Source organism: Typopeltis vanoorti, chromosome 22 (genome assembly GCF_054136105.1).
Source record: "Typopeltis vanoorti isolate ZY-2024b chromosome 22, IOZ_Tvanoo_1.0, whole genome shotgun sequence".
Lineage (NCBI taxonomy): Eukaryota > Metazoa > Arthropoda > Arachnida > Uropygi > Thelyphonidae > Typopeltis > Typopeltis vanoorti.
The window spans coordinates 18,916,084-19,979,999 of NC_143570.1; the positions used below are offsets into that span (position 1 = coordinate 18,916,084).

The window sequence follows — 1,063,916 nt, forward strand, 5'->3', positions numbered from 1 at the left end:
GTATACCACTTTCTGATACTTGTCCATAAGCCATCCACTTATTCAAGCCAATAGTTTATATTCCAATTCCATATGCTTTAGTTTATACAACAGCCTTTCATGTAGTATTTTATCAAGCTCTTTAGCAAAGTCCATCAGTATCATAGTGTTCCATTCCCTTTATCCAACTGAGCTGTAACATTATTCTCATGCACCTCTATCTCTTCATCCAATGCAGTAGTAATACTGTGCACTATGCTATATACACACTTAGTCGATATACCTTAGCCAATTAAGGACTCACTAATTGAATAATCTCATTAGCTTCTGATACATGTGTACCACATGCATTCTGGCTGTGTGGGCTAAAGGTAATTCTTTAGCCCACACAGCCAATTTTTACTTTCATACTCCAGTTTAGTTTTCCACACAATTCTTGTAACTTTTCTGGTCTGTGCTTTATTTCATAACCCCTCTCACAGTCTTGTACTCACAATATTCCTTCCACATCATGATCTTTTGGATCTCTTGCTTAATAAGATTGTACATCCATTTCATTATAATGCAACAAATTCAAGAACTTTGCTTTGTCTAGCAATGGTATGCCTATATGAAAGCAACTTATATCTGTAATAATTATTCTTACAATTACATGTAATTGTAATGTAACAAATTAAAGAAAAGAGACTGGCCTTTTCCAGCACAGGTGTGTGCAAGTAAAAAGCAACTTAACTTGAAATGTGTTTGCATTTGGTATAAGAATAAACAGGTTTCAAAAAATGATGTAATGGCACATCAAATGCATTGTTCATGAGGAGAGATTATTCAGTGCAAAGAGAATGGTGGGTCAACCACAGCATAAAATATAGAGTTAAAACAAGCAACGAAATATTAATGAGAGAATTAATTTGGGGTCAAGTGAAAAATGAAAAGCACAATAAAAGTATAAAAAAGAAAATTGATATTAAGGATGTCAAAATGTTTAGAGAACTCAATTCCAAAAATTAAAAATACTTTTTTCTAGAGTGAGAAAAGACTTATTCAACTGAAAAGATATAACAAATATTAGTGGTCCTCTTAAGTTAAGGAGTTTCAGATAATCAGGATAAAGAATGAAAATGATTGATATCCCAAATATTTGTGACCTATGTCAAAGGGTGACATACCTAAATTCCTATATAATCTGAAGACACCTCTAATTTTATTACAGTAAGTTTTAAAATATAGCCAAACTAAAGTAGAAAATGTTTTGAGGATTACGTATTTCTAGGGATTAAGCAAAAAAAAAAAAAAAAATCTGAATGCTGTATCACATAAAACTGTAAGAATGAGAAAATGTCAAATTAGGGGATGCCCATGTGTTTGTAAACAAGATATAATTTTCACTTCTGTGAATGAAATTACACATACATTTTAGATTATTAAGGCCATTATCTTTTGGTCACATTACTAATTATTTCAATCAGTAATCAGAAGATTTTGGAAGCTTTTTTGTTGGAAGTTTTTCCCACTTGGTTAGACTATAATAAATTTAGTTTAATCCTTTATCCAAGTGTAAGCAAACAAAGTTTGCGCCTGAAAATATCTTCAGGACTGAGGTAAGGTGGTACATCCCTGTAACTCGTAGCAAAGGTGGACCAAGTTCTTATCACTCCTTGTCTCAGTATCTCCCATAATGCAAAGCACATCTCCTTGCGGACATGTATACTGCTATGCATTAAGGGAAGGGCCACTACCCAGACCGGTTTCGACCTTTATTGAGGTCTCGTCAGTGGGAGGCAGAAGCAATGGAGAAGTCATATTTACCTATAAGGGATGTACCACCTTACCTCAGTCCTGAAGATATTTTCAGGCGCAACCTTTGTTTGCTTACACTTGGATAAAGGATTAAACTAAATTTATTATAGTCTAACCAAGTGCAAAATAAACTTCCAACATCTTTCTTTAAATCCAGAGTAATTTAATAATAAGGAGGTACACCGGTTGGCAACTTGTATAGGTAAATATGACCTCTCCATTGCTCACCACTCTTGAGATGCCTCCCACTGACGAGACCTCAATAAAGGTCGAAACCGGTCTAGGTAGTGGTCCTTCCCTTAATGCATAGCAGTATACATGTCTGCAAGGAAATGTGCTTTGCATTATGGGAGATACTGAAGCAAGGAGTGATGAGAGCTTGGTCCACCTTTGCTACGAGATACACCACCTTACCTCACTCCTGAAGATATTTTCAGGCACAAACTTTGTTTACTTACACTTGGATAAAGGATTAAACTAAATTTATTATAATCAGAAGAAGAGATTATTAGTGCAATTGGTTAAAAAAATTGTATCAGGGATTTTAACAATTTACGATCATCAGTAAAACGACTAAAAATTATTGGAAAGTTATCTTTGCAGTAGTAATAAATATGCAATGGATAGTTCGTTTTTATGCATTTACAAAACCACTGGTGTGAGTCTTGCACAATCTCAAAATAGTTTTAAATATAAATGAGAGAAAAGTTGTCAGTTTTCATCCTTAGTATCTTGTTGAGAAAGTAACTTTTAAGCCATCCAGCATATCAAAAAACACAAGGGGTTGAAGTTTATGAATTAGGAGAGGAAGACTGATTTATTGTTACTTGCACAGAATGAGAATACAACTCTCATATACACACAACATGGTTTATATACAGATTATGCTTGTAGTGGGTTTGCATCAAAGATTATGACAAGAAACAAGGACCTTAGAGTCCTTGTTCTTGTCATATTCTTTGGAAACCTGTTTTTTTCATCAGGCAATATGAGCAATACTAGAATAACATAGGATATAATGAAAAGACCCAAAATTACTTCTTTTCAAGGTTACACCTTTAAAACAGTTATTCTGTAGATCAGCCACTAGGAAGCTTCTAGATCGGCTAGCAGATAACCTTGTCTATCATCCTGGTATATGCAATGTTGAACTCACTGCTACCTGTTCACCATATGAGGAAACTCGTGTGGCTGAGGAGGAAGTACTAGAGCTGTTGTATAAACTAAAAAAGATTTCCGCAATAGGAACTGATGGTATATCAGCATGGATGTTAAAAAGAGTGTTCACAGCTGAACTGGCTATTCCTTTGACCAGGCTATATAATTTGAGTCTCAGAACAGGGAAGATTCCACAGAAGCGGAAAGGATACCACTTTCGTGCAATTTCCCATTGCACAAAAGTGGTGCAAAGACTGATGTATCCAACTATCGATCAATCAGTATCTCATGGTGAATATTTTTGAAAAAGTTGGTTAGGGCTCATGTTCAGAAATGAGTTGACTGAGAATCTCTACTTTGAAATGAACAGCATGGATTTACTAAGGGAAGGTCATGTTTTAGCAACTTGCTCACATTCTATAATGTGAGCTCACATTCTATAAGTTAGACAGGGGAAATGGATACACCATGATACCTTTGGATTTTGCTAAGGCTGTTGCATAAATTGGAGAATGTGGGATTGGATTATAAACTATTGGCATAGATAAGAGGATGGCTGACTGACAGATGTGAAAAAGTCATATATGGGGTTGTGAATCTGCAAGATTAAAGGTACCACTGGTGTGCCTCAAGGATCAATCCTTGGTCCATTGTTATTCATTCTTTTCATTAATGACATTGGGAATGATTTCACATGTGACATACAGCTATTTTTTGATGATGCAAAGATTTATTTTGTATCTAAACACAAGTGGTACAACATTATTTACAACAAATTAGGATACATTACAAATGAGAACAGCTTAAATTTGAAAGGTGAATTATACAGATAATAAGTAAAATATGAAGAAAAAGGAAACTATACATAAGTTCATCATCATCATCAAATTCCTGACATGCATCCTCAAGGGGTATACAGGATATGATAGTACTACATGAAAAATTTACATCATTACTAACTTCTTATCTACAATTTTCCTCCAAATAAGTCTATTACTTGTCAAGACTCCAATATTATCATTATCAGATTTTATATTTCTATCGTCTAAGACACATTGTACCATATCATGTCATTTTCCTGCCAGCCTGTCAGAGAACACTTGTTTTGCTAATCTTTCCTTGACCATTCTGTTTAAGTGACTATACCACCTGAGATTAGCTCTGCTAACGCATTCCTGGATGCCGACAATGTCAAGTTCTTTCCTAATATCCTAGTTTTTAATCTGATATTGCCATTGATGCCATCTGTTCACGCCTCTAATCTTTCTCAGGACTCTCATATCTGCAGTCTCTAGTCTTTGGTCAAGTGTTTTAGTATTGATCCAGCTCTTAGATCCATAAGTTAAAACTGGTTTGAACACTGTCTTGTATACAGCTAATTTAGTGTTCTGACTAATTTCTCTCTTATTCCATATGAATTTATTCAATTGACTTCCTGCCATACCAGCTTTGTTGAGTCTGTTGTCTATTTCCATATTTAATTTACCATCTTCACTAAAAATCGTGCCTAAGTAGTTGAAATGTTTTACTTGTTCCACAGGTTCTCCTTTCACAACACAGTTGACAATTCTACCTATTTTCATTGTCTTTGTCTTTTTAATGCTGACCTTCATACCATATCTATTACAACAGTTATTCAATTTAGTGAGAGAATCTTGCAGACTTGTAGCGGATTTATTTAGAAGTATAACATCATCCGCATAAAGCAAAGAGCTTACATTAACATCTCCAATTCTGATATCATGTTTAATACCACTTTCCTTCATAATGTGATCCATATAGATAATGAATAGCATAGGGGATGATGTACATACTTGTCTCACACTAGATGATTTAACATTAAACCATCTTCCTGTACATCCTTCAATTCTAACTGCCAACTTACAACTCAAATACAGACTAAGTATTGCTTGATATAATGCCCCACTGACACCATATAACTGTAGCATATTGAATAGCTCCTCTCTTGGCACCTTGTCATATGCCTTTTCGAGATCGACAAAACTTAAATACAGATCTTTGTTATGTTCCCATGCTTTTTCGACTATTTGTCGTAAAGTGAAGATCTGATCCTGACAGTCTCTATTTGGCCTGAATCCAGCTTGTTCTTCACCAAGCTTTTCTTCCACAATTCTTCTCAACCATTTCTCAAGTATACTTGCATAGATCTTGCCAGGAACACTCATTAGGGAAATACCTCTGTAATTCTCACATTCAGTTTTATTTCCCTTTTTATATATGGGCACTATTAGAGCTCTACTCCAATCAGAGGGAATTCGTCCTTCTGTTCGAGGCTTTCTGAACTATGCTGTGCAGCCACTGTAAGACTTTTATACCACCATACTTCAGCATTTCTGGTCGAATATCATATACTCCTGCTGCCTTTCCACATTTCAAGCCTTTCATGGCTTTTTCTACTTAAAGTATGGATATGTATTCCTGTTGAGTGTTTTTTACCACTGTGCTATCACTGCTTGTTTCATTTAGCAATTTTCGAGGTGTGTTAGTAGAGGATTTGACAAAATCGTACCAACCTGGTGCGACCATAAAGGACGTAACTGCGTCTATTAGAGAGCAAAAGGAAAGGGTGAAAGAAATGATTGTTGTGGCAGGTACGAATGATTTGAAAGGAGATAAAATGGAAATGATAGAAGACCTGAACGAATTGTTTGAGGTAGCAAAAGAAAAGAGTGAGAGAGTTAGAATGATTAGTCTTTTGCCACGGTATGACAGTGAAATGTTTAAAAGGAGGGCTATAATTGCAAATGACTTTATGCGTGGGTTATGTATGACGAGTGGTGTGGAATTTGTGGATGTGTGGAGTGAGTTTGATGGGCGAAAGGATCTATATAAGATGGATGGCTTGCATTTGAATGGTTACGGTGGAAGAAGACTTGAGAAAGTGTTGCTGAATGTAGTGGATGTGCAAATTCAGGGAAACTAGATTTGTTGGGGGGGGGGGTAGAGATACAATCCTTATGGAGGCAGTTGAATGTAAGAATGAATATAATATACCAGAGCAAATAAGGACAACAAATCTGAGTGGGATAGTTAATATAAGGCATCAAGGTAGGGTTGGGGCTAATGGGGGGGTCTTAAATTCATGTACACTAATACTAGGAGTATTAGGAACAAGAAGGAAGAGTTTTTGGCCATGGTTGGCACTTCCAGACCACAGGTTATAGGTATTAGTGAAACATGGCTGACTGTAGATGATATAACTAGTGGGATTGAATGTGATGGGTATAGTGTGTTCAGGAATGACAGAGAGAATAAAATGGGGGGAGGAGTATTGTTGATGATAGCTGATGAGCTACAGCCAAGGAGAATAGAAGTTGAATTGCAGGATAGAGAAAAGAGCACATTTGAGGCCATTTGGTGTGAGATTGTGGCTAGCAGAACTAAATATACAATTGGGTGCTGCTATAGACCAGGTGATGGAAAAGATGGTGGTGACAGTATGCACAAGCAAATAGAAGAAATGGGTGGAAGGAGGGTGATTATTATGGGAGATTTCAACTATGGTCGCATTGATTGGAGTGAGGAGAGGACACACGGGAGGAAGGAACTGGATTTTATGCGGTTATTAAGGGATAACTATCTGCGACAGCATGTAATGGAAAATACTAGGGGTCAGAGAGTGCTTGACCTAGTAATTACATCTGAGGATTTGGCTGTAACAAATATGACCACATTGCCACCAATCGGTGAGAGTGATCATAGGGTCTTAACTTGGGAGGTGGCTAAAGGTGTAGAATTTTCAATTAAGACAGGGTACATGTGGAATTATCGGGCAGGAAAGTATGACAAACTTAGGAGTTTGATTGGTTCAGTGCCATGGCATGTACAACTGCAAGGACTAGAAGTTGATAGTGCATGGGAGGTAGTTAAGAAGTGCTTGCATGAAGCAATGGCTGACTGTATACCTAGAGTCCGAATAATAAATCAAGTATGGATGAATAACACCATTAAGCTTGAGTTGCAAAAAAAGAAACAACTATGGAGGGAATTTAAGGAGAAGGGTGACCGGCAGGCACATGAACGGTATAAAGCGCAGGCCAGAAGGGTGACGAGTGTGGTAAGAAAAGCAAAAAAGGATTACGAAAGAACATTGGCCATGCAGGCTAAAGAGAATCCTAAACAGTTTTTTAGATATATAGCAAGTAAAAGGAAAAATGTACATGGCAGATTGATTTTAAAGAATGCCGATGGTAGGGAGGTAACTGAATCAGTTGAGATAGTTGAGTTACTGAGTGAGCACTTTGCAAAAGTATATCATCCAGGTGGTGACATTGCAGAAACGAATAAACCAGTAGATTATACGGGAATTGTGGTTAATGAAGTGGAGGTGAGTAGTCTATTGCATAACCTCAATGTCAATACATCTGTGGGATTGGATGGTATACCAGCTCGTGTTGTACGAGAAGCAGCTAAAGAATTGTCAGTACCCTTGACCATTTTGTTTAATTTGAGTCTCGGGCGGGTGGAAAGAGGGGAAAATAGTTCCACTGCATAAAGGTGGTTCCAAGACTGCTGTTGTAAATTACCGACCGATTAGCATATCAGGAATCATTGTCAAGGTCTTAGAGAAAATAGTCAAGAGGAAAATACAAGATTGGATAGAAGAAAATGGGATACTGTATCGGGGACAGCATGGTTTTGTGAAGGGTAGGTCATGCCTCAGTAACTTGCTCACGTATTATAACACAGTGACGGCTGAACTGGATAAGGGTAATGGGTTTACGGTGATTCTACTGGACCTTGCCAAGGCCTTTGACAGGATTCCACATGGAATTCTAATCAGTAAATTGCAGCATATGGGAATGGACATAGGGTTGGTGAGATGGATAGGAGGGTGGTTGACGGAGAGATATCAGAGAGTGGTTTACTCGGGAGTAGAATCCACAAGACGGCCTGTGACTAGTGGTGTGCCACAAGGATCTGTTCTTGGACCACTGCTGTTTAATTTGTTCATAAATGATATAGGAAATGATCTGAGAGGAACAGTTCATTTGTTTGCGGATGATGCGAAGTTGGGTAGGGCAATAGTGAATGTAGATGACGTCAAAATTTTGCAGGATGATTTGGATAGATTGGAGGTCTGGGCTAAGGAGAATGGATGTCAGTTTAATGTGGCAAAATGTAAGGTTATGCATTTTGGCGTGAAAAGATTGGCGGCAGTTTACTGCATTGGTGGAACCCTGCTCCAGGAAATTGATGAGGCACGAGATTTAGGAGTGTTGGTAGATAAGGAATTGAAATTTAGGGGACACATTGCAAAAGTGACCAAAACAGCTCATCAAATCACTTGGTTGCTGAAGAATACGTTGACAAGCAGGTTATTGTTCCTGTGTATCGAGCCTTGATAAGACCCCATCTAGACTACTGTGCTCAGATTTGGTCACCTAGGTTTCTTCTTGATGGGGAGGAGGTGGAGAGGATCCAGAGGCGAGTGACCAAGATGATAGCAGGTCTGTGGAATGAACCGTATGAGAACAGGTTGAGGATTTGTGGGTTGCAAAAATTGGTTGATAGGCAGAGGAGGGGAGATATGATTTAGACATTCAAATTACTGAAGGGTTTCTATAAAATTAATTCAGAAGATATTTTTGAGAACAGGGCTGGTTGTGGTAGGACTAGGGGACATCCATGGAAACTGGGCAAAAGTGTGGTTAGTAAAGGTGTTAGAGCTGAGTTCTTTACTTGTAGAGTAGTGAATGAGTGGAATGCGCTCCCTGAGTCTGTGGTGGATGCTGTGACAGTGAATGAGTTTAAGGCGAGGTATGATAGATACTGTATGAATGTCAAATAGTTGTGATGAATATGATTTGGGGCCTCCCTCGATGAGTCTAATGACCCCCCTGGAGTTGCCCGTAATAATAGTAATAATAATACTTCAAGGATTTCTTTTTCTCCTGTTTTCATGTCATCTCTTAATCTCTAACTCCTTTTACAGCACTCTTTCCTCCATTTCTAAGCTTCTTCAACAACCGCCAGAATATCTTACCACCTTGTTTATTTTCTATGTTCTTTGCCATTCAGGCTTCTTATGGTGATAGTACCAATCTTTAACTCTGGTGATGTTGAGTTCGGTTGTGTTTTCAGATTTGTTCCAGTAGCTGACTTTTCGCTGTTCGCCCTGGTTCCCAGGCGAAAACAGTGGGGGCCTTGTTTAACCAGGCGAGGCCCAGCTGGCATGAAATTTTGTCATGTTGTACCATCATTTTTTATTTTGGTTTAACCAATAGGAATACAATTTGGTCGGCTAAATCCCAAATTGCCAGCCCATCCTCATTCGTTCAGTATCCAGGTAGATACCCAACAGGGTGCACCACGAGAAGGTGAGGATTGGACATTAGGTCAGAAGCCCTGGTCGGTTCTCCACATTCCTTTAAAGGCTATGTGGAGGTCTCCTCTCAGTTATACAGCTTTGATCCTTAAGCACCCACATAAGTTATATATAATAAATATGGTCAGATGTTCCTCCAGTATCTTGCACAATCAACTGCTCTTTCTGTGCAGGATATAAGGTCCTCTTTTGTGCAAGGTGATTGAACAAGGGACAAGAAAGAAAGTGTTCCATGGACTAGGTTGTCCCACACTCACAATTATCTGGTCCAGTGAGGTAACCTCATTTGATGAGGTTTTGTTTGCAGCATCCTTTCGTTCAAAGTCTTTTGAGGCTTTTCCAGTATTCCAGTCCAAGTGAGCACCATGTGGAAGATGTTTGGCTGTTGAAGTCTTGTCTCTGGAGGGTTTTTTAGGTGGAAGCTATGTTGGGATTTTAGTGTTTGGGGCACTGTGGTCTGGCCAAATAGTGGGTGGCATTCATTTGTCTGCTTCTTTCGTCAGTTGAGAATGCAGATCTTCAAATTTAAGGGGGTGCAATACCAGCCAAAGTATACAGGTCTCTTAGTGGTGTTGGTTTCAGACATCTTGTAATTAAGCGTCAGTTTAATTGAATGCTGGGTCAAGTTTTTCAGCATGGCAGGGACCATACTGGGCAAGCATATTCAGAAGAATAGCAAAGGGCCAAGGTAGAAGATCTCAGTGTGTTAGGATCTGCACCCCATTTGGAGGAGGTAAACTTTCTTAGTATATTGTGTCTTGTATTCACTTTTGCCTTTCCTATGTGTTTTATTTATATAAAAGAGTGCGATCGAGAGTCACAACGAGGTAGATGGGTTCTAGTAATGTTCTATATTAATAGCTTCCTGTTGACTTCCTTATTGTTAAGGTGGAAAAGGCCAGTCTGGGTTTTCAAGAGGTTTGGTTTGAATTGATTATTGCTACAACGTGGTTAGGCTATTTAAGGCAAGTGATAGAGTAATTTCAATGGATGTGAAATTTTTTGATTGAGTAGCTATGACAAGGTCATCAGCACAGATAAAATTTCTAGTTCCTGGAAAGATGGGGAGTTCACTGAAGTAGATGTTGAAAAGTAATGGTGATAACAACACTTCTCTGGGGAAGACCATTTTATAGAGGATGTCAGTGGCTCTTCCTACCCCCCAACACACACACACACACAGGTTCACAAAAAAGTATCTGCTTTCCAGGAGTGATTGGATCAGAAGGACTAAGCGATAGTCTCTCTAGTTATTCTTTATATTTTATTTCTGAGTGTGAAATGGGTTATGGTATCATATGCTGCAGTTAGGTCTACAAAGACTGCTCCTGTGGTTAGTTTTTGTTCATAACCATTTTCTCTATATACTGAGTGAGGTTGAGATGCAAAGATAGGTAAGGTAATTGAGAGTTCTGCTAATATGCAGTCCTTGCAGAATAATTTGAACAGGCTGGAATTGTGGGCATGTGAAAATGGCTGCCATTTCATTGTTAATAAATGTAAAGTCATGCACTTTGGTGTGATTAGATACCCAATGTCATAATATTTGGGATCTTGAAGTTTCGTTGGACCAGAAGTCGAAGGGTCATATAACAAAATTTTAAATACAATGCAGAGAATAATTGCAATGCCGAAACTAACCTTGACATATAAAGATAAAGTTCATTTTGCCTCTCTACAAGACCTTGATAAAACCTCACTTGGACTATTGCATGCAAGGGTCTCCTGGTTTCTGTGGTGATTCTGATACAGTGGGGGAGAGAGAGTGTGTCAAAAATGATATCAGGATTGTGGAATAATGATTATGAAGACAGAATGAGAATTTGTAGGCTAGAGACAATAGCAAACAGGAGAAAGATGAGTGATGCTTGAGACTTACAAATTTCTGAGAAGGTTATACAGAATTTCAGTAGATGGATTTTCTCATTTTATGGAGAGTTGGAAAAGGATGCAAGGTCATTCTTGGAAGAGAGAATGAATATGCATATCCCAGACTGCAATGCACCTCTCACAACGTTATGCCATGCTTAGTACCAAGTGATTCGAGAGTTCTTGAGGTAAACTGGTCCACTCCTCCTTCAGAGCAAGGATAAGGCCTTGTTTCTTTTCTGGAGGGGAATTTTAAGCAGCAGTGCATCTCCCTATTGTGTCCCAAACATATTCTCTGGGGTTGAGATGTGGGCAATGTGCTGGCCATTCAATTCAATTAATATCTCCAGAAGTTTTTTCTCCACAGCTCATGTACAGTGTGGTATTGTTATCCATAAAAACGAATTCTTTGCCTACAGTACAATGGAACATGACGTTAAAGAACTTCATTGCAATATCATTCACCAGTAGTAGTCCTTCATTTCCAGTGCTTGTAGCTCAGTGCATCCACTAAGGACAATGCCCCCCCCCCCACCACCACCACATCATGACCCCAGCAATACCATATCTATCCCTTTCAAGAACATTCTCTTGATGGTAAACAGTAACATTTCATGCCAGATCAGGTGTTGTCTAGAACTGGAAGAAAGACTAAAACAACTCTTGTCAGTAAAAAGTATATTAACCCACTGGTGTCTTGTCCAATTTTTATGGATACAACACCACTGAAAACACCTCTATGATAATCTTTGAATAAAGCGACATAGACTAAAGGGCTTCGGGTGTATAGGCCTACGTGTCGCAGACATCTTGCCACAGTTTCTCGAGATAGCTGCATACCTGTACTTGAATGGAGCCCACTTGTAAGTTGATCTGCTGTGGTGAATCAATTACATTTTGCTGTTATAACCAAAAGTCTTCATGCTCTGTATTATAGCGAGGGCGACCTCTTAGAAAATGTCTGAAACATTTTCAGACAATTCCATTGGTTAAAAATGCTGCTGGATACAATGCTATTGTAAACTGGGGGGATCCTATGTTATTATATTTTATTGTACTGCAATGTAATGTATCTTTAATCTTTACCTTAAAGTTTTTACACTCTAATCTTTGCTCTATCTTTGTAATATCTTATTTTGTTCCTTATTCTACCTTAGTGACCTTACTCTTTCATACAAGGTTTTATCTGCCTATGGCCGGTAGATCTCTCTCACTTTCTAGCATAAATTCCTTCAATAAAATTAACCTAAATGGTCATGGTTCACAAGCACTTAAATTACACTTCTAATGCCTTATTTGTTTCCTGCTCTCGGTCCAGGTTTATTTAGAAACAGTGCATTGTAATTCAAAAGATCAGGCGGCACTCTGTTGACATAAGTAAAACACATTTATTTACACTAATAGAAAAGTACATCAATTAAACGATAGGGAGGTCACTCTCTCTACCCATCCGAAAACTTGAGCATTAAAAAAATCTGCCCTGCCGGTGCGGCAAGATTGCAACACGTGCGCGGTTCTTATTTACTTATACTTACACGTATTCGATTCCAGTCTCATTTTTGCGCATCAACATACAAACATACATATAATTCAATCGGTATTCATTCACGAATTAAACTTCTCTATGTTGAAGAGTTGAGTAGGGCTGGTAGTAATAGTAATATAATAATATATACTATATTATACATACAATAAACACTGCAACTATAAAATAAACAATCTAAAAACTCACATAAGCATCTTTTTTGCTTGTCCTATTATAATTACGTAATAGTAAAATAGAGGGGGGGGTCGATAAAAAGTCAAGAAACTTGAAGGGGTCAACCCCTGATCTAGATGATGTCTTTGAGACATTACAAGAAATCTAAGTTTGCAACATTATTCCTTTGTGAAAAGAGCTTCCTTCAAATGCAATTCACTTAACGCAGCCTTTTATTACTACTGTGACCTCTATGCATCCCCCCCCCCCCCCCCCAATTAACCCAGGTAATCAAAATTACACACTGTAGTAATGTATTGATAATGCAGTTATATTAAAGATGATAAAGCATTTTAATTTACTCCTTATGTATTGAAAACTTAAAATATTACATGTGCAAATGCTGCCATCTGGTTGGCTGAGTGGTTAGCATACCAGCTCTCCAATCATGGATGGGAATGGATGTATGGATGGATGATGTCTTTAGGTGGAAGATGAATTTCACTGCTGACTGCAAGACCACCACCCTGCTTATTGGAGTCCTGAAGTGGCTTGAAAAAGTTCAATGTTTAGTATCTACAGTTGGGTTTCCAGACTGTAAAAATTAATTAAAAACCCTTAGCCCATCCATGATATAAAAAGGTGCTATAGGTTTGCAAATAACCTCTCGTGGGTTGGAGCAACATATACTATGAAAGAAACTCTGCAATAGCAAAAGAGGACCAAACTGTATTATCATTACTTCGTTATTCAACATGGCAAACCTTATCATTTTTCCTTGATCCCTACAGATTTATCATAGCGATCATCCAGCATCTATAGGATACAGAAACACAAGTTTAAATTATGTCACTTCCTAGGGACATCTATGACAAAAATCTGAAAGATTCAGTACATTATATGCTGCGACACTCTTTATAAACATCCACTTTTTAAAATAGAGGTAAGTTGAGATTTTTTTGTGAAAAAAATCCAAATGTGTTTTTCAGAGAATCTGGCACAACAGGCAGTATCAGCTTGTACCAATGTAACACTTGACTACTTGAATCTTATTACTGAATTTTGCCTAAAACAAAGTAATATTATTGTCTATTTAATGGCCAATTTAATATTTTATAAAATTAGAGTATTTCATAAAGGATTCACTGATTCTAAATGTTTGTGCATGTGTGTGTGTAGCAAATTTTATGATTTCACAATATGCAGCAGATAGCAAACACCTTTATAACTCACTATCAAAAATTTTAAATAAAGTCTATTAGTACAAAGAAAATTTCTGATTTCATTTCTAAAGAAAATTCATCATAAATTTCTGGGGTCTTCATAAGTTTGTGAGAGAGAGCAGAGTCTAGTGAGAGAGGTATTTCTTCAGCTCAGCCTGGAACCAACTGAGATAGTACATTAATTAGATTCACCCACAAAAGATTTAATAAACCTTATAGCACTGAAGCATAGACTGATGTAGGAATCTTGCTCTGAATACTAAACATGGACTCCCCCCCCAAGTCATTTCATGCCTCCAACAATAAGGGCAATAGCCTTGCTTCATGTGATAATTAAATCAAAATTATTTTTATAAATTTTTGTCGAAGATATTTAAGCATATGAAGATTTCAGTTGAATAAACTAAAAAATGATAGATCCAAATCTTTTGGCCTTTTTGGCCAAATACAGTGAGACAGTTTCACTCTCCAACCAGTCGATTTTGGATTTGAATCCCATGACATATATGAATGATTGTGAATATCTTTAAGTGGAAGATGAAGTTAATTATTCATCACCTAGCCTGCTTAATAGATTGAAAAAAAATATCATGTTTGGAATTTAGAGACGAGTTTCTGAAATATCTAACCCTGAGATGTATCCACAATGCTAATGTGTGATAGGTTTAAATAAGTGGCAAATTTTGAAGGAAACATACTTATTTGGCAAGGGAGGCATATTGTGAACTTGTAGCATAATGAGAAGCAGTCCAGAAAAAGAAATCAAACTGAAAGTTCCTGGCATGGAAGTCAGAGGATGTCCTTAGGAAATACAGTGAGACAAAATGGCTAAATGTTCTCTAGAGGCAACTGAAAAAAGCTTCAAAACGGAGCAAAGAGCACTGTAAAAAGAATCAGAGCTGATAGTGATATACAAATTGAGTTATTCTAGATAAAAGCTTCTTAAACTGTGGGTTGAGATATTTGGTTATGGGGTCCCGTAACCAAATATGGGGGTTAGGAAATATTTGGCAACAATAAAGGTTTCTGAAAGTGCAACAACCAAAAATTAATTCAGATTCAAGGCTATTGTTTGTAATTCTTTATGTAAATGGTAAAATTATATGTATACCAAAGAAATGTTTTAAAATTAATTTCTTTATGATTTATTAACAGTAAATGTTTGATTTGTATATACCTGGGGTCGCATAAAAATTTCTCGGGCAAAATGGGGTCGCGGGTGGAAAAAGTTTAAGAAGCGCTTGAAAGACTGTTAAATAAAATTGACAGAACATTTCAAGACTAAATTTTTCAGGAAATAACAACATATACTAAAATATTAATTAAAAAACTTTAATCAATACTTTCAATATTTCGGCAATGTTACACTGCCATCTTCTGGGAAAATAAAATTATGATATGTGCATGCAGGCACTAACAACGAGCAAATGAGACTGAAGAAGGCAACTGGCGTTGGTCCTAGAGTCCTAAAGGTACCTCCTAGCAGGCTAAATTGGGTTGTCTTGGCTGTTGGGCTGATGTTCTTAGGATGCACGTTTCCCAAATTGGGGGCAGTCTCATGCACCCAAATTCGTAGAGATTTGGGAAGTTTTTTTAGAGCAGAGGCTGATTCCAGGAACAATCTTTCATATTTATATTTGCTATGGTGTAATAAAGTGGCTTTCTTCCAGCGTATTCTGTGGTGGGTATCTAACGTATGGTCTGCAAGTCCTGAGTGGCTGTATTGGTGAGACTGTATGTAGTTTTTGTGTTCGGATATCCTGATATCAGCTATCTCGCCTGTTTGGCCGTAGTGGGGGAGAATTCACAACTGCAAAGGATATACTCCAGGTAGGTCTAGGGGAAGTGGCTGGTTTTTGGTGGAGCAGATAAGGGATGCCAATTTCTTATGTGGTTTGTAACAGGTAGTCAGGTCATATTTTTGTGAGCTTTTCAGACGTGCCTCAGATATACAGATGGTGATAGATTTAGATTTAGTGTAATCTCTGTTAAGAAGGGAGGGAAGGAGTTGTGGTTAACTGGTTTTAATATTTTCAGGATTTTTTGTGGGTTGTAGCCATTGGCTAAGAATGTGTTAAGGATTTTTGGGGGTTGTAGCCATTGGCTAAGAAGGTGTTAAGGATATGATTAAGTTCAGTAGTTAGGGCATTCTTATCTGAGCAAATTAATTTAGCCCTGTTATATAGGGTTTTTATAATCCCATATTGTTGGTGAATGTATCTATCTGTATGGGTCGGTTTACTGTAAACAGAGAAAGCGAGGGATCCATCAGGCTGGTGTGTAATCAGTGTTTAGAAAAGTGAGACCTTTGTTGTTTTCGTTTTTCAAGGTAAACTGGATTCTGGGGTGTTGATTGTTTAAGTGTTAGGAAGTTGTGGAGTGTGTCTAAGCCATGTCCAAATAGTGAACATATCATCCACATAGCGTAGCCAGACAGTGGGTTTTTGTGGGTCTCAGTTTAAAGCTTTTTCTTCAAACAGTGAGTTTAATTCTTTGATCAATGCTATACTGCTAAACATATCCAGTATGTCTTTAGAATTAAAGTAACTGAATAACTGCTGCAACAAATTTTGTATGAAAATTAAACAAAAAACAAGAGGGGGGGGGGGGAAAGCCATGAAATTAAGCAGGAAAAACATAGAAAACATTAACATTATTAATGGAAAACTTCTGATATAAATGAAATATTTCAGGTGTTTAGGCATAATTTTTACTGAATATGGCAAAATACATATAACAGAAGAACAATAATAAAAAAAATTAAAAAAAACAGTAGTGAGCCAGGTGAATAAGTTTATATGGAATAAGAAAGAAATTACTGAAAATACTAAACCAGCAGTGTTTTCAAATCATCTTTAACCTAAGTTAAATTAGAGATCTGGACTACAAATAAAATAGCTATGAAAGGAATTGAGCTTAGTTAACACAATATAGTTAACACAATATATAAGAAAGGCTGAATGACTAGTTAACCACAGTGAATGAGTGGATTCTTCATGTGAATGAAATTAAAGATGACAAAAGATTAGTGGTGTCTCATGGCTTGAAATCGTGGGGGGGCTGCAACTTTTGAAATATACATACACACTGAAGTACAGTGTATACGTGTTTGGATAAAATATCAAAATTATGGTAAAAAATGTTTAAAAAAAATTGTTTATTATCGATAAAATTATACAGTTTAGTATAATTCAAAATTACTTAAAAATAAAATCCATTCTTGTTTTGTTTCGAGCGAAAAGGTCAACTTTTTCCTTGATGTTTGTGTGACTGTTGAAGAATTTTTTTCTCCATTGAAATCATCGCAAGTGCATTTAACCTATTCTGATTGATAGTTCTGCTCAGAAATGTTTTTATTCTCTTTAATGTCCAAATATTTAAAGAGACAGAGTAAACATGATAAGCACTACGAACTCTCTACTACTGGCGCAAACTGCATATAAACAACAGTTGAACTGTGTGCCAGACAGTGCCACATTACGCTAATAGCTCGCATCTTACTATGACGTGCATATGCTTGCGCGTGTAGCAATATGACACTGTGGTAAACAATGCTGCTAATGTCCTTCGCCCTCCTAAGTGCTACAAGATGGATTTTTATTATTTTTTATACAAAATAAGAGAATTGTATAGGATTATTGATGATAAAATTAAATATTACAAGCAAATATAAATTAATAAATATATTTATATATTGAGAAAAATTAGGGGTGCTGCAGTTTTGCAGTGCCTATGCACAAGCTGTCCCTGCAAAGGATATATAGAAATTATTATAAAAAATACTATAATAATCAAAACTCGACCTAGTGAAGTGTGCCACATCATCTGTTTTCTAGCAGTGTCTGGAGGTGAGGGCAGAAATGTGCTAAGTGATCCAATTAATGATTTCCAGATATTTATATGGGCATTCCATGGAGTCAGTCTATCCACTCACACGATACCCATCACACATCACCTTAAATCTATTTGCTTTTGGGATGCTCACAACCACCTCTGGCATTCTATTCCACTCATTCATCACTCCAAGTAAAGATAGTCTGCATACCCTTACTAACCACACTCTTAGACAACTTACAAGCATGACCCCTTGTTTCCCTCCTACTTCCCATGTTGCTATCGAATCCCTTAAATAACTTATACGAGGATTGTTTGAAAAGTTTGGTAAAAAAATAAGTTAAACACATTTTTTTGGAAAAAATCACCTTTATTTCTCAACATAGTCTCCATTGAGGTCTACACATTTGGTCTAGCGAGGTTACAATTTTTTTTATCCCATCTAAAAAGTAGGATACGTCAAATTGTGTAAAATATTCATCAACAGCCTCAATGACATCCTCATTCGAAGAAAATTTTTTCCCACAGAGCCAAATTTTTAAGTTTGGGAAGAAGTCACACAGGGCCAAGTCTGGAGAATACAGTGGATGTGGAACCAATTCGAACCTCGATTCATGCAATTTTTCCATTACGATGGCTGATGTGTGCGACGGTGCATTGTCCTGATGAAAGAGCACTCTTTTGTGAGCCAATCTTGGCCGTTTCTTCAGTTCTTCTTTTAAATGGTCCAACAGTGGCACATAAGACTCCTGTTATTTTCTTACCCTTTTCCAAGTAGTCTATCATGATAATTCCTTGGGAATCCCAAAAAACAGTGCCCATCACCTTCCCAGCTGACAAAATGGTCTTTGCTTTTTTCGGTGCTCTTTCACCGGGCACCGTTCAGTTTTGACTGTTGCTTGGACTCAGGTGTAGTGGTGGATCCAAGTTTCGTGTACAGTCATAAATCTACATAAAAAATCCTGTGAATTGAGATTAAACATCGCCAAACACTGCGTTGAAATGTCTCTTCGCATGTGTTTTTGATTGACAGTCAACAATCGTGGATACAGCCTTTTCATGTGCAATTTTTTGTGCAGGATATTATACACCCATGCAGTTGAGATACAGCAATCTCATGCAGTCATACAAGACCACTCAGCGGTCTTCCATAATGATACCATAGATTTTGTCAATCACTTCCTTTGTAGTGACCTCAATCGGGCATCCGGAGCGTGTTTCATCTTAGATGGACTTACGACCATGTTTAAACTCATTTATCCAAAAATAAATAGTTTTTAATACTGGTGCACTCCCCATGAACTGCATCTAACTTGGCTTTGATCCATGGCTGTCCACTTCTTCAAATAAAAGTGTTTTATCACTGCACGAAACTTGTTTTTATCAATTTTTATGAAAAATGCAAACAAACATAGTCATTTTAAGTGTTTGCCAAATGCAAACTACACATGGCTAAAATTTTGCCAGGGGTCATGAAAAAGATGATACATGCCAACACCAGTATGAATGAACGAATTGTGTCACTGTCTATTGGAAATTTACTAAACTTTTCAAATAACCCTCATAAGTTTCTTCCATATCCCCTCTCCTCTGCCTGCCAGCTGAACTCTATAACCCACATACCCTCAATCTATCCTTATAGGGAGCATTCCACACACTTGTCAGCAGCTTGGTCATTATTATTATCAATAGGGATAATAATCTCCTTATCTTGTCAGTATGCTCTTCAGTATCTAAGCCATCTAGTAGTGATCTTGAAAGTGTGAAAAGAAGCTGAATCTTGCTGAAAAAAAGGAAATCACCATCATATAAATCTTCCGATGCCAGTAACAAAGTGCTGAAGAATTTCTTGGTACACTTTGGGATTGACTCTTTCGTACACAATGCACAGCCTATCTGGACCCTCTGCAGTCATACAAGCCCATATATGACAGAGGTTGCAAATTTCACCAAATGTTTCATGTATTCTTTTTTAATATGCTTCTTGCTTACAATGCCAAACACCATAGGACACACGAAACATATTTTAACCACTAAAAAGTACAATTTTTCAGTCCTCTTGATTCCACGACAGTCTTTGCTTACAACATCGCACTTCAGCTGCCTTTTGCTTGGAAGTCATAAAGTGGCTTCGTCTTAGGCACACGTGATTTAACATCCAATTTGTGATATCATCTCACCATCGTAGATTTAGACACATTCACACCTAGTTCTTTCCATCTTCTGCAAAAATACCTTACACTTCGGAAGCAGTTTTACTTCACAGTATTCTTCAGTCTCCTCTCATCTCTTGGAGTTATTACCTTTCAACTGCTACTATTGCAGCGATTATTTTGAAAACTCCAGTTATTACAAGACAGTCTCTACTGACGCTTGCTTGAGAACATTTCAATTCCGTAGCTATAAACTGATTTATTTGGCCTTCTTTGTGTAGAGACACCATACGAAACTTCTTAGCTTCTCATATTTCACTCGTTCAACCCATTTCAGCAAATAATTAACTGAAATCCAATTTCTATGCTCTCCTCAAAAACAATTGGAAAATTTTGGAATATTTTGAATCCTATTAAAAATTATTAATTTTGTGAATGTTTTCAAAATAACAGTTTTCTTATAATTTATTACATTATGTTTACATAATCAGGTATGTAGATTTAGATGATGCTAATTCATATTTGGTAATTATTTTCTATGCAATAAATTAGAATTACAAATTATTCAATACATTTTCTTTGATTATTCTAATTTGGAGGTGTATATAAAATAATAAATTATTTTGCTATGCACTCAGTGAAACTGCTAGTTTTGCTGTTTTCTGTAGCAACAGTAATCCCATAAAAATATATATATCCTGTTTATATAAAATGACTAATTTCAAACTATTTGCTAGAAGAGAAAATATTTAAAAACTAATGGTGATAAATGCTAATTAACATATAGATTTATGAAATAAGAGTAAACCATTAATTTTCACTTAAACAAATAAAGAATGACTGCAATTTCATACATTTAATAATTTATTATCAACCTGTTCGTTTTCATGATAAATTGTAAACATGATATAAAAATGTGTCTACAATAATATTCACACCTATGACTGACGGTTATCGTGTTTTGGCAGTATTTGATACAGTATGCTTAACAATGGTCTCTATTAACAATGAAATGCCCTTTAAAAGGGAAACAAAAGTACTGTTACTTCACACACATGAAACCCCTCACATCAGTGATGAATTTTTCAAAGTTTTCTTTAAATTTCATCTTGTTCACACGATCTACTCCGATATTCACATCAGAAGTGAGCTGATTGAAGGCATTAACCATTCGATGCATATTTGTGGAATCAGTCTGATTATTAATTAAGCTCTGCACCAATTCTTTATAATTTTCCTGCAAGAGAAAACCACAAACAATTTTTAAGTACCCAGCAATAATAAATTACAATGCTTATATTCATTTTGTAATCAGGTAAACCACAAAAACATGGTATTAAAAAAAATTAAAGGTAAGTGCAGTGTAACTCATGTGGCTTGCGATCAAACAGTCAAAATTCGGCATGGTGTGCAGAGGTTCAAGTGGATTTGGTTATAGCATCAGAAGAGTTATAACTGAGATGACATCTCTCCCACCAGTTGGAGAGAGTGACCATATGGTTTTGACTTGGAAGATGAATAGACATGCAGGAGTATCAAAGAGACAGGAACTTATGTGGAATTATAAAGCAGGTGATTATAATAGTCTTAGATGTCAACTTCGGGAAGTTTCATGGAGGGAGGAATTGGAAGGCCAGGATATCATTAGTGCGTGGGAAATTGTGAAAGAATATTTGTTACCAGCAATGATAAGACACAGGCCAGAAGAGTGACTAGTGTGGTAAGGAAAGCAAAACTGGAATATGAGAGGAGATTGGCCCTAAGATCCAAAGGAAATCCTAGGGAGTTTTTTAGCTATGCGGCCAGTAAGAGGAGAAATGGCTGTGGAAGAATGATATTGTGGGATTAAAATGAGAATAGAGTGACTGATGCAGAGGACATAGTGGAATTGTTCAATGAACACTTTATTGGAGTATTTCATCCTAGAGGAGTCAGTTTTAATGCTGGAGGGATAGGGCAGGTTCGAGGTTAAGAGATGTGCTAGGGAACTGACTATGCCTTTAACCTGGCTTTTCAATGAAAGTCTGACTGCAGGAAAGGAAGGAAGGTAAGATAGTGCCATTGCATAAGGGCAGTAGCAGACTGGAAGTGTAATTATAGGCCAGTTTGTGTGTGTCATCAGTAGTTAAGATCTTGGAGAAAGTAATGAGGGTAATGTTATCTGCGAGAGTCAACATGGATTTGTGGAAGGGTGCTCTCATTTTAGCAATATGCTAGCCTTTTATAATAAAGTTACAAGAACATCAGATGAGGGAAAGTTTACTGCAATTTTCTTAGACTTAGCAAAAGCATTTGACAGGGTGCCACCTGATAAGCTGATATTAAAGTTATATGTAATTTTGAATGCAAATTGCATGCCATTATGGAATGAAAAACTGAAATTTCTGGGTGTGAAAACCCTGCTGTCTCCACATGTGAGACCAACTAACTCATCTCAATTTGAAAAGTCTTCATAAAGGTTCTTCACATCCTAAATGGGATTTGAACCTAAATCTTTCCAAACAAAGGGCTTCACTGAAACTATAAGCACCTAACTAGAGCAGTAAAAATGATTAAATCCTCTAAATTTTGTGTGTTCTTGTCATATACCATACTTTTGGTGATGGGGGGGGGGTAGGAGAATAAGAAGAAAAGAAATGCACTTTTATGGTATCAAGCTCCACAGGTATAGATACAAACATTACATTCATAATGGGATTGGCTGTCTAATAGGTATCAGAGAGTTGTGTATGGTGGAGCAGTTTCAAGGAGGCAGAGGGTTACAAGTGGGGGTCCCACAGGGCTCAGTACTAGGACCTATATTGTTTAACCTTTATACCAATGACATTGCAAGGGGATATTCAGTTGTTTGCGAATGATGCGAAGCTGGGAAGGATTATTAGTAATAGTGCAGATGTGGTAGCCCTGCAAGAGGATTTGAATAAGCTAGATAGATGGGAAAATGAATGGGGGGGGGTGTCAGTTTTATGCAGCAAAATGTAAGGTCTTGAGGTTTGGGAAACATCGATGGGATGAGTTGTATTGGAAGAAGTAGGGGAGACAAGAGATCTGGGGTTGATGATTGATAGAAACCTGAAATTTAGGGGACATATTGCAAAGGTGGTGAAGGTAACACAGAGGATTGCTGCAATTATGAGAAGGACACTGACCTGCAGAGATAAAAGGGTTATCATTCCATTGTATAAGTCTCTGATCAGACCACACTTAGACTATTGTTCTCAGATTTTGTCCCAGGGATTTGAAGGGGATAAATTAACTGTGGAAAGGGTACAAAGATGGTTTCAGGACTGTACAATTTTGATTATGAGGATCGGCTGAGGGAATGTGGACTGCAGAGTTTGGTGGATAGAAGGAGAGGTGATATGATCGAGACTTTTAAACTGTTGAGAGGTGGTTACAGGGGTGACACTGGGGAGTTCTTTCGCTTGGTTGAACAGCGGGAAGGCGTGATGACAAGAGGCCATCCCTGGAAGTTACGAAAGGAAACTGTGAGGAAGAGGGTGAGGAGTTGTTTCTTTGCATTGAGGGTGGTTGAACCGTGGATGGAATGCATTGCCTGATGGAGTGGTGAGAGCGAGATCGGTCAATGAGTTTAAGGAATGGTATGATAGACTTTGTGTTTCTTAGGGAGGGACCTCCCCTTGATGAGTCTTGACAGACTTTATGTTCTTAGGAAGGCTCTCACGATCAGTCTTTTGACTCCATTGAGGCCTGAATAATAATAATAGGGAAAAACTTGATGGCAGTATTCTTACTGTTATAATATCACATTAGAAACACTAGAGCAGCATTTCTCAAACTTTAAGCACCTACATACCCCCTTTCAATCTTAGTACAGTAGTATCTCACTAATCCGAACTGCGGTTTGAAAGAAAAAAAAAGTTTTATTTAAACTATTATTATTACAGTACAGTATATATATATTTTTTCATACTGTCGATTGTATGGGTTACACTGTAGGCCTATTTTGATTTATTGTGTGTTCACGTTTGCTTTGTTATACTGTACAGTACGTGCTATATTGTCGGCATGAATCACTGCTGTCGAGCGTCATGGAAAAAACTGTGGCCTTCTAGAAGTTACAAAGATAACTAGAGTGATACACAAAAAGTGGATATTCAAAACGGGCATAATTTGGTTAAAAATATAAATCCAGATGTTGAAATTTCACAAACAGATTGTATGGAATGGATTACAGGCAGAACTGAAAGTGAATTCGAAATTAAATCAGATGCTTAAATTATAAATATGATGCTACAGAATGAATTAACAGACGATGATGACGATAAAGAACTCTAAGAAAAAAAAGTAAAACACGAAGAAGCAGTTGACAATTTTAATATGTGTAGAGAACGGGCTAAGCAGAATGATATGCCATTCCACAAAATTCTATTGCTAATGCAGCTCCGAGAAGAAGCATTCGAAATAAAAAAAAAAAAACTTTGTGTTATTTTGTGAAACTTTTTTTTGTGTGTTGTGTACAAGAAAGTGATATTTTTTATGCAAATTAAGTTGTGCTGAACTATGCAATTTTATTAAATCAGAATCCTCAACAATACAGGTAAATACAAACTAAATATTTTACTAAAATAAACTTATGTACTGTATTTTTTTTTAAGTTTTATATTACAGTGCAGTAGCATTTTTTCTCAGTTAATTCATTTATTTACAGAATTAAATTGATGTACCATTAGAATCTGATTATTTTTGCCTCTTGGGGGGAAAATTCGCTAATCCGAACGAGCGCGGTTTTTATTAGTTTGGATTAGCGAGATACCACTGTATTATCAGACTCCCCCTCTCAAGCAAAGACAATATGGTAGAAGTTATAATATTTCATTCAAACACGAGTAATTATAAAGATATTTATTTCTTAACAGATGCATTATAATAAATTAATGGCAAACACTCTTCTTACAAATATCTGATTCGGATGCATCAATGCCCTCTCCCTCCCACGATGACTTATGACTCCATGGAAGGGGTCCTGAATCATAATAATTTTCATTTCCTTCACTATTTTTTTATTGTGTATTTCAAACATCCCATTTTTTCAGTGATTCACATTAAAATGTTTAAGAAATCAAATTAACATATGTTAATTATATGGAATAAGAAAGAAATTAGTCGGAACACTAAATTAGCTGTATACAAGACTGTGTTCAAACCAATTTTAACTTATGGATCTGAGAGCTGGGTCAGAAGTAAAAGACTAGAGACCGCAGATATGAGAGTCCTGAGAAAGATTAGAGGCGTGAACAGGTGGCATCAATGGCAATATCATATTAAAAATGAGGATATTAGGAAAGAACTTGACATTGTCAGCATCCAGGAATGTGTTAGCAGAGCTAATCTCAGGTGGTATGGTCACTTAAATAGAATGGGAGAGGAAAGATTAGCAAAACAAGTGTTCTCTGCCAGGTTGGCAGGAAAACGACCCAGAGGAAGACCAAGATATAGGTGGATTGATACGGTACAAAGTGCCTTAGACGATAGAAATATAAGATCTGATAATGTTGGAGTCTTGACAAGTAACAGACTGATTTGGAGGAAAATTGTAGATAGGAAGTTAGTAATGATGTAATTTTTTCATGTAGTACTGTCATATCCTGTACACCCCTTGAGGGTACATGGCAGGAATTTGATGATGATAATGTTAATTATTATTAAAATACACTTCAATATTTGTTAATATCCAACAACATAACTGCCACAAAAAAAAAATAATAATAATAACAACAACAACAACAACATTATATGTGCATATATAGTCACAACTTGTGATACAAATATGATTAAACTTGTTGCACACAGAGGTGGTGAAACAATTTTGAGGGCCAGTGCAATTAATTACCAATGATTCCAAAATTTAGTAGAAAGTTCCAACGGCATGGTCTGAACTATTTGAATTTAAAATTTTAATGCAAACACTTCAAATCATGTGGATCAAAAATAATCATGCCATACCAGATATATCCCTAACAGAGGTCACTCAATATATGTCAAGAGATGCATTTTGTTAAAAATTTCCTTTAGATTTTTTAGTTATCAAAAAAAGTTAATTATAGAATAGACCTACACTTATCTGCAACAATGCAGTGACAAAAATATAAAAAAAAGTGTCTCAGCCCTCTTAGTGGGCTGAGACACTTTTTGCGTACCCATGGAGGTATTTGTACCACACTTGGGAAACACTGCTCTAAAAAATGCATTTTCTTGTAAGAGATTCAGCTTGCAATTCTGTCATGTGAAAAGCACATCTCATCTCATGATCAATCTCCACCAGTTGCCAATCAGAGATAGTTGGCCCAAGACCATCATAAATTATACATGGCATCCAGTGAGGAGAGATGGCTGACAAGTGCCACCAACTTGTGGTTCCTAATCTTAAAACTATATTTTGCTGTCTGAAATAGTGTGAGTTTTAGGGTTGATTTTCTTCATTTTACAGGCTGAAAAACCTGAGTTTCTAGGAAAAACCCGACTTACCCATTCCAGAGTTTGACTAACTCAGAAACCAGTCAAAAAAAGGCTTAGAAAAAAAGTTCCTCTAGTCATCGACTAAAAATGAACTTAAGCCACCATTCTTTGGGTAGCCTACTGTGGATGCACACACTACTTCCGTTCAGCTATACAGGCTCCCATTATATTAATAATAACATTATGAATGTAATGTTTGTATCTATACCTGTGGAGCTTGATACCATAAAAGTGCATTTCTTTTCTTCTTATTCTCCTACCCCCCCCCCCCCCCATCACTAAAAGTATGGTATATGACAAGAACACACAAAATTTAGAGGATTTAATCATTTTTACTGCTCTAGTTGGGTACATATACTCTCTACATGTTTACAGTTTCAGTGAAGCCCTTTGTTTGGAAAGATTTAGGTTCAAATCCCATTTAGGATGTGAAGAACCTTTATGAAGACTTTTCAAATTGAGATGAGTTAGTTGGTCTCACATGTGGAGACAGCAGGGTTTTCACACCCAGAAATTTCAGTTTTTCATTCCATAATGGCATGCAATTAATCACCTTATCCTAAAACCCATCTTGGTAGATCATGGGTTTTCAAAATCTCTAAGTACTGCTTTTTTTTTCTTTCATATTATTATCACTATGTTTGTTACAAAGGTATGATGTACCAAATTCAACACGTGAAGTATATATTTAATTTGTGGTAATTAATGTAAGTTTCTGAAATGTTAAGCTTCAGGGCCAAACAAGCAACAATTTCCTGTGAATGGGAAAATAACACCCTCTAATCAGCAATCCATATAACAACAGCCAAAGAAAGAAATACTTACTTGTGTCTCACCATCAAGGCTATGCTTACCAACTACATGCCAAACAAGACTGCCAAAGCAATACCAATACAGCTTCAAAATGTTCCCGAATAAAATATCATGTTTGGCATTCTTTTCTGATACACAGGGATGATATAATTAAAGAAAAATAATACTCAACAGCCCTATAACTGAACACAAGTTCAAATGAAGTTAACTGCTCCCAATACACAAAAATTATATAAATAATCCGAGAGAGAGAGAAAATTACAAAAGAGAATATTTCGGGATCTTCATTATTACAGCAACTGAATCGACAACATATTCTTACAACAGTGATGAAATCCATATTAAAGCTGTAGTCAGTTTATTAATTATCATTTATAACAATTAATTTTGTATTATTCTAAAATGTTTTGCTAATTTTCCTATTTACCTTTAAAGAGACTTTTTGAAAACATGCACATCTTATTTACAATATTAGTAACAAATTTATTTAACACAACACACAGAGTTTATTTTATTATTTTCTTTTTTAATAAGTTAGGAAATTTAGTGACTTTTTTAGTTATCTTACATTAGCTACTTAGGGTGGCGCCTTTTGGAATTGTCACTTATTGTTCGATTAGCTTTTTACATGTACTGAAGACACCTTTGATACTTACATGAAAATTATTATTACATGACACCTCCAGGGAGTCCAAAGCCTCATCTAGGGAGGGTACCCACTCTACAACTCTTTCTCTCCATCACTCAAATCCATCAACTATAGCAAACTGCAACTACACCAACATCATCATCTACACCAATGCCATCTGCTGCCCACCACAGGATTCCTTTGGCTAGAGAGCAGATACACTAACCACTCAACCGACAATAAAATAATATTTTACATGAGTTTATTCTGGTATTATAATTTATTTAGTGAATTTCTATCACCACACCAATAAAAGGTGCCAGTTATGACTGCAGGTTCCTGCACGTACATGCTTAGCTGTAATCTTTGTGCTAATGAAAATGAGAAATACTGGCATAGCATTTTATTAGGTAATTCACTATTTATTCTTAAAAGCAACCAGGGCTTCTGACCTAATGTCCAATCCTCACCTTCTCGTGGTGCACCCTGTTGGTTATCTACCTGGATACTGAACGAACAAGGATGGGCTGGTCATTTCATGACCAGCCCATCCTTGTTCTGGCTGGTGACACCCCAGCCAGAATTTCATGCTGGCTGGGGTGTCACCAGGGCCAACAGTGAAAAGTCAGCTACTGGAACAAATCTGAAAGTACACCGCAACTCAACGTCACCAGAGTTAAAGATCGGTACTATTACCATAAGAAGCCTGAATGGCAAAGAAATGGAGCTAGCTGAGGAATTAGATAAGTACCAGATTGACATAATAGGGGTGACTGAAACCAAAAAGACAAAAACTGGTGATATCTTTCTGAGCAATAAATACAAAATTCTATATTCAGGCAATGACAATCAAGGAAAAGAAGTTTATTTTGCGCTTGATTAGACTATAATAAATTTAGTTTAATCCTTTATCCAAGCAAACAAAGTTTGCACCTGAAAATATCTTCAGGACTGAGGTAGAGTGGTGCATTCCTTGGCAACTCGTAGCAAAGGTGGACCAAGCTCTCATCACTCGTCTCAGTATCTCCCATAAGGCAAAGCATATCATGCAGACACTACTGCCATGCATTAAGGGAAAGGACACTACCTAGACCAGTTTCAACCTTTATTGAGGTCTTGTCAGTGGGAGCCAGACCCAGAGTGGTGATACTGAGGCAAAAGTAATGGAGAGGTCATATTTACCTATACGAGTTGCCAACCAGTGTACCACCTTATTATTAGGTGATATATAATAAGGTGGTACACCGGTTGGCAACTTGTATAGGTAAATATGACCTCTCCATTGCCTTTGCCTCAGTATCACCACTCTGGGTCTGCCTCCTACTGACGAGACCTCGATAAAGGTGGATACCAGTCTGGGTAGTGGCCCTTCCCTTAATGCATGACAGTATACATGCATTAATGCAAAATACTCTGACAAGCAGTGATGAGAGCTTGGTCCACCTTTGCTACGAGTTGAATGGATGTAACACCTTACCTCAGTCCTGAAGATATTTTCCGGCGCAAACTTTGTTTGCTTACACTTGGATAAAGGATTAAACTAAATTTATTATAGAAAAGAAGGAGTAGCCATAGTATTCAACATTAAACACGAGGCTAATCTTCTTGAATGGCAGGCAGTCTCAAGTAGAGTAGCGTGGTCAAATATCAGAATGCGGAACTGGACAATGAGACTTATTTGTGCCTATGGTCCCACAGAAGGTTCTACCTTAATAGAACCTTCTAAATAGCAGAGTAGGAAATGATTGTCAGATATACAAAAATATTTTGGGAAAATTTGGAGAAAAGAGCAAAGCTAATAATAATGGCAAATACCTGTTGGCTTTCTCCTCAGGACATGGACTGGTTATTACTAACACCATGTTCCAACATAAAAATGTGCACAAATTCACGTGGAGAGAAGAGGCAAGGAATAAGAAAAGTCTCATTGACTATGTTATTGTTGATAGTGATGTTTTCTCCCTGGTGCAGAACACCAGAGTGTTTAGAGGATTGAATTTGGAAGTGATCACTATTTGGTCTTGAGCAGGTTAAAATTGGATTTCATATTGAAAAGAATAACACGTAAGAAAGTTTTAAGCCGAATAAAAGCTGAGCAGCTCTCAGATGTGAACTGTAGACTAAAATACACAAAGATTATTGAAGAAAAAATGAGAGTTCAGGAATAGGAACCAAACCTTGGAGATTCAGTGGCAGGCCTTGAAGAAAAATGTGACTGATTCAACCAGACAGACATGTGGTGAGGTTGTCTGCAAGGATAGAAAAGTTAGAAAAGTGGACACAGAAAATTAAAGAGGCAGTGAAGCAAACATATCGAAACTTCCTGACAAATAAGTCAGGAACTTCTGAGAGGGATTTTTCACCTTTGTTTCGAGTTGCCTTGGTGTTGTACTACCAGGTGGTCACTTATGCTTGGATTCGCCGATAGGTCTTCGGCATGAAATTCTTAGATCGTAGTTTTCGATCTTAGAGTTTCGCATACTGGCTGTAAAATAATAAGGGATTTTTATTCCCTCTTAATTTGATTCCATTTCCTCTTGCTTCTTTTTATCCTCCTTAAAAGACTTCTTTCTTCTTCTACTCTTTTTAAGACCTCTTCATTAGTTATTTTATCTGTCTATTTGATTTTTTCCATCCTTCTCCAAATCTACATTTGAAAGTTTTCTTCAATGTCCAAGTTTCAGCTGCATAGAGGGAAACACTCCGCATATAACATTTTATTAGTCTTTTCTTTAGGTTTCTGTCCATTTTAATTCTGAATCGATTCCATTTTCTATTAAAGGTATCTCTTTCCATCGCTATTCTCGTTTATGTCACTTTTACATCTTCCATCACTGCTAATAACACATCCTAGATATTTAAATGTCTTTACTTGATTCATTTTTTCCCCAAATTTATAAAATTTTTTACAAATTGTTTATGTTAGTACATTATTAGTTTTGGTTTCATAATACGTATTGTCGGCACTTGCGATGCGCACGTTATTGATGTTATCTTGTCAAAATGAAATGTGAAGCATTTAAAAAAATTTATGTACTTACTGAAATTGGACAGTTGTGTTACTTTCAGAAATTTTATTGTGGTTTAAAATTATTAAGTGCCATGTTTTGTAAAGACATTCTCGTAATGCTAACGGAGACAACACGTCAGCCATTATACAGAACTTCTTGCTTGCCCAGGAGTTTGATGGGTGATTGACAGCTGACAGAGAGCGTTCAGTATCGAGGTAACAGAAACAACAAGATAGCATTCAGTATCAGAGAATGGGGGATAACAAGAGAGAGCTAATGAGAGTTTAAGAACTCAGGCCAGCAAAATTTTGTTCTTAGGAAATTAAGTTTTTATGTGACAGGCAGGGGCATATTAATAGAAGATGCCGAAAAAGGAATCATAGAATTGTGAGCCTTGAAAGTGGAGGAGTTAAGACTGTAAATAAAATAAAATATTGTGATTGACGTTCCATGGGAATGTTCGAGGAAACGCTGATTGGAAAATTTCATCTGTTTTAAGGACGCTGGATCTATCTGTTATTTCTACCAGAAAAGGAGACGGAATTTAGCAACTTAGATAAAGCAGTAGAAGAAACGTTTTTTTGCTGGTACAAAAATTGAACTGCATGAGGTAAGAGTACCTATACTTCGGTAAATTCAGAATATCTATACTTCAGAGTCAGCAGGAATAATGTGTGCTACATAAGGATGATGAGAAAGGATACTATGGAGAAGAAGAAAATCTTATATCTTCGGAAAAAGGCCTTAACAAAGAAACTGACTATGAACATTTTATTATTGAGTAAACAAGGTGTTTAGTCTAGTAGACGTGATTAAGTAATATTAAATAAACCAGTAATAGTATGAGTCAGAGAAAGGGTGATAAGTATAAGTTTATTTTAAAAGGCCTTGGATCCAGTTAATTTTGTAGTTAGTTGTGTAATTTTATTTGAAGTGTATCATTTGTATTTGGTCTTGAGTCAGTGATTTTTCAGATTCTGAAAGAAACAGTAAAAAGTCATTGCACCAATCAGAATTGAACCCTTGTGCATATTAATATAAACAATCGGAAATTAGAAATAATCGTTATAGAAAAAATTTCATAACAAATGAGGATTGATAAAAATTAAATAATCCTTCTATATAACAAATCACTACAGAGATCAAATATCTTTATAACAATTAAGTCTTATATTTCTGTCTTCTAAGGCACTTTACTGTATCTATCCACCTATATCTTGGTCTAGCTCTTTTTCCTGCCAACCTGGCAGAGAACACTTGTTCTGCTAATCTTTCCTCTCCCATTCTGCTTAAGTGACCATACCACCTGAGATTAGATCAGCTAATGCATTCCTGGATGCTGACAATATCAAGTTCTTTCCTAATATCCTTTTTTAATATGATATTGCCATTGATGCCATCTGTTCACGCCTGTAATCTTTCTCAGGACTCTCATATCTGCAGTCTCTAGTCTTTGGTCAAATGTTTTACTACTAATCCAGTTCTCAGATCCATAAGTTAAAATCGGTTTGAACACTGTCTTGTATATAGCTAATTCAGTGTTTTGACTAATTTCTCTCTTATTTCATATAAATTTATTCAGTTGTTGACTTCTTATCAATACCAGCTTTGTTGATTCCGTTGCCTATTTCCATATTTAATTTATGCCATCTTCACTAAAAATCGTGCTTAAGTAGCTGAACTGTTTCACTTGTTCTATAGGTTCTCCATTCACAATGCAGTCAATATATTTTCAGTGATTCTGCCTATTTTCATTGTCTTTGTCTTTTTAATGCTGACTTTAATAGCATATCTATTCAACAGATATTCACTTTAGTCAGGGAATCTTGCAGACTTGTAGCGGATTTATTTAGAAGTATAACATCATCTACATAAAGCAAAGATTAACACCTCCAATTTTGATCAGGTTTAATACAACTTTCCTTCATAATGTGATCTATATAGATAATCAATAAGAGAGGGGATAATGTACATCTTTGTTGGATCAATTCTAACAGCAGACTTACAACTCAAATAGAGACTAAGTAATGCTTGATATAATGCCCCATTAACACCATATAACTGTAGCATTTGGAATAGCTTTGTTATATTCCCATGATTTCTCAACTATCTGTAGTAAAGTCAAAATCTGATCCTGACAGACTCTATTTGGCCTGAATCCAGCTTGTTCTTCACCAAGCTTCTCTTCCACAATCCTTCTCAACCGTTTCTCAAGTATACTTGCATATATCTTACCAGGAACACTCAGTAATGAAATGCCTCTGGAATTTTCACATTTAGTTTCATTTCCAATTTTTAATGGGTACTATGGGAGCTCTACTCCAATCTGGAATTCGTCACTCTGTCCAGGGCATCTGTACTATGCAGTATAGCTACTGTAAGATTTTTATATCTCCACACTTGAGCATTTCTGGTCAAATATCATCTACTCCTGCTGCCTTTCCACATTTCAGGTTTTGATGCTTTTTCTACTTCAAGTACGGATATGTATTCGTAACTGCATGCCTGGTCAGTGTGTTTTATCATAGTCATCACTGCTTGTTTCATTTGGCAGTTTTTCAAAGTAATTACTCCATACTTCAAGGATATCTTTTTCTCATGTTTTCATGTCACCTTTATCATCTCTAATTCCTTTTACAGCACTCTTTCCTCCATTTCTGAGCTTCTTCAACAACCTCCAGAATATCTTGCCACCTTCTTGATATATATTTTCTATGTTCTTGCCAAAGTCCTCCCATGACTTTTTTTTAGCCAGTTTTACGCAGTGTTTAGTTTTCTTACACTTGTCTCTGTATTCTCTAAGAGCAAAAGCTGTCTTATTTGCCTGGAACTTTTGATATGCTGTCTTATTTGCCTTTACTGCCTCTTTAACTTCCTGTGTCCACCATAGAGTTTTGGTTTTTCTATACTTTCAGACAACCTCTCTGGCTGAATCTATCCATGTTTTCTTCACTGCTTCCACTGAATCTCCGAGGTTTGGTTCCTGCTCTCAAACTCTTTCATTTTTTCTTGAATAATATTTGCATATTTTAGTTTACAGTTCACATCTGAGAGCTGCTCAACTTTTATTCTCTTTAAAACTTTCTTACATGTTTTTTTTTTTTCAATATGAAATTCAATTTTATTCTGCTCACTTCCAATTTCAAATCCTCTGTACACTGGTGTCCCGAACCAGTGGGAAAACATCACTATCAACAATAACATAGTCGATGAGACTTTTCTTATTCCTTGCATCTTCTCTCCATGTGAATTTGTGCACATTTTTATGTTTTAACATGGTGTTAGTAATAACCAGTCCATGTCCTGAGCAGAAATCCAACAGGTATTTGCCATTATTGTTAGCTTTGTTTTCTCCAAATTTTCCCAAAATATTTTTGTATGTCTGACAATCATTTCCTACTCTGCTATTTAGATCCCCAACAAGGACAAACTTTTCCTTTTTCATTGTGTCAGCTGCTTTCTCTAAAACCTCAAAAATTTCTTCACTTCTACCTTCTGTGGGACCATAGGCACAAATAAGTTTCATTGTCCAGTTTCCCCATTCTCATATTTGCCCACATCACTCTACTTGAGCCTGCCTGCCATTCAAGAAGATTAGCCTCATATTTAGTGGTGAATAATATGGCTACTCCTTTTTTTCTTTGATTGTCATTGCCTGAATATAACATTTTGTATTTTTTGCTCAGAAAGATCTCACCAATTTTTGTCTTTTTTGTTTCAATCACCCCTATTATGTCGATCTGGTATTTATCCCATTCCTCAGCCAGCTCCATTTCTTTGCCATTCAGGCTTCTTATGTTGATAGTACCGATCTTGTACTCTGGTGATGTTGAGTTGGCATAAGTTTTAGGATTTGTTCCAGTAACTGACTTTTTGCTGTTTGCCCTGGTTCCCTGGTGAAAACAACAGGGGCCTTGTTTAACTGGGCGATGCCCTAGACGGAATGAGATTCTGTCATGTTGTACCATCATTTGAAGTTTTGGTTTACGCCAATAAGAATACACTTTGGTCGGCTAGATCCCAAATTGCCAGCCCATCCTCATCCGTTCATTATCCAGATAGATACCTAATAGGGTGCACGAAGAGAAGGTGAGGATTGGACATTAGGTCAGAAGCCCTGGTCGGGTCTCCACATTCCTTTGAAGGCTATGTGGAGGTCTCCTCTCAGTTATATAGATTTAACCCTTAAGCACCCTTTATATATATATAAGGGGTGCTTAACTCAATAATACATTAGTACCATGTATGGAAAGAGATTTGGGAAATGAACTTGTACATTAACAGTGGATTTACAGGTCTAAGCATTGTATTCCTTAGGAAATGTACATGGAAATGTAATTCAGAATACAACAGCAGTAGGAATGAAGGTTGTTCTATGAGAATGGAGTTGGACTGTGAAGGGACATTGAGTGGTAGGCTAGACACATTTCAATGTGTTTAGGAATAGAGGTGGTTGTAATGTCTTTATACCAAGAGTTGAGAAAATATGAGGTTTTTTGTTTTTGTTAGAAGTGAGGCTGAACTGTGTTTTGCTGCATTGAAATTGACAACGTTATCCGAGGCACGTTGAAGAATGGTTTGAAGATCAGAATTAAGGCTTGAAGAAGTGCTGTCCTGTGAGTTGTGGTGGTTTGTCTGGTACAAGGTTTGTCAAGTGAGGAGAAGAAAAATATATAGCACTGTCATCAGCAAAAGTGTGCATGGATTGGTGGTCAACTGGAGCAGGTCACTGGTGTATAGTAAAAAAGAAAAGTTAGTTAAGAGGACAGAAATTTGCAGGACCTCACCAATAATTGCATACTCAGAACATAGGGAACATACTGAATGCACATTGCATTTGATGCAATGTGCATCCAGTAAGAAAACTGGCAACTCAGTTGCAGAAGTTGAGAGACAGACCAAATGATGTTAGTTTACTTAACAGGCTCTTGTGCCAGACATTTGAAAGCCTTACAGATATCTAGTGCAAACACTTGAGATTCACTAAACTTTTCATCATATAGTTATCCAGAAGTTTCATAAGTGAAGGCAATGGTGTAAATAATACTGGTGGTCATTTATTAGATACATAGTTTCAAGGTAGGAAAGGAGTTGAGTGTTGTGGTTCTCTCCATTACTTTGGAGAGAACTGAGGAGAGAGAGATTGGGTAAGTATCTTAGTGAGAAAGAGTTTGATAGTAAGTATCTGTTACCCTTATTTGGAATAAGTTGGGTAGAGGCTGTTGGAGTAAGAGAGAACATAAAGAGATGACAAAGAACAGAAGTCAACTCTGGAGTACAAACTCCAGGACAATTAGAGGAATCCTTTCAGGGCCAGGGGAGTTTTTGTATCTAATATGGATAGCATATTTCTGATCATTCCTGGTGAAAGATCAGAGGAGGCATTGAGTTGGGTGTTTGGGAAATGAGGAACCGAGGAACCATGCAGGATGACCGAGGAAAAAGAATGATGCTAAGAGACTGGCTATCTATGTGGGTGACAATGCAATTAAACCCATCTGGGTGCAGTATCGGTGGGCAGGGCTGCCCCATGCAGGTTGTGCCCAACACAAAGGTACCTGATCAAGAGATGATAAATAATAGTAAATTTTAATGCAATGCTCTTATTCGTGAAGTAAAATTTTACTACATAGATTACACGATTTAAAATAAATATTGATAAAAATGGCGAAAAAAAAAGTGATAAAAAATGAACAGTAAACAACAACCAATTAGCCACTTTGTTTTGACATACCGCTTCATGACTGGTGTTTTCAAGCATATTTGAATTCGTGTGAAGTTTTATGATAATTGGAAAAAAAAAAAAAATTTTTTTTTTTTTTCCAATGCTCTATTTTCATGTACACAGACATATCTTGTATTTATATACTAAATAACTAAAAATTTCATTTTAATTTGCAAATTCTATTTTATGGAGGTGCTGAAATATAACTTTGAACAAGGCCCCTCTTACCTGCAGGGCAGCCCTGTCTGTAGGAGCATTGCTGAACAAAAGTTGTGGCCAATTGCTTTGGCAAGAGACCAAAATATGTGGCTGCCATATGGGCATGATGCAAGTTTCGATCTTTTAGTTCTTTAGAAATCAGTTTTCGATGCATTAATCATATACATACACCCTCTGTCCAAATAGAAAACAAACTTTTGATAGAAAATAAAACACAGGCCAATTATAATTATTCAAATAATTTATTTCAATCAACATACTCTCCCTCAGCTTCGATACACCGTTTGGCATGGTCAATTAATTCGTTAAATGAGTTTTTTACATCGGATTTTTGGGATACTGTTGAGGGTCATGGTTACTGCCACTTGAACGTTTTCAATGGTGTCGTTTCACTTTCCTTTCATCACAATATTCATGCCGTACACGACGAATTTTCGCTACCAATCGCTTCAAAACTTCGAGATAAAACTCACCATTCACTGTTTGGCCAGGTGGAATGAATTCTTTGTGGATAATGCCCTTGGTATCGTAGAAACAAATCAGCATTGTCTTTACTTTTGACTTCTCCAAGCGATTTTTTTTTTCGGATGCATCTCTTCTGGTGGTCTCCACTCAGCACTCTGGCACCTTGTTTCTGGCTCATACTCAAAACACCACGTTTTTCTCAGCAGTAATGAACATTTCAAGGAAGTTTGAGTCCTTACCAGTGGTTTTAATGAGGTTTTAATCAATTCAATACATTTTTTGGTCATCGCTCAACTTGTGGAGAACAAATTGTGAATTCAATTTATGAAGGCCCAAAACTCTCGTTCAAAATGTTGTGCACAGTTGATTTTGGAATCCCCAATTCATGTTCAATCAATCTCACAGACGATTTGGTTTTCTTTGATGAAATCATGCACTTTTTGGATATTAACTTCGCTCAATCCAGTTTTTGGAAAGCCCGGCTTCTTGTTGTCCTCAAGCGTCTCACGACCACTTTGAAATCACTTAAACCACTCGTAAACTTGAGTACGGGATAAGCATTCATTACCATATGCTTTTTGAAGCATTTGATGCATTTCGGTAAAACTTTTACTAAGTTTAACACAAAAGTCAATCGCAGCTCTCTGTTTGAAACTCATTTTCAGACCGTTCGTCAAAACACACTGTCACTCTTGGCATTATAACTCGGCTTCTAATGAAACAAATGTCATAAACAGTTGACACAATACTAAAGAAGGTTGCTGCTTTCAACAACAAACAGATACAACAGGTGGCGCCACTAGTTTCTTCTATTTTTGAAAAGTTCGGTTTCTTTTTGGACAGAGGGTGCATAAATCTAAGTGATTTGTGAAAGAAAAAGAACACATTAATATACATTCTGAAACCAGCATACTAGGTTTTTTATTGAAAGTTTATTTTTCACTTGGTTAGACTATAATAAATTAAGTTTAATCCTTTATCCAAGTGTGAGCAAACAAAGTTTGTACCTGAAAGTATCTTCAGGACTGGGGTAAGGTGGTACAACACCGGGCAACTTGTTGCAAAGGTGGAGCAAGATAACATCACTCCTATCTCAGTATCTCCCATAATGCAAAACACATCTCCTTGCAGATATGTATAATATTATGCATTAAGAGAAGGGCCACTGCCCAGACTAGTTTTGACCTTTATTGAGGTCTCTTCAGTGGGAGCGAGGCCCAAGTGGAGATACCAGGCAGAAGCATTAGCAAGGTCATCTCTACCTATAGGAGTTGCTAAACGGTGCCACCTTTTTATTAAATTACTCTGGATTTAGAGAAAGATGTTGAAAGTTTATTATTCACTTGGTTAGACTATAATAAATTTAGTTTAATCCTTTATCCAAGTGTGAGCAAACAAAGTTTGTGCCTGAAAATATCTTCAGGACTGAGGTAAGGTAGTACAACACCGTAAGGATGACCTCTTCATTGCTTCTGTCTTGGCATCTCCACCTCTGGGCCTGGCTCCCACTGAAGAGACCTCAATAAAGGTCGAAACGAGTCTGGGTAGTGGCCAATCCCTTAATGCATAACATTATACATATCTGCAAGGAGATGTGTTTTGTATTATGGGAGATACTGAGATAGGAGTGATGTTAGCTTGCTCCAACTTTGCAACGAGCTGCCTGATGTTGTCCCACCTTACCCCAGTTCTGAAGACACTTTCAGGCGCAAACTTTGTTTGCTCACACTTGGATAAAGGATTAAACTAAATTTATTATAGTCTAACCACGTGAATAATAAACTTTCAACATCTTTCTCTAAATCCAGAGTAATTTAATAAAAAGGTGGCACACCGTTTGGCAACTCCTATAGGTAGAGATGACCTTGCTAATGCTTCTGCCTGGTGTCTCCACTTGGGCCTGGCTCCCACTGAAGAGACCTCAACAAAGGTCGAAACTAGTCTGGGTAGTGGCCCTTCCCTTAATGCATAACAGTATATATATATATATATCCGCAAGGAGATGTGTTTTGCATTATGGGAGATACTCCTATCATTGCAAAGGTGGTACAACACCTTTGCAACAAGTTGCCTGGTGTTGTACCACCCTACGCCAGTCCTGAAGATACTTTCACGCGCAAACTTTGTTTGCTCACATTTGTATAAAGGATTAAACTAAATTTATTATAGGTTTTTTCATACAGCAAAAATAAGAATATACTGTATAAACTAATCATAAAGAAAATATTTCTAAATTTTTCTTCTTACCTGAAAGCAGCAAATAAGAACATATAATGAATTTCCAGCAATTTGTGTAAGGTCAGCATCAAGAAGTTGGAATATCACCATCTCCATTATTATCTGAATAAAAAAAAGTATTTTTTTTCCATTCAAGTTTTATTATTTCTATTACTGAGCTATGTGAATATGATATTATTTATGCTATGTGTGTCTCGGTACATGTGTATCCAACATGCATATGGCACACACACACACACAGTGCAGGTCTGTTTAAGATAATTTAAGATAAAGTGAACTTTTTTTTTCCTCAGCTAGGCTGGCATACAGGTAAATAAATTAAGAGCACTATGACTGATGTTTTTAATGTTTCTGCTTATTTTTGTTTTTTTATTGCTAAATTTCATACCCAATTTATACAATAGCTATTCAATTTACTCAGGGAATCTTGTACTAGATTTATTTAGAAGTATAACATCATCTGCATAAAGTAAAAAACTAAGATTAACAATGCCAATTTTGATATCAGATTTAATACCACTTTCCTTCATAATGTGATCCATATCACACATGATTTAACATCAAACCATTTTCCTGTACTTTCTTCAATTCTAAGTGCTGACTTACAGTTTAAATACAGACTATGTATTGCTCAATATAATGTCCAATTTACACTATATAACTGTAGCATTTTGAAGAGCCTTTATCAGATATATAAAACTTAAATATTCCTTGTTATATTCCCAAGATTTCTCAACCATATATCTTAAAGTGAAAATCTAATTCCGAAAACCTCTATTTGGATTGAATCCCCTGTTCTTCAATGGGCTTCCATCCCAGAAGTTTTCTTAGCTATTTCTCAAGTATACATTTAGGGAAATGCCTCTGTAATTGTTGAATTCAATTTAATTTTGATTTTCATAGATGGGCACTACGAGAGGTCTCTAACCATCTGGAATTCGACTTTCTGACCAGGCCTTCTGAATTATGCAATGAAGCTACTGTAAAACTTTAATACCTCCATATTTGAGCATTTCTGATTAAATTTCATCTACTCCAGCTGCTTTTCTGCATATCAGGTTTTTGATATGGATAGGTGTTTCTGTTGGGAGTTTTCTACCATTGTGTTGACACTGCTTGTTACATTTAGCAGTCTTTCAAAGTAATTACTCCACACACATCCAGAATATCTTCAGTTTTCATGTCACCTTCATCATCTCCGATTCTTTTTACGTATTCGTTTCTCTATTTCTAAGCTTTTTCAATAGCCTCCAGAATTTTTTGCCACCTTCCTGATATTTATTTTCTATGTTCTTGCCAAAGTCTTCCCATGACTTTTGTTTAGCTAGTTTTACACAGTGATTCACTTTCTTACATTTTTCTGTGTATTCTGTGAGAGTACAAGATCACTTACTTTCTGGTAGTTTCAATATGCTTTCTTCTTTTCCTTCACTGCCTAATTAAACTTCCCGTGTCCACCATGGAGTTTTGATTTTTCTATCCTTATACAAACTTCATCACATGCCTCTCTGGCTGTATCAATCAATGTTCTTCAGGGTTTGCCACTGAATCTCCAAGGTTTGGTTCCTGTTTTCAAAATCTTTCATTTTTTTCTTGAATGATGTTTGTGTATTTGAGGCTACAGTTCACCTCTGAAAGCTGTTCAACTCTGATTCATTTTCAGTTTTATTTCCCTTTTTATAGATGGGTACCATGAAAGTTCTGTTTCAATCATCTGGAATTTGACCCTATGACCAGTTCTTCTGAATTATGACTGTAAAACTTTTATACTTCCATATTTGAGCATTTCTGGTCAAATTTCATCTACTCCAGTGGCCTCTCCACATTTCAGGTTTCTGATTACCTTTTTTAGTCATTTCTAGTCCTTTATCATGACTTTTTTTTCTCTCTGGGGCATCATTGTTAACAGGACAAAGGGTTTTAAAACGTTCCATTAAGTGACTCGGCTCTCTGTCCCTGTCCAAAGGGTTTTTACCTATTTATTGCTATGATCCCTAATCACAAGTATTATATTGCTTAGCATATATCAGGGGTGTATATTCAGGATGTGCTAGGTATACAGTACACATCCACGGTATAGCAAAATGACAGACATATTTTTGCATTTATTTCTGTTAAATATTCCCTTAAGTGTTTGCTGACTCTGCATGATTCCTAAAATAAAGCACAATATAATAACGCTTCCTGAAGAGGAGATATTTTATTGTGTAAACATTACATCCCATTCACGTTAATAGCACGGGTGTGCGGTCACAAATAAGAACACCTTTGACCCCTTTATACACTTACAGATGGTGCAGCAGGTCAAATTGTTACCATTCTGGTGATTTTAAACTGCCCAGAAGATGAGGCAGGGTGTGCACTGAGACAATAGCATGCAGAAGTCATTAGTGGCTGTGACTGGTTATTGTATAAAGCAATCAAATTCAGCATTGTCATTTGTCAAAAGTTGCTGTTTTAATTTTCTGAGCTTCATCTGTTTTGTATAGATACAATTTTTATATATAATTTTCTATAAATAATTTACAACTTTTTGGCCCATATTTACAAAGGGAAACAAAGTTGACTGCCCCATTTTCTGCTTGAGCTTTTGCATATTGTACAATTATAACTGAAGGAGGTCAGAACATTTGTATAAATAAGTAAAACAAATTATTAAAGTCTTTTTTTTTGGTTCAATTCGTAAAAATAATAATTTCCCAAGTGAATTAATTTTTCTGATTTCTGTGCATAATATATGGCTGTATTTAAAAATCGTATCAAAATTCAAATTATCCGTTTCTCACTCTAGTATTTACCAATGATAATCTAATCTCACCATGAAGTGTAAACCCTTTGTGCTTCTCACACAAATCGTGCACATGAAGCATAGCTATTATTCATTTGACCTTTATGCTTTCCATATTTACACCCTCTGTCCAAAAAGAAACCCAACTTTTCGAAAATAGAACCAGTGGCGTCACCTGTTGTATCTTTTTGTTGTCGAAAGCTGCACCCTTCATTAGTGTTGTGTTAACTGTTTATGACATTTGTTTCATTAGAAGCTGAGTTATAGTGCCAAGAATAACAATGTGCTTTGACAAACTGTTGGAAAATGAGTTTCAAACAGAGAGCTGCGATTGACTTTTGTGTTAAACTTGGTAAAAGTTTTACCGAAATGCATCAAATGCTTCAAAAAGCATACGGTGATGAATGATTATCCCATACTCAAGTTAACGTAGGTTTAAGCGATTTCAAAGTGCTTGTGAGATGCTTGAGGACGACAAAAAGCCGGTCTGTCCAAAAACTGGACTGAGCAAAGTTAACATCCAAAAAGTGCGTGATTTCATCAAAGAAAACCCGAAATCGTCCGTGAGATTGATTGAAGATGAATTATTGGTGACGAAATGTGGTGTTTTGAGTATGAGCCAGAAACAAAGTGCTGAGTGGAGACCACCAGAAGAGGGGCATCCAAAAAAAAAAGTCGCTTGGAGAAGTCAAAAGTAAAGACAATGCTGATTTGTTTCTACGATTCCAAGGGTATTATCCACAAAGAATTCGTTCCGCCTGGCCAATGGTGAGTTTTATCTCAAAGTTTTGAAGCGATTGATAGCGAGAATTCGTCGCATATAGCATGAATATCGTGATGCAGGCAGCTGGTAACTTTTGCAAGGTAATGCACCATCACATTGTTCGAACATTGTGAGATAGTTTTTAAGCAAAAACCAAGTTTGTGTGTTGGATCACTCACCATATTCACTAGCACCCTGTGACTTCTTTCTCTTCCCCTGACTTCATTTGCCGATGAAAGGAAAGTGATATGACACCATTAAAAACATTCAAGTGGCAGTAACCACGACCCTCAACAGTAACCTAAAAACCAATATAAAAAACTCATTTAACAAATTAATTGACCATGCCAAATGCTGTATCGAAGCTGAGGGAGAGTATATTGATTGAAATAAATAATTTAAATAATTATAATTGGCCTGTGTTTTATTTTCTATCAAAAGTTCGGTTTCTTTTTGGACAGAGGGTGTAAAATTATATTAATTAATAAATTAAATGTTTCAAGTTATCCTACTATGCACTCAGAAAACTTTCATGCATCAATAAAAATACAACCATATAGTCTAATTGACGTGGATTTTATGGTGTGGTTGCATAAGCCAGATGACAGCACATTCAATCCAAATGGGCACGGGATATATATATATATATATATCAGCGGCAAATATTCAGGGTGTGCCGCACACATCCATGGAATAGCACTGTCACTGATATTATATTTTTACACGTATTCCAATTAAAGATTCCTCTAATTAGGTATCACGCGAAGCCATTTGGCTTCGCATGATACCTAAAATTAAACACAATATACTAATGCTTCGTGAAGAAGACACTTTTCAACACATGAATGTTGCGTCACATTCATGTTAATAGTGCGGTTGTGTGTTCAAAATGCATACACCTTTGATCAGACATAAAGATGCTGCAGCAAGTTAAATTCTTAGTGTTTCAGAGGTTTTTAACTGCCCAGAAGGCTAGGTAGGGTGAGCACTGAGACAACAGTACCTACAAATCAGTGGCTGTTGATTGATTATTGTGTCAACAATCCAACATTGTCATTTATCATGAGTTGTTTTTGTTTTCTAAGTTTCATCTATTTTGCGTGCGTGAAGCGTAAACTGATGTGGTAGGCAAGTTTTTAATATATGATTTTCCATAAATGTATAACTTTTTTTTTGCCCATATTTATAATGGGAAACAATGTGGACGATCTAATGAATGTCTCGTTTATATTAATATTATTTATTAATATAAATAATATTAATGGAAATAATAAACCAATTAACTATTTTACTGCATTGTATTGTGAAATAGAGAAATGTCTCGTGTACTCCATTTTTGCATCTTTGTGCTTGCTCAGTAAATTTGGAAGAGGAGGATGAGGTTTTCCTTTTTCAACTACAGTCATACAATGATGCAAAAATGGAGTACACGAGACATTTCTCTATTTCACAATACAATGCAGTAAAATAGTTAATTGGTTTATTATTTCCATTAATATTATTTATATTAATAAATAATATTAATATTATTATTTATGCTTGTTTATTATTCTTCAGAAAGAAAGGCATTTGGAATGAGCATTGATATTCAGACCTTAATCATTTAACAGTAGCAGCAGTGCAAAAAAACGAGTGCTCCCAATTACATGCGTCATTTTTAAATCTTAAGATGTTTGGAAAACAAAGAATTGACACTCTCAATGAACAGGTAAAGAAAAATAAAGACATTTTTGAAAATATTAATTCATGCTGTATGCTATTTGGCTAAGCAAGAGCTTCCTTTGGGATGTCATGATGAGTCTGAAGATTCAGCTAATGAAGGAAATTATATAGACTATTTAAATGTGCTCTGTATGATCATATTTTAGACAATCATTTAAAGAATTTGAAGGAATTTCTTCCACAGTTCAAAATGATATCATTAGCACTATATGTGATGTGGTTACAGATGTTATATGGCATGTTACTTTCACCTCTTTTTGGCATTTTGTTAATATCTCAAATGCAATTCGAACTGATTTCAAGTTTTATATATATATATTCATTTTGTTTTCATAAATTAATCACTTTCTGTGTACAATGACTGTATTATAAATGGCTGTTATGCATATTTTCTGAAACTGAAAATTTGAAAGTGGATGTTAGGACGAAAAAATGTGTTTAGTTAGCTAAGTTTAATGCTACAATACTCTGTATGCATCCAGCATAGTCTGCAGGAGCCAAGTGTTTTTCCATTAAGTGTGTCATTCGAGTTGTCTCTAATTATACTAATTGTTCCTAAATATAGTGTGTGTTATGATTCATTGAGTCGTTTCCAACTCCATGAACATACACTCTCCATTCCGATCTGTCCCTGACCATGTCTTTCAGAATCTCCAAGCGCACTCCAGTTGCTTCTTTAACTCCATCCACCCATCTAATTCTTGGTCTTCCTCTCCTCCTGCTTCCATCAACTTTAGCAAGCATCATCATCTTCTCCAGACTGTCATTTGCTCGCATAATATGTCATAAGTATGACAATTTTTGCTTGATCATAGCTTCGAGGGAGCAATCTGGCTTTATTCTGTCTATCACTGATTTATTGGTTTGCTTTGCAGTCCATGGTATTCTCAGTGAACGTCTCCAAACCCATAATTCAAATGCATCTATCTTTCTTCTTTCACTTTTTCTCATGGTTCAACTTTCACATCCATATAGCACCACAGGGAATACCATTGCTTTCCCAATTCTGATTTTTGTTGCGAGGCTAATATCTTTATCTTTAAAGATCTTGCTTAAATTTGTCATTGCTTTTTTTCCGAGTAATAATCTTCTTCTAACTTCTTTGGTAGAATAACCATCTTTATCAATTTGGGATCCTAGGAACACAAAATTGTTAACTGCTTCCATTTTCTCCCCATCTACTTCAAAATCATTAAGTTCACATGTTGCCATAACTTTTGTCTTTTTGAGGTTAAGTTTAAGATCATATTTAGCACTTTCTTCTTTAACTTTCATAATAAGTTCCTTCAAATCTTCTTTGCATTCTGCTAGCAAGGTGGTATCATCTGCATACCTCAAATTATTAATATTTTTTCCACCAATTTTAATTCCAACTGAAGACTCCTCCAGCCCTGCCATTCTTAAAATTTATTCGCTGTACAAGTTAAACAGGTATGGAGATAAAATACATCCTTGCCACACCCCTTTACCTATTGTGAAATACTCAGTTTCTCCAAGATCTATTTGGACAGTAGCTTCTTGTTCATAATAAAGATTCCTCAGAAGAATAATGAAATGCTCTGGGAGTCCTCCCATTGTTCTTAACACATTCCACAGTTTCACATGATCTACAGAGTTAAAAGCCTTGCTATAGTCAAGGAAACAAAGGTAGACATTCTTGTGATATTCCTGTGCTCTTTCTATTATCCATCTCACATTGGCAATTTGATCTCTTGTCCTCTGCCTTTTCGAAATCCTGCCTGTTCATCTGGCATTTCTCTCTTCATGAATGGTTCCAGTATTTTCTGAATGATCTTAAGAAAGACTTTACTTGCATGAGAAATCAATGCTATAGTTCTGTAATTTTTGCATTCTTGCATCGCCTTTCTTCAATAAAGGTATATAAACTAATTTTTTCCATTCTCTAGGCCATGTAGTTGTGATCCAAATTTCCTGACATAGAGCTGTTAAAATTTTAACTGCTTCCTCCCAGGGCTTTGAGCAGCTCAATGGGTATTCCATCTCCTCCTGGTGCTTTCTTACTGGATAGCTGTTGCAGTGCCCACCTCACTTCACTCTCCACTGGTACTGGTTCCTGTGTATAATTCTGCTCTTCAAATTTCTCAGCAATTTTGGAGTTCTTTCTGTAAAGGTCTTCTGTATACTCTTTCCATCTTTCTTTGATGTCTGCAGCTTCTGTAAGATATCCTTTGTGTTTACTTTTCAATATTGTTACCTTGGCACTAAACTTTCCTGTTAGTTCTCTGATCTTTTTGAAAAGATCTCTTGTTTTTGTCTTCTATTTGTTGGCATTCCTGGTTAAAGTATTTTTCCTCGTCTCTTCTGGCTTGTCGTTGAAACTCTGCATTCAAATGCTGTATTTCCTGCGGCCTTCATTTTCCTCCTTTCCTGAGGCAGTTTTGATGGCATCTTCTGACAGCCATTTGGACTACTTCTTACAAACTGTTGGGATATTCTTCTTTGCTTCTGTTTTAATTATATCTTTAATCTCTTCTCATAGTTCATCTGGTTCTCTCTTTCACACAAATTGAGTGTGTTGAATCTGTTCTGTATACTAATATTGTATTCAGCTGGTATGTTTCCAAGATCATATCTGATAGACATTTGTGATGTTTTCAGTTTCTATAGTTTCACTTGTATCGTAGCCACTAATAACTCATGGTCTGTTCCACAGTGTTGCACCTGGATAAGTCTTGACAGACTGAATTGCACTTCTCCATCTTCTTTGTCCAAGTATATAGTCAATTTGATTTCTGTGTTGTCCATCAGGTGATACCTATGTGTACAATCTTCTTTTGTGCTGTTTAAAGCAGGTGTTAGCAACAAACAAAGAATTATCTGCACAAAACTTAACTAGTCTCTTCCCTGCAACACCTAAACCAAAACGACTGTTATTCCTTGTTCCTCAGTCTCTCCCAGTTTTGCATTCCAATCTCCAATAAGTAGTCATAAATCTCGCTTTGCTGCTAATCTATTACTTCTTGTAACTTGCCATAAAATTCTTCAATGTCTTCTTCTGATGCCTCTGTAGTAGGTGCATAAACCTGAATGATGGTCATATTCACTGGATGTCCACTCACTCTGAGAGAAATGATTCTGTCACTCACTGGATTATAACCTAATACATATCTAGCCATCTTTTTCCTGAGTAAGAAAGATACTCCATTTTTTCGACTTGTCTCGTGTCCTGAGTAATATACCATATAGTCCCCAGACTGAAAATGACCCATTCCTGTCCATCTAAGTTCACTTATTCCCAATATATCCAGCTTCTTGTGCTCCATTTCCATCTTTATTATTTCTAGCTTACCTTGGTTCATACTTCTAACATTCCAAGTTCTAATCCTGTGGTTTTTTGTGAAACAGGGAGCCACCCTTTTCCAACTAGCAACATTCATGACCAAGCTTCCTTCCAGGTTTGACCAGGACACATCATAAAAACTAGTTCTACTTGTGGAAGCCCTCTGTTCTTCCCCAGTTGCATGTTGGATGCCTTCTTACCATCCAGCACCATATCCTACTTATATAGTACACAGATGTTAAATGCCTGTTTACTATATTTAGTGATAAACAAAGTTACTCATTTTTCTTACTTGTGCAGTATAGCATCTGTTGAAGTTGGAAAGTTTTTTAACGATATAAGGACATTTTTATTCTAGTCTTTGGAAACAATAGACATAATAAAAATTTATCTATTCCTGAATAAAAATGAATACTTCTGTGTGTTATGAAGAAGTTGTTGATCTACAACAAAATACTAGCATGTATAAGATATCTATTATTGATAGATCTACAACAAAATACTAGCATGTATAAGATATCTATTATTGATAAGACAGAAGAGCCGCTGACACTAAATAATAAAAATAAAAAAAAATAAATAAAACTAATGAATGTAGGATTTCTGAAAGTATAGATGATTCCAATAATGAATGGATATTATGTATCCTATTATTGCACAAAATGTATACTGAGTCTCAGTAAACAAAAGAAAATTCTTAGAAAAATGAAGCAAAATATACATAAACCATAGAAATACACATAACATGCACAACAAATTTTACGAAATGATTTGCTACTCCAAACCACATGTATTCCTGCCACGCCTAAATGAATCATCTGATCAACATTATTAGTTCATTGGATTAGCCACTCCCTATAGCTTTTAACTAAACTAATAAATGTATTAGTGACTGTTTTTTATTGGTTAGTTATTTATACTTTGCAAACAAATCTCTTTCTCTCTCCTCATAAATTTTTTTTTTAATCGGCCATCATAAATTCACTTATTCATTAATAGACTTTATAGGATCACATGCTATTTGCTCTATCCAGCAACTTATAGGACACACATATTGCAAATATTAATCATTAATAATTCCTTTGCATTAATGAAAGTATTTATACACATACTTATTCTTTCCTTTATATTTCTCATTCGCACATGGCTTATAAATGATGGCTCACATATTTAAACCTTTGAGTAATTCAAATATACCAACCAAATAGAGTATTCGCCTTTATTATTGGTTTCTGATATATCTTAAAACAAATATTTTCCCCTGCTCTATGCAGATTTGGTTACAATTAATTGATAAATTAAAGTATTCAAATTTATCTTATAATTAATTGGTCTATGCACACTTATAACTCATACATCAATAAAAATGCAATCATATGGTCAAATTGATGTGAATTTTGTAGCACGGGTTACATAAGTCACACATGTGATGCCACTAACATATATGTGTGTGCGCGCATGTGTGTGAAATAAAAGACTACTCAGCTTCTGGAAGTGCAGTTTGTATTATTATCCTGAGTCCCCATGGAGTCATAGACTCATCTAGGAGACATTCAGATTCTTTGCAGACACCATGCTCCCAGGCAATGCAATCCCAATCATTCACAACACCCCATGAAAAAAACCTGTTTCTCACACCTCCCCTTACACCAGTGGTTGCCAAAGGGGTCGATATCACATTGTTAGGGGTCGACAGAAAAATATAAGACATCATTGTATGGGTAATATTTAATTCGGTTAACTTGGATTACCTCCATGACAAAAGACATGGAGGTAATGACAACGTAATTAAGAGTGAATCGTGGGATCAGTACCTCCATCTTACAGGTCCATGAATAGAACCTGTAAGATGGAGTAAGGTCAAGAAAATAGTTACTGAGGCCAATCAGGCCAAAATGACGTATTTACCAATAAACGGATGGTGGTGGTTCCTGCCAGCTGGCGCAGTGGGAGCGAGATTGTAACACCTGCATGGTTCTTATTTACTGATACTTACAAGTATTCGATCCCAATCTCATTTTTGCGCATCGACATACAAGTGAGCGTTAATGTTCTAAAATTCATCAACATACATATTATAATTCAATCGTTATTCATTCATGAACTAAACTTCTCTATGTTGAAGAGTTGAGCAGTGCTGGTAGTAATACCAGTGATATTACTAGTGATAGTAATAGTAGTAGTAATAGTAATATAATAATATATACTATATTATACATACAGTAAACATTGTAACTATAAAATAAACAACCTAAAAACACATAAGCATCTTTATGTTGAATTTTTTCTTGACAATTATTCATAAGACTATTACACTTTTTTATAAAATCTTTATCAAGTAGCTTTATTTTTATCCTCCTACATGTTTTGCCAATCTGTTTCTATTGGCATCCTCAGGGAATACAAATCAGTAAGCACAAAATGAAGGTTACAGACTGGGTTATAACCGATGGTTCTAAATCATACAAAAAATTGGAAAACCTAAACAAGAATCAAGGTCTAATTTTACCAGAAATTTGGAAAACTTTTATCAGATCATTAAATATCAAAGAAATGAACTTTCATAACAATTACGTCATGAGTCATCACGAATAAATCACGTTAACGAGACACGCATATTGTCACGCACAATACCAATTTTTGTATGATTTAGAACCATCGGTTATAACCTAGTCTGTAGCCTTCATTTTGTGCTTACTGATTTGTATTCCCTGAGGATGCCAATAGAAACAGATTGGCGAAACATGTAGGAGGATAAAAATAAAGCTACTTGATGAAGATTTTATAAAAAAGTGTAATAGTCTTACATAAGCATCTTTTTTTGCTTGTCCTATTATAATTACGTAATAGTAAAATATAGGGGGTCGATAAAAAGTCAAGAAACGCTTGAAGGGGTCAACGGGCAAATGACTTTGGACTTTGGCGACCCCTGCCTTACACAGTTTCCAGAGATGACCTCTTGTTCTTCCCTCAATTCCCCATCATTAAATGGTGGGAGAGTGGATTGGAGAACATTACTTCAATGTTAATCCTATAACAACCTCTTACTAACTTGTACATGTCTATCATATCACCCCTATCTACTAGACTCCAAATTGCAGAGTCTCAACCTTTCTTCATATTCAACATTCCAGAGATCAGAAACTATTTTGGTCAATTGCCTCTATACCCTCTCCAACATCTTTTCATCTTTTTTTTTTTGAAAACCAAGTGACCAAATCTGTGCACAGTAGTCCATATGTGGCCTAATCAGAGCCTAATACAATGGAACCAGAATCTCTTTACTTCTACAAGTCAGTGTCTTCCACATCATTCCCAGAATTAATTTTGTTGTCCTCACAATATTGGCAGTATGTTCCCTAGATCCTTATCCACCATCAATCCAAGATATTTTATTTCCTCCACCTTCAACAATATATCTCCACCAAGAATAAATTCTACATAACATCTTTGTTTTCCAAATTTTAAAACCTCACATTTCGCAACATTCAACTGGCATCTCCTCTCCCATGCCCATTCTCTCAGTCTATTCAGGTCTTCTTGTAGGGCCACATCTGCTCTACTCCTCACAGTTTGTCCCAACATCTGTATATCCCCATTCAAATCTTCCCCAATATCATTAACATACAGGTTAAACAGCAATGGCCCTAAAAATAGATCCCCTGAGACATACCATTAGTGACTTTCCTCTTATGGGATATTGCTCCCCCATACACAACTTGCTGATACCTATCAGACAATCAATCTCTAATCCAATGCATTAGTCTAATACTCAACTTCATCTGCTCTAGTTTGACAATCAACTTATCATGCAGTAATCTATCAAAAGCCTTTGCAACATCTAAGTATACTACTATGTATCTATCTCCCACATGCAATGCTGATGTTACCTTATTGTATGAAGTAAGCATATTACTATAACATGACCTCCATTTAGCAAATCTGTGTTAATCATCAAAGATAATACCATTGTTGTCAACCCAATTCTGGATCCTGATTCTTACTAGCCTTTCCACACTTTAACCAAGATGCCTGATACACAGATTAGCATATTATTTGATGCTTGAATTCTCCCTCCTTTATGAAATGGTACAATCCTTGGCTTCCTTCCACTCCTTTGGAACTTGACCCAATGTAATACACATATTAAACAAATATGTCAAGGTAGATATCAACTCCTTGATACATTCCTTCAAAATACACAGCAATATATATCATAAAGTCCCACAACCTCGAATTAACCTGAAGTTTGCTTAAGTCCCCATATCCACGTTCCTCACTCACAGTCAGTCTCTCATTCACTGCTCTCAAACTCTCCACGATGTTACATTCACAAGGATGAAAGACCTTTATGAACTGTTCACTAAATATCTAAACTACATCCTCTGCAACAGTTCTCCTTATACCATTTTCTCCAATCAATGTCATCCTACCATAATCATTCTTATTTTGTTGGCTACATATTGAAAGAACTCCCTAGGATTTTTTTTTTTTTTTTTTTTTTTTTTTTTTTTGGCTTCATTAGCTAACTGCTGCTCATACTGAACTTTTGCTATCCTTACCACTAAGTCACTCTCATAGCGTGTTCTTTGTATTCCTCATGAAATCGAGTATTACCATTCTTCCTATGTTGCCTTTTTTTTTTCCCCCTCAGTATTGCATACTTAATCTCTTCATTCATCCATTTGACACCTACCTTATTTCACCTTCTCTTTGTGTATAAATATTTTAACGTTAACCATGTGCAGGGGTGTAATTACACCCCATGCATTTTCAGTGCAAAATGTAAAGAAAAAACTTTAGCATAAAACTTCCAGCATATATTAGAATGTGTCAATCATAGTATAGATTTCATCAGCATCAGTATCATACCATATATGAGGTCGTTTGCATTGCTGTGGATTTCTGGATGCATAGTAATGATCTCTGGTTTTTCTATTAGTTTCAGAAACAATCACATTTATAATTGTTTCAGAAACAATCACATTTATAATTGTTTCAGAAATTATTTGTTTGAAACAGTCCATTGTGGAGCATAGATTTTGAGTTAGTATTGCTTCAGCAATTCCTTCTCTTTCTCGAAATACCTTAAAGTCAGGAACTTTATGTACATCACGAGGTACACTGGTCCATCTTCTGTTCATTTTTGAGTTTCTATTCAGATACACAAGAACATTTTCCAGGATATTCTCAGCAGAACCAGCAGCTGAAGCATCCATAGTAGCTATAGATTCCACATTTTCTTCTTCTCTTAGTTCTTCATATAATTGTGGTATATATTCTTCAGCAAAATCGTCAAAAGCTGAGAAATTGCCATCAAAAATATCGTGTTCTAATTCCACATCTGAATCATCAGCATCACTTGGCATATCTGAAGCAACTGACGATGCTTCCTCTGAAAGATCTCTCAACTGGTACGACGTCTTTTTCTTCCTGTCATAATTATCTAAAATATTCACAGAAAAAAAAAAAATTCTATAAAAACTACAACAAAAAAAAAAAAAATAAACATATCACAAAAGAAACTTAGTAACATTAAGTAGTAGTAAAATAAGTAGTAATGAAGAAAAACAGCAATAAACACAGGAGATAATAGTTCATAATTTGCAAGACAATATCAAATATGAAAAAACCATAAACACTTACCACCAATTCAATAAAAACATCTCTTACTTCTTTGAAATGCAAGCAAAGACTGAACTGAAACTGCATCAAATCATTTTAGAGATAATGAAATTACACTACAGTGTACACCAGTAAACTGAACAAAAAATGACTAAAAATGAAGAAAAATATACATGCTCATACAAGAATCATACATAGTTCCAAAGTGAATGTGGTAGCAAAGCAAAAAATATATATTTCAGGCAACAGGAATTTAAATACTAAAACTATGGAAAAATACTAATGCAGCTGCTCACAAAAACTGGTTTATGTATGGAGAATATCGCACTGTATATGCAGCCCTGTACATGGTTAAGCGCTCAGGTGCCTTTGAAGCCTTACTACTACATTCAAATTCACCAATTTCAATGAAATTTTTTTCAAATTGTGTGTGAAACATATCACAGATAGCATTCCTAAGAAAACTTTGGAAATTTTTTATTCGGCAACTTTTAATATACAAAGTTGCTGAATGTGTTTGCACCTCTGTACACAGAGAGAAGGTTAAACTTCTGACATTTGGAATACATTCAGACATTGCTTCTACTAGATAGTTTTTGAATATACCCAAACAGCATTTATCTCGTTTGCACCCAACAGCTCCTGAGCTTCTCATAATCACCAGCCTTCTAATACCCTTTCCTCACAGAAGTCCTCACATGGCTGGCAACCACCCAAGTAATCACTTCATGATCAGTTATTGTAGATGAAGGTTTAAGAATTGACTTGGCTTTATAAGTTTTTGGTATTAGAATTACAGTTATTTAAACTCGCTTGCTTAGATGTGTTGGTATGTCTTGTTTGGTGTAGGCTTGTTATGGTCACTCTCAGGAGGGAGATTTGACACCTCATTTATAATAACATCTAATGAGATGATCAAATTCAAGACCCTCAATCCTTGTGTGCTCTCTGTTTGAGGTAGTAGTTATCCTTACTTTACATCCGGTTGCTATCTTGCCATCCCAATCTATATTGTTATAATTAAAATTGCCCATAACGAAGATCCTTTTCTTATTTGCTTATTCATTTCATGGTCACTACCCTCCACATTACCAGGTCAGGTCTATAGTAATATCCAACTAAGTATTTCATTATATCCACCTCTATCTCATACCATATTGGCTCAAAACCACTACCATTATTTCCCCTTTGCATCTCTACCTTGTATGGACATAACTTGTTACTATCATCAATAGCACCCCATCTCCTTTTCTATCTTCAGGAAATACATCATACCCTTCCATCTCTATTCCTGTCATGATGTCATCTTCATCCAATCATGTCTTACTTATTCCAACAATTTTTTAGGTGAACTCAATGCAACTCTTTTTTCATTTCCCTTGTTTCTGATACTTCCAGCATTTGTATACAAACAAACTCTTTCACATCGTTTCTTACTTGCTCACATTCAATCGCTCAACTCATTACTCTCCCTTCCAGCAGCAGTCTCTCCAAATGACTCGCATCAAAACCATTCTAATGCAGTCCATCACTCAAACACAGTTCAATTCTTCCTTCAAACTCATTCCACACATTAACACACTGCACTCATTTCTCTAAAATATGAAAACATATTTTAACAATTAGCAAAATTCTAAATGATAAACATTATTCAGCAAAATATACCATAGCTATGTTCTATATTCAAAATCCATCTTTCCTTGGTCAATCCCTCCCATGATAATAGGCTCAATTTTTGCAGGAAAGATAAATAAATGAAAATGAATAAAATACACTACCTCTTGACACCACATTGTCACTCCCATACCTCACCAGGTTTTGGGAGTGAAGTCTTTGAAATCTTCTGCTAGAATAAATGGTCAGTTGCAGATTCTCTTTCCACACATAGTTTGTAGAATAATCACTAACCATGCCCATGGTGGGATTCAAACCTGCAGTCTCTTGGCTGGAGAGCAGACACACTAACCACTCAGCCAACCAGGCTGGCAATGTCTAATACAAAGTATTAGACGATCAAAAACACAAATGCCCATGGTGGGATTTGAACTCGCAGCCTTTTGGTTGGGTAGCAGATGTACTATTTGCATCAATATGAAAATACTGTGAGTAGGCATATTTAAATAAATTTTTATTAACATAGAATTTTCACCTAAGTGTCAAAGCTATCTTCAGTACAAGAATGCTTAATTGTAATCGAACATTAACAGACAAATGCAAAAGGTGCCACCTAAGAAGCTAATGTAAGATAACTAAAAAAGGTCACTAAATTTCCTAATTTAATAAACTTATTAAAAACTATATATACAATTAAATAAAATAAAGTTACGGAAGATTACTGATTTAAAAAGTACTATCTCCCACAAAGGGGATAGACATAGATCAGCAGATCTGTTTAAGTTAGGAGAGTGAAGTAAAGTTTCATGTTTCTTTATAAAGTCATTCATTGGAAAAGGCAAGAGTCCTTTTCCAATGAATTGCATTTCTCTAGTGTTGATAGCATGCTCTGCAAGTCCAGAATGTTCAGGCTCAAGGTACTGAATGTAAGACTTTTGTTCTTCTAGCCGAATAAAAGCAGATCTTCCTGTTCATCAGAAATAAGATAACCCACAAGAGCAAGAAATCTGGTAGATGCCTAGATAATTGAACTGTGGAAGCTTGTCCCTTAGGAGAAGAGAGAGAGGTGGAGATTTTTCTGATGGTACTAAAGGCAACAAAAATATTCAGTGGTTGTAAAACTTTTGTTATGTGTTCACTAATGGCTTGCACATCAGGAATAGGAATCCGAGTTATTTCTTCTGACAGTGGTACTCTCCTAAGCACACTGAGATGTATAAGAAGAGCTCCTGATTGGGATAAGTTTTCTAGGAATAATTAAATATATATGTGTAATTTTTTGAGTAAGAGAGGCTGTAAACACTGTGCGCTACCGGTTTTATTAGAGTGGGGGATTTTTTTTTGCCAAAACTGAATTACAAAATTGTTATTATTAGACTTAGTAACCTGCAAAAAATGGTGGCGGCATTGTCATTCCATGACTTTAATTTAGATTTCAGTCGTTTCGTTAAGTGTGAGGTCTGTTATATGTATTCTTTCAATTACATAAATGATTTGTGGATATTTGGTGAGGATGGAAGGAGGTGTGTGTGCAAAGTGTGACCTGAACTGCAAAAAATGGCAGCGGCATTGTCATTCCATGACTTTAATTTAGATTTCAGTCATTTCGTTAAGTGTGAGGTCTGTTATATGTATTCTTTCAATTACATAAATGATTTGTGGATATTTGGTGAGGATGGAAGGAGGGTGTGTGTGTGTGCAAAGTGTGACCTGAACGAGGAATTGATGAATGCAAATATGAAATTGATGACAAAGTGTTAATAGCGAAATTGTTGCAGGGAAAATGGGTGCACGTTTGACGGAGAAGGATGGTGAGAAAGAGAGGCGAAAAAATGTTAAAAAATCAGTAAAAAAGAAAAAGAGCGATTTGAAAACCGTAACGGATGTTAAAAGGGACGAAATTGAGAGAACGAATGAAACTAGAAATGGCGTGATGCAGAAATCAAAAGTGAAAAAAATCGAAAGAATGAATGATAGCGAAAGTTCGACGCATGTTGGACTGAAAGAACAGAAACAAAGAAAGATGAATGAGTGTGAAAATGGGAAGAATGATAGCGAAAGTTGGACGCATGTTGGAGCGAAAGTACGGAAACAAAGAAAGATGAATGAGTGTGAAAATGGGAAGAATGATAGCGAAAGTTGGATGCATGTTGGACCGAAAGTACGGAAACAAAGAAGGATGAATGAGAGTGAAAGTGAGAAGAGGGGATTGAGAATTAGAAAGATTGAATGACAGAGAGAATGTGTTGCGAGATTCGGAAATTGAATTGGATTGGATGAGGCAAGAAATGAAATGGATGCGGAATGAAATTAAGAATATTCAGGTAAAAACTATTAAAATAAATAATGATGGAATGAAAGGGTTAACGAAAGATGAGGCGAGCGGCGTTGTATGGTGACTCCATTATTAAAGGTGTGCTGGAGGATAGAATGCACAAGGTATGTTTTCCAGGTGCTAAAATGAGTAGAGTGATTGAGACATTGGATATGAAGCAGGAGCGAGCAAAAGAGTTAATAGTATTAATAGGTACGAATGATTTGAGAGAGGACAAAGAGTGTGTGTCAGAATCGATATCAGGAGGCTGCTTAGAAGGATAAAAGAGAATAGTGTGACAGGAAGGATAGTTAGCGTGTTGCCTAGATATGACTGTTGTGAAATGAGGCGGAGATCAAGGATTATGAATGATATGTTGGCTGAAATGTGTGAGGAGACGGGAGTACAGTTTGTTAATGTGTGGAATGAGTTTGAGGGACGACGTGAGCTGTATGGGAGCGATGGACTGCATTTGAGTGGTTATGGTGTGAGTCACTTGGAGAGACTGCTGCTGGAAGGTAGAGAAGTGAATAGAGAGAATGAATCAGATCGAGTGGGAAGTGATGTGGAAGAGCGGAAGAGTAAGACAGGAGAGATTGAAGAGGTGGTTATGAATGGGGAAGTAAGTGGTATGAGTATAGAAAATGAGAGAATGGGTGTGCAAGAGGAGTAGGGAAACGGGGAGGCTCAGGGTGGACAGGAGTACACAGCATGAGAAAGGTAGATGCTCCAAGAGGAGGTGAGCTTGTGTAGGCAGGAAAGGAATGGGATGACCAGGGATCAAGAGTAAACAGTTGGAATTGAAAAGGGTTTTAAAATGAAGAAGCAGAAAGGGAAATGGCCCCAGTTGAGCATGGAGAGATCACATCGAATGAGTGGTAGTATCAGTGGAACTAGCTGTAGATCCAGAAATGAGCTGTTGTGTTTGTATATAAATGCTAGAAGTATAGGAAACAAGGCAGATGAAATGGTTGCACTAATTGCATCTGTTCACCCAAAGATTGTCGGAATAAATGAGACATGGTTGGAAGAGGACAGAGGGGGAGTGCTATTGGTGATAGAGAAAGAGTTATGTCCATATAAAGTGGAGATGCAAGAGGGAAATAGTGCCAGTGGTTTTGAGGCAGTATAGTGTGAGATAGAGGTGAATGGAATCAAATACTTAGTGGGATGTTGTTATAGACCAGGTAACGTGGATGGTGGTGATAATGAAATGTAGAATCAAATTAACCAAGTAAATAAGAAAAGGTGATCATTATGGGCGATTTTAATTATGGCAATATAGACTGGAATGGTGAGATAGCAACTGGAAGTAAAGAAATTCAGTTTTTGAGGGATAACTACCTCAGACAGTATGTAACAGAGGGCACGAGGATTGAGGGTCTTGGATTTGGTCATCTCATCAGCGGATGTAATTGCAAATGAGGTGTCAAATCATCCACCAATTGGGATGATTTGACCATGAGGTGATTACCTGGGTGGTTGCCAGCAGTGCGAGGACCTCTGTGAGAAAAGGATTATGTGGAACTACAACAGGGGTGATTATGAAGAGCTTAGGAGACAGCTTGCGGGTGTAGCATGGAATGAAAAGTTAGCTGAAAAAGAGATCAATGCAGCTTGGGGAATTTTCAAAAACTGTTTAGTAGATGCAATGTCTAAATGTATTCCAAGGGTGAGAAGGTTAAATAAGGTGGGTGTGAGAAGGATGAATAAAGAGATTAAGCATGCCATGCAGAGAAAAAGGGCATTGTGGAGACAGCATAAGAGAAGTGGAAATAACCAATTCCATGAGGTCTACAAAGACCAAGCAAGGAGGGTGACTTGGTTGGTGAGGGTAGCTAAAGAGAGGTATGAACAGCAGTTGGCTAATGAAGCCAAAAAGAATCCTAAGGAGTTCTTTCGATATGTAGGCAGCAAAAGAAAGAATAATTTGGAAGGATGACATTGATTGGAGAAAATGGTATAAAGACAGCTGATGCAGAATGTGTGGTGGAGATACTTAATGAGCAGTTCATAAAGATCTTTCAATCTTGTGAATGTGACTTCATGGAGGGATTGAGAGCAGTTGATGATGGGGAGGAGAGACTAACTGTAGGTGAGCAAGAGGTGTATGGGAAGTTGAGTAAACTAGATGTTAATAAGGCTGTGGGACTTGATAATATATCACCACATATTCTGAAAGAATGTGCCAGGGAGTTGACATCTGCCTTGACATATTTTTTAATATGAGTTTTGTACTCGGTCAAGTTCCTAAGGAGTGGAAAGATGGCAAGATTGTAGTATCAGTGGAACTTCATAAAGGAGGTGATCGAACTCGAGCATCAAACTATAGGCCTATGTGTGTCAGGTGTTGTGGTTAAGTTGTTGGAGAAGCTTGTGAGAACTAGGATCCAGAGTTGGGTTGATAACAATGGTATTATCTTTGATGGACACCATGGATTTGCTAAAGGGAGGTCATGTTTTAGTAATCTACTTATTTATTACAATAAAGTGAATGCTTCCTTGGACAGAGGAAAAGGATACACAGTAATATACTTTTTTGATAGAGTATCTCATGATAAGTTGACAGCCAAACGAGAGCAGATGGGGTTGGATATTAGATTGGTGCATTGGATTGGAGACTGACTATCTGATAGGTATCAACAAGTTGTGTATGGAGGAGCGTAATCCAGGAAAAGGAAAGTCACTAGCAGAGTTCCTCAGGGGTCTGTTTTAGGTCCATTGCTGTTTAACTTGTATATTAATGATATAGGTGAAGATTTGGATGGAGATATTCAGTTGTTTGCAGATGATGCAAAGTTGGGATGAACCATGAAGTGTAGTGAAGATGTTGTGGCCTTACAGGAAGACTTGAATAAATTGAGTGATTGGGCATGGAAATGGGGATGTGAGTTCAATGTTGCAAAATGTAAGGTTTTAAAATTTGGAAAACAAAGATGGGATGCAGAATTTATGCTTAGTGAGAATATATTGTTGGAGGTAGAGGAAATAAGAGATCTGGGGGTGATAGGATAAGGATCTAAAATTTAGGGGACACATCATCAAAATTGTGAAGACAACACAAAGGCTTCTGGGAATGATGCAGAGGACACTGACGTGTAGAAGTAGGGAGATTCTTGTTCTGTTGTATAAGGCTTTGATTAGGCCACACATGGTCTATTGTGCCCAGATTTGGTCACCGGATTTTCAGAAAGATGAAGAGATGTTGGAAAGGGTTCAAAGGAGACTGACTAAGGTAATTTCTGACCTCTAGAATGTCGAGTATGAGGAAAGATTGAGAAGATGTAATTTGCAGTGTCTGGTGGACAGGAGGAAGAGGGGAGATATGATAGAGACCTACAAGTTGGTAAGGAGTTGTTATAGGATCAATGCTGGAGAAGTTTTACAGAGAATAGTGGGAGATCAGGGGAGAACCAGAGGTCATTCCTGGAAACTGTATAAAAAGAGTGCGAGTAGGGGAGTGAGAGGCAGGTTTTTTTCGTGCAGAATTGTGAATAATCGGAATGCCTTGCCTGAGAATGTGGTGTTTAAAACACGGTATGATGAGCTGTGTGTGTGTGTGTGTGATAAAAGGACCTCCCAGATGAGTCTTTGACTCCATGAGGTCTTGGGGTGGTAATAATAATAATATGAAGAGGTAGAGATACCAATACTGATCAAAGCTCTTTTGATGAAAGAACCCTTATAACCATTAAATAAAAAAGTGAAAATACTTAATAAATCTCCTAATGAAAATAATTCCCCTAACTTAAACATATCAGATGATCTACGTATATCCCCTTTGTGGGAGATAGGAAAGATTAGCTGATTTAAAAAGTACTCTTATTATTTTTTTAAGTTAGGAAATTTAATAACGTTTTAGTTATCTTACATTAGCTACTTGTTAATGTTCAATTACAATTAAGTATTCTTGTACTGAAGAGGCTTTTGATACTAAGGCAAAAATTCCACATTATGTGTTTCATTCGAGTATTATAATTTATTTAAAAATTAAAGGTGTACTATTTGCTTAGTCATCCAGACATTCAGACATTCCATCTCCAGCACTGCTCTGATTTTTCTCCTTTGTTCAAACTGTCATGTGTAGTCTGCAGTTGAAAAGGAACACCAAATTTCAATTAAACAATGCCAGGTAGTGCTTACACAGCAGAACATGCTCTTCAGAGAAAATTAAAAAAGATGAACTGATAACGATGATGAGTGGGGTTGCTTAAGAGTCAAAGCAAGAAAACTAGGAGATACATCCATTCACACTCCAAGGAACATGTAGAAATAAATGGAATTTCTAACCTAATGTCCAATCCTCACCTTCTTGTGGTGATCCTCTTAGCTGGTACCCACTAGATCTAGGATAGCCTGAAAATTTGGGATTCAACCAAACAAACTGTATTCCATATTGGCTTGGTGGAAGTCGCGCTTGCAGCCTCTGTGCTAAGCTACCTGAAGATAGACTTAAAGTTCAAGTCTAGTTGCCACCTGGAGAAACTTTTTCTAAGCTTTTCTTCGACCACTTCTTGAGTTAGAATATCTCTGGCATGGGCAAGCGAGTTTTTCTTCCGGAAACTCGGATTTTTCATCCCATAATCTCAAGAAAATCAGCCACAAAAACCCACATTATTTCGGAAAATAACATATCCTGTTAGGGTTAAGTACAAGAAATGGCAGTACTTGTTAGCCCTTCTCTTCATCGATGGCTGCTTATAATTAGAGATAGTCATGGGCCAGCTATCTCTGATTGGCTATCAGTAGAGACTAAACTGCCCACTCAGTCTCAGTCACCAAAAGCTAGATAGGGTTAAATGGCCTCAGCTACTCCTATAAGGGAATAAAATGTGTTAGCTGATTAAAAAAAAAAAAAAACTTTCTCGCTTTATCTAAGGACAAGTTTCTACCTCTCGATTATCTGGACATGTACCAAATTCCTTGCTCTTGTGGGTTATCTTATTTCAAACAGAGAGATCTGCTTTTATTCGACTAGAAGAAGGATATTTACTTTTATTTGGTTAGAAGAACACAAGCCGTATATTAAATAACATGAGCCTGAACAGTCTGGACGTCCAGAAAATGCTATTGACATTAAACATACATTGGAACAAGACGAGTTCTTCATAAAAGTAATTTCCTCACAGAGCGGCTTTATAAGAAACGTGCAAAACTTTACTTCACTGTCCTAACTTAAACAAATCAGATGGTCTACATCTATCCCCCTTTGTGGGGAATAGTACTTTTTAAATCAGCTAATATTTCCTAACTTAATCAAGATATGTATATATCTTTAAAATAAGTTAGAAAATTATTGACCTTCTATAGTTATCTCACATTAGCTAATTAGATGGTGCTTTTTGGAATTGTCTGCTAATGTTTAATTGCCATTCTGTGATCTTGTACTGACAATGCCTATGATACTTATATAAAAATTTTATGCTAATAAAGTTATGTGAGATTTCCTCCAGTTTTATAATTCTTTTCAAGTTTTGGAGAAATCCACAATACCATTGCAGGAAGTTGTCATTTATGTTTGTTGTGTCCATATGGATTTTGGGTTTGTCAGAATATGCTTTTATCAGTCTTGGATTTTTCCATTTTAGAAAATTGTAGAAGGCCAGTGTTCACCTCTTCCTCTTCATGAAAATCCAAGGCATCTTCAAATTCTTTTCTATCCCAGACACTAGGTATTTTTCTGGTCATATTATCCCTTTCCCTCTGGAATGGACAAAGATATCCCTTTTATCTAATTAGATATGTCCTTTATTCCATAAGATGCACAACTTGTTATTTTTCAGGAGTTAGGTCATATTCATTTCTTTCTCTAATTCACTATTGACAAATTACACTACTCATGGATGTAATTATAAGAAGGTGTAAGAGCCATACATGATGAACATCCTACAACATGCCCTTTACTATTGGCTTCTCAGCATAAGCATGTTTTTCACTAGATACCCTTCTTGTTGTTGTCATTGTATAATGGTACTCTGTTATCTTGACATTAGTGCATTTGGGGAGCTTTGCACATATCCTTTATTCCCATGCTCTTTTTATTGCCACATCAGGCAGGATGGTAGAGGTACGACAGGCAGAGCATGACTATATTTTCATATTCTTATTTTCACTGATGTTGGGGATTTCAAGGTGTTTAAATTTAAGGATAAGATTCCTGGTCAGTATTAGGATATCATCCCTACGTATGAGAATTCTTATGGCTGTTACCCAATGATTTTTTAATTCAGAGCAAACCTCCTTGCCAGGAACATCAAAGATATCCCACTCTGATGTTACTTCTCAAGAAAAGTGGTGTTCACCTGATTGATGCTACTTGAAAGAGATTGACCTCATTGTTTCTGACAAGATGCTTTCGCAAGAATGTCTCTTGAATTTTTTTTTTTTTTAAACATATGTTGGGGATCTACCAATCCTTCAAAACCATTCTGGATAAAGAATAATGGCATTTTCTTGACTGAATGTTCACCTGTTGAATGAATAATGAGGAAAATATGAAATATTTGGAGGTATTTTTGATGTATTGATGATTTTAACTGTTACTTCATGTGCAGAGAGTTTCTGTACCAGTCTGAAGCTTATTCATTGTGTGGATCAGGTACCTCATTCTTGGGGGGGGTCCCTTACCAGAGCTTCCTCCCTACTATGCAGCTACACGTTGATGCCTAATATCTGTAAATGCTCCAGAAATTAAAATTGTCAGGGCTACCTCAGATGCCATGCCAGCAAGTCTTAGACTCTGTCCTGAGACCATGATGAAGAGACTTATTGCAACACTACTAACATTTTAAGGAGAACCTATTATTGGCAAGGCTACCCAGAAACTACTGCAATCACCCAATCCAGATATTCATGGATTGCATTGTATGACAAAAATCAAGGCGATGAATCCTAGCAATGACAGCATGGTAAATAGGTGAGTAAATACGATTCCAAAGTAGAGCAAAAAATATGAAAAGAAAACATGAGAGATTCTACAGTACAATAAGGGAGGGCAAGATTGAGGGGTCCATTTTTCCATGTATTTATCACAAATACTTCATCACAGAAAAAAATGACCAGAAGTACTATATAAATTAGTAAAAAGTTACATTCCAATGTAATTAAATTCAAATATCATACTGAGAACAGAATGGTACAAACTGGAATTACAGCCAAAGCACAGTCCAGGAAAAGTGAAGAGGAAAATTTTAAATGAACTACAAAAAAGTGCAAATATACACTGATTAGTAATGTTTAACAATTTATTTCAACAAAAAAATTTAACTGAACTCAAAAGCAAAAATATCAACTAATCACATATTGTTTTACAATTTATTTTCAAAACAATATTGGACTGGTTTACATATACAGTAGTAGCTATCTATGTAAAAAAAAAAAAGCCTAATGTAAGCAACACACTTTTATAGAAGTCAGAAAAACTATTATAATCATTCCTGACTTGAACAAAAATGATTGCTTGTTTATCACTGATTTCTGGAAAGCTTTCTCCTTCAGAAAAATGTTACAATGCCATTACCAGATTTTTTTATTACAAAGTCTCTAATAATGTATTATTTCTGATTTTACTCTGCCCTATGTTTCACCATTTCTTTATTAAATTGCTATATTGTGTTTTTGCTTTGCCATAATTTATTGAAATAGTTACATTAATGTTTGGAATATATTACCTCAACTACTAGAAGTTTTCTTACAAAAAAAAAAAAAAAAAAAATCAATAACTTACATCACAGAATCAAAGTTAGAAATAAAGCACTTGATCCAAGACAAGTAGAAACAACAGATATGAGGGTTCCGAGAAAAATTCGGAGAGTGAAGATGGCATTAATGGCAGAATAATATTAAAAATGAAGATTAAGAAAAGAACTTAACATTATTAGCATTCAAGAATGAGTCAGCACAACTAATCTAAGGTGGTATGGCCACTTAAATAAAAAGGGTGAAGAAATGTTAGCAAATCAATTGATTGATGAGAAGATGACAGGAAAGAGATCCAGAGGAAGACCAAGGTCTAAGTGGATTGATCAAGTCAGAAGTGGCTTAGAAGAACCAAATATTAGATATGACAGTATTAGAGTGATTACAAATAACAGATTGATTTGGAGGAAAATTTTTAATAGGAGATTAATAATACTGTAAACTTAATCATGTAATGCTGTCATGGTAACCTTAACACCCCTCCCCCTTGGGGGTGCATATCAGGAAATTGATGATGATGATACATTAATCACAGTTAAACATTTAATTGACTAAGATATTAAATATAGTATATTACAGTGGGAAATTTAAAAATTAAACAACAATGAAGGATCATTTCCATTCTCCTTCACTGTTGTGTAATTTTCTAAACAGTACAGGAAATAATTTTTCTCCAATCTCTATTGAAGATGCAGAAATTATTTATAATTCAAAACTTCCACCTCTAAATATTCCATTTGCAGAATTGAAAGGCAACTGTTATATCACTCTTCCCAATATAAATGGAAAATGGACAATGTATTTTCACTTGATCCCAATAGACTTCAAATACTCAGAAGTCATCATGCAAGGCTCAAGAATTTATGGAATTCCTAAGTTGCATAAACCAGGATATATCCTCTACATCCCACCTCTCTCCCTGAACAGGCCATTCTTTCTCTCATATTAAAAGTACAAGCAACTTTATATCAAAAACCAAGGATCTGAAACTTGATTCCCCAGATTTACTATTAAGTTTTGGCATGGCTTCACTTTAACTGACATGCTGGAATATTTAACATTTGATAATAGTTACTTAAAGTTTTAGACCTTTTTTTTATGTCTGTAATGAATTCAAGATATTTTAGATGAAAGAAAAGCTTTATTGATAAATTAAAGGGATAATAACAGCTCTCCAATTTCTCATATATTTGCCAACTTCTACCTGGAAGGACTGAAGAAAAAAAATATCCACTTTTAATCCCAAACTTTCAATACCAATTCAATATATGGATGATGTTTTTTTTTTTTTTCTATTTAGAATATATTACCTCAACTACTAGCAGTTTTCTTAAAAACTTAATAACCTACATCACAGAATCAAATGGGAATATCTTCCCTAGATGTCCTTACAAAAAGGGAATTAGAAGGTTTGTTATTAACATCTGGCTATATCACCAACTCCAGAACATCTGTAGCTCCATTGGTATAGATGAAGTCCTTTGGTCAGAAGGACTTGGGTTCGATTCCCTTCCAAGATGTGAGGAATCTTTATCTGCACAAGCATCTACAGACATAGGACACGCCTGGAGGCATAGAGCTAACCACCTTATCCCCAAGGTGGTCACAGTTTTGAATCGTAACAGGCCATTAGGGCTTAATATATGTATAAGGAGGATATCACAAATCTGACTTATCAAGTTGGTATAACCAGCTAACCAGCACACTTCTCTCACCATCCTTCACCGAAGTATGGCATTATGAAATGCCTTCTTTCAAGAGTGCATGTTATCTGCTGTTTTCGCTGTTCATTATTATTCTCTAATGATAGCAAAATGAAGAAAGTTATGCTTAAATTGCCTTTCTATACTGATCTGTTTTTTACACAAATGTTATGCTCAAATCACATTACAAGAATTTCTCAAAGAATCACATAATTAATTGCTCAGAGAGCATTTATTTATTTGGTAATCTATAGTAAAAAGTATCTGTGCTTGAGCATTTTTTTACTCACCTTCAAAAATGGTTGCAAAAGTTCTGAGATTAGAGGACTGTCAAGAGAAGGCTTGATTATATGGTTATAATAAACATATAATCCAAGTACCGACAGGAAGTCTAAACACATTGATGTCACCTCTGGAGTAAATATAGCAATAGCTAAGGATATACCAATAATTATCTATCACAATATTACAGGAATTAATTTTAAATAACATTTTCAAGTTCCTCACTTCAATATTTTACTTTTCACCATAATGATAATTATCATGACTATGAATTTAAATTAGAAATTATCAATTTTGATTCTCCTCCCTTAAAATGTGCAAATAAATGCACATTTTATTGCTGAGAAAGAAAACTATACACTGCCATCTAAATTTTCAAATCAATTTTCATGTGGTATCAAAAAACATTACTCTAGTTTATATAGCCATATTGCTAGCATAACAATTTTTTTATCAATATCAGAATTCCTGGTCAAAGATTGATAACAATCATTTTGGGGGGAAAAATATTAATTTAACATTAACCTAATCACATCAATTTGAAGTATACACTAAGACAAATTTTTCAAGATAAATATTTCTGGTGAATCAAGCAGCGGATAAACATACTAAACTCTAGAAATGAACAGTGAAAACTATACGGGGGGGGGGGGGGGTAATTTTTACAAAAGTAGCACTGTAATCCATGATTGGTTAAAACAACCCACCCTACACATTTATTATCAGCAAAGACAATTAACTGAAACTGAGTTATCTTATTACAAGTAAAATGACTATTCATCCTGATTTTTGGAGACAATCCCAGCAACAAGACTTGTCCTGAAATATATTTTTTCCCAATTTTTTTATTATTTTTGCTTTCTGGATTTTATTCACCATTAAGAGCTAGTATAAAAAATATCAACTTATATTATATAGGAAGTGGTAGGAAATGCTGGTATAGCCAAAAATATACATTCTTAAGGAAAATATTCCACCTCCTCTTAATTAATGCACCTAGTTAATATTTCCATGCTGGACTGGACTTTGTATCATGCCTTACTTCACACTAGTACAGCATGAGAAATTTTCGGAGATGCATTAAATTTGCTTAAAAAATATATCTTTTGTAAATTACATATTTACAAATAAAATGTATTTGTAGATATCTAATTTACAAAAGATGTGTCATTTAAAAAAGTCTCCCATTTTCCAAATTCATCAAAAAAAAAAAAAACCTAGCCACTTTATCTTAGAGCAGACTGGGAGAATGTCTCTAGTGATGTTTTTCCATGACATACAATGCCATGCTTTAGATGTACCAAGTTGTCATTGTGTTCACAGTACACACACATATCTTATAATAGCTCTGTAACTGAAATTACAAGAAGTAAGACTGCATCAGTGGAATGGTGTGAATAATTACTCTTTGCCCATGAAATGATGCAGAAGCTAGTGAAATAGGCAGGCAATATCTGGAGGTACACAATCTTGCTGCTCAAAATGTAGTAGCATTAGATATCTTCTCAAAATCCTGTCTCTTTTGTTTATATTTACTATTAGGCCTTGAATGATGTGCTGTAACAGGTTTTTAATGAAATTAATATTCCAGAAGCACAGCTGTCATATTATTACCACTCAAGTAATGAAACTTGACTATCAGTGCAAGCTCAGGTAACATAGAGAATGAACACTATATATTTTCCCAGGTCATTTGCAGACTTAAAACAAAAAAAAAAAAAAAAAAAAAAAACAGTAGGGAGATATCACTAATAGCATGACCTATCCTTCCCCAATGTCATTCTCTTCACATATCTTCCTTTCCTAATAACTAAATATGACTAGGTTTCATATGCAACATAATTCTCAAGAAAACCATGATTATAGGTAGTTAATTATGGCCATTTGGTATTAACAATAAAATGATCTCTCAATTAAATTACTTTTAATTAACTGAACTTTGAAGAGGTTAGTGTGTTGCCATGTAACTGTACCTTCATTTATCCCACCATTCAATTACCTATCCAGCAAGCTGCACTCACACTGTGGTTGGTATACACACAATATATATATATATATATAATTTTTTTTTATCTATTGTGCACTGAAAATTGCATGTCTTCATTCTTTCTTCATAGACAGCAGCCATATTATTACCACTCAAGTAACAAAACTTTACTATCAAACGCAGGCTCTGGTAATATGGGAAACAACCACCATATACTTGTCTTAAGAATAGTAAAGGAGATAGTGGTCATATCCAGAGACCAGACACCACCTTACCCAATCATCTGTGGACCCTTTTTCATTATTTGAAAACCAGGTAACAAAATTTGGACAGAGTAATCCATGTCAACTGATCAAAGCCTTAACAATGGAACCATAATCGCCTTACTTCTATACCTCAATGTCCTCCAATCACTGTCATGCTGTCCTCGTGATTTTAGCAATATGCCCTCAAAATTTTAAATTTTAGTTCCTTATCCACCATCACCCTCCACTTTCTTCTCCGCTTCCTCTAAGATATCCTCACCAATCTTAAACTCTACAACCCATCTTTGCTTTGCATATTTTAAAACTTTAGGCTTTGTAATACTGAACCAGTGATCCAACTCACTTGTCTATTCACCTAGTCTATTCATGTCCTCTTGCAGAGCCATATCTGCTCTACTTCCCATAGTTCTTATCAACTATGCATCATCTCAAATAACTGCATATCATCATTCAAACCTTTCTCGATATCGGTAACATACCAATTAAACAGCAATGGTTGTTAACCCATCATTGCTGTTTAATTTGTATTTAATCTAAACTCCTGGTGCACAGTCAATCCCAGAAGAGGAAAGTCACCACTAGTGACTTTCCTCTTCTGCCATATCATTTGCCCATACACAACTTGCTGATACCTAGAAGACAGTCAATCTATCTACAATCCAACCCCATCTGCTCCAATTTAATTAACAGCTTATCATGTGGCAATCTAGCAAAAGCCTTTGCAAAATCTAAATAAATCATTGTGTCTGCATCTCCCTGGTCTAATGCATTTGTCACCTTGTTATAATAAGTAGATTGCTAAAACACAATCTTCCTTTAGCAAACCCATGCTATTCATCAAACAGAATGCTGATTTTTTTAACCCAAGTATGAATCTTGTTCCTCAATAAATTCTGTAACACTTTAATGACAACCCTAGACAAACAGATTATCCTATAATTTGAAGCCTTAGTCTTATGAAGTGTAACAATTCTGCCCACTTTCCACTACTTTGGAACTTGGCCCAATGTGAAACTCATGATAAAAAGGTATGTCAAAGTTGTTAACTCCCTGGGGCATTCCTTTAAAAGGCATGGTGATATATCAAGCCCTATAGCCTTAGTAACATCAATGTACTCAATTCCCCATGTATTGCCTTCTCACCCAACATTAGTCCCTCCTCCATCCTTCCCACTGCACTAAGTTCTGCATGATTTCATATTCATGAGGATGAAATACCTTTATGAAATGCTCGATTTCTTAATTATATACTCCAAAGTGGTTATCATTCTACCATTTTTACCAACCAATATCATCCTTCCATAATCATGTTCTATGAATTGGCCGCATACTGAAATAATTTCCTTTTATTTTTATTTTATTTATTATTTTTTTTTCATGGCTAACTGCAACTCATATGCACTTCTGTTACATGTGCCAAGATAGTCAATTTCCTTGCCTGCTCTCTGTCCTCAAGAAACTGGCTATTTCATTCTACCTCCATAATGTCTTATCCTTTCATATTAAATGCCTAACTTCCTCAATCATCCATTTCACATCTACCATTTAACCTCCTAATCTTTGGAATACAATCAAGCACTGCCTCTGTTAGGGATCTGGAGTTGAGGCACAAGCAGCACTGATCGCTTTTCCATCCAATTCCTTATTCCATGATGAAGTCCTTGGATGATTGGCTCCAACCCAAATGATCACTTCATGCTCATACTCACCAAATGGAGAGAGAGAGATTAACCACTCCATTCATAAATAACATCCTCTGAGAGAATGATCATATCTTGATCTTTATATGACATCTATTACGTGTTCCTTAAGGTAACTGTTTCTCAATAACTTGAGAAATATACTTGTCCCCGCATTGCTAGGTCTATAACAACATCCAAGTAAATATTTCACTCTGTCCATGTCTACCTCACATCATACTGTCTCAAACCAACTGCCACTATTTTTACCATGCATATAAGAGGATGTTATATCTTGAATGGGTATAACATCCTCTGCTATCAGCAACCCACTTTTCCTTCCTGTCTATCATTATGAAAAACATAATACCTTTCTATCTCTATTCCTGCCATGATATTTTCCTCATCTAGTGATGTCTCACTTACTCAGAGAATTTTATACTGTATAATGGATGATGCCGTATACAGCTGAGAGCTCTAGGACACAATGTTTACAAACAACTGGAGAGAGATTCCATCAAGACTAAAAGACTTTTTAGTGTCTAAGTAATTTAGTAATTTTCCAATGCCTTTTTTTGTTGCAAAACTACAGGATGTAAAAATTTGAGGAAAAGAATGATAGTCGTTTAGAGTAATCTGATGATGGATTTCATAGTTTCCAGTAGCTGATCCAGCTACTGTAACAACACACTACCATATATTTTATCTTCTAAGCCCTGACTTCGAATGATATCCTGAAACTCGCTGCTACATGGAACATTATTACTATTATTGTTTTCATGAGTTCCTGCCATAACTGGACACAACATCAGATATCATAAGTAGCAGCCCCCTCCTCTCCTATTTCTTCTGTCCTTCCTAAAAATACTATATAATTTACCAGGGTTTGACATATTACAAACAAAAGGCAACTCGCCACACAAGAATTTACTGGCAGAGCAAAATCTACTTGCCAAAGAAAAGTGAATGAGCAAATTTGTGAAGCCCTATCTTTTACACCCAATTCCAGTTATTACACATGACTTTGGGAGCCAGGTTTCACTAAATGCCAATAATCTTAAGCCAAAATGTATTTACCAAGGCAACAAATTTGGTCCCTTTGTTGCTAATACTCTTTGCATTTCTGTGTAGACATAAGTTACTTTCTGGCTTGTTCGTATATTTACATTTACAGTCTCCTTGGTCTAGTTGGACAACTTTCTTTGTTCATTGCCAAACACATTCAAAAAGTCTGAACCCCAAAGTGTATATTTATTCACCAGATTCATAACCATGCTCAATGACATTCATATTATTGTCATATTTGCATGCCATAGCTGATCTTATACACACACATACATATGCACATTCTCACCATTCCACCCATTCTCATATTCCTCCTTACATCCTCATAACATTTACTAAAAATATAGAAAAGAGATAGCTTGTTTTTTCTTAACAACAAAGGCCAGAATTATTTTGATATCAATTATGAAATCATATTATCGATAACAACTAAAAAAATAAAATATACCAATATCATTTAAACATCCAAAAACATATAAACTATTTCCTTTAGACAATATTACTGTTATTTCATTAGAATCACACTTTTTTTTAATAGGAAAACTTCTGTGACACCATTATAAGCATATGCCAAAAATTTTACCATTTCAAGCTATAGTGAATATATATCTGCCAATTAGGATATTGTCAGAAAAAACAAAATAATCTTGATCCTAGCAAACACAATGGAGAGAGAATTCTTGAAGTAAGCTTTCGTTGCAGAGGTTAACTTTACTGTATTTGCTAGGATTAAGAAGAATTTTTTGTTTTTTCTGACAATATCCTAATTAGTAGATTATTTATTCACTGTAGTAGCTTGAAAATCCCAATTTCTCTCTCCTTTATGCTGTCATTTTACCTTTTGCCAAAAGAGTATCTCTCTCTCTTTCTCTTCTACTTCTTCTCAGTTGCATGACTCCCAACAAATCAGACTTCATGGTTATGCAAACAAGTTCCAAACAAAATGCCTGACTGCAGTTATTGTATAACTCATTATTTTCACAAAATTAATTCAAAAAATAATATTTATAAATATTTTATAGTTCTTTTATTTTTCCATAATATAATGCATGTTTCTTTATTATTAAATTCTCCTACTTAAAAACATTTACCTAGATAACCATATCAAAGTGCCATTACAATTTTAAACTTCTGCACATTTCTACTTAAAAAAAAGATGGCTTAGCCATCGTTATTCTATTGTGCAATAACCAAAAACAGATGGTATAATACCAAATATGCAACTTCTTAAAAGCTAAAGAACCTTCTCTATTAAATAAGCCAATGAGGTGGCAAAATTAATAAAAAACAAAACCTACAACAAATTAACCTGATTTTATTACTTCATTTTGTTAGCCTCATTGGCCAATTTGCTAGTGTATCTGATCTTCACCCAACAGGCTGTAGGTTCAATGTTTATATCCTTGACTCAAGCACGAGTAAACAAAAGTTTGAACGTTAATGAGATTTACAAAGAGATTATTTATACATGGAAACAGATGAACTTGCATCAAATTGCCATAACCCATAATGTTAAGAGCACATCCTTTCAGATGTGTATGGTGTCTTGCATTATGGGAAGTGTCACCATCAAGACAAGCTGAAACTCTTCTCGAGGTTTGTTTTAACATATCACTGGTCTATAAGTCAAGACCTCGAAAATAGTGTTCAAGTCGTAGAATGATTATAACCACCTCTTGTTCAGGTGGAGCTAGTTATAAGATGAGAGATGGGGAAAGTCCATACCTGAATAAGCTGTCCTATATCAAGTAACATTTTGCTATTCAGGGTAATAAATGACTACCCCTCCTCTGTTTTCTTATTTTGGAAAAAGAACTTTTGCTGATACTAATCAGAACTAAAAACACTAAAGGTATGCAAAGTCAAAAACATACACATTTTAATGGTAACATTCCTTAGGCCACAAATTACAGGAGGTAAATAACAGAGGGTGGAGAACTCTGAATCCCCGAGAATGTTTCATGCTAGAGAAAGCAGTTCAGACAGCAAGATGCAAAATTTTGGCCAGATTATATTACTGTATATTATGCAAAAAATTTATGGTAAAAAATACTACTTAAAGGGTTCGCATTATATGCAAATCCTAAAAAATATAACATCTTATTAGACTTGCACACACACACACACAATATATACTACCTAATACCTATGCAACCAAATCTACTTGACCCACTCGCATTCGGCGACCGAGCGCGCATCATATCTGCGCATAAAGCTACTTACATTACTGGCATTATGAGCAGATACGATGCACTCTTCGTCGCCGAATGATAGAGCACAGTTAGGTATATCAGTTTAACCACAGTTCATTTTAAATATTATTCGGTAAACAACCCTAGCCTGAAAATGAGCCAACAGAAACATAAACATTCATCTTTTGTAGCAGGATTTAAATTGCATGTCGTGCAGTTTGCAGAAGAACATAATAACAGTGTTGCTATGAGAGAATCTGGGAGTAATATTAGCAGAGAGTAATATTAGACTTTGACGTAAGCAAAAAGACAGTCTCGCAAAAATCCCCAAAATTAGACTTGGACGTAAGCAAAAAGACAGTCTTGAAAAAATCCCCAAAACGAAATGTACCCGTCGTGGAGATGTAGAATCCTTACCAGAAATCGAAGAAGAGCTAAATGAATGGATTTTGATGCAATGACAAGATGGCATTATATAGTAACAAGAAATGCAATTCGGTTTCGAGCTCTACAACTCAAGAATGGTAAATTCAAGGACACACCAGGTATTTCATCTTTTCTTGCTTCGCCTGGGTGGTGCAACAGATTTATGGAACGCAAAGCATTAACATTACGACACCGAACAAAAACTGCACAGAAGTTACCAAAGCAGCTTGAAGAAAAAGTGCAGTCCTTCCATAAATTTATCATAAAATTACAGAAGTGTCACGGATATGAACTTTCCCAAATTGGCAATATGGATGAGACACCCGTGTACTTTGATATGCCTGTGAATCGAACAGTAATGTAAACTCGGTTGGTGAAAAGCGTGTCTTCATAAAAACAACGGGACAGGAAAAAATGCATTTTACCGTTGTTCTAGCATGCATGGCAGATGGAACCAAATTAAATCCAACAGTGATATTTAAAAGGAAGAAAATTCGAAAGCATATGAAATTTCCACCAGGTGTAATTGTTCACGCCAATCAGAAAGGTTGGATGGATGAAGAAGGTGTACGATTGTGGCTGGATCAAGTATGGAACATACGTCCAGGTAGCTTGTTACGTCAACAAAGCATGGTAGTCTGGGATATGTTCTGGGCGCATTTAACAGAGGCAAGCAAAGAGAAAACACGTGAGCTACGTATGTACAGACCTAGCAGTCATAGCTGGTGGCCTAACTTCCGTTTTGCAGCCGCTTGATGTCAGCTTGAATAAACCATTTAAAGATCACTTACGTGAAAAATGGAGAGAATGGATGGCATCTGGTTTGGTGAAGATGACAAAGGGTGGAAATTTTCAGAAGCCTGAGATCACCCTAGTCACCAGCTGGGTTAAAGAAGCATGGGATTCAATACCATCTGAAATGATTCAACGCTCATTTCTTAAATGTGGAATAAGTAATTCAATGGATGGATCCGAAGATCACATCATATACGAAAGCGAGGATGATGCACAACAAATTGGAGAGCATGAAGACGCTGACGACAATGTTACACTGATGACGCAATCCCTACAGATGAATTTATAAATGAAATGCTTGACGACTCAAAAGATGAAGAAGAATTTAAAGGATTTTGACATTTTATTTTAAAATAAATATTTGTTTCGTTAATTCGTATTGTATTATTTATAACGTTATGGAACAAGATTAACAGATCGCATTATACGTGGACATGGCATTTTAGGGCTAGTTTTCAAACAAAATTTCTAGTTCGCATTATACGTGATAATATACGGTAGTTAGAATTTTGCTGGTGGATTTACTGTGTCATTGTTACTTGTATATTTTTCAAAAGTGGTGTTTTGAATTCTGTTATTATAAATATAGCAAGTTTGATTTTCTTAGTGACTAATGGAGGTAACTATACGTATATGATTTCTTCTTTCTTCTTCTTCAGCAAACTTGGGGACATGCTACCAGATATATTTTGCCAGCAGACAGAATTAAAGCAAAGTAAATAAATATTTCTATTCATCACAAATAGCATAGAAAATATTATCTGATCCAAATTCACTGGTCCACTTCATATGTTACCTTCCAGGACAAAATCTTATCTTAACAGGTAGCTGTGCATTCAATTCAGTATCTGAAAAAATTCTGACATCTGTGCAAACATTGAGTGTATGATGATTGTGATATTTAAAAATTTCTCTATAGATCTGTTTAACTGGCAACAGGTTGATGCCTTTATGGGAGGCTTCTGTGAGTAGGGATCATCTCAGCTCAGGACAGGTAATTTGTTGTTACCTAGTCTAAAGTAAGGAAAGATCTCCAGTAGATATTTAATTAGATGGTTACTCAGATGTGTAGAAGAAGGATTTTCTTGATAACACTGATATAACTATACAGAAAACAATTTCTCACTTGGTTAGACTATAATAAATTTAGTTTAATCATTTATCCAAGTATAAGCAAACAAAGTTTGCACCTGAAAATATCTTCAGGACTGAGGTAAGGTAGTGCAACTCCGAGCAAAGGTGGACCAAGCTCTCATCACTCCTTGTCTCAGTATCTCCCATAATGCAAAACACATCTCCTTGCAGACATGTATACTGCTATGCATTAAGGGAAGGGCACAACTGCAAGGAGATGTGCTTTGCATTATGGGAGATACTGAAAAAAGGTGTGATGAGAGCTTGGTCTACCTTTGCTTGGAGTTGCACTACCTTACCTCAGTCCTGAAGATATTTTCAGGTGCAAACTTTGTTTGCTTACACTTGGATAAAGGATTAAACTAAATTTATTAAACTGAAGCCTCTTTGTGAGCTTTCCTGATTCTGATGGCTCTAGAAAAACAGACTGTAGATTGTAGAGAGTGGCTTCTTCAATTTCTGTAATGTCTGTGAAGTGGATCACGTGGAGGATTACTGATTTGATGATGGTGCTTCTTGCAGAGGAAGAAAGAAAACCAATGGCCCATTCCTTCAAAGTGTTTTCTCTTTGCTGATCATTTCTTCTATTATAAGAATTGGGTACTACCTTTAATCACTTCCTCATAGGCACTCTCTTTCTGCACTGTGACATTTTATAGAGTAGCCTCATGTCCTTAAAAAGGTTTCTCCTTTCTCAGATTCCCCCACACCTTCAAGCACAATGGCACTGCTCCTCTGAAATGGCCACTGCCATTTCACCACTTTCTTCTAACCATGTAAGAACTACCACAACCACTAGACAACACCCACACACTGTCCAACTCCAAACATACTGAATAAACTTCTTATCTTCCTTCATTTCATCCAGCTGTATTCTTTGGAACAGTCTCTGCCATACTGATTTCCCCGAGTACAATCACAGTCTTTCAGAAATATATCAGTAAGCTACTTTGTTCTCCTTAATCACTCAACATATGACACTGTAGCGTTATAGGCCTTGTAACTGTTCATATATGGGGCCATAAAAAAATCAAAATTGATACTGTATAGTAGCATATGTATAAAACTGGTCAATTCTGATATACTAGTTTGGTGAAGAATTCATGTGATTTCTTATATTCTAAGGGTTGTTAATCTTTCAGGTGTCTTGTGTCTGCATTAGAAACAGCATTAATTCTGTCAAGAGATGCATCTTCTGATAAATATTGTAATCTATAGTGCACATCAATTACCTAGCATGATGAATAATGCAGTTCAGTCACTTTCAATGTTAGGAGCATAAACATTAATCAATTCAATATCTGACTTGGCCCCAAGTAATATTCTGTTAGTGCCTGACTCCACAGTAGTAAACCATCTGAGGGTAGGATGTACTAGCAGACTAACTCCATAACTTCCATGATCCCCAAAGGAAACTTTACACACACCTTTATGACATGCAAAGTGAGTTTCTGGAAGAAAAAGAACCTAGATATTATATGTTAACATAATTTTCCAAATTTCTTCTGATTTTATTGCAGAAAAGCCTCACTTATGTTAAGTGAAGCAACAGAAAATGCCATATTCATCTTTGTTCTGCAGTCAGTAAGCCAATGTTAGTATGTGTGTGTGGGGGGGGGGGTTAGAAACTCACACATAGCAATCAGTTCGGTGACCAACTGTTATCTGTTATCCACTAATACAACATTCACTAGTTGTATTAGTGGATTGTCAGTTTCTGGATGTTGTTGCACACTACATCAGTCCACTAAGGATCTTGCAGTGTCAGGAAGTTTGTCAGGATCTTGCAGTGACCAGACCACATTCACATAGTCTGCTTACTTTTATTTGTCACTTTTGGCAAGTCTGGAATTTTCCAGACTGAATGATGAATTTTTTTTTTTTTCTGTTTTCCTTTTCTCCTTGCAGGCTTGCTTTCGTCAAATTTTGCAGCTCTTTTGGATGAACAGTTCTTAAATTTCATTTTAATCTATGATAAAATGAAATTCCAGAATACAAGACATTTTCCTAACCCAAGGGGCAGATCTACAGTATGCAGAAGCCTGGAGAATTTTCCCAATAATCTTAAAAATATAGAAAAGAAATGTCTTTTTGAGATAAAAAAGGATGGCCACAGATGTTTTTTTACTTTAGAAATGAGATGAAAGTTACAACCACTGAGCTTTTGAGGAGTAATGTGTACAGGTATACAGAAGAAATCAATAGAAATACAGAACAGGTATACAGAAGAAATAGGCTTTTGTGAAAAGGGTGAATGTATCAATGTATTTCACGCTTTTATAGAAACAACAGTTTAAGAATGGTTATTCTGGATGAGTTAATTTATATATGTATCTCACACAATATAGCAAAATCATACCATCTGTTTCTAACTGAATCTCAGAAACAAGTAGAGATCAAAAATGGGAAAATTTACAACTACAAGAATTCAAGCTGAAAAGCCACATTCTTAAAGTAATTTGGATGTCAAAATAAATAAATATATATAATATTAATTTTTAAAGGTACTGACTCAAAAAGCAATAGTTTACTAACATGATAATATTTCATTGGATTTTAAACTAGTATTGTCAGGACACAAAAAACTCTTTTTGCAGAACACTAAATGCTAACAATTCAAACAAAAGAACTAACATTTATACCATCTTATGGTTGCACATTCACCTGGACTAGATATAAAGCAGTTATAGCACCACACATAAAGTCAACTTTAAATGTAAGGAAATCATATTTGTAAATTTAAGTATGTCAAGAGATTATGTTCTTGGTTTAATCCTTTATCCAAGTGTAAGCAAACGAAGATTGCACCTGAAACAACTTCAGAACTGGTCAACTCATATATAGAAGCTAATGACTTCACATCACTTGTCTTAGTATCCTGTAATGCAAAGCGCATATCCTTTCAGACATGTATAATGCTATGCATTATGGGAAGGATCACTTCTCAGACTGGTTTCAACCTTCATTGAGATCTCATCATATTTAAAGTTGACTTTCTGCAAATACTGAGTATATTAAAAACTTCAGCTCTTCTGATAAAAAATTAATTTTTTTTTTTTTTTTTTTTCCAAAAAAGGATACGAACTGAGTCCCAACTCCACAGAAGACATGAGATTTCTCAGTAAATTTTCTGGTAACTTGCATATTTTAACTGGATAGATCTCACAAACAAGAGTAATTAATTTGAAGTACTGGGAGCACAAACTTGGAAACTAAAAAATGTATATATATCTTGAATTATGAAAACATTATACACACATATTTATAAACACCCATTTACCAAATCAAAGAATCGTCACATACTATATACAGCGTGTTTCAAAGAGAAACACCCTATAAGGTGTACTCACCACAATTACAAATGCTCAATTACATTGATTTGTAATTGTGGCGAGTGAAACTTTAAGCCTTACTTCATACTTGGTAATTTATTTTGTAACTGTACCACATTTTCATTATTAAATATAATTATTTGAAATTGGGTTATTCTTTTTGAATCACCCTGTATTTCTAGTGTGAGGTGTAATCAAAAAATGTCAAAATTGGAATTAATATTCATTTCTATGTCAAAAATAACTGGCTTTACCAGACATTTCATGTTATTCACTTTATAATAGTTACACTAAGAAGGGAGTAAGTCCTAAAATAAACAACATGATGATTTATTCAGCACTAGGGATCAAGGAAACGAGGGAGCAAATAGAGCATTCAATGGCATAAACACTAATTTCTTGAATTAGTGTTTAGAGCCAACTTTAAGCAGAATGATGTGGGAGTAAATTCAAAACTGAAAATAGGACAAAAAGAACTTACAAGTGCCAGGATCCTATGCAAAGTTCTAGAAGGGAAAACTAGATAAATGTCAGTCATTACAGAGAGAGAGAGCAGCAGATATAAAGAAAAAATAAATCTAGAAAAAAATAATTGTTGGAGACCTAAACAACAAAGTAGGAAATAATACTCTGTTGTTCAAATATGTTTGGAGAAAATAAAGACAAGTGCAAGGCAATAATACTAGCAAGTTCATAGAATAATTCTGCTTTGGCTATTATTAAAAAAAGGTTTTAACAAAAATATGCATAAATTTGTGTGTTGAAAACACAGATAAAACAAGAAAAATTTATCAATAATGTTACTGCTGATAGTGATGTCTTCAGATTAATTAACAATACAAGAGCATATAGTGGATTTTAGGTGCCCATTTCGGTTGTGTGTGTGCTATCATCGTTAATGCAATTTGCGCTACAAAATTCACGTCAATATGACCGTATGATTGCATTTTTATTGATGTATGAAAGTTTTATGCATGTATCCCTTAGCATATCAGTGCTCATCTTAATTGGTCCAATGGAATTAATTGTAGGATAACTGAATACTTTATCAATTAATTATAACAAATCTGCACAGAGTGGGAGACAATTTGTTTTAAGATACTGTATATCAGAAAACAATAATGAAGAAGAATGCTATATTTGGTTGAATTACTCAAAGGTGTAAAATTTGTAAGAGGAGGACAAGGCCTCCTTCAAATACAATACTGTTGTCCATTGTAAATATGGGCAAAAAAGTTATAAATTCATCTAAAATTATATATCAATAACTTGTTTATATTTATATATAAAAACTTGCCTACCATGTCAGTTCACACTTCACACACACAAAACAGATGAAACTCAGAAAACAAAAAGAGCAACTCATGATAAATGACAATATTCAATTGAATTGGCTGACACAATAACCAATCACAAAATAGGACCTTTAGGTCCTATTTCTCAGAGCCCACCCTGTTTCGCCTTCTGAGTGGTTTAAAACTACTAGAATGCTAAGAATCTCACCATCTGTACATCTTTTCAAAAGGCTCAAAGGTGTATATATTTTGAATGCATACCAGAGCTCTTAACATGAATGTGATGCAATGTTTACAAGTCAAAAAGTGTCCTCTTCATGAACCATTAATATAGTGTTTACTTTTAGGAATCACATGAAGTCTGGAAATAATTAGGGGAGCCTAACAGGACTGCAAAATATAATATCAGTGATATTGATATTCCGTGGATGAGCACAGCACACCTGGGATATTCACCCCCCCCCCAGTGGCCACCATGTAGTGTTCAGCAGAGTGAACAAAAATGTGCACTAAAGTTCTGAAAAGAACTGAAGCCAAGCAATTTTCAGTTGTGAAGTGTGGACTCAAATTTATAAATATTATTTGGGACACATGAAAGGATTTTGAAAACCAAAAATCAAATGTTTTAAACCAAGTGGAAACATTCGTTTTAGAAATTATGGACTTTACAACCACATGGTTGTAAAGTACATAATTTCTAAAATGAATGCTGATCACCGTGTAACACTAAAAGAAAAGAAGCAAGTGGAAACGTGTAAAGATAACATTGACTAACTTAGGCAAGGAGGCATATAGAAAAATATGTGCAAAGATTGAAAAATAAGAACTCTATAGTGAATGTGGGAAATAAAAAAGAAACTCCTAAGTAAAAGAAACTGTTTTTATGGTCCTTCTTAGGGACTACTTTTCTTTTATTTCTGAGCCAATAAGTCAGAATATGCTCGCTAAGAATATAGAGAAAAATACAGAAAAGTTGAATTATGTATCAAGGTAGGCAAATAAAAGTAGTAGAAAGATTATTATTATTAGAAGCAGTAATAACAGTAATGATTCCTTAAAAAATTTGATTCCTAATTATTATAATAGTAGTAGTACTGACTGCTTAAAAGAACTTCCTTAAAACAAAAGTATGAACTTTAAAATCAGCAACATTATAAAGAAGATCTTGTCATAAATGGCCTCCTTGACACTGTACCTGCAGAAAATCTAAAGGACTTTCTTTAAGTTAGACCAGACTAATGGCATCTCCTCTACAGTCATCTAATGAAATACATAAAAAAGTTACCAACTTTTGGAAATCAGAGATGCAAAATTATTCTTGGTCAAGTCAAACTTCAAAGTCTATACAAATTAAAAGCTTGGAAGACAATAGGTAGCAACTACCACAGTGAAAGCAAATTATTTTTAATCACATAAAAAAGAAGATAGCAAGATTTAAGGAAAACGAATATGAACCATCAAACAGATTTAATAAGACTAGAAAATAAATTAAGAATATATTATGAATATAAATTAAACAAATTAAGAGTATGATTACTCTTAATTTGTTCGATACATGTAAACCACACACAAATTGATCAAATAGGGAGTCTTTATTCTAAACATAAACATAAGAACATTCAAACACATTAGTTTACATTACCCGAAATTCTTCAGTGGATGAAGATACTGACATGGAGGAGGTGTTGATACAGTACTCCTCGTTGTGTATAGCTGTTATACTAACTGAATCAAAATTCAGCAACAACTGATGGGATATCAGCACAGATGCAAAAAGAGTGTTCACAGCTATCTATATCTTTGCACCACCCATTGCACAAGAGTAGTGCAAAGACAGAGGTATCAAACTATAGACCTATCAGTATCTCAGGAGTGGTGGTGAAGATTTTGGAAAATTTGGTTAGGGCTCACACATAAATATAGGTTGACAGAGCATATTTTGCAATTAACAGTGTGGGTTTACTAAGGGAAGGTCACGTTTCAGCAACCTGGATACACCATGATACTTCTGGACTTTGCTAAGGCTTTTGACAGAATATAGCATGAAAGACTATTGCATAAATTGGGGAATATGTTGATAAGAGAAAGTTGTATACGAGGGTTGTGAGTGTGCCAGATTTAAGGTAACCACTGGTGTACCACAAAGATCAAGTCCTTGATCTATTGTTATTCAATCTATACATTAATGACATTGGGAATGATTTGACAGAAGATACAGCTATTTGCTGATGATGGAAAGATAGGCAGGGTAATCAGGAGTGCTACTGATATGCAGTTCCTGCAGAGTGCTTTGAACAGGCTGGAATTGTAGGCATGTGAATATAGCTATCAGTTCAATGCTAGGAAATGTAAAGTCATGCACTTTCACATGATATGATATCCAATGTCACATTACACTGGTGGGATTATGCTAAAAGAAGCTGTTCAAGCCTAGGGATCATGAAATTTTAGGCTGAAGTTAAGTTAGCTGAAGGATAATTGGAATGCTGAAATGAATCTTGCCATGTAAAGATAAGAAAGTCAAGTTGTGTCTTTACAAGGCCTAGATAAGACCTCACTTTGACTACTGTGCACAAGTCTGGTCTCGTGGTTTCTGTGTCGATTCTGATACAGAGGAACGGAAGCAAAGTAGTATGTTAAAAATTATATCATAATTGAATACAGATTGAGAATTTATGAACTGCAGCCACTAGCAAGCAGGAGAAAAGGGCAGATATGATTGAGACTTACAAATTTCTGAAAGGGTCATACAGGATATCAACAGATGGAATTTTTCATCTTGTAGAGGGTGGGAAAAGGTCAAGAGGGCATCCTTGGAGTTTGAGAATGAATACTGTCAAAAAAAAAAGGGGGGGGGCTAGATTTTTCTCTCCTAGAGTGGTGTATGATTGGAATGGATTGTCATTGGAGGTGGTGAGTGTAAGTAGGATGAATGAATTCATCCTACAAATCAGACATGACAGCTGGTGCGAGTAATATGTAATATCTCCCAATGAGTTAAATATTCTCTGGAGGTCTCTCTTAATTAATAATAATAATGTTAGAGACTTAAGTATCCACTACTAATGACAAAGCAACTAGCTACCAAATTCCAATCTTTCAACAAAACAATGTTAAAAAAAAAAAAGTAAGGATGATCATGCTGAAAACAGTTTTATAAGAATAATTAATGCCACTAATGAACAGCACAATCTAATACTATTTATAGGTGTTAACATGTTAAAATTCCTGCATAAACAGAATTGCTGACTTTCATGCCAGAATCATGAAATAAGAATCAGCAACATTGTTGTTGTGCCCTCTAGTCATTTCTGATTCTTGATCTTGTAAACATAGGCTCCATCTCATTCTATCCCTTGTCTTTTCTTTCAGCAGATGTAAATTCATGATGGCAAATTACTTTATGTTATCTATCCAATTCTATCGCTATCTTCCTCTCCTGCTCATTTCTCAATCTTCTCCAACATAACTGCCTTTTCCAGTGACTCATCTGTTTGCATTATATGTGCAAAGTAACATTAACTTGGTGATTATTGCATTCAAGTAGCATTTTGCCTTTATATTCTCTAAAACATCTTAGTCATTCTTGTGGCCCTTGACTTTAATAGTCTGCACTACATTCATAATTTGAATGAATCAAATCACTTTCTATCTTCTTCTAAATAACAGAATCTACTGCTCCAGATCATCTGTATTTTCATATCTTATATTACTTATTTAAGTTATGCAAATTATTTTTTTCCAATCTTAATTCCTATTTGGTCTTTATGTAAGTCAGCCATTCTCATAATATATCAAAGATATTAAAAAAATAGGGCAACAATATACAGTCATGCTGTATCCCTTTCTCCACTCAAACACGCTCTCAGGTTCTTCGAAGATTTTTATGAAGCTTCTTGTTTGTCAGTTTAGACGAAGATATTCCCATTGCTCTCATCTAATTCCACAGTCTGTTATCATCAATTCAGTCAAATGTTTCTCATAAACAATGAAACAGATGAATGCTTTTTTAAAATTTTCTTGCTCTTTCTGTAACTCATGTTTGCTATTATCTTTGGTTCTTCAACCTATGCTGAAATCTGCCTTGCCTGTTCTTCTGACAGTTCACCTATGGTTCTGCCCCTCCCCCTTTTTTTTTTAAATCACTGTCAACAACTTCTAATCTATGTGAAATTAATTAAAGCAATGGTTCTGTAATTCTCACAATCTCTGGGATCTGACTTTTTTTGGAATTGAAATGAATACTGATGTTTTTCAATCTCTAAGATAGTATATTTTCTTCCAGATCTGTTGACAGATTTTCAATTAAATATATTCACTACTTTGTACCCATCTACTCTGAATAATTCTAAATACTTCATCAGCTATTCTGATGGAGTATTCATAGAATTGTTCTTTTTCAAAAGAAAAAAGGAAAATGGCAGCTATTACAATACTATCCTTCACTTTTTATTATCATAGATTCCTTAACAAATTTTCTAGTTTCAAAATCTCCTTCACTTAATCTCTTTCCATCTTTTTTGCACTTTTTCTTGCATTAAACTTTTTCCCAAATGAATTTTTACCACTTCTAATCCAGGGTAAACTTTTCCATGTTCATCTTTGTAAACATATGTGTTGTTCTACCTGCTCTTACTTTCTTCAATTTACCTGAACCTTTTTTTGCTTATACAGTAGTGAACAAATTAATCCAAAAAAGCCGAATTTTCATTTTGTTTTGGTTTGATTTTTGTTCACTATATTGTTCACCAAGTGCTGCATGTTTTAACTGTCTCTATGATGTTTATTAATAGTGTAAAAACATGGCTGTGTTGTTAGTAGTGTAAACAAGTTGACATTCATAGTGTTTTATTCATCTTCTGTAGCTATAAAATGGATACATCTCCAAGAAAGTGTTCAAAAATATGTACTCTTTCTCACACATCCATGACTGAAAGACAAATTGCAAATAAGTGTGCTGTTTGCTTTGGTACTGTTAATGCAATTTTAAAGAGGATTAGGGAGATAGGTACCTTTTTTCCTAACAGAAAAGAGAAAATGTGGGTGAAAAAGGAAATCTATACTTACTCAAGATCATTTACTAGTTAATACTAGTTTACTAGTTAATGGAAAAGAAAAATGAATCCAATATTTTCTGCTGTAGACTTAAATAGAGTCTTGACAACTAGTGAAATTAATGTTTCTGACATGACATGATGGGTGAAAATTGTTGCAAGCAGGGAGGAATTCCCACAGACCAAAAAAGAAACAACTGTTGATGAAGGCTATGCAGAAAAAATGCTCCAGTGGGCAAAAGTGTACAAACATTGGACTGTTGAGAAGTGAAAGAAGGTCATTCTCAGATGAGAGCTATTTCCTTTGTCCAAGAAGAGCGAGTACTACATGGTCACAAATCAGCAGCTGAGGACTTCTCCTACCAACCTTCAACAAGCTCCTAAACACTCAGCTAAAAAGAAGTTCTGGGGTTGTTTCACACATGACAGTCCAGGATCATTTGTGTCTGTTGACAATATGATGAAAAGTGACCAATACATAAAAATGTTAAAGAAAAGAGTGGTCCCACAGACCCAGAAAAATAAAGAACTCATCTTCCAACAGGATCTTGCTCCATGACACACTTAAAAAAAAAAAAAAAAGTGAAAGAGTTCGTCAAAAATCATCCAATTGCTTCAGTGGCCAGGTAGCTCTCCCAATATTAACCCTATAAAAAATTTTTGGCCCACAGTGAAAAAGAGACTTGGAAAATTAAACTGTGACATAAAGGATAACTTAATATAATCCCCATGATAAAAAGTATGGTTTCAAGATTCAGAAATAAGAAAAATGTGCTCTATGCTGGTAGAGTCCATGACTTAGCAAATTAATGGGCTTATTAGGACAGAGGAACACAAATTATTAGGCCAAGTTGGAGTTTAATTTTTCTACTTATTTTCTTATGAAATTAAAAGTTTTCTTTAAAATATGTAGTGTTCAGATTAATTTGTTTGCTACGGTATGTATTTCCTGGCTCGAAACCTGCATAAGAGGACAGAATCCTTGTGACTAGTGATGTGCTGCAGGACTCTGTGCTTGGGCTGCTGCTGTTTAATTTGTACATAAATGATATAGAAAATAAACTGAAATGAGATATTCAGTTGTTTGCTGATGATTCAAAGTTGGGTGGGGAAATAATTAAGCAAGGTGATGTAGGATGATTTCAACAAATCTTCACTCTCCTTAACAGCCTCATGACGCCCCTACCAACATTCTTCTTGTTGCTAGTCAAATAATTTGTGCCAACTACAACTACCAACTGTTTTGCTTGCATACTCCTCTTATCCAATGATTCAATCACCCTGCTCATTCTACCTAGTGGAAAACAGACCTTGTGCACCTTTTCACTCACCACACCTCTTATCATTGAATCCTCATACACTGTCACTCTCAAATCATTTGATATTTCTTTCAAATCTTTTGTTCCCTTCTTCCTTACATTTCCATGCAAATCTATAATTCTCCTTAGTTAATGACTCATTTGTTTCATCTCTTCATCATCTTTACCGACTTTGTTTTCGTGCCTTCAATTAATTTTTCAGTGTAGTCTTGCTGCTCACTGCAACTAATTCGCCCTCATCTATGCACACTGTCTTATCAATCAACATCGCCAACTGATCACCACTTTTGCCCACTGTTTTACCATTCAAGCACTCAGCCACATTGTCAACCCCCGCTTACACCCATAGCTACGTCCACAATCTTTTGCCCATTACTACTTATGTTCAGTGATATCTCAAAATCTGTAAGTATGTTACACTTCTTACATACCCATACTCTCTCAGCTTTCCTCTTAATTAATCCTCTCCACACACCCGGCCTGGTTGGCCGAGTGGTTAGCATATCTGCTCTCCAGCCAAAAGGCTGCGGTTCGAATCCCACTGTGGGCATGGATGTTATTCCATGCCCACGGCGTGGAATAACATCCATGTCTGTGAAAGTACTAGTGGTGGTAGTCGGCAGTAGATGGCGGTGGTGTTAGATAATGATGGTTGGTGGAGTAGCGAGACGAAGAGTTGTAGAGTAGATGCCCTCCCTCGATGAGTCTTTGGACTCCCTGGAGGTGCGATGTAATAATAATAATAATAAATATCTTCAATCTCTCCCCAAACACACATAATTCATGGCATCTCACCATTTTTGAAAAATCATGCCACTTGCATTTATTTTTCTTGCTGCCTTATGTTTCACCACTATTTTACTCACACACAAAGTTGCATATAAGAAACAAAGGGATTTAATAAATACAGAACTTTAACTACACTAAACACCACCCACCAATCACAACTATCATACAACAATATTTAAATAACTAATTATCACTACTACTGCTACCTACAATTTTAAAATTTATCTTTTCAGAGTGATCTCAACAAACATAGTTTCTCTTCGCCACCTAGAATCAGTGGTGAGTGCTTTGTCTGTTAATGGTTTTGAGGAAAAGTACAATAGACATTGTACCTCTCCTTGAAACCAATAACTGTGTTGATAGTTTGGGTCTCAAACTATCTTCATGGAGTCCTAAGACACAATGAGTCTTAGGACTCCATGAAGGTGGCTGGTGTCTGTGCAATAATAATAATAATAGGAAATGTAGTATGGAAAAATAATAGTCAAAAAATAAGAAAAAAAATTAACTGAAATTCTGTAGTTATTTTATACAACATTAAACTTGCACTGGAGAAAACATGCAAATAAATAAATAAAAAATCAAATTTTGCACACAAGCCAAATTCCTGGGATAACACAAACATAAGCTTAGATGGAAAGAATATTCTACAGAAACTTAAAATTATACCCAAATAATGCAGCTTCAATAACAGAATATGGGATAACAAGAAATCGCTTCACAGGATAAAAAATGGAAAATAAACTACTATAGAGATTAATTCACCTTTGCACAAAATGATGTAAAACAAAACTGGCATTTGATTAACAAATCGGGGTGTACTCCCACAACAACTGCTTTTGAAGTGATGAAATAAAGCTTCATGAAAGATGCCATTTATGACCTCCTCCAACAGCTAGAAAATGGCTTTGTACACTATTGTAAAACTACATGGAAACAGTCATCCACTCGCATAGTATGTAATCCCCGCTCAGCCTACAAGCAAAGCACATAATGTGGTTGGGAACCACATACTGTTGTTTCCAACCACAAGAGAAGCAGAAGTGTTCTATGTAATCTGTCAAACTAAACCAAACAAAGGTCCAAGAATTAATGCCATCAGACTCAAACATATTATATAACATATGTCTAACTTAAGTCTGATCACACTAAATTTAATAAATATTTGAAGCCAGGCAGGTACCTAGCATATTAAAGACTGCCCTAATCACTCCTCTATACAAACATAGGAAAAGAATTTACCTATTAAAAGATTTAGTTCCTACATACATAAAAACACTAATATATACAAAGCACTGTGCAATTTTTTATTAACTAAACAGATTGATATCATCACAGTATAAAATGATAGAGATGATCTTTTGGGAACAAAGAGAGGATACCAGCTTTATCCACACTATTGCTAAAAGACTATGCTAAAATATTCATTTGATGCAAACTACTGAATAGCCAGAACATATTATTATTATTATTATTATTATTAAGGGAGACCTCCAGGAAGTCAGGAACTCATCAAAAGGAGGCCTCATACTGCACCACCAGTTATACTTATTCTTGAATTCATTCACACTGCTTGCATATACCACATCCAATCATGCACCACCCTATGAGAGAAAAATTTTGCCCCACCCTTTTCTTAGTGGCATTCATTCTCAGCTTCCTAGGATGCCTTCTAGAATTCAAGACAACTAACTATATCAACTATAAATATAACAACTGGTTAGAAAAGCCATCCAGAAATTCTACATTCAAGGTATGTTAAACAAACTACCATTTGAAAACAGAAACTTTACAAACAGCAGCTTCCTAATAAAGGCTTTAATGGCATACCATGGACTATACCTGTTCATGCTTTACAGTTCAGTAATGCATCATTGGGTGGGTGGGTGTGTTTCTCATCCTATTTCTGTGATGTATACACCAGATCACTTAGGTGTCATTACATATATCCAGATCAGCAACAAACCAATAAACAATAACTAATCAAAGCTCACCACATGCTTAAAGGATGCAAGCTGATGCATTACACCTCATCCAGGATCAAATATAGAAAAATGTTCATGCACTATAACACTCATACTATTCTCCTTCCTTCTTGCAAGCCTAATAACTTGCCATGCCTGCTCAGTTGTTCCTACATTCAAAATTTCACTTATATTCAACAATTCCTGTTTCTTTGTCTGCCTAATACAAACATTTTTGATAAATTCTTGCATTTGATGAATAGCAAGCAGAATCTAGACAAAACAAGAGTTCAAAGACTGCACTTTTTACCTGAAGACAGAGTTGAAAAATCATGGGATATAATAAGAATTTCTATTTAAACATTGGTGATCTTGTTGGAAAAGTATAGTATCTCCTGAGCAATGTTTCTCCCAAATGTACATTATGAGACAGGTATGTTTAAAATATCTTTGTGGTTTGGAATGGTTGTTCCTCTGATCTAAAAAAATTTGTCATGATTAATGCGGTTCATCAGAGAATACAGTTTGCATTAGGAGGGGAGTTTTTTTTTTTTTTTTAATAGATTTGTTGATTCTTCATCAACAGGAAGTCAGCCCTTACTGCTCTGTATTTAAAAAGAAAACTCATACGATTATTAGCTGATCTAATCACTGTGCATCAAATACTTTACAACACAGAGTCAACTTTTCTATGATGGTAGCTTCAGACCTTTGTCAACAAAGCATTCATCAGTTATATGATTCTTGTTCTTCTTCTGCTCAAGAAGAAATTACTCACAATATCTTTACTTATGTCTAAGGTATATCAGAATTTATGCTAAAATTCTCATGCAGCTTAATATGCATGTAACATGTTGGCTTCTCCAGAAAACGCTTTCTTCCTTACCCTAAAATTAAGTTTCTATTCTCAAACTTTTCAGGAATTTACCAGATCCCCCCCTTGTGGATTATGTTATTTTGGGCAATTTGGAAAATCTATTTCTGTTGGTTGCAAGGAACATAAAATGTACATGAAGTATCATGAATCCAAACAATCTGCCTTTGTAGAAAATGACATCTCTACTTTTGTGTTCTACCATGGGGTCCCATGGTAGAACACAAAAATTCAGCATTAAATTGATACCTTATGGAAAGACTTAATAAAGACAGTGGTGAAACATTACTATATCATCCCAATTTACAGGTCTGATGGCCTGTGTTTATCTCCCTTAGGAGAAAGTGCTTCTTCAATCAGCTACCATTTTCTAGTTTATTATTATTATTATTTGTGACACCTCCAAGGAGTCCAAAGACTCATCGCGGGAGGACACCCACTGTACAGCTCTTCGTCTCCACCACTACCGAACCGCTACTACCAATCAACTACACCAGTGCCATCTACTGCCCACAACCACCACAAGTATTTTTTGTCTGAAAATTGCGTGTGTTCTGAAGGGCCGATTTGTCTGTATGCGGGATGAAAAACTCGAGTTTCCAGGAGAAAAAACCCTGCTACCTCCGTATGAGATCGCCTAACTCACCTTCAACTGAAAAAAGTCATTATAAAGATTCCTCCCGTTTAATTTTTGTGAAGAGTTAAACTAGGAAATGGACCAATGAATTTATTGACCATTTGATGTTACCTGGTTAAATTTTGCTTTTTTTGTACTGTGAAGTCTGGGATACATAGGTTGCAAACTCTTCTAATAAAGAATTAATTTTGATATGTCCTCCATTCTTTCTTCATTTTAATTATGTCTACTTACATTCCTCTGTATCTTAAAATATAATATAGATTTTAACTGTTTTAGATTAATTATCACACTATGTGATAAATCCTAGAAAATGATGGCATATAGTCTCATGTGATTTTTTTTCTTTGAAGCGTAATGATGACATCAATCCTTAGTCCTTTCAATGGAACCATAAATTTCAGGAGGGAGAGGGAAGTTAACAAAGTATCAGATCTAAGAAGATGGAATGCTGCAGAACCAGAACAACATTCATGCTTCTCTTTACCAGAAGTTCCTATGTAGACAAGATAGAGTAAGTGTAAGCATTATCAAGGTGAGAAAGTCACACATTCAGTGTATCAATTCTCTAGATTGTCTTCCTACATATCTAGAAAATTATCCAAACAGAAGAGAACAACCCAACAAAAATACCAGCTGACAGTTCACTTAAGGATGAATTAATAAAGAAAAATTTAATGGATGTCAGCACTTTTCAACAAGGCAAGTCAATCATTTTTATATATATATATATATACATAAAAAAATAATGTGTATATATATATATATACACATACATTATTTTTTATGCAAATCCCAACTATGAATAGTCATAATCTTGTACATCATTATTACTGTAGTTGGGATAAGGTTCATATAATTCAGAAAAAAACTTGTTCTAGAGACCGCTGGACTTTGAAGCCATTTTAGGGCCCTACAGTAAGCAGGGATTAGAAGAAACATACGTATAAACCACAGTGAAAATTATTTAATTGTAAATATTTCATCCTAAGTATCTTAGGACATCATCAGTACAGTATTTAAACAAAAATTAGGAATAACATACAGTTAGGGCGCATGATTACAATAGAATCTCATGAAAACGTGCATAACGTGCTAAAGTAGTACAAAAAAAAAAAAAAAAACGTTAATTATTTAACACAGTTTTGTATGATAATTTCCCATACTTTAGGAATAGTAAGAATGTTGTTGCGGTTTAGGTTTGGTCTGTGTAGTAGGGCTTCAGAACTTTCTTTGTATAAACATTCATGTTTAAATATAGATCTATGTAAAAGTTTAGCCTTTTCCCAATGGATCCTATGGTTTGAATTTTGAATTCCGTGTTGAGAGAGGCCAGATTTCTGCGGTTTAAGAAGATGAATGTGGTTTTGATGTTCCGAGATGCGTTTCTGAACAGACCTACCTGTCTGTCCAAAGTAAGATAATTTGCATGAGCATGGAATCTCATAAACACCAGGTAACATCAAGGGTGAGAATTTGTCCTTAGGAGAAGGTAATAAGTTGTAAATTTGGTTGATATGTTTGTAAGTAGTGGCAAAATTGTATTTCTTCATAATTTTAGAAAGACGTTCTGAGATGCCTTTAACGTAAGGTATGGGAATCCTATGCACTTCTTCCTGTCTGGTTTGATATATGCAGAAGTGACTGATGATTTTTTGAGTTGTTTTGGGATTATATCCATTTAGGATGGCTGTATTTTTGATAACTTCTAATTCCTAGTTTAAAGATTCTTCAGAGGAGCAGAATTTGTGTGCTCTGGAAACTAGTGATTTAATAATTGCAGATTTCTGGGATGGATAATGAGCAGAAGAATTGTGAATGTAGCGACCTGAGAATGTAGGCTTGCGAAAGACGGAAGTGGCGATGGAACCGTCTTCTTTTCTTTTGATGTGTAAATCCAAAAAAGAGATACCCTGTGGAGATTCTTTTTCTAACGTAAAGTTGATGCGATGATGAAGAAGGTTAATTTTATCTAGAAACAGTTGTAATTCAGGTTCGGGATGATTCCATACTGCAAATACGTCATCGACATATCTTAGCCAAATTTTTGGTTTGGGTTCAAAAGCGAATATTTTTTCCTCAAAGTGTTCTAGAAACAAATTTGCTAGGTTTGGTGATAAAGGAGATCCCATTGCTGTTCCTTCCTCTTGCTTGTAAATTTGACCTTTCCAGGTGAAGTAACCTGATGCAATAACAAACTTGAACAATTCATTAATACCTTCTCCTAAGGACAAATTCTCACCCTTGATGTTACCTGGTGTTTATGAGATTCCATGCTCATGCAAATTATCTTACTTTGGACAGACAGGTAGGTCTGTTCAGAAACACATCTCGGAACATCAAGACCACATTCGTCTTCTTAAACCGCAGAAATCTGGCCTCTCTCAACACGGAATTGAAAATCCAAACCATAGGATCCATTGGGAAAAGGCTAAACTTTTACATAGATCTATATTTAAACATGAACGTTTATACAAAGAAAGTTCTGAAGCCCTACTACACAGACCAAACCTAAACCGCAATGACGTTCTTACTATTCCTAAAGTATGGGAAATTATCATACAAAACTGTGTTAAATAATTAACGTTTTTTTTTTTTTTTTTTTTTTTGTACTACTTTAGCACGTTATGCACATTTTCATGAGATTCTATTGTAATCATGCGCCCTAACTGTATGTTATTCCTAATTTTTGTTTAAATACTGTACTGATGATGTCCTAAGATACTTAGGATGAAATATTTACAATTAAATAATTTTCACTGTGGTTTATACATGTGTTTCTTCTAATTATGAATGCACCACAGGTTTCGTTATTTAAAAAAGTAAGCAGGGATGATCTTGCACTTGCCAAAGAAATTTATCTTCACCTAAAGACATTCATAAATATCCATGCTCACAGTGGGATGCAAACCCACAGCTAGGAAATGGAAACACTATCCATTCACAAACCAGACACCAGCAAGAATAGAAGTTAAATCTATATTGTGCTATAAGAGAAGCTATAAAATGGTAAGGCTATCAGAATAAACTAATTTCTCAACTAAGGGGCAGTTTGTGTGAAATATAGGGATCTTGCCTTTTCGTCAACCCCACCTTCCCAGGGTGTGGCTTGTTTCCACAAAAAGGGATCCAGAAATCCCAGTAAGTATTCCTGTTGCAAAAAAAATCTTTCGTGTTAGAGGAAATGCAAACTAGCTCATCAGGTGGCAGATGATCTTAACTGCCTAATGAAATGCAACCAACCAGTGGTATTTCAAAAGGACTGAAGTGTTAAACATAATATTTAGTCTGCATAACAGGAGTCCCGGTATCTCTTCCCCCCCCCATCCTCTCCAAACATTAGAGACCCAAAGCTTCTTCCATTTCAAGGGTACATCAGTAAAAATGGTGACAGGTTGGCTGCCAGAGTCTGAGTGGTGGAATGTAGGAGGAACTATTGTGGATATACTATTGCATGCAGACTGATCTCTTTTTCTGTATGAGTACCATGTCCAAAACACTATCCTTCCATCTAATCATAAATGAACCAATAATGAAATGTGCAAATATTGACAGTGACACTGCAAAAAAACAAATCTCCCACAAAAAAACCAATCCCAACAAAAATAATAATAATAAAAAAAAAGACAAATTAAGTACAACATACAAACTGTCGCAGAATCTCCACAAGACAAAAACTCACTTCCACTTCATCAAAATCTGTGTCATAATAGCCAACGTAAATTATATTCCCATCATTTACGGTCCTCCAAACCAGACCTCATAATCTTCACTGAAACTCAAATTGCAGCCACATCCACTACTATCCACCCTCAATGTCCAAATTAAAATATATTTATTCCTCACATTACGTAGGTGCCACCTGTGCCTTTGTGAGATCTGCACTGCATGCCAGAGAATAGCCAATTTAGAATCCACTGCTTTTGATCTTCTCTAGCTCAAGTTTCCTTGCTCCATTTAATAACATTCATCTGCTGCATTAACCGATCTCTAAACAGTACTACAATGACCTAATGCAAATTGTGCTCAAGTATTAGAATCCTCAAGATCTACCATGACCAGAGACCTGAACTCAGATCTCCTAGCTATATCCTAGTGGGGAAAGGACAACCTTGTAAACTTCAATGCCACCAAATCTCAGTTCTGTCTGATCTCTCGTAAGAAAGAGCTCGCATCCCTTACCTTCAGTCAGATTTCTCTTCTCTTTGACTGATTTGCACCTTAGATCTTTCCTAGCATAGCCACATACAAAGCCCAAATCTGTGAAACTGGAATATCCATAGTTTGGCAGCCACCACAAACTATGGAATTCCCGTGTTTGGGGCGATGCACCAAAATCCTCTCTAAAATTGCTTGATTCTATCCAGAAGAGGGAAATCTGGCTAATTAATGATATCCTTCTCTCACAGACCCCCCCCCCCCTTCAGTCCCTCTTTCTCTCTTGTAGACATTCAGTTTGTGACTCTTCTGCAGATACTTTCATGGACACTGTTCTGCTGAATTGGCCACTATTATTCCTCCACTCTCCTCCAAAATAATTAAAACAAGGGCCACTCCTAACCAATATGCTTTTACAGTCCATCTTAAAACTCAAGGAACCAACTTCACTCCCTCCTCTTTTATTCCATTGTTATATGGTTTTACTTCCTCTTTATTATATATATATATATATTTGTATGTTTCACTACTCACTCATACACAGTTATTTTCCTTTTAGCTTCTGTAATAGTTTCCAATAAATTTAGCAAATCAGTTATCACCCTCCTATCCTTAAACAAGCTAAAATTCAGGCTGCTCTTAAGTTTAGTCACGTGTAATTCTTTCATTCATAAGGGCTTTGTCAAAGTATGGGACAAGGCCTTAAGATATAACCTCTGAGACAGTCCGCCTGTTAAATATTGACTAATTTATATTTCGCTGCACCAGCCAATACATAGGATAGATGAGACTCTTATCCAAGGTGGCTCTCAGAATATTACACAGTGATGAACTTTCTAATACTAATTCAACTAATCTCAATTCACACTGTCTTTGCATGCAGTCGTGGTCTGGAAAAATCAAACTATATTCATATATCCCTCCCGCTAGGTTCAATAATAATTTTATGAGTGGCTATTTGAATTCATAAGACAGGCTAGATTCAGGCAAATGCTATAAAACATATTTATTTAGATTTAAAAGATATACATGAGAAAATTAAAGTACATGGTTAACTTAATCACTTTCCTAGTAAAATTCTGATATCATTACTAACACAAGAATACATGCATAATAACTAGATCCACAGAGTTTTTCTATAAACATACAAACTTCTGGCTTAATTTAACATCATCTTCAATCACTCTCTGATCACTGCTCATATCTCAAAATATATCTCGGTTATCTCACAATATATACAGATCCCTTCTAGGGAGACATTCTTCAAAACAGGGACAGGTCACTGCCAAATTGGGATAATCTCTAAAGTTCTCTACAGCATGTCCATACACAAATTAACCTATAGAGTTCACTCAAATCTTTAATTGGAAATCAGATACTTTAACATTCTACGTTACCATCCCATGGAATGACTTTCTGTTCTATCATCAGCCTTGTCTGGACATCAAGGCACCTTTGTTCTGCGATTCTCCGGATCACTTACGATAACAGCACGGCCTGGTTCCCCGAGTCGATAAGGCGATGTGCCGCTCTGGACATTTCCTTGGTGCCGCAGGCACACATCTGGATTACCGGTCACTCGATATGGCTTAGCTACTCTGCTAAGAAGAGATAGCTAGCCTTGCCTCGCAAACATCAATAGGCCTCTCATGACTTCTACGGCCGACCCAGAATCTTCATGTTGGCGGAGAGCGCGAGCCAATGTCCACGAGCACAGGAAACAGGAACCAAAAAGCCCCGTGTGAGGGGAGCTTGACCCTTATATTCTTCCCCTTTTTTCTCGGAGATTCTCGTGCTTAGCTACATTTTTTACCGCACGGCACTCATCCACATGCACATGGCGTTCTTCCGAAAATGCGTTCTTGCTTCGCTTTCCTTATAATTTCTCTTTCCCTTAGGCCATACGTTATACTGGACGGCTAAAGTGTGACCCTTGGACTTTAGCTTACACTCAACTTGCTTTCATACAATACATAGAATGGGATACTCTAATTAAATTATAATCTTATATAAATTCCTCTATTTGACTCTGTACCAAACTGATTAAGTCTCACATTTCTTCAGTATTGCCTTAAAGTTATAATGCACATTTTTATTTCCTTGCCAAAGCACAATATTCTCTGCCTACAATTAAAGATAGTTGTTCCTGAATAAAAGTAATCTTTTGTCCCAATTTTTTGATTATTCAGGACACAACACCATCTACTTCTGGCCTTTGGAACAGTCTCCCCCCACTCTACCTTTCCTAAAGATTACAACCCTCAGCTGTTCAAACAAAATATGAAGAGACTCCTCCTTTCTTGTATTCCCCTTGCCCACACACAGCACTAGTATGCTATAAGTCTTGTGGCCTTTCGTGTGTGAACCAGATATATAAATACATCACAAAGATCTTCACTCCTCTTGGTAACTCAGATTACAATGTTCTGCAAGTTTCCTCTCTCAGTGGATGCTTTCCCTACAACCACTCTCAACTGCACTGTGTCATTTGCCACTACATAGGTACCAAGTTTGGATTATCTCTGGAATTTCTATTCTTCCTTTCCATGGTCTGACTATTGCTTCCATTCTGGTCAATTTTCACACGAAACTTTTATAGTTTCTGTATTCGGCTTTGAAATGATGTTGGATTTAATATCCACTTAATTTATGTAATTTTGCATTGCCGAATGAAGCCTTTTTGGCTCTTTATTTTAGTAAATACTTTATGCACCAACTGAGAGTTCACTTACGGAAAACACCTCTCCGACGCTTCAAGTTCCTTAGTACTTCCCCAAGATTCCCTACTGGCACCGATCTTATTCTCGATATATATGGCAGACATCCCACACAACCCAATGTCATCCATCTTAGCACTTTATGCGGATGACACAGCAGTACTTGCCAGATCTCTACGACCACATCTTGTCACTAAAAAACTGCGAGAAAACCTACTACAACTAGAACAATGGTTCTCCAAATGGAGATTACAAGTGAATCCCCAAAAGAGTACAGCGATACTTTTCACCAGAAGATTAGCAACCCCCAAGGACCTTTATCTATTCAACACCAAAATTCCCTGGCAAACAGAAACAAAATATCTTGGGGTAATTCTAGACAAAAGATTAACGTTCAACCCACACATCAAAGCCTTATGTGCGAAAGCATCTAAAACCATTGCACAACTTTACCCTCTAATAAATAGAAGAAGCAAGCTAAATACCAGAATCAAAGTACTCCTCTACCTGCTGACGATCCACCCCATAGTGACACATGCATCTCCAGCCTGGAGCCACACATCCAACACCAACATCCTCAGGCTGCAGAGAGTGCAAAATAAGTGTTTGCGCATGATCTTGGATGCACCGTGGTTTGTGAGGAACGTCCAACTGCATAGAGATACAAATATCCCTTACATCTACTCCTTCCTACTAACTACAGAGGAAAAATTCTTCTCAAAGATCTCTACTACACACCCCAACGATCTAGTTAAACAGGCAGCAAACTATGATGAAACTGACCTCTTTAAATACAAGAGGCCAAAAGCCACCCTGAACATTTGCAACAATGACTAATCTCCCCCCCCCCGGGCAAGCTCACAGCTCATAAATCTTTCCTTCAATTCATCCTCCCTATCAGACAACGAAGAATAAAAGCATCTTGCTTCACCCTTCTTGCCAATGATGTTAGGTTATGTTATGTTCCTTAGTACTGAGAGTTCTTGCTCTCTTAGGTTTCTGCCTAGTCTCTGACAAAAACCAATGAGTTTGAAACAGCTGTCAGACTAGTGAAACCTTATCAAAATGAACCAATAGGAGGTGAATATATGGGCACTTTGAGCATTCATCACTTCCTATAAGGTTTGGCTAGGGCAACTTGTAGTATGCTGGCAGTGTATTCCCACAAGCTCTCTGGTCAATTTTTGCATGAAATGAGGTTAGATTGAATTCAGTTTGCAATTGAACTACCTTCTTTGTCAATGATGGTCTGCAGTAAATTTAGAGGATACGTTGCAAGTGTTTCAAAGACTACAATGCAAGTTAACAGACTGCAAGTAGAAATATTATTTTATCTTAAAACCTTTTTTTTTTTTTTGTAAACATCTTTTATGCTTCAAGTCACAGCAGTTCTATCACAAGAATGAGTGAAAAATATTATTATTAATACAATGAAGTATAGCAGCATACTTCTTAATGGAATGCTAATAAGCTTATGTGAAGCAAACCAAATAAAGTTCCAGAAATGAATAAATAAATTAAGTATATAGTAAGATTACTTCCACACTCAACTACTTACTTTCAGTAATTCAGCATTCATAAAAGGCATGATAATATTCAGTCCATACAGGACTATATCTGCAGCTGATATTGTAGGTTCTTCAGGCTCTTGCTGATTAGGCGGTACAAATACTAAAGCTTCATCTGTCACACGCACTAAAACTTCAAAAATAAATACAAATAAGTTAAACTACTAATAATAATAATGATAATAATAATGGCTATATGCTATTATTATTTATACTCAAAATATTACAAACTCCATTATTTGATTTATTTTTTATGCAGGGATACATTATAGTAAAAATAAATTAACATCTTATTGTGCCCATATTTTATATATTATACTAAGTAAACAGAATTGATTATGTAAAACCTTACCTAGTGCCATATTGAAGTAATAACTTGAAAAAAAAAAGTTTTTTTATTTCACACAAATAACAAAAAAATCACAAGGGAGGGCCACATATTTCAGAATTAATATTACAGGCCATCGTCAGTGGTGATATTAGTTAATTACAAAGTAGAACACAAACAATGGTTTTATTTAAAAATGCAAGAGCCATGTGATGCTATACATAAGACACAATGGTATAACCGAGGAAATATTGCAATACTGATAATTCATTAGCTATTAAAAAAATTATTAATGTTTGATTAACACTTTCCAATATCTCAGATAGAGAGAGAGGCAGTCATTCTGATATAAGTCCAGATGATGACGCAAGGCTTCAGTTCTTTAAACAAGTGTTCATTTTTATACCAACAATGATGAAGTGTGTGTTTCAGACCATAGGATGTTATGGTCCTTAATGGACCATAGGAGGATGTTATGAACCTAAAGGTATTCAAGTTCAAGCAAAAACTATGTGCTTCATAGAGTTCAGAGAAAGATAAGTCCCATCAATCTACTTCAAACTCCATAATGAGAGAGAGAGAGAGAAAATAAAACTAATAATATTTTAAATTATTCTACATTTCTAATATTCTAAATAATTTTCATAAGTATCTTATCAGTAATAATATCAGTAATGGAATTATATATTAAATAATTATAATTCTTGGTAAGAAATTCTTGCTTTAGGTCCCTCCCTTTGTGAATGAAAACTACTAAGAAAGTGTGTTGCATAAATCATTAAGTGGGGTTGTGTGTGGGAAGAATTTACATATTAGCAAGGTGTTTTCATTGGCAAGAAGTTATTTCATCGATATTTCAAAATATGGAAATACATAATAGAATAAGCAAAGCTGGTGTAGTCGGAGCCAGATGAGAAAAAAAACTGTATGGAATACGAGAGAAATTGGTCAAAACACTAAATTAGCTATATACAAGAGTGTTCAAACCAATTTTTTTTTTTTTTTTTTTTTTTTACTGATGGATCTGAGAGTTGAGTAAGAATATATTAAGCAGTTGATCAAAGACAAGACCACTGATATGAGAGTTCTGAGAAAAATTAAGGAATTGAACACATGATATCAATAGCTGAACTATATTGAAAATAAAGATATTAGGAAAGAAATTGATGTTGTTATCATTCAAGAATATGTGGGTGGGCAGAACTAATCTAAGATAGTATGGCCACTTAAACAGAATAAGAGAAGAAAAGAACCAGAGAAAGACCAAGAGCTAGATGGATTAATACAGTGCTGACAAGTGATAGACTAATTTAGAGGAAAATGTCAGGACATTAGTAATAATGTAAATTTAATCATGTAGTACAGTGCTTCCCAAACTTCTGGATGTCAGGGCCCCCTTTGCAAAAATTAAAATATTTCACGGGCCCCCCCCTTGAAACAAAATCGTAATAGAGAGATATATTATTATTATCTTTATTGTATTTATATTCAATACAAAACATACACAGCGAATATTGCAAAAATCAAATGCATATATTACATTTTTGCCTCTTACCGTTTGGTTCTGAAGACGATGCGGGCTGTTCTGGTAAAATATGAAATACTGTCCTTTTTTTTTGAGTCTGTTTCTGCTTCTTCTGATTGTTCGCGAGATTTTTTTTATATTTTTTTTATCAGCCACTTATCCATCTCAGGGTTAAATTTTTTAACGTAGAATAGATCAAATAATATCACCACTTACCGATACTGGCACACCACAGACTGATAACATGAAATTAGTGAATATTACCTGAATAAGGGAATCCCCGGACTAGGAACATTTTTCTCTTTTGTGACTTTTCTCCCTTTACGGTAATTAAGTCTAACGCAAAACAGATAGCAAAGGCAGGTTATTAAAACGTGCATATGATTGGTGCGGTATTAACAAAAGATCGCACAACCGAAAGATAAAAGCATAGCTGACAATTGAGTTGAAATGCTAACGCTCTTCAACCAAATTCCATATGTGAAACTGCCATAACATTCATTATATATATATATTACTTAGTTTTAACACTTTTACGAATTTTAACACGTTCCATTGAATTTTATTGTTGCCTTGGGAAATCGAACTCACACACATCTAATTAATAACAATAGTTTTTAGTTAGATACTGTGTTTGCCAATGCAACATGTGGTTTTGTTTCAGTCTATATAGCATAGTTTCTGTATGAGGGGGATATGTGATTCATTAATTAGTGTGTTTTTATCCCAGTTGTCTCTAATTGCACTATTTGTTGAGAAATATATTACACAGACTCCTCATACCTTATTCACTGGCATAATAAAAGTACTTGTTTTTATTGCCTCTGCAGTATAGTGGCTGTTAGGGAGGGGTGTTGTTTACCACTGCAAGCAAGTTACTATCTCCCCACATGAACTTGTTTAAGCTTTTTTTCATGTGTGAAGTATATGCGAAACTTTTATTGGTAACAGAAAACTAGCTCGGATGACAGTGATAACATAAAACAAGTTTTGATATGTATATAAAGTCAATATCAACAGTCCCTGATTACGAATGGGTGATGAAAGGGACAGGAAGATGTGGAGCTTCCCTGGAGAGCATTCGAAGTAAATACAATTAACCACTGCTTTGAAATGAAACATATGAATAAGCAATATTTACTAATATTCATTAAGCGCCGAAATACACAGGAAGCAAAGTTTGTGAACCAACACCAATGTGTGAATTTTTCCTTTAAAATATAAAAAATAACAAAAAAGAAATAATAAATAATAAAAGTTAAATACGTTTCTTTTAAAATAAAAAAATCTACTTAGTCTTAAAACATTTTAAATTTGTTTTCATTATTTCAAGGCCCCCAAGGAGGCCGCGGCCCGCAGTTTGGGAAGCGCTGATGTAGTAGTCCTAGATGTACATATCAGGATACTGATGATATGATTTTACCAGATGGTCTTTTTTTTTTAAATTATACAAATTGAAAATACACATTTCACGTTTTTCTACCATTCAAGAATCTTCATGCACATATGCCATACTATCTTAATTAAACCAAATGTTATTACAAATGCCCAGTTATTGGCATCATTACAAATAATGACTTTTTTTTTTTTTTTTTTTTTTTTTTTTTTTTTTTTTAAGTACAGTACCACGAACCAACCTCCAAATGGAATGCTAGTCTTGGAGCTGCTTCATCTTAGGCACATGTGATTTAGACACATTCACACCTAGTTCTTTCCATCTCTTGTAAAAATACCTTATACTTTAGAAGCATTTTTTTTTCACCATATTCTAGAGAACATTTCAATACCTTAGCTATAAACTGTTGAGTTTGGCCTTTCTTAGCTTCTGATATGTCACTCGTTCGACCCATGTTTAGCAAATGATGAAATTATATCCGCGTACAAACGATTCCTCACACACGAGTCAGTTTCACAGCTACTGAAATATATGCTATTTCTATGCTCTCCTCAAAACCAATCAGAAAAATTTGGAATATTCTGATATTTTGAAACACATTAAAAATTATTCTAATTTTGTGAATGTTTTCAAATAACAGTTTTCTTATAATTTATACTACATTTTTATGTGTTGACATGGTAATATAATCTATAAAGTATGTAGATTTAGATGATGCTAATTTATTTCATATGAGGGTTTCCCCTCTTATCTACCCCCATTCCTTAGGATGGGTTGAGCCCTCCTAATGATGGATTAAGTATGTATTTTATGACTGTGGATCCATATGTTTTCACGGGACTGGTTTGCCTGTTCTGAGGGACGAAAAACTCCGAGTTTCCAGATGAAAAAACCCTCTACCACCGTATGAGACTGGCTAACTCACCTTTAGTCGAAAGAGATCAGATTAAAGTTCCTCCCATCATGGATGGGAATCGAACTCAGATCTTTCCGACCAAAGGGCTTCATCTATACCGTCTGAGCTATGGAGACTATGCTAATTCATATTTGGTAATAATTATTTTCTATGCATCTTTGATTATTCTAATTTTTTGATTCAGAGGTATACTATAAATTAAAGCTGCCAAGATATTATCTTGGTTTCATCCTTCATCCAACTGTAGCCAAGAAACAAATCCTTGCTTTCGTAATACTGTTGCACAAGGATGGTGCAAATGTATTCAACTAGTGACCAATGAGTATCTCATGGTGAGGCTTTTGAAAAAGTTGATTAGGGCTCGCATTCAGAAATCGATTGATAGAGAATCTCTACTTTGCAATGAACATCATGAGTATACTAAGGGAAATTCATGTTTTAGCAACTTGCTCGCATTCTATAATAATGTTACCATTGAGTTAGCCAAGGATAACGGATACACCATGATACTTGAAATGCAGGCTGTGAAGACAGCTGTGATTCAATGTTAATAAATGTAACATCATAGTGTAATTAGATATCCAATGTCTAATTATATCAGTGGGGGTTTATGTTTTGAGGGTCATATAGCAGAAACTGTCAATACAACTCAGAGAATAATTGCAATGCTGAAATGAACCTTGAAATGTTAAGATAAGGAAGTCATTTTGCTTCTTTACAAGGCCTTGATAAGACCTGACTTGGACTATTGTGCACAGCTCTGGTCTCCTGGTTTCCATTGCGAGTCTGATATAGTGGAAAGAGTGCAACAGAGTGTGTTAAAAATGATATCAGGATTGTGGAATACTAATTATGAAGACAGATTGAGAACTGTAGACTGCTGACACTAGCAAACAGGAGAAAGAGGGATGATGTGACTGAGACAAACTTCTAAAATGGTCATACAGGATTTCAGTTAATGGAATTTTTCAATTTATGGTGGGTGGGGAATTGACAAGAGGGCATCCTTGGAAGTTGAAGAAGAGTGTGAGGGCTAGATTTTTCTCTCACTCATAGGGTGGTGCATGATTAGAATGGATTGCCATTGGATGTTATGAGTGCAAGCAGTGTGAATGAATGAATTCAAGAATAAGTATGATAGCTGGTGTTTGTAGTATGTGGCCTCCCTTGATGAGTCTCTGACTCTCTGGAAGTCTCTCTTAATAATATAGTTTGGCATAAAGGTTTTTGAAGTAAATTTTTATCATACCATTTGTCTTCTATGTTTGACAACTGGACTTCCAGCTCATTTCTTTCTCTCCTCTCACTCTGATCACATGTGCCATTGGGATAGATCCTGACTTTAAAATTTGAAATTAAAGATGAGGCCTGGTTGGTGTATCCACTCTGCAACCAAAGGCTTCAGATTTGAATCATGTCATGGGGGCATGAATGCTTTTATTTTTAGAAGGATGCACAGATCTAAAAAAATACACGAAATATGTAAAATTCATAAAAAAAAAGACAGAAAAAATCCTTAACCTCCTACATATTTACAACATTTTGTGGATGAGATGCACAAAAAAAAAAGCCATACGGCTATATCCTTACGTCCATTCTCTTCATTTTTGTATATCACTTGACAAGATTTATTAATTCATATAAATCCAACCCACAAAACAATATAAATCTATGGTACATTAATGTTGAGTAGGCTACAAGGTGGGCTAGTATGTAACTACTCATAACTACCCAAGAACAAAAAAACACCTAAAAACATTCCCAAATATACATACATGCAGAAGGATCAAAACCAAACATTTATTGGTTGTCACTTTTACATTTATTCAAATTTTATTTTAATTTTATTTAAATCCCACCCATGTACTATTATAAACCTGTAGTAAATTAGTAGTGTCAGTGAGCTAAGGGTTAGTGATCTGGAAATTTTCTGCTAAACACCAAACAAGAAACTGCTATAAGCCTTTCTGAAGGCATCCAAAAAAAAACTAACACAGGCATCAGGTAATGAAATTCACATAACACCTAAAGATGATACTAATGCCCCACCGATACTCATGTTTATAGTGTGATTCAAACAACCAGTCAATGTTGGCTGGAGAGTATTCACTTTTCCAACCTGCCAATACATCACAAAGATACTGCACTCCCCTGGTTATTTGACAAACCTTGTGCCATACACTGAGCAAAATCCTTGTATCTCCAAACCAGTCTTTCAGTGGAATATGATATGTTAACAGAATTCTGGATATACATGCATATTTAATAAAAGATACCTGACAAACATGTTAGCACCACATATAGGAAAAACAGACTCATTCATAAAGAACAGTTTACATTTCATCCAGAAGATAAAGGATGTTAATATAGAATCTTCAGGTGTTTTAGCAAGCTTGGATATAGTCAGCCTCTTCACTAATGTACGAGAAATGATACAGTGACTCTTCTTGAAAATCTTTTTCCACCAGACGTTGTAGAACTATACAAACACTGCATGAATAATACATTTTTCACATTCCAGGACAAATTTTGGGGACAAAAGGAAGGACTAGCAATGGGGTCTCCCCCCCCCCTCTCCCCAGCTTTAGCCAACCTCTTCATGGAAAACTTTGAAACTAATGCTCTAAAAAACTATCAAAAGAAACCTGAGAGATGACTATGGTATGTGGATGACATTTGTCATTTGGCTAGGAACGACAGATGAATTAATTGTTTTTTTCCACCAGACATTGTAGAACTATACAAACACTGCATGAATAATATGTTTTTCATTTCATATAATTCACTTTGGAAATAGAACAACATAAAAAATTACCTTTCCTAGATATCCTCATAGAAAAAATGAAGAAGAAAAATGTTTAACCTTTTCCGTTTACAGAAAATCGACAACTACAGGAAGATTTCTTAATGCAACCTCACACCACCACCCCTCACAAAAAATAGGTCTAATAAAAACCTTGAGAGACAGCGCATATAAGATATCCAGCACAGAAAAAAAGCGAAATGAGGAATTACAACACTTAACACAGAACCTCACACTTAATGGATTTGAGCCAAAAACAATCAAGAAAATCCTGAACAGCTCCTACAACCAACATAGAAAAAACAAGATTTCAAGAATGCAATCTCACTATAGATCAGAAATGTCACAGGCAGATTAGCGACATTGCTCCACAAGTACAACTTAAAAGTAAATTTTCTCCCTTTAGAAAAAATATCAAGATTCCTATATCTACTGAAACCTTCGCACCATCCTATAAAAAAACTAGGGGGTCTATCAAATCTATTGTTCTTGTGGCATTTGTTACATAGGCCAGATGGGAAGGTCAGGAGAAATCCATATGACAGAACATAAAAAAGACGTAGAAGAAAGAAGAGAACACAAATCAGGCCTAGCTTCCACTGGGAAAAAACTTTGGGAAAAAACAATCATGACATATATTGATGAAAACTGTTTCACAAGGAAATTCAAGGAAGCAGCAAAAATGCTTAGAATTCCTATACAGTGCAACAAAAACAAAGGTTTGATATTACACCAAGTGTGGTGGGCATTCATAAAAAATCTAACTTCCTCAGATCTTGAACATAACACACATGAAGCACAGAATGTGACAAATTGTGCAACAAAAAAAAAAAGCAATCTCTGCAACGAATTCAATTCAATACTTGAAACTGGCCGACCTGATTGTGCACAATGTGACAACAAATTGTGATGACAACAAATTGGACTATTGTGCCCAGATTTGGTCATCTGGTTTTCAGAAAGATGAAGAGATGTTGGAGAGGGTCCAGAGGCGACTGACTAGGGTAGTTTCTAACCTCGGGAATGTCGAGTATGAAGAAAGATTGAGAAGATGCAACTTACAGTCTGATGGACAGGAGGAGGGGAGATATGATAGAAACCTACAAGTTATTAAGGGGTTGTTATAGGATCAATGCTGGAGAGGTTCTACAGAAAATAGTGGGGGATCAGAGGTCATCCCTGGAAGCTGTATAAGGAGGGTGTGAGTAGGGGAGTGAGAAGCAGGTTTTTTTTTCATGCAGAGTTGTGAATGATTGGAATGCCTTGCCTGAGAGTTTGGTGTCTGCAGAGAAATTGAGTGTGTTTAAAGCATGGTATGATGAGTTGTGTGTTTGATAAAAGGACCTCCTAGATGAGTCTTTGACTCCATGGGGAGTCTTGGGTAATAATAATGATAAATAACAATGTTCCAACAAACATTCAGTAACGAATGTTTCAATTTTTTTCAATATTACAGTTAGAAACATCTAATGGACTATGAATTTAATCTTTGTTAGTTGTGTTTAACTTTTTTTTATACACCAATGCCCCTGGTGATGTAAGTCATACGACTCACGAAACTTGTCAGGTTTTTCACGTATCCTATTCGTATTTAATAAACATGTGGTCTCGATACTGGAATCTCTCTCTCTCGAACTACTGAACCACAGAAACCTTCACACACATAACATAAGTATATTTTTTTATGATCATCCAAGTGGATGGTGGCTGACTTTCCAGTCTCTTTCAAAAAAAAAGTAAACTCTGTAATGAATTCAATCCTACTTGAAACTGGTTGACCTGATCTGTCTCTACATTTTAGTCTACTAAGCTCCACCTTTACTTTTTGTGTTTGTTACAATCTAAGATGTCTAATAAATTACTGGAAGTATTAAACTGTTATTTATTCATTCCTTTTTATTGTTTTTGCATGAACATCTAACATGAGTATGCTGATCTAGAGAATGGATCAAAAACCAGGAGTGTCTCATGCCTAAATTGTATACAAAGCCGATGTAATGATAGAAGTCTAATGTAACGAAGGCAGTTATTTAGTTATTGTAACATCTTCTTCATATGTATCGAAAGCTGCTTGCCTATATTGTAATATCCTTATTCTAATTAGCAGTGCTATACGTAACCTTTGTAACCTTTCTTACTTATTCTATTGCATACTATGTTTATCCACCTTTCGTATTTACTTAGTTGTATGCCTATGAACACAGGAAAATTTATTTGTAAGACTGCGCCACCAGTATTTCTAAATCGGCACAAGACATAGTAATACATTTGGTAGATCTCTCTCTCTCTCTTACTAGTATAAAATCCTTCAATAAAGTTTATGTAAACAGTCATGGTTCTGAAGTACTTAAATTACACTTTTAATGCCTTAGCTGTTTCCTGCTCACAAGTGTGAGTTTATTTAGGAATAGTGCATTGTTACTCTCTCTACCTATCCTTTAGACTTTCAGCATAAAGAAACAAACGTTCCCTTTTCAATACTAAATAACTGTACAAAATAATTATTCAATTACTTCTCTGCTCATTAAATCAAATTATTAAACTTCTAATTTACTCACAAAGAGGATAGCAAACTATGCCAAGTTATTTCACAAATCTTATGCCAATTATTAACATTCCATATGACTCTCTTATGGACACTTCTTATTACTATTAACTTAATTCTTATCAGTTCATCTATAACGTATCTCCTAGAATAATAAGGAAATGTACAACAAATGATGAAACAAACTTACAGAGGCTCTGTGTCGCACTGTCAATCAAAGGTCTTGCACTAAAGTCACTATGCTTTTTTTTTTTTATCTTGGATCTTAGGCTTCCTTATGGCGTGTCTTGCTTGCGGCATCTCGTCGGGATTTTGGACTGCAATCTGCACTGCTTGAATAGCTCTGGCAAAAGGTTTCAGCATACGGACAACTTCTCCAGCACTTGAAGTTTGCTTCTGTGGCTATTGGCTTCAGTTGATCTCCCTCGGCAAAAAGACAATCGACCGACACTTGGCTCAGGTATTTACATCGGCTGTGCTCTCATCATTCCCATTTTTCTCCTCTGGTTTGGGCTTGTCATAACCTCTGGTCCTCTGAATCCTATTCCCAGTATTTCTGCCTCTAACTGCCGATGACGGTAACTCTGACTGCCGACTCCCTGGTTCTCTGCTGACCACAATGTTCGGCTCAGTCCCTTTTTATTTCACGTTCTCCAGGACCTTGCACCAAAGGTTGTAACCCTCAAAGAATTCAGCAAGACTCCTTGATCTTCTGTTAAGACCAACCCATTCTTTCTTCTCCTCCGTGCATTGCTTTATTAAAACACTTAAGGAATTGAACAATGTAGTTAAGGATATAAAATAAATTACACTTTAATAAATATTTTCCGATATTTCGGCAACGTCACGTTGCCATTTTCTAAAGGAACTTACAAAAAAAGGCATGTGCACGTAGGCACTACAGACACAGTAACTGGAAATGAAGAGATGAAGCTATTGTTCTCCTAAAAGTCCTGATGGTGCCCTCTAGCAGGCTAAGTAGGTGTTCTTGGCCGTTGGGCTGAAGGTCTGCTGATGTAAGCCTCCCAAATTTGGGGCAGTCACATACAACCAAATTTGTTGAAGTTTTGAGAATTTCTTAGGGCTGAGGCTGATTCTATAAATAGTCTTTTGAATTTGTATTTGCTACGGTTGACTTTGACCGCTCCACTAAAGACCAACCACTTCCCCTAGACCTACCTGGTGTATACCAGGTCCCTTGCAGTTGTAAACTGTCTTACTTTGGCCAAACAGGCACGACAGCGAATATCAGAATTTCTGAACACAAGGACTATATCCGTTTTCACAAGTACAGCCATTCTGGTCTTGCAGACCATGCTCTGGATACACGCCACAGAATACGGTGGAAGAAAGCTACAGTAATACACCATAGCAAATACAAATTCGAAAGACTATTTATGGAATCAGCCTCAGCCCTAAGAAATTCTCCAAACCTCAACAAATTTGGTTGTATGCGACTGCCCCAAATTTGGGAGGCTTACATCAGCAGACCTTCAGCCCAACGGCCAAGAACACCTACTTAGCCTGCTAGAGGGCACCATCAGGACTTTTAGGAGAACAATAGCTTCATCTCTTCATTCCCAGTTACTGTGTTTGTAGTGCCTATGTGCACGTGCCTTTTTTTGTAAGTTCCTTTAGAAAATGGCAACCTGACGTTGCCGAAATATCGGAAAATATTTATTAAAGTATAATTTAATTTATATCCTTAACTACGTTGTTCGATTCCTTAAGTGTTTTAATAATGCATAACCAACGTATAAGCCTGTCTATGAGAATCAACATCATCCACGGAGATACAATCGCAAGGAAGGCCCGCCAATATGGTAAATTGAAGTTGAAGCTGTCTAGACAATTAAATCGTCTAACTTTCCTGAAACGCTGCCGGGATAATAAAGTAATCCCGAACTGTGTAAAATTCAAGCACCGTTTTGTTTCAAAAAAAGCTCTCCGAATATATAACCGTGCCAGCTATGCGTTGCTACACGAACAAATCACCCCCACACGTTTTTTCTTAGCGGACATTAACGAAGCGATTCGTGCCATCAAAGATGAGCTTTCATGCACTTTAAACCACGAACTTTGGTCGATTTTACGTGACGTCTCATGTACCGCTGCCGACAAAGAATTTGAAAAAATACGAGACCGACAGATGAAAAAATTCGAAAAATTAAAAAAGAACTCTACCATCCTTCCAAAACTTGCTACCAATACCGTAATCAACCTTTCTTCAGTCATCCTGAAGCAATCAACGCGCTGTAATGTGGCCACAACTTCGCCATTGCTCCCAAAAAAATACCTAGTGAGGATATTATGATCCAGATCAAACGCGGAATCCGCCACCTTCCACATCAAGTCGCCAACAGTGTAAGACTGGATGTAGCTTGTGTCCTTTCCAAAGCAATCCCACCAAAAACCAACATATCCAACAAGGAATATAAAGCTCTACAGGAAATGAAGAATAATAAAGAAATAGTTATCACCAAAGTGGATAAGGGAAATGCAACTGTAGTCCTTAACCAAAAGGACTACACAGGTAAGCTGAATGCTCTTCTATTAGATCGGGCTACTTACCTCCCCATCAATTACAATCCCACTAACTCTCAAATTAGAAAACTTCACAGGCTCCTTAAGAGAGAGACACTTCTTGGCCTGTAGAAGTTACCAACAGATTAAAGCCATTTAACTCTATAACCCCCAGTATTTACGGACTCCCAAAAATACATAAAGAAAATGTGCCATTACGTCCCATAGTGGATGGCATTGATTCCCCGACATACAAATTAGCTAAACATTTGGCCAAAGAGCTCACACACTATACTGGCAACACACCATCACACATAAAAAACTCAGCCCATTTCAAAGCCAGCATAGAAAACCTTACACTCCAACATACTGACATAATGGTCAGCTTTGACGTCTCCTCTTTATTCACAAATGTCCCACTCAAGGAAACTTTAGAGCTAATCCAAGCTAAATTTTTTCCTGATATCTCAGCCTTATTTCAGTTCACAATGAAGACAGGGGACAGCCATGGGTTCACCACTCTCCCCACCCTTGGCCAATTTCTTTATGGAGACCTTTGAAGAAAAAGCCTTAGCCTCTGCCCCACAAAAACCAACCATATGGCTTCGCTATGTTGATGATGTGTTCACTATTTGGCCACATGGCTCTGAAACACTTCTCTCCTTCTTAACACACTTAAACAACCAACACCCCAGAATCAAATACACCCTGGAAAAAGAGAAAAAAAAAACAGCCTCCCTTTCCTAGACACACTAATCACCCGCCAGCCTAATGGAACCTTGGTTTTCTCAGTTTACAGAAAACCCACCCATACAGACAGATACATTCACCAACAATCCCCCCCCCCACAACAATATGGAGTAGTGAAAACACTATACAACAGGGCTAAACTAATCTGTTCAAATGACTTGACCCTAAACACTGAACTAAATCACATCCTCAACACTTTCTCAGCCAATGGCTATCCCCCCAAAAAAGTCCAAAAAATATTTGAACCTACAAACCACAGATCCCCTCCCCCCCCTCCATAACAAGGATTACTCTAAATCCATCACCATTCCCTACATCCGAGGCACCTCGAAAAAGATTACCAAAATCTTAAAAAAGCATGACCTGGCCTCCTGTTACAAACCTTACAGAAAATTGGCATCCCTTATCCGCTCCACTAAAGACCAACCACTTCCCCTAGACCTACCTGGTGTATACCAGGTCCGTTGCAGTTGTAAACTGTCTTTGGCCTAACAGGCAGGATAGAACATCAGAATTTCTGAACATCCGGTTTCACAAGTACAGCCATTCTGGTCTTGCAGACCATGCTCTGGATACACGCCACAGAATATGGTGGAAGAAAACTACAGTAATACACCGTAGCAAATACAAATTCTATTTATGGATTCAGCCTCAGTCCTAAGAAATTCTCTCCAAACCTCAACAAATTTGGTTGTATGCGACTGCCCCAAATTTGGGAGGCTTACATCAGCAGACCTTCAGCCCAACGGCCAAGAACACCTACTTAGCCTGCTAGAGGGCACCATCAGGACTTTTAGGAGAACAATAGCTTTATCTCTTCATTCCCAGTTACTGTGTTTGTAGTGCCTACGTGCACGTGCCTTTTTTTTGTAAGTTCCTTTAGAAAATGGCAACATGATGTTGCCGAAATATCGGAAAATATTTATTAAAGTATAATTTAATTTATATCCTTAACTACGTTGTTCGATTCCTTAAGTGTTTTAATAATGCATAACCAACGTATAAGCCTGTCTACGAGAACTGTGCATTGCTTTAATCTTATCTTGTTGGGCAGCGGAAACTTGTCTGAAGCTTGCCGATCTCTTAGACACTGACTTTGAAGGTGTTTATACGCAGAGCTCGTAAGCAACCTCCTCATACGCTTCAATCGTAAACAACTTTCTTATGCTCTCATATAGAGCTATTATACAAAGTTCCGTTGGCAAAGCATTGCCTTTGTTTTTGACAATAGAGAAATTTTTGTTAAAGCAGTAAGTACAGTCAATTCCCATAGGGTTATTTACAACAATATTTAGCATAAAACATATAGAGACAAAGAAGGTTATTTTTGTAACATTCTCATGGGACTTGACCTCTGTAAAAATCGATGTAAAGCACTTTAGCATTTCCAGGCGACATCGAGTTTTACACTGACATATGCATTTATACAGTATGGCTCATATTCAGAGATTTCATGATGTTCTATAAGTTACTATCACTTCCTTCCAAAAGAAGACAAATTATCAATAGACATATGTACAAATGCCACATCAGCAACAATAATGACTGACTAAATTTAAAGTAAACTACATATGGCCATTAAATTTAAAAAAAAAATTACTTGTATGGATTAATTACCAGATGGAGAAAAGTCTATGAAATCTTTGGATAACAAATCAGTAAGCAACTGCATCAAAATCAAAATATCTTGATACTGCTCCTCTTCTGCACTAACGTCAAGGCTCACTTTACCTAACATAAATGAAAACCAAAAGATATTCAAATAATCTTACAACTTTGTAATGTAATTTATTTGCAGCACATATGTCAATTTAACAGGTAGGGACAATACATGGAATCCTAAAGTACATTGCTCAAAACAATTAGGGTATATTTTAGTTTCTGTCGAGTAATTATAAATTTCTGCAAATAATTATAACTATTGGGTACTTTATACATGAATAAATATTTCTTACTTATGGATAGGGTGTAATTGATGAGATATTGTTTAAATAATCAATATTTATTATAAATTGTGTTACATTTGTAAATTATTTTTATAACTTTATAATTTACAAGAAAACTAAAATATCCCCTAATCGTTTTATGCAGTATAAATACCATACGCTATTCCATGAAATTTCTCCCTCCTGAATGCATAAAAACTGATATAACTATGCAATATGAAAATTGTGTAACATATAAAAGAGTTAACAATTTACTCAGAATTTATTTCTATCTAGCATGCTGAATAATGAGTAGAAAGAGTTAACAGCATTCCAGAAAAGGTGATGAAGGACACTGCAGGCAACACTATGAAGACAGGTGACACTAAAACCAGGATATGATGTTTATTAATAAAATAATATTTATTAACTTATTTGCTGATATTCTGCTGATTTTATATCCAGCATCTTCAAAGCACAAAAACAGTTTGTCAGTACACAAAATAACAATTTGGTATAGAGTGAGACTAGTTTAAAAAATTGTAATGGACAAAACAAGAAACTAAGGTCCTTTAGGCACATCTGGGTTGGAAAAAGAAGAAAGAGCTGGAAAACAAGTATTAATCATATCTTAAAAGGACAGTCGCCCAGATTTTTGGTAAATTTATGCAGCCATATTTGTTGAGGTTTGAATTAAGTTTTAAAGCTCCTGTTGATTCCAAAATTGATCTCTCTGACTTATGACATCTCTGTAGCACTTTTGTTTTCTTTCAATAGATTGTGTGTGAAGGGGGTATCCAAGGAATGGTCTACTAGAACACTTGCCATAACAATAGTGCCAGATGTATTTTTTATGTTCACCAAGAAGGATGTCAACAGTTCTTTCTATCTGTCCATAGTAAACCTGATCTCAAGAACAGGGCACTTCATAAACTCTTGGATGTGATAAAGACGATTGTCCTTAGGTGAATGGATGAGAGTTGCCAATTTGACATAAGGTTTAAATATGGTGCATAGGTGATATTTATTAAGCACTCTAGATATCTTTTCAGATGTCTTGAATGTATGAGATGGTAACAGTTTTGCTGTAGTCTTGTGTGGTAGGCAATGGAGGGGATTTCTGGGGAGCATTTAGTATTTTTTCTATCCTATGGGGGATTATAGCCATTGACTAAAAAGGCATGATGTGAGTGAGTTCGGCAGCAAGAGCATTGTCATTAGAACAAATAGCTCTAGCTCTGTGAGTTAGTGTTTTTAGGATAACATACTGATAACAAAACTGACAGCCATTGCTTTCTATGCTGGCAAAAGTGTTTAAGATACTCAGGGAGGAGGCCATCGACTCCAGCAACCTTACCATTCTTGGTAAGTGATAGGGCTTCCTGGATTTCCTCTGTTGTGATTGAACTACAGAGGTCTGAAGTTTCAGAGCATGAAACTAAATTGTGTCTCAGTAGTTTGTATGTCCTTCTTTCTTGAGGTCTTTGGATTGATCTAACATGTTGAACTAATGAAGTGGCTACAGAACTAATAAAGCTCGTCCAGGAGCTTTATTAGTTCTTTATCCACTAATAGCTCACCAGATTCTTTGTGCAGAGCTAGCATATCTTCAAGCTCTTTGTTCCTACTGTTCTTACCAATCTGACAAATCGGGTAAAGTTTTGGGTCACAGGCAGGATGGTACTGATGGTTTGATCATTTTATTCACCAAACTCCCTCCAATTTGCTCCATTCCAATGCAGCAAAGGTTACATCTAGGGATGAACAATTTTAATAAGTGGGATAGATAAACTGATCTCCAGATGGAGAGGGCGATGTTCACTGTTCAGAAAGCTGACAAGGATAGACTTATTTATTGGTAGGGGTGGTTGTCAGTGTCTCTAGAGACTATGCATAGGTTGGGAGTATATATTTTTCTCCATCTGGCAGAATGAAAGGTTCCTAGATGTTTGGCATTGAAGATCAGAAGAGCATTTATTTGCTATTAGATTACAGACATTTATAATATGATAAATACATTTCTTAAATAATGGTCTATCTTTAATATATTGAAAGTTTTCATTTAAATTACATTTCTATCCATTTCAGATAACTGAAATAATTCAGCACATATTTCCTTAGCATTACATTACTTAAAATGCTTGGTTAAAAAAAAAAATAATAATAAACCATCACTTAAAAGCAAACATACACCTTTGCAATGAATGATGAGAGAAACTTTGCTTTTGGTTAAGCATCCCCATTCACTCAACTGTTCTGAAATTTTTTGGCTCTTCTTAGGATTCATGTAAGACTCCAAAATATAGTTTGGGCCCATCAAAAATTATATTTTCCATAAGCATGCTACTAACTGATGGTCAAAATTATAATTATTCAAACAAGAGTTCTATAATGCTACATCTCAGTGATGAAATTATTTTATAAGGAGAATAATAAAATACCCATTTTTAAGAAATATCTATTAAGAAACACACACACACACACACACACCATATACACTCAGTGAACAAAACATTAGAGATATGGGTGATAGGAAGTTGACACTGGTAAATAGGCAGACATCAGGGCTTCCAAACAATGTATCATAATCGACAAACATGGGTAAATGTGCCAATCTTAGTGACTTTTATCATGGTAAATTACTGGCACAAGGCAGATAGATCATTCTATCTCCCAAGTGATATCCTATAGTTCTCAAAGGCAACTGTATCACAGGTCAACCTCAAGTATACCATCAATGGATGTACCAGTGTGTAGAGTACAGTGATGGCTGACAACCAACACCATTGATGACTGGGATCGAAGTAGTGTCCAGGCTCATGCAGACCAATAGGAGGACAATGGCAGCACAAATCACACACAGTTTCAATGTCGAAGGTCTAAGCTGCATCAGTGAGCAAATGGTACAGCATACCACGCATACCATGGGCTACAGGAAATGACCTCCTAATCACGTACAAATGTTGAGAGCTCGTCACTGGGCATTGCACATTGCCTGGCATTGGGATCAAAACTAGATCTCTGCAGGATGGACCAGTCATGTGGTCTGAGGAATCCCATTATCAGTTGTACTGAGCTGATGGGAAGGTGTAGGTGAGGCATTGACAGCATGAGGCCATGGCATCGTTGTGTCAGGTTGGCTCTGTTCAAGGAGGTGGTGGTGGTGGCGGCTATGTGATGGTCTGGGGAGCCTTCTCATGTGACACATTAGGTCCCTTAGTGTTTCTGAAGAGGTCCTTAAATGCTGCAAGCTACCAGAATGTGCTGACTGATCACCTACACACTTTCATGGCTTTCACACATCCTGTAGTCAATGGTCTGTTTTAGTGGGACAATGTGCTGCCCCACTGAGCTGCAACTAACACGGCATGGCTCAAGGAACACTCATCTCAGTTGGGGATCATCCAGTGATCCCTAAGGTCTCCGGAGTATTGAATCTCTCTGGGACCATAGAGCAATACATCAGATTCATGTATCTGAGACCAACATCTAAAGCACAGTTGTGGACAATGCTGCAATAATCATGGCAGAAATTACTTCTGGCATCTGATGAAGTCATTGCCTTGGAGAGTATAGGCTGTTATTTGTACTAGAGGAGGACTGACATGCTATTAGGTAGGTGTCTCTAATGTTCTGTCCATTGTGTGTGTGTTTTTCGGGAAAAAATAAATTGTCACCTCCAAATCAAACTGGATAATTCAAGCTCATAACAGCAACCTATTAAACATTCTGTTAGAGCTTCATACTGAAATTAGACTAGAGACTCATATTAGGAATATATGCACATATAATGCCCATATTCCTATTGTCATCGATCATTTCAATTTCTTCTCAATTCTCTTTTCTCTTCATTTCTTCATATCCCACTTACTAATTGCCTGTATAAACCTGTCAGACAGAATCAGTTTATTATAAATGCTTTCACACGACAGACAGCATTAACTAAAAAATAATAATAATAATTGTAATGTCACTGCGTCATTGTTATATATATTGTTATTCCTATATTATATCTTGTTCCACCTCTAAATAGCCCTCCTTCTAATCTACTGTCGTACCCTTAAATTATTAATTCAGATTTATCTCCTCTTCGGATAATGGCAAAATTTATATTATGCTGCGCCAGCCAACATCCTATAACAGAGGAGGCTCTTGTTCAGGGAAATAATTCTAAATTCAAAAGGGACACACACACAATAATTTATCTCACGCTAGCACTGTGCAGATTCAGTTAGCAGTCGTGACTCGAATCTCACTTAAGCAATTATATCTAAATTCCTTCCCGCCAAAAGGTTCTATTTCATAAGTGGTGGTTTGAATTCGTAATCAGGCATAAACTCAGGTATAAGGTACAAAACATGTTTATTGGAAAAACATAAAACATTTACAGTTAAGAAAATTCAGTTATTTAATGGATCAAAATTTGCTCTAAGTTAAGCTCATACTAAATCACAATGAATCTGAGTATGCTAAATCCTTCAATTACGAAAGCATAAAATTAAGTGCAAGCATAATACTACTAGGATATAATTCCTTTCAGAAGTTATTCACAGAATATGCACTGAACACTTTCATTAATACTCTACCAATAACTATCCTATTTCTAAATTTCATTAAGCAAGCCTAGCCATTCACAATCAAAATACTGCCTATCAACAATTCTTGTTTGTTCCACAGGGTCTCAATTAATTCAATCAATTGATTGCTTAAAAGTTCTCTACTAGTATCCTTTAGTTTACAGTATACACAAATTTCTTATTCTTCTAAGCGATTTTTAACATAGAACGAAAATCTTTACATCACCAGATCCTTTTAGATTTCATGCCACCATCTCATGTAGATCTGGGTTACCTTACTGTATATTCTTCAGCTGTCTTTGCGCCTGGCAATGCACTATGCTTTTTGCTTTTCTTTTAATTGTTTCCGACTGTTGCATGCTGTCTATTGCTCCACAGGATAGTATCCTGTGGAGCAATAGACAGCACCACAGGATACTATCTCCAATGGGACATTCTGCTAAGGCTTGATTCTGCATAGGCCATCATATCGCGATCAGCTCCGCTTAGAAATCTTCAAGCATTCTCAAGAAAAGAACCCACCGTCCGTCATCACTGTAGTCAATCCACCGCTCTCTCACGAACTCCCCGACAAAACCCCCTAAAACTCGAATCCAGGAAACGACAGGAAAAAGCCCTCTAAAATGGCACGCTTCGTCTTTTATTCACCCTTTTCGGGCGCCCTCTATTCGATGTGGTTTTCACCCATGAACCCCATCGTTCATGCCCCTTGGGTGATCCTACACTCTCCCTAATCTGCTAGGTTACATTATTCCAGGTAGCCGTTCTGACGTCATTTTCCGTGTAGGTATAGCCTCTATCGCTATGCTCGACTCGTACAGATTATCCGCGATTATTCCGGATTACTACTTATAATTTTTCTCAGAATTTTGTAATGTACTAGACAGCTTAAATGGGAATTACAAATAACTTAACAATTCCCTTACACAATTCTTATTATTTTGACACATAATTCTCTGCTTCTCATTTCAGTTATGCAGGAATAACTCTCACTATATGGCACACATGGATTACACATTATTACATAACAAAATAATACTTCGTAATTATTAGCTGATGTGCAGATATCTCCTTAATTAGTAGTAAATATGTTAAATCCTGAATAAAGAACTTACTTGTAAAGCTCTCCATTCAGGATCTAACAATAATAAATAAATAAATAATAATAATAAACAAACAACAATAATAATAAATAAAAGCTTACCTAAATTATGTTTTGCATAGGTTTGGATCACACTCAGACAACATTCATACACTTTTTTTGCATCAGACTGAAAATAAGAGCAAAATTTATAATACTCTTAATTAACTAGTGATATTGGGATAGAAATAATTTTGTAATTTGTTTTAAGATTTATTAATTAATGAGAAATAAAGACAAATACAGGCACCAGCGGTTTTTCAGGCATCCTAGGTTTCAGAACCTTGTGTGATTAACCATTTTCTGGATCAGTGGAAATCATGTAATATAATAATTCATCAGTACAACTTTGACTCACTAATTATACCTCCCCCCACAAGTCTTTCAAACACAATGGAATGCTAGAAACTTAAATATTAAATGTAAATGCCTTGATTAAATTATTTACATTAGTATATATGACACAGTACAAGTGGATAAGACTTCTTTATATACTTGACACAACCATCACTGTGGAATGGACTTTACTTAGATGCACCTAGCTAGTGTTAAATGTAACAAAATAAGCTAACAGTCACTCATAATCAAGGGATCGCACCAAGTGCAGATGTTAATAATTAAGTGAGCATGCACTGCACGCAATACCATCTCTGGTGGTACAGTGAACTAGTCAGATAGTCATGAGAATTTCAAGTGCACTCGCATTATTCTTTCTAGACTAAAGAAGGTGCCAGACCATCTGTGGTATACCTGTACATGCAGATAACTGTAAGTGCACTAACATTGAGTAAATGTTGATGACCATTATACAAATAAAATTGAATTTAATGGCCAGGTGTGCAATTAATAAGATTCTCAATTTAAAAAGGGGGAGGGATTTATTTGTTTTTTTTTTTCAGAAATTTATTACATTTTTCAGATTAAAGTATATAGAAACCATTTCTGTAAAACATTCACAGCTTTTAATGTTAACTCTAAAACATCTCATAATTTGCCTTGTGAAAGTGACTTCTTGCAATATGCAAATACTCCACCTTCAATGAGATAGCAATAACCTAATCAACTTCAATATTTCCAAAAATGAATTTATCCTCCCCCCCCCCCAAAAAAAAGACTTAGTTCTTCTCATCTTACCTTTGATAATGCTCACCTTAATAGTCAAGACCAAATCTCATTCCCTCCTCTCAGACTGATTCTTACTCCTAGCCTCCCCTAACACAATCACATCACTTCTATAGAATCCTCAGGCTTTAAAAAAACATTTCATATGTCCATCTCCCAACTCTGTACATATCTCAAATCTGCCTGACCTTGGAATATTGCTCTCACATTTGGGATGGTGTACCCAAAATCACTCTATTTTAAAAAATTATTATTGTTCAGCAGAAAGTAGTTTGTTTGACTGATGACCCTTCTCTTACAGACTCTCTTCAACTACTCGGAAACTGACCATTTCAGAAGACAGTTTTTTATTTCTCCATATATCTCTTTTACAGGTAATTTAATAGCTACTGTTCACCAGAACTAGCATCCATTGTGTCCCCTAAATTTCTTCTAAACCTACAGCAACATAAACAATAGCTGTTCAACATCCTTTTAGAGTAGTTGGTTGGTGAGTCAACAGATGAACTGCTGACTCGCCAACCAACTACTCTGTTCATTTTCTTCTGTCTACCTCAGTTTTGTGGAGCAGACTTCCCCATGAGAAACTATAATACTACTTTTTTTTTTTTTTAAGCTGAACTCTTTATTCTAGAATCTCCTTCACCGTCTTCTTACATGTTATGGGGAATGGCTTATCACAGCACAGTTTATGCTCTGATAGGGCATTTAAACCTATCTACACAGTCTCGTGTGTGCATGTGTGTGTGTTTGATGACCAGTTTGTCAGTCTTATGGGATATAAAAATCAATTTTTCAGAAGGCAAAAATCCTTCCACTGCCATATGAAACTATCCAACTCACTTTCAGATGAAAAGTCATTATAAAAGTTCTCAACCTACATGAAATTCTACTCAGGCCAGTCTTTCTAACTTATTATGATTTTCAGGTATTCAATTTTTATCCACAACTTTTATTCATCATGTTATAGCTATGCTCCATATATTTAAATAAGCTCATGATCAAATAATAGATATTTGTTTAAAACTTGGAAACTAAAAGAAATGAAATTGTTCAAAATAGTTCACAATCACATCAACTTCTTTCTCATGATACATTTATGTTAAAAAACAAATATAATCTTGAAAAAATATTTGTAAAAAGTGAAAATTTAATTATAGCTATACATTAAGCTTCAGATTCACAAGTACTCGAAATGAGGCAGATGTAAATATGTCAAAACACGATACAAGGATCATTCATAAAGATTGGTAAAATTTAGGTGGGAGGTGAATTTTATTGCATGGTGTGAGGCGACCAGCTGGTGGCCTCACACCATCAAAAAGCAGGGTTTTCAGCCTACGTAAAACTTTTTAAAAAAAATTACAAAAAAAATATAAAACTGATAAAAATGGAGGGAAAAAATCCTTAGCCCACACATGATACAAATGTATTATAGGTTTAACAATAATTTTAAATTAACCAAATGTAAAAATAGGGTGGTAACCAAATGTAAAAATAAATGATTAAATAAAAATTAAAAAATTGCCATAAAGATACCAAATCTAGTACGCCCACAGATACGAGAACCTTCAACACTTCTGCGCATGTCAAAAGAAGGAGAATCCATTCTGATAGATGATGAGCTGCAGCCAAGGAGAATAGAAGTGGAATTGCAGGACAGAGAAAAGAGCACATTTGAGGCTATTTGGTGTGAGACTGAGACTAGCAGAACAAAATATACAGTTGGGTGGTGCTGCTAGAGACCAGGTGATGGAATAGATGGTGGAGATAGTATGCATAAGCAAATAGAAGAAATGACTGGAAGAAGGGTAATTATTATGGGAGATTTCAACTATGGTAACATCGATTGGAAGGAAGAGAGGACACATGAGAGGAAGGAATTGAATTTTATGCAGTTATTAAGGGATAACTATCTGTGACAGTATGTAATGAAAAATACTAGGGTTCAGAGAGTGCCTGACCTAGTAATTGCATCTGAGCATTTGGCTGTAACGAATATGACCACATTGCCACCAATTGGTGAGAGTGATCATAGGGTCTTGACTTGGGAGGTGGCTAAAGGTGTGGAATTTACAATTAAGACAGGGTACATGTAGAATTATCAGGCTGGTAAGTATCACAAGCTTAGGAGTTTGATTGGTTCAGTGCCATGGCATGTAAAACTGCAAGGGCTGGATGTTGATAGTGCATGGGAGGCGGTTAAGAAGTGTTTGCAGGAGGCAATGGCTGACTGTATACCTAGAGTTCAAATAATAAATCAAGTAGGGGTTAAATGGATAATTAAGCTTGAGGTACAAAAAAAGAAACAACTGTGGAGGGAATTTAAGGAGAAAGGTGACTGGCAGGCACATGAACGGTATGATGTGCAGGCCAGAAGGGTAACGAGTGTGGTAAGAAAAGCAAAAGTGGATTATGAAAGAACATTAGCCATGCAAGCTAAAGAGAATCCCAAACAGTTTTTTCGATATGTTGCAAGTAAAAGAAAAAATGTATATGGCAGAATGATTTTAAAGAATGTCAATGGTAGGGAGGTAACCAAATCAGTTGATATAGTGGAATTACTGAGCGAGCACTTTGCAAGAATGAATGAACCAATAGCTTATACAGAAATTGTGGTGAATGAAGTGAAGGAGAATAGTCTATTACAAAACCTCAATGTCAATACATCTGTGGATTACCAGCTCATGTCGTATGTGAAGCGGCTAAAGAATTGTCAGTGCCCTTGACCATTTTGTTTAATCTCAGTCTCAGGTCTGGGTTAGTCCCGAGAGGGTAGAAAGAGGAGTAAATAGTTCCACTGCATAAAGGAGGTTCCAAGACTGTTGTTGTAAATTACTGACTGATCAGCATATCAGAAATCATTGTCAAGGTCTTGTAGAAAATAGTGAAGAGGAAAATACAGGATTGGATAGATGAAAATGGGATACTGTATGGGGGACAACATGGTTTTGTGAAGGGTAGATCATGCCTCCGTAACTTGCTCACATTTTATAACACAGTACGGCTGAACTGGATAAGGTAAATGGGTTTACAGTGATTCTACTGGACCTTGCTAAGGCCTTGGACAGGATACCACATGGAATTCTAATCAGTAAACTGCAGCATATGGGGATGGATATAGGGTTGGTGAGATGGATAGGAGGATGGTTGATGGAAAGAAATCAGAGAGTGGTTTATTCAGCAGTAGGGTCCAAGACGCCCTGTGACTAGTGGTGTGCCGCAAGGCTCCGTTCTTGGACCACTACTGTTCAATTTGTTCATTAACGATATAGGAAAGGATCTGAGAGGATGTGTTCTTTTGTTTGCTGATGATGCACAGTTGGGTAGAGCAATAGTGAGTGCACAGGATGTCAAAATTTTGCAAGATGATTTGGATAGTTTTGAGGACTGGGCTAAGGAAAATGGATGTCGATTTAATGTGGCAAAGTGTAAGGTTATGCATTTTGGGGTGAAAAGATTAGCAGCAGTATATCACACTGGTGGAACCGTACTCCAGGAGATTGAAGAGGCCATGGATTTGGGAGTGGTGGTGGATAGGGAGTTGAAGTTTAGGGGGGGGGGCACATCGCAAAAGTGGCTAAATCAGCTCATCAAATCACTTGGTTGCTGAAATATCGAGCCTTGATAAGACCCCATCTAGACTACTCTGCCCAGATATGGGTGCCTCGGTTTCTTCTTGATGGGGAGGAGGTGGAGAGGATCCAGAGATGAGTGACCAAGATGATAGCAGGTCTATGGAATGAACCTTATGAGAACAGGTTGAAAATTTGTGGGTTGCAGAAATTGGTTGATAGGCGGAAAAGGGATGATATGATTGAGACATTCAAATTACTGAAGGGTTTCTATAGGATTAATTCAGAAGATATTTTTGAGAATAGGACTGATGGTGGGAGGACTAGGGCCATACATGGAAGCTGGGCATGAGTGTGGTTAGCAAGGGTGTTAGAGCTAGGTTTTTTACTTGGAGAGTGGTGAATGAGTGGAATAAGCTGCCAAAGTCTGTTGTGGGTGCCATGACTGTGAGTGAATTCAAGGCGAGGTATGATAGATGCTGTGTGAATGTCAAATAGTTGCTCTTGACATGATGTTAGGGCCTCCCTTGATGAGTCTATCGACTCCTTGGAGTTGCCCGTAATAATAATAATAATATTAGGGTAATCAATTGGTATTGTGGGATGAGTGTTTATTATTACACATCGGAAAATGAACTTCTCTTTTTACATTCATTGTAGTTTTTAAAGTGGTAACTATTTTGCTTGTATAATAGTTGGAAAAATTTACATATAAAGCACGTGATTTCGTGTGTTGGTGACCAATTCATACATTGCCTTATTTCTTTCTCCCCTTCAACAGAAATTGACTCTTCTTGGCAGTCTGCCAACGACAGTTTGATTCTGTGGTCAGACTATACCACAGTAATATCTTAGATTAAATTTTCTTTTTTTTTTTCATGATAATGTTATTTTCGACGACTGAATATTATACAAGGAAACATATAAAACTGGGTTTTAATTAGTCGGAGATTTGTACAGATCCTACTACTTTCACCGACTTGACTGTTGGCTTCATCTGGGCAGAAAAAAAGCAACAATAAAACAGAACAGAAACAAGCTAAAGTATCAGGTTAAAACATAACCGAATGTTAAATATAATCAAAATTCACATGAAATGCTACATCAAATGCATGGAGTGTGTATGTTAGCAGTCATTATTATACAGGTGTGTTCTGTAATTGGCTGCAAAGTTGAACTCCAATGTGTTGAGTGATCTTATGAGTGTTTTCCAGATGTCACCAAGGATCATTCCTTGATTCATGTTAAGGCTGCCTCTTGAAGGGATCAATCACTATTGCAGCTTCTTTGATGTTGCAGGTATGAAAATCTTCTTCTAAGTATGGCATAGTACTTTTATCCCATTCAATGTTGTGACTGACATTAGAAAAATGGAGAGCTCAACCGGAATTGTCTTCTCTGTTGTGTTTAATGTCCCCAATGTGTTCTGTTTGTCTTATCTCTAAACTTCTAGAAGTTTATCCTATGTAATTTAAACCACAAGAGCAGTATAACAACAACAACAGAGAAGACAATTCTGGTTTAGCTCTCCGTTTCTCTAATACCGATCACAACATTGAATGGGATAAAAGTACTATGCCATATTTCGAAGATTTTTATACCTGCAACATCAAAGAACGCACTTGTATAACAATGATTGCTAACATACATGCTCCATGCATTTCATGAAGCGTTTCATTTGAATTTTGATCATTTTTAACATTCGGTTATGTTTTAACCTGATACTTTAGCTCGTTTCTGTACTGTTTTATAGCTTTTTGTGTGCCCAGATGAAGCCAGCAGTCAAGTCGGCGAAACTAGTAGGCTATATCTCGGCACAAATCTCCGATCAATTAAAACCCAGTTTCATATGTTTCCTTGTATTACACGTTCTTTGTTAAGGTTATTCAAAACTGGACTATTATTGTTCCAGAAATAATAATAAATATGACAAGGAGACAAATGAAGACAAACCTTATATATTCAAGGTTTTTATAAAATGCTACATGTACAAATGTTATAACTGGTAATTAATTTACGGAATTAACAACGCATATAAAGTAAATTAATTAAAGATAACTTTAATGAATCACTTCTATATTTCGACAATGTCACATTGTCATCTTCAGGAACATAAAGATATGATATGTGCACTACAGGAACTAACAAAGCAAATGAGGAAGAAATTAAGACACTAATTTTGTTCATAAAGTCCTAATGGTGCCCTCTTGCGGGCTAATTTGGTAGTCTTGGCCGTTGGGCTGAAGTTCTCATAATGAAAGTCTCCCAAATTTGGGGCAGTTTCATGCACCCAAATTTGTTGAGGTTAGGAACGTTTTTTAGAGCTGCTGAAGATTCTTTGAATAATATTTCGTATTTAAACTTGCTGCGATGGATTATTTTTGTCTTCTTCCAACGAATTTTATGGTGGGTATCTAAGGCGGGTATTATGGTGTGTGAGCGTTTTGGCTAAATGTTTGGCTAATGATTCCCCCACATATAAATGGCCTGTGGAAGTCACCAACAAGCTTAAACCTTATAACTCTAGACCCCCCCGATTATATGGACTCCCAAAAATACATAAACAAAATGTGCCATTACGTCCCATAGTGGATGGCATTGATTCCCCCACATATAAATTAGCCAAACATTTAGCCAAAACGCTCGCACACTACACTGGCAACACACCATCACACATAAAAAACTCGGCCCACTTTAAAGCCAGTATAGAAAACCTCACACTCCAACACACTGACATAATGGTCAGTTTTGACGTCTCCTCCCTATTCACTAATGTCCCACTCAAAGAAACCCTTGAGCTCATCCAAGCCAAGTTTCCTCCCGATATCTCAGCCCTATTTCAGTTCACAATGAACTCAGGCTATTTCGTTTGGCAAGGAAAGTTCTACAAACAGATAGAGGGGACAGCCATGGGTTCACCACTTTCCCCACCCTTGGCCAATTTCTTTATGGAGACATTTGAAGAAAAAGCCTTAAACTCCTCCCCACAAAAACCCACTATTTGGCTTCGTTATGTGGATGATGTGTTTGCTATTTGGCCACATGGCTCAGACTCACTCCACTCCTTCCTAACACACTTAAACAACCAACATCCCAGAGTCCAGTTCACCTTAGAAAAAGAGGTAAACAACACCCTCCCCTTCCTAGACACTTTAATCACCCGCCAGCTTGATGGATCTTTGGTTTTCTCTGTTTACAGAAAACCCACCCACACTGGCAGATACATTCACCAGCAATCCCACCACCCCCCCTCACAACAATATGGGGTGATAAAAACACTATTTAACAGGGCAAAATTAATCTGCTCAGATGACAAGGCCCTGACTATGGAACTAAACCACATCCTCAACACTTTCTTAGCCAATGGCTATAACCCCAAAAAAATCCAAAAAATACTAAAACCTGAAAACCACAACCCCCCTCCCCCCCTCAACAATAAAGACTACACCAAGTCTATCACTATCCCCTACATCCAGGGCACCTCTGAAAAAATAACTAATATCCTCAAGAAATATGACCTTACTTCCTGTTACAGACCATATAAAAAGTTGGCATCCCTTATCCGCTCTACCAAAGACCAACCACTTCCCCTAGACCTACCTGGTGTATACCAGGTCCCTTGCAGCTGCAAATTGTCCTACTTTGGCCAAACAGGCAGAAGAACAAATATCAGGATTTCAGAACACCAAGACTACATCCGGTTTCACCAGTACAGCCGCTCTGGGCTGGCAGACCATGTCTTAGATACCCACCATAAAATTCGTTGGAAGAAGACAAAAATAATCCATCGCAGCAAGTTTAAATACGAAAGATTATTCAAAGAATCTTCAGCAGCTCTAAACAACGTTCCTAACCTCAACAAATTTGGGTGCATGAAACTGCCCCAAATTTGGGAGACTTTCATTATGAGAACTTCAGCCCAACGGCCAAGACTACCAAATTAGCCCGCAAGAGGGCACCATTAGGACTTTAGGAACAAAATTAGTGTCTTAATTTCTTCCTCATTTGCTTTGTTAGTTCCTGTAGTGCACATATCATATCTTTATGTTCCTGAAGATGACAATGTGACATTGTCGAAATATAGAAGTGATTCATTAAAGTTATCTTTAATTAATTTACTTTATATGCGTTGTTAATTCCGTAAATTAATTACCAGTTATGTCTAACCAACGTATAAGTCTTACCACTAGAATGTACAAATGTTGGCAGATCAGTAGATTTGACTAATTGAGTATTTGATCCAAATACTCAAAATGTTGTGTACAACCGAGCATTAGTTCAAAGTACTGTTGCAAAATAACAAGAACTCCTAGGAATGAGATGCCTGTTAAGAGGAAGCAAGGTAGATAAACTTTTACAATGACAAAAATAGCAATTTATTACACTTGCAAAAATAAATAAATAAATAAAATAAAATAAATAAACAATTACATAAATTAAATAATAACAAAATAAATAGCAAAATTCAAGCTAAGCACAATTTCTTTTCTGCTAAAAATTATTATTAAAAAATGAGTAGAACTTGCAGAAGAATTAGAGATGTACCACATTTTATAAAGGTATTTCATTCTCATGAATGTGACATCATGCAGAAGTCGAAAGCAGTGGGAAAGAAGGAGGAGGAGGAACTGTTAGAAAGTGAACAAGAGGTATATGAGGATAATAAATTTAGTTTAATCCTTTATTATATTCTAACCAAGTGAAAAATAAACTTTCAACAGATATATGAGGAATTGAATAGATTTGATGTAAATAAGGCTGTGGGACTTGATGCTATTTCACGTTTCCAAACATGAAAAAATGACTGGCAGATCATACTATATGAACGGGATCAAAAAAACTTGAGCATCATTAGACTAAGTGATGTAGACCTCAAAGGAGACTATGTTGAAAAATAAAAAATGTTTGTCCCAAAAAAATTATGTTTTCTTCATTTTTGCACAGACTTATCGAACAACCCTCGTATATATATATATATGAAAGCAGATTGAGCAAATGCAAATTGTAGAATTTAGTGGAGAGAAGGATGAGGGGAGAGACTCATGATTGATATATATCAGTAAGGAGTTATTACTGGATTAATGTGGATCAGATTTATCATAGAATAGGTGGAGACATGGGGAGAACAAGATACCATCCCTAAGAGCTGTATAAGAAGCATATCGGCAAGTGGGTGAGGAGTAGGTTTCTTGTGCAAAGAGTTGTGGGTGGTTGGAATGCATTGCCTGGAAGTATAGTGAGTGTGAAGACAGTGAATACATTCAAGTAACAGATGATGAGCTGTATGTGTGACAGAGGACCTCTCACAATGAGTCGTTGACTCAATGGTGGTCTAATAATAAGACAGCAGCATCAGAAGTACTTGGAAAGAAAACTAAATACTAAAAAAGATTACATATTTGGAATGATGACATCTAAAATGGTACAAAAGAAAACTTAATAGAAAAATATTCCAAAGCAAAACAAGAAATTATAAAGAGAAATTGTGCAGATACTGGTAGATAGGAGAGTGAAGGATTATATGATAGAAGCCTGTAAACTTCTGAAAGGGTGTTATAAGATATCATTTGATGCAGCTTTTCATTATAGGGAAAGTGGGGGTGAGAAAAATGGAAGTTGTATGCAGATAAGAAACAGGTGAGCGAGATTTTCTTCCACTGTTGAAGTGGCAAGTGCACCTGGTGTGAATGAGTAATAGATTCTGTGACAGCTGATTATTGGTGATGTATAGCCTTCCTCAGTGAATCTGTGACTCCATGGAGGTTTCTAATGATGATAATAATATAACACCAAGCATTGTTATTTAGAGGAATCTCACCTGTTGTTTCTGTTTCAGTAACACCAATTAAGCCAATGCAGTTCTTCTCTAATTCTGTCAGCTCTTCTTTTTTGTTGATAATTCTTAGGACATCAGGACACAGGTCACAGCAGTACATATGGAACTGGTGGGATTCCCTGCACCCTCTTGGCTAGAGAGCAGATATGCCAACCAGGCTCGCAGTAGGCCATGAGAAGACAAAGAAGGTTACTTTTATGTAATTTTGGTGGACAATATATTCTTGCGGGGGGGGGCCTTGTAGAATAGGTTCCGAGTTTTTTAATAGTTTCGTCATATAGTGATGCCTAATCTAACCGTCATTATCTAATAACCTGCTAAGTTTTGTTGTGTAGGCTTCTGTGGGGGATAGGACATTTTTAGAACTATTTGTTTCAGTATAAAACCACAAACGAAGATGTCAACTTCGTTTGTGGTTTTAGAAATTATGTTTTTATTTTGACTATTTTCGTGAAATACTTTGTTTCACTACATCAGCAACCCATGAACCTGAAGCCAAGCATACTAGCAAATGCATTTCTTCCATTGTTTACACATTTTCAAATGTTTCACTAGTGATGTTAACTATTATACTTGCTTTCTAGTTTTTAGTGTTCATCACTAAAAACACACACACTAACCACAGTGATAACTTTTAATATGTAAATATTTCATCCCAAGTATCTTGGGACATCATCAGTACAGTAATTCAAACAATACTAGGAACAACATACAGTTAGGGTGCATGATTACAATGGAATCTCAATATGTATGCAGTAACGTGTTATAGAAGTAAATTAAAAATAAATAAATAAATAAATAAAAATAAAAAAATAACATACATAAAGATTATTTTACACAATTTTGTATGAAAATTTCCCATACTTTAGGAATAATAAGGACGTCGTTGCGGTTTAAATTTGGTCTGTATAGTAGAGCATCAGCACTTTCTTTATATAAACGTTCATGTTTATATAAAGATCTATGTAAAAGTTTTGACTTTTCCCAATGGATCGTATGGTTTGGATTTTCAACTCCGTGTTGAGAGAGACCAGATTTCTGTGGTTTGAAAAGACGAATGTCGTCTTGTTGTTCCGAGATGCGTTTCTGAACAGATCTACCTGTCTGTCCAAAGTAAGATAATTTGCAGGAGCATGGGATCTCATAAACGCCAGATAACATCAGAGGTGAGAGTGTGTCCTTAGGAGAAGGTAACAAGTTATAGATTTGTTGATGGGTAGTGGCAAAATTGTATTTCTTCATAATTTTTGAAAGACGTTTGGAGATGCCTTTGACGTAAAGTATGGGAATCCTATGGACTTCTTGTCTGGGTTGATGTGGGGAAATGACTGATGATTTTTTCAGTTGTTTTAAGATTATATCCTAGTATGGCTGTATTTTTGATTATTTCTAGTTCTTGGTTTAGAGATTCTTCAGAGGAGCAGAATTTGTGTGTTCTGGAAACTAGGAATTTAATGATGGCAAATTTCTGAGATGGATGATGAGCAGAAGAATTGTGAATGTAGTGACCTGAAAATGGAACCATCTTCTTTTCTTTGAATGTGTAAATCCAGAAAGAAGATACCCTGTGGAGATTCTTTTTCTAGCATAAAGTTGATGGGAAGGTGAAGGAGGTTTATTTTATCTAGAAACAGCTGTAATTCCTTCAGGATGATCCCAGACTGCAAAGACGTCATCGACATATCATAGATAAGAATCTTGATAACTTGTAAGTCAGACTGCTAATAGAATCTACGATGGGTCTGAGTGGAACATTAATCTTGTGAAGCTTAGGTAAGCCATAAATTCGAGGAGGTCTAGCATGGTATGTCTTGAGTTTTTTAATTGTTTCTTCATCTAAGGAGGAGGTTTCATTAAGTAACTTATTTAATTTCCTGAGGTGACATTTTGTAGGTTCATAATCCAGTTTGGCGCAAGTATTACGATCTCGGAGTAATAAATTCATTTTCGGTCATATGAATTGGTATCAAGAACCACAGTGGTATTTCCTTTGTCAGCTCTGGTAATGATTATGTTTTTATTATGTTTTAAGGAGGTAAGAGCTTTCAATTCTGATGGTTGGATATTTAAGTCCGAAGGTTTGGCATCGTAGAAGATTACTTTTGCTACCTCGAAACGAAGCCTGTTGGCTTCGGTACTGGAAAGATAGCCGATGTTTCTCTCTCTGTTATGTATAAAATCTAAATATGGGAAACATCAAGTGAAATTCCAAATTTATGACCTCTTGCTAGAACATTTAATTCATCTGTTGTTAGTGGACAGCATCATTAAATCACTAGTTTCCAGAGCACGCGAATTCTGCTCCTCTGAAGAATCTCTAAACCAAGAACTAGAAATAATCAAAAATACAGCCATACTAAATGGATATAATCTTAAAACAACTCAAAAAATCATTAGTCACTTTCCTACACATCAACCCAGACAAGAAGAACTCCATAGGATTCCCATACCTTACGTCAAAGGCATCTCCGAACGTCTTTCAAAAATTATGAAGAAATACAATTTTGCCACTACTTACAAACCCATCAACCAAATCTATAACTTGTTACCTTCTCCTAAGGACAAACTCTCACCTCTGATGTTACCTGGCGTTTATGAGATCCCATGCTCCTGCAAATTGTCTTACTTTGGACAGAAAGGTAGATCTGTTCAGAAATGCATCTCAGAACATCAAGACCACATTTGTCTTTTCAAACTGCAGAAATCTGGTCTCTCTCAACACGGAGTTAAAAATCCAAACCCTACGATCTATTGGGAAAAGGCGAAACTTTTACATAAATCTTTATATAAACATGAACATTTATATAAAGGAAGTGCTGAAGCTCTACTACACAGACCAAATTTAAACCGCAATGACATTCTTACTATTCCTAAAGAATGGGAAATTGTCATACAAAATTGTGTAAAATCATCTTTATATGTTTTTTTTTAATTATTTATTTATTTATTTATTTTAAAATTAAAAATTTTTTTTTTTTTTTACTTCTATAACACGTTACTGCATGAATATTGTAATCATGCGCCCTAACTCCATGTTATTCCTAGTATTGTTTGAATTACTGTACTGGTGATGTCTCAAGATACTTGGGATGAAATATTTACATATTAAAAGTTATCACTGTGGTTAGTACGTGTGTTTTTAGTGATGAATTCACCACAGGTTTCGGTATATAAAAAGTTTTTAGTGTATTCATGTTATTTGCATAGTAGGTTCTGATTTTTTTTAATAGTTTTGCTAGTTTTGTCTATCGATGTCATTTTATCTAATAACGTGCTAAGTTTTGTTGTGTAGGCATCTGTGGGGGATAGGACATTTTTAAAACTATTTATTGCAGTATAAAATCACTAACAGAGATGCCAGATAGAAACTATGTTTTTATTTTGACTAGCTTCATGAAATACTTTGTTTCATTTCATCAGCAACCTATGAACCAGAAGCCAGCATAATAGTGAATACATGCTTTCTATTGTTTAAACATTTTCAAATGTGTTTCACTAGTGATGTTAACTGCTATTACTTGCTTTCTAGTTTTTAGTTTATTCATGGTATTTCCTGATGAAAAGAAACAAAGTATTTCATGAAATTACTTGAAAGAAAAGCATAGTTTATTTGACATTTTTGTTTGTTGTTTTATACCATAAAAAAAAAGTTCTAAAAACGTGCTAAGTTTTTAGAACTTTTGGTATTAGGATTTGGAATCTAAGACTGCTGTAGTGTTTCTTTTGTCAGCCTCTGTGAAAACTATGTTACTGCATTTTAAAGACCTCGGGGTTTTCAACTCAGGTGGCTGAATATTCAGTTCCAGTGAGCATCATATATAATTTTGGTGACCTCAAAACAAAGTCTATTAGCTTGATCACTAGAAAGATGATTGTTCTTTTCAATATTGCACATAAAGTTCAGACAGGGAATTCATTTGGGTGAAATGGCAAACTTATTGCCCAGTGCTAGGACATGAAGTTCATCTTCTGTTAGTGGGCAACCTGACAGATTAGCAGCTCATTTGTCAGTGGATAATTTGCAGGCATTTTTCTCTGTTCATTCCAGCAAGACTAAACACTTCTAATTAAGATTTATGATAGCTTTTTTTCAAAAGCTCTAGTGTGCACATTTTTTAAAAATATTAATAACAACATTTACTATGGTGAGATTTGATGAAGTTGACAGATCCACTTACAACTCTGATGTTTTTATAATATTTAAAGCCAATTCCTTTTTTTAAAAATTGTAAATGACTAGCTTTGAAATAAATAAACATCATAAATAAATAAATAAACATTTATATTAAGTAAGCTTTAATATAAATATGCACCTAGTGATTTTATAACTTGTTCTATCTTAATGTGAAGATTGTTATTAGTTTATCATGTCTGCATTTCCTTAAAAATCAGATTCTAGACATAGTGTATCTTGTTTCAATTGTAGCTTTCCTAAGTGAATGCTTTTCTGTGCTGTATGCAACCTATGATGTTTCCAATAATTTTTAACTTAACAAACATACAACACAGCACATGAGTTAAATTACAATCCCTATATATGCAGTTGTATGTTTGTTAAATTAAAAACTATTTGGCTGAAACTGATAACTAATCTAAATTAAAATAAAATGAAATGTAACCTGTTCTTGCAAGTTCTCATACTGTGCAATGAATAGCGAAGATCAGTCAATAAACATATTTCTGAACATGAAGACCACATCTGGGTTATCAAACTGCATAAACCTGGCCTTACACAACATGGAATTGAAAACACTATCCACAGGATGCAGCCAGAAAACAAGCTATTACACAGATATATATGTAAAAATATGAACATTTATTCAAAGAAAGTACTGAAGCCCTACTTCACTAACCAAACCTTAATTGTAATGACCACCTTACCATCCCTAAAATTAGAGATTTTTTTTTATTCTCATCATCATCATCATCATCATCATCAAATTCCTGCCATGTACCCTCAAGGGGTGTACAGGATATGACAGTACTACATGAAAAAATTACATCATTACTAACTTCCTATCTACAATTTTCCTCCAAATCAGTCTGTTACTTGTCAAGACTCCAACATTATCAGATCTTATATTTCTATCGTCTAAGGCACTTTGTACCGTATCAATCCACCTATATCTTGGTCTTCCTCTGGGTCGTTTTCCTGCCAACCTGGCAGAGAACACTTGTTTTGCTAATCTTTCCTCTCCCATTCTATTTAAGTGACCATACCATCTGAGATTAGCTCTGCTAACGCATTCCTGGATGCTGACAATGTCAAGTTCTTTCCTAATATCCTCATTTTTAATATGATATTGCCATTGATGCCATCTGTTCACGCCTCTAATCTTTCTCAGGACTCTCATATCTGCGGTCTCTAGTCTTTGGTCAAGTGTTTTACTTCTGACCCAGCTCTCAGATCCATAAGTTAAAATTGGTTTGAACACAGTCTTGTATACAGCTAATTTAGTGTTCCGACTAATTTCTTTCTTATTCCATATGAATTTATTCAATTGACTTCCCACGATACCAGCTTTGCTGATTCTGTTGTCTATTTCTATATTTAGTTTACCATCTTCAGTAAAAATTGTGCCTAAGTAGCTGAAATGTTTTACTTGTTCCACAGGTTCTCCATTCACAACACAGTTGACATTTTCAACGATTCTGCCTATTTTCATTGTCTTTGTCTTTTTATTGCTGACCTTCATACCATATATATTACAACAGCTATTCAATTTAGTCAGAGAATCTTGCAGACTTGTAGCGGATTTATTTAGAAGTATAATATCATCCGCATAAAGCAAAGAGCTGACATTAACATCTCCAATTTTGATATCAGGTTTAATACCACATTCCTTCATAATGTGATCCATATAGATAATGAATAACAGAGGGGATAATGTACATCCTTGTCTCACACCAGATTTAACATTAAACCATCTTCCTGTACTTCCTTCAATTCTAACTGCTGACTCACAACTCAAATAAAGACTAAGTATTGCTTGATATAATGCCCCATTGACACCATATAACTGCAGCGTATTGAATAGCTTCTCTCTTGGCACCTTGTCATATGCCTTTTCCAAATCGACAAAACTTAAATACAGATCTTTGTTATATTCCCATGCTTTCTCGACTATTTGTCGTAAAGTGAAGATCTGATCCTGACAGCCTCTATTTGGCCTGAATCCAGCTTGTTCTTCACCAAGCTTTTCTTCCACAATTCTTCTCAACCGTTTCTCAAGTATACTTGCATAGATCTTGCCAGGAACACTCAGTAGGGAAATACCTCTGTAATTCTCACATTCAGTTTTATTTCCCTTTTTATATATGGGTACTATGAGAGCTCTACTCCAATCATCGGGAATTCGTCCCTCTGTCCAGGCTTTCTGAACTATGCAGTGCAGCCACTGTAAGACTCTTATACCACCATACTTCAGCATTTCTGGTCGAATATCATCTACTCCTGCTGCCTTTCCACATTTCAAGCCTTTGATGGCTTTTTCTACTTCAAGTATGGATATGTATTCCTGACTGCATGCCTGGTCAGTGTTTTTTATCACTGTGCTGTCATCACTGCTTGTTTCATTTAGCAGTTTTTCAAAGTAATTACTCCATACTTCAAGGATATCTTTTTCTCCTGTTTTCATTTCACCTTTATCATCTCTAATTCCTTTTACAGCACTCTTTCCTCCATTCCTAAGCTTCTTCAACAACCTCCAGAATATTTTGCCACCTTCTTGATATTTATTTTCTATATTCTTGCCAAAGTCCTCCCATGACTTTTGTTTAGCTAGTTTTACACACTGTTTAGCTTTCTTACATTTGTCTCTGTATTCTGTAAGAGTAAAAGCTGACTTATTTGCCAGGAACTTTTGATATGCTTTCTTCTTTTCCTTCACTGCCTCTTTAACTTCCTGTGTCCACCAGGGAGTTCTGATTTTTTTATCCTTGCACACAACCTCACCACATGCTTCTCTGGCAGAATCAATCAATGTTTCCTTCAGAGTTTGCCACTGAATCTCCAAGGTTTGATTCCTGTTCTCAAACTCTTTCATTTTCTTTTCAATAATATTTCTGTATTTTAGTCTACAGATCACATCTGAGAGCTGCTCAACTTTTATTCGCTTTAAAACTTTCTTACATGTTATTCTTTTCAATATGAAATTCAATTTTATCCTGCTCAAGACTAAATAGTGATCACTTCCAATTTCAAATCCTCTGTACACTCTTGTGTCCTGCACCAGGGAGAAAACATCACTATCAACAATAACATAGTCAATGAGACTTTTCTTATTCCTAGCCTCTTCTCTCCATGTGAATTTGTGCACATTTTTATGTTGGAACATGGTGTTAGTAATAACCAGTCCATGTCCTGAGCAGAAATCCAACAGATATTTGCCATTATTATTAGCTTTGCTCTTTTCTCCAAATTTTCCCAAAATATTTTTGTATGTCTCACAATCATTTCCTACTCTACTATTTAGATCCCCAACAAGGACCAACTTTTCCTTTTTCATTGTGTCAGTTGCTTTTTCTAAAGCCTCAAAAAATTCCTCCACTTCTACCTTAGTAGAACCTTCTGTGGGACCATAGGCACAAATAAGTCTCATTGTCCAGTTCCCCATTCTCATATTTGCCCACATTACTCTACTTGAGACTGACTGCCATTCAAGAAGATTAGCCTCGTATTTTGTGTTGAATACTATGGCTACTCCTTCTTTTCCTTGATTGTCATTGCCTGAATATAACATTTTGTATTTATTGCTCAGAAAGATCTCACCAGTTTTGGTCTTTTTTGTTTCAGTCACCCCTATTATGTCGATCTGGTACTTATCTAATTCCTCAGCTAGCTCCATTTCTTTGCCATTCAGGCTTCTTACGTTGATAGTACCGATCTTTAACTCTGGTGATGTTGAGTTGAGGTTTGTTTTCAGATTTGTTCCAGTAGCTGACTTTTCGCTGTTCGCCCTGGTTCCCTGGCGAAAACAACGGGGGCCTTGTTTAACCGGGCGACGCCCCAGCCGGCATGAAATTTTGTCATGTCGTACCATCATTTTTTATTTTTTATTTTGGTTTAACCAATAAGAATACAATTTGGTCGGCTAAATCCCAAATTGCCAGCCCATCCTCCGTTCAGTATCAAAGTAGATACCCAACAGGGTGCACCACGAGAAGGTGAGGATTGGACATTAGGTCAGAAGCCCTGGTCGGTTCTCCGCATTCCTTTAAAGGCTATGTGGAGGTCTCCTCTCAGTTATACAGCTTTGACCCCTCAAGCTCTATTAAATATGTTGTATTTTAATTTATTTTAATTATCAATTTCAGTCCAATAGTTTTTAACTTAACAATGCAACTGCATGTAGAGATGAATTCTAATTCAAGAGTTCTAACACAAGAACAGTACTATTTCTCATGTTCAAATTACAGGAAAACCTCACTTAACGTGATTAATTAACCCATCAATTAATGCACGCTAAGCGAAATTAATTAAGCAAATGCAATAAACAATAGGAATAATTATAATTCATTCATCAGTTAGCGTAAAGTTGAAAAAAAATTTAGAAGCTACATTACAGGATAAAATCAAAGTTAATAAAAATCAATTGCTTAATTTTTTTTAATGTCTAAACATTTGATTGCACTACATTTTTACCAAAAAATTAAGTAAAGATGTTTAAATAGTGCTCAACTTTTTCCATCTCGACATGCAATTTGCAATAGCTGGCGACCGCTTTATCAAGATTTTGGCAGACTTTGAAGCTTTGTTCCATATCAGGATCAGCATCATTTTCCTTTTGAAAATTCAAACAAAATTTAGGTATCTAAATTAAAGCAAAATGAAGGAAAAGTGATTGAGCAAGAGAACAGAGTTTGCAAGTGTGCCTTCTGATGATAGCTTTGAGTCAACTGGCGAGTGTCACCTGCTATCGTATTGCCACTTCCCACAACATTGACTAGTGCCGCTGCTCACTGAGTTTGGTGACAAAAAATTTGTGTAACATAAAAAAATCGGTGAAATGATTAATCACTCGCTTAAAGTGGGAAATAGTATCATTTCACTCAATTGTACTAACTGATAATCGTGCATATCGAATTCGCATTAAGCCAAATTTTCCTGTACTTACTGTTCGTTTTCATTATATACTGATGATGTCTTACAATAGATAAGATGAATATGCATGTTGTAAAACATTTTCTCATAAACAAACATAAAATATTTGTAAATAAATAATTTTCTACTGTACTGATACACGTAATTTCATAATTATGGAAACTCCACAGGTCTCACTATACAAGAAATAAAATGACCATATCTCTCCATCCATCTGGAATTAGACTCAAGTTGGTTTTGCTTAATATCCCTAAAGTTTGGTATATTCTTCCTAGGGCAATCTGAATTTACCACTGATCATGCCAACATCAAACTCGAAAGAAAAGCTATAAATAATTCATATAATATGAATAAACTATTGTGTTAATCAGGAAATAGTGTATCTTTCACCAATTTTCCAAACTAAAATTAATCATTATGTTGTAAATTACTTGATTACATCATTTAAATAAAATAAATATATTTACCTTTGCAAGAAAGCACAAGATTCTTTTGGCAACTGTACAAAAAAACTGGAAAATCATTCCAACAACATCTCTGTAGTTATGGTATATATCAACTAATTTTACTAATTCTTCCATTAGAGAATTACCAAAAGGCAAGAAGTAGTCCAGATTTTGTATAGTACAACCATCAGCTATTCCAACAAAACATTCAAGAAGATCTAGTAAGTCAGATTTTATCTCTTTAGTATAAAAAACATGATGAAAATCCTTTCTATATATAATGGAGCTGAGCTTCTTCTGAAGTGGGCTGAAAAGCTAAACAAGATTGAAAAAAAAAAAAGATTTACTCGAATAAAATTTGCATCATATATTAATATATATTAATATATATATATATATATTATTAAAATAAATATTTGACTCAAATATATTTACTACTCATAATAAGTAATCAGAAATGCAATTTTAAATCTGCACAAAAAAAGAGTAAAAATAAATAAATAAATAAGCCAATGCCTTTTTATTCCCTTATAGGGAGTAGGGGAGGCCTTTTAACCCTATCTAGCTTTTGGAGACTGAGTGGGCAGTTCAATTTCCACTGGCAGCTAATCAGAGATAGCTGGCCCATGACTATCACTAATTATAAGCTGCTACCGATGAAGAGACTGACAAGCAAGTGCTGCCAGTATATGAATTTCATTGCCTGTTTGTCAGATTGTGAGAGGGATTTATGTACAAAATAAAATTAATTCTGAGCAAAGTACTAGACCAGAAAAAGAATATTATGCAATAAAACTGAGGTGCCTAGAAATCAACAGCCTCTAAATATAGTCTACTAATGAAAATATTTCACACACTAACTATTGTTTGCTCACACTTGAGTAAATGATTAAAACAAGAATATAATTTATGTACTAGTGTAATTATGTACTAGTACTTTCTGAACAAGCAAATATCCTTTCTACAACTATTTCTGATCCAGTCCTTTAATAACCTGACAACACACCATTCTGCTATTTGTATATGCAAACTGAGTTCAGCATTGATTCAGCTTTCTTATTTCAATGGTTCTAGCATTCAGTGATCAGACCTCAATAAAAGTTGAACCAATCTGGGTAGTGACTCTTCCCATAAAGTATGACAAATCCAAAAGGAAACATGCTGTGCATAATGGGATACCAATGAAATTCATGTGAAGTCAAAAGCTGCTGTATATCTAAGGAGCCTAGTCATAAAGATACTTTACATGCAAACTCATGATTGGTAAAAAATTAAAACCAGGATACAATTTTTTATCTAGTATAATTTAGGAAAAATTAATTTATGAAAGGTAACATAATTAAAACTCTGCCATGGGATCCTTAAGGGTCCTGCAATCCAAAGGACAATTTGGATTGCAGGAAAACTAAAATTACTTCGTGAGGAAATGAAGAGATATCGGTGTGGTATACTAAGACTGACAGAGATGCAATGGACATCCTTCTTCTTCATTTAGCTTCCTCAGTGAGAGGATGCAGCACCATGTCCTTCCAGTTCTCTCTGTTGGTGGCTTTCCTTTTTGTTTCTGCATAGCCATGTGATCCTGTCCATGATCTTATATCTTCAAGCCATGTCCTTCGTTTTTTGACCCTTGATCCTTTTCCCATAATTTTTCCTTCTAAACCTGTTAGTATCCTCTGTCCTGCTGAACCTCTCAGTACATATCCTGCCAATCTTATCTTTCTCTGGATCATTTCCTGTAATAAAGATCTCTGTGTTCTCATTCTCAGTAGGACATCTGTATTTGTCACATGTTCTGTCCATGGGATTTTCAGAGCTCTCCTATAGCACCACATTTCAAGGGCCATTATCTGTTGCCTTACTCTCTTCTTGAATATCCAGGTCTCACTTCCATATGTGAAAATTGGCCACACTAATGTTCTTATTGTTCTTTTCTTTGTCTCAATATCCACAGAACTTCTAAGCAGATCTTTATTTTTCCAGAATGCATCTTTAGCTATGGCTGTTCTTATTTTTATTTCTTTATCTTGCTTTCCATCTGCAGTCAAGTAGGCGCCTAAATATTTGTATTCTGTTCTATGTTCAATTTTCATATTGAAAATTGACATCATCAGGAGAGATAAAAATGGATGCAAAGTCATATAATCAGGGCATGACACCAAGCAGGAAGCAGGAGTTGGTTTCCTTCTTAACAATGTTTTGGCAAAAAAGCCAGAAAGGCACTGTTAGGCTACAAACCAGTCGATGAAAGAATCACAGAAGTGAAATTTCAAGCAAAACCATTTAATATATCAATAGTCCAGATATATGCACCCACATCTGACAGCACAGATGAGGATATTGACTTTACAAAGATCTGACAGAGACAGTAGAAACAATACCAAAGCAAGATGTATTAATTATTGAAGATGACTGGAATGCCAAAGTCGGAATAGATGATGGTTAGAAAGAGTCATGAGAAAATATGGTTTCAGAGAAAGAAATGAACAAGGTGAAAAAATGTTAGAATTTAGTGTGGACCATGAGATGATGATCTGTAACACAAGATTCCAACAAAAGGAGTGTAGAAAATGGACATGGCAATCAAATGATGGGAAAACCAAGAACATGATCGATATGATTATGATTAAAAGATGGATAACATCAATACAGCAGCGTCGAACATGTCAAGGAGCGGATATGGATTCAGAAGTTTAGTGATTGCAAACATCAAGTTGAAATTAAAAAGAAAATATAAACCCTATCATCATAAACGAAGAGATACAGCAAGAATAAGTGATGCAGAAATAGGAAGAAGGTACAGAACAGTGTGAGAAGAGAAACTTAAAAGTGTGGACAAAGAAAAAAAATCGAATCTAAGAATAGAAGGAGTAATGAAGATGATAGAAGATGCAGTTGAAGAAACAGTACTACAAGAAGTAGATTAGACAAGAAACACTGAAGTTAGTACATAAGAAGAGAATGCTGAAGATAAGAAGGGATATATATCAGAAGAAATAGAGGAGCAACATAGAAGAAAGTGTAATGAGGTGAAAAAAGCAGTCAGAATGGATAAGATGAAATGGTTAGAAGCCCAGTGCAACAATATAGAACAGCACTATGGAGAGCATAAAACTAGGGAGGTAATAAAGATAAAATTGTACTATGGTGGACAGGATACTATACTACAGTGAGTTACATGAAGAAAAACTAGACTTAGATGGAGTTGCGAAACTGGTTGAATTGAAGCAGATATCACCACCGGGTAATGAGCGTGATATAGACATTTTAAAAGGAGAGGTAGAAAAAGCAATAGGATGGCTAAAACACAACAAGAGTCCTGGTAATGATAACATCAGTGGAGAAATGATTAAATATGGTGGCAAAAGTATGGTTACAAAAATGTACCAACTATGTAATATGATAAGGAAGGAAGGGAAAATGCCAGAGTGGGTGAAATCGATATTAGTGACATCATACAAGAAAGGAAATAAGCTAGAATGTAAAAATTATAGAACAATTGCTTTGACGAATCACCTTGGTAAGGTGATGATGATGATATTGACAAAAAAGACTGAGAACACAATTGGAAGCATACCTTGCACATGAGCAAGCAGGATTTAGGAAAGATAGAGCTACAATTCAACAGATTTTGACAATGCAGTTAACAGCAGAGAAAGCTAGGAGAAAAACAAAAACATATATACTTGCTTTGTTGATTTTCAGAAAGCATTTGACAGTATCGACCAGAAAGTGACATTAGCAATGTTAGAATCCTACAGAATTGATAGAAAACTAATAGCTATATTAAAGGATTTTATCAGAATGCAGTTGCAGCAGTTAGAATAGGTGATGATTTGGGGAACTGGTTTAGACAAAGCAGAAGTAGTAGACAAGGAGGACCCAATATCACCAAGCATTTTCATTCCACATTTAGAAATAGCAATGGACAAAATGAAGGAAGATGCAAAAGGAATATCAGTACATGGAATGAGAATCAATGATCTGAGATTTGCAGATGACATTGTTATTACTGTAGAAGATGAAAGGGAACTACAAAAAAAACATTGAAACTGTTAAATGAGGAAGGGAAGAGATTTGGACTTGTTATGAACTTGGAAAAAATGAAGACAATGGTATTTGGTGAGAAGAACATGAAACAAAAGATACAAGTGGATGGAATTGATATAGAAAATGTAGAACAATTCACATATTTGGGAAGCAAAATGGCATATGATTTGGACTGTAAAAAAAGAAATAAAGATTAAGATTGTAAAGGAAAGAACAAATCTGAAATCCATGAATAACATCTGGAAATGTAAAGCAATCAGCCTGCAAACGAAATTAAGAGTACTAGAAACATGCATCTTTAGCACTGTACTGTATTGATTTGAAATGTAGGTAATAAATAAGTAATCAAGAAAACAATTTTGGCATTTGAAAGAACTTGTTACAGGAAGATTCTAAGAATAGGATGGGTACAGAAAATCATAAATGAAGAGCTTTATCGGAAGATACAACCAAAAGAGAGTCTAATGCAGAAGATTATACAATGGAAGCTGCAATTATTTGGACACATCTGCAGAATGAGCAAGGATCAGAAGATAAAGGTATTCATGTTTGGTATTATGAGTGGTGTAAACAGAAGGGATAGGCCATACAGAGAATGGATAGATGACATAAAGGACTGGTGTAAGATGGATTTACACAAACTTCAACAATATGCACTGGACAAAGAAAGGTGGAAGAAGATAATGAAGGAGGCATTGAACACCAATGGGCAGTGAGCCCATGGTTTGTGATGATGATGAACCAAAGGCTAAGTTTGGATTTTAGGTGCGAGATGAATGCCATTGTCCAGTGTAAGACTATTGACCCACATATCAGATACCTGGAGTGAGTTGAAAAAGTTCCATGTTTGATCACTAGAGCAGGTTTTCCAGATGATGTATATATACAGGGTGTTCGGGATAAATTTGACATATTTATAATTAATTATATTTTTCCGTAAGTTACATGTATTAACACACACTTCTCTTCATTTAAAAGTTTGGACCCTTCTTCATTCATATACAAGATGTCAGAAAGGATGGATAGCTGGAACCCACCTGAATCATGGAAGAGAATAACTTGTATCATGATGATTCGTGCCCGCCATCAAAATAAGGATATTACGACTGCTGCCCAATGCTCCCTGAATACAGTAAAAACAATCAGGCATGAACTAGAGACTTGCAATGGTGACTACGAGGATGTAGCAAGAAGAAAGATCCCTAGCAGACGATCTGATTGCGTTCGTACAGCAGAATTCCTCGCAAATCTGCAGGAACAGGTGTTGAAGAACCCTGGCATTGGAATTCGGGCTTTGTTCGTGGAGTTGCTAACTGTAGTCAAGCCCTGGATAACAAGGGTAGCCAATGGTAGGCCGTATGTATGGCAGCAGGATTCGGCCCCTTGCCACACCTCTGGGAAAAGTCAAAAATGGTTGTCTGAAAATTTCTACGACTTCACCAGTCCAAATGTTTGGCCTCCAAACTCCCCAGACCTTAACCCCATGGATTATTTTGTATGGGGCGCAGTTGAAAAAGACACCAATCGCACTTCCAGTAATACAAAAGCCCAGTTAATGGATAAAATTAAAACAGTTTTTGCGGCCCTTCCCAGGGAGACTGTAGCATCAGCTTGTTCGAGGTTCCGAAGCAGAATTGAAGCTGTGATCGATGCTAATGGTGGTTATTTTGAGTAAATCTTGTTGATAGTATTGTAATTAACTCTGCCTGTAATGTTTTTTTGTCAATTCATTAAATTTAATAGATACAAAGAAGATTTTCTTTTTCCTTACGAAACTGTCAAATTTATCCCGAACACCCTGTATATATATATATATATATATATATATATATATATAAAATAAAAATATTTTTAAAAAAATAGAAAAATCCTTAGCTCACCAACAGTATTATTGTACTATAAGTTTACAATCTGAAAACAAACCCTAACTCAACATCACCAGAGTTAAATATCGGTACTATCAACGTAAGAAGCCTGAATGGCAAAGAAATGGAGCTAGCTGAGGAATTAGATAAGTACCAGATCGACATAATAGGGATGACTTCAGGCAATGACAATCAAGGAAAAGAAGGAGTAGCAATAGTATTCAAAATGCGAGGCTAATCTTCTTGAATGGCAGTCAGTCTCAAGTAGAGTATTTGTGGGTAAATATGAGAATGGGGAACTGGACAATGAGACTTATTTGTGCCTATGGTCCCACAGAAGGTTCTACTAAGGTAGAAGTGGAGGAATTTTTTGATGCTCTAGAAAGAGCAACTGACACAATGAAAAAGGAAAAGTTGGTTCTTGTTGGGGATCTAAATAGCAGAGTAGGAAATGATTGTCAGACATAGAAAAATATTTTGAGAAAATTTGGAGAAAAGAGCAAAGCTAATAATAATGGCAAATATCTGTTGGATTTCTGCTCAGGACATGGACTGGTTATTACTAACACCATGTTCCAACATAAAAATGTGCACAAATTCACATGGAGAGATGAGGCTAGGAATAAGAAAAGTCTCATTGACTATGTTATTGTTGATAGTGATGTTTTCTCCCTGGTGCAGGACACCAGAGTGTACAGAGGATTTGAAATTGGAAGTGATCACTATTTAGTCTTGAGCAGGATAAAATTGAATTTCATATTGAAAAGAATAACATATAAGAAAGTTTTAAAGCGAATAAAAGTTGAGCAGCTCTCAGATGTGAACTGTAGACTAAAATACACAAAGATTATTGAAGAAAAAACGAAAGAGTTTGAGAACAGGAATCAAACCTTGGAGATTCAGAGGAAAACTCTGAAGAAAACATTGATTGGTTCTGCCAGAGAGGCAGCATGTGGTGAGGTTGTCTGCAAGGATAAAAAAATCAGAACTCCCTGGTGGACACAGGAAGTTAAAGAGGCAGTGAAGGAAAAGAAGAAAGCATATCAAAAGTTCTTGGCAAATAAGTCAGCTTTTACTCTTACAGAATACAGAGACAAATGTAAGAAAGCTAAACAGTGTGTAAAACTAGCTAAACAAAAGTCATTGGAGGACTTTGGCAAGAATATAGAAAATAAATATCAAGAAGGTGGCAAAATATTCTGGAGGTTGTTGAAGAAGCTTAGGAATGGAGGAAAGAGTGCTGTAAAAGGAGTTAGAGATGATAAAGGTGAAAAACTGCTAAGCGAAACAAGCAGTGATGACAGCACAGTGATAAAAAACACTGACCAGGCATGCAGTCAGGAATACATATCCATACCTGAAGTAGAAAAATCCATCAAAGGCTTGAAATGTGGAAAGGCAGCAGGAGTAGATGATATTTGACCAGAAATGCTGAAGTATGGTGGTATAAAAGTCTTACAGTGGCTGCACTGCATAGTTCAGAAAGCCTGGACAGAGGGATGAATTCCCAATGATTGGAATAGAGCTCTAATAGTGCCCATATATAAAAAGGGAAATAAAACAATGTGAGAATTACAGAGGTATTTCCCTACTGAGTGTTCCTGGCAAGATCTATGCAAGTATACTTGAGAAACGGTTGAGAAGAATTGTGGAAGAAAAGCTTGGTGAAGAACAAGCTGGATTCAGGCCAAATAGAGGCTGTCAGGATCAGATTTTCACTTTACGACAAATAGTCGAGAAAGCATGGGAATATAACAAAGATCTGTATTTAAGTTTTGTCGATTTGGAAAAGGCATATGACAAGGTGCCAAGAGAGAAGCTATTCAATACGCTGCAGTTATATGGTGTCAATGGGGCATTATATCAAGCAATACTTGGTCTTTATTTGAGTTGTAAGTCAGCAGTTAGAATTGAAGGAAGTACAGGAAGATGGTTTAATGGTAAATCTGGTGTGAGACAGGGATGTACATTATCCCCTCTGTTATTCATTATCTATATGGATCACATTATGAAGGAAAGTGATATTAAACCTGATATCAAAATTGGAGATGTTAATGTCGCTCTTTGCTTTATGCGGATGATGTTATACTTCTAAATAAATCCGCTACAAGTCTGCAAGATTCTCTGACTAAATTGAATAGCTGTTGTAATAGATATGGTATGAAGGTCAGCAATAAAAAGACAAAGACAATGAAAATAGGCAGAATCATTGAAAATGTCAACTGTGTTGTGAATGGAGAACCTGTGGAACAAGTAAAACATTTCAGCTACTTAGGCACAATTTTTACTGAAGATGGTAAATTAAATATAGAAATAGACAACAGAATCAGCAAAGCTGGTATGGTGGGAAGTCAATTGAATAAATTCATATGGAATAAGAGAGAAATTAGTCGAAACACTAAATTAGCTGTATACAAGACAGTGTTCAAACCAGTTTTAACTTATGGATCTGAGAGCTGGGTCAGAAGTAAAACACTTGACCAAAGACTAGGGAATGCAGATATGAGAGTCCTGAGAAAGATTATAGGTGTGAACAGATGGCATCAATGGCAATATGATATTAAAAATGAGGATATTAGGAAAGAACTTGACATTGTCAGCATCCAGGAATGCATTAGCAGAGCTAATCTCAGGTGGTATGGTCACTTAAATAGAATGGGAGAGGAAAGATTAGCAAAACAAGTGTTCTCTGCCAGGTTGGCAGGAAAACGACCCAGAGGAAGACCAAGATATGGGTGGATTGATACGGTACAAAGTGCCTTAGACGATAGAAATATAAGATCTGATAATGTTGGAGTCTTGACAAGTAACAGACTGATTTGGAGGAAAATTGTAGATAGGAAGTTAGTAATGATGTAATTTTTTCATGTAGTACTGTCATATCCTGTACACCCCTTGAGGGTACATGGCAGGAAATTGATGATGATGATGATGAAGTTTACAACCTGAAGTCATATAAAAAAAATCCAGTGAAAAATAATAAATTTACTGCACAGATACAGATAACAGAAAATTCCGATGTCAATGCTCTATTCTATCCTTATTCTCTGTGGGTGGGAGAATTATCAAGGTAATGTAGCCTACAAGATTTTAATTAGATTGAATAACTTATATTACAGATCTGCAAGGAAAATCAACAATAAAAAGATTCCAAACTATGAAAATAAGCAAGAATATGGGGGGGGGGGGGTAATCAACTTCATTCTTAACTGAAAAACCAAAAGAACAATAACAATGATAACAAGAACAAATATATATATATATATAATATATAAATTATAATATAAATAATATTTCATTTTTTTATTTTTTATTTTTAGAGGGACCTGTGGCATAGTATAATTTTTAATAAAAACAACATGTAAGTCCACAGTAATAACTTTAATTAATAAATAAGGCAGATATTTTGTACTAAAAATAATGTACATCTTCAGTGTTACAAACAGATAGGAATAGAATACAAGTAACGAATATTCGGTGGATCACCTATTAAAATACAATGTCGTCGCAAGCTAGGAAATGAAAGAAATTAATAAATAATAAATATTTAAGATAATTAGTCTTTTAATGATTACATAAAATAAAAGTCTCCCAGATCTTCAAGAGAGAGAGGCAATCATTTCGATTTAAATTCGGTCGGTATAAAAAAGCTTCACAACTTTCTTTAAAGAGGCGTTCATATTTGAACCTGCATCTATGAAGTAGAATAGCTTTAACAAAAATATTTAACATAAATAGCCTACATAAAAAATTCAACAGATTTCCTGGAAAAAACCAAGGATTTAAAAATCAAAGAGTCTTCTTGTTAGTCAGTTTTGACATTGTATCTCTGTTTACCAATATCCCATTAGCCGACACAGTCAATTTATTATATGAAGATTACCCTCCAGATATCACAAAAATTTTCGAATTTGTTATCCATTCAGGTTATTTTAGTTTGAAAAACAAATTCTAGAAACAAGTTGAAGGTACTGCCATGGGTAGTCCTTTGTCTCCACCTTTGGCTAACTATTTTTTGAAACAATTCAAAGAGACTAAGTTTTCATCCATTCACCCTCAACCATCTCTTTGGTATCGTTATGTCGATGATGTTTTTGCCATTTGGTCACATACTGAAGATGAGCTTTCCACCTTTCTACAACAGATAAATAGCCTTGATCCTTGTATCCAATTCACCATGGAAAAGGAAAATTCTGGTACTTTATCATTTTTGGACATCCTGCTTACGCGAACTTCTTCTGGTACCTTATCTACAAGCATCTTTCGAAAGCCCACATTTACTGGCAGATACATTCATAAAATGTCTGCTCACCATACATCTCAAAAATTTGGCATTCTTAAATCTCTAATTAATAGGGCACATAAAGTTTGCTCTTCTCCAGAAATCTTACAACAAGAACTTTCCATCATTAAAAAGTTAATGGGATCTAATAATTACCACCCTAATCAAATCCAAGATAATTGAATCTTATGTTCCAATACCTAAGGTTTCCTCAACAGTTTGCAGAGTTCCAATCCCCTACATTCCAGGAATCTCAGAACCTATAGGTAGAATTTTAAAAAAGTACCAATTGATTCCCACTTATATTCCTATTAACAAAATTTCTTCCTTATTGCCTTCTACAAAAGATAAACTGTCTATCTTTGGCTGGCGTTTACAAAATTCCTTGTGAATGTGATGTTTCTTATTTTGGACAAACTGGCCGTTCTGTGGAAAAAGAATTAAAGATCATCAATATTATACAGAGGGCTTCAACTCAATTCTAGCAAGACAAAGATCATGGTTCTCAAAGGAAAAACAAACAGAGAAGAAAAGATTAGTAGAACTTTAAGGCTCCTTAAGGATACTGACAGAAGAAAGTTAAAATATTTTGGACACATAGGAAGGATGGAAAGAGGACTTCTCAGAACAGTAATAGAAGGTAAAGTTCCTGGAAAAAGAGGCAGGGGTAGACCATCAATGAGATGGATGGATGGCATGTGTGGAGTGACTGATCTTCAGAGAGTTGAGGCTGCCAGAAAAGCAAACAACAGGACTACATGGCAAGGCCTGGTGTGGAACATCACCGAGCATCAGAGTGACCATACGACATCTGTAGATGCCCAGTGAACATAGAGAGAATATTATATTGATTACAACAAACCTCAGAAGTCTGGTCTAGCACAACACAGTATTACCACTACCCATAATATCCAATGGGATAAAGCTATTCTACTTAATAGATGCAGGTTCAAATATGAATGCCACTTTAAAGAAAGTTGTGAAGCTTTTTTACACCGACCGAATGTAAATCGAAATGATTGCCTCTCTCTCTCTCTCGAAGATCTGGGAAACTTTTATTTTATGTAATCATTAAAAAAACTAATTATCTTAAATATTTATTATTTATTAATTTCTTTCATTTCCTAGCTCGTGACAACATTGTATTTCAATAGGTGATCCACTGAATATTCGTTACTTGTATTCTATTCCTATCTGTTTGTAACACTGAAGATGTACTATTATTTTTAGTACAAAATATCTACCTTATTTATTAATTAAAGTGATTACTGTGGACTTACGTGTTGTTTTTTTAATAAAATAATATTTCAGCAACTTAGATGGAATTTTTTGTGATGGTAACAAATTATATACAAAAATAGTTAAAAAATAATAAAAGGTGGTAGGATGGAGAGAGCTAAATAAATTTATATGGAATAACAGAAAAGAATTAGATAAAATACTGAACTAGCAATATACAAGAGAGTATATTTTTATTAAGAGAGAGACCTCCAGGGAGTAATGGAATCATGAAGCCACATATTACGAGCTATCATATTTTTCATTGTATTCATTCACATTACCAGGACTCACAACATTCAAAGACAATCCAGTCCAATGTCATTAATGGAAAAATTGAATAACAATAGACCAAGGATTGATCCCTATAGTCACCTTAAACTTTGCAGATTCACATCCCCTACATATCACTTTTTGATATCTGTCAGTCAGCCATCCTCTTATCCATGCTAACGTTGTATAATCCAATCCCATATTTTCCAATTTATGCAGCAGTCTTCCATGCTATATGCTGTCAAAAGCCTTAGCAAAGTCTAAAAGTATCATGGTATATCCAATCCCCCCTTGCCTAACTCAATGGTAACATTATTAAATAAATGTGAGCAATTCAGTCCAATCCAGTGCCTTTGCACCACTCTATTGTGCAATAGTATTATCATGCATTCCTTCCACTCCTGTGGAATCGTCCCAGTTGTGAGACGCATATTATATAGCTTGGTCATATGATTCATAAATACTCAAAATACCAAACTTGCAGTATATAAGATAGTGTTAAAAAAATTCAACTTATGGATCTAAAAGCTGGTCAGAAATAAAACAGCAATCTAAGATTAGAGACCACATATATAACAGAGAGCCTCCATAGTTCAGTTGGTAAAGACGAATCCCTTTGGTCGGAAAGACCTAGGTTCGATTTCCATCAGTGATGTAAGGAACCTTTATGTGGTCTCTTTCGACCAGAGTTGAAAGAGATATCAGGATAAGAGAAGAGAAGAAGATAAGAGTTCTAAGTGAGGTAATCTAAGGTATATAATCTGATGTGCTATAGTCACTTAAACAAAGTGGAAGATTATGCAAAAACAGATATTTGATGCCAAGATGACAGGAAAACGAATTGGAAGAAAACAAAGACTGAAGTGGATTGATACAGTTAGCAGCTTTAAATGACTGGCATGTCAAATCTGATTTTGTAAAGTCTCCAAAGTGTTGTCAGTCCAGTAATGTCTCTGGTAACATAGCATCCTCCTATACGAATTGAGGTTACATATCATAAAGTAACGAAGGGTGATGTAGTGAAATCTGAGTGTCTACATTTCCTTTATAATTAATAAATGAAAATAATGGATTAATATTTTGCCAATTCTAAGATTATCAATGTAAAATTTATAGAATTTCATCATTACATAATTATCTTACTAACTTCGTCCCAATAACACTGCTTAGTTTCAGTGTTTTTGTTTGCTGTTCCTACAATCACTAATGCTTTCAAGAGATTTCTTTTAGCAGAAGTTGGTAAATTCTGGAAATGTCCAGTTGACTGCTTCTTAATCAAACTATTTAAACTTTCGCATCTTAATGCTCGATCTCCCCTAAATAAAACAATAAGTAATCAAATTAAACAAAAGCTAACATCACAGCTTCTAATGTAATATTACATATCAACATATAAAGAAAAAATACATCCCCTAGACAGAGATCTCTTAATAACCAGTTGAAGATAATTAATATAAAACTAAAAACTACTAATGAATATATTCCATTAATGTGAAGAATACATTTCATTAAAAGCTTCTTTACATCATTACATTTTCTCTAATAATATTCTTCCACAATCATTTGTGGCAGTACATGGATTGCTAGTTTATTCCATAAACTAGCAAGCTCTATCTGAAAAATGAGTAACTGACAATGAAATTTACTGGTAAAGAAAACGTAATTCTTGGGCGCTGAAGTGTCAGCTATTTTTAGTTTACACATGGCACAATATTCTCATGCATTCACTTACTGGTAGAAATGTATTAAACCTGAATACCAAATCACTTTCAGCATCAGCTGATCTGCTCTAATACAGTTACTTAGGTAAGAATATGGAAGTAGTTTGTTTCCAACAAAAGTATTTAGACTCAAGACAAAATTTTATTTAATGTGTTCAACAGAGTTCTTATTCTACAATTATAAAAAAATAAAAGTTAGTATCTTTTATATAGGGAAAAGAGGCAGAAATTTATTTTTTTAAGCAATATTTTAATAAAATATATTTTTTAAGTTATTTAGATGTAGAACCAAACTAAAAAAAGAATCAGCTCATTTCTGGAAGCTAAAGTTAAAAAAATCTTAAATGTTTAGTGTGTGTGAGTGATATACAGATGAATAAATATCTCCATGTATGTACCAAAACCTAACTACTAAGCTTTCTTATAACTTTTAATAACATTTTCATTAATTATTTTTATTGTATTTATTTATTTATTTATTTATTTTTGGCTATAATGAAACACAGGACATGGTGATATTTTTTTATTAGTTATGAAAACCCACATGATATAGCAGCCTTCCATTTTTGGCTTCACAAAGATAGGCCCTTTCTATGACATGTTCTATGACAGCTGTTGGACTGTCTGGGGATTGTTTACATATAATAAAAAAACAAATAAATAAAATTAAATAAAAAAATTTTTTAAATAAAATAAAATTAATAAATAAAGAAGTTATTAAATGCTTACACTTTTTTGTGACTTATGGGCCACCCTGTATATTAATGCTAGAATATTTAATGATATGAAGTCATGATACTGTATTAGGACAACTATGAATTATTAAATCTACTGATGCAGTGAAACCTTCAACTGTGGTTGCTGGTTAGATTTTTACTGGCACATTAGCATGTAAGGCTGTAATGAGTGAAGCCTAAGGTTAAAGTGTAATAAACAGTAAATGTATATGTTAATATATTAAAATCTATCTATTTAAATAATTTTGAGTGAAACCTAAGGTTAAAGTGTAATAAACAGTAAATGTATATGTGAATAAATTAAAAGCTATCTATTTAAATAATAGTGAAGCCTAAGGTAAAGTGTAATAAACAGCAAATGTATATGTTAATATATCAAAAGTATCTATTTAAATAATTTTCTAAGACATATCAAGCATTAAAGCTTTATCCTTTATAAAAGTGGTTTAAAAATTATCTATACATATCTGTGTAAATTAACTTTTTCTGTAAAATTGAAGATTCAATTAAATCTGTCTGAGTGTGTAGAAAGAAGCTCAGGAAACATTAAAATAATTGTTGTGCTCATAACAAAATGAAGGCAGTCTACAGAAATATGAAAAATGATTAAAGCAGAACCATAGTATTCACACACACAGGTGCACCACTGTCCCTCAAGGAAGGATTGTGTTAGATGACTATAAAACTAAGAACAACTTCCTTCTCAATGGCCAATACAGAGAGTGTACCATTTAATTTTAGGCTTTATCTGGTATGGTTTGTTATTAATCTCACAATTCCATGAAGTTTGCCACTAGATATTAGTTTTAATTTTATGATCTTTCCATAATCACAAACGTTATTTGGTGAATTCATTACAAATGGTAAAGGTGAAGGAGAATGAATAAGAGACGAGCAGATAAAGTTTTTGTATGGAACAAGTTGACCTAGCCACAATATTTACAGCCTCCTTTCCCTTAATCCCAATGTGGCTTGGGATAACCACTTACTCGTGTGATATATCAATTTCAATTTGATATAACTTAATGAAAGCTCTATGGCATGTAACTGAGCAATACAGATGTCATATTCCAGAGGGATCTGATTATATATTATGCTGTCTAGTAAGACGGTGGCAAGCACCACTAAAATTCTGATTTTGAACCATCTATGTAGAGATACTGAAAACCATAGCAATTTACTTCGAGTAGTTTTTTTTTTTTTTTTTTTTTTTTTTTAAAAAACACTTCTAGTAGACAGAAGGGATAGTGCCTTTTCTTAAGAAAAGACACTAACCCCCCTCCATAGAATGTCAATTATGTCTAAAGCTTATAATAATTCTTATAACAAGTATTTCCAGTATCAATTTTTAAAAATAATTGTCCTTTCAGAGGATGATATGGTGACAAATATATTGTTGCGTCGCATTTTTCGTCCATCCTACATCCTGGCTTCTGATCTGCCATCTTGTTGGAACGTTATTCTTAATTAAATTAATTGTAGGTTGATTACTAATCAAATATAGAGAAATTTATATTTATACTGCACCACCCTATATTCAGATTAGTCTACAAAATAGTAGAATCAATCATCAACTAATATAAGCAATCTCATTATTCATACAGGCCAAGTTTTAAATTTAACACTTAAGGCTTCCGCAAGGTCCGATATCTTTATGAACAGTGGAATGAAAGAGAATCAGGCACACACAATATTGAAATCAATAAAACAAAACATTTAATGCAGGGTTATATGACAAGTACATAAACTTAACTCTGAAAACAAGATAATGCAAATAACTTAATTCAACTGGTAATAACATTCACATAGATTTAGACATTCAGTCATTAAATCTATAGTTTTCGTAATAATGAAATTGTTCACACAGTTCAATATTACAGAATCTCTCAGTATATATTCTTACTGTTATCACTCAGTTGTAATCTTTAATTTATCACTTAGTCAGCAAACACTTAATTTCTGTCATGAGGCAGTTAACACTTCAGGGGGAAATACTTTGAAGCTTCTAACTTCGGCAAATCTCAGCAAAACGGCACAGCTAATGTTGGGATATAACAAACTGAGCTAACACTTAATTTCTGTTATGAGGCAGTTATCACTTCAAGGGGGGGGGGGGCACTTTCAAGCTTCTAACTACAGCTAATCTCAGCAAAACGCCACAGTTAATGTAGGATATAACATGAGGAGCTAACTCTTATATGTTCACTTGTTATCACTCAGTTAGCAAACTTTAAATTCATTAATGACGGTAGTTATTACTTCAAGGGGAAATACTTTCAAGCTTCTAATTTCGGCTAGTCTCTGCCACTTCAGCTAATCTCAGCAAAATGCCACAGTTAATGTAGGGATACAACAGGAGGAGTCAACTCTTACATCTTCACTCAGAAATACACTAAAATAGGATTGTTCTTACCAGGTTAAATCCTTTGCACATCAGATTCACAATAGGCACATTTTAAGACTATATTCACTTATCACTCTGAAGCAACACTATTCAAAAGAAATCTTCTCAATGATAACTGAATTATTAATCATCACGCTTCACAAATCTTGATGCACTTGCAATAAGGCAAATACTTATTCCATATTTACTTCTATATAACAAATTCAGCTTTGCTCAATCCTTCTTTAAAACGACTTTGGAATACGAAGTAATTCTAGAACTCAGTAGAATAATTTTGAATTGCCTATTAATCTCCCGGTCCTTTATTAATCCTATTACAGCATTATAATTCCTATTACTGCAGCCCCTTACTTTACTCCGTGCTGCCTATAAACTCATTTCCCGGTCCCTTCTTAATTTAATTACAGCATTACAATCGCTGATACTGCAGCCCCTTACTTTACTCCATGCTGCCATGAGTGCTCCCTCCTTCCCTCTTCTCCGTACTACCGTGAATGCTTCCCCCACTCTCTTCTCCGTGTTGTCGTGAGTGGTTCTGCCCTGAATGCTCTTTGTTTACTTTCGCTTTCCGCTTATATACCTCCACTCTTCTTCTGGCCAAAACTTGTTCTCACACTTCAGCTCATATTAATTCTTTATCCCGTCGAATACCATAGCTCACGTTCTAAGCTCGTGCTATCTAATTTTAACTCCATCTCCATGATAACAGCTAAAACAAAACATAAACAGAAGCATTACATAAGATTATATCTTTACATACAGTAATGAAAAATAAAAAAATATAGCTACAAAATACAGGGCAATTATGAGTAATACAGTTTAAGCAAGAGACAAACAATATTTACAAGTCTTGCTTATGATATGGAAGATCATGTTGGATTCTGAAAGAAATATCAATAACTTTAATTTCTCTTCATTCAGAATCCAACAATATCATTTTAACTGCACAGAGCAAAGACAACTTCTGAAATCATCAAAACAATAGTGATGAGATTATTCACTTCAGCATAAAACTAGGAATTAGTGATGTTCAAAATATACAAGGTCGACAGAATCCAACAACTAAAACTAATCATTTTTGACAGAAGCACAGACCAGAAACTCATAATGAAGATTTGATCAGATAGGTGCTTGGTAACAACAAAGAAACCATCGGTCTACAATTCAAGAAATGTAAGACTATGTGTGAAGGATGTTTATAGTTAATATTTTTAATGAATATGAGTTCCAAGAACTTTGCCTCTGTTGCAAAAGGGATTATTGTTTATCCTAGTGTTAAGTCCTGGATCACAATGAAAACTACATTTGTAGCAAAAGTGCACACAAATGGTTATTTGAAAACTTAATCCTATTTGCATGTTTAACAGATGTTCAATGGCCTTCCTATTACAAGCATGACAGAGGTTGGTAGTTATGTGCAGAGGGAATTCTTACTAAAACAGATAAGAAACGGAAGGCACTCTATTATCAACTTAATTCTGACAGCAAATAGCATGACTCCTAAAAGAGAACTTTGTGGGAATGCTTTCCTCTAGAATTTTTGATGAAAAGGAGGTCCTTCTAAAAAAGTTGTGTAAATAGTTTAGTATGCCAAGCCTCTGGGCTGTGTCATATGCTCTTCCACATAAAGAAAACTGATACTAAGGGCTATTTTTTATTTTATTTTTTTTTTTTATGAAAGCATTTGCAATGAATCTTTTCAGTTACATTTGATAATACAAAGTATAATGATTTTATGGAAACTAGATTGCATTGTAAACAACTTGCTGCTCTCCAAAAACCATAAAAGATACACTTAACTGTCTCTTTTCCCAAAAAAATCCAGCTAGGTCAGATTTATTAGATAATAATTTACTGGTATTCTGGCTCCTTATTTCAAAAGGCAACAATAATTGTCCTTTGCCAGCCATCACAGGATCCATCACCTTTCTGCCAATTTGCCATGCAAATTGGCAGAAAGGTGATGGATCCTAATGATGATGATGATGATGATAGTCAGAAGAACAGAAAAATACAAAAAAACTTAGGAGATACAGGAGAAAGAATAGAGGACAAAAAATGCACACACATACAAAAGAAAGAAACAAAAGGATCAGAATCATCACTGAGAGGCTGCGTACACAACAAATAGATGTCTTGCATGGAGGGATCAAGCCAGCATGATCAAAGTATAAAACCACAAAATACTACTTAAATAAACATACTGGAAAGAAGATGTAGCCTATGACCAATAGACTTTGTGATCTGCATCTTCCATATTCTTACCCTGTTTTCAACCATCAATGTTCAAACGTGCAAATATAAAAGTTTTGCTATATGTGCAGTGCAAAAATTCAGGTCTAGTCAAAAATTCAAATTCCAGATGATGGAAGTAGAGCTCTCATAGTATCGATCTAAACAAATGTGTAACAACTGTACAATTTTTCTGTTCTTCTCCAAGAGATTAACTAAAATTGTGGCATATAATGGTGGCATAAAAATCCCAAGAATTTGGATGGCACACTTTCAGCCCACTTAGTTTTCCAGCAAACCCTGACTGAATAAAAGCAATTTTTTTTAGCTTTTATTGGCCACTATCCATACATTTGTTGTAATTTATATGTCTACTTATATAATTTAAAAAAAAAAAAAAAATTATTTTATTTATTTATTTATTTATTTATAATTATTATTGTTGTGTGTGAACATGTTGCTCTCCAGCATAATTTAATTTTGTAACCTAATAGATAATAATAACAGGACTCTACTTTGATGGCAAGTTTTTTTTTTTTTTTCCAACAGAGTTTTTTTTTTTTTTTTTTTTTTTTCCAACAGAGATCAGGCCGTTTTAACAGATGATCAGTAACTTTAGCATAACAAGTAGATTGTAGTACAGCTTGTTTCTTTGTGTGTATATATATATGTGTGTGTGTGTATACTCCAGATGATGACTTTAATGTGAAGGTCAAAAAATCAAGTGTTTATTTTGGTTTATATTAAACTAAAGTTTTTCTCTAGCATGGTAGTTGTTTTCATAATTTTCATAATGTATTTATTTTCTATGTTCTCACCAATGTCTTCCCATGACTTTTATTTAGCTAATTTTACATAGTGTTTAGCTTTCTTACATTTGTCTCTGTATTCTCTAAGAGCACAAGCTGACTTCACCAGGAACTTTCAATGTGCTTTATTCTTTTCATTCACTGCCTCTTTAACTTCCTGTGTCCAGCATGGAGTTCTGATTTTTCTATCCTTGCAGACAACTTCACCATATGCCTCTCTTGTTGAATCAATTAATGCTTTATTCAGGGCTTGCCACTGAATCTCCAAGGTTTGGTTCCTGTTCTCAGACTCTTTCATTTTTACTTGAATAATGTTTGTGTATTTTAGTCTACAGTTCACATCTGAGAGTTGCTAAAATTCTATTCACTTTAAAACTTTCTTACATATTCTTCTTTTCAATATTAAATTCAATTTTATCCTGCTCAAGACTAAATGATGATTGCTTCCAATTTCAAATCCTCTGTACACTCTAGTGTTCTACACCAGTGAGAAAATATCAATGTCAACAATATCATAGTCAATGAGACTTTTCTTATTGCTTGCCTCTTATGCCGAGCATTATGATCTAATTGTATTAAGGCTCTAGTAAAAATAACTTTAACAAGATTAAAAAAGTAAATAAATAAACACACACACACGCACATATACACACACACACACACACGCATATATAGTTTTTTTTTTTTTTTAGTTTAAAACTAACAATCATATGTACAAGGATTAACCAGCTTTAGTTTTCTGCAGTCAGGCAGAGAACTTAAATGCTCATTGATTGTTGGATAAGTTACATGACAATAACAGTTGTTATAAGACAATATTACACTTTTCATACCAATAATAGTTATAAGACAATATTACATATTTACATAAAAGTAACAGATGATCATTATTCACATTGTTAAGCACGAAAATCTCTTTCTTCTCCATTATTTTGGGGGGGGGGGGAGCAATGATGTCACTACTATGTTGGAAAGTGGACTGTGATATGGTCTCCCAGGTAGGAGTTGATTCCATGGACTCCAGTCGGCATGGAAAAGGTCTAGGGTGTTGTTCTGCTGTGGTGATGACACTCATGTAGGATACAACTTCTCACCATTTGTTTAAAAGCTGCAAGAAAATGATCAGCCATTTCTCTCAGTGAAATTGTGCTATCTGGTCCTGTATGTCAAAGACAGAAACTGCTTTTGCAGTGATGAAGAGTTAATTGCAGATCGAATGGTTTCTTGACTCTGTGTACATAAGATTGAGATATTCCACTTATCGTTTCTTGAGATGAATGGATTAATTTGGTTCTTTCTTTTAAGGTTACACGGGGATCAGCATTCATATTTATAGATTTAGGGACACAAAAACGTGTTGAAAATATTATTTTATGAATTATTAATAAAATAACACTTGACGTTTCAACCCCTGTATTGAGGTCATCATCAGAAAGATGCATGCATATAGGGAACCAATCTAAATGCTCTAGCCTTTTGTATACCGGTAAACTGAATCTACGTTGTTAATTAATCTTTTTCCTAGCCTGACCTCTAGCGATAATTAAATAAAATAACATCAAAATATAAATGAATAAAAAAAAATTATAAAAAATAAAAATAAGTAAATAAATAATAATACTAAAATAAAAATAAAATACAACTACAATAAACTGCTAAAGTCCTCATGTATTAATATTCTTCTGGTTTTGTACAGTTCTGATTGTTATAATATGATTTCCTTCAGTTGCTGTTGAATGTTTAAAAAAAAAAACTTCACTAAGTTGTCTTCTTGTAGTGGGATTTTTCTTCGGCTTGTTTTGGTTGTTATATAGGTTGTAGATGGGTCCTCCACATTCTTGGAATGGTTAGGCCATCATTTTTGTTTACGTTTGGATTATGTTTGAGCATTTCCCATGCTTCTTTAAATTTCCTCTCGAACCAGGTTTTGGTGCGGTGTAGGGACTTGGTATTTTTCCAATCAATTCTGTGGTATGTTTGGAGTGCGTGGTCAGAAAGGCTGGTTTTTCCAAAATGAAGGTATTTAATGTGTCGTTTGTGTTTGTCTTTCCTAATTGGGATAGTTCACCCAGTTTCCCCCTATGTGTGGTATGTTACAAGTGCACTGTATTTTGTATACCCCTGGGTGAGCTAGGTGTGGAAGAGGATCTTTAGAAGAACTGAGTAGGTGTTTTAATATGGGGGGGTTTAAAGGTGGTTTTGATGTTGTATTTGTGTAGTGTTCTATTTTTTCAGAAATGCCTCTAACATAAGGAATGGCAATTGCATTATTGAAATTTTTTTGTTCTTACTGGAAAACTATCCGCAAGATGGGTGGCGCTTTTGCTCATACTGGATCAAAAGCGTCAACGTGTGAACTGTTGCAAAGACAGCTTGAAGCTGTTTCAACCGAATCCAGAGGAATTTTTGCATCGTTTCGTAACAGTGAACAAAACATGGATTCATCACTACCAGTCTGAGACTAAGGAATAGTCAAAACAATGGGTTGCAAGCGGGGAATTTGTTGAAGAAACCGTTTTTTTCTTCAATAGGAAAGGTTATGACCACTGTCTTCTGGGATGCTAGTGGCATAATCTTCATAGATTTCTTGGAAAAGGGCAAAACAATTACCGGAGAGTATCATGCATTTTTGCTAGATCGTTTAAATAATGAAATAAAGGAAATACGACCACACGTGACGAAAATGGAGATTCTTTTTCACCACGACAATGCACCCGCTCACTCTTTTGCAGTTGTTACCAAAATTGTTCAATTTCTGCTGCGAAGTCCTTTCACCCCCCCCACCACCACCACCACTCTCCAGATTTGGCTCCCACAGACTACTATCTGTTTCCAAACATGAAAAAAATGGCTGGCAAGAAAGAGATTTTCATCAAACAATGAGGTGATTGCCGAAACAACTCCCTATTTTGAAGAGTTGAACAAATCATACTATATGGACGGGATCAAAAAACTCGAGCATCGTTGTACTAAGTGTATAGACCTCAAAGGAGACTATGTTGAAAAATAAAAAATGTTTGTCCCAAAAAAATGTTTTCTTCATTTTTGCACGGACTTATCGAACAATCCTCGTATATCCTTATAATATGTAAATAGTCTTTTTGTTACCTATCTTCAATTTATATTTTATCAAGTTAAATATTTTTATTATTTTTTTAAAACCATCTGTCTGTCTACCTATCTGTGGTGCAGCTTGTCCTACCAAAAAATATAACCCGCATTTCAAGAGTTGCTGGATCTGTGGAAATGCATTTTGACAATGCATCATGGTCTGAAACATCAATTGAAAAAGGAGTAAACATCACAGTATGACAAGGGAATGTCTCATCATTTGCATTAGTGCCCACAAAGGTAAGAGTGTCAAATGTTCTAGCGGAAGTAAGCCACCTAATGCTTTGCAGATTGCTGTTAAAATATGGTGCAGTGACAGGTAAAATCCCAATGCTGTGAGCCTCTACCACTAGGCCTGAATCCACCCACATCAAACGTTTTAACAGACAAGCTTTAATGTGCTTAACACAATCAGCTCCATACCCAAAATAATAAATACAGAAATAGATTGAGTATATTACACCTTTTACATTACTGTTGCTGTTCAGCACTTCTACTATCATGAAGAAGGCCACGTAAGGAAATTATGCCCACATATACTCAAAAATGAGAAACTAGCTAACCCAGATTAGAAAACCAGAAACATGAAACCTCCAACCTAAAAGAAATAGAGCACTCCTGATAAACAACAAACATCTCAAGCACAAAACTTTCAGTCAAATACTGAGGATACAGAATCAAGTACTGCTAATGATACTCAGCTGTCGAACCTATGCCTGCATTGTTTAAAAGCAATTCTTTTAGAAAAGGAAATAGGAAATATACAAAAAACAAACTCACATTAAAAAATAGAGGAGCAAGAAACAAAAGCAGGGAAACAGTCAATGCAGTTGCAATAGAGAACTTTTGCCTCCAAACATTGTAGAACCCTCCCAACGGTGTGTAGAAGCTGAGGAGATCGAGCTTCTTGAGTCCTCAGATGATGATGAAGAAAATGCAGGTCTTCCTCACACTGAAGGCCTTCTAACAATTGAACAGCTTCAGAGCTATCATAAGAAAGTTGATTCTCGTCACAGAAACTGCTGACAGCATACGACCACACTGTCCACATCAGTGGCCTTATTAACCAGAATTAAGGACCATTCTGGCAGGAAAAAAAAAATCATCAACCTCAGGAAAAGAATATACTTCCTGATCAACTGGCTTGACTCCCAGCAACAGTGTAATTATCCCTAAAGTAAACCAGGATCACCCCATTATACAAAGTAAATCAAGATATAATGATCAACCCCAGTAAATTTTCTCTCATTAAATGCTAAAAGTTAAATGCCACACCACCGTGAAACAGGTTCGTTCTGTAGCATATCCTTGCCCACCTGCCAAAAATAGTCATGCTGAAGGAAACCTCCATTCCACCAGTAAAGTTTCAGATCAGCCCTGGAAAATCTGGCCATGTACGATGTACCACTGTCCTACCATATAACTTCATGGATCAGGAGTCGCTATTGGAATCCACAAAAAAAAAAAAAAAAAAAAAAACACTAAAATTAGTAATCATCAATACCTTTCCTTAGCGTGCAATATATGCACTCTTTTGAACTCAGACTGGAAAGAAAATACATATAATTAATGTATACATAACATGATGAACAGCTTGTAGTGTAAGTATGAGTTTGTCCAAAATCACCTCAGCAAAGTCAATAAGGACCATCTCATACTGGCAGGGGATTTCAACTGCACTCTGGATCCTGCAATGGACAGACATCAGTGCCAGGAACATTGACTCTCATTAGCTCAACTTCTCCAGGATGTAATCAATGACTACAAGCTAACCTTCACTCACATGAAAAAGTGTTTCTCCTGGAGGGCAAAAGGTGGTCCTACCAGTGCCTTATACCAAGCATGCCTTGATAGATACTATGCATCCATGTGCACAATACCCTTCATAAGGAGTGTCACATATCATCCATCTCATGCATCAGACCATGATTCTATCCTTCTGAGCATCTGCATCCCTAGACACAAAGGAGGAGCATATTGGATTTGTAATAATAGCTTACTACAAGAAACTGAATATCTCAAAACCTTTATAAACTATATCGCTACTCTCATCAGCGATATGCCTACTTCTCAACCAATTTCTGATTGATGGTCATTATTTAAGACTAAATATTCAGAAGTATAGGCACCAGAGGAATTTGAACAGATATTCACTCTTAAATAATCTGCAACAACAATAGCAATTACATCATCTGGACTATTAGGAATACTAGTCCCTAGAAGCCACCATATGCTCACATCTAGAGCATGCTACAAGAGAAGCACTAATAAGAGCATGATGCAGACACATTAACTTTGCAGACGCACCCACAAAGTATTTCTTTACACTGGAAAAATGCCCAAGAGTGCACCACCATTTCTGCTATAACAAATAGTGGAAGCATTATGGAAGATCATAATGAAATCCTCTTATATGCCTTGAAGTACTATAGAAACTTATACCAAGCTAACCCAGTATCCATGGATGCCACTGGTATAATTTGCTCTGATGTGAAAAGACTCTCACTAGTGATGCAGCATAAAACAAAACATCACACTACATGATTTGCCAACTGACTGCACATCTTTACCAAAAAATAAATCTCCTGTCATAGATGGGCTCGCCACTGAATATTACCAGTCTTTCTGTGAATAACTTGAACCTATCCTATACAGAATATATGTCGAAGCCGATACGAATGCCTTCCCACCCAGTATGACAACATCTGTTATTTAGCTTATATCAAAGAAAGGAGATGCTACAAAATTAGAAAACTGGCAACCAATCTCCATTATAAACACTGACTATAAAATAATATCAAAAGCCATTGCCAACAAACTTAAACCCATGCTGAACGAAATAATAGGCTATTCTATTCCAGGACAATCTTTCCACGAAAACCTACACCTTATAAGGGAGTCTGATAATCATAGCTAACAACAATGAAACAATGGATTTTGTAACACTAGACCAAGATAAAGCTTTTGACCACACTGAACATCCCTATCTATTCAACTGCTTTGAAAGCCTTCACTTATGGCTTAGGCATCATTTAATCCATTAAGATGTTATATGCTAAAGCACACTTTTGTATGAAAATAAACAACAGGCTCACTGCATCTATACCATACAGCAGAGTTATTAAACAAGGCTGTTCCACTTTCCGGTCCTCTTTATACAATTGCCCTAGAGCCCTTTTTTGCGTTGAGAACATGTTGCTTAGGACATTCTGTCCAAAACTTCCTTACCAAGTCACAACCCTGACAACATATTTTGATGATGCTACAGTTATAGCCCACAAAGAGGAGGATTTCTCTAACATACAAACAGTATACCAATAATACCAAGCAGCCTTAGACACCAAACTAAATGCACAAAAAACCACAGAACTATGGTGTGGCAAATGGAGAAACCAAATTTGTTCCCCCTCTGTCTGGTCACCAGTCCCCAGAGGAAAACAAATACTTGCGAGTTTACTTAGGAAACATGCCCTCTTACATGGATAAGAACTGAGATACACCCAAATGTTTCAAGCAAGTACTAGTTAAGTGGGCAACAATACGAGCCTCTGCCTCCAAAATAGGGAGAGATACAGGGTGTTCGGGATAAATTTGACAGTTTCGTAAGGAAAAAGAAAATCTTCTTTGTATCTATTAAATTTAATGAATTGACAAAAAAACATTACAGGCAGAGTTAATTACAATACTATCAACAAGATTTACTCAAAATAACCACCATTAGCATCGATCACAGCTTCAATTCTGCTTCGGAACCTCGAACAAGCTGATGCTACAGTCTCCCTGGGAAGGGCCGCAAAAACTGTTTTAATTTTATCCATTAACTGGGCTTTTGTATTACTGGAAGTGCGATTGGTGTCTTTTTCAACTGCGCCCCATACAAAATAATCCATGGGGTTAAGGTCTGGGGAGTTTGGAGGCCAAACATTTGGACTGGTGAAGTCGTAGAAATTTTCAGACAACCATTTTTGACTTTTCCCAGAGGTGTGGCAAGGGGCCGAATCCTGCTGCCATACATACGGCCTACCATTGGCTACCCTTGTTATCCAGGGCTTGACTACAGTTAGCAACTCCACGAACAAAGCCCGAATTCCAATGCCAGGGTTCTTCAACACCTGTTCCTGCAGATTTGCGAGGAATTCTGCTGTACGAACGCAATCAGATCGTCTGCTAGGGATCTTTCTTCTTGCTACATCCTCGTAGTCACCATTGCAAGTCTCTAGTTCATGCCTGATTGTTTTTACTGTATTCAGGGAGCATTGGGCAGCAGTCGTAATATCCTTATTTTGATGGCGGGCACGAATCATCATGATACAAGTTATTCTCTTCCATGATTCAGGTGGGTTCCAGCTATCCATCCTTTCTGACATCTTGTATATGAATGAAGAAGGGTCCAAACTTTTAAATGAAGAGAAGTGTGTGTTAATACATGTAACTTACGGAAAAATATAATTAATTATAAATATGTCAAATTTATCCCGAACACCCTGTAATTGTTAATCAAATAGTCATCAGTGTACTTTGGCATACACTAAAGATTCTCATGCACTAATGCAAATGATGAGACATTCCCTTGGCATGTTGTGATGTTTACTCCTTTTTCAATTGATGTTTCAGACCATGATGCATTGTCAAAATGCATTTCCACAGATCCAGCAACTCTTGAAATGCGGGTTATATTTTTTGGTAGGACAAGCTGCACCACAGATAGGTAGACAGACAGATGGTTTTAAAAAAAAATAATAAAAATATTTAACTTGATAAAATATAAATTGAAGATAGGTAACAAAAAGACTATTTACATATTATAAGGATATACAAGGGTTGTTCGATAAGTCCGTGCAAAAATGAAGAAAACATTTTTTTGGAACAAACATTTTTTATTTTTCAACATAGTCTTCTTTGAGGTCTATACACTTAGTACAACGATGCTCGAGTTTTTTGATCCCGTCCATATAGTATGATTTGTTCAACTCTTCAAAATAGGGAGTTGTTTCGGCAATCACCTCATTGTTTGATGAAAATCTCTTTCTTGCCAGCCATTATTTTTTTCATGTTTGGAAACAGATAGTAGTCTGTGGGAGCCAAATCTGGAGTGTGTGTGTGGGGGGGAAGGACTTCGCAGCAGAAATTGAACAATTTTGATAACAACTGCAAAAGAGTGAGCGGGTGCATTGTCGTGGTGAAAAAGAATCTCCATTTTCGTCACGTGTGGTCGTATTTCCTTTATTTCATTATTTAAACGATCTAGCAAAAATGCATGATACTCTCCGGTAATTGTTTTGCTCTTTTCCAAGAAGTCTATGAAGATTATGCCACTAGCATCCCAGAAGACAGTGGTCATAACCTTTCTGTTGAAGAAAAAAACGGTTTCTTCAACAAATTCCCCGCTTGCAACCCATTGTTTTGACTATTCCTTAGTCTCAGACTGGTAGTGATGAATCCATGTTTTGTTCACTGTTACGAAACGATGCAAAAATTCCTCTGGATTCGGTTGAAACAGCTTCAAGCTGTCTTTGCAACAGTTCACACGTTGATGCTTTTGATCCAGTATGAGCAAACGTGGCACCCATCTTGCGGATAGTTTTTTTCACATGTAAAATATTATTTACGCAGTCATTTGAGATGCCTACAGCCATAGCAATTTCACGCACCTTCACTCTTCTATCATCCATCACCATATCATGGAATTTTTCAATAATTTCTGGAGTAGTGACCTCAACAGGGCGTCCAGAATGTTCAGCGTTACTTGTGCTGATATGGCCACTTCGAAAGTTACTAAACCACTTATAAACAGTTCTAATTGAAGGTACAGACTCTCCATAATGTTTATCAAGCTTAGCTTTATTCCTGAGCCATTTTGCCTTTCAAAAAGTAATGTTTAATCAGTACACGAAATTCTTTCTCATCCATTTTTCACAAATCACGGTACTTGATCGATTCAAATTCATGCCAAACACATAGTAATAGATCTATTTGACTGAAACTTAGTGTGATCCTCCAACAGTTGCCAGCAACTAAAAATGACCTCGATATGTACTGGTGGCGCCATCTCTTCGACTTTGCACAGACATCGAACAGTCCTCGTATTACAGAGAAAATGGATTTTCTTTTTGGATATACAACAGAAAGGATGCAAATGATACGCAAGTCATAGAGAGGATTTGTCATTTTAGTAGAAGAGTCACCATTAAAGTTCAGTATCACTATTAGCTATCTCTCAGTTGAAGTGTTTCAATCCAGAATAGGATACTAGTTAGATTCCACTCCTCAATGAATTTGGTTACAGTTCTTGTTTCTTTGTGATAATCATATCCCAGCAAAAGCCTGCTTTGTAGTTTTCTATATAGGTTCCACATGAGTGTTTATTCTGATTCAGTGGCTGAGGAGTGTTGATTATTTCTTGTGTGCTTAAGGTAGAAGTTAGTGAACAGCCTTGACACAGACGAAAAGGAAGTTGCATATTCTGCATCTGGTTATCTGCTTATCTTAATTAGTCTGAACTAAATACCAGTAATCTTCTTGACTGTGTGTGCATGTAGTTATAGGTGATCATCGACAAGTCGCAGGACAAGTCAGATATGTGCATTCCAAGATACTTGGAACTTTACAGAAGAGAGACAGATCCAATTCTCTAAGTTGAAATTTGTGGAGCTTGGTAGGAGTTGGCAATTTGTTGCACTATAGCCTCCATTGTATGTCGGAATCTGGTTTGGCACACTTTGATTTTTAAGGCAGATCCCTCTGAAAATGGGGGGGGGGGGGCACGTGCAGGTTTGTATATGAGAGGGATACGAACGAATATGCAAAGGGTGAAGTCGGAGGTAATGACATGAGAAAGTGGTACATTTTATTGCAGTTGGAAGGTAGAATTGGAAGTGAGGCAATATGATATTTCAGATGATACAAGATGAAAGGTGGCTTACCACAGTTTCTAGAAAGAATTCGGATTCCTCAAGGCATAGCGATATCTGGAAAGGCTTTTATAATAGCTTATATCTGTTGATGTTGCTTTTCAGTTTTTGAGTTTCTTCAGTGGTAGGCATGTGAATCTTTTCGGCTTTAAGGTCTAGGTCAAGAGGTTCCTATGATTTTTATCCCTGCCCAGTTCCATGTAGGGAAGAGAAAGTGCAGGGCAGTTGTGAGTGTTGTTATGTTTCTGTTTGAAATCAGTATTTTTGTAAGTACAGCTGATAAAAAACACACAACTTCATTACACACTGATAAGATCAACATGGTGTAATGAAGTTCTGTATTTTTCCATCTCCGTAGAGCATCTCTGCAAAAATGAGGTAGATTAGGAGGTGATGGCACAGAACTGGCCATTTGGAGGATTGTGGACAGTTTAAGTCCTCTGGTGGATAATTTCATAACGTAATCAAAGGTAGTTACGTAAGTACAATTGGACCGAAGTGTCTTTAGGAGAAAGATAATCCTGAAAGACAATCTTATTTTCAAGGGAAATCAGGCCTTGACCTCTCTTATTGAGCAGCTTGCAGAGTAAGTTGTCGAGTTAGTATTGTTCCAGAGAAAACATGCAGTTGCCTTTTGAATGTGATGGAGAAAGTCTTCAGGGTGTGTCAGTACTTTAAGGGTATGCTATAGCCCACTCGCAGCCATCTGGTTGATGATGACTATTCCTCTTCTCTAAATGAAGACAATGAACGCATGCTGTTCCACTTTCCCAGCGCCTGTTAAAAGTGGTTGTGCAGTTGCATCCATTTCAGTGTATTATATATTTTGGTGTTTCCAAGGTGTAGACCTAAGTATATTTGTCCTTCATTTCACCAGGTACGTTGAATCAATTCTAGCCTTCCATCTGCCTGATCAGAAGCCAGTGGTTTTTGCACAGCTTAATTTGGCCCCAAAGGTGTTCATTTCTTCGTCAGCACATATTATGGGGGATGGCATATGCTGATAGGCTTATTTTTACATGTGGTTCTGTTATGCTGGTTCATTTGCAGATCATGATGATGTGCACTTTTTTTCTTTTTTTTTAAGAAAGGTTCTATGACTAGTATGTAGTTGTCCAGAGAGAGAGAGAGAGAGGACATCCCTGCTTGATCCCTCGAGAGCATGGCAAAGTTCAGGTATGCCAGTTGTTGATTTTTTAACATAAGAGTGCTTCTCTGTATAACAATTTGACTGTTTCAATAATTATAGCCAAATGCCTTTAGAATTTCGTAAAAGGTACCTGTGATCTACTCCCTCGAAAGTCCTGATCAAGGCAGATGAGTGTTAGGTTTTCACTTTTGCTTTTTATAATGTGGATGAGATATTAGATGGATGTATCATGCATTGATCTTCTTGGACCAGAATAAGTCTGATGTCAACCAATAACTTCAGGGAGTGTTGGCTTTAGTCAGTTTGCAATAACTTTGGAAATGATTTTGCAATCTGTATCGACTACTAAGCTTGGACACCAATTTCAAATATCAAGGTGGTCTTCCTTCTTTGGTATCAATTGTGCTGCTAAGGTCATGACAGATTGTGGAAGCGCATTGAAGTAGGATTCTTGCAGTGTTTTAAGGAGAAGTGGTCAGAGTTGATTCCAGAAGACTTGGAAAAGCTGTTGTGAGCCCAAGGCCAGGGGATTTTTTATTTGGCAAGGATGTGCATGCAGTTTTGAGCTCATTTGGAGCGATTGGTTTTTCTAAGCAGTTTTGCTCTGTTACAGAAATTCTTTCTCTTCCTTTCAGCATTCGTAAATGAAAATATGTTCCTGTAGAGATGTATGCATTCTTACAGATGCAAAAATTCTGAAATCCTACAAGAATTTGTAGGATTTCAGAAGTGATTTAATTTGGATCTTCTGTGATGCTGCCATCTTGTACAATAATTGCAGAGATGCAGTTTGCTGGTTGGTATTTTATTTTCCAGAGAGAAAAATATTTTGTGGGTGCATCTGAAAGATTTGTGTGTGTATGCTGCAATCTAAGTAGGGCACCCTATGCAGGTAATCTAAGTCTCTTTGCATAACTTGGAGGACTGAATGATATTCAGGGCTTTCTTCTGGGAGATACTGGAAGCTGTTCTTCGACTTGTCAGATGCTAATTTCCTCTTTTGATTGTAAATCTGTGTAAAGAATTTTATTTATGATTTTAGGTAGGACCACCATGTTTTCATTGGTTCTGTATTTGCTTTCTAGTCAGTGAGGGTAGATATCAAAGCCTGAATATTTATTACATAACCTGCATCTTTCAGGAGGGTATTGTTGAAGATCCAACAGGCACTTCCTGATTTGGATGCTTCCAAAGATAATGAAATTTACAGCTCGATGAAGCAATGATACGAGATGTAGGAAGGAATGTGCGAGATGCTTCTAATTAGAGGAACAGTGTGTTTGGAAATGTAGTATCTATCCAGTCATGCTTAGTAGAGAGGCCTAAAAGTTGCTGTGATTGCTGACCTCCATGTGTGTAATACCTATTAGCTGGCTGTTGATGCCAAAGATATCAATGAGTTCATTATCATTTACTAGTTTCTGAAGTGGATGTTAAGTACATCCCCTTCAGAAACTTTAAGTACAGTGTTAAGTACATTGAAGTTTGTCTTTTTCATGATCAAGAGTGCAGTTAAAGTCTCCAGCTATAATGATATATTCTTGGTCAATATCGAAAAGGTGCTTTTGAATGAAGTCCAAGATTTGTGATGCCAAAGTATCCTGCTCTAGTATGTAGATATTGAGCACATGCGGGGTATTATGGTTGGGTGCTTTTATGCGAGCATACAAAGTGTATCCTGGTATGCTGCATTCAGTTTGCAGGAGATTGATGATGGATGCCTAAACTAACTCTTGCAACTGTATAATATGATGAACATTTAGACTGCATTAAGTTCTATGAGCTAGAGCAATTAGGACTTGCAGAGCATGATATCACCACCAGACACTGAGTTTCTTTGAAAAAAAGTAAAGTTCTCGATAAAAGTAATAACCTCTTTTTTAAAGAAAAAAGAGGTTATTACGTTATTCTGGAATTTGTGAAGAACGAACTTAAATTTAATTATATATATATCATCATCAAATTCCTGCCATGTACCCTCAAGGGGTGTACAGGATATGACAGTACTATATGAAAAAATTACATCATTACTAACTTCCTATCTACAATTTTCCTCCAAATCAGTCTGTTACTTGTCAAGACTCCAACATTATCAGATCTTATATTTCTATCGTCTAAGGCACTTTGTACCGTATCAATCCACCCATATCTTGGTCTTCCTCTGGGTCGTTTTGCTGCCAACCTGGCAGAGAACACTTGTTTTGCTAATCTTTCCTCTCCCATTCTATTTAAGTGACCATACCACCTGAGATTAGCTCTGCTGATGCATTCCTGGATGCTGACAATGTCAAGTTCTTTCCTAATATTCTCATTTTTAATATGATATTGCCATTGATGCCATCTGTTCATGCCTCTAATCTTTCTCAGGACTCTCATATCTGCGGTCTCTAGTCTTTGGTCAAGTGTTTTACTTCTGACCCAGCTCTCAGATCCATAAGTTAAAACTGGTTTGAACACTGTCTTGTATACAGCTAATTTAGTGTTCCAACTAATTTCTCTCTTATTCCATATGAATTTATTCAATTGACTTCTATTATATATATATATATATATATATATATATATATATATATATTTATTTATTCATTCATTCATTCATTTTTTTTTTAATCTTGTTAAAGTTACTTTACTAGAACCTTAATGTACCATATTTGCCGGTATATAAGATGCACCGGCTTATATTGCACATTTTTTAGGAAAAATACTTTATCACTGAATATTATAATGAATTTACAGTATTTCAAATATAAAATAAGTAGGTCTGCTTTCAACAAATACCTACTCTAACTAGGAAAGAGTGCCCACCTTTTAATCTTCTTTGTCAAAACCCAGAAATTCATCTCCAGAGCTAAATGAAGAGACACTTGAAATCTCTTCTAAATCAGAATCTGAGTCCTCATAGAACAAATTGTCCTCTGTACCATGATTCTTGATCACCATGATGTTGATTCCTCTGTTAGAGGTTATCGCTTTCGCTTGATGAATAATAATTTTTGTAGACACTAAATGTCCTGCTTTTCTGTGGTCTAAAATCCAAGTATTCAGTTCTGTCTCAAGTTCTGGCCATTTTGCAGTTCCACTTCGTAGGTTATGTTTACTGTGAGTTGCTTTTTTTAGATCCTCTTCCTGATTCCGCCAAGTTCTTATCATTTTTCTCATTTGGGGAGGCTCGAAATGCTTCTCTGCAGCCCTGTTTCCACGTTCTCTAGCATACACAATCACACGTAGCTTGTATGCAATATTGTGGCAATGGCGACATTTTTCAGCCATAATTTGCCAAGAAATTTAGAGAAAATTTAATGGCAGAAATTTTTTGCCATTCACAACAACTGCGACAACAATTAGAAAGTTTAAACGAACAGGAACACACAGCTGTGATCGTTGATGATCACAGCGCATGCACATCCAGCTCTACGTAACTGGAATGAACTCTACGTAAATGAAAAAAATAAAAAACTGAGTATCGGGGTATAAGACGCACCCTGTTTTACATACCTATTTTCAAAGGAAAAAATGCGTCTTATATGCCGGCAAATACGGTAATTACACCTTACACTCTACATCATGTAAGGGCAGTTCATGTGTGTTCTTGTTGAATATACCGGTTTCTGTTCTTGTGGTTTAATTTGAAAGCCATACCGAAGAAACCCTTGATACTAGAGCGAAAATTTTATACTATGTAAAATAAATCCATTTTATGTTGTTTATTAATTTTAACTTATGAATCAAAGAGAGATGGATTAGAAATAAAATAATTGATCAAAGTCTGGAGAAAACAGATATGAGAGTTATGAGCAAAATTAGGAGAGTGAACAGATGGCATACAAAGAAGAATCAATTATTTTCTAACTATCATGGTATTTCAATGGACACAAGCCAAAGTAGCTACCGTATTTATCAAATATAACTCGCACTAAATTAAAGTTAAAAAATCATGGTGCGAGATAATAAATCCTCAGTATTCAATATCATTTTAATTGCTTACTAGAGCCTCTGCAACTCAGTCAGTATAGACAAAGCTGTTTGGTTGGTAAGACCTCAGTTTCAATTCCCGTCCAAGATGTGAGGAACCTTTATCTGCTCTATTTCAACTAAAGGTGAGTTAGCCAGTCTCATGCACCTGGAAACTCAGAATAAAAGTGGGTTTTTCATCCCTCAGAACAGGCAAACTGACATTTATAAATAAATAAATGGATCACATTATTTATAAAATGAATGCATTTTAAATTTTAATTATCAATGTTGTTATGCGATGTTTATGCCGATCACCTTCATCATGCGATATATTTGAATCTTTAGTGACAATGCTTCTGTAAATAAATTAAAACAAACAGTTTCATTATTGCTTATCCTTTTATCATTTCAGAATCATAAGATCACCATGATTTTAAAAAAAACTGAAAATGGGTTTCACTTCCAAGAATCTCCAATTCATTATCGTTACTTCTGGTGTTGAGAGCGGTTTCCTCGTGTGCATTGTTAATCTACCCAAATAGCGTCATCTTCATTCTCATCCAGGTCATTAGAGATGCCAGTTTTTAAAAAATTCTTGGCAATTATTTCTGGTGAAATCATGTCCTAAGCTCTCAAAATCCAGTTGTGCAACAGTTCTAATGATGGTCTCTTAATCATCCCTGCCGGAGTCGAGTCATAGCCACCAGACTGCCATCAACTCCATGTAGAATTTTCGTACATAGTCTTTGAATGGTTTGTTGACCGATACATCCAAGGGCTGTAGACAAGGTGTAAGACCAGCAGGAATAAAGATCACATCGGTCTATGCATCTGAAAAGTTTTTACTATTTCTGCATAACAACATTCACTATCTATTTCTTAAAGTTTTAACCTTTTTTCATATGCAAGGTATATGTAAAACTTTTTAATTCTTTTTTCGTAAAATCAGGGGTGCAAGATATACGCAAGTGTGAGTTATATTCGAGTAAATACAGTATACATCATGTAACAAATTTCATTCATGATCTCTTGCATAATATCTTCAAAATTTTCTGCTGTAATTTTATATAAGTATTCTATTCAACTTGCTTCCAATCTTTTCAAGGATGAAGATAGCCAAGAAACTTGGCTAAAACCTTTTTTAAGAAAAAGAAAATAAACATAACATAGATTTAAAAATGTTCTTGCATTAAGCATCCAGTTGCTATCAAATTAGATAACAAATGTCTGATACTTTTAAAATTTTATTGGTAATGGAAACCAGCAATCTTTTCAGCTAAATTTCTAAAACTTTTCTAATAATAGCATTAATGAATGTTGATATTCCTATAGTTAACAAATTCAATCAACTCGTGTTATAGCAAACACCATTATAACAAACCACTATAAAGTCCCAACCAAAGTCATAATGGCCCAATGTTAGGCTAAATGCTTCAATATAACTGTACCTAGGGAAGAGTTTGCTATAGTGGAGTCTTAGTACTAAATGGTGATCATTTCCTATTTCAAATGCCCATAATGTGCTTGTATCCAGTGGTGAGCTATGGAAATTTTAACAAAGGGCTCGCATCGTCCAGCAAAAAAAAAAAAAAAAAAAAAAAAAAAAAAAAAAAAAAAAAAAAAAAGCCATATTTCACACAAGAACTTTTATTAATACAGCTTGTGTAAAAATTTCAATCAAAAAGTATGAGAGAACACTCAACCTCTAAAGGCGATCATTTTTAAAAAAATATTTCATGATCTAATCTAAACATTAAATATTTGCACACAATCAACTGTGTTAATTTATCTTACATAAGAAAAACATTTTTTAACTATAAAAATATAATAAGAATGAAATCTTTGATAATCTTTTATAAAACATTTGATTGGCTACTGGTTTTACTATACAATTGGCTACCAGAAGGGAGAAGGATAAAGATAGCGCATGTGCTTATTTTATTTTCAAACTTGGGCGCATTCGTTATAGAGGAGTTGAAACAATAATTCCAAATAATCTATACACTGCGGAATAGACTAATTTTTGCTAGGTTACTGTATGAGTTTGTCGCTTAATATGTTTCAAAAAAAAAAATTTTTTTTGAAAAAATAAAAAAGTAAACAAGAAGAACAAGAGGCTCGCACAAGCCCCTTATAGCTCACCACTGCTTGTATCCTGAGCCAGTAGTATCGTGCGGTCTCAAAGTCATGAAGGCTAAAAGAAATTCACTACAGCCAATGCTCCACTAATAAACTATTCCTGTGGTGTGTTAGCTATAGTGAGATTCAACTGTATTAATTAATTATTATGTATAATAATTAGCATATACAATTTTTATGTTAAGATGTATTATATTATACTCATTATGTTCTTTTGTCTTTGGTCAGATTAATTAGCAGGTTTTTTATTTCTCTCTCTCTTACTATCACCACTCAATCTCTCTTTGTCTTCCATTAGTGGTTCTTTATAAGTAAGTCTAAATAAAATAATGAAACTGATAATTTTATTACTTAAATATAAAGAACCAAGGCTTCAGTTTGGCGATGTAACATTATTTAAATTAAGGGGATATTAAATCCCACATTGTTTCAAACCAAATAAAAAACTCCAAGATCGAAATATTCGGCATGAAACTCTTTGATTCCGATCTTGGAGTTTCTTATTCGGTTTTGAAACAACTAATAGTTTTGTTCCTAGCGTCATACAAAATACCAGGTTGCAATGAAAGTAATAATTTCATTTTAGATGTTCACTTCTCCACAAAATAAAAAAAAATAAATAAAAAATATTAAAAAAATTGGCTTTTGCAGTAAATTAAGGGGATATTAAATCCCATATTGTTTCAAACCAAATAAAAAACTCCAAGATCGAAATATTCAGCATGAAACTCTTTGATTCCGATCTTGGAGTTTCTTATTCGGTTTTGAAACAACTGATAGTTTTGTTCCTAGCGTCAATCAACATACAAAATACCAGGTTGCAATGAAAGTAATAATTTCATTTTAGATGTTCACTTCTCCACAAAACAAAACAAATATAAAAAAAATATTAAAAAATTTGACTTTTGTGGTATTTTCATGAAATTACAAAAACTGAATCAATAAACAACATACAACAATGTATTAAATGTTTCATATAACTAAAATGGCCTTTCATATCCATATAATAACATGCAGGTATAAGAGTATAAAATACAACTGCATATTTGGTCAACAATTCCGTATGACCAAATTGTTGTTTTTCAAAGTATTTTATTAGTCTACCTTTTACTTTTGTTACTGCAGGGCATATCTTTCTTTCTCTCCAGATTGTGGATTATGTCCATGCTGAGTTCATGATGCTACACACAATCATTTCCTATTGCTTTTTTGTTTGATGTTTTCTTTCCTACTGCTTTATCAAATGTCAAGTAAGGATCAATATTATTAAAATACAGGATATCACACCATGGCAGTAGATTAGGGGGAGGAAGAGAAATAAATGAATATTCATCGAAATGCAAAAAATAGGTGCACTTTCAGTTAAACTCATTGTAAATGTCAGTACAAAACAATGCTTACTTTATTTAGCTCAGTGACATGGAAAAGAGTTATTAGAATACTATTCACAGATTGGGAGTGATGCACCTAGCTTTAAAATTCTTGATGCTGTCCAGAGAAGAGCTTGGCTCACAGATAACCCTCACAGGCTCACTTCAACCTTTATCTCACAGAAGCAATGTTTCAGCTCTGTGCCATTTCTACAGGTACTTCCAAAGTCGCTGCTCCAGTGAATTGGCAAATATTCCTCCACATGCTGTTAGGCCTGCTAAAACAAGAGCAGTAGCTGCCCAACATCCCTTTTTAGTACAAATGCAAACATATAAATCTGCTTCTCCTCTTCCTCATTTATTCCATCTGCCTCTGTCCTCTGGAACACCCTTCCTCATAATGTTTCCCAACAACTTAAACCTCTTTAAGAAAAATGTCAACAGATTTCTTTTTCTCAATTCTCGTCTGCATCTCACACATAACACTGATGCACTATAGGTTCTTGTACCTTTTGTGTGGGATAAATAAATATATATAATAATAACTAAATAAATCCTGAAGTTCAAAGTTTTCAAATGCTCCAAACTATACACTTTTGGAGGACAGTAATCTTCTTTTTCAGAATGTAGCCATCAGATCTAAGTTTTCATTGAAGGAAATATCATTCAGTCCTTTCTGGAAAACATAAACTTTGAGTGCATTTTACAAACAGGCTGGGTGATAAGCATTCGTTTTGTGTTAATGGTGCCATTGTACTCAGTAGTAGTCCATGAGGAAGTCAGCAGCAGGCAAGTATTTTAATCTTAAATTATGCAAGTAGAAATTGTTTTTGTAATGTAAAATGGGCTGTGCAATGCAATAATGCTATTACATCAAAAATGTGATAGCTGTTGTGCATTTTTTTTTAATATATTTACTTCCAATGAAAGTGAATTCACAGATTTTCTGGGTATTGTATTTTTTATCTCTCTCTCTCTCTCTCTGTGTGTGTGTGCGCGCGCGTGCAAAATATTTTGTTAGATGGCTTCATTTGCAAATTAACTATATTTTTAAAGAAATTTTAATTACTCTCAACATGCAAAACCATGAAAGATGAAAAAAAAAATCACCACAGAATACTGGTTATTATTAGGAAGTTTTATTTCAAATGAAAAGCTGCTACAGGTGCAAAAATTTGGAAATGAACTGTCTACCACGAAATTTCAAACATAATGCACATCACATATAATGTACACGTCCAATTTACACCTAAAATTGAAAGTGAAAATGGAAGTTCACATACATAATATTCATCAACAATAGGGCTCTATTAAAAATCATACCAAATGATAGCTGGGTTCATTTCACCCATGCTAAGAGCACTAGTGACATTGAGTGTAAGTGATGTATGTGTCTATCAACAGTGAATGTACCTTTATCAATTAACCATAAAAACAATTTCTATGGATAGTATTCTTCACTGGCTTGATCAGAGCTATGAGTAATGACTACAGATGGTATATGCCACCTGGAATGATAACAAAAACATCTGAGGAAAGGATATACTGCAACACACCATGCTGGTATTCATCTCATTTCAGTATGCCATAGGATGCCTTCCATCAAAGCAGAAATACAGAAAATCTGATCTTGTTATCATTCCAGGTGGCATATACCATCTGTATATGGTTTAAATTCCCATATCGTCTTTTTGAAGATAAGCAGTTGCTTATAATCTAGGAAAAGCAACTAGAAGGAAAATCCTCCACGTAGCCTGTAAAGAATGCAGAGAACCAATCTGAGCTCCAGAACCAAAATTCCAATCCTTACCTTCTCATTATACACCATGTTATTGGGTATTCATCTAGAAACTGAAATAATGAGAAAGGGTTGACGGCTTAATGGACAAAACTGGATTTTGCATTGGCTTAAATCATGGCCCCAACAATCAAATAACATGAGTGGGTTTTCACCGGTTATGCACAGATCTTACTGCTTTCATCAAGATCAATTATAGCTCATTAACAATGATAAAATGGCTTCTAAAAAAATCTTAACAAAACTTAAAATAAGAAACAACAAACAAAACATCAGTAGAAAATAGGCAGATCTAGGAGAACTGCAAAAATTGTTGTTACTAAGAAAAAAAGACTGAAACAGGTGAAACATAAATATTAAAAAGATTTATTCTGACAATTATAATTATGGAAAGAAATGAAAAGCCATATTCTTCCACACTAAATAAAAAGGTTAAAATTTTCAAGGATTTCAATTAAAGTAACATAGTATGGGTAAATTTCAAAATGGGAAATCAGAAGTTTGATTTCCATTTCATTTAATATTCCTTCCTTATGTTAATGGTTTCTATCTTCTATCCTCTGATGTTGGCTTTGTTCCAGTAGTTGACTTTTTTTGTTCACCATAGCTCCCTAACGAAAAATTGAGGCCTTGTTTAATAAGCCCCAAGTGGCATGAAATCTCATGTTTTTCTTTACAATTTACTAAAATGCAGTTCCCTAACCAAAAGCAGTAATTTTCTTTAAAGATAGCACAGACAATTTAATGTTTTGTTTTTAACACTAAATATTGACCAAAAGTATTGCTGTATATTTCTTTTTTTATGTTACTTTTGTGGAGTAAGTGAATAGTGTGTGATTTTACCCTGGTGGCACACCATTTAGCAACTCCTATAGGTACAGATGACCTCGCCATTGCTTCTGCCCGGTATCTCCACTTCTGGGCCTGGCTCCCACTGAAGAGACCTCAATAAAGGTCGAAACTAGTCTGGGTAGTGACCCTTCCCTTAATGCATAACATTATACATATCCGCAAGGAGATGTGTTTTGCATTATGGGAGATACTGAGATAGGAGTGATGTTAGCTTGGTCCACCTTTGCTACGAGTTGCCTGGTGTTGTACTACCTTACCCCAGTCCTGAAGATATTTTCAGGCGTAAACTTTGTTTGCTCACACTTGGGTAAAGGATTAAACTAAATTTATTATAGTCTAACCAGGTGAAAAATAAACTTTCAACATCTATCTTCCTTCTTTCACTCTTTCTCAGGGTCCAACTTTCACACCCATACAGTACCACAGGGAATACCATTGCTTTCAAGATTCTGATTTTTGTTGTGAGGCTAATACCTTTAAAGATCTTGCTTAAATTTGTCATTGCTTTTTTTCCAAGTAATAATCTTCTTCTAACTTCTTTGGTAGAATATCCATCTTTATCAATTCAGAATCCTAGGAACATAAAATTGTTAACTGCTTCCATTTTCTCCCCATCTACTTCAAAATCATTAAGTTCACATGTTGCCATAACTTTTGTCTTTTTGAGGTTAAGTTTAAGACCATAGTTAGCACTTACTTCTTTAACTTTCATAATAAGTTCCTTCAAATCTTCTTTGCATTCTGCTAGCAAGGTGGTATCATCTGCATACCTCAAATTATTAATATTTTTATCACCAATTTTAATTACAACCGGAGACTCCTCCAGCCCTGCCATTCTTAAAATGTATTCGCTGTACAAGTTAAACAGGTACGGAGATAAAATACATCCTTGTCGCACCCCTTTACCTATTGTGAAATACTTAGTTTCTCCAAGATCTGTTTGGACAGTAGCTTCTTGTTCATAATAAAGATTCCTCAGAAGAATAATGAAATGCTCTGGGAGTCCTCCCATTGTTCTTAACACATTCCACAGTTTCACATGATCTACAGAGTTAAAAGCCTTGCTATAGTCAAGGAAACAAAGGTAGACATTCTTGTGATATTCCTGTGCTCTTTCTATTATCCATCTCACATTGGCAATTTGATCTCTTGTCCTCTGCCTTTTCGAAATCCTGCCTGTTCATCTGGCATTTCTCTCTTCATGAATGGTTCCAGTATTTTCTGAATGATCTTAAGAAAGACTTTACTTGCATGAGAAATCAATGCTATAGTTCTGTAATTTTTGCATTCTTGCATCGCCTTTCTTCAATAAAGGTATATAAACTAATTTTTTCCATTCTCTAGGCAATGTAGTTGTGATCCAAATTCACTGACATAGAGCTGCTAAAATTTTAACTGCCTCTTCTCCCAGGGCTTTGAGCAGCTCAATGGGCATTCCATCTCCTCCTGGTGCTTTCTTACTGGATAGCTGTTGCAGTGCCCACCTCACATCACTCTCCAGTGGTACTGGCTCCTGTGTATAATCCTGCTCTTCAAATTTCTCAGTAATTTTGGAATCCTTTCTGTAAAGGGCTTCTGTATACTCTTTCCATCTTTCTTTGATGTCTGCAGCTTCTGTAAGATATCCTTTGTGTTTACTTTTCAATATTGTCACCTTGGCACTAAACTTCCCTGTTAGTTCTCTGATCTTTTTGAAAAGATCTCGTTTTTCCTCTCTTGTTTTGGTCTTCTATTTGTTGGCATTCCTGGTTAAAGTATTTTTCCTTGTCTCTTCTGGCTTGTCGTTGAAACCGTGCATTCAAATGCCATACTTCCTGTAAATTGCCTGTGGCCTTCATTTTCCTCCTTTCCTGAGCAGCTCTGATGGTATCTTCTGACAGCCATTTGGACTTCTTCTTCTTACAAACTGTTGGAATATTCTTCTTTGCTTCTGTTTTAATTATATCTTTAATCTCTTCCCCATAACATATATATGTGTGTGTCATGGACTAAATAATTAATATGGGCATTACATATATATATAATGGAATAAGAAAAGTCTCATTGACTATGTTATAATTGATAATGATGTTTTCTCTCTGGTACAGGACACCAGTGTACAGAGGATATGAAATTAATAGTGATCACTATTTAGCCTTGAGCAGGATAAAATTGAATTTCATACTGAAAAGAATAACATGTAAGAAAGTTTTAAAGTGAATAAAAGTTGAGCAGCTCTCAGATGTGAACTGTAGACTAAAATACACAAAGATTATTGAAGAAAAAAGGAAAGAGTTTGAGAACAGAAACCAAACCTTGGAGATTCAGTAGCAAGCCTTGAAGAAAACCCTGATTGATTCAGCTAGGGCATGTGGTGAGGTTGTCTACAAGGATAGAAAAATCAGAACTCCATGGTGGACACAAGAAGTTAAAGATGCAGTGAAGGAAAAGAAGAAAGCATATCAAAAGTATAGTGTATAAAAGTCTTACAGCGGCTGCACTGCATAGTTCAGAAAGCCTTGACAGAGGGACGAATTCCCAATGATTGGAATAGAGCTCTAATAGTGCCCATATATAAAAAGGGAAATGAAACTGAACGTAAGACTTACAGAGGTATTTCCCTAGTGAGTGTTCCTGGCAAGATCTATGCAAGTATACTTGAGAAACAGTTGAGAAGAATTGTGGAAGAAAAGCTTGGTGAAGTACAAGCTGGATTCAGGCCAAATAGAGGCTGTCAGGATCAGATCTTCACTCTACGACAAATAGTTGAGAAATCATGGGAATATAACAATGGTCTGTATTTAAGTTTTGTCGATCTGGAAAAGGCATACGCCAAGGTACCAAGAGAGAAGCTATTCAATACGCTACAGTTATATGGTGTCAATGGGGCATTATATCAAGCGATACTTAGTCTTTATTTGAGTTGTAAGTCAGCAGTTAGAACTGAAGGAAGTACAGGAAGATGGTTTAATGTTAAATCTGGTTCGAGACAAGGATGTACATTATCCCCTCTGTTATTCATTATCTATATGGATCACATTATGAAGGAAAGTGGTATTAAACATGATATCAGAATTGGAGATGTTAATGTCAGCTCTTTGCTTTATGCCGAAGATGTTATACTTCTAAATAAATCCGCTACAAGTTTGCAAGATTCCCTGACTAAATTGAATAACTGTTGTAATAGATATGGTATGAAGGTCAGCATTAAAAAGACAAAGACAATGAAAATAGGTGGAATCATTGAAAATGTCAACTGTATTGTGAACGGTTAATCTGTGCAACAAGTAAAACATTTCAGCTACTTAGGCACGATTTTTAGTGAAGATGGTAAATTAAATATCGAAATAGACAACAGAATCAACAAAGCTGGTATGGTAGGAAGTCAATTGAATAAATTTATATGGAATAAGAGAGAAATTAGTCGGAACACTAAATTAGCCGTATACAAGACAGTGTTCAAACCAGTATTAATTTATGGATCTGAGAGCTGGATTCAGAAGTAAGACACTTGACCAAAGACTAGAGACCGCAGATATGAGAGTCCTGAGAAAGATTATAGGTGTGAACAGATGGCATCAATGGCAATATCATATTAAAAACGAGGATATTAGGAAAGAACTTGACATTGTCAGCATCCAGGAATGCGTTTGCAGGGCTAATCTCAGGTGGTATGATCAGTTAAATAGAATGGGCGAAGAAAGATTAGCAAAACAAGTGTTCTCTGCCAGGTTGGCAGCAAAACGACCCAAAGGAAGATCAAGATATAGGTGAATTGATATGGTACAAAGTGCCTTAGACGATAGAAATAAGATCTGATAATGTTGGTGTCTTGACAAGTAACAGACTGATTTGGAGGAAAATTGTAGATAGGAAGTTAGTAATGATGTAGATTTTTCATGTAGTACTATCATATCCTATACACCCCCTTGAGGTTACATGTCAGGAATTTGATGATGATGATTATATATATATATATATATATATAATGCACAGAAATCATCAAATTATCATATATATATATATTTCATATGATAACATGTTGACACAAAGTATATACAGCAAATTTCTTTATAGTCTATATATTATGTAATGCATACTGACCTTTCAGTATTGTTCAATACTGTAACTAGAACTTGAGCAGTTTCACAAGCTAATTTTGATTCAGAGTTCCATAGCAGCAAATTAGATTCTAATTTAGATAGTAAAAAATTCAAGGTCCATAGTCCACCTTCAGAATCTCGACCAAATGCTCCAATTAATGTCATGCTCATCTAATTACAACATACAAACATAACATTTGTTAAAGACTTAACCAAAGTAATAATTTCAAAAATGTTATTAAAACTATTCAGTTATATATACACCTAAAAATTAGATATCTAGTTAATGCAATAAAAATAATCAACTGCATATACTTGTGTTAATCTAGGCCTGTTATCTATGTAAAATAGTTTAATTTTTGCATCAATCACACTCATTCAGCATATTTGATATTCAAAGAGTCACAGATTAAATTATGTGCTACTCTGCAAATGCTACTCTATAGATGAAAGTATTTCTACTGTTTATTTGGGATGTCAGTCATTTTAGGCTGACATCTCAAATAAGCAGGATGACAATCTTACTAGGTATTCTCATAAATATAAAGGCCAAAAATTTCCTATCATTTAAATATTGTTTATATAAAAACAGTTCATTTTTCATGTCAATTTCCTCAATTGGCTTAGTATATTTTGAATGGGGGGAAAACAGCAGTGGACTGACAAACAAAATAGGTCCTGGAAATTACTTGTAAAAAAACAAAAAGCTTGTTGATGGTAATTCATTAAGAACATCCTTATTACTTATTTTATAATTCTCTTTCAAATGATATTAACATGACCAATACGATATTACACATTTTTTATATGAGGTTCAACCCATGAAATGCTATATAACACATTACTACTATTGGGGGGGGGGGGGGGGTAAGGGATTTTTTATTATATTTTAATAAAAAATATTTTTTTAATCATCTACCTAATATGTTCTCTCTAAAGTTGTTACAGGATACTGTTGTGACACTACATGATTAAGCTAGCATTATAATTAATATCAACAATTTTCCTCCAAATAAGACTCACTTGTCAGTAATTCAATATTATTTTTATTATTTATAATAAACATTTATTTTATTCCATTTTTATTAATTTTATACTTAGTTGAAAAACACTGCTCTACAAACCAAAAATGATATTAAAAAAAAAAAAAGAAGCCTTTTTGATACTAATATATTAAGATTATTCTTGTTAACTATTTCAGTGACTATCTTTTTGAAATAACATCAATTAATATGAATGTTCAGAATACTACTGTGCAAAACAATTAGAATGTAGTTGCATTGTGAGTGTGACCTTTCATAGGATGCCTGGCTTGAAGATCAGGTTGATGCATATTTATAGGTTTAAAATGGGCATTGTATGCAAATTAATTTCAGTTAAAACCTGATGATAGCAAGAAAAGCAATTTTTGCAGCATTTACTATTTTTAATAGCAATAATAAATCCAATCATAGCATATTATCACTGCCAGTGTCAATGTTTCTATACAGTAAAAGCTTTACTGAAGAAGTACTTTCATTAATATTCTTGAAAAATACACCAACTCTACATGTAATGTTTCATTGTAATATCTTGCTAAATGTTGACTAACTTACTTCATTTTAGAGGAGCATTTTTTGGAAATGATTTTGAATATTTTCAAATTTCTTGGAATTCAATATGAATATTCTTCAAAAAGATATTTTAAACAGCTTTCATTAACCATAATTAGTCACATCTTATTTTGTTATATAATTAGGTGCATGGGATCAAAACCTCAAAAATCACTCTTTATTCCACAAGTACTGGTTGCGCCAATGGCTGGCACGTAACTGATTTGGCACAAGGGCAGCAAGAAACTCAGCTACTTGAAATCGCAACAAAAATCCATCATTGGTTCTGTCAGAAATCGAACTTGAATGACAGCTGGGTCAAATAGATGGCTAGGATCAAAGAGCATGTTATTTATTAAAGGTTAAAACAATGAAGTACTCTATCCATTGTTACATTCATACATTCTGGTTGAAAGGCTTATATGTTGGCTATTCATAACTATTACTATATTTAATAGTTATGCATGCATATGATGTGTTTTGGATTTGACTATGTTATGAACCAATTTCCACAGGAATCTTTTCCTTTTTTTTTTATTTCCCTTTTTGAATTGCAGTCAATTTATCTTTAAAATCAGTTTCAAGAATTTCAAGAAGCATTTCCGATTTCTAAGACTTCATTTGATTGTAACAAATTCTGATATTGAAAGGAGAACGTGTTCAAAAATTTTTTTGAAATTTCAGATAATTCATGTTTTGGGCCTAAGAAATAATCACATTTGCATTCAGTATCATTACGTTCATCTGAAGATGAGGAATGCAATGCAAAAGAAACGAAAATCATTGGGAATGCCAGCTTGATGAAACGGACACATTCCTATATACAATTAATACTGATGGTGTTGAAATAGACTGTGATACATATATATTTGCAGAATAAATGATTGCATTAAAACTGCCAGAAAACAATAATGTTTGCATCATCATTTGCATTTAACAATTTTTTTTTTGTCTATATTTATCCCATACAAGAACCTATAAGCACATCAGTGCCATTTATGAGGTGGAAATAAGGATTCAGAAAGAAGAAATCTATTGAAATTCATGATTATAGGAAAGATTGATCACATTCACAAATAAAGTTCATGTGATTATGAAAATGTATCTGGTAATTTCTCACATTCTTGTAGCATTTTTTAACTTATCCCAACTGCTTTGCACTTCCTTTTCACATATTTATGTGTATATCATTACATAATAACACTGCATAATAATTATTAAATTATTTAGCAGCCAAAATGCATCTGTACTCACAAAGTAAATAAAAGAATGCTGAACAGCTGACACTGCAGTTACACTAGCATGAACAGTGAGAAGATGCAACGTAGCTCTTATTGGCTCTACTTAAGCATGTTCGTTACAATATCACACATGTATTTCACTGCACTTGATGATTTTTATTTATGATCATATTTCCTGAATAAAAATAACATGAATAATAAAAAAAACATGGTAGTTATTTTAGGCCTATTCGCATGATGGCCTGCTGGGAAATTCCCAATAGCTAACCAGGCCAGTCAGTCCCTGAGGGGAAGTTAAGCCAGATTATTAAACCCTCCTCTAACCTTGATAGGAATGGCTGAATTAATTTGCCAAATATTTGAGAGAGTCATTCTATGACCACATTTAGCCTGACTGCACTGAATTAACTTTGGCTTTCTAATGATTAGAAAGCAAGAAAAATATTAGTTCAATAAATTAATTATTTATACTTATTGCTCTCATGTTTGAGGTTGTACACCAAAGACCTTCCTAAAAGTTCTCGATGCTTCAGAAAAGGGCAGTTCAGTTGATTAATGACACTTCTCTTACAAATGCACTTCAGCCATTTTCCACAGAAGATCAGTTTCTGCATTGTCTCTCTTTTACAGATATTTAGATGGCAATTGTTCAGCAGAACTTGCATCCATTATGCCTCCCATTTCTGCCAAATATACAGGAACTTGAGGCAACAGTTGCTCATCATCCCATTATGGCTGAACTATATACTCACTGAACCCACTACTCCCAGTCATCTTTCATTCCTTGCACTTCAATTCTGTGGAACAATCTCTCTCACGAAGCATATTTCTAAAGGACCATAATCTCCAATAGTTCAAGAAGAATATCAACAGATTACTCCACTCCTGACCCCCACTCTACACATGGCATTTGTTTGCCATAGGCTCTTTTGCATTTTGTGTGAGGTGAGGATTCTTACAACAGTGTAAGAAAATATTTTATTAAAAATAAAATATTTTCTTATACTATGTTGAATTTTTTCTTGACAATTATTCATAAGACTATTACACTTTTTTATAAAATCTTTATCAAGTAGCTTTATTTTTATCCTCCTACATGTTTCGCCAATCTGTTTCTATTGGCATCCTCAGGGAATACAAATCAGTAAGCACAAAATGAAGGTTACAGACTAGGTTATAACCGATGGTTCTAAATCATACAAAAAATTGGAAAACCTAAACAAGAATCAAGGTCTAATTTTACCAGAAATTTGGAAAACTTTTATCAGATCATTAAATATCAAAGAAATGAACTTTCATAACAATTACGTCATGAGTCATCACGAATAAATCACGTTAACGAGACACGCACATTGTCACGCACAATACCAATTTTTTGTATGATTTAGAACCATCGGTTATAACCTAGTCTGTAACCTTCATTTTGTGCTTACTGATTTGTATTCCCTGAGGATGCCAATAGAAACAGATTGGCGAAACATGTAGGAGGATAAAAATAAAGCTACTTGATAAAGATTTTATAAAAAAGTGTAATAGTCTTATTTTCTTACACTGTTGTTCATACTGTGAAACACTGTTATGAATAATCACCAGCATCTAAGACTATCTGTATGTCTAAAATATTTTGATTGGAGAGTAGCAACAACACTTGCCTGGCAAACTAGACTGAAAAAATAGTATTTGTGTGTGTATTAGGGTGAAGGGGGTCATCTAAGATCTAGTTTCCATTTCAGCTTTTCTGATGTGTGGTGGGCTCACCACTTGATCTCATTAACAAACATACACAGTGAACTAAAACATAACTGAACTTACTGACTAGAATATGCAAATACAAGGACAATGCCTTTAGCTTGTGTGAGTCTGAACATAGGATATCCATATGAAAGGAGTGCATGTATGTGTGTATGTGGGGGGTCCAGCTTGAAAGCTAAGTGACAAATCAGAAGCAATAAATTACAAGCCAATAAATATTTCTGGAGGAATGGAATGTAGAATGTATTAATGATTCTATGTTGGACAGCACAGCTCTCTTACAAGTAAGGGAGAAGTTGTATTAGTAATCTCTCCAATTTTATAAAAAGGTAAAGATACTGAGGCAGAAACTACCACCAGATGCAAAGACAATGCAGAATACTACAAGGGAAGTTATTAATACATGGGAAGCATAAATTAAAGTTGGTGGAAATGGATAAAAGCACCATTCATAATAAAAGAAGAAATTTTGAATGCAACAAACCAAATGAACTATGCAGACATTATTATTATTATTGCAAAATTTAGAGCTATTGTGGAAAATACAATAAAAATGTTAAATAAAGAGTGCAAAACTTTTGGAATGAAAATTAATCTAAGCAAACCTAAAACAATGAAAATAGGAAGAGATGAGGAAAATTTCTTAAACTTAGAAAATCATATATTTGAACAAGGAAATCAATTTACATATCATGGAAGTTTCATTACTCACAACCTTAACAATACAGAAACAGTAAAATACAGACTTAACAAAGGATGGTCTAATATGAATAAATTAAACAAAATATGGAAAAATAACAGTATTTCAAAAAGGCCTCAAACTAAAAAACTACTATTATATCTACAGCAACATATGAAACTGAGACATGGAGACTCAATCAGAAAGAAATATAGAAAATCAGAGTATTCAAAATGAAATGCTTAAGAAAAGTAAATAACTCACTGGTCAGAACACAAAACAAATGAGCAAGTCAAACATAAAATAAACACAAAGAATGTCCTATCAAAAGATTACCAAATATGGTCTTGAACAGAATCACTGGAATAAGGCAATCAAGAGGCAGACCTTAAAGAACCTGGCTAGTCTTTGAAGGCAAGGTCACAATTATTAAGCTTCAGAGATGGTAGAAATGGCCAGAGGCAGAACCAGGTGGCAAGATTTGTTCACAAGGGACTCAACCCATCATCTGACAGATGAGAAAGAAGAAGGAAATGGATATTAGGCTAATAACACGAATAAGAAGATAGGCTAATTGACAGAATTCAAGTGGCACATGGAGGAGTAAAATAAACAGAAAGAGAAAAAAAGTGGTGCCTCACGTAGGCCTATTCTTGGAGAGCTGTTTAATCTCTAAAGTTAATAATAGTGGACACAGTGAAGAGAAATATCCTCCTGCTAACACAAATGTCTGTTAATAATATTGCAAGGTTGGAAAATATGGGGTGTCCCATGGAATGTTCTTGTTGAAATATTATTATATGGATGATTATGCTTCAGTTTTAGACCAAGTTTTCCCATTTGAACAACAAATGATCCTAAATTGCATTATTTGATTTCTGATTGTGGACTTTTTTATATATTAAAAATTTTTATCCAATAATATTTCAGTAGAATCTCAGCTGCTTTCACATTTAGTTTAAAAGTGCAACAAATGATTTTTTTTTCCTAGTATTTTCTCCTACTACTGAAATGATATTTTAGAAATGAACATTTCAAAAATATTCATATTTAACTGCTGTAGATAAGGATATGGTGAAAATATATGAAATATATCCTATATAGACTGATTCAAAATTTATGCTCATTTCCTCCACTCCAGGAACTGAATTATATTTAACTAATCTTGGTTCAATTTTCTATTGGTTTGAAAGTTTTTACAAAGAATAATATTTGAAATCAATTACTTTATTTTACTGTTTCGACAAAAAAAAAAAAAAAAAAAGATAATATTTTTGTGTCTGTTGGAGCAGATATACTTCTAAAATGAAACTATTTTCTCACAGTGTATTTCAGCCATTGCCTTCTTTACCATGAGTTGTTAAGCAATTTGCTGAAATTATTCTAAATTTTACAAATAATTTTCATATTATATATAAAAAGTTTAGTTTGGGGTGTTAATTTTTAGTAACTTAATATTAGTACTTCTATCACTGCTGATTGCTATATCTGAAAAAAAGCTAAGTCTTAGAAATACTACGAAATAATCCTATTGAGAAAGAAAGAAACAAACAACACTTCCCCAAAAGTCACATTAAAGAGCCCCAAGCAATAGTAGTGCAGCACACATCAGTAATTTCTTGTTTTGTTTTCATCCACTTGATTGATTAGCAGACATCCTAAACAGAAATGCTGATATTTATTTTGCAAGCTGACAGAGTATTTTTATAAAAATTAATTCTGCCTAATCACTCTTAAGATTACATAATTTCTTAATTTATTCAAATTACAGCTTCAGTTTTATTATCAAAAAATTATAAATTATCTGATACAATTATCTTAGAAAGAAAGAACAATTTGATGGGAACAAAAGTTTTACACTGGCATTCAACTTTGTTCCTTAGTGGAGGGTGGGGGGGAGGGGGGTTACTAGCCAATACAAACTGCAGAAATCTCTGAATATAATTTATTTTCAAAACCATTCACAAAAGAGAATGGAAATCCACTCAAGGATATTCTTATATATTTTTAGTGTAAAACAGTAGTAAAAGTATCCCAATCGTGTGTCATTTCCTATCTAGGAGGTTGGCTACCATTATGGTAAATCTTGGTTGACTATGGCATAACAACATGCAGTGAGGAACCTATCTCATCTACATATTTTCAGAGTATTCATGGCTGTAACCTGTGTGTGTGTGTGTGTGTGTGTGTGTGTGTGTGTGTGTGTTTCACCGGCCCTGTGAAAAACACACACACGTCCCTCAGAGCAGGCAAACACACACGGTTTGCCTGCTCTGAGGGACGGAAAACCAGAGTTACCGGGTGAGAAAACCCTCTATTTCCATATGGGACCGGCTAACTCACCTTTAGTTAAAAGAGACCAGATAAATGTTCCTCACATCATAGACAGGAATCAAACCCAGGTCTTTCCATTAAAGGGCTTTGTCTCTATACTGACTGAGCTATAGAGGCTCTCAGTAAAAGTATACTACTTTAAAAATGCCATATATCAAAAACTAACAGTAAATGTATTTCTTGTCAAATGCACTATAATTTCTTTACACTACAAGAAAATACCAAATAATAATAATGCTGCAGTATTTTCTTCTTCACTAGGCACGACCAATTTCAAAACTAAATTTTATTTACAATGTTATTTACACAACACAAGACTATTTTTGCTGATTGATCGTTGAAAATAATAAGAATCGATTTGTAGTACACGATTCTTGGAAATGGGAGAGATAAATATCATGATTTCTGTAAGTCAAAGCAGTACAAGTGCAGAAACTATAAGGATTCTGTGAAGTGATTTATAACTAGCTATGAATAAAAAATTAAACAAGACTTAATTTAGAAGAAACAGCACTTAAACAAATGCCTTTGCAATTATTTTATAAAATAAGCATGAAAATAATTTCACCTACAATAAACTTCAAGAATACAAAAAAGCAGTCGTCTAACAGCATTTAGGGAAGGGAAGAAAAAAAAAAAAAAAAATATATATATATAGCATTTGTTTTTATAGGTTCACAAAAGATTTATATGTAATAACTGAGGGCAACCATTTTCCTGACAAAAAATTCTTCCTCCCCCTAAAAAAAATAACATTTTTCAGAATGGAACTTTCTCTTATTTTGTCTTGTCATTAATGAAAAAAAATAATTATATAATAAAAGTACTAAAAATATCTATCATACTATTATATAATATCCTGCATAATACCTAAGGGTACTTGTCAGGAATTTGATGATGATGAACTAGAAATATAAAAATACATTGCATATGTTTAGTCGACATCACTATTTAAAATTTAAGTCATACTGCATGAAATTGTGTTGTTTAGTACCATGACACAGCTATGAATGCAAGTTACTCTGGTTCCTGAGTATGAGGGATTATCACATCTCTTAATGGAAATTGTGTGCTAGCACTTCTTATCCATATACATTATATTACTGGAAAATTTTCCAGAAATAATATCTTATCTAAATAATATATCTTAATAATATCATCTTATTTTATCCATGTTTCTCAACTATGTAGTAACCTCCCTAATTAGGGAGGTTAATTTTATGGAAAATATAATTTATTACATAAATTTTTGTTACTGGAATGATCCTTTAAACAATGCATATTCTTCTGTGTTTTCTTAAAGGTAAAAAGATTTTGCTCAAAAAGTTAGTTTTATTAAATAAAAAATATTCCATTTTGTCCAGTCTGCGTCAACTAGCAAAATCTGATCACCACGGGTGAGTGTGCATATTCGTCGAAGTCTATATATATATATATATATATTATTATTATTATTATTATTTCGGCAACTCCATGGATTCCATAGACTCATCAAGGGAGACCCTAAATATTATGCCATGCACTATTCAATACTGATACAATATTTATCATACTTTGATTTGAACTCAGTCTCAGTCATGGCACCCACAACACTCTGGTGAACTATTGCCCTCATCCACCCCTCTCCAAGCTGAAAATCTAGTCCTTATCATCCTTGATAATCAAACTCTTGCTTAATTTCCAAGGATGGGCCCCTAGTTTACACACCACCAGACTTGTTCTGAAAACTTTCCTCTGTATTAAATTTGAGAAATCCCCTTCAGTAATCCATGTCTCAATCATACTATCCCCTAGTTTGCCTGTCAACCAATTTTCCTAACCCACAAATCTTCAATCTATCCTCATACGTGCATCCCATAAACCTGCCATCATGTCAGTTGCTCATCTCAAGGTCCTCCCCACTTCCTCAATCCCAAGAAGCTCAGGTAACCAGATCTGTGCATAGTATTCAAGATGTGGTATCACCAAGACCCTATTAAAAAGAGGCAAAATAACATGCTTATTTTAACATGCTTTGCTCATTATTATTATTATTATTATGTGACACATCCAGGGAGTCCAAAGACTCATCGAGGGAGAGTGTGTGTGCCAACAGCATCAAATGATTGGTCCCCTTGCAACTACTAACTGTGCTCAAACTTGCTTAACTTTTTACGAGCCATTAGTAGCAGAGGCTCTACCAATCGACCAACCTTTGCTGGCATCAGGGTGTTCTTCAGCAACCAAGTAATCCAATGAACTGTTTTGGCCACTTTTGCAATATGCCACATAAACTTCATCTCCCTATCCACTAACGTGTCCTGTCTGTAGATGTGTGTATTCACTGGGCAGGTTTGCCTGTTCTAGGGGATGATAAACCAGAGTTTCTGGGTGAAAAAAAAAAAAACCCTATCTCCATATGAGACCAGATAACTCACCTTTATCTGGTCTCTTTCGAGACCAGATAAAGGTTCCTCCTTTATCTGGGAATCAAACCCAAGTCTTTCCGACCACAGGGCTTCACCTATACCGACTGAGCTATGGAGGCTCAATTGAGGTATGCCACAGGTCACCTTAAATTTGGCAGTTCACACCCACCATATACCACTGTTTGTTGTCTGTCTGTGAACCACACACACACACTGATCCGAATCAAGGGTTTATATCCCAATCCCATATTCTCCAATTTATGCAATAGCCTTTCATATGATATCCTATCAAATGCCTTAGCAAAATCCAATATTATCATTGTGGATCCATTCATTTCATCTAACTCGGCCATAACATTGTTATAAAATATGAGCAAACTGTTAAACATGACCTTTATTTAGTAAAACGATGCTGCTCCTTGCAGGTATAGCTTGTTTGTTTACCCATTTCTGTATGCGACTTCTTACCTTCTCTAAAATCTTCACTACCACACCAGTGATAGGTTGGTAGTTAGACATTCAGTTTTTGCACCACTCTTGTACAATGAAACTGTCATACATTCCTGAGCTGAGACTCCAGTTACACAAATATGTGAAAGCCTAGACAATTCGGCTGAACATAACAAGTTAAAGGCTATGGCTTTAGCTTGCACATCCAATTTCTTTTCATACTCCAATTTAGCTTTCTGCACAACAGTTGTCACTTTTCTAGCCTGAGCTTTGTATATTTCATCACTCTTCTCACTCTTATTATCGCGCTATTCTTTCCACATCATCTTCTTGTGGATCTCTTGCTTAAAAAGGTTGTACAGCCATTTCAACTGCAACCTATTTATTCTTCAAACACTACAGATACAGCCTCATTTAAGCAGATTACCACCAGAATGTTTTTCAAACATTCCCATGCATTGCTGACATTTTTCCCATTCAGTGACTGATGCTATGCGACCAAGGATAGTATTCTCCTAAGTTCATCATTTCCAGCTTTGTAGTTCAGTATGTAACCTGTTCTAACATCAATATGGAACAAGATGGAATATCAATATAATTAGATACTTCCCAAGAAAGCATAGCATGATCACTGTCATCAACTAGTGGAAAAATAGTCATATTCTTAACAAAGATCCCTTCTAACGCTATGAACAAATCCAACACGCTTTGAACTTGAGTTCCTTCTCTCATATGCTGCTTGAGAAAGTTGTCTCGCAACAATTCAATAAACTCCTCTTCATTCTTATCATTAGATTTCTCTTCTACTCAATGTTTGAATAATTAAAGTCACCAATAATGATCACTCTTTTAGTAACCATAAGGCTAAATTGGCTATGTATTTCTTCATCCCCTGCAACTGAGCCGCCAGGTCTGTAGACACATATATTTCATTCTGTTAGCTTTCATTTCATACCAGATAGCTTCAAACTCACTGCTGCACGAGACATTGTTACTATCATTGTTCTCTTGCATTTCTATCCTAACCCCTTTCTTTCTGATGAGTACAGAAAGAAAAAATTTGTTATGTCTGTACATTTGTGCACAGACATAACAAATTACCACCTAGTGTATTATTACAATTAGATATGCAATCTATTTGGCCCTGTTGTAGAACTTTCTCTTTTACTTCTCCAGACATATTCAAAAGGTCTGAACCCAAAGCATATTTTTCCACTCCTTCGTCAGATACATAACCATGTTCAAAGACATCCATATCTTTATCACATTTGCATACCATAGCTGAACTTTCACATACATTCCTCCCTTGATGATCTAGTTTCCCTGACTCTCTGCATTAGGTCTCATAACTATAAGTAATTTTTCCAGGCATCTGATGCCAAATCAATTCAAGAGTAGGCCATCCCTCTTATACAAGTCTTTTCTGCTGTCAAACATACTCCACACATACAAAAACTCGCATCCATTTCTTCTACACAGCTTGCATGTGGAATAATTTGCTATCATTGAACTCCTTAACTCAATACTGTCATATCTGGGTAGTAAATCTACAATCTACATTTCTTTCTCATTTCTTCCAACAGAACTTTCATGTCCTCTCTCATACTATATTTGTCATTACTTAAATTATTAGTTCCTACCAGAACTACTATCTCTTTTACTTTTCTTTTCCATTTTACAGTTATGTTTGTCATATCTTTAATTTTCATCCCTGTAAAACTAGAGGTAGTGACTTCCTCGGTAATTACAAATTTTAAGACTGAATCGCCATATCATATTACCTCTTTTTTCTTAGATTTTAATTGACTTATCTTGTTGTTATTAATATTATAATTACAGTTTAGTGCTCTCCTGCATCTTGTTCAGATAATTTTTCTTATCCTGTCTAATTTCCGTTAAATGTTTTTCCACTTTTTCTAATTCTCTGGTCGATTTTGTAATAATTTCTTTTAAATAGGATATTTCCAATGTTAGATTATTCTAGGATAAATTATCATCAACGCTGCAGCAATGCTTTTGCTCTCTGGGACAAATGTTCTCCTCAGTATAACAACATGAGCTTTATACACTGCTCTGTTGTAACAAGTTTTCAGCACCATTCTTAACCACATCGCCATCAATATCGATAAAATACGTCACTCGTCGTACACTTCGTATCCATCATATATTTCAATGTAATATCAATTTTAATATGCACTTCTAATCCATCATAACCTTGACGAATATACACCACCCAAACATGTTTGAGTGGTTAAGAGGACTAAAAACTAATATTTCCACAATTATCTCATGAAATGCTGTAGTACAATAAATACACTAAAAAACTACAACAATATACTTGAAATACACCAATAAATCAAAAAAACACTCAAATAAAAAAAAAATTTTTTTTTTAAATCACCAATCTCTCAGAGGCTTAGTAACAGCAAATCATTCAACCAGGTAGACTCGAACCCAAAAATTTCCCCCTCTTTCCATCCCCTTGGTACCAACTCGGAGGTGAGACTTATACAGGGTGGCCAAAAGTCATGAAGGGATTAATATTTAATAACTCCTTTACTTTTTGTCTTAAATTTAAAATACCATAGCATCATATACAGTATACATAGGAAATAAATTTACACTAGGTGTGAAAAATCAAATCTTGTAAATGGCATCCATTTTCTGCTTCGCACAAACATGCCCTTTCCAAGGCATTTTTCATGACACCTCGTAGTGTTTCAGGTTCCAGTACTCTGATTTCAACCTGAATATTTTCTCCACTAGAGGGCCGTAAGTTGTGTAGTGTCAGAAAGTGCTCCGGAAAAATAAGTTCTATTTTGAATAATAATTAGCAGTGTTTCATAAATTTTAGGGTTTCATTATTTATTTTTTGAGAACGAAATGTGTCTGAGTGATTTTTTGGTGTTAATTCTATCAGAATTATTAGTCTAATTTGCCATTTCAAATATCACACAATGCCAGTCAGGAAGTCAACCACGAGGGCATTGACTGGTGCTACTAGGCGAATGCCGTGAAAGTCAAGAAGCATTGGCGACATAGACTTTTCAAAACTGATTCGATGTCCTGAGTGCGATATGTATGTATGGCAGAATGTAAGAGATGTCTTTGTGGAGAGGAAGAGAATGAACGAAAGACAAGAGAAAGTATGGATTTGTCATAAGTGAGATATATTGTTGGACTGATGCACAGAATGCGAAACTGACTGAAAAGATCGACAGTGTAAGAGAAAGAAACGGAAATGAAACAAAAGATGGAGAGGCTGATGGAGTGAAGGAATGCAAGGATGTAGAAGCAAAAGTTACGGAAAAGTTGCGAAAAATAAAAATAAAACAAAAGCAAGAGAAACTGAGGGAGTTAAAGAATGCAAAGATGTAGAAGCGAAAGTTACGGAAGAAGTTGCGAAAAACGGAAGTGAAACGAAAGTTGGAAAAATTGAAAGAATACAAAGATGTACAAGTGAAAATTGGTGATAAGGGGGTGAAGGAAAGTATGAATGAGGAAAAGGAAGTAAAGTGCGGCTGAATAAGAGGTAGTGAGATAGAGAGTGAAATTGTCAGAATGCAAGATTTAATGAAACGATATTAGAAATGAAAAATGAAATGAAGAATATGTTGAATGATGTTAGGCGTCTAGTGGAAATGAATGAAAGTGTGCAAGAAAACAGAATGAAAGAACAAAGAGTAAAAGAAGCGAGAGTAATTCCAGAATAGCAGTATAATTAGGGGCTAGTTACTGACAGAGTCCATAAGGTCTGCTATCGGGTGGGAGAATGAGTACAATAATTAAGTCACGAATGAACAACATGAGGACGAAAGGAGCGTGAGAGTTGTGTTTGTAGGGACAAATGATCTAAGTGGACATAAGGAGGAGGTGAGGACAAATATCAGGAGACCATTGAGCAGAGTGAAAGATAACAGTGTAGTAGAAAAGGTGGTCAGTGTGTCATCATACCTGGGTAACACACTGACATTCTTTCCTATGATGAGTTTCAACAGAGAGCCAAAATCATGAATGGCATGTTGGTGGAGCTGCATGAGAAGAAGGGAGTGAAGTTTGTGGAAAGAATGAAATTATACAGGCGTGATGGGTTGCATTTAAATGGGTTTGGAGTGAGCGTGCTGGAGAAAGTGTTGCTGGATGAAAGTATAGTGTGTGGAAGTACAGTATGCGATGCGTGCCAGAGATCAGAAGAAAGAGATGAAGAGAAAAATCAGGAGAGTGGTACTGAAGAGACAGCAGTGCTTGGCAGTAGAAACAGTAGTGGGGTGAGAGAGGAAGAGAGAACAGGAATACAAGAGGAACAGGGAAACCACTTCTCTACCCATATTGCAATGTGGGTAGCTAAGTGGAGACTGAGGAGGTATATGTGGTAAGTGGTGATAAAGGTGATTTGGCAGGTGCAGTGGGGAAATCACAACCAACATATGGCTTGGATAGGACTGGGAGCTAAAAATGAACTGTTGTATTTGTTTACAAATGCCAGAAGTATCAGAAATAAAGGGGATGAAATGGTTTCAGTAATTGAATTTATTCGCCCCCAAATCATTGGAATAAGTGAAACATGGTTGAATGAAGATGATATATTGTAACGGGAATAGAAATGGAAGAGTACATTATTTTTCGGGAGGATAGAAAGGGCAGGAAGGGAGGGGGGAGTGCTGCTGATGATAGCAGGGGAATTAAGTCCAAATAAGGTAGACATGAAAGAGGGAAAAAGTGGCAATATTTATGAGGCAGTGTGGTGTAATGTGGAGGTTGAGAGGAAGACATATTTAGTTGGATGTTTCTATATGCTTGGGAATGTGGAAGGTGATGAAATGTATAAACAACTTGGATTAGTGAACAAAGGAAGGGTAATTATTGTGGGTGATTTTAATTATGGCGATATAGATTGGAATGAAGAGATAGCATTTGGGAATAAGGAAAGTGAATTTCCCGAGTTCTTGAGAGATAACTATCTCAGGTAGCATGTAAAAAAAGGCACGCAAGGAGAGTTCTAGATCTCATCATTTCATCAGAGGATGTAATTGTTAGAGGGGTTTCACATTTTCCTCCAGTTGGTGAAAGTGATCATGAAGTAATGACCTGTGTTGTGGCTAGTCATATGCAAGCTTTTGCAAGGAAAGGTTATATGTGGAATTATAAGGCTGGTGATTATGACAAGCTTAGGAGACAACTTCGAGCTATAACATGGAACGAGGAGTTGAGCGGTCAGGAAATAAATGATGCATGGGAAGTTACAAAGAAATACATAACAGCATCAACGTACGAATGTATCCCAAAGGTCAAAAGGCTGAATAAGGTTGATGTAAAATGAATGAATGTGGAGCTTAAGCATGAAATCTGGAAAAATAAAGTACTTTGAAGGAAGTACAAGATGAATAATGGTAATCAGTCACATGAAGAATATAAAGAACAAGCCAGGAGATTGGCTCAGTTAGTAAGGAAAACAAAGTAGAGTATGAGCAGAAATTGGCAAATCAGATGAAGAAAAACCCTAGAGAGTTTTTTTTAGATATGTGGCAAGTAGAAAGAAGAATGATCATGGAAAGGTGAAGTTAAGGGATGAAGGTGGTAGAATGGTAACTGCTGAAGAAGACATTGTTGAGGTATTCAGTGATCAATTTATAAGTGTTTCATCCTGATCAGGGTGGAATCATGAGGAACTTGAGTGTATAGGACATAGGAGAGCATAGCTTAATTGTGAGTGAGCAGGAGGTATTTGAGGAAATAAATAACCTTGATGTTAATAAGGCGATAGGATTTGATGAAATATCACCACGCATCTTAAGAGAATGTTCCAGGAAACTGGCAGTAGCATTGGCATGCCTGTTTAACAAAAGTTTTGCAACAGCACAGTTTCCAAGTGAGTGGAAGGAGGGTAAATTTGTTCCACTGAATAAAGGTGGTGATAAGGCTGTAGCTTCAAATTATAGACCGGTCTGTATATATCTGGAGTTGTGGTGAAGGTCCTGGAGAGATTGGTGAGAAGTAGGATACAGAAATGGGTTGATAACAGCAGTATTCTCTGTAGTTATCGGCATGGGTTTGTTAAGGGGAGATCATGTTTCACTAACTTACTTATTTACTATAACAAGGTGACAAATACACTGGATAGAGAAGATGCATATACAGTAGTGAACTTGGATTTTGCGAAGGCTTTTGATAGACTGCCAATGCTACTGCCAGCATTGGCAGTCTATCGAAAGAGAAAGGTCACCAGTGGTATGCCACAGGGGTGGGGTCAGTTTTGGGACCATTGTTGTTCAATTTGTATGTTAATGATATTGGGTTGGGATTAACTAGTGATATCCAGCTGTTTGCAGATGATGCAAAACTGGGGAGGGCAATGCACAATCAGGCTGATGTTAATGCCTTACAAGAGGACTTGAATAGATTGCATGAATGGACAGGTAGGTGGAACTGTCAGTTCACTGTTGCCGAGTGTAAGGTTTTGAGATTTGGTAAGCAACAATGGGATGCCAAGTATACACTTGGTGGGGAAACTTTAACAGAAGAAGAGGAGATGAGAGATCTAGTTGTGATGGTGGACAAGGACCTGAAGTTCAGGGGCCACATTGTACAAGTTGTGAAGACATCACATCGAATAATGGCAATGATGCAGAGAACCCTGACATGCAGAAACAGAGAGGTTATGATTTCAGTGTATAAGGCCTTGATCAGGCCTCATATGGATTATTGTGCACAGATTTGGTAGCTGGGTTTTCATGGTGACGAGGATATGTTGGAAAGGGTAGAAGAGAAGATTCACAAAGGTAGTCAGTGGTCTTTGGAATGCGGAGTACGAGGACAGACTGAAAGAATGTAAGTTGCAGAGCCTGTGAATAGGAGGAAGAAATGGGGGATATGATTGAGACATATAAACTGGTCAGAGGTTGTTATCAGGTAGACATGAAAGAGATTTTTCACAGAATGGGAGAGGGGAGTAGAACAAGTTTTATCTCCCAATATGCAAAGCACACATCTCCTTGCGGACATGTATAAGAGGCCATTGCTGGAAACTGTATAAGGAGGGTGCGAGCAAAGGAGTGAGAAGTAGGTTCTTTGCATGAAGGATGGTTGGTGAGTAGAATGCATTGCCTGAGTGTGTTGTGGATGTGGACACATTGAATCAGTTTAAGACGTGGTTGGATGAGCATTTATGCAATAGTGAGTACCTCCCACGATGAGTCTCTGACTCCATGGAGTCAGAGATAGTTGTCGGGTGTTGATAATAATATTGGAAGTTTATTTTGCGCTTGGTTAGACTATAATAAATTTAGTTTAATCCTTTATCCAAGTGTAAGCAAACAAAGTTTGCACCTGAAAATATCTTCAGGACTGAGGTAAGGTGGTGCAACACCAGGAAACTCCGAGCAAAGGTGGACCAAGCTCTCAATCACTCCTTGTCTCAGCATCTCCCAATATGCAAAGCACATCTCCTTGCAGACATGTATACTGCTATGCATTAAAGGAAGGGCCACTACCCAGACCGGTTTCGACCTTTATTGAGGTCTCGTCAGTGGGAGGCAGACGCAAATGTGGAGATACTAAGGCAGAAGCAATAGGAGCAGTCATATTTGGCAACTTGTGTGGGTAAATATGACCTCTCCTATTACTTCTGCCATAGTATCTCCACTTTTTTGTGTCTGCCTCCAACTGACGAGACCTCAATAAAGGTCAAAACCAGTCTGGGTAGTGGCCCCTCCCTTAACCACCTTACCGGCCATTACGGATCAAATACGCATCTGCATACACTTCGTGTCCATCATATATTTCAATGTAATATCAATGGTATTACAATTTTAATATGCACTTCACATCCATGATAACTTGAACGTCTATAGACGTCTTGGCCGGTTGCGTGGTTAATGCATAGCAGTATACATGTCTGCAAGGAGATGTGCTTTGCATTATGGGAGATGCTGAGACAAGCAGTGATGAGAGCTTGGTCCACCTTTGCTCGGAGTTGCCTAGTGTTGCACCACCTTACCTCAGTCCTGAAGATATTTTCAGGCACAAACTTTGTTTGCTTACACTTGGATAAAGGATTAAACTAAATTTATTTTTGATAATAATAATAATAATATTGTTCTTCAGCTGTTAGAGTGTCTGAGGCAAATTAACAAACATTTTCTTTGAGACAGCCCCCATATGAGGAAATCAAGAGTCGTCAGATCTGGAGAATGCGATGGCCAGCTCATGTCACAACCACGGGAAATTATTCTTCCCTCAAAAATTTGCCTGAGCAATTGGATTGTGGCCCTTGCTGTGTGAGCTGCCACTCCATCCTGTTGGAACCACGTGTCATGTTCATCTCAAAATGCTTGGAGTAAGAAATTTTTCATCATAGACTGACATTCATCTCCTGTAACATTTACAAGGTTCCCAAAATAGTCTTCAAAAAAGTAAGGTCCAATCACTTCTTACGACGTCACCCCACACCAGACCATACACTTAAGGGGGTGTAATTCCCTTTGGTAAATTGCCCTAGGATTTTCCAAACCCCAAATCCTGCAGTTTTGTTTGTTAATGAAGCCATTCAAATGAAAATGTGCTTCATCTGACATTATCAGTTTGTGGATAAATTCAGGATCTCTCCTTGCTAATTCTTGAAATCTGACTGCATATTGAAATCTCTGGGCATAATCTGGTGGCTTGAGCTGTTGCACCAACTGGATTTTATATGGAAACAGGTTCAAGGTTTTCAGAATACACTGGAGTGACATCTGAGAGACTCCAAGTCCAGGCTGCCTTCGAGTTGATGTGCTCTGGTCTTCTGCAACACTCTCCCTTACAAGCTCAACTGTGGCTTCATTCCTAACTGAGCATGGTCTGCCTGTTCGTGGAAGATCGCTTACTGAACCCTGTTCCTCAAAATGACCAATCAAATGTCTAATCATTGATTTGTTTGGAGAATCTCTCATGCCATAACGGTGACGATATGCTTCGTCGGGCCAGAATTATTGATCCTTGGTTTTGATAGTAAAATTTCACAATTTGTGAAATTGAAAAATTCACTGTTCAGTCGGAATTTTTCCATGTTTAATCTTTAAGGACTTCTTCATAAAATCTGTAAAGAAAAATAAAATTTTAAAAAAAAATTAAAAAAGGGGGTATTAAAACTTCAGATTCCGTTCATGACTTTTGGCCCACCCTGTACAATGTGGTCAAAGGAACTGATTCCATAAATTGTAAACAATGCATATACAATATAATATCTTGGCATCTTTAATTAAATTTATAACCAAGTGAAAAAAAAACTTTCCATTCCCAGTATCTTCTCGTAAAACATGAGCTAGTATAGCATCAAGGCACACAGGATATTCTGTAACATCCAATGCACATCATCTACCTCTATTTCCATATAACCCCTTGCCTCTTTTGACTGCAATATATTCTCTATCTTAACTACCTCATTATCTTAACAGACCGATCCAATGTTTCTGCATTCATATCTCACAGTTCTTTCTGTGTACAGTCTGTAACTGCACTATCTTTCTCATTATGTCCAACTCTTCATTCTTTTAATTCTCTTCTTTTAATCATCACTTTTCTTCTCTCTCGCAATTTTATCATTTTACTCACTCTCTCTCTCACTCAATCTTATCTTCCAGTTGACCATTACACACATTTTCACACACGTTTCCTGTTACCTTGACTACAATCTATCAACTCGATTCCCCCTCCACCTTCTGATACTTACTTTTGTAATATTTTTGACACACTCTCTCACCACTTTCACTTTCAAACAAAGTCCATTCCTCTTCAGTTAGGAATACATTTCACAGAAACTGCACTGAACAAAATTACTTACTTTTGTAATATTTTTGAACAATACTTACACTGAACAATACTTACTTTTGTAATATTTTTGACACACTCTCTCACCACTTTCACTTTCAAACAAAGTCCATTCCTCTTCAGTTAGGAATACATTTCACAGAAACTGCACTGAACAAAATTTTTCTGGTTGAATTCTGTGAATGATAATGTTCTGGATGCCATTATTCTGCTTCGAATCAATACCATGTGCCACACTACGTAACTTACCATACAAAATAGCTTATATTTAACTTGCCTAATTGACAGCACAATATAATCTACTTTTAATGCAATTCTTTAATAATTTTTTTTTACTTTTTTTACTAAATAACTTAAGAAAATTACAGCGTATACTAGGATATACATTAAAATAAATTTTAATACACTTCCAATATTTCGGCAACATCACGTTGCCATTTTCACAGGAACTTAAAAACAAGACGTGTACACAAGCACAACAAACAGTAAATGAGGAAAAAGCAAGAAACTATTCTTTCTCCTAAAAGTCCTGATGGTGTCCCCTAGCGAGCAATGTTGGTATTCTTGGGCGATTGGGCTGAAGGTCTTCTGATGTAGGTTTCCCAAATTTGGGGCAGTCTCATGCAACCAAATTTGTTGAGGTTTGGATTGTTTCTTAGGGCTGAGGCTGATTCCACGAAAAGCCTTTCGTATTTGAATTTATAACAAAAAATTTGTTATAAATTTTGTACAAATTAAATTGTAATATGCTTTTTGGAAAAAATTACAAATTTCTTAAGGTTATGCATTAATTCCTTATCTACATCCTTAGGAAATTTGAAACTATTGCCAAAATTTTTGCAGACATTTTGCAACAGTTTGTTGAGATATCTGCATACTTGTGCTTACAGAAAACTATGTTGACAGACATTTTGATATGGAATATGTCACCCTGAACTGTGATTCAACTCTCACAGCAGTGTGCCATGCTTAGCACCAAGTGATTTGGCAGTTCTTGAGACAAACTGGCCCACTCCTTCAAATCAAGGATAACGCCTTGTTTGTTTTCTGAAAGGGAATTTCGAGCAGCAATGTGTTTCCCTTTGCATCCCAAACATGTTCTACAGGGTTGAGATCTGGGGTAGTCTGCTGACCACTCAATTCGATTAATACCCTCAGTCTCCAGATATATCTCAACTACTCTTGTATGAGGTGTGTGGCACTGTCATGCATACAAAGGAATTCTCTGCCTACAGCACCATGAAACAATCATACATGATATTGCAACATCATTCACCCTTTTTCCAGCTTGTAGTTAGGTGCGTCCATTAACCATAATGCACCATGACTCCAGCACTGCTATATCCCTTTCAATAACATTCTTGTGATGGTAAGCAGTACTACTTTAGAATCAAGAAAAGACTAAAACAACCCTCATTTGCAAAGAGTACATTAGCCCAATGGTGTCTTTTGCAATTTTTATGGATACAATACCACTGTAATAAATTTAGTTTAAACCTTTATCCACGTGTGAGCAAACAAAGTTTGCGGAATGGGATAAGGTGGTACAACACCAGGGCGACTCCTTGCAAAGGTGGAGCAAGCTACTATCATTCCTATCTCAGATCTCCCATAATGCAAAACACATCTCCTTGCAGATATGTCTAATGTTATGCATTAAGGAAAGGGCCACTACCCAGACTAGTTTAGAACTTTATTGAGGTCTCTTCAGTGGGAGCCAGGCCCAAGTGGAGATACCAGCCAGAAGCATTAGCAAGGTCATCTCTACCTATAGGAGTTGCCAAATGGTGTGCCACCTTTTTAATAAATTACTCTGGATTTAGAGAAAGATGAAAGTTTATTTTTCACTTGGTTAGAATATAATAAATTTAGTTTAATCCTTTATCTAAGTGTGAGCAAACAAAGTTTGCACCTGAAAGTATCTTCAGGACTGGGGTAAGGTGGTGCAACACCAGGACGACTCCTTGCAAAGGTGGAGCAAGCTACTATCTCTCCTATCCATTCCTGAACCCCAGATGATTGCTTATTTAAACCTGTATAACAGTACTTCATGCATAAATTCTTACATAAAAAGAATAAATACAATAAGTAGATAAAATATAGACAAATGTTTTTATCGCTTCTTTATTTTTGAGTATTGTACCGATCATTGAATTCATCATACCGAACTGCATAGCAAGATTGAGACACGAATGCCATTTTCATGTTTGGATACGATTTCCTTTTTTCATCTCTATCGTGGTTCTAACAACTTTTCTTTTCGCTTTGCTGCTATCACTATCCTTCTTCGGTCCCATGGTGGCTTATTTAATAATAATTTATAAAAAAAAAGAAAAGAAAATCAAGAAAAGGCACTGCAAATTCGAGCAGATGTCTGCATTGAGCTGGGGGCTACAGCATAACTGATGGTCTCCTGCCGTAATACAGTATTTTTAGGAAGGACAGACAGGATATGAGAGAAGGGGATTTCTGATAATAATATTACAAGACTTGAATCCAGTTAGAGTTGAGACCTATGACTGTTCAAACTCACCACTACATGAAAAACTAACAGTTTTTCATGTAGTGGTGAGTTTGAAACCACTTGGTGTGAGGTGGAGTCTAACAAGATCAAATACATAGTGGGGTGTTGTTACAGACATAGTGAATCAGTTGCTGGTGATGAAGAAACATATTACCAAATAAAGATGGGTGCGAAATGAGAATCATAATGGGGCATGTTAATTATCTGAACACTGACTGGATAGCTGTGAAATCTCATGAGAAGAATTAAACTGAATTTCATGAGTTGTTGCGAGACAACTTCCTCAAGCAACATGTGACAGAAGGAACATGAAGTCAAAGAGTGCTTGATCTGATTATATTGTCAAAAAGGATTTTAGTTAAAGATTTATCTATTCTACCTCCACTAGGTGACAGTAACAGTGTAGTACTCAGTTGTTAAGTGGATAAGTTTATGAATGTTCCAATCTAAAAAGGTTGCATGCTGAACTACAAAACAAGAAATTATGACTGGCTGAGGATTATGCTAGGTTCTGTGCCATGGTATGAGCTGTTGGATGGGGAGGATATTGACAGTGCACAGGAAACATTTAAAAAATGCTTCAATGATGCAATATCAGAATGTGTTCTGATAGTTTTAAGAATAAATAGGATAGCAGTCAAATAGATGTGTAATCTTACTAAGCAAGAGATTCATAAGAAACAGATGATGTGGAAGGAATACCGTGGAATAAGAATGATGGCCATTATGAAAATTATAAGCAGCAGCAGGCTAGAATAATCACAATTGTTGTATGGAAAGCTAAGTCTGAGTATGAGAAGAAATTGGCTCTGCAAGCTAAAGAAAACCTAAAAGAATTCTATCATTATGTTGCAAGTAAAACAAAGAATGAATATGAAAGAATAACTCTACCGAATTCAAATGGTATGCAGGTGATGAGTGACCATTTTGCTAAAAGCTAACAACTTAGTGTATGCAACATTCAGCTCACTGCTGCCTCTTCACTGTATGAAGAACCTCACCTTTGACCAGGCTATATAATTTGAATCTCAGAACAGCGGCCAACTCCCCCCGAGTTCCGGACTGGTAGGCTAATTTTCCTTGAATTCTGATTACTTGAATTTTGAAGACTCTCAGGCTAGTCCCTGAGTTACAAAACGTTTCAAATAACTTGACAAAAAACGTGACACGAAAACGTTACAAAAAAAGCTTATCATTTCATATTATAGAGTAGATATATATATATATATATATACTGTCTGCACAGTTAGCCAAGTAGTTATGCACTTCGCAACCATATGCCTGGGAAAGGAGTGTCCTCCATTTTATTCACGTCACTGACGTGAGGAGCTTAGTATCTTTCTCAGACGTAGTCAAGTTAAGTGGTCTTGGGCATCTCCCCCCGAGTTCCGGACTGGTAGGCTAATTCTCCTTGAATTCTGATGACTTGAATTTTGAAGACTCTCAAGCTAGTCCCTGAGTTACAAAACGTTTCAAATAACTTGACAAAAAACGTGACACGAAAACGTTACAAAAAAAGCTTATCATTTTATATTATAGGGTAGATATATATATATATATATATATACTGTCTGCACAGTTAGCCAAGTGGTTATGTGCTTCGCAACCATATGCCTGGGAAAGGAGTGTCCTGCATTCTATTCACGTCACTGACGTGAGGAGCTTAGTATCTTTCTCAGACATAGTCAAGTTAAGTGGTCTTGGGCATGGAGCAAAGGGTTTTTCTCCCTAGTTTATCTGGGGATTTTCCTCCTGCAAGCAGGCAAACGAGCCCTGCGAGCACGCGCTTCTACAGACATAGGATACTTCCAGGAATAAGGAGTAATCAACCTATTTCACAGGATTTGGTTCCAAATGCCTACATGGCAAAAAGTGTAGGTCTACGTGCAAGCATAAATCAGGGGATATATATATATACACCATGGCTTTGGGACTGGTGATCTCATGTGAAAATATTGCCATTCACCAACCCGCAGTGGGCCAGCATGGTGAATTTATGACCTAATCTTCCAAGATGAATCAAACAGAAATAAAATGTGGCCCTCATTCCCAGGAGGCCAGATTGTTACTGCCTATGTAAAGAGATAGAGTTCCAGATGAGGAGGCACAATTATAAAAGGATGTTTTATTTAGTTCGTGCCTAAATCTAAGTTTAAGCCTAAATTGAAGCCTAAATGTCATCAAAGACAGGTATAGAGCATTACTAACAGAAGAGTTGGAAACCAAAAACAGATGGAAAGAAAACTGTGAGGAACTGTACAGCAGAATGGATAAAGAAAATGTGGAGCCCTCTCACCAGGAAAATTTTGATTTGGAACCTCCTCCACTTAGGCATGAAGTTGAAAGAGCAGTTAAGCAGCTTAACAGCAATAAGGCCCCAGGTGCATATGAAATCCCAGCAGAGTTAATTAAAGGGGATGGAAGAGTGTTTCATAGATTGATTACAAGGATATGGGAGACAGGATCGTGGCCTACAGACTGGAAGAAGTGGTAGATCGATCAGTAATCTGAGGCATGATGATGATACAGTACTCCTTTGGATTGATATGGAAGAACTAGGACTAATTCTTAACAAAGTTAACAAGACCAGTAATAACAGAGGACTTCAACTCAATCCTAGTAAGACAAAGATTATGGTTCTCAAAGGAAATACAAATAGAGAAGCTCTTGAGAAACAAGTGTACCTTAATGGAGAAAGAATTGAGGAAGTCAGCAAGTTTGAGTACCTGGGATCCATTATTAATGTGAAGAATTGCTGTTGAGAAGATGTCAGAAGAAGGTTAGGAATGGCTAAGACAACAGTCAGAGACCTGTCTAAAATCTGGAAGGATGGATCTATCTCCATGGGAACAAAGTTGAGGATATTGGATGCAGTTGTTTTTTTACAACAGCGACTTATGGATGTGAGACTTGGAACCTAAAGAAGTCAGATAAGAAACGAATATCTGCTTTTGAGATGTGGTATTGCAGAAGGCTGTTGAGGATATCATATACTGAAAGGCATACAAATGAATGGGTATTAGAAAAGATCAGTAGAACTTTAAGGCTCCTTAAGGATATTGATAGAAGAAAGTTAAAATATTTTGTACACATAGAAAGGATGGAAGGAGGACTTCTCAGAACAGTAATAGAAGATAAAGTTCCTGGAAAAAGAGGAAGGAGTAGTCGCTCCACACACACCATCCATCCATCTCATCAATGAGATGGATGGATGGTGTGTGTGGAGTGACTGATCTTCAGAGAGTTGAGGCTTCCAGAAAAGCAAACGACAGGACTACATGGCGAGGCCTGGTGTAGCACATCACCGAGCATCGGAGTGACCATACGGCATCTGTAGATGCCCAGTGAACATACAGATAGATAGTTATGGCAGCAGACAGTTAAACATTAAGGCAAGGGTGCTAAGAATTCCCCCGGTAACCAGATCATGCTGCCATTGGAAACTAGACCTTAGAACTTTAAACTATAGGACTCTGAGCAGTGAAGCACGGCTAACTGAACTAACTGAAGAGCTAAAGCAATGAAAATGGGACATTCTCAGACTGTGTGAAGTTAGACATAATGGTGAAGAAATTCTTCAATTAAAAAAACAGAGACATACTATATTATAGAGGCCAAGATAAGGAAAGAATCAGTGGAGTTGCATTCATGATCAACAAAAAATTGAAGAACAGCATAATAGAATTTGACAGTATATCTGACCGAATAGCAAGTACTGTTGTTCAAATCTCAAAAAGATGCTCTTAATATCATCCAAGTCTATGCACCAACAATAAGTCATACTGAGGAAGAAATTGAAGCATTCTATCATGTATTCCAACTTTACAATAAAGAAAAACTCATTTCAGAATTGTAATGGGAGACTTTCATGCTAGAATTGGTATACAACAATCAGATGAAAGCTCCATGGGAAATTTTGAATATGGCACGAGAGATGATAGAGGAGCAAGGTTAATAAAATTTGCAGAAAAAGAAAACCTGTACATCATAAATTCTTTTTTCAAGAAAAAAACACATAGGAAGTGAACATGGAAAAGTCCAAATGGCAAAACTAGTGAAATTTACTTTATCCTCAGCAATAAGAAAAACATCTTTCAAGACTACTCTGATATAAACACCTTCAACATGGGAAGTGACCATCATAGATACATGGTAAGATTCAAATAAACTGCTAAAAAGAAAGAAGAAAAATTTTTCGAAGATCAAAGCAAAACATAGATGTACACTAACTCAACATTAAAAAAAGATATATACCAACATGAACTAAACAACTGATTTAAAAATCTCATTATAGATGAAAATGCTGATCCATCAGAAAGTAATGACATTATTACCCAAACCTTTTACAATGCTCACTTGAAATAACTGGTACCACAGAACAGAAACAATACAAAATTTCTGAAGAAACAAAACAGCTGATGAAAAAATGAAGAGAAATAAACAATCAAATAGCCTACAGAATAAAATTGAATGTGCAAAACGATCAGAAAACATATCACAAAAGAATTAAGAAAATTTAATTGTAAATTCATACACCAAACAATTGAAAACAACCGTAGTCTCAAAAAAAGCCAAACAGCAATTGATGAACAGCAATAAACAGATGGTTGCAGTCAAACTACAAGATGGGACCATAACCAGAGATAGATATGCTATTGCATAAAAAATTGAAGAATTTTACTCAGCACTATATCAGGATGATGAATTAAATGATGAAGACAAACTATGAAATAGCTGAAGTACCACAGATTCTACCAAAAGAAGTTATGTGGAGCATTCAAAGCTTGCAAAATGGAAAAGCTGCAAGTGAGGATGGAGTTATAGCTAAACTTCTAAGAGCAGGTGGAGAAATTATCTACAAACTCTTAGCAAAACTATTTACTTTATGACTGAAGAAAAATGATATATTAAGAAAAAGGAAGGTTACACTAATTTTGCTACATAAATCTATTATCGGTGCTTTACAAAACTCTTAGCTCATAGGCTTTGTACGACTCTGGACCTATTTCGAAGTGGCTTTAGTACAATGGACCACATTCAAGTTGTACAACAGATTATTGAACGGTGTAATGAATATCAGTTACCATTATGTCTTGGTTTTATTGATTGAGAAATCCTTTGATTCAGTAAAAACTTGTGCAATACTTAAAGCATTATGAAACCAACAAGTGGAGAAGCCATACATCACGACCATCAACTCTACATACACCAATGCCACAGCAGCAATTCATTTCAATGAAAAAATCTCTACTGTGGAAATACAGAAAGGTATAAAATGTGGTGACACAATATTTCCAAAATTATTCACGGCGTGCCTAGAAGAAATATTCAAACTTCTTGATTGGAAAAGGAAAGGTCTGAAGATAAATGAAAGATATCTAAGCCATTTACGCTTTGCATATGACAGTTATTTTTACTTCAACTGCTCATGAATTACAGACTTGTATCCAAGAACTCCAAATTGCTAGCAAAACAGCTGGACTAAAGATAAACCTAAAGAAGACCCAAGTTATATTCAATAGCTATGTCCAACCAGAAATAATAAATTTTGCAGAAATTTAATGTTTAATTTCATCAATAATGATGAAATTAAACAAGTAGATGCATTACATATACTTAGGACAATAGATATCAATGGAACAAAATATCATGGACAAAATTAAAATATGCACGATGCTTGTGTGAAAATCATTTGGAAAATTACATTCAATATTCAAAAGCCAACTACCATTATGCCTAAAAAGAAAAGTTTTTAACCAATGTATTCTTCCTGTATTGACATATGGCTGTGAAACACGGACATTAAATGTAAAGGAAATTCAAAAATTTTTAAAGTTTATTTTTCACTTGGCTAGACTATAATAAATTTAGTTTAATCCTTTATCCAAGTGTGAGCAAACAAAGTTTGAACCTGAAAATATTTTCAGGACTGAGGTAAGGTAGTACAACACCGGCAACTCGCAGCAAATGAGGACCAAGCTAACAACACTCCTATCTCAGTATCTCCCATAATGCAAAACACATCTCCTTGTGGATATGTATAATGTTATGCATTAAGGGAGGGCCACTACCCAGACCGGTTTCGACCTTTATTGAGGTCTCGTCAGTGGGAGCCAGGCCCAGAAGTGGAGATACCAAGGCAGAAGCAATGAAGAGGTCATATTTACCTATACGAGTTGCTAAAAGGTGTACCACCTTATTATTAAATTACTCTGGATTTACAGAAAGATGTTGGAAGTTTATTTTTTACTTGGTTAGACTATAATAAATTTAATTTAATCCTTTATCCAAGTGTAAGCAAACAAAGTTTGTGCCTGAAGTATGTTCAGGACTAAAAAAAAAAAAAGTGTTTGTGTGTGTAAGTTTTGATAAATTTTAACTTTTTTATAATATATTTGTATATACTTTATGGTAGTAAATTATAAAATAGTATCTACATATATTTTATGCATTCGTGACATACCTAAGTTTTTCTTAATTTTTTTCGACATTTCTAGGCTATGCAGTTTGTCTGAGAGATTTTTTAAATTGTCACAAATCTCCAAAAAATAATTTCCAATATGTTTATTTAAAAAAACTGCATATAAGCAGAACCGTGCAGTTCAAACCTGTGTTCTTCAAGGGTCAACTGTGTATATATTACACTTGAAAAACTTGAAAAGAAATTATATTCTTATTTTAATACTTTACCCAAGCCCCAAGTGTAAGTAAATTTTACATACCCTTGGGTATATACTTTTGTGTGTGAGAGGGTGTGGCAAAACTGAAGACAAGGCACTCTACAAGGCAAGAAACGATAAGAGCAATGAAGTGGAGCCAACAGAACAATTAGAGAAGTACAATATCTACATAATCGATGTTACAAGACTAAGAGGCCAAATGCAGGTGAGATACTGCTAAAAAATAACCAGAATATCATATTCAGGTATAGGCCTGATTCAGGTCTTTGTAAAAAGTTTCTAGCTTTGACATTACATTAAATCATCAAACGATTTACTGATCAGGCAAAGGAAAAATTAGCTATATATTTAATAATAAAGAAGAAGCTAACTTACTTGAATGGCAAGCAATTTCAAGTAGAATGATGTGGAAAAATGAAAAATTTGACAACTTATTGTCCAACTGGTTTGTGCCTTATTTACACAACAACAATTTCTGGCAGGAAAAAATACCATGTTCCACCATAAAGATGTACACAAATTTACAAGGTAAGAAGACAGATGAAATAAGAAAATTATCACTTTTTTTTTTTTTTTTTTTTTTTTTTAATGATGACAATCCCACACATGAATGGTCACAGGACCTAACACTATACTACCACGTGTGGGTAGGTGATTATGGAGCAAGAGGTAAGCTATTGATATATTTCTTAAAGAGTTGAAGGTTCTACTTGGTGAGAAAAACAGTACATGGAGATTGTTTCAAAGAATAGAGGCAGAAGGAATGAAAGAAGATGATGAGAAGTTTGTTTGGTATGTTTGGAGTTGGGCAGTGTATGGGTGTTAGCCAGTGGCTGCTTACCACTTCTAACCATGTAGTTCTTATATGGTTAGAACAGGAGTCGGCAACCCGCAGCTCTTTGAATGAATAATTGTGGCTCTTTTCATTAATAAACAATCTATTTTTGAATAATGCAAGATGAATGTTATTTATTAAATTAGAAACTAAAAATCCTAAATTTAGCATTTGCAATAAATTAAGGACATTTTACATTTAATCAAGGACATTTTACATTTAATCAAGGACATTTTACAATTGAAAATAGTACATGCGATGCTGAAAAATTTAATACTTTCATGTTTGAACTCTTTGAAATCATACGTGATAATCCTTCTTTACGTTTATTTACATTTTACAAAAATTCTACTTTATGGTGGATATGACTTCCCATTTAAACGCACTTTGTAGTTACATTTAATAAGTAACTACAGGGAAAGGGAAATACAGCAGTTTTGCTTTCAGAAGAAGTGATTTCGTTTGAACAAAAATTATATTTGTTTGCGACAGACTTAGAGAAAGGCACAATATTACATTTTCCTATGTTGAAGAAATATCAACAATAACAAGCTGATAATAATTCCATAAATTTAACCTTTTTCAAAGAAATTGTGGTAAATATGTGATCTGCATTTAATGGGAGATTTGAGGAGTTTAAAAACTGAATAAATAATTTAATTATAATATTTTTCAATGTAATTTCTAAATTTAAAACAGTGATGAGCAATTAAATAGTAAATCAAATACTCGGTTCGATCCGCATAAATAATATTTTCTTTTTCTTTGGTAAGAAAGTATTAATTTATTTTCCATTATTTAGCTATATTTTAATTTTTTAACCTGCACAAATAAATCCACATGTAAAAATCAACATTCATAAAATAGATTTTTAATTAAAATATACTAATTCTGCAGTACAAAACGAATACCGTGGACTGCACAAAAAACCTGAGAGGGCCACATGCAACCCGCGGACCATTGGTTGCTCATCACTCACCATGTGCGGCTCCCTAAAATTTTTTTTAACAGATATAATTTCAAAAATGGCTCTTTAATCCAAAAAGGTGGCCGACTCCTGGGTTAGAAGAAAGTGGCAAATGGTAGTGGCCATTTTACATTTTATAGAAAAGAGCATCTATGAGAACATGACTGAAAGGAGTCTGTGAGAGAAGATTTATCTATTTATCACTTCTGAATATCATCAAGAATTCTTAGGGAGTGAAGAGTGGTATACCCAAGAATTCTTGGGTGCACCACCCAATATATGGGAGCAATATTCCAAGGTTGGTTAGATCTGAGACTAAAGTGCTAGGAGTTGAGATGAAGAGAAGTAATGTTTTGAATAGAAAAGGATACCAATCTTTTTAGACACTGAGGAGGCTATGGGTGCAATATGCTTATGACAAGATAAATTGGTTATGACAGTCAATCCAAGAAGAGAAAGCATTATCAAAAGTAAGAAGGAGTGTGGTAGGATCTTTCTTGTGGGTAATAAGTCAGGCCTGAGTTGTTATGGCATTAAGTTTACTAAGTTATCGTCACTCCTGCTTAAGGATGTTGGGGAGATCAATGTTTAAGTCATTGGTTATGGAAAATCTTTAGGCTTCAATCACTTGAATACTATAGAGTTTCTTTCATGAGGAAGAGAAATAAAGAGTACTGTCATCAGCAGAGCCATAAATAGGATATGAAGTTAGAGAGAGAGAAGGTCATTGATGTAAAAGAGGAAGAGTATGGAGAAAGAATACAGAACCCTGGAGTACTCAAGCATTGATGGAGAAATCTGATGAGAGGAAGCCATCCACTGTGAAATGCAGTGAATGGCCAGCCAGAAAGCTGACAATCCAATCATAGAGTGTTGGAGGGAGACATCACGATTGTAGCTTGTTCTGGAGATGTTCTTGTCCTCAATGCTAGACACCAAATGTCCTTAACCGCTGATTTTATATTCTACTAACATTGTCCCTTGTGCTGAATTAATTTTGCAAAAAATTTATAAAATTAATTAAAATTCTTACGAAAGTAAGAAGTCCAGACAGCATCATACATTCTTGATATACACTTGTTCACTCACAAAAATGGCAATAATAGTGTTTTATAAAATTTGCATAATCAAGGGGTGTCCACTTCATTATGCAAATTACACACATTAATTTATGTAGAAATTAATCAAAATATATAAAGAGCACTATTATTTACAACACAGTTATTACTAAGCCTACCAAGTGCCAGGGTATGAAAATCCTAAAAATTTAGCATGGAATGATATTTTTCAAAACAGGGCTGTACACAGAGTCCAACATCACATTTGGTGCACATATACCGGCTCTCATGATCCTTCTTCTGCTCAAGAGTGGTATTGGAACAGACAACAAACTCGAGTTACATTCTTCTTCTTCTCATTAGAAGATACAAGAGAAAGGAAATGCCTTTCTTTGAGATGCAGTGGTTGATCTCCAGGCGGACACCCTTTCAACCTCCCTGTTGTTCTGGGGATATGGTACTTTTGAATTATTTCCCTGATAAGCATGAGTTGGTAGTCTGCTAAGTTTGTGTTTTTTCCAAATTTTACATTATAGAGACAGTGGGAATTTAGAGTATCGTCATATCCAGAAGGTGGAAAAATAGACTAAATAAACTTCCCATCATTTGGTCTGCCATCTCCTGCCTTGCAGTGTTGGACAGCCAGCTTTCTGACTGTACGCTTGCTTTGTGTGATAGTGGATGGTTCTTTATCTTTCAAGTATACAACCAATGCAGGAGCCCCACAAGGCTCTATTCTTTCTCTCTCTCCCCCACCCTATTCTTTCTAATCTGTGTGTTAAGGCTTAAGATAGGACTTTAAAGTCACCACCCACGTGTTTCCTTAAGTATTGTGTTGTGTTATTTTTAATCCCTGAAGATGTCTCAGTGACTGAGACAAAATATTGAAAAAATTAAAATTAGTTTTTAATCCTTTCTTAGTACTGTCAATACTCCATTAAACTTCTAACATGATGTCCTTCTATATAAAAATGATCTAATCCAGTAGACTACCAACGCAATACATAATTTTGCTGGTGACAACATTCCACCTTTTCATTTGACAAACAAGGCACAAATCACTGCAATCTCCAGAGCCTTAACCACTACTACTACTTAGAGATCACCAAAACATTCATCAGTGGGATTTGGGTAAGTTTGTCAATTTCAATGCTAGCAAAACACAGCTGTGCCTTAATTTCCCACAAAAAGATTCCTTCTCTTCCAGTCTTACTTTTGAAAACTCCCAAATCCCTATGCATGATAAAATATCTATCTTCTTGGGATAACACTAACTTCAAATCTCTCTCTCTCTCATCAAAAGCATATTGCAAATACTGCCTCATCTGACCCCTCCAAAAAATTTGGTTTTCTTTTTCATTTGATGCATTACTTTAACTACAACAACTTCTAACTTCTCACAAATTTGTCCAACCATATTAAATACTGCTCTTACATCTGGGGTGGTTCCACCAAAAGCTTTCTAAAGATACTGGACTGTGTACAGAAAAGGGTACTCAGACTGATTAATGACCCCCCCCCCCCCCCTCACTAATACACTTCACTTATTTTCACTCAAGAGCTCAGTTTCCACTGCTTGCATCTTCTACAAATAGTTCTTCAATCACTATTCATCAGAACTAGCATCAATAACAACCCCATTTTCTGTTAAATCCATTCAAATATGTGCAGCAAACAATCAGTGCATCTACAAACACACATAACAATAATAAATTTATTCTTTTTCCTTTCTTTTAGGCTTGCACGGTGATCCGAATGCATTTTTGGAAATTATGGAGACAACTACCGTGTTTGAATAAAAACTTTAGTTTACTATTACTAAAATTTTACAATTCGACGTTTCGACCTTTATGTTAAGGTCATCTTCTGGAGCGTACAAATATACACAGGAAACAAGCTATACTACAATCATACTGGTTCGTTAAAGACACTGACTAACCGCTACCACAATTGTTGGCCTGACCTCTGGTGGAAAAAAAAAAAAAAAAAAAAAAAAAAAAAAAAATTATACATCAACGCTAAAGTCCTATTATTTGTGTTGTCTACTATATACATACAGGGTGTTCGGGATAAATTTGACATATTTATAATTATATTTTTCCGTAAGTTACATGTATTAACACACACTTCTCTTCATTTAAAAGTTTGGACCCTTCTTCATTCATATACAAGATGTCAGAAAGGATGGATAGCTGGAATCCACCTGAATCATGGAAGAGAATAACTTGTATCATGATGATTCGTGCCCGCCATCAAAATAAGGATATTACGACTGCTGCCCAATGCTCCCTGAATACAGTAAAAACAATCAGGCATGAACTAGAGACTTGCAATGGTGACTACGAGGATGTAGCAAGAAGAAAGATCCCTAGCAGACGATCTGATTGCGTTCGTACAGCAGAATTCCTCGCAAATCTGCAGGAACAGGTGTTGAAGAACCCTGGCATTGGAATTCGGGCTTTGTTCGTGGAGTTGCTAACTGTAGTCAAGCCCTGGATAACAAGGGTAGCCAATGGTAGGCCGTATGTATGGCAGCAGGATTCGGCCCCTTGCCACACCTCTGGGAAAAGTCAAAAATGGTTGTCTGAAAATTTCTACGACTTCACCAGTCCAAATGTTTGGCCTCCAAACTCCCCAGACCTTAACCCCATGGATTATTTTGTATGGGGCGCAGTTGAAAAAGACACCAATCGCACTTCCAGTAATACAAAAGCCCAGTTAATGGATAAAATTAAAACAGTTTTTGCGGCCCTTCCCAGGGAGACTGTAGCATCAGCTTGTTCGAGGTTCCGAAGCAGAATTGAAGCTGTGATCGATGCTAATGGTGGTTATTTTGAGTAAATCTTGTTGATAGTATTGTAATTAACTCTGCCTGTAATGTTTTTTTGTCAATTCATTAAATTTAATAGATACAAAGAAGATTTTCTTTTTCCTTACGAAACTGTCAAATTTATCCCGAACACCCTGTATATTAACACCATTCCAGCCAGTTGGAGTGGAATGGTTTCTAATAATAGCAGATTGGCTAGAGTCCTGACTTGTGTTGAATCTTTCAAATTAGGTTGGCTGAATGTGTGCCATCCAGATCCTTGGAATTTTCATACCATCTTTATTGTTGATATTTGGGTGATTTATCAGGATTTCGCAGGATTCTTTAAATTTTCTTTCGTACCATGTTTTTGTACGGTGTAGGGAACAGGTGCTTTTCCAGTTGATTTGGTGTAAGGTGTTGAGTGCGTGGTCTGAGAGGCCTGCTTCACCATAATGGTTATATTTAATGTGTCTAATGTGTTCTTTTTTGCGTATAGGGATTGTCCGTCCTGTTTCACCAATGTACGGTAAGTTACAGGTGCAGCGGATGCAATAGACTCCAGGATGTGCTAATGGGAGGAGAGGGTCCTTAGAGGAGCTGAATATGGTTTTAAGTTTAGTGGGTGGTTTAAAGGTGGCATTAAGGGTATAATGTTGTAGGATTCTGTTGATTTTTTCTGATAACCCTTTAATGTATGGGATGGCTATGGTTTTACTGTAGTCTAGATTCGTTTTTGTTGTGGTTTTATAGAGTATTTTATTGATAGTATTTTTGTTATAGCCATTGTTTATGAATGTGTCACTAATGATTTTTAGTTCTTGTTTCAGGGCCTGCTGGTTAGAGCAAATAGTTGTGGCTCTGTTTTTAAGGGTGTTTATGACTCCATATTTTTGTGCTGGGTGGTGATATGAATTCGCATGTATGTATTGGCCCGTGTGTGTCGGTTTTCGGTAGACCGTGAAGGATAGATTGCCTGAAGGAAAACGTGTAACTAGTGTGTCTAGGAACAGGAGCGAATTTTGGTTTTCGATTTCGATGGTAAATTGTATGCGTTCATGTTGTTTGTTTAGGTGGCTGAGGAATGTGTTTAGCGTTTGTCGACCGTGCGGCCAGATCGCAAACACGTCGTCAACGTATCTGAGCCAGATTGTCGGTCGAAGCGTGGCGGAATCAAGAGCCCTTTGCTCAAAGGTTTCCATGTAGAAGTTCGCGATTGGGGGGGATAATGGTGAGCCCATGGCCGTACCTTCCTTTTGTAGGTAGAATTTGTTTTGCCACACGAAGTAACCGGACTTTAGTACGTGGGCAAAGAGGGCCGTAATGTCGGGCAGAAATTTGTTCTGTAGTAGGAGAATTGTGTCATTGATGGGGACATTAGTGAAAAGGGCAGAAACGTCAAAACTGACTAATAAGTCGTCTTTGTCGAGTGTTATGTTTTTGATTATGTTTATAAAGTGTTGTGTGTTTTTTACGTAGGAGGGGGAATGACCTACCAACTCCTTGAGTGTTGCCGCTAATTTCTTGGCTAGGTGGTAATTGGGACTGTCTATTCCTTCCACTATTGGTCGAAGGGGCACATTTTGTTTGTGTATTTTCGGAACCCCATATATTCTGGGGGGGCGGGCGTAGTGGGGTTTGAGTTTTTTAACTGTGTCTGGTGGCCAAGAAGTGACGGACTTTAATAGTTTTTCTGTTTTGTCCTTTATCCCTAATAATAAATTTAGTTTAATCCTTTATCCAAGTGTAAGCAAACAAAGTTTGCACCTGAAGTATCTACAGGACTGAGGCAACTCATGGTAAAGGTGGACCAAGTTCTCATCACCCCTTGTCTCAGTATCTCCCATAATGCAAAGCACATCTCCTTTCAGACATGTACAATGCTATGCATTAAGGGAAGGGCCAATACCCAGACTGGTTCTGACCTGGTCTGGTCTCGTCAGTGGGAGCCAGACCCAGAGGTGGTGATACTAAGGCAGAAGCAATGGAGAAGTCATATTTACCTATATGAGTTGCCAACAGGTGTACCACCTTCTTATTAAATTACTCTGGATTTAGAGAAAGATGTTGGAAGTTTTTTCCCACTTGGTTAGACTATAATAAATTTAGTTTGATCCTTTATCCAAGTGTAAGCAAAGAAAGTTTGTGCCTGAAGTATCTTCAGGACTGATGCAACTTGTGGTAAAGGTGGACCAAGCGCTCATCACTACTTGGCTTAGTATCTCCCATAATGCAAAGCACATCTCCTTGCGGACATGTATAATACTATGCATTAAGGGAAGGACCAGTACCCAGACCGATTTCGACCTTTATTGAGGTTTCGTCAGTGGAAGCCAGACCCAGAGGTGGTGATACTAAGGCAGAAGCAACGTATAGGTAAATATGACTTCTCCATTGCTTCTGCCTTAGTATCACCACCTCTGGGTCTGGCTCCCACTGATGAGACCTCAATAAAGATCAAAACCGGTCTGGGTAGTGGCCCTTCCCTTAATGCATAGCATTATACATGTCTGCAAGGAGATGTGCTTTGCATTATGGGAGATACTAAGACAAGGAGCGATGAGAGTTTGGTCCACCTTTACCTCGAGTTGCCTCAGTCCTGCAGATATTTCAGGCACAAACTTCGTTTGCTTACACTTGGATAAAGGATTAAGCTAAATTTATTGTCTAACCAAGTGGGGAAAAACTTCCAATACTCCTCTTCATTCATCCTTTACACATTGCTGCTCTCTGCCATCTTATATATTCATCAAGGAATGCAATCCACAGCTCTTCAAGATAAATGTAAAGAAGTTCGTCCTTATGCATTCACAGTTAGTCCACATATAGTGTACTATATGTGGACTAACCTCTCATGGATGGGTTCCCCATACAGACTAGTGCCTTTGCTTGGGAAAAAGTTCTACATTTTGTGTCCAGAGCATGGTTCTTGGGTTATCTAATCCTCAGCCCATCCAAAGTACTAATATATAATAAGTAATCTTTGGTGAGTACATATAAAATAATATTTCTAGAATTCTTTAGTAATAGGAAGAGTACTGAACTTGGTTATACAAGTATTACTATTTTTCTAAAACTTGCTTAAAAAAACAGCAGTACCTCTAATGGCACACAGATATTCATCACAATCACCATAAACAACCATTATGTAAGTTTAAGAAATTTTCTATTTTTGAAGTTTATTATGTAACTGAACCAAAGTACCAGATTCATATTATCCTAATTAATAAATTAAAAAAAAAGTTATTTTTAATATCATGCTCCACTCTTTTTGCAGTCTGAAACTACTTCATGACATTTAATAAAATTACATGATATGGATTAATTACCATGTCTGTTGCATTTTCAGATTAAATGTACGTTAACAAGTTCATGACAGACAGGGACAAATCATCTTACACTGTACTTAACTTTTGAGTGGTAGATGAGAATTTATATCATATTTCCTCTTTGCATACTGAGTGGACAGGCCACATAGTATTGCACATGTATAATTCAAGATATATTAGAAACCAATAATTACGGAGAATCCTATATTTGATTGATATATTTAAACTAATAAAAGGTATAAATATGTGAACAGCATTAATGAGGGAGAGAAAGAATAATTGTGAATAGAAATACCATCATTAGAGACAATTAATAAATTATTAACAATTTACGATTGTAGTATCGTGTGAGTCATTAAATTGCTGTGGGCAGAAATAATTACATAACCTATGATCTATGGACGTGTATGTTTGCTTTTACGATGCGCATAATTAAAATTTAAAAAAAAAAAAAACTTATGATGAGAGGGAAAGAGATATGTTTGTGAAATATAATAACCATTAATATGCAATTCCTACATACATTAACAGCTTAGAAAATGACCATAGGGAGAGAGAGCATATCCATCAAACTAATAATGTTGATCAGGCGATTCATATGGACATGGGATGGCATACATTACATGTGCAGTGCTGGAGCACTAAGCAAGTAAATCAACCTGTAAAACTTTGTGTGCTTGTTATCTATATTTATTTCTACTATTTTCATTTATATTTCACTGTTTTCTTTTCTAAGAATTTTCAATTATTCATCGATAATGTTATGATCATTGTATACTTTCCATACAAAGTAATAAATAATGGTTGCTGGAAGTTTTTCTACTTGGTTATACTATAAATTAAAGATGCCAAAAAATTATATTCTTGGTTTAACCCTTTATCCAAGTATAAGCAAACAAAGTTTGCACCTGAACTAATTTCAGGATGGGGCATGTATATAGAAGCTAACAACTTCAGGTCATTTGCCTTAGTATCCCATAATGCAAAGCACATATCCTTACTGACATGTATATAGTTTGCCCACAATTTGTAGATCTCTGCTTGGCATCTTGCCAAGAATAGTCGATTCATGCTGAAGGGGAGAAAGAAATGAAGGACATACGAATTGGTTGCCAACACGTGAAATCACGTGATTTATAGGTAAAATTTTCCAACTGTTATACAAGCAACATAGTTAACTAGAATGATCATCAAAGAGAAGTTAATTTTCCGACTTGTAATAAAAAACAACTCATCCCACAATACGGACTGATTACCCTATTATCAGAATGGATTCTCCTCTTGTTGACATGCGCAGAAGTGTCGAAGGGTCTCGAATCTGTGGGCGTACTATAATGCTATGCATTATGGAAAGGGCCACGATCGAGACCTGTTTCGACCTTTATTGAGGTCTTATCAGTGGTAGCCAGACCCAGAGGTGATAACTAGGTTGAAATAATGCAGAAGTCATATTTCCATATACGAGTAGCCAAAAGGTGTCACACCTTATTACTAGAACAGTCTGGATTAGAGATAGATTCTATCTCTAAAAAAGACAAAGATGTCACATCTTATTAGTAGAATACTCTGGATTAGAGATATGTTCTATCTCTGACAGAGATCTATCTCTAATCCAGAATATTTTAGTAATAAGCTGTGACGCCTTTTGGTGATATTTCTTCTATTCATATATGAAAATATGATATCTGCATTACTTCAACCTTGATATTATCTCTGGTTCTGGCTCCCACTGATGAGACCCTGAAGGTCGAAACAAGGTCTGGGTAGTTACCTTTCCCATTATGCATAGCATTATACATGTCAAAGCTTATGTGCTTTGCATTATGGGATACTGAGGCAAGTGATGTGAAGCCATTAGCTTCTATATACAAGTTGCCCCATCCTGAAATTACTTCAGGTGCAAACTTCGTTTGCTTACACCTGGATAAAGGAATAAACCAAGAATATAATTTCTTGGCAGCTTTAATTTATGATAAATAATGGATATGCCAATATTCTGTTGGAGATCACCAGACACAGCCCTTTACTCATAAAAACATGATTCATTTTTTTAAAATTAAAACACTGGATTAACTTGGATAGAATTATGTCTAATGTTTCAAAAGACTGGAAAGAAAATGTCCCTCTGTAGTGAAAAATACCCATTCCCCTAGATGCTGCCACCACAGATCCCACACTGCAGTCGCAAGCAAAACAAAGCAGAAGCTTTAGTGTATCAACTTTCACTTACAAGGGTGGTCGGTCTGAAAAGTTTTTGGCCAAACAATGATGATGAATATATAATTTCAAAATTATTTTTATTTTTTCAACATAATCTCCCTTAAGACTAATACATTTATTCCAGCGATGCTCCAGTGCCATTATCCCATCATGTAGTGGTTCTCAGTAAGATCTGCAAAATACCCCTCTACAGCTGCAATCACCTCTTGATTTGAAGAAAAAACGCTGACCAGCGAGGAAGAGTTTCAGTTTTGGGAAGAGATAGAAGTCAGAGTTAGCCAAATCTGGGGAATAGGGTGGATGTTCCAACAATTCATAGTGCAGATCCCTTAATTTTCCCATTGCCAAAACACCTTTGTGGACAGGTGCACTGTCCTGATGAAAGATGATTTTTTTCTTCTGCAAACCGGGTCTTTTCTCACGAATTTTTTCGTCTAGTCTGGTTAAAAGATCGGAATAAAATTCCCCGGTTATTGTTTTACCCTTTTCAAGATAATTAATAAACAAAATGCCTTTAGCATCCCAAAACACCGATGCCATTACCTTTCCTGCTGATGGAACAGACTTTGCCTTCTTTGGTGATGAACAACCGGCTTCTGTCCACTGTTTTGACTTCTGTTTGGATTTTGGGGTGTAATGGTGAATCTAAATCTCATCCATAGTAATAAATCGATGCACAAAATCAGTTTTATTCTTGTTAAATCAATCAATTAAATCAATTTTATCCATTTCCAGGGATACAGACAACACTTTTACTTCAGACAGCTGTATAAAGTAAACTACTTGATAGAATAACTTGCAATTTCACATGGATGCTTATGACAGATGTACCAACTTAGAAAAAAAAAATCTTGCCGATAGGGTTCCCATCTATGGTCGAGGCCGAGAACTTTTCAGGCCACCCTTATACAAATCAGAAAGGTACACAATACTTTAAAAGGTATACTTTATAAGATATACTTAAAAAAAAAAAAATGACTTGCAATTTCACATGGATGCTTATGAGATGTACCAACTTAGAAAAAAAAATCTTGCCGACAGTGTGGCCATCTATGGTCGAGAACTTTTCAGACCACCCTCGTACAAATCAGAAAGGTACACAATACTTTAAAAGGTATACTTTTAAAAAAAAAAGAAAGCCCTTACAAACTAATATAAGAATCATACCATGCAATTATCTATGTTTCCAAGCTATCCTCTTGAGGCAATAGACAAGGAAATACATGAAATTTATATTTTATTTATTTATTCTTTATTTACTTTGCATGAAAGACTATCAAATATAAGCACTTCTGTTCTAGGAAAAGAAATCTTTAGAAGACAAAAAATTAGTTAAATAATAATTACATTTCATACCTCAGTATAAAATGTTTCATGAGGAAGCAAGAAGGTCACTACCCAACGATTGATAAACCACACCAGAGTAATTCCAACCTCTGGACTCAAGAGATGAGCTAAATTAGCTTCTAAGGCTCTTTTTTCCACTTCACAAGTTCGAAAAACTGCAGCAATTAACCTGAAATTTAAGAATTAAAAAAAATATATTAAAAAAAATAATAAATAATAAAAAAATTTAAATGGTAACTTACGTTTCTGAAATAGAACCAGCATTATTATGTTTAAAAATGATCAGCTTGGTAATGTGTTTCCTTACAACGGAAGTTTGTTTGTTATTAAAAATTTACGGAAACAACTAACCTGTTAAAGTAAAACTTCAGTTCAATATAAACCAAAATAAACTAAATAAAATTGAAATGAAGTTTTACTATAAGACAGTAGTTGTTTTCATAATTTTTTTTTTTTAATAATGAATGCTGATCACCATGTAACTATGAAGTTTGTTTGCTTACACAACAAAATAATGCCTTTTGCTGAGAGCAAACAAACATTACTGGTAAAGCACCTGGATTTGATAATATTCACCCTGAATTTTTAAGAAACTCTGGACAAAATATGGAATGGCTGAAAAAATTCTTTTCTAATATTTTACACAGTGGTAAATTACCAGAAGAATTAAAAAAATCAAAGATAACCATCCTGAAACCTGGAAAGCCCACTGATAAACCTGAAAGTTATAGACCTATAGCACTGCTCTGTCTGTCTTAGGTTACTAGAAAGATTTATTTACAATAGAATTAGTACTATTATTATTGACACTCTCCCTCATGAACAGGCCGGTTTCAGGCCTGGGTGCAACTCTGAAGATCAAGTTTTGGTCCTAACGACTCATATAGAAATCTGGTTTCAAAAAATGACTTAAAACTGGTGCAGTCTTTATAGACTTGACAGCTGTATATGACACCGTATGGAGGAACAGCATGATCTACAAGTTCCTTAAAATACCGAAATGTAAAAAAATGACCCTCTGATCAACTGTTCTCTCTAATAGAATACAGGTAGTTCTCAATGATGATATAAGCAAGCCAAGAAACACTTAACAATGAACTCCCACAAGGGTCAGTTCTGGCCCCTCTTCTTTTCAATTTGTATATTTCTGACCTTTCAAGGACAACGTCTAGAAAATTTGCACATGCTGATGATTTATGCATCATTCCAACACCAGAACTTCTGTACAATAGAGTATGTACTAACTAGTGACCTAGAGAAGCTAAACCACTTCTTTGAGAAGTGGTGTCTTATTCCAAGCACTACCAAGACTGAAACATGCTGTTTCTATATAAACAATAGCATGGCAAGAGACATCTTACGAGTGCCACTAAATGGAACATACTACACACAATTTTAATCCAAAGTATCTGCGCATAACCCTGGACAGAATCCTCTCCTTTAATAGACATCTCTCCAATATTGCTGCCAAACTCACAATTAGAAATAACATACTGCATAAGCTTGCCGGAACAACTGGGGGGGCTTGTGCTCCCACATTAAGACATCTGCTCTTGGCCTCGTCTACTCAACTGTTGAATATTGCTCAGCTGTCTGGCTGAACAGTGCACACATTAAATTAACTGATACTGTGTTGAATCAGACAATGCATATCATTTCTGAAACAATAAAGACTACTCCGTCATATTGGCTACCAGTTCTGAGCCAAGAACTGCCACAACTACAACACCAAGACAACCTGATTTGCAAATATAATAAAATTTGCTGGAACCCACTGCTTCCTATACACTCTGGTATTGACAGCTTTACATCACAGAGGCTTAAGTCAAGACACCCGCCTATTATAACGGCACAACAACTTGTCACTGAGGGCTATGATGCAACAATAGCATGGCAGATGGAATGGACTGCCCCGATAATCTGGCAGACTGTCTTTAACCCAAACAGTCCTCCATCAGGGTTTGACCTACCTCAAAAAACATGGACCTCCCTATATAGGGTTCGCACCAACCATGGTAGGTGTGGAGCTCCCTTATTTACTTGGGGAATAAGACCAAACTCATCTCGTGACTGAGGTGAGGATAAAAGAACTATACGGCATATCACATCTGTCTGTCCTCACAGAGCCTTCATAGGACCAGTAACTGACTTTATAACAGTTTTTACTCATGCTGTTGACTGGTTGTCGAACTTAGACATTCAATTTTAATTTTATGCTTATTTGTATATTTTTATATGTATATATGACGACAGTGTCACTTCACACTATTGTATTCTTTCATGCATTTTGTTGTCTTGTATGTGGTTTTTGCGTGTGTGTAGTAGTAGTATGTGCATGTATTCTTCTTAGCCAAAAGCTAAATAAAATAAATTGGAAGTTGAAATTTATTGCCCGGTGTGTGACCACCATCTGCTTATGGCTTGAAAAATTTCCATGTTTGGTCTCTGGAGCAGGATTTCGATCTAGGTTATTAAAAAAAATAATTTTACAATGTATTTTATCATGGGTAAATGATGATAAACATACTAGAGATTTAGAACCTTTCATTGGTTGGGAGTCAAATATAAAAGGCAATTTATTTTATTTTATTTTATTGTATTTATTTTTATTTTTTAAATGCAAAATGTATGCCAAAGAAACAGGAAAAATAATCATATATATGTTCATATTATTTACTTACTGAATTCCTAGAATTTGAAAAACAAATTAATTTAATTTAACACACAACATGTTATTTAACACACCTGAAGAAGTGACTCCTGAAGAAGCATTCCGACTTCTTCAGGAGTCAGAATATTAAAAGCAAACATAAAAAACACCGTAAAGAACCATTATACCACTATAATAACAAACTATGAACTGGAATTAAGGTTGAACTGAAGCTACAGTCTGGGCTAAAGTTCTATTGTTCAGCATATATGAGTGTGCCACTTCACGAGTGCACCAGTATCTGATAGCAGAGCTATGTGAATCTGCCAAACTATAACTAAGGTTACTGTTTATGTGATAAGAGTCTAGGATAATTTCTTTGGATTCAGCTACACAGCATTCTACTTCATCGTGGCATATATGAATATTTGATGTTGTATTCCAGTCTATTTCGTGTTGGCGGCCTTCATTATTTGTGTTCACTGAGAACAGGACATTGCTTGAGAGAGCACTTGCTCTGGTTCTACTATAAGCGATGTTGCTCTGATGTTCTTCGAGACTCAGGAGGATGGTCAGTTTGGCCATAATATGGCTACCCACAGTCACATATGACTTTATATACACCTGTGTTAAATTCTGAATGAAAGGAATTATAATATAATGGTGTTTCATTCAGGATTTAACATAGTCTGCCATTCCCTGAGCCAAATTTGCTCATCGGACAAATAGTAAATTATTCACTTACTGATGTATATTCCATAATTATAAAATAACTGTATGTTCTAACAGTTGTTAGTTATTTATCCTGTACTAATTCTTTGTAGAGTATATATATATATATATATATCCTATGTGAACTGTGCATGGAAACTTGGAACTTAGTCCGTTTATGTAAACCATTGCCAAGGACATAGCCAGTATAACAGAAATTAAGTGCTGTATGAATTTACGAAGTTATTTGCCAGAGTACATTTTGGCGCTAGTTACTATGCCAAGCTAACGAAGAGACATGAAGCAGATTTTGGCGTGAAGAAGGAAGTAGGAGACATGCGCTGCCGAATAAGGAGAGAAGACGAGGCGCGAATGATAGAACCGGGTTGAAAAGACAAGGGAACTCTCTGTTTTTCTCTTACTCTTTCGAGGGCTCTTAATCGTATCCTGATTCTAATTACCTCGTCTTGTAATTGTGAAGGACGAGAGGCATGACAGGGATTGCTAAGGAAACCTGAAGGATAGACATTTTAGTGCTAAACAGGCATGTATTCCCGAGTCAACAAGATCGTTATGGTGAATCTGGATCATATCGAACTAAAGTGACCTAAGAGAGAAAGCTATTGAGAAGCAAGAAAGTGTTTTCTAGAACATGCGATAATAGGCAAAGTATATCAACCATCCTGGTAAGGAAATCCTTTCTATGTCTTTTGTGAATGTAATTACAATAAAGTTGCCTTAATGACAGTTCAAGTTTGAATGTGTGATATCTTTAAGCTTGTTCCAAGAGAACGTGATATAAGTTAGAAACTGACTTACTGAGATTTACTGTGATAGATTGACAGGACTTTAGAATTCCTTGGTGTGTATTTAGCGATATGTGCTTTGTATATCATGAACGGCTAAGCAGAGTTGACAATTGAAGTATGTTGAATAGATAACCTTTGTCAAAAAGTGTGCTTAGAAGCTCATAACTCTAAGAAGAGTAGAAATCTATACGTTAAGAATTTAACTGCACCGAGTATACTCTACTGTGAAGTTACTATTGTCTTAATAAGAACTTCTTTATTTCATGATCATTTTAGTTATATTTAGATCTTTTTTGATTAATGTAAATTCATGTATTAGTGTATTAAATGTTTTTATTTAAATTGAATCTTGTACTTGCCTGAGTTCATTTCATTGCACTGCTCATTTTTACAGTTCGGATCAAAGCGGGAACTCTATTTAATGTGAAAGTAAGGAAAGATTAGAGAACCACGACTGCTACATAATTTAAAGATAATTTGATTTAATGATATAATCACGTAATCACAAGAAAGATATTTATTTAACCAAATATTTCGGTCCGGAAATAGCAGACCATCGTCAGTGGTATTACAAGAACAGTTTAAAAAATACAAGCTAGAATACTAACAATAGGTCGTTAAAATTAGAACATGCCGCGTGATGTTATATCACTAAGTATGAAACGGAATATTTTGAAGTAGAAACATGATTGAATTTGCTATTAAAAAAAAAAAAAATTAATGAGTAATCTTGATTAGACTTTCCCAGATTTTTGATATAGATATACAGTCATTACGATTCAGGTTGAGGCGATGGAGCAAGGCCTCCACGCTTTCCTTGAACAAACGTTCGAACCTATAACGGGATCTATGTAAGAGGCAAGTCTTGGACCAAAGGATGCTGTGGTCAGTTTCAATCCCGTGTTGAGCCAATCCAGACTTTTCAGGTTTGTTGTGAAGAATGGATGATTGATGTTCTTGGATTCTTTTTTCAAGAGAACGTCCAGTTTGTCCAAAATAAGAGAGAGATCACAGTTGCACGGAATTTGATAAACTCCAGGAAGAGATAAAGTTGAGCGTTTGTCTTTAGGAGAAGGAAAATGAGAAGACAATTCTCTTCCTGAAGTTTATCAAATTCCGTGCAACTGTGATCTCTCTTATTTTGGACAAACTGGACGTTCTCTTGAAAAAAGAATCCAAGAACATCAATCATCCATTCTTCACAACAAACCTGAAAAGTCTGGATTGGCTCAACACGGGATTGAAACTGACCACAGCATCCTTTGGTCCAAAACTCGCCTCTTACATAGATCCCATTATAGGTTCGAACATTTGTTCAAGGAAAGCTTGGAGGCCTTGCTCCATCGCCCCAACCTGAATCGTAATGACTGTATATCTATATCAAAAATCTGGGAAAGTCTAATCAAGATTACTCATTAATTATTATTATTATTTTTTTTTTTAATAGCAAATTCAATCATGTTTCTACTTCAAAATATTCCGTTTCATACTTAGTGATATAACATCACGCGGCGTGTTCTAATTTTAACGACCTATTGTTAATATTCTAGCTTGTATTTTTTAAACTGTTCTTGTAATACCACTGACGATGGTCTGCTATTTCCAGACCAAAATATTTGGTTAAATAAACATCTTTCTTGTGATTACGTGATTATATCATTCAGTCTTATGTCGCAAGTATCCTTGAAACAACAAATAATTTGATTTAGGAAAGTTCTGTCTTATTTAGATTACTGTAGCATTGTATACTTGCTGATGATTGATTCCTTAACAATATGCTTACGACCATGGACACAGAGTGGCACAGTTCTATTTCGCTTGCATTCAGGCAAAATAAAACACACAATGAAGAGGAAAGACGTCACACCTGGAAACTGAAGATGGTTGTGAGCCTGTTTTGGTTGGCTTAGAATTGATCTGAGTTTAGGAAGAGTGGAAAAGCATGTTTTTATATTAAATTTTTTCAAAATTCTTCTTAGTTTCAGGGAGAGCGAGCTGATGTGCGGTAAAGAGATATAACCCTGATTGTCCTGTGTCTCTGTATTGTTTTGAGGATGGGGATATAGTTGTTTATTGATAGTTTTTGAAGAGCAGCCATTATTTCTGAAGGTTATTTTGAGATGTAGTTCATTTTTTAGGTCCTCCTCATCTTACAATACAGACCTGCAATGATGAGCCAGAGTGGAGATGATACCTAACTTCTGTGCTGGATAGTGGTGTGAGGACGCATGCTGGTATCTATCCATGTGCATTGATTTTCTGAAGATCGAGATTTTTAAGGAGTCAGACATCTTAGTTAGTTTGATGTCTAAAAATGGCAGAGATCCATTTTCTTCAATTTCGATGGCAAACTTAATGTCCAGATAGAAGTTGTTTAAGTGATTTAAAAAAATGTGAAGATTATCTATACCGTATTCCCAAATAAGGAATATGTCATCCACGTAACAGAGCTAGATTTTAGGTTCAAGTGTAGCAGTAGAGATGGCCTTTTCTTCGAAATCCTCAAAAAAAATGTTGGCTAGTACTGTAGACAGGGGACTGTCCATTGCTAATCCCTTATTTTGTTTATAAATGTTTTCTTCAAACTTGTAGCCTGAATTAATACAATGTGACAGCAGAGCAAACATCTTGTTTAGAGATCTTGCTACTTAAAATATTGGGAACCTCTTGAGTTGGATCATTTGTGAAGAATGCCACTACATCAATACTTGCCATATCTGAATTCTTGAGCTTTATATTTCTAATTTTGGAGATGAAGTCTGTTGAATTTATAATGTAAGAAAGAGATTTTCCTGCTAAACCTTTTAAGGAGGATGCTAGATGTTGGAATTTTTTCCAACTTGGTTAGACTATAATAAATTTAGTTTAATCCTTTATCCAAGTGTAAGCAAACAAAGTTAGCACCTGAAGTATCTTCAGGATAGAGGCAACTCGTGGTAAAAGTGGACCAAGCTCTCATCACTACCTTGTCCCAGTATCTCCCATAATGCAAAGCACATCTCCTTGCAGGCATGTATCATGCTATGCATTAAGGGAAGGGCCACTACCCAGACCGGTTTTGACCTTTATTGAGGTCTCGTCAGTGGGAGCTAGACCCAGAAGTGGTGATAGTAAGGCAGAAGCAATGAAGTCATATTTACCTATACAAGTTGCCAAAAGGTGTACCACCTTAGTGTTAAATTACTCTGGATTTAGAGAAAGATGTTGGAAGTTTTTTTTTTCAATTGGTTAGACTATAATAAATTTAGTTTAACCCTTTATCCAAGTGTAAGCAAACAAAGTTTGCAACTCAAGTATCCTCAGGACTGAGGCAACTCATGGTAAAGGTGTGGTATAGAGTGCATTCTTCATTGAATCATCATAATTTCCAAGTATGTACTTATCAATAATTTTCTTCTAAGTTAATCTGTTATTTCATAGGTCTCTAATACCATCAAATCTTATATTTTGATTCTTATAAGCTGCTATGAATCTGCCTATATTTTGGTCTTCCTCTGGATCTTTTACTTGTTATAGTGGCAAAACACACACACCTATTCCTAAACCTTTCCACTCTGTTCTGTTTAACAATATCACCTAAACAATCTAAAAGCAAAGTTATCTTTGCTTTTAGATTATGAATCTGTTGATGACATGGACTTTCTTTCTGATATTTTTATTTTGAATATGATTTTGCCTAAAAACTTTTGTATTTATGTTCTCTAGTCTTCCATCAGTTGTGTTTATTTCTAATTCAATTTTGAATCCATAATTTAAAATTAGTTCTGAACAATGCTCTTTACACTGCTAGTTTAATGTTTTAGCAAATTTCTCTCTTATTCCGTATATATTTACCCAATTGTTTTCACACTATATCAGCCTTACTTCTCTATTATCTATTTTCATATTTGATTTATCATCTTCAATAAATATAATGCAACTACAGTAACACCCCGTTTTTACGTTCCCGCAATTTACGTTTGCTTGCCATTTACGTCATTTTCCATTGGTCCCATCTTAAGGCCTATTCTTACGATATATTGTTTTCCCGTCATTAACTTGATGTGGATGTTATTTCCCGTGATTTGCGTTTTTTTCTTGGGTGGCAATACTGATTTTAGAAATCGATTTCTGCAGAAATCTGTGCATTTCTGTTCCCAGATGGCGTTGCTTTCGGCTGTAGTTTCATTTCCACCATCAAGGTGACTTGCACGCTTGCAGTAGTAATGTAGTGATGAGCGATACCGTGATTTTTCAATCACAGTACGAATTGATATTGCAGAATTTCTGCTACATAATTTAGCATGTGAAAGTTGCTTTCAAGTTGCGGTGGTGGATTATCCATGTTAGTAACATGGAGAAAAAAGACAGAAAATGTATTTCGGTAGAAGAAAAGATGGCAATTCTGTGACGTGTAGATTGGTATGCCAGAACACGTGTGCATTTAGCAAAAGACCTTGGACTGTCCGTGTCCACTTTGAACACGACAGTAAAAAACGGATCAAGCATTGAACTCAATGCAAAGCAATCTGGCGCTATGTTAAAAAAAAAAAAATGAAAAGCAAAAACAATCAACAATTAAAGATTTTTTAAAAATAGATAAACGTAAGTAATTGTAAATTCATTTATTTTCAGTTATTAAATTTTGTAACCTAGTATGTAGACTCACATACTAGCAGTAAGTCATCTTTTAGCCTTTTTTTAATTTTTTTTACTTTCCCGCTATTTACACTTTCTTGCTATTTACACTTTTTTCCATCAGTCCCCTGAAAATTGTAAAAAAGGGGTTTTACTGTATATATATATATAGCTAAAATGTTTTACTTGTATAGGATATTCACTGATAATACGACAATATGTCCATGTTGCCATTTTCACAATTCATCTTATTATTCCTAATTTGTGTACCAAGATTGTAACAGCAGTAATTTAGATAACTAGTCCTCAAGAATTTGAGTGCATTTATTTATTGTTTTATATCAATCCCACAATATGCAAGAGGTTACAAACTCTATGCTAGAAGTTAAGAAGAAAGAAAAAATAGCGTGAGAAAGGCTTTTCCAGAGAATGGTAGAAGACAAAATGAAAAAGGAAAATGAGAAGTTTGTTTGATAAGTTTTAAGTGTAATACAGTAGATAGTGAGATATGATCTTTAAAAAATTCCTAAATTTTAGCTAAAGAAAGACAATCATGATAGTTCAAGTAGTAGTTTGAGCAAGGTACTAGCACTTCACTACTTTCTTTGAAGAAACACTCCTGTGTAAAGCAGCAACAATGAGATAGATGGGCTTTAGACAAGAAGATTCTGTGATTAATGTCAACTTCATGCTGTGATAACCAGACTTTTCAGACTTATTATAAATGATGGAAAACTGGTGGTTTTGTAGTCCATTCTCAATTTGCTGCAAGCAGTCAATGAAGCCAGAGATAAGGTAGTTATGGTGGACAGTAAGCTTAAGTTTAGGAGGAACAATAAAGTTGTTATATCACACCAAGTAGTTACTTGGTGTGATGTAACCTGGGTTCTGAGGAGACAGATGGAAAGACCCAGAGTCCAGAGGCAGGTAACCAACATGATAACTAGTGCCTATGGAATCTTGTATGAAGACATATTGCAGGAATGTGGTCTTAAAGGGTTTGAGACAGACAAGAAGAGATATGATTGCAACATATTAGTAAGGGATGTTTACAGCAAAGGTATAAGTGAAATATTGCAGTTTATGATTGATGCAAGTAGAAGACTCAGGGTTACCACTGGAAAATGGCTAGGGTGTGGCTAGGAAGCATATAAGATACAGATTATTTTCATGTCAAGTGGTGAGCATGTGTGAAATGAGCTATTAGATGTTGTGGGTGTCTTTGGTGAATGTGTTTAAAGAGAGGTTTAAATAGGAATAACTAAAATGGCCATTGATCACTGAATCCCTGAAGCAGCATAATAATAATAATAATAATAATAGGAAAAAGAAGACATAAGGAGAAACGGAACATTATGAGAAAATGAGTAGTGTAATAATTTGAAAGAGGAGTCAACTACTATTAAGCAGTATGCCTTCTTTTTCTACATAGCCAAAGTAATTTTCAGGTAAACCATTCCAAATACAAGAATAGTATTCAAAGGTCAAGACAGATTTCGGATTTATATAGTGTTAGACGTTATAGAGGTGAGAAGTAGTATTTATTTCATGTGGGGGTCTCCCCCTTTCATCAATTGTCCCTTAGAACAGTTTGAGCCCACCTAATGATGGATTAAATATGTATTTTATGATTGTAGATATGTGTGCATGTTCATGGACTGGTTTACCTGTTCTGAGGGACGAAAAACCTGAGTTTCCGGGTGAAAAAACCCTCTACCTCTGCATGAGACTCGCTAACTCATTAGTTGAAAGAAACCATCACAAAACAGGAATCAAACCCAGGTCTTTCCAACCAAAGGGGATCATCTATACTGACTGAGGTACAGAAGCCCATTAAAAATAGTGTCTTGAAAGAACAAGACATGGAGTTCTTCATGATGTCTTTGTGCCAGGATGGGATAGAGGCATGAGTAGGTGGTCTGAAAAGTTCTTGGCCTTGACCATAAATGGCAACACTATCAACAAGATTTTTTTTTTTTTTTAAGTTGGTACATCTGTCATAAGCATCCCTGTGAAATTGCAAGTCATTCTATCAGTATTTTTTTTTTTTATATATATACAGCTGTCGGAAGCCAAAGTGTTGTCTGTATCCCTTGAAATGGATAAAATTGAGTATTGTGCAGTTATAAAATTTTTTGTAAAGAAAGGTTTAACGGCAAAAGAAATTCATTAAAATTTAGGGGGCACTCTTTTCCTTCATTTTCGACAATTAAAATATGGGCTGCCGAGTTTAAATGCAGCCGTACCAGCCTTGAAGATGATCCACGTGAAGGACGTCCAAAAAGTGCAACAACAAAAGAAATCATTGATCAGTGCACGATATGTTATTGGATGACTGGCGAATCGAATTGTGTGAAATTGCTGAGACTATAGACATTTCAAAACAACATGTAGGATATATTTTGCATGAAGAATTGCAAATGAAAAAGCTCTGCGCAAGATGGGTGCCACGCTGATCAAAAATGCACTCGCATGAAAATATCTGAACAGTGCTTGGAGCATTTTAACAAGAATAAAACTGATTTTGTGCATGGATTTATTACTATGGATGAGACTTGGATTCACCAGTACACACCTGAATCCAAACAGCTGTGAAACAGTGAACAGAAGCCGGTTGTTTTCAGTGCCAAAGACAAGGTCATGGCATCGGTGTTTTGGGATGCTAAAGGCATTTTGTTTATTAATTATCTTGAAAAGGGTAAAACAATAACCGGGGAATATTATTCTGATCTTTTAACCAGACTAAACGAAAAAATTCGTAAGAAAAGACCTTATTTGCAGAAGAAAAAAATCATCTTTTCATCAGGACAATGCACTTGCCCACAAAACTGTTTTGGCAATGGGAAAATTAAGGGATCTGCACTAAGAATTGTTGGAGATTTGGCTCTCTCTCTGACTTCTATCTCTTCCCAAAACTAAAACTCTTCCTCGCTCAGCGTTTTTCTTCGAATCAAGAGGTGAATGCAGCTGTAGAGGAGTATTTTGCAGATCTTACTGACAACCACTACAGGGAAGGGATAATGGCACTAGAGCATCGCTGGAATAAATGTATTAGTCTTATGGGAGATTATCTTGAAAAATAAAAATAATTTTGAAATTATAAATTCGTTTTTTCATTGTTAGGCCAAGAACTTTTCAGATCATCCACGTAAGTCAACCCAAGTAAGGAAGTCAGATTTTGATTGGAGATCGGAATTATCAAAGGTAAGAAGAAGTGAAGTACAATCGTTCTTATAAGAAATAATATCTTGTTTTAAATATAATTTGATACAAACCAAAATAATTACCTGAAGTTTGACCTTCATATTAAGATGATCTTCTCAAGTGCACATAATTGCAGAGTTTAGTTGATAGACAGAAAAGAGGTGATATGACAGAAACTTGTAAGAAATTAAAAGGGTTCTGTAAGATTGACATAAAATAAATTTTTCAATACATGACAAGTAAGGAGAGAACTGGGGATCACCCCTGGAAGTTGTGTAAGAGTGTATGGACTAGATTTTTTTGCTTGGAGAGTGGTTAATGAAGTATTATGATACTTATTGTGTGCATAAAAGACAGTGCATCTCCAGTGATGAGTCTTCTGATTCTATATAGATACCCATATAATAATAATAATAATATATGATGCAATGGATTTACTCGGCTATATGACATAACTAAATAAATTTGAATGACTAGAGGCTGAGAGATACCAAAATTGAAAAACGCTATTTATTTGAATGCACAATTAGTTTCATCCTCTTAGAAGACAATATTGGGTACATAACATGAAAAGAAAAATGCAAAAAAAATATACATTACAAGAGAGTAACAGCTATAAATTAACTTGCAAACATATTGCTAACATCTGAAGGTATTCTGGATGCCATAGTATTTTTGGACATGTTCACACAGGTTCTCGTGTATGCCAAAGCTGGATAGCTGAAGGGTGACAAACAGATAGGTTATAGCTAAGGTTAGAATTAAAATAGACTGGATTGAAAACAATTTCTGTTGATTCCACAATTCTTCTCTCCAGCTCATCATGGCATCTAAAAATGTATTCTGATTTGTTCCAGATCACTGGGTGGGTGATAGAATCTTCATCGTTAGGTTGGGCAGAATTAAGAACACGATAAGATAGCGCACTGGCTCAAGTATTAATATGTGTGATGTCTCACATATATTATTCCATTTGTAACTCAATGGATTTCTCTGTCTGGCCAAAACAGGACAGACTGACGTTACAGCAAAAATGGTAAACTTCAGGACACTTCAGGCTGTCATGTTTCAATTTCGGTATACCTAGTAAATAATGGAGTTTGGATAGAGAAGTAAAAGAAGTGCAGATTGTAAATTTCTTGATAATTTTAGATAACTTTGGTGAAATGGAGCTGATATGTGATAGAAATATAAAGCCTTTTACATCATTACTATCTTCAGTATCTTCAGTACAGTGAGCAGGCAGATTAAATAGCAGCAGCTTACGAACAGTCTGTTTAGGATAACCATTTTTCTGAAAGGTTGTAAAAGGAACTGTAGTTCTTTGGTGATCTCTTCTTCTTCACTGAGGATGCAGCAAAAACATTTCCCTAATGTAGAAATGATGCCATGTTTTTTGGGTGGATAGTGATGAGATTGTGCATGAAGGTATCTATTGGTATGTGTGAGTTTTCTATAAATTAAAATCGACATGAGCGAGTTTGACATCCAAGAATGAGAAAGAATCATTAACTTCTAATTCCAAGGAAAATTGTATTTTTCAGCATATGATTGTTGAGATCATTCAGGAACTCCTTTAAAGAGGTTGGTCCATGGCTCCAAATTAAGAAAACATCATGAACATACCTTTTCTATAACCCTGACTTTAATAGGAAGGAACTGACTTTTTTCCCCCTCAAAGCTTTTTAAATATAAATTGGCTATATAAGAGATAATGGGTTACCCAGCCAAGCCAAAATAATGTTTGTAAATACTCCTTTTTTTAAAAACGAAAAACAGAATTTATGCAATGGGTCAAGAGTGACTTTTTTTGATACTCATATTTTAAAAGAAATAAAACCTCTTCTGTAGGTACATAAGTAAAGAGGGAAATAACATCGAAACTTGCCATAATTTAATCTCTTTGAAGATGCATGTCTTTGATAATCAAAACAAAGTACCAAATTCTTGAAAAGGAGATAATTGAGTCAGTTCAACTTTTCAAAACCTTGGCCAAATGTTTTTAAAGCTTGCATGTTAGAGAATCAATGCCTTCTGTGATGGGCATCAGTGGAGTGTTTTCCTTGTGTATTTTAGGCAAGCCAAATAATATAATTGGGGGATTGAGAGCATGAATTGGACAAAGAGATAATCTAAAGTTTCTAGGAAATTCTATAGTGGTTCTTTTTCACAGGCTTTTTTAAATTTGTATCATTATCGAGTTTTGGAACAATGTAAGGAAGAGGTGCCTTTCCAATCAATTCATTGTAGTGTTGGAGCAAGGTTGGAACAGCTTCATTTTCCAAAATTATGAAACCTGGTTTAAAAGGTACAAAGAAGCATTTGAGATGCAAAAACATCATCCAAATCTAAGCAAAAATGATGGATGAATAATTCAAACAATATGGAGAACCTATCTGCAATTTATATAAGCATCCAGAACATGATGGAAGAACCCCAACACAAGAAAACCATAATATAAGAGGACTGTAGAGATGTGTTTAATGTAGTTTCAGTATAAAATTTTATTTTTAATTTATTATTATTATCTGAGACTTCCAGGAAGTCGAGGACTCATCGAGGGACACTATAAATCACCCAAACTAGCTGTCATACCTTCCCATAAATTTATTCACACTAGATGCGCTCACTACCCTTAAAAGCAAACTATTCCACTCACTCACTGCTTTGTGAGAGAAAAACCTAGCTCTTACCCATTTTTTGATTGTGAACAAACTTAACTTCCATGGAAAACCCCCACCCCCATGTTCTCTCTCCAACTTCCAAAGAATGAAAAATTTAACCAGATGCTATCCAATAATACCCATTCCAAAGTCTGTAGACTTCTACCATATGACCCCCCTCTTTCTCCTGTTAACCAGAGTCTGTATTTCATCCACATACTCACAATCTGTCATCATAATCTAAATCCAGTAATTCAGATATAATCTGTGTAACTTTTCTTTGCACCATTTCCACAGGTTCTTTGATCCCTTAGAATCCGGAAGACCAAATCTGCATGCAATAATACAGGTGTGGTCTTATCAAACTATTATAGAGGCAAAATGACTTCCTTACATATCAAGGTTTGCTTCAAACATTGCAATTATCCTCCGAGTTGTATTTGCAGCTTTTGCCATGTGACCTATGAGGTACTTAATGGTCAAAGCTGTATAACTGAGAGGAGACCTCCACATAGCCTTTAAAGGAATGCGGAGAACCGACTAGGGCTTCTGACCTAATGTCCAATCCTCACCATCTTGTGGTGCACCCTGATGGGTATCGACTTGGATACTGAACGAACGAAGATGGGCTGGCAATTTGGGATTTAGCCAACCAAATTGTATTCTTATTGGTTAAACCAAAATAAGAAATAATGGTACAACATGACAAATTTCATGCCAGCTGGAGCATCGCCTGGTTAAACAAGGCCCCGTTGTTTTCGCCAGGAAACCAGGGCGAACAACGAAAAGTCAGCTACTGGAACAAATCTGAAAACAAACCCCAACTCAACATCACCAGAGTTAAAGATCGGTACTATCACCATAAGAAACCTGAATCGCAAAGAAATGGAGCTAGCTGAGGAATTAGATAAGTACCAGATCGACATTATAGGGGTGACTGAAACAAAAAAGACCAAAACTGGTGAGATCTTTCTGAGCAATAAATACAAAATGTTATATTCGAACAATGACAATCAAAGAAAAGAAGGAGTAGCCATAGTATTCAACACAAAATACGTGGCTAATCTTCTTGAATGGCAGTCAGTCTCAAGTAGAATAATGTGGGCAAATATGAGAATGGGGAACTGGACAATGAGACTTATTTGTGCCTATGGTCCCACAGAAGGTTCTACTAAGGTAGAAGTAGAGAAATTTTTTGAGGCTTTAGAAAAAGCAACTGGCACAATGAAAAAGGAAAAGTTGGTCCTTGTTGGGGAACTAAATAGCAGAGTAGGAAATGAATATGAGACATACAAAAATATTTTGGGAAAATTTGGAGAAAAGAGCAAAGCTAATAATAATGGCAAATATCTGTTGGATTTCTGCTCAGGACATGGACTGGTTATTACTAACACCATGTTCCAACATAAAAATGTGCACAAATTCACATGGAGAGAAGAGGCAAAGAATAAGAAAAGTCTCATTGACTATGTTATTGATGATAGTGATGTTTTCTCCCTGGTGCAGGACACCAGAGTGTACAGAGGATTTGTAATTAATAGTGATCACTATTTAACCGTGAGCAGGATAAAATAGAATTTCATATTGAAAAGAATAACATGTAAGAAAGTTTTAAAGTGAATAAAAGTTGAGCAGCTCTCAGTTGTGAACTGTAGACTAAAATACACAAAGATTATTGAAGAAAAAATGAAAGAGTTTGAGAACAGGAATCAAACCTTGGAGATTCAGTGGCAAGCCTTGAAGAAAGCTCTGATTGATTCAGCTAAGAGGCATGTCGTGAAGTTGTCTGCAAGGATAGAAAAATCAGAACTCCATGGTGGACACAGGAAGTTAAAGAGGCAGTGAAGGAAAAGAAGAAAGCATATCAAATGTTCCTGGCAAATAAGTCAGCTTGTGCTCTTAGAGAATACAGAGACGATTGCAAGAATGCTAAACAGTGTGTAAAACTAGCTAAACAAAAGTCATGGGACGACTTTGGCAAGAATATAGAAAATGAATATCAAGAAGGTGGCAAAATATTCTGGAGGGTGTTGAAGAAGCTTAGGAATGGAGGAGAGAGTGCTGTAAAAAGAGTTAGAGATGATAAAGGTGACATGAAAACGGGAGAAAAAGATATCCTTGAAGTATGGAGTAATTACTTTGAAAAACTGCTAAATGAAACAAGCAGTGAAGACAGCTCAGTGGTAAAAAACACTCAAAAAAGGCATGCAGTCAGGAATACATATCCATACTTGAAGTAGAAAAAGCTATCAAAGGCTTGAAACATGGAAAGGAAGCAGGAGTAGATAATATTCGACAGAAATGCTGAAGTATGGTGGTATAAGAGTCTCACTGAGGCTGCACTGCATAGTTCAGAAACCATGAACCGAGGGATGAATTCCCGATGATTGGAGTAGAGCTCTCATAGTACCCATATATAAAAAGGGAAATAAAACTGAATGTGAGAATTACAGAGGTATTTCCTTACTGAGTGTTCCTGGCAAGATCTATGGAAGTATACTTAAGAAACGATTGAGAAGAATTGTGGAAGAAAAGCTGGGTGAAGAACAAGCTGGATTCAGGCCAAATAGAGGCTGTCAGGATCAGATCTTCACTTTACAAGAAATAGTCGAGAAAACATGGGAATATAACAAAGATTTGTATTTAAGTTTTGTCGATTTGGAAAAGGCATATGACAAGGTGCCAAGAAAGAAGCTATTCAATACGCTACGGTTATATGGTGTCAATGGGACATTATATCAAGCAATACTTAGTCTTTATTTGAGTTGTAAGTCAGCAATTAGAATTGAATTAAGTACAGGAATATGGTTTAATGTTAAATCTGGTGTGAGACAAGGATGTATATTATCCCCCTCTGTTATTCATTATCTATATGGATCACATTATGAAGGAAAGTAGTATTAAACATGATATCAAAATTGGAGATGTTAATGTCAGCTCTTTGCTTTATGCGGATGATGTTATACTTCTAAATAAATCCGCTACAAGTCTGCAAGATTCTCCGAATAAGTTGAAGAACTGTTGTAATAGATATGGTATGAAGGTCAGCATTAAAAAGACAAAGACAATGAAAATAGGCAGAATCACTGAAAATGTCAACTGTGTTGTGAATGGAGAACCTGTGGAACAAGTAAAACATTTCAGCTACTTAGGCACGATTTTTAGTGAAGATGGTAAATTCAATATAGAAATAGACAACAGAATCAGCAAAGCTAGTATGGTGGGAAGTCAATTGAATAAATTCATATGGAATAAGAGAGAAATTAGTTGGAACACAAAATTAGCGGTATACAAGACAGTGTACAAACCAGTTTTAACTTATGGATCTGAGAGCTGGGTCAGAAGTAAAACACTTGACCAAAGACTAGAGATCGCAGATATGAGAGTCCTGAGAAAGATTAGAGGCATGAACAGATGGCATCAATGGCAATATCATATTAAAAACGAGGATATTAGGAAAGAACTTGACATTGTCAGCATCCAGGAATGAGTTAGCAGAGCTAATCTCAGGTGGTATGGTCACTTAAACAGAATGGGCGAAGAAAGATTAGCAAAACAAGTGTTCTCTGCCAGATTGGCAGCAAAACTACCCAGAGGAAGACCAAGTTATAGGTGGATTGATATGGTACAAAGTGCCTTAGACGATAGAAATATAAGATCTGATAATGTTGGAGTCTTGACAAGTAACAGACTGATTTGGAGTAAAATTGTAGATAGGAAGTTAGTAATGATGTAATTTTTTTCATGTAGTACTATCATATCCTGTACACCCCTTGAGGGTACATGGCAGGAATTTGATGATGCTATGTGACCACTGAATTTCAAATTTCAAATTCTGACCCCAGTCCTGAAGATAATTTCAGGCACAAACTTTGTTTGCTCACACTTGGATAAAGGATTAAACTAAATTTATTATAGTCTAACCAAATGAAAAATAAACTTTCAACATCTTTCTCTAAATCCAGAGTAATTTAATAAAAAGATGGCACACCTTTGGCAACTCCTATAGGTAAAGATGACCTCGCTATTGCTTCTGCCTGGTATCTCCAACATCTGGGCCTGGCTCCCACTGAAGAGACCTCAATAAAGGTCGAAACTAGTCTGGATAGTGGCCCTTCCCTTAATGCATAACATTATACATATCCGCAAGACGATGTGTTTTGCATTATGGGAGATACCGAGATAGGAGTGATGTTAGCTTGGTCCATCTTTGCTACGAGTTGCCCGGTGTTGTACTACCTGACCCCAGTCCTGAAGATACTTTCAGGCACAAACTTGGTTTGCTCACACTTGGATAAAGGATTAAAATAAATTTATTATAGTCTAACCAAGTGAAAAATAAACTTTCAACATCTTTCTCTAAATCCAGAGTAATTTAATAAAAAGGTGGCACACCTTTTGGCAACTCCTACAGGTAAAGATGACCTCGCTATTGCTTCTGCCTGGTATCTCCAACATCTGGACCTGGCTCTCACTGAAGAGATCTCAATAAAGGTCAAAACTAGTCTGGGTAGTGGCCCTTCCCTTAATGCATAACATTATACATATCTGCAAGGAGATGTGTTTTGCATTATGGGAGATACTGAGATAGGAGTGATGTTAGCTTGGTCCACCTTTGCTACGAGTTGCTGCCCGGTGTTGTACTACCTGACTCCAGTCCTGAAGATACTTTCAGTCACAAACTTTGTTTGCTCACACTTGGATAAAGGATTAAACTAAATTTATTATTAAGGCAAGGATGTTAGTGGTGCATAGGATATAGTTAACAGTCATCTAGAGGAAGCAGTATTAAATTGTATGCCTAGGGTAAGGAAGGTTAATCGAGTAGGAGTTAGATGGATGAATAATATCATTAAGCATGAACTGTAGAAGAAGAAAATGCTATAGAGGGTATACAAAGAGAAAAAAAGGAACCAGCAAACTTAAGAACAGTACAAGGCTCAGGCAAGAAAGCTGACAGTATGGCAAGGAAGGCAAAATCAGATTATGGGAAGAATCTAGACAAGAAGGTCAAAGGAAATCCCAAAGCGTTCTTTTGTTATGTGGCAAGTAACAGAAAGAATGACTATGGAAGATTAACATTAATGAGTAATGATGGTCACGAGGAGACAGAAGCAGATAAAATAAATTAAAGATGCCAAGAAATTATAGTCTTGGTTTAATCCTTTATCCAAATATAAGCAAACGAAGTTTGCGCTTGAAGTAATTTCAGGACAGGGAAACTTGTATATAGAAACTAATGACTTCACATCACTTGCCTTAGTATCCCATAATGTAAAGTACATATCCTTAAGGAAATGTATAATGCTATGCATTATGGGGAGTCACCACCCAGAAGTCTCATCAGTGGGAGCCAGACCTAGAAGTGATTCCAAGGTTTAAGTAATGCATTAGTCATATTTCCATATACAAGTAGCCAAAAGGTGTCATACCTTATTATTAAAATACTCTGGATTAGAGATAATATTGAAAACTTCCAACATCCATCTATAATCCAGTGGATAAAATAGTTGAGTTACCAAGTGACCACTTTGCAAGGGTATATCATCCTAGTGAGGTTACTGCTTTAATCTATATGACAGACACTAATGTGGGAACAGAGGTGGATGAATTGGAGGTTCTTAGGATATTGCAGAATCTCAATGTAAATACAGCTGTCGGATTAGATGGGATCAGTTAGAGTTTTGTGAGAATGTGCAAGGGAAGAATGCCTTTGACTAGGCTCTTTAAGTCTCAGCTCTGGCAGAGTTCCAAGGGAGAGGGAAATAATTCCCTTGCATAAAGAAGGTTCTAAAAGTTCTCATGTGAATGTTGCAAGCAACAAACACAGTTTACTTAAAAATATCTATGCATATACTGGAACAAAATTTAAAGTATTCCAGTATTTATTATGGCACTAATAAACAAATAACAGTAAGAAACTTAATTCTTATTATGGTAAGAATTAGTTGAAGTTAAAGAAGAGGGAAATACTAACATATTAATGAAAGGATAAAAGAAAATTATGAAGTTTAACTTTTTTGAAATCCTAAGTTTGAAATAAGACTGCAATAGCAAATTATAGACCAATCATTATCTCATGCATGGTGGTAAAAGTTCTAGAAAAATTAGTCAAAAAGAGAATTCAAGAAGGCACAGATAAAAATATGATACCGTATGAGGTTCAACATGGCTTTGTGAAGGGTCATTCATGTCTTAGTAATTGAAAAACTTTTGCTTAGTCAATTTAATTAGCTAAGTCCAAGTTTTAGCTTGGAGAGTTGTGAATGAGTGGAATGGGTTGCAGAGTCAGTTGAGCGATTTGTCTGTTACTGGGTTCAAGGAGAGGTATAATAGATTGTGTGGAGAGAATGCTTTCTAGCGATGGGTTAGGACTCCACGGAGGTGCCCGTATAACGATAATAACAATGTGGCTTGCAATGGAAAAGTTGTCTGAGAAGTAATAATTAATTCTTATACATTTTTAGGTGCTGAGTTCAGAAAAATAGTAAGAAAATTCAATCATCCACCAATTTTACCCAATTTCTAATTTCATCATTTTTATTAGTAGTATTTGGATTTAAATTCAGTGCATTGGTATTTATTTTCATTCTCCTTTATTTACAGCTAATTAGTTGTATAAGTGCTTTTTGAAGTGCCTTTTTATGGTAAATAAAGAAATTTCCATGAGACTAATCATCTTAAGATAGGAGAGGGAGGGAGGAATGCAGATAAAAGTGCAGGTGGCTACTTTGAATCTGATTCGCTGAGATAATGGATGACTTTCCTGTTGTCACAGACACATTTTCTTGTGTGAATCTTTAGTTGCACTTTAGTCGTTGACTACTAAGGTTATCATATTTCTGAAAGGTGGCACATTTTCTAAGTTGTGAAGATTTAATTTAATGTGTTTGCAGTTTTTTTAATGTTTTTACGTAGTGTCTTGTGATAGTGTTAATGTCATTCGTTAAAATTCGTTTAACAGTGTTTTAAGTGGTGTTTGTAATGGCTTCAAGAAGTTGCAAAAATTCACCTAACAAAGAGGATACACCAAATACCCATGCTTTTAGTACGAGTGGGACAGCCGAGATCAAGAGCAACATTGGATCAAGAAGGAATGACCAGAAAGAGTCACATCAGAACCTGGAAGTAAAATGTGTTACACAAAACTTTGGTTGCTTGGGAAAAAATCCTTTTACTCCTGCTTCACATAAAGCTGGGATTGATGAAGCAATTTGTCAAGGTTTTGTTGAAAGAAGGCAAGTGTTTTAAATACATCTGTGCAAAATTTCAGGGATTATCTACAGCAAAACTGAAAGAAGGTATTTTTATCAGTCAGGACATCAGGAAACTTATGAAGGATAAACTGTTTTAAGAAAAAATGGCAGCTGTTGAAAAAGAAGAGTGGAAAGCTTTGAAAGAGATGGTGACCAAATTTTTAGGAAATCACAAGGACACCAACTATAAAATGATTGTGGAAGAAATTCAAGGATTTGGGATGTTCCATGCTCGATGCTACAGAAATTCAAGGATTTGGGATGCTCCATGGGCTTAAAATTGCACTTTCTCAACTCTCATTTAGACTACTTTCCTGAGAATCTGGGAACTGTCAGCAAAGAGCAAGGAGAATGATTCTCCCAAGACATCAAGAAGATGGAAAGAAGGTATCAGAGCAGGTGGAATGTCAACATGATGGCGGCCTATTGCTGGATGTTGCACAGAGACGACATGGGAAAAGAACTTCACAGAAAAAGTCCAAAAAGCTTTGAAGGAAAAATAAAAAGACACCACAACATATAAACTATGTACTAAAGATTAATTACTTTAATTAAAATTTTTTTCCAATACTTTCATTCAAAAAATGTTTACAGAAAATTTTAAATACTGTAATTTTACTTATTATAAGGCATTTTAAAGCTATTTTATTGTAATATTGAGATCCATTTTTTGAAAAATCATTACATGATAGAGAAAAATGGAAGATATATTTGAAATCAGCGGTCAAGAATAAATCAGAAACAGTGAATAGTTTCCAGGCAACTTTTCATGACTCGAATTTTGCAGGCCTGTGTAATTGTCTGTATATTAGTAACTGATATGTATAAAAATTTATTTTATTTTGTTAATTTATGTCTTTTGTATATATTCGATCTATTATTATTATTTATTTTTTAATTATAAATATTTTTCCCTCCACCAGAGGTCAGGTTGGAGTAAATAATTAACAACGAATTCAGGTATATCTTACTTTTGTGTAGCTTGTGTTCTGTGCATATGTATGTTTTCCTGATGATGACCTCGATATAGAGATCGAAATGTCATGTATTATTTTCTTAATTATAAGTATAATTAAGAAAATTTCTTAATTATTCCAAGTATAATATTATTATACTTAATAAGTATGATAACATAATAATTACTCCAACATGCGTTTGTGTCTCCATAAATTCTTCTCTATGAATGATGAGCACTGTGTAACCTTCAAAGAAAGAATTATCAAGGTTAGTGTCCTGTTATTTATAGCTAAATCACTATCATTTAATTAAATTAAAACAGCATTATGTGGCCAACTCAATAATCTGAAATTATTGCTTAGAATACTGGAGTAGGGATTGCTGGAGAAATTGAATCAGACATGTGCACTGAATGTGTATCATTCACATTCTTGAGATTTTAGGTCATCATTATTGCTGAGATAAGAGTGACTGATTCACTGGTTTTTTAAATTTGTATTATTAAGAAGTTTTGTTACGATGTAAGGAACAGGTACCTTTCCAATCAATTTGGCGTAGAGTATCCAAGACAAGATTGAAAAAACTCGGTTTCCCATAATTATTAAACCTGATGTCATCTGTGTTCCTTTTTCAAGAGTGGATCCTGTTTCCCTTATATATGGCAAGTTACGAGTGCAATGGTAGGATCCTTGGAGGAAATGATTGGGAAGACACCTATTTATCTTAGCAAAACCTTGTATGAATGAATTTAAAGAACCTTGTAAAATTTAAATCAACTACCCTAATCTCAAACAATAATGATAGCCTAAAAATCTCAAGAATATGGATGGCACATATTCAGTGCACATACCTTCTATTTTAACTTCAACTCTCTCATCTCATTTTAATAACACGGTAATACACCATTTTGCTATCCACTTGTATATGGAAAACATGACTTCTGCATCGACTTAGCACTCAGTATCATCATAGGTCTAGCTCCCACTGAGTATAAAGGTCAAAATCAGTCTGGATAGTGACTTCTTCCATAATGCATGGCAATATACACATCTGAGAGAGAGAGAGAGAAAGAGAGAGAGAGAGAAGAATGTTTTTATCAGTTCTGATTCTTTGAATAACTTTAATATAGCTAACTTCTGAATTTTGCCCTTCAGTCCATTCTCATAAAATCAATCATATACCTTAGAGAAATTATAAACTAATTTAAAGTCTTATTTAAAAGAATTTATATCTAAACTAATAAAAAGAAGGTGTTAAGTACCTGACTACAGGATCTGTATTATGCTCTGCACCTGGAATATCTGCAGTTCTATGACTTGGTGAAGCAAGTACATGTAGTGTTGTTTCCATACTAACACTTGTTGCTTGCTGAATACAGTAGTGTGTTATTTCTATGGGAATTAGTGAAGTTTCACCTTCACTAACTGGAGCTAAAAGGTGACCTAAAACAACATTTAATAATTGATATTTGCATATCACAGAAATTTTTAAAATGTAATAAGATAAACAAAAATAGTGTATTTAAAGAATGAAGTAATGGCATTTATAAATATTTTTAACTGCTTAAAGGTTGTACAATAATAATTATATAGACACCTGCACTTGAAGTCCCAACATTTATTGCAGAAAGCCCACCACCCACCTCTGCCTGAATTCACCAAAGGAGAAATATTAGCACTATATGGTTCATTCCACTTAGTCACACTGACAAAAACCATATCCCACTCATATCATTACTGACCACAATCTTACACAACTTCCATGAATATTATTTAATTTAATTATCTATTACTACTTTGTTTTCTTTCCTCTGGTCTTGATTTGAAAAATTCACTGACTGACTTGTAAAGATTTCTTACCTGTTTCCATTTATTTAATAAATCTAAAGTTCAAATTCTCTCGATGTACCCTCATAAATAACATTCCACAGTGTTATCTTCATTACCAACCTCCAAACCCTCTCTTCTCTCTCTCTCTCCACCCCCCCCCCTCATAAGGATAGAACCCAGACAACCATATATAAACTGAGACATCCAGATGTGGTCTTACAAAGGGGGGAGAATATCTTCATTACTCCTACATGAAATAATACTTAACAAGCTGAGCAGATAGCATAACCATGCTCAAATCAACAGGCTATGGTATAGAATCATGCTGGTCTTGGAAGTTTGCAAATGTGTCCTTAAGTGGGAGATGAATTTCAAAACCTGCTGTGAGACCATCACATTAATTGCAATCTTAATGCTGATTTAAAAATTTCCATATTTGGTCTCTAGAGTAGGGTTTCCTGATAATGTAATAATAATAATTAAATTAAATTAAAAACAACCTAGATCACCCACAGAATTAAGGTGCTATAGGATTGCACCCTTTTGTGGGTGGAAATCACATAAAAAAAGCAAGAAGTGGGGGATTATATCATTTGCTTTTCGTTCTTATTTACCCAAGCATGAGCAAGCAGCAGTTGGCGTAGAAATAGCTTAAATAAAAAAAGCTTGCACAGAAATAGAAATGTTACTGATTGGGGCAAGAAACCTTAAGCCAGAGAAGGTTAAAAGCAGAAAATTATAAATTTGGCATTCTCTGGCTAAGAATATCAGATCTCACAAAGGCAAAGACACCAGCTCTCATGGTGAAAGGAATTGTGCAGTGTGTAATTTATTTTTATTATTATTATAAGGGCACCTCCTCCGTGGAGTCAGAAGATTCATCATGGAAGACCCAATCTATTATACCTTTGCTTGAACCCATTAAAAGACAAAGCATTCACAAGTGACTCTGGCAACCCATTCCACTCATTAAAAACTCTCCAAGCAAAGAATCTAGTCCTCACACCTCTACTACCCAACAGCAGAAATGAAGTTTATGAGTAAAGCTGCAAAGTATACCCTATTTGATCACAAAAGAAACAAAGAAATTATGAAAGAATTAAACCAAGAACCAGTAATAGAAAAAATTAAAAAATATAAACATAAATGGATGGAATACGTTCAAAGAATGAAAACAGAAAGATTACCGAAACAAGCCTTAAAGTATAAGCCATAGGAAAGAGAAAACAAGGACGTCCTCTTAAACGATGAGTTTTAAAGCCGAAACAGGCCATGCCAGGCCTAAATCCTTGATATGCATGATGATGATGATGATGAATGTTTATATATGACAATTTGATATGAAGTCAAGAGTCATACACAAGTAGTCTAATCAAAAAGACACTTCACATGCACATCTTTATTTATTCATGCTTGGATAAAGAATAAAAACAAGAGTAACTTCTTGTCAAGTATAATTAATTTTCTTAACAAATGAAAAACAACTCTGTTATCCAAAACACTTTAATATGACAATACACCATTTTTCTACTTGTACAGGTAGCTCTCATTATAAGCACTTTCATTTTCTGTGTTTTTTGCATATGTGCAGTTTCATTCTGGTACATAAGAACTACATAAGGAAGCTTCCACGCATACACCTTGTTTACTACCACTTGCTCAGTGGCCAGTTTGTGTTCTTACTGCTAAATTATGCTCAATGCAGTATTGTATTCATCTGTAAATAAGATCTGATGAAAGATGAATGCAACTGATTCGACTGCTATAAGAGTTACTATGCATTCTACAATCTGAACATGACTGGTGAGGCTGCAGATAATGTTGCTGCTGAAGAATTTCATGAATGCTTCAAAACTAAGATAGCAGAAGATTACACACCAAAGGTGTTTAACTTAAATGAAACTGGTCTGTTTTGGAAGCATATGCCCAGTAATATGCTTCCTAGAGACTGTCTTTGAAGAGAAGACAGTTCCTAAGTTTAAAGCAGCCAAAATCCTGAAGATGAGTTCACTGAATGGATACATAAAGGCAAGATTGCCTGTTGTTTGGAGAGCGAATAATAAGGGGTAGATAACATCAGTTTTTCAATGAATATTTTTCAAGAGAGTTGCACGATGTACTAATCTTGAAAATTGACTTTAAGAGTTTTGTTTTATATGTATTAAATATTTTATTTACTAATGCCTTAATATGTATTAAACATGGGTGCATTTTCAATTAAATTAATTATTAAATCAATTATCCAATGTTTTAAGCCTTATGCTACATGCATTTTCAACATAATGGTAATTCTTAAGAACACATCCACCACAGATAACAAGTTACCAGTATATGGAAAATATCAATTTAACTATTTTCAACTATATTTATTCATTAAAAATAGTTTCTATCTGAATTATCACTCAATTATCTGACTTTCAAATGAATGAATGAACCTCCAATTAAATGACCCTTGAATGGGTTAGTGTGTCAACCAACTTTTGGTAGCACCATCAGTTATCCAAACTCAATTATGAGACTAGCAAACTGCTCTCTCACTGCATGTGTGTGTGTGTGCGCGCGTGTACGCATGCCTCTTTGCTCAATCATTGTTACCATAACTTGTTCACCTTTCCACCTCATCAACAACAACAAACTACTGCTGCTTGCAGTAGTTTGTCTGCATGTTGCTGACAAGATGTTTCAACAAGAATATTATCAGAACATAGTTTTTTAACTGTTTTGGGAAATCTTGCCAATTCTTTTCAATAAAAGGGAAACTTTTTCCTATTAGCTTTTCATCTGTTGCATGGATGATAAAGAAAAAAAGTATAGTTAAAGGTGTGTCAGATGTCTCTTGCTTCTTATTTCTGTTATCAAATGATATATCTATGGTATCTGCACTTGGCTAGAGCCTTGTTAGGTCTCCATGAATAATCTGAGGATGAAGGATTCATGCTTAAATGGATTTTTTTGTTTGGTGATGGATATCCCCACTCATCATGGATCCACAAATGAATACATGAATGCCCACTTACAAGCAATAAATGTACTCAGAAGCAGAATGTCATACCCCAGATGATATAACAGCAGTGCAGCAAGCTTTAAGCCATGTGGGAGAGACAATGCAACAGCACAGACCCTAGGCAAGCCCACTAGCCAAGTGATCTGTACTGAGCCATAATGGTTACACAAGTTGCTAAAGTGAAAGACCAAAGGACGAAGTAAGGCAAGACTCCAGGATCCTTCTTGTCCGTATACTGCACCATATAGCAAACAATGTGATAAGGTGTTGGATCCCAGTAATGGTAATCTGGAAATTAGGAGAGTAAAAAATAGATTCAGGAGAAGTAGAGCAAATATGGGAAGGAAAGTATACAAAAAGAGGAAGAATGAAAAAGGGCCAGTAGCATTACTGGGAGGTCCCCCACCACAATTAGGTGGTCTACATGAAGGAAGGGATTACTTTTTTTTTTTTTTATCACAAGCTATTCTGGAGTAAGTGCCTTAGCCATATTGTATCAAAGTGAAATGCCGAATTAAATTCTGTTCTGTTGTTGACTCATTTCAGTCATTAAGGTATTTTTACTTTGAATGGCAGATATGCTCATGAATCTGTTATAATGAATGTTACACAGAGTTCGATCATATTGCAATGCAATGGCTGCACTTTATACAAAGAAAAGCTAAGCTGTTTACATCAATAAGAGTAAATACAGATTTTACTCTGCTCCATTTTCATTAATTTTTTTTTTAACATTTTTCTTTTTATGATTATAAAGCTTCATTTCTTTCACAATCTTCCATTTCATGTTGGCTTTCCTATCAACACATCAGTGGCAATATGTATAAAATTAAACATAACTGTAATTTAATTTTTGCATAGCAAAAATTTATAGAATAGCATATTTTTGTTTTACAGAAAATTTTAAAACAAAAAAATGAAATAATAAAAAAAAGCAGAAAAATCATTGCAAAATGATTTTTTCAACCTTCCATCACTTCAAAAACATAAGCACAAACCAATACAATAAAGGAGGTTGTTACAGAATAAGTGTTTATTATTCATGCTAGAATTAGATATTTAAGTTTACATTATTATGCACTTACTACCAACGATTGCCTCCCAAATTCAATTATTTGTCAAGTCTTCATTATTACTGGATCCTAAGTCACTACTAATGGAATCAATCCACCACCTAGATCCCGGTCTTCCTCTGATTCTTCATGTATAAAACATCTGTACTGCCACTGATATCCTTTCCTCTTCCATTCTGTTCAATTGACCATACCACTTCAGCTTATCTGTACTCACACATTCTTAAATGCTATCAATGTCACACCCCATTCGAATATGAGGTGTAGTAAAAAAGGTGCCTTCCCTTCCCCATTAGACTGGAGAATGGCAGAAAGCTTTACAAATCACTAAGTGGATAGTGGTAGTCTAATTTCATCAGATTGAGTGGCACTGTAATCTGCACACGAGTGCAGCTCTTTTTTTGAACTACTTGTTGCAGATGGGCCACTAATGGTCAGGGATGTGCAATATACAGTCCCTCCATGTCAAGTGAACCCTGCCTTCCCACGACGTGGCCTGTTTCCACAAAAGATGCTCTGGCGTTTGCAGCTAGCATTCCCACTAAAAAAGGATATCTTCCTAGTTAGAGAAAATACCAAATAGACACTAGATGTTCTTCATCGCCCAGTGAAATGCAACTGCCCAGCTCATTAGAGGTCTGAGGTGGCAAATGTCATGTTTGGCCTCCAGAGCAAAATTGACATCCCCCCTCTCTCTCTCTCTTTTCTCAAGCATATTTAAAGACCCATAAGCACTGGAATGTTTTAGCATCCAGAACTGTGTTAGCAGAGTTAATCTCAGGTGATATGGTCATGTAAACAGAATGGGAGAGGAAAGATTAGCAAAACAAATGTTCTCTGCCAGGTTGGTAGGAAAAAGAGACCCAGAAGACCAAGATATAGGTGGATTGATACAGTAAAAAGTGCTTTAGAAGATAGAAATATAAGAACTGATAATGCTGGAGTCTTGAGAGATAACAGATTGATTTGGAGGAAAATTGTTGATAGGAAGTTAGTTATGTTGTAAGTTTTTCATGTACTATCATAATATCGTGTACATCCCTTGAGGGTACATGACAGGAATTTGATGATGATATTCTTCTCCATCCCATCCCATCTCCTGCCTGGATTTGGCAACCTCTGACTACCACCAGTTTTGGCTGCTGAAGGATACACTCCATGAGTGTCATTTTGATGAGGCCATATTAACTCCTTGTTGATATGACCTCATCAAAATGGCCAACATATGAGGCCATATATTACCACATAACATATCCATGAGGCCATATCAACTCCTTGTTGTCCTTGCAGACAACAAGGAGTTGATATGGCCTCATGAATAGCTCCAAAATCTGAGTAAATACTTTTACAGGATCAGCAAATAAGCATCTCACTCAGTGATGGCAAAAGCATGAGGAGAATGATGGAGACATCATTGAAAAATGACAGACTGATTACAAAAGATGGCCAATATTAAATAAATTATATTTTCTGAATTAAAAAACAAAATAGGATTACTTTATTTCTCCTTGTATCTTCACTTTTAACAATTGTGATGCTGATTCCATCCTCAGAGGTTTCGTATCTGTGGTCTCTAATCTTTGATTGAATGTTTTATTTCTAATGCTTAATTCTCAGATCCACCAGTTAAAACTGGTTTGAAGACCATCTTATATGCTGCTTCCTTAGTGTTTTGGCTAAAATTTTTCTCTCTAATTCTATAAGAATTTATTCAACAGACTTGACACCCAGCTTTGCATAGCATATTATATTTCAATTAACACTAAAATTGTGTCCATAGAGTCAAAATGTTTTACTTGTTCAGTAAGTTTTTCACTGAGATTGGAGCTAACGTCTGCCATGTCCCTGCCTATTTTCATATGTTCGGCATTTATCTATTCACTGCCAGTTTTCATATAATGGCAAGTATCAAAATCTCACTAGGTTACAAAATTTGCATTAAAAAATTCCTAGTTAAACTAAAATAAAGAGCCAAAAGGCTTCAGTTCAGCAACGCAAAATTATATAAATGGATATTAGATCCAGCATTATTTCAAAGCCAAATGTAGAAACTATGAAAGTTTCATCTCTGAGGAGAACCAGCCAGTTCAAAACAGCTGTCAGGCCAGTGAAACCTTATCAAAATGGACTAATAGAAAGCAAATATATAGACACTTGGGCAGCGTTTATGTTTTCTAAGTAGTCCAGCGTACTAAGACAACTCATGAATGCCAGTGAGTATATTCTCATAAACTCTCTGGGTCAACTTATTTTTAGAAACTTTCATAGTTTCTACATTCGGCTTTGAAATAATTCTAGATCTAATATCCACTTTACTTATATAATCCCTAACTTATATATTTAAAAAAAAGTTCATGAGATTACAACATCTTACCACATATCATAATCAACCAATGGATATCTTCATTAAGATTGTCTAAAATACTAGAATCACTGACTGTCATTGAATTCTGATGTATTTTCTGCAAGTGGCCATGCAATCTTGACACACGATCTTCCATTAACCTGGAAGCAAAAAGCCATATGCAGTTATATAAAATTAATTAATTAATATTTACATAAATCAAAAATTATTTATTTTAATGCATATTTCACAACAGTGTGTAAGCAACTATGGCATTGCTCTACCCAGACGGACATTTTTATAAAATTTAATAGAGTAGTAACAAAGTTAATCTGTCCTTCCATGTTTTATGAATGCAAGTTCCACTAGGAATCTTCTTCCAGAAGACCCAAGTTCATTGCAATTGAAGACTTCAACTCTGGCAGATATGTGGCAGCAGCTTCTTCATTGGCAGATGTAGCCTCTCCAGTAATTTTTATATTTTTCAGTTCAAACCTATTCCTGAATCTATGTAACCATCTGTTACTTGCAGTAAATGGCTTGATATCTCATTTCAGGGGACTCCTTGATAAAGTTTTCATATTTGCTCAATGCTTTCTGGTGTAACATGTTGTCATCAATTGGCACATGTTTTCTGTTCATGTCTTCCACCCATATTTTTGAAATCTATTCGGTACTGCACTATCAAACTACTATCAAACAATCAGACTGTCATATGTGGAAATTAAAATAAATGCAAAACACAAGCAATGCAAGATAGTTTTGCTCTTAAATTTCCTCAAAACGGCCAACAATTTCAGGTGATTACAAATTGCTTGGCTTTCAGTAGCTAAATTAACAGACCATGAAACCTTTGTTGTCATGAGCCAGATTTCTTTAGTTACAAAAGGAGAAATGAGATAAATCTCTGTCCCCTCAATGAGATTGTCTAATTCAGCTTCAGTTGACAAATATCTAGGAAAAGTGTCAATAGAATATTATTTATTTAATGATGGACATACAGAAAGTGATAAAGGAATAAAATGGTGAAATGATTATGAAAAAAAAAAAAAAAAAAAAGTAAGTCAGAGCTTAATTGTAGATTCTGAATTCACCTTAGCTTCAAGTTTAACTTAACAAAATCAATATAAGTTCCAAGATAAGAGAATATCAGACAGTTACTATTAATTTTTTCAACAGTCTGAAATGAAGTGACATAATATGGAACCTCACAGTTCATTTACACTTATAGAGGATCTGTTTGCATTCCATATTCTCTCCTGATCAGGTTAAATGTATCCCAAAGATGCCTTTAAAAGTCAAAGCTATTTGATCTGATGGTTGGGTTCAGGAATAACTTCATGACTGGGCAACTTGTATAGAGAGCTAATGACTTCACATCGCTTGCCTTAGTATCCCATAATGCAAATCACATATCCTTATGGACATGTATAATGCTTTCAATTATGGGAAGGGTCGTTACCCAGATCGCTTTCGACCTTTATTGAGGTGAAAAAGTAACAGGGCGCTCATCATAGGCCTATTGTAGTTAATACAGGGGCACAAGAGAGCCTGATAGTATTAGAAGAAAGAAAGAAAAGGAGATAGATAGATATGAGAGATAGAAAATAGGCTTTAGCTTCTTTTGTATCACCATATAGCCAAAGGCTATCAAGTTTTCCTTTTTCACGAATCTCATATAGATGAACGGCCAAAAGACAAACTGAAACTAAAGCTCAAAGATGACTGATACCCAGGTAGTTAGCCTTATCTGAGTTAACTGCCTTGAGTTGGAATTCTCTGCCCGGGATTGCTCACCAGTCATCACTGCAATTGACTATAAGACCACATTGAATTAAGAGGACAGAACTATTTAAAAAACCTCTCATAGAAAGAATAGACAGAAATTTATCTCCCACCCCTAGTGAATATTGCATAATGTGGGTGGTCTACACCAGCACTTCCCAAACTGTGGGCCGCAGGTTTTGTTGAGGGGCCCATGAAATAATGAAAACAAACTGAAAATGTTTGGACTAAGTGGATTTTTAAAAAAAAAAAATGTATTTCATTTTTTGTTATTTATTATATTTTAATGGGAAAAAAAAAATCACACATTGATGTGGATTCACAAATTTTGCTTCCTGCGTATTTCAGCACTTAATGAATATTAGTAAATATATGCTTATTCATATAAGTTTCATTTCAAAGCAGAAATCTAAGAATTGCAGTTTCAAATATTTCACCTGATACTGGCTTTTTTCTGTAGCAGTATTGAAACACATCCATCACATTAAATTGTTATTAAACTTCTTTTATGTTTTTAATTCTTTCTTTTTTACTAATCATTTTACGTTTCATGTGCTTGTACTGCAAATATATAATAATATATCTATCTATATAAAAATATGAGATAATGTGCCATGTCAAATGTGTATGTCAGATGCTAAAAATGTAATGTTTGCATTTGAGTTTTGCAATATTTGCTGTGTATGTTTTGTATTGAATATAAATACAATAAATATTATAATAATATACAGGGTGTTCGGGATAAATTTGACATATTTATAATTAATTATATTTTTCCGTAAGTTACATGTATTAACACACACTTCTCTTCATTTAAAAGTTTGGACCCTTCTTCATTCATATACAAGATGTCAGAAAGGATGGATAGCTGGAACCCACCTGAATCATGGAAGAGAATAACTTGTATCATGATGATTCGTGCCCGCCATCAAAATAAGGATATTACGACTGCTGCCCAATGCTCCCTGAATACAGTAAAAACAATCAGGCATGAACTAGAGACTTGCAATGGTGACTACGAGGATGTAGCAAGAAGAAAGATCCCTAGCAGACGATCTGATTGCGTTCGTACAGCAGAATTCCTCGCAAATCTGCAGGAACAGGTGTTGAAGAACCCTGGCATTGGAATTCGGGCTTTGTTCGTGGAGTTGCTAACTGTAGTCAAGTCCTGGATAACAAGGGTAGCCAATGGTAGGCCGTATGTATGGCAGCAGGATTCGGCCCCTTGCCACACCTCTGGGAAAAGTCAAAAATGGTTGTCTGAAAATTTCTACGACTTCACCAGTCCAAATGTTTGGCCTCCAAACTCCCCAGACCTTAACCCCATGGATTATTTTGTATGGGGCGCAGTTGAAAAAGACACCAATCGCACTTCCAGTAATACAAAAGCCCAGTTAATGGATAAAATTAAAACAGTTTTTGCGGCCCTTCCCAGGGAGACTGTAGCATCAGCTTGTTCGAGGTTCCGAAGCAGAATTGAAGCTGTGATCGATGCTAATGGTGGTTATTTTGAGTAAATCTTGTTGATAGTATTGTAATTAACTCTGCCTGTAATGTTTTTTTGTCAATTCATTAAATTTAATAGATACAAAGAAGATTTTCTTTTTCCTTACGAAACTGTCAAATTTATCCCGAACACCCTGTATGTCTATATTACGCTTTTTTTTCAAGGAGGAGCCGTGAAATATTTTAATTTTTCCAAAGGGGGCCCTGACATCCAGAAGTTTGGGAAGCACTGGTCTACACCATCTAGTCAAAAATTTGATATCTCCTAGAAGCTTCTTTATAAATACAAAACTCGTTTGATTGAACGATAAAATTTCCACAATACCACCGACCACAGATGCCAGATCCCTGGCTGCATCTGTGGGCGCCAAGAAGAGTCAATTCATGTTGAAGAAACAAGGCAATGTAGAAATTCATCACTGATGCAAAATCATGCTTTATGCATAAAATTTTCCAAATTTTCTACAAGAAAAATAGTTCACTTTAAAAACTAGAATTTTCATAAAAGAAAGGCAATTTTCCGATGTGTAATAATAAACACTTATCCCAAGAAACGCAGTAATTACCCTATTATTGGAATGGATTAGCCTTCTGCCATTCGCAATAGTGTCGAAGAGTCTTGCATCTGTGGTCAGACAGCACAATATCATAAAGCATTTGGATGTCATATTGCCGATTTTCAAATCCATGTTTCTTTCTAAACGTCCATAAATGGTATTTCTTCTTCTTCCTTTCCAGGCTTATAGGCCAAGTGGCCTGTTCTGGACTCAATTCCATCTTTTGAAGGGTCTTCCTCTGCATCGAGTACCTTTTGGGTGGCAATTTAGAATTTGTTTAGGTATTCTGCTTCTATTCATTCTCAGTATGTGTTCTTTCCATTTTTCTCTATAGCAAATAACTGTTTCATTTAGGAAGGTTGTAATTCCAAGTTTTTTTCTGATTTTGCTGCTTTTCATTTTCAATTCGGAAATTTCAGTTTGGATGATTCAATTCTTCTTTCATCTGCTTTTTTTATTGTCCATATCAGTGGCGGCCCGTGAAGTTTTAAGGGAGGGGGGGCTGCCGAAACCAATTTATTAATATATAAATCTGTAGATTTATTTATTAATAAATTGGTTACTAATCAAGAAAAAAATAATTTTTTTTAAAAATTATTTTGTATAGGCAACACCCCCACTTAAAACTTCATGGGCTGCCATTGGTCCATATCTCACTGCCATAAAGTAAGGTTGATTTAGTTACTGTATTGTAGAGTCTTATTCGTGTGTGTTTTTGTACATAATTGGGTTTAAAAATTTTATTTATAATGCCTGTTACTTTTAAAAGATTTGATATTTTTGATTCTATATCAGCTTCATTTTCATATGACATTGTGCAACCTAAATATTTGAATGTATTGACTTGCTCTATTATTTTGTTGTCTATTTCTATTTGGCTTCTTATTGGATTAGCACTTTTAAAGGCCATGACTTTTGTTTTGTCTGTTGATATTCCCATACCATATGTTTTTATCAGATTATTTAGACTGCATAATGATTTTTTTAGTTCATCTTCGTTGTTTCCAAGGATTATTTGGTCATTGGCAAAAAGAAGCTAATCTGGTGTTACGGTTTATGTATATTGGTGAGAGAGGGCAACCCTAACGTACTCCTCGATTTATTGGTTTCCAGCTTGATGTTGAATTATTGTACGGCACAGATATTTTATTATCTTGATATATATTATATAAGGCTCTAAAGAGTTGGTATGGTATTTCGTATTCTTCTAGGATTTCCCATAGTTTTTCTCTGATAATTTTATCAAATGATTTGGTGTAATCTATAAAAGCTATGTGTGTTTCTATGTTCATTTCTCTGTGTTTTTCAATTAATAATTTTAACGTAAATGCAGAGTCTATGCAAGACCTGCCTTTTCTGAATCCATTTTGTTCTTCTATTAATTTTGGATCTACTATACGTTTAAGTCTATATGCTAAGATTTTTGCATATGCTTTATAACAGGTACTAAGTAAGCTGATTCCATGATAATTGTTACAATCAGATTTCTATCCTTTTTTGTAGATGGGGATAACTATTGCTTTGGTCCAATCTGGTGGGCATTTTCCTTCTTTCCAGATCATATTATAAAAGTTAAGTAACCTGAGTGTGAATTCAAGTCCTGCATATTTGATAAGTTCCAAGTTTATATTGTCTTCTCCTGAAGCCTTTCCTGTTTTGCTTTGGGTTAATGGTTCTGTTAATTCTTCTAGAGTGATGTTTTCCAAGTTATCCAAGATGTTTACAAAGGGTAGTTTTCTGTTTTGAATGTTTTCATCATACCATAGATCTTGGTAGTAATTTTGCCACATTTCTATTTTAATGGTATTAACATATGTTTTTTCTCTAGTTTCACTGCTTAGATCTTTGAGGATTTTATATGCATTAGGTCTTTTGAGCATACAGTCTCTCTCTAATTTTGTTACAAAATTGTTCCATCTGTTTCTGTTTATTCTCCTGCATGCTGCTTTTGCTATTGCTTTTTTTCTGCTGTATTCGATTTTTGATTCTATTGTTTTTAGGTTGAGCCAGTTTTTATATGCTTTTTTCTTTTCTTCAATAATGCATTTAATTTCATCATCCCAGTCCCTAAGGCCTCTTTTTCTTTGTTCCTAAACTTTCTTTTGCAGCTTTTGTCATTATGGTTTTTAGGTTTGACCATTCTTCTTCTATGTTCTGATTTTGTTTTATACTTGTCATCCAGTTCTTTATTCTTTTTTGGTATACTATTGTCGTCCAAAAGTCTAACTTTGAAGGATTCAAAATTTCTATTTTCCTTGTTTTTTTTGTTGTTTTCCATCTTGGTTCCCATTTTATTTTTCCAATTAAAAGGTAATGATCTGATTCTATTTCAGATCCTCTGTATACTCTTGTATCTATTATCATTTCTGACATTTTGATATTGCTGATTATGTAATCAATAATGCTTCTTGTGTTGATTATATAGAGAAATCTGTGCAGAATTCATGACTAAAATTAACACACGTGAACCACAGTAGTAGGTTTTTTTATTATGTAAATATTTCGTCCTAGGTATCTCAGGACATCATCAGTACAGTAGAACAATACTAGGAATGACACAAAGGATAGGATGCGTACATACAATGGAATCCAAATTGAGTGCAGTGGCGTGTTGCAGCCTAAACTTAAATTAGATTAAATTGAATTAAATTAAATTTAAATTAAATTACAATTAAGTTATTTTTACATAATTTTGTATGACAATTTCCAATACTTTAGGGATGGAAAGAACATCATTGCAGTTTAGATTTGGTCTGTGAAGTAGAGCTTCAGTACTTTCTTTATATAAGCGTTCGTATTTATATGAAGATCTGTGTAGGAGTTTTGTCTTTTCCCAGTGGATCTTGTGGTTTTGGGTTTTCAACTCCGTGTTGAGCAAGGCCTGATTGTTGCTGTTTGATGAGGCGGATATGGTCTTGATGTCCCAAAATGCATTTAAAAACTGATCTGCCTGCCTGTCTATAATAAGAGAGTTTACAGGAGCATGGAACATCGTATACACCAGGTAGTAGCATAGGTGAAAGTTTGTCTTTGGGCGAAGGTAACAGGTTGTGGTTCTGGCTGATGGGTTTGTAGGTGGCAGTAAGATTGTATTTCTACATAATTTTCGAGGGCCATTTGGAGATGCCTTTGATATAAGGTATGGAAATCCTATGGGCTTGTTCTTGTCTATGTTCATGTGTAGAGAAGTTGCTGATGATTTTTTGAGTTGTTTTGAGATTGTATCCATTTAGAGTGGCTGTGTTTTTGATTATTTCCAATTCTTGTTTTAGAGAATCCTGATTACTGTCATATAGCCTCCGTCTATTTTAATTCTCATTTCTATTATTCTATCGCTCCAAAAGTTGTAATGGATTATATTGTTTCTAAGATATTTATGTAGAAATATCATTACACCAGATTTAGCTCTCTCATCTGCTTTTACCCCACTGTATAAATAGATGTAATTTTCAGTTTCGTCTGTTCCTCTCTACTTTTTTTAGATTCTGTAATTACTGCTATTTTTACATTTCTTTCTTCTAAATGGTATTTTAATTTATTAATTATAAAAATCAAAATTCCCTTCCTATTGCTGACAGGTGGTCGGTACTGCAAAAAAAATAACCTGTTCTGTTGTAAGTAATGAAATGCCCAACACATTACATAATCTATTCCAAATACACAGGGCAAGAGGGCAGCTGTAGAATGCATGTTCGACTGTTTCCAATCGGTAACAGATGTCTCAGACTGGATCTCCAATGTTAAAGTACCTCCATTTGATGGTATTGACTGGAAGGCAGCCATATGCAATACTCTGAGCAAGATCCCTCCTGCTAGGACATGCTTGGAACGTCAATAAGTTATGAAAAAATGTGTTGTTGTCAGTACCCAACTGTGCAAGTTTGCGGCGAAAGAGATTAAAGATTTCTTTATACCAAATTTTACTTTTTTTTAATGGAAAGAATGTCAATGCCAGAGTGTTTTAGTAGTCTTAGAGTTAAGCAAAGAGTGTTGTAGTATTCGGGAATAATCTCAGCTTTTGGACCTTTATAATCATTTACTCCAAACGGGGAAGATGACAACCCAGATGGTACTGGAGAAGTTGTGCACGTGTGATTGCTCTGCAATATTTTATGGATTTTTGAAGCTGTATATCTTAAAGAGCAGAATTTTAAGACCTTGAAGCCCAAATCCTCCATGCTTCTTTGATAGTTGAAGAAATTACTTTTTGAGTTCTTGTTATCCGCTAGACCAAAAAAACTGCACAGGCTTACTAAATAATTGCTTTTCTTCAGCTTCTGTGATGTCTGTAATATTTATTATGTAGAACTGAGCAGGAAAGATTATGGTTTTGAGTACTATGGCTTTAGAGGTAAAGGAAAGTCCCTATTTTCCAGTCTTCTAAGATGTCAAAGTTCTTGTACGGAGGCTGTTCAATAAGTTATGACTATATTTATACAGAAAACAGATTACCTTTAATCGTCACATTTACATGGTCTTTTTCGAAGTAACTACCATGAGACGCAATGCATTTGTCCCAACGTTGCGTCCACTTCTTAAACACATGTGAAAGTCTGTTTTTTGAGAGTTCTTTCAAAACCACCTCTGCAGCTTTTACACATGCTTTGTTGCTTTCGAAATGGCGGCCTCTTAGTGATTTCTTTAGCTGAGGAAACAGCTAAAGAAACAGCCAGAAACCGCACAGTGCGAGATCAGGACTGTATGGAGGGTGTGGTAGGATATTTATATTGTTCTTCTGCAAAAAGTCCACTATACAACCAGCAATATGTGGCCTTGCATTATCGTGGTGCAATAAGAAGCCATTCTTCAGCAATGGACGCTTCCTTTTGACGTGCTGTACCATTGTCCGTAAAACATCTGCATAGCATGAGCCATTTACAGTATTCCCGGGTTCTACAGCGTGTTGGTAAACAATGCCTTCGTAGTCAAAAAACATTATGGTCATAACTTTACCAGCCGATTTTACAGTTTTTGCTTTCTTGGGGGGGTAGGCAAAGACGGATGCTTCCATTCACTGCTTTGTTGTTTCATTGTAAGGTCATAGTGATACAACCAAGCTTCATCTGCTGTAATGATGCGTTTTAAGAAGTTGTCGCCTTCTTGTTCCAGTCTTTCTTTCCATTCTGTGCACACATCCACTCGATGCTGCATTTGCTCCGGTGTCAAGAGTTTGGGAATCCATTGGCCACAAACACGTTTCAGTCCCAAATGTTCAGCTATGATTGAGTGAACATTTCCCACAGAAATATTCAGGACAACATGCAGCTGGCATACTGTAATTCTGCGATCCTCCTTGATGATAATCGCTGCTGTGTTGATCATTGTCTCTGTGATGGATGTTGAAGGTCTTCCCCTCACGTTCAAGATCTTCCACATTTTGCCTTCCTTCCTTAAAAGTTTTATGCCAGCGAAAAACACTTGCCCTCGACATTGCTTCATCGTGGAAAGCTTCGCATATCACGTTAAAAGTGTCCGATGCCGATTTTTGCAAATGCACACAAAATTTAATCACATAGAGCTGTTCCAAGGACACTTCCATTTCGACGACTGATCGCAGCTCATCGAAACAAGCTTGCGTTTGGTCACGTGACACTCTGGCACATCAGCCCGTATACGCCATCTATCAACCTCTTTCGTTAATACAGACAGCAACATTTCTTTATTCCATAGAAAATAATATTGTGATGAGTGGTTTTGCAACAGTAATATTAGTCTTATTACTTATTGAACAGCCCTCGTATATAAGTTCTTGACTTGGTAATATTGGATAAATGAAGAAGGGAATTCCAAGTATAATGAGGGGTTCTCTCTTAGGGGTTAGTCCAAAAGGAATGCCTCCAAGATCCCACTTTCCAGAAACTTTTAATTTTGTCTTATCTGAATTAGTAGTTTATCCACTGATCTTCCTAAATTTTTCCAAAACACCAAAAAAAAAAGATATATGTGGAATCATTATCCTTCAAAGTGCCCACTACATCATCGGCATAGTTGAAGGAACTGTTAATCCTCACACAGCATGAGTATTGTTGAATTCCTGTAAGAAATGCTCAAGAACCAAAGCAAAGAGCAATGGACTAAGAGGGCAGCCTTGCTTGACCCCTTTTCAAATTTTAACCGGGTCTGACAGGAACCCATTGGCATAGGCTCCTTTGATAATAGATGGCAGATTTTTACCCACACCAATTTCCTGGAGGATGTGGAACAGAAAGGGATGCCCGACATTATCAAATGCTTGAGTAAGGTCAACTGGAATTAGGTTTTGAAATGAGAATTGTATGGCTTGCTACAAATTCACTTGTTATGTGTCCTGACGAGAGAAATAATTAAATACTAGTACGGGAAGAATAAAATCCCAGGCATCGTGGTAAAGTTCTATCCCTAGACCATCAGGTCCTGGGGATTTCCTTCTCTGGCATTCTATATAGGCTGTGGTAACTTCATATGCTGATGGGTCTGTAAAGCCCATCTTGGATACGAATAGAAAAGCCATTAATGTTCCAAGAATTATAATCTCCAACAGTACTATTGTCTTCAAATAGATTTTTGTAGTGTTTTTGAAAGAAATCAAGGATATCTTGAGTGGTGAACATGTCTTCACCATGAATTTAGTGAATTGTCTATTGAAGAATGCAGCTGAAGGGTTATCTGCTAAGTGCTGCTACTGTATTCTTATTTTAAAATTTCTTTCTTCTACTTGTTTCTGTATTTCCAGTTCTATCTCTATGTTAATGTTTCTATGATGAGTCATGGGCTCATCGAGGGAGGGTATAAATCACCCAAACCAGCTATCATACCTTCCCTTAAATTCATTCATACCAGATGCACTCACTACCCCTAAAGGCAAGCTATTCCATTCACTCACTGCTCTGTGAGAAAAAAAAAAAAAAAAAGCTCTTACCCATTTCTTGACTATGAACAAACTTAATGTCCATGGACATCCCCATATTCTCTCCCCACTTTCCATATAATGAAACCTTTAATCAGAAACTATCCAATAATACCCATTCAAAAGTTTGTAGACCCCTATCATATCACCACCTCTTTCTCCTGTTAACCTGAGTCTGCAATCCACATACTCACAATCTTTCCTCATAATCTAAATCCCATAATCCAGATATAATCTATGTAACTTTTCTTTGCACCCTTTCCACAGTTTCTTTGACCTCTTGGAATCCAGGAGACCAAATCTGCATACAATAATTCAGGTGTAATCTTATCAAAGTCTTATAAAGAGGCAAAATGATTTCCTTATCCTTACATGTCAAGGTTCGCTTTAACATTGCAATTATCCTCTGAGTTGTATTTGCAACTTTTGCTATGTGACCTTTGAACTTCAAATTCCTATCCACCAATATGCAAGATCACCAATATGCCTCCCCAGTTTCTTGTAGCATAACCCTGCTAATATAAAATGCTGCTGAAAATGTAATCATGCCAAAGTGCATAACTTTACACTTACTAACATTAAACCGAGAGCCATTTTGTTTGCCCAAATTTCCAGCCTATTCAAATCATTTTGTAAGTGATGAATATCAATAGCACCCCTGATTACCCCCCCCACCACCTATCTCCACATCATTAGCAAACAAATACACCTCTGATGTTAGACCCTGTTTGATCATTAATGTATAGATTGAACAATAATGACCCAAGGACTGAACCCTGAGGTACACCATTAGTCACCTTAAATCTGGCAGATTCACACCTAATTTATACCACTTTTTGATATCTGTCTGTCAACCATCCCTGATCCAAGTCAAGAGTTTACATTCCAACCTCATATTCTCCAGCCTTAGAAAAATACAACATTATCATAACATATCCATTCCCTTTATCCAACTCGGCCATAACACTGTTATAAAATATGAGCAAATTGCTCATATTTTATAACATTTTTTATTACTTCTTTTTCTTTTAGTTGTAGTTCTTTTTTTTAATTTTTTTGTTTATCTTCAATTTTTTTTATTAATTCGTCTATCCTTTTTGATGATGTCTGCATATTAAGTTCTTTCAGTTGTCTTTCTTGCTTTTCTGTTTCTTCTCCAGTTTCTCCTTGTAGAAACAGTTGAATGCTTTTATACCTGTTCAGTTGTTGTTTTAGGTTCATTATTGGTCATTTCAACTGATTCCATCAGTATTTGACTGAAAAAGGTTGCTCCTGCAGATCTGGAATTTTGGGGCTAATTTCTAACTGATTTGGTTGCACACTTTTTGCGATTTTACCAAGTGTAGTTTGCTTAAAAGCGCCGTTTTAGTAGACTGAATTGGAAGATCCGGGAACTCTTCATTATGCCTCTCTGATATATATATGGTATTCCAATTGGCTCTACAGGAGCTCCCACTCTTTCTGTGAAAGTTCTAAAAGGACAGGTGCTAACGTGATGTTCAGAATTTCGCATTTCTAACAGAGTTTGAGGCACTGATTAGTGATATGTCAGATCTCCATGTAATGGAAACATTTAGATTTGGGACAGTTACCACCTAAGTGATCATATGAAATGCAACGCAGGCATTGACATTGTACTCCGGGATAGTTTACCATAACTCGGGTTGTACTGATGTTGACAAAATTGGTACTGGCGTCTTCATATCCATTGTAAAGGTGATATCACCAGAAAACCAATTTGGATCTTCACTTGACAAACCCTTTTGTATGTTATTAATTTTTACCCCATTTCGAAAATGTCTCTATAAGAATTTCATTACTATTCTCTATATATTCCATCGGAAATCTTTCGATTTTTACTGTTTTTACCTGACTCCCGACCATTACAGGAATAACTGTGCTGCATTCGAAAGTAAAACCCTGTAATAGTTTGTCCCTTGTTTCCACATCTTTAACTACAATTAAATATTTCCCTCTGCCGTAAGGGGTGAAAGAATAAATCTTGTTTGCACCGACTATCTCTTTTAAAACCTTAGTTACCCATCTTGCTTCTTCACATCAGGGAATTTCAATTCCTAGAGTTTGCACCCTTGGAGGAATTGGTATCATTATCTCAAGTAGGAAAATGACTATATATCCTCTGCATTTAATTGGAAGAAAAAAAACTTTCAGTCGTAAGACTGAGAATAAAATAATCCCCTGATACAGAATTAATTCTACACCACCAGCAAATGTATGTTTGAGCTACTATAAATGGCGGCTGTGATACCGTTAAAAGTAATCCCGTAATGCAGATACTAACTGCACTACCAGCAATCCCAATATTTATTAAAAGAAACTAGTGCTAGTGGGGACAAAACCACCAACTAGCACCAGTAAAATAAATTAAAGTGAAAAACAAACGAAAGAAAACCAAAGTACTTATCTTGCCGAAAACCAAGATCTCGTCAGTAGGAGCCAGACCAGAACTGATATTGTGGTCTCATCAGTGGGAGCCAGACCCAGAACTGATACCAAGGTTGAAGGAAAAGCAGAAGTTATATTTCCATATACAATTAGCAAAAAGGTGTCACACCTTATTATTAAAATACTCTGGATTAAACACAGATATTTAAAGTTTTTCCACTTGGTTATTCTAGAAATTAAAGATGCCAAGAAATTATATTCTTGGTTTAATCCTTTATCCAAGTGTAAGCAAATAATGTGCTTTGCATTATGGGATACTAAGGCAAGTGATAAGAAGTCATCAGCCTCTATATACAATGCCCAATCATGAAGTTATTTCACATGTGAATGTTGTTTGCTTGCATTTAATAAAGAATTAAACCAAGAGTATAATTTCTTGGCATCTTTAATTTATAGTATAACCGAGTGGAAAACTTTCAACATCTATTCAAAGGGCTGTCCTGTAAAATATCAATCTCATTACTTAACGGGCACACTGTATGCTGAAACAGAGCTGATGAAGAAAAAACTGATAGCATTAGGTGAGGAGAGATCAATTCAGATTGGAGGAAAAATCTTGTATCCAGGTTGGTAGATTATCAAATTTCCATTATTTTGTTATACATCCAGAATTCTTCTGTGTGTTGCTGGTCTGATGCTAATATTCACTACAACAGTAAACATAAGCTTAAAAGTTGCTAATACTGTGGCAATTTTTACTAGTAATATTAATGTCTAATAATATTAAAGTTTCTGAAATAAAACATCTATATTGCTCTGCTAACAATTCAAGTAACAAAGCAATTAAACTAAAAACCAACCGAACTAAAACTGGTACACAATGGTCCACAGCTTGTCTTCCTAATAATCCAATCACAGAAAGTTGATCTTTAAATTTCGATCGATCATCATCTTCTGTTTCATCAATTTCTTCACCAACCTGCTCAACATTCTAAAACCAATAGTGCACATGATTAATGGCTTAATGAGCAACTATTTTAAATAATTTCTTTAAAATAAATATATACATTATTTTTAGGGATATGCAACTGTGGCTTGCTGACTGGTTGATCACTGCAGGGATCAAAATGGTAATGAGTGAATGAATAGAAAACTTAGTCTTCTTTATACAACATTTTGTTTTTATTAAGCAATATATACTTCTGAACTCAGTAAAGTTAATGCAGTGGTTTCCATAATTTAAAGAACAAAGAGCAAAATCATGATAGTTCAATAACTATGGTGAATTTTTATGCAATTCAGTGAAATGACATATGAGATGTGAAAGAATTACCCACAAAAATTGTAAATAAATAGTTTAATTCAGTAACAAATAGGTAGATGAAGGCAATGATCAAAAACGAGGTCAAACTGAGATTGCCAAAATGTCTTAATATGGAATGTAATTACCCCTCTCCTAAATTCCTTGGTTTTTTTTTTATTTTTGGGGGGGGGGGGGGTTAGAGCAGCATCAAGCCTACTAAAGTATCCCAGACATGCTCAATAGGATTAAGGTCAGGAGACCTGGCTGGCCAGTCCATATAAACTAAAGTCTCTTGTTGAAGATATTGGTCGATGAGCTTCACTCAATAAGGATGAGCATTATCATCTGATAGGATAAATGTCTCTTCTATTATACCCACATACAGACAAACATAGCAGTCCAGGACCTCATCTCTATAAGTTGCAGCGTTCATGCTTCTGCTATGAAGCATATACAGGTCAGTGCATCCACCCAACAAGATACCTCCCTAAACCATCACACTACCTCCACCATAAGTGTCCCTTTCACGGATGAAAGGGATGATAAAGTGACCCTGGTTTTCTCCAGACTGGAGCATGCCTGGTATTGCTTTGGGTCCAGTTGAGATGAAGCTTGGCCTATTTCAAATGTTCTCTCCTGTGGTATAGGGATCAGAGCATGCAGGCACGATATAACTTTTGTGTGTTTTTTTCCTTTTCCCCTTAAGTTATCGTGATTTTTCCTCTTTATTCCTTAATTTATGGAATCCAGTGTACTTGAAGGCCAATTCACATCAGTCATACTGGTTGCCTCCAACTTCATCAAGCCTTCTGCATATAGTGGAAGCAGATAACAATCTTCCTGTAGCCAAAGTGAGGTCAGATTATATCTAATTTAGGGTAGACTGCTGGAATTGGTTCCAGTCTGTGAAGTAAGGAATGACTCACATGCAACATCCAGCTACCTGTGTATGACTTTGGCCTGCCTCTAGTCTTATGATGGCTCACCACCTGAATTCCTCAGTTAAATGACATCTTACAGCCATAATAGTAAAATTCATAATAGTAAAATTCAAGAATTTTACTATTATGAAATGTCTTGTTCTCACTCCAGACACAAAATGGAACCCCCCCCCCCCCAAAAAAAAACAGCTACTTTTATGCCAATACTGATTTGCATATGATGATGGAAGTTTTTTCACTTGGCTATGCTACTAATTACATATTTGGTTTAACCCTTTATCCAAGTGTAAGCAAACAAAGTTTGCACCTGAAATATTTTCAAAACTGGGGCAACTTGTGGTAGAGGTAATATAAGTTCTGATCACTTGCCTTAGTTTACCCCATAATGCAAAGCGCATATCCTTATGGGTATGTATAATGCTATGCATTATGGAAAGGATCACTACCCAGACCACTTTTGACCTTTATTGAGGTCACGTCAGTGGGAGCTAGACCCAGAGGTGGTGATACTGAGGTACAAGTAATGCAAAAGTCATATCACCATATACCAGTTACCACCAAACATCACCATATATGGTGATATGACTTTTGCATTACTTCCACCTCAGTATCACCACCTCTGGGTCTAGCTCCCACTGACGAGATCTCAATAAAGGTCGAAAGCAGTCTGGTTAATGATACTTTCCATAATGCATAGCATTATACATACTCATAAGGATATGTGCTTTGCATTATGGGATACTAGGGCAAGTGCTCGGAACTCATACCACCTTTACCACAAGTTGCTCCAGTCCTGAAAATATTTCAGGTGCAAACTTTGTTTGCTTACACTTGGATAAAGGATTAAACCAAATATATAATTCATTTGCATATGCTGCTGGCAGCGCCACTCATTTGTATACGATAACTAGATTCAAGGTCACTTTTTTTTTTCCACAATATAACTTGTGTGTTTTTTCCTTTTCCCCTTAAGTTATCATGATTTTTCCTCTTTATTCCTTAATTTATGGAATCCAGTGTACTTGAAGGCTGAGTCACATCAGTCATACTTTACCTAATTAGGTAGATATGTACCACAACATCACTTACCAAAATATTAGGATACCAGATACTTCACTGTCAGAACTAAAAATAACACAGAATGAATAGCAACACATTTCTATACCTATAAATAATTCCAACAACTCTTCAATGTTGGGCTCAATGACTCTATCAAGACAAGACTGAGCTAGAAATGCTTGCACTATTGGTTAATTAAGAAAAATATAAAAGAAAACCTGTTACAATTACCTTAGAAAGAAGTAAAGTTGAGGAGAAAATTGTATGTCAAAATAGAATTATATTGTTAAAATTATTGATGTCTAAATTATACTGTATAAGAATGTAAATCTAAGTGCAAACAAAGGTTCAAAGGTTGCTAGCTAACTGCCTATGATGACATCACGGTGCAATGGAAGCGTTCATGGAAGGAGCGCTGAACTCTTGTTCGGCGAAATGAGCGCTCTTCAAGGAGCAGAAGTGTGATGCAATCGCGTAGGGGCGAATAGGAGAGCACAGGGAGAGATCCTTCATTACGAAAAGAGGGCGCTAAAAAGAAGAATAAAAAAGCAAGTTCACTCAGGTTTGAACCCACCGTTTTTTCTGTTCCTGTTTTCTCGTGTGGACAAGCAGAGCGCTGACTGATCGACGGCGCCGGAAGTATTCTCCTTCCCGGTTGCTAGCTGAAGGAGTCGGGCATGCTATACGTGAGCTGACGGCAGACACCAACTAGGGCCATTGGTAAAAGTTTACCGATGCGAAACAGCGGAGTAAGTTCCTCAAAAAGGACGGCCGAGATGATGATATCGAGCTAGACGAGCGTATATACGGCAAAGTGCAAGGAATGGCGATTTGCGTCGATCAGCGTAATCTCCACGTGGACGCGACTCGATAAAGCAGAAAGACATCTGAATACAAAGGACGGACGAAAAGAAGCGCGATATCCTCTCAGGACATTGGTAACGTACAGTGAAGTCCTTATTCTTGTAACGATTAGTATTGGGGCAAAAAGAGAAGAACAGATTTCTAATTGAAAGGAAAGAGAACTTTTAAGTGACTTTTGTGCTCAGTAACATGTTAATCATATTGGACTAGTAGTCTGAGAGCCTTAGAGTATGCAACACTTAGTTGAATGTGAATTGACCTTTGTTAGCAAGTTTTATTTAGAATTTTGAATTACTATTTCATGATAAATATGTGCTTACTTAATCTAGAGATGTAAAATTAGAGTGTTTAGATAATTAATGTGTTCCTTATAGCTCAGCTAATGAATTAGAATTCTGATATGACATACCTTGATATGTAAAAGTTTATTGTATGAATTTTTGATAATTAAACATGTTTTTTCTATGTAAGTCTGAGTTTGTCTGAGCATGAGACTGAAATTACCACTCACTAAAGTTCGAACCTGTGAATAAGGGGAAATAAAAGAAAGTTTAGACCATGACTGAAATGTTGAAGTTTCTATAGGCACTTAATTCTTTAATAAGATTAGGTAATACTTAAACTCTGGGAAAGTTTCTTTGTACAAGAATTCTTCTGTACTAGGACTCTGGCTGGCGCAGCTAAAATAAAATAAATTTTGTCAGAGTTCCAAATAGAGAAGCAGCCCCAGAGAGATAAGTTAGAGATTACAGGCTTAGTACGAGAAGGATTTAAGATAGAACATAAAGAACTAAAGACACGATTATAACAAAGGCGCAGCTGGAAAGAATATAACATAGGTCTCCAGCTGCTGATCAAGGTATGATCTCCATTAGGTTTTGAAATGAGGACAGTATGGCTTGCTACAAATTCACTTGGTATGTGTCCTGATGAAAGAAAAGAATTAAATGGTATGACTAGAATCGGAAGAAGAAAATCCCAGGCCTCATGGTAAAGGTCTATCCCTAGACCATCAAGGTCTGGGGATTTTCTTGTCTGGCATTCTTTATAGGCTGTGGAACTTCAGATGCTGTAATGGGTCTGTTAAGCCCATCTAGTGGCTTTGAAAGGAGTCGAGGATGTCTTCATTATCAATGATAGTCCTTTCAGTGATAGTCCTTTCTTTTCTGAATTTAGTGAACTGTCTATTGAAGAATAGCTGAAACACAATCTACTAAGTGCTGCTGTATTCTTCTCTTAAAATTTCTTTCTTCTATTTGTAGTAAAAAAACAAGTAGTAAAAAGGTGTCCCATCTTATTATTAAAATACTCTGGATTAGAGATAGATGTTGAAAATGTTTTCACTTCGTTATATTATAAATTAAAGATGCAAAGAAATTATAATCTTGGTTTAATCCTTTATCGAAGTGTGAGCAAACAAAGTTTGTGTGTGAAGTAACTTCACAACTAGGTTACTCGTGCCCTGAACATGATTTGAAATTTGGCAAAATATAGGCCAGTTAATAAACTTTTTTTTTTAATAAAATATTTAGTGTGGTGTTATCAATAGCATTAAAATAAGTTATGAAACAGAATTCCTTTCTTGGTCTATAACTAATCCTACCCATTCTACTCCTCATCTGATTTCTCTGCACCTGTTTCTGGCTTATCTTTATAATCTTTTATTACATGTATCTGCCCTGACTCAACTCCTCCTGTACATCTCAGGTCATCCCATTCTTGTTCACATTGCTCTTTACACTTCCTTCTAACAATGATCTCTCCAGTAGATTCACACCAAATCTACACAATTCCATATGCCCTCAAATGCATTCCAAAAAAAAATAAAAATAAAAATAAACTGCACTCCTTTCTCTTCACACAGCTCTTCTAAGCATACTATTCATGATTTTTGCTCCATGTTAACTAATTATTTTCATACTTTGCAACACAACTGCTCTTCCTACAATATGGTTATATTTCACTGTATTGAAAATCTCCTGATATCCATCTCACATTCTTCTATGCCCAACCATATCATTCATTCCTACCACCATCACTAACTGCATTGCATGTTTACTTCTCATATCCAAAGCACACCTATCACTCTGTTCATCCTCCCTCCTGGAAAACAAAAGTGCACTCTCTCATCCACCTTGCTTTCAATAATGGAATCTCCATGCAAAGCCACTCTTGAGTCATCTACCACCTCTTTTTCTACACCATCTTTCATTTTATTCTTTAGCACTCTTGTCTAATCTCATTTTTCACACACCTTATCTTGTTTCCAATTGTGTGATTCCTGCAGTAGCACTCTTTCACTTCTGCAATCACTCGTTTTTTTCTGTCATTCCTGCAACAATTCTCACTTTGGGCCCATCAGTAGTGATCATATCACCTGAGATGAGCTCTGGTAACTGCTAACTAACAATGTCAAGTTCTTTCCTAATATCCTCATTTTTAATATGATACTGACATTGATGCCATCTGTTCACTCCCATAATCTTTCTTAGAACAATATTTGATCAAGTGTTTTATTTCTAACTCAGACCTCAGAAGGAATGACAATAGTCAATTTAGCAGAGCACTGCCCATGAAAGTATCTATAGAGGATGCCTAAGCAGAATAGAACACATTTGAGAGAAGGATCACCAATTAATTTGACTGCTCTCTTCTGTATCAGACAATCTCAGCAAGGCTTTAGGTGCCCGAATTATGTATGAGCAATATGACTAATTTGGGATAGAGCAGATTTTTATTTTTTTTTTTTATTTTTTTTTTTTTATGAACAAAGTAATCATGGATAAGAAACGTTTGTGCAGGAAAAGGCAGGTCACCCAAAAAAAAAGAGAAATACAGGCCTCACTTCCGTTCCTGAAAAAACGGGCGTAAATCGAATCGGCATAAAACGAACCCAAATTTTAATGGGAGGTACAAAGTTATGTTCTGTGCAGTCAAAAAATGTGCACACGAAGTATGTGTAACATTATTATATTTAAAGCTTTGATAATACATACATATATTTCTTAAAATAAAATTATTAATAACGAAAAGAAACCAAAATTATATACAAAAAATATGAAACTTCGAAAAGATATTACATATTTCTATGTTGAGGTTCCTGGTTTCGGATCACCAGCAATTTTTTTTGAAAAAAGTATCCAGTGTTAACTGCCTAGATTTTCTTTTTCTTTCTTTAAGGAGTTCCGTGTAATTTGAATAGATGTGATTACATTCCTTTTACATTTGCACTCAGTTCCTAATCGTGGTCCATTTCGCAGAGTTCATCAGTCAATGTCTCTATGCTTGCAAGGATACACTGTAAATCGGCCGTTTTTATATCTCTTAGAGGACCTTCTTCGTTTTCTTTCTCCTCCTTTGGATGTTGACTTATTGTTCGGCTAATTCTTCATTGGAAATTGGTTTATCATGGCTCTCTAAGACTACTGTCACATCTTCAGCTGTAATATCGTCCAATCCCACCTCTCATACAAGCTTGGTAAAGTCTTCAACAACATTCTACTCTTGCTCGAATTCCTCGAAGTCGTACATAAATTCTGGAAGAAGTTTTCCAGAATTTATGTACCATGCTCCTTTTAAACACTTTGCTGACACTCAGTTCCAAGCTGCCTTGATTTTATGCCCCTCAAAATATCGAATGACCGCCAATAGTCTTTAATAGTTTTTCCTGAAGTGTCCAAGACTCTTACCATTTCCATAAATGTTATACGGAGGTAATAGGCTTTGAAGATTGATATAATTCCCTCGGTTGCAAAAGTGATCTTATGTTTGGGGGCATGTAAACAACCTTGACATCCAATGATGTTCTTACTTCAGCAAGGTTTTGAGGATGTTGTTATGTCCTGAATAAACCAAGAAAAAGAATTACCATTTTTATTTATTCAGGAACAACTCTCTTTGAAAATAGGCAGAGAATGTGGTATGTTGGCTATAAACTGGAAATGTATATATATGTATATAACACTAAGATAGGAGTAAGAAATTTATAACAGATGAAAGAAAATTGTAAGACCTAACCTGTTATGTATAAGGGTCTGATAGAGAAATTATTTATAGTATTGAATTAATTTAAGAGCCCTACTATGTGTCATAAGATAGCAAAATCTGTAAGCCAGAGTCCAAGGGTCACCTTTTGACCGTCCAGTGTAACGTGTGCCGGGGGGGGTATGAGAAAGAGAAACTAGAGCACTTTCTAAGAAAACACGCCCAAAAGCATGTGCGTGTTTTTTTAGATGTAGTGGAAAGAGCTGGATGCCATGACGAAAACCCACGTGACAGCGTTGGTGGGCATCGCGATATATGAGAAACGCCAGGAAGGGCATGAAAACAAAAGGGTCAAGCAACCCCCACTCGAGGCTTTTTTTGTTCCTGTTTTCTGACCTCTCGGACATTGGTCCAGTCTGCACCTACGGAGAAGTTCTGGGCTGGCCGTGGAAGGTATGAGTCGTCTGCCGCAGCGTACGGAATAGGGCTAGCTATTTCCTTGGACTAGGATAGCTATGCTATATCGTGCGATGGAAAAACCAAGTAGATGCTGTCCGTTCTGGCTAAGCTCCTGAGCCATATTGCCCTTCCTGCTGAAAATCTGGCCGTACAGTTGTCGAAGGTGACCAGACGAGCAGCCGACTGAGAAGAAGCCTTGATGACCAGACAAGGAAGAAGAAAGGAACGAGTATCATTTCAGAGACTGTAATGTAGACTCTTGTATTATATATTCACGGTTAGGGAATTGTGTGTTTTCCAAAGAACATTGTGTAGTGGACTTATTATATGGAACTTTAGGAACTGTCTCCAACTTGGCATAGACCCATCTTTGTTTAAGAACTGACTGCCTAGAAGGGCTCTATTTAATTTGTATGAATTAATTGTGTTGTGTTAAGTGATATAACTGGTGATCACGTGAGTGTAGAATGTGTAATAACTTGTGATTAGATGATGTTAGGTTACATATAGAGGTAGTCCAAGCTAATTTGTTCATGTATTTCATTAGTAGTAATGAACCAGAGATCTTACTAAAATTTGATTCAGATTACCTAGAAATAAGACTTTCATATTTAGTACCTGCCTGATCTGGTTTAGTATATGAATTCAAACAGCCACTCATAAAATTATTATCGAACCTAGCAGGAAGAACCCACGTGTATAATCTAATGAAGCAGACCACGACTGCATGCAAGAATATAGTGAACAGAAGTTAGATATTTATTGCAGTTTAGTCACTCTGAGAGGGCCATCCTGGATAAGAGTCTCATCTATCCTCGGTATTGGCTGGCACAATTAAAAAAAAATTTGTCAATGCTTATCAGGTGGACTGTCTCAGAAGATATGTTTAATGGCCGTGTCTCATTCTAGGACAAAGCCCTACACATTAAGTATCCTACACGTGATTAAACTTAAGAGCAGCCAAAGATTTTGTTTGTTTAAAAAAGGGAAAGATTTAAGAGAACAACAAGTTAAGTATAGACTAACCTTAAAAAAGGCTAAAAGGGAAAATATAGAAAAAGAATAATATAACAATGTCCAGGGGCATTATCCAAGAGAAGCAATTCCTTGGCTGGCAAATCATTTTCTTTACAGAAGAGAAGTACGGTAGGACAAAAATAATTTGTGTACCAATCTATAAAAACGTCCTGTGTAACCCAAGCTTTCTTGTTCCATTTCCAATAGACTGGCAGCATGGCTTTTAGACCCTTAAAGGCACGTGGTGTCTGTTAAAGGTACCCCAACATTGGTTTAAGCTTCAATGTTCCAATGTTTAACCTTTGCTCCCAACAAAAGCGTAAGTCGATCTTTTGCAGCATTAAAACCTGAAGCAGAACGTTCTTCACAGGAACTGAAGGTGCATGATGGTAATTCTTCACAGTAGAGCCCTGTCTCATCAACATTAAAAATGAGATCAGGATGATAACTTCTTTGTTCTACACAGTCTTGAAATTCTTTAAGAAAAGCAGCTGCTGCCGCAACATCTGCACTTGCCGCCTCACCACATAATTTGAAACTATGGCACTTACTTCGAGACTTAAATCTCATGAACTAACTTTTGCTCCCTAAAAATGTTTCTTCACCTCCACTGTCTTTTTAAGATCCTCAAAAATTGTTTTTGCTTTCTCAGTTATAACAGATAGCATCAGAGGAATGTTTTTCTGATTCAAGTCATCCACCCATGATGATAATGATAATTTTTCCATTTTTTCATGAAGTTTACCCCTGCTATAATTTACATGTTTTGCATTTAGTACTGCCATAGATCACTGGAGAAGAGCGGGTGGTCGTATTATGTGTATATGCCCTGCAAGTTGGTTGTACAGCAGAGGAGAAAGATGAGTTCTGGAACGTGTTAGATGAAGAAATGAGGGAACTGGAAGAAAATGAGATGGTGAATGTCGAAGGAGACTTGAACGGACACATAGGGAGACAGAATAGAGACTGTGAAAGGGTGCATGGTAGCCACGGAGTGGGAATGATGAGCCAGGAAGGAGAGAGGGTTGTGGACTTTGCAGTAGTGTTTGATCTGGCAACTGTGAACTCGTTTTTCTACAAGAGGGAAAACATTTGATAACATTTAGGAGTGGTAACAACAGTTCACAAATTGACTACATTTTGACTAGAAGAAAACATCTTAAGGTTGTGACAAATTGTAAAGTAGTTCCAGCAGATCAAGTAGCACAGCAACACCGACTGCTGTGCGCAGACTTTAAAATAAGATCGAAGATAAGAACCTCTGGATTTCAGATGGACTAGAAAGTGTACAAGATTGGTGGAAACATAATTCAAAAGTAATCCTGAGCTGTGCAATCGAGGTACTTGGTGAGACATCTGGATTAGATCAGATAAGATTAGAGAGCAGAAGGAGGGATGGTGGTGGAATAATAATGTACAAGTGGCAGTGACAGCTAAGAGGAAGGCAAAGCAGAAGTGGGATGAGTCAAGAGTGGAAGAGACAGAGAGGTGTACAGAGAGAGAAAGCAAGAAGCCAAGAGAGTTGAGGCACAGGCGAAGGCCATGGCATATCAAGATCTGTATGATCGATTAGAAACAAAGGAAGGACAGAGAAAAATTTACCAACTAGCGAAATGTAGAAATAAAGCAGCAAAGGACATCTAACATGTGAGGCAGATCAAAGACGCCGAAGGAAGAGTATTATGGAGGGATGTGGACATAAGAAACAGATGGAAAATATACTTTGAGGGACTTTTGAATGAGGAAAATGCAAGGACTCACAGAGAAGATGGGCAGCCTTCTCTGAGGGGATGATGCAGAACATCAGTAGAGTGGAAGTGACGGAGGCCATGAAGAGGATGAGGAATGGAAAATTGACTAGAAAAGGGAAATGCCTCTGTAATTCTCACATTCAGTTTTATTTCCCTTTTTATATATGGGTACTATGAATAACATGAGTGGAATTTTATATATGAGTGGAAGTGATGGAGGCTATGAAGAGGATGAGGAATGGAAAATCGGTGGGCCCCAACAAGATTCCAGTGGAGGCGTGGATGGCACTGGGGGAAGAGGGAATTGACCTGCTGTGGGACCTGTTCATGGAAGTTTGCCAACAGGAAAATATACCCAAGAAATAGAGGGAGAGCACTCTTGTCCCCATCTACAAGGGTAAAGGGGATGCACAAGACTGTAAAAATTACAGAGGAATAAAGTTGATGTCCCACACAATGAAAATCCTAGAAAGGGTTCTTGATGGTAGATTGAGGAAGGAGGTGGAGATTGCAAAGGAACAATTTGGCTTCATGACTGGTAGATCGACAACAGATGCTATCTTTGGGTTATGGCAGATGATGGAAAAGTATCGAGAGAAACAAAGGGAGCTACATTTGGCATTTATTGATCTGAAGAAAGCATATGATAGAGTGCCAAGGCAAGAAGTCTGGAGGTGTCTGAGGGAGAAGAAGGTTCCGGAGAAATATGTCAGGTTGGTGAGGGAAATGTACAGAAATGTGAAGACAAGTGTTCGGACCTGTCTGGGACAGACAGAAAGTTTTCAAGTAACAGTTGGCTTGCATCAAGGGACAGCATTAAGTCCGTTTGTTTAATATTGTGATGGAGGTGGTAACAGAGGAGGTGAGAGAAGATGCACCTTGGATAATGCTGTGTGCAGATGACATCTTGTTGTGTGCAGATTCAAGAGAAGAAGCGGGAACTAAACTGGAAAGATGGAGAAAAGTAGTGGAAGAGAGAGGTATGAGACTGAGCAGAAGACAGAGTATATGTGTTGCACAGTGGGCAGTGGACAGGAGACAGATCTGGAGCTGGAAGGAAATCTCATCAGGAAGGTGAGAGACTTTAGATACTTAGGTTCAACAGTGGAAGAAGATGGAGGAGCTGGGAAGGAAGTGGGATGCAGGATACAAGCGGGTTGGAGGAACTGGAAGGAGATGGCTGGAGTGTTATGCGATAAGAGGGTGCCGATCAATCTGAAAGGCAAAATCTATAGGACAGTAGTGAGGCCAGCTATGACATATGCTATAGAAACTGTGGCCCTGAGGAAAAATAACATCAGCAGGATGGAAGTAGCAGAGATGAGAATGCTTAGGTGGATGTGCGGTGTGACCAGAAAGGATCGTCTGAGAAATTACTATGTCAGGGGAACAGTGAAAGTTACGAACTTAGGAGCGAAAATACAGGAGGCAAGGTTGAGATGGTTTGGCCATGTGATGAGGCGGGAGGATGAATATGTGGGAAGAAGGGTCACGCATATGAATGTGCAAGGAAGGCGGAAGCGTGGGCAGCCAAAGAAGAGATGGAGGGAGCTGGTAGAAGAGGACTTGAGGATGAAGTACTTGGATGTGGTAACAGCCCAAGACAGGAAGGTGTGGAGGAGACTCATTATCAACAGTGACCCCACTTAAGTGGGAGAAGCTGCAGAAAAAAAGAAGACTGCCATAGATCATTGTGCAGACTGTTTCATTCTATCTGCATTTTTCATAATTGTAGTAACAGTCGATGGAGGTTAGTTCATACTTCTACAGACATTAGCACGTGTCTGCCCATCTTCCATTCTTCGAATCACCTCCATCTTCTTTTCAAGTGTGATTGATTTCCGCACCTTCTTAACACCAAGTTCTGCTAACTTTTCTGTACTTCTTTTATCAGGCATGGTATGTAATTACGTACTTTATCAATTTAAATATGCATGTAAAAAAAATTAAATAAAACAATTAGGTAGATTCAACAGTAAAATTTTTGATACATATACGTCATAGTTGCTCGGTAAACACTAGAGTGCCTACTAGCGTCATTTCTCAGTCAGGCCACACTACAGTAAGAAAGCACACGCAGGCATCCGCGTTATTGTGAATCAGTGTAAACTGAACCGTCGTAAACCGAGGGCTGCCTGTACATCATTCTTGGATGATTGGCTAATATCAAAAGTACATGGAGGAGAATGTTTACCCCACAAACATGCAAATTTGCGAGGACCTTTGTGATATGTAGTGCATCTACCAAAATGCAAGCACTAAATTTCCCCAGGGCACGGTTTTTCTCTCGCTCTATCAGACAGGGTGATGGTGAGAGAGAGAGACACGGTCGCCCCAATGTGAACTGTGAACATGTTAACATACTGCTTATAACATCCTTGGTCCAAAATGTATAACCTTACACTTGGCATCAATGAACTGACATTCATAATCTTATACACATGGAATCAGTCTGTTTCAATAACCCACAGAGATTCTGCATCATCTCGACTCTCACCTCCGCCTCCATCTTTGCATTATGAACAAGTAACTCCATATTAGCCTCCAGGCAATCAAGATATCATTAGTATACAAATTAAACAACAATGACTAGTACATCTTAACCTTGAGGTAATGCTCACCGTCAATCTCCACCTCTTAGACTCATTACCTCCAAACATCATTTAGTGATACTCACCTATCGACCTCACGAGTTGATGCTGTACACCTATTATAGTTTGCATGCAGTCTTGAAAATGATCACTTTAGAAACATCCAATCATATCATGGCATATATCCATTCCCTCTATCCAACTCTGCTGTCACTCGCTCAGAAATTTGCTAAACCAAGACCTCATCATCATCATCAAATTCCTGCCATGTACCCTCAAGGGGTGTCCAGGATATGATAGTACTACATGAAAAAATTACATCATTACTAACTTCCTATCTACAATTTTCCTCCAAATCAGTCTTACTTGTCAAGACTCCAACATTATCAGATCTTATATTTATATCGTTTAAGGCACTTTGTACCGTATCAATCCACCTATATCTTGGTCTTCCTCTGGGTCGTTTTCCTGCCAACCTGGCAGAGAACACTTGTTTTGCTAAACTTTTCTCTCCCATTCTATTTAAGTGACCATACTACCTGAGATTAGCTCTGCTAACACATTCCTGAATGCTGACAATGTCAAGTTCTTCCCTAATATCCTTGTTTTTAATATGATATTGCCATTGATGCCACCTGTTCACGCCTCTAATCTTTCTCAGGACTCTCATATCTGCGGTCTCTAGTCTTTGGTCAAATGTTTTACTTCTGACCCAGCTCTCATATCCATAAGTTAAAACTGGTTTGAACACTGTCTTGTATACAGCTAATTTAGTGTTCCGACTACTTTCTCTCTTATTCCATATGAATTTATTCAATTGACTTCCCACCATACCAGCTTTGCTGATTCTGTTGTCTATTTCTATATTGAATTTACCATCTTCACTAAAAATCGTGCCTAAGTAGCTGAAATGTTTTACTTGTTCCACAGGTTCTCCATTCACAACAGTTGACATTTTCAATGCCTATTTTCATTGTCTTTTTATTGCTGACCTTCATACCATATCTATTACAACAGTTATTCAATTTAATCAGAGAATCTTGCAGATTTGTAGCAGATTTATTTAGAAGTATAACATCATCCGCATAAAGCAAAGAGCTGACATTAACATCTCCAATTTTGATATCATGTTTAATACCACTTTCCTTCATAATGTGATCCATATAGATAATGAATAACAGAGGGGATAATGTACATTCTTGTCTCACACCAGATTTAACATTAAACCATCTTCCTGTACTTCCTTCAATTCTAACTGCTGACTTACAACTCAAATAAAGACTAAGTATTGCTTGATATAATGCCCCATTGACACCATATAACTGCAGCGTATTGAATAGCTTCTCTCTTGGCACCTTGTCATATGCCTTTTCCAAATGGACAAAACTTAAATACAGATCTTTGTTATATTCCCATGCTTTCTCAACTATTTGTCATAAAGTGAAGATCTGATCCTGACAGCCTCTATTTGGCCTGAATCCAGCTTGTTCTTCAACCAGCTTTTCTTCCACCATTCTTCTCAACCGTTTCTCAAGTATACTTGCATAGATCTTGCCAGGAACACTCAGTAGGGAAATACCTCTGTAATTCTCACATTCAATTTTATTTTCCTTTTTATATATGGGTACTATGAGAGCTCTACTCCAATCATCGGGAATTCGTCCCTCTGTCCAGGCATTCTGAACTATGCAGTGCAGCCACTGTAAGACTTTTATATCACCATACTTCAGCATTTCTGGTCGAATATCATCTACTCCTGCTGCCTTTCCACATTTCAAACCTTTGATGGCTTTTTCTACTTCAAGTATGGATATGTATTCCTGACTGCATGCCAGATCAGTGTTTTTTACCACTGTGCTGTCATCACTGCTTGTTTCATTTAGCAGTTTTTCAAAGTAATTAATCCATACTTCGAGGATATCTTTTTCTCCTGTTTTCATGTCACCTTTATCATCTCTAACTCCTTTTACAGCTCTCTTTCCTCCATTCCTAAGCTTCTTCAACAACCTCCAGAATATTTTGCCACCTTCTTGATATTTATTTTCTATATTCTTGCCAAAGTCTTCCCATGACTTTTGTTTAACTAGTTTTACACAGTGTCTCTATATTCTCTAAGAGCACAAGCTGACTTATTTGACAGGAACTTTTGATATGCTTTCTTCTTTTCCTTCACTGCCTCTTTAACTTCCTATGTCCACCAGGGAGTTCTGATTGTTTTATCCTTGCAGACAACCTCACCACATGCCTCTCCGGCAGAATCAATCAATGTTTTCTTCAGTTTTCCACTGAATCTCCATGGTTTTATTCCTGTTCTCAAATTCTTTCATTTTTTTTTCAATAATCTTTCTGTATTTTAGTCTACAGTTCACATCTGAGAGCTGCTCAACTTTTATTCGCTTTAAAACTTTCTTACATGTTTTTCTTTTCAATAATATTCAATTTTATCCTGCTCAAGACTAAATAGTGACCACTTCCAATTTCAAATCCTCTGTACACTCTGGTGTCCTGCACCAGGGAGAAAACATCACTATCATCAATAACATAGTCAATGAGACTTTTCTTATTCTTTGCCTCTTCTCTCCATGTGAATTTGTGCACATTTTTATGTTGGAACATGGTGTTAGTAATAACCAGTCCATGTCCTGAGCAGAAATCCAACAGATATTTGCCATTATTATTAGCTTTGCTCTTTTCTCCAAATTTTCCCAAAATATTTTTGTATGTCTCACAGTCATTTCCTACTCTGCTATTTAGATCCCCAACAAGGACCAACTTTTCCTTTTTCATTGTGTCTGTTGCTTTTTCTAAAGCATTAAAAAATTCCTCCACTTCTACCTTAGTAGAACCTTCTGTGGGACCATAGGCACAAATAAGTCTCATTGTCCAGTTCCCCATTCTCATATTTGCCCACATTACTCTACTCGAGACTGACTGCTATTCAAGAAGATTAGCCTCGTATTTTGTGTTGAATATTATGGCTACTCCTTCTTTTCCTTGATTGTCATTGCCTGAATATAACATTTTGTATTTATTGCTCAGAAAGATCTCACCAGTTTTGGTCTTTTTTGTTTCAGTCACCCCTATTATGTCGATCTGGTACTTATCTAATTCCTCAGCTAGCTCCATTTCTTTGCCATTCAGGCTTCTTACGTTGATAGTACCAATCTTTAGCTCTGGTGATGTTGAGTTTGGGTTTGTTTTCAGATTTGTTCCAGTAGCTGACTTTTCGCTGTTCACCCTGGTTCCCTGGTAAAAACAACGGGGGCCTTGTTTAACCGGGCGACACCCCTGCCGGCATGAAATTTTGTCATGTTGTACCATCATTTTTTATTTTGGTTTAACCAATAAGAATACAATTTGGTCGGCTAAATCCCAAATTGCCAGCCCATCCTCGTTAGTTCAGTATCAAAGTAGATACCCAGTAGAACAGGGTGCACCACGAGAAGGTGAGGATTGGACATTAGGTCAGAAGCCCTGGTCGGTTCTCCGCATTCCTTTAAAGTCTATGTGGAGGTCTCCTCTCAGTTATACAGCTTTGACCCTTAAGCACCAAGCTTTAACAAAGCCATGCAATCTACCCACTTGCGGATGCATGCCTGTGTAACTCAGTGAAAGTGACATATGCACCCACAATGCTAGGCCACCCAAAAAAAGACCTAAGTTCAAGTCTAGTCACCAACTAGAGGAACTTTTTTTAAGCTTTTCTTTGACCAGTTCATGAATTAGTTGATCTGTGGCATGGGCCAGTGTTTTTTTTTTTTTTTCCTCATGGAAACATGGATTTTTTTTGTTCTGTAAACTCAAGAAAATTGACCATAGAACCCACATTATTTCAGACAATAAAAATATAGTGTTAGAATTAGGGACACTAGATGGTGGCATTTCCAGCCGCCTCTTCATCAGATGCTGATTATAATTAGTAAGTCTTGCTCTCTGACTGGCTACTAGAGGAGAATGAACTGCTGCCTTACTCTTCTAAAGTTAGATAGGGCTAAAACAGCTTCCTGCTCCCTATACAGGAATAAATGGCATTAGCAGATAGTGGAGTCCTCACCAGTCTCTACTACTCCTTGGCATTACAGTCTATTTAGGAACTGGGCCTGTTTCAGGATAGCCTTCTATTCTTTCATGATTCTGTGTCTTGTCCCTCCAGTGCTTTATTCTCATTTTCTTTAAATCATCTTCCACGTCATCATGCCATCTCCTTTTGGGTCGTCCTCTGGAACTAGATCCACCCGAACCAGACACGAAGACCTTTTTAACGGCTGTCATTCCTCAATCACCGAACATGTCCTAGCCACCTCAGTCTTCTCACCTTTATTTCGGTAATAATATCCACTTCATTAAATTTCTCCATTATTTTTTTGTTATTCCTCAATCTGCAAAGTCCATTCTCTTTAATTGGGCCAAAGATCTTTCTTAATACCTTTCATTGCCATATTTGTAATCAGTTTTCATCTCTCTGGATCATTGTCTGTTTCACAGCCATACAGGTTTGAGGATTACTTCACATAGTTGGATTTTACTCTTTATCAAAATCAGATTACATTTTAATAATGGTAGAATACAGTAATAAGTTCTATTTGCTGCAGCTATTCTATAAATAATTTTAACTGACACATCATTACTTTCTGTTAATACTGAACCCAAATATGTAAACTGCTGTACTCGTTCAAAAGTTTTTGGCTACAGTTAAACTTTGGATATTTTCAAATTTTTATTTATTTCTGGCAACAATTAAGTATTTTGTTTTAGTTTTGCTTGTTTGTAGTCCCATTTTCTTTGCCTCCTCCCTCATTTGTCTATAACCAGATTTCTTTCAGTCCTCCTAATACGGTCAACATCATTTGCAAAAGGATCTTTTGCAAATGATGGCCACCACAGAGAAACTAATTTGTCTATAATTGTGGCTTTTGTCATAGCTCCATCCTGTAATGAAATTATCTGGCTACCCATCAGGAATCTTGCTTGTAATGTGACTCAAGTTAAATAATCAGGTCAGAGGAAACCAGTAACTCTCTTGATTTCTTTAATTAGTACCAGCACTAAACATCCCATCCCACTGAACTTATTTTCTTTCATCAAGAAAGCTACTGGATCTGCCAGGAATGCATGCTTAACTAAAGTGATCACTCAACAATTCAGCTATTTCTAGTGCATATGAACTTTCCTACCATCATATTCTTTTATTTGCCATTTAGTGAAAAATTCTATCACTAAGTATCAAATAAAATGAAGAATAACTTTAGTGAATATGGATAGTAGGAAAGTGTAAGATAGTAGTGAAGTGTAAGAAGTTAGATGAACTCCTGTTCATCTAACTTCTCTTCACACTTCATCCTTGCCAGTACTGGATCTACACTGCTGTTTAATCAGCTCTTGATTTAATGTAGTATTCATCAATTTAACTACCATAAGATTTATTCTAATAATTCTGAAGATGCAATTAGATATAGCTGCTTTCAGACTGCTTTCCATGCACTTATGATTCCACTATGCAGCTTCTCAAACCAGGAAACTTTCAAGCTGCCATCTCAGCATATCATAACTACCTGCTTTATTAGTTCTTCATATGCTTTATTGTTCAAAGCTTTTGCCAATTGGGAGCACCATAACTACCTGCTTTATTAGTTCTTCATATGTATGCTTTATTGTTCAAAGCTTTTGCCAATTGGGAGCACAATGGTCACCTCACTTATAAAAATATTATCAGGTGCTAATATTAGTTCCAATACTAATTCATTTAGTATTGGAACTAATAATTGGTCTACACTGCTGTTTAATCAGCTCTTGATTTAATGTAGTATTCATCGATTTAACTACCATAAGATTTATTCTAATAATTCTGAAGATGCAATTAGATATAGCTGCTTTCCATGCACTTATGATTCCACTATGCAGCTTCTCAAACCAGGAAACTTTCAAGCTGCCATCTCAGAATATCATAACTACCTGCTTTATTAATTCTTCATATGCCCATTCCCATTTAGTATTGGAACTAATAATTGGTCCAATTGATTGACCAAATAATTGACCAATTGAGTATTGGTCACTAAATGACCAATACTAATAACTAGTATTGGTCATTTAGAGTCATTCCTATAAAGCTATCATTCTTCAGAAAGGATCAGGAAGACAAACAAGTTAGGTGCTGGATGAGTAGTAGTAATATCAGGCTTGATCTGCAAAAAAAGAAAATGTTATGGAGAATTTACAAGGAGAAAGGTGATCAGTACACCCATGAACAGAACAAGGCTCAAGCTAGGAAGGTTACCAGCATAGTAAGAAAAGCTAAATCAGATTATGAGAAGACCTTAGCCAAGGAGATCATCTTCTGCTATGTGGCAAGTAAAAGGAAGAATGACTTTGGAAGGATAACCTTAGTGGGTGGTGATGGTATTGAGGTGACCAATTCAGATGTAATAGCAGAGTTACTGAGTGATAACTTTTCAAAAGTCTATCACCCAAGTGAGAATATCTCTGTACCTGTAGCAATAACTAATGTGAGAATTGAAGTTAAGAAATCAGAGGTACTTAGTATTTTACAAAATTTAAATGAGAACACTGCTGTAGGTTTAGATGGAATGTCAGCTCGGGTGTTCCGTGAATGTGCAAAGGAATTATCAGCACCTCTTACTTGGTTATTTAACTTAAGAATGAACTCTGGAATGGTCCCTAGGGAGTTGAAGGAAGGCAAAGTAGTTCCTTTGCATAAAGGTGGCTCTAAAACTGTGGTAGTTAATTTCAGACCAATCACCATCTCGGGAGTGGTGGTAAACGTATTGGAAAAGTTGGTTAAAGACAAAATTCAAGAATGGGTGGATCAGGATATGATACTCTATAGGGACCAACATGATTTTGTTAAAGGTCGAGCCTGCCTTAGCAATTTATTAGCTTTTTATAATAGAATGACATCTGAGTTGGACAAAGGAAATGGCGATTACTGTGCTCAAGTCTGGTCGTCTGGATTCCTTGGAGATGAGGAAGTGGTGGAGAGGGTTCAGAGGAGAGCGACTAAGTTGGTGAGTGGTATAAAGAATGCTTCCTACATTGATAGATTGAGGATTACAGAGGTTGGTTGATAGGCAGAGAAGAGGGGATAAGATAGAAACATTTAAATTACTAAAAGGTTTTTATAAGATTGATGCAGGGGAAATATTTCAACTGTGTGATAGTGATGGAAGAACAAGAGGTCATCCCAGGAAATTAAGAAAAAGTGTAGTTAACAAGGGTGTGAGAACGAGGTTTTTCGCCTGGAGGGTGGTGAATGAGTGGAATGCATTGCCTGACTCAGTTGCGAGTTCTTCATCTGTAAATGAATTCAAGAACAGATATGATAGATATTGTTTTGATAGTTTGAGTCTCCTGCGATGAGTCTACTGACTCCATGGAGATACCCGTAATAATAAATCGACAAGATATGCTATTACTGTATGTCAAAAACAAAAAGAAAGGTAAATGTAGTTGACTCTTATAAAAGAAACTTGTAGGAACCACTGAAATAGATTCTTATTGTGGATAGTTTGTTACTGCAAATTTTCTTCCGCACAGCACTGTGCTTATAGGACTATTTTTTTTTTTAAGGTAACTCCTACCCATGAAGGTTTTAAACTGAGAATGCATACTACCTTGGATGGGCTAAAGATTCTTTTCTATTTTTATTAATTTTCATAATTTTTTGTATCTTTTTATTTTTGTTTACTTAATTCAGAAACCCTACTCTAGAGACCAAACATGGAACTTTTTCAAACAACTTCAGGCCTCCAATAAAAGTAAGGTGTTCTCATACCAGGTGATGATATTCGTCTCCACATAAACACAATCATCCGTGCCTATGGGTATTTGTGATTCTGTTTTGAATCAACATCCTGTCAGTCAGAGTAATCACTAACAGGATTTAAATCCACATCCTGTTAGTCAGAGTAAATATGCTCTTGGCCAACCAGGAGGCAAACATAATTCCAAATAAATAGTGAGTTAGACAATGGTACATACTTCTCTTCTCGTAGGCAAGCTTATACGTTGCTTATGCATTATTAAATCACTTAAGAAATTGACAACGTACATAAGAATATAAATTAAATTACAGTTTAATTATTTGTAAGTTCCTTTTGAAGATGGCAACGTGACGTTGCCATCTTCAAAAGGAACTTACAAAAAAGGCACGTGCACATAGGCACTACAACACAGTAACTGAGAATGAAGTGAGGAAGCTATTGTTCTCCTAAAAGTCCTGATGGTGTGTGTACCCTAGCAGGCTATGTAGGTGTTCTTGGCTGTTGGGCTGAAGGTCTGCTGATGTAAGCCTCCCAAATTTGGGGCATTCTCATGCAACCAAATTTGTTGACGTTTGGAGAGTTTCTTAGGGCTGAGGCCGATTCCATGAATAATCTTTCGAATTCGTATTTTCTACGGTGTATTATTGTAGCTTTCTTCCACCGTATTCTGTGGTGTGTATCCAGAGCATGGTCTGCAAGACCCGAGTGGCTGTACTTGTGAAACCAGATGTAGTTCTTGTGTTCCGAAATTCTGATATTCGCTGTCCTGCCTGTTTGGCCAAAGTAAGGCAGTTTACAGCTGCAAGGGACATGGTATACACCAGATAGGTCTAGGGGAAGTGGTTGGTCTTTAGTGGAGCGGATAAGGGATGCCAATTTTCTGTATGGTCTGTAACAGGAGGTCAAGTCATGTTTTTTTAAGATTTTGGTAATTTTTTCTGAGGTGCCTCGGATGTAGGGAATGGTGATGGATTTAGAGTAATCCTTGTTGTGAAGGGGGTTGTAGTTCAGGGCATTAACGAAACGGTGCTTGAATTTTCACAATTTGGGATTACCTGATTATCCCGGCAGCCGAAATACGTTGCAGAAATATCGGAAATATTTATTAAAGTGTAATTTAATTTATATTCTTATGTATGTTATCAATTGGTTAATGATTTAATAATGCATAACCAAAGTATAAGCTTGTCTATGAGAATTACCATCATCCACGAAGATTCCATCGCACGGAAGACCCGCCAATAAGGTAAAATGTAGGTGAAGTTATCAAGACAACTAAATCGTCTGACTTTCCTAAAACCCTGGCGGGATAATCAGGTAATCCCAAATTGTGTAAAATTCAAGCACTGTTTCGTTTCACAAGAAGCTCTCCTTATCTATAACCATGCCAGCTATGCTTTGCTTCGGGAACAAATCGCCGCCATGTGGTTTCTCTTAGCTGACATTAACAAAACTATTCATGCACTTGAAGAAGAGCTTTCGTGCACTTTAAATCACGAGCTTTGGTCAATTTTATTTGACATCTCGTGTATCCCAGCAGACAAAGAATTTGAGAAAATACAGTCGACATACCAAAAAAATTCGAAAAATTGAAAAAGAACTCTACCGTCAATCCAAAACTTCCTACCAACACCATAGTCAACCTTTCTCCAGTCACTCTGTAGCCTGAAGCACTCAACGCACTGTCACATAGCCACAACTTTGCCATTGCTCCCAGAAAAATACCTAGTGAGGATATCATGATCCAGATCGATCACGGAATCCACCACCTTCCGAATCAAATCGCCAACAGTGTAAGACTGGATGTAGCTTGTGTCCTCTCCAAAGCAAGACCACCAAAAATCAACATATCCAATAAGGAGTATAAAGCTCTGCAGGAAATGAGGAATAATAAAGAAATAGTTATCACCAAAGTGGATAAGGGAAATGCAACTGTAGTACTTAACCAAACGAACTACACAGGTAAGCTTAATGCTCTTCTATTAGATCGGGCTACTTACCTCCTTATTGAATACAATCTCACAACTCACATATCAGAAAACTTCACAGGCTCCTTAAGAAGGTCACTTCTTGGCCTATAGCAGTTACTAACAGATTAAAACCGTTTAACTCTATACCCCCCCCCCCCCGTATTTATGGACTCCCAAAAATACATAAAGAAAATGTGCCATTACGTCCCATAGTGGATGGCACTGATTCCCCCACATACAAATTAGCTAAACATTTGGCCAAAGCGCTCACACACTATACTGGCAACACACCATCACACATAAAAAACTCAGCACACTTCAAAGCCAGCATAGAAAACCTTACACTCCAACATACTGACATAATGGTCAGCTTTGACGTCTCCTCTTTATTCACAAATGTCCCACTCAAGAAAACTTTAGAGCTAATCCAAGCTAAATTTCCTCCCGATATCTCAGCCCTATTTCAGTTCACAATGAACTCAGGCTATTTCGTTTGGCAGGGAAAATTCAAAACACAAATAGAGGGGACAGCCATGGGTTCACTACTCTCCCCACCCTTGGCCAATTTCTTTATGGAGACCTTTGAAGAAAAAGCCTTAGCCTCTGCTTCACAAAAACCAACCATATGGCTTCGCTATGTAGATGATGTGTTCGCTATTTGGCCACATGGCTCTGATACACTCCTCTCCTTAACACACTTAAACAAGCAACACCCCAGAATCAAGTTCACTCTGGAAAAAGAGGAAAACAACAGCCTCCCTTTACTAGACACACTAGCCCCCCCCAGCCTGATGGAACCTCGGTTTTCTCAGTTTATAGAAAACCCACCCATACAGGCAGATACATTCACCAACAATCCCCCCCCCCTACTCTCACAACAATATGGAGTGGTGAAAACACTATACAACAGGGCTAAACTAATCTGTTCAAACGACAAGGCCCTAAACACTGAACTAAATCACATCCTTAACACTTTCTCAGCCAATGGCTAGCGCCCCCCCCAAAAAAAAATCCAAAAAATATTGAAACCAACAAATCACAACACCCCCTCTCCTCCTCCCCTTTCACAACAAGGATTACTCTAAATCTATCACCATTCCCTACATTCGAGGCACCTCAGAAAAAATTACCATAATCTTAAAAAAAACATGACGACCTCCTGTTACAGACCATACAGAAAATTGGCATCCCTTATCCGCTCCATTAAAGACCAACCCTTCCCCTAGACCTACCTGGTGTATACCAAGTCCCTTGCAGCTATAAACTGTCTTACTTTGGCCAAACAGGCAGGACAGCGAATATCAGAATTTCGGAACACAAGAACTACATCTGGTTTCACAATTACAGCCACTCGGGTCTTGCAGACCATGCTCTGGATACATACCACAGAATATGGTGAAAGAAAGCTACAATAATACACTGTAGAAAATAAGAATTCGAAAGACTATTCATGGAATCAGCCTCAGCCCTAAGAAACTCTCCAAACGTCAACAAATTTGGTTGCATGAGACTGCCCCATATTTGGGAGGCTTACATCAGCAGAACTTCAGCCCAAAGGCCAAAACACCTACATAGTCTGCTAGGGGGCACCATCAGGACTTTTAAGAGAACAATAGCTTCCTCACTTCATTCTCAGTTACTGTGTTGTAGTGCCTACGTGCATGTGCCTTTTTTATAAGTTCCTTTTGAAGATGGCAATGCGACGTTGCCAAAATATTGGAAAGATTTATTAAAGTGTAATTTAATTTATATTCTTATGTAGGTTGTCAATTCCTTAAGTAATTTAATAATGGTACATACTCTCACACATGTTCTTGATTGATGTAGACATAAGTGATGAGAAAAGTATCAAAAAACATCCAATATACACTAGTGTCCAAAACCTAAGGATGAACATTATTTCTGAAGATTGAGACTAATCAGCTTGTGGCAATTTGTATAACTGACAATTTCAATTCTTGTAGCAAGGCTTATACGTTGGTCATACATAACTGGTAATTAGCTTAAGGGATTAACAACACATATAATGGATATTAATTAAAGCAAACTTTAATGAATACCTTCAATATTTCGGCAACGTCGTGTTGCCATCTTCAGGAACATACAAATATGGTATGTGCACGCAGGCACTAACAAAAGTAAATGAGGAAAAAGGCAAGAAACTAAAATTGTTTCTAAAGTCCTAATGTTGCCCCCCCCCCCCAGCAGGCTAATTGGGTTGTTTTGGCCATTGGGCTGAAGTTCTCATAATGTAGGCTTCTTATGAGAACTTCAGCCCAACGGCCAAGAAAACCCAATTAGTCTGCTGCTAGGGGGGCACCATTAGGACTTTAGGAACAATTTTAGTTTCTTGCCTTTTTCCTCATTTACTTTTATTAGTGCCTGCGTGCACATACCATATTTGTATGTTCCTGAAGATGGCAACATGACGTTGCCGAAATATTGAAGGTATTCATTAAAGTTTGCTTTAATTAATATCCATTATATGCATTATTAATTCCTTAAGCTAATTACCAGTGACAATTTCAAATAGCAGGAGGGTACACATTCAAATTTTCAAATTGTGCGCAAAGGGGTCACGTGGTAGCACTCAATAGGATAAAAGACAAAAGGGTGCACTAAGTGGATTGTGTTTGAAGGAAGTTCTTTTTGTGAAGGAATAAAATTGCAAACTTGGATGTCTTATAATGTCTCAAAGGCATTATCAAGATGATTTCATGGAGGGAAGAATTGGAAAGCTTGAAGAAGGCTGCAAAATTACTATTATTTCCAGAGAGTTTGCAATCTCACATAGCATTGTATCTAGTCTGGGCAGCATTTCAAACCAATGGAATGTGTTCCAGACATCTGCTAAGAAATTGCTCGAACTCTACCACAGAGCATGAAGACTTTATAACAGTAAAACATAATGGATGCACCACAGCAGGTCAGCTTGCAAGTTGGCTCCATTCAAGCACAGGTATGTGGATATATCAAACTGTGGCAAGATGTCTACAACAACTGGGCCTATACACCCCAAGGCCTGTAATCTGCCTTTTATCCACAGTTTATTGTAGAACATGTTTTCAGTGATTTGTGTCCATAAAAATTGGACAAGATGCCAATGGGCTGATGTACTCTTTGCAGATGAGAGTGTGCTCTGGTGTTATGGTGTGGGAAGGGATTATGCTTAATAGATGCACCAAGCTACAAGTGCTGGAAAAAGGGACTATGACTGGTGAACAATATTACAATGAAGTACTTCAACGTCATGTTCGATTGTTCCGTGGTGCTGCAGGAAAATAATTCATTTTTATGGAAAACAATGCCACACCACATCATACACAAGCAGTGAAGATGGTACTGGAGATCAAGGATATTAATCAAATCGAGTGGGTAGCATGCTCCCCAGATTTCAAGCCCATAGAACACATTGGAGATTCAATACAGAGACGAATTGCTGCTCAAAATTCCCCTCCAGAAAACAAACAAGGCCATATTCTCACACTTTTCCTAAGACAAATGAGGCCTGGGTGATAGAGTGCTCTGGGACCCCCTCCGTCATTGTTGAGGCCTTAAATTGGCCTTAATTTTTTGGGTTCCCCAGCTAGAGCCTCATGAACCTGTGCAAAAGTACAGCTCAGCTTATGAAAAGGTTATTAACAGAAGATTGAACAAAGATATTAATCAAATTAAGTGGCCAGCACATTCCCTAGATCTGAACTCCATGAAACATATTTGGGACAGAATAGGAAGATGCATTGCAGCTTGAAATTCACTTCCAGAAAACAAACAATGTCTTATCCTTGCTCTGAAGGAGGAATGAGCCAGTTTGCCTCAAGAACTTCTGAATTACTTGGTGCTAAGCACAATACAACGTTGTGAGTGCTGCAATGCAGCTCGGGATGGACACTATCCCATACTGAAATGTCTCTCCGAATAGTTTTCTGTAAGCCTGCACATTAATTGGGAAATTTGTAACTTTTGCCCAAAAGAACATATTGCAATTTAATTTGTACAAAATTTATAAGACATTTTTTATAAGACATACTAATATAATTTATTCGTATGCTGGCAATAAATTTATTTATGTCCACATTTGGCTGCAGTCCTGAAAATTTTTTCATATAAGATAAAAAGGTAGTTCGTCCTTTGCTTTTGGATGCCATTGTAACATAAAACTTTCACTGTATTGCTATATGCAATAAGGAAATAGATAAAGTAAATTTAGAAATCAGACACATTGAAAAAAATAATAAAAATAATAAATTAATAATAAAAATAAATGGGAAAATAATTTAGAATGCAATATGAAACTAGAAAAGAATACTCAGGAAGAAAATGAATTATAAACCAAATGAAACGAGGAAGAATTGCAAACTGATGAAATAAAAGAAACCAAAACAGCTAAAATTTCTAAGATTGCTGTCACAGAAGAAGAAATTTAGAAGCCATAAAATTCACCCAAAAATGAATGAGAAGAAAACCAACATAATGACATTTAGCCTTTAAGCACTTTTGAAAAATCTGCAGTTGACTATCCCATACATATTCAGCAAAAGATTGTCACTCACAAAAAAAAGCATGCATTTGGATTCAAAATTTACTAACCATGCATGTGCATACTGTACAGAAGTAAACTAAGCTGGTTAAGGAAAGATCTATGATACTGGAAAAATGATGAAGTAATTTGACATTCGGGTAGATAAATGGATGATTTGTTAGATCATTAGAAATTGCAAAATTCTTGGAAGATGACTTCAATGTTTGTGCATTTGGATTGTAGAAATTCAATCCTTAGATGCAAATAATCAAAGAAGTCAGAGCAATTATCAGAATTTGGAGAGTATGGGAAAAAAAAAAAAACTGAAATGATTAATTTACAATCTCAAAGAGATTGTAAATTCTTAGTAATGCTATTTTAGCATTACATGAATAGATAATGACGCAAATGAATTTAATTTTAATGAACTTTGAGAATATTATTTTTCTATGCTTCAGATATGCAGTGTTTTCCATGTGTTATTACTGTTGAAATTAATTTATTAGCATAGAGACTCTGTAGCTCAGTCGGTTTCGACGATGCCCTTTGGTTGGAAAGACCTGGGTTTGAATCCCATCTAGGATGTGAAGAACCTTTATCAGGGCTTTTCACCTGAAGATGACTTAGCCAGTGTCATACAGAGGTAAAGTGTTTTTTTCTCCTGGAAACTTGGGTTTTTCATCCCTCAGAACAGGCACACCAGCCAATAGAACACACACAATTAACATATATAATACACTATCTGTAGGCACTAAAGGACCACAAAACCAAGCAAGTAAACAATGGACAAACAGTTCAGAGTCAGGAACTATATATAACAACAAGGTTTAAGTTATGTATGAGTCAACAGATTAAAAAATATTAACTTAAGTTTTAGTTCTACCTGAACTACTCACATGCACGAAATTTGACAGAAAAACTGTATGAGTAACACAACTAGAAACATTAGCATAGAATTCAGTTTCACTTAAGTGAATTTCTAAGGTAATGCATGAGTCAATGCAAGATGAAGCAAATATTGTAGTGTAGAATAGAAATCATTTGCCAAAGTGAATAAGATTTACAAAATCTGCAGTTGACTATCCTCCACAAATTACAGCAAAAGATTGTTAAAAGTGCATCCTGGATTCAAAAATTACTAACTGTGCATGCTCGTGATGCATGCTATACCATTCAAACCTAGAAATGTCATTTGGTATGGTCATTGTGAAGATAACTAGCTATTCACATCAGGACAATCAAGAATTCACTCTAACATATATGCAGTGTGAAACAATGTGTAATCAAGTCATTTTGGCAAACAACAACACTCATATAAAAGAGATGATAAAATTGCAGATACGAACAGGGTAATGATTCTAATTATTACTTATCTACTTGCAAGCCCTGACATTGTTAATCTGTTCACCAATGTACCAAATATACAAACCATATAATTACTACAAGAGCTCTTTCCACCAGACACCATAGATCTCTTTAAACATTGCATCAGTAGCATTTTCTTCAAATTCCAACAAGAATATTTTGAACACAAGGATTAGCATTAAAAAATTAATGACAAATCTCAAGTGGAAAGCACTTTCTTCAAAATAATATCAATTGTGTTCATAAACATGGCCCTAATTAACAAATTAAATTACATTCTATTTATTAATGTGATTGGTTCTGTCAATAACGAAGTATAAAGTTTTAATGCAAAGTATTAAAATTACTCAAAATATCATCTTAGCCTACCTAGTCTAGTCATAAATACTGTTCCAACTTGAACAGCACATAAACCTTTATCAGTAAATCATTTACAGCTTTCAGCACATACAAACCACATATAATCTGCATACAGCAGCACTCAATGTTCAAAATATTCTCCTTGTGCCTTCATGCATGCCAAAATTCTGTGAGGCCACATATCAATGGTGGCGCACACATGCACACACAACAGAAATGCTGCCACTGCTTGCTCCAAATCCACATTCAGGCTGGCGATTCTGGGGTGTTGTTTCTGGCAGGCTATTCTCTTAAGCTCCTATTACAATTTGAAGTCAAACAGATTCAGATTGGGACTTCCAGATGGCCAATCAGATGGTAATATATATATGGGTGGATACATTTGCCTCCAACCACAGTTGTGTAATCCTTGCCTTGTGTGCAGGAGCTGAGTCCTGTTGGAAGGTCCACTGTCTACCAGGAAACAAGGTGTTGTTCAGGAATCATAACACAGATTCCAGCATGGTGACTTGATACACTTTGGTGGGGATGTTTTTGACCCCTTTCTTGCAGAAATGCAAGAAAGGGGTCAAAAACATCCCCACCAAATCATCAATGTCGCAGGGTGATGACTTCTCTGAATACTGGGGGTGCTATGGCATATGCTATCCTACCATCCGGAGCATGTACCGGATAGTTTTTGTGGTTAAAGGACGCTTCAATGGTGAAAATCTTCTCATCTGTGAAGAGAATATCTCTGAGTCTGTTGTTTGCATAGCACTGGAGAAGTACCTTTGATTTTATCACCCTCTGCCACATAAGTGTGACATTAGGAAGTGTCCAGAGAATGATGATAGGCTATCACCCCAGGTTATCTGTGAAATGTTCATCACTTTCTGCATTCTCACAGGATTATGGCAGAGTGCTGTCACTGCTTGCTCCAAATCCACATTCAGGCTGGAGATTCTGGGGTGTTGTTTCTGGCAGGCTACTCTCTTAAGCTCCGATTACAATTTGAAGTCAAACAGATTCAGATCGAGACTTCCAGATAGCCAATCAGATGGTGATATATACATGGTTGGATACATTTGCCTCGAACCACAGTTGCTGGAGGCAAGTGTATCAGATCTTTCACAAGCTCATCCTAATGCAGTGTGGTCAACCTGCTCTTTGGCAGTCAGATATGTCTTCTGTATGTTATAACGATTAACAGTACACAAATAAACTAATACACAAACATCCTACCAATCGCAAGTGTTTTTAGCATGCTGAAAATGGTGATAGCATTCCAAACTTGTGAAGCTAATACAGTCACGCCGTGCTCATAATCTCTCCACTACATGTTAACCCATACAGCTAGACAACTCTCTCTCTAATAAAAATGGGACCACTAATGGAACTGGACTTGTGCACTTCTGTGAGCAGCGCAGAGGTGTGAGGAAGTTGTAACAGTATTTATGGAAAGATTGTATACATATCTACATGTCCTAAATAATAGTTTCATTTCTGAGGTTTCTTTCCCTCATTAGAAGTAAGTAGATCTGATTATTCAGTATACAAAACTGTCATCACCACCTTGTAAAACCAGCAGGCTGAAATATCAAAATACCATGCATCTATAGGGAACTTTACAATAGGATTCCTAATTTATACTATAACGAACAAGAAATCATATCCGTGTTTTAATTCTTTACCCAAGCATGAGTTAATAAATCAGCATGAAAATTATCTTCACAACTAGGCTATTTGTATGTGAAGGTGACTTCACAAATTATACTAGTACCTCATAATACACAGCACACTTCATTTTGGATATGCATATTGCTATGCATCATCAGAAAGAGTCATTATTTTAAATTATAAACCAATTTCAACCTTAACTAAGATCTCAACAGTGGAATCTAAACCCATGGAAATACTGAAAGCTAAATGAATGCAGAAGTCAATTTTCAATTTAGCTCTCAGTACAGGTCTAACTGCCACTGATGAGACCTCAATAAAGGTTGAAATTGGTCTGTGTGATAATGCCTTCCATAATGCATAGCAATATGCATCCAAAAGAAAATGAGCAAGGCATTATGAAGTACTCAAGCAATCTGATGTGAAGTTGTTTGCCTACATATACAAGATCATGGATGGATGGATAACATCTCTGCTCTCAAGAGGTTTACATCCTTTTAAGAGCCGAGTTTCACCCTCAAAAGTTCACATCCTTTCACGGGTGGAATTCACATAAATAGTTGAAAATGAAAGATACTTCATTCCAAATTTCTGGTTGCTCGTGCTTGGGTATGTGATTAAAACAAAAATATTGTTTTTTAGCTAATATATCTTATTTTGTAACCAAAAAACTTCCTATGATTCCCAGCCTATCCTTTCCAAATCTACAGTATTTGCATGCTACAGGTTTTTATTTTGTGTGTGTGAAATTTCTACAAAAATGTACATTCAGATATAAATTATATCATGGATGGATGGATTACATCTCTGCTCTCAAGAGGTTTACATCCTTTTAAGAGCTGAGTTTCACCCACAAAAGTTCACATCCTTTCACGGGTGGAATTCACATAAATAGTTGAAAAGTTCTACTACAGAAAAAAATGCAATACCTTTATAACTGGAGGAACGTTTAAGTTCAATCTCAGATACAGTAACTTGATTTTAATGCCTGGAAACAATTATTCCATTCTGCAAATAGACAACCTTGTTTTTTTAGAACTCGTAAATTTTTGAGGCATTAGAGAAGACAGCTGGCCCAATAAAAAAAATGAAAAGTTGGTCCTTGTTGGAGATCTAAACAGCAGAGTAAGAAATGATAACAAGACATATAGAAATGTTTTGGGGAAACTTTGGAGAAAAGTGCAAAGCTAATAATAATGGCAAACGCCTGCTGGATTTCTGTTCAGGATATAAATTAGTTATTACTAACACCATGTTCCAACATAAAAATGTGCACAAATTCGCATAGAGAGAAGATACAAGAAATAAGAAAAGTCACATTATGTTATAGTTAATAGTGATGTTTTCCCACTGGTTCAGGACACAAGGGTATACAGAGGATTTGAAACAGGATGTGATCACTATTCAGTTTTGAGCAGAATAAAATTGAATTTCGTATTGAAAAAAAGTGTGTGTATAAAAAGTGTTAAAATAAATCAAGGTTGAGCAACTTGTGAACTGTAGACTGAAACACCCAAACATCATTGAAGAAAAAATTAAAGAGTTTGAAAATAAGAACCAAACCTTGGAGATTCAATGGCAAATCTTAAAGAAAGCATTGATTAATTCAGCCAGAGAGGCATGTGGTGAAGTTGTTTGCAAGAATAGAAAAGTCAAAACTTCATGGTGGACTCAGGAAGTTAAAGAGGCAGTGAAGGAAAAGAAGAAAGCATATCGAAAGTTCCTAACAAGTAAGTCAGCCTATGCTCTTAGATAATACAGAGAAAAATGTAAGAAAGCAAAGCATTGTGTAAAAATAGCTAAACAAAAGTCATGGAAGACTTTGGTAAGAACATAGAAAACAAATATCAGGAAGGTGACAAAATATTCTGGGTGCTATTGAAAAAGCTTTGAAATGGAGTAAAGAATACTGTAGAAGGAATCAGAGATGATAAAGGTGACATGAAAACTCGATAAAGATATTTTAAATGTCTGGAGTAAATATTTTGAAAGACTGCTAAATGAAACGAGATGTCAGCATCACAATTGAAAACTCCAAACAGGAAGGCAATCAGGAATATATATATCCATACTCATAATAGAAAAAGTAATCAAAAAACCTGAAATGGGGAAAGGCAGCAGTAGTAGATGAAACTCGGCTAGAATAATGCTCAAATATGGAGGTTTTAAACTTTACAGTGCCTGAATTGCATAATTCAGAAGGCCTAGTCAGAGAGTGGAATTCGAGAAGATTGGAGCAGAGCCTGCATAGCTGCCATCTATAAAAAAGGGAAAAAGAAAACTCAATGCGAAAATTAGAGATATGTCCCTACAGTGTTCCTAGTATGATTTATGCAAGTGTACTTGAGAAACAGATAAGAAAAATTGTGGAAGAGAAGCTTTGTGAAGAACAAGCTGAATTCATGCGAAATAGAGATTGTCGTGATCAGATTTTCACTTTAAGACAAATAGTTGAGAAATCTTGGGAATATAAGAAGGATTTGTATTTAAGTTTTATTGATCTGGAAAAGGCATGTGACAACCTGCCAAGAGGAAAGCTCTTCAAAATGCTATAGTTATATAGTAAATGAGACATTATATCAAGCAACATGTAGTTTCCATTTAAGCTGTAAGTCAAAAGCTAGAAATGAAAGAGGTACAGGAAGATGATTTCAGGTAAAATCAGGTGTGCAACAAGGTACGCATTATCTCCACTGTTATTCATTATCTATATGGATCATGAGTCCACGCGGTTAGCTGAGTAGTTATACGCTCTGCAACCACATGCCTAGGAAAGGAGTGTCCTGCGTTAAATTCTCGTCTCTGACGTGAGGAACTAAGGATCTATCTCAGACATAGCCAAGTTAGCCAGTCTTGGTTTGGACTGCAGGGTTTTTCTCCTGAGTTTATCTAGGGTTTTTCCTCCTGCAAAGCAGACAAATCAGTCTCAGGAACACAATGCTTCACAGACATTTACGTGAGGTTGAGCGTAGGGGTAATGACCCCACCTCTTAGTGAGTTATGAACCCCAAAAATGGGAGGCCAAGGCCCTACATGGAGTTGTGCCAAAGAAGAAGCAAAAGATATTGATTCCATTATGAAGGAAAGTGGCATTAAATCTGGGGATATCAAAACTGGGGGTGTTAATCTTAACTCATTACTTTATGCAGATGATGTTATACTTCTGAATAAATCTAGTACAAGTCTGCAAGATTCCCTGGCTAAATTGAATAATTGCTGTAATAAATTTGGTATGAAAATCAGCAATAAAAAGAAAAAGAAAATAGGCAGAAATAGGCAACTGTATCCTGAATGGTGAACCATGAAATAAGTAAAACATTTCAGCTACCTATGCACATTGTTTAGTGACGATTGTATATTAAATATAAAAATAGACAACAGAATCAACAAAGTGGTATGGTATGAAGTCAGCTGAATAAATTTATATGGAATAAGAAAGAAATTAGTCAAAAAAAAAAAAAAAAAAATTAGCTGTATACAAGATGGTGTTCAAACCAATTTTAACTTATGGATCTGAGAGCTGGGTTAGGAATAAAACACTTGATCAAAGACTGGAAACCTCTGATATAAGACCTCAGAAAGATTGAACAGATGGCATCAATGGTGGTATCACATTAAAAGTCAGGACATTAAGAAAGAACTTGCCACTGTTAGCATTCAGGAATGTGTTAGCAGAGCTAATCTCAGGTCTCATTGTCACATAAACAGAATGGGAAAAGAAAGAAAATTAGCAAAACAAGTGTTCTTTGCCAGGTTGGCATAAGAAATCACCCAGAAGAAGATCAAGATGTAGATGGATATTGAAACAGTAAAAATCACCTTAAAAGTCAGAAATATCATCATCAAATTCCTGCCATGTACCCTCAAGGGGTGTACAGGATATGATAGTATTACATGAAAAATTTACATCATTACTATAGTTCACCCACCGATTTGAGGTCCCTCGACACTTCTGTGCATGTCAGAAAAAGGAGAATCCATTCCGATAATAGAGTAATCAGTCTGTCTTCTGGGATGTAATAATAAACAAACTGAGTTTGTTTATTATTACAGGTCGGAAAATTTAGCTTTTATTTTACGAACATTGCTGTTTTTAAAGTGTAACTATTTTACTTGTATAACAGTTGGAAAAATGTACGTAGAGTGTACGTGCAAATACTGCATTCTACATAAAACAATGCCACTTCGCTCCATGATAAGTTTCCTTTTATTCTGGGACTTTTTAAAACAAAATCCGATTTCACGAAGTATTTTCCTTAAAGTTTCTCTTTTCCAAGGAAAATTAATTTTTTCTTTAAGCACAGGAATCAATTTCGGAACAGTTGGCACTCTTTTCTCGACCACGTAAAATTCGTGAATAGCTCTTCTTATAACGTCTACATCAAAATCATTCAAAGTTACGGTTTCGATGGTTTTCTTTCTCTGGCACTTTTTTTAGGAGATTTAAATTCCTTACCTTCACCTTTTGATTCCCTATGAATTCTTTTAACAGTCGACCCTGATACGCCCGCAATTGCACTTGCACGTTTTATGACTTGAGAAAGGGGAACAAGAAGACGGCCTTCTGACGATTCTTTTTCGCAGAATGTCAGCACATTATTCAATATTCTTTTGCAAGAGCTACTGAAACGTGTAACAATAGAACTTGACTGTACTGGATCCATCATACAAATTAATAATAAAAAAATAATGCAAAAAGAGAACAACAAAAATCAAGCTAGTACTAGTACAGCGACAGACAAGAAAGCACGTGATTTCGCATGTTGGCGACCAATTCGTACATCCTTCATTTTTTTCTCCCCTTCAGCATGAATCGACTATTCTTGGCAAAATGCCAAGAAGGATCTAGAGATGGTGGGCAAACTATTACTTCCTACTACAATTTTCCTCCAAATAACTCTGTTACTTATCAAGACTCCAACATTATCAGTTCTTATATTTCTATCATCTAAGGCACTTTGTACCATATCAATCCACCTATATCTTGGTCTTCCTCGGGGTCATTTTCCTGCCAACCTTGCAGGAATATCATGTTTAATACCATTTTCATTCATAATGTGATCCATATAGATAATGAATAACAGAGGGGATAATGTACATTCTTGTCTCACACCAGATTTAACATTAAACCATCTTCCTGTACTTCCTTCAATTCTAATTGCTGACTTACAACTCAAATAAAGATAAAGTAATGCTTGATATAATTTTCCATTGACACCATATAACTGTAGCGTATCGAATAGATTCTCTCTTGGCACCTTGTCATATGCCTTTTCCAGATCGACACAACTTAAATACAAATCTTTTTTATATTCCCATGATTTCTCAACTATTTGTCGTAAAGTGAAGATCTGATCCTGACAGCCTCTATTTGGCCCGAATCCAGCTTGTTCTTCACAAAGCTTTTCTTCCACAATTCTTTTCAACCGTTTCTGAAGTATACTTGCATAAATCTTACCAGGAATACTCAGTAGGGAAACACCTCTGTAATTCTCACATTCTGTTTTATTTCCCTTTTTGTACATGGGTACTATAAGAGCTCTACTCCAATCATAGGGAATTTGTCCCTCTGCCCAGGCTTTCTGAACTATGCAGTGCAGACACTGTAAGACTTTTATATCACCATACTTCAGCATTTCTGGTCAAATATCATCTATTCCTACTGCCTTTCCACATTTCAAGCCTTTGATGGCTTTTTCTACTTCAAGTATTGGTTATGTATTCCTGACTGTATGCCTGTTGAGTGTTTTTTACCACTGTGCTGTCATCAGTGGTAAAAAACTTTGTTTCGTTTAGCTTTTTCGAAGTAATTACTCCATACTTCAAGGATATCTTTTTCTCCTGTTTTCATGTCACCTTTATCATCTCTAACTCCTTTTACAGCACTCTTTCCTCCATTTCTAAGCTTCTTCAACAACCTCCAGAATATTTTGCCACCTTCTTGATATTTATTTTCTATGTTCTTGCAAAAGTCCTCCCATGACTTTTTGTCTAGCTAGTTTTAGACAGTGTTTAGCTTTCTTACATTTGTCTCCGTATTCTCTAAGAGTACAAGCTGACCAATTTGGCAGGAACTTTCGATATGCTTTCTTCTTTTCTTTCACTGCCTCTTTAACTTCCTGTGTCCCCCATGGAGTTCTGATTTTTCTATCCTTCCAGACAACCTCACCACATGCCTGTCTGGCTGAATCAATCAGGGTTTTCTTCAAGGCTTGCCACTGAATCTCCAAGGTTTTGGTTCCTGTTCTCAAACTCTTTCATTTCTTTTTTCAATAATCTTTGTGTATTTTAGTCTACAGTTCCCATCTGAGAGCTGCTTAACTTTTATTCGCTTTAAAACTTTCTTATATGTTATTCTTTTCAATATGAAATTCCATGTTATCCTGCTCAAGACTAAATAGTGATCGCTTCCAATTTCAAATCCTCTGTACATTCTGGTATCCCGCACCAGGGAGAAAACATCACTATCAACAATAACATAGTCAATGAGACTTTTCTTATTCCTTGCCTCTTCTCTCCATGTGATTTTTGCACATTTTTATGTTGGAACATGGTGTTAGTAATAACCAATCCATGTCCTAAGCAGTAATCCAACAGATATTTGCAATTATTATTAGCTTTGCTGTTTTCTGCAAATTTTCCCAAAATATTTTTGTATGTCTGACAATTATTTCCTACTCTGCTATTTAAATCCCCAACAAGGACCAACTTTTCCTTTTTCATTGTATCAGTTGCTTTTTCTAAAGCCTCAAAAAATTCCTCCACTTCTACCTTAGTAGAACCTTCTGTGGGACCATAGGCACAAATAGGTCTCATTGTCCAGTTCCCAATTCTCATATTTGCCCACAATATTCTACTTGAGACTACCTGCCATGCAAGAAGATTAGCCTCGTATTTTGTGTTGAATACTATGGCTACTCCTTCTTTTCCTTGCTTGTCATTGCCTGAATATAACATTTTGTATTTATTGCTCAGAAAAATCTCACCAGTTTTTGTCTTTTTTGTTTCAGTCACCCCTATTATGTCGATCTGGTACTTATCTAATTCCTCAGCTAGCTCCATTTCTTTGCCATTCAGGTTTCTTATGTTTATAGTACCGTTAACTCTGGTGATATTGAGTTGGGGTGTATTTTCATATTTGTTCCAGTAGCTGACTTTTTGCTGTTCGCCCTGGTTCCCTGGCGAAAACAATGGGGGCCTTGTTTAACTGGCCGACGCCCCAGCCAGCATGAAATTTTGTCATGTTGTATCGTCATTTTGTATTTTGGTTTAACCAATAAGAATACAATGTCGGCTAAATCCCAAATTGCCAGTCCATCCTCGTTCATTCAGTATCCAGGTAGATACTCAACAGGGTGCACCACGAGAAGGTGAGGATTGGACATTAGGTATGAAGCCCTGGTCAGTTCTCTGCATTTCTTTAAAGGCTATGTGGAGGTCTCCTGTCAGTTATAAGATCTGATAATATTGGAGTCTTGACAGATAACAATAATTTGGAGGAAAATTGTGATCAGAAGTTGGTAATGGTGGAACTTTTTCATGTAGTACTATCATAATTATCCTGTACATCCCTGAGGGTATCAGGAATTTGATGATGAAACTAACACATAATAAGACAATTACTGATCAGTCTCAGCTCTACAATAATCAAAAAACAATATAAAAATTGAAGAAAACTAGCAATTACCACATTATACATAATTTAATTAAAATAAAAATAAAATAAAAAAACATAAAAAAAAGATCATTCAAGGAGTGATGATGACACCTACTATTCCTCTAGTTCCTTCTGGAGGAGCAAGATGACACTGTAGATATTTGTTAAAGATCTGAATGGCCGACTGCTTAATAATATCTTGTGAAAAACATTGTCTATCCTGTAGTATAGTCACCCATGAATCTAAAAGATGTTCAAATGCCTCCATGTACACCTGGTCATCTTTATTGAGCTGGAATGATAAAAATTAACAATATAATTTGTAAAAGTTTTTAAAAAGGCCTAATTTTATGAATAGCAGTGAACATTTCAGTTTAAAGAAGGAGATATCATCGAGATCAGATTTTGATGTACCATCAACATTATAAACATCGATGGCAAAAGAGGTGGCTAGCAGAGAAATTACAGAAATAACATGTTACCATAACCATATTTAGTGAAATGAAAAAGACTAATAGCTATTCTTAATAATAATTGAAAGATGTTAAATTTGGACAACAGTGATTAAAAAAAAAAATTAGTAGAAAGTCTATACTAAATGTGAAGGTTGTCTTGTATGGTAAGTGATTGATACAGAGAGATTATTCAAAATGGGAAAGCAGCACTATTATTATACCTATAATCCCAGAAGTTTAGAGCAGGAAAGAAACAGAGAAACTGAGTTATTAAATAGAGGAGTTAACGTAACGTTGAGTTGGGATGCGTTCCAGAATTTGGTTTCCTGATTAAAAAGACAAAGACAATGAAAATAGGCAGGAACATTGAATACTCAACTGTATTCTGAATGGTGAACCCATAGAACAAGTAAAACATTTCAGCTATTCAGACACAATTGTGAGTGAGGATAGCAAATTAAATATGGAAATAAACAACAGAATTAGTCAAGCAGATATGGTAGGAAGTCAGCTGAATAAATTATATAGAATAAGAAAGAAATTAGTCAAAACACTAAATTAGCTATATACAAAACAGTTTCAAACCAATTTTAACTTATGGATCTGAGAGCTGGATTAGAAATAAAACACTTGATCAAAGACTGGTGACCTCTGATATGAGAGTTCTGAGAAAGATTAGTGGAGTAAACAGATGGCATTAATGGTAGTGTCACATTAAAAATGAGGATATGAGGAAAGAACTTGCCATTGTTAGCATTCAGGAATGTATTAGTAGAGCTGATCTCAGATGGAATGGCCACTTAAACACAATGGAAGAAGAAAGATTTGCAGAATAAGTGTTCTTTTCCAGGTTGGCAGGAAAAAAGACCCAGAGGAAGACCAAGATGCAGATGGATTGATATAGTAAAAAGTGCCTTAAAAGACAGAACTATAAGGTCTGATAGTGTTGGAGTCTTGCCAGATAAGATTATGTAGAGGAAAATTGTTGCTTGGAAGTTAGTAATGGTGTAACTTTTTCATGTAAGTACTATCCTAATTATCTGTGTGCAGAGGCTTAAGTGTTGTGAGGACATCGATATATGTTACATTAGATTTTTTGTAATCCCTGAAGATGTCTCAGTGAATGAGACGAAATATAGGAAGTATTAAATTCTGTTTTAATCCTTTCTGAGTGCTGTATACAATCCATTAAGCCTCCAACACGATATCCTAATTATCCTTTACACCCCTTGAGGATACGTGTCAGGTATCAGATGATGATGCTAACATAATGAAAAGAAAAGGTGGCTCTCGATAGAGACCTAAAGCAAAGTAGGAAATAGATATCACAGGTGTATAAACATTCTGAGAAACTTTGGAAAAAAAGACAATATCAAATAATAATGATGGAAACACCTGCTGGAATTCTGTTCAGTACAAGGACTAGCCATTACTAACACCATCATCAAAATATATTCTTCTTCTTCAGTTTGCTGATTCCCTGAGTTTCTTTTCCTGCATGCACTAACTTCTTCTATTCCTTTCTGTCTTGAGCTCTTTCATTCCAGTTTTGGATTCCCATCTCAGCTGTCATCTGCATGGTTATCCTGGTGGCTGTGCACTTTGCAACCATATGCCTGGGGAAGGAGTGTCCTAAGTTTGATTACCGTCAGTGGCATGAGGAGCTGAAGGATCTTCCTCAGCCATAGCCAAATTAGCCAGCCTTGGGATTGGACAGTAGTTTTTTTTCCCCCCAGTTTATCCTGGAGTTTTTCATCCGCAAAGCAGGCAAGCCGGCCTTGAGAACTCAGCACTACAGGACATAGGATACACCGGGGCGTAGGGCTGACCACCTTATCCTGTGAGCGGTTTGAGGTTCGATGATTAATAAACCCTCGACACTGCAAGGTAAAAGAGGGTAAAAGGAAAATGAGATGAGATCTCAACTGTCTTTTTGGATATTATCTTCCCAGTGGTCTACTGCTTTTGAATGCTTGTTTAGTTATTCTCTCCTCACCCATTCTTTCCACTTTTTTTTTTTAAATTTGGTTACCACACACGAAAGGTTATTATCAAACCTATAGTACATTTGTACTATGATGGGCAAGGATCCCCCCCCCCCCATTTTTGTCAATTTTTTATGTATATAGATATTTTTTGTAATTTTTTTAAATTTATGTTTAGATTGTCCAGAAACCCTGCTTTAGATACCAAACATGGAATGTTTTCAGCCACTTCAAGCCTCCAATAAGCAGGGAGGTGGTCTCACACCAGGCAATGAAATTCATCTTCCACCTAAAGACAATGTCCACACCATCTCAATCTGCAAGCTCTGATTTCATCAGCTAAAAGTAAGGATCTATAGTTTATATATTTCTTGATTATGTCTTTTTCTTCTCCATTCACTTGTGTTATCTCTTACAGGTCCATAGACTTTTCTAAGGATTTTATTTTCAAAGATCTGCAATGCTTTTGCATCTTGGTATGTTATGCTCCAACAAGTCTAATGGTTGTGTTGCATGTTTATGTTTTAACTCTGCTTGAGAGAATTTTGGAAGATAATAAATGTAGTGAATGATAACATCTATTGGAGGCATGTATTCTAACTTTTATTTCTGTACTAATTTTATATCTCAAGTAATGTTCCAAGATATTTAAAGGAAGTGACACTTTTAAATTTCATGTTATCAATGATAAACTGGTCATTTTCCGCTTGCCTGTGATTTCTGCATGTATTTAAATATTCAGTTTTATCTTGATTGATTTGAAATCCTAGTTTTTTAGCAGCAGTTCTGAGTTGTCTAAATATTATTCTAATGACTTCAGCATTTTCTCCAATGAGGCATACATTATCTGTATATCCTAATATTACTGTTCTGTGTGTGTGTGTGTGTTAACTTTGATATTTTCTCAAATACAGTTTTCTAATGCTAAATTAACAAGGATAGTGAAAGGGAGTCTCCTTGCTTCAATCCTGTCTCAATCCTTCAGTCCAATCATCAAAATAAATATGTGCTTATATTTATTTTATAAGCACATTATTATTAGTAGTAGCAGTATTACGTGACACAGCCAAAGAGTCCAAGGACTCATCATGACTACACAGAACTGCTACTACCATTATTATCTACACATAACGGCATCTCCTGCGCACTACCAACACTAATAATTCATTTGTAAATTGTGTGTGTCTCAGAATGAGCTAGTATGCAGGATTAAAAACCAAGGTTTCCTGGAGGGGAAAAACTGTTACCTGCATATGATTATCAATGTAAATGGAACATTATATATATATATATATATATATATATATATATATATATATACGAGCAATATTATTATTATTATCATTATTAGACACCTCCAGGGAGTCCAATGACTCATCAAGGGAGGGCACGTGCTCCGCCACTCAATCCACCAATTAACCGCAACTACACCAAAGTCATCCACCGCCGACGACTACCACCAGTATTTCCAAAGACAATCGCAAACATCCACGCCCATGGCGGGATTCGAACCTGCAGCCTTTTAACTGGAGAGCAGATACGCTAACTACTCGGCCAGCCATATACAGGACTACACTTAAGATATACATAAGCAGGTAGGTAAAACTAAAGGAGGTACAAGATGGTTTGATGTCAAATCTGAGTAAGACAAGAACACATGATATCTTCACTGTTAATCATCATCTATATCGATCACATTATAAAGGAAAGAAATGTTAAACCAAACAACAAAATGAGAGAGATAAAACTCAGCTGGAAAGAGCTTAAGGTTCAAAGCTGCATAAATAGAAGGAGACCTCCATATAGCCTTTTAGGAAATGAGAAGTAACCAGGACCTCTTACCTAATGCCTAAGCCTCACTTTCTCGTGGTGCATCCTGTTGGTAGGTAGGTATCTATCTGGATACTGAAGGAACAAGGATGGCTTGAAAATTTTAGATTTAGCCAATATTTTTATTGGCTTAAACCAAAATAACATAATGTACAACATAATAGAATTTCAAGAGAGATGGAGTGTGACCCGGTTAAACAAGGCTCACATATTTTTCATCAGGGAACCAGGGCCAACACCAAGAAGTCAGCTACTGGAAAACAAACCCCCAACTAAACATAAGCAAAGTTCAAAATTGGCACTATCATCATAAGAAGCATCAATGGAAAAGAAATGGAACTAGCAGAAGAAGTACAAAATCAACATAATATGCATTAATGAAACAAAGAAGACAAAAACAAGCAAGGTCTTTTTAAGAAATAAAGCAACAAATACAAGATGATACATTCCAGAGTAATGACTGGGAAAAAGAAAGAGTAGCGCTATAGTACTCAACATGAAATATGAGCATATTCTTAAATAGTAGGCAATATCAAGTAGAGTGATGTGAGCAAATATCAAAATGGGATACAAAACTATGAAATTTATTTGTGTCCCTATGGTCCCAGTCCCACACATGGTTCTACTAAGGAAAAAGTGAAGAATTTTTTGAGGCAATACAGAAGGCAGCTGACAAAAAGAAAGAGGAATAAATGGTCCTTCTTAGCAATCTAAACAACAGAGTAAGAAATTATTACCAAGCATAAATATGTTTTGGGAAAATCTGGACAAAACAGCAAAGGTAATAATAATTGTACCTGCTAGATATTCAGATCACAGACTACTTACTACTAACACAATGTTCTAACATAAAGATGTGCACAAATTCAGATGAGTAGAGATTCTGCAAGAAATAAGAAGTTTCAGTGCCTATGTTATTGTGAATAGCAATATCTTAACATTGGTTCAGGACACAAGAGCACAGTCTATTTAAAATCAGAAGTGATCATTTAGTTTTCAGCAGAATAAAACAACACAATGAAAATAAAGTTTGTAGGAAAGGTTCTACTTTCCTAGATACTTATAATCAATGTCGAACAGCTTTCAGAAGTGTGGACTAGAATACAAAATTATTATTGAAGAAAAAAGTTAAAAAGTTTGAAAACAAGAAGCAAACATTGGAAATTTAGTGATAGCACATGAAGAAAACACTGACTGATTCAATTAGAGAGGAATGTAGCCGAGTTGTCTGAAAGGACTGAAAAAACTAGAACTCCACACTGGACTCAGGAAGCTAAGAGGCAGTCAAGGAAAAGAAGAGAGCATACTGAAGGATCCTAGCAAGTAAGTCACAGCTTGTTCTCTGAGAGAATACAGAGAAAGTGAAGTACTGTATAAAATAGCTAAACAAATAATGGGAAAAATTTGGTTATATTCATATTCATTGAAAATATGAATATGAAAATAATGCTACTGAAAAAGCTTAGAAATGGAGGAAAGAGCACTATAAAAAGAAACAAAAATGATAAAGGTGCCATGAAAACAGAAATTAAGATATTCAAGATGTTGGGAGTAAGTAGTTTAAAAGACTGATAAATGAAACAAGCACTGACAGCACGGTGATAGAAAATATCCCAGAGGAATGCAATCTGGAAAACATATCACTAATATATGAGGAAGAAAACTCCATCAAAAATGTGGAAAGGTAGCTGGAGTAGACAATATTCAACCAGAAATACTCAAATATTGAGGTATAAAATTGTTACAGTTGATACGCTGCATAATACAAAACGTCTTATCAGAACATCGAATTCCAGATGACTGGAATAGATCTCTCCAAGTACCCATCAAAGGTAAAACTGAATATACAAATTACAGAAGAATTTCCCTACTGAGTGTTCATGGTTAAATTGGTTTAAATGGTTACAAATAACATAAACTGAGTTTATATTATGCAAGTATACTTGAGAAAAGGCTACAAAAAATTGTAGAAGGGAAGCTTGGAGAAGAAGAACAAGTTGGGTTCAGACCAAACAAAGGTTGTCAGGATTAGATTTTAACTTTAAGACAAAGAGATGAGAAATCATGGAAATATAGAAGGATCTACATTTAAGTTTTGTAGATTTAGAAAAGGCATATGACAAGGTGCCAATCAAGGTGGTATTCATGGATGTGCAAACTGTGCGGTGGCACAGGGCCCCGCAAAGTGCAAAAAATTGAAAAAAGAAAAATCAATTAATTTTTTTAAATTATTATATAAAAAATATATGTATATAATTTTACAACCAACTATTGTTGTTATAGTAAACGAAATAAGATTGTAGCACTAGAGCAGTAGTATTTAAAACTACTCTAAGATATATATAACAATATCATACAACATAGTGTTAAATAGGGAAAAGTGAATTTTAAAACAGGTGTTTTTAATAATTTTAATGAGTTTTTTTATTTTAGTTTATGATTTTATGAACAAATATATACACGTACTATCATGGTAATTTTTTTACATGACATTACTTGCAAAACATCTTAAAAAATATATTTTGTAAGCTGGTTTTAGGTTATCCGACATCAGAATTTTTCTTCAATAGCAGTTTTCAATCTATATTAGATTTATTTATTTTCTAATATTATTATTTTAGATATATTTTATTTATCAGGTAAGTATTTTTGTTTTAATTTATTAAATTATTTTATAATTAAATCTATCGTATTTAATTCTAGAGTATGACTAGTCGTGAGAGAGATTATTATGGAAGAAAATATACCCAAGCGGACATGAAAAAACGAAAGCAAAAACAAGCGGCTGAGGAATATCAAAGAAATTCACTGTTTAAATTTATGAAGTTGAACTCATATATTTGTTCAGATATATTAGTTGATAACGGGAGTTCTGAAATAACTACAAACGTTCTTCGGCTTCAACATTAATTAATAATGAGGGTTCTGAAATACTCAAAGGAAGTGGAGAACATGATGCGTTTGGTCAAACAATGAGTATTGAAGATCCTAAAACTGAGACACCAGAGGAAGGTGAACTATTTACTATTGATGATCCAGCAACATGGCCCAAAATTTTGAACAACGCAACACTAACACAAATTGTACAACATGGTCCACCATCTCCTCCGAATGAAAATGATTTTCCAAAAAAAGATGACAACAAGGTGTTTTTCCACAGCTCACTATGTTAGAACAATTGCAAACAGAGAGAGAGAGAGAGAAGCAAAACAGAAGATGGCTTGTATATTCAAACTCTTCCAACTCTATTTTTTGTTTTTGTTGCAAATTATTTTCTTCTCCTGATAATTTTTTATCTAATAATGGCTTTTCTGACTGGCAACATGTAAATGAAAGATTAAAGTCGCATGAACGAAATCCAGTGCACATGAAATGCATGTATTCATGGACACAAATGGAATGTAATTTAAAAAATCACAATACAATTGATCAGGCAAATCAAAATATCATAAAATTTGAAGCAGAACGGTTAAGAAATGTTTTAAGACGAATAGCAGCAATAATTCATTTATTTATCCGAACATAATTTAGCTTTTAGAGGTAATTTTGATATTTTGTGCACAGCCTATAATGGTAATTTTTTGGAATCATAGATTAATTGCAGAATTTGATCCACTTTTAAAAGATCATTTAATGCAATGTTCAGAAAAAAAAATTATAGGTAAGAAACAAAATTCATATCTCACCCATTGTGCAAAATGAATTAATTCTTGATATGGGAACCAAAATTCAACAAAATATTGTAAATATGATACGACAGGCAAAGTACTATTCAATAATTCTCGATTGTACTCCTGATGTTAGTCATCAGGAGCAAATTTCAATAATTTTTAGATTTTTACATATATTTGAAGCAGATTTTGAAATTTGTGAACACTTTTTGACATTTTTAACAACTAATGACATTACTGGTAAAGGTATATATGAAAATATAAAATCACTTTTGAATGAATTAAATCTTAAATTGTCAGATTGTAAAGGGCAAAAGTATGATAATGGAGCGAATATGAAAGGAGTATATAAGGGAGTCCATGCTTACATTTTAACTGAAAATGAAAAGGCATTTTATACTCCTTGTGCCTGTCATAATTTAAATTTCATTTTAGAGCATGTTGCAAAATCATCAATTATAGCAATAAATTTTTTTAATGTTATACAAAAAATATATACATTATTTGCTGCCTCAACTTCACATTGGGACATATTAAAGAAATTTGTTAAACAATTAACTCCAAAACCGTTATGTGATACAAGATGGGAATGTAGAATAGAATCAGTTAGAGCTGTACGTTTTCAAATTCCAGAATTTTTAAATGCCCTAAAAGAATTATTTAAAACTGCATCAGATAATACTATCAAAGTAGAAGTGATTTCAATATATGAACAAATATATTCATTTGTATTTATACTAAGCCTTATAATTTGGTATGAGCTTTTGTCAAAAGTTAATTTAGTAAGTAAAGTATTACAAAATGCAAAAATTCCCATAGACGTAAAAACTAAGCATATTACAGAGTTAGTGCAGTACTTTGAAGAGCAGAGAATATCAGGATTTGATAGCTGTTTTGAGATTGTTAAAGAACTGTCAAATCTATTAGAAATAGAAATTAAATTTAAAGAAAGTCGAGTATGTCAAAGAAAAGTATTTTTTGATTATGAAACGCCTGATGAATCACACATAGGTGATAACAAAGATAGTTTTAGGATAAAATTTCTTTTTTGTAATTTTAGATACTGCTCTACAATCTGTCAAAAAAATATTTGAATTGTATGAAATTCACAAAAAATCATTTGGATTTCTTTATGATATGAAATTAATAAGAAAAATGACAGAAAATGAATTAAAATTTTGCTGCAAATAACTATCAAAAATTAAATACAGATATTGATGAATTTGAATTTTACAATGAATTAATTATTTTTAGAAATATTGCTCCAGAAGAATATTTTAAAATTTATAATTGCAAATAATTTGTCGGATATTTATCCAAATATTACTATGACATTTAAAATATTATTGACCAGTCCAGTTACAGTTGCATCAACAGAAAGGTCATTTTCCAAATTAAAATTAATAAAAACCTATTTGAGATCTTCTATGTCTCAAGAACGTTTGTCTTCCCTAGCAATAATATCTATAGAGCATGAAATTGCAAAAAAATTTGAATTTTGATAGCATTATAAATGATTTTATTGATAAGCGCATTAGGTTAAATAAAATTATATTAAGATTTCTTTTAAATCTTATAAGTTGTTATACATATATTTCATTCTTTATAGTAAAAATGGATATTTTTTTCATATTTTTATGGTATTATTTATATTATTAAATAAATCATTGTTCTGGCATATTTATATGATAATGTGTACTTACATAATAAAACAATATATCATGTACATACAAACGTTTATTTTTTCAACTAATTTTTTCCCTTTACTTAAATTGATGCTAAAGTACTTGTTTATTTATGTGCATAAATATTTTTCATATTTGATTTAATTAATTAACAAGATATTCTTCCATTTAAAATTTCCATAAATGTTACTAACTTTCAGGGGCCCCGCTTTTCCATTTCACACAGGGCCCCACAAAATGTAGAAATGGGCCTGGTACCAAGAGAAAGGCTGTTCAAAATGGTACAGATATAAGGAGTCAATGCATACTCTATATTTGTGTTGTAATTCAGCAGTTAGAACTGATGAAAGCACAGGAAGATGATTTGATGTTTTGTATGTAAGACGTGTGTGAATCATATGTAAGACAGGGATGCATTATTATTCACTTTATGTTCACTGTTATTCATCATCTATATGGATCACATTATGAAGAAAAATTGCATTAAATCTGATGTCTAAATTGGTGAGGATAATCTCAGCTATTTACTTAATACATCTGATGTAATATTTCTAAATAAATCCAATACAAGCAGTCTGCAGTAGTCCCTGAAACTGGAATAATTGCTCTAATAAATTTGGCATGAAAATCAGAAAATAAAAAGACAATCAAAATAGGCAGGAACATTGAAAATATCAACTGCATCCTGAATGGAGAACCTATTGGGCATAATTCTTAGTGAAGATGACAAATTAAAAATGGAAATTTTTAATTTGTCATCTTCAAAATGGAATTAAAAATGGAAATGGATATATATTGAGATTTGGAAGATGTCATCATCTTAATCTTGCTATGTATTCTCAAGGAGTATATAGGAATATATTACCGTACCACATAAGTTTACATTATTATCGACTTCCTATCGATCATTTTCGTCCAAATTAGACTGTGATCTGTCATGGCCCCAAAAATGTCTGGTTATATATTTTATTCTTCTAAGTCGCTTCTAACTGCATCAATCGAATTAGATTTTGAACTTTCTCTTGCTCTTTTTTCCATCCACAATGGCATCAAACATGTTTTGCTAACCATTCCTCTTTCACTCTGTATAAGTGACCACACCACATGACATTAGCTCTGCTCACACATTCATATATACTTGCAGCGCCAAGTTCCTTCCCAATATCTTCATTTGTAGTGCGATTCTATCATTGAGGATAGCTAATTTAGTGTTTTGATTAATTTCTCTCTTAATCAATTTATTACTGTCTACTTCCATATTTCATTTTCACTAAAAATTGTGTCTAAATAGTTGAAATGTTTTACTTGTTCTGTAAACTCACAATTCAGGACACAGCAACTTATGGTTTTCATGTTCATGCTTTGGTTCATAATCTGTCTTCATGCCAAATTTCTTACAACAGTTATTCAGTTTAGTTAACGAATCATCTACATAAAGAACTGAGAAAGAACTACAACTGTGACACCAGGTTCAATACCACTCTCCTTTATACGATCTAGACAAATAGGAATAACAATGGGAAGAGTGTGCAACCCTATCTTAGATAGGTTTTATATCAACTCACCTTCCTGTACCTCTTTCAATACTAACTGAAATGGAGTATGTATTACTCTGTATACTGTCCTATTTACACCATACAAATGTAGTGTTTTGAACAGATTTTCTCTTTCCACTCTGTCATATGTTTTTTCAAGATGTACAAAACTTAAATATATATCTTTATTATATTCCCATGATTTCTCAAATATGTCTTAAAGTAAAAATTAGAAAACCAAAATCCTAACTGGCAAGGATATTCTTCCACATTCTTCTTAGCCTCTTCCCAATTTCCCTAATGAGTGTTCTAAGTAATGTTTGTACAAGCATATTCCTCTGCAATTTCATTTTAAGTTTTATTTCTCTTGTTACAGATGGGTACTATGAGAGGCTCTGCTGAAATCATCCAGAATTCAACTTACTATGCTTCCTGAATTATGCAACTGTAAAAATTTCTCTATACCTTTTTATATGAGCATTTCTGGTCAAATATCAAACTAGTGTTTTTATTTTTAGTATTATGATATTTGATAAGCAAATATCAAATATCAAAATAGGCCTACTGCAGCTGCGTTGCCACATTTCAGATGACTTTTTATCTTACCCAAAGTACTGATATATAATCTTAATTAAATTCCACTTGAGTATCTTCTGCAATTGTTCTGTTACTTATTTTGTTTAGCATTCTTGTTTGGAGTAATTACTCCAGACATCTAGAATACCTTCAGTTTGCTGCTGTGCTAATACAGTGAAGTTTGTATGTATGTATGTATCTAAAGTAGATAGTAGATTTTTTCCCTTCACATAACAAGAGGCCCACTGGAATAATCCTTTTCTGCAACATCTGAGTGTGTGCTATTGTGGTACCATTATGCATCAAATATATGAATTTTGTTACCACGATAACAGGGCTCCTCTTGGTATTGTAAAAGAATATTATTAAAAAAAAAAAAAAGAAAGAAAGAAACTTAATTTCTAATGTATAGAAGAAAAACAAAATGACTAACGAAAAATAGAATGAAAAGGTCACCTGCAAAATCTTAGTACCTTAAGATTAATATGGAACACTTATGTGAAACAAATATGCACATACAAATAAAACTGAGGTGAAAAATAATCAATTCTATCTTCTTGCATTTAGGTGTAGTAACAACAAACCAAAGTTTGCACTATGAAATGGAAAGAACCCCCCCACACACACAGTGCCCAGGAATAAATAGAAATTAGTAAGTGGCATATTAGTTGATATATATTTTTCAGTTCTCATGTTTATATTAATAGTTTGCTGAAAAGTTGATTTATATTAATAATCCATTCAGGATACATGAAATCATTAATCTGATAAATAAATTCAGTAACCTGGTGTGATTCTTTCACAGACTGGAGTTTCGTACATGTGCTATGTTAGGCCTACTTAGCATGTGCATGACAATTAGCTGTATTTCCAGTTAAAATATTACAATCTGTTGCTAAAAAGTTAGTTATATTTTTACATTTTGTTTTTGGTAACTTTAAAAAAAAAATTGTCATTAATTTATAAAGATGGAGGCTCAGCAAATCTGTTTAAAAAGGAGATCCTTGGAGATCCATGTCACAACAACAAGTGTTTGTGAGTGGTTTGCTGCAGATACTACAGTACAAAACCAACCAGAATCATCATATGAAACTGTATGAAAATATCAGATATGAATCTTTGGGTTGCCAAATATTGGATCCAGGCATGAAAGCAGAGTTGATGAAGATAAGGCAAGAGATGAGATGTATGTGAAATGAAATGAAAATAATGACGAGCATGCATGGAAGGAAAGATGGCAATGCGAAACAGGTAACAAACAATTTGACGGTGACTGTGTGGAGATTCCATTATTAGAGATGTGTATGGTGAATGAGGAGGTGTACAAGCTGCAAGGTTTGTTTTCCTAGAGGTGATTGAAACAATGGATATTAGAAAGAAATCAGCAAAAGAGTTCGTGGTAGTAGGGACAAATGATTTAGATGAGAACAATGAAAACGTAAGATTGGATATCAGGAGGTTGTTGAGGCAATTAGTAATGTGACAGAAAAGGTAGCCAGTGTATTGCCCAGGTGATGATAGTGATGAACTGAGGCAATGAGCAAAGATTATGAATGCTATGTTAGCAAAGCTAGGTGCAGAAAAAGAAGTGCATTTTGTGAATGCATGGGATGAATATGAGGAAGAGATGGAACTGTATAAGGGGGATGTGCTGCATTTAAATAGTTTCATGTGAGTCAGCTGGAAAGATTTTTCTGGAAGGAAGGGTAATAACTGTGAACAGAAGATCTCAGGTGATGTGGTTAATGTGAGATGATGCAAAAGAGAAACAAATCATGGTAGAGAAGCTTGTGAATGGAGAGGTGAGTAGTATGAGTAAAGAAAATGATCAAAGTGGATGAAGATACTGCATGAAAAGTATAGATGCTGGATTCAGAAGTGAATGTGAGTGGATAAAAAAAAAAGTGATTAAGATGGGCTGGGGTGAAAGGGGAGAGTTTGGGTCTGGGAAAAGTTAGAGAATCAGTGATAACATAGAAGAAGAGATGGGGAAAGGTATTGACAAGTCACATGTGAGAAGTGATGTGAACCAGAAATGAATTTGTTATGTTTCTTTACTAATGCCAGAAGTATTCAAGATCAGGGGAATGAAATTGTCACATTGAGTTTATTCACCCTAAAATTGTTGGAATAAACAAGACATAGTTATATGAGGATAACATCCTCAAGAATACAGATGGACAGATATATTTTTCATGAAGACAGACAAGGAAGAAAGGAAGCAGGAGTACTGCTGATGGTAGTAGAAGAGTTATGCACATCAGATTTGCAAAGGTTAAATAGAATAATGATTTTGAGGCAGATGGTGTGAGGCTGAGGGTGAACAGGATGAAATATTTAGTTAGATGTTGCTATAGATCCAGTAATGTGGAGGGTAGTGAGAATGGAATGCATTGGAAAATTAGCCAGGTTAACAAGAATGAGTGATCATTATGGATAACTTTAATTATGACAATATAGGCTGGAATGAAGAGACAAAGAACATCTGGGGAGAAAGAACAAATTTCTGGAGTTTTTGAAAGACAACTACCTTAGGCAGTGCAAAACAGAGGGTATGCGAGGATCAAGGGATGACTGATATATTATTATATAGAATAATTATGGAGGGATGACATTGATTGGTGCAAATGGTGAAATGATAACAACTGCAGAGGATATGGTTGAGGTATTTAATGAGCAATTCATGAAGGTATTTCATTCATGTGAATGTGACATCATGCAGAACTTGAACGTAGTGGGAAAATGGGAGGAGGAACTGTTAGTAAAGTGAGCAAGGGGTATGTGAGGAACTGAATGAATTTGATGTTAATAAGGTTGTATGCCATTTCACCACATGTACTAAACAAATATTCCAGGGAGTTACTAGCTTTGATATATCTTTGTAAGATGAGTCTTGCACCTGGCCAAGTTCCAAAGGAGTAGAAAGAGGGCATAACTGTTCTGCTTTAGAAGGTAGGTGACTGTGTATCTGGAATTGCCAATATTCACCTGAATTAACATAAAAACATGTCCTGTACATGCAATCACAATCTCCTTCTGAACTCAAAAAAGGCAAAAGTGATTACATGTACAGACATATCCTTAACTTTATGCCTTTGAAGATGCCTTTGGTGAACAAGATAAAATATTGGCTTAATAATGAAGTAACATTTAATTGGTGGCCTTAGACAATTGTTTCTTTCCATTAAAAAAATGATAATCAGTATCTAAGTTTGTTAAAATAATATTTGTTATAAGCATAAGTTGAATGCAATTACCCTTTGACCACAGGTATTATTATTATTATTAGTAGTAGTAGTAGTAGGTATATGTATCGATGCCCCAAAGTGATGTTTTGTTTGTGAAATAATGCTAATAACATACCACATAACTGTTCTTTGTTTCCATATTCCCTCTCCTCTCCCTTTTAAATACATACCCCCTTCTTTCTCTCTCTTCTTTAAGCACCTGACACATATAAAAATATCTGCTTCATTACAACACTGGTACAAAAATAATATTCTAATGCAATTGGTTGTGAATAAATAGGGGAGAAAAAAAAATTGTGAAACCACTTACTGCCTCTTCATGAGAAGCACATTCAGCAAAATGGCACGTTAATTTGGCTAATTCAATCAAATAGGTCTGCAATATATCAGATGGTAATGAAATGAGAACACAAGCAGGAAAGAACACTCCAAAACGGCTAATAATATTGGATATACCAAGAGCTTCATGTTCCTTAACTGGAGAACTGCAAAAGAAAAAATATTCAGTAGTAAAAAAAAAAACTATAATAAAAAAAAAATTAAAAAATAAGCAATAAATGCTTACCTTAAAAACTGAATATTTTAAAATTCTATCATGGATAATATGAAGAACAGTCAGCAGTCTATGACAAAATCTAGACATAAGATGCAGTCAATTTTCATTATATATCAAGTTCCAGCCTCATGGTGGTAGTAGTTCATTTTAAAGGAAATTTTCTAAAGCAAAATGTCCACAACAAATTATTTCTGTTATTCCTACAAGTCTACTAGAGTGAGGAGTCACCAGTTTTCCTATATTTTAATAACTTGCCATCACATGTAACAAGTCATTACACTACATTACACAACACTACAAAAATCCTTTACACTCTGAACTTTTCTTTGCTCACACAAAACGTAGCAGTAGTAATAAGAAAAACTAATGACAGTGGTATTGATGAGAAATAAAAAAAGATAAATAATTCTTTATGTAAATACAACAGCATAAAAATCGAACAGTGCTTGACATCACTGAAATGAAGGAATCACATGAAAATGAATTTATCACTAATAACACTAAACAACACAAGTTTTGTTCATTTCTGAATTTTCTGTGTTTTTTAAATTATTTTAAGCGAAGATATAGTCTTGCATTATGGAAATACTTGGATTAGGACTGCAAGATGAAATATTTTAAAACAAGTAAGAAAACTTCATTCACTATCACAACTGAACCTAGACTGTCATACATGTTGCTCATTAACTAATTATTTTTGAATGTTATTAGACATTCAAATTTGAATGTCACTAAGGTCATCAGATAAACAATGAACATGCTTTTTTTTCAATATGTTTTATAAGTTATTGTTTTGACCCCCCCCCATTAAAGTCTTTCCTGGATTAGACATTTCATTTGAAAAAAAAAAAAAAAAATTGCTTTCAAATACAGATTTGAAGGCAACTAAAGCACACAAATACCTAGTCCAGCCATAAATAATGCTACAACTTGAACAGCACATAAACTTTTAATCTATCAGAAAATCATTTACAGCTTACAAACCATATGTATAACATGCATATAGCAGCACTCAATGTTCAAAATGTTCCCCTTCTGCCTTCACGTATGCCCAAAGTCTCTGAGGACATAAATCGATGGTGGCACACACAACATCTAATGGAAATGTTGCTACTGCTCGCCCAAAAGTAGATTTTGGGCAAGCAGTAGTATTTCCAAGTATTTCCATAAACAAACCTAACCTAACCTAAAAATTGCATTTGATTCGGTTAGGTACCTAACCTAACCATCGATTACAGTTGAGTAGATAAATTACATCTGATTCAGTTAGGTTAGGAGGAGGAAAGCATCTCGCTGGAATGTAACCTAACCAAACCAACGGTCTGCCGCAAGTTCCTGTACTACTGCACCTCACGGCGACGTCAACTCGGCATAACTTCTGGTTTCATTCTCCCTCTGGTGACGTCACATCCGATTGCGAACGAACACAGGGTACTTCTCACATAAAAATGCTTCTGCTCCGCTCTCCCATAGACTGCCATGTTAACGACCCGCCCATTGGAAGGGAAAGAGTCCGATTTTGGAAATGGATTCATTCAAAAACAAATAACGAGCTCCAATTCATATGAATTGCGCTGTTATCATTGAAAGGCAAGAAATTGTCTGATATGCTATGTTTGGTATTTAAAGAGGAATGATTCAAACTTAATAAGAACCCATACATTTATTCCAGCGATGCTCCAGCACCATTATCCCATCCTTGTAGTGGTTCTCAGTAAGATCTGTAAAATACTCTCGAACTCTGACCACAATTTGAAGTCCAATAGATTCAGATCGGGACTTCTAGGTGGCCAATCAGATGGTGATATGTGGTCAGGCACATTAGCCTCCAGCCTTGAGTGCAGGGGCTGAGTCATGTTGAAAGGTCTAGTGTGAAACAAGGTGTTGTTCAGGGACAGTATCACAGGTTCCAGCACACTGACTTGACACAATTTGGTGGAGGTTTTGACCCCTTTCTTGCAGAAATGCAACCTGGATACATTACCCTTACCAAACCATCAGTGATGCAGGGCGATGACCAGGACCTCTGAGAGGAATTTATTAACCCCCCCCGGGGGGGGGGGGGGGCTTTTAAGCCCTTAACTTCTCCATTAGTCATTCTGTTTTTATGGTTCCCAGGCCCCCTTTCTGACCCTGGGCCAAAGTAAAATGTGTCCCTTGCACCCCCCCCCCATCTCTCTCATGGGCCCTGGTGATGACCTCTCTGAAACCTGGATATTATGGCATATTCTGTGCAACTATCTGGGGTATATACCCAATAGTTTTGGAAGTTAAAGACTCTTCAATGGCGAAAATCTGCTCATCTGTGAAGAGGATATTTGTGGTGTTAGGAAGTAGAATGACGATAGGCTTTCATGTGTACACATGAAATCATTCTGTGCAAAATGTTCCCCTCTTGTGACATCACCTTCTGCATTCTCACAGGATTACAGCAGTTGCAAGCCTTCACAGCCCTCATAAACTGTTGCGTCCTAATGTAGTCAGTCTGGTTGACCTGTTCTTTGGCAGTCAGATATATCATATTCTGAAAGAAACCAAGTCAATTTGTTTCATCAATAAAAGTATATCTGTTATTTTATCATTTTATGGAGATATACCCAACTGATATACCCAACTTCCAAGAAATTTGAAAGTTTACTGTTATTGAAAACATGACATACCTAGTAAGTAATTTTAGAATGCCATCCATAAACCATGCTAGATAATTACACCTATCTTCTTTATTATTCATAAGAATTCCATTCAATGAAGCTAGCTGGTTCAAGCATTGCAGTGTATGATGACAGAGATCTGGATTATTTCGCACCTGCCAGTGAAGCTGAAAGAAACAAATTGTTATATATTTTTCTTCATATTTCTTCTTTATAACTGGTATGAGACCTAACACAGAAAGTCAGGGAAACTAAATTATAAAGGGAGGAATGGTGTGAATGTGAATGTAAGAGCAACAAGGTTATGTAACAGTGTTAATCACAGGAATGGGCTTTTTCATGGAAATATTGGCGAGGAGAGAACAATTATGGCTTTGTGTTCATCCAGTTCTGACTCATCAAATGTGTGCAAAGATGTCTACATGTGTAAACCATTAGAGAAGAATAGAGATCTGCAACCTGGCCAACTGTGTCAGGCAGACTGCAGACAAGAGCATACAAAAGAACAAACAGGTAGATTATTATATCTTATTTTAATTTTTCGACATAATCTCCCTTAAGACTAATACATTTATTCCAGCGATGCTCCAGTGCCATTATCCCATCCCTGTAGTGGTTCTCAGCAAGATCTGTAAAATACCCCTATACAGCTGCAATCACCTCTTGATTAGAAGAAAAACACTGACCAACAAGGAAGAGTTTTAGTTTTGGGAAGAGAGTTAGCCAAATCTGGGGAATAGGATGCATGTTCCAACAATTCATAGTGCAGATCCCTTAATTTTCCCATTGCCAAAACACCTTTGTGAGCAGGTGCATTGTCTTGATGAAATGTGATTTTTTTTCTTCTGCAAACCGGGTCTTTTCTCGCGAACTTTATCATCTAGTCTGGTTAAAAGATCGGAATAATATTCCCTGGTTATTGTTTTACCCTTTTCAAGATAATTAATAAACAAAACGCCTTTAGCATCCCAAAACACCAATGCCATAACCTTTACTGCTGATGAAACCAACTCTGTCTCCTTTGGAGCTGAACAACCGGCTTCTGTCCACTGTTTTGCTGTTTGGATTCTGGTGTGTAATGGTGAACCCAAGTCTCATCCATAGTAATAAATCAATGCACAAAATCAGTTTTATTCTTATTAAAATGCTCCAAGCACTGTTCAGAGATTTTCATGCGAGTGCATTTTTTATCTGCTGTGAGCAAGCGTGGCACCCATCTTGCGCAAAGCTTTTTCATTTGCAATTCTTCACGCAAAATATATCCTAGACATTCTTTTGAAATGCCTATAGTCTCAGCAATTTCATACACTTTGACTGGCCAGTCATCCAATACCATATCATGCTCTTGATCAATGATTTTTGTTGTTACACGTTTTGGATGTCCTTCACGTGGATCATCTTCAAGGCTGGTACAGTCGTGTCTAAACTCGGCAGCCCATAAACTTTTATGAATTTTGAATGAATTTCTTTTGGCGTTAAACATTCTTTTACAAAGAATTTTATAACCGCATGACACTCAATTTTATCCATTTCAAGGGATACAGACAACACTTTTGCTTCAGCTATATAAAACAAACTACTTGATAGAATGACTTGCAATTTTACATGGAAGCTTATGACAGATGTACCAACTTAAGATAAAAAAATCTTGGTGATAGTGTTGCCATCTATGGTCGAGGCTGAGAACCTTTCAGACCACCCTCGTAGGTAAGGTAATCAGTAATGTTGCTGATATGCAGTACTTGCAGAATGATTTGAATAGGCTGGAATTGTGGGCATGGGAAAATAGGTGTTAGTTCGATGTCAGCAAATGTAAAATCATTCACTTTAGTGTGATTAGGAATCCAATGTTATATTATATTAGTGGGATTATGCTAGAAGAAACTGATGAGGCTAGGGATCTTGGAGTGTTAATAGATAGGAAGTTCAGAGGCCATGTAGCTGAGATTGTAAATACTACTCAAAAGATAATTGCAACGCTGAAACGAACATTCATATGTAAAGATAATGATGTCATTTTGCCTCTTTACAAGACCTTGATAAGATCTCACTTGGACTATTGTGTGCAGGTCTGGTCTCCTGGTTTCCATTGTGATTGTGATGTTTTGGAAAGTGTACGAATGAGAGTGTTAAAAATGATATCAGAATTATGGAATACTGATTATGAAGACAGATTGAGAATTTGTACACTGCAGACACTAGCAAACAGGAGAAAGAGGGGTGATATGATTGAGAATTACAAACTTCTAAAAGGTTCATACAGGATTTCAATTAATGGAATTTTTAAATTTATGGAGCATGGGGAAAGGACAAGAGAGAATGAAGGCTGCTAAGAATGGGACGAGGGCTAGATAAGGTAGTGCGTGATTGGAATGGACTGAAATTGGATGTTGTGAGTGCAAGCAGTGTGAATGAATTCAAGAATGAGTATGATAGCTGGTGTGTGTAGTATGTGGCCTCCCTCGATGAGTCTCTGACTTCCTGGAGGTCTTTCTTAATAATAATAATATTTAGTTTCAGTTTCTCACCACAAACATCTTTACAGTACAAACATCTCTACCACAAAATATAAAACAAACAAACAATATTATTCTCCAGAATTCTTAAACATGTCTTAATTTGAAAATATACTCATCAAGAATACTACCGATAGTGACATAATAACTGTGTAATCACCACTGAATTTAATTTATAAAATACTGATTTAATATTATATTCCTGTTAGTTCTTCATCCAAGTGTAAGCAAACAAAGTTTGCAAGTTAAATATCCTCATGCCTAGACAACTTGCATACAGAGGCTCATGACTTCACATTAATTGCCTTGGTGTCCTATAATGCAAAGTAGAAGACATCCTTTTGGATATGTATAATGCTATGCATTATGAGACTACTCAGACTGGTTTTGATCTTTATTGATGTCTCATCAGTGGGAGCCAAAGCCAGACCCAGAAGAGATACAAAGGTTGAAACTGGTCTGGTGTGGTCCTTTCCATAATGTATAGCATTATGCATGTCCAAAAAGATATGTGCTTTACATTATAGGATACTAAGGCAATTGATGTGAAGCCATTAGTCTCTATATGGAGATACCAGTTCAATTTTGAGAAATGTAAGGTTTTAAAATATGGAAAATAAAGATGAGTTGTAGAATTTACTCTTTATGGGGATATATTGTTGGAGGTGGAGGAAATCAGAGATCTTGGTGTGATATCAGGTGATTAAAGATCCAAAATTTAGCAGACACATTGCCAAAACTGTGAGGAGAACACAATGAATTCTGGCAGTGATGCAGAAAACACTGACTTATAGAAGCAAAAAGATACTGGTTCCATTGTATAAAGCCTTGATTAGGTTACATATGTACTACTATGCAATTTTGTCACCTGGTCAAAAGTATGAAGAGATATTGGAAAGGGTCCAGAGGCGATTCACTAAGGTAATTTCTAGTCTCTCGAATGGTGAAGATGAGGAAAGGTTGAGAAGATACAATTTGCAGAATCTAGTGGATAGGAGTGATGATAAAGATGTATAATTTGGTAAGGGATTGACTGGCACATATAAAGGTGGGAAAGAATAAGTGTAAATAGAAATTCTTTAATCAGAAACAAATGAACTACTAATAATTTACAGCTGTGGCATTACGTGCATGTCCAATCAACTGTTGTAGGGTAGAACAAATTACATGTCATCTATAATTACTAAGGCATACATATATGTTAGCATTTATGATGAGCACAATTTAAAAAATCTAATGAGGAAAGTGAAAGATATGTTGGCCCAATACAAATAACCAATCAATAGTAAACAGCAGATGTATACATTGTTAGCTTAATAAATTACTGTAGGACAGGAGGTATATCCATCAAACTGTAATGTTGATTAGATGATTCATCTAGGCTTGGCACGAATTATGTGTACACTGATGGAATTGTGAGCAAATCATCCCATACAATTTGTTGTGCTTGTTAGATGTATTTATTTCTATTTTTTATTTATATTTCATCTTTTGTTTTATTCTGAATGAATTCATTTTATTTAAATGAATCCATTTTGTGACATCACTAGATCTCAAAAAAAGGATTTATTTTGATTCATAGGAATGAATGAATTTTTACCCACAATGTCTATTCTTTCCAAAGATTGGAATGAAAATGAACCTGTATAGTGAAAAAAAAACCCTCTCCTCCCAACAAATAATGCACAGACAAAACAAAGTAGAAGTTCCATTGTAGCCCTAGATATCTAACTAAACATAATATTAACAACAATCTGTTTCAAACCTATATTTCAAAACCTATTTCAATTGTCAGAAAATATGTGTACAACAATCGTTCATAATGGAGTTACTGGTTGTGGAAACTGATTTATATAAAGCATATAAAACTTTCTTTCAAATAAATAAAGCAGATATATAACTTGAAATAAGAATTAAATTTAACTATTTTCAGTATAGATGGCATGCCATGCCATGTATATATACTGAAAAATGCCTAGTAAAAATGCACCTATGCAACATGGAAGAGAAATAATACTTGAGTGAAGGGAAATAATATGAGCAACACATGTAAGATACAGATTGGCATGAAAGTGTTAATGCAAAAACATACAAGTATTCTGAAGACATAGAGGAAGTGATGGGGAAATTTATAATATAAGTAAAAAAAAGATTTTAATAGTCCAGATTATTATTAGCACTGTTTTTTCAAAGACAGTCATAAGTACACTTGCCCTTTCCTGATGTGATGGTTAAAACCAAAAAAACTGCCATCATTATATCCTGGTAAACAAAAAGTGGTAAATTTACCATTCTAAATTGAAAGAATCTTTAAGAAAATAGATATGCTTTCTGATCATAAATTTAAATCAGGAAAAATAGAACTCAAATTCTTATAAGCTTACCCTTTGACATATAAATTATTTTTAAAGTTGGAACAGATAAAACTACTATTTATTTAATTCATATGATTTATTTCGTTAATTGTTACCTTATTATAAAGAATATTAATAATTTTGCAAGGTATGATACTTTTCGAAGCACATTGGTAAATGTAACGGTATCAAACATTTTTTACATTGCCATGTAGTCTCACTTCTTACATTATGCTTGGCACATACATGGCATCTCTTTGTTGAATGTTGCTTTTTATCAGTAGGGGTGTTTATGTTCAGGGAAATGTGCCCAATTTTTTGCTGCAGTCTAATTGGGCAGTCCTTTTGCGATGGATGTCCATGAGTACTATAATTAGGTAAAGATATATTTGACAACATATCTTCTGCTATGTTCAAGTGGAAATTGACTATTGTTAGTTTTGATGTATTGGGTAGTTTGAAATATAAAACATAAACATTGTAAATAGCGATATCCATCAAATAAAAAATATTTTCTTGTAACTGTTGACGCATTTTCACATAATTGGAAAACAAGCAAGTAGTTGGTCTTGCCTATCGACACCGCCCATTCCGCAATTGTATTCAAGAACACATTTAGGTTTTATTACTTTTTCTTCATTGCCCCTCTTACTTCTCCTTACTTTTCCCGTATCTACCATTTCTTCTTTTGAATGCTTTGTGCTTATCATGTAAACATCCTTCTTATCGTGCCAACGTAATAACAAAATTCCTCGACAAGATTAAGTTTTTGATTCGCCTTTTTTTATTTTATATGTCGTCAATTTCTTAGGCATATTCTTGCAATTTTTTCTCACTGTCCCCACAACATTTGTACAAGAAATAAAATAATTTTGGTGACGAATACCAATTATCTAAGAATAACATATCCTTTTCCTAAAATAGGTTCAGCCAACTCCATGACGACATTTTGAGATGCAGGTGTATCGCTTCCAGGAATTTGATCCTTTCCTATATAAATTTTGAACTTTGAACAATACCCAGAGTCTGATTCACGTAGCTTGTAAAATTTTATCCCAAATCGTGCTCGTTTGCTAGCAATGAACTGTACATAATTTAGTCGACCTCTATATTTCATAAGGGATTCGTCAATTACTACATTTTTATCTGGTGTATATAACTGCTGAAACTTATTATTCAGGTAGTCGACTATATTTCGCACTTTACATATTTTGTCATTTTTGTTTATTGTTTCATTATCCACGAAATGGAGAAAATGAGATATAGCCAAGAAGCGTTTACGAGGCATAATTTTTGAATTTATGGGTGTCTCAACCACAGCCCTCTTTGACCAATACATGTCTATATTACATTTTTTTTACCTGTGACATAATTATACATAATGCAAAATATGCCTGCAATTCGTCACTTGTTATTGGATACCATTCTTCAATCTTTTTTAGTAATTTCCTCATTTATTGCTTGAGCCGCATATCTATTAGTTTCTGTAACTATCATGTCATTTCTTTGACATGATAGTTACAGTATTTGTTACAAATACTATGATCACAAAGTATTTGTTTCAAAACAGAAAGAGGTGTCGGATTTGAACCAAATCTTAGAAAAGCAACTGCATTGATGCCGGGAATTTCCGTAAATGGTTTTATAATAGGAATATTTTCCTTTTCTTGCCAATTCTATTCATTTTCTGTTACATCGGAATCATTGCTACTAGACGATATCGGTCTCAAAAGTTTACGAACATTGCCTCGAACCAAACTTCCACTTCTACTGTCACTATTGTCACTTGACAAGTCAAAAATGCCAACACTTTGACGATATAAATTTGTCTCGCTGTTTTTATCCAAACTGTCCTCTCCGCTTTCAATATCACTTTCGGCTAACATATTAGGGACGATAATAAATTGCAACACAAACTAACTAGTGAATAGAGTTTATATACATATATATTCACTGCTAATACCCTATCGTTTGAAAGAGACATGAACTTCGTAACGTCTGCGATACGTCAAAATCAATTTTGGTGCAATAAACAAAGGACGTGTCACAGAGGTCTTTGTATGAAATTCGTTTGAAACTGATGCGAACTTCGTAACATCTGCGATACTTCAAAATCAATTTTTTGTGCAATAAACAAAAGACTTGTCACAGACGTCTTTGTATGTTAATAGATTAAGAGGACAACAACCAACATATAAAGACCTCTAAGACAATACCACAAAATTATAGTCTTATAGTTGGTCTTATATATTGGACTCTTATAGTCCAATACACAAACTGAGTTTTAATAAAAATTAATTATAAAATAAGGGCCTTGAACCTTGAAAATACAGAAGAATTTTGGGAAAAGAAAAAAATTCAATACTAGATGTAATAACTCAAAGATTACTGAGAGAGAGAGACCTAATAATAATTGGCTTACTTCTGAAATAATAAATCTATGAAATCAAAAGATGAAACAAAAACTTATTATTACTCAGAACAAAGCTGAATTTGAAGTAAATATATTAGAATAGAGACATTCATCATAATATAAAATTAGTATATAACACAATAAAGAATCTTTTAAAGCATATAAACCCATATAATTAAAAATTAAACATAATAGGCATTCTGATAGGTAAAATTTAAAAAAAATGAAATGATGTGCTGAAAAACATGAAAAAATATCCTAATATCCAGTTTGATAAAAATGAAAAGATTCCAAAAATATTAAGAAAAGGAAACAGTAGGAATAAATGCTGCAATGAGACAAATAAAAGTATAAAGCTCTAATCAAAAATGAAATGAGCAGAGTTCTAGAAGTATGGAGAAGAAATGACAAAGCCTTTCAAAACCAACCTGTTATAATCCACAGAGAAATCCCTAATGACTGGATATTAGGTCATATACATAAATTATTAAAAAGAACTATACAAATCAAAATACAAATAACATATTAACATATAAACAAAAGATGAGAGTAGACTAAATAGGATTCAGGCAAGGGATATCCATTCAGATGGATCTTCCTTTTAGCCAAAGTACTCTATACATGTGCTAAGGCTTAAGTGCTGGGAAAAACTCATAATAAAAGTTTAATTGAGTGAAAAATAGTATTTAATGCTGAACTGAGATGAAATTTAATATTTCATCTCAGTTCCAAAGACATCGTCAGTGAGTACAAACTGCAACTTGTAACACACACACAGGCAGCACAAAACTAACTGAAACACATGGACAAAAGACTAGAGTCGTAACTAGGTAGTGCTCCTTCTATGGATACCTGGCACCATATGATGCTGGGATCTCGAAGTATTTTCCCATATTTTGGGAAGTTTTATCATCATCTGTTCATTGAACATCCACAGATGCCATATGGTCACTCCAATGCACAGTGCCACACCAGTCCTCACTATGTAGTCCTGTTGTATGCTTTTCTGAAGGCGTCGACTCTAAGATCAGTCACTCCACACACACACACACACCATTCATCCATCTCATTGAGGGTCTGCTCCTTCCTCTTTTTTCAGGAACTTTACCTTATATTACTGTTCTCAGAAGTCCTCCTTCCATCCTTTCAATGTGTCCAAAATATTTTAACTTTCTTCTGTCAATGTCCTTAAGGAGCCTTGAAGTTCTACTGATCTTTTATAACACCCATTCATTTCTATGCCTTTCAGTATACAATATCCTCAACAGCCTTCTGTAACACCACATCTCAAAAAGCAGGTATCCGTTTCTTATCTGACTTCTTTAGGTTTCAAGTCTCACATCCATAAGTTGCTGTTGGAAAAACAACTGCATCCAAAATCCTCAACTTTGTTCCCATGGAGATAGATCCATCCATCCTTCCAGATTTTAGACAAGTCTCTGTTATTTTAGTCATTCCTAATCTTCTTCTGATGTCTTCTGAACAGCAATTCTTCACATTGGTAATGGATCCGAAGTACTCAAATTTGCTGACTTGCTCAATTCTTTCTCCATTAAGGTACATTTGTTTCTCAAGAGCTTCCCTGTTTGTATTTCCTTTGAGAACCATGATCTTTGTCTTGCTAGGATTGAGTTGAAGTCCTCTGTTATTACTGATCTTGTTTGTTTAATCAAGAATTTGTCCTAGTTCTGCTCATTACAGAGGAGTGCCTCATTACATCAGCATACCTCAGATTACTGATTAATCTACCACCTATCTTAATTCCTATCTTGAGCTCATCCAATGCTTCACACATGATGTCCTCATCACAGATACTAAACAACTGCAAGTTGTTTAGTATCTATGTGAGGAGAAAGTAAACACCCTTGCCTAACTCCCTTTCTAACCTGAAGTCAATCAGTTAATCCAACACCTGTTCTTACTATGGCTTCTTCTTGCTCCTGTACAGGTTTGCTATCAACCTGATGGTATGTTGAGGAAAACCATTATTTCTATTACTTTCCACAGTTTCACATGCTGGATACAGTCAAAAAGTTTAGAGTAGTCTAAGAAACACATTACCAGAGGGGCATCTAAATTCTATATATTTTTCTATGATCTGTCTAAGGCAAAGGATCTGATCTCTGGTGCCCTTACCTTTCCTAAAACCTGCTTGTTCCTCGGGCAACTCTACCTCAACTTTGGCCTCAAGCCTATTTAGATTGATCTTCAATAAGTTTTATGAAACCATATTTATTTAAATTAGGCTGATTTTTAAGAGCAGCAGCAAATTCTAAAAACAGTCTTTCTCTTTCTCATCACACAGTAAATTTAGAATGGAGCATGATGGTCTTTTTCCAATTGATTCTGTGAGCTGTAACGAAAGCATGGTCTGCAAGGCTAGATTGACCACAGTCATAACTGGAGATTATATATTTATTGGGTTTAGCTAGGTTTATGAATATGGCTTCATATCCTATATATGGGATGTACAATGTAAAATCTCGCGAGAAATTATTTTTTTTAGAGAATTTTTGCTAAATATTTTACCATTTTTTGTCTGAAATTATAAGAAAAAAATGTACTTAGTTGTAATAATATAAAAGAATAAATTACTGTTAGAATGCACCTGCACTTTCGATTTGTAAAAGCTTAATAAAAGTTAAGCCAGATTAGCACTGAATACCACCAAAATCGTTAAGGTCTGGTGGCCAGCAATGACATCGAATCTTTCATTGCTTCTGGCTAATCAGGGAATACTCTTACTTAAGAACAAAGGAAGGAAAATGGAATAAAAAGCAATGCAGCATGTGGTTCTAGGCTTTTTGGTCCTTGGCTCTTCACCTACGAGGTCTGCTGCGGCTCCTTCCCTAGTTCCAGGATGATCACTCTTCCCACCACCAATGCCAGATGTTTCTCTGCCAGCAGCTCACTCTAGGCTCCCGGTAGCTATGGCAGAATCCCAGTGCATCCAACAATGGAAAACTCTCGAGGATTGACTGGATGGAAGCCTCTATGTGTGATATGGAATAAATCGGAGTTTCCTCTCACGTTTATTAGCAAGTAAGCCATTATTTTGTTTGTAGTATATTATATGATTGTAACTCAAAATCGTAAAGAATTGAGAGAGGTTACTTGTTAACTGGCAGTTATATTGAATTTTGAATAAGGGAAGAACTTGTATTGTTAAGTATGTCTAGTTCATAAGTTGCTTATGGTAATGCCTGAATTAGTATCAATTAAGTATTGGATGTGTTGGAAGAAAGTTAATGTAATCCCCTGGAATATTTTTGCATACTTGTAAGCCAAGTTGTGTCATAGAAGACACCTTTATATCAAGGCACAATAGGTTTTTCTGATAGTGAAAGCACTACAGTTTCTGTTGCTCGGATAGCAAGTAATATTGAGTCTTAAAGTGCTCTTGATTAAGTTAATCTTTAATCAACTTTCATATGCTCTCTATCATATCTTTTAGTTTGATAATACACATGTTTTTGTTTTGTAATTACCTGGTTCTCATTCCTTAGCCAATGCTCTATCTCCCGAAAATAATATCGAACCTGCAGAGAAAAAAAATAGTATCGAGCCACGACTTGCATATATAGAATTTGTATAGAAGTGTTAAATTAATTTTGTCATCTTCTTGCCCTGACTGTCAAACATAAAAAGATCAAATAAATTTCTTAATTGCTATTGTGCGATTGCTTAGGGACTGTTATATTAGATAGACTTATTACATGAGGTCTACCTAACTGCAGAAAAAAAAAAAGGGGGGGGGGGGGGCAAGAATAAATTTAAGTAAGGAAGTAGACAGATTGATAGATAAAAGAATAGATAAAGTAAAAATAAAGAAGAGAGATAAATTTACATACGGCTTGCCTAAAATTCATAATAAACCCAATTCCCTCTAAGACCAATAGACGATACCACTGATTCTCCCTACCATAAATTATCCAAACAACAAAATCTCTTGCCCCTCCTTACTGGAGGGGCAAGAGATTTTATCATATGATATGATAAATAAAAAAAATTATTCCCATTTTAAAAACTCCATTGAAAATATAATTGTAAATGCATGGAAAGGCTTATGTGTTCACAGTACATATTATTTATTTTCATGGTGTTGATGACAGTCATATTTTCCCTCTGATATATTTGAACTATTTAAATTTACAGTACATGCAAGTTATTTTACATGGAAAGGGAAGATATACATAACTGGATAGAACAGTAATGGGTTCACCCTTTCTGCCACTTAGCCAATTTCTACATAGAACACTTGAAAAGCCAGCTATGGCTACAGCCACTCTCAAACCAGTTTGGCTACTCTATGTTGATGATGTGCTTGCTATTTGGCCACATGGCCCAGACACATAGGATACATTTCTTAGCACATTTAAATAGCCAACACCCAAAAATCCACTTTACAATGGAACTGGAAGCTAATGACTGTCTGCACTTCCTGGATACACTAATCACGTCTTCCAGATGGTACCTTATCATTCTCAGTTTATAGAAAACCCACACACATACAGGGAGATATTAACACAAACAATCACACCATCATCCATCTCAACAATATGGTATCCTAAAAATACTAACCCACAGAGCTAGAGCGATTTGTTCCAATGACATTGCTCTCACTGCTGAACTCACTCATTTACGTCACACCTTCTTGGCCAATGGCTATAATCCCCATAAGATAGACAAAATACTAAATGATCCCCAGAAATCCAGCCCCCCCCCCCCATTGTCTACCACAGAAGACTACAACAAAACTGTCAAATAGTAAATGTGCCTTTAATGTATGGATGTCACCATCCTTAAAGGCACATTTGAAAAGATATCTAGAGTGCTTAATAAACATCAACTACACACTGTATTTAAACCATATGCGAAACTGGCAACTCTCATCCATTCACTGAAGGACAGAATCTCTCCTTTATGACATCTAGGGGTCGATGAAGTGCCTTGTTTGTGTGATCGAGCTTACTATGAACAGACAGGAAGAACTGTAGACATCTGCCTCAGTGAACAATAAAAAATATATCCGCCACTATCGCTATGGCAAGTCAGGTCTAGCAGACCATGCTTTAGATACCCCAGCACACAGGATCAATTGGAAAAAAACAAAAGTGCTGCACAGAAGCTTTTATAAGTCAGAGAGGTTGTTCCTGGAACCAACAGAAGTCTTGAAACATACCCTGAACTTCAACAAGTATGGCTGTATAAATTTGCCAAAGATTTGGGAGGCATTCATCTTAAGACCAAATTAATACCTGCTTTCTCTCTCTCCGTTTTTTTTTTCCCCCCTCAACATAGATGGTACCTAATAAGGACTTTAGTCTTTATGTTGTACGCTTCAAACCAGTCCCATTGTTATACCAAATTGTTTTTGTCTCGCATACTGTGACAAACTGTTTTTGTGCTCTGAAGATACTGGATAGAATACCAACAAAATATCAACAATAAGTTAGTTTTTTTATCAGTCTGTGTTCTCATCTATATAAAATTAATCAACATTTAGTAATTACACTCACTGAATTTAAAGATGCATTTCCTTTTGTAATGTAACTCTAGATCTCTATTTACATACAAAGAAGACTGGATACAGTATATCTTGTAAATTAGTTATCAAAGACTGCACAATCTACTCAAATCAAATTAAAGTCTAGTAATCATAATAAACATGCTTCATACTGAGCATATGACATTATATAAAAGTAGAGCATTTAAAATCTTAAAATTTCATCTAAGCAATATATAAAAGATTAACAACATATATGCATACCTTAAAGAATAAATGAACAACATTAGGATCAACAAATATTTCCCTCCATTCTGAACTTGGCCTTAAAGTTGGACATTGTTGTGACTCAAAGAGCCCAATTAATTTCCTTGGCACTGGTTATGCATTAAGGTTATTTCATAGACCTTATTTATAAAAATTAATAAACCTTAATTATAACACTTGAAATCAATTTAATTCAAAAAATTTCACTGTACAGTAAACCTTTGCCGAAAGCAGGGGGTTACGTCATTAATACATTGCACGCACAGCAAAATCGCGTTCCACAAAGTTAACTTTCTATGGAAAAAAATGTGTTAGGTATAGTTCAAATTAAGAAAGTATGTATGTATAATTTAAACTAACCTAAATATTGTTGTAATTAAAAGAGAAAAATGAAACAAATGTTAATTGAAAGGATTTTTAGATGCTTAATAAGTAGGTACATGATACAATTATTTTTTTAAAAAGTTAGTGATTTTTGCTTTGGACAATGACTGATGCAACTCTTTAAAAGTTTCGCGGTTAAGGAGCGCAGAGTTTTTCAATGCCTTTCATAAAGTGTCCTCTTCTTTCTTCATTTGGGTCGATCTCCATTGCAAAATCACAGTTCCTGTGTGATTTTTTTTTGATTGGATGATCTTGTAACTGGTGTTACAAGATCATCCATTTCTTCATTCGTCATTTCTCGAACGTCATTCTCGATTAATTCTTTGACTTCTCCTTCTTCCATATCTGAAAATCCTTCACCGCCAATTGCTTTTGCAATTTGTACGATTTCTTTGGCTTCATTTTCAATCAATGGAAATCCTTTAAAATTGTTGACAACTTCTGGTCAGAGCTGATGCAAGCAAGCATTCAATGTTGATGAATTCACTTGTTCCCATGCAAGTTTAATCATTTCTATGCAGTGGCTTATGTTGAATCGCTTCCAAAATGCTATTAGCGTGTTGTGCTTTCCTTTGTCTAGCGCTTTATTTGCAGAGGTGTAAACATGCCTGACATAATAGGCTTTGAATGTTTTTATGATCCCTTGATCCATTGGTTGGATTAAGGAAGTGGTGTTAGGTGGGAGGAATAAAACCGCTACATTTGGATGCAATGTTGTGAGGGCTTCAGCATCATGTCCTGGAGCATCATCGAGAATTAGGAGAACTTTAAAGCACAGGTTTTGCTGTTCTAAGTAATTTTTGACTTCTTTAACAAATGAATTTTCAAACCAGTTATTAAAGAGGGCTTTTGTTACCCAAGCTTTTCTATTCCACTTCCACACAACGGGCAATTGCTCAAAAATTTTTCCCTGCAATGCACGAGGCGTTTTAGATCGATAAATGAACAGAGGCTTGCACTTGAAGTCCCCTAATGCATTTCCACAAAAAAGCAAAGTGAGTCTATCCTTAAAAGCTTTAAAACCTGGGGCAACCTTTTGTGTCTTTGTGATGTAGGTTCATTGTCCTATTCGCTTATAAAATAGGCCCATCTCATCTGCATTGAAAATTTGTTGTGGAACGTAACCCCTCTCTTCAATGAATTTCAAAAATCGGGGTTTGAATTTCTCTGCTGCTTCTTTGTCTGCAGAGCCAGCTTCTCCCTGAAGCTTTACATTGTGCAAATTAAAACGACGCTTAAAGTTTTCAAGCCAGCCTTTGCTTGCTTGAAAGTCAATTTTCTCTGACAATTGGCCATCTTAATTTAAAACGAAAGAAAACAAATCTAAAGCTTTGTTTCGAATAGCAACACCATCCACAACTGAGCCTTTTTCGTTTACTTGATTGTCAATCCAAGCTATTAATATTTTTTCCATCTTTTCCAATTGCAGAATTCTTCTTGGAACTTGAGCAACCTTTGCCGAAGTATTGCCTGAAGCTTTGACACTAAACATCTTTTCTTCATTCTCCCATATTGTTCTTATGCTTGATTCGTTTATAGCTAGTTCTCTTACAAGCGATGAAACATGTGTACCATTTTTCGACTTATCTAAAATTTCAATTTTCTAAGATAATGTCAAAACTTTGCATTGTTTTGCTGCTTTATCATCTTCATTCTTCCTCTTAGATGTCATATTGAATTTTTGAAATTAAAAGAAATACAAATGCAAAAGGAGAAGAGGATAAACACTGATAAATACATGATTACAGCTCTGCTAATGTGAGTGAAATGATTGCAACTCGGCCTTGGTCACTCAGCTAGCTGGCAGCGCCAAGCAGGGTTGCCGGCCGACGCTCTGCAGCGTACCGCGTATGAATGAAATTCTAGCATTGGACAAATTAAATGGAAACAATTAAGATAACGTGTATGTGCAAAATTGCGTTCTGCAAATCCGTGCTCGGCAAGGGTTTACTGTATATAATAATAAAGACATCGATAAAAAAAATTTTAAAAAACTGCATATCATCAATTTTTGAAAAGAGTCAATGCATTACACATCTCAGATGTGAATATTGAATTGTAGGAGAGAAACAAATGAAAGAGCTTGAAATCAAGAACCCAAACTTAGCAAATGATGATGAAAAAAACTGAAGACAAAAAAACATTGACTCAGCCAGAAAGAATGCAGTTAAGTTACAACACACAAATGAACAAAAAAATTTAGTAGTGGATGCAACAATAGTCAAAAATCATTAATTCACAATTGGTCAACATGTCCTTTTAAAAAATACAAAATATTTGTAGGGAAGCAAAGTTTGTACAAAATCAACTAAACAAATGACAGAAAAATTTAGAAGATATATCCTGATGCTTACAAACTATTCTGTAGTACTCTTTCCTCCATCAAATAATGGTGGATGAAATATCACAAAAGGAATCAAAGATCATAAAGGTGATATAAATTTGAATATATTTTGGATATCTATATTTCTTTTTAGTTCTTTTTTTCTATCATGGAAGACCAACTAGCCAGTTCCAATCTTGTGCCCCATATCTTTCTTGGCCTTCAATTCTTTTCCATTTATTTTATATCTATATACAGTAACTTCAGTAGTCAACTATTGCCCATTTTTGTTTATATCTATTGTATGCAATCATTTATTAGATGTATATACAGTGACCGTAAAATTTCATCATTTGTTTTATAGCCCTAAATGGAATGTCTATTTATTCTTTAAAGGAATACATTTCTGCAATTTAAATTCATTTTTCATCTTTCTTTTTTATGGTCCATGTTTCATTTCCATATAATAAAGTTTGTTCTGACAGATTATTATACAGTCACTTTCTCACTTTCTAATATGTTTATTGTACTAATAATGGTATATATATATATATATATATATCAGTGGCATCATGTGCCCATTTTGGATAGGTATGCTGTCATGGCTTATGCAACCAGTGCTACAAAATTCACATCAGTTTGACCTATATATTAAAAATATAAAAACTTGCCCACCACGTCTGTTTACACTTCACGCACACAAAACAGATGAAACTCAGAAAGAAAAAAAACAGCAACTCATGACAAATTACAATGTTCAATTGGATTAGTTGACACAACCAATCACAGCCTCTAGGTGCTATTGTCTCAGAGCTCACCCTGACACACCTTCTGGGAAGTTTAAAATAACTAGAACACTAAGAATTTGACCTGCTGTACCATCTGTACATCTTTCCAAAGGTGTATGTATTTTGAATGTACATGATCTATTAATGCAAATGTGACACAATGTTTACACATTGAAAAGTGTCTTCTTCATAAAGCAGTAGTATATTGTGCTTACTTTTAGGAGTCACGCAAAGTCTGGAAACAATTATAGGAGTCTTTAACAGGAATAAATTAAAAAATATAATATCAGTGATATTGCTATTCGGTGGATAAGCACCACATACCCTGAATATTTGCCTCTGATATACACCCAATTCTCCATTTACACCATCGATTGGTTTCAGAAAAAACCGCGTAAAAAGAATAGAGTGCATATGAAAAAAATAGAAGAATGGTTCCAGATGTAAAAACCCGATACAAACAATAAGTTATTTTCAAACAAAACATATGAAAATCATTGAATAAAAATCTATTTAATTTTAATGAAATATTTTTTATTTTAAATACTTATTTAAAGTATATACATATGTATCTTTCTTAAAGAAAATAGTGTACCACAAACAGAAATTTGAAAAGGCCCAAATATATCTGCATATATATGGTCATCAGTTAAATTTTATTCGCTGTCACTTTCTGAAAGTAGCCACATTCTTTTGTGTAAGACTAGAATTAAATCACTTCAATCACTTGAAACATTTTGACCATCCTGTTCATACTGCAATGAAAAAATGTTTTCTTCAGTAAAAGGAACTAAATTAACAGTAATTTCCAATAATTCTGAAGGTAGATTTTTTTTTACAATGAACATCTGTAATTAATTGTCGATATCATGTTTTGACTAGATCTCTGTATAATTATTTATATTGCACCAGACATGACACTTCAGTATTTGGATCATGTGTAAGAAAATGACTTTGCAATTTACTAGCCATTTGAAGCTCTTCTTTAATTAATCCTGCAGTGAGTAGAATCTCTTCATCATCATCATCACTTTTTTCTTTTCTTCGAGTTTATCATAGACAGCTTCTAATATTTCGTCATCACTAACAACCTTGTCAACCATCAGTTCAATATCTTCAAGAATTTGACGAAAAATCATCAAATTCTTCTCCGCCCGGAAAAGGATTTGATGTTAATCGTGTTAATCTGATGATATTGGGATATTCAGTTGTATGTAAAGATACATGGTTTTTCTTTTTCACACATGCTGGCCAAGTAATTTTCCAGCATGCATAATTCTCCAACTTAGCAAGTTTGATGCAATCCGGAATAGAAATTTCTATTCTGGACTGCATCAAAATCATGTAGACTCATCTCCCATATATCACTTTTTGATTCTGTCTGTCTGTCAGTCAGCCATCCTCTTATGTACGTTCATATTTTTAATCTCAACATATGCTCCAATTTATGCAACAGTCTTCCATGCTGTATCCTTTCAAAAGCCTTAGCAAACCCATGTGTACTAAATCACAACCGCAAATTGAACCTCTCCATTCCATAGTGAATCTATCTTCAAAAAAGCTCAACAAAGATGCCGTCAGCACCTTAAGCCTTAGTTACAATTTTTCTCTACTAACGAAAGAAGTGCCAGTGCTAGACTTCATGCAATATGGAATGCAGAATCTGTCACTTAGCTCCATAAATAGCCAACATCAGACATAAAGTAAGCATCTGAAAAGTAAGCTATTTTTTGGCCATCTTGCTGCCTTTCAGACAGTTATGAAAATAAAAAAGTATTGTCATCATCAAAGTGGATAATGGTAATGCCATAGTCCTTAACACCACTGAATATAATCGTAAAATGGATATTATTCTCTTATATCGCTCTACCTGCATCCCACTAGATTCCGATACTGCCAAAATGCAGGTTAAAAAAATTAAAAAAAGCCTACTTAAAAAAAGCATCGTTCTGGCCACCTGGCATCACAAAAATCAAACCCTTCATTTCTCAAGCCTTCCCCAGATATACTTATCATGTCTTAAGCTTTTCACAACCGCGACCATCTTGAGGATAAGTGGTTGGCTCTATGCTTCCCAGTGTGTCCTATGTATGTAGATGGGTGTGTTCACAGGGCCAGTTTGCCTGTTCTGGGGGGGTGGGGGGGGGCACAAAAAAAAACAGAGTTTTTCATCCTAAGTACCTGTGAGAGGGAGATGGGGTTTTGCCAGCCCCATCTCCCTCTCACAGTTTTGGCTGAGTGGATAGCATGTCTGCTCTCCAGCCAAAAGGATGTGGGTTCGAATCCTGCCATGGGCATGGATGTTTGTGACTGTCTGTGGAAATAAGAGTTGTGGTCGGCGGTAGATGCCATTGGTGTAGTTGCAGTCAGTTGGTGATCGAATTCATTTTAGAAATTATGGACTTTGCAACTGTGTTTTTTTTCTAAAATGAATGCTGATCACCGTGTAACAATAAAAGAAAGGATTGGTGATTGAATGGTGGAGATGGAGTTGTAGAGCAGGTGTCTTCCCATGATGAAGCCTTGGACTCCCTGGTGAATAATAATTATTGAGTCATTTTCATTCCAGTTGTCTTATGCTGTTGCTAATAGCATATGGGACAATGTATGCTATTAGCAACAAAATTAGACAGTACAGAAACATCTATAGTCTGTTAGTGTATTTAATGATACAATAAAAACTACTTCTTTTCTGTCATCTGAAATATGATGTCTTAGGAAGGAATTGTTTTTCAGTATACATGGAGATTTTCATTCTAGCATTCAGAAAGAACAGCCATAGTGTGCAAAAATCCATCTATTCCTGAATAGAAATAAAGCCTTCTGTTTCATAAGAGGACCACATATGGTGATCTCCAACAAGATAAAACAATACCTTGCATAGCATGGTTTTAAACAACATGGACGTTGCTATAGCATGTTTTATCATTTTTAACAATTAAAAAAAAATATTAATGATAGTACAGTACTGTACTGCATTATTGACATTCCAATTCTACTAAAACAGTAATTAGTGATTTAGCACACTGCAGTAACACTGTATAAATGGAAGCTTTAATATTATTTCAGCTTTGGTGCAGCAATGGTTGCTCAAGATTTTTTTATTTTTTTTTATTACCTATAAATACCCTTTTATATGCCATTATGAGTAGGAAGAGGAAATGCAGTGAAGCTTGTGTTACTAAATCACTTAAATATCGGAAATATTTATTAAAGTATAATTTAATTTATATTCGTATCTACGTTGTTCAATTCCTTAAGTGATTTGGTAATGCATAACCAACGTATAAGCCTGTCTACAAGAATCAGTGAAGCTTGTGAACCTATCAATCATAAATGGCTAAGACCAGAGAACAAAACTTGAAATTATAAAGCATCATAAAGAATAAGCATTGTATGCTAAAGCAGCACATGACAAAGGATGAAACAAGTCATCAATCCAAGCACTAATTATCTTCTTAATTAGTGCTTAATTAGATCAAATAAAAAAACATGGAATAGCTACAGCATTTATGTGACAAAAGTAATCATTAACATAGAAATTTTGTAATGGATAATATGGAATATCTTTTAATAATGTGGACTGAAGACTGCAATCAGAAAAAAAATTCTGTTAAGTCAGATGATAATTCAAGCTAAAACAATGTCTCTATAATAGTAAAAGAAAACTGAGAAGAAAATGGAGATGAAGAGGAAACATTTTCAGCAAGTCGTGGCTGGCTTTATAACTTGAAAAGCATACAGGGGCTCTGTAATGAAGCTACAAGAACAGGTTGTTTTGGAAGAAAATGCCTTTGCACTCGTATTTAGAAGAAAAGGAAAAGTTTCAATTAGATATAATTTCAAAAGACCATTCAACACTTTTATTAGGTGAAAATGCATCTGGAGACTTTAATTAAAGTCAATTTAAACAAGCAATGACTTTAATTTAAAGTCATTGCTTGTTTACCAAGCTGAAAATCCACAGGCTCTTAAGGGCTACACTAAAAGTTCTCTTCTGTAATATGGCAATCAAATAAGAAAGCATTGGTGGCACAAAAAACATCTGAAGAATGGTTTACAATTTATTTTTGTCCTGCAGTCAAGCATTACTGCAAAGATAATATATGGATTTTAAAATTTTTTGTTAATAGACAATGAACCAAGTCATCCTACTGCTATTTCTGACTTGCATGAAAATGTTAAAATCATCTTGCCATTCAAAACATCATTATTGCAGGGAATGGATCAGGGTGTCATTGCAACATGTAAAACAGATTATTTGAAACAAACTTTTTCTCAAGCCATAAAAGAAACAATGGAAGGTGGGGTCATAACTTTAACACAATTATGCACTTATTTTAATATCAGAAATGCTTTTGAAAACATAAATCATGGCTTGAAATAAGTGCTAGTAATATGAGAAGTGTGTAGCAATATGGATGATTGTATTGAAGGAATGATTTCACTAGTTTTAAATCACAAATTAAAACTGTTGCTGAAGACATTGCACAAATTTAGAAAGATCCTGGATTTGAAACTTTGGATTCTGAGCACAAATGCAATGACTCGTATTCAAATGACCTAGATGATGAAACATTCATGGAGATGGAGCAACAACGTTTATATGAAGAGAAGGAAGATAAATCAGATTAAACTGTCACTGAAGCAACTATAAAAGAGAATTCTTTTATGAGCTTTGAACTTTTATCAGAAAAATGGATGATAATTTTGATTTTTTGTGGTTAAAATCCTAACACTGAATACAGCATTAAATTTCAGCAAGCACTTCAAAACATCATTTGATGTTACAAGGATATGCATGCAGAAAATGAAGAAAAAACCTTTGCAAACTATATTGTTCAAATATTTTTTTTTCAAATAAAAATCATGTTCAATCAACAATAATAATTTTACTATTTTTCATTTTTTTTAAAATAATTCTTAATTTTTCTATGTGCATTAATTAGTATTTCTGGTGGCATGCTTATTTTTCTTGCCCCCCCCCCCCCACCGATACTGTAATTGTTTGTTTGGAACACGTTTCACTATAACACATTATCATAATGTTTTAAACAGTGTGCAAGGTATTGGGTATTATTGTACTAGCATATGCAGGGTATGTGATCAATAAGATATAAAAACTGATGGTGGAAAAAAAAAATTACATGATGAAGGTAGAATTCTCAAACAGGTGAATAATTCTCATGATCAGAAATTATGTATAATTACTAAATAAAAAAAGGTGATCGTTAATGCATAAAAGAAAGTTCTTAGAAAGCAAAAGAAAATATAAATAAAAAATTAAACTACACATAACAAGCACATCAAATTGTACATAAGGTAAATATAAGGTTGATCAGTTGCTCTATCAACTCACACATATTCATCTATGTCTAGATGAATCACTTGATCAACCTTATTAGTTCATTGGATAAGTCCCTTCCTATAGCTATTTACTCCTAAGCTACCAATTGATACCGTCACTGTTTATGGTTGATTAGTTATATTTTGCTAACCAATCTCTCCCTCTCTCTCTCATAAGATTTAAAAAAATATATTATTCTTCTTATTATGCTATCTTCTATCAAAGGTCAGCGACCATCTTGGCGAACAAACTGCGCTCTTGTGCTAATCTGAGCAGCTGTGCACTGCTCTTTCCTGTCCATGTCTTGATTGTCAAACCATGATATTCTTTTTCTTCCTCTAGTTCCTTTGCCATCAATTCTTCCTACCAAAATAGTTTGTAGAAGTTGGTATTTGCTGTTTCTCATGATGTGGCCAAGATAAGTTTTTCGCTTCTTGATTATTTGTACAAGATGTTTAGCTTTGCCAATGGATTTTAAGACATCTTCATTGGTCATTTTTTCTGTCCATAATATATTATTACATGACATCTCTGGGGAGTCCAAAGACTCATCGAGAGAGAGCACCCACTCCACAACTCTCTGCCTGGTCCACCCAATGACAAAAAAAAATCACATAATGAAGGTAGAATTCTCAAACAGGAGAATAATTATCTTGTTCAGAAATTATATATATATTACTACATAAAAAAAGTGATCATCACTCATCATAAATGCAAATGTGTGTCTAGAATTTATGGACTCACATGTAATTCACTCCATCCTAACAAGTTATTGGAGATAAACACAAATTACTATCACAACTGTAAATTATTAAAAATTCTACCAATTATATTATATCTACCAATCATTCTCACATGGTTCATGTCTCAATTATGTTGTAAATTAAAGATACCAAGAAATTATATACTTGGTTTAATCCTTTCTCCAAGTGTAAGCAAACAAGTTTGCACCTGAACTATTTTCAGGACTGGGACAACTTGGGTTAAGGTAGTAGACTTCACATCACTTGCCTTAGTATCCCATAATGCATGGCACATAATCCTTGCAGAGATGTATAATGCATAGCATTATGTGAAGGGTCATTACCCAGACTGTTTTAACATTTATTGAGGTCTCATCAGTGGGAGCCAGAGCCAAGACCTCTGGGGCTTGGCTCCCACTGATGAGACCTCAATAAAGGTCGAAACCGATCTGGGTAATGACCCTTCACATAATGCATAGCATTATACATGTCTGCAAGGATATGTGCTTTGCATTATAGGATCATGGATTATGGTCTCATCAGTGGGAGCCAAGACCCAGAGGTCTTGGCTCTGCTCTTCAGAGGTCTTCATCTCTGGGTCTGGCTCCCACTGATTAGACCTCAATAAAAGTCGAAACAGGTCTAAGTAGTGACCCTTCACATAATGCATAGCATTATATATGCAAGGATATGTGCTTTGCATTATGGGATACTAAGACAAGTGATGTGAAGTCATACCAACTGTATTACGAGTTCCCCCAGTCCTGAAAATAGTTCAGGTGCAAACTTGTTTGCTTACACTTGGATAAAGGATTAAACCAAGTATATAATTTCTTGGTATCTTTAATTTATAGTTTAATCAATTATGTTGGTTCACATATTTACTTACACCTTTTACTAATTTAAATATACCAACGAAATACAGGATCCAAAAAAAAAAGTTCAGCAACAACAACAAAAAAAGCACTGTCAGCAGTTTTTGAAATCATTTATCACACAAAAATATTATTTACCTGGAAAAGAAATGTGAGAAGCAATTTTTCTGTGTGTTAAATCTTCCTAATTACCTTCCTAACTTCCTAATTGTCAAGCAAATCATTTTTATGAAATAATTATGTTATAAGCAAATTGTATATGTCCAAGTCTTTAAGAATTCAGTATACTACATCCTAAATTAAGTTTTTGTTTATGAATAAATAACAATCCTAGTTAGAAATCACTCCACAGAATGCATACACTTTCTGCACTTGAATTTTCTTCATAAGAAACAAAAAAAAAAAAAAATCTTTGCACATATCACAAATTTATAACGTAATACAAGAAACATAACATTCTAAAACTGCTATCTATTAGTTAAATCAAGCTGCATCTCTGCTCTCTTCACTTTCCTAAAACTGCTATTCACAAATCAACTAAAAGTTATGGGTGCAAATTATGTATCTACTAATCCTCTGCAAGGCAATAAAATAAAATCTAATTCTTATAATTATTTTCAATGTTCAGTTGCAAAAATACGAGAAATAGGATGCACATTTAGATCACTGCTAATGTTTAGAAAAATTATGAAAAGTATTTCATTCTTTTGTTTGTTTCTTCAGATAAAAAAAACAAAAGGAAATAAAACTCAAAAACTAACTTACTGACATAAAACATTCTGATATTCATGAAATATAATAGCAATATCTAGAAATAAAATTTTTTCTTTGTACTTGCAGTTATTCCATTTCCCGGGTCAGCTCTCCTAGTCTGTAATCACCAAGATATTCTGTCCTGAGTTGTTGATGTCTTCAAATGAGCAGTTTGGAGATTTATATATATATATATATATATATATATGTGTGTGTGTGTGTGTGTGTGTGTGTGTGTGTGTGTACACATATATAAGGGTCATTCATGTTAAACAGGGTCTACCACGTCCCCTCAGCTCTGCATACACTTTCATTATATTCCATGTGATCTGCAGGGAGTCTCATGACATGTCCATACCATCTAAGCTAGCACTTAGTTATTTTATTACCAATGAATCTAAATTCCCACAGATGTGTTTGTTACTCACTTTATCCAGCATAGTAACTCCTCTGGCCAGCCTCAGCATCTTCATCTCAGTGACATGTCATGTAGCTTCTGTTCTTGTTTCTTAAGAGGCCAACATTCTGCACCATATATAATGGCAGGTCATACTGCTGCTTCATATACCTTTCCCTTTGCTTGCACTGGCATCCTTCTGCCACATAATACTCTGGACAGCATTCTCAGTTTTCATATTGTCAAAATTAATATGAAATTCACCTCATGTGCAGAGGATTAAACCAAGTATTTTTGAATATAATTGAAATACTTAAACAATGAACATGAATCAATTTTATGCAATAAGTCTGATATTTTCATCATATTTTAGAGGAGTTAAGTAATGGTTGTTATTAGTGAAATAGATATTCTACAAAAAGTGTGTGTGTATGTGTGTGAGAGAGAGAGAGAGAAATATTCCTTTGATGCAAATTTAAGCTAAAAGCTGAGATTTTTCTGATTTTTCTGATTTTATATAGCATTAATATAAAAGATTCCATTCATAGATTCCAGTTTCAAATAATGAAAAATCATAATTTTAAGTCAGTATTGCTCTGTTTAATACATTAACTGACTTTTTGAATTTCCAAATGTATTCTTGTTAATTTTGATGAGAATGCATTAAAAGAATCAAAGTCATGTAAAGTGCCTTTCAACAGTTGCATTACTTACAGTAGATGATCGATAAAATGAACCACTAGGGACCAGAAACTGTTATGACTCAAGACTCACCATAGTGAATTTGAGATAAAAATACTAACTGCCCCCCCACACACACACACCATTCTATGAAACAAAATAGAACACAAAACAAAGGAAATCAGGAGAAATGAAAGGGAAATAACACAAAAGTAATTGCAAAAACATAATGAAGAAAAATACATAACTATTACTTTTCATTAAAAAAGTATACTAAAATATTAATTATAAAAACTGTACTCTCCTATATTTTGACAATAATGCTATCATCATCTCTTATCTGCTGATAAGAGATAGAAATAAAACTGACAAAAATCCTAAGGAAATACAACCTTACAACCACTTACAGACCACATAAGAAACTGGAATCTCATACCTGCTCCACCAAAAAGAACAGCCAGGTGTCTGCCAGGTCCTGTGCAGTTGCAACTGTCCTACTACAGCCAAACATGCAAGACAGATTTCTGAACTCAAGGACTACATTTGGTTCTGCCAATACAGCCACCCAGGAGTTGCTGACTATGCTTTGGACATCCACCACAGGATATGCTAGAAGTAGGCCACTCTATTACACTGTAGCAAAAAAATACAAATATGAAAGGCTATCCCTCGAATCTGTCTCAAGTCAGAAAAATTTTCCAAACCTCAACAAATTTAGGTGCATGAGACTGAAGTGCCCAAAATTTGGGAAGCATTCATCCTAAGATCTTCAGCTCACCAGCCAAGACTACCCAATTTAGCTCACATTGTTTAGGACTGTAGGCCAGATTTTTGCCTTTCTTCAGCCTCATTTGCCCAGTGTTAGTGCCTGCATGAATACATCAGTTTTTTTGTGATCCCTGATGATGGCAATGTAACAATGCTGAAATGTAGGAAAGTATTAATTAAAGTTATTATGATTAATATTTTAACATGTGTTATTCCTGAAAAATAATAGTTAAGAGTAACCATCGTATAAGCCTATCTACTAGAAGAAAATTACATGAAACAGAACAAAGGAAATCACCAGAAATAGAAAAAAAAATAGTGAGAAATAAAAGAAATCATGCTAAATAAAACAAAAGAAATAGAAGGAAATAAAAAAATAAATAAATAAAATAAAAAGACAACAAATAAAATCGCATGAGGCACAAAGGATTGGCAGGAACCACATATAAAAAATATAAAATGACAGCATGAAAAAGTACCAATGCAAACAATGATGGGAGAAATAAAAAACTAGAAGAGCATGAAATTAAAAATTTAAATCCAGAATTAAGATTAAAATTTTGTAATGTTACATTAAATTAGCACCATTTACTCCATATCTTCATAATGAACTAAATATATGCAGTCTGCACTGTTAAAATCAAAAATAAACTGAAAAGTCAGTAGTCAATCAACTTGGTCACTGCCAGTTACAAAGAGAAAAGGGAACACCAGTGATGAACATTAGTCTGCATTATACAGCCTGAGAGGATGGGAAAGCTAGTGTCAATCTCAGCTTCCTGACAGGACAGAGACTCAATGATGTACAGCCAGCATAAATTTACAATGTCACCTTAGAAATGTAAAAAAAATATTGTACAGCATACAGTATTTCTTTAATCTGAAGTAAAACATGAAATTTGTTATTGTTTGGAAGACTGTAAATGTAAAGAATTCAAATTTTCCGTTTTAGAATTTCAGTTTTTGATTTTAACTGTAAAAATCTAAATTTTTAGTCTGCAGATATTTACAGTTCATTATGAAGATTTTAAGTGACTTTAAGCTAATCTAAGTTTTCAAAATTTGAAGGTATCTCCTATTACTGTTTGCATTTATACGTTTTTCATGTCATTTTATGTGCAGAAAATTATCCTCAATGTACCATTTCCTTTGTTCTATTTATGGTAGTTTTTGTTTTGATTCCCAGTTGGATGAATAGTGTATCATTAAGCAGGAGATGTGAGAAAAGTAAAAAATATATACATATTGTGAACAAGGAGAAGAGTGATAAAGAGAAAGGTAAGCAGCACATTCAGGAACAGCACAAGCATGAGTGACTAGTACGATAAGGAAGGCAAAATCAGCTTGTCGAGCTAGCAAATACTCTACTACGGTAAGGTAATGAAATTTAATAAAAAAATAAAAAATAATAAAAAAAGAGGAATATTTCAAATTGATAGCTCTCTAGTAAACAGAGCTGTGAGAGTAGAGGAACTTAATAAACTGCTTCATGAACATTCAAGTAGGATGAAGATAAACTCATCATAACACTAATGATTTTGGTGTTAATGAGACTGGAACTTTTAATGTGTTAATGGATAATGAGACCGGAAAAGACCATATTGGTCTGTTCCGGTCTCATTATCCATCCATTATCCTTTTTTGAGGTCTACTCTGCCTTCTCTTTCCAATTGGCTTATATTTTAGTATTTGTTTAGGATGTCAGGTGTTGGCCATTCGGTTTACATGTTCAATCCATTTTTGTTTATAATTGTTTAGTTTTTCTTCTATTGTTTTTGTTTTTAGTTCTTTTAAAATGTCTTCGTTCCTTGCGCACAATAGCCCAAGTGATGTCTTATCAAGGCCTTGCAAAGAGGCAAATTGACATCCTTATCTTCGTATGTGAACGTTCGTTTCAGCCTTGCAATTATCTTTTGAGTAGTATTTGCAATCTCAGCTACATGGCCTCTGAACTTCAACTTCCTATCTACTAACACTGCAAGATCCATAGCCTCATCAGTTTCTTCTACCATAGTCTCACTAATATAATATAACATTCAATATCTAATCAGGCTGAATTGCATGACTTTACATTTACTGACATTGAACTGAAGATAAACTGCAAGGGAGAAAGAAGCACTGTTAAGATATCTGATATGACTATGTTATGTGAAAGTATGGTCAAGTCAAGGAAATCCAAAGAAGTTCTGCTAAATGAAAAGTAAGGTGCAGAATGACTGATGACAGTGGTAGATGGAAAACTGACAGAGCTGAGAATTATTTAAAAAGCATTTTGTGAGGGTATTTCATAATGAAAATAATGATGTGCAAATTATTATCATTATTATTAAGAGAGACCTCCAGGGAATAAGGGACTCATCAAGGAAGGCCACATACTACATGCACCAGTTATCATACTTGTTCAATTCATTCACACTGCTTGCAATCACAACATCCAATGGCAATCCATTCCAATCATGCACCACCCTATGAGATAAAAATCTAGCCCTTGCCCGCTTAGCGGCATTCATTCTCAGCTTCCAAGGATGTCCTCTTGTAATTTCCACACCCTCCATAAATTGAAATCCTGTATGACCCTTTCGGAAGTTTGTAAGTTTCATCATATCACCCCTCTTTCTCCTGTTTGCTAGTGTCTGTAGTCTACAAATTCTCAATCTGTCTTCATTATCAATATTCCACAATCCTGATATCATTTTTAACACTCTCTCCACTATATCAGAATCACAATGGAAACCAGAAGACCAGACCTGTGCACAATAGTCCAAGTGATGTCTTATCAAGGTCTTGCAAAGAGGCAAATTGACATCCTTATCTTTACATGTGGATGTTCGTTTCAGCATTGCAATTATCTTTCGAGTAGTATTTGCAATCTCAGCTACATGGCCTCTGAACTTCCTATCTACTAACATTCCAAGATCCCTAGCCTCATCAGTTTCTTCTACCATAGTCCCACTAATATAATATAACATTGGATATTTAATCAGGCTGAATTGCATGACTTTACATTTACTGACATTGAACTGACATCCATTTTCCTATGCCAACAATCCCAGCCTATTCAAATCATTCTGCAAGTACTGCATATCAGCAGCATTCCTGATTACCCTACCTATCTTTGCATTGTCAGCAAATAGCTGTATGTCGCTTGTCAAATCTTTCCCAACATCATTAATGTACAGATTGAATAACAATGGACCAAGCACTGATCCTTGTGATACACCACTGGTTACCTTAAATCCTGCAGATCCACATCTCCTGCATACCACTTTTTGATATCTGTAATCGAAATAAATATTCTCCAATTTATGCAACACTTTACATGCTGTATTCTGTCAAAAGCCTTAGCAAAATCCAAAAGCATTATTGCATATCCATTTCCTCTTGTCTAGTTCAGTGATAATATTGTTATAGAATGTGAGCAAGTTGCTAAAATATGACCTTTCCTTAGTAAACCCATGTTGCTCATTGCAAAGTAGAGATTCACTGTCAACCCATTTCTGAATGTGAGCCTTAACCAATTTTTCCAAAATTTTCACCGCCACTCCTGAGATAATAACTGGTCGATAGTTGGATACATCAGTCTTTGCACCACCCTTGTGCAATGGAATGACAATACATTCTTTCCATTCCTGCAGAATCTTCTCTGTTCTGAGACTCATATTAAGCAGCCTGGTCAAAGGAATAGCCAGTTCAGCTGAACACTCTTTTAGAACACATGCTGATATCCCATCAGTCCCTATTGCTGAATTCTTATTCAGTATGTGCAACAGCTCTAATACCTCATCCTCATTCACCTGAGTTTCTTCATCCAGTGAAGAGTTGCATACACCATGTTGATAGCTAGCTTTTAACAAAATTGGCACTCAGGTGAGCAACCTCTTCTGCATCTGTTATCATGCCATCTGCATTTAGAAGAGTCATTCTTTCATATTCATTCTTTCTTTTACTTGCAGCATATTGATAGAATTCTTGTGGATGGTCTTTAGCATGCAGATCCAGTCTCTTTTCGTATTCCGACTTTGCTTTTTGTATAGGAGTTGACTATTCTAGCCTGCTGCTTATAATTTTCATAATGGACACCATCCTTCTGCACATGGTATTCCTTCCATATCATCCTTTTATAAATCTCTTGCTTAATAAGATTTTATTAAGCAAGAGATTCGTAAGAAAAGGATGATGTGGAAGGAATATCATGTGCAGAAGGATGATGTCCATTATGAAAATTATAAGCAGCAGGCCAGAATATCAATTTGACTCCTATCCTATTTATTTTTCTAACTTTCAGGACACATTCTGATATCATATCATTTAAGTCGGGGATGTCCAAAACATGGCCCAAAGGCTGGATGCAGCCCGTATTGTGATTTTGTGTGGCCTGCCTGTCCAAAACATGGCCCACAGGCTGGATGCAGCCCATATTGCGATTTTGTGTGGCCTGCCTGTCCAAAACATGGCCCACAGGCTGGATGCAGCCCATATTGCGATTTTGTGTGGCCTGCCTTTGGGTTTTAATTTTCACGAGCGAAAAAATAAAATAACAATTTGAATCGAATGTGTATTAGATATTTTAATTCTATCACTAATTGATAATCTCAATGTTGGTAATTTTATTTGGTATTTTTACATCACTATATACCCATGTGTTTTTCAAATATTAGATGAGATTTGAAATGATGTGTTTTTCAAATATTAGATTCCTTTGGGACCTTGTCCTGTTTTGTTCCAACATAACAGGACAAGGTCCCAAAGGAATGATAGAAAAGCAAAGGTTTTTAGTTAGTATCTATCTGCAGTTGTAATTAAAATGAAAAGTTGATTAAAACTCAAACACCGGATTATATTATTAAAACACTTAAGGAATTGAACAACGTAGTTAAGGATATAAATTAAATTATACTTTAATAAATATTTTCCGATATTTCGGCAATGTCACATTGCCATCTTCTAAAGGAACTTACAAAAAAAGCACGTGCACGTAGGCACTACAAACACAGTAACTGGGAATGAAGAGATGAAGCTATTGTTCTCCTAAAAGTCCTGATGGTGCCCTCTAGCGGGCTAAGTAGGTGTTCTTGGCCGTTGGGCTGAAGGTCTGCTGATGTAAGCCTCCCAAATTTGGGGCAGTCGCATACAACCAAATTTGTTGAGGTTTGGAGAATTTCTCAGGGCTGAGGCTGATTCCATAAATAGTCTTTCGTATTTGTATTTGCTACGGTGTATTACTGTAGCTTTCTTCCACCATATTCTGTGGCGTGTATCCAGAGCATGGTCCGCAAGACCAGAATGGCTGTACTTGTGAAAGTCTTGCGGACCATGCTCTGGATACACGCCACAGAATACGGTGGAAGAAAGCTACAGTAATACACCGTAGCAAATACAAATACGAAAGACTATTTATGGAATCAGCCTCAGCCCTAAGAAATTCTCCAAACCTCAACAAATTTGGTTGTATGCAACTGCCCCAAATTTGGGAGGCTTACATCAGCAGACCTTCAGCCCAACGGCCAAGAACACCTACTTAGCCTGCTAGAGGGCACCATCAGGACTTTTAGGAGAACAATAGCTTCATCTCTTCATTCCCAGTTACTGTGTTTGTAGTGCCTATGTGCACGTGCTTATTTTGTAAGTTCCTTTAGAAGATGGCAATGTGACATTGCCGAAATATTGGAAAATATTTATTAAAGTATAATTTAATTTATATCCTTAACTACGTTGTTCAATTCCTTAAGTGTTTTAATAATGCATAACCAACGTATAAGCCTGTCTACGAGAACCGGATTATATTCTTGCCCTAACTTTTCTCCGAGCAGGCAGTGGGATAGTATAGGGAGAGTGTTAGTTTAGGAATTTTCTAGAATTTTATGATTAGCAGATCTGACAAGTGATCACGTGCAGACCTTATGTTATTATTGATAATTGAATGATAGAATTATCCTTATCTATAACATAGAAAATTCTATTTATCTATATTATATAAACATATAAATAATATCTATAACAGAATTATGAATAGAATAGAATAATACAAAACTCCTAGGTTTAAAGGATAGAATGCATCAAAAAATTAGGAGTAGATGGTAAAGATACCAGATTACTGATAAATCTATATTGGGAGCAAACTGCCTCAATAAAAATATCAGGAGAAACCTCAGAGGAATTCCCAGTAAAGAAGGGTGTCAGGCAAGGCTGTGTTCTTTATCTATATTGTTTAACCTCTATACTGAAAATATCTTCCAGCAATTAGAAGAATTTAAAGGAGTCAGCATTGGAGGTAGAAATATAAACAACTTAAGATATGCAGACAATACAGTACTGCTGGCTGAAAATAAAAAAGAACTTCAAAACCTACTAGAAGAGATGCTGAAACTAAGTGAAAAATATGGAGTTAATTTCAACTTCCAAAAAACCAAAAACATGCTGGTAACAAGAGAAAAATGGAAAATATCTGATATAATATTAAGATCAGAGGAAATACCTTAGATCAAGTAGAAAGTTATATATATTTGGGTCAACTAATTACACAGAATGGAAAGTGTGATAAGGAAATATTAAGAAGAATAGAAATTGCTAGATCAACCTTCATTAGCATGAAAAACATTCTGACCTCAAGGGAAATTCACATAAAAACAAGACTTAGGCTGTCCAAATGCTACGTATGGTCAACACTGCTATATGGAGCAGAAACCTGGACAATATCAAAATACTGTGAAAATAAACTAAAATCCTTTAAGATGTGGATCCTCAGAAGAATCCTTAGAGTCCCATGGATTGCCAAAAAAAACTAATTTAGAAATATTAGAGATGATTGGAGAAGATAGGAATCTGTTGAAAACCATTAAGAAAAGGAAAACCACCTACCTTGGTCACATACTAAGGCATGGATCCCTATAAAAAACACTTCTAGAAGGAATGATACAAGGAAAAAGAAGAAGAGGAAGACAAAAGAGCAGTTTGGATGAGAAATATTAAAGACTGGACGTTTTTGTCTTATGAAGAATGTAAAAGAGAAGCACAAAACACACACATGGTGAAAGCTCATGGTAGTCAACCTCCTGGAAGGAGATGGCATCTGACAAGACAAGGTTTAAAGGGATGCATTGGAAATTACTCTAATCAAAGCTATTTTAAAATCAGCTAATAGTGAAATCAGATAGAACAAAAATCTTCAATTAAAATACCTCAGAAAGTATCATTTAATATCTGAATACCGTAAACAAAAGAGGTGATTTTTATTTTCTACAAAACAAATCAATTTCAGCATTAAATCAATAGCTTGAGTGAATCTTGCATTAAGAAAAGTGAAACTTTTTTTAGACACTTTCCACATACCAATGTGAACAAAAACTGTTATTTCTAAGAAGTGCTATGAACACACACAAAATTTCATTAAAATTGAGAAAAAAAGTAAGTGTTACTGATTTGCACACATCAAAATGCTCTTAGTCTCATAGCATAAGCTATGAGACTAAGAGCACTCTATTGCTATGTAATAGAGTGACAAATGTGCTTGGGTAAGTTACATTCACAGTGATATTTTTGAATACTGTGAATCAGAACAGATCAGAAATATCTGGTTTTATGTTAACCTAACCAGGAAAGGTTGTAAAAAACTATAAAGCATTAGTACTGTAAGTGAGCTAAGGGTTAGATAATACAGAATCCTCAGAAATCTGGAAACTAAACACAGATACTTCCATGACTCCAATACACAAAGTGAAGTTTTGTGCCAGGTGATGAAATTAATCTACCACAAAAATATTCACGAACAATGTTCACAGTGGAATGAACTCATAACCTGTTTGTTGAAAGGTAGAAACACCATTCAGCTGGCCAACCAGTTTGGCAAATGGTAATAAAAGTTAGGGAGAGTAACAAAAGGCACTACTGGCATCATGTCATACCCCATAAGAAAGATTTAAATAGGCTGATAGCTTGGATCAGCAATTTATGATACCTGAGAATTTCAGCCCAATCAGACTAAAATGAGTGGGAGAGGAAGATACAATGCATATTTGCTACTGAACAAAAGAATTCATCTTTCAATCATTTATAACCAAATTTAGAACAACTGTACACAAAACAAAAAAAAAGAGACTGAAGGATAGGAAAAAAGTAAAATGTCACAGACAATGCTGTTACAAGTTGTACAATTCAGCTGATTCTGAAATACACAAAATCCAATTGAACAATATTCATGAAATGTTTTACTTATTTAATGTTAAAAATATAAATTAAATCTCAAAACATAAAATCTCTCATACGTAAAAAAAATTGCTGAGAAAGCAGATGGTTGACTGCAAGTTAGAAGTAATTACATGGCTAAAATGCTCTAAACATTGAAAATGCAATGCAGCAGAAACTGAACCATCAAAATTTTACTATTAGACACTGCTGAATTTCAGCCAACATGTTTGTTAGTCCTTGGCTCACTTAAAAAAAAAATATATATATATACAGGGTGTCCCAAAATTCACGCAAGATTTAAATTTAGCGCCATTTGTGCGGTAAAGTGTTGCCAATGAGAAAAAAAGACAGCGTGACAGCTGACAGTCCAGGGTTATTAAAAATGGAGCGGTACACGAAAGAACAACGCATTTTCATTGTTGAGCAATATTTTAAAAATAATGAAGGTTTGGCAGCTACAGTTCGCAATTTTCGTACAAAATATGGTTGGAATAGTGATTTAACTTCATCAACTGTGAAAAGACTAATTAAAAAATTCAAGGAAACTGGATCAATTAGTGATCTTATACACTCTGGCCATCCTTCAACAAGTCGTTCAACAGAAAACATCGAAGCAGTTTGTGAAAGTGTTGCTGAGAGTCCAGGAACATCAATTCGGCACCATGGTCTTAAATTGGGCATTTCGAGAAGCTCTCTACAGCGTATTCTCACGAAAGATTTGCATCTTTATGCTTACAAAGTTCAATCGACTCAAGAATTGAAGCCTACTGACCACACACAGTGAAGAGAGTTCGTTGAATGGATTATGGAACAACAAGTGGATGCTTATTTTTCGAACAAAATCATCTTCAGCGATGAGGCTCATTTTCATCTTGATGTCTTCATTAATCGACAAAATTGTCGCATTTGGGTTCAGAAAATCCACGAGTGATTGTTGAGAAACAAATGCATCCACAACATGTCACTGTTTGGTGCGGAATTTGGGCTGGAGGCATCATCAGTCCATTCTTCTTCGAAAATGCGGCTAGTAAGGCAATAACAGTTAATGGTGCTCGCTATCGTGACATGATAATCCAGTTTTTTGTGCCTAAATTGCAAGATATGGATGTGGATGACATGTGGTTTAAACAAGACGGTGCCACATGCCATACAGCCCGAGAAACAATTCGATTACTGCATGAGTCATTTCCTGGTCGTGTAATTTCCCATTTTGGTGATCAGAATGGGCTGCCCAGATCATGTGACAACGCAGTTTGACTTTTTTCTTTGGGGTTTTTTGAAGTCTAAGGTTTATGCCAACAAGCCCACGACCACCCACGCCTTGAAGGAGGAAATTGAGGCTGTATCAACGAAATTCAGCCACATTTATGCAAAACGGTCATGGAAAATTTATAGAAAAGAGTGCGTATGTGTCAGCAAAACAGTGAAGGCCATTTACCCGATATGCTATTCCATGCATAACCTTATATTGTATACTTTATGAATCAATAAGAAATTACAATTTTTAATTAAAAACCTGTGTTTTCTATCAAAATTACTTCTTGCATGAATTTTGGGGCACCCTGTATGTGTGTGTGTGCGTGTGTGTATATATATATAATAAAAAAATAAAATTAAAAAACATACTTTTTTTAGATATACAGCTTTAGTCCTATAGCTTTGAGAAAAAGATTCAATAAAGGTTCTTGCTTAATATTAATACTCGAATAAACAATATACACAATCTTGACATTATAATTCAACTTCGTCAGCCAAAGAGTGGAGTATGCAAACCATACATCAAATGCTTTAGCAGGCAAGCAAATCCTCTCAAATTCATCACTGTTAAAAAGTACAGTTAGGTTTAATTGTTTCACAGGTTTGCTGCTAATTAATAAGTAAAATAAAAATGAAACCTTCATGAAATAAACCATAGTAAACTATATTTGTAATGCCATTGCATTAATCATTCTGCTACTGACTAAATGACAATAGTCTTCTGTTTAATGCTTTATTCAAAGTGTAAGCAAACAAAGTTTGTATGTGAAGGATTATATAGAATAAAGGCTGTATATAATGGCTGGTGAGTTCACATCAAATGCTTCAGTATCCCTAATTAATTCAACCATGGCATCTTTTCTGAACCTGCTCCCACTGATGAGACCGTAATAAAGGTCTAAACTGGTCTGGTTAGTAACCCTTTCCATAATGAACAATAATGTGTTCAAAAGGAAATGTGCACTGCATGATGGAATATTGAGACAATTCATGTGAAGTCTACAGTATATATATATACAAGTAGCCTAGTCGTGTGAAGATACTTCCTAAGCAAACTCTGTTTGCTTACACTTCGTAAAGGATTAAACAATATAACTTCTAGGCAATATATAATTTACTTTGTAACACCAAGTGAAAATACTTTCTATAAACCATATCATATATAAACCAGATCAAAGACTTATGAATCCTGTATAGTCCTTTATAATATCACGAAGCTAAAGAATAATAACAATCTGCTATTGCTTTCAAGTTTTGTCAGTAAAGGATGACTCTGCTGTCTATAAATGACCAAGTGACAGTTATAATACAATACCTCACTAGAGAAGGAAGGAAAAACTTAAATGCCTATCTCAAATGAGATCTTGTCCCAGAGCACCTTTAATGCTTCAAACTTTTCAATACAATTTCAATTAATTACTTATTTCATTAAAAACTCTTGTATATTTGTTTCCCTAAAAGACAATTTTGATGGTCTGATGGCCTTATACTGTTTTCTCTCTCTGCACAATGCTTGCTCTGAAGTGTGCACATAATACCTACAAGAAAGTTTATCATCATCATCAAATTCCTGTCATGTACTCACAAGGGAGGTACATGATATTATGATAGTACAAGAAAAATATACATCATTACTAACTTCCTATCAACAACTTTCCTCAAAATTAATCTATTATCTGTCAAGATTCCAACATTATTAGATCTTATATTTCTGTTTCTCAGGCACTTTCTACTGTATCAATCCACCTATATCTTGGTCTTCCTCGGTCTTTTTCCTGTTAACCTGGCAGAGAACACTTGATTTGCTAATCTTTCCTCTCCCATTCTGTTTAAGTGACCATACCACCTGAGATTAGCTCTACTAACACATTCCCGGATACCAATAATACCAAGTTCTTTAATAATATCCTCATTTTAATATATTGCCATTGATGCCACTTGTTCATGCCTCTAATCTTTCTCAGAACTCTCATATGTGTGGTCTCTAGTCAGTAATCAAGTGTTTTATTTCTAATCCAGTTCTGAGATCCATAAGCTAAAATTGGTTTGAACTGGTCTTGTACACAGCTAATTTAGTGTTTGACTAATTTCTCTCTTATTCTATATAAATTTATTCAGTTCACTTCCTACCACATACCAGCTTTGTTGATTCTGATGTCTCTTGCCATATTTAATTTACCACCTTCACTAAAATTTGAGCCCAAGCAGCTGAAATGTTTTACTGTAGGTTCTTCATTCACAATGGAGTTCATATTTCCAATGTTCCTGCCTATTTTCATTGCTTGGTGTTGTTATTGCTGATTTTCATATAAAATTTATTACAAAATGTATTCAATTTAGTCGGGGAATTTTGTAGACTTGTAGTGGATTTATTTACAAGTATAGCATCATCTGCATGAAGTAAGTTGAGATCAACATCTCAAATTTTGATATCAGATTTAATACCGCTTTCCTTCATAATGTAATCCATATAGACAATGAATAAGAGAAAGGATAATGTGCATCCTTGTCTGACACCAGATTTAACATCAAACCATCTTCCTATACTGCCTTCAATTCCAACTGCTGAATAGAACTCAAATAAAGACTAAGTACAGCTTGATATAATGCCCCATTGTCACCATATAACTGTAGCGTTTTTTAATAGCTTTTCTCCTGGCAACTTGTCACATGCCTTTTGCAGGTCTACAAAACATAAATACAGATCTTTGTCATATTCCCACAATTTCTCAGCTATTTGTCGTAACTTGAAAATCTTATCCTGACAACATTTTTTTGGCCTGAATCCAGATTATTCTTCAGCAAGCTTCAATTCCACAATCCTGCTCAACCATTCCTCAAGTATACTTGCATAAATCTTACTAGGAACACTCAGTAGGGAAATATGTCTGTAATTCTCACATTCAGTTTTATTGCCCTTTTTGTATATGGGTACTATGAAAGCTATACTCAAATCAACTGGAATTCGTCCCTCTGTCCACAGCTTCTGAACTATGCAGTGCAGTCACTGTAAGACTTTTACACCTCCATTCTTGAGCATTTCTGGTCAAAAATCATCTACTCCTGCTGCCTTTCTACATTTCAGGCCTTTGACAGAGTTTTCTACTTCAAGTATGGATATGTTTTCCTGACATCCCTGTTGAGTGTTTGTTACCACTGAGCTATCACTGCCTGTTTCATTTAGCAATTTTTCGAAGTAATTACTTCATACTTCAAGAATATCTTTTTCTCCAGTTTTCATGTCACCTTTATCATTTCTAATTTCTTTTACACTACTCTTTCCTCCATTTCTGAACTTTTTCAACAAGCTCCAGAATATCTTGCCACCTTCCTGATATTTATTTTCTAAGTTCTTACCAAAGTCTTCCCATGACTTCTGTTTAGCGTTCTTACATTTCTCTTTGCATTCTCTAAGAGCAAGCTGACTTATTCATCAGGAACTTTTGATATGCTTTCTTCTTTTCTTTCACTGCCTCTTTAACTTTCTGTGTCCACCATGGAGTTCTGATCCATGGAGTTCTGATTTTTCTATCCTTGCAGACAACCTCACCACATGCTTCTCTGGCTGAATCAGTCAGTGTTTTCTTCAGGGCTTGCCACTATATCTTCAAGGTTTGGTTAATGTTCTCAAACGTTTTCATTTTTTCTTGAATAATGTTTGTATATTTTAGTCTCATTTCACATCTGAGAGCTACTGAACTTTTATTAACTTTAAAACTTCCTTACATGTTATTTTCAATATGAAATCCAATATTATCCTGCTCAATACTAAATGGTGATCACTTCCAATTTCGAATCCTATGTATACTCTGGTGTCCTGCACCAGTGAGAAAACATCACTATCAACAATAACATTGTCAATGAGACTTTTCTTATTACTTGCGTCTTCCTTGCATGTGAATTTGTGCACATTTTTCTCCAAATTTTCCCAAAATATTTCTGTATGTATGACAATCATTTCTTACTCTCTGATATTTAGATCACCAACAAGAACCAACACCCTAACTCAACATCACCAGAGTTCAAGATCGGTACTATCAACATAAGCAGCTTGAATGTCAAAGAAATGGAGCTAGGTGAGGAACTGAATAAGTACCAGATCGACATAATAATAGGGGTGACTGAAACAAAAAAGACAAAAAACTAGTGAGACCTTTCTGAGCAATAAATACAAAAATGTTATATTCAGACAATGACAATCAAGGAAAAGAAGGTATAGCTATAGTATTCAACACAAAATACAGCGCAAATCATCTTGAATGGCAGGCAGTCTGAAGTTAGGGTTACCATACGTCAGCATTTATGAAAATGAACATTTCGTACCATTGAAAGCAAAGGACATGTTGAAGAAAATGGAAATTGATGGCTTCAAATCTGGGGCAAAAAAGTTTTGGTGTAATGTGGAAACACTACGTAGGGTGTTTCAACTATCTGAACATGTAAATGCAACAGTTTAATGAATTTTCCTGTTTTAAGTGGCTAGGTCTTAAAGAATTCTCCCGTATAGAAGAATGTATACACTTTCTTTTAGGCTTGCACGGTGATCCGAATGCATTTTTGAAAATTATGGAGACAACTACCATGTTTGAATAAAAACTTTAGTTTAATATAACTAAAATCTACAATTCGACGTTTCGACCTTTATGTCAAGGTCATCTTCTGGAGCGTACAAATATACACAAGAAACAAGCTATACTACAATCAAACTAGTTCGTTAAAGACATTGACCAACCGTTACCACAATTGTTGGCCTGACCACTGGTGGAAAAAAAAAAAAAAATTTTTTTTTAATAAAAAATTATACATCAACACTAGAGTCTTATTATTTGTGTTGTCTACTATATACATATATTAACATCATTCCAGCCAGTTGGAGTGGGATGGTTTCTAATACTAGCGGATTGGCTAGAGTTCTGACTTATGTTGAATCTTTCATATTAGGAAGGCTGAATGTGTGCCATCCAGATCCTTGGAATTTTCATGCCATCTTTGTTATTGATATTTGGGTGGTTTATCAGGATTCCTTAAATTTGCTTTCGTACCAGGTTTTTGTGTGGTGTAAGGAGCAGGTGCTTTTCCAGTTGATTTGGTGTAAGGTGTTAAGTGCGTGGTCTGAGAGGCCTGCTTCACCATAATGGTTATATTTAATGTGTCTAATGTGTTCTTTCGTGCGTATAGGGATTGTCCGTCCTGTTTCACCAATGTACGGTAAGTTACAGGTGCAGCGGATGCAATAGACTCCAGGATGTGCTAATGGGAGGAGAGGATCCTTAGAGAAACTGAATATGGTTTTAAGTTTAGTGGGTGGTTTAAAGGTGGCATTGAGGTTATAATGTTGTAGGATTCTGTTGATTTTTTCTGATAACCCTTTAATGTATGGGATGGCTATGGTTTTACTGTAATCTAGATTCGATTTCGTTGTAGTTTTATAGAGTATTTTATTCACAGTATTTTTGTTATAGCCATTATTTATGAATGTGTCACTAATGATTTTTAGTTCTTGTTTCAGGGCCTGCTCGTTAGAACAAATAGTTGTGGCTCTGTTTTTAAGGGTGTTTATGACTCCATTTTTTTGTGATGGATGGTGGTATGAATTCGCATGTATGTATTGGCCAGTGTGTGTCGGTTTACGGTAGACCGTGAAGGATAGACTGCCTGAAGGAAGACGTGTAACTAGTGTGTCTAGGAAGGGGAGCGAATTTTGGTTTTCGATTTCGATGGTAAATTGTATGCGTTCGTGTTGTTTGTTTAGGTGGCTAAGTAATTTAGCGTTTGTCGCCTGTGCGGCCAGATCGCGAACACGTCGTCAACGTATCTGAGCCAGACTGTCGGTCGTAGCGTGGCAGAATCAAGAGCCCTTTGCTCAAAGGTTTCCATGTAGAAGTTAGCGATTGGGGGGGGGGGGATAGTGGTGAGCCCATGGCTGTACCTTCTTTTTGTAGGTAGAATTTGTTTTGCCACACGAAGAAACCGGACTTTAGTACGTGGGCAAAGAGGGCCGTTATGTCGGGCGGAAATTTGTTCTGTAGTAGGAGAATTGTGTCATTGATGGGGACATTAGTGAAAAGGGCAGCAACGTCAAAACTGACTAATAAGTCGTCTTTGTCGAGTGTTATGTTTTTTGATTTTGTTTATAAAGTGTTGTGTGTTTTTTTTACGTAGGAGGGGGAATGACCTACCAACTCCTTGAGTGTTGCCGCTAATTTCTTGGCTAGGTGGTAATTGGGACTGTCTATTCCTTCCACGATTGGTCGAAGGGGCACATTTTGTTTGTGTATTTTCGAAACCCCATATAATCTGGGGGGGGGGGGCGTAGTGGGGTTTGAGTTTTTTAACCGTGTTTGGTGGCCAAGAAGTGACGGACTTTAGTAGTTTTTCTGTTTTATCCTTTATCCTTTTTGTTGGGTTATAATTTACCATTTTATGTGTGTTGTTATCGGCTACTAGTTGGTTCATTTGAAGTATGTATGTTGACCTGTCAAGGACAACAGTGGCACTACCTTTATCCGCTTTCGTTATTATGTTTTGTTTGGCTTTTAATGATTTGATTGCTGCTAATTCTGTTTTAGTCAGGTTATTCTGTATGGTTTTCTTGGTATTTAGGACATTACTGGTTTCTAGTCGTATTTTATCTGCTATATTGTTAGGTAGGGATCTGATGCCTCTTTCAATGTGGTAGATAAAATCAATTTGTTTACCTTTTTAGGTGCTATTGCGTAGTTCAGTCCTTTATTCAGTAGTGTAAGTTTGCCGTTGTTCAAGGTGTGGCTTGATAGGTTAATCACATGGTTCTTGCTTGTTGGTGGTTGGTCGCTCCTTGTCTCCCTTGTTTGTTGTTCATTGTTGTTTATTGGGAAGGATTGGATGGATTCCTGTGATTAGCCACCATATTTTGCCGTTGTTTCAAACTGTGGAATTTTTTTTCTCGAGTTTTTCTTTATTCTTTTCCAGGGTATGTTTGGCCGAATTGTCAGTAATTCTTTCAAGTGTTTGTAGAATGTCTGGATTAACATAGTTCGATAGTTCTAATAATTTAGAAACCAGATTTTGTGTTGTAGCTAGGTTTTGGCGGGCTGTTTGAATCTGTTCTCTTAGCATTGCTTTTTCTGTGTGGTCATAGATATGGAGTGCCTTAGCGGACGTAAATTTATTTTTTAGCCTGATGCAGATCGGAATAAGGTTATTGTCTCTGCATCTTTTTAAAAAGGCCAGCCGATTGATCAAGAGAGAAATACGAATCTTTAGCTTACCATAGCAATTGCAGCGCTTATGGGTATCATTTCCATGGATGATCTGAATCCTTTCTTTTAGGCTTGCACGGTGATCCGAATGCATTTTTGAAAATTATGGAGACAACTACCATGTTTGAATAAAAACTTTAGTTTAATATAACTAAAATCTACAATTCGACGTTTCGACCTTTATGTCAAGGTCATCTTCTGGAGCATACAAATATACACAAGATACACAAGAAACAAGCTATACTACAATCAAAATGGTTCGTTAAAGACACTGACCAACCGTTACCACAATTGTTGGCCTGACCTCTGGTGAAAAAAAAAAATTTTTTTTAAATTTTAAAATAAAAAATTATACATCGACGCTAGAGTCCTATTATTTGTGTTGTCTACTATACACATATATTAACATCATTCCAGCCAGTTTTTTTTTTTTTTTTTTTTTTTTCCACCAGAGGTCAGGCCAACAATTGTAGTAATGTTGTACTAAGTTGTACTAAGTAAAGTTCTACTAAGGTAGAAGTGGAAGAATTTTTTGAGGCCTTAGAGAGAAAGCAATTGACACAATGAAAAAGGAAAAGTTGGTCCTTATTCAGGTTCTAAATAGCAGAATAGGAAATGATTGTCAGACATATTTTTGGAAAATTTGAAGAAAAGAGCAAAGCTAATAATAATGGTAAATACCTGTTGGAATTCTACTTAAAACATGGACTGGTTATTACAAGCACAATGTTCCAATATAAAAATGTACACAAAATTCACATAGAGAGAAGAGGCAAGGAATAAGAAAAGTCTCATTGACAATGTTATTGTTGATAGTGTGTTGTTTTCTGCCTGGTGCAAGACACCAGAGTGTATAGAGGATTTGAAATGGAAGTGATCACCATTTAGTCTTGAGCAGAATAAAACTGAAATTCATACTGAAAAGAAGAACATGTAAGACAGTTTTAAAGTGAATAAAAGATGAGCAGCTCTCAGATGTGCACTGTAGACTGAAATATACAAACATTATTCAAGAAAAAATGAAAGAGTTTGAGAACAGGAATCAAACCTTGGAGATTCATTGACAAGCTCTGAAGAAAACATTGATTCAGACAGAGAGGCATGTGGTGCAGTTGTCTGCAAGGATAGAAAAATCAGAACTCCATGGTGGACACAGGAAGCTAAAGAGGAAGTGAAGGAAAAGAAGAAAGCATATCAAAAGTGCCTAGCAAATAAGTCAGCTTGTGGTCAATACAGAGACAAATGTAAGAAAGCTAAACACTGTAAAACTACCTAAACAAGTCATGGGAAGATTTTGGTAAGAACACAGAAAATAAATATCACGAAAGTGGCAAGATATTCTAGATGTTGTTGAAGCAGCTTCGAAATGGAGGAAAGAGTGCTGTAAAAGGAATTAGAGATGATAAAGGTGAAATGAAAACTGGAGAAAAAGATATCCTTGATGTGTGGAGTAACTACTTCGAAAAATCACTAAATGAAACATGCAGTGATAGCACAGTGGTTAAAAAGCACTCAACAGGGATGCAGTCACGAAAACATATCTATACTTGAAGTAGAAAAAAAAAGCATCAAAGGCCTGAAATGTAGAAAGGCAGCAGGAGTAGATGATATTCGACCAGAAATGTCAAGTAACAGGGGTATGTAAAAGTCATACAGTGGCTGCACTGCATAGTTCAGAAGGCCTGGACAGAGGGAAGAATTCCAGATGATTGGAGCAGAGCTCTTTTGTATATGGGTACTATACAAATTATCTTTTGTATAGTATCCATATACAAAAAGGGCAATAAAACTTAACGTGAGAATTACAGAGGTATTTCTCTACTGAGTGTTTCTGGTAAGATTTACGCAAGTATACTTGCGTAAATCTGCGTAAATAATGACTGTATATCTATATCAAAAATTTGGGAAAGTTTAATCAGGATAACACATGAATTAATTTTTTTTTATGTAAATTTCCTATATTAGTCTAATGTTATTTAAGATTATTATATGAATTTCTGAATTAATATCTTTAATTATGACTTTAAAAATGTTTACTCTTCTAATACTTAGCGATATGACATCACGCGGCTCGTTCTATGTGTGAATGATCAATTGTTCGTATTCCACCTTGTTTTTTAAAACTATTCCTATGTAGCCACTGAAGATGGTCTGTAATATTCAGATCGAAATATTTTGCAAATTAAACATTATTCTTGTGCAAACGTGTATATATTTCTAATCATTATGTCACGAGTATCATTAAAGAATCAAATTCGAGAAGATTAGCTTCGTATTTAGTGTTGAATACTATAGCTACTCCTTTTTCCCTGATTGTTATTGCCTGAATATAACATTTTGTATTTATTGCTTAGAAAGATTCCACCAGTTTTTGTCTTTTTTTGTTACAGTCACCCCTATTATGTCGATGTGCCAATTCCTCAGTAGTTCCATTTCTTTGCCATTCAGGCTTCTTATGTTGATAGTACCAATCTTGAACTCTGGTGATGTAGAGTAGCAATGTGTTTCAGGATTTGTTCCAGTAGCTGACTTTTCGCTGTTTGCTCTGGTCTGTGGTGAAAATAATGGGGGGCCTTGTTTAACCGGACAATGCCATAGCCAGCATGAAATTCTGTCATGTTGTACCATCATTTTACATTGTCATTTAAGCGAATAAGAATATAATTGGTTGGCTAAATTCCAAATTGCCAGCCCATCCTTGTTTGTACAGTATCCAGGTAGATGCTTAACATGGTGCACCATGAGAAGGTGATGATCAGACATTTGGTCAGAAGCCCTGGTCAGTTCTCTGCATTCCTTTAAACATTATGTGGAGGTCTCCTCTCAGTTTACCATCGTGTATTATTTTTGTACATGTGAAGGCGAAAATTATATTTTTGCCTTCACGTGTCAGGATAAACCATGCATAAATATTGACTTTGTTTCAGTAAAAACTGAAATCTGAAATGCGAGACATGATTAAAGACTAATTATATAGAATATTTTAAAATCCTAGCAATTGGGTTTATTTAAATGCTAAAGGAAATTCTACAATAAAAGCTTGAGCTTTTACACTGTTTCAGGTGTTGGTGAATATAGTACTTGTGTATATATATATTTGTGTGCTTGTGTACATTAATCACAAATAAACTGCATCAATCTCTTTATCAACGTATCTCAGTGAAAAAAACAGCTTAGTATTATTCCATGATGCTATTTATTGATCTTATGGCATTATCTTACTGGTTAGATTAGATTTTACTACAGCAAACAGAACTATAGTAAAGTTACCAACGGACTACCAGTGTCCCAGCAAAAACCCCGTTGCATCAATGTTATGCTGAATGAAACTCATTATAATAAACTTGCCACTAAAGCTATTCTTTTCATTGCTTTCAGATCACTATAGTAATAGTTGACTATGTGCACTGAGTTTGAAACCTAATTTTTATCTGGAAATGTTTAAAAATAACGAGCAATGATAAAATGATATGATCATAATGGTCACTATCTTACTCTATAAATAAAGAGAAATTTTTGACAGAAATATTGAACATGCAATTGTCAAGGATACATAGTAAAGCAAACTGAAAGTTCCAAGTCAAAACTTGTTCTGCAATAATTAAAAATTTTTTTAGTAATCTAGCAGCTTCTGCTGGAATAGGAGTTCCAATCCTATTGAGTTCACCAAGTCCTTGCAAACAATACTGAAATATCTTCTTCAGATCGGTGGTCTATAAAAAATATATATTTTTTTTATAATCAAGACAAGTCTTATATACTCAAAGAGCTATCATAAATAGCTCATAAATAAAAATAATTAAAAGCATTTTTAAATTATGAAGAGTAAATTTTCACAACAGAATATAAAAGGACATGCATTCTTGCTTTTTTCTTCTTTTTTTTTTTTTTTTTTTTTTTTTGTACTACTCTGAAAGGAATAAACTTGTATTTTGAAAGGAATAATGACATGTTTTGTTAGACATCTGAAACTGAGAAGTAATGAATAAGTTTGAAGTTTGATTTTTATGAATACATGAGATCTAAACCAAACAAGAATGAATTTCAAAAAGATTGTAGTTTTGTTTTTAATTCAAACCTAATTTTACATAAGATCATAAATTACATCATCAAATTCCTGCCATGTACCAAAATAAAAAATGATGGTACGACATGACAAATTTCATAAATTACATTCCCATATAAATTAATTTTCCTAAAGAAATTGTCTGAGTTATCTTGAGTATAAAAATAACTTCCATTGAGTACAAAAATAAATTAAAATCCAATTTTTATTTTATTTCATTTTTTTTTTAAATTTTAGAAGTGATAATTCCTTCATGACAAATTAAGAAAGACTTTTTCTTTTGAAGCTTTTATTTGTTACACATTTAACACACATTCGTCACTGGGTTGGTTTTCTTTTTTTGTGGAAGGAATATCACCTGAAAAATAATGAACAGTAAGCCTAAATGGAGTTTGAACTGGTTCCAAGATGACCACAAGTATTCCCAAATAATTTGCATTTTCCTACAAAGGTCTATCTGAAATTGGGTTTCTTTCATTGGCATGATTTTCCACACAGAATGTTCAAATTCCATAAGCTGCACCCAAAAGATAGAAAAATATTTTCGTGGGATTATTATTATAATCAGCTACAATGTGGGAGATGACAACAGCTTTGTTTTTATACTGACATTTCTTTCTTTGAGATGAATGAACTCTTGAAAGTAGTCACATCACACCTATTTTTCCATTTCCATGTCAATTCACAAGGAAATAATTATAACTACCAACTCTACCGATATAAAAAATACAAGTACTGAACAGAAATGTTAAGCATGGTTTATGGTGGTGATGCCACAAAAAAGTCTAGAGCATTTGGGGGGCATGAGGGAGAGAGAGAGAGAGACAACAAAAGAACTGGGTAACCATAAATTAACTGGCCTTTAGAAATGTGGAAAGTGTTCAGCGATTTGGTCCAACATACAATGAAATAAACGGTTAACATTAGAAAAATTAAATTTTGACAAAGAAACAGTGAGGAAAATTTTCACAGATGATTTAGGAATGACAAAAATTTCAGCAATGATGGTTCTGTGAATTTTAAGTGAAGATCAAAAGCAGCAACAACTTGATGTTTGTTAAAATGTTTCTCAACTGTCTGTTTTTGATAAGTAATATTAGCCAAAAAATGCCAAAGCATACAATGAAAAACATCTTCACCATGAATGTCAATCAATGTCATGATCAGAGTATTAAGACAATGCTTGTTTGTTTTGTTTGTCAATCATAAGGGCATAGTTCACTTTGAGTTCATTAAACAAGGACAAACAATGAACTGAACTAACACTGTTATTTAGAAGTGCCAGCAAGGTGATCTGAAGCTATTCATAAGAAGAGACCTAAAATTTGTCCAAACAACTGATCATCCACAAAACAATGTTATTGCAGTTGATACAGGAGCTGTCTGGTTAAAAATCAAACACAAAATTTGGACTATCCTCCCTATTCATGACTTAGCCCTATGCGAATTTTGACTGTTCCCCAAACTGAAGAATGCCTTGAAAGGATGCAATTTCCTGACATTTCTGAATCCAGTATCATGTGGTGATAATAACAATAAAAAGCATTCCAGAAAATAAGTTCCAGAAATGTTTTCAACAATGGCAGCATCTTAAGAATTATATTGCTACAAATGGGGTTTCAAAGATGACTACTTTTATTTGTTAGTGATATAGCTTTTATTTGTATAGTAACAGTTTTTTTATAGCAATTTCTATCGCTATGACAAGTCGGGTCTAGGACCATGCTTTGGATACCCCTGCACACAGGATCAATTGGAAAAAAACAAAAGTGCTCCAGAGAAGCTTTTATAAGTCATAGAGATTGTTCTTGGAATCAACAAAAGCCTTGAAACATACTCCAAACTTCAACTAGTACAGCTGTATAAATTTACCAAAGATTTGGGAGACAGTCACCTTAAGACCTAATTAATACCTGCTTTCTCTATGGTTTTTTTTTTCCCCCCCTCTCTCTCTCTCTTTCAATATAGATGGTGCCTAATTAGGACTTTAGTCTTTGTGTTGTATGTTACTATTGTTCAAACTACTTCCATGTTATAATGGGTTGTTGTTGTCTCAGGTACTGTGACAAACTGTTTTTGTGCTCTGAAGATAGTGGATAGAATACCAGTAAAATATCAGCAATAATTAATAAATAGTGATTTTCTTATCAGTCTGTGTTCTCATCTATAGTTAAAATTAATCAAGACTTCCTATAATACCAGTTTTACTAATTCTGTTGTCTATTTTCATATTTAATTTGCCATCTTCACTTAAAATTGTATATAAATAGCTGAAATGTCTTACTTGTTATATAGGCTCCATTAAGAATGCAGTTGATTTTTTCAATTTTCAGCTTATTTTCATTACCTGTCTTTTTATTGTTGATTTAGTACCAAATTTATTTCAGCAGTTATTCACTTTAGTCAGAGAATCATGCTTCCTTGTATAGGTCCCATGATTAACAAGGTTAATTAATCCCTCGTGTTCATCAAATATAATAATCAATTATATTTGATTATTTGAATATAAATAATTAATCCAAAATCGCATTAATCAAATATAATAATCAATGGTAAAAATTACTATTCATCCATGATCGATTACTATATTAATAATTCGTTTTATATGGTACTCTTTTAGGAAAAATAAAAAATGAATGCAAAGTAAATGTTTCAGTTTTAGTTTTTTTCCTATCAGCATAATTTCTACGATAACAAGCAAAATGACTCTCAAGACTTCACAAACAAGCATTCTTCAATTAGCATCTGGATCCATATCCATTACTTGTTGCTTAAGTGATTCTAAACTGCAAAATATTCCATCCAGTTCTTTCAACTGGATGGAAAATTTCTCCTTTAGAACCTCACGTTCACATTCCATTTGTTCGTTGTCCACATATGCGCGTTGTTCTTCAATTTCAAGAAGATCGTTGTCATTGAAATCTTTTGAATTTGAATCCAATAATTCTTTAACATCTTCTGCATCAACACCATCAAAACCAAGGTCTTCACCAATTGCAATGATTTCTGTGAACCACATTGTTCACAGGATTTTGAAAACCACCTAATTCATTAGCACATTCCTGCAAAAGGTTTTTCCAAACAGCTCTCATGCAGCTAGAAGACACTTGCTCCCGAGTCATGAATGTTTTAAATTGCGTGTTTAATGTTAACATTTTCCTAAAATTCTTGGAGCGTAATTACATTTTCTCCTGTTGTTGTTTTTAATGAATTTAAGAATATATTTTTAAGAAAATAGGCTTTGAAAGTTGCAATAATGCCCATGTCATGGGTTGCAGCAATGATGTCGTATTTGGTGGAAAAAATAAAACTTTCACATTCTCACACAGATCATTAAGAGAATTTGGATAACCAGGTGCACTGTCTAAAAGCAAAAGAGCTTGAAAGCTAAGTTATTTCTCTTACAATAAGCTTCAACTGCCAGGCAAAAATAAGACTTAAACCAATCTTCGAATAGGCGTTGGATAACCCAAGCCTTCTGATTCGCCCACCAAATTACAGGCAAAGAGTTCTTGTTACATCCTTTTAAAGCCCTTCTGAGTTCGAGAGACAAGAAGGGCTTCAATTTAAAATCTCCATTAGCATTCCCTCCAAGCATAATAGTTAAGTGATCTTTTGATACTTTATAGCCAGAGTGCACTGATTCTTTTTTCGATATAAAAATTCTAGATGGCATTTTTTTCCCAAAAAGCCAGTTTCATCTACATTGAAAATTTGGCGGTAATCATAATAATTTTCTTCGATAATTTTCTGCAGCTCAGCAGGAAATGTAGATTCAGCATCTTCACCTGTTATGTTCACATTAATAATGGGCTGTAAAATTTATGAAGAACGTAATTTGTAAATAAAGCAGAACAATTGAAGCATGTAATACACCCACTCTGAATGCTTAATGAGAGGAATGATCTCATCGTGTTCACAACTTGCTTTCTCTTGGCCAGGAAACACTCCTCGAGGCTTGCATGTTTCTGCATGGTAAATTTAAAGGCGAGTTAATCTTGTCAAGTATATAAAGGGATTGTCGCACTTAATTTTGCTGCGTTAATCAAATCCCGTGTTAAGCAAGGGATACCTGTACTGGATTCATTCAGCAGTATAACTTTATCTTTATAAAGTAAAGAGCTGAAATTAACATCTCCAATTTTGGCATCAGGTTAAACATCGTTTTTCTTCATTATGTGTCCATAGAGATGATAAATATCAGTGGAGATAATGTGCACCCATGGCTCACACCTGATTTAACATTAAACCATCTTCCTATAATCTAGTTATGAGCAATTAAAATTTGCTTCCAGATGAGGTTATACTCCTAAATAAATCCAGTACAATCAGCAGGATTCCCTGACTAGATTGAATAATTGTTGTAATAAATCTGATATGAAAATCAGCAATAAAAAGACAGACAATGAAATGCAAATTTAGACCATAGCTGTTTAAAACTGTAGCAATTTGAACAGCTTTCCTCTTGGCACCTTGTCATATTCCTTTTCCAGATCTACAAAACTTAAATACAAATCCCTGATATATTTCCATTTCTCAATTATATGTTCTTAAAGGCTCTTTTTTTCTTAGTTTTTTCTTAGCCTTTTCTCAAGTATACTTCCTATTAAATCATAGCAGGAACATTCGGTAGGTAAATTCCCTTGTAATGCTCACATTCAGTTTTATTTCCCTTTTTACAGATAGATATGATGAGAACGTTACTTTAACTATCTGGAATTCGACCCCCCTAACGAGGCCTTTTGAATTATGCAGTGTAACAAACTGCAGAACTTTTATACCTCCATATTTGAGCATTTCTGGATGAATATCATCTACTCCTCTCATATGTTTTTTATAACAGTACTGTCACTGCCAGTTTTATTTAGGAATCTTTCAAAGTAATTACTCCAAACATATAGAATATCTTTATCTTCAGTTTTCATATCTCTTTTATCATCTCTGATTCACCTCTAAAAGCTACTCGATTTGATTCACACACTTTCTTGCATGCTTTTCTTTTCATACAACATTCAGTTTTATCTTGCTCAAAATTAAATCACAATTACTTCCTATTTTAAATCCTCTGTGTTGTGTTCTGAACTAGAGTGAAGATATCACTATCAGCAATAATACAGTCAACGAGACTTATTTCTTGCATCTTCTCTCTCTCTCTCTGTATATATATTAAAGGTGTATATATTATTTCTCTCTGTGAAATAATATATACACCTTTAGAACAAGTTAATAGTTACTAATCCATGTCCTGAACAGAAATTCAACAGGTACTTAGCATTATTATTAGTTTTGCTCTTTTCTTCAAATCTTCCAAAACATTTCTATATGTATAGTAATCATTTCCTATTCTGCTGTTTAGGTCTCCACAGAGAGGACTAACTTTTCCTTTTTCTTCATTTCAGCTGCCATCTAGAATGCCTCAAAAAATTCCTCCACTGCTTCCTTAGTAGAACTCCCTGTGGGACCATATGCACAAATAAGTTTCACTGTCCTATTTTCCATTCTGATATTTATGCACATCACTCTACTTCAGTGTTTCCCAAACTTTCAGCATGGTATAGTACCTGCATACCCATTTTAAAATGTTAGTAACATCAATGTACTTTCCCTCTCAGGCAAAGACAATTTGGGAGAAGTTATATTTCTTTCAAACCTGAATAATTCTAAAAGTATTTATTTTTTAACATCTGCTTTATAATAAATTACAATCATGCAAAACAATTTTTTCAATTATTAAGTAATTTTTCGTTATATGAATATATATATATAGTAGTAAAAAAAAATTATGAAATTTCAATTTTCAACAATAAGAAAGGTTTACTGAGACAAATGAAATTTAGCAGAGGTCCAACCATGTAATTCAAACTATTGGAATTTAAACTTCTGATTCAAACAGTTTGAACAATGAAGCTGAAACACTATTGTAAAATCAACCTAATGCAGTTAGTTAATATATACAAGAGACAAATTTTGTTTAAAGCATCCTTAGGATTTTTTAATTAAATTAAAACAAGTGCCTTTTGTGCTCTAAAGACCTTTTACATATCCCCAGAGATATATTGCCATCTGGTAAACAATGCTCTACTACATATTGCCTGCCATTCAAGATTATCCTGATATTTAGTATAGCTACTCCTTTATTCTGATTGTTACCACCTGAATATCTGTTTATTAAAAAACCTCAACTGTTTTTGTCTTCTTTGTTTTGTTAACTACTAATTAATTGATCTGATACTTATCCAATTCTTCTGCTAATTCTATTTCTTTCCCATTGAGCTTCTTATGTTAATGGTGCCATTCTTGACCTCTGCTGAATTTGAGCATGGATTTGTTCCAGGAGATGACTTTTTCACTGTTCAGCCTAGTTCCATGACAAAAACGATAGGGAGAATGTTCATCCATGTGATCTCAGTCAGCATCATGTTAAACTGGTTGAAGCCAATAAGAATACAATTTGGTTTGTAAAATACCAAATTGTCAGTCCATCCTCGTTCATTAGTATCCAGGTAGATAAAGACTAATGGAATGCACCATAAGGTGAGGGTTGGACATGAGGTGAGAAGCCCTGGTTTGTTCTCTGCATTCCTTAAAAGGCTACATTCAGGTTGCCTCCCAGTTATCCAAGCTTTGACCCTTAAGACCGTTGTATTACAATTCCTTAAATTTCCTTAAAGAAATAAAAATTTCCTTTAATGACTACTTATTCCAATATATCATGTATTCATTTCTTGCCAGTGTGATGAAGGAATATATTATCCCCAGTCACACAGCTAACTTCCACACTTAAAAAAAGTAGAGAAAATTTTTCTAACTGAAATTAAAGAAATAACAGAATTACATAAATGTTAAACATGTTTGCATAGAACACTGCTAAACATTAATAAACTATTAATTTATAGTTTTTTGTGTGTGTGTGATAGACTGAGTTATTTAGATTTAAGAAAAGCTTGTGCAATTGCTTTAAAGCAAATACTGTCGATATGATGTCATTGCATAAAACAATGGCAGTCAAGACATCTTTGTTGGAACAAGTTATAAGTATGTTATTTTCTTCTTGAAGTCCTCTGCATTCTGACTTTCCACCACTGCACTTTTAACAGTATCACCAACATTAGAATTTTCTGGGCTTCTGTCAATATTGTTTACACCACTATCATGTGTTTTACTCTTAAGAGACTTACTACACATTTGCTCAACAGTTTTGCTTTCTTTCCACATCTCACACATACTGCACAGATCTTGCATATTCGTATGCAAGATTTTGTTATTTGCATGCCATCTAACAGCTGCATAAGACTGAAGCAAAAGCTGAGTAAAAAGAAAATACTTTGAATCCAATACTGGAAGAAGGTGATGACCAGACCCTGAAACAGTATTAAAAAACAGGCTACGAGAGTAACAGCTTGTGAGAAAGGAAAAATCATGGTATGAAAAGCAGCCAATCTTACAGATTTGCGAAATCTTTTTTTTTTCACTATGTGGCAAATAATAGGAAAAATTATTATGGAAGAATAACCTTTGTGAATGTGAAAGGCAGGAGCAAACAACTGTTTGTGAAAGTGGAAAGATAAACAACTGAGGATAAGCAGTTGTTTATCCTCAGTAAACAACTCAGGATATTTAGAAATATCCTAAGTTGTTTAATGATTACATCTCAGGCAAATCCATTAACTCTTTGAATGCTGAGGTGGAATAAGATGATATGAAAGATTGGCCAAATCATTGGTATTTAAGCTACTGCAAAAGTTTGGATTCAAACACAGCAGCAAGACTGACTGCTACTGTCTTGACTGAAAGAATGTGCAAAAAAAACCTGCAGTGACCCTGACCTGGTTATGCAACTTAATCCTCAACATAAACAGAGTTCCAATGAACAGAAGGACAGCAAGATAATTCCATTAACCCTTTAACTGCTACAATCGAGTTAACTCAATTTGAATTTTCAATGTGTAACATTCGTTTAATTTAGTTTGTGAAAGCATTTGAATTGAGCGGGCTTATAGTGCCACTTTTAGGATTAGAAGGAACTAATTTTCAAGCATCTGTCTGCTTTGTGGCACTATTTTCGTAAAAATTGTGAGACCATGCACAATGTTATCAGAGCCATCCTTGACAATAGGAACCAGGCGATCACGTGATGCGGTGATTCCAGGATTAGTAAAAATGGCTTCGACAAGCAGACGACAACATTCTCTTACTGAGGCAGAATTAGCAGAAGTATTAGAAACTTTATCAGATTTGAGTGACAGTGACAATGATATTTATTTTTTAGAAAATAGTGAAAATAGTGATGGTGAAAGTTCAAATAACAAACCACCAGCACCGGTGCATCCGCGAAAAAGAAATCGTACTGATGCTTCATTGTTTCGATGGCGCGATACAAATTTTCGTCCAACAGTTCACCAATTCAATAATGATAATGCAGGTATTTCAGCAATTATAGATGATGGTTCAACTGTTTTTGATTTTTTCAAACTATTTTTCCCCCTTCATATAATGCAACATATTGCTGACGAAACTAATAAATATTATGTATTTTTGACTCAGAAACTACCACCAGCACCCCAATCTCGTTTGCAAAAATGGAAAAATACTACCCCCGAAGAATTATATATATTTTTGAAATCATAATGCTTATGGCTAGGGTAAAAAAAACTAACAATAGCAAAATATTGGTCCAAGGATCCCCTCATAGCTACTCCACAGTTCACAGACTACATGTCCAGGGACAGATTCCTTTTACTTTTACATTTCAATGATAATGAAACTCAGGTTCCGGGACAAAGACTACACAAACTACAACCAATTATCGATCATCTGAGAAAAACCTACAGTGAAGTATTTACCCCTTTTCAAAATATATGTATTGACGAGAGCGTAGTACTGTTCAAGGGCTGCCTCCAGTTCAAACAGTACATTCCTTCGAAAAAACAGATTCGGGTGTTAGATCCTGAATGAAGGAATCTTGCAAAGAAATCATTCATTCAGAGTCTAACATACTAAACTTACTAATAAAGAGAAATACCTGCACATCAGCTGAAATCAAAAGTGAAACTTCTTCACTTTATGTATAAATTTACAATTTTTTATCTTATATTCCATGTACTTTAATCTTTTCACTACTAGAATTAAATTAGAGAATGTCTCAAGGGAAGAATTTTGTTAATATTAATTTTAAGCCTCACTTAAGCTGTATAGATTAACTGTGAGTCACCAGATAGTTATAAATTATAATTCTTGGAAGGCATAAAACTACACGTGTACAGCATAATGCTGGCGGCAGTAGCATAAGTGGAACGCATATTGACATGAATTCTGGGAATAGAAGAGCATAACAGCGTCGGAAAAAAGCAAGGGATGAACCCAAGGGGTGAAAAGATATGGGCCGTATGCAAAGGGGACTCAGAAAAAAAAGAGGGCGCTCTATCGAAGAATATAAGGGAACGAGTGCCGTATCGAGAGGTGGCTTGTCGTATCATTTCCTGTTTGGTGGCTCGGAAGTTAGCGGGAGTTCACGTAAAGGGGAGGAGGGGAAGAAGCGTCTGTGCTAAGATAAGATGTCGGACAGCAGGCTTTCTTGAAAATGGAGAAGGATTCTACGCAGAGCTGAAGGTAAAATTTCCAGTCCTAGCAGAATCAAGCCATCGCTGAAAAGTCCCATCAAAATGTTCTAAAATGCAGAGATTGAGTCCGTTTTCGGCAGAAATAATGAAGATAGCATAACCCCTACATTGCCGTATGGACAGCCAATAGACAAGAAGTAACCAGACATACACGTGGTGCTGAAAGACGCGGAAAAAGTTCGGTAAGGTGAAATTACTCTATTTTTGTGTATAAAATTCATTAGAAGAGAGAAGATTGTTTGTGATTGTAAAAATTAAGAGCAGTACTCTAAAGAACTTTGTGGAGAGTCTCTAAATAGAAAGTTAACCTCCTTTCTAATTAGAGACTGTAATGAGTAAGAAGAATTGTTTAGAAGAGATCTTTAGTATTGTATGTGATAGGATTAATTTAATTAGCTTAGAATTGTGGATTTTAGTAACTGAGTAGCATTAGAATATTTGTTTATATTATTTTATGAATAGCATTACAGAAAGGAATTTAGCTTAACTTCATATCATTTGCTATCTATCCCAATATGCAGTTACTGTGTTTCTCATGCTTTATGACCTTTGATTTAATTTAGAATATGTTAACCTCTTAACTCGAGTTTCATTTAGTACTGAGTCATAATTAAGTGTATGAATTTTTTGTGTATTCTGTTTAGATATTCCAATAAACATGTCATATTTACCTGAGTCATGCCTGATTACGATTCCAAACTACCACTTATAAAAATAGAACCTATTTTGGCGGGAAGGAATTAGACAGCGTATATAATTATAGATTTAGGTCACGACTGCAATAATCTGAATCTATACGGCAGTGTTAAAGTAAGATATTGTGTAACAAAGCCTCAGAATCTAGTATTGTCTCCCTGAGCAATGATCCTTTTCTGCTATAGGATACTGGCTGGCATAGCAAAATATAAATTCACCAGTATCCGAAGAGGAAATAATCCTAGAAGTAAGCATATTAGGCTCGATATCTGATGAAGTAAAATAGCGATAGAAAGATAGAATAGGAAGAGATAAATCAGAAAATATAGAGAAAGTAACGACATAACAATAGAGCAGCCGGTAGGACTTTAATTGGATAAGGTTTTAAAGGAGAAAGGATTTAATCAAGTAACAAATAAAACAAGTATACATCACATATAAAATATATAAATAACAATATATAACACGGGATCAACGTTTTTGTGTTGTGTGACTGTGAGACTGGATATGTGTTAGATTTTGTAGTGTACACAGGGGCAACTACAGACATTATTCCAGAACTGAATTTGGGATTTCTGGGGCCATGGTGCAAACTCCAGTGGCAAAGTATTTGCAGAAAGGGCACACATTGTGGTTAGACAATTGGTATTCTGGCCCTCTTCTGTACGACTGGCTACATAAAAATGGTACCAATGCATGTGGGACTGTTAGGAAAAACAGGAACGGATTGCTGAAACTGAACAAAAAATTAGACAAAGGACAGGTAGAATCCAGACACACAGATAATATGATGGTGGTAAAATGGATTGATAAACGAGAAGTTTGTATGTTGACCACATTCCACACAGACTCTATGAAACAATCAGGGAAAGTTGACAGGACAACAAACACACCAATAATGAAACCTGAATGTGTCATGGATCATAATAGGAATATGGGAACAGTGGACAGGACAGACATGATGGTCAGTTCTCTTGAATGTGTGCGAAAGGCCTTCAAATGGTATAGAAAATTCTTTTTTCATCTCTTGGATCTCACTGTTCTCAATTCATGTATTTGTATAATGTACATACTGGTGAAAATATCACACATGCTAATTTTCAATTGACGCTCATCAGAGAATTCCACATGCCAAGACCAACCACTACATCTGGACGACCATTACAGGGTGATGAACCCCTCATACTGAGGGAAAGACATTTCCTAATACCTGTGCCACCCACACCCAAGAAAGGAAATCCCACTAGGCATTGTCATGTGTGTTCAAATACCACATTGGGGCAAAGAAAAAGAAAAGAGAGCCAGTACATGTGTGCCAAATGTGGTATAGCCTTATGTATACACCCCTGCTTTCAAAATTACCACACACTACTAAAGTGTTGAAGTATTTTTGGGGAGGTGTTTCTCACTTGAAGTTGTGTGTGACATTATTTGACATGGAATAAACAAATAAATTTCAAGATAAATTTTGGACACCCCTAACTTGAAAATAAAATTCAGTTTTGTTCAGTGACTTCAATTTATACAAGAAAACAGTGCAAAAATGTGTAATACATTATAGTAAATATTCATATTATTATATACATTAGTGACCTCTGTTGGATGACCCTGCATAAAATGTGTTGCGTGTGGTATTTTTTAATATTTAAAAATGAGAATTTTTGAAAGTTTGGATCATCTAAATCATGAATGGTGAGTTTTTACAACATTTATGTTCATTTTTTCATGATCTTATATAATTATAAAATATTTTATAATTGTGAAAATAACTCAGCAAGGAGGGTCATACTGGTTATTTAGTATCTCAGCAGTTAAACCAATTATATATCTCATATCTCTAGCATGCTCATTAAAGTGCTGGAGATGACCTGTTTCCAAAGGTGGGAAGTGGCACCTTAATTCTCAGCACAGGGCAAATGACTTCATTACAGACAGGTCTTGATTTAGCAGTTTGCTTGTGTTTTATAAAAGAGCAACTGCAGAGTTATACAGGGGAAATGGATATAGTCTTGTCATATTCTGCCAAGGCATATGACTAGGTTTCACATTGGAGGTTATTATACAAACTCAAAGAGATAGGTATGTGAAATAGGTTATTATATGTAGAGGAAATTGGCTACATGACAGTTACCAGAGGGAGAGAGAGAGATGTATGGAGAGTATACTTGGGCCACTCTTTGTTTAACTTGTACATTCATGATATTGGGTTTGTCTGGGTATTAATATAAATTAAAATGCTATTAATGATGTGAAGTTAGAAAGCATGGTAAGAGACATTTCTGATACAGAATTCCTCGCTGGCTGACTAGAACAAATTAGTCTGTGGGCAAATGACAATTAATATTGGTTCAATGTTAATAAGTGCAAATGCAAGGTGCATTTTGAACTGAAAGCAGGTAGTTATGATATTAATGGTAATTTGCTACAAATGGAACAATGAAGATAAAAGATTAATTCTGAAGTTAATGAAAGCGGGATAACTGCAAAGTGAAAGACAACAATTTGTACAATCATAAGAGAAATCCTACAAGTCATAAATAGGATTACACTTGACTAATGTGTTCATATATGGTTCACCTAGAGTCAGGGGAGATGAGGAGACAAATGAAAAGATCAAGCATATGGAACTATGCGCATGAAGACAGAATGAAGGAATGTACTCTTAAAAGTTTGGGAAATAAATAAATAAAAGAGAAAAGATATGATAGGAAATTAAGTGTTGGTAAAGGAGATCTTAGGGTACAGACAAAAGTGAGATTTTACAGCATATAGCAGGTGTATGGAAGGGGGGAAGACGACTTGAGATTGTTCCTAGTGACAGGAAGTGTACGAGGTTTAGTTTCTTTTTATGGTATGTGGGGGGAGAGAGAGAGAGAGAGAGAGAGAGAGAGAGTGTGTGTGTGTGTGTGTGTGTGTGTGTGTGTCACAGGCAGCCAAGTAGGTGAAGTATTTATATAGTGTATGACCTGGAAGAGGCCTTGCTTTCCTTCGATGAGTCCTTGACTCCCTGGAGAAGCCAACATAATAAAGGATTTTATTCATGTACATATCTAGTGTTACAAGTGTCAGGTAGACTAATTAAAAAGAAAGAAGATACCTATGCCTGAAAATTTGTAACGAGTTTTCGGATCACCATTTGCTATAATTAATAAAAATCTAATACAAATAACTTAACAAGATAACCACAGTAATCAACTTTAATGAAATAAAGGTACAAATATTTTGTACTGAAATTAATGGTACATCATCAGTGTAGAAGAAACAGTTAAAAGGAATGGAATACAAAGTACAGAACAGTTGGTGGATTAACAATTAAAAATTGTTGCTGTGTGCTAGAAATTAATATAAAATATTATTAAATAATTCTTAAAAACTATTTCTTTGATGGTTACGTAAGATAAGAATCTCCCAAACTTTTGGTAGAGAGAGAGAGAGAGAGAGACAATCGTTTTGATTCAAATTTGGCCGATGCAAAAGGGCTTCGCAACTTTCTTTGAAAAGTCGTTCGTATTTAAACTTGCATCTATGGAGAAGACAAGCTTTATCCTACTGGATATTGTGTTTAGTGTCAATACTATGTTGTGCCAGACCAGACTTTTGAGGTTCCATGTATTTGATATAATACTGATGTTCTTTCATTCTTTTTTCCCCAGAACAGCCTGTTTGTCCAAAGTATGATAAATTACATCCGCACGGTATATGGTAAATACTAATGATAGAGGTGCCACTTTGTCTTTCGTAGATACAAATCACAATGGGTCTTACTGGATAACTTTCTTTATGAATTTTTGGAAGGACATATAAACGAGGAGTTCTTTCAAAATAGTGTGCAACTTGTCCACAGTATTTGGATCCCAACTGACAACTTCATCAAGCAACTTATTTAATTGTTTAATTTGCGAGTTTGTAGGGTTATGATTGATTTCTTGATAGGTGGAGGTATCTTGCAAAAGGCAGTCTACTTTTCTCTCATAGTCAGCCTTATCCATTACCACTACAGCTTTTCCTTAGTCAGCTTTTGAAATAGATATTTCACTATTTTTTCTTAATGAGGTTAGTGCATGGGTTTCAGTACTCGATAAATGAACTGGAGGTAATTTGCTTTTAAAAAGTGAGGCAGAACTTCAAACCATAGTTTATTAGCATCTTCGCTAGAAAGTTACGAAAGATTGCATTCGATCTGTTGGGATATCAATGCAGGATGGAAAAATATGAATCTTCATATCGTAAGCAAAAAGAAAAAATTACCTGTGACAACACTCCTACGAATAAATGGATTGTGAATATTTCTGGATGCCCGTTATCTGACGCTGAAACTAGTGCATTAGCTAAAGGCCTTGATTTTGCTGTAGTAACTAAATGCATCCTGTATCTCAATTTTTTTGCATAACATCGAATGCAATCCATCAGGAGTTTCTAGCAAAGATGCTAATAAACAACGATTTGAAGTTGCTGCCTCATTTTCTAAAAGCAAATTACCTCTAGTTAATTTATTGAGTGCTGAAACCCATGCGCTAACCTCATTAAGAAAAAATAGTGAAATATCTATTTCAAAAGCTGATAAAGGAGAAGCTGTAGTGGTAATGGATAAGGCTGACTATGAGAGAAAAGTAGACTGCCTTTTGCAAGATACCTCCACCTATCAAGAAATCAATCATAACCCTACAAACTCGTAAATTAAACAATTAAATAAGTTGCTTGATGAAGTTGTCAGTTGGGATCAAAATACTGGGGACAAGTTGTGCACTCAATTTGGAAGAACTCCTTGTTTATATGGCTTCCCAAAAATTCATAAAGAAGGTTATCCAGTAAGACCCATTGTGAATGATATTGACTCTCCCACTTATCGATTCGCTAAATTTTTGTCATGTTCATTAAATGCCCGTACTGGACAATCCAGATCTTTCATCAAAAATTCAATACATTTTCTTGAACAAATCAAGGATGTTCAAATAAAAGAGTCTTGACTTGTTAGTCAGTTTTGATATTGTTTCCCTCTTTACCAATATTCCATTAGCTGACACTGTCAACTTACTATATGATGATTACCCTCCAGATATTGCAAAGATTTTTGAATTTGTTATACATTCAGGTTATTTCAGATGGAAAAACAAGATCTATAAGCAAGTTGAAGGTGCCATGGGTAGCCTTCTGTACCTTTGACAACTATATTTTGAACCATCTGGAAGACACCTGGTTCTCATCCATTCATCCTCAGCCCTCTCTTTGGTTTCGTTATGTAGATGATGTCTTTGCTATTTGGCCGCATGCTGAAGAGGAACTTACTACATTCCTACAACAAATCAATGGCCATCACCCAAGCATTCAGTTCACCATGAAAAAAACAAAAGGCTGGTAGTTTACCATTCTTGGACATCCTTCTTAAACGCACAGCCTCTGGTACTTTATCAACCAGTGTATATCGAAAACCTACCTTTACGGGCAGATACATTCATCAAAAGTCTGCTCATCACACCTCTCAAAAAATTGGTGTAATCAAGTCTTTAATTAATAGAGCGCATAAAGTTTGCTCCCTTCCCTCAAGCTTACAACAAGAACTTTTCACTAATAAAAAGTTAATAGAATTTAATGGTTACAATCCTAATCAAATCCAACAGATAATTGACTCCTATGTTCCAACACCTCAGGATTCTTTAGACTGCAAGGTTCCAATCCCTTATATTTCTAGCATCTCAGAACCAATTGGCAGAATTTTGAAGTATCATCTCAGTCCCACATATTTTCCTATCAACAAAATTTCTCACTCTTTGTCATCTACAAAAGACAAACTGGAACCTCTATCATTAGCTGGCGTTTACCAGATACCGTGTGAATGTAATTTCACATACTTTGGACAAATAGGCTGTTTCGTGGAAAAAAGAATGAAGAAACATCAGTATTATATCAAATACATGGAACCTCAAAAGTCTGGGCTGGCCTAACATAGTACTGACACTAAACACAATATCCAGTGGGATAAAGCTTGTCTTCTCCATAGATGCAAGTTTAAATACGAATGCCTTTTCAAAGAAAGTTGCGAAGCCCTTTTGCATTGGCCAAATTTGAATCGAAATGATTGTCTCTCTCTACCAAAAGTTTGGGAGATTCTTATCTTACGTAACCATCAAAGAAATAGTTTTTAAGAATTATTTAATAATATTTTATATTAATTTCTAGCACACAGCAACAATTTTTAATTGTTAATCCACCGACTGTTCTGTACTTTGTATTTCATTCCTTTTAACTGTTTGTTCTACACTGATGATGTACTGTTAATTTCAGTATGAAATATTTGTACCTTTATTTCATTAAAGTTAATTACTGTGGTTATCGTGTTAAGTTATTATTTATAGTTATGCCACGAGGACCTTTAAAGATTAAAAATTTAATACTTTAAATATGCAATTAAGTGAGTTTCGACAATCAGAAAAAATCGAATTTATTCAACTATCAGAAGCAATATTTTTTTAAGATGAGCATTTTTAGCCTATCTGAATGAATTTTAAATAAGCAATACCTCAAAATTTCGTTTAGCTGAAAGATGAGCTTCCCATGTAAGCCCAACATCACTTGCTCTTGTTGTGCTGGAATATTCATTCAGCAGTGCAGTTAAAACAGAACATCCTATAGTTTGCTAAAAATAAATAAAAATGTATAAAGTATGCATTTTTAAGTATACATATAAAGTAAAAGTATATAAACTCAGTTAATAATATATCCTTCTTTCAATAACCATGCAAAAGCAAACAGAAATTTGCACTGCAAACAAATTTTACATGTTTATTCTCGTATTACCTACTAGCCTTAACATCACAACAGTTGTCTGGGTATCACACTATAGATGAATATCATGACTCCCACATCCCAAAGGAGAAGCATTTTGTTTTTTTATAGCAGAATCATGCATATCTGAAGGCCAATCAACTTGGTCTGGGGCTGATGCTTTCCCAATTCAAGGTAAAAGGGCTTATCAAGTGAAACAGCAACTTCTAAAGCAGGCCATCATTTGAATGTTAATTGAACAACTTCAATCAAATTGAAAGTTATGCTTTCATTTAAAGGTCTCATAATACGTGAAAGAAAACGGAATGCCTTATATTACAGAAGAGAAGTTTGTGTCATTCATTAATTGTACTGTATATATTCAGTAGCTCACTGTTAATTCATTAGACTAAGGCTGTATAAGAACTAAAAGAGATAACTTTCATTTCAATAGTGCACATTATCAGATGCTCTTCTACTTATTAATCTATAATTAAAAGGCATAATTTTGTCATTTTTAATGCAAATTCACTCACAACTAATTATGAGTCTAGTCTACATTAAAACTGTAGGTGGGCTAAGGGTTATATAATCTGGAAACTCTGCACTACAGTCTATCTAATACCTAAAAACCATGAATAAGGATAATAATACCTAAAAACCATGAATCCATGCATAAGGATTCACATCCTTACATGCATGCATGTAAGGATGTGAATCCTCCACATTTTGGTTGGCATTGGGTCAACCAAGCCAATGGAGTGAATAACAAATATAAACAACTACCTATTAAGTATCCACCTTTGTGCACATTGATAATCATGCTAAAAAATAAAAAAAAATTTAATTTAAATATTTTTGAATTTTACCCAGAAATCTTAATATTCTATAAGCAAAAGTATAATGAGCAGAAATCTTAATGTACTATGAGCAAAATGTATGATATTACAATTTCTAATAATATAACATAGAAATGGTGATATCTTATGTAAAACGTGTATTAAGTGTAATAAATGTGTAATAAAATGTGTGCTTAATGGAATGAAAACACCACAAAGAAAAACTTCAACAGAGGTTTTATTATTATTATTATCTCGGGCAACTCCAAGGAATCGACAGACTCATCAAGGGAGGCTCTAACATCATGTCAAGAGCAACTATTCGACATTCACATAGTATCTATCATACCTTGCCTTGAACTCATTCACGGTCATAGCACACCCACAACAGACTCTGGCAGCTTATTCCACTCATTCACCACTCTCCAAGTAAAAAACCTAGTTCTAACCATTCTCTTGCTCAGCTTCCTTTATGGCCCCTAGTCCTCCCATCACCAATCCTATTCTCAAAAATATCTTCTGGATTAATCCTATAGAAATCCTTCAGTAATTTGAATGTCTCAATCATATCACCCCCTTTTCCGCCTATCAACCAATTTTTGCAACCCACAAATCTTCAACCTGTTCTCACAAGGTTTATTCCACAGACCTGCTATCATCTTGGTCACTCATCTCTGGATCCTCTCCACCTCCTCCCCATCAAGAAGAAACCCTGGTGTCCATATCTGGGCACAGTAGTCTAGATGGGGTCTTATCAAAGCTCGATATAGCGGAACAATAACTTGTTTGTCTCTGCATGTTAAAGTATGTTTCAGCAACCAAGTGATTTGATGAGCTGTTTTGGCCACTTTTGCAATGTGCCCCCTAAACTTCAACTCCCTATCCACCAACACTCCCAAATCCCTGGCCTCATCAATCTCCTGGAGTACGATTCCACCAATGTGATATACTGCTGCTAATCTTTTCACTCCAAAATACATAACCTTACACTTTGCCACATTAAATTGACATCCATTTTCCCTAGCCAAGTCCCCCAAACTATCCTGCAAAATTTTGACATCCTGTGCACTCACAATTGCTCTACCCAACTTTGCATCATCAGCAAACAAGTGAACACTTCCTCTCATATCCTTTCCTATATCGTTAATGAACAAATTGAAAAGTAGTGATCCAAGAACAGAACCCTGCGGCACACCACTAGTCACAAGCCGTCTTTTGGGCTCCACTCCTGAATAAACCACTCTCTGGTATCTGTCCATCAACCAACCTCCTATCCATCTCACCAACCCTATATCCATCCCCATTTGTTTCAGTTTACTGATTAGAGTAACATGTGGTATCCTGTCAAAAGCCTTGGCAAGGTCCAGTAGAATCACTGTAAACCAATTACCCTTATCCAGTTCAGTCGTCACTGTGTTATAAAACGTGAGCAAGTTACTGAGGCATGATCTACCCTTCACAAAACCATGTTGTCCCCCATACAGTATCCCATTTTCATCTATCCAGTCTTGTATTCTTCTCTTGACTAATTTTCTCCAAGACCTTGACAACGATTCCTGATATGCTAATCGGTCGGTAATTTACAACAGCAGTCTTGGAACCTCCTTTATGCAGTGGAACTATTTTCCCCTCTTTCCACCCCCTCGGGACTAACCCAGACCCGAGACTCAAATTAAACAAAATGGTCAAGGGCACTGACAATTCTTTAGCCGCTTCATGTACAACACGAGCTGGTATACCATCCAATCCCACATATGTATTGACATTGAGGTTTTGCAATAGACTACTCACCTCCACTTCATTCACCACAATTCCTGTATAATCTATTGGTTCATTCATTTCTGCAATGTCACCACCTGGAAGATATATTCTTGCAAAGTGCTCGCTCAGTAACTATATCAGCTGATTCAGTTACCTCCCTACCATCGGCATTTTTTAAAATCATTCTGCCATATACATTTTTTCTTTTACTAGCAACATATCGAAAAAACTGTTTAGGATTCTCTTTAGCCTGCATGGCCAATATTCTTTCATAATCCTTTTTTGCTTTTCTTACTACATTCGTTACCCTTCTGGCCTGCACTTTATACCATTCATGTGCCTGCAGGTCACCTTTCTCCTTATATTCCTTTCATAGTTGTTTCTTTTTTTGCACATCAAGCTTAATGGTGTTATTCATCCATTTAACCCCTACTTGATTTATTATTTCCAATAATAATAATTTCGTCTCTGTCACAGAGATATCTTCTGTGATACAGTATAAAAATTATAATAATACATAAAAAAACATGCAATAAGTGGAAGATTTTAGACTAGAAACATGAAGTCCTAAGAGGGACAACTTCTATGGGTGTTAGATCAGTATCAGATCAAACACTTCTATGAGTATGTCAGGAGTAGTGGGGAACAGGGGGGGGGGGTAAGTCCGATTAAGTTGTCAGAATAGGGATACTGATGAATAAAGAAGTTATATCTAAACTAACCATGATATCAGTACTTTTTAAAACTAAATTTTTGATTAAAGATTTGAAGTTGGTGTAATTCTTTTTATGAGATGAAGTATGGCAGAAAGGAGGGATAAAGATTTAGCTAACTGTTTCACCAGTTTAAAGGAGGGGGAAGTCAGCAGCATCAACTATAAGACAGAGAGGGTTGTTGGGTTTATGAATTTCAGGTAGACTATATCCTATAAACTACAAACTATATTCCAATAAACTATAGTGCCAGCCAGGCTGGCCGAGTGGTTGGCATATCCGCTCTCCAGCCAAAAGGCTGCGGGTTCGAATCCCGCCGTGGGCATGGATGTTTGTAATTGTCTGTGAAAATAGTAGTTGTGGTGGTCGGCAGTAGATGGCGTTGGTGTAGTTGCAGTCAGTTGGTGGATTGAGTGGTGGAAATGGAGACATGTAGAGTAGATGCCCTCCCTCAATGAGTCCTTGGAGTCCCTGGAGGTTTCAAATAATAATAATAATAATAATAATATATCCATTAGGAAGGGGGTAACTAAAAGGTGAGTTTGTAAACTAATTCAGGAAGCCAAAACATGACATTTTTAAGAGATCTTTTTAATGATTTTTCCTGAGGAAAAAAACAATGAATACTATGCATATAATCAAATGTAAAAAAATTGTTTTACTGCGGCAAATACATACTTGACAGACTTCTTCTGGAATCAGCAGCAGATTTAAAATAAACAACCAAATCTAAATAAATATGGCTATGTTAAACTATGTTAAAGCACGAGTAGAGGACAAAAACTGATTGATTTCTGTAACAAGCATATTCTCATCATAACTAACACTCATTTTGAGACAGCAAGATACACATGAGAAAGTCCAAATGGAAGATACAAAAATCATTTAGACTATATCATGGTCAGTAAACGTTACTTCAATGGAACATGGAACTCAACGGTGATGCCAAGTGCTGACTGTGGATTTGATCAGAGACTGGTCTTAATGAAGATGAATATTTGCCTGAAAACAATAAAAATTAAAAGAAAACAACTCCTAAAATGGGATCTGCAGAAAATCCAATAGTAAAATCAAAATTTAAAGAAAATGTTTCAGAACTGTTGTTTGCACAGTTGAAAAAGGAAAATGAACCCTCTTAGTGGAATAAACTACAAGCAGTTATCATAACATCCGCTAAAAACCACATCAATAAACATGAAGAAAGAAAAAAACATGGATAACACATGAAGTAATTGACCTTATCAATGAAAGAAAAACATGGAAAAGAGGAGCAAATGAAGAAGAAAGATTAAGATATAAAACATTGGATAAATGAATCATACAGTTATACAGGAGATTGAAAGAATACTGGATAAATAGGCAGTGCACTAAGATAGAAGAATTATAAAATAAGAGCAAAGCTGGAGAAGCATTCCTGAAAGTGAAAGAACTTCATGGAAAAGCAAAAAGTACACAGTCTCATAACATCAAGGACAAAGATGGGAACAATCATTAATAAGGAAAACATAAATAGAAAATGGGTAGAGTACTTATCAGATCTCTGTGTTGATGATAATGGTAACATGATAGATGATTCACGACACCTCCAGTTATATGTTGCAACAGATACCACTACTGACAAGAAAGAAGATACAACACATAATTAAGAATCTCCCTAATAATAAATCCCCTGAGTGCGATAATATATCGGCTGAATTGCTGAAAGCTTTGATGGGCTATAATAACAACTATTTAGTGGAATCCATTCAGGACATCTATAAAACAATCGAATTACCTGAAGTTTTTACATCTATCTGCATACCAATTCCAAAGAAAAATAATGCAAAAAATTGCAAGGATTGCAGAACTATGAGTCTAATATCCCATGCATCTAAAATTAAAATTATTTTAACCATTGTGTTAGATCCTAAATGAAGGAATCTTGGATAGAAATCATTCATTTAGGGTCTAACATATAAAAATGCCAAACAAAGAGAAATACCTGCACATCTGTTGTAATTAAAAGTGAAACTTCCTCACTTTATGTAAAAATTTGTATATTTTATTTAAGCACCTTATATTTAAGCTATTGTGATTAATTTAAGATTTCATTTTGTATGTCTTTAAAAGGAGGGATAATGTGAATTAAATTTAAGCCTTACAAAAGCTATATAAAATCTATTGTGAGTCATCATAAATCTGTTAAGTATTAATTCCTGGAAGGCCTAAAGCTACACGCGTACAGCGTAACGCTGGCGAGTATAGCTTACTCAAAAAATCACATAACCATGTATTCCATGAATCCAAGTGTATCAGCATCATAGAAACTAAGGATAAGCCAAAGGGTGAAATTAGTAAGGTTCATGTGCAAAAAGGGGGCAGAAAAAGAGGGTGCTCTATAGAAGTATAAAAGGGGGTTGAGCCTGGAACACGGGGGCCTTCTCTTGATCTGTGGTCATATCGTCTTCCTGTTGGATGGTTCGGAAGTTGGCAGGCAGTTTCACGTAAAGGGGGGGTGAAGTCTGTGATGTCGGGCAGCGAGCGTTCGTAAAGAAATGAAGCTGGATTCTATGCAAAGCTGAAGGAAGAAAATTCCAGTCCTAGCAGAATCAAGCCGTCACTGGAAAGCCCCATCGAGTTGTTCCTGAAACGCAAAGATTTTGAGTCCGTTTCCGGCAGAAAGAATGAAGATAGCGTAACCCCCACATTGGCGTATAGACAGCCAAGATAGATGAGACATATCCAGACAAGCACGTGGTGCAGAACAACGCGGAAAAAGGGTCGGTAAGGTGCTATTTTTCTAATTTCGTGTGAATGTTCATTAGAAGAAAGAAGATTGTTTACAATTATGAAATTAAGAACTTTATAATAAGGAACTCTGTGGACAGTCACTATTTAGAAAATTAACCTCGTCTGTAAGTAAGAAGAATTGTTTAGGAGAGATTTTTTGTAACTTGTATGTGATAGAATTAACTTGATGCGATATGAAAGGTAGAATTTTGAGTCTCAGTAACATTAGAATGGTTGATAGTTTGTTCTTACGAGTAATACTGCTAGAAGGAATTTAGCTTAACTTATTATCATTTGATTTATATCCCAATGTAATTACAGTGTTTAGCATACCTTATAGGTTTAATTTAGTTCAAATGTGTTAATCTCTTAGTTTGAGTTTATTTAGTATTGAACATAATTAAGTGTATGAATTTTGTATTGTGTTTTAGATATTCCAATAAACATGTCTTATTTTACTGAACCTGAGTCATGCCTGATTACGATTCCAAATTACCACTTATAAAAATAGAAATTTTGGCGGGAAGGATTTAGTGAGTGAATATACATATAGATTTAGGTCACGACTAATCTAGATCTATAGGGCAGTTAAGTAAGATATTGGGTAAGAAAGTTAAGAAACTAGTATTGTCTCCCTGAGTAAGGATCTTTTCTACTATAGGATACTGGCTGGCGCAGCAAAACATAAATTCGCCAGTATCCGAAGAGGAAACAATCCTAGATATAAAAATAAGATTAAAATTAAGTATAAAGATATAAATAAGTATAGAACATCGATATAATAAGTATAAAAGACTTTTTAACAATTGTTAACAAAGAAATTGAAAGAGCCTTAATCGGTGAATTGAGTGAACAACAGAAAGGCTTCAGAAGAGGAATGGGAACCGTTAATGCTATCCTGGAACTAAAAATACTAATAGAAAGATCACTTGAAAGAAATAGGGACATATACATATGCTTCATAGACTTTCAGAAGGCCTTCGACTGGGTAAAACATAATAAAATGTTCAATATATTAGATAAATTAGACATATAAGATCATGTACTTAAGATTATAAAAATGATTTACACCAAACAGAAAATATAGCTGCTTAACTCTGAGACTTCTGAAGTGAAAATAAAAAGGAATTAGACAGGTTGTATCATTTCACCAAATTTATTTAATATCTATAGTGAGACAGTGATGAAAAACAAAAAATAGGAATTAGTATCAATGTTATAAAATACAACAATCTTAAATATGCTGATGATACCATTTCAATAGCAGAAAACAGACACAAATTAATCAAATTACTGCAGCTACTAATTGAAGGTAAAGAGTCTGGATTAGATATAATAAATTTAGTTTAATCCTTTATCCAAGTGTGTGCACACAAAGTTTGCACCTGAAAGTATCTTCAGGACTGGGGTAAGGTGGTACAACACCGGGAAATTCCTTGCAAAGGTGGAGCAAGCTACCAACACTCCTATCTCAGTATCTCCCATAATGCAAAACACACAAAACACATGCAAAAGGTGGCACACCATTTGGCAGCTTCTATAGGAGGAGATGACCTTGCTAATTGCTTCTGCCTTGGTATCTCCACTTGGGCCTGGCTCCCACTGAAGAGACCTCAATAAAGGTTGAAACTGTCTGGGTAGTGGCCCTTCCCTTAATGCATAACATTATACATATCTACAAGGAGATGTTTTGCATTATGGGAGGTACTGAGATAGGAGTGCTGGTAGCTTGCTCCACCTTTGCAAGGAGTCGCCCGGTGTTGTACCACCTTACCCCAGTCCTGAAGATACTTTCAGGCGCAAACTTTGTTTGCGCACACTTGGATAAAGGATTAAACTAAATTTATTATAGTCTGACCAAGTGAAAAATAAACTTTCAACATGGATTAGATATAAATGCAAAAAAGACCAAATTTATGAAAATCTCAAAAGAAAACAGATCCGAGCCAGAAATATTTATAAACAATATGAAAATTGAACATACAACAGAATACAAATATTTAATTGTATTCTGTTGTCCCCTTCCTACATAAAAGGTCAGTCCCCTTCCTACATAAAAAATACACAACATTTCATCAGTAAAATCAAAAACATTACACTCACCGACCAAGATTTATTAGTCAGCTTTGACATAACTTCCCTTTTCACCAATGTCCCAATCAATGACACGATCTTGCTCCTACAGAACATATTTCCACATGACATCACGGCCCTTTTTGCCCACGTACTCCGCTCCGGATATTTCGTAAGGCAAAACAATTTTTACCTTCAAAAAGAAGGTACAGCCATGGGCTCACCACTTTCTCCCCCAACAGCTAACTTTTATATGGAAGACTTTGAACAACGTGCTCTAGAGACAGCATGTCTAAAGCCCAAAATTTGGCTCAGATATGTCGACGATATTTTCGCCATTTGGCCCCACGGCCGCAAAGCTCTAAATACATTCCTTAGCCACCTAAACAAACAACACAAACGTATCCAATTCACCATTGAGGTGGAAAAAAACGACTCTCTTCCTTTCCTAGACACGCTTGTCACACGCCTTCCCTCTGGCTGTCTCTCCTTCTCAGTTTACCGCAAACCTACACACACAGGCCAATACATACACAAAAATTCTTACCACCACCCAACACAAAAATTAGGTGTCATAAGCACCCTTAAACACAGAGCCCTAACTATTTGTTCGAATGAACAGGCTCTAAACCAAGAATACAAAATCATCAACCAAACATTTATCAAAAATGAATACAATAAAAAAACTATTCACAAGATCCTCCATAAAGATACCAGTAAGAACAAAAAAGATTTCAAGAATGCTATTGAAATTCCTTATGTTAGAGGCATTTCTGAAAAAATACACAGAACACTTCGCAAATACAACATTAAAACCACCTTTAAACCCCCAAATAAACTAAGACACCTACTCAGTTCCTCTAAAGATCCTCTTCCACACCTAGCACACCCAGGGGTATACAAAATACACTGCACATGTAACATACCATACATAGGGGAAACAGGCGAACTATCCCAATCAGACAAGACGAACACAAACGACACATTAAATACCTCCACTTTGGTAAAACAGGCCTTTCTGACCATGCACTCCAAACATACCACAGAATTGACTGGAAAAATACCAGGTCCCTACACCGCACCAAAACCTGGTTTGAGAGAAAATTTAAAGAGTCTTGTGAAATGCTCAAACACAACCCAAATCTCAACAAAAATGATGGCCTCACCATTTCAAGAATGTGGAGGACCCATCTACAACCTGTATAACATCCTAAACTAGCATTAGAAAAATTCCCACTACAAGAAGACAACCTGGTGACCAGGTGAAGTGTTTAGAACATTCAATAGCAACTGAAAGAAATCATTTTGTAACTATCCAGAATATTAATACATGAGGACTCTAACAGTTTATTGTAGTTGCATTTATCTATTTATAATATATACAGGGTGTTCGGGATAAATTTGACAGTTTCGTAAGGAAAAAGAAAATCTTCTTTGTATCTATTAAATTTAATGAATTGACAAAAAAACATTACAGGCAGAGTTAATTACAATACTATCAACAAGATTTACTCAAAATAACCACCATTAGCATCGATCACAGCTTCAATTCTGCTTCGGAACCTCGAACAAGCTGATGCTACAGTCTCCCTGGGAAGGGCCGCAAAAACTGTTTTAATTTTATCCATTAACTGGGCTTTTGTATTACTGGAAGTGCGATTGGTGTCTTTTTCAACTGCGCCCCATACAAAATAATCCATGGGGTTAAGGTCTGGGGAGTTTGGAGGCCAAACATTTGGACTGGTGAAGTCGTAGAAATTTTCAGACAACCATTTTTGACTTTTCCCAGAGGTGTGGCAAGGGGCCGAATCCTGCTGCCATACATACGGCCTACCATTGGCTACCCTTGTTATCCAGGGCTTGACTACAGTTAGCAACTCCACGAACAAAGCCCGAATTCCAATGCCAGGGTTCTTCAACACCTGTTCCTGCAGATTTGCGAGGAATTCTGCTGTACGAACGCAATCAGATCGTCTGCTAGGGATCTTTCTTCTTGCTACATCCTCGTAGTCACCATTGCAAGTCTCTAGTTCATGCCTGATTGTTTTTACTGTATTCAGGGAGCATTGGGCAGCAGTCGTAATATCCTTATTTTGATGGCGGGCACGAATCATCATGATACAAGTTATTCTCTTCCATGATTCAGGTGGGTTCCAGCTATCCATCCTTTCTGACATCTTGTATATGAATGAAGAAGGGTCCAAACTTTTAAATGAAGAGAAGTGTGTGTTAATACATGTAACTTACGGAAAAATATAATTAATTATAAATATGTCAAATTTATCCCGAACACCCTGTATATATATATATATATATATATATATATATATATATATTTTTTTTTTTTTTTTATAATTTTATTTCTTTATTTCTTTATTTTTATTTTTTATTTTTTATCACTAGAGGTCAGGCTAGAAAAAAGATTTATTAACTACGTAGATTTAGTTTACTGGTATAGAAAGCATGAGCATGTAGCTTGGTTCCTGTATACAGTTGTATTCTTCCAATGATGACCTCGATATAGAGGTCGAAACGTCAAGTTTTATTTTATTTGTAATTAATAAAATAATCTGTTCAACACGTGTGTTTTTGAGTCCCTAAATCTACAAATATGAGTGCTGATCACCGTGTAACCCTAAAAGAAAGAATACAAATATTTAGGCAACTACTTTACTGCAGATGGAAAGCGAGATAAAGAAATAAAATTAAGGACAGCCAAAGCTAAAGATGCCTTCTGGAAAAATAAAGATCTGCTCAGATGTTCTGTGGATATCTAGACAAAGAAAAGAACGATAAGAACATTAGTTTGGCCAGTTTCACATATGAAAGTGAGACCTGGATATTCAAGAAGAGAGTAAGGCAACAGATAATGGTCTTTGAAATGTGGTGCTATAGGAGAGCTCTGAAAATCTCATGGACAGAACACGTGACAAATACAGATGTCCTACAGAGAATGAAAACACAGAGATCTTTATTACAGGAAATGATCCAGAGAAAGATGAGATTGGCAGGACATTTACTGAGAGGTTCTGCAGGACAGAAGATACTAACAGTTTTAGAAAGAAGAATTATGGGAAAAGGATCAAGAGATAAAAACCGAAGAACATGGTTTGAAGATATAAGATCATGGACAGGATCACATGGCTATGCAGAAACAAAAAGGAAATCCACAGACAGAGAGAACTGGAAGGATATGATGCTGCACCATCTCACTGAGAAAGCTACATGATGATGATGATGATGATGTTAAACTTGCTAAGATTTGGGAAATTCTTAGACCTCTCACCCAACGGCCAAGACTAGTCACCGCCACCCACAGTCGATGTCCCTCTTACGACTTTAGGCTTCTAGTCTAATATCTTCCACTTCCTCCAGAGATCATTATCATTTACTGGACGAAATATTTTCTAAGGATTTTCCTTCAAAATCTGAAATCAAATTCACTGAACACAATTTCTTGCTGTAAATATCCAGGTGCTACATCTGTAAATAACAACTGAACAAATTATCGATTTATATATTTATACTTTGGTCTTCCAATGAATATCTTTGAGATAAAGAGAATGAAAAGTCTGACTACCCCCTCTTAATTCAATTCTGCACTTCTACCATATCATTTGGTTGACCTGTGATCATTACTCCAACATATCTGAATTATTACAGTTTTTCTATTTCAAGATTCCCAATGTTCACATTTGTATCAGTTAAAATGATTCTGCCTGGTACTACTCAAGTTTTCCGTTGATTAATTTTAGTCCTATGCTGATTTTTCTAATTCCAAATGTGTTTCTTCCATTTTCAGTTTGCTTCTTGGCATGATGTTAATGTCATCTGCATATGCTGCAATCTGCACTAATTTGTTTTTAGCGTCTTAGTATCCAGTGGCAACAATTGGATAATGTATTTCAGATTTTAGCCCTATGAGCTAAGTTAAAAAAGTACTAGAGCTAGACTATCTTCTTGTTTTAATTCTTGAGTTAATTGGAAAAGAATCTTAAATAATTTAGTATTTTAATCTGTACTTCTGAGTTTTCCATTGTTAGTCTTGTCTTACTAGCTTATTTAGTATTCCAAAGTGTATCATAATCCATATAATTTTGCTATATTAATGCTATTATATCTGATCTGATTTTTCCCTTTCATGAAGTCATGAAAGGGAAAAATCATGAAGTCATTTCCGACCATAGGTGACTTTGTAGGCATTGAACGAAGTATTCCTGGTGAAAGTTTTACAGGGTAGTTCACCAATGCCTTTCCCAACCCCCCCAATTTTATCCGGGCTTGGGACCGGCATATGGCTAGGATGCATTCATGACTAATCTGTGTGTGTTCAAGAAACTGGTTTGACTGTTCTGGGAGGGGGTGGGACAAAAAAAAAAACAGGTGAAAAAACCCCTACCTGTGTATGAGACCGGCTAACTCGCCTTTAGTCAAAAGAGACTAGATAAAGGTTCATCACATCACTGACAGGAATCGAACCCAGGTCTTTCTGACTAAAGAGTCTTGTCTATACTGACTGAGCTACAGAGGCTTCCAATGCTGTTATATGCTTGCTGGAAATCAACAAATATGAATATTTATATCAAATTCCCAAAATTTCTCTAATAATTGTTTATATGTAACTGATCAATTATAGATTTGCCTTTCCTGATACCCACTTAGTAGACACAAAGACCTTAAGTGACCTCCCCACTCCCTTTTTTCTCTTATTATAGAGAACTGTACCTGTTATATATATATTTATATGTGTATGGGTTTTTTTGTTTTTTTTTAATATTTAAGCTTCATTCTTTTGTTTATACACAACATGCTGATCATGAAGTCAATGCACCAACATGGATATGAATCAGACACATTCTAACCAACTAAAATATATATAGGTATATATAAAATACATCACACAATCTTACTCGACAACTGACTATAATATATAGGTTGGATATAGGTTGGAAAATAATAACATAGTTGGAGCAATCAAACTTCGAATATAACAGATGTAAGCCCAGAATTCTGATCTTAACTGATAACTGAACATCAAATTTAGAGCCAAAATTTTCACACCCTGAAATTCTTTAAATAGAAATCACTGAAAAAGAGCTTAAAAGGCTTCATTTCAGTGATGTAAATTAATGGATTGAGTAGAGAAAAGTAAATTAATGGATATACTCTGCTCTACTCGTATGGATGGATTTATAATGCAACTTATTTCTGTTAATTTACCTTCTCTGAAATGAAGCCTTTTAGATTCTTTTTCAATAATTACAATTATGCACTGACTGAGAATTCACTTATGAAAAATGCAACTCTGATATAGCACTTCTATTGTGTTAAACAGAGGGTTTTACCCTCTTAAAGGGTCTGCTTTTACCTTTTACTTTTACCCTCTTAAAGGGGCTGGCAATTTGGGATTTAGCCGACCAAATTGTATTCTTATTGGTTAAACCAAAATAAAAAATGATGGTACAACATGACAAAATATCATGCCGGCTGGGGCGTCGCCCGGTTAAACAAGGCCCCCGTTGTTTTCGCCAGGGAACCAGGGCGAACAGCGAAAAGTCAGCTACTGGAACAAATCTGAAAACACACCCCAACTCAACATCACCAGAGTTAAAGATCGGTACTATCAACGTAAGAAGCCTGAATGGCAAAGAAATGGAGCTAGCTGAGGAATTAGATAAGTACCAGATCGACATAATAGGGGTGACTGAAACAAAAAAGACAAAAACTGGTGAGATCTTTCTGAGCAATAAATACAAAATGTTATATTCAGGCAATAACAATCAAGGAAAAGAAGGAGTAGCCATAGTATTCAACACAAAATACGAGGCCAATCTTCTTGAATGGCAGTCAGTCTCAAGTAGAGTAATGTGGGCAAATATGAGAATGGGGAACTGGACAATGAGACTTATTTGTGCCTATGGTCCCACAGAAGGTTCTACTAAGGTAGAAGTGGAGGAATTTTTTGAGGCTTTAGAAAAAGCAACTGACACAATGAAAAAGGAAAAGTTGGTCCTTGTTGGGGATCTAAATAGTAGAGTAGGAAATGATTGTGAGACATACAAAAATATTTTGGGAAAATTTGGAGAAAAGAGCAAAGCTAATAATAATGGCAAGTATCTGTTGGATTTCTGCTCAGGACATGGACTGGTTATTACTAACACCATGTTCCAACATAAAAATGTGCACAAATTCACATGGAGAGAAGAGGCTAGGAATAAGAAAAGTCTCATTGACTATGTTATTGTTGATAGTGATGTTTTCTACCTGGTGCAGGACACCAGAGTGTACAGAGGATTTGAAATTGGAAGTGATCACTATTTAGTCTTGAGCAGGATAAAATTGAATTTCATATTGAAAAGAATAACATGTAAGAAAGTTTTAAAGCGAATAAAAGTTGAGCAGCTCTCAGATGCAAACTGTAGACTAAAATACAGAAATATTATTGAAAAGAAAATGAAAGAGTTTGAGAACAGGAATCAAACCTGTTCTCAAACTGGAGATTCAGTGGCAAACTCTGAAGGAAACATTGATTGATTCTGCCAGAGAGGCATGTGGTGAGGTTGTGTGCAAAGATAAAAAAATCAGAACTCCCTGGTGGACACAGGAAGTTAAAGAGGCAGTGAAGGAAAAGAAGAAAGCATATCAAAAGTTCCTGGCAAATAAGTCAGCTTTTACTCTTACAGAATACAGAGACAAATGTAAGAAAGCTAAACAGTGTGTAAAACTAGCTAAACAAAAGTCATGGGAGAACTTTGGCAAGAATATAGAAAATAAATATCAAGAAGGTGGCAAAATATTCTGGAGGTTGTTGAAGAAGCTTAGGAATGGAGGAAAGAGTGCTGTAAAAGGAATTAGAGATGATAAAGGTGAAATGAAAACAGGAGAAAAAGATATCCTTGAAGTATGGAGTAATTACTTTGAAAAACTGCTAAATGAAACAAGCAGTGATGACAGCACAGTGATAAAAAACACTGACCAGGCATGCAGTCAGGAATACATATCCATACTTGAAGTAGAAAAAGCCATCAAAGGCTTGAAATGTGGAAAGGCAGCAGGAGTAGATGATATTCGACCAGAAATGCTGAAGTATGGTGGTATAAGAGTCTTACAGTGGCTGCACTGCATAGTTCAGAAAGCCTGGACAGAGGGACGAATTCCCGATGATTGGAGTAGAGCTCTCATAGTACCCATATATAAAAAGGGAAATAAAACTGAATGTGAGAATTACAGAGGTATTTCCCTACTGAGTGTTCCTGGCAAGATCTATGCAAGTATACTTGAGAAACGGTTGAGAAGAATTGTGGAAGAAAAGCTTGGTGAAGAACAAGCTGGATTCAGGCCAAATAGAGGCTGTCAGGATCAGATCTTCACTTTACGACAAATAGTCGAGAAAGCATGGGATTATAACAAAGATCTGTATTTAAGTTTTGTCGATTTGGAAAAGGCATATGACAAGGTGCCAAGAGAGAAGCTATTCAATACGCTGCAGTTATATGGTGTCAATGGGGCATTATATCAAGCAATACTTAGTCTTTATTTGAGTTGTGAGTCAGCAGTTAGAATTGAAGGAAGTACAGGAAGATGGTTTAATGTTAAATCTGGTGTGAGACAAGGATGTACATTATCCCCTCTGTTATTCATTATCTATATGGATCACATTATGAAGGAATGTGGTATTAAACCTGATATCAAAATTGGAGATGTTAATGTCAGCTCTTTGCTTTATGCGGATGATGTTATACTTCTAAATAAATCCGCTACAAGTCTGCAAGATTCTCTGACTAAACTGAATAGCTGTTGTAATAGATATGGTATGAAGGTCAGCAATAAAAAGATAAAGACAATGAAAATAGGCAGAATCATTGAAAATGTCAACTGTGTTGTGAATGGAGAACCTGTGGAACAAGTAAAACATTTCAGCTACTTAGGCACAATTTTTACTGAAGATGGTAAACTAAATATAGAAATAGACAACAGAATCAGCAAAGCTGGTATCGTGGGAAGTCAATTGAATAAATTCATATGGAATAAGAAAGAAATTAGTCGGAACACTAAATTAGCTGTATACAAGACTGTGTTCAAACCAATTTTAACTTATGGATCTGAGAGCTGGGTCAGAAGTAAAACACTTGACCAAAGACTAGAGACCGCAGATATGAGAGTCCTGAGAAAGATTAGAGGCGTGAACAGATGGCATCAATGGCAATATCAGGAAAGAACTTGACATTGTCAGCATCCAGGAATGCGTTAGCAGAGCTAATCTCAGATGGTATGGTCACTTAAATAGAATGGGAGAGGAAAGATTAGCAAAACAAGTGTTCTCTGCCAGGTTGGCAGGAAAACGACCCAGAGGAAGACCAAGATATAGGTGGATTGATATGGTACAAAGTGCCTTAGACGATAGAAATATAAGATCTGATAATGTTGGAGTCTTGACAAGTAACAGACTGATTTGGAGGAAAATTGTAGATAAGAAGTTAGTAATGATGTAATTTTTTCATGTAGTACTGTCATATCCTGTACACCCCTTGAGGGTACATGGCAGGAATTTGATGATGATGATGATGAAAGGGTCTGCTTACTCTCTGATGAAAAGCCAGCAACCATTGTCTGTGAATGACCAGAGGCTTGCCGAGTAACCTCAGCCAGGTGCAGTCACAGTACTTGCCTGTGACTGCACTGGGCTGAGTTCCACACAGTAACCCGTTTGAGGCAGTGGCAAGTTTGCAGCTACTTGAGTCAGTTATCCTCTGTGGACACAAGTTTTTGGAACTTGGGCGTTTTGAACTTTTGGATTGATCTTGATGAACCAACTGTTCAAAACAGCTGTCAGGCCAGTGAAACCAAAAAGCACTAATAAAATGTGTATATGCAGGCCTTTTGGTAGAGCTTGTGCCTTAAGTGGTGAAAGTCCAAGGCAACTTCGATGCTGAAGGTTATATTCTCATAAGCGCTCTGGTCGATTTTTTTAAACTTTCTATACATTCAGGTATGAAATAAGGATGGACTTCTAATATCTGTATTTCTATTAATTCTTTAAATAGGCTTTTGAAAAACCACAATGCCCTGCCAAATTTGTAAATCTGCAATAGATTAACACAAAGGAACTGAAACGCTCAAGAAATATAATTTTGTACAATGTAAATTAAGTCCACAAAGTATTAATGACTAAATTATTTCAATTTATAAGTAGAACTTTAAAAATATTCTCAGCCAAAATTGTTTCATAAATCTTTCCCACTAATCTTCCCTTTGTACTCTAATTATACTTCCCACTAATCTTCCCTTTGTACTCTAATTATACTTTCTAATGACTATCATCATTCATATTTCTTGAAATCTTATGAGTGCATTCTCAAAACAAATCATCAGAAATGATTTTAACCTTATTTATAATGCTGAATTTAAAACTGACCTGGAAAGATAATCTACAACACTGCTTTGTCATACTCTTCAATTTCAAGAGCCTGCCTAAGCATGCTAATTTATGTCATTCTTAACACGTTAACTGTCGCAATACTAATTTATTTTCCATCTTCACAGGCTTTGACACTTTGACTGCCGTGTTGCACACGGCAGTCAAAGTGTTAAACAATATGAAAGACAATGGATTATAACACGATTTAATTTCTCTTACCATGGTCGTCATTGGTTCCTGACATATATGGGTGTATGGGATATTATGGGGGACAAAAAGTTCTGATAAACAACTAGAACAAAAATGATATTATAGCATCTGATATAACCACAAGAAAGAACATATCTTAACACCCTTTAATCCCCATGTTTAATCAAACTGTAATAAATTGTTCTTTTTCTTTTAGGATATATAGGAAGCCATGTCAGAGGTTTTGAATAAATTCGAAGACAAAGAGGTGTGGGACATCATCAAGTTATTCATGCTGCAAGAAAATTCCACAACCGAGATTGACCAAGCTTTAGGGGACTATACCCCAGCATATCCAATAGCTGCCAGATGGGTGGCCAAGATTAAAACTGGGCATCCTGAGACAACAGATGCCCCCAGGTCAGGAAGACCTTCCACAACAATGACACCTGAAAACATCGATGCAGTGCATGTCATGATCCTTGATGATAGACAAATACCAGCCAAAAACATTGCAAAGACTCTGAGAATATCCAGGAAATGAGATGGAGTCATTATTCACCAACATCTGGAAATGCAAAAGATCTCAGCAAAATGGATCCCCATAAAAGAGCAGGTGTGCTGTATCTCAACGTATTTTGGGTCATTTTGAGAAATCAGGGAATTTTTTTTGGCTCGTATTGTGACTGTTGATGAAAAATAGCTTCATCACTATGACCCAGAGACCAAACAACAATCAACGGAGTGGAGACACAAAGGTTCTCCAAGGTCAAAGAAGTTCTGAACCCAAATGTCAGCAGGAAGGTTCTTGAAATTGTCTTTTGGGATATAGATATTGTAATCCTTACCATCTCCAAGTACCTCAAAAAAAAGGTGAAACTGTTACAGCAGCAGTTTATTCAACAGCTCTCAAGGAAATGAAGGAAGTACTGAAGGAGGTACTGCTCACACTGCTCATGAAACTCAACAGACAATACACAACTTGGCCTTTCATCGTCTGCCTCACCTACCCTATTCACCAAACCTGGTCCCATCTGACTATTTCCTAGTCTCAAATTTCAAAGAAACACTTGAAAGGAACAAAATGAAATGAAATACCACAGCCAACGAAGTCATATCTGCAGCTGGGAACTAGTTTGTCCAACAAGGGAAAGACTTTTTCTCAGAAGACTGCAAATGATGCAGCAGTGTCGTAACAAATGTATAACAGTTCATGGGGAATATGTAGAATAACATGTAAGTTACATGGTTCTACCTCAATTCCTTCATGGTGATTATCATAACTTTACAGCACACACTCATATATTATTGCTATAGGATTAGATTTGCATGATCACTTTCTCCAAAACAGTCTTATTTGTCAGGACTCCAAACATACTTCCCTTTTAAAAAAAAAAAAAAAACATGGCTACTAAGAAAGCTCTTCTCCAATCACCTGGAATTTGACCTTCTGATCAGACCTAAATTATGCACAGTGATTATATCTTCATATCTGAGCCTTTCTGTGAAATATACCTAATCCAGATGTCTTTCCAATGACAGGTTCCTAATAACTCATGTTTATATGTCCTGATTGCATTCCGCATGAATATTTTCTACCACAGTTCTGTCATTTCTTATCTCATTTAACAATTTTTCAAAGTAATTATTCAATATTCAGAGTGTATCTTTATCAGAAGAAATATAAAAATGAAGGAAAACTCACGTAATAAAACTTATTTAATGTAACTGCCTAAGTGTCATAGACATCTTCAGTACAGGATCACAGAATGGCAATTTAACAATAACAGACAATTCTACAAAGCGCCACCTGAGCAGCTAATGTAAGATAACTAAAACGGTCAATAATTTCCTAACTTAAAAAAAAAAAAAAATATATATATATATATATATAAAGGAAAGATTAGCAGATTTAAAAAGTATCATCTCCCACAAGGGGGGGAGGGGGTAGATGAAGACTGTTGGATCTGTTAAGTTAGGACAATGAAATAATTTCACACATTTCTTTTACTAAGGCATTCTATGAGGAAGCGACTTTTATGGACTCTTGTCTTGTTCCAATAAACTTTGTTTAGTCTAGATAGGCATGCTCAGCAAATCCAACTGTTCAGGCTCATGGGATTTAATATAAGACTTATGTTCTTCTAGACGAATAAAAGCAGATGTTCTGGTCTGTCCAAAATAAGATAACCCACAAGGGTGAAGAATCTAGCAAATGCTTGGAAAATCTAGAGGTGGAAGCTTGTCCATACAAGAGAGAAAGGTGGAGGTTTTTCTCGTGGGGCAAAAGGCAACAAAAATATTCACTGTTTTTTAAAAACTTTTACTATGTGTTCAGTGATGCTTTTCATATAAGGGACAGGAATGCAAGTTTTTTTCTTCTAAGATGCAAAGATACTATAACTCAAACGCTTTCTTGAAAAACCATTTGATAAAAATGTGGATTTAATATGTTGTAATTCTTTCTATAAAGTTCATCTGAAAAACAAAGAATGAATATGATGTATTAAAGTCTTAACAGTTCCAGCCTTTTGACTAAAATAGTGGTGAGATTTAGTGTGGATATAACAGCCTGTATGAATCTTCTTCTGAAAAACTGAAAATTGTAAGCTTCCATGTGGTTGATGAAGAATCAGAAAATCTAAAAAGGCTAACTGATTCTAATTGGTTATTTACTTCTTCTTAGGTGAATTGCATCTTGGGATGATGTGCATTTAATTTAGAAAGAAACTGCTACATGGAAGAGCCATTTCAAATTGAAAAATATCATCCACAAATCTGTACCAATGTGCAGGTTTAGGTGAAATGTTATCAAAGATATGCTGTTCAAAATGTTCCATGATGAAGTTGAAGATGGTAAGAGAAATAAAATTGCCCATGGCTGTTCCTTCGATTTGTTGATATAATTTGTTTTTAAAGGACTTGTATGTATAACAAAATCAAACAGTTTAAAACATCTGAAGGAAATTCTCCTTGAAGTAATTCAATGGTGTCCAGCAAAGGAATATTATTAAATAAGGATACAACATCTAAATGGATCATAATATCAGAACTGTCCAGATGAAGATCTGAAATTGTATTTTTAAAATCAAAAGTGTTTTCTTATATAAGTAGCAGTTCTTTTAGTTGAAGTAAAAAGTAAATTATTGGGTTGGCAAATAAGATTGTTTGCTTTATGCATTAGTACAAGTTTACGGCACTTCGCCTGTCGCTATTGTTGCACTATTGCACAGTTGAAAGGCAACATTTTACATAACCTTTTGGTGAATTTTTGTTCGGACTACTTCAGTTGCATGTGTGTAACATATTTTTAGAAATGGAAGGAAATAACATACATTACTGGCATATTTTGCTTTTTTATTTCAAAAAAGGCAAATGAGCTGCAGAAGCCCATAAAAAATATGCAGTGTATATGGGGATGGTGCCTTAACAGAACAAGCATGCTGAAAGTGGTTTTCCAAATTCCGTTCTGGAGTTTTCGACGTCAGTGATGCGCCTCACGCCAGTCACCCGACCGAGGTTGATCCGAGTGTTGTAAAGGATATCGTCGAAAAAAATCTGTGACAAACAGTGAGGGAAATTGCTGTAGTACTGAACATATCCCATACAAGCATTGAAAACCATTTGCACAAGCTGGGATATGTTTCAAAACTCAATGTTTGGGTGCTGCATGAATTGACTGAGGCCTATATGACTGCTCACATATCCATCTGTGATTTGCTGTGACGTCGTCAAGAAAACAACCCATTTTTGAAGCGGATGATTATGGGAGATGAAAAATGGGTCTTGTACGATAACGTGGTACGTAAAAGATCATGGGAGTATAAGAGCAAACCGCCGCAAACAACCTCAAAAATGGGATTGCACCCAAAAAAGATCATGCTCTCTGTGTGGTGGGATTATAAAGGTGTTGTCCACTACGAGGTGTTACCATCAGGCAGAACAATTGATTCAACTGTCTATTGCTCACAGTTAACGCGACTGGCCCATGCAATTAGCACAAAACGTCCTGAATTGGCAAATCGGAAAGGAGTTGTCTTTCACCACGACAACGCCAGACTCCACACATCGTTAACAACCTGGAGTAAATTGTTACATCTTGGCTGGGATGTTTTGCCGCATCCTCCGTATTCACCAGACCTGGCACCTTCCGATTACCACTTATTCCAATCGTTGCAGAATTCTCTGAACGGGAAAACCTTCGCTAATGAGGAGGCTGTCAAAAGACATATGGATCAGTTTTTCACCAGTAAACCTCAGGCGTTTTATGAATGTGGCATAATGAAGTTGGTGGACAGATAGCAATAGGTCATTGATAAAGAGGGTCAATATATAACTGACTAGTATGTATTATTATTTTTATTATTATTATTATTATTATAGTAATATTATATACATTAAATAAAATATGTTTCATTCCACTCTGAAAAACCAAATGAACTTATTTGCCAACCTAATAGAAATAGATAAGAATTTAGATATCTTATAAGTGGGATATCCTATATGGTCAATGACTGGTCTTAATGGAGTACCTGGTTTATGAGCTTTCAGAAGACTGCATAATCTAGGTGGATGATCAAAGGTTGTAAGCTTTTTTCTTTTGTTCTTCATCTGAATTAGAAATGATTAAGCTAACTCATGGTATTGCATTACTGAAACCTATCTTTATCAGAATTTAAATCATTGTATCATTTCTGATTCCTTTTACAGCACTTTTCTCTATTAGTTTTTTAAACAGCCTCAGGAACATGCTACCTTCATGATATTTATCTTCTTTATTCTGATGCCACCCTGGCTCCAAGTAGGAAAGAGCTGATCATGCTATCTTGACTGGAGAAGTTGGAAAACATGCAAATTTCAGTTCAGAAAGGATATATGCTGAACTACAAGGTATGACAAGCCTAGAAAACAGCTGGAAGTAATGCTACAGATTAAGAATCTGCAAAAGAAGGATGTCAACAATATATGAGAAAATGGTATTGGGTGTCTGCAAGAAACAATACACAAGGTCAGGAGGATAAATTAGGTAAAAGGTAGACAAATAAGTAGTATCACTAAGCATGTGCTGCAAAAATGCTGTGGAGTAAATGTAAAAAAGGTAAATGGCATGGTAAGGAAGACAAAATTAAATTAGAAGAGAAAATTAGCCAAGTAATCCAAAAGAAATCACAATGAGTTCTTGTAGTATGCGGCAAGAAAAAGAAAGAATAACTATGGAAGGATAACCTTCCAAGAAGCAAATGAAATAATTTAATTAGAGCGACCACTTTGTTGGATCCATCACCAGATGATGATACTACAGTAACAGATGTGATAGGAACTGATGTGGGAATACAGGCTGATGAATTGTAAGTATTTACGATATTACAGAATCTTATCAAAAATACAGCCAAGGGATCAAATGCGACATTAGCCCACATATTACAAGAATGTGCAGAAGAACTGACATTGCCTCTGGCTAACTAAGCTGCTTAATTTAAGTGTTAATTTAACATCTCAAAGGAGGGAAAGAGAGAAAAATAGTTCCATCGAATAAAAAAAAAAAGGCTCCAAGACAAAGACAGTGAATTACAGAGTAATCAGTATCTGAAGAATTATGGTAGAGGTATTGGAGAAGTTGATCAAAGACAAAATTCAAGAATAGGTAAATAAGACTGATACTCTAATGGGGACAGCACGGCTTTATGAAAAGTAAATTACCTTAGTAATTTACTCACTTGTAATGATAGAGTGACAGTTCAGTGAAAGTGGATAAAGGGAATGACTACACAATGATGCTTTTGGATTTTATTATTTTATTATTACTACGGGCGACTCCAAGGAGTCCTTAGAGCTCATTCACTGTCATAACACCCACAACAGACTCTTGCAGTTTATTCCACTAATTTACCACTCTAAAAGTAAAGAACCCAGCTCTAACACCCTTATTAACCACACTCTCGCCCAGCTTCCATAGATGTCCCCTAGTCCTCCTACCACCAGTCCTGATCTCAAAAATATCCTCTGAATTAATCCTATAGAAATCCTTCAGCAATTTGAATGTCTCAATCATATCTCCTCTTTTTCGCCCATCAACCAATTTCTGCAACCCACAAATCTTCAATCTGTTCTCATAAGGTTCATTCCATAGACCTGCTATCATCTTGGTCACTCACCTCTGGATCCTCTCAACCTCCTCCCCATCAAGAAGAAACCTAGGTGACCAAATCTGAGCACAGTAGTCGAGATGAGGTCTTATCAAGGCTCGGTACAGAGGAACAATAACGTGCTTATCTCTGCTTGTCAAAGTATTCTTCAGCAACCAAGTGATTTGATGAGCTGATTTAGCCACTTTTGCAATGTGCCCCCTTAAACTTCATCTCTCTATCCACCAACACTCCCAAGTCCCTGGCCTCATCAATCTCCTGGAGTACAGTTCCACCAATGTGGTATACTGATGCTAATCTTTTCATCCCAAAATGCATAACCTTACATTTTGTGATATTAAATTGGCATCCATTCTCCTTAGCCCAGACCTCCAATCTATCCAAATCATCCTGCAAGATTTTGACATCTTCTGCATTCACTATTGTCCTACCCAACTTTGCATCATCAGCGAACAAATGAACCGCTCCTCTTAGATCCTTCCCTATATCGTTAATGAACAAATTAAACAGCAGTGGTCCAAGAACAGAACCCAGCAGCACACCATTAGTCACAGGCTGTCTTTTGGACTCTACTCCTGAATAAACTACTCTCTTACAAAAGCATTTTTGACAGGATACCAAAAGGAATTGTGTTACACCGAGTTCTGTCTGGTATCCTGTCAAAAATGAAACTGGATGGAAATGGAATTGGATATGAAGCTGGTGATATGAATACAAGGATAACTGATGGAGTAATATCACTTTATTCAGGAGCAGAGTCCAAGAAAAGACTGTGACCAAAGATCTGCCCCACTTGGGCCACTGCTATTTAATTTGTACATTAATATATAAAACTGTTTGAAAAGAAATATTTAATTGTGTGCTGGAGATGCAAAATTGAGTAGCATAACAATTAATCAAGATAATGTAGAGAACCTGCAGAACTGAATCTAGGCTGTTTCTGAACTGAAAATAGGCTGGCTAGTTTAATGTGGGAAAATATACATAAGTTTTGCATTTTGGAGTAAAAAGATTACAAAGATCACTTATTAAATGAAAACTTTGTATTATAATGTATACTGACAGAACCACTCCAAGAAACTGATGAAGCTAATGATTGGGGGGGGGGGGGGGGGAATGACCAAGGCAGTGCTAGCTTATAGGATTAGTAGATTACTGAAAAACATAATGCACAGAATTCTCGTGGAAAGGCTTAGACGTTGGTTATATACATTCTTACTAAATAGCTTAAGGAAATTACAACGTACAATAGAATATACATTAAAATAAATTTTAATACACTTCCAATATTTCGACAATGTCACATTGCCATTTTCACAGGAACTTAAAAAAGACACATGCACACAAGCACAACACACAGTAAATGAGGACGAAGCAGGAAGCTATTCTTTCTCCTAAAACTCCAGATGGTGACCCCCTAGCGGGCAATGTTGGTATTCTTGGCCGATTGGGCTGAAGGTCTTCTGATGTAGGTTTCCCAAATTTGGGGCAGTCTCATGCAACCAAATTTGTTGAGGTTTGGATTGTTTCTGAGGGCTGAGGCTGATTAAACTTATAGCCTTTCGTATTTGAATTTACTATGATGTATTATCGTGGCTTTCTTCCACCGTATTCTGTGGCTGGTATCCAGCGCATGGTCTGCAAATCCAAAAAATATTGAAACCAATACCCCCCCCCCTTCACAACAAGGATTACTCTAAATTCATCACCATTCCCTATATCCGAGGCACCTCGGAAAAAATTACCAAAATCTTAAAAAAACATGACTTGACCTCCTGTTACAGACCATACAGAAGATTGGCATCCCTTATCCGCTCCACTAAAGACCAACCACTTCCCCTAGACCTATCTGGTGTATACCAGGTCCCTTGCAACTGTAAACTGTCTTACTTTGGCCAAACAGGCATGACAGCTAATATTAGAATTTCAGAACACAAGGACTACATCCGGTTTCACCAATACAGCCACTCTGGTCTTGCAGACCATGCACTGGATAACCGCCATAGAATACGGTGGAAGAAAGACACGATGATACACCATAGTAAATTCAAATACGAAAGGCTATTCATGAAATCAGCCTCAGCCCTACGAAACAATCCAAACCTTAACAAATTTGGTTGCATGAGACTGCATCAAATTTGGGAAACCTACATCAGAAGACCTTCAGCCCAATCGGCCAAGAATACCAACATTGCCCGCTAGGGGGTACCATGGGAAAGAATAGCTTCCTGCTTCGTCCTCATTTACTGTGTTGTGCTTGCGTGCACGTGTCTTTTTTAGGTTCCTGTGAAAATGGCAACGTGACTTTGCCGAAATATTGGAAGTATATTAAAATTTATTTTAATGTATATTCTATTGTACGTTGTAATTTCCTTAAGCTATTTAGTAAAAATAATGTGCAGAAATAAGGAAATTATTATTTCTTATCTTTTTAAGATTTAGTTAAGCTTTATAATTATAGTTAACCTTTATAGTTATGTTTTACAGGATTTTGATATAGCCACATCTGGATTACTATGCACAGGTCACTGGCATCTCTTGACAATGAGGAAGTGAAGAGGATTCACACGTGGGTGACCAAGAGGAAAGTGGTCAAACCCAAAACCTCTGTGGTAAACAAGCTGTGGTTTTTGCCCACTAGACTAGCAATATATCTTGTGGTATACATAGATTTAAGTTTTATTTTTATCAGAGTACCTTAAGATATGACCAAGTTCAATGTAATTGTAGCTACAATAGTCATGTGTTTCTTTTATTTCATTTGAATTCTTTCATCTGTTGGAAATAGTTTATGGTAGCAATATTTTTAAACTGTTTTTCTTTTAACATGTTTATATCGGGGTGATTGGAAGTCTCTTACCACATGCCACCTTGAACATCTGGCAGGGAGGTGGAAAACACCTCACTCTGCCACGATTTCATGTTTGGTGCATCACAACCCTACAAGAGGGAACATGCTTGACAATATATTATGTCCCTTTCGTTTTGAGTATGTGCATTTTTACCAAGTTTTAAATATATATGGCATGCTAGTTTGAATGTTTTTAATTAAATTTTAACTGTAAAATTAATAGTCTTAATGTATAATGTCTGTGGAGTTTTATCGTTTTTCAGAGTTGGATCATTTGCATTCCAGATGTCTCCAATTACACATTTTTGCTACATATACTACCTAGACTAATTTTTTGTATCCATACTGTATTTAGTGATACAATAAAACTACTTGTTTTTCTTGCATTTGCAGTATGGTGTCTGTTGGAGAGAGAGAGAGAAGATATTTATCATGATACAAAGGCATTTATGTTCAACTTGTGAAAGAATAGGAGTAGTGAGCAAAACTGTTTATTTCTGTGAATAAAAACTTATCCATTTTTTATAGCAAATAAATCAGTGGCATTAAATGAATTATTTCTAATTTCTGTTTTTGTTGTTTAATTTTAGATTTTTATGTTGTATTTAAATGTTAATAAAATGTATGTTTAAACTAAACATATTTGGTCGTTTATAATTAAAATACAATTTTATTTAATACTGACCATAAAAACAAACTTATATTATAGCCTACCAGTTTTGCCAGCAGACTATCTGGCTTTTTCAAGGCGTTTATGAAAAGACATAAAAACTAGTAAATGCATATTGAAAGGAACATAAAAAACGTTGTAACCCAACTAGTAGCTAAGGTTACATGTTCGCATGACAGAGACTGAAAGGACTTATTGTTCTTATTCATTATCACGCAAGCGTGTTTGTTGTAAACATGTAATGTGATTACTGACTAGCTGTAGTTCAGATTGATTTAGAGAGCGGATCAAGTTTTTCCACAAACTGTTTAGGATTGCACCCTGATTTCTGTTGAGGTTTTCACCAGTTATTAACACTATTGTGGCTTCCTTGAATAAACGATGTCTGTAGTCATTGAGATATGGCATGGAGCTGTTTTGCCACTCTATCATGTGGTTAGATGTACAGAAATCATGTGCTAAGCCGGAAGAGATACTACTGTTGTGGTTTACATCACCAACATTTTCTTTTTGTCTGATTTTCTAAACTCCGTGAAGTTTGTCCTATGTAGGCAAGACCACAGGAGCAGGGAATGTAATATACTCCTGGATATTTGTAGAAAGGAACCTTATCTTTTGGGAATCCTAGAAGATAAGGGTCCTTATCTGTTGGTGATGTAAACCACAACAGAAGTATCTCTTCCGGCTTAGCACATCATTTCTGTACGTCTAACCACACAATAGAGTGGCAAAACAGCTCCATGCCATATCTCGATGACGACTACAGACATCGTTTATTCAAGGAAGCCACAATAGTGTCAATAACCAGCGGAAACCTCAACAGAAATCAGGGTGTAATTCTAAACAGTATGTGGAAAAACCTTATCCTCTCTCTTAATCAAGCTGTACTACAGCTAGCCAGTAATCACATTACATGTTTACAACAAACAAGCATGCATGATAATGAATAAGAACAATAAGTCCTTTCAGTCTCTGTCATACGAACATGTAACCTTAGCTACTAGTTGGTTTACAACGCTTTTTATGTTCCTTTCAATTTGCATTTACTAGTTTTTATGTCTTTTCATAAACGCCTTGAAAAAGCCAGACAGTCTGCTGGCGAAACTGGTAGGCTATAATATAAGTTTGTTTTTATGGTCAGCATTAAATAAAATTGTATTTTAAAATGTATGTTTGATATTAACTTTGTTACAGTTTTGCTTTTACTTTTTAAGATATAATAAAGACATATTGTTCTGTGTTAAGTTAAATTTCAGTTTAGTTTACACACACATATACATGTGTTTTTCATTTCTCTTGATTGGAAAGAGCTGATCGTAGAGGTAGTACAACACCAGGGCAACTCACGATAAGTTGGAGTAAGGTACGTTCATTTCTGCACTTTCCAAAAATCAGTACATATCTTTAATATCTTATGGCACTTATCAGATATTAAACTGATAAGAACAGATACTACACTATTTTGCTTCTCAGTGTTTTAAGTAAAATAAGATTGCATTATCTGTTCTTATCAGATATGGGCCACAAGATATTAAACTGGTTTTTTAAGGCAGCAAAGAGGCTTGGAGTTTGCTCTACCTTTGGGGTGAGTTGCCTGGTATTGTACAACCATAGTCCCCTGAGGATATTGCTTCTTGGCTATATATATATATATATTTGGGTTGAGATGTAAAAATGTATTTCTTACTATGGGTTGCAATCAGAATCACCAAATTACTGATATGTACCCTGGGGGGGGGGGGGGGGGGGGTACAGGATAATTATGATAGTACTACATGAAAAAGTTACATCATTACTAACTTTCCAATCAATAATTTTCCTCCTAATTAATCTGTTATCTGTCAAGACTCCAATATTATCAGATCTTATATTTCTGTCTTTTAAGATGCTTTTTACTGTATCAATCCATCTACATCTTGGTCTTTCTTTGGGTCTTTTTTCTGGCAACCTGACAATACAACTTGAAATTAGCTCTACTAACACATTCCTAAATGCTAAGAATGGCAAGTTCTTTCCTAATATCATAATTTTTAATGAGATACTGCCAGTGATGCCATCTGTTCACTCCACTAATCTTTCACACAACTCTCATATCACAGATCTCTAGTCTTCGATTAAGTGTTTTATTTCTAACCTAGCTCTCGGATCCATAAGTTAAAATTGGTTTGAACACTGTCTTGTATATAGCTAATTTAGTGTTTTGACTAAGTTCTTTCTTATTCCATATAAATTTATTCAGTTGACTTCCTACCATACCAGCTTTGTTGATTCTGTTGTTTATTTCCATATTTAATTTATGATCATGCCTAAGTAGCTGAAATGTTTTACTTGTTCTATAGGTTCTCCATTCACAATGTAGATGATATTTTCAATGTTTTTGCCTATTTTCATTGTCTTGTTATTGCTGACCTTCATACGAAATCTATTACAAGAGTTATTCAATTTAGTCAGGGAATCTTGCAGACTTGTGCTGGGTTTATTCAGAAGTATAACCATCTGCATAAAGTAAAGAGCTAAGATTAACTTCGTCAATTTTAATATCAGATTTAATACCATTTTCCTTCATAACGTGATGCATATAGATAACGAACAACAGTGGAGATAATGTGCACCCTTGTCACACACCTGATTTTACTTCAAACCATCTTCCGATTTTACTTCAAGCCATCTCCCTGTACCTCTTTCAGTTCTAACTGATGACTTACAGCTTAAATAGAGACTACATATTGCTAAATATAATGTTCCATGTACGCCATATAACTGTAGCATTTTGAAGGGCTATCCTCTAGGCATGTTGTCATATGCTTTTTCCAGATCAATAAAACTTAAATACAAATCCTTGTTATATTCCCAAGATTTCTCAACTATTTGTCTTAAAGGGAAAATCTGATCATGACAACATCTACTTGGCCTGAATCCAGCTTGTTCTCCACAAAGCTTCCCTTCCACAATTTTTCTTAGTCATTTCTCAAGTATACTTGCATAAATCTTACAAGGAACACTCAGTACAGAAATACCTCTGTAATTCTCATTGATTCAGTTTTATTTCCCTTTTTATAGATGGTACTATGAGAGCTTTGTTCCAATCCTCTGGAATTTGACTCTCTGACTAGGCCTTCTCAATTATGCAATGCAGCCACTGTAAAACTTTTATACCTCCATATTTGAGCATTTCTGGATGAATTCCATCTAGCTGCCTTTCCGCATTTCAGGATTTTGATGATGTTTTTGTACTTCAAATATGGATATATATATTCCTGCCTGCATTCCTGTTGGGAGTTTTCTACCATTGTGCTGATTCTGCTCGTGTTATTTAGCAGTCTTTCAAAGTAATTACTCCAGACAAACAGAAAAGTTTCAAAGAGATTGTGTTATTGTACTGTTGAGGATAAACACAACATAGAAGATAAAATAATTAGTCATTTTATCTTTAAAGTTTCTTTTAACAATAGTTAACATGATGCACCATGTCATGCCACAACAAATAATTTTATTCTAGTTTTTTTTTTACATTCTGTGTAAAAAAAAACTAGAATAAACCCACAAATATTGAGCTCTCCTTGCTCAATATTTGTGGGTTTACCTAAACACTGAACTAGAACTAAGAAAATTGATATATGCCTTAGGAAACATGACCCCTACTGTTCAGATAAAACTCAATGGGCTTCTGGATGTATAAGGGTTAATCACATCCTTTCTGTTTAAGGTAGATGAAATTTGTATCAATTTTCATAACCGAAAGCAACAAAGCTGTGGTTTGGTCCTCCTCATGGATTCCCCCCCCCCCATTCAGATTCTTGGAGATTTTATTTAAACTTCATAAGGTAAGATCACCAAACTTAGTTAAGAGGTTCCTGATATCATAATTTAAAGTAAACTATGGAAATTACAGCACTAACTAAATGTCCATCTAATAGCATATTTTGAAATGGCCAATGAGTCAAATGTCACAGCTCTGCTGGTAAAACACAGAAATAGCTGAATTTGCACTGATTACATAACCATATTTTGCCCATGTCATAATCCCACTTGCATACAGTCTCAACATACTGTGCTTATCTCTTGTACTATGAGCATTTCAGTTGTCTAGTGTTGTAATATAAAATAATTTGTGTACCATTCTACAATGGTTACTAACACAAAATATGATGTGGAGAGAAAGAAGAACTACACTAAGTATTGCAATAAACCTGAAATAGAAATATATATATATATATATATATATATATATATATATATATAGAAAAAGACCAGTAGCAATATGCTTAAAATATGCTATAGACTGCTGAAATAACCGAAGCTACGTTGCTTATTTTGAGAGAGAAAAATCTTCTGTGTGATATATGTATGTTTTTAAATCAGTTGCTACCCAAGATGTATCAAAACCACTATTTGGGGAAGGATACAAAAATTCACAGACCTGTGGAACACAAACCCAAGATCATCACATTAAATCGATTAAGTGTTTGGTTGAACCCTACTTTGTGGATTTTTGCAGATTTTATCAAAATATTAAGAGCTAGAACCACAAAACCTCATGTGTATCTTCCTCTTATATATGTTAAAGCAATTACAGAATTTGCCTATTTAATCACACACTACTTTCTAATTTTGAAACTTCCTTTCCTCTCAATATACCACACAGTTTCAATTGCAAGCAGTCCTGTTGTGAATAGCAACTGAAAGTAACTTAATCTAGGTAATTGTTTTCAGCAGTCTGTCACTGCAAACATAAGTGGACATTAAGAGTACCCTCTTATCTCAGGTACAGTGACCTTTCATAGTTGTCACCACAGCATTATAACTGATACAGTAGTTGTATTGGGTGGCAAAATTAGACATATGCATTCAACAAATAAACAATACAAATTTGATGCCATCTACTAATAAATTTATTTCACTATGAGTTTCTCAAAATGTTCACAATATTCAATATCAAGCTAAAACAGCACTACTGCTGCTGCTGCTATGCATCTTCAAGATGTTTTTGATAGTTTGTTATAGTATCATTTGGTTATAAGAAGGATTCATAAAAATCTTAAAAAATTTCAAAAGATAAATAAGTTTGTTTGGAAATTCATCTTAAATACATAGTATATATGTTGAATTTTTTTCTTCTATTTTTGAGGTAACATGGGGGAAAACAGTGCCCCTAGGTCACTTTCACATGGGGAAACAGTTTGTAACAAATAGGATAGAACTGAAAGTTCTGATAAAAATGCAACATTATTTAAGGATGAGCAGAAAGAGATTTATTTATTTTGCATGGGGGTTTCCCCCTTTCTTCCCCCATCCCTTAGGATGGGTTGACATGGGGAGAAACAGTACCCTCTATGTCACTTTGACATGGGGAAACCATTTATAACAAATGGGATAGAACTGGAAGTTCTGATAAAAATGCAACATTATTTAAGGATGAGCTTTGTATGGGGGGTTCTTCCTTTTCTTCCCCCCATTCCTTAGGATGGACTGAGCCCTTCTCATGAGGGATAAAGTGTGTTTTTATGCAAATTCATGTGGGTTCTTGGGACCAGTTTGCCTGTTCTGAGGAACGGAAAACCAGAGTTCCTGGGTGGAAAAAAAACCCTCTACCTCTGTATGAGACCAACTAACTCACCTTTAGTCAAAAGAGACCAGACAAAGGTTTCTTACATCATGGACAGGAATCGAACCCAGGTCTTTCCGACCAAAAAACTCCGTCTATACCTACTGAGCTATGGAGGCTCTAGTAGAAAGAAAGAACATTCTGATAATGAGTTGAATTGTTTCTATGAACATTAAATTACTGCTATTCACTAATAAATAAATATCATCAATAATCATGACAGTCAGTCTATACATGTTATTTTTATTAATTTTTTTGTTTTTTTACATGCCTCCCACCCACAAAAAGTTTTTTGTGTAACCCTATAGTACATTATTACCATGTGTTGGCTAAGGATTTTTTTTTCTTACTCTTATTAATTTTATATTTCTTCTGTATTTTTTATTTATTTTTACATAGCAGAAACCCTGCTCTAGAGACCAAACATGGAACTTTTTTAAGCCACTTCAGTTCCCTCCCAGTAAGCAGAGAAGTAGGTTCAACTTAGGTGACAAAAATTTATCTCCACCTAAAAATTAATTTATGCATCTAGATGGCATTCTCTATCAGTGTCACAAAATATGTTCCAATCCTCCACATTCTAGTAATGACTCCAGTTTTTACAGCACCTAAATTTTCTATTTCAAAATATATTGCAAACCTACCAAACAAAGAAAATTACCTCCATTACAACTATTATCAATATCTCATTATCAAAAATAACTCCTGTTTCCATAACAGGGCCTATATCTTATTTAACCAGCAGCTCTAGAAAAAAGAACATATAAGCAACCTATAATATACATCAGCCTTATTAGCACCTTCCTCTCCCTCAAAAAAACTTATTCACAAAAAAGAATCTAATCTCCTTCAAACTTATCAACAAATTCACAATCACTACGTTATTTAGAAAGCAGATTTGGCAATCTGTTTTCTAAATGATGCAAAAATCAAGGATTTTCTAAAAATCTAGTATAGATCCATACAGCAATGCAATATTATGTAGATTTATAAATGAGCTACATGGCTTGTCTTACTCTTCTATGTGATTAACCACCCAAATTAAAAGAAGTTAATGAATTATTAGTCCAAGAAACAAGAAAAATCAAACCGAATAGATAATTTTCATGACTAGTATTAGGTGAAAATTTTTGGTTTCCTTAGATAAATGGTCTTTACCATTTGACAACTAGTATGGTGAAAAATCTTCACCATACTAGTTATGAAAATTTCATTCCCATGAAGGATAGAATACAATCCAAACGAATTATTAACTGATACTCATCACACTCAGCTTCTATATACAAGTCTCTCTCTCTCTCTCACACACACACACACACACACGCACCGTTTGATTAGACTTGGATAAAGAATTAAGAAAGAAATTTTTTGGCAAGTTTATTTATCAAGATTTAGATGCTGGCTTGGAGGCAAAATGATTTTCAAAAAAAAAAATCCTTTTGCAAGCCTGCAAGTCAATCAATCAGAGTGTTAAGTAACCAGTTACTAATTAACTGATACTGCCAGGTGGGCATCCAGATTTCATGGGGCATTGTACCCATTACAGGTTGTAAATCTAAAATACCTTAATGATGTGGATGGGCAAAGAGTTAGGTAACAAAAACATATTGCTTTATAAACCAAATATGGCGCTTTTCTAAACCACTTCAAGCCTCCAATATTAGTAAGGATGTGGTCTTATACCAAGTAAGGAAATATCTCCAACTTCAGATAAATGAGAGATTGATCTCTATCTCTGTTATGTATATGATGAAACATTCAAATTACTTTTAACAATGCTTTTATAATATTCACTGTGCAACTCTGAACCTACAGTCCCCTCCCCCAAATCAGAATTAAGCACTGGCTTATTTCTACTCCCCCCCCTCCCAAAAAAAACCCTCTCCTGGAAAATGGCTAAAATCAAGGACATGTAACTGTTCAAACAATAATTAGCCATAGAGTTCTTTGCCAACTTCATCAGCAGTAGCTGGAATTATGGCCAAAGCACATATGGCTATGAGACTAGTATGACCATTTGATTGCATGTATTTATTAGCCAGTATATTAGTTTCACAGGAAATTATGCCAAATCTGTATGAGACCAGCTACTTTATCTTCAAATGAAAAGTTCTAACAAAATTTCTTCATGGGCTAGACATGATTCATACCAATTTTATTTCAACCATAAAAAGCAAATATCATATTGTCCTCATGAAGGGACAGTATGATTCTTGCTCATGACTACAACATGGAAACAATGGTTCACTACCATCTTTATTTAAATATCTCAATGAGTCAACACTAAAAAGACAGTGAAATCAGTTTAAACAAATTATAGCCAAATACTAATCTCCCGATAAACAGTGATGGTCGCAATGCTGTTCACTGTAAAAAATAAAATAAAATAAAAAAATCCTTGAAAGGTATTTCACATATTATATATAAGGAAAAAGATTAAAATGTTTCAATAAAAATAAAAAAATAAAAATTCAAAGATTCAAACCAAAGTGACACTCATATGAATTACAACTATTATATATATATATCAAAGTTGTTTCCTGAGGTTCAGATATCAGATATCACATCAACCCAGTGTACCTAACTCATTTTATGTATCTAGAGAATAAGTATTCGTATAATTCTTGAACCAGGCAATACTGAACTATTGAGCTAGACAAGACTTATCCATTATATTCTTCCTATCTATGCCTATTTTTGCAGAACTAGCATATGACAGATGAATAACAGAAGCTAAATGCTGTTTGATGTGTGCTAATCAAAATTAAAAAGAATTGAAAATGATGCATCCCCCATGAATTAACGTGTGTGGGGTGAGGGTTAATTCTTCCCAGTTTTTGATAAACAAATAGAAAATTCACTTGACTTGTGCTAAAATGTATCACCCTATTTTAATACAAGCCATGTGTGATACAGGTAGCATAACAACAGTAATACTTAAGTTACAAAGGAGCTTATCTGAGATTTTTAGTTAGTTCAAAAGAAATATTCCATGAAGTCATTATTTCCTTTGAAGAAGAAATAATTCAAACTAATTTAAAGAATTTTATTTGAAAATTCTTTGCAATCAACAGTTGTTCAGGTACCTAAACAATTTACTGTTTTCATCACTGTTTTTTTAATCTCAGCTCCTAGATGTGCAAGATGAAACTTGATAGATGTAGACAACTTATCAAACAAAGACATAACTAATATTTGCATATGAGGTTGATACATTATTCTGCAAAACATCTGGCCAACATTGCCAAATGTTTTAAAGAGATCCACTTTTCAAAGTGATCAAACTTATACAAGAAAGAAAGATGATCCAAGTTCTGTAAAAATACATATGGCCAACAGTTCATAATACTTCAAATAGTCTTCCAAGAAAAAGAAAACTAAGTCTCCTCTTCCAAATATAGAAACATTTCTGCAAATTTGAATTATATGAATGAATATGCTCATCAGATTTGAAAGAACTGAAGTTGATCTGATTTTCAATTAAAATTTCAATAGCACATGGATGATGACAAAATGAATTCAGTATCAAATATGCTTTGAGAAATTAGTCTTTTGCTTTCAGAAACTCTATATTCTAGAAAGAAGGATGAGCAGAAAGGTTTCAAATGAAATAAAGAATTATGCTTCATCTTCTATGAGCCTCTGTATTTATGCTTAAAAAAATAATAGCAATTAGAATTCCTGTTGTCTTTAATTTCTAAATTCAGACTTCAAACAAAATTCATTGTTTTAGTTTTATGGAAATGGCTTACTTCGAGATTTACACACTTCTGATTTTGTTTTGTATGAATGATATGGTTCAGTGACTTTGCTTGATATCATTATCACAATCATCATCTTCTTTCTGGTAATGGATTCCAAGACTTTACCAGGGACAAATCTGACAAGCAGAGCTGAGTGTTACTGCTGAACCCTTTTGAGATGACAACCACAAGACAAGGATTATAGCTCTAACCTAGAATATATGTGTAATAATTAGTACTGTCGACAGCATCACAGAATTACACACATATATATGCAACTTCCTGCATACTGCTTATATGCAAATTACCTAACAAAACATTAAGGACTGTTGTCTAATCATAATATAGTATTAGTTCACTGCACTGATATGCTTTGATTTTAATATCATTTACAGATACCTTCTAAAAGACTAAAATTAATCAGTGGGTCTCTCAAGTAAGGAAACTTGAGGGATTCCAAATAATGCTTTTTGTATATCCTGTAAAGATCTTAACTCAGTTTTGACAGTAACTTTAATCCTTTCCCATTAATGCACTGATACAGCTAAGATCGCCAAGCAATACTGGTCTTAAAAAAAAAAAACGGTATTAGAAAAACAATAATATATCTTCAAATATGCCTTGTAATAAGCTGGAAAATATCTTATGTTGAAATAAGTATAGGAAGGCCTTATTTTACATTTCCTCCATTTATGAAGATTCAAATTAACGAACCATTCAAAATTAACAAAAAACACAAACCCACCATGTCGAAAGCATTCACAATTGCCTTTTGTTTTATATTCTATGGCATTGTGAGTAGAGGTTGTGGATACAAAACTTTACATTTTGGTCCCCTCTAAACATGTTCTAAAGACTGCTAAAAAAATAAAATAAAATAAAAAAAACATGAAAGTTCTAATATTAGTATTTAAACAATAAATTAAAAATGTTATCAAAACGTAGAGCTGATTAGACGTGTTCATCAGCTTAAAAAAAAAAAAGCAGAAAATATAATACAGTGACATTTTATAATACAATGACAACAGAAACTGTATAAGGGTAATGGATTTACAGTGATACTGCTGAACTTTGTTAGGCCTTTGACAAGATACCACATGGAATTCTAATCAGTAAACTGCAGCATATGGGAATGGATATAGGGTTGGTGAGATGGATAGGAGGGTGGTTGATGGAGAGATATCAGAGTAGTTTATTCAGGAGTAGAGTCCAAAAGACGGCCTGTGACTAGTGATGTGCCGCATGGTTCTGTTCTTGGACCACTGCTGTTTAATTTGTTCATTAACGATATAGGAAAGGATCTGAGGGGAACTGTTCATTTGTTTGCTGATGATGCAAAGTTGGGTAGAGCAATAGTGAATACACATGATGTCAAAATGTTACAGGATGATTTGGATAGATTGGCAGTCTGGGCTAACGAGAATGGATGTTAGTTTAATGTAGCAAAGTGTAAAGTTATGCATTTTGGGGTGAAAAAAATTAGCAGAAAAGCTAAATCAGCTCATCAGATCACCTGATTACTGAAGAATACTTTGACGAGCAGAGATAAGCAAGTTCTTGTTCCTCTTTATCAAGCCTTGATAAGACCCAATCTTGATTACTGTACCCAGATTTGGGCCCCTGGGTTTCTTTTTGATGTGGAGGAGGTAGAGAGGATCCAGTGGTGAATGACCAAGATGATAGCTGGTCTATGGAATGAACCTTATGAGAACAGGTTGAAGATACTGAAATTGGGTTACAGAAATTGGTTGATGGCGGAAAAGGGGTGATATGATTGAGACATTCAAATTACCGAAGGGTTTTTACAAGATTAATTAAGAGGAAATTTTTCAGAACAGGTCTGTTGATGGGAGAACTAGGGTCCATCCATGGAAACTCAGCAAGAGTGTAGTTAGCAAGGGTGTTAGAACTAGGTTTTACACTTGGAGATGGGTGAATGAGTGGAATAAGCTGCCAGAGTTTGTTGTGGGTGCCATGATTGTAAATGAATTCAAAGCAAAGTATGATAGATACTTTGCTTTGAATTCATTTGCAAATGCTGAATAGTTGTTCTTGATATGTTTAGGGCCTCCCTCGATGAGTCTAAGGACTCCTTGGAGTTGCCCATAATAATAATAATAATCACTTAATAATGAGTAAAAAATGGAAGTGATTTGGCATACTGAATCAGATGAACATCATTCTGATGTGTGTAAAGTATTAAAGTTAATGCCTTCTACAGTTTCAACAACAATAACCAATGCAGATAAGATAAAGCATTCATATGTGGGAATTGTTAATGCAAAAGTGTCAAGAACATCATATTCAAGGAGTGAAAGTAAATGAAAAAATGGATAAATTACTAGAACTGTTGATTAACAATAAGAATCAAAGGAGTTTCCTGTAACTCAAGCAGTAATCATGGGCAAGGCAAAATCTTTGTTTAATGAAAAACGAAGAATCTGTTGAAAAAGAGTCATTTGTGGAAGCCTTTCGTACTTAAGGAACCAATCTCGATTTAAATATGTTGGAAGTTTTTCCACTTGGTTATACTATAAATTAAAGATGCCAAGAATATAATTTCTTGGCATCTTTGATTTATTCAATTTAAATACATTATAATTTTATCTCAATTTATGAATGATTTACTTTATGAACAGTAAGCTAGGAACCTGACCCCAGTGTAAAATGAGGCTTTCCTGTATTAGGATCCTCCTCTACTCACCTCCCCACCCAAATTGAACCATATCTTTCCATCTGAATGAAAAGACATTTTCAAATGCTATCCAAGATGCAAGAAACTTTTATAAGGGCTTGTAACTAAAGGTGAGTTAAATGGCCTTGTATGAAGGTGGCAAGGTTTCTTCAAATGTAAACCATGGTTTTTTCATCACAAAACAAGCAAAACCTCCCAGAAGAATACATGCAATTAACAGAAGACATAATACACATAGATTTCCATTTTAGAAGGAAACACTGATGTTACTAAGGCAAATGATGTCAACTTTATATCAATTGCCTCAATATCCTATAATGTAAAATCAGAATCAGGAAGATACCAAAGTTGCATTATGCAAAAATAGTTATATTTTCCATATATAAATAGGAAAAAGGCAAATTATCTTATTAATGAAATATTCTGGATTACAGATAGTTGTAACAAAAGTAATCAAATATATTTTATATTCAAATATATTCAAATATATACAGTCATATCCCGACTTATGCAAATCCGGAGTTATGCAGTTTCTTATATGTACGTATTCCCGTCCCACTTTACCACTAGTCATATCTTTCAGACGCAAGCCGCATTCGCCAGTGTCGCACATGCCATGAACAAGCACTGATGTGTTTCGTGCGGTCTCCATTCATACACGATTTTTATAGTCTACAAACCTTGCGATTGTTTAATGTTATGTTCTTGATAAAAATTATCACATAAAAAATAATAATGTCATCCAAAAGAAGCAAGTCCAATTCTTCTATAGCTAGCAAGAAGAGAAAAACATTGACTTTGGAAAAACTCAACATTATTAAGGATTTTGAAGGCAGAATGAAAATTTGCAAGCTAGCAAAGAAGTTCAATCTACAGGAATCCACAGTAAGAACAATCATAAAAGAAAGGTTTACAGATTTTGGAGGACATAGATTCTAACAAGGAACGAATTGCAGCCACCAGGCAAGGAATAAAAAAATCATTAGCTTACTATGAAGAAATTTTGCATGACAAGAAAAAGACAATATGCCGTCAGACGAATCTATTAGATTTTATGAAACCATCGACATCGAAATAACTTTCTTTTTTTTTTTATGTACGAAAAACTACAATTATGATTATATTTCTTAAAAAACATAGGTGTTTTTGTAAACCTTTGGTCCCAATTGTATGTTTGTATATATAAATTACATGCAAAATTATACCCCGAGTTACGCGAATTCAACTTACGCGCTTTTTGTTGATCCCACCTGCCATGTAACTTCGGGGTTTTACTGTACTGCATTAATTCAACCTTGCTATCTTCCTGAGTCTAGTTCCTGGTGATGAGATTTCAACCTTTATTGAGGTTGAAAGTTTGAGTTGATATTTGCAACCCAAATTTGAAACTATAAACTAAAATGGATAAATTAGAGCTCAAAACTGTAATGAAATTAATGAATTATTATATAAGATGAGAACAAAGGTTAACTGTGTATTGTTAATATGTAATAAATATCTAGATTTAATAAATGACATGGCATTAAAAAAAATTAAAACATACTGAAAAGAAGGTTCTAGTGATTACTGGTTACTAAATGACTGTCTCATGGTTCAATGGACAGAAAAACTAACTGTTCTAATGAGAGATTTAGATACCAGTATTACATTACTAAAGATTTAATGGAAGTTTTATATAACACCCACTTATCAGATGGTCACAAAGGTAAAGAAAGAATGATTAAATAGATGTTATAAAAATAAAGCACAGGCAATATAAAGGGTGGGTCTTCCTTTTTGTGCAAACATGTCAGCAGAAAAAAAAAATGACAAAACAAAAAACAAAATGCTTGGCGTAAGCAATCACACATTCGACATGTTTGAGGGTAGATGAATGGTATATTCCATATCTATTCCTCAATTTAATGCATTTTATCCTATACCATTTTCACTCTGGTTGGATGATTGATAGATGATGTAAATTAGATCCAAAACTGATTTTGAATATGTCTAGCATAGCATGCTTTGACCTGAGCACATTTAAATGTGGTAGTTGTCCCTGAAATGCTGTACAAACATTATACAATGTTTGCACAGCATTTCAGGACAACTATCTTAGATAGTATGTAATGGAAGGCACAAAATATCCAAAGTCTTAGATTATTCATCAGAGGATGTGATTGTGAATGCAATGCAATACAGAATTGACCTCAAGTGGACAAAAGTGACCAGGAGAGTTATTAACTAGGTGGTAGCTAGCCATATAAATACATTGCAAGAAGAAGAAAAAAAATAGAGGGAGGGAGAGAGGGAAGTGACTACAAGGACAGTGATCATGAAAAGCTTACAAGACCAATTAAAACCCATACCATGGAATTTGGAATTAGACAATGCTGCTTGAGCACAATCAGGGGTTAAAGCTATTTTACAGAAGTGATGTTTGAAAGTATTCCAAAGGTCCAGTTAAACGGATAGTTGTGAAATTTATGAACAGAAATTAAGTATGAAATCTTGAAGAAAAAAAGCATTGTGGAGCCAACATAAAGTGAATATTAATAATCAGTTGCACAGGGAGTAAATGAACAGCTGAGAGCAGTTGGTAAGAATATTCAAAGTACAATATGAGCAGCAAGTGGCTAATCAGACCAGGAAAAATTTCAAGTTCTTTTGATATGTGGCAAAGAAGAAAGATTGATCATGGAAAGTTAAATTTAGGAGTGATGGTAACTATGGAGATAGGCTGGGATATTCAATGAGCAATTCAAAATATATTGATTCTCAAGAGTGGGAAGTTAGATGTAGAGGAATGTTGAAAGAAGGACTGACAAGTCAGCAAGAGATATGTAAGTCTAAATTAAGTAAATCTGATGTAAAAAAGACAGCAGGACTTGATAACATTACCAAGTGATCACTGCATCTTAAAGGAATGTTCAGTGAACAGCAAGCTTTGACATACCTGCTTATCAAGATTCTCTTGAAATGGAGTTCCAAAGGATAAAAATGATAAAATTCTTCCACTTCACAAATGAGATAATAAGACTGAGGCTACAAATTATAAACCAATCTGTGTGCCTAACATAATGAAGGTATCAAGAGTGGAAGAAAGGAAAGGAGAGATGGCAAGGGACTAAAATTGAGTTGATAACAGTCATATTCTGCTAATGTAAGAGCATGGGCTTGTTGGGGGAAGGGGTCATTTTTTTTTTTTTTTTTTTTTTTTTTTTTTTTTTTTTTTTTTTTAACTAATCTACTACATATTACAATAAGATGATGAATACACTAGACAAGGGAGATGGATTTCCAGTAGCAGACAGTCAACTCCATAACAAACTTGTAGAGACCACAGAATCAGATAGGTATCAGCAAGTTATATATGGAAGAGCAGTATCTCTGAAGAAGAAAGTCAGTGATAATACCCAAAGAATCTTTTTTTTTAAGATTACTGTTTAACTGGTATGTTGATATTCGGAAAGGTTTAACTTGAGATATACAGCTATTTTTAGATGAAGTAAGGCTAGAGATAACCAAGAGAAGTAGAGCAGATGTTATGGCTTAACTTGTAGGATCTCAATAGATTGTAATGAGTGGGGAGGCAAACAGAGCCATTTAATGTTGCAAATGATAGTTTTGAAATTTGGTAAAGAATGGAATGCAGAGCATACAATTGGTGAGGAAATTGCAGAATGTGAAAGAAATGAAGAAGTTGGGGAAGCAGAGGAACTAAAATTTAGAGATCCCATTATTATGTAAGAAAATATCGTTCAGAGGTACACAAAAAATAATCAGTAATGGCGGAAAAACAAGTAAAGTAAACAAAATGCAAAATGCAAGGGGCACAATTTATAGAAATGGGTTTAAAAGGGGTACACAAGTGGAAAAAGGTTGGGAATCATTGGATTAGAATAATGATGAGGAGAACTTTGACATGCAGAAGTAAAGAGGTTATTGTTCCATTGTATAAGGTGTGGATCAGGTCACATGTAGATTAATGCATGCAGATCTGGACATTTGGTTTTCAAAGAGATGAAGATATATATTGGAGAGCAGCCAGAGAAAAGATTGACTTAAGGCAGTGTCAGGTTTCTGGAATTCTTGTATGAGCACACACTGAAAGAACATCAACTGCACAGCCTCACATATAGAAGTAAATATGATAGTGACTGAAATTGGGAAGTAGCTACAAGATGAACATAGAAGACATTTTTCATAGAATGGGAGATGAGCAGGACAAGATCATTCCTGCAAGCTTTATGAAGAGAGGGTGAATAGAGGAATTAGAAGCATGTTCTTTGCATGAAGAGTGTTGATGAGTGATGAGCATAGAAAAGGTATATGAGTTCATGATACAGCTAGATCGGCTTGTGTGTGACTGTAAGAACCACTATCAATAAGTCTCATCTCCATGTAGGTCAGTAATATGTAACCAAAAAAAAAACCTAGTAAGCAGTTATTTTTAAAATAGTTTGGTTTCCTTTACACAGATTCTTTCCTTTGTCATTAACACAGTGTTCAGCATTAAAGAAGAAAAAAAATGCAGTGCAGCCACTGTAAGACTTTTATACCACCATACATCAGCATTTCTGGTCGAATATCATCTAATCCTGCTGCCTTTCCACATTTCAAGCCTTTGATGGCTTTTTCTACTTCAAGTATGGATATGTATTCCTGACTGCATGCCTGGTCAGTGTTTTTTATCACTGTGCTGTCATCACTGCTTGTTTCATTTAGCAGTTTTTCAAATTAATTACTCCATACTTCAAGGATATCTTTTTCTCCTGTTTTCATGTCACCTTTATCATCTTTAACTCCTTTTACAGCACTCTTTCCTCCATTCCTAAGCTTCTTCAACAACCTCCAGAATATTTTGCCACCTTCTTGATATTTATTTTCTATATTCTTGCCAAAGTCCTCCCATGACTTTTGTTTAGCTTTCTTACATTTGTCTCTGTATTCTGTAAGAGTAAAAGCTGACTTAATTGACAGGAACTTTTGATATGCTTTCTTCTTTTCCTTCACTGCCTCTTTAACTTCCTGTGTCCACCAGGGAATTCTGATTTTTTTATCCTTGCACACAACCTCACCACATGCCTCTCTGGCAGAATCAATCAATGTTTTCTTCAGAGTTTGCCACTGAATCTCCAAGGTTTGATTCCTGTTCTCAAACTCTTTCATTTTCTTTTCAATAAGCTTTCTGTATTTTAGCCTACAGTTAACATCTGAGAGCTGCTCAACTTTTATTCGATTTAAAACTTTCTTACATGTTATTCTTTTCAATATGAAATTCAATTTTATCCTGCTCAAGACTAAATAGCGATCACTTCCAATTTCAAATCCTCTGAACACTCTGGTGTCCTGCACCAGGGAGAAAACATCACTATCAACAATAACATAGTCAATGAGATTTTTCTTATTCCTAGCCTCTTCTCTCCATGTGAATTTGTGCACATTTTTATGTTGGAACATGGTGTTAGTAATAACCAGTCCATGTCCTGAGCAGAAATCCAACAAATATTTGCCATTATTATTAGCTTTGCTCTTTTCTCCAAATTTTCCCAAAATATTTTTGTATATCTTACAATCATTTCCTACTCTGCTATTTAGATCCCCAACAAGGACCAACTTTTCCTTTTTCATTGTGTCAGTTGCTTTTTCTAGAGCGTCAAAAAATTCCTCCACTTCTACCTTAGTAGAACCTTCTGTGGGACCATAGGCACAAATAAGTCTCATTGTCCAGTTCCCCATTCTCATATTTGCCCACATTACTCTACTTGAGACTGACTGCCATTCAAGAAGATTAGCCTCTCATTCTTTTCCTTGATTGTCATTGCCTGAATATAACATTTTGTATTTATTGCTTAGAAAGATCTCACCAGTTTTTGTCTTTTTTGTTTCAGTCACCCCTATTATGTCGATCTGGTACTTATCTAATTCCTCAGCTAGCTCCATTTCTTTGCCATTCAGGCTTCTTACGTTGATAGTACCGATCTTTAACTCTGGTGATGTTGAGTTGGGGTTTGTTTTCAGATTTGTTCCAGTAGCTGACTTTTTGCTGTTCGCCCTGGTTCCCTGGCGAAAACAACGGGGGCCTTGTTTAACCGGGCGACGCCCCAGCCGGCATGAAATTTTGTCATGTTGTACCATCATTTTTTATTCTGGTTTAACCAATAAGAATGCAATTTGGTCGGCTAAATCCCAAATTGCCATCCCATCCTCGTTCGTTCAGTATGAAAGTAGATACCCAACAGGGTGCACCACGAGAAGGTGAGGATTGGGCATTAGGTCAGAAGCCCTGGTCGGTTCTCTGCATTCCTTTAAAGGCTATGTGGAGGTCTCCTCTCAGTTATACAGCTTTAACCCTTAAGCACCCTGTAAAACGAGTTAGAGATGATAAATGTGACATGAAAACAGGAGAAAAAGATATTCTTGAAGTATGGAGTAATTATTAAATGAAACAAGAAGTGATAGCACAGTGGTAAAAAATACTCAACAGGCAAACAGTCAGGAATACCTATCCATACTTGAAGTAGTAAAAGCCATCAAAGGTTTGAAAGGCAGCAGGAGTAAATGATATTCGACCAGAAATGCTGAAGTATGGTGGCATAAAAGTCTTACAGCGGCTGCACTGCATAGTTCAGAAAGCCTGGACAGAGGGATGAATTCCTGATGATTGGAATAGAGCTCTCATAGTACCCATATATAAAAAGGGAAATAAAACTGAATGTGAGAATTACAGAGGTATTTCTCTACTGAGTGTTCCTGGTAAGATTTATGCAAGTATACTTGAGAAACGGTTGAGAAGAATTGTGGAAGAAAAGCTTGGTGAAGAACAAGCTGGATTCAGGCCAAATAGAGGCAGTCAGGATGAGATCTTCACTTTACGACAAATAGTTGAGAAATCATGGGAATATAACAAAGATCTGTATTTAAGTCTTGTCGATATCTGGAAAAGGCATAGGAAAAGGTGCCAAGAAAGAAGCTATTCAATACGCTAGAGTTATATGGTGTCAATGGGCATTATATCAAGCAATACTTAGTCTTTATTTGAGTTGTAAGTCAGCAGTTAGAACTGAAGGAAGTACAGGAAGGTAGTTTAATGTAAAACCTGGTGTGAGACAAGGATGTATATTATCCCCTTTGTTATTCATTATCTATATGGATCACATTATGAAGGAAAGCGGTATTAAACATGATATCAAAATTGGAGATATTCGATGCTAAACATTGCATCACATTCGCATTAACAGCCCTGGCGTGTATTCAAAATACATATATTTGAGCCCTTTGATCATATATATATATATATATATATATATATGGTGCAGCAGGTCAAATTTTTAGTGTTCCGATGGTTTTAAACTGCCCAGAAAGTGAGCACTGAGACAATAGCACCTAGAAATCGGTGGCTATTGATTGGTTGTGTCAACCAATTCAACTGCATTGGTTGACACAATATGTCAACCAATGCAGTTGGTTGACTTTATGCATCGTCCGCATAAAGCTCTTTGCTTTATGCAGACGATGTTATACTTCTAAATAAATCCGCTACAAGTCTGCAATATTCCCTGACTAAATTGAATAACTGTTGTAATAGATATGGTATGAAGGTCAGCAATAAAAAGACAAAGACAATGAAAATAGGCAGAATCATTGAAAACGTCAACTGCGTTGTGAACGGAGAACCTGTGGAACAAATAAAACATTTCAGCTACTTAGGCACGATTTTAGTGAAGATGGTAAAATTAAATATGGAAATAGACAACAGAATCAACAAAGCTGGTATGGTAGGAAGTCAATTGAAAAAAAAGGAAGTCAAATGAATAAATAAGAGAGAAATTAGTCTGAACACTAAATTAGCTGTATACAAGACAGTGTTCAAACCAGTTTTAACTTATGGATCTGAGAGTTGGGTCAGAAGTAAAACACTTGACCAAAGAAGAGACTGCAAATATGAAAGTTCTGAGAAAGATTAGAGATGTGAACAGATATCATCAATGGCAATATTATGTTAAAAATGAGGATATTAGGAATGAACTTTACATTGTTAGCTTCTAGATATGCATTAGTAGAGCTAATCTCAGGTGGTATGGTCACTTAAACGGGAGAGGAAAGATTAGCAAAACAAGTGTTCTCTGCCAGGTTGGCAGAAAAAAGACCCAGAGGCAGACCAAGATATAGGAGGATTGATACAGTAAAAAGTGCCTTAGAACACAGAAATATAAGATCTGATAATATTGGAGTCCTGACAGGTAACAGACTGATTTGGAGGAATACTGTAGACTGAAAGTTAGTGAGGATGTAAATTTTTCATGTAATACTATCATATCCTGTACACCCCTTGAGGTATATATCAGGAATTTGATGATGATGATATAATTTCTTGGAATTTTAAATTATAATATAATCAAGTAAAAACTTTCAACAATGTTCAGTTGAACTGGTTGACACAATAACCAATCAATAGCCACCAATTTCTAGGTGCTATTGTCTCGGTGCTCACTTTCTGGGCAGTTTAAAACCATTGGAACACTAAGAATTTGACCCGCTGCACCATCTGTATATATGATCAAAGGGCTCAAATATATGTATTTTGAATGCACACCTGGGCTATTAATGTGAATGTGATGCAATGTTTAGCATTAAAAAGTGTTCTCTTCATGAAGCATTAGTAAATAGTGTTTAATTTTAGAAACCAGGAAACAATTAGGGGAGTCTTTAACAGGAATATATGCAAAAATATAATATTGGTGATATTCTGTGGATGTGTGCTGCATACTTAGCACACTCAGAATATTCATCTTTGATAGATAGATAGATAGATAGATAGATACACATGAAAAACAAATTTGTGGATAATGAAAATTTATAAATAATTTTTCTTTGAAAGTAACGTACTTTATATACAAGGCCTTGATAAGACCTCACTTGGACTACTGTGTGCAGGTGTGGTTTCTGTTGTGATTCTGATACAGTGGAGAGAGAGTGGAAAGTAGATTAAACATGATATCAGAATTACGGAATACTAATGATGAAGACAGATTGAGAATTTATAGACTACAGATACTAGCAAATAGGAGAAAGAGGGGTGATATGATTGAGACTTAGAAACTTCTGAAAGGGTCATACAGGATTTCAGTTGAAGGAATTTTTTTTTTGTGTGATTGGAATGGATTGCCATTGGATGTTGTGTGTGCAAGCAGTGTGAATGAATTCTAGAACAAGTATGATAGCTGGTGCATGTAGTATGTGGCCTTCCTTGATGAGTCCCCGACTCCCTGGAGGGGTCTTTTAATAATTCTCAGAGGAATCATAAAATCAGCCCAAGTAAATAGACCCATGGAAATTTGAAACACAAAAATAATGACTTTTGATCACTGACAAAATAAAGACAATTGATTAAAATATGTATGATTGTATGCTACAATAATGTATGGACTCTGAGCAAACTAGCCTACCACAGTTTAATTTCAGTCTTAATCTGGTCCTGATTTACGCTCACACGTAGACCTACACTTTTTACCATGTAGGCATTCGGAACTGAAATTCTATGGAATAGGTTGGTTACTCCTTATTCCTAGTGGTATGCTATGTCTGTAGAAGCATGTGTTCAGGGGGCCAGTTGCCTGCTCATGTAGAGTTTTTCTCCCCAGTTTATCTGGGGAGAAAAACTCTACAGTCCATACCCAAGACCAGTTAATTTGGCTATGTCTGGGAAAGATCCTTAAGCTCCTCATGTCGGCGATGGAAATCGAACCCAGGACACTCCTTTCCCAGGCATATGGTTGCAAAGCACACAGCCACTCGGCTAACCAAGCGGACCTTAATCTGGTAAAGTTGGTCATTCCGTTATTCTTTATTCATTAGGTTTGCCACTTTGACATTAATTTTTGTCTTATAGTCTGCCCATAATCCATGTGTGGAGGGTGGCAGATGATTTCTTAGAGAATAAGCTGACCTAGATACAGCCTTTGTTTTCCTCAATCCCAACACAGAAAGTAAGAAATCAGTATAAACAATGCACTTGGTGGTATTTCAGTTTTATGAAGTTTAATGCAAGCTCTATCACAGGCAGCTTAGCAGTGTAGTTGATACATTCTGGTAGAATCTGATTAGATATTATGCAGATGACTGCAGATCCCATTAGATTGATTTCAAACCATTCTCAACCAAATATCAGAATAGTTCTCTAAATTTAAAAGAACTGCTGACTGGAAAGAGGTAGGAGGAACAGAATGTTTAATCTGCATTAGAAGCTAAATGCTGGAATGCAGCTGTACCGTGGTTGTAGTGCATTTAATGGCATCTGTGATACTCTCTGGAACTATCTCTCTAGAAGCAATTCTCTCTAGATGCTGTTATTCACAAATTAAAAAGAGATTCCAATGTGGACAAATTAAATTAAATGCTCCAGTTACAATTCTGATTGTCTAATGATGGATGGAATCCAACCATCAGAGTGTGATGGTTGGATTCCATCCAACCATCACACTCTGATGGCTTATGGAATCCAATCCATAAGCAGAGCAATGAACATTTGTCTTTGTCCCTAGAGACAGAAGCTAGGGTGCTAAGGATTTTTCACTATTCTCTAGCCTGTGCTTTGTACTTCTTGTAACTGCGATTACTGTTTGTCCTAGTCTTCATCGTGGGTTAGGTTGACCATGTTTATATCAAAACTGCATTGCAAACATTCTGTGAGAAAAATATGAACCCATTTGAAAGATAGTCAATGTCTTTCTGCAACTCGCTTTATAACCATCGCCATATTGAAAGAGTGACAAAAGATGAATTCATTGACACAGAGGGATATTTCTTCCACTTGGAAGTTCTGTGAGCATATAACATATAACAGTATATAAACAGTAATAGGAATAATAACAATATGCCTATTACAGGAATTCATTCTCACAGAAAATTCTAATAAAATAGAGCACAGTTGATCCATGGCAATTACACAACACTTAATACAAAATCTTATGGAACTCCCTCTTCTTGGAAAAAGGGGGCTACCCACAAGATTTGGCAGAAATGATTTGTAAGAACAGAATAAAACATTCTTTGATCATGCATTGTGATTGACACTCATTTAAGAGCATGCACTCGAAACACACAAAAATGTGCATACTCTGTGTTTTGCTATTTCTGAACAATATATTATTATATGAGCTTTTTAGTGATTCAATTATTTTTTTAATTGTTTACCTAGTTATTCACAAAAGAGGTATTCACAAAAAAAGTGATGCTGGTGAATCTATTTCAAACAAAAGTAAAGTTAAGTTCATCTGAATAGTTTAGATTTCAATACAAACCTTCATATGTTGAACCAACTGAAAGAGGTGAATGCAGCTGATATTGCATGCAGGTTTAATATCAACCATAATTTAATATGTCAAGGTCAAAGATTATTATCATCAAAGACATACAAGACTGCAAATGTGGCATAAGATACCATTAAGTCATGAGAAAGTTTACTGCTTCCCAAAAAGAAACTGTTACAGTAGTTTCCAGAGAGGTGTTGCTTGAATGATTTATGAGAAGGCACAAACCATATGTTCTAATCTGAACTGAAAAAAAGTTAAGTTGCACAACTAAACAACTAAATTTACATTAGAACTGGCTTGAGCATTTTAAGACTAGAACTGGGATCAAATCCATTACAAAGCATGAAAGAGCAACATCAGTATCCCACCTAATATTAACTTAATAATATATAACTAAGAGCATATGAATTCAGATAACTTTCTATATTAGAAAAAGTATCTTTGACTAAGAAACATTGAACAAAAGTATCTTAACATTGTAATTTACAGTTGCATTTAACAATGTTTTCTCTAAAAAAGGAAGGTCACAAAAACGTTTTTTGCATATTCTTTATTAGAAGATCTGTATACCATCATTATAAAAACAACAAAACATTTAGATAACTTATTGAAAAAAAAAAAAAGTCCATTTCTTGCCAACTGTGAAATTCTCTTACCACAACATTTTGGCCCCAATTAATCATACTACATGGACACTCGCTGTATATTGATAAATTTATTGATACTAAGTAGTATCACTATATATCACTGTAGCAACACGGCAGTCAAAATAAATCTCCATTGAAAACTACTCCACTCTAACAAATCAAACCAAGCAAGCACAATATTCCAAACACCAGAATCCTTACCAAAAAAACCTCCTTTCCCACCCACTTTACAAATATCCATGACAAATTCCAAAATAAACAATGTTCATTATCACTTACAGAGATCCAGTCCAGACCAGACCACCTAATATTAACAGAAACCTAAACTGCAGCTACAACACACAGGCCACCTTCTATGCCCCAAAGTAATATTCACAATTCATTTTGCCACAAGAGTAGTGGCACCTGTGCTTCTGTTTGATTTGGCATTGCCTACCAGAGAATGGCAAATTTAGAATCCCCTTTCTTTTACATGTGTTAACTATTTTTTAAAATACATATTACTATCTCATTGATTGTGTTATTGTTGATAGCTATCTTCATGCTGGTTTAGGATACAAGAGTACACAGAGGATTTGAAAAAGGAAGTGATCATGCCATTTAGGTTTGCATAGAATAAAATTCAGTAGCATTGAAAAGGAAAGTATGAGTAGAACTGTAGATTCAAATACATAAATATTATTCAAGGTAAAAAAAAAAAAAGTTTGAAAACAAGACCCAAACTGTGGAAATACAGTGGCAGATGCTGAAGAAATTGTTGATTCAACTAGAGCAGTGTTTCTCAAACTTCAGATATCCATGTACCCCCTTCCTAAATTTATTATTGCCAAGTACCCCCTTATCAAAATAATAATAATAAATAAATAAATAAAATAAAATAAGTATATTTCGTTGTAAATGTCTATCTTATTTGAATTTAGATGTAAACATATAAACACATGTAAACAAAAAAATATGCTTTATTTTTAACAAAAACAAAATTGATTCATATAATTACTTCTTTTTTTTATCAGTCACTATCATACGCTCTTCGTGCTGTTGCAGGCTCGCAATGTACCTTCATACATGAAGCTGAAAGAAGAATCATGAGTGATCGCTCACGAATTTTTGCGAACTATGAAGCAGTTATCACGATTTAAGTAGGAGAATTCGTACATAATATATAATTTATTGAAAAATATATATATGTTTAAAATAATTACTTTTTTCTTAATAATGATTCCATGCGTTAATGATGCATAGCCGAAAATTGCCACATACCCCCTGAAGACCTTTCACGTACCCCCCCCCCCCCCGGGGGGGGTGTACATGTACCACACTTTGAGAAACGCTGAACTAGAGGCACATGGTATGGCTGTCTGCAAGGATATAAAATTAAATTGCATGGTGAGCTCGGGAAGTTAAAGAGGCAGTAAAGGAAAGAAAAAGTATATCAAAGGTTCCTGGCAAGTAAGTCATCACGTGCTCTGAGAGAATACAGAGGAAAAATATAAGAAATCAAAGCAGTACATAAAAGTAGTCAAACTTTTATGTATTGCCTTCATATCCTCAGTGGGAGGACTGAGGATATAAAAGGATAAATATCAGAAAGGTGGCAATATATTCTGGAAATATTTGAAAAAGCTTAGAAACGGGAAAAAAAAAAAGAGTACTGTAAAAGGAAAATGACAGATAAAAAGGTAACATGAAAACTAAAGATATCCTTGATATCCGAAATAATGACTGAAAGACTGCTAAATGAAACAGGTGATATAATACTGTTAGAAAATATACCAGATAAGCTGCAATGAGAAGAACATATCAATACATGAGTCAGAATAAATCACCAAAAACTTGAATTGTAGAAAGGAAGATGGGTTCCAATATGATATTCCCATAGAAATGATGAGATAGAAATAAAACAATAAGAAAATTAGAGGAATTTCCCTGGTGAGTGTTACAGGTAAAATTTATACAAACATACTTGAGAAAAGAAAACTTTGGTTTCTTTTCTCAAGTATGTTTGGTTTCAGATGAAGCAAAATTTGTCAGAATAAGATTTTTAATTTAAGACTTAAAGCTGAGAAATCACAGGAACATAAGAATTACATTTTGTAGATATGGAAAAGACATGACAAAGTGCCAAGAGAAAAGCTTTTCAAAACACCACAATTACAAGCTGTGAACAGGACACAGGACTGGTATTACAAAGTAATACAAGTCTATATTTAAGTTAAGTCAGCAGTTAGAACTGAAGGATGCAAAATAAGATGAGACAAGGATACACATTATCCACTATTGTTCATTATCTACATGGAATACAATATGAAGTGATATTATGATATTAAACCTGATATTAAAACTCGAGATGTTAATCTCAGCTCTATACTTCATGCAAATATTATACTCCTAAATAGTTCAATACAAGTCTGTAAAGTTCCCTAACTAAACTGAACATCTGCTATAATAAAAATTTGCTATGCAAATCAGCAACGAAAAGAAAGACAGGCAGAATCCTTTCCAAAACATTTTAGCTATTTAGGCACAATTTTTAATGAAGATGACAAATTAAACATGAAAACAGATAACAGAATTACCCAAGCTTGTATGGTAGGAAGTCAACTGAATAAATTTATATGAAATTAGAAAAATTAGAACATTAAAAGTAGCAATACTTGTGACATAATGATTAGAAATATAAACACGTTTGCACAAGAATAATGTTTAATTTGCCAAAAATTTCGGTCTGAATATTACAGACCATCTTCAGTGGCTACATAGGAATAGTTTTAAAAAACAAGGTGGAATACGAACAATTGATCATTCACACACAGAATGAGCCGCGTGATGTCATATTGCTAAGTATTAGAAGAGTAAACATTTTTTCAAGTCATAATTAAAGATACTAATTCAGAAATTCAGAAATTCATAATCTTAAATAACATTAGACTAATATAGGAAATTTACAAAGAAAAAAAAAATTAATGTGTTATCCTGATTAAACTTACCCACATTTTTGATATAGATATAGTCATTATGATTCAAGTTAGGACGTTGAAGTAAGGCCTCCACACTTTCTTTAAATAAACGTTCAAATTTGTAGCGACATCTGTGTAGGAGGAGAGTCTTGGACCAAAGGATGTTGTGGCTTGTTTCTAATCCATGCTGAGCTAATCCAGATTTCTCGGGTTTGTTGTGTTGAATTGATGACTGATGCTCTTGAATTCTTTTTTCTATAGAATGTCCAGTTTGTCCAAAGTAGGAAAGATTACAATTACAAGGAACTTGATACACACCAGGTAGAGACAAGGTTGACCGTTTATCTTTAGATGAAGGAAAATGGGTGGATAACTTGTTAATAGGTGTATAAGTGGCTGTTAAATCGTATTTCTTCAGAATTCTTGAAATTGGTTCTGAAATCCCGGAAATGTAAGGAATTGGAACTCGATGTATTGAATCTTTGCTATTCTGTGTTGGATTGTAAGAATCAAAAAGATGTTGTGTACTCTTTTTGGAGAAGCCATTTAGTTTCATGTGATGTTTGATAGTCGAAAGTTCTTTCTGTAATAAATGAGAAGTTGAACAGTTAGTTTTGGATCGTGCGTTAAACATTTTATGATTCCTGTTTTTTGACAAGGATGATGAGTAGATTCTTTGAGAATATAACGACTTGTGAAAGTTGGTTTTCTGTACACTGTTGTTGTAAGAATACCAGAAGGTGAACAGATGAGAAGGACGTCTAAAAAAAGATAACTTGTTGTCTTTTTCAATCTCCATGGTAAACTTTATACGAGGATGTAAGAAAGAATTGATACTGCTTAAAAAGGAAGATAAGGAGTCTCTGTTGTGATGCCATACAGCAGAGATGTTGTCTATATATCTAACCCAAAAGGATGAGTGAGGGAATATAGATGAGAACAGGACTTCTTCTAGATGTTCTAAATAAAAGTTGGCAAGAGCAGGAGAGAGTGGACTTCCCATGGCTGTTCCTTCCACTTGGTTGTAAAATTTGTTTTGACATAAGAAATATCCAGAGTGCATTACGAAATCAAATAACTTTATAATATCTTGTGGGAAGATGTCAGTAAGTAATTCCAAAGTCTCAACTTCTCATTTATTACAGAAAGAACTTTCGACTATCAAACATCACATGAAACTAAATGGCTTCTCCGAAAAGAGTACACAACATCTTTTTGATTCTTACAATCCAACACAGAACAGCAAAGATTCAATATGTCGAGTTCCAATTCCTTACATTTCCAGGATTTCAGAACCAATTTCAAGAATTCTGAAGAAATATGATTTAACAGCCACTTATACACCTATTAACAAATTATCCACCCATTTTCATTCATCTAAAGATAAACACTCAATCTTGTCTCTACCTGGTGTGTATCAAGTTCCTTGTAATTGTAATCTTTCCTACTTTGGACAAACTGGACATTCTATAGAAAAAAGAATTCAAGAGCATCAGTCATCAATTCAACACAACAAACCTGAGAAATCTGGATTAGCTCAGCATGGATTAGAAACAAGCCACAACATCCTTTGGTCCAAGACTCTCTTCCTACACAGATGTCGCTACAAATTTGAACGTTTATTTATAGAAAGTGTGGAGGCCTTACTTCAACGTCTTAACTTGAATCGTAATGACTGTATATCTATATCAAAAATTTGGGAAAGTTTAATCAGGATAACACTTTTTTTTTTTTTTTTTTGTAAATTTCCTATATTAATCTAATGTTATTTAAGATTATTATATGAATTTCTGAATTAATATCTTTAATTATGACTTTAAAAATGTTTACTCTTCTAATACTTAGCGATATGACATCATGCGGCTCGTTCTATGTGTGAATGATCAATTGTTCGTATTCCACCTTGTTTTTTAAAACTATTCCTATGTAGCCACTGAAGATGGTCTGTAATATTCAGACCGAAATATTTTGCAAATTAAACATTATTCTTGTGCAAACGTGTATATATTTTTAAAAGTAGCAAGACATTGTTCAAGCCAGTTTTAAACTACAGATCTGAGAGCTAAGTAAGAAGTAACAGTTGATCAAGGACTGGAAAACACAGATATGAGAGTTATGAGAAAAATTAGAAGCAAATGGTGGCTGAATCATTAAAAAGGAAGATAGTAGGAAGAATCTTGATATTGTTAGTAATAAAAAATGTGTAGCTTTTTTGAAAGACTGGTAGCAGGTAAAAGACTAGAGGAAAACCAAGATATAAGTAAACTGATGGAATCAAAAGTGCCTTAGAAGACCAAAATATAAGAGGCTGATGTTGTGGCAGATAAAACTAATTTAGAAAATTGTCACGAGGACGTTAGTAATAATGTAACTGTTCATACAGTACCTTACTATAGTCTGTTATAGTAAGTTCACTATAATGAGAGGTAAGTATCAGTCTGAGTGAGGCAGGTGTTATTAACAATAGCTGTAAATATTAATAAATAACTCTTAGAATGCTATAAACCACATCAACATTACATCCAAAACAAATTACAATTGCTCTGACTTAATAAGATTCCTACACAAGGCAAAAGTATCCCCATAATAGCAGGTAACAATCTTCTTTAGCTTAAAAAAAAAAAAAAAAAAAGGGGGGGGGGGAGGGGGAATTCAATTCCCAACATGGCATGAAAAACATTTAAAACAGATCCTTTATTGAAAATGAATTAGCTGTAGCAAACAGAGGTGGTGGTTCCCCTCCTGGAATCTGACGGTTTCATCTGTAAAACATGCACACACCAGAGAATATATGCTTTCTAAATTCACACATACTCCAAACTTAAGTGCTTTGGCACAATCTAAACTAGTGTTTCTTAAACTGTGTTCTGTGAACCTTAGGGTTCTGTATACACTTGTAGAGGCATAAACTTGAATAACAAATTTTGGGTATTAGATGTAGTACCCAAAAAAAAAAAAAAAATTCAGTGAATAGGTTAAATACTAATTTTTATTAAATTGACTTATTTGTAATATTATATACCATATGTTTTCTGGATTAAAATATTTTCAGTAATGGTTCATTATCATATTTCCTTCCTGATATTTATGAAAATTTTAACAGGATTATAAGAAAAAAATTTTTATATAGGATTCTTCAGTCTCAAAAATTTAAGAAACACTTAATTTAAACAACAAAGGCATAGGTGTTTGTTGAAGATATTACATTGTGTACTGTGGAACAAAAACATACCATTGCTGGTGCTCCACTGCTGATTAGCTGTGACACTTCATTGAGAACTTTTTCAACAGCATTTGGTTCATTGTCTACACTGCCTCTTTTTACCATAATAGCAACTACTAGAAGAAGTTGCTCTCTGACAAAACTCTGCAAACTTAAATTTCATGCAAGAAATAGTAAGAATGTCATTCATAAATGTTCATAAGCATTTAAATCTTCATATACAGTATCAAAAATCATGTCAATCAATAAGAGTTTATTAATGATAAAAGTAACAATAAGGTACATGAGGACTAATCAAAAATATATAGGACAGTTTCCTGTAGTGAAATTAGAGTACAAATTCTTTGAGTAATCTTTAAAGTATAATCCACTTGATTGTAGGTAGTGATTCCAATGATGCATTGTTCAATGTATAGTAATCTGCTGCCATGTTGTATTCAACTGTATATTCAAGATGTCTTGATCAGTCAAGGCTCCCGCCCCACCGACTGAGATGTAAATAAATTGAATGAATCAGAAGTGTTAGAAGACCAAAATATAAGCACTGACAATATTGACATTGTGGCAGATAAAACTTATTTGGAGGAAAATTGTCAACTGGATGTTAGTAATAATGTAACTGTTCATACAGTACCATCACAATGGTATGTTATAGCAAGTTCACTATAATGAGGTAACTATCAGTTATTTGGGCAGGAGACCAAATTTGATGAATAAGGCATATGGAACCATGAGAATCTTATGATTGTCGAAAAATTCTTGGACACACAAACTACAGTACATTGTAATGGAGCAGGAAACAGGCTGAAAGACAAAGACCATTGTAAGAATTTTTCTGATAAACTATCTTGATAATGGAAAATACAAGAGTCTGATTCAGAGTTGGGCCTTGGGTATAAAATTCCTACACAAATCTTTTACATCAAAGGAAACAATTTTCATATATCACTTTCTCTAGGAATCATGTCTTGGATCTACTCACTTTCTCCAAATCATCTCACATGCTGTTTTTCCAAATGCTTACTGTAACACTCAATATGTTTCTTTGCCATCTTACCAAGTTTACAGCAGAACTTTAAGCACATTACTCTTTCAATTATTTTACACTACTGAAATGAAATATACTTGCACTTGGAATTAGCTTGCCTGTCAAAATGCTGCCAAATTTCTTATAATTTCCACCAGTGATTTCCGTACAAAACAATATCTAAGATAAATTGATCATTTCTAAAAAATGAAGGAAAATAACCTTTGAAAGAGGTATAAATCACTTAGTACAATTAACTGACATAAGTAAAACATTTTGAAACCAAATGAAGTTAATGATAAAATGGATTTATCAAATGAACAGATTATTCTTCACTAACAAGTGTGAAAAAATCTGCATTTCTCCAAATCAACTCTATTCAATGCTATTTCTCTGAATGCTTGCTGTAACAATCCACATCTGTTGCCATACTGACAGTAGAACTTTGCTTACCAAGTGTGCAGCAGCATCATAACTTGATGCACATATACTCTGACACCACACATCCACATCATGATATGAAAGCACAAAAAAGATTTTCCTTAAACATCTGTCCAGATAATTTGATCATCTCTCATGAATAGAAATAACCTTTGAAGATGGTTCAGATCACTTTAAATAACCAACAGTGGCACAAGTAAAATGCAAATGTTTTGAAAGCAGTTTTAATAACTTGAAGAAATTAATTTATCAAATGATCTGATTACTTTTCGCTGATGAGTATGAAATTAATTTAAGTTAACAATCTCAAATTGAAGCACTTACTCTTGCTCTGTTTAACGGAGCATCCTACATAACCTACATTTTTTTTATGTAGCTACTACTTAATAATTAGGGCACAGGGTGCAGTGGATTTAAGATAAGATTTGATTAAAAATGAATCACATTACTATATCAAATTAAAAGGAACACCACCTTCAGTAGTTCCGAGACATCTGAACGATGTAATTTTCTCTGTTCTTCTAGAATGAGGACACAGTTGACTAAAAACTAATTGAAAGAATTGGGTTTTATTTGATGATTAGGATTAAAAATGCATACTAAATTAGAAGAAACTGGCTAGTTTTGCAACAAATTACTTGTGGCTTCTTCAGGATATAAAATATAAACATACAGTTAGCAAATACAAGATATAAATCAACAAGAGAAACTGGCAAAAATCCATTGTAGTACAAACAATCAAAAAAAAATGGAGATGGTGAAGAGTGGCTCAAGTCATCCATTTCCTAGTCTTGTTTCAAGATGATTAGCTGAAAAGTTGAAATCTAGCATATGAAGCAATCTAATTAAATAATTCTATATGTCACTTATGAGAGGGCTATGTGAAAAATGGACTGTGGTGAGGAGAGAGAGAGTTTTCTTCTAGATAAGGCATGGAAGTCTTCTTCTTCCAATTAATGTCATTGATGCATGTAAGAAGAACGATAACTAAACCTGATCTTGCTTCAATATTATGGGCTACACTGCTGAGTTTTTTTTTTTTTTTTTTTTTTCCCCCCGAAGCTTCTAGGTTTGACCTGTATAAGAAACACCACAGGAACAAGGAATTCAGCAAACCTCAGGATGTTTCTAGAAGGTTTTATTGTCCCTATGAATTATATAGCCTCATTGGGAACATTCCACAGGCCACTCAGCTCTGAAACTGCTGCTCCCTCATTCTCAACAAGGAGACCAGACTTGAGCGCAATACAGTATACATAAGATAACTTCAGCATTTTTAGGAGATGTTTCTTTGTTTTGAGGGCTGACTGCCTGAGCTTTTTGTCAAGGCATCAGTGTAGTAAATTATTCTGAAGATATTTTCAAAAATCTATTTTAGATTATATTTCGATGTTTAAATCCTCAGAAGTTGTAAACTTCACTGAATATGCATTTATGAACAGTGCTAATAAATGTTTTTATTATTATTTTTATTATTCTTATGAAACAAACAGTGATAGCACAGTGGTAAAAAAAACACTCAACAGGCATACAGTCATGAATACATATCCATACTTGAAGTAGGAAAAAAAAAGCCATCAAATGCTTGAAATGTGGAAAGGCAGCAGAAGTAGATGATATTCGACCAGAAATGCTGAAGTATGGTGGTATAAAAGTCTTACAGTAGCTGCACTGCATAGTTCAAAAGGCCTGGACAGAGGGACGAATTCCTGATGATTGAAGTAGAGCTCTCATAATACCCATATATCTTCTTCTTCTTTTGCAGCTTCTCCCACTTAAGTGGGGTCACTGTTGATGATGAGTCTCCTCCACATCCTCCTGTTTTGGGCTGTCACCACATCTAAGTTCTTCATCCTCAAAGATGGAGGGAGCTCATACTAGCTCCCTCCATCTCTTCTTTGGCTGCCCATGCTTCCTCCTTTCTTGCAAATCCATCTGCATGACCCTTCTTCCCACATATTCATCCTCACTCCTCATCACATGACCAAACCATTTCAACCTTGCCTCCTGTATCTTTCCTCCTAAGTTCGTAACTTTCACTGTTCCCCTTAAATAGTCATTTCTCAGACGATCCTTTCTGGTCACACCGCACATCCACCTAAGCATTCTCATCTCTGCTACTTCCATCCTGCTGATGTCATTTTTCCTCAGGGCCACACTTTCTATAGCATATGTCATAGCTGGCCTCACTACTGTCCTATAGATTTTGCCTTTCAGATTGATCGGCACCCTCTTATCGCATAACACTCCAGCCATCTCCCTCCAGTTCCTCCAACCCACTTGTATCCTGCATCCCACTTCCTTCTCAGCTTCTCCATCTTCTTCCACTGTTGAACCTAAATATCTAAAGTCCCTCACCTTCCTGATGACATTTCCTTCCAGCTCCAGATCTGTCTCCTGGCTGCCGCCCACTGTGCAACACATATACTCTGTCTTACTTCTGCTCAGTCTCATACCTCTCTCTTCCAGTACTTTTCTCCATCTTTCCAGTTTAGTTCCCCTCTTCTTCTCTTGAATCTGCACACAGCAAGATGTCATCTGCATACAACATTGTTCAAGGTGCATCTTCTCTCACCTCCTCCGCTACCACCTCCATCACAATGTTAAACAGAAAAGGACTTAATGCTGACCCTTGATGCAAGCCAACTGTTACTTGAAAACTTTCTGTCTGTCCCAGACAGGTCCAAACACTTGTCTTCACATTTCTGTACATCTCCTGCACCGACCTGACATATTTCTCTGGAACCTTCTTCTCCCTCAGACACCTCCAGACTTCTTGTCTTGGCATTCTATCGTATGCTTTCTCCAGATCAACAAATGCTAGATGTAGCTCCTGTTGTTTCTCTCGAAACTTTTCCATCATCTGCCGTAACCCAAAGATAGCATCTGTTGTTGATCTACCAGGCACGAAGCCAAATTGTTCCTTTGCAATCTCCACCTCCTTCCTCGATCTTCCATCAGAACCCTTTCTAGGATTTTCATTGTGTGGGACATCAACTTTATTCCTCTGTAATTTTTACAGTCTTGTGCATCCCCTTTACCCATTGTAGATGGGGACAAGAGTACTCTCCCTCCATTCCTCGGGTATATTTTCCGGTTGGCACAAACTTTCATGAATAGGTCCCACAGTAGGTCAATTCCCTCATCATCCACCAGTGCCATCCATGCCTCCACTGGAATCCTGTCGGGGCCCACCGATTTTCCATTCCTCATCCTCTTCATAGCCTCAATCACTTCCACTCATATATAAAATTCCACTCATGTTGTTCATAGTACCCATATATAAAAAGGGAAATAAAACTGAATGTGAGAATTACAGAGGCATTTCCCTACTGAGTGTTCCTGGTAAGATTTCTGCTAGTATACTTGAGAAACGGTTGAGAAGAATTGTGAAAGAAAAGCTTGGTGAAGAACAAACTGGATTCAGGCCAAATAGAGGCTGTCAGGATCAGATCTTCACTTTATGACAAATAATTGAGAAAGCATGAGAATATAACAAAGATCTGTATTTAAGTTTTTTGTATTTACGATTTTGTCAAATCCTACCAACCTGGTGCGACCATAAAGGACGTAACTGCGTCTATTAGAGAGCAAAAGGAAAGGGTGAAAGAAATGATTGTTGTGGCAGGTACGAATGATTTGAAAGGAGATAAAATGGAAATGATAGAAGACTGAATGAACCAATCAATAATAAAAGGTATGACAGGAAAAATAGACGTATGAATGTGAACATGAACAAAATGAAGGATAGAGTGCTGTATGGAGACTCGTTAGTACGAGGACGTGGCGGTGAATTTGAGCTGTGCAGAAGAAAGTGATTTTTAATCGGTGAATAGTCCGCTTTTTTCCCCGTTTTTCTACGTTTTTGAGTGCTAAATTGTTTCTCTGAATACGAGTGTACTTCAGTGGTTGTTTTTTGGAAGTTAGTTGCTGTCGCGATATAATATATTTTGGTACCGTCGGAATCGAACGCGTAACGGTGGAAGACAAAACGAAGCTAAGTTACTGTATTTAGTTATATTTCATTTTATTTAATTATATTTAGTACTTAAATGTTCTGATGTTTGTACTTTTTTTCCTCTTATTTATTAATTGAATAATTATTAAAAATTAGGGTATAATTTGTGAAATGTACGCTTTGCAGAGTGCGGTCGGAGTGTGGTTAGATGATAATAAAGGATTGAATGTGTGTAGAAAATGTAGGGAGAATGCGGAATTGAAGTGTATTTCGGATCGTGAGTGTGATATTTTTGTCAACCTTCAGAATGAAGGAAACAGGGATATGACAAGAAACGGCAAGGTTGTACATGAAAATTGTGAGAGTGTGAATGTAGAAAGTGTGAATGATAGTATAAATGGTTTCTCAGAGAACAAAAAAGATGAGATAGATGCATTGAGTGAGATCGCGTTGTTGAATAGTGCGATAGAAAGAGCAAAACAGCAGCTAGAGTGCATGAACAAAAGTAGACTGAATGAACCAACCAATAATAAAAGGTATGACAGGAAAAATAGACGTATGAATGTGAACATGAACAAAATGAAGGATAGAGTGCTGTATGGAGACTCGTTAGTATGAGGTGTGTTAGTAGAGGATTTGACAAAATCGTACCAACCTGGTGCGACCATAAAGGACGTAACTGCGTCTATTAGAGAGCAAAAGGAAAGGGTGAAAGAAATTATTGTTGTGGCAGGTACGAATGATTTGAAAGGAGATAAAATGGAAATGATAGAAGACCTGAATGAATTGTTTGAGGTAGCAAAAGAAAAGAGTGAGAGAGTTAGAATGATTAGTCTTTTGCCACGGTATGACAGTGAAATGTTTAAAAGGAGGGCTATAATTGCAAATGACTTTATGCGTGGGTTATGTATGACGAGAGGTGTGGAATTTGTGGATGTGTGGAGTGAGTTTGATGGGCGAAAGGATCTATATAAGACGGATGGCTTGCATTTGAATGGTTACGGTGTAAGAAGACTTGAGAAAGTGTTGCTGAATGTAGTGGATGTGCAAATTCAGGGAAACTAGATTTGTTAGGGGGGGGGAGTAGAGATACAGTCCTTATGGAGGCAGTTGAATGTAAGAATGAATATAATATGCCAGAGCAAATAAGGACAACAAATCTGAGTGGGATATTAATATAAGGCATCAAGGTAGGGTTGGGGCTAATGGGGTTCTTAAATTCATGTACACTAATACTAGGAGTATTAGGAACAAGAAGGAAGAGTTTTTGGCCATGGTTGGCACTTCCAGATCACAGGTTATAGGTATTAGTGAAACATGGCTGACTGTAGATGATATAACTAGTGGGATTGAATGTGATGGCTATAGTGTGTTCAGGAATGACAGAGAGAATAAAATGGGGGAGGAGTATTGTTGATGATAGCTGATGAGCTCCAGCCAAGGAGAATAGAAGTTGAATTGCAGGATAGAGAAAAGAGCACATTTGAGGCCATTTGGTGTGAGATTGTGGCTAGCAGAACTAAATATACAATTGGGTGCTGCTATAGACCAGGTGATGGAAAAGATGGTGGTGACAGTATGCACAAGCAAATAGAAGAAATGGGTGGAAGGAGGGTGATTATTATGGGAGATTTCAACTATGGTCGCATTGATTGGAGTGAGGAGAGGACACACGGGAGGAAGGAACTGGATTTTATGCGGTTATTAAGGGATAACTATCTGCAACAGCATGTAATGGAAAATACTAGGGGTCAGAGAGTGCTTGACCTAGTAATTACATCTGAGGATTTGGCTGTAACAAATATGACCACATTGCCACCAATCGGTGAGAGTGATCATAGGGTCTTAACTTGGGAGGTGGCTAAAGGTGTAGAATTTTCAATTAAGACAGGGTACATGTGGAATTATCGGGCTGGAAAGTATGACAAGCTTAGGAGTTTGATTGGTTCAGTGCATGGCATGTACAACTGCAAGGACTAGAAGTTGATAGTGCATGGGAGGTAGTTAAGAAGTGCTTGCATGAAGCAATGGCTGACTGTATACCTAGAGTCCAAATAATAAATCAAGTAGGGGTTAAATGGATGAATAACACCATTAAGCTTGAGCTGCAAAAAAAAAAAAAAAGAAACAACTATGGAGGGAATTTAAGGAGAAAGGTGACCGGCAGGCACATGAATGGTATAAAGCACAGGCCAGAAAGGTAACGAGTGTGGTAAGAAAAGAAAAAAGGATTATGAAAGAACATTGACCATGGCTAAAGAGAATCCCAAACAGTTTTTTAGATATGTAGCAAGTAAAAGGAAAAATGTACATGGCAGATTGATTTTAAAGAATGCCGATGGTAGGGAGGTAACTGAATCAGTTGAGATAGTTGAGTTACTGAGTGAGCACTTTGCAAAAGTATATCATCCAGGTGGTGACATTGCAGAAACGAATAAACCAGTAGATTATACGGGAATTGTGGTTAATGAAGTGGAGGTGAGTAGTCTATTGCATAACCTCAATGTCAATACATCTGTGGGATTGATGGTATACCAGCTCGTGTTGTACGAGAAGCAGCTAAAGAATTGTCAGTACCCTTGACCATTTTGTTTAATTTGAGTCTCGGGTCTGGGTTAGTCCCGAGCGGGTGGAAAGAGGGGAAAATAGTTCCACTGCATAAAGGTGGTTCCAAGACTGCTGTAGTAAATTACCGACCGATTAGCATATCAGGAATCATTGTCAAGGTCTTAGAGAAAATAGTCAAGAGGAAAATACAAGATTGGATAGAAGAAAATGGGATACTGTATCGGGGACAGCATGGTTTTGTGAAGGGTAGGTCATGCCTCAGTAACTTGCTCACGTATTATAACACAGTGACGGCTGAACTGGATAAGGGTAATGGGTTTACGGTGATTCTACTGGACCTTGCCAAGGCCTTTGACAGGATTCCACATGGAATTCTAATCAGTAAATTGCAGCATATGGGAATGGACATAGGGTTGGTGAGATGGATAGGAGGGTGGTTGATGGAGAGATATCAGAGAGTGGTTTACTCGGGAGTAGAGTCCACAAGACGGCCTGTGACTAGTGGTGTGCCACAAGGATCTGTTCTTGGACCACTGCTGTTTAATTTGTTCATAAATGATATAGGAAATGATCTGAGAGGAACAGTTCATTTGTTTGCGGATGATGCGAAGTTGGGTAGGGCAATAGTGAATGCAGATGACGTCAAAATTTTGCAGGATGATTTGGATAGATTGGAGGTCTGGGCTAAGGAGAATGGATGTCAGTTTAATGTGGCAAAATGTAAGGTTATGCATTTTGGGGTGAAAAGATTGGCGGCAGTTTACTGCATTGGTGGAACCGTGCTCCAGGAAATTGATGAGGCACGAGATTTAGGAATGTTGGTAGATAAGGAATTGAAATTTAGGGGACACATTGCAAAAGTGACCAAAACAGCTCATCAAATCACTTGGTTGCTGAAGAATACAATGACAAGCAGAGACAAGCAGGTTATTGTTCCTCTGTATCGAGCCTTGATAAGACCCCATCTAGACTACTGTGCTCAGATTTGGTCATCTAGGTTTCTTCTTGATGGGGAAGAGGTGGAGAAGATCCAGAGGCGAGTGACCAAGATGATAGCAGGTCTGTGGAATGAACCGTATGAGAACAGGTTGAGGATTTGTGGGTTGCAAAAATTGGTTGATAGGCGGAGGAGGGGAGATATGATTGAGACATTCAAATTACTGAAGGGTTTCTATAAAATTAATTCAGAAGATATTTTTGAGAACAGGGCTGGTTGTGGGAGGACTAGGGGGACATCCATGGAAACTGGGCAAAAGTGTGGTTAGTAAAGGTGTTAGAGCTGGGTTCTTCACTTTTAGAGTAGTGAATGAGTGGAATGCGCTCCCTGAGTCTGTGGTGGATGCTGTGACAGTGAATGAGTTTAAGGCGAGGTATGATAGATACTGTATGAATGTCAAATAGTTGTGATGAATATGATTTGGGGCCTCCCTCGATGAGTCCAATGACTCCCTGGAGTTGCACGTAATAATAGTAATAAGTTTTGTCGATCTGGAAAAGGCATATGACAAGGTGCCAAAAGAGAAGCTGTTCAATATGCTCCAGTTATATGGTGTCAATGGAAAATTATATCAAGCAATACTTAGTCTTTATTTGAGTTGTAAGTCAGCAGATAGAATTGAAAGAAGTACAGGAAGATGGTTTAATGTCAATTCTGATGTGAGACAAGGATGTACATTATCCCCTTTGTTATTCATTATCTATATGGATCACATTATGAAGGAAAGTGGTATTAAACATGATATCAGAATTGGAGATGTTAATGTCAAATCTTTGCTTTATGCGGACGATGTTATACTTCTAAATAAATCCGCTACAAGTTTGCAAGATTCCCTGACTAAATTGAATAACTGTTGTAATAGATATGGTATGAAAGTCAGCATTAAAAAGACAAAGACAATGAAAATAGTTAGAACTGTTGAAAATGTCAACTGTGTTGTGAACGGAAAACCTCTGAAACAAGTAAAACATTTCAGCTACTTAGGCATGATTTTTAGTGAAGATGGTAAATTAAATATGGAAATAGCAATAGAATCAACAAAGCTGGTATGGTAGGAAGTCAACTGAATAAATTTATATGGAATAAGAGAGAAATTAGACTGAACACTAAATTAGTGGTATACAAGACAGTGTTCAAACCAGTTTTAACTTATGGATCTGAGAGCTGGGCCAGAAGCAAAACACTTGACCAAAGACTAGAGACCGCAGATATGAGAGTCCTGAGAAAGACTAGAGGCATGAACAGATGGCATCAATGGCAATATCATATTAAAAACGAGGATATTAAGAAAGAACTTGACATTGTCAGCATCCAGGAATGTATTAGCAGAGCTAATCTCAGGTGGTATGGTCACTTGAATAGAATGGACAAGGAAAGATTAGCAAAACAAGTGTTCTCTGCCAGGTTGGCAGGAAAACGACCCAGAGGAAGACCAAGATATAGGTGGATTGATATGGTACAAAGTGCCTTAGATGATAGAAATATAAGATCTGATAATGTTGGAGTCTTGACAAGTAACAGACTAATTTGGATGAAAATGAAAATTTTAGATAGGAAGTTGGTAATTATGTAAATTTTTCATGTTTTACTATCATATCCTGTACACCCCTTGAGGGTACACGTTAGGAAATTCAATGATGATGTTTTTTTTTTTTTGTTTTTTTTTTTAAATAAGCAGATGGTAAAAATCATAAGTAGGCAGATTCTTGTGTTTGTTACAGTTTATGTTAACGTGGTTTCTTGATTTGGTTAAAGTTAAATTGGAAAAATTAATAGAAATATCTTGCCTACACTTTACTGAAAAAAAAAAATAACTTGCTACTAAAATTAAGTTGATAATGCTAACATTATTTTTTTCTCCCAAATGCACAGGACATTAGCCACACATTGGCCATAGAATAGAATAGAACAAAAGATAAGGCAGCAATATTTCTGATTACAATTGAGCCAAAAATAACTCTAATTTGACCACTGATATTCTAGTCCATCAGCAGTCCAAAATTTTGAGTGTACATAAACTTAAGAGTCATTTAAGAGAAAGTCAGCCCTCAAAACTTCCAAAAAAGTAAGGATAACATGCTTTCCCCCCCACCTCTCCCGCAATGCATAGGTCATCCATCATCAGCCATAGAACAGGATAGAAAGGCAGTAATACATTTGACTCCAAATCAGCCAGAAATAATTCTGCGTGATGACCAATGATATTTTGACCCACTGTATATTTTTTTCCTCTTATACTGAAATATTGCTGCAGAAACATACTGTAAAGGATATTCTACATTATCAAAATCTAATTTGTTCTTTTTTTCACTGTATTCAAATTCATCTTCATTACGATGTTTTCCTTACTATAAATGCTATTATCATCTTTTGATTAACGTAAAACACTTATCACGGCAGGCACGTGGTTATAATGAAAGGCTGAGGGTAATTTTCCCATAACTTGTTGGGATGACTACAATAAAGTGAAAATAAAATTAATTAGTATTCGAAAATAATCATTAATGATTATATTACTAATCTCGATGTCAAACTGCAGACAAACACGCAAGCATGAAAGGACTGGAGTTATGGTGAACTCAGGTGAGATTTGGGTTTTAATAATCATACAAGATTTTGAAAAATCTTAAATTTTTTTTCCCAAGATTACAAATTCTAAATTTCTAGAGAAAGATCTCCTCTATTCATGGTACCCAGAAATTTTATAATTATGAATTTTCTTGGGAATTCTTTGAAAGAAACCCTAGTGGACAGGATTCGGAGACAAGTGATCAAAAGGGTGAGCAGTTTGTAGAGTTCCCTATAAAGACAGACTGAAAGTTTGTGAATTATAAATGGTCAGCTAAGAAGCTATATGACAGAAACAAGTTATTAAAGGGTTTGATGGGGTTCATTTAAAGAAATTTTTCAATACATAACAGAGAACAAAAGGTCAACAATAAGTTGAAAAACAGCGCGTTAGCAAGTAAGGACTTTGAAAAAGACTGTATTTTTGATTGGAGAGTGGTAAATAAGTAGAACAGATTGCCAGAAGTAGTTTTGGGTGTTATGATGGTAAATGACTAAGGAACAATATGATGCAGCTGTCAATAATGGTTAGCACAATCTCATGCCCTTACAATGATCATTTTTAGACTCCATGAAGATGTCCATGTAATAATTCAAAAATTAATGTTTCATTCCATTACATTCTTGCTATTTCATGCTCCAATTTATATAAATTCATTGGCAAAGTGGATACTAGATCCAAAATTATTTCAAAACCAAATGTTTGTAGAAACTCAGATCAACTTATGAAAGTTTCATATGTTGACCTGAGAGCTTACGAGAATACAATCCTCAGCATCCCTGAGTTGCCTTAGCTTGCACTACTTAAAAGACATGGACACCGCCCAAGCATCCATATATTTGCCTTTTATTAGTGCATTTGATAAAGGTTTCACTGGCTTTACAGCTTTCGAACTGGTCGGTTCTTTTCAGAGACCAGAAAAAAACTGAAGAGAGTAAAAACTCTCGTTAGTACTAAGGAAATCGAAATGTCAGAGAAATGTATTTTTCATAAGTGAATTCTCAGTAGGTGTAAAAGTAATTAGTAAAGGAAGAGCCATAAGAACTATATGGAACTTTGCTATGTAATTTTACATCTTGGCGATGTAAAATTACATAGCAAAGTGGATAATAGATCCAACATTATTTCAAAGGAATGTTTGTAGAAATTATGACCTGGGAGCTTACGAGAATACAATACTCGGCATTCTCAAGTTGCCTATGTAATTTTACATCGCCAAACGAAGCCTTATGGCACTTCCTTTAGTAATTATATAAATTCATCCTTTTATATATTTCACAGTTATTTCCTTTCTGCATTATTTTAATCTAGTTTTGTCCTTTTGGTCCCATTGAATCACTATAGCAAAAAATCACTATAACAAACTACAAAAAAAAGTCCCATAGGTATAATGTTATGTTAAAAGAAATTCACTATGACAAACTATTCTTGTTGTACATAAGAGTGTTATAATGAGAAGTGATTAAGCCTGGAAATTTCAAGAATAGTCAGATATGTTTTGTGGTTAAGTTTCTTTCTAAAGATAAATTATAATCAGCAATATTAACTTAAGTTTATAAGTCATTCAGATTGGAGCTAGAACAGCTCCATTTCCTTCAAGTTTTTCAAAATTCTTTAACCTTGATATTTCATTTGACAGTTTGCACTTTACCTGCAAAAACTAAGCTGTCAAATACAATTTCAAAACTGAATGCTGCAAGAGTGCACTATTGAATTTTTCTTAAAGACATGCATGGCCCAAATAAATTTGATAACAGTCACTTCTGAAATTTAGCTTGAAATTGGAAGCATAAAAGCAATGACTAAATGATTATCTTCCAACTATATAAATTCTCCATTTTAGTATAAATATATATTAAAAAAAAAGTATTACAGTTAAAAGAAAAACTAAATCTACTATCATAATGTTGTGCATGCCATATACAATAAATTTTTCGCTAAATTCACTGTAAATATTGTTGTATACACATTGTGATAACAATCAAATGGAAGCTCAGCAATGAATAAAAATCTTATGACATTAACAAATTCCCAATACACATATCCTCAATATTTGACAATTTTCCTCCAGATTAGTTAAAAAACTAATACTGTAAGGTATGCTGTTACACCTGATATCTTAAGAATGTAGAATTCTCAGCTATCATGGTGTAACATGAAGAGAAATAAATTAAAAACCCTGCATAAAAGCTAATAGCTAATTTAAATGATTTAAAAGAAAAGGAAATATTCTTGCATCCAATAAAATATAAAGGTGTTTGGTTGAACTAACTAACAAAAAGAAAGAATATATTAATGTTGTAATATGATATAAAAGAGAAAATTTAACTAAATAAGACAGAAAAGGATTATTCATAAAAGATGATATGTGAGAGGCTAGAGATTAAAATATTAAGTAAATTCATAGAGAAAATTTGAAAGGGGATTAAGTTAGAGGTTAGCACAAGAAAAACAACAGAAAATCGCTTAGGGCCGATTCCCGGATTGAGACATCGTTTGGCTCGCCGACCAAAGGACGTTTGGCAGAAAAACGCCACCCTAATTTGTCGGTGAAGTAAAATCAAGAAGGGGGCGGAGAAAAGAAGTTAAAAAAGGTGCCGTTAGGAGAGCAGGTATAAAAGGGTTGGAAACCCCCCCACGAGGCTTTTCAGTTTTTGTTTTGGTTCTGTTCCCGAGGAGTTCTCTACGAGCTCCGTGGCATAGGTTTCACGCGGTTTTCCTGAGTGGAGACTGGGGTTATATCTCCGTCGTCACAACATGGAAACAAAAGTGAGCGGGATTTCGATTCCGGATTTCCTATGTAAGAAGCGAAGAATGCCATAGAGACAAAGAAAAGGAAACATATTCTTTGTGTTTCAACTTCAGTGACAACCACGAGAAAGGGAAAGCTATAAAGATATCGATATCCACGTCACGAGTCGCACAGCCGTCATATAGATGATTCAAAGTGTGTCCTGAATTACAGAAGTTTAAGACCATGTAAGCATAGTTCGTTCAACTCCAAAAGGAACGTAGAAGTAGCAGATTATCGGAGAGGTTATACCAAGTTAGTTCAATCAGAAAAAGGTAAAGGCCCATATGAAAAACTCAAGAAAGAAAGGTACTGTAAAATATATCTAATGTTAACTAAAATTTGTCTGCAATAAGTATCATTATTCTAATACGGAACTGTTGAAGTGACCAAGGAAAATTTATACTAGGACTTTAGTATCTGACAGAACATATTAAAAGTAAGCTGGCTAGTGTTAATGTTATATGAATAATTAAGCGTCCTGAGAATTTTGCATGTCTATTGTAATGTATGGGAAAGTTAAAATGTCATAGTTGTGTGTTAGTGCAGTAAAAGGTTTAGTTAATCTACTTAAGTTTGAATAGTTAAATAGTGTGAATTAATCTTATATGTCCATGTCACATGAAGTTATGTGTTGAATTGTTATGGCGGCATGATCGTAATACCCATTATAGGATCATAGCCTAATTACTTGCAATAAGTTAATGTTAGTTTGTAAGTATTTAGTTTAGCATTGAATTAAGTAATAACAAAAATTGAATTGTACCATGTTAAAGTTTTTAATAAACCTTTGTTCAATGATAAGAAAAGTTGTCTGAAATTGCTGTCCAATGCACCACTTGAAAAATACGGACCTAATTACGTGGGAAATTAATGTGTTAAGAAACGAGATAAAGTGTCACGACTGCAACATTGTTTCACTTTCAGACATATTTTAGTTCTTTCTCCTTGTTTTTGTATATAATATCTCAAACTAAATATCCCAAAAGGCACAGTATAAATACAAATATTAGGGGTACTAAGGGGAGAAATAACTTAAGTATTAGTAAAAAGTTTGGTGATATCTCGTGCGTAGATAATAGTTGAACATAGCTAAGCAGAATTTCTCTAATTGGAATAAAAATCATAAATTGGGACACAACAATGCTGTTCTTTATCTAATGGCACATTCATCACATCAAATCCAATATGTTGATCTTCTTGTGGATCTTCTTCTTGCAATACTACTACATATCACTTTACTAAGCTTTCCTCTCCCATTCTATTTAAATGACCATAGAACTTCAGTTACCTTAATGCTACTCACACCTTTCTAAATAACAATTAAGTTCTTTACTAATATCCTTATTTTTGATAATTCTGTTAGCTAGAGCAAAAAAAAAAAACAAAAAAAAAAATCATCATCATCATCATCAAATTCCTGCCATGAACCCTCAAGGGGTGTACAGGATATGACAGTACTACATGAAAAAATTACATCATTACTAACTTCCTATCTACAATTTTCCTCCAAATCAGTCTGTTACTTGTCAAGACTCCAACATTATCAGATCTTATATTTCTATCGTCTAAGGCACTTTGTACCGTATCAATCCACCTATATCTTGGTCTTCCTCTGGGTCGTTTTCCTGCCAACCTGGCAGAGAACACTTATTTTGCGAATCTTTCCTCTTCCATTCTATTTAAGTGACCATACCATCTGAGATTAGCTCTGCTAACGCATTCCTGGATGCTGACAACGTCAAGTTCTTTCCTAATATCCTCATTTTTAATATGATATTGCCATTGATGCCATCTGTTCACGCCTCTAATCTTTCTCAGGACTCTCATATCTGCGGTCTCTAGTCTTTGGTCAAGTGTTTTACTTCTGACCCAGCTCTCAGATCCATAAGTTAAAATTGGTTTGAACACAGTCTTGTATACAGCTAATTTAGTGTTCCGACTAATTTCTTTCTTATTCCATATGAATTTATTCAATTGACTTCCCACGATACCAGCTTTGCTGATTCTGTTGTCTATTTCTATATTTAGTTTACCATCTTCAGTAAAAATTGTGCCTAAGTAGCTGAAATGTTTTACTTGTTCCACAGGTTCTCCATTCACAGCACAGTTGACATTTTCAATGATTCTGCCTATTTTCATTGTCTTTGTCTTTTTATTGCTGACCTTCATACCATATCTATTACAACAGCTATTCAATTTAGTCAAAGAATCTTGCAGACTTGCAGCGGATTTATTTAGAAGTATAACATCATCCGCATAAAGCAAAGAGCTGACATTAACATCTCCAATTTTGATATCAGGTTTAATACCACATTCCTTCATAATGTGATCCATATAGATAATGAATAACAGAGGGGATAATGTACATCCTTGTCTCACACCAGATTTAACATTAAACCATCTTCCTGTACTTCCTTCAATTCTAACTGCTGACTCACAACTCAAATAAAGACTAAGTATTGCTTGATATAATGCTCCATTGACACCATATAACTGCAGCATATTGAATAGCTTCTCTCTTGGCACCTTGTCATATGCCTTATCCAAATCGACAAAACTTAAATACAGATCTTTGTTATATTCCCATGCTTTCTCGACTATTTGTCGTAAAGTGAAGATCTGATCCTGACAGCCTCTATTTGGCCTGAATCCAGCTTGTTCTTCACCAAGTTTTTCTTCCACAATTGTTCTCAACCGTTTCTCAAGTATACTTGCATAGATCTTGCCAGGAACACTCAGTAGGGAAATACCTCTGTAATTCTCACATTCAGTTTTATTTCCCTTTTTATATATGGGTACTATGAGAGCTCTACTCCAATCATCGGGAATTCGTCCCTCTGTCCAGGCTTTCTGAACTATGCAGTGCAGCCACTGTAAGACTCTTATACCACCATACTTCAGCATTTCTGGTCGAATATCATCTACTCCTGCTGCCTTTCCACATTCCAAGCCTTTGACAGCTTTTTCTACTTCAAGTATGGATATGTATTCCTGACTGCATGCCTGGTCAGTGTTTTTTATCACTGTGCTGTCATCACTGCTTGTTTCATTTAGCAGTTTTTCAAAGTAATTACTCCATACTTCAAGGATATCTTTTTCTCCTGTTTTCATTTCACCTTTATCATCTCTAATTCCTTTTACAGCACTCTTTCCTCCATTCCTAAGCTTCTTCAACAACCTCCAGAATATTTTGCCACCTTCTTGATATTTATTTTCTATATTCTTGCCAAAGTCCTCCCATGACTTTTGTTTAGCTAGTTTTACACACTGTTTAGCTTTCTTACATTTGTCTCTGTATTCTGTAAGAGTAAAAGCTGACTTATTTGCCAGGAACTTTTGATATGCTTTCTTCTTTTCCTTCACTGCCTCTTTAACTTCCTGTGTCTACCAGGGAGTTCTGATTTTTTTATCTTTGCACACAACCTCACCACATGCCTCTCTGGCAGAATCAATCAATGTTTCCTTCAGAGTTTGCCACTGAATCTCCAAGGTTTGATTCCTGTTCTCAAACTCTTTCATTTTCTTTTCAATAATATTTCTGTATTTTAGTCTACAGTTTACATCTGTGAGCTGCTCAACTTTTATTCGCTTTAAAACTTTCTTACATGTTATTCTTTTCAATATGAAATTCAATTTTATCCTGCTCAAGACTAAATAGTGATCACTTCCAATTTCAAATCCTCTGTACACTCTGGTGTCCTGCACCAGGGAGAAAACATCACTATCAACAATTACATAGTCAATGAGACTTTTCTTATTCCTAGCCTCTTCTCTCCATGTGAATTTGTGCACATTTTTATGTTGGAACATGGTGCTAGTAATAACCAGTCCATGTCCTGAGCAGAAATCCAACAGATATTTGCCATTGTTATTAGCTTTGCTCTTTTCTCCAAATTTTCCCAAAATATTTTTGTATGTCTCACAATCATTTCCTACTCTACTATTTAGATCCCCAACAAGGACCAACTTTTCCTTTTTCATTGTGTCAGTTGCTTTTTCTAAAGCCTCAAAAAATTCCTCCACTCTACCTTAGTAGAACCTTCTGTGGGACCATAGGCACAAATAAGTCTCATTGTCCAGTTCCCCATTCTCATATTTGCCCACATTACTCTACTTGAGACTGACTGCCATTCAAGAAGATTAGCCTCGTATTTTGTGTTGAATACTATGGCTACTCCTTCTTTTCCTTGATTGTTATTGCCTGAATATAACATTTTGTATTTATTGCTCAGAAAGATCTCACCAGTTTTGGTCTTTTTTGTTTCAGTCACCCCTATTATGTCGATCTGGTACTTATCTAATTCCTCAGCTAGCTCCATTTCTTTGCCATTCAGGCTTCTTACATTGATAGTACCGATCTTTAACTCTGGTGATGTTGAGTTGGGGTTTGTTTTCAGATTTGTTCCAGTAGCTGACTTTTCGCTGTTCGCCCTGGTTCCCTGGCGAAAACAACGGGGGCCTTGTTTAACCGGGCGACGCCCCAGCCGGCATGAAATTTTGTCATGTTGTACCATCATTTTTTATTTTGGTTTAACCAATAAGAATACAATTTGGTCGGCTAAATCCCAAATTGCCAGCCCATCCTCGTTCGTTCAGTATCAAAGTAGATACCCAACAGGGTGCACCACGAGAAGGTGAGGATTGGACATTAGGTCAGAAGCCCTGGTCGGTTCTCCGCATTCCTTTAAAGGCTATGTGGAGGTCTCCTCTCAGTTATACAGCTTTGACCCTTAAGCACCCCTTCAAAAAAAAAAAAAAAAAAAAAAGTAAACAAAAAATATTATGAAGAAAAAGAAGTAAACTAGTATACAATAGCGTATACTATTTTTTGACTTTCACAGTTTAACAATTTTGGCTGTCACAGTTTAACAATTCACATTGCTACATGAAAAAAAAAAGCTAACTAAATGCCAAATATTTTATAGCCAAAACAATCTACTAAAGATTAATGACAAAACTGAAGAGAAACTGCTGCTTCGGTCAATATACAAAGGAAGGAGCAGGAAACATAATACAGGAAAGTGTAGAAATATATGACAACATAACACAAAGGAGTAAGATTAGCAGGAACCATACATAAAGCACAAAACATGAAAAGTACAAAAATCAAACAATGGGAGACATTCAAAATTAATGAAGTTCTGAAATATTATAACAGTTTGAATTACTGTCACTTGCTGGAAATCTTCATAACGAACTGACATACATAATGTACCATCACATCAAATCACATCATTTAAATCAAAAAAAGCATGAAGTGGGAGAGGGTAACTAATAGCTAAATTGCATTAGTGAACCTAAGGAGAAATGAAAATAACTAGTACAGCTGGTGTTAACATGTCTACTTCCTAACTGAACAGATAGCGTATGTTGAAACTGTTCCCTTAAAACTGTAAATTAATTGTTAATTAGACATTAGTTAAAAAGTTCTGAAGTTGATGATGTATAAATGTATTTGCTTTCTTCACTTTACATGAGCAATAATTGAACAAAACAATGTCAGAAAGGTATTAAAAATAGGAAAAAAATATAAAACTTAAATCTAAAATAACCTTGTTCAGAAAATAAACAGTAGAAATAAAATGGTGTGCTGTCATATATTAAGCAAGGGATTCTTGCAAAAAAGATTATGTGTAAGGAATACTGTGTGCATAAGAATGACTCATGCACACTGTAGTAGTACATTTAAAGTGTAGGCCAGAAGTACTGTATAAGAAAATTGTGTGTGTGTGTGTGTGTAACAGCATGAAGACATCAATACATATATATATAAAACTAGCTTTGCTAGCTAAATTTAAACAACCCAAACAAATGTTATTGTTATGCTGTATGAATAAAAAAAGAATGAATGCATATGGTAAGTAGGTGGCAGATGCAGAAGACATTGTTCAACTAATGATGGCCCATTTTGCTAAGCAACTAACAAATGTAGCACACGCAACAGGGGCTCAATGCTACCTCTATACTGAATGACAAGACAGGTCATGAGGAGGGTACTAGAACTGCTGCATAAACTGAATAAGAATTCAGTAACAGGATCTGATTGAATATCTGAACTGAACGCTTGGCACAGATGCCAAGTGTTCAGCTGAATTGGCTATGCCTTTAACCCAATTGCATAATTTCAATCTCAGCACAGAGATGGTTCCACAGGAGTGGAAAGAATGCATGATAATTCCATTGTACATGGTGCAAAGACTAACATCTCTGGAGACTTATCAATATCACTGGAGTGGTAAAAATTTTGGAAAAGTTACAAGCGCTCACATACAAAAATGGATTAACAGAGAATCTATACTCTACAATGAGCTAACAGAGAATCTATACTCTACGATGAGTACAGATTCTCTGCATGGGGTTACTAAGGGTAATGTTTCAGTAACTTGCTCATATTTCATAAATAATGTCACAGTTGAGTTACACAAGGAGAGGGGAGATACACCATGATACTTGTGGACTCTAAAGCTTTTGACATGATACAGCATGGAAGGCTGCTGCTTAAGTTGCAGGCTATGGGAGTGGATTAAGAACTATTAACTTAGAAGATGGTTGACTAACATATCAGAAAGTGGTGTATGGTTTTGGAGAGGGTAGTTTGCAAAAGTTATCAGGTAGTGTACCCAGGAATCAGTTCTTGCTCTACTGTAATTCAATCTTTACATTATTGACATTGGAAAGGAAATGACAGGAGACAAAGCTTGCTGCTGATACAAAGTTAGACAGGATAATCAAGGAATGCAAATTACATGCAGCACTTGCAAAAACAACTGAACAGGCTAGAATTGTGGACATGTAAAAATGGCTATCAATTCAATGCTAGTCAAGTTATTCACTTTGGTGTGATGATATAAAATGGCACATTATATTGCTGATATTATGCTAAAAGAAACTTGATCGCACTGGCATTCTTAAAGATTTAGTAAATAGGAAGTTGAAGTTCAAAATCCAACATAGCAAATATTGCACAGAGGATAATTTGAAATGCTGAAATGAACACTGACATGTAAAGATAAAGAAATCATTTTGCCTCTTTATAGAGTGCAATATGGCCTCACCTGGATTACTGTGTGCAGATCTGGTATCCTTATTTCTGAGGAAATGCATTTCTGAGGAAATGGAAAGGGTCCAAAGACAAATGTTATCAGGACCATGGAATGTAGATTATGAGAACAGATTGAGAGTTTGCGGACAACAGACAGGAAAAAAAGGTATGATATGAGAGACCTCCAACGTTCTGAAAGATTCACGCAGAATACAAGAAGATGGGGTGCTTAAGCTGTATAACTGAGAGGAGACCTCCACATAGCCTTCGAAGGAATGATGAGAACCGACCAGGGCTTCTGACCTAATCCAATCCTCACCTTCTCGTGGTGCACCCTGTTGGGTATCTACCTGGATACTGAACTAACGAGGATGGGTTAGCAATTTGGGATTTAGCCGACCAAATTGTATTCTTATTGGTTAAACCAAAAATAAAAAATGATGGTACAACATGACTATGCCGGCTGGGGCATCGCCCAGTTAAACAAGCCCCCCCCCCCCCGTTGTTTTCGCCAAGGAACCAGGGCGAACAGCAAAAAGTCAGCTACTGGAACAAATCTAAGAACATACCCCAACTCAACATCATCAGAGTTAAAGATGGGTACTATCAGCATAAGAAGCCTGAATGGCAAAGAAATGGAGCTAGCTGAGGAATTAGATAAGTACCAGAGTGACATAATAGGGGTGACTGAAACAAAAAAGACAAAAACTGGTGAGATCTTTCTGAGCAATAATTACAAAATGTTATATTCAGGAAATGACAATCAAGGAAAAGAAGGAGTAGCCATAGTATTCAACACAAAATACGAGGCTAATCTTCTTGAATGGCAGCAGTCTCAAGTAGAGTGATGTGGACAAATATAAGAATAGGGAACTGGACAATGAGACTTATTTGTGCCTATGGTATCACATAAGGTTCTCCTAAGGTAGAAGTGGAGGAATTTTTTGATGCTTTAGAAAAAGCAACTGACACAAGGAAAAAGGAAAAGGTGGTATAAAAGTCAGTGGATGCACTGCATAGTTCAGAAAGCCTGGACAGAGAGACGAATTACCGATGATTGGAGAAGAGCTCTCATAGTACCCATATATAAAAAGGGAAATAAAACTGAATGTGAGAATTACAGAGGTATTTCCCTACTGAGTGTTCCTCGCAAGATCTATGCAAGTATACTTGAGAAATGGTTGAGAAGAATTGTGGAAGAAAAGCTTGGTGAAGTACAAGCTGGATTCAGGCCAAATAGAGGCTGTCAGGATCAGATCCTCACTTTATGACAAATAGTTGAGAAAGCATGCATATATAACAAAGATCTGTATTTAAGTTTTGTCGATCTGGAAAAGGCATATGACAAGATGCCAAGAGAGAAGCTATTCAATACTCTACAGTTATATGGTGTCAATGGGGTATTATATCAAGCAATACTCAGTCTGGATTTGTGTTGTAAGTTGGCAGTTAGAATTGAAGGATGCATAGGAAGATGGTTTAATGTTAAATGTGATGTGAGACAAGAGGATGTACATTATCCCCTCTGTTATTCATTATCTATATGGATCACATTATGAAGGAAAGTGGTATTAAACATGATATCAGAATTGAAGATGTTAATGTCAGCTCTTTGCTTTATGCAGACGATGTTATATTTCTAAATAAATCCGCTACAAGTCTGCAAGATTCCCTGACTAAATTGAATAACTGTTGTAATATGGTATGAAAGTCAGCATTAAAAAGACAAAGACAATGAAAATAGGTAGATTGTTGAAAATGTCAACTGTGTTGTGAACAAGCAACCTGTGGAACAAGTAAAACATTTCAGCTACTTAGGCACGATTTTTAGTGAAGATGGTAAATTAAATATGAAAACAGACAACAGAATCGACAAAGCTGGTATGGTAGGTAGTCAATTGAATAAATTCATATGGAATAAGAGAGAAATTAGTCAGAACACTAAATTAGCTGTATATAAGACAGTGTTCACACCAGTTTTAACTTATGGATCTGAGAGCTGGGTCAGAAGTAAAACACTTGACCAAAGACTAGAGAACCGCAGATATGAGTCCTGAGAAAGATTAGAGGCATGAACAGATGGCATCAATGGCAATATCATATTAAAAACGAGGATATTAGGAAAGAACTTGACATTGTCGGCATCCAGGATGCGTTAGCAGAGATAATCTCAGGTGTTATGGTCACTTAAACAGAATGGGAGAGGAAAGATCAGCAAAACAAGTGTTCTCTGGCAGGTTGGCAGGAAAACGACCCAGAGGAAGACCAAGATATAGGTGGATTGATACGGTACAATGTGCCTTAGACGACAGAAATATAAGCTCTGATAATGATAACATTGGAGTCTTGACAAGTAATAGACTGATTTGGAGGAAAATTGTAGATAGGAAGTTAGTAATGATGTAAATTTTTCATATAGTACTATCATATCCTGTACACCCCTTGAGGGGTACATGTCAGGAATTTGATGATGATGATGATGAATACCAAGCAGATGGAATTTTTCATTTTATGAAAAGTGGGGAGAAGACAAGAGAGAATCCATAGACTTTGAAAATGAAAATGAATAAAATCAAGAAAAGAGTGGGAGCTACATTTTTCTCACAGAGTAGTGCCTGATTGGAATGGCTTGTCTTCTGAGGTAGTGAGTGCAGCTAGTGTGAATGAATTCAAGAAAAGATATGACAGCAGGTGCGGATGATGACTGACTTCCTGGAAGTGTCTGGTAACAAAGACAATTTCCCACAAATTATTAATAATTTCTGAGGAGGAACCTGTAACCTCTAGAGAGTGCATCCACAGGTGGCAGATCAGGGAATGCCTCCTAGACATGGGTGGTAGGAGGGAAATGAAATACCTCCCGCAAACTAACAAGCACTCAGGAGCATCTGATCCAGAATGGGAAGCCCAAAACAATAATTTATCCAAAATGGACAGTTGATGAAATAGGGAACTTCTTCCTCTCCAATTGGTTCTTGGGGCCCCGGTGGGGCTCCGTCAATATTTAAAGTTTAAAATTTTAAGTTATATTGTATAGTGTACCATATTTCTTCTCTGATGCTACCTTTGTTTTCTTTTCTGATAGTTTTTTTTCTGATACCTTTCTTACAGGTGATATTTTTTTCTGATATCTTTCTTACAGGTGATATTGTTCTCTTAAATCTGTAAATGCAATTTTCTATTCTCCTTAGGCTGACTAATGCAGGCTAGCTGTTAATCACTTGCAGTCTCCTTCCTTGTAAATTGAAGTGGCCATTTCTTAGTTGACCAAATGTTGAAGTTTTCAGGTTATTTTTGAGTTTAATAGTACAAAATACATATGCATATTTCATTATGAAGATTTCAATCAGGTAAGCGATATTAAGCTATCATAACATTTCAAAATGTAAGTATTAATTCTGAATTATCATTTTTTATAATTTCATCCTCTTTTTAGTTCTTCCTTATATCTTCTAATGCAGAGCGTCCCAAACTGTGTGTCACGACACGTTAGTGTGTCGGCTGTAGTGTAAAGGTGTGTCGCACGAACAGAAAGCGTTAAACAGAATAATCGCTGAAAATTTCCGCAGCGGAATCCATTTCACAAAGTACAGGTACAATTTTTAGTTAGCGGCGTCAAAATTTTATATACAAACTATCTTTTAATTATTTTTAACCTTTAAGAATATTTCATATCAATATATTTCGATAAATAATGGAGAATAAATGCAGTCGAATTCATCCCTGTGGTTTAATCACGTAGTAGTCACTCGGTTCTTATTATCGTATTATTATCGTTCGACCAATAAAAATAAAATGCACCACTTATTCATACAAATGTTATTATTGATGTTTATTCCAACTGCAATGCGAATGAACGAAGAGCTGGTACTTGTATTTTATGTTTAGTTACTGTTAAAGCATTACAATAAATTTGCACAGTTTTATTTATCAAATTGGTGTTGAATTACCCGTAAAATGGATAAGTTTCTAATTAATAAAAGAAAAGCTGAAGGTGATGTTTGTGATGAACAAAATGTATCGACTATAGAGGAAACTATGCAAGAATCAACTGTTGAACAGTCTGCATTAATATGGACCACGTGACCCATGAGAGGCACATCAGACTGAATTACTGTGATGCGAAAATTATGTTTGTCTAAAAAGTGTGTCACCCACATGAAAAGTTTGGAAAGCACTGTTCTAATGCTTATTTTTATGCTTTTTCATTTGGCACTATGTATTCCTATTAGCTTCCTAATGCAATACTCCCTTGTGTTGTGACTTCAGCTCCAGCTTTTCTCAAATTTGTCACTATTTGGTAGATGTCATGCCTATAAAATACTCAGCACTTAATAGCACCCATCCCCTCCCCGAGTACACTGTGCATTTAAAATTGTGATAATCAAAACCTTGTCTTATTAACCCCTATCATTTGAATTTTTGCCCTCTTTTTGCTATAGTGAACAAAATTGTTTTCATCCATGTGTTTACAGCTGTTTCCTAATATGAATTTAATTTAGCTTTTTCAATGCATTTTCGAGTTTCAGTACAAAATGCTAGTGAATTTTATGCAGTACTTTCCACAGCATTACACCCAGCAGCTGTATTTTGATCTTCTGCTTTTCATGCCAAATTATTATTCATGCCAAAGAAATAAAAAAAATAAAAAATAAACTTTTGAATCTATTGTCATGTCAATGCAGGTATTATATGTTGCTATTCTGGGTAGGTAATTAGGTATGCATGCGTTCAGCAAATGAAAATTTTCATGCATGCATTGTGATGTCATTTACTAGGAAATTATTCAGTTCACTATATTGTGAACTGAATTTCCTAGGTTTTGAGCATTCACTATTTGCAATAGTGAACTTAACATAGCATTAGTTCGTGGGACTTAGCCATAATTTATTATAAAGAATCACTTCATTATAGTAATGTCATTCTAATGCACCTCTACTACACACTTAAGAGCTGGAAATAATTTTTTAAAAAGTACAAAAGTTGGACTCTGCTCAAGTAGTGGCCTAGTTTAACATTTCTGTATGTCAAATTTCTAAAACTGCAGTGTAAGTATATCTAATGATTATAACAGTGTACATATTAAGATCACATCAATGTAAAGGTTAAATGAAAACTTACCATGGATTCTGAATAACAAACTGGAGAAGACCAGTACGTAAAGATTGAATATTTGAGTTTTCGAGCAAAGTCCATTCACGAATTATGGCATGTTTGAGCAAGGATGCGGCTTGAAACTGGACATAATCTACTCTACTGTTCTCTGAATCAAAAGAAAAAAAAATCATAGTATTGTACTCGGGTGTTCAAACTGATAAAAGAAAAACTGACATAACTATACACTTATTTTAAAGAAATTAAATCTCAGTAAGTCAATACTCTATTAATGCCAACTCTTAGTATAGTAAACAATAAGGCAAACCCGCTCATAAAAATAAGTACACTGCTTGGAAAGAAGTCAATGGATGTTATGTGTGAGAAACAAACAGCTATTTGCACCCACCTTAATAAGATGTAGGATCTTCTTTCACTGCAACAACTGCAGCAATCCTACAGGGCATATTTTCTATAAGCGTATAATAGCAATCAATGTGAATTTTGGACCACTCTTCATGCAGCCATGTCATGAGGTCCTGGACTTTGTGGAGCAGACAGCCCTTGACCTCACCCAACATTTCATTTCACCCCACAGATGTTCAATAGGATTGATATATTGAGTCTCTGTGGAGGGCAGTCAATGATTTGTGACATTCATGTCCACAAATCATGCCGGTACAGAAAGAGGTACATTGGTTTGCAGAAAGAGACAATGGTCAGTTCCATAGAAATGCCACAAAGTGGGAAGCATTGCATTGTCTAGAATGTTTAGAAACTCCTCTGAATTCAATGTTCATGGTACCACAAACTGAGGCCAAACCAGGAAAAGCAGGACCATATTAAACCACCATCTCTGCTAGGTAGAGAGGGTATAGCATGATTCTTCACTCCATAACACAGCTTTAAAAGCTTCCATGTTCCACTGTAAACACTATTTGCACCACTGAAGACACAATATGCTGGCTCCAGTAATGTGGGGCTTGCATATTGTGGTCCTACCATGGAGACCCATGTTGTGAACCTCGATTCTGAATATTTTTATGCAGATTCGTGTTCCAGTTGATGCCCAGAACTCCACATTGAATGTGTCAGCTGACGAATGCCATTCTTAATAAATTAAGACCATCATTACAATTAAGACTGGTAGAGTGCTGAACGACACACTGTTTTTCTTGAAAAGATGTTCAAATCTGAAACTGCTTCAGTGAAATCAAACCAGGCCAAACCAGGAAAAGCAGGACCATATCACACCACCACCTCTGCTAGGTAGAGAGGGTATACTAAATTTATTATATTCTAACCAAGTGCAAAATAAGCTTCCAATATCTTTCTCTAAATCCAGAGTAATTTAATAATAAGGTGGTACACCCTTTGGCACCTTGTATAGGTAAATATGACCTCTCTATTGCTTCTGCCTTGGTATCACCACTTCTGGATCTGCGTCCCACTGACGAGACCTCAATAAAGGTCGAAACTGATCTGGGTAGTGGCCCTTCCCTTAATGCATAGCATTATACATGTCTGCAAGGAGATGTGTTTTGCATTATGGGAGATACTAAGACAAGGAGAGATGAGAGCTTGGTCCACCTTTGCTACGAGTTGCCTACAGATGTACCACCTTGCCTCAGTCCTGAAGATATTTTCAGGCACAAGCTTTGTTTGCCTACACTTGGATAAAGGATTAAACTAAATTTATTATGAGATTAAAATTAGATTATTGGTTCTTTAATGATATTTACAGAAGCTAGGCTGTGTTCTAGGGAAAAAAAGATTGTTCCTCTCCAGAAACCATAAAAGACAAAGTTAACTGTTTTTCCCAGAGTATTTCCCTTCCCTTGCTTAGGAAAAATAATACTTGCCTTTTGCTGGGTATCTGAAAAAATATTCTCATAGAATATTCTGTTAAACAGGTAGAATAGTTAATCCTTGGCAGCTAGTAACAGATGCTTCATGATCTCATAATTGATGTAGCCTTCAGAACTTGTTTTTCTGCTTTGCATGGGCAAGGAATTCACAGGGATAAGATACTACTCATGTTTTAGCAAATATTTCCAAAGAGTTTCATCAAATGGTGCTAGGTCAGCAACTCTTTATACATTATGTTCAACAGCAGAAAGCTGGTGAGTGGTGTATCTGCCCTTCATTTTCTGGATTTTATCCCGAGTTCTTTATTTTTGGTTGCTCTTGTTATGGAAGCTGTGTATTGGATCCAAGATTCTTTTTAGCTCTTGAGACAGATGTTTCTTGCTCGGGCATGTTTGAAAGTAATGAAGCTCGTTTTTGTTGTGGGATATCTGTAAACTTTCTGCTTCCTTAGCTGCTGTGCAATCAGCATTCCACCATGATTTAAGGAAATGTGAAAACAGACTAGATGTTTTGGAAATTGCAATTATGGCGGGCTGTGTAATATGCTCTGGATAAATAACACAGACACAGCTGAATGATATTTAATTAAGATAGATTAACTACAGATATTTCAATTCGTGTATCGTGGCTCATCATCAGTGTAATACAGCTGGAAATCAAAAAAATTAAACAACAATGAAGGTATATGGAGAATGGAATCTGTCCTTGTATGCAGTCATGAGATACCCAGGTAAAAAAACAATACTATTAAGATAAGCTGAAGTGTACATGTAATTAAAAAAAAAAAAAAAATTAAAGCATATGAATCTCTTGATTTATGCGCACGTGTAGACATGGTGTAGGCAATCGGAACGCAAAGCTAGAATAGGTTGGTTACTCCTTATTCCTGGAGGTATCTTATGTCTGTAGAAGCGTGTGTTCACAGAGCCGGTTTGCCTGCTTGCTGGAGGAAAAACCCCAGATAAACTGGGGAGAAAAACCCTGCAGTCCACGCCCAAGACTGGCTAACTTGGCTATGTCTGAGAAAGATCCTTAAGCTCCTCAAGTCAGCGACGGGAATCGAACACAGGACATTCCTTTCCCAGGCATATAGTTGTGGAGTGTGTAACCACGCGGCTCAGCATATGGATACATGTAATAAAACTTATATAGTTAAGCAGCATAGTTCTTAATAATTATTTCCCAGATTTTTGGCATGGAGAGTCCATCATTAAGGCTGATATTTGGGCGATGCCAAAGTACAAGGTGGCCATAAAATAACTTTCCCTCTTTGGAGGCCAATTTTATATCAAGACTTTTGAAGGCATGGGGAGATGATTTCCGTGAAAATAAGATTTAGCACCAAAAGTCGCTGATAGGGAAAATTTTGGCGACATTAAAGGCGGATAAAATGGAATAATAACGTTTCGACGGTATAAGAGACAGCTGCGTCACTCATTCCGGCTGGATATGTGATGCGTTACAATGATAATAATAATAATAATTAAACTAAAAAAACAATTTCCGAGAAACACAGAAATTAATGTAGTGATTGAACTCACAGGAAATAATGTTTTATTCATCAGAATCAGGGTCCCCTAGACCACATACACGATTTTCAATGTGCTGACCTTTCTTGGGCAATGCCAAAGAAAGGTCAGCACATTTGCATCCGGTGTACGACATGCTCTACAGCTGAGCATATGGAGTCAGACTGGATGTTCATAACAGCTCATTTTATGTTCTCTTTCAAGACATGCAAGTTGGGAACGCCACCAACATATACAACAGATTTCAAATATCCCCACAGCCAAAAGTCACATGGAGTGATGTCCAAGGATCGAGGAGGCCATGCCGTTGGAAAGAACCAACAGATAACCCTCTCATTACTGAAATGCTAGCGTAAAAGGTGCTGTACTGAACGTTCAACGTGTGGCTGTGCTCCATCCTGCATAAAAATTATGGAGTACAAACACCGTCTTTGCTGCAATGCAGGAATGACAACATTTTCCAGCATTTGTCGATAAATCTCGCCAGTAATGGAGCAGGTTACAGGACCTGTAGGGGTAATACACTCAAAAAAGTATGGTCCTATTATGAAATCGGCTGTGAAGCCACACAACACAGTTACTTTTGGAGAATGCAGTGGTACTTGCTGGATCGCTTGGGGATGTTTAGATGCCCAAATTCTGCAGTTATGAGTGTTGACGACCCATTCAGATAAAAATGAGCCTCATCACCCCACAATATTCTTCAAAGGCCAGTCACTGTCGACCTCCATTCGGGCAAGAAACATTAGCATGCAGATTATGATAAGCATGCGCTTATCATAATCTGCAGTAGCTAGTGCTTGCACACGACTGAACTTATGCAGATAGAAGTGAAGCATTTTCCGTAAGATTTTCCAGACTGTATTATAAGCCATATCAAGTTTGCGAACTATGGCACAAGAGCTTGGACCAGTACTGGTCCCTGTGTCGTCGAACACCGAAGTAGCGACGTCTGTTACTGTCTTTTGTTGCACTGCTTTCCGTCCTCTGCCAGGTCCAACTCCTAGTGATCCAGTTTCTTTAAACTTCTTAATCATAGCTCTCAGTGTTACAGCTGACATAAGACCTGTACGCAGTTTATGAAGCCTTCTAAATTTCCGAAGGGCCACTACGGCACTGCACTGTTTAAGGTAAAACAACTTAACAAGTAAAGCATGATGAGGCAAGGTAGGATGCATACTGAGCACAATTTGTCAGTCATTCTAATAACTGCCTGAACATTCCCAATCCCTTTTTAAGTGGAATTGGTGGTGCTGCTGACACATATGCACAGTAAAATTTGCATTAGCCTTTTTACCTGCATTTATTGCAAATATCTGACTGCTTTCGGCTCTGCCAGTACCAAAATTTCCCTTATTGGCGACTTTTGGTACTAAATCTTTTTTTTGCAGAAATCATCTCCCCATGCCTTCAAAAGTCTCAATATAAAATTTGCTCTCATTCTGTTAATTGGTTCTAGCTGATGCCTCCAAAGAGGGAAAGTTATTTTATGGCCACCTTGTACTTTGGAACTTTCTTTAAAGAGAATCATATTTATTGGAACATCTACGTAGTAATTTGGCATCATTCCAAAGGATCCCCTGTGGAATTACATAGAATTAGTAATTCGATGTTCTGCTAGACCAGGGTTTCCCAAATTGTGTTTCGCAGTACACAAGTGTTCTGTGGAAAGTGAATAAGTGTTCTGTGATGTCAGTGACCAAGTCGTGTATTTTTAAACATGGAAGTAATTCGGGAAAGGAATACCGCTGTTTATGACCTGTCATAAAAATTGCCAGCAAGCCAATTACAACAATGGGTGGCATATCCTCTGTTCTCAAAAAGTGAATGAAATGACATCTGTGTTGCAAATGTCAGTGACCAATTAGCAAGGAAGTATAAAAAAAATTTTTCCACTGAAATTGAAGATCAAGGTAGTCTGTATCTGGTTCTCAAATCAAGTAATACTGAATAATTTCTTCGCAAGTTCGTATTGTAGAGTGAAAGTTCTTGTTTCGAAACCATATGGCCGTGATTTTTTAAAAATAATAGGCTAAAGATTTAAATTTTAATATGAATAAGAAACAAGGGACTTTATTTAATTTTGGTGTTAAGAAATCTCTTATTGAAGGTATTTGTGACACAACAGATAGTGATTCATTCACCTCCAACCTACAAATTGATCTCCAGGATGCACACAAGGAAGGGAAAACTACCAGCACACAGGAGAAAAAGTATGCCTTCACTCGTAAGTACTTATAATATGATAAATTTTTGGTGATTGGAATGGAATATGTCAATAAAAATCAGTACAAATTAATTTAATGATGTTGGCCAGAGGAAACTACAATATGCTACAAGATTTCAATTAGTCCAGTGATTGATAACTGACTTAAATCTAATTTTATATTTGTCAACCTGTCACACCGTATATTTAAGTGTACTAACACTCTTTATGATTATGCCATAATTAATTATTAATACATTATAAAATAATCAAGGTGTTCTGTCGTAGGCAAAATCTGGGAAATGCTGTGCTAGACCATTCATTTGTTCCAAATGACACCAAACTGCTACACAGATGTTCCCATAAATATCAGTATTTGTGAGGATAAAAGCATTACAAACATTAACTATTTCTCTCAGCTATTCAGTAAACTCTAGATGTTAACATTTATGTTGTACATATCCAGCCTGTAGATAGATGGAAAAGAACTTTTTATTTTATTTATTTAAAAAAATAAGATATTTGTTAAAATAGATCAAATAAAAAATAAAACAGAAGCTGCAAAATTTTGCATTATGATGAAAGTGAGTGATATGGCTACTCTTTCCTTCCAAAGATGGGGAGAAAAAGACTGTTTTTCAGGTTTTTCCTGGCATCCTATTAATTATGGTGGCCATTTTTATTTTTTATACACAATCAGATCCACAAATTTTTTTTATGATTTCGAAGGATTTTAAAATTTATCACAGGTTATTTCCAGATTGTCTAATTTCAGATGTTTTTTTTGTTTGTTTATTTAACTGCCATTTTAATGTTCAAGGTGCATCCTTTTTGATATGCATTTTCAGGTGCTTTTTTTTTTTGTTTTTGTTGTAATAGTGAGACCAGTTTCACTTTTTTTTTTATATAAGTTTCAAAATGATAAAATTATATGTTAACATAGTAGAAAATTATTTATTCTACAAATATTTTGTCTTATGTATTGCACTGTATCAGCATGAGTAAAAAACAATAAGAAATTCAAACAAAAGGCCTGACCTGGTTAGCTGAGTGGTTAGCGTATCCACTCGAAAAGGCTGTGGGTTCAAATCTAGGCATGGATGTCTGTGATTGTCTGTGAAAATATTAGTGGTGGTGGTGGGCAGTAGATGGCATTGGTGTAGATGATGTGGTTCGCTGTAGATGGTGGATTGATAGGTGGAGAAGGAGAGTTCTAGAGTAGGTGCCGTCCCTTCATGGGTCTTTAGACTCCATGGAGGTGTCACGTGGTAGTAAGAATAATAATAATAAAAGAAACAAAAGAGCACATGCATTAATTAGAATCCCTCTGTACATGCAGTCACATTTGTTAAGTTAAAACTGGATTGAAATTGATAATTAAAATAATTTAAAAAATTAAAATTTGGCATATTTGATACAGTTTAAAATTATGATTTCCCAAACTTTAATGCAGCAGTCATTACAATTAAGATTTAGTCAATGAAATAGGGTCTTTGAATAAACATATAAACATTCACATTTGTACACAAATATATTTAATATATCTACACGGTATCTACCTGGATACTGAACGAACGAGGATGTGCTGGCAATTTGGGATTTAGCTGACCAAATTGTATTCTTATTGGCTTAAACCAAAATACAAAATCATAGTACAACATGACAAAATTTCATGCCAGCTGGGGTATCGCCCGGTTAAACAAGGCCTTCGTTGTTTTTGCCAGGGAACCAGGACAAACAGTGAAAAGTCAGATACTGCTAGAACAAATCTGAAAACACACCCCAACTCAACATCACCAAAGTTAAAAAAACTTAAAAATCATAAGAAGCCTGAATAGCAAAGAAATGGAGCTAGCTAAGGAATTACATAAGTACCAGATTGACATAATAGGGGTGACTGAAACAAAAAAGACAAAAACTGAGATCTTTCTGAGCAATAAATACAAAATGTTATATTCAGCCAATGAAAATCAAGGAAAAGAAGGAGTAGCCATAGTATTCAACACTAAATACGAGGCTAATCTTCTTGAATGGCAGGCAGTCTCAAGTAGAGTGATGTGGGCAAATATCAAAATGGGGAACTAGACAATGAGACTTATTTGTGCCTATGGTCCCACAGAAGGTTCTACTGAAGTAGAAGTGGAAGAATTTTTTGATGCTTTAGAAAAAGCAACTGACACGATGAAAATATGTGCAACATAAAAATGTGCACAAACTGACATGAGAGAAGAGGCAAGGAATAAGAAGTCTCATTGACTGTGTTATTGTTGATAGTAATGTTTTCTCCCTGGTGCATGACACCAGAGTGTACAGAGGATTTGAAATTGGAAGTGATCACTATTTAATCTTGGGCAGGATAAAACTGAATTTCATATTGAAAAGAATAACATATAAGAAAGTTTAGTTTTAAAGCAAATAAAAGTTGAGCAGCTCTCAGATGTGAACTGTCAACTAAAATACAAAATAAACTTTCAATAAAATACAAAAGGATTATTGAAGAAAAAATGAAAGCGTTTGAGAAAAGGAATCAAACCTTGGAGATTCAGTGGAAAGTCTTGAAGAAAACCCTGATTGATTCTGCCAGAGAGGCATGTGGTGAGGTTGTCTGCAAGGATAGAAAAATCAGAACTCCATGGTGGACACAGGAAGTTAAAGAGGCAGTGAAGGAAAAGAAGAAAGCATATCAAAAGCTCCTGTCAAATAAATCAGCTTATGCTTTAGAAAATACAGAGACAAATGTAAGAAAGCTAAACACTGTCTAAAACTAGCTAAACAAAAGTCATGACTCAAAAAAGTCAAAACTTCAAAAAAAAGTCAAAAGTCAAAACTCAAAAGACTTTGGCAAGAACATAGAAAATAAATATCAAGAAGGTGGTAAGATATTCTGGAGGGTGTTGAAATGGAGGAAAGAATGCTGTAAAAGGAATTAAAGATAATAAAGGTGACATGAAAACGGGAGAAAAAGATATCCTTGAAGTATGGAGTAATTACTTCGAAAAATTGCCAAATGAAACAAGCAGTGATAGCACAGTGGTAAAAAACACTCAACAGGCATACAGTCAGAAATACATATCAATACTTGAAGTAGAAAAAGGAATTACAGGAAGATGGTTTAATGTTAAATCCGGTGTCAGACAAGGATGTACATTATCCCCTCTGTTATTCATTATCTATATGGATCACATTATGAAGGAAAGTGGTATTAAACTTAATATCAGAATTGGAGATGTTAATGTCAGCTCTTTGCTTTATGCGGACGATGTTATACTTCTAAATAAATCCGCTACAAGTCTGCAATATTCCCTGACTAAATTGAGTAGCTGTTGTAATAGATATAGTATGAAGGTCAGCAATAAAAAGATAAAGACAATGAAAATAGGCAGAATCGTTGAAAATGTCAACTGCATTGTGAACGGAGAACCTGTGGAACAAATAAAACATTTCAGCTACTTAGGCACGATTTTAGTGAAGATGGTAAATTAAATATGGAAATAGACAACAGAATCAACAAAGCTGGTATGGTAGGAAGTCAACTGAATAAATTCATATGGAATAATGGCAAATATCTATTGGATTTCTGCTCAGGACATGGACTGGTTATTACTAACATCATGTTCCAACATAAAAATGTGCACAAATTCACATGGAGAGAAGAGGCTAGGAATAAGAAAAGTCTCATTGACTATGTTATTGTTGATAGTGATGTTTTCTCCCTGGTGCAGGACACTAGAGTGTACAGAGGATTTGAAATTGGAAGTGATCACTATTTAGTCTTGAGCAGGATAAAATTGAATTTCATATTGAAAAGAATAACATGTAAGAAAGTTTTAAAGCGAATAAAAGTTGAGCAGCTCTCAGATGTGAACTGTAGACTAAAATACACAAAGATTATTGAAGAAAAAATGAAAGAGTTTGAGAACAGGAATCAAACCTTGGAGATTCAGTGGCAAACTCTGAAGAAAACATTGATTGATTCTGCCAGAGAGGCATGTGGTGAGGTTATCTGTAAGGATAAAAAAATCAGAACTCCCTGGTGGACACAGGAAGTAAAAGAGGCAGTGACGGAAAAGAAGAAAGCATACCAAAAGTTCCTGTCAAATAAGTCAGCTTGTGCTCTTAGAGAATATAGAGACAAATGCAAGAATGCTAAACATTGTGTAAAACTAGCTAAACAAAAGTCATGGGAGGACTTTGGCAAGAATATAGAAAATAAATATCAAGAAGGTGGCAAAATATTCTGGAGGTTGTTGAAGAAGCTTAAGAATGGAGGAAAGAGTGCTGTAAAAGGAATTAGAGATGATAAAGGTGACATGAAAACGGAAGAAAAAGATATCCTTGAAGCATGGAGTAATTACTTTGAAAAACTGCTAAATGAAACAAGCAGTTATGACAGCACAGTGGTAAAAAACACTGACCAGGCATGCAGTCAGGAATATATATCCATACTAGAAGTAGAAAAAGCCATCAAAGGCTTGAAATGTGGAAAGGCAGCAGGAGTAGATGATATTCGACCAGAAATGCTGAAGTATGGTGGTATAAGAGTCTTACAGTGGCTGCACTGCATAGTTCAGAAAGCCTGGACAGAGGGACGAATTACCGATGATTGGAGTAGAGCTCTCATAGTACCCATATATAAAAAAGGAAATAAAACTGCATGTGAGAATTACAGAGGTATTTCCCTACTGAGTGTTCCTGGCAAGATCTATGCAAGTATACTTGAGAAACGATTGAGAAGAATTGTGGAAGAAAAGCTTGGTGAAGAACAAGCTGGATTCAGGCCAAATAGAGGCTGTCAGGATCAGATCTTCACTGTACGACAAATAGTCGAGAAAGCATGGAAATATAACAAAGATCTGTACTTAAGTTTTGTCGATCTGGAAAAGGCATATGACAAGGTGCTAAGAGAGAAGCTATTCAATACGCTTCAGTTATATGGTGTCAATGGGGCATTATATCAAGCAATACTTAGTCTTTATTTGAGTTGTAAGTCAGCAGTTAGAATTGAAGGAAGTACAGGAAGATGGTTTAATGTTAAATCTGGTGTGAGACAAGGATGTACATTATCCCCTCTGTTATTCATTATCTATCTGGATCACATTATTAAGGAAAGTGGTATTAAACCTGATATCAAAATTGGAGATGTTAATGTCAGCTCTTTGCTTTATGCGGATGATGTTATACTTCTAAATAAATCTGCTACAAGTCTGCAAGATTCTCTGACTAAATTGAATAGCTGTTGTAATAGATATGGTATGAAGGTCAGCAATAAAAAGACAAAGACAATGAAAATAGGCAGAATCATTGAAAATGTCAACTGTGTTGTGAATGGAGAACCTGTGGAACAAGTAAAACATTTCAGCTATTTAGGCACGATTTTTACTGAAGATGGTAAATTAAATATAGAAATAGACAACAGAATCAGCAAAGCTGGTATGGTGGGAAGTCAATTGAATAAATTCATATGGAATAAGAGAGAAATCAGTCGGAACACTAAATTAGCTGTGTACAAGACAGTGTTCAAACCAGTTTTAACTTATGGATCTGAGAGCTGGGTCAGAAGTAAAACACTTGACCAAAGACTAGAGACCACGGATATGAGAGTCCTGAGAAAGATTATAGGCATGAACAGATGGCATCAATGGCAATATCATATTAAAAACGAGGATATTAGGAAAGAACTTGACATTGTCAGCATCCAGGAATGTGTTAGCAGAGCTAATCTCAGGTGGTATGGTCACTTAAACAGAATGGGCGAGGAAAGATTAGCAAAACAAGTGTTCTCTGCCAGGTTGGCAGCAAAACGACCCAGAGGAAGACCAAGATATAGGTGGATTGATACGGTACAAAATGCTTTAGACGATAGAAATATAAGATCTGATAATGTTGGAGTCTTGACAAGTAACAGACTGATTTGGAGGAAAATTGTAGATAGGAAATTAAAAATGATGTAATTTTTTTCATGTAGTACTATCATATCCTGTACACCCCTTGAGGGTACATGGCAGGAATTTGATGATGATGATGATGGAATAAGGGAGAAATTAGTCGGAACACTAAATTAGCTGTATACAAGACAGCATTCAAACCAGTTTTAACTTATGGATCTGAGAGCTAGGTCAGAAGTAAAACACTTGACCAACAGACTGTGAATTTGGAAGACGTATTTTAAGGTAGCCATGAGTTGTGTCTTTGCCACAAATTTTGTGTTCTCTGGGCACTAAGGATTTTATGATACCATACTTGAGAGATAAATGGTGAGCTGACATAAGATGAATACAGCATTTTGTAAGAGTCAGAAAAATCTTAACGTTTAGTTACAGGTATATAAAGCATGAAATGTCTAATTAGAGGAATGCTAATCTGAAATTTAATTTTTTTTTTTTTTTTTTACTATTCGTTCCTTTTATTTTCAAGAGAGAATAGCATTTTGATAACTTAAGTAATAAAATATGGTCATTTACGGGTTATTTGATCCCTACTTGGTTTTAAAATTAGATATAGTAATAATTTAATCAAGGAAAAGCAGGATGTGAACAGAAATGACATAAAACTAAACTTCTCCTGCCAATACCTGTAAGAAATGCAATTAATTGACACGACTGGTGAGCACCACTTAATTTTTATTACTTAGCTAAATAGAACTAGTTAAAAAAGAAGTTTTTTAAGCACTTCAAACTGCAATGTACGTTTTATTTGACAACACTACTGATATTAAATTACATTGCATATTACTAGCATAAAAGTAAAAAATTGGTCTTAAAAAAATTCTCAATAAGTGGATATACTAAATACACTGAAAAAATTTTTAAATTAAGTTTTCTTCATTTTCAAAGAGAGAAAAATAAAGAATGAAACCGGTTTTGCTTTACAGCCACCTATCATGGTGGGGGTAAAGAAAAATTTGTGGCTTGACTAGTCCCCCATAACTTTCTTTCTTGGTTTCAGTCAGCCATTTTTAATTTTTTTTACAAACTATGATGCAATTTTCTTCCATAGAAGAAATGCTTCAATCAAGATGATTTGGAGCATACATATTCCACTATATGTATATAAGTGAAACAAAAATTCAGACTTATGGAATACCTAAAACTTGCAGGGCAGAGTATGAAATGGAGGGAAAAAACACTCGAAACACCTAAAACAGATGGCCACCATCTCAAAAAGCAAATAGCAAGTAAGTACACAGCTTCAGCATTATAATGGTAGTAAAAATTAGAAATTGAACATTGTGAAAATAAGCTTTGATTAATTTTAAGCTCTCCAATTGAAAATTCTGAGGACCACCAAAAAGTGGCTGCCATAATTAATAGGATGTCAGGAAAAATCTAAAATATTTTCTTTCATCTAAAGGATAAGGTAACAGCTGCACTGTATATGCTGCTTCAGCCTCTTGATAATGTCACTCAACTGAACCATACTGCACAATATTGAGATATGTTGCTATGGTAACACATTCCAGATACTGCTCTATATCATAAAATATATGAAATTTTATTATAAGAAGTATTTAGATGTACATAATGCATGCATAATAAACCAACAAAAGCAAAACAAAGAAACAGATCACATGAGAATAAAGGCAAATGTCTCTCAGTCTTCCAAAATTCACTCTAAATATACATAATCTTCCAACCTCAATGATGCTCATTTTCAAAACCACACCTATTTTCCTAATTCGAATTTCAACTTCAAGCAATTTCAATTTCTCCTCTGACTGATCTCAGAAAATGATATTTATGTGTGTGTTCTCTTCGATATAGCATGTCGGAACTTCCAACTTAATCCATTTTTGATCTTTGTTAAAAAACCTCTTCCCTATTCTAACAAATTCATTTGCTGCCTCTAAGTTCTGCTAATGCCACCACCAAGCATGCTGAACTTCTCATTTCCTTTTTTAAATGATTTTCTCCAGTCCAACTTTCCTAATAGTGAAGTCATCTTTCTTAAAGATTGTGACATTCACATCCGAATTGACTTTCCAGTTGCTCATATCAAGCTGGTAGAAATGGTAAAGACATTTGCTAACACCAATCGCCTTACAATAGTTGTTCCACATGGCTCATGTATAACCATAACCATTCTCAAAATAGATCTGCTTCACTAGTGTCCCTTGTATATATACTGGTTAGACTGTCCATCTAAACAATTTAGACAAAATTAGTGTTGTTTTCTTCTCCAATGGAGCAACACATACACCACAACAACTGTAATCTTCATGTTATTTGGCATTTAAGGAAATGAGTTCTAATCAAACATTTGCAAATTCAATGAATTTGATTCAATAAATTTGAATCAAAACAGTGAAAATATTTCTAAACAATTCTTTACTGGTATGGAAACATTTATTCCCTCTTTCACTTTAAATTCACACTGCATATGTAAGTTTCTGGTTCTCCAATAAGTGTGATAAGGCTGTAAAAGAGTAGAACCAGGTATATCAAAACTGATTTCCAAATCTCAATATCCTTTACACCAAAGCCTGAAACAGCTGCAAGCAAACTCACAACACATCCAAAATTTATTATGAAAAGATTAAAAGCAGGAAACTTGCCTCATATCCAAATAGCAATCATTCTTTCTGGCCAGCTTTCTGTCGGAAACAATTTTTTTTTTCAACCTTGTTTCCAGGCTTTTTTTGCACTGAATTCTATTGCATTATTACCTATGGAAGGGGGAAAAAAAACATTCTCCTGGATTCTTACTTTTCCTTCAATTCCTGCAGTAATAATTCTGATATATGTCCTAATTTCCAAGTCGATGTTAAAATGCACTCTAATCTGGAAAAACTAGAGGCCATCCCTGGAAGTTATGTAAGAGTGTGGTGAAGAATGGAGTGGGGGGGGGGGCGAGGAGTAGAATTTTTTTACATAGAGAATTGCCAGTGAATAGAACATGTTACCAGAATATGTTATTAATGCAGGGAGGATTAAGGGTTTTAAGATTCAGTATGATAAATAGGTTGTCAGCTGAATGAACTTCCCACAATGAGTCTGCTAACTTAATGGACGGTGCAATAATAATAATTTTTTTTGCCCAAAAAGAGATCAGAAGAACCTTGTCCAAACTAGATACCAAGTTCTGTTCATGAAAGCATTTCTCCAATTACTGTAAAGGTTGATACTCCAAAGTTGACTTGCCAATTTTTTATTCTCCTTATTCCACTGGTATCTACCCTTCAGCATGAAAATTAACTATATTCAAACCATTTCTAAGATGGCCAATAAATCTTTTGTCATTTGACAAATCTTGTAGTACACTAACTAACAGAACTTCAGAAGTATCAACTTTAATCCTAAATTCTAATCTCAAAACAATTCTTCAGTGGTTTTCTGTTAACCTTTTAATTTCAATGCTAGTAAAAACTGGATCCTATCCTGTTTCTCATAAAAACCCTTTTCTTCCATTCTTACTTTTAACAACATTCAAATCTCTGGTAAAGAGATTTCTCTTCCTGGAATAATCAATTCCAATCTTTCTTGACATAATATATTACAAACATTGTCTCCTTAGCATTCATGAAATTAGATTCTCTTTTTGTTCATGGCATCACTCTACCCAAAAGGGATATTAAGTTAACACACATCACAGATCCATTGAACTGCCAAATGGATATTTTCACATCTAGGGTTATGTTCCCTGAAAATACTAAACTCAGTACAGAAGGGAGCAACATGATTGTTTAATGATCCATATCTCACCACTGCTCTCACACACACACACACAGGCAATCAGTTTCTGGTGCATGCATTGTCTATAACTATTTCCATGCAGCTATTCAATATCCCCCCCCCTCTTTGAAACTCCAAACTTACAGAATAACATTTTCTTCCTCTTCACTCTTTCTACTGCCTTTCACATATTTTCAAAACTACACAATACAAAAGTCTTCAAATCCAATGTTAAGTTATCATGTACATTACTTTACTAATAAGTAAAAGATAACTGCATGCTCTTTTTTAATTATTACTATCAGTTAAGCAAACCTCTAAGCAACTAGGATTTTTTTTTTTTTCATACCCAATATATATTTACACAGCTCAAATGGTGACTTAGTTTTCTGGAAATTAAGGAACACAGTTTCTGCTGCATGCCTTTGTTGACTGGTTACAACATTTGGAGGAGCCTTAAAAAAATGACAAATATTACAAAACTGTTACAAATTACATTAAGCCATCAGCAATACGTTAAAAATTCAATCACTTTTAATAAAGAAAAAAAAATCTATAATAAAAAAATAAATAAAAATACCTTAAATCATTCAGATCTTGCCTAATTCTAAAGGGAGATTAGCAACTATAATCCTATTTCAACTTCTGTTGAAATAAACGGAACACCAATAATCCTACATCATTCACAAAACATTGAAGTAAACACTCATCAAAATTACTATCAAGCAGTTTTATATCATCAATTTATGGTTCACATTTAAATTAATAATTTGTTGACATTCAATATAAATTATTCATAGGCTGCGATTGCTTTTTATCATTTCATCATGCAATTTTCTTGTAAATGTACTGTGAACCTGCATTCAGTTGGCACAACTGAATGAAACGGCACCTTTATTAACAGTGACGAGTAACATACTTGGATGATGCAGTACATTTAGAAATGCATAATAGTCAGTTTTTTTTTTTTTTTTTTTACACTATCATCTATTATTCAAATAAGCTTAGTCATTTAATGAAATCTGTATTTTTTGCCAAGTCTGTTGATAAGAGTCATAAACAGTGGTGGCTGATGGCTTGAAATCTTGGGAATGCTGCAACTTTCGAAATATACGTGTTTGGATAAAATATCAAAATTATGGTAAAAATTAAAAAAAAAAAAAATTAAACATGAAAAAATATTGTTTATTAACGATAAAATTATAGTTTGGTATAATTCAAAATTACTTACAAAAATAAAATATATTCCTCTTGTTTTGTTTCATGAAAAAATATTGTTTATTATTGATAAAATTATACAGTTTAGTATAATTCAAGTATAATTCAAAATTATTTAAAAATAAAATCCATTCCTTTAATTGTAATTAAAGGAATGGATTTACAATTTTTGAACATTACAATTAAATCCTTTAATTGTAATGTCCAAATATTTAAGATAAGCACTACGAACACTCTACACTATTGGCGCAAACTGCATATAAACAACAGTGGAACTGCACGACAGAAGTGTCGCATTACGCTAATAGCTCGCATCTCACTTGACGTGCATATGCTTGCGCACACAGCAATATGACACTGGTAAACACAGTGCTGCCAGCATCCCTCCTTAGTGTTACAAGATGGATTTTTATTATTTTTTATAAAAAATATGAGAATTGTATAGGATTGTTGATGATAAAATTAAATATTACAAGCAAATATAAATAAATTAATAAATATATTTATATATTTAAAAAGTTCAGAGGCGATTGACTAAGGTGGTTTCTGGTCTCTGGAATGTAGAGTATGAAGACAGATTGACAAAATGCAATTTGCAGAAATTGGTGGATAGAAGGAGGAGGGTGGATATGATTGAGACATATAAGCTGTTGAGTGGTTATTACCAGATTAACGTCGGGGAGGTTTTGCACCGAATGGGTGAGGATAGCAGGAGAACAAGAGGTCATTCCTGGAAGCTGTATAAGGAGGGTGTGAGCAAGGAGCAGGTTTTTTGCATGGAGAGTGGTGAGTGATTGGAATGCTTTGCCTGAGAGCGTGGTGTGTGCAGAGACAGTGAATATATTTAAGGCACAGTATGATAAACTGTGTGTATAACAGTGGACCTCCCACGATGGGTCTTTGACTACATGGAGGTTTTTATAGTAATAATATCGAGAAAAATTGGGGGTACTGCAGTTCTGCAGTGCCTATGCACGAGCCACCCCTGGTCATAAATTACTTTCATGTTTCTATATTAATACCTTCATGCTAGGATGTCTCGTGCAAACTGTGCCTCAAGTGAGACTGTATTTTAGTGCTACAATAACATTTTTACTTACTGGTATGTTTATGATTATGATCTTTTGTTGGAGCAGGAAGTTTTTTTAAGATATATGGTTTTATATAAAATATACAAAAATATATATTTTTAATATATATTTAATATATATTTCTAATATACATAAATACTCTAAATGCACATGATTGTTCAACATGATAAGATTTTGTACAGCCTAAGGTGTTGCCTGGTTAAACAAAGCCCCTGCTGTTTTCATCAGGGAACCAGGGCAAACAGTGAAAAGTCAGCTACTGGAACAAGCTCCAGCTCAACATCAAGAAGAAGAATAAAATCAAAGTCAGAAGAACTGAAGATAGGAACCATCAATATAAGGAGTATTAATGGAAAGAAAATCGAACTTGCAGAGGAATTCAAAAAGTACCACATGGACATAATTATTATTATTACGTGACCTCTCCAAAGACTCATCGAGGGAGGGCACTTACCTCTACAACTCTCAGTCTCCACCAAGATTACCTATCGTACTGAACCGCCACTTGCATCATCATCACCAACGCCATTTACTGTCCTCCACCACCACTAGTATTTTTTTTGTCTGTAAACTGAGTGTTCTCAAAGCTGATATGTCTGTATGCAGGATGAAAAACCCATGTTATCTACTAAGGAGGCAACATGGCCTCTTTAGATCGGCTATCTCACCTTCGACTGAAAAAAATCCCATATAAACATTACTCTCATCACGACAAGAATCAAACTTAGGCCTTTCCCATTGAAGGGTGCAACATAGCGTCATTCTTCCAATTGCATTACAATTGGCATTACTAAGACAATGAAGGCAAAAGCAGATGAGATCTTACTAAATAATAAGTATAAGATGTTATATCCAAGAAATAATGATCAAGGAAAGGAAGGAGTAATGATAGCCTTCAACACAAACCATGAAGATAAATTTCTTGATTGGAAGGACGTTTCAAGTAGAGTGATAAGGGTAGACTTAAAAATGTGAAAATGGACAATGAAACTTATTTGTGCCTATGATCCCACAGAAGGTTTTTCTGAGGAGGAACTGAAAGAATTTTTTGAGTCATTAGAACAGGCAGCTAACAAAGAAAATGAAAAAGAAGGAGAAAAGCTAATAATAATAATGGTAAGTATTTGCTGGATTTTGGCTCAGGATACAAAAACACATCATTCATAACACCATATTCCAACATAAACATGTGCACGAGTTCATGTGGAGAGAAGACACAAGAAATAAGATAAGTATCATTGACTACATCATTGTTGACAGTGATATCTTCATGCTAGTTCAAGATACAATAGTGTACAGGTAGAACCAGTGCTAGGGTCTTTGCCGCCCACATGCAATTTCTATCTAAGGGGCCCCTGTAACGATCCGGGCGTGTGTGGTTCTTTTACGATAATAAAAATTTTAATTATTTGAAATTTCTTAAATAAATTTTGACAGAACAGTCACACGTTGGTTCGCTAAATGTAACGAACCGAGGGTGTTGACTAGGCAGGATAATCGTTAAAAACCCGAATATTCAAAAAATTCTCAAAAGTGAAAGCAAATTTTGATAAAGCCACTTCACTTTAATCGTTGAATATAATGATACAGGGATTATAGCCTTCTCACCGACTTGAATCGCAAACAAAATTAAAACGAATTTTAATTAAAGTTAAAATTTATTTGAACTAAAGTTTAAAAAATTCTTGCATTTTACAAGTTACTAAATTCTTAGTAACTTGTAAAAATTTTTAAATAATTTTTATAAGTGGAACTATCTTTTAGGAAAATAAAAGAAACTCCAGATAGATGAGAAAATAAGAAAAGAATTCAGAAATAATTAGAAGATTTAATATAAGTATTCAAAAAATAACATCTTTACAGAATAACAGAAACTAAATTTACATAAATATACTTGAAATTTGTTTTTTTCAAGTATATTAATTCAAATTATTAAAATTTTAGGGTTTTTGATTTCATATTCACAAAATTAGAAATAATGGTCTTAACGTCTAATTCCGCACATATATCATTTTCAATAGCAATTAACGCCAAACTAACAAGGCTTTTTTGTGACATACTTGTTCTTAAGTAGGTTTTAATCAATTTCAACTTGGAAAAGGAAAGTTCACTGCTCGCTACACTAACAGGTAGGGTTAATACTATTCTTAAAGCGATTGAAAAGTTAGGGAAAGATAAATTATCAGACACAATAAAATTAAGAATATCGAAAGGATTTTGAATATTTAAATTATCCTTCCGAAAAATATCCCAGAAAGCACATAACTCGTCATATAGTTCTATTGCATTTACATGTTTATTGTCGCCGTCCTTCAAGAGATTCTCTAAATCATCACAATTTTTTCGTAAATCTTCGTTATTAATTTGTAGTAATCTACACAAGAAATTGAAATAATATGTTTTTAGTTGTTCAAAATGTTCTATTAACGAACACATTGCAACATCTAGAAGTGTATAAAACACATTCACTCTAAGTTTATCTTCTGTTGATTGTGGCGTTTCGTCACGATGCTCGTAGTCAAATTGTCGTGTCTTCTTTTGTCATCAAACTTCCGTACCAGTTTTAAATTGTTGCTCTCCGTCCACCTCTTCACTCAGTTCTTTTGCCATTTTTAGAACTTCTTTAAAATTTGTATCTGATCAATACTCTTGTAAGAATATTTTTAAGTTTTCGATAGATTCTAATGCAAGTGTAATGTTTATATTTTTGTCTTGAAGCATTTTACTTACATTGTTTATTCTGTTAAGTATAGGATGCCAAGTTATAAGAGAGAAAATAAATTTGTAGTCCTGTATTTTAGCACATAATGTTTGTGCTTCATGCTGAGTTTTAAAATTTTCATTATTTAAAATTTCAAAAAGTGTATCGTAAATTTCTCCTAACTGATATCGTTGAGGGCGGATTGCATTAATTTTACTTTCCCATCGTGTTTCTGATGGCTGTTTCAATGTTAAATTTTTTATGAACTTTAAAAGGATTGCCCAACGTTTGTAAGAGAATGAAAAGAAATTATATTTCTTGAATAATTGCAAAGAAACTAATTGTATCTGCATTCACTTTGGCTGCATCGTTAATGATTACATTTAGAGTATGAGCAGCACATGGCACTTAAAAAGCTCAAGGATTTTTGTTTAAAAGCAAATTTTGGAGCCCATATTTTTTCCCTTTCATATTTGCCCCATTGTCATACCCTTGACCTCGCATGTCTTCAATGGGAATGTTCCATTTTTTCAGTTGTTCCATTATTGTTGCACATAAACTACATCCTGTGGAATCTGATATATCTGCAAAACCTAAAACGTTTTCCCTGATCTTGACAATTCCATTGTCACAGGAAACAAAGCGAATAATAATGATCATGAAAGTTTATTTTCCACTTGGTTAGAGTATAATAAATTTAGTTTAATCCTTTATCCAAGTGTGAGCAAACAAAGTTTGCGCCTGAAAGTATCTTCAGGACTGGGTTAAGGTGGTACACACCAGGGCAACTCGTTGCAAAGGTGGAGCAAGCTACCAACACTCCTATCCTAGTATCTCCTATAATGCAAAACATAATGCAAAACACAGCTCCTTGCGGATATGTCTATTGTTATGCATTAAGGGAAGGGCCACTACCCAGACCGGTTTCGACCTTTATTGAGGTCTTTTCAGTGGGAGCCAGGCCCAAGTCGAGATATCAGGCAGAAGCATTTGCAGGTCATCTCCACCTATAGGAATTGCCAATTGGTGTGCCACCCTTTTTTTAATAAATTACTCTGGATTTAGAGAAAGATGTTGAAAGTTTATTTTCCACTTTGTTAGAGTATAATAAATTTAGTTTAATCCTTTATCCAAGTGTGAGCAAACAAAGTTTGCGCCTATAGGAGATAGGAGATACTAGGATAGGAGTGTTGGTAGCTTGCTCCACCTTTGCAACGAGTTGCCCTGGTGTGTACCACCTTAACCCAGTCCTGAAGATACTTTCAGGCGCAAACTTTGTTTGCTCACACTTGGATAAAGGATTAAACTAAATTTATTATACTCTAACCAAGTGGAAAATAAACTTTCAACATCTTTCTCTAAATCCAGAGTAATTTATTAAAAAAAGGGTGGCACACCAATTGGCAATTCCTATAGGTGGAGATGACCTGCAAATGCTTCTGCCTGATATCTCGACTTGGGCCTGGCTCCCACTGAAGAGACCTCAATAAAGGTCGAAACCGGTCTGGGTAGTGGCCCTTCCCTTAATGCATAACAATAGACATATCCGCAAGGAGCTGTGTTTTGCATTATGTTTTGCATTATAGGAGATACTAGGATAGGAGTGTTGGTAGCTTGCTCCACCTTTGCAACGAGTTGCCCTGGTGTGTACCACCTTAACCCAGTCCTGAAGATACTTTCAGGCGCAAACTTTGTTTGCTCACACTTGGATAAAGGATTAAACTAAATTTATTATACTCTAACCAAGTGGAAAATAAACTTTCAACATCTTTCTCTAAATCCAGAGTAATTTATTAAAAAAAGGGTGGCACACCAATTGGCAATTCCTATAGGTGGAGATGACCTGCAAATGCTTCTGCCTGATATCTCGACTTGGGCCTGGCTCCCACTGAAGAGACCTCAATAAAGGTCGAAACCGGTCTGGGTAGTGGCCCTTCCCTTAATGCATAACAATAGACATATCCGCAAGGAGCTGTGTTTTGCATTATGTTTTGCATTATAGGAGATACTAGGATAGGAGTGTTGGTAGCTTGCTCCACCTTTGCAACGAGTTGCCCTGGTGTGTACCACCTTAACCCAGTCCTGAAGATACTTTCAGGCGCAAACTTTGTTTGCTCACACTTGGATAAAGGATTAAACTAAATTTATTATAATAATGATCATTTGTTCTGTTTTACTTGCATCAGGTGTGCAGTCTAAAATCATGAAATAATACTTAGATTTTCGAATTGATAATAAAATTGTATCTCTGATTGCGTTACTTAAAGTTTCCAATATTTCATTTTGACTGTCTTTACTCAAATAATGTACTCTATTGTTTCGTTGTAGGGCCCTTTCAACACGATTTTCCATAACAGGATCAAACTTCACAAACAGTTCTACTAATTTTAAAAAATTGCCGTTATTCCTTTCATATAATTTATCAGATGATCCGCGAAAAGCTAAATTTTGGCTACCAAGGAATTTTATAATTTCAATCAAGCGTTCTAAAACACTAGTCCAATGTTTCTTATCCATTTCATACATGCTTTGAATCTGGCAATCAATAGTAGTTTTGCTTTTTAAATTTTTATCAAGTTCCTTCCATTTTAAGAAATTTTTCATGTGAGTTAAACTAGTCTCATGTTATAACGATTGGGGAACATTTCTCCAATCGTTATGACCTTCTACAAGACTACTTGATTCAGTAGGTGCGAAAAGTTTGCAACAAAAGCAAAAACCAGAATTTAAAGTTTCGGAATAAATAAGCCATGTTCTTGGCACGAGCTCCCCGTTTTCCATTTTTCTATTATAATACGTGTCACCAAATTTACGACCATATGTATCCATGGGATATATTATATTTTTCTTTTGAACAGGCCCCATTTCAATTAAAACAACTCGTAATTTTTCATCAATATTTCCCCATTCACCTGGATCATCTAAATTTACAGAGACTAACAATGTGTTAGTTTCGTGGACAAGTACAACTAAATCTTCTCCTAACTGTTTTTTACTTAAATCATGCATCTTATCTTGTTCAATAGTTGCAATAGTACTTTCATGCAAACTGGATGATGTGCACGGTTCTTCAACTCTGATTTCTGATGTATCGAGTTGGTTACAATCTGCATCAGAATATTTTAACAAATTTATTAAGAGCCCCAGTTTGTTTCTTAATATCTGCTTCTTTTGCAGCATGACGCTTATGATTTTGTGCACCGGATAACTTTTTTTTTAATTTTTGATTCCATTTCTATTTTATACCCACAAGAAATTATTACACACAGAGACGAAATAATAGTCTGCACTGCACTACTGTCAGTAGCCTACTGAGATGAGTACTATATGATTGGTTAACTAGCAACAAATGTTTTGTACGAAATTTTGTTTCTGCACATAAAAACCATTCACTGTTTCACTTTAGATAGACTGCAGTAGACCACATTCTGCAGGCAAGCATTTAGCCTGCTCTCTCTGCAAAATTATCAACAGCCGGCTGATCAAAGAGGCAGCCATATACAATTTTTTTTAATTTTTATTCGGTGTAACTGGCCTTATTTTAATATTGATCATTTTAAGAATTTTTTGTTTTTATTATAAAACTTTTGTTTAAAAATGAACTTATGAGCCATGCCCCGGTGGTGGTGCCCCCTTTGTAGCAGTGCTTGCATGCATCGCATGCTCTGCATGCCCGCTTCTGCCACCCCTGTGTACAGGGGATTTGAAATTAGAAGTGACCATTACTTAGTGTTAAGCAGGATAAAAATGGATATTACATTGAAAAGAATAGTATGTAAGAAAGTTTTACAATGAATTCAAGTCAGGCAGCTTTTACAGGAATCTACAGACTCGACTACACAAACATTATCGAAGAAAATTTGAAGCAGATTGAAAACAAAAACCAAACCATGGAGTCTCAGTGGCAAACTCTGAAGAAGACTGACTGATTCAGTAGGAGATAAGTGATGACATCTGTAAGGACAGAAAAATAAGAACCCCACTGTGGATACGAGTTAAAGAAGCAGTTCTGGGAAAGGAGAAAGCATACCCAATGTTCCTAGCAAATAAGTCAGCAGATACCCCTAAAGAATATAGAGAAAAATGTAAGAGAGTTAAGTTATGTGTAAAAGTTGCTACACAAAAGTCATAGGAAGACTGGTAAGAATACATACATACATACATCTTCAAGGCCCACTCTTCCTAATTGGGTTGTGGGGGGGGGCAACAGCTGCAAGAGGAACTTCCAATGGTCACGATCCTCTGCCACCAAGCTCAGTTGTTCTGGTGGGATTCCCAAACGTGTCCACCCAAGGTTTTGGATATAATCTATCCAGCGAGTCCTTGGCCTTCCACGTGGCCTCCCACCCTCTGGCTTGGCAAAGAGGGCCTGCTGAGGGAGCCTCTCTTGTGGCATTCTGACCAGGTGCCCGTACCAGCGTAACTGTGATCTCTCAACACAGAGAAGCAGCGGTTGAGTATTGAGGATTTCCCAAATTGCAGAGCGTCTGCTCTGTTGAGTTTTGTCAGCCCCGCAATCCCTCGAAGGAACCTCATTTCAGCCGCTTGGATTCGTGTCCACATTCTTTCGGTCATTACCCAACTCTCATGGGCATAGGTGAGGATGGGGACATAGACTGTATTGAAGACAGCCAACTTTGCCTTCTGGCTTAACTCCCGCTTCAAGACTACTGAACGGCCAAGCTCCCGCAATATTGAGCTTGCTAAGCCAATTCGAGTATCTAGCTCTACGTCCCATTTTCCATCATTCGTGAATATGGACCCAAGGTATTTAAACTTCTGGTAAGAATATAGAAAATAAATATTAGGAAGGTGGTAAAATGTGCAAGCTAAGGATGCACATTATCTCCACTCTAATTCATCATCTATAGGGATCACATTATGAAAGAAAGTGGCATTAGGCCTGATATTAGAATTGGAGATGTGAAAGTTAGCTCTTTGCTTTATGCAACAATTGAAAAAACTTAGAAATAGAGGAAAGTGTACAGTAAAAGGAATCAAAGATGATAAGGGTGATATGAAAACTGAAGATAAGAATATCTTAGATGTCTGGAGTAATTACTTTGAAAGACTGTTAAACAAAAAAAAAAGTGACAGACCCATACTAGAACATTTTCAAGAGGAATGTAAAAGGGAGTACACATCAATACTTGAGGCAAAAAAAAGCCATCAAAAACTTGCAATGAGGAAAGGCAGCTGGAGTAGATATTTCACCAGAAATGCGAAAGTATGAAGGTATAAAAGCATGGCAGTAGCTACGCTGCATAAATCAGAAGGCCTAGTCAGAAAGTCAAATTTCAGATGATTGGAGTAGGGCTCTAACAGTTTCCGTTATTAAAAAAAAAAAAGTTCAGAAAAGAGGTTGAGAAATACTGCGGAAGAGAAACTTGGAAAAGAATATGCTGGGTTCGGGCCAAATAGAGGGTGTCAAGATCAGATTTTCATTTTACGACAAATAGTTGATAAATCATGGGAATATGACAATGATCTGTACTTAACTTTTGTAGATCTAGAAAAGGCATACAACAATGCACCTAGAGAAAAGCTTTTCAAAACACTATCGTCATATGGGGATAAATGAAACATGTTTAGTGAAGATGTCAAATTAAATGTGGAAATAGACAACAAAATTAACAAGCCGTTATGGAAGGAAGTCAACTGAATAAATTTATATGGAATAAGAGAAATTAGTCAAAAAAGTTAAATTAGCTGAATACAAGACAATATTCAAATCAATTTTAACTTATGGATCTGAGAACTGGGTTAGAAATAAAACACTTGACTAAAGACTGGAGCCCACAGATATAGCAGTTTTGTGAAAGATTAGGGGATTGAACAGACAGCATCAATGGTAATATCATATTAAAAATTAGGATATTAGGAAAGAACGTGACATTGTGAGTATTCAGGAATGTGTCAACAAAGCTAATCTCAGGTTGTATGGTCACTTAAACAGAAGAATGGAAAAGGAAAGATTAACAAAAGTGTTTTTTGCCAGGTTGGCTCAAAAAGACCCAGACCAAGGTGTAGGTGGATTGATACAATAAAAAGTGCCATAAAAGAAATATAAGATCTAATAATATTGGAGTCTTGACAGATAAAAGATTAATTAGGAGGAAAATTATTGATCGGAAGTTATTAATGTTGTAACTTTTTCATGTAGTACTATCACATAATATCCTGTTTACCCCTTGAGGGTATATGTCAAGAATTTGATCATGATGATGATGCCGGAACATATAGAGCAATACATAGTCTATATGTAAGTTGTCAGTCCGTTGTCAATACAGAAAATGGTATGATGTAAAATCAGGTGTAAGACAAGGATGCACATTATCTCCACTCTTATTCATCATCTATATGAATCACATTATGAAGGTGGCATTAGGCCTGATATTGGAATTGGAGATGTCAAACTTAGCTCTTTGCTTTATGCAGATGATGTGCTCCTAAACACATCTAGTGCAAGCTGCAGGATTCTCTAACTAAATTGAATAACAGCTGTAACAAATTTGGCATGAAAATCAGCAATAAAAAGACCAAAAGTATGAAAATAGGAAGGAATATAGAAAACTTCAGCTGCATTCTGAATGGAAAGCCTATAGAACAAGTAAAATATTTCAGGTTTTTAGGACAGTTTTTAGTGAAAATGGCAGGTTAAATCTGGAAATAAACAACAGAATAAACAAAGCTAGTATGGTAGGTAGCAAGCTGAATAAATTTATATGGAATAAGAGAGAAATTAGCCAAAACACCAAACTAGCAGTATACAAGAGTGTTCCAACCAGTTTTAAGCTATGGATCTGAGAGTTGGGTTGGATATTTCTAAGTTGATTAGCTCCTAAATTTAGTTTAATAATATCAAGTTGGATTATCTGATTACTCTATTATTAGATATTTCTTCTAATAAAGCACTCAATCAAAGATGAGAGAACACAGATATGAAGAATTCTGAGAAAAATTAGGAGAGATGACATCAATGGCAGAATCATATTAAAAATGATGATATTAGAAAGGAACTTGACATTGTTAGCATTCAAGAATGTGTAAAAAGAGCTAATCTAAGATGGAATGGTCACTTAAATAGAATGGGAGAGAAAGGGTTAATAACTTAACAGGTAGAAAACCAACAGTAATAACTTTTTTTTTTAAAGGTACAAATATTTCGTACTGAAAGTAACAGTACATCATCAGTAGAACAAACAGTTAACGGAATGGAATACAAAGTACAGAACAGTCGGTGGGTTACCAATTAAATTGTTGCTGCGTGCCAGAAGATAAATATGAATAAAATATTATTAAATAATTCTTAAAAACTATTTCATTGATGGTTGCATAAGATGAGAATCTCCCAAACTTTTGGGAGAGAGAGACAATCATTTCGATTCAAATTCAGCCGATGTAAAAGGACTTCGCAACTTTCTTTAAAAAGGTGTTCATATTTAAACCTGCATCTGCGGAGAAGACAAGCTTTAATAAATTTAGTTTAATCCTTGATCCAAGTGTGAGCAAACAAAGTTTGCGCCTGAAAATATCTTCAGGACTGGGGTAAGGTAGTACAACACCGGGCAACTCATAGCAAAGGTGGACCAAGCTAACATCACTGCTATCTCAGTATCTCCCATAATGCAAAATACATCTCCTTGCGGATATGTATAATGTTATGCATTAAGGAAAGGGCCACTACCCAGCCTAGTTTCGACCTTTATTGAGGTAAATTATAATTACAAGCTTTATTCCACTGGATATTATGTTTAGTGTCAATGCTATGTTGTGCTAGACCAGACTTATGAGGTTTCATGTATTCGATATAATACTGATACTTTTCACATTCTTTCATTTTTTTTCCACAGAACAGCCTGTTTGTCCAAAGTATGATAAATTACATTCACATGGTATCTGGTAAACACCAGATAATGATAGAGGTGCCAATTTGTCTTTTGTAGATGGCAACAAGTGAGAAATTTTGTTGATAGGAAAATATTTTGGAATAAGATGATACGTCTTCAAAATTCTGCCAATAGGTTCTGAGATGCTTGAAATGTAAGGGATTGGAACTCTGCGGTCTGTTGAAGAATCCTGAGGTATTGGAACATAAGAGTCAATTATCTGCTGGATTTGATTATGCTTGTAACCATTAGATTCTATTAACTTTTTTATTGTGAAAAGTTCTTGTGTAAGCTTAATGGGAAGGAGCACACTTTATGTGCTCTACTAATTAAAGATCTGATAATGCCGATTTTTTGAGAGATGTGATGAGCAGACTTTTGATGAATGTATCTGTCAGTAAAGGTAGGTTTTTGATAGACACTTGTTGACAAAGTACCAGAGAATGTGCATGCAAGGAGGATGTCCAAGAATGGTAAACTACTAGACTTTTCTTTTTCCATGGTGAACTGAATGCATGGGTGAAGGCTATTTATCTGTTGTAGAAATGTGTTAAGTCTATCGAAAACCTACCTTTACTGGCAGATACATTCATCAAAAGTCTGCTCATCACATCTCTCAAAAAATCGGCATTATCAGATCTTTAATTAGCAGAGCACATAAAGTGTGCTCCTCCCCATTAAGCTTACACAAGAACTTTTCACAATAAAAAAGTTAATAGAATCTAATGGTTGCAAACCTAATCAAATCCGGCAGTTAATTGACTCCTATGTTCCAATACCTCAGGATTCTTCAACAGACCACTGGGTTCCAATCCCTAACATTTCAGGCATCTCAGAACCTATTGGCAGAATTTTGAAGATGTATCATGTCATTCCAACATATTTTCCTATCAACAAAATTTCTCACTTGTTGCCATCTACAAAAGAGAAACTGGCACCTCTATCATTAGCTGGTGTTTACCAGATACCATGTGAATGTAATTTATCATACTTTGGACAAACAGGCTCTTCTGTGGAAAAAAGAATGAAAGAACATCAGTATTATATCGAATACATGAAACCTCATGAGTCTGGTCTAGCACAACATAGCATTGACACTAAACATAATATCCAGTGGGATAAAGCCTGTCTTCTCCACAGATGCAGGTTTAAATATGAATGCCTTTTTAAAGAAACTGCGAAGCCCTTTTACATCAGCCAAATTTAAATCAAAATGACTCTCTCTCTCTCTCTCCCAAAAGTTTGGGAGATTCTCCTCTTATGCAACAATTAATAAAATAGTTTTTAAGAATTATTTAATAATATTTTATTAATATTAATCTTCTGGCACGCGGCAACAATTTAATTGGTAATCCACCGACTGTTCTGTACTTTGTATTCCATTCCTTCATCAGTGTAGAACAAACAGTAAAAGGAATGGAATACAAAGTACAGAACAGTGGGTGAATGGGTGAATTACCAATTAAATTGTTGCTGCGTGCCAGAAGATTAATATTAATAAAATATTATTAATTAACAGAAAGTAAAATATTATTAATAAACTGAAAGTAACAGTAAGAAATATTTGTACCTTTAATTCATTAAAGTTATTACTGTTGGTTTTATAAGTGTTAAGTTATTAATTTTAATTATGTCACAGGTATCTCTAAAGATTAGAGGAAGAGTTAGCAAAACAGGTGTTTTATTCTGGCCAGAAAAATGACCCAGAGGAAGACCAAGGTCCAGGATGACTGATTCAGTCAGAAATGCCTTAGAAACATGAAATGTTATGTAGATATGACTATATTGGAGTGCTAACAAGTAATAAACTAATATGGAGGAAAATTGTGGATATGAGATTATTAATAATATTAATTATTATTATTATTCAGGCCTCCATGGAGTCAAAAGACTCATCGTGGGAGGTCCTTACTAAGAAACACGGTCTATCATACCACTCCATAAATTCATTCACCTTTCTCACTCTCACCACTCCATCAGGCAATGCATTCCATGGTTCAACCACCCTCTATGCAAAGAAACCACTCCTCACCCTCTTGCTCACAGATTCCTTTCGTAACTTCCAGGGATGGCCCTCTTGTCATCACTCCTTCCCGCTGCTCAACCAAGCGAAAGAATTCCCCAGTGTCAACCCTGTAACCACCTCTCAACAGTTTAAAAGTTTCGATCATATCACTTCTTCTATCCATCAAACTCTGCAGTCCACATTCCCTCAGTCGATCTTCATAACTATCATTGTACAGTCCTGAAACCATCTTTGTTATCCGCCTTAGTACTCTTTACACAGTTAATTTATCCATTTCAAATCCTGGGGACCAAAGCTGAGAACAATAGTCTAAGTGTGGTCTGATCAGGGTCTTATACAACGAATGATAACTGTTTTATCTCTGCAGGTCAGCGTCCTCATTATTGCAGCAATCCTCTGTGTTACCTTCACCACCTTTGCAACATGTCCCCTAAATTTCAGGTTTCTATCAATTATCAATCCCAGATCTCTTGTCTCCCCTACTTCCTCCAGTATAACTCCTCCCATAGAGTATTCAGCATCCCATCGATGTTTCCCAAACCTCAAGACCTTACATTTTGCTGAATTAAACCGACATCCCCCATTCATTTGCCCATCTGTCTAGCTTACTCAAATCCTCTTGTTGGGCTACCACATCTGCACTATTACTAATAATCCTTCCCAGCTTCGCATCGTCCGCAAACAACTGAACATCCCCTTGCAATCCACTGACAATGCCATTGATATAAAGGTTAAACATTATAGGTCCCAGTACTGAGCCCTGTGGGACCCCACTTGTAACTCTCTGCTTCCTTGAAATTGCTCCACCATACACAACTCTCTGATACCTATCGGACAGCCAATCCTGAATCCAGTTGACCAATCTGACATCCAGACCCATGTGCTGCAACTTGAATATCAGCATATCATGTGGCACCCTGTCAAATGCTTTCGCTAAGTCTAAGAAAATGCAATATGCTAGTCTAGCATATTGCTAAAACAAGAGTGCCCCTTCACAAATCCATGTTGACTCTCACAGATAACATTACCCTCATCTGCTCAATGCTGTATATGGTCCTTCACTACTTTCTCCAAGATCTTACTAACTACTGATGACACACAAACTGGCCTATAATTAGACACTTCCAGTCTGCTACTGGCCTTAAGCAATGGCACTATCTTACCTTCCTTCCATTCCATGGGCACCTTTCCCGCAGCCAGACTTTCATTGAAAAGCCAGGTCAAAGGCACTGTCAGTTCCCTAGCACATTCTCTCAAAACTTGTAGTGAAATACCATCCAGTCCCACAGCTTTACTGACATCCAGAGTACTCAGTACACTCTCCTCCTGTACCTCTAAACCTCGAACTTGCCCAATCCCTCTAGCATTAAAACTGATTCCTCCAGGATGAAATACTCCAATAAAGTGTTCACTGAACAATTCCACTATGTCCTCTGCATCAGTCACTCTATTCCCATTTTTATCCCACAATATCATTCTTCCACAGTCATTTCTCCTCCTACTGGCCACATATCTAAAAAATTCCCTAGGCTTTTCTTTGGATCTTAGGGCCAATCTCCTCTTATATTCTAGTTTTGTCTTCCTTACCATACTAGTCACTCTTCTGGCATGCGTCTTATACTCTTCATGCATCTTCTCTTCCTGTATCCTTATATCTCTTGCATAGCCTCTTTTTCGCTTGCAATTCCTGTTTAATATTGTTTGACATCCACTTTACTCCAAATTGTGTCCTCTTCTTCACTCTTGGAATACAACTTACCATTGCTGCTAACAAGTATTCTTTCACAATTTCCCACGCACTAATAATATCCCGGCCTTCCAATTCCTCCCTCCATGAAACTTCCCAAAGTTGACATCTTAGACTATTATAATCACCTGTCTTATAATTCCACATACGTTCCCTTCTCTTTGATACTCCTGCATGTCTATTTATTTTCCAAGTCAAAACCATATGATTTTGACTTGGAAAACCAACTGGTGGGAGAGATGTCATCTCATTTATTATCAACTCTTCTGATGCTATAACCAAATCCAAAACTCTTGAACCTCTTGTTCCCGCTATTACATGTTGCCTAAGATATCTGTCCCTCAAGAATTCTAGAAATTCCATTCCCTTATTGCTACATGCATCTTCCTCTCCCCAGTTTATACTACTGTAGTTAAAATCTCCCATAACAATCGTTCTTCTTGCACTTGCCAAACTCAACTGTCTAAACATTTCCTGGTCCCCACCCTCTGTGCTCCTGGGTTTGTAGCAACACCCCACTAAATATCCTGTCTTGCCCACCTCTACCTCACACCATATGCTTTCAAAATAATTAATGCCACTGCCTTCCAAAGTCTCCACTCTTAGAGGACATAGGTCGTCACTTATCATACGCAGTACTCCACCACCACACTTTCCTATTCTGCCAAAAAATGCTGAACCCAGCGACTTCTATTCCTGTCATTATATCCTCCTCTGTCAACCACGTCTCAGTGATCCCAATAATTTTTGGCCAGGCTGATGCTATCTGTGCCACCAATTCCTCTCCTTTATTCCAGATATTCCTGGCATTAGTATAAAGCATATAAATGCTGTTGTTTCTATGCTCAGCATTATTCCCTCGAGACTCCACTGGCCTCAGTGTTACCTGATGTCATCCCCCTTCTCCCAAGTACCCATTTCCCACAAGAGGCCACCCCTACTACCATCCTCCCTGGGACACACTGACTTGTTCAGAACAGCAATCTCTCCAGACGCCTATGTCCTTCCTCATTCAAATGTAAACGGTCTCTCGCATACAATTCCTCTCTGTCCTCAAATGCACTCCAAGCATCCTCATATTCCAGTCCTCTCGTCACACATTCTAGCTATTATGTCATTCAATATTACCGCTCTTCTGCTCAGCTCGTCATTATCATACCTCGGCAACACACACTATCTTTCCTCTCTCTGTCTTCTTTCGTACTACCTCAAGCAAGAATCTCATATCTCTCGCTGCCCTATTTACACCACCACTCAAGTCATTTGTTCCCACCATCACAATCATCTCATCCACCCCTTTCACCTCTCTTAACTGCCAAAGTCACACTTTCTGTCATTCCTCCTGGCAAACACTCCTCACGCATCCAATCTTGAACACCACGGATCATTGAGTCCTCATACATTACACCTCTTACCATTCCCTCTCTCCTATTGTTTCCATTTTTTCCTCTTCTTTCATTCCCAAACCTCTCTCTCTTACTGTTTCCATTTTCTCCTCTTCTAGCACTTCCATACTTCCCTCTCATTTCGTCTCTCCTACTGTTTCCATTCTCTCCTCTTCTAGCACTCCCATGCCTCTCTCATTGTCTCTCCTACTGTTTCCATTCTCTCCTCTTCTAGCACTCCCATGCCTCTCTCTCATTCCATCTCTCCTACTGTTTCCATTCTCTCCTCTTCTAGCACTCCCATACCTCTCTCTCTCATTCTGTCTCTCCTACTGTTTCCATTCTCTCCCCTTCTAGCACTCCCATACCTCTCTCCCCTACTGCTTCCATTCTCTCCTCTTCTAGCACTCCCATACCTCTCTCTCCTACTGTTACCATTCTCTCTATTTCCACATCCAATTCCATTCTCTCCTCTCCTTTCATTCTCAAAACTCTCTCTCTCCCCTACTCTGATTTGCCTTGCATTTATCCCTTCCATTCTCCTAATCTCATCTTTCATACTTCTCCCAAGACATTCCACATCCTCTTTCAGCTCCTCAATCTCCCTCTGCAGGTCAGTCACTCTTAATCGAAATTCACTCTCCCAAACAAAACCATCTCCTAAACTTTTACAGTCACTCATGCCTTCTACACTATTATTACATGCCTACTACACTATCAACTATTATTTTCTCATTCATATTTTTTTCTTCATTCTCTCCTATCACACTACTCATCTTCCAGTATTTATTTCCCATTCCTGGAGCAACACAGTCGGTTATTGAGATATCTACTGCATTTATTTCCTCCCACAGCCTACACTTTATGCACACACGCACCCCCCCCCCTCTCTCACAAGTCAGATATCCAATTCCCAAGACGCATACATACCGCAAGTTCTGCATGCCACAAACTCCTTTATTATATTGCTTATAATAGAGTTCTTAAATGGCAGAGGACTTGGCGACACGCCATTTGCGACTGCTGACTCCACCATTTGTTACTGCCGAGGGAATACTAGAGTAATCGTTAATTATTCAAAACAGTGTCACTAATTAGTGTCAAAAATAAATGCTAAATAAGTATTAGGGAGTATAAATAAATAAGAAAAGTATAAACAATTACAAGCAAAACAAAACATTAAGTACACTAAATAAAATGAAATAAAACTAAATACAGTAATGAAAACTTAGCTTCGTCTTGTCTTCCACCGTTATGCATCCGACCTAGTCTTCTCGGTAACCAAAATACACAACATCACGACCACAACTAACTTCAAAAAACAACCACTTAAGTAAACTCGTATTCCAGAGAAACAATTTAGCACTCAAAAACGTAGAAAAACGGACTATTCACCGATTAGAAATCACTTTCAATAATGTAAACTTAATCATGTAGCCTGAACGTCCCTTGAGGATACATATCCGGAAAATGATGATTATGATGACGCAATGGTACAGAGTATGGGCACCTTCATTAACAATGATGGGTGACATACATGGATAATGCAGTATATATTTAGAAATATATAATATTCAGTAATTTTTTTTTGCACTTTCATCTATTATTCAAATAAGTTAATTGTTTAATGAAATTTGCATTTTTCACCAAGTCTGCTGCTAAGAGTTTTCTTTTAGTGTTACACAGTAATCAGCATTCATTTTAGACAAATTATAGACTCTACAACCATGTCATAAATAATTATTTTAATTTCCCAATGTTTCGACCTTCATATTAAGGTTATCTGGAGTATTCAAATAAATATACAGAGACAAGCTAAATTACATTTCACGCAGTATGCTAAAGAAACAATGATTTGATCAATGGTTATTCTATTGGCATGAACTCTAGTGAAAATAAAATTAAAAGAAATAAAGAAATAAAATAAAAGCTATAATCTATTTAAGACAACATCAGAGAAACATTCTTTCATATGGATAGTTTTATTTCGACCTTCATATTATAATATGAAGGTCGAAGCGTCAGCAAATTAAAATAATTATTTATAACATGGTTATAGTCCATAATTTGTCTAAAATGAATGCTAAGGATGTTGTTTCAAAATTATAAACTTTCATGTTTATATATTAATACCTTCATGCCAGGCTGTGTATCATGCAAGTTGTGCCTCCTATTATAATCCTATCTTGTCGGGCAGCAGAAATTTGTCTGAACGTTGCCGATTTCTTTGACACTAACTTTAAAGGTATTTATACGCAGAGCTCGCAAACAACTTTCTCACATACTTAAATCGTAAACAACTTTCTTGTGCCCTTATACATAGCTATTATACAAAATTCCGGTGGCAAAAGTCTGCCTTTGTTTTTTCACATTCTAGAAATTTCTGTTAAAGCAGTAAGTACAGTCAATTCCCATAGGGTTATTTACATTAATATTTAGCATAAAATATATAGAGACATGTAAGGTTATTTTTGTAACAATCTCATGAGACGACCTCTGTAAAAATCGATGTAAAGCGCTTTGGCATTTCCAAGCTATATCGAGTTTTACAATACTACTGGACTTTGCAAAAGCCTTTCACAGGATACTGCATGGAATTCTAATCAATAAACTGCAGGACATGCAGATAGATATAAAATTGGTGAAGATGGAGAGATATCAGAGAGTAATTTATTCAAGAGTAGAGTACAGAAGGAGGCCTGTGACTAGTAGCATGACACAGGGCTCTGTTCTTGGGCCACTATTATTTGATTTGTACATTAATGATATAGGAAAGGATCTGAGAGAAACTGTTCAGATGTTTGCCAATGATGCAAAGTTGGGTAGAGCAACAGTTAACACGGATGTTAAAATTTTGCATGATGATTTGGACAGACTGGTAGTCTGGGGAGAGAAGAATGGATATCAGTTTAATATTATTATTATTATTACGGGCAACTCCAGGGAGTCATTAGACTCATCGAGGGAGGCCCCAAATCATTTTCATCACAACTATTCGACATTCATACAGTATCTATCATACCTCGCCTTAAACTCATTCACTGTCACAGCATCCACCACAGACTCAGGGAGCGCATTCCACTCATTCACTACTCTAAAAGTAAAGAACCCAGCTCTAACACCTTTACTAACCACACTTTTGCCCAGTTTCCATGGATGTCCCCTAGTCCTCCCACAACCAGCCCTGTTCTCAAAAATATCTTCTGAATTAATTTTATAGAAACCCTTCAGTAATTTGAATGTCTCAATCATATCTCCCCTCCTCCGCCTATCAACCAATTTTTGCAACCCACAAATCCTCAACCTGTTCTCATACGGTTCATTCCACAGACATGCTATCATCTTGGTCACTCGCCTCTGGATCCTCTCCACCTCCTCCCCATCAAGAAGAAACCTAGGTGACCAAATCTGAGCACAGTAGTCGAGATGAGGTCTTATCAAGGCTCGATACAGAGGAACAATAACCTGCTTGTCTCTGCTTGTCAACGTATTCTTCAACAACCAAGTGATTTGATGAGCTGATTTGGCCACTTTTGCAATGTGTCCCCTAAATTTCAATTCCTTATCCACCAACACTCCTAAATCTCGTGCCTCATCAATTTCCTGGAGCACGGTTCCACCAATGCAGTAAACTGCCTCCCATCTTTTCACCCCAAAATGCATAACCTTACATTTTGCCACATTAAATTGACATCCATTCTCCCTAGCCCAGACCTCCAATCTATCCAAATCATCCTGCAAAATTTTGACGTCATCTGCATTCACTATTGCCCTACCCAACTTCGCATCATCCGCAAACAAATGAACTGTTCCTCTCAGATCATTTCCTATATCATTTATGAACAAATTAAACAGCAGTGGTCCAAGAACAGATCCTTGTGGTACACCACTAGTCACAGGCCGTCTTGTGGACTCTACTCCCGAGTAAACCACTCTCTGATATCTCTCCGTCAACCACCCTCCTATCCATCTCACCAACCCTATGTCCATTCCCATATGCTGCAATTTACTGATTAGAATTCCATGTGGTATCCTGTCAAAGGCCTTAGCAAGGTCCAGCAGAATCACTGTAAACCCATTACCCTTATCCAGTTCAGCCGTCACTGTGTTATAATACGTGAGCAAGTTACTGAGGCATGACCTACCCTTCACAAAACCATGCTGTCCCCGATACAGTATCCCATTTTCTTCTATCCAATCTTGTATTTTCCTCTTGACTATTTTCTCTAAGACCTTGATAATGATTCCTGTTATGCTGATTGGCCGGTAATTTTCAACAGCAGCCTTGGAACCACCTTTGTGCAGTGGAACTATTTTCCCCTCTTTCCACCCCCTTGGGACTGACCCAGTCCTGAGGCTCAAATTAAACATAATGGTCAAGGGCACTGACAATTCTTTGGCCGCTTCACGTACGACACGAGCTGGTATACCATCCAATCCCACAGATGCATTGACATTGAGGTTCTGTAATAGACAAGTTACCTCTACCTCATTCATCACAATTCCAGTATAAGCTGTTGGTTCCTCCATTTCCGCAAAGCCACCACCTGGATGATATACTCTTGCAAAGTGCTCGCTCAGTAATTCCACAACATCGACTGATTCAGTTACCTCCCTACCCTCAGCATTTTTTAAGATCATTCTACCATGAGCATTTTTCCTTTTACTTGCAACATATTGAAAAAACTGTTTGGGATTCTCTTTAGCCTGCATGGCCAATTTTCTTTCGTAATCTGCTTTTGCTTTTCTTACCACCCTTGTTACCATCCTGGCCTGAGCTTTATACTGTTCATGCACCTGATGGTCACCCTTCTCCTTAAATTCCCTCCACAATTGTTTCTTTTTTTGCAGCTCAAGCTTAATAGTGTTATTCATCCATTTAACCCCTACCTGATTTATTATTCGGACTCTTGGTATACAGTCAACCATTGCCTCCTGCAAACAGTTCTTAACCACCTCCCATGCACCATCAACATCCAGCCCTTGCAGTTTTACATGCCATGGCATTGAGCCAAGCACACACCTAAGCTTGTCATACTTACCAGCCCGGTAATTCCACATATACCCTGTCTTAATTGTAAATTCGACTCCTTTAGCCACCTCCCAAGTCATGACCTTATGGTCACTCTCACCAATTGGTGGCAACATGGTCATGTTCTTTACAGCTACATTCTCAGTTGCAATTACTAGGTCCAGCACTCTCTGCCCCCTGGTATTTTCCAATACATGTTGCCGTAGATAGTTGTCCCTTAATAACTGCATAAAATCCAATTCCTTCCTCCCATGTGCCCCCTCTCCTCTTTCCAGTCAATGTTACCATAATTGAAATCACCCATAATAATTACCCTCCTTCCATTCATTTCTTCTATTTGCTTATGCATACTATTCCCACCATCCACTCCATCACCCGGTCTATAGCAGCACCCAATTGTATATTTTGTTCTGCTAGATTGTATCTCACACCAAACAGCCTCAAATGTGCTTTTTTCCCCATCCTGCAGTTCAACTTCTATACTCCTTGGCTGAAGCTCATCAGCTATCATCAATAACACTCCTCCCCCCTTTTTATTCACCCTGTCACTCCTGAACACGCTATACCCATCGCATTCAATCCCACTAGCTTTATCATCTTCTGTCAGCCATGTTTCACTAATACCGACAACCTGTGGCCTGGAAGTGCCAACCATGGCCAAAAACTCTTCCTTCTTGTTCCTAATACTCCTGGCATTAGTGTACATGAATCGCAGAAGCCCATTTGTCCCATCCCTACTTTGATTCCTTATACTAATTATCCCATTCTGATTTGTTGTCCGTCGTACTCGCCCGGGCATAATATACTCATTCATACACTTAACTGCCCCCCCTAAAGTCTGCATGTCTACTCCCCCCCCCCTCTTAATAAATCTAGTTTCCCTGAGTCTGTACATCCACTTCCACATCATTCATCAACACTCTTTCAAGTCTCCGTACACCAACTCCATTCAAATGTAACCCATCCATCTTATATAAGTCCTTTCGCCCATCAAACTCATTCCACACATCCACAAATTCCACACCACTCTCCATGCATAACCCACGCATAAAGTCATTGGCAATTATGGCCCTCCTTCTAAACACTTCGCTGTCATACCACGGTAAGATACTCACCATCCTAACTCTCTCACTCTTCTCTTTTGCTACCTCAAACAACTCCCTCACATCCTCTATCATTTCCATTTTGTCCTCTTTCAAATCATTCGTTCCTGCCACTATTATCATCTCTTTCACCCTCTGTTTTTGCAGTCGAATAGATTCGCTGACGTCCTTTATGTTCGCACCCGGCTGGTACGACTTCGTTAAACTCTCAATTAAACTCTCAAAAAAACTCTCAATTAAACTCTCAAAAAAACTCTCAATTAAACTCTCAATTAAACTCTCAATATGGCAAAGTGTAAGGTTACACATTTTGGGGTGAAAAGATTACCAGCTGTATACCACACCGATGGAACTGTACTTCAGGAAATTGATGAAGCAAGAGATTTGGATGTGTTAGTGGATACAGAGTTAAAGTTTAGAGGGCACATAGCAAAAATGGCTGAAGCAGTCCCCCCTGGATTACCTGGTTACTGAAGAATACCTTGAAGAGCAGAGACAAGCAAGTTATTATTTCTCCTTATCGAGCCTTGTTAAGATCCCATCTTGACTATTGCATATGGATCTGGTCACCTGGGTTTCTTGGCAATGAGGAGGAGGTGGAGAGGATCCAGATGCTAGTGACCAAGATGGTAGTAGATCTATGGAATGAACCTTATGAGGACAAGCTGAAGATTTGTGGGTTAAAAAAATGGTTGGCAAGTGAAAAAAAAAGAGATAATATGATTGAGACATAAAAGTTTTTCCAAGATTAATACAGAGGAAATTTTTTAGAACACATCTGGTGTTCTGCAAACTACACTTTTTTAGAACACATCTGGTGATGAATGGGTGGAATAGGTTGTCAGAGTCTGTTGTGAGTGCCATGACTATGAATTAGTTCAAAAATAAGTATGATAAATACTGCACAAATGCAAAATAGTGCTTGCCATGATGTTAAGGGCCTCCCTCGGTGAGTCTAAGTACTCCATGGAGTAGCCCATAATAATAATATTATTATTATTATAATTCCATGCTCAGATAAATTGGGGATTTATAAAGTGTTAAAAGTTATACAGGTGGGAAGAAATCTTTAGCAGAAAATTGCACCAAGTTTCTCAGAGAACGCTACAGCCAAGATACATCTGGCCCAGGAAAGAATGGAAGTATAGGTTACTGCAAAAAGAGGAAATTATGCTTGGATGTCTGCGGATTATCAAAAAGTAAAGAAAAGTGACATGGGATCTTTACTGTGAGAAATTAGGACTGTGTGTGTGTGTGGGTGTAGCACTAAGTTCACAAGCTTGCCCACTAAACAATATAATAGTTAATGAAGATCTTTAGGCTTCAATGACTGGGTACTACAAGATTTGTCAAAAGAGAAATGGAATGAAATGTACTGTCATCAGCAAAACTATGAATATGGTAAAGTCAGTGGGAGATCATTAATGTACATGAAAAGCTGAAGAAAGTGAAGGAGTAAATAAAAACATAAAATAAAAGCCCTAGAAAACCCCTGCAATGCTGAGGAAGATATTTTCAGATCTCCACCATTGCAGGAAACCATGACACACATGAGTGGTGGTCAGAATGGAAGATAATAGAACTGCACAAGAGATGGTAGTTTGCCGAGCAAGCCAATGTACCCAGAGCCAATTAAATGTCCTAGAAATATCAAGAGCAACCATGTAAATTTGTGGAAACCTTTCCATGGCTTACATCCAAATGTGCATGGGTGATGAAAACTAGAAGATCAGCTGTGGATAATGGCAGAATCCATACTGTCATAAGCAGATAGTGGGCCTCCAGCTGGAAAGTGGCTATTGATGACAATCAGTTTTAAAGAACTTAGCAAGAGCAACTAGATATTCATTACCTGTATTATATATATACATATATATATATATATTTAGAAAATTAATATTTAAACTGACTAGAACCCTAGAAAGTATAGCACAAAAAAAAATTTAATGAATCACGACTAGTTTCATCGGTGTCCCTACTTCTTCAGGTGAGTAAGAAATAACACAAAACTTATAAAACTAACAAGGTAAAAAACATGGACTTTTCAGCTTAATAAAAAGAAGAGGAATAGCAACAGTCATATCTGAATTGGTGACTGCGTGCTATTGTTAGCATGAGTTGAATATGAGTGACAGCTGATTTTAGAGCACCAGTACTGGATTACTGCACTATGAGAATCAGGCAAACTGTAGCTCAAATTGTTGTTCATGTGTGAAGGGTCCAAAACTATTTCTTTGGATTCTACAATTCGTCTTTCAAATTCATCATTGGATATATATATAAATTTGTCATGCGGTCCCAATCAATTTGGTGTTGACGTCCTTCTGGGTTTGAGTTGACGGAGAAAAGAACATGAATGGAAAGGGCGCTCGCTCGTGTTCTTCTGTAGGAGATGTCACGTCTATGTTCCTCAAGACGTAGTGAAATAGATTTATCCGTCTGACCAAAATAAGGTCGACCACAGTCACACATAACTTTATAAACACCTGGAAAATGCAGTTGGTTGTGTTTTGGTTTTGTCCGACTCAGAAAAGAACAAAGTTTTGGCAGAGTGGTATAGTCGGTCTTTATGTTGAATTTCTTCATAATCCTAGCTAGTTTTGGGGTAAGAGAACTAATAAATGGTAACTGGATGTGAGTGATAGGGTTGGATTCATCTTCTTGTCGAGGTTGTGGTCTCAAACGTTTAGTGATGTTACTAGATGAATATCCATTATTTAAGAAGGTGCTTTTCAGGAAGTTGAGTTCTGTTTGAAGGTCTTCTTCTGTGGAAGTAAGACATCTTGCACGATGGGCAAGACTGGAGATGATGCCAAGTTTTTGAGGAGGGAAGTGATGAGAAGAGGCATGCAAATATCTATCAGTGTGGATGGTTTCGAAAAATCGAAAATTTAAGAAAGTCTGGTAATCTACTGATCTTTAGATCCAAAAAGGGAAGAACACCGTTAATCTCTAGTTCTGATGTGAATTTGATGTTTGTTGATTATTTAAATGGTTGAGGAAGTTTTGTAGTTCCTCTAAACCATGTTCCCAGATAAGGAAAACGTCATCTATGTATTGTAACCACAGTTTAGGTTTTAATGTAGCGATAGAAATAGCTCTCTCTTCAAAATCTTGTAAAAAGATGTTTGCTAAGACTGGGGATAGAGGACTGCCCATAGCTAACCCGTTTAATTGTTTATATATTTTTTCTTCATAGCAGATATAGCCGGAATTAATGCAGTGCGTTAGTAGAACAAACATTTTCTTAGAAACTTTGTCCTTCAAAAGAGTCAGAACTTCATCTGTAGGTACATTCGTAAAAAGAGACACGATGTCGAAACTCACCATTCTGTCAGAGTCTTTGAGATTTAAGTTTTTTATTTTTGAGATGAAATCCTCCGAGTTTTTGATAAAGGAAGAGGAATTGCCAACTAGATATTTTAAAGAAGCCGCAAGATATTTAGACATATTGTAAGTAGGTGAGTCAATACCTTCTACAATAGGTCTTAAAGGAGTGTCAGCCTTGTGGATCTTAGGCAGGCCGTACAAACGAGGAATGAGGGGATGGAGAGCAGAGAGATAGTCTCGTGTGTCTAGGAAGTTCAGATGTAGATTTCAGAAGATTGTTTGTAGGGTTATGAAGTTCTCTTGTGGGATCACTTTCTAGTATAGAATAGTTATCAAGAATTTAATAAGTCGTTAATCTTTGAACGATAATTTGATTGTCGTTCAAAGAAGAACTTTGAACTTCCACAGAAGAAGACCTTCGAACAGAACTCAACTTCCTGAAAAGCACTTTCTTAAATAATGGATATTCATCTAGTTTGTTTGAGACCACGTCAACAACCTCGACAAGAAGATGAATCCAACCCTATCACTCGCATCCAGTTACCATTTATTAGTTCTCTTACCCCAAAACTAGCTAGGATTATGAAGAAATTCAACATAAAGACCGACTATACCACTCTGCCAAAACTTCGTTCTTTTCTGAGTCAGACAAAACCAAAACACAACCAACTGCATTTTCCAGGTGTTTATAAAGTTATGTGTGACTGTGGTCGACCTTATTTTGGTCAGACGGATAAATCTATTTCACTACATCTTGAGGAACATAGACGTGACATCTCCTACAGAAGAACACGAGCGAGCGCCCTTTTCAGTCATGTTCTTTTCTCCATCAACTCGAACCTAGAAGGACGTCAACACCAAATTGATTGGGACCACATAACCAATTTATATATATCCAATGATGAATTTGAAAGACGAACTGTAGAATCCAAAGAAATAGTTCTGGACCCTTCACACATGAACAACAATTTAAGCTACAGTTTGCCTGATTCCCATAGTGCAGTAATCCAGTACTGGTGCTCTAAAATCAGCTGTCACTCACATTCAAATCACGTTAACAATAGCATGTGGTCACCAATTCAAATATGACTGTTGCTATTCCTCTTCTTTTTATTAAGCTGAAAAGTCCATGTTTTTTACCTTATTAGTTTTATAAGTTTTGTGTTATTTCTTACTCACCTGAAGAAGTTAGGATGAAACCAGTCGTGATTCGTTAAAGTTTTTTTGTGCTATACTTTCTCGGGTTCTAGTCAGTTTAAATATTAATTTTCTAAATGTATATATCCCGAGTCAATTCTAACAACAATATATATATATAAATGGCCACTTGAGGGCTGCAACGTGTGTAGTGTTAGAAAAGAGCTCCGGAAAACTGCTATTTTGCATAATAATTGGCAATATTGCTTGAATTCTAGTATAGTATCATTTATTTTTGATAACTTAGTATGTCTGCATGATTTGGGGCCATGGGGAATTGTTACTGACTTTATTAATTGCAATTTTGATCTCGACTTCTTCGAAAAGAACACAATGGCAGGACTCATGAGGTCAACCAGGTGGGTATTGAACGGTGTGACTAGGTGAGCACCTTGAAAATCAAGAGCTGTTAATGTCTATTTTTCAAAAATGGTTTGATGTTCTAAGTGTAATATGTATGTGTAAAGAAATATGAGAGATGTGTATGTGAGGAGACTGAACAGGAGACAAGTATGGATTTGTAAGAAGTGAGATATTTTATAATAAAAATTAACAAATGCAAAATAGACTGAAGAAATGAAGGATAGCATAAATGAAAGAAATGGAAATGGAAAGAAAGTTAGCAAGACTGAGGGAGCAAAAGTGAGTGATAAGGGAGTATGAATGTGGAAACAGAAGTAAGGTGCGGCAGAACGAGAGGTAGCAAAACTACGGGAGTGACAGAGAGTGAAATTGTCAGAATGCAAGATTTGATGAAATAGTTATTTAAAATGAAAAATGAAATGAGGAATATGTGGAGTGATATTAGACATTTAGTGGTAACAAATAAAAGTGTGCAAAAGAATAATGAAAGAAAAAAGGGTAAAAGAGGTAACAGGTAATTCATGAATGGCAGTGTATGGAGATACCATTGTTAGAGGATTGGTTAATGAGAGAGTCCATAAGGTCTGTTATCCAGGAGGAAGAACGAGCAAGATAATTCATGCTTTGGAAATGAGGAGGAAATGAGAAACAGAATTAGTGGTGTTGGGGACAAATGATTTAAATAGACCTCAGGAGAATGTAGGGCGAATATCAAGGAAGTTAGTGAAAAGGGTGAAAGATAACAACTAGTGGGTAAAGTTGTTAGTCTGTTGCCAAGGTATGACAATGAGTTGAGATGGCGAGCCAGAATCATAAATGGTATGCCGAAGGAACTGTGTAAAGAGAAAAGAGTAAAGTTTGTGGATGTATGACATGTATTTGAAGAAAGAATGGAATTATACAGAAAGGATGATTGAATTTGAATGGCTGTGGAGTGAGTGCACTGCAGAAACTGTTGCTAGATGGAAACAATCAAGAAGCAAAGCAAGAGATCAGAAGTAAGAGAAAGATCAGAAAAGTGATACTGAAGAGACAGAAGTGCTTGACAATGGAAACAGTAGTAGTGTGAAAGATAAAAAGAGAACGGGAATGCAAGAGGAGCAGGAAAATGGGGGAGGGTGCCAGGGTGGATAGAGACGTGGCATAGGGAGAGTGGATGTTGAAAGTAGTAGTGAATGTATGTATGGGGATGATCAGCATAGAAACAGAATAGATTGGAATGTGAATGGCAAAGTTCAGACTGAGTGGATACATGTGGTAAGCAGTGATAAAGGTGATTGGGAAAGGGTAGCTGTGGTGGGAAAATCACAACCAACAAGTAGCTTGGGTAGGACTGGTTAATAGACCTAAAGGTGAACAGCTGTGTTTATTTACAAATGCTAAAAGTCTTTCCTGACATCTTGGCAACAAATGCCTATTTTGCTAACCCATTCTGTTTAAGTGGCTATATACCACCTGAGATTAGCTCTCTCTCACATTCTTGAATGCTAATGATGTCATATTCCTTTCTTATATATTCATTTTTAATATGATTCTGCCATTGATGCCATCTTATCAAGTATTTTATTTCTGATCCAACTCTCAGATCCATAACATTGGTTTGATTACTGTCTTGTGTATTGTGAGTTTGGAGCTTTGGCTAATTTCTCTCTTATTCCATGTAAATTTATTCACCTGACTCCCTGTCATACCAGATTTGATTATTCTGTTTTCTATTTTCAAATTTATTTGCTATCTTCACTAAAAACTATGCCTAAATAGCTGAAATATTTTATTTGTTCTATAAGTTCTCAAATTTTCCTGCTGATTTTCATATCAAATTTCTCACAGCTGTTATGCAATTTAGAGGACTCTGAGACTTGCATTCTCACTGTGTTTATGGATACATCATCATCTGTATAAAGTAAAGAGCTATTTTGATAGCTTTGATTCTAATTTCAGGTTTAATGCCACTTTCTTTCATAATGCGATCCAAGAGTGGAGATAATGTGCATCCTTGTCTTACTCCTGATTTTACAAAAAACTATCTGCCTGTATTTCGTTTAATTCTAACTGCAGACTTAAATATAGACCATATATTTTTCTGTAAAATGTTATATTTACCACATACTAGTAGTGTTTGAAAACTTTTCTCTGGGCACCCTGTCATATGCCTTCCCCAGATAAAGAAAACTTGAGCATGGATACTTGTCATATTCTCATGATTTATCAACTGTTCGGCATAAAGTGAAAAAATCTGATTTTGTCAACTTGTATTTGACCTGAACTCAGCTTATTCTTCTCAAAGTTTTTCTTTCACAGTAAAATTTATACAAGTATGCTTGTATAAATTTTATGAAATACTTAGTAGCAATTCCTTTGTAATTCTCACATTCAACCTTATTCCCTTTTTTATAGATGGCAATTATGAGAGCTCTATTCCAATCTTCTGAAATTCGACTTTCAGACTAGACTCTCTGAATTATGGAGACTTTTATACCTCCATGTTTAAGTATTTATGGTCAGGTATCATCTAATCCAACTGCCTTTCTACATTTCAAGTTTTTGATTGTTGGTTTTTCTACCTCAAGTATTGATATATTTGAAAATTGAAAAATTTCTACAGTTCTGTCACTGCTTATTTCATTTTTAATAGTCTTTAATATTAATTACTCTGGACATCTAGGCACCTTGTATAATACTTTTCTCTCAATTTTTAATCTTTTTCAACTGCATCTAGAACATTTCACTACATTCATGATATTTATCTTCTATATTCATACCTTCCCAAGACTTTTGTTTAGCTATTTTTATACACCTTTCTTAAATTTTTTCTGTAATCACTGGGACTGCCTGTTTAATTGTATACTGCAGAGAATATTTTTACATTATCACAAGCAATTTAACTATATGTTTCCTCATACTCAATCAAGTTTTTTCAAAATATGCCACTGATTCTAAGGTTTGCTTCTTGTTTTCCAATTCCTCTATTGTTTCTTTAAATGACATTTTTATACTTGGATCTGCTCAGGTGGTTAAGGGTCAAAGCTATATAACTGAGAGGAAACCTCCACATAGCCTTTAAAGGAATGCAGAGAACCAATCAGGACTTCTGACCTAATGTCTAATCCTCACCTTCTCGTGGTGCACCGTTAGGTATCTATCTGGATACTGAACGAACGAGGATGGGCTGGCAATTTGGGATTTAGCCAACCAAATTGTATTCTTATTGGCTTAAACCAATATAAAAAATGATGGTACAACATGACAGACTTTCATGCTGGCTGGGACGTCGCCCGGTTAAACAAGACTCCCATTGTTTTCGCAAGGGAACCAGGGCAAACAGCGAAAAGTCAGCTACTGGAACAAATCCTAAAACCCACCACAATTCAACATTACTAGAGTTCAATACTATCAACATAAGAAGCCTGAATGGCAAAGAAATGGAGCTAGCTGAGGAATTAGATAAGTACCAGATCGACATAATAGGGGTGACTGAAACAAAAAAGGCCAAAACTGGTGAGATCTTTCTGAGCAATAAATACAAAATGTTATATTCAGGCAATGACAAACAAGGAAAAGAAGGAGTAGCCATAGTATTCAACACTAAATACGAGGCTAATCTTCTTGAATGGCAGGTAGTCTCAAGTAGAGTGATGTGGGCAAATATGAGAATGGGGAACTGGATAATGAGATTTATTTGTGCATATGGTCGCACAGAAAGTTCTTCTAAGGTAGAAGTGGAGGAATTTCATGAGGCTTTAGAGAAAGCAACTGACACAATGAAAAAGGAAAAGTTGGTTTCTGTTGAGGATCTAAATAGCAGAGCAGGAAATGATTATCAGACATACAAAAATATTCTGGAAAAATTTGGAGAAAAAAGCAAAGCTAATAATAATGGCAAATACCTTTTGGATTTCTGCTCAGGACATGGACTGGTTATTATTAACACCATGTTCCAACATAAAAATATGCACAAATTCACATGGAGAGAAAAGGCAAGGAATAAGAAAAGTCTCATTGACTATGTTATTGTTGATAGTGATGTTTTCTCCTTGGTGCAGGACACCATTTAGTGTACAGAGGATTTGAAATTGGAAGTGATCACTATTTAGTCTTGAGCAGGATAAAATTGAATTTCATATTGAAAAGAATAACATGTAAGAAAGTTTTAAAGCAAATAAAAGTTGAACAGCTCTCAGATGTAAACTGTAGACTAAAATACAGTTTACATCTGAGAGCTGCTCAACTTTTATTAAAGTTGAGAAATAATGAAAGAGTTTGAGAACAGGAACCACACCTTGGAGATTCATTGGTAAGCCCTGAAGAAAACACTGATTGATTCAGCCATAGAGGCATGTGGTGAGGTTGTCTGTAAGGATAGAAAAATCAGAACTCCATGGTGGACACAGGAAGTTAAAGAGGCAGTGAAAGAAAAGAAGAGAGCAGATCAAAAGTTCCTAGCAAATAAGTCAGCTTGTGCTCTTGGAGAATACAGAGACAAATGTAAGAAAGCTAAACACTGTGTAAAACTAGCTAAACAAAAGTCATGGGAAAACTTTGGTAAGAACATAGAAAATAAATATCAAGAAGATGGCAAAATATTCTGGAGGTTGTTGAAGAAGCTTAGGAATGGAGGAAAGAGTGCTGTAAAAGGAGTCAGAGTTGAGGTGACATGAAAACAGGAGAAAAAGATATCCTTGAAGTATGGAGTAATTACTTTGAAAAACTGCTAAATGAAACAAGCAGTGTTGACAGCACAGTGGTAAAAAACACTGACCAGGCATGCAGTCAGGAATACATATCCACATTGAAGTAGAAAAAGCCACCAAAGGCTTGGAATGTGGCAAGGCAGCAGGGGTAGATGATATTCGACCAGAAATGCTGAAGTATGGTGGTATAAAGAGTCTTACAGTGGCTGCACTGCATAGTTCAGAAAGCCTGGACAGAGGGACGAATTCCCGATGATTGGAGTAGTGCTCTCATAGTACCCATATATAAAAAGGGAAATAAAACTGAATGTGAGAATTACAGAGGTATTTCCCTACTGAGTGTTCCTGGCAAGATCTATGCAAGTATACTTGAGAAATGGTTGAGAAGAATTGTGGAAGAAAAGCTTGGTGAAGAACAAGCTGGAATCAGGCCAAATAGTCATTCGTAAATTTGTCGTAAAGTGAAGATCTGTCAGGATCAGATCTTCGCTTTACGACATATAGTCGAGAATGCATGGGAATATTACAAAGATCTGTATTTAAGTTTTGTCGATTTGGAAAAGGCATATGACAAGGTGCCAAGAGAGAAGCTATTCAATATTCTGCAGTTATATGGTGTCAATGGGGCATTATATCAAGCAATCCTTAGTCTTTATGTGAGTTGTAAGTCAGCAGTTAGAATTGAAAGAAGTACAGGAAGATGGTTTAATGTTAAATTTGGTGTGTGACAAGGATGTACATTATCCCCTCTGTTATTCATTATCTATATAGATCACATTATGAAGGGAAGTGGTATTAAACATGATATCAAAATTGGAGATGTTAATGTCAGCTCTTTGCTTTATGCGGATGATGTTATACTTCTAAATAAATTCGCTACAAGTCTGCAAGATTCTCTCACTAAATTGAATAACTGTTGTAATAGATATGGTATGAAGGTCAGCAATAAAAAGACAAAGACAATGAAAATAGGCAGAACATTGAAAATGTCAACTGTGTTGTGAATGAAGAACCTGTGGAACAAGTGAAACATTTCAGCTACTTAGGCACGATTTTTACTGAAGATGGTAAATTAAATATAGAAATGACAACAGAATCAGCAAAGCTGGTATAGTAGGAAGTCAATTGAATAAATTCATATGGAATAAGAGAGAAATTAGTCAGAACGCTAAATTAGCTGTATACAAGACAGTGTTCAAACCAGTTTTAACTTATGGATCTGAGAGCTGGGTCAGAAGTAAAACACTTGACCAAAGACTAGAGAACCGCAGATATGAGTCCTGAGAAAGATTATAGGCGTGAACAGATGGCATCAATGGCAATATCATATAAAAAACGAGGATATTAGGAAAGAACTTGACAATGTCAACATCCAGGAATGTATTAGCAGTAATCTCAGGCGGTATGGTCACTTAAACAGAATGGGCGAAGAAAGATTAGCAAAGCAAGTGTTCTCTGCCAGGTTGGCAGCAAAACGACCCAGAGGAAGACCAAGATATAGGTGGATTGATACCGTGCAAAGTGTCTTAGACGATAGAAATATAAGATCTGATAATGTTAATATTGGAGTCTTGACAAGTAACAGACTGATTTGGAGGAAAATTGTAGATAGGAAGTTAGTAATGATGTAATTTTTTTCATGTAGTACTATCATATCCTGTACACCCCTTGAGGGTACATGGCAGCGATTTGATGATGATGATGGTAAATTAAATATGTAAATAGACAGCAGAATCAACAAAGCTGGTATGGTAGGAAGTCAACAGAATAAATTTATATGGAATAAGAGAGAAATTAGCCAAAACATTAAATTAGCTGTATAGAAGACAGTATTCTAGCCAATTTTTAACTTATTGATCTAAGAGCTGGATCAGAAGTAAAACACTTGACCAAAGACTAGAGACTGCAGATATGAGAGTACAGAGAAAGATTGGGGCATGAACAGATGGCATCAATGGCAATATCATATTAAAAACGAGGTTATTAGGAATGAACTTGGCACTATCAGCATTCAGGAATGCGTTAGCAGAACTAATCTCAGGTCGTATGGTCACTTAAACAGAATGGGAGTGAAAAGATTAGCAAAACAAGTGTTCTTTGCAAAGTTGGCAGGAAAAAGACTAAGATATAGGTGGATTGATTCAATAAAAATTGCCTTAGAAGATAGAAATATAAGATCTGACAATGTTGGAGTGTTGATAGATAACAGGCTGATTGGAGGAAAATTGTAGATACTAAGTTAGTAATGATGTAATTTTTCATGTAGTACTATCATATTCTGTATGATAGATTTGTACCCTTGAGGGTACAAATCAGGAATTTGATGATGATGATGATGAAAGTAAGGAAATTATTATTATTACATGACACCTCCAAGGAGTCCAAAGACACATCGAGGGAGGGCACCTACTCTACAACTTTCTGTCTCCACCACTCAATCCACCAACTACGCCATCATCATCATCAACAACACCACCTACTGTCCTCCACCACCACCACTTGTATTTTCACAGAAATTGCAAACATCCATACCCACAGCAGAATTCAAACCTGCAGCCTTTTAGCTGGAGAGTGGATACACTAACCACTCGGCCAACCAGGCCAGCAATAAGGGAGATTAATTAAAAAGTTAAAAAATTAAAAGGAAAATAAGGGAGATTAAATGGTTTTTCACTGCTTGAGTTTATTCACACCAACATCGGAATAAGTGAGACACAGTTGAATGATGATTATATCCTAATGGGAATAAAAATAGAAGGGTACTGTGATTTTTGCAAGGATAGAAAGGACAAGAAGAGGGGATGGGGAGTGCTGCTGATGATAGCAGAGGAATTATATCCACATAAGGTAGACATGAAAGAGGAAAATAGTGGCAATGGTTATGAGGTAGTGTAGTGTGAGGTGGAGGTTGACAGGAAGACATATTTAGTTGGATATCATTATAGGCCAAGGAATATGGATGGTAGTAATGAAGAAATGTATAAACAACTTGAGTTGGTGAACAACGGAAGGGAGATGATTGTTATGGTAGTATAGACTGGAATGAAGAGATATAATTTGGGAATAAGGAAAATGAATTTGAGTTCTTGAGAGAAAACTATCTCAGGCAGCATGTAAGAGAAGGTACATGAGGATCACAAGTTTTAGATCTGATCATTTCAGAGGATGTAAACTGTGAGTAGGGTTTGCACTTTCTTCAAGCTGGTGAGCATGATCATGAAGCGATCAGCCTTGGGCTGTGGCTGGCCATATGCAGGCTTCTGTCTGGAAAGGATATGTTTGAAAGTACAAGGCTGGTGATTATGACAAACTTAGGAGACAGCTTGCAGCTATAGTAAGGAGTAAGGAGTTGAGTGGTAAGGAAATAAATGCAGCTTGGGAAATGACAAAGAAATACTTAACAGCATTAATGTGCAAATGTATTCCAAAGATCAAAAGGCTGAATAAGGTAAGTGTAAAATGGATGAATGAGAGACTTAAGCATGAAATCTGGAAGAAGGCACTTTGGTGGCAGTTTTGTTGTTATGCACCATCCAGACATTTTCGACTCTTGGTGATCTTGTGAACAAAGGCTCTTATCCTACTCAGCCTGTTATCCTTTCTTTCAGCAATTGTAAGTTCAAGTTTTTATGTTGTCCATCCAACTCATTTGTAGTCTTCCTCTTCTTCTCATTCTCTCAATTTTCCCCAACATAACTGCCTTTTCCGATGATTTATCAGCTCCCATCATATGTCCAAAGTACATCAATTGCTGAAAGAAAGGATAAGAGGCTGAGTAGGATAAGAGCCTTTGTTCACAAGATCACCAAGAGTCGAAAATGTCTGGATGCCGCATAACAACAAAAATCCAGCTTTCGCATTCATACATCACTAGTGGAAATACCATTGCTTTGACAATTATAACTTTCGTGGCCTTACTCACACCTCTATCTTTCATAACTTTTTGCCAGGTTTAACATTGCCTTTTTTCCACATGCCTATCCTTTTAATTTCATCTTCACATTTACCATCATTTCTGATTCTGGACCCCAGTAAATCATAACTTTCAATGATTTCTATTTAACTCCCTTTATTATAAATTCATTTAAATTGCCAAAAACCATCACTTTTATTTTGCAGATGTTTAAATTAAGCCTAGCTTTGTTACTTTCTGTTTTAACCAATATAATCAACCACTCCAGATCTTCCTTAGCTTCTGCTATGAGGGTTGTATTATCTGCATAACTTAAATTATTTATTTTCCTACCACCAATGTTAATTCCAGCTGGATTCTTATCTAAATCAGCCATTCTCATAACACATTATAAATATTAAAAAGGTAGGGCAACAGTACACAATCCTGCCACACCCCCTTTTTCTACTTGAACACTGTCTTTTTCTCCAAAGACTGTTTTTACTGAAGCTGCTTGGTTGTTATGCAGCTCTCTTATCAACAGAATTAGATGTTCAGGTATTCCTATTGATCTCATTACAATCCACAGTCTGGTGTGATCCACACAATCAAATGCTTTCTTATAATCAATAAAACAAATGAATATTCCTTATGAAATTCTCTTGTTCTTTCCATAATCCATCTCATGTTTGCTATTTGGTCTCCAGTTCCTCTACCTCTCCTAAAGCCTGCCTGTTCTTGTAGCATTTCTCTATTCACATATGGCTCCAACTTTTGTTGGATCACTTTCAGCATAACTTTATTTGATTGTGAAATTAAAGCAATGGTTCTATAATTATCATAATCCCTGGCATTTGATTTTTTGGGATTGGGAAGAATACTGATGTTTTCCAATCTATAGGCCAGTATATTTTCTTCCAAAAGTGTTGACAAATTTCAGTCAATATAGTCACTACTTCATCCCAGCTGCTCTCAATAATTCCGCTGACACACCATCAGCTCCTGTAGCTTTTCCTTTTGGCAGTTGTTCCATTGCTGATATCACTTCACTTCTCATTACCACGGGTTCCTCAACAAATTCTCTCCTTTCAAATTCTCCTTCAATATTATTATCTTTCTTGTACAAATCCTTTATATACTCTTTCCATCTTTTTTTCACTGCTTCTTCTTCCATCAGACATTTACCTGAATTACTTTTTACAACTCCTAATCTAAGGATAAACAGTAAATCATTTACTTTTCTAAACAGATCTCTTGTTCTACCCATAATATTGCTTTCTTCAATTTCCTTGCACCTTAGTTTAGATGTTTTTCCTTATCTTTCCTACCCTGTCTTTGGAAATCTGCACTCAGTTGTCTAACCCTTTCTTTGCTTCTCTGAAGTTTCATTTTTCTTCTTTCCACTGCTATTTGAATAGCTTCTTCTGACAACCATTTACAATCTTTCTTGTTGCTTTATTTAGAGAATTCTTTGCTTCTATGACTGTACATTTTGTTTCTTCCCACAGTTCTAATTCTCTTCCTGTCTTCTCCAAACTTTAATTTCTTACCGACTTCTACTTTAAATGCTTCATTTATAGGATCTAAATCAAATCTGATCCTGTCCTTTTGTTTCTTCTTAACCCTTAATTTCAATTTAACTGCAGCTGTTAATAATATTGTCCCACGGTCTGTGCCAGGTAGTGTTTCAGCTGTTTGGATAACACTCCTCTGCCTTCTGCTGGCAACAATATAATCTCTGATTTCTGTATTCTCCATTAGGTGAAGTCCATGTATACAATCTTCTTTTATGATGTTGGAAGCAAGTGTTTGCAATAAAGCAACTGCTCTCAACACAAAACTCCCACATCCTTTCTCCTGCTTCATTCTTCAGTCCTAAACCAAATTTTCCAGTGTTGTCTCATTCTTCTTTTTCATCCACTTTTGCATTCCAATCACCTAATATCAAAAAAGTCAGTTTTATTAGTAGCATATACTACTTGTTGTAGGCTGCTATAAAATCCTTCTACTTCATCTTCACTTGAATCTGTAGTGAGTGCATACACCTATATGAGTGTAACATTCACTGGGTATGCCTTTATTCTGATTAGAATTATTCTATCAAACACTAAGTTGTAACCCAAAATGTATTTTCTGTATTCTCTTCTTACTATGAATGCTGCTCCATTTCTTCAAAGATGGTTTTCATGTCCAGAGTAATACATCATGAAATCATTGGTATCAAAGTAATCCATTCCTGTCCATCTCAGTTCACTGATTCCTAACATATTAATTCGAGTTCTTCTCTTTTCTTGCATCACTAGTTCCAATTTTCCTTGGAGGCAGTAGACAATGAATAATGGTAATAATCAGTTATATGGAGAGTGTATAAAGAACAAGCCAGTAGAATAACTCAGTAAGTACAACAAACATACAGTATGAGCAGAAATTAGCAAATAAGGCAGGGAAAACCTTAGTTTTTTTTTAGATTGGCAATTAGAAGAAAGAATGATTATGGTAACATGATAATAATGGATAAAAATGGTAGAATGGTAATTGCTACAGAAGGCATTGTTGAGTTAATCAGTGATCAATTTATAATGGTGTTTCATCTTCATCAGGGCAAAATCATGAGAAACTTAAGTGTAGCAGACATAGGAGATAATGGATTAATTCTGTGTGAGCCAGAAGTATTTGAGGAAATAAATAACCCTCATGTCAATAAGGTGACAGGATTTGACAACATCACCATGAGTCTCAAGGGAATGTTCAGGAGAATTGGCAGTAACATTGGCATGCCTGTTTAAGTCTTACAACAGCACAGGTTCCAAAGGAGTGGAAAGAGGGCAAAATTGTTCCACTGAATAAAAGTGGTGATAAGGTTGCAGCTACAAGTTATGGGCCAATCTGTATATCTGGAGTTGTGAAGATAGTAGAGAGAGAAAGAGAGATTGATGAGAACTATAATACAAAAATGAGTTGATAACAGCAGTATTCTCTGTGCTTATCAGCATAGGTATGTTAAAGGGAAATCATGCTTTACTAACTCACTTATGTAATAAAACAAGGAGACAAATGTTTTCAACAGGGAGATGCATATATAGTGGTATACTCAGATTTTGCAAAAGTTATTGATAGACTGCCACATGACAAGCTGTTAAATAAACTGAAACTGTTGGGACTGGAAAACAGACTTCTGAGTTGGATCAGTGACTGACATCAGATAGGTATCAGAAAGTTGTATATAAGGCAGTACCCCAAAAGAGGAAGGTCGCTATGTTGCAGGGGGGTCTTGGGACCATTGTTGTTCAATTTGCATATTAATGTATTGGAATAAGTTTTAGGGGTGGAAGGGGTGGTGAAGCGCAATACATAGCCTCTCCCACTCAAATGTCAACCTCACCTTCTCGTGGTCCATCCTGTTCTAAAAGTACAAACGAGGCACTGGCGACCGAGTATGGGCGGTATAACCTTAACACCCTAACAGAGTAAATGCTGTTAGATCTGCCTGTCCAGAGGCATTAGGTAGCAGCCCTACCACTGGACTTACCCAGCGACAGGTTAGTAACCTGCCCTGGAGAAATTCAAAATACTTTCAAGTTTCATGCAAAGAAAAGCCGGACGGACTGTCAGGGAAAAGACCACAACCCAGGAAACGGTAAACGAAATTGGAAAAAGGAACACATAATGAAGATTGCAACATGGAATGTGAGAAGCATTGCACACAAAGAAGAAGAACTTGATAAACAACTAAACCAAGCTAACATAAAGATATGTATAGTAACAGAAACAAAGAAAAAACAAAAAGGTACAAAAGAAACAAACAACTATATACAAATCTACAGTGGGGTAAAAAAAGAAGAAAGAGCAAAAGCAGGTATAATGATTATGGTACATAAATCCCTAAAGAACAATATTGTATATTACAACTATTTGAATGAAAGACTAATAGAAATTAGACTCAAGACATTAAGAGGCCACATAACAATAATTGGTGCATATGCACCAGAAGAGGGAAAAGAAGAAGACAGTAATATATTTTATAAAGAATTACAGAATGCCATAGATAAAACAAACAAAACTGACTATTTACTGCTAGCAGGAGATTTAAATGCCAGAATAGGAAACAAAAAATACAAAACAAACATAGGTAAATTTGGCGAAGATACATGTAATCAAAATGGTCACAGATTGTGCGATTTTGTCATTTATAATAATATGAGAATAATGAATTCAATGTTTAAACACAAGGAAATACATAAATATACTTGGTCAGCCAGAGGATACAAATCAGTAATTGACTACGTTATCACAAATTTTAAATTAGCGGAGTTAATTTTAGACGTAAGAGCATATCGAGGCTTTGAATTAAACTCTGATCATTATATGGTATCAGCAAAAATTCGTTTTAAACCAAAGTGGCTAAAAACACATAGAATTGAAAATTCTTACCAGCCAAGCTACAAAATTTCTTCATTAAGTTAGACTACAATATCAAAAATGCACAAACTTAAAAACAGAAACCACACATGAATCAAGTGACATAGAAGATGAATGGGAAAATTTGAAACAAATTCTCACAAAAGCAGCAACAGAAACCTTAGGAATAAAGCACAAATGGATTAGAAAAAGAGGACTATGAGACTGGAACAAAGAAATGGAAAATATAATAAAAACCAAAAAGGACAGTTACCAGAAATGGCTAAATTCCAAAACAATAGAAGCAGAAATAGAGTATAAAAGAAATAGTGCAATTGCAAAATGAGAAGTAAGGAAAAAACATAGAGAAAGATGGAACAATTTCGTAACAGAACTAGAAAAGGATTTATTTAAGCCAAAACCTATAAAGTAATAAAATACATGAATAAAGAAATAAAAGAAAAGATAAAAATACAAACAATAGATTTAGAAAAATGGGTGACCTATTTCCAAAATCTCTGGACAGATGAGAACAATGAATTAAAATTTTATAAGACAAAGAATGACCTAACAGAAAATATCACAATGTTAGAACTGAAAAATATAATAAAGAAGATGAAAAATAGGAAAACGCCAGGAGAAGACAACATAAATATAGAACTATACAAAAATGCAGGTGAAAAATTTAATGAAAGACTTTTGAAATTTTTTAATATGGTTTGGATGTCTGGAAAAACCCCTAACTCTTGGAAAAAAGCACTGGTCATCCCAATCTATAAAAAAGGAAATAAAGACAATTGCAATAATTATAGGGGAATTAGCCTGCTGAATACAGGATATAAAGTATATGCAGGAATATTAAAAGAGAAACTAAGCAGCATTGTAGAAAACAAATTACTAGAAGAACAAAATGGCTTCCGAAAAGGCCGATCCTGCATAGATCCAATTTTTACTTTAAAATTATTAATAGAAAAGAGAAGAGAATTTCAAAAAGAAACACATGTGCCGTTTATTGATTATGAAAAAGCGTTTGACAAAATTAGTCGACAAAAATTGTTTAAAATATTAACCAATTTAAACATACCAAACCAACTTTTACAATCTATTCAAGAAATATATACAGGAAATAAAATAGCAGTTAAATTAGAACACACCTCAGAATGGAAAGATATATCAAGAGGAGTACGACAAGGATGTACCCTCTCACCTCTGCTTTTCAATATATATATAAATGAAATATTAACAATCTGGAAACAGCATAACCCATTTGGTATACAAATGACCCCGCAAATGAAGATAGATACACTACTATTTGCAGATGATCAAATAGTATTAGCTACATCAGAAGATGACTTACAAAGATCATTAAAATCATTAAATGATATCTCAAAGCAATATAATATGACAATATCCAAAGAAAAAACAAAAATAATGGCATTCAAAGGAGAAAACCCAATAAGAAGTAAAATAGTGATAGATAATAAAATACTAGAACAAGTAAACACTTTCAGATACTTGGGATGTGATCTATCATACGAAGAAGAAAAAGACAGACACTAAAATATCAAACTTTGTCAAAGTAAATGGCATAATAAATAGTATATTTAAGCCATCCCTGGTACAAAAACACACTAGAATCAGACTATATAATGTCTTGTCAAAACCAACTCTACTATATGGAAGCGAAACATGGACCATGAAAAGGAAAGATGAAAAACGAATTCAAACAGCAGAAATGAAGTTCCTCAGAAAAACAGCTGGATATACCAAGTGGGACCACAAAACAAATGAAAAAATCTTACAATCCCTAAAAATCAAATCAATTAATTACTACATAAGACAGTATAAACAAAAATGGCTAGAACATTTAAATCGAATGGACAACAGCAGACTACCAAAAATATTATACAGATACAAAATAAGTGGAAAAAGAAGAATCGGAAGACCAAGAAAGAGATGGCATGAGACCGGAACAGGCCACATGGCCTACATTCCATGATAGGAAGAAGAAGTTTTAAGTGGTGATATGCAGCTGTTTGCAAATGATGCAAAAGTGGGAAGAACAATGGAGAATCAAGCAGATGTTACAGCCTTATAGGAGGACTTGAATTGAATACATGAATGGGCAGGTAAGTGGAACCGTCAGTTCACTGTTGCAAAGCATAAGGTTTAGAAATTTCATAAACGATGATAGGATGCAAAGTATACACTTGGTGGGGAAACTTTAAAGCAGGTAGAGGAGATGAAAGATCTAGGAGTGGTGGTGGATAAGAACCTGAAATTCAGGGGCCACATTGCACAAGTTGTGTGTGCAATGTGGCCCTTGACATCTTCACATTATGCAATGTGAAGACATCACATCGGATAATGGCAAGGATTTGGACGACCCTGATATAAAGAAATAAAGAGGTTATGATGCCTCATATGGATTATTGTGCACAGATTTAGTGAACGGGTTTTTGGGGTGACAAGGATATGTTAGAAAAGGTCCATAGAAAATTCACAAAGGTGGTCAGTGGTCTTTGGAATGTAGAGTACGAGGGCAGCTTGAGAGAATGTAAATTGCAAAGCCTCGTGAGGAGGAGGAGGAGGGGGGGGGATATGAGTGAGACATAAGCTAGTCAGGTATTGGGTCGACATGGGAGAGATTTTTCATGGAATGGGGAAAGGGGTGGTAAAATAAGAGGCCATAACTGGAAAATATATATAATGAGGGTGTTAGCAAAGTGAGGAACAGGTTCTTTCATGGAGAGTGGTTGGTGAGTAGAACACATTGCCTGAAGGTATTGTGAATGTAGATGCAATGAATCGGTTTAAGGCATGGTTGAATGAGCTTCATGTGTGATAGTACATACCTCCCATGATGAATATATAACTCCATGGAAGTCGGATGTTAATAATCGGCTAAATGCAGACTTTTTTCCATGCTATTATAGATATTAGTTAAGTAGGAAAGATTAAAGAAGCAATACAGGATTTGTGATAGTGTCGAAGCACAAATTTTTAGCAAGATTGGGGGGGGGGGGGAATACCACCAAGAGAAAGAAAGACTGGTTGACTTTTGGGTATTCAAGTTATTCAGAATTATTTTGATTTTTACTTCTTGGTGAAAGACTAGGAGAAGCATGGAGCGAGCAATTCTTGATCAAATGGAGAGCTTTGCCTTGATCATCTCTATAACGATGGGTGAGGAATGATACCAATTAGTCAGCCTTGTCTTTGGATGTAACAACAGTACCATCTGATTCTGAAAACAATGGGAACATGGAAGGGTGTCATATGAAAAGATTACAGTTTGAATCAGAGTAATGAATTACACATGAATGAATTTAGTGTGAGTCAAATGGAGAGGTTGTGGCCAGAAGAACAATAGAAGAAATAAAGGTTAATGAGAAATCAGAGGAAACAAGAGGAAGAAAGAATATAAGTCAGTATAAAAGATTCTGGTATTGCGAACACATGTTTATTAAGATAAATAAAAATAAACAAACCCGACAAGTTTCGTATGTCGTTTGACTTACATCTTCAGGGGTTAAAGGTAACTAAAAGTTTAAACACAAAAAATGAGAAATTACTCAAAATAGTCCATTCTATGATGTTATGGCCGTCTAACTGTTCATTAAATTAAAAAATCCGAATTCAGAATCTGTGCATGCTAAGTTTGAACAATGCTGGATGTTGTCACGTTCTGCTGTTCACGTTCACACTGTCCGAGGTCTGACTTAGTATATTTTTTATCAATGCTGACCAAACGTGGTGTAGAATTAGGCCCTGGTTTTTGTTGCATTGCATTGGAATTCTAAGCATACTTCTTTTAAATTTCCTTGTGAAACAGTTTTTTTCAATATAAGATATGATCATTTTATGCAGAGTACATTATGGCTGGTGGAAGTTGTGTGGGATGCTAGGCCTGATTTGTGTTCTCTCCTTTTTTGCATGTCTTTTTGGTGTTCGTTCATATGAATTTCCCCTGATCTTCCCGTCTGGCCTATGTAGCAGATGCCACAGGAACAATGAATTTTATATACACCAGGTTTTTTTAAAGGGTGATGTAGAAATATTTTTTCTAGTGGAAGAAAAGCAACTTGAATGCTATGTTTGCTTAGTAATTTGGCCAATTTGTCTATAACATTCTTGATGTATGGTAGCATGATTCCATTCTTGAAATCTTGCTTTTGTGAGGAGGTGTGTTGAGGAGTTCCTTGATTATCTTAGGTTCAAAATCATTTTTTCTAAGGATGTGTGTTAAATAATGTAATTCTTCATTTCTCTTTTTTTCTGTGCTGGAAATATTGTAAGCTCTATCCTTCAAGGTTTTTATTAAACTTATTTTTTGCCTGGGGTGGTGATGTGAGGCTGCATTAAGAAATCTTCCTGTTTGGTGGGTTTTCTATAAATGGAGAAAGATAATCTATTATCTTTTTCATTGATTTCTATTAGGATATCAAGAAAATAAAGTTTTTTATGTTCTTCTTGTTCCAAAGTGAATTTTATATTATTGTGTAGATTATTAAGATAATCTTTAAAAGTAGCGAGTTCCTCTGTTGTTCCTGCCCATATGATGAAAATATCGTCTACATAACGAAGCCAAATTTTCGTTATGTAGACGAAAATTTCGTTATGTTTCAGTTTTTTTATGATAGTTGTTTAATGCATTATTTTCAAAATTTTCCATATATAGGTTAGCTAAAGCTGGAAAGGGGGGGGACCCATTGCCAGTCCTTTTTGTTCCTAAAATTTGTCTTGATACATGAAAAACATATTTTTTATGCAATGTTTATATAGTTCTACAATGTCCGGTGGAAAAAGGTCTTCAAGGAGATTGACCGTTTCATTTCTGGGAACATTTGCAAAGAGGCTTACTACATCCAAACTTGCCAAGATGTCTGAAGGTTCTATGTATATATCCTTTACCTTCTCAATAAAATGTGCACTGTTCTTAATGAATGATGTTTTTCCTATGTGTGGTAAAATCATGTTAGTGAGGTGTTTTGCAAGATTTGAGGTCGGGGAGTCTCTTCCATCCACTATCAGTCTTAAAGGAGAATCTTTCTTATGAATTTTTGGTACTCCATATATCCTAGGTACTAATGGATGTTTTGATTATAGAGTTCTTTTTAGTTCTTCAGTCCAATTGGGTATATTTTTAATTAGATCATTGGTTTTATTGTGAGCTCGCCAAGTGGGATCTCTGTCTAAGGGTGTATAGGTATTAGACTCTTCAAGAAGAATTTTCATTTTTTTTTGTTATAATCCTCTGAGTTCATGACTACCGTCGCATTCCCTTTATCTGCCTTAATTATAACGATGTTTTTGTCTGATTTTAGTTCTCTGAGGGCTGCGAATTCCATGTATGTAAAAGTTAATGTATGTATCTACCTGAGTGGGTGGGTTTTCTGTAAACAGAGAAAGAAAGGGCACCATTGGGTAGACGCAATTAGTGTATCTAAAGAAGGCAAGCTGTTTTTTTTCGTTTGCTTTTTTTTTTCCAATAATGAACTAGATTCTGTGGTCTTGACTGTTGAGGTGGAGAAAGAGTCTAATGTGTCTGAGCCATGTTGCCAAATAGAGAATATATCATCAATATATCTTAACCAAATAGGTCTGAGATTGGCAGTATCAAGAGCATGTTTTTCAAAACGTTCCATTTCCAAAAAGACACATTACTCTTTCCTTCTCCTTAACAGTTAACACTCCAAAATACAGTTCACTATTGGAAAAAAAAAAAAAAAACAGCTTGCCTCTTTTAGATACTCTAATCACACATCTGCCCAATGGTACCCTTTCTTTCTCAGATTTTTTACAGAAAATCCACTCACACATGTACATACATACAAACTTTCCCACCATCCTCCTCCTCAACAATATGGGATCATCATCATAACCCTTGTCAATAGAGCTTCTAACCTCTGTTCCACCCAAGCTTCCCTTACAGTACAGCTTGCCTTCATGTGCAAAGCCTTCCTGTCCAATAGTTACAATGCCAAGAAAATTTACAAATTATCTGTCCCTTTCACCTCCTCACATCCCTCTCAACATAAAGACTACAGTAATGCCATTACCATTTCCTATATCTACAGAACTTCAGATAAAATAGCCAGAACTTTAAAGAAATATAATTTCTGCACTGCTTTCAAACCTCATTTGAAGCTGTTTCCCTTCTCTGCTCTCCTAAGGAATTCACTTCCTACCTTCTCTATACCAGGTGTTTACAAAATTGCTTGTTCTTGCAAGACATGGGAGATCTGCTAACATCTGCCTAGAACACAAAAAATACAACATACAACTATGGTCAGTCAGATCTAGAAGACAATGCCTTGGATATCTTGCACAGAATCAGATGGAAGAAAACCACCATTCTCTATTGCCATAAATATAAACCTGAAAGACTCTTTTCAGAATCAATAGTAGACTTAAAAACAACAGCCTAATTTTATAATTATGGTTATATTAAACTTCCCAAAATTTGGGAAACTAATACTTAGGCCTCCCACTCAACATGTAAGACTAGCTGACAGCACCCATAGAAGGCACATATCGTAGAACTTTATTATTATCTCAAGATCCCATGGAGTCAGACTCATCTAGGAGGTTATTCTAATATCATTTCTTCCAGTTATTATTTCTTGTGTGTTTTTGTGTGTGTGTTATTACAATTTTAACATTGCATTCCTGAAAATGTATGAGGGATGTTAAAAAAAGATTGAACTTTTTAAACAGCATGCCAACCAGCACAGAGAGCACACTGTGACTACTGAGCACACCTAGGTTTTGATAACAAACTGCCATTTGCCTGTTCTGCTATGAGTATTAGTCATCAAGTTACATCCACTGAAGTGAGCACGTGCACAAGCTGTTCTTCAAATTAATGGCAAAGTGACAGTCAAATATCAAGGTGATGTTGGTTGTGTTTTTTGATTGGAAAGGCATTGTCCATTATGAATTTGTACCACATGGTCAGATCGTAAACAAAGAGTGGTACCAGGAAGTTTGAGCGCATTTGAAGGATGCTGTGCATAGGAAGAGGCTGAATTGTGGGAAAACCAGACTTGGATGTTGCACGATGATAATGCACAGGCTCATGCATTGCTCCTCATCTGCAGTTAAAACCACTTTGAAAGGACGTCGTTTCCAAACCATAGAGGAGATTCAGGAAAATGCAATAAGAGAACTGCAGGCCATTACAGAAAGTGCATTCCAGGAAGCATTCCGACAATGGAAGAAATGCTGGGAATGATGTATCACCAGTAGAGGGGACTACTTTGAAGGGTACAGTGCTTAAAATGTTGTGAAATGAGCAATAAAGTCTTTCTAGTAAAAGTTCAGTCTTTGTTTGAACATGCATTGTATGTCTCTGTGACGAAAGAAAGAAAGACGAAACATTGAAACCCACAATGAGTCCTTGGACCCCATGGAGGCTTGGAAAAAACACTAATACTAAAACTTGTTGTTTAATTATTTCTTTGTGCTATAAATTATTCCATTAAAGTGTCACATGAAAAATAAAGGTCATGTATGGAAGAACACAGCTGATATTGCATGAGCATGACTGGTATAGACTCAAAAATAAGTTGTTCAAATGCCAGAAATGTGAAAAATAAGATGGAATTGTTCTGTTGAGATGATTTGCTGAAATTATTGCTAGAAGTGAAACAAATAATCAATTAGGATGACATACAGACAAGGATTGAATGAGAGGGTATGGTGATTGTGAGTTGAGTAGGTAGTAAGAAGGGAGGTTCTTGATAAAAGGAATTGTGCAGTATTAGGTGAAGATGAAAAGAAAACAACAGGTGGTTTTCAAGTAGGACAATGAAGTGGAGAGGATAACATTCTACAGTCTCAGTGCATCCTGAGAATGCACACTGTTAAACAGAGATAGACTGAGAGAATGTACTACAAAATGATATGAATAAGATGCAAGTTTAGTGAAAGCCTATCAAACAGATATAAGGGAAATACTAGAAGATAAATAAGCAGTGATAGATAAGTCATGATAAAGAAGTGAAAAGCAAATTTTTGGACAGAGATTAGTAAATGAGTCGAATCATTATGAGAGTGCTGTGAATGCACTAAAGTTAACAATGTTCAAGGCAGCGTATAACATGCACTGTGATCTATTGGGCATTTGGCTCCCATAATGAGTTATGACCTCCATGGAGGCCTGGAAACACTATTTCACATATAAAAGTTGCTCAACTTTATTTTTTTTTTAAAACTAGTACACATTTTTCTTTTCAATTCATTTTTATCTTGATCAATACTAGATAGTGATTACCTATTTCAAATTCACTCGACAATTTAAAGACATTTATCATCATCATAACATTAATTACGGATATAGACCATATTGGTCTGTCCTGGTCTCATTATCCCCCCCAATATCCTTTTTTGAGGTCTACCCTGCCTTCTCTTTCCAACTGGCTTATATTTTAGTATTTGTTTAGGATGTTGGCTATTCAGTTTACATGTTCAATCCATTTTTGTTTATAACTGTTTAGTTTTTCTTCTACTGATTTTGTTTTTAGTTCTTTTAAAATGTATTTTGCAGTTCTTCTCATAAATCTCATTTCACTTGTTTTTATTCTTTGTTTATCTTGTTTGTTTATTGCCCAAATTTCAGTGCCATATTTTCAAGCGTGTTTCTTTTTGTACTATATTTAGGTTGAGTGTTCTATTTATCAAGCCTATAATCTGTAAAAATTTTGAAGTTTTTAATTTTATGTCTTTTTCTCCTTCATATGATATTTCACATCCAAGATAACTGAAAGTATTTATCTGTTCTATTATTTTATTATTAATAACTATTTTGCTTCTAACTGGAGTTTGTCCAAAAAATACCATTGTTTTAGTTTTATCTATGGAAATTTTCATTCCAAACTGTTCTACTATCATGTTTAAATTATATATTGCTCTTTGTAAATTGTCTTCCTTATCTGATATTATTACCTGATCATCTGCAAATAATAGCATATATATTTTGCTATTCCAGGTATTCTATACCTTGATTGTTTAAGGTGTTCCACTGTATTAATATTTTATTAATGTAAATATTGAAAAGTGTTGGAGACAGAGGGCATCCCTGTCTTACTCCTTGGTTTATAGATTGTTTTTCAGACAACTTTTCATTTATTTTTATTTTATTATCTTTATATATATTCAATATTGCATGTAGTAAAATATTAGGCATATTTATTCTTTGTAATATATCAAACAGTAGATATCTTTTTACTTTGTCAAATGCTTTTTCATAATTTTTTTTCATAATTTTATAAGGGACTTTGTGGCATGCAGTACTTGCGGCATGTATGCTTCTAAGGAATTACATATGTGGTTTGTTAAAGAGAGTGGAGAGCGTATGTGCGCAAAATGCAGGCAGTTGGAGGAAATAACTACATTAGATATATCGATATCCGACTTTGTTGCTCCAGGAACGGAGAATGAATGTAGGAAGACGAGTAGTATGATAGGAGAGAATGAGAAAATAATGGTTGATAGTGTGGAAGGTGTGAGTGACTGTGGAAGTTTAGGAGATGGTTTTGTTTGGGAGAGTGAATTTAGATTAAGAGTGACTGACCTGCAGCGGGAGATAGATGAGTTGAAAGAGGAGGTGGAATGTCTAGTGAATGAGAGCAGAAGTATGAAAGATAAGATTAGGAGAATGGAAGAGATGAATGCAAGGCGAATCAGAGTAGGAGAGAGAGAGAATTTAAGGAGTATGAGTGAGAGGTATGGGGGTGCTAGAAGAGGAGAGATTGGAAACAGTAGAAGAGAAGGAATGAGAGAGAGGTATGGTAATGCTAGCAGACGAGAGGATGAAAACAGTAGGAGAGACGGAATGAGAGAGAGATATGGAAGTGCTAGAGGAGGAGAGAATGGAAACGGTAGGAGAGATGGAATGAGAGAGAGGTATGGGAATGCTAGAAGACGAGCGGATGGAAACAGTAGTAGGAGAGACAGAATGAGAGAGGGATATGGAAGTGCTAGAAGTGGAGAAAATGGAAACAGTAGGAGAGAAGGAATGAGAGAGATGTATGGGAGTGCTAGAAGAGGAGAGAATGGAAACAGTAGAAGAGAGAGGTATGGGAATGAAAGAAGAGGAGAGAATGGAAACAATAGGAGCGATGGAATGGTAAGAGGTATAATGTATGGTGACTCAATGATCCGTGGTGTTCAGGATAGGATGCGTGAGGAGTGTTTGCCAGGAGGAACAATAGAAAGGGTGGCTATGGCAATTAAGAGAAGTGAAAGGGTGGATGAGATGATTGTGATGGTAGGAACGAATGACTTGAGTGGTAATGTAAGTCGGGCAGCGAGAGATATGAGATTTTTGCTTGAGACTGTACGGAAGAAGACAGAGAGAGGAAAAATAGTGTGCGTGTTGCCTAGGTATGATAATGATGAGCTGAGCAGAAGAGCGGTGATATTGAATGGCATAATAGCGAGAATGTGTGACAAGAGAGGACTGGTATATGTGGATGCTTGGAGTGCGTTTGAGGAAAGAGAGGAGTTGTTTGCGAGAGACCGTTTGCATTTGAATGAGGAAGGACGTAGGCATCTGGAGAGATTGCTGTTCTGAACGAGTCAGTGTGTCCCAGGGAGGATGATAGCAGGGGTGGCCTCTTGTGGGAATGGATACTTGGGAGAAGGGAGACAATGTCAGGTAAGACTGAGCCCAGTGGAGTCTAGAAGGGATAATGCTGGGTATAGAAACAATGGCATTTATATGCTGTATACTAATGCCAGGAGTATCCGGAATAAGGGAGAGGAATTGGTGGCGCAGATAGCATCAGCCTGGCCAAAAATTATTGCGATCACTGAGACGTGGTTGACAGAAGGGGATATAAAAACAGGAATAGAAGTCACTGGGTATAGCATTTTTCGCCAGGATAGGAGGGGAAAGCGTGGTGGTGGGGTGCTGCTTATGATAAGTGATGACCTATGTCCTCTAAGAGTGGAGAATTTGGAAGGTAGTGAGACAAATGATTTTGAGAGCGTATGGTGTGAGGTAGAGGTAGGCAAGACAGGATATTTAGTGGGGTGTTGCTACAGACCCAGGAGCACAGAGGATGGGGACCAGGAGATGTTTAGACAGCTAAGTTTGGCAAGTGCAAGAAGAATGATTGTTATGGGAGATTTTAACTTCAGTAGTATAAATTGGAGAGAGGAAGATGCATGTAACAATAGGGGAATGGAATTTCTAGAATTCTTGAGGGACAAATGTCTTAGGCAACATGTAACAGAGGGAACAAGAGGTTCAAAAATTTTGGATTTGGTTATAGCATCAGAAGAGTTGATAATAACTGAGTTGACGTCTCTCCCACCAGTTGGAGAGAGTGACCATATGGTTTTGACTTGGAAAATGAATAGACATGCAGGAGTATCAAAGAGACGGGAACTTATGTGGAATTATAAGGCAGGTGATTATAATAGTCTTAGACGTCAACTTCGGGAAGTTTCATGGAGGGAGGAATTGGAAGGCCGGGATATCACCAGTGCGTGGGAAATTGTGAAAGAATATTTGTTATCAGCAATGGTAAGTTGTATACCACGAGTGAAGAAGAGGGCGCAATTTGGAGTAAAGTGGATGACAAACAATATTAAACAGGAATTGCATGCGAAAAAGAGGCTATGGAAGAGATATAAGGAGACAGGTGAAGAGATGCATGAGGAATATAAGACACAGGCCAGAAGAGTGACTCGTGTGGTAAGGAAAGCGAAACTGGAATATGAGAGGAGATTGGCCCTAAGATCCAAAGAAAATCCTAGGGAATTTTTTAGCTATGTGGCCAGTAGGAGGAGAAATGACTGTGGAAGAATGATATTGTGGGATAAAAATGGGAATAGAGTGACTGATGCAGAGGACATAGTGGAATTGTTCAATGAACACTTTATTGGAGTATTTCATCCTAGAGGAGTCAGTTTTAATGCTAGAGGGATAGGACTGGTACGAGGTCTGGAGGTACAGGAGGAGAGTGTGTTTCAGATACTGAGTACTCTGGATGTCAGTAAAGCTGTGGGACTGGATGGTATTTCGCCACGAGTTTTGAGAGAATGTGCTAGGGAATTGACAATACCTTTAACGTGGCTTTTCAATGAAAGTCTGGCTTTGGCAAAGGTGCCCAGGGAATGGAAGGAAGGTAAGATAGTGCCATTGCATAAGGGTGGTAACAGACTGGAAGTGTCTAATTATAGGCCAGTCTGTGTGTCATCAGTAGTTGTTAAGATCTTGGAGAAAGTAGTGAGGGACCGTGTACAGCATTGGGCAGATGAGGGTAATGTTATCTGTGAGAATCAACATGGATTTGTGAAAGGACGCTCTTGTTTTAGCAATATGCTAGCCTTTTATAATAAAGTTACAAGAGCATTAGATGAGGGAAAGGCATATACTGCAATTTTCTTAGACTTGGCGAAGGCATTTGACAGGGTGCCACATGATAAGCTGATATTTAAGTTGCAGCACATGGGTCTGGATGTCAGATTGGTCAACTGGATTCAGGATTGGCTGTCTGATAGGTATCAGAGAGTTGTGTATGGTGGAGCAGTTTCCAGGAGGCAGAGGGTTACAAGTGGGGTCCCACAGGGCTCAGTACTAGGACCTATATTGTTTAACCTTTATATCAATGACATAGCCAGTGGATTGCAGGGGGATATTCAGTTGTTTGCGGATGATGCGAAGCTTGGAAGGATTATTAGTAATAGTGCAGATGTGGTAGCCCTGCAAGAGGATTTAAATAAGCTAGATAGATGGGCAAATGAATGGGGGTGTCAGTTTAATGCAGCAAAATGTAAGGTCTTGAGGTTTGGGAAACATCGATGGGATGCTGCATACTCTATGGGAGGAGTTATACTGGAGGAAGTAGGGGAGACAAGAGATCTGGGGTTGATGATTGATAGAAACCTGAAGTTTAGGGGACATATTGCAAAGGTGGTGAAGGTAACACAGAGGATTGCTGCTATTATGAGAAGGACACTGACCTGCAGAGATAAGAGGGTTATCATTCCGTTGTATAAGTCTCTGATCAGACCACACTTGGACTATTGTTCTCAGATTTGGTCCCCAGGATTTGAAGGGGATAAATTAACCGTGGAAAGGATACAAAGACGGATGACAAAGATGGTTTCAGGACTGTACAAGGATAGTTATGAGGATCGGCTGAGAGAATGTGGACTGCAGAGTTTGGTGGATAGAAGAAGGAGAGGTGATATGATTGAGACTTTTAAACTGTTGAGAGGTGGTTACAGGGTTGACACTGGGGAGTTCTTTCGCTTGGTTGATCAGCGGGAAGGAGTGATGACAAGAGGCCATCCCTGGAAGTTACGAAAGGAAACTGTGAGCAAGAGGGTAAGGAGTGGTTTCTTTGTGTGGAGGGTGGTTGAGCCGTGGAATGCATTGCCTGATGGAGTGGTGGGAGTGAGAACGGTCAGTGGGTTTAAGGAATGTTATGATAAACTTTGTGTTTCTCAGGGGGGGACTTCCCCTCGATGAGTCTTGACAGACTTTATGTCTTAGAAAGGACCTCCCTCGATGAGTCTTTTGACTCCTTGGAGGCCTGAATAATAATAATAATAATAATAATAATAATAATAATAATAATCTATAAACAAAAGATGAGTTTCCAAATTAAATTCTCTTCTTTTTCCTATAAGTAGTTTTAAACAGAAAGCTGCATCTATTGTAGAGCGTCCTTTTCCTAAATCCATTTTGACATTCTAATAATATTTTTTCGCTGCATATTTTTAGTTTTTCATTAAGTATTCTGCTATATATTTTGTAGCATCAATGAACTTGATTTCGTCACATCTAGTCGGAGAAGCTGGTCACTTCTGTAGGTGAAGCAGAGCCAACAACACAAAAAACAACAGAGATAACTCCTGATCAAATGGCTAACCATTTATTGAAAACCTCCAAGATTCATCCCAGCTCTACCAGGAAAATTGCTGTATAAGCTTCCATCAGACAAATCCTGAAGACAGAACCTGAGCTTCCTGAACTCGTACACCCAGTATCTCGGGAAGAGGTACAAATAACCTTAAGCTGCAGAAGTGGATGGTATACTTCCTGAGTTCCTAAAACATCTTGGTCAACATGGCCAAACGTGGCTAGCTGCCCTTTTCTCAGAAATCATCATGACTGGTAAATTACCAAAGCTGTGGCGGGAAGCCAAAATAATTGCCGTGCCCAAACCAGGAAAAGATCCAAATGATGTGAAAAACCTAAGACCTATCTCCTTGCTTTGCACCACCTTTAAGCTCTTTGAAAGAATTCTCCTTAAAAGAATTTCACCACTCATCGAAAGAGCACTCCCTGACTGAACAAGCTGGCTTCAGGCCAGGAAGAAGTTGCTGTGACCAGGTCCTGGCCCTGACAACTCAAATTTTGAAGCAGGCTTCCAGAAGAAACTTAAATCTGGAGCCACTTTCATTGACCTAACATCTGCTTATGACACTGTCTGGATCAGGGGCCTCCTCTTAAAACTAGGAAATATTATAAAGTGTAAAAAAATTTTACAACTTTTGGAATTTATTCTCTCCAACAGAAAGATCTGGGTACATATTGGCAGAAAAAAGAGCAGGCCCAGATTCCTTCACAATGGTCTTCCTTAGGGCTCTGTGTTATCCCTTATACTTTTTAACATCAACATGTATGATCTACCTCATACCAGATCAAGGAAGTATATGTACGCCAATGACCTAGCGATCTTACATCAATCCACCTCCTTTATCAACCTAGAATCAACCTTGAATACAGACCTGAACACCCTGGAAGAGTACTTCAAGCAGTGGTACTTGAAGCCAAATCCAACAAAAACGGTGTCCTCAGTATTTCACCTGTACAATGCAGAGGCAAATCGACAACTCAACCTCTCTTTCTGTGCAAAAATGGTAGAACACAAGCCTCACCCAAAATACCTTGGAGTGAGCCTGGACAGAAGCCTAACCTATAAAAGGCGCATCATCAACCTCTCCAATAAAATTAAAACCAGAAATAACATCATTTCAAGGCTTGCTGGAACAACCTGGGGTTGTGGTGCAGAAGTTCTAAGGTCATCTGCACTAGCCCTCGCATTCTCTGCAGTAATATTGCACCCCTGTCTGGGAAAGAAGTACACACACTAACATTATAGACACCCAGCTAAACTCTACCATGCGCACAATTGGTGGGACAGTGAGAAGCACCCCCTCTCTCCTGGCTAGCTCTTCTATCTAACATTGCTCCACCACACATATGGAGAAGACAAGCCTTGATTAAGGAATTTAATAAAGCAATGAGCAACCTACCCCTACACCACTCTCTCATAAACCCACCTAGTCTTCGCCTCAAATCTAGACGGCCTCTCTGGTCCATGGACGAACTCTCTTCAGCTGCACTGCCATCAATATCTGACATATGGAGAGAATACTGGTCCAACAATCTCCCAACAAACGGCTTCCTGGTAGGAGATCTCTGTGCTCCGCAGCCAGGTTTTGATCTTCCTAGGATGATTTGGTCATCAATAAACAGGATCAGAACTAGTCAGGGCAGTGTGGCTACCTTCTACATAAATGGGGCTGTCAGATCACCCTTATTGTGATTGTTCTCCCGTGGCTCAGACAATTACTCATATTGCGTACGACTGCCCAAGGCGCCAATTTCACGGTGGCCTACAGGACATCCACAAGGTGACAGATGAGGCCTTGAATTGGCTTTCCAGCCTGAACTTTGACCTGTAGTTGGTATGGTGGTGGCAGTGGTTATGGAAGAAACAGAAGATCACAGTCCCATCTCACCACGAAGACGTTATTCTCGTAGTCACTCTCATAGTCCTCATCATAGTATCAGCAGAACTCCTCCTTATGTTAGAAGATGATGATACAATGTGAAATGGGCCTCCTCTAACGGATCAAGTTTTCTCACACAAGACACAACTGATCTCTACTTAAACCTCGGATACAGCTACATTTATGTTGTGAAGTGTTGTGAGAACATGCAGCCTTGTCATACTTGTTGCAGCAGGACGATAGTTGTCCCTGGCTTGATTATGACAAGTTACTTTTGCTTTATTTTTTTAAAAAAAAGGAAAGGCTTAGAAAGCAGGTTGTGCCTTTTATGTAATGAACTTACATAAAAGGCACATTTACATTAACATAAAATGTTACGATTTTCATCATTTGTTTCTGGAAATTGTGATTCTACTTTTCACTTACCAGTTTCATGTAGCCATAAGCATAAAATAAACTGTATATTTTTAGTTTTTCATTAAGTATTCTGCTATATATTTTGTAGCATGTATTCAATAAATCAATAACTCTGTAGTTAGCAGGTTTTGTTTTATTCCCTTTTTTAAATGGTATTACTATGCTTGTATTCCATTCTATTGGTATTTGTCCATTTGTATATATTTTATTTAAAAATTTTAGTAATCTCTGATGAAATTTTTTTCCAGCAAATTTATACAGTTCGGAGTTTATCCCATCTTCTCCTGCTGATTTGCCATTTTTTATTTTATTTAGGTTGTCCTTTAATTCTTTCATTGTTATCATATAATTTAAGGTATTTTGAAAGTTTCTGGTGTAATTATTTTTGATACCAGTTATCCATCCAAAGATCTGTAAAGTAATCCAAGAATTCTTTTACATCTATTTCACAATTTATATTGCAGTTTCTTTTATATCTGCATTCACGTGTTTTAGTATTTTGTACACACTGGGTCTTATTTTGTATATGTCATTTTCTAGATATGATACAAATTTTTCTCAGCTTTCTCTGTGTCTCTTTCTGGTTTCTCTTTTGGCTATTGCTCGTCTTTTTTTATATTCAATTTCATCTTCTTGTTTTTTTTGCTACTTAACCATCTTTTAAAAGCCAGCTTTTTATTTCATTGTCCAATATATATGTAATTTTTTATTTTTATGATATTTTTTGCATGCTCCTAGACTTTCATATGCTGCTGATGCGATAATTTGTTTTATATTATTCCATTCTTTCTCAATGTTTTCATTTTCTTGTATTTTTTCTAAGTAGTTATTAATCCTCTGTTGGTATAAATTTCTTATACTTGAATCATTTAGTAGTCTTACTTTGCAACTAGATTTTGTTTCTCTAGTTTGTTTATTTTTTTGTATTTTTTGTAGCCAGTTTGGTGGAAATCTCAATTTTGCCTGTACTAAATAGTGATCTGTGCCAATTTCTAGCCCTCTTCTAACTTTAACATCTAGGAAGAGGTTTGCTGCTTTTTCATTTACTATAAAGTAGTCTATTATTGATTTTTGTCCTCTTGCACACCACATATATTTATGTATATTTTTATGTTTGTAAAATGTATTCATTATTTTTAAATTATTATATATTGTATAATCAATTAGTCGCTTTCCATTTTTGTTTACTGTTTTTCATTCCTATTCTGGCATTAATATCTCCGGCTATAATTATATGGTCTGTTTTATTTAATTTTTCATATATTCCTTGTAACTCTTTGTAAAAGTAATCATTTTCTTCTTCAGGGGCATACACTCCAACAACTGTTAAATTTTCTTTATTTAATTTTAATTGTACTTCTAATATTCTTTCATTCCAGTATGTATAATAAGTTATTTTTGCTTGCCTAAGATCTGGGAGTCATCTTAAGAAAAAACTAGTTGGTTTTTTTTTTTTTTTTTTTAGGACTCTAGTCTTATGTGATAGCTACAGTTTTTTTTTTTTTTTCAGATAGAGGGCACCAAAAATCAGGACTCTAGTCTCTTTGTGTTGTTGCTACAATTTTGTTTAACTAGTCCGTGGATTACACCATGTTGTTATAGTCTTGCATATTGTGACAAACTGTTTTTGTGCTCTGAAGATGCTGGTTATGACACCAGCGAAATATCAGCAATAAGTTAATAAATTAATTATTTACTTAGTTTCTGTGTTCTAATATATACCGTTAAAAAATAAACAACATGTTCGACGAACACATAAGTCTGGCCACATATTTAAGTTATTTTTGCTTTAATTGATTTATGGATCCAAATCATTACACCAGTATTTGCATGTATTTGTTTGTCCACTCCACTATATATGATATTGTAGTTAGCTGTTTCTTTTGTTCCTTTAAGTTTCTTTTTTGTTTCTGTAAGAACTGCAATTTCTATATTTTCGTAATTTAAAATTTTATCTAATTCTTCTTCCTTATGTGTTATGCTTCTAATGTTCCATGTAGCACATTTCGACAAGTTTTTCTTTTTCCAAAGTTTCTTAACCATTTTCCAGTTTGCAGTCTTTTCACATGTTTTCTGTCCAGTTTGGATTTCATTGAGCCTTGAAAGTAATATGTGTTTCTTTATGTCAAGTGACTAGCATGACGATAGGTATCCTAGTGGTGGGGCTGCCATCATCTCAAGACAACTAGGCTTGCCTTTTTTAGTAGACAGTGGAAACTACAGTTTGAGAGGAAAGAGTCACCACCTCAAATTGCTCTAATAGCAATTCGAGGGCGGGGGGGGGGGGGTTAGAAGGAAGAGCAAGTAGAGGGAAAGAAGAGTAGAAGACCAGTCTCCAGATGTGATATACCAAGTGTATATTGTACGAAGTAAGATCAGGTCTAGCTTGGGTATCTCGGGTTTGCCATGTCCATACTCACCAATGTGAGCCCCTGAGAAAGACATTTATCAACAACACAATAAAACTTCTTTTGTGTTCGCTTCACACAAATTTCTGCAAAATTTATTGAAATATTACTAATCATTAGTTATTAATAATGTCCTGAACAGAAATCTAGCAGATATCTCCCATTATTAGTCCAGTCTATGAAAAATCTATTCCATGTCAACCTGATATCAACCCCTGACTAGCTCACGTCTCAATCCCATCTCCTCCCCCCCCCTCCATACTCATGAGACTTTGCAATTTACATTCTCTCAATATTTTACTTTCTTAGAATTTTTTACAATATTTTACAATATTTACATTCTCTCAAAGACGACCTAAACATTTGGCCAAAGCGCTCACACACTATACTGGCAACACACCATCACACATAAAAAAACTCAGCCCACTTCAAAGCCAGCATAGAAAACCTTACACTCCAACATACTGACATAATGGTCAGTTTTGCTGTCTCCTCCTTATTCACAAATATCCCACTCAAGGAAACTTTAGAGCTAATCCAAGCTAAATTTTCTCCTGATATCTCAGCCCTATTTCAGTTTACAATGAACTCAGGATATTTTGTTTGGCAGGGAAAATTCTACAAACAAATAGAGGGAACAGCCATAGGTTCACCACTTTCCCCACCCTTGGTCAATTTCTTTATGGAGACTTTTGAAGAAAAAGCCTTAGCCTCTGCCCCACAAAAACCAACCATATGGCTTCTCTACGTTGATGATGTGTTCGCTATTTGGCTATATGGCTCTGATACACTCTTCTCCTTCTTAACACACTTAAACAACCAACATCCCAGAATCAAGTTCACTCTGGAAAAAGAGGAAAACAACAGCCTCCCTTTCCTAGACACACTAGTCACCCGCCAGCCTGATGGAACCTTGGTTTTCTCAGTTATAGAAAACTGACCCATACAGGCAGGTACATTCACCAACAATCCCACCCACCCCCCTCACAACAATATGGAGTGATGAAAACACTATACAACATGGCTAAACTAATTTGTTCTAATGACAAGATCCTAAACACTGAACTAAATCACATCCTCAACACTTTCTCAGCCAATGGCTACCCCCCCAAAAAAATCCAAAAAATATTGAAACCAACAAACCACAACACCCTTCGCCCCCTCCACAACAAGGATTACTCTAAATCCATCACCATTCCCTACATCCGAGACACCTTGGAAAAATTTACCAAAATCTTAAAAAAACATGACTTGATCTCCTGTTACAGACCAGGAGATCAAGAAAATTGGCATCCCTTATCCACTCCACTAAAGACCAACCACTTCCCCTAGACCTACCTGGTGTATACCAGGTCCCTTGCAGCTCTAAACTGTCTTACTTTTGCCAAACAGGCAGGACAGCGAATATCAGAATTTCGGAACACAAGGACTACATCTGGTTTCACAAGTACAGCCACTCTGGTCTTGCAGACCATGCTCTGGATACATGCCACAGAATACAGTGGAAGAAAGCTACAGTAATACACCATAGCAAATACAAATTCGAAAGACTATTCATGGAATCAGCCTCAGCCCTAAGAAACTCTCCAAACCTCAACAAATTTGGTTGTATTGAGACCGCTCCAAATTTGGGAGGCTTACATCAGCAGACCTTCAGCCCAACGGCCAAGAAGACCTACTTAGCCCGCTAGGGGGCACCATCAGGACTTTTAGGAGAACAATAGCTTCATCACTTCATTCTCAGTTACTGTGTTGTAGTGCCCACATGCACGTGCCTTTTTTGTAAGTTCCTTTTGAAGATGGCAACGTGACATTGCCGAAATATCGGAAATATTTATTAAAGTGTAATTTAATTTATATTCTTATCTACGTTGTCAATTCCTTAACTGATTTAATAATGCATAACCAACGTATAAGCTTGTCTACGAGAATTCTCTCAATATGTCCTCGTACTCTACATTCAAAAGACCACCGAACAACTTTGTGAATCTTCTCTGGACGCTTTCTAACGTAATCCTCATCAGCATGAAAACCCGATCACCAAATCCGTATAGAATAATCCATATGAGGCCTGATCAAGGCCTTATACAATGGCATCATAACCTCTATTTCTGCATGTCAGGGTCCTCCACATTATCATTGCCATTATCCAATGTTCAGTCCACAACTTGTGCAATGTGGTCCCTGAATTTCAGGTCCTTATCCACCGCCACTCCCAGATCTCTCATCTCCTCTATCTCCTTTAAAGTTTCTCCACCAAGTGTATACTTTACATCTTGCTTACCAAAATTTCAAACCTTACACTTTGCAACATTGAACTGAGAGTTCCACTTACCTGCCCATTCATGCATTCTATTCAAGTCGACCTGTAAGGCTGTAACATCTGCTTGGCTCTCCATTGCTCTTCCCACTTTTGCATCATTTGCAAACAGCTGCAAATCACCACTTAAAACTTATTCCAATATCATTAATATACAAATTGAACAACAACAATGATCCCAAAACTAACCCCTGCAACACACCACTAGTGACCTTCCTCTTTTGGGATACTGCCTTATATACAACTTTCTGATACCTATCCAACAGCCAGTCACTGATCCAACTCAGAAATCTGTTATCCAGTCCCAACAGTTTCAATTTATTTAATAGCTTGTCATGTGGCAGTCTATCAAAAGCTTTTGCAAAATCCATCTGGGGTACATTTCCTACACTGCTGCTTAGGTCACCAACAAGAACCCAAATTTTCATTTTTATATTAGCTGTCTTCTCTAATGACTTGAAAAATTTCTTTGTTTCTTCCCATTAAGCTTTAGGAGAATAGGCACAAAAGTTCAATTTCCCATTAATCCAAATCACTCAAGTGGAAATTGCCTACCATTTCACAAGATTTTCATGTTTAGTGCTCAGTATTGTAACTTCTCTCTCCTTTCCCTCATCCCAGGGACACATATTAAAAACTATCCATTTCTATCTTAAGCTGGGTTCCCTAAAGGAAGCATTAAGTTCAGAGCAGGGGACTATGATAATTTGAAGACACAGATTGGTCATATGCAGTGGCTTGATCAAATGAAGGGAGATAAATCAGCAATGCCTGGGACTTGGTTTAAAATCTGCTACTTATGTCAATACCCAATTTCTAGGGTTAGGAGGAAAGATAAAGTAGTGGCTAAAATGAATGAATTATGGAATTATTCAGGCGCTTCCTTCTGAAGAAGAGGACGTCATGGAAGAGATAATGAACAAGATATCCATCAGCAGCAGCACAAGGAGTACAAGGCACCACCTAGAAAGGTAATCATTGTATTGTAGAAGACTGGAGACATATCAAAGGAGACCAGCTGATGCAGTAAAGCAAAACCCCTACAGAATTCTACAGTTGTCATCAGCAGAGAAAAGGTGACTGGGGAAAACCAACTTTAGTTGGTGGAGATGGAACACAAGTCACATCAGCTAAAGATGTACTAGAAATCTTCAGCGAGTATTTCCATTAGTGTACTTCATGTAAAGGGATTAGGTGTTGAATAAAAATAGAAGAACAAAAGACTAACAGTTCAGGAATCACAAGTATTTAGAATATTAAGTAACCCTGATATTAAGGCTGCAGGAGTGGATAGGACATCCCACATATATTACAGGAATGTGCACAAGAGTTGCCAATGCCCTTGGACTTGAATGCTTGACAGGAATGACAACAGGAACAGTTCTGGAAGAGAGGAAAAAAAAGAAAAGTAGTACTACTGCATTCATAAAAGAGAATCCAAGTCAGTGGTGTTCAACTACAGGAAAACATGTATAGCAGTGAAGGTGTTTAGAATACAAAGCCGGCCTGGTTGGCCGAGCGGATAGTATATCTGCTCTCCAGCTAAAAGGCTATGGGTTCAAATCCTGCTGTGGGCATGGATGTTTGTGATAGTCTGTGGAAATACCAGTAGTGGTCAGCAGTAGATGGCGTTGGTATAGTTGCGGTCAGTTAGTGACTGAATGATGAAGACAGAGTTGTAGAGTAAGGTGCCCTCCCTTGATGAGTCCTTGGACTCCCTGGAGGTGTCAAATAATAATAATAATAGGATTGCTAGCGTACTGGACAGAGGAGGTGCTTATACAATGATTTATCTAGACTTTGCTAAAGCATTTGATAGAGTACTACAATATAAACTTGCTGAAATTGAGCAGGATGGGAATGGATGTCAGTTGACAGCTTGATTACAAGGATGGTTGACTGGCTGGAGCAAGAAAGTTGTGTGTGAAGGTGCACTTTCCCAAAAAAGGATAGCAATGAGTGGGATACTAGATGGTTCTGTTCTAGGACCACTGTTTAATTTATATATCAATAATATAATTTAGTGTGAGGAGATATTCAGCTGTTTGCTGATGCTAAATTTACAAGAACAATGTCAGTAAGTTCTCGCATGATGCTGTTACAAAAGGATTTTAAGAGGATGGTACTGTGGGCTGAAGAATGGAGATTTTAAATCATATTGTTAAGTGTCAAGTTAATGAGGTTAATCATATTGCAGGAACTTGGTTTTAGGTGGATAAGGAACTCAAATTCAAGGGATATCATGAAAGTTCTAAGTATTACCCAGAAAATTGCTGCCATAACATAAAGAACTCTTATAAGTATATGGAAGGAGATGATATAATCCACTTTATAAGGCACTACTCAAGCAATATTTGGATTTTTGCATGTAGAAATCCAATATGGATTAATTTCTTTGCATGTGGACATCTACATGCAGATGTCAATGACTATACTGGCAATAAGAAAATATACAACAGAATACAGAGACAAATACACCGACTCAGGACTCTTGAATACTGAGTATAAGGACAGATAAAGGGGATATGGTCTGCAGTGCTTCAGAAGAGGAGAAGAGATATGATTGGGGCATGTAAGTTGGCAAGAGGAGCCAATCAGATTGAGAATTTTTGCATACAGTAAGGGGATAACAGGAGGTCATCCCTAGGAACTGTACAAAGGTCATATAAGGAAGCAAAAACAATAAAATTTTTGCATGGTAGAGTATGTGCCTTCCCTCGATGAGTCTTCAGACTCCTTTAAGACATCATGAAATAATAACTATAAATAATATGTTAAAATTTCCTATTTCACAGATAATACGCCAGCCTGCTTGGCCAAGTGGTTAGCGTATCCGCTCTCCAGCCAAAAGACTGTGGGTTCGAATCCCGCTGTGGACATGGATGTTTGCGATTGTCTGTGAAAATACTAGTGGCGGTAGTGGGCTGTAAATGGCATTAGTGTAGATAATGATGGTAGTGGTGGAGACAGAGTTTTAGAGTAGGTGCCCTCCCTCAATAAGTCCTTGGACTCCCTGGAGGTGTCATGTAATAATAATAGTAATAATAATAATAATTTGACCTATTTTTTTCAGGTTATATTTTCAGGATATATTTTAATTTCGAGCTGTTTGCAAATTTCAAAATAAAACATTTTATGATAACTTATATATTATATTAGTGAAAATGGCATCCCATGAAAAAATTCACAATGGCAAAAAAAGTGTCAACAGAGTCCACTGCTTACAATAACAAGATGGGAAATATGTGTGTCAATGGATTATAGATGGTGATTGTGAAAAAACATGCAATGCAAAAATTAGTAGTTTTTGTGGTTCTGATAAAAATGCATCCCCAAGCGCATCAAATTTAAAAAGAAACTTGCAGCATTTTCACAAACAGCCTTTTTAGGCTTAAATGGAGCAATGGCTAGAAAACTAGGAGTCGGAGTTGAAGGTACCATAAATTGAGGAGTCAGAATCTAAGATTTTATGTACCGACTCCACAGCCCTGTTTACAATATATACATGCACACAATGTGCATATAAGTACTTACATTGAACATTTTCCTGTTTGATGTCTGGTCTATGCAGTATGATTTGTAGATTAACTTTAGTCTGCATTCCACACCCACCATACTGATGTTCAATGGACATTATTATTATTATTACGTGACACCACCAAGGAGTCCAAAGACTCATCAAGGGAGGGCACTTACTCTACAGCTCTCCATCTCTCACTCAATCCACCAACTACTGCAAATCACATCAGCTACACCAAAGCCATCTATTGCCCACAACCACCACTAGTATTTTCACAGAACAATCACAAACATCCATGCCCACGGAGGGATTTGAACCTGGCCTTTTGGTTGGAAAGCAGATACATCAACCACTCAACCATCCAACCAGGCCAGATTCCAGCCTGGCTGACAAAGTGGACATGCAACCTTATCAGGTGGGATGGACAATACATAAAAAAAAAAAAAACTAGTTGTACCACAATGGCCAGAAAGAATGAGACTGCTTTGCAACCATAGCAGCTTTTCAACTGACGAAAATCAGTATTTATTATTATTATTACGTGACACCTCCAGAGAGTCCAAGGACTCATTGTGGGAGGGCACACTACTCTACTTCACCAAATGCATCTCATCCTCTCCAGTACTACTAATTCTCTAACTACGACACTACTACCATCAAAGCCATCTATCGCCCATCCTCACCAACTACAGTATTTTTTGTCTGTAAATTGCATGTGTTCTGAAGGCCGATTTGTCTGTACGCAGTACCATCGACAGGGTGTAGCATAGAGGCAGCCTGCCTCATGGTGCAGCTTAATAAGGACGTTTATTCAGCCATAATGCGGTAGGCACCGTTGCTACGCTAACAATTCATATTAGCGTAGCAAGTGCAGAAAGACGTTTTTACAAGCTTAAACTAATTCAAAATTATTTGCGAACAGCAATAACCCAAGAATTGGTTGGTCTAGCAACTATATCGACAGAGGTAGACATAGCTTATAATTTAAAATTAGAAGAGCTTATAAACAGTTTTACTGTGCGATACCCCCCCCCATAGAGCAAACATTTAATTAATATTATTATGTAATCGTTTTGCATCAATGTTTCTGTTGTAATAAAAACAAAATAGCAATTGGAGATTTTCTTATATTTTTGTCTTATAATCCATCAGGGAAGATATTTAATTGTTTGCCTCAGGGTGCAGTCTAATCTGGCAACAGTCCTGTCTGTACGCAAGATGAAAAACCCAAGTTTCCAGGAGAAAAAACCCTGCTGCCACCGTATGAGATCAGCTAACTCACCTTCAACTGAAAAAGCCCATATAAGGATTCCTGTCGTCACGACGAGAATCAAACCCAGGTCTTTTCCAATCAAAGGGTGCAATGTTCCGCTGTTCTTCCAATTGCACTACAACGACAATTTTAATCTGGTTATTACCTTCAGCTTTGTTGAATGCTCTGTGTGTAGTATTTTCAGTCATATTCTTGAATGGATAACAATTAGAAGTATATGGGAGTAAAAGGTCTTGTTCCACTTCAGAAGGAAGCATACTGCTGTGCTAGAGATCAGCATACAAAACTCACAATTTCATTTTATTGCAGTTTAAGCCAGTGTATTTGATAACACATAGTGGTAGATAGTAGTCTAAAATTTTTATTTAAAGAATGAAATTTCCCTTTAGGAAATTCAAAGTACGTGTATCTCAACCCCCAGTAGTTTCTTACGAATGTCTTAGGAAAATTTCTGTGTAATAATAAAATTATGATTATTCCGTGACGCCTACAAGGAGTTAAAAAAACTCATCGAGTAAAGGCACCTACTCTACAACTCTCTCTCTCCATCACCCAATCCACCAACTACAGTAAACCTCCACTGCAATCCTCACCCACACCAATGCCATCTGCTGCCCACCACCACTAGTATTTTTTTGTCAGTAAATTGCGTGTACTCAAGGCAGATTTGTCTGGATGAAAAAGCAATCATTTAAGGAATAGATATCTAAGTAAGGGTAACAATAGCTTAATTGCTATGAAATCTCTAACAAGTGCATTACTTCTGGAGTTGACTCATTCCTATTCACTACAACGAATACTAAATATTATCATTCCTGTGAGGAAACCCACATTATTGATGAGAAACTGTGTAATTGCATTGTTTTTCTTCAAATAATATTTAATTCGGAAATTTACTTGAGCCTAACAGCTTAAAATCAAATAATCAAATAACAAAAAAAGACCCCAGCATAGAGCATGAGCCGAGAAATATATATAAAAATTAATAAAAAATATACAAAAAGATTAATATACCTTACCAGTAAAAGTTGAGCAGACGTCTCAAGCTCCGCAATGACTTGGTCTGCCATCACTGTCAACTAACATGAACAACTTCAACTAACCGGTAGATGACACTGCAGTCAAAAAAATAAATAAATAAAAATAATAGTCGAATGAGTCGATTCCTTTCTTTTTTCTTTTCTTTTTTTCCATTATAAAGGCTTTTTATTTACTTATTTTTTTTTTGGTATGTAAACTCGGAGTGAATAATATTTATTCTTCTTTTTTTTTATCAATCAATCAATCAAACTTTATTATTCATACTTACTATTTACAATATACACATGAACACCAGTGGTGCACCCAGAGGGAGAAGCAGGGAATCCTGGTCCCCTCCAAAGAAAAAAGGAAAAACACTAGAAAATTTTCCAAAAATCTTTTTGAAAAATTTTCTAGTTTCCTAATTGAAATTCATTTTTTTTTTAATGTTGTGTTGTGTCTTCTATTTCTATACTACTTATGAATTACCGTTCATCGCAGATGCTCAGTCATAGGTCGTATGCGATGCGTCGTGTGTATTCTCAAATCGTCTACTCAACTCTCCCCCCCCCCCCCGCCTTCAAGATTAAATCCTGAGTGCGCTACTGATGCACACAATGTGCATACAAGTACCTACACATTTATACGATGGTGGTCGGAAAGCTCTCGGTGTAGCAATGAAAAAAAACGAATTTATAATTTCAATTTTTTTTTCAACATAGGTTGGTCGATTGGTAGAGCCTCTGCTACTAATGGCTCACGCAAAAAGTTAAGCAAGTTTGAGCGCGGTTAGTAGTTGGAAGGGGTTCAATCGTTTGATGCTGTTTGCACACACTCTCTCTCTCTCTCTCTCTCGATGAGTCTTTGGACTTCCTGCAGGTGTCACATAATAATAATAATAATAATAATAATCTCCCTTAAGACATACATTTATTCCAGCGATGCTCCAGCGCCATTATCCCATCCCTGTAGTGATTCTCAGTGAGATCTGCAAAATATCCCTCTAGCTGCAATCACCTATTGATTCGAAGAAAAACACACATCAGCGAGGAATATTTTTAGTTTTGGGAAGAGATAGAAGTCAGAGCGAGCCAAATCTGGGGCATAGAGAAGATGCTCCAACAATTCATAGTGCATATCCCTTAATTTTCCCACTGCGAAAACACCTTCGTGGGCAGGTGCATTGTCCTGATGAAAGATGATATTTTCTTCTGCAAACCGAGTCTTCTCTCACGAATTTTTTCATCTAGTCTGGTTAAAAGATCGGAATAATATTCCCTGGTTATTGTTTTACCCTTTTCAAGATAATTAATAAACAAAATGCTTTTAGCATCCCAAAACACCGATGCCATGACCTTTCCTGCTTATGGAACCGACTTTGTCTTCTATGACACTGAACAACCGGCTTTTGTCCACTGTTTTGACTGTTGTTTGGATTCTGATTGGTAATGGCGAATCTAAGTCTCATCCATAGTAATAAATTGACGCACAAAATAAATTTATTCTTGTTAAAACGGTCTAAGCACTGTTCAGAGATTTTCGCGAGTGCGTTTTTTATCTGTTGTACAAAACGCACTCGCATGAAAATCTCTGGACAGCTCTGAAACTCTACTCCACCATTCAATCAACCAATTTCACATAACCGCTACTATCATCATTATCTAAATACAACGCCATCTATCTACTACCCATCACCGCCACCACTACCACCATCACTAATTTTTTTTTTGTCTGCAAATTGCGTGGTTCTCAAGGCAGATATGCCTGAATGCGGGATTAAAAACCAGAGTTTTCGGGAGAAAATCCCAAGTACTTCTGTTTGTGATAGCACAGTTTTCATCCGGGAAACTTGGGCTTTCAATTATTTTAATAGTTTAATAACAGTTTATTTTTATAATTTATAATTCTAATAATTTAATAATAGTTTAAAATTTGTTCAATTAATTATTAATTTAATAATAGTTTATTTGTTTAGTAATTTTAAAAATAGTTTAATAATAGTTTTTGAACACACCTTATTATCATTCCAAGAAATTACTTGATATATGGTACATTTTTTACATGTGATTGAAATTATTATGAGGACAATGTAATATTATAATTAAAGTTAGTAATCCTAACAAAAACAATTTACAGTTAAAGGTTTACATTGAAACAGTTTAAGAGCTATTTTTGCATTTTGTCATTTACATTTTAATTTTACAAGTCATTTTTATTTACAATTCACATTAACAATTACTTTTTTATTAACATGCAATATATAATGCTATATGCATTCATTTCACTTTTCACAATAATTAAAATTAAAATTAAAAATTAAAAAATTGACAGCAACAATGAACAATGAAACTTTACAATTTTACAACTTTACAGTTCAGTACTAACCATGTGTATGATTCGGTACATCACTTTGCTTCCACTTTCCATTACCTCTCAGAGAATGACATATATTTTATAATATTTAAACAACTCTGCTATAATTTCTTACGTTACACTATTCACTCTTAATTTTATAATATATATATATATATATATTATATATATATATATATATATATATATATATATATATATATATATATATATATATATATATATATATATATATATTATTTTTAATATATATATATATATATATATATATATATGTTATATATATATTTCCTCTTTTTTTATTTGACAAGGTTGATAAATAGCCGTATTTATAATACGGCTATTTACATTTAGTTTATTCGCATGTTATATATTCGATTTAGTACAGAATGTTATATAATAATAATAACAATAATAGGAGGCATGTGTAGCTCAGTGGAGGTGGCGCTTAATTTGATCTCTCCTCTTTTTTGTTCAAGAGCCTGTGTAGCCTGCAGTGGATGTGACGTTTGCATACCACGGCGCTTGGCTGCACGAAGGAAGACTTGGTTTCGAGTCTAGTCGGCGACTACAGGAAATTTTTCTAAGCCTTTTTTTCGACTGGTTCCCGAGTTATTCGATCTCTGGCACGGGCAAGCGGGTTTTTTTCGTGCCGTAAACTCAAGAAAATCGACCGTAGAATTCATATTATTTCAGACATTAAATACGAGTGTTAGGATTAGGGACCACGAGATGACGGCACTCGTTGAGCTGTCACTCTTCACTGCCTGTCGCTTAATTAGTAATAGCCTTGGGCCAGCTATCTTTTATTGGGTACCAGTGGAGATTGAACTGTCCACTCAGTCTCCAAAAAAAAAGTTAGATAGGGCTAAAAACGGCCTCGCCTACTCCCTGTATATACGAGAATAAAAAGGCGATAGCTGATTTTTTTTTTTTGTTCTCAATTAATTTTTATAATTGAGATATCCCAACACGTCATCTCAATGCTGATGTGTTGGAAAGATGGTTCTAGATAGTTTTCAATATATTGCTCTTAATTTGGTCTGTAATAACTTCTCAATGTCGTAGTTTTCTTCTATAAACCGATATGCTTCAGCCATTTCAGTGAACATTCTTGGTGGTCTTCTTTTGACCAAAGGAAGAGAGCTGATGACGTTGTCAGGAAGGCACTTTTGTAGAAGAGCATTTGCATATCCATGGTATGATTTATTACTGTAGTTATGGCTCTGATTATTAATGTTTTAAGGTGTATTTTAACTACTCCGAGACCTCCAGCTTCTGTTTCGTGGAAGAGTGTTGTACGGCGCATTGGTTCATATTGTGCAATCCCATATGTATGCCGCAAAGAGCTTATGAATTTTATCTGCCCATTGTAAGTGGTATGGAATGTTATTTATTTCGTACCACAATCGAGAGGCTAAGTACATATTGCAAATCCTAGCTTGCCTCTCACAGAAAGGTGTCTGTTTCGCATATTATTATTATTATTATTATTATTATTATTATTATTATTATTATTATTATTATTATTATTATTATTATTATTATTATTATTATTATTATTATTATTATTATTATTATTATTATTATTATTATTATTATTATTATTATTATTATTATTATTATTATTATTATTATTATTATTATTATTATTATTATTATTATTATTATTATTATTATTATTATTATTATTATTATTATTATTATTATTATTATTATTATTATTAAGAGCCTGTGTAGCTCAGTGGATGTGGCGTTTGCACACCATCGCGCTAGGCCGCACGAAGGAAGTCTTGGTTTCGAGTCTAGTCGGCGACTAGAGGAAATTTTTCTAAGCCTTTTTTTTCGACCGGTTCCCGAGTTAGTCGATCTCTGGCACGGGCAAGCAGGTTTTTCCTCCCGGAAACTCGGGTTTTTCGTCTGCTGATTTCGTTAGCTGATTTTTTTTTTTATTATTATTATTATTATTATTATTATTATTATTAAATATGATTTTATACAACTCTTTCCATTGAACTACATATGTGTCTGGGCCTCCAATGTTTATTCCTAGCAAGTAGTTTGCTAGGAATAAACAATACCGGAGGGAATGTTGCGGAATTGTAGGTTCCTTTTTGCAGTGGCCGACCACCAAACAGCAAGACTTCGCTATGTTCATCCTAAGAGCTAAGGCCTTTGCAAAGGAATACAATATTCTTATTGTTTCCTCCATGGATTTTTCATTTTCTAGAGTGAGTGTTATGTCATCGGCATAAGCTTGCAATTTTGCTTTGCTTTCTCAATGAATATTTGTTCAAGGAACAAATATTCATGGAGAATTTCACCTTGTGGTACGAAACAATTGATTTGGACAGGTGCAGAGAGTTTTTTATTTATGATTATATGACTTTCTGCATTTTCATGAAATATTAACCAGTTCCTGAAGTTTGTTCCAAATCCTATTTCTTTTATTATTACTTCAAAGATGTATTCATGGCTCATTGTGTCAAAAGCTCTTCCGATGTCTAGACATAGTAGCATGCATTGTCTGTGGGGCAATTGATAGTATTCATGTGTATATATTTATGTGTGTGTGTGTGTGTGTGTGTGTGTGTGTGTGTGTGTGTGTGTGTGTGTGTGTGTGTGTGTGTGTGTGTGTGTGTGTGTGTGTGTGTGTGTGTGTGTGTGTGTGTGTGTGTGTGTGTGTGTGTGTGTGTGTGTGTGTGTGTGTGTGTGTGTGTGTGTGTGTGTGTGTGTGCGCGTGTGCGTGTGTGTGCGCGTGTGTTTGAGATTTATTTGAAAACGCAACATGTTTCGTCGAGATTGACTTCATCAGGCGTTAAGAACATAGAAAGATATTAAAAGACACTGAAATAAACATTGAGACACTCTAAAGCTATACAATTATAAAGTTATGATATTCGACTGTAAATTACAGTTATTATGAACTTGAGTTCTATTGTTGTATTGTTGTATTGAAAGTTCTATTGTTGTACACTTGTGCGTGTGTGGAACCACGCGATCTCCAGTATCTGATAGTAGAGCTGAAAGAGTCAGGCAAATTATAGCTGAGATTATTGTTCATGTGAAGAGGGTCCAAGGTGATTTCTTTTGACTCTACAATCCGGCGTTCTACCTCATCATGGCAAATGTGTAGGTTTGAAGTTGTTGTCCAATTTACTTCATGTTGGCGGCTTTCGTTGTTCGTGTTTATTGAAAACAGTACATGGCCTGACAGGGCAGTTGCTCTGGTTCTCTTATAAGCAATGTCTCTCTGGTGCTCCTCGAGACGTAGGAGAATAGATTTCACCGTTTGGCCATAGTAAGGTTTTCCGCACTCACGTGTGACTTTGTATACACCTGGAAATTGTAGAAGGTTGTGAGATTGTTTACAGTTGGTGAAACTTGATCTTATTTTTGGAAGAGTCGAGAAGCACGGTTTTAAATGAAACTTTAAAAGCAATGGCTACTCTTTAAAAAGTATCAACAAAAAGTTATCCCGCCGTCAGCGTAGCAACGAAGAGACACAGATTGACTCCAAAGGTTATATCTCCCTGACATATATAAGCACACTATCCAAGAAACTGAGTAGAATCTTAAAGAAATTCAACATACAAACGTGCTTCTCGACTCTTCCAAAAATAAGATCAAGTTTCATTAACTATAAACAATCTCACAACCTTCTAGAATTTCCAGGTGTATACAAAGTAACGTGAGTCGCAACAATCTTTGTAACCCGCCTCTGAATCCTCTCCACCACTTCTGCATCATCAAGAAATCCTGGCGACCAGATCTGTGCACAATAGTCCAAATGCGGCCTTATTAATGCCTTATAGAGTGGAACAATAACTTCACTATCCCTACTTGTTAGTGTGTTCCTCAACAACCATGTAATTTGATGTGATGTTTTGGCAAACTTTGCAATATGCCCTTTCAACTTAAGTACTCTGTCCACAATAACTCCCAAGTCTCTTGTCTCATCAACTTCCTGCAGTTCAGTTCCGTTAATATAGTAAACAGCATGCGATGATGTCATCCTCCCGAAGTGCATCACCTTACACTTAGCCACGTTGAACTGACAGCCATTTACCTCAGTCCATACCTTCAGCCTATTTAAGTCATCCTGTAAAATATCCACATCATTTGAATTAATTATCGCTCTTCCCAATTTTGCATCATCAGCAAACAAGTGAATATTTCCATTCAAGGTATTTCCAATATCATTGATGTACAAATTAAACAATAGAGGACCAAGAACTTTGTCCTGAGGTACACCATTAGGCACTTACCTTTTCCTGGACTCAACTCTAAACCACTCTTTGATATCTGTCCACCAGCCATCCTTTAAGCCAAATCACCATCTTCGCATGCAAACCCATTTGCTCTAATTTATGTAACAGAGTTCCATGTGGAATCCTGTCAAACGCCTTTGCAAAGTCAAGCAATATCACTGAGTAAGGATTTCCTTTATCCAACTCCACTGTTACCTAGCCTTCACAAAACCATGTTGCCCCTTATAAAGTATCATATTGCTGTCCACCCAGTCTTGAATTCTAATTTTAAACAATTTCTCCAAAATCTTAACTACCACTCCAGATATATTGATTGGTCTATAATTTGCAACCTCAGTCTTAGAGCCTCCCTTGTGCAATGGGACTATTTTCCCCTCTTTCCACTCTATTGGCACTTTACCAGAACTGAGGCTTAAATTAAACATACTGGTTAGAGGAATTGCTAATTCTCTTGCACATTCTCGTAATACATGGACCGATATGCCATCTAACCCAATGGCAGTGTTAGCATTAAGGTTCTTTAATATATTAAGCACCTCAAATTCATCTATCTCTATACTCTCATCAGTCAATGGCACATCCGACACTGCACTATCACTACGAAGATGGTACACTTTTGCGAAATGATCGCTAAGTAACTCAACTATTTGATTTGCTTCAGTAATTTCCCTACCATCAACACTTTTTAAAGTAATCTATCCATGGATATTCTTCCTTTTACTAGCCACATAGCGAAAGAACTCTTTAGGGTTTCTTTTGGATTCATCAGCTAGCTTCCTCTCATAATTAGCTTTGGCTTTCCTTACCATACAGGTTACTCTCTTTGCCTGTACCTTATATTGCTCATTGGAACGCTCATCACCTTTTTCTTTATACGTCCTCCACAACCCTTTCTTTATCTGCAACTCCTGTTTAATAGTATTATTCCTCCATTTTTCTCCTACTTGATTTCTCCTTCTGACTCTGGGAATACAGTCTGATACAGCTTTCTTCAAATACTCCTTGAGAATCTCCCACGCACCATCAACATCTCTCCCCTTGAATTTCTCATGCCATAGTATAGTTGAAAGCTGACTTCTCAGCTTGCCATAATCACCAGCCTTGTAATTCCACATATACCCATTCTTAATAGAATATTCAGCATGTCTTTCAATCTCCCAGGTCAAGACCACATGATCGCTTTTCCCAAGTGGAGACATTGTAACTTAATTGCTTATTGATATGCTCTCTGATGTTATGACCAGATGTAACACTCTAGAATCTCTTGTCCCTTCCATCACATGCTGTCTCAGGTAATTATCTCTTAACAAGTGTATAAACTCCATTTCCTTTGTTCCTTGTGACCATTCCTTTCCCCAATCTATGTCCCCAAAGTTAAAATCCCCCATAATAATTACTTCACCTTCACTCATCGTGCTAATTTGCCAATACATGCTATCTACATTCTCCCTTATTCCCCTTGGATTATAGCAACAACCAATTACATATTTCGCCTTGTTAATATCTATCTCACACCAAACAGCCTCTAATGAACTGCCCTCTACATACCTGTCACAATGAGGTACTTCTATCTTTTTTGGCTTTAATGTTTCGTCTATCATTAATAAAACCCCTCCCCCTATTCTGTCATCTCTGTCATGCCTGAAAATACTGTACCCCTTACATTCAATCCCAATAACTATATCACTCTTCTTAACCAAGTTTCACTAATTCCTATAATTTTTGGCCATGTTGTACTAAGTAATGACAAAAATTCTTCACACTTATTCCTAATACTTCGAGCATTAGTATACATAAACTGAAATACTCCCTTCCTCCCATAATCTCCCTGTGTGCGAATTACCCCACTCTGTATACTGTTAACATTCTGCGAACAATTAATCCCAATTTCACAGCGATTAATGACCTTAGAACTATTTACAGCTGACTCTATCACCTGCCTCCCTAGCAAATCCCATTTCCCTGTTTATGACCCTTTACTCTGTCCTTTATCAATAAATGTTCTAAATGCCAAGCTCCTAATCCATTTAAGTGCAAACCATCTCTCTTAAAATACTCCTTCCTTTTATCAAACTCATCCCAGTCATTCATAAAATGAATATTCACTTTCATTTCTTTTCAAAACCTTTTACACAATCTTGACACCATTCCATTTACTATAATTGCTCTTCTGTTCATTTCATCACAATCAAATCGTGGTAGCACACTCATGAACTTCCCAGTCTCACTCTTTGCATTCATTGCTATCATTAAATCCTTCAAATCCCGTCTTACAGAAAATCTTTCGCTACGTAGATCATTCGTCCCTATAACTGCAATAATCTCACTCACTCTATCTTTCTGCAATTTCACAGCCCCAGTTATATCCTTAATCTTTGACCCTGAATAACATGCTTTAATTACTCTACCATCATTCACACCCTTAATTATAGAATTCCCATACAGCACAACGTCTTTTTTGCTTCTTCTTAACTTGACATCGTTTACTTCCACTAATGCTTGTTTTTGTTCCTGAACCTCTCTCACATTCTGTAGTATATCACTCAGCAATATGTGTATATCTATTTCTGCGCTATCTATTTCTGCACTATTATCACTCTTAATCCCCCCCATACTTCCTATTCCATAAAAAACATTAGAACATATTGGAATTCTAAAAGATAGATTATACAATTTGGTCCGATCAAAATTATAAAATATATTACAATCATTTAAAAATGTCCGTTCATTTGTTTCAGGAGTACTTGCACAACACAGTCTACTCCACATGCTTCTATCAGATACATTGGGATATGGCTGTATAAAACATGTATGTTCCCTATGTGACTGATGGTAGCTAACTGCGAAGTCTTGATGATCACTTAAACTTGGGATATTTGTCTAACCAGATGTATCATCATATATTACATTAAAACTGCGATCATACGAGTCAATTAATACAGGCAAAACATTTGATATATTAGATGATGTGGAATGGACTGCACAATCTTTCGTTTCAACCTTGACATCAGATTCAAGAGGGAATACTATAGAAACACAAGATGATAAAGATTTTAAGTAATCTGGATTGACCTTCCCAGCAACCACAGAAGAAATGGCTGACTCAGATGACAAACCCAAGATTGTGACTGGCAGGTGAGAATCATCCGTAGCATCAGAAACCGACAACACACTGCCATGCACACATTCACCTGAATTCATGAAAGGACTGCTGTCATCTACCCAAGGTTGTGACTGGTAGGTGAGAATCAACTGTAGCATCAGACACTGAACAAGACAATACACCCGTATGCACACTTTCACCTGACTGTTGGCCCTCAGCAGCCAAGTGAACAATGATCGGTTTCCCTGCTTCGTGACGATCATAATCTAAAGCTCTCTGCTGTATGCCTTCCACAGAATCATTGTACTTATTAGCAACTTCTAAAAAATCTTTCATTTTTAGGAACTCTGCAGATTTTAACAATGATGGAAGCATATCCCATGAAATATTAATTCCACCATGGTACATATATTGGATCATCAACCTTAAGTCGTCGAACTTCATGTCATTTAATGTCACAACCGGATGACTAATTGGGTTCTCTAAAAATAAGCTGTACGGAAGAGTGCAGCTTGCAGATAGCAGATAGTACTATTTTGTGAGCCTTAAGGGTCATTCCTTCACACGATAATGTTACATCCACCAAACTTTCACTAGCAAGTAAAAACAGATAATATATTAGGTGTGTGATTGTGCCCTTTCAAACAAATTGTCTGTGATCTTGTTATCATATTGAGTTTTGAACTAAGTTTAAAATAAAATACTCATATTAAACAACATTAAACAATACATACATACATACATACATCTTCAAGGCCCACTCTTCCTAATTGGGTTATGGGGGGCAAAGCTGCAAGAGGAACTTCCAATGGTCACGATCCTCTGCCACCAAGTTCAGGTGTTCTGGTGGGATTCCCAAACATGTCCACCCAAGGTTTTGGATATAATCTATCCAGCCAGTCCTTGGCCTTCCACGTGGCCTCCCACCCTCTGGCTTGGCAAAGAGGGCCTGCTGAGGGAGCCTCTCTTGTGGCATTCTGACCAGGTGCCCGTACCAACGTAACTGTGATCTCTCAACACGGAGAAGCAGCGGTTGAGTATTGAGGGTTTCCCGAATTGCAGAGCTCCTGACTCTGTCGAGTTTTGTCAGCCCCGCAACCCCTCAAAGGAACCGCATTTCAGCCGCTTGGATTCGTGTCCGCATTCTTTCGGTCATTACCCAACTCTCATGACCATAGGTGAGGATGGGGACATAGACTGTATTGAGGACAGCCAGCTTTGCCTTCTGGCTTAACTCCCGCTTCAAGACTACTGAACGGCCAAGCTCCCGCAATATTGAGCTAGCGTAGCCAATTCGAGTATCAGAATTGGCTAAGCTAGCTCAGAAATAAACTTCTCCACCTGTCTCATTGGGACTCCACTTACATTTAGAGTGCACTGGGATGGTTGTCTTGAGACCACAAATGTTTCAGTTTTGGCCACACTGATCTTCATTCCGGCTTCTGCACAAACAGCTACAAACCTATCCAGGGTCCGCTGGAGTTCATCTGTGGAAGAGTTAAGCAGAACTAGGTCATCTGCAAAAAGCAGACGTCCAATGCTAAATTTTCCAATTCTGACACACTCACTACCTCGGCTGTGCCTATCAATCCAGTCCATAAATATTATGAAAAGGAGGGGTGACAGAACACACCCTTGGCAGAGCCCAATGGAGACTGTGAAAGTTTCAGACTTTGTGCTGTTTACCCTGACACAAAACTCTGGACATTCATACAGGGACTTGATGGCAGCTAATAGTTGATCATCCACTCCATATTCCTGTACTAGTTGCCAAAGCTTATCCCGAGGAACCCGGTCATATGCCTTCTCCAAGTCCACAAAACATGTGTAGACATTCTTGGCATATTCCCAAGATTTCTCAAAGACTTGCCTTAAAGTGAAGATTTGGTCAGTTGTGCTTCTACCAGGACGAAAGCCACATTGTTCTTCCTGGAACTTTGACTCAACTATGCTCCTGCACTGTCTTTCCAAGCACTTAGCATACACTTTCCCAGGCAGGCTGAGCACAGAGATGCCACGATAGTTACTGCAACCCTTCTGGTCTCCCTTCTTAAAGACTGGTATTATTATGCCTATCTGCCAATGCTTTGGTCCTCGCCCAGACATCCAAGCAGCCTGACACACTCGAGTCAGCCAGAGAAAACCATCTCGATTTAAGGCTTTTAGCATTTCGGACCGAATTTCATCATCGGTCCGAAATGCTAAAATGGACTTCTTCTGCTGGGAGACTAGTCATTGCCCCGATCTGCACCTCTTGGATGTCCACAACTGCTGGGCCACCCGGGTTAAGAAGGCTCTCAAAACATTAAACAATACCTAACAAAATTTACATACGTTGCTTGAAATAATTATCTCAGTATTATACACTTATAATCAATAGATTTCATTTAACATCCAGTAAAGAGATCCAGTACAGACATCCAAGCAGCCTGACACACTCGAGTCAGCCAGAGAACACCATCTCGATTTAAGGCTTTTAGCATTTCGGACCGAATTTCACCATCGCCAGTAGCCTTGCCCGATTTTAGCGATTTTATTGCTAAATGGACTTCTTCTGCTGGGAGACTAGTCATTGCCCCGATCTGCACCTCTTGGATGTCCACAACTGCTGGGCCACCCGGGTTAAGAAGGCTCTCAAAACATTAAACAATACCTAACAAAATTTACATACGTTGCTTGAAATAATTATCTCAGTATTATACACTTATAATCAATAGATTTCATTTAACATCCAGTATATATGCTCAGAGAATGGCAGTATTAGGCTTAACAACAAGAACGCGAACACTATAGCATATCATTCTCAAAATGTTTCATCAAACACGTCATTATATGAATAACCAAAAATATCTAACACAAGGATTTACATACGTAGCTACAAAGAAGATTTAACAGCCACAAGCTGTCACAATAGAGAGATTACACTTATCTACAGCGATGCATAATCATACAATCTGATACCAAATACAAACCAATTATGTCAAATGCAAAAATACTCGACGCAAAATAAACACGTTTGACTTGAAAGAAGCACCTAACTGAGAAATACACAGCATAAAATATATTTTTTTCAATTTAAAGATGTGCACATTAGAAACGAGCCTACACTACTGCGCCGCCATATCTACCCATCAATACACTGTCTTCACCACTTTTTTTTTCCTTACTTGACATATCATCCTTCGATTAGATAAGAGATCCGTTTGTCTTAAGCGTGTCTATATTGAGAAATTTAAAGATTACAGAATAGGACGAATTAGCAGATATAATTAATGACAGAGGTTTAAAACTAAAATCAACAATAGATACAACTTCTTTTTTCTTATCTCTAAGAAGTGAATTTCCCAATATTACCAAAAAAAGCAATAGAAGTACTTCTTCCATTCTCCACGTCATATTTGTGCGAATCAAGCTTTTCCGCAATGAATATTATCAAGAACAAAAATAGATCGGGGCAGGAAGCCTTGAAAGATGATTTAAGTGTATTCCTATCTAAAATTCGACCTCACAGAAAAGACATTCTGAAACAACATCACGCTCAGATATCTCATTAAAATTAACTGTAAGTATGTATATTATTTAATACATTTAATATTCATTTGAAAAGTGAATAAAAGTTTTTAAAATTAATTTTGAGTATTGTTTTTCTTACTCAAAATGTCAAAAATATAGTTTAAATTTTTTTGGAACAAAAAGGAAAAGTAATTACTATTATTAATATCTTGTGTGTGTAAATCAATCACAATTATGCCTATTTTTTGCCAGATCGTTAAAAAAATTAAAAGAATGTATTTTTAGTGTGCCACAGAATTTTAATAATCAGCCTAGGTGTGCCATATTATCAAAAAGGTTGAAAATCAATGAGTTATTGTAATGGGGAATCAATCTTTTCAGCTTCCATTTGGGTTATCTTGATTGAAAATGACTCCAGTTTAGTTCGTTCAATTTTATCACTCTCTTTTGCTGTGAATAGAGCTGTAAAATGTTTGTGAGACACCTTTAGTAAGTCTGCGTCTTCTTGCAATGTTTCCCCCCTTCATATTACAGGGCATTTATCCTTCATCTTTCGTTAGCTGTCTCTTTCGAACTGCCAGACAGTGGATGTTTTGCCTTCGCCATTTTCTACAGCTTTTAAACTCGCCCGTAGCCATGCACCTTCGATTTCCTCATATTGTAGTTCTTTTATTTTATTTTTTAATCGATTTAGTTCTGTTTGTTCTGTCTGAGTAGGATAGGCTAGATAACGTTTTAAGATCTTCTTCGTGTTCTCTCTTTTGCTGGTTCTTTATTCTACTTCCTATTCGAATAACTGTCCTTTTAATATTTAATTTAAATGTTTCCCACGCACTGATTGTATTTTCGTGTTTTTTGGCTTCCACGATTATATTTTCTATTTCCGTATTAAATTCACTTTCTTCTGTTTAGCTTTTCTTTGAATTTTTTTAATGTAATGTTCCGATTAATAAATGTTTTTAGTTGTTCTTTTTGGGAATACTGAAGTTTTACCTCCACCATGTGGTGATAACTGAATACGACTGGAGTATGTTTAACACTCTTTACAGTTATTCCTGGATGGATTGGAAAGTAAATTCTGTCTATTCTATTCTAGATGCATTACCTGGAGTGAAGTAGGTGAATTATTTTTTCATCTGATATAAAAATCTGATACTATCAGTAAGTCCACAGTCTTTAAAGATTTTAGTGTATTCCTTTTGTGGTACTTCAGTTTTCTCTAATTTTTTTAGCTTATTTTCTATAAAATTCATCTCCCCTGCTACTATGGCAATGTTTTTGTCTTTCTTTCTTTTTTTTTGCAATAGGTGGTGCTTCGTTTGTTTCCAATATTATTATTATTATTATTACTTAACACCTCCAGGGAGTCCGAAGACTCATCGAGGGACGGCATCTGCTCCACAGCTCTCTATCTCCACCGCCCACAATCTATAATGAACGTCATCTACACCAACGCCATCTACCGCCCATCACTAGTATTTTCACAGACAATCACAAACATTCATGCCCACAGCTGGATTCGAACCAGCAGCCTTTTGGCTGGAAAGCGGATACGCTAACCATTTGATCAATCAGGCCGGCAATATACATTAATAAGCGTGCATGTTTTGTTTTCTACTACTAAATCTGTTTCTAAATCCTTATGCCTTATAGGTATCTCATGAAAAAATAACTGAATGTCTGGGTTACACGTTTTATTTGAGTTATCAGTCAACCACTATTACTATCATTTGCAAATTTGTAGAACAAGATATAATGGGCAGTTATCCTTTTTTCAAAATTTTGAATAGGTTCTATAGAGCAAATTTTTGTTTCTTGTGGAATTATAATATCTGGAAAAGATTTAAATATTTGGTTTACTAGTAAATCCTTATGATTTAGATCATTACAATTTAGGAATTGTAATTGTAATTCCCAATAAATAACACACAACTTTCATGCTGTGCGTTATTTATATTATTATTCGTAAGCATTTCTTTTTTCAGTGCCTTTTATATTTCTTACTTTTGTGAAATTTGGAGTGACATATATTTTCATCCTTCTCTGTTTTGGGATACAAGGCTACTCGTTATCACTGGTGATATATGCTTTATTCTTCTTGGCATTTTAATGTTACCAGTGGTTCAGGAACACCCTTTGTTTCTTCATTTTTCTCCATTTTATTTCAATTATTCCTGTTCCTGTCCAGATTCTGTTTCCAGTGTATTCATAGATTTCTGTTTTGTTTTTAATATTTTCGTCTGTTTTTCTAATTTTTTCAATCTCTTGTTCAGATTCTGTTTCCACATTTTTTTAAATTTTGTTTTATAGTACTTTCTTCATTTTTTGTGGTTGTTTCCGGTTCTTTTTGGCATCATCTTCCAGTGTACCTGGACACTTTTTATCGTTTTCTTCTTCAATTTTCTCTTCAGTTTTTCCAGTAAATTCTGCCAGAAGATAAGAATTTGATTGAATACCTTCCTGTGACATAACTTTCTTATCCTGAATCATTTCTCTGGTGTTTGTGACTTTATTGCTGTTTTTTCCTTATCTTGTACATCATCTTCCAGTTCTACTTCATTCATTTCCTGGCCATCTACTTTCCTTCATAAATTCATAAAACAGAGGCGTGTGTAATTCCGGTAAAATTATCAGCCATATGTCCAGTGCGAAGGCAATTCTTGCATTTTGGTTCCACACATTTCCTTCTCAGATGACCTATATTCTTACATCTGAAATATGACGGTGGTCTTCCTTGAATCATCATCATTCCGATTATCTTCTTTACACGGATAACATAAGAAATTTCCTTAATTTTTACTCCGTTTAATTCTAAAATAATTTTCTTTTTATTGCTGAAAACATGTGCCCGGTCATCATTTTTAATTATAGCGATATTGTCTATAAACTCAATTTTACCATATTTATCAAAATGTAACGCAACCAATTTGTTTGGCACATGTGGTGAAATCCAGTGCACGATGATTCGAGCCTTGATAAGACTCCATCTAGACTATTCTGCCCAGATATGAGCGCCAGGGTTTCTTCTTGGTGAAGAGGAATCAGAGACGAGTGACCAAGATGATAGCAGGTCTATGGGATGAACCTTATGAGAACAGGTTGAAGATTTGTGGGTTGCAGAAATTGGTTGATAGGCAGAAAAGGGGTGGGGATGTGATTTAGACATTCAAATTACTGAAGGGTTTCTATAAGATGAATTCAGAAGATATTTTTGAGAACAGGACTGGTGGTGGGAGGAATAGGGAAATCCATGGAAACTGGGTAAGAGTGTGATTAGCAAGGGTTTTAGAGCTAGGTTTTTTACTTGGAGAGTGGTGAATGAGTGGAATAAGCTGCCTGAGTCTGTTGTGCGTGCCATGACTTTGAATCACTTCAAGGCGAAGTATGATAGATACTGTGTGAATGTTGAATGTTCTGTGTGAATGTTCTTGACATGATGTTGGGGACTCTCTAGATGTGTCTAGGGACTCCTTGGAGTTTCCCGTAATAATAATAATAATAATAAGAAGAAGAAGAAGAAGAATTTCTACTTTCTTGGGAGAGTTTATGTTAATAATTCCGTTTCTCACTTTAATGTTACCCATATTTGTGAACTTTCATTTACAGCCAGTTGTTTAAAGGATAGAAGAAAGATACAACTAAACATCAAGTGACCATGATGCCATACGTCTCTTCCTTTTATTTCCTTTTCCAGCCCTTTTATTATATTTTCCTCTGTATAAGGACCACACTTGGGGGTCACATTTCAAAATAACTGTCTTTGACCAGTCTATGTCCGAGGGTAGGCTTAATGATTTCAAAAGGTCTAAATTACTAATTGCAGATTTTACCGACTTTGTTCCACTAACTGTTGCTAAATTCTCTTGGACATTACTGTTGGTTTAATTATTTTTCATTTTCATATTTTTCTGAATTTGACTAGAAATTAAATTCTAAATTACTTTCTTTACTTGTTAGACTGATCTTCGCTGTTGAAAGAAAATTAACCAGTTATGGACTTGCATCGCCATAGATCAGCTTTAAGGGCGAGCGATGCGCCATGACACTCTACGCATTTAAGATCACAGAACCAGGTTAATTTTTTTTTGTTTTTTGGATGACCTTCGCACTGACTGTGAAGTGACCATTGAACCCCGTATTCACAAGTGCAGAACATCAATAATGTATATCATCTTTGACAAAATCGTACCAACCTGGTGCGACCATAAAGAATGTAACTGCGTCTATTAGAGAGCAAAAGGAAAGGGTGAAAGAAATTATTGTTGTAGCAGGTACGAATGATTTGAAAGGAGATAAAATGGAAATGATAGAAGACCTGAATGAATTGTTTGAGGTAGCAAAAGAAAAGAGTGAGAGAGTTAGAATGATTAGTCTTTTACCACGGTGTGACAGTGAAATGTTTAAAAGGAGGGCCATAATTGCGAATGACTTTATGCGTGGGTTATGTATGACGAGTGGTATGGAATTTGTGGATGTGTGGAGTGAGTTCGATGGGCGAAAGGATCTATATAAGATGGATGGCTTGGATTTGAATAGTTGCGGTGTAAGGAGACTTGAGAAAGTGTTGATGAATGTAGTGGATGTGCAAATTCAGGGAAACTAGATTTATTAAGGGGGAGGGTAGATATACAGTCCTTAGGATGGCAGTTGAATGTATGAATGAATATAATATGCCCGAGCGAATAAGGACAACAAATCAGAGTGGGATAGTTAATATAAGGCATCAAGGTAGGGTTGGGGCTAATGGGGGTCTTAAATTCATGTACACTAATGCTAGGAGTATTAGGAACAAGAAGGAAGAGTTTCTGGACATGGTTGGCACTTCCAGACCACAGGTTATTGGTATTAGTGAATCATGACTGATTGTAGATGATATGGCTAGTGGAATTGAATGTGATGGGTATAGTGTGTTCAGGAATGACAGGGAGAATAAAATGGGGGGAAGAGTATTGTTGATGATAGCTGATGAGCTACAGCCAAGGAGAATAGTAGTTGAATTGCAGGATAGGGAAAAGAGCACATTTGAGGCCATTTGGTGTGAGATTGTGGCTAGCAGAACTAAATATACAATTGGGTGCTGCTATAGACCAGGTGATGGAAAAGATGTTGGTGACAGTATGCACAAGCAAATAGAAGAAATGAGTCGAAGGAGGGTAATTATTATGGGAGATTTCAACTATGGTCGCATTGATTGGAGTGAGGAGAGGACACATGGGAGGAAGGAATTAGATTTCATGCGGTTATTAAGGGATAACTATCTGCAACAGCATGTAATGGAAAATACTAGGGGTCAGAGAGTGCTTGACCTAGTAATTACATCTGAGTATTTGGCTGTAACAAATATGACCACATTGCCACCAATTGGTGAGAGTGATCATAGTGTCTTAACTTGGGAGGTGGCTAAAGGTGTGGAATTTTCAATTAAGACAGGGTACATGTGGAATTATCGGGCGGGAAAGTATGACAAGCTTAGGAGTTTGATTGGTTCAGTGCCATGGCATGTACAACTGCAAGGACTAGAAGTTGATAGTGCATGGGAGGCAGTTAAGAAATGTTTGCATGAAGCAATGGCTGACTGTATACCTAGAGTCCGAATAATAAATCAAGTAGGGGTTAAATAGATGAATAACACCATTAAGCTTGAGCTGCAAAAAAAAGAAACAACTATGGAGGGAATTTAATGAGAAAGGTGAACGGCAGGCACATGAACGGTATAAAGTGCAGGCCAGAAGGGTAACGAGTGTGGCAAGAAAAGCAAAAAAGGATTACGAAAGAACATTGGCCATGCAGGCTAAAGAGAATCCTAAACAGTTTTTTAGATATGTAGCAAGTAAAAGGAAAAATATACATGGCAGAATGATTTTAAAGAATGCCGATCGTAGGGCGGTAACTGAATCAGTTGATATAGTTGAGTTACTGAGTGAACACTTTGTAAGTATATATCAACCAGGTGGTGACATTGCAGAAACGAATAAACCAGTAGATTATACGGGAATTGTGGTTAATGAAGTGGAGGTGAGTAGTCTATTGCATAACCTCAATGTCAATACATGCGTGGGATAGGATGGTATACCAGCTCGTGTCATACGAGAAGCAGCTAAAGAATTGTCAGTACCCTTGACCATTTTGTTTAATTTGAGTCTCGGGTCTGGGTTAGTCCCGAGGGGTTGGAAAGAGGGGAAAATAGTTTCACTGCATAAAGGTGGTTCCAAGACTGCTGTTGTAAATTACCGACAGATTAGCATATCAGGAATCACTGTCAAGGTCTTAGAGAAATTAGTCAAGAAAAGAATACAGGATTGGATAGATGAAAATGGGATATTGTATGGGGGACAACAAGGTTTTGTGAAGGGTAGATCATGCCTCAGTAACTTGCTCACGTTTTATAACACAGTTACGGCTGAACTGGATAGGGGTAATGGGTTTACAGTTATACTACTGGACCTTGCCAAGGCCTTTGACAGGATACCACATGGAACCCTAATCAGTAAACTGGAGCAGATTGGGATAGATATAGGGTTGGTGAGATGGATAGGAGGGTGGTTGAAGGAGAGATACCAGAGAGTGGTTTATTCAGGAGTGGAGTCTAAAAGACGGCTTCTGACTAGTGGTGTGCCACAGGGCTCTGTTCTTGGACCACTGCTTTTCAATTTGTTCATCAATGATAAGGAAAGGAATTGAGACGAAGTGTTCACTTGTTTGCTGATGATGCAAAGTTGGGTAGAGCAATTGTGAGTGCACAGGATGTCAAAATTTTAAAGGATGATTTGGATAGTTTGGAGGACTCGGCTAGGAAAAATGGATGTCAATTTAATGTGGAAAGGTGTAAGGTTATGCACTTTGGGGTGAAAAGAATAGCAGCAGTATATCGCATTGGTGGAAACATACTCCAGGAGATTGATGAGGCCAGGGATTTGGGAGTGTTGGTGGATAGGGAATTGAAGTTTAGGGGGCACATTGCAAAAGTGACTAAATCAGCTCATCAAATCACTTGGCTTCTGGAAAATACTTTAACATGCAGAGACAAAAAAGTTGTTGTTCCTGTATCGATCCTTGATAAGACCCCCATCTGGACTACTGTGCCCAGTTATGGGCACCAGGGTTTCTTCGTGATGGGGAGGAAGTGGAGAGGATCCAGAGACGAGTGACCAAGATGATAGCAGGTCTGCGGAATGAACCTTATGAGAATAGGTTGAAGATTTGTGGGTTGCAGAGATTGGACGATAGGCGAAGGAGGGGTGATATGATTGAGACATTCAAATTACTGAAGGGTTTCTATAAGATTAATCCAGAAGATATTTTTGAAAACATGACTGGTGGTGGGAGGACTAGGGGCCATGCATGGAAGCTGGGCAAGAGCGTGGTTGACAAGGGTGTTAGAGCTAGGTTTTTTACTTGGAGAGTGGTGAATGAGTGGAATAAGCTTCCAGAGTCTGCTGTGGGTGCTACGACCATGAATGAGTTCAAGGCAAGGTATGATAGATACTGTGTCAATGTCGAATAGTTGTTCTTGACATGATGTTAGGGCCTCCCTCATTGAGTCTGTCGACTCTTTTGAGTTGCCCGGAACAATAATAATAATAATAATAATAATAATAATAATAATAATAATAATAATAATAATAATAATATTAATAATAATAATCTTCCAATGAGTCTGTTCTATAAAACATTTTTCTTTAAAGTTCATCATGCACGTTTGCCAACCAAAATGTGGGTTGTAGCAAAAGAAATACCATTGCAACCTGTCAATTCTGTAAACAGCCAGGAACACTTTACCACATGATGATACACACACGTGTGTGTGTGTGTGTGTGTGTGTGTGTGTGTGTGTGTGTGTGTGTGTGTGTGTGTGTGTGTGTGTGTGTGTGTGTGTGTGTGTGTGTGTGTGTGTGTGTGTGAGAGAGAGAGAGAGAGAGAGAGAAAGAGAGAGAGAGAGAGAGAGAGAGAGAAAGAGAGAGAGAGAGAGAGAGATAGCATCAGTTAATAAAACAATTTCTGGAATGCTAAATGAACTTTAAGATTACATATTTACATGAAGATTACATATACATAAGTTATTTTATTACACATTCCAAAATGTGTAATCAAATGACTGTGTTAAAAAGAGCTAACAATTAAATAGTTAATAACAGTGAAACAAAGGTATTAAGAGTTAAAACCTGAAAGTAACTAATAATGTAATTAATGTCATGTAAGTATTTATTGTTAATGACTTGAGAAGTAAATTTACAAAATGAATTGCTTGTAACAAATATTAATATCCTTAAGGAAGATGATGTATATATCCATTTATGATGTTTTTATTTTTACTACTAATTATTTATTTGTTATTGGTTTAATAAAATATACTCAGTGGAAGTGGCACTTGCATCATCTGCGCTAGGCCGCACGAAGATAGACTTATAAGTTCTAGTCTAGTTGCCGACTGGAGGAACTTTTTCTAAGCCTTTCTTTGACTGGTTCCCGAGTTTGTAGGTCTCTGGCACGGGCAAGCCGATTTTTTCTTTGCGAGTTTTTCGTCCCTTTACCTCAAGAAAATCGACCGTAGTACTCACATTATTTTAGACAGCAACATATCCTCTTAGGGTTAGGTACCAAGAGATGGCAGCACTTGTTTGCCATCATCTTCATCGTTGGCGCCTATAATTAGTGATAGACATGAGCCAGCTATCTCTGATTGGCTACCGGCGGAGATTGAATTGCCCGTGCAGTCCCCAAAAAGTCACCCAGTAACACACATTTAATAACATTATACAAAAACACAAGAAATCAACTAACAACAAAAGTTCGTTGGGCAAAAAGGCACTACTACTTCCAAAAATTCATGGAATATAACGACAAAATCAAGCAAACCTGGACTACACTTAACGAATTGGTAACTCGAAAAAGAAAACTTCAGCACAAGATTTTATTGCAAAAAGTTTCGGCAGGATACAAACCAAGAGGAACTAGCAGACTCATTCAATAATGCCTTCACAAACAATATCACACAACTCAAAAAACACAATCTACCAACGAACACCAAAAAACTACCAGCACAAAGTCAAAAACAAACTATGTATTTTTGACCTGTAACAAAGTTGGAATTAGAAGAAGCATTTTTACAACTGAAACCAGTCCACTAAACATGCAACTAGCTTAGGCCCTATCCTACTAAAATTAATAAATAAAATATTTAAAACAGGAGAGATACCAAGTATGTTAAAGAGACTGCCATAAACTCACCCATATACAAACTTTGAAAAATAAATTTAATTAACAATTACAGACCCATAGCAACACTACCAATTAGCAATCAAATTATGGAGCGGATCGTAATAAAGAAACACAGGATATACAGAGAACTTTCATATTATCCCATTATCTGCAGTTTCAGAAAAATAAGGGAACAACATCTCTCTTGGAAGACTTTACGGACGTAATTAATAACGCCTTAGACAATGGGATAATATAAAATTGCCATGGTAGTCTTTATCGATTTAACTAAATCATTGACATACTCACACATCAAACCTTATTAGAAAAGCTGAGACATGTCGGAATAGGTGGACCTCTGCACAGGTGGTTTACAAACTTCCTTCAAAATAGAAAGCATATCACACCTATCGGGTCAAACCGAAGTAGAGAGCTACCAGTAACCTGTGGAGTGCCACAGGGAGTTGTACTCTCCCCAACTCTATTCAACATTATATGCATGAAATTAATCTGTTGTCTCTCAAAGACAAGATCTTCCAATATGCAGACGATAGCCCAAACAAATATGCGACATGACATAAATCTGCTCATAGACTGGCTCACCAAAAACTCCATACACCTAAACTCAGAAAAGAAAAAATTAATGATATTCAGAAATCCACTGACTCGACCAGTTGATAACAAATATAACCATCCAACATTCACTTTCCAACATATAAAATACACAGAACAGTAAAACCACTACAATCACTCAGGTTGAAACAATACGATACCTTGGAATTTACTTCGATGCAGATATGAATTGTATCATAAATAAAATCATAAATAAGGATTTATGAGCCACAGAAATCATCTACACATCAAACTCTGAACAATAACTGGCAAACTCTACAGGTTAAAAGACATAGTTCCCACACGCCTAAAAACACTAATATACAAAGCACTATGCCACAATATACTAAGATACGCTATAAAAACATATGCTTTCTGTGCATCCTACAAACTGTAGAATAACGTCGTTACAGTACAAAATGATAAATCTGATCTTTCGGGAACAAAGAGACAATAACGACTTTATATACACTGCAATGTCAAAACACAAAATACTGACAGCAAAACACTTATGTCACTATGCAGATTTGCTAAAACATTATTTCGATGCCAACTACATGACAGTCAGAAATACATACCCTATAACAAGACCTCAGACAACTAATTATATCACATATAAATACAATAATCACTTCAGAAAGGCCACACGAAACTTTTACATCCCAGACATGATAAACAAATTACCTTTTGAATACCTCTTTTGAACCTCACACTACAATAGCCAGAAGAGTGCTTTAAGAACATACTCTGAACAAGAAACATGCACGCAAAATACCATACAAACTTAATGAAACACAATATATTCGTTCAAGCTTCCAGTTCAGCAACGCATCAAGACATTCCAAGTTATTGTGTGTGTGTGTGTGTGTGTGTGTGTGTGTGTGTGTGTGTGTGTGTGTGTGTGTGTGTGTGTGTGTGTGTGTGTGTGTGTGTGTGTGTGTGTGTGTGCGTGCGTGCGTGTGCGTGTGTGTGCGTGCGTGCGTGCGTGCGTGCGAATTTCTCAATCAACGGCTGCAGTGGAAATCAAACCTATTAAACATAGGTTTGATTTTGTAACTTCCCAGCACAACAAACAAACCAAAAAGTAAAAACTAACTGGTGTCATCCTCAGATAAGCTTACAAATAAGCTTCGAGGATAAAAGCTGAGAAATTACATCTCATCCAAGATTTACAAATAAATAAATAAATAAAAATAAAAAGAATAAAAAAAAAAATAATAATCCAAACCCATATATCACATTTCAGTGCTCTAGTTACAGAGCTCAATATACTAAAAAAAAAAAATCAAAATTGTAAATATATATATATATATATATATATATATATATATATATATATATATATATAAGCCTTTCTTCGACCGATTCCCGAGTTAGTCGATCTCTGGCATGTTCAAACGGGTTTTTCCTCCCGGAAACTCGGGTTTTTCATCCCGTAAACTCAAGAAAATCGACCGTAGTGCCCACATTATGTCAGACAGTAACATATCTTGTTAGGGTTAGGTACCAAGAGATGGCAGCACTCGTTTGCCAGCCTCTTCACCGGTGGCTGCTATAATTAGTGATAGACATGGGCCAGCTATCTCTGATTGGCTACCGGTGGAGATTGAACTGCCCACTCAGTCTCCAAAGCTAGATAGGGTTAAAAGGCCTCGCCTACTCCCTATAAGGGAATAAAAGGCGTTAGCTGATTTATTTTATTTATATTTATGTATATAACTCATTGTTAAATGAATAAATGGTGTATTATTATTACTATTATTATTAATACATTATACAGGGTAGAAAAAAGAAAGAAAAAAAATCTGTACGAATTTGATTGTTACAAAAAAAAAAAAAAAAAACAGAATTAAACCTGTTGTAAATAGGTAATTTTATGTTGTAAATATGTAATCACAATAATAAACATAATTTTAATTAAAAAAAACTGTATATATGTAAATAAGCTGTATAATAAGCTATGATACTGATTTTGAAAAAGTTGACTTGCCGGTTTAACATTATTATTTTCCATTTTCTTGTTTTCTGAATTTAATGATAAATGAGATTCAAAGTTACTTACTTTACTTATTAAACTGACCTTCGCTGTTGATTGCGAATGAACCAGTGACGAACTTGCATCGCCACCGATCAGATTTAATGATAAAGAATGTCCCATGACACATTTAAAATCGCAGAGCGCGGCGTGCTACTTCCACTGAGCTACACAAGCCTATGTTAGTTTACGCCACTTCCACTGAATTACACCGGCTCTTCCTACAATAAGGTAACATAATATTATCAACTAAAATACGAAAAAGTACATATCTTTTAGGAGCACTAAATCCACACTGCACACAGTATGCCACTAAAGCAGTGGTTCTCAAATGTTTTGAAGTCGGGGCGCATTTAAAATCCTACAAATAATTGTAGGCGCAATATATACACATTTCTGAGAAATATACAGAACAGGAATAAACCATATTCGTGTTCTCTTTGCAAGAAAAACGGCTGTTAATTAACATAATAATGATGCGTTGACAAAAAGAGCGGTATATCTGTAATGAAAAGGTATAATAGAGTAACTATATTTATTTTTATATCTGGACACATATTTCTCTGGAATACCACAGGGCGCACCCGGAAATCTTCTAGGGCGCCCCAGCGCGCCCTGCCGCACCCTTTGAGAACCACTGCACTAAAGGATAGAAGGTGCCACATCCACTGAGCTACACAGGCTGCAACTATTTTTTTTTTTATTTCTTATTTTATTTTGTTAAAATAACATATAATTATTTATTTATTATAGATACAAGGTTGAACTATGATTTGTGTCACAGTTGAAAATATGAAAATAATAATCTTTTTTCAATTATCGTTACATGAAACAAATGAACTGCGATCTAACACCGATATTCGTTTGCACTTGTCGTTGCTATTGATACGAAACTTTTATTATTGGTGTTTGTTCGTGGTGAGGATAAAATATTTTTAATAAAGTAATTTTTAATATGTAAATTTATTTATTAATAAATTCATTACTGATTAGGAAATTTTTTTTTTTTCGTATATGCAGCACCCCCACTTAAAATTTTCACCAGCCGCCACTGAGTGGAACAGAAGAGAATACAAAAGGAACAAAGAACAGGAGTGAGTTTTATTTCACAAATATTCAAATAATCAGGACTAGGAGAATTTATTTTTATTATTGTTTTAATATTTATTTATTTATCATAAGAAAATCAGCTAACGCCTTTTGTTCCCGTATAGGGAGTAGGCGAGGATGTTTTAGCTTTAACTTTTGTAGATTGAGCGTCTGTTCAATCTCCACCAATTGCCAATCAAAAGATAGCTGGCACAAGATCACTAATTGTACCTGGTGTCCAGTGAAGAGAATCGACTTTCAAGTGCCGCTGTTTCGTGTCCTCTAATCCTAACACTATGTTTACTGTGTGAAAATAGTGTTAGTTCTACGGTCGATTTTCTCTTTCAGTTTACGGGACGAAAAACTCGTGTTTCCGGGATCAAAAACTTGCTTGCCCGTGCCAGAGATCGACTAACCTGGGAACCAGTCGAAAAAATGTTTATTTTATTTCATTTATTTATTTATTATGATATATTGAGATTGGAGAAGTTCTGATTTCTTTGATCAAAAGATCAAAGGGACTGAATTTTAAGTGTTTGGAATGAATGGCGACATTATGAAGATCATCAATGCGAGAACTGTAGCGTTAGGCAATTACGAAGTTGTCTTTTCTGTTAGTAACGATGCAAGAGACCTATCGAAGTGGAAAATAAATTCTTTGGAGACAGATCAGAACACAGAACTGCAATTAGGATATGAACCAAGTTTCCTGCTTTTAGTACTTTCAAATTCAGTTTTGGATGAAGTGAACGTTTGCTTGCCACTTTTTCGGATCTTGGTATAAAGAAAAAAGAAGGATAAAAAAAAACGAAGAAGGATAATTTGATTATTACCAACTGCGATATTCTTAAACACTGCTTGTAGAGCTACAGCACATATCTTGAAGAAAGAAGACTTAGAAATGGGAAACGAAAATTTAAAATGGAATAGGAAATGTAAAAACTCTTTCAAAGATGAAATTAGTGCAAACGCTTAGATCCGAAAAATTCATAGAAATGAGACATATATGATCATCTCACTTGGTGATTCACATAATGCCACACAATACGTGGATTCATGGGAGAATAAATCAGCAATAGTGAGCAAGAGATGTAGAGTGTTTGGGAGTTATTAAGAAAACGTTACGACCACTCATTTTTTACTAGATCAGTGCACTTTGAAGAGGAATACCAGTTGGGATTGTGAACAAGGATGATTTCATGAACTCCCAGTGACAACTGTTTACGTTCCTCTCCCGAAGTGAGAGTGAACAGGCTAAGCAATGATGCTATCGGGAAAAAAAAAAAAAAAAAAAGACATCGATGATTTTATCGCATCCTCATCTTCAGTCCAAGCTGTGAATATTAAAAATCTCTAAATTAAATATCTTCAATATTCAGTTAGAGTAATTAACCGGAATATATCAAAAATCAGCTAATGTCTTTTTATTTCTGTATAGGAAGTAGGCGAGGCCGTTTTAGCCATATCTAACTTTTGAGCGGGCAGTTCAATCTCCACTGGTATTAAGCAGAAATAGCTGGGCCAAGGATATCACTAATTAAGCGTCACGCAGTGAAGAGACGGCTCAACAAGTGCCGCCATGTCGTGGTCCCCAACCCTAACACAATATATTTAATGTCTGAAATAGTGTGGGTTCTACAATCGATTTTCTTGAGTTTACAGAACAAAAATCCCGAGTTTCCCGGGGGGGGGAGGATCCCGTTTTCCCCATGCAAGACATCGACTAACTCGGGAACCTGATCGAAGAAAGGCTTAGTAAATGTTCCTCTAGTCCGCGACTAGAATAGAGCTTACGTTATTTCTTTAGTGGTATAAACGGCACATGCCATTTCCACTGAGCTACAGAGGCCTCCTACCTTAAATTATGATATTCAAAACAATATCAGTGAGGTTTGGATAACATTGTCAACTTCAACGTAAGAAAACACAGATATGCATTATTTTCTACAAAAAAAGAGCTCTGTTCTTCCAACCTACTCTTCACAATACTCAAATCTCTATAATCTCAAATAGCTCCTAACCCTACAAAAATCACAAATCTGCTCGACCATTGAATATAACTTATTTTCTTAAAATGCAGTATTATCAGGAAGTCTAACAGCTCCCTGAAAATACTGGATTTTATGCAGTAAATGGCAGCTAGATTGATTGACGATCCCCCTCTCTAACACACTCCACTAACTTTTGCATGGGTATTCAGTCTCAGCAGCATGGTGATCTCTTACCACTTTTCTGAAAATCTTCACAACTATTCCAGATATACTAAAAGGTTGATAGTTGGAAGCATGTCTTTGCACCACCCATGTGCAATGGGATAATCATACATTTTTTCGCTCCTCTGGAATTTTTCCAGTGTTCAGACTCAAATCATACAGCCATTTCAGCTGAACTCTTTTTGCAACCATGTGCTAATTACTCTTAAGTCCCTATTTCCAAATGCATATTTAGTTTATGCAACAGTTCAATATCTACTTCTCATACACTATGCTGCATGTCAGGTTCACAGTTTTCAGCAAAAAATGGGTACTCAATAGATGAACAATCTCTACTGCATCTGTCACCAACATGTATATGCATTGGCGAGGGTTATTCTTTCGCATTTCCTTTAAATTGCAATATATATATATATATATATATATATATATATATATATATATATATATATATATATATATATATGGTCACTACCCAGACCAGTTTCGACCTTTATTGAGGTCTCTTCAGTGGGAGCCAGACTTGAAATACGTAGGTTGAAGTGATGCAGAGCTTATATGAATTTTACCTAAACAAGGTGCCACAAAGTGCTTTGATCTTATTAAATAAAATCTCAGGATGAGAGTTAGATGTAGAACGTTTTTAACTTGGGTATATTATGTATTCAAGATACCAAGTAATTTTATATAAACTTGGTTTTTAATCCTATTTCCCAAGTAAGCAAACAGACAAGTATGTCAAGTTTGCGCTTGCATATAGTGAAAGTCTAGGCAACTCATGTTAGTGCCAGTCTAGGAAACTCGTGGTAAAATTGGATTAAGGTCTGATCACTTTCCTTAGCATTTGTGGCAACCTGTTTAGGTAAAATTTATAAGCTCTGCATTACTTCAACCTTAGCATTGTCAGGTCTCGCTCCCACTGATGAGACCTCAATAAAGGTCGAAACCGGTCTGAGTAGTCACTATTGCCTTCAATGCATAGCATCGTACATCTCCGCAAGGGGATGTGCTTTACTTTAAGGGAAAAATACTATATAAAGTGATCAGATCTTAATCCACCTTTACCACGAGTTGCCTAGACTTTGCACTACATGCAAGCGTAAACTTGACATACTTGTCTGTTTGCTTACTTGGGAAATAGGATTAAAAACCATGTTTATATAAAATTACTTGGTATCTTGAATACATAATATAACCAAGTTAAAAACTTTACACACACACACACACACACACACACACACACACATATATATATATATATATATATATATATATATATATATATATATATATATATATATATATATATATATATATATATATATATTCTTTTTTGAGCTCATCTGGTTCATTTAAAAGAGAGCGTGCTCTGTATCCTAAGGTAGAAATAGTTCCGAGCTTTTGTGGTGGAAAGTGATGAGATTGACAGTGCAGATATCTGTTAGAATGAGTGGGTTTTCTGTATATAGAGATTTTAAATCTATCAGAGTATCGTGTAAGAATTACATCCAGGAATGGAAGGCAGTTATTTCGTTCTAGTTCGGCAGTGAATTTTTTATTAGATGGGCCCACTACCTGTTTGGGGAGGTGTTTATGTGCAGCGCAAAGAAATGGTTATGCAAAAGGACGGAAATAGCAACGACAACGGCACCAGACTATGGTTTTAGGAAACTGGCACATCTCTCTCTCTCTCTGACAGGGAAGGAGAAGCAACTGGTCGAGGAAGCCAAGTGCTACCAACTAGATTTAGTCCGACTTTCGTCGACCAAGAGGAGAGGCTCTGGAACTGTCGACCTGGATGAGGGGTGGAAGCTCTACTACTCTGGTGTGAGCCCGGTAATGTCTGCTCCGGTGGGTGTGGGGATACTCACAAGCCCCGGCTGTCAGACTGTGTTGCTGAGTGAATCCCATTGGGATGAGGGGTATGTATGTTAAGGCTCCAGATGAAAAACCATGACTTAGCTGTGGCGCAAACCTATGCACCAAATCTAGTCAGAATACTCTGCCTTCCTAGAGGAAGTGGATGCTGCTTTTGACAGGGTGGCATACATGGAATCAATCCTGCTAATGGATGACTTCAATGCACATGTTGGAACAGATGACCAGAGGTGGAGGGGTATGGTTGGGAGGAACGGAGACCCTGACCTTAATGCGAATGGGTTGAAATTATTGGACTTCTGCTGTACTAATAGCTTGTCCATAATAAATACTTTCTTCCAGCACCGAGACATTCATAAGTATACCTGGTAAAGGGATACACTTGGACAAAGGTCTCTGACTGACTTCTTTATAGTCTCAGCAGACCTATTTTCCTCAGTGCTGGATGTTCATGTGAGGAGAGGGGCAGAACTGTCAACTGATCACCACCACCTTGTTGTCTGTACAGCTTCAGAATCCAGATGCCATTATCACCGTTGGTAGGCCTAAGCAGTTATATCACGTGAAAGGAATGTGAGGAGGAATTTTGCAGATGACATTTCCTCCAGGTTCAAAGAGATTCCCAAGTATACTGCAGATGTTGAGGAGTGGGAGCTGTCAGAACAACTGTCACTGCCTCTGCACTCTCATGCTGTGACAGAAAGCAGCTTGGCGTGGCAACATGCAGTGAGGAAAAGATACCTTCGTGGAACCATGACGTCCAAAAAGCTGTCTGGGCAAAAACGGAGGCCTACCTAACATGGCTTAGGGTCAGGTCACCTTAGATGCATTTCCGGTACGCTGAGGCTGTAAAGACAGCAAAGGAGATGGCTTGGGAATCATTTGGAGAAAGATTAGACTCATCCTATGCAAATGTAAATAAAGTATTCTGGCAGACCATCCGCCGAATTCGAGGGAGGAAACGTGCACAGCAAGGGCAATTAAAGCCTCTGATGGTGAACTGTTAACAACCGAGAAGGATATCCTCCACAGATGGAGGGAATGCTTTGAGCCTTCTTAACCCAGGTGGCCCATCAGTTGTGGACATCCAAGAGGTCCAGATCGGGCGATGACTAGTCTCACAGCAGAAGAGGTCCATTTAGCAATAAAATCGGGCAAGGTTGCTGGTGATGATAAAATTCGGTCTGAAATGCTAAAAGCCTTAAATCGAGGTGTTTTTGACTCGCGTGTGTGTCAGACTGCTTGGATATCTAGGTGAGCAGTAAAAGCAATGGCAGACAGGCATAATAATACCAGTCTTCAGGCATCTATCTGCTCAGTCTGCCTGGGAAAGTATATGCTAAGTGCTTGGAAAGAAGGTGCAGGAGCATAGTTGAGTCAAAGTTCCAGGAAGAACAATGTGGCTTTCATCCTGGTAGAAGCACAACTGACCAAATCTTCAGTATAAGGCAAGTCTTTGAGAAATCTTGGGAATATGCCAAGAATGTCTACACGTTTTCTGGACTTGGAGAAGACATATGACTGGTTCCTCAAGATAAGCTTTGGTAAGTAGTACAGGAGTGGATGGCCAACTATTAGCTGCCATCAAGTCTGTATGAATGCCCAGAGTTCTGCATCAGGATAAAGATCACAAAGCCTGAATCTTTCAGTCTCCGTTGGCCTCTGCCAAGGGTGTGTTCTGTCACCCCTCCTTTTCATATTTATGGATTGGATTGATATGCACAGCCGAGGCAGTGAGTGTGTCAGAATTGGAAGATGTAGCATTGAATGTTGAAATGGAAGATGTAGAATTGAACTAGGTCATCTGCTTTTTGCAGATGACCTAGTTCTGCTTAGCTCTTCCACAGATGACCTTCAGCAGACCCTGGGTAGGTTTGTTGCTGTTTGTGCAGAAGCAGGAATGAAGATCAGTGTGGCCAAAACTGAAACATTTGCGGTCTGAAGACACCCATCCCAGTGCACTCGTGAGTGGAGTCCCACTGAGGCAGGTTGAGAAGTTTAAACACCTTGGATCCATAGAAAATAAGGGGATAAACATGCCAGAAAACTAGCCATTTGGCTTTTTATCTTAACTAAAATATAATTACACCTTTATGGTATTCGTATAGATCGTAGTTATCGATCTTTAGTTTCGCTTACTGGCTATAAAACAACAAAGGATGTTTATCCCCTTATTTTCTATATTAAGGTGCCGGAAAACTAGCCATTTGGCTTTTTATCTTAACCTTGGATCCATATTCACGAGTGATTGAAAGTGGGACGTAGAGCTAGATACTTGAATTGGCTCAGCAAGTGCAATATTGCAGAAGCTTGGCTGTTCGGTAGTATTGAAGCTGGAGTTAAGCCAGAGGCCAAATCTGGCTGTCTTCAATACAGTCTATGTCGCCATCCTCACCTATGGTTATGAGAGGTTGGGTAATGACCGAAAGAATGTGGACACGAATCCAAGCGACTGAAATGAGGTCCCTTCGAGGGGTTGCGGGGCTAACAAGACTTGACAGTCAAAAGCTCTGCAACTCGGGAAACCCTCAATTCTCAACCATTGCTTCTCCGCATTGAGAGATCAGTTACGTTGGTACAGGCACCTGGTCAGAATGCCACAAGAGGCTCCCCCAGCAGGGCCTCTTTGCCAAGCCAAGGACTCGCTGGATAGATTATATCCAAAAACGTTGGGTGGATACTTTTCGGAGTCCCATCAGAACACCTGAGCTTGGTGGCAGAGGATGGTGACCATTGGAACTGGTTTGCAGCTGCTGCCCCACAACCCAATTTGGAAAGGTTGGCCTTGAAGATGAATATGCGTACAAGAAAATTCCATATCTTTTTTGTGGATTATACACCCCAACTAACACAAAAGGGCTCAATAAATATAGGACTAGAAATCTTGCATTTCCAAGACAGATTTAGTGTTTTTTATAAAGTTGCAGTACAACCTGAAATATCAATAGAAGGCAGATTCACTTGATAATTGGCAAAAGAAAAACTGCAGAATGGATATAACCTCACAACAAATGGCCTGTCACAAACATCATGGCAAATATAGATTCCAACTGGCCCTCATGTGAATTGTGGTAATCAAAAAGTATCATCTTGAGTGAAAATCACCTCTGTGAAAAGCACACAAGACAGAAATCACAGGTCTGCATATACCATTGTAGAAACCACTAACACAAAATACGAACTGATGATCACGGTTATCTTGTAAAAATATTGGGGCCTGCTGAAGAGATGTCCATTCCATTACAAACCTCTGTGCTAGTGTATGGATTACTAGACGTGGCATGCTTTCCTCAGTTTCTGGTAGCCTCAGTTTTTCATCTTTTTATTTTGTGGTGTAGAAACTGTGCCATCTTCAAAAAAGCAGCTATAAAGACAAGTGAATGTTCGAGACCATGGAATTTGATGATTAGGGAAAACCTATTCATAATGCTATCATGTCAAAAGTTCATAACAAAAGTGCACAGCCAATTCAGTAAATGTGAACTGGCTCTCGATTGCAAAATACTAACATATGACTTAGAAACACTTACAAATAGGAACTATTTGCTCAGAACAACCGATTAGGCTGAGTCAAATCAAGCACATTTTGCATGCCGTTGAAAATGCAATGCAATTCTGGTAGTTAACAATTGCATGGTTCATTGAATTGTAACCATCTGATTCGCATGGTGATATTCATGCTGGAACTATAATGGGCTGTATCTTGGATATGTGGAGTTCCTGGACCATGTTTACTGGGAACTGTGTGTTAGTTTTGAGATTTCGATATGTCTTGAAAGTTTATGATTGGGGGATCGACTCCTCCCTCTGTATATACACACGTATTTCAGCATTCTATGTAGGGTGAAGTACTAGTTTATATTACAAATTTGTTTATTAACATGTGACTGAAGCAACATGGACTTTTCTGCCAATTATCATGGTCATTTTCAGTGCAGGATCCATAAGTAGTAGTATAAAAGACAGGAAAACAATAACAGGCACAGAGAGAAAATACCAAGATCTGGCTAAGTGGTGCAATTAGCAGTGCCTTAGAAGACTAGCAACAGTAATGGAAGGCATAAGAGAAGTAGTCTAAATTATCATTCAAGTTGTTATTCCTGATATTCTAAATTATCATCCACATATGTATCCTCAATGGGTGGAGAGGATACAATAAGAGTATTAAATGTTTCATTAAAAGTTTATTATTTCTAGCCTTTTATCAATAATTTTTTTCAATAGTGTTTTATTTCACATTTTCAGCTTTCCAAAACACTACTAAGTAGATTGATACACCACAACTTTGTCTTGCCCAGGATCTTCTTCTTGCTATCAAAGTTTATCACAAAGTTTAGCAGGACTTTTTCTCCTGGAAACTCAGGTTTTTCATCCCAAGGGCAAATTGGCCATAAGAACACACACAATTTACAGACAAAAAACCTGTTGGTGGTGATGGAATTGGCGGTAGTTGTGTGTAGCGGGAGAATTAAGTAGTAGAAGAGAAGATGAGATATTTGTATTTGTAGCAGTGGAGTAGAGTGCCATGTCAGAGAGAGGCATTGGAGGTGTCACATAATAATAATAATTATCGTCTGTCCCCACCCCCTCCCTCCCAACACATTTTGTTTTAAGTTTACATGGCACCTTAGGTTAGCTCTGCCTACACATCCTTGAATACGTACTGTGAAGTTTTTAGTCAGACTCCAGGTTTCACTACCACAGGTCAGTGTTGGGCATACACACTAGTTGCAGATCTTTCTTTTTAGGCAGTTTGATAAACTTCTTTTAAACATATCTTTATGATGCTTAAAACTTTCCATCCTGCTGTTATTCTAGCTGAAAGTACATTATCAAGTTTATGGTTGCTTGTAATGATTTGTCCTAGATATTTGTAGGAATTCACTATTTCAATCTTTCTTTGATTTATTTCAACTTGTTTTCATTCTGAAGTATTTCCACTAAACATTATTTATCCATATTTATTTTTAGGCCTATATCCAGACTTACTTCATTTAATTCAATAATCATGTTCTAGTTCTTTCGGTGATGTTGCTAGTAGAATGACTTTTATTATTCAGTCCTCTTTTCTCCCAGTTCAATTTTCTCATATCAAATTCAAGGACTGCAGCAAATAATTTTGATGAGAGTCTCCTTGTCTGACTCCTCTTTTTATTTCTATTTCATTTAAATTTATTACTGATGAACCTTCCTCATATATATGAGTTGATATTTTAATATAAATATCAACTATTCCTAATTTAAAGCTCCGAACATTTTACACAGGTCTATTGAGTTGAAGGCTTTTTCATAATCTATGAAAGCAAAGAAACTGGTATAGGTATATTATATTATATTCATTTGTTTTTTTCCATTACTTGTAAATGATCTCAAGCTGAAAGGATGTTGCTGCCTATTTTTATAATTACTATTTTTTGATTGTTGATTTTTGTTACCAAATTTGTTGAGGTTATTTAGTTTTATTAAAGATCCGAACAGTTATACTAGCTTTTTTTTAATTAAGAAGTATAACATCATCTGCATAAAGTACTGAGTTGAATAGTTTCAATTTTAATATTGCATTTACAGCCACTTTTCTTCATAATGTGATTTGTACTGATGATGAATAATAGTTGAGAATGGAGGGGCACCTGATTTTATATCAAACTGGTATCTCTTCCCTCAAATTTTAACTGTTGACTAGCAACTTAAATAAAGGCTATATATTATTCTGTACAATGTTCCATCAACAATATAATTATAGTGTATTGAGTAGTATTTCTCTCAGCAACCTATCATATACTGCTTTAATGTCTCAAAACTTACAGACTAAGATCACTGTTATATTTTCATAATTTCTCTAATAAGAGTATAAGAGTAAATTGGTCCTGAAAACTTATTTAGCACTAAGCCAGCTTGTTCTTTCTTCTCCAAGGTTTACTTACACAATTTTTTAGTTAGCCTACTATCATATAATAATGATTGCATAAATCTTGCCTTGAACACTGGTTATACTATGCTGTAAACGATATCACTGAAATTATTTGACGTGCCTGTTACATAAATAAAAAGAAATGATAAGGATGAGTCAAGAAGATGAGCAATTTATAAAACTGAACATTCATAAAGATGACAAAAAATCTGAGTTGATGTTCTGAATTGTTACATATTTTTGTACTTTATAATCCCCACTCCCTCAATAATGTTACTAAGTGCTAACATCATCACTCACTTTCAGGAAAGTCCAAAAAACAAATGTTTTTTTTTTCCCTCTCTCTCTGTCTGTGTGTGTGCATGTACGCATTGCCTATATTCTACATGATAATGTAGAATATAGGCAATGTTACTGAAAGAGGTTCATAAATTTGACTCACAAACACAAACTATTATCAACTATTAAAATCAAACTGGTTTATTCCAAACGTGTTTAACAGGTTTACAGTCATCATCACAGTTCGTCACATGCTAGGGTGCAGCCACCAGTTTCAGGGGACCAATTAAAGGATACCAGCCACTGCCTCGCAAGAACAAAGGCTTGCATATAATTTTATAAACCAACAAGGATTACTGTTTTAACAGGGAATAAACTAATCAATAAATCAGAATACATCATTTCAACAGAATGTCTGCAATGTAAATTAACAGCAAAATATTTTGTATCACAACCACAAAAACTCCAGGACTAGAGTGTGGTTAACATATGCATCTAATAATGGATTAACAAAACTTGGAAGCTAGTTACATTTAACAATCCAAAAGACTACATCGGTGCAGTGTGCAAGGATACAACACATAGAAATATTTCAAGACCTGCAAGCTAATCTAAATGAGGATGTGAATACAATACATGAATTACATTACAATATGCGGTCCCAAAAGCCAATTTCAAGATGTTACACAAATTTAATTGAGAAGAGACATACAATTTAAAAAAAAATGTCACACAAATGTTTAAAAAAAAAAAACGCATGGTGCAAATTATCTGGCATTCTTAGGAATGTATATTAGCAATTTCATTTCATGATGTGTACAAAAGGAAAGTGAGGAGAGGGGGAAAAAAATCTATTAGCTGAAGGCTATGCAAAAGTTTCACGTGATCAATGGACCTTTCTGGAAACCAAAAACAGATATAAAAACACTGCAACTATATAAACTGTTATACAACTCACAGTAGCATTTAACTTTTGAGAACACATGAAATTATTGAATGCTAATGGTTATATTGACTAAACATTGCAATACAATGTTCAAAGTAGCCTTTCAAATTTAATATTTGGCACAACAGTTAATTTTATGAAGATAAAAACTCCCCCATGAACATTAAAACATTTATTCAAAATATTATTCTTGAGTAAATCTTTAAATCTAAATATATAATTTTTAATCATGATGATAATGTTCACATTTTTAAATGCTATATTATCAAAGTACATATTTCTAGAAAGGCCCATTATGAAAACGAACAATTCTGCTTGTGTACATCCTGTTGTTGCAGTTGGTGGCACTGATCAGAACACAAAGTTTCTTCTGAATGGCTCACCCGATGCGACACTGACCACAAAGATGTCAATCTCAAGGCCTCTTTACCTTATACATTTTCCTACTTCCTGACACCTGGCCAAACACACACAATCCACATCACTTTTCTACCACCAACACTGCTAACAATATTCAAAGGAAGGTTTTTTTTTTTACTTCTCCTTAAAACAAATCCATCCTTCCTTTAAGGAGAACACAGCTAGTTTATTCTGGGTCAATCGAGCCACAAGCAGATGCAATAAAGTACTTTGCTACACTAGCACATACACACATGGGATCTGCCTGTTGTGGGAAGATAAATTGGCAGATCTACTTGGGTTTTTCAACCCCACTGTTGACCAAAGGAATCCTGATACCACTGGGAGTTGCTCCCCGAAGGCCACCTCCGGTAGCTGTTATAACTTGAGGAGTCCAGCGGTTGTTGAGGGATTGGCTGGCTACCCCAAGAGCTACCAAAAGCAGCTCTACTGTTCTCAATGCGCCGTTTAGAGTCCCCCTGGTTCTGGTGGCTCCCATCACACTTACGTTTACCGACCAGACTTTCCTGTGGAACGACCCCAAGAGTGGGAATTAGGACTGGACCAGGAATTCCATGGGTTTCCCCACGAGTACCGTGGGCGAGGGCCAGGAGGGGAGGAACCAGGACCTTGCCATGGTGCAGTTGGTGGCCAACGACGTGTCCACGGCGTATACCATGGCCACCATGAACCTGATAACATAAAAATTCTACATTAGACAGTACTTTAATATAAAATAAGTTACTAAATTAAAAAAATGAATTCCCAAAAAAGATTTAAAATAATCTTTCAATTTCAAATAGATATATTTATTTTATAAATAAAATTAAATTCAAGTTTGTGTATAAAATAGTTGTTAATTATTGTAAGTTTCATCTGTAACTTTTCACCATCAATTTATCTAATCTCAATATTTTTAAAGCATTTTGTGTGTGTATATTAGCAGCAAGTGATGGGTGCTATCAAAGCAGACAAGTCAATATGATGTACGAAATTAGACTATATTTGCTGTTTTTCTCTTCCATATCATGATGATTTTGGTACAGTTTTTCTTTTAAAATGTTTGCAAGAAAAAACCATGGCAGTACATGGCAAATTTGGTCTTAAGATCAAACAGCAACTTCAACTTATTCTAGAAAATAGTCTGCACTTAATTTCATTTGAAAGTAAAAGAAACAAACTCATTAATTATGGATCTTTACCTTTTATGACCAAACCATAAGTAACCCTTATTTAAAAGTTATGAATAGTTAGTTTATGGGTGACAATGCAGCATTCTTTGAATATTCATATGCTGATTTGTGCACCATTTCCAAGATTAATATCAATAACAATCTCCACAAATCAATAAAGTAACTGCAGGGAGTCTCATTCAACCAGCAATGTACCTATTATACTGAACCTTAAACTCATTCATACCCTAGCAATCATAGTTTGGAAAATACACTCAACTCTGAATTTTTTTAAATGGAGAGTGTGGAAGGGATTATACATAAATTGGAGGGAAGAACAAAAGGCCCTATCTTCATCAGACCTTTACAGGAATGATCTTTTGTTCTTCCCTCCAATTTATGTATAATCCCTTCCACATTAATCCTGCGAATCACCTCTACTCTTTTCTGCAAACTCACTGAACTTTGTAAGTTATATTTCCTCAACCCATCTCCACAACCAGTTCCAGAATCATGCTATTGCCTTAATCACCAATTTCTGGAGAGAATGTAGCACTCAGTTCCATTATCTTTTTCAAGAGTTTCCCCGATCACAATGAAAACCTGGTTACTGAAACTGCATATAGGTAATGTGTGGGCTGATCAATGCTTTTGTACAGCGGTATTGCCAGTTCCTTATCTCTACAAATCGCTGTGCTCCTTACCATAGCAGCTGTCTATGGTAAGATATTGCACTGTCTATGCAATATCTTCTCTCTGAACCTTTAGACACCTGCATCATCCTCCCCGAAATTGAGAATCTTGGATCTCGATCACCACCTGAAGTACAATTTTGCCAATACTGTCATGCACATAGATACTCCAAACTCCAGGCTTTTTCGAAGAATGGCAATATTGAAAATGTGATCTCGTCATGGGTATTCCAATACTGATTAAATGCATGCTGTTGCAAAGCTACATGATATTAACTACACATTAAGTAGTGATGTTCTATGTCCGGGAACAAAATGCAAATATGGCTTAACTGCTAGTTTTGTACAGACAAATTTCAGTGTTTGCAGTGATGAGATAGGATTTCCAGAAGTTAGTTAGGCTTTTATAGAAATAAAGAGCTTTGTGTTTTCTTTTCACTGTTAACTAAAAGTATTGACATGGGAACCAAGGTACTGGAAAAACCAACTTAGAAGTACTGTTGTTTAGCTTAAATATTTCTTCTATTTTTTATGACATCAATTTTACTACTGTTAACTGCCAAACTGATCAATGCTGCGATATTTAAACAGATTATCTAGATTGTTTTGGGCAGTTTGAATGGTGGAATTAATTAGCATAACATAATCTGCAAAACAGAGACTTCAAACTATTGCTACTCATTTCCTGTGAATCTGAAAACAATCAAGAATAGTAATAAAAAAGGTACCATGCCAAAGAATGTCCCAGCGTAAACAGGAAAGCTCTTGTATTTTTTTTATTTTCAGGAAGACATTTTTTGGAGGAAGGAGAACAACTGAATGAGGGAGTCTGAATTTCTCTGGGGCAGTAATGTAAGAAATGTCTATATAACATATTTTGTTAAAAACATACTTTGTTAATAACATTTGAAGATACGAAGAAACAAATGGAAGATATGACTAGCAAAGGTGTCTGTAGATGCAGTGTCTAATTACACAATCCTAACACATTTTACTCTGCTTCTGGACTAAAAATCTCAGAAAACATTAAGCAACATAACTGATTAGAATATTATTTAGATTGCATGGAAATAAATACGCAGCAATGAAATTAAAAAGTTTAATAGTTTCATTATTTATATCTTTGTCACAGAGACATTATGAGGGATAAAATGCACAATTGAAGTATGCATGCAAACAAACACAAAGAAAGTGAAACTTGTAGAGTCTGAAGTTCTAGGAAGAGTACTGAGCAGGTGTAGTAAAGTGGCTTTCCTCCAGCGTATTTTGTGATGGGCATCCAAAGCATGGTCAGCAAGCCTGAGTAACTGTATTGGTGGAACTGGACTTGCTCACCATGCTTTGGACACCCACCACAAAATATGCTGGAGGAAACCACTTTACTACACTGCAGCAAGTATAAATATAAGAGATTATTCCTGGAATCAGCCCCAGCTCTGAAAAACTTCCCAAATCAACCATGAGACTGTCCCAAATTTGGGAAGCTTGCATTCTAAGAACATCAGCCCAACAGCCAAGACAACCCAATTTATCCCCCTGGGGGGGGGCACTTTTAGGACTCTAGGACTGACTTCAGTTGCTTTCTTCAGCCACACTGTATATATGCACAGGCATTAATATCATTATTTTGTGATCCCTGAAGATGGTAATGTAACATTACCAAAATATAGGAAGTATTAATTAAAGTATTTAATTAATATTCTAGTATACGTTGTCTTTCTCTAAAATCTGACAGTTATGTATTACCAACGTATAAGTTTATCTACAAGAATTAGTAAATAGTCTTTAGCAATCTTAAGTTATTCTCCTTCTGTTACTTCACGGTCTCTTTAAATGCATCATTAAATCATTTTTCTTTCCACCGTTTGTGATTTGAGGGGATCTCTCTTGTACAAGTAATAATATTTTTGATATGATGTATTCTTCTCAAAATTATAGAAGGAGGCAACTACTGTATTTCCTACTTAATCTCTGCATACCATCTTCATGTGTTTATATCCTCACACTTTTTGGATATTATATATCAATTATTTCTTCTATTACTACTAACGCTTCTCCATTTCATAGAGAGCTTCAGCTTGAAATATACTATTATCAGGCAATAATCAACATCCACAAAATTTAAGAACAAAAACAAAACAAACAAACAAAAAAACCCAAACATCCTTTCCAAATTCTTAATAATTTACATTTGCATTAACCATCCATATCCTTGGTTGATGTTTAAACATATGCAATCACAATCTCAAACCAAAAACTAGTAATACAGACAATCGACTTTTGTTACATCTACATTACTAGTTTTTGGTTTGAGATTGCAATTGCATATGGTTAAACATCGACTGAGGATAAGGATGGTAATGCAAAAATTTGAAAAGCAAAAAAATCTCTAAGATTATATGGCCCAACCACCTCACTTCCTACATAACTGAGATCTGAATACTAATTTATTATTCTATCAAGGTCTAACAAATTTTTTCTGTTTCATGTTCTAACTCAAAATCCATTAGCCATGGTTGACAGGGTGAACAGTACTTTCATAAGTACTCAGTTTATACATACTGTATATTGATATGTTATTATCATTATCCCCCCCCCCCCCCCAATGAAATGCTTCTTTAAGTTCTTCAGTCTATTCTGGAGTTGTTATTCTGTTTTTACAACCTACCTATACTTGTGCAGCAGTTCAACCAATCTTTACTTTTAGATTTTAATACTGGATTACTAAAGTCTGGTTAACATTTTCAAGTTCTTCATCCTCTCCCCCTCAAATGGTATATTTGAGTATGCAATCTTGAAGCTGTTTTTTTTTTTTTTTTAAATACATCCTACTCAGTACTACATGGTAATCACTACTTGTCAGTTCCCTCTTAACTCTTGTCCTGTACCAGTCCAAAGACACCTCATCAATAATGTAATCAATGAACATTTCCATGTTTTGTGTTTAGTTTTGAGTGATTGAACATAAGGAACATAGGAATTCCTGTGATGAAAAAGACTAAAACTAAGTGGTATTCTGTTAAATAATAGGATCTGAATACAAAATGATTTTTGCAGACAATAAGGACAATATAGGAGTGAGTAGCTGTAGTATGGACAAGTGACATGATCTTAAATGGCAAGCATTCTCATGTGGTTTACCTTGTGTATTGCTGGAATGTTGATCACATTATGATCTCAGTTTCCCCTTACACCAATACAATCCTAACCACCCAATCATCCTTCACAAAGACTGTGAATGTTAAAAATTTCAAAATGGAAACTGAATGCTGTGACTTTTTGTTTTATGCTCCTGTTGAAGGTTAGAGCATGAAAATATAAATTATTAAGAAAGGCCATTTGACATATAAGGGTTAGAGCTATCGCTAAAAATATTGGCTGAATTTCTACTACAGATGTAGGACTATTATTAACTCCTCGTCTTAATATCTCCCATAATGCAAAGCACATCTCCTTGCGGACATGTATAATGCTATGCATTAAGGGAAGGGTCACTACCCAGACCGGTTTTGACCTTTATTGAGGTCTCGTTAGTGGGAGTCAAACCAGGAGATGTGCTTTGCATTATGGAAGATACTAAGACAAGAAGTGATGAGAGATTGGTCCACCTTTACCACGAGTTGCCTCAAGTCATAAAGATACTTCAGGCACAAACTTTGTTTGCTTACACTTAGATAAAGAATTAAACTAAATTTATTATAGTCTAACCAAGTGGAAAAAACTTCCAATATACAAAACCTACAAATACATTTTCAAACATACTGACTATAAGCTAATGTTCACCACAAACCAAAAATTGGCAACATTTCTAAAACCTATGAAATCTCACACACACAAAGAAATATTAGAACACCACAATGTGGTTTCCAAATTTCCTTGCCAAAAAGATTGTGATGTCACCTACACAGGTTCTGCTATCAGATCTTTAGGGGCAAGAACACTTTCGTGACAGCAACATCCCGATTCTAGAACATTTAAATGAAAAATGCAACAACCAAAAGAAAAACAGAATACAAAGTACAGGGAAAACAGAAATCGACAAAGCCATAACAGATATACAAGAAAATTAAACAATGCTTAGAATATCGGAAATGATAGCCATAAAATGTGACAAAAACTCTCAATTAATATCCACAAGCCCTACATAATCTCTGAGAGTTAGAAGCTCCATAACATAAAAATTAGCTCCGACCAATAGGAAATAACACAGATACACCAAGCAGGCATGACATAGCCTTCACTTTCCCCATGAGCTCCAAATACGACACACTGTTGAAATGGCTCACATCTCGTTACTTCCACCACTGATCTTATCCCATATCGTTTCCCTTCCCCAAAAAATTTATATTTTCAACCCCCCCCTTTCCCCAAAGTATTCTCTGCCCACCCTTAATAATTAAAAAAAAACAGGTTTTTCAAAAAGTTCACATACCCCTTGCCTCACCAATAATTATCCCACCTCTCTACGCCCACTTTTTCCCCCTCCCCCTCCTTCCTTTAACAGCAGATGAATGTATATCGTCACACACCAGGATGCCGCTGAATAAGACGACAGCTAGCAACACTGTACAAAGGTATGTCCAAATTTTTCCTCCTATATATTCTTCATATACCTGTCTATATAAAACATCAGTAATGTCCTAAAATTTGAGTAAAAAAGACAATGACATTATAAAACGGAGCACTTCTAAACAAAAATAGGCCAAAATAATATTACAATATCAATTATTCATTAGCTATTTACAAAAAATAGCTAATGAATAAAGAAATCCAAGTGGGAATGGAGCAAGTGTATTTTAAGGACATATTGCAGCCAAGTTTGTTATACAGAACTAGTCCTTGAACCAGTTCCTTCCTTCTAGCTTTTTGCCCTGGCATTTCTGAGGAAGTTAGTTGACACCCAGATGAAATGCACCCCAAGCTTTTTTCTCATCAATCTGTAGCAGGGTGTTGAACATTTCGTCAATGAAGAGCTCTCAGACTGAGGAGCCACAAAAACTCCTTTTTAATTTTTACTTTGCTGAGTCAAGGGAATTTTTCAGCCAGGTTCTTGAAAGTTGATCCAGCCTGGTCCATGGCTTTTATGAGATGTTTTTTTTTTTTTAAACCACACTGAGTTTGATGTATAGGGATGGTAGCAGAATTTTGTTGAGCATTTCTGCCAGAACTGGATGTTGCACATTCTTTTCCCCAACCTTCAGAGATTTCCTCGCAGGCCAGTCTCTCTCTTCACATAGTGCAAAGTCCTTGCTTGGCTGTCCCATTCACCCAAAAACACAGCAGTACTTCGTATATCCCAGCTGCAAACTCATAAACACAGACATTACCTTGAAGTCACCACAGATTTGCCAGCCATGCTTGCTGTTTTGAAGACAGTCCAACAGCTGTTTTAGGTTGCCATAGGTTTCCTTCATGTAGACAGCATGTCCGACTAGAACAGATGGAAGCTATGCAGCAATATGCAGCAACACTGCCTCAAGACTTAATTTCAATGAGTCTTTGAATAGTCATCATTCATGCAGGTCATGTTTGATTCGAAGGACATTCACCAGGCCATCTACATCTTAGCAGAACAGTCGTCTTCCTTTCAGAAGAAAGGCACAAATTGCTCATGATGAGTGCAAAATGAAACAAAATCACTCGGACATTTTCCTTGAGAACATTCTGTTGTAGAAGTTTTGATCCCAGTAACTCCGTTTCGGCCATGGACAGCTCCAGATCATGAACAAGATCATTCAGTTCTTGTGTGAGAATGTGTGGCGCAGATGATGCACTGTGGCCGACACATGGATTATCATTAGATCAAAGGCTCAGGAGAAGCCGACATTGGTTCACTTCTGTTTTCATCATCCTATAAATCAATGGAAAATTCTTTCAGAGGTTCAGGAATGGGAAGTCCGCTGCATGCGGAGAGCAGATAGTATATTCAATTACACTGTGATACTTCCTGAAACAGGTCGTACCATGCAGAAGTAGAAGTCATTTGCATGATTGCTCAGCTCCATTCAAACCACTGGAACAGCAAATGGCATCGACACTTTACTGCCTTTTCAATTTGGAAGATTTCTAGCACACATACTGCAGCATATGTATGGGGCTGAGACCGATCTTACACCTGAAATAAAACTGATATGCACTTTTTAATAATGGAGCGATGGCCTTTTCTGGCTTACAAACATCGCTACACTCTGTAAATGTAACAAAAGTTATTTGCATATTAACACAAGTACAAGGCATCACTACTGCTGGATTTATGCTGCAGGGATCACTTGCATAGTACTTATGATGCAGGAGTAAATGCGAGTGTAGCCCAGAAAGTCGCACAAACACTTGCTCACCCTACAAGACTTCATTTTATATTAACGATTGCATCATCTTATGACAGCAATGTCGTGACTCAACTGCATTGCATCAACCAATGATGCAACAGCCCTGCATCCTTTGTAGATGGTGAGAAGGAAAAGAGTTTCCAAACAGGTCTGATGAGTGTGTGTGGATTGAATTTGTGAAGAATCCATGCTATTTGTTAGGTTACTTCAAGGTAGGTATTTAAATTCCTTTCACATCAGACTGTAGCCTGGTCAGTGGATGATAATTACACTGGACAACACACAATTTGCCTCTGAAATGAAAATAGCGATTCTTTACTAATTATACTGCGCTGAACATGAAAATGACAATAAAATCTATCATTTGCTCTTGTTTAGGAAAGACTCGGTCCGCATTTGCACTTTTGGAATCCAACAAGTCTGGCCTTGCTTCTCATACTATTGACAATAGACAGAGACATTTAGAACCAGTCAAAGATTATTCATCCCAAACGGTTCAAATTTCATCATCTTTTTTCTTGAAACATGAAATGTTACAAACTCATCCGAACCTTAACTGCTTTAGTCATATGCTGATGTTTTGGAAACAATTACTACTAATTGTTAATATTTTTTTTTCTTATTTCTTCTTCTTCTTATTTATTTATTTATTTTTTTTTTATCTAGGCAACTTTTACAATTGTTTTTTTGAACAATTATATAATAGTGTAATCCTATCACTTTAGTTCAGACCGAGACACAAGCTAGTAGGCACATGCTTCATGACACATTCTTATGATTCATAATTTGAATGTAGTTACTGGTCTGTCTCCCCTGATGATGTCCGTGTTACACTGGATAAAATATATTGGAGTTTTTGAATAAAATTTTATATTTTTTATATGTGTAAGCCATGAAAGTTACTATAAATATATCAATGATTTGCTTTACATCTAAATATGTGAAGTGTAATAGGGTGGTTAAATCTACATTGCCTTAAGGGCGTTTATATATTTAGATGTCAATCAAAATATGGATATGAAATATTAAGAGTTGATATGTTGAGTAATTAAAGAAGAGAGACAATCAAACATAATGCTTCTCACTGTAACCTGACTTTATAAATCAATAGAGATGCTAAATCATTATTATGAAAAACATTTCCTATGCACAATCAAATGCACTGAAGAAAAAAAAGATCAAACTATTGTTGATTGCCTGTGCATTGTTCCTTTATTTCTGAACTGGTAAAAACAATTTTCAGTTCACAAAAGCAACTGCAAGCTTCCATACAAGTGTGATACACCACAGGATCCAGTTCACCTTAGAAAAGAAAACAACAGTCTTCCCTTCCTAGACAATCTGATTATATGCCAGCCTAATGGATCCCAGGCATTTTTATTCCATTTACAGAAAGCCCACCCACCCCCACACACACTGGTAAATACATTCGCCATAAGTCAACCCCCCCCCCATCATATGGGATAATAAAAATCCCATATAACAGGAAAAAAATTAATCAGTTCTGATAGCAGTGTCTTAACTACTGAACATGAACACATTCCCAACACTTTCTTAGAAAATGGTCACAAGTCCCAAAAAACATTAACCATTCCATATATCCAGGGCACATCTGAAAAATTAAAAATCCTGAAGAAATATAATCTTACAGTCACTTAAAAACCACATAAAAAACTGGCATCACTTATCTGCTTCACCAAAGACCAGCAACATTCCCTAGACCAACTAGGTGTCTACCAGGTACCTTGCAGTTACAACTGTCCTATTACAGCCAAACAGTTAGGACAGCAAATATCAAAATTTCTGAACACACGAATATCTGGTTTCACCAATACAGCCACTATGGAGTAGTTCACCATGCTTTGGACATCCACTACAGGATGTGCTGGAAGAAGGCCACAATACTACTTTGGAAAGTTTCTCAGCTGTGAGAAACTTTCCAAACTTCAACAAATCTGGGTGCATGAAAGTGCCTCAAATTTGGGAAGCACTCATCCTCAGATCTTCAGCCCAATGGCCAAGACCACCAAATTTACCTCACTGAGGGGTGCCATTTAGGAATCTAGGTCTAAATTTGGTTGCCATTCTTCAGCCTCATTTATCAAGTGTTAGTGCCTGCATGCATGCATGATTATTCTGTCATCTCTGATGATGGCAAAATATCGTGCAAAATACGTGACAAAATATCGGAAGTATTAATTAAAGTTAGTATAAATTAAAGTCCACGCAGTTAGTCTAGTGGCTGTGTGCTTTGCAACCATATGCCTGGGGAAGGAGTATCCTAGGTTCGATTCCTGCCGGTGACGTGAGGAGCTGAAGGATCTTCCTCAGCCATAGCCAAGTTAGCCAGTATTGGGCATGGACAGTAGGGTTTTTTCCCCAGTTTATCCTGCAAAGCAGGCAAACCGGCCTTGAGAACTCAACACTACAGGACATAGGATACACTGGGGCTTAGGGCTGACCACCTTATCCTGTGAACGGTTTGAGGTCCGATGATCAATAAACCCTCGACACTGCAAGGTAAAAGAGAGAAAAGGAAGACGAGATGAGATGAGTATAAATTAAGAAATTATATACTTGGTTTAATCCATTACCCAAGTGTAAGCAAACAAAGTTTGCGCCTGAAGTATCTTTCAGGAATGGGGCAACTCGTGGCAAAGGGGGTATGACTTCACATTACTTGCCCTTAGTATCCCATAATGCAAAGCACATCTCCTTGAGGACATGTATAATGCTATGCATTATGGGAAGAGTCACTATTCAGACCGGTTTCGACCTTTATTGAGGTCAAAATTCAAGTGTGTTTAATCCATTATACTTGGATAATGGATTAAACCAAGTATATAATTTCTTGGTTTAATCTTGGTATCTTTAATTTATAACATAATATGACCAAGTGAAAAACTTTCAACAACTATCTATCTCTAATCCAGAGTATTTCAATAATAAGGTGTGACACCTTTTGGCAACTCATATAGGAAAATATGACTTCTGCATTACTTCAACCTTCTCACCTCCAGGTCTGGCTCCCATTGATGAGACCTCAATAAAGGTAAAACCAGTCTGGGTAGTGACCCTTCCCGTGATGCATAGCATTATACATGTCCGCAAGGAGATGTGCTTTGCATTACTAAGGCAAGCAGTGGCGGCCCGTGAAGCTTTAAGTGGGGGTGCTGCCTATAGAAAATAATTTTTAAAAAAATTCTTTTTTTCCTAATCAGTAACAAATTTATTAATAAATTGGTTACTAAGTTAAGGGGGGATAGTAAATCCCGTATTATTTTACAGCCGGGTACGAAACTCGGAGATCGAAATCCATTGAAATCTAAGAGTTTCATGCCGAAGAACTATCGGAGAGTCCAAACGTAGGTCATCACTTGGATAGTGCTGTACTACCCAAGTGATGACTTATGCTTGGACTCGCCGATAGTTCTTCGGCATGAAACTCTTAGATTTCAATGGATTTCGATCTCCGAGTTTCGTACCCAGCTATAAAATAATATGGGATTTACTATTCCCCCCCCCTTAACTTCATTTATGTCGACGAAAAAAATAGCCTCTTGGCTCTTTATCATAGTAAATTGGTTACTAATTATGAAAAAATGAATTTTTTTAAAATCATTTTGTATAGGCAGCACCCCCACTTGAAGCTTCACGGGCCACCACTGAAGGCAAGTGATGTAAAGTCATACCACCTTTGCCACGAGTTGTCCCAGTCCTGAAAGATACTTCAGGCGCAAACTTCGTTTGTTCACACTTGAATAATGGATTAAACCAAGTATATAATTTCTTGGTATCTTTAATTTATAATATAATATAATCAAGTGAAAAACTTTCAACTAAAGTTAGTATAATGAATTAATATTCAGTATACGCCATGATTTCCTCAAAAATAATAGGAATGGCCAAAGTATAAGCCTCTCTAACAGAATATGTGCATTAAATAATGGCCTTTAAATTGACACTTGCACAGAGAGTACATATTGTTATTATTAGACCTCCATGGAGTCAAATGACTAATTGCAGGAGGCCAACAACACACACACACACACACGATACCATGATCTGAATGCATACAATGAATGCCTCCATGTCCACCATACTGAGGTAATGCATTCCAACCATCTATTATTCTCCAAGCAAAAAACCTATTCCTCACTCACATCCTCCTCTTATACAGCTTCAAGGGATGGCTTCTTGTTCTCCTCATGTCTCCACCCATTCTATAGAGATAAAATCTGATCCATCTTAATCTGGTAATAACACTTTACCAACTAATATATCTTGATCATGTCTCTCCACCCGCCTTCTATCCACTAGACTCTGCAATTTGCATTCCCTCAATCTGTCTTCATACTCAACATTCCAGAGATCAACAATCACCTTAGTCGATCAACTCTGAACCCATTCCAGTATCTCTTCATGCTTTTGGAAATTAGGTGACCAAATTTGTGCATAGCACAATGTGGTTGATAAAAGTCTTAAACAATGGAATCAAGACTTATTCCTACATGTCAGTGTTCTCCATATTAATGCCATACTGCTCTGTGCTGTCCTCACAATTCTGAAAAATGTCCACAACATTTCAGGTTCTCATTCACCCACAGATCGATACTCTTCCAAGATATCCCTGCCAATCTTATATTCTGCATCACATCTGTGTTTCCTCAATTCTAAAACCTTACATGTTGTTGCATTGAACTGGCAGTCCTATTCATTCAAAGTCAATTCAAGTCCACTTGAATTGACTTTGAATGAATTACAAACAATCAATTCTACTCCTAATATTTCTCCCAACTTTGCATCATCTGCAAACAACTAGTGATTTTCCTCTTCAGGGATATTGGTCAACCATACAAATCTTTCCGACACCAATCAGAAAGCAAATCTCCAATCCAACGCACTAATCTACTTATGAATCATATCTGTTCAGTTTAATTACTAGCTTGTCATGATACGTTTGACAACATTATCTTGGTGCAGACATAAAAGAATGACAAATTAATTTAATGTATTTTTGTTTTTCTTTCTTTCTTATATAGAGAAACATAATGAAAACTTTACTAAAATTTATCTGAAAATCAACCAAAATCAAAGTGTAAATACTGTAAAACTCCATAACTGGATGTTAATATTTCATGTGGTTTTTCAAGAGATGTCCATTTTGTTTCTAATATTAAGATTTAAAAGGGGCTGGTATGAATAAACAAAAGAGAGCTACTAAATCAAACTAAAAATACTTCCTCAGAGAAGTATTTTTAGGTAACTCCAAAGGACATTATCCAAATGCGAGAATAGTATACATTGTATGTATACTATTCTTGGATGATTTCTAATTTTTTAGTTTATGTTGAGTTAATAGCCATTCATAACCATTAAGTTAAAAAAAAAAAAAAAAAAAAAAATTAACTTCTTGAATTCTGACATATTTGTAATATGTTTATGCTAAAGAAATATGGAAGGATGAAGTTGTTCCCAAGAAGAGAAATCTCATCCTGTCCTGTGATACAGGTACTGCCAAAACATAAAAATGGAAAAAGGGAATTCTTGTTTATAAGAAATAAGATGGGGGCCTTACTGGCACTGAAATTTACAAGATTATCAGAAACTCTACTAAAGTTTTGGTGAGCTGTGTAATGGAAGATTTAGCAAATGAGAAAATGCAGATGGAGTACTTCATCACTAAAAACAACTGTGCTGGTGAAAGAACAGAACTGTGGAACATTAATATTCGTTGTAAAGTATGATGTTAAAGATCCACCTGCCATCACATGTAAATGTGTGCCCCAGAGAGAAAGCAAGAAATCCAATCACAAAAGTCGGAGATTGATCGTAAGAAAGAAGATTACTTAATAAGCCCTTTGTGGCAAACTTAATCAAATACCTTAAATATATCAACACTAATCATTCTATATTCCCCAATTTTCATGGCATAAATACAAAGGTAGATGATATTATTATCAGCGATAGAGGTACTATAGTTCGCCAACCGATTAGAGATCCTTCGACACTTCTGCGCATCTCAGAAAAAGGAGAATCCATTCCGATAATAGGGTAATCAATCCGTATTGTGGGATGAGTTGTTTATTATTACCGGTCGGAAAATTAACTTCTCTTTCATGATTATTGTAGTTAACTATGTTGCTTGTATAACAGTTGGAAAATTTAACCTATAAAGCACGTGATTTCGCATGTTGGCGACCAATTCGGACGTCCTTCATTTCTTTCTCCCCTTCAGTACGAATTGACTATTCTTGGAAAGACACGAAGCAGGGACCTACAAACGGTGGGCGAACTATACATGCAGTCAAAAGAAACATTGTGGGAAAACAGATTAATCATTAACACAATACCTATCATACATCTCCTTAAAATTATTCATTGTTGGGGTGCTCACAACCACCCCTGCCAATCCATTCCACTCATTCACCACTCTCCAAGTAAAGAACCTAGACCACATACCCTTAGACAACTTTCAAGTGTGACTCAACCTGTCAAATAAACTTCACAACCCACACACCTTCAATCTATCCTCATAGGAAATATTTCACAGACCTCTCACAAGCTCACTAGTCTAGAAATCCTCTCCAGCACTCCTCAGTCCACCAGAAACACAGATGACATATCTGTGCACAGTAATCAATATGTGGCCGAATCATAGCCCTATAAAAAGGGATAATAACTTCCCTATCTTTACTTGTCCAAATTTTCAACATCCAAGTAATCCTCTGAGATATTTTGCTAACCCTTCCAATATGTCCTCTGAATTTCAAATTTCTATCCACCATCACCCGCAGATCTCTAGCCTCATCAACTTCCTGTAATCTAGTACCATCAATATGATATGAAGTATGTAACTCTTTCATCCCAAAGTGCATTCATTACCTTACATTTTACAGCATTAAATTGACAACCATTGTCCTTTTCCCACATTGCCAATTCATTTAAGTCATCCTACAAGCAAGATATCTATATCATCTTTATCAACAATTGCCCCTGTTCCAGTTTTGCATCATTGGCAAACAACTGAATATCCTTCTCCCCCACAAATCTTTTGCTATATCATTAACGTACAAATTAAATAGTAGTGGTCCTAGTTACGAGTCCTGGAACACTTCACTAGGCACTTGCATTTGCCTTGATTCCAGTCCACCAAACACACCCTCTGATGTCTCTCACCCCCCAACCCATTCCGATTTGCTCCAACTTATGTAATAATTTACCATGTGGTATCCTGTCAAATACCTTTGCAAAGTCCAGCAGTATCACAGTGTAGTCATGTCCTTTATCCAACTCTATTATAAAATGTGAATAAATTACTGAGGCATGATGCCTCTTATAGAGTATCGTATTCCTAACCACTCCCTAAATTTTACTTTTAACCAACTTTTCCAATAATTTAACCATGACTTCAGAGATATAAATTTCAAAGATATAAAGGTCTGTAATTTGCTACTTCTATCTTAGTCACCTTCATGTAATGGAACTAACTTACCCTCTTTCTACTTCCTTAGAACCTTGCCAGAGCTGAAACTTAGATTAAACTTCATCAGAAACATTGCCAGTTCACTTGCACATTCGTTTAGCACACAAGCTGGCACACCATCCAGATCCATGGTTCACATTGATATTTTTCAATATACTGAGCATCTCCAGTTCATCTATCTCAATTGTCATATCAGTTACTGCAAAGTCAACACATGGATGATATACCCTTGCAAAATGATCTTTCCATAATCATTCTTTCTCTTACTTGCTACATAACAAGTAAAAAACTCTTTTGGATTTCCTTTGCCCTGCTTAGTGAATTTTCTCTTAAAATCTAATTCAGCCTTCCTTACCATACTTGTTACCCTTTTTGCTTGTGATTTATATTGCTCATGAGCATACTGATCAATTTTTTTGTTTAATATTCCTTCCACAATGCTTTCTTTTTTGCAGCTCCTGGCTTAATTCCTACTCAGTTTATCTCCCTGTCCCTGACTCTGATACTGCCTCGCTCAAACAATCCTTAACTACTTCCCATGCCATGGCACTGGTCCAAGTTGAAGTCTTTTATAATTGCCAGCTTTGTAGTTCAACATAAACCCTTTCTTGACTGAAAATTCCACATGTTGAACAACCTCCCATGACTTTTCCCACATCCAACACTCTCAAACTCCTTGTACCCTCCATCAAATGTGTTTCAGGTAATTATCTCTTTGTAACTGTATAAATTCCATTTTCCATTTAGCTATGTGTCCTTTCCTCCTTCCAATCTATATCCTCATAGTTGAAGTCTCCCATGATAATTGTTTGGCCTGCACTCATTGTACAATACTAATCTCTTGATGCATGTCATCGACATCTCCTTCTGGTACTCTGGAGCTATGGTAGCAACAACAATATATTTTAACTAATTGGCCTCTATCTCACACCAGACACCTCAAATGAACCATTTCCATCAGTTATACAATCTTCCTTAACAACTATTTTTGTTGGCTAAGTTCTTCAACTATCATTAATAATACCCCTTCTCTTGCTTTATCTTCTCTGAAAATACAATATACATTACATTCTATCTCTGTAACTACATCATTCTTTGACAACCAGGTATCAATGATGCCAATAATTTTTACAGCTAATCATTTATTAGGTGGCAAGGATTCATGTGGCAAAGTTGAATGTTGATTGATTTCTCAAATACTTTAGAAAGACCTTGGGCGAGAGAAACTGGATGGTAATATGATAGAAAAGATTTGGCATTCTTCAAACAAATGACTTGAATATAGTTGGTGTTTTAAGGATGCAGAATAGATAAATACCACCAGAATAGAAAGAAAATAAAAAAGTGACATAGGAGTCAACTTAAGAACACAAACCTTCAGAATAATTGAAGAAATGCCATCCCCAGCAAGGTATCTTTCTGGTATTGGATGTGGACAAAATTTATTTTATCTATTTCTGATAAAAAAATCAAAGGGGTTGGTAGAACTGTTATGTGTTTGGAATGATAGGAGAATGTCTATGCAAGAATTTGAAGAAAGATAAGAACACAGGAGAATGGCTATAGATTCTGTATGTAACAATGAAATAGAACCTTTGAAGTGCAAAAGAGATGGAAGGAAGCTTGGACAAAAGCTATAAGTAATAGCTTTTGCCAAAACACAAGAAAGAATGACTAACATTTGGTCACAATGTAAGTTTCTTAAGTTCAGCTCTTTCAAAATCAGTTCTGGATGTGTTAAAATTTGCTTGCAATCGTTTTTTCAGGTATTATTATTATTATCATCATCATCATACAGACACCTTCATGTAGTCCAAACACACATTACAGGAGACACAAACTATCCACGCAATTTATCATACCTTTCCTTGAACCCATTAACAGAGAAAGTGCTCATAACTAAGTGAAAACTCTAGTCTTCATGCCACCTACTAACCACACTTTTATTCAACTTCCAGGGATAACCTCTTGTTCTGCCTCCCCTCTAGCTAAGTGTTGAATTTCTCCTACATTTATGTACAAATTAAACAGAAGTGGTCCTAGCACTGAACCTTGCAGCACACAGAGCCTTGTTTGCTCATCAATATACAAGTTTTTAGTTGTTGATATCCATCCTGCAGTTACCCTCTTATTCACATAATCAGCATCCTATCCAATCCCCATTTGTTCTAATTTGCATAACAGAGTTCCATATGGTATTCAGTCGCAATGCCTTTGCAACATCCCGTGGAGTCATCATGTAGCCATTTTAATACCATTTGAAAGTTAATATGTAAAAATGATTTGAGTTGTTGATATCCTAGACATGAAAATAATTCAATCAAAGTACGCTACCATCTCTTAACCAACTCAGATATAACTCCATCATAAAAAAAAGTTAGTAAATTACTAAGGCATGACTGATCCTTCACAGTCATGTTGCCCCTCATAGAGTATTATATTTTTATCCCTTGAATCTCTTTTTGACCAATATTTTTACCACCATGCTTGAGATATTGATTGGGCTATAATTTGCTATTGCAGTCTTAAAACTTCCTTTATGCAAGGGAATTATTTTGCCCCCTTTCCACTCCCGTGGAACTCTACTAGACATGAGACTTAAATTGAAGATCCTAGTTAGAGACATTACCAGTTCCCTTGCACATTCCACAAGTGCTAGCTGATATCCCATCCAATCTCATATTAAGATTCTGTAACATGCCAAGAACCCCCATTCAGCTACTTCTGTTCCCACGTCTCTACCTCGGACATTATTACTGTCTGAGGTAAAGCTCCTTGATTCCATATGCCTCTACTTTAGCACTCCTTAGAGGAGGGTGAGCAAGGGGTGGAGAGATACATACAAGTTTTATTTATTATTATTATTGTCAGCAACTTTCCACTAGTAGACACGACTATCTACAGTGACAACAGCCTGAACTCCCGAAATACCCAAATTCATATTAATATTTGTACTGCATATGCAGAAAAGTTATACAGGACAAATGGAGAAGTCAAGTGAAGATGTGAATAAAAAAACTTAGAAAAATCAGGTCCAGTTTATCATACTCCGAAAATTCTGAAATTATTCAGAAATATTTTTGCTCAGACTATAGCTGCTACTAAGGGTCAGACATTTTTCAGAAACTTTTGGAAGGAATAGTATGTCTTGTATTGTACAAAGAATGTAGATGCAGCATGAAGCAATAGTGGTGTGTGCATGATGTTTAGAAGAAGCTGCTGAAAACATCTGTTCATATATTCATAGGATTTAACAAAGACAAAATCTTACAAGAGACTGGTGACAGGACAATGCTGCTAGCTCAAGAGATGGAGGTTGATAATGAAGATACAAAGGGGCTGGTGGAAGTGTGAAAGAAGAGCTCCCAGAAGACACTATAGAGCTAAAAGCATTGCAGGAGGGAAAAACAGAAGAACAAGATGCAGAGTGCCCAGAAAAGTTTACGATAAAAATTTGGCGGAAGCATTTGTCTCTGTTAATAAGGCAATTTGGTGGTTTGAAAATGCACCCCAACATGGAGTGATAGATTCAGCAAAGTAGACAGAACATTCTCCAAATTCAATTATTGAAGTTAATGAATGTTGATGACTTAGTCTCTCCTGCCTCCACTGATGCATTGTCCAATTAATAAAGCAACAGCTTCGAGGAATTAATCTTACCCTGAGTGTTTCCACCTATATATTTTACTGGTAATTTTGAAGAAGTTGTCATAATTCATTAAGATGCAGTACTGTATACAGTCATTTCATGTAATAATTTATACACTGTATAATTTAACTATAAACAAATGATAAAATTAGTTAAAATATAATGAAAAGAGATCTACACATTTTAGCATTCAGGCATGTTAATACTTATCATATCACATCCCTCCCATAGAGATTTCTGATAGGAAGGAAAGGAATGGAACCTTCTTGTTGTAAGTCATGGACTGATGTACTATTTAAACTAACCAAAACAGAAGACGTAGTGGAGGGTTGGCATCTAAACCTATGGCCTACTAACAGTTTTAATTGGACTCCTGAAAGACTAGTTTAAGCACATTTATTCACATGAGGCTAAACCATTAAAGAAAAATGAGATGATGGCATAGTTGGCTAAGTGAATATCTGCTCAAATCTTACTGTTTATATGGATATTTGTGAATGTCTTTAGGTAGTAGTGAATTTCATTGGAAGATTCATGTTTCTGGTTTGATCAATCGACTGGCTTTTTTAAAACGGTGTAGGGACAGCAATATCATTCCGAATTGCATCAAACTCGAGAAAAAATTCACCTCATTAAAGGCAAAATGAATATACCACCGCATGGAGAAAGCGCTACTCAGAGAGCAGATTCAGGCCACTAGAAAGAACTTAGCTGTTACTCAAAATCAGCTACAAAATGTAAAATCGGAACTTTCAAGCTACTTAAACAGAGATTACGGACAACACAGCGAACCATATCTTTCAAACAAAGAAAGAAAACCTAATTTCCAAATTTCATAGACTAAAAGATGGACAAAACCAATGGCCATATTCAAATTTCTCCATGATGAACGATAACAACCAACCAGAAGCAAGAAACAACAGGAGTCACCAATCGCCTGCAGGTAACGGTAACGTAGTGAACCTATCCAACCACGCTTTAAACAAAGATGAACTCCCGGTACTTAACAAAGGTCTAAATTTTGCCGTAGCACCCAGATCGATAAACAAACTGGAATTTATTTGTAATATTGAAAAAGGCTTAAGATTCATCCCAAAAAACATAGCAGACAAAATACGTTTAGAAACCGCCAACATTTTAAATCATAACAAAACACGAATTAACAGCGGTAAAATCATTAAAATCAAATCCGAACATCATAACTAGAGCTGATAAAGGAAGTGTCACCATTATTTTAAACCGAAAACCACTTATTTAGAAAAAATGAATCTGCTAGTCTTGGACAATAATATATCCCAACTCGTTAACTACAACCCAACCAATAGAATAAAAAAGAAAATAGAGAAACTACTCAAGCCAATTACCACATAGCCTGAAGATACGGTCCAAAAACTATTTCCGCACTATGCTCGTTCCCCAAGAATTTACAGGCTACCGAAAATACACAAAGAAAACACACCACTTCGGCCGATAGTCAAAAGGATAGATAGCCCTAATTATCACTTAGCCAAGAAATTAGCAGCAACACTCAAGGAGTTGATAGGCCATTCCCCCTCCTATATCAGAAACACATAACACTTCATAAACATTATCAAAGACATAAGAAAAAGATGTTTTATTAGTCAGTTTTGATGTCTCTGTCCTCTTTACGAATGTTCCAATCAATAACACAATCCTTGTTTTTAGAGAACAAATTCCCTCCAGATATCACAGCGCTCTTTGCACATGTATTATGTTATGGTTATTTTGTATGGCAAAATGCTTTCTACCTACAAAAAGAAGGCATAGCCATGGGCTCGCCATTATCCCCCCTACTGCTAACTTTTATATGGAACATTTTGAGCAACATGCTTTAGATTCCTCTCCTTTAAAACCAAAGTCTGGCTTAGATACGTTGACAATGTTTTCGCGATTTGGTCCCAGGCAGCCAGACACTAGACATATTCCTTAGCCACCTAAACAAACAACACAAATGCATACAGTTCACAACTAAGATTAAAAAACAGAGCACATTTTTGTTTCTAGATACACTTGTCACACGTCTTCCTTCTGGCAATCTTTCCTTCACTGTTTATTGGAAACCAACACACACATTGGCCAATATATACACATAAACTCCTACCATCACACAACACAAAAACTAGGTGTCATCAATACTCTAAAAAACAGGGCTCTGAAGATCTGCTCCAGTGAACGTGCACTGAAAGACGAATTTAAAATTATCAGCAATACTTTTCAAAAAATGGGTACAGCCAAAACACTATTAACAAAATCCTCTACAAGACCTCAATTAAAAAGAAAGACAAACCAGACTACAATAAAACTACAACCATTCCTTACATTAAAGGGACATCAGATAAAACATACAGAGTACTACAAAAATACAACCTCAAAGCCACCATTAAACCTCCTGCAAAATTAAAAAAGCTTACTCAACTCATCCAAAGACCCACTCCCTCTACTAGCCCACCCTGGAGTATACCATGTTTATTGCACCTGTAACATACCATATATAGGGAAACAGGACGCACAATTCCTATCAAACAAAAAGAACATAAACGACACATTAAATATAATAATTATGGTAACGCTGGCCTTTCTGATCATGCCCTGAACACCTCACATAGAACTGACTGGAAAAGCACTAATTGTTTACATCACACCAAAACATGGTATGAATGCAAATTTAAGGAAGCCTGTGAGATTATTATCAACCACCCCAATCTGAACAATAATGATGGTCTAAAAATCCCAAACATATGGAAGGCACATATTCGACCCACGGAACCTTCTTCTCTAAGAGTAACTATAAACAGAATTGTAGTTAATCCAGAATCCTAAATCAAAAATAACAATTGTAATGCTAAAAATAGGACATCATTGTTACTGAAAGAAAACTATCTAAAGAATGTTTATTCATGTTATCAAAAATAGAATTTAGCTTGCTGTAGTTTCTAAATAATTTTATTTATTTTTCCACTAGAGGTCATGCCAGTAGAATAACCTATGCTGAAATCATTGTTTCTCTAGCTTACTGTATGTAATGTAACTCAGCTTGTCCTGTATATTTGTATATGCTCCAGATGATGATCTTAATATGAAGATCAAAACATCGGGAAATTAAGAGTTATTTATAACATGGTTGTAAGTTGATAATTTCTAATATCAACACTAAAAGAAAGGAAAGTGAGGTCGTCACCCTGCTTACTGCAGACCTGAAGTGATTTGGAAAAAATTTCCATGTTTGGTCTATAGAGTAGGGTTTCTGGATTATCAAACCTTCAGCCCGCCCATGGTACTAATACCGTAGGCTATATATAGTGTGCAAGTATATGTATTTTTTAAATACCATATAGAGAATTATGTTATTTCTATTTTGGCTCTAGTTTCTACAGTATATTTATGATTAAGATATCAGACATCGTCTTTAGTAATTATGACAAATTGCTGAATCCTAGTTAAAAAATAAAAAAAGCTATTAAAAAAACTCAAAACATAACGATATGCATATTTTATGCAACACAATAAATAGTAAATGTAATAAACACAGTGTTAAATTTTATACTAGAATAAAGTTTTACAAGAAATGGTAAAATATTTCATTTTTCACATTTCTCCAAATCTCTCCATGATGAGCTCTTTCATTTCAGTTTTGGACACAATGCAATCACTTTCTATATGAAGTCTGGCCAATGTAAATGAAACTTACATAAAAAATGAACCAAGCATTAATGAAAAAAACAATGATATTTTCTAACAAGTTTCTCATTACATTCTCTGAGTGCAATGGAAAACAAGCTGACCAACTGAGCAAGACCATTATCAGAAAAACAACATGTTACAGAATTTATTATTCAGCAGTACAGAAGCCAGATAGTTGAGAGTATAATATCAAAGATAAAAGAGAGAAAAAAACAGTGAGCTTAGGTACCTAAGCTCACTGTTTTTCTATAATTATCACACCTCTCCTTTAAAGCATTCACTGATAAAGCACCTACAACAAATTCTGGCAACTCATTCCAAAAAACAACCATTCTCCAAGCGAAAAATTTAAGTAAAAAAAGTTCAAAAGCCTTTTAGCTGCACAATTTCCAAAGATAAGCTATTGTTCTACCTGCTCTATCCAAGTACTGAAAAATTTCTTATAAAATCCTTCAAGCAACTTAAAACATTTTATCATATTACCTTTTTCTGACTATCAAGAAACTTATGAAACTCACCCCCAATCTATCTTCACAGAGAACATTTCAAAGACAACTCACCAATCACTTGACTCTGCATTCTCTCCATTTCCTCATCCTAAAGAAATAAAGTAATCAGACCTATGCACAATAATCCAGATGTGGATTATTGTGCATGGATCCATATCTTATAAAATGGAACGATAACTGCTTTACCTTTGCTTGTTAGGAAGATAAAGCAGTTATCATTATCAGTAATCCTTTGAGCTGAACTACCTTGGCCACTTTTCCAATACACATTTTCCTACATCACACCGATATCCAGGGTCACCGAGAAGGGGTGATATCTGAGACTTTTTATCACGGGTCTGACCGTCGGGCCCTCGAGGTGTCAGATAACTGTGTTTATCATACATGGTTTTAATTCTCGTAATAATACAACAATGATAAATGATAATGGCATATCGAAAATGATACTGTGTTTTGTTTTAGACAGATGGCTACGCTCTTTAGCTCGCCATGAGTGTCTGGAAGACACTGATTCTCTCGGCGCAGATCGCTGTAGTTACAGTGGGTGATGACATAAATAAGCGTTCGTGCAAGGTTGTTGCAGTTGGCTGCGCTAGCTAGTAATTTCATTCACAGTAATGTTCCCCTGCCAGAATGAAGTGTTCTGGCAGGTGATTAAAGCTTTCGCTAACCATAAAGGGAGGAAGTGGATGAGGCAATAAAAATTCTCTTTTTATTTAATGTTTGTATTTTGTATGGTATGTAATGTATCAAATTTTGAATTTATTGTACACTTTTTTTAAATAAATGTTTAATGTTTTGTATGACTTATTTTATTAAACAAAAGTGATGCACTTTTTTAAGTGGGGCCTGGACCACAGACTTGTCAGGCCCGAAAATTTCTCTCAGCAGCCGTGTCGATATCCATTATTTTTACTTGGCAATCTAAATCATCCTGCATGCTTTCAATGTCAGTTTGATTAACTATTATACTATTCAATTATTCATCATCATAAACTAACTGAATATTTTCCTTCAAATCCTTTTCTATATAATTTATGTACAAATTAAATAGCAGTGGTTTAAGCACAGAGCTCTGTGGCACACTGCTGCTTTCTCCATGGACAGATTAGTTATGGATAGATTTTCTGACACAACCACCAGATCCAGCACTTTAAAACCATGAGTCTCCTTTTTCACATGTAGTTTCAAGTAATTTTCTCTCTCTCTCTCTCTTTCAATAGCTGAATAAATTTCATTTCCTTTCCACCATGTGATCTTTCCTAATTCCATACTATGTCCAAAGTATCCGAAGTCCTCATAATAATTACTTACTGGCACTCATCATGCTAATTTGGCGGTGTATGTCATTCACTTCTTGCCTTCCCTGGCCCACAGCAGCAACTGACTATATATTTTGTCCTGTTATCTCTAACTCACACAGAGCTGCCTCAAATTCAATGCCCTCCACATCTCTGCCTGCGTGGTGACCTCTTACTCTTATTTTGCCTGCTATTCATCAGCTGCCATTAGCAGTACTGCTCCTCCTCCTCCTCCTGTTCTATTCTTCACTATCCTGTACTACAATCCTCATATTCTATTATTCTTGTAAAAACATGATCTGTGGTTAATTGAGTCTCACTAATTCTTATTACTTTTGGTAAGGTTCTACCAACCAATGAAAAATGTTCCTCCATCTTATTCTGGCAGTAGTATAGATATGCAGTAACCCCTTATGCTCACACCACCTTTATACCTTGTACTGATTACCCCATTCAATTTTATTACCCAAGAGACAAGATTCTGCATTTTTTGGTTATCCTCACACTCAGTCATCTACTTACCTCCAAACAGCTCTAGTTTCCTTACTTTGCACATCCATGCCTAATTTTAAATACACTTAAGAGTAATTTATTGGCCATTATTCCATGCATTGAATTCAGTCTCTAAGGTTCTAGCAAAATGCACACTATTCCTTCTGCAGGGCCTACTGATGATTGACTCATTTGCAATCACTGTTCTCCTCCTCAACTTACCTCTATCATACTCACAATCCTTACTATTTTGTCCTTCATTTCTGCTTTTTCCCATAATTCTTTCATATCATACTTTTCCTTTCAAACCATTAGTTCTGGCCAAAACAATTAACTCTTTACTGAAAAATTTCCCCTATAAAACCTTTTTATTATATTACATTTTCTATCAAGAAACTTAAGTAGCCTGACAGCCTCATTGATATTATTAGTTTTCACAGCAGGCACCTCAACTCTTGCTTTGTCATACATTCCTTTCTTACCTACTTCATTTTCGTCTCAGTTTTTTTATTTATTTTTTTTATTTTTTATTTTTAAATCACTTGCTTGCCTGGCATTTCTGCAATCAAGCTGGCATTGTCCTGTGTGGTGCTCTATGTAAATATTTTTTTTAATTATATCATCTACATTCTCCTGACCTATCAATGCACTCTCATCAACAATCTTGTTGATACATTTTTCTGCCTTTTGTCAACACCCTGTTATCATACATGTTACTCATCCTATGCAACTAGCACTCACTCTCAAAACTTCTCACATCTTCACTCACCAGTCTCACTTCCCTTCATAAATCTTTCACTTTTCATAATGACCACATGTCACATAATGCACAAAACAAAGTTTTGCACATAAAATCTCCCAATAAACACATCTTGGCTATCATTGTTCTGTGGAAAACCAGCTAGCCACTTGACTTAGAAGCATGACTGGAAAAACACATTACAGAATTTATTTATCAGCCACAGTAAAGCCAGACAAGTGACTATATTAGGATATCAAAGAAAACTGAAAAAACATCCAATGAACTAACATTATAAAATAACAATGTGGCTTGTTACCAGTACTACTATATGAATTCACTGACAAATGGCAACAACACGTTCTGATATACGAGGGGGGGACCAAACATTTTAAATAGCATGCCGACTGGCACAGAAAGCACATTGCGGCTACTAAGCGCACCAAGCGACAGGTTTTGACAACAAGCTACCATTTGTCCCGTTCTGCTATGAGCATTAGTCATCGAGTTACATCCACTGAAGTGAGCACGTGCACAAGTTGTTCGTTGGATTGGTGACAAAATGACAATGGAACTGCTTGCCAATGCAAATAGTAATGAAAACTTTCTTAAGAACATTATAACAGGAGATGGGACATGGTTTATGGCTATGATGTTGAAACCAAGATGCAATCTTCGCAGTGAGTGGGAAAAGGGTCTCCTCAACCAAGAAAAGCACAAGGATGAGTTAGTCAAAGATCAAGGTGATGTTGGTTGTGCTTTTTGATTGGAAAGGCATTGTCCATTATGAATTTGAACCATGTGGTCCTAGCAGACTTTTTCCTGTTTCCAAAACTTAAAACCACTTTGAAAAGACATCGTTTTCAAACCATGCAATAAGAGAACTGCATGCCATCACAGAAAGCATTCCAAGAATGGAAGAAACGTTGGGGAAGGTGTATCACAAAATACAGGGGACTACTTTGAAGTGAACAGTGCTTAAAATGAGCAATAAAGTCATTATAGCAAAAGTTCAGTTCTTTTTTTGAACATGCCTTGTATAACAGACTTGTGTTGAATGAACTGTGCCTTGTCCATGCTCTACTATTGGAATTGTAGAAGCAGGTCTGCTGACAAAAAGAAGGTGGAGAAGAAATTATCCTCACCAAAAGGAAGAAGGAAAAGATGAGATATTCCTGAAAGGTTTCACAGTGGTCTGGACATGAAATTCTCTTGAAACCTTCCCAATTCTTTTTGAGGAAGGAAAAAGATTTTTATGTATTTTTTAAAGTTTTTTTATTCCATTTTTTTTTATGTGGCTTTAAAGATAAAATGTATATTACACTGGCTTCAGTCAGCAGAAATCTTTTGTTTAAAGCAGATTTTAGTTTCACTAGATTTACAGCATCATGATTCAATATCAAATATGCAAATTAGAGTTTATCACTAATCACTACAAAATTAATAGTTATATATTAATTAGAGTAGCAGGGTTGATTTCAAATTTAAACTATTTATTATACATATTTTAGATACATAACTGAATGAATCAATGTTTTTGATACCACATCATTTTTTTTAAGATGCAGAACATTCAAAAATACAAACTGCAATGAAAACAAAAATTATATATTAAAAATAACATTAATATAATTAAGTGTCATTTTCATGTTGTTTATGAAGTTAATGCAGTTACCCCTTGTCATCTTTAGTAATAAGGGGTTAATGTAAATAGTCATAGTACTATAGAAATAAAGTGTATCAAAGTATTTCCAAAATACTTAAACTGTTAATACAGAATTTGTATGAAGAAATTTCATCGTTGAAATGAATAAACTCTACCTCCTTGTAAACAGTCAAAGTTAAACTATTGTTATCATATATCAACATCTATAAAAGGCCTTATTCTGTTATGAATAATTGGGTAAGGATGTAATCATTCTATCTCATTATAATTTTGATATTTTAAATTCCATTTCATCTGAAATAACATATCAGAAGATGAATGGACTCAAGAAAACTAGCCCAGTGAAAATGAATAATCATATGGGAGCCCCCATTTCATAAGTGAATTTAATTTTTTACATTAAGCTGCTCACTATCCAAGTGTAGTGCTGAGACTGGAAATACATTATCAACATATCTTAGTCATAATAAGGACTGGGGCAGAGAGGAAGGAGACCCCATTACATTAGCTTAATCATGTAGTGCAGATGTATTAGGAAAGAAGGAAGTGATCAAGATAATTAACTAGATTTATTTAATTACTATGCTTGTACTTTACATTTATCACCAAAGCGTCATCACAGCCAAAGGTAAGATTGTGCAACATGCATGACGTGAATTACGATGGTAACTAAATTAAGTTAAAAAAAAGCTGGTGATAATGATCACTAGCTTTCTTCCATATCAAACCAAGAAACAGATAAAACCATTCATGATGCACTACCATGTGGATCTGGTCATTTGGTTTCTTGAATGTGGAAATTTTAATGAGGATCAAGAGACAGGTGACCATAGCAATTTTATTTTATTTCATATAATGATACAATGGCTGTGATCCCCTTTTATGGGGAGGTATGGCACCATCTCAATACCCTCTTTTTTTAATCTAGGCTCGGGGCTGGCATAGCTGACAAATCAGACCTATGGCAGGAGGGATTGTCTTAAGTATTCCTGACTGTAATCCGTGTGTGTTCGTGGGGCTGGTTTGCCTGTTCTGGGATATGAAAAACCAGAGTTTCTGGGTGAAAAAAAAAACCCCTACCTCCATATCAGACCGGCTAATTCAAATTTCAACAAAAGGGACCAGGATTCCTCATGTCACATACAGGAACCGAACCCAGGTCTGGTCTTTCTGACCAAAGGGCTTCATCTCTGACTGAACTACTAAGACCAGTGTTAGAAAGGGTTTGAGTTATTATGGGTCAGACAATTAGTGGATATGTAAAAAAGAGAGTAACTGATAGACATGTTTAAGTTGGTGATGGGAATTAATATAGAAGAATTGCACAGACAGACTGGAGAATGAGAACCAGAAACCATCCCTGGAAGTTGTATAAAAGTGTGGCAAAGTGGGGAGTAAGAGTGGAAATTTAACATCAAGAATAGGAGGTTATAAGTTAACCTAAGAGTGCTAGTGAGTTGAAGGTGCAATATTAAAGATATGTTGCTAGCTGAATAAGACCTAAATAATGATAATAAAGATTCATTTCACTACCAAAGTAAAATTCTATTTTTCATAGAAAAACGAATTTGGCAAAATTGTTAAGTTACTGAATTGATTTCAAATGGAAGCTTATATGATGTTTAAATGTAGTAATTTTATGAAGTATTTAAAACATGAATAAAATAAGCATATTCCTTAAAGATAGGCAAACAATCTATCTTTTGATATAATAAACAAAATTACTATGTCTGAAACCTCATATCACTCCCATTATTGAAATCAAGTTAATGAGAAGTTGTACTTGTAGAAATGTCTTAGGTTGTTTAACAAAAACAAGTATAATTCAAATCTGCCTTTTTAAGTTCTCATTAAAAAATATACGTCCCTTCATACATAAGTTACATACATCTTCTTCATGTAGCTTCCTCAGTGAGAGGGTGCAGCACCATGCCCTTCCAGTTCTCTCTGTTGGTGGCTTTCCTTTTTGCTTCTGCATAGCCATGTGATCCTTTCCATGATCATCTTCAAGCCACGTCCTTCGTTTTTTGTCTCTTGATCCTTTTCCCATAATTTTTCCTTCTAAAACTGTTAGTATCATCTGTCCTGCTGAACCTCTCAGTACATGTCCTGCCAATCTCATCTTTCTCTGGATCATTTCCTGCAATAAAGATCTCTGTGTTCTCATTCTGTAGGACATCTGTATTTGTCACATGTTCTGTCCATGAGATTTTCAGAGCTCTCCTATAGCACCACATTTCAAAGGCCATTATCTGTTGCCTTACTCTCTTCTTGAATATCCAGGTCTCACTTCCACATGTGAAAATTGGCCACACTAATGTTCTTATCATTCTTTTCTTTGTCTCGATACTCACAGAACTTCATTTTTCCAGAATGCATCTTTAGCTATGGCTATTCTTATTTTTATTTCTTTATCTTGCTTTCCATCAGTAGTAAAGTAGGTGCCTAAATATTTGTATTCTGTTGTATGTTCAATTTTCATAAATTTGATCTTTTTTGCATTTATATCTAATCCAAATTCTTTACCTTCTTCAATTAGCAGCTGCAATAATTTGATTAATTTGTTTCTGTTTTCTGCTATTAGAATGGTATCATCAGCATATCTAAGATTGTTGTACTTTATACCATTGATGCTAATTCCTATTTTTTGTTTTTCAATCTTTTTCATCACTGTCTCACTATAGATATTAAATAGATTTGGTGAAAGGATACAACCTTGTCTAACTCATCTTTTTATTTTCACTACAGAAGTCTCAGAGTTAAACAACTGCATTTTCTGTTTAGTGTAAATCATTTTTATAATCTTAAGTACATGATCTTCTATGTCTAATTTATCTAATATATTGAACATTTTATTATGTTTTACCAGGTCAAAAGCCTTCTGAAAATCTATGAAGCATATGTAAATGTTCCTATTTCTTTCAAGTGATCTTTCTATTAGTATTTTTAGTTCCAGGATAGCATTAATGGTTTCCATTCCTCTTCTGAAGTTACATATATATATAGAATGCTTACAGTATTTTGTTTTGTATAAAAGGCAATCAAGAATTACACTTTGCACTCACTAGTCCTAACTCTCTCAGTAAAACATATATAAATTATTTTTTTGTGAAGTGATCCATTTTAGTAAATTTCACAAATTGCATAACCACATATTCTGTTTGTCTGTGTGTTTATATATTTATCTATACATTACTTTTTCCAACGTTCTGGCAAGAGAGAGAAATATTGCTGAAATTTGGTATTTGGAATTCCATAAATAATTTGTTGATTCTACCCCCCCACTAATCAGACCTTATGTGCAGGGACACAGAGGAATAAAACATGTAAAAAATAATATACATTGCATTAACTCCATGCTATGGATGGAATTTAATAAAATTTGGGATTTAAATTATAAACAACAAGATATCCACAGGGATTAATATTACTGGATAAGTGATTCGAAATGTTATTAATAATTCAGCATACTGGACAGAATATAATGAAACACTCGTAGTCAGGATCTTTATTAAAATTTGGTGATCCTTTTCAATATTAATCACACTATAGCATAGGCACAAAACATAATTATATGTGCAGAAGCATAAATGGGCCTAGGTGTTATAACTTTTTTTTTTAACATACACATCTTAAATTTTTATAAAAATATACTGTCACATGGTAGTTACTTAGAGTAACAAAGTTGTCAAACATAACTCACAAAAACGATAGAAAATTGAACAATCAAAATTTGTATTCAGAACAATTTTATAATGCATTGCATATAAACAATTAGAAAGCATACTAAGCCTAATGTATACCTTACAAGTATATGTTTCAAGGTAACCAGTTCTAAGTTATGATGAGGAATTTATTTATTTATTTATTTATTTTTAAATAATATTATTCTCCTTTTATTGGCAAAAGGAGTTGAGTTTTTCCTTTTTTTTATATATAGTTTATATAATATATTTTATATATATATATATATATATATATATATATATATATATATATACACATATATAATAATGAGGTCTTTTTTTTCCCTCCGCAAATTAATTTGAGAGTCATTTTTTTTGTACAAACTAATAATATCTACCTGGCTTGATGGAATTAAATGCAACGTGATATTTAAGATTACTATGAAAAACTAACAAAACAAAATTATACGTACAGTACATACACTAAAAATAGCCCCAGATTCAGTTTGATAATAAAGGTGTCACTATAACTAAATATACATACACACAAGTGCAATTTTTAAGAGTGAACATAAAAAAACTGCTGGAAAGTAAAATGTCCCAATTACATTTATAGGAGGGGGGGGATTGCAGGGTATAAACCAAACCTTAGGAACTCAGTGGCAAAATCCTAAAAAACGTTGAATGAATCACACACACGTGATGAAGCTGTCCACAAGGACAAAAAAAAAAAAAAACTGAACTAAATGAGAGAGAGAGAGAGAGACCTAGAAATGAAACAAAAATTGTCAAAAGTTCCTGGAAAGTAGCTTAACATATATAAAAAGTCATGGGAAGATTTTTTTGAAAGGAAACAATTGCTATGAGATGAGGAATATGAACAATGCAAACAAGGAAATGTATATTCAAACTAACAACTATCTCAAGCAATATGTAACAGAGGGCACATGAGAGCCACACAACAAGCTGAAACCAAAATGGAATGGATGGGATTAGGTACCAGACTAGTGAATGGAATGTCAGATTTTCCAGTTGACGAGAGTGACCGTGAAGTGATCTATTGAGTTGTAGCCAGTCATAAGACAACTGGGAGCTATGGCATGGAAAGAGGAGTTGGATAAAAAGGAGACAAATATCTCTTAGGCACTGATCAAGAGACATTTAAGCAACAATGTCTGAGAATTTCAAACGTGAAAAGCTTAAATGAAATAGAAGTAAAATGATGAATGAAGAGATTATGCATGCAATCTGGAAAAAGAAACCTTTATGAAAGCAGCACAACACAAAGAGTTATAATCAACTGCAAAAGGAATAAAAAGACATGCTAGGAAGGTCATTCAGTAAGGACAGTTAACATGCAGTATGAGCAGAAATAAGCCAAGCAGACCAAGAAAAATCACAGAAACGTTATGGAGCAAGTAGAAGAGAATGAATGGTTATGGAAGGATGACAATGGTAAAAAAAATGGTAAACTGAGGTGCAGTGGCGGCCCGTACATAAGCACTGCGATACTGCAGCAACCCCAAGTAAAAAATGAAAAATTTAAATTTTGTTTGTGTTTATAAATAATAACAATGCTTACAACATTATATAAATGCAATACAACATGTTAAAGGTTACAGCTTATGTTTTGACATTGCCTGAATAGTTAATAATTGGAATTGTTCGATTAACGCTTTAGATTACGAAACAAATACACTGTGATTTAACGCAGTGTCGATATTATCACGTTCGACCAATTGCAGCCAGTCTCGCCGATATTCGCTTGCACTTGGGATTGCACGTTACAAGTCAATATGACACTGCTCAAATGAGCAGTGTATCGTATGCTTGCGGCATTATTTCTGTGAGATACGAAACTTTGATTATTGGTGTTTGTTCGTGGTGAGGGTGATTTTTAACAAAGCAATTTTTTTAATATGTAAATTTATTTATTAATAAATTGGTTACTGATTAGGAAAAAAAAAAATTTATTTATTTTTTATTTTGTATATGCAGCACCCACACTTAAACTTTTCACTGGCCACCACTGCTGAGGCGTAGTGAGCAGGAAGGAGGTATATGAGGAATTAAGTAAACTTATGTTAATAAGGCAGAAGTACAAGGTCCATAAGAAGAATTAAGAGGGTAAAATTGTTCCACTTCACAAAGGGAAGATAAGACTGAGGCTCATATGCCAATCTGTATGTTGGGATTGTTAAGGGTTAGAGGGTGAAGAAGGATAGGATTGAGAATCAGATTCATAACAGCAGTATATTCTATGATGGTGAGCACAGGGTTATTAAGAAGAGGTACTATTTTAACATTCACTGGACATCTACATCAAGGTGTCAAATTCACTCATAAGGGATATAAATATAAATATACAGTTATAAACTCTTAGATATTTCAACTAGATTTCCACATAACAAACTAATAACTAAACTGGAATAGATGGGGATTGGATAATAGAGTAGTGAGTAAGATATGTGACTGGATGTTTAATAGATATCAGTATTCTGCATTACTTCCACCTTGATATCACTACCTCTGGGTCTGGCTCCCCCTGATGAGACCTCTATAAAGGTCGAAACCAGTCTGGATAGTAAACATTCCCTTAATGCAGTGTTTCTCAAACTTCAGATATCGCGTACCCCTTCTTAAATTTTCATTATTACCAAGTACCCTCTAATTAATTAATTAAAAAATATCAATTAATTTAAAATATTAATTAAAATTAAATATCTATTTTATTTGAATTTATATGTTCATGTAAACAAAAAATGATTTATTTTTAAATTTTGGTTCTCTAGAGATGTCAGATGACACACTCATCAATTTCATTTGATCCAGATGCAATATCAACGTTTTCTTGTTGCTTACAGTTACTTGTATTTGCTATATTGCACTCTTTTGGAGGTTTTATAAATCCAATCTTTAACGAATGATCCATTTGAAAGCTAAAAAAAAATACTGTATTTACTCGAATATAACTCTAACTTTTTCCCCAAAATTAAAGCTAAAAAATCGTGTTGCGAGATACATGTGGGAATTTTCGGAAACTAAAGTTTTCAGAAAAAAACTGAAAATGGTGCGACTTACCAAGAAGCTCCTCCTCGCTATCACTACTTTTGGCATCGAGAAGTTTCTTTGTGTGCATCGTCAAAGTCATCTACCCAAATAGCTTCATCTTCTTTCCCATTATTTCAAGCAAAAATTACCAGTAATTTACAAGACTTGAGATACGTAGAGCAGCGAAGAACTGCATATGATTGGTGCGGTATTAACAAAAGATCCCACGAACCAAAGACAAATTAGCATTTCAACAGTTGAGTTGAAATGCTAATTCTCTTCAACCGAATTCCATAATATCTGAAACACAACAATGGAGGTGGTATCAAGCAAAACCATATGTTCCACCGAAAAATATAATGACTCCTTTAATTATGCATAGCCGAAAATTGCCGCGTACCCCCTAACGACATTTCACGTACCCCGGGGGTACACGTACCACACTTTGAGAAACACTGCCTTAATGCGTAGCCTTATTCAAATCAAATTTACTGTCTATGCAGGTTAGGAAAAATATCTCAGCCAGCCAACGTTTACATGGAGCATTTTTAGAACAAAGTACTTACCACAGCTACCTTCAACACCTTTCATATGGGTATGTTATGCTGATGTGTTGATTTGCCATTTAGCCCAATGGGCAAGACACTCTGAATTCATTTGTAACTTACCTTAACAGCCAACATTCCAAAATTCACTTCTCACTAACAGAACCACCTGAAAGGTGCATGATTTACTATCTTCTTCCATTTACGGAAAGTCAAAATATATGGAAGCTATCTAATCACATCATCACCCATCCCAACACCATGGAATTCTCAAAACACTAAACTCACAGAGGGCAATTAGTTGTAATGATGTAGTCCTTTCCACAGAACTCAATTATCTTTGTCACACTTTTTATCCAATGGCTACAAATCCTCAAAACAGATAAAATACTACAGAAACCCCACTAATCCTATTCCATAAATCTGGAGCATACCTGAAAAAATAGCCCAAGTACTAATAAAATATAAAATTCATACTCCTGCATTCAAACACCACATGTCAAATTAGCAACTCTAATCTGCTCTCTCCATCCTCGAGAACATTCTGGAGAATATAAAGTGAACTGTGACTTGGCCTACTACTGCCATCCATGAAGATCTGTTAATATTCACATGTGATACAACGCTGAACTGATTTTCGTCTGATCACTGAAGTTAAGCTGCACTTGGCTCAGTCTGTACTTGGGAGGGTCAACTTTGGGAACACCAGGTGTAGTTGACAATATTTTGCAGAGGAACTGGTGATGCATTTGACTAGGCTGTTTAATTTAAGTCTCCTCATGTTGGAGGTTTCATGGAATATTTCAACACTGAGGAAAAGATTAAAATAAATTTTAATGCTTCCAATATTTCGTCTTAGTCACTGAGACATCTTCAGGGATTACAAATAACTTTTGTAACAACACACTCAAATACAATACAATACAATACTTAGTTAAATACGTGGGTGATGCTAAAGTCCTAGATAGGACTTTAGAGTCACCCAGTGCGCCTTCTATGGGCATTTGTAGGTGGCCTAGGATGTAACGTGGGATCTCTGATAATTAATGTTTCCTAAATTTGGAGAAGTTTCATGCAACCGTATTTATTTAAATTTAGTTGATTTCTGAGTGCTGCTACAGATTCTAAAAACAGTCTCTCTTTTTTGAATTTGCTGTGATGGAGCATGGTGGTTTTTCTTCAGGAGATCCTGTGGGTTGTATTCAAAACATGGTGTGCAAGGCCAGAATGACCATAGTCATGATTTTTCATAGATGTTTCATTTGTGTTCTTCTAAACGGATGGTTGCTGATCTGCCTGTGTCCGAAGTAAGACAGCTTGCAGGAACAGGGTTCTCTCTATACTCCATGCACTGAGGGAGCGGATCTTTGTGGAACAGATAGGGGCAGTAAGTTTACGGTGGGGCTTAAACGCTGTGTGCAGGTTGTACTTTTTTAAGGACCTGGCTATATTTTCTGATGTGCCACAGATGTAAAGTATCGTGATGGCATTTCTAAAGTCCTTCTGAAGAGATGGCTGGGGAATGGGGAAGGAATTGATTATTTTTTGAATTCTGTAATCGCTGTAGCCATTGAAAAGGAAGGTGTTGTGTACGTGGTTGAGTTCGGTTGAAAGGGAGGTTCCACTAGAACGAAGCTTGTGGGCTCTATTAGTTAGAGTTTCAATAATGCCATATTGTTGAGAGGGGTGGTGGTGGTAGGAGAATTTGTGAAGGTTTTGTTTTCTACATACAGAAAAGGAAAGGTTACTATTAGGAAAGCGTGTTACTAAGGTGTCTAAGAAAGGGTACACTATTGTTATTTTCCTTTTCCATTGTAAACTGGATTCTTGGATGTAGGCTATTGAGGTGACTGAGGAAGGAGTCTAATATGTCTGGGCTATGAGACCAAATAGAGAACATCATCTACATATCTTAGCCAGATAGAAGATTTGAGAGAGGGATGAGTCTATGGCTCATTTTTCAAAATTTTCCATGTAAAAATTGGCGGCGGGGGGACCCATAGCGGTTCCCTCTATTTGTTTGTAGATTTTGTTCTTCCAAGAAAAATAACCAGAATTGATGGCAACGGAAAAGGGCTCTAAAATATCAGAAGGAAACGTTTTTTAAAAGCGTTGAGGTGTTATTTAGGGGAATACTGGTAAACAATGAGGTGATGTTAGAGCATGCCAATATATCTGTATTATTTAAAGTTAGCTTTTCACACTGGATGTGGTAAGACCAGTGAGTGGGGTCAGATAGCCAGGTAGATACTTTTTTTAAGTAAGTTTTTAATTTTTTAACTTGAGTTTTTGTGGGATCATGCTCTAGTGGGATGTAGGTAGAGCGATGTTGGAGAATAATCTCCATTTTTCGATTATATTCTGTGGTGTTAAGGGTGACTGCGGCATTATCCCTATCTGTTCTGGTGATGATAATACTTTTTTCTTTCTGTAATTTTCTGAGGGCAGTGAGTTGTCTGGAAGATAAATTACTTTTTGGAGGTGATAACTGGACAAGGATGTTGGCGATGCCAAGTCTGATGTTATTGACTGTTTCCGGTGCTAAACGACAGATCCCGTATTCAATGTTGTACATTATATTTAGCACCGGCACTTCTTTTGGTGTGATGGCAAAATTGTGCCTGAGGCTTAGGGCACTGCCGGCTTCTTCGTTGAGTCTTTTTGATGATAGGTTGACTACTGTCTGGTTTCAATTCGTTTTAATCCTTTCCCAGTGCTTAAAATATTCCATTAAACCTCCAACATGATGTCCTCACAGCACTTAAACCTCAACGCATGGAATTTAAGTCTCAGCTCTGACAAAGTCCAAAGAGAGTGGAAGGAGGAAAATAATTCCTTTGTATAAAGGAGGCACCAAGTCTGTGGTAGCAAATTATAGACATTCAGTATCTCAGGAGTGGTAGTAAAAGTACTGGAAAAGTTGGTCAAAAAGAAAATTCACAAATGGGTGGATAAGAATATGATGCTCTATGAGTGGCAGCATGGCTTTGTGAAGGGTTGGTCATGCCTTAGTAATCTACTAACTTTTTATATTAGAATGACAGCTGAGTTGGATAAAGGGAATGACTACATGATGATAATGCTGGATTTTGCAAAGGCATTTGACTGGATACCATCTGGGAACTCTATGTAAACTGCAACAAATGGGAATGGATATGAAACTGGTGATAAGGTAAAAAAAGGGTGGCTGATGGACAGATATCAAAAAGTAGTATATGGAGGAGCAAAATCCAGGTGACCAGTGGTGTGCCACAGGGCTCTGTGCTTGGACCACTATTGTCTATTTATAGATAAATGTGCATAGAAAATAATCAGGAGGGAGATATTCAGTTGTTTCCTGATGATGCAAAGTTAGATAGGACAATAACTGATCAAGACAATGGAGAGCATGACTATCAATTCAATGTTGAAGAGTTATGCATTATGTAATGTAGTTATGCATATGTAAAGTTATGCATTTTCGGATATAAAATTACAAATCGTGCACCACGTTAAAGGATCTGTACTCCAGGAAATTGATGAAGCTATGGATCTGAGAGTGATGGCAGAGTTGAAGCTAAGCTTAGAAGGCATATTGCTAAAGTAGCCAGGGTAGCTCACAGGATCACTTGGTTATTGAAGAATACACCAACAAGCAGAGTTAAGGGGGTTATCATTCCTCATTATAAAGCCTTGAAGAAATCACATCTCGATTACTGTGTTCAGGTTTGATCAGTTGGGTTTCTTGGGGTTGAAGAAGTGGTGAAGAGGATTCAGAGGTGTTGGAAGTTTATTTTGCACTTGGTTAGACTATAATAAATTTAGTTTAATCCTTTATCCACGTGTAGGCAAACAAAGTTTGTGCCTGAAAATATCTTCAGGACTGAGGCAAGGTGGTACTAGCAACTCGTGTTGAATTTAGATCTGTAACCTGCTGATTTGTTATATCTTCTGCCATTCGTATAGTTCTGTCCCTTACAATCTTAGCAGATAATGGCATGTCTTTTATTTTTGTAATTATTTCCGCTTTGTTATTAAAATCGCAGAAGAGAAATTCGGACATTTTAATAAAACATTCTTTCACATATTGGCAGTCCGTAAAAGGTTTTCCTCGTTTAACAAGGTCTTGAGTGGCCACAAAACTAGCAATATTGTATTTTTTGATGCTTTTAACTATTTGGAAAATGAACATTTAGTTAGGTGAAGGTTGTCTTAATATTGTATTTAAGTAGTGTTCTATCTATTTTTTTTCCAAAATGCCCCTTATGTATGGTGTGGCTATGGCATCCTTGTAATCTCTTTTTTTTTTTTTTGCTTTTAATGGCATTTTTATAATACTAAGACAAGGGGAGATGAGAGCTTGGTCCACCTTTGCTACGAGTTGCCAACAAATGTACCACCTTGCCTCAGTCCTGAAGATATTTTCAGCGCAAAGTTTGTTTGCCTACACTTGGATAAAGGATTAAACTAAATTTATTATAGTCTAACTAAGTGCAAAATAAACTTCCAACATCTTTCTCTAAATCCAGAGTAATTTAATAATAAGGCGGTACACCCTGTGGTAACTCGTACAGGTAAATATGACCTCTCCATTGCTTCTGCCTTGGTATCACCACTTCTGGGTCTGCCTCCAACTGACAAGACCTCAATAAAGGTTGAAACTGGTCTGGGCAGTGGCCCTTCCCTTAATGCATAGCATTATACATGTCTGCAAGGAGATGTGCTATGCATTATGGGAGATACTAAGACAAGGAGAGATGAGAGCTTGGTCCACCTTTGCTACAAGTTGCCAACAAATGCACCACCTTGCCTCAGTCCTGAAGATATTTTCAGGCGCAAACTTTGTTTGCCTACACTTGGATAAAGGATTAAGCTAAATTTATTATAGGATTCAGAGGTGAGTGACCAAGATGGTGAATAGATTGAGGATTTGTGGATTACAAAAGTTAGTTGATAGGAGGGATATGATAGCAACATTTTTAAGTTACTTAAAGGATTTTATAAGATTAGTGGAGGGAAATTTTCAGTACTTGGTTACAGGGGGTAGAACAAGAGGTCATCCCTGGATGTTGGATAAGATTTCGTTTTTGGTTAGCAAGGGCATGGGGACTAGATTTTTTACTTGGAGAGTGGTGAATGAATGGAATGCTTGAGTCAGTTATGAGTGCTTCTTCTGTTAATGGTTTCAAGGAGAGGTATGTAGATATTGTGTTGATAGTTTGGGCCTCCCACAGTGAGTCTTAGGACTCCATGGAAGTGTCTGTGCAATAATAATAATAATAATGATAATATTCACCTTGGAGAACATAAGAAATACATTTGCTTCCCTTATTATTGCAAGGCAGGACCATGCTTGTACAACCTTTCATGCAGGACTGGGCGAAAGAAAACCAATGTGCTACATAGATGTCAGCAATGCTACACAGCACCCTCCTAACATTAAGAAGTTTGGCTGCATTAATATACCAAAATTGTGGGAGACAATTCTCTGAAGACCAACTTCTAAGCAACTGTAATATGTTCTTTTATACAACATTAGAGGGAATTAAAACAGAACTTTAGATCTTTTATCCACTGCAATTTGAATTGCTTCACTTGTTCACTGTTGCATATAAACTGTAAAATGTTGTTGTGCCCTGATGATGACGGTTTGATATACAGTGAAATATAAGTTAGTCAATAATTTCAGTGTTTTGTTTTTGATGCTGTAATATCAAAAAAGAGAAAGAACATTAGTATGCAACAGGGGCCATTTAGAGAACATTATTGTTTAAATTTGTAAGTTAATGACATTAGGACAGAGAAGGTGTGAAGCTTAACTGAGTTTTGCAGCTGTTTGGATTACCAGGAGTAGAGCAGATGCTGTAGCCTTACAGGAAGATCTAAATAGTCTGTGTGAGTGGATAAATGAGTAGAGGTCCCAGTTTAATGTTGCAAAGTGGAAGTTCTTGAAATCTGGTAGGCAAGGATGAGATGCAGAATACACAATTAATAAGGAATTTTTGAAGGAAGTAGAGAAGATGAAAAATCTAGGAGTGATTGTGTGCAGAATTGTGAGAGCTCCACAACAAATCACAGCAATGATGATGAGGAGGAAGCATGTAGAATCAAAGAGATTACGATTCCTTGTATAACGGTGAATATGGAATACAGTGAGCAGATTTGCTCACGGTTTTTCAATGACATGAGAATATCTTAAAGAGGGTTTTGAGAGAATATTTACTAAGTCAGTGTTGGGCCTGTGGGATATGAAAGAGATCAAGTGAATACAATTTGTAAAGTCTCGTGAATAGAAGAAAAAGAGGGATTATGATTGAGGCATTTAAGGTGGTGCATGTTTGTTACCAAGCAGTCCTGAAGGCTGTATACGAGAGTGTGAGCAAAGGGAGTTAGGAGCAGGGCTCTATGTAGGGTGAGTGGAATGCATCAGCATACTAAGTGCAGAAACTGAAAATGGATTTAGTTTGAAGATTTTTTTGTGTGAGAATGTGGACCTCTAATGATGAACTCCATGGAGGACCAATGTTAATAATAATAATTGTATAGGTATCGAAATGTTCTGAAAGCTATGGGAAAAGCTTAGAAACATGGAAAAGAGTATCATAAAAAGAATCAGATCATATAAGCAACCATAAAAAATGTAACATATTCTGGATGTATGGAACAATTACTTGGAAAAATTGTGAAATGATCAGTGACAAAAAAATTAAAGAGAAATGCAGTAACAGCTGTGGTAGATGATATTTGACAGAAATGCTGAAATAAGAAAGTATAATGTTTTATAGCAGCTGGCTTGCATAATTCAGAAGGCTCTCATATTTATCACCTGTAAAAACAGAAATAAAAGGAATAAGAGAATTGAAAGAAATTTTTGGAGAAACTTGTGACATTATGATTATGAATTATACGCACGTTTTATTTTAATATTTGTCAAATATTTCAGTCTGAAAATAACAGACTATCTTCAGTGGCTACATATGAACAGTTTTTAACACGTTCATTGCCAAGCTAAAAATTGGAATTTCGTGTGGTGGCCAATTTTTTTTTTTATTTTTTTATTTAGTTTAGAAACTGGATAGCGACGTCCACGCGATAACGCGTGATCGGCCGTTTGGTGAGAACTCGCATCATGCGATATCGCGTGATTGGCAATGAACGTGTTAACAAGGTGGAATACCAACAATTGATCATTCAAAAGATTCAGTTGTTGGTATTCCACCATGTTAAAAACTATTCCTATGTAGCCACTGAAGATAGTCTGTTATTTTCTGACTAAAATATTTGGCAAATATTAAAATATTCTTGTGTAAACGTGTGTATAATTCATAAACTGTGTAATATTATGAAGTCCTGGACTTCATGATATATAACATATAGCCTCTCCCACTCAAATACCACCCTCACCTTCTTGTGGTAGAACCTGCTATCACAAACAAGGCTTTGGTGAATGGATATTATCAGCAGTATAACTGAAACATCGACACGAGAGTAAATGCTTATGTATAAAATGCATGCCTGGATGCTGAGGTAGCAGCCATACCACCACAATAGAAACTCTGTGGGCTAACAACCCACAAGTTTTCGAAAATTTAAATGCTGTTTTCAAGTCGGATAAATGCAGAAATCGGACAGACTTCTTGGTATCGACTAAAGCTTGGAAAATTAGGACACCATTGGCCAATGGAATGTTAAAACACTCCATCAAACAGGAAAACTAGCACAACTAAGAAAGGAGATGGAAAAATATAAAATTGAATTATTGGGGGTTAGCAAAGTAAGATGGAATGGTACTGGACTGGTAGAATAATTTTTCCCAGTGTTTCTTTATTCAGGGATACTAATAAAACTGATATACATCAATTTAGTCAAGCAATGATTGGGTGGAACCAATTTCAGAACAAATAATAACAGTTAATCTTAAAATTAAATTTGGAAGAGTAAGAATTGTTCAGTGCTATGCCCCAACTGAGAATGTATCCTTTGAAGAAAAAGAAAAGATTTACAGTCTGCTTGATAAAACCTTGATGATGACACATGGTAACGAGAGCATACTTCTCATGGGTGACTTCAACGCTAAAGTTGGTACAAATAATGAGGGGTTGGAAAATGTAATGGGCAAGTATAGTTTGGGAGAGGCAGGGCCATTGCCAGATTAGATTGCACCCTGAGGCAAACAAATTAAATATCACCCCTGATGGATAATAAGATAAAAATATAAGAAAATCTCCACTTGCTATTGTGTTTTTATTACAAGAGAAACATTAACGCAAAACGATTACATGATAATATTAATTAAATGTTTGTTCGACAGGGATATCGCACACAATAAAACTGTTTATAAGCTCTTCTAAATTTAAATTATAAGCTATGTCTGCCTCTATCGATATAGTTGCTAGACCAACCAATCTTTCTTGGGTCATTGCTGTTCGCAAATAATTTTTAATCAGTTTAAGCTTGGAAAAACTTCTTTCCACACTTGCTACGCTAACAGGAATTGTTAGCGTAGTGACGGCACCTACCGCAATATGGCTGAACGAGTGTCCTTATTAAGCCGCGCTGTGAGGCTGCCTCTATGCCACATCCTGTCGACAGTACTGGGGAGAGAGAAACATAAACTGCAAACTCTTAATGGAACTGTGTGGCAAATGTAACTTAGTAATAGGTGGCACAATCTTCCAACATAAGAGAATACATAAAGTAACTTGGGTGTCACCAGATGGCAAAACACACAATCAAATAGATCATATTGCCATCAGCCAAAAGTGCAGGAAAATGTTATTAGATGTCAGAAATTAAAGAAGTGCTGATACTGACTCAGATAATCACTTAATATTAGGAAAATCATTTAATAGACAGAAATTCGATATTTCTAAATTACAAAATGCTGAAGTCTGAAATGAGTTTAAAATAAAGTTAAGAGAAAATATGGATAGTAATTTTGAAGGAAGATATGAAGATATAGAGTCGGCTAAATGGAAAAAAAGTAAAAGAAAATCCTTAATTATACTGCAGAACATGTTTTAGGATACGCTAAAAGAAAGAACGAATAATGGTTATCAATGTAATGTTGAAGAAACTTGGAAACTAGTAGATGAAAGGGGGAAAAAAAGCTGAAATTACGTGCAAGAAATACTCCCCAAAAGGAAAATGAACTTAAAGACAAATACAGATTTTAAATAAAAAGGTTAAGAGAAGTGCCAGAAAAGATAAATGGCAATGGTTTAAAGAACTGGCATCAAGGGCACAATAAGCAGCAGACAAGTATAACAGTAGAGAGTTACACAGTATTATAAGAAGACTTTCTGGAGAAGCCATGCAAAAGAATGTCCCAGTGAAGGATCTCAATGGAAAAATTCTAGTGTCAACAGAAGAACAAATGGAAAGGTGGAGACAACATTTTAGTCAAATCTTGAACAACAAAATACAAACAGAAATAAAAATTGACACCAGCCCACCATCTAAATTGGAGATAAAAAAAAAAAGCTATTAAAGAAATGAAAAATAAGAAAGCGGCAGTACATGATGGTATCCTAGCAGAGGTTCTGAAATCTGACGACAACAATCACAGATGTGCCCTATCCACTATTCCAAGGTATCTGGGAAAAAGAGACATTCCCCAAGGATTGGAATACAGGAATAATAGTAAAAATACCAAAGAAAGGAGATTTAGGAAACTGTAATAATTGGAGGGGCATAAACCTGCTATGTGTTATTTACAAAATTTTCTGCAAAATTATTCTTACAGGAATCTTTAATATTTTAGATGAGGGCATGAAAAGAGAGCAGTCTGGTTTTAGGCCAAATAGATCATGTAGAGACCACATTTAACACCTTAAGAATAATAATCGAACAGTCAGGTGAATTTAACTCTCCTTTATATTTGTTGTTTGTGGATTATGAAAAAGCCTCAGATTCCATTGCTAGAGATTGTGTGTGGGATGCACTTCAAAACAAAGGAATGCCACAAAAAAGAATAAACCTCATACAGGAAGGGTATAAATTCCAATGCCAGATGATGCGCTGGAATTTGTTACCCTTTCAAACTGTATATGGAGTGCAACAAGGATGTCTGCTATCTCCCTTATTATTTATACTGGTGCTAGATCAAGTTCTAGAACAGACAGTAATGAAACATGCCAAAGGAATATCGTGGAAAATAAATAAAACATTGGCTGATCTAGACTATGCAGATGATATATGTCTAATTGCTAACAGACATGCAAATATCCAAAACAAACTAACCACATTACAAGAAGAATCGCTGAAAATCGGTTTGAAATTAAATACAAACAAAACAAAAGAAATGGAAATCAATGTGAACAACAAAGGCATCAAGTACAAATGAAAATGGAAAAATTGAAACTGTTTCACTTTTTATATCTCGACAGTGTTTCAACTGCAGAGAGAGGAGCAACTAGAGATTATTATTACTATTATTTCGGGCAACTCCAGGGAGTCATTGGACTCATCGAGATGTTGATATAAGGATTCAAAAAGCAAGAAGTGCATATGCTAACCCTAGTAGAGTATGGAAAATGAAAATTATTCACATAGATACAAAATTAAAAATATTTAATGCATGTATTAAATCAGTTCTTTTATATGGATGCAAAATGTGAGAAGAAGAAGAGTTTTGCTAAACTAAGACCAATAGCAAGAATAAGAAACCAATGGAAAGTATTTACATATTCCCGATGTTCCTGAAATCTGGGAAAGAAGAAAGAAACTTTCCAATACGGAAATTCCTTCGTATTGAGTATTTCAGGACCAGATTTTTATTTTACAAATAGTTTCAAAATCATGGGAATAAATAAAGCATCTGTACATGTGAGGTTTTGCAGATAAAAAAGCTACATCATAATGTGTCATGTTCAAAACACTACAATTTTAGAGCAATATATGACCAGTATATAAGCTATAAATCAAGTGTAGGACAAGAAATGGGATGCATGCTACACATAATCTACATGAATCACATTATGCAAGTAATCGTAAACCTGATATTAAACTTAAGAGATATTCAACTCATTTTCATTTTATACAGATGCTATTCTAAATAAAATCTAGAACAAATCTTCAATGTTCTTAAATTCACCTGTATTCAATTTAGTTTAAGAGTCTTGATGTAAAATTACGGTATGAATAGCAAGAGAGGAAAAAAAAAAAAAAAAAGAATGAAAACAGGTAGTTGGAGAACTTATAAAGAAAGTATAGCATTTCAGGGTTTATTTAGGCGCAATTTTTAATGAAGACAACCAGAACAAGCAAAATTAGTATGGAAGGGAAAAATTTATATGGAATAAGATTAGTCAAAATACTAAACAAATAGTATATAAGACACTCCTCAAACCAATTTTAATCTATGGATCCAAATATTAATTATTATTTTCCCATCACACCTCTAAGAAGTTAAAGGGCTCATCATAGGAGGGCACTCCAGACAATTCATGTCTACTGTAACAAGACAATTCAAGTCTACTTATTTTATACTCCATCTGCACACAATCTACCATCTATACACTATACCATTGACCATTCATTAATAGTAGTTTTGTCTATTAATTGTATATTCAGTATCCAATTTCCATACACAGAGAAGGAAAAACCAATGTTTGTAGAAGAAAACTATGTCACCTCTGTATGAGATCTGCTAACTCACCTTCAATTGATTAAGTCCTTATAGTCATTTCTCTTGTTGTGAAAGAATCAAACTTAGATCTTTTCCAATGAGCCTAGTATACATAAAATGGAGCTCAATGCTCCTCCACTCTGAATTAAAAATCTCAGTTGTCTGAACAGGAGGTACTAGAGCTGTATAAATACGAATGAGAATTCAACAATAAGGTCTGATGGGATATCAGCACAGATGCTAAAAGAGCATTCAACTGAACTGGCTATGGCACTGAAGTGTATGATAATTTCATTACACAAATGAGGTGCAAAGAATGATAGATACAGAGATCTGTAAGTTTTCCAACTGGGTCATGCTGATACAAAAATGAGCATACAAAAACTTATTGTGTTTGTACACAAATGTCAAGAGTATCAGGAACAAAGGAATAGAGTTTGTTGCCTTGGTGAATATGATATGGCTTCAGATCGTAAGCAATTAGTGAGACCTGGCTCTCAGGGGCAGGCATCATAGCTGACATTGAGAGTAAAGGACAGGAATGCTTTCCTATCCTTGTTTATCCCTCCCAGAAATGTTGCATTTTTAGGAGGGACAGACAAGATGAGAGGGGGAAATGCTGCTTTTACACTGATAAAAGGTGGCATGCAGAAATGGGTTTAGTAAGGACAGCTCTGTTTGAATACTCTGCTCACATTTTATGTCACAGTTAAGTTAGACAAGGGGAATGGATACACTACAATACTTTTAATACTTTACTAAGGCTTTTGATAAGATACAATAGAGAGAGAGAGGACTGTTGCATAACATGCAGGATATAGGATTGTATTATAAACTATCAACCTTGATAACAGGATGGCTGAATGACATCAAAAAGTGGTGCATGAGTCTACAGGATTTAAGATGACCAGTGGTATACCCAAGAATCAGTACTTGGTCCACTGTTATTCAATCTTAATATCAACGAGACTGGGATGGGAAAGATTTGAGAGACATACAGCTCTTTGCTGATCATGCAGGCTAAATGAGGAATGCAAATAACATGCAGCACTTGTAGAATAATTTGAAAAGAATAGACCTGTGGGGATGTAAAAAAAGCTATCAGTTCAATCTTAATAAATGTAAACTTATGCACTTTGGTGTGATGAGATATCAATGACATATTACATTGTGTGTGTGTGGAGGGGGTATGCTAGAAGAAACTAATCAGGCTAAGGATCTATTAAAACTTGGAGTTTTAGTAGATATGAAATTGAAGTTTAGGGCCATAGCAAGGACTGAAAATACAACTCAGAGGATAACTACAATGCTGAAACAAACATTGACACGTAATGAAAGTATTTTGCCTCTACAAATACTCAATATTGGATTATTGCATGCAGATCATGTCTCTTGGTTTTCAAGGTGATGCAGATATAGTGGAGAAGGTGCAAATGAGTGTGTTAAAGATGATATTGGAACTGGAGTACAGATCATGAGAACAGATTGGGAATTTGTGAACTGCAGATGCTAGCAAACAGAAGAAAAAAGGTTGATACGATAGAGACACTCAATCAGGGGTTAGTAACTTGCTATAGATAGAATTTTTCATTTTTTATGGGGAGAGGATGAGGGCTAGTTTTCTCTGATAGAGTAGCACTTGTTTGGAATGGCTTCTCTTTGGCAGTGATGAGTGCAGTTAGTTCAAATGAATTCTAGGTATTACAGTACAGCTGGTGTGGAGTATATATGGCTTCTGATGAGTTCTTGAATCCCTGGAGGTGTCTGGTAATAATAATAATACTAATTATGCACACATACATATATAAACTTGCCCATCCACAATAATAATAATGTACTATAAAAAACCTTATGTTTCATTGACAAGAATCAAATTAAAGAAACTAAAAATTAAGAATTCTATATTATTTATTTTATTTATTTATTTTTCTGTTCCTTTAGTCCTCTTATCAGTATATTGACATAGTTTCTGCAAAAAACAGTGAAATTATTTGTGGTCTTTTTGATATACCACAGTTTATTTCTATTGCAGATTTTTAGTTCACAATATTACAATATTTCAAACAAGTTTCAATCCATAAATTTTTACAAGTCTGAATAAATTTAATTTCAAAAAGTTTAAATTAGTTAACTTATAAGTAAACCGGTGATGCAGATAATGCAGACATACAACAGCATTTGGAATACTATTTTGATATGAAGTAGCATGCTTCAAGAATACTTCAGCAAACAGAAGTTCCTCTTTGTATATGTCAGCAATTCAAAAAGGAACTTCTGTTTGCTGAAGTAAGGTCCTAATAACTGTTGAAACAAAACTATAAGTGATTCTCATGGGATATAAATAGAGATTCATCATATCATTAGTCTCTGTGATATGTATAGAACCTTCTACAGTATGGCAGAAAAGAAAAAAAAATAGCATGCTTCTCTGTCATCTTGGAGAACAAGGGTTGGGACATCTGCCGGAAATATCATGCAACTTTATCCCTTAGTTCATCAAGGTTTGAAGGCAGGTCATGGTGGAATGCTGATTCCTTCAACACATCCCAAATGAAGGCATCGAGTGATGTAAGATCAGGAGAATGTGAAGGATATGGGAATTCTGCGAACCATGAAATGAGCCTTCCAGGGAAGTGTTCTGATAAACAGGATCTAGAACCACGTGATGCGTGACAGGTTGTTCCATCCTTTTGAAATACCTGTGCATGAAATGGAATGACTTTTGTACGACACATCCTATGCAAATCCTGGGTGAATGGAACCAACACATTCTCAATGTAGTCTTCAAAAAGTTTAAATTAGTTAACTTATAAGTTCAGATTGGGCCTGACTTCAATGAAGTCAGGCCCAATCTGAACACCATGCAGTGACCTTCTTGCTGTGAAGAGGTTTCTCTCGGACAAATTCAGTTCTCAAGAAAGATGTAGGTTCATCTGTTTCCATGACCACTTTGATGGAAAATGTGCTTCATCCGGGAACCAGACATTATGGATGAATGACAAATCTCCATAGACATTGGCTGGCATGCATGCATGCATGCACAGTATTCTCGCTGTGCAGTGTAATCTGTTGCTGTTAAACACTGACCCACCTGAATGACGTACAAAAAGGCCACCAGCTCCTTAAGGATTCTCTGTAGTGACTGCCTCTGTATCCCAAGTTTTAGTGGTGACCAACATTCACCATGTCTTAGAGACTGTAATAGTTGCTCCAGCACATGCCCTTTGCATTGCAGCAATACACTCCCAGTACACTGGAACTTCTTGATTAAGGCAATGATGATACCATTGCTTGGGGCATGCTTACAGAAACAATGAACAAATTGCTCACAAACATGTCATAGGCTTAGTCCATCTGAACAAAAATAACGCTCAACAATAAACATATTTTCTTCCAACGTCAACATCACTGCTACAGTTAAATGTAATAGCATAGCCCAGTGGTTCTTAACCTGGGCGGTTGTGCCCCACTGTGAACACTGAAGGGGTGGTAAGTGTTATAACACTACTAATATAATAAAAGCAAAAAATTCCATATTTAATCTAGCATTCCTATTTATATTGTATTTTTGACAACACTGTTCAGAACATTACATGTCTGAAAATACTGCTTAAATTTATTCGCTATTTATTTTTTTAGAACTTTTACATTGAAAGTTAAGTAATTGGTCCACTTTTTGGAATGAAATTTTCTACATTGAAATGATCTGAAAAGAATGGTCTGAATTTTTCTACATTGAAAATTTAATTAATTTGGGCTATTTTTAGCAGAATCCCCTACTTTTATAAGTTTTATCTGCTACTTTTCCTAACGCCTATCTGACACCCCTCAATTGCAGTTTATATCTAGCCCATGATATCATGTGGCGCACTTCGCTGATATTGTGCAACATTGTAGTCCATTACAATAAGTGAAAAAAGAAAGCGTCGTCAATTCAAGTGGATATTTAAAATATGGAGCTATTCTGTCTATAAATAATGAGCAGTTACCAATGTGTTTAATATGTGAAAAAAATTTCTCAAACAAAGGAATGAAGCCTCCAAGAATGATTGAGCATTTAATAAAGCAAAAAAAGATGTGGAATACTTTCACGAATTATAGGCTAAATTTAAAAATTGTCCAGGACTCAAAGGGTTGACAATATAAAGTAACCAACAAGAAAAAGGACTTGTTGTGTCTTACAGTCTTACAAACTTTCAAAATTAATTGCCAAATGCAGAAAGCCACATACTATTGGCGAAACTCATCTTACCGCTACGAAGTTTTAGATACGATGATTGGCCCAGGTAAAAGTAATATGACATCATCAATTCCTCTCAGCAATAGTTCAGTATCAACAAAAATCGATGAAATGGCAAAGGATGTTGGGGAAAAAAAAAAAAAAAAACTGTGATGATTTAAAAACCACAGAATTTTTTTTTACAACTTGATGAGACAACTTTACGTGATAATGAAGCTTTTTAATGGCCTACATGCATTATATAAATACCAATGAAGAAATTATTGAAGAGTTTCTATTTACTGAACAACTGAGAATTGATAAAAAAGTTCTATAATTTTTAAGGTTGTTAAACTTTTTAATTTAATGCTAAAAGCATTCCTCTCACAAATATTATTGAGTGTGCATCTGATGGAGCACCAGATATGATTAATCGTCACCATGGATTTATAGCATATTTAAAAGAAGCAGTTCCAAATATCTTTACAATTCACTGCATTCTTCATAGTTTGGATGATGTTATTAAAATAGTGAATAAAATAAAAGCCCAGTCATTGAATACCCATATTTTTTGGGAACTTTGCTATGAAAATGAAGAATTTGAGCATCTTTTGCTTGACGCTGAAGTTAGATGGCTCTCAAATGGAAACTGTCTGCAATGGTTTAATGATCTCTACGATACTGTTTTGAATTTCTTAATTCACATGATGAGAACATGTGTAATGTTCTAAAAAAGAAAAAGGTTGATATCGCATATCTTTCCAATATTTTCACCAAATTAAATGAGATTAACATCGAATTGCAGGGAAGTAAAATGAATCTTATTAAAGCAAAGGGAATTATAAATGTTTTTATCAGCAAAGTAACATCCTACAAACAGAGTATTGCAAGATGAGATTTTCTGCAGATCCCAAGTCTACAAATAATAGATGATTTAATATTAGACAGAGATTTGGATTGTTATTGTTCCCATCTTCTGACACTGAAAGAAGACTTGATCAGATTTAAAGACTTTCATGAGCTTAAAATACCAGATTGGGTCATAAATCCATTTCTTTCTGATGCCACTTATGTTCATCCATATTTGTGTGAAGAATTTATTGACTTAAAAAATGATTTTGAAGTTCAAGTACAATTTCAACAGTGTGGGTATGAAAGATTATGGTCAAACATGCAATGCAAGCACCCTCAGCTTTGGCAAGAAATAAATTACTGCTCATTGTTTTTCCTTCATACTTGGTAGAGAAAGAATTCAGCATCATGTTGCAACTGTTAGCTAACCAGCAAAATAGATTGCAAATTAGCGAAAGAGAAGATTTCAGACTTCGCATGTCGAACATCGAACCTGATATTGAAAAATTAGTAGGATCTCATCAGCCTCAGGGTAGCCATTAATGATTAGCTTATTATATACAGTAAGTTTACATCTTTTTTTTGAATAAAAATTAATTTGTATCAAAGTCATTAATTTTTAATTAACCATCAATTCAAATATGTTGATAGTAATTTAGGTTTGCCTAATAATATATTATAATTATTATAAGTTTAATCCTTTATCGAAGTGTAAGCAAACAAAGTTTGCGCCTAAAGTATCTTCAGGACTGAAGCAACTCGTGGTAAAGGTGGACCAAGCTCTCATCACTACTTGTCTTAGTATCTCCCATAATGCAAAGCAGTACATCTCCTTGTGGACATGTATAATGCTATGCATTAAGGGAAGGACCACTACCCAGACCCAGAGGTGGTGATACTAAGGTGGAAACTAGTGTAAGCAAACAAAGTTTGTGCCTGAAGTATCTTAAGACAAGTAGTGATGAGAGCTTGATCTACCTTTACCATGAGTTGCCTCAGTCCTGAAGATACTTCAGGTGCAAACTTTGTTTGCTTACACTTGGATAAAGGATTAAACTAAATTTATTATAGTCTAACCAAGAGGGGAAAAAACTTCCAAGATCTTTCTCTAAATCCAGAGTAATTTAATAATAAGGTGAGACACCTTTTGGTAAATTGTATAGGCAAATATGACTTCTCCATTGCTTCCACCTTAGTATCACTACCTCTGGGTCTGACTCCCACTGATAAGACCTCAACAAAGATCGAAACTGGTCTGGATAGTGGTGATGAATGGCAATGCTGTAGCCCATGAAGTTTTAACTGAGGCTTGGCTGTTGCTGTCACCAAGGTCCAGGTTGGGGGGGGGGGGGGGTATGAATGGCAATGCTGTAGCCTGTGAAGTTAACTGAGGCACAGCTGTTGCTGTTACCCCTCGAGATATGAGCAAATGAGCGGCTCTGCTCGGTGGTGGGGTAAGCCTGCCATGGTGTAGAGCAAACCAGTTCTGAGAGTTCTCACTGGCAGGGTGAGCCTGTTACTGAGGGGAACAATGCTGAGTTTTTGGAGTTTGACCTGTACTTGAACATCAATAAAGGTCGAAACTGGTCTGGGTAATGGCCCTTCCCTTAATGCGTAGCATTATACATGTGTGCAAGGAGATACTAAGACAAGTAGTGATAAGAGCTTGGTCCGCCTTTACCACGAGTTGCCTCAGTCCTGAAGATACTTCAGGTGCAAACTTTGTTTGCTTACACTTGGATAAAGGATTAAACTAAATTTATTATAGTCTAACCAAGTGGGAAAAAACTGAATCATTAGCCTAGTGTAAAATTGAGCAGGGGCACCAGGCTATACAAATAATTGAAAGGGGCACCAGGCTATATAAATAATTGAAAGGGGCACTAGACAAAAAAAGGTCAAAACCACTGGCATACATGCTCTCTACGTGTGTTTTTCTATTATTGTGCATGCAGTCAAATGGCATATCTCATAGTGTACTGAAAGAGGTGTCGATGTGTTCAGTACTTTTTTTAGCCATACTACCATATTATGACACACCAATATGCCATGAGACTGGTACTTTTACAAAATATAAAGGCATTGCCGCCCCCCCCCCCCCAATTACAAGAATTCACAAAAGCTAATTTTCATGGAGCAAAACCTTATTCCTATAATCAAGTTCAGCCCAGATTACTTTCCAAAATTTAAAAAAAAAAAAAAAAAAAAAAAAAATCCCTATAATCCTTTTGAAAAAGGTATCAAAAAAGCAACAACAACAACAAAAAAAAAAAAGCTTGACTGTATTTTAAAATTCTAAATGCAAATTTGAATAAGAAATAGATTTTATTTCTTGACATCTAGCGGCAAGTGCAACAGGGCAACTGACAGCATCTCCACTCTCCTCACAACTAATCTGAACCCCACTGGCATGGATGCTAATACATGTTGCTGGCTGTAAATGATTTCAATTCCCACAATGCAAGACCAGTACTCTGCTTACTGAATGTCTGAAGATATGAAAAATATACTGCTTAATCACTACAGTATGATTTTTTTTTGCATTATCTAACTTTCAATTCATTCATAATATTAATTTGCATTACCCATAAATGATGATATTACAAGAATAAAACACATTCTGGAAAGTGCCAAACACTATTATTAATGTTGGCAACAGATGAAGATTAAGTGAAGCCCTCCAAGCCCGAACAGTGAAATAAAAACAGCATTCAGCCACAACTTCAAAGTAGCAAGTACCATCATATACAATATAATGTTTGCAACTTAGCTCCTGATATAATAGTGATAACAAAATTAGATTCAATGTTGCCAACATTCTCATCCTCCTTTCCACTGCAAAATATTCTCTCTCTTTCTAGCCAGTCTGGGGTCTATGGTTTTTTTTTTTTTTTAAAAAGTCTTCACCAAAGCAGATAAGGGTAATTATCTATTTGTATTCTGTTCAGTTACAATGCTACTAAATTTCAGATTAAAACATCAAAATGATTAGTCAAATAAGTAGTTTCTTGGCTTCCTGAAATGAAAAAAACTTAACTCTTTTGTCCTCTCCCAAAAATATATAAATTATCTACAATCCTAATAATACCCTCAGAACTGATAGTAGATGCTAATGACCCTCCCTTCCCCCCAGAGATTATCCAATCAATTAGCTAATCTCTGTTCACCTCACTGCACATACATATTCTCGCATTTAAGAGTACACCCCTTGAGGGTACATGGCAGGAATTTGATGATGACCTATTTTAAAACTTTTTCATAAAATTTATTTTAAATAATTTTCCCCAAGAACCAGTCTTTAAATTTTTGACCTAATATTCATCAATTACTTACTGGAATCCCAAAGTGGCAAAAGCCATGTTTCACCTCCAAGCACAAACTCAGTTTTCTGTCCCATCTTCACTTCTCCATGTAGTGCAAGTGAAGTCCTTCAAAGCATCACTCACACAAACCTCTTCCATTTTGAGAGTGCAATAGTAAAAAGTGGTACCACAGGACAACCACCAGACAGTACATGGGTCTGAACCTCTCAGTGATAAGTCTGAGTAATAATTATGTGGGATGTACTGTCAAGGCCATGCTATAGAAAGGAGACAGGTTGGCAATCCTCTGTATGGCTGTCATGCCCAAGAGTCTATCATCTCTGATTGAATATCCCAACTCTATGTTTTCATCAATTCTTAATAAATAATGAAACATACAAACAATAAGGACTGCAGTTGATGTAGCTACAATTTAGGCTTCTGTCAAGAGAAGGTCAGTTTAAATGTCTGTAAGTGATGGTGTGTCAATTATGCCAATGGTGTTAAAGTGGATGTGAAAGCTTTTGTAGGGATTTTGGCATAGGAATTTTGTTTTGTACACTTTCTTTGATTTGTCTTTTTCAGTAACTAGTTTAAGAGGAAAATTTATTTTAATCTCATATACTTATTGTTTGTAAATTAAAGATGCCAAGAACTTATATTCTTGGTCTAATCCCTTATCCAAGTGTAAGCAAAATGCTGAAATTACTCACTTCATGATATTTCTTTTGGCACATGCATCTTTGTGAGATGATACTGCTGCTGCAAGAGAATGCCTAATTTAGAATCATGTGCTTTTAACCTCCTCTGGTTGAAGATTTCCTTGCACCGTTCAGTATCATTCATCTGCTGCATTTACCATTTTCCAAATTCTGAAAATCACCCTGACCTCTTCACCATCCTATCCAAGAAGCATCGCATTCTGCAATTCATCTTACATTCTTCCTAAGTAACATTAATCTCCAAGTGGTTCCCATTTTCCAACACTACAGACCAAGCTGGACATGATGCCAAAAATTTTTGCTATAAGCAGTGATCTAATGCAAATCATAAGTAGCATTGATAACCCCCTCCATGCTCCTAAAAACCCCCTGATATTTCTCCAAGAAGGTCTTTAATGGAATAAAGACCTCTATTCTAACCTAAATTCTCATCTACTTTCAAGACCTCTGCTAAACACAGGTTGTGTGGAAAAAAAAAAAAAAAGAAAAAAAAGCTTACAACAGGCAGCTTCCAACCAGTACCTCAGCTTTTCTTCATACTAAACCTATGTTGAAGCACACAATAAATGTAAAATAACCATTAAAAAATTCATATCTAACTTGATAAAGAGCCAGCAGAAGAAATCTTCCTCCTGTCCAAATGGAATCAAAGCCATCAGGTCCACTGTTGAGATCACAATATGCAACTCCTGCTCACTCGAACTTCTCTATCTCTCCTCCAGATGGTGCTAAAGTTGTCATCCAAATGCTACAAAGATGACCAAGGCAAACTGTCATCTGCCATGCCTGAACCAGAGCATCTAATGTCTAGTGTGGTTTTTCAGCAAAAAAATCGTTAGAAGGATACTAAACAACTTGGACACTAAAAGGTCTTTTGACCCCAATGGCATCTCTCCAACTGTACTCAAATGTTCTGTTCCAGAGACATCTTTCATTTATCTTCTCTACAATCTTTGATACTCGACTAGGCACTTACCCCAATGCTTGAAAGCAAGGATATACAGGGTGGTCCAAAATGTACGTAACAAATTTAATGCTATATTATTCCTGAACAAGGAGGTATATGAATCTCATCCAAAGTGTATTAAGGTCTACATCTTATGCCATTTATATTACAACTAGTTTCAATACCTCAATGCAGATACAGTCCCTTCCAGAGAAAATTAAGAAAGTAAACTTGGTAGGTACATTTTGGGCAACCCTGTATATATATATCCTATTCCAAAAAAGGGAGATAAAAAGTCTGCTGTTAAACTACTGATCAAATGCCATCACTCCAATCCTCTCCAAAATAATATAGAAAGTCACAATTAACTTTTTTGCTACTACTTAGACGACAACCAGTTAATCAGTGACTGCAATTATGTATTTTGCCAATCTAGATCCACAGCTTGACTACTAAGTCTAAGTCACCTACCACCTGACACATGTCATTTAAACATTCAGAGAAACATGCTGTCACTCTTGTATTTCCATAGCATTTGATCAGGTTTGGCATTGAGATCTGCTAAGCAAACTGCCATCCTTCAGCATACCTGCTACCCTCTGTAACTTGACAGCCAACTTTGTTTCTCTCTCTCTGATCATTTGCTTCATGTATGGTGGATAGCACTCTTTTCAAGATTCACCACCAATGCAGAAATGCCTCGGGGCTATGTTCTATCACCTAACCTTTTTCTCATAAAAATCTGTTACTAGATGATTTATAGAAATGTGTGGAAGACACGGTAATATATTATAAAATGATTAATAGATGTAAGGGAAATTAGAATTTAATAATCAACTCCTATATATGTTGCTCACTGTAACATGAGCATCATTCAGGGAATGAGACAAAAGACTGGTTACACATTCAAATTACGAAACACAGGAATAAGTCATACAACATGATTATACTTCCACATGTCTCAGTCACATCTGAATAAACAGGAGAAAACACTATTAGAGTTCCAGAGAACCAAGTATCGTTCTGTAATCTAAGGTTATCGTTACCACATCCACCCACACTATTATGAATAGTTATGGGAAGTAATCACCATAAACTCACTGACAGGCACTGGATTGTATTCATAACTTTTTTTTTTAACAGTATTACAACACCAAAACAATTGCCTATTTTCAGAGTCAGCAATGGCTATGCAGAATTCTCCTAACCTTAACAAGTATGGTTGTATTAATTTACCAAAATTTGGGAGTCATCATAAGATCAACTCCTACACAAACTAAAGTAACTTCTTTACATAACATTAGAAGGCACCAAATCAGGAGATCTTCTGTCTGCTACTATCCACTTACTCTGTCATGCGTAAACTGTAATATGTTTACTCTGAGGATGCTGGTTTGAAATACAATGAAATATAAGCTACTTAATAACATCCTTTTGTAATTCAGTGTTTTGTTTTGGTGCTGTGCAGTGGTTAAATTCTAAACAAATAAGTTCTGGGGCCCTTAAAGTAAGGACCATAAATGTGAGACTATTGATAGATTATCACAACATTTTTTAAAAATTTTATTTATTTATTTATTCTAAGCCATCAGGCCTTCTCTTCCACACCACCAGAAAAATTAAATACAAATACAGATACAAATGCAAAATTAAAAATTAATATAATACTTCCAACACATTAAAAGATAATTCAATTTAAGATAACATTAGGCAAATCTCCTTTCGTTCAACATATTAATATTATCACAGTGCAACTGATGGGAATCCTGTTTCTGGGATTCATTACAGACTTCTTTCTCTTCAGAAACTACACACAAACTGTCATTACAAACTCGTTTTGTATTATCACTGTCATCCGAGCTATTTTTCGGTTTAAAGAAGATACCAATACTTATCCATAGTCGAAATAGTAGGCCTACATAAACACAAAAATATTACATGAGTTTCTTTGTGCTTCTCATAATCACGAGCTCTGATAAACAACTGCTAATCTGCTGTCCTATTGTTGGTTACTGACTGTTGCAAACCAGAAAAGACAAAACATTGCCATGAGTCTATCAGAATTCTGCTACACTACGTCACAATAATGTTTGCTTGTCAATCGCTGCAAGATAACGCATTACAGGAAGCTCCAAACCTCCCCATCCCTTTCATCAAACTTTCGTAATCAGGCGACTATTGATATTGACTTTATATATACATTCAAAACTGTAAACAAGTGCTGAACAATAACACAATAATGCAGGCATAATTAAAGGGAGAAAAGTCACAAAACAGAAAATGTTCCGGGGCTGGGCACGGGCTGAATTTAACCATTGGTGCTGTGATATACCATTAAAAAAAAAATTACGAATCACTATAAACTGTTCATAATATTCCTGGAACTTTAATAGTGGTTTCTCCTGTTTTCTCAGCTGTGACTGAGACATACAGAATGTATATGACCCATTCTTGTGCTTCATAATTTGAATATTATAACCAGTCTCTTTTGCATTTTCTCTTAATGATGCTCGTGTTACAGTAAGCAAAATATATACGGGTTAAATTTATCTATGTGTGTTAATTACTATGCCCTCTTTCTCCTATATATACATGATCTACTTTTAATCACTACCAATTCTATTCAAAGCTCTGCTGATGATAAAACTTGATTCATTCTACTCATTTGATGAAGCAGGCAGTGCACAGACATTCCAAGCTTTAAGAAAATTTGCAATCGGTGTTATCAAAATGCAGTCTTTCCTTTTCTCTACAAACAGGATCTCAGCTAACCCTCCCTTATCTTCAGTAATACAGAAATCAGCAGACTGGATAAAATCTCTCCTTGGACTGACATTTACCTCTAGAATCCTCTGGCACAAACACATTATATCAGTAGCTACCTTAACCTCTAAAAAACCAGGCATTCTTTTTTTTTTTCCCCCAGATGCTATTTTTTGGCATCCCATTCAGTTAGTAACATATCCCAATTCAGCCCATTCTCCAAGCATACAGTTCAGATGTGTTGTTGATGGTGGTGCAATTAAAACCTCCACAAAATTTCTCGATACTGTCTATGGGCAGGCGATTCAGCTCATAGATGATCCTCCCCTCACAGATACAGTGTTCTTCAGTTCTGTGTCTTTTTTATAAACAACTGCAACCTCCATCTACTTAACACAGAGTTTTAAAAAACATGCTATTGAAAGGGTCCCCATGTAAGACAAAGCTGATGTGTTCTCAAATTGGTTCCATGGCCTAGATACATCATTCCTTCATCTCAATAGTCACATTCCAGAATCTGTTTTACTATGGAAAAAGAGAATATCAATAATCTAGTCTTTCTAGACTCTTAATAAACACATCCATCTACCTAATGGTAACCTTTTTTTCATATCATTACCATCAATTTACTGATAGGTACCCACAAGGGATGCACAGGATACTAAGACATTACTACCTGATTAAGTTTCCATTATTATCAATCTCCTATCAACAATTTTCCTCCAAATTAGTCTAATAACTTGTCAGATCCCCAACATTGTCCTATCTATCATTTCATTCTTCTAAGGCACTTCTGAATGAATCAACTGACATAGAGCTTAGTTCTTCTTCTTCTGCTTCGCTTTTGTGCTTTCTGGACATCAAATATCTCTTCTCCCATTCTGTCCAAGTAAGAAACCACTTTAGAGTAACTATTCTCATACATTCCAGAATGCTAACTATGTCAAATTCCTTCCTAATATCTTCATGTTTTAATATGATTCTGCCAGTTGTTCACTCTCCTAAATTTTCTCATAAACATATACATATCTCATATACACCAGCCCTTCCTAACAAAAACTCAAATTTCAGTTTCTTCTAGCACTATTCACTCCATTTTCCCAGTTATTTCCCCCTTTGCCTCTTTTCATCTCCAAGGTGGCATTTACGCATTGTATAAGCCTGACACACCACATCAGAGCATTTTCAACCTAGGATCTCCTTTTTTTTTTTAAATCTTTAGCTAAAATTTGCTCAGTTCCATTCCACTGGATTCACTTGCCACTGAAAAAAAAAAAAAAATCAACATTTTAACAAAATTTTTATTCTCTCCAGTCCAGCTTTCCTAATAGTAAGGTCAACTTCAGAGATTTTTAATGTTCACAGCTCTGAGTGACTTTCCTATTTGCTATCCCATGATTTTGCATGTCTACCAGAATATTTGGTAACTTTAACCACTCTCTTCAAACATACTAGATTTATAGAAAAGCATATTGCGTCCTCTATCAGTCTTTAATTTTGGTCTCTTTGTCTCCAAAAACAACGTGAGATACCAATTATGTGAAAATTAAAAAATAAAATGGGTATATTTAAAAATGAATAAAAAAAAATAATCCAAGACCAAATATCAACTGTCAGTAGCATGTGCTTACTAAGGGAAGGTCATGTTTGAGTAACTTGTGCATATTATAATGATGTCACAGTTGACTTAGACTAAGGAAATGGTTACACCACCATACTTTTAGACTTTGCTAGAGCTTTGGACAGGATTCAGCATGGAAGCTTGTTGCTTAAGTTGGAAGATATGGGTTTGGATTAAAAATTACAAATTTAGATAAGAGAATGCAAGTCTACAAGATTTCAGGTGACTAGTGGCATACCCTGGGGATCAGTCCTTGGTCTAGTATTATTCAGTTTTACATTAATGATATTAGGAAGTATTTAACAGGTGACATACAACTACTTGCTGTTGATGCAAAGATAGGTGGGATAATCAGGAAGGCAACTGACAGGCAGTACTTACAGAATGACTAAATAAGTTGGAATTGGGCATGTGAAAAATGGTTGTCAGTTCCATGTTAATAAATGTAAAGATATGCACTTTGAGATAATTAAATATCCAGTGGAATATTTTAATTGATTGGATTATGCTAGAAGAACTGACCAAGCCAAGCTAGAGACCATGGAGTATTAGTAGATAAAAAGAGAGATTGAGACCTTGTGGACTAAAGATACTAGCAGATAGGAGAAAGAGGGATGATATGATAAAAATCTACAAACTTTTGAAAGGATCACAGAGTATGCCAGTAGATGGAATTTTTCATTTTATGTAGAGTGGCATTCATGAAAATTGAGAATGAATACAGGCAAGAAAAGAATGAGAGCTAGATTTTTTTTTCTCTTACAAAGCCATGTGTGAGTGAATTCAAAGAGACGGTGATAAGTAGTGTGAGCAAATTTGCATGTGGCCTCCCTCAATGAGTCCTATACTCCCTGGAGGTCTCTTGTAATAATAATAATATGCTTCTCATTGTCAATGAATATCAATATATGATTTTTTTTTTATTTATTTGTAGCAATCACATCTGCTAAAAGGTCAAACCTATATGTAGACAGGAATAAAAGGAGATGAACATATTTTTCTGAATATGCATGGAGCAAGAGCTTGTCCAAAAAGGCTAAAAAACAGAGTATTAGATTATGGGAATGAAGTTGACCTAAAAACTGATGTTGTTTGACTGGTTTAAGTTTTTGAGAAGTGTGATAGAATGAACACAGTGTATTCTGAGATGTAAAATTGCTCTTTGATTGATGATAAGAATGCTAATGAAGATTAAGAATGAGGTGGAATGGACTTTTTTTTGGCATGGGAGAAATAATAAAGCTTGAATATTGGAGAGAGCACAGCTGGTTCCAAGTTTTATATGCAAACCTGCTTGCAAATCTGAGATGAGATGAATAGATTACCTATCATGTACAATGTTAAAAAACAGATTGAACATTTTAATAATAATATTTGGACATCTTAATTTTTCTGCATACAACAATATTCTCAAATACTGAAAAAGTATTAAGCAACCCCAATGAGTCCTTGCATAAAAACTGTATTTAAATTTTGGTTTCAATTATTTATACATATTGCATTTTCTTACATAGATATTACATTAAAAAAGTATATGATATGTGTGTGTGTGAGAGAGAGAGAGAGTACATAGCATGGATGAGAACAGCTCTGTAGAAAGTTTTGTTACTTGCTACAGTCTTATTAGTTATGAAGTGATACTTAATAAGAAATTATATATACAGTATGAGCCAAAAGTAATAGGATGGTTACCAGAAAACAATTTTTTTTGTAAAGAAATAAAGAAATTAAACAGAGCATGCAAGGCTTTTAGCCCTACTCCAGTAAAGGATCAATCAAGAATATAATTTCCTGGCAAATATAATTTAACCCAACTATCCTTGGAAAACCTTGAGAAAATCAGCAATTTCATTATTATTATTTTGATTTTTTTTGTTATTAATGTGGTGTGTCTAAATATTATGTTCTACACAATATATGCCCAACGTACATATGCTACATGTACCTGTTGTGCTAATAAAATTTTCTACTTAAATGTGGTGTTTCTGGCTGACCTATTACTGTTGGGTCACATTTTTCATATTCTTCTTCAAATTTATGGTATAATAACCACACATAAAAAAAAACTTTATTAACCTAAAATACTTGATCAGTTTTGTGTTGTCACAGTTACACTTGCCAAGAGTGTCCTTAGCCAGAGGTAAAATGTATCCTAGCAAACAAGGAAAGAATACAATAGATGAAAACTGAAATAAACAATGAATATATGAATACAGGTGTACTAGGTGGTATTGGCAGATTCTACGTTGCATATTACAACCAATATCTGTAAATGTGGGAATTTTGATGAGGACCAAACTGTGTGCAGGATAATGCATTTAAGTATCAAGTAGGGATTATTAAGCATTTCAGAGGCTTATTTAAATTCCCGATTAAAGCATTTAGGTTCAACATAGATTTGTTTTTATGTCACATAACCAGATAACCTCCTTTACTTGTGTGAAAAGCTAAACATGATTTATGTTTTATTTTTGACATTTCTGAAATGTCCTCGCATTCAGATTTCTCCAGAACATCCCATCTGGCCAACATAACAAATGTTATATGGACAGTGAATCTACTAAACACCTGACTTTTCTTTTTCACTTTTGGATGATAGGAATTTGTAAGAATCTTGAGATGTTGCACAGTGGAGTGAAAGCCACTTTTATGCCACATCTTCAAAGAAACTGAGAAATTTTGTCTGTAAAGTTATTGATATAACAAAGGATGACAGCATCTTTGAGGTTTGCAAAATCTTGTTGATCAGTTTGCATCTATATTAAGGAAAATTAATGTTATGGGTGTGTAGCAAAGCACTTTATTTCTATGCTGTACATTCTGTCTCTCAGTGTTTTGATTATTCCACCTTTTGCAAGTTGGTGATGAGAAGAAACATGGACAAATCTGCCAGTTTGGTGATTTTTCTGTAACGGAAACTGAGGAAGAAAGCATTTTGTCTTCAGGACGTCCATGAAAATGTGAAAATATGATAATGACCTGCAATTTTCTTTTCTTTTCTTTTTAAAAAAAAAAGTAAAAGAAAGAAATCTTTTACATATACATTAAGTAATATCAATGTCCACCGACACTGGTCTGCATAGTGTCTCTTCTCATAATTAATTTAACATATTCCTAAATTTAACATATATGACCAAACCAAAGTGTGCTATGCATTATGGGATGCTGGGGCAATATGACATGGTCACCTGCCTCTATATACAAATAGCCTATTATGTCACTTTATATACTCATGTTTGGGAAGGATAAAAACAAGAATATAATTAATTTCACATTAAGTCTAGAGAATGTATAGAGAACATGTTTTGCAAGGAAAGCTTCAATGCACACATTAATTTTTAATGCAAGATCCTGTTAAGAAAGAATAACATACATAAACTGAGATTCCTGTAGAGTGCAAGCATTTTGAATTTTCTGTCTCTGATCAACTTAAAGCTACTGTACACCTGGCTAGTACAGAAGAAAGGGATAAGATGTGGAAGGTACAAAAAAAAAAAAAAAAGGTCCAACAGTTAGGCCAAGTGGGATGATAGGATTCTTCTGCAAACACGAAGTGACCATATGAACTGCTTTTATAATTTTAATAGAAAAAAGTGCAGTTAGAACACATTTAATGTAATATGATCTGAAATTTGCTCTATCATACCCATTCCTAAAGTAAATAATGCAAACAAGTGTGAAAATCATCGAACAATAAGCTTAATGTTACATGCTTCGAAAAATACTACTCAAAATTATACAAAAAAGACTAACAAAGAAGGTTGAAGAATATGCTGCCAATGACCAGTTTGGATTCAGGGAACAGCAGGGGACAAGAGAAGCAATCCTAGTTCTAAGAAACAGTTATTGAAAGAAGATTGGAGAAGAATCAAAATACTCTGATAGTCTTTCTTGACTTGGAGAAAGCCTTCGATAGTATTGACTGGAATCAAATGTTTCACCTCCTAAAAACAATAAAGGTAGATTGGAGAGATAGAAAACTCATATTTAATCTTTACAAGCATCAAGAAGCCCTAATAGAAGCAGCCAGCAATACAACAAAAAGCGCAATAGCAAAAATATGTAGAGGTGTAAGACAGGAGTGCTCTCTTTCACCCATATTGTTTAATCTGTACATTGAAGATGCAATAAATAAACTGAAAGAACTAATAGAAACAGGAATTAAGATAAATGGAATTGATATTAACTGGCTACGGTTTGCAGATGATATAGCAGTTATAGCTGATAACGAAAACAAACTGAAAGCCACCCTAACAATGATGGAAGAAATCTTCACACAAGTACAGCCTAAAAATTAATTATAAGAAAACAAAATTATTAATTACAATAAAACAAATCCAATGAAAATAAACATGGAAATAAATAATAATCTAATACGACAGGTATCCTCTTTTAAATATCTTGGAAGTCTTATCACAGAAGATGGAAGAAACCAATCAGATATTAAAGCACGAATAATCCTAGCCAAAAAAGCATACTATAACAGAAGAAACATTGTTACTAGTAAACAAGACATGAAAAAGTTGGAGGCATTTGAACTTTGGTGCTGGAGAAAGATGATGAGAATTAATTGGACAGAAAGGAAAAGTAATTAAGAAGTTCTAAATATAGTTCATGAAGAGTGGTCATTAATGAAACACATCAATAAGAGAAGAAAAAGCCTAATTGGACACCATTTGAGGCATGGGGGACTGATTACAGAAATAATGGAGGGGACTGTAGAAAGAAAGAGGCCACGAGGCAGACCAAGAATTTCATATATAAATAACATAATGATGCTAACTGGCACTAAGAGTTATGAAGAGATAAAAAGAAGGTCACAAGACAGGCTGTTGTGATGTGCTACTATATTTACCAATCTCCAGATTGATGCACCAAAGAAGATCTGAAATTTATATGATAAACAAAGAAAAAAAAATTAATTACACTGATAGTTAATAGATAAATTACAGAGTAATTTATCTATAATGTAATGCTTTTTCACAACGAACATTTCTGGTTAATGCCTGTAAAGTAACAATTTTAATGTCAAAATGCAGATGGACAAAGCAATTAGAAGAAGGATCCTAATGCCTCATGATCTTCAATGTGCAAAAAGGAATAGATGACACTTTTAGCCAGTTATCAAGAGCATTATTAAGAGAAGAAAGCAGCCACTGTTCAGTTGTCTTTTTATAATTTCATACAGAAGACTGAATAGTCAATGGCCAAACTAAACTTTTTAACCCTATCTTTTATTATTATTTGACAAATTATTTGGCACCTCCAGGCCGTCCAAGACTCATTGAAGAAGGGCACCTACTTTACAACTCTCCGTCTCCACCACTCAACCTCATCATCTATATCAACGCCATCTACCACCATCAAACCCGCAGCCTTTAGGCTGGAGAGCAGATACATTATAACCACTCGGTCAACAAGGCTGGTTTTTCCCCCCTATCTTTTCATACTTTATACTAAAATTTTGCATTAATACAGCATTACCTTGATTAATGCGCCTAATGTGTTCTTTAAAACTGCCATATTAATCGAAAATGCACTAATCCAATATAATAACCAATGGGAAAATATCTAATTCTTTTCTCAAATTTCTTCTTTGACTCTTAATTTTTTTTCCCCCAAGATTAGGGTGTCTCAGGGCCTAGTTAAAGGAAAACCATGAAGCTGAAATGTAGGCTATTTCTCATTTTGAAATGCTCAAACTACCCAGCACTAGCATGGAATCTTTCTTCTTCTCCATCACTGATAGCCCTTTCCTTCGAGGTTGCAAAGAGGCTTGATTTTGATTTAATACTTTGATTTAATATTTTGATTTGATTTATCAGTGCTTAGTGGGATCCGTTTTTGGTTACAATCTTTGATCCATGTAGAAAGAAGTCTCTCTAATTCAATCATTATAATATGAGGTGTGGCTATTAAATAATGAGACTGGTTGCAAAAATGTGGTTTATTATTACAAATGTACAACTTAATTGTTATCCCCTTCAACATAGTCCCCTCCTCTATCTATATGAGGGTGGTCTGCAAAGTTCTCAGCCTCAACCATAGATGGCAATACTATCAGCAAGATTTTTATTTTTTTTTTCTTTTCTAAGTTGATACATTTGTCATAAGCATTCGTGTGAAATTGCAAGTCATTCTATCAAGTAATTTGTTTTATACAGTTGTCTGAAGCAAAAGTGTTGTTGTATGCATCCCTTGAAATGGATAAAATTGAGTATCGTGTGGTTAAAAATTCTTTGTAAAAGAAGGTTTAACGCGAAAGAAATTCATTTGAAGTTCATAAAAGTTTATGGGCACTCTTTTCCTCCATTTTCGACAATTAAGAAATGGGCTGCCATTTCTTAATTGTTTACCAAGTGGTTGTACCAAGGCTGGTACAACCACAAGTTTAAATGTGGTTGTACCAGCCTTGGACGTCCAAAAGTGTAACACCACCAGAAATCATTGATCAAGCGCACGATGGATGACTGGCGAGTCAAAAGTGCATGAAATTGCTGAGACTATAGGCATTTCATTGTTAGGCCGAGAACTTTTCAGACCACCCTAATACACCGTTGCATATGAATTTTCCATTGTTTTAAGGCAGTGCTGCAAGTCATAAGGTGTTACCTGCTTCGGTAGTGCTGCCGTTTTCTCCTTTACCTCATCCACTGACTGAAAATAGGTGCCCTTCAATGCAGATTTCAACTTTGGAAAAAGTTCCATGGAGCTAAGTCTGGTGAGTAAGATGGATGGTCCAACACTGGGATCTTCTTATCAGCTAGATACTGCTTTACAGACAGTGCACTGTGGGCTGGAGCGTTGTCCTAATAGAGAATCCAAGCGTAGTTCTTCCACAGATCGGGTCTCTTCTTCCTCACTCGTTCTCTCAGCATGGCTAGAACCTCAAGGTAATAAGGTTAGTTAACTGTCTGACCCTCTGGTACTCATTCAACTATTACCACCCCATTGATATATATATATATATAAAAACGATCAGCACTGTCTTCAGTTTTGACTTGCTCATTCTTGCTTTTTTCATTCTCGATGACGTGGGAGTTTTCCAGTGCATCGATTGTCTGTTTGTTTCTGGATCGTACTGGAAAATCCACGTCTCACCACATCTTCAATTTCACAAAGAATCTGAGATTAATGCACTGCTCGAGTTGAAAGACATTATTCCATCAAAGCGACTTCACATGTGTTTCTTTTATAACTGCTTACATAACTACGAGCAACAGCGAACAATGCTTATCTCAACTGCTTCTAGAACCTTCAAGATCATTCACGGTGTAAACACATCCCACTGTTACGAGTACACAATTCACAGCACAACTTGTCTCATTATTTAATAGCCACACCTACTCTGATTTCAAGTGGCTCATGCATGATGAACTTGAAGCAGCCTTACCTTTCTCTTTGTATTCAGCAGCTTTGCTTAAAATTGCTCTTATATTGGATTCATCCATTTTGTGTTCTTGTCCCATCTTTGCTCTGGACTCACCTTGTTCATTTTTCTTTATTATTTCAAGTTTTTGTTCCAATGAGATTACTTTTTGAATCATTTTCACGCTTCCACTTTTTTGATCACTATTTCTTGATTTAAAGTTGGGAAGATACTTTAAAATAAAAAAGTAAGGAAAACAATGGCAAAGGAGGTAGGCATGAGATACGATCAGCAAAATGCCATGTAATTTTTATTTAATTATTATTATTATTATTTGACACCTCAAAGGAGTTCAAGGATTCATTGAGGGAGGGTACCTGCTCTTCAAATCCGTCTCCACCATTCAATCACAACTGGTATTTTCACAGACAATCACAAACATGCATCCCACGGCGGAATTCGAACCCACAGACTTTTGGCTGGAGAGTGGGTACGCTATCCACTCAGCCAACCAGAAGACATAAATTTTGGAGGCAAATTTGGAATATAGTGTACATAGAAACACAGTAGTGTAGTATGCCATTTAAATTGACAACTAAATTATTTCATCCTAGTGAGTGATTTTTTAAAATAGTTAGCCATAAAAAAATGTATAGATAGAAAAATTTTTAAATCTGTAACATTTATTTTTAAGATGTATAGGCACACTAATCTAATTTGAGAGGTGCATTAATTGCATTTGGGTATAGGAAAAAAATTATGCACCAATTGACAATGCACTAATCGGAGATGCATTAATCAAGGGATTGCTGTAATTACATACCAAAATCTAATTTGCATGTGCATCCTATCAATGAAACTAGCAGAAATAACCTTTATAACACTACCTACACACACTGCAAACTGGTAAGCAATACTGTGGGGTTGATAGGTGGATCGGAGGGTTAGAGCTCAATTACATAAAGTTTGCAGAACATAATTCTTACATAAGTCGAGGACTATCTGTATAGAGTTAGCCACTTCACAGGCCTTTACTGAGATATTCATTGGACATGCTATGTGAAGAGAGTGTCCTGTGCATTATTGGAAAAACTATATAATATGTAGATAGTTTCTGGTATTGAGACCACATGTTTTAAGATAATTAACGAGTTTGATAAAATATAACCATGCAAGTTTTGTAGTTTCATATGTTGTCAGACTTACATCGTGAGGGTTATTAGAAAAATTGTACAAGCAGATTTCTGTAGTTAAGCAGTTCTGTGGGAAGTTTTTGGTACTGAGACTACATTATAATATAGATAAGGAGATTATTAAAAATAAGCAGTTAAAAACACGTCAAGTTTCGTACGTCGTAAGACTTGCATCATCAGGAGTAGAGGTACATGAAAGTTTTACACAACAAAGGTCTATTAAAAATTAATTACACATATTAGATGATTTTGATAACTTCTCAACTATCAAATATAATTGATAAACCAGAATATAAATGAAAAATTCATTACTATATGCATATTGGAACATTGCTAGTGGGTAAGGTGAAGCAAGGAAAATTGATCAGTGTCCCAAGTAGAGGATAGAGTGCAAAGGATATACAAGAAACGTACTCTTTTGCACTTTTTTCTTAGCTGACAAATGTGTGCAAGGAATGCTTTCTTCTGTTGATATTGAGATAATTATCTTAATAATATGAGATACTGATTTTCCCCTATCCTTAAGTCTGAGTGAAGATTGCATTTTTGGCAGAAATACAAACTGACACTTTCTCTGCTGACAACTTGAACCCACGACCAACACACAAATGATTGCTTATTTGAGTTGCCTTTCAATGTCCCTCATGTTACAGGAATGACAGCAAAGAATGTCACAACCAAGACACAGTCTTTGGGAATACCCTCCTATTGGTAAAATGGTTGGGATAATGTGCTTGGAAAAATTCAGATAGCGAGAAAGTTTTTAATAAAACAGGATGATGCCCTCCAAAAGACCTAGATCACACAGGTCTTTTAATATGTCATAAGTTTTTTCTACACCCTCTGTCCAAAAAGAAACCGAACTTTTCGAAAATAGAAGAAACTAGTGGCACCATCTGTTGCATCTTTTTGTTGCGTACGGCATAACTATCGTGATGCAGGCAGCTGGTCACTTTTGCATGATAATGCACCATCTCATCGTTCAAACATTGTGAGACAGTTTTTGAGCAAAAACCAAGTTTGTGTGTTGGATCACTCGCCGAATTCACCTGATTTAGCACCCTGTGACTTCTTTCTCTTCCCGTGACTTCATCTGCCGATGAAAGCAATATGACACCATTGAAAATGTTCAAGCGGCAGTAACCACGACCCTCAACAGTATCCCAAAAACTGATATAAAAAACTCATTTAACGAATTAATTGACCATGCTAAACGCTGTATCTAAGCATGCATCTTATCCATCTGACCAGGGATGGTCCAATTTGTTAACAGGGAGATATATTGATTGAAATAAATGATTTGAATAATTATAATTGGCCTGTTTTATTTTCTATTAAAAGTTCAGTTTCTTTACGGACAGAGGGTGTATGTCAAAGAAAACTGAAATCAGATGTTATTTCAGGAATGCATCTCTCATTAATTGTCACAAACAGGGAAAATGGCCCAATAACAAATAGTGTCTATGAAAGTCAGATTGTGCTGGAGAAAAGATCATTGCTTTCTAATTACCAGAGAAGTCTAGCATTTACTATTTTCTCCAATATCTTACAAAGACAGCTGGTCAGAGAGATAAGTTGATAACTGGTCGCTTGTGTTGGATTTTTTCATGGTTTTCGGATGGTAATGACAACTGACTTATGCCATGAATTCCGAAACTCCTCACGTATGATGCTGTATAGTAGGAGAATGAGATACACTGAAGCTGGTGGAAGATAATTTATCATATCATAAGGGATGACATAAGATCCTACTGCACCAGCAAGAGTATCAAAGAGTGACCTTTTTAGTTTATGCATAATGAATGACAATGTATACAATTCTAAGCCATTTGAAGAAAAGTTGAGCTGTAAATTAAGGTTCAGCAACTTCATATCCATTATGTTCCAGGTTCCATTTTCGGATGTTATCCCATATAATTTTTGCACTGATTGCATAACTGATAGATGATGTTAACTTGATCCATAACTGTTTTCAACTTTGGCCTGAGCACGTTTCACCACCGTACTAGCTAGGACATGTTTCCATTGAAATCAATATAACCTTTGAATATTATATTATACTAGGGGGGGGGCTCTTCCCCCTGATGCATCCCCCCCCCCCCCGAGTTCTGAATGGGTAGGCCGGTTCTCCTTGAATTCCAATGACTCGAATTTTGAAAACCCGAAAGGGGGATTCCTCCCCCCTGGTGCCTACAGCACCCAACCCCGAGTTCTGGACTGGTAGGCCAGTTCTCCTTGAATTCTGATGACTCGAAAGGGGGGGGATTCACCCCCCCCCCCCCCTGACACATACGGCACCCAACCCCTTGAGTTCCGGACTGGTAGGTCGGTTCTCTTTGAATTCAGATGGCTCGAATTTGGAAGACTCGAAAGGGGGTTCTGATTAGCAGTCCTGCATGTGTTTTTTAAAGTTAACATTTAGAAAGTTATTTTTTATTAAATAAAAATATTTTGTTTAGTTTGCAGTTAATTGCCAGCTGGCAAAAATCTACGTGCCACAAGCAAATGACTGTCAAATAATTCTGAGATGCATATGGACAGCCAGGATCAATCTCTTTATCCAGAAAAATATTTAATACATCACAAGATATATCAGGATTAGTTGTGTTTAGTTTACATTCAACAGATACAGAAGTATCCATTTTTTTCTTGTGGGAGTGCCTAGTGGTTCTTCTTTCAGTGATGCTCTTGCCAAAAGTTTCTTGACAAGTGGGTTCTCATTGACTGAAATCATTTTAGGAGTTGTTTCAGGAATAAGACTGAAATAGGTATGCAGAAATTATTGGACGGTAGAAAAGACAAGTGTTTATGCAGCTTTTGAAATATTCTTAACTGCTACCTTTTCAGCAAGATTCAGGGAGGTGAAGTGATTAGCTTCTTCACAACCCAATGAGATATTTGTTCAGTTTTTGTCTTTTGTATTTGTTTTTTTATCCTTACACCTCTGTAATGAATGGAAGTAGGTTCAATGGCCTCCTTATATTGAACCATTAAGGTTATTTTTTTGGAGAGAGAGATTTATTATCATGCTCTGGGCACAGCTGGTAGAGCCACGAGACCCAGTTTGGGTATGGCCATATTTCTGACATTTAATTAGGGATACAGAGACTAACTATACAACTCGGTTATGTACTGCTTTCACTGATGTTAGAGGTCAGGATATCAAAAGTAAGGATCATGTTTCTAATAAGAACCAGGTGGCCATCACATTACTGTGAATCAGGATTAGCATCCCTTTCATTTCATACCTTGATTTTTGAGCTCTGAACTTATCTCTCATCTGGGGCACCATTTTGATATCAAACCTCAAGAACAGTTAAATGTTTTATAAGGTATTACAGAAATTGGTATCTCTCCCCTACCTCCACTGACATTGGTTTCAGTAGTTTTTCTGAATCTTGCTGACATAATATTTCAACATGAATATCACAGGAACATAGTTTTTCCAACAGTTTTGGCGATCTCACCAGTCCTAAACCCTTTGAATAAGGAAGGGAGATATTTTTCCTATTGGCTTTTTACCTGTTACATGGATAAATGATAAACAATAGTATATTTATATGTGTATCAGATGCCTTTTGTTTCTTATTTCTGTCAGGTTCCAACCTTATGAGGGCCCTAAAAATTTGAGGATATTTCTTGACTTAGTGACATAGATCCCCCACCCACATGACAGAGCAGCACATGAATACCGACTATCTGGTGAGCAATAAATGCACTCAGAAGTGGAATGCCACTACACTAGCATTGCAGCAAACATTGGTGTGTGTCCATAAAACACAGAGTAAGAGACACTACAACACCGGTGACCCTTGCAGGCAAGGTCCAGATACATTAAATACACTGTGGCACATCTTAACAGCCAACACTATAAAATAAAGTTTACCATAGAAAAAGAAAGTAACAATTGTCTCTCCTTTTTAGATATGCTAGCAATACAACTTCCTAATCATTATCTCTCAATTTGCAGAAAACGCACTCATACAGGAAGGTACAATCACACCACCGCCACCCTTCATAACAGTATGACATCCTCAAAATAATTACCAAGCTAAGGCTATCTGTTCAAATGACACAGTCCTTGAAACAGCTCAGGGACCTTCGCAACACCATTTTAGCCAGTGGCTACAGCACTTATACAATAGATAAAATACTGCATGCCCCCTCCCCTCCAATACCTCCAACATAGCTGATCACAGAAAAACAATTCTCATCCCATATGTTAAGAATACATTAGAAGTGCAATCTCTGCAAATATGATCTCCACCATGCCACTTACAAACCTAAACCTTTCATTCAGCTAGCTACTTCATTTGTTCTCTTAAAGATCAACTGCATTCCTCTTGAACATCCTATAGGATATAGTTCCTTGTGCTTGTAGTTTGGCCTATTTTGGACAGACAAACTAGTAGATTCGTTAACATCCACCTTAAGGAACACAAAAATTACAGCTATATTGCAAGTCGGGATTGCAGACCATGCTGTGGATACTGCTTTGCAGAGAATAAGATGGAAAAAACATTGCTATTACACTGTGAGATTATTTTTTAAAATCAGCATCAGATATGAAGCACGCTCCCAACCTCAATAAGTATGCTTGCATTAATTTACTAAAGATCCAGGAGACAATCATTTTAAGATCTGAGAGTCTGCCTTCTCTAAATTCACTTTATGGCTATCCAAACCACAGAGGGCACCATGCAAGAGACATTAGATCTATTGTCAGTTTTCAGTTATGTAGTCTTGTGCTGTGTGCCTATCACAGTTATAATTTGTGGTCTGATGACGCTGGTTAGAAAACCAGCAAAATAGTAGCAAGTTTAATACGTATATTTCTTTTCCTCTCTTGATGTTATTTATACAATAAAACATTATTATGAATAATCAGAAAATGCAGGTCAGATCAACAATTTTACTATTATTATTTTTTTGAACAGACATATGCTTTTTTGGAATATTTTTTCACAAATCTTTCAGTGTTACTCTAAAGACATGATTTAATTTGAAAATGAACAGAGGTACAATTTGAATACATCCCAATAATATAACACAAAATCAGTAAGTATGAGTTCTCACTTGGATTAAAACAGTTTGAATCTTTCATTTCTTTATTGTGTCACATTTAAAAAAATTAAAGGGAAAGTGGACTGTTTTTGTTGTGTGTATTTGTATACTGACAAACATACTCAAATTGTAAGGATTAGATACTTTTATTTTGAGTGCAAAAATGGGTTACTGACATAAAAAGTGTATTCCTATGAGCACATCTTGTAAAACTCTTACTCAGATTCAGGGAAGAGGTCACTCTGTAATTTTGAGATGCCAATACTTTGGAAAGAACAAAAAGTCATGTAACATGTTTTATCTGTATAGCTAATGCAGAAGAATTTTTTTATAAAACAAAAACATTTGCTTAAACTTAGAATCTGCAATAAGACCAATGCCTCCTTCACTACATCTGAAGATAATATAGTGCTAATGCATGACAAACCATTTGCTTCTGGTATGGATTGGAAGGCACTTATCAGATGATAACAATGATGAAGTTGCCAACAAATCTCATCTCATTGAACAAAAGGATTTAAATTATCATGGTTCATATTTGAATAACAATTTGAATAATGGATCTCTTCTTTAATAACATGAATGACAATTTCTTCCATTTTAGATACAGAAATGAAAGCTTATATTTTCAGACAGAGTAGAATTTGTTATTGATATGATGTAGTCAGCCTTTTTGGAGAAATGAACAAAATTCATGATCTGAACAGTGTGAGACCACCACCCTACAGACACCACCCTGTGTGTCTGAAGTGGCTTGGAAGGGGGAAAAAGCACTTGTTTATAGACAACTGCAGAACAAGTTTAAAAACAATTTTGTTGCAGAGTAACAAGAAGCCTTTCATACCTTCCTTTTGGGTGCATGCATGCATGCATGTGTGCATACGCGCGCATGCACACACACACACACACACACACACAAAGTATAAAGGAGACTTGAAAATATATTCAAAAAGATGAATGCTACAAGGACTACTACTCTTGGAATATTTATGATAATTTCAATAATAAATTTAGCTTAATCCTTTATCCAAGTGTAAGCAAACAAAGTTTGCACTTGAATTATGTTTGATGCGCAAACTTTGTTTGCTTACACTTGGATAAAGGATTAAACTAAATTTATTATAGTCTAACCAAGTGGAAAATAAACTTCAAAGATAATTTCAAACTAAATGCATTGCTACCGTTGTCTGATGGGATAACAAAACAAAACATTTCCTATCTCAGATGTGAGAAAGCAATTAATGTAAGTGACTTTAAGTAAATACAAGAGAGTTAGTAGGTCTTACACAGAGGTGGCAGGGTTTCTCTTCCCATAAACTTGGGGTTTTCATTCTGAAAAAAAGAAAAAGAAAAAAGATTAATTTCAGAAGGCTCACTAACATAGAACTGGAGGTTTGTAAACTAGTTTAGAGATGCTGTTAAAGGGATTTTTTTTTTTGCAACTAATTCATGAACTTATAACAAAGTGTCACAGGATGGGGACCAGAATGTTACTAAAAATGTATATCCTTCATACTCACTTTAACTGCTTTCCTGAAAATTCTACTGAAGTGAAGTGAATGACAGGTATGATGAATCATTTCACCACAACACCAATGTAAAACAGAATCCTAGGCCATATAGATGAAATGAAGTTTTTAAAAAAAAAAAAAAATTTTTTTTTTAAAATTAGCTCCCACCTATGAGAGGCTTCTATAAACCTATAATAGATTAGTACTGTAGATGGAGTAAGAATTTTTTTTTTTTTAATTTTTATCGCTTTTATATATTTTTTTACCAGGTCCAAGAAACCCTGCCCTAGAGATCAAACATGGAACTTTTTTAAAACCACTTCAGGCCTCCATATTTATTGTAAATATAGGAAAATGGAAGGGGGGGGGAAAGCACTTGTTTATAGACAACTGCAGAACAAGTTTAAAAGCAATTTTGTTGCAGAGTAACAAGAAGCCTTTCATACCTTCCTTTTGGGTGCGCGCACGCGCACACACACAGTATAAAGGAGACTTGAAAATATATTCAAAAAGATGAATGCTACAAGGACTACTACTCTTGGAATATTTATGATAATTTCAATAATAAATTTAGCTTAATCCTTTATCCAAGTGTAAGCAAAAAAAGTTTGCACCTGAAGTATGTTTGATGCACAAACTTTGTTTGCTTATACTTGGATAAAGGATTAAACTAAATTTATTATAGTCTAACCAAGTGGAAAATAAACTTCAAAGATAATTTCAAACTAAATGCATTGCTACCGTTGTCTGATGGGATAACAAAACAAAACATTTCCTATCTCAGATGTGAGAAAGCAATTAATGTAAGTGACTTTAAGTAAATACAAGAGAGTTAGTAGGTCTTACAAGTGGCAGGGTTTCTCATTCTGAAAAAAAGATTAATTTCAGAAGGCTCACTAACATAGAACTGGAGGTTTGTAAACTAGTTTAAAGATGCTGTTAAAGGGATTTTTTTTTTTCTGCAACTAATTCATGAACTTATAACAAAGTGTCACAGGATGGGGACCAGAATGTTACTAAAAATGTATATCCTTCATACTCACTTTAACTGCTTTCCTGAAAATTCTACTAAAGTGAAGTGAACGACAGGTATGATGAATCATTTCACCACAACACCAATGTAAAACAGAATCCTAGGCCATATAGATGAAATGAAGTTTTTTAAAAAAAAAAAATTTTTTTTTTTTAATTAGCTCCCACCTATGAGCGGCTTCTATAAACCTATAATAGATTAGTACTGTAGATGGAGTAAGAATTTTTTTTTTTTTTAATTTTTATTGCTTTTATATATTTTTTTTATAAAAATATATAAAAGGCCCAGAAACCCTGCCCTAGAGATCAAACATGGAACTTTTCCAAAACCACTTCAGGCCTCCATATTTATTGTAAATATAGGAAAATACACTTGAAAACACTTTCCCTTAGCAGAAGAAAGCTAAAAGAAACTTTGGTGTAGATCCATAGCAGCTTTGATATACAAATCCAACATCAGATCCAGATATGTGCAGGAAAGATCTAACCCATCTTAGTAGTCGTTTCCCTTGGGATATTTGCCATTCAAAGGAATCATACCCACTTAGTAAAAGCTTACCAAGTTGGTAACTAAATATGACATTTTCTATAAATGAGCAAAATTCAAGATATGGTTTTATAATAAGGAATGATTTACTGTTACTTATGTATAATTTGCCTATTTGTCCAGCAGTTCTGATGCAAATCAAAGGTCAGAATTAGACCATCTAGTAGATATTTCCCTCAAGATATCTGATAATCAAGGAAAACATACTCATACTGGAAAGCCTTACACAGTTGATGAGGGATTGACATTTTACATAAATGTAATATTTGACATTTTCTATAAATGAGCAATCAAAATCCAGTTTTCATATGACATCTCTGAAAGTTTCTACTTTCAAAAGGAACCAACATAGTTGAATTTTTTTCAGAACTCTCATTGTTATATCTTTCAACAATTGTTTTATTTCTAACCCAACTCTCATATCTACAAGTTAAGTGATTTGGTGATTGCATTGTTGTTATAGAATTCAACTTCGGTGCTTTGGCTAATCCCCATTTTATTTCATATAAATTCAAATTTATATTTCATATAAATATAAATAAACTCTTTAGCTAATTTTACATAAAATTAGCTAAAGAGTCTTTTCAAGAAATAAAAAATTCTCCAGGAATCAAACATGTGAGATAAAAAAAAATGATCACCCATGACTTCAAAATGCTAATTTTCCTTTTTAATTATCAAGATCAATGTCGATATGTTAGAAAGCAAACTTGTTGTCATGATCATCAAATAAACAATTTTTAATGTATCAAACCAGAAACCAAGTAACTTAGTTTCAAAGAAGCCATGTTACTTAAGCTGGTATTGTTTATTATTGTTAATGTTTCTTATCAATTTCATATTTTTAATGTTGGTCACTTTCTCATGGAAATATAACCATTATAAAATACTAAATGTGCATAAAGTTCCATTAACTGTAAATTATGGCAAATGTAATCTTGCTCATTCTTTGTACCATTTTAACTTGAAGACTTCATAATGGCCTTTTGAGCAGCTGCACATTTTCTTTCTGTACTGAGTGGACAGTTTGTATAGACCCTTTGCTATGGGAGGATATGGAATTTTAACCTATAATGTTTTTTCTATGTGGATAATCTCAAATCTCTGGTCAGTAATGTAGAGGTCACTGTTCCTAGCATTAATTCTCACAACGTAAATAATTTCATTTATAAAGAACCTAATCATCTTCAAAACAATCCTTTTAATAATACCCAAAGCAACAATATCTTCATTTCCACATTAAGTTTTTCATCACACAAAAGAAGCAAATTAGAATACATGTAATTTGCAGACATGACAGACAATGCAAATAGGTTTCAGAGAAGCCAAGTTGGCTTCTTACTTAGCTATTATAGTCCAGTGAGTCAGTCTAACATGGAAAAAAGGAATGTGATTATACATATATGTATTATGTGAATCCAACTAAATAACTGTCAACTGACACATTACTCAATGAATTATATAAGGACATTCCTTTCAACTGTTGTATAAACAAAACATTTCCAATTTCATTCAACAAGAGAAAGCTAATCAAGTTTTGTTTTCAGATGATTTACTCATAAATCAAGTTCATGCTGCTCCTTAGGACTGTCAGTATTAATTATGTTTAAAAAAAATCTAATCAAGTTTTGTTTTCAGATGATTTACTCAAAGATTAAGTTCATGGTGCTCCTTAGGACTGTCAGTATTAATTAACTATGCTTAAAATAATATGGAGTTACTCCTGTAAGCCAAATTACAGAATTAAGTGATTAAAGCATTAAAGAGAAATAATGCAGAATATACAAAGGAATTAGGACTAGATTTTTCTTGCTTGGAGGATGGATGTAATGGTTTGACCGACATAGCTCTGAGTACTTTGTTAGTGAATAAGTTCAAAGAGATGTGTGAATAATAGCTGGTACATTTTGAATACATAAGATTATGATTAGGATGACCAGTACATTCAACTCGGGAGGTTTATAAACCATACAAATTAAATGAATACATGGCATTTTGTGATTTTGAATGTTAAACTTATCATGGTGTGTACAATGTTTTGAAGAGTCATCATCAGACAAAAAAAAAAAAAAAAACCTAAGGAAAGACAAGTGTGGATGTCAAATCTTGATATTACTATAAGCAGAGCTAATTACTAATTAAGAATTCAATTTCCAACCTTCATAATTAACATTTTAACTGAATATAATCTCCTTCACAAATCTTTACTAATAAAATCTTTTTAACTGATTGCTTGGTTTCTTTCTTCTCAAACCCAATTTTCAATAGCACATTTCATTTTTCCATACCCAATTTTCAATAGCACATTTCATTTTTCGATACATATTCTTTTCATTCACCCCTCATATGCTTGCATATAAAACAGTTATTCTCTCTCTCTCTCTCTGAAGCATGTAATATGGAGTTACTACATATACTACCTACAGTTATATGGATGAAATGAAATTTGTCCTTCAGTTGGAAAGACGGCTTGAACTTCAATTTGAATTTTCATGTCTGTTTCATTTTCTGATGAAGATAAACCAAAGTAAATAATGTGCTGAGAATGTTTTCAAGCTAAATTTAGTGAGCTGGTTTCATATAGCAATGACAGTGTTTCTCATGGATTTTTTTCATTCTGCAAAACAGTCAAACTGACCAAAGAACATAAGCAATTTGAACAGTCCTAATCTGGCCTCAGAAACAAAACTTCTTGGCTGTAATTAAACAAAACCAAATAAATTGCTATGGCATGCACTGGTTATAGTACATCGAAAGACTGCTTACCAGGCTATCCCAAGAGCCAGGCAGTAACAATGAAGGAATTTGATAATGGTACAAACACATGATTCTAGATGAAGAATCATTCAAGAGAAAAAGGTAAGTAAAATCATCACTCTGATTGCACAGCTTCATTTTTTTATTCCTGAATTCTGAAGACAAAAAATTTAACTACCATATTTTTCGATAGATAACACGCACCCCCAACATTTTCATCACTCCTGTTGATGTATAGATAATGCGCATGCGCCAACTAGCGGTAGAGTTAGGAAGTACAGAGGAATTCTTTAAAAGCACGTGCATTGCTAGTAACAATGGTTGATATTTTAATTTCAAATTTTACAATTTTCACATTAATGGGGATCACTATGACATTACCATGACTACAATTGAAAAGTAGGTGTATATTTTTTGTATTTTATGAAGTTACATTATTCCGTACATCCTGTTTTAAAATATTTCATAAAGTAAATCATTATTTGTTTATATTTTGTTATTAGATCTGAATTACCCATGGAAGTCAGAAGTACTTCTCGGAGAAAATCCTACACAGTGCAGTTCATGCTTGAAGTGGTAGAAGTAGCAAAGGAAAAAAGGAATCATGAAGCTGGTAGATTGTTCAGTGTTGGAGAAAGTAGTGTTCATGAATGCCGAAAGGCTGAAACAGTTATGAAATGTTTACATACGAGAAAACGTGCTATGAAGTTTAGAAGGTGCTTGTGGCCAACCATAGAAAAAAACTGTTTGATTGGGTTGTTAGTGAAAGAGCTAAAGCTATGAGAATATCTACTGTCCGTGTGTTGCAGAGAATTGTGCAAAACGATAATATAAAGGAGTTCAAGGCCTACCCATCTTGGGTTTTTGGATTTATGAAGAGAAACAATTTAAGTGTGCACTCCTCCACTAGTGTTGGACAAAATTTGCTGTGCGACTGGGAAGCGAAAGTAGCTAAATTTCGTTTGTTTCTGAGAGAAAACTTTGTGGGGGTTGATGATTGTCACTTTGGGAATATGGATGAGGTTCCCATAAGTTTTGACATGCCTAGCTCTAGGAGTGTGAATCTGAAGGGAGCAAAAGAGGTTTCAGTTGCTACAACAGAGCACGAAAAGTCTAACTTTATTGTGGTTCTCTGCTTAACTGCAGATGGTTCCAAACTGCCACTGATGGCGATTTTCAAAAGAAAGACTGTTCCAGAAGGTTGTGATTCCAAAGATATTATTGTTACTGCTAATGATAAACAATGGATAAATTCCGAGGTTATGAAATTTTGGTTGGAGAATGTGTGGCGAAAGAGAAAAATGGCATTTTTCAACCCAAAATCTTTGTTAGTGTTGTATTCATGTAGGGCACACACGACAGATGTTAAAACAATTGTATGTATTTCAAATTGGCCATCATTCCAGGGTTTAACAAAAAAATTCCAACCCCTTGATCTTGCAGTAAATAAACCATTCAAAGACAATTTGCAGGCTAATTGGGAAGACTGGATGATGAATAGCATCCATGAATATAACAAAACAGGGCTGATAAAAAGAACATCATAAAGATATAGTTACGGGATTGTAGAAAGTTGGTAAGTGAAAACTATTTTAGAAATGGTTTCAATACAGCAAAAAGGAATGCCGTGGTGTCCGGTGACAATGATCATGAAGCTGAAGAAATACCATTAAAAACAAAATTTTTAACGCAACTGATTCTTTCAATATTGAATCTGATGAACAAGTTTTTGGATTTGAACAGCGTAATGTTCAATAAATATTAAGTAATACTTCTACCTTAGTTTTGTTATTATGTTTGATTTAGCTATCATACCTTTCAAATGTATACCGCGCATGTTCATTTTTAACGAATTTAGACTTTTTTGTATAGATAACGCGCGCGTCATCTATCGAAAAATACGGTATTACCATTTTATACTATATACCCTAGCAGCAATGGCTGTGGCAAAACATAAGCATCAAAATAAATTATTCTTTCTACTGATTTCTTTAAATGGTAACCAGCACCAAAAAAAATATTTGTTCCATTTCACTTAGCATAAAGCTGAATATTATCTTCAAAAAGTCCAATGCTTTTGAAACATTTAATTACAATAAACAATAAAAATAACTAACTTGAAGAAACAAAAAAAAAATCTTCAATTTTTCATATCCGCTTTGATTTTTCTGATGAAGATAAACTTTGGTTTATCTTCATCAGATAACATGCAGAAATAACATTCTCTAGTATAAGAGGTGCTACTGGGGAGTGGTGTGGTCAAGTATGATTTTTCTAAATGAGTATTTCCTGACATTTGGACAATCAACAACTGCAAATTATTTTGTATGTAATTCACTAAAAAGCTTACAATCTACCAAACAGCACACAAAATGAATCTTACATATGTAGCATTATTTTTTTAACAAAATGCAGAGAAAGGGGACAGAGCTAATCATCCTTTTAAAGATATAACAACTGAAGTACTGATCAAACGATGATTAAACATATCACATACCATAATCATCCAACAAAAATAGCATTTCATAACTAGTCAACCCTCCTACAACGCTGTACTCTTATAACACGGTTTCCATATAACGCGGAGCCAAAATTGCGACAGCCCTCCTATAACGCGGTACTCTTGTAACGCGGTTTCCGTTCAACAACATTCCATCAACTTAATTGGTTTAAGAAGATTCTCTATAGCATGAATTTATCTATGTGTTAAATTTTTAGTTGAAATTAATGGGGAATTCCCTTCTTTTTGGTGAAGGTACATCACCATTTTCCAATTTCAGTTATCAAGGAATTCCCCTATAAGCGAAGAAACGATGCGAGATTGTTCACAGTGCTCTGTTTTAATGCTTAAAACAGACCGTATGATTGGCTGTTGCGTATTTGCGTGAATTTTTTTATCCAATAGCGCTGCCGAACTTTCGCTGTTGCAACCACCCATTTTGTCATCAATTTTAAGTGCAACTTAGTAGGAAACTGTCTGTAAATCCGTGCAGACGTACATATCACGATTAGTGTTCAATAAAGTGCCCTTTGCTCGCTTAATTTGTGTTATTGTAATTGGACAACATTACACAATACTGTAGGTAGTATTTTTTATTTGTTGTAATATAATAATACTGTAATAAAATAATTGTTAACCCCAGGTTTGCATAATGTCAGACACAAAAGAAACAAGAAAACAGTTAAAAAGAAAGTTTATATCTCTTGAGGACAAAATCCAAATTTTAAATCGTTTAAAGGGTGGAGAAAAAATATCATCTGTTGCAAAATCGATAAATTTGAATGAATCTACAATTCGAACCGTAAAGAAAACAACGAATGGGTGCCAAATCTCAATTTATATGATGTGAAAAAAGGGCTAAATTTGGCTAAAGAATTAGAACTTCATTTCGCTCAAACTGATCGTTCAATGGTGCGCAGCGCAAAGTTTAAAAGAGAGTTAAGAAACTGCTTAGCTCCGTATAGAGAAGTTTTAGTACAGTTAGAAAAAAAAAGCTACGATTGAAAATTTGTCAAGTGAGGAAGACATTTGGCCCATTAAAAGACGAAGAGTTAGGCCACTCATATTTGAAAGCGAGGATTAGTGTTAAAAGCGTTCAATACACAAGAAATTATGTTACGCAATTTTACATAATTTTCTTGGTTTTGTTGGAAAACAGTTTTTTAGTTTAGTTTAGTTTTAGTTTGATTTTTTTTATCAAAAGATCAAATCATGACATATCACAACCAAGTAAGAAGACAGTTGTTGATTACAAACTACAGTCGACCCTCCTATAACGCGATTAATTCGTACCGCGTTATATGGAAACCGTATTATAAGAAACTCAGATTTAACGTGCAAACCGGGTTATTTTTTTTCCTTGTATGAACTCTTCGATTCAATAAAGATAATTTTATTGTACTTAACATATTATCTTGCCTTTTGTGTTTGTAAAATTTTTTCCACAACCGTATGCACCGTAACTTAACCCTCTGAGAATGCAATTTTCATACAACGCAGAACGAATCAAACTGATTAACAAGTGATTTTACTTACTTCCGAGTTTCACTCAACGCGGTTCCCATATAACGCGTTACGAATCAATCTAATTCGTACTAATTCTGAGTTTCTTATAGCGTGGTTTCCATATAACGCGGTATACGGTTTCCATATAACACGGCACGAATTAACCTGGTTTGCACGTTAAATCTGAGTTTCTTATATCACGGTTTCCATATAACGCGGTACGAATTAATCGCGTTATAGGAGGGTTGACTGTAGTTTGTAATCAACAACTGTTTTCTTACTTGGTTGTGATATGTCATGATTTGATCTTTTGAAACACATACAAGTAATCCATTTTTGTTTTAAGCACTAGATTTGTCAATCTTTCATCTTATTTTGTTTAGGTGAACAAAACCACCTTACATTAGTTCTGATTACATTCCTGAATATCATAATAGGGAGGGATAAATTAGATGATGAGAGGAAACGAACTAAACAGGAAAAAGGAAATCCTGAAGAGTTTTTCGTCAAATAGCAAGCAAGAGGAAGAATGATTATGGATGATAACCAGTACTGATGGTAGAAAGTGGCAGAAGCAAAAGAAACAGGTGGGACACTAAATGATCATTTTGCAAGGATGCATCATCTAGGTGGAGTTACTACAGTTTCCAATGTGATAGAAGCTGATGTGAGAATTGAGGGAGGCAAACTCAGGGTTCTCAGCATACTTATTATGAAAACGTGTAAGAGAAATAGCAGTGCCTTTGACCAAACTGTTTAATCTAAGTCTCAGCTATAGCAAGGTTTCTGGAACAGTGGAAAGAGAGCAAGACAGTTACGTTACACAAAGGAGGTTCCAAAACAGAAATAGCACATTAAAAACCAATTAATGTGCATCTCAGGAATAGAGATTAAGGAACTCAAGTTGATAAAGGTAAAATTCAGGAGTGAGTGGAGAAGAATATGATGCTCTCTAGGGACCAGCATGGTTTTGTGAAAGGTGGATCCAGCCTCAGTAATTTAGACAGTGACAGGAGAGTTGGAAAACGGAAATGGCCACATCTTGTTTTTGTGAAAGCATTTAAAAGAATATCACTTGTTAAACACCATCACATAAGTTTGAAAAAAAAATAGCATATTCACACTCAGCACCGATATAGCATATTGGTGCTGAGTGTGAAGGACAGATGAAGACTGAGAAATAAGAAATTTAACATTTTTCTTACTGAAGTTGACAATCCAAATTATGAGGAAGGCTGATCCAGAGGTATATGGAATAAATGAGGAGTAGGAAAAGCTGGTTAAATGCGTTCGGAATTGTACTGAAAAGGGATGTTGGACAGCTCTTGCTTGTTTTAACAGGCCCAATAATAAGTGGAGGAATGGTGCAACGTGCTCTTGATTCCTTTACTCTAAAACCTAGTTTGGCTTAGATACATTGCTGATGTTTTCGTTATCCGGCCACACTGCCGGCAAACATTAAAAACATTCCTTAGCCACCTGAACAAACAATATGAGCGTATACAATTTACTATTGAAATTGAAAATCAGAACTCGCTCCCGTTCCTGGATATACTAGTCACATGTCTTCCCTCAGGCAGTCCTTCACTGTTTACCGTAAGCCTACACACACTGGCCAATATATACATTCTAACCTATATCACCATTCTTCGCAAAAATTTGGAGACATCAAAACCCTCAAAAACAGAGCTAAAACAATTTGCACTAATGAACAAGCTCTTAAACAAGAATTAAAAATTATTAGTAATACATTTATAAATAACGGATATAGCATAAATACTAATAATAAAATTCTTCATAAAACTTCATCAAAAAGTAATATAGATTACAGTAAAACCTACTCCCATGCATTAAAGGGTTATTCAGAAAAAATTAAAAGAATCCTACATCATTATAATCTTAATGCCACTTTTAAAATTAAAAAACATATTCAACACAAGGATCCTCTTCCCCCACTGGCACACCCTGGAGTTTATTGCATCTATTGCACCTGCAAACTTACCTTATATTGGGGAAACTGGATGTACAATCCCTATCCATTATAACAAAAAAAAAAAAAAAAAAAAAAAAAAAAAAAAAAAAAAAAACCACGACACATTAAGTATTATAATTTTGGTGAAGCAGGCCTTTCAAGATCACACTCTTAACACCCTACATTGAATTGATTGAAAAAGTACTTGTTCTTTGCATCATACAAAAACGTGGTATGAATTTCCTTGAATTTAAAGAAGCCTGTGAAATTTTGATTAACCACTAATCTTAATAATAATGGGAGGGGGCTTAAAAATCCCAAGAATTTGGATGGCACACATTCAGACCACTTAGTTTCAAGCAAACCCTGACTTTAGGACTAAGCAATTTTCATTTTTTATTGGCTGCTATCCATACCAGTTGCAATTTATATGTATACTTATATAAATAGTTTTATGTTCTGTTTATTTATCTATTATTTTCTGTATGAACATGTTACTCTCCAGTTTAATTTAATTTTGTAACCTAATAGATAATAAAACAGGACTCTAGCTTTGATGTAGTGAGGTTTTTTTTTTTTTTTTTTTTTAGCACCAGAGGTCAGGCAAACAGTTTTAATGGTTGATTTTAGATTGCCATGTAGATTGTAATGCAGCTTGTTTCTTTTGTATATATATATACATATATTCCAGAAGATGAGCTTAATGTGAAGGTCGAAACGTCGAGTGTATATTTTGGTTTATATTAAACTAAAGTTTTACTCTAACATAGTAGTTGTATCCATAATTTTTGTAATGTATACATTTTTGTTTTGTCTGTTTATATTTAATCCTTTCTTTTTATCTACTACATTGAATTCATTGATCACTGATTGAAGTTCTGAAATTTCCTAAAAGAACAATGTCATCAGCAAATCACAGGCAATTTGGTTCTTTCTCATTTACTATAATTCCTCTATTTATCCAATCCTGGTTTTTAAAAATTTTTTCTAGGCCTGCTATAAATAATTTACACGAAATGCATCTGACAGCTAACTCTACTTTTTATAGGAATTTTCATAGTTCTTCTTGATTATATACAAGCAGTTGAATTTTTATATACATTGGTTTAAAAGAAGTCAAGGGCATCCCCATAGGCAAGGTGCATCATGACATGTAATGAGTCACGTGTTTGCAGCTGAAATAAACTGGAGGAATATGATGCTCCCAAGTTAGTTCAAATTTATTTGGGTGAAACGGCTGCAAGAAGGAAACTGATAGTTTGAAAGAGGAATTGCAATAGGATGCCATGTTGCATGCCTATCTGTTCAGCAAACTTTGACAAAATTGAGATATCCTAGGTCAGCAATCAGTGACACCATACTGAGATGGAAGCACAGGGAGTCAAGTGCTACCTGCAGTGGATAACCCCAAACACTCACAGAAAGTGACTATAGGGTACTACAAATAATACATACATATTGCCATTCGTCAGCTGACACACTGAATGCAGAGTTCCAAACATCGAATGGAACATGAATCTGCACAAAAACACTCTGAACTAAAGCTCACAACATGGGTTTCCAGGGCAGGACCACAATATGCAAGCCCTACATTACCCAAACCAATATACAGCATCATTTTCAATGGTGCAAAGATCGTGCATAGTGGGACATGGAAGCTCAGAAAGCTGTGTCATGGAGTGACTAATCATGTTACACTGTTTCATCCTTTGTTCCAGTCCAAACTCTCAACCACCATCCAAGCCTTGTTCTCAAAAAAGTGTGACAATGCTGTAAAAGAAAAAACCTCTACTTACCACAATTCACTCAAGAGCAAAACTCCAGCTGCCCACTCTGCAGCTTGCAACCACTGTAAAAGAATTAAGTCCAAGTCAGACATTGAAAGGATCAAATGCTGCAAACTCACCCCTTGCCCAAATGGCAGTCACTCCTTCTGCTCCCTTTCCAAGGACATTGGGCACAACTTCTCCCCATCGAGGTTTCCACCACTCTCACATCCTAATGGTATTGTAGTCACCTCACCAAAAGAGAAGGCCAACTTACCGGCATTGCTCTTTTCTTCCAATTCCTGCATTGATGACTTAGGGAAAGTTACCTGCACACCACCAAGGACAGCTCCCTTCATGTTGCCTATAGTATTCTGACAAAAAAAAAAAAGAAATCCAAAGAATCCTTACAACCTGAACACAAGCAAGGCATCTGATCCTGATGGTATTCCACCCATAGTGTTAAAAAATTGTGCCTAAGAACTAACACCTATTCTGTATCACCTCTTCAATCTATCCTATTCAACTGGCATCTAACTCTACAATATAGAAACAGGCTCATATACAAGCCAATCTCAAAGAAAGGTGATAGAAGTCAACCAACGAACTAATGTTCAATTGCACTCACTTCTGTTCTCTCAAAAATTATGGAGGTCATCAAACAGGCAACTTCTGAACCATCTAGAGACATACCAACTAATTAGTGACCAGAAGTATGGATTCTGCTACTCACGATCTACAGCTGATCTTGCTTTCACCACCCACCTATGGACTCAAGACATGGAGAAATTTGGAGAAACTCACATGGTTGCCTTTGACATTTCAAAGCTATTTGACTGGGTTTGGCATAGGGACCTACTTACCAAATTGCCATCCTATGGACTGCCTTCCCCACTCTGCAACTGGATCACCAACTTTCTCACTGGTTGCACTATGTGTCATGGTGGATGGCTTACCCTCCTCAGATTTTCCCACCAATGCTGGAGTACCACATGGTTCTGTTCTTTCACCCACTCTCTTCCTCTAACAGACTTCCAATACTATCCCAAGTTTTGTTGACGGTAGTACACTAGATTCCTCCTTTTCATTTGACAAACCTGTTAGTTCTCAAGTACTAGAATCCTCAAGATCTACCATGACCAAAGGTCTGAACTCAGATCTCTTATCTATATCCCAGAGGGCAAGGACAACCTTGTAAACTTTAATGCCATCAAAACTCAGTTTTGTCTTATCTCTAGCAAGAAAGAGCTGGCATCCCTTCCTCTTACCTTCAGTAATACTGAGATATCCAAACACAATCAGATTTCTCTTCTTGGACTGACTTTCACCTCCAATCTTTCCTGGCACAACCATATTATAACTATAGTTCCTGCAGCCACCAAAAAACTTGGTGTGCTTTTTTGCACAAGACACTATTTCACATCTGCTAACTCTATACAGAGCCCAAATCTGCCCAGCCACAGAATATTGCTCCCATATTTGGAGTGGTGCACCAAAATCCTCTCTAAGATTGTTCGATTCTATCTAATAGAGGGATCTGGCTATTTAATGATCTTTCTCTCACAGACCCACTTTAATCTCTCTCTCTCTCTCTCTCTCTCTCATAGACGTTCAGTGTCTGCCATGCGCCTCTTCTACTGATAATTTCATGGAGATTGTTGTGCTGAATTGGCCACTATTATTCCTCCACTTTCCTCCTAAATCATTAAAATAAGAGCGATTGCTAACCAACACCCTTTTACAGTCCATCCTGAAGCTCACCAAATCCAACTTCACTGCATCCTCTTTCATTCCATCTACTTCTGTCTTTTGGAACAAGTTTTAGCAATTCAAGCAAAATGTGAACAGACTCCTCCTTTCTTCTATTCCTCTTGCCCATACATGGCACTAATGTGCTATACTCTTGTGGCCTTTTGTGTGTAGACCAGATATTTAAAAAATCTACCAAGCAAATGGATGGGTGTAGGTGTGCAGATGCCCCGCGAACATCTCTTACCAGTGTGTGCCCCAACTATGAAATTCAGAGGTGGCAGTGTGATGGCATGGTTCTGTTATTTCTGGTTTGGCCTCAGACCTCTGTGGTTCAACAAACACTGAATTTCAAGTATTCTGACCAATGCAATGCTTTCTGCTTTGGGGCATTTCTATGGAACTGACCATTGTTTCTTGTAGCAAGACAATGCACAATGTCATAAGGCTGCTGCTGTAGCTGCATAGTTTGTGGACATGAATGTTGGCACACTTGGCTGGCATCCACAGAGCCCTCATCTCAACTCTATCGAACATCTGTGGATTGAAAGGATGTCTGCCCCTTTGCCATGGAGCATACTTTCCACAAGCACTATTGTACGCTTGTGGAAAGTATGCTCCATAGGATTGCTGCAGTCATATATAACAATATACAAAATTGTAAAAATTTTGTATTGTTGAAAAGCGACTGATAAGGCAGTAATTTTTAATATCTTCTCTGTCTCCCTTTTTAAAATCTATAGTAAAGATAGCACTATTCCAACTCTTGGGCATTCTCTTCTGCTTTAAGCAAGATGTATAAATTGTACTTAACCAGACACCTGCTTTCAGAACTCATAGTCACCCGGTGTCTTTCCAGTATCCTAGCATACTGAACTTTTTAAAATATCAGGGCATATTTCTTTCTGTTCCATTTGGGGCATTACATTTTTTTTTTTCATGTTGATTTTCCTTGTTCAAGTTTCTAATTTCTTGTGTCATCCTTTTCTTTATTGTTTTACATAGCTTTAAGAATTTTGTTCCATAGATCTCTTTTTGTTCTCTTCTCTTTCTGGAAAGGTTTAGGGTTTCTTCAGATAATTTTTTTCATCCTTCTTTTAAGTTAATTCAACCAATCTCTCTGGCATTATTTAGTAAGATTACTGTTATTATTTGGTAGTTTATCCACATTCTCAGTTTCTGTTTTTTCAATAACAATTTTTGATCTCACTAATCTATGGTGACTGCATGTATTGAAACTATTTCTTGTATCTGTGTGTTGGATAATGTATTTCCTATTGGTTAAAAAAACTCTGCCATGCCCATTTCTAATTCTTCCTCTTTTTTTAAAGCAGTATTCATTATGATGTAGTCTTCTGTTTTGCCATTTTCATTACTCTAGCCCAGCCCATTTTCTAACTGCTGCTAGACATGCACCGCTTACACCTACTTTATTATTCCATCAAGTTCGTGAAGAATGTAGCATCACTATTTAGTAATTGGTCTAGTGTTTCCTAAAATGCATCTATTTCTTTTCTTCCTCTAATATGAACTTGGTGCATAAATTTGTAAAATTCTTAATTTATAATGTCTATTTATTTTAAGGCAGAGTTTTGCAATCCTGTTTGTGAGGTATTTATCTCTTGTATTTAATCTTTTATGGAGCAGTTAACTACGAAGCCAAACCCCCCTGAAATCTTGAATATGGTTGAGAAAGAGTCACATTAATGGTGTTTATATGCCTACTGGGGCTTGAACTCTACAGCCTTCTTTATGCTTATAACTTTATTATTATTATTGAGCTTTAAATCTTTAATTTTTGAGATAAATTCAGCAGTATTTTTAATAAAAGAATAGGAATGGTTTATAAGGGAAATGAGGAGCTTGGAAAGCAACTCCTATTTATATTTCATTTACATTCCTATATGGAATCAGCAAACAGCATAAGAGGACAGCCAGATTTGTGTACCTTAAGCAAATCATATATCCTAAGTGATGTGGAGATAATTTCTAAGTTTCTAGGCTGCCACTGTTTGATCTAAACAGTGGGTATTATTTAGCAAAGTCCTGAGAATATTAACCTGCTGGATTTTGGAGTGAGATGTGCATGCAGTGTCGCTGCAAGCAGGTGTGAAGCACAAAGGTGCCATAAAAGGGGAGTGCAAAATTAAGTTTTAAAAATCAATTCTCCATTCCAAACACCTACCACATGTGTTCGCTTATGTTAGATTTTACTTCTTTCAAAAATAAATGCTGAATATCAATTCAGAGAAACTGTACATATCATGCAATCTGAAACTATCAGTGCTACTGATTTCTTCCAGTGAGAATATAGAGCTCTCTACTGTTGCAGTATTTGAGAAAGTATAGTCCAATTTTCAAGTACAGTAAGTAAAAAAAAAAAATATACAAGATTTTTTCATTTTGATAAATCTATTTAACAGTTACATTTCTTTAAAATCTTTTTGTAGATTTTTATCGAGGGTAGCAAAAAATTATCAAGGGGGGATGCCAAGAAACGTTTTGCACAAAGGTGCCTTACATGTCATCAGCGGTGCTATGTGCATGTGTTCCTGCTAATGATGGTACAGGTACCATGACTCTGGAAGGGAATTTACCTGTAATTTGTTTGGAATCAAGAACACTATGATCATATTGCCTTTATTTACTCATGTAATGGTAAGATTTTTATGAATTATTAAATCTGCAAAGGACTTTTAATTCAAAATTGGAATATTAAGTTTCAAGCTGCATATACAGTTCAAAAATCCTTAAAGTGTAATTTATTGTTGTCCTCACCAGAAAGATGTCTGCACGGTTAGCCTAGTGGCTTTGCTCTTCGCAACCATATGCCTGGGGAAGGAGTGTACTAGGTTCAATTCCCGTGACAACGTGAGGAGCTTAAGGATCTTCCTCAGCCATAGCCAAATGAGCCGGTCTTGGGTGTGGACAGCAGGGTTTTTCCTGCCAGTTTATCTGGGGTTTTTCATCCCACAAACAGGCAAACCACCCCGTGAACACACACACACACACACACACAGATACAGTCAGGAATACCTAAGATGACCCCTCCAGCCATAGATCTGAATTGTCAGCTGTGCAGTCCCAAGCCCGGATAAAAATAGAGGGGATTGAGGTGATGCCGTACCTCCCCGTAATAGGGGCTCATGGCCATTGAATCACCATATGAAATAAATAAATAAATAAAACCAGAAAAATAAGTGTTATATTTGATATTGTGTACAAAGTTGAAATAAAGAAAGAATTCTGGAACAGCATAAAATTTATGGCCCTTAGGCTAAAACATTAACTTCATCCTTTGTCAAAGGCTGATTAGAAAGATTAAATAAGAGTTCATCATACGGAAGTTTGGTTAAGCTGGGAAGCCATTTTAGAATGTTTTCAAATTTCTGGATATGATTATGCTAATTTTCTCATAGAGTAGAATTGTTCAAAAAGTGTAGAACTAAATTTAATCACTCAGGGTCTGGAATTATTTTAAAGTTCAAATAATAATAATAATAATATTTTTCAAAAATGATGTTCTGATATTGTCCCTATCTCACAATAGCTTAGACGCACAGGTCTCCTTCTTACTAATTCCATGTGTAAGAGAAACAGAAGGCTTTTGTTATTATCATATAATAGTGTTTTGAATTAAACATATCCAAATATTAAAATGGGGTGCTTAAGGGTCAAAGCTGTATAACTGAGAGGAGACCTCCACATAGCCTTTAAAGGAATGCGGAGAACCGACCAGGGCTTCTGACCTAATGTCCAATCCTCACCTTCTCGTGGTGCACCCTGTTGGGTATCTACTTTGATACTGAACGAACGAGGATGGGCTGGCAATTTGGGATTTAGCCGACCAAATTGTATTCTTATTGGTTAAACCAAAATAAAAAATGATGGTACAACATGACAAAATTTCATGCCGGCTGGGGCGTCGCCCGGTTAAACAAGGCCCCCGTTGTTTTCGCCAGGGAACCAGGGCGAACAGCGAAAAGTCAGCTACTGGAACAAATCTGAAAACAAACCCCAACTCAACATCACCAGAGTTAAAGATCGGTACTATCAACGTAAGAAGCCTGAATGGCAAAGAAATGGAGCTAGCTGAGGAATTAGATAAGTACCAGATCGACATAATAGGGGTGACTGAAACAAAAAAGACCAAAACTGGTGAGATCTTTCTGAGCAATAAATACAAAATGTTATATTCAGGCAATGACAATCAAGGAAAAGAAGGAGTAGCCATAGTATTCAACACAAAATACGAGGCTAATCTTCTTGAATGGCAGTCAGTCTCAAGTAGAGTAATGTGGGCAAATATGAGAATGGGGAACTGGACAATGAGACTTATTTGTGCCTATGGTCCCACAGAAGGTTCTACTAAGGTAGAAGTGGAGGAATTTTTTGAGGCTTTAGAAAAAACAGATGACACAATGAAAAAGGAAAAGTTGATCCTTGTTGGGGATCTAAATAGTAGAGTAGGAAATGATTGTGAGACATACAAAAATATTTTGGGAAAATTTGGAGAAAAGAGCAAAGCTAATAATAATGGCAAATATCTGTTGGATTTCTGCTCAGGACATGGACTGGTTATTACTAACACCATGTTCCAACATAAAAATGTGCACAAATTCACATGGAGAGAAGAGGCTAGGAATAAGAAAAGTCTCATTGACTATGTTATTGTTGATAGTGATGTTTTCTCCCTGGTGCAGGACACCAGAGTGTACAGAGGATTTGAAATTGGAAGTGATCACTATTTAGTCTTGAGCAGGATAAAATTGAATTTCATGTTGAAAAGAATAACATGTAAGAAAGTTTTAAAGCGGATAAAAGTTGAGCAGCTCTCAGATGTGAACTGTAGACTAAAATACAGAAATATTATTGAAAAGAAAATGAAAGAGTTTGAGAACAGGAATCAAACCTTGGAGATTCAGTGGCAAACTCTGAAGGAAACATTGATTGATTCTGCCAGAGAGGCATGTGGTGAGGTTGTGTGCAAGGATAAAAAAATCAGAACTCCCTGGTGGACACAGGAAGTTAAAGAGGCAGTGAAGGAAAAGAAGAAAGCATATCAAAAGTTCCTGTCAAATAAGTCAGCTTGTGCTCTTAGAGAATATAGAGACAAATGCAAGAATGCTAAACACTGTGTAAAACTAGCTAAGCAAAAGTCATGGGAGGACTTTGGCAAGAATATAGAAAATAAATATCAAGAAGGTAGCAAAATATTCTGGAGGTTGTTGAAGAAGCTTAGGAATGGAGGAAAGAGTGCTGTAAAAGGAATTAGAGATGATAACGGTGAAATGAAAACAGGAGAAAAAGATATCCTTGAAGTATGGAGTAATTACTTTGAAAAACTGCTAAATGAAACAAGCAGTGAAGACAGCACAGTGATAAAAAACACTGACCAGGCATGCAGTCAGGAATACATATCCATACTTGAAGTAGAAAAAGCCATCAAAGGCTTGAAATGTGGAAAGGCAGCAGGAGTAGATGATATTCGACCAGAAATGCTGAAGTATGGTGGTATAAGAGTCTTACAGTGGCTGCACTGCATAGTTCAGAATGCCTGGACAGAGGGACGAATTCCTGATGATTGGAGTAGAGCTCTCATAGTACCCATATATAAAAAGGGAAATAAAACTGAATGTGAGAATTACAGAGGTATTTCCCTACTGAGTGTTCCTGGCAAGATCTATGCAAGTATACTTGAGAAACGGTTGAGAAGAATTGTGGAAGAAAAGCTTGGTGAAGAACAAGCTGGATTCAGGCCAAACAGAGGCTGTCAGGATCAGATCTTCACTTTACGACAAATAGTCGAGAAAGCATGGGAATATAACAAAGATCTGTATTTAAGTTTTGTCGATTTGGAAAAGGCATATGACAAAGTGCCAAGAGAGAAGCTATTCAATACGCTGCAGTTATATGGTGTCAATGGGGCATTATATCAAGCAATACTTAGTCTTTATTTGAGCTGTGAGTCAGCAGTTAGAATTGAAGGAAGTACAGGAAGATGGTTTAATGTTAAATCTGGTGTGAGACAAGGATGTACATTATCCCCTCTGTTATTCATTATCTATATGGATCATATTATGAAGGAATGTGGTATTAAACCTGATATCAAAATTGGAGATGTTAATGTCAGCTCTTTGCTTTATGCGGATGATGTTATACTTCTAAATTAATCCGCTACAAGTCTGCAAGATTCTCTGACTAAATTGAATAGCTGTTGTAATAGATATGGTATGAAGGTCAGCAATAAAAAGACAAAGACAATGAAAATAGGCAGAATCATTGAAAATGTCAACTGTGTTGTGAATGGAGAACCTGTGGAACAAGTAAAACATTTCAGCTACTTAGGCACAATTTTTACTGAAGATGGTAAACTAAATATAGAAATAGACAACAGAATCAGCAAAGCTGGTATCGTGGGAAGTCAATTGAATAAATTCATATGGAATAAGAAAGAAATTAGTCGGAACACTAAATTAGCTGTATACAAGACTGTGTTCAAACCAATTTTAACTTAAGGATCTGAGAGCTGGGTCAGAAGTAAAACACTTGACCAAAGACTAGAGACCGCAGATATGAGAGTCCTGAGAAAGATTAGAGGCGTGAACAGATGGCATCAATGGCAATATCATATTAAAAATGAGGATATTAGGAAAGAACTTGACATTGTCAGCATCCAGGAATGCGTTAGCAGAGCTAATCTCAGATGGTATGGTCACTTAAACAGAATGGGCGAAGAAAGATTAGCAAAGCAAGTGTTCTCTGCCAGGTTGGCAGGAAAACGACCCAGAGGAAGACCAAGATATAGGTGGATTGATACGGTACAAAGTGCCTTAGACGATAGAAATATAAGATCTGATAATGTTGGAGTCTTGACAAGTAACAGACTGATTTGGAGGAAAATTGTAGATAGGAAGTTAGTAATGATGTAATTTTTTCATGTAGTACTGTCATATCCTGTACACCCCTTGAGGGTACATGGCAGGAATTTGATGATGATGATGATGATGATGATGAAATATTAAAACCAGCTAAATTAATTTCTACAAAAGGTCTTAAAAATTTTTGGACTAGTGTAAGAAGTGAATCTTAACATTACACACTGTTCAAACTTATTAGTATGAAGATTTGAAACTAGGAGAAGAAATAACACAGTTGATCAATGTAGTTGCTATAGCAGATATTTTAGTTCTTAGAAAAATCAAAGAAGTGAAGTAACTGCATGAATGATGCAACCATATTATAAATTAATAGAATTCAACATTAAGAAAGTAGAACTAATCTGCAGTATGTATTATAGGGAAAAGATCTAGAAGAAGACGAAGTTGTAGACAAAATAATGCATTAGAACTCCTTTTAGAAGAGAGAGGAGATCACACTAAAAACCTGCCAAATAATAGACGAAATATGGAATTAGTCAAATCAACAATCACAATAATAAAATCTTAATTATATTTATTAAATAATTTGCATCTTTAATGCAACTATTTGATAAACATAATTAACATTAATTATTTAATAAATTTCTTTCTATTAAAGATGTTTTAATTCTGTTCCCACAATGGAACAAACAGATTTACTTTTCTCATACATGTTTCATAAATACACTGTCTGACACATACTACATGCCACTAGCTGAAATCTAATTAATAATTTGGTGCCTATATGCATTAGAAACTTTTTCACATATTGTTAAAGTTTGAAACCAAACTCTGTTACCTTTAGCTGACTGTTTACTATCATTATTATACAGGCATAGGCACTGCTTTTATCTATATATAACAAAAAGCTATTCCCAAGATTCACAAAACATCATCCAGCATTAAGGATCATGATTACTAAATAACCTAAGGAATTCACAACATATACTAGAATATAAATTAAACTAAACTTTAATATACATTTCCAATATTTCGGCAACGTCACGCTGCCATCTTCATGGGAACTTAGGATAAAGACACATGCATGCAGGCACTACAAACAGCAAATGAGGAAGAAGCGAGGAAGCTACTGTTTTTCCTAAAGTCCTGATGGTGCCCCCTAGCAGGCTATATTAGGTATTCTTGGCCATTGGGCTGAAGTTCTCCTGATGTACGTCTCCCAAATTTCGGGCAGTCTCACACATCCAAATTTGTTGAGGTTTGGCATGTTTCTTAGGGTTGAGGCTGAGTCCATGAATAGTCTTTCAAATTTGAACTTGCTGCAGTGTATTATTGTGGCTTTCTTCCACCGTATTCTGTGGCGTCTATCCAGATTACAGGAAATATAAACTTATGACTTGGCAAATCAGTTCTTGCAAGATTATGTGTACAGCGATGTAAATCGCTGTACAGTGTAACTAGGAAATCGCTGTACACTTTACACTTATGTGTAAAGTAAAGTGTACAGGATCTGGGATATTAACAAAAGCCTTCCCCTCCCATCATTAAAAAATTGTACTTTAATCTAGCCTAAGACTAGCACATGTAATTTACATTAAAAATCAAGATTTACACATACACGTAGCAAATTTCCATAATTTTTTCACTTGTGAATAATTATGACTCATATACAAAAACAAATTTTTATTTCCGACATGGATTCATCATCCACTGAAGCAGCTGTGATGAAATCTTCCATGGAAACTTATGTGATTAGAGTATAACAGGATTTCAAACCTCAAAAGTCTGGTCTAGAACAACATAGTATTGACACCAAACACAAGATCCAGTGGGATAAAGCTCATCTTCTCCATAGATGCAGGTTTAAATATGAATGGCTTTTCAAAGAAAGTTGTAAAGCCCTTTCACATTGGCCAAATTTAAATTGGAACAATTCTCTCTCTCTCTCTGTCTCAGAAAAGTTTGGGAGATTCTTATCTTATGTAACCATCAAAAATAGTTGTTTAATAATATTTGTAATAATATTATTTATTAATACTAACTTCTAGCAAACAGCAACAGTTTTTAATTGGTAAACCACCGACACTACTGTATGTACTTTGTAATTTGGTTCCTTTGATTGCTTGTTTCTGCACTCTGATGATGTACTGTTAGTTTCAGTACGAAATATCTGTACTTTCATTTCATTAAATTTAATTACTGTGGTTATCGTGTAATTTGTTATTTATAATCATGCTACATGTACCTTTAAAGATTGTCCTCTGAATGCTTTCTAATATATCTTCATTGCCATGAAAACTAAACCTGCTCAACGCTAATCCATGTGACCTCTTTATAATAATCTCTATATTTCTTCATTTTAAGGTTCTTTGCATCATTACCATAATCTGATATAATGAATTCACAATTTGTGCAATATGACCCCTAAACTTCATCTCTCTATCACCATAGATCTCTATTCTCTCTTCCATTAGACAGGGGGAGATGCATACATGCTAAGATTTTGCAAAGACTTTTGATAGGTCGCTAACTAAGTTGGAATGGATGTGATCAGATACTGGATTTGTGAGGCCATGTATCAAGAGGGAAGTCACTAGTGGTATGGTGCAGGGTATTAATGATATTAATAATTAACATTTATATTATTTATAAAAATATTTTCTTCAAAATTTTTATACTAAGTGTACACTTTGCATCCCAGTCTTACCTACCAAATTACACAGCCTTAAAAACGTTTGTAAGACCACAACTCTTGTTTAAGTCCTCATTGTTCTCCCCAGTTTTGCAACATCAGATGACATTTATCCCAGTTTAACGCATCCCAATATTGGTATGCGTTAAAATGGAATAAATTGATTATATAATCGATTAATGAATTATTAATAATATAAATAATTTTATAAAACAATATTATAAATAATATAAATATTAATTATTAATATCATTTAATATCTTGCACCATACCACTAGTGACTGACCTCTTGATAGATGGCCTCACAAATCAGGTATCTGATCACATCCATTCCAATTTAGTTAATTACCTATCAAAAGTCTTTGCAAAATCTTAGCATATCACTATATATGCATCTCCCCCTGTCTAATGTGGTTATTCTGTCATGTTATATAAGTAAAGCGGTAAAAAAGACCTCCCTTTAACAAGCCTATTTCTGCATCATAGCTCTAGCAACCCCTCTCTCTCTCTCTCTAACACTTTAACCACAACCCCTCAGCTACATAGATTGGCCTATAATTTGTAGCTTAAGCTTCATCAACATCTTTGTTAAGTGAAAATTTTACCCTTTTCCCACTGCTTAAGGACTTGTGATGTTACACGACTTGTTAAAGAGGTATGCCTAGATTGCCAATCACTGCACAGAACATTTCCTTGAGACAGACAGTCGTATGTCATTAGTCCTATTCCATTACTGGAATAGGACTAATGACATCCTCTACCATTTTCTTCCCAATTTAGCTTCTCAAATGTAACACTGATGAGGATGAAACATCCTGATGCACTGTTTGCTGAATTAACTCCACTTTGCAGCAGTTATTAATCAAACCATTTTCACCCATTAACATCATCTTACTATAATCATACTTTCTTCTACTTACTATACATCAAAGGAACTCTAGGATTTTTCTCTGCCCAATTTGATAATTTCTGCTCATACTGCACTTTTGTGGTACTTACAAACTGAGTCACATTCCTAAAATGCTCTTCATACTCTTGATGCAACTAATTATTACCAGCATTCATCTTGTGTTGCCTCTATAGTGCCATCTTACAGATTTCATGATTATCCCTTCATTCCTTTGCTTGACACTTACCTTTTTAACCTGGATAACTTTCAGAATACTTTGATGATGTTAAAAGACCTGTAGTCAGTGCCCAAGCAGCATTTATCTCCTTTCTGCTTCTCATTCTGTGCTATAGCTAACTTCTGTTCTAAGCTTTCATAACCACTTGTAGTTTCACATATATTTCAAGCTATTTAAGCATCTCCCCACCCTCCCTGAAAAGTGCAAGCATTGATTACAATTAATTATAGTCATATTTAAAATTATAATGGCCCACTAATGTCAGTGTATGTTAATTCTTTAAATGAATTAACACACACTGACACAAACCTATTGTTATATAGCTTTTGCTGATGTTGAATTGAGCATGTGTAGCCCATCCTGATTTGTAAATGACACCATATTTGCAGAATAGACTTCAAAAATCACCCCAAAGCCCAAGGTTTACAATAGCATGAAATAAAAAGCCAAACCTAACAATAAAAATACCTACTGCCAACTTCACGTGATTCATGCTTGGAATGCAAAACATTGTTTCAATTTTCAAACCCCTGATGTTGGGAATTGTATACTGTTGAATAAAATGCTTACCAAGTGCTATTTGGTAAACAGGGATGCACATAAGAAAAATAAATTTTGACAAACATATTCCAACTATGAACATTGCATTGAAAAATTACTTACTTTTGATTTCATACTTAATAAGTATGAAAGGTAAAATAGATTTTTTCGCTTAGTCCCATACTTTGCATGAAGCATGTGCTAATCTCAAATTCAATTTTACACAATTTTGAACCAAAGAAATGAAATGCAATATGATATTACATTACAGTATAGTGCAGTACTATATACTATACTGGTGATATGGTAGAAGATATAAAAGATAATTGGATTTAGCAGAACAAAAAGGGTTTGGAAAACAACTGTGAAATTTATAAAAATGACACAGAAGAATAATGAAATAATGAGAACAATTATGTTAACTATATATATATATATATATATATATATAAAAATTAAAAAAAATATCTAAGAAAATATTTTCAGGAAAAGCAGTTGAGGGCTTCAGAAGGTAATATCTTATTCACCACACAGAGCTTATTCACACACAGTGTTTAATTTCCTTAAACACATACATTGTGTTTAAGGAAATTAACAACATAGACTAGATAATAACTATAAATATTTAAATATTACTTCCTACATTTTGTTGAAGTTAAATCGGCATCTACACAAATTAATACACTGGTATTAAAACACATGCACGCTGGCACATTTCAATAACAAAGATGGAATAGGAGAGATAAAAGATGACAAAACCCTATAATTACACCACCTATTGGGTTTGGTTGGTGTTCTTGGCTGTTGGGCTGTCAGTCTGCTGATGAAGGTTTCCCCCGTATGAGAGAAAGTTTGATAGAACCATATTTTTTAGGCTGGGATAGTTAGTAGGCACTGTAGCGGATTTGAAGAGAAGCCTCCTAAATTTAAATTTAATTTGGTGAAGTAAGATGATATATTAATCATTTGGTGAAGTAAGATGATATAATAATAAGAAATAAGATGATATATTATCAACAGAATATCCAAAGATATATACTGTTTGATATATTACAAAGAATAAATATACCTAATATTTTATTACATGCAATATTGAATATATACAAAGATAATGAAACAAAAATAAAAATAAATGAAAAAATGTCTGAAAAACAATCTATAATGCCAGCCTAGTTGGCCGAATGGTTAGCATAATCTGCTCTCCAGCCAAAAGGCTACGGGTTCAAATCCCACCATGGGCGTGGATGTTTGTGATTGTCTGTGAAAATACTAGTGGTGGTGGGCAATAGATAGTGTTGGTGTAGATGATGAGGTTCGCCTGATAAATAGAACACTTAATCCAGATATTGTACAAAAAGAAACACGCTTGAAATATACAATGCTTTAAGCAGGGCCTGCATTATTTACTATATGGCAGCAAAATTTGGGCAATAAACAAAAAAGATAAAGAATAAAAACATAAAGTGAAATGAGATTCATGAGAAGAACTGCAAAATACACATTATTAGACAAAAAGAGGAATCAAGACATTTTAAAAGAGCTAAAAAGAAAATCAATAGAAGAAGAAGAAAATATCCTAAACAAATAATAAAATATAGACCAAATGGAAAGAGAAGACCATATAGACCTCCAAAGAGATATTAGATGGATAATGGAACAGACAAATATGGTCTATATCTGTAATTAGCGCTATGATGATGATCTAGTGCCAGGTATCCAGGGCATAGTCTGCTAATCCTGAATGGCTATAGTGATGGAAATGGATGTAATCCTCAACCTCTAAAGGCTATCAAATGGATGTTGGCTGTCCTATCTGTTTGTCCATAATAAGAAAGATTGCAGTTGCAGGCAGTGGTGAGCTATGGAAATTTTAACAAAGGGCTCGCATCGACCAAAAAAGCAGTATTTCACACAAAAACTTTTATTAATACAGCTTGTGTACAAATTCCAATCAAAAAGTATAAGAGGACACTCAACCTCTAAAGGCTATCATTTTTAAACAAATCTTTCATGATCTAAACATGAAATATTTGCACACAATCAACTGTGTTAATTTATCTCACATAAGAAAAATATTTTTTAACTATCAAAATATAATAAGAATGAAATCTTTTATAATCTTTTATAAAACATTTGATTGGCTACTGGTTTTACCATACGATTGGCTACAAGAAGAGAGAAGGGTAAAGATAGCACACATGCTTATTTGATTTTCAAACTTGAACGTATTTGTTATAGAGGAGTTGAAACAATAATTCCAAATAATCTATACACTGCCGAATAGACTAATATTTTTTTTGTTACTGTATGAGTTTGTTGCTTAATATGTTTCAAAAAAACAACAATTTTTTTTTTTTTTTTTTTTTTTTTTTTTTTTTGTAAACATAAACAAGGGGCTCGCATATTTGAGAAAATTTTGCGAGCTACATACAAAACCAGCTACAACCTCTGGGTAACTCCAAAGATTGTAGCTGGTTTTGGGGGGGAGCAGATAAAGGCGACTAGCATTTGGTGCGGCCACCTTTTCTGAGATGCCATGAACATAGGAGATGGCATATTTGTTGTAATCTATGTTTGTACGGAGGGAAAGGGGGGGGGGGTACCTGGTGCTAACTTAATTTTATTTATTGATTGATTTTTTGATGGGAAGGGTAGGCAATTGACTAAAAAAACGTGTTTTTATATGGGTGAGCTCTGTATGAATCACAATGTTATCTGAGGAAATTAATTTCACCTGTTGGACTAAGGTTTTTATAATTCCAAATTGTTGGAAGTGACCGTTGATGAATGTATTTTACCTGTGTGTGTGGATTTTTTGTACACTGTGAAGGTCAGAGATCCATTTGGTTTTTTTATAACTAGAGCGTCTAGAAAGGTCAGACTGTTGTTACTTTCTATTTCTGTAGTGAATTGGATCCTTGGATGTTGGCTGTTCAAGTAGGAAAGGAAAGTGTGAAAAGTGTCCTGGCCATGTGGCCAAATTGTGAACACATCATTCAAATAGCATAACCAAATAGTGGGTTTAAGGGGGGATTGAATTTAGGCATTCTTTTCAAATGTATCCATGAAAAGTTAGCAAATGGGGAAGAAAGAGGGAAGCCCATGGCTGAACCCTCAATTTGTTTATAGAATTTTCCTTGCCAAACAAAATAGCCTGAATTCAGAGAGAACTGAAATGGGCTGAGATATTGGGAGGAAATCTGCCTGGATAAGTGCCAAGGTGTCCTTAAGTGGGACATTCATGAATAAGGAGGAGACATTGAAACTGACCATTAAGTCAGTGTTGCTGAGCATGAGTCTTCAATACTGGACTTAAAATAGGCTGAGTTTTTGATATGGAATGAGGTATTGCCAGTAGTACAAGAAAGAACTATGAATAAACGTTTTGCAAATGGGCATAGAGGTACGTCCTCTTTATGGAAGTCCATAAATGCATGAGGGGGGAGGGTATCTGGAATTATACGGTTTTTGTTTAGTGGTCACATCAGCTGGCCAGAAAGTAACATTTTTAGTAACATTAGCAGTCTATGGATGGTTGTAATATGGCAGGTTGATTGTAGGAGGTTTTTTTGGGTGTGATAAAACATTGGCTACAACAAGCCTAATATTGTTCAACTCATGGTGGAAAAGTTGTAATCTGTGTGTAGGTCAAGTCATAATTTAAAAGGTAGTAAGTGGTCATTTTTTCATTATAATCTGTGTGATGAGAGTAGCACTACCCTTGCCCATTTCAAGGATTATTTTTTTACATTTCATATTTGAAATGTAAAAGGGCTTTATATTCTCCGTTGGGTAGGATGATTGTAGGAGGTTTCGGGTGTGATAAAACATTGGCTACATCAAGCTAATATTGTTCAACTCATGGTGCAAAGGTTGTATATTACATGCTCGATCTGGATCATGAAATCTTTGGCCACGACTGAGTACATTGATGTCATCTGCTTTGAGGATAGTGATGGATAGATGAACCACGTTTTTGGGTGATCTTGGAGGCATTGGTAAATTTATTAGATTTCTGAACTTTTTGATATGCTGACATTTTACTCTTGCAAATTCCTTGACAACCAATGTGTTCGAGACATCTAAGAGAATCATCCAGAGGTTAGCATTCAGCATAGCAGAGAACTCCTCTTACTCCATCAAAGCAAATTTAAATCCATGCAAATTCCTTGACAACCAACGTGTTCGAATTTAAGAGAATCATCCAGAGGTTAGCATTCAGCATAGCAGAGAACTCCTCTTACTCCATCAAAGCAAATTTAAATCTGAGAGGCTTTTCCCAGAATCTGCTGCAGCGGTCAGCAACCATCCCAGCCTAAAGAAGTATAGACAGCCAACCCAACAGCCAAGAGCACTCAACCAAAGCCAACAGTTGGAGTAATTATAGGACTTTAGGTCTTCCAGTATCTCTTCTGTTCCATCTTTGTTATTGAAATGTGCCTGCATGCACATGTTTAATAGCACTGTATTAATTCCTCTAGATGCTGATTTAACTTCAGCAAAATATAGGAAGTAATGATTAAATATTTTTAGTTTTCATCTAGTCTGTGTTCTAAATTTCCTTAAACAACATGATTTGCCTTGAAAATCAACGTATAAGCCCAGAAAAAAAAAAAAAAAATCAGCATATCGTAAAAAAAAGTATGCAAACATCAAAATAAACATGCTTATGATAAAGCATTCACACATCCAGAGTAGTGCCAGTTAAATTAGTTTTGATTGTGTCATTCTCCTTTATTGCTATAAATAATATATAAATTATAATATAAACAGTGCCTATGTTTTCTTAAATAGTGCACTGAAACATGTTATTTATTAAAACTGTTTGCCTAAGATATATTACTAGTGGTGGTGGTGGGCAGTAGATGCCGTTGGTGTTGTTGCAGTTAGAATGAACTGTAGAGTAAGTACCCTCCCTCAATGAGTCTTTGGACTCCTGACTCCTTAGAGGTGTCATATAATAATAATAATATTCAAACACCATGCGTAAAATTTTTTCCATTAAAACTAATACATTACATAACTAATACATTTTTATGAGTTTTAATATTTTGTATAAGATTTGTTGCCTTGCAGATCAAATTAATGTTAAGAAATTATATGCATCTCTTGCACCTTAGTCCTCTCTAAGGTAATGGAGCAAGCCATCAGCAACAAAATCATATGCTATCTTGAAAGTAGTCAACTAATAAACAACTACCGGTACGGATTCCACCAATGCCGTTCAACAATGGATCTGCTTACCTGTCACCCACTTCTGGATAAGCATTATGGAAAAAGTTTGGTGAATTCCAAGCAGTTGTACTAGATATCTCTAAGGCTTTTAACTGAGTGTGGCGTAGGAGGCTATTAACCATTAATTAACCGCACCTTTTTTTTGTTACATAATTAGTTGCATGGGGTCAGAAATCATTCCTTACTGCATAAATGATTGTCCTGAGAGTCGGAACGCAACTGATTTAGCACTGTGGGGAGGGACGGAAAGAAACTCAGCTATTCAAAATCACAACAAAAATCAATCATTTGAATGATGGCTGGGATTAAATATACCCCATGCGACTAATTAAAAGCTAAGTAAGCTTCCATCATTTGGTCTGTCCTGTGACTTCTGAAATTTGGTCGCCAGTTTTTTACTGGATGCACATTGTGTGTGTGATGGTTCCCTATCTTCTAACTATACAACTAATGCTAGGTGTGTGTGGGGGGGGGGTCCCCCGCAAAATTCTGTCCTCTCAACCACCACTCTTTCTATTATATATCGGTGACGTCTTATAGTCGACGATCAGTCTGATGCACGGATTTGCTGAAAATAGTACACTACATTTCTCGTTCTCCTCACTTGACAAACCTTGCACCAAACAAATCACAACACATAAAGCACAACCACTTCAAACTTTAATTCTGATCCCCAAACCATTCTTTGATGGGGCCTGGAGAACCTTCTTCATTTCAACATCTGCAAAACACAGCTCTGCTTTATTTCGCACAAAAAAGAACCATATTATCTCAGCCTTACCTTTGACAACACCCAAATCTCTATGCATGATGAGATCTCTCCCCTTGGGATTACCTTGACAATAAGACTCTCCTGGCATAAACATATTACGATTGCCTCCACCAAAAAATCAGAATTCCTCTTTCATTCAAGGCATTACTTTACGCCCGAATACTATACTATACAAATCACAAATTTGCCCATCCACAGAGTATTGCTCACATATCTGGGAAGGATCCCCTAAGAGCTCTCTAAAAATACTTGATGCAGTACAGATAAGAGCAGTCAGACTGATTAACGACTCATTTCTTACCAACCACTCTCGGAGGTATCTAGTATTGACATCTTCTATAGATATTTCCATGGTAAATGTTCAGTGTTATCATCAATAACTCCTCTCTACCAAATCCATTGAAACATGTGCAGCTACTACCCTTCTGACATCACTTCACAGTAAAACTCCATATTCATAGAACAAATTGCTCTTTCTTCTCCTTCATTCATATTGCTGCTGCATTGTGAAACAGCTCTCTCTCCCACGTTTCCCAAAGAACACAACGTACAGGCCTTCAAATCCAATGTGAACACCTCGTTTCCCAATTCTTTCCCCATTCACGGTACTAACATACTATAGGTTGACCAATCAACTTCTTGTATATGGTCCCATCATAAAATCAAGCAAGAGTCAGTCGGAAAAGCATGCATTCTGATGACTAAGACTAATCTTAGTTTTAAACATCAGACTAATCTTAGTTTTAGTCTGATGTTTAAGACTAAGATTAGTCAATTTTCTTCAAGTATTCTTTTTGTATATGTTTGATGTATGGTTAAATAAGTTAACTTTTGTCTCCACAGATAATAATATTTTAAGATATGGCTGTGTATGAGTAAGTGAAAAAGTCAATTTTATATATAGTTTTTCCTTTTGATTTTTATACTGAATCCTCACACACAAACAAATCTGTATCAAAAGACGGTGGAGAAAAAAAATAATAAATGCAGCATATTTAGCTGCGGAGTCGCAATTTAATATGTTGTTATACACACACACACACACTATTTAAATGTTTAAAAAAATATTAAATTCTGTCACCAATTCCACCAATTCGTTTTTTTTTTTTTTTGTAGGATGGTTATTGAATTACTGAGTGATTACCAACAAAGCACATTTAAATACTAGAAATAATATGAATTACTCTTAGTTTACTGAAATTTCTGTATTGAATAGATATAACAGATATTTATCAATGCATGTCTCATCCCATTCTTATGACATCTGCTATCCAGAAGGTTGACAACCATGATGTGACTCATGGCTAACTATGGGCAAAACAACATGCGAGTCCCCAATCTTCTCGTGATATTGTCGTAAGTATGCATGTTCACGGTGTTAAATTCTGAATGAAGGGAATTATAATATAATAGCGTTTCATTCAGGATTTAACATGGTCTGGCATTCCCTGAGCCAAATTTGTTCATCACACAAATAGCAAATTATTCACTTACTGATGTATATTCCATAATTATAAAATAATTGTATGTTCTAATAGTTGTTAGTTATTTATCCTGTACTAATTCTTTGTAGAGTATATGAACTGTGCACGGAAACTCGGAACTTAGTCTGTTTATATAAACCATTGCAAGGACATAGCCAGTCTAACAGAAATTAAGTGCTGTATGAAATTACGAAGTTATTGCCAGTGCACATTTTGCCGCTAGTTACTATGCTGAGCTAACAAAGATCCACGAGGCAGATTTTGATGCGAAAAAGGAAGGAGGAAACATGCACTTGAAGAAGGAGAGAAACAAGGTACAAAGGAGATAACCGGGATTGAAAAGACAAAGGAGCTCTATATTTTTTTCTTACTCTTTCGCGGGATCTTGTTTGCATCCTGATTCTAATTCCCTCGTCTTGTAATTGTGAAAGACGAGAGGCACGACAGAGATTGCCAAAGAAACCTGAAGGATAGACAATTTTAGAGTGAAGTAAGCATGAATTCCCGAGCCAACAAGAACGTTAGGGTAAATCTGGATCCAATCGAACTAAAGTGACCTAAGAGAGAAAGCTATTGAGAATCAAGGAAGTGTTTTCCAGAACACGTGATAATAGGCAAAGTATATCAACCGTCCCGGTAAGGAAATCCTTTCTATGTCTATTGTGAATGAAATTACAATAAAGGAGAAGTGTATTGCCTTAATAACAGTTCAAGTTTGAACGTGTGATATCTTGAAGCTAGTTCCAAGAGAACGAGATATAAGTTAGAAACTGACTTACTAAGATTTACTGTAATAGATTGACAGGACTTTAGAATTCCTTGATGTGTATTTAGCGATATGTGCTTTGTACATCCTGAACAGCTAAGCAGAGTCGACAATTGAAGTATATTGAATAGATAACCTTTGTCTAAAAGTTGTACTTAGAAGTTTATAACTCTAAGAAGGGTAGAAATCTATATGTTAAGAATTTAACCATGCTGAGTATACTCTACTGTGAAGTTACTATTGTCTTAATAAGAACTTCTTTATTTCATGATCATTCTAGTTATATTTAGATCTTCTTTGATTAATGTAAATTCATGTATTAGTGTATTAAATGTTTTTATTTAAATTGAATCTTGTGCTTGCCTGAGTTCATTTTATTGCACCGCTCATTTTAACAGTTATGATCTAAGCGGAAACTCTATTTAATGTGAACGTAAGGAAAGATTAGAGAACGACTGCTATATAACTTAAAGGTAATTTGATTAAGGAAAGTTCTGTCTTATTTAGATTACTGTAGCATTGTACTTGCTGATGATTGATTCCTTAACATTATTCTTACAATCATGGACACAGAGTTGCACAGTTAAATATAAATTTTCTTTGTGTTCTAAAATGGAATCAATCAGCAGAAAGAATTAGGGAATTGCCGACCTTGTCGAGAACCTCCCTTATTGTTTTAGTACAGTATTACCCATATAGAGATTAGGCCTAGACTGTCTTGTGACTGAATACCAAAAATAAATAAGAAAACTGCACTAAGTGAAAAAGAAAACACAAGGAAGATGTCGTCACAACAACGGGGACAGTTTGCCTGCTCTGAAGGATGAAAAACCCGAGTTTCCAGGTGAAAAAACCTTATACTTCTGTATGAGACTGGCTCGCTCAACTTTAGTCGAAAGAGACCAGATAAAGGTTCCTTACACCATGGATGGGAATTGAACCTGGGTCTTTCCGACCAAAGGACTTAGTCTATATTGAATGAACTACACAGGCTCTATCAATGAATGTATTGAATACATTTATAGATATTGGAGTAAATGGACATTTTATTATTATACAAGCTCTTCCAAGGAGTCCAAACTTCCATCAGGGATAGTCAAATGATGATGCCTAAATACCTATCATATTATATATCAATGCATGTTACTGTTTTTAACATAATATTAACAAAGTATCATAACATACTTTTGCATTATTCTTGTGTAAACTTCAGAACTTCTGAAACATTTCATGACTCTTTATTTTCACAATAGTGACATGTTCAAATACAGAGAATATTGAAATGGAAAATATACGCAACCTGATGAGAAACCTGCATGTTCCTCTCACTGTATACATTTTATACAAATAGATTTTACTATTAGTTTTTTACTTAGTCACTAATTATAATAATAATAAGCTAATGCCTTTTATCCCCTTATAGGGAGTAGGCAAAGCCTTTAAACCCTAACTAGCTTTTGGTGACTGCATGGGAAGTTCATTCTCCACTAGTAGTCAATCAGAGATAGCTGACCCACGTCTATCACTAATTACAGGCAGCCACCGATGAAGAGACCAGCAAACAAGTGCTGCCATCTCTTGGTACCTAACCCTAACAAGATATGTAACTGTGGATTCTACGGTCGATTTTCTTGCATTTACAAAAATCCCATATTTCTGGGAGAAAAAACCTGCTTGCACATGCCAGAGATCGACTAACTCGGGAACCAGTCGAAGAAAGGCTTAAAAAAGTTCCTCCAGTCGGCGTCTAGACTTGAACTATAAGTCCATCTTTGGGTGGCCTAATGCAGATGGTGCAAGTGCAACTTCCAAGTTGCACTTGCACCATCTGCATTAGGCCACCCCCCAAAAAAATAAAAATAATAATCAGTGACAAGCCTGTGTAGTTGCAAGTGCAACTACACAGGCCTGTCACTGATTATTATTTTTTTGAAAAATACTTTGAGAAGATTGAACTACTATATCATTGAAGCACAATTTTATCTTTCATAACTGTGAAGGTCATTGTACTTAAAATATTATGCATATACATTTAAGAATGCAATATGAATACTCGAAAATTAAAAACATAAACGATATGTAGTTTTTGCATATGTTATAGATCACAGATATACTTTTTTTATGAAATTGATAACCAAATTCTAGTAATTCAATAAATTCATAAGATGCTAATCCCAGATAAGATGCTTATCTCATATATTAATGCTTTGATTGTGATTGGCATAATCTGTAAACTTGCTGCCAGTGGCAACAGGTTCTTAATTTTTTTTCTTCCCAAAAATATATAATTCCTACGATTTTTTCCACTTTGCCACTATTGTTACAAACTTTTTAGTAAAGGAACAAGAATTGAACAGGCTTGTAGTTTGCATAAGGATAAACCTCTTCCTTTATGTATGCTATCTATGAGATATCTTGCTATGAACTATCTCATATATCAGCCTTCTGAAGAAGAATTAAGTTATTTAGTTGAGAGTTAAGAATTAAGTTGTGCTGCTGGCTGCTAATGACCCCCCCCCGCAGTCTATAAACTTTAAAGTAGTAATATAAACATACAAGCAACAATATGTTAGTACAACTACGATGTTACACTTTTTTGTATTTATTTTATAAATCCATTCTTACTTCTCTTGTTATTTGCTTATACAAAGTATTTATACTTTTCATAAGCAAATCTTCCCATTTCCCCCATTTGAAATACCTTTGTCAGCCATGAATTATCCTCTAGTCTGCAATAATCAGAATGCCAAATATGAGATAATTTGCAGTTGGCAGTCAAATGCATTAACAATTATTTGACTTTTCAAGAATTTAAGAATTTTTATTTTAGTTTTCTAACTAAAACCATCAAGCAAAGCACTAATTCATCAATAAAGAAGTTAAATATTAAACAGAGATATCAATAAGTACTGAATTCATAGATAACAAAACTTCAGTTTACAGAAGAAATATTAACTAGAACAAATATTTTTTAACCTCCTCTCATCTTCTCCCAAAAGATCATCAATTCCCTTGTATGTATCCTTAAGAGTTATACAGGCTATTATGCCAGCACAACATGATCAAGGTTATGTTATTACTAAGCTCCTATAAACAATTTTAATCCAAATTGGTCTATTATTTGTCAACACTCCAATATTGTCATATCTAACATTTCATTCTTCTAGGGCAGGCACTTCTGACTGAATCAATCCACCAAGGCCTTGGTCTTCTCCTGATTCTTTTTTTCTTACCATCTTGGCATCAAACCTATTTTGTTAACCTTTTTTCTCCCATTCTCTTTGAGTGGTCATCCCACATTAGATTAGATTAGCTCTGCTTACACATATTTGAATGCTAACAATGTCAAGTTCCTTTCTGATATCTTCATTTTTAATATGATTCTGACATGGATGACATCTGTTCACTCCATTAATCTTTCTCAGAACTAATATCAAAGGCCTCTAGTCTTCGATTAAGTGCTTTATTTCTAACCCAGCTCTCGGACCCATAAGTTAATATTGGTTTGAATACTGTCTTGTGTACAGCATTTGGTATTTTGGCTAATTTCTCTATTAATTCCATATAAATTTATTCAGTTGGCTGCTCACCATACAAGTATTGTTGATTCTGTTCTCTAATTCAAAATTTAATTTGCCATCTTGAATTATGAATTATGAATTAATTATGAATTATGCAGTATAGCTACTACAAAACTTTTTTACCTCCACATATAAGCATTTTGGTCGAATATCATCTACTCCAGCTGCATTTCAAAAGATTTCAGAATGAAATTGCTTGACATTTAAATCAAGTATTAAAGCTTAATTTTCTTACTATTTTACTATTATATTTTTGAAACAGCAACACCATAGTTTACAGGACAGGACAAGAAACAGCAATTAGCAAGAATAAGTAATGCCTTATTTAATTTTAAATTACAGCATTTTCTAAGAGTGCATAATTTATTCACTAAATCAAACAATACAATCCCTGTATTCTTCACTACATTCCATGTTGTGGATACTATATTTTACCTACCAATTACAAAAAGCATATAAGTTATGCTGATAATCCATGACTCCAGAGAGCAGTCAGTGATGATGACAGTTTTTTTTTTTTTTTTTTTTTTTTTGGGGGGGGGTCATCTCTTATCACCATATGATAAGCACATTCAAGGGCCCTTCAACTAACAGTGCATCAGATGCTCCCATATGTAACTGGCAGGGTTTTCCCTGTCAGGAATCTAAATTTTCTATCTTAAATCTTGGGATAATGAGTGATATGCACAGTCTGAAGTACTGCTGGGGTTAGGAGTCTAATCTTCTATTTAACCATATTCTTGGAAGATAATTACTTATGAAAAACACAGAAGAAATGCAATCTATTAATTTTGAAGCATTAAAATTCAATGAATAGAACTGCTAGAGCACTTTGAGATGAACAAAAAATCATACTTCTCACATTTCATATTTCTCCTACAAATAGCATATTTAAATTGATCAATTAAAGATTCTTGAGGTACTGATCATAACTGAGAAATTCAGCCTAATTTGACTAAAACAAAGGCATGGTGATGTGGGGTTCTATAGACCATATTGTTGAAGAGATTTCAACTAAATTTTTGAACATTTACTTCTTTGCAGCTGTTTCTGCTCTCCTGAAAATTTCCACAGGCAAATAACACAACCAGACAAAAACAATATAGGCAGTTTATCTGGCATATACCTCTAGAGGCACTTGCTTAGCAAAATTCAAGTCATTTCTTAAATCGTCTGAAAAATTCAGCCCAACTAGTCTAAAGCTGAAGAGGAGGTATTGCAAGCATCTCTACAACATATATCATTCAAATGATTTTGGCAAAATATATACAGCAATCCTTCAATTAACGTGTCTAATACGTTGTTTAAAACAAGCGCATTAATTAAAAATGCACTAATCGAATATAATAACCTATGAGAAAAAGTATAATTCATATCTCAAGTTTCTTTTCTAACCCTCAATTTTTTTTATAAAAGAATTAGGGTATGTCTCAGGGCCTAGTAATAATAACTTCTGCCTCTCCTAGTTTTCACCTCTCTCACATCCAGATAAATGTATCATCACTGCTTCCTAAATTGTTAACAGCTTGCTTCCTCTGATCTTCTACCCATCACTAGTCTTGATATGCAAAAGTTCCGGGGTGCTGATAGCATCTCTCAATTGGCACACAAAATCATGCTTCAGAATTAACAGCCATTCTGAATTGCCTATAGAAGATGTCATATGTGTTATCTACCCAACAACATGCATCATCCAGCATGTCTCTAAATCAGGAGAAAAAAGTGATTAAACTTTTTGTTCAAATGGCCTCACCTCAATACTCTCAAAAGTGATGGAGAAGGTCATTAGCGAGGAGATTCTTTACTACCTAGAGATGCATCAGTTAATTAGTGATTATCATCGTTATGAATTCTGTTACTCCCATTATAGAGCAAGCCACCTCGCTAACTTTACCCATCTTTGGAGACAGGCCATGGAAAGATATGATCATATAAATGCTTTTTGATATTTCCGAGGAATATGATCACAGTTGGAATTGGCCTCCTTCAAATTATATTCAGAGTTTGCTGATGAGAGTACTTTCCATCCCTCTTCTTCATTTGAGAAACTGTGTGGGTACTCAAATGAATCAAGCTCCAAGATCTGGCATAACATCTTAAACACCGATCTCCTTGCCATTCTAAAAAAGAAGATTAATTATCCAGTGAATTTCAATGCTTTCAAAACACAATTCTGTCTTATTACCTGGAAGAAACATTCTACTTTACTCTCTCTTCTTGCTTTTGATACTGTTCCAATTTCCAGTCAAGATCAGTTCATAACAACATAATCATGTAAAATCAATTCATTTTCATTTCAATTCATGTAAAAATCAGTCCCTCTTCTGAGACTGATTTTTACATGAACTGAAACATAGGAAGGTCTTATTGCTCATTTTGAAAAACTTTTGACAATTTGGATTAAGGATCAAACTCAATGTCAAATGCCTTTGAGTTTAGCAAATAATTCAGGGAAAACTTCTCAACAAAAGTAATAACACTAATGAGGATTAAAATTAATCATACACACAAACCAAAACATGATCTAAAATGCAAATGATAATTATGTTATGTGTATTCATAAGCAACAATTGGGTACGACAAAACAGGAACATTAAAATATTTAACAGTGAGAAAAGAGAGGGAGAGAGAGAGTTATGTCCAAATATGTGGAACGTATAATTCAACAACACTTCAAACCTGTGATGCAACTGTCAGGAATCAATTGTGACCGAAATGTAAATGCCTGGAAAGAGGAAGCACAAGGTCGGCTGAAATTCAAAAATATATCTTCGACTGACATTACTGTTTTAACTGTTGAGAATACAAGGTCTCCACTGAAATTTTAGTAGTATCATAATGGCAATGGTATCTGCATCACCACTAATTATTAAAAATATTAAAAGCAAAGCCACTCCAAATTGCACCCAATTTCCTGCACATATTATATCTTGCAACTCCTATTTTAGATCAAGTTAAAAATTTATTGGAATTTCTTTCTTTAACATTTATTTTCAAATATAACAAGTCTACTTGTCATACCTATTAAAAATAAAAACAACTTTTTGAAAAAAATTTTTAGTATTATATACTGCTGGCCTGGTTGGCCAAGTGGTGTATCTGCTCTCCAGCCAAAAGGCTATGGGTCTTCGAATCCAAGCGTGGGCATGAATGTTTGTGATTGCCTGTGAAAATACTAGTGGTTGTGGTGGGTGGTAGATGGCATTGGTGTAGTTGCAGTTAGATCGAGTGGTGTTGACAGAGAACTGTGGAGTAGGTGCCTTCCCTCGATAAGTTTGGACTCCCCTCTTACCCTGTTTGGGTTACAGCACAAAGCATTAGTTTCTGTTCTCACTCCCTCTATTCTTAAAATGTGGTGTTATTCTTCGAGAGCATGTAAACCACACTTAGGACCAAGAGATCATATTCATAATAGCAGTAGAAAGCAAACTACACTAGCCTACAGAATGTACATAAGATTAACATAGTAGTAAATCAGAAGACATCCCTGACCGACTAGCGAATAATCCTGCTGGCCTGCTGTTGTTACTTTCTCTTTTCCTCTCCCAGATCATGGAGAGAGGGAGTGCATGTTATGTCCAAGTATATGGAGATGGAGGAGGAAAAGGAGAGATTCAAGGCTGCATATGGACAGCAAACTAGATTCCTTCTTGTGTGGGACAACATGTGTCATATCTGGCTTGTCCCTAAAGATATATATGGTTATTCTGCAGATCAAAAAAACTCCTAATCAAAATAAAGCCAAAAAAATGCACAGCAAAATAAAAGAGTCCAAACATATAAATAATCACACACAGCAAAAAAAACTTAAACATAAGAACCATCCCCCTCCCCTCAACAAAAATCAACCAATCAAAAATTCTAAATTGGTTTCTTTAAAACCAACACAAAGGATGTATGCTACTGCTTAAAATAATCAAAAGCACACCTTATTCTTAATGAAACCATAATTCTGACCTAAACTTTACAGGAACATGATTCTTTCCACCACAAGGGTAGATGTGCATTCATCGGATCACTATTTATGATCTGCTTTGGTTCAACATTTCCTTCCTACATTTTATAATATACAAATGCTCATGGGAACATTCACAGCCCAGTATGTTTGAATGAAGCCGTTTTTGGCTGGAAAGACTTGTGTTCGAATAATGACATAAGGAACCTTCATTAGGGCTTTTTAATTAAAGGTGAGTTAGTGGTCTCATATAGAGGTGGAGGATTTTATCTCCCTAAAACTGGGATTTTTCATCTCTCAAGAGAGGCAAATTGACCCCATGAACACGTATCTACATACATAAAATACTTATCCTTAAAGTGATGGGCAAGCTAGCTGCATTAAATTACCCTAAATCAGAAGATTCAATCCTTCTAAGGACAGATGAGAAATGGATAGATGAATGGAAATACTGTCATTATTACTGTCCAAATTTGGATAATCATTCCAACTTCTTCATCTCTGAAGCTTAATTTTCTTCAATCCAAATGGATAGGTCATCTTTAGGAGAATCGTTTTAGGAGTTTATGTTCTTTGATCACATAATATTATTTTTCAAAAAATATTTGGAGATTTCCCTCTTTCTGATAATGTTTTCAAAATTTCTAACATTACCTTAGATTTTCATTAAAAATAAATTACAAATGGCAAAATAAGGATGAAAAAGAAAAAACAATTAGGCTGACAATGGGAGGGGAAAAAAAGTTCAAATAACGTTAATTAAATTTGCACCCAACATCTCAAACATGAGGCTCTGGCAAAAAAACATCACATTATATTAAAAATGATCATCCAGGTGCAGATGATTATTTCAGATATAAGGAACAGTGCACATAATTTTGAAAATATAATACAGAATAATCCCTGAAAATCCAATACTATAACTTAACTGCACTGAACAAAGATGATTATCTTATTCATTAGAATTTCATCAAATTGAGAATAAGGTTAATACTGCATAATTCCTAAGGAATGCTTAATATATAAATAAAACAAGATTGCTGTTAGCCCAAATACTATAGTAAAGCTTTAAAATTCTCTTTAGAATGCATTCATGAAGAATACAGAAATTTGGGATGAGTACAAGCAATTATTATTTTTAAAAAAATAAATAAATAAAAAAAAATGCTAACATGTGTAATGCAAATGATTACCATTTTTCATGTTTTTATACAAGTAATATGAAATATATATTAAGAAATATTTTTAGAATGTGACAAAACAAATAGTCTTTCCATTTTTATTGCCCTTATGAATACACAAAACTGGTTTGATGATGAGTAGATAAAAATAGGAATGAGAAATTTAAGAGATGCATTCTATTTTTTTTTTTTTTTTTAAATATATATTCTTCCACATTCCTACCTTTATCATTCACTAATACCAAGCCAATCAGATATCCATTGGTCATGAAATTATAAAAATCATAAGATAATTTTATGTGAAATGAAGTGATTGATAAATGATTAGCTTAACAACACAAAGATACCTGTATATTAAAATTATGTATTGTTATCACTGATGTGTCTGAAATAATTTAATAAATCAGAAAGTGAAAAAGGCATTCATAAAAAAGTTCAACTTTTTTTATTTTCCTTATTTCAGTCCAATGAACTGCTCGGCAACACTGTATATCAGTACATCATATGAATATACAAGTCGGGGAAAAACTCAATCCAACATCATATTTTTTAGGACATCATGCATATATATTTTTTTTGTTTTTTTATTACCAACAGACTTTGGATTGAGGAAGTATGGCACAAAAAAGCTTAACTCTCAATCTTAACACGACATTTAATATCAAAATCACACTAAAAGAATTTATGGTGTTTTCTAATCAGGTGTATTACAACAAAACAAGTACAGGTAGGAAATTCTATTAGATTAATTAAAATTCCTTTATAAAGACACTGTATACACAATTTATTATTTCACACAGACATAAATTTCAGTTCTTCCTCCCTCCCAGAATACTAATTCTTCCATTTTATTTCCATTTTGACAATTAGGTGAATTTTACATTATAATTAAAATAGTGCATATACTGATCTCACTGTTTACAAAAACCATTTTAAGTATATGAAATGATCCACCGTGTGTGTGTGTGTGTGTAATGGAAATAATTAGGAAATTAGGAAAGAATTAGGAAATTAAGTAATATATGTAATATAATTAAAGAATCTTTCCATATCAGATGGTATATAATATGAATATACAAACAAAGAAGGGAGGAAATTATTAAAATAAACAATATAATATAATTAATACTTCTCCATGTTTAAATATTGTTCATGCCATAAAAACGCTGTATCCTAACTACTTAAAATGAAAAAGAATGTCAATTGTAATCATGTTCCTAATAATAATAAATAATTACAACTACTATTTCTTTTCACTACACAACAGGCTAAAAAAAATTATAAGTATGGAACATTTATATTAAAATGTCAACATCAAAAATTAGATGTAAAAATTTATCCGAAGTAATTAAACCCCATTTTAAATAATTAAGAGTGCAAATTTTCTTTAAACTTACTCAGTGGGATACTTCTTAATCACAAACAACAATGTATAACCTACAAAATTTTAGGGAGGTTATATTACATTACAGATTTTTCAACACTTATATTTTAACAGTGGCAATGTAATATTTTGTACATGTCTTACAAGGATGGAAACTATTTGCTCATATACTAACAAAACCCAGGATTTTTCCCTGTATGAAACACTTTTTTGCTTTCTTTCTTTTTTTTTTTTTAAAGGAAAGAACTAATTAGGATTAGTGGACATTTTAGTGCAAGATAGTGTGATGAAAAGCTATTATTTTCTCTTAAATAAAGAGAAAAAAAGGAATATACTATTACTGAGTCATATATAAATCATATATTACTTTAAACCTAGCCTCCTGGTCCCCCACATGGAAGATTTTTATATTTACTTTTGGCGTATGACTAATATTCTTTCACAGTCACAAAACATCATTAATTTAACCACAAAATGTACATAGTGTAAACAGTTGCACTGTGAAGCAGTAAATAAGTGGAGATAACATTTAACTTGCACTGCAAGAACAATAAAATTGAACAACGGAGAACGATTTACAGCTTGAATACTAAGAAATTTTGTTTACAATTTTCCACAATGACATTTAACAGACAGGGTAGGACATCCCAAAAGAATTAAGTCTGGTGTTTTGTTAAAACAGAAGCCAGTAAACATAGAGCTTCTTTCTTTACACTGGCGATGAATAAAAAAACACATTACACTCTGAATAACAGGCAATAATCTTCCTGTTGAAGAGTATAACAGACCTATACATTTGATACAAAGTCACATTTCACCTCTGCATATCAGAGTAAATAAATTATCATATCCGAGCTTTCACTCTTAGAGTGATGGTATAGCAAATACTACTATCACTCTAAGTACGGGGAGAAAAGGATGGGAAAGGAAACGAAGAAACAGAAGAAAATGCATTTTTCCCGGCGTTTTATTAAGTATGTGTTTATGCTTATGTGTGTATGTACGGGCATGCGTGAAGCTCGGATATGATAACCTTGCAGTGAAAGGATGCCTTTCATTTCATCAAAGGGAAAGGGAAAAGTACAGTACTTATTTAAAAAGGCATCACAGTTCACCCCAAGTTAATTAATGCTTTCTTTTTATTAAGACTACCGACCAATTAAATAGGACAGAACATTCCAGTAATATAACCCACCCTCTCAGGTCCACCACGAGCTCGACCCACTGGTTCCCTGGGTCGTGGTGCAGCTCCGTAGCCATAGTCATAATAGTCATCATAACAGCCATAATAATCGTCATAGTAGGGGTCTGCATAGCCTCCCTGATAGTCACCATACCCGTAGTAGTCGTAGTCATAATCTGACGAAAAGTAATAAGCACGTCTGTTCTAATAGCTCCAAAAACTTGCGGCGAATTCAAATTAAAAATTAAAGTTGCATGAAAATAAAATGGAATGCTTTGGAATGTGATTTGTTTTTACATGCCGGGAAAAACAAACACATAAACAATGAAAGGAAATCATATAAGACAGCTGACAGGCAATGGGAAAAGGGGAAGAGGGGGGGGAGAAGAAAGAAAAGAAAAGAAAAGAAAAAAAGGTTTTTAAAAAAGTAATAAAAGAATAAGAATAATACAAACTTACCATAATTGCGGACTGTTGAGGGTGCGACTCGACCACCTCTTCCCCGTGGCGGTGGGGGTGGTATGCCCATCATCCTATATTGAATTGTTGATGTTATTATATATGTAATTATTATCAATCCATAACCTATATGAAGTATTTAGACTAAGTAAACATTTCTAGAATGAAATGTATATAATTTTCCAAACTATATATTACTGTAGAACTAATCTACAAATACAATATATTTCATTTCTGAAGAAGTAAGCTACGAGTCAAACCGTTCCATGATTGGTTAAAAAAGTGATTTCTTTGCATTTAGAATTGGAGGGGGAGGGGGAAAGTATTAGAAAATAAAGATGTTTTATTTCTGAAATTGTAACTTACGCCTTTTGAGTTTGAAGGAGAACATCAAAAATCCTCAAAAAATATGGTAGATGGAAAATGCAGGAACAGAGAACTATGGTACGTTTGCTCGTAGAAAACATAGAATCAACATTAGCATGTGGAAAGATATCAATATTTTCTCAATTATAATGCAAATAAGACTGAATTGTAAAATTTTACATGCCACTACTAACTGAAATCATCAGTAAAACAGCACTCTGTGTCTTCAGCTGTATAGCTAAAATCCAGAAAATATTTTTTTGTTTTTTTTTGAGTTTACCTAAAAGTATTATTTGTTATTATCATTATTATACAGGCACCTCCATGGAGTCTGAAGACTCATCGCAGGACATTCAATCTATCCACACAATCTATCATACCTCTCTTTGAACACATTAAAAGAAAAAGCACTCACAACTGACTCTGAGAACCCATTCCTCTCATTCATCACTCTCCAAGCTAAAAATCTGGTCCTCACACCCCTACTGACCACACCTTTATTCAACTTCGAGGGATCACCACTAGCCAAATGCAGAAACATTTCCCCTGCATCTATCCTATAAAATCCTTTAAGCAACTTAAACATTTCTGTCATATCCCCACTTTTTCTCCTATCAACCAACTTCTGCAATCTACACACCTTTAATCTACCCTAATAATTCCACAGGCCACTCACCTCTGAATCCTCTCCTCTGCTTCCTTATCCCCAAGAAACCCTGGGGCACAGTAATCCAGATGTGGGTGTATCAAGGTCTTATAAAATGGAATAACAACTTCCTTATCACTACTTATTAATGTGTGCTTTAATAGCCAAGTAATCTTATGGGCTACCTTAGCAACATGTCCTCTAAACTTTAACTCTCTCGTCTACTGCCACCTCTAAATTTGGAGTACAGTGCCATCAATGTGATGCACAGCTTATAATCTATTTATCCCAAAATGCCTAACTATATGAACATAAAATTAAAATATGTAGGCCATGTGTCATACACAAATAAAAGAACTCACGAAAGTAACACACAAACAAAATTTTATTTGAAATACTACTCGTGCATTAGTTGCACAATGTATGCTGAATCTATCTTGTGAAACATATTTAATCTGCACTACATCAAATAAGTGAAAATGAAATATATGTTTCACAAGATAGATAACAGATAATCTTTGCAATGAGAACTTACAGTAAATGATCAACTGGAGATTTAAGATGCTGTCATCAGGAAATCATCTTAATGAATTAAATCATTTTGTCAGGGTTTACTACATCATGCACTTGTACCACATTTTCTAATAAATACTGTCTGTTGGCTAAATTTTTTCTGTTATTCATGATGGAACTGTGACATTAAATTGTGTCTTCCAAGTGCACAGTTGAAACATATCCACTGCCTGGAAGGCAAATGTAGAGGTAAAAAACGAGATCCACTCATAAGTTCAAAGGACATCAGATTCCATATGAGCACTCCCCTCCTCGGTGATGTGCCACAATAGTCGTCACCAGTTGGTCCAGTTGTATACTCTTCTGTAGACTTGAATTCTCTGAAGACCAGTCACCCCAGACATCCCACTGAAGTTCTACCTCTTCTTCTTTATCCCGGGACTATCTTCTATTAATGTTTTAAGAAGTCCTCCTTTTAGGAATGGCTGAAAGCATGAACCAATTAGTTGACTACAGGCAGTCCCTGAGTTACAAATGATATGTTCCTGAGAACGTCTTTAAGTCGGATTTGTACGTAACTCGGATCTCTGATGAACAGCGCATATGTGGTAATAATAATAATAATACAGTGTAATACTGTAATAATAATAATGTTACAGAAACTATTGTGCTCTTTCTTTTAATTCAAACAAACAGAGCATAACAAACTCATACATGTGGGTTTGTTTACATAAGCATAAGAAACTGGTTCCCAAATTATTAATTTAATTATTTAATTTAGTGGTTCCAAAACTTTTTCGTTCATGGCACCCTTATATCAGGATTTTTTTATGGCGCCTAAAGTCAGAACATATGCCTACCTAACAGTTCAGTGAAAATATTCTAATATTTCACGGTGCACAGTTTGGGAACCACTGATTTAATTATTAATCATCCTTATGGGGAGCCTTGGGAGCCCATTCTTAAGTACGGAATGCCTTAAGTCGGGAATGGCCTGTATATCCATTTGTTTTTTCTCAATGATAGAATGCAATCCCAATGAGAGAAAACAGCAACACCATCAGAATGGTCTTAATTTGGACATGGTGAAATGCAGTGTGGTTGACTGGAAGGATAGCAACTCCTCTATGGGAAGGTTCATCTTCAGTTCTAATCTCGTAATAGTAAAATGTCAAACTGGAGTTCTCACTGAACTGCATATAGGAGATTCTGCAGAAATATGGGTTTGTATTTCTGCAAAAGGATATTAATATTATTTATATTTTGATAAAAACTTAAAGAGTATATTTATCAATTTCAGAGCTTGTGAACTTACTGTTTAGCTTTGTTTCTCATCTGATTTGGGGTTAGGTTAGGACAGATAGTCAGTATCCATGCCTTCCTCTTCAGGAAAAATTATCAAATTAAAGGTTATTTCTATGACACACACAAAAAAAAAAAAAAAAAAAAAAAAAAAAAAAAAAAAAAAAAAAAAACGGGGGTGACCATAATTAAAGAGAAGATGTTCAGAGCCCTGTAGCAAAATATAGATTGGACAAAATTCAACCAAACTTGGTGGAGGTACACTCTGAAATGTGCAGTTTTGATTAACAGAAAAAAAAAGTATAAAATTTTGCAAGCAGCAGCCGATTGGCACTAGAATCCTGTGATATTTGCATAATCTCACTGTTTCTACTGATGAGTTGATGGATATAAGGAAGACTGAATCAGATTTCCATAATTCTGATAAGACTGAAGTGCAATGGATCTCACCTTACCAGAATGTGCTGCAAGCCAATCTTTACTATCTGTCGATGGAGTAACACTAATGCCACGATTCAAGAATTCCAGCATTTGAAGTATAGGAAAAAAAAGGTCCAATGACAATAAATCATAGAAAAATTATTTTATGATTTGAAAATAGCAGGTCTTCAGCAGTGAGGCCAGGAGGAGGAGGAAAACAGATCATTCCTCAACAAGTTGACAAAGTTGCAACTGCTGTTGCAGAACATGGAATGAATAATGCACAAGGGTCCAGAAGTGCTTGGGCAACATCAATGTGACACGCCATACTCAACTGTGCGGAAAATCCTGCATCAAATGCTGAGGTTTTTCCCTACAAGATCTCCATCTGTAGAAACTCAACTGCAGTTTGCCCTGACATTCTTAGCTCAAATGGAGGTAGATGAGGCACAATTTTATTTGAATGATAGTGTTAACAAACACTATTTCCGCATTGGGCTGTGAATAACCTTGGTGTTCAATCAGGCATCTTTACACTCACCGAAAATCAGAGTGCGGTGTAGTTTCGCTGCATGGTTTATAATCGTTCCATACTTTTTCAAAAGAACTTTGCCTGACAGGACCAGTGATTTGTGCTGTCTCTGCTGTTAGGTATTGAGAGATGTGGTGCAACTTTGTTGTTACACAACTGCAGCAGCAAAGATGCCTTGATTCTACCATATTCGTGCAGGACGGAGAACCACATCAAATTGGATTGCTGGTACACTGAATGTTATGAAAACACTTCCCAGAACACAGAGTGATTAGTCGTGCATTTCCCACAGCTTGGCCACCTCGCTCGCCTGTTCTCAACTGCTGTGAGCTTCGGTTGTGGAGCCATCTGAAACGTGTGGTATATGAAGGACATGTTCCTGATTTAGCAACCTTGAAAGACAGAATAGCACAGCATGTGAGGCAAATCAATGCAGATCTGTTGCATTCTGCTGTAGAAAATATCATTCAGAGAATGCAGTTCTTGGAACATCTGAAAGGAGGACATATTGAACCACATCTGTAAGTTATACGAACACAAAAATTTATTTGTTGTGTCTCTTCTAGCCATTATTGCTTAATGAATCCTAAGCCATGCTCTTATAATGCCCTAGTGGCAGAATTTTATACTATTTTATCTTCTGTAAATAAAAATCCTCATGTTCCAGAGTATACTTATTCCGAGATTGATTGAATTTTGTCCAATACATTTTTCGATATAGGGCTCTGAACACCTCTTGAATTATGGCCACCATGTGTATGTGTGTGTATTCCCCTTCTCCAATTCACTGGATACACAGGAATGCATTTTTCCTAAGGAGGTAAGTAGAAGTATTTCTTTAAATGGTGCTCTTATTCTCTCTCTCTCTCTCCCCTTCTCTTTTTACTAGAGGGGGGGGGGGGAGGGCTCATTTAGTGAGATGGGTTCAGTTGACTCCACAAAGAAGGAGGGATTGTAGTGTATGAATGCATAATACGAGGTTGCATAATGCAAGCGATTTCTACCCAACACAAAACCACAAATGAATTTCTACTATCCAGAAAGCCACAGAAGTGACATTTATGGCTTGCTGGATATGATGTAACATTGAAGCCATAAATGTCACATCATTATCCTAAATGACTTGCTACAACACTGGCCCCTGCTCTGGCAATAACAGCAGTATCAATATTCTTGGCAGAGCAGGGACCAATTTGTGAGTATACATCACCAAGGTACCTCACTTTCCTGAATGTCCATAGGTCTCATTACTTGTGTAGCAAATATAGTGATAGAACATGGATCTCAATCATACTGATCAAAAAAATATGAAATTTAGAATTAAAAGAAAAGTTAAGTAAAAGGGGAAGATAGCTTTCTTCATCTGGCTTTCTCCTGGAATATAAAGCACACTGGAGGTTTCAGTGAAATTATCTGATACCATAAGTGCCAAAACTTACAGAATCAGATCACAAAAATGTCATAGTCTTTTACAGTGTTATGGAGACCATTAACAAGATTATGAGAGTATGGCAGGAGAATACACTTCATGGTGTGCATTCACTCTAAAGTCCATCTAAGTGGTGCACCCTCTATGGGCATTTGTAGGTGGCCTAGGATGTAATGTAGAATCTCTGATAATTAATATTAAAAAAAAATTTGGGAAGTTTTATGCAACCATATTTATTTTAAATTTGGTTGATTTCTGAATGCCGCCATAGGTTCTAAAAACAGTCTTTCTTTTTTGAATTTACTATGGTGGAGCATATTGGTTTTTCTCCAGGAGATCTTTGGTGGAACAGATAAGGGCAGTAAGTTTACGGTGGAGGCTTAAACGCTGTGTGGAGGTTGTACTTTTTTTTAAGGGCCTGGTTATTTTTTTTTAAAATCTGTAATTGCTGTAGCCAACAGAAAGGAAGGTGTTGTGTATGTAGTCCAAATCGGTTGAAAGGGTAGTTCCACTAGAACAAAGCTTGTGGGGGCTATTTGTTAGAGTTTTAATAATGCCATATTGTTGAGAGGGGTGATGGTGGGAGAGTTAGTGAATGTATCTGCCTGTGTGAATAGGTTTTCTATATGCAGAGAAGGAAAGGTTACTATTAGGAAGGCATATTACTAAAGTGTCTAGGAAGGATAAACTATTGTTTATTTTCCTATTACATCGTAAACTGGATTCTTGGATGTAGGCTATTGAGGTGGCTGTAATGTGTCTGCACCATGAGGCCAAATAGAGAACACATCATCTGCATATCTTAGCCAGATAGAAGGTTTGAGAGGAGGATGAGCCTATGGCTCCTTCTTAAAAATTTTCCATATAAAAATTGGCTTTGGCAAGAGGGGATGAGATCCCATAGCGGTTCCATCTATCTGTTTGTAGATTTTTTTTTTCTTCCAAGAAAAATAACTAGAATTGAAGGCAAAGGAAAAGAGTGCTAAGATATCAGAAGGAAAAACGTTTTTTAAGAGTGTTAAGGTGTCATTTAGAGGAATATTTGTAAACAATGAAGTGATATAAATTGGTGATGTCACCAATTTTAGCTCTTTTCCTTTGCCATCAATTCTGGTTATTTTTCTTGGAAGAACAAAATCTACAAACAAACAGAGGGAATCACTATGAATCTCCCTCCCCCCTCCACACACACACACACACACACACACACACACCTCACCAATTTTTACATGGAAAATTTTGAAAAATGATGTGTTCTCTATTTGGCATCATGGCCCAGACACATTAGACTCCTTCCTCAGTAATCTCAATAGCCTACATCCAAGAATCCAGTTTATGATGGAAAAGAAAAATACAAAAATAAATAAATAAATAAAAAATAGTTTACCCTTCCTAGACACCTTAGTAAGACGTCTTCGTAATGGTAACCTTTCCAGTATATATAATATAATGGTAAGCTCTCTATATATAGAAAACCTACTCACATAGGCAGATACATTCACAAACTTTCCCACCACTACTCCTCTCAACAATATGGCATTATTAAAACTCTAACTAATAGAGCCCACAAGCTTCGTTCTAGTGGAACCTCCCTTTCAACCGAACTCAACCACGGACACAACACCTTCCTTTCCAATGGCTACAGTGATTACAGAATTCAAAAAATAATCAATTCCTTCCCCATTCCCCCAGCCATCTCTTCAGAAGGACTTTAGAAATGCCATCACCATACTCTACATCTGTGGCACATCAGAAAATATAGCCAGGTCCTTAAAAAAGTACAACCTCCACACAGCGTTTAAGCCCCACCGTAAACTTACTGCCCTTATCTGTTCCACAAAGATCCGCTCCCTCCTCCCTCAGTGCATGGAGTATATAGAGAATCCTGTTCCTGCAAGCTGGCTTACTTCAGACAGACAGGCAGATCAGCACCATCCGTTTAGAAGAACACAAATCATATATCTGCAATCACGACTGTGATCAAATCTGGCCTTTCAGACAATGTTTTGGATACAACTCACAGGATCTCCTGGGAAAAACCACCATGCTTCACCATAATAAATTCTTCAAAAAATGAAAGACTGTTTTTAGAATCTGCGGTGACACACTCAGAAATCAACCAATTTTAAATAATTACGGCTGCATAAAACTTTCGAAAATTTGGAAAACTAATAATCAGAGATTCCATGTTACATCTTAGGCCACCTATAAATGCCCACAGAGGGCACACCACCTACATATGCCATTGAGTCACCCACATGTTTCCCTTATGACTGTATTCTATTGGAGTGTGTTGTTACAAAAGTTATTTGTATTCTCTCAAGATGCCTCAGTGACTGAGACGAAATATTGGAAGCATTAAAATTAGTTTTAATTCCCAGTGCTGATAACATTCCATAAACCTCCAACATGAGGTCCTCATAGCATATAAGCCTCGACACACTTTCCTTAATCAATTTACATTTTAACCAATACATATTATTGATGATTAAATTTTGTATAGTGGCTCATTAGGAAACATCTAATTTATGTCTGTGATAGTGTGCTGACTACAAAATCCATAGTAATTTACATTCTTGTTTAATACTTTATCCAACTGTGATAAAATAAAGTTTGCAAGTGAAGTATCTGCAAGTGCAAACTTCATATCAACTGCCTCAGTATCCAATAATGCAAAGCACATTTCCTTTCAGATGTACATAATGCTATGCATTATGGGAATGTCATTACCCAGACCGGTTCTGACCTTTATTGAGGTCTCATCAGGGAACCAGACCTAGAAGTATACTGAGATTAAATTAATACAGAGTTCATATATTTCTCATATAAAAGTAGAAAAAAGACATTATTACAAACACTCTGGATCATAGATAGTTATAAAAAGTTTTTCACTTAGTTACAAAGCACCATGCATATCCAAAATGAAGAGGGCTTTGCATTATGCGATGCCAAGCAAAATGATGGCAAGTCATGAGCCTCTATATACAAGTAGCCTATTCATGAAAGGACATCACAGCCAAACTTTGTTTACTTACACTTGGATAAAAAATAGAACAAATATATAATTTCTTGGCGAGTATAATTTATTTTGTAACCAAGCGAAAAACTTTCTACAAAATGCATATGACATGGCCTGCTGAAGAAACAACTGAAACTGTTTAATACACCCCCCAGGGGGTGCTTAGGAGTCAAAGCTGTATAACTGAGAGGAGACCTCCACATAGCCTTTAAAGAAATGCGGAGAACTAACCAGGGCTTCTTACCTAATGTCCAATCCTCACCGTCTCGTGGTGCACCCTGTTGGATATCTACTTGGATACTGAATGAACGAGGATGGGTTGGCAATTTGGGATTTAACCGACCAAATTGCATTCTTATTGGCTTAAACCAATACAGAAAATGATGGTACAACATGACAAAATTTCATGCCGGCTGGGGGCGTCGCCCGGTTAAACCAGACACCCGTTGTTTTCGCCAGGGCGAACAGCGAAAAGTCAGCTACTGGAACAAATCTGAAAGCACACCCCAACTCAACATCACCAGAGTTAAAGATCGGTACTATCAACATAAGAAGCCTGAATGGCAAAGAAATGGAGTTAGCTGAAGAATTAGATAAGTACCAGATCGACATAATAGGGGTGACTGAAACAAAAAAGACAAAAACTGGTGAGATCTTTCTGAGCAATAAATACAAAATGTTATATTCAGGAAATGATAATCAAGGAAAAGGAGTAGCTATAGTATTCAACACTAAATACGAGGCTAATCTTCTTGAATAGCAGGCTGGTGGCTGCTCTTCTAAGCACGACACCCAGACCAGTACCTAGGTTGTCTGTGGATGATTTAGTGCCCGCACATCACACCTGAATGGTGCAGCGTAGGAAGCAGCTGCCGCATAGTCTCAATGGCTGTCTTGATGCTTCCATTCTAGTGGCCTCATTGCCAGAGCGATCACACCGTGACGGCGAAAGCAACTCCGGCTAGCGCTGCCTTTTAACGCGCGAGGCACGAACGGTATCGTTGCAGTTGCTAGGTGGGATTCTGACTTAGAGGCATTCAGTCATAATCCCATGGATGGTAGCTTTGCACCACTGGTCACTCGACCAAGCACATGTACCAAGTGTCCGAACCTTTAATCTATATCATCAGGTTACACTCCCTTACACTATACAACTGCATCTTCATTATATATATATTTCCCAGAGTCTTACTATATATTCATTTAGAGTATTTCATAATTTGATGTGTCTACTCAGCGAGTTCCACAAACCACAATCCAATGAGAAACCCAATGTTAATGAGTTTGGGATAAAACACAGATTCCCTATGTTATATGCTCATAGGGGAGCAGCGAGATTCTTTAGGGCACTCTCACCTCTTCCCAACCCAAGACAATGGGAGTCAGATAGCCAAATTCCCTACGAAAAAGCTCATGTGCGTAGGTGCACGGATGGGATGGCAATTCCCCATGTTAAGAGGCATATACGGCATACTCCTTCAGGGCCTCTCTGTGAGGCCAGCCGGACCTGATATATCGCATTAGCGTCATCAGGAATTATCAAGTGTGCTATTTGCACTCAACAGGCTTTCCCTGGTGATTTCCAGCAGCTATCAATGGACTCACACCAATGACGTATGCTACTGATAAAGAAAAATAAAGATGATGCCTTTTCGGGACATCTGGAGACCACTTCTCCACGTCATGTGTTGCTCTAATAACAAACACCTTCGGGACCTCTCTGTGAGGCTAACCGGACCCGGTGTGGCGTGAGCTGTCTCCGGGAATTATCATTTGTGCATTATGCACTCTCCAATCTCACAATAATCAATTAAAAATTGGCTAGGTAAATTTCATTTAAATATAATCTTGCCAGATATTATAAAACTGCTCACAAACAATAAGTTACTGTCCGCCTCGATGAGAGTCATATTTACTCCCACCGATTACCCATGAAATTGATTGATATTCTTTCACTTAAACATTCACAGCACTGGACATAAATCGCATTGCTTCGACACCTCTCAACAACCAATTCGCAATATGCTTTGCTTTAATTAGACAGTCGGATTCACCTGGTCAGTGCCAGTTCTGAGTCGGCTGTTAGTTGCAGGCTGAAACGGTCGCGCCAGACGGGCCATCCGACACGCCGCACAGCTGAGGCATTCCACGAGAAGGCTCAGACGCTAGTCCGGGCTCAACCGTTCTATCACAGGACAGTTTCGCCCAGTCCCGGTGCAGTGCCATACCCGCTTTGGCCCCCAGCCCAGTCCTCGGAGCCAATCCTTGTCCTGAGGTTACGGATCCGTCTTGACGACTTCCCTTGCCTACATTATTCTATCGACTAGAGGCTGTTCACCTTGGAGACCTGCTGTAGATATGGGTACGGTCCGGCACAAAAATCAAACTCTCTCTCTCGGAATTTCAAGGTCCGACAGGAGCGTCAGGATACCGCAGGAGGTGCAATGCTTTACGGGGATAGCATCCCTATCTCCGGTCCAACCGATTCCAGGGAGCCAAACCCTTACAAAGAAAAGACAACTCTCCCCGGGACTCCCGTCGACTTCTCCGAGTTCGGTTACGTTACCACACTTGGCCCCAGAGGAATGGAGAATTGAACAATGAGACTTATTTGTGCGTATAGCCCCACAGAAGGTTCTACTAAAGTAGAAGTGGAGGAATTTTTTGATGCTTTAGAAAAAGCAACTGACACAATGAAAAAGGAAAAGTTGGTCCTTGTTGGGGATCTAAACGGCAGAGTTTGTCAGACATACAAAAATATTTTGGGAAAATTTGGAGAAAAGAGCAAAGCTAATAATAATGGCAAATACCTGTTGGATTTTTGCTCAGGACATGGACTGGCTATTACTAACACCATGTTCCAACATAAAAATATGCACAAATTCACATGGAGAGAAGAGGCAAGGAATAAGAAAAGTCTCATTGACTATGTCATTCTTGATAGTGATATTTTCTCCCTGGTGCAGGATATCAGAGTGTATCCTGCACCAGGGAGAAAAAGCCATCAAAGGCTTGAAATGTGAAAAGGCAGCAGGAGTAGATGATATTCGACCTATATATATGATATATGACACTGCATAGTTCACAATGCATGGACAGAGGGACGAATTCCCGATGGCTGGAATAGAGCTCTCATAGTACCCATATATAAAAAGGGAAATAAAACTGAATGTGAGAATTACAGAGGTATTTCCCTACTGAGTGTTCCTGGCAAGATCTATGCAAGTATACTTGAGAAACGGTTGAGAAGAATTGTGGAAGAAAAACTTGGTGAAGAACAAGCTGGATTCAAGCCAAATAGAGGCTGTCAGGTTTAGATCTTCCCTTTATGACAAATAGTTGAGAAAGCATGGGAATATAACAAAGATCTGTATTTAAGTTTTGTCGATCTGGAAAAGGCATATGACAAGGTGCCAAGAGAGAAGCTATTCAATGCGTTACAGTTATATGGTGTCAATGGGGCATTATAACAAGCAATACTTAGTCTTTATTTGAGTTGTAAGTCAGCAGTTAGAATTGAAGGAAGTACAGGAAGATGGTTTAATGTTAAATCTGGTGTGAGACAAGGATGTACATTATCCCCTCTGTTATTCATTATCTATATGGATCACATTATGAAGGAAAGTGGTATTAAACATGATATCAGAATTGGAGATGTTAATGTCAGCTCTTTGCTTTATGTGGACGATGTTATACTTCTAAATAAATCAGCTACAAGTTTGCAAGATTCCCTGACTAAATTGAATAACTGTTGTAATAGATTTGGTATGAAGGTCAGCATTAAAAAGATAAAGACAATGAAAATAGGTAGAATTGCTGAAAATGTCAACTGTGTTGTGAACAGGGAACCTGTGGAACAAGTAAAACATTTCAGCTACTTAGGCACGATTTTTACTGAAGATGGTAAATTAAATATGGAAATAGACAACAGAATCAACAAAGCTGGTATGGTAGGCAGTCAATTGAATAAATTCATATGGAATAAGAGAGAAATTAGTCGGAACACTAAATTAGCTGTATACAAGACAGTGTTCAAACCAGTTTTAACTTATGGATCTGAGAGCTGGGTCAAAAGTAAAACACTTGACCAAAGACTAGAGACCGCAGATATGAGAGTCCTGAGAAAGATTAGAGGCGTGAACAGATGGCATCAATGGCAATATCATATTAAAAACAAGGATATTAGGAAAGAACTTGACATTGTCAGCATCTAGGAATGTGTTAGCAGAGCTATCTCAAGTGGTATGGTCACTTAAACAGAATGGGTGAGGAAGGATTAGCAAAACAAGTGTTCTCTGCCAGGTTGGCAGGAAAACGAAACAGAGGAAGACGAAGATATAGGTGGATTGATACGGTACAAAGTGCCTTAGACGATAGAAATATGAGATCTGATAATGTTGGAGTCTTGACAAGTAACAGACTGTTTGGAGGAAAATTGTAGATAGGAAGTTAGTAATGATGTAAATTTTTCATGTAGTTTTTCATGAAATTTTTCAAATTCATCATATCCTGTACATCCCTTGAGAGTACATGTCAGGAATTGATGATGATTAAAATCCCAAAACTTAACCCCTAAAAAAAAAGGCTTAACACACTATCATAGAATAACATGGCTTCTTAGAAAACTAATTGATGCAACAATAATGCAGTTCTTATCTGCATAGCGTACAATAAAAAGTGAACCTTAATTTCTACCAGGTGCTTTTAAGGGTTCTTTGGGTTCTATATGGGATTCAAATCCAGTCTTTTCAACTAAAAAAACATTACTAAAATCTGTTTGAGCAATTCAGATGTTATGGTCAGTTTTGACATCACTAGTATTTTCTTGAGTGGTACCTTAACATTAATATAAGATTTTTCCTCACCTTACTGCACCAATCTACAATTTGCAATCCCTAGTGTTGGACGTACAAGGTATTCAAACTCTGGGTTCATCTCTCTCACCACTACAACCCAATTTCTAAGAGGGATCGCTCTATCTGATTAAGCAATTTTGATTATGCATGTGTGTGACTCATTGTCCAGAAATACCAGACACACTCCCTGTAAGTTCAGTCGGGTATCTTATAAAAATAATAATAAAATCACGACGAACCAATCACCATCACCTCAATCCTCCCCAAAATAATGGAGATTCAGAGCTGATTGATTTAACACTGATCTCCATACCATCCTTCAATGGGATGAGGATAGCTTGGATCAGAGGATCAGATCATGCTCTTCAAACTGAAATTTACCTCCAGCCATAAACATATCATTATTTATAGGGGCACTCCATGGAGTCAAAAGACTAATAGCGGGAGAACCAACCCTATCCATTAACATTATATCTATCATACAGCTCCTTAAACATATTCACTGTTGGGGTGCTCACAACCACCTCTAGTAATCCATTCCACTCATTTAGCACTCTCCAAGAAAAGAACCTAATCTGCACACCCTTGCTAACCACACTCTTAGACAGCTTACAAGTGTGACTCCCTTGTTTATCCCCACTCTCCATATACTGAAAAATTTCTTCTGTATCAACCTCATAGTAATCCTTTAGTAATTTTTAAGTTTCTATCATATCCTCTCTCCTCTGCCTGTCAGCCAAACACTGCAACCTACATACCTTCAATCTATCTTCACAAGGAATATTCCAAACCCTGTCACCTTAATCCTCTCCACCACTTCTCGATCCCCAAAAAGCGCAATGACCAAATCTGTGCATGGTAGTCAACATGTGACTGAATCATAGCCTTATAAAGAGGGATACTAACCTCCCAATCTTTACTTGACAAAGTACTTTTCAACATCCAAGTAATGGTGCTAGTGTACAGGAAAATGATGAGGCTAGGGATCTGGGGATGGAGATTTGAAATTCAGAGGACATAATGCATGAGTTGCAGAATAGGTCTCTGAATTTCAAATCTCTATGCACCATCACCCTGAGATCCCTAGACTCATTAATTTCCCGTAAACTAGCACCATCAATATGATACGAAGTGTGTTATCTTTTCATCTCAAAGTGCATTACCTTACATTTTACAACATTGAATTGACAATCATTGTCCTTTAACCACACCGCCAATTTATTTAAATCATCTTATAAAATATCGACATCACCTTTATGAAATATTGTCCTCCTTAGTTTTGCATTATCAGCAAACAACTGAATGTCCTCCTCCCCTTCAAATCTGCTCATTAATGTACAAATTAAAGATTAGTGGTCCTAGTATAGAGCCCTAGGGCACTGCACTAGTCACCCTCATTCACCTTGATTCTGCTCCACCATACACCATTCCCATTTGCCCCAACTTATCTAATAGTTTTCCAAGTGGTATTCTGGGAAATGCCTTTGCAAAGTCCAGCAGTATAATGATGTGGCCATTTCCTTTATCTAATTCTGCTGTCACCTTATTATAAAATATGAATAAATTACTGAGGTAGAACCTATCTGTTACAAAGCCATGCTGACCCCTATAAAGTATCATTAATCTTATCCACCCATTCCTGAATTTTACTTTTAACCAACTTTTCAAATACTTTAACCATCACTCCAGAGATACTAATTGGTCTGCAATTTGCTACTGTCTTGGAGCCACCTTTATGTAACGGAATATTTTACCCTCTTTCCACTCACTTTGAACCTTACCAGAGACTTAGACTAAACACCTTTGTCAGAGAAATTGCCAGTTCACTTGCATATTCTTTTAGCACACGAGTAGACAGACCCATTGCAGTTTACACATTAATATTTTTCAATATACTGAGTATAGTTCGACCACAGATGAGAGAACCCTCAACACAGCTGCGTTTGGTAGAAGGCAAATCCATTCCAATAATAGGGTAATTAATCAGTCTTGTGGGATGAGTTTGTTAATTATTACAAGTCGGAAAATCAGTGTAATTTTTTTGCTTGTATAACAGTTGGAAAATTTTATGTATAGTATTAATAAAATTTTTAAAAAAGGTACAAAATAAAAAAATGTTGTAAGCAAAATTTATTTTTAAGAAAATTTGTATAAAAAAATAATTATACAGAAAACAGAAATTTTTTCAAATGCACTTAGCCATTCTAAAATTACATTCGAGAGAACTGAGACACTTTTATGTCCTAAACCGATTAATTATTTATGACTTGTTGCACCTCTTTACAAAACCATGCATAAAAGTTTTGAAAAAAATACCTTTATCAAATCCTTTTAATCTTCATAGTCATCTAAATCGGTGTCTGAATCAGCATCACTTTCACTTACATTAATCACCAAATTTTCGGATAAATCTTCAATAATTTCATCTCTGTCCTAATACATATTTTCCAATGAGGCAAAACAAGAGCAATATTTTCCCCAGTTTTGAACTGTAATACTTTCAATTGCCTGTTCTAAAATCTTGAAAAGTTTCAACATATCAACATCCCCAGTTACGTTGCAATGATGAATGAAATTCTTCACTTCTGACCAAACACTCGAATATGTTATTATTATTATGTGACACCTCCAAGGAGTCTTTGGACTCCCTGGAGGTGTCACATTGAGGGAGAGTGTGCCAACAGCATTGAACGATTGATTCCCTTCCAACTACTAACCACGCTCAAACTTGCTTAACTTTTTGCTGAGCCATTAGTAGCAGAGGCTCTACCAATCGACCAACCTTTGCTGGCTAGCACTGATATCACAATGACGATGGTGGTAGTCTCAAAGATAGGAATCCATGCTCTTTGAGCATCGTGTCGAATTTAAAGTTTAGCTTTGGGAGAGTTTCTTTTGACCAAGTTGAGCAATTCATTTATTTGCATATCTGGGAATGCGAAATGTTATTTGCAGAGAGCCAATCCATAATGACTTGCTTCCTATTAGAACAATATGGAACTTTGTTTAATTGGATGGAATAATATGGAGCATTATCAATTATAACAACTACATTTTTAGGAAGGTTCGTAATCAGTTTTTCTTTTGCCCATGGCAATCTCCAGTTGTTGAACTGGCTTTGTAAAGTAAATTGAATTCAGTAAAAAAACCTATTTCTCCACTTGCAACCAAAATTATTATGGGCTGCAATGCATTTCCGGTTTGTAACATTCCATATTCTTCTGTAGATTGCCAACATTTTGAAAAATGTTAAATTACTGTCAATCGAAGTTTCATCTAGATATGCAATCAGTCTTTTCTCCTCTGTTCTAGATAAAACTATATCACTTCACTCCATGATAAGTTTCTTTTTATTCTGTGACTTTTTGAAACGAAATCCAATTTCTTTAAAGTTTCCCTTTTCCAAGGAAAATTATTTTTCTTTCAGAACAGGACTCAATTCGTTAATAGTTCTTATAACATCTACATCAAAATCATTCAAAGTTACATTTTTGATTGTTTTCTTTCTCTGGCACTATTTAGGAGATTTAAATTTTGGATTATGTTCAACTTTTGATTCCATACAAATTCTTTTAATATCAACTCTGATATGGCTGCAGTTTTATTTGCATGTTTTGTGACCTGAAAAATAGGAACAAGGAGACTCCTTCTAGTGATTTTTATTCACAGAATCCGGACATTATGCAATATTCTCTTGCAAGCACTACTGAAGGCACTCTGCCAGCTACAATTCTCTCAACTATGGGCAGAAAGTAACTCCAGTTCTTCTACCTCAATTCTTACAGTCTCCTTCACATAAGAAACTGCAAAGACACCACCTGGATGATAAACCCTTGCAAAGTGATCACTTAGTAACTGACCTATTCCTTCTGCTTCTGTCATTAGCATTCGGAAATTACTCTGGCTTGCGTAGCTAATTTTCTCTCAAAATCTGATTCAGCCTTCCTGGCCATACTTGTTACCTTTCTTGCTGTGCTTCACATTGCTTGCTCATGAGCATGCTGATCACCTTTCTTTTTATATTCTTTCCACAATGCTTTCTTTTTTGCAGCTCCTGCTTCATACTGCTAGTCATCTGCTTAATTTCTACTCAGTTTATCCTCCTGACTCTTGGTATGCACTCTGATACTGCGTTGCTCAAACAATCGTTAACTACTTCCCATGCACTAGTCACATTCATTCCATGCAGCTTCTTAGGCCATAGCTCTGGCCCAAGTTGAAGTCTGTTATAATTGCCAGTTTTGTAGTTCAACATAAACCCTTTCTTGACTGAAGTTTACACATATTGAGCAACCTAACAGGGCAAGACTGCATCATCAGTTTCCTTGATCAGAGGTAGAGTTGCTATTGCACTTATAGATAGATCTTCTGATGCTATTACCAGATCCAACACTCTTGAACCCTAGGTCCCTTCCATCACATGCTGTTTCAGATAATTATCCCTTAGTAACTGTATAAATTCCATTTCCATTTTGTCATATCCCCTTTTCTCCTTCTAATCCATGTCACCATAATTGAAGTATCCCATGATAATTGCTCGGCCTACACTCATTGTGCTAATCTGCTAGCTGGACCCCCAGGTCGATAGCAGCAACCAACCATATGTTTTGTCCTATTAGCCTCTAACCCACACCAGACAGCCTCAAATGAACCATTTCCATCAGATCTACAATCTTTCTTAACCTCTACTTTTGTTGGTTGAAGTTCTTTAGCTATCATTAATAATATCCTTCCTCCTTCCCTATTTCTTCTATCTTCTCTGAAAATATAATATCCATTACATTCTATCCCTGTAACTACATCATTCTCTGACAACCATGTAGCAGTTCCACATAATCCCATTTTTGGTCTTGTTGATGCCAATAATTTTTGGCCAAGATGAGATGACCAATGCTAAAAACTCCTCTCATTGTGTACACAGTTACCCTTATATAATGTCATTACATACCCATTCGGATCAAAAATTTGGGAAACTGCACATAGCTCTTAATAATCATTCCAGCACTCTCCCATGGGTGGCTAGACACACGCCTGGTTTCTTCTCCCCCCCAAATCTCTAGTTTTCTTGGTTTTGCATTTCCAAACTGTCACTGAACAACACTTTCTCCAAGCACCTAACCCAAAAACCATTTAAGTGCAGTCCATCAGACATATACAGGTCCTTACATCGATCAAATTCACTCCACACATCTATAAACTGCATACCATTCCTCCTGCACAATCTTCTCATAGACTCATCGCAATCATGGCCCTTCTCAATTCTATCCTATCATATCATATCAAGGCAGCAGGCACACGATCTATACTTCATTACTCTTCATTTTTGCTTCTTCTATCCACTCTTGAATATTCTTTCTCACCTTTCGAATCATTTGTGCCTGCGAAAACAATTAATCCATTCGGTTTGTTCTTCTGCATAATTAAAGCTTCACTAACATCCTTTATCTTCGCACCTGGAAAAAAGCTTTCGGCACTTTCTCATTAAGTATACCTCTTATCATCGAATCCACATAGAATACCATATCTCTTTTTCTTCCAGGTTTTCACACTTTTATGCTTTTCCCATTCACACTTTCCTTCATTCTATGTCCTTCTGTACCACACACCAATTGTTTCTCCAGTTGCTCGAGCTCACACTTTGTCCTGTGTCCATTTAATCGTGCAATTTCTTTCCTCACTAGCATTTCATCATCCACATTATTACTTTCAACCACTTCCTTCAAACTCTCATTTACATTTTTTATGCTATCATTCCCTGCTTCTGCTACATTCTCCACAACATTGACAATCCTGCCTTATATCCATAATATCAATCAATTCATTCTTTCGCTCTTGGCACAACTCACATTTCTTGTACTCGCCTATGACACATTTCTGATATTTTCTCTATTCTCGCTGTCAAACCACAAATTATTCACTCTCGACAATGGATACTTAAACACACTACACTGCACTAAATCCCATATGTTGATATCAGTCTACATCGATGTTTTGGTCACCATTTTTCTTGTACACATCAGTGCCATAACGAAACATGTTTCTGAAAGTATATAATGTAATAACAGTTCACCAAACAACACCACTTAACAACAAAGTCAAAAATAAACAAAACACCTCTAATTATATATAACAATATTGCTAATATCTACTAAAAAATAATGACTTATCTGAGCAACGTGTACGGCAGCTGCTACTAAGAACAACCTCCATAGAATCAAAAATTAGATATTCTTTCCCCCCTCAAGAGACTACTTTTCAACCATCCAACTACTAACTCCTTACAAATCTCAAATTCTCCCATCCATAGCTGTTTACATGTTTGGAGTGGTATGGCTAAAACATTCCAAAAAAAAACCTTGATGCTGTATTTAGGAGAGTGATTTCAATGAGAGATGATCCCTCCTTTCAACCTTTCTCAGAGATGCTATTTCAACTACTTTTATGGATACTGCTCACCAAACTGACAACAGCCATCCCTCCACTTTCTATTTAGCATGTTAAAATAAGAGCAGAATAGCTTTCCAACAACCTTTCTCTCCCAAGTCCAAATGGAAACAAAATGTACCTCCTCCTTGTGCAGGTTTTCCAATATCTACAGCCTCCAACTGCTCAAGAAAAATGTCAAAAGATTTATTTCCCAACCCTACTTGCAAGACAGTGAAGTAATATAGGTTTTTCTACCTCTAATTTATTAGATCAATATGAAAAAGTATGAATACTATCATATCATGGCTACCTAACAGCAATGCTTCTTTTACAGTATACAGAAAAGAAGATACAGTGCACAAAGAGGCAGATATATTAAAAAAAAATTCCTCCTTTATCAGCCTCACCTCCCAACAGTATGGTATTATAGAGAATAAGAGAACAAACAATGTTTAACCAGGTGTCTCTCTCTCTCTCTCTCTCAGTCAAACTTAATCATACCTTCACATGTAACTGCTACAACGTAGTTCCAATAAATACTTAATTGTGCCCTAGTCCATGACCCTTACAACATGAAGATTACAACAATGCTATCGTTTTCCCCATATTCAAGGTATATCAGGGGAAAAAAGCCAGACCATTAAGGAAATATCACCTCTATGTTGTTTTCAAACCTCACTTGAAACTGGTTGTCTTAAAGGCTACCTACTCCTTCCTCTCTCAGTTCCAAGAGTATATAATGTTTCCACCTTATGCAAATTAGCATATTATAGGCAAGATGAATGCCTAAAATCAAATTGGAATAACACAAGAAATACATCCACTACTACTATTATGACAATTTTTGGACACAATCACAGGATCAAAAAGTTATTCTGTTTGTGTTTCATGTCAAACAAGAATAAATATGAAAAACTTTTTAAAGACTCTGAAACTATTCTCGCAAGCCAAATTCTTAAATAATATAATTATATAACTACATAAAATATAGAAAAATGTAACTCTTGGACCTAGGTTTAGCAATCAAGGCTTCCAATTGGTGTCCGCATAGTGAGGACTTCAGATTTTAAGTCTAATTGTCTCTATTTGTTTTGCTTGTTTGCATGTAACAGTATTCATCCATATCTGTGAAAAATCTATGTAACGGAGGCAAAATGTTGGATCATTAAACTATTATTTAATTCATTCACGTGCATTCCACTAAACTGAGTTTCAACCAACCTACATGCAATAGAACAAGCTCTGAACTATTTCAGGTGGCTGTTTAAAATTTCATTGCTGAATATAAGTGACAATGTCATTACAACTGCAAACCTTAAGAGATCAGGATTTATAATACTACTGTAATTATTGTATCTGCTGAAGTAACTTACAACAGAAATTATTGTACAAAAGAGAATACAGATCATACACAGGATGATTCTTTTTCACTTACTGAAAGTACCAAATAATGAACATATTAACTAGTGCAGTGACTGTTAACAAGAACAGCTGAATTAGCTCATAGGAGAATTTCAAGCTTTATTTTTTGCTAAAATCCCTTAAACATTTGGTACAACTTAAAGGAATATTCTGTTTGAGCCATTTAGAGCATGTAATTATTCTAGCTGAAATGTGAAGGATGATTATATCCTACTACCTTCAATATTTTAGATTAATATTTCTTCTTAGATCATAAGATATTTAAAAAAAAGTTTTGGCATTTGTAGTCAAATTCTGAACTTCCATTATGTTCTTGACAATTATCCATCTCTTGAACTTTTCCATAACTAAGCAGCAGTTATTCAATACTTTTGGCCACTGCACATCCTCATCAATACATCTTAAGCAAACAACATGGTTCCTATCAGTTCATAATGAATTTATTTTACAAAACTACTACAACAACAAAATTATACACACATTTTTGTATGGTAAAGAAAATTATTTCATCAAGTCAAGCAGTTTAACTGATACAGGACTATACAAGAATCCCTTGTTTTCCATGCTTAACATCCCGTGAAAACACTGCTAAGATGAAATTTTTTTTTTTTAAATGCAGTATAATGACAAAGTATTATAAAAAAAAATTTAACAGATTTTAAAATAAAACTCATTTAAAAAAAATTGATACATATTTGGTTTTGCTTCGGGTATTCAGCATGTTTATCAGATATTTGGCTAGAAATATCTGATAATCGATAGAGAGATTCATATTTGATTGGCCGAAGCAGAAAAATTCCCTTTATATGTGTCATAACAAATGCAACCAAAAGGAAAAAGTCTCCCCTTATCTCGCATGACCATTCAAATAGATGAATTTCCAAGGCTAGTGAATAAACTTATTCCACAGTATAATTTTTCAGAAAATTTCTTTTGGCTCAAGCAATCAGCTTTCTTTGAGAGTTTGTTTTTTCATTAGTTGGAAATATTTATGAAGAAACAGGGCATATGTTACTGGAAAAAAATTTGTTTTCCTACATCATAATTATTGCAAATTCATTTTGATTATTAAATCCATAATAATTCTCTACATTTCAGAGTTTAAAATAAGTTCTGTTAATATTATTTGTTATTTGAAGAAATAAGTGTAATATTTTGTTCTGATTTTTATGCTCTATTATTTTTTAAATGTAATGTTCTCTATGAAAAAATTAAATAATAATTTTATTGTATTAAAATGGAGAATATTATGAATCCATCCATATTTTATACCCAAATATAGAAAGAAAGTGAAGTTTTGAATATTTACCAGAGATCTTATGAGAGCAAGACCAGAATTATAGTTTCCTTGGCTGCGCTATTTAAACAACATGAACTATAACCCACAACCTGTATTCAACTTTTTTTAATGCACTGAGTAAGTTTCTCACCAATCTGGAACACTAGTCTTCAAATTGACCAAGTTCAAAAAAATTTTGAAGCAAAAGAGATACTCATTCAATGCTGTAACTAAGCTATGTCAGAAAGTTAAGTTCATCATAAGGGATCTCTAGGTGGGTGCATAATAAAATATTGAACTATAGGGCTAAGAAGCATATATTTGTCTTTCAGAGATACTGTAATAGAAAATATTACAGATTCTTCCATACATTATTTGGTTTTGCTTCGGGTATTCAGCATGTTTATCAGCAAAATATAAAAACAAGGAAAAGTAAGAAATGGAAAAGTTTTCTCACTTTTGAAAGATTACTATAAAGCTGATAAGAAAGTTATGTTCTTAACTCTCTGGTAAATTTTCAAAAGTTCTTTTTATCCATTTGGCTAGAAAGTATAGATGGATGGATCCATAATATCCTCTACCATAATATCTCACTTATTTCAAATTGAAGCGCCTAGGTTCTATAATTAAATATTTGACAGTTATTACATATAGGGAAAGCAAAATTTTATTTTCCCTTTTCATCAACAAAAATTCTAAAAGTCTTCATTTTGGAAATCATCAGAGTTGCCTACTTAAACTTTCCAGGTTTCTTAAGTAGTGCATGAAATATGAATTGATATGTTTATTGTATAATGCCAAAATGAATACATTTTTGCTTGTTAATAATTACTCTTAAGAACAGACTGCTCTTCACTTATGAAAAAATATATTTATCTAAAAAATAACTGCTTTGGTATGAATGAGGATTCTTGTTATTTTAAGGTTTCTTATCTCTGATGAAAACTAGCAGTCTGAAACAGCTCTCTTAATCAAAAGAAGTTAATTAAAAGGTGGATATATAAGGACATCATGACAGCGAGCATCTTTTTAGTAGTGCAAACTAAGGCAACTCTGTTGTCTGATGCTGGAGAGTGTATTCTCATAAGCTCTCCAGTGTTTATGAAACTTTTAATGTTTCTATATATATTTATATATATAGAAACATTAATGCATTCTATATATTTGTTATTTTCACGTGGACACATGATAAGGTGAAATATCATCACAGCTGTTTTGTTAATCTTTCTTCATTCTGCAATTTTGGCTGAAGGGCTGAATAGTGGGCCAAAGCATAATTAATTAAATCTTATAAACAAATGTGTTGAACGAATATATACCCAATTAAAATGTTTTATCGATTTTTAATTAGTGTATTTTTATTTATTTATGAATTTATTATTTTTTTGTAAACATGTACTTATATAAAATTTAATTCCATATGCTACAGCCAAATATTTGGTGGTGTTTCCCTACTTTGCACTGACTTTGGTTTCTTTTTCTATGTGCGCATCTCACCATAATAACACCTCATAAAGTTGTCGATATTCTGGAATACTTGAATGCATACTGTGATCAAGATTAGGGTCATTATCCAAAAGGTGTTACTTTAAAGTTTTTGCAGCTCAAATAACAATTCAAATTATTTTAAAGTTATGTTCTTTGTTGGAATATTTTCTTCTGCACACTGAAGTCATCTTGTTCTGCATATGCACATTGTTCATTGATGTTAATAAGGTCAATCTAGTTTGAATGCTTTCAGTTAAATTTTATTTGTAAAATTATTATTTCTGAATTAGTCATGAATTACAGATACAGAAAACATCAAAATGCAATTATGATTTCAAGTTATATATATATACAGGGTTTCCCAGAATTAGCTATTTCAGTTAAATAGGATGAATTTTTTAAAAAGTCACGTTTATTGATGTTTATCATTTCTAATATGTGTTATAAATGTAAAAATTTCAAAATTATGTCATGATTTTATTTTCATCTCCTTTCAGAACCCTAACTCTAATAACGAATACACAAGAACATATCTTTGTTGTAACATCCCATATCAAAGGAGTGAGATGTAATGATTTACATCTCACTCCTTTAATGAGATGTAATGATTTACATCTCATTCCATCACAACAAATTTCCTTGTAAAGATTTACAAGGAAATTTGTTGTGGTGATACCAAGGTGGAAGTAATGGAGAAGTCATATTTACCTATACGAGTTGCGAAAAGGTTCACACCTTATTATTAAATTACTCTGGACCACACTGGGTCTAACTCCCACTGATGAGACCTCAATAAAAGTCGAAACCAGTCTGGGTAGTGGCCTTCCCTTAATGCAGAGCATTATACATGTCCGCAAGGAGATGTGCTTTCCATTATGGGAGATACTAAAGCAAGTTATGAGAACTTATACCACCTTTACCACGAGTTGCCCCAGTCCTGAAGATACTTCAGGTGCAAACTTTATTTGCAAACACTTGGATAAAGGATTAAACTAAATATAAAATTTATACTTTTTTGTGATTTTGCACTTTCCAAAGATGGCCGGTCTCATCTGTGTTCCAAACTTGATCAAAAGCGTAGCCACCATTTTCAATAATTTTGGACAGTTTTTAAAGAAATTCCCTAGTTTCCGGCTCATCTGCAGATGTGGCTTCTTTTATTTTTACATTATGAAGTGCATATCTTTTGAGAAATTTTGTAAGTCAACCTGTACTTGAAGAAAAATCACAATTGTTGTTTGATGTTGTTGGTTACTTTTCCCAAACCTGTTTGTCCAACCGTAATGCTTTCTGATGACATTTCTGTCTAAAGTTATTCCTTTTTGTGAGCAATCTTCTATCCACATCACTAGGGCTTTTTCCATCTTCACTTTTATATACGATGATGACTTGGAACCTAAATGCGTTCCATAAAGAACAGATTTTCTAATAGCCTCTTCATTTTTCTTATTCATTCTCATGGTAGCTTCGTTGAATCCAAAATATTTTCATAAGGATGTTGAACTTTCTCCAGCTGCTAAACAATCTAAAATTTGGATCTTAGTTTCTAAAGAAATAGCTTTTCTTTTTCTATCTAACTGAATTATCTGACATCGTGATTAATGGGTAATATTACGAAAATATCTGAAAATAATTGATAATTAATTTTACTAATTTGATAATATGCATACAAAACTTCAAAATTTAATATATATCTGTATAACTCTATTGCATGAGCAAAACACAAGACATGTAAACATTTCGAATTGTAAACAAGAAATTATCATTTAGCAAACAGTTTAACTCCTTCCATGCATCCTTATATAGACGGGCCCACGCATAATGAACCAACTTAACTTCGAGGAATCAGCATAGCACCCTTTTTAACAAAACTGAATTCAAACAGAAATTTAAAAAATAAACGCTATTTGAACTGTGTTATTTAGAAATCATGTAAAAAGAGAATTAGCTCTGTGTGTGTGTGTGAGGTGAACTTTTAATTACACAGGATTACTAGAATATCAAAATTTGGTTGTAATAACAGTGCCGAGAATTGGAAATGGAACATTCTAAAATAAGCATATTTTTTTATGGGATTGTAGCAAAGTCAATCAGATGTTCAGTCATATGGGTGAGAATTTCTTTAAAATTATACTTCCTATGGAGCTTTATTTGTGAATTTTTAGTATATGATTTATTGTAAATGAACTGTCATAAGTATTTCCTCCAATATATAGAGGAAGGTATGTCAGTAGCAGAGGCAGAAATTACTATGTCGAATGAGTAACTTCCTTTTGGTTGTAGTAATTCCTTTTTAATATGATCTTCAAGTAAAGCTTTTAGGCTTCACTTGTTTAATATCATATAGAAGACATGTTCAATGCCTAGGTATGGGAAAATGCAGCTAATCAAGGATGTTGATAGGGAATGTGGTATCAAAAACAGATTAAAACCCCATACATAGGAAAATCAAATTCATAAATCACACAGTATGCACCGAAGTCCATCTCACTCCTAAATTATGTATAACTTTTTACAGACTTCACTATTAATCATGCATGTCAAGTCCATCACCAACTTGTCTGGTATTTTGGCTGCTTTTAGTTCTAATTTTTTATCACATCAACATGCACTGATTGGAATCAGTGCATGTTGATGTGATATATATCTGTATATATCACATCTCTTTAATATCTAAGAAGTCAACGAATACCCTCGTGTGCAAGGTGCATCATGTCATGTAATAATAGTCATGTATTTATAGCTGATATAAATTGGAGGAATATGATACTCCCAAGTCAGTGCTACTATGACTGGGTGAAACAGCTGCAAGAAGGTGAACTAGATGGAGTTTGAAAAGGCTTTGTGATAGGATGCCAAGTTGCAGACCTATTTGTTCAGCAAACTGTTGACAAATTGGGTCATTCCAGGTCAATAATCAGTGATACCATACTGAGATGAAAGCACAGCGAGTCAACTGCAAGTGCTACCCACAGTGGATGACTCACTACACTCACTGAATGTGATGTAGGATGTTATGAAAGATAATATGGAAAAACTGCCAGTCGTCGGCAAACACGTTGAATGCGAAGGGCTTCCAGGTATCGACTGAAACATGAATCTGCACAAAATCATTCAGAACTGATACTCACAACATGGTTTTCCCTGTCAGTACTGCAATATGCAAGCTCAACATTACCCCAACCATTTCCCTACTGTCATCTTCAGTGGGGAAAAGAGCGTGTACAACCAGGATGTGGAAACTTGGAAAGCTGTGTTATAGAGTAACGAATCATGCTACACCCTCTACCAAACAGATGGCTGGTGAATGTCTCTTACCAGAGAACACAATCCCAACTATGAAATTCAGAGGCAACGGAGTGATGGTATGGTCCTATTTTTCCTGGTTTGGCCTCAGACCTCTATTTGTGGTGCCACAAATACTGAACCCTGAGAGGTATCTGAACATTCTGGACAATGCAATGGTTCCTACTGGCGAACTGAACACTGTCTATTTCAGCAAGAGAATGTTTTGTTTTACTGTGTCATAAGGCTGCTGCTGTAATTGTTGTGGACATGAATGTCACTACACTTGACTTGCCTCTACAAAACCCTACTGGTTCTCTGTGAGATGAACTGGAGCATCAGGCAAAGGGTCCCCCCCCCCCACACACACACAACAGTCCAACACTTACATGCCTAAAGAAGATCCAAAATTCCCATTGATCAGTAAGATGACCTGTAAGATTGCTGCACTTACTGCAGCAAAAGCTGGTCCTACATCTTATTAAGAGGGGCACAATGGCTATTTGTTTCTTACACTATGGTGTCCGTTGACTTCTTTCCAAGCATTGTATGTTTATAGGATTATAAAAATATTTATATATCCTCATCTCTTTAATATCTTCAATACCTTCAAAGGGATGTCCCCCCCCCCCACACACACACACAACAGTCCAACACCTAATTACATGCCTAAAGAAGATCCAAAATTTCCATTGATCAGTAAGATGACCCGTAAGATTGCTGCACTTACTGCAGCAAAAGCTGGTCCTACATCTTATTAAGAGGGGCACAATGGCTATTTGTTTCTCACACTATGGTGTCCGTTGACTTCTTTCCAAGCATTGTATGTTTATAGGATTATAAAAATATTTATATATCCTCATCTCTTTAATATCTTCAATGTTATATCAATTAATATTATCAATTTTCAGCTTTGTCAATATCAATTCTCGTAGAAAGGCTTAGACGTTGGTTAAACATGATTATTAAATAATTTAAGAAATTTACAACATACACAGGATATAAATTAAATTAAACTTTAATCTATAATTCCAATATTTCGCCAACATCACGTTGCCATCTTCACAGGAACTTAAAATAAAGACGTGCGCGCAGGCACTAAGTAAATGAGGATGAAGCAGGAAGCTATTGTTTCTCCTAAAAGTCCTGATGGTGCTCCCTGGCAGGCTCTGTAGGTATTCTTGGCCGTTGGGCTGAAGGTCTTCTGATGTAAGTCTCCTAAATTTGGGGCAGTTTCATTCAACCAAATTTGTTGAGGTGTGGACTGTTTCTTAGGGATGAGGCTGATTCCATGAATAGCCTTTCAAATTTGAATTTACTATGATGGTATTACCGTGGCTTTTTCCACCATATTCTGTGGTGTGTATCCAAAGCATGGTCTACAAGACCAGAGTGGCTGTACTGGTGAAACCGGATGTAGCCCTTGTGTTCTGAAATTCTGATATTCACTGTCCTACTTTCAGGACAGCTTACAGCTGTCCTGAAAGTAGGACAGCTTACAGCTGCAGGCAACCTGGCAAACACCAGGTATGTCTAGGGGAAGTGGTTGGTCTTTAGTGGAGCGGATAAGGGATGCCAATTTTTTTATATGGTCTGTAACAAGAGGTCAAGTCATGTTTTTTTTTAGGATTTTGGTAATTTTTTCCGAGGTGCCTCGGATGTAAGGAATGGATTTAGAGTAATCCATGTTGTGAAGGGGGGTTGTGGTTTACTGGTTTCAATATTTTTTGGATCTTTTTTTTTTGTGGGGGGGGGGGGGGGGGGGGGGGGGGGGGGGGGGGGGGTAGCCGCTGGCTGAGAAAGTGTTGAGGATGTGGTTTAATTCTGTGGCTAGGGCAATGTCATTTGAACAGATAAGTTTAGCCCTGCTGTGTAGTGTATTAATAACTCCATATTGTTGTGTGTGTGAGTGTGTGTGTGTGGAGGGGGGGGGGGGGGATATGTGAATGTATCTGCCTGTATGGGTGGGTTTTCTATAAACTGAGAAAACCAAGGTTCCATCAGGCTGGCGGGTGACTAGTGTGTCTAAGAAAGGGAGGCTGTTGTTTTTCTCTTTTTCCAGGGTGAACTTGATTCTGGGGTGTTGGTTGTTTAAGTGTGTTAGGAAGGAGAGGAGTGTATCAGAGCCATGTGGCCAAATAGCGACCACATCATCAACATAGCGAAGCCATGTAGTTGGTTTTTGTGGGGCAGAGTTTAAGGCTTTCTCTTCAAAAGTCTCCATAAAAAAGTTGGGCAAAGGTGGGGAGAGTGGTGAACCCATAGCTGTCCCCTCTATTTGTTTGTAGAATTACCATTCCCTACATCCGAACATCCGAGGCACCTCAGAAAAAATTACCAAAATCCTAAAATAAAAAAAAATAATAAAAAAAATAAAAAAACCACGACTTCACCGCGTGTTACAGACCATACAGAAAATTTGGCAACCCTTATTAGCTTCACTAAAGACCAACTACTTCCCCTAGACCTACCTGGTGTTTACCAGGTCCCTTGCAGCTATAAGCTGTCCTACTTTGGCCAAACAGGCAGGACAGCGAATATCAGAATTTCAGAACACAAGGACTACATCCGGTTTCACCAATACAGCCACGGTCTTGCAGACCATGCTCTGGATACACACCACAAAATACGGTGGAAAAAAGCCATGGTAATACACCGTAGTAAATTCAAATTTGAAAGGCTATTCATGGAATCAGCCTTAGCCCTATACACCAAACCTCAATAAATTTGGTTGCATGAGACTACCCCAAATTTGGGAAACTTACATCAGAAGACCTTCAGCCCAACGGCCAAGAATACCTACATAGTCCGCTAGGGGACACCATCAGAACTTTTAGGAGAAACAATAGCTTCTGGCTTTGTCCTCATTTACCTAGTGCCTGCATGCACGTCTTTATTTTAAGTTCCTGTGAAGATGGCAACGTGATATTGGCGAAATACTGGAATTATAGATTAAAGTTTAATTTTATTTATATCCTGTGTACGTTGTAAATTCCTTAAATTATTTAATAAGCATTTCAATATCAATGTTTTTATGCTTCTAACTGTACAATACTTTTAAAAATTATTTTTTTTAATCAGCTTGTAAATGGTATAAAAAATCTTTTACTTTTTTCAGCACACTTCATTTACATCTGGGGGATGGGGGAAAGATATTCATAATTCAAATAATATATGAATTTTGATGTGCAAGTTCCATGAAATTATACTATAGTTATTTCAATAGACAACTAAATCTCTGATAATCCTCTCCAAATCTTTATTGAAACAAACAGCTATGCTTTAAAAAAATTCTGAGTAACAAAAATGCAACTAATGCATGTTTTTTTGTGGTCATCTGGTTCTTTTAATGTCTCTCAGATCTTCCCAACCACTTTACATCTCTTATTCCACTGAAATATATATGACTTTTTCATATCATTAGAACCACTTTTAGCATGTCTATAGTTTCACTTACACTTTTGCCTAACTTTGAACAAAATTTTATGTTAATGGGTTGTTATAAATCCTATTCACTCGTTTTTTTTTTTAAATGTAACAAACATCCAAATATACACACCACCACTCCTTATCAATAACTGGCTTAACTGTTTTGATATGAATCAGGGCAACAGCACATGTTCAAACATGAATGATCGCATTATTCTGCTAGCTTGTCAGCAGAATCATGTGACCATGATGATTCTGCTGGCTTGTCATACACGCATTAATAGGAGGCCATTTCGGGAATTGAATTGTGGCACATTCTATTCTCATGTAGTAGAGATAAAAATAAAATCAAACCAAAGACAGAAACATACACACACACACACACACACACTGACAAGTCTGTTTTCACTTCATCATGTCATATGGTAACAAGATAATATCACTATGAATACTAATCTAGTAACAATGGCTAACACATTCAGCATAAAGAAATCTAGTTTAATAAAGAAGCAGCTTCTTGAGAATGATGATATCTTTATGAAAGAATATTAGGTTTCATTTGAATACTGTTTTAACCTTCTACCACTATTTAATCTTCAACCCTTATAATCATCTCACAATTTGATATACATTACTTCAACAAAACCCATTCTTAAATGGACCATCCTTAGAAAAACAAGTTTTTTCTTGTGTGACTCTACTTCACCCCCACCTCTTGCAATGCAATGCTATTTCTTAGCTGTTTCCACAAGTACTAAAGTGCAGTGTTCTCGAATATGACACCACAACACCAACATATCAAACTGACAGTAACTAAAACAACAGTCCCAAACTAACAGATTCCTAGCCATCAAATTTTGAAATAGGAAATCTCACATAATAAATCCAAAATTTCATTTGTGTTTCTTGAAAGGAGATGAGTGATTCAATGAAATATGAAGATGCATGGTAATTTCCAAGTTCCTCTGTTGTTCACAGTACTCTCATATTTACTGCTGTATCAGTAATTTCCTTAGATTGTGACATTTTATTTAAAAATTTCCAAAAGGAATTGAAAAAATTAATCACCAAAGCAAAAATGAGTATATTTTTCTCTGATCATTTGGCTCTTTGGTTATCTGATTTTTTTTTTTTTTTAATTTTATTTATAAAGATGTTGAGTAGAAAATAATTTATTTCAATTTGTCTCTTGACAGAGTAAAACTAACACAATTAGAATCTGTAGATTTCTGTGAACTAATAACTTAAGAAATCTGATAAGTATAACTGAATGAATCAGATATGCTCAAAAATCACATTGTATTGAACCATACCAATACTAAATCACTTTTATTGCACACGGTAGCCATCTCTGTGAGCAAGCACAACTATGATGAGATAGCATATACAAGCTGATAGTACATCATTTGATTGTAGCAGAGAGAAGTGATTGAAATTGAGAGATGGATCCCAAGTTACTATTCTGTAGCCAGATTTTATCAAATATTACTATATATTTCCAATCAGCAAAATTCGCACAGATCCCAGTATGGGAAGTGCGTTACCATAATTTATGAAATCATATAATGAAATTACATAAGATAGAGTTTACAGGAATTACCTACATACCAGAATACAACACAATATTTGCTGAGTTTGAGGAGAAAGATCTAAATTTGTTTATGCTTCAAATAATTATAAATAGGTCAGAATAATACCAATACATATGTGTACTTACATAGCTCTCTGCTGCATCATTTGCATCATTCTTCTTTCACGATTCCTTAAAATTTCTTCCTTTTTCTTTTTGTCTGAGGGGGGTTTTGCAAGTGACACCTCCATTGCAGCCCCACCAACTTCTTTACCATTAAGTTCTTTCATAGCTTTCAGGGCATGGTCCCTTTCTTCAAAATGGACAAAAGAATAATCTTTAATTTTTTTCACCCTTTCCACTTTACCAAATGCTTCAAACATTTCCTTGAGCTTGTCTTCTGTGACTTCTGATGTTAAATTGCGGACATACAAAACTTTCACCTAAGAAGCATGGTGACTTTTTAATATGAATCTTATATTAAAAATTAATATAATCTTCTATTAAATATCATTTCTAAAAAACTGACAGTTTTTTAATGATATATTTAAAGAGCAGAATAATAACTTCAAATATGGCATATTATTTGAAGTGAGACCGTTAAAATAATTATACAAATAAAATAGTAATAATAAAAGAATACTAATGATTTCAGTTATTACATGTTACTGGTCACATCAGTGACCCAATCAATTAAATCAAGAATTATAAATCGATTTAGAGGACTACAAAGATTAACTGAAAGTACAGCCCATTGTGATCCAAAATTTATAAAGAATTCCGCAATTTTTAACTCAATTCATGACTGTGCTTCAACTTTATTTAATGAAGCATACCTATGAATCAAATGCTGATACATCTTCTCGGATCTTGTCTTGTTTCTTTGATTTCTCTTTGCTGTAAAGGACGAAACAGTACTCAGCCTCATGCACATATAAATAGCTTTAACATAAACATTTCAAATGATATAGAAGTGATTTCAATAACAAATATCCATTGAAGAAGCGTCTAATTTTCTGAATTTATTTTTTCAGTATATATACAGTTTTGGAGATGACGAAGAAACCATGACAGCACATTTAGCCTTCATATATCAGCTAACCATGGGAATGACTTCTGGTGTGTAAAACAAACCTAACCAAAATTAATTACAAATATTATCATCTTCATCTTGTGAATCAACTACTATTGGATTTAACACAATTAAATCCAACCAAAAATAACCTAATTAAGGAGTCATGCATGTAAAGAAAACTACACCATCCTATTCACAAAGTGTTCAATATGCATGGCGAAGAGATTAGGTAAACACCCACATTTGCACTGTGTCCAATGATATTGAACTCCAAATGTTCAAGTACATGCACCTGCCACTCTGACTTTTCTCATGAACTAGCAATATCACCACAATGATGAATAACTTCATACTATCCAAAGATTCATCTAAAAATACCGTATGTTTTGTGTTTGCTAAGTGTTCATCACATATGCAACTGTGGTATGGCTAATAAAAAATCAGTATACAGAATGTTAGATTTATAAATTACAAAAGATAAAAATAAATGAAGAATTCTGCATTTCATGAGGATCTTTTTTCTCAAGACACCAGAAATCATTCTTATGTAAATTAAGCATAGTTGCTGAATGCTGCAGCCAAAAACCATAAATGTAGCCTTATATCACATCAGTGAAAGAGAAGGGAAGGAGAAATTATTAAAACTTCAATGGATAATTTGTTTTTTAAATTATCAAAGTCACTTCTGAATCCATTTCAAATGTTCACATTCGAAATTTATATGTTACACTCTGACCAGAAAGTTGTCTTTTATGGTGGGGGAAATAGGAAAAGGGAAGAAAGTGTGTTAAAGAGATCTGAAAAAGATTTACAGTATTTAATCCATAGGTATGAATTAAATATTCCGTCAGTTAAAAACTAAAATTGTTCAAGCGTGTTACTTTGCAATACTGGGTGAAAGTAACCTAATCTCTGCTCCACACAAATATAAAGGAAATTCAAACAATGCCCAGTAATAAACACTGTTGAAATATGAATAAACAACTTATACTCAATAAACACAAAAACTTATTCTGATTATAAAACCATCGGTTTAATACACATATGTACAAGAACACTGACTAGTTTCGTTAGCATACTGTCTAGCTGTGTCAAGACTAAAAAAGATGAAAAATAATAATAAATGCAAAAAAACGAAAGACTACAGTAACCGTTTACAATGGTTAGGCAACCAAGTTTGACAGCTCGCATGACAATGTATGCATGTAGCGAGATGCTTCAGTCATTATTGTGAATATGCGTTACATATTGTTTTTATTATTATTTTTCACCTTTTTTAGTTTTGACAAAGCTAGACAGTATGCTAGCGAAACTAGTCACCGTTCTTGTACATATGTGTATTAAACCGATGGTCTTATAATAAAAGAATAAGTTTTTGTGTTTATTACAGTATATAAAGACCAAATATGAATAGTCAACTTATACTCACTTAATAAGACAGAAATCAATGCCTGGAAATGGAAGAATTTAATGATTCTTTAGCAAAGCAGTTCAGTATAATATTTATAACTCACTGCTATTCTATTTCAATGTATACTCTCATGCCCACAAGTTGCTCATAATTTATTTTAATGGTATTACAACACCAAACCAACTAAAATCTAAACTTGTCTATAAGATTGCTCATAAGTTGCTCTTCACAACAAAATGTCTATCTTCATCCTTAATGAAATCTCAACAACTCAGTGCTTGTTTATAATGCAAGTAGAATTTATGTGAAAATTTAAGGTACTAAGTGACATGTACAATTGTGATCCATTAAGAATTTTGTTTTCAGTATAGTCTTTTCTATAACTAGGTATAGTAGAAACTAGTCGTTTTTAATTCTAATAATTCCACATACTTTATAATCCAAACTAAATTGCATCACTCTGCTAACAGAGTTTTGTGTGTGCTTTTCAAACTGGAGAATAACGAATGAGATCACTTGGCTGTTTTTATTTTTTTAACATCTCACCTATATTTCATGGTTACTTACACAGTGCATGAATAATGTGAATTATTACATTAAAAATTATGATACTGTAAGAAATGATCTGCAAAACAAATGAGAACAGCCGTGTTATAGTAGAATATGTCTTGTAAATGCAATTCAAGCTATATAGTCGTAATACATGAGTCTGTAAAATGATATATTCAGAGAGGGAAAAAAAAAAGAAAAGAAAAAAAGGGATGGGGTGGATAAAGGATTGCTTAAGGATCAACTGGGAAGAGACTTCCATTAAACTTGCAAATAATTCTGAGGCAACAGTCAATCCTAATCTTTCTATCGCAGATCATGCTACCAGGAACATAACAAAATACTAAATAAATAAAAATGGGCATGCAATTCAGAACTTGACTAACCAAACAGCATACTGTATTTGCTTAAACCAAACAAAAACAAAAACTAAGGTTCATTGGAGGATTTCTCAACATGCAGGACTCCTTAATCAAGCGAGACAAAGCAGCAAAAAGTTAGCTGCTACAGCAATGTCAAGTTCATCAAAATTGAGGGTAAAACTAAAAGACATTACAGGAATACTATGTCATCATAATTGATAATCATGAAATAAAGAAGCCAAAAACATGTGACATATTTCTAAATAATAGTTATAAAATGTTATATTCAAGCATACTCCATAATTCCAAGCAAATTCCATTAGGAAGGATATGGAATTTATGCAGTTACTAAGGAATAATTAACTGAGACAGCATGCGATGGAATATATTAAGGATTCAAGAGTACTCAATCTGATAATTGCATCTGAGCATTTGTCAATAATGAATATGACCACACTGTCACCAATTGGTGAGAGTGATCATATGGTCTTGACATAGGGGTGGCTAAATGTGGGGAATTTTCAATTAAGATGGGATATATGTGTAATTATAGGGCTGGTAATTATGACAAGCTTAGAAGATTGCTTAGATTGGTGCCATAGCACGTAAAGCTGCAATGGCTGGATGTTGATAGTACATGTGAAGTGGTAAAGGAGTGTTTGTAATGGCAGTCTGCATACCTAGAGTCAGGAAAGTAAATCAAATGAGAGTTAAATGGATGAATACAATCATTAAGCTGGAGCTGCAAAAAAAGAAACAATTGCAGAGGGAATTTAAGGAGAAAGGTGACCCAGGCACATGAACAGTACAAGGCACAGGCGAGAAGAGTAACTAGTGTGGTAAGAAAGGCAAAAGCAGATTATGAAGGAAGTTAGCAATGCAGGCTAAAGAGATTCCCAAATAGTTCTTTTGATATGCCGCAAGTAAAAGAAAAATGTATATGGCAAAATGATTTTTATGAATGCTGATGGTAGGGAGGTAACTGAATCAGTCGAAATAGCAGAATTACTAAATGAACACTTTGCAAGAGTATATCATCCGGATGGAGATATTGCAGGAACGAGAGAGCCAAAGGCTTATATGTGAAATGAAGTAAATGAAATGGAGGTGCATAACATATTACAGAACCATAATGTGAATAAAGCTGTAGGACCGGATAGTATACCAGTTCGAGTTTTACGTGAAGTGGCGAGGGAATTGTCAGCGCCTTTGACGATATTGTTTAATCTAAGTCTCAGCTCCGGGTTAGTCTCAAGGGGATGGAAGGAGGGAAAAATAGTTCCACTGCATAAAGGAGGCTCCAAGACTGATGTAGCAAATTACCGACTGATCAGCATATCAGGAGTTGTTGTCAAAGTAATGGAGAAGTTGATCAAGAGCAAAATACAGGAATGGATAGATGGAAATGGGATACTGTATTGGGGGGGGAGTAAGGTTTTGTAAAGGGTAGGTCATGCCTCAGTAACGTGCTCAGGTTTTATAATACAGTGACAGATGAGCTGGATAAATACAATGGGTTTACAGTGATACTGCAGGACTTTGCAAAGGCCTTTGACAGGAAACTGCACGGAATTCTAATCAGTAAACTGCAGCACATGGGGATGGATATACTGTTAGTGAGTTAGGAGTGTGGTTGATAGAGAGATATCAGAGAGTAGTTTATTCAGGAGTAGAGGAGTCCAAAAGAAGGCGTCAGGGTTTCTGTTCTTGGGCTACTACTGTTTAATTTGTTCAATAATGATATATGATTACGATAAAGAGCCAAGAGGCTATTTTTTTTCTGGTGGCGTAAATTAAGTTAAGGGGATAATAAATCCCTCATTATTTTAAAGCCGGATACGAAACTTGGAGACCGAAATCTAAGATCTTCCTGCCAAAGAACAATCAGCAAGTCCAAGCGTAAGTCATCACTTGGCAACTCGTGTCAAAGGTGGAGCAAGTTCCATCACTATCCTTAATATTTTCTCATAATGTAAAACGCAGCTCCTAGGAAATGTATTACTGTTTTACATTATGAGGAGAGGTCACTACCTAGACCGGTTTCGACCTTTTATTGAGGTCTCATAAGTGAGTGGGTAGACTTGGAATACCAAGGTTTGAGTGAACCGAACTTACATATACCTCTACTAACGAACCTCTCCTCATAATGTAAAACAGTAATACATCTCCTAGGAGCAGTGTTTTACATTATGAGAAAATATTAAGGATAGTGACAGAACTTGCTCCACCTTTGATATGAGTTGCCATAGTGTTGTACTACCCAAATGATGACTATGCTTGGACTCGCCAATAGTTCTTCGGCAGGAAACTCTTAGATCTTAGATTTTGATCTGCAAGTTTCGTATCCGGATTTAAAATAATGAGGGATTTATTATCCCCTTAACTTAATGATATATGATGGGAACTGTTGCTGTCTGCTGATGATGCAACAAAGTTGGGTAGAGCAATAGTTAATACAGATGATGTCAAAAATTTGCAGGATGATTTGGATAGATTGGCAGACTGGGCAAAGGAGAATGGATGTCAGTTTAATTTGGCAAAGTGCAGTTATACATTTTGGGGTAAAAAGATTACCAGCTGTATACCACATTGGTTGAACTGTACTCCAGGAAATTGATGAAGCCAAAGACTAGGGAGTGTTAGTGGATAACATCACTTGGTTACTGAAGAATACTTTGATGAGCTCAAAAGAGGCTCTAAGTCTGAGGTTTCGAATTAGAGATATGATATCTCAGTAGTGGTGGTGGTTAAGGCAATGGAAAAATTGGCTAAGTGCAGATTAGGAATGGATGGAGGACAGGAATATGCTATTGGGGAGAGCAAGCATGGGTAAAGGATAGATCTTGTTTTAGTAATTTTAATGTCACTACAATAAAGTGATAGCTAAGTTGGATAAGTGAAGTGATTACACTCTAATATTGGGGGCTTTGCAAAGGCATCTGACAGCATATCACACGGAACTCTATTGCATAAGTTAGAGCAACTAGGGATGGACACAAACTGTTGAGATGGATAAGAGGGTAGTTGAGACATACACACCAGACAGCAGCATATGTTGTGTTGAATCATAAGGAAAGCAGGTAACTAATGGTGTGCAACAGGGCTCTGTCTTGGACTGCAGCTGTTCAATTTGTACATTAATGATATTGGAAATGATTTAAAGGAGAATATTCAGTTGTTTGCAAAGAGAGAAAAACAACAGTAGATATAAAGTTCCCACTGAAAGATTTAAACAGACTAGTAGTTCAGGCAAACGATAGATAATAGCTGCCAAATAAATTCAACATTTCATAGTGTAAAGTTATGCACTGTGAGATGAAAATAATACAGACTGTGTATTGCATAGATAGAAATGCACTACAGAAATTGATGGGATTGGCAATTATAAATAATGCTGGGCAGCTGAAGTTCAGAGAACATACTGAAAAAGTGTAAGAAGGTACTTTGGGAAAAAATGATCACGTCATATATTGATAAAAATTCAAGCATGCAGCAAATGCTTAGAATTCCTACACAGCGCAACAAAAACAAAGATTTGATATTACACCAAGTGTGGTCAGCATTCATAAAAAATCTAACTTCCTCAGATCTAGGACATAACACACGTGAAGCACAGAACGTGACAACAAATAACAATGTTCCAACAAACATTCAGTAACAAATGTTTCAATTTTTTCAATGTTAAAACACATTTAATCTTTATTTAATATGAATTTAATCTTTGTTAGTTGTGTTTAACTTTTTATATACACCAATGCCCCTGATGATGTAAGTCATACGAGTTACGAAACTTGTCGGGTTTCCATGTATCCTGTTCGTATTTAATAAACATGTGGTCCCAATACCAGAATCTATCTCTCGAAATACTGAAAAAAGTGTCCAAAATACTGCAAAAAAATGGGTTATTGATGTTAAGAAACACACTGTCAAGAAAGCATAAGGAAGTTATTATCACTCTTGGGAATGTGGAAGTGATGGAGATAATTCAGAGGCAAGTAATATAAGATCTGATAATGTTGGAATCTTGACAAGTAACAGATTGATTTGGAGGAAAATTGTAATTAGGAAGTCAGTAATGATGTAAATTTTTCATGTAGTACTATCATATCCTGTACACCCCTTGAGGGTACATGGCAGGAATTTGATGAAGATGATGATGTAATGAAAATGATGACTGGTTTGTTTGCAGAATGCTCCCTATGAGGATAGTCATTAGCAACTTTTGTTATGATCATATCGACTCTTTTCTTAACAGGGAAAAGAAAAGAGTTGATATAATTGCAACATAAGTGACTGAAAGGTTTCACAGATTAGAAACTAAAGAAATTTTCAAACACATGACTGGACAGGAGAGAAGAAGAGGTCTATGGAAGATGGTTGGTAAGGGAAATGTGATTAGTTTCTATGCTCAGAATAGGAAATAAGTGGAATAAGTTGCTTTGTAATATATATATATATATATATATATATATATATATATATATATATATATATATGTGTGTGTGTGTGTGTGTGTGTGTGTGTGTGTGTGTGTGTGTGTGCGTGTGTGCGCAAAACTTGTGATATTCAAACTGATAGTGAAATTTATGAATATGGAATACATGCAGTCTCGATGGATGCTATTTCAGTTGACTTCAGGTTATAACTCTGAATGACTGATGGTATAACTGAGAATTACATTTCAACTTAATCATTTTCCCTTATCACCTAGTCACTATACCCTGTGTGGATTATCTCGGGACATCTTATTCAAGTATTTAGCATTTATTATTACAGTCACAAATATCAATTCTATCGCATATGTCTCCACGTTAAGTAGGTTGCGTCATTGTTATGCGTTCCACATTAATAATAAACTAAGCCTTATACCTTGCTTCTCTTATGCTCTTTCTTATGTAACTTAATCTTTAAGGGCCACCAGAAGTTTACCCGTTCCCTGAATGCTATAGATTATCCTGATCACTCAGGCAAATTTATTTTTTTACTGCACCAGCCTGAGCCTTAAAGTTAAAGATACACTCTGCCTTTAGGTTAATTACACAATATCAGGTGCTACTAACAATATAAATCTAATTCCTAGAAACTTGGGCTCTCTGGCATAATTTTACTCTTATTTGCAGTCGTGCCCTTACTTTCAATTGGGGTATGCCCGCACACACACACGTTCTTAGGTTCGATGTTTTATGAAGGGTCAGGATCAGTCATCATGATCAGAAACACACATAATTAAAGAATCAAAACATTAAATTCAATTAGTAATGCCATACAAGTTAAATTGATCATCAAATCTAATGTTAAACCTCTACCTTTCATTCACTCTCTCAGTCTTAAAGCATTTTAGTACTTTACTTCAAAATATCAGTACATTCAATAACTCAATACATATTACATTTACGATTGCAACTCATTTTGGACATTAAGGTACTTTAACACATTTTATATCCTCTTTTGGAATAAACATGACAGAATCTCTACCTGGTTGAAAGTCCTTAAAGTTCGCTTCAAGAAAACATAGTCATTCACATAGATCTAAATTCTTTACTCTTTCTTTTTTATACAAATTTCAGATTGCGCTCTTTTAAATGTTAGTCAATTCTCAAAAGGGGCTAGAACAAATGAGAGTACTTATCTATTCTCTTTCTTCGGTTTTCTGCCGTCTTTTGTTCTTTGTTTCGAATCTGGTTGTCTCAATTTTTATCGCCACGTGGGTTACACGTGCTCATCTGAGCTGGATGCTGTCCTTCTGCTTAGGTTTTTACGTCGATGATCTTCTCACCAGAGCCTGCGGTTAGCCTTGCCGAAACTCTACTGCGGTGTCATACCGAACTCTATCGTAAGTCAGCCCTCAGAAATGAGAGGTGAACCGCGAAGAACTCTCGAGGCACACGGAGAGAAAATTCAGGAACAAGAAAAAAACGGGTCATTTACTCCCGTATTGAGGGTTTTATTCGCTCTCCTAGAGCGCCACCTTTTCGAGTTTGAAATATCTTATCGTCTCACCCATCGGTCTCTGTTTGGGTGACTTCACCGATTAACATACGGGACTTCTTGTTTTGGGGAACGTATGCATCATGATGCCTTCTAATATGTGATGCCCACGGGTGATTACCCTGATCTTACAGTATTTAGGGTGATCTTTGCCCTATGTTATTGAATAGTACACATTCTTTCACTTACAATTTTTCATTAATAATTCCTCTCTTATTTTGCCCCTTTTTCTGACTTACATTCATGTTAGACACTTAGATATAAAACTTTACAATTCACAAAATTAACAGTTCATCATATAGGAATTTGTTATAAACAAAAACATATTTATACTGCGCTAAAAGATAAGTATGTTTTTATGTTAATTGTTAGATTCTGGAATGGTGACGTCAAGTAAAGTTTGAAGTCGCCTATTTCAGATCTAACACTGCCTAGTCTGTGCACAACTGGAGAAGGAAAGACATCTGGTATTGTGGATGTTAAAATTGATGAAAAAGATAACATCATTGCTAGGAAACTATACTTCCTTCTGGAGCTTCCTTTCTAAATAGGAAAAATAATCCGAATGGTGCAATCATCAGGTGTCATTTTCTTTCCAAAGATTACTCTAACAATGCCATATACTATTTGTCCTGAAATACCTAAAGTCCTAATCATCCAACAGTCAAATCTCTTACCCCAGAAGATTTCCCATTCTTCATCTTCCTTAATACTCCTTCAGTCTATACCAGATTTATTTCCCATTATTGCTAGATTCATTCGAGTTTACTTCACTGAATAACATTCATTTTTTTTGTTGTTTTGTTTAATTGTGGCAGCATTATCTATGATAATGCTGCTACATTATTTATAGTAATCTATGTTATGGAAGTCTCAAGATTTTGATCTTCATTTATTAAAAAACCTGGATTCTCAGTATTAGCATCTTCCTCCGACTAAAAGTGTAAATTAAACTTGGCTTTTTATTCTTTCATCTTTAATTACTTTTTTTTTCCTTTTTTTTTTTTTTTTGGCTTTCATTATAAACAATTCAGTTCACACATGATTCTACTCTAGTCTTCATTCTAACTCAAAAAAAAAAAAAAATCATGTTTTGAATAAAATGACTCTTTATATCTCTATTTTAGTGTGTTTCTTTCCCTTTTCACTTGTCCACAAATCTTTTCTACAGTTTCTGCCACTACTTCTTGAAATCTTTCCAATTCTTCATTTACATTAGGTAACATTTTCTTACCACTTTCATTTCCCATATACACATTAAAGGTGTACATCGGAAAATGAAAGTGGTAAAAAAAGGGATAGAAAGATAACACAGAAAAATAATAAGTCTATGCCATCCATCTAAAGCAGCAGTTCTCAACCCTATGCATGCAGGCACTAATGAGCCCAGAGCTATATGCATGCACCTGCTATCAATTATTAAATAAGGAAAAAAATTAGAATTGGAAAATATGTCTTCTCCTAGTAATAATATTTATTGAAATCATAAAAAATGTTAACATTTATGTTATATTACAAACATTTTGTAATTCCTCTGTCTGTGAGTGCAAATGTTACCAGTACCAATTTTGTGCATATGCTTTATGTATTTATTCTACTGGCAACCATGTGTTTGAGGGATGTGTCACCACTTCATTGTGGTGACACATTGTTGTCGGCACACTTTGACCATACATTGTTTTCTCGAGTTTAAAAATTTTGCCCCAAAATGAGTAACCCAAATAAAAAACAATGAACCTATAAATTCGACAGTGACTGGGAAAAAGATTATTCTTTTATCCATAGTAAAGATGATGGTTTAATTTAGTTGTATAATAAATGTTACATGTATTTATCCTACTTTCCCAGTTAATTAATTTGCTAATTGTTATCATTTGATATGATAAGCAAGTATAAATTTTCTAAGTAAAAAATATTGGTGTCTGCCACTCTCTTCCCAATCTTGAATATGCCCACAATCACACCAGGTTGAGAACCCCTAATCTAAAGTAACAAACAAATAATGCCCATGACTTTTGCTCCACTCTAGGATGAAATAATATTACTGAGTTTTAATCACCATCCCAACTAACCTTGTGATTCTGTGACTTGGTGATTTTTAATTTCTAATTATGAGACAACTTCTGATACAAAAATCTAAAAAATCTTTGATTTCCATCCCTTCTTTGAACTTTTTTTTTCCCTATTCTTAGAAAAAAAAAAAAAAAAAAAAACTTAGATGATTTTGAATAATACTTGCGGTTCATATAACTGGAGAAGTGACATTGGTTTTCCATTGCATCACATTTTAAAGTCTGTTTCATATGTGCCATAACAACGACCAACTCATCATCTTTACCTGGAAGTGTCAATATGTTCAAATTTCCTATTTTCAATTTTCTGTCCAGTATGGATATTTACAATTTATATTCATCCAGCATCTGATTATTTTTTATTTATATTTTTTTTTTAAAGGCTTAAATTCATCCCCTGCTGACTTGCTAGGCATGTCTTAACTTCATCATAGCACCAATAGACTATACTGTGTTCCTAATGAATTTTTATCCTTCAGGCATCCTTAAGTAACTCCCCTATCTCACATATTCTTTTAGCTCAGACATGGGATTGAACTTTGTGAGGTCTGGAATAATTACTTTCAAAGATTGTTAAACAAAGCAGCAACAGAAAATATTCAACAGGAATTCAACCATCAGAAAGAAAATTTCTCTTACTGCCTATATGAATAGAAAATTATATTGAACATGTTGATCAAGATCAGATTTCCACTTTATCCAGCTATCATGAGAATATTCAATAGTTGGGAAATCATAGATATATAATAAGGATCTGTGTTCAAGTGCATAGACAGATCTGGAAAAGGCACATGACAAGGTGCAAGAGAAAACCTGTTCAAAATACTACAGCTAAATGGGACATTATACAGCACATCACACAGTATTTATTTCAGCTGTAGAACTCAAGGCAATACAGAAAGATAGTCTGATGTTAAATTAGGTATGACAAGAGTGTTCTCTATTTCCAGTCTTATTCATGATCAATATGAATAGTATTAGGAAAGAAGCAGCATCAAACCAGATATAAAAATGGACATGTTCAACTCAGCTCTTTACTTTATGAAGATGTTTTAAATGTTCTGCAAATGATAAAAACACAATGTAAATTCTTAAGATTCTTTATCTGGAATACTTCTGTAACAAATGTAGCATGCAAATCAACAATATTACAACAAGAAGTATGAAAGTAAGCAGGAATACAGGAAGCATTAATTGCATTCTCAATGGAGAATCTATAGAACAAGTAAATATTTAGACTATATAGGCATAATTCTTAGTGAAAACTACAATTTAAATATGGAATAAGAGATTAGTGTTAGCCAAAATACTAAACTAGCAGTATTCATGTCAGTGTTTAAACCAATTTCAACTCATGGGTCTGAGAAGTGGATTAAAAATAAAACAGTTGATCATAGTAGACAACAGAGCATAGATAATGTGTTTTGAGAAAAATTATGGAAGAGAACAGATGGTAGCATTATATTAAATATGAAGACATTAGGAAAGAATTTGCTATAATTAGAATTAAAGAATGTGTAAGCAGAACTCATATTATCACTTAAGCAGTGCAATACCAAGACAACACTTTAATTTTCATACTTCTAGATTTTAACTACTTGGCTACAAAAGAATAATGAATTTAAGTATCGTTTTATGTCAACAGATACTGAAAAGTAATTCCAGCATAGATCTTCCACTATAACAGTGGTGTCCATAATGTTGATTGTGCAAAAGTTTCAGTCAACAGCCAAGGATGGTATATTCATGTATTCTTCTTAAGACAGCAGTTATCAAGATGTCACTTGCATTCTAATAACATTGCCAAAAATACATCTATTCTTAGAAATAATTTTCTTTGAATGACTTCACTTGATGTATTCAACTCATCTATCCATCTAATGTGATTGGAGACTTACTGAAGTGTTGAACAAGTAGCGTAAATTTAGAGACTCCAATAAGTTCAAAATCATGTTTCTTTTTATTCTATTTTATTATTAACAACAATACTATTACATAAACACGGTTGTCACCTATATTATTAATGAACTCTGACTTACCCTAAAGTCCAAAAATTTGTGAAAAAGTGTTTATTTGAATGGCTATTTGGTTTCTTAAACTTCTCAGTCCCTCTGATCATTTTAGTTCTTCTTTAGGATGATGCGTAGGTAAACAATTAAAATTTTTTAAGTAAAAAAAAAATAAAATAAAGAATAATCTTTAAATGAAGTTCATTGTGGATCAATAGGTATTGAAGTAGATCTTGTGGAAAAAATAAGCGGATCACTGCACTATAACAATCTATTTCTTTAGTTCTCTATGAAAATGTTAAGGAATTTCCAATCAATGCAACAAGAAACAAGTTTGTGCACAATTAAGAAACAGGTGAGTGAAAGAGATCTTCTCTCACAGAGCAGTGAGTGAGTGATACAGTTTGCCTGTTGTAGTGGTGAGTGCATCTAGTGTGAATGAGTATTTTAAGAGAAGATATGACACAGCTGATGTGGACAATATTTGGCCTCTCTCGATGAGTCCGTAACTCTCAGCTCTAAGATAACAATAATAAAATTTAAAAAAAAAAAAATTTTTTTTTTCCAGAAAACTTACTTTTGACATAGTTTCTGCATCAGGTTCTTCTTGAGGATCTGCCCAGTCCACAATAATATCACAGCCCCAAACCTTTATTCTGCCAGTACTTAGTCTTCTTTTTGCTAAAGAAGCTGCTTTGTGAGACTCATATTCAAGGAAACAGAATCCCCTATTTTTCTTTTTGTCATCAGGAGAACTATATATGATTACTTCAGTAAGACCTGCTATATAATAAAGAAAATATTATCATCATTTTAAAAAGAATCCGAGTATAATTGTTCATGAAATTAACTTTAAATATTAATGCCATTCTTAATTTACAGTGTTTCTTTGCAAAAACAAACATATGAAAGCATTTCCAGAGCTACCTCAGTATTGCAGCAATCCTCTGTGTTACCTTCACGACCTTTGCAATATGCTCTCTGATTTTCAGTTTTCTATCAATCATCACTCCCAGATCTCTTGTCTTCCCTACTTCCTCCAGTATAAATCCTCCCATAGAGTATGCAATGTCCCATCGATGTGTCCCAAACCTCAAGACCTTACATTTTGCTGCATTAAACTGACACCCCCATTCATTGGCCCATCTGTCTAGCTTATTCAAATCCTCTTGCAGGGCTACCACATCTGCACTATTACTAATAACCCTTCCCAGCTTCACATCATCCGCAAACAACTGAATATCCCCTGAATCCACTGCAAATGTCACTGATATACAGGTTAAACAATATAGGTTCCAGTACTGAGCCCTGTGGGACCCCACATGTAACCTTCTGCCTCCTTGAAACTGACCCACCATACACAACTCTCTAATACCTGTCGGACAGCCAATCCTGAATCCAGTTGACCAACCTGACATCCAAACCCATGTGCAGCAACTTAAATATCAGCTTATCATGTGGCACCCTGTCAAATGCCTTCGCTATATCAACAAAATGGCAGTATATGCCTTTTCCTCATCTACTGCTCCTGTAACTTTATTATAAAAGGCTAGCATATTACTAAAACAAGAGCACCCCTTCACAAATCCATGTTGACTCTCACAGATAACATTACCCTCATCTGCCCAATGCTGTATACAGTCACTCACTAATTTCTCCAAGATCTTAATTACTGATGACACACAAACTGGCCTATAATTAGACACTTCCAGTCTGCTTCTGCCCTTATGCAATGGCACTATCTTACCTTCCATCCATTCCCTGGGCATCTTTCCCGTAGTCGGGCTTTCAATGAACAGCCAGGTCAAAGGAACTGTCAGTTCTTTAGCACATTCTCTCAAAACTTGTGGTGAAATACCATCCAGTCCCACAGCGTTACTGACATCCAGCTATTAGCTAAACATTTTAATCCACAAGCTTTCAATCTATTCTCATAGTGAAGACTTCATAAAGCAGTGCTAATAATGGTCATTCTGCTCTGAATCATTTCCGCCACTTCCACATATCTGCAAGAAACCCAGATGACCAAATCTGTGTAATGCATGTGTGATTGTTTTCTTTATTGCTGCTTTCACTGTTTCTTTACATCCAAGTGAGATATTTTGTGTGCTTTTGTGGTGTGTCCTCTGCACTCCACATTACCATAAATTTTGAGCTTAATCTATTTCTTACAGTACAGTTCCATCTAAGCAATACATAGGCTATACTTTTCTCATCTGGATCTGAATAACTTTTACACACTGCTGCTGCTGCTGCTCAGGAAGAGATATATAAAAAAGTGAGGTGGGAATGGGACCAATGTTGGCTGGTGCTATCATCAAGTACCAAGAATTTAACTTTAAAGTCCAAATGTTTTGTATATTGGTCAAAGAAATATGTGAGAAATATTATAAAATTTTGTTTTCTATTATTTTCACCCTGCTCTATTATGCAAAGCTATAAATTCAGCAAAACATAAGTCTTCAGAATGTCACTTTGCAGGCTTTCTGCTCAGCTAATGAATTTATGATGGAAAGCAATTATCATTGTCATCTTATATAATTTCTAGCTTTATTCAAGTTCAACATGTAATTTCAACATCCCGACCCCCCCCCACACACACACTCCAATAAGTTACTGCAGGGAAAATATGTAGCAGTATGGCTCTCCAATCGTCAGTCATCTACCCACTTTTTGATTTAGTTGGATAGCATATCACTCCCTAATGGCTGTCATTCAAAGACCATTTTTTTTCTCATTTCACCAGCTTCATGGGCATCTCTATCCCAAGTAAAGAGGGTTCCATGTAGTATCTTTGAGAAGGACATCAAATATCATAGGACTTTGCAGAAGCATTTGACATAGTGAAGCCACTAACCAAATCAGCTATCACTTTCTACAATAAAGTGCAAAAATCTAACAAATACTTGCTGGATTTCTGCTCAGGACTAGTTATCATTAACACCATGTTCCAACATAAAAATGTGCACAAATTCACATGGAGAGAAGGGGCAAGGAATAAGAAAAGTCTCAGTGACTATGTTATTGTTGATAGTGATGTTTTCTCCCTTGTGCAGGACACCAGAGTGTACAGAGGATTTGAAATTGGAAGTGATCACTATTTAGTCTTGAGCAGGATAAAATTGAATTTCATATTGAAAAGAAGAACATGTAAGAAAGTTTTTTTAAAGCGAATAAAGGTTGAGCAGCTCACAGATGTGAACTGTAGACTAAAATACACAAAGATTATTCAAGAAAAAATAAAAGAGTTTGAGATCAGCAACCAAACCTTGGAGACGCAGTGGCAAGCCTTAAAGAAAACCCTGATTGATTCAGCCAGAGAGGCATGTGATGAAGTTGTCTGCAAGGATAGAAATATCCGAACTCCATGGTGGACACAGGAAGTTAAAGAGGCAGTGAAGGAAAAGAAGGAAGCATATTAAATGTTCCTGCTAATAAGTCAGATTGTGCTCTTAAAGAATACAGAGACAAATGTAAGAAAGCTAAACACTGTGTAAAACTAGCTAAACAAACGTCATGGGAAGACTTTGACGAGAACATAAATATCAAGAAGGTGGCAAAATATTCTAGAGGTTGTTGAAGAAGCTCAGAAATGGAGGAAAGAGTGCTGCAAAAGGAATTAGAGATGATAAAGTTGATACATAAACTGGAGAGAAAGATATCCTTGAAGTATGGAGTAATTACTTCGAAAAATTGCTAAATGAAACTAGAAATGTAGCAGTGATAAAAAAACACTGACCAGGCATGCAATTAGGAATACACATCCAATACGTGAAGTAGAAAAAGCTATCAAATGTCTGAAATATGGAAAGGCAGCTGGAGTAGATGATATTCGACCAGAAATGCTCAAGTATGGAGGCATAAAGGTCTTACAGTGGCTGCACTGCATAGTTCAGAGGGCAAGGACAGGGGGATGAATTCCCGGTGAATGGAGTAGAGCTACTCATTGCATCCGCATATAAAAAGGGAAATAAAACTGAATGTGAGAATTACAGAGGTATTTCTTTACTGAGTGTTCCTGATAAGATTTATGTCAGTATACTTGAGAAACAGTTGAGAAGAATTGTGGAAGAGAAGCTTGGTGAAGAACAAGCTGTTCAGGCCAAATAGAGGCGGTCAGGATCAGATTTTCACTTTGCGACAAATAGTTGAGAAATCATGGGATTATAACAAAGATCTGTATTTACGTTTTGTAGCTCTGGAAAAAGCATATGACAAGGTGCCAGTAGAAACACTATTCAAAACACTATAGTTGTATGGTGTCGGTGGGGCATTATATCAAGCAATACTTCGTCTTTATTTGAGTTGTAAGTCAGCAGTTAGAATTGAAGGAAGTAGAAGAAGGTGGTTTAATGTTAAATCTGGTGTAATACAAGAATGTACATTATCCCCTCTGTTATTCATTATCCATATGGATCACATTATGAAAGAAAGTGGTATTAAACCTGATATCAAAATTGGAGATGTTAACATCGGCCCTTTGCTTTATGCAGACGATGTTATACTTCTAAATAAATCTGCTACAAGTCTGCAAGATTCTCTGACTAAATTGAATAACTGTTGTAATAGATATGGTATGAAGGTTTCAGCAATAACAAGACAAAAAACAATGAAAATAGGCAGAAGAACTGAAAATATCAACTGCATTGTGAATGGAGAACCTATACAACAAGTAAAACATTTCAGCAACTTAGGAACGATTTTAGGAAGATTGTAAATTAAATATGGAAATAGACAACAGAATCAATAATGCTGGTATGGTAGGAAGTCAACTGATAAAGTCAACAAAGAAATTTATATGGAATAAGAGAGAAATCAGTCAAAACATTAAATCAGCTATATCAGCTATACACAAGACAGTGTTCAAACCAATTTTAACTTATGGATCTGAGAGCTGGGTCAGAAGTAAAACACCGGGCTAAAGACCACAGATATGAGAGTTCTGAGAAAGATTAGGGGCATGAACAGATGGCATCAATGGTAATATCATATTAAAAATGAGGATATTAGGAAAGAACTTGACGTTGTTAGCATCCAGGAAGTGTGTTAGCAGAGCTATTCTCAGGTGGTATGGTCACTTAAAACAGAATGGGAGAAGAAAGATTAGCCAAACAAGTGTTCTCTGCCAGTTTGGCAAGAAAAAGACCCACAGGAAGACCAAGACATAGGTGGATTGATACAGTACAAAGTGCCTTAGAAGATAGAAATATAAGATCTGACAATGTTGGAGCCTTGACAGGTAACAGATTGATTTGGAGGAAAATTGTAGATAGGAAATTAGTAATGATGTAAATTATTCATGTAGTACTATCATATCCTGTACACCCCTTGAGGGTAAATGTCAGGAATTTGATGATGATGAATACTTTGAGTTCATTCACCTCTATTTTAATCTCAATTACTGTCCCATCAATCATGGCATGGTCTCTACCTGAATGATATGATTTATAAAGTGATCAAACTACCGTACGTTTTCAGGAAACAAAAACTTCTCTCTCTCTCTTACATTTTTCCAACAACTACTCCCACATTCAATGCTTTTCCCATTTTGAATAATTCATTTTGACCAAAATTAGGAATTCTTTTACCCCCCCACCACCACCACCAATACCAAGTTTTTTTTTAAATAAACCAAGTGGCATTGCTATTATCTTTATTCTGTGCACAAGAAAAATACGCAATTTAGTCTTTCATACATCAAGCACACCAACAACTCTCCGTAGCATTGTTTTTTTTTTTTTTTTTTTTTTTTTTTTTTGCTTGTTAATACAATACTATCACTTAGTTTTCATTCAAGCTCTTCTCTACAGTGCATGCCAAATGCTTCAGCTTTTGGCGTGCACTGTAGAGAAGCACTTTTTCCTTATCCATTCGCCAAACTATAAAGAATGTAAACTTATTTATATTTGTCTAAGCACAACAAATTTGTGAGTAAGATTTTTTTGTTTTGTGTTTTGTTTTAATTACTTAAAGAGAAATAACAAATCATTAATTTTTCACTTCATATTATGCCAGATAGCAAGACATTTGGTTAAGCTAGCACTACAATGTGCTCAGAAGTACACAGAGATGTATGTTTGAAAATTTTGTAACATCTGAACAATTTTAATTACTAAAAGTGAACCCTCTACTGATTTACTAATTTTAAGAATTGGTCATTTACCTGGGTTATGATGCTAGTGAATCTGTTACAAACAAAACCAGACTTTATAAAAATTTATGGGTTTTCACTTCATAACACTGAACAAACTGAAAGAGGTGAAATAATATTTTGTATTGCGATTTAACATTTTTTTAACATGCATTTTTATTTATTTTTTTAAAGATACAGTAGATTGCATCTCTTTATTTGCATTGCTGCGTTTGATTACTAATTTGGGCAAGTACCCAAAAGAAAAAAAAATTCTGTTTTGTAAAATTTTTCATGTTTTATTTTAACATATTTTCTTGAAAAGGAAAAAAATTATTTATACTCATATGTGAAGAAAGTGCTTCCCATGGAGTGTTCGAATAATCAGATTGTGTCCAGTTGAAAAGTTTTTGAAGAAGATCGATCCACCGTGTCTAGGGACACTGGACAATATCTCACATTTCAGCAAAATCTATGGAGAATTTCAAAAATAATGCTATTGAAAATTATCACAAAAAACCTGGTTGCCTTATATTGAAGATACTTTTGTAATACATTTCTTTTGGCAAGGAAAATTCTACAAACAGACAGAGGGGACAGCCATGGGTTCTCCACTCTCTCCATTCCTGGCAAACTTCTTTATGGAGATTTTTGAAGAAAAACCTTAAACTCAACCCCACAAAAACCCACTGTCTAGCTACATGGATGATGTGTTTGCTATTTGGCCACATGGCTTAGACACACTCCACAACTTCCTAACACACTTAAACAATCAACACCCCAGAATCCAGTTCACCTTGGAAAAGGAAAAACAACAATAGTATCCTTTTTCTAGACACTGATGGAACACTGGCTTTCTCTGTTTACAGAAAACTGACCCATACAGGGAGATACATTCACCAGCAATTCTCCCCCCCACCTCTCACAACAATATGGGATTATAAAAACCCTATATAACAGTGTTGAACTCTGAATGGTCTTGTATCTCATAGTATCAGCAAATCATTCAGATTTCAACAAGCATAACACAGCAAACTAAATATTTAAAAGAAAATACTTGCATTTCGTCAAAACCAAATTAGGATGTATTAAATGTGTTAAATTATATAAGGTAATGAAATATAACACTAAGAATATATCAGATTATAAAATGGTAAAGAAGTATAACAGTGTAGTGATGTAATGTATTATCAAATTTTATTTAAGTGAATTGAAGATCAAAATTTTGTATTATACCATTCAGCTAAGGTTAACTTGAATATTCCACTGAACAAATTGTAAGAGTGGGTCCAAAGGTTTGATATGTGCTGGCGTAAGTGCTCGAGGCTGCGTAATACAAGGAAAGAGATGTGCATAATAGCAGTTCCGTGAATCCTACCATAAAAAAAAATGCTGACATCATCGGAGATCGAGAATAGCATAGCGGCGCACAGGGGTTTCAGGCGTAATGCAGTGAAAAATATATGTGATTACAGGGGGAGAGGGAAGGCTTATTTCCCGGGATTCGTGGTCATGGGGAGGTCCGATCGAGGTAGTGGTTCCAGGCCGTGCAGTAGGCGAGGACGAGTGGCAGCTGGAAATTTGAATCAGGCAGTCCATGAAGCTACAGACAGAGCTCCGGAGCGACGCAGCTAATACTTTCATTGCAAGCGGGTGCTATGTCATGGATGTTCCCCTAAAATTCTCAGATGACAAAGGTAGCCATAGAGTGGATAGATAATAGCCCACATAGCAGGAATCTGACGCCGCACGTGATCAAGGCAAGGAATCAAACCTCGGGAACTACTAAAGCAGTATTAACCAGTAGACCCATTCCATGACAGTGAATGGTAATGTAAACTTTTGGTACTAAAATTTTGGAGCCTATATGTATGAAAACTATAGATACGAGATGTCAGGACAATTCTAACATATGAACTCTTAAGTGACTAATGCAGTAGGCTATAGCCAAATGTCCAGATTACTTAAATGGTTTTAATAGCATTGTAAAGAGATAAACTAAGGACCATATATTGAGGTTAATTTAACTTAGTGTCCCCAAAATTAAAAAGGGATGATTTCAGATGAATGAATTGTATTAATGAAGTTTAATAATTAACTTTAGAATAATTTAGAATAATTAACTGAAGAATAATTAACTTTAGCCTGATGCAGGCTGAAGTTAATATTTGGCAAAGCGCTAAATACAGAACTTTAGCCTGCATCAGGCAGTACTTGTGAGAATCGAGTTTCCTATCTTAACCTCATGTATGATTTTAACCTTTAGTAAGTGATTTTATATAATTGTGTATTGTACTTAACGTTGTAAATAAACATGTATTGTTTACTTCAAACTGAGTTTTGCCTGACTAAGAGCGTCAACCCACCATTCTAAAATTTACAAACTTGTTGCGGGAGGATAAAGTTTAGTAGAGGGATTTGGCCACGACTGTCTAAAAGAGTGAAGGAATAAATATGTATTGGATTATTGGAAATGTCTCCCTGAATAGTGTATTAAATTATTATAGGGCATAGACTGGTGCAGTCAATAAAAAATATAAATTCGTGTATGTCTAAAAAGGAGATATAACCAAAAATCGAGGCTAATACATAGAGCGATTGTATAGTATGTTTGATAGACACAGTATTATGGTGATTTGCATAAATAAGCGACACAACAACAACAACAGGACTAATTAATCTGTTCAGGCAACAATGCCCTTAACTACTGAACTTCACCATATCCTTAACACCTTCTTAGCCAATGGCTACAATCCCCCCTCCCCCCAAATCCTGAAAATATTAAAACCAGTTAACCACAATCCCCCCCCCCACCCCTTCTTAACAGAGATTACACTAAATCCATCACCATTCCATATATTCAGGGCATGTCTGAAAAGCTCACAAAAATCCTAAAAAAATATGACTTGACTACCTATTACAAACCACATAAGAAATTAGCATCCTTTATCCACTCCACCAAAGACCACCCACTTCCCCTAGACCTACCTGGAGTATACCAGGTCCCTTGCAGCTGTAAACTGTCCTACTATGGGCAAACAGGCAGGACAGCTAATATCAGGATATCGGAACACAAAGACTACATCTATGTTTCCCCAATACAGCCACTCAGGACTTGCGGACTCATGCACTAGATACCCACCACAGAATACGCTAGAAGAAAGCCACTTTACTACACCGTTGCAAATATAAATATGAAAGATTCTTCCTGGAATCAGCCTCAGCTCTAAAAAAACTTAAATCTCAACAAATTTGGATGCATGAGACTGTCTCAAATTTGGGAATCTTGTATCCTAAGAACATCAGCCCAACAGCCAAGACAACCAATTTAGCCTGCTAGAGAGGCACCTTTAGGACTCTAGGACCAACTCCAATTGTCTTTAGCATCATTTGCTCGTTATTAGTGACTGGGTGCACATATCATAGTTTTATGTTCCCAGAAGATGGAAATGTAACATTGCCAAAATATTGTAAGATTAAAGTTGTATTCATTAAATTTTTTTAATTAATATTTTAGTATATGTTATAATTTCTTGAAAAATTTAAAATCACATAAAAGATATGAAAAAAGAAAAGGTAGCATAGATCAGATTAGTCTTTTACAGAAAAAATACAGTCACCAAGCGTTTTGGCAAAAAAACAAGAAATGCCACATATTGATCATAAATGTTTTATGTGAAAATTTAAGAAGCCTCAGAAATGCTACATTTTCACCACAGTTGAACAAAAACTAGGTTTAATCCTACACTAAGTTTGGCCTGCATTCATCAAAACTAAAACCACAGATATGGATTGTGACACACTTCATGCCTCAGAATGTAACAGCAACAACAACAACCAGCTTTGTTCAAACACTTGTACATTATTGTTGAAGTTGGTGAAAAAAATCTGTCACATGTAATTCCTCTTTCTAGGATTTTTAATACAAGTCTTGGATTCCCCCCCCCCCCCATGATGCAAGTCTAATGACAAAACCTGTTTTTTTGTTACTTTAATAAAAATCTAATTCTCACCAGCGAACATGTATCGATATAAAATGAACAGATAGCATTATTATTAAACGAAAAGTCAATGGGAAAACATTAACTTTCCTACAGAACTTCCTTCCTACATTCACTTTACCTTAAAAAAGAAAAAAGTGTTTCATTTGACAAGTACCTGGAGTATGTTAAGATTCCATGTTTGTGTAGCAAGGTTTACATTGGTCAGATGAGAAGAAGTTTTGTATGAGGGTGGTCTGTAAAGTTCTCGGCCTAACAATGAAAAAACAAATTTATAATTTCAAAATTATTTTTATTTTTCAACATAGGAATATCCACCCTATTCCCTGGGGAATAGGGTGGATATTCCACTGATTCATAGTGCAGATTCCTCAATTTTTCCATAGCCAAAACACTTTTGTGGGCATGTGCATTGCCCTGATAAAAGATAATTTTTTTCTTGTGCAAACTGGGTCCTTTCTCAAAAATTTCTTCGTCTAGCCTGATTAAAGGATTGGAATAATATTCCCCGGTTATTGTTTTACCCTTTTCAAGATAATTAATACACAAAATGCTTTTAGTGTCCCAAAACACTGATGACATGACCTTTCCTGCTGACGGAACCGACTTTGTCTTCTTTGGTTCTGAACAACCAGCTTCAGTCCACTGTTTTGATTGCTGTTTGGATTCTGTCGTGTAATAGTGAATCCAAGTCTCATCCATAGTAATAAATCAATGCACAAAATCAGATTTATTCTTGTTAAAACGCTCCAAGCAGTGTTCAGAGATTTTCATGCGAGTGCTTTTTTGATCTGCTGTGAACAAGTGTGGTACCCATCTTGCACAAAGCTTTTTCATTTACAATTCTTCATGCAAAATATATCCTACACATTCTTTTGAAATGCCTATAGTCTCAGCAATTTCACGCACTTTGACTTGCCAGTCATCCATTACCATATCGTGCACTTGATCAATGATTTCTGGTGGTGTCACACTTTTTTTGGATGTACTTCACATGGATCATTTCAAGGCTGGTACGGCCACATTTAAACTCAGCAGCCTATTTCTTAATTGTCGAAAACGAAGGAGAAGAGTGCCCGTAGACTTTTATGAAACTTCAAATGAATTTTAACAGATGTACAAACTTAGAAGAAAAAAAAAAACATCTTGCCGATAGTGTTGCCATTTATGGTCGAGGTTGAGAACTTTTCAGACCACCCTCGTAAGTAGAAAGTCAGTAAGAAAGAAAGAAAGAATATCTTAGATGTGAAATATAAAAAAGGAAAAAAAAAACAGCTATCTCAGTGAGCACAACTTCTATGAAAGACACAACTGACTGGTCATCTGCATCAATGGCTTACCTAGAAGACAAGCACGTCTTTAGTACATTTAAAGAATCTTATAAAGTGATTCAATCCTAATGTACCATAAAAAGAAATGATGACTTTATTTTCCATTATATTTAGAAGTCCTTAATTCATTTATGCAACTTAAAAATAAATCCCTTTCCTATACTAACAGGAACCATCTACAGGCATTGCATAACAAAAGTACATGCTGTGCATGCGGTATCAGATGAAGAGTGTAATTAGCTACCAGTTACCAAACCTGGTTATTGTTGAATTAGAATTTATGATTTTGTATGTTCTCTAAAATTTTAACAACAGATAATTTCAGCCAATGGATCACAAAAGTGTCAAAATATTATGTCAAAGTCTTCTAAAATTCAGAAGTTTATCCTTCATTATTTACTTATAACATAATAGCCCTTGTAGTTCCCTCCCCACACACACTAAAAGCTATATTTTATTCATAACAATAAAAAAAGCATTATCATCACACAGAACACAGAATTCTGTTCATATAAAAATAAATTTAAAAAAGTGTTTATTTTTCAAAACTGCATTCTTATATAGCGATATTATTCATTATCACAATAAATGAAACAACAGCCATTTTAGCATGTGCTGAGGAAAGAATTTTGTTTTACTTAATTTTACAATGAAAATGGTTGAATCAGAGCAAAATACCATATTACCATTACTATTTCAAACCATATTTTTTATGAAAGTGAAATTACAACAAAAAGGAGAAAACAATAACAATATAAACTCAAGGACTAGTTTAATAAGGAAAACTGCTTTGTAAGTGATATAAAAATATTGCACACATATTTGCAAGAATAATTGTGGTAGATTAATACTAAAATGAAAATAAGTAGAGAGTTGAATACTATGGGAAATTTGTAATAAAATATTCTTTTAGTGTAAATTTTCCTGAAGATAAATGCTAAAACATGAAGGAGTTTAATTTTGCAACGACAAGTGGTTTCATGTATCTAGGTCAATGTTTAAGTATAATAAGTAGATGACAAAGAAACATGATTATATTTCTGAAAATAAAAATTTTACAGATAGTTGGGTTAGTGAGTTGAATTAATTTTATTTTAGATAAAATATGTTATGCAATATATCATTTGTCAGTAATCACATGAAGAGAGCAGAACTGTCCTTATGGGTGAAAGAAAAACAATCAAGTGAAGGAGAGAAAAAATGGAGTTTAGAGATTAGAAATGAAAGAGCTCATGAAGAAAATTTTTATTAGAACTACCTGTGCATGGCAGGCTCAAATCATGAATTTTTTTTTAGTAATTATTCTTTTGTAATTAACTTAAAACGAACAGTTTCATTATTGCTTGTGCTTTTATCATTTCGGAATCATATGATCTTTGAGTTTAAAACCAGCACTGAACATTTCTCCATATTTCAAGCAAAAAATACAAGTAATTTACAAGACTTTAGATACATATGAATAATCCTTCACAAACAACCAATGAGAAGTGAAAACAGACAGTAATAGTAGGCTAGTAGAGATAGTGCAGCCATGATGAAATGCATATGACTTCAACAGTCATATGCATTTCATCATGGCTGCACACAAAAAAAAATTTTAAACTTTTTACAAAACTTTTCGTGTGCAAGATATATGCAAATCTTTTTTATTTCTTTTTTCATAAAGTAAAATCAAGGTTGTGAGATATAACTCGCCCTCGTGTATATTTGAAAAAATATGGTATTATTTTAAGTAAAAATTCAAGGAAGGAAAGTATTGCATGTGAATGATGTGTCTCTACTTGAAGATATAATATATCATTTCCCTACTTAGTCTGTTTTGAGTAAAACATTCCTTCATCTCACAGCCAGACAGGTATTAAAGTGCTATGACAGCACTGGTAATTGTTAGCGATTTTACTATTATCGAAAGATGCTTTAGGAAATTGTTAAATAATGACTCCCGTACGGGGGTGCTTAAGGGTCAAAGCTGTATAACTGAGAGGAGACCTCCACATAGCCTTTAAAGGAATGCGGAGAACCGACCAGGGCTTCTGACCTAATGTCCAATCCTCACCTTCTCATGGAGCACCCTGTTGGGTATCTACTTGGATACTGAACGAACGAGGATGGGCTGGCAATTTGGGATTTAGCCGACCAAATTGTATTCTTATTGGTTAAACCAAAATAAAAAATGATGGTACAACATGACAAAATTTCATGCCGGCTGGGGCGTCGCCCGGTTAAACAAGGCCCCCGTTGTTTTCGCCAGGGAACCAGGGCAAACAGCGAAAAGTCAGCTACTGGAACAAATCTGAAAACAAACCCCAACGCAACATCACCAGATTTAAAGATTGGTACCATCAACATAAGAAGCCTGAATGGCAAAGAAATGGAGCTAGCTGAGGAATTAGATAAGTACCAGATCGACATAATAGGGGTGACTGAAACAAAAAAGACAAAAACTGGTGAGATCTTTCTGAGCAATAAATACAAAATGTTATATTCAGGCAATGACAATCAAGGAAAGTTAAAGAGGCAGTGAAGGAAAAGAAGAAAGCATATCAAAAGTTCCTGTCAAATAAGTCAGCTTGTGCTCTTAGAGAATATAGAGACAAATGCAAGAATGCTAAACACTGTGTAAAACTAGCTAAACAAAAGTCATGGGAGGACTTTGGCAAGAATATAGAAAATAAATATCAAGAAGGTGGCAAAATATTCTGGAGGTTGTTGAAGCTTACGAATGGAGGAAAGAGTCCTGTAAAAGGAGTTAGAGATGATAAAGGTGACATGAAAACGGGAGAAAAAGATATCCTTGAAGTATGGAGTAATTACTTCGAAAAACTGCTAAATGAAACAAGCAGTGATGACAGCACAGTGGTAAAAAACACTGACAAGGCATGCAGTCAGGAATACATATCCATACTTGAAGTAGAAAAAGCCATCAAAGGCTTGAAATGTGGAAAGGCAGCTGGAGTAGATGATATTCGACCAGAAATGCTGAAATATGGTGGTATAAGAGTCTTACAGTGGCTGCACTGCATAGTTCAGAAAGCCTGGACAGAGGGACGAATTCCCGATGATTGGAGTAGAGCTCTCATAGTACCCATATATAAAAAGAGAAATAAAACTGAATGTGAGAATTACAGAGGTATTTCCCTACTGAGTGTTCCTGGCAAAATCTATGCAAGTATACTTGAGAAACGGTTGAGAAGAATTGTGGAAGAAAAGCTTGGTAAAGAACAAGCTGGATTCAGGCCAAACAGAGGCTGTCAGGATCAGATCTTCACTTTACGACAAATAGTCGAGAAAGCATAGGAATATAACAAAGATCTGTATTTAAGTTTTGTCGATTTGGAAAAGGCATATGATAAGGTGCCAAGAGAGAAGCTATTCAATAGGCTGCAGTTGTATGGTGTCAATGGGGCATTATATCAAGCAATACTTAGTCTTTATTTGAGTTGTAAGTCAGCAGTTAGAACTGAAGAAGTACAGGAAGATGGTTTAATGTTAAATCTGGTGTGAGACAAGGATGTACATTATCCCCTCTGTTATTCATTATCTATATGGATCACATTATGAAGGAAAGTGGTATTAAACATGATATCAAAATTGGAGATGTTAATGTCAGCTCTTTGCCTTATGCGGATGATGTTATACTTCTAAATAAATCCGCTACAAGTCTGCAAGATTCTCTGACTAAATTAAATAGCTGTTGTAATAGATATGGTATGAAGGTCAGCAATAAAAAGACAAAGACAATGAAAATAGGCAGAATCATTGAAAATGTCAACTGTGTTGTGAATGGAGAACCTGTGGAACAAGTAAAACATTTCAGCTACTTATGCACGATTTTTACTGAAGATGGTAAATTAAATATAGAAATAGACAACAGAATCAGCAAAGCTGGTATAGTGGGAAGTCAACTGAATAAATTCATATGGAATAAGAGAGAAATTAGTCGAAACACTAAATTAGCTTTATACAAGACAATGTTCAAACCAGTTTTAACTTATGGATCTGAGAGCTAGGTCAGAAGTAAAACACTTGACCAAAGACTAGAGACCACGGATATGAGAGTCCTGAGAAAGATTATAGGCATGAACAGATGGCATCAATGGCAATATCATATTAAAAACGAGGATATTAGGAAAGAACTTGACATTGTCTGCATCCAGGAATGCGTTAGCAGAGCTAATCTCAGGTGGTATGGTCACCTAAACAGAATGGGCGAGGAAAGATTAGCAAAACAAGTGTTCTCTGCCAGGTTGGCAGGAAAACGACCTAGAGGAAGACCAAGATATAGGTGGATTTATACGGTACAAAGTGCCTTAGACGATAGAAATATAAGATCTGATAATGTTGGAGTCTTAACAAGTAACAGACTTATTTGGAGGAAAATTGTAGATAGGAAGTTAGTAATGATATAATTTTTTCATGTAGTACTATCATATCCTGTACACCCCTTGTGGGTACATGGCAGGAATTTGATGATGATGATGACTCCTGTACATGTTACTAACTTGAACATGAACATTTCTGTGGTTTAGCAAATCTTTAATTTCCAGTATACAAATCATAAAACTAGTTTATTAAAATTAACAATATAACTCAAAAATTTTTGTAAGACATTGGACTTATGTCATCAGGGGTACAAGATACACAGCAGATGTTATCAGAACATCAAAACTAACAGATATAAACAGTAACAGAAAAACCATTGCATTAACTAATAGGTAAGCAATGGAACCGTGCTAGCTGTTGTCAAATTTTCAATTTTCTTAAATAGTTATGATCAATTGATATTTCTGTTTCTTATCCAAATACTTCATGGCCTCAGTCGAGTCTACCGTTTGCCTATAAGGACTGAACCACTTTTCCATTTTCTTCATGTCAGCTGCCTGCTTTAATGAATCAAAAAATGCATCCACTTTTTCCTTAGAAGAACCTTCTGTGGGTATTGGCACAAATATGTTTCAGTGTTTATTTCCCCCCTCTTGAAGCTTGCCAACATAACTCTACCTAAAACTGGCTTCCAATTGAGAAGTTCAAAGAAAGCCAAAAATCTTCATGGGTGTTAAATGTTACTGCTACGCCTTCCATTCCTTGATCACTACTGCTGAATAACATCCTACATTTATTATTTTGTAGGATTTGTTTTAATCCTCTCAGTACCACCAATTATATCTGTGTAGTACTATTACAGCTGTTCTGCAAGTTCAATTTCCTTCTCATTAATACTCCTCATAGATGGTTAATATCTTCTATATATTGAGTTGTAGTTTATTACAGTAGCTGACTTTTCACTGTTCTCCCCCCCCCCCCCCCAGTTACCCAGTGTGGTATTAACTAGTAGATGTCCTAAACGGAACAAAATCTCATCATACTATACCATTCACATTTGTTTCTAGTTAAAGCCAATAGAGAGTACAATTTGGATGGCTGAGTTCCATTGCTAGCTTCTCCTTGTTCATTCAGTACCCAGTAAATAACAGGGCACACCATGTGGAGGTGAAGACTGGACTTCACATGAAATGTCTCAGGCAGTTCTCTGCATTCCATAAAAGTGATATGGAGATCACTTCCCAATTATCTGACTTTTACCCTTTAACAACCCTGCAGTCTATATCTGTTCATTTTAAATCTACAATATTTCATGTTTAATATATTGACTGCCATTGGTCTAAACTTGCTGCTGGTAACAATAGGTTGTAATTACAGTAGTCCACCCTTATCTTGGGGGAGGATACGTTCGAAGACCCTCGGTGGATAGTGTATACCTGAAACTGCAGATAGTACCGAACACTCTATATACCATGTTTTTCCTATACATATATACCTGTGATCAAGTTCAATTTATAAATTAGGCACAGTAAGAGATTATCAACAATAAATGATAATAAAATAAAACAATTATAACAATATACTGTAATAAAAGTTATGTGAATGGAATCTTAGCAACCTAAGAATATAATTTTTTTCCTTTCCTTATGCAGTCAAGAAATTTCACTTTTTCACTTAAAGGAAGCACTTTTTTGCTACAATTTGGCATATCCGAATTTCCAGCATCATTACTCTTGTGCTTTGCGGCCATTATTAAGAAAAATAAGAGTTACTTGAACACAAGCACTGCAATACCACAACTGTCAATCTGATAACTGAGAACTATTTGGAATAACAGCACACAACTTAAAACTTATGAATTGTTTATTTCTGGAATTTTCCATTTAATATTTTCAGATGGGGTCGGTCGCAGGTAACTGAAACCGAGCAAAGCAAATCCGCGGGGGGAAGGGGGACTACTGTATTTTAACTTCAAAAATATATAACTATTGATAACTTTTTCACTTTGTCCTGTAACTACAAAATTTTCTTTAGTAGAAAGGTTTCTGTCTATTGGTTTTCTTGTTTCCTATTGAAGTAGGTGAAGGCACGTAGCATTTTAGAAAACTCCAATCTGCAGGCATAAATGTGGTAGCCAATGTAAGCCATTTCAGTTTGTAACACATGATGATCATGAAGTTTTCTCCTCCTGCCCCCCCTCTCTCTTTTTTTATAATTGTAACATGTTCAAGCAAATTTCTACAGAACAGCCTATTTCTCCCACACAGCAGATACTAGAAGAGTAATAGATGTTTCCTGGTTTGGCAGACAATAAAATATGCACTTTTATTGTCTGCCTTTATTATTTTTTGTTTTTATTTTTTAATATATTCTTTATTATGTATCGTCTTTATTATTTTTTAATAAAAAAAGCACCCCCAGATACATGGGGTTGCTTTTATATTTTAGGCTACTTTTATATTTCACAGTTTAATATCTTTGAGATTTCATCCAGCATGTGTTGAACATAACATACAATTATGGTATCTTTTTTTTTTTTTTTTTTTTTTTTTTTTGTCAAAGTTATTCTGTTCATTAGAAGCATTTTAGAGCTGCTGTTATAGTAATGCCTTACATAACTTTGGTTTTTTGCTCATTCTGATGTTAAACTGGGTTTCTACTAATCTCTCAGAATAAAGAAACAACTTGGTTTCTTTTCTTTTTTATTTTTTTCATTGCCTGAGATTTTGTATACACTGTCATGCAAAGATCTAATAGAACTCTTTATCATTATCAAATATAATTTGTAATTTTTTTAAATTTAACTCTCTCCCACAAAAGGCTTTAAAACTGTTGTTCAATAGTACCGTGGATGGGCTAAGGATGTTTTATCATTTTTAATTTAATTTTTTTAATTTTTTACACAATCCAAAAACCCTCCTTGAAAAACCAAACATGGAACTATTCAAGTCACTTCAGACCTCCAGGAGTGGGACATTGATCTAAAGACAATCAAGAACATCAATTCCTATCCTACATCAACATGGTAAGGTGGGAATCCCCCACGATGCTATTTGGAGATTGGGAACATTAACAACTCAGCCAACAAGGCAAGCGTAATTACTGGTGACCGTAGGTGACTTTGTAGGCATTGCCCATGGTGAGATTTTTACAGGGTGGTTCACCATTGCTTTCCCCAACCGAACATCCAACTCGTGAACTTCAAAATCGTACAAACAACTTATTAAAAACAACAACTGAATTATCCCGAAACGTCCGTTTATCTCTACGCTCTCTCCATCCATTAATTCCTCGCATATATGGTGTTCCTAAAATCCATAAAGAAAACACCCCATTACGCCCAATTGTAGAAGGTATCGATTCTCCTACATACAATCTTTCAAAATACCTTGCCAAATACCTCAAAAGTTTTTCAGGGAAATCACCTTCCTTTATCAAGAACACTACAGAATTTGTTACATACATCAAGGATATTACAGTTGATGAAAATGACATCATGGCTAGCTTGGACATAACTTCTTTGTTCACTAATGTCCCAACAGATGAAGTCCTAACATTACTCAAGGACAAGTTATCCAAAAAAATGTTAGCCTTGCTTACACATTGCATCAGCTCCGGTTACTTCAAATTTCAAGATAATATATACAAACAACATCATGGATTGGCTATGGGTAATCCTTTATCTCCTGTTCTTGCAAATATTTACTTAGAAGATTTTGAAACCAAGGCTATCTCTTCCTTTATTTTAACACCTAAAGTTTGGAAACGTTATGTGGATGATGTCTTCATTGTTTGGAGCCATGGACGTGAATCCCTTATGGTTTTCCTCGAACATCTCAATAGCCGACATCAAAGTACTAAGTTTACTGCTGAGCTTGAAACGGATAATTCCTTGCCTTTTCTTGATGTCAAACTGACTCGCTCTTCTGCTGGTAAACTAAAAATATCGATATATAGAAAACCCACACATACCAACAGATATCTGCACAGTCAATCCCATCATTTCCCTCCTCATAAGCTTGGAATAATTTCCACCTTGGGACATAGAGCCCGTTCTCTTCTTGATGATCCAAATGAACTGCTTACAGAAATAAACCATCTGAAAACTTCTTTCGAAGTTAATGGATATTCCAAGAAAATCATTAACAAATTCCTTCTTAATCCTCCCAGACATCACTCAGAAGAAACAAATAGATTCAAAAGCAATATATCTATTCCTTACATAAGTACTGTTTCACATAAATTAGCAAAAGTTCTAAAAAAATACAATATCAGAACCTTGTTCACTCCACTTCCAAAGATCCGTTCCTTAATTAGCCACCCAAAACCTTGTCATCATCAACTCAAATACCCTGGCATATATAAAATATTATGTGACTGCGATATTCCTTATTTCGGTCAGACAGACAAATCTGTAGAAATGCGTATGGAAGAACACATGAGAGACATTACTTACAAGAGACAGTGAGCAAGTGCATTATCAAGTCATATCCTCTTCTCGGCTAATCCTAATGATGATAACCAAAGTCACAAAGTCTGCTGGGAAAAATCTACAAACATCTTCCGTTGCAGTGACGAAATAGAGAGAAAAATTGTGGAATCGAGAGAAATCATCTTCAATCCTGTTCATCTAAATAACAACTTAAGCTACAACCTCCCAGATAGTCATTCAGCTGTAATCATGTATTGGCGTTCACGTGATGCAGCAAGCACGCACTCTCCCAACAATGCAACAAATGAAAGAACAGCTTCAAATACAACTACAACGTTTTAATGCTAATTATGTATAAAGACTGTCTATGTTGTTCATAGTCTTTTAACCCTCAATGTTTAGTGTTTTTTCTTTTATAATGTCACCTGAAGAAGGCTGTTACAGGCCGAAACTAGTAGTGTGTTTATATTAAAACCTTTTTAATTAAATCTCGGTTCTAGTCATTCAATTTTTTTCATAAAAATATATATATATATATGATGATTTGTTGTATTAACTCAGAATTGGGATATGTTCATATTTATATACTGACTGAGATCCGAGAATTAGAGCAAACAATTAAATTTATTAAATATGCAACATGTTTCATTGGAGTGGCCGACTTCTTCAGGCGTGAGAGAGCATAGAAAGCAAATATAAACACTATAAAACTATAAATTCGACTATAAAACACACTTAACTTTGAACTGGAGCTACAGTCCGTGTTAAAGTTATACTGTTAGACACCTGTGCGCGTGTGGCTTCACAGGTGTGCCAATATCTGACAGCAGAGCTGAAGGAGTCTGGTAAATTGTAGTTGAGGTTATATGAAGAGGGTCCATGACAATTTCTCTAGACTCGACTATGCGGTGTTCTACCTCGTCGTGGCATATGTGAAGGTTTGAAGTTGTTGTCCAGTTTATCTCATGTTGGCGGGCTTCATTATTTGTGTTTACTGAAAACAGGACATGGCTTGAGAGGGCACTAGCTCTGGTTCTTTTGTAAGCAATGTTCTTTAAGACATAGCAGATGGATTTTTCCATTTGGCCATAATATGGTTTTCGCAGTCACAACCATCTACAATTCCCAGTCCCATCTGGGAATTGTAGATGGTTGTGAGCTTGTTTGTATTTGCTTAAACTTGATCTTAGTTTGGGAAGAGTAGAGAAGCACGTTTTTATGTTAAACTTTCCCAAAATTCTTCTTAGTTTCTTGGAGACTTGGAGACTGATGTATGGCAAGGAGAAATAATCTCTGGGGTCGTCTTGTCTTTCTACGTTGTTTCGTTGATGGCGGTATAGTTGTTTATTTGATAGTTTTTGAAGAGTAGCCATTTGATGTCTTGTCAAGAGACATCAAATTAACCATGGAAATTGAAGAAAATGGATCTCTACCTTTTCTGGATGTAAAACTTACTAAGACATCTGACTCCATAAAAATCTCCATCTTTAGAAAATCTACACACACACACAGACAGATACCTACATGCGTCCTCACATCACTATCTGGCACAGAAAATGGGTATCATCTCAACATCTCATCGTGCCAGATCTGTACTGTCAGGTGAAGAAGAACTAAAAAATGAACTACATCTTAAGAGGACCTTCAAAAACAATCAATAAACAACTATACCACCATCAACGAAACAACGCAGAAACACAAGATGACCCCAAAAGTTATATCTCGTTGCCATACATCAGCACGCTCTATTTTCACAGGCTCTTTTTTGCAGTCGGTTAGTTCCATAGTTATTCACTTTCTAGCACAGGAAAGCAGGTTTTTTTTTTTTTTTTTTCCCCCTTAAGGAAAAAATCAACCATAGAACTCAGACTACTTCAGATAATAATGGTTAGGGTATAGCAGGAGCTCTCTCTCTCTCCCTCTCTCTCTCTCTCTGTTCCCACAGTCTTCAAAATCATCGCTAGCAAAGAACTCAACTATTGGTGATGCTTAAGGGAGGAGACTGACTATCTACTAACTTCCAGAAAGTTACTTACGACTAAAAGAGTTCCTCCTACTCTCTTTCAGGAATAAAAAACAGATTGAAGGAGTTGTTTTATTTGTATTTTTCATTCATATCTACGCATATCTCCTTGCTCGGAAATGTATTAAATATTCCATGATTCATTCAACCTTTAGAAAAGACGAAAAGAGCTTTTGAAATAGAGAAATTTATTTTCTTATTTAACTTATGTTATTAACTAAGCGAAAGTTTATTTCTTTAGTTTATTTAGCCAGTATAATTTAAAATATGCTTCATATTTATCGTCTTCACTTCTTCGTTAGGAGTGTTTTGGAAAGTCGCTTTTGTCCGTCCATATGAAACATAACATACGAGTTTTACTAAAATTCATGTGCTCAAAATTTATTGGTTTCAAGAAATTATTATTAAATGTGTTTATTAAAACTGACTGAAATTTATGAAGCTACAATTTGGTTAAAAAGGACAATTTTTAATGTGTTGAAATTGAATACGATGATTTGAAATAAAACAGAATTATATAACTGTAGGGAAGACGGTAAAATGTGTGTAATGGAATATATATAGCATTTATTACAGAGTAATAAATGCTATATATTGCCATACATCAGCACGCTCTCCAAGAAACTAAGAAGAATTTTGGGAAAGTTTAACATAAAAACGTGCTTCTCTACTCTTCCCAAACTAAGATAAATTTTAAGCAAATACAAACAAGCTCACAACCATCTACAATTCCCAGGTGTGTACAAAATCACATGTGACTGCGGAAAAACCATACTATGGCCAAATGGAAAAATCCATCTTCCTACGTCTCGAAGAACACCGAAGAGACATTGCTTACAAAAGAACCAGAGCTAGTGCCCTCTCAAGACATGTCCTGTTTTCAGTAAACACAAATAATGAAGACCGCCAACATGAGATAGACTGGACAACAACTTCAAACCTTCACATATGCCACGACGAAGTAGAACGTCGCATAGTCGAGTCTAGAGAAATTGTCATGGACCCTCTTCATATAACCTCAGCTACAATTTACCGGACTCCTTCAGTTCTGCTGTCAGATATTGGTGCACTCGTGAAGCCACACACCGCACAGGTGTATAACAATAGAACTTTAACACGGACTGTAGCTCCAGTTCGAAGTTAACTGTGTTTTATAGTCTAATTTATAGTTTTATAGTGACTCATTGTTTCTATTTGCTCTCTATGTTCTCTCATGCCTGAAGAAGTCGGCCACTCTGATGAAACAAGTTGAGAATTAGTTTGTTCTAATTCTCAGATCTCAGTCAGCGTTGAAAGTTGGCAACATCAATTTATAAACATATCCCAATTCCGAGTTAATACAACAAATCATCATATATGTTTATAACATATATGTCAGCTATATATGTTTATATAACTGACTTAAACACCGAGAAAACAAAAAAAATATAAGAGATTTAATAAAGGTTTCACTACTAGTTGTTTCATCGGAAATACCGACTTCATCAGGTGAATACAGTACCAGGGAGTAAACAAAATCTTAAAATATATTGTACTTTAACAAACACAGAGTTGAACAAGTAGTAGTTGTGTTTGAAATGGAGTCCGAGCATAAGTTCTGGTGTTAAGCACGTTACGTGTGAATGATATCACAAGTATGGCAAAACTGGATTACAGTGCTATGCAAATTGGGTAGGCTGTAACTGAGATTGCTGTTTAGATGGGCAGGGTCAAGAGCTATTTCTTTAGATTCCAAGATACGTCTCTAATTCAACGGAGCATTTATGGATGTTTGAAATTAAGTTCCAGTTTATTTGATGTTGTTGATCTTCAACATTGGATTTAACAGAGAATAAAACATGGCTGAATAGGGCACTAGCATGGGTTCTGTTCTGTTGTATTCTCTGCTAATACCAATGTTGAAGGTCGGCAACATCAAATAGACTGGAACTTAACTTCAAACATCGATAAATACTCCGATGAATTAGAGAGACGTATCTTGGAATCCAAAGAGATAGCTCTCAATCCTGCCCATATAAACAGCAATCTCAGTTATAGCCTACCCAATTCACATAGCGATGTAATCCAGTTTTGGCATACCCACGATATCATTCACACGCAACGTGCATATATTTTTTGTTTTCTAGATGTTTAAGTCAGTTAATAATTATAAACACATCATTAAACTGAGTCAATCACTTTGTAAATATATATATATATATATATATAAAATTAATATTTAACTGACTAGAACCCAAGAATGTATAACACAAAAAATTGGAATAAATCATTACTATCATCGGTGTCCCAACTTCTTCAGGTGAGTAAGAAATAACACAAAACTTATAAAACTAACAAGGTAAAAAACATGGACTTTCCAGCTTAATAAAAAGAAGAATAGTAACAGTCTTATTTGAATTGGTGACCACGTGCTATTGTTAGCATGAGTTGAATGTGAGTGACAGCAAATTTTAGAGCGGCAGTACTGAATTACTGCGCTATGGGAATCAGGTTAATTGCAGCTCAGATTGTTGTTCATGTGTGAAGGATCCAGAACTATTTCTTTGGATTCTACAATTGGTCTTTCAAATTCATCCTTGCATATATATAAATTGGTTGTGCAGTCCCAATCAACTTGGTGTTAATGTGAAGCTAGCTCAATGCACATGAGCTAGCTTCACATTAACTGAATTACGGTTTGCATTAAATGTGACCTGGTATTGTAGAATCTGCACTAAATTGAATATTGTACTATTCGAACTCTAATTAATTGCAACCTAGCTGTATAATTAAAATTAATTTAAGTTTTCTTTCACATCTCAAATTTTAAACACAGGTTACATACCCTAAGAAACAGTTTGATATATTACTTCAAGTGTTGTACCTTTTGGCCACACTAGATTAATAAAAGTCACAAAACTATCTTTAAAACCTTTATTTTTGAAATTATGAAAATGCATTTATCTTAAACAGCTTCACTGTCAATGATAATTCTCCTGCCCAAGTTTTTCAAAAAGTTTACTGAATTGGTTCAGTCTCATATAGTTTGCAACAAGTAGCACCATAAATTTAGACTGTAATGATACAGCCATCAGATTATCCAGACGAAGATGTAAAACACTACTATTCAAACGATATTCAAAGTGCACTTAACAATGCTAAATCAGATGATATGGGAGATCTAAACTTTAAAAGAGGCTCAAAAAATATCTCTTTCTGCATGAGAAACCAAGGCCTGGGACATAACAATCCAAGAGGAGAAAGATTAATAAAGTTCTGTGAAGAAAACAATCTGTTAATAAATACTTTGTTTAGCCAAGTCCTAGAAGACTTTACACATGGAAAAGCCCCGGAGACAACTATAGGAATCAGATTGACTATATAATGATTAAAAAAGGATTTTGGAATAACATCTTACAAGCCAAAACATAAATAACTGGAGGGGGATGGGGGGCTGATATTGGATCAGACCACAACCCCGTGGTCATTAAAGCAGCAATAAAATTAAAGAAAACAATGAAACATAGAAAAATATGATCTTGGCTCCCTTAAAATCAAGAAATATAACAAGAGAGCATGTACAGTAGGATGTGGAGGCTTCGAAAGCTGTGTGATTGAGTGAATAAACCCAAAGACCTCTACATTTTTAAAGCAACTGGTGCAATCCACAATCCACTGCTGTTAACGTTCCTGATTCCACAAAGTATTCGTACCCTAAAGATGAGATTAAGACAGATGGCAAAAAGAGGGCATATGAAAGAAAACAGTAGAACAAACAATTTCCAAATATGAGAAGAATATGAGTAAACCCTGATGAATGGCAAGATACTGAAAAGGGAGAAGGAAAGAAAGAAACACAAAAATCATCTTTGAATACAAGAACTTAAACAAGGACATCAGGAAAGAATGCAGAATTGCAAAAGAACTATGGCTCAAAAACAAATGCAAGGAAATTGAGCTTTTAGACAAAAAAACACAAAACCAGAGAACTCCATGAAAAATTCAGGGAGCTAACTAGCAAATCTTGGAAAATGGTAGGCTCTCATTGAATTGAAGATGCCAGTGGAAACATCCTAATGGAGAAAGACAAAATAAGGAACAGATGGGTAGAGTATTCAAAGGAACTATATAATCATGATATAATAGATAAAGCACTGCAAGAAAATTTGGATGGGCCTACTATATCTTTGGGAAATAACAAATGCTATTAGGCATTTGTTATTTGCCAGGTAAGATATAGATGATAAGGCCATAAGATCACTGACTGACATATGTAACAAAATATTGTTATATATGTCATATGTAACTGACTGATATACGTAACAAAATATTCTTACATATGTCAGTCATGTAACAAAATCAAAATAACATATGTAACAAAAGATTTTAAGCACTTGACATTCCTACCAATACCTAAAATATCTAACACAATCAAATGTGAAGAGTACAGGACAATCAGTCTGATCAATTGGATAGCAAAAGTTATGCTATATATCATCCTAGAAAGATATAAACATAAAATTAAAATGGAAATTAATGAGACACAATCTGGTTTTCAGGAAAATAAAGGGACTAGAGAAAGATTCTTCAACATTAAAACTATTATAGAAAAATATCTGGAGCAGCAGAAAGACGTCTATGTTTTTTTGACTACACAAATGCCTTTGACAATATAGAAGATAAACAAATGAAAGAATGCATCAAAAAAATTAAGAGTACATTGCAAAGATACCAGATTATTGATAAATCTATATTGGGAGCAAACTGCCTTAATAAAAATTGCAGGAGGAATTCCCAGTAAAGAAGGGTGTTAGACAAGGCTGTGTTCTTGATCCTACATTGTTTGACCTCTATAATGAAAATATCTTCCAAGAATTAGCAGAATTTAAAGGCGTCAACAGAGGAGGAAGAAATATAAACAACTTAAAATATGCAGATGATACAGTACTGCTGGCTGAAAACAAAAAAGATCTTCAAAACCTACTAGAAGAGATGCTGTAACTAAGTGAAAAATATGGACTAATTTCAACTTCAAAAAACCAAAACTATGCTGGTAACAAGAAAAAAAGGGAAAATACCCAATATGATTATTAAGATCAGAAGAAATACTTTAGATCAAGTAGAATCAAGAGTTAGGCTGTCCAAATGCTACATATGGCCAACACTGCTATGTGGTGCAGAAACCTGGACAATATTGTGAAAATAAACTAAAAGCCTTTGAGATGTGGATCCTCGGAAGAATTCTTAGAGTCCCATGGGATGCCAAAAACACTAATTTAGAAATATTAGAGAAGAAAAGACTACTGAAAACCAAGAAGAAAAGGAAAACCATCCCTCTTGGTCATATACTAAGGCATAAATCCCTACAAAAAACACTTTTAGAAGGAATAATACAAGGAAAAAGAAGAAGAAAAAGAACAGATTGTAGGAAATATCAAGGACTGGAGCTTATTTTTTGTCTCATGAAGAACAAAACAGAGAGAGAGAAGCACAAAACCATACATGGTAGAAATTCATTGTAGTCATCCTCCTAGAAGGAGATGACACCTGACAAGACAAGATATAATCATACCATCATACCTCTTTTTAAGTTGCTATAAATATTTTATGCCAGAAAATGCTCAATTTTTTAAAACTATACAGTTAAAAATTCTGACAATACTTTTTCCATATGTTTTATTTGCTACATCACACCTCCTTGATAAAATATTTGATGAAATGATAAAATATAAATTATTTGTTTTATTTTGTACTGATTCTTGCATATTATTAAACGCTATTCCAATTTTTGCACATTCTCAGAGGATGCACTAGGCTATGGTTCTAACAAAGATTCTGAAGATTGAAGTTTATGATATTTAAAAGTAACATTACGAAACCTATCCAAATTTCATCTCTGGGTATAAGATTCCCCCAACATACACACTGCTTACTGAAGGCTTACTATAGTTCCGTATCGGTTTCTAGTCTTAATAATAGACTTTCTGGAGTAAGTATATAACCTTTAGCCTATCCATATTACTAAAGTAAGATAGATTTTTGACCTTTCTGGGTCAAACTATATGCATAAAATTGACAACTATATGCAGAAAAATATAGTACAAGAGCATCTGTGGTAAAGAGGAATTCATTTTGGGTATTATGTGAATATATTAACTAGACTTACGTGCATGTTTGGAAAATTCTTCAAATAATTCATCTTTTCCTCTATTCTTTGGTATATTTCCAACAAATAATCGATGGTTATTTATTGATACTGTCACTCCTATAAATTTTCCCTTTCGAATTTCATAATTATCCAGCTGAAAAGGTAAACATAGAAGTTTAAATTTGTGGCAGTATAGTTACAAAAAACAAGTATATGTAAACAAAGATCACCCACAGTCCATAATAGCTATGATCCAAGAATAGACAAAATGATCAAGCATTTTTTTCCAAATCTACAAGATGAGAAGATTAATAGATATTCAAGGCACCTCTGAATATGTTGCTTGTACCCTAAAGAAATTTCATCTTACAGTCAGGATCAAATCCAACAACCAAATCTGGTTCCTTTTACCTTGTCCAAAAGATAAAGAAAGTACAACAGTATTGCTATTGGCAGCTTATCAAATTCCCTTGAACTGCAAGTTTTTCTATTTTGAAAAAAAACTAGTGGATATACAACAAAATGTATTTCTTAAGACCAAGCTCACACATTGAACTATAAAGATCAAAAGTTCGGCATTGTAGAGCACGTAAATTAATAACATTGGCCATAAGATCCTTTGGGATGATGATTACAGTACTAAATAGAAACACCTATAAATCTGAATGCCTTTTCAAAGAAAACACAGAAGTTCTCTTCATCAATTACTTTCTTTACTGCAATTTATGAATGATATCATACGAGACAATTGGTAAAATTTGCAACATATATTAGTCATTGGCTTTATATATTGTAATTTGTGTGAGCTCTAGTAAGGTTTCAAGGTTTCATTATTAGAATTTAGACGAAAAAAGACCTGACCTACTGAATACATTTAATAAACACACACACACACACACGCTTTAATATGCTAATATCAGCATTTTAAAATGAGAAAATCTTATCAGAACACAGTACATGCATTTAACATAACAGTAGAAGAATTGTTTAAAAGATACTTGTGCCATGAGAGGTTTCTTAAATTAACATGAAAAACACAAGAAATAATTAATACTATTTATTTAAGGCCATATATATCAGCCAGAGTATTACAGGTGGTGACCTGTTATCATCAGTGGCAAACAATAATTACAAAGTAGAACGCAAACAATGGATTCATTTGAAAAAGTAAAAGCTGTGTGATGTTATACATGAAACAATGAAATGGTGGTATAACTGAGAAAATATTGCATTATTAATTATTCATTAGCTATTTAAAAAAAAAATTGATGTGTGATTAGAATAAGACTTTCCCATATCTTAGAGAGAGGCAGTCATTTTGATTTAAGTTCAGACAGTTAAGTAAGGCCTTGGCGCTTTAAACATTCAAATTTATATCGGGATCGATGAAGTACATGTGTTTCAGACCACAGGATTGTGGCCTGTATCTGTTTCATACTGTGCCAAGGAAAGTTAGAGGAGACTGTTTATCTTTTCAAGATGGAAACCATACTCATAATTTGTTGATAAGAAGAAAAGGAACCACTAAATTGTACTTCTTAAGAATTCTGGAAATAGGATCTGAGATGCCATAAATGTATGGGATTGCAAATCAATGTGTTTATTTATTTGAACTAGGATTATAGGAACTAAACAGCTGTTGTGTAAGCAATTGAGTTTCATATATTGCTGGATGTTCAAGAGTTCCTGCTGTAACAGCTGAGGGGGTAGAACAAATAGCATGAATACAATTCAATAAAGTTTTTATAATTCCAGTCTTCTGTGATGAAGACTGGAATTATAAAAACTGTGGTGAGCCGATTGCTGTTGAATTTACCATCCAGTGAAAGTAGGCTTTCAATAAACGGAAATAAATAATTCACCAGATGGTGAGTGAAGGAGTAGATATAAATAAAGGATAGTTTGTTGTCTTTTTCAATTAACATAATAAACTTAATTCGTGTAGTAGATTGCTTATATTGGATTAAAAAAAAAAAAAAAAAAAAGATAGGCAGTATGTCTTCATTATGAGGCCAGATAGCAAAAACATCTCATATATAACGAACCCAAAATGAAGGCTGAGGGTGCATGGAGAAAAAAAAAAGGATATCTTCTAAATGTACTGAATAAAGTTAGCAATTGTTAGGGAGAGTGGACTTCCCACTGCACTCCCATCAACTTGATTGTAAAACATATTTTGACAAATAAAATATCCAGATGCATAACAAAGTCAAATAATTTCACTATATCCTGTGAAAATGCTTCTGACAGATAATGTAGTATATCTAGTGTATCCTCAAGAACATTTGTGAAGAGAGATATATCAAAGCTAACCATTATAGTGGGCTGTAGGAAAACATTTTTCACTTTATCTAGAAAATCTGAAACTTTCTATGAATGAGCAGAATGTGCCAATCTAAGCTTTTAATAAGTGCTGAATGGATATAGAAACAACTGAATACTATTGCATGTATAACATCAAGCAGCCCTTACTTTTTCAAATCAATCCATTGTTTGTGTTCTGCTTTGTAATTAACTACTGTCGCCGATGATGGCTTATAATATTCAGGCTGAAAAATATGGCCATAAAAAATATTAAAAAAAAATTAGCCATTTTAAGAAAGATGTGAGGCCATTTTAGCCCAATGTAACTTTTGGAGACTGAGTGGACAGTTCAATCTCCAACAGTAGCCAATCAGAGAGCCAGACCAAGATTATTACTGATTATAAGAAGCAACAGATGAAGACACTGGAAGTACTGCCATCTCGTGGTCCATAACCGTAACAGGGTATGTTATCTCCCCCCCCCGCTTGTCCATGCCAGATGGCGATTAACTCGGCCAAAGAAAGTCATAGACACTTCCTCTATTTGGCAACTTGTTCCTTGTATTTTTCTTGTTAATTTAACCTGTCTACCAGCTGAGGTGGATGAAATAGTGATACCAACTTGCACTTCTTATCCATTTATTCAATAGGTGTTACAGAATCGTATCCAGATTTATCTGGATGTATATATACGTCCTGGTCGGTTGGGAGGTTAAGAAAGCACTACACAGCATTGCTGAAAGGGCTAGTTGGTCACCTGATGATACTTTCCATTCACAAATTCAGGGGTTCAAATTTCATATCCAGAATAACCCAAGTTTGAGCTGTTTCCCCCCACCCCATATCGTTTTCTGTGCAGACATATACAGTAATTAAGTTGAGGGAATACAAAAAAATAGAGTAAACTACTCTAATCATTGCTAAAAAGAACATAACTAGTTTTTTTCGTGCTCTCAAGGACTTCACATAATGGAGGGGAAAAAAAAAAAAAGAAAGAAAGAAAAAGGATAGATAATAAACATTAAAAATATGGTAACTATTATTAACTAGCTCATATTGCTGAATGTGTGTACATGGTGCTCATGTCCAAGAAGACCAGAGGCACTGGGTCTAGCATGCTATGTCTGAAACTCCTCTATACAAAGACAATAAATACAAGGATACTTCATGCAGCTAAGCTTTGGTTTTACAGGACGAAGCAAGGATTGTGGTTTGATCAGAGATGTGAATATGGTGTGGAGTTTCTGTTTTGTGAGAAATTTTGCTAACCTGATTGTCATGGAAATGATGTATGGGAGAGAAATCTAACCTTTTATTTTGCTATTATCAATTTCAAGGCATGTACGAGGATGGAACAAAATTCTTGTAACAGTGTTTGTAAGCCATTTATTGATGCCAATCTTCTGAAATATAGTCAAAAGAAATTTTAGCTCTTTAATTATTTCTTCATTATCATTCATGAGAGTGCAGGCTCAGGCTCCTGATCCCTAGTTTTTGGGGTCAACAATGATGAGAATGACAATTCAAATATGTGTTAGTGTGAGCTTGCTTTCTGTATATTGTAATCTTAAATCTCCCTAAAAAACATTGATCTGAGGAATGGAGAGATAACCATTGGTTTTTAACTGTGCCATGAATTTCATTGGAATTTTCATCTTAAAAACCAACATTTTGAATGTTGGTTTTTAAGATGATGCAAGAACTTCTGGAGTGTATTCTGATTGACTGATTCGGGACTGTATGGTGCAAGGACAGCAAAGGCCATACTGCATCATGATATGGATTACAGCTATACACTACATTGGGTGTTGGTAGGTAAATAAATAGCTACAAGGAGATGAAGTAGTGAATTGGATAAAATATATGTACAATGTTATTAGAACATAAATGAGTAAATAAAATGTATACTCAAAATTTAGTATTTACAATGCAGTATCTACATATATAAAAATCCATAATCAAATGTCTTTGAAAAAAATGATCTTTTTTAAAAGTCTAAAAATGTTGTGCAATCTGTCTGAGTCTGATAATATCTGGCTGAGTGTATAGGGCTTGGCCAGATAAGTAAAAATTTAATTTTTCTCTTATGAGAAGCGCTCACATTCCCCCATATAAAATAAGAATGTGTGAGATGACTGCGGCCTATGCAGAGCCTAATAAGAACAACTTCCTCTATTCAGTTTCTAAATTGACTCGACTGCCAGTGCTTAATGTCAGGCTTAATCTCATGTAATTTGTTCATCAATGCTTCCTGTCATGAGTATAAAAGACCTAAAAGACCAATTCTTTTCAGGATCTTCTGGTATTCTCTGATACTTCTGATACTGTGGTGAATTTCCTTGTCATAAGGATTATAAATGTTCAATGGACAATTTACTCGGTTTGATAACATATTCTATAATATTGAATGACTTGAACTGAGGTTAAAATATGTTATCAAACCGAGTAAATCTTCCTTTGAACATTTATAATCCTTATGACGAGGAAATTCACCATGGTATCAGAGAATACCAGAAGATCCTAAAAAGAAATGGTCTTTATATCAATAGACTAGTATTTTTAAAACACTAAGTTTCATACTGTTTCTCCTAATTTTATCTCATTCAGGGAGAACATTAAAACCGAACGAGCACATAGGATCGTTTTTAGGGCAAAACTAGAACTCCTCGCCGAGCGAATTTCCAATACTAAACACTCCTTAGCGGTTTTGTTTGCTAAAAAATCTTCTCTTACAAACCACTTGGAACTTTCCCTAGATAGTAACACCTGGAACAATATATAAGAGGTTAGTTAATTTTTTGCTTCTACGTCTCAAACTGAGAACAAGCAAAACCTAATCAAGAAATTTAATTTTCTAAAACATCAACAAGAGCAATCCTCTTTCTACAAACCTCGTCTCACACAAGAGAAGGTGGTGATAAACAAATCTAATCATAACCTTGCACCAGCCGAAATAAGTGTTCTCTCAAAAAGCCTCAATTTTGTTGTGTTGCCGAAGTCTATTCCTAAAGAACTGTTTCTCACTAAAATTGAAAAGGCTCCTCCCTACACAGGATGCAAACTTACTCCATATTGAGTCGATTTTTACTATTAACTGTGCCAGACCTCCTGCAGATAACCTTCTACCGTCTGATCGACAAGCTCTTAAACAACTAAGGAATAACCGAGACATCATCATCATTCTTCCAGCAGACAAGGGTAATGACACAGTGCTCCTTAACAAAACAGATTACCACCAAAAAATCCTAGATTTATTACATACCGATACTTATTCAACTCTCGACAGAGATCCTACCAGAGAACTCCACAACTGTACCAATAATATACTAAGAACAACTTCAGATTTACTTAGGAATGTTCGCCTTTCCCTGCGTTCCCTACATCATCTCTCCCAAGGCTTTTTGGTCTTTCTAAAATTCAAAAAGAAAATATTTCTCTTTGCCTCAAAGTCTAGGGTATCGATTCTCCAACTTACAACTTCTAAAAATTTCTTGTCTCTTCTCTTAAATATTTCACAGGAAAATCGACTTCCTTTATCAAAAACTCCACAGACTTTGTTTCCAAGCTTAAGGACTTAACGATCACAAACTCAGATATTATGGCTAGCTTTGACATAGTATCTTTATTCACAAATGCTTCTATCGAAGAGGTACTTGCTCTTTTCAAGAACAAAGTTTCGAAGAAAATCTTCATCCTGAATACAAGCAGAATTCAGGATTAGCTATGGGCAACCCTTTATCTCCAGTTCTTGTCAACATTTACCTAAAGAACTTTGAGGAGCAAGCTGTCTCATCTTCTGCCTTAAAAACCTAAGGTATAGTTTTGCTACATAGATGGCATTTTCTTAATCTGGGAACATGGTCTGGATACCCCAACAAGTCTTTCAAGAACACTTGAATAATATTCATCCTAATATCAAGTTCACATCTGAGTTAGAGGTTGACAGCTCTCTCTCTCTCCTTCTTAGATATTAAAATTACCCAGTCAACAGAACAACTCAAGTTCTCCATTCATAGGAAACCGACTCATACTTCATGCTGATTCATACCACTATCCTCCGCAGAAGTTAGGTATCATCTTTACTCTGGGTCACCGAGCTGGGTCTCTTCTTTTGGATGAACAAGAACTTAAAAATGAACTCAGTCGACTTCAAAGTACATTTTTACTTAATGGCTACTCAAAGAAGACTATAGACAAATTATTGTTTAACCTCAACGACATAACGAAGATACCACTATTTCTAAAAGCAATATTTTCATGCCATATATTAGTTCTATATCCCCGAAATTAAGTAAAATTCTGAGGAAATATAACATCAAGACATTTTTCACACCCGTTCCTAAAATAGGTTCAATCTTAAGTCGTCCTAAAACTAAACACAATAATCTCAAATATCCTGGTGTTTATAAGATTCTTTGCGACTGCAGTAAACCATACTTTGGACAGGCAGAGAAATCAGTCGAACTATGTTTAGAAAGACATCAACTACAACAGAACTCGTGCCAGTGCCTTGTCTAGCCATAATCTATTTTCAGCTAATTTGAATGAAGAAAACCTTCAACATCAGGTACTCTGGGATAGAACTGACAATATTCACCACTGTTGTGACGAGGTAGAGAGAAAAATTATATAATCTAAAAAATAAAAAATACTCAACCCCATCTATATTAACAACAATCTAAGCTACAGCCTACTGGACTCTCACAGCTCTACTATTCAATATTGGCATGCTCAAGATCTCACATGCTCGCATATGCACAATAATACAACCAGAGCTTGTTGTTCTTTTTGAAATTCTACACTGAAATCTCTATAGTTTGTTTGATATGTCTCTTAGTTTTGTTTTTTAAAATGCCAGTTCCTTTCCAGTTATGATGGCATTTATTTGGTGTACACATGAAGAAGTCTAGTTTTAGACGAAACTAGTCATGCAAATAAAGATTTTATTTTAATCTTGGTTCAAGTCATTCAATATTATAGAATATATATATGCACAAGTGAGAGCTGAATGGCATGCAATTCTGCTGGATAATTACTGCAATCAAGTGGAATCTGGTTAGAAATAGCAATATTAGGAAAAACACAGCAGAACAGTATAGATGGACAAGAAATCAGAGTGGACTGTTCTGTGTGCATTGAACAACTGAAGGTAGACAGATGAAGATGTACGAGGCTTCTGTAGTTGACAAAGTGAGTGGTTGTAGAATGGGATGCAAGCTTGCCATGGAGGAAGGTTGTTTTGTTGTGCAGGTAATGTTGTTAACACTTATGCCAATAGATTCCATAGCCTCTTTAGCATGCATATCAAAAGAATGGCAGCCTGGCTTGTGTGATATGGGACCTCCCAAAGTAGAGAAAAGAGATGGTCCATGTAGGGTATTCTGGAAGGGACTTGATTTTTAGGGCATAATTAAGAGACATATACTTTCGTCTAAGTGACAGAGAGGATTCATTTGATTCCACATAAAGGCTTGCTTTGAACAGGTGAGGTGGGAAAAGTCACTGGTACCTGGTCAAGCCATGGGAGCTTGCTCTCCATTGCAGAACTGTAAACCTGGGAGGCAGAATCAAGCTTTGAATGTACAAGTGCACAATAAATGAAGAGCAAGGAATATCAGCATCCCATTCAGTAGAGGATAGGGTACTCAAAGATGTTCAAAGAGCAAAGGATGTTCAATGCTTTTTTTGCACTTATCCTGAAGATGACAAATGTTGTAAAGAAATTGAGCTTTTTATCAAAGATGAGTCCCAGAAACTTGTCTTCTGGAACTATTGGGGATACTAGGTTGTCCCATTCTTAAATCTGGATCTGGGTGGAGAGTGCCTTTTCAGCAGTAGTATACCTAGTTTTTTTTCTAAAGATAACCTGAATCTGAATTCATTTTAATAGCGAAGAGGGTCACACTTAAGATAGAGTCTTGATAACCCCCACCCCCCTATTCTTGATATACGGTCAAGATAACAGCTGGATAGAAAGTTCTTAAGAAAAACAGGAAGGTACTCACTTCAGACAATTAAACAGGTCCTTTAATATGTCCTATCTCTAGGCGCTGTAATAGGCCTTCTCCATGTCGAAGAACACTGAAACCACGTTATCTCATTTTAGAAAGTATCTCGTATACATGTTTCTAAACGGATCAAATGGTGTAAGGCTGATCATTGTCTATGAAAGCCACACTGTGTCTGAAAGAAGTTTGTTGCTTTCTAAGTACCAGAGAAACCTTGCTTTTACCAATTTTTCCAAGACCTTACAAAGATAGCTAGTCAGAGCAATGGGATGATAATTGTTGGCCTGGATTCTTGCCAGATTATGGAATAGCAATGACAATTGACTTAGGCCAGGAGTCCAGAAACTCTTCTTCTGTAAATATTCTGTTGTATAGTAAGAGAAGGAGATCCACAGAAGGTGACAGGAGGTATTTTATCATCTCATAACAGACGTCATCAGGGCCAATTGCATTAGGGTGATATAGCAAAAGGGTTCTTTTGAGTTCTTCTTTAAACAATGGCTTGTTGGTCTTTCTAAATTAAAAAATCAGGAGGATAGGAAACTGTTGCTGAGATTCTGGCAAAGTTTTCTCTCAAACTATCTGCAATACCATTGGGATCAGCAACAATATATCCATTATGATAGATAGATAGACAACCGTGTACAAAAATGATATAGGAAATAACCTGAAAGGAAATATTCAATGGCTTGTATAAACATTTCCTCTTCTGGATTCTATCGCATACAATTTTTGTATTAGTTGTTTGATTAATCACTGATGCAAACTGGATCCATGTCAGAACTATCATCAACATATCTTTTCCAGTTTGGTTTCAATATTTCCATACAGATATTTGTAGGAGATTGAGAAATGTGCTCATTTGCTCAACTATGATAAATAAGAATTTTTAGTTTATGATTTAATGTATCAGTGGCGTTGAGTGCCATTTAGGTATGGTGTGTTGTTGTCTGGCATATGCGACATGCACTACAAAATTCACATCAACTTGACCGTATATACATTGCGTTTTATTGATGTATGAAAGTTTTAAAAGTGCACAGCACATCGTCGCTCATCTTAATTGATCCAATGCAATTAATTGTGGGATAAATTTTAATCATCATCATCATCATCATCAAATTCCTGCCATGTACCCTCAAGGGGTGTACAGGATATGACAGTACTACATGAAAAAATTACATCATTACTAACTTCCTATCTACAATTTTCCTCCAAATGAGTCTGTCACTTGTCAAGACTCCAACATTATCAGATCTTATATTTCTATCGTCTAAGGCACTTTGTACCGTATCAATCCACCTATATCTTGGTCTTCCTCTGGGTCGTTTTCCTGCCAACCTGGCAGAGAACACTTGTTTTGCTAATCTTTCCTCTCTCATTCTATTTAAGTGACCATACCATCTGAGATTAGCTCTGCTAACGCATTCCTGGATGCTGACAATGTCAAGTTCTTTCCTAATATCCTCATTTTTAATATGATATTGCCATTGATGCCATCTGTTCACGCCTCTAATCTTTCTCAGGACTCTCATATCTGCGGTCTCTAGTCTTTGGTCAAGTGTTTTACTTCTGACCCAGCTCTCAGATCCATAAGTTAAAATTGGTTTGAACACAGTCTTGTATACAGCTAATTTAGTGTTCCGACTAATTTCTCTCTTATTCCATATAAATTTATTCAATTGACTTCCCACGATACCAGCTTTGCTGATTCTGTTGTCTATTTCTATATTTAGTTTACCATCTTCAGTAAAAATTGTGCCTAAGTAGCTGAAATGTTTTACTTGTTCCACAGGTTCTCCATTCACAACACAGTTGACATTTTCAATGATTCTGCCTATTTTCATTGTCTTTGTGTTTTTATTGCTGACCTTCATACCATATCTATTACAACAGCTATTCAATTTAGTCAGAGAATCTTGCAGACTTGTAGCGGATTTATTTAGAAGTATAACATCATCCGCATAAAGCAAAGAGCTGACATTAACATCTCCAATTTTGATATCAGGTTTAATACCACATTCCTTCATAATGTGATCCATATAGATAATGAATAACAGAGGGGATAATGTACATCCTTGTGTAACACCAGATTTAACATTAAACCATCTTCCTGTACTTCCTTCAATTCTAACTGCTGACTCACAACTCAAATAAAGACTAAGTATTGCTTGATATAATGCCCCATTGACACCATATAACTGGAGCGTATTGAATAGCTTCTCTCTTGGCACCTTGTCATATGCCTTTTCCAAATCGACAAAACTTAAATACAGATCTTTGTTATATTCCCATGCTTTCTCGACTATTTGTCGTAAAGTGAAGATCTGATCCTGACAGCCTCTATATGGCCTGAATCCAGCTTGTTCTTCACCAAGCTTTTCTTCCACAATTCTTCTCAACCGTTTCTCAAGTATACTTGCATAGATCTTGCCAGGAACACTCAGTAGGGAAATACCTCTGTAATTCTCACATTCAGTTTTATTTCCCTTTTTATATATGGGTACTATGAGAGCTCTACTCCAATCACCATACTTCTACTACGCCATACTTCAGCATTTCTGGTCGAATATCATCTACTCCTGCTGCCTTTCCACATTTCAAGCCTTTGATGGCTTTTTCTACTTCAAGTATGGATATGTATTCCTGACTGCATGCCTGGTCAGTGTTTTTTATCACTGTGCTGTCATCACTGCTTGTTTCATTTAGCAGTTTTTCAAAGTAATTACTCCATACTTCAAGGATATCTTTTTCTCCTGTTTTCATTTCATCTTTATCATCTCTAATTCCTTTTACAGCACTCTTTCCTCCATTCCTAAGCTTCTTCAACAACCTCCAGAATATTTTGCCACCTTCGTGATATTTATTTTAATACTTTTTCAATTAATTGTTTACTAAATAATTTAAAGAAATTACAACGTCAACTAGGATATACATTAAAATAAATTTTAATATGGTCACTTAAACAGAATAGGCAAAAAAAAAATAGCAAAACAAGTGTTCTCTGCCAGGTTGGCAGGAAAAAGACCCAGAGGAAGACCAAGATATAGACGGATTGAAGTGCTTTAGACGATAGAAATATAAGATCTGATCATGTTGGAGTCTTGACAGGTAACAGACTGATATGGAGGAAAATTGTAGATAGGAAGTTAGTAATGATGTAATTTTTTTCATGTAGTACTATCATATCCTGTACACCCCTTGAGGGTACATGGCAGGAATTTGATGATGATGATGAATGATATAAAAATATTTTATATGTTGTTGTTTCCGGTAATAATCAAATATTTTGATTCTAAAAATGTTGGCACGAAAGAAAAACTCCTGTATCTTGAATTCAAGTCACACAAAGATTCCACAACTATATGAACACTGGTTATGAATATAGTGAAAAAAACAAAGAACTTATATTAAAGTGCATAGCATTTTGTGGTGACAACTGTAGCACTAATTTTGGTGAACAGAAATGAACTAAGTAATATATTTTCAAAATGAAAAAATAAATTAAATGATAATTTGATCAGAAATAGATGTCCAGCACATGATCTGAATAATGATGAGGATTATGGCTGTGAATCATCATCACCAATAGATACAGATGAAGTGATTTTTAAAATACATTCATACTTCATTAATTATTTACACGTAAACACAAAGTAAAGGTAATAATTTATTATAAGAGTATATATTTGAATCTGAAAACTACAGGCCATCTTCAGTAGCACAAAAGTTGATACAAGGTAGAATGCAAACAATGAATTTATTTGAAAAAGCCACGTGATGTTATATTTCCAGTAATGTTATGTTCTAACTGAGGAAAAGGTTAATCATTAACAGTATAGAAAAAAAAAAATTGTCATACTCGACAGATCACCCAACAGATACAGCATCTTGTTAGTTTCTTAAAATCTTATGACTTCATAAAATACTATTCTCAGTTTTAATAGTAAGTATTAAAAAAAAAAGAACTTAATGATGCATTACTCTAATCAGACCTCCCCATATTTTTGATAACAACAGGCGGTCATTTCGATTCAAGTTCGGGCACTGAAGCAAGGCTTCAGCACTTTTCATAAATAAAAGTTCAAATTTGTGTAGACAGAGATATAGGCATGTTTCAGACCAAAGAATGTTGTGATCATTGAAAGAACCCAATGATTACTCAGACATACTTTGTGTCGAGGCAATCCAGATTTATCTGATTTCCTGTGGTAAATATACGATTGATGTTCTTATATTCTCTTTTCTACTGAGAGTTTGTCTGAAGTAGTATAAATGGCAGTCACAAGGAACTTGGTATACACCAGGGAGGGATAATGGAGAGTGTTTATCTTTTGAAGAGGGGGAAATAAGTTGAGTTTTTTGATGAGTATAAAAGTATCTACTGAATCATATTTCTTCAGAATTCTGGAAATCGGTTCTGAAAAGGTAGAAATGTATGGGATTGGAACTCGACGCACTGTTTCCTTGTTGTTTAGATTAGTTTTGCAGGAGTCAAACAGATGTTGTGTAGTTCTTTCTGAGTAGCCACTTAATTTCAATGACTACTCAGCTATATCAAATAAATATCAAATATTGCTTGATATTTGAGTTCTTCCTATAATAGATGAGGAGTAAAACAATTAGTCTTAGCTCATTGAATTAAAGACTCAATGATCCCTGTGTTTTGAGAAGGATGGTGTGCAAGTTGGTGAAGAATGTAACATCCTGTGAAAGTGAGCTTTCGATAAACTGATGTGGTTAAATCACCTAATGGTGAGTGAATGAGAAGAATGTCTAGAAAAGATAATGTCTTTTTTTAAATTTCAATAGTGAATTTGATACTAGGATGTAAAGTATTTATAGTAGCTAAAAACTTTGGCCAAGTTTCTTTATTGTGAGGCCACACAGCAAAAATGTCGTCAACATAACGAACCCAAAACAAAGGTTAAGAGTGTAAGGATGAAAAGAGGATGTCTTCTAGATGCTATAAAAAAAAGTTGGCTAGAGTAAGGGAGAGTGGACTTCCCATGGCATTTTCTTCACTTGGTTGAGGAATTTGTTTTGACAAGCAAAGTATTCAGAATGCATCACAAATTTGAATAGTTTTATTATATCTTGTGGGAATGTTTCAGAAAACAGCTGCTATGTCTACTTGAAAGGTATGTTTGTAAATAGGGATTCTATATCAGAGCTCAACATAAAATCAATGGGTTGTATTGGAAACATTTTTCAATTTGCCTATGAAATCTGAAGAATTTGTTTAATAAACAAGCGAGACTTGCCAATATGTGATTTCAGTAGCTTTGCTAAAAAATTTGGCTATGCGATTAGGTGAATCAATGCAGTGTCTTTTTTTATGGATCTTTGGTAAACCATAGAACCTAGTTGTTTTTGCAAAATAAGTTTTTAGCTTTATTATAGTGTCTGCATCTAAACTTATAACTTCATCTAGAAGGGAGTTTCATTTCTTAAGTTGTCTTTTGTGAGATTACAATCCAGTTCTTGGTAAGTTGAACAATCTCGTAGTAAAACAGACGGTTAGATGGTGGAAGCTTGGATTTAAGTAGGATGGATAAAACTAAGCAAAGATTAATTGCATCGTCACTGAAAGGCATGGATTCGGCAAATTACAAAAGAAAAATTTCCTATGAAAAATTCTTGAAGTACGTTTAGTGGTGAATTTATAGTGCAATCTTAAAAATTCAGAAATAATGCTATTAACTCTGCATTTAATAAGGAAAGTTAACTTGTTGAGAAAAAAAATTTCTGTTTGATCCTTAATTTTTCATATTTATTCACTTTTCTCAACCATGAGATCATATTTCATTATGCAGGCTTAAGTGCATCCAACAGAAAATACTTCTCTTTCTCCTCTGTTAGCAAATTTGTTCATGGAGTAGTTTGAGGAGAAAGTCTTACAGTACCAGGAAATACATGCTAAAGTTTGGCTCAGATATTCCGATGACATATTCATCATTTGGCCCAGCTCTACTACCCAGTAAGAAGAACTGGTCACATAATCAATGAGATTCAGCTCATATTAAATTCACTTTTGAATGGATGTTAACACATCTTTACCATTTTTAGACACACACAAACTTGTAGAAGTATCCTAGCAGAACGCACTCAATTTCTCAGTTTACAAGTCAACAAAACCGATCATTATATGCTCATATATCTTTTTATTATTCAGCACAAAGAAAGAAGCATTTTTCATACTGTACATGAGAGAGCATATAAAAATTCCACTAATATATATAAAAGAAACCAAGAGCTCAATTACCTTAGTACTATCCTGCCAAAAATGGTTACAACAAAACATTGGTCGATAAAATTCTACATCAATCTCCCAGAGAGAGATGAATGAACACACAAGATTTTAGAGGAACAGTGATTCTCCCCTATATGCAGTCAGCCACAGATAAGATATCAAGGCTATCAGATATCAAGACAGAGTATACAAGTTTCCTTCTACCTCCTCAACAAGATCTCTAAAATCCTCTCCATAAACACGAATTAAAAATTGTGGTGTCTACATGATGAAATATCTCAGTGTGTTGTGCTACAACGGATAGACGAGCAGGTCAAGAAAGATACATGCAAGTTTGAACACATCAAGCACATGGAGAACAAAAGAAAATACAAATCAGGATTGGCAGAATATATAACTGAAACTAAACATCAAGTACTACGACAACAAACCAAAATGCTTCACACAGATTACAGATTCTTCTCAAGAGCATTCAAGGTCAGCTGAAATGATAAAACACCCTCAACAGTATAATACGAAACAAATACATCAAATATTCTCTCATTAACTGTGAAATACATGTGGTTACCAGTAGTTCACAGAAAATCATGAACCACAAATAATTTCATAGCACATGAACTCTTTCCATTATTCCTAGTGAATGTTACCCAATGCTAATTTGATTTTTAATTTTTTTTTTTTTCAGTTTATTCACTTATTTCTCCTGATGATGTGAAGCACATGAATTTCACAAGACCCAGTGACTAATTAATACACTATTTCAAATTCCAATTTTATGTGGTGAGTATACTAGCAACATCAACTGTATGTTGTCTGCATTCCACAGAAGCCTTCATAATGAAATATATAAATTACGTGTTTGGTATCTGGCCATATGGCATAGTTCCAACATCCAAAATTATACTTCATGACAGAAAAAAACCCACAAACTCTCCTCTTTCTACATACATTAGCAATGCAGCTACCAAAAAATTTGTTATCCTTTTTTGTATGTAGAAATTCTATAGTAAGGAACTGGCATACGCACTCACATCACAACCCAGTCCAACAGTAGAGCATTCTCAATAACACATACAGCCAAAATTATTTGTTCAAATGACACGGCCCTTGAAACCAAGCTCAGGTACCTTCACAACATTTTTCAGCCAATGGCTACAACCCTTATAAAACAAAGAAAATACTGCATACCTCCTAACCCACCATTGCTCCTGCAACGAATTCACAAGATCACAGCAAAACTATTCCTATCCCTTATGATAAGGGATAAAGATAACTAAAATTTTGTGCAAATATAATCCTGATGCAACTTTCAAACCACTCACTCATTCACTCATACCTTCTATAGGTACTTTCAAGGAGAACATATGGTCAGCCCACTCCAAACAGATTGATAAATGTATTAATGTCTGTCTTGAAGATGCAAAAATTAAATCCACGACAATCAGTATAGCAAGTCATGTTATGAGTATTCCTTCACACAGGATTAAATGAAAGAATACACCTGTGGTATACAGAAGTCTATAGGTCCATTTAAAAAAAAAATTGCATATACATTACTCAATAAGATCAATAATGATATTTTATAAAGACATAAGGTCTTAAGAAACCAACTAGACACATCTATCTGATGATCTGTTTGGTATGATATTATAAATTTTATTTATTTATATATGTGTGTGTGTGTGTGTGTGTGTGCGCACGCGCGCACACTCTATGTACATGAATATAACTTGCACTTTTTTTTTTTTTCAAAATTAAAGCTAAAAATTCGTGGTGCAAGATATATGTGGGATTTTCAGAAACTAAAGTTTTCAGGAAAAAACTGAAAATGGGAATGACTTACCAAGAATCTCCTACTCGCTATCGCTACTTCTGGCCTTGAGAGCGGTTTCCTTGTGTACATTGTCAAAATCATATACCCAAATAGCATCATCTTCTCTTCCATCCAGGGAATTAGAGATGCTGACTCCAGCAGGGAAGATTAAGAGATCATCATTAGAACTGTTATGCAACTGGATTTTGAGATTTTGTGTCCGCGGAAGCTATCCCACATGAGGAGAGTAGGGCATTGAAATAAGGCCTGTAGCTGTTTATCCCAAACTGTTCTAATCCAATCACAAACCAACATAGTATCCATCCATCCATCCATTCATCCATCCTTTGTCTTGGGCTCTAACATGAATTCCAGGAGGAAATTTCCTCTTCAGCATTTTTTCCCCTTTGGAATATTACGTAAGGAAGCAACTTTCTTCCATTTGCAGTAATTGTGAGCATGATCGTGCATTGCTGTTTTTCACTTCCAGTTGTACATATTATCACACTTTTTTTTCACCGTTTTCTGTTATGTTGTTTGGTGCGGCAGGTCGAAATTGAGGGGTGCTTGATCAGAATTGTCTATTTGCGATAACATATAGTTATTGCTCTTCATAAGTTGAATCACATAGCGATGAAAATCCATTAGTTTATCCTCAAAATCTTTCAGCATTCTTTGGCAAAAGGATATCCTTCAACGAAGGGAAAGACTTTTCCTCTTCATGAATCTTGTAATCCAACCTCAACTAACTTTCAGGTCTGTTCAATTGATGCCTCATTTTGTAGCTAACTCATGCACTTTGAAACAAAACATTTCGTGCGAAACACAGCAACCATCTTTACTCAAACCTAACACATATTCAAGTAAATTTTCCTACAATTCAGGAAACATTCTACTTTTAGGTCCTCGGAATACTTTTCTTGATTTGTTGGTACTTTCTAATGCAAGTTTCTGTTTACACCAATATCACACATTAAACTCCATCATCGTAAACTCACGGCCTGCTGCTCGAGCCATTTTTTCCCGCAAAATTGATAATTTCAAGTTTAAAACTAGCACTAATTGAATGATTCTCCATATTTCAAGCAAAAATTACCAGTAATTTACAAAACTTGAGATAGATAATGAACAATCCTTCACAAATGACTAATGAGAAGTGAAAGCAGAGCACAAAACAGGCAGCAATGGTAGGCCAGTAGACACAGAGCAGCTATGAAGATGTGCATATGACTGGTGCAGTATTAACAACAGATGCACGACTCAACGACAAAGGCAAGTCGAGAATTGTTGAGTTGAAATGCTAATTCTCTTCAACCGAATTCCAAAATATCTGAAACTGCCATAACAACATTCACTATATATTTCTTAGTTTTAACACGTTCACGACAGGGTAGTGTTTTGCCTGTTTATCATTCCGACGGAACTTCTCATTACTGTTTGCTTACTGCTTCCACCTGGCATGGGCGAGCTCAACTCACACAAAGTTTCAACCCTTTGGTTGAATTTTATTGTTACTTGTTTGCACACCGCTTCCACGTCGAGCTGGTGGGTGGAATCACACACACACACACACACACACACACACACACATTATACAGCATGTTTCAATTCACAGTAGAATTTTATTTCAAGTTAGACTTTGCGATCTGTCTTAATGACATCGAAGATTTCAAATGCAATCAAACACTTATTTCATGTAACTGAAAAATTGGACAATAGTTTTTGGATACTGTGTTTGCCAGTGCAACATACAGGGTGTTCGGGATAAATTTGACATATTTATAATTAATTATATTTTTCCGTAAGTTACACGTATTAACACACACTTCTCTTCATTTAAAAGTTTGCACCCTTCTTCATTCATATACAAGATGTCAGAAAGGATGGATAGCTGGAACCCACCTGAATCATGGAAGAGAATAACTTGTATCATGATGATTCGTGCCCGCCATCAAAATAAGGATATTACGACTGCTGCCCAATGCTCCCTGAATACAGTAAAAACAATCAGGCATGAACTAGAGACTTGCAATGGTGACTACGAGGATGTAGCAAGAAGAAAGATCCCTAGCAGACGATCTGATTGCGTTCGTACAGCAGAATTCCTTGCAAATCTGCAGGAACAGGTGTTGAAGAACCCTGGCATTGGAATTCGGGCTTTGTTCGTGGAGTTGCTAACTGTAGTCAAGCCCTGGATAACAAGGGTAGCCAATGGTAGGCCGTATGTATGGCAGCAGGATTCGGCCCCTTGCCACACCTCTGGGAAAAGTCAAAAATGGTTGTCTGAAAATTTCTACGACTTCACCAGTCCAAATGTTTGGCCTCCAAACTCCCCAGACCTTAACCCCATGGATTATTTTGTATGGGGCGCAGTTGAAAAAGACACCAATCGCACTTCCAGTAATACAAAAGCCCAGTTAATGGATAAAATTAAATCAGCTTGTTCGAGGTTCCGAAGCAGAATTGAAGCTGTGATCGATGCTAATGGTGGTTATTTTGAGTAAATCTTGTTGATAGTATTGTAATTAACTCTGCCTGTAATGTTTTTTTGTCAATTCATTAAATTTAATAGATACAAAGAAGATTTTCTTTTTCCTTACGAAACTGTCAAATTTATCCCGAACACCCTGTATAGTTTTGCTTGTGTCTATACAGCACAGTTTCTGTGGGAAGGGATGTGATTCATTAGTTAGTGCTGTTTTTATCCCAGTTAACTCTAATTGCACTATTTGTTGAGATATATATTCCACAGACTGCAAATGTCTCTGTACCTTATTCAGTGATACAATAAAACTATATGTTTTTCTTACGTCTGCAGTACAGTGGCAGTTGGGGAGGGTGCGTTGTTTACCGCAGGAAGTTACTATTGCCCCAACGTGAACATGTTTAAACTTTTTTTGTGTGCAAGGTATATTCGAAACTTCTTAATTTCTTTTTTCGTAAAGTACAAGTAAAATTGGTGCGAGTTATATGTGAGGGCAAGTTATATTCAAGTAAATATGGTATATGAAATTTATTTTACACTTTTATAATGAATCTTTTCTTCAATGAAAGCATAACACTATTGGCAATTTAACATTACGCAACTCATTCAATTTCAAATAAATCAATTGTTTGCATTCTACCTAGTAAAAACTGTTTTTAAGCCATTGACGATGATCTGTTAATTTCAGACTGAAATATATGGCAAAATATTTAATAAATATAATAAAATAATAAATACTTGTACCCTGTGTTTTCGTGTATATATATTATATAGAACTATGGCACAAGTTTCTCTTAAAACTAGAATAATGACTACTGAAGTGACATCCAACTACCATCACACATTGGAAGTCTGAGTTCAGCTAAATGTGGCATCTTGGCATTGAGTACAGTGCAAAACATGCAGCACATCCAACATTTTATTACCAGACTTATGAAAACACTCCCTGAATATTAGCATGTGGTAGGATCTGAAATTTGCATGGCACGTAAGGTGTCCACATACTTTTGTAAACATAGTGTATGTTCAAGCCAACACATCCAAGTATGAATAAAAAATGTCCATGCAGGCCATATAAAATGGAGGAATTTCATATTTCAAATGTATTAATACTGAATGAATTGCATTTTATTTTTTGATAACATAAAATTTTTTTTAAAAAAAAGTACCTGTTTTACAGCATTTTGAGCTTCATCTTTAGCTGTATATGTAATAAATGCATAACCTCTATTCTGACCAGTTAAAGGATCCATCATTAACCTCAAATCCCACATAGCACCACATTTTTCAAATAGTGGTATTAACTCATCTTCATACACATCTTTTGGGATCTTTCCAACAAATATCTGAATAAAAATATAATAACATCAAATTACCAGGGTGGGGAATTCTGAAATCAATATACTACTAATACTACTACTAATAATAATATCTCTCAACAATGTAATATTTGCACTGCTGAAAGTTATTTACACAACTACACAAAAAACAGCTAGAAACAGATTTTGGCAAGCTAAAATCAAATACAAGGTCTTTACAGATTAATTTATAGAATCACTGTGTAGAGATAGCATGATGCTTTAAAAGATAATGCACCTTAACAAAAATAGTGTACATCTTACTATGTTCAAATTGTTCACTGTAGCTGCCCTAATCATAATGTTGGCCATCAATATAAAATTATAAAATTTTTCTAATTCATAAGACATGAAATTCCAATGTAAAAGAAAATTTCTTTTCTTTTACATTGGAATAAATAAATCTCATTACAAAATTTCACTAAAAATTCCCTTAAGTAAAGAGAGTAATATTTTCATATTTGTCTAACAGTTGCACACCTAAATTATATATAGGTTAACAAATTGCAGGGATGGGATCTGGATTAAAAAAAAAAAAAAAAAAGAACAAGAAGCTATGCATAATCAGTCTGCTAAAAAATAATTTAAAAACAGTAGCTGTCATCAAAGTTTTCTGATGATAAAGTGTGATGACTAGTATCCAGTTCAGGGTAATGTGACCAAAAAAAAAAAAAAATATATATATATATATATAGATAGATAGTGCATGACAAACCACACAAAGACTAAAGTTTTTTTTACTAAATTACACAGCAAATAATTAACTACTTCCATTTAGCGAACACCTACTTTCACTGGATGCAAGTAAACGACTATTTAAGCTTAGTTGCTGGTTTACACTCACAATACAATTTAATGGAATAATTCAAAAAGAAATAATTTAATAGTAGGTTTAATCATTTCAATATTTCATCTCTATCACTGAGACATCTTCAGGAATATGGTGTTAATATTGTAATAACACACAAAAAACAATAAGGGATTGGTTGGTTTATGGTTCATTGGTGCAAGAACAACTAAGGTCACTCTGAGCCATAGCTGTCTCAGCAGTAGACATGGTCAAACGGTACAGCAGTACCGTTTGACCTAAACGGTAAACAGTTTACATAAACAGTAAAAGATAAACTAGTAAATAATATGTATGCACAAAAATTACGTTAAGCAATGCAGTATCCACATATAAATAAAATTACAGTAAAATGTGTTTGTACAAAATAATTCTTTATAAAAGTTGAAACCATCATGCAATCTGAATATGATAATATCAGCATGAATGTATATGGCTTTACTAAATATGTAAAAATTTCATTCCTCTCCCAAGTAAAGTGCTGGCACTCCACCAAAATATGACAAAGAATAAGACGTGCATTGCATTTTTCACACAAGGTGGAGCATCAGCCCTCAGTAAATAAGAATAAGTAAGATAAGTGTGACCTATGTGAAACCTAGCAAGAACAACTTCCTCTCTTATCTTCTCCACATTGACTAGAATGCCACCGTTTAATTTCAGGCTTAATGTCATGTAATTTACTTGTAAATGCTTCCTGCCATTGAGCAATTAACTTGATCTTAAAAACTGTCTGTATATGGTACTGATCTAGCAGTCTCATTTCCATTAATTCCACTGTGGCTGGGTATGGCATCACTGATCGTTGTCTTAGGATGGACCAATTTGTCAATAATTTATGAAACAGATAGGCCTGCAACATCGCATCGTATCACGTTGGTTTCTTCAAACTCTGACAGTTTCCTTCTCACAGCTGTTTCGCCCAGACAGAGTTGCAGTGATTAGGGAACATCATATTCCTCCAGTTTATACCAACAACAAACATGTAACTCATTATATGGCATGATAAATAACTATCTTGCCCATGGGCATGTGACTTCTTTCCGAGCAGTGTATACTGATGATGTGTTCTTTATTTGGCAACATGGCTCTAACACATTATTCTCCTCCACCTCAACAGTCAGCATCCCAGAATCCAGTTCACTGTTGAAAAAAAAAAAAAGAATAACAACAGCTTGCCTTTTTTTAGATACAATAATATGTCTGCCCAATGGTACCCTTTCTTTCTAACTATGTGTGTGTGTGTGCATAGATAGATACATAAACTTTCCCATCACCCCCCTCACCTCTCAACAATATGCTGTAATCAAATCCTTGAACTCTGTTCCATGCAAGCTTCTGTTACACCTTTATTTTGCCAAACCTTCATGTCCAATGGTTACAGTGTCAAAAAGATCAACAAATCATGTCCTTTCCACTTCCTCACATCCCTCTCAACATAAAGGCTACAGTAATGCCATTACCATTCCCTATATCCAGGGAACTTAAGAGAAATAGCCTAAACTTTAAAGTAATATAATCTCTGCACTACTTTCAAATCTTAATTGAAGCTGGTTTCCTTTTCACTCTCCTAAGGATCTACTTCATTCCCCCTCTATTCCAGGTGTTTACCAGGTTCATTGTTCTTGCAATTTATCACATTATAGTCCGACTAGGAGATCTACTAACATCTGTTCATCTTAGCAGATGTTAGGAGATCTGCTAACATCTGCTTAGATGAACCATATATCTGCCACTACAACTATGGTCAGTCAGGTCTAGCAGACCATACCTAGCACAGAATTGGATAGAAGAAAAACTATCATATTCCATCACAGTAAATACAAACTTGAAAGACTCTTTTTAGAATCGGAAACAGATTTGAAAAACCAGCCCAATCTTAATAAATATGGTTGCATTGAGCTTCCCAAGATATGGGGAGCATCAACCCTTGGCCTCCTGCCCAACATCTAAGGCAAGCCAACAGCACTCACAGAAGGCACCCCGCTCATAGGACTTTAGTCTTCATATAGTATAATATCACTTCTACTTATTCTTTCTTGTGTGTTATTACAATATTAACACTGTATTCCTGAAGATGTCTCTGTGACAGAGACAAAACATTGAAATTATAAAACCTGCTGCTTAATGGTGGGCAGTAGATGGTGTTAGTGTAGATGATGATGATAGTTGTGGTTCTTTGTAGTTGGTGGAATGAGTGGTGGAGATGGAGAGTTGTAGAGTAGGTGCCCTCTCTTGATGAATCTTTGGACTCCTTGGAGATGTCACGTAGTAATAACAATTATCATTATTTCTGTTTGTGCTGTAGTTATTTGATTAAACTGTATTAGGACTAGATGCCACATTCAAGCATTCAAGCAATTTGTTCACCATCCCTCACAGAAGACGAATTATGAAAACTTCAGTATGACGTGCTCAAACCATACATCTTTTTGATTCCTATAATCCTAGCTCAAATATCAAGGAAACAATACGTTGAGTCCCCCCCATCCCATACATTTCTGGCATCTCAGAACCAATTTCTTAAGATATACAATTTTATGGCCAATTCCATCTTCCAAAAATAAATGCTCTCCTCTGGATCTTCCTGGTGTCTAACAAGTTCCCTGTGACTGTCATCGTTCTTACTGTGGACAAACTGGGTGCTCAGTAGAAAAGAGAATACCAGAGTGCCAATCTTACATCAGCAACGGGAATTGGAGAAACCTGGCTTTGCACAGCATGGAATAGATACCTTCTGGAATATGATATCTTCTGGTCCAAAACATGCTTACTTCATCGATATTAGTATAAATTTGGACACTTGTTTAAAGAAAATGCTGAGACCTCACTTCACCATTCAAATTTAAAACAGAATGACTGCCTCTCACCATCTAAGATATGAGAGAATCTTATTCTAATCACACATCATTAAAGGGTTTTTTTTTTGTTGCTATTTTTTAATACAGTTAGGGAATAAAGAATAATATGTTTCCTCAGTTAGATCATTGCACTCTTTTATGCATAACATCACATAGATCTGTGCTTCAAATCAGTTCATTCTTCACATTCCACACTGTAATTAACAGATGTTGCCACTGATGATGCCTGAAATATTCAGGATGAAACATATGGCTTTAAATAAATATTATTTATTTCCTTATATTTTCATGTGAATTAAAGAAATCTTTGCTTAGGTTGGTGATAAAACCGCATTTGCATTCGGTAATGTTTCTGATAAAGGGACGCCGAGAAATGTTGTGAGAACGTCCATAAAATATGCTAGATTGTATTCCAACAAAACTTTTAACTCTGATTTTCTTTGGATCAAGATGATGCCCACTGATTTAAAAAAAAAACAGATGGAGTCTACATCCCTTAAGACACTCAACTGCATCATCAAAAATAAGCAACAGTTTTCATCAATTTATTTATTCAAGTACATGCAGTTCTCGCTTTACAAGTCCCAGGGTTTAAAAGTTATTTTTTTTCAGGGATCAAGTATCCACAAAATCAAAAAATACATAATTTAATTGCATTCATAAATAATTGTAATTCATAAAAAATTGTAAAACATTCATAAATATAGCATTTTAAACCACACACACACACACACAGTTATACAGTACAGACTACTATGTGTCAGGTTGTTTCGTTAGACAGACAAGAGTGCCTCACTCACATAATAAATTGGGAAAATTTAAGGCAATTTTATGTTTCATAAAACTGTAATTATTTAAATTTCTTTCTTTGGATTCCAATTGCTGTCAATGGAGTAAGTCTTGCGTAGTTGATAGCATATATCGTCATGCACTTGCAAATCAAGTGTTTTTCTTATTGTATTTCTCTTTTCAACAGTACTGTTAATTGCTATGAAACAAAGCCAAAAATTCTACAAATAATAAATATTTTTGTCTAGCATAAGTTATCATTCTGCCTATTCTATAAGTATTTTATCATCATGTCACTTGCCTATCCAGGAGTTAAGGCTTAAATGCTGGAAGGAAATCATTGGAGGTTTATTGTAGTAAGTATTTGATAGCAGTAGGATAAGATTAAAAGCAAATTTTAATGTTCCAATATTTCGTATTAGTCACTGAGACATCTTCAGGGAGTACAAATAACACTTCTAACACACACACACACACACAACATAATATTCAATAAAACATGTGGGCGACTCTAAAGTCTTATCTAGGTGGTGTGCCCTCTATGGGCATTTGTAGGCAGCCTAGGATGTAAAGTGAGTCTGCTGACAATTATTGTTTAACAAATTTTGAGAAGTTTCATGCATCCATATTTATTTAAATTAGATCGATTTCCGAGTGCTACTGCAGATTCCAAAAACAGTCTTTACGTTTTAAATTTATCTTTATTTACTTTAGAAAGTACTTCATGATCACACCACCTATATATACATTTCAATGTTCCTACTGAATTGCCAATCAAGGAAAAGAAGGAGTAGCCATAGTATTCAACACAAAATACGAGGCTTATCTTCTTGAATGGCAGTCAGTCTCGAGTAGAGTAATGTGGGCAAATATGAGAATGGGGAACTGGACAATGAGACTTATTTGTGCCTATGGTCCCACAGAAGGTTCTACTAAGATAGAAGTGGAAGAATTTTTTGAGGCTTTAGAAAAAGCAACTGACACAATGAAAAAGGAAAAGTTGGTCCTTGTTGGGGATCTAAATAGCAGAGTAGGAAATGATTGTGAGACATACAAAAATATTTTGGGAAAATTTGGAGAAAAGAGCAAAGCTAATAATAATGGCAAATATCTGTTGGATTTCTCAGGACATGGACTGGTTATTACTAACACCATGTTCCAACATAAAAATGTGCACAAATTCACATGGAGAGAAGAAGCAAGGAATAAGAAAAGTCTCACTGACTATGTTATTGTTGACAGTGATGTTTTCTCCCTGGTGCAGGACACCCGAGTGTACAGAGGATTTGAAATTCAATTTTATCCTGCTCAAGACTAAATAGTGATCATTTCCAATTTCAAATCTTCAAGAAAGTTTTAAAGCGAATAAAAGTTGAGCAGCTCTCAGATGTGAACTGTAGACTAAAATACACAAAGATTATTGAAGAAAAAATGAAAGAGTTTGAGAACAGGAATCAAACCTTGGAGATTCAGTGGCAAACCCTGAAGAAAACGTTGATTGATTCTGCCAGAGAGGCATGTGGTGAGGTTGTCTGCAAGGATAAAAAAATCAGAACTCCCTGGTGCACACAGGAAGTTAAAGAGGCAGTGAAGGAAAAGAAGAAAGCATATCAAAAGTTCCTGTCAAATAAGTCAGCTTGTGCTCTTAGAGAATACAGAGACAAATGCAGGAATTCTAAACACTGTGTAAAACTAGCTAAGCAAAAGTCATGGGAGGACTTTGGCAAGAATATAGAAAATAAATATCAAGAAGGTGGTAAGATATTCTGGAGGTTGTTGAAGAAGCTTAGGAATGGAGGAAAGAGTGCTGTAAAAGGAGTTAGAGATGATAAAGGTGACATGAAAATGGGAGAAAAAGATATCCTTGAAGTATGGAGTAATTACTTTGAAAAACTGTTAAATGAAACAAGCAGTGACGACAGCACAGTGGTAAAAAACACTGACCAGGCATGCAGTCAGGAATACATATCCATACTTGAAGTAGAAAAAGCCATCAAAGGCTTGAAATGTGGAAAGGCAGCAGGAGTAGATGATATTCGACTAGAAATGCTGAAGTATGGTGGTATAAGAGTTTTACAGTAGCTGCACTGCATAGTTCAGAAAGCCTGGACAGAGGGACGAATTCCCGATGATTGGAGTAGAGCTCTCATAGTACCCATATATAAAAAGGGAAATAAAACTGAATGTGAGAATTGCAGAGGTATTTCCCTACTGAGTGTTCCTGGCAAGATCTATGCAAGTATACTTGAGAAACAATCAAGAAGAATTGTGGAAGAAAAGCTTTTAATGAAGAACAAGCTGGATTCAGGCCAAATAGAGGCTGTCAGGATCAGATCTTCACTTTACGACAAATAGTTGAGAAAGCATGGGAATATAACAGAGATCTGTATTTAAGTTTTGTCGATTTGGAAAAGGCATATTACAAGTTGCCAAGAGAGAAGCAATTCAATATGCTACAGTTATATGGTGTCAATGGAACATTACATCAAGCAATACTTAGTCTTTATTTGAGTTGTAAGTCAGCAGTTAGAATAGATTGAAGTACAGGAAGATGATTTAATGTTAAATCTGGTGTGAGACAAGGATGTACATTATCCCCTCTGTTATTCATTATCTATATGGATCACATTATGAAGGAAAGTGGTATTAAACATGATATCAGAATTGGAGATGTTAATGTCAGCTCTTTGCTTTATGCAGATGATGTTATATTTCTAAATAAATCTGCTACAAGTTTGCAAGATTCCCTGACTAAATGGAATAATAACTGATACGGTATGAAGGTCAGCATTAAAAAGACAAAGACAATGAAAATAGGCATATCAACTGTGTTGTGAATGGAGAACCTGTGGAACAAGTAAAACATTTCAGCCACTTAGGCATAATTTTTAGTGAAGATGGTAAATTAAATATAGAAATAGACAACAGAATCAGCAAAGCTGGTATGGTGGGAAGTCAATTGAATAAATTCATATGGAATAAGAGAGAAATTAGTTGGAACACTAAATTAGCTATATATAAGACAGTTTTAACTTATGGATCTGAGAGCTGGGTCAGAAGTAAAACACTTGACAGACGTGAGACTGCAGATATGAGAGTCCTGAGAAAGATTAGAGGCATGAACAGTTCGCATCAATGGCAATATCATATTAAAAAGGAGGATATTAGGAAAGAACTTGACATTGTCAGCATCCAGGAATGAGTTAGCAGAGCTAATCTCAGGTGGTATGGTCACTTAAACAGACTGGGTGAGGAAAGATTAGCAAAATAAGTGTTCTCTGCCAGGTTGGCAGGAAAACGACCCAGAGGAAGACCAAGATATAGGTGGATTGATACGGTACAAAGTGCCTTAGAAGATGATAGAAATATAAGATCTGATAATGTTGGAGTCTTGACAAGTAACAGACTGATTTGGAGGAAAATTGTAGATAAGAAGTTAGTAATGTGTAATTTTTTTCATGTAGCACTATCATATCCTGTACACCCCTTGAGGGTACATGGCAGGAATTTGATGATGATGATGCTATGTGACCACTGAATTTCAAATTCCTACAGCTGTAATCTACTCCACCAAAGACTGGCCATCCCTAGACCTGCCAAGTGTTTAGCAGGTTCTTTGGAGTTGTAAATTATCCTAGAATGGACAGCCAACATCAGAATTGCTGAACATAAGATTATATCTGTTTCCACCACTACAGCCACTCAGGACTTACTGACCATGCTTTGGACACTTATCACAAGATATGTTGGAAGAAGGCCGCTCTATTCCACTTCAGCAAATATAAATAAAACAGACTATTCTCTGAATCTTCTTCTCCCTTGAGAAACAACCCACAATCTCAATAAATTTACTTGCATAGAACTGACCAAAATTTGGGGAGCTCTCATCCTCTAGACCTCAGCCCACTAGGAGATATGATTTAGGATTTTAGGTTTAGTTTTGGTTGCCACACTTCAGATCTGTATTTCAGTGCAGTGCCTGCATGCACATACTGTTCTGTACTATGTTCCCGATGATGGCAATTCCACTTTGTTGTAATACAAGAAATATTAAAGTTATTTAAATTATTATTAGTTTACATGGAAAGTCCCTTAAAAAATTGCAGCAATATCTACGAGGTTTGTCATGGAAATTCCCAAACTTTTTAAATAAAAATTTTCCTGTTTCTAACTTAGAAGCTATTTGGCTTTGTCACCTTCAAAGTACTCTCCTTCACTTTCTATACACTGCTGCCAGCATTTCTTTCATTCTTTGAAAGATTTCTAGAACACTTCTTTTGGTATGCTGTAATTCACTAGTGATTTTTTTCTTTAGCAAGTCAGTCAATTCAAAACGTCAATTTCAATTTGGGGAATAAGAAAGTCTGCTGGTCCAAGCTCAGGCAAGTAAGCAGCTGTGGAACGAACATTATTTCATGTTTTATCAAAAACTGATGGATTTAGTAATGATATACGTGTGAGGGTGTGTTATCATGATGAAGCATCGGTTTTCGCTCCGAGCATCAGGTCTTTTTTATTTTCTGACAGCCTCATGAAGATGTTGCATTATCTCAAGATAACACGCCTTATTCGCTGTCTTGCCTTGTGGAAGAATTCATGGTGAACAATGCTTTCAGAAAAGAAAAAACTATCATCACTTGAGGTTTTGACCACACCTGTCCCATTTTTTTGGGTCACATCAACCTGTTTGACACCCACTGTGATGACTGAGCTTTTGTTTCGACATCATAGCTGTAAACCCACGTCTCATTTCCAGTAATGATGTTTTTTAAAAAGTTTTCATCCTTCTAAGCTCGACTGAAAAGCTTTTGGCTCACACCAACTCGAATTTGTTTTTGACAAATGTTTGAAGAATGGTTTACAACATTTTTGTACCACAGTCAAGCATTACTGCAAAAATAATTATACATAATTCTGCCCAATACGACATCATTATTGCAGCCTATTAATTATTATGATTATTTTTATCATCATCAGACCTTCATGGAGTCAAGAGACTCATTGCAGGAGGACCCACTTTTACATGCACAGCTCATCCTTCTTCTTCTTCTTCAACCGTTTGGTTCTGTCCACTGCTGGATAAAGGGCTCTCCCCATGGTTTTCCAGACCACTCGGTTTTCTGCCTCTCGAATCCATCTCACTCCTGCAACTTGTTCCAGTTCATCCCTTCACCTTCTTCTTGGTCTTCCTCTTTGTCTTGCACCATCCACTGGTCTCCACTCTGTTGTTTTTCTAGTCCATCTCCCATCACTGAATCTGGCAATATGGTCAGCATATCTTCACTTTGCATGTTTAATGTATTTTACAAAATCCGTGACACCTGTTTGAGATCTTATCCAAGTATTTGTCTTCCTATCTCTTAATTGTTACACAAGCTCTAAACATTGTGTTGTTTAGGGCTTCTGTTAAAGTCCATGTTTCCCTCCTGTATGTTAGGACAGGAAGTATGCACTGGTTGAAAGCTTTCCTTTTTAGACTCATAGGGATGTCACTTCTGAATATGTCTCTCATTTTCCCATAAGCCATCCATCCAAGGCGAATTCTTCGTTCAATCTCTTTTCTTTGATCCTCAAAGGATAACAATTGGCCCAAATATACATATGAGGAAACTTGTTCTATTTCATGGTTTTCAACTTTGACAGTTCTTTGGTTTATGTGTTGATTCATCATTATTTTTGTTTTTTCTCTATTTATTTTTAATCCAATTACTCTGGAGGCTTCATTTAGCCGATTTAGCCTTTCTTCCAGATCTTCAAGATTATCTACTATTAGAATAACATCATCTGCAAATTTCAGATGATGCAGCCTTTCTTCATTTATGTTTATTCCTTTTGTTTCCCAATCAAGGCTTCTAAAAGACTTCTTCTAATGCAGCTGTAAATAGTTTGGGAGATATAGTATCACCTTGCCGGATGCCTTTTTGTACTGGAAACTTTTCACTGTTTTTATATAATTTAATTACAGAAGTTGCTTTATTGTAAATATGTTTTAGTGTTTCAATATCTGGTTTCTCAGTTCGCTGGGTTTCAAGAGCTTTTAATGTTGCAGATGTTTTAAATTAATCAAATGCTTTTTCGTAGTCTATATAGGCTAGAAGGGTTTATTGTATTCAATTGATTTTTCAATGAGCTGTCTTAATGTGTGAATATGGTCCAAAGTATTGTAATTCTTCCTAAATCCAGCTTGTTCACAGAACTGCATTCCCTCAAATTTATTTTATTCTATTATTTATAATTTTTGTGAAGACTTTATATATGGTGGGGAGCAGGCTTATAGGTCTGTAATTTTTAATTTCTTCCTTATTGTCCTTTTTAAAAATTAATATTAGAAGTGAATTGTTCCAATTTTTTTGGAATTTTTCTCTGTTTTAGGCATTTATTAAAGAGTTTATTGAGATGTTTGATGACAGGGCTTCCTCCCAGTTTTAAGTCTACCATAATCTCATCTTCTCCTAGGCCTTTCCATTTTTCATTTCCCACAGTGCCATTTCCACTTTACCTTGTAAGATATCAGGCCATTGTATTCTTCCTCACTCGAGTTATCCTTAGTTGATTCTTGGATGTCTCAGTCCTTGTCTTAAAGAGTTCAGTAAAAAATTCCTGAATTCTTTTAATTATTGCATCTCTATTTCTTTTATAAGTTCACCATTTTTTCCGCTTACAGCAGCAATTTTCTTTGTTCCAACTGATAATGTTCATCTTCATATTACTATTGTTTTTCATTGTTTCTTTAATTTCTCTAGTATTTATACGATCTAATTTCATTTTTCATCCTTTTGCATATAGTTTTACAAATTTCCAAATATTCTATTTTATTGATCTTATTCAAATCTCTTTTCATATATCTTCTTTTCTTCATCGGAAGGTTTCCGCCCTTAGTTTTTCCTCTCTTTGGTGCCTTTTTACACCTCCCATTTCTAGTGCACAATTCAAAATAGATTTTGTTAAAATTTCATTAGCATCATTGATGGTAGTAATTTTATTTAACTTTTTTAGTTCATTTTTGAGTGATTCTCTATAACAGCTTTTATTGTGGTAGAGGTTTTGTAGATTCACTAAACTGGACTTTTCTCATGAGCTTATTCCATTCCCATTTTCTGTTGATCCAAATTTTTTCCTTACTAGTCTATAGTGACTTCCTGTGTTGAATCTATTAAGCACATGGTATTATTTATTATATATCTTTTGTTCGAGAAGATGAAGTCTATTTCATTATAAGTTTGTCCATTTGGGCTTCTCCGAGTCCATTTTTGGTCGATTTTCTTCTTGAAAAAGCTGTTCATAATAAAGAGATTATTTTCTTATGTGAATTCGATAGGTCTTTCTCCTCTTTCATTCCTCAATACAAATACAAATTTACTGATAAGAGTTCAGATGGTCATCTCTGCTTCCAATCTTGGCATTAAAGTCACTCATTATAATTATACAGAACTTTTTAGAATTATTCAATGTGGATTCTAATGTTTCACAGAAATCTTCTATCTCTTCATCTGGGTGGTCCATGGTAGGGGAAAATATTTCAATTTTCAGTCGATATATTTTATTTATGAAGAGACTTAGTTCAAATATTCTTGATGATATTTTATTAACAAACAGGACATTGTTCTCGAGTGTTTTATTTATTAGAAATCCTACACCACCAGTTGAGTTTCTTTCACATTCACAGTGGTAGAGTAGATGTCCATCTTTTAATTGCATGAGAGTTTCTTCTGATAGTATCTTATGAGAGTATCTCTGATAAACCCACAACATCCCATTCTATCATCACCCCATAGAGATCTGCAGTTATATGTTCCTACTAATATCCTTCTGTCATTGTAGGTAGTCTCATTGTATATACTGGAGACTGTAGCATATTTTTTGACCTAGACTCTCTGCCTAAGTTCAGGCCACATCCCTTTTTGTAAAGTATGTATATAAAGCGAGTAAGTAATCTTCTACTTAATTCATCATTTACATTGTCCTCATGGAGGGGGGGGGGGTATTTGGCCTTATAGCACCACACTAGCCAGACAGGTTGGTTCTTCACAACAGTGCATAAGATGAAATGACACAGCAAAATAGGAAGGATTTACCTCTATCCCTCAAATACTCTAATAGCATTGGGGGAAGGAGCAAGAAGAGAAGAAAGAAGCAAGGAAGGAAGAGGACGGACCAGTCTACAGATAATATCATAGATGTATATTACATGAAGTAAGGCATGGTCCAGCATCAGGTACCTCGTGTTTGCCACACCCATACTCACTAAAGTGAGCCCCTGAGGAACTTCTACATGCAGCTCATCCTACATGGACTTTGTCCAATGCATTCACTGTTAAAACCTTACACTTGGCTATGTTAAACTGACATCCCTACACACGGGACCGTTCAAACAGTTCAGATTCAAGTCTTTTGCAAAGTTGCAACATCTGCTTTACTTCTGATAACTCTTCCCAACTTTTAATCATCTGCAAACAACTGTATATCACCATTTAAGCCCCTTCCAATGTCATTTACATACAAATTAATAAACAATGGCCCCACAACAGACCTCTGGGGCATGCCACTTGTGACTTTCTTCTTCTGGGATATCATTCCCTCTATATACAGCCTGCTAATACCTATCAAGTAGCTAATCTCCAATCCAACACACTAATATGCCATTGAACACCTGTTCCAATTTAACTACTATATTGTCACATGGCAACCTATCAACCACCATTGCAAAATCTAAATATGTTACTGTATATAAATCTCCCTTGTACAATGTATTCATCATGGTGTTATAATAAGTAAGTAGATAGCTAGATCATCATCTTCCTTTAGCAAACCCATGCTGCTCATTAAAGAGAATTCTGCTGCTGCAGAATTCTCTTTAATGGGCAGCATGGGTTTAAAGGTTTGCACTAAGCAAATTGTGTTTGAAGGCAGCTCTTTTCATGAAGGAATAAGGGTGCAAACTTGGCGATCTTATGTCTTCACCCCCAGATTGCATGCTTCACCTCTTCAGTCATCCATTTTATACATATCTTATTTATTGGAAGTTTTTCTACTTGGTTATACTATAAATTAAAGATACCAAGAAATTATATACTTGGTTTAATCCTTTATCCAAGAGTAAGCAAACGAAGTTTCTGCCTAAAGTATAATCAGGACTGGGGCAACTCATATATAGAAGCTAATGACTTCACACCACTTGCCTTAGTATCTACTAAGTATCTTAGTATCTACTGCTATACATAATGGGAGGGGTCACCACCCAGACCAGTTTCGACCTTTATTGAGGTCTCATCGGTGGGAGCCAGACCCACAGGTGATACTAAGGTTGAAGTAATGCTGAAATCATATTTGGGAAAGCTCAAGAAATTCATTCATTTAGGTTCCAGATACTGTTTCTTCATTCCAGTCTATATTACCATAATTGAAATCGTCCATAATGATTACCCTTTTCTTATTAGCCAGACCGAATTGCTAAACATTTCATTTCCCCCCCCCTTGACTTAACACCATATTGGTTCAAAACCAATGTCATTATTTGCTCCTTGCATCTCCATTCTAGTTGGGCCTAACTCCTCTGCCATCATCAATAGCACTTCTCCTCCCTTTTTTGCCTTCTCTTGTCTTCATGAAAGACTACATATCCCTCCATCTCCATTCCTATCAGAATGTCCTCCACATTCAAACATGTTGAACAACTTTTAGGCGAACGAACTCCAATGAATGCTACAGTTTTATTCACCTTATTTTGAATACTTCTCGCATTTGTAAACAAACATTAGATCATTTCTATAACATGTCCTACTGACCCCCACTTCTCAGATATGACTCCTCCACACTTCCTGCATTCCTCTCTATCATCACTGATATTACACCCCTGCGAGACCTAATGTCATCCCCACATCCTTGACTATCTTAATGCTTCCTTGCATGCCCACAAATCTACTCTTGCAACCACTATCTATACATCTCACTTGGTGTCTCCCTGTCTGCCCGTGACTCCTCCCCCAATTTTCACTACCTTGCACATTTGCTACCTTCCAAACAATGCTACTAACTCACCACCACCACTTTTGCCTACTGCCTTACCGTTCAAGTAGTCAATAGTACTGTCAATTTTGCTGTATTCCTGTAGCTACAACATGATCTTTTATTCATTAATGCACACATTCAATGATATCTCATCATCCATATGCATGCTACACTTCTTGCACACCTAAACTCTCATCTCTCCCATTAATCTTCTCCACATAAATATCTTCGATCTCTTTCTCTCTCTCTCTCTCTCTAATACATGTTGCATTCACAACCCCTCACTATTTTTGAGAAATTTATGCCACTTGCATTCATCTTTCATGCCGACTGAAGTCTCACCACCATTTACCCCCGCTGAAAACAACACACAAGAAACAACAAAGAAATTTAATAAATAACGAATTTAACCAAATATCACCTACCAATCACAGGTATCATGTAACATATGTAAATAACAAATTATCAGTATTGCCATACATAATTTTAAAATTTAAACTTATATTGTCCGTGCAGTTAGCCGAGTGGTTATGCCCTTCGTAACCATATGCTGGGAAAGGAGTCTCCTGCGTTAAATTCCCGTCGCTGACGTGAAGAGCTTGGGATCTTTCTCAGACATAGCTAAGTTAGCCAGTCTTGGGCGTGGACTGCAGGGTTTTTCTTCCCAGTTTATCTGGGTTTTTTTCTCCTGCAAACAAGCAAACCAGCCCAGTGAACACATGCTTCTACAGACATATGATACCTCCAGGAATAAGGAGTAACCAACTTATTCCATAAGATTTCAGTTACCAATGCCTTCACAGTAAAATGTGTAGGTCTACGCATGAGCGTAAATCAGGAAGAAGAAACTTATATTTTCACAGCAATCTTGATGAATACAGCTCTCTTTGCCACTTAGTGGCCAGTTTAATTATTTGAGATGAATTTTTTCTCAAGCCATAAAAGCAACTGTAGGAGATGGGGCCATAACTGACAGATTTTTGGAAATGTTTTAAAATCAGAAATGCTGTTGAAAACATTGGTGAATTGATGGTTTGAAGTAATTGTTAGCAAAATGAGAATCATGTGGGAATGTTTCACTGCACTGTGGCAATGATTTCACCACTTTTTGAATCACAAGTTAAAATTGTTTCTGAAGCCATTGTGCAGATTACAAAAGATCTCGAATTTGAAACTTTGGACTCAAACAATACAAATGCACCAATTTGAATTCCCATGACCCAGATGATGAAACTCTGATGGAGACAGATCAACAGAATCTATATGAAGATATGCAGAAACATAAATTAGATTTAACTCTTGCTGAAGCACCTACAAAAGAATTTTCAGTGAATATGCTGCTGAATTTTAACCGGAAAAATAGATGATACTTCTGATTTTCTTATGGATGCTGATCTTAACACTGAATGAAGCATTCAAGTTTGGTAATCATTACAAAATACTATTGGATGTTATGTTTGCAAAGAAATGTCTGTAGAGAAAATGAAGGGAAAAAACCTGTACAAACAACATTGTTTATCATTATCAATACAATTTTTCTAAATAAAAACTCATGTTGAACTGTCAACAATACAAATTTTTATTTTATTTATTTTTCATTTTTTTAATCTTTCTAAGTTTTTCCTGTGCACATTAATTAGTATTTCTGGTAAGCTTTCAGTAAACAAATGATGAATAATTTTTTGTACCTATCAATATTGTAATTGCCTGTTTGGAACACATTACACTATAAAATATTAATAATGATGTTTTACATACCAAACTTTTTTTTAAACACATTTCTTTTTCTATATGGTTTAGACCATTTTCCTACTTCTACACGGGAAATATATGACTTCTGCACTGATTCAACCTTAGTATCCTGTCAATCTGTGTGCTTTAGAAATGAGATCCCACAATTTCTTTATTGTTGTTAATAATTTCCTTTGTCTACTGATTGTAACACCATTTCATTATTTGTAATATGCACTTAGAATAGCACTCATTCTACAGGACTTGTCCTTAGTTCATTATAGTGCATCATATCTAAGGCTTGGCAGATTACAATGAATACTACTCACCACAACACACACATGCCAAGACTGCCTCCTTTTTTTTTTTTTTTTTTTTTTTTGTAAATGTCCCAGTAAACCAATAGAAGTTCCAAAATATGCTTAGGTAACATTTCTCTCATGTAAGAACCATTCCAAGAAGGAAAAAAAAAAAAAAATCAATAAATAATAAGATCAGGAAGAAACAGTAACAACAAAATTGATTTTTTGAAAATTATAATTAATTTCTTGAAGTTTTTTTTCACTTGGTTAGACTATAATAAATTTAGTTTAATCCTTTATCCAAGTGTAAGCAAACAAAGTTTGCACCTGAAGTAATAACTTCAGGACCAAGGCAACTCGTAGTAAAGGTGGACCAAGCTCTCATCACTCCTTGTCTCAGTATCTCCCATAATGCAAAGCACATCTCCTTGCAGACATGTATAATATAATAGTGGCCCTTTCCTTAATACTATGCATTAAGGGAAGGGCCACTACCCAGACCAGTTTCGACCTTTATTGTGGTCTCGTCAGCGAGAGCCAGACCAGAAGTGGTGTTATTAAAGTGACCCTTCCCTTAATGCATAGCATTAAGCATGTCCGCAAGGAGATGTGCTTTGCATTATGGGAGATACTAAGACAAGTAGTGATGAGCGCTTGGCCCACCTTTACCACGAGTTGCCTCAGTCCTGAAGATACTTCAGGTGTAAACTTTGTTTGCTTACACTTGGATAAAGGATTAAACTAAATTTATTATAGTCTAACCAAGTGAAAAAAACTTCCAACAGATTTCTCTAAATCCAGAGTACCGTATTTTTCGATAGATAACGCACACCCCAACATTTTCATCACTCCTTTTGATGTATAGATAACGAACATGTGCCAACTAGCATAGAGTTAGGAAGTACAGACAGGGGACGGAGGAATTCTTTAAAAGCATGTGCGTTGCTAGTAGCAGTGGTCGATTATTCCATACATCCTGTTTTAAAATATTTCATAAAGTAAATCATTATTTGTTTATATTTTGTTATTAGATCTGAATTACCTATGGAAGACAGATGTACTTCTCGGAGAAAATTCTACACAGCGCAGTTCAAGCTTGAAATGGTAGAAGTAGCAAAGGAAAAAGGGAATCTTGAAGCTGGTAGATTGTTCAGTGTTGGAGGAAAGTAGTGTTCGTGAATGGCAAAAGGCTGAAACAGTCCTGAAATGTTTACATATGAGGAAACGTGCTATGAGGTTTAGAAGGTGCTTGTGGCCAACCATAGAAAAAGAACTGTTTGATTGGGTTGTTAGTGAAAGAGCTAAAGGTATGAGATTATCTACTGTCCATGTGTTGCAGGAATCGAAAAGAAAGGATTTGAATAGTGTAATGTTCAATAAATATTAAGTAATACTTCTACCTTAGTTTTGTTATTACATTTGATTTACCTCTCATACCTTTCAAACGTATACCGTGCATGTTCATTTTTAACGAATTTAGGCTTTTTTGTATAGATAACACGTGCATTATCTATCGAAAAATACAGTAATTTAATAATAAGGTGAGACACCTTTTGGCAACTCGTATAGGTAAATATGACTTCTCCATTGCTTCCACCTTAATATCACCACCTCTGGATCTGGCTCCCACTGACAAGACCTCAAAAAAGGTCTAAACCGGTCTGGGTGGCGCTTCCCTTAATGCATGTCCGCAAGGAGATGTGCTTTGCATTATGGGAGATACTAAGACAAGTACTGATGAGAGCTTGGTCCACCTTTACCACGAGTTGCCCCAGTCCTGAAGATACTTCAGGTGCAAACTTTGTTTGCTTACACTTGAATAAAGGATTAAACTAAATTTATTATAATTAATTTCATTAAATTTTTTTACTAGAATGGTTCTATATTAAGCATATTCTTCTGAGTTTTATTAAAGGCTTTTTGTTTATATACAGAAGATATATATATATATATATATATATATATATACACAAACACACACAAATATACATCTTGTGTCTGAACTGTAAAAGTGCCAAGAATTTAAAATTGAAATTACTGATTACAAGACTGAGCATGCAAAAGATTCTGGCAGTTATTTTCTTTGTTAGGGTGTTTGGTCCAGGTACAATAGAAGTTATCAAGATAAGATTTTCTCTTTATAAAAAATAAGTAAGAAATTGTGTGAGGATAAAAGAGAATATGGAGATGAGGCCACATAACAGGATCTATATTTCAGTTTTATAAAAGTTTTATATTTATATACCAAAAGAAAAGATCAAAACAGTGCAGTTATAAGCAGTAAATGGAATATTACTGAGCACTATACAGTCTGTATTTCAGTTGAAGTCAGCAATCAGAAATGACCAAAATACAAGAAGGTGGTTTGATGTAAAATCAGGTGTGAGACAGGGATGCACTATCTCCATCCCCTATGTCTTATTCATCTTCTATGACAGTGTTTCTCAAAGTGTCCTCAGGGGTACGCGAAAGGTCTTAAGGGGGGTACGTGGTAATTTTCGGCAATGCATCATTAACACATGGAATCATTATTAAGAAGAAAATAAAATTATTTTAAATGTATATAGATTTCTCGATAAATTATATATTATGTGTGAATTCTCCTACTCAAATTGCAAGTTATTATCGCCACGACATTCACATCCTGGCATTAGTAACTCGCTCCCTACAGCTAGTTTTATTGTATCACTGAATAAGGTACAGAGACCTTTGCAGCCTGTGCAATATATTTCTCAACAAATAGTTGAGAAACTATTATACAAATAGAAACAACTAGGATAAAAACAGCACTAACTAGTGAATCACATCTCCCCTCCAACAAAAACTGCTGCATAGACTCGAGCAAAATCATATATTGCTGGTGCAACATATGGTTGCACCAGCAATATATGATTGCTGGTGCAACCATATATTGCTGGTGTCAAGCATATGTCAAGCCTGCAGCAAAAATAATAGCAGAAATTATGATCAGAGATGATGCAAAAAGGTCTCTGGATTGGATTTGCCTTTCAAATAGTATTGTTCATTGAAAAATCACTGAAATTGCTGAAATATAAAATAAACATTATTATCCAATATACATAAGAGTCGTTATTGTGCAGGTCGATGAATCCACTGATATTGCAAATCTTCATGACGACCATATATATTGCCAACCCTTTCCAAAACATACAACATGAGAAGAAATATTCAACAATATATATAGATTTATGCATCAAAACAAGCTTGATTGAAAAAGTTGTGTTGGAATAGGCATGGACAGAGCGAAATCCATGGTTGGTTCTAAAAAAGGGCTTGTGTATGCAGCAGTCGACACACACACTGCTGCATGCGCGCACACACAGTGAGGCTTTAGCTACACATATGATGTCTACAAGCCTACGAAAAGTTCTGGATGATGTAAAAATCATAAATTATATTAATGGTTGTCCTTTAAATGCCAGACTTCTCCCAGCTTTGCAAAGAAATGGGAAGTAATCATACACAACTTCTTTTCCATACAAATTTTTCGTGGAAAAGTCCTTACTCGTTTATTTGAACTTTGGAATGAACTACAAAACTTTTCTTGATGAAAAGTTTAAATTGAAAAAACATTTACATAATTGGAAATGGCACAGGTCAAGTAGCATATTTGCCAGATATACTTACTGTATTAAATAATCTTAATTTGTCTTTACAAGGCAAGGAAATTCCTATATTTCATCCATGATAAAGTGAATGCCACATTGGCAAGATGAAGTTATGACAAAAGCAGGTTTGGTAACGGAGAATTTGACGTGTTCCATCTCTTCATGAACTGCTCGCAAGTTCAAATGAACAAATTGATGATGATGATGATGATGTGAAAATTACTATCATGCAGCATTCACAAAGCTTATAAATGAATCTAGAAAAGTATTTCTCTGAATTGGACATTAATATTGAGATAACCTTTAAATATCAACAAATCTGTGTCACCAAAAGAAGAACAACAAATTTTAAAACTAGCTTCTGATGGTTTCCTAAAAAATAAATACAACGAGAATACGTTATCATGATTTTGGCTACAAATACAAAAGAATTTCCTGAATTAACGGATAAAACTCTGAGGTTCATTTTTCCATTTTCAAGTTCATGTCTATGCGAAGTTTTAGGCCCTTATAAATATTAAGAGAAATCGCATTATAGATGGCAAACTGCCTCTGAGATTGAAATTAACTATAGAGCCAAATTTTGCTGAAATGTTATCCCACCATAAGCAATTTCACTCCTCTCATTGATGATAAATTATTTAAATTAAGTAAAAAATTATAGTTTCTTTATAAATTTTGTTCTATTAAAAATAAATCACAATTTTTGTTTACATGAGCATACAAATTCAAATAAAATAGACATTTACAATGAAATATACTTTATTTATTTATTTATTATTATTGTTTTGATTAGGGTGTACTTGGTAATAATGAAAATTTAAGAAGGGGGTACGCGGATAATTACCCAATAACCACAGTATTAAACTTCAATGAAAGTCAATTGCCAAGTATTGTCAACTCAAGGATTAGTCTCGATAGATCACAGTATGGTGGCTGCTCTTCTAAGCACAACACCTAGGTCATCTGTAGATGATCTATACTGCTCAAAATAATTAGGGGATATTTTAGTTTCTGTTGGATAATTATAAATTTCTGCAAATAATTATAACTATTGGTACTTTATACATCAATAAATATTTCTTACTTATGGATAGGGTGTAATTCATGAGATATCGTTTAAATAATCGATATTTATTACAAATTTAACAAATTATACAGTTTAGCGTGAAATAATTTTAACAAGAACAGCGAAAAATGCTTTTGTTAATTTTTAATAGGGTGTATAGTCTCCATTAACAGCTGTACATCTTGATTGCATGGACCGGATAAGATGATCAAACAGTTCTTGTGGGATATTTCCCCACTCTTCTGTGAGAGCGATTGAGCTGTTGAAGCGATAGTGGTGGCACCAGTCGAGCAGAAACGCACCTACCTAAAGCATCCCAGGCATGTTCGATTGGCTTACAATCCAGTGAACAGGCAGGCCAGTCCATTCATTCAATACCTTTTTCCTCAAACCACTCTTGTACCAAATTTGTACAGTGTGTACGAGCACTGTCATCCATAAAAATGAATTCTTCTCGGCGAATTGCAGCAGCATATGGACAAACTATAGTTTCCAAAGTGTCACTGCAATACCTTTGGGCTGTTAAGGAAACGTTTCTGATAAAATAGAGATCAGTATGGCCACCTATACTTATTCCAGCCCATACCATTAAACTCCCCCCCTTGATTTTGGGTCTTTCACAAACAACTGCGGATTATTTCTTGTTCCACTTTCAACCAGATAACCGACGTATATCAAGATACGTCGGTTATCTGGTTGCAGACTGAACCTGGAATCGTCACTAAAAAGTATGCGAGCCGAATCCTTATTGGTCAATTGTGGTGTTCCTGTGCCCAAATTCTTCGGGCTCTTTTTTGATTTGCAGTAAGTAGAATAGAAACCATTGGTCTTTGAGCATATAAACCTATCACATGAAGACGATTTTGGACATTTCCTGTCTCTAGAAAGTGATTCCAAAGTTGCAAAATTACCCTTAGAGATACACGACACGCTTCAGTGACAACTTGCTGCATTTATCCAGCTTCTAATTGACCAATGGCTCTCCAAGCCATGGATTCCAGGATATCATGTTGCTCTGCCATTTTTAATAAAATAATGGGTGGTAGGTGACACAAGTTTACAACTGAAGTGAAAATTATGCACTGTGGAAGTGAGCACAAGCCCACACTTTTATATCCCCAACATACTAATACAGCTAAGACACATTTCGGCAAGTCTTAACATGATTTTGTATGCAGTTGTGTGTTCTGCACTGTTGTATATTAAGAATATTTTAAAATAAATGTTACATTTGTAAATTATTTTTATAACTTTATAATTTACAAGAAAACCAAAATATCCCCTAATTGTTAGGAGCAGTATAGTTCCTGCATGTCACACCTGAATGTTACAGTGTAGGATGCAGTGGCAGCATAATCTCAAAGGCTACCTTGATACTTTCATTCTAGTGGATAATATACACCAGAGTGATCACACCATAACAGTATGAAAGTAATGCCAGCTGGCATTGCCTTTCAATGTGTTAGGCATGAACAGCATCAGTGCAGTGGCTAGACGGGATTCTGACTTAGAGGCATTCAGTCATGATCCCACATTATCCTAAAGGCATTCAAACTTCTCAATGTATATGAAGCAGATGTTTAAGGTCTCTGCACCCTGCCAATCCATATGAATAATTGAATACATGTGCAGTTATGGAGTCAGCCACCTCGCAAACACCATGTCAGGCCTGTAGAGGATTCGGCCAGTTGAACGCTCACCTTAATCTGACCAAACACATGAATCTGCACTCTAACACATATACCTAACTTAACTACCTGCCTTAACCTATCAGAACACATTTGCAACTTGTCATTGCGTTAGCCCCTTCAAGCCACCAATCCAATCCAACGAGTCCATCATCATTAGAGAGAGACAGACAAGAAGGTTCCAAACTGTTGCTGCACTGGGGCAGAGCACAGTTTTTCTACACTATGCCTCCTTACGGGTTCTAATGATGTCATTACCAGATATTAAAAATGAAGATTTCAGGAAGGAACTTCACATTGTTAGCATTCAAGAATGTGCAAGAAGAGTTAATTGCAAACAGTGTCATCAATGGAATGGAATGGGAAAGGAAAAGTTAACAAAAGAGGTGTTTGAGCTATGATTACATAGAAAAGGCCAAGAGGAAGTCCAATATCTATATTTGGAACACAGAAGTGCTTCAGAAGACAGAAATATAAGATCTCACAATATTAAAGTGCTAACTAGTGATATATACTAATTTGGAGGAAAATTGGTGATAGGACCTTAATAATAATGTAAACTTAATCAATAATGATGACAACGATTTCTTTTTCAGAAGAATATCTTATCTATAGATACTCATTATATCAAGTATGTTCAGTGGATGCAGTTGTACGAGTTTAACAATATTTTGATATATTGTGTAAAATTTAAATTTGAAGATGTGTTAGTAAAGGGAGGCAAGTTAGCCAATCTTATGGGCTTATAAGACAGGTGACAATGAGATTCAAACCATGGTCTTTACAGCCAAAAAGTGTTGTCATTCTTCCTTAATGTAAGAAAACTTACCCGAGAATGGATGCAAAAGAGAGATGCAAAAAATTAATAGGTGTGAACTGAGAGAATACACAGATTTTAAACAACTGTATACACAAATCACGATTGCATTCCCCAAATATAATCTTATTTATTCACTACTGAATTGCTTGTGAAGAGTTATAAAAATTGCAATTCAAGTTGAAGTGATTATTACGAATTATCAGATTACAGCAAAACCACATTATAAAACAGCACTTCAATTATTTTGTTAATCTACAGATTTTGCAATGTTTATAAAATTTCCCACATTAAGACACTGCAAAATTTACGTAGCAAGATCAAGTCACTAAGTTATCATTATACTGAGCTGGCATCTACCATTTACTCAAAGCAAGGTCCCATTTCAAAGTATATATAGCTATCAGCTTACTGATCTCACCTCAGTGTTGTCTGAAGTCCTGTATTTACTCGAATATAATTTGCACCCCTGATTTTACTTTACGAAAAATGAAATTAAAAAGTTTCGCATATACCTCGCACAAAAAAAAGGTTAAACATGTTCTTGTCAGGGCAACAGTAACTCACTCACCGCGGTAAACAGCATGCCTTCCCCAACAGCCACTATACTGCTGATGCAAGAAAAATAAGTAGTTTTGTATCACTGAATAAGGTACAGAGACATTTGCAGTCTGTGTAATATATTTCTCAACAAATAGTGCAATAGGGACAACTGGGATAAAAACGGCAGTAACTAATGAATTACATGTCCCCTCCCACAGAAACTATGTGGTACAGACTCAAGCAAAACCATGTTGCACCGAGAAACATCTTGACTAAAAACTACTGTCCAATTTTTCAATTATATGCAGTAAGTGTTTGTTTGATTGCATTTCAGTTGAAGGGAATTAGCATTTCAACTCAACAACTGTCAGCTTGCCTTAGTCTTTGGATCGTGTAATTTTTTTGTTGATACCGCACATCTCATATGCATGTCTTCATAGCTGCTCTATCTCTATTGGTCTACCAGTGCTATCTTTTTCACGCTCCGCTTTCGCTTCTCGTTAGTCATTCGTGAAGGATTGTTCGCTATGTATCTCAAATCTGTAAATTACTGGTAATTTTTGTTTGAAATAATGGAAAAGAAGATGATACTATTTGGGTAAATGACTTTGACGATGAATGCAAGGAAACCACTCTCAAGGCCAGAAGTAGTGATACAGAATTGGAGATTCTTGGTAAGTCATACCCATTTTCAGTTTTTTCCTGAAAACTTTAGTTTCCAAAAATCCCTACATATATCTCGCCCCGTGATTTTTTAGCTTTAGTTTTGGAAAAAAAATAGTGTGAGTTATATTCAAGCAAATACAGTAAGTAAGAAAGTAGTCAACTATCAACTTCTTCAACACTTGGAGACTGCCATCTACTCTGTGACTAGCAATACAGATTTTTGCCAATCAATATCCACAACATATCTCTATGCTAACAAAGGACATGCCTGTGAAAATTCAGAAGAAACCCGTGTTGTTGGACTTAATATTTCCAAAGCATTTGATAGGATTTGGCAGTAAGAGTTTATCAGAAACTGCTCTTTTATGGTGTGCCTTTTCCCCCTTTGTAATTAGACTGCCACTTTTCATTCATGCCATTCACTACTTGAATTGGTGGAAGGTGTTCTCTTTTTAGATTTTTTTTTTATTAATTAATAAAGGTATTCCTCGTGGCTTTTATTCCATCCATCCTCTTCTTCATTTCTTCATATATATATAAACAACTTGCTCTCAATTATTTTTTTGTTGAAAGTTTATTTTTCACTTGGTCAGACTATAATAAATTTAGTTTAATCCTTTATCCAAGTGTGTGCAAACAAAGTTTGCGCCTGAAAGTATCTTCAGGACTGGGATAAGGTGGTACAACACCGGCGACTCCTTGCAAAGGTGGAGCAAGCTACCAACACTCCTATCTCAGTATCTCCCATAATGCAAAACACATCTCCTTGTGGATATGTATAATGTTATGCATTAAGGGAAGGGCCACTACCCAGACTAGTTTCGACCTTTATTGAGGTCTCTTCAGTGGTACTCTATTTACATATACATTGTATATTTACAATGCCGTTACTCACAAAGAAGTAAAAGCATACTTGAATTTTCATATTAGAAATACAATACTTTAGCAGGTGTCTTTAAAAATATTGAAAATCGTTTAAAAAAATAAAAAGTTATTTAATTTTTCTGCTTATCTGACAGCAGATGAAAGCAGCTTCTGTAGGAGGAAATGACCTTGCTAATGCTTCTGCCTTGGTATCTCCACTTGGGCCTGGCTCCCACTGAAGAGACCTCATGTACATTGTACATGGACTGAAGAGACCTCAATAAAGGTCGAAACTAGTCTGGGTAGTGGTCCTTCCCTTAATGCATAACATTATACATGTCCACAAGGAGATGTGTTTTGCATTATGGGAGATACTGAGATAGAAGTGTTGGTAGCTTGCTCCACCTTTGCAAGGAGTCGCCCGGTGTTGTACCACCTTACCCCAGTCCTGAAGATACTTTCAGGCACAAACTTTGTTTGCACACACTTGGATAAAGGATTAAACTAAATTTATCATGCTCTCAATTATTTCAAGTCCTGTTCAGTTTTGCTCTTCTTTTCCTTCATCTTACTAAGAACAACAAACCATGCAATGTTCAGACATCTCAAGCTTCCCATCTACAATAACTGTCCTTAATACTATCTTCACACCATCTCTCAATCAGACAACAGACGATAAATTAGCCACCCTCAGTGCTCCAAAAACACAGCTTTGCCTTTTTTTTTTCCCTAAAAAAAAAAAAAAACTTCTGTTTTTCTTCTTCCTTTGCCTTTCATTTTAACAGTGGCCTTTCATCAACTTAACAGTGGCAAAGATGGATGTGTAAAAAAACTTGCATCTGGTTTTGCTTGATACATTACTTTTCATCTGTTCAGTTACTTACTCCATACAAATCCCAAATCTATCTTACCTTGGAATCTTGCTCTCGCATTTGAGGAGGACCTAGAACTTCTAAAAATTTTTGATGCTATTCAGAAGAAAAGAGTTCAGTTGATTGACAACTCTCTCTCACAAGCAGGCTTCAACCACCATCTTGTAGACAGTTCAGTTTCTTTTCATTGTGTCTCTTCTACAGGTATTTCCATGGACACTGTTCAGCAGAACAAGAATTCATTCCACTCCCCATTTCTTCTCAATATACAGTAATTAGCAACAGTTGCCCAATATCCTTTTGCAGTTGAACTGCTAGCTCATTAAACCTGCTATACATTCATCTTCCATTTCATCAAACTCAGTTCTGTGGAACAGCTTTCTCCATAAATATTCCCCACAGGCCGCAATCTCAAGCTTTTCAAGTCAAATATCAACAGATTACTTTGCTGTTGATGCAAGTCTACACATAGCATTTATTTGCTACAGGCTTGCAACTGTTGTAGGAGTTTATATATACAAAAAGCAATAAAGATTGATAAGACTCTCTATAGAAAATAAGGTTATTTCAAGGTTGAAAAATTGGTTGGTGAATTGGCATGGTGCTATTGCATACATTAATGTCATCAGAGCTACAACAGAAACCATGCAAGAACAGTGCCTTCAGTTCTTCAGGCTAGATAAATTCAAGGCTGTTCTTGTGCAAACAGATTTCAACAAACACATTTTGTGTAAAACAGTTGTATTTCCATGGTCCAAATTCAGCCTCTCCAACAAATTCCAGACCATTCTATTCCTGAAAACTTATAATGAAACAGAACGTGGATGACAAAGATGTAAGTAGGATTTGTTTCCACAGAAAAAAGCCATCTTTCACACCAATAGCATAGGAGGGATCTGGCATTACTGCTGCACAAGAAAGGAATTTAAAAACCTCCAGAATAAGCACCTATCATGTCCATGGACCTGAGAAAATTCTTCAATTATGGATTGCACCATAACAGGGACCTGTCCCTACCGCACGTATGTGCATGTGGAGGGAGGGATCAACTGGACTGGAGTAATAAATGAGGAGACCTAACTGCTAGAGTCCCCTGATTTCATAAGACCTGATATCTACTTATAAAATAAAACCAAACAGTAGACCAGGGTTTCTCAAACTGTGGTCCGGGGAAGGTGAATAGGTGTTCCGCAAGAAGTTCAGGAATTTGTCATTTTAATTTTCTAAGCATTTTTCATAAATAAATATTTTATAGTAGAAATATTCTGAGGTGAATAATATTCGCGAATGTGTCGAAAGGCTCAGACCCAGAACGCCTAATAACATCTGTGTATCGTTAATTTTTACACATCAAAACCTTTCACCATTTGGGAAAGGGAATACCGCTGTTTATGACAGGTCATAAAAATTGCCTGCAAGCCCATTACAACAATGGGTGGCATATCCTCTGTTCTCAAAACTGAAGGAAATGACATCTGTGTAGTAAGTGTCAGTGACTAAGCAACATATTTTTAAACATGGAAATATTCATGAAGTATCGTTAATTGTCACACATCGAAATCTTTCAACAATTGAGAAAGAGAATACCGCCGTTTATGACTGATCATAAAAATTGCCGACAACAATGGGCGGTGTGTTCTCAAAACTGAACGAAATAACATCTGTGTTGCAAATGTTACTGACCAATCAGCAAGGAAGTATAAAGAAAATTTTTCCACTGAAATTGAAGATCAAGGTAGTCTGTATCTGGTTCTCAAATCTATTAATACTGAATACTTCTTCACAAGTTCGTATTACAGTGTGTAAATGCTTGTTCTGAAACCGGAGTGCCGTGATTTTTTTAAAAATAATAGGAATACATATTTAAAATCTAATATGAATAAAAGACAAGACACTTTGTTTAATTTTGGTAACAAGAAATCTCTTATTGAAGGTGTTTGTGACGGAACAGATAGTGAGTCATCCACCACCAGCACACAGGAGAAACAGTCTGCATTCACTCGTAAGTACTTATAATAATAATATAAATTTTTGGTGATTAGAATGGAATATGTCAATGAAAATCAGTACAAATTAATTTAATGATGGTTTAATTGATGTTTAATTAATTAATTAATTATCAATTATTAATTAATAACAAAAAATTAGCAAAATTACCAATTAATTAATACATTCCAAAATAACCAAGGTGTTCTGTGAAAATTTCAGGATTTGTGAAGTGTTCCATCATAGGAAAAGTTTGAGAAACCCTGCAGTAGACTATGGCAGGTTGGTGCGGCACACTACATCTAAAACTGAATAAAAATTATTCCAGACCCTCCCCTCCATGCAGACATTTATAAAACAAGGCTCTGTAAGCTAAGCCTACCCTCCACATCAATTGATGTTATGGTTTATTTCTTATCAGTTTATAAAATATAGCCCTTTTAATGATCTAGAGTGTAAGTGTATATTGTAATTTTGCATCAATATACAGGCTATATGTAAATAAATATCAGAAAAAAACTCAGATTTCTGGAAGAATAAGCAAACCGAGTTATTATCATGACATAGGAAACACTTGTTATCATACTTTAATGCAAATATCCAACCAACATATACATAATCTGCAAATGATTTTAAAACTTCATCTAATATCCAGAAGAAATAACTCAGAGAATTTTCTGGTTTATATCCACCTCTCCAACCAAAAACAGACAACAGTGCATACTATGAGAAGGAAATAACTATGTCATAAGCAGTTGGTATATCAACAATTTTTCTTGAAGCTAGCTTGTAATTTTTAGGCATGATCTTACATTCAGTAACACACCAAATGCATCAGGCAGCAATATTATAGCCTTTCCTTTCTTGACACTTTCGCTTCAAATTCATGTTTTATTAATCCTTTATTATTTAGAGAATATAAATGAAGTGCTTTTTGAGTATTCCCCATGTCATTTTATAACATGGTCTCTCTAATTCCAATGTTCCTCAAGAACTCTCATATTTATGCACGATGTCCATTCTTATCAACTCTTATTTTTAATCAAACTCTCGAAACAATATATTAATCAGTTTAAGCATTATAATATATTGCTATCTTGGTTTTGACTGATTTCTCTCTCTCTAGTTTTATGATTGTTTATTCAACTTCAGTTATACTTTACTTGTTTTATGTTTTCTTCTCCATCCCTCATCACTAAAGATTTCATCTAAATATTTAAAATGTGTTGCCTGATCTGAAATTCTGCTACCAACATTTGTTTTTTTTCCATAGTATACAGAAACAAGTTTAATATCCCATGTTTGTATTCAGTAATATTTTCTTTAATAAAATGGTCCACAAATTATAAATAAGAGTGAAGATGTTGTTTTACCTTTCCTTACATTTTAAGAATCCTGTTCCTTTAGGCTCTTAATTTCTGACTGCCGATTTGTATAAACAATGCACTGTTTATTATCAGGTGCATGCATTTTAGTGTAAATTTTTTTTTTTTTTATGTTTCCCAGATTTAATTAAAACAATACTTCCATTAGTACCTAAAAGCCACATATCGTTTCTAAACCAAACAAAAACTGAAATTTAAGACTGAAACACGTTCTTATATTTAATGTCCCCATGACATTAAAATCTAGCTGAGATAAATTAAAAATCTTCACCAGCTCCCTTCCCCAATATGCCAGCACCAAACATGTTCTTTACAACTTACCCTTCAACAATTTTTTCTAAGTCTGTTCTCAAGCATGCATTAGTCTTTTCTGCAATATGTATAGATGGGCTTACATGTTGGTTGTTATTCATGATAGTGCTTCCTGATGTAAACAGCACTGGAGAAAAATGTAATTTATTGATCTTACTGATATTCACTGGATTTCTAACCAGCATCCTCAAAGCACAAAAATTAAAAATGTAGAAGACATATAGCACTTAGATAGTTCTAGAAACAATTCAAATAACTAAAAAAAAAGACTAATAATGCCCTAACAAGGCATTATTAGTAATGATGTTAAATACTTTGGTAATAAATGTCCTTCAGACAATGGCTAAATTTATAAAGAAGATAGAGTAATGTGCATTCTTCCCCCAACACACACACACACACACACACACACACACACACACACACACACACACACACACACACACACACACCTCCTCCTGCAACCAACAAAATCACAGCAAAATTATCACCTAAATTAAAAGGTACTTAAAGAAAAGAGAGAAAGAAAGAAAGAAAGAAAGAAATGATATAAAATTATGAGAAAATAATTCATTTAAGTGTGAAACACGCATCTTGGAGGCAATAAATAAAACAACAGCAACAATCTGAAACATCAAAGAAGTATTGAGGAAAGAGAGAACGAAAAAAAAAGGGGAGAATAAAATCAGAATAATTTAAGAAGGAAGCATAATAATCATGCAAGGAATGTTATTGGCTAATGTTAAAAATATCTCTAATGGATCTTTGTATGCAACATACTTTAGCATAACGAAAATAAGTGAAAAAATGTTTCATCTTTAAAGTTTCTCTGCAAAACTTAGACTACTTTGGAAACTCAGGTAGATCTATTAACAACCACCTTGAAGAACATTCTTCTTTCCATCCACTGCTGGATATAGGCCTCCCCCTTAAATTTCCAGTTCCATCTGTTTTTAGCCAATGTCCACCATCTCATATAAAGAACATATAAACTATTTAACATAAAATGGATTTAACTTAAATAAGAACATGTTCAGTATGATTTTCAAATTAAATAACAAGAACAGAAAATATATTGATATTTAATTTGAAATTCATACTGAAGATGCCCTTGATACTAGGGCAAAAATTTTATACTAATAAAAACACATATGTAAGTTAAATCCATTTTATGTTATTTATTAATTATCGTGTCTTACATTCCTACACAGCTTCTACATGACAAGTAAGAACTATTACACTATGCTCTGGACATTCCTTCACAAGCATTAAATGGAAGAAGATAACTGTGTTGCAGAGAAGTCACTACAGGTCTGAGAGAGACTATTTTGGGAATCAGCAGCACCTGTGAAGTGTTACCACAATCTCAACAAACACAGGTGTATTAATTTGCCCAAGATGGGAGACCATCATGCTAAAATCACATTTAGCCTGATATTTCTGAGGATGCCTTGTTCAATTCAAGTTTGATCGGTTTCTACAGCTTAATACTATGCATAGCAATTCTGTGCTCTGAGAATGTTGGTTAGAAATCGAAGGAAATATCAACAAGATTAATAAATGATTTATTTATTATCCTCTGGTGTTGCTTTTTTGCAAAACTCTCTTCACTTTATAATTTTTGAATTTAGACTTATTTGCCTTTCTACAATGAGAAGTATTTTCCAATTACTTGTAATTCAGCTGTTTGAATTATGCACTATGGATAACGTAAAATTTCATAAATTCCAGTATGTTGATGGAAATGATGCTGAGTCACTACGATGTTAAGTGTATGACCTAACCATTATCACAACTTTGCAACCCAATCAGATAAAGTAACTAAATCCTCTCTCAACACACACACACAATGGTAAGCACAACTTAGCAGTCCTAGATATCCCTAAGATAATGGGCATTAAATCAAACTGAAAGGCACTATCAAGGAATGAAGTAACATATGCAGAGTAGAAGTGCAACATCTACATTCCTTATGCCAGGCTTCTATAGTACTAGCACCACTAAGTGGTATATTTATTATTATTGTTGTTATTAAGAGCCTCCGTAGCTCAGTAGGTATAGACTAAGCCCTTTGGTCGGCAACACCCAAGTTCGATTCCTGTCCATGACGTGAAGAACCTTTATCTGATCTCTTCTGATTATCTTACTCACCTTTTGAAGGTGAGTAAGCCGGTCTCATATGGAGGTAGAGGGTGTTTCACCCAGAAACTCAGGTTTTTCTTCCATCAGAACAGGCAAACTGGCCCTGTGAACACATGCACCCACGGAATAGGTCAGTTAATCCTTATTCCTGGAGTGTTTCGTCCCGAATACCTGCAAAGTGAAGTATAGATCTATGCATGAGAGTAAATCAGGATTAGGATTGTCATTAATTATTATTAGTTGAGTCTCAGCTCAGAAATGATACCACAGAAATAGAAGTAATGTATGATAGTTCCATTGTACAAGTATTTATACATTATGAAGACAGTTTGCAAGTATGTGGATTACGTTAACAGGAGAAAGAGGGGTGATTGAAAGGTCTATAAACTTTTGAATGGGGGTGTTATAGGTTAGCATCTGATGAAATTTTTCATCATATGGAAGGTGAGAGAGAGAGAGAGAACATGGCAAAATCAATGGTTAAGTTTATGGTCAAGAAGGGGGTAGGAGCTGGCATATAAAACTGACCTCTGTAGTTGGATTGCCAGCTTTCTGTCTGGGCACACACTATGTGGTGGTGGATGGCTCCTTATCCTCTCACCATTCAACTAATGCCGAGGTTCCTCAAGGTTCTGTCCTCTCACCAACCCTCTTCCTACTATATATCAATGACCTACTTCAGCTTACTTCCAACCCAATACAGTTTAGCAGAAGCACATTGCACTAAAAAGAAAAGGAGGAGTGCAATGTGTTGTGTGGAGTAAGGTTTATCAACCTTACTCCACACACTCACCTCAACCTACAGAACAGCAAACAACACTAACCTCAATTCAGACCTCCAAGCCATTCTCCAATGGGATTCAGATAGCTTAGTCAATTTCAATGCAAATGAAACCTAGTAACTGTCTCATTTCTCATAAAAAAAAAAGAACCATTTTCTCCCTATATCATTTTTGACAACACCCAAATATCCAGACAATCTGAGCTTTCTCTTCTTGGAATTACCCTGACATCAAGTCCGTCCTGGCATAAACACATAACAACTTGCATCCTCAGCTTCTAATAAACTATGATTTCTCTTTCGCTCAAGACATTACTTCACCCCTGAACAGCTATTAACCTTATACAAATCACATCTCCACCCAACCATCGAATACTGCTCCCACATATGGGGTGGGGCCCCCAATAGCTCCCCTCAAAATGCTCGACTCAATACAGAGCAGAGCAATCATACTTATTAATGACCCATCTCTTACTAACTCACTCTCTCCCACTTTCGCACAGATGATCAGTATCTGCACTATGTGTTTCCTACAAATATTCCATGGAAATGTTCATCTGAAATAGCATCAATAATTCCCCCACTTACTACTAAGCTCGTTGGAACACGTGCAGATGCTGCTCAACATCCCTACACGGTGCAACTTGAAACCCACAGAACAAGTTTCTTCTCCTCCTCCTACATCCCTGCAACTGCTATACTATGGAACAGTCTTCCCCCTCGATGTGCTCCCTAAGGCAGAGTTTCTCAAACTTCAGATATCTGCATACCCCTTCTTAAATTTTCATTATTACCAAGTATCCCCTTATCAAAATAATAAATAAATAAAGTATATTTCATTGTAACTCTACTTACGAAGAGTTTTCATCCTCTTCCTAGTTGGTTCTCTAGCGATGTCAAACAACACACCCTTATCAATTTCATTTGATCCAGATGCAATACCAATGTTTTCTTGTTGCTTACAGCTACTTGTATTTGCTATAATGCTCTCTTTTGGGGGTTTTATAAATCCAATCTTTAACCAATGACCCATACATAAGAATTTGAAGGCTAAAAAAAATTACCGTATTTACTCGAATATAACTCTCACTTTTTTCCCAAAATTAAAGCTAAAAAATCGTGCTGTGAGATATGTGTGGGGATTTTTGAAACTAAAGTTTTCAGAAAAAACTGAAAATGGTACAACTTACCAAGAAGCTCATACTCGCTATCACTACTTTTGGCATCGAGAACAGTTTCTTTGTGTGCATCGTCAAAGTCATCTACCCAAATAGCGTCGTCTTTCCCATTATTTCAAGCATAAATTACCAGTAATTTACAAGACTTAAGATACGTAGACCAGTGAAGAACTGCATATGATTGGTGCGGTATTAACAAAAGATCAAGCGAACCAAAGACAAATTAGCATTTCAACAGTTGAGTTGAAATGCTAATTCCCTTCAACCGAATTCCATAATATCTGAAACACATTCACTATATATTTCTTAGTTTTAACACGTTCACGACGGGGATGGTGTCAAGCAAAACAATATGTTCCACCAGCAACATATGGTTTTGCTTGAGTCTTTACAGCAGTTTCTGTTGGAGGGAGGATGTGATTCATTAGTTAGTACCGTTTTTATCCTGGTTGTCTCTAATTGCACTGTTTGTTGAAAAATATAATGACTCCTTTAATTATGCATAGCCAAAAATTGCCACATACCCCCTAATGACCTTTCGCGTACCCCCGGGGGGGTACGCTTACCACACTTTGAGAAACACTGCCCTAAGGAAAACAATATACAGTCATTCAAATCCAATGTGAACAAAGTACCTTCTTTCCCAACCAAAACACGGTACTAATACACGAGAGGTTGGTAGATCAACCTATAGTATATATAGGTTGATCTACCAACCTATATATAATTGAATGGAATAGTTTGCCTTTAGTGAGTGAATCTAGTGTGAATGAATTTAAGGGAAGGTATGACAGCTGGTTTGGGTGATTTATAGCCTCCCTTGATGAGTCCATGATTCCCTGGAGGTCTCAGATGATGATAATAATAAACATGCTAAAAAGCCACAAGTGATGTGCAAAAGATAGTAAGAAAAAGAAGAAATAAGGAATCTGCTGACATGATTCTTGAACAGCTGAAGGTTGTAATCTGAGAAAGAGAGAGTGTGTGTGTGGGCAGGTCAATCTGTCCCCACTATGAAATGAGAGAGGAGGAAAGAGAAAGTTGTGTTGGATTTGGATCTAGATTAGTCTGATACTTTGCTTACTGAAGAATTCAACTGACCAAAATTGATATTCAGTCCACATCAAACAACTGCTTTAGCTTCTCCCTCCAAAAAAATTTCTTCTTATGTTAGACCTCATGGAGAAACACAACATTTCTACAGAAGTAGAAATGTTAGGTATCTGCAAACATTTCTTTTTTTTTTTTTTTTTTTTCCCCTTTAAAGGTACAGCTTTAAGAGTTCTTCTAGATTGGCTGTTAGTGAGTTCAGGATAATGAACCTTATGGTAACACTTTTGTGTGCGCACACACACTCACAGGCAAAGATGTATGAGAAACTAGTTCTTTGCATGCTACAAAATACTACATAAAACTTACAACTCTCTAGATTTCTGCTCAATGTTGACCCTTTTAAGTATGTTGTGTAATTGCCAAGGATGGTATTTATCCTTGGCAATTTAGACCACAATCTATTACAGATTTCTTCTCCCATCTACTTAGAGAGTGACACTCGCATTCACATATAGCCTAACATACCACGATAGGACAATCTAAGTGGTTTCTATGCCTTATTTCCTTATGGCATATTGCTTTCAGCTGGATGATCCAACCATTTGTACTGAAAGCACCAATTAAAAAAAAAACTGTCATTGTTTGGAAACAATTCATTCCCCATTTCATTTTAAATTCTCATATCTTAAGTCAATAGTTCTCCAAATATCTAACAAATCAAGCATATCACAAATGATTTTCATCAAACTCTCCATTTAAGTTCACATAAACAGAAGAGCAATTATCTAAGGAAGCTGATGAAGTCTGCCAGCACAACTCTACTGTACTATAGGTTTTTGTGACCATTCACATGCAGGATTAACATTAATTATTATTACTTGAGTCTCAGCTCAGGAATGATACCACAGTAGATCAAAATATGATACTTAAAATATTGGAGTCATGGCATATAACTTATTAATTTCGAGAAAACTTTTGATAAGAAGAAGCTAAAAATACCCTCAACTTAATGATGCAGTATGTGAGAAATAAGGTGATGCAAATATTACAAAATCATGATCACTTATCATAATCCACTTGCTCTAATGATGCTATCTGAAAATTTAGATACTTTTATGTCAAACTGTATCCTGACCTGCCAGATCTCAAAGATATGACTAAGTGTTAAAATACCTAATGATAAATAAAAGGTAGGAAAATCTGGCTTGCTTGACTAAGGTTAGTTTGTTTTGATTAACAGCCAAAGCAATTATTTATGAGGCTAGTATATTCTGTCTTAAATGTGTGTGCGCGTTCAACTGACCAGTTTGCCTGTTCTGCGAAGTGAAAATATCTGACTTTCCTGGAAGAAAACCCTGCCACCTTGATATGACACTGGCAAAATAAATCAGTGTCAAGTGGAGGAAAAAAAAAACATATAGAGGTTTTGTACATCCCAGATAGGAATAAAAACCCGTCTTCCAACCAAAGGGCATTGTTGATACCAACTCAGCATCTTAGCTGAGAATGCAGTGAGTTCTACATAAAATTTTGAGAAAACTGCATGCAATAAATATAATGCATTTAGAAGCAAAAGATTATTCTAGAAATTTTCAAGTCAGCTGTACCAAGTCTCAATGAATGGTAACGTTTCTTGATGTTCTGACTTAATACAACATTCTGTAGTGCAAGTATAAAGATATTGCATCTCCAAGCCCAAAAACTTTGATTGGCCAAAATATATCTTTCTGCTCTTATTCAAGAGCAGGAAGTACTGTAATAACTACAACAAAACATTTTGTAGTTATTCCAAAAATGGCAAATAATACTACTCAAAGAGATTAGATTTTTGAGAACCATACATTTCAGGCCTTCGAGATTTGGTGATATAGTACAAATTCTTAGGTAGGAACCATGTCTAGAAACCAAATATGAAACTTGAAAAGTAATTTTGGGTCTCACAACAGCATGAAAGAAAGTACAAGAAGAGGGTTTGATGCTAAATCAAGAGATAGAGAAGGGTACACATCATCTCATAATCTCTAATTTTATTCATTATCTAAATGAATCTCATTATAAAGCAAAGTAGCATTAGGCATGACATAAAAATTGGATATGTTCAGCTTAGCTCCTTATTTTATGCAGAAGATATACTCCTAATCCAGAGAAATCTGCATATTCCTTAACTACATTAAATTACCTCAATAAATTTGGTATGAAAATTACCAAATTGCAGGCATTTCAAGTGTATCTTTCAGCTATTTAGGTGCAATTTTTAGTGAATATGGCACATTAAATATGGAAATAGACAACATGATTAGCAAAGATGCTATAGTAAAGAGAGAAATTAGTGTTCAAACCAAATCTGAGAGCTGGGTTAGAAACAGAAGACTCAATCAAAGACTAGAACTACACATGTGAGAGTTGTGAGAAAAATTAGGGAAGTGAAGAGGTGGGATCAACGATAGAACTATATTGAAAATGATGATATTATGAAGGAGCTTGCCTTTGTTAACATTCAAGAATGTGTGAGCACAGCTAAACTAAGTTGATATGATATGGTCACTTAAACAGAATGAGAGAAGAAAGGTTAACATATGTTTTTTTTTTATCCACATGATGACAGGAAAGAGACTGACAGGAGGACCAGAATCTAGTTCTGAGACAGGAAGAATGCCTACGATGACCAAAATATACGATCTGATAATACTTATCAGAACAGACATCAGATTAATTTGGAAGACAATTGTTGATAGGAAGTCGGTAATGACAAACTTTTCATGTAGTTCTACCATGATATTCTGTCTCTCTCCTCAGGATACTTATCAGAATTTTGATTTCACACTATATAAGCATAATCATTATAGCCTAAAGATATTCATAATCATTAATACCATGTCTGGATCAATTCCACTGCATATAAGCCAGGCGAAGTGATGCTATCCCACTTGGCCAACCAAATCAGCATATAGGAAATTATGTAAGTTACAGCATAGCATATAATACATTCATCTGGCATTCGTGCAAACATTACTCAACAATTTACTTGAAGAAAAAAAAAAAAGAAGGAAGAAAAAAGAAAAAACAAAAGAAAAGAAAAAGTTTCAAACAAATTTGAATTTTCAAAATAATTTTAACTTACTGTTTTATTTGTTCATTGCAAAGTTAATGCTTACAGTCTTTAAAAAGCTCTAAAAAAACTATTTTCTTAAAAATTTCCAACTGTTATTAAAACAGTTGAAAATACAGAGACCTTTTAAACAAAACGATTAGTTACAGTAAGGAGAAAACAATAATGTATCTGTGATTTATCTTCCTTTAAAAGAAAACAAACTAAATATCCTGTTTCTTGCAGACAAATTTTCATTAAAATGACAGTTTACTTCTTATAAAATTCATATTTTAATACATTCATTTGAAACATAAAATATCATGTTTATATCTAGATATGAAAAATAACAAACCTCACATCCATTTCCTGGTTGTGGTCCCTCCCAACCTGGAGGTGGTCCTCCATACTTCCTCTGTCCAGTTGTAACATCTAATGTATACCCTGTTCTCTCCAAAATGCCCTGCACACAGATTAATATCAAGAGATAAACACATACTTTATGTTAATTTTACATATAAATGTTTGTATAATGTTTGTTTTATAAAATTTCATTTTTAGAAGGGTTTTTTCACAAAAATAATTAACAGACAAGCAATACAAGTTTGTAGTTTACGTATATGGGAGGAGAAGGGGGATGAGTGATAACACACATATATACATGCAAATTAAAAACAATCATAACCAGTTTCATTAGAACAGTCAGAAAAAACATAAAAATATCTCACACATATGAAATTCTCATATAGTAAAAATGATTCCAAGAGTAATACCCAACAACAATACTTGCAACAGCTAACTTATTTTATTCAGCTTGTGGTTCTGATAGAGTTTGCAGTTTCATCTATATTAAAAAAGATACACACATCTTTTATGTTACTGTAATCCATCTATTTTAATACTTTCATAATCTTAAAATGGGCAACATTAACCAGTCAAATCAAGTAGCACACAGACTGGTGGTCATGGGCGAAAATCAGATGAACGTATTGGATAAGAACTCAACTGAAATTCAATTAGCCAAAATTCTGTGATGCAATTGCTGCCAATAGTGAAAATAATATCAGGCACTTTCAATTGAATTGTTCTCTTTTTCATGTTTTCATATAATTGTATTTACAACGGCTATGAAACTTAAAAAATTTACAAAGAGACATTTAAATTAATGTGATTCTATTATTAATATGTTATGATGAATTCTTCCACTTATGTCTTGATTTTTAGAACAATTATTCTACATATGTTAGCCATAAGTATTTAGAAATATGTCTAGTACAAATGTTCCCTTAAAATGTTTGTTAAAGAAATATTTAAGGATACAAATATAAGTAAGATAAAAAATGAAATTAATAAAGATATAAGCTAAGAAGGTATATTGTCTCCAACACTATTCAATATATAAGAGTTACCAAGTAATTTTATAAACTTTGTTATTTTACTCCTAACCCAAGTAAGCAAACAGTTAAGTTCGCACTTGAACGTAGCTCAAGTCTAAAGGTGGTGCAACACCAGGGCAACTCACTGTAAAGGTGGGTAAAGCTCTGATCACTAATCTTAGTATTTTCCATAATGTAAAGCACATCTCACTAAGAGATGTATACTGCAATACATTATGGGTGGGGTCACTACCCAGACCAGTTTCAACCTTTTTTGAGGTCTCCTCAGTGAATAGCTAGACCCAAAATACCAAGGTTTTAGTAATACAGAGCCTTATCAACTTTACCTATACAAGTTGCTACAAGGTGTTTTTATTTTGAATAAGAATCTCTGGAGGAGATATAGATGTAAATAAGTTTATAAAAAAGTTTATAACCAAGTTTATAAAATTACTTCGTAACCCTAACATACATTACCCAAGGTAAAAAAACTTATTTACACACACACACACACACACACACATATATAATAACATTGATGAAATTATAAAAATATGAGAACTAACAATAAAAACAAGGTATTCAAATTAAACAGAAATGCTACAATTGTTACAATGGTGTGCCGACGATCACATAAGATAAATTTCAAAAATCAGTTTACGAATTAAATAAAAGAAGCCAACAATACCATCTAAAAATTTTAAAAAACAAAACATAATTAATGACATTTAAAGGAAAATCATGTTAGATTAAAAATAGTTATAAAAGATAATTTAAAAGAACAGTTATTCAGGCTGTGCACAATAAGGAAAACCTCATGTTGCAAGCTAAACGGAGTGAAACAGTACTGAGAAAGGATTAAAATAATATTTAATTCTTAGAATATTTCATCTCAGTCACAGACATCTTTAGGGAGTACAATACAAAACATAACACACATAAAGTGTTCATATGAAGAATGTTTCTATTTGGAATAAAGATAAAAATAAAAAAACTTAAAACCTTCTTTGGTCATCCACCAAGATTGGATGATCTTCCCAGAGTTCATAAAACCAGGTATTCCATTATGGCCAGACAGTACATGATGTCCCACTTATAAAATTTCTAAATTCTTATCCAATTTACTTCTTGAACTAGAAGAACTGCTTCTTCTTACATAAAAAACAGTTTAGATTTTAAAAATATAACTTCCTATCTTCATTTGCATGCTATAGATATTATTATTAGATATTATTAGATTAGATGTTTCCTTGTTTACTAATCTTCCTTTATCTGACACCATTAAATTACTTCAACAAGGATTTTCTTTAGATATTGTTAAACTATTTGATTTTGTAATACATTCTGATTATTTCTCCTTTAAAAACAAGTTATATCAAGAAATTGAAAGAACAGTAATGGGCAATCCTATTTTTCCTGCTATCAACAACTTCTTCATAGAACACTTTGAACAACTTATTTTTGATAACATTTCTTGTTATTATCCACATATCATCAGACATGTGGTTGATATTTTTGCAATCTGGAATGAACTCTTCCTCTGAACTGCAGCAGTTTCTTTCTAAATTAAATGCACTTCATCCCAGGATCAAATTCACCCTAGAAGAAGTAAATAAAGCAGGTAGCTTTTTTTTTTTTTTTTTTTTTTTTAGATATTTTCATTCTTCTTCAACCAGATGGTAGCCCATATTTCTCAGTTTTTCAGAAAAAGACTCATACATGCCATTATGTCCATACCGAATCTCATCACTATCCCAGGCAAAAGGCTGGAACTATTAAAATACTGGTTCACTGGGCCCACTCCTTATGTTCTTCTTCAGAAAAACTATTATAGAAAGTACAAGAATTCCACCTTTTTATGAAATGTTTTAATAATTCTTTCATCAAAAGAGCTTTTAATAGTTATCTCAGAAGAGGCATCTCTACCTCTTCAAATAAAGAAGAAATAACTCACATTCCTATCCCTTACATGCAAGGCATTAGGGAATGCAGAGCAAGTTTTAAAACCATTGAATATTTTTGTTGCCTTTCACCGCATCAGAAAAATCTTCAACTTTCTCGCATCTCCAAGTACAAGCTTCCGCCTCTCAATTATCTAGGTGTCTACTAGATTCCTTACTATTGTGGGTTATCTTATTTCAGATAAACAGGAAGATCTGCTTTTACTTGGCTGGAAGAACACAAAGCTTATATCAAATACCTTGAGCCTGAACAGTCTGGACTTGCAGAGCATGCTTTAAACACTAGACAGAGTTCATTTGAACAAGACAAGAGTTCTTCATAAAAGTCAGTTTCTCATGGCAAGCCTTTATAAAGAAACAAGAAACTTTACTTCAATGTCCTAACTTAAACAGATCCAATGGTCTACGTCTATCCTCATTATGGGAGATAGTACTTTTTAAATCAGGTAATACTTCTTAACTTTATATTATCTAAATATATATTTTTTTTATTAAAATAAGTTAGGAAATCACTAACCTTTTATAGCTATCTGGGAAGTTGGATAACCGAGAGAAGACCTCCACATAGCCTTTAAAGGAATGAGGAGAACCGACGAGGGCTGCTGACCTAATGTCCAATCCTTACCTTCTCGTGTTGCACCCTGTTAAGTATCTACCTGGATACTGAATGAACGAGGATGGGCTGACAATTTGGGAATTAGCTGACCAAATTGTATTCTTATTATCCTATGGCATGACTATAAACAATAAGTTACACGATAACCACAGTAATTAACTTTAATGAAATTAAAGTACAGATATTTTGTACTGAAAATAACAGTACATCATCAGTGCGTAGAAACAAGAAAATCAAAGAAACGGGAATACAAGGTACAAAAAAAAAAAAAAACAGTCGGTGGTTTACCAATTAAAAATTGTTCCGTGTGCTAGAAATTAATATTAATACATAATATTATTGAAAACTACTTTTGATGGTTACATAAAATAAGAATCTCCCAAACTTTTTGGGGGAGAGACAATCGTTCCAATTCAGATTTAGCTGATGTAAAAGGGATTTGCATTTTCTGTGAAAAGGCGTTCATATTTAAACCTACTTCTATGGAGAAGTCAAGGTTTATCCCACTGGATACTGTGTTCGGTTCCAGACCAGACTTTTTAAGGTTTCATGTATTCAATATAATACTGATGTTCTTTAATTCTTTTATTCCATAGAACTGCCTGTCTGCCCAAAGTATGTTAGAGGTAACAGTTTGTCTTTTGTAGATGGCAACAGATGAGAAATTTTGTTGATAGGAAAATATGTGGGAATGAGATGATTCTTTTTCAAAATGCTACCAATTGGTTCAGAGATGGCAGAAATATAAGGGATTGGAATCCTGTGGTCTGTTAAAAAATTCTGAGGTGTTGGAACATAGGAGTCAATTATCTGCTGGATTTGATTAGGGTTGTAACCAGTAAATTCCATTAACGTTTTGACAGTGAGGAGTTCTTGTTGTAAGCTCGAGGGAGAGGAGCAAACATGTGCTCTATTAATTAAAGACTTGATAACACCAATTTTTTTAGAGGTGTGATGAGCAAACTTTTGATGAATGTATCTGCTAATAAAGGTAGGTTTTCGATAGACACTTGATGACAAAGAACTAGAGGATGTGCGTGTAAGGAGGATGTCCAAGAATGGTAAACTACCAGCCTTTTCTTTTTCCATGGTGAATTGAATGCGTGGGTGAAGGCTATTGATCTGTTGTAGGAAACTGGTAAGTTCATTTTCAGAATAAGGGGAAACAGCAAAGACATCCATCAACATAATGAAATTAATGAGAGTTGGGGATGAATGGATGAGAACAGGGTATCTTCCAGATGGTTCAAAAAATAATTTGCCAAAGGCGGAGACAGAGGACTCCACGTTTGACAGAAGGTGGAGTCCTCTGTCTCCACCAGACAGAAGACACTACCCATGGTAGTGCCTTCAACTTGTCTATAGAAGTTGTTTTTCCAACTGAAATATCATGATTCTATAACAAATTCAAAAATCTTTGCAACATCAGGAGGGTAGTTATCATATAGTTAAATAACAGCATCAGATAATTGAATGTTGATAAAGAGGGAAATAATGTGATAGGGTGTGTTGATGGTAGTACTGCATTTGAAGAGTTCTGAAAGATAAGTTATTTAGTTTTTTAAAACAATAGCATTATTAGTCTAAAATTGTGATAGAATTAGAATATATTGCAGAGTTAATTAGTTTAGCTTAAAAAGTTTGTTTTAAATAGAGTTAACACCCCAATCAGCCATGACGTCTATAGACGTTCAGTAAAATCTGGATGGCAATTTGGGATTTAACCGAGCAAATTGTATTCTTATTGGTTAAACCAAAATAAAAAATGATGGTACAACATGACAAAATTTCATGCTGGCTGGGGGGTCGCCTGATTAAACAAGGCCCCCGTTGTTTTTGCCAGAGAACCAGGGCAAACAGCGAAAAGTCAGCTACTGGAACAAATCTGAAAACACATCCCAACTCAACATTACCAGAGTTAAAGATTGGTACTATCAACATAAGACGCCTCAATGGCAAAGAAATGGAACTAACTGAGGAATTAGATAAGTACCAGATCGACATTATAGGGGTGACTGAAACAAAAAAGACAAAAACTGGTGATGACAATGACAATCAAGGTAAAGAAGGAGTAGCCATAGTATTCAACACAAAATACGAGGCTAATTTGGTGTGAGATTAATGTCAGCAGAACAAAATTTACAGTTGGGTGCTGCTATAGACCAGGCGATAAAATAGATGATGGAGACAGTATGCATAGGAAATAGACTCAATGAGTGGAGGACAGGTAATTATTATGGGGAATTTCAACTATGGTAACATTGATTGGAGAGAGGAGAGGACAAACGGGAGGAAGGAAATGAATTTTATGCAGTTACTAAGGGATAACTACCTGAGATAGCATGTAATGGAATATACTAGGGGTTCGAGAGTGCTTAACCTAGTAATTGCATCCGAGAAATAGACTATTATAAATATGACCATATTCCCAGCAATTGGTCAGAGTGATCATAAGGTCTTGACCCGAGAAGTAGCTAAATGCGTAGAATTTTCAATTAACACAGGGTACATGTGGAATTACCGGGTTGGTAAGTATGATAAACTTAGGAAATTTCTTGGATCAGTGCCATGGCATGTTAAACTGCAAAGGATCGATGTTGATAGTGCATGGAAAGTGATTAACGAGTGTTTAAGGGGAGGTAATGGCTGACTGCATATCTAGAGTCCGGAGAGTAAATCAAGTGGGAATTAAATGGATGAATAACACCATTAAGCTTGCGCTGCAAAAAAAGAAACAATTGTGGATGAAATTTAAGGAGAAAGGTGACCTGAAAGCACACAAACAGTATAAAGCACAAGCCAGAATGGTAACTATTGGTAAGAAAATCAAAAGCAGATTATGAAGGGAAATTAGCAATGCAAGCAAAAGTGAATTCCAAATACTGCTATTTAATTTGTTCATTAATGATATAGGAAAGGATCTGAGAGGAACTGTTCATTTATTTGCTGATGATGCAAAGTTGGATAGAGCAATAGTGAATGCATATGATGTCAAAATTTTGCAGGATGATTTGGAATGATTAGCAGTCTAGGCTAATGAGAATGGATGTCAGTTTAATGTAGCAAAGTGTAAGGTTATGCATTTTGGGGTGAAAAAATTAGCAGCAGTATATCACATTGGTGGAACTCTACTCCAGGAGGTTGATGAAGCCAGAGATTTGGGTGTGTTAGTGGATTGGGTGTTGAAGTTTAGGGAGCACACAGCAAAAGTGGCTAAATCAGCTCATCAGATCGCTTGGTTATTACTGAATGCTTTGACAAGCAGAGATAAGCAAGTTATTGTTCCTCTTTATCGAGCCTTGATAAGACCCCACTTGACTACTGTGCCCAGATCTGGGTACCTGGGTTTCTTCTTAATGGGGAGGAGTTAGAGAGAATGCTGAGGCGAGTGACCAAGATGATAGCTGGTCTATGGAATGAACCTTACGAGAAGAGGTTGAACATCTGTGGGTTACAGAAATTGGTTGATATGCAGAAAAGGGGTGATATGATTGAGACATTCAAATTACTGAAGGGTTTTTACAAGATTAATTCAGAGGAAATTTTTCAGAACAGGTCTGGTGATGGGAGAACTAGGGGCCATCCATGAAACTGAGCAAAAGTGTAGTTAGCAAGTGTGTTAAGAACTAGGTTTTTTACTTGGAGAGTGGTGAATGAGTGGAATAAGCTGCCAGAATTTGTTGCAGGTGCCATGACTGTAAATGAGTTCAAAGCAAAGTATGATAGATACTGTGTGAATGCCGAATAGCTGTTCTTGATATGGACTCATCGAGGGCCTCCCACGATGAGTCTAAGGACTCCTTGGAGTTGCCCATAATAATAATAATGTGAAAGCTGACTAACAAATCCTACTCTTGTATTTGAGAAAATCCTTGATTTTCTCAAGGATATTAGGAAAGAACTTAACATTGTAAGCATCCAGGAACGTGTTAGCAGAGCTAATCTCAGATGGTGTGGTCACTTAAATAGAATGGCAAAACAAGTGTTCTCTGTCAGGAAAAACAAGAAGTGTTCTCTCTGAGTCTTTTTCCTGGCAGGTTGGCAGGAAAAAGACACAGAAGAAGATCGAGATATACGAGGGTGGTCTGAAAGGTTCTCAGCCTAACAATGAAAAAACTAATTTATAATTTCAAAATTATTTTTATTTATCAACATAATTCCATTAAGACTAATACATTTATTCCAGCGATGCTCCAGCGCCATTATTCCGTCCCTGTAGTGGTTCTCAGGAAGATCTGCAAAATACCCCTCAACAGCTGCAATCACCTCTTGATTCGAAGAAAAACGCTGACCAGCAAGGAAGTTTTAATTTTGGGAAGAGACAGAAGTCAGAAGGAGCCAAATCTGAGGAATAAGGTGATGTTCCAACAATTCAGAGTGCAGATCCCTTAATTTTCCCATTGCCAAAACACTTTTATGGGCAGGTGCATTGTCCTCATGAAAGATGATTTTTTCTTCTTCTACAAACCTACGTCTTTTCTCACAAATTTTTTTGTCCAGTCTGGTTAAAAGATTGGAATAATATTCCCTTGTTATTGTTTTACCCTTTTCAAGATAATTAATAAACAGAATGCCTTTAGCATCCCAAAACACCGATGTCATGACCTTTCCTGCTGATGGAACCGACTTTGCTTTCTTTGGTGCTAAACAGCTGGCTGCTGTCCACTGTTTTGACTGCTGTTTAGATTCTGGTGTGTAATGGTGAATCCAAGTCTCCTCCATAGTAATAAATCGACGCACAAAATCAGTTTTATTCTTCTTAAAACGCTCCAAACACTGTTCAGAAATTTTCATGCGAGTGCATTTTTGATCTACTGTTAGCAAGTGCAGCACCCATCTTGCGCAAATCTTTTTCATTTGCAATTTTCATGCAAAATATATCCTACACATTCTTTTGAAATGCCTATACTATCAGCAATTTCACGCATTTTGACTCGCCAATCATCCAATACCATATGGTGCGCTTGATCAATGATTTCTGGTGTTGTTACACTTTTTGGACGTCCTTCACGTGGATCACCTTCAAGGCTGGTACGGCCACGTTTAAACTTGGTAGCCCATTTCTTAATTGTCGAAAACGAAGGAGAAGAGTGCCCATAAACTTTTATGAACTTCAAATGAATTTCTTTTGGCAGTAAACCTCCTTTTACAAAGAATTTTAAAACCACACCATACTCAATTTTATCCATTTCAAGGGATGCAGACACACTTTAGCTTCAGACAACTGTATAACACCAACTACTTGATAGAATGACTTGCAATTTCACATGAATGCTTTGACAACCGTACCAACTTAGAAGAGAAAAAAAAAAATATTTTGTCGATAGTGTTGCCATCTATGTTCTAGGCTGAGAACTTTTCAGACCACCCCTGTAGATAGATTTATCAGCCTTCAATAAATAAGAATGTGTAAGATGAATGTGACCATGCAGAGCCTAGCAAGAACAACTTCCTAACTTCTGTTCTTACATTGACTAGACTGCCAATGCTTAATCTCATGCAATTTATTTTTTTTTCAGTGTTTCCTGCCAGGAGTATTGCCAATGGGCAATTAACTTTGATTTTATAAACTGTGTGAAGTCAGTATGTGGGACCATCAAACAATATACCAAAAAAGTAAGAGCTGATTTGGCAGATGCTTCCACAATGTCATTTCCCGTTATTCCAATGTGGCTGGGAATCCAGCAAACTGAACGTCAAAATTAAGAGTCTTCATTTTGTACAAGAGTTGTAACATCCAACCAAGCACTGGATCTGGAGAGGAGATAGCTATAAAGAACTCAAAAAGTCTGTGTAAAGTACAGACTTGTGGTAGGAGTTTTCTTTGATATCAGGTTCCAGCTGAATGGCATGCAACTCTGTTGTATGATTACTGCAATCAAGTGGGATCTGGTTAGACATAATAATATTAGTAAACATAGCAGCACAGCCAACAGCAACCTCTCTGATCTCGAACCATCAGTATCGATGCGCAAGAAATCAGAGTAGACTGCTTTGTGTGCATTGACCACTGAAGGTAGACATGAGAGTGTATGAGACTTCCTACTGCAACAGATATCTTGGATATCTGTTGCAGTAGGAAGGTAAATACAACATACTGTTTTAAGAGTTCCGACATAGAATCACACAGCAACTGCCTCTATGCTGATATTAAGTGGGACTTGCTGGGAGATATGGTCACCCACTAGAACTGCAACTTCTTGGTGATCAGGCCCATCTGCTGTCAGGTCTTGCAAATCAAATAATAGTTGCATTTTATAAAGCTGGATCGTCACAGGTTTCAAGTATATTTCTTGCATAAAGAAGCATACTGGTTTAGAATTCTGGAAAAGGCCTTGATGTCATTGAGGTTTTGAGTCTCCGTGGCATAGACAAATCCCTTTGATCTGGTTGACCTGGGTTCGATTCCCATCTATGATGTGAGGAATCCCGTCTGTGATGTGAGTCGGTCTCAAATGGAGATAGAGGGTTTCTCCACCCCAGAAATTTGGGTTTTTTGCCCCTCAGAAGAGTCAAACCGGTCCCGTGAACACACAGATCTACAGTCATAAAACATATATATACTTAATCCCTTATCAGGAGGGCTTACCCCCCCCCCCAAAAAAAAGGGGGGGTTTCCATACAAATATTATTAATAATGTTTTGTTGGAATCCACGACAACTGCATTGTAGAAATGTTGTCATTATTTGGTGGTATCATATAGCTTCCTATGTTGAGAGGTTTGTTTTCATTAGGTTTGGATTTTTTCTTTTTGAAGAATTGTGTATAGCCAATGTCCATCATTTCTTCTACATCATGAAAAATATTCAAGATATCATCATATTAGACTCATATGACATCATCATATTATTTGTTTCATCTTCCTATAAAGGAGTGAGGCTAATTCATGCTATCTGTTAATGGATCATCCATTTGAGGGCTAGATGCTTGTATTTGATCCTATATGGTGGAACTTCCATTATTTTTTTTAATAAGAGGATTTGCATTGAGTGGGACTATTTTCGGTATGTCCTTAGCAGTGAGTCATAGCATTCAGGGATATTGTAATTGTGAGAAGGCAGCATTGACATATGTGTCATCAACACTAACACTACTGACACTTTCTTTACACTGTGGATCATACCAACCCATTCAAGATTCCTCTCATCTTCAAATGTTAAAATTTTACAGTAATATGAATATATCATCCACAAGTCAATGAATTCTCTTTATTTTTTCTAGTCAGGGATTGGTTCACAGAAGGAGAAGAAGTCTTCTTTTCAAGTAGTCTGTTTTTAAACAGACATGTGCATATGAAAATAAATCTTAAAGAAGCTGAAAGAGTCTCATTACATGAAACATTAGTTACAAGACTGACCAAATCTAGAATAGCTGCTTGAATAGAATAGAATTGCCATTTGATTCCACATTTATATCTTTCATGGTAATAAGGAAATCTTGAGGTTTTGAAGGGAGAAGTTTTATAATCATTGTGTGTGTGTGCGCGTGCGTGCATGCGCAGCTCAAACTGGAATTCTTAGATTTTCAAAACTTATTGTCTTAGACTCACCAAGGTAAAAGAGAACTGGTTTTCATATAAATCTCATTTGATCTTATGAAAGAACTGTTAACTTTATCCACATAGTATGTTGCATTTGTTAAATGTATGTGTTCCATTGATAGTTTACCTGGCATGTTAATGAAAAAAACTGATTTCCCAGAGAGAGAGGAAAAAAAAAAATGCCATCTATATCTTAGACCAAGTAATTGACATACAGTTGATAAGCAATTATAATTTTTTCATAATTGTATACAGAATTGCATCCAACATCTTCTTAACAAACACGAAATCATCACTAATGAATAGGCTACACACTTTTTTGGCAATTTAAGGATACCAAGAATTTCATTTAATTTAGATAATTCTTAGCTTCCTATGAGATACAGCTCTGTGAAGAAGCTGTATCTCATAGGAAGAAGGAGAAATATCTTGTGAAGAAGGAGAAAAAGAGAAAAACAAAAGTACCTTAATCTTCTCTTCATCTGGTCCCTTTGTTGATCCAGAGCCTGTGTTCCCTGGGAGTTTAACCTTCTGTCTATAAGTTTTCATGACCCCACACAAATAAGCACTCTTGTTAGATACGTGTTCTAAACTGCTATCCAGGAACTGTTTCAATACTGTCATAGCACCATCCACAGGGAATTCTTTCAGGGCATCCAATGCTCTCTCATCAAGATCAGAGTAGGCTAATTTTCCTAATGAAAAATGATAAAATGAAAATGAAAAAAAATCTTCTCTCTCACCTTTTAAGTTAACAAAAATAACACGAGAAAATTAGTAAACAAAGAAATAAATCTTTTAGTTAAACATAAAATAGGCTTTTGTGCAGCGTTGCTGAAAAACTATAACATTCAACTATTCAAAAAAATAACATTAATGTAATGTAAAATTACACATTAACACCTTAATGTACGTAAAATTACACATTAACACCTTAATGTACGTAAAACAACACATTAATGCTATTTGTGCCTAGTGTCATTTTGCTTCCTGTCACGTCTGGGAATTGATATATAAAAAAAAAAGACAATTGCATTTAATTCATTGTATGCAACACTGGATTAATCCAAGAAAGATACCGATATGTTAAAGAACATGGTAGGTAGAAACAGATTAATATTTCATGCTAGGCAATTCTTCTGAGGAAATGCTTACATTTCGTGAATTACAAATCTTAAAAATAAGAGGAGAAAATGGTATACACAGTGTGCCCGTTAAGTAATGAGATTGATTAATTTTTCTTATAGAACAGCCCTTAGAATAAAAGTAACAAATGTGTTTATAATTTTGACTGCTAGAGTGTGTTTTAATAACAGTTGCAACTTTTCAATCAGGTGACACATCAGCTTCATGTGGCAACCGCTGAATTAAGACAGCGTGAGTGAAGCATGTCAGAAGCTGCTTCTACTTCAGAGCAAAGAGTTCTGATAAAAGTTTACTGTAAATTAGGGATAAACTGCTACAGAAGTGTACCATATCTAAAAAAAAAACGTTTACAAATCACTGACGGACTAAGCACAAGTGTTCCATTGGTTTTCAACATTTAAAGATGGGAGGGAGTCCCTGCAGGATGAACCACACTGTGGACAGCCAGTTTCTGCATGGACAAATAAAAATGTGGTGAAACTAGGGAAATTTTTGCCCATGACAAGCAAATAACCACTAAGCTACTCGTTGTACAACTTGGTGTTGGTAAGGAAACGGCCAGATTAATCTTAGAAAGAGATATGCACAAGAGGACGATTTGTTTGAGGTCTGTGCTGTACACAGTGACATTCAAACACAGAGAGACCACCAAGTTGCAGGTTGTCAAAATTTCATCCATGAAATTGATCAAGATTGCCAGCGATGAAAAGTTAGTGTATTCAGTTTGATCCAGAAAATGAAATAATGCCAGAGCATGGAATGATATGGAACATCTTCTCCCCAGCAGAAGAAAGTCAGGTTACAAAAATCGTATGTCAAGACAATGACAACTTTTTTTGCATTGCTAATTTGTTCCGGAGCGCACCACAGTGAACGGTCAGTATTATTTAGGAGTAATGCAACATCTGTATGTGTGCATGCAACATGTCAGGAAAGAACTGCTCCACATTGGTTTCAGTTGCACAACAATGCACCTGTGCACTGTGTGCTGCCTATTTCTGGCTTCAAAGTCAATCTGTAATTGATCATCACACCTATTCACCAGATTTGGCTCCCGCACACTTTTTCCTCTTCCCAAAGATAAAGTATTCCTTGAAAGAGGGGGGTGCACTGAGGAGATCCAACGTGGTGTGACTCAGAAACTGAAGGAGGTTCCCATTCAGGACTTCCACTGTGCCTTCGAACAGCTGTATGACAGATGTAAACGTTGTGCAGAGTTGGAGAGAGATTATTTTGAATCTGTTATAATAATCAATTCCAAATATAGTTCTTTGTTTTGATATAACTGTCTCATTACTTAACAGGAACACTGTGTATGATTAAAGTTGAGGAGGCTGTTAGTAAACTGAATCAAACTTAATTATTCTTGAAAGTAAAGCAATACTGGGTATATAAACAAAATTCAAGGAGGCCCTGGAAAATTAATTTTTAGACAATCATTTCAGTATGGCCAGTATCCTTTTCAGTTAGTAAAACATCCTCTGTTCCAGCAGATAGTGTCAGAAATAATCAAGAATAGTTTTACTTAAGATTCTCCAGATTGACAGTGCTACATTAGCACTGTTTTCTTGTATCAGATTAAATACCAATTCTAACCATTATTTTGTATAACCTTTCTTATATTCTCTGAATGTGTTAACGTGGAAGTTAACTTATATTGAGCCTAACTCTGAAAACAGGAAAAATCTTATCAAATAGATAAGAAAAATCTTATCAAATAGATTTGATAAGATTTTTCTTATCAAATAATGAACAAAAGTCAGCAGCAAGCATCTTCAAACAATCAACAAGCCTAACATTCTTTCAAAAAAAAAAGCCAACATAATAAATCCAATGTTCATGATCAGAAGAAAATGATTTGGTTTACATCAGCAATGGAATATGTACCATGGAAATATTCCAACTCTCACTATGCCTCTCAACATTTCCATGGTATTCATATATGTATACAAGATATTCATGTATACAAATCTCCACTGAAATCTACTACTAGCAAGAGATAAAAAAAAAAAAGGCCCATCTACAGTGTCAATAGTCATCTGGTTTTCTATATTTGGAATTTTCAAAGTTAGATTTCGATCTGATTATGTTCATTTTGTAGCTATTCTGAGCTGAAATGGGGATGAGAGCATTTTTTTTCTGGCATGCTGAATTTTTTACCACAATTCCTGCAACACCCGGTTGAAGAATGAAGAGTAGAATACCATTGGATTATTTCCTTTGCAATTGTTCAAATCAAACAAGCAGAAACAAACATCCCACTTGGCAGCACCGGTGGCAAAAGTCACAAGAGAAGGGAAAGCCACTGCATAGAAGAGGTAGTTAGGATGAGGTTATACTCTGAATGGCCAAGAGGTGGTCTGGCATTTAAAGCATATTTGGAAAGAACGATGTTTGATTCTGACTGGTAAATGGAAGAAATTGAATTAGGGGATGACTGCTAACAGCAAATGCCAGTGCTTCTTACAGCTTGATCAATGGAAATGAAAACAGAACATACTTTGAGATGTGGACATTAACCAGGAAGATGACTACTGTTGGTCTTTCTTCCTTAAAAAAATGTATTATTAATATGTATTAGTATTGATGATTCAGAAACTGTACTTTACAGATTAGCTATTTCATGTCAATGCATGAACCCAATAAACAGGTTAGTGGTCTCACAAAGTGTGATGATAGTCATCCACCACCTAAACTTGTGGAGCAACGTGCCTGGATTGGAAAATCTAGTATATTTAGGCTTAGGTGCTGGTATGCATTCATGTTGTACTTTAAAGTACAGCACAAAAAGGAATAATTAAACAAAAGGCTCAACTGTTTCAATATTTTGTCATAGTCGTTGAGACATCTCAGAGTCAGAAATCTTACACCAGGTGTGCGTACTGAACGGACTGCATAATCCATTCAGTACGCACCACCGTGAGCTCACAGCTATGCATTGGTTTTAATATTGCTTTAACAATATTTAAAGTGATGAATATAGTATATTTGTGTATGAATGTGTGTTTATTTATTTTTGATATATTTATACCATGTACAAGAGATAAGCTGTGCTATTCATGGCGTTGATGCAAACAAGAACAGTTAATAAAAATTGTGGAAGAGAACACACCAGACTGTGAGGCCAAACAGAAGTAGTCAGTATCAAAATTTTCACTTTAAGACAATTAGTTGACATGGGAACATAACAAGGATCTGTATTTAAATTTAATAGATCTGAAAAGGCATATTATTATTATTACATGACACCTCCAGGAAGTTCAAAGACTCATCGAGGGAGGGAACCTGCTCTACAGCTCTGTCTCAACCAACCGCCACCACCATTAGTATTTCCACAGACAATCACATACATCCATGCCTACAGTGGGATTTAAACCCATAGCCTTTTGGCTGAAGAGCAGATATGCTAACCACTCGGCCAAGCAGGTCGGCTAATATATAAGCAAGGTGTCAAGAGACAGCGAAAACAGTGTTTAAACCAATTTTTGATACCCCAGCACACAGGATCAATTGGAAAATCAATCAAAAGTACTGCACAGAAGCTTCTACAAGTCAGAGGTTGTTCTGGAATCAACAGAAGCCTTAAAACATACTCCAAACCTTAACAAGTATGGCTGTATAAATCTACCAAAGCTTTGAGAGACAGTCATCCTAAGACCAAATTAATATATTTTTTTATCATTTTTTTTTTTTTCAAAACTTTGGACTACTGTTTTTTTTTTATATATATATAATTTAAATGGTGCCTAATTAGGACTTTAGTCTTGTGTTGCACGCTGCAATTACTTATACTAGCCCCACTGTTACAGATTGTGGTTGTCTCGCTATTGTAACAAACTTTGTTTGTGTGCTCTGAAGTTGCTGGATATAATACCAGCGAAATATTAGCTTTTAAGTTAAAGTGTTATTTTCTTAACAATCTGTGTTCGCATCAATACCGTTAAAATCCAATTCAACGTGTGCTATGAACACATAAGCCTTTCCACACAGTCAATATGTGGTTTGCATCACATATTGCAGTTGTATACCTTCTGCAACGAAGGTATACAACTCTTGATGCCTCGTTATGATAAGTGCCTATACAACGGCAGAAATTATGTAGAAAAGGAGTGAAAAATGTCTACTTTAATTTCCAATAAAGTTTTTTTCGTAAATATATTTTTGCTTCTCTGAGAGCTCGTCGGAACTTACTTTCTGGATGTCCCCCGTAAATCAGACGAAGAGTTGTTTCGATGTGAACATCAGTTTTATTCATGTAATGCTGATCCTGTTTCACATTTGATGTTGTAAATAGTGTTTTGTATGTTTATCTTACGTTTCACATTACTACAAAATATGCAGTATTCAACAAAATGAAACACTGCCAATGAGAGGATGGATATGCATGCATCATTTTATCTTTAAAGCACTTTCTTAAACTGTGTTAGAACTTTAAGGTTCTGCAAAAACTTGTAGGGGTTCCTCAGAGCATATAGATATTTATAACTCATCCAAGTCTTCAAAATCAATGTCAGCCATTAATTCAACTACTAGTGGACACTAGGGCAAAGCTTGGCTACCTACCGTATTCAAATACAAATTGTTGGTAGATATTAACTACTACTGATTAAGTACAGAAAGTGGCTGCGTACCAATTTCTAAAAGTTAGTTAAGACTAAAAAGTTCTGTACGTTGCTTTTGGGGAATAAAAGTTTTGAAGACTTCTATTGTTTCTTACACATCTTCAGGACATTACCAGTAAGGCGTGTGCCATTAATGTGTACATTTTCTTTCCAACGAAAACCTCATACTCTTAAATGAAATATAAACGACAGTTCTGTTTCATTCATTGAATTTATAACTATATTTCTTTCAAGTTAACAGTATCTGTAAATACAACTGTTTTTACAGATGGAGCATGACGTGTTACATAGCATCAGAGATAGATCAGAATGAACATAAGGCACATCATCAAGTAAAATAATTCAAATTAAAGATGCAAAGAAATTATAATCTTGTTTAATCCTTTATCCAAGTGTAAGCAAACAAAGTTTGCATGTGAAATATCTTCACAACTAGGCTATTCGTATACAGGGGCTAGTGACTTCTCATTAATTGCCTTAGTATATCCCCCATAAAGGATGTGTATAATACAAAGCATTATACACATCCTTTTGCTTGTACAAACGCGTATGTGTGTGTAATGCTATGTATTATCCATAAAACAATTCATTTTACCAAATTTTGTCTCCACACAAATTTTGCATTCAACATTCATTCTTGGCAAAAAGCATTTTTACTTTTCCAACACCTCTTTTCACAAACTTCCCCTGACTTTTTTCTCCCATACTGAATCAGCTTAAGTTTTCTGCAGTGTGAGGTGTGTGAGAGAGAGAGAGAGAGAGAGGGGAGGGGGTTTGATATCAATTATTACAAATTTCATTATACCTTTAGAATAAATTCAGCCTAAGTTAGTTTATAATTGAGTGTGGCACATTTCTGATATACTGTTTTATGTAGTATACCATTTCTTTAAATCAATTACAGCAGCTGGCATACTGTCATCCAGCCTATTTAAAGATTGTGTTTTGTATATCAGGAAGCATACAAGATACATGCTTCCTAAAGTTTAAAAACAGGGCAGGTAAACGACAGCAGAATGAATATTTTAATGAAATGTAGACAATGGGAGAAGCAGTGTGATTTAGATATCGTTATCAATTGTTTCAGTGGCAGTAAAGATGGTTCAAATAGAAAGGAGTGAGTACCAGCAAAGATATAAAAAGGTAGTGGGATGGAGGATGAGGGGAGAGAAACAGAGCATGATGTAGCAGAGGACTTAATATCAAGTACCATAACAGAAGATATGGCATATATGAAGAATGGTGTCAACTGTGACACAAACAGTTGATCTTACTAAATAATAAGTATAGGATATTATTTTCAGGCAATAATGATCAAGGCAAGAAAAGAATAGCAATAGTATTCAATACCAAACATGAAGACAAACTTCTTGATTGGAAGGCATTTCAAGTAGAGTTATGTGTGCAAACTTCAAAATGGGAACACTGACAATGAAACTTATTTGTGCCTATAGTCCTCCAGAAGATTTTTCCAAGGAAGAAGTCAAGAGTGGTGTATGTGTGTGTTATTAGAACAGGCAGTTGACAAAGAAAACAAGTGGTCCTTGTTGAAGACCTGAACAGCAGACCAGGAAGTGAATCTCACCAAGCATATAGGAACATTTGGGGACAATTTGGAGAAAAGGGCAGAGCTAATAATAATGGTAAGTATTTGCTAGTATTCTGTTCCACGTGAACTTGTGCACATCTTTATGTTGAAACATGGTATTAGTAATCACTAGTCCATGTCCTGAGCAGAAGTCATACATCATAAAAATAATACATACTAAAGGATTAGGAAGAGCTGATATGCTACATAAATTTATATTACAACATGCAAGAAGTGGCTATTAATCAGGTTTTTAAGAGGTACGCTATGACAAAGTTTGTTAACAAGGTCATTAATTCATTAATAGTTATAGAGCTCCAATTTTGCCTATCTCCTAAGAAGCTGTCACCAGTGTTCCCATCCCTCATGATCCAACTATTTGGATCTGTTGGACTCCATGTGAATTTTTGCTGATTAATAAACTTTCTTCATTTCCAGACTCCACAAAGGATAAACTTCCACTGATCAATACTAGAGCAGGATGATTTAGCAGGATGCTAAATCATCCTGCTCTAGTATTGATCAAATTTCCTGCAAGCACGAGTTATCTTAGCTCAGCAAAACTGGCAGACCTGCCAGTTTTGCTAAGGTAAACCAACTTACTACGGTGACTGTGACAAGCAGCTGAACTACTTTACATTCCATGAGCCAGAACATCTAGACTCTATGAACATGTTATTTACATCAAAAATCGAATTCTTTAGAGGGGGAAAAACAAAAACAAAAAAAAAAACTAAGGTCCTGAAAATGTGCTCGTCTTAAAGAATGACTGTACAAAGAAAGCTGCTAAATAATACTTCCTCATCCTAATCTCAACAGAAATGAAGGGATGAAGTTATCCTCTTAAAGGAAATTGTTGTCCTTCATACACTACATAGTTTTTACACACACAAACGCTTAAAAAAAATGTTATCAGGACCTATAAGAAACACTCTGTATGTAACTTATATACAGCTCACACATTCTGATACAATTATACCCTTGATACTTAGGCAAAATCTTAATGAAATAAATCCTCCAACGTTAATCACGATGTTTTAACAAAGTAGACTGAAATTCTGTTCTTTGAAACACATTTTTGCTACCATGCATCATTCCACATTTCAACATTCCCTGAACATTCAATATTCCAAAGAAGAATGCATTTTCATTTCCAAGAACAAACTTATGTAAGAATTATTTGCAAACTAACCGATAAACCACACAGCTCTTCACAGTGAAAGGTACGATCAATTTTACAATCAATACAAAAGGTACAATCAATGGGAAGGATATAGATTGGCAAATGGATGGAGAATTATTCTAAATGACTATGGGGGCTTAGATTGGAAGAAGGAAAGGTCACAAGGGAAGAAGGAAATGGAATTTATGCAGCTATTAAGGAACAATTTTTTAAGACATAATATGATGTAAGGTACTAAGACAGAGAGCTGAACCTTGTGATTGCATCAGAGATTCTATAATGAAAATGGCTACTTTGCCACCAGATGGTGAGAGTGATTATTTAGTTTTGCCCTGGGACTTGGCTAAATGTATAGATTTCTTGCTAAAGAAGGTAATTATGTCAAAACTTAGGAGACTGGTTGGAGAAGGGCCATGGAATGACATATTGCAGTGGAGGGATTCTAGTAGTGCATGTGAAATAAAGGAGCGTTTGAAGGAGGGGATAGCAGAATGCACATCAGGAGGATAAATAAAGTAGGAATTAAGTGGATGACTAGCATGAGTAGCTAAAAAAAAGAAGACATTTAAAGAGAAGGTGATCAGCACTCATGAACAATTAAAGCACAACCCAGAAGGATGAGTGGTATGGTAAGGAAGGAAGGAACGAAGGGAAAAAAAACAAAAAGCATATGGAATTATATTATATAAACAAGCCAAAGATATAATCTAAAGTTCTTTCAGTATGTGACAAATAAAAGGAAGAATGACTAGTGTAGAATAATTTTGATGAATACTGTTGGAAAGAAAGTAACTGAAGCAGATGAATAGGTGAATTACTGAGTGATCACTTTGCAAATATATATCCAGGTGGAGATATTGCAGTAACAGCTGTCACAAAGGCTGATATTACAACAGAGATAGATGAAGAAGAGGTGTGCACAGTCTTACAAAACCTTGAAACAAATATCAAGATATCAGCTCATGTGTTAAGAAAATGTGCTTGGGCACTGGAAGCTCCTTTGAGCAGATTGTTTAATTTAAATCTTAACTCTAGGAGAGTCCCAAAGGAATGGAGAGAGGATAAAATAATTTCATTGCATAAAGGAGGTTCCAGGTTCCAAAACAGAAGTAGCAAATTATTGACCGATCAGCATCTCAAAAGTGGTGGTCAAGGTACTGGAGAAGTTGATTAAAAGAAGATTTAGGAATGGGTAGATAGACGTTGGATACTCATGCCTCAGTAATTTGCTCACTTTTATAACAACATAAGATCTGAGCTAGATGAGAGGAATAGTTACACAATGATACTGCTAGATTTTGGAAAAGCATTTTTGCAAAACAGGGTACTGTGCAGAACTTTGTTACATAAACTAGAGCAAATGAGCTTGAATATAAAGCAGGTGAAATGAATAAAAGAGTGGCTAATAGATAGACATCAAACAGTAGTTTAAAGAGGAGTTGAGTACAGATGACTAGCGGTGTGCCACAAGGCCATGTACTCAGGCAACTGCTATTTAACATGTACATTAATGATATAAGATATTTAAATATAAAGAGCTAATAAGCTTCATTTCGGCGATATAAACATTATTTAAATTAAGGGGATATTAAATCCCACATTGTTTTAAAACCGAATAAGAAACTCAAAGATTGGAATCAGAGAGTTTCATGCCGAATATTATTATTATTATTATTATTATTATTATTATTATTTTGACACCTCCAGGGAGTCCAAAGACTCATCGAGGGAGAGTGTGCCGACAGCATCGAACGATTGGTCCCCTTCCAACTACTAACCGCGCTCAAACATACTTAACTGAGCCATTAGTAGCAGAGGCTCTACATAAAGTATTGGCGACCACTAGCGTGAGCTAATGCAAGTGACCCTAGTACGTAGTACAATACCGGAGAACTCGCAGCAAAGTTGGTAAAGTTCTGATCGCTACTCTTAGGCATTTTCCATAATCACATAACTTTAGCATTAGGGACCACTTGCTGAGCTCTTCACTGAGTGCCAATTAAATTAGTGATAGCCTTGGGTTAGCTATCTCTGATTGGCTACCAGTGAAGATTGAACTGCCCACTCAGTCTCCAAAAGTTGGATAGGGCTAAAATGGCCTCGTCTACTCTCTATATTGGAATAAAAGGCGTTAGCTGATTCATATACACCCCCCCTCCCCCAATATCAATATCAGACTTTGATGCAAATAATTTTCCAATCTAATCAATGAAAGAAAAGGTTTAAAGTCTAATAAAAATAATACATAGAAGTGGTAAATCAACTCAATCACTTAATTAAAAAAAAGAAAGAAAATTTGAAATATATTATGAGTAATAAAAACAGCTAGCATAGGAGGTTGAAGGTTTTTTGAAAAACCTTAGGTGGGCTACATTTCAGCATAATCAAAAACAGTCCACATACTGGATAAAAATGACTCGGATGTCACAACTGTAAGCTTAAAACAGTTGATTTATTATGACATTAAGAATGATAATATTAAGAATGATAATGATAATTTGAAATAATATATTTCAAATTTATTACTCATAATAAATTTGAAATATATTATGAGTAATAAAAACAGCTAGCATAGGAGGTTGAAGGTTTTTTGAAAAACCTTAGGTGGGCTACAGTTCAGCATAATCAAAAACAGTCCACATACTGGATAAAAATGACTCGGATGTCACAACTGTAAGCTTAAAACAGTTGATTTATTATGACATTAAGAATGATAATATACTGAATTGTGATTCCAAGACTAACTCTACAAAAGGCATTTAAGTCACAGTTCATGCTCTTCACTTATTTGTTAGATAAAACTTCAAATTTAAAATTCTGAACTAAGGGATATGAAAATTACTCAATTAAAATGACTAGGTGAGTTTTAGTAACCTTTTTTCTGAAGGGAGGGGGGGGGGGAAGATTCATATCTTCTGAATATAAAAAAAATGCTGTTCATAATTCTGCATTCAGTGCATTAAACTGAAGTTCTCAATTTTTGAAACTAGCTGGAAGACATCAACCTATCTCGTCTACTTTGCTAATCTTCAGGAAAGGCAGAATTACAATCATCCTTTTAATAAATGACTACGATAATAAGTTACATGGTATGGTATGGTTATCTGTGATCTTTTCACATGAAAAAAATAAGTCCACTATTTAGATTTCAAATAAAATAATAATAATCAACTGCACCATTCCAATATAAACTATATTACAGCACAGAGAAGTTAGACTCTTATATTAAGGTTTTTATTATGAATCAGAGGATTTTTATTAAGAAAGAAAAGTTGAAGATATAGAAAAGATCATCATGTCATTATATGAAATAAATATAATAATCTTGAAATATTTACAAACCAGTCTAAGCTGAAAGGAATAAGCATTTTTCTGTGCATGCAACATGTGTACTTGCTATGCATTTATTGGGACAATTTGAAAATACTGGGGTCCTCGACATGCGTCGTTTTGACTTTATGGCGGTAATCCCATAAATAATTTTAAAAATAAATTTTGACTTGAAGCAGCGCGAAGTAAAATTCAAACGTCACGGGTGAACTTCTTTGTGAGCGCGGCGGAAGAATATGGCGTTATGCAGCGTTTGTTTGGGGGAGGTGGCATCGCTTGTGTACCAGCATACACTCTTTGGGTACTGCGTGCTTTGTTTACATCCGCTCTCTCACTTTTGTGTTTGTGTTTTTTTGCGACTTCTTACCCTTCAATATGGCTCCCAAACGTAAGGCAGGCTCTTCCGATGGCAATGTGTTGAAGAAAAGGAAAGCCATTACATTAGAAGTGAAATTAGACATTATTAAAAGGGTAAAAAAGGGAGAAACGCCAACGAACATTGGCCATGCATTGAACTTAAGTCGTACCACAGTCGGGACTATTATCAAGGATAAAGTTTGCATCTTTGAACACATAAAAGGATTGGAGCCCATGAAATCGACTGTGATTACGAAAAAACATAGTAGGCTCATGATTGAGACGGAAAGGCTTCTTGTTCTTTGGCTGGAAGACTAGCATCAATGCCGTATCCTAATTAGCCTCATGTTAATTCAAGAAAAGGCAAATGGATTGTTTGAGGCATTGAAAAATGAAAGGGGGAAACGAGTGCAGGTGAAGAGTTTAATGCTAGTAAAGGTTGGTTTATGCGGTTTAAGGCTCGGGGCAATTTACATAACCTTAAGGTGCAAGGTGAAATTGCTAGTGATGATGATAAAGCAGCTGGTGAGTTTCCTGAGGGGTTGGCTGAGATAATAAGGGAGAGAGGCTACAGTGCTCAACAAGTGTTTAATGTAGACGAGACAGGCCTATTTTGGAAATGCATGCCTAATCACCTGTTTTGTTTGGAAATGCATGCCTAATCACCTGTTTTGTTTGGAAATGCATGCCTAATCACCTGTACAGGTGATTAGGCATACATTTCCAAACAAAAAATCTAGTCGTATGCCTAATCACCTGTCCAGGTGATTAGGCTTATGACTAGATTTTTTTTTTAATGACCTGTATAGAATGTACAGTTTCATTTGTCATTTTGGGGATTGTTCTCATTTTTATGTTTGGTTTTTTATTAGTTTTATTTTTGTCATTTTTCTGTGCTATACAGTAATTACATTCTCCCTTTCATTTTCCTATGGCCTAGTTCTGTTTCTTGATATATACGTATGACTTTTTATTTTTTTGATGTTTTAGGTTAGGTAAGTAACTTAGGCTATGGTAATTCCGACTTCCATCTAAAATCGCCTTACGTCGGTCCGTAGGAACAGATCTCCGACGTAACTCGAGGACCTCCTGTATTTACATACAGGGGGTCCTCGAGTTACATCAGAAATGAATAATCAAAATTCCATGTCATAGAATTTTGATCAATCATTTTATTTTCCCTACTGCATAAAAAATATATATATAAAAAAGGTAAATTGCAGTTCGATGTGTCACTACTTCAGTCAGTCATTAATAACGATTATGTACAAAATCTGCCATATAAGGTTGAAAAATATTTTAGATCTTAGAAACCTATTTATAGTACATGATCAGATGCATTAACAATAAGGTAAGAAAAAGAATCTTAAGATTATTCTTGTCATGTACAACTCTAAAATTGTGCTGATTAAAAAAAAAAAAAAAGCTTTTCAATTCATAATATAATCTAACAGCAGTTTGATAAACATTCTAAATTTGAAAAACTAACTGTAAAATTATTCTGTAATTTAACTCATAACTTCAATAATTCAGTAAGCAATGTCAGAAAGGAAATAAATACAAATGGCTTAGTTCTAAAATGTCAGATTATGCATTATGGACAATTCTTTAAGTGAATTAGTTCTAGCTGTGCAAAAGTGCTATGGAATCACTGATGTGAATTACTGTCTATCTCTCACATTTCTTAGACTGTAGCTACTGAATATTCAGTAACCAGAGGTTTCATTAGCAAAAAATTAAGTAGAAAAATTAAGTAAAGGGTTTTTTTCAATTAGTTCAATGAGTAGTATATTAATATAGTATAGGAATAATAATATTATTGTCTGGGCATCTGTATGAAGTTACAAGACTATTAGGTCTACATCACACATTACTCATTATGATACTTCTTAAATTCATTCATAGCTCAAGTACAGGGTGGCCATAAATTAACTTTCCCTTTGGAGGTATCTGTAGCTAAAACTAATACACAGAATGAGACCACGTTTTATATTGAGACTTTCGAAGGCATCGGGAGATGAATTCTGCAAAAAAAAAGATTTAGTACCAAAAGTCACTGATAGGGGAGATTTTGGCGCTGGCTGGGCCAAAAGCAGTCAAATATTTGCAGTAAAAGCAGGTAAAAAGGATTATGCAAATTTTACTGTGCATACGTGACAGCAGCGCCACCAATTCCACTTAAAAAGGGATTGGGAACGTTCAGGCAGTTATTCAAATGACTGACGAATTGTGCTCAATATGCATCCTACCTTGCCTCAGCGTGCTTTACTTAAGTTGTTTTACCTTAAACAGTGCAATGATGTAGCGGCCCTTCAGGAATTTAGAAAGCTTCATAACCTGCGTACAGGTCCTATAGATGTCAGCTGTAGCACTGAGATCCTTATGAGTATCCTTACGCTCAACTGTAGAGCATGTGGCACACCGGATGCAATTTGTTGTACACAAGAAAGGTCAGCACATTGACAATCGTGCATGTGGTCCAGGGGACCCTGATCCTGATGAATAAAACATCATTTCCTGTGAGTTCAATTACTACATTAATTTCTGTGTCTCTCACAAGTTGTTGTTTTAGTTTAATTATTATTATTATCATTGTAACACACCACATATCCAGCTGGAATGAGTGACGTGGCTGTCGCTTACACCGTAGAAATGTTATTATTCCATTTTATCTGCCTTTAATGTAATTATCCACTTATTTTCGGCTAGGCCCCCAAAATTTCCCCTATCGGCAACTTTTGGTACTAAATCTTTTTTCACGGATATCATCTCCCCATGCCTTCGAAAGTCTCAATATAAAATTTGGTCTCATTCTATTTACTGGTTTTAGCTACAGATGCCTCCAAAGAGGGAAAGTTATTTTATGGCCACCCTGTACTTACAACCACTACCCTCTGTTCATCCATTCATCTCAATCACCACTTGCAAAACAAAAAAGTATAGTCTTTGCCGACCATCTTTCAATTCTTGTGGTGACCAACAACTATCACAAGTGACCCCTTTTCTCTAATTCCTGTCATACTGAAAAATTTATTCTCTATAGGATAAATGCAGAGAAAAATTTCTCTGCATCGTTCCTATAAAACGCCCTTAGTTACTTATTGTGTTTCTATCATATCTCTTCTTTTCTGCCTAACAATCTCCAAGATCCAAATGATCCTTTGTATTCTGCCAATGCAATATGTTCTTATGGATGTTTGTAAATGTCTTTAGGTGGCAGTATATTTCATCACCCAGTGTGAGACTACCACCCTATTTATTAGAAGCCTGAAATGGCTTTAATTATAATATTTGGTGTCTAAGGAAAAGGTTAATAGATCATCTAACATAAGCCTGCATACTAAATGTGTGAGAGGTCTACAAACTTTCATGAATAAGATTCGCAAAACTGAATATTCTCCCCAAAATCATATCCAATATCATGGCACTAATAAATCTGTAACAGCAGTCCAAGTAGTGTTTCATGTCACAGCACTAGTTATTTGTGTTCCTGATTCTTATTACCCATCCTCTTATTCATGTCACCAGCTTCATAGCCATTCTTCCCACATGCTCCAATTTACATAATAAATTTCTGTAAGACATATTGTTAAATGATTTTGTAGACAATGAAAGAAACAACAATACTACTGTTTAGCAGATATAGTTTAAGGAAATTAACAACACATTTGTTAATAAATATAATTATTTACTTATTATCCTATATTTCGGCTAAGTGAAATCGGCATCATCAGGGATTAATACACTTGTATTAGACACATGCATGTAGGCACGCTTCAGAAATATGGATGAAAAGAAGAAAAAAAAAATGGAGAGAACCAGAAAGATCTAAAGTCCAAGAATTACGTCGCTTGTTGGCTTCAGTTGGTGTTCTTTGTCATTGAGCTGACTGCCTGTAGATGAGGGTTTCCCATATGGGGGGGGGGAAGTCTGATACAACCATATTTGTTTAGGTTGGGATAGGTGGTAAGGGCTGCAGCTGGAGGAAAAGTGTTTATTAATCATCGGACCTCAAACCGTTCACAGGTCAGCCCTATGCCACGGTGCATCCTATGTCCTGTAGTGTTGAGTTCTCAAAGCTGGTTTGACTGCTTTGCAGGATGAAAAACCCCAGCATAAACTGGGGAAAAAACCCTACTGTCCATGCCCAAGACCAGCTAATTCCTATTCGATTCCCAAGACCTTGGCTATGGCTGAGGAAGATCCTCAGCCATAGCCAAGTTTTGGGAATCGAACCTAGGACACTCCTTCCCCAGGCATATGGTTATGAAGCGCACAACCACTAGGCCAGTGATGGCGAACCTATGACATGCATATCAGCACTGACACACTTGAGGGTTTCAGGTGACACACCTTGGATGTTGAAAAATATTCGTATTCTGATGAAAAAACTAATTTCAGTTTATTAAATTAATTGTATAATATGAATTCATAGATTGTATATCAATGTCCTATTAAATAAACAGCCTAATATGATATGTATAAGTCACCATCTATGATTAAGTAGTTAAATTTATGACGCATGTATGCAAGTGGCACATCAACAATGTCAATATTTAAAAAAAAAAAAGATGTTTGACACACCTGAGTAAAAAGGTTTGCCATCACTGCACTAGGCTAACCGAGTAGACTATTTCATATTCCATATATATTTATTTATAGAGTATTTATATAGTTTTAGAAAGCTTTTTACCTGATTATACATAACAAATAAGAGATTTAATCTTTCTTTGATCCATATTATACCAAGCAGCATCTGCTTGATGTTGTCAGTCTTAAAATGCTGCTATATATTCCCATTCATGTGTCGTCTCCTATCTAGGAAGTGGACTACCATGATGCGATTCATGATTAACTACAGGCATAACGACACGTGTGAAGACCCTATCTCTTCCACATATTGCCGTGAGTATTCATAACTATAATCCATGGTGTGTTCACAGGGCCGGTTTGCCTGTTCTGAGGGACAAAAAACTAGAGTTTCTAGGTGATAAAAACCCTCTACCTCCATATGAGACTAGCTAACTCACCTTTAGTCGAAAGAGATGGGAATCAAACCCAGGTCTTTCCGACCAAAGGGCATCGTCTATACCGACTGAGCGATGGAGGCTCGGTGCTGTATATAATTGAGTATAATATTGATAAAAATAAAAAATAAAAAATAAAAAGAACCGAAAGAAATTCTTGTAAACATTTTTCAGTTTAATTCCTTTGTGAATGATTTTCTCAAGGTTTCTAAATGTGATTTTCACGAAATTGTGATGCCATTTATCCATAAAGCTGGTGAGATGTAATGTGAAGCATTTTACAGAAAAAAAAAGTCCTAACTTCAGATAAATTGAGAAAATACTTGATTGCTTCACCACTAAAAATACTCCACCTTTGTAGCCTAGAAATAAGAATCATCTACTTTAAAATTCTGTCATGTGATTGGCTATCCTTTTACTTTACTAGTCTTTGTTTTAAACTATGAGAGTGATACACAATTCGATTTCTCATAAAAAAAAGACACAAATTATTTAACTCTTACAGAAGAAAGAAAATAACCGAAACTGTTTTCAAACCAATGAGCTCTGGAGCCTTATCAGTAGAGTTAATGAATATTCACTGGCTCCTAAGTATAATGATGCACTCCTCAACTACTGGTTACTAACTACAGTAACATAACAGAACATAATTCTGTTAATCCAAACATTAAATCAAAGACAGTACTAGTGCTGATTATTATAATCTCTCAAAGAGGATGCAGTATCAGCAACTGTATAAACTATATCAAGTAATGTTCTCTCATTTAACTACACGGCAATCTTAACAGTGCTTAGAATAGCCAGGACATCATTCAAATTCAATGTCTACAAATTATTATTAGCATTATTATTACCAACACCTCCAAGGAATGCAAAGACTCGTTGAGGGAGGGCACCTACTCTAGAACTCGCCGTCTCCACCACTCAATCCACCAACTACAGCGAACCACATCATCTACACCAATGCCATCTACTGCCCACCACCACTAGCATTTTCACAGACAATCACAAACATCCATGTCCACGGCCAGGTTTCAAACCTGCAGACTTTTGGTTAGAGAGCAGATACGTAAACCACTTGGCCAACCAGGCCAGCAAATGTAATGCCAATAAAATTCAGTGGTAATAATACTGACATCACATATGAGCTTACTTGTTTATAATAAGTACCAGTTTAAATGACTCAAAAAACTACGACCAGTTCAAATATGGAACTGTTGGGTTTGAATTCTGACAGCATAAGTCACATTAGCGCAAATGCATTCAAATAAATAAATAATCACTACCAAATCTTGAAAATTAGATAGCCTTACTTGATAGCAGTGGCTATATATGCAAATGACAATTAACACTAGCTTTGTTAACTGGTTATAAAACATCATACTTCAAATTGGGCATCATATGATGAGTCAGACATTTTTCATTTTCCACAATTAAGTTTCTACCAAGTTACCAGCATCTACATATACAGAAAGATACACAGATAGATAGCTGATAATACTGGCTTTTGGCATTGTTTTTTTCTCTATAACTAAGAATACATTCAATTTTCCAAATGGAGTTGCTTTCCTTTAGCCCCGTGACATCATTTGATTTTTTTCTTCTTACTATATAAGGAAACTTTTATATCAAGAACAGCCAAAACGGATTCAACTTCCTTCAGTAAAGAATGAGATTCCTACTGATCAGTGTACTTATTACACTTACCTATGCTACTAGTTGGTAGGTATTTCTGCAGGAAAGTGCAACATTCTTCATTTTGCTTCAAGTTTCAAAGCTTATTCATCTCAAAATTAATAACTGGAACAGTTATCTCCAAACCAAGAAATTACTTTGCCACTATGTTAACTTGATATAATTCAGCCTTCTGTTACTCTTCATAGGCTTCAAGGCCTGGAATGCAATTAATTAAATGCTGATTTCATTACGTAAATATGAGTTTCAGAACATTGACAGACATTTTCTGCAATTTATATTCATAAGATGATGTACCTATGAATATCACTGCAGTTACCAAGATTTTTTAAATAACATTTTAATATTAATTTCATATCACTTATACATCACCGCAATAAGTTTTTACTATTTTTTTTTTAGTATTTAAACCTGAAGTAGATTTAAATTTTGGGATGGGAAGGAGGGGGAGGCTAGAAGTGGTGGGATTGGTTAGACTTACATTAAAGGCAATTAAGGCTATGCAGCCATTATTATGCCTGTTGATTGCAAATTCTCTGGCCAGCTTAAAATATACAGGTTTTTATTCTGTAAAAGCTGAATAAAAATCTGAAATTTCTGGGAGGAAAAATGCTGTCATCTCATATATGAGACTTACTAATTCACCTACAGCTAAAAAGCATTATAAAGGTTCCTCATATTTAGTCATGTTAAGTCAGATGTTGGGTAAGTACAATCAGTACCAGATATCTTTAATATAAAATAGGATACCAATAAGAAAAAAATTCAACCATTTCAATAACCAAAATTTACAATTAAAACTCATCTCTACAAATGGATGCTCATTATATTCACATAGAAAAAAACTTTGCAAATTTTAAAAATTCAACAAGAAAACAAAGGAGCACATTCATTGCTTAAAAAATAAAATAAAAAAATAAAAATGAAATAAAAAAACTGAGTGGTCACTCATGTACATGCTTGACATAAGTTTATATACCAAGTTCAATTTTTTTTGAAAAGTCTAGCGAGAAATTGCAAGCATCACACACACTATACTTCTTGCTTCTGATAAGAAGAGGTAAGCCTTCATTTAAAAAAAATTTTTTTTTTACCATTTTACCATCAAAACAGTGATATCTGCAAAAATATGTCGAGTATAACTCGATTAGGAATTCAGAACTTAATAAGGAATTTGGAATAAGTTAAAAAATGCTTTTAAATCTAAATTTTAGATTTAAATGTATATATATTTTTAGAGTACTTAAAAGGTATTTACGATTTGTTTATTGCTTTCAGGTGAGGTAATGAAAAAATAAAGATGATTCACACAGAACAAATCCAGAAAACTATGAAGTATAATGTTAATTAAATCATGTCAACTTATTAATACGTGTAATATATGCATTTTATACAATGGAGCATGTAGAAAATAAAATTCCTTACTAGTAGAGGCACACACACACATCACATGAAATGCTGCTGCATAGCTGGAATTATAGTCAAGACAAAAATAAAGCTATCAAGTTAATGAAAAAGAATAAAAAAAACTGAGTTTCCAGAAGAAACATCTCTACCACCTCCAGATAAGGCCAGCCAGCATCATCAACTGAAAGAAACAGACTCCTCAACGAATGGACTAAAACTCTCAGATTTTAGTATGAAATATATGCATACCAATATCACCTGCGATATGGGTATAGAGATATCAATATTTGCAGTCATATCAGTTAAAATTACAAGCTTTAGAGTAAATTACTAAACAAAACTTTACTTAAAGATGATGCCAATAACATAATTCATTCATGTATGCTAATTATCCTACTTTGTGTCACTGCTAACATGTTAGTAGCATAAATATGACAAAAATAACAATGTTAATAGCAAAAATATGACTAAGAGAATACTGATGAACTTCTCAGTATACAGAGAAGATGAAATATTCTGTTACATTGTGAGTGCAGAATCACTTATCTTGACCTTACATGGGTCAAGTAATGATATGGGCATAAATATAAAAAAATTGGCACTGCATGTTTCCTATTATTATTTGTTTTTGTTTTGTTTTTATGTGCCCCCCCCCCAAAAAAAAAGATTGTAAATTTACAGTGCATTAGTACTATTAGCCAGAATAGTTTTAATTTCGTTTCTTATAAATAAAGGAATATATTTTTATTTATTTTTATATAATTTGGAGAGCCTATTTTACATACCAAACATGGAAGATTTTCAAGCCACATGAGACCTCCGATAAAAAGGATGTGGTCTCACACTAATTCATGAAACTCATCTCAGATCATACACCTAAAGATAAACACGCATGTTCACAGTAGGATTTGAACTCACAGCCTACCTGTTTGGAGAGTTGGTTTCAGAACCACTTGGACAAATAGACTTGCATATGTCAATTTCAACTCTGACTTTTCAGTGAAATTGGAAATTAAATAATGATTTCTCTAAAGGCATCATCTACAACAAGAATATCTATGGTCTATCTATATTGCTTCATAGCAAATTACTCTAAATCTATCACTATCCCATATACATCCAAAAAAACTAACAAAAATCCTAAGAAAATATGACCTCACAACTAGTTACAAACTACATAAGAAATTGGCATCTCTTATCTGCTCCACCAAAGATCAGTCACTTTCCCTAGACCTATCTGGAGTATATCAGATTCCTTGCAGTTACAAACCGTCCTACTACAGCCAAACAGTCAATATCAAGGTATCCGAACACAAGGACTACATCCAGTTCCACCAATACAGCTACTCAGGACTTGCTCACCATGCATTGGACACCCACCACAGAATATGCTGGAAGGCCACTTTATTACACTGCAGCAAGTATAAGTATGAACGAGTATTCCTTGAATCAGTCTTAGCTCTAAAAAAACTTCCCAAACCTCAACAAATTTGGCAAGCATATGTTCTAAGATTGTCAGCCCAATGGCCAAGACAACCCAATTTAGACTGCTAGGGGAGACATCTTTTAGGACTCTATGACCGACTTCACTTGCCTTTCTTCAGCCTCATTTGTTTAGTGAGAGTGCCTGCATGCACATATCATTGTTTTGTCATCCCTGAAAATGGCAATGTAACATTGCCGAAATATAGGTAGTTATAAATTATAAGTTTTTATAATTAATAATTTAGTTTACATTGTCATTTCCTAAAAAATTAGAAGTATGTCTAACCAACGTATGGTCTATGTATATCAGAAATATCAGAAAGTAGCATATATACACATATGCATATGTTCTATACACAACAGTCAGTAAAATAAAAATTTAAGTACATATATATGAACCTGTTATCAGCCAGAAACCAACAAACCATATATATTATTATATTTACTTCAAAATATATTATCAAGTAAATGAAGGAACTCTTTGGTCTTTTTGGTAAATATGGGAAAGAACAACTATTTTCAAACATCAGAGAATATAATATCCTACAATGACTGAAGAGCCTTTATTCTATTTTTCTTATGGACTCCAGTCATGTTATGTTTACTATGATGACAGTCTGAAATTATATAATGCAGCAGAATTTTCATCTGTGATCCAAGATCCTACCAAGTGCACAAACCAATGTATGCTGATCTATGGGTCTTTGTATAATTTTAATTAACTGAAAACACAAATAGCCACACAGTGACTGCTGTGTGGCAAAACATATTTGTCGCATTTCAAATCTTTTGAATCAGTACATCAAGATTTGAAATAAAAATTACTACTACTTTTCACACTTCTCTGCAGAGGAGTTGCTTTTATCATGTGTAGTATTTTAGTAACATGTCTTTTTCCATGGGAGTTTAACATGGGAGTTTTCCCAGAAATAATATAAATGTCTTTTTCCTTTTCTGAATGGACATGACACCAAATTTATATCATACTACTATCAATTCTCCTTTACTTTTATTATTATTATTTTGACACCTCCAGGGAATCCAAAGACTCATCGAGATTTATCATAGTAGTATGATATAAATTTGGTGTTTTGTAATTATCCAACTTTGTATCATGTCTTTCTTTCAATCTACTAAAATAAAATTGCATAATAGTTAAATTAATTAGTTAAAAATAAAAGATAATTCATCCACTAGATCCTGCATCGATAGTGCAAGATCTATGCTTTTTGCAATAAAGTTTTTTTATGACTTCAACCCATGAAAGGTTGAGAACCTATAGCACATCAGTACTATGAGAAGGGTATAGTGACCAAACATGAAATATTTTTAAGCCACTATAGGTCTCCAGTAAATGAGACAGTGGAGTATTATGACAATGGGTGAATAAATTCATCTCCCTCCTAGACACACAAATAATCCATGCTCATGATGACTCAAACCTGGAGCTCGTTAGTTGGGAGTAGGTATGGTGACCAGCAAAGGTTTTTTGAACTACTCTTCCTTCAACATAACCATCAGCCATGCACCACATAGTGAAATGAACAACCCATTTGCCCATAATAACAAAGGCTGCATGAGCACAGGATTCTATGAACTCCAAGATAAGAAGGGAGGATATGTCTTTAAGAGAGTCTACGAAGAAATTGGATTTTCAAATTGGACAGAAAAAACTCTTAGGCCAAACTGGCAAAGAAGTATCAAAGTTCTCTTAAATACTCCATTCACAAATGCGATAGAAAAATTAGAAAGATCCCCTCAAAGTGGATTGGGGTGAAGGTCAAAAGCATTAGTTTTTATCACTTATTTTGATATCGCATCCATCAGAGATGAAAGCAGCTCTGATAAAGGACAGTTATTCAATTAAAAGAACCAAAAGAACATAGCTTATGTGCATAAGTTTTAATAACACCATATTTCTGACATGGGTGAGGAGGAGAGGTGATGTGAAGCACCATTAATGTACTAACCAGTATGAATTGCTTTTCTATACACTATACACTGTCATTTGGTTGAATTAAAATGAGAATGTCCCAAAAATGAAGGCAACTGTTTTCTTCTATTTCGAGGGTAAATTTAATTCTTGGGGTTAATGAATTAATTTTCTTAAGAAACTCATGAATTTCTGACAAATACAAGTTCCAGACAGCAATTCTAGTCAGCAGTTCCAGACATCAAAAATGATAAATTATGCATTTATGAAAGTTTCTAGTTTCGCTGTCTTTCAGGGATCCAACCTACTGTGCAAGTTGCTATAGGAGCCTCAGATCACAATGTCCTCCTAGACTTCATTTGACCAAGCAGTAAATCTGAAGTTGTGAAAGAATGCTATTACAACTTTCATTTTTATTTGCATAATTATAAGTGCATTAAACCATAGGGCATAATAAACTATGCGTAAAATACATAAGTCTGTGTGTATATAAATGTATGTATAAATTAAAAAGTTAAATGATAACCAGTAGTAATAAAAGTCCTACTGACTCCATAAACCTGGAGGTAAAAATTTAATTTTTAAAGATTTGAAATTAGATTTTATTTTTAATATTATTAATTTTGCTCACATAGTAACATATAAGAAGTGTTTTTTAATAATTAGGTTTTTGGGCTAAAATAAACAAAAGGGTAATTTGGTGGGGTGGAAAACCACAAATGTCACTGATGCTATTATATGCATATGCCATTTTGGACAAAAACCATGAGAAGAATTTGAAAAAATGATTGTTATTGATTTCTTCAGACATTTAATCAGATTAATCATAAAGGAATCCAAAGTAAACTTCCACTGTTTCGTATTTGGACTGCATGCTAGTGGGTGTGCACACACACAGTTCAGGTAGAAAAAAAGCCATTCGAAACTGGATATGTGGAATATCAGCTGGAGCAGATGATATTTGGCCAGAAATTCTCAAATAGGGAAGTTTCAGTGGCTACACTGCATAATTCAGTTGGCCCAGTCAAAGGGTTGCATTCCAGATGACCGAAATACAGCTCTCATGTCTATAAAAGAAAGTAAATAAAACAATGGAAGAATAACTAAATAATTTCACTAGCAAGTGTTGCAGCTAAGATTTATCACAAGGAAGAGACTAAGAAAAATTCTAGAAGAGAAACTCAGGGAAGAATGTGTTGAATTCGACCAAATAGGATCCACCATGATTACATTTTCACCTCAAGACAAACAGCTGAGAGGCAATGGGAGTATCACACGAATCTGTATAAGTTTTATAGATCTGGAAAAGGCATGTGACAAAGTACTAAGAAAAAAGCTATTCAAAATGCTAGTTATATTGGGGTGAATGGGACATGATACAAGGCAATATATAGTCTATATTTTAAGTTATAATTCAGCAGTTAGAAATAAAGGTATGGAAAGATGGTTTGATATGAAATCAGATGTAAGAAGTGTATTACTCATCATTCAAACAGGTCACATTATGAAGGAGAATGGTCTTTCACTTTATGAAGACAATATTATTCCTAAATAAATTCAGTACAAATCTTCAAAACTCTTTAAATTGAATACCTATGGTAACAAATTTGGCTCAAAAATTAGAAGAGTAAATTGCGAGTAAACATAAAAGTAAACTGTACTCTCAAGGGAAAACCTAGAAAGGAAGCAAAATGTTTTGGCTATTAAGGCACAATTTTTAGTTCAGATGGCAAATTCTGTATGGGAATAAACAGATTAAGCAAATCTGATATGCTAAGGAACTAGCTGAAATTATATAGAAAAGAGAAGTTAGCCACAACAGCAGTACAAGGGCGTGCTGAAAAGTTGTGCTAATCACCATGAAGGAACTGAGGTGGAACCATGCAACTTACACAATGCTGTTGCATCATTTGCAACAGAAAATCCACTGAGAAAAAAAGTCTCCATTGTTGCACAAAGCAGTCCTCAGCTGCAGATATGACTTCATCATCATGGCAAATTTTGTTCAAGTGTTTCTTTAAATTAATAAATAAATGAGGCCAGGTCTGGCAAATAGGGTGGGTGAGGCAAATATTGAAAACCCAAGTTGTGTATTGTCTGTTAGGTTTCTTGAGCAGGTTCATTGTCCTGCAAAAGCAACATGCCTCTGCTCCGTTTCCTGCAGCATTTTTCCTTCAGTAACTCCTTCATTTTCTTCAGAGCTGTTGAATAAACTGCTGCTGTAACAGTTTCACCTTTTCTGCAATACTTGTTAAGGATTACATCATCTATATCCCAAAAGACAATGGCAAGAACCTTCCCTGCTGACTTTCGGATTCACAACTTCTTTGGCTGTGGAGAACCTTTGTGTCTCCACTCCATTAACAGTGGTTTGGTCTCTTGGTAACAGTAATGATGCCATGTTTCATCAACTGTCACAATATGAGCCAAAAAATTTGCACTTGATTTCTCAAAATGACCCGAAATCCCTTAAGATGACAGCACACAGTCTCTCTTTTGGTAGGCATTCAAACATTTGGGGACCCACTTCGCTGAGAGCTTCTGCATGTCCAGATGTTAGTGGATAATGATCCCAACTTGTTTCCTGGATATTTACAGAGTCTTTACAATGTTTTTGGCTGGTATTCGTCAATTATCAAGGATCATGGCATGCATTACATCAATGTTTTTAGGTGTGATCACACTGTGAAAGGTCTTCCTGACCTGGGGAGACCTGTTGTCTCAGGATGCCAAGTTTTAAACTTGGCCACCCATCTGAAAACTGTTTGGATATGCTGGGAGACAGTCCCTTAAAGTCTCACACAAAATGTGGTGAATCTCAGTTGCCAACTTTTCTTGCAGCAGAGGTGCAGGCCCTCATCAGGTAAACTTAGGGATGGCCCGCACCTCTGCATCTTCAAATTTCTTCAAAATTTCTGCCATGTCGTCTTATATATCTTAAAAATTACACTTTAAGGAAACATAGGGATTAAAGGGTTTTAAGATATATTCTTTCTTGGAGTTATATCAGTTGTTTTAATACAATTCTTGTTCTAGGTGTTTATCAGACTTTTCAGCTGCCTCCTTTACATAAAATTCCATTCAAAGCAGTTTTAACCTATGGATCCTATGGGTTAAAAAAAAAAAAAAAAGGCATCAATGACAGAATCATATTAGAAATAGAGATATTCGGAAGGAAATTGATACTGTTAGCATTCAAGAAATTGTGAGCAGAGCTATCATAAGATAGCTTAAATGACATGGGAAATTAGCAAAAACAGGTGTTCTATGACAGAACAGCAGGAAGAATGACCTAGAGGGAGACTAAAATTGAAGTGGATAAATTAGTTATTGTCTCAGGAGATTAAAATATCAGATGTGACAAGTGGTGTCCTAAAAAACAAACCAGACTATATGGAGGGAAACTTAATAGGAAGTTAGTACTACGTGATTAAATTACTATTAAATTACACTGCCTTGAGAATATGTATCAGGAATTTGATGGCTCAAATCTTTCAATCTTATGTTCTTGCTTTCTATATTATCAATAGCTTTCTCCAAATGACAAAATGCAATGTATAGTTTGCTTTAAGAGTATTTTGTGCACTCCATTTTTTGATAAGCCTCGTAACAAACACACTTTCAGAATATTGACTTCTACAATCTTAAACAGTGATTACTAACCATTTTTATCAAGTTTGATACCATGTTGAAAGATAACCCTGCCTTATTTCTCTTTTAAAAAATAATAACAATAATAACGTTCTCCCACTCCTACTTTCTATATGGTTATGGTTGATTGTCTTATTTTTGAGTGGGTGAAAACAGAAGTAGTTTTTGTTAGCCCCTATTCAATTATTAGTATTATAAAGGTTTCTCCAAGAAAGACTAAGGAATCATCAACTTTAACAGGCCCCCACATCGTAAAGCAAATTACGACTTTAGGTCTCCAGCAGGCCTTACACCTCCGGGAATCTAGGCCCTCAGCTCCAATTTCAGATATAAATACTTAACAATACTTGGGCCAGCAGTAAGACAGAATGCTACTTGCATTAAATCAATGTCCTTCAAACGAGAACTGGCAAACTAAATAGGCTCAAATGTTCTGTGGCAACCTAAACACGGTTTCTGTTGACATCATTATATTATATTTATATATATATATCAGCAGTGTCACGTGCCCATTTCAGTTGGGTGTGCTATCGTGTGGCTTATGCAACCTGCGCTAGTAAATTCACATCAATTTGACCACTTTTATGAGTGCACAGCGCATCAGTGCTCATCTTAATTGGTCCAATGCAATTAATTGTAACCAAATCCGCATTTTAAGCTATGTTAGAAAACAAGGGAGAATGCTATATTTGGTTGGTATATTTGAATTTCTCAAAGATGTAAATATAATAGTAAAAAAGGTTTGGTTCCTGTTCTCAAACTCTTTCATTTTTTCTTCAATAAATAATCTTTGTGTATGTTAGTCTACAGTTCACATCCGAGAGCTGCTCAACTTTTATTCGCTTTAAAACTTTCTTACATGTTATTCTTTTCAATATGAAATTCAATTTTATCCTGCTCAAGACTAAATAGTGATCACTTCCAATTTCAAATCCTCTGTACACTCTGGTGTCCTGCACCAGGGAGAAAACATCACTATCAACAATAACATAGTCAATGACACTTTTCTTATTATTTGCTTCTTCTCTCCATGTGAATTTTTGCAAATTTTTATGTTGGAACATGGTGTTAGTAATAACCAGTCCATGTCCTGAGCAGAAATCCAACAGATATTTGCCATTATTATTATTAGCTTTGCTCTTTTCTCCAAATTTTCCCAAAATATTTTTGTATGTCTGACAATCATTTCCTACTTTGCTATTCAGATCCCCAACAAGGACCAACTTTTCCTTTTTCGTTGGGTCAGTTGCTTTTTCTAAAGCATCAAAAATTTCCTCCACTTCTACCTTAGTAGAACCTTCTGTGGGACCATAAGTACAAATAAGTCTCATTGTCCAATTCCCCATTCTCATATTTGCCCACATCACTCTACACAAGACTGCCTGCCATTCAAGAAGATTAGCCTCGTATTTTGTGTTGAATACTATGGCTACTCCTTTTCCTTGATTGTCATTGCCTGAATATAACATTTTGTATTTACTGCTCAGAAAGATCTCACCAGTTTTGTCTTTTTTGTTTCAGTCACTCCTATTATGTCGATCTGGTATTTATCTAATTCCTCAGCTAGTTCCATTTCTTTGCCATTCAGGCTTCTTATGTTGATAGTACCGATCTTTAACTCTGGTGATGTTGAGTTGGAGTGTGTTTTCAGATTTGTTCCAGTAGCTGGCTTTTCGCTGTTCGCCCTGGTTCCCGGTGAAAACAACGGGGGCCTTGTTTAACCAGGCGACACCCCAGCCGGCATGAAATTTTGTCATGTTGTACCATCATTATTTTATTTTGGTTTAACCAATAAGAATACAATTTGGTCGGCTAAATCCCAAATTGCCAGCCTCATCCTCGTCCGTTCAGTATCCAAGTAGATACCCAACAGGGTGCACCACGAGAAGGTGAGGATTGGACATTAGGTCAGAAGCCCTGGTCGGTTCTCCGCATTCCTTTAAAGACTATGTGGAGGTCTCCTCTCAGTTATACAGCTTTGACTCTTAAATAGTTAGATAAATTATTTACAGAAAATTATATATTAAAAACTTGTCTATATCAGTGTCCTAAACACATCAGTTCACACTTCATGCACACACAACAGATGAAACTCAGAAAACAAAAGCAGCGAGTCATGACAAATGATAGCATTCAATTGGATTGGTTGACACAATTACCAATCTCAGCCGCTGATTTCTGGGTGTTATTGTCTCAGTGATTTTAAACTGGGTAGTTTTAAAATCACCGGAATGCTAAGAATTTGATCCACTGCACCATCTGTATGTCTGTTCAAAAGAGAATACACACCTGATATATATATATATATATATATATATATATATATATATATATATATATATTTGAAGTAGATTAAATGACTGGAACCCAAGAAATAACAACAGAAACACTATTTTTTTTATTTAATTAACATCACGACTAATTTCATTTTCTTAGAAGACTTCTTTGGGTGCATTATATGGAAAGAGAAATACAAAAAATTGCAAGAGAAAAGTTATAAATTAAATTGCCAACGTATTTGTGACTGCTCACCCTGCTATTAATGCGAATATAATGTAATGTTAAATATCAAAAAGTGTCATCTTCATGAAGCATTAGTATATTGTGTTTACTTTTAGAAATCACGTGAATCCAGGAAACAATTAGGGGAGTCTTTAACAGGAATAAATGCAAAAATATCCTATTCCTATTAGTGGTCCTAACAGGCACTTAAAGCACCCATGACCTTTCCAAGTATTCTTGGACTTCACAACCACAGCTGTAACTGGAGGATAAGGTTAGCCCTATGCCTCCCAGTATGTCCTATGTCTGTAGCTGCATGTATTCAAGAGGCCAGTTTGCCTGTTCTGGGGGACGAAAAACCAGAGTTTCCAGGTAGGAAAAAAAACTCAACCTCCGTATGAGACCGACTAACTCACCTTTCGTCGAAAGAGACCAGACAGGAATCGAACCCGGGTCTTTCTGACCAAAGGGCTACATCTATACCGACTGAGCTACCGAGGCTCAAATGCAAAAATGTAATATCACCCTGAATATACACCCGATATATATATATATTTGAAGTAGATTAAATGACTAGAACCTGAGAAATAAAAAGAGAAACACTATTTTTTATTTAATTAACATCACGACTAGTTTCATTTTCTTAGAAGACTTCTTCAGGTGCATTACATGGAAAGTGAAATACAAAAAATTGCAAGAGAAAAGTTATAAATTAAATTGCCAATGTATTACTGACATTTGAAGGCATTCCAGATAACACTGTATTGTTGGGCACGTACATGCAGTTATGGTCTCATGAACCCCAAAGTTGGATAGAAGAGCAGTGATAATCAGAGAGATTATAGCCAGGGTTAATGTTAAAATGTAATGGTTTGAGGACAATTTCCTTAGATCCTGCAATCTTGAGTTTGTAACAGCATCTAAAGATGTTCTCTGATTTGTTCCAGATGACTGGATGAGTGACTGAATTTTGAACATTAGGGTCAGCAGAATTAAAGACATGATTAGACAATGTGCTGGCTCTAGTTCTGCAATATGTGATGTCTATTGCATGTTCTTCCAGATGTAATTCATTTGATTTAATCTTCTTCAAATGTCTCCAACCTCTGATTATATATATATTAAAGATATATATATTATAATTTTTAATTCACTAGTGATCAGACTAATAGAATCAACAATTAGTTAAATCAGCAATACTTGGATGCATTATTGTGTATTGTAATATAACTTTTCTTGTTTCTTTGAATGTGTGTGTGTGTGTGTGTGTGTTGCAAGATGATGGCCTTAATCTGGAGGTACTGCCACTGAAGCGATTTAATAATAGCACAACTTTGTCTCTATAGCAGAATTTATCTGACTACCCATTCTCATGGTGCTAGTGTATGACATGCCTGATGTTCAATATAATTTGTTTATACCACCAGCTCAGGAATAACAGATGAATGCATCTAGAAGAATGTTTTTACTGTTGAGCTTTATTTTTTCTCATATGGAGAAGGGCACAGACAAGGTGAGTAAATGATGCATATAACTGAAGTTCTAATTCATAACAGTTCTGAACACCACCTTTAGCTTAAATGCATGGCATACTGAAGGAGAGTGTCCTGTAACCTAGTTCTTACAACACTATAAATTAAAGATGGCAAGAAATTATATTTTGATTTATTCCTTTATCCACGTGTAAGCAAATAAAAATTTGTACATAAAGTAGAATCACGACTGGACTACTTGTATATATATAGAAGCTAATGACTTCACATTAATTGCCTTGTTAATGTGATGTCATTAGCCTCTATAGTAGCCCAGTTGTGATGTTATTGCACATGCAAATTTTTATTTGTTACACTTGGATAAAGGATTAAACCAAGAATATAATTTCTTGGCATCTTTAATTTATAGTATAACCAAGTGAAAAAACTTTCAAACTGCTTACAACACTGTTCAGATAAACAACATCTGATGCAGTCAACACCATGAATCGCCATCAAACAAGTTTTAATAAATCATGGAGACTACAACCTTGTTCAGAATGATTAATTTAATGTCCCAACATTTCAACCTTCATATTAAGATCATCATCTGGGGACACACACACACACACACACAATATATATACACACACATACATGCATATACATTCTAGGGGGATCTGCCCCCATCCCCTGGCACCTAAGCTCCACCCCAACTCCTCGAAGATTTTGATGTCCCCCCCCCTCACCGATAATGGTGAGTGTTTTGAGTATATCAGTGATGAGGTGACGAATGCAACATCATTTTCTAATTGTCCCCTTGTGGGGTGTACGCCCCACATTAAGAAACAGGAAAGACTGCCAGAAAGAAGATGCATGACAAATGCATCTAGAAATGAAAGTGTTTTCTGACTTTTAATTTCATTTGTGAATTGTATGCATTTGTGAATTTTTTCTAGGTGGCTGAGGAAGATATCTAAAAGTCTGATGCCCATGGGCCAGATAACAAAAACACAGTCAACATATCTAAGCCATTTGAGTTTTAAAGTAAAGGAATGTAGAGCACATTGCTCAAAGCTTCAATATAAAAGTTAGCATAGAAGTTAGTATAAAAGCCAGCAAAGGTCAGTCGATTGGTAGAGCCTCTGCTACTAATGGCTTAAGCAAGTTTGAGTGCGGTTAGTAGTTGGACGAGGATCAATCATTCGATGCTGTTGGCACACTCTACCTCAATGAGTGTTTGGACTCCCTGGAGGTGTCACATAATAATAATAATCATAACTATGGTAAATCTGGCCTTTCTGATCATGCCCTGAATACTCTAAATAGAAGTGACTGGAGAGGCAGTGTTCATTACATCATACCAAATTGAAGTATGAGTGCAAATTTAAAGAGGTTTGTGAGATTCTAATCAACCAACGATATCTTAACGATAACGATTGTCTAAAAATCCCAAGTATATGGATGGCACAATATTCTACCCACTTTTTGTTCTAAAGAGTTCATTATAAATTATAATTTGTGGAGTGTAGCGCTCTAGGATCTCAGCCATAATATAAGACACTTGTTAAATTACTGATTAGGCCATCAGTATTAAAAGTAATAAATGATATTATGAATTTGTTCTCTTCATGTTTTATATATATATATATATATAGAACTTGGCATTTTTAAAAAAAAACTAGATCAGGCCAGTAGAATAAAGGTTGATCAAATCAATGTCACTTTGGTATAGTATTTGAAATGTTCTATAACTTCTTTTTCTTGCTCTCTCTCTCTCTCTCTCTCTCTCTCGTGTGCGTGCCCAAGATGATGACCATAATGTTAAATTGGAAAGTCAGGAAATTAAACTAATTAATCCCAAGATGGTTGTAGTCTCCATAATTTATCAAAATGAATGCAGATCACCATTAACATTAAAGGAAGGGATCCATAAAGCAAATATTTTGTAAACTTACCAGCAATATGAAAAATGTATCCATGGAGTAATTTACTTCAACTTCACAAAAACACTATCCCAAAATACATACATTTTGTTTTAGAATACTTTCTTTCCCTCAGTAATACTGCATGAAAAGTTATAAAATTTCACAAAAAACACAGTGCTTATACCATTATAAAACCAAACTTGTAATTTCTCATATATATATATATATGATTCTTTAATAAGTCATGAGATAGGACTTTACAAAAGGTGTAAAACAATCAATTATGGTATCAGTATGGATATGGTAAAGAGAATTAAAAGTTTCACAATTCCAGTTATGCTACATGTCAATGTACTATAAACTGAAGGGTTCCAAACACAGAATTGAAGTTTGAATTTGGATCACAAGCTCTTCTGAAGGGTAAAAATCTCATAAAATTATGAAGCAACTTAATAGTTAACTTATAATTTAATTTCAAGTAAATCAGTGGTTGCAGCTTTCTTTAATGTTCATTCAGAAAGAATAAAGTGGGAAGAAAATGAGCTACTGTATCTCATTTTTATACCACATTTTCTGATGTACACTCTCATGAAAATACCAGATATTATGGCAGTCAAATAGCATTAGAGTAGCATAATATCAGGTCTGCTTATAAAATTAATATTTTAAGTCTATTGCAATGATACTTCAAATTTTGTCTGGTGGGAATGGAAAAGAATCACAAATTAACATTATCTTGAACTCATTCTTTTAGAGAAACTTGTGCCATAATTACATTACTTATTTACAGGTTGGTTAATATCTGGCCAGCTAAACAAATAAACATTTTATCTATGCCTTGTGTTTTCTGTAAATAAGTAATGTAACATTATCTTGAATTTCTTTTCAATGACAATTTTAGTGTAGCAAATGATGATTATCAATACATGAAATCAAATAATTATTTCATATAAAAGAAGTAGATAACATATTACTCGAAGTATCCATAAGTATATATATCTACGAATATCCAAGTTTAATACCCCAAACAAGCAGCCCAAAAGTTATTGAAACACATCATACGGTAAAGCTGTATGAATATGTTTCATTATCAACATGCATTCATACAGCTTTGCTGTATGAATGTATGTTGATAACCTTTAAAGTTTCATAGCATCTTATATTTCTGATGTTTGTTTTGTAATTATTATACTTTTACAATTATTTTATATAAATTTAATGTCTAAAGGTAAAAATATCACATATTCAGTTCACCTGTAACCTTTCTTTCCTTCCATTCTTTCTTACAATCTTTTCAGTCAAATTGGGCATTCAGTAACTAATTCTTATTGTATTCTGAGCTTGCTTGTTGAGAGGCCTGCTATAAGCTAACTCCCAATATAAAAGTAAAACTTAATTCCGGTTAAGGAGATAATATAACAGAGTCTGCAGAGATTGGGTGGGTGAAAGTTAATTATTGTACTAGCTCTTAAAAACTTTTTGATTTGTCATAAACCTGCTGAATCACTGTGAGAGGAGTAAAAACCAGGACCTCAAAAAAAAAAAATAAATAAAAAAAAATAAAAAAATAAAAAAAAAAGAGAGAGAGAGAGAGAGAACAGAAGGGCACTGTAAAAATTATTTAAAAAATGAGAACCAGATCTTCCCCAAAAAAAACTTCAACAGTAATCAAAAGAGCTATGCAAGTATATACACACACACACACACACAAAAAAAAAAAAAAATGGAAATGTCATATTCATTCATGAAACTACAACCATAGGAGGAGAAAAAGATTGACATGCAAGACAGCAACACAAACATACACAAACATATACACAAAACACAAATCATTACCCACATGCAAAATCAAAGCTTACCTGTTTTAAAAATTTCCTCCAACTTGCTAACAACTTTTTCATTCAAACCATATTCTACCAATTTTTTGAACTCTTCAGACCTTTCTGACAGATTTGTTCTTTCTGAATGATCCATTGGCTCAACTTCATCTTTCTGATTTGGGGTTTCTCCATTCCCCTCTGCCATCCTGCAAAGTGTTATTTAAGTGTTATCTTCTGCTAATGTTTATAACAACTAAGGAATTAAAGTAGTCAAGTTGCTGCTTTTAAAAAAATCTCTAATGAATGGTAAGAATTAGTGATTTTGTTCTTTCCTGAACACTTCTGAAGAAAACATAATATATCTATTACTGATTTTTTTTTTTTTTAAATGATTTTGAATATTGTAAACTTCTTTCAATTTGTGGCAGGGGGAAATGCACAGTTTGCTACAGCTGTTTCTGCATATGCACATATATGAGAAAGAAGCTAAGGAGAAAGAAAGGTCATTCAGTTAGGCCATCACATCACACCACACACAAAAGACAATGGACAAAGCATGCAAGAACATTACTAGAAACCGAACATAAACATGCAGTTTCCATACAATTACAAGCACAGAGATTTGGGTTAATCCCCACAAATTATACCTATATATTGTTTCAATGTTACTTCTGAAGACAAAAACATAAGGACAGACATTTGAGTACACCCACAAAAATTACACTTACACTTATGACAGGTTTTATATAGCATTTTTGTAGCCTCAAAGCTATACAGAAAGGCAGATAACTCCATTACTTTTGATTTCTCTGTTCCAAGTTAGACTTAAAGTGGTGGATATATGCTTCCATTGTACGACAGGCTATAGGTGTTACAATCTTACCATGTTCCAGACAACCTTTGAACATTTAAGCAAGATTAAAAAACTAGTATCATTAATTATACTCTAAAATGCAAAGAATGATATTGATATATAGTGGCATAAGCAACAAAAGTTAGCAAAGATTCCCCATTGATATGGTTATTCTCACAAATCTCCATGAAGCAACAAGATTAAATACACTGCTAGGGAAAATCCTATCCCCCTATTTAAAGTAACTAATTAATTAATTAATGCTTATGAGAGGAAGGCCACACTAACTTATACCACTACTGACCAACACCCTTCTAAAATTCAATTCCTTACTTTCATGTTCATCATGCCTTTATGCAAGTTCTAAAAATATAAAAACCGAAACAAGTAGTCTAATAACACTTTATTGAATTAAACATTTTGATCTGGATCTTCAGTGAGCAGACAATTAAAACAAGTTAGAATAACAATGGATTTCAAAAAATACAACCCAAGCACTAGTACAATACAATACAGTACAGTACAGTACAGCACAGCACAGCACAGCACAGCAGACTGCAAAATGCAATTTAGAACAAAAAATTCTGCTTGCTACTAATAAGAATGGGACACTACCAAATTTTCGTTAAAGAAAGGCATTCATTATGGTTTAAGTTCAGTGATGTAGTAACACTTTAACACTCTCTTTAAACAAACACTCAAATTCAAAGTTGCAATGGTGCAGTCTTCAGAGGTTTATTCTAATTGATTTTAGACTGGCGTTCCTGTTCTTTTTTCAACAGAGCACCTGTTGGCCAATGTAAAAGAGTTGGTATTCCCAAGAAACTTGGTACACAGCTGGGAGGTAAAATATAGGCACTATATTTCTTGAGGATCTCTAAATTGATTCAGAGATTCCAGCAATATAAAAAACTGGAACCCTCCACACAGGTTCCAGGTTTTTAAGAAGATATCAGAGTTGAAAATGTGTTGAGTCTTCTGTTTGGAAGAAGGCAATCTGTGGCACAAACTTAAAAATGTTCTATTTATTAATTTAAGATATTTTCAAGTTAGAATTTAGATCATGAGGGTTGAACCAAACAACATGAGCTCTATTCAACAATATTTTCTTGGTGCCCATTTTTTTTTTGAGAGGGGGGGGGGGGGGAATTATATGCAGAATCTTGTTGCATATAACAGCCAGTGAAGGTAGGTTTGCAATAAACAGACATTAATACCAGAGTGAGTGCAAGAGAGGAGGACGTCCAAGAAGGCTGATTTACTATCCTTTTCCATCTCTACAGTGAAGGCAGATATGGGGGAATATTTTATTGATTTCATAAGGAAAGAGGATGGGGAATCTTCAAAGATACCAAAGGTTAAATCAACACAGACAGTATATGGCAAAAATATCATCCGCATAGCATGTGGATGATATTTTTGATATCATACACAAAACGATGGTTGAGGTTGTATGGAGGAGAATAGTGTCTTTTAGATGCTTAAGGTAAATCAGCTAAAACAGAAAAGAGACAGAGTTCCTTCAAAATAGCCAGAGTGAATGACTAAATCAAACAGTTTGACTAAGTCCGTAGGAAAGGCATGCGATAATAAATGAAAAGTTTGAAAGAGAAATATTTAAAAATAAGGATTGAACCTTTTTTTTTTTTTTTTTTTTTTTTTAAATCACATCTTGCAATATACTGCACTGTGCTGTACTAGTTTGTAGCTTGTATCTTTTGAAATTCACTAGTTATTCTACCTCGTTTAATCTGCCTACATGCTAAAGATAATGTGTTAGATACTCAAAATATACAATTTAATAAAGTATTATAAAACTGCAGTTTTCTAGTATACAACAAGCACTGCTAAAAGACTCAACTTTCTAAGAATGACCATGAGAACTCAAACCTTCCCCACATTTCTCTACTAAAAAAAATTTCAGTTATCTGAGTTGTAATACAGTCCTATTATGAGTTCATTTACTCAACTCTGGCATACTATTCCCTTTCCTATAGAAATCCAGACGAAACCAAATCCATCAACAGTAATGGATTAATGAATTTGCTTTTCTGGAGTTGAAAGAAATAATACTGATAGGAAACACTATTGAAGAACGGCATAAAACCTTTTTCACGTAGGTAACTATTTTAACACTATTAAAAGTTCGGAGTGCATAAAGACACAAATGATATGCTATGTGGATGATCATCACTCCAGAGCATGCACCAAAAATTCAATTCTCTGCTGTTCCATGTTTTTATGTTGCAGTAATAAATGATATATTTGACAAATTATATTCTTGCTTTAATTCTATACCCAAGCATAAGCATGAAGTAACTTCACAACTAGTCTGCTTGTATATAGAGGTGCTAACTTCACATCAATTGCCTTAGTATCCCATAATGCAAAAAAACATTATGGGAAGGCTCATTTTCCAGACCAGTTCTGACCTTTATTGAGGTCTCATCAGTGGAAGCTAGATCCAAGAATCTACCAAGTTTTAAATAAACTTACACATTATATTTCCATAAATTCATTTCATAAATTAAAGATGCCAAGAAATTATATTCTTGGTTTAATCCTTTATAAAGTATCTTCACAACTGGGCTATTTGTATATAGGGGCTAATGACTCATATCAACTGCCTTAGTATGCCATAAACACAAAGCACATTCCTCCTTTCAAACATGCATAATGCCTTGCCATTACTGGTCTAAAGAGCCACAATCCAAACCTCAGTCTCAGTAGTGGCCCTATTATGCATAGCATAATACATGACTGAAAGGGGGTGGGCTTTGTCTTACGTGATACTAAGGCAATTGGTGTGAAGTCATTAGCATCTGTGTAAAGTAACCCAGTCATGAAGATGCTTCATACACAAACTCAGTTTGCTTACACTTTGATAAAGGATCAAATCAAGAATTTCTTGGCATCTTTAATTTATAGTATAACCAAGTGAAAAAATTTTCAACATTATATATTTTCATATAAAAAAAGGTGCATCAACTTATTAAATATGCTATCATACATAGCATGTATGTATATGACATGTATATGACAAAAAAATGTTATGCCAGACATGCTACAACAGAATATCTACCAACTCATGGGTGGTAGTTATATCAGATTCTTTCACTTAAAAATGTTAGATTATTACTTGATGTGCCAACTTTTTCGTTGAAACAGATTACTGGTTCTTATAAGTTGGGAAGCTACTTTCATCCTTGTTTTAATTTTATTTTTAAAACTGAATCTAATAATTTACACAGACTCCACATGTATGGAATTTGTTATTAAGCCTAGCAAATCTTCCATTTTACAACAACTTAGACTACAATCATCGGGATCTTGTCTTCTTTAGTTTAGGCTTAGCATAGCCAACACCATAGGAATAATTCACACCATCCCTTAAATTGCATTCTTAAAATACTGAATTAGTTCATAAAAGGAGGCTCTGAAATGCAATATTAGGTAACAAGGTATCGATTTTGGTGATGTTTGGGGGGGGGGGGGGTGAGAATGGACTAAAGTTTATAGAGCAAAGAGTGCACATCGCATTGTGCTTATTAAGTAGGAATGATGAGGGGGTTATGCCAATGTACACCCTCTGCCCAAAAAGGAACCGAACTTTTCAAAAATAGAGGAAACTAGTGGTGTCACCTGTTGTATCTTTTTGTTATCGAAAGCGGCAACCTTCATTAGTGTTGTATCAACTGTTTATGTCATTTGTTTCATTAGAAGCTGTTATAGTGCCAAGAGTGATAATATGTTTTGACGAATGGTCGGAAAATGAGTTTTAGCAAAAGTCAATCACAGAGCTGCGATTGACTTTTGTGTTAAACTTGGTAAAGGTTTTACCGAAACACATCAAATGCTTCAAAAAGCATATGGTGATGAAAGCTTATTCTGTACTCAAGTTTCCGAGTGGTTTAAGCGATTTCAAAATGGTCATGAGACGCTTGAGGACAACGAAAAGCCGGGCCGTCCAAAAACTGGACTGAACAAAGTTAACATAGTTAACATCCAAAAAGTGCGGGATTTCATAAAAGAAAAACCCGAAATCGTCTGTGGGATTGATTGAAGATGAATTACGGATTCCAAAATCAACTGTGTACAAGATTTTGACCGAGAGTTTGGGCCTTCGTAAATTGAATTCACAATCTGTTCCCCACAAGTTGACCGACGACCAAAAAATGTATCGAATTGAACACTGCAAGGACCTCATTAAAACCGCTCATAAGGACTCAAACTTCCTTGAAACAATTGTTACTGGTGACAAAACATGGTGTTTTGAGTATGAGCCCGAAGCAAAGCACCAGAGTGCTGAGTGAAGACCACCAGAAGAGGAGCATCCGAAAAAAAAATCGCTTGGAGAAGTCAAAAGTAAAGACAATGCCGATTTATTTCTATGATTCCAAGGGCATTATCCACAAAGAATTTGTTCCACCTGGCCAAACGGTCAATGAGAGTTTTATCTCAAAGTTCTGAAGCAATTGATAGCAAGAATTCGTCACATGCGGTATGAATATCGTGATGGCAGCTGGTCACTTTTGCACGATAATGCACCATCTCATTGTTCAAACATTGCGAGACAGTTTTTGAGCAAAAACCAAGTTTGTGTGTTGGATCGCTGTATTCACCTGATTTAGCACCCTGTGACTTCTCTTCCCCCGACTTCATTTGCAGATGAAAGGAAAGCGATAAGACACCATTGAAAACGTTCAAGCAGCAGTAACCATGATCCCCACAGTATCCCAAAAACCAATATAAAAACTCATTTAACGAATTAATTGATTGTGCCAAACGCTGCATCGAAGCTAAAGGAGAGTATATTGAATGAAATAAATGATTTGAATAATAATAATTGGCCTGCGTTTTATTTACTATCAAAAGTTTGGTTTCTTTTTGGACAGAGGGTGTATAATGCACTGGTCACACCAAACAGACTCAGATTTGGTCACCTTGTTTTCAACATGATGTGAAAGCCTGAAGGAAGAAGGCTGAGGAAATATAAATTGTAATGAATGTACCTTTGAACAGAACTCATGGAAAGATTTTAAGAAACTCACATGGGACTGTCTAAAGAACCCATGCTATTTAAGTCTGGAGACACAAGTGGTCACTCTTGACCTGACATTAAGCCTACTCAGTAAACTAACATCATTTCTGTTGGAACAGAGAGAATGTGTTTCTAAAAATTACCACATTATAGAATTTCAAACAATAAAACAGGGCTTATGAGGATATTAGGCTTGGGAGTAGAACACTTAAAATGTGCTGTCTCGTAAATAAGATTGTACACTAAAAAAAACCACTACAGTTTGAAGCATCTTTAATTTCTAATAAATACAGTATTCTATTAGGCCTTGTTCTAATCAACTTTGCAGCACTTGCAGTTGTTCCTGTAAGTTTTTTTTATTTTTTATTTTCACCACATTACCTCTAATCGTGTGCAACATGGATTTCTTTCAGGCCCCTTACTCCCAGAAATTGCATTGTCTCTCATTTCTTTCATATTTCATTCTTATCCACCATACTTAAGATTTTTTTTCATTCACTACTTAGAATGATTCTTATAATCAAGGACACTTACGAGGGTGGTCTGAAAAGATCTCAGCCTCAACCATAGATGGCAACACTATCGGTAAGATTTTTTTTTTTTTCCTAAGTTGGCATATCTGTCATAAGCATCCATACAAAATTGCAAGTCATTCTATCCAGTAGTTTGTTTTATACAGCTGTCTGAAGCAAAAGTATGGTCTGTATCCCTTGAAATGGATAAAATTGAGTATCGTACGATTATAAAATTCTTTCTAAAAGAAGGTTTAATGCAAAAAGAAATTCATTCGAAGTTCATAAAAGTTTATGGCCACTATTCTCCTTAGTTTTCGACAATTAAGTAATGGGCTGCCAAGTTTAAACGTGGTCATAGCCTTGAAGATGATCCATGTGAAGGACGCCCAAAAAGTGTAACACCAGAAAACAATGATTAAGTGCACGATATGGTATTGGATGACCAGCGAAAGTGCGTGAAATTGCTGAGACTATAGGCATTTCAAAAGAACGTGTAGGATATATTTTGCATGAAAAATTGCAAATGAAAAAGCTTTGCGCAAGATGGGTTCCATGCTTGCTCACAGCAGATCAAAAACGCGCTCGCATGAAAATCTCTGAACAATGCTTGGAGCATTTTAACAAGAATAAAACCGATTTTGTGCGTCGATCTATTACTATGGATGAGACTTGGATTCGCCCTTGGCAGGTGCCCCAATGCCATACCATTTCTATACTACCAAATATTTGCTTGTTTTGTTTTGTTTAATGCTTTGCGAGTCAAACAAGTGACATTTTTTTGCATTCACGAAGCGCAAAGCATAGTCACCTTGTGAAAAATCAACTACAGTCTGGCTTCAAACCAACTTCCCTTTCTCGTTTTACAACTCTCAGATTACAACTCTCAGCTATTTTAAGAAATATGTCAACAGATTTCCTCTTTCTTCTTACCCTTTTCCCCCTCCCCACACATCATTATTCCCCTATTAATCTATCATATATGAAAAAATTCAAATACTCGCATTTTTCCCATAACGCATTATGGGAAAAATGCCAGTATTAGTCCATGCTCTGTCTTCTAATTTTTGCAACTGACTCACCTAGTTTATATCTGATTGCTCACTGTGTCATAGTGGATAGTTTCTTCCTCACAGTTCACCAACTCTCCTCTTCCTATACTTAGATACCCTTCCCTCACAAACCTCCAATCTTATCCATAGCTTTGTTATTGACAATATACTCCATTCCTCTTCTTCATTTGACAAATCCTGTTGAAATTACTATAACTGCATCTTAAAGTTTAAATTGTAATCTCCTCAATTTCTTCACCAGGGAAAAGATAACTTTGTAAACTGTAATATTACCAAAACAGTTCTAATTCACACAAGACACTTCATTTTTGATAATACCCAAATCTCCATATACAATCAGATTTCTCTTCTCTGACTTTTGCCACTAGCCTTTCCTGGAACAAACTTCCCAGCCATAACTCATTCGGCCTCATAAACAACTAGCTGTTATTTACCATACAGGGAACTAACACTACTCTTATGTAAAACTGCATAAATTTCAAATCTGTCCAGCCTATGAATATTACTCACACTTAAAGCCTAAGCTCATTTCTGAATAGCTAGATGCTATCCAGAAATGAGCAATCCAATTAACTGATAGCCCTCCTGCCCAATATCTCAACTTGCTTCAATGAGAGTCCCACTGACATTCTGTTTCTGACTTATGTCTTTTCTTATAGGTATTTCCATGGACAGCATTCTGGTGAAATGCACCACTCTTCCACTTTCTTCTAAGACAGAATATATGTAGTTGATAGCCAGCATCGATTTCAGATGTTGATCATCAACTACAGTCTAGCTTCAAACTTGCCAAACCAATGTCCCTTTGTCCTTTTTCATTTCATCTACCTCTGTTCTTTGGAACAACCACCTTCACTATTTTTCCCAGATTACAACCTTTAGCTGTTCAAGAAATATATCAATAGATTACCTCTTCTTACTGTTCTGCATACACACACCACTTATATGCAAAAGGTTCTGCAACCTTCGTCGTGGTCTCACACATACATATACAGGGTGTTCGGGATAAATTTGACAGTTTCGTAAGGAAAAAGAAAATCTTCTTTGTATCTATTAAATTTAATGAATTGACAAAAAAACATTACAGGCAGAGTTAATTACAATACTATCAACAAGATTTACTCAAAATAACCACCATTAGCATCGATCACAGCTTCAATTCTGCTTCGGAACCTCGAACAAGCTGATGCTACAGTCTCCCTGGGAAGGGCCGCAAAAACTGTTTTAATTTTATCCATTAACTGGGCTTTTGTATTACTGGAAGTGCGATTGGTGTCTTTTTCAACTGCGCCCCATACAAAATAATCCATGGGGTTAAGGTCTGGGGAGTTTGGAGGCCAAACATTTGGACTGGTGAAGTCGTAGAAATTTTCAGACAACCATTTTTGACTTTTCCCAGAGGTGTGGCAAGGGGCCGAATCCTGCTGCCATACATACGGCCTACCATTGGCTACCCTTGTTATCCAGGGCTTGACTACAGTTAGCAACTCCACGAACAAAGCCCGAATTCCAATGCCAGGGTTCTTCAACACCTGTTCCTGCAGATTTGCGAGGAATTCTGCTGTACGAACGCAATCAGATCGTCTGCTAGGGATCTTTCTTCTTGCTACATCCTCGTAGTCCCCATTGCAAGTCTCTAGTTCATGCCTGATTGTTTTTACTGTATTCAGGGAGCATTGGGCAGCAGTCGTAATATCCTTATTTTGATGGCGGGCACGAATCATCATGATACAAGTTATTCTCTTCCATGATTCAGGTGGGTTCCAGCTATCCATCCTTTCTGACATCTTGTATATGAATGAAGAAGGGTCCAAACTTTTAAATGAAGAGAAGTGTGTGTTAATACATGTAACTTACGGAAAAATATAATTAATTATAAATATGGCAAATTTATCCCGAACACCCTGTATATGGGAAAAAAAAAAAGCATTTTTAAATAAGATAATTATGCAAAGTCTGCAAGCCTACAGATTGAAGCAAACAAACAAATAACATTGACAAATAATAATAAAAACCTTGAGAAGGGTTTATGAATTATGTGACTTCCTGAACTTTGGAAATGTGGTATTAGAAGAAAGTAAGTTAGAAATTGTGCAGCAGGAGAGCATGCAAATGCATTATTAAGTAATGCATGACTGGATATGATGATGGAGTCAATATTATCTGTTTATTGTTTGCTTTGAACCACCCAAAAGGCCACATGAATAATATATACTGGAAATACATGATTTGCATCCATATTATTTCTATAATATCATCAGATGATACCATGAAATTGAGGGTACAGGAGATGCTAATTAATGATATGATATTGTAAATATGTAAAAGATTTTATTACTTCCTGGTGTGATAATGCTTTTTGGAATGAGAAAAAACAAATAAGTAAAAAGCACATTTTATTAAGATAAATTTACTGAAAGTAAATTTAGATAAATTACGATAAAATTTACAAAAGATGTTAATACAAGTATGTATGATAATTTTTATAAAAAATACAAAATTTTTATTAAGTTCTCGCACAATATGCCAACTTCTTGTCTTCCTGTTTGTGTCTATTGCTGAATGATGTTTTAGCACTGAACCGACAATTTTAACAAATAGCAACAAAGAAATTGAAATCAGTGAATCTCTGGTTTGGCTGATGATTAGAATCATTTCTGAAAATTCTCATTCATGTTCACTTGTTGAAACTCATATTCAAGAGCATTCATTAAATGTTTTATTTTTTCTGGAAACATCCATTCACAGAGTTCATAGATTTCAGAAACACCTATCTCATTTAACTGAACTCTGATAATTCTCTAATTTTAATCTCACTAAATGTCACATGAGAGTTAATATCTTTAGGATATTGATTCCTATCAAGTACTCAAGCCTACACCGCTAAATCATCATTTTTACTATCCAATGGCCAGTTTTCTGTTGATTATTTCAAAGTTATGTAGAAAATTTTTGAAGTGATCAGAGAATAATTTCTATAATCTGTACTGTGAAGGGAAATTGTAGATTTTAATAGTGCCACTTTGCAATATTGTTGCAAAACCATTTGCCTTTTATGAAAAAAGATGTTTAACAATTCTTTTTATTTTATATTGGCCTTGTATTGTACTATGTAGCATTCCTGCATGTTCAAAATGTCTGAAGGGCATCACATATTACATCTAAGCCTAATATAAAGCTATACTTGTATTTTTTTCCCCTTTAGTCCTTCATGCGTACTTCTTTCTTCTTGGTATGAAAAAAATATTCTTCGCTTTTTGAAAATAATGATATAACACCTGATTGGAAACTAAATGTTATGTGATTAAATTGCTTCCAATTTTTAAGAGTTCAATATCAAATGAGTTTACACACATACTTTGAATTCTCTGGGCAATTTTTGGGGAATTGCCATATATGACAAAGAGCAAATATATGCTTTAAATCTATCAATACCTGCCACAAATTTCACAGTATAATCAACTTAGAGTTCTAATTGATGATTAGCACAATGCCACATAATTAATAAAGGGATTTTCCTTTTATTAGTTTAGTAACTTCATTTTTACAACCTATCATAACAGCTGCATTATCACGTGTGACACCAACTAAGTGAGATTTTGAATAATCTTCTATCATATCATACGACAGAACTCCGTAAGCAGAAAATGAAATATCCATTTTGCATCAACAGTTTCAAGTTTGGTATACCAAACACAAATTATGGCTAAGCTCATTCCACTCTCTAACATACAAGTTGAAATATAAATGATTAAAGTGGATTTGTTACTCAACATGGTTGATTCAATCACCAATTTTACAGTTAAACAATGATTTTGTTTGCTAAATTTTTTCTCACTTTATCACTATTATGATTCAGATTATTAGGGGTGCTTAAGGGTCAAAGCTGTATAACTGAGAGGAGACCTCCACATAGCCTTTAAAGGAATGCGGAGAACCGACCAGGGCTTCTGACCTAATGTCCAATCCTCACCTTCTCGTGGTGCACCCTGTTGGGTATCTACTTTGATACTGAACGAACGAGGATGGGCTGGCAATTTGGGATTTAGCCGACCAAATTGTATTCTTATTGGTTAAACCAAAATAAAAAATGATGGTACAACATGACAAAATTTCATGCCGGCTGGGGTGTCGCCCGGTTAAACAAGGCCCCTGTTGTTTTCGCCAGGGAACCAGGGCGAACAGCGAAAAGTCAGCTACTGGAACAAATCTGAAAACAAACCCCAACTCAACATCACTAGAGTTAAAGATCGGTACTATCAACGTAAGAAGCCTGAATGGCAAAGAAATGGAGCTAGCTGAGGAATTAGATAAGTACCAGATCGACATAATAGGGGTGACTGAAACAAAAAAGACCAAAACTGGTGAGATCTTCCTGAGCAATAAATACAAAATGTTATATTCAGGCAATAACAATCAAGGAAAAGAAGGAGTAGCCATAGTATTCAACACAAAATACGAGGCTAATCTTCTTGAATGGCAGTCAGTCTCAAGTAGAGTAATGTGGGCAAATATGAGAATGGGGAACTGGACAATGAGACTTATTTGTGCCTATGGTCCCACAGAAGGTTCTACTAAGGTAGAAGTGGAGGAATTTTTTGAGGCTTTAGAAAAAGCAACTGACACAATGAAAAAGGAAAAGTTGGTCCTTGTTGGGGATCTAAATAGTAGAGTAGGAAATGATTGTGAGACTTACAAAAATATTTTGGGAAAATTTGGAGAAAAGAGCAAAGCTAATAATAATGGCAAATATCTGTTGGATTTCTGCTCAGGACATGGACTGGTTATTACTAACACCATGTTCCAACATAAAAATGTGCACAAATTCACATGGAGAGAAGAGGCTAGGAATAAGAAAAGTCTCATTGACTATGTTATTGTTGATAGTGATGTTTTCTCCCTGGTGCAGGACACCAGAGTGTACAGAGGATTTGAAATTGGAAGTGATCACTATTTAGTCTTGAGCAGGATAAAATTGAATTTCATATTGAAAAGAATAACATGTAAGAAAGTTTTAAAGCGAATAAAAGTTGAGCAGCTCTCAGATGTAAACTGTAGACTAAAATACAGAAATATTATTGAAAAGAAAATGAAAGAGTTTGACAGCTGGAATCAAGCCTTGGAGATTCAGTGGCGGACTTTGAAGGAAACATTGATTGATTCTGCCAGAGAGGCGTGTGGTGAGGTTGTGTGCAAAGATAAAAAAATCAGAACTCCCTGGTGGACACAGGAAGTTAAAGAGGCAGTGAAGGAAAAGAAGAAAGCATATCAAAAGTTCCTGGCAAATAAGTCAGCTTTTACTCTTACAGAATACAGAGACAAATGTAAGAAAGCTAAACAGTGTGTAAAACTAGCTAAAAAAAATGTCATGGGAGGACTTTGGCAAGAATATAGAAAATAAATATCAAGAAGGTGGCAAAATATTCTGGAGGTTGTTGAAGAAGCTTAGGAATGGAGGAAAGAGTGCTGTAAAAGGAATTAGAGATGATAAAGGTGAAATGAAAACAGGAGAAAAAGATATCCTTGAAGTATGGAGTAATTACTTTGAAAAACTGCTAAATGAAACAAGCAGTGATGACAGCACAGTGATAAAAAACACTGACCAGGCATGCAGTCAGGAATACATATCCATACTTGAAGTAGAAAAAGCCATCAAAGGCTTGAAATGTGGAAAGGCAGCAGGAGTAGATGATATTCGACCAGAAATGCTGAAGTATGGTGGTATAAGAGTCTTACAGCGGCTGCACTGCATAGTTCAGAAAGCCTGGACAGAGGGACGAATTCCCGATGATTGGAGTAGAGCTCTCATAGTACCCATATATAAAAAGGGAAATAAAACTGAATGTGAGAATTACAGAGGTATTTCCCTACTGAGTGTTCCTGGCAAGATCTATGCAAGTATACTTGAGAAACGGTTGAGAAGAATTGTGGAAGAAAAGCTTGGTGAAGAACAAGCTGGATTCAGGCCATATAGAGGCTGTCAGGATCAGATCTTCACTTTACGACAAATAGTCGAGAAAGCATGGGAATATAACAAAGATCTGTATTTAAGTTTTGTAGATTTGGAAAAGGAATATGACAAGGTGCCAAGAGAGAAGCTATTCAATACGCTGCAGTTATATGGTGTCAATGGGGCATTATATCAAGCAATACTTAGTCTTTATTTGAGTTGTGAGTCAGCAGTTAGAATTGAAGGAAGTACAGGAAGATGGTTTAATGTTAAATCTGGTGTGAGACAAGGATGTACATTATCCCCTCTGTTATTCATTATCTATATGGATCACATTATGAAGGAATGTGGTATTAAACCTGATATCAAAATTGGAGATGTTAATGTCAGCTCTTTGCTTTATGCGGATGATGTTATACTTCTAAATAAATCCGCTACAAGTCTGCAAGATTCTCTGACTAAATTGAATAGCTGTTGTAATAGATATGGTATGAAGGTCAGCAATAAAAAGACAAAGACAATGAAAATAGGCAGAATCATTGAAAATGTCAACTGTGTTGTGAATGGAGAACCTGTGGAACAAGTAAAACATTTCAGCTACTTAGGCACAATTTTTACTGAAGATGGTAAACTAAATATAGAAATAGACAACAGAATCAGCAAAGCTGGTATCGTGGGAAGTCAATTGAATAAATTCATATGGAATAAGAAAGAAATTAGTCGGAACACTAAATTAGCTGTATACAAGACTGTGTTCAAACCAATTTTAACTTATGGATCTGAGAGCTGGGTCAGAAGTAAAACACTTGACCAAAGACTAGAGACCGCAGATATGAGAGTCCTGAGAAAGATTAGAGGCGTGAACAGATGGCATCAATGGCAATATCATATTAAAAATGAGGATATTAGGAAAGAACTTGACATTGTCAGCATCCAGGAATGCGTTAGCAGAGCTAATCTCAGATGGTATGGTCACTTAAATAGAATGGGAGAGGAAAGATTAGCAAAACAAGTGTTCTCTGCCAGGTTGGCAGGAAAACGACCCAGAGGAAGACCAAGATATAGGTGGATTGATACGGTACAAAGTGCCTTAGACGATAGAAATATAAGATCTGATAATGTTGGAGTCTTGACAAGTAACAGACTGATTTGGAGGAAAATTGTAGATAGGAAGTTAGTAATGATGTAATTTTTTCATGTAGTACTGTCATATCCTGTACACCCCTTGAGGGTACATGGCAGGAATTTGATGATGATGATGATGATGATGATGATTCAGATTAGTAATACAAGGTAAATAAACAACACAATTTGTTTCAATCCCATTTAATCCTTCTAGGTCAATCTCCGATTCAAAATGATGAAAAGAATGATATTCTTTGGCCACCTTTATGGTACAAAACATTTTTGCTATTATTAATTTTTCACAAGATAAATTTTTTAAACAGATTTTCTAGGAGCTCCTTCTCAGCTTCAAGCAAATTCTATTGCAGCTTTATGACCCACTGTTTTCTTATGATCAAAAACTTTCTTTCTTAAAGAAGTAGCTATTGCTGTCTATTTTTGCCACATTTCAGTATTTGCTCACTGCTTAGTATTTTCCATGTGCAGCCCTCTTTTCCACTCCAAGAGTTCCAATTTATTTACACAATGCACATCCAAGTCACTTGTTTTGACGATTGTGAAGTTATATTTCACACAGAATTTATTTTTTATTTTTTTTTATCAATAGTCCCACCAACTTGGACATTCATTTATGTCAATCATTCCTTGCTGTTGGAATCAGATACTATCTGGAACAAAAACAGTCTTTGACATAGTCTCTGCAGTTAACTCTTCACTCATTTCTTTACTTGTTTTTAATTTTTTAGGCTGTGGAAAGGGAAAAGAAACTAATAATTATTTTAATTTTTTATGCAACAATTCAAGAAAACATCAGTATTTTCAGAGGAACAGAACATCTGTGAAAGTTGGATAATTCATGTATTCATGAATGGTAGAAACAAATCACCAAGTGATTTGCTGTTTGTTGTGTATCTAATATATATTGGTTGCATAGTACCAGAATGAAAATGACCCAATATAGTGAAAAACATCCGCTCTATGGATTCCATACTGCATATATATATATATATTTAAAAAAGATATTTAATGACTAACAAACCGAGAATAAGTTAGAAAACTTTAATGATACAACTAGTTTCGGCTTATTATGGCCTTCATCAGGTATCTTTGTAGGTAGAAGAAACAATAATAAAAGACTGAAGATATTAAGAAAACTGAGAAGCATAGGTTAATTGTATTAGATAATTAAAAATAAAAAACGTTGTATTAAAATTCCAGTTGTTCTATTTACGTGCCATTGTTTATTGTATGTGTCGTAGTAGACTCTCAAGAACACCAGTATTAAACAACAACAGTATGGCTCTCAGGGATGTTATAGCTCAAATTACTGTTCAAATGTTCAGGATTAAGGACGATCTCCCTGGATTCTACTATCTTTCTTTCAAATTCATCCTTGCAACGGAAAATGTTTTCAGATCTATCCCAGGAAACTGAGTGACCTTGAAAATTATCATGAGGATTGTTAGAGAAGAGAACATGGCTGGATAAGGCACTAGCATTTGATCTTTTATAGGAGACGTCTCTTTTATGCTCCTCCATGCAAAGTTCAACGGATTTATTAGTTTGACCGTAATAAGGAACATCACAGTCACATCATAGTTTATATACACCAGGATATTTTAGATTATGATGCTTAGGTTTAGGATGGCTTATAAGAGATCAGATTTTTGGAAGAGTGGTGAATAACGTCCTGATGTTGTACTTTTGAAGGACATGTTAAAGATACCAAGCAATTTTAAACCTGGTTTTACTCCATTTTTCCCAAGTAAGCAAACAGACAAAAATGTCAAGTTTGCGCCTGCAAGTGATGCAAGACTAGCTGATCCTACAGGTAGTGCAAGACCAAGGCAACTCGTGGTAGAGGTGGAACAAGCTCCGATCACTAATCTTAATATTTACCCTTAATGCCAAACACATCTCCAAGAAGGGGATGTATGATGTTTTGTATTAAAGGCAAGGGGCCACTACCCAGACCGGTTTCGACCTTTTTTGAGGTCTCATCAGTGGGAGCTAGGCTAGAAATACCAAGATTTAGTAATACAGAGCTTGTAAGTATTTTACAAAAACAAGTTACCATAAGGTGTTTTAACCTTATTAAATAAAAATCTCAGGAGGAGATATAGATGTAGAAAGTATTTTTACCTTGGGTATAATTATGTTAAAGATACCAAGCAATTTTAAACCTGGTTTTACTCCATTTTTCCCAAGTAAGCAAACAGACAAAAATGTCAAGTTTGCGCCTGCAAGTGATTCAAGACTAGCTGATCCTACAGGTAGTGCAAGACCAAGGCAACTCGTGGTAGAGGTGGAACATTAAAATTGCTTGGTATCTTTAACATAATTATACCCAAGGTAAAAATACTTTCTACACTTTTGAAGGACTTTTGCCAATTTTTGGGAGACCAAACTGATGTGTGGAATTCAGATGTTACCTTTAAAATTGGTAGTTTCTGTATTGATGTGCCCAGGAGGATCTATATGAAATTTCTTAATTGTTCTTTTATGATATACATTTTGTTCAAAAATATGTGAGAGGTGATTAATTTCTTTTTGAAGCTCATCTGGATCGTTTAAAATAGAGTGAGCTCTGTGTCCTAAAGTGGAAATAGTTCTGAGTTTCTGTGGTGGAAAACGATGAGAAAGACTGTGAAGATATCTATTAGTATGCATTGGTTTTCTGTACATAGAGATTCTAAATTTTCCAGAACAGCGTGAGAGTTTTATATCCAGGAAAGAAGTGAGTTATGTTCTAGTTCTGCCATGAATTTTATATTTGGATGCTGGTTATTTAGATGATAAAGAAAATTCGTGAGAGAGTTTTCACCATGACTCCATATAATAAAAACGTCATCTACATAACGTTTCCAAACTTTTGGTTTAAATGAAGAGGAAGATATAGCTCTTGTTTCAAAGTCCTCTAGGAAAATATTCACCAGAATGGGGGATAAAGGGTTCCCCATCGCCAAGCCCTGGTTCTGTTTATAGATTGTATCTTGATATTGGAAGTAGCCAGATTGAACGCTATGCTTTAATAAACTAAACATTTTTTGAATAATTTGTCCTTTAATAATATTCATACTTCTTCAGTATATATATATATATATATATATATATATATATCTATACACACACACACACACACACACACACACACACACACACACACACACAAGAGAAAGTAAAGTTTTACTGTGGTATTAAAAACAGTACATAGACACAGTCAATGTACTGTTTGACATAGACACAATGTCATATCTGGCATATTAACTTGTTAATATATAAACTTGAAAGTAATTTAAAATTCTAAAAATAGTTAGTTTTATACAGCATATATTTTTACAATGGACTGGGTGAAAATTGCAAATTTCAATAAATAACTAGGCTTATTTTAATAGTAAATATGTAAAAAAAAAAAAAAAAAAAAAAAAAAAAAAAAAAAAAAAAAAAAATTACTGACAATTGCACATTTTCAAATGTACTGCAGCATTGATATGTAACACATCACTGTTTATTATAAAGGGCCAGAATGCAGTACCATTGCATACCATCTCCAAAACAAGCATCGTATACATCTGTCTAATCTACGTATTATCATGGTCAATTGCCACTCTTCTTCCTCAAAAATAAAAAAAATAAATAAGTTAACCCAAGTGGTTAACTCACCTTCAGCTGAAAATTCCTTATAAAGATTATTCACATCCCACAGAGGACACAAATTTGTCTCATCACCATTAAGACCAACATGTAGAGGAAATAAAAATTGTATGGAAAACTGTATACAAAAGATGGATTGCATTTTGGAAAGGTATTTATACTGACATTTGGAGGCATTGTTCTAAGTGCAAGTGCATTTTATGAGTCAGAATTAGAAATGCCAAGGGGGTAGCTAAGAAGTAATGTTCTTAAACAGAGACTGTGGATAGAGTAATAAGAGGCTGGATGTCAGGTCACAGAACAGGAGATGGAGAGAGAAATAATGGGCAGCTGACTAACAGAAATACCTCTGCCTGCAGAGAAATGTAAATAAAATGAAGAAAGAGTAGCAGGAATAACATGAGCTGGTGGCACTTTGTAGATTCACTATACCCAGACAAGTACAAAAGCTGAGAGGTGTGTGTGACAGAATGGAAAAATATGAGATATCAAACAGTGCACAGGTTCCTATCAATGGTGGAAAATTGAATACATAGGATAAGGTTTCCACTCCCTCCCCCATCTTTTTTTTCCTTTTTATGGTAACATTATACATGGGTGACTTCAACCTAGATTACAATGGATTAGATAAGAAGAAAAACAAAATTTGACGATTGGATTTGAAGCCTATCTCTACTGAAAATACATAAGAGGGAAGAATGCTCCAAAAGACAGCAGCAAAAAGAATGAAAGAGGAAAAAACATTTGTTTAGAGACTTTGGGCAAAATTAGAAGAGCAGAGAAATTATTGTGCTTCAAGATTAAGTAATGCAGATGGTGGGGTGGAAAAATGGCAAGAATATGATACCTTTAAGGCACTGCTGATGGATAAAGTTGAAACTTCAAATGATTGTGATCGCAAGGTCTGTCAAATGAAGAAGAGGAATGGAAAGTGCACTCTCATCAGCAAAGCTATGGATAGGATTTACGGTTATTGAAAAAAAGTTTTGTTATACTCTAGAACTGGCAGGGAAATGTAAAAGAAAAAGTCACCTATGACAGACACATAATGAGTGAAAATTGCCATTCAATGGCAAAAGAGTAGAAGGCAAACCATAAGATGGTGGTTTGCCACAAATAATCATCAAGTATGATCATGTAAGTCAGAAAGGAGGAATAAATGTCAAGAAGGCTATCCTGCTTGGACAACATAATGCCAGAGGACACGATTGAGAACAAGTGACAAAACTCGCTTTGTTGTGAAACAGAAAAAGGTTATGATCTAAATTTCTAAGAGGAAAATGACATTTACAGTGTATCTGCAAGGAAAGCTGGTTAAAAAACTGATGGGAGTTCAGTAGAATTGTGTAAATTATCTGGTGTGACATCATTAGTGTCTATATATGAATTGCCCAAGTCCTCAAAAAATACTTCAGATGCAAACTTTGTTTGCTTATACTTGGATAAAACCAAGTATATAATTTTTGGTATCTTTAACTTATATTATAACTAAGTGGAAAAACTTCCAACAACTATCTTTAATCCAGAGTGTTTTAATAAGGTATGTGACATCACCTTTTGGCTCCTTGTATATGAAAATATGACTTCTGCATTATTTCAACTTTAGGGTATAGCTACATCACCTCTTGGTCTGGCTCCCACTGATGAGACCTAAATAAAGGTTGAAACTGGTCTGGGTAGTGACTCTTCCCATAATGCATAGTATTATACATGTCCGTAAGGATATGTGCTTTGCATTATGGGATACTAAAGCAAGTGATGTGAAGTCAATAGCTTTTATATAGGAGTTGCCCAAGTCCTGAAAATATTTCAGGTGCAAACTTTGTTTGCTTACACTTAGATAAAGGATTAAACCAAGTATATAATTTCTTGGTATCTTGAATTTATGGTATTCTGACAGGTTGACAGAGTGTTTGCTACAATATGCTAAGAGCAAATACCTCAACATCCCTACCCAACTTGATCTACAAACATGTAGGAGAGAAACCAGTAAAATGTGACCTCGCTGATCTATTTGAACCAGAAAAATCAATCTTTAGAGATAGGTATTCGAAGCATAACTGATTTGATTACCTACTTCTAAAGTGTAGTACTTACTGATAGAAAATGAACATAAGGTGTGACAAAAATGTGTGTGATAAAAAGGATCAGAACAAGAACAGGCAGGAAAGTATTGAGGTTGGTAATCATAATATTAATAACAAGGAAAGTCAGTTAAAATCTAAGAAAAAAAGAGATGATATGGTATGGTGACTCAATCTTAAAATTTGCACTTGCCGAGGGAGTCGCCACTTACAGTTTCCTGGAAGCGAAAATTAAAAATATGATAAATGTAATTGTAAAGCAAAAAAAGTAAAGTAAAAGAGAAGGTGGTTCTGGTAGGTACTAATAATTTATGTAGTGACAAATATAACAAACATAGTATAAGAGAAGATATGAAAGGGCTGTTGGAAGAAACGAGAAAGAAATGAGAGAGAGTAAAAACTATACGATTGCTACCTGGATATGATAGTATCAAGTTAAGGAGGGCAATGATAGCAAATGATTTCATGCACAGGCTGTGTAGAAGAAATAGATGTGATTTTTAGACGTGTGGGGTGTGTTTGATGGATGAAAAGACTTGTATAAGAAGGATGGCTTGCACTCGAATTCATTTGGCATCAGGAGCTTGGAGAAATTACTTCTTGGTATGAGACCTAATGCAGAGAGTCAAGGAAACTAGATCATCAAAGAAGGAACAGGAAAAATGTTCAGCTATGATATGAAAATGTGATAAAGACATGAATGTCTTCAAACATTGTTATGTATGTGACGAATGGGTGGAAAAATATGCTTTGGTTTTGGACCTTTTAAGTATGTCTGGGAAGGGAAAAGAGAAAATTCTAAAACAAGACCAAGTAGACTGCATATCTAATTATAAGAATAGACCAGGTGGTAATTTATTATGTCTATACACAAATGCCAGGAACATTAGAAACAAAGGGGTTGAGTTCGTTGCTTTAATGAATACAATGTGACCTAAGATTGTTGGCATTAGTGAAACCTGGCTATCAGATATAGCAAGTGGAATTATAATGGGTATACTATATTTAGTAATGACAGAAGAGATAGGAGAGGAGGAGTGCTACTAATGATATCAGATGACTTAAGTTCAGTTAGGGTAGAAACATAAGAAAACAACGATGATAACAATGTCCCATGCAGCGGTGAGTTTCACTCTATCTGGTGTGAAGTGGAGGTTAACAGAATGAAAGATATGGTGGGGTGTTACTATCTGGTGGCTCAGTTGAAGGGGAACAAAGAAATGCATCGCCAATTTAGCTTTATGAGTTCCAAATGAATGATCATTATGAATGACTTTAATTTTCCAAACATTGATTGGTTAGAAGAGAAATCTCATGATAAGAAATAAGCGGAATTTACTGAATTTTGTTATGAGACAACTTGCTCAAGTAGCATGTGAAAGAAGGAACTTGAGGTCAAAGAGAGTTGTATTTGCCCATAGCATCAGACAGTCTCTGTTAAGAATATGGCTATTTTACCACCAATTGGTGACAGTGATCATGCTGCGCTTTCTTGGGAAGTATCTAATTGTATTGATGCACCAATTAAAACAGGTTACATGCTTAACTACAAAGCTAGAAATTATGATCAAATTAGGAGAATACTATCTTTGGTCTGGTGGTATCAGTTACTGAATGGGATAAATGTCAGCAATGCATGGGAATCTTTGAAAAAGTGCTTAAATAAGGCAGTATCTGAATGTATCCCTGATGTTCGAAGAATAAATAGGTTGGGAGTGAAATGGACGTGCAACCTTATTAAGCAAGAGATTCACAAGAAGATGATGTGGAAAGAATATTGTGAGAATAACAGTGAGAGGAGTTACTCATATTTTATAACAATGTTGCAACCAAGTTGGATAAAGGGAATGGATACACTATGATATTATGGTGTAATAAAATAAAAGAGTACAAGAAATGAATTCAGCATAAGTTAAATTATCATAATATTTTATAGAGACATCATTGGTGATATAATATGATCACTAACAACAATTACTCTACAAAACAGATTAGTCTAAAAACCTAAACTTTTAAAGGGGCAATCCTGTGAGGTAGTTGGTCAAAAGCCTTGGCTGATGAGCAGGAGGGTAAGGAATTATTTCCATTTTCCATTTTTTGGAAGTCTGCCAATCCGAGAAAAAGTCTTTCAAGTTTGCATCCCCTCCCCTATGATTCTATGCAGTATACACCATGCAGCAGTAGATATATTTTTTTATGTTCTTCAGGACCAATGTTGGCAGATGTTTTAATTCTGACCCACAAAAGATCATGAAATCTTTTGTTTGTGTGACAAATGTTAAAAATCAGTGCCTAGTAGTGTGGATAAGAGTGAAAGAAGAAAAATCTGTTGGCATGTTTTTTTGAATAGTTGAAGGTTGTAGTCTCTGGGGAAGACCTGCAAAGGAGGATGTTCCAAAGAACATAGGTAGATGGAATGAAAGAGGAGAAATTGTTTGATAAGTTTGGAGATAGATGGTAAATGGACGTTGCCCAGCAGCTGCACTAGTTCTTACAGTTTTCGAAGAAAGCAGAGGAACAGTAGGGCACTGATTAAAAAAGCGGAGTAGGCTGCAGTAATTCTGTAAGAGAGGAATTATCAATCTGATTGCCATCTTCTGAATAGCATCAAGCAATGCTAAGAGGCTTAGGTGCACTACTAATTATTATTATTACGGGCAACTCCAAGAAGTTGATAGACTCATCGAGGAAGGCTGTCAAGAACAACTATTCGACATTCATACAGTATCTATCATACCTCTCCTTAAACTCATTCACTGTCACAGCATCCACCAGACTCTGGCAGCCCATTCCACTCATTCACCACTCTGAAAGTAAAGAACCCAGCTCTAACACCCTTACTAACCACACTCTTGCCCAGTTTCCATGGATGTCCCCTAGTCCTCTCACAGCCAGCCCTGTTCTCAAAAATATCTTCTGAATTAATTTTATAGAAACCCTTCAATAATTTGAATGCCTCAATCATATCTCCCCTCCACCGCCTATCAACCAATTTTTGCAACCCACAAATCCTCAATCTGTTCTCATAAGGTTCATTCCACAGACCTACTATCATCTTGGTCACTTGCCTCTGGATCCTCTCAACCTCCTCCCCATCAAGAAGAAACCTAGGTGACCAAATCTGGGCACAGTAGTCGAGATGGGGTCTTATCAAGGCTCAATACAGAGGAACAATAACCTGTTTGTTTCTGCATGTTATAAAGTATTTTTCAGCAACCAAGTGATTTGATGAGCTGATTTAGCCACTTTTGCAATGTGCCCCCTAAACTTCAACTCCCTATCCAACAACACTCCCAAATCTCTGGCCTCGTCCATCTCCTGGAGTACAATTCCACCAATGTGATATACTGCTGCCAATCTTTTCACCCCCAAAATGCATAATCTTACACTTTGCCACATTAAATTGACATCCATTCTCATTAGCCCGGTCCTCCAAACTATTCAAATCATCCTGCAAAATTTTGAAATCCTGTGTACACACTATTGTTCTACCCAATTTTGCATCATCAGCAAACAAATGAACACTTCCTCTCCTTTCCTATATCGTTAATAAACAAATTGAACAGTAGTGGTCCAAGAACAGAACCCTGCGACACACCACTAGTCAGAGGCCTTCTGTTGGACTCTAGTCCTGAATAAACCGCTGTCTGATATCTCTCCATCAACCACCCTCCTATCCATCTCACCAATCCTATATCCATCCCCATATGCTGCAGTTTACTGATTAGAATTCCATGTGGTATTCTGTCAAAGGCATTAGCAAGGTCCAGTGGAATCACTGTAAACCCATAACCCTTATCCAGTTCAGCCATCACTGTGTTATAAAATGTGAGCAATTACTGAGGTATGATCTACCCTTCACAAAACCATGCTCTCCCATTTTCGTCTATCCAATCCTGTATTTTCCTCTTGACTATTTTCTCCAAGACCTTGACAACGATTCCTGATATGCTGATCGGTCGTTAATTTACAACAGCAGTCTTGGAACCTCCTTTATGCAGTGGAACTATTCCCCTCTTTCCACCTCCTTGAGACTAACCCAGACCCGAGACTCAAATTAAGCAAAATGGTCAAGGGCACTGACAATTCTTTAGCCACTTCACGTACGACACGAGCTGGTATACCATCCAATTCCACAGATGTATTGACATTGAGGTTATGCAATAGACTACTCACCTCCACTTCATTCACCACAATTCCCGTATAAGCTATTGGTTCATTCATTCCTGCACTGTCACCACCTGGATGATATACTCTTGCAAAGTGCTCGCTCAGTAATTCCACTATATCAACTGATTCGGTTACCTCCCTGCCATCAGATTCTTTAAAATCATTCTGCCATATACATTTTTCTTTTACTTGCAACATATCGAAAAAACTGTTTGGGATTCTCTTTAGCCTGCATGGCTAATGTTCTTTCATAATCCGCTTTTGCTTTTCTTACCACACTCGTTACCCTTCTGGCCTGCGCTTTATACCATTCATGTGCCTGCTGATCACCTTTCTCCTTAAATTCCCTCCACAGTTGTTTCTTTTTTTGCAGCTCAAGCTTAATGGTGTTATTCATCCATTTAACCCCTACTTGATTTATTATTCGGACTCTAGGTATACAGTCAGCCATTGCCTCCTGCAAACACTTCTTAACTGCCTCCCATGCACTATCAATATCCAGCCCTTGCAGTTTTACACGCCATGGCACTGAACCAATCAAACTGTTAAGCTTGTCATACTTACCAGCCCGATAATTCCACATGTACCCTGTCTTAATTGTAAATTCCACACCTTTAGCCACCTCCCAAGTCAAGACCCTATGATCACTCTCACCAATTGGTGGCAACATGATCATATTCGTTACAGCCAAATTCTCAGATGTAATTACCAGGTCAAGCAGCACTCTCTGATCCCTAGTATTTTTCATTACATGCTGTCGCAGATAGTTATCCCTTAATAACCGCATAAAATCCAATTCCTTCCTCCCGTGTGTCCTCTCCTCTTTCCAATCAATGTTACCATAGTTGATATCTCCCATAATAATTACCCTCCTTCCACTCATTTCTTCTATTTGCTTACGCATACTATCTCCACCATCTATTCCATCACCTGGTCTATAGCAGCACCCAACTGTATATTTTGTTCTGCTAGTCTCAATCTCACACCAAATAGCCTCAAATGTGCTCTTTTCTCTATCCTGCAGTTCCACTTCTATTCTCTTTGGCTGCAGCTCATCAGCTATCATCAATAACACTCCTCCCCCCCCCCATTTTATTCTCCCTGTCATTCCTGAACACACGATATCCCTCACATTCAATCCCACTAGCTATATCATCTTCTGTCAACCATGTGGCTGACAGAAGATGATATAGCTATCATCTTCTAATAACCTGGTTGGCCTGGAAGTGCCAACCAAGGCAAAAATTCTTCCTTCTTATTACTAATTCTTCTGGCATTAGTATACATAAATTTCAGAAGCCCATTTGTCCCATCCCTATTTTGATGCCTTATACTAACTATTCCATTCTGATTTGTTGTCCTTCGTACTCGCTCGGGCATATTACACATATTCATACACTCTACTGTCTCCCTAAAGTCTGCATATCTACCCCCCCCTTAGTAACTCTAGTTTCCCTGATTCTGCACTTCCACTTCATTCAACAACATTTCAAGTCTCCGTACACCAAATACATTCAAATGTAAACCATCCATCTTATATAAATCCTTTAGCCCATCGAACTCACTCCACACATCCACAAATTCTACACCACTCCTCCTGCATAATCTGCACATAAAGTCATTAGCAATTTTGGCCCTCCTTCTATACCTTCACTGTCATACTGTGGCAACAGACTCACCATGCTAACTCTCTCACTCTTCTCTTTTGCTACCTCAAGTAATTCCTTCAAATCCTCTCTCATAGCCATTTTGTCTCCTTTCAAATCATTCATTCCTGTTACTACTATCAATTCTTTCACCCTCTGCTTTTGCATTCTAATTGACTCGCTTACATCCTTAACGTTCGCACCAGGTTGGTACAATTTTGTCAAACTCTCATCTATCACACCTCTTACTAAAGAATCTCCGTACAACACTCACTCTTTCATTTTGTTTACACTCACTATCATACTCTTATTTTTCTTATCATACTTTTGTCGTTTATTAGTTGGTACGCTCGGTAAACATTTTCGCCAACGCTCCAGCTGCCGATTTGCACTATGTATTGCTCTGTGTAACCATGCAATCTCACTCATTGCATCTGTCTCATAATTTTTATTATCCGTTAATTCATTCGTTCGTTCTGTATTTATACCTTCATTCCCACTTTCAACGCCACTCTCACAGCTATCTGGTACCACCTCGCAAATATCACTATTCATACCTCGCATATCACTATTTTCTACATTCTCACGTCCTGAAACGCACTTTAAATTCTCACATTCCTTACACTTTCTGCACACATTCACTCCACTATCATTGTCTAACCAGACTCCAATCGCTCTCCTCAAAGCATACATTTCACAAACGGTACACTGAATAAAATCCTTTATATTAAAATTTTTGGACAAAGATGGCGATCTGGACGCCATTTTATTCCTTCTTATCGGAGCCATGTGCCGCTAATAATCGTATCTATCAAATTACTAATTGAAATAACTCAGAAAACACACAAAAATCACACAGACACGCTAAGATACGAGAAGTAAATAATACTATGTAAGATTCAAGCAAATTTACCAATTATTAATTAAAATAATACTTATCTGTTCAGGAGCTTTCTACAAACACTACACACCATGTAGCCCTCTAGCGGCAACGAATTATATAAGGAGTATTCCATGTTTGAGCATATTTGGAATTTATGTAGTGCTAACAGTTGTACAGGTGAAAAGTAGTGACTTGTTCAGAAAAATAAGCAATTTTGTTTGGTAGCTAGCAGTGAGATGCCTTTGTGTCATGAAGGACTGGAATGCAGGCAGTCCAGCAAGAGAACTAATCATGTCTTGATATCTGAATGTTACTAAAAGAAGGAGAGGCAACATGAGCATTTTCCTACAGAAAATTATACAGGATTGTGCATTAACAGCAATGACGTTCCCAAGATTATTATTCCCACCCCATTAAAGAACAATGAGATCAGAGTTTAAGATATTTGTTATGGAGGTTCTTGATGGTTCTAATGATTAGGCATTACAGGATTATCCAATTGGAAGAATGGAGTGCACGGTCATCATGATCATTACAGGTATGGATAGGATCTAAAGTCAATGAGAGCCTGTCATTTTTGTACAGCAGAAAGAGAATGGGCAAAAATACAGTGCTCTGAGATGCTCCTGAAATCTGAAGAGTGGAATCTATCTACCATGATATGTAGTGACCAGCTAAAAAAAAAGCTAGTAACCCAATTGCAAAAGGTAGATAATGGAATGAAATTTTGCTGAGCACAGCTCTGTGTCACATCTGATCACATACCTTGGAAATATCAAGGGTCTTCTATTTGTCCACGATATGACAGGTTGCAAGAAGAAGGAACTCTATATACCTGAAATTGAAAGGATGAAAAAAGCTAGTCTTTATAAGAGACAGATAAGGACTAAGGGCAGTTAAATTCACACAGGGTTTGAAAGTAGTGCAAAGATTTTTTTTTCTCGCCCTGAGGTGCCTCAAATATAAAGAAAAGTAATATTACTGAAAATGCATGCTGAGACGGCTATGGGAAAGAGAAAGGAACAAGTATTTTGTTGAAATTGTGGACATTAGATATGAACATGTGTGACAAACATAGGTAAATTCAGCTGGGAGGAAAGCCCATTTGGAAGAGAGGTTGATTGCTCTGTCAAGTTTTTATATCATATGGGAGAGGGAATGATTGGAAAAGCTTGCGAATGTATTTCCTTGTGTGGACAGGTTTTTCAAAAACTGAAAAAGAATGTGTACCATTAGTAAGAAGAGAATATAGTGTCTAGAAAAGACAGACCATTGTAATTTTCTTTTTCTACAATGAGCTGGAGTCTGGAAAGCATTTATGACAAAAATAGTAGCGTATTCTTCATTTGGCCACATGGCACAAACTCTTCCCAGACTCCAGTTTTCTCAGGTTTTAAGAACGGCAATATCAAGAACATGTTTTTCAAAATGTTCCATGTGGAAACTAGCTAGAGAAGGACAGTCCACAGCCATTACTTCTATCTTCTTGTGTATGACCTTCTGCCCAACAGCTAAGGCCATCTATCAGCACCCACAGAGGATACACAACTCATGAACTTCTCTCAGTCAGCCATCCCTGTAAGCAAACTACCTACTGACTATTCATTCCCATCAACTTCAACAGTAGTTTATCATATGGGACTATCAAATACTTTGAAATCAGAAACAAGATCAATGTGTTCTAAAATGTACTTATAACTTCAGACTTTCATTTCTAATTTCTTCCACTTATGATATGTGTGCAGTGTTATAATTTTTACACTGTACCCCTAAGATATTTTTATGCCAGAGACAAAATACTGGAATCATCGCACCTTCTTCATTCCATTAAAATTAAAATGAGTTTCAACCAACACTTAAGCCAAAACACATAAACTGTAAGGTGTAGTTTGGACAATTAAGATTGGATGGAATAGAGTAGAATAGAGAAGAGCAGATCTACCATGTTATCCATGACTAGCAGCATAATTTAAATAAAAATCAGTCTTCCAAGAATCTGAACCATCTGATTTGATTCCTCCATCCCACACCTGTAATCCCATAGCAACAATTCACCACATTGCAAACCAACACACAACACAAACTTTTTTACAATTTAAAAGTCTAAGGTATTAAAACAAGTTATCATTCAGTGATTAGAAAGGAAATCTTAAGCTGTATCCTATCTCCCTCTAACTAGGACAAAAGTATCAATATCAAGGAATTTTAGGACTTCGGGTTCATGCAAGATGTCTCAACATGAAAGTAAGCTTTATATCTCTAGGTTCATTTTAATAGAAAATTACATAAAAGTCAAATAAGAACTTCAGTCTCACCATATACAATTTCAAAGACTATATATGAATATTATATGTGGTTTTAGTGACTATTCATGATATTGTATAGGACTTGATGATCACCATATAACTAGTATAATTACCATGACTAGGTTCACTAGCTGAAGTTCTCTTAGTGATCATATATCTGCAAACCAGGACTCCAGCTCCTATGGCAAAAAACAGTTGAACTTTAAGATATGCTAATTGATCAATTTCTCAGGTCCATAATTTTAATTTTAATGTTTTAATCTCATGTTAATTTTTTTTCTTTTCATTACACAGTATCAGACTAGGTATGTGTTAATTCAGTTAGCATACTTTAGTTGTTTCCTTATTCTGTTGTGTCAGTCACAGTGCTATACTACTGCTGAAGAAGACCATGAGAGATAATGAAAATCGAGTGCAACATTAAGTTAAAATGTTATTCTCTAAAATGGGGCATGACCATTACATCATTTACTATGGAAGCATACTTGACAACTTATCTCAGATTCATAATCAAATTCAGGGGTATACAATTAGTTTTGAATTCATTAATTATCTAATTAAGCAAATATTTCTCTATAGTCTAGTATTGCCAACTTTCAAATCTATTCAGCTCTGTGAACTGTATATTACAATGCTATAATATTACATTAAGATATTAACCTTTTCACTGCTAAGCTCAAGTTATCCTGAGCTGTTGAAAAATGGCACCCCTTGATGATCTAAGTATTCTTGAGTGCACATTTTGCACTTTTGCAAACTACATCTTGCCAAAACATATTTTAAACATTTGAATTGTGTGGGCATTTCCCGACATATATTATGAATAAGTAGGACAGGAGTGAAATGTAAGCACTTCTCTCTTTTTTACCTGCTATCTAGAGGAAGATATTTGCACTTTGTATGTAGTGGAAGAAATCTCCTGGCTCATGCGTCACTTGATCCATGTTTTACCAGGGGATAGCAGAAAAAGGACAAAGCATCAATGCTGACCATCAGTCATGAAAATTGTGTTAAATCAGGAAAGAGAGACAATGAGACCAATCAGCTAATAATGAAGCTTCCCCCCACCTTATGTAACAGAATACAATAGGAATAACACAAAGATGTGACAGGTCAGATGTGATGAGCAGCACTATTCAATGTTTGCATAAGGCTTCAATTGTTACAAAAAGTTCTGTTTTAACTTCCTTTAAAGAGCAGGACTAAATTCTCAGACAGTGTGTGAAGTAAAAATTGGGAGGAGGTAAATATTTGCAGATATTCAACTGATAGCAATAAGAGAACTTTTCCAAAACTTCCATATACACAAATAAAAAAAAAAAAAAAATGCAATATGCATCACCTAGTGATTCAAGACTGAAAGAAACGCACTTCCCAACTTCAAAATAACAAAACACGTCATTTGAAGAGAGAAAAATCACGGAGAGAGCGAGAAGAGTAGAAATATACGTCGCAGATGTTGCAGTGCCTTATGTGTCTATCCTTTTGTTTCAAAAAATATCACACAATGGCTAAATTTCAAAAGGATGATGGAGATGATTACAGTATGTTCAGTATTGTATAAGAATACCAAGCACGATGTTCAATAAAACATAACTTATGTGTCATAATTTTGGTTAAACTTAACTGAAAAATACATCCTTTAGTTTCATATGTTATTCTTTAAAAAAAAAAAATAAGTTACCAAGGAGTGTGGCTAACATCTCATATCAGCAGAGAAAGGATTAATGCTCTGAATATGAAAAGAACCAATATCTCTTCACTAGATGAAGATGTTTCTTCACTAGATTTAGGTGTATGACGTGGAGAAACTGGAGCTGCTGCATAAATTGAATAAGAATCTGGAGATAGTGATTCGTGGAATGTTAGCAAAAATGCCAAAAGAGTGTTCAATTGAACTAGCTATGACTTTGAATAGGCTTATAATTTGAGTCTCAGAACAGGAAAGATTCCCACAGGAGTGGAAAGTATGCATAATAATCCCATTTGCCCAAGGATGGTGCAAAGACTAGTGTGTAACTATTGACCTATCAATATCTGTAGAGTGCTGATGAAGATTTTGGAGAAACATTAAAAACTTGTATATAGAAATGAATCTAAGGGGAATTAGCCAATCTCATACAGAGGTAGGTTTTTTTCTCACGGAAAATCAGAATTTCCACGAGAAAAATTCATCCCACATACAGACAAATCAGCCTTAAAAACGCACACAATTTACAAACGAAAAATACTAGTGGTGGTAGTGGGCAGCATATGGCATTGGTGTAGATTACGATGGTAGTTGTGGTTGGTGAATTAAGTGGTGAAGACGGAGATTTGTAGAGTAGGTGCCCTCCCTCTATGAGTCTTTGAACTTCTTGGAGGTGTCATGAAATAATAACAATAATAAAATAATAATAATATTTTATAAAGGACAGCATAGGTTTACTAGGGGAAGATCATGCTTGAGCAAGATGTTCACATTTTATAATAATGTTACAGCTGAGTAAGATTATACAAGAATGAATACACCATAATACATCATGACTGAATTATAAACTTTTGACTTGGATAAGAGGATGGCAGACTGATGAATATCAAAAAGTTAATATGGGACGTGTGTCTGCAAAGATTTAGAGACCTGTAGTGTAGCACAGGGATCAGTTGGGTCCATTGTTATGCAATCTTTACAATAATGTCATTAGTAAAGATTTGACATGTGATACAGCTGTTTGCTGTCAATGCAAATGACATGCAGCACCTGCAAAATGATCTGACCTGGTTAGAAACGTACAAATGTGAAAATGGCTGCAAGTTCTTCTTGTAGATAGGCTTATACATTGGTAACACATGACTATTAAATTATTTAAGGAATTTGCAATGTATACTGGAATATTAATTAAAAGAAACTTTAACAAATACCTCCTATATTTCGGCAATGTCACATTGCCATCTTCATGGGAACATACAACTATGGCACATGCACGCAGGCACTACAAAAAGCAAATGAGGCAGAAGAGAAAAACTACTGTTGTTCCTAGTCCTAAAGGTGCCCCCCCAGCAGGTTATATTGGGTTGTCTTGGCTGTTGGGATGAAGTTCTCAAGATGCAAGCTTCCCAAATTTCGGGCAGTTTCATGCACCCAAATCTGCTGAGATTTGGAAAGTTTTTTTAGAGCTGAGGCTGATTCCATGAACAATCTTTCATAATTAAATTTGCTGTGGTGTATTAACGTGGCTTTCTTCCAATGTATTCTATGGCGGGTATCCAGAGAATGGTCTGCATGCCCAGAGTGGATGTACTGGTGAAACCGGATGTAGTTTTGTGTTCTGAAATCCTGACATTTGCTGTACGACCTGTTTGGCCAAAATAGGACAGTTTGCAGCTACAATGGACCTGGTATACCTCAGGTAGGTCTAGGGGAAGTGGTTGATCTTTGATGGAGCAGATAAGGATGCCATGTTGCTTTATAACTTGCAACTTCATTTTAAAATCAATTGCTCTTTTTTTTTTTTTTTTTTTGTGTGATTCTTCACTAGGATTTTTGATTGTGCATGTAGGGGCCATGTTGCACAAAACATCGTGAAATATTTAAAGATAAATACATAAATAACCCATTTCTCAAAACACAAAATCAACAGAGGAAATGTTGAAGACGTGCTGACTGCCGATGGAGGTTGCCGCTGAAAGCGCTGTTGCCACAGTTCATGCTTTACCTTAGGCTCGCTTGCATCTTGTTCGAAAGTATAGTAGCCGAAAATGTTATTTATTCCCTTATGGGATCACTGACGTATCTTCAAGAGGACGTAACTCGAACAAACCTAAGTCGAGGGATATATATATATATATATATATATATATATATATATATATAATATTTTTTTTTTTTTCCCTCAAGAATGTTTTCGAAGCCACTTCAGGTATCAAAATAAGCAAGGAAGTGGTGTCACGCCAGATAATGAAATTTGTCTACCACCTAAAGACAATCCACATCCAGAAAATCTTCCACTCAAGAACTGAGTGAAAGATTCCAGTGTTGAATATTTTCAAATATCTATGGTCCTTATTGGACTATGATATGAAGAAGATCGATCCCACATACAAGAGAGATTCTTCAAAAAACAGAAGTAAGAGAGAAAAAATAATATCATATAATACTATGAACAGTTACCAGTTCATAGTAATGGCAGTAATGTACTATACACTATACAGTAAATGTACTACACATCTTGTTATTGGGTGGGATTCCAGGCATGCTGGATTTTTTTTTTCTTTTCTTTTTTTAGTTTGTAGATCATAGTGATGAAATTGCTATTAAATTTTCAGTCGAAGCCAGCCAAGTGGTTAGCGTATCTGCTCTCCAGCCAAAAAGCTGTGGTTTCAAATCCCGTCATGGGCATTGATTTTTCTGATTGTCTGCAAAAATACTAGTGATGGGCAGTAGATGCCGTTGGTGTAGTCGAGGCTAGTTGTAGCTGGTGGATTTGAGTGGTGGAGACAGAGTTGTAGAGTAGGTGCCCTCCCTCGATGAGTCTCTGGACTCCCTGGAGGTGTCACGTAATAATAATAATCATAATAATAATTACACACCCAGATATTATTCGTATGAATAAGTGAATAAAAGTAAAAGTTCAGCAGCTCTCCGATGCAAACTATAGACTAAAATACACAAACATTATTCAAGAAAAAATGAAAGAGTTTGAGAACAGGAACCAAACCTTGGGGATTCAGTGGCAAGCCTTGAAGAAAACACTGATTGATTCTGTCAGAGAGGCATGTGGTGAGGTTGTCTGCAAGGATAGAAAAATCAGAACTCCATGGTAGACACAGGAAGTTAAAGAGGCAGTGAAGGAAAAGAAGAAAGAATATCAAACATTCCTGGCAAATAAGTGAGAGTTATATTCAAGTAAATACGGTAATTTTTTTAGCTTTCAAATTCTTACGTATGGATCATTGGTTAAAGAATGGATTTATAAAACCCCCAAAAGAGAGCAATATAGCAAACAAGTAGCTGTAAGCAACAAGAAAACATTGATATTGCATCTGGGTCAAATGAAATTGATAAGGATGTGTTGTGTCGTCTGACATCTCTAGAGAACCAACTAGGAAAAGGATGTTGAAAGTTTATTTTTTACTTGGTTAGATTATAATAAATTTAGTTTAATCCTTTATCCAAGTGTGAGCAAACAAAGTTTGCGCCTGAAAATATCTTCAGGACTGGGGTAAGGTAGTACAACACTGGGCAACTTGCAGCAAAGGTGGAGCAAGCTAACATCACTCCTGTCTCAGTATCTCCCATAATGTAAAACACATCTCCTTGCGGATATGTATAATGTTATGCATTAAGGGAAGGGCCACTACTAAACTAGTTTCGACCTTTATTGAGGTCTCTTCAGTGGGAGCCAGGCCCAGAGGTGGAGATACCAGGCAGAAGCAATGGCAGGTCATCTTTACCTATAGGAATTGCTAAACGGTGTGCCACCTTTTTATTAAATTACTCTGGATTTAGAGAAAGATATTGAAAGTTTATTTTTCACTTGGTTAGACTGTAATAAATTTAATTTAATCCTTTATCAAACTAAATTTATTAGTCTTTTACTCAAGTAAAAGAAGGAAAAAAAAAACAACTTCATAACTATGCTACCTTCATGGTATCAAGTTGCTGTTTGGTACCCCATAATCCAGAACACACTTCTGTAAAAAACCTCTTCTTATATAGCTTGATGAACTTATAAGGGTATGTCTTTATACAGTATGGTGCAAAAAAAAGTACTGAATATCTATGACGACAACATATGTAATGGAGTAAAGGCATAATAACAAGGAAATATGTTTACACATGATAATATGTACATCCACAACTATCGGTGGAATCTTCATCAAATACAGCATTAACGATGGTAGATTAGGTGCTCTAAATGGGCACCTTGTCTTTCAAGACAGATTTTGTAGCACACGTTAAGGTTCTCTGTCATCATGGAGAACAAGGATTGAGACATCTGCTGAACATATCATGTAATTTTATCCCTTAGTTCATCAAGGTTTCGAGGCATGTCATTGTGGAATACCCATTTCAAGGCAGGTAATTGTGGAATACCCATCCCTTCAACATACTCCAAAGGCATCAAGTGATGTGAGATCAGGAGAATGTGAAGGATACAGGAATTCTGTGAACCCCGAAATGAGCCTCCAGGGGGGAAGTGTTCTGATAAATAGGCTCTAGAACCATGTGACAAGTTGCTCCATCCTGTTGGAATACCTGTGCACGAAATGGAATGTTTTTTGCACATCACATCCTATGCAAATCCTAGGTGAACGGAACCAATACATTCTCAAAGCGTTCACTATTCAAGGTCACATTTACACCACCCTCTTCAATGAAATAGGGCCTCTTCAATTATGCCATTGCAGGAACCACACACCACGCGGTGACCGTCTCACGGTGAAGTTTTTTCATGAACAAATTCAGGTCTCGAGAAACCGAGAAACCTGTAGGTTCATCTGGTTACATGACCGCTTAGATAGAAATGCACTTTGTCTGAGAACTAGATACTATGGAGGGAGGACTGGCCAGCACACATGCACAGTATTCCCACTGTGCAGCATAATCCACTGCTGTTTAAACACTGACCCACCTGAATGACATATGAAAAGGCGCCCAGCTCCTTAAGGATTCCCTGTAGTGACTGCCTTTCAATTAAAGAAACAATGACACTATTGCTTGGGGCACACCTATGGAAATGATTAGCAAACTGCTTGCAAACATGGCATAGGCTTGGACCATTTGCTCTACCAATTCTGTATGAATAAAAATTATGCTCAACAATAAGCATCTTTTCTACCAACTTCAACACCACTGCTACAGCTGAATGTAATGGCATATCTCATAACACGTGTACTGAAGGGGTGTTGAAGTTCAGTAGGTTTTTTTTTTTTTTTTTTTTTTTTTTTTGCACCATGCTGTATGAAGTCAAACTGTTTAAAATTCAACAAGCTATACAAGTTTTTCCAGAACAGATGTGAAAAAAAAAAAAAAGACATGCCTACAAGTGCAGCATGAAAATTATGTAAACAACTACTGCATTACAGTAAAACTTTAGTAAATAATATAAACCAAAATAAACACTCGACGTTTCAACCTTCAGATTAAGGTCATCATCTGGAGATTACACATACAGGGTGTTCGGGATAAATTTGACAGTTTCGTAAGGAAAAAGAAAATCTTCTTTGTATCTATTAAATTTAATGAATTGACAAAAAAACATTACAGGCAGAGTTAATTACAATACTATCAACAAGATTTACTCAAAATAACCACCATTAGCATCGATCACAGCTTCAATTCTGCTTCGGAACCTCGAACAAGCTGATGCTACAGTCTCCCTGGGAAGGGCCGCAAAAACTGTTTTAATTTTATCCATTAACTGGGCTTTTGTATTACTGGAAGTGCGATTCGTGTCTTTTTCAACTGCGCCCCATACAAAATAATCCACGGGGTTAAGGTCTGGGGAGTTTGGAGGCCAAACATTTGGACTGGTGAAGTCGTAGAAATTTTCAGACAACCATTTTTGACTTTTCCCAGAGGTGTGGCAAGGGGCCGAATCCTGCTGCCATACATACGGCCTACCATTGGCTACCCTTGTTATCCAGGGCTTGACTACAGTTAGCAACTCCACGAACAAAGCCCGAATTCCAATGCCAGGGTTCTTCAACACCTGTTCCTGCAGATTTGCGAGGAATTCTGCTGTACGAACGCAATCAGATCGTCTGCTAGGGATCTTTCTTCTTGCTACATCCTCGTAGTCACCATTGCAAGTCTCTAGTTCATGCCTGATTGTTTTTACTGTATTCAGGGAGCATTGGGCAGCAGTCGTAATATCCTTATTTTGATGGCGGGCACGAATCATCATGATACAAGTTATTCTCTTCCATGATTCAGGTGGGTTCCAGCTATCCATCCTTTCTGACATCTTGTATATGAATGAAGAAGGGTCCAAACTTTTAAATGAAGAGAAGTGTGTGTTAATACATGTAACTTACGGAAAAATATAATTAATTATAAATATGTCAAATTTATCCCGAACACCCTGTATATACAAAGAAACAAGCAGCACTACAATCTATATGGTATGCTAAAGTTACTGATCAACCGTTAAAACTATTGGCATGACCACTGGTGAAAAAAAAAAGCTAGAGTCCTGTGATTATTATTATCTATTAGGTTATAAAATTAAATTAGGATGGGGAGCAACATGTTCACACAAAAAATTACTTATATATGTATAAATTACAACAAAACAGTATGGATGGTGACCAATAAAAGCTGAAAAATTCCTTCTAGTCCTAAAGTCAGGACTTGCTGGAAAACTAAGTAGGCTGAATGGATGCCATCAAATTCTTGGGATTTTTATGCCACCATTATTGGTCTGATTAGGGATGTTAATCAAAATTTCACAGGCTTCTTTAAATTTCTGTTCATACCAGGTTTTTGTATGATGTAAAGAACAAGTACTTTTCTGATAATTTGTGATCTGAGAGGCCTGCCTCAGCGAAAGTGGTGCAGCAGGCCTCTGAGATCACAAATTGATAACGCTCTTAACACCCTACACCAAAATTATTGGAAAAGTACTGTTCTTTACATTATACAAAAATGTGGTATGAATGGAAATTTAAAGAAGCCTGTGAAATTTTGATTAACCACCCTAATCTTAACAATAATGGTGGCATAAAAATCCCAAGAATTTGGATGGCACACATTCAACTCACTTAGTTTTCCAGCAAACCCAGACTTTAGGACTCTAAGCAATTTTTCAGCTTTTATTGGCAACCAGCCATACTGGTTTGTTGTAATTTATATGTATACTTACATAAGTAATTTTTGGTGTCAACATGTTGCTCTCCAGCTTAATTTAATTTTATAATCTAATAGATAATAATAATCACAGGACTCTAGCTTTGATGTAGTAAGGTTTTTTTTTTCACCAGAGGTCAGGCCAAAAGTTTTAATGGTTGATCAGTAACTTTAGCATACCATACAGATTGTATTGCAACCTGTTTCTTTGTATATACATGTATAATCCAGATGATGATCTTAATGTGAAGGTCGAAACATCAAGTGTTTATTTTGGTTTAGATTAAACTATAGTTTTACTCTAACACGGTAGTTGTTTCCATAATTTTCATTCATTGGCAAGACAGCCAACTAAAAACAGATACTATTAGGATCAAATAAGTGTGTGTGCATGTGATTTAAAAAAGAAGTCTGTGGGTGCATCTGATAAAAATGTACATAGTTAAACAGCATAGTTCTTAATAATAATTACCCAGATTTGACCTTGATCTGGATACAGTTTATAAACTAAAAACTCACTGTGCAAGACCACCTAGAATTTATGGCTTATCCAAGTTACATAAAACAGTATATCCTCTTTGACCAATCATTGATTGCATAGGTAGGCCTACACACAAAATTTCTAAGTTTCTTTCAAATCTCCTCTCTCTCTCTCTCTCTGTTTTCTTATATTAAAATACCAGCAACTTTATATCAAAAATTAAAGATCTCAGACTTCACTCCACAGATTTACTAGCAAACGTTGGCATAGCTTCACTTTATAAAAATGTTCGTTTAGACGACATCTTGGAATTTTTTTATCATGTTTCCTTTTGACCTTCAAGTTTATTATGAATTCTGGATATTTTAGCTGGAATGAAAAGCTTTATTGACAAATTGAAGGCATTGCAATGGGCTCTCCAATTTCTCTTATCCTTGTTCCCTTCTATTTAGATCAACTGGAAAAAAAACTTTCAATGTTTAATCCAAAACCTTTCATGTGACTTCAACTATATAGATGACATTTTTGGTGTTTGAATTCTTTTCAATTTGATTTCTTTGGTGAATAATTCACATGAATGACTAGGAGTCTTCTTATAAAAAAATCAATTACACTATGGAACTTAAATCAAATTTGACTGTATCTTTCTTCGATATCCTAATAAAAGGAGAATTGGATGGTTTCTTACCAAGATCTACTTTTCACAAACCTTCCTTCTCTGATCAGCATATCCATCACACTACGGTTCACCATCCCTAACAGAAACACAGGGTTATTAAATGTCTTCTTTCAAAAGCTCATTATCTGTTATTTGTCTGATCTACTTCAAGAATAAACTCCTACAATCAAAGAAACAACCGCGCGGTTAGCCTAGTGGCCTTGCGCTTCGCAACCATATGCCTGGGGAAGGAGTGTCCCAGGTTCGATTCCCGTTGTAGACGTGAGGAATTTGAGGATCTTCCTCAGGCATAGCCAAGTTAGCCGGTCTTGGGCGCGGTCAGTAGGGTTTTTTCCACCAGTTTATCTGGCGTTTTTCATCCCGCAAACAGGCAAACCGGCCCTATGAACATACGCCTCTACAGTCAAAAATATATCCCCCCCCAGCGGCAGACCAGGCGACGGGTCTGCCGCTGGGGGGGGATATATTTGGGGGGAAGTAACACGCGGACCCTGCATGGGAAGCGGGAATAACGCGTAGTAGAAGAAGAATCAAAGAAACAGCCATTCTCAACAGTTATAACTCCAAAACAATAGAAATTATCAACCATTTTTCTACATACTCTTATTAAAAGAGAAGACTCGCATACAATTGCCATTAAAGGCATTTCAGAGCATATTTCTCAAACCTAAAAGAAGTTTAATATTTCTACAACTTCCAATCCTATTAATTTAATTAGCTCTATGATAGCATCTGCAAAAGTTGAAATTCCATGTCTACTGCTACCTAAAGTCTATTCAGACCCATGCCCAAGTTAATCTATTTTGGGTCAACAGGCCAGTCATTTTCTATATGCTTCTGAACTTCAATCTTATATTACACTTCCAACAGAACAAATTGGGTATAACAGAACAAGATCCTTTGTAATAACACCAAATTACTACCTAAGTGTTTCATAAATATGAGTGTCTCTTTAAAGAGTGTTTCAAAAGTACTTCTGCATTGTCCAAATCTCGACCTGCAGGATGAACTCTCCATACCAAAAATCTATGAAATTATTAACTATATGCTTAATTCTAGTAGAAAGGCTTATACATTGGTCATACATAACTGGTAATTAGTTTACAGAATTAACAATGCATGTAAAGATATTAATTAAAGGCAACTTTAATGAATAACTGCTTAGAGAAAGAAAAAGAAGTTATTCATTAAAGTTGCCTTTAATTAATATCTTTACATACGTTGTTAATTCCGTAAACTAATTACCAGTTATATATGCTTAATTATATAAGTTTATCACATGTACACACACACACACATTTTTTTTATCACACATACACACACTCATTTGATCCTAAAAGCAATGCTTTTTTATACACTCAATTTTTTCAAGTGCACCAAATTTTGACTCACTTTTTTGCATATTTATATATTGTAGTTGATTTGTTTTTGTTTCCTGTTAGTCAGCAAATTTTGACTCACTGTTTTGCATATTTATATATTAGTTGATTTGTTTTTGTTTCCTGTTAGTCAGCAAATTTTGACTCACTGTTTTGCATATTTATATATTAGTTGGTTTGTTTTTTGTTTCAAGTTAGTCAGCAAAAACTTTTCAACTTATGTGCAAGATATATCATGAGAGTAGCACCAAAGTGAACAACTCATGTAAAAAAGCATTGTGTGGTCATGCATTGCTGACACAGATGAAATATTGCACTCATGAAAACACAAACATGTGCTTGGCCTGTTTTGGAATTTAAGAACATCCGAACGATTTTGATAGTTGAAAGCAAATTTTAATACCTCAGTATAATTATACAAATTGGTGAATCATTTACTTAGTTATGCATCAACAAAGAAAGGAAAAGGTGATGCTAGTGAATTTGTTTCAAACATAAGCAAAACTAATAATTCCAAATAGTTGACAGATTTGAATACAACACATCATATCAAGTAACAAGTTGAAGATGTTTTGCACACCAATTTAACATATTTTCATTTCTTTTTCTAAATAAATAAATAAAAATGCATCTGCTAATTGCTTTTATTCCCTGTAGAGAGTGGGCAAGGCCATTTAACTTTTGGAAAGTGAGGGGGAAAGTTCAATCTCCACCAGTAGCTGATCGGAGATATCTGTCCCTAGACTATAACTAATAAATGGCATCTGGTGAAGAGAGGCAGACAAATGTCGCCATCTAATGGTCCCTAACACAGTATATTATATCTAAATGTCATGGGTTCTACAGCTGACTTCCTTGTAACAATGACAGTTGTTTTTATACATATTCATTCTTGGTTTTTGGGCAATTGCAAGAATTTTTTTATTATTATTATTATTTCGGGCGACTCCAGGAGTCCTTAGACTCATCGAGGGAGGCCCTAAACATCATGTCCACACAACTATGCGATTACATTCTCACAGTATCTATCATACCTTGTCTTGAACTCGTTCACCGACATAGCACCCACAACAGACTCTGGCAGCTTATTCCACTCATTTACCACTCTAAAAGTAAAGAACCCAGCTCTAACACCCCTGCTAACTACACTCTTGCCCAGCTTCCATAGGTGTCCCCTAGTTCTCCCACCACCAGTCCTGATCTCAAAAATATCCTCTGAATTAATCCTATAGAATCCCTTTAGCAATTTGAATGTCTCAATCATATCTCCCCTCCTCCGCTATCAACTAGTTCCTGCAACCCACAAATCTTCAACCTGTTCTCATATGCTTCATTCCATAGACCTGTTATCATCTTAGTCACTCGCCTCTGGATCCTCTCCACCTCCTCCCTATCAAGAAGGAACCGAGGTGACCAAATCTGGGCACAGTAGTCGAGATGAGGTCTTATCAAGGCTCAGTACAGAGGTACAATAACTTGCTTGTCTCTGCTCGTCAAGGTATTTTTCAACAACCAAGTGAGTTGATGAGCTGATTTAGCTACTTTTGCAATGTGCCCCCTAAACTTCATCTCCGTATCCACCAACACTCCCAAGTCCCTAGCCTCATCAATCTCTTGGAGTACAGTTCCACCAGTGTGGTATACTGCTGCTAATCTTTTCACCCCAAAATGCATAACCTTACATTTTGTCACATTAAATTGACATCCATTCTCCTTACCCCAGAACTCCAATCTATCTAAGTCATCCAGCAAGACTTTGAAATCTTCTGCATTCACTAATGCCCTATCCAACTTTGCATCATCAGCGAACAAATGAATTGTTCCACTTAGATCCTTCCTTATATCGTTAATGAACAGATTAAACAGCAGTGGTCCAAGAACAGAACCCTGCAGAACACCACTAGTCACAGGCCGTCTTTTGGACTCTACTCCTGAATAAACTACTCTTTGATATCTCTCCATCAACCAACCACCTATCCATCTCACCAATCCTATATCCATTCCCATGTGTTGTAGTTTATGGATTAGTATTCCATGTGGTATCCTGTCAAACGCCTTTGCCAGGTCCAGCAGTATCACTGTAAACCCATTTCTCTTATCCAGTTCAGCCGTCACCTTGTTATAAAACTTGAGCAAGTTACTGAAGCATGATCTACCTTTCACAAAGCCATGCTGTCCCCTGTACAGTATCTCGTTTTCATCAATCTATTCCTCTATTTTTCCCTTGACTACTTTCTCTAAGACCTTGACAATGACTCCTGATATGCTGATCAGTCGGTAATTTGCAACCGTAGTCTTGGATCCTCCTTTATGCAGTGAAACTATTTTCCCCTCTTTCCACACCTTCGGGACTAAACCAGACCTGAGACTCAGATTAAACAACATGGTCAAGGGCACTGATAATTCTTTAGCCACTTCACGCAAGACCCGTGCCGGTATACCATCCAATCAAACAGATGTGTTCACATTAAGGTTCTGTAATAGACTAGTCACCTCCACTTCATTCATTACTATTCCCGTATAAACTAATGGTTCCTTCATTTTTTCAATGTCACCAACTGGATGATATGCTTTTGCAAAGTGCACGCTCAGTAACTCCACTATATCGACTGATTCAGTGACCTCCTTACCATCGTCATTCCTTAAAATCATTTTGCCGTGTACAGTTTTTTTCTTGCTTGCAGCATATTGAAAGAACTGTTTGGGATTCTCTTTTGCTTGCAAAGCTAGTTTCCTTTCATAATCCGCTTTTGCTTTTTTTTACCACACTCGTTACCTTTCTGGCCTGCACTTTATACCGTTCGTGTGCCTGCAGGTCACCCCTTTCTTTAAATTCCCTCCACAGTTGTTTCTTTTTTTGCAGCTCAAGCTTAATGGTGTTATTCATCCATTTAACCCCTACTTGATTTACTATTCGGACCCTAGGTATACAATCAGCCATTACCTCCTGTAAATGCTCCTTGACCACTTCCCATGCTATATCGACGTCCAGCCCTTGCAGTTGTACATGCCATGGCACTGATCCAAGCAATCTCCTAAGCTTGTCATACTTGCCAGCACGGTAATTCCACATATACCCTGTCTTAATCGAAAATTCCACACCTTCAGCCACTTCCCAGGTCAAGACCTTATGATCACTCTCACCAATAGGTGGCAACATGGTCATATTCATTACAGTCAAATTCTCAGATGTTATTACCAGGTCAAGCACTCTCACACCCCTAGTATTTTCAATTACATGCTGTCTCAGATAGTTATCCCTTAATAATTGAATAAAATCCTTTTCCTTCCTCGCATGTGTCCTCTCCTCCTTCCAATCAATGTTACCATAGTTGAAATCCCCCATAATAATTACCCTCCTTCCACTCATTTCATCAATTTCCCTATGCATACTATCTCCACCATCTATTCCATCACCTGGTCTATAGCAGCACCCAACTGTATATTTTATTCTGCCAGTCTCAAATCTCACACCAAATAGCCTCAAATGAGCTCCTTTCACTATCCTGCGATACAACTTCAATTCTCCTTGGCTGCAGTTCATCAGCTATCATCAATAATACCCCTCCCCCCATTTTATTCTCTCTGTCCCTCCTAAACACACTATAACCTACACATTCTATCCCACTAACTATATCTTCTTCCGTCAGCCATGTTTCACTAATGCCAATAACCTGTGGCCAGGAAGAGCCAATCAAGGCCAAAAATTCTTCCTTCTTGTTCCTAATACTTCTGGCATTAGTATACATGAAATGCAGTGATCCCTTAGTCCCATCCCTATATTGATGCGTTATTCTAAATGACCCATTCCCATTTTTTGTCCTTAGTGCTGGCTCGGGTACATTATATACATTCTTACTCATCCGTCTCACTGATGTCTGCATATCCATTCATTTTTCATTTAAATTTTCATTAAAAACTTTCAAAAATGATTAATAATGTGTAATTTACAATTGTGTTTATTTGTATATAAATATATTCTTGAAAAACAGAAAATCATGAACACTTTTTTTGCTTGTTTACAAATCGTTTATTAAAACACCATCTGTATCTTTACAAGAGAAAAAAACTACGAAAAAATAAAATAAATAAATAAATACTAACCTCTATGGTTCACAAATCAAATCATGAAATTCATATATTTTATGTGAATTTCATGATTGTTGCGACACTGTTTTAGTCTCCAATTAATCATGGTAGATGGATACCCATTGCAGTAGTGCTATTATTAGGCAGGTAGTATAGTTGGGAAACAAGAGATGAGAGATATTGTGTGGGTATATTAAACTGAGTTCAGATACTCAGTTTAATATACCCACACAATATCTCTCATCTCTTGTCTTAAACCTATTCAGTGAAAAATTTATAATTACTGCTCTAGCAAAACCCATTCTATTCACCATGCACAAAGCAAAATAAATAAATAAAAAGAGTCATCACACTGCTAGTAAAAAAAAAGGGGGTCATCACCACTTCCAGGTGACCCTTTTTCTCCATAATACTCTAGTAGTCAAAAATTTCCCCTGCATCTAATCTGTTTTATACATTAGATCAGTGGTCAATATAACATTGTTAGGGGTAGATAGAAAAATATAAGACATCACTGTACAGGTAATATTTAATTTGGTTAACTTGATTACCTCCATCCTGAATGACAATGCAATTAAGAGTGAATCATGGGAACAGTGACATGAATAGGACCTGTAAGATGGAGCAAGGGCATGAAAATAGTTTGAGGCCAATCAAGTAGGCCAAAATGACGTATTTACCAATGAATGGATGTTGGTGGTTCCTGCCCGGTCGGTGCAGCGGGAGCGAGATTGCAACACGTGCACGGTTCTTATTTACTTACACGTATTCAATCCCAGTCTCATTTTTGCGCATCGACATACAAGTGAGAGTTAATGTTCTAAAATTCATCAACGTACATATTATAATTCAATCGTTATTCATTCACGAACTAAACTTCTCTATGTTGAAGAGTTGAGCAGGACTGGTAGTAATACCAGTGATATTAATACCAGTAGTTCATTAATATCACTAGTAATAACAGTGATATTACTAGTGATAGTAATAGTAGTAGTAATAGTAATATAATAATATATACTATATTATACATACAATAAACACTGTAACTATAAAATAAACAATCTAAAAACTCACATAAGCGTCTTTTTTTGCTTGTCCTATTATAATTACATAATAGTAAAATCGAGGGGGTCGATAAAAAGTCAAGAAACTCTTGAAGGGGTCGACGATCAAAGAAGTTTGGCGACCCCGCAATTGGATGGATATATTTTATAGATCGGATGAAAAGGAAATACATTATCAACTTATATGATTCTATTATATCCCTCTACTCTGCCTATTCACTTTTGTTTCCCACAAACTTTCTATCTATCTATATTGAAACACTCACTTCTGGATCCTCTCCACCATTTCCTCATCTCCAACAAAATCACAATGTGACTCAAATCTGTAAACAGTAGTTCAGAGGTGATCATAACAAGGCCTTACAAAAAAGGATAATGACTTCTGTATTCCTAACTATGACGTTTTCTAATATCTAAGTGATCTTCCTATTCTGTCCACTTCTGTAACACGAATATTGAACTTCAACTGTTTGTCCACCATTAGAGATGGGAAGCCTGAGAGGCTTATTTGTAATGGCAGTGGTGTTTTGGCTCTTCAAGAGGATTTCAATAAGCAGGAAAAGTGGGAAAATTAATGGCAATATCAGTTTAATGCAACTAAATGTAAGGCTTAAAATTTGGGATCCACAGATGGGATGCTTCATACTCACTTGGTGGAGTTATACTGGAAAAAGTGGCAGAAGGAAGGGATCTTGGGGTGATTGTGGATAGAGTTCTAGGAATATATTGCAAAATTTGTGAAAACATCTCAGAGATTTCAGCAATGGTGAGGAGAACATTGGCAAAGAGAGATAAAAGTGTGCTGGTCCCTTGTATAAAGCTATGATCAGACCACCTCTGGATTTCTGTGCTCATATCTGGTCGCCAGGATTTGAAGGCGGATGAAGTAACCTTGGAGAGGGTAAGTTTTTTCAATGGAGAGTGGCAGAAGCATGGAATGCATTGCCTGAGATAGTGGTGAATGTGCAGACTGTGGATGAGTTTAAGGAGTGGTATGACAGCATTGTGTTGAATAATGATGACCTAAGACAAGTCTTGAAACTCTTGAAGGTAAGGAAAATAATAATAATAATAACCCTTAATTGCTAGCCTCATCATTTTGAAGTCCAGTCCAACTATAAACATAGCTTGTCTTTTCATCTCGCACTACATAACTTTACATTTTGTGACAGTGGACAGGAAATCATTATCCTTTACCCAAACTGCAGGTCCATTTAAATCATCCTGCAGGATCTCTACCTAAGTTTTTAATTATTTCCTCACTCTTAGTTTAGAATCATCAGCAAACAACTGGAAATTTCCACTATATCAATGTAGAAATTAAAGAGCAGTGGCCAGAGTACTCTGGCACACCACTCTGTTCATTTGCTTTCTCTTTCACTGACTCCACCAAACACTACTCTTTGATGTCTATCAGCCAATCACTTATTCAAGTTACCAACTTGAATAAATGATTACCACCCCTTTTTTTTTTTATTTAACATGAATCCCATCCATGAAAGGCCTATAGTGCTTCTGTATTAATATCATGAGTGGATTACGGTTTACATAATCCAAAAATCTTGCTGTAGAGAGAACATGGTATTCCTTCCTTATAAATTACAAAGCAATACCTTTTAACAAAGCAGTGCTCCTCTCCATAAAGTTTCGTTTTGCTATCCACTCATCTAGAGTTCGGTTTCCAGACCAGTGTGTAAACCAGCACTTCCCAAACGCGGAGTGTAAACCAGCACTTCCCAAACGCGGACCGCAGTCCCCTTGGGGACCATAAGTTTTGTTGGGGGGGGGGGGGCATGAAATAATGAAAACATTTAAAATGTTTTAAGAATAAGTAGATTTTTTTTTATTTTAAAAGAAACGTATTTCATTTTTATTATTTCTTTTTTGTTATTTTTTATATTTTAATGAAAAAATCACACATAACTGTTGGTTCACAAATTTTGCTTCCTGCGTATTTCGGCACTTAATGAATATTAGTAATATATGCTTATTCATATAAGTTTCATTTCAAAGGTATGGATAAGAAACACAAAAAAAAGCTTACAAACGCAAAATCTACCCTATAATATAAAATGATAAGCTTTTTTTGTCAGGTTTTTTTCAAGTTATTTTAAATGTTTTGAAACTCAGGGGCAATCCTGAGTGCCTAGTCTTGAATATAAATACAATAAATATTATAATAATAATATCTCTGTATTATGATTTTTTTTTCGATGGGGGCCATGAAATATTTTAATTTTTCCAAAGGGGCCTTTACATCCATAAGTTTGGGAAGCACTGGTGTAAACAATAAATAAAAAGTACAAAAAATATATATACAAATGCTTAGCCTATTCACAGCATTTATGTACTATAGGTTTATAACCATTCATGGATATACTGTATAAAAAAAATAAAATTTGCAATAAAGATCATCAACCAGTGATTGATAATCAACTTGTAAATGGCTAAGTAATCCGGAACTATCTGCAAGTTGTGCATGAAGGAGCAGTACAATCCTAAAAGAGAAATATCCCAACTGTGTATCACAATAGACTGTTTTGGAGAGAAAGGATAGATAGATATGAATATCGAGATCAGTATTTGTATGAATATAATTTTTTTCCAAAATTTTTAATTATTTAAATTCCTTTAGCAACTGTTTCCGTTATCATCAATCATCAAATTACTGCCATGTACCCTCAAGGGGAGTACAGGATATGACAGTACTAAATGAAAAATTTACTAACTTCCTATCTACAATTTTTCCTCCAAATCAGTCTGTTACTTGTCAAGACTCCAACATTATCAGATCTTATATTTCTATCATCTAAGGCACTTTGTACCGTATCAATCCACCTATATCTTGGTCTTCCTCTGGGTCGTTTTCCTGGCAGAGAACACTTGTTTTGCTAATCTTTCTTCGCCCATTCTGTTTAAGTGACCATACCACCTGAGATTAGATCTGCTAACTCATTCCTGGATGCTGACAATGTCAAGTTCTTTCCTAATATCCTCGTTTTTAATATGATATTGCCATTGATGCCATCTGTTCACGCCCCTAATCTTTCTCAGGACTCTCATATCTGCGGTCTCTAGTCTTTGGTCCAGTGTTTTACTTCTGACCCAGCTCTCAGATCCATAAGTTAAAACTGGTTTCAACACTGTCTTGTATATAGCTAATTTAGTGTTCCGACTAATTTCTCTCTTATTCCATATGAATTTTATTCAACTGACTTCCTACCATAACAGCTTTGTGATTCTGTTGTCTATTTCTATATTTAATTTACCATCTTCACTAAAAATCATGCGTAAGTAGCTAAAATGTTTTACTTGTTCCACAGGTTCACAATTCACAGTTGACATTTTCAATGATTCTGCCTATTTTCATTTTCTTTGTCTTTATATTGTGACCTTCATAACCATATCTATTACAACAGTTATTTAATTTAGTCAGGGAATCTTGCAGACTTGTAGGAGATTTATTTAAGAAGTATACCATTGCAGACTTCTTAACAGATTTAGTTAAGAAGTATACCACTGAATAAAGCAAAGAGCTGACATTAACATCTCCAATTCTGATATCATGTTTAATACCACTTTCCTTCATAATGTGATCCATATAGATAATGAATAACAGAGGGGATAATGTACAACCTTGTCTCACACCAGATTTAACATTAAACCATACTCCTGTACTTCCTTCAATTCTAACTGCTGACTTACAACTCAAATAAAGACTAAGTATTGCCTGATATAATAATACTCCATTGACACAATATAACTGTAGCGTATTGAATAGCTTCTCTCTTGACATCTTGTCATATGCTTTGTCCAAATCGACAAAACTTAAACACAGATCTTTGTTATATTCCTATGATTTCTCCACTATTTGTCATAAAGTGAAGATCTGATCCTGACAGCCTATATTTGACCTGAATCCAGCTTGTTCTTCACCAAGCTTTTCTTCCACAATTCTTCTCAACCGTTTCTCAAGTATACTTGCGTATATCTTACCAGGAACACTCAGTAGGGAAATACCTCTGTAATTCACACATTCTATTTTATTTCCCTTTTTATATATGGGTACTATGAGAGAGCTCTGCTCCAATCATCGGGAATTCATCCCTCTGTCCAAGCATTCTGAACTATGCAGTGCAGCCACTGTAAGACTTTTATACCACCATACTTCAGCATTTCTGGTTGAATAACATCTACTCCTGCTGCCTTTCCACATTTCAAGCCTTTGATGGCTTTTTCTACTTCAAGTATGGATATATATTCCTGACTGCATGTCTGGTCAGTGTTTTTTACCACAGTGCTGTCATCACTGCTTGTTTCATTTAGCAGTTTTTCAAATTAATTACTCCATACTTCAAGGATATCTTTTTCTCCCATTTTCATGTCACCTTTATCATCTCTAACTCCTTTTACAGCACTCTTTCCTCCATTCCTAGGCTTCTTCAACAACCTCCAGAATATTTTGCCACCTTCTTGATATTTATTTTCTATAAATATACGCTGAGTTTCTGAATTTTTGATCCTGTGGGTGGCTTATTATTGGGTGATCCACTGGATCTCATGAGCTTTTGCAGAGGTTACCTCACACTTAAGCAGGGAAACTAGTCTGGGTAGTGGCCCTTCCCTTAATGCATAGCATTATACATGTCTGCAAGGAGATGTGCTTTGCATTATGGGAGATACTGAGACAAGGGGTGATGAGAGCTTGGTCCACCTTTACTATGAGTTGCCTCAGTCCTGAAGATACATCAGGCGCAAACTTTGCTTGCTTACACTTGGTTAAAGGATTAAACTAAATTTATTATAGTCTAACCAAGTGGAAAATAACCTCCAACATCTTTCTCTAAATCCAAAGTAATTTAATAATAAGGTGGTACACCTTTTGGCAACTCGTATAGGTAAATATGACCTCTCCATTGCTTCTGCCATAGTATCACCACTTCTGGGTCTAGCTCCCACTGACGAGACCTCAATAAAGGTCGAAACTGGTCTGGGTAGTGGCCCTTCCCTTAATGCATAGCATTATACATGCCCACAAGGAAATATGCTTTGCATTATGGGAGATACCGAGACAAGGAGTGATGAGAGCTTGGTCCACCTTTACTACGAGTTGCCTGAGTCCTGAAGATACTTCAGGCGCAAACTTTGTTTGCTTACACTTGGATAAAGGATTAAACTAAATTTATTATAGTCTAACCAAGTGGAAAATAAACCTCCAACATATCCTTATAGACATGTATAATGCTACACATTATGAGAAGGGTCACTACCCAGACCGTGGAAAAACTTCCAACAACTATCTCTAATCCAGAGTATTTTAATAATAAGGTGCGACACCTTTTGGCTAGTTGTATATGAAAATATGTCTTCTGCATTACTTCAACTTTGGTATCACCTTGGGTCTGGTCCTACTGATGAGACCTCAATAAAGGTTGAAACTGGTCTGGGTAGTTATCCTTCCCATAATGCATAGCATTATACATGTCCATAAGGATATGTGCTTTGCATTATGAGATATTAAGGCAAGTGATGAGAGGTCATTAGATTCCATTATGAGTTGCCCAGTCCTGAAAATACTTCAAGCACAAACTTTGTTTGCTTAAACTTGGATAAAGGATTAAATCAAGAATATAATTTCTAAGGAGGTTTAATTTATAGTATAACCAAATGGAAAAGCTTCCAAAAAGCAATCCTGAACAATTCCTTTTTGTATTTGAATTTATCTGTTTTCATTTTATTAAATTTGACAACTGCTTTGGTATCTTTATAGTAATCCATAATAAACATTCATATTTCAGAGTCTAATATTATAGATTTTAAAATGTTTTAGCATTTATTTCAATGGAATCAAATGCTTGTTTGAAGGTAATAAACTGTAATACAGATTAGTAGTATTCTCAAGTACTTTATGGCAAGGTTATTAATCATAAAAAATACAGTCTATAGCATAACTGCAAGGTATAAAGAGTGCTTGATCTTCTATTATTTCAGTCATTAAAGTTTGACATCATTTATTATAATTTTTCAATAATGATATTATGATACTTAATTTCCAGTCATCTTGTTCATCTGAAAAAGGCATATCATATTATGGCTCTCTGAATGATACCAGCAAGTTATGTATGATGCAGCTGCATCTCAAAAAAGAGGGTAACCAGTGGAACAGAATTGTGGGTAACCAGCCCCACAATTCTGTTCTTGGACCTCTACTGCTAACTTGTTTGTAAATGATATATCATGTGGAGTAAATGATATATCATGGAGAATGAGTGGGGACCTTCAGATGTTTGCTGATGATGCAAAGTTAGGGAAAATTATAAGTAACACTGCTGATGTTAATTCAGGAAGATTTTAATAGACTTTTCACTTGGACAAAGGGATGGGATTGTAGTTTTAATATTAATTGTAATATTAATAAGTGTAAGGTGTTGCATTTTGGAGTGCAAAAATGCAAGGGTATGTACTATACTGATAGCGCTGTAATGCTGGAAGTGAATGAGATTTGATATTTGGGAGGGATGACAATAGACTGAAGATAGCAAATTGCAAGTGTTGCAAAGACTGAATCGTGGTACTGCTACATAAGAAGTAATCTAATATGTAAGGATAAGGAGGTGGTTGTGCCACTGTATAAAGCACTGGTCAGACCCAACTATTGTGGTTAAATGATATATCATGGAGATTGAATGAGGATCTTCAGATGTTTGCAGATGATGCAAAGTTGGAGAGAATTATAAGTAGCACTGCTGATGTTAATTCAGGAATATTGGGGGGGGGGGGGGGGTAGTTTTAATATTAATAAATGCAAGGTGATAACATTTTGGAGTGCAAAAATATAAGGCTGTGTAATATATTGAAGGCAGTGTAATGCAGGAAGTGGATAAGATTCAATATTTGGGAGTGATGACAGTAGACTGAAGTTTAGAGGGCATTACAAAGATTGCACACCATAGAGCTGATATGATAAAAAGTGGTGTAGCATGTAGTTATAAGGAGATGATCAGACCACGCTACTGTGCTCAGATTTAGTTATCTGGCTTTCAATGTGATGGGGAAACATTGGAGAGGATTGAGAGATGAGTAACAAAGACAATATATATCAGGACTCTAGAATGTGACTATGGAGAGAGGTTAAAGAAATGTGGATTGATGAATTTGGTAGATAAGAGGAAAAAGGTCATATAATAATGTTTAAGTTAGTGAGGTTAATCTGATAAGAATTAGAGATTAATCTGATAAGAATTTTATCAGATTAATCCAGAGAGGATTATAAAACAAGAAGAGGAAAAACCAGAGACCATCCCGAGAAGTTATATAAGAGCGTAGCAAAGAGGGGGGGGGGGTACAAGAAGTAGATTTTTTACATGGAAAATTGTCAGTGAATGGAATGCATTACCAGAATATATTGTTTAATGCAGAGTGTTCAGGATATTAAGCGTAATAAATATTGTGAGTTGAATTAACATCCCACGACGAGTCTGCTGACTCCATGCAGGGTGCAATAATAAGATGCCCAGAGAAAAGCTGTTCAAAATGCTACAGATATATGGTGTAAATGAGAAGAATTAAGCATCATCTCATCTTCCTTTTACCTTCTTTTACCTTGTAGTGTTGAGGGTTTATTAATCATCAGACCTCAAACCATTCACAGGATAAGGTAGTCAGTCCTACGCCCCGGTGTATCCTATGTCCTGTAAAGTTGAGTTCACAAGGCTGGTTTGCCTGCTTTGCAGGATGAAAAACCCCAGGATAAACTGGGAGGGAAAAAACCTGCTGTCCATGCCCAAGACCAGCTAACTTGGCTATGGCTGAGGAAGATCCTTCAGCTCCTCACATTGCCAACGTCAATCGAACCTAGGACACTCCTTCCCAAGGCATATGGTTGCGAAGCACACAGCCACGAGGCTAACCGCGTAAGGTATCAAGCAATATAGTCTAAATTTGAGATGCAAGTCAGCAGTTAGAATAATAGGTGGCTTGACGTTAAAAAATCTGATATCAAAATTGGAGATGTTAATCTCAGCTCTTTACTTTATACGGATCATGTTATACTTCTGAAAAAATCCAGTAGAAGTCTGCAGAATTCCCTGACTAAATTGATTAACTGCTATAATATATGACATGAATAACAGCAATAAAAAGACAAAACAAGGAAGTAGATAGATGAAAACACTGAAAACATAAACTGCACCCTGAAGTAAACCATTTCAGCTATTTGTTATTATTATGGGTAACTCCAGGAAGTCCTTAGACTCATCGAGGAAAGCCCTAAACATCATGTCAAGAACTATTCAACATTCACACAGTATCTATCATACTTTGCTTTGAACTCATTCATGGTCATGGCACCCACAACAAACTCTGGCAGTTTATCCACTCATTCACCACTCTCCAAGTAAAAAACTTAGTTCTAACACCCTTGCTCAATTTCCCATGGATGACCCCTAGTTCTTCCACCATCAGTTCTGAAAAATTTCCTCTGAATTAATCTTGTAAAAACCCCTCAGTAATTTGGATGTCTCAATCATATCATCTCTTTTCCACCTATCAACCAATTCCTGTAACCCACAGATCTTCAACCAGTTCTCGTAAGGTTCATGCCATAGACCAGCTACCATCTTGGTCACTCGCCTCTGGATCCTCTCTACCTCCTCCCCATCAAGAAAAGAAACCCTGGGGCCCAGATCTGGGCACAGTAGTCAAGATATTAATGTCAAGTAGGAAATAACTTGACATTGTTAGCAGAGCTAATTTCAGTTGGTATGGTTAGCAAAACAAGTGTGCTCTGCCAGGAAAAAGACCAAGAGGAAACCAAGGTGTGTAGGTAGACTGATATAATAAGAAGTGACTTACAAGACAGAAATTTAAGATCTGAGATTTTTAAAATTTCACTTGATTTTTGCAGCTAGTGGTTGCAAAGTAATGCTCTTACATTTTGGATTGAGGACTTTAGTAGCAATTTTTGACTACAAGGTAATCAATACAATTTTAATCATTCCACATGAAGAAGTCCATGCATATGTGTGATGGTCAATATAAAAATATGGTGTTTAAGATTAACAGATTATGTTTATAGAATTTCGGAGTTTCTTTCTTTTTTTTTCTCATCCACTCCAAATTTACCCATCATGTCTTTCATGTCTTGTGTAGATCTTCCAATCTTGATATTTAAGTCTTCCATTCACTTTTTGTTTTGTCAATAAGGTCCTGTAGTTTCTGGTATAAAGCATCTAATTATTTGTCTATCCAACTGATCTGGAGCAAATGTGGATAACTGTGGGGAAAAAAATTCCTTTTTAATTTCCTTTTAGCTAATGATTATCAATTGTCGTACCATGCAGTTTTATGGCTAAGATGGATTTTGGCAAGTAATTATTGACTAATCTTGCTACTCCCTCTCTGTGGATGCTATCTTCTCTTCCTGAGTAAAATAGCCTTCCATTCTTCAGACATTTACACCTCCTGGCTAGCGTGTTTCGGCAATACCAATTCATCCTCTCTAGCTTTTTCTCTATCAGTGTCGTCTTTCCTGGTTTAAAAACAGCCCTTACATCACGAGTAGGAGGGTTATTGTTTTTGAGCTGACCACACAACATATTCCTCAACCAGGCATGGGCAATAATAATAATAAATAAAAATCTTTCACTTGCATTTTGAGAATCAACATAAAGAAGGTCTAAACTCTAGGAAAATAAAGAAAGATATAGTACTTCTTTCTCAAATTACAAAGTTTTGATATCCCTTACTAGAAGTTCAAATTCTGCACATTTCCTCACTGGTTATGAAATAAGTAGACAGCAGTAATACTGTCCACTAAGCATCTATTTTAGATTACTGTGTTACAATTTATAACTAAACACACACGTAACCACAGTAATTAAATTATTTTTAATAAGTAAATATATCTGATTTACTTAGAATAATACTTAGATTATAGAATTAAATTAAAATAAAATAACAAACATAAATGATTTAATAATGCCATATTTTTGAGGTCATTACATTCACAATTCATCTGCTTACCATCCATCTCAAAAATATGGCATCATTAAATCATCAGTAGCCAGAGCACACAGATTTTTCTCCTCTGAAGAATCTTTAAACCAAGACTTGGAAATCATCAAAAATACAGCCATACTAAATGGATACAATCCAATTAGTATGGCTGTATTTACTACTAACACAACTAAAAAAAAATCATCAGTCACTTCCCCACACATCAATCTAGACAAGAACAAGTCCGTAGGATTCCCATACCGTATGTCAAAGGCATCTCCGAACATCTGTCAAAAATTATGAAGAAATACAAACTCACTGCTACCTACAAACCAATCAACCAGATCTATAATTTGTTACCTTCTCCTAAAGACAAACTGTCACCTTTGATGCTACCTGGGATTTACAAAGTTCCATGTTCCTCTCAAAACTATGGCATCATTAAATCATTAGTAGCAACGGAACACAGATTTTGCTCCTCAGAATCTTTAAACCAAGCATTGGAAAATCAAAAATACAGCCATACTAAATGGATACAATCCAAAAACAACTAAAAAAAAATCATCAGTTACTTTCCCACACATCAATCTAGACAAGAACAAGCCCATAGGAATACCATACCGTATGTCAAAAGACATATCCGAAAGTCTGTCAAAAATTATGAAGAAATGCAAACTTGCTGCTACCTACAAACTAATCAACCAGATCTATAATTTGTTATCTTCTCCTAAAGACAAACTGTCACCTTCGATGCTACCTGGCATTTACAAATTTCCATGTTCCTGTGAGATGTCTTACTATGGACAAACAAGAAGATCTGTTAGTAAACGCATCTCCGCATCTCTGAACATCAAGACCATATCAGTCTTATAAAACCACACAAATCTGGCCCTTGCATACCACGGAGTTGAAAACCCAAACCATAGGATCAAATGGAAAAACACCAAACTTCTACATAGATCCTTATATAAACATGAACATTTATATAAAGAAAGTGCTCACTACGTCACAGACCCAACTTAAACCATAATGACGTTCTTACTATCCCTAAAGTCTGGGAAATTGTCATCCTTAATTGTGTAAAATAAATTTATGTATGTTATTTTAATTTAATCTAATTTATTTTTTATCAGATATATTTATTTTAATTTAATTCTATAACATATTATCGGGTTGATAGCCAACTTGTACAGGGAGCAAGAAGCCACGGTCAGGTGTTGGATTGACTGACTGGCTGGCTTCAAGTTGGAAAAGGAGTTAGGCAAGGATGTTTACTTTCTCCTCATTTGTTTAGTATATATGTGGAGGACATCATGCATGAAGCATTGGATGAGCTCAAGACAGGAATTAGGATAGGAGGTAGATTGATCAGTAATCTGAAGTATGCTGATGATACAGCACTCCTTTGTAATGACATGGAAGAACTAGGACTAATTCTTAACAAAGTTAACAAGATCAGTAATAACAGAAGACTTCAACTCAAACCTAGCAAGACAAAGATTATGGTTCTCAAAGGAAATACAAACAGGGAAGCTCTTGAGAAACAAGTGTACCTTAATGGAGAAAGAATTGAGGAAGATGCAATAAATGTTTGACTACCTGGGATCCATTATTAATGTGAAGAATTGCTGTTCAGAAGATGTCAGAAAAAAGGTTAGGAATGGCTAAAACAACAGTCAGAGGTCTAAAATTTGGAAGGATGGATTTATCTCCATGGGAACAAAGTTGAGGATTTTGGATGCAGTTGTTTTTTCCAACAGCAACTTATGGATGTGAGACTTTGAAACTAAAGAAGTCAGATAAGAAACAGATATCTGCTTTTGAGATGTGGTATTACAAAAGATTGTTGAGGATATCATATACTGAAAGGCATAGAAATGAATGGGTGTTAGAAAAGATCAGTAGAACTTTAAGGCTCCATAAGGATATTGACAGAAGAAAGTTAAAATATTTTGGACACATAGAACAGTAATAGAAGGTAAAGTTCCTGGAAAAAGAGGAAAGGTTAGACCATCAATGAGATGGATGGATGGTGTGTGTGTGTGTGTGTGAAGTGAATGATCTTCAGAGAACTGAGGCCTCCAGAAAAGCAAACAACAGGACTACATAGTGAGGCCTTGTGTGGCACATCACCAAGCATCGGAGTGACCATACGGCATCTGTAGATGCCCAGTGAACATAGATAGAACAAGCTACTGCACGCATAGTGGGATTCCATTGTAAGCATGCACCCTAACCGTATGCTAGAAGTACTATTATTTGAAATAACTGTACTGATGATGTTCTGAGATACTTAGGACGAAATATTTACTTATTAAAAATAATTTAATTACTGTGGTTAAGTGTGTATGTTTAGTTATGAATACTCCACAGGTTTCACTATATAACAGTGTTAAAAGTTGCTGGTTACTTTGTGCAAAATGATATGTGTGCATAGCCCAGCTTATTATTCATATCAGTAATAAACAAAAAAAACATGCATTTGTACAATGTTTTCTGTACCTTTAACAAAACAAAACAAATAAAAAACTTTTGTCAAGTGTGAGAATTAATGTAAAAATTTTAAAAAAATTTACATGAAACATGCCATAAAATACATTTTGAAAATAAAACTGAAGATTATAAACTGGCATAAACTCTTTCGATTCTTTTTTTTTTCTTTCTCATCAACTCAAAATTGTCACTGTCACAAAGATTAGCACTTTTGTCAAGTACTATATATATAAATCCATTGATATGTTTCTTAAACACTGGAGGTCAAAGACTGGCAGAGAAAAATGGTGTTAGCTTTTTTTCAGAAAAAGTGGAAGACCAATGAAGATTATTTCAGCTTTGAGTGAAAAAGCATAAGATAAAAAAGACATCATCATCATATGAAAGTAAACAGAGTGAGCATGTGAAAAAGGGCTCATCTATTAGGTGAAAAGCTTAAATATTGATTTTATTTAATCCTTTATCCAAGTGTAAGCAAACAAAGTTTGCGCCTGAAGTATCTTCAGGACTGAGGTAACTCATAGTAAATATAACCTCTCCATTGCTTCTACCTTAGTATCACCACTTCTGGGTCTGGTTCCCATTAACAAGACCTCAATAAAGGTCGAAACTGGTCTGGGTAGTGGCCCTTCCCTTAATGCATAGCATTATACATGTCCGCAAGGAGATGTGCTTTGCATTATGGGAGATACTGAGACGAGGAGTGATGAGAGCTTGGTCCACCTTTACTAGGAGTTGCCTCAGTCCTGAAGATACTTCAGGTGCAAACTTTGTTTGCTTACACTTGGATAAAGGATTAAACTAAATTTATTATAGTCTAACCAAGTGGAAAATAAACTTCCAACATCTTACTTAAATATTGATGATTCATAGTGCTCTGCAATATAAATATCTAATAAATGCATAATTTACTATACATTTATTATTAATACACCCCAAAGGATGCTATAATAAAACATCAGTTCTTTTCAATTACACTTTGAACTGTTTCTGCAACTGCTGTGGTGTGTTGCAACAAACATGTCTCAAAATGCTGGTTGGAAATTCAGTGAAATATTAACAACTTGATAAATAATACATTTCTTTTGTTCCTTTAGCATTGTTTATGCCAACAAGCACTATTTTGAATAAGGAAGTTTCTAAGGCTGAATGTTTTTGAAATTTATACCATATTTTAAAATGATACCAATTTTTTTTTTATGAGAAGGCAATGGTTAATAATACATGCTTGAGCCAAAAACATGCATAAGTCAGCAAAAGTAGAGATATCTGATCTTAAATAAAGATCTGAGTATAGATATCCCTCGATTAACGCGGTTAATTAATCCCTCGATGTTACCACGCATATCAAAATCGCATTAATCAAATATAATAATCAATGGTAAAAATTACAATTCGTCCATGATCAATTACTGTATTAATAATTCGTTTTATATGGTTCTCTTTTAGGAAAGATAAAAATGAATGCAATAAATGTTTAATAAATACTTGTACCTACATTACTTACTACTATTTTTTTTTATCAAAAGAAGTTATCAAGAGTCGTTTGAACAGTTTTAGTTTTTTTCTTATCGGCATAAATTCTACGATAACAAGCAAAATGACTCTCCAGAGACCTTGGCAAACAAGCAATAAAACACAAAGAAAAAACACTGCAAATATAATACATGATGGTACAAATTAAGTGGATATTGAATCCAACATTATTTCATAGCTGAATATAGAAACTACAAGAGTTTTGTGCCGAATATATAGATCGGAGCTTGCTCCACCCTTACTATGAGTTGCCTCAGTTTGCACTATCAAATGGGTCAGGTGTTGCACTATCCAGGTATTTGCTTATGCTTAGAATCGCCAAACTTTATACAGTTTCTATATTCGGCATGAAACTCTTCGAGTTTCTTATTCGGCTAAGAAACAATATGGGATGTAATATCCCTTAACCTAAATAAGTTCATGTCGCCGAATTGAAGCCTTTGGCTCTTCATATAATTAGAAACTAAAAGTTTCGGCATATGCAAGCATAAGCAACCTTATGGGCAACTCGTAGTCAAGGTGGAGTAAGTTCCAGATCACTTTCCTTAGTATTTTCCTAATGTAAAGCACATCTCCTAGAGGACATGTGTGATAAATAAGCCTTTGGTATTTCAGTAATACATGATGGTTTATTTATTTTCAGTTACAATCTAGAAATTATTGAACAAAGAATAAAAAAATTAAAAAAAACTAAACCATACTATACTGACATCGGAGGTCACGGCATCTCTCGGATACAATTTACTATGAAATATCATAAACCTTTACATAACATGTGTTAAACCAAACTGACAGCAAAAAACAGTGCGGAATATCACTCATAACATATGAATGCACAGCTACTCATGACCTCCAAGCTATACACTGAATTGTGTAGGAATATTTATATTAAACATTTTGCATGTATCTGTCAGATCAGCTGCGAGCTCCGCAGGGTTAAAGGCACATTGATCAAAATTCTTGCCGCGTATATCAAGGGATTGCCGCAAATAATTTTGCAGTGTTAATCAAATCCTGCGTTAACCAAGGGATACCTGTATTATCAAAGAGAAAGAAGAGCAAAATCTTTCTTATGAAAATAAGACAAAGCTGTTTTGGCAGCATTCTACTGAACTAGGTAGCCTTGCTTCCACTGGAGCCAAGAAGGTTTAAGATATTTGTTGTGGAGGATCTTGAAACATGGTTCATTTAGCAACCATAAGGTTGGTTAAAAAAAATATAAAATAAAATAAAAAACAGAATGCACTATCATCAGCAAAACTATTCATAGGATTTGTGGTTAGTAAGATGAAGTCATTAATGTACAAGTGGAAGATTGTGGGCAAAATGTACAAAGTCCTGGAATACTTCAGCATTGGTAGAGAACCCATCTACCATAGCACAATACAAATGACCAGAGGTAATTAGTGACCCAAAGGAGACAATAAGATGATAGCTTGGTAAGAAAGACTTCATGCCAGACTCAATCAAATATCCTAGAAATATCAGGAGCAACTATGAGTCCCAAAACCTTTCCATGATTCAAAGTTGGCAAGGAGATCTTCTGGAGCAAGAGTGAAAGTCATATCAGTAAGAAGTAATTAGCGATGAATCTCTTGGTAGTGAAGAACGTGGCTGTTAATAACTTTCTTTACTGCTTTTGAGAGGACTGGGGTAAAGGGATTTGCTCAATAGTTTTAATTTAAATAGTGGTTTCTGGACTGAATACAGACTATCTTCCATGCTGCACGGATGGATGAATGTCAAATGAGTATGACAGCTTGTACAGAATATATGGATTGGATATTAATTAGTGCAAATTTTAGGAACAATTTAAAAGATATCATATGGATCAGGAGATGTTGGTATCTGAACTATTAAGGATTCTTCTGACAACTTTCTGGTGAAAGATCAGGGAAGTAATGCAGTAAGTTGTTCTTGGTATAGGGCAGTGTTTCTCAACGTGGGGAGTACACCCCACAGGGGGGCAATTTGAAAATATACATGTACATATTTATATTATACTTTTTCAAAACTTGGCTGACTATTATGCTAGAGGGGGGGCATCAACGAGACGTTGAGGTGGGGCATGATCCAAAAAACATTGTTTATAGGGGAAGATGATTTGTCTTAGTCTACAAAAGATTCAGCAGAGAAAATGTGTCAGATATCCACCTTATCTTTAGTAACATTAATGTGAAAAATGTATAAGCTTGAAAGGACAGAAGTTGCATTCGACAGAAACTGGCAAGGCTAGAAGGCTCAAATAGGAAGCAAGTTTTCTGATTTTACTTGTTTAACATATATTGGAGCGATCATAAACCTCTCACAGCCACCACCTTAATCTTCCGACAGGGTAAGAAAAAACACCTTGCCCTGCCACAACTGTGTTTTGATATTAGCGGATGCATCAGATAATGTAATGGTTTCTTCAACTATAAAAAAATTTGTGGCAAGTGAGAGGGGGAAGAGGAATGAATGTATATTTTTCAGGATATATTATAAAACAATAATAATAATTATTAATTACTTGACACCTCCAGGGAGTCCAAAGACTCATCAAGGGAGGGCACCTGCTCTACAACTCTGTCTCTACCACTCAATCCACCAGCTGACTCCACCAATGGCATCTACCGCCTACCACCACCACTAGTATTTCCATAGACAATCGCAAACATCCATGCCCATGGTGGGATTCGAATTCTCAGCCTTTTGGCTGGAGAGCAGATACGCTAACCACTCGGCCAGCCAGGCTGGCCATTTACTTAAAAGGAATAATTAAATTTAATTTTAATTAAATTAGGTGAGTTTCAAAATGGACTGTAAAGGGGTGTTGTCAGCAATGGCTCAATTTAATGATTTTGAAGGAAAGTAGAGGAATAATAGCGGCAAATTCAACAGAGCAATGTCCATGAAAGTATCTGTAGAAGAGGCACAAGACAGAAACTGAATGTCTGTGAGAGGGGGATTGAAGTGAGTTTGTGAGAGAGATCATTAGAGACCAGATAGCCCTCTTCTGGGTAGAATCAAGCAATATTAGAGAGAATTTTGGAGCTCCACCCCAAACACGGAAGCAATATTCCATGGCTAGGCAGATTTTGGGCTTTGTATAGAGTTAGCAGCTGTGAAATAGTGTCTTTGTGCAAAAAAGTACACTAAGTTTTTTTGCAGCTGCAGAAGATATAGCTGAAATGTGGTTATGCCAGGAAAGATCAGAGGTGCAGGTCAGTCCAAAAAGAGAAATCTGATCATGTTTCGATCTCAGTATTACTGAAGGTAAGGAGAAAGAATGCGAGTTCTTTCTTGCAAGAGATCAGAGAGGACCGAGTTTTGATGTCATTGAAGTCTACAAGGTTTTTCCATGTCCCACTGGATATAACTAGGAGATATGAGTTCAGATTACTGCTCATGGTAGGTAGATCTTGAAGATTCTAATAATGCTTGAGCACTACAAGGTTTGTTGAATGAAAAAGAGGAATGAGGTGTGCTCTCATTGGCAAAGCTATGGATAAGATTGGAACTCAGAGAGAGAGAGAGAGAAGGTCATTTATATACAAGAGTTGGTGAAAGAACAGAACCATAGGGTACTCTTGCACTGGTGTGGAAATCTGGGAGAGTAAACCGTGCAACATGACATGTAGTGAGCGAACAGTGAGAAAGTTGGTGATCCAACTGCAGAGTGAGGAAGGCAGACTATAGGATGGCAGGTTGTTAAATAGGCCCCTGTGCCAAATCCGATCAAATGCTTTGAAATGTCAAGAACAACCACGAAGTTTCTTCAAATTTCTTCATGGCTTGAGTCCAGAGGTGGGTGGTGAAAGAAAGAAGATCAGAATGGTGGAATCCATACTGCTAGTCACTGATTAGTTGGTATGACTCTAGGTGATTCAAGAGTTGGTTGTTGATGACCTTCTCCATAATTTATGAGAGAAGAGAAGTGAAAGCAATTGGACAGTAGTCCACTGGTTGAGTTTTATCACCTTTCTTTGGGATGGGTTAGATGTGGACCTATTTCAATGTTGTAGGGAAGATGCCAGTTCAATATAATGATTGATACCATTAGGACCATATGCCTTGTTTGTGAACTCTGCAGAGGTCATCAATGCAGGACTTTGAACATAAGAGTGATGCCAGTAGGTTGGCCTTGTCTTTCAGTGAGGTAACTGCAGTAATGTCCAGATGTGAGTGGTGGAAACCTGGGTGGGTAGAAGTTGGGCCATATGGCCTAGGCAAGAGACCAGAAGGAGCAACTGTCATTTGGGATGAGGTGAGTTTGCAGCATTTGGTCCTTTAAAAGTCTGACTTGGTCTTGATTCTTTTACAATGGTTGTAAGCTGCAGTGTCAGTAGTGAGCAGCTGGAGTTTTGGTCTTGAGCCATTCATGGTAAGCAGAGATTTGTTCTTTTACACCACTGGCACACTTTTTTTGAGAACCAAGGCTTGGATGGTGCCTGAGAATTTGGAGTGGAATGAGGGATGAAAGCCTTCATTCCTGTGAGGATGATTTCTGTTATTCAGTCTGAGCAGGTGTTTGGATCAGAACTGAAGAAGTAGTCGGACCATGAGAAGGAGGAACAGAAGTAACAGTGGCCTCCCAGTTGGCATCCTTGTAGTGCCAGACTGAAATGCTGGGTGAAGGTTGTTCTGTGGCAAAAGAGACTTGTGTAAGGTTACAGTCCAAGCTACGAAGAGAAGAACCGACAACCACAGTATACCTGGAAGGAGAGATCAAGTGTTGGCAAATTGGAGGGGATTGTCAAGTATTCTGGTAGGAAGACTGATAATCTGAGAGAGGTCACTGCTGATGGCTAACATTTTAGCATTCCTACCTGCTTGGTTGGTGAAACTGGACAAGGGGAGCCAATGCAAGTTGTGGACATTGAAGTCCAAAGAAGGATGACCTCACTATTGGGATATTTTGACTGCAGAAAGTTGAGCTTTAGAGAGAGAGTTGAAGAGGTCAGAGTGGTTGACAGATTTTGAGAGCAATATACAAAGCATATGAAAAGGGCTGATTGGTTTGGAAGAGAAATTTTGAGCCAAAGAAGATCAAACAGTGGGGATTCAAGCATGTGTGGTCGCTGGTATGGTTCGTCAGTTCTGGTGAATGCACAAGTGCCATCCTTGTAGCAGAAAGAGTTGTGTAATTTGGGCAGTAGAGGTTACCAGTTGGTATTCTGATAGTAACAGTACTTCTGGTTTAGATAACTGTAGGTGGCAGTGGTGCACATCATTTATATTGTTGTTGTTTGGACCACGGACATTGGTAAAGTGGATGTGGAAAGCTTTTTTTTTTCTTTTTTTTGGTAATGATGGTGAAGAGATTAAGGGTCAAAGCTGTAAAACAGAGAGGAGACCTTCACATAGCCTTTAAAGGAATGAAGAGAACTGACCAGGGCTTCTGACCTAATGTCCAGTCCTCACCTCTTGTGGTGCACCCTGTTAAGTATCTACCTGGATACTGAACGAAGAAGGATAGACTGACAATTTGGGATTTAGCCAACCAATTGTATTATTATTTTCTTAAACCAAAATATAAAATGATGGTACAACATGACAGAATTTCATGCTGGTTGGAGGCGCCATCCGATTAAACAAGGTCTCCTGTTGTTTTCACCAGGGAACTAGGGCGAACGGTGAAAAGTCAGCTACTGGAACAAATCTTAAAACACACCCCAACTCAACATCACCAGAGTTCAAGATCAGTACTATCATCAACAAAGAAAGGGAGCTAGCTGAGGTATTGAATAAGTACCAGATCGACATAATAGAGGGTAACTGAAGAAAAAAAAAAGACAAACTGGTGAGATCTCTCTCTCTGAGCAATAAATAAAAAATGTTATATTCAGGCAATGACAATCAAGGAAAAGAAGGAGTAGCCATAATAATCAACACTAAATATGAGGCTAATCTTCTTGAATGGCAGCCGGTCAAAATTAGATGTGGGCAAATATGAGAATGGGGAACTGGACAACGAGACTTATCTGTGCCTATGGTCCCACAGAAGGTTCTACTAAGGTAGAAGTAGAGGAATTTTTTGAGGCTTTAGAGAAAGTAACTCACACAATGAAAAAGGAAAACTTGGTCCTTCTTGGGAATCTAAATGGTAGAGTAGGAAATGATTGTCAGATATAAAAATATTTTGGGAAAATTTGGAGAAAAGAGCAAAGCTAATAATAATGGCAAATACCTGTTAGATTTCTCTTGACGACATCGACTGGTTATTACTAACACAATGTTCCAACATAAAGATGTGCACAAATTCACATGGAGAGAAGAGACAAGGAATAAGAAAAGTCTCATTGACAATGTTATTGTTGATAGTGATGTTTTCTCCCTGGTGCAGGACACCAGAGCGTACAGAGGATTTGAAATTGGAAGTGATCACCATTTAAGCTTGAGTAGAATAAAATTGAATTCCATATTGAAAAGAAGAACATTTAAGAAAGTTTTAAAGCGCATACGAGAAGAGTAGCTTTCAGATGTGAACTGTAGATATACACAAACATTATTCAAGAAAAAATTAAAGAGTTTGAGAACAGGAACCAAACCTCGGGGATTCAGTGGCAAGCCCTGAAGAAAATGATTCAGCCAGAGAGGCATGTGTTACAGTTGTCTGCAAGGATAGAAAAATCAGAACTCCATGGCAGACACAGGAAGTTAAAGAGACAGTGAAGGAAAAGAAGAAGAAAGCATATTAAAAGTTCCTGGCAAATAAGTCAGCTTGTGCTCTTAGAGCAGCGTTTCCCAAACTATGTTCCTCAGAACACTGGTATTCCTCAAAAAGTGAATAAGTGTTCCATGAAAAATTATCAAAATTAATGAGACTGGAATGGTTTTAAATTCTACAAGTTGAAACATGTTTCAAAATCAGAAGCTCCTCACTTTAATTGTGGATTGATTGTGCTAATGTGGCCTTGACTCAGCCGCTAGCTGAGAACTGCCTGCAGTTGTCAACACCTCCGAGCGCGAGTGAAGTACAGAGGTATCTATTCTAGGAAACATGCAATTACAAGCAAGGTCAATGTGATGCACTGTGGCCCTGGCATGCCTAGAGTGCACTGTCGCATTTTTGTGATACGATACAGCTTGCTGCGGAAATAGTGTGTGCTTAGCTTTACATTGAATACGAGACCCATGAAACTCCAGTCTAACCAAGGTGTTCCGTTAAAATTTCAGGATTTGTGAAGTGTTCCATTGTAGGAAGAGTTTGAGAAACCCTGTCTTAGAGAATACAGAGACAAATGTTAGAAAGCTAAAAACTGTGTAAAACTAGCTAAACAAAAGTCATAGGAAAATTTTGGTAAGAATGTAGAAAATAAATATCAAGAAGGTGGCAAGATATTCTGGAGGTTGTTGAAGCTCAGAAATGGAGGAAAAAGTGCTGTAAAAGGAATTAGAGATGATAAAGGTGACATAAACTGGAGAAAGAGTATTATTATTTGTCACCTCCAGGGAGTCCAGAGACTCATCAAGTGAGGACATCCACTCTACAACTCTGTCTCCACCATTCACAATCTACCAACTGACAGCAACTACACCAATGCCATCTATCGCCGACCACCACCACTAGTATTTCCACAGACAATTGCAAACATCCATGCCCATGGCAGGATTCGAACCCACAGCCTTCTTGAAGATATCCTTGAAGTATGGAGTAATTACTTTGAAAAATTGCTAAATGAAACAAGCAGTCATAGCACAGTAGTAAAAAAAAACACTCGACAGGCAAACAGTCAGGAATACGTATCCATACTTGAAGCCATCAAAGGCTTGAAATGTGGAAAGGCAGCAGGAGTAAATGATATTCGACCAGAAATGCTGAAGTATGGTGGTATAAAAGTCTTAGAGTGGCTGCAGTGCATAGTTCAGAAGGCCTGGACAGGGGGACGAATTCCTGATGATTGGAGTAGAGCTCTCATAGTACCCGTATATAAAAAGGGAAGTCAAACTGAATGTGAGAATTACAGAGGTATACTTCAGAAATGGTTGAGAAGGATTGTGGAAGAAAAGCTTGGTGAAGAACAAGCTGGATTGAGGGCAAACAGAGGCTGTCAGGATCAGATTTTCACAAATAGTTGAGAAATCATGGGAATATAAGAAAGAACTGTATTTAAGTTTTGTAGATCTGGAAAAGGCATATGATAAGGTGCCAAGACAGAAGCTATTCAAAACACTACAGTTATATGGTGTCGATGGGGCATTATACCAAGCAATACTTGGTCTTTATTTGAGTTGTAAGTCAGCAGTTAGAATTGAAGGAAGTACAGGAAGATGGTTTTAATGTTAAATCTGGTGTCAGACAAGGATGACACATTATAACCTCTGTTATTCATTATCTACATGGATCACATTATGAAGGAAAGTGGTATTAAATCTGATATCAAAATTGGAGATGTTAATATCAGCTCTTTGCTTTATACAGATGATGTTTCTAAATAAATCTGCTACAAGTCTGCAAGATTCCTAATTGAATAACTGTTGTAATAGATATGGTATGAAGGTCAGCAATAACAAGACAAAGGCAATGAAAACAGGCAGAAGCACTGAAAATATCAACTGGATTGGGAATGGAGAACCTATAGAATAAGTAAAATATTTCAGCTACTTAAACACGATTTTTTTTGAAGATGGTAAATTTTAAATGAAAATAGACAACAGAATCAACAAAGTTGGTATGGTAGGAAGTCAAATGAATAAATTTATATGGAATAAGAGAGACATTAGTCAAAACGCTAAATTAGCTGTATACATGACAGTGTTCAAACCAATTTTTACTTATGGAACTGAGAGCTGGGTCCAGTGCCGGATTTATGTATAAGCTAAAAAAGCTACAGCTTAGGGCCTCGCAATCTGCCGGGGCCTCAAATAAATAAAACAAAAAGACCAGCTGATGTAATTTAAAACAGTAAGGGGCCTCTGGGTTTTGTATAGCTTAGGGTCTCAGCAAGTCTAAATCCGGCCCTGGCTGGGTCAGAAGTAAGCCACTTGACCAAAGACTAAAGACCGCAGAAATGAAAGTCCTGAGAAAGATTAGGGACGTGAACAGATGGCATCAATGGCAATATCATATTAAAAATGACGATATTAGGAAAGAACTTGACATTGTCAGCATCTAGGAATGTGTTAGCAGAGCTAATCTCAGGTGATATGGTCACTTAAAACAGAATGGAAGAGGAAAGATTAGCAAAACAAGTGTTCTCTGCAATTTTGGCAGGAAAAAGATCCAGATATAGGTGGATTGATACAGTAAAAATTGCTTTAGAAGATAGAAAAATATAAGATCTGATAATGTTGGAGTTTTGACAGCTAACAAACTGATTTGGAGGAATTATAGATATGAAGTTAGTAATGATGTAAATTTTTCATGTAGTACTATCATATCCTGTACATCCCTTGAGGGTATATGGCAGGAATTTGAAGATGGTGATGGGTTGTTTCCTTGAATTAGTCATGTTTTTTGTGGGTGGATTTTTTTATGATTTTTTTTTAACAATTTTTGTGGGAGAATTTTTCCATAGTTAAATTGCATTTATTTGGATTGTGGTTCGTTGTGTTTGGTGAAGAAGAGATAGAAACGAAGTTGGGGATGCAGTAAGAGGCAACTTACAAAGATATCACCCACACAGAAGGAAGTCAGTCTCCTGTCTATACGTTGCCTTGATGTACCCCCTGCAGCCACAGTATTTGGTTTCCCTCCAGTCACAAACTGATGAAATATATGGTTGCAAGATTTGTCACTAGCTTATCGGGAAGCCTCCAGGCTAGTTATTGCCTGGTTCAGTCCCATGTACTAACCAGCGGCTGCCCAGCCATTTCACTGCTGTACCCTCGAATGGGGGATGCCCCCCCCCCCTTACAATGAGTTTGATATGTCATTGAGGGTGTCACTCTCACTGCATGTGTGGAAGAGTGGTGGTACAGAAACCGCTCTTGCTCTAACGATCAATGTAAATATCATTCATCACTGGGTGATGAAAAGCATTTACCACTCAGAGGTCTAGTTAGCATTTCCTAAGGAAGATGTAGTTTTGGCAGTAATGCTCGCCAGAGCTCCGTTTATGGAAATAGGCTATACTGACAAGTAAAGTGATCCTATTAACTCTACACATGCCACATGCATATTTACAAGAAGCATAACTAAAAAAAAACTTATGAGAGGGAGGGAAAAGAGATTTGTTTATGAATTTAAGAACCAACCAAAAATAAACAGCAGCTATACACACTGGTAGGCTCAGAAAATAACTATAGGAAGGGATAATCCAATGTTCAACAAATAACTGATCAGAAGATTCAGCTAGGAATGGCAGGAATACATGTGGCTTGAAGCAGCAAATCATCTTGTACAATTTGTTTGATTTTCCAAGAATTATTTTTGATTCACTGATTATTTTTTATCCACCTTTTGCAAATCTCATGTTTATTATATGTTGTTGTTTTTTCCCTTTTCGTAAACAGCTCATCTGTCTTATCAATATCTTGATTATTCTAATATTTTGATGGAGATTAATGGACAAAGTCCACTTCTTATAAGATTCATTTTTAATTCAGCAACAGCAGAATTTTTATTCACAATGGTTGTTCTTTCTGAAGACTGGAACAAAAATGTTCCTATACATTCAACATTTTCGACCCCCCCCCAACAGACACTATAATGCAGAAGCAAATGCAGATAGTTTTATTGTATCAGTAAATACAGCATAGACATTCAGTCTATAAACCTACTTAGCAACGATTAGTCTAGTTAGAGACAAATGAAATAACACTTCATAATGAAAAACACATCTCCTATCACAGACAATATGCTGCATGCATGCAAGCAAAAGTTTTATTGCACCACCAAACATAATAAATAAATAAAATATTAATAATAATAAAATACATAACTACAGTAATAAACTTTAATTTAAGTACATATTTCATCTGAAAATAAGTACATTGGCATGTAGAAACAACAAACAAATCAAATAGAAATATAAGGTACACAACAACAACAATCGGTTTACCAATTTAAAATGGTTGCCATGTACTAAAAATTGATATTAATAATAAATATTTACATGACTTGAGAATCTCCCAAACTTTTGAGAGATAGAGAGAGAATTGTTCTGAATCGGGTTCGGCCAATGTTTCTTCGAAAAGATTTACATATTAAACTACTTCTATGGAGAAGACAAGCTTCATACCACAGGATACTGTGTTTAGTGTCAATACTACAGTACTGATGTTCAATGATTCTTTTTTTTTCACAGAATGGCCTCTGCCCAAAGTATGTCAAATTACATTCACTGGGGATCTAGTAAACACCAGCTACCGATAGAGGTGACAGTGTCTTTTGTTGATAGTAACAGATGACAAATTTTATTGATGGAAAAAAGTGGGATTAAGGTGATATTTCGGCAAAATTCTACCAAAAGGTTAAGATAACAGTCAACAGACTGCAGGAATTCAATCCTGCAGTCTGTTGAAGTATCCTGAGGTATTGGAACATAGGCATCAATTATCTGTTGGATTTGATGAGAGTGTTAGCTATGGTTTTGCTGTCATATCTAAATCCATTCCTATCTTGATTTTTTATAAATAATATCAAAAATTTAGTGATTATGGTGTGGAAAACAGAGAGGCAACATGCCAAACTTACCTTGCATACTGTTGTTAGAGTTGTCAATTACAAAGATAAAGTACTAAGTGAATTTAAAAGACCTACACTAGTTAATAATACTGTTATTCGTAGGCATCACAATCTTATTGCTGAAATGGAAAAACTTTAATGGTATAAATTGATGACCCAAATGGTGTGTTTGCTCCCTTATGCCTAGTTATTCAGAAAAAAAAAAAAAAAAACTCTGCTAACACATTTTATTCCTCTATAAATAGATAGATAGGGCTAAAACAGATTCACCTAACTTCTGGAGGCAGGAAGTAGTTAAATCTCCAATGATAGCCAATCAGAGATAGCAAGCCCAAGACAATCACTAATTATTAATGGCATCTGGTAAAGAGTGGATGACAAGTGCTGCCATCTTGTAGTCCTTAAGCTAACTACTATTTTACCATCTTAAATAATGTGGGTTTGATGGTCAATTTTCTTTAGTTTACAGAAAGAAAAATTTGCTTGCCCATGCCAGAAATCAACTAACTCAAGAGCCAGTTAAAGAAAAGCATAATAAAATTTCCTCTTGTCAGTGACTAGAATTTAACCTGCATCTTTTCTTTAGGCAGGCAGCCAGCACTGTAGATACAAATGCCACTTAAACTGGGATACCAAGCTCTTGAATAAACTTTTTTGTTTGTTAAAATTATGAATACATTATTTATTCATAAATAAATACATTTATTTATGAATAAATGAATACATTATTTACATAATTTATGCATACATATTAATACTTTAAAATGTTATTAAACTATTACATACATTTACAAGTGGAAAGAGAGGGAAAAAAAGGCAGTGATTCGTAATACAATGGTGATCTGAAATGTAATGTGTTGTATGACTATGGTATGCCTGTAAAATCTTCAGGACTAAATTGAATAGCAGCTGCTTACAAATTAGTCATGAAAATCAGCAATAAAATGCCAAAAACTGAAAATAAGGCCAAAATACGGAAATGACCAACTTATATAATCAATGCTGAAAGTTACAGTAAAATATACAATAAACAAACAAAATATTTAAACACAATTTTAGTGAAGATAGCAAATTAAATATGGAAAAAGATAAGAGCAAGGAGTTAGTATGATGATGAGCCAAGAGAATAATGTTTGATGGGGGGGGGGGGGGGGATTTCCCCAATTCAAATGTTGGTAATACATATAATGTATTATATATTATTACCTTTCTGCAGACTTTATTAATTATTATTTAATTAATAAAGCTAATTAAATAGTCCAAAATTTAAACCTAACGATATTGAAAAAATAAAGACTCTAAAACAGTTCAATCAAAATTTACGCATGTGAAAGAAAAAGAAAAACAACAAAAAATATGAAACTGCTAAATAAAACTTACATTTATTTCTAATATCTATGGTTAAATGAAAGCATTAAAAACAATCAACAAAGCAAAATCTGACACATTTTTTAAAAAAATTATGAAGAATGCAGTTGAAATCCATATATAATGAATAAAAAAAATCAGAAAGATTAGAGCTTATAAAAAGAATGGATTCAAATAGAATAGTAAAATGAATAACAAATTGGAAACCTAAATGCAAAAAAATTCAATTAACAGATCAAAAAAATTAAAAGGACAATCTGTTGAAACACTAAACCATAAAGAAAAGGAAGCAGTCTCCAGGAGATTTAAGAAGTTAATCTTATTTTGGAAATAACTGAAATGAAGATAATAGGAAGACAGTAGCATCAGTTCACAATTTTATTACACATCAGTAGATGCTGTATGTTCAAGTTTTTAATGGCACTTTATTATTATTTCCCAAGACCTCATGGAGTCAAAGACTCATCTGGGAGGTCCTTTTATCACACACACACATCTCATCACACTCAAACTCCTTGCAGACACCACACTCTCAGGCAAGGCATTCCAATCATTCACAACTCTGCATGAAAAAAACCTGCCTCTCACTCCCCTACTCACACCCTCTTTATACAGTTTCCAGGGATGCCCTCTGGTTCTCCCCTGATCTCCCACTATTCTCTGTAGAACTTCTCCACCATTGATCTTATAACAACCCCTTACCAACTTGTAGGTCTCTATCATATTTCCCCTCTTCCTTCTCTCCACCAGACTCTGGAAATTACATCTTCTCAATCTTTCCTCATACTCACCATTCCAGAAGTCCGATACTACCTTAGTCAGTCGCCTTTGGACCCTTTCCAACATCCCTTCATTCTTCTGAAAACCCGGTGACCAAATCTGGGCACAATAGTCCATATGTGGCCTAATCAAAGCCTTATACAATGGAACAAGAATCTATCTACTTCTACATGTCAGTGTCCTCCGCATCATTCCCAGAAGTCTTTGTGTTGGCTTCACAATTTTGGCAATGTGTCCTGCTAAATTTTAGATCCTTATCCACTATCACCCCCAGATCTCTTATTTCCTCTACCTCCAACAATATATTCTCACCAAGCATAAATTCTGCATCCCATCTTTGTTTTCAAAATTTTAAAACCTTATATTTTGCAACATTGAACTCACATCCCCATTTGCTTGCCCAATCACTCAATTTATTCAAGTCTTCTTGCAAGGCCACAACATCTTCACTACTCTTTATGGTTCGTCCCGACTTTGCATCATCTGCAAACAACTGAATATCTCCATCCAAATCTTCGCCAATATCATTAATATACAAGTTAAATAGTAATGGCCCTAAAACAAACCCCTGAGGCACTCCACTAGTGACTTTCCTTTTCCTGGATATTGCACCCCCATACAAAACTTGTTGATACCTATCAGACAGCCAGTCTCCAATCCAATGCACTAATCTAATATCCAACCCCATCTGCTCTAGTTTGACTGTCAACTTATCATGAGGTACTCTATCAAAAGCCTTTGCGAAATCCAAGTATATTACTGTGTATCCTTCTCCTCTGTCCAAGGAAGCAGTCACTTTATTGTAATAAGTAAGTAGATTACTAAAACATGACCTCCGTTTAGCAAATCAATGCTGTCCATCAAAGATTATACCATTGTTGTCAACCCAACTCTGGATCCTAGTTCTCACAAGCTTCTCCAACAACTTAACCACAACACCTGACACAGAAATAGGCCTATAGTTTGATGCTTGAGTTCGATCACCTCCTTTATGAAGTGGCACAATCTTGCCCTCCTTCCACTCTTTAGAAACTTGACCAAGTGCAAGACTCGTATTAAAAAAATATGCCAAGGCAGGTGTCAACTCTCTGGCACATTCCTTCAGAATACGCAGTGATATATTATCAAGTCCCGCAGCCTTATTTACATCTAGTTTACTCAACTCCCCAAACACCTCTTGCTCACTTACAGTCAGTCTCTCCTCCCCATCATCAACTGCTCTCAATCTCTCCATGAAGTCACATTCACAAGATTGAAAGATTTTTATGAACTGCTCATTAAGTATCTCCACCACACATTCTGCAACAGCTGTCTTTATACCATTTCCTTCAATCAATGTCATCCTTCCATAATCATTCTTTCTTTTGCTGGCTACATATCGAAAGAACTCCCTAGGATTCTTTTTGGCTTCATTAGCTAACTGTTGTTCATACCTCTCTTTAGCTACTCACACCAACCAAGTCACCCTCCTTGCCTGGTCTTTGTAGACCTCATGAAATTGGTTACTTCCACTTCTCTTATGCTGCCTCCACAATGCCCTTTTTCTCTATATCCATGTTTAATCTCTGTATTCATCCATCTCACACCTACCTTATTTAACCATCTCACCCTTGGAATACATTTAGACATTGCATCTACTAAATAGTTTTTGAAAATCCCCCAAGCTGCATTGATCTCTTTTCCAGCTAACTCCTCATTCCATGCTACACCTGCAAGCTGTCTCCTGAGCTCTTCATAATCACCCCCCCCCCCCTTGTAGTTCCACATATACCCTTTTTCACAGGGATCCTTGCACTGCTGGCAACCACCCAGGTAATCACCTCATGGTCACTTTCACCAATTGGTGGATGATTTGACACCTCATTTATAATTACATCCTCTGATGAGATGACCAAATCCATGACCCTTAATCCTCGTGTGCCCTCTGTTACATACTGCCTGAGGTAGTTGTCCCTCAAAAATTCACAAAACTCATTTTCTTTACTTCCGGTTGCTATCTCTTCATTCCGGTCTATATTGCTATAATTAAAATCACCCATAATGATCACCCTTTTCTTATTTGCTTGGCTTATTTGACTATACATTTCACTATCACCACCATCCACATTACCAGGTTTATAACAACATCCCACCAAGTATTTGATTCTATTCACCTCTATCTCAACACCATACTGCCTCAAAACCAATGGCCCTATTTCCCTCTTGCATCTCTACCTTGTATGGACATCTCTTTCTCTATCATCAATAGCACTCCCCCTTCCTTTTTACCCCTTCTATTCTCACGAAACATATCATACCCTTCCATCTCTATTCCTGTCAGGATGTCGTCCTCATCTAACCATGTCTCACTTATTCCAACAATCTTTGGGTGAACAGATGCAATTAGCGCAACCATTTCATCTGCCTTGTTTCTTATACTTCTAGCATTGGTATACAAACACAACAGCTCATTTCTGGATCTACAGCTAGTTCCACTGATACCACTCACTCGATGTAATCTCTCCATGCTGGACTGGGGCCATTTCCCTTTCTGCTTCTTCATTTCAGAACCCTTTTCAATTTCATCTATTTCCTCTTGATCCCTGGTCATCACATTTCTTTCCTGCCTACACATGTTCTCACCTCCTCTTGGAGCATCCACCTTTCTCATGCTATGTACCCCTGTCCAACCTGAGCCTCCCCGTTTCCCTGCTTCTCTTGCACACCCATTCTCTCATTTTCTATACTCATACCACTCACTTTCCCATTCATTTCCACTTCTTCAATCTCTCCCGTCTTACTCTTCTGCTCTTCCACATCACTCCCCCTCTCGATCTGATTCATTCTCTCTATTCACTTCTCTACCTTCCAGCAGCAGTCTCTCCAAGCGACTCACGCCATAACCACTCAAATGCAGTCCATCGCTCCCATACAGCTCACTCAAACTCATCCCGCACATTAACAAACTGTACTCCCATCTCCTCACACATTTCAGCCAGAATATCATTCATAATCCTTGCTCTCTGCCTCATTTCACCACAATCATACCTAGGCAACACACTGACTACCCTTCCTGTCACACTATTCTCTTTTATCTTTCCAAGCAGCCTCCTGACATTCATTCTGACATGCTCTTTGTTCCCTCTCAAATCATTTGTACCAATTAATACAATTAACTCTTTTGCTCGCTCCCGCCCCATATCCAATGCCTCAATCACTCTACTCATTTTACTGCATGGAAAACATACCTTGTGCATTTTATCCTCTAGCACACCTTTAATAATGGAGTTGCCATACAACACCACTCGCTCATCTTTCGTTAACTTTTTCATGCCATCATGATTTATTTTAATAGTTTTGACCTAAATTCTCTTAATTTCATTCCGCATTCATTTCATTTCTTGCCTCATCCAATCCAATTCACTTTCTGAATCTCACGACACATTCTCTCTATCATTAAATCTTTCTAACTTTCTAATTCTCGGCCCCCTCTTCTCACTTTCCCTCTCATTCATCCTTCTTTGTTTGCATACTTTCGGTCCAACATACGTCCAACTTTCACTATAATTCTTCTTACTTTCACTCTCATTTATCTTTCTTTGTTTCCATACTTTCAGTCCAACTTTTGCCATCATTCATTCTTTTTTCGCTATCATTCATTCGTTCGATTTTTTTCACTTGCGATTTCTGCGTCACGCCATTTCTACTTTCATTCGTTCTCTCAATTTCCTTTCTTTCCGCCACTCTTGCCTCACTTTCGTCCCTTTTAACATCCATTACGGTTTTCAAATCACTCTTTTTCTTTTTTCCTGATTTTTTAACATTTTTTCGCCTCTCTTTCTCACCATCCTTCTCTTTCAAACGTGCACTCGCAACACAATCGTTACTAACACTTTCTGTCATCAATTTCATATTTGCATTCATCAGTTCCTCATTCAGGTCACACTTCGCACACACCCTTCTTCCATCTGCGCTAAACATCCACAAATTATTATATGTAATTGAAGGAATATAACAGACCTCACACTTAAAGAAACGACTGAAATCTAAATTAAAATCATGGAATGACAATGCTGCCACCATTTTTTTTTTCCCTGCAGGTTACTAGGTCTAATAATAAAAATTTCTAATTAAGTTTAGGCAAGAAAAATCCCTCACACTAATAATACTGGTAGTGCACAACGTTTACAGCCACTCTTACTCAAACAATTACGCATATATAATTAATTATTCCTAGAATAACTTATTTGAATCAGGAGCTCTTCTTAGGTACGTCCACAGTGCTTGGCTCACTAGCGCCCTGGTGACATAGCAAAATATTAACCTTCTCATGAATAAGGGCCTCATATGAGAATACATAAAAATGATGTCCTCAGATGAAGACATCATTTTTAACATATACAGGGCACAAATTTAGCAAAATTATGGTACTATAAGATTAAATGGGACTGTATCATCATTATAATGTTTTATAAATGAATATAAAAATTCATGCATGAGAGGGTTAAGACAAACACAGACTCAAGACGTTAATATTAATTTAACAATGCGCATATTTCTATCTGAATTTAGCAAATCATCATCAACACACAAGCAATTCAAAAGTGTGAAGCAACAACAATGGATTGTTATTACCTTCCAAAGATACATGTGTTAGTTACCACATGACATTGATAATATAATTACCACATGACAGTGATAATTAAATAAACTAAAAAATATATAAAATAAAGGTAAAAATAAAATTTAACACAATAAAATGAAACTAAAAAAATGGGAGATGGGATTATTGATTGCCATTTTATCAGGATGACACCCTCAAAAATTTTTGCTATGGATAGACAATCATTCATAAGTTTCAGTAGTACAAAAATTTCTGCAATCTTTGAACAAATATTCAGACTTAAACAAGACTGACATAACGAGCAAATATTGAATCACAGAGGATGTGGTCCATTTCCAATCTGTGCTAAGTCAGTCAGAGTGGCATTCCTGTTTGTTCAAACTAAGAACAAATGCAATCACAGTGAACCTGGAAAACATCAGAAAAAAGAGAACACGTTTTTCCTTAGTAAAGGGTAACCATGAAGTGATTTTATTAATTCAAAACTAATGTGAAAACTAAATTATATTAATAATAATATTATTTTCCTATTCCCACCCCCATGGAAGAGGTCAACATTAGTGAACACAAAGTCTATCATACCATTCCTTAAAATCATCAAGTCTGCACGTTCACCACTCTCTCAGACAATGCATTCTATGCTCCTACCCCTCTCCATGCAAAAAAAAAAAAAAAATTTACTTCTCACCACTTCCTCATGCAAATTCCAGGAGTGGCCTCTTGACCTTTGTTTATCTCGTTCTACCATATAAAACACCTCACTGTCAACACAATAATAACTCAACAGCTTAAATGTCTCAACCATATCATCCCTCTGTCTTCCATCTAGCAAACTCTGCAGTCCACATGCCCTCAGTCTATCCTCATAATCAACATTGTATAGTCCTGACATCATTTTTGTCATCCATCTCTGCACCTCCCTAAGGTTACCTCATCAAATTCCAGTGACCAGATCTAAGCACAGAAATCCAGATGTGGTCTAATCAAAGCTTTATACAATGGGACCAGCACACTTATCTCTCATGGTCAATATTCTCCTCATCATTGTTGCAATTCTCTGAGATATCTTCACAACCTTTGCAATATGTCCCCAGAACTTTAAATCTCTATCTACAATCATCCCAAGATCCCATGCTTCTGCCACTTCTTCCAGTATGCCCTTCATACTCACTTGGTGAGTATGAAGAATCCCTATGGTGGATCCCAAATTTTAAAAGCTTACATTTAGTTGCATTAAAAAGATATCCCCCATGCCTTTGCCAACCTTCCAGCTTATTCAGATCCTCTTGAAGAGTCAAAACATCAGCACTATTACTAATAACCCTCACATCACCTGCAAGCAACTGAACATCTCCCTGTAGTCATATGACAATATCACTGATATTGTCATATGACTACAGGGAGATGTTCAGTAAAGATTGCACAGCAATCGTCCCATGACTGAATCCTGTTGGAACTCCACTTGTAACCTTCCTACTCCCTGATACTATTCTACGATATACAATTTTGATATCAGAGAGCCAATCACCAATCCACTAAACTGATATCCAACCTCATATGACGCAACTTAAAAATGAACTTGTCATATGGCACTCTGTCAAATGCCTTGGGGGGAAAAAAATGGTGGTGTACCTTACCTTCATCTACTGCTCTTGTTACTCTATTTGTAAAAGATAACCAGATTACTAAAAGAAGAGTGCTCTTTAACAAATCCACACTGGGATAAATAATATTACACTCACTGCCCAATTCTGTATACGATAAATCTCCAAAATCTTAACTACAGAAGAAATACAAACAGGTCTATAGTTTGATACTTCCATTTTGCCACTGCAGTTTATGCAATTGTACTACCTTGCCCTTCTTCCACTTTCCAGGAACCTGCCCCATTGCAAGACTTCATTAAACAGCTAAGTTAATAGCACAGTCAGTTCCATAGCAGATTCCCTTAAAACGCATAAGAAAATTCCATCTAGTCCCCCTGCCTTATTGACATTGCATACTCTGTATTCAGAATGCATTCTCTTCATTCACTTCACCACTCATTAATCTTCTAGGAATAAAGACTGTAGTACCAGGATGGAACAATCTAATTAAAGTGATCATTGCCATTTCCACCCAGCAAAGTAATCAGTCCAGTATCATTTCCCCTCCTACTCACCACATAGCAAAAAAACTAGAAATTCTCTTTGGATTGCAGTGCCCATCTCTCATATTCTAATTTTTCTCTCCTTCCTATACTAGAATGAAGTATCGAGGTATACATTCTGACATTGCTGTCAACATTTTTTTCTTAAGTATCTCCAATGTACTAAAAACCCTTCTTCCTTCAAATTCTTTCATCCTTGCAATTATGTCATCTCAGTCACATTCAAATCCTCTGATGCTACGACCAAATCCCAAACTCTTGATCCTCGTGTTCCCTCCACTACATGCTGCCTAAGACAGTTTCCTCTCAAGAAATCCAAAAATTCAATTCCCTTATTACTACATGCTGTCTCTTCTGCCCAGTTTATATTGCTATAGTTGAAGCTCCCCATAATGATCGTTTGCTTTGCACTTGCCAAACTAATTTGCCTAAGCATTTCCTGCTCATCACCATCTGTATTCCCTAGTCTGTAGCAACATCCCACTAAATACTGTCCTATAAATATCCATCTCACACCAGACATTCTCAAAGCAATTAGTGTTATTTCCAGTGAGATTCCCCACCCTGAGAGCACACAATTCATCTCTATCACGAGTACCACTAGACCCAACCACATTTACTTCCCCTATTCTGCCAAAATATGCTATACCCTGTGATTTCTTCCCTGTTAGAACATCGTCCTCAGTTAACGAAATTTCACTGATATCAACCACCTTTGGAGAGACTGAGTAAATCAATGCCACAAACTCATTCCTTTTATTCCTAATGCTCCTAGCATTGAATACAGAAAAACCAGTATAGTGCCAGCCTTCTTATGGCCATTATTACTCCTCCACCTGGTCTGTAATATTATGTACACTCCCTCATTTCTCAAGCCACTATTCCCACAAGGCCATCCCTGCAACATTACAAGTTTCCCTGTCCCCAAACACTCACTTGTCTAGAAAACAACAGTCTCTCTAAATGGCTGCACCTTCTGCATTTAAATGTAATCCATCTCTTGCATGCAGCTCCCTTCTATCCTCAAACACAGTCCAAGCATCCACATATTCCAGACCCTCTTTTCCTGCACCTTCTCACTATCATCTCATTTGTCATCACTGCTCTTCTCCTTCACTCCATATTATCATACCAGGGCAACAAGCTCACAACATTTCCTCAGACATTTCTGCTGCACTATGTCTAACATCAACCTCAAATCTCATGCCACACAATTCATACTACTTCTCAGGTCATTCATCTCTTTCACACTTTCACCCCTCTTAACTATCATTGCCACACACTATCATGTGTGGCAATGACAATGACACTATCACCAGGCAAGCACTGTCCTGGTGCTCTACTCTGCACATCCCAAATCATCGACTCTCCATACTTGACACTCCGAAGAGATTCAATTCATCCTTCTCTCACTGGCATTCCCGACTCTTACAGCTTGTTTATGTAATATCTCTCTCACCTCTCTTGCTTCCATCCTCTAGTCTTTCTGTAATTTCTTCTCTTCCAATATCTCTCCCATTCTATCACCTTCCTCTCTTCCTTGCTCTCTGATACTGTTCTCTTACACCTACACTCATTATTCTCACACTAGCCAATCTCTCTATTCTTCCAATATCATCATTCACCCTCCTCAACTCAGTCCTCATTCCTTCTATCGCCTTTCTCAGCAGTTCAATTTCTCTCTCCACACATGCTTCTTTCAACTGCCATTTACACACAACCATGGTCATGAGACAAACCATCTCCATCTACTAATAATAAAAGGCACGACCTTTGCCATGCCATTTATTATTAAATTCCCATGATTTTTAACTATTTGACTTAAACTTAAAAAAAAAAAAAAACTGATCTGACAACCTCTATTTGGCCTAAACCAAGCTTGTTCTTCTCCAATCCATTTCACAATTTTTATTAGCCTCTTCTCAAATATGCTTGCATAAATTGAAGGTGTCAGGAATAATAATAAAAATAATAAAATCTTACCTGGAATACTCAGTAAAGAAATTCCATAATTCTCACAGTTTTATTTCTCTTTCTATAAATGGGTATACTATGGAAGCTCCACTCCAATTATCTCAAATCTGACCCTGTAGCCAGACCATCCAAATCATATTATGTAGTCACAATAAAAAATTTTTACACTCCATATCTCATTATTTCTGGTCAAATATCATCTCCTCTAGTGCCTTTCAACATTTCAGGTTTTTGATGGCGTTTTCCTATCTAAAGTATTGATAACGCTACCTACCAATAATTATATGAACACTTTAGAAATTTACAGTTGATTCCAACAGGCGAACCCTAATATAGGGTATGTCCACCTTTGGCTTTGATCACCTCCTGCATCCTTTGAGGGAGGCTTTCCACCAATGTGCAGCAGACATCACTTGGAATTTGTCTCCATTCCTCCAAAGCAGCAGAGTTCAGTGACAGATCGAGGACGTACTGCTCTGGACCTCAATCGCCACTCAAATTTGTCCCACAGGTGTTCAATGGGATTGAGGTCAGAACTCTGTGCATGCCAGGGCAGTCATTTAACACTCATCTCTTCATACTTCCATAACAGCTACTACTTTGTGGCATGGGGCATTGTCATCTTTATAGTAACATGGGTCCATTCCATAAAACTCCACAGTGTAGGAAGCACCTGATTATCCAGAATATCAAGGTACTGAGCTCCCTTCATGGAACCACAGACAACGACCAGTGGTCCCAATCAAAATCAGCTGAATGCACCCTACACCATTACTTCTCCACCACCAAACTTTACTGTGGGTACAACACACTGTAATAACAGGAGTTCACCAGGCTGCATCCACGCCCACACTCTGCAATCAGACTGAAACAGGCAAACCTTGATTCATGCTCCAAAGTACCATTTTCCACTGGTCAATTGTCCAGTTCACATGCTCTTTGCACAAGGCCAGACGAGCCACTTTGTTCGTTGTTATGATATTCAGCTTGTGTGCCGCTGCTCTTCCGTGGAGTAAATGGAGTTCTTTTCGTGCAGTATTAGTGCTCACCATGGTGCTACCACCGCTCTGGAGCTCATCATGAATGGTCTGCACCAATTGTAGCCAGTTTTTGCATGCCACCCATTTTAGCACCCTCCTGTCCCTGTCAGTTATTTTTGGCGAATGCTCTGGGTGTTTTCCTGTACTAGTGATGCCAGAACGTCTCCATTTATTGATCATATTGGCAACTGTTGATTTTGGATGCTCTAGTTGAGTGGCAATGGCACGTTTGGACATACCACCAATCTGAGCACCCACAATGACACCTCTCTCAAAGTCACTGAGTTCACGTCATGTTTCCATACCAGCTGTATTCAACTGCGCAACGGTGAAATACTGCTTCCTGCTATCTGTACACCAGCTTTTATGTTATTAACAAACCTGGAATGTTCCATAACTTCAAATAGCAGGGATGTCCAGACATCCCTGCTATTTGAAGATAATGGATAAACTCCTGATTGCATTCCATTTTCTACCACTGTTCTGTTACTTCCTGTTAACATTCCGTAATATTTCAAAATAAGTACTCCAAACATTTAGAATATTTTTCTCTACAGTCTACATGTCAACAGTACCCTTTCCTCCATTTAAAATCTTTTTCATTGGCCTCCAGAACATTTTGCCACCTTCCTAATATTTATCTTCTATATTTTTAACCAATTCTTCCATTACTTTTGTTCAGCTGATTTCATACACTGCTTTGTTTTCTTACAATTTTCTATGTATTCTCTCAGAAAACATGTTGATCTTGCTAAGAATTTTCAATATCTGTAACAGGTCAACTATTTCTCACATTACCAAGAATACCTCACAGAAAGCCAACTCCAACTTTTATAAGAAAGAAATAAAACTATCAACAGCTTAGATACTAACAAGTAATCTGGTGCTGATCGGATATCTCACACTGTACACTCCAAAATTAATACCTATCCTCTATCACCTTTTCAATTTTTCCTACTTAACTGACCCCTGCATGGAAACAAGCCTAAATTCAGCCCATTCAATGAAAAGTGATAAGATAGCCAACCAACTATTGCTCAAATGCTTTCACTCCAGTTTTCTCAAATAAAACATGGATGTCATCTTCTTCCTCAGCTTATCCAACTTAAGTAAGGTCACTGAGTTTAATGAGTCTCCTCCACATCCTCCTGTCTTGGGCTGTAACCACATTAAGTTCTTCATCCACAGGTCCTCCTCCTCCTCCTCCAGCTCCCTTCCATCTCTTCTTTGGCCACCCATGCTTCCTCCTCTCCTGCACATCCATCTGCATGACCTTTCTTCCCACATACTTGTCCTCCCTCCTCATCACATGACCAAACTATCTCTACCTTGCCTCCTGTATCTTTGCTTCTAAGTTCGTATCTTTCACCGTTTCCCTTACATAGTCGTTTCTCGAACAATCCTTTCTGGTCATACACACCACACATCCACCTAAGCATTCTCATCTCTGCTACTTCCATCCTGCTGATGTAATTTTTCCTCAGGACCACAGTTTCCATAGCATACGTCATAGCTAGTCTCACCACTGTCCTGTAAATTTTTTCCCTTTAGATTGACCAGACCCTCTTAACACATAGCACTCCAGCCATCTCTCTCTCTCTCTCTCTCTCTCCAGTTCCTCCATCCAGCTTATATCCTGAATCCCACTTCCTTCTTGACCTCTCCATCCTCTTTCACTGTTGAACCTAAGTATCTAGTCACTAACCTTCTTGATGACATTTCCTTCCAGCTTCAGACCTGTCTCTTGGCAGCCATCGCCTTGGCAGCCAACACATGTACTCTGTCTGTCTTACGCTCAGCCTCATACCTCACTTCCAGTACTCTCCTCCAGCTTTCCAATTTACTTGTCACTTCTTCTCTTGAATTCTGCACACAGCACAATGTCATCCGAATACAACATTATCCAAGGCACATCTTCTCTCACCTCTTCCGTCATCGCCTCGATCACAATATTAAACAGGAATGGCCTTAATGCTGACCCTTGATGCAAACCAACTGTCACTTTAAAGCTTTCTGTCTCTCCCAGGCAGGTCCGAACTCGTCTTTTTCTCTTGAACTCTTGTCACATTTCTGTACATCTCCAGCACTAAACTGACATATTTCTCTGGTACCTTCTTCTCCCTCAGACACCTCCAGACTTCTTGCCTCGGCACCAAATGTAGTTCCCATTATTTCTCAAACTTTTCCATCATCTGCCATAACCAAAGATAGCATGTGGTGTCGATCAACGAGGCATGAAACCAAACTGCTCCTTCGCAATCTCCACCTCCTCCCTCAGTCTTCAATCAAGAACCCTTTCTAGGATTTTCATTGTGTGGGACATCAACTTTATTCCTCTGTTAACACCTGGAAGAATTCTTGTCTCACAGCCAATCACTTAGCCATCATCACTTTTAGACATAAGCCGTGGAAATGTTTAGAGAAACTCAGTCACTCTTGACATTTCTAGGACATATTATTATTATTACCCCAAGATCTAATGGAGTCAAAGACTCATCTGGGAGGATCATATGATCAAGTGTGGCACAGAAAGCTACTTAGCAAACCACCAATGTTGTGTCTGCTGCACTTTGCAGTTAGATGACTAGCTTCTTCTCTGAATGATCACTACATTTCATTGTAAGGGCTTTTTCTTATTCTTATTCTTCTATCATCATTAGCATCAATTTATTGATATGTACCCTTCAAGGGGGTATTCATGCTACTATGACAGCATTACATGAATAAGTTTCATTATTAATAATCTCCTATCAATAGTTTTCTTCCAAATTAGTCTATTACTTGTCAGCACTCCAATATCGTTGTATCTAACATTTTGTTCTTCTAAGGTACTGCTTACTGAATCAATCCATCCAGAACCTTGGTCTTCCTGTGGGTATATTTCCTGCCATCGTGCCATCAAACACCTGTTTTTGCTAACCTTTCCTCTACCATTCCATTTAAGTGACCATACCACCTTAGATTATCCCTGCTCACACATTCTAATGCCAACAATGTCAAGTTCCTTCCTAATGTCTTCATTATTAACATGATTCTGCCACTGATGCCATCTGTTCACTACCCTAATCTTTCTCACAACTCTCATATATGTGGTCTCTAATGTCTGATCAAGCTTTATTTCTAACCCAACTCTCAGATCCATAACTTAAAACTGATTTGAACACAGCCTTCAGTACTGCTAGTTTAGTGTTTTGGCTAATTTCTCTCTTATTCCATATAAATTTCTTCTACTACCAATGCTAGAGTAACTCAGTCCTTGGCACTTTCATCCATCTCTTCTTTACCTGTGATGTGCACTGATGATAGCACGCACGCGCGCACACACACACACACACACTTCTTCATTTCACAAACCTTGTAGTAAACACTCATTTGAAGCTTCAAGATCTTCCAAAACTAATACCTTAAAACCCTGCTATTATTCATGGGCAAGAATAACCTTTGTAAACTTCAATGTTTCAATGAAGTTGTACAAATTGTATAAACTGATACTATAAATCTGCCCAATCTTTGAATACTGTTCAGACTGGAATGGTGCTTGTGGCTGTCTTGAAGATGGTAATTCTATTTAACTGATGATCTCCCTCCTTTTCACAGACATTTCATTTCTGTTCTATGTCTCTTCTATTTTCACAATGATCCAGTGAAGTAGTCATGATCATTCCCTCATTTTCTGCAAAGAATGTAAAAACATGAGCTCATCCATTTACTGTCCACTTTCAAAAAAACCAAACTTCTATATATCTTTCATTTCAAATATCTCAAATTTATTTTTTTTACTTTTTTTTTTTTTTTTTTTTTTTTTTTTTACAGGGCTACATCACTGCAAGGACTATCAACGTTCAGCTATTTAAGAAATAAATCAAATTCCTACTTTCACCTCTTATCCACATAGAATACTAATGTGATTACAATCTTTCACATATGGGTATATATATATATAAGATCTCTTCTGTTGTTGTTGTGACATACACCTCTAAGCTTTCCTGGCATAAACACATCATAATCATAGCTGATTCAGCCTCCAAAGAACTTGGGGTACTTTTTTTTTAGGGTTATAAACCTAAAATCTCCCAAGAATGTTTGGTGCAATTCAGAAGTGAACAATTGCAGATATTTTATTTTTGCTTTATGTCTCTTCTATAGTTATCTTCATGGGCAATGTTCTCTGAATCTGTCACTATTAAGGACTGTATGAACGTGAGCAACTACTGGTCAATATCCATTTATTTTCCATCTCATGTACGGGTGCAACATAAAAAATCCATCCTTGTTCTGTGGAACAGCCTCCTTGTCTTCTCCAGACACATTATTTATTCAAGAAACATCAACAGACTTACTTTCTCCCTAACTTCTTGCCCACACAAGGCAACTCATGCTACAGATTTTGCAGCTTTTCGTTGTTATCATCATCAGACCTCCACGAAATCAAGACGCATTGTGAAATCATACACAGCTCATCAAACCATGCTTTAAATGCAGTGACTATCTGTGTGCTCTCATCATGCAAAATATCTACTTTTCACTCCCCTGCTCACACCTTTCTTATACAGCTTCCAGGAATGACCTCCTGTTTCCCCACAATCTTCTCCACACCATCTAGGAAAACCTCTTCTACACCACGTTAATCTGGTAATAACCCTTACCAACTTATATGTCTCAATCATATCCCTTCCCAGATCCTTCTCCTATCTGCTAGATTCTGCAAATTGCATTTTCTCTGCCAAACTCAACATTCCAGTGACAAGAAATCATCGTGGTCAATCACCTTAGGACCTTTTCAATATCTCTTCATCCTTTTGAAAATCAGGTGATCACAATTTGTGCACAGTAATTCATATGGGGTCTGATCAAAGTCTTATGCAATAGAACAATAACCTCCTTACTTCTATTCAAGTAACATCAAGAGACTGCTTCTTTCTCTCTGACTTCTTACATATGAGTATCTCTGCATCATTGCCAGAATCCATTATGTTGTCTTAACAATTTTAACAGTTCATCCCCTCTAAATTTGATGTGCTTACCCATCATCACTCCAAATCTCTTTATTTACTCCAATTCCCTCCAATTTAATCCCACCAACTGTATACTCTGCATCCAGTCTTTGCTTCATGAATTTTGAAACCTTACTCCTTGCAACACTGAACTGTCTATCTCTTCAAATCCTCTTGTAAAGTCCCATTATCTTCTATTCTTCATGATTATTCTGAGCTGTGAATCATCTGTAAATAACTGTTTCCCCCCCCCCCCCCGTTCATATCTTTCCCAATATCATTAACAGACAAGCTAAACAGTAATAAACCCTTGAAGCACACCACTGGTGATTTTTCTCTTCCCTGGATATTGGCTCCCATCACAAATCGATGTTTCTGTTTCAATGTAATTACCAACTTGTCACATGGGATATGCATACCACTGTGTATGCATCTCCTCTGTCCAACACACTTGTCACCTTATAATATACTAAAACATGATCCTCCTTTTCATGTGTGGATTTGATAATATATATATATATATATATATAAAATATATTAATGTGCAGAATTAGACTAAACAAATTTATGTTCACAGCACACAAGTCAAAAACAGCTCTATATTCAACTAACGATAATTATTTGTATTAATGATGATAAATAGTCTCAATTCATATAAAAAAATGCAATTATGAAAGGCATTTTTATATGACTACCTTACTTGTTAGACCAAACTCTCCTACTGTCACACAATCGACAGAAATAATCCTTTTTTGTTACAAATATAACTAAATATTGATGCAAGAACTGTACTGCCATATCAGTGTTGGACAATTTCAACTTTCTATTCCTCTTTCACACCCACACACACACACACAAAAAAAAAAAAAAAAAAAAAAAAAAAAAAAAAAAAAAAATATTACATTCCTGGTGCTTGGTTGGCCAAGCAGATACCATATATGGATGTTTGTAAAAAAGTCATTAGGTAGACGATTGTCACTGCACAGCTCAATGGAGAAGTGAAGCGGCTTGAAAACTGCCATGCCTAGTTTTAGATGCAAGGCTTGTGAATTCCCACGTGGTATTAAATGTGCAGCAAGTTTCTTTTGTTAGTGGAATTTCCATAAATAATTAAATCAACTGGAAATTAGAAATTATTGGTTAAAAATGCTAACTTTAACAGAAACATAGCTTACGGTAGAATGACATTCTGGTTGTGAATTTTCTCTAATGGTTCACAAAAGTATTTCTTGAAGAGTACTTTTTTGTAACACTTCAAAATATTTCTGAAAAGTAGTTTTGATGTGGATGCAATTCCCTAGCTAACTAGTAGAATTATAATAACTCCAAAAGATCATCTCTGAAGGGTTAAAAAGCCAGTATGAAAAATCATTATATCAAACAATAACTTTAATCACAGAACACAGAAATTTTAAAACAAATTAAGATCAAAATCATGTCACTCAGATTTTTTGGAACTTTTTATTTTTTTTTTTAAAGATGAAACTCTTAATACTTTGAAATGCATCTTATTTATGTTATGAAAATCTTTTTTTTTCCCTGATGGCATGCAAGTTTCTAGATATCAAATTCATAATCAATTAGAATTACGGTGGAGGGTTTTTTTTTTTTTTTTTATATAAAAAAAAAACCTCTTTGCACTGCACTATTAGCCTAATTTGTTTTGGTCAATATGTTATTTCCTCGCATGTTAGCCTAGTGGCTGTGCACTTCGCAACCATATGCCTGGGGAAGGAGTGTCCTAGGTTCGATCCCATCGGTGACGTGAGGAGATGAAGGATCTTCCTCAGCTATAGTCGAGTTAGCCAGTCTTGGGCGTGGACAATAGGATTTTTTCCTCAGTTTATCCTATTTCCGCAAACCGGTCTTGAGAACTCAACAATACAGACATAGTATACACCCAGGCGTAGGGCTGACCACCTTATCCTGTGAACGTTTAAGGTCCGATGATTAATAAACCCTTGACACTGCAATGCAAAAGAAGGTAAAAGGAAGATGAGATGAGCTGTTATTTCCTCTGGATGGCTGACTGGAAATAGTATGCCAACCAGGAAGTCTCATACCACCATCCATTGGGTGGTGGGGGGGGGGGAATTAAGCAGATTTGTGTGGGAATAAAAAAAAAAAAAAAAACTTAACTATTCAAAAAAGGTTTATAAGCATGTCCTTCAAATAAAGAATAAAAATATTGGGAGGAGGGGAAAGAATTGTATAATATAATGCTTTTACATGAAATTATCTTCACACATGCTTGCAATAAGCCAGGTCACCAAGCCATATACAATTCCAAGGTTTGGTAGCGACTGAAGAAATTTAAAAATTCCACCAGTAAATCTAGATGCAAACTTAATCTGTTAAAGGAAAATATCTTATGTGCATTCTTCACAAAGTGGCAGGTGCCAACCATAGAGAACTTACCATATTTACTAGAATATAACTTGTCCTCGCGTATATCTCGCACCCTTGATTCTAGTTTACGAAAAAAGAAATTAAAATTTCTTGTTCAAGGTATATGCAAAAAGTTTTGCATATACCTTGAACACGAAAAAAGTTTAAAACTTTGAAGAAATACAATGGTACCTTGGTTTGCAAGCATAATTCGTTCCGGAAACGTGCTTGTAATCCAAAGCACTCGTATATCAAAGCGAATTTCCCCATAAGAAATAATGGAAACTCAGATGATTCGTTCCAAAACTCAAAAATATTCATATAAAAATGATTAATACAAAATACATATACTTTCGTATACTATATATGTATACCTTTTTATATTTTTATTATTTAAATGTAATATACATAAAGTAATCGAATTTTTTAATTACATTACAATTGCATATTACAGTAATTGTATTGGGTAGGATGGCTTTCATTGTCACTAACGGAATCACTGCTATCTGTTGACTCTTTTTCTTTTTACGCGACTTTAACAAGGAACCTATCCAATGACACTTGCTTTTGCCTCCTTTTGAGGATTTACGGAAATATGACATTGCATTGTCGTTAAACAGATTCATCGCTCACACTGCCACAGCCTTACTCGGGTGGTGCTTTTCTACAAAATTTCCCATATTTTACACACCTCCCTAGACTTCTTATAAAATCTTGCGATGGCAGCCACTTGAATACCTTGTTTGTGCTTCCCAATGATTTCCTTCTTAACTTTCACCGTAATCATCTCGTTCTTCTCCTTCTTACCGCCTTCCTTTTCAACCCTTTTCTTCATTGGAGCCATTGTCGTAGTACAGTTAATAAAGAACAGTCATTACATTTGGACACAAAATAAAAAAATGCTTTACACACACGTGGTCACAACGCTAGCGCGAATGTTGACTATATGACTGAGGTATGCCGACTGAGACCGGGCATGCGAGACGATTACCCATAATCCCGAGCGGCTTGTGATCACGTGACGCTCAGCAGACAAAGCGTATAGGTAATACTGTACTCGTATTGCAAGACATTGCTCGTTTATCAAGTTAAAATTTATTAAAAAATTTTGCTCTTCTTGCAAAACACTCGCAAACCAAGTTCCTCGCAATCCAAGTTAACACTGTAGATAGTAAATTTTGTTATGGCAGTTTCAGATATTTTAGAATTCGGTTGAAGAGAAGCAGCATTTCAACTCAACAACTGTCAGCTCGCCTTTGTTGCTGAGTCATGCCATCTTTTGTTAAGACTGCACCAATAATATGCATGTCTTCATAGCTGCGCTATTTCTACCAACCTACCTTTGCTGTCCATTCCATTTCACAATCCTCTTTCACTTCTCATTAGTCATTCGTGAAGGACTGTTCATAACGTATCTCAAGTCTTGTAAATTAGTGGTAATTTTTGCCTGAAATATGGAGAAATGTTCAAGTTACAGTGTTGGTTTTAAACTCAAAGTTATGATAAACTCAAAGATCATATGATTCTGAAATGATAAAAGTACAAGCATTATTGCTTGTCCTTTTATCATGTTTGAATCACTTTTTATCAAGTTTGTTTTAATTTAATTACAGAAGCATTGTCGCTAAAGATTCAAATATATCACGTGATGAAGGTGAGTGGCCGATTGCGTAAATAACATTGATAATTAAAATTTAAATGTATTAATTTTATAAATAATGTGAGCAATTATAAATTATACTGAATACTGAGGATTTAATCATAAACGTCAATTTAGTTTTTTCCTGAAAAACTTTAGGAAATCCCTGCATATATCTCACAGCACGATTTTCTAACTTTAATTTTGGGGAAAAAAGTGCAAGTTATATTCAAGTAAATATGGTAATTATGAAATTGTATGAGAATAGAAGTTTGATATTATTTGAACTGTTTGGAAAAACTCTATGAGGAAAAAAAAAAACTGAAAACGAACATAGGGAGATATGTTTCTCTAGAAAAAGTGTAGGAGATATGTACTAACTCTAAAATAAATTTTTAAATGACTGGATTGCATCTACATCACAGAATATCATAGGCTAACAGGTTTATTCTTCAGACAGTCTATCCATTTTACAATGGGTTGTTTCTTTTACACTGTAAAACAGGTCTACCACCCATCTTACATCTTACAATGGGTAGCAGACCTGTAAGACCTGCAATATAAGATGGACTAAGTCTGCAACTTAAGTCCTTATGAAGGTCATGTGTCCTAAAAGGACATCCACATCTCTTCTAGCAGTAGGAACATCAAAAAAACCTGAATGGTCTTAGATGGCTTCATCTACTCATCATATAAATGTACACACTGCTTGAAAAAAGTCAACAGAGTGAAGAATAAGCAGTCATGGTGCACACCTTAACAAGATGTCTGACCTACTTTCAACTGCAATCATCCTATGCATACTTTCCACAAGTGCACAATAGCAATTTATGGGAATTTTGGACCATTGTTCCTGTAGGCTTCAAAAGGGTGGAGATTAGGGCTCTGTGGAGACCAGTCAAGTCTGTTCCCTTGACTAGGCTATAATTTAAATCTCACAACAGGGAAGATTCCACAGGAGTGGAAAGAATGTGTGGTAATTCCATAGCAGAGGGGGGGGGGGATTTCCTCTGACTTCTTTCTAAGCAATATAGACATATATATAATAAAATGCAACAAATAATACCTGGGCAGGACACGATGAAAATGTCTAATGGGCACCAAGAACTGCTTATCAGAAACCAGGTAAACCAATGGTATGATGAGATGATGAGATAACAAGATGTTATGGACATTTATAGTACACATGAACAAAATCAGCCAAACTAGCAGAAGCACTAAGAGGCACTTGTCAATGATGTATATATATGAAATGAACAAAAGTAGTTTTTTTTTAAAATGCATTTTAGTGTTTTATTATTATTTATTAATTCCATTTAAAGGACTAACTTTTGCTTTATCCAACTGCTGAATCCTGGTGTTTCTTTCTTTCTGTTTGGGAAGTTTAAATTTATTTGCATGGTACCTCCACAGATTCTCAAGCCTCATGTAGTCGCTTTATGCTACTCCATGCTTGACAAGCACATAACTCCACTCCATGCCTCATTTGTGTCTATGAACTGCATGCAATCTCTAACTAGTCTGCCTGATTTGCAAGAGGAGAAAAAAAAAAACAGTTTTCAAAAGGCAAAAACCCTATTACCTCTGAGAACTGATTTACTCTCCCATTGATAAAGCTTCCCCACAGGATGATGGGAAATCAAATCCAACTGTTTCCTACCAAAAAGGTGTAATCAGTGTCATTTTTATCAAATTTAGAAAAAAGTTAATTCCCATTTCTTTCTAAGCATCAATGGACACAGTAAATAATGCTAGTAAATCTATCTCTTAAATAAGAAATCAATTTTTAAATGACTAACTTAATGGAATACTTACTACAGAACTGAAAACAACAGATAGAAAAACCAGAAAATTTCTGCAAATAAATGCCTAACATGGAATTCAAACTATCAGCTTTTGCAGTAAACAGTGTCATTTCTAAAAATGTGCTACTGAGAGAGGTACTATAATAAGTTTCAATGATTATATTAATAATAATAAACACTCAAGCTACTTTCTTTGGGAGGGGGGAGGTGTAGAGAGAGAGAGCTCTTTTGGTCCTAACTTTTTAAATGAGTGGGAAGTCAGTCTCCATCCTTTGAGCCTTCACTGATAGTAAACTCAAAGTATCAATGAATTAAGCACTTAAATGTAGAGAAGACAACTGCCACCATCTTATGGCCCTAAACTCTAATACTCATGTTACTGTCTGCAATAGTGCAAGTTCTATGGTCAATTTTGAGATGAGAAGTTAAGGAGGAAAAATTCTGTTGGACTGTGTCAAAGCTCAAATAATTAGTAAATTGGCTAAAGAAAGGTTTACAAAAAAAAAAAAAAAAAAAATTCTTCTAGTTGGTGACTGGAATTGAACCTGCAACAGTCTTTCTCTTAGTAACAGTGTACTATGGCAAGTGTATGTTCACAGGGCTACACAGGTACCCAATTATAGTACAAGAATGTGAAATTAATAAATTCTAAATATATTATAAATGCTTTAGTAATTAAAGTTTAATGTCCTCTTCCTTCCAACCTCTAGTTTATTTAGCTAACAATGACACTTCCATCTGAAGGAAGCATAAAGTTATGTAGTACTGTTTATCAATCTTTCAGCTAGCAATAATCTCATAACTTCTGAATTATTAGTTATCATAATTTCTAACAAATAGCTAACAAAACCAAAACTAAAATTGCCAGTGCTAATGGGAATAGCTTTAAGTGAGGTAATGATCTGAAATGCTGAAAGAAACATACATCAGTAATGCAAGATGGCTCATATAGCACCCTTTGATTGGAAAAGACCTGGGTTTGATTTTTGTAGTGATGAGGGAAATCTTTATGTGAAATTTTTCAATTGAAGGCGAGTTAGCCGATCTCCTACAGACATAGCAGTTTTTTTTTCTTCCAGAAACTCTGGTTTTTCATCCCACTTACAGACAAATTTGCCTATAGAACACACACAATTTACAGACAAAAAATATTGTTGGTAATGATGGGCAGTACATGGCATTGATGGTAGTAATGTAATGTTAGGAAAATTAAGTAGTAGCAGAGAGGGTGAGATGTATTTAGTGAAGTAGAGTAAATCCGCTACAAGTCTGCAAGATTCTCTGACTAAATTGAACAGCTGTTGTAATAGATATGGTATGAAGGTCAGCAATAAAAAGACAAAGACAATGAAAATAGGCAGAATCATTGAAAATGTCAACTGTGTTGTGAATGGAGAACCTGTGGAACAAGTAAAACATTTCAGCTATTTAGGCACAATTTTTAGTGAAGATGGTAAATTAAATATAGAAATAGACAACAGAATCAGCAAAGCTGGTATGGTGGGAAGTCAATTGAATAAATTCATATGGAATAAGAGAGAAATTAGTCGGAACACTAAATTAGCTGTATACAAGACAGTGTTCAAACCAGTTTTAACTTATGGATCCGAGAGCTGGGTCAGAAGTAAAACACTTGACCAAAGACTAGAGACCACAGATATGAGAGTCCTGAGAAAGATTATAGGCGTGAACAGATGGCATCAATGGCAGTATCATATTAAAAACGAGGATATTAGGAAAGAACTTGGCATTGTCAGCATCCAGGAATGCGTTAGCAGAGCTAATCTCAGGTGGTATGGTCACTTAAACAGAATGGGCGAGGAAAGATTAGCAAAACAAGTGTTCTCTGCCAGGTTGGCAGAGCAAAACGACCCAGAGGAAGACCAAGATATAGGTGGATTGATACGGTACAAAGTGCCTTAGACGACAGAAATATAAGATCTGATAATGTTGGAGTGATGACAAGTAACAGGCTGATTTGGAGGAAAATTGTAGATAGGAAATTAATAATGATGTAATTTTTTTTTTCATGTAGTACTATCATATCCTGTACACCCCTTGAGGGTACATGGCAGGAATTTAATGATGATGATGATGATGAGTAAATTGCCCTCAGGTGATGAGTCCTTGCACTCCTTGGAGGAGGTAATAATAATAATAATATAAAGTGGGGCATTATCTGGAATGTATTATTTCATATGAAAAAATACAATCTGGGACAACTGGTCATTATACTTAAAGAATAAATTTGTATTTAATGAAAAATTGATGGAAGAATGGAGGATCAATCTGAGGGCTATATGACTGAATCACAATGGGACATTATTCTACTACAAAATTTACAGTCCCCTTTACGTTTTCTTGGATGTAATGTGCAATGGCAATTTCAACAGTAAAATAAGCAAGCATAATAGTTTTTTTCTCTTCTTCTGAAATATCAATGCCAAGAATGAAATAAATCACAAGAAAAGTATTTTGAAATTCACTTACAAAAAGTGAAAGCATAGTATGCATAACAGTAGCATTATTCTTTCTTCAAAAATGTATACCTACACACATAATTCTCCTTCATCACAGTACTGAAATTTTGTTACTTATGAATATCATCTTTACTGATCATACAAAACGCTTACAAAAATTACACCTCTTCAAAAAAAAAAAAAAAAAAAAATCAGACGTTGTGCATTCTGTTTTGCGTTTATGTTACTAATGCATGATCATTAGCCTCAAAAAAAAGCTTCTAAAATCCTTAGTGCAGTTTTTCCGTCACGCTGTTTACAATCAAGGGCAAAGAAGATTTCACAAAATGCTTAGTGTATGTTTTTCAAGGTACACTGAACTGGATATTGGGCCACGCCGGAAACAAGTCGCCATAAAAGTCAAAGTGAGTGGTAGAATTACGGGTTCGCTTGATAGAAAACGAAATTTGAAAATTTGTTGATATAGAAAACAGAAAATCTTAAATGACGCATAACATCAATAGCATACCTAAATAAAATGTACTCGAAGACGTAATCGCTAATCCCCGATATTACAAGTGGTAATATATATACTCGTACATATGCTCTACTAATCTGTATATTGGCTAGTAACATTTAATGTCGCAAAAAAATAAATAGATAAAACCAACTATGAATACACAATAAGTAATTCAGTGAAGCTTCACACATACTAATTCATTTCGTGTTTAAGTGCCTAATTAGACGCACTTGGCAAATCAAATGTCATCCTATCTTATATCTGATAACGATCAACTCAATTTCAATATCTGCTAAAACTCAACTTTTTTATATTGAACACTGCCACATCCCAGAGCACCCAACAGGGCGGGGTGTTGCGATTGGGTATATCGCTTAATTTTAATTTCAAGTAAATATATAGCAATGTATAAGGAATGTTTTTATCTAATTTATCGTACAACGAATTATTTCATTTCCATGCGGACAGCAACTGACGTCATAAAAAAATCGCGCAGGAGGAGAACGTAGTCTATTCAACCAACAACTTGTCGCCATTTTGTGCAGCGTTTGCTTCCACGGCGGCACTAGTTTGTCAATTTTGGCGCTCAAATTTTAAAAAACGTAATCGCTCAACGGCAACTGTGAAATATGTGGTTCAACGAATACACAATTACCAATATATCGATATCACAACACAACCTGCATAAAAAAAAAAAAAAATCGCATTCTGTTTTTACCGATCTTACATTACCGGTATCAATGTGTGGTATGATTTACAGAAGGCAAAGCAAAGGTTACCGGTCAACAAGCTGCTACATTAGAACTAGCGGTAACGTGTGGTGCGCAGCATGCTGGATGATACTCTGGATAAACTGTATTTATTACAGTATTGTCAGTGAAATAAATGTCATTGACTCCTTTTAGTAAAATATTAAATATCATATTATGGATGAAGCGCCTATTTACTTACCCTTGTTGGCGCTTTTCTCCCACAAAAATATGTGGATAAAAATCTTCCACACTCCCCTCCTCTTCCAAATAAAGAGTAAGGAATACAACGTGATTGGTTCACTACGGGGCTATAAGAGTTATATCAGGGGCGTTGTACAAAAACTTATAAATAAAAGAAAGCACGTTTCTCTTGTTTCTTACTGCAAAGATAATAACATTCTTCACGCTATAGTAAATAATGAGAATCACATTACATCGTCAACGACAGTTTTCCAGCCCTCGTTACAGAACTTTATATTAACGCGCAAGAAGACTATATCTCATTTTGAAGAACGTAATGGAGTACCATTTGCGATAGTAAGGATGGCACAGATAGTCAATTTTGTATCCTAAATTTCTTAAAGATATTGCTAATGAATAGGTAAGAAAGAACAATTATTCCTCAAAAGTAGTTGGTTTCACTGAATTAACAATAACATTTAATAAAGGCGTGAACTAAGAACGACACGATCCAAACGGCTTACCGACATAGCATCTCACGTACTGATACCGACAAACCTGTCAGCATCACAGTATTAGTGTTAATGCTGTAAATAAGTACTGAATTTCGGGAAGATTGGTTTGGAAGTTGACATCAAAAGTTCGATGTCAATATATTATTGTTTACTAGGCATTATTACGGATTTATTAAAGTAAACGAAGTTTATAATTATTGCTAGTATATTTAACAAAACATTTTAGACATTCAATTTTTTAACTTCATGCTCTCTCTCTCTCCCTACACAGTAGAGGTTACTCTAAATCCTTTCAAAAAAAAAATGTAAAGGACAAAAACCTGTTGAAACAAAAATAAAAAAGGAAAAGAACTATGGCATAGTACAAAACATCACACTATAGTATTTTTTTTTAATTTCTTTACTTTTTATACATCTTAATTGCACACATACACACTGGGAAACATTAAATTTGAAGGGCATCGACTGGAACGCGAATCTACACAAAAACATTCAGAACCGAGGCTCCCAACTTGAATTTCCATGGTAGGACCGCAGTATGCAAGCCTCACATTATTCGAACCAACGTGCAGCGTTGTCTTCAATGGTGCAAAGAGCGTGTATAGTGGGATGTGGAAAAACTGTGTTATTGGATGATGAATAGCGCTATACCTTCTACTCAGAAGATGGACAGATGTAAGTAGTTGTTGCAGACAGTGGCGCACCCAGGGAGGAGGCCAAGGGGCCCTCCCCCCCCCCCAAAAAAAAAGAAAAATGAAAAACACTAGAAAAATTTCCAAAAATCTTTTCCTAATTAAAATTCATTTTTTTTTATTTATGTTGTGTCGTGTCTTCTATTTCTCTACTATTTATGAATTAGCGGCCACATAAGGTGGGAATACCCTATAGCTCTCGGGAATCCCGGCCACTGTGAAAGCAAGGCGAACGAAGTAGTGCTCTTGCGGACCGAGCGCTACTTCGTTTGCCCGAGCCGAGGCAGAGGATATCACGGATCGGCAACCACTGCAGATGCCCAGTCATAGGTCGTATGCATTCTCATATAGTGTGAATTCTCAAATCGTCTACTCAACTCGGTTCCCCCCCAAGATTAAATCATGAGTTCTCCCCCCCCCCGAAGATTAAATCTTGAGTGCTCGGCCCCCTCCAAGATTAAATCCTGAGTGCGCTACTGGTTGCGGATGCCGGTGAACGTAGTTTATTAGAGTGCGTAATCCTCACCTATAAAATTCGGAGGTGGTGGTGGTGGTGTGACAATATGGTCCTGTTTTTCCTGGTTTGGCCTCGAACCTCTGTTTGTGGTGCCAGAAACATTGAACTCCAACAGGTGCCTGAACATTCTGGGCAATGCAATGTTTCCTACTTTGTTTCTACAAAATTTACCATTATCTCTTTCAGCAAGATAATACACTGTCATAAGGCTGCTTCTGTAACTACATGATTTGTGGACATGAACGTCATCACACATGGCTGGCCTTCAGAGAACCCTGATCTCAACCCCTATGAACATCTGTGAGATGAATTGGAGCTTCGGGTGACGTCGAGAGACGTTCGCTTCACACCTCACGAAAATCTCCAGGACTTCATTACATGCCTATAGGAAGAATGGTCCAAAATTCCCATTGATCGCTCATTGGTAAGCATACTTGTGGAAAGTATGCCCTATGGGATTTACAGCAGTCATCATAGCGAAAGGATGCTGTTTGTTCCTCACACTATGGTGTTCGTTGACTAGACTATTTCAAGCACTATGTATGTCTATATGTGTGTGTGTATACACACACACACACACACACACACACACATACATAAAATTTTGTTATTTGGTTATCATGAGTTGCCCTGATGTTGTACCATCTTTAGACTTGAACCTTGTTTCAGGCGCAAACTTAATTGTTTGCATACTTGGGATTAGGAGTTAAAATAACCAAGTTTATAAAATTACTTGGTTATCCTAATATACAATATCCCCAAGTTAAAAAATTAAAAAATTTATTACACACACACACACACACACACACACAAACACACACACACACACACACACACACACACACACACACACACACACACACACACACACACACACATTGCTTGGATTATATATATAATCCAAACATGAAATATTTATTTCTATAAAGAAGTTTATTTGTATATTGGTATTTTAACACTGTAAAAGATTTCAATAAAAAAAACTCATAATACTTCCTCAAATATTGTAATTCACCCTTCAATTGGAAAAGTCCCAAGTGTGATTCTCATAATGACTAGAGGAATTTTTATATGGGCTTTTTCAATTGAAGTTATTTAGCCGAACTCATACGAGGTGGCGGGTTATTTTCTCCTGGAAACTATGGTTTTTCATCCCGCGCTCAGGCAAATCGGCCATCAGAACACACGCACTTTCCAGACAAAAAGTACTCTTATTGGTGATGATGTGCGGTAGATGGCGTTGATGGTAGTTGTGTGTGTGTGTGTGTGTATAGGTAGTGTTAAGCAGATGGAGAGATAAGCGGTGAAATGTGTGTAGCGAGTTTAATAGAGCTCTCTCTAAATAAATAAATAAATAAATAATCATAAGTTATTATTTATTTATTTAAGTATCAGTAGACCTTTCTTAAGACAAATTCACCTTCATAAAATAATTACAAACATCGAATTCCCTTCGAAGGAATAAAATCCCAGTGAAACTGCAATTATTTTTAATATAATGGACCTTGTGTCCATCGATTTAATTATTATTATTATTATTATGTAACACTTCCCAGAATTTCAAGGCTCTTTGTAGTAGGACACATTCTATTCAGCATAATCAATTTCTCCACTACTTAGTCCTTCATCGATTGAAAGAAACTATCCATCAAATTATATACTTACTTTTATTTTATTTATTTTTATATAGGAGAACTTGCTGAAAAATAATGTTTTTTTGTTGTTTTTTTTTAAGAAAAAAGGAATTATAAAGTGATCAGTAAATTGCAGTTCTTCATTAGATATGTTTCTAAGGGAGGAGGCATCTGTTAGTTTCGTCATATCTATCATCTTCATTAAATAGCTCGTAAAAAGAAGGTGTTGTGCAGTGTTATTTCCAAATGGATTAGTCGTAACTTTTGGAAAGCGATTTTCAAAGGCCACATTAATATTTGAAATAATGTGAGGTCTAGGGCTGGTTTTTTTTAAGTTGCGCGTCAAATGTTCGAGTTCCAGTAGAAAAATCCTATTTTTCTGCACGAAAAATTGAAAAACATTTGGAAACAGTTGAATAAATGAGAGAAAAACTTCTTCTTGATAAGTAGAATAAAAATTACAAAGTTATTTCTTCTAGTTGTCGAGCATAATGGAACCATAAGGCTGTCTACGTGGCTACATAGGCTGTATATATATGCCCGAAATATGATATTCAGTGTACAGTTTTTGCCAGCCAGAATACTGAGCAAAAGTTGCTTGCATCATGAACTTGCTTCCAACCTAGATTTTCCAACTTGTTTGACTTTGCAGTAGAACTGTAAAACCTCTACTGATTAAAACAGAAAGAAAGAAAAAAAACATTTTACTAATACACCCCCCTCTGAATTATAGCTGGTAAGTTGATACACTTTAAGGAAATAATATCAGTACAGATAAACTACGAGAGAGTGACTGAGTTTTTCGCTGCACAAACCATTCTAGGATTAATCTTCCTATAAGCCTCACACAACTCAGCCATCTTGATATTTATTACCTCTGCTCTCCCTCTCCAATCACTGTTATCATATCTTGGTAAAGAGCCAGCGACTTTCCCATCAACACAATTTTCCTTTATCCTCCTGCAACATCTTTCTCGAGTCCCTGTCAACATTCTGTTTTTCACCAAACATTGTTGCCTACAACTAGCGCAAAATTCTGATGCCCATTTTTCTTACTCTGCAAATGATCAATTGTTCGTTTCAATATTCCACCAGGAACGAAAGTTTTGTGTAGATAATTCCCTTTAGAGTGTTCACCTAAATTTTTAATTTAATCTTCCAGATGCTTCGTTTCACTTTTCATTAACTCTCCTAACTAAGCTCTTTCACTCAGCTCCCTTTATCATCAATATTAATACTTCCATCCGAGTTCTGTTTAGTACTGGCGATGCTAGCTCTCATTTCAAAATATTCCAACCTATTAATATACTTTTCACATAATTAATACTTTCCTTCTTTTTGTACACCCAACAGACAACAAATTTTTCACATTTTCCGATGTCTACATAAAAAAACGTCTTCGCAACGCATCCGTTGAGTAAAATCCAGGGCAGAACTCGATATTCGTACAGAAACTTTCAAGCTTTCAGTGCCTTACGGATGTCATTTTAAGAAAGCAGAAAGCAATAAGAACTAAAACAAATAGGAAGAACACAAAAACTAATAATATTAAACCAAGCAATTCTGAAGAATACTTGTATCCAATATGAAGAAAACTAAGCAAGCAGATTTATACAAAAAAAAAAAAAAACGCTGCAGCCATGTTTGGTCACTTAGAGCAAATGTTTCTTCCACACCCCACATGCATTTTTTTTTGTGTTCTTCCCTATTTGTTTGTGCTCCTACTGCTTTCTGCTTTCTTAAAATGATGCTCTCAATGGCATACCAATCTCACTGTATGGGGGAAGACCCTCCCCCATTTGAGGATACAGCAATAAAACGGTTACGCTGGTCGGGCGGCCACTGTGTAGTACACGGGGCTGAACCAGGCAGTATCAAACCTCGAGGCTTCCCGATCAGCTAGCGACAAATCTTGCAACCACATATTTTGCCAGTTCGTGACTGAAGGGAAATCAAATACTGTTGCTGCAAGGGGATAGTGTCGACGCTACTAATCGACAGAAGATTGACTCCCCTCTGTGCGGGTATGTTTGCAAGTCTGCCACCTCACACTGCATGCCTTACTTCCTTTTATCTCCTCCTCACCAAACAAAACGAACCACAACCGAAAGAAACGCGTTTCTACCGCGGATTTCAAACATTCTCATACACAAAACAGTTTAAAAAAACTCCATAAAATAACATCAAAAATCCAACCACAAAATTACAACAGACATCAGAAATCCAACCAAACAACCCATTAACACTAATTTGCATCAAAAACAAGTTTCCGCATCGATTTAACCAGCTTCCGGGGCGTAAGCAATAATATAAACGATGTGCACCATCACCTATAGACATCTAAACCAGAACTACCATTTATTTCAGTAACCCAAACGGCCAATCTCAACAGTCACTGTACACATCAACCCAAACTACACATTACACAGCTCTTTCCGCCACAAAGGTGGCACTTGCGCATTCGGCAGAATGACATACGGTACCAAACAGCAAATCCTTGAACCCCCACTGTTTAATCTGCTTTGGCTCAAAATTTCTCTACCAAATTAACCTGCCCTTTTCATATGCTCCATCTATCGCCCTCCAAACTCTGTCAACCAAACTGACCTCTTCAACTTTCTGTCTCTAAAGCTCTATTCTCTGCAGTCGAAATATCCCAAAGTGAGGTGATCCTTCTTTGTGACTTCAATGTCCACAACTCATATTGGCTTCCCTTCTCCAGATTTGCAGACCAAACAGGCAGGGATGCTGAGGTGTTTGCCACCAGCAATGACCTTCAATTTGCAAACACAACTGACCTCTTCCTAACAAGTTCTCTTTCCAGATATACTGTGGTTGTTGGTTCTCCTCTTGGTAACTCGTCATGCAAGTCTCTTTTTCCACAGAACAACCTTCATCCTCATTTAATCACGTGTCATTTGGCACTGCAATGCTGCCAACTGGAGGACCTTCTTGACTTCTATTCTTCCTTCTCATGGTATGAATAGTGATTCAGTTCTTCTGATCCAAACATCTGCTCAGACCGAAAAACAGAAATCGTCCTCATAGGGATGAGGACTTTTGTCCCTTATTCCACTCCAAACTTTCAGCTACCATCCTAGCCTTGGTTCTCAAAAAAGTGTGCTAATGCTGTAAAAGAAAAAACCTCTGCTTACTACAAATGGCTCAAGACCAAAACTCCAGCTTGCCACTCTTCAGCTCGCATCCATAGTAAAAGAATCATCACCAAGTACAAGTCTGACTTTGAAAGTACCAAATGCTGGAAACTTGCCTTATTACCAAACGACAGTTGCTCCTTGTGGTCCCTTGCCAAGGCCAATGGATGCAAATTCTGACCACCCAGATTTTCACCACTCTCACACCCAGATAGTGCTGTAATTACCTCCTAAAGACAAGACCAACTTATTGGGATTACTCTTTTCTACAAATTTCTGCATTGATGACCTGGGCAAAGTTCCCTCCACACTACCAAGTACAGCTAACATCATGGCGCCCATAGTCTTTAGACAAAAAGATATCCTGAAAACAAACAAGGTATCTAGTCGTGATGATATCTCACCTACTGTGTTAAAAATTGCACCCCAGCCTAATACCTATCCTGTTTCACCACTACAGTCTATCCTATTCAGCTGGCATCTACCCTTCAACACTGAAACAGGTGCACATCCAGCCCATTCCAGAGAAAGCTGATAAAATTCAACCAAAGAACTACTGTCCAATCCCACTCACGTCTGTTCTCTCAAACATTGTGGAGAAAGTTATCAATAACAACTCTTGAACCGCCTAGATACATATAAATTAATCATTGTCCAGCAATATGGATTCTGTCACTCCCTATCTACAGCTGATATTCTTGCTTTCACCACCCACCTATGAACTTTTGCCATGGAGAAATTTTGATAAAGTCTCGTCGTTGTGACTGTCATCCTATGGTGGGCCTTCCTCACTCTGAAACTGGATCACCAACTTTATCTCTGGTTGTTTGCTACTTGTTATGCTGGACGGTTTACTCTCCTCAGACTTCCCTGAGGAGAGTAATGCAGGAGTACCCCAGTGTACTGTTCTGTCACCCACTCTCTCCCTCCTGTATATAAATTACTAGTTCGCTGAGACTTCTAATCCTATTGATAGCTTTACCGATGAGAGTATACTACATTCCTCCTTTTCATTTGACAAACCTTGTAGTGCTCAAGTATTAGCATCCTGAAGATCTACCATGACCAATGACCTGAATTCAGATCTACTAGTGGGGCAAGAACACCCTTTAAACTTCAATGCCACCAAAACTCAGTTCTGTCTGATCACTTGCAAGAAAGAGCTCGCATCCCTTCCCCATACCTTCAATAATACTGAAATATCCAAACACGATTAGATTTCTCTGCTCGGTCTGACTTGTACCTTCGATTTTTCCTGGCACAACCACATTTTAACTATAGCTGCACACTGCCAAACACCTTGGTGTATTTTTTCGTAAATGACAACTTCCCACCTTCACAGCTGCTAACTCTATACATAGCTCAAATCTGCCTAACTATGGAATATTGCTCCCATATTTGGGGTGGAGCACCAAAATTCTCCTTACGATTGCTCGGTGCTATTCACAAGAGGGCAATCAGACTAATTAATGAACCCTCTCTCTCATATACTAACAGACGTTCAGTTTCTGCCTCGTGCCTCTTCAGACAGTTTCGTGGACAGCGCATTGCTGAATTGGCCAATATTATTTTCTCCGTTCTCCTCCAAATCATTAAAAAAAGAGTCACTGCTATCCAACAGTTTTACAGTCCATCTTGAAACACATTAAACTAATTTCACTGCCCTCCTCCTTTGTCCCATCTATTTATGTTTTTTGGAAGAGTTCACCCCATTCTGTCTTCCCCAAAGATTATAAACATCAGTTCTACAAGCAAAATGTGAACAGATTCCTCCTGTATTCTAATTCTCTTGTCCGACGCAGCACTAATGTGCTATAGGTCTTTTGGCCTTTCGTGTGTGGCTCAGATAATCTTAATAAAAAATTAATTAAAAAAAAACAAAACAGATGCATCTGTAGCATGTCCAGATAGTTCACTGCTGTTATTTTTTTCTTCAAAGAAAAAGCTTCCCAAAACGTCCGCACATGACAACACACCCAGACATTCACCTTTTGACTATCTCTTTCGACTGGCATGATGGTTTTCTGTACCCTATACTCTGCAGTTATGACGATTTATCCTCCTTGATAAGGAAAACGTTGCCTCATCACTAAATATCCATCTCCGAAGGTAATTTTGATCATCATCGACTTTTTACAAAATGTCGTAGGTAAATTGGAAACGGCGTGGTTTATAGTCCAGCTGCAAAGCATGCACAATCTGCAGTTTGTAGGTACGAAGTTGAAGGCAGTTCTGAACAATCGAATCGTTTGTCGTATACCTAGCTGCAAAGACACTCGTCTAGATGATTTTTGTGAACTTCGGTGAAATGCTTCCTGTTTCGATCAACATCTTCCTGTAAAGTGCTCCTTTTTGGTGCTGAACAGTACCAGTCTCTTCTAATTTCTTAACAACTGTCGGATAGCATTATCTGAATGTGGAAGTTTTCCATACTGAGTTCTGTAATGATGACGTGTTGTGATAACGGACTTTGCTTCGAAACCCGAAAGCACGCACATTGCTTTCTCTTGAACAGTCACCCATTTGAAGTATTATTATTATTATTATTATTATTATTATTATTATTATTATTATTCCGGACAACTCTAAAGAGTCCTTAGACTCATCGAGGGAGGCCCTAAACATCATGTCAAGAACTATTCAGAATTCGCACAGTATCTCTCATACTTTGCTTTGAAATCATTCACAGTCATGGCACCCACAACAGACTCTGGCAGCTTATTCCACTCATTCACCATTTTCCAAGTAAAAAACGTACTTCTAACATCCTTGCTAACTACACTTTTGCTCAGTTTCCATGGATCACCCCTAGTTCTTCCACCACCGCACCTGTTCTGAAATATTTAGGGTCAAATTGACGAAGTCAAATCTCTGACTTCGTCAATTTCCTGGAGTACAGTTCCACCAGTGTGGTATAGTGCTGCTAATCTTTTCATCCCAAAATGCACCACCTTACACTTTGCCAAGTTAAATTGACATCCATTCTCCTTAGCCCAGGCTGCCAATCTATCCAAATCATCCTGCAAAATTTTGATATCATGTGTATTCGCTATTGCTCTACCCAACTTTGCATCATCAGCAAATAAATGAGCAGTTCCTCTCAGAATCTTTCCTATATCATTAATGAACAAATTATATAACAGTGTTCCAAGAATAGAACCCTGCAGCACACCACTAGTCATAAGCCTTCTTTTGGACTCTACTCCTGAATAAAATACTCTGTGATATCTCTCCATCAACCACTCTCCTATCCATCTTACCAAACCTATATCCATCCCAATGTGCTACAGTTTACTAGAATTACATGTGATATCCTCTCAAATGCCTTAGCAAAGTCCAGCAGTCCATCAATGGATTGCTGGACTTTGACAAGTATGACTTCATATTATCTCCCAGTCATCAATGCAGCGAGTACAGCACTGCCAAATAAAACCTTTCGAGTTACAGTTTCAAATTCTATAAGCAGTTTTATTTTGTTCTTTCTGCTTTGAAAATTATAGGTCATAGAAACATCGAGAATAATTTAGAATTACCCTGTATTATACTTTTTTATATAAATCTTAAGGCCGACTTTGCAATAAAGAATTTTAGAATGAAATGGCATCCCCCCCACAAAAAAACATATCTTGCTGCTGTTTTATCAATTGAAGCAAAACTGAGTATGTAATGAGAAAAAAGTAAGAAGTTCGAGTTTCCGGGGAAAATCCGCTAATTCAATTTTAATTGAAAAAAACTCATATAAAATTTCTCTCGTCACAACAAGAATCGAACGCAGGTCTTTTCCAGTCAAAGGCAGCTATGTTCTTTCAAATGCTTTGCGGAGGCTTCTACAGAAGTTTATGGATCAGGGACGCAAAAATGTTCATGAGAAGGTCACCAAGTTCTATTAACCATATCAAAAGAGAGGAGTGATACATATAGCCAAAGGAATATGGGTTAACAAGCAGACTTAATTACACCAGAACACGACAGATGATATTAATTCGTTTACTGCATAGACAGAAAGCACTGACAGAGTGAAGGCACTCTCAATCCTACATTTATACATCAAAAGCGTTCGACAAATATTGACTTACGCTACAACCGTACAGAAGAATCATACTAATGTTATTGATAGAATAGTCCAAAATGAAGTATATATTAGTAATAACCATGTTTCAAACTTTCAACTAAATGTGCAATCTCGACAAATACAGCGATTAAGTAGAATATTAATATTCAGAAAACATGAATTAATATTGAAAGAAATTAACTGTAAAAGTAAACATTCAATAGACATTTGCATTTAAGTAATGCATGCAGTTCATCAACAGCACTCGCCTGATATTAAATGCAATTTATAGGCCACCGAACTTAAACACGTTAGAATTTCTACATGAATTAAATCGTTGGGTTTCATGTACAAAACTGTAGGCAACTGAATACTTAATATTAATTGCCGATAAACATAAACATTACAAATATAAATCACAAAAACTGCAAAATAGTTGCACATGATATCTGTGTAAAACCTAATACTATCGCCGGTCATTTCACAGCAGTAAAGCTACCCAATCCTTGCAATGTTCTGAATATTTAAAACAGTACGAAAAATAATAAACAAGGAAGTAGTTGACCAAGAAATACGATAAATTGATTGGCAACAAATGGAATTATTTTATTCTATATTTTATGAGCCTCCGTAGCTCGGTCAATATAGATGAAGCCCTTTGGTGGGAAGGACCTGCGTTCGATTCCTGTCGGTGATATTAGGAACCTTTATCTGGTCATTTTCGACGAAAGGTGAGTTAGCCGGTCTCATACGGTGGTAGGGGATTTTTTCATCCTGAAACTCGGGTTATTCTTCCACCAGAACAGGCAAACCAGCCCCGTGAACGGCCATGGATTACAGTCATAAATACGTCTGGGCCATATGCCGGTCCCATTCCCGGAAAAAGCTGGGGGGAGTTGGCAATGGTAAACTACCCTCTAAAAATCTCACCATGAACACTTTGAGGACAAGCCTACAAGTCACCTAGGGTTGGAAATGACTGAAGGGATAAACCACCACCGCCATAGATATTTTATACTCAAATATTAAACCCACGTTGGAGAAAATATATAAGCTACAGAGAAAATCAAAATGCACATATAAACTGTCAGAATATCAAAATGCACATATAACCTTGGATATCATAAGATATGATTTTAAAAAGGATGCTTTAGGACACAACTAAAGCAACACGCGAGTAACGCATCTGTAGTAACTCAACACAGAAGAAAAAATCTGACAACACTGATAGTTCGCCCACCGATTAGAGGTCCCTCGACACTTCTGCGCATGTCAGAAAAAGGAAAATCCATTCCGATAATAGGGTAATCAATCTGTCTTTTGGGATGTGTTTGTTTATTATTACAGGTCGGAAAATTTAGCTTTTCTTTTATGAACATTGTAGATTTTGAAGTGTAACTATTTTGCTTGTATAACAGTTGTAAAAATGTACGTAGAATATTAACAAAATTAAAAAAGGTATAGCATAAAACAAAAATTTAACTAAGTTTATTTTTAAGAAAGTTTTCTATAAAATAAAAATAATTATACAGAAAAACAGAAATTTTTTCAAATGAACTTAGATATTCTAAACTTAAAGTTGAGAGAACTGAGACACTAATGTCCTAAACCGATTAATTATTTATGACTTGTTGTGACTTTTTTAACAAACCCATGCAAAAAAAGGTTGGAAAAAAAATACCATTATCAAATCCTTTTAATCTTCATAGTCATCTGAATCGGTGACCGAATCGCCATCACTTTCACTTAAACTGATCACCAAAGGTTCGCATAATTCTTGGATAATTCCGTCTCTGTCCCAATACATATTTTCCAATGAGGTGACATGAAAGCAATATTTTCCCCAGTTTTGAACTGTAATACTTTCAATCGCCTGTTCTGAAAGCTTAAAAAGTTTCGACATGTCAATATCTCCAGTTACGTTGCGATGGCGAATGAAACTTTTCACTTCTGCCCAAACATACTCAATAGTATTAATATCGCAATGATATGATGATAGCCTCAAAGCTAGAAATCCATGCTCTTTGAGCATCGTGTCGAATTTAAATAGTTTAGTTGTGGGCGAGTTTCTTTTGACCAAATTAAGCAATTCAATTTTTCGCATATCTGGGGAATGAGAAATGTTATTTGCAGAGAACCAATCCATAAGAACTTGCTTCTTATTAGACCAATTTGAAACTTTGTTTGATCGAATAGAGTGATATGAAGCGTTATCAATTATAACAACAGCATTTTTAGGAAGGTTCGGAATCAGTTTTTCTTCTGCCCACTTTTCGAAGATCGTAGAATTCATTTGCCTATGGTAATTGGCTTTGTATAGTAAGTTTGAATTCGGTAAAAAACCCATTTCTCCAACCGCACACAAAATTATTATACGTCGCGAGGCATTTCCGGTTTGTAGTACTCCACATTCTTCTTTAGACTGCCAACATTTTCCATAAGTTAAATTACTATCAATCCAAGTTTCATCTAGATACACAATCGGTTTTTTTCTCTTCCCTGAAACGTCTTATTGCTCTCAAATACTGCGTTCTAGAAAAAACAACGTCACTTCGCTCCATGATAAGTTTCCTTTTATTCTGGGACTTTTTAAAACAAAATCCGATTTCATGAAGTATTTTCCTTAAAGTGTCTCTTTTCCAAGGAAAATTAATTTTTTCTTTAAGCACAGGAATCAATTTCGGAACAGTTGGCACTCTTTTCTCGACCACGTAAACTTCGTGAATAGTTCTCATAACGTCTATATCAAAATCATTCAAAGCTACGGTTTCGATAGTTTTCTTTACTCTGGCGCTTTTTTTAGGAGATTTAAATTTTGGCTTACCTTCACCTTTTGATTCCCTACGAATTCTTTTAACAGTCGACCCCGATACGCCCGCAATTGCACTTGCACGTTTTATGACTTGAGAAAGGGGAACAAGGAGACGATTCTTTTTCGCAGAATGTCAGCACATTATTCAATATTCTTTTGCAAGAGCTATTGAAACGTTTAACAACAGAACTTGTTGACTGTACTGGATCCATCATACAAATTAATAATAAAAAAATAATGCAAAAAAGCGACAACAAAAATCAAGCTAGTACTAGTACAGTGACAGACAAGAAAGCAAGTGTTGGCGACCAATTCGTACATCCTTCATTTCTTTCTCCCCTTTAGCATGAATCGACTATTCTTGGCAAAATGCCAAGGAGAGATCTATAAACGGTGGGTGAACTTACAATAAACGCAAACAAAAGGAAATTTTATATAATATATGCTACACAAAAGGGTGTAAAAGACACTTCGCATTTGATTAAGGGGAATCTATTTGTACTCCTAAAGTTACAGAACTGTTTTGTGCAGTTAATTAAATCAATTCAAGCAAATATTCGGGAATCGATGACATCAGACCAAAGATATTAATCAAAAGGCAGCTACCATAGGTCCAGTTATATTAAAACTAGTAAATAAAATATATGAAACTGGACATATACCCCTCATACTAAAGACCCTTGAATTACACTTATATACAAACAAAGGAAATGAACTTCTATAGCACATTTATCAACCAAATAATGCATTAAATCGTTCTTAACATACTTGTTACATATACCAAAAATATTCATATGTGTAATTCCAAAGGCACAATACGGTTTCCAGAAGTGTAAGATAACAACATTGACTTAGATAAAAAATAAATAAATAAATAAATAATAAAAATAATGCAAAAAATTGTAATTGTTTGTCTTTATTACGAGTAACTTGTCCAGAGCATTTAATACACTCATATATAAAACTTTCCTAGAAAAGCCAAAACATTTTACAATAATTGAACCAAGACATTTTACAATAAAAGAACACACATCAGAATATCCCAAACTTCGAAGTTACCAGTAGCTTGTAGAGTTCCACAGGGAGCTGTCCTCTTCTCTTCAACATCTATATGCATGATGATAATCAACTGCTTCTTAGATGCAAGACTTCCAATATACAGATAACTCAACTGTGGTATCTATTCATACCATCATAAGTACTTCCCAAGTAAACACGCAGCATGTTATAAATCAGGTCACCAGCTATATAAACGTCACCTGTCCATTTAAACTGTGACGAGACAAAATTAACGATATTCAGAACCCACTGTGCCAGCCATTTGGCAATCAGTATATAGCAATCCATTATCCACCCTCCCATATTCAAGGAACATTCCTCACTAAAATTATTACCATATCACAGGTCTAAATAATTTGACACCTCGGAGTTTCTCTTGATGTATATATGAACTGAAATAGACCACGGAAAACTCCTATGAAAGTAAATTCTGGATCCATTATAAAAACTTATGCATCTTGTTCACCCTATAAACTAAACAGATTAATATCATTACAATATCAAATTATAAAGCTGAACGTTTAGGAGCAAAGATATTATTATTATTATTATTTTCGTGACACCTCCAAAGAGTCCGAAGACTCATCGCGGGAGGACACCTATTGTACAACTCTCCGTCTCCACTTCTACACCGAAATCATCATCTACATCAGCGCCATCTACTGCCCATCACCACCACCACCACAGCTAGTATTTTTTTGTCTGTAAATTGCGTGTGTTCCGAAGGGCCGATTTGTCTGTATGCGGGATGAAAAACCCGAGTTTCCAGGAGAAAAAACCCTGCTACCTCCGTATGAGATCGGCTAACTCACCTTCAATTGAAAAAAAGTCCATATAAAGATTCCTTCCATGATGCCAACATTATTTGCATTGCAATGGTATCCAATAAAATATTAACACTATGCTTCTACATACTTGTGCTAAAGCTAGGCTGACCGTATTTCCTTGAGACAAAAACGGGACATTCAGATGGCAAAAACGGGATGGGGGTTATGTGATATTCACGAAAAAGTAGACTCTTTGACATTGCAAGAATAGACGTAAAGCTTTAAAAAAATATGAAATTTAAACCACCCGCATTGAATAACAAAGCTATCGGTTAGTATACAGGCAAAACACAAACTAACGCCGCGTCAGAGACGCGCAAGTGTTGCCAACCATTTTTTATTTTCTCTGAATAAATCACTGCAGTTATCGATATTTAGTATCGAACAATCCGACTCCATGGTTATACAAATTACTGGTATTCATGATACTGATATCAGATTATAGGTTAAGAATGATAATTTATGATTCACCAATATTAAAGTATATTTATAGTTTTTATTAAAAACGGGACAAAATTGACATATTTATCAAAATGACGGGACGGCTTGGAAATATGAAAAAAAAAAAAACGGTGCTGTCCCCTTCAAAACGGTACGTATGGTCAGCCTAGCTAAAGCATTACTTTTGTGATTACTACAGAATAAATAGCAGAAATACATATCCTATAACAATACTTCAGATAACTAATTATATCACATAAATGCAAAAATTATTACGGAAAATTCACCACTTTTATATTCCAGATATGTTAAACAAACTACCACTTGAAAACAGAAGCCATTGAAACTAGAGTACTGTACTCTGAAAATATTCTTATGTTTACACTAAAAGAGTGAAATGCACACTCTGTATTACTACTAGATGTAAGGCATGATAGGAGCTCAGGCTCTTCAGTTCAGCGATGCAACATGAAATTTTAAGTATTATTTATGTATGTGTGTTTGTGTTGACCATACTGATTCAGTGATATCATCAGTGGCGGCTCGTGGCTTGAAATCACGGGGGTGCTGCAAATTTCGAAATATACATACACACTGTAAGTAGTGTATACGTGTTTGGATAAAATATCAAAATTATGATAAACATTTAAAAAAAATTAAACATGAAAAAATATTGTTTATTATCGATAAAATTATACAGTTTAGTATAATTCAAAATTAAAATTACTTAAAAATTACTATAACAAATGTTATGTCTTTAATTGTAATGTTCAAATATTTAAAGAGACGGAGTAAACACGATAAGCACTACGATCACTACTACTGGCGCAAAGTGCATATAAACAATAGTGGAACTGCGCGACGGACAGTGCCGCATTACGCTAATAACTCGAATGTTTCCTAAGTGCTACAAGATGGATTTTTATTATTATTTTTTTTACAAAATAAGAGAATTGTATAGGATTGTTGACGATAAAATTAAATATTACAAGAAAATATAAATAAATTAATAAATATACTTATATATCGAGAAAAATTGGGGATGTTGCAGTTCCGTAGTGCCTATGCACGAGCCGCCCCTGGATATCATTGAACTATCCACACAGCAACAAACTAATATGCAATGACTGATCGATGTCATCCTCAGATATTGTTAACACAAACTTCAAGACGTATGTTATTGTATTTTACCTCATCCAAAAGCAATAGCATTAAAATAAAACATGTCTCACGTATTATAAGTATTGCACTATTAATTACCTTATAAATATGTTAAAAAATATATATGTTATTCTTATATATAAATTTATATATGCCTGTGTTGCATCCACAGACTAGGCTTGGGATGGGGAAATCCTTCGTACGCGTGCATAACGTGGCACGCCAATGAGTTTTTTTCGGGCATGCAACCCAAGACTCACCTTAAAAAATAATTAAATAAATACATATCCAACATTTTCGATGAGTTGCCTATTTTAATTTAATAGAATATAATTTTATTAAGTAGAGCGATACCAAATAAAATGCAATAAAGAAATAAACACTAGCAAAGGTTGGTCGATTGGTAGAGCCTCTGCTACTAATGGCTCACGCAAAAAGGTAAGCAAGTTTGAGCGCGATTAGTAGTTGAGAAGGGATCAATCGTTCGATGTTGTTGGCACACTCTCGCTCGATGAGTCTTTGGACTCCCTGGTGTCACATAATAATAATAATAATAATAATAACTGTTTTAGTACACTGCTCAAAACAATTAGTGGATATTTTAGTTTCTGTCGGATAATTATAAATATCTGCAAATAATTATAACTATTGGTTACTTCATTGTGTAATTGATGAGATATTGTTTAAATAATCGATATTTATTACAAATTGTGTTACATTTCTAAAGTATTTTTATAACTTTATAATTTACAAGAAAACCAAAATATTCCCTAATTGTTTTGAGCCGCATAATGATAAGTAATAAGCAAATGAAACAAACATCTTATTTCCAAGCCATCTATCTCCGCGATATACTGACGTATAAGTTTTGCCCAGTTCAGTTGTTGCATCATTCGCCAGACAGCCAGACGTGTCATGACTCCTTTACCATCATTTTATATATTTTTTCGTGTTTCGTAAAGAATTTATCGGTTTTCTAAAGTGTGTAGATATGTGGATTTGGATTTAATTGAATCGTAAGTCATTAAAATATGGATTGGAAGTATTTATTGTCAATTAATGTGTTTAATTTATTAGATATAATTGCAAATTTTCTTTACATTGCCATAAACATAAATTATTGGTAAAGCTATAAAGCTATGTGAAATGCATTATCAATATTCAGGATTATGGAGTGTTATCTGCACGTGATTAGATGGCATGCGTACCCTTTTCTTTTATTTGCATGTGTGCAGGTAGGCTTATAATTGCACTGATTTTTGATTTGCTTAAACTTGGTAGGTGTATGCGCATGTGATACGATGAGATTTTCTGAGTCCAAATTATAATTTTTGTTGGTCCACATTTTTACACCCCACGATCCGTTTTCATTAAAGTTGGAAGCTGTATGATTTATTTATTTATTTTGTATATACCTTGTAGTTGTACAACTTTGGACATTCAGTTGTAATTTACTTCGCAACCATATGCCTATGGAAGGAGTGTCTTAGGTTCGATTCCCGTCGACGACGTGAGTAGCTTAAGGATCAGCCACAACCAAGTTAGCCGGTCTTGGACAGCAGGGTTTTTCCGCTAGTTTGTCTGGGGTTTTTCATCCCGCAAGCAGGCAAACCGAACCCGTGAACACACAGGCTAGAGTCATAAAAAATATGGCAAGGAAGGCAACGGGAAACCACCTTGCGTTATTATCTCCCTGGTGATCAACTGCAACCCTCTCAAAGAGAGGAAGCCACAGGATTAGATTAAATATGAATATACACCATTAGCATTTTTTAAAATTTGCTTCCTGCCCTTTACAGATTGTACAGAATGTCACAACCACTAGCAAAAAAACAGACATTCAAATAAAGATGATATTAGAGAATTTAAAGAATACTGAACCGAAAAATTTGGTATGACTAAGAAAGATAATAAAGCATTATGCATTTTATGTTCCGAATCAGTTGTATACAGCACAGTTAATATAGCACTCACACCTATTTTTACTTCTCAGATCACCAGTGTCCCTGCCTACTTTCCATCCATAAAAAATACCAAACATAAATAGTGTATGCTAATCCCACTAAGGATTAAGCGATGCTTAATCGATGATGATTCGATTAAGCCATGCTAATCCAACTAAGTGGGATTAGCATGGCGTAATCGAATCATCCTAGTATGGTATCTGCGAATCGCTACTCAGGTATGGCATAATAATCTACACAAACACATCAATCGGCCATCTAGCGAAAATAGAAACATTACATCGGAAAATTATTTTAACAGTGATTTGGAAGCCTCACATACAACAGCCAATAACCGAAACCTATATGGCAATGCACAAAATCCTGAGCATAAAAAAATAAAAAAAATCTGAAACACTACTTAATGTTACTAAGGAATAACTTCAACAACACCTATTGCAACAACAGACACATATTGCATAACACGACTCACCACAACTCTTTATACCCCAAGATCCTTCAACAACTCATACGGTTATGCAGTGAGATCACACCTCATACCCACGCTACTCAACAACCTACCACAAAACTTAAAATACATAGACAATAACAGAACATTAAAACTCAAACTGTGGAAACTATACCAACACAATTAATATAGCACTCACACCTATTTTCACTTCACAAATCACCAGCATCCAAAGCCTGCTTTCCACTCATAAAAATACCAAACGTAAATAGTGTATGCTAATCCCACTCTCTTCATAAAAGCTAACCCTAGTTTCGAAGTAGGTGGGATTAGCACAGCTTAATCAAATAATCCTCATCAGCCAAACACTACAATTAACTTTAAAGGTACAATTCCTTAACCGATAATAATAAGGGTGATATTTATTATTGTTGTTGTTATTATTATTATATAACATTCTGTACTAAACCGAAAATATAATATGTGAATAGTCTAAATGTCAATAGCCGTAAGATAAACATAACACTTTGTCAAATAAAAAAAGGTAAATTAATGTATATATAATAAAATGTAAAATGCAGCATGTAATCATATTAACAACCTTGTATAACTGTGAACTATATTTGTAAACGATTACTGTGATCGTTATTATTCTGTTATACGAATTCCACATTATGCAATTATAAAGATATTAAAAGTGAAAAGTGTAACGTAAGAAATTATAGTACTGTTGCTTAAATATTACAAAATATCTCATTCTCTGAGAAGTAATGATAAAAGTGATGTACCGAATTGTACACACATGGTTAATACAGAATTGTGAAGTTGTAAAATTGTAAAGTTTCATTGTTCATTGCTGCTGTCGATTTTTTTTATTTTAATTATTATTGCGAAAAATGAAATGAATACATTTAGCATTATCTATTGCAAGGAATGCAAACTGCAGCTCCCAAAGTAATTGTGTGTGGCTCCCCAGACAATATTGGTTTTCATTGCCATTTTTTCTAAACTTTTATATTAATAATCTATAGTAGTATAGTATGTACCAGTATTAGAGTATTTTATTTCGTAAATGCTTTAAAGATAAGTAAAAAACATATATTTTGAAACTTTATATTTTTAGCTTTTAAATGGTACCGGCCAAAAAGGGTTGTTAATGTGAATTTTATTATCGTATTTGGTTGGTGATAAGTGTTTCGACATTTTATGGCCTGTTTCGCTCCCATCAAAATTAGTTCCAAAAGTGACTACTATGATCGCTGCATTACCCACCACCTCTGTTGCCTGGAATCTGAATCATCACTCTTCATGAAGTAGATACATTACGCGCTTGGTGGTAGAGGATATAACTAGTGAATTTTAGTGTAGATAAGTACTTTTCTGATTAATAAATAATTAAGATTGATTTTTTGTGAAAGTTAGAAAACCCTTGTTTAAAATGAGTGCGCAACAGAAGAGTATAAAATGGAAATACGAACAAGAAATGAGAGTGTTTAACCCACAATGGGAGGAGGATTTTAACTGAAACAATATGAAGGAAACTTAGAAGCACTTTATAATGATTTTGAGACTAGGTTTGAGAAACTTAAAAATCATCATCATCATCATCAGATTCCTACCATGTGCCCTCAAGGGGTGTACAGGATATGACAGTACTACATGAAAACAATTACATCATTACTAACTTCCTATCTACAATTTTCCTCCATATCAGTCTGTTACTTGTTAAGACTCCAATATTATCAGATTTTATATTTCGATCGTCTACTGCACTTTGTAGCGTATCCATCCACCTATATTTTGGTCTTCCTCTGGGTCGTTTTGCTGCCAACCTGGCAGAGAACACTTGTTTTGCTAATCTTTCTTCGCCCATTCTATTTAAGTGACCATACCACCTGAGATTAGCTCTGCTAACGCATTCCTGGATGCTGACAATGTCAAGTTCTTCCCTAATATCCTCGTTTTTAATATGATATTGTCATTGACCCCATCTGTTCACGCCTCTAATCTTTCTCAGGACTCTCATATCTGTGGTCTCTAGTCTTTGTTCAAGTGTTTTACTTCTGACCTAGCTCTCAGATCCATAAGTTAAAATTGGTTTGAACACTGTCTTGTATACAGCTAATTTAGTGTTTAGTGTTTAGTGTTTCGACTAATTTCTCTCTTATTCCATATGAATTTATTCAATTGACTTCCCACTATACCAGCTTTGCTGATTCTGTTGTCTATTTCTATATTTAATTTACCATCTTCACTAGAAATCGTGTCTAAGTAGCTGAAATGTTTTACTTGTTCCACAGGTTCTCCATTCACAACACAGTTGCCATTTTCAATGATTCTGCCTATTTTCATCGTCTTTTTAATGCTGACCTTCAATACCACTATTACAACAGTTATTCAATTTAGTCAGGGAATCTTGCAGACTTGAAGCGGATTTATTTAGAAATATAACATCATCCGCATAAAGCAAAGAGCTGACATTAACATCTCCAATTTTGATATCATGTTTAATACCACTTTCCTTCATAATGTGATCCATATAGATAATGAATAACAGAGGGGATAATGTACATCCTTGTCTCACACCAGATTTAAGATTAAACCATCTTCCTGTACTTCCTTCAATTCTACCTGCTGACTTACAACTCAAATAAAGACTAAGTATTGCTTGATATAATGCCCCATTGACACCATATAACTGTAGCGTAGCGTTTAAAGCCATATTTTGAATTTCTTGTGAATCCTTTTGTGATTGATGTCATCATCGATGGATGTCCTGTTGTTGCGCCTTTTACCGTGGACGTTGCTTCAATAGGGACAGACCATATTGAGCTGCAGGAAGATGTCGGTTTGAATCTAGTACATAAAAGCTCATCTGTAACTGACTTTTGGAAACAAATCCCAGAAGCAAAGTATCCCAATCTTCAGAAAACTGGCTTCCGACTAATCTCTGTTTTTGGGACAACTTACTGCTGTGAATCTCTCTCTTCTCTGTAATGAAATTTGTCAAGTCAAAACATCGTGCTATCCTCACTAAAAGCCACTTCACTGAGCTTCTTAAATGAAGCTCAGTGAAGACTCAATCAGCCATCAGTCCTACTCAAAGAAGAATAAACATATTCTTCTTTGAGTAGGACTGCTATATAGTTGTATTTTTTATTATTTATAAATACAATTTTTAAATAATATTTTCTGCGGCTCTTGAACATTCAAAAATGTATTATATTTGGCTCTTATTATCGAAGAACTTGTCCACCCCTGATCTATTGCATGTTGATAAAAAAAAAATAAGTAATTGTTAATGTGAATTGTGAATAAAAATGAATTGTAAAATTAAAATGTAAATTACAAAATGCAAAAATAGCTGTTTAACTGTTTTAAAGTGAAACAGTAACTGTAAATTGTTTTTAAGTTAAGGGGATAATAAATCCCACATTATTTTAAAGCCGAATAAGGAACTCGAAGATCGAAATCTAAGAGTTTCATGCCGAAGAACGTTCGGCGAGTTCAAGCGTAAGTCAACACCTGGTAGTACAACACTAGGGCAACTCGGAGCAAAGGTGGAGCAAGTTTCGATCACTGTCCTTAATATTTTCTCATAATGTAAAACGCAGCTCCTAGGAGATGTATTACTGTTTTACATTATGGTCACTACCCAGACCGGTTTCGACCTTTATTGAGGTCTCATCAGTGAGTAGGTAGACCTGGATAATACCAAGGTTTAAGTGAACAGAACTTACATAGTTTACTCATTATTTGAGTATAGTGTTGTACTACCAGGTGTTGACTTACGCTTGGACTCGCCGAACGTTCTTCGGCATGAAACTCGTTGATTTCGATCTTCGAGTTTCTTATTCGGCTTTAAAATAATGAGGGATTTATTATCCCCTTAACTTAATTTACGTCGTCGAAAAAAATAGCCTCTTGGCTCTTTATTGTAGTAAATTGTTTTTGTTAGGATTACTGTTAATTTTAACATTAATTATTGTATTACATTGTCCTAATCATAAAAATTTAATAACACGTAACAAAATGTACCCTACACTCGTGTAATTTTTTTGAATAAACTGTGTTAAATATATATATAATATTCTGTACTAAACCGAAAATATAATATGTGAATAGTCTAAACGAAAATAGTCATATGATAATGATAACACTTTGTCAAATAAAAAAAGGGAAATGAATATATATATAATAAAATGTAATCATATTAACTATTTTGTGTAACTGTGAATTATATTTGCAAACGATTACTGTAATCATTATTATTCTGTTATGTGAATTACACATTATGCAAATTATAAAGATATTAAGAGTGAAAAGTGTAACGTAAGAAATTATAGCACTGTTGCCCAAAGATCATAAAATGTATGTCATTCTCTGAGGAGGTAAATGAAAAGTGAAAGCGATGTTCCGAATTGTACACGTGTCCTTATATGGGTTTTTCAATTGAAGGCGAGTTAGCCGATCTCATACGGTCGTAGCAGAGTTTTTTTTCTCTCGGAAACTCGTGTTTTTCATCTTGCATACAGACAAATCGGCCCATAGAACACACACAATTTATAGACAAAAATACTGTTTGTAATGGGCCGTAGATGAGTTGACGGTAGGTGGTGTCGTAGTAGGAGAATTAAGTAGTAGTGGAGAGGGTGAGATGTATTTAGCGAAGTAGAGTATAGTATCCTCCAGCGATGAGATCCTTGGACTCCCTGGAGATGCCACGTAATAATAATAATAATAATAATAATAGTTTATTTTATATTACTTGCATAAAATATACATAACTCTATTATAAAAATTAAAATTTATTAAAACTTGCGCACACAAACACTTACAGACCGTAGGTGTTTGTGTGACACTTACGACCGTACATTGAGCCATTGAGTCGAGAGAATTGTAAACAAACATAAAGATGCAGTATTAAATCATAATTGCATAAAATGAACTGTTATTAATTAGTTAGTTAAATTTAATTAATTAGCATAAAATAAAAATTGTATAACGATTTATTCATTAGTATAGGCTAGGCTACCGTGAAGCAATCGTATCGATTGCACTACCCTGCCATAATGCAATCATATTGCTGTTGCTTCGTTATCAATGCATGCATCGTTGTACCTGTAAATAAATATGAATTTCTTTTTCACAATATCTTTTCATTTTTGACGTCTAGTGTTAGTAATACGTATAACATCTACAGTGCTTTGTATCATATAAGACAATATTGATGTAGATACTGACAGACAGACGATACATCTTGTAAACAGACGACGTAAACTTGCGGTATCGATAAATACAGTACAGTACAGTACTGTACTGTAAATGTATTTTATCTTCCTTATGATTTTCTCAATAACATTTTCTTTTCTCTAGCTTACTTTATTGTAAGAATACAGCATATAATACATATAAGATACAGAATATGTGTTAATCGACTGTTTATATATCGGTAAGGCCTCCGTTCAACAGTAGGCTATTAATAGGTCATTTTTGAGGGGACACGTGTTACACGTGGATTTACGACTGCGCGGGGGCTCCCCCCGCATTGTTCAAGGATTAGCTATACTCAGTAACTTATTGCGTAACTCAATAACTATACTGAATTTTTGTAGAGAAGTAACATAATAATAAAAATTTTATTATTAAAAATATCTGTGGTAAAATATATGTATTAAATGCAGAGTGTATAAAATATATTGAAAGAAAAACACAAGTTACAAAATGAAGAAAAATTATGTATATTTATATAAAATAATTCCATTGTTATTATTACTATTGAAATGTGTGGTGTATTACAGCATTGTATAGTGAACTGCATGCACATTCATGCCAATCTATATATAACTACGATAGATGAATATTTAGATAGTTAAAAAAATGTATATTTATATTTATGAAAAATTAAGTGTTCAGCATTTTGTACCGAATCTTTGTATTGTACAGAAAATATAATAATATGTCTCATCGTATATACAGTATATGTAAATACTCTGTATGATAATAAACCCTGATTGTAATAAAAATTATTATTATTATTATTATTATTATTAAAAAAATCAGTTAATATCTTTTTGTTCCCGTATAGGGAGTAGGCGAGGCTGTTTTAGCCCTATCTAACTTTTGGAGACTCAGTGGATACTTATCACAGTGGACAGAGATAGCTGGCCCAAGGCTATCACTAACTAATTAGTAGGCAGTGAAGAAGGCGGCTAACAGTACCGCCATCTTATGGTCCCTAACCCTAACACAATATTTTTAATGTGAGTGAGAATAGCGTTGATTCGACAGTTTACGGGACGAAAAACCCGAGTTTCCGGGAGAAAAAAAACCCGCTTGCGCGTGCCAGAGATCGACTAACTCGGGAACCTGTTGAGAAAAGGCTTAGAAAAATGTTCCTCTAGTCGGCGACTAGATATGAACCCCCAAGTCTTTCTTTGTGCAGTCAAGTGTCATAGAGTGCACTTCTACTGAGCCACAAATGCTTTTTAGTATAATGCAGGGGTGTCAAACTGGCAGCCCACAGGCTGCATGCTTCCCCTGATGCCTCAAGGAGAGATTTTTTAAAAAAAGATGATTGCTTTTTATAATAAAACAGAAATACCGTATTTACTCGAATATAACTCGCCCTCACATATGACTTACACCCCTCTACCCTGATTTTACTTTATGAAAAAAGAAATTAAAACGTTTTGCATGTACTGTACATTGCACACGAAAATAAAGTTTAACCACTTTGTAGGAACAATAACTCGCTCCCCGAGATAAACAACATGCCTGGTATAAAAACCGCACTAACTAATGAATCACATGTCCCCTCCCACATTAACCATGCTGTTTAGACTTAAGCAAAACCATATGTTTCTCCAGCAAACACAGTATCTAACTAAAATCTATTGTTTTTAGTTAGATGTGTGTGTGAGTGCCCCACTAACTCAAACATAAAGCTGCAATAAAATTCGTAAACGTGTTAAAACTAAGACATATAGAGTGAATGTTGTTAAGATAGTTTCAGATATTATGGAATTTGGTTGAAGAGAATTAGTTTCAGCTCAAAAATGTCGGCTTGACTTTGTGTTTTGGTAATGCGATCTTTAGTTAACACCGCACCAATCATATCCACATTTTCATAGCTGTTCTTTCTCTATTGGCCTACCATTGCTGCTTATTTCACGTTCTGTTTTCACTTCTCAGACATTCGTTAAGGGTGTTCATTACGTATCTAAAATCTTGTAAATTACTTGTAATTTTTACTTGGAATAATGGAAAAGAAGATGACGCTATTTGGATAGATGACTTTGACAATGCACACAAGGAAACCGCTCTCGATGCAGGAAGTAACTATAACGAAGAGGAGATTCTTGGTAAGTCATCCCCATTTTCAGTTTTTTTTTTTTTTCTGAAAACTTTGGTTTCTAAAAATCCCCGCATATATCTCAAACCATGATTTTTTAGCTTTAATTTTTTTGGGGGGGGGTACGAGTTATATTCGAGTAAATACGGTATCGATTTATTAATTATACGATATTTATAGTTACAATATGGATGCAACGACCTGCTATAATATAATTGCAGTAATAAAAATTTATATCGCAATTTCAATGTTAGATCCGATCCTAATCAATCGTAAACTATATTTATGTTTTCATTGTTAATTTACAGCACGTTGCTGGTAGCGTACTGAAAAAGTTGAATTCTACTGGCTACCAGCTGTTCATGCGCAGCATACGCACTCATGGGAATTCAGCTATGAGTTTATAATTGCCTGCTGCAGTCAATCAGTGATCTTTGAAGTCAGTGCGCAGAACACGATTCAACGACAATCTAGCAGTGAGAGAATCCCTTTTATTATTATTTTTTTTTTATTATTTCCAATAGTATCGTGCACTGGTCTACAGTTTTGTGCGGTTTTATTCAAACGTTTTTATAAAAATTGTTAATAATATTAATACTATATTTATTCACCGAGGCAATGTCGCTTTCCAAGCCAGCAAGAAAAAGAAAAATTGCTGATGAGAGGAGAAAATTTCAAGAAAAATGGGAATTAAATTACTTCTGCACTGAAACAAAGGACAAAATTGTGTGCATTATTTGTAACGAAACAATTAGTGTCGCCAAAGAATATAGTATAAAAAGGCACTACGATAAAATTCACAAAGAACAATATTCACGCTTTGAGGGTAAACTGAGAGAGGAAAAATTAAGAAGTATGAAGAATTCATTTGAAAGTCAACAACAAGTATTTTCAAAAATTATGAAAAATAATGAATCGGCAGTGAGAGCCAGTTATAAAATCAGCTATTTATTGGCGAAACATTCCAAACCTTTTAGTGACGGTTCCTTGGTTAAGGAATGTATGATAAAAGCAGCCGAAAACGTATGTCCCAAAAATGTGCAAGTATTTCGCGATATTTCTTTGTCCAAAAATACTGTGATCGAAAGAATAACCGAAATGGCAGATAATCTGCGTGACCAGCTGCAAGAAATATCCGTAAACATACAGTGCTTTTCAATTGCACTTGACGAAAGTTTCGATATTCACGACGTGGCTCAAGTTGCTTTGTTTCTTCGGGCTTGCGACGACAATATGAATATTACTGAAGAGTTTTTGGAAATGATTCCCATTCATGGAACCACTACAGGGGAAGATATTTTTGACCCCCTGTGGGGCATTTTTGAAAAATGTCAATTTCCTCTGAACAGGCTGGCAGTAGTGACAGCCGATGGTGCTCCAGCAATGACAGGCAAAAATAAAGGTTTTGTGTCAAGACTTGCAGCAAAGTTAAAGGAAATGTATCCAGACATTCCAAAACTGCAATCTTTCCACTGCATTATTCATCAGCAGGTCCTGTGCTCCAAAATGTTGGAAATGAGCAGCGTATTTAAGCCTGTGACAAATACCGTGAACTTCATCCGATCCAGAGGCCTCAATCACCGCCAGTTTGCACAATTTCTAAACGACTTGGAGAGTGAATTTGAAAGGCTACCTTATTACACAGAGATTCGTTGGTTATCTTGTCATAAGGTTCTAAAAAGCTTTATAGTGAAAATATTCTGAGGAGAATAATATTCGAGAATATGTCGAAAAACTCAGATCTAGAACGCCTAATATTTGTGTATCGTTAATTTTTACACATCGAAACCTTTCAACATTTGGGAAAGGAATACCGCTGTTTATGGCCGATCATAAAAATTGCCTGCAAGCCGATTACAACAAATGGCGGCGTATAATGTTTTTCGTACAAAATTTAGCTTTATTCTTTGTTAAGAAGTATAATAATAAAATTAATATTCTGAATATGTTTTATTGTCTTCCAGCTTCATGATTTTCCTTTAACTAGGCCCTGAGACATACCTTAATTCTTTTATAAAAAAATTAAGGTTCAAAAAAGAAATTTGAGAAACCAATTTGCTTTTTCCCATAGGTTATTATATTCGATTAATGCGCCTGTTTTAAAGAACGCATTAGGCGCACTAATCGAGGGATTGCTGTATATATATTTTGTCATACTGACACAAACACACGTACTCCTTCACATGTGGACATTTATAAAAATAATAATAATAATAATGATATTATTATTATTATTATTATTATAAAAACCTCCATGGAGTCAAAGACTCGTCGTGGGAGGTCCACTGTTATACACACAGTTTATCATACAGTGCCTTAAATATATTCACTGTCTCTGCACACACCACACTCTCGGGCAAAGCATTCCAATCACTCACCACTCTCCATGCAAAAAACCTGCTCCTCACTCCCTTGCTCACACCCTCCTTATACAGCTTCCAGGAATGACCTCTTGTTCTCCTGCTATCCTCACCCATTCTGTGCAAAACCTCCCCGACGTTAATCTGGTAATAACCACTCAACAGCTTATATGTCTCAATCATATCCCCCCCCCCCTCCTCCTTCTATCCACCAATTTCTGCAAATTACATTTTGTCAATCTGTCTTCATACTCTACATTCCAGAGACCAGAAACCACCTTAGTTAATCGCCTCTGAACTTTTTCCAACGCAATTTCATCTTTTTGAAAACCAGGTGACCAGATCTGTGCACAGTGATCCATATGTGGCCTGATCAAAGCCTTATACAAAGGAACCATAACATCCTTACTTCTACAAGTCAATGTCCTCTGCATCATTCCCATTATCCGCTGTGTTGTCTTCACTATTTTAGTAACATGTCCCCGAAATTTTAGGTCCTTGTCTACAATCACTCCCAGATCTCTCATTTCCTCTACCTCTTCCAAGATATTCGCACCGATTGTGTACTTTACATCCCATCTCTGCATCCCAAATTTCAAAACCTTACACTTTGAGACATTGAATTGACATCCCCACTTATTTACCCATTCAGACAGTGTATTCATTCAAGTCCTCTTGCAAAGCTACAGCATCCACACTACTCCTGATAGCTCTGCCCAACTTTGCATCATCTGCAAACAACTGCACATCACCATTCAGACCTCTCCAGATATCATTTACATACAAATTAAACAGCAATGGACCCAAAACAGACCCTTGAGGTACACCACTAGTAACTTTCCTCTTCTGGGATATCGCTCCTCCATAGACAACTCGCTGATACCTATCAGACAACCAATCTCCAATCCAGTGAACCAATCTACTGTTCAGCCCCATCCGTTCCAATTTAATTACCAGCTTGTCATGTGGCAATTTATCAAACGCCTTTGCAAAATCTAAATATACCACTGTATATGCAATACCCTTATCCAACGCATTTGTCACTTTATTATAAAAAGTAAGCAGGTTGCTAAAGCATGATTTTCCTTTAGTAAATCCATGCTGGCCACCAAAGAGTATTTTTCTGTTGTCAATCCAATTCTGAACTTTATTCCCAACTAACTTCTCTAATACCTTGACCACAACTCCAGACACACAGACTGGTCTATAATTCAAAGCCTTACTCTTATCACCTCCCTTATGAATTGGAACAATTTTACCTTCTTTCCACTCTTTTGGAACTTAACCCAGTGAGAGACTCATGTTGAAAAGATATACAAAAGCTGTTGTTAACTCTCTGGCACATTCCCTCAAGACACGTGGTGAAATAGCATCAAGTCCCACAGCCTTATTTACATCAAGTCTATTCAATTCCTCATATACCTCCTGTTCACTTACTAACAGTTCCTCCTCCTCCTCCTCTTCTCCCACTACTTTCAAGTTCTGCATGATGTCACATTCGCTAGAGTGAAATACCTTTAGAAATTGCTCATTAAATATCTCAACTATATCCTCCGCAGCGGTTATCATTCCTCCGTTTTCACCAATCAATCCCATTCTACCATAATCATTCTTTCTTCTACTGGCGACATATCGAAAAAACTCCTCAGGATTTTTTTGGCCGCTTTAGCTAACTGCTGCTCATACTGCATTTTTGCTACCCTTATCAAGCTAGTCACCTTCCTCGCCTGCTCTTTGTACTTCTCATGCAACTGGTTGTTATATATACTCATTTTGTGTTTCTTCCATAATACCTTCTTCTTCCATATTGCATACCTTATCTCTCGATTCATCCATTTTACACCCACTCTGTTTACCCTCTTGACCCTCGGAATACACTCTGATATTGCCTCCACCAAATAGTTCTTGAGTATGGCCCAAGTAGCATTGATATCCTTTCCATCCAGTTCTTCTTTCCAATTTATTATCGCAAGCTGTTTCCTGAGATTTTCGTAATTCCCAGTCTTATAATTCCACATATATCCCTTTCTAGAACATTTATATATAAATGTTTATATATAAAATTTATTAATCAAAACCAGTACATTTGTATACATATATCATTACTTGTAATATCTGTATAGCAAGAAAATTAATCTTGAATACAAAAATTATGAAAAATTAATCTTTCGGGCTTTTGCTTTGGCAAAGTTTTGAATTAATTCATCTATATTGATTGTAGATGCAATTTCGTGCTCTATAGATATTAATGCTAGACCAGTGAGTCGTTCCTGAGCAAGTTCAGAAACTCCTTTCTGAACTTGCTACCGATACTGGCAATGTCGAAAAAATTCTCAGACCAATAAACACATTTAAAACACTATTTTCTAAATTATTTTTGCATATGTATGCAGGACATCTAATGAGGAAGTATTTTCTGGAATTCGCCTTGCTATTATTTGTAATTCACTACACAAATCTGTTCCATCCATATCTCTAGAATTATCATGTGTTAAATAATTTTCCAATATCAAACATTTTTTAAGCAGTTCTGCTGAAGTAATTTTTTGAAATTCATATATATTTAAAAGAAAACCAAACTTTTTGTTAATTGTAGACGTGTGCTTGAATTTTTCATCAACAGATGCAATTGCGGTATCAATAATTGAAAAATAAAAATCTACCTTAAATTTTTGTTTAAATTCTGTTATGAATTCATTCTCTGCTTCATACACAAATTGTTTCTTTCTTTTTTTTAAGTCTGACTCTTTCTTGTTCAAAATTAGGCGTTACACCTAAGACCTCAGCGATTTTTTCCGCATCTGTTAACATCTTTTCAAATGCATCCTCATTTCGGATTTTCATTAAGAAATACTTTGTATCATTAATACAATTTATGGCACCATTTATATCAAGGCTTGTATGCTGAAGTTGTTTACTTGTAAAGTTTATTTCAAAAAGTATATTATACCACATTACTAAGGATGCGATAAATTTGAACTTCCTTAAAGTTTTAAGAAGACTACTTGCATCTAATTTCATAGTATTTCCACTTAATCCACATAAACTATCATCTTGAGATATTTCTTGCAGTGCTTCGCAAACTTCGGACAAATTATATCTTAGGGGCTTTAATGAGTGAGTCAATTCGACTCTCCCATCGTGTATCACAGACTGGTTTGAGTGTAAAATTATTCGTGTCTTTTGAGGTATTCCCATCGACAAGTCGAACCGGAAAAAAATACATTTAGACGATGTACCGCGTCAAAAAATGCTGTGGCATCTAAAGTATTAGCAGTGCAGTTCACTACTAAATTTAATGAATGTGAACTACAGGGTACGTACATTGCTCTCGGGTTAATATTTGAAATTCGTCGCTGCACACCTTTTTCATCACCTTTCATATTATTGGCGTTATCGTATTCTTGACCTCGTAAATCTTGTATTGGTAATGAAAATTTGTCTAGAGTTCCTAGTATTTCATTTGATAAAAATTCTCCAGTGGTATTTTTTATTTCTATAAATCCCAAAAAGTGTTCTTTTATAGAAACCGTAAATTACTAGTGTCTACGAATCGAAGTACTATGTTCATTTGTTCCGTGTGACCAATGTCGGACGTATAGTCAATAATTATGGAATAATATTTTGCGGCAACAACAGATTCTAAAATTTTCTTTTTTTATCGCATTGGCGAAGATGTCTATTATTTCATGTTGAATATCTTTTCCAAGATAATGCACATGTGTATCTTTATCTTTTATTCTTCGAAGATGTTCATTCATTATTGGATCAAACTTGGCTAGAAATTCGACAAATTTCAAAAAATTTCCGTTTCCATGCGAAAACAAGGTCTCATTTGTTCCTCGAAATGATAAATTTTGAATAGCTAACGTCTGAACTAAAGCAAAGAGTCGTTCTAATACTTGCACCCAATGTTTCTCCTCATTTCTAATAACTAGCAAGTTCTCTTCATCAATGGTTTTCTTTTCTTTTATTCGATTTCTAATTCTTTCCACTTATGGTAATTTTCAACGTGTCTTTGACTTTTTTCATGCACAGCTAAAATAGAAGAAGCATTTTTCCAGTCCCACAATCCAAAATCAGCAAGGTTAATCCGACATTGAATCAAATAATAAACAGCAGAAGCAAAATGCAGAATCCGTGGATTTTGAGTACAATAACCACAGACGCTGCGTTGTCTCGTCGTTAAATAGTCTTCAAGTATAATGAGTCATTGAAAATCTTCTATTATTGTTATCTTTCGGAAAATCAAAATTATGAATCTGTTCGGGTCCATGTTCCACTAATAGTTGACGTAATTGATCGATATTGGAAAATTTGACAGGACACCAAGTTGCTGGATCATTATAATTTAAATTTGTAAAATCAAATCCTTTTATGATTGGATCTGTAGAACAACCAGCTTCAGAATCAACAATACTCATATGATCTGTAGAATTCTCCAATTCATTAATCGAAACTATAGACGAATTATCCAACGAATAATCTTGAAAATTTTCTTCTTGTATGTTATTACGATCTTTTCAGCAAAGATATTTTAAAAATGCACCTTCTTGTTTTTTCAATCTTTCTTCCTTTTCCGCTTTACGTTTGCGACATTGAAAACCCGATTTCTTTTTATCCATTTTCAAAATCCAGTAACTGAAATATTTATAAATAAAAATAAACTTAATTATAAAAAACATGGACTTTAAACTATTCAGTAATTCACAAATAAATTTTTATACATTTACTTAATGAAGTATTTATCAATTATATATACCTTATACCTTATAACTATATAATTTATCTATCATACATTTATAATCTAATAATTCAACAATATCGTTTTCTATGAACATAATTGACAAATTTCTCAAATGCATCTGGCTTAACGAATTGTGTAAATATTTTAACGCGTTTAAGTACAGAAAATGAGCGTTCACCGCTAGAATTACAAACGGGCAGTGTCCAGGGCTTCATTTATACTTTTGGAGACCTGAGGCGCAACATCATTATGAGGCCTCAAAAATAAGCACTTTTTTTTAGTTTATTGAAAATAAAAGTCAACATTTCCATAATAACTAATTTTAATAACACAATACAACATTGGTATACATATACTTGCATTTTAAAAAACGTATAAAAATAAATCAGTTCAAATTTAAATTTAAAAAATCAATAACTAAAAGTTTTTTTTTTTCTGGCTTTGGTTTTAGCAAATATATCTAAAATGATATCATAATTAATCGAGTCTATTACATCTGAATCAATGCATAATAACGACAGGTCACTTGTTTTATTTTGATCCAAGTTGCTTCTTAAATAATTTTTTATTCGTTTCAACGCTGAAAATGAGCGTTTAGCACTTGCATTTGAAATAGGCATCGTCAAAAATATTTTTAAAATTGTTTCTACGTTCGGAAAAGTAGACCTTAACCCATCGTTTATAAATTTGTACATATTTTTAATTGAAGAATTTTCTTCCTTTATCATTATTAAAAATTGCTTAACTTCATCAGTAAATTTTTCTGGATGAACATCAGTCCCATAAGTTTGTAAAATTTTATTAATAGTAGTCTTGTACTTGTCTTGATCTATATATTTCTTCAAAAAAAAAAAAAAAAATGCCAAACATATGTAATTTGCCGAAATAGCGTTTTGTTCTTTCATTAATTTCCAAAATTAGCTTATCGCAAATGACATTAAAAGTGTTCACAGCGAAATTTTCTTTCCCATGTAACATAATCTCTCTTTTTTTTTTTTTTCGTTTTTTAACTCTTTCCTTTTCATCTTTAAATTTTGTCTCATCTGATAATAAATTCGCTTCTTCATTTACAGCAGCAAAACTATTTCTTATATCTAAAATAAACCAACTAAAGACTGTAACAAATGATTAGCTAAAGACAAATCCATATTGGGATCTTGTAGAGATTTACGAGTAGCATCTATTTGTTGTAAAATTTTGTCCCACACAACTGTTAAAATTGCTGTTTCTGGTTTCTCAAAATGTTCAGTCAATGATGAGTTCTCTAATTTAGAAATAGGTTTTTCATTAGGAGAAATGGTTAGTACAAGTAATGCGTCTTTAATTCCTTTATATCTACGTTTATATCCAAATATATCCAAAATCTTTCCGCGAAAGATTTCAATTGCAGTGTTGACTCTTGATTTTGAGAACGTTGATTTTGTTTGACAAGCATCATAGTTGATAAATATATATATTTGAATATATATATTTATATAAATATATATATATATTACATATATATAACTTGTATAATTATATTTTTGTCATATATATATATAATTATATTAAATATACAGGGTGTTCGGGATAAATTTGACAGTTTCGTAAGGAAAAAGAAAATCTTCTTTGTACCTATTAAATTTAATGAATTGACAAAAAACATTACAGGCAGAGTTAATTACAATACTATCAACAAGATTTACTCAAAATAACCACCATTAGCATCGATCACAGCTTCAATTCTGCTTCGGAACCTCGAACAAGCTGATGCTACAGTCTCCCTGGGAAGGGCCGCAAAAACTGTTTTAATTTTATCCATTAACTGGGCTTTTGTATTACTGGAAGTGCGATTGGTGTCTTTTTCAACTGCGCCCCATACAAAATAATCCATGGGGTTAAGGTCTGGGGAGTTTGGAGGCCAAACATTTGGACTGGTGAAGTCGTAGAAATTTTCAGACAACCATTTTTGACTTTTCCCAGAGGTGTGGCAAGGGGCCGAATCCTGCTGCCATACATACGGCCTACCATTGCCTACCCTTGTTATCCAGGGCTTGACTACAGTTAGCAACTCCACGAACAAAGCCCGAATTCCAATGCCAGGGTTCTTCAACACCTGTTCCTGCAGATTTGCGAGGAATTCTGCTGTACGAACGCAATCAGATCGTCTGCTAGGGATCTTTCTTCTTGCTACATCCTCGTAGTCACCATTGCAAGTCTCTAGTTCATGCCTGATTGTTTTTACTGTATTCAGGGAGCATTGGGCAGCAGTCGTAATATCCTTATTTTGATGGCGGGCACGAATCATCATGATACAAGTTATTCTCTTCCATGATTCAGGTGGGTTCCAGCTATCCATCCTTTCTGACATCTTGTATGTGAATGAAGAAGGGTCCAAACTTTTAAATGAAGAGAAGTGTGTGTTAATACATGTAACTTACGGAAAAATATAATTAATTATAAATATGTCAAATTTATCCCGAACACCCTGTATATATATATCTAACTCCAGATTTTTTTTTTTTTTTTGCAGAAATAAGCATAATAATTCCAGCTTTAGTTAAAACGTAGAGACAATGAATAGGAACGATAACTTGCTATGCTCGCTGACATCCACTTTTTACTCGACATTTTATCCTAAAATAACTAGAATCTTGATGCATAAAAAATGAACTGAAAAATCATTTAATTTATAAATAATAATAAACTTGAAAACCAAATGCTCTGTTTATGTGATATAGAAACTGCTCTTACCCAACTAATTAATACAAATAGCAGCAGCACACAAAAAAAACCTCTGTTGTTTCAGGAACGTGTTTCAAAATGATCGCAAGTTCAATACTCAGCTATCTGTTCTTTCTTTCTTAACAGGATTCTGAGAAATCACAGGGTGAAATATTCTTAAGAATGTTATGGATTAAACTGACCATATATTTAATCTCTGGATTAAAGTGCTGAGTCACTCAATGGTTAGTCAATACAAGTCAAACATTTACTAAGAGTAATTTCCAGAGACGGAGATTGGAATTTAGTAATATTGATAAGAACAATAGACCAGGTAGTTAAGAAGCGAAAACCATCTGTGACAAAATGAAACTAGTTTATTTCATTAAAAATACAAAAATACAACCAATTTATTAAATATATATTTATAGAGTTCATAATTAAAATGACTAATAAAAATGTAGAATGCTGATGAAACTTCATCAGCATTCTATCTGTTAAAATGCAACCCCCCCCCTCCGTTAGCGGATTATTGTCTTTATGTGCACTGTATTATTTTGAATTTCTTTACTGTCTTACGATATTTGACCCTTTTTTGTTGCACAATTTATTTATTGTGTCTCTTCCCAAATAAAAACGAATTTCACATGTGCGAAAATAAATAATCAAAACGTTTGATTGCATTGGAAATATTATGTCAAATATTTATCTTTTTTAAATAACATTTATTGCAACAAATATGACATTTTGCTTTCTTTCCTTGAAAATAAAATTATATGGGTCGCACATTTCAATTTTAGGAACTTTTTTTTTTTTTAATGAACAACAAATGATGTTAAACATTACTCGAGGTTTCCGATTGTGAGTCTTTTTAATATCAAAAATTTATATCCAATGGTATTTTATCAGAGATGCTTCACCTTTGTCTTTTGCTTAAAACTGCAACAGTACAATTACTTTGGAAAAATAACGAATTCAAACAAAAAGAAAGTGCCCATATATTATTTAGCAGTATTTTTTTCGTGTGTGTGTGGGGGGGTGATAATTTTGGGAGGGGGTTAGCCATTCAAGGCGAATTAATTCTGTTATGAATATTTTGGAAATAAAATTTCATTTTGACGCATGCACCTACACATGTTTTCGAAGGGTAAAGTGTAGGGAAAATATCGCTACTTCAAAACTGTCACATAATACCGAAAATATGTACATAACAGTTGACTTCATAACTGCCGTTTATTTCGATTTGTAGGGAGTGATAGGGAGAAACCAAGAAAGTTGAAATGCAAAAATCTACAGATTACGTTTATAAAAATTATGCATTAGATTATATGATTCAAGATTTACATATGATTCTCTATAAAGCAAAATTTAAAAGCACGAACCTTCGCGCAATCTGTGAACTAATCTTCGAACTAAGATTATGAATAAAAAAGAAAACTTAATTAAGAACAGATGGAGACTGTATTCATTTTTAGATTCGGATTTTCATGAATTTATAAAATAATTGTTTGACAAAAATAATTATCTTCAATCAAGTTCAGAGAGAATTTCAAAATGTATTGGTGATTAAAATAATTAGCCAAAAAATTGATAGTGACAACGATCTTCCAAAGTGATACAATATGAAGTGATGAAAGTATGAAAGGATTTCTATTTTGCGCTGGCATTAAAAACTATAATTATACGATAAAAACAAGCAGCAAAATGAATATAACTCATAGGTATTTAGTCTGATATAACTTAGATTCTGGTTACCGAGCAAACGGCAAGCAACTGCGTTTCTTGCTGTAGGCAACTGAACATAGCTACCACGTACTCAGGTAATGTAGTTAAGTGTTCTTTTCAGTGTGAAGGATTATTTCCCCTTCTAATGGACATGACTGTCAAACTACACTTCTTATCCATATTCTTTCAGCAGATGGACAGAATATTATCCAGGTTTGCTGGACGTGTATATATGTCCAGTAAAGAAATGGTACGCTTACATATATGTGGAACACAGGAGTTCCTGTTAGTTTTATATAGTTTTATATGTAGCAAAATCTGGTGCCCCGAAGTCTTGGCGCCCATAGGCGATTCCATAGGTTCGCCTGATGATAAAATCGGCCCTGTCACTATGACGTGCATATGCTTGCACGCGTAGCAATATGACACTATAGTAAACACAATGCTGCTAGCGTCCTTCGCCCTCCTAAGTGCTATAAGATGGATTTTTATTATTTTTTATACAAAACAAGAGAATTGTATAGAATTGTTGATGACAAAATTAAATATTACAAGCAAATATAATTAAATTAATAATTTTTTTTATATCTCTAGAAAAATTGGGGGTTCTGCAGTGCCCATGCACAAGCCACTCCTGTATATATATATATATATATATATTCATTTTTTTTTTTAAATTAACTGACTTAAACCCGAGAATTATAACACAATGACATTTATTTGAAAAAAACGCAACATGTTTCGTCAAAAATGACTTCTTCAGGCGATAAGAACATTTGACGAAACATGTTTCGTTTTTTTCAAATAAATGTCATTGTGTTATAATTCTCGGGTTTAAGTCAGTTAATTTAAAAAAATGAACATATCCCAACCCCGAGTTAATAGTACGTTTCATATATATATATATATATATAACTGTGTAAATATTTCAGAAATATTTACACAGTTGCAATAATCATCTTTAGTGACATTCCAACTTGTAATTTTTACAAAATTCAGCACTAAGTGCTGATATTTGATTCATTTCCTACATTGCATTTTAATTAAAATTTTGATAATAATACTTTTTTGCATCTATATTTACAACACGTGTTCTAATATTAACAATGAAGATTACACGAAATTTTTGAATAATGGATAATAACAATAAGGCCTGTGTAGCTCAGTGGAAGTGGTGCTTGCATCCTCAGTGCTTGGTCGCTTAAAGTCAGACTTAAGTTCAAGTCTAGTCGTCGACTGGAAGAACTTTTTCTAAGCCTTTCTTCGACCGATTCCCGAGTTAGTCGATCTCTGGCACGGGCCAGCGTTTTTCCTGCCGGAAACTCGGGTTTTTTTATCCCATAAACTCAAGAAAATCGACCGTAGTACTCACATTATTTCAGACAGTAACATATCTTGTTAGGGTTAGGTACCAAGAGATGGCAGCACTTGTTTGCCAGCTTCTTCTTCAGTAGCTGCTATAATTAGTGATAGACATGGGCCAGCTATCTCTGATTGGCTATCGTTGGAGATTGAACTGCCTACTTAGTCTCCAAAAGCTAGATAGGGTATAAAGACCTTGCCTACTCCCTATAAGGGAATAAAAGGTGTTAGTTGATTTATTTATTTTACTTTTTAACATGATAATGTCTCAGATAAATTGCATACATATGATTATTACAGATGATTATTAAAGACATTTTTGCATGTTTACACATTATGTATAAAATAACAATTTTTCTATTTTCATCGTACAGAATATTTACATATTTACAATTAATGCATAATACACTTCATGCTCTGTACATCATACTCTATTCAGTTTAAGGCACATTATTTCTTTTCAATATTTTTTTTTCCTTTGGATACAAATTCATATACTTTATTTTAATATCTGTATCTTCATCATTATTATACACCATACTGACTGTTTTGTTACATAATTTAGTCTTTGATTATGAGGATTATGTGTGGATGAGTGAGGCAGATTAATCCCACCTACTTCGAAGCTTGGGTTAGCTTTTATGAAGAAAGCGGGATTAGCCCTCACTATTTATGTTGTTGTTACTGTTTATGGATGTATGTAGGCATCGGATGCTGATGATTTGTGATGTGAATATTAGTGTTAATAGTATATTAACTTTGTTGGTATTTTTCCAGAGTTCGTGTTTTAATGTTCCATAGTTGTCTATGTGTTTTAAATTACTTGGTAGGTTGTTGAGTATTGTGAGTGTCTGATGTGATCTCACCAAAGAACCATATGAGTTGTTGAAGGGTGTAGGGATGTAGAGAGTTGTTGTGTGAGGTGTTATACGATTATAGGTGATATTGGAAGTAATTCCTTAATAGTGTTTCAGATTTTTAATGCTCAGGATTCTGTGTATCGCCGTGTGCTGGTCGATATTGGCTGTTGTGTATAAGGTGTCCAAATCACTGTTGACACAATTTTCCTACAGGGTGTCCCAAAATTCACGCAAGAAGTAATTTTGATAGAAAACACAGGTTTTTAATTAAAAATTGTAATTTCTTATTGATTCATAAAGTATACAGTATAGGGTTATGCATGGAATAGCATATCGGGTAAATGGCCTCCACGGCTTTGCTGGCACATACGCACTCTTTTGTCGAAATTTTCCATGACTGTTTTGCATAAATGTGGCTGAATTTTGTTGATACAGCGCTCAATTTCCTCCTTCAAGGCGTAGTTGGTCGTGGGCTTGTTGGCATAAACCTTAGACTTCAAAAAACCACAAAGAAAAAAGTCCAACGGCGTTAAGTCACATGATCTGGGCGGCCAATTCTGATCACCAAAACGGGAAATTACACGACCAGGAAATGACTCATGCAGTAATTGAATTGTTTCTCGGGCTGTATGGCATGTGGCACTGTCTTGTTGAAACCAGGTGTCGTCCACATCCATATCTTGCAATTTAGGCACAAAAAACTGTATTATCATGTCGCGATAGCGAGCACTATTAACTGTTATTGCCTTACCAGCCGCATTTTCGAAGAAGAATGGACCGATGATGCCTCCAGCCCAAAATCCGCACCAAACAGTGACACGTTGTGGATGCATTTGTTTCTCAACAATCACTCGTGGATTTTCTGAACCCCAAATGCGACAATTTTGTCGATTAACGAAGCCATCAAGATGAAAATGAGCCTCATCGCTGAAGATGATTTTGTTCGAAAAATAAGCATCCACTTGTTGTTGTTCCATAATCCATTCAACGAACTCTCTTCGCTGTGTGTGTGGTCATTTTTAATAACCCTGAACTGTCAGCTGTCACGCTGTCTTTTTTTTCTCGTTGGCAACACTTTACCGCACAAATGGCGCTAAATTTAAATCTTGCGTGAATTTTGGGACACCCTGTATATAATATTTCTAATTTTTTTAGGTGCTGTTTGATGTGTTTGCATAGACTGCAAACACATCAAACATGTTTTATGTTAGATGGAATAATGTCTTTTACTTGGAAGAGTTTCGCTGCGAGGATGCGGAGTTTGGTATGTAGATATTCTATATGTTTTGTCCATAAAGACCAAGGTATTTTGTATCTGTTAGTTACAGGTTTGATTTCGGGATATTGGCAGATTTTTTGTTGTTAATGCAGTGTATGTGTGATAGTGTATCGATAGTGGTGCGGGGTGCATGATTCTCAGCTTGTGTATTATTAACATCTGTGTATTGGTACCGTTGATTACCGTTTTGGTAGAAGTATGTTGTGATTTCATTTAGGTCTTGTTGTGCTTTCGAGAGAACTGTGTGGATTGCTAGTAGTGCGGTGTCATCTGCGTACTGAAATATTTGACTTCTTATGGCCAGGTTATGAACATCGTTAATGTATATGTTGAACAGAATGGGTGATAATATGGCGTCTTGAGGGACATCGTGTTTTATATGTATACCCGGCTGTGACATGAACTATTTTTGTTACTAGTGTTCTATTTGAAAGATACTTCCTGAATGATTCTCAGCTTGTGTATTATTAACATCTGTGTATTGGTACCGTTGATTACCGTTTTGGTAGAAGTATGTTGTGATTTCATTTAGGTCTTGTTGTGCTTTCGAGAGAACTGTGTGGATTGCTAGTAGTGCGGTGTCATCTGCGTACTGAAATATTTGACTTCTTATGGCCAGGTTATGAACATCGTTAATGTATATGTTGAACAGAATGGGTGATAATATGGCGTCTTGAGGGACATCGTGTTTTATATGTATACCCGGCTGTGACATGAACTATTTTTGTTACTAGTGTTCTATTTGAAAGATACTTCCTGAACGGGGTATTCAGTGTTCCTCTTATACCTACTGACAGAGCCGGCGGTAGGGTCTTTGTCGCCCGCATGCAATTTCTATCGAAGCGCCCCTGTAACGATCCGGGAGTGTGTGGTTCTGTTACGATAATAAAAATTTTAATTATTTGAAATTTCTTAAATAAATTTTGACATAACAGCCACACGTTGGTTCGCTAAATGTAACGAACCGCGGGTGTTGACTAGGCAGGATAATCGTTAAAAAAACGAATATTCAAAAAATTTTCAAAAGTTAAAGCAAATTTTGATAAAGCCACTTCACTTTAATCGTTGAATATAATGATACAGGGATTATAGCCTTCTCACAGACACGAATCGCTAACAAAATTAAAATGAATTTTAATTAAAGTAAAAATATATTTGAACTAAAGTTTAAAAAATTCTTCATTTTATAAGTTACTAAATTCTTAGCAACTTGTAAAAATTTTTTAATAATTTTTATAAGTAGAACTATCTTTTAGAAAAATGAAAGAAACTCAAGATAGATGAGAAAATAAGAAAAGAATTCAGAAATAATTAGAACATTTAATATAAGTATTCAAAAAATGACATCTTTACAGAATAACAGAAAATAAATTAAATTACATAAATATACTTGAAATTTTTTAAATTAAAATTTTAACGTTTTTGATTTCATATTCACAAAATTAGAAATAATGGTCTTAACGTCTAATTCCGCATATATATCATTTTCAATAGCTATTAACGCCAAACTAACAAGCCATTTTTGTGACATTCTTTTTCTTAAGTAGGTTTTAATCAATTTCAACTTGGAAAAGGAACGTCCACCGCTCGCTACACTAACAGGTAAGGTTAATAGTATTCTTAAACCAATTGAAAAGTTAGGGAAAGATAAATTATTGGACACAGTAAAATTAAGAATATCGAAAGGGCTTTTGAATATTTAAATTATCCTTCCGAAAAATATTCCGGAAAGCATATAACTCGTCATATAGTTCTATTGCATTTACGTGTTTATTGTCGCAGTCCTTCAAGGGAATCTCTAAATCGTCACAGTTTTTCGTAAATCTTCGTTATTAATTTGTAGAAATCTATACAATAAATTGAAATTATCATAACAAATTTTAAGTTGTTCAGAACGTTCTATTAATGAACACATTGGAACGTCTAGAAGTGTATAAAACATATTCACTCTAAATTTATCTTCTGGCGATTGTGGCGTTTTGTCATGATGCTCGTAGTTAAATTGTGTGTCTTCTTTCGTCGTCGAACTTCCGTACTAGTTTTAAATTCTTGTTCTAAATCCACCTCTTCACTCAGTTCTTTTGCGGTTTTTAGAACTTCTTTAAAAAATTGTATCTGATTGATACTCTTGTAAGAATATTTTTAAGTTTTCGATAGATTCTAAAGCAATTGTAATGTTCATATTTTTGTCTTGAAGCATTTTAACAAGATCTCAAAAAAGATGTCTGCTCTGCTGTCACATTGTATTAATTCAGGCTACGTTAAGTTTGGGATTAGCAATGGGCAGTCCCTGTCTCCAGTACTAGCCAACATTTTTTTCGAGGATTTCGAAGAAAAGGCCACCTCTACTGTTACACTTAAACCTAAAATCTGGCTCCGTGACGTGGATGACATATTCCTTATTTGGGAATACGGTATAGATAATCTTCACATCTTTTTAAATCACTTAAACAACTTCCACCCAGACATCGTTTACCATCGAAATTGAAGAAAATGGATCTCTGCCTTTTCTAGACATCAAACTTACTAAGATGTCGGACTCCTTAAAAATCTCGATCTTCAGAAAATCAACGTACATGGATAGATACCTGCATGCGTCCTCACACCACTATCCAGCACAGAAGTTAGGTATCATCTCCACTCTGGCTCATCCTGCCAGGTCTGTATTGTCACATGAGGAGGAGCTGAAAAATGAACTACAACATCTCAAAAGAACCTTCACAAATAATGACTACTCTTCAAAAACCATCAATAAACAACTATACTGCCGTCCTCAAAACAACACAGAGACACAGAACAACCCTAAGGGTTATATCTCTTTACCTTACATCAGCTCGTTCTCCCGGAAACTAAGAAGAATTTTGAAAATATTTAATATAAAAATGCTTTTCCACTCTTCCTAAATTCAGGTCAATTCTAAGCCAACCAAAACAGACTCACAACCATCTTCAGTTTCCAGGTGTATATCAAATCATATGTGACTGTGGGAAGCCATATTATGGCCAAACTGAGAAGTCCATCCTGATGCGTCTCGAAGAAAATCAGAAACATCGCTTATAGTAGAACCAGAGCAAGCTCCCTCTCGAGCCATGTCCTGTTCTCGGTGAACACAAATAATGAAGGCCACCAACACGAAATAGACTGGAATACAACTTCAGACATTCATATATGCGACGATGAAGTAGAACGCCGAATAGTTGAATCCGAAGAAATTATCATAGACGCTTCTCACATAAACAGTAACCTTAGTTATAGTTTGCCCGACTCACATAGCTCTGCTATCAGATACTGGCTCACTCGTGAAGTCACACGCTCACATATGCCTAGCAATAGAACTTTAAAAGGACTATAGCTTCAGTTCAAACTTAATTTCAGTTCATAGTCTGTTATTGTAGTGTACAATGTTTCTTTACGGTGTTTCTTGCGTTTGCTTTTAATGTTCTCACGCCTGAAGAAGTCGGCATTCCGACGAAACATGTGTGTTACATAAAATTAATTTGTTTTTCTAATTCTCTGAAATTCAGTCAGAAAATAATATGAACATATCTGCATACCGAGAGTCAATATATGTGTGTGTGTGTGTGTGTGTGTGTGTGTGTGTGTGTGTGTGTGTGTGTGTGTGTGTGTGTGTGTGTGTGTGTGTGTGTGTGTGTGTGTGTGTGTGTGTGTGTGTGTGTGTGTGTGTGTGTGTGTGTGTGTGTGTGTGTGTGTGTGTGTGTGTGTGTAGAAGGTATTTTACCTTGGGTATAATAAATGTTCAAAATACCATGCAATTTTAAACCTGGTTTTACTCCATTTCCCAAGTAAGCAAACAGACAAACAAGTCAAGTTTGCGCCTGCAAGTGATGCAAGTCTAGCTGATCCTATAGGTCCTCCAGAGATTTTTATTTAATAAGGTTAAAACACCTTATGGCAACTTGTTCTGGTAAAATACTTATAAGCTCTGTATTACTAAATCTTGATATGTCTAGCCTAGCTCCCACTGATGAGACCTAAATAAAGATCGAAACCGGTCTGGGTAGTGGCACCTTGCCTTTAATACAAAACATCATGCATCCCCTTCTTGGAGATGTGTTTTGGCATTAAGGGTAAATATTAAGATTAGTGATCAGAGCTTATGCCACCTTTACCACGAGTTGCCTTGGTCTTGCACTACCTGTAGACTTGCATCACTTGCAGGCGCAAACTTGACTTGTTTGTCTGTTTGCTTACTTGGGAAATGGAGTAAAACCAGGTTTAAAATTGCTTGGTATATTTAACATATATACATATATATACGTATATATATATGTATATATATATATATGATCGTGTGATATGTGTGCTATGATGAACTCGAGAGAAAGATTGTTGTCGAATCTAGGGAAATTTCTCTAGATTCTTCTCATATCAACAACCTGAGTTTTAATATCTCTGACGCACACGTTGCCCCTGTTCAGTACTGGCGCACTCGCGACAGCGCGTAGTATACGTTTGTTTCGAACTCAAGCTCGCATTTTGTTTTCAAACACGCTACTGTCTTTTTGTACTTGATCTGTTATTACAATTTTAAGTCTCTGTAATTCTTTATATACTTCTTTGATTGTGATACCTGAAGATGTTGATTAATTCAACGAAACTAGTAAACTAATAGTATCTTTTCGAATATATCATGTCATCTTTTTATCTCTCGGTGTTAGTCATTAAAGGTTTTTCATAATATTCCAACCAAGTAAAAATGAATTCTGAAAAAAAAAAAAAAAAAAAATAAAAAAAAAAAAAAATATATATATATATATATGTGTGTGTGTGTGTGTAATCATGGACTTCTACTTGGTTATTGTGATACATTTTTAAAAAATAGATTTAATGACTTAAACCGAGATAACTTATATAAAGTTTTAATGAGAATGAGAATAATACAACCTAGTTTCGGCTTATAACAGCCTTCATCATATATTCATTAAAGGAAGAGAATAGTAATAAACATTGAAGTATCTAAAAAACTGGGAATTACAGGTAAAAATTGCAACACATAATTGAACAAAAAACGTTGTATTTTTTAAGTTGTTCTAACTGGCGCGCTATTGTTTATTGCGTGTGTGCGTGCAGGCTCTCGTGAACGCCAATATTGAATAACTGCAGTATGGCTATCTGGAATCCTGAACACTTAAACAGCAATTTGAGTTATAACATTCCAGATAGCCATACTGCAGTAAAGACCAGAAGACCATAGTTGAAGACATCGACTCAGCGACTTACAACTTATCTAAATATCTCGCCTCTTCTTTAAAACACCTCACAGGCAAATCCTCTTCTTACATAAAGAATTCAGCTGACTTTGTTTCTAAGATCAAAGACCTCAAACCGAACAAATCAATTTGATGGCAAGCTTCGAAGTAGTGTCGCTTTTCACAAATGTTTCAACCCAGGAGGTTGTCTCTCTTCTCAAGAGCAAATTATCAAGAAGTTATTCGTCTTACTTACTCACTGTGTCAACTCAGGCTACTTTAGAGAGTTGAGGACAAGATCTTTAAACAAAACTCCGGACTAGCTATGGGTAGCCCGCATTTCCCGGTGCTAACTAATATATTTCTCGAAGGCTTAGAAGAAAAAGCGATTTTTTCGGAACACTAAAACCTAAAATCTGGCTCCGTTATATCGATGATGTTTTTCTTATATGGGAATACGGCCTAGATAACCTCAAATTTTTTTGGATCATTTAAATAACTTTCATCACACGATCAAATTCACCTATGAGCTAGATGTTAACAGTTGCCTTCCTTTTTTAGACATAAAACTATTCAGGTGATCTGATAACATTAAAATTTCAATCTTTAGGAAGCCAACACATACAGACTTTCTGCATCCTCTCACCACTACCCTCCACAGAAATTTGGCATTATTTCCACCCTTGCACATCGGGCCAGATCCTTATTATCAGACAACGTAGAGCTTCAACATGAACTTAATTTCCCCAAAAGGACCTTTCTTAATAATGATTTTACTTCAAAAATTATTGAGAAATTTCTTTTTTACCGTCGTCAACAAACTAACGAAGATTCCACTACCCCCAGAGATTATATCTTCTTGCCTTTCATTAGTTCCCTCTTCCCCAAACTGGCTAAAATTTTAAAAAAGTTCAACATTAAAACATGTTTCTCTACGTTACCTAAACTCCGTTCTATCCTTAGTCAACCTAAAGAATAACATCACCATCTTCAGTTCCCAGGAGCATACAAGATTTTTTGTAATTGTGGAAAACCTTACTACGGACAGACTGATAAATCTATCCTTCTCCGGGTTGAAGAGCACAAAAGAGACATTCCAAACAAGATATGTCAAACTCGTTCACCTCCAAGGGTCAAATTAAGAATTATAGATCAAGCCGCTGGCCGCAACAGAAAAAAAATCTCGAAATAAAGGGGAAAAAGATTTTTTAATATTAGCATTAGAGTATATAAGTACAAAATACACCCATGTTACAAAAATACATATAAAATATAAAGTTTTCATATTTAAATAAAATTATACATATCATTTTTTGAAGAAACTTGACAACACGTTTTTCATTAACGAAATCTTCAAAATTTGGTTGAATTTGTTGAGCTGTGGTAATGTTCAATATTGCTTGCACATGCCAGTCTGTTAATCTTGATCTTTCCGCAGATTTGTTATTCTTTAAAGTTGAAAATAGTTGTTCGCATAAACATATTTATGTTCTACCGAACATAAATAAAATACGCCTAATTGCGCATAACACATTGGGGTATCGATCGACTGATAAATAATTATAGAACTTTGGAATTCCAACATCCATATATTTTTGTTTCAACACGGAATCATACTGAATCTCGATTAATTCCAACTGTAAATTGTCATCAATAGTTTCAACATCAATCGATAGAGGAGAAGTAAATAGGCAAAACTGATTTTCATATTTCTTAAAATCTAAAAATGTTCTTTCGAATTCATTTTTTTAATAACTTAATTTGATTGGCATATTCTGAAAATTTCAATTTCGGTGATTTTTGTAATAATGATTGACAACATTCAAAATGGGATAAATTTTTTTTTTTAATTTGTTTTTGCCAAAGTAATAATTTCTGTTTGAAAATCGTGCATAGGAATAATTTCTAGAAGTTCTTCACTTACTTTTAAGTTCATATCACATCCACGAATAAACACAGCAAGCTGAGCGATATCCCGTGCATCTGCACTTTCGTCAATTGCAAGGAAATAGGTCTGAAATGTTGGAATTATTGATTTTAGTTGATTCCTTAAGTTCCCGGCTATATCATGAATTCTGCTAGCAATGGTATTCCGAGGTAAGCTTATATTTTTAACTTTCTTTAATTGATCAGGACACAACACTTCAACTGCTTTAATAATACATTCGCGAATAAATTCCCCTTCAAGTGAATGGTTTTGACTTGCTTGCAATTAAATGTGATAACAAATAACTGGTTTTTACCGTAACTCTATTATCTTCGATAAGTTTGGTAAATACACTTTTGATTTCAGTGGTGGCCGGTGAAAATTTTAAGTGGGGGTGCTGCATACAAAAAAAAAAAAAAAAAAAAAAAACTTTTCTTTTCCTAATCAGTAACGAATTTATTAATAAATAAATTTACATATTAAAAATTGCTTTATTAAAAATATTTCATCCTCACCACGAACAAACACCAATAATAAAAGTTTCGTATCAATAGCAATGCCAAGTGAAAACAAATATCGGCGTTAGATCACAGTGCATTTGTTTCGTTTAACGATAATTGAAAAAATATAATTCTTTTCATATTTTCAACAGTGACACTCGTCATAATTCAGCATTGTATCTATAATAAATAAATAATTGTATGTTATTTTAACAAAATAAAATAATATTGACAAAAAATAGTTCACCACGCACACGCACCAATAATAAAAGTTTCACATCTCACAGAAATAACGTGCGTAAGGATACTAAAGATACACTGCCGTTTGGGCAGTATGGGAATGACGTAACGTGCAAACGAATATCGGCGTTAGATCACAGTGCATTTGTTTCGTAATCTAAAACGTTAATCGAATAATTCCAATTAACTGTTCAATCAATGTCAAAACATAAGCCGTGACCTTTAACATGTTGTATTGCATTTATATAATGTTGTAAGCATTGTTATTATTTATAAACACAGACAAAATTTAATTTTTTCATTTTTTTTCCTTGGGGGTGCTACAGTGTGGCAGTGCTTATGTACAGGCCGCCACTGGTTGATTTGGAAATGTCAACTTTAATTCTGACAATTTATTTTCACGAAGTTTCGCAACATATTTGTCATAGTTTCTTTATAATTTGTATCGTAATGCCTTTTAATATTATATTCTTTGCAAACTGCAATAGAGTTTCTACATATCAGACAGTTTTTCCCTCTTAAATACAAGTACAAAAATTTGTAACTCCCATTTTTCTTGAAAACTACGATGTTCTTCTTCAAATAATCGTTTTTTACTGATACTCGTTGAAGGTTTCGACATTATTTTTATAAATTCTTTATTAATTATAAAGAAAACACTACACTTTCTTATGACTTGAAAATTGCTAACGGCTAGCCTCCGATTGCTGTGATCTGCGGATGTAACCGCGTATGTAGACTAGCTCGTTAAAATTCAGTAAAATTCAATATTTGTGCAGTGATGTAACAAGATTTTTTTGAAATGACAAATAGAACATTATTTCCTTTAGAAATTGCAGAGTAGTTTGGCGTATAAAATAATCTTAAGTGGAAATGTTATTTTTTTAAAATATGTTTATTTAATTCGGTGTTGTCAAAAGTTAAATAACCATGTTGGTTACAAAGTTTGGCGGGCCGCATGTTACTTTTCGGCGGGCCTCATGCAGCCCGCGTGTTTGGCATGCCTGCTATAACAGAATCCGAGCCAGCGCTCTCGCCAGCCACGTTTTGTTCTCTATCAACTCTGATGAAGGATGCCAACGTCAAATAGACTGGCCTCAAACTTCTAATATTCACAAATGTTATGATGAACTCGAAAGACGTATTCTTGAGTCAAAAGAAATTACCCTTGAATCAACCCACATGAATAGCAGCCTTAGCTACAATTTGCCAGATTCGCATAGCTCTGCTATCTCTAGTGCTGGTGTTGTCGCGATTTCACACGCACGCGTAAACATTCAGCTGGAACTGTAGCGCGGACTCCAATTTAAATTGTACTACAGTTTTTAGTAGATCTGTTGTTGTTATTATGTAATGTTTCTGTCTGATTATTTTGCATATTTCTTTGTACTTTGACACCTGAAGAAGTTGGATTACCAACGAAACTAGTAGTGTCCTCATTAAACCTTATTATTTATTATCTCTGTGTTAAGTCATTTAAATTACATTAATAAACGCGCACGCAGGCACACATACACACGCACGCGCGTGCGCGCACGCACACGCACGCACGCACGCACACACACACACACACACACACACACACACACACACACACACACACACACACACACACACACACACACACACACACACACACACACACAGAGACAAATAAACAACGCACAGAACAGTAAAACCACTACCATTACTCAGGCTGAAACAATACAATACCTTGGAATTTACTTTGATGCAAACATGAACTGGAATAGCCACCTAAACCATCTACAAAACAAACTCCGAAGAATAACTGGCAAACTAGGTTAAAAGACAGTTCTCACACACCTAAAACACTAATATACAAAGCACTATTCAAAAATATACTAAGATACGCTATAACAACTCATGCTTTCTGTACACACTACAAACTAAATAGATTAATGTCATTACAGTACAAAATAATAAACCTGATCTTTTGGGAACAAAGGGATAATACCGGCTTTATATACATTGCAATACTGACAGCAAAACACTTATATCACTATGCAGCTTTGCTAAAACATTATTTCTATGCCAAGTACAGGAGAGACAGAAATACATACCGTATAACAACACCTCAGACAACTAACTACATATAAATACATGTAATTAGTTGTCTGAGACCTTTAATTAGTAAGTGTAATTAAGTGATTATTACATATAATAATCACTACGGAAAGGTCACTCGAAATTCTATCCCAGATATGCTAAATAAAATACCTTTTGAATACAGAAACCTTACAAACTACAATAGTTTGAAAAGAGCGTTAAGGGCATACTATGAATAAGAAACACGCACACTACACATCTTACAATTCTTGTGTAGAGGCTTAAGTGCTGTGAGGACATTATGTTGGAGGTTTAATGGATTTTTTACAACACTCAAAAAGAATTAAAATAGAATTTAATACTTCCCATTTGATTTTTTTTGAGTTTGTAATTCTTTTTGAGTGTTGTAAAAAATGTCAAAAAAATAATCAATTCCTCCCCCATTCCCCGTCCCTCTCGTCAACAAGATTTTAAAAATGCCATCACCATACCCTACATCCGTGGCACTTCGGAAAAAATAGCCAAGATACTAAAAAAGTATAACCTGCACACAGCATATAAGCCCTACCGCAAACTTGCTACCCTTATCCGGTCTACGAAAGATCAGCTCCCTCCTCTCTCTCTGCCTGGAGTTTACAAAGTACCCTGTTCCTGTAAGCTTGCGTACTTTGGACAGACAGGCAGATCAGCATCCATCCGCCTGGAGGAACACAAGTCGTACATCGTTAAACACAACTATGGCCATTCAGGCTTGGCTGACCATGTGTTGGACACCACCCACAGAGTATCATGGAAGAAAACCACCATGCTCCACCACAGCAAATTCAAGAAAGAGAGACTTTTCTTAGAAGCAGCAGCAGCTCTCAGAAACCAACCAAATCTTAATAAATACGGGTGCATTAAGCTTCCGAAGATTTGGGAAACACTCATCACCAGAGGTCCCACCTTATATTCCAGGCCACCTACGACCGCCCTTAGAGGGCGCTCCACCTAGATAGGACTTTAGTGTCACCCACGTGGTTGGGCTTAGTATTGTAAGTTTTTGTGTGCATGTTGCATTAATTGTTTTTGTAATCCCCGTAGATGTCCTAGTGACTAGAACATCTACGGGGAAATATAGGAAGTATTAAATTCTATTTTAATTCTTTTTGAGTGTTGTAAAAAATCCATTAAACCTCCAACATAATACACATCTTACAAACTTAATGAAACATAATGTTCAGCCTTTCCAGTTCAGCGACGCATCATGACATTTGAAATTATCGTGTGACCTATCGTTTGAGACCTATCAAACATCAGCCTACTTCCAACACAGCATTCAAACCAATAAACAATAACTAACCGGTATCATCCTTAGATAAACTTAATAAAAAAAGATTCGAGGATACAAGCTGAGAAATTACATCCAAACCGAGATCAACAAAAAGAAAAAAAAAATTATATATTACATTTAAGTGCTGTAGTTACAGGACTTAAATACATTAACACTTTCATTGCCAAGCTGAAAATTGGAATTTCGTTTGGTGGTCAAATTTTTTTTATTTTTTTATTTAGTTAGCGACGTCCACGCGATAACCCGTGATCGGCCGTTTGGTGAGAACTCGCATCGCGTGATATCGTTCATTGCCAAGCTGAAAATTGGAATTTCGTGGTGGCCAATTTTTTTTTATTTTTTTATTTAGTTAGCGACGTCAACGCGATAACGCGTGATCGGCCGTTTGGTGAGAACTCGCATCGCGCGATATCGCGTGATTGGCAATAAACATGTTAAATAAATTTTGACAGAACAGCCACACGTTGGTTCGCTAAATGTAACGAACCGGGAGTGCTGACTAGGCAGGATAATCGTTAAAAACCCGAATATTCAAAAAATTCTCAAAAGTTAAAGCAAATTTTGATAAAGCCACTTCACTTTAATCGTTGAATATAATGATGCAGGGATTATAGCCTTCTCACCGACCCGAATCGCTAACAAAATTAAAATGGATTTTAATTAAAGTAAAAATATATTTGAACTAAAGTTTAAAAAATTCTTCATTTTATAAGTTACTAAATTCTTAGCAACTTGTAAAAATTTTTTAATAATTTTTATAAGTGGAACTCTCTTTTAGGAAAATAAAAGAAACTCAAGATAGATGAGAAAATAAGAAAAGAATTCAGAAATAATTAGAACATTTAATATAAGTATTCAAAAAATGACATCTTTACAGAATAACAGAAAATAAATTAAATTACATAAATATGCTTGAAATTTTTTTAATTAAAATTTTAGGGTTTTTGATTTCATATTCACAAAATTAGAAATAATGGTGTCAACGTCTAATTCCGCACATATATCATTTTCAATAGCTATTAATGCCGAACTAACAAGCCTTTTTTGTGACATACTTGCTCTTAAGTAGGTTTTAATCAATTTCACCTTGGAAGAGGAACGTTCACCGCTCGCTACACTAACATGTAAGGTTAATAGTATCTTAAAGCAATTGAAAAGTTAGGGAAAGATAAATTATTGGACACAGTAAAATTAGAATATCGAAAGGGTTTTGAATATTTAAATTATCCTTCCGAAAAATATCCCGGAAAGCACATAACTTGTCATATAGTTCTATTGCACTTACGTCTTTATTGTCGCAGTCCTTCAAGGGAATCTCTAAATCGTCACAGTTTTTTCGTAAATCTTCGTTATTAATTTGTAGTAATCTATACAATAAATTGAAATTATCATATTATGTTTTTAGTTGTTCAAAACATTCTATTAACGAACACATTGCAACTTCTAGAAGTGTATAAAACACATTCACTCTAAATTTATCTTCTGGCGATTGTGACGTTTCGTCGTGAAGCTCGTAGTCAAATTGTCGTGTCTTCTTCCGTCGTCGAACTTCAGTACCAGTTTTAAATTCTTGTTCTCCATCCACCTCTTCACTCAGTTCTTTTGCAGTTTTTAGAACTTCTTTAAAATTTGTATCTGATCGATACTCTTGTAAGAATATTTTTAAGTTTTCGATAGATTCTAAAGCAATTGTAATGTTCTTATTTTTGTTTTGAAGCATTTTACTTACAGGGTTTATTCTGTTAAGTAAATCATGCAAAGTTATAAGAGAACAAATAAATTTGTAGTCTTTTATTTTAACACATAATGTTTGTGCTTCATGCTGAGTTTCTTTATTAAGATTTTCATTGTTTAAAATTTCAAAAAGTGCATCGTAAATTTCTCGTAACTGATATCGTAGAGGACGGATTGCATTAATTTTACTTTCCCATCGCGTTTCTGATGGCTGTTTCAATGTTAAATGTTTTACGAACTTTAAAAGGATTGCCCAATGTTTGTAAGAGAATGAAAAAAATTGTATATTTCTTGAATAATTGCAAATAAACTAATTGTATCTGCATTCACTTTGGCTGCATCGTTAATGATTAAATTTCGAGTATGAGCAGCACACGCACTTAAAAAGCTCGGGGATTTTTGTTCAAAAGCAAATTTTGGAGCCCATATTTTTTCCCTTTCATATTCGCCCCATTGTCATACCCTTGACCTCGAATGTCTTCAATGGGAATGTTCCGTTTTTCCAGTTGTTCCATTATTGTTGCACATAAACCACGTCCTATGGAATCTGATATATCTGCAAAACCTAAAACGTTTTCCCTGATATTGACAATTCCATTATCACAGGAAACAAAGAGAATATTAATGGTCATTTGTTCTGTTTTACTTGCATCAGGTGTGCAGTCTAAAATTATGGAATAATATTTAGATTTTCGAATTGATAATAAAATTGTATCGCTGATTGCGTTACTTAAAGTTTCCAATATTTAATTTTTACTCAAATAGTGTACTCTATTGTTTCGTTGTAGGGTCCTTTCAACATGATTTTCCATAACGGGATCAAACTTCGCAAACAGTTCGACTAATTTTAAAAAATTGCCGTTATTCCTTTCATATAATTTATCCGATGATCCGCGAAAAGCTAAATTTTGGCTACCAAGGAATTTTATAATTTCAATCAAGCATTCTAAAACACTCGTCCAATGTTTCTTTTACATTTCATACATGCTTTGAGTCTGACAATCGATAATAGTTTTGTTTTTTAAATTTTTATCAATAGTTCCTTCCATTTTAAGAAATTTTTCATGTGAGTTAAACTAGTCTCATTGATTCAGTAGGTGCGAAAAGTTTGCAACAAAATTAAAAAACAGAATTTAAAGTTTCGGAATAAATGAGCCATGTTCTTGGCACGAACTCCCCGTTTTCCATTTTTTGATTATAATACGTGTCGCCAAATTTACGACCATATGTATCTCTGGGATATATTATATTTTTCTTTTGAACAGGCTCCATTTCAATTAAAATAACTCGTAATTTTTCATCAATATTTCCCCATTCACCTGGATCTTCTAAATTTACAGAGATTAACAATGTGTTAGTTTCGTGGTCACAACTAACTCTTCTCCTAACTGTTTTTCACTTAAATCATGCGTCTTGTTATCTTGTTCAATAGTTGCCATAGTACTTTCATGAAAACTGGACGATGTGCACGGTTCTTCAACTCTCGGATTTCTGATGTATCGAGTTGGTTACAATTTGCATCAGAATATTTTAATATTTTAACAAATTTATTAAGAGCCCCAGTTTGTGTTTTAATATCTGCTTCTTTTGCAGCATGACGTGCACCGGATAACGATTTTGTGCACCGAATAACTTTTTTAAATTTTTGATTTCATTTCTATTTTATACCCACAAGAAATTATTACACAACACTACACAGAGACGAAATAATAGTCCTCACTGTCAGTAGCCTACTGAGATGCGTACCATATCACTGGTTAACTAACAACAAATGTTTTTGTACAAAAATTACGAAATACGAAAATTTTGTACGCATAAAAACCGTTCACCGTTTCACTTTAGATAGACTGCAGTAGACACAACATTCTGCAGGCAAGCATTTAGCCCTCTCGCTGCAAAATTGTAAACAGCCGGCTAATCAAAGAGGTGGCAATATACAATTTTTTTAAAATTTTTATTCGGTGTACCCGGTCTTATTTATTTTAATATTGATCATTCTAAGAATTTTTTGTTTTTATGGTAAAAATTTTGTTTCTTAAAAACTTTTTTTTCTTTAAATTTGTTCGATTAACGCTTTAGATTATGACACAAATGCATTGCGATGTAACGCAGTGTTGGAATTATCACGTTCGGCCAATTGCAGCTAGACTCGCCGATATTCGTTTGCACTTGTCACTGCACGTAACAAGTGAATCCGAAACTGCTCGTGGAGCAGTGTCGCTACAGATAAAGTGTATGCTTGCGGGCGTTATTTCTGTGTACGAAACTTTTATTATTGGTGTGTGTTCAAGTGAGGGTCAAATATTTTTAATAAAGCAATTTTTTTAATATGTAGATTTATTAATGAATTGGTTACTGGTTAAGAAAAAAATGAATTATTTTTCTTATTTTGTATATGCAGCACCGCCACTGTTTCACATCAGAAAAGTTGTATCCATTATTAGAAATTGTGCTATACACACCTTCAGTAACACCAGGAAACACAATATAAAAACCATCTTGGGTTTCTCTTGCCGACAGCCCAAGAGCATCAACCTTCAGCTAAAGGTTGTAGTAAATATGTCTTAGTCGCACCCTCAATTTTTAGAGAAAACTTTCATTTACTCTCCCGCTTGAGATACAGAAAGCACTATTGTAAGTATTCGGTTTCATTTTTCAATTAACTCTTCAGTATTGGCATAACCAGAAGGGAGTATCACAATGTGTCGAACTTCAGGAGAAATTCTTTTTTGTTAGATGAAACTCATCTAACCCCTCCTCAATCATAATTCACACGTTTGGTAAGCATATCTCAGTTAATCCCACTTCCCATTTTCCTACAAACTTGATATTTCGTGGAAGAGAAATGCTAAATTTAACCTGGATATTCTGGGGAAAAAACATTAAGACTGGCATTACTAGATAAAGTTGAAAAAATCGCTTTGGTTTATCCAAGATTTGTGTGATCGGGGGTTATCTAAGCTCCTTCACAAACATCTGAGTCTTCCCTTGTACTGCCCTTCGTTTAAGTATCTTTTCAATAGAAAAACATCAACTGGTAGCCTATCCGAAAAGGTTACTTTTTGCAGTTCTGTCTCATAGAAGGTTTCCTCAGTTATTTCCCCTATCTTTTCACTTAACTCTGTAAATTACAGAATGTCTGTTGAAAACTTGCTGTATTGTAAAAATCTCGCTTTTTTTTCATCCAACGAGACTTAAAAACCTTACCGCTATGCACCACTTGATCACCTACTTGGAAATGAAGATTTCTGAGTTGTACTTGGGATGAATACTGATATTTCCAAACTTGGTTTTCATTATGAATTGTGACTTCTGCTGGAGGCATTCCGATACTTCTACAGGGTATCCCAAAATTCACGCAAGATTTAAATTTGGCGCCATTTGTGCGGTAAAGTGTTGCCAACGAGAAAAAAAGACAGCGTGACAGCTGACACTTCAGGGTTATTAAAAATGACCACACACAGCGAAGAGAGTTCGTTGAATGAATTATGGAACAACAACAAGTGGATGCTTATTTTTCGAACAAAATCATCTTCAGCGATGAGGCTCATTTTCATCTTGATGGCTTCGTTAATCGACAAAATTGTCGCATTTGGGGTTCAGAAAATCCACGAGTGATTGTTGAGAAACAAATACATCCACAACGTGTCACTGTTTGGTGCGGATTTTGGGCTGGAGGCATCATCGGTCCATTCTTCTTCGAAAATGCGGCTGGTAAGGCAATAATAGTTAATGGTGCTCGCTATCGCGACATGATAATCCAGTTTTTTGTGCCTAAATTGCAAGATATGGATGTGAACGACATCTGGTTTCAACAAGACGGTGCCACATGCCATACAGCCCGAGAAACAATTCAATTACTGCATGAGTCATTTCCTGGTCGTGTAATTTCCCGTTTTGGTGATCAGAATTGGCTGCCCAGATCATGTGACTTAACGCCGTCGGACTTTTTTCTTTGGGGTTTTTTGAAGTCTAAGGTTTATGCCAACAAGCCCACGACCAACCACGCCTTGAAGGAGGAAATTGAGCGCTGTATCAACGAAATTCAGCCACATTTATGCAAAACGGTCATGGAAAATTTCGACAAAACAATGCGAAAAAATAGCATATCGGGTAAATGGCCTCCAGCAAAGCCGTGGAGGCCATTTACCCGATATGCTATTCCATGCATAACCCTATACTGTATACTTTATGAATCAATAAGAAATTACAATTTTTAATTAAAAACCTGTGTTTTCTATCAAAATTACTTCTTGCGTGAATTTTGGGACACCCTGTATATTTTGTGTTATAAGTTTTCACAAAGTCGGCGAGTACATGAATATATTTAGGACTTTTCGAATATGTGATACATTTGTAAATTTTACTTTTCGGTGTTTATTAACCACTCAGCAATTGTAGCTTTCCTTTCAATTCTGGTTTTATAAAAATGAATATTTTCAATCTTGAAAAATGCACGGAGTTTTCTGTTGTCAACTTCCTTTCCTTGATCACTGTTGCATAGCTTGGGATATTTTAAAAATACTTTAAAAGAGATTTCAAATATTTTAAAACCTAATGCTGATTTATTTTTTAAAGGACGTGTAAAATTTCGTAATTTGTAATTTATAGTTTATGATATTGTTTATTACTTTACTTTTTTACTCTAAGTGTTTCCCCCTCTTACTTCGTTGTTTTTCGTGGTTGCTTGAGCTTGTTCAAAATGCTTATATGCCCTAATCTCTAACTAACGTATAACACTATTATTTAACTTTAGTCCTTTCGTAATTCTACTTAGCTTCCCCCCCCCTTTTTTTTTTCATGCCGTATAGTCTCACACGTGCTAGTATCGTAGACTTAGGAAGAAGCCTCTGGCTGGGACCAAATCTTCAATCTACGTTGCTATAATTCAAATGTATTAATCCTAAAAAATTGATTTTTGTTAATGACTGCACCACTAACCCTGCGGAGGTCGCGGCTGATCTGACAGATACAAATAAATTGTTTAATATAAATATCTTTACACATATCCAGTGTATAGCTTGGAGGTCATGAGTAGCTGCGCATGAATATATTATGAGTGATATTCCACACTGTTTATGCGGTCAGTTTTGGTTTAACACGTGTTATGTAAAGGTGTGTGATAGTTCATAGTAAATTGTATCTGAGAGATACCGCGACCTCCGATGTCAGTATAGTATTGGTTTAGGTGTTGTTTTTTTCCTTTGTTTAGTAATTTCTAGATTGTAACTGAAAATAAATAAACTATCACGTATTATATTTGCAGCGTTTTTTTTTTTTTAAGTTTTTTTTCGCATTTTAGCACATACTAGTAATGAATATATCTCTCAGATATACGCTACCTACTCTGCAATTTTTTCGCCCGCAACCTCCGCAGGGTTAAGGATCGTGTAAAAGAATTTTCTATCTTTCCTTTACATGCAAGAAAATAATTTAACTAAGCACGTATAATAACCCTTAAATCAATTTTATCTCAAGCAACTCCGAATTAATCAGTCGTGGCTGTTACTTTACTTAGGTCACACAGGTTCGGTTTGTTTTTATGAGACAGTGCATTGGTTAACAAAATCAGGCAAGCCATTAACAAAACCAAACATTGTTTATTCTAACTAAGGGAAATAAGACATATCTCGTGCCTGATTCTTCACACATTCATTAAAACAATTCACTTAAAGCATTAGACAAAGAAATTATTCACACTGAACTTATTAAATACGTGGATGGATTTTAGCACATATAACCTTACTCTTATTACAATTAATATAAGGCAAAATTACATTATACACGTTCTAAGTATTATGTAACACAAGCATTATTCAAGACTACAGTATTCTATTATACACATTCAGACTGATTCGGCTTTCTGACCTCTTCAAACACATTCAAACTTGCTTAACTTTTTACAAATGACTCACGTAAAAAGTTAAGCAGGTTTGAGCGCGGTTAGTAGTTGGAAGGGTGTATCGTTCGATGCTGTTGGCACACTCTCCTTCGATGAGTCTTTGGACTCCCTGGAGGTGTCAACTAACAATAATAACAATAATTATACCATTAGTTAAACAGAATGAACATCTATCATCCGTAAACACAATCTAGGCTACTTACAAGCTCACTATATCATGTACAGTCCTGAATCCAAAAGGGTTAAGGGTGAATTCCACTGTCTCCTTTCTTTCTTTTTTTTTTTTTTTTTTTTGCGCAACGGCTGTGATCGGGCACTATCCGGCGGTTGTCGCCTTGCAAATTCCTTCCTTGTAACCTCAATGCATTTTTTCGTCGATGTTAGGAACTTCGTCGGCTTCTACAAATTAGCACGCACTTGGATCGGTACATTCTTCGAAGAATTTCACGGAAGGATATCTTGTAATACTGCCAGCGAACTCCCTATGATCTTTAGAACTACTGCTCGCGGGACCTCGACTCCTCGAAAAGCTTGCCACGGGGAAAAAAAAAAAAAAAAAAAAAAAAAAAAAAAAAAATGAGAGAGCCTTTTGCCCCTCAATCTCCGCCTTTTATATCATTGGCCTTCCCTCCTAAAAAAATTTCCGAATTTACTGGAAGCGCCCTTATCACCCACGCTTACGTTAGGTTTTGGCGGCAAAACTCATCATCCGGTGACCTTTGAGGCTGTTGTTGACCTTCAGTTTACTAGCGTAATCCTGCCTGAGCTTTTTAGTTACAATTGCTTGTGGTTCTACATTCAGTTATTCTAACATTTCATTACAAAATTTAACACATTAAACAGGTTCCATGCATTTCTAATTATATGTATTTTAATGGCCCATGTAAAATCGGTATAGGTGAAAAATATTTCTATTTTTCACCACAAGAGATTTTACAGATGCACCCAAGAAAATCGTGAAAAGACATCGACACACATTAGCAGAAAGGTGAATCCCTTATTGAATCCCTTGGCCGAAATCCCCATTTCAGCCAAGATGCATTGAAAAGTATGAATCACTTGAATGGGGTTAGGTAAATTTTCTTTTTCTTATGGATTTATGTGTGACATACATAGGCAGACCAGCAAGCCATTCATTCACGTCTTGTGTGAATTTACATATACGAATTGTGTTTCTTTCTCTCTTCTTCACAGGTGATATAAAGGAAGAAAGTGAAGAAGAATTATCACATATTGTAGAATTATGCTTTATAGTTTTTTTGTCTTATAATTCATGAAATAATAATTAAAATAGTTCATATAATGGAAGTATCACTCACTTACAAGTGTGGGAAGTTCTCCCACCAACTCTGAGCTCTTGTGTATATAAAAAACAAAATTACCTATTTGTTACCTTCCAATCATATCTGAAAATAGTAAATAGGATATCTGAAATAAAAATGGTCAAGACAATATTTGTTTTTGTTTTTATTATTAATAGAGACCTCCAAGGACTCAAGAACTCATCGAGGGAAGCCATACTACTCGCACCAGCTGTCATACCTGTTCTTGAATTCATTCATGCTTCTTCCACACAACATCCGACAGCAATCCATTCCAATCACGCACTACCCTGTGAAAGAAAAATCAGCACTACACCCTTCTTAACAGCATTCATTCTCAAATTCCGTGGATGCTCTCGCGTCCTTTCCCCACCCTCCAAAAAGTGAAAAATTCCATCTAATGAAATTCTGTATAATCCTTACAGAAATTTGTAAGTCTCAATCATATCATCCCGCTTTCTCTTGTTTACCAGTGTCTGCAACCTACAGATTCTCAATCTATCTTCATAATCTGTATGCCACAATCCTGATATCATCTTTGACACTCGACTTTGCACACATTCCACTGTATCAGAATCACCATGGAAACCAGGAGACCAGACCTTTGCACAGTAGTCCTTATGAGATCTTATCAAGGCCTTGGTAAGAGGCAAAATGATTTCTTTATCTTTACATGTCAAGGTTCGTTTCAGCATTGCCATTATTCTCTGAGTTGTATTTATAATTTTGCTATATGAATCTTGAACGTCAACTCCCTGTGTACTAACAGCGAAACTACTGGCCTCTGTATACAAACATAAGGGACCTCCATGCATTTTTTGTATATTCACTTCTGGAGTGTACATCACTCTGCTAGACAACTTTCTTATCTCTGTTCATATCTGATGAACACGGAATTTTTTATCACTTATCACTTACACAGATATTTTTACACATAACTAACAAGGGTGTTAGGAGATCCTTTGGTTGGAGGATGGCGAATGTGTGAAATGCGTTGCCAGAGGTGGTTGTGAGGACTTTGTCTATAAATGAGTTTAAGGAGTGATATAATAGGTATTGTGTAAATAATGGCTAGTATGTCGATATAGGGCTGAAAATCGGCCCAACAAATAGACTCTTTATTGAACACAATTCGTATTTTCAGTCAGGACATCAAAATGAAATTTGGTTTATATAAATGCACAATTTTATCTATTAAACGAGGCAATATTAATGACACTAGCAATTTTAATTTTGATCAAGAAAAATATATAAAAGCAATTTCAGCTGATGAACACTATAAATACCTAGGAATATTAGAATCTAGTTACATTCCCCACTCGAAAGTTAAACAATAGTCAGCACCAGAATACACCAAAAGTGTCAGAAATATTCTGAAAACAAAACTAAATGGATTAAACACAATTAGAGCAATGAATTCTTGGGCTATACAAGTGATCCGATACACATATAATAGATTGGATAAAAGAAGACCTGGACAAATTGGACCGCAAAACTAGAAAACTAATGACTGTGCATCGTGCATTACTTCTACGAAGTGATGTTGACCGGTTGTACCTACCAAGGAGAATAGGTGGACAGGGTCTGCCAGTGGTGTAGCTAGAGCTTTTGCAACCCGGGGCGGTCCCTGAATTTGCAGTGCCTCTCAATACACACCAAAAATACTACAAAAAGTCAAAAGGACGTGTTGGGAAATAAATTAAAACACTATGTTTATTTTTGAAGTAAAACTTTAATTTCGATATTCTAAAATGTTATTGTTCTTGCTTTTCTGTTAGCAAAATCGTCGATGACATTGGCGAAGTCTATTTCATAGTAATGTAGGTAATTCTTAATCAATTTTATTTAGAAAAACTCCTCTCACAATTAGCAACACTTGCATCAATTGTGAGGAAAATTCGCAGTAGTATTACAATATTTGGAAATGTGTTCTCTAGACTGTATTTTAGAATTAACTGCAAAAGTTCAAAAAGTTTCAAAGTGCCACCCGGGGCGGACCTCCCCCTCCGCCCCCTTCTAGCTTCGCCTCTGAGGTCTGCTGCAAGTGAGACAGATTGCGGAAGAAGAAGAAATTGACTTAAAAAGTTACATCGACAATAGCTCTGAGCAAATGCTTCAAGCAGTTACACAAGAGGGTCTTCTGAAAGCAACAGGAAACATGTGATTACAAAAAGGAACAGCAAAATAACCGATATGTGCGCTGGAAAAATAAACATTTCCATGGCCAATATCTTAGCGATACTGAGGACAAAATTGACCTAAACAAGACATGGCAATGGCTACAATATGGATATATTAAAAAAGAAACAGAAGGATTTATTCTAGCAGCTCAAGAATAGGCATTACAAACTAATGCAATGAAAGCAAAAATTTTGAACATCAGTAACAGCAAATGCAGATTATGCAATCAGAAAGATGAAACTGTAGAACATCTAATCAATGCCTGCAGCAAGATTGCTCAAACTGACTATAAATACCGCAATGATCAAGTGTCCAAAATAATGCATTGGCATGTATGCAAAAAATATGGCTTTCCTACTTCTGATAACTGGTGGCAGCATAAAATAGAGATTGTATTGGAAAACGAAACAGCAAACATTCTCTTGAACTTTCGAATTCAAACTGATCGTCATTTGGAACACAATAATAGTAGACCTGACATTACAATTATCGAACATAGACAAGTTTCGATTATCGATATTGCAGTACCCGGTGATAACGACATTAACAACAAAGAACTGGAAAAAATTACTAAATATCCAGATCTGGCAATCAAACATTCTCTTGAACTTTCGAATTCAAACTGATCGTCATTTGGAACACAATAATAGTAGACCTGACATTACAATTATCGAACATAGACAAGTTTCGATTATCGATATTGCAGTACCCGGTGATAACGACATTAACAACAAAGAACTGGAAAAAATTACTAAATATCCAGATCTGGCAATCAAAGTTGGCAGGCTGTGGCTTAAACACTATAAAGTTATCCCAATAGTTATCGGTGCACTTGGCGCAATTTCAAAGAAGCTATCCAACTATTTACAGCAATTAAACATCAACGAAGTGACCCCATATGACCTACGAAAAACAGCATTACTTGGAACAGTCCATAGTTTAGGATGCTCCTGACGGCCTATTCTTAGATTCTTGGGTAGAATCTGAATTCTTCTGTATCACTAGTCAAATTGTTGTTTAAATAATACTTGATGTTTAAATAATGTTGTTTAAATCATTTTTTGACTGTGTATTAATTATGTGAATAAATAATAATAATAATAATAATAATAATAATAATAATAATAATAATAATAATAATAATAATAATAATAATAATAATAATAATAATTACATTAAAAAAGAAACAGAAGGATTTACTCTAGCAGCTCAAGAACATGTGAAACAAACTAATGCAATCAAAGCATAAATTTTCAACATCAATAATAACAGCAAATGCAGATTATGCGA

At 35.6% G+C, this 1,063,916-nt stretch overlaps 2 protein-coding genes and 1 non-coding gene across 11 annotated transcripts; all 3 read right to left on the minus strand.

Moving 5' to 3' along the window:
• Positions 1-20,907: 20,907 nt before the first annotated feature.
• On the minus strand, positions 20,908-562,123 carry LOC150094192 (exportin-4-like). The gene is made up of 24 exons (XM_090412419.1): positions 562,073-562,123; positions 493,640-493,745; positions 478,046-478,187; positions 451,538-451,679; positions 393,688-393,804; positions 376,342-376,501; positions 343,045-343,157; positions 330,001-330,158; positions 327,095-327,269; positions 311,915-312,091; positions 273,380-273,510; positions 259,410-259,540; positions 252,391-252,571; positions 228,272-228,431; positions 186,232-186,401; positions 154,108-154,276; positions 141,234-141,527; positions 121,194-121,260; positions 115,105-115,218; positions 100,692-100,834; positions 80,080-80,206; positions 67,459-67,601; positions 39,650-39,742; positions 20,908-21,298 (listed from the first exon to the last, which is right to left on the minus strand). Exons 1-24 carry the CDS (start codon positions 562,121-562,123, stop codon positions 21,104-21,106), a joined length of 3,459 nt encoding a protein of 1,152 aa, XP_090268545.1. The 3' UTR covers positions 20,908-21,103.
• LOC150094193 (U2 spliceosomal RNA) lies at positions 422,662-422,854 on the minus strand. The gene has a single exon (XR_016550282.1). It is a non-coding gene; the product is annotated as a U2 spliceosomal RNA (small nuclear RNA).
• A 38,144-nt stretch (positions 562,124-600,267) lies between the features above and the next one.
• LOC150094194 (heterogeneous nuclear ribonucleoprotein R-like) lies at positions 600,268-999,196 on the minus strand. 9 transcript variants are annotated; one of them, XM_090412073.1, is made up of 11 exons: positions 998,564-999,058; positions 929,849-929,914; positions 900,478-900,644; positions 865,758-865,987; positions 854,154-854,261; positions 814,999-815,175; positions 794,985-795,120; positions 767,177-767,382; positions 753,281-753,576; positions 721,152-721,225; positions 718,552-720,868 (listed from the first exon to the last, which is right to left on the minus strand). In XM_090412073.1, the coding sequence occupies exons 3-11, from the start codon at positions 900,641-900,643 to the stop codon at positions 720,669-720,671; spliced, it is 1,593 nt and encodes a 530-aa protein (XP_090268199.1). In that variant the 5' UTR covers position 900,644; positions 929,849-929,914; positions 998,564-999,058; the 3' UTR covers positions 718,552-720,668. The 9 variants fall into 9 exon arrangements, with proteins under 9 accessions (XP_090268197.1, XP_090268199.1, XP_090268196.1 ...); XM_090412071.1 differs by lacking the exons at positions 718,552-720,868; positions 929,849-929,914; positions 998,564-999,058 and adding exons at positions 600,268-600,585; positions 999,069-999,087; XM_090412070.1 differs by lacking the exons at positions 929,849-929,914; positions 998,564-999,058 and adding an exon at positions 999,069-999,196 and having other exon boundaries at positions 767,177-767,379.
• Positions 999,197-1,063,916: the final 64,720 nt, after the last annotated feature.

Bases quoted from the DNA above. Each gene is read 5' to 3' on its own strand.
- LOC150094192 (XM_090412419.1), bottom strand. From the start codon at position 562,123: ATGGCAGACCAAGTCATTGCGGAGCTTGAGACGTCTGCTCAACTTTTA. The intron at 327,270-330,000 runs GTATGTCATGTT...TTTCTTTTGCAG, and splicing joins ATTCTAAAATTACTTACTAG to TTCTCCAGTTAAGGAACATG. The intron at 154,277-186,231 runs GTCAGTATGCAT...TGTTTTATTTAG, and splicing joins GTATTGAACAATACTGAAAG to GGGAGATCGAGCATTAAGAT.
- LOC150094194 (XM_090412068.1), bottom strand. From the start codon at position 999,112: ATGCTGACAGGTTTGTCGGTATCAGTACGTGAGATGCTATGTCG. The intron at 865,988-900,477 runs GTAAGCTTTGAT...ATTTTTCATTAG, and splicing joins GGAGGAAATTTTTAAAACAG to GAAAATTAGCCTACTCTGAT. The intron at 815,176-854,153 runs GTTTGTTATTTT...ATTTTTATTCAG, and splicing joins AACCAGGAAATGGATGTGAG to ATATTTGTTGGAAAGATCCC.